At 42.2% G+C, this 977,454-nt stretch overlaps 47 protein-coding genes, 2 long non-coding RNA genes and 1 other non-coding gene across 104 annotated transcripts; 18 read left to right on the top strand and 32 right to left on the bottom strand.

Annotated features, from left to right (window-relative positions):
* Positions 1–14,350: 14,350 nt before the first annotated feature.
* LOC117600475 (uncharacterized) lies at positions 14,351–273,705 on the top strand. Of its 6 annotated transcripts, none has more exons than XM_034315968.2 (19): positions 14,351–18,076; positions 18,149–18,317; positions 159,071–159,161; positions 211,034–211,080; positions 237,202–237,299; positions 249,268–251,315; positions 257,742–257,814; positions 258,197–258,237; positions 259,742–259,900; positions 260,440–261,495; positions 261,574–261,692; positions 261,769–261,929; positions 262,150–262,421; positions 263,733–263,973; positions 267,927–268,121; positions 268,885–268,947; positions 269,362–269,603; positions 271,652–271,869; positions 272,277–273,705. In XM_034315968.2, the coding sequence occupies exons 1-19, from the start codon at positions 18,018–18,020 to the stop codon at positions 272,550–272,552; spliced, it is 5,628 nt and encodes a 1,875-aa protein (XP_034171859.2). In that variant the 5' UTR covers positions 14,351–18,017; the 3' UTR covers positions 272,553–273,705. The 6 variants fall into 6 exon arrangements, with proteins under 6 accessions (XP_034171859.2, XP_034171858.2, XP_034171863.2 ...); XM_034315967.2 differs by having other exon boundaries at positions 269,335–269,603; XM_034315972.2 differs by lacking the exon at positions 272,277–273,705 and adding an exon at positions 270,605–270,650 and having other exon boundaries at positions 269,335–269,603; positions 271,652–271,789.
* A 1,433-nt stretch (positions 273,706–275,138) lies between these two features.
* Positions 275,139–296,730, bottom strand: LOC117600477 (uncharacterized). 5 transcript variants are annotated; one of them, XM_034315973.2, is made up of 4 exons: positions 281,261–281,412; positions 280,825–281,075; positions 276,743–276,993; positions 275,139–276,245 (listed from the first exon to the last, which is right to left on the bottom strand). In XM_034315973.2, the coding sequence occupies exons 1-4, from the start codon at positions 281,292–281,294 to the stop codon at positions 276,242–276,244; spliced, it is 540 nt and encodes a 179-aa protein (XP_034171864.1). In that variant the 5' UTR covers positions 281,295–281,412; the 3' UTR covers positions 275,139–276,241. The 5 variants fall into 5 exon arrangements, with proteins under 5 accessions (XP_034171864.1, XP_034171865.1, XP_034171868.1 ...); XM_034315974.2 differs by lacking the exon at positions 281,261–281,412 and adding an exon at positions 284,304–284,619 and having other exon boundaries at positions 275,143–276,245; XM_034315977.2 differs by lacking the exon at positions 281,261–281,412 and adding an exon at positions 287,799–287,903 and having other exon boundaries at positions 275,199–276,245.
* A 9,729-nt stretch (positions 296,731–306,459) lies between these two features.
* Vps20 (vacuolar protein sorting 20) lies at positions 306,460–308,033 on the bottom strand. Its single transcript, XM_034315313.2, has 4 exons — positions 307,835–308,033; positions 307,642–307,751; positions 306,971–307,377; positions 306,460–306,906 (listed from the first exon to the last, which is right to left on the bottom strand). Exons 1-4 carry the CDS (start codon positions 307,898–307,900, stop codon positions 306,860–306,862), a joined length of 630 nt encoding a protein of 209 aa, XP_034171204.2. The 5' UTR covers positions 307,901–308,033; the 3' UTR covers positions 306,460–306,859.
* A 982-nt stretch (positions 308,034–309,015) lies between these two features.
* LOC117600217 (RIB43A-like with coiled-coils protein 2) lies at positions 309,016–313,814 on the bottom strand. 2 transcript variants are annotated; one of them, XM_034315309.2, is made up of 8 exons: positions 311,650–313,814; positions 311,431–311,571; positions 311,092–311,240; positions 310,779–311,016; positions 309,839–310,066; positions 309,566–309,672; positions 309,330–309,491; positions 309,016–309,145 (listed from the first exon to the last, which is right to left on the bottom strand). In XM_034315309.2, the coding sequence occupies exons 1-7, from the start codon at positions 311,770–311,772 to the stop codon at positions 309,350–309,352; spliced, it is 1,128 nt and encodes a 375-aa protein (XP_034171200.2). In that variant the 5' UTR covers positions 311,773–313,814; the 3' UTR covers positions 309,016–309,145; positions 309,330–309,349. The 2 variants fall into 2 exon arrangements, with proteins under 2 accessions (XP_034171200.2, XP_034171201.2); XM_034315310.2 differs by lacking the exon at positions 309,016–309,145 and having other exon boundaries at positions 309,289–309,491.
* A 230-nt stretch (positions 313,815–314,044) lies between these two features.
* LOC117600215 (uncharacterized) lies at positions 314,045–363,541 on the top strand. Of its 3 annotated transcripts, XM_034315305.2 has the most exons (8): positions 314,045–315,133; positions 354,133–354,268; positions 355,707–355,902; positions 356,958–357,168; positions 357,440–357,764; positions 358,087–358,353; positions 358,481–361,424; positions 361,574–363,541. In XM_034315305.2, the coding sequence occupies exons 1-8, from the start codon at positions 314,764–314,766 to the stop codon at positions 361,889–361,891; spliced, it is 4,767 nt and encodes a 1,588-aa protein (XP_034171196.1). In that variant the 5' UTR covers positions 314,045–314,763; the 3' UTR covers positions 361,892–363,541. The 3 variants fall into 3 exon arrangements, with proteins under 3 accessions (XP_034171196.1, XP_034171198.1, XP_034171197.1); XM_034315307.2 differs by lacking the exons at positions 314,045–315,133; positions 354,133–354,268; positions 355,707–355,902; positions 356,958–357,168 and adding an exon at positions 357,231–357,314; XM_034315306.2 differs by lacking the exons at positions 314,045–315,133; positions 354,133–354,268; positions 355,707–355,902; positions 356,958–357,168 and adding an exon at positions 357,231–357,314 and having other exon boundaries at positions 357,422–357,764.
* Positions 363,542–363,954: 413 nt separating this feature from the next.
* LOC117600219 (uncharacterized) lies at positions 363,955–424,694 on the bottom strand. Its single transcript, XM_034315311.2, has 9 exons — positions 424,424–424,694; positions 408,196–408,270; positions 406,996–408,120; positions 392,166–392,586; positions 389,058–389,201; positions 381,424–381,539; positions 370,099–370,189; positions 367,245–367,301; positions 363,955–366,518 (listed from the first exon to the last, which is right to left on the bottom strand). Exons 3-9 carry the CDS (start codon positions 406,996–406,998, stop codon positions 366,436–366,438), a joined length of 915 nt encoding a protein of 304 aa, XP_034171202.1. The 5' UTR covers positions 406,999–408,120; positions 408,196–408,270; positions 424,424–424,694; the 3' UTR covers positions 363,955–366,435.
* On the bottom strand, positions 408,192–414,053 carry LOC117600220 (Dorsal interacting protein 3). Its single transcript, XM_076692535.1, has 4 exons — positions 411,738–414,053; positions 411,221–411,380; positions 409,771–411,006; positions 408,192–409,576 (listed from the first exon to the last, which is right to left on the bottom strand). The coding sequence occupies exons 1-3, from the start codon at positions 411,907–411,909 to the stop codon at positions 410,604–410,606; spliced, it is 735 nt and encodes a 244-aa protein (XP_076548650.1). The 5' UTR covers positions 411,910–414,053; the 3' UTR covers positions 408,192–409,576; positions 409,771–410,603.
* fabp (fatty acid binding protein) lies at positions 414,212–417,426 on the top strand. 2 transcript variants are annotated; one of them, XM_034315315.2, is made up of 3 exons: positions 414,212–414,432; positions 416,151–416,422; positions 416,927–417,426. In XM_034315315.2, exons 1-3 carry the CDS (start codon positions 414,354–414,356, stop codon positions 416,978–416,980), a joined length of 405 nt encoding a protein of 134 aa, XP_034171206.1. In that variant the 5' UTR covers positions 414,212–414,353; the 3' UTR covers positions 416,981–417,426. The 2 variants fall into 2 exon arrangements, with proteins under 2 accessions (XP_034171206.1, XP_034171207.1); XM_034315316.2 differs by lacking the exon at positions 414,212–414,432 and adding an exon at positions 415,820–415,979.
* Positions 416,328–418,684, bottom strand: LOC143306105 (cell cycle checkpoint protein RAD1). Of its 2 annotated transcripts, XM_076692534.1 has the most exons (5): positions 418,552–418,684; positions 418,249–418,473; positions 417,981–418,175; positions 417,640–417,915; positions 416,328–417,553 (listed from the first exon to the last, which is right to left on the bottom strand). In XM_076692534.1, the coding sequence occupies exons 1-5, from the start codon at positions 418,642–418,644 to the stop codon at positions 417,524–417,526; spliced, it is 819 nt and encodes a 272-aa protein (XP_076548649.1). In that variant the 5' UTR covers positions 418,645–418,684; the 3' UTR covers positions 416,328–417,523. The 2 variants fall into 2 exon arrangements, with proteins under 2 accessions (XP_076548649.1, XP_076548648.1); XM_076692533.1 differs by having other exon boundaries at positions 416,328–417,915.
* LOC117600223 (zinc finger SWIM domain-containing protein 7-like) lies at positions 418,634–419,411 on the bottom strand. The gene is made up of 3 exons (XM_034315317.2): positions 419,161–419,411; positions 418,864–419,095; positions 418,634–418,796 (listed from the first exon to the last, which is right to left on the bottom strand). Exons 1-3 carry the CDS (start codon positions 419,282–419,284, stop codon positions 418,634–418,636), a joined length of 519 nt encoding a protein of 172 aa, XP_034171208.2. The 5' UTR covers positions 419,285–419,411.
* Positions 419,447–422,755, top strand: LOC117600216 (uncharacterized). Its single transcript, XM_034315308.2, has 5 exons — positions 419,447–419,640; positions 419,706–422,089; positions 422,178–422,273; positions 422,342–422,432; positions 422,509–422,755. Exons 1-5 carry the CDS (start codon positions 419,586–419,588, stop codon positions 422,649–422,651), a joined length of 2,769 nt encoding a protein of 922 aa, XP_034171199.2. The 5' UTR covers positions 419,447–419,585; the 3' UTR covers positions 422,652–422,755.
* On the top strand, positions 423,114–424,218 carry LOC143306106 (uncharacterized). Its single transcript, XR_013063521.1, has 3 exons — positions 423,114–423,273; positions 423,550–423,597; positions 423,963–424,218. It is a non-coding gene; the product is annotated as an uncharacterized LOC143306106 (long non-coding RNA).
* A 10,115-nt stretch (positions 424,695–434,809) lies between the features above and the next one.
* Positions 434,810–514,987, bottom strand: LOC117600079 (LIM domain only protein 3). Of its 2 annotated transcripts, XM_034315064.2 has the most exons (7): positions 513,084–514,987; positions 493,243–494,099; positions 460,495–460,618; positions 460,282–460,419; positions 459,212–459,337; positions 443,446–443,602; positions 434,811–437,239 (listed from the first exon to the last, which is right to left on the bottom strand). In XM_034315064.2, exons 3-7 carry the CDS (start codon positions 460,581–460,583, stop codon positions 437,081–437,083), a joined length of 669 nt encoding a protein of 222 aa, XP_034170955.1. In that variant the 5' UTR covers positions 460,584–460,618; positions 493,243–494,099; positions 513,084–514,987; the 3' UTR covers positions 434,811–437,080. The 2 variants fall into 2 exon arrangements, with proteins under 2 accessions (XP_034170957.1, XP_034170955.1); XM_034315066.2 differs by lacking the exons at positions 493,243–494,099; positions 513,084–514,987 and adding an exon at positions 462,332–462,812 and having other exon boundaries at positions 434,810–437,239.
* A 7,261-nt stretch (positions 514,988–522,248) lies between these two features.
* On the bottom strand, positions 522,249–594,606 carry LOC117600078 (LIM domain only protein 3). Of its 6 annotated transcripts, none has more exons than XM_034315060.2 (7): positions 578,880–579,565; positions 573,219–573,878; positions 542,441–542,532; positions 530,392–530,503; positions 529,936–530,250; positions 525,163–525,403; positions 522,253–524,889 (listed from the first exon to the last, which is right to left on the bottom strand). In XM_034315060.2, the coding sequence occupies exons 4-7, from the start codon at positions 530,478–530,480 to the stop codon at positions 524,734–524,736; spliced, it is 801 nt and encodes a 266-aa protein (XP_034170951.1). In that variant the 5' UTR covers positions 530,481–530,503; positions 542,441–542,532; positions 573,219–573,878; positions 578,880–579,565; the 3' UTR covers positions 522,253–524,733. The 6 variants fall into 6 exon arrangements, with proteins under 6 accessions (XP_076548618.1, XP_034170951.1, XP_034170950.1 ...); XM_034315059.2 differs by lacking the exon at positions 578,880–579,565 and adding an exon at positions 576,436–578,807; XM_034315063.2 differs by having other exon boundaries at positions 522,261–524,889; positions 529,936–530,199; positions 578,880–579,473.
* A 145-nt stretch (positions 594,607–594,751) lies between these two features.
* On the bottom strand, positions 594,752–608,073 carry LOC117600068 (uncharacterized). 4 transcript variants are annotated; one of them, XM_034315040.2, is made up of 10 exons: positions 607,937–608,073; positions 606,976–606,994; positions 605,966–606,892; positions 603,615–603,647; positions 602,884–602,949; positions 600,404–600,648; positions 600,059–600,323; positions 599,583–599,979; positions 599,290–599,475; positions 594,752–597,830 (listed from the first exon to the last, which is right to left on the bottom strand). In XM_034315040.2, the coding sequence occupies exons 3-10, from the start codon at positions 606,041–606,043 to the stop codon at positions 595,936–595,938; spliced, it is 3,165 nt and encodes a 1,054-aa protein (XP_034170931.2). In that variant the 5' UTR covers positions 606,044–606,892; positions 606,976–606,994; positions 607,937–608,073; the 3' UTR covers positions 594,752–595,935. The 4 variants fall into 4 exon arrangements, with proteins under 4 accessions (XP_034170931.2, XP_034170930.2, XP_034170929.2 ...); XM_034315039.2 differs by having other exon boundaries at positions 606,976–606,997; positions 607,937–608,071; XM_034315038.2 differs by having other exon boundaries at positions 605,966–606,994.
* A 5-nt stretch (positions 608,074–608,078) lies between these two features.
* Nup50 (nuclear pore complex protein Nup50) lies at positions 608,079–610,485 on the top strand. The gene is made up of 5 exons (XM_034315053.2): positions 608,079–608,221; positions 608,632–608,817; positions 608,890–609,851; positions 609,927–610,067; positions 610,172–610,485. The coding sequence occupies exons 2-5, from the start codon at positions 608,650–608,652 to the stop codon at positions 610,476–610,478; spliced, it is 1,578 nt and encodes a 525-aa protein (XP_034170944.2). The 5' UTR covers positions 608,079–608,221; positions 608,632–608,649; the 3' UTR covers positions 610,479–610,485.
* A 711-nt stretch (positions 610,486–611,196) lies between these two features.
* Positions 611,197–616,052, bottom strand: LOC117600069 (protein lin-9 homolog). Of its 6 annotated transcripts, none has more exons than XM_034315044.2 (8): positions 615,909–616,052; positions 615,612–615,755; positions 614,458–614,797; positions 614,092–614,394; positions 613,598–614,015; positions 613,085–613,434; positions 612,762–613,008; positions 611,197–612,689 (listed from the first exon to the last, which is right to left on the bottom strand). In XM_034315044.2, the coding sequence occupies exons 2-8, from the start codon at positions 615,628–615,630 to the stop codon at positions 612,498–612,500; spliced, it is 1,869 nt and encodes a 622-aa protein (XP_034170935.1). In that variant the 5' UTR covers positions 615,631–615,755; positions 615,909–616,052; the 3' UTR covers positions 611,197–612,497. The 6 variants fall into 6 exon arrangements, with proteins under 6 accessions (XP_034170935.1, XP_034170932.1, XP_034170936.1 ...); XM_034315041.2 differs by lacking the exon at positions 615,909–616,052 and adding an exon at positions 615,330–615,474 and having other exon boundaries at positions 615,612–615,666; XM_034315045.2 differs by lacking the exons at positions 615,612–615,755; positions 615,909–616,052 and adding an exon at positions 615,501–615,519.
* On the top strand, positions 615,963–618,221 carry LOC117600074 (uncharacterized). Its single transcript, XM_034315054.2, has 10 exons — positions 615,963–616,179; positions 616,244–616,479; positions 616,574–616,677; positions 616,765–616,923; positions 616,986–617,053; positions 617,117–617,299; positions 617,372–617,505; positions 617,582–617,686; positions 617,763–617,966; positions 618,106–618,221. The coding sequence occupies exons 1-9, from the start codon at positions 615,983–615,985 to the stop codon at positions 617,933–617,935; spliced, it is 1,359 nt and encodes a 452-aa protein (XP_034170945.1). The 5' UTR covers positions 615,963–615,982; the 3' UTR covers positions 617,936–617,966; positions 618,106–618,221.
* rtv (QVR superfamily protein rtv) lies at positions 618,162–619,628 on the top strand. The gene is made up of 3 exons (XM_034315070.2): positions 618,162–618,377; positions 618,632–618,799; positions 618,884–619,628. The coding sequence occupies exons 1-3, from the start codon at positions 618,308–618,310 to the stop codon at positions 619,084–619,086; spliced, it is 441 nt and encodes a 146-aa protein (XP_034170961.1). The 5' UTR covers positions 618,162–618,307; the 3' UTR covers positions 619,087–619,628.
* Positions 619,629–619,717: 89 nt separating this feature from the next.
* LOC117600080 (uncharacterized) lies at positions 619,718–622,965 on the bottom strand. Of its 3 annotated transcripts, XM_034315069.2 has the most exons (6): positions 622,653–622,965; positions 621,619–621,757; positions 620,449–620,566; positions 620,295–620,369; positions 620,058–620,222; positions 619,718–619,970 (listed from the first exon to the last, which is right to left on the bottom strand). In XM_034315069.2, the coding sequence occupies exons 2-6, from the start codon at positions 621,637–621,639 to the stop codon at positions 619,768–619,770; spliced, it is 582 nt and encodes a 193-aa protein (XP_034170960.1). In that variant the 5' UTR covers positions 621,640–621,757; positions 622,653–622,965; the 3' UTR covers positions 619,718–619,767. The 3 variants fall into 3 exon arrangements, with proteins under 3 accessions (XP_034170960.1, XP_034170958.1, XP_034170959.1); XM_034315067.2 differs by having other exon boundaries at positions 620,058–620,369; XM_034315068.2 differs by lacking the exon at positions 621,619–621,757 and having other exon boundaries at positions 620,058–620,369.
* Positions 622,966–623,143: 178 nt separating this feature from the next.
* On the top strand, positions 623,144–773,800 carry LOC117600066 (cell adhesion molecule Dscam1). Of its 11 annotated transcripts, none has more exons than XM_034315023.2 (26): positions 623,144–623,282; positions 684,278–684,370; positions 719,851–720,171; positions 721,765–721,926; positions 729,832–729,981; positions 740,560–740,885; positions 746,175–746,424; positions 751,777–751,921; positions 752,801–753,063; positions 754,398–754,559; positions 759,407–759,730; positions 762,306–762,611; positions 762,678–762,977; positions 763,957–764,088; positions 764,854–764,993; positions 765,269–765,432; positions 765,749–765,963; positions 766,747–767,340; positions 767,594–767,863; positions 767,937–768,391; positions 768,548–768,821; positions 768,915–769,073; positions 769,421–769,575; positions 771,146–771,365; positions 771,796–771,886; positions 771,960–773,800. In XM_034315023.2, exons 2-26 carry the CDS (start codon positions 684,313–684,315, stop codon positions 772,222–772,224), a joined length of 5,901 nt encoding a protein of 1,966 aa, XP_034170914.1. In that variant the 5' UTR covers positions 623,144–623,282; positions 684,278–684,312; the 3' UTR covers positions 772,225–773,800. The 11 variants fall into 11 exon arrangements, with proteins under 11 accessions (XP_034170914.1, XP_034170915.1, XP_034170913.1 ...); XM_034315024.2 differs by lacking the exon at positions 623,144–623,282 and adding an exon at positions 665,184–665,476 and having other exon boundaries at positions 768,927–769,073; XM_034315022.2 differs by lacking the exon at positions 623,144–623,282 and adding an exon at positions 665,184–665,476.
* LOC117600072 (solute carrier family 41 member 3) lies at positions 623,635–630,490 on the bottom strand. 2 transcript variants are annotated; one of them, XM_034315051.2, is made up of 9 exons: positions 630,078–630,490; positions 628,901–629,011; positions 628,489–628,764; positions 627,405–627,559; positions 626,614–626,947; positions 626,057–626,351; positions 625,757–625,962; positions 625,506–625,654; positions 623,635–625,431 (listed from the first exon to the last, which is right to left on the bottom strand). In XM_034315051.2, exons 3-9 carry the CDS (start codon positions 628,760–628,762, stop codon positions 625,255–625,257), a joined length of 1,590 nt encoding a protein of 529 aa, XP_034170942.2. In that variant the 5' UTR covers positions 628,763–628,764; positions 628,901–629,011; positions 630,078–630,490; the 3' UTR covers positions 623,635–625,254. The 2 variants fall into 2 exon arrangements, with proteins under 2 accessions (XP_034170942.2, XP_034170941.2); XM_034315050.2 differs by having other exon boundaries at positions 623,636–625,431; positions 627,405–627,679; positions 630,078–630,488.
* LOC117600067 (uncharacterized) lies at positions 635,080–651,911 on the bottom strand. Its single transcript, XM_034315035.2, has 2 exons — positions 651,721–651,911; positions 635,080–647,914 (listed from the first exon to the last, which is right to left on the bottom strand). Exon 2 carries the CDS (start codon positions 647,842–647,844, stop codon positions 644,446–644,448), a length of 3,399 nt encoding a protein of 1,132 aa, XP_034170926.1. The 5' UTR covers positions 647,845–647,914; positions 651,721–651,911; the 3' UTR covers positions 635,080–644,445.
* Positions 763,084–763,934, top strand: LOC117600083 (uncharacterized). The gene is made up of 4 exons (XR_013063513.1): positions 763,084–763,164; positions 763,269–763,428; positions 763,516–763,709; positions 763,783–763,934. It is a non-coding gene; the product is annotated as an uncharacterized LOC117600083 (long non-coding RNA).
* A 466-nt stretch (positions 773,801–774,266) lies between the features above and the next one.
* LOC117600076 (actin-like protein 6B) lies at positions 774,267–778,386 on the top strand. Of its 2 annotated transcripts, none has more exons than XM_034315057.2 (6): positions 774,267–774,349; positions 774,445–774,639; positions 775,227–775,664; positions 776,210–776,550; positions 776,629–776,724; positions 776,837–778,386. In XM_034315057.2, the coding sequence occupies exons 1-6, from the start codon at positions 774,325–774,327 to the stop codon at positions 776,999–777,001; spliced, it is 1,260 nt and encodes a 419-aa protein (XP_034170948.1). In that variant the 5' UTR covers positions 774,267–774,324; the 3' UTR covers positions 777,002–778,386. The 2 variants fall into 2 exon arrangements, with proteins under 2 accessions (XP_034170948.1, XP_034170947.1); XM_034315056.2 differs by having other exon boundaries at positions 775,224–775,664.
* Cln3 (CLN3 lysosomal/endosomal transmembrane protein, battenin) lies at positions 778,343–789,338 on the bottom strand. The gene is made up of 9 exons (XM_034315055.2): positions 789,136–789,338; positions 788,709–789,055; positions 785,078–786,728; positions 782,322–782,482; positions 781,381–781,539; positions 779,951–780,287; positions 779,630–779,779; positions 779,366–779,506; positions 778,343–779,264 (listed from the first exon to the last, which is right to left on the bottom strand). Exons 3-9 carry the CDS (start codon positions 785,261–785,263, stop codon positions 779,124–779,126), a joined length of 1,275 nt encoding a protein of 424 aa, XP_034170946.1. The 5' UTR covers positions 785,264–786,728; positions 788,709–789,055; positions 789,136–789,338; the 3' UTR covers positions 778,343–779,123.
* Positions 789,339–794,179: 4,841 nt separating this feature from the next.
* Positions 794,180–795,859, top strand: Trm7-32 (tRNA methyltransferase 7-32). The gene is made up of 5 exons (XM_034315058.2): positions 794,180–794,553; positions 794,624–794,693; positions 794,780–794,979; positions 795,052–795,446; positions 795,509–795,859. The coding sequence occupies exons 1-5, from the start codon at positions 794,433–794,435 to the stop codon at positions 795,830–795,832; spliced, it is 1,110 nt and encodes a 369-aa protein (XP_034170949.2). The 5' UTR covers positions 794,180–794,432; the 3' UTR covers positions 795,833–795,859.
* Positions 795,860–796,031: 172 nt separating this feature from the next.
* LOC117600070 (uncharacterized) lies at positions 796,032–798,889 on the top strand. Of its 2 annotated transcripts, none has more exons than XM_034315049.2 (4): positions 796,032–796,269; positions 796,364–796,604; positions 796,715–797,875; positions 797,951–798,889. In XM_034315049.2, exons 1-4 carry the CDS (start codon positions 796,255–796,257, stop codon positions 798,331–798,333), a joined length of 1,800 nt encoding a protein of 599 aa, XP_034170940.2. In that variant the 5' UTR covers positions 796,032–796,254; the 3' UTR covers positions 798,334–798,889. The 2 variants fall into 2 exon arrangements, with proteins under 2 accessions (XP_034170940.2, XP_034170939.2); XM_034315048.2 differs by having other exon boundaries at positions 796,032–796,313; positions 796,390–796,604.
* Positions 798,890–799,005: 116 nt separating this feature from the next.
* LOC117600464 (putative U3 small nucleolar RNA-associated protein 11) lies at positions 799,006–800,032 on the top strand. The gene is made up of 2 exons (XM_034315935.2): positions 799,006–799,125; positions 799,190–800,032. The coding sequence occupies exon 2, from the start codon at positions 799,202–799,204 to the stop codon at positions 799,961–799,963; it is 762 nt and encodes a 253-aa protein (XP_034171826.1). The 5' UTR covers positions 799,006–799,125; positions 799,190–799,201; the 3' UTR covers positions 799,964–800,032.
* A 5-nt stretch (positions 800,033–800,037) lies between these two features.
* On the bottom strand, positions 800,038–801,153 carry LOC117600466 (uncharacterized). The gene is made up of 5 exons (XM_034315938.2): positions 801,025–801,153; positions 800,827–800,961; positions 800,669–800,755; positions 800,512–800,602; positions 800,038–800,427 (listed from the first exon to the last, which is right to left on the bottom strand). Exons 1-5 carry the CDS (start codon positions 801,104–801,106, stop codon positions 800,121–800,123), a joined length of 702 nt encoding a protein of 233 aa, XP_034171829.1. The 5' UTR covers positions 801,107–801,153; the 3' UTR covers positions 800,038–800,120.
* A 129-nt stretch (positions 801,154–801,282) lies between these two features.
* On the bottom strand, positions 801,283–816,290 carry LOC117600460 (uncharacterized). Its single transcript, XM_076692767.1, has 10 exons — positions 813,808–816,290; positions 812,885–812,973; positions 812,385–812,573; positions 812,214–812,303; positions 811,825–811,993; positions 810,638–811,723; positions 810,100–810,104; positions 802,011–802,514; positions 801,777–801,925; positions 801,283–801,687 (listed from the first exon to the last, which is right to left on the bottom strand). The coding sequence occupies exons 1-10, from the start codon at positions 813,822–813,824 to the stop codon at positions 801,514–801,516; spliced, it is 2,472 nt and encodes an 823-aa protein (XP_076548882.1). The 5' UTR covers positions 813,825–816,290; the 3' UTR covers positions 801,283–801,513.
* LOC117600468 (uncharacterized) lies at positions 802,462–803,855 on the bottom strand. Its single transcript, XM_034315940.2, has 3 exons — positions 803,744–803,855; positions 803,064–803,345; positions 802,462–802,979 (listed from the first exon to the last, which is right to left on the bottom strand). The coding sequence occupies exons 1-3, from the start codon at positions 803,811–803,813 to the stop codon at positions 802,804–802,806; spliced, it is 528 nt and encodes a 175-aa protein (XP_034171831.2). The 5' UTR covers positions 803,814–803,855; the 3' UTR covers positions 802,462–802,803.
* On the bottom strand, positions 805,297–806,653 carry LOC117600467 (uncharacterized). Its single transcript, XM_034315939.2, has 3 exons — positions 806,495–806,653; positions 805,884–806,162; positions 805,297–805,817 (listed from the first exon to the last, which is right to left on the bottom strand). Exons 1-3 carry the CDS (start codon positions 806,565–806,567, stop codon positions 805,642–805,644), a joined length of 528 nt encoding a protein of 175 aa, XP_034171830.2. The 5' UTR covers positions 806,568–806,653; the 3' UTR covers positions 805,297–805,641.
* Positions 807,199–808,051, bottom strand: LOC117600465 (uncharacterized). Its single transcript, XM_034315936.2, has 3 exons — positions 807,661–808,051; positions 807,457–807,605; positions 807,199–807,363 (listed from the first exon to the last, which is right to left on the bottom strand). Exons 1-3 carry the CDS (start codon positions 808,049–808,051, stop codon positions 807,199–807,201), a joined length of 705 nt encoding a protein of 234 aa, XP_034171827.2.
* LOC117600463 (uncharacterized) lies at positions 808,328–809,539 on the bottom strand. The gene is made up of 3 exons (XM_034315934.2): positions 809,370–809,539; positions 808,960–809,241; positions 808,328–808,847 (listed from the first exon to the last, which is right to left on the bottom strand). The coding sequence occupies exons 1-3, from the start codon at positions 809,452–809,454 to the stop codon at positions 808,480–808,482; spliced, it is 735 nt and encodes a 244-aa protein (XP_034171825.2). The 5' UTR covers positions 809,455–809,539; the 3' UTR covers positions 808,328–808,479.
* A 57-nt stretch (positions 816,291–816,347) lies between the features above and the next one.
* Positions 816,348–819,627, top strand: LOC117600461 (uncharacterized). 2 transcript variants are annotated; one of them, XM_034315932.2, is made up of 4 exons: positions 816,348–816,730; positions 817,389–817,616; positions 817,689–817,893; positions 818,227–819,627. In XM_034315932.2, exons 1-4 carry the CDS (start codon positions 816,664–816,666, stop codon positions 818,729–818,731), a joined length of 1,005 nt encoding a protein of 334 aa, XP_034171823.1. In that variant the 5' UTR covers positions 816,348–816,663; the 3' UTR covers positions 818,732–819,627. The 2 variants fall into 2 exon arrangements, with proteins under 2 accessions (XP_034171823.1, XP_034171824.1); XM_034315933.2 differs by lacking the exon at positions 816,348–816,730 and adding an exon at positions 816,930–817,165.
* On the bottom strand, positions 819,384–841,315 carry LOC117600459 (uncharacterized). Of its 2 annotated transcripts, none has more exons than XM_034315927.2 (7): positions 840,907–841,315; positions 840,044–840,245; positions 837,091–838,480; positions 822,933–823,169; positions 821,962–822,860; positions 821,602–821,902; positions 819,384–821,511 (listed from the first exon to the last, which is right to left on the bottom strand). In XM_034315927.2, the coding sequence occupies exons 3-7, from the start codon at positions 838,388–838,390 to the stop codon at positions 821,324–821,326; spliced, it is 2,925 nt and encodes a 974-aa protein (XP_034171818.1). In that variant the 5' UTR covers positions 838,391–838,480; positions 840,044–840,245; positions 840,907–841,315; the 3' UTR covers positions 819,384–821,323. The 2 variants fall into 2 exon arrangements, with proteins under 2 accessions (XP_034171818.1, XP_034171820.1); XM_034315929.2 differs by having other exon boundaries at positions 821,602–821,884.
* A 4,143-nt stretch (positions 841,316–845,458) lies between these two features.
* Positions 845,459–848,871, bottom strand: LOC117612077 (glutamate receptor ionotropic, delta-1). The gene is made up of 8 exons (XM_034340785.2): positions 848,113–848,871; positions 847,285–847,781; positions 846,900–847,226; positions 846,548–846,704; positions 846,274–846,482; positions 846,125–846,214; positions 845,897–846,054; positions 845,459–845,828 (listed from the first exon to the last, which is right to left on the bottom strand). The coding sequence occupies exons 1-8, from the start codon at positions 848,270–848,272 to the stop codon at positions 845,474–845,476; spliced, it is 1,953 nt and encodes a 650-aa protein (XP_034196676.2). The 5' UTR covers positions 848,273–848,871; the 3' UTR covers positions 845,459–845,473.
* Positions 848,872–848,890: 19 nt separating this feature from the next.
* Positions 848,891–851,795, bottom strand: LOC143306089 (glutamate receptor ionotropic, kainate 2). The gene is made up of 7 exons (XM_076692399.1): positions 851,150–851,795; positions 850,741–851,070; positions 850,495–850,660; positions 849,961–850,169; positions 849,672–849,761; positions 849,426–849,598; positions 848,891–849,346 (listed from the first exon to the last, which is right to left on the bottom strand). Exons 1-7 carry the CDS (start codon positions 851,654–851,656, stop codon positions 849,142–849,144), a joined length of 1,680 nt encoding a protein of 559 aa, XP_076548514.1. The 5' UTR covers positions 851,657–851,795; the 3' UTR covers positions 848,891–849,141.
* A 1,318-nt stretch (positions 851,796–853,113) lies between these two features.
* Positions 853,114–854,976, top strand: ref(2)P (refractory to sigma P). The gene is made up of 3 exons (XM_034340787.2): positions 853,114–853,558; positions 853,652–854,583; positions 854,655–854,976. The coding sequence occupies exons 1-3, from the start codon at positions 853,390–853,392 to the stop codon at positions 854,886–854,888; spliced, it is 1,335 nt and encodes a 444-aa protein (XP_034196678.1). The 5' UTR covers positions 853,114–853,389; the 3' UTR covers positions 854,889–854,976.
* Positions 854,933–856,890, bottom strand: mRpS29 (mitochondrial ribosomal protein S29). 2 transcript variants are annotated; one of them, XM_034340788.2, is made up of 6 exons: positions 856,771–856,890; positions 856,259–856,582; positions 856,084–856,176; positions 855,859–855,995; positions 855,452–855,799; positions 854,933–855,382 (listed from the first exon to the last, which is right to left on the bottom strand). In XM_034340788.2, the coding sequence occupies exons 1-6, from the start codon at positions 856,832–856,834 to the stop codon at positions 855,146–855,148; spliced, it is 1,203 nt and encodes a 400-aa protein (XP_034196679.1). In that variant the 5' UTR covers positions 856,835–856,890; the 3' UTR covers positions 854,933–855,145. The 2 variants fall into 2 exon arrangements, with proteins under 2 accessions (XP_034196679.1, XP_034196680.1); XM_034340789.2 differs by having other exon boundaries at positions 856,701–856,855.
* A 593-nt stretch (positions 856,891–857,483) lies between these two features.
* Positions 857,484–859,485, top strand: Ada (adenosine deaminase-like protein). Its single transcript, XM_034340783.2, has 7 exons — positions 857,484–857,970; positions 858,091–858,221; positions 858,309–858,500; positions 858,585–858,822; positions 858,899–859,034; positions 859,108–859,208; positions 859,285–859,485. Exons 1-7 carry the CDS (start codon positions 857,932–857,934, stop codon positions 859,483–859,485), a joined length of 1,038 nt encoding a protein of 345 aa, XP_034196674.1. The 5' UTR covers positions 857,484–857,931.
* A 360-nt stretch (positions 859,486–859,845) lies between these two features.
* retn (retained) lies at positions 859,846–932,309 on the bottom strand. Of its 3 annotated transcripts, none has more exons than XM_034340780.2 (9): positions 930,993–932,309; positions 905,121–905,324; positions 904,182–904,550; positions 879,622–879,694; positions 865,678–865,861; positions 862,823–863,181; positions 861,725–862,094; positions 861,448–861,644; positions 859,846–861,353 (listed from the first exon to the last, which is right to left on the bottom strand). In XM_034340780.2, the coding sequence occupies exons 1-9, from the start codon at positions 931,095–931,097 to the stop codon at positions 861,178–861,180; spliced, it is 2,037 nt and encodes a 678-aa protein (XP_034196671.2). In that variant the 5' UTR covers positions 931,098–932,309; the 3' UTR covers positions 859,846–861,177. The 3 variants fall into 3 exon arrangements, with proteins under 3 accessions (XP_034196671.2, XP_034196673.2, XP_034196672.2); XM_034340782.2 differs by having other exon boundaries at positions 861,758–862,094; XM_034340781.2 differs by having other exon boundaries at positions 904,191–904,550.
* A 13,069-nt stretch (positions 932,310–945,378) lies between these two features.
* On the bottom strand, positions 945,379–946,760 carry Alg-2 (Apoptosis-linked gene-2). Of its 2 annotated transcripts, none has more exons than XM_034316081.2 (4): positions 946,499–946,760; positions 946,114–946,220; positions 945,572–945,879; positions 945,379–945,485 (listed from the first exon to the last, which is right to left on the bottom strand). In XM_034316081.2, exons 1-4 carry the CDS (start codon positions 946,552–946,554, stop codon positions 945,384–945,386), a joined length of 573 nt encoding a protein of 190 aa, XP_034171972.1. In that variant the 5' UTR covers positions 946,555–946,760; the 3' UTR covers positions 945,379–945,383. The 2 variants fall into 2 exon arrangements, with proteins under 2 accessions (XP_034171972.1, XP_034171973.1); XM_034316082.2 differs by having other exon boundaries at positions 945,572–945,840; positions 946,499–946,757.
* A 127-nt stretch (positions 946,761–946,887) lies between these two features.
* Positions 946,888–949,040, bottom strand: wol (Dolichyl-phosphate beta-glucosyltransferase wollknaeuel). Its single transcript, XM_034316077.2, has 5 exons — positions 948,796–949,040; positions 948,469–948,643; positions 948,211–948,407; positions 948,014–948,122; positions 946,888–947,938 (listed from the first exon to the last, which is right to left on the bottom strand). The coding sequence occupies exons 1-5, from the start codon at positions 948,856–948,858 to the stop codon at positions 947,496–947,498; spliced, it is 987 nt and encodes a 328-aa protein (XP_034171968.1). The 5' UTR covers positions 948,859–949,040; the 3' UTR covers positions 946,888–947,495.
* Positions 949,041–949,191: 151 nt separating this feature from the next.
* LOC117600524 (uncharacterized) lies at positions 949,192–949,912 on the top strand. The gene is made up of 2 exons (XM_034316085.2): positions 949,192–949,574; positions 949,678–949,912. The coding sequence occupies exons 1-2, from the start codon at positions 949,363–949,365 to the stop codon at positions 949,910–949,912; spliced, it is 447 nt and encodes a 148-aa protein (XP_034171976.2). The 5' UTR covers positions 949,192–949,362.
* Positions 949,913–949,965: 53 nt separating this feature from the next.
* Positions 949,966–957,656, bottom strand: LOC117600519 (uncharacterized). Of its 5 annotated transcripts, XM_034316073.2 has the most exons (7): positions 957,059–957,656; positions 953,012–956,757; positions 951,865–952,943; positions 951,523–951,801; positions 950,825–951,442; positions 950,562–950,699; positions 949,966–950,414 (listed from the first exon to the last, which is right to left on the bottom strand). In XM_034316073.2, exons 1-6 carry the CDS (start codon positions 957,288–957,290, stop codon positions 950,597–950,599), a joined length of 6,057 nt encoding a protein of 2,018 aa, XP_034171964.2. In that variant the 5' UTR covers positions 957,291–957,656; the 3' UTR covers positions 949,966–950,414; positions 950,562–950,596. The 5 variants fall into 5 exon arrangements, with proteins under 5 accessions (XP_034171964.2, XP_034171963.2, XP_034171967.2 ...); XM_034316072.2 differs by having other exon boundaries at positions 949,966–950,699; XM_034316076.2 differs by lacking the exon at positions 950,562–950,699.
* Positions 957,657–957,799: 143 nt separating this feature from the next.
* On the bottom strand, positions 957,800–959,452 carry LOC117600521 (ferritin, heavy subunit-like). 2 transcript variants are annotated; one of them, XM_034316079.2, is made up of 4 exons: positions 959,295–959,452; positions 958,990–959,215; positions 958,732–958,923; positions 957,800–958,381 (listed from the first exon to the last, which is right to left on the bottom strand). In XM_034316079.2, exons 1-4 carry the CDS (start codon positions 959,369–959,371, stop codon positions 958,082–958,084), a joined length of 795 nt encoding a protein of 264 aa, XP_034171970.2. In that variant the 5' UTR covers positions 959,372–959,452; the 3' UTR covers positions 957,800–958,081. The 2 variants fall into 2 exon arrangements, with proteins under 2 accessions (XP_034171970.2, XP_034171971.1); XM_034316080.2 differs by having other exon boundaries at positions 958,990–959,199.
* A 145-nt stretch (positions 959,453–959,597) lies between these two features.
* LOC117600523 (soma ferritin-like) lies at positions 959,598–961,164 on the bottom strand. Its single transcript, XM_034316084.2, has 3 exons — positions 960,914–961,164; positions 960,508–960,732; positions 959,598–960,087 (listed from the first exon to the last, which is right to left on the bottom strand). Exons 1-3 carry the CDS (start codon positions 961,010–961,012, stop codon positions 959,902–959,904), a joined length of 510 nt encoding a protein of 169 aa, XP_034171975.2. The 5' UTR covers positions 961,013–961,164; the 3' UTR covers positions 959,598–959,901.
* Positions 960,205–960,276, bottom strand: TRNAA-CGC (transfer RNA alanine (anticodon CGC)). The gene has a single exon. It is a non-coding gene; the product is annotated as a tRNA-Ala (tRNA).
* Positions 961,165–977,454: the final 16,290 nt, after the last annotated feature.

The raw sequence follows: 977,454 nt of genomic DNA, 5'->3' as shown, positions 1-977,454 counted from the left end.
AAAATTTGCATAAATGGAGGGTGGATGGGATGAGGTAGGGCGGGTCTCCACCCGCAGCAACCTCCCCGTGGTGAGACCTGGGCAATCGTTATTATTTGATGACTAATTAATAACTGTATCATTATTTCTATGGTATATTTATTAATTATGCAGCAAATAATACGAGCGAATTGGCTGCGAAAATGCTTTTTTTCTATTTAATCGCTGTTATATTTTTTTCAGGAACTATGTCTTTAAGATTCTGAAGTGTAGGTACCACATTGCAAATATAATTTTACGGAAAGAAAATTAATAATAATGAATGCGAGGTGAGTTTTGTTTAATTATGTAAGTACTTATACATATAGCATACATGTGTCATTTAGGTATTTGCGAAAGGTAACGTAGTATAGCATGCCGTTAGTTGGATGCAATAATTCAGGTGGTGCTTAAATCAGTTTCTGTTCAGCTTAATTTTCGATCAAACATGGCCTGTTTTACCGATGCGGAATTCGGAGTTCAGCCTCGACGCTTGCATCACCTTAATACTGTTATTTACAGATGGTTATTCGAGTAGATGACTCTAATACCGGCGGGTTACGGTTTATCTTATGAACTTTTCAAGAAGACGAGTAGTACTACACTTCCTTTCAATCCTGTTGCTCGTTCCCTTCGACCATAGAACGAGTTTGAAAGCACAATTGAGTCAGTTACTTTGTTTGCAAATAGCAATGGAGGACTGATAATTTATTAGTGAAGCAATTAAACTAATTACTAGCAATTCAAGATTTTTTTAAAATCATTTTAGAAACTTGTCCATATACCTAACGTTTATTATTATTATTACTTATATAAATGATGTAATATTGTACAGGATTACAGGATTTAGTGATACTTCATAATTTATTTATTTTAAGTTTGGTCTAATTTGACCAAATGACGAAGCTTCTAAAGTTCAATACCAGAATAATTGGTAATTTATAACGAAAGTATAATTGTATATCTTGACAAAAACATGTTAACAATTTTTGTACTTTAAAATAAGAAATCTAAGGCCAGTCATTTTAACAAATTTAGTTATTCCAGTGCTAAAGTTAGCAGTTTTTAATTAAGAAGTTATACAATACAAAAGGTAGTTAGAAAATTCAGAAGAACTGAATCTTAATACCATTTTATTGTAAAACTCGACACAATTGAATTGATTTAAAACTGAATGGAGTTACATTAAACTTTTTCGTTCGCGTTCAATTAAGAAAGATATTCCAGAAGTTTTGTTTAATAAGCAGAGATAAGTTCAGTCTATTAATCCAAGCAAGCAGGTGGAACGTATAAGAGGAAGTCGTATTACTATCCGGCAAGTTTAGATGCCCAAGTAATTGCAGGTGAAAACTTGAGCGGGCGTACAAAAGTTTTCTCGGTAAACCGAAAGAGGCACAAAGTCTCTCGAGCCGGAAATGAATAGGCAGTTTCCATGAATTTAGTCCGAGAAAATTATACCCACTTTCTTTACGAGCTATACATCCCTTTGCATTTTATTACCGCGCGGCACCGTTTAAAACGTAAGCACGAAACTCAAACGATCCTTTGGATATAATTCCGATTAAATCAAAGGTGAGAAATCCTTAGATGTGCCGGTGCTTTCGATTCTTCTTTAATAGGTGTCGATCAAAGGTGTGAACCAGTAGAGCCCGCGATGGAAGCCCATCGACGCTGTTTTTATTAACAAAAGTTATTCAAATCCTTCTTGCGAACACTCGTCGCGTTTATATTTCTCTGAATAATGTACCTCGGACTGCATCGATTAATTTTCTCAGGCATTCAAATCGTTGATCCTCGATACTCCGACAAACAACTCTTAACGCTGCTAACCCCTCCTACATCCGCGCCCATTCACGAATCTTAACAATCCGATCCCTCGCATCGGGGCAAAGGTAAAGTCAATTAAGCCGATGCAAACCGTGACGAGGGGTAACAATGGACGGAGAAGTAAAGAAACGAGCCAGACGGGAAGATGAAAACGTAACTAACAGGGGCGCAGAAGTAAGAACGAGGAACGGTAACCGTCGACTGTTCGATGTAGCAACGGGGTTAGGAAGAGACCGATAAAAGCGATGCCTTTTCGAGCAAAGATTTTTGAAAGCGGAACGAAACGTTTGTTACGAGACTCGCTGAAATGGGCACACGTAACTAGCATCGTATGCTTTTGGAAGCTGGTAGCTAGGTATCGAAATTCTTCTATGTTCGATGGCGATAGGGCGAAAAGTGGGGAAAGGGGATGGTAGGAAAGAGAAAGAAATAGATTTTGCAAGGATGGTGGAAAGGAGAGAGGATAAGGTCGCGAAACACACAATGGAGAATGCGTATAGTAGGATTGGAGGTCCGTTTTTCCGTCGGAGGAGAACATTGAACGAGGCAAGTTTTCTTTAGACAGAACGGGACAGTCGCATCGATCGAATTCCTCGGTGTGCGAGTGCAATGAAAAGCATCTTTAAGAGTGGTATAGCGACGGTCTCGAAGCTGGTTTGAGGTTGGTTCGGGGTAAAAGGTGGGTTGTTGGAAACGCACGAACCGCGCGGTGAGATTCCGCGAGACTATTTATATAGCTCGCCATCCGGAAAGTTTGCAAGAACAATTTATTACGGATATACGTACCATTTAGAGACGCCAAAGTTATTATGACGGAGAACTTTATCTACGATAAAGGGAAACTGAGGGGGGGAAGATTCGTTATTCAATCGATGGAAGTGGGAAAGTGGTGGATATAATAGGGGAGCGACTTTCTGGAAAGATTTTCTTCTTCAACGAAACGACGATCGTTCTTTCGATTATACATTTAGGAAACTCCATTAACTATCTAATTAACTATTTTCTATTTTTAGAAAATGATAATAATATGAAATACAAAGTTAAATTGAAATTCAGGCTCTCTCCATAGTCCACCGTAAGAGGATTAGAATAGTGATTGATAGAATCTATTTATTCGCATCGATCGCTCTTTACATTTCTACTTTGCATGTTTCTATACGTTTTATTGGATAGAAAATCTTGATACACTGTAGATGCGTTTAGAAATGTTTGAGAAGTTTCTTCGGCTACGAGAATAAAGCCCTTCAGCGTACTCCAAAGTGGAAGTTATGTTTTTTGCGAGGTAGAACCGTCTCTTCATCGATAAAAAGGTAACATGGTTCTCGGGTCGACAGACTTGGGAAAGTCCTCTTTTTCTTTTGGTCACGCATCGCTTGCCGAGCAGTGCAAGGGTGCACCATGAAATATACACGGTTTCTTTGTAAGTCGTAGTTTAGCGGGTTTTATTCGCGTCGTTTAATATCGAAAAGATTTTCGTTTTATCCTCATTCGAACACAGGAAATTTCAGGGGACAACGTAGCTAATTCGATTTAATCGGCTTGGTGATATATACACCTTAGCAAGTTTTATCGCGTAAAGCAGGGGGATATCGAGTTCGTACGTTCCACGACAACCGCGGACTTATCAAACGAAGGAAGTATGTGTTTTCCGTTGGAAGAGTGAAAAATGACAACGCTTATATTCTTTTCGTGTAACAAAGAAAAGAGAAATAACTTCTTATTTCGCATTTCTTAAATGTAAAGCCTCTTGACTGCTCGAGAATTAATTACCGCCGACGTGCCTGGAATGCACCGAGCATCGTCGAAATAATTTTTCAAAATACAATTTCATAAATAAAAACGTTCACGCTTATTCGAAGATCATTGGAAACGTTATCGCGAGGCGATAGATCGATCAACGCGTCGAATAAAATTCGTGAAAACGAAACGGAAGGCGCAAAGACAACGAAAGATGTACAGCAACGGGATATAATCGTACAGGAAATGACGATATCCACTTGTTACTTCGTTGAAACCTCAATGGTTTGTTCCTGCAATGTGAGAGGGTAAAGGGAACTTAACGTCGGTAGAAAGGAGAGAAGAGGGATGGAAAAGAAAGAGAAATCACGAGGAGAGGAAAATGGGAATATCCGTATGTCGAAAGAGATAAGTGAAACGACGTTTGAGCTTAAGCGGAAAAGAGAAAAATACGGTAGGTACGGTGAGCGTCGCCGTTGCCAGGGCAATGAATCGCAGATTGACGCAGGCGTCACGACGTCCGACCACGCGCACACCCTGTTTTCTATTCCCTTCCAACCCCCCGTTCGAAGCGTGCCGCTGCTTAAGGCATGCACCACAATAGACGTTTTCTCGTCCGACGCAGTTCGTTGGGCTTACGAGATTTGCCGCATTATGATTCGCACGTAAAACTTTTCCGATTCGTTGGCTATCCTTGGACAACATTCTCTTATTAATTCGAGGCAATCTCGTTCTATTCTCGTGTAATTCGAATATCAAAAAAACGGCAGTGTAATTACTTTCCGAAAGTCTGTATTGACCTAGCGATATTAACGACAGCAGCGGAGGGTTGTTTTTTAATTTCACGCAAGGGAAGTTTCCTTGCTACGAACTTCTCGAATATCAGAGAAACTTCTTCGCAAAGATTCAAAGAGATTCTGAAAAGCGATAAATTTAATTAAAATCGATTACACGCTGGTGCCAAGTTTTAATAGTTCGCGAAGTAAGATTTGCATATCTTCTGTTCGCTTTCATCCAATTACATTTTCTCGGTAATTCAATGCGGTAATATCCTTACGTTCGCTCTGTTATATTAAGGTTACTACGTATTAAAGTCAATAATGCGGGAACTAATCTGTGTCAAAATTTACGTTCATCCCCTGCGCTATAGCGCTGAGGGTCGGTGTCTGATAAATTACTATCGCGGTTATACTACTGCCTGACCGAACGGGTCTCGTACTACTTGCCGGGAAAGCAAAGTTGCTATTTCTCGCTTTAGCGAACGATCCGAGCGCCGGGAATGTAGTTTATCGACATACCTCGCAGGTTACAATCGGAACAAAATTGCAAAACAATTCTGCAACGTTCGCGCGAAAAGTAGAGGCAGGAATTAGAAACTAGTTCATCCACGAGTTGCTGAAGCGGTGCTTAAAACGATCGTTCCACCACCGCTTCTCCAAACTTCAGCCCATTTGTGCACGGCCGGAGAGGTGTTGCAGCGTTAGTGAATATTCGCGAGAGCACGCTTCAGACTGTAAACGCGTACTCGGCTGTACAAGAAGCGAGCGGGCGAATCGTCAAGTTAGCAAACGAAAGGGAATAAAAAGGAGTAAAAGAGCGGCGCGCGCGGTATATAGCGTATATCGTCGCGGCAGCGTCGACATTGTCCGTGTCTCTGGCGTAGGGGTGGGAGGGAAAAGTTGGACGAAACTTGAAGGAGAATCGGGAAAGGAAGTGAAGGATACACGGAGGAAAGAGAGGCACCGATGGGAAAACGGGGAGAATCGAAACGAGAGGGAGGGATGGATTCGGGGGGGTTGGAGGCGCGTTTATGGATGTGTGTAGGGAATCTGGTTGTCAGTGTTGGTAAACGTAGAAAAGAAGAAGGTAACGGTGCGATGAGTGACGGTGGTGGTGGAGTAGCAATGGTGTTGGTCCCGTTTGGCGGCGGTGGTGGCGTCGGTGGTGGTGGTGGTGGTGGTGGTAGCGTGTCCCGACGCCGGGAAAGTTTTGCTGAGAAGCGTGCGGAGTGTGAGAACGCGGCGCAACCGAGAGGGGGGCGAACGGAGAAAGAAGAGAAGAGGAGCGCGAATGGTTTTGGATGAGAGAGTAAAGGGGAGAGAGAAGGAGAGTGAGTTTGGAGCGAGTGCGGAGGACGGTAACGCGGTGCGGGCAAGGTTTTCGTCTCCAGTTCCCGCTAAGCGGCCGACAGGATTGGAACGAGCTGGCTGCGTATGGTTGCACACGCGGGGTAACGTGTTTGTCCAGGTAGCGTGCGCGGTGTGACGGTGGTTGTTGGGGCGCGAAAGAGAACACACACGCGGCACGCGCTACCGACAGCAACGACCGGCCCGTGCTGCCGTGTGTGACCGACTGTGCGCGGCCGGCAATAACGAGCGTAATACTACTGGTTGTGAGGAATTATGGCAGGAGTTAGTACGCGTGCTACTACGGTACTCGAGTTCACGCGTGGCACGAGACGGCCGCGGAAGAGCACGAGCGAGCGAGGACTGCGTCCTTCCTATTCCGTACCTCTTCTCACCCCCTTCTGCCCTCCTACTCCTCCTACTACTCCACCTCCACCTTCTCTCCTCCTACATCTTCTCTGCCTCCTCTTTCTCCTGCTTTTCCTTCGCTGACTCCTACTCTTGCTAGTTCATCTCTCTCTTTCTCGTATTCTCTACCCCTAGTGAGATATTGATTTCCCTTAGCTGACTCCCACGAGGGCAGGCGGCAGGCAACCAGGTACGGCTACCTCCGCAAATAGACAGCCTCCGACGATGAGAAGGAAATCATCGCATGTATCGAGTATGCACTTTCCAAGTTTCAGCGCTCCACGATCCCGAGTCCTGAAAACGATCGGCTTTGATGCCACCTCGCGTCGATCAGTTATCGCGCACTCTGCCAAACTTGAACCATGCCGCGCTCTTCTCTACCTTCACCACGTGTAAGCCGCGTTCGCGTCGCATCCACCGCGGACACGGAAAGTTCGAGGAAACTTGTGTATTCGAATCTTAGGAAAAAGCGAATACAGCTGTAATCTGATGACGAAGTTGCCTCTTCATTTACATAGGTTTCTCGACGCCGCATTGTTTCGGAACTAAATGTAACGTCTTATAACACTCCAGAAGATAGTAGAAGATTGTACGGTACCTTGAACAATCGAAGTGTGCCAATTGGAATTCTAAAGAATTTATGCGTTTCTTACGAATACTGCATTACTTTCATCATCGCCGTTTTAGCATTTACCCGAGCGAACTTAATATCCCAACAACGAAGAGTTATCTTTTTCTTTCCTCGACTTTCAACTAATCGCATCTCGCACGATAATTTTGTCAAGTGGTAAGCGAAGGTTCGAGCCGGCCAAGGAACGCATATTAATCTTCCTCGTTCCGCGGCAAACTTCTTCCCGAGTAAATACTTTTCTTTCGTCGGTGGTTGCCGTTCGGGAATTCGTAGGTGTTCCGAGAAACTTTTGCGAAGTAATCCGCCATCTTGGTTCATGCGCGATGCTGGCCGCCGGATTTGCAAGTGACTTGAAACTTTTTTATTTACCGCGTTCATGCTTACACACAGAAACAAAGAGGGTTTGGAGAGGGGAAAATCTGTTTCCCCTGCTGAAACTCTGGATGGGGTGTACGGTATCTGTCAACCCTACCACCCCACCCCTCGTGCCGCCTGCCGCTTTCCAGCAAAGTTTTCCCGAGATCCTGGAAACTACGAGCGATGTATAGGGAGAAAGAGAGAACGAGAGAGAGAAACAGGGGTTGATAGGAGAGGGTATACGAACGAGGGAGGGGAGATGCGAGACCGCTTTCTGGTAGCGTGCGCTCACGGGGATCCCTTTTCAGCGAATTCTAACCTAGTAACGAGTTTGCTCTGTCGGTAACGCCGGACGCGTGCCAGCGATAAACGTGTCGCGTGTTACGGGGTGACAGTGGGATGAGTCAAGTGGTATAGGATACGGGACGCGATGCCCAGGATAACACGCTTAATCGCGGCGGAAATTTTTTTTTCTCTTTTCAAGTTCTACCAGCAGTGTAACATAAAGGAACGCGCCGATGCCGTATAAAGGAAGATTGTGACACGGGGATGTTCACGTTTTTCCTACGATGTATCCTGATGCAACAACATTCAATAACATTGTGAATAAATTGTTCACCTTGGTGCTCGTGATTTCTTTTTACAAACAAAAGTGGACACGTTGATGCACGATGTTCGAAAAGTGTTTCGAATCGGACAGGAGTACTGGATAATCGTGACGATCAGTTTTCAATTAATAACACGTCTACTTACATCCTATTGTCACGTGAGTATAACGAAATAGAAACGATTAACGAAATAATAATGGTGAAACGTTTGAATTAGCTCGATGAACGTGTTCGTTCATTTTAAGACCGTGAAAGGGTTGCTGAAACTTTTGCGCGGTAACTCGAAATTCAGGATCCGGTGTCGTTAGTTAAACGATTTTACGATTGTTCATCAATCCGTCAGCGATCTATAACCGGTGATTGGATTCCAAGCGACGGATCGGGGGGGATAGTAAAATCGTTCCTTGTTCTGCGTTATTCGTCGCAAGTGTCCTGACGGTGCTCCTCTTCGAGGACGGAATAGGTCAGCTGATCATTTACTAGACACTATATAACGCTGCTTGTTGCGAGAGTATCAACGCTTTTGATTATCGGGATTCCGAGCGCGCAGACTCAATGTGAGATTAATCCTCTGTGAGCTGACCCCTTCCCGCTATGAACTTACCAATACACGCCGGTCGCAGGTTCGAAAGTTTCATGAGCGTCGAAAAGTTTTGCGCTCGTGTAGTTGCGCGGATTTGATCGAGAACCGAGAACTTTGTGCCGGCACACGAAGCAATTGTTTCTTGCGCGTTATCGTATGTAAATGTAAAGGGTGTAAATTGTACTTGGGAAGTTGACTTTCCAATTTTCTCCCTCGAAGTGGCTTTCCAATGGTAAAAGTAACGAGATACGATTACAACATTCCCGTCATTATAATTCTTCCGTGACGTTTGCGACTTGAAGTTTTTAATTCGAGTCGCGTCAATCTTTTGATACTACTGACGACAGAGAAATTTGATACCTCCTTTCAGTCGTCGTTTTGTTTCAATTCGCAAATTTTCAAACTTTCATTCGCTGTACCTGCGTTCGAAAGCCTTGCCAAGAGTAGATTGTCATTTCGAACTAAAAGATTTCGAAGAAAATAAGCCGAAGCACGAATTTTCGAGCGTTAACTCTCGCGTTGTATACATGAAATATTGAACCCGCCAGGCGATTGTTAAAAATCTATGTCGTACCGGGGGAAAAAAAACACAAAGCGCTCTTTTCGGAAAAAAAGGGCGCGAATTACGCTCAGTAATTTCTCTGAAAAAGAATTCGCATATTCCTGCGGGCACAGATCGTTGTGTTTTCAATTTAACAAAATTGGAGGAGCATTGTTCTATTATACACGTACATAAAGCACTGATTATTCGTTATGAAATGTCTCCTCTAATAGATAGATAAGGCGGATCTTAAACCTTGCCGTTAATTGATTTATTTGAACAATCTGACAAACAAAAATAATGGTATAACAATTTACCAACTTCAATAGTTGAAATACAATCCCAGTCAAATACTCTGTTTAGCAGTAGCTTAAAAATTTCTTGCATTTATTTCCTTGTTTCGTTCGTGCGATATCAAAGCTTGTATTTTCAAAGAAGAAAAAATATGAAATTTTCCTTAGAAAAATTCGAAAATTTCTGTGGTGCCCCCTCCTTTTCTTAACGCTCTAAGCAACTGATTATTTTGCTTGTTAGTTAATCCAGCAACGGTGCCCGAATATTTTCGTTACTCCTTGTAAATTGCGAATAGAATGAAGGGGAGACAATTGCCTGACAATGTTCCCTATCTTTAACACGTTATACGATATCTTGTCCCCGTTTAGTAGCACCTGGGATGCAGTCCGATGCATGAAAAAGTAGAGAGGCACTAATTAAGCCGCTATCATTACGGTTCCGCGGTGTAATTCCGCGTTGTTGGCATTGTGCTTCGAATTCCGCCAAGTGGCTGTTGGCCGGGGGCTTTTGGAATCCTCCGGAGCGTGGACCAAGGCCTTTCAACTCCAATTCCACGCGCGTGCGTCTCATCGTCGAGGTTTACGTCGTCGTCAACGACGTCGTCGCGGTCCTGGGATGTTCTCTGTTGTTTCCTCGCTGCGCCTCACAAGAACGCGGCCAAAGGTTAATCCGGTGTTTCGTGGTCGTTACTTCTTTCTCCATACGCGCGAATATTGCTCAGCAGAGTCAACCCCATTGCTTTGTATCTTTTCTCGCGGTGCGTCCTTTCTCCGATTTTTTAAAGGGTAAATGTGCCGTACGACCAGACCTAACAATAGCACGATGCCGTATGTGAAGGAACTCATTAAGTGTACCAAAATTTTTCTAGCTTGCGTCTATTACCACGTTTTGAGAAAATGGTTAAAATGGCACTTTCTATGGCCGTATGATATCTGTACATACGACTTTGTTTTTTCTTTCATGTATGTTTTCTTTGCGTTTGAAATACAATTTAATATAATTTAATTTACGTTTCATTTTCTTGGTAGATTTTGTTTTTTTTCCCTGCTAAGTTTACTTTCTGTTGATACGACGAAATATGTTGTTATGGCATCATTTATGTTTGATGTTTGGTTTCTTTTTATACCTTCTGACGAATAAATTATGACATGCAATTTGCGGGGTTATAATTTTTTTCTGTTTACACTGTTTTATTTGACGGTATGTAAGTGAAACGCGCCGTGAATTTCAATGCTTTCACATATTTTTATAACAAACACTCCAAAAACCGTGGCTCGTAATATTTACAATGCGATGCATCTATTATGTTTAACTCTTGAACATCGGAGTCTGGGTCAATCGAGACCCGAACTTACAAAACATATACCTAATTTTGGAATGAAAAATTGCGATGTATCGAAAGAATAATATTCAAAGGAACAGTGTAAAATTTAAAAAATGAAAACAATATGAAATTAAATTAAAATTGGGGCGCTCTTCATGGTCCGCTGTCAGAGAGGTAATAAATTACATATGACACAAAATTGTGCCACGAATAAATAAAACTGAAATGCTTTATAATTAATTATACAGTATTTTTTTATATTATCATACCGTTAATAGTTATGTACATTCGTATAAATATTTCTTGAATAGTTATATAGATATAAATCTATTTTAGAGGGGAGAGTAGAAGTTTCTCAAACATAATCTTCTGTTATTTGCAACTTTGTGGCGAATAGCTTTTCCCCAACTTCGATACTAAATAAAAATTGGATAAGAAATTGCTGACCTGTGTCAAAGTTCGTATACAGAGCTTATTTGATGCTTCCAGTTCTTCCAAACTCTTATATATCGGGGACGCGTTTACCAAAGACTCGACGAATGAATAATAGTGACAAAACTTTAACTCCCATTATTCATTTCACATGTTTTCTCGAAAAATTTACTGTTTCTTTCAACTTGTTTCAATAATTCCCTTCTGTATATTAAATTGTTACAAAATGTAAAATTGGTACATATTATGTTACTACAAGAAGAGATCTGATTTAGAAATAATTTATCTGCTGGATTCGTGAAATAGAATAATTTGACTTTTGACACGATTTTGCCTAGAGTGCATTTAATTATTAACAGATTTGTTTACCAGAAGAACAGACGTTTGAAACAGACGCAATGGATACGATATTTCCGTTCGATGCTTTTCCTGCTGACTCCTAACGAAAAGCCTCGAAACCGTTGAAAAGGGACAGATGAATGGGAAGTAATGGATAACCAATCGTGCGAGCATAATAGTCACGCAAAACTGAGCAAAATCGTTGCCTTTACACCAACCAATTTCTCGTGCGAAGGAAAGTAAAAATCGATAATTTCCTTATCGAATAGCTTCACAGATACTTTACGTTATATTTTCAGTACTGCATTTCCGAATTTATATTTCTGTTTGTAATAAAGAGGAGATTATTAACAGATTGTTAACACTATCTGAATTGATTTCATAATATATTAGTATCGAAAGATATGATGCATTATGTACGCGCCGCGCCATTGATTGATACTTTCTACTTACGCGAGAAGACGCGCCTGATAACAGTGTCTAATACTACTTGACAGAGTCCGGCCTCGCGGAACATCCAATGTCGCAAGGCTCCGTATGGAAAGGGTTACAATTTTAATTTATTAATTAAACGCTCTAGATTACAATTTTAACAATGGTTACAATTTTATTTTGTTAATTAAACAAATTTCTAAATGAAAGTTTTCTGAAGAAACATTTACATACAAATGATGGGGCTGTCGTCTTAACGATATTTACCGTACTTGGTACTCTACACCACGAATTACATACTGCGTACATAAACGATGACTTGATGGATAATATTTTTATAAGGCACGATATTTCTCTAGAGTTACATTGTCGCAGAGTTTTCGCGGAAATGGTTTATAGATTGCTTTTCGAAGGAATTTCTGAGATACGCTTCGGTCTGCTTGGCAAACGCGACACACTTATTGCCTTCGACCGCGGTGTTATCCGAAAAAGCGTGGAACCGGTAACATCACTTTTAGATACGCGTTTCGGTAGTTACTGGTAACTGCTGTGCTTCCGAGAATTTCCCTTGCGGGTCGATCCAATTGTTTTCGCGCACAAATCTCCGATATCATCTCCAGTCCACCCTCTCGGTTTCCCTCTCACTCTCTTTCTTTCTCTCTTTCTCTCATCTCTCTGCTATCTTTGTTTTTCTCATTCTCGGAATCGAAGTATCGGTATCAGCGGGTTCCGACACCGTCAGCGAGAAGGAAGTTTACGTCGTAAACTTCGGGTCTTAAGGGTGGAATTATAGTTGGGCAGAGCTTGCGCTAAGCCACGCAGTTGTTACCACGGTGAACGCTTTAAAAGTTGCTCTTGGCTGTTCGTGTTCGTGAGGTGGAGTGGGCCGAAGGAGAAGCCAGAAGGAGAGAGAAGAAGCGATACGCTAGGGAGGGACGTAGAAACGTGGTTAAGTTGCCAGGAAACTTTGGTAAAACTGAAAAGTTAATTTCGTCATGTTAAATTACTCGAGCGCTCGGGCATTAAACTTGCAAAAGTTGGCCGGATGACTGAAATACGTACCTTCCGCCACCTCTTCTTCTTCTTCTTCTTCTTCTTCTTCTTCTTCTTCTTCTTCTTCTTCCTCTTCATCTTCCACCTCTTCTTCTATTCTTTTTCGAACTTTCTTTCTCTTACTTTTATTGTACTGTCATCTAACGAACGATTTAATGGCAATGACCTTATTACTACACTGGCGTATACCAACTAGATGAGTAAGGAATCTGTAAGTTTCTTCGAGTTAGGATATACTGCAGTTGAAAGTAACAATTTATACTTTGAACGACTTTGGATAATATTTTAGTTTTGCAATGAACTAAATTGAAACGAATGAAAAATAAAAACGAAAGGAAATGGTATAATTGACCCTTATCCTCGGTTCGTTGTAACACCGTTGTGCTGGGGATTGTAACACTGTATAGATTCGATCGCAATACAATTTTAATTTAAAAACTCAAAAATAAATAGGTCGAATTATTTAGAAATAAAATGAGTTATTCATCTTCACCGATAAAATGTTTAAAATTGCTAATTAATTTAAAGAGACTAAGTCAAAAATTGAAGGAAAGAAAAAACACAAAGGAAACATTTATTCTACAATTTAAATTATCAAGATTTGTTCACTGCACATGTCTACTACAGATTAATAGCATGTCTACTGTAGATGTCTGGACTTCTACAGCATTGATTCATGTTTTTTTCATTGTTATTTTTCATCCTATAACCATCACTTGTGTGTCTGTGATGTTTTAAAATGTTTCACTTGTTATTATTGACCGAGCCTATTCTATAATTCAAGTCTTTTAATTGTTATACAATAATATAACAAATCTTGTAATTTTCTATCAGACTCGAATAATTATTAGATCATAGATGTTAATTTTATTTTAGTTATTATACATATACGTTTTTAATTAAGCAACACTAGATGCATCATTTTTATTAAATGTTCGAAATGTCAATCATGAAATATACAGATTAATAGTATTGTAACGATTGTATACAATCGCTTATCTGTTATTGCGATTTCGAAGAATGAACATGGAAAACACACACATATTACCGCGGCAGGAGAAACAAGTCATTCGAATTGAATCGCTAACGTTTTAGCCAATATTGCGAAATACTTCGCTTTCATGTAATTTCCAAGCAATTGCAGAGCTTTTCAGCTAGTAGCTGCAGCATCATTAATTTCGTACGACCCAAATTTTTTTATCGATTCACAGAAAAGTTACCAAAACATCTGACATTAGTTGCACGATAAAAGTATCAGCAGAGTGTTATCATATTGTTATAATCATGAATTTGTATAAATTACTGCAATTAATAACATACGCTCGTCAGGGGAGAACGTAATCAAAGTTAATATTAATTTTCATGAAACACGTGATGTAGCTTTTAACGTTCACGGTTAATGAAACAATGTGCTACAGGAAAATGAAATAAAAAAACGATCTTGCAAGGATAAAGTTAAACGGAGAGGTAGATTGTATCAGGGGTTTGCAAAAGTTACCGGCCAGGTATATACAGCTATACCAGTAATTTAATATAAAATTTATAAACTGTTTCATTTTGTTGTTTTTATTTTAGTCTGTTGACATAACTATCAAATATTTTTAATTTATGTATAATAATAATAACCCCCTCTGGGCTCGGGGGTATAAGAATAGGCCCAGGGTAAATCCTGCCCGTCGTAAAAGGCGACCAATAGGATAACCGTTTAGGGGGGGAACTTCCCTTAAAAGTGATCGTTGCAGTAATTCTTCATTTAATTTCAGTATTCCAAGTTGAATAAAATTAAAAGAAAACTCATAAAAACATATTCTTTAAATTTGCTATAAATTGTTTGAAGAAAGTTAGGAAAAAACAGCAAGGGGGTAGGTAGGGGCACTGCATTTATAGTTAGAAACAGTAAATATCTAAAATTTTGGAATAATACCTTTGAACACATGAAATTTTAAGTTCTATTGTCACGTCGGTTCGATTAAAATTAAAATGTTTCTACCATATTATATTACTGCTTCTGGTGAACGGTATAAAAATTATTTTCGCGAAAGAAATATCATTTAAAGTAAAATATTTTACAATATTAAAAGGTTTTAATGATTTGATTTCCGTGTTCATTTATCGTACATTCAACAATGAAGAGCACTTCATTGAAATGTCTACAAAAATATAAAATTTTTTCGTTTCATTAAATCTGTGTAAGAGAAAATTTACAGTACAACTTGATAAAGTGTTTAATAGAATTAAGTTAAGGTGAAACGTTGGTTCAGTAAAATTGGTTAACAGATAAAACTGCTCTCAGTATCAAATGTAACTAAATTTCATATGTACAAATCTAATCAAAATCTAACCCAAATCTAACTTGGATTAATTTATAGGTTGTTGCAGCCTTTTTATATAGGGGCTGATTCATTCTATGATTGGGGCTAGATTAGTAATAGATTTGGGTTAGGTTTTTAATTAAAATAAATATGTGGTACATTAATACTTTGTCTAAAGCACTAACATTTAAAAGAAAAGAAAATTTTAATAGTAAGTGATGGAGAATTTTTCTAGGAAAAAATGGTGGAGTATAGTTTGTTCTCATACATTAGCACTGAAATAACTAAAATCAATATTCATTCCATCAGTATTCTATACGAAATGTATAAATTTATATTTAATTGCATATACTTCCTTAGGTAATTGCATTAGTTTTAAAGGTATTGATTGAAATAGATTTGTAGAATGTTATACGATATCGAAGGTGTTATAACATAGCAGCAACAATTTGTATTTTTTTTTACATGGAACAACATATTTTCAAAAATATAAATTAAGTACTTGAAATATTTTGTGTCAAAAAATATCAAGGTACAGTGTCAAATATCAAACGCTTAATACTATTGATATTATAATTAATTATTTTTGATTATCAATCTTCTAAAAAAAAATAATAATAATGTAGTTCCATTAAAAAAGGGAGTTGCCCTTGAAATCTCCGAAGATCCTACACCTATAAACAAAATTTTTATTGCTGTGTTATGGCCCCTTCGATACCGTGAAACTTTTCTGAATAAACTTTTTTATATCTCTACAAATAACGGAGATAATTAAGGTAATAACGTTAGGAGGTTTACCCTGCATAGAGATTAAAGAAACTTTTTATTCAAGATTTTTATCGTTGCATAAATATTTTCAGTACATGATATCAAATAAATTTATTATCTTTTTAGCATAGTTAGTCAGCGACAGATATTTTCCTGACATAAAATGAAGGAAATTAACATTTTGAAACTTACTTTTTAATTCGATATTGCATTATTTCATTATCTGCTATATCATACTGAACGCACATTTTTTCACTTTAGTTGATTGCAATGAGTTGCACAGACAGCTTTCGTAACGAGTTGCATGTTACTTATCACCCAGTGTTGCTCGAATGTCTCTTTTTCAGATTTTCAGATTTAGAACATTTGTGGAATTAATTCATGATGGAAAGTATACAATTCAGAATTAAATGCAGTCGTTTGTTAAGTATTATACATTCTTTTTGTTCTTCCAAGCACTAGTACTTTCATACATTACCTCGTGTATATAAAAATTAATTGAAAAAATATCAGAAATTATTTTTTAATACATATTTTATAATACTTTTCTGTAAATTATATTTGAAAAATGGAGGGAAAGAAGGTGCATTCTTTCTTTAAAAAATTGTATAGAAATTAGATTTTTCTTTTATAAAAATCATAAGATCACAAAAATTGATTTTAGATCATTTTTCCACGATGCTCGCATACAATGTCTGATACAGTTCTGAGCGTGCACATTAAACAATTGCGAGTACATACATTGAAATTAGCTATTTTCACACTTCCGCGAGTTTTTCCAATTCGACTGGTAAGGTCACGGTCGTAATGTTCACCGGCAACGTGCGCTTTTATAAGTGCACTTGGTCGGGCATGTGTGCACGATCGGGCGCGTGCGTAAACACACATGAGAAGAAACTTTTGTGGCGACCACAGGGGTGAGCTACCCTACCGTGCGATTCTCTACTAGCACGTGCAGTCAAGTTTAAACGTACGTACACATTCCTACCACGATGTCCATGGTTAAAGCTACTGAAAAGCAATACTTTTTCTTCTGTTCTTCGTCGAGAAAATTGTACAATCCTTCCTTGTTTTCCAACTAAAAAATAGCTAACGATAACGACAAAAGTAAGTTATTTTCTTACGCGAGACTCGAACGTTCTTTTTAATTAATATTACAAAAATTACAATTTTCATTTTGATTTAACAATCACCAAAATTTTGTTAAAAAGATAAAATGGAAATTATACTTTATTCCTTTCCTTGTTTCAGGCATTATTTTACAGATGGCACCTTCAATGCTGCTTATTTAAATAATCTATTCGATAGGAAATTCAATATTAATTTCATTCAATTACAGTAGCATAATATGTGATCAATAATGAATAATCGAGTTCCCAAATAACATTGGTCATTTGGGCAACCTATGTCATTTTTAAATCATTTTTATTCAAAATATAAAATACTTTATTCTTTTGCTTAAATTTTTTACAGATGTGTTTTTACTAACATATTTATTGTTATTTATCACTGACTTCTCAGGGAACAAACATCCGTAACAATTTGTTTTGTTTTTATGCCTCTGTAAATATATGAAATAACAATCCAAATTCGAGGAAAACAGTAGGGTTAATTTATCGAATAAACTGAAATACCATAGATATTCTGACGCAAACACTGTAAGCGTGATTGTGATGTAAACGTGATACAGAGATAGCTGTGTAGAATAGGTTTATATCGTGGTCAGCGTCGCGGCGCGCGTCGCCTTCTATCTCTGTCGCCGGCTCGTCTCTCTTTGTCTCGGAAAAGTTTCCGATGATGAGCTTTGTTGGCTGTTTCCCCTGCAGGACGGAAAAGTTAAATGCGAAAGTTTTATCCGATATCTAGTTTCATGATGCTGCTGGAAAAAGGGACCTACGCACAGCCGTTATACGGAAATTTGGATACCCTTCATAATTATAATATTCATAATTTACTCGTACCCCCTTTGGCTCGTTGTAGAAGCGTGACAACTTTTCATACAAAGGAGTTCATAAATATTATTTTTAATCTGATTCGAAGTTAATTTATTCAATTATCTAAACCGCTATGTCGATAGATTTCTGATTATAAACAACGAACGAGAATTTATAATTATTAAATTTTGCAGACTATGATTGTTATCAGGGGCTTATTTTATTATTAACTGTTGAGGTGTACTGTAAATTTTGTTACACAATTAATGCGATAAATAATTAATACAGTAATTATGCTATTAGATATTGATATGCAGTTTACTAATGCAGCGACCGAGTATCAATTGTGGCGGTAATTAATATTTAATATCGATATTCGTGATAATATAATAGTTTGTTTATGATTTTTTCTTTTCTTTCGTAGAATGGCGTCAAAGAAGAGACAAAATCATTCCATACAACATTTACTGGAGTTGCCCAGCAACAGAGAAACAAAATTACCGCTGTATGCCACAAAGGACTCAACTCAAAGGTCACTTGTTCCAACCCCTCGACAGGTCCCAGTAACGGTGTTGCATCCGTCACCGAAAAAGGTAAGTGAAGCATGTTATCAAAAATCTATTGTTGTTATTCAGTTTCCAGAAACACAACTGTTTGATATTTTTCTTCCTGTTTTTACTACGCGTTAACGCTCCTTCAAGCCACGAAGGAATTAAACAGGCATTTAATTGTTTATTTAGAAAAATTTACAACAGCTAACGCTCTAAAATTTAGTAATTGCAATACAAGTTCTTTTCATTTTTAAAGCATTTAAAACGAAAGTATTAATTTAAAAAATTTTTTTAATTAGAATTAAACTTAAATTCACTAACAATATGAAATTTTTATTTTGAGTTTACATATTACATTCGTGATGCAACTTTATTTTTAAATTGCTGTTTATTATAGTACTAAAATACTTGCTATATAAATGTTTGGTAAACATTTGCATTTAATGTAATTAATAATACGTTTATGAAACGATAATACGGTTTGAATATGCTTTTATTTATAATCTGTAACAACCGTAACAGCATTGTGTTGCATAAAAGCAATTAAACGGACAGGCAAACAGACGCGAGCCGTCGATGTTGTGAGATAATACTTTTCCTGTAACTGTTCTTGGTTTACCTGTTAAAATCTTTTTTCGTTTTGTTACCATCGAGATTGTTGAGTTTTAATTACTTGCAACATTAAATTCGCGCTGAAACTGTATGGAGTGGTAGTAGCTATACGTTTCGAACGTAAAAAAAATGGGATTGACGAGGAACGTTAAATGGAACCATTGTAAGCGCATAAATTGCTGACGTTTTACTTTAACGTGGTGGTTTTTTTATCGATTTATTCGACACGTGGGAGTGTGTTATTACTCTTACAAACGTCAACGTAAGCTAAAATTCGAGTGTAACCACCAAGTAAATATAATAGTTAGTAAATTTCATTTTTGTTGCGACTTTTCGAATAGTTGCCTTTTTATCTTTCTACAGAGCCCAAGAAATAACATTTCAAAACAGATTTTTTCATTTTCACGTGAAACTTGTGAATACTTTTTACAGTTTATTTCAATTTCTATTGAAATTAGACGGATGATTAGAAGATGAATAGTGTTCATCATGAGAGCTTTGCTCTACGTGTAAGAAAGAGTCCTAGATAAAGAAATGTGCTCTATTTTACATAAATCTAAACACGTACCAGAACATCTATTTTGGCTGATCGAAAAACTTTTCCTCGCTACTGTATGTCGATGCTTTTGTTTCCTTTTTTTCTCGTTCCATTTTATCAGGAAGGGAGTCATGAAAGAGGGATTCACGTAACTCGGTAGGGGGAAGCTTTGGCTTCCCTGTAAAATAACGATTTTTAAAGTTTCTCGAGGAGTTTCAAACCTTTTCCCACTGAGATTCGTCGACGAAGTTTGCGCAAGTTTCAGCCGCGTAATTGGAGAGTTTAATGCTTAAATTTGACGACCTCGTAGACTATTCTGTTGAGAATTGCTTGTAATATGCAGTAACATTTCCGGTTAATTATCCCATAATTTCTGTTATATAAAAGTCACCACTCAACAACGAAATGTTCGTATTGAAACTCTTTCTGTTCTAATTTCATTTATATAATTCTATTAATTCATCAATCAAATAATTTGTTAAAAATTCTAACTCTATTAATTATTTAAATATATATATATATATATATATATGGGATGAAAACAAAATCAAGGGTGTTCACCTTATCAAGGGTGGACATTTGACTTATCAATGAATAGTACATGCTGTGACTGTTCATGATTGCCAGTCGATAATGAAATAGTATACGAAAAAAGGAATGATACGGGTGTTTGAACCATCTTAATTTTGAAACATTGTGATAGTAATAATTAGAAACATAACTTTTTGTATAATATTGTAATTTTTTATATTAACTGTTACCGACAGTATGAATCACTGTACCTTTATCTACAGTGGTTCAGATAGAATGTCTTTTCTACTGGGTACCGACGAAAGTTATCAGGGAGTTTATCGATAAGGTAGATTGCTGGCAAGTGTAGGAATCTTCTATTGTCGACAAATTGCAAGTCGGTCACAGAACTTCCCAAAATGCAGAGGGTAAATATTTGAAAACGTCGATTATCTAAATCTCTAGTGAACGAGGCATACTAAATATTTCTCACACTATTCAATTATTTAAATAAATATCTATGAGGTATTTTTATATAGCAATAGTATTTATTATAAATTTGTTTTATTCTATAACAATGTTTTTTTCTAATTATTGCTGTGCTCTATTTGGAATTGCATAATGATAATATCAATTCAATTAAAATGAATATAATTTAAAATAGTCAATTTTCAACAGATAAAAAGATTAATTTATAGGCAGTACATTTATTTAAATTTCTGTAAAGATCTCTTTCATTCAGACTATTGTACGTGTTCTATGGGAAAATAATTTGCTATTGAAATCCTATGAATAGAAGCACGGTCACAGCGTCTTGAGCATACGTAAAGCGGTAGGCGGAACTGGATTTATGATAATTGCATAAATCAGAGCTTTCCTCCACAATCATCATAATCTATTGGGATAGTTGTCCGAAGTTAGTTATTTAGCCACCGATGCGCATAACAGAAGAAGGCCAAGAGGTTTCATAAGACCGTGAATAAGATGAAATCGAATTTGTTGTAAGGTTGAAGTTAAAAGAGAGAATTCTACATTTTTGTAAGAATTCTACTTTTAATGAATGAAACAATGTTCTTCGATGAAATTGTAAATAGAGTAATAGTATGATCCTTGTGTTCTAAACGTATAATTGGTATCTAAAAAATGAAGATTTAATGACACAATTTTTTAACTAAGATCAGTAATTTTTTTTATAATTTAAAAAATGAAATTTAGAACATTTTTATTGCAAGCTTTAATCATCCCTAAAATGATAATATAAAAGTACTTTTTATTTAGCAGTAAAGGTACTTTTATTTAGGCATTCAATTATTATTGAGGTAACAAATTTATTGTTACTTTGAATTAATGGAAAAAGTATGGATTTAAAATTTGAAAAATCAGTACGTAGAGCGTCCAGCTACGAATTTAAGGGAAGAGACTAGAGAGGGTGCCACTGATACAGTTGTTGCCCGCGATTTATTTCTTTTAAGTTTTTAGTCAAAATTCATAAAATAAATCACAATGTTATTAAATACAATTTGAAAGCTTGACTATTTTAATTTAGCTGATTTGTAGATGAGTTTTATTAAAATATCAGATGAATTCTTTTATTAGATTAGATGTTGGGAATGAAACCAGTCTTTAGTAAATGATGAGCAATTTATATATTTATTAGAAAAATTATAGAAAATTGAACGATATCATTCATCAAAATTAATTTTGAAATATAGGAAATATTACAATCGGTATTCAAATATAATTTTCTCTCCCTGTGAGAAAGCAAGGGTTGATTGTCATTTCGAAATCACTGTTGATTTCTTTATTAATGTTTCGAGATGCGAACCTTCGAGTAATTCATCGTACGCCGCTAGAATATTAATGACAAAATCTCCTCCAACTGAACCGTGGGGATCGTTACAGTTATGATTACGATTATGAGCAGTCATTCTTCTTAAAGGAGAACCATTATACTGAGGGATAATATTCTTTCATTTTGAGATTTCTTGAAATCCTCTGCCTTTGGTGCATAATGTATTAAAACAATTTAATTCTATTTCCTGATAAATAATTTTCGGTGTTTATTTTGTTACCGTTTATAACCATTTTAATATTGAAAGTGTGTTGATAGAAAATTAACTTCATATAGTTTTTTATCACTTTATTTTACAATTCATTTTCATTAATTGCTTAACATCACACCAGTTTAAGGGAGATAGGGTTTGAAATAAAATAAAATAAAGTTATGGAACCCCTTTATTTGTATTGAAAATTCATGTTAAAATTTTACACACACGGAAAGCTTTTTATCCCCTCAAGATGGCATTAGCAAGGAGAGCTCCTGTGGAGGAGAGCTGAAAAGACGAGAAGCAGTACCCTTTAACTTTGTCGAGCTGTCATAGTGATCGGGGTTGAAACGAACCCTCCAATTCTCTCTCGGTGGGAGTAGCCACGCGGTTGAGTGAATTTTTATGAATGAATGCGCGAGGATACCTAGATCCAAGGCTTTGGAATGCGCACCCTGTTTTCACCCTTGTACCTATATTTACGTCAGTGACTCTCAATTTGAAGTTCTCGTAACCCATAAAACCGGTAGGGAACGGCGTTATCGTTAAAACGCAACCCCTTTGGGGTAAATAGGCTTAAAATAAATCGAATCGCCTTTTGATCATTCCTTTCGTTCCTGGTTATTTACATTTTTCCCTCTTCCTTTGTGAACGTTGGTTGTTAATTTTTTTTGTATTGGTTTCAAAAATATGCATTTTTATTTGCAAAACAAAATTTGTTGTAAACAAATTTGGTACTAGATTATTAAATAGGTTTCCATTTGTAAGTATGCTTCTTTTTACCATGGAAGTTAAGATCTGTAACATTTTCCAGGGATTTCAATGCTTCCTCTTCGCAATAATTCAAAATAATGTCATAGGTCCTAGAGGTATCGTCTTTGCGTGAGCTTCTTTGCCGGGGTTCGAATATTTTTGCACAGGATGGAAATCATAATTGTGCACCAACATCGTCGCACTCTTTAGCTACAAAGGGACTTTTTCACAGAAGGGTCTGAGGTTGAAAGTGTTAGCGGCAGTACAAAAGAAGGTTTAACCCTCCGTAACCGGAGGGGAGTTTATAAAAATCGTGTCAATTAGGCCTCGAGAAAGAAAGGCAGGTCGGGTAAGGTGTTCTGTGGATGAGGGCTGCAAAAGCTCGTATTATAAAGAGATCGTTGACAAGCAATTTACCTTTTGAGCGGCTCTTAATAAAATTCTACACCTCCTAGCTGCTTCAAGGAGATACTTGAAGTGTTGGGTTTAGAAATAAACAGCCCCATGTCCATTAAAACGACTTTCTTTCGAAGCTTGTTAGTTTTATTAAATCTCGAGCTTTGAATTTAATAATACGAATGGTTTTTATTAAATTTATTTATTATTCTAGATTTTATCTGAATTAAGTAAGGAAGAAATAAAGAAATTGAATTTTCATGAAATATCCAATGTTCCTCAACTGAGACTGTGATGTTTAAAGCAAGGAGAAGGGTCGATCGGACCTAGGTATAGCTCCAGGCGAGGATTAGCCCATGGGGTATTGTAACCTCGTAAATACATTCCCTTTTTACCCTTCGAGCTTAAAGTCACGCTGTTTCCCTTGGTACTCTCGTCTGTCGGTAACTCTACCGACCATTGTCAGCGACTTTGACTCGAGAAAGTAAAGTAATTAACATTTCCTTGTTTAACTTTGCTCAAAAATTCTATGCTCATCAGTTACTTTAATTATCAAAAATAATTTTACCAATCTCATTAACCCTAGACTCTAGGTTCTAGAGAATTGGAACCATGTAGCAACCATTTATTTCTAATACTTTCTTTTTCAACATTTTTTAACTAATTCAAGAAGTTACCACCCTTAATTTTGCAAGAGTTAGTTTCTTCGTGAAGTCTGTGTATTTTTAAATGATCGATCGTTATATCGATCCCCAGTTTGCTGATTTAGCAGCCATCTTTATTATGAAACGCGATCACGGGTTATAATTCGGAGGGGGTCGCTTTGGGGATCGGTGTAGTTTTTCGACAGAATGGGGAAAAGATTAGGGAAAGCATTCCGGGCAAGGCACTTTAGCCAATGTCGTCGTTTCGATACTTACGCCCCCTGCCAATTTCGCCCCCCCTGCTCCTATTCGAAACGGTAGCACCCTCTCCGGCTTTCTATCTCTGCTTCACGAAAGGCCCCTTTTCCGCGGAGCGATATCTCGAAGCGAAATCCCGGTCGGTCTCGCGCTTATGGTAGTCGAAATGGAAAGGGTTGCACACGAAGGGCTCCGGAAGGACTGCGGGGTTATAATGAAATATAGGCTCGTTCCGCTTCGTATAAGACTGCATTAAGATTATACGTTGGCTGGTGTGCTCCTTGGCGACCGAAGAAGGTCGAAATAAACGGGGCCGGTGTAGGGCCGTGCTGGTGGCTACGAGCTAAAGGGGTAAGGGATTTCTACTACGGTGTTTTAATCAAGCCGGATTTGCTGCGGCAAGCCGTGGTTCCAACTTTCATTTTAGCCAACTCCCCGTCCTGACAAGCCGTGCACGAACGTTTTCCTCCGCTTCTCTTTCTACTCTCTTCACTTTTCACTCTTGCTCTTTTAGTCTTACCAGAATGTTCCTCTTCTGTCTGTCTCCCGTTCTTGGCCGCGCGTTCGTTAGACATCTATACAACCTTGTTTGCCCTGCATTAAAACGCTATCTCCGTTTCGCGACGATGCGTGATCCCGCGGATGTTGCCCTTCTTAGGAAATTCGGGGAATAACCGACTTCGTTGCGTCGCGATTAAGTTACTAATCAAGTGTCAGGGTTAATGTAGACATGTATTTTTTAGAAAATATTGTTTCTTCAAAAGAAGAGATGGTTACAAACAAACAATGTTTTTATAAAACAGATTATTATTATGAAAAATATGATACATTATATATACTATAAACAAACGTATATCTATTTGGATTTTATAATTAGACCAGACGGTTATAGTTTTAGTATTCCTCGAACCTTCGCTGGATCTTCCATGGTACATTAAGAAATCACAGTCACGTAGTTTTAAGGGATAAGTTGGAGAGATACAGATCATCCAGCTTGATCAGACGGATCAAACTTTCCAGCGAAGATCAAAACTCTCTTTTCCTCTTCGTTATTGTCAAACATCCCCCTTTTGCCTGGAAGCCGAAGTATCTAATACTTTAGTTAGCACTTCCAATATAGATTACAAGACAACCCCATCTCCCTTATTCGTGGTAGAGGATTCAAGCATGGTGCTTTCTTTACTCTCCGTTACAGACAAGCTGTTAAGCCTTAAGGCTTTATATTTCTGTGCACACTTTCGCTTCTCGTTCTCGTACTTGTCCACTTTTAATCCAAGAAACACCCACTGCTTATTAATACAAAATGAATAAATGGATATTTGAAATTCATAGTTTAAAGATTTTCATAATTCAAGGTGGGGCTTACGGTGGATCAAATTATAAAAAAAATCATAGTGAAAGGGTTAAACAGCACTAAGTACTTGATATTTTCAATGAAGTTAGGAGACTTGACCTACTCCAGATCAAAATTTTCACTCGACTAAAATAAAATTCACGAGATCTTATTCTTCCTCTAATAATTGATTCAAAATTGATTAATTCTCCCATTTTTCAAAGACTGTTTCTCAAATCAGATCCAAAGGACTAACCTTCCCGATCACAATGCTCGCGTCCACAAGGATATTCGTAGGTGGAATTCGTTTCATCTTGGCTGGAGCTTAAGCAGTGCATGTAGTAGGGAGGGTAGGAAGGTAGGAAGGAATGAACATAGAGCAAACAATATGGCGTCAGCCACGAGAAACCCAAACCGTTGCGGACCGGTCAGTATGCAATATGCTAAGGTTCTGCTTTTCCCTCTCCCTTCTTCCTCCCTGTCTACTAGCAACCGAAATTCTGTGCCCGTCTCTCTTTCTCCACCCTTTCTCTATTCCTCCTTCTGGTCCTCTATAACCACCGAATCCTTGGGTTTGGGAATTTAATTACAGTATAGTGCCTACATTGTAGCCCCAGCCGGCCCGGAAATAAACTCCCCATTGTCGCGGCACAAAGCTTCTATTTGTCACGAGACCTGGGCGTTCGACACCCTTGCGACGCAAACCACCCCCGCGCGCCACCTGCCCGCCGTGCCTTTCGATATCGACTTTTCCGACAGCGCCACGACTTATATCGCTCCACGCGACAGAACACGACTTTAGTTAATAAGCAGAACAATGAAAACGGTCCACGGTTCTCTTCTCCATGGAGTATGATGGATTGAATGAGCATTCTCGGTGAAAAAATCCTAGAACGTCTTATTTCGTTTCGATGACTTTTCAGTAGCATGTTTTGATTTTGCGAAGTGTTCTTTAGAAACTCCAGTAATATGGGATTTTTATTTAGGATTTTTATAGGCAAAGTTTCTTAGTTTCTAACTAAGCTTGTTACATGGCTACAAATTCTGAGAGTAATACTTTTAAAAAAAGGTTCCTTTTCAAAATTTTTTAACAAATATTTTTTTTCTTACTTGAAAGATATATTTTCGTTAGAAAAGGATGGTCCGGATATCTGGTTTGGTACAACTTCATTCACCGCTATACATTATGGAGAAGATTATCCGAGTAACCACAGCCTAACAATCTCCCTATTCCGCTTCTTCGCAAACTTCGATGTAATAAGTAACAACGCCATTTAATTATAAATGCTCGCACACGAGGAACGAACTTATCTAGCTCGCATTTTCCATTTAATCCTAACCGCGGGACGGGGTATACAAAATCGTACGTTAGAATTTAAACTGTTCCCGTACTGAAATGGTGGCTGTCTTCAGGAAAATTATTATATCATTGAAATAATTAGGCGATCAATTAGCACACGGGATATTTTAAAACAATTGTATTTTTATCGAATCAATTTTCTATTCATATTTTTCACAAAATTTATTCTTGAAGTATATAAGTATTATAGATACAGCATTAGAAAATGGTTCCTCAATGGTTACTTTTTCCATCGTAAGAGATAAACGATGGGACGAGTAGCGATAAAATCGTCAGAAGCAAGAGTCCTGCAGAATGACCCATCCCCTACGAGTGGCGCGTTGAATCGAGGGTCGAGGGGGTGTTTCATCGAACATTAACGATCGCAACGTTCTTCAGCGGGTGTTATTGCCCGATGGCACGCGTCTTCTCTCGCAGTGCCATCAAACGATCGCTTCGTTCCATGGCCATGAAAAATAGTTCTGTCTCTTTCGTGGCGATAAACTGATATATGCATTTGCGGGGTAACTGTACTCCAGGGACAAAGTTCTTTCGTTTTACGATAGAAGAGAATTGTGAGGACGGTTCGCTTAAGATTTTTATAGGGCGTTAAGGTGTCCGTTTGTTGGGTCGAAGACGTGCCAATGAGAATCATGAGACAGCGACTCGATTAGCAACAGTTTCATCGTCAGTTCGAGCGCCGAAATTGCCGTCATCGTCGGCTCATAAATATAACTACGAGTATAGTAGTGCTCCTCCATTCGCCAAACCTCTTCCGCATCGGACCGTAAAGCCCCATAATTATTCACTCGTCGTTAAATCGGCCGCCTACGCGGCAGTTACGGCTTCCCATCGACTAAGTGTACCGTGTATACTGACTACGTGTTACTGGGGTGCTTGCATATGTGATGGCGGATTAGTGTTTGTCGGCGAACGGTTTTCGATTTCTGTTTCGCTGTTCATGCAATAGTCTTGTCTGTATATCTGTTACCGGCAATGTACGAAAAGCAGGCATTGTATAGAATGCCTGGCGTTTTTGGACAAAGTATAAAATACCCGAATTATTTTAATATTAGACCAATTTTTCCTAGGCATTGGTAGGATTCTGTAAAATAATTATTATAAAAATTAGTAAAATAAGAAGAAATTCTTAAAGGTCTTTAATTTAAAATTTTAATTTAGGGGAAAATTAATATTGTTTATCATCTGGATTAAGATCGATATTGCCTAGCCATACAATGCTGGTAACATCTATTCTTACTATTCTTCATTATGCTTTCTTTTCAATTAGATATTTAATGATTATGATCTCGTTATGAGCATTACTGCAGGTAGTTATATTTTGAAAAGAAATATTAAATCAGTAAATCAATTTTAATTGACGAACAAGATGAATTTCTCAATTACCTGCGTGCATGTACACGCGTTTGAACGAGGAAAGTGATGACGAGAGGGAACGAAAGCGAGTCTGAGAGATGCAGATAAGGGGGTGAGGAAGGGTGAGCGAGGAATAGTAAAAAAGAAACGATTGAAGCATGCAAAAGTTTCCGATGAAATCGCGAGTACCCTCGAAACTTGCAGCTTGAAACGGTCGGGTTCGCGGATGCACGAGATTCGATGGCGAGCGGAAACCGTTTCATTTTGGGCGGATGGGCGACGCTGCCTGCCCTGTTACGGGGGGTTGCAACGGGGTGGGGTCTTAATTGCCCGCGAGTTAATTAAACTGTAATTCAATCGCGCGAATTCGCCGATGTTTTATCGTGGCGCGACGTGCCGTTAAGTTTGTACTTTGCGATGCGCTCGTTACAGAAAGTATACCGGATAGACGTGTTTTGCGTGTACGTGCAAGAATTATGGGGATTTACCCTTGCCGGAATCGAATAAACGTTTCACAGAATAACAGGTAAAGGAGGGTTCAATCTGAGATCTGTGTAAGATATGTAGTAATGAATTATGTTTTAGATAATTCGTGGTGTTTACTGTTCATGATGTTGCACATTTTTTATTTTTTTTTAAATTTGTAATAATTGATTCAATTTTCTGTGGGATTACTATCCAACGGGTTAAAGTATTTTTCATAATTTGTAGAAAGATTACCGATACAAGTTGAACAAAAACAGACACAGCGTTTTATCGCGTCACCATTTCATTCGAGCTGAAATTTATGGTAAATTACGCTAGTGGATTTCTTAGATCAATGATGAGGTAAGGCCAGCGAGGGTTGCTTATTGTAATTATCCCTTGGTTGTACGTACTGCCTACCCTTGGCCAACCTTCCATCGCACACGCTCCCGGGCTCGATTGTTCTTGCTTGCATGGCCCCATGCGCCACGTCTATGAAATTAAGCGTACCACCCTTCTTGCCGAAATACGGCTGTTCTGTCAAGACCTCGTCTCTGCCCCTTCCCCCTTTTCTTCCTTCCTTCCCGTATCTTCCGTTCGCCCTTAATTTCTCCAGGATAATTGCCACTTCGTCTTCGCGAGTTCGTGTCGCTTACGATCGCGATTGATGATGATTTTTGGTGCGAGAGGTATGCAAAAGAAAATTACATTCTTTCGAAAGTCCTGCGTCATCCTCGACGGAGTTTCCTTCAATGTGTTTCGATCACTGGAAAGATTCTTCAAGTTCATGGTAGGCTATTATTGTTTTAGTAGATAATGAATTGTAATTAATAATTCTGTACTTTAAAGGGAAAAGAGAGCATTAGGTCTACTGGAAAGTTCTGTCCGATAATGTCATCTCAAGTTTCATGAAATAGAATCCATAAATTACCATTACGCTGGGAAAAGGTCATTAGTAACGATCAAAATTATATTCTTCAGTAAATATTAATAAATGTATTGAAGATTTATTTAACATTTGATCTTTCTGACTAATATGTATGTGTTTAAGGCAATTTAGATAATTGCCACCTCATCGTCGCGAATAATCGAAATTTATAGACGATTAATGATTTCTCCTTCACTGGGGATGTAAAACAAAATTGCATTCCTTCGAAAGTCCTGTATCATCCTTATAAATTACAGTCTTAGTAGACGTAAGAATCTTCGTTACGGTGTTGCCAATAAATTTTCTATTGTTCCCACAATGAAACTGATTTTGACGACCAATCTCGATGGTTGACATTTTTTTTTCTCGGGGGTAAATCACGTGTCGGATTCGGGCCACGTAGCGGGTCATGCACTTGGTCGGAATGTTTGACTTCACGGCGGATACATATTTCAATCGTCGTAACCGAAGAAGCAAGCGGCGAGAGGGGTGGTTGTTTGCCGGTGACCAGAATTTAATATTCACCCAATCAGGGGGTAAACGTACCGTGCCCGAGGGTGTCGCTTCAACCTCCATCCCCTCTGACCTCCATACTCCCACTGCATATTTGTTCCTCTGTAGGAATAAAAAAAAATAAAATAAAAATGATGATCGTGTTAAAGAATCGCATCGATGTTCACGTTGAAACGTAACGTATTTTTAAAAAAATTTTTAATTTTCTAATTACCTATTCGTATATCTTTCATTCATTTGAGAGAAACTTGCAAACGGTGGTTGTCGTGTTGAAATGGTAAAAAGAAACTATGCCGAGTTCACGTCGATAGAATTCGAGGCTGGCCAGCATAGAGGGTAATTTAATTTGCATTATGCTCGCAGCGGGGTGTACCCTTGTTTCGTAAGCATTGCGGGGCAAACTCGGTAACAAACCCGCGGATTCGTTCGATCAAACTTAATTAGCGCCGAATTCCAGACATAATTAAATTCGACCGCCGTGCAATTTCGCGGAGGTAGGCAGCCCGTTAGACGGCAGCCAAGGGAAAGGGATGTAAAAAGCAAAGGAGAGAGGAAGAGGACGGTAGAAGATGAAAGGAAGGGAAAAATTCGGCTTCCCGAAACAAAACACAGCCCCTTACCGTCGAATATTGTTCGGATTGGATTATTTCTATTGCCTCGTAAATCCTTCGCCTTCCGATACCATAAATCTCCGTTCACGTCATATTATTACAGCGTTTAGTTGATTTATCTTAAAATCTTTCTTCCTTCTGTATACACTAACGTTCAAAAGTATTTATCCGTCTTTAGACGCGTTAGTATTTTATAAAAATGAAAAGATGATAAAAATCATTCGTTTATTATATTAATTTAAAATTCGAAAACTTTGGTGTTCAATTGTACTTTTGAACGATGGTGTATCGCTAATCGTGTTGGTAAATTTTCGATATCCTTGATCCTGTGTTCCATCCGAGATTGCGACGTTTTTCCTGGACGAGCAGATTGAATTAGCAGAGACTGGTAAACGTTTCTCTGTGCAAGCTTGCCAGCCGCTTTATTTAGGGGAGTTTGAATCTAATAGAAAGCAGTTACCGCGTAAAGATTTCATGCGTGTCCTGCGAAGAGGATGATAAACGTGGCCAATAATGCCACAACATTCCATCTGAGAGGCGGAAGAGGGACGGCAGAACAGATAGACCGAGAAAGGGAATTTCTGGAATGCTTTCGGAGTTTAGAAGGTAGCCCCTCACGTTCTTAGCTTTACCCTTTCTCTCCTCGAGGCGGTACATCGGTCCATTCAGAATATCCAACTCATTAATTATAAGAAAACATTATCCTGCGGCCATTCGAGGAGCATGCTGCTCCTTTACTGCAGACCATTTGATCTGTCGTTGTCAAAGATTTCTCTATTAAATGTCGTTTCATTTTTCAATTTAAACTTTCAACTTTGTACTTTACGAAATTAATATAATAATAATACTAATTTTAATTTTTAACGTGTTAATTACAGCAGATAAATGTTGCAACAGAATAGAATGGAAATTATTTCTATTTTGGCAAGTAATATCTTGAAATGTTAGAATATTATCCTAGTAAACAAGCAATATCAATCATCAACACGCTAGATTCTAATTATCATGGTGATTTAACTTAGAATATCCTTGAAGTCAGAGCAAAGGATTTCTTAGGTGGTGCATTCTTCTTTTCTGATCTTTTGAATCCGTTCTTGTTTATTTCAACGCTTTGTGTATTGTCGAAGGACATGTAAATTCATCCTCCCAGATTACATCATCAAATATAGTTTAGAACACGTATGCAAGCAAGGTAAATCTAGATCTTGGTTCAGTTAGCCCGAAGTCAAACAAGTAGCAAATAGTCAATCCTAGAGAATACGTGTATTAAATGGATTAATTTGACGAGCGAATAGCTTCTGACAGTGATTGTTTGCAAGATCAGGGGAAAAATCAACTAAAAGTCAAACAACGAAAGTGGTGGACGAGGAAAAAAGTTGAAGAAAGAGAGTCTGGATCGTATGTAGAGAACAGGAAGTTTGGAATTGAGGAGGACGTAACGTCTGCGCCCCTTGACCAGTAGAATCAAACATGGCCACGTCAAAATCTCCTCCTCTTTCTCTAAATTTCTCCGCGTTCCTCCTTCCGTGGACTTTCTAGTGTCGCTCTCGAGCGTGATCAATGAACGGCGCAGATGCTGTTTCGGACTGTTGCCGAGTATTGTGCACCTAATCGCCCAGCCTGTCACTTTGACCACATCCCGGGGACTAGTACGGGTATCCCTCGAGACGACGGTCCATAAATCGAAAGTTCGAGGCTTCCCTGAAGGGTACCTTGTACCCCCATCCCCCGTTATCGACGTATTCCTGCGTTAACATAAGATCGAGCAGCGATTCGCCTCCGGCTACTCTTTGTCAGTTGCGGGATTACCACCTGGATCGCTTGGATACCGGCTTTCTAAGATACATTATGGTCTAGATTTATATTCCTATCAGTTGCAACAGGAATTGTCGTTGTCGATAAATTTTTTCAATTTTCTTGATAATTTGATCATCAATATTGTAAATTGTATATTCGTTTATGATGCTCTATTTTGGTAAAGCAAATAGGAAAAACGTTGCTCGGTCTTTTTATTATATTAGTTTTCAAATTTTGTAAATGTTTAAATATTAAAAAAAGATTTTTTAGTTTGATGCTTAACAAGATATTTGAGTAAGGGTTAAATAATTAATTATTTATTTATCTACATTGCTCTTAAAATCTAGTGACTGTTTCATCCCTTAAAATACGAAAGCGAGTGGAACGAAAGAATCTGAAAAACTAGAACAGCTCCAGTGAAAAGAAAATCCTGATAAAAGAAAAACATCTTGCTAGATAGTCGCGAAGTTTGTGGTTGTGGCACAGATTGCGGCTGGAAATTAGGGTGATTACCAGCTTTTCCTCTTGGTACCTATTGAAGCTGCGAAAGGGGCCAGGTGACGGGGTGCTAGCAGCAAAGGGGCGGCGTGCGCTTGCCGTCGTACGATCCACCTCTTGTCAAGTTTAAACCCGCTACGTGACTAAGTTGCAAGCGGCCTGCTAAGATGTCCTGCTAATTTATATGTTCGCGTTAACTTGCGTTCACCCGTCTCCCTCGCCCCTCGGCGCTTCCACCTGCATCCCACGTCTCTTACATCCCGGCTAGAGGAAGGGGTTCACGGAGGAAGCTTCTGGGCGAGAGAGGGCACGGGTCGCATAAGTAATCGCCGCTATCGTGCTCGACAGATGCGTTAAAGATCCCTTGTTCCTTCCTGCAAAGCAGCGATCTCTCCAACAAGATGATTTAAACTTAGCGGCATAATTTTAAATAGCGTTGAAACGTTAATTCTTTTCCAGTACTTTCCAAATCTTTTCTCAAACGATCGCGTTAATTGGTAATTTGGGTAATTACGGTATCAAAGGAAGGGTTGTCTCAAGGAAGCAATCGAATCGCTGACATCTTCGTGTAGATCTTCACCTTTGCCGAGTTCCTATCGAACTAAGGCGGTATCCTTTTCTTTACCGACAACGTTGAGATATCGTCAAAGGAATCACGCTTACTTACTTACCTGAGGAGGTCAGGTTTAAGGAGCCGGATACTGGTCCTAAGGGTGAACTTTCTGGTCGAACCTCAAGGAGGCCGAACCGCAAAAGCCTCGAGGTTTGAGCCCTATGTATCCTGATGAATCGTTTGGTGTCTGGCTCCTCTTTGAAGCGTTCACTAGGCGACCATCGTTCATTAGACTTAATCGGACAGTTCCTTCATCCCATTTTCTTCTGGTTTCCCCTTCTTTAACCAGAACTTCTAAAACCAACGTTTCATTGACTTTAGACGCCTTCTGTCGTTCTTCCAATAACTTTGCCTCGTTCCTAGGCCTAGATTAGACGCATTCTCACCTTTTCTAAGGATTTGAAATGCTATCAATAAGTAATAGCAGAAGAACATCAAATTTTACTGAAATGTATCCAAGCCAGGTACCAACATACCTAAACTAGATAATTTCAATCGTAGATATTCAAATTTCCTAGTTTCCGTCATGCTGCTTCGGTCTGTTGTATAAATTTCTCCGTTCCGCCCCGTTCAAAGCGGCCAAAATATTCCGAGGCATTCATCAAAGCGATAGATACGCGTAGTACAATAAGCACAAACAACGCGAGGCTACAAAGGAATATACGGTATCGATCTAGGTGAGGGTGCGCGGCAACGGTACCCCAATTAGGACCCCTATGACCCACACGTCCTCCGTGGTCCAATGTGGTGGAAACCCACATGCTGATGTAGGTGTATTTGCGCGTGAATATTTGCCTAAGTGATTGCTCGCCTTGAGACGACAACCGTTCGATTCGTCCACGAAACTGCCCGCTCCTTTTCCTCATCCCCTAAGATCCTCCCTGTCCCGGCAAGCGTACCAGCAACTTTGTACTCGAACTTCTCGCGAATGTTGGACGCCTTCGGGAAACTTAAAACAGTCTTCCCTGGAAGAGAGAGAGAGAGTGTGTGTATATGTAGAAAAGAAGCATTCCTCTTCTTGTATCCGCTGCTTCGTCTCGTTCGTTCTTCCACGGTCAACGGTCGACATTTCTATCCGTTCCCGGGGGGTCTTTCGGCTTTTTGCTTTTGCCTCTGCACCTACGTGGAACGGGAATTACGGTGGAATTCATGCAGATCCGAAGTTGTCGGCGTTGAGAGATCTTCCCATGGGGCCTGACACCCTGCTGCTGCTTCTTGATTGACGCGTCAATAGGTGGGAAATATTTGTACGTTTAACATTTGATAGATATTCTTGGTTCTTTGAGGTTTTATTTGAAAAATGTGAATAATGGTAGAATTAATTTCTAGCGAAGTTAGAAACAGTATATTCACTCGGGGATGATTTAATTTAGAAATTTGTAGACATTCTTAACTTCAATCCTGAAGTCATCAACTCTGGGCATTCTTCTATTATACTAATGTTCATTCACGTTCCTTCATATTTGTAATATTATGTTCTAAGTATTATTACGTTTTATTAAGTTATGTTCCACTGATCGTTCTCCATATTGATCATTCCGGAGCGATTGTTTCGCCGAAGAACGTAAGTTTGTAGATCCAGCTGTTGGGCCACTGGCTCCGACAGGATTTCGCGATTCTTAGACCCTTATCAAAACGTGGTCCAAGCTTGGCTAGGTCGTGAAGGTTACCGTTGATTTCCCTTCTCCTACGTCCCATATCTCTCTGTTGGTTCGATTCCGTCTTTCTCGTCGATATAAATCATGAGAGCCGGCTTACCCTTACGTATCAAAGGGGGAAGAGGCATGGGTGGATCCGGTATCCAGATCGTCGGGCCGCACGGTCCAGGCACGGTCCAAGGAAGTGGCAACCAAGGGGCGCGTTTCTCCTCGACGAAGGCGAGATCAGTACATTACAGATAAAGCGAACGACTCGCCCGTCCGGGAGTTTTTTAAGCCATAAATTTCATGGCTAAGAGGGAGCAAGTTGAGAAAGAAAGGAGAGGGATACAGGAGTGTTTGCCGAACTGGTTCCTTCCTTCCTAACTCAATTGCCGCGACACGGTGATCTATGGTGGTTGGGGAACGACAAAATCACGGACCCGCGTCCCCGTGCCCCGGATTTCTAACAATCGAAAAGAGCCTTCCACCTTGCCCTGTGTTTCCATAGATTCAGCATATTTCGCACGTGGCATCCTAGGCCTGAAATTATTTCGTGATTTTGCTCAGGTATCAAGCTCTTCTGAATTAGCTTTCTGTCTTCAGGATATTGTAAGTTTTATTACTGAGAACTTTAGGTAATTTTCATCCTCGAAAAATTAGGACATTAACAAAATATGTAAATTTAACTATACCAGAAAAAGATTATGATTCTTCTGTTATGATTTTTATAAAAGAAAGAATTACAAGAAGGAAGAGGCTCAAAATCTTTTAACGAAACGCTCTAATGACTATGAATCCTCTTTATGGTTTACAAGAAGTTTGACCCTTCAGGAGCTTAAAAAAGAAGAAGAAAGAGCCACCGTCTAGTTCGACACCGGTGTCCTTGTTCTCTCCGCTTCAGAGGGTGGCTCCCTTTCTTTTTTAAGCCATAAATTGTTCACGGCGGAACCTCCACGCTAAGGTGCTTCGAGACAAAAGAAAAACCTCCTCGGGACAGCGTAATGTATTTAACTGAAGTACCTCGCGCAGATTACGACAGGAAATATTGTCCTGGACGGGGGCAGGTATTCTTTGATAATACCGTTTGCGTCGCCTTTCTAAAATCCCGTTCAAACAACGTCATTCCCAAAGGTCGGAAACAAATCACGAGCCCTTCTGTCTTGTATAAGGGTAACGGCGGGGAAAAGATACAGTCTTTTTTAATAATAATTCTTACAAATCGAAGCGCTATTATAATTCCAAACTTCTATTTTTAATTTCTGATAGAATCCTCGATCGTAAAACTTAACTCTGCGGTTCGATTTTACAAGAGACAAAATCCAATGTGGAACATGGTGTTTCGAGAATTCTTCGGAATTTCGTATCCGTCCCGAAGGAATTCGCGAGGTCAGAATCCCGGGAACGCTGGGAAGGAACTTTCTTTTTTTCCATGGATCACCGCGACACAGTACCTTCGTTTTAGTGCTTTATCACAGCCCGGCCGATATTCCAGCGATGGAATCCAGCTAGCCGTGGGGGCGTGAAAAGTTAAAATCGCATCAGAGGGCCATTATTGTATCGTCGGTGTCGCCTGTCGCCCCACGAAAGTTAAACAATTTCTCCGGCCTTACGCGAACGATATCGTGCCCTCTCTTTCCTCTTTTCTTTACGCTCCATCTCGCTGTCCTTTGTTCCCTCTGTTATGCTCGATATCGCAGGCACACGTGTCGCTCAAGCTGCAAACTTTTGCCGATTTGTCGTCGTCCAGAACGTCTACGTCTAGGAAAATTAAGGCGATGCTATGGCGTATGTTTAAAACAGTGTTCAGGTTTCCCAAGTATTTCAAAAAAATTCAAATTAATAAACTTATGAAGTGACCAATTTCTTATAAATCTAAAGTTATTAATTAATATCTGATATATATTTTATTTTTATTTTTATTTTATTACACGGGTAAAGAAATATTATACACCTGGGTATACATAAGTAATTAACGGTTCAAGACATTAGTAACAGATTTTCTAAAATTATACAACCTGTTGCCAAAATAGTCGACAGCTTGACAGAAAGAGTTGCCAGTAGTACAACAGCGATTAATACAATTAAATTTACCGTACAGAGTGCGGTAAGTATCGACTGAAAAAAAGGATGCGATGTCTGAGACTTTTGGAAGGCACATGAAGATTAATTAGAGAAACTAATTCGCAGCAATTAATAATATGATTGAGAATTTTGTACACATGTATGGCATAAAACATCACCCGCCTTTTATCTGATGTCATTATATTCAGTTTCGCAGATATTGATTGGTAATTATGACACATTATAGACATGGGGCAGCTCATATACGATAGACTGCATAACGCAGGAACTTGTGTTGTACACTTTCTAATGTCTATATCCATAGACATTAAACTTTCGGACTTGGTAGACCATCTATTTACTTCAGATGCACTTTGCTCGAAAGTTGCAATGCAACTCGTTCTACATCCATGATATTTGAATTTATCATTTTGCTTGAGCAAGGGAACTTCATCTTTGCTTATTTTTTAAATTTAAATCAACATTCCAGTAACGTATAAAAATTCACAACGCGACTAGTATGCCGAAGTCGAAGATGAATCAACGCGGACAGATTTTGGGACATAGGCTACACGGAGAAAGCTTCTCTCTATCGGGAATTACTTAAACCGGCTTTACGACTAGCGGAAACTACCGCGCCTGTTGAGGGGATTCCGATGCATTACCGTATTAGTCGCCGCGCTTAGAAAGGGTTCGTGGAAATGCAAAGTAGATTATACACACGGCCCATTTTAATCCTTCCCTCCCTTTTCGTACACCTTCCTGCACCCTCGATCGTTCCTAGTTCAACTTCCACTAAAATTTCTGCTCATAAAGTTGCGTCCGGTTCTCCAAACTGTTAATCTTGACCTGTTCACCCGCAACTTTCAATGAAATTCATTAGTACAGTAGGAAAAATGATTTTATAAAATTTTGAAAAATGTTATGTTTTGCAAGGGAACAAAATAAACTATGAAAATTTGTATAAATAAAGTGGTCCATAGTATTTCCATAAACCATTGTGTGTGGTAGGAATTTGCAAACATTTCGCTCTTTCACATTCAACGAATATTGCAGCCAAACGGTGTCTGTCAAGCGCGAAACTACGGCTCGCGAACCGTGGAAACGCAGAGTTCTATTATGAATATTCCAGCGTAAGGAATTTAGATTTATATTCGCGACGGTGTTGAAAAACACCGAGGAAGAATAACCGGGCTACCGGTCCGTGTATCCATTTTAAATGTAAAACATCAACGGGTGCCGGTATCGCGGCAAACTTTCCCGAATGCCAGCATCTGCTCGTTTTTTGCCCGTTACAATATGCATACTGCACCGGAACACGTATAATCGCACGTGCTACATTCTCACATTAAAAAACTTCGAGCGGCTCTCGTCGCGTTCGTTATGTTTGCCGGCGGGTCCGCTTCGATTCAACGAATTCTCGTTCCACCCTTCGCGTTGCGTATCGCCGCCTGTTTATTCGTGTTATTAACACGCGTCGCGTTACGAAATTTAACTCGCGTTTTATTCTTTATCCTGTTCAGGGCATCCTCGATACCTCCAGATTTCGATTGGACTCGTTGCACGTCGTTCGTGGAAATCGTAAAAGTTTCACGGGACACGATGAATTATTCCTGTCGAGGAGACGCAAAATTGCGGGAAACTTTCCTTGCGACGACGTGAGCCGGCTAGCTGTGTGCGCTTCGTACAGGCAGCGCGTGTGTGTAGGTGTTTGATCGAGGTACACGCGTATGTCGAGAGGCCGTCGGGCTCGTCAAAGACGAAGGGGTACGAAGGGCCAGATCGCGGAATGAATGCGGGAAAGCATAGGATCATCGAAGGGAGAGGGGTTGAACTTTGCAAAGACGAGTGGTAGGGTTGAGGAAAAGGGAGGATTTTAGAAGATGAATAAAATGTAACAGCGGTGGTCGATCAGGAAAATGCAACAATTTTTCATATTCATTTATTAATATTGTTCATTAAAAGCTCATTCAGAGAGGACATTTTGAAACACTACCCCTAGAGGGATGAAAAGAGGTAAAATGTTTTTGATAGAAAATTTTGATTATTAGAGGGAGATTCAGAAATTCTAATAAAAATTCATTCTTCTTTCAATTGTATTTATTAATATACAGTCCTGATACACTGGAACTGGTTTAGGGTTAATATCAATCTAAATCATTTCTGATCTATACCAAATTCAGACGATAAATCGAACGTCAAAATTAAAGAAAGTTCTTTTCAATGATTATTTTACTGCAAGATCGTTGTACATACAAGTGGCAAACGCAGTCGTATATCCAGAAGGAAGCCACCTGCCCCGTTTTCGGCACATAACGCTTCGGTTCCGCTTGGTTCGACCGTTCGGCGTCGACATCAAGTTCAATATCACTTAGCTTTACTGCGGCAATTATCATTTTACGATCGGCTCTGTATTCTTAGGGTTTTATTACCGAGCCTTGCTGCTCGCCGCGAGGCGTTAACAACCCTAAGAGCTATAATAACGACCGAAAGAAATACCCCTTTCCCCCGCGAGACGTGGAACGATAAATGCAGTTTTGCACTTTGCCCAGACCCCACCACCCTCCCGGTCTTTCTTCACTGATGCAGCTTTATGCTTCTTGAATTTACGTATTTCCTAGAGAAATTAATGTCTGCTACTTGATCGGTTTAATAGCATCCCAATTGAGAATTATTCTGAAACAACTTTGAATTACATCGAACACCTTACCTATGGATTTGGAAAATTAATTAGCAACTGTGACACTTCTGTGAATTATTCAAAATAATTTTGTAAGGGTTTTTCGTTCGCGATCTTGTTAAGCTTTGCTTTGAAAATCTTAGTTTACACTGGTAACATAGTCTATCCCGTAGTTCTGTAGTTCTTTATGAAAAAAAAATAATATTGAGTCTGGTGCTTCAGTTAGGTATAGACATTGCTCTCACTCGTTTATGGAGACTGTTATTTTTCAAACATTTGACGTAATAAAAGTTCAGCAGGATATACCATGAACAGAAATGTGAGCTCAGAAAATTAATAAATCAGAACTATTTACTTTAAATTGTTAAACGAATTATTTATGGCATAAAAATGTATTATATGTATAAAGATGAAGATGAATATTTGTGACAAGATAGAAGGGATGAATTCGAAGCACATTCTTTTTCGACATATTCGGGATTCGACGCGTAATGGAAAATTTGGGGATACCGTGAACGATAAATTTGCGGCTGTCCACTCGAATATTTTCCGTGTTTTAGGTGGCCGGGGAATCGGGGACTATCTTGACCGTCGAGTTCCCGAAGGAGGCGTCCCATTGCCCTTGCATATTCACAAATCATTCGCAGATAGGGCAGAATCCCTTTTCCCCGTGGGATAACATCTCCCTTGTCCCTTTTCCCTATTCTTTTCGATCTTATTCAAAACGCCCCTAAGGCTGTTCGATTTTCCAATGCTTATTCTAAATCTACCTATCATCTTATTCCAAACAAATTTTTTGATTTTGGTCTCTAAATTCATCCCAGGAAACCATCTATCTAAAGAATGTCTAAATACAATTCAAAAATCGTTTCATTTTCCATCGAAGTGGACTAGCCAACAAAGGTCGATACGTTTGATCAGATATTTCGCCGGACCGTGTTCTAAAGGACCCGTTAACGGTGTCCAATTGTCGACGGAATCTTCGATGGTCGGTGTCTGAACTTCGATTGTGCGAACTGTCGTCGGGTGTCGTACAAACTGCAACTAACAGTTAGTATGTACGCACGTCAGGAACAGTCGATACGTTACATCGCGTGACACCATGTGGATGGCACAATGTGAAGTATGAACCCACCAGAAACGACGCTCTGTTCCCATGTGGCAGGTCAGTAATAGCAGTTGGTGAACGCTGTCAAAGTTTCCAAAGAGATACCGGTCAAATTTCTCCGGGCAAATGCGACAAGCGTGGAATAAATTAAGCGAACGATCCTTAACGACGCGGGGGCTCGTAATGAACAATTATACCATTAATTTCGCGATCGACGGAACTTTGGTATATTTCATCGTGGTTGGGAGTTGGGGGATGAAAAAGCGGTTTCCTTTGAAAGAAATCGCGAGCCACGGTTATTTTCTACTGGTCGCTCGCGTCTCGAAGTTCGTCTTTGACGAATCGACGTCGACGAAAGGACAAAAAGGACAGGACAACTTGCCACTTAAAACGTTTGCAAAGCCATAGACAGAGAGGAGCCTCGTCGATGCCGGCCCCCTCGCGTTTATTCGTTGTGGAAAAGTCGACGAGCATTCCCGTCGTCTCTGCCTTTGTTTCGGCATTTCTTAATGCACCGCAGGCCGCAGGATGAGTCAAAGGATAGCAAAGGAGCTGTTTCCCCTCCCCCTCTGTTCTCTCTTCTCGGAGACGCAGAAAAACCGATGCTCCGGGAGGCTGGGGGATTACGTTCGTTCCATTATTTCTCGCGTAATGCAATATCGGGATAATCGAGTTCCCTGGTTCGCAGGTGAATTATCCGTCGGAGGACCGTTACCAAATTGGCCCTTCGTTAAGGACACTTTGGTATTGCAGAAGGCTGTATTATACGCGACGGCAATTAGGCTGGCCAATGGATAAAAAGCGTCGATTAGTAGCACGAATCCTGTTATTTAGGAAACTTTACCAGTAGATGCTTCTACTTCTTCTAACTCGATCAATCGAAATAAAGAAGAAAAATATAAAAGTTATGGAAAGGGAATATCGAATCGAAAGTTTCGAAAAGTAATTTGGTTTCTTAATAATGTTTCCATGAAAATACGTCGAATTAGGGGATGAATAGGACTTCTAAAGATTATTAATTATTAAAATTTTCGAAAACCCTTCAGACCCTCCCTCGATATCATATGGAAAATTTTAATAAATAAAATTTTTTCACATTTCTAAAAATAACCGGGTTAATTAAGAAGACCAAAGTTATTGTCCAAGTCTATAAAAATTAATTTTTCTATTTAAACGAGGAAAGGAAGGCAATACGAACGATTCCGTTTAACTTGTTAATTTTCAAGTAATCCAGAAAAGGTTTCAGTTATTCAGTTGGAAACGCAGACAAAATTAACGACGAGTGGATATCAAACGTCCCCGAAGTTTTCATTTCGTTCGATGATTCTGCTTTGCTCGGGTAATTTTGTCTTCCCTTTGCCACCTTCGTTCTCGCACATCTTGTCACGACACGTAATTAAAATTGCAGATCCGAGTTAACTAGTATACCCGGTCGTCTCGTTCCACTCAAAGGAACTCTCGCAGACCGAGCATTTGCGACACAAACAAATTTGTTTATTTTTATTTGGCTTTCACAACCCCCTCGACGAAAGAAGGTTGCTGGCCAGCAACGACGTCGCGACGAGAGGGAAAAGACAAGTTTCGACGGTTGTTAGAGGAACGGAGATAGAACAAAGAAAGAAGAAAGTAGAAGGAGGACAAAGAGAAAGCTCGGAAAAAGTTGCTTTCGCCCGCTACGAGCCGGTTCATTAGCTATTGTAATCCGCGTTGGTCCCGCTGCTAATGAAGATAATGGCATTAAAGTATTTGGCAGCTACCAAACGTAGTGCACAAAGCCGATTGTTAATTCGATCAGACCAATATCGGTAGAGAGGAAAAAAGGTTCGATGGGAACAGAATTTATCGAAAATAACAAATTTACCATTCAAAGAGGAAAAAGGCATACTTTTAGATGAGATGATTTTTTATCATTCAGAATTTAAAATTAACAATTTTTATGATTTTATTGTGGATCAAAGATTGTAACTTTATTGTGTTCTCCCTTAGGTGGAGGATACGTGATTTAAAATGAGTACTGTGTTGAAAAATTTGTTGATGAAGTTCTTCCAAATGCAAAAGTTATGTATGTCCAGTAACTGCATATACTTTATTTAATTTTTTGATTCTGTTTCATTTTTCTCTAACAAACTTCAGGTGTGACTTTGTTTTTCATCTTCTTTCAATGACCATCCCAAGAATACAAAAGTAGAACAGTTGCAAGTTTCTTTCCGTCTTATTTTATCCGCCAGAAAAAGTAATTGAAGAACGTGTTAATTAAACAGAGTCTGTATTTAACATTTATTACCGAAGGATATTGAAAAATTTGAGTTGTTAAAATTCTGTGATATATTGAGATTGAATATGTCCTGCGGCAGCATTCCCAGGTGTAGCATCATATTTAACTAAAAACGAAGAACTTTAAGCAAAGAAACTATAGCGATTGTTAATAGAACTTAGCCCGCCAGTGCTCCGCTATGTAAACGTAATCCTCCATGGACAGTGGAAGGCGTTCCGGAGGTAGTCCAGTTAAACGACAATGCATTAATGGAAACCTCTATATTACTAGGGTAGTTTCCCTAGGCAACAGATGGAGGCAGTACTGTGTGTCTTAGAAAGTAAACAAGTTACTGGTCGACCAGTAAATATAACATCAATAAAATATACACGTTTGGTTACTGCTATTACTATTTCTTCATCTACACTTACTTCGTGCATTAGCTTTTTTATTATCTAATACATATCAACATTTTTTCCTCTGTTTTCTTAAAGCTGAACATTTCAAATCACTGTAATAAAAGCAGGGTGAAAAATGAGGAAACTTACTTCCTATTATAATGCATTTATTAGAAATATATTAGAAATTATAAGCTTCTAAGATAAAATTTCAAAAATTATGCATGAACGTAGCACTACGTAAACCAGTATGTTAACAACACATTATCTAATATCCTGATACATTTAATTATTATTCAGTCGCGAAATTACCATTGTTAAATCCTGAAACGCAAATGTATAAGAATAATTAATTACATTCAGTTTGTTTCCCATCGTCTCGCTCTGGATTCGTTCTATCAGAGATGTGGTTTCGTCTAATAATCCGCTAATAATAATAATTTCAAACAATTTACAATAAAAATTTCAATTATAAATCCATTATATTCAATAAGATCATTGAATTTCTAAAAGTTCTCCAGTGTTCCAATAAATATCACAGTGATAGCGATTATACCTCAAAAATGTTCTAAAGTACCAAAAGCTCTGGATTTCCGGTATCTGAAGCGAGTAGCAAGAAAAAGGATAGCCCTCGGCAGGTTTTAACGTTTCTGATGCGGTCGAAGGGTAACGTGACGCGGAATGGAAAGGATGGACTGGTGGCCGAAGGGTGGAGTGTAACGGAGAGTGGCCAAGAGGAGGCCAAGGTGGTTTCCCGTAGGTGGTGTAGCCCGAGGGTCGTCGAAAGGGGCCGGTGGGGGAGGGTGAGGGCGAAATGAAGCATTCCTTTACGAGGGCTCTTACTGCTCGTAAAGTCGACTTTATGATGATAATTACAGGAGAGCGTAGTAAATCTGGTTGGCCGAGGGCCTTTCACGCTGGTTGAAGGCTGCTTGCTTGTACTTTGCTCACTGCGTCCTTCCTGAACACGCACGGCCGTGTGCGAGTTCAGGAACGTAAACCCGCGTTCCTCAACTCCCGTTACGCTCGTTTCTAACGTAAGCAGCGTACGCTACGCGGAAATAAAGCTTCCAGGCTAACCAGAACCGCTTCAGGCTGACCGGTCAACCTTGATACCGTGCAACTGACTCGATGCTGCGATCAGTAAGATGTTTCATTGAAATTGCATTCTTGAATGACTTTATAGCTATTAATTTCAAAATTAAATGCATTCAAAACTTTGAAGCTTTCAATATTAGCCAAACTAATATAGCAGTCTTCAATTTTATTGCAGTCAATTTTTAATTTATTAATTTCTAAGTTTGAAGCTTCCAGTGTTAGCTAAAGTGATATGGTAGCTATCGATTTTTAATTGATTGTCAGTAAAAATTATTATTATTCGTAGAATTTTTTAAATAATATTCTAAAGGAAAAAGTATGAAAGTGGTGGGTAGCTAGATTTTGATAGATTTCTTGCATGTATCCAAGAAGCAGTTATCGGTGGGTGCAATCAAGCAAATCATGAAGTTATTTGGAGAATCCAGTTGTGAGGGGGGGCGACAGGGTCGCGCGAGGACGCCCTTAAGTGCCCTAAGGAGACTCCTTTTCGTTCCAACCCTACTGATCTAACGCCCTTACGTTCACGAGCTGGTGTACGAGCAGCGAACGAGGGTCACTCGTCGTGGGTAAAGTCGTTCGGACATAAGTATCGGCATTCCTGAAGCTGTACTTAGCTTTTCTATACGATGTATCTGATCGGATCTGGACAGCTACGATTTATGTCTCGCCCATTTTGTTGCTTGTCTCGAGGCAGAATTTATTGCCTCGCCTTTGCTGTTCTACTTGATTTATGTATCAATCTGTACAATTTTCTTCCGACAGATTACATAAATTCTATAATCACTAAAGTTTCTCCAACGAAATAGTGATATTCCTCGAATGCACTTATCAAGGCGATTGATTCGAAACGGTGAACTAAAAAGGGCGATCGGGGATGCAACGGGGAAGTGGAGCTCGACAAGACGTAAACTTATTTAGGGGGTAGTAAATAGTGTTTACTCGACATTTAATGCGTCCACGACTTCGTAGTCGCCTTAACGATCCCCATGACCGGCCCCAAATTACGCGACGTTACATCGAATGCCATCGTGTGGGACATTAAAGTGCCACGCGTGTTCCTCTCTGCACTTGTTATGTCCTGAACAATTTTATGCAATCCTATGAATCACGCCCGCCGGATTTACATTACAACGGAGGTAGTGAAATTATTAGTTTTCGTACTAGAATGTTCCAAAATTATTACTGTACCCTACTGCAATTAAAAAAATTAATTATCATTAAAATTTTCAACATTTTATTCCAGTATTATCTTTGATAAAGAAATTTCTGACGAATAAAAATAATAATTAAAAGTGTGATCAAATAATTTAACACAAATAATTAAATTTTGTCAGGGAATATCATAACAGATACCTACGTCACTTTATTCTTTTCATAAAAGAATATCCATTCGTCACGTTGATAAAGAATGATAAATTGCGTTAATAAATTTTGTCAGGGCTCGCGCGAATCGAAGGATTTCGCTGACCTGAAAAATATTCGTTTGCGAACAGACAAGGGATTTTTGAATCGGAGCACGGGTTATGCATCAGTATGGATCAGTATGGTTTCCAGCTACCTCCCTTTCCCACTTCGTTTCCATATCGAATTACATACGAGGAAAAGTTTCGGGTCTGGCTTCGAGGGGATGAGGTACAAGTTTGATGTGGATATGGATATGGAGTCGAATATCCCCGCCTATCTCGTTTCCTCGTCTTCTACGCGTCGCTCGTCTTCTTCGCCGAACGTTCTTCCGACTTTCTCAATGCTCTTTTAGATGACAGAGACGTCTCTGATTTGTCCATGGCTTTAATCTCAAGATTGTCGTCCGACGTTCAAAGCAATATGCTAAAAAGCTTGCTCACATGCTTCGGAATACCAGTTATACCCTTTATATCCGAATTTTATTTTTTACTATTCTGAATATCAAAGTTAATTTTACGGATCTGCTTAATAATTATGTTGTCAATATTTGTTTTCTCTTCTTTTCTTTTTTAAATTCAAGGTCTCATAGAAATAAGTAATTGCTTTCTCAGTGGTTTAATACACGATGATTAATGTTCTCTCCATTGGAAAATGGAAACAACAGATTATTCATAAACCGTCGGAGTTATAGCAAAGTCCGGCTGTTGAGGAAAATCAGCCTGCGAAACAAGGGGGGATAACTTCAGCAGAAGTAAACAGTATGCGTGCCGAGTGTCCGAGCAACTGGCCGGAAGTTAATTTGTCAGTATTGCTAATCATGCGCGCTATAATCAAATAAATCGACTAAGTTCTCTAACGGTCCGTGCAAAATCAATTTACCTTCTGTTGGCCTTCTGGTCGCGTGAATTTACGTAAGGAGTTGACCACCTTGAATTCATTACTTAATGGTACCATTCATTCGTAGAAATTGTATAAACTATGCAGCTGTTCTGACCCGTGAACGCATAATCGATTCGTTAGGAACTTAATGAATTAACCTGATGGATCAATTAGCGAAACCGTATCTTATACATTATACAAAATGTGCGTATATTTCTATAATTAATTATAATTTTTATATTAATAGTGAGATATTAAGCTGAAAAATATTGAAATCATAAATATTTTTAATTTTATTGTGAAAATTACGATTACTATTGCAAGAGTACAGGATAGATAATAGGAAAGGTTCGTTTTGTCGTTTGTTCCGCGATAGCGTGTATTCATTGATCGCCGTGACGACTGTTTACTGGATTTTCTGCGACTTCTTGTCCCCCGTCTCTCCTGCGCATCGACGAGCGTCCGGGTGGATAGAAACCACCGAGGACCACGGAAGTTTTAATCGAATTTATCGCAATGCTATTCATGAGGGAGAGAGAAGGAGAGATAGGGTGGTAGAGGAAGAAGGAGATAGGCGAATAGGAAACAGACAGAGTCGTACATCTCGACGTCACGTATAGAGAAGCGAACAGCAGTAGCAGCACCAGCGTCGAATGTACTCGTCTCGCGAGCGCAACGACGCTGGCCATCCCCTGTCCCTCACCCTCTCGAGATTCTCGAGAACGTGCAAGCCAAAAGTGCCAGCACACTGCGCGCAAGTTTCCCAGAAGCAAGTTTCCACTCTTCTCTTTCGCGAGCACTCCGAGTGCCGACTAATCGGAATTACAAATACTCCGCTGGTAACCTTTTTCAGCCCTTTTTACTATTCCCTTACAATTCCCTCGTATGGGCATAATTTCAATCTCAAGTTGCTATTATACCATAGAGCCATTTTAATAGAGAAGTTGTAGAAAAGAGTATTGTTAGAAAAAGTTATACGATCTTTATTACACTCTTATTTTAATTTTAGATTTGACAATATAAAAAATCGATTTAATAATTTAAAAGGATCACACAAATTTTTCTTTAATTTTTTTTATACACCATACTAGTCTGTTCGTTTCCTTAAAACGAGAATCCACTAACAAGGATGACCGTTAAAACGCGAAACATGCTAAATGAATACATTTTCAAGGGAGTAATTTTTCTTCCCTGTAACAAGACTAACAACACGCCCTCTCAAGATCCACCTCGCTTAATTGTACGTCGCGCAGGGCACGGTGTTTTTTGGTGGCCGTTCTTAATTACTAGCGGTTCCTCGTTCGGTGCGAGCCCGATGAGGAAGCATGTTCGAGCGAGCTGTCGGTTCATAACTCATCTTCAGAGGCGATGGAAAAAAAAAGCCTGAGCTTTCGCGGTCTAAGCGAGCGACGAAGAAGGGAGGGAAGAAGAAGAGAGGTGCCGTCAGAAGAGAGGCACGCCGTTCGCTCCTATGGCACATACTTGAGAAAGTTTCGGCGGACCAAGCAGGGAGCGCGAAACAGTTTGAAGTGCTTGCTAAATGTTGCGGAAAATAATGACTGATGGTCGTTCCACCCCCCACGCACCACGATCTTCCCTCTAACTACCGCCATCGCGAGCCATCGTTACCAAGGCCATCGACACCTACTTTTTCCATTCTTGAATGCTACATGATTATCTTTCTTTAAGAAATTCAAGGTTTTCTTTTTAATGTCAAGTGAGGGCATAATACAATGTGAAATAACTAGTAACAAAATAGTGAAAGAAATTGTGTTAGAAGTGTTTATAGTGAATTTTTACATATGAGAAGTTTGTAAGTAGAACGAGTGCGTATATGGTCAGTCACACGGCCAGGCGTCAGCAAGTGGAAGTAGTACAAGTCAATAATCAGTCAGACGCAGACAAAGATTTCCAAGCAAAAGCGTTAAAAACGAATTTTTAGCATTTAAATAACAATAAGGAATGTATTTTATATTAGATAAAGATGATATTATATTATTTTATAGAAATTTGAGTAACTATATTGAATTTTGTATATTATGAAAAGTAATGTTACGAATGATTGCACAGTTATTAGTTTTCACTTAGCTAATGTGTTACTTCCAATTGCTTAACTTTTTTTTTCGTCTTATTAATATTATAAAATGCAAATCAACTCAATTATTAACTTTATGATATTTCTATCAATATGATAATCTTTTTCAGACTTTAGGGTCTGGGTCACGATTGATCCGGCCTGGGGTTAAGTAGTTAAAATCTTGAAAAATAGTCAAATAGGTTGTCTATTAAATATTCGAAGAAATCGATCGGATTTTTCTCACACACCTCGAGTTATAGAGTTTCGGCAAAAGTAGCTATGGTTTACGAGTTCCAGTTTTCGCGGACAACCTCCACGGGTTCACGGTTTCTGTGTACGTATACGACACGCGCACAAACGAAAGTAGTCCGCCAGAACGGTTCACGAGTAGGTAACTACTTGTTGTTTACGAGAAAGTAACTTTCCTGCGAACGAATCGGCTCGACCGAGAACTTTCCAGAATGTATGCTCTTGGAAGTTAATGCCCTGGTAACGGAGCTGCCTTGAGGATCGTTCTCCTTCTTCTTCCGCGATATTTGGGTCTTTTGTTCAAGAATTCTTTCACTGAAACTCTAGTAAAAACACATTATAATAGAATCAATTTACACATATGAGTATATTATACTCCAATATTGAACATGTTCAGTTACCATCAAAACTTTTGAATAATTTCCTTTAATTTTACAAAGAATATACAACAATGTTTTCTCGCATAATCTCCTGCAATGTGTGTACAATTTCCATCCGCTTACACGTGTTTACGTATATCCTTTACTCGGCAGGGTATAGGAAACGCCGGAGTGGCGGCTTAGCATTTAATGAGCAGGATTTTCGTAAATTTATAAACTCCAATTGAAAATTACCGACTTTCGATCTCCTTCACCGCGTACTTACTATATTAAAAACCACTTCAGACTTTTCCAGGGAATTGAACGAAATTCCCGATCCACGTAGAAACCTCTCCATCGACAATTAGATCCTTCGATCATGGGTCTGGACGTACGGTATTGGATTTAGCACCTTGCTAACTAAAGTTGGTCGGATCAAAGGCATAGTTCCGTAGCAGAAATCCTGGCGAAAGGCAGACGTGTGTACCGTCGAAGGAATATAAAAAGCCCTGGCTCTTGTTGTCCTTATTTATGAAGCCGGTAAGCGTAGAGGTAGGCCGGCGTCGGAATTAAAAGTAGAAATTCAATATCGTAGTCAGACTGGCTCGGATCCGTCTTCGATATTCCGGGCAAAGTGAAAGCGGTAATGTATTCGGAACGGGGTCGTGTCATCGAGAAAAGTCACCTGGAACGAGATTTCATGTGAGCCCTATCAGGCGGCTACGTCCACGTCGAGGCTGGCGAAGTGGATAGGATAGGACGACGACGACGACGACGAGGAGTAGCAGCAGCTGGGGCAGCTTCTGAAATCGTTCTACGTACGTGTGTACATATGTAGGTGGCGAGAATTAGACCGACAGGAGGCAACGGGGCGATAGAAGGTAGGGTAGCTGGTAGGTGGTAGATGGTGAGAGTAAGTAGAGAAGGTGGGATGGTCACGGAGGGGGGTAGGGGTAGGCGATGGTATCGAGGTCAGCGCGTTTTTCGCCTGCGCGACGCTGTGCGCGCTACGGCCCTGCACAAGGTGGGTCGAGAGGACGGTGGGCGTCGGCGTCCTCAGTGCGCCGGCCGGGTTTCGAACCTCGTACCCACGATTGGGCTTCCAGTCTGGTACCAGGAACGCCCAGGATCCGTTAAAACCCACGGGATGGTATGTACGTGGGCGGCAGATACGCCTCTCCGCGCCTCTTCTGCCTCTTCTTCCGTTTACTCTTTTCTTCTGCTTCATTTTTCCTCCCCCTCGCGTTGCTAAGGCATCGTCGTGTACTCGTTTCGTCGCCTACGTACGTGTACCGTTCGTACTTTTTCTCTTCGGGTGCACACGGACACGTACACACGGCTGCATCGAATTTCCAGCCAGCGTGACGAGGGCACGTGTTTCGATATTTTATGGAACGAGCCGTTCTCTTCTATTTTATCACGACGAACGTCTTCGTTGAAAGACTCGTAGGACGTTAAAGCTGGATTTTTAATTGCCACGACTTTTTGAACTTGCTCTCGTTTCGTAGATAAGATTTTATTCGTTAAGGGCGGTAATCGATGTTCGAGGTTTACGAGCTTTCCTAGGTTTATGTAGCTTCGAGCTGATCAACAACCAGCACGGCGAACAAAACCGCGGTGTTACGGGCAAAAATGTTGAGGGCAGCCTCGTAAAAACCGGTCGGTCTATTTGCCAATCACTTACGACATCTCGTGCACGCTGATCCATCCAACTCCGATCGCTCTTATATCACCGACTGGGGTGTAACGGTAGACTTAGTCTTTACGTGTATTTAGCTCGGCGCCCATAAAATCGAATGGTTCAAACTTTGTCCGATAAAAGGAGTATTTCGCTAGTCGTACGGTGTGCTGAAATATCGGAGATTCTATGCGTTCCTCAACCTTTAGTTTCGTGAATCTTCCTAACGAGCAGGTTTGACCACCTGAGTAGCTATTCCCTCAGACAATTAAATCTTAATCATGATTTCCAGCACTCTTTCTTAATATTACAATTATTTATCACAAAATCTCGTCAGTTCCCTTCTTTCAATTCCCGTTGTTTTCCGGTTGCCCCATCGAGCAAAGTTAAATTTAAACCCATCGTCGACCCGCGCCTCGTACTGTGGCGGCGTTCACGATGGCCGGCGATTGTTCTTAAAACGAGCGAGCGGGATCGTCGAGCAGGTGGTGGTGACACAGTCAGGGAACGCCGCGTGTCGATATTAATCGACGATATTTCTAGCTAACGGGTAAACGGGCGAGCGCGGGTCAGGTCGAAGAAGACGAGGGGTTACGGGAGGAATGAGTAAGGGAGGGGGCGGTAAAAGGTCGTCTCTCGACGGACGCAAAAGCCGTTAATGCCGAGAGAGCGGAGGTAGGTTCTCCCTTCGGTAAACCGAGTTACGCGACTCGGGGAACCCTTTGCTTCTTTCCGGATCTAATTAGGAGCCCTTTGGAGCGGTGTAATGCGCCTTTAATCCAGTCGAGGCATCGCCCATAGGCCCCCCACCGCCCACCGCCTACCAGCCTTTGCTTCCTTCGCTCGGCAGTCACCTTCGTCGTGGCATCGACCACCGATACTGCTTGGTCCTACTGACGATCCTTAGGGCGGAACCGGCAACGACTAATGATTCCCAACGGTGCGCGATATACTGGATTAATCGTCGTCAGTCTTGATAGTTTAGATGGCCTGATCACCAGGGCGGAAACAGTTGCGTACCTAAATGCCCGGGACAAATTATTCGGCCGGAGGGAAACGAACTTATCGAATCGGATGAATGTGCCGGATGATGCGTGTCTCATCCTTGATGACGCATATCATCCTTGATGTTCTTTATTTATAAATATCTGATAGGACAGTAAGGATATACATGGTTTGTAAAATTTATGGAATTTTCAATGGGAAACATTTATTCTTAATTGACTGACAAGATTTAGTCATAGATATATTGAAAATTTAAGGTTCTTGGCAATTTAAAATAGGGGTGAAATGATTCTTCTTATTCTGCTTTGATTTGAAGGACTTTTAATCAATTTTTAATTAATCAATTTTAGCTTTAAATCGCATCGTAAGATGTGCAATTTTATTTACTTTTAGTCTAATGCATTTTCTACTTTTTCCTTGACACGATTTGAAATGCATCAGAAGCGAAGAAAGTCGCAAACTGTATTCCGTATAGATAACTTCCCCTCAATTTGACACTGCCTTGCCAATTTTAATGGCTCCTCTGAATCGTTTTATTGACTTATTTGTTTGCGCGATCTCGAAACGGCTTGTTTTCGCCGGACATAGAGCATCCACTAGTCATACGCGTGGAAACGCTACATCACTTACTAGTTCTGGAAAAGAGATTCTTATGATCTCAACATCCCTACGATCATTCATAGTCCAATGCAATAAGAGAAATCGATTGCTCTAGAAAGTTGGGATGACTTTCAATTCAGTGAGAAATACCATGTTTCATTTGACCACAAGACAAATTTATAAATCTCTCCAAAATACAATTATCTTGTTCATTTGATATATTTATTATCAAAGGGTGAAATTAAAAATTCCAATTTATCCTTATGAGTGTTATCAACACATTTTTTACGTATACCAATTTTTATGAAAATTATTTGTTTTTACGTTATATCATTCTAAACGGTGTTTATCACGTTAGATAACATTCCTCGCAGGTACCAGTTACAATTACATAATTGTTTCCCTCGATTATTCTAAAATCTGTCGTGTCGCGTGTGCAAGATGCGAAGGTCGTTTGGTTCCTGCAGCCAGGCAGGAAATAGGAAAGAGGTCCGTACTACCCCCTCGAGACGTATAACAGGCTTAAAGGGGGAGTAACTCCGCATTTAACCCTCTCGTACGGTGAAGGAATGCGCGCTACACGAGTTAAAAGACGACCGAGCTTGAGTGCCTTACCGTGTTGATGCCGTGGGGGATGCGGTCACCCTCTCGGACCTTTCGTTCGACGACAATTAGCCCTCTACCGTGGCAATACCATCCTGTGTCTCGAAAAACACCTCCGGTAATAATCGACGTTTCGATTGCAACTAAAATTCCGTGAAATTACTCAAAAAATATTTAACCTATCGTAAAATGAAGAAATACAACTGTCATCCATAATTGGATTTATAGGTATCAAAAGTGTGACACGATTCATTTAAGAATTATTCATTTTTATAAACGGCAATTTTCCCTCATTGATTTATCCACGTTCAGAAAAAAAAAATACGCGGCCAGTCTTTTACCTCATTTCTAAAACACGGGCTGCCCGTACGGGGAGTAAAAAAAGATACGTGAAACCAGGGGGAAGAACGCAATGGTCACCGTGGTGTGCGTAAATCATAACACGTAAAATATTTATAGCACAGCAGGGGTTGGTACAATGGATCAAGTACAGCCGTACGAAACACACGGTGCTTCGCTATTTTATTTATCTTGACATTTTCGAAAATCCTGTTTTATGGACGGTCTTATTGAAAAGTGACCCGAGGCTGAATTCTGACGGATCACGTTTCCTATGATCCTGGTGTTACAGTGACATCTGTCATAGATAAAATTTCTATAAAAGGGGTGAATCCAAACGTTACCGTTGTTACCGAACGAAGGTTTAAAATAAAGCCGAAGGAAGAGCTTCGTTACACTTAGGATAAGAATCTAACGAAGCAGCTAACACAGCTAAAAAGTTCGTCGAACAATCCAAACAAGGGTAACTTTATCCGGAACTAACATCTTCCACTTAATACTCTCGATTCAAAGATCGTTTACGTTCCCCAAAGTAAATTAACGACTACATAAATTCATTGCCGGCGAGTTAGTATTCGAATCGCGAGAAAGTTGGAGGGGGGACGGAGAAAAGTGGAGAGACGGGGAAGCGAATGGGGTGTAAGGTGGGCCCGTGGGGTTGGGACTGGCGTACGAAGGCTGAGGAAAGGCGAGGCGAAGAAAATATTCAGAATTTACCACGCTTATTTCACGGTCGCGGACGGCGGACGCGGACGAAAGTGTTTCGAACAAAGTTTTAACCGTGTCTAATGGCGAAACTTGGCAAACTCGGCTGGAGTTCGACTGTCAGTAACCTCGCCCAGCCTGACTGGCCTCTCTCGCGGGGGAAAGTGTCGTAAAAAATATTTTAACCGAGCTAAGCTTGGAAAAGTTCTCCATCCGGCTGACCGACTATCCGTCTTTTGTATTTATTTGCCGCCATCCTTTCTCCTTCGCCAGTCGCACCTTTTCGACTTGCCAGCCTTGACCTATCCGCCTGTCGTGCCTGACCTTGCCACCACTCGACCTTGAATATTGTCCGGCGAACACCGTGTGCCCCGGTTCGATACTAAAGTTTCGAGACTTTCGTGGCGCAGAAATGAAGAGTCTCGTTGTAACCCTCCGAAGACTTGCCGAAGTTTGCATACTTTGCTGAATAGCAGGTGTGATCAGGTCGTTGTTCTGCAAGTTCGGTCATTGGGAATTATGAGGTATTCATGGGGATTTGAAATGTTTAAAATTTTCCAATTTAAAAATATTTTCTGTTCTATGTAGTTACTGAATCAGTTGATCAATTGTCACTTTTGTTGGTAGGTCTTTTAGAAAAACGTATAAATTGTCAGAATTAGTTTTAGATTCATTTCTGGGTTCTTAGTTTTTAAAATAAATTAAAATATATTTGCATAATATATACATTTGTTTATCACTTCAATTTTTATAGTGAAACACTATATTTAAAAATTAATTAGTTCACTATAGGTGCCTAAATCAATTAGACCAATCTTGATTGCATAATTTTAATTTTTGCTTCATTTAAAACAAATTCAATATTTGTTACACTTTATCAGTTTTCATGCACATGAAAAATCATTTCTCAAATCGCCTTCAACAATCAGTGTTCCAAATCAGAAAATCAGAAACTCTGTTGCGAAATATCAGCTGCTTGTGTAGCGCGGTACTTCAGGGTAGAAAGAGAGCGAAGCAGAATTCCGTCGACAACAGGATCGTGGAAAGGGTTGCATGCACCTTCGGTGGTTCCTCGCAGGGATACGGTCAGGCGTATCCCCGGGAGGTGGAGGTACAACGGTACCGTTGAACTTGTTGTTTAGCCTGGTTCCGCGTCGTTGGTGTAGAGAGGAGGAAGAAAGAGGGAGACGGTGGGCATGTAACCGAGAAGTAGAGAAAGAGGAAGGGCAATGGTAGCGGTGGCAGCACGGTTAGTGCCCGGCCAAGTAAGTTTCGCGTTATAGTCAATGGAATAAAATGGTTCTGTCGGGCGGTGGGAGCCAAGTTGTGCTCATGGTCGCTGGGACCACCGTTGCCCCGGGCGTTTCGAGCCAGTCTGCTGAGCTCCTACGGAACAACGGGTATATGAAGAGAAGAGGCGAGAGGGTGGACCGCGTCCTAGAAATACAAGCGGCACCAGGAGAACCGACATCCCAAGGCCTTGCTTCCCGCTACGAATGAGTTGGCAATTAACTCGCTTTCTGTTTGCATCGTACCTCTCTTTCTGCTTTTCACCTTCTCTGCTTCCTAGAATTTTCTCAAACGAAGCATGTTCTCAGATTTTTGTTCTTCGACCCAGCTGGTGTTTCCACCAAAAATGAGTAATTACCTAGACTAGTTAGAAACATTATTGTCAGTTAGTTCTGCATAAAATAAACATGGAATATAATAAGAGAAGTCTGAATGAATCAAAGGTGCATCATGCCTTTCTTTTCACCTTCCCTGCTCTTTCGAATTTTCTCAGATTTTTGTTCTTCGACCCAATTGGTCACTGGTATCCATAAAAAATGAGTAATTATCTAGACTAGTTAGAAACATTATTGCCAGTTAGTTCTGCATAAAATCAATATAGAATATAATAATAAGAGAAGTCTGAATGAGACAATGGATACCCAGGTGTTTCCTCATCCGTGTGCTCACAATCGCAAACTCATTGTAATACTAATGTCAATATTAAACTAGCGACGGAATCAAAAACTGTCCTCCAACTGCCATTCGAAAATACATCCCCCGTCCATGGTGCGAGTACTTCCATACCCGTCACACGGACCCTACCATATTACACTTCCATACATAGGTCTCGCATCGAAGCGTATACAGAATGAACGATATCCTTAGACCTAGGTATCTCGCGCGTATCGGTCACGTACGTGTTGTATCTGAGGCAGGGTGCAAGGTCCCCGTGCCGACCATATATCAGTGACGAGCGGACAGGATACTGTTCGCTCTCTCCGCGCGCTTCCTCTTACCCCATCGGTCGTCTTCCTTTTACTCTGGAGGCGCCGGTCAGCCTGTCCGTGGCATCGCTGCCTGTCCGTAGGTAGTGCCGTCGCCTGGACGAGAGGGAGAACCAGCGGGTAGCTGGAAGTGTCGCTAACTATTTTACGTAACTTCGCCGACAGTTTGGCCCGTGTTGACCACGTACGTCCGGCTCTACGATCCCACGGGAGAGGCTAGGAGGGGTGAAAGGGGACGAACGAGGAGGGTGTGGGGAGAGAAGAGGTGGAGACGCGGTCACCGATGGTCCACACAAGGGTAGTTCGTACCACGGTGTCCCAACATATGCATACGTGACGGACACGGGGACCGGAAACGTGACCGAGCCACGGCTCTTTCGAGTACCCTCTTCTTCTTACATCGAGGATATTTTCCTCCCAACGAATTCCCTCGCGATGCTGCTGAAGGGTAAGAAATGCCTCGATTTAAATTGTAAAATTTATTGGCCACGCTTGCGGGGAAGCCGACCTCCACGGTGGATTGATATTTGGTAGATAGGATGGAATTACGGAAGTCCGCGAACAACTTAGTACTCCATTGTCCGTGACCGACGGAGATTTACGGTATAATAATATCGTTAAATATTTTAGAGAGGAGAAAGGAAATATTGCTTGTTCGATGTTCCTTATTCGAGAAGTTCTATGTAGCTAGAAGGGAATTAACGTTTCACTGTGTAGTGTTATTCTTGGATATTGTTTCTGTTTGATGGTAGTCGAAGTGAACTGGGTTAGGAAATTCGGCTCAAGTATCTCGTTATTCTTTGCCTGTATTAGGATAAAAGGGTTTTTCCATGGGTAGATCGAAGCGACGGCGGTGGGTCGGAAGTGCGACGACCGTTTGATAACCCGCAGGACTTCCGGTACTCGAAGAGATACGAGACTCATCCTAATTACCGCTCGTCCTTCAGAGAAATCGCAAGGAAAGTTTTGAAGTAGCGACGAAAGGACGTTAAAAAGTGATACCGGGGAAACGAGGAATGATAGTAGATTCGTTCATGCAAATTAATGTAATAGAATACGAGCGTATTAATTTAAGAATATTTTTCAGATACTTGAAACGTTTATAACAAAATAAGGGTTGAAGGAAGCAAATTTGAGTATACATCTAAACATTTTAATCTAAATTACACTTTATTCAATTTTTTATTTACAGAATATATAAAATCAAAGTGCATGGTATTTCAGTATAATTCATAATTTTGCACAAAATTTCTGTACGTTCTTGATTAAATACTAAATCAATTTAAGTATCGACGGACAATACAAATGAATTATAGACGATTCTTGTTGGAGAACAACCGATTGTCGTGAGAAGCTACGATTCTCGTAAAAAGTAACCGAAGTAATTCGACGCTAATAAAAATCGTCGTGCGGACGTATGGAAGCCATAACGAAACGTTAATGACCATCGATTACATCCTTGTAATTACTGCGATAAATCGCGAATCCCGCCGGTACAATGCATCCCTCTCGACGTAGTTACGATTTTCCTATCATCCCCTTCGTTTCCCATGGGGTGAACAAGTCGTATCTAAGAAATCGAATCTTCACAATTTATCTAAAATTTAGTTGCATGTTTCTTTCTTAATCAAAGTACAATGTTATCAGATAAATAATTTAATTCTAATTTCACTTAAACTAATTCTACATTATTTTATTTGAAAATAGAGAGATACGGTTTATTTTATTCAAAACTTTTCACAATGTTAAGTGTAGCAGTCTAGAATTTCCTACTATTTTTCGGTTCATTTTGTACAACTGATTCGAGCAGAGTACTTAAAGGCATTCGAAGATTAACGTGCCATTTCGTTCGGATTTCTGGTTAATAGAAATCTCTCTGTTGTTCGTCGAGTTCGAGATGGAACGATCGAGAGAAAAGAAGAACGTTAAAACGTTCGTTTTCAACGAAGACAAAGGTGTCACTTCTTTGTAGAGTATCTCGGAAGCTGAAGCGTCAATCCTTTCGATCGGATAGTCGAAGAGCGGAGAGAGGACGCCTTTGTTTTTATCTCTGCTCCTTCATTCTGTCCTCTTACATCCCTGTTTTCATCCCATCGGCTCGTGCCTGACCCCCTCCTTTCTCCTCGTCTCCGCTGTCCATGCTCGTTTTCGTTTCATCGAAAGGGAGCGATAAGGACAGAGAGAGCGGCAGCGAGGAATCAATTATGAAACTTTTCAAATTTGTCAGTAATATTGAGATTTCTTTTATGCCCGGGAAGCTCATAATTGAAGTCTATCGGGGAACGAGAGGCGAACTGGTCCGGTTCAAGAGGGATGATCTTTTTGTTTTTCGCTCGACCATTGTTTCCTATTGCCAGACCCATCAGAATTTCTCGTTCTCTCATCTGCTTTCCGTTCACCTTTCTCTTTCGTTGTTTTCTAACGACTCTATCAACGGATGATCCTCTCGTGACTCGTAAACAGGTTCCGTTCAATTTTGCCCACTTACTGCCCGCTGGATGTGAGCCGTGAATTGGAAAAGGAGAACCGTCACCTTAAAAGTCGTTTCGTAATGTCTTATCGCATTGCCGCCGCGCTGCTCGCGTGTCGAAGGCAAATAAAATCGTCGAAGGGTAGTTTTACGGACTCTGATTTCGTGAATGGCCGGTGAATGCGTGACACGAGTTAGTTAGTTCGCGATATTGCACTCTGTCCAATTTTTTCACAGTTCAAACTGCTTTTATGGGCCAGTTGGTTATACCTTTCTAATGATTTATTTAGAAATTGATATTTTTAGTGCTCGTTTAGCCGATCGTTAAATTATATTTTTTACTTTCTGCTTGCTTGTAAAACGTCACGGTAATGCAAGCAAGTTCTTATAATCGAATTTCTTTTTATCGAGTATTCTGGCTTTTTAAAATTTTATATAAATTTAGAATAAAGTTTAAAATTTTGATTATTGCAGTGTCACTCAAACGTCAGTCTTATCGCAATACAAAGTAGATTTAACCCTCGAATGGCAGACCATGGAAAGAGTCACAATTTCAATTTGTATACGGTTTTTTAAGTTTGAGTCACGATTGACCCAGCATTGACCGTGGAAGGGTTGATCTATGCACGTTATTTCAATCAGAGTTGATGAAGGTATTTAAGAAAAATTTCCCAAGCATGGGTGAGAGCGTCGTTCGTCGCTTGAATGGATCTTTAAGCTGTCAAGTAGCTCTGGCTGGAAAGTTTCGCGCTTGCAATTCACGGCAACCAAGTGTAGAACGATTGTCGTGGAATACGAAATTAGTTAACTCAAACATTTGAATTTCAATCAACTTATATATATTTCCCTCTCGCCATTTTGCTGAGAAATACCACAGTTTTGAGCGATCGTTTGCGCTTCAACAAGTTCAATTTCAGAGAGATATTCGCGGCGATTAATTAAGCGATAATTATCGATTATTCGTTTACATACCGGAACACCGGGGACACGGAACTTTGATAAATGTTTCTCTTGTAATATTATGAACCCCGATGAATTTCAGTCCTTCAGAACGTCTAATCGTTAACTACGAATCCATGTTCGAGGACCTTTTCAAAATCAACTTGTTCAACGGTTACAAGTTTTAATTAATTAAAAAAATTGACAGTCTCTCTAGCGTATCAAATTGTTTATTTTTAATAAACTGTACGAAACGTTTTTCAGAACCTGAAAAAAATCATGTGTTCTACAAAACTGTGGTACCTGGATGGTAGAATTAATTAGAGAGAAAAAAGGCTATAAAAAATGAAAATTGAAGCAACACCGTTGTAACTTATGATTGGTCACATAAGAGGAATTTGATTTTTTGTTAAATATTCGTAATTTTAATCAAAAACAGTTATTTAAGCTTGTAATTAAAATAATATCTTTATTCAAGCATAGTTTGATTTGTAGTAGATTAAATATTTTAAGAAGTTTCATTTTTTATTAAAATGTTTGGCAAGAAATTTTGTATCAAACGTTACGTTTTCGATGATTGATTGCGAGGTTACGTTTCACGTTCAAAGTGCCGACACTTTTGACGACTAATTCAACCATAATTATCGATTATTCAGTTTCACGTTGGAACATAGTAAACGTCGAACTTTCATAAATGTTTCTCTTGAGAAGTTTCGAGAGAAGTTATGAAACTTAATTTGTTCGAATCTTCAGGATCGGCAAGTGGTTAGACGTGTAACCCATTCGGCGCCTCTTCAAAGTCAACTTGTTTGGTACGGTCGAGTATCATTTAATTTAAATTATGACACTTGTCCATCAGACTCGTAATACGTCTCATTATTTATTTCTAGCACTCTCCAGTCAGGTTTTAAATGAGCCAAAAAGATAAAAAGAAAAACACATGTTAACATTTAACTCGTATAGTCAAGCCGCATAAAAAGTTCAAGTATGATTAATTAGCGATAAAAAATTCGTAATAAAAAATTAAAAAGGTGATCCTCATACAACAATAAGCTAAGGTTTTGTTTCATTTCTAACTTCTACTTTCTTTCAATTTCTTCTTCAAAATTGATTCTCTTGTCTCGAGTGTCTACGTAGTTTCGATTCGATCGATGGACGATTATTTGACTTACGATATTTGCACTCGAAGGGACGAAACTTCAGTTTCTTCCTTTGCGAGGAGACACGCTTAATTGCCCGGTTGTTCGCCTCGCTGCCTCGTTGCTATTATACTATATTACGAGTGAAATTGATAGCTCGCCGTGGCGCGGTAATTTTCATTAAAATAAAATTAAAATAGAATTTCTATTGGCTCGTGATGGCAGATAATTTTGTCGACGCGCGCCGGAGAGAAAGAGAAGTTTAACACCGTGCAATCGAGGGAAATTAATGTTTCGTTGAGAGATGAATATCTGCCTCGATGAAACGTTTCGTTCGCTTTAAAACTGTTCCTTTTTTTTTCTAAACGAGAGAAGCAATAAATCTTCCGTTGTTTAAAACTAATATCACTTAACAATTCGTTATACTCGTTTCTTTAAATCCTTCAGAATTACCTCGCAAAGAAACGGATATTTTGCTTACTTATTGTTAACGAATTTCATTAACAAGAATGACCGAGACTCCTTCCTTTTGCACAAAGTTATTCTTAGTTAATATGATGAAAGTTCAAAGTTGAAAAGATGAACGTGGAAAGTTCAAACGATCAAATAGATTTGTGATTTTAAAATTAGTCGTAATTAATTGAAAGAATAATTTTTAAAGAAACAGTGTAAAATTTAAAATTAAATTAAAATTGTGGCTCTCTCCTTGGTCCGCCATCCGAGTGTAATATTGTAAAATAATTTTTTACTATTCTATTGGTTTCCTTATTTCTATTTTTAAATTTACCATAGAAATTTATTGTTTCCTTAAAATTATACAATTACAATGAGCAACTCATCCGAATAGACGGAAATAAGGAATGAAAAAGGACGGAAATGAGCGCGATCGTTGAGAAACGGTATCGGTAACTCGGTTTCCGCGGTTGAATCGAAAACTTCAGTTGTTCATTTTAGCCGGTTCAACGAGCCTCCGACTTTGCAAACAGCCGATAGAAAAATAGCGAATCGACGCGTGGCAAGGATCCAGTGAACTGGCAAGTTCCTGTCTAACGAGCAATTCTCCCGTTACGCGACTACCCTCTTAATTAATGCAACTTTTATTATTGTTTCCTTGAATAATCCAGCAGCGCGGGCTGCCCTCCTGCTCGTAGCATCCCGAAAAGGCTCCCTTGAAATATTCCATCGCCTCGACACGCTGAACGCTTGTGAAGCGAGGAGTATCATTCAAACAACTTTCGAAACGAACAGGTAGAAAACGGTGGAGGACACGTCTATCGGAGCGTGAAGCGTCCGCCCGCGTACGGCAAACAAAAGTTTCGAGAACATAAAAGCGATCCAACGAGCTCGCGCACGTGCTCGAAAAACCCTTTCTTTTTGTCGTTTTGCACGCTACGCTAATGATATTTTTCATACGACGTGATTATCTACCCGCAGTCACGGTTATAATTGAAATGTCGCGACGAAGATTGTGCCCGGTATAACGAAGCGCGTGGAAAATGTTTCCGTGTTAATTCCCTAAGGTACCAAATGAGAACTTTAAATTAGAAAAATGAAACTTTAACATTTTTTTGCCTTAACGTAATATCAATATTAAATAAAATTTTCTTTAATTTCTCTTCTTACCAGAAATACTTTTATTGGATACAACTTCTATTATACATTCTATTTAATTTGTTGTTAGAAAACATGTCTGAGGAGTATACATATACTGTCGGGTTTTGTCTTTATTGCATCAGGTTCCGGTGGAAAATTCGATAGAAACAGCCCCCGACGTAACGATCCTTTACCCTAACCAAAGTCACTTTGGAGAATCGAGGCCGCCTTTATATTTCAGGCCCTCCTAGGTAGCTCGTTGTCATTATACCTTCGAAACAATATTATCCTATTCCTCAGCCCCTTCGCGTATACCCGTCACGGGCCGGCTCGATTATCTCATCAATTTTCATTACGCATCATGCGCATCGTGCCGCATCCAGCCTGATTAAGCTTCTGTTGCGTTTACATGTTTTCTTGCCGACGCTCGCTCAGCCGTGATTACGTCTGGTAATTAAGAACCATCGCTGAAAGGCCTCTGGTATATTATTCGTATTCGTTCGAGTAATTGATCGATTGGTTCTCGAAGTTCCGACGGACGTATTCGACGATGACCGAACGACGACGTTTGATGGCGGTTTTACAGGACGTTTGAAAAAAAAATTAATGGAAGAGAGCGGTGTCGATCGTAGCCAGGCTTTTAGAGTTGCTTTAGATGTTTTATGATATCCGGTTGAATGATCGGAGGCGGTGAAGTTAGATAACAGTGATTCTATTGTACACCCTGTAATAGGGTGTCCCGAATTTTTATTTTACAGAATTTGCATCTTTCATTAATTCATCTGTAGATTCTCTAAAAAATTATTTGAAAAATAGGTGAAATTATTTTTGAAGATGGAAATGAAATGCAGAGACGAACCAACTGCTAGAGCTAAATAATTCACTGTCAATCTTTCCACCCTTTTCTCTGTAGACTGCAAAGCGATGGAAACAGTCGCGCAGGGCGTCATGCCGTCTTTTAATTATTCTACCCCGAACGGCAAATAATATAATTCATTTCAGTGTTTAGACCGTCATCGAAGGGCGCTGGATTAAGAATTTTCTTCACCCTTATTTCTCAACGTGAATTTATCCACGAAATTATCCAGTAAATTCAAAGAAAATGTTAGATCTAATTTTTGCTCGCAAAAGTGTTAGAAACTTTCTAGACGATCTGAGGCTCGAAATAAAAGTGAATCCGGTGGTCTGATACAGCAGTAACGTTTAGGAAAGTTCGTAACAAAAGCGTATCCGACAGTGGTAACCACAACCGCGACACCATAGCAGGGACTTAGCCGAAGACCATCGCTAGTTCATTCTGCGGGCTGGCGAGGAGAAATCGAGAAGCGAGTAACGGGGAACGTTGGAAGCGAAAGGAAAGAGGATGATACCTGGGATCGTACCCTTCGCGGGCTAACCCATAGAAATTCGTACCGCAATTACGTGCTGTGGTCGCGTTCGCGCGGATCCTGGCTAATCCTGTGAATGCGACAACCGAACCGTGACAGGACGTCTCCGGCTCGTTCAGCCGGTACGACAATGGACGAATCGCGCTCCGGGACAAAGATCTCAGCCGCCAATTAATGTCCAACAACGATTGTGTCCTTTCGATCATTCTGCTCGTGATTAAGTGTAAACGTAATTCGGTAAAACATGTTCACGTACGCTGCTAATTAAAAAAGGAAGGTAATTTTCGCGGAGATGAATGATTATGTGGTGACTAAGTAGAGGGTATTGTAGAAGTTACATTGTCATTTATTTATTTTATATAGCATCATGAATTTTTATTGAGGATTTAGTTGCTAAAGGTAGGATAAATTTTAACATTGAGAAAAATAGAGATTAAAATTGGGGAGGATTGTTATAGTAGGAATCATTTTTTATTAAGAAATTTGAAGAATTTCAAGTTTAACCGTTTTTATTTTTATATCAAAATTTTTATAAAGAAATATATCATTAAAAAAGAAGTCAATATATGTAAATAGGTGTCAAAAAATAGTTATTCATATTCTGAGCAAGTCACTCGACACGATTTACCGTAAAACTTGAAAGCCGTCTTTCTTGAAGGGGGATAGGAAGGAACAAGGTGAGAAGAGGGCCTCTCGCGCGGCTTTCTCACGGATTTACATCACGTTCTGCTGTTGTAATATTACGGCCATTCATGGCACTCAGGCGAGGTATAGTGGCTGTCGACCGGTGTAGGAGCAGCGCGAGTAGCTGCGACAATGGGCTGGTTGGTTCAGCGCGTAAGGTGAATTTGAGCGGTGGGACTAGACATCTAATTAACAGCCGACCGACAATGGAAGAACCATTCGTCGTGTTGGCTGAATCGTATCTACAGTTGATGCTCGTGTGCGTCTAACTTCCGTACGTGTAAACGGATTGCGTCTACGACGTTAAGAAGCATGAATGTTCAGAGAAGACTGTTCAGTTAGGGACTGGGAAATGGGTGAATGGAAACACTTTTACGAAAAGGTTTTAATACCGATTAGAATGGCACTTCTTTTACTTCTGAAATTGTTGAATAATGAGTCTAGTTAGCAGATAGTAATTAATAATAAATGATTTTCACCAGGTGGATAATTCATAGCCCAAGTTATCATTTATCAATATTAGAATGGAGAAGTTGAAAAGCAATATTTATCTGCTTTTACATATTATTCATTTAATATTTTAGTATTATTACTATAAATGTAGTATTATTAATTTAATATTTTGTGTGTTGTAGTATTTTCTTTCATACGATGCTTAATTAATTTCATAATTATGAGAGTCTAGAAAATGTCTTCAATCTTTTCTAAATAATTAATCTAATTAACATATTTCTTTTAATAACCAGTTTATAATTTCATACGAATTCAACATACTATACCTGCTTGAAAATCAGCCAAACGTTAACGCGGCCATTTCGATATATGTAGTTTTGAAACTTTAATGGATTTTCACAACGGTTTGACGGTGACACCTGACCGAAACAAATTCCCTAATTGACCATTACGCTGTACGACAACTAATTTCCAACTAATTCAACTAGTCTAAATATTTTGCCATTTATAGTCCATTATATAACCCATTACAAAAATTCGAGGGACAAATTGAAAGGATGTTACAATAATTATTAATCAAGAAATATTCTCATTCAAAAATGTCATTACGACAAATTTTATTACATTTAACGTGAATATTTTCATCACTGGTCGAGTATTTTTCACGAAATCCATGGGAAGTTGTATTATCACACGTCGATGCTTTTGGCAGAGTCGTTCACCGTCTAATCGTCTGCACGCTCTATTACATATCCAAAGTTGTAACTAGTTTGTCGTCTGTATACAACCATAGAGTATTACACGCGAGCCGTGTGCGTATGCGTACACGCGTGAGTGTGAGAGAGGAAAGACCAGGAACAATCCCTGTCGACGACGTGCCAGATGGTAAACAGCTAAACAGCCACAACGAGCTTTGTGTAGACGTCTGCGAAAGGTATTAAAAGTTCTCCCGGAAAATGGTGATGTTGAATGATAAGTAAAAATCAGCGACCCTTTGTTTTGCCCTTCGTTACAATAATTCTTTTGACTTTTCTTTTGTAACATGATTCCTTGTACCGTACTTATAGTTATTTCAATTTCTCATTCTTTTGTAATAGCCTTTGGATTTGTTTGACCCTTATATCTTTTAACTTTTCTCGTATAGATAAGTTCCCATTGTACCTTTCATTCTGACCCTCCGTAGATTCTTTGTGCAGCGTCACAAAAATTTCTCTGAAAAATCCCACGAACGCGTAAAAACTTGAAGCTTGTAAAATGCTCAAGCTCGCAATCTTTTACATTGTAAAATATCAGTGAAATCTCGGCGGTATCTCGTAAATGTAGCTGAAAGTTAGTGCTCAACAGGGCGTATTGCAGCGAGTCAGAGCGAAGCTTCCAATTTACGCTTGAATTGTTGCCGAATGTCTACTGGACGTTGCTGGAAACCACCGCGCGAAAATGGCAGCATTTCGCAAATTGCTTGCGACAGAATTCTCCGTTCCCCAATTTTCTCCATTCGAAAAACGTTTCAAAGTTCAAACTTTGCATTCCGGACGCGGCGACTCACCAGGATCGTTTCAGTCGCCGTTAAAAATCGTTCGACGCAATTTAAACGTGTCGATCGTCTAATCTCGTCGTAAAAAGGATTGCCAGGAAACAGTTCGCCGACAATTAGAATCACTAAGCAGAGTCGTGACGAGAACAGACAGCCAGAAGCTCGGAGTGGAATAGGAGGCGAAAGGAAAAAAAAGTTTAATTGTAAACAGCGAGGCAGAACGAGGAGGCCGGTGCTCAGGAAAAAGACGAGGACGATGACGACGACGACGACGACGACGACGACGACGACGACGACGACGACGACGACGACGACAACGTCGGCCAAATTGTCACGGCTTAACGCCGGGGAAAACTCTTTCAGCCAAACGAAGGGAATCCGTCCAGAGATTATCCCTTGGCTTCAAAAAGTTGTTAATTACTTGGATTTTCTCGTCCGTTCTCCTGCGTTAACTCCCTTTTCCGTCGTGCGTTCTTGTAGGCGAAGCTACTATTGCTGCTTTTATATCGGGACATTTTTTAATCTCTTCGTCTTTGCCGCGCTCAGCCGGCTCGGCACAATTGTAATTAGCCATGGATCGTTAATCGGTTGTTAGTCCGGTGATTTTCCTTGTAATTCGCTGATCGGTCGCCCTTTCTTTTTGTGGAGGATTAAACCGTAGATCGTTCAGTTTGGCGATCTTCATTTTGTCCGAACAATAGTCGTGGTTGAGGTAGTAATCGTTTTAAGATAAATTTGCTTTAAGTTTTGATAGGAGGAAGAGCGAACAAAATAAGAACCATTTAAAAGTTTGACATCAAACTGATAAGAAATCCTCGTCGTTAGACAAAATCGGTTTCACTAAAATCAGTTCTTTTAGATAAATAGATACTGATGGAATTACAGATTGATTGTTATTAAAAATAAGATTAAGAAAGTTAGTTTATTGGTACAGAAATTGTGTGAGTCTGAGTGATTTGAAAATAATTTCATAGCAGTTTTTTAAAAGAAAAACAATAATTCAAAATTGAAAATTTAAATATTTTCATGAACTTCTGAATTTTAGGAAATATATATTTCATGTTTGAACGAGCTGAGATACTTAGTTCCATTAAAATTGCCATGATCATTTAATGTGAATTCGGTGTGCTTGGAAGTGCACTGAACTTTGAAAATAGTATTTCGTTGTAATCGCTGTTCCGTCCATTTTGTGCACCACCAATAAGGTAGGAACACTTTAGGTAAAGTCAGGAAGCGGAGAAGGCGATCACTTTGTGGTCATTCGGGTCGCAGAGACTTGACCATTAGCTGTCGTGAGTCCTTTGCCATCGTAGATGGTGGCGAGAGGGAAGGACCTAGGAAGTTCAAGTCCGGTCTAGCTACAAATATCGTTAACGGTGACCACGCTAGCTAGTAATTTTCCAACAGTTTGTCCAGTAACAACAACAACAACAACAACAACAACAACAATAAGAACAAACCGCGTCAAGGCGGCCTTGATGTTCGCTCAAGTGTAGCTAATATTGCAGCTGAACACAAATCAAAGAAATAATGTTTCTTCGAATGAAATGAATATTTCCTTTTGATGATTTATCATTATACCACAATTTATCGTTATATTCGAAAAGGCTGACCTAAAATAGAAAAATGTGTATTATTTTCATTCGGAAGCTTACGGACGTTCAGGAGTGGTAACGCAAAGAAAATGTTTATAAGTCTGTCAAGCATTAATACAGATAAATGCGCGAATTATGTGTGTAAATACGCGGACAAGTCAGAAAGAAAATAATGTACGAGAATCTTATGGTGATCCCGGCACACTCGGAGTTGTTACAAGGGCGAAAGACACCCCCGTAAAGGAAATATGAAATTCGTTAGAGGGCGAGGGTCTGACAGTTCTGGTCAATATTATCCGCAAATATGACTACGAGCCTCTCTTTTGCGGTCGTCCCGTCATGTGTCACGTGACACTTTTACCCTCTGTCAGCTTGTCATATCCTGTAGAAGATTGCAAGAAAGCGAGATAGCGAAACGATTAACGCGAACACCGTTAGAATGTTAATCTGACACAGTGTGGCGATATAAGAAAATACATTACTAGGAGAAAAAGTGTGACCGATCGTTTATCTATTACAGAAAAGATTACTACGTTTGGAGTAGGAAAACTGGCGCATTTTTCACCCTATGCATCGAGCGAACCAAAACGCGTGTCGTTCGAGGGAAAAATGTATTTACTGCTGACTTGTCTCGCGGGCACGTTGGGTCTAAAGTCACATGTAAAATCGGTGCCACGATATTTTTCCGCCGTGAATCTCACGAGCAAGGTTCGTTCATAAATTTTCGAGGGACCAGTGGTATACGCGCACTCGGAAAAATGAAATGGAATCTTCAAAGAAGGATGATAGGTGAAGATATTCCTGTCTTTTCAATAATCTTCTTAACAAAACACCAATTCCAAACGATTTGCAATTTATATTTAATTATCATATACAGCTATCATGGCTGAAACTATTTAAAACTATCAGGAACTTGTCAAAGTTTACCCTATTTCAAAATACTCCCCAGCTAAAGTGATGGTGGTATCGTTCAACCGGTCTGTTTCTCGATCGTTCACGAGGGTGCCAATATGGCCAGCAGCCACGTATTGAAATTCTCTTCGAGGCCCGTGTCGTTTCACCTGCAAGGTGTGGCGAGCGAGCCGAAAGCGAGGCAAACTTTTGCGCCTGATCCGCGGTCAGGCTCAGGGGTGGCTGGGTTGCGGGTGGCAGATCTACAAGCCGGAATGGGATCTGTCCGCTCCAGACGTAACTACCCCGCCTATTCTATCCGAAAGCAAGTCGCCTCTACGTACCACCCACGACGAGGAAATGGAACGTTGAGAAACCTTCTCGTGGCCGGTTGAATCCGGAGCCTACTTCTGCATTATGCACCCGGTTCTACAAAATTCTTTGTCGGTCTATGTTCATAGTTGGATTTATTTATTTCATAGTAATTATGGAATTTATGGAACATAGGTATTAGTAAAAAAGATTGTAGGTGATATAGGTGACACAGTGTCCTCTAAGGGTGGTAATATGTGACCAAAATGTCATTATGTGATATGTAATATGTGATAAAAATAAATTTAATAAGCTATCTGCTTAATCAATATTTAATTAAATAAATAAAATCAGTTTAAACGTGAAATTTTGAGGTGAACATAAAAATCTCTGCGAGTATGCAGATTTTTGTCAGCTAAAACTTTCTGCAGAATTTTAATTGTGAAATACTATTCCATTTCTGTTATCTTTGTTAAATCGTTCATCCATAAACGAGCACCAGCTCTTCTTTCATTCTCTTTTTCTTTTTCATCGTCAAATATTCGTACAGCGGTGTGGGTTTCTATAATAATCAGCGCCGCTCTTGATAAGAAGTAGCAGCTCGAGGCGGAAGCGCTGTTTAAAATTTCAAATAATTATTCGAAGAAAGATCTTCTCCTTTTTGCCGTAAACCGAAGTTCGAACACTTCCATAGCTCTTCTCGTGCAACTTCTTCCATTAGCTTCTTCGAGTTTCTTCAACCAAAAAGAAAACTAAGAAAAAAAAGATCGTGGTAGCAATGATTGGATAAAAACGACGATCATGCGAAATTCGAAGCGATTTTTAATATATAACCCTTTCGCTACGGTGGCTTTCATATTAAATATATGAACTGAAATAGAAAATAAATTAAATAAAATTATTTGCTGCTGGTGGTACTTATTGTCAGTGTCCATATCATAACTATAGTTATCCATAGTAGCCTAAGGGTTGAAAAAAGCCAGACCACATTCAATATCATACATCGTAAAAATCCCTTAGTGGAACTTTGAACTTGAACAGTAACGACGTTTATTATCAACGTTTCTGCCGTGTCGCTGTAAAACGTGGTCGGTTCGTCGAACGCACATGGAAGTCGTTTCAATGCAGTCGTCCTCCTATGATCCGTAAAGCAATGGTTTTATAGCCTGAATTCGTTCCCCTTTTTTCGTCTCTCCGCGTGCTAGCCCCGCAATTTCTCGCGCTGTCTTTTCTTCGGCTTCGCCTTCGAAGCGTTATGCACGCGGAACACGTAACGGCGCGATATTAGCCTTTCATACGGTGGAGACCCCCACGCTCGATCTACATATCGGTTCTTTGTGTAAAAAGGACCGGCAAACAGGATTTAAGGTTATTTCGCAAGAATAAAAATGCACGGACGCGAGACGCGGAAACCGCACTTCGAGTTGCCTGAAATTTCGAACAATTCCTCGGCTGCTTCTGACATTCTTCAATTTTTTAGAAAGTGGAATTTTGCGAATATTTAGAATATTCCTGAATATTTGAAAAAAAAAAGTTTATTTATTTTAATATCTGAAGAAAGTAAATTGAAAATAGAAAAATTCTCAAGACCTACTTTTAATGGTTGTATGTGTCAAAGAATCGAAGCTTTTATAAATATAAATCATAAAATATTATTGCTATAGCAAAAGAATAAAAGATTGAAATATTGATCATAAAAAGAAAAATAAAACAATGTGAACGCAATAAAAGTTCTGATAAATTGCCTCTAATTGGTTAACCGATGCAGGTATTTGAGCAAATGAAACGCTCTTCATTTTTTCAATTACCTCCATCGCTACAATTTCATGGAAAGCGATATTCAATTTACTTCCATCAACGGATCCGGATGTACACGGTATTCTGAGCAATCCATTCATTCCATTAGTCGATAGATACGGTCAATCAAAGGGTCGTCACAGTTTGAAAACGGTTTTCGCAGGTGAAACACGAGCGAATAAAAATCATCAATTCACCCGGTGGCAAATTAGAGTTAGCAATGCGTTCATAGGCGTTGAAAAAGCCACTCGTTCACGGACTTTTCCTGGCTGGAGTGTCAACCGTTCTATAATGTTATTAATTAAAAAGTTCCGGACAGATAAATGGGATGCACGAGAGACAATCGTATCACAAGCTCTCTTCTCGTACCACCATTATTTTTTTTCTTTTTGTTTTCCTCCCTTTTCCTGGCACGCAGTTAGGTAATTGATACGGGTTAACCAGACCCCTCGTTCTCAACTATTTTCCACACTAGCGAGATCCGAAATCACGAATGTACATTAAATATCCGAGTAATTCGTTATGCTTCAAAACTTCTGCCCGTTTCTACGCTCGCCTCTTTCTCTTTCTCGCTTTCACCCGATCCTTTCCTGCAGGCAGCTGGAATTTATCCTAACAAATGTATCCACACCGTTTATCCCCACCGTACGATAATATACGATAAACATTTCTCTGCCGGTTCCGAGGGAGATGAGGTACGGGATGAAAAATATTTATGCGAATCGCTGAATCGGTCCTCCCTGCTAAACGCGCGACCTACCCCTCGTTCCTTTACCTTCTTTGACGTTGATTCGAGAGTAAAGAGGGTCACCACCCTTGAAATATTTCCCGGAATTACCATCCGTTTAGTTTGAAACATACAGGTAATATTGGATAATTAAGACTTAAATTAATTACAATTTCTGATATAAGTATTTTTCATAATTTTTGTATTTCGTTTTGGAAGAATCCAGGAGGAACCTACTATAGACCCTCGTGTTCTAGTATTTAAGGAATAATAATGGATGATAGTAATTAGGTCTCTTTTCACACTTTTCCTTAATGGAGGGAAACCTACAGTTTTTCATTGAAATTTCACCAGCTACTATTCGTCGATTCAAAGATAGTACTTTGGTTGGTGAACCGTATTCACAGTAGATGCGTGTTGTGGCGTGTGAGACGCACACGGATCATACGCGTCGGCGATTTTAGTGCGTTATAAATTGGCGTGTCGGCCGTCTTGGCGCCTCTCTCTTCGTCGACGATGACGATGTCTACGTAGACGTCGTTGTCGGGTTCGATCGATGAGGATTTCATGGTGCTTAGTCGATGTTTAGACCCGCATCCCGAGGCCCCCATACATAAAGCGCGATTTTCGTACATTTGCTTAATAACGTAAACACCTGCTTCCCATCAGCAATGCTATGTTTCATTTTTATGGTTTCAGTTTGGAAAAGAAGCCTTGTTGTTAATTTATATATCAGGGGTTATTTTTTATTGAATCGAAAATTTATTTAGTGAAAAGCTTTTAATTTTCAAAAATGAAATGAAAATACAGGAGATTTTTCAAATAATCCTTTCACGATTCATAGCAACGAAGAGGAAAAATATCCCCCTTCGAATAATGATACGGTTCGGTTGGAACTTGATTTAAAAAGTTCATCGACACGATCTAGATTCATCTAAAAACAGAATATCCTTGCGATCATCATTGATTATTACTGTCGCGTCCGCGTCAATTCTCATTCCTCGCAGAACGGATCGTCTCGTTGCGTCGAACTCGCGAGATGTCACATATCCGGAATACCAAATCGATCCCCGAATAGCCAGCCGAGTTCTGGCCGGGTAGTTTAAGTCAAAGTTTTAATCACTATCGACTTCGGGACATCTCACATCCCGCGGGACTTACGAACCTGCCGGAATGGGATCGAGCAAATGGACTGCTACTAAAGCCGGGAGTATCAGTTGAATGGCTAACCAGTCGTATGTGTTTATTATTAATCTGAAATCGAGCTGAAATATTTCGTCCCATTCTCTATGATTTTTTCATATTTATTTTTAAATATTTCCTCCCAAATTTTCAGACTTTATTTTTCAATAATTTAAACTTTCCACTTGTTACCTTCATCAAATTAATACAATATTAATACTGCTTAGAATTTTTGTTAATTTTCTACTTTTAATCATTCGATTACATTAAATAGTAGGTACAGATACTTTATGATTTCTGTCATATTTTTATCTGTTCAAAAATAAGACCATTTATTTCACATGAAAAAGCCTAAAGACCTGAAGAAATAGACGCTCGTATTTTCTCACTTGTGCAAATTAAACAATCTACAGCATTTAAATGCAACCGGGTGCAGGGTGCTCGGCACACGTCGAAGCCGATCCTTGCCGACGTTCCGCGAAATGAAAACGTAGAACGAGGGTGAGTACCACGGCCCCATAGACTGCGAAACGAAGTTTCGGCCGGAAATACCGTCGCGAGCGGGGTGAACGTACCCCGTGAAGAGGGTCAGAGAGGGCAGATTAATTGATACCGCCGCGGAGAGACTGAGATGCCTTTCGACGAACATTGCCACGAGAAAAGGAGACGATGAACATGTAGAAGGGTGAAAGAGGCAGGGAGAAAGAGGAACGGCGTGGAGGCAGTAGAAAGTAGAAGTACAGGAGGTGGAGGCGAAGTTGTCGGGCTGTTGCAAGAGAAATGCAGTTGCTCTGCTTGGCCACCGGCCACTCCTGATCTCGACTAGCAATTAAACATTCGGCTAATGTGCTTTTCCATTCAGAAAATTGGATATTTCAGCCACTTGGCTAGTATTTATATCCATCCACCTTACATTCAATAAACCAAATTAATTGAATTTACTTCTAGTTTTGTCCTAGAAATCTTCTCTTTCGATCATGGAGATTGGAGCTCTCTCAATGGTCCGTCGTCCGAGAGTTAATACACATCTCCACATTATCACTATCACGTAATTACCTAAATCCTCCACTACTTCTAAACATCATCAATCAATTTCTCTTTATAAATTCGCTGAAACTTCATTGATTATTTCACTTAAACTTTCAAACCATCCTCCTAATCGTTTCACGATGGAATTCTGAAATCCAACCGAAATCTGTCCCACGATGGAATACATCCGAGCACGCGTCGAATCATCGTCCACCCTTCCAGTCTATCTCCTCGCCGTACTTTGGCCGCGTTCCATCGTTTCCGGCTGGAAACCGGACGTCTTTCCGACGGTCATCCCTTTCGCCGCGACTCAGGAGGTTGGTTACCACCGTTGACCCGTGGAACGAGTTTAATTCGACCGCCCTAAGAAACTGGCTGCGGTTGCATTCCTCAGCCAAGTTCCTGATTGTGTGTCCGGCTAGGTTGGCGGAGTTGCCGCGTTCGTGCCACTGGATGCTGGCCATTCCTACGACCACCTGACCACCACTATTTATGTCCAGGACACAGCCGGGCTATCCAGAGTGTTCCGGGTAGTTTCTCGGAGCTGCGTCCCGCTGGCCCGCTAATGGTTATGGTAATTACCGGCCCTAATTGCGAGCAATGGAATTACGAAATATCAAAGTTCACCGCGGACGTTGCTCGCGTCCACTCCGGACCCGTTCCTTCCGTGTTGCTAAACCAACCTCCACTTCCGTTCTACGATCGGGGAACGATAGCTTTTAATTTCGAACGGAAGCTTTGATGAGAATCGGCAACTGGCTGCCACGCGTTCTCGATGAACGTCGATTACTATGTAATAATTCGATGCATTACGGAATTAGTAGGTGGAACAAGGGAAGAGTAATTGTCGAGAATTCCAGGTTAATGTCGTGGAAACGGGAGATTTTAATTTCCACGAGAGCTTTTAATGTTTGCCGAGCTGCAGCTTATCGCGTGTTTTCGTTGCAACTGCTTTAGCGATGGTCACTTTGCTGCGTTTGAGTGCCGTGAAATTAGTAAATGGAAAGAATATAGTTAATAGGATTTTTATATTCATTTTGGAGGGTGTTATTAAGAGAAGATTCAATTACATAGGAAATTTCAATTATAAAATGAGATGTATTTCAAACAATTATTATTTTTGAAGCAAAAAAATAAATTCAAAATAAAACTACTAACCGATGAAACGTTTACGAGCTTCAGCGTGGCAGCCAACAGGTAAACGTTGCTTTCAAATAAAGAATAAATTACGTAATTTCCAAGCAGAGATCAGAGGAATAGTTGTTAAAAACACTGGTTGCGAGTCTTCGCGTTTAATTCGACGTGAAAGGCGAACGTTTCCCATCGGCGGTCGGCTTCCTTTTATTATTTCCCCGCGCAAGCGGTTGATTCCGAGCTCGGTTATATCGTGGGAGTTCGTTTCCGTTCTTTCTTCGGTCGGCGTGTAAACTGACCGATGCAAAGGCAAAAGTTGAACCGACGGAGGTGCCTTGATGTGGTTATCGCGCGGAGGGTTGCTCGGCTCTTTACCTTCTGGACGCCGGCTAAATTGGCAAATATTAAAATTCTTTCGATGCGGAAGGAACGTGTACAATGGTTCGTAAAATGTAGGAACTCTCGACGTGCTCTCACCCCATCGAGTCGAGTGGTTGCCCACATTTTAAACCTTCGTGGAGTTTTTCGCGAACGCTGCCCCCCTCTCTCTCTCTTCATGCTCGATTTGAAAAGCTTCTCTGATTACTTTATTGTTCTCCATGCCTGCTTGCCCTCATTCGTACCGTTGGATCGCTTTCAGGCTATTTCAATCGACCAAATCGACGTTAATCAGAATTATTTCATGCACCATCGTTACGATGAAGATTGTAAAACAAAAAGTGCAATACTCGAAAGTTTTCGTGTAATTTATGCCTCTTGTTTCTTGATATCGCAATTGGGAACGGTTCGAAATTTTATTATGAAATTTATATACGAAAGAAGTTTGGTAGATTAATAATTCTAGGGTAGTAATTCAAACAGAATAAAATAGTAGATTGAGTTACAATAGTTTCATTTCATTTTGCAATTAATTTTAAATTTTGGTTCATACAATGCTTTGATTCATCATCAAGAAAAATATTCAAATTAATAAAAACTACACGGATAGCAAATAAGCGACGATATTATAAAAGTTACCTGGGGAAGATTAACCAGCGAATCATTGTACAAAATTCTTTCATATTTCCCGTTAAAAACTTTATCATTCACCCTTTCATATTCGTCGAAATGAAGAACAGTGGTGGTTGCGGCAATATATTTCTACGTAATGTTTAGCTCTGCTTTCAATACGTACAGGGATGTTTTCATAAGTAGATTAATTCCTGTGAATTTTTTAAAGCGACTTTCTCTCGGTGAAAATGAAAAAAGTTTGCTCGTCGGCCGGTGTAATTAAAACGCCTTATACGAGGCAAGGAGACCTTACAGACAGCTTTGTTAATCGAGCTGGAGGTGCTCCCGCGTCATTCGCTCGCCTAATAAAAATTAACGGCGAGCAGGTGCAGGGCCGTACGAGGGGTGAGCTTCGTCTCGCTTCAAGCCGGCCAAAGGGTTGCTCCCACGACGAGAGGGCGGGCGCCAAGAAAAATTATAAAAATAATCTGGCCGAGGAGGGGGCAGTCAATTGGGGTGGAAAACTTGCGTAACAAGCGGTACCGAGGAAATTGCGGGAAAAACCGTTTGCCACGAACGGATGAAAGTGGCGGAGGGCCGGCTAGTAGAGAGACGCTAACGGAACCCCTTCTCGTCGTTCACGTTGCGAAAGCAAAAGAAAAATAAACGAGTCCGCTGCTCGGGCCGAGCTCAATCGTTCAAATAATAATATTAATGTTACTGATGAAACTGGTCAGGCAAACCGAGAAGTTGTTCAACGTTTCAAGATTGTATTCCCGTTGTACTCTGGAAAAGATTGCTGCCTTTATCGAGGCTGATTCGCATACTTCGTTTTTACAATAGTTTTATGCTTGTATAATTTCTCTTTACACTGAATGATTCCCATAGAAGAGAAAATTTTCTCCTTCATTTAAACTGTTTTTTTAATGTAATAAAGTGAGTCATATTGGGTCTATCAGAAAGTTCTGTTTGAGCTGTTTTTACTATTGTATTGATAATTAGTAACGATGGAAATTATATTGAGTAAACATTAATAAATGTATTGAAAATGTATTATTTTCTTTTTAATTTAAAAACAGACAGAATTCTCCGGTAGTCCAAAGTATATTTTCTTTTACAATATATATTTTAATTCATTCTAGATGAATTGGAAATTGTAATACAACCGGAAATGAGAGTATTCTATGTAAAGAAAAAAAGAATCTCCACTTCTCAATTCCTTTGAGACAATTTACACCAGGCTTGTCGTTTTCATCTGCAATTTTTCGCTATCGGGTTACTTCACGATAGACTTAATTTTAGGCACGCTGCATGCAGGTTTTCAAAATGATCCGACAAGTAGCTATTTACGTGCGGGATCGCGCTTCTCGAGGGGGTGTCGTAAGGAAGTGGCTGGAACTGGAGTCTTGGGGCAAGCCTCCCCAATCCGTACAAGCGAGCTTAAACGGTCCTTGCTTAATACGACACAGGAGGATAATCTTAAAAAATCCTGAGCAAGATAAGCCGTTCCGGGGGCAAGCTTTTCCTGCCACCCCTGATCTTAGAGGCAGTTACGAGCCACTGTGAACAGGGCAGATTGAGCAGCCGCTCTTCTTTTCATTAGCTGATAACTGGATTCCGGGATATGCTTGGCCTACGAACGGCAGGTTAACCTTCCTTGTAAGTACCGTAGCTAGTATCACCGAAGGACCTGGTTATATATACTGTCACGAATTAACATATCTTAATAAAGTAGCAGGAACGTAGATATACATTTTTTTACTTGAACTCTGCTGGGGTGGCAAGTGGTACGATGGAACGTTTGGGTAATCTAAAGATAATATACAGTTTTATGATATGAGTTTATGTTATATTATGGTCTCAAAAATAATTTTATATGGGAGGGTAAAAATTGTAGCGTGCACAGAAGCAAAGTAATTTTAATTAAATCCAGAATCAAAATTATTTTCTTGATCTTCAATTAATTAGCAACATACTGCACAGTTTCACGCGCGATTTCACCCTAACGAGGTCACAACCTACCATCGTAGAAGGCAAACTCTCGGCAGGTTTCATTTACAGCGTCCAGCTAGCACCGATTTTTCTCTTTGACTCTTATTTTCTTTTTCTCACGAACGTTGTGGTATAACGTTCTCTCAGTCGAACGAGGTGTCGTTGGTTGACTGTCGCAATATCGGCCGTTGACTCCCGTCATCTGCGAGAAGTACTCAAGGAGATATCCGCGAAACAAGTTTTCCCGCAATTTTCCTTCCTATTCCTTCGGGAAGGCTCGAATAGGATCTCTTCTTCTCCCGTTACCTCCACCGTCTCGCCATTATCCTTTCTCTGTCCGATGCTCGCTGATGATCGAGCACAAACGATAGAACGCGAGCGTGAAATGAAAGCCTGAACGAGAGAGGGCGATAGAGTTTGGTAGAAAGAAGACAGTCCGAAGAGATGACCGTGCCAGGCCGGTGGCTATAATTTCATTAGCCGCTACGAGACAAATGAGCGAGCATTGCGAGACGCGCCGGTTGGTCGGGAGATTTGCTCCCGCTTCTGCCTTCACGTTTTGGAAATAACATAACGCAGGGATCGGGATAATAACGCTCGCCAACTAGGGACAACACGTTCGTTGAAAATTAATTTTCACGCCGGAAGAATTGCGTTGACGCGCCTCAAGATTGCTGTCCATTCGGTGGCTTTAATGAAAATTTCGTGTTACGATTATGTTTCACCATTTTTAAAATCATACAGGATGATTGATTCAAAGTATAATTGGGAAGTTAGATAGGATGAAATGAAATCTTTTGTGTACTTGAAAAAATGGTTGATGGAATGATTTGATTTAGGAAAGTCGAAATTGGAGTGTTAGCTGTCTAATTACTAATTATTGCAAGTTTTAGGGAGCCATTTTAATGTTCCATGAACATCAATTGCAATTAATTTTACATTTTTCATAATTAATTCTAATTTTCAATAACTAACAAAATAATAGATTACATTCATTTTTTATGCTTATTATATGACATAATTATTCATCCCATTCTCAGTTGCACAGACTATATATTTGTCTTAATTAACGTGAATTCCATTCTGATACGTTGAAATGGTTCTTGAGTTACATCGAACGAGATGATTTACTTATGCAACTTTCAACTTCAGTTATCATTCTCCTCAATTAATTCACTGTAGAGAGAACGTTGATTCTTCGTCGTGTTACGTTTCTTTATTGCTTTCTATCTCTCTTCCGCGTCAGCTATTTGCTCTGGTAATTACTGGCACACGGAACACATCGCAAGAAAAACATTAATATCAAACGACGTGGCTGCCGACAGTGCAAATAGAGTGTCTTAATGGCGCGCCAACTTTCGAGCGGACTTGAAGATGTGGAAGAAGGAAAATGAGGAAATATAGATACATCTGCCAACTTCTCGCCCTCGCTGTTTGCATTTTCCTTGGTCTTATTTAGCCTTTCGTTAATCGTTAACGTTTTGTACCTATCTCTAGTCGGCTCTTTTACTTGGTATCTATTGAAATAGAATTTTACCTTCACCTGTCTCTGAATTGATCTTTGTTTCATAAATTAGCTTAGATTCAATTTCTATTTTACTAATTACATTATAACAACTTTTTGTATATAACATATAGGATATTCTAACTCTAAAAGGTAAAAGATCCATTGAATTCTAGATATTTTAAAATGCCTTAAAAAATAAAGAATAGTGGGTAGGAGATTTTAATTAAAAGGTGCAGTACCACCCTTGATAGTTGACCAATTTTTGATCCAAAGTCATGAACAAATAGCAAAGCAATACAAAATTTCATTTTTGTTACAAAATTACTTATTTATTGTCTAGCTCGAAAATTAGTTGATTTTTTAATTGCACTTTCCTTCGTTTGGTCCTTAGTCTCGGTCCAAGGGAAAGTCAGGGTGAAGCCAGCAGACGTCCTCGAACTAAGCTCCTACCCTCATCTAGAAATTCGCTCTTTGACCGTGCTGTTAATTCTTTTTCCACCCCCCGGCGGTCGTTGCTCGCGTACTGTCATCCACTCGTACGCACCCCGAGCTCCTGCGAGGAGTGATTCATATTTTTTTTTTTTTTTTTTCTCTTTTTGGCATATTGCGACCGAGGCTGAGTGCCCGGCCCTCACCAAGTAAGGTTGGGGCTTTGTCCAATTAAGCGTCCGAGCTTTTCGACCGTCGGCGGGCACGGCTTCGCATATTTCTGTCTGGAGAGGCGGACAAGCGGGAGAGAGGCTCGCCACGTCGCGGAAAAGAGGAAAAACTCTCCTTCTGGGTGATTGTTGCGGCGTACGTCCCCTCCTTTTGTCTTTACTCCAACCAACTGACTGACTGGCTGGCGCCATCACCTTCGATTCGAGTGTTTCGTTGCCAACTTATCAGCAATTAGCTCAATAATTTCTTTTCCAGCGTCGTTTGACAGACCGGCATCTCGACGGCCCTTTCGACGCTCCGGTCCTTAAAAATTTTACTCCCCCTGTCGTTTACCTCTTCGCGATTAAGCTATGAGTTTGCCCCCCCCGATGAAAACGTTCAACGCATTGGAGGGTGCGTTTAAATACGTTTTATCGTTACGTACACACACTTGCTGCATGTAACATCGAATGAAAAACGCTTGAAGTTTGTTTAGGAGCACGGATCGTTTATTACGTTGCACTTAACGCGAAACTTTGCTGAGAAATCTGTCAGGGTAACGTCTTGAAAGCGGAGATGCATCTTTAAATTTTTATGGGATCGAAGTGTACGTAAGGTTCGAGGTAAAATGAAAGATTGCATTTATTTTTGGTTATTACGTTTTATTATTTAATCAGAAAAATATTGCATTCTAGAATATTGTATTCCAGATTACCTCCTACATTCAGACTACTTGTCTGATCACTTACTCTTCATATACTACTTGTCTGATTATCTAATACCCTTATTCTAATTATCTAATTTCTAACCATTCTCTACATACTGTTTATCTGGCCACATTTCAATTTCATATCATCTCCAATATCTCTTTCGGTCAATTGATCGATGCGTCTCAAATCTGAATATCCTTTTGACGATCGAAATTTAATCCTCTCCCTCACGAATGCAGACGTAGAGGACAAAGGAGTCGGTCTTTATTTCATCGAATCGACCATCTCTGATGCTTCCGTCGGTGGTGTATTAAAACTCTTGAAAAGTTTTGCGACGCAAACCAGATGGCGTCATTATCAGCTTCGTTCTCCCTTCATCCCTTCATCCCTCGTTCCACGCTAGTCATCCTCTCGTTTCGTTATCCGGACTTCGCTCGCAGAAGTCTGTAGTCTTAGCGTTTGGATAGGTAATGTGACACGTGTCTTGCTGGAACTCGAACTAGACTCACCTCCAGTCGAGCAGTGAACTTGGCTTGAGTGCCAAGTTGCCTTGGGTATTAAGCGTATTAGGTACAAGTGGTTTCTGACTGGAGAGGGCATCGGTCATTAACATGGATAGATTCGGAGGTTATTAGCTATTACTACCATTAGGCGGCCTTCGTCTTCCTGGAAGTCCTTCTCATTACCTGGTCCCATGTATTTACTGCCATTGTCATATTCTATTGGAGCGGACCAACAAAACATTCCTATGTTATTTTCTAAATTATTAGAGAATTACGTAAATGATTTCATATGCTGATATTAAGGGTAGCTTTTATCTGGGGACTGACAAAAAATGTTAGAAAGGGTTACAAAGGGTTGAGGAAGAAATAATTGAAATGGCAAAGAACTTTCTCCTTTCCAAATTCCATGTCTCGTTCTATCAATCTATCTCATCATGAAAAACTACCCCTTCCGACGTGACGTACTCGCCATTTCCTTTTTCCTCGATTAAACTCAACTTCCTGGCCTGTTTGGTTTTCGCCGCGCGACAAGCACGATCCATTTCCGCGGACTGATGTTTGCCGGATGGAAAACTTTGCCATCAAAGACCGTGCCACCGACGTCTCCGTTCGACGTTAGTGTGAGCGTCTGCGGATGTCTCCTATATGAGCGTATCCTGACGATCTTCGGTATAAGAGACGAGGAAGATGAGGACCGACGGATGTTTGATACGTTGCGGTGTTGCTTCATATTGAATTCTCTACTCCTCTCTGTCTCTCAGTCTCCCTTGTTTCTCCCTCGCTCTGACACTTCTTGTCTGTCGTCTCTCTTTATCTAGAGCGGTCGGGAACACGGGAACGTGAGGTATCGGCATTCGTACTAGCAAACCCTGAATCAACCGCAAGAGAGATATTCCTCTGGGACTAATCACGCGCAAGTTCTCCCTTGTCATCCGGTGAAATTGATTTGGGTACTTTAAACCGCCGCAGAGAGTTGTATCGACTCGGATGTCACCGTTTCTTTCGTCGCTTTTAAGTCAGAATTAGTTAAATTCGTGCAAAAGAAAGTTATCTTAGGATTATGGAAAATTAATTAAAAAAAAATTTTAAAAAGAAGACATCGTTGTTGAACAATGAGGTAAATAATAAAGACATCATTCTTAAAACGAAGTCAAACAATTCTTGAACTTTCGAATAACTTTTCCCAATTCGTTCACGAACTTCGAGGCAACTTTAATCTCGAGGCCATCCGACTTTTTCAACGTACCTTTGCGATCCTGGCGAAGAAAACAGGCTTTTCCCGGTGAAATACCGAGACGCCAGGGAAGGTTGCCGGAGGATCCCATAGGAATTCGTCATCCTTCGTAGAGTTTGTCCAGCGAACGGCGAGCGTAGCTACATTTCCGCCAAATGCTCGGTTATTTGTGTGACAAACGAGAGATGTCAGGGTTACGCCACCCCCGTCAAAACGTCCTCCACTCTTCGCTGCCCCGTCGTTCTATCCCTCTCCACGTGTTCCACGTAGTTCGTGTTTAATCCATTGATTAATTCACTTCGTTCCCGCGTCCTTTATGATTAGTCGGCCCTTTACTGCCACTTTCTCTCCTGTACGTATGAGCCGGAACTAATGCGGTCAGTCTCTCCCGCCCTCGTCTTAATACGCTCCTGCTGGCAAGCAATTTTTCTGATGCTCGACCAAGGACCAGCATGAACGGAGAACGAGCCTGTTAGACGGATCGACGATTACCAATGTACGAGATGTAAAGAGATTGGTATTTATGCGAACGATATGTCGTTGGTCACAGAAATCGTGTAGTAGAATTAATTAAAATGTTTTAAGAATAGCGATAAGTGGATACAGTTTAATTAACAAAAACGTTGTAGTCAGAGTTTGGATATATGGTAATATAATTAGAAATTCAATTTGCTAAAACGATATATTTATTTCATAATTGTGTTAACTCAATTAATATACAAAGTCCAAAGTGTAGAGGGTATTGTATAATATTTTTCAGTAATATATTACATTTTATAACATTTAATAATTAAAAGTTATATTAGTTTAATATTAATATCTTCAGATATATGTTCATACAGAAGTTATATAAGCCTTAAAATTTGTAACAGCTTAAGAAAAAATTGAAGTACGTTTGGGAATGATTGAATTTAATATTAAAATTAACTGCGCTCTTCAACAGCGTTACAGGTAAAATTACAATTATAGAGGATAGAGATTTTCGAGAGCGTAGCAAAGTTTCAACGAGGAATTAAGCATCTACGATCTGTAACTTGATTGCCTTTCATCCACGACCCTATCCGAAGTCGGTAGCACTAATTTAAAGCCGGCAAACATGGTAATACGACGAGCCACGTTCGGAAAAGTGGCTATAAATGTCGTTACCTTCTCGTCCACGCGAAATGTTCCGACTTTCCCACATCGTCGACTCTGTCCACGCATTTATGGGGAATAAATGTTTTATTCCGATGTTTTAGAGTCTATGAATTAGCTCTTCTCTGACTGTGCGATGAAATTATTTGAATAGCATAAAATTGGAAGGATAATAAACCGGTATTTAGATAGAATTCAATGTTCGGTAAGGGAAGGGAGAAATAGAGGATCAGAAAAGTGGAATTGATAGACCTTAAATCCATAGTTTGTTATACTCAAACGGCTCGTAAAATTCTCGCAAACAGTTTCCCCAAATTCGGCAGCAATTTTCCTAACAGAGCCATTACAAACGCATCTTCGTCCCTGTTTATGAGCATTTTATCTATTACTTTGTGAGAATACTCAATTTATTATCATTGAGATTAGGCGTTTCTTGAACTCTTGTAGAATGCACTTTTCAACCCTCTCGCTGCGGGAGAATTCAATGCAAGACCTGCGTTGCAGGCGACATATATGCAGCAATGACATACTTTTATAATTCAACTTTTGTCTGACACAATTTTTATGAAATTCCTAAAAAGTTTTGAAATTTCGTGTTTAAACTCCGTATTCATAAATTCCATCTACATGCAGTCCTGCATAAAATAATATTTGGAATAAAAAATAAAAATGATTCAAGAATTTATTTATTGCACTATGGTAAATTTTTAATACTATATTTACTTGCATTTCCCAATTTTAATTAAAAGTAATTTTCAAATGCCATCATTTTGTGATATAGCCATTTTAACAGTTATTTCCAATAATCCCAAATTTTCTTCGAATCAATGAATTTAAATTGTTGATAAGCACAATTTCTTTGTAAATATCATACGAGTACACATTGTTGTGCACTTTAAGTTATGAGATTTAAGTTACGAATTCTATTCCACTGACATTGAATCTGCGCTGTAGTTTGGAGACTTACCGGTGACCCGGTAATAGTTTACTTTGACTACACTCGGCAGAACACTGAACTATAAGTTTGAATGCAAGTTCGCGGGAACAGAAGTTTCGAAGGCACGTTTTCCCCTAACTCGAATATTTTGCGTATACAAGCTTACGCGGGGGCGTCGGATCGCGATTAAACGCTTCTCCGCGTGACCTTAGGCGAAACTTTCCCTTTACTTTTTTTCTGTTTTTCTCCGATTGTTGGGAACCGCGACGTCCCTTCTTAGGAACAAGTAGGTTTTGACCGCGTCGTCGTGAACTTGTTTAACGGGGCCAAAGAAACTGGCTGTGAACTTTTGCAGTTTTTACGGTAGCAGGTTGAAATCGACTTATCGGACAGGTAGGAATAAAGTTCAAAGCCACGGTACCCTGGAAACTTTCATTTTGAACTTGTTTCTGCTGTTCTTGAGCGCTGCTCAACGTTCGAAATTCTTATGTATCGTTTCGGAAACTCGTAGCTGGGTAATTGTCATTTGCTGATGTTTTATTCAGATATCAGATTATTTTATGAATATTTTCACGATTTTGAAGACAATTTGTTTTCTTTCGGAGTAATTTGAGGGGAATTTTGAAAGGAAGTTGACCCTTAAATTTTTAAACGAAACATTCTCCTACACTAGAAATATAATATTTAGAAAATGAGAATGTAAACTAAATTTATTCTTTAAATCATAGATTAGGTGAGTAAAGATTCTTCTCCTTCATCCAAGGGTAAAATTCCGCAAAACAATTAAGGGATCACCTCTACGAACTCGAAAAATATGGCGAGATGTCTTACTTTTTAGCACTTCGAAAGTGCTACTTATATCACTACAACTTTTCTAAAAAGTAACATAGCTAAAATCTTAAAAGGGTATCTGAAAATAGAGATTTTACAGCTTTAAATGATCTTTCCGCGATATCGATTCGACCATTTTTCTCGAAGTTATAACCATCTGAATCTCGCCCTATTTTTCGGGTTCGTAGAGGTGATCCCTTAATTGTTTTCCGAAGTGTATATTGAAGTATACCATAATCCTTAAAAGGGTTAAAAACGAATGTACCATGGAGGATTAATATCAGCATCAAAATAGTAAAATAAAATAAAGAAAAGAAGTACTAAATATTGTAATTTAATGGATATAATCATGCACCTAATCTAATCACAAAAGAATATTACTTCTCCCATGGCACACATTCTTCCACAAGCATCACTGAACATTTCCATTAAACCGCCAATCGATCAATTTAGAGGTTCAGCTCTGGAGAATAAAGATTTGACATAGGAAACTTCCGTTGGACGTTGAAAACAGTAACAGACCCCATCGAGCTGCACTCGGTAAGGTTTGTCCATCTCGGCCCCCGTGTCTTGTCTGTTTTCGTAGCCGTCGCGTTCGGAACACGCGGTTGCATTCGAAAGGCGGACGTCCCTGGGGATGTTTCGTGTGATGCGAATACGTATCGGTTGTTTACTTGCCTAGCTATTTTCGAGGCGATACGTCAATCCGATATTCGGGAAAGTTTTGCAGCCACGTCGCAAGAAAAGGCGGTTTCTGTTCTGTTCCAGCGCGGTTCTCCTTTCGCTGAATCGATCTTGATGCGAGGCGAACGAGAATCGAGTCGGTACATAAATTCTCCGCTGCTCTGGCAAACATTCGTTTCCTTTTTATTTTTCGAAGCCATCGAATGTAGCTTCCTTTGAAATGCTGGAAATTTCGGGTGACACGATAATCGATGGTTCTTGCAATTTTACATTTTTATTCAGGGGATTATTTTCGGGAATTCTTGCATCCGTAGCAGTCAAAGGGTTAAACAGTTCATATTATAGTATACATTGTATTCGCCATTAAAGTTCTTAAAAGGAACAAATTATATTGAAATTGATTTCCAACCTACATTGAATTTGCAAGAAGGAATCAATAACAGTCTAGCACGATAATCAATTCAGTTAGCTGTTGAATCGTAAGCAACAAGTTCCCGGACCCTTGTCAAATCTTTTGTAAAAAAGGGACGACCAGCGGACGACGAAGCTGGCATTAACGTGGCTTTTAACGAATCCCGAGAAATCCTGCGTCGGACCGCAGGGAGTCAGGTCGTTAAAGCGTCGTCCACGTACGTAATTTCTGGAGCTTGCAACCTCGTCGTACGAGAAGCCCGCGGGTGATCTCCGCGCATGAATAAGCCGTTACGCCGTCGCATTTCGCTCTCTTGATAAATGGTCCTTCACATGGAAACTCCAAGACGAATAGAAATAGAGGAGGGAAGGAAAAATTCAAGAAAGGAAAGAATTAAATTACATTAGACAGCTAGAAAAGAAATGAAATCGAAGGATTTTGCAATACTTTTATTTGTCGTAAAATTATGTCTTCTATGCTTTAAAATCAAAATTCCGTTACTAAAATTAGTGTATTTTATAAAATAAGAGACAAACAAGGATTTCTATAGCGATAGAGGTGAGAAACGTGCGTCGCACAGCTATCGTTGGCTTAGCTATAATGTAAACCACGTGCACACACTCACAAATATTCTTCCATCTTTCTCTTCTCCATTCTCTTGTTCTTATGGTGGTCCATATGATAACGCCGTGAGTTGGCTTTAATCCTTCCTCGTAAATGCCTGACGAGTTTATAATTTCGAAGTTCCACTCGCACGACGCTTTGAATATTCCGCGGAAATTTCGTCGCTCGGTTCCTCTATCGCGAACGACGATCCAGGGATAGACGCTTAGAAAACCTTGATCAGGGATTAAACTGAAAGGAGAAAATTGATGGAACGTTTCTACTTCAAAATGCTTTAAATTGAAATATTTTCTAACCGAGAAAAAAAAAATACTACAAAATTGTAGAAACATAAATGCTTTGTGTTTGTTTTGAGAAATGTTTTCCGACCATTGGTAAAAATCAATTTATGATGAATCGTTTCACATCTTTCCTGTGGACTTTTCATCCACTTAGACTTCTTGTCAACGCGTCCGTTATCGTCCAGTGCTTCTGACTGAAACTTTTTGAAGTAATGCTGTCAGGTCGTGCTTTTTCTTCAGGGTTCCTTTGACGTCCGACACGAACGTTCCATATCCGGTTTAAGTTCAATGCTAGACGTACGATTCTTCGTTTTCCTGTCCACTTTTTTCAGTTGGTCGTTTAACAAAATCAATGTTCGATTCTCATAAAAATGAAAATTATTTTCTTAGTAGATTCTGATCATTATTATCAATTTATAAATTTTATACAAACGTGATTCTTGCAAAATACATGTAATGTATAACGAAACATATTTTATGTTTGTACTTTTATATTAAAGTACCAGTCACGAATTATCAGGAACGATGCCGGTTTCTCCTGCTTTTCTCGGACCCTTACAAATTGCTTAACCAATAAATTGTGTATAAAACAAGCAGGCAGCTCGCTACGCGCGATAACGCCGTATCTTTGCGGTTCTTATCGACGGCGATCAGTCGATTTATTATTACGTGAGAGCGGTTTCGTGGTGATATGGCCAAAAAGCTTGATCGTGCCGTACGCTTGTTCATTCTTCCCGTTCTAAATAACTGTGTCACTTATCGCATTGCTAATTTGCACGATTATGTATTTTAACTAATCCCAGGAGAAATTTGGATCATTTGAAAAATTATTATCCTTGGAAATCATATGCACCTTCCATTTCAAAATTATAAATCCAATTAATAATTGTATCTCAAATAGAATAGATACAATTAATAAAAATAAAAATTACCTTTTTAAAAAAAAATTCTTGAATATTATTACATTTTTTTTTTCTGCGACTCGTTGAACAGTTTCTCCAATAACTATGGACCAACTCTTCGGTAACAACGATTTTCGAAATCCTCGAGTTAACAGCGGACAAAAATAAGCACGGGAAGATTCCGCTCGTGTTCGTGGACGATTTATTTCCACGGCTGGATGATGCATTGCGTCGCTTTATCGCTGTTCGGAGAATTTTTCGCGATGGGGATGAGCGCGTACAGTAATACGGCTAGTCGCGATCGTGAAGCCGAATGGGTTGAAACGGGGATGCGAGGAAAAGATACCACAGGGACGACAAAGGTCCGCTAATACTTCGATACGTATGTTCTTCGTGTTCTTCCTTTCGTGGCTGGTATGCAGCACGGCAACTCGAGAGAAGGTGGGTCGTCTCGAGCACTAGAATGGAAGAGGTTGATGGTAGTTGGGGGTTGGCTCTGATTTACTGAAGCAATCGCTCTTTATTTCTCTCCAGGCGGCCCTCCCGTCCACCCCACTTCGATAGATATCGCCTTGTAATAGCCTTCCGTTACCTGAATATATCCGTTCGGCAAAATTTATTAGACGAACTCGCTGGCTGTCTTTTGCGAGCCGTTGTATCGTTGACGTGATTGTACGTTCAATTATCTCGTTAGATTCGTGTCTTGAAAGATTGACAAAAATAAATAATATAATTATATAGAAAAGATTGTGTATTTAATGAATGAACAAGTTATTGATAAGAGGCAATTAATACTGGGACATAAACGATTTCAATTTGTAATTATCAAGAGTAATTCATCGAACAAGAACCATAGCAGATATAATCGAGATGCATTCAATGTTACGTGTTTAATTGCACGCAATACCAATGCATATCGAGCTGGCAAGCTGTAAGCTCTGCCACCTTCACCACCCCCTAGCTTTTAAGGGTGCTCGCGTACCGAGCACGCAACAATTAGCTCTTATCGATCGATTAATCGTCCGTGGAAAATCGGCTCCGATGGAATTTCCAATTAAAATCCGCTTGAAATAATGCTGAGCTTTGATTACGCGTAATTAACATTCAAATATTGCTGTAAATGATCTGTTAGAATTACATAATCTGATAAGTTTAAAGAAATATAATATATTCTTCTAGATATCTGTTTTAAGATATATTGAAACTCTAATTCCTAAGAATAGGAATAATTTATTTTCAAGTTTCAAATTTTGGGCTTCATATTTGCTATCTTGTATTATTAGCACAATAGTGATGCTTCTTAAAATAATGTTTTTCTATTAATTAGTCTGCTTTTAATTATTCTAGTGTATCTAATTTAACCCTCCACAATCTTCAACGTGAACGTTTAATAGAAAAGTTATCAATGAAGAATTGGTGGTCTTTGATCCATATCGATGAATTCATTTTTAATTTCACAATTTTCTAGTGATTTATAGAGTGTTTCTCTATTCTCATATAATTAATTAATTATGGCTGGCTTTCTTATTTAAAATTTTAAAGGAAAGGAGTGTCTAGCTTCTCTTCGTCGTCGTCCGAGGGCAGCACGCTGTTCGGATTCTGAGATGCTCCATTAAAAACACCCCTGTTTAGAGCCGGGTTTACTACCCTCCGTGGGTTTAATTCTCGTCCCCTTTTTTGCAAAGCTGGAATTAGATGACACACATGAATGCATGGTCTATTGGTGTCAATGCAAATATTCTGTTCTCCACGCTTGGTTCTTCTTAATTTCACCCTTATTTAACTCTTTATTTAGGATTCTAATTCTGTGTTCAATTGGGTCAATTAAAATCCATGCAATTACATTCCCTATTTACAAATTCATTTGGTGAAATAAACATTTTATAGGAAGCTGTATAGCATAAATAAAACTTAATTTTACTAAAGCACCCCCGCTTTCAAATTTCATCCCCTATGTCAGTTTCTCTTTCACGGAGCTATACAAACGAATAACGGTGAACAGTCTTGTATTACACTTGCATCAGGCATTTTCGAAAGGACCCTCGAACGAAAGGCCGCAAATTCCATCGAGCAAACAATAGACCATCGATGGTTCAAACCAGAAAGCTTCTAACAGCTTGAACACAGTTGCCATTCTCTGAATGGAGCTAATAACTGAATAACCGAAAAAAGTCGCTGCCGGCCATACGGATTCATTTCGACGCGCGTTTTCGACTGCACAATGACGGCCACCCGTTTCCCCGAACCGCTTACTCAATTTCTATCCTGTTGCTTTTCCGTTCTTCCACTGACGATGAATTCGATATATTGCGTTCGTTAGCTCTCCTGTTCGCGAAATTCGTCGATGTTGAGCTGGTCAAGACTGCTTGTTCACCTTTTCAAAGCATAATGGCAGAAAATAGTGAATTTTCAACTTTGCTACCAATGTAAAATTGTTATAGAATATACACCACAAGGAGGTGAGAATAAATAATTATTTATTCCTTAAAATCGTAAAATGCAATTATGACTACGTTGAAGTTCAATAATTCCTCGTTATTTAGGAAAATTTAATTTTAGAGCCTCAAAAACACAGTATTATCGAGTGTCAGTTTGCAGCTTTCATAAAAAAAAAATTCCAATTAAGATTCGAAAAATATCCAAGCACCTCACTGTCTCGGCACCCTTTTTAATCCCTGGACGAACCCCGATAGGAATCAGGGGCGACGAGAATCGAGGCGCACACGTGCCCCAGCCGAAACAGCGTTCGCTGTGGTCGAGTACACGAGATTGAAGCGAAACCCTATCTTGCATACGCTCGTCTATGTGTGAGACGAGGAAACTTCAGCCGGGAAACTTGTCGGGAACCTTGGGAACTTCGATCCACAGGGGTAGCCGTAATTAAGACGTCTCGAAGAAAATCTCGTGAACTTTGATTCACGGTGATCGTGCGTTTGGCGGGTGTGTGTTTTACGTACGGTTTCCGGTTTGTTCGTCGATCAACACCGCCGTGGTGGATGGGGTTGCGAGAAGGTGGCTGACTATAAATTTCAACCGGCCGGTCAACTTTCCTCGCAGCTGACCAAAAAGTCGTATACGTGTGCTCGCATAGACGCGCACAATTCGTTTGCCGATCGATCGGTAACGACGAGAGAGCGTTAATCTTCGGTCAAGAGCGAGGCAAACACACACGACCGGGATAATGGGAGATGGCAGATCGGCGTGCCTGCCCGTCCACGTTCTAACGTATTGCCGACCTTTCGCGGAAATTTATATTCTCTCTGGCAGATAAGGCACACTTGCTATCTGGCCCGTGGCGTCGACGCCGCGGCTAAACTGGACGAGGGTGGAACGTCAAATTCTCCCCCTTTCAACCTCCCCCCCCCCTTCACGAAATGTTTGCTCTACGGTATCGCAGATTCTGCTGAGTCTCCAGAAAGGGAAATGATTTTCTACTAATCTGTTCCTGGTTCCCTTGCCTTTCTCCCTGCGAGTCGATTGCCATGATCATTCGCTTAAGACCAGATAAAATTTATGGTATTTTTGTGCTCCAAGAAGGTTTATTAGATTTTCAGAAGACTTTGTTGAGATGCGATGCTGTTTTGAGGCTGGGAATTATTTTAAAATTCATTTTTATTCTTGAGGCTGACTAATCGTTGATTTATACTACTGATTTTTGTATTCCTGTTCTTGTAGAATTTGGTCTAAGCTTCTGAATTGTATTTTTATATTTATTAATGTTATTCGAACACTTGTAAAATATTTATAAGCAGAACTATTATGTTATACAATTTCGTTAATGTATAGTTTCGAGTCTCTCTTCTCGGTTTCATCATCAGCACATAACAGGAGTTTTAATGAGCACAGCACGCACCGATTCACTTGGAACGACCACAGAGGATTTCGCGGGTTCGTTTCAGGGTTTATCAATATCGTGAGGGGTTAATTGATCAAGTCCCTTTCGTCGGGGCCGTATCTCTGACGAAGGGCTGACGTCACCTAGTCCATGTTACATCCCTGGCGATCCTGATTAGCATTAATGATTCATAGACCCAGGACTAACTAGGGTCGTGCTACGACCTCTCGCCATCTTCGCCGTTTCCTTCTCCTAGATGTCTACCTACCGCAAGTTATCAACGCCTCTCGACGAGGAGGTTATCTTTCGCGTTCGACGATCGACGAATTTACATAATGTTTGTCGAACGTGAAACTTTCGTGATGCCCGAGCAATGGAGACGGCGACATTTTGTAACTCGATGGAATCGCTTTGTGTTTCTGTCAGGTGGTCAAATATCATTAATTTCTTCAGTGATATAAAGATCATCGATGAACCATCTTTTATATTCCAAATCAAACTATGAGGCTAAGAAAAAGGAAGGAAAAATTTTAAATACCATAACTATTAAACACTGAAGGCTTAGTTTGAAGATAAAAATTATTATAATGTAGGTACCCTTGATAATCAAGGGTACCTTTCATTTCTACAAAAGTGAGCAATTTTCAAGTCTTCGCAAGAAAGCCTTGGAAAATCGCTACAATGACGTTGAATTTCACGAAACGAACGTGTGGTACTGGTCAACAGCGAGGCTGACCACCTTTCAACGAGGCGTCCACCGCGGTTATTACGAAAGGGCAGAACTCGGGGTCTTTCGATGTCCTGCAATGGTCGTCCCGATCTCCAGGGAGGTCCTTCGAATTTTCCAGTGGACGAAGGGAAGGTTGTCGGCCAAGTTGCATATTACCATTTCTCGATTCGACGTGCGAGGAGCAGCATCGATGCGTAGGCACACGCGCACACACACACGGGTTATCCTTCGACTGTACACCGGCGTTAGTCCCTCTGGCATTAGACAAGGGTATCGGGGATGCTCGGGGGTGCTGCTCGTTGTGATTGGTGTGGGTCCGACTGACCATTTGAATACACGGCACTGTAATCACGACTCCGCCACCTCTCTCTCCCTTTCTCGCGCTTACCTACCGCCTGTGACACCCTCTTTGCCTATCGCACAGTCATCGCGCTTTCTCACCCCCGCGTCACGCGTCTCGCTGTCCGGGGAATACCTTCAGATTGCTACCGCCGTCCGACATCCTCTCTATTCGTTTCCATCCTCGACTCGTCGCGTCGGTCCTTCGCGACGATATCGCGAGGATATTCAGCATCGTGGCTTGCGGTTCGTGTCGTTCATGATGACCGACAATTTTCAGATTCATCTTCAGATGATCACTGTTGGCCGTTTTGTTAGAGCCAATCCATGGACCACCTGTTCCTTATGATTGTATGGGACGGGGAGTGAAACTTTAGTGCATTTGTGATGTCTATGCTGTAGCTTTGAAATTCGTTGCTTGTTATTCATCTTCCCATTTATTCTTTAACTAATGCGTACGCTTCAATACTCTTGGAAAACTTTTGTATTCTCAGGAAATTTTCAATACTTCTCAGTTCAGTTGGTAATTGAATTAAATACCAAGCTCGAAGTCGTGTAGCTTACTATGTAATTCATCCCTATCTCAACTTGGCTTTGGATCATTAAGTTGCATTAGAGATAGTATAGTCGCCGAACCGAACTATACTATGAAGAGCTCAACAGCAAGGTCTATGAACGGATGAAATTTTCAGGGAATAATCGTGTTAAGGGGATAAGATGGCGAACGGATAACACGTTAACTACTAAGGTGAAAATGGACATGTGCAGTAACTGTAATGCAATTTGTAATTGTAATTCGTTCATCTTTTTGTAATTAATCCATTATATTATATGATACGAAGGTTTTCAATAGCATCTTCCTCAGGTTTTTCTATATAAATATTATTCCACATAAATTTTTCAAGCCCATGTATTCATTGTCCAAAAATTGGCACATGACTATAAATCCTTTTTCTTTTCTTTGTTGTCTCCATCATTTTTTTAATTTTTTGCCACTTACATCGTTTTTCATTTTAATTCTTCAATAATTCTATCCAAATAATACAATGTTATTCAACGACCTAGTTAACTATCTTCTCCTCTAAACATGTTTAAATACACCTAATTGTATTCTAAATAAAGGTGTCACGAAATTACAAGTTCGAAGTCATAAAATCCATCGCAAAGAACGTTTTCCCTCCTGAACAATGGTGCATGCGCGAGAGTTTAGACTACTCTCATCCTTCCCAGAAAGGAAATTATCCAGGAGACGTCTCGTTGGATTTCTCTCGTTACCGCGTCATTCCGGATGTGAAAATGTTCGCGTAACCGGTTCCGAATTTGCATGTTCGTCGCTCGGAGGCAGTGGGTTAGGTTGCGAGGCGAGGATGCTGCGAGCCAGCAGCATAGCCATTCGCCAAAAAGCATCTCGCATCCATTTTAATGGATTCGTTGGTGGGACGGAGCGAGAGGGTGTCCAAAGAGAGGCAAGACATCTTTGCATGGACCGTTACCCGAAAACGAACGAAGATAGAACATTCCCCGCGTCACACGTGCGAGTAGATGAAACAGAGAGAGAGAGTCGGAGAGACAGGTAGTTGGGAGGCAAAGTCGAGCACAGTGATGCGTTGGGACGTGGTTGGTCGTGTAAACGTTGCACTTCCACATTCGCCGACACGTCATGTAGCCTGGCTACTTTGCCTAAACATTTGCTCGGTGCTTCACCTGGTAGCAGCCTAACCCTTCGCTATTTCATTAAATTAGAAGGAGGCTGGTTGGTCGGTTCACTGGCTGGCAGGCTGGCTCAGACCGAAGAGAGCCTTCCTACCTCGACCAACTCTCTTTCTCGCTCCGGTATTCGCTAAACCGCTGGAAACTTTCGCTTTTACCGTCATTTTATAATTCATGGCGTCGTCCTGTCGCTCGAATGTAACGCGGGTCGCCTTTCGTAACGTCGCCGTTGAGTAAAGAGGGTCGCGATCTCTCTCTATCCCGTGTTCCCGTTGCTATCGATGCGCTTTCGCGCGCGCTGCGCTCGCCTCGCAAGCCGCTCGGGCAAACGAAGAGGTAAATCATGCATTTTATTATCGGCCAAGAGGGAACTGACGCTCGTTAGAGAACCTAAACCGTCCAGCTGTACGTGGGGAATGAATAGATGCTGCCGGGGAGAAGTGTTACGTCGGCTTGACACATATTTGTCTCGGTACCGTTCAAACCTACGCCGTGTATTTTTATCCGCTTCCTGTATTGTCGATAAGGCTACCTGCTACACTTCGAGTGGCGAGATCGGACCACCAAGGGAGTCGTTAGTTCGCTTCAAACTGGGTGAGTTAGACTTCTGAATGTTTTGCTTGATTCGGGGCGAGAAACGAGGGTAACTTACTGTCACTCATCCAATTTTCCTTGGCATTTCTTTTTATTAGAGTTAAATTTTTCATTAAGAACATGATAGCTATAAGACCTTTAAGACATTTTGTTGTAAGTTATGATTTTTCATTTTGAAGTACTTGGTTAAAAAGTTCTGTTTTACAAAAAGTATGCAAATTTAAATATAATTCAATTTTTTAATAAAATTTATAGAAATTCGTGAAATTTCGTTGGAGCACTTTGTAAAGGATTTGAATTTAAAAAATTGATATCTGTTGTTTCCTTATGCTTATTGATATTCAGCTATGGTAATTAGTTATTTTCTACTGCTATAAATAGAATTTCGTGCATAGGTCATTAAGTTGAACATCCCCTAAGCTAAATTCGATCTATGATGGATGCTTCAACAGATTTCAACGTAACATTAGTAAGGGCATATATCGCGGAACGCTTAATATCTTAACCGGAATAAGTCCAAAGTTCTGCCCCATTACGTCTAAGTATGCTGTCCCTACCACGTCTTTGCATCACTATAATACTGTACCGAGCTGCCTGCCCCATGTACCTTCGTCTTCTCTCTTCTCTACCATAAAACGTCCCTTGGCCTTCCCCCTTGATTATTTTCCATAGGCGTAGAGCCTAATTAAAATGCCCTTTTCGTCCTAGATCGATCATGAGTCCAATGTTCTACTCACCCTCCCATCTATAATTTATAGATTCGTTATTTATTGATTGAAATTTGAAGAATTGTAATAAAACCTCTTTTAATTTAGTAGCTTTCTATTTCTATAGGAATATTTATAAAATGTGAGTAAAATAAAAATAGTTTTACAACTGTTAGAAAATTAGGATTGAAAGGTATTCAAGGAATATAATTGGAAATATATAATAGGATATTTAACAGATTTTATAATTTCATCGTAATTCTAAGGTGTCGTATATTCGAAGATTTCGCACCCTTCCCTTACCGTTAGTCTTCATTGTCTCAGCGCGAAGCGTTACGCCAATGCCGAAGGGTTGAGATCGACCGTTGGTGGGTGTCTCCTCTCTTTATCTCCTTGCACAGATTTTAATATAAATTATAATCTAATGTCGTTTCTTAATACCTTTCCATCCCCCGTCCGATGTCGTTCTTGCTACCCCAAAACGGCAGGGTCATTATTAGGGATTTCTCATTACGCGATCAATCATTCTCAGGGATCGCGAACCTAATTTCTTGCGTCAATTAATATCGCGATGGTGAGCATCGACAGAAGACCGTCGACGGTGTTCCTTTCTTACCCTTCGATCTCGTCATCCGTTATCCCTTTAATATTCGAGTCTCGTCTTAACGTTATACGACAATTATTCTCCTCAACTTTTGCATCGTTGCCTCGAAATCGACATTCTTTCAAGACGTTCATTCAAAAACGTCTTTGAGTCTTTTTTGTTTAAGAGCCTAATGGTTCAGAATAATTTTGTACTATAAAATCATCGTTGCCTAGACTTAATAAGAGAAGAAAACTGGAAGAAATCCGGGGGGGTTGATCTCGCGTGGGTTTGTACGACGCCTCGAGCTAAAACGCAGGAGCGAAGATAGAAAACAAACCGATGGATTTATGTCTCTCCGAACAGGAGGCATCATTGTCCCCCTGCCCCCTTTCGATAGATATATAGGGGACAGATATATGCCCCCATGGCTTCTATCCCACTTTACTTCTTCCCTCCTCGGTGTTTGCTCTGGTACACAACGGCCCCAGTTCCCGTATTTACGTACAAATACGCGTGTACGGATATATACACGTGTCTTCGGTGTTTGCCTTCTTATATCTGGCCATATCTCATCTTGTCTGCTGGCTAGTCTCGAGAGCTCATCCCGAAACGCTTCCTGAAACCGTATTGGATCCCTTGGAGAATTTCGAGTTCTGTCTCTTTGCTTCTGTGGTTACTCGTAGCTGTTTGATATCGCTGCACTCGCGGCGATCTTGGCTCGTTCAAACTGCAAGACTGTCTTCGTGTTCGTAATTCTGCGAGAAAGAGTGAAACGCGCTTGTAACTCGAAGGAATTGAACTTGAAATGTTAATTGTGATTTCTATGATTTCATGAAACTTTGAATGTTGGATTATTGAAAAAATGACGTGTGGAGGTTTCGCAAAGTTACCAATGGAATATATGTACATGTTTGAGATTGGATCTTGAATGATAGAGAAATTCTGATTTCACTTGATTTCTCTTGATTTTCACTGTTTACGGATCCCTGGAATTTCGAAAAGTTTGGAGAAGTACCTAACCCAGATCGTTAAATACGACGGTGAACAGCACTCATTTTTTTCACTTCTCAAACTACGCCAATATTCAAGGAAACCGAACATTTCATCTTTCGCGGGGCTAATTACTGCCAGCTTTCATTGCTTGTCAAAGGATATAAACTGATTTCAAAATCATGATTGCATAATTTTAATTTCTATAATTTTCTAACGTAAATATTTCATACAATAAATCTTATTAAACACATTTATGGATTTTTTCTCCTTTGCTGTAAAATGTTCATATTTTAAAACAAACCAAAGGTTTTGTTTCAATTTTACATACATTTCCTAAAATTTAATTCCAGTCTCAAAAAATTGAAATATATAATGTTTCTTACAGTTTACAAATTGTGTAATGAAAGGACCTTCAAAAGCAGACAATTGTCTTTCTTTAGATTTCAAAATTCATAGGCGTTCCGCTATTTTGCTCGCTCAAAGTCGGCTCATTGAACTCTGGCGAAGTTATTCTTCAAACACAATGAGCAACTTAGTGACCTAAGTGATCTCGGAAGTTTGCAACTCGAGCCGCAGTAAATATCCCGAAAGTTAAATTCTTAACTTCGATGGCTGAGTCGAGGGCTATCCGCGATACACTTTGCTGTTTGCGAGTTTTGCAGATTTTTTTTCTCTTACACCACTTGCTGGCGATAATTTTTAATCTACAACCTGCTAGTCGCGCGAAAATGTGTTCCAACTATCAACCGTGTTAAAGTAGGGTAATATATTATCTTGTAACGAAAGTATCGTCCTGCTCCTTAAACTATTCTTGACAAGTAGATCTTTTAAAGTGGTACTATGAGAGAGCTATATTTCAAACTATCTTCAATATTAATCCAATTTAATAAATTTTCAATTATTAATTACAAAATAATCGCTTTAATGATTGAAATTTTATTTTATTTGAAAAATTTGTAAACCTACATCTGGAAGGATGTTCAATGAATAAAATATCTACCGCTTTTAATAAGAAACTAATTTAATGTGAAATACTGAATTAGAGGTATAACAATTTGCTGAATCAAATGGTACGTAAGCAAATTTGTTAGAAGGAAATTTCTCGTGGTTCTACGTGTCGTAGCCGATTCAGGAAGTCGACGGGATGTCTCGTAAGAGGGAAGAGATGGCTTGGTCAGGGGAGAGAAGGGTGACCAAACTTTGGACTTTGAACTTTGCCGCTCGAGTGACCCGGTGGTCGTTTTATTTCACTCTCGGCCATTAACATACTTCTCCCCTGCATTTTTCCCACTTTTGGCCAGTATTTGCATAATTGTACGTCCACTACCGGTGCTTTCCTGCGTTTTTCCACGGAAAAAACCGACGCATATTAGTCAACTCATGGAATAAATCTAAATCACTAGGGGATGATAATTTCTTACACATAAATTACCTTATTGATAGAAGGATTGCATTATATTAATAAAGAATCCATATTTACGTAATTTGAAAACTAATGGTTTAATACTTAAAATAAAAAGGACTTTAATTTAAAAGGTATTAATAATATTTTTTTATTTTACAATGTAAAGTAATATTAAATATCATGTTCCTGTCATTTTGTTAATGTAAAAACTGCATAAAAAACAAGCTAACACGGACGTATCTCACTATCCGTCGAGAATCTAATCGACCAGCAGGAATTCTCGTTTCCATCGTCAGGTCGGTGCTACTTTCTGTGAAATCTTTTCCCGGTGGCATCGTCCAACGAGTAATTTCGCGAGCGGGGACGTTTATTGCTCGCGATAGCCGAGGACGCGGCGACAATAAGAAGGGAGAAAAAAAAATTCCAACAGAGAGAACAAGGGAAGAGACTCATCATGCTGAAAAACAGAGAGACGAAACAGGTTGTACCAGGAGAAAGGAGGAAAAAAAGAGTGGTAAGGAAAGCTCTTCCTCCGAGAGCTGGCTGGCTCGGAGATAGAAGAGTATTTTCCTCAGGGCGCGCGCACGTATGACCACGACCACCTACGACGACGACCACGTCGACGAGGACGACGACAACGGCAAAAAGTTACAGGAAAGTAAGCCTACCGTGGGAGGCGTGGATCGCGGAGCTTTTCCCCGTGCTACCCCCTGGAAAGTTGCCTCGCAGAGCTTTCCAGAGTGGGGAACAGGAAGCGCGCTTGCGCGAACCAGACGACGACAGAGAGAAGGATATCCTGAAGGATGGAAAGGAGAGGGATGAAGAAGCTTGTGAATTCGGTGGCTGGGATGGACGCGCGGGGAGGAAGCTCGGGAATCGCCGGGGCAGGACTCCAGCACTCCTCCTCGAGGATCGAGGAAGCGAGCACGTTGATTCTGCGCTCGCTCCTTTTCACAGAAAGTTAAAAATTTTTCTTCGAATAATTACGAATGATTCTTTTTGGTTTATAGGCGCGATACTATTTTGATAGTCGTAATTTTCATTTTCTATACAATGGGAAAAATTATTAATTGATCCGTAGTAGAATGCGAAAGCTGATCAATGCTGTCGATCGTTCAACTACGGTTGAGAGAAACTTCGTCAAGAGTAGTTGATGCAAAATGTTCGCGATTATGCATGGGACAGCAGCTGCAGCAGCCACTTCTTCGAGTCATTAGCGTTTCACGCGGAAGGGACTTGACTTTGAAAGTTGCTCCACCGTGTTTTTCTTTCTTCTTCTTGGTAATTGGCGAGGATCTTCCGTTGAAAAGCATCGGTATAGGTGGTGGACGAAGCTGGACCAGCTGTGTCTGAATTTTTGATCGTCTAGGATGTTGAATGAAAGTAGATCCTTTCGTGACTTTAGTTCAAAATATACTTGTATAACTATTTAGATTATGTTCATAACAATAATTTAAAATATTGGTAGATTTTAAATATTTTATTGTTTCATCTGAGGCAAACTGGGAATCTGTTAATAACCTTTTCGATGCCTGTAATTATCGGGCGAAAATCAATTAATAAACCATTATTCGATAGCGATTCATTCGTTAGTTATTGGAAATATTAAATTTTAAGTACTTTGAAATAAATTGAATTAAAATACGGTTTTAATTATTTTCCAATTTCTTTATAAGAATACTCACGTAATTATTTTATTTAATTGACAAATATTTCACTAAAATGATAGAAATTAAAGGCTAGCACATTATTGAATTCAGAATTCCATATTTACTCTAAGCTCGGTCTCCCTTTCAAGAAACTTTTCACTAGCATTTTCAGCGTCTATTATATGCATACTAATTAACAGAAATATAAGGAACGCATTTGCTGATGGTGTGTAAATACTAATTGTGTCCCTTAATGATCAACCGGTGCGAGGGAGGAATGTAAATGTCCGTGATGTTCAGTCTTCCATGCGTTGAATGCAGAAGATTCTTAAACACTTGCATTGAAACCATGCCGACACGTGTTTAGAATACTGGGAAACATGAACACGCTTTTAACTAGAGTTTTCTGTACAATTGTGAACAAGGATTTTAGTAATTTCTCATTAGCAACTCGTTCGAAATTTGTTTAAGAAGAACTGCAACCGCTGAAAACTGCATTGGCGTTTTGAAACATTGTTTTCGCGAGGAATGCGACAGTTATTGATTTAAAACTTGAAACTATTTTATCATAAGTCCTCTAAAAGTTTTGGAGTCACATTTGTCTACTTAATTCCTAGTTGATTCTATTGTACACATTGTTGGTCTGAATTTATTTGTTTTATTATAAAATATAAGGACTTAATGATTTTATGAAATTCATTTACACGTGGGTGCTGTAAGATGTAATTAATGATTTTAGGGTTTGAATATTGAATTCTCTAATTTGTACACCGGAGAGTGTCAACATTTTATTCCACGGTATATTTACATATAATTCTTACAAAATCATCACAAAAAATTTTGATTAGATATGAATTAAAAATTGTTGCTGTAGTTGTATCTTTTTCTAAATACTTTCAACAGCTTGTTAGCACATTTTTCAATGTCAGTTCATTCTTTTATCTCACATTATTTTCCGTTCGTTTATTCGCTGGTAATAGACCTCCGGGTTTCGTCTTCTTCGTGGTTTTACGTTTCCTTACGTAAATTTTCACGTGGATTTTCAATTCTACCCTCCCCCGTGCCCTCTCCGTGCCGACAGCAGTTCCTCGAACTTTCGGAGGACGCTGAAAGGAGCAGAAGTTGCCAACGGTTGGCGAAAAGAAGGATGGAAAGAGAGACGAAGCTGGAACGAGTACTTCATCGGTGGAACTTAATCCACTTAATAGATTCTGAATGGAGTAACTCTGATCTGGCGGGACATCATCGTTACTTAAGCGTCGAAATAAAAACTTCTTGTCCTGCTGAAGGGGAAATAACCAATTGCTACGGTACTCCTCGGTAAACACTGATAAATCAATCAACATATTTAAAAAAATAATTACACACAACTATACTAAATTCCCAAAAGTTCTAAACATCTAATTAATCAAGCACTGATTTGATCTTCTATAATTTTAATTTCAATCAAGGATCAACTGAGCGCACATGAATCAAACGAGACCATACGAGCCTAATGAATGGCCCGCTAGAAAATCGAAGTACACGGAGATAATAATTCGTGAGTTCCGCCCCCAAAGCGGCGGGTGTCGTGTAAAATATGAAATTCTAAACGGTTCGACATCGGCGGCCGGCTGCAACACGTTGCATCGTCCGAAATAGCCGATACAATTCGCGAACGGGGTAACGGCGCATGCAAACTACACCGAACTACCGAAATCCGTCGTTCATCGTCGCCGATAAATATTCAGTCGCGTAGCGGGGAGGTGGAGAGGAAGGAAGGAAGGAAGGAAGGAAGGAAGGAAGGAACGCGTTTCGCAGATCCGTTGAAAAATGAGTTTATCCTGGATCGGGGTAGGTCCGTGGAGCTGTCTGCTCGGACAATTTCGAGGGAGCCGTCGGAGATACGTGCTGGTTGCTTGCTTTTGACGGTCTCTCGAAGCAACGGCAGCCCGGTGTATTGGTGCAGCTTCAAGGGTGGCGGCCAAAGGGAGAGACGCATCGGTCTCCGTAGCTAATTTATGACTTCGGAGGTGAATTTTGTGCAGGAAACACATCAAAGTTCAGTAACGGTCAATGCAACCCGTGCACACACGTACACGTACACGTAAAGAGAGAGAGAGAGATGGTGGTTTAAAAGGAAAAGGGAGGAGAGAGGCAAGGAGCACGATGGAGAAAGAGAGAGAAGCTTCACGGACGGTAAAGCAACCACGGGCCGCGCTCTAACTACGTTAAAAGTTTTAATATTAGTTTAGTCGACGGCCACGGTAGATTGAGACGTAATTCCAGGTAATACCACGGTTCTACGAGCTACTTCCAGCTAATACCGAACGAAACGCGTTCTACAAAGGACCCTCCAGCCCCCGCGCTCCTTAATCTGCATTAAACTCGACGTTCGGTAGCCCGCCTACCGTCGACGAACGAGCTGCTGTCCGCGATCATAAGGCATCTTTGGTTTTCACCTACGATTCTCCTGGCTTTTCCTCTCTTCCCTCTTTCATAAGCGATGGAAGAATCCACAGCACCAGGGGTAGCTCCCTGCGCTCGGTGGAGGCTGGAACTGTGATCATAGCTTTACCTAGTTATTCGATCGTTATGATATTCAAAAATTATTTGGCTATCAAGGACTTCCTTCTCTTTTCTGAAATTTTGAAATATAAGGTAGTCATTGTTTAGGATTGGTAAGATTCAATTCACAAAGTATCACTAAGGAATTTCTGGATTGATGTATAAGTCGGTGACATTTTGTTAATTCGCATTATTTAAGAAAATTTCTTGATTTTGTTGTGAAGAATTCAGGGAACAAAATTTGGGGTTTGATGTCGTCGTTGAATGAAGTTCCTTGAAAGCTGTTAGCTGTGATGTAGATGTATAAGAATTTCCCAATTGAGTTCTTCAATAACTACTTCCACCAAATTTGCAGGGTGTAATCAAATACCATTTCTCAGTTTTGTTTTACAATACATATCTGTAAAAGGGTATCGTCTCTTGTGCACCCTATTTATACTTTCATTGAAGTCTCACAATTCCATCTGTTCAAGTAGTAACTAGATATTATTAAAGAGTAGATAATAAGAGTCTAAGCAGTAAGTTTGAAAGAAAAAGTATTCGTTATGAGAAAAATTCAGCTCGATAATCGGTAGAAGGCACAGTTAACCCCGGTTCTTATTTGCCTGGAATCGGATGAAGGAGAAGGCTGGCGGTTCCCGCGACTTTCCGTCAGTCAGCCGATATTCTTCGGCAAAAGGAAAGGAAAGTAAAGGAAAGGTGGCGGTAGGAACGAGATGGTTGAACAGAAAAAATGCACCTGCGACGGGTAATAATTTGCGCCGTCCAGGCGGCTCAAGAGAAGAAGGGGGCGGGTTAAGAGAAGCATAGGGTGGGGGGTGGCTTGAAAAGGAAATAACTTGGAGGTGGACCACGCGTTTTGCTCGGAAGCTCGTCTCCGTTCCAGCAAAATCGTACTACGCCCTATCTTTCTCCTCCTCTTTCTGCTCCTCCACCTTCATCCGCCTCTCTATCCCTCGCCTCTTCTTCTCGTCTCTCCCTCTCTCCTCTCTCTTTCTGCCCGGCACCCATCCTCCCTTCCTCGGAGGCGAGTCGATGCGTGCGTACGAACACAAGGGAGAAAAGTTTTACTCTCACCACCACTGACTCGCGATAGCCTCATGTACACAGCCTCCTCTCGTCTGTGCTTCCTCTCTCTCTCTTTCTCTTTGCTCTCTCCTCTCCTCTCCTCTAATCTAACTCCTCACGAACCACACACACACACACACACACACACAGCCGCGCATCTCCCGACGATGTTGCAACGCGACGGTCCTCTCTCCTCACCAATACCAGCTGGAAATCCTCCTCTGGCTCCTTCCACTTCCACCTCCGTCTCCTCGTTCTCCACCTCCGATCTCCTCCTACCGACGCTCTCTCTACGACCTCTCGGGTTTGCTCGTGGAAAATCGGCGCTCCTCGTCGGCGTCGCGGCGCGGACGGTTTGGACGGATTTCGCAGGGTTGGTTAACGTCGATCACCGCTCCACGGGCTCCTCTTTTGGCGATCGTAGCCACGCGTTCTATCATCTGACCGAAAATCTTGACAGTGATCGTGTATAGAAAAGGTGATCGAACCCGACGACACTGCCAGGCATCATCATAGTGACGTGCGCCTCTGTGTTCTCAATTTAATCGCAAAAGTAAGTAACAATCATCGTAACGAAGTTTTTTTTTATTTTTGATGCAGTTACATTCTGTAGGATTTCTATTAGTTTGAATTTAGAAATCGTGTCTTAGTTTTTTATATGATTATATAGACTGATGTCAGAATGGGGTGAACGTAATTTTGCTCAGTCACAGTCGTACGTAATAACGTTATAATTTTCATATTAAAATAATCGAATCACCATAGAAGGTACACCAGTATCACGCTTAATGCAAACTTCAAATGATAAGCTTCGAGATTGAAATAAAAGTGTCCACCATTTGTTCGCCGTAACGTAAAATCTCAAAAATGAATCACGAGAACACTTGTAACAAAGTCACTGCCGAAATTCACCCCAGGATCCACTCGTAGACTCTTCATGAACGGTCTCGAAACTCGACGGAACGCATTCGTCGAAAAATCAGCCATCACCTGACACGAAATATCGTGAAGGACCACTTCTCACCGGGGGTCGAACAGGTTCTCGCGTTGGTTGCGCGTCGCGGCGCGGGAACGTCGCGAGGATAGGCCTCGACGGGGGTAACGCGTGCACTTGGAATTTGATTTTCGTCAAAGTTTCCAAGGTGAAGCCGGTCTCACCGACAAGTGCGCGCATCTGCAAGTGTATACATGTACGTTAGCTGGGGCACGAGGGACAGGGAAGGGTGAGGATTCCGAAGGGGGGCGAGCGAGGGGTGCTCCGGCCTGGGAACTTTGTTCTTGTTCTTGCGAAGAACTTTGGCTCACCTTCCCCGCCGTGGCTCGTGCCATTGAACAAACTAGTCCGCTCCAACGATAGTTACTTCTTTCTTGTTATGCGGCTACCAAGTTTCGCACCAACGCTCAGGAAGGTTGCGGTGAACTTGGTAGAAAGCCCGTTTCCTTCCTTCACTCTCTCCCTTTCTCTCTCCTCTCTCCTACCGCGTGCTCCATTTTCGGCCAGGAAGGATCACCGGGATTTGGGGTTAACGACAGCTGGCGCGTTTCGTCCCGCTTTCCAAAGACACAGCCGATCAAGGCCAAGGTACCAGAGGACTTCTTTGATACCGTTTACAGTTTCTTGCCCCTCTTAAGTTGATGCTACTCGAACTTAGACTGCAGTTGCACGGATACGGTATTTCCTTGGGTGAATCGCTTGGGTGCGATCACTGAGACGATGCATGCAGCTCGTGAATGCTGTACTGCAGTTGTTGGTTAGAATATTTTATCTGTCATCTTTTCATTTTGCCAGATATTTGAGATAATTTAAGCAAAATTGGAATGATCTAGTGCTTTGTAGGGACTTCTCGGATCTTTTGATATGATAGTTAAGGTACTGAAGATAAAAAGGATATACATTGGCCATTTTATTATTTTCAAATGTGCAATTTTTACACCTGTCAAATGATTCTATTTCGTTTTTTTTTAAGTGTTATTACAACTGGAGATTGTACTCATTACTGTACTCATTACTTAAAGCTATGAGTACCACTTTTTCATGAAAAACTGTTACAGTTAATTTGAGTCTTGTACAATTTATAGATGTGTTTCATTAGTAAGCTTGCTCTACCTTTCACTTTACTATCACTATCACTATCACTATCACTATTAATTACAACATACGAGCCCAAACTATCTGTCCCACCCTCTTCAATTATACTCTACGTCCGACGAACAATTCGCAACAAATTCTCGAAGAGCAACTCTCCGAAGAACGCGACCCGAGTCTCTGATTGCGAACCAGCGGCAGAGTTACACGGTCCCCCGGTTCGATCGGATGATTAATTACGGCAGCTTCTTAAGAATTCTTCTATCAGTTCCCGCGACGAATGGGAAAGACAAAAGGGTGAGCCGTCGGTGGTTGCGGGGGAAGAGGGGGGAGGGGGAGAGCACGCGAGAAGTGAAACGGAGAGAGAAGGAGAGAATGAGAGAGCAAGTTGGAAGGGGAATTGTTACCCGAAGTTTAAACTTGGTTGTCGACTGCCGTTAACAAGGTTTGCCATGGGGCTGGTTCAGTAGTGTCTAGGTCTCGGGGTGTGCCACATCTCGCGCCCATGTTCATCCCGGCGTCTTGACTTTGTCATCGAACGCGTTGATTCCGTGCGTCTTACTTTTTCGCTCGCTGTTTGTCCGCGAAACCGCTTCGACGTTCGCCGACGGTACCTGCTTCTTCGTGTACCTCGAGTTTAAAGCTGCAACGTCGTTTATTGCTATCGGTATTGTGTTGGTGTCGCGTGTGGAGGAATTGATTCAATGGAGTAGTACTTTGAGTAGTTTGTAGTTGGGCATCTGTGGCCAGATGGTTTTGAGATGTACGTATCCACTGCAGCTCTAATACGAGGATTATTATTTTGATGGAATTTTATTTAATTTAAAATTCTTTTTTCTAATCATTTGGATCTAATGCGATTAACTTATACAGAAGTTCACATTGCTTTTTATTTTCTTAAATATTCTTCACGAACTGATGAGAATGATTTACGATTTCGAAAAAGTAGATTCTTTCAAAATTCAATCCCCGAAGCTTCTCTAGGATATCAGTCAAAGCCGTCGGATAGGTTTTGTCGGGTGGCGCTCCCTTCTCAGGAACAAGGGTGATCCTGTGGCACGTCCGAAGATTACAAAGCGCGAGGGGGTTGAATTTAAGAGGAAGAATCGTAGTGAAGCAACCACCGGGGATGAAAACTCACCCACTTCGCCTTCGTTGATTATATCGATTCGAGGCCTACCTAACGGAATTACGTTGAGAGTGGCCCTAACCTCGGACAACCTTAAAGGTACAGGCTAAGGGTGGTCGCGTGAGATTTTCTGTGACTGTAAACCTAAAACCGAAGTTTTCATAACGTATGTATTTTTTTCTGATATTCATAATCTTTCCAATTAGGTTGAATTTGTTGGAAGAAAATTGTTCAGGATTTTTCAGTGTGATTCTTTGTGATATAATCATTCAATGGTGCTTTAATGATAATTACGCTGTCAATTGTTTCTAAACAACATCATTAGATTCATTATATGACCGAAACAAGCTAGCTCGAATCTGCCGTCTTCAAAATTAGTAATTTTCGATTCGTCGATTCTTTGCTCGCGTAATCGGTTATTTCGTCGAACGTTCGCCACCAGAAGCGTCGGGCACGATAGCGTGATCCAATTTGGCGAAGAATGCGCTATCGCGGGCAACTGCGAGACGGCGCGGCGTAAGAAGAGAAGGTAAAGCGGGTGGATGGGTGCCCGAGGACGCGAGCTGGGCGAACGGGGGGGGCAGAGAAATAGGCGGAGGTAGGAAAGGAGGGTTCGCTAGTAGGGGGATGGCAAGGGACGAGAAGTCGAGGGGGCAGGCAATTAATACGACGCGAAGGCATGCACGTCGGCTGGCAACGGTGAAGGTTCGCTTCATTAGGGCCCGAAGGTAGGGCGGAAGGGTTGATTTTTACCCCGAAAGCCCTCCCACTGTCGGCTCATTGGTTTCCAATTATCGAAATGCCGTCGCCTTAAGGCATCCTCGCCATGCTCCCTGTCCGTCTCCTGTCCCGGATGCCTTTCGCTCGAACGTTCGTCGTAAATGCGGCGTAATTTATAGTCGAAACGTGCGAATCGTTTCTTCCTCTCGATAACTACCCCTCGCTAAGGGGGATGTCCAGTCGAAAGGTACTGCGAGCAAGCGACGAGCCGCAAGGTACGCGAGAACTGCTCATCGTTACTTATCGAATCAGAAACGAAATGAATGTAATTTCATTCTGTCTGCATTGGATTGTGGTGATTGCAAGGGATAATTGAATTACGAAAGTCAAATATGTAGAAATACGTTCAACGGTTTATCAATGACTACCCCCAGGATGAGGTCTTTCACTTTCAAGATTTTTAAAATTAAGCAGAATACTAATTTTACTGCGAAGTCATCGTTTTTATTGTAAATACTTCGAATTGATCAACTTCAAAGTTTTCAACATTTCTCCACCCCCATTGGTCCCTCGCTGTATCCGCATTTCATTCAAGAACTCGAGTAACCGCCTTCTATTGATCCCGATAGAAAAATACACAATCGCAAATAGTAAAACCGAGACAGATAGGAAAAAATATCGTAAAATGTATGAGGAGAATTGGTGTGGCAGTTTATCGAAGGGTTGCAATAGAGATTCGAAAGCGGCTAAATGCCTATCGGGCGTGTACCAGTATCAGTTGGCGAGGCTCTTTCAGAATTTTCAAAATGCAACGGGCAGAAGGGTGTTTCGCGACACCGGAGATGCTGGGAATAAAGACTGGTGGATCCGTGCCGACGATGGAGTTCGCCGTAGCCAGTAGAAATCCTGGAATCCCCACGACCGGCTTCCGCACCTGTTTTCCGGTGCATCGAAAAAGAGGCGGGCGTTCTTACGTGTGCCGACGGACAGGGCGAGGTGGCGCGAACCAGAAGAAGAAGAAGAGAACCGGCTAAAAGGTGGCTGCGAAAGAGTAGGAGGATTGGAGCTGACGGTTGCAGAGGAGGTGGATGAGGTGGATGACGAGGAGAGCAGCGGCAGCAGCGTGAGAAGGAGGAGGAGGAGGGGGAGGGGGGAGGATGAGGTGAAGGAGGAAAGAGGTGCAAGAGGAGGACGACGAGGACGAAGAGGAGCAATAGAAGGAGGTGGGTGTGTGGGGGTGGGAGAGGGATGGCCGGGGTAACCAAGCGGGGGTGGTCCAATCAGAGGCGAGTACGGGTGGGGCAGAACACCCTCCGCCCTCTCCCTCGCGTTACCTCCTGCGACTCTCCTCATCCCTCTTTCTCCACGAGGTTGGAATCACCGCCACCTTCAGCCAACACCACCACTATCCACCTTCTTCCTCCTCCTACGTAAGCCTGGCCCTCTCCTCCTCTCTGAAGCCCCCGCGGCTCCTGGCGGCTACCCAAGACAAGTGCCCGCGAGAGATTCTCACGGCATGAGCGGGGATCGTTACGTACGACCGACGGTGAGGATATCCACGCTCGAGGATTTCCACAACGATTTCCACCACGATTTCCACCACGATTTCCGCGCGAGTACACGTCCCAAGGCATTCTGAACGGCACGCACGCACCACGAAATGCTGCACGCCGCGGACACGAACGATATCGCTCGGCTGGATGCGAGCAACCGACCGGTGTGATCGAACAAAGACTGGCCGTCGCGACGCACACCGAAGGAGAGGCAGAGCGACTCGACGCTTTGGCAGATTACGCGATTTACAGTAAGTAGGCGTAATTCAATCTATCGGTCTCGAACAAAGTTTCGAACCGTTGTGTTTACGAGTGATAAGTGATCAGAGTAAATGGTATCCGAAACGCGACTAACTTTAATCGCGAATGATTCAACCATCCTCGCGGAGGGTCTTGTTAGCCGTGTGCCACGTTGAAAGGAAACAGAATATTTTCCTCTCGATGAGAAATAAATCCGTGGGACGATCATACGAGGAATCGAGGGAAACGGGAGAATAGTGTCGGGTGTACGGTCGGATAAACACCTGTGCGTGGGATAGAAACGGAGCAATCGAGGAGGGAACGAGGATGGAAAAAGATAAAGTCGACGGCAGTGGGGTGTGCTCGGATTGCTCGACCAAAACGCGGATGATTCGATACTTTCTGAACCATTTCACCCGATTTGCCTTGGTGAAATATCGCCGGCCGCCTCGCGGCGAACTGCCGCCATACGTGCACGCGTGTGCCTCGAATCTTCGTTCCTCGAATTGTGCTGTTTGCCTGAACACGCTCGGACACTTCTACTGCTTCTGCTTCGCTGTACCGATTAAATCCTGCATCGTACTGCGTCAATGGAGCATTTCGTTTTCATTCGACTTGTCTTCTTCTTCTTCGTAACCCAAACATCATCTAAGATCATCTAAGAATCTAGCACTATTCCAAGGTGCAATTGATACGAAGAGTCCTTGTATATTTTTCTAACATGAAAATGTGGTATTGTTTTGAGAAATTTTTTTTTCATTCCATCTTTTTCTCTATTGATTCAAAGTTTTCTTGGGAAAGTTAGTCGAACATCACGTAGTTGGATAAAATGGGTAGGACGTGAAAGTAGGGCGATGAGATTATCTCGACCAATAAAGCGAATGGTTCGGAATGACTGCAATTATTTCGTGGCGCGTGTTATCGGTGCCGATTGGACGAAACTGTTTCGTGATGAAGGGGGCTAAAGACTTGGAGAATACGTACTGTACTGGCGTAAACGAGATAATGTTCGGTCGCTTAGGAACTCGTTCGAAAAGCACAAACTACGTATGTAAATTAGGAACAGTTTGGATAGAATAAGGGAAGTTCGGAAACAGATTTTGAATTTGAAATTTGAAAGGTATAAATAATTTATTTTCTGGTGAAAATTTTAAAATATAAAACCGTCGTTAGCCTGTTGCAATTTTCTTTTCCTATCTCTCGTATTTTTCAACAATGATTCAGGAAGTTGCAACGAACACCTTTGCATGCAGATCCCCGTGAAATAACGTGAATTCATGGGAGGAGACATTTTATCGCGTCGAGTGGCGCGTACACATTTATATTTAAGAGGGAGGACGAAACTTTGCTGACAACATGGCCGACACGTCGCTGAGCTTTTCTACTCGCCACTCGGTGCTTTCATCGTCTGGCAAGGACGACCTTTATTCTATTCTCGGCGATTCCATGCCACCGAGATACGCCCACTTTCAACCTATCCTGTGAAGCAATTTTCGAGGAAAAAAGAACCGAGTTTACCCATTTCGGCCATTATGAGAATGCTCGCGGATTCGCGTCGATGAAAAAGAGATAGACGTTGCTTTGAGAAAAGTTTATTGGCTGCGTTTTTTTCCATTCAGAGGAGGAACACGTAATAGTATTTCGTGAGGTTCCATCAATTGCTGAGAGAAACTTCAAACTTCAGAAAGCTCCCTTCGCAACTGTGATTCGAATATTATATTCTCTGTTTTATGAAGAATTTACAAGCTTTCGAACGTTTGTTGCAGTCGTACAGAAAGTTTTCATAAAGTGAAGATTTTAAATACTTCATTATTTCTTGAAGTTACAAAGAAGTTTATTTCATTCTTCTGGGAAATACGTATATTTTTGGGAAGGCATCGATGGCAACTTTTAAGTCTTTGAGACTGAATCAATATTTTAAAAGTAGAAATAAATAATTTTTTAAGTTGATGAGTTCGATGAGCCCTAGTTTCTCCCCCCAAAACTAGGGTGTTATAGTCGTTCAATTGAAACTCTTTACATCTTAATATCTCCATGCTAAAAAATCTCTAATTACAAATCAAATTTTATTCGATTTATCCATTCACCATCGCGAAAGGGTTAACACAGCTCTTGTGCTACACTTATGATAAACGAAAATATTTCAATAGAAAGAAGAGGTAAAGCACCGTACGCATCGATAGTGGGAACCGTGAGGTAAAGGCGAGTTAACAAGTCGATCGACATGGTCGTGTCAAGCACGTCAAGCCATTTAAGCACGCAGTCACGCGAAAGCACGAGCACGAAACACGCGAGCCGCGATGCGACGTCGAGAGATTTCTACGCGTTCGTCGAACGGAGGATCGTGTGTACGGTTAATCGGCGAACGCGTAGCGGAGAGATTGTTCGGTTTCAGAAAAGCGGAAACAGCCTGTCAAAAGCGATAAACGAAACGAGAAATACGCGAAGTCCGCGCTCGAATGACGAATGGTAACGGTGATACACAGAACGAGCGGGAATCGAATCAATGAATCGAAGGAGAAAGTGATACCGTGTCGTGGCTCGTGAATGAGAGAATACCGTTCCAACGTGTACAAGCCATGCGTTGATACTCTTTGTCACTCATTGATCGTCTCGCGTATTGTTTCTATTGTCGCGTGTTCGCGTCGTCGCAATTAATATGACTCTATTATCCGCGAGCTGTACTGCGAACGCGAGCAAACGTTTAACACGTTGATTGCTGCAGTGAAAATGACCGTGTGTAGGCAGACGCGTTATAATAATAATTGTTACAATACGATCATTTGATGTATCAATTTTAGTTTTTAATTTGCTGTCTTGTAGAGTAGAGTAACGGTACTGCAGATTTTCTTTTACCTTGATCTCTTCATGGTCCGCCACTTGGGGGGTTGAAATATTCTAACACATTAATTTGTATTTTTCAAGACTTTTTGAAATATTGACTGACAAATTGACATTTTGTCGTTAAATACCAACGTTACTATAAATTTTTGATTTCTCAACTCTCTGCTTTATTCCAAAAACAAGTTGCAACAAAGAATAGTTATCATCGTTCTCTATAACCACAATATCATCACGTTTCTACCCTCCACGTTCTCTTCTGCATCATTGTCGCGATGCATCCAGGTTGTTTTCGATTCCATTCCCTCCCTGTGGACGAGGAAACGCCACGGGGTTGAAAAACCGAGAACGAAGCGACGGGGAAAGAGCGTCCACGAGAACCGAGGCAACGGAAACTTTTCCCGTGCAAAGTACCACGCGGACTGGCTGGAGGTTATGAAATTCTGATGGCTCATAAAATGTAAGAAAATTTACAGACTTCGCCCCTTTCGCTCTCTTCTTTCTCCCGGTCTTCAGCCTTCTCGCCTTGTGCTTCCTTTCTCCTTCGTTTCGAACGGAAGAACGGCTGGAGGGCGAAATAGGGGACGTTGGCATAAAGTTTAAAACTCGTGGCAATCGATTAGGAAGCTTGGAAAAGAAGACCAACCTCCTATACTATATACCGTTGTTTCTATCCGATTCGAATCCCTTTCAACCCCTTTTGCGCTCATTTTCCGACGATTAAATGCGACTTTGTCCCGAATAACGTTGTCATCTGATGCTATTGATGCATCGATGGGTGGATTTTAACTATCCGCACGAGTGAAGAGTGCCAAACGAGCGTCTCGTTACGGGTAATGAATTTTTATACCTAAAAGAAGGTATTAGTTACGACGTGTCTCCCGAGTGGTTATTCTTTTCGGACGAGACGGTTCCCGTGCCAAGATTCCTTTATTATCGGTCAAATTGTAGCCGTTTGATGGGAATCGATGGACACCGGTTTCAGAAGGTTATTTAGTTGCCAGACATTGGCAAGCATTCAGTGAAGTGTCTCTAAATCGGTGTATAATGTGTTCAAAGTTTCCACGGATTCGGTGTGATTTAAACGGTTATTTCGTGTCCTCGATGTCGCATTGTAATTGAAATACAGATTTATTGAAAATTCATTTCTATTTGAAATTTAAAAGCTGATCCTTGGTTGAAAAATGATAAATGTTTTTGCGAGCAAAGATTGTGATATCAGAACATTTCTGATTGCTTCGAGCGTTCACCTTCATCCCTTGATCAGGATTCTCTCGCGATGTTAGAAAGGATTAATTAACACCAACCAACTGAATAGGACGTGATCACTGGAAATTACACGAGGATCCGGTTGAAAGACGATGGTCGAACTATTTTCCTCTACAACTAGAACTTCTCGAATTACTGATTCTACCCTTGTAGTTAAGAAGAAATAAAGGCGTTTGGTATTGAAGGAAAGCGAACTAATGAAATAATCAATTTTGTCAATTTTACAACATTTATTAGGAATTTACAAAATTGTTAAATATACAACAAATGTTAGGCACGATAGTGCAACTACTTGGAACAATTTTCTTTCTTAAACTCTGACAAGATTTCTCGTTGTCGCAACTGAGTTATTCTCGTCTGAAATCCATTCGTCATATTCGACGTGAGAAGGTAACAGAGTCTCGTAGTGAATTGTCGTCGAGGAAAATTTCCTGGCTGGATGTAGCGAAGGATCTTTAGGCGGTGATGCTCGCCCGACACTCGCCAATCTCGCGCGTATAATTATGTATAAAGGCGACGACGACGATGGGGCCGGAGTTAGCGTGGCTGATGGCGGTGATGGTGGTGGCTCGCCGCTCAAAATACGTCTAAATATTAATGAGCTGTCCCTGCCTACGGCGCATCACCTTCGTTTGGGCATTCACGCTTTCCTCAGACGGTGGCTGCGTGTGAGTACGACGAAACTATGTGTTGGTGTAAAATTAATGCGACCGAGAAACGGCTCGTTGTGGCGTGTGTTACGGGGAGGCAGTGAAAATACCTGCGAACCAGGTTTTCACCAGCATCGAGTGCCAATAATTAAGGAAAAAATTGAACTTTTCTTTTAGGTGAAGTAGTTAATTAGAAAATATTGAATATTAAAGAATGTGTAATTTGGTTACTATTTTGAGACTAACATTTTAAACATAAATAGTGTGTTTAAAGCTTTTTTAATATTAACTGTATACGGTTGATAGCAAGTAGTATAACTCAATGATTGATCAGACTTCTTACACGATTACACAGATTTTTATTATCTTAATAGAATAACTATTACACCTCTAAGCATTTCACTTTTCCATTTTAGTCTCCATAGTACGAGTATTGAATACCTCTGATCGCAAGTAGTATAACCCAATAATTTATCAGACACTGGCATATAATTAGCTTTAATGTTACATATTCTTTACTTCTCATCAATTTATCTTGGAAAACAATTACACAAATGGCTGTTATCTTAACAGAATAACTATTATTCTTCCAACTATTTCATCCTTTCCATTTTATGTGACTTCGTTGGATTAGTACTTGCCTAATTCGTTTTCACCTTTCTCCCACTTTCCTGCGACTGTATTTACCGTTGAATGGCTGACTTAAAGAGACTTTCCTTTCGTAGCCGGGAAAGGGAGAAAATAAAAGGGGTCGACAGGAAGGAGTTACCTGATAGTTAGTACAAAGACTGTCATGTAAGATGCGCCGTCAAGTACCAGTCACTTCGTCCTCGTACCCCTATCTTATTCCTCCCGCTCTTCATTTTGTTCTCCTCTATTTTCCCGGTACTCCTGTTCCGTTCTTCCTGGCTGGCAGATCCTTCGGGACGGCTAATTGTGAGCGACAGTCGCAACGAGTAACGGGAGAGGGATCAACGTCGTTTTCGGGAACTTCTCAAAAGCCCTGTCGACAGTGCGTGAATTATCAAAGAATTTGTCGATAGGGCTGTTGCCAAACATGTCAAATAACTTCTATCCTCTAATTATATTATTTATTTTTCAGTAATACAAATTTCACTAATACAATAGTAATATTAATATTAATTCTTCTTATTTCATTCGCTCGCGTTACAAGCTTAAATTTAAAAATTAATTGCTGGCAAAACACTCAATATGCTTACTCTAATACAAGTAGGTATCATAAAATAATTGAACACGATAAATATATCAATTTTATATGTAGCACTCCCTTGAGAATCTGAACAGGAAACTTTCGTCGTGTATCTGGAAACCATTTGCAATACTCTTGTTAGTTTTAATTAGACAAAAAGTCGCAATTATAATGGACCATACATTCAGTTCGGTGACTATAGAAGGAAAGTACATTAAACCAGTCAGAGAAACATTCGCGAGTGTATCGGTGGCAGGTGTTACACTCTTTACACGCTCGTACAAAGAAATCTATTCGCTTCAAGGGATATCCCGAGGAACAATGTTTCCAGAGTAGAATCGTATTTTCGATGGAGATTCCTAAAGGTAGCTGCTTCGAAAATCGTGCATCTGCTCTCCATCCGTTGAAGTAGGGCGCGACCAACCTACAGTTTAACTTCCGTCTCCATCTAGAGAACCTTCGGCGACTGTATTTACCATCTCTCGTAGGTACTTAATTTTACTTTCGGAATTAATTCCGGCGCGGAGGAGCCGCTGGCAGGGAGAACGACGTAGGTGTTGGCTGAAGGTAAGAGTTGCCGCGTCGCTAGCAAGGACGATGGTGTTGGTGGCACATTGAAATACCGGCGATATGCCGGCGAAGCGGAGCTCGAGGAAACTTCCGTCGAGTATTTTCCCGGGACTGTCTTTCACAATTAGAATACTCCAGAGAGAGAGAAAGAGGCCTCGCAGTTGTAGACGCGAAGTAACGTGTAGATAGGTGGCTATTAGAGGGGTAGAAAGAGAGAAGTCGTCGATTTTCTGAAAATAGAGAAGGAAATGAGGAGAAAGGGACGAAACGATGATTTATCGTGCTCGGGGAATGCGCTTATCTCAAATTCTGAATTTACCTAATGCTGTTTAATGTGTTAGTATTAAAGAAATGCATTTTGAAAAAATTGGAATATTTTAATTAATTTGAAGTATTCTTAATACCAGAACTACCAAACCAGTCGAAATGACTGATTTCTAGTTTCTTATCTTGATTAATAAATTTTATCGAGGTATGTTTGTTAAAACGTATGTTGGCTATTATTAAATTACGTTTCATCCTTTATGTATTTACTTTTCTATATTATTTTCAACTGAAAGATAAGTGTGCATTAAACGTCGGTTCTAGTGTTAAAATATTGATGGACCCGTATCCTTGATACGCCGCTGAAAAAAGAATTGCCCAATTTGTATTCGATCGGATTCCTCTGTCAGCATAGCAGCCGTCGAGAGTGAAAATGCAGCTCGGTTGCGATGAAATCGCGTGACGTGCAATTCGATGGTTCGTCTGGATGGACGGGTCTAGGAATAGTTGGTTATCGGCCGAGTGGTAAGCCTGGTTGGGTGTGTGTCTTTAGAAAAGCATTAGTGTCCGGAATTAATTGATCGCGGAAGGGAAGTGGATATCTACGCGAGCTTACATGTTCCTCTTTGCCTCGTTCACTCTCCACCTTTCTTTCTCTATATCTGCTCTTCTCCTTTGCTCTCTCCCTTTGGCTGGCTCGTTCTGGGGGTGCAGGGTAATATCGGTACTGGCCTGTACCAGCCGACGAGCCACTTGCCACCCACCCCCCTCCTCTTCATGGCTCTTCTTGCATCGTTTCCTACACACGACTCTGCTCGGGGCAACGATATAATCCACCGCCTCATTTCTCCTGACTTTTGCCCGCGTTTTTAATACCGGAGCACCTCTCGACACATATCAACCTCGTTTTTCAGATACCGTTGCCGTTTACGACCGCGTACCATTTCATTCGTTCGAGGAGTGTGCTTTTTATTTCCGAACGATGCGTTTCCTCGTGATTGTAAACGCATTTCGTAACTGCCATGAAATTTGACCGTTGTGCTTGTCAACTTGATTAACGTCCTTCCTTTTGCACCCTTTGGTTGCATCCAATTTTTGCCTTTGACATTTAAGAGCGTTCAAGATATATGTCAAAGGGTTGGTGGTAAATGTAAAGCATATTTTTTTTTTGAAATCAATAAAAATTGGGGTATGCCATTTTTTAATCAAAGATGTGAAAAAGGACCTCGAAATAATTTTGAAACATAGTAAATTCTTGTCCATTCCAATTTGCTTCCCGATACAGGAAGGAACGCTCGATCTTTGACTCCAATCTCCTCAGAAAAGTTTCTCCGCATTATCTTTTTCATCGTGGCTGGTGTCGTTGTTGAGGATTCTTGGCGCCAGGGGCAAAGAGGCGTTCAACGGTTAGAAACGTTTGTTTGAGAAGGCCGAGGGCCAACGGTTATTAAGCTCAGGCCACAGACCACATCAGAGCCAAGTAGAAAGGCCCCTCGGCGTATTCGTCTAACCTGTAACCCTTCCACCGCCTGCGGCCCGAGTCCACCTATCTATCATAATTTACGATGCTTCGCGAACCTTCTCCTCTCTGACGATCAATCCTTCACGGTTTTCATTCAGCCGTCTATCAGACGCACAAAGTTTTAATACGAAATGCATATTTTATTGTCCACTTTTCTTCTCTTGATGCACTATCCAGCGATACAAGCTGTTAGTAACTTCTGCATCGTTCCCGACGATCATTATACGAGCAGTAGAGATTTCTAAGAATTTAGTTAGCTATATAATTTTTCATTTTATCACAACGTTCGAGGGTATTTTATTTGTCATGCTGTTAATTTATGTTTTTCTATCTCTTCAACATATTTGCTTTATAATTATTGTGCATCACTTAATTCTGTTCTTTGTTATGGTTCATAAGTTTCCAATGGTGTTCATATCAGAGCTATTAACTGATCAGGGTAAAGTTTGCACATGCTGAATAGCCAGAAACTTGATGACACCCTCGGTCTTATTACAGGGTGCTCCGTCATCCATGAAGATGCAATCTCTATTCGAGGACAGTCATTCGCAATCATTATATCATGGAATATAAAAAGAAAAAAATATTTTTTAATATCGCTAATGATGTACCTACATTTAGAGTAATTGCAAGTATAAACAAAAAATTATAGAATTTTATGATCAGAAATGAAACTTTGTTCTAGTGAATTTAATTTTAATTCATTGAATGATGGAGGAATAAGAGGTCACTTTAGAACGTATGGACAGTGTAAGGGTATAGAATCGTGCGTCATTATGAATTACCAAGCGCCAAGTCTACGTGTTCTTCATTGTACCTTACATTAGTACATACAAATAGGAGATGCAAATTGTTCCCACAGTAATTTAGCTATTAGCTGAAAGAAATACTTATGTAGAACGTACGTTCATTTGTAGAGCATTCTGTTTATTATAGTAAATGATTTTTCATTAACGATTTATCTATGAAGATATGTAAATGAGCATTCAATCCTCATACGATTTTCAAATTAATATCAGGCACTCTAATTATTTTCTTCAATATTTAATAATAGCTCATTGTTGCAGTCATTGAACAAAATATAGCATCAAACACTTTTACAATAAAATAAAGTCCCTTCTTAACTATCATTTGCAAATGATTAATTAAGAATCATGCTTCAATTTACGCAGCCTAATATACAAATCAAGGGGTTAATTAAATGCATAAATGAACCTCCATTAACGATGATACAAATGATCTGAAATGAATGAAAATAAATTTATTTCTTCATGAAATTTCGCCTGAATTTTCCGGCTGGATCAACGTGCACCAGGTAGATATACCGGTTACCGCGTGTCTGCCAAAACACACGTCTATCCAGCTACTTAGACGCAATCACGAAAGCAATTGGAATCGGTAAATATCTGATTCGACTGGCGCAAAGGGAAGCTCTCCATGGGAGGGCCTGAGCGTATAGAAGCGGGCGTAAGCGGTTAGCTAGATCGAGTAGTCGACTTGATATCCGACAGATATGTCCTCGGAACATGCGAGCCGTGTAACACGCGCTTTCTGAATAAAGGACGCCGATACTCGCACGCTTCTGCATTAAACGCTTCCACGCGTTTCGCGTAATGTCCCTCTGTCCTACCTTTGCCCTCTTCACCCTCTCAGCTGATCCCTGTTGCACTGGCGCCATCGCGCAACCCGCTCGATTTCGCTTAACAGTCTCTATATTCATGGAAATCTGCCTTTAGGCATATTGCCGAAGCGTCGAGATCTAACGTGATAAGTGGTTAAACGGCAGTAAGTAAATGTAACGCAGCCCGCTTCAAACAGCCCAACAGCGAGATGATAATACGTATCGCGGTTACGTGGCTGCCGCTGACGATGAAACATTGTGAGATTAGGATTAATCCATTTGGTACGAACGATTTACTGTAGCTTGCATCGATATAAAGTATATTAATATAAAGTTATTGTTTGCAACAGTTTTCGCTTTTTTATTGTTTCGTATTTATTTGCAAATAATTTTCAATTTATAAAATGCAAAAAGTCACTGGGAAACGTAATAAATTCTTCGTAATTAATTTCCACATGTAACGTAAATTTTGAGGTAGACTTTTTGGAATTTATTTTGCTGTTATTCTGGTAAAGCAGCAGCCTTGTAAACACGGGATAGGTCTTGCGATTTGTAGAAATATGTAAACACCACAAGGGGCCCCGAGGCCTCGAGGCAGACCGAAACATTCTTCGACTCACTCAGTTGACTCGTGAACGTCGTGCTCTACTGATCGATTAATGTCGCGATCTCGTGCGTTGTGCCATTTGTATAGTAAATTTCACTGCTTTAGATTTACTGTTTTTTCATTGTGTTTTTGTGAATACATCTCGTTCATATATTTTAACACGTTGACTATTAGAGACCGGTGCTTTAACTGTTACGTAATCGAATAACTTATAAAAGCAAACGAGGAAACAAAGTTTCAAACATCATTATATTATATTATATTATGCTAATTATCATACAGTAAGAAATTTATTAAATTTAACGATTAACTATCCATATCTTCAGTGCTTAGAATTTTAATGTCTTATCAAATGCGTGTTAAATTTCGCGAGTTAAATTTCGAATCCAAAAATGTTGATAAAATTTAGGGGTCGCTTACATTTTTTCTGACAACCTACCCTAACCTATGTAGGTTAGTGACGCGCTTTAAAAGTATTGTCTACCCCACAAAATCATTAACTTTTGAAAATAATGATTTTATGTTAATATTTACCACAATATCTTAGTAAATACAAGCGATCCCCAAATTTTATCAACAGTTTTGGATTTGGCGGGCAAAAATACATAGAATTTACCTCTTTTCAGTTGATTTCTCATTGGGGCCCTAATTGTAGACATTTACCTTATTTTCAAGTAATTTTTATTCCAATATTAGTTCCTCTTATTTATTTTATTAAAACAAGTGAATAAGTTTAAGAATCATATACGTCTTCAGACAGCTTTCTTGTGGCGCACACGAAATTTCCAGAGTAGAACGACATTGTTAACAAGTCTCTTCCCTTTAAATTATGCCCGCCGGCTAATAACAGGGAGACACATGACATTCGTGCATGGCAATAATTAATTTTCGCAATTATGCCCGTCCTCGTTTCCTCTTACCTCGCATCATCTCGCTAGGTGCACCGTTTTACCACCATGTACCATCTACACCAACCGACACCTTTTCTCACTCTTGATAAACTTCGATTTTTAACACCGGTCATTAATTTGATCATTTCTTTTAACACGTTATTTGCTCCATCATCGGTGACCCACATTGCGAATTTAATTCGGTCAAATAATTAAAATCGAAAACAGTAGGACAATTTTAAATATCACTAAAGTCACATTACTAATTTAAGTATTTTTTTTTTATTTCAGGTAAATACCACAACGTTTCAATACAGCCACATTCGAATTACTTCTAGCTGTCTACTGTTTTCCTTGCTGTTTGGTAAGTCAATAATTTCAGTTCAAGTCTTGTTTAGAAGAAAGGAGAAAAAGGGGAGCCTATCACTCGCTATAGTACTCAAAAGTTACCACATATTAGAAATAAATTTCCCTACATATAAAAATATTAAATAATGCATGGATAATTAGATAAAACAATGGTAATTCCCAACATGCTACTTTTGAAGATAACAATATAATTTTTAATTATTAACACTAGAACTACCAAATCAGCCGAAACAAGTGGCTTCAAGTTTCTCATTTTAATTTATAAATTTATATTTAATTTTCTACATTACTTCCAATTGAAAAATAAATGTACACGAAACGTCTGTAGTTCTAGTGTTAAATATAAAATATCAAGCGATGGGACCTCCTTCTCCTACAGTGCGATTTCCCTCTGGAAGGTCTACTTTGCTAAGACTGTACATTCTTCTTTACTCACGACAATCGTGTTTCGAACAATTCATACCCCGAGCCACGACGAAGTATCAGGAGGTCGACGAAATTAATAAATTCCATTCGAAATACGAAGTTTCGAGCCACGAATCGGTTTAGCGTCGTCGTGGCGAAGGTTTCGAAAGGCCGTGGGGGTCTGAGGGGGCCGGTGGCCGGAGTAAATTAGTAATTAGAAATCTGATACCGGTAAGGCAACTCGGTGTTGTTTCGGCATTGCGTGGCTGTGCGCGTCGCGTGGACTTCTGCGACAGGCACGGCCTCGCGTGACCCGACGCCCCCGTTGGGGTGGCCCAGGGGTAGCCCTGAGCAAGGAGCAACCAGCTGCGGGGGGTTGAGCGGAAGGGAGACGGGCAAACCGTCCTGGGAAAACGTAAGGGATGACAATTATGCCCTACAGGTAATTGCCAGGTTGCAGCTAAACGGAGCAGGCGGCCTGGTCTGCCTTTCCACATGTATATGAGCTACCATACCCAAGCTTTCACCAGAAAATCATGCCTTTTAAAAAGCGTCACGCTCCCCGTGGCCTTTTAATTTATCGCGGTTTTTTGTTCGCCACACTTGGCATACCGTAAAGTAGATCAAGACGAGAATCTTGAATCTTTTTTTTCTCAAGTTTTCAGCAGTTCCTTTTAAAGTTTTTCTTATTTTATTTTATTTCTCCTTTCTTTCTAATCATATCTTATCTAGAACCTCAGATTGAAATACAATGAATTGTGTAGTGTAATTATGCTTTAACTAAATTCATTATAGGAATGGTAATTAATTTAAATGAATTCCTTAAGTTTTGTAGTTATTCTAGATTTCTTTAAAGTTACACAAAACAGAGTCTTCTATAATACTTCATCGTAAGGAAAGAAGTAAAAGTTACAAACAGTATACCCGATTCAAAATTACTCTACTTTTGTTTTCTATTTTATTAAAACTCGAAATAACCTGTGGTTGCGTAGTTTATATATGGACTGCGGTGTATAACTTCTCAAATGAACACCGGTATTGAGCGTGTTACCTCATTTAAGAGCAAGAATATTCCGTCTTTTCCACCGAATGAAAACTGGATCTACTTTCAACCTTCTCAGAAATATCGAACGGCATATAGGCCGTAGCGTTTACGTTCATGAATAAAAAAGAAAAACTGCAGAACAGGGCTTTGGAAGTGTAGAATTCGGGACATGGGTACGGTGAAGGAATAAGGGTAGTCGGTTCGCCCCTTCGGCGACAATCGTCCACGAAATTAACCGCAAATGTGTGTTATTTTCGCCGGCAGGCCGACGCTCTGTGACGTGTATGGTCGGCATCTATTATGAACGCAGTCCTGTAAAGACTGCCGCTGTCTGACGCTCGTTTCGCACGCGCCTTTTCCCACGTGTTCGTAAGCCACGTACTCATCTAGCCTGGTCGCGATCGTGCCGCTTAGAACGCTTAGGAAAAGTGGAATCCGAAGGGAGGAGGAAGTCGCTATACCGTCACTGTTATCATGTTATTGGCGTGCAACCGGTGCATCACGTGAAGCCACGTGGCCCGTGGCGAACGCGGACATAAGTCAGCGTCGGCGTCCGCGTCCGCTTGTCAATCCGACGCCTTTTGGATCAGTGTGTTTCGAGCCTTGGCACGCTTTATTTATTTTGACGTCCTTACGTGTCAGTTATTCCGTTCGTTGACTCGCGAAAACGGGGATAGCGAGCTCAGTTGTTGTGCCTCAGTCTTTGTTGAACTGTCGTGGATTTCGATAAGGAAATTTTCAATTCTCCGAGATTTTTTTGCAAGACTTTGAAACTTGAAAACTGGTGACAGTGATTTCGTGCGATTGTAGTTTGTACGGAATAAGGATAAAAATGTGAGTAGAGACATTTATTTTCTTATTTTTAATTAACGATAATGTAATTGGAGATTGCTATTATTTCACTAATTAATGAAAAATATTTCATATGAAAATTGTTTGATTTAATAAAAAATACTTAGTGAAATATTTTTAGTTTGTTCTGTTGTTAATTACAGTATATTTTGATCCTTCCTTTCAAATAGGGTTTGGCAAAAAAGAATAGCCTCTATGAAAGGTATAAGATAGAATTTATCCTCTTTTATCATAATATTATGATTCTTCTATAATAGACGTAGTATAGGATACTGTAGTATTCTCTTTCGCCACGGTATTATGATTCATCAAACGAGCTATAAGAGTATTTTATCCGCTAAATAATTAGTCGAAATTTTATTGTCTTATTGTAATTACTAGTGAGAGAATCTGAAAAAATCACGATTGTATCTTCAGGAAAATTTTAAAAAGAAACATGATTATTCGTACCTTTGTGCGCTTCGAAATGTTTCTCGTTCACAGCCTCGTTTCGTGCACGCGCTACTCGAAGTCGCACGAGAGTAGAGCTGAAAAGTGAAACAGAAGGAAGAAAAAAAAAAGAATCGAACAGTTAGTGTGATGTCGTGTCGTTCGAGTGGCAGTCGCATGCCAGTCAGAGAATTACCGTCGAGTGGCTAGAGTTTCCACTAGGAGAACACGTATAGAGGCTGACGTTCGCATGACGAATGTCGATTCAATAGCTCGATTTCACCAGACTCGCAGTTTCGATGCCCCTACGGTATCAGGGCGAAATTTTACACCGATCGATCTCGATTAACCCTATCCCAAGAATTTAGCTTCATAACCGTTAGCCCTGTCTGCAAGACACCGCAGTCCTTAATATATCTTTGCTGTGTCTACCGTTATTTCGTTTCAGCCTACTGAACGTTATTGCAATATTACGTCGACAACGTGTGTTTAAAATCATCTTTAAAGAACGCGAACTCTATAATATCAAAGGGTTACAATGTAGTACTGCGTGTAGAAACGCAAGCTTGCTGGGCCATTATAAACTCATTAATCATATAAATAGGACGAAGAAGGAGGAGTTACATGGTCGTACATGCAGATCGTGCTAGTAGAATCGGGTGAATTATCGATAAGACTGACCACTGGCTCATCCCTTTTGTGTTTCCTTCGGCTCAGACGTTGATGTACCTCGTACCTATCAATTATTCCATCCCCATTATGGATATCGTCGCTTTAAAACTTTCCTTGTGATTACTTTGCCGGTGTTTATGTATGTTCAAAAAGGAAATTGAAAGTAGTATTTATCGTGAAATGAAAGACTTGCCTCATCAAGTTTGCATGTTTAAAGAAATATTTGACATTTGAACATTTCATTTGTTGTGGAAAACATGTCATTCGTTTGGACCTTCTTATTTTCGAAAAATAGTATTTACAAAAGTACTTAAAAATTTATAATAAAAAATCATATTTCTGAATTGAAAATCAATTGATATATAAAGATCGTATTTAAATGATTCATCGAGAGTCGTTCGAATCGCGATCGTCGCAATAATTTATCGCGAGCGTGTTCAAAGTTAGGCAGCAATATTACCGGATAAAATAAGCCATTAAGTCGGCGACGTAGTCGCGGAGTCTCTCTTTCTCGACGTTATACGAAGACGTTCATGAAGACGCTTTCCTCCGCGACCGATCGTGGAAGACGTAGGGCTGGCAGGGGTGGAATCGAGGGTCGAAGCCAGGATTACCCATCCGACCGAAAGGAGATTCCACTAAGCTTTCAGATTTTACCCTCTTAGCCGACCAAGGATTATAAAACGCAAATACGTCCCTTGATTAGTGAGGATAAAGTAAACATCGGCTTGCCGTCGCGGTTGTTGCTCGCCCGAAATACGTTGTCGTTCGTGAGAATGCTTCCATTCTCTCAGTGAGAATCTTCGCGTGTTAGGAACCAATAAAAAAGTGGTTCAATTTGTTTTCGATGCATCCGTCAGCTTGAATCTGAAACTTGAGACGATTAATCGATCTATTTTAAAATTGCTCCACTAACATTTATTTATTGAACGATCGTGAACTATAATCATCTTATAGTTCGTATGGATATAGTAAATGTAGAATGGGAAGGATTTTTAAAAATTAACCCTGTTGTTCCTTGATGACAGAAAAATATATTATTTAAAGCAAATTTCTAAGAACATTACAGTAGAAATATATAATTTGTATGATTTACATAACATGGATTATGAAAAATTAAATTAAAATTGAGTTCTTTCCATGGCTCTCTCCATGGTCCGCCGTCCGACGTGTCAGGAAATACGTCGTTAAGCTTTCAAACAATAATCGTTTTGCATTACCCAGTTATCTGAGATATTATAGCATTATCTAAGATTAATAATTCGATGTTGGTAGTAAAAGATCTGTCGCGAGTTTTTCGCGATCCACGAAACAAAATAGGAGAGTGCATGGCGCGCGGACTTGGTCCGAAATTCGATATAATTTCGAGGGTAATTTCGAGATAGCCACTTTACGGGGATAAACTGTGGGAAGATAGAAGTTTAGAGCGTAGGGAAGCCTCAAGCATCCTACGGAAGTCTGGCTCTAATTAAGCGCCTCCTACCCCTGTCGCGGTTCCTTCACTCATCATCTTTCATCTCGCTCCAGCCTCCCTCTTCGTCAACCTTGCCTTCGCTCCTGAGAATCCTTACGGAGGTCTGAGGCGAAGGTAAGCATCCATCCTGCGTGTTATCATATTCCTGATTGTTATGTCTTCGCTGACGATACCCCGTCGCTTCGTCACGTTCTTCTCTCTCTCTCTCTCTTGAATCACGTGCTTCGATAAATCTCATCGTCTCTCTTTCCACCATCGTCGCTCTGTTTTTCTCTGATTCGACCGTCTCATTTCAACGTTCCGTCTCGGAGCCACCTACTTCTCGTGTACAATTCTGTCTTGTTTCTTCATGGCTGCCTGGAAATACGAGAGAGCACGAGTTCCTAATTAAATTCCACTCTTTCCTAGCGTGCCCCCCTTTTTTTTTGTAGGTTTCCTCAACCGCACCTTAATTGCGCTGGAATCGAGATGCCTGCTGCCCTTGCCAGCCACTCGCTACCGATTCCTCCCGGCTCTTCTTCCTCCTTACGCCTCCTTCAGCTTGCCCTCTTAATTGGCGCATAATTATGTAAACAATTCCAACGTCGTTGCCTTTCTCCACCCACCGACTTCGCTTTAACCGCGACTCTATACTTAGCGGTGTCATCAACCGTGACAAATCGTGAAACTATTCTCAACGAGGGACACGTGAAGTCGAGAAGAAATTACCGGGGGAAGTAATTAGCGTGTATCTGTGTAACTGTCTGGATTCGACTCTTGGTTGCTATAATTATCAACGAGGATTTTTAAAAAATTTAGTACAAGTGATTCATTTATTTAGAGTAGAGATACCGGGTGGTTTTGAGAATAGATAGTTTAGGAAAAATTGTTCTGATTTTTTTTATTTTATTAAAAAACTTGTCAATTAACAAAGAACCACAGTAACGACTTATTTACGTCGGATCGAGACAAAATGGGGCCTGGTGGAATGAAAAGTGTAGGGCGTTCGGTGAGCAGGGGTAGGGGATTCGAGGTGAGCCGTGCTTGCGGCAACATTATCTAAAATTCAAGCTGTAATTACTTTGCTGGGCGGCGCTCCGCTTGATTTATAGTCATCGCGCGATGCAGCTGCGTGGGTGTAAGTAATTAAAAATGTACCATCGCGTGGTATGGTAGCCCCCGCACGGGCTTCTTCTCAGGGAAAGAACGGGGCTTTGGTAGTGTGAGAAACAGGGGTTGCTTCTTTACTCAACCCCCCGGTAGCATTCTGTGTTTCGGCGAAAACGATTGTTAAATAGAAATTGTTCTTCAAATTTCGTAATCATTAAAAATTGCTGTGTTATCTTTCAAGTGGTACTAACAAATAGGGCTAAGCATTGAAAAACGATAATATCAAAATACTCATGAAGGGAATAGGAGGATTTGTGTTTGGGGGGGGGGGCGCTTTTCAAAGCATTCGTTACTCATTCGACACCGATTAACTGTCCAACCAGCAGAATGGCGATCAATTTGGTGCACGAGTTCGTCGGCCATGGCGGTTAGTTGGCACAGTCTCCAGGTTAATTGGCCATTCATGGTTAATTTGGTCTGGCGCGAACCCGTAAGGCGATGGAAACGACCCTTCGACCCTCGGGAAACCGACTCGTCGATTTCGTATTCGTCTGGTGACAGAGGGGTCGAGGTCTCCGCCGATAGCGTTTCCTTGGACATGATTCACGAATAATCTCTCGAAAGAAGGCTCGATGTTCGTCTCGTTTCTTCTTCGTGGACAACATCTGACGCGGCGTTTTTTTGTTTTTTTTTTTTTCTTTTTTTCGTGGAAACGTTTGCTCGATACTCGCAGCGCGTATTAATTAACTCGCCGCTAACGAGTGCGCGGGTAAATGGTTCGTGACCGTGGAACGGCGGACCTGCGAATTGTAACAGTTGTTGCGGCGATAGTGGCTGCAAACGAGGCGAGGGGGTGGCACGTAGATTGGAGAAAAACGTTCGCGATTCAACGGGTAAACGAGGGTGGAAAAGAGTTTCGGCCTCGAAAGTTTGCTCGCACCCCCCGCCGTGGAATTTATTCTCGTAATAACGATAATCTTGCCGGTTTTAATTAATGATCGTGGCTTTCGTCATTATGCCGAGAATTTTGGAATTACGAAGACAAATTCAAAAGCGAAATAAAATTTGTAGCGACGGGTGGAGGTATTTAAGTAACTTTTAAGAATATCTAATTGAAGTATTATGAAAAAGTATCCTGTATCAATAAATCAGTGTTATTCTTCCACTTTATAATCAATCAATCTTCTAAAAATATTTTTATTTAAATTAATTTTGTTTGTTAGAAGTGGTTTATTTCTAAGTACACCAATTTTGTATTAAAATTCGATCAAATTAAAATTTCTATTTAATAACGTCAAACATTCTGTTTGAACTGATATAATTCATAGGGTCGTGAAGCGCAAGCCCGCTCGTCTCGTTGATATCATTATCCAGACTCAATAATCGTCCAAGTCCCTTTTCAATAATGATCCGCCCTATAGCAGGCGACCCCTCGAAACCTCGGACTTGAATTCGTAATAATCCTCGATGACTGGCCGTACACGCGGAGGACATAGAATTCAAGAACACCTAGGGGAGATTACTAATGTGGTCTAACTACGGGCACAGGGTCGACGTTAAGGCGTCGTCGCCGGCTTGATGCCGAGGAGATGCAGCAATTCCTAGTCGCTATCGCGCGTTGCTGGTAAGCAAGAGGAACGCTAAACAGGCAGGAGAGGAGAAGAGTTGTCAGAGGGTGGAACAGCACGCGGTGTGTTCGTCTAGAGTCACCTATAACCTATTCCGGACGCGTCAGTCCGCGAATAAAGTTCGCCCGCCGCTCCGGTTGCTTGCTTATCCACTTTCGTACGTGTTCCCTAAATGCGATACCGCGACAGACCCGTGGCGTCTTCGAAGTTATTACTTGGTCGACAAATCCGCGATTCCGTGGACGCCACGTTTCGCCTGTTCCGCCTACGCTCATCTCCTTCGGATCTTAGCAGGAGCCGGTCTTGCCGGAGCTGCAGAAACTTCGTTACTTTGCATAGTAAACGCCTTCGCAAATCCACTGTATCGACGACGTCTACGTGACCCTGGATAGATTCTGAACTTTTCGGGAACTGGGCGAACCAGACACGGACTCTGCTCGCGGTTTTCCGATTCGATTAGCGAAATCGTCCGGGGTGATGTGATACTGGGAATGGATAATGAGACTGATCGTATAAGAACTTGAATAAAAAAGAATCACTGAGGAAATTTCGTGTTTAAAGGAATTAGAATAAATATTCTTTTGGGTAGTCGAGAACTTCGATGTGATTTGTACGATTATAAACATTGATTAGCACAGTGAAAAATCAAATCAAAATTGGGACTCTCTCCATGGTCCGCCGTCCGATGGTCAATAGCACGCGTTAATGCATTGATTGTCAAGCCACTCATACGCGAGTGCAGCTTAAATTTTCATAGGAATCTATATTATAACAAACTTGTTCGTTTACTTAGTTGAAATTAGTCGTGTTAGGTACGTGAAATTATAGATTGTAGAAAAGATCAATAAAAACTTTGGTACGTATTCTATCGACGATCGAAGAGATCGCTTTTATAGCATAATGCAAGGTCTTGCATGCGCCTACAAGGGTCGACTCGATGAGGAAGGAGAGACCCTAGACGCCGCAATTCACACATTCAATGCCTTCGAAGGCTCCTCCATCCGCTTGTAGACCCTCGACCATGGTTTCCAGGACGGTCGCGTTATCTAGTATCAAAAGAGGAGGAGGGCGAAAGACAGAAATAGGCGTTGCCAGTGAACAAGAAAGAGAGACGTCGAGCACTTGGGTAATCTTCAAGTTTACAAGACGCAAACAGCTTAGGTGGTAACGTACCGATAAGATCTGAGCCGCTCCTTTCCCGATATGCCGCTGATAGCCGTCGTTAGGCCGTGGTTAGGACTCGGTCGAACCTCTACAGACGTGTTTCTCTGCCCTACTCTTCGTGTCCTTTTCTTATCTAAGATCTCGTGTACCTTGCTTGGCGATAAGGATTTCCTGCGTTCAATACCACTTGCACGATAGATCATATTCCTCCGGCTGGTGAAGTTGAACGGGGCTTCAGAGCAGCGACTTAATAGCGAAAGGTGTGTAACGTATAGCTCCCGGTGGCCGCGGAAGAGGTTTCAATTCCGGGCCTAGCATCCCTTATCCATACTAGCCACAACCGGCTAGAAGCGTAATCTAAATTAATGTTCGCCTATCCCTCGTATAAACCTGCGAATTAAAGCACGGCCGACTTAACGTCGTGCCTCCTGCTGATCGAATTTGCGATCTCAAAGGTGCTGCTCGAAATGCGTCGTTTTTTAAAGTAAGGGTTGAATTTGAGGGTAAGATTTATGATACTTATGACTGGTGTTAATTTTTTATTTTTGAACGATGATAACCATAAAACAGGCTTGGGTGTTAACAAATAGTTTGTCATTTAACTAATGATGAAAATAATTTTAAATGATTGTTTATTTATCGCTGATAATTCGAATTTTATATTATTCGTTTCGCGTCCTGTATGAAAGGGTAGTTCCATCGTTGCGCGTGAACATTACGTCGCGCGTGGTTAATTATTTTGGGAAGCGATCGATTCCCGATATTTATTTTTAAGTATACTAGGGAAACAGGAAGAGGAAGGGACAAGGAAGAGATGCGTTAGGGTTGTTAGACAATTTTTTTTTTTTTTTTTGAAGGGGGTCGATAGGAAGGGTGGTAGGCTCGTTTTCCTGTGGCATACGGTGAAGGGCTGCATTCAGCTGCGGGTCACTCGGGGAAAAGAGGCCATTTCACAGGTCTTTGCGTCTCGATTTACCTTCGCTGGCTCGTTTAAACATGAAATAACTCGTGTTGCTTTACGATATCTTGAAGATAAACCCTCGAAATCTGATCTTTCATTTTATTCATTTATTTCTGTGGGAAATCCGACAATCAATTAAATGAAGAAAAATTTTTAATGAAATTATCAATAACTGGAAACTTATAGAATTATAAAATTAGAAAATGTTTCTGAAGACAAATACGATAAATTTGAAGAAGAGTCACTGACTACGTTGTCAAACTTATACAAAACATATCGTACACGCGATACCCTTCGTTCCCCCCGAGTTGAAGGATGTAGGGCATCTCTCGAGTACAAACGCCCCGAGGCTAACGTTCTCCTCGACTTTCCCGCAGGAGAATTCACGGCGGGCCGTTCCGTTCTTTTTCCCATTACCAGATGCAAATAGAAGAGCTAATTTTAATTTTGCGCGTATTAAAATCCGGCATTCCTCGCCGGGTTGTTGCTCAGCTGACAGGCAGAAGGAGGCTGCCTTCGGGATAAGAAAGGTGGATCGTTTGGCGAAGTATGGGCGGTGGTGGGAGGGTTGGAACGCTCCGTTGGGATTAGTCGGAAAGCGATTTCATCCTCGTGGGTGGATGCAGCGAGGAGAAGGTACCCCCTGCCTCCTCCTCCTGCCGCGTTACCGCAGCTTGCCTCGCGAGAGGAAAGCCGGGCGAAAACCAAAGCCTGAAATTAGAATACAAACCCATCAGTGGCGGCGTTCGTGGTCTTAGGACCCCATGTGCTCGCGAAACGAGAAGCCGACAGAAGTTGAAACGAGACGGAGAGATTCTGAAGGAAGCTCTGCTTTCGAACAGAGAGTCTAATTTACATACGCTCCATAAGAGAGACACACCATAGAGGGGGCGGGGGCCAAGGGGTAGCACCATCGTGTACGAGACGCAGCGTCGTTCTCCTGGAAAATACTGTAATTGGTTGCGTTGCTAGAGACGAGAGATGAATTCTGAGGTATGCGACGGATTTTACTGAGATCCCGGTCTAGAAGGAATAACCTATGGAAAATTCACGCCTTATGGTTGAATTCCATCCAGGTGTTTTTAAATCTAAACTCGAGATTTCTCTTAAGAAAATTTCACCGTTATCTTTTAATATTTTCTATAGCTTTTTTAATAGAAATTACTATTTTTATCGGGAAAATAATTGCGATTGATTCTTTTTCAATCTTCAACCCCCGTGATTCGATAAAAAGAAGTTGAAGAGACTTCTTCCTCGTTGATTCTGTTTTACTTCTGTGGTCGCGTTACAAATTCATGGTTCATTGTCGGCATTGTAACGATTCCGAAGCACGCTCTTGCAGGAACTGCTTCTCGCCAAGGGAAGGAGAATCGATTTTCTTCCGCATCGCCGGGGCTCTCGGTGGACGAACAAATTCGTCGCCGACGAATAGACGTTTATTGCAATTACTGCAGCAGCCGTGTTTGCAGCCGGTGGTCAGATCCTGCCAGGTGGCAGGACAAAGACGCCCAATCCTCGGCGACTGTCCGCCAGGGGGTTGGGCCGAAAGTTTCCAGAAGCCTGGAAGCCCCGGCGACCAGCGGAAACTTTGTCCAGCACTCTGGATGGTTGCTTGGTTGGCTAGAAACTCGGTGAAGCCCAGTCAGCTTCCCTACCGGCCATCGTCGGCAACCTCGTCGTCGTTCTAGACCTCGTTGACGAACCGCCTCGTTCACGTGGACGCGCCTTGTCCTTGTCCTCGCCTTTCGCCCTTGTAGACGATAATTACCACAGCGACCGCTTTTGTCCGGCTACGCGCTACGCCATGGTTTCCTCGTGTACCCTTTGTCAGACTCTAAACGGACCTTCTGGAACGTTACCTCGTACCTATTACGGCCACCGCGAGGCGAACTTCTAAGGAAGGCATGTAGGTGGTGATCATTTAGACAAGAACATTCTGTTTCATCGTTTTGGCGAACGGAATGATTCTTTCTTTTGATAGTAGTTTAACTATTTCGGGATTTTTAATTGGAGGTTTAATTTTTGGAAAATTATTCCAAAGTATAGATATACTTGTATTTCTTAATACTAGAAATACCAAACCAGTGAAAATTCTCATTTTAATTTATAAATTTTGTCGAGTTATTTTTGTTGAAGTGTATGTTGGCTATTGTCCAGATAAAGAATGGATGTATACATTGAAGTATGTTTCATCGTTTATCTATTTAATTTTCTACATTATTTACAACCTAAAAATAAGTATGCATCAGTTGTAGTGTTAACAATTATCACCTCAATACTTTCATTATTTTATTCATACACGTGTATGAAAATTGTATATACTTCATCTGCAATTGCATGCGAGTTTCATCCATTCGCATTTGTGCATATTTCAAGCGTTAATCCAACCGGAGAGTTTCGCGTTAATCACGCGGTGTACTTTTGCCTAGCGGACGTGGGCATTGAATTTTTATCGTGGTAGCATCTTTCTCGGAAATGGATTCTCTCCCCTGGTGAACGGAACACGGTAGGGTGTGAGATAATAGTCGTTTGTCTGGTAAATATTGCTCTACGCGTACGGGACTGTGTCTTATAAATAAAATAGCGACTCTTAAAAAATAGGGGAGTATTATTAACTCGCATTAGAGCGTGGTTCCTCACCGACATCCACTTCTCTCTTCTCTTTTTCTCTTTCTTTGTACTTTCCCAGCGAGAGTTGGGGTCGTGGCGAAGGCGCAGCTGATGCCACGGCACCGCAGGCTCGTAAAATAATCTTCCGCGCGGTGAAACGGATTAAGAAAGTGGAGAGGCTCACCGAAAAAGGTACTTGCATCGAGAGAGAAGAGGTTACCATCGCGAAGTGTCTTTCTCCATAAGCTGAGACATAACCATACGCTGCAGAAGTTCCGACGCGACGCGTAAGTTGGTCGATTTAGCGATCGTGAGCAGGCAACATGCTTGAAATCATTCATAAAAGAACAGAGAAAAATGTGGTAGAAATTTTTGACGTTGACTTTGAGGAAAAACAACCCTCGGTATGGTTAAAAGTGCCTCGAGCTATGGAATGTTTAGAACTTTGCGTGAACAAGTTTGGAGGTGTAAATTATAATTTTCAAATTTAAGTTTTGAGTTTAATACCATACATTTTCTCTTTTTTTATTAATAATTGCATTATAAAAATTTGAAACACTGTTCACTGGTAATCCCACCGGTAGCCAATACATTAACATCATAAATGCCATCTAATCAAAAGTTTAAATTGAAAAATGAATACTAGTATTCTGAATAATTAGAATTATAGTACAATGTGTTAATTGAAAAACACTCGTTAGTCCCTGGGTAATCAAGGGACGCATTCAACGATCCCGCTCTCTTTCGTAACCTCAAAAGAGACCGTCACGTCATACGAAAAGGATAACAATAACTTCTTTAATCAGGAATAAGTAGGCGAACAGCCCTTTCGGTGTCCACCGAAATATCTCGAGGAAGGATTTCAAAAGCCGTAACGCCGGATGATATGATCTTTTAATGGCCGCTTTGTGGCTGGATCCATTGCCGAGATCTAAGAAGACTTTGCCGGTTGGTTGGTCCTGTCTCCTCGTCGTCTTTCTCGTGTAAGCAGCCAGCAACGCGATTCCTTTCCCTTCTTCGCGATATCCTTGTCCTTTCCTTTGGCCTGTGTTCCAATGCTTGTCTCGCTTTCTCGTTAACCGAGCGAAAGGACCGACAGGTCGACCAACCGGCGGCTGTGTCGGTGCTTAATTTTCCCCTCGTAATTACGCGGGCAGAGCGCGCAAGACGAAGACCAAGTATTGTACCAAGGAGGGTGTGGACCTCTGGGAATAGCTCGTATATCCGTTGCTAGCTACCCGCCCAGCCAATGTATAGAACTCCTGTCGAAGCTTTTCGCTGTCTTGGAATAAGATGCAAGAAAGTTTGCCGATAATTGAGCGTCGCAGCGCTTTCTATCGACGAGCCGTTCGAATCTGGTCAAGTCAGAAATTCGATAGGAATTCTAGGTAGCTGTTCGATCTTCAATCGTTTCGAATTCGACATCTCCACACAGTGGTAAACAGAATTATAATTGATACTATTTTTAGATAGAAAATTTTAGGAACGAGTATAGTTGTTCCTTGCGAAACGATCAGAGTTACCCAATTCAAACAGCATCGAACCATATATTTCAGTTAGTTAGGCGTTAGATAGCACGTAAATCGGCGGGATTGAAAGACGAAGGGTGTTCCGAATAGCCGCGCGTCTATTTATGTGGGGCGACGATCTTGGTCGCGGTAGCTACAAGGGAAACTGTCGGACCCGGGGCCGACTGGGCGGTCGCATGAATTGGCTATTAGTAGTTCGAAACAGTATGCTCTAATGGCGACCTGTTGGCCTTTGCTCGCCTCGTTGTACCAACCCAGCCGCTCTCTTGCTCGTCCTTCATTAGCGCGAGTCCTTGCGTTTCAACCATTCCCTACCATCAGCAACCAGGCCCGGTGTACGTCGGTGAATGGCGCGACGGCTAAAAGCTGTCTTTACGCTGACGAAATGGACGAAGCGTTGTTACCAGTACGATGTTCCGAGCCACGGAAAATGACTTCCTTCTGATAACCTTGATGGACCATTGTCCTAATAATCGCGCCCGCCAGTTCTACGAGTCGAGACATTGTCAAAGTTTTCGGATCGAAAGAGCACTCTTACGGCCGAAAACTTTGGAAATTTACGGAAACGTTTAACTGCGCGCTGTTTTAGTTTTGGATAAAATAATGGTCAAAGGTTCGTTCAATTTTGATCATTTCTTTTTCTGTTAGGTTTTTATTTTTATTATAATTCTTGTAGTAGCTTCTCTTGCAACGTGCCCAAGAAATATTTCTTGAATTGTTGCCGCTGTTCTTCTGCCACCGAATAATCGTTAACCAAAGCGGAAGATTCCTTTGAAAAGAATGCAGGCAACTTTTTGACGCAACGGGAAATCGAGCAAGAACGTGAAGGATTTCTTCAAAGGGTTCTTCCCAGTCTCGAGATCTTTGTCCGTATCCTCGCTCCTTCTGGAGCTACTATCGATTGTTTTAGCCGATGCTCTCTTTTTTCTTTGACTTCTTTCTTGAAACAAGCAGTTGAAAAGGGAGACAGGAATGTTTCTCAGAGAGCCATTCGCATTAAATTGAAATAAATTTATTCATTTCTTCAAAGAATTTTTTTTTCACTCAAAACTAAATTACCGAGATTTTTGTGGTTTACGTAATCATATTAATTTTTAGAAACATTCATATGTTAATAAGACTTTATTCTTCATCTCACGACGTTTTCTTGAATCTCTGCTTACTTCTATCTAATCAAAACGAAAGGGTTTCATTGTTCTCGCTCTTCTCTCTTGTTACCCCGATAGAATCCAAAATCGTAGAACATTTTTTCCTTAGATTTGCCACTCCTTAAATCGAAACGGTGTCTAGGAGGTCTCGGTAGCGCCACCCTATACCAGCCATCTCGGTCGTCCGGACGGAGCCTTTACAATACGTCCTGAACAGCCAGAGCTACCCTTTCTCTTAACGTCCAAAGTTTTCAAAGTACGACGTTCAATGGGGGCCGTCGTATATATGGCTAGCACACCCCGTGTCTCCACTACCCGACCCTGTCCTACGTTCGTGCTCCTTTTTCTTCGTGCCTGCGTTCTCCGACCTCGTCCTCCTGAGGCTGACGCGCTTTGTGAAAGGCAGAGAGATAGCGCCGGCTAGTGGTCTCTGAACCGACTCAGAAAACAGACCAAAACAACTTTATTGGACCGTTACAGGCTAGTAGGAGATTATTTAATCCGATCGTGACACGAAAGTTGCTATTTTGTGAGTTGATCGAAAAGGGATTCTTGGGGTAATCGTTAGAAAAGGATTTTTATTATTAAAGAACTGCCTGTGTGTGTTTTTTTAAGTCTGAGAATTATGAAGAATTTAATTAGATGTTTGTGAAATGATTTTTATAATGTGATGATTGGTAAATAAGGGGCAGGATGAGATCTCCTGCATATTTCAGATCAGAACAGTTTATACTAGTCTCCAATTTCTTCTGAAACTAGTTGCAAAGATTCACCTATTTACCACGATAAACTCATCTAGCACAGTGGCGTTTCAATCTCCATTCAGAAACGGGTAACAGAGAGCAGAGACCAGTGGTCGAGGAGCACCCAGGATGCGATACGGTTGCAGAGAGATACTGCGAAAAGGGTCTTCCCTTCCTCGTTGGGTGGTTGGCCGTCCTTTGTTGACGGTCTCCGCTGTTCCACGGAAACAGTCGCCAGGAAGCGAGCTAGCGCAACGACGAGGACGCCCACCACCGTGACGTCATACACCACTGACTTCATCTCGTTATGTTACGTTTCTCGACGAGACGTCGGATGCAGGAAGCCTACCGTTTCTCTCTCGAGCCCTCTCTACCGCGCCATAGTCATTTCCATCCCCCTCTTTCGCGTGTCTTTGTCACCCTTAGCCTCTGACCCTGTTCGTCGTAGGCTGTTCTCCAGTCGTTCAACCCGTTAGCTCTTAGGTAGCCCGTATAGACTGCTCGCAAAGCCAAAAGCATTTCTGGAAGACAGACACTGGCGATCGATACTGCTTAAAAGCAAATGGAAAAGTTGATGTGTTGTGATGGTTGCTGGTAGACAGATTAGATTCTTCAAGTTAACGGATAGGATTGAGGGTAAAATAAATTTACAATTCAGGTGGATTGATTCAGATTTATTTGTCTTGGTCTTGAGATAGTTACATATAGAAAAATAAAAAGACCCATGCCAATTAAGAACATATTCTAATAAAAATCACCCTGGGCTGTGGTGTAAGATTTTCTTCTCAGATCCTGGTAACGAACGGGTTAATTTTGAAGTAATCTTATTATCATACTGGTATGTTATTAACATATTAACAAATATCTTCTTATTTGTTTTCTAAGCAATTTTCCTCGCTCAAATAAATAAATAGCGCATATTTGTCTCCTCCGAGATCACCTGAATATTCTTTCCTTCCACATTGGTGTATACATTTATGTTCCAACATCTACTCCTGTTTTTCCCTCGTATTTCGAGAGTTACCAAATCCCGTTAGGACACGACAATAGAATAGTGTAACGAGCGGAAACGTTGATTTCGATTAGGGTGCTGGTGGCGGTGAATCCAGGCGTGGGGTAAACGTAAGTAAGCAGGCATCCAAACACACGTCTAAGGGACTCTCTGAGTACCAGTCTGAGAGCGCTTCTTCGTTGTGTCGGCGGCGCGGTGAATTTATGGGGCCGTAACAGCGACAAGTGGTTCACAAGTCGCCGGTGGCATCACCGTTTGGCGCCCACCCCGAAAAGGGCTTTCTCGTTTCGCTCTCACCTCCCTTGCCCGGAACGAAATAAATTGGGTTTACCGTGGAAGAGGCGTCGCTGCTTCTCTTGGTGCTCCAACGAGCCTCTACCATTGCCGGTGTACGGATTTACCGGTAACGGCACTGATTTTACACCCCCTCTACGTTATCGTGTCACTGAGAGGATAATTATGCTGCCTCTTCAAGCTACTTGCTTGAATTTTACTCCTGAACGCGTATCTTCTTCTTCTATACTGGACTCTGAAGAATCTCTAGCATTTTTGTCATTTATATTATGCGGGTATAGCAGGAAATACCAAATTTTCCATGGTTTTAAAATTATGATAAGAATGTGTCCTGATTCTTCTATCAAATATATTAAGGATACTGTTATTAATCTTTTTGGGTGGATTAAATTATTTTTTGTACTCAGGATGCTGAGCTGAAAAAATATATTTCAAATCAATTTTAAAATACATAGTTCTTCTATTTTGATTATTTCGTTCAAGAATAAAATTTCATTACTCAATTCAAAGAAAAATAATGTTCAGTAGTTGTATCGAGGAACGCACCTTCCTGCGGTGGTTTCACCGAAACCAAGCACGGGGTATTTGTTAGTATTTTCAGAATGAAGTGTCAGAAAAGGGGGATTCACGCAATAACACCCAGTGATTCGATTCGAAAGCGTGTGGTGTGAAAGCGACAGCCAACGCTTCTCTTTCTCCTCTGCTCGCTCTCCCTCTCCCTCTGATCCTCTCGAGCACTTTGTAGGTCGTGCCTCCACCCCGGGCACCCCTTTCGAGAGCGACGGTTTAAAGCGTATTAATTAACCCTTTATTAGACCCGAGTGAAAACCACCGCTTTCGCGCTGGCGCGAGATGAGCCCGATTCAACGCCGCGCCAGGTTTCGCCCTGGGTATCGTTCAGTATTTATGAAAAGCTTCCAGGATATTTTCGGCTCGCTTGTCCCTTCTCTTTTCCTTGGATACCTCGTTCACGGTAAACTCCAAGTCAGCATATTTTTCTCGATCAAATTTTGTAAACGTATTCCAGACGGTTGGGGATATTCAATAAACTTGACTTTAAGGATATAAGTTTAGCAAAATATTTAGTCAGGTATCAGGCGTATATTTCTTAAACAAATTATTATTATTTTGTACTAAAAGAATATTACAAATTAAAAATATCATTTGGGTAACATTACTTCTGAGAAAAATAGATCAGGTAAAACTATACAGATGATGTTTGACTTATTACTGAGAATATCACTTAATTTCACACTACGTTCCATTTGTCTGACTTATTACTGAGAATATCACTTAACTTCACACAACGTTCCATTCGTTTGACTTATTACTGAGAATATCACTTAATTTCACACTACGTTCCATTTGTCTGACTTATTACTGAGAATATCACTTAACTTCACACTACGTTCCATTGAAATCTTTCAAAAATGAATTTTCAGTATTGCAAATTAGCAGAAAAATTTATTAAATAATTAATAAATCATAAACCGTATCTCCACGTTGATTCCTAATCTCTTTATCAGAGACCTATATCTTCCTATTCGAACGGTTTTTAAGTCGTAATTCAATCGAAACAGCGTCGACTTACGATCGCGCCTCAATCCAAGAGGAACAGGGGTCCGCGAAGAAGGAGAAAAGACGTACAATACGGGAGGATCCAAGAGGGAAAGAGAGCCGTTTGTCTGTCGAATGGTCCACATATATCGCTCGTAACGCTGCTCGGTCTTTCGCAAGGGGCGAGTGTGCTCAATTTGCCACGTCGAGGGTCGCAGGACCCGGTGTACCTACCAGAACGTAAAGGAAGGGGATGGGGGAGAGAAGACTCCTGAAGGGTGTACGGGTCCCTCAGAGGGACGCAGGACGAACTAGGAGATGTAGGGCCTCGGGTGGCACGATGTACGATAGGATCGAGATGAGATTGTCCCGCTACAACCTTTCTTTCTCCCTTGCTCCAACTCTCTCCCTTTCGTTCCTGCAAAACTACCCTTTACCCTTAACAGTCCTTCTTCTTCGATAAACTCTTTACAGGTTACGGAATTTCGATGCCTTGCTGTTCTCCTTTATATGGCCCCATTGGCTGTCTCAGAGGGGGTATTTGAATACAACATAAAAGCTACTCAATAAGTTGTAACATTATTATTATTGCGACATTGTTTCTGTTAGGAATATTAGAATATTCTGTCTGACTTATTCTGTGATCATACTACTTAATCTCATAGAGTGTTCTATTGAAACCTAACAAACTTGAGATATTTTCAATTTTGCTGTCAAAGAAACAAGTTTTTTAATGCTTGAAAAATCTTTCATTTATTTTATTGTAGTAATAATATTTAGTGTAGTTCAAAAGAAGAATATTACAAGTTATACAGGGTGTTAAAAAGATTTCCTGAAGACCTCTACACCGCTGTATGTATAGAACCAATAGTTAGCTTACTCAGAGTATTCCAATATTTCCAAATACTTTACTTGCTCCCTTAGAAAACTCGGTGCATCTTTTAGTTTTCGAATGAAATTAAAGTCTAAATATTCGAAAACTTCGCAAGATATTAATTTCAAGAATCCAAGGTACAAGAATCGAATTCTTGCATAAAATTTCAAATATCCTTATTGTGGTTAAAGAAAAGAAAAAGGTGGTGCAATAATGAAACGCATCAAGTATTATGCTGTTCAGTGGATCTAGCCATTTCTATCTTAGTTGGAAGACACAACGTGTATTTGATAGCCTTATTCTATGGCGAAGATATGGAAAGGGTAGAGGATGATTTTTGAACGTAAACTCGAATAACACAGTGGAAAGAGTGGAGAGAGAGGGGGAAAGAGACGGTGTTGAATACCCAAGGGTTGGTTCGGGCATACGTGAAGACATAGAGAAGACAAGACGAGACAATGCGGATATTGGAGGAGGGAAATATCGAGTCAAAGAGTAACTGACGATACTCTGACGAGTAGACGGCAAAGATGATGAGAGGTAACACGAGTAAAGGAACTTTTAGCTGAGACAAAATACTTGTTGGTTATCAGAAGCTGTTGCAACGATAGATACAAGACTTCTAGTTGGATACTTGTTCGTTACAAAGGCGGGTTAAGTGGCGAACAATATGATATCAATTTATGTTTGAAACTAATAAATTGGTGATTGAAAGATTGTTAATAAAATTTTATTATATTATTTTCACTATATTTCGGTATTTCTATTATTCATATTTTAAAATACTTAATACGAGTTTTTTTAATTAGGTAATTACAAGAATTTTTTAATGAATTCTTATAAGAGTTCAAGTATCACCAATTCAATACCAGATCAACCAGAATTTTATTATCAGTTTCAATTCAAATTTAATCAGTTACGAATCCATGATTTCGTTTGTTTTCGAGTAGATCCTCAAATTTATATAAGTTTGTAAGTTTATTGAATTCATGTAGAATTCGAAGTTACTTCAAAATCCCGAGTTGCTTTAATAATTTTACTGTTGTTATATTTTAAACAGTTCTGATGGGTTGAAATTTAGACGATTTCACGAAACACTCTTTACTAATAAAAATTGACAACATTGGCAATATACAATATTTCTTTTGTAAAAATTGTAGCAAATTTGAATGAAATTATTATTTGTTTGAAAAGAAATATTCACAAGCAATAGCAAACAGTTCGATGACGCGTAATCCGTGGACTTCTCGTTCGTGAAGTCAGTGTCATCGAAGCGGACGGGTAATAACAGACGCAGGATCGAGCTCAATCGTGTGAGACCCGAGGGATTGTTGGGATCGTGAATCGACTTTCTGCCGGGGTGGCAGGGGAAAAACGAAGGGGAAACTATCTTCCTGCAACCGATCGAGGTATTCGTTGAACGTTTTGCGACGGGTTAGCCGTGCTCTTTGGCTGCAGGAGCAAAAGTAGGACCTGTTTAATGGAGCTCGAGCCATTCTGGAAATTTGATCGGCGAGAACAGCCAACCAGCCAGCCAGCCGTTTCACCATTTCTCTCTCCACCCTCTCTACAATCTTTTCTCGTTCTTATTCCTTCCCTTTTCCCCTGTACCCCCATGTCGCCTCTGTCTCTTCCGTCTCGCGTTCCTTCTAGGATTCCGGTTGCAAGCCCAACTTTGATTTGATTCCGTTCGCTGTCGTTCTTTTTCCGCGTTCCCGTCGCGGACGCAACAAATCTGTAGTGAACGGAGGCATTCGACGAACGTCTCCGGTCGTACGGTTTCAGAACTTGATACCGCTTTCACGATTCAGTCTAATTGAAACGTTATTCGGATAGATTGAGAATTCTTAGCGATGTGTGTTTGAAGTCCGATCGAAGTATACTTCAAAATTTTTTAGTAAATTTTAGAATCGGGGCTCTCTCCGTGGTCCGTTGTCCGAGGTTTGGGCATTGCAATTTTTAAATTCTAAGATCTTCAAACGAATTCCAAAGGTTCTTTGATCCCACCGCGTTATATAAATCTTTGAATTTCACTTGCGAAATGTCTCTCAGCGTGAGAAGGCGAAGAGAAAACAACGTTGACCGTAAAGAATGCGAAAAAGCGCCAGATCAGCGATAAGTGGTGGTCCCTACGTAGTTCTCGAAATTTACTGTCCCCTTGACCGTTCATCGGGGAGATGTAACGTTTTCTGTTTGCATGCAAAGCACCGCCAGTCGACTGACCATGGACGTTGTCGTCTGCCATTGTGAAAACGTACGAACGCATACACGTACGATCGCGCGACGTTCCCGCGTGGTCCTTTTTGCCTCGCAGAGCGATACGAACTTAGGCAGGAAGTGACATGCTTGCGAAATGGGGTGAAAATTCTGTAGCCGGGAAAAAGGTAGGAGGAACGCGTTTTATATGTATATATAGTATGTATATAGCGGGCATACGGGACAAAACGAACGTCATTGTCACGTGGACGCGTACAGAAATATCGCTAGACGGTTGATGTACTCTGGTTATGAAACATTTGCTTTAATTCTGACGATTTGAATAAATTATTAAGTATTTTTAAATAATTGAAGATAGATCATAAATTTAACAAAATTAATATAATTTATATAATACAGAAATTGAAAGAGCAAGAAGTATTTCTTTTTTATTTATTAAGCTAGTTTTATCATTTTCGAACATACGTAGTTTCAACGACACGTGGCATATGCCAAGTTATCTCGAAACAATGAAATGAAAGTAAAAAAAGGCGTACATATATACATATATAGGAAGAGGTAGTCTTCAGACATGGGGTCACGGGTGGCTTGTTTGCACGCCCATTCTCTGCATGCCCATCCTTGACCAAGGCTGTCCAGGGTAGGCCGGTTAGAGGAGAGGACCCTTCGTGGCCATTACTTGGATGGCAAACACACTTGGACCGTTGGTTTGTCCTTCCATCCTGGCCGCATATAACGGCCCGACCCCTGTGTATCGGCATGAGATTTCTATTTAAATGAGAATCCATTAGAATCTCAAGGCGGACTGGTACAACGGTGCTTCGAAAACTTTCCTCCTACCGGATACTAATCAGCGTTTCCTGTGGCTGCATCATGGCTACCCTACCCAACTTCTTAAAAGCTACAGATTTTTGCTTGCGCGAGTATCAATGATCACTGGAAATCAATTATTTTATTATAAATATTGAATATTTTTATGTGGTTCATTTTTGGAGAACAGTCTTCGAAAAGTAATTGAAACAGATTACTTTATTTTGTCCTTTGTCTTAGTGAGGTATAGTACCAACGATAAGGGTTTGTCATTTCTTCGAATTTTCTCTTTTGAAAATTATTTTCAATTTTCTATTTTATTCACCAAATTCAGGATAGATGCGACAAATAATAAAATTACAATTTTTCTATTATTCCAGTCATTCGTTTGCTATTTCTCGGTTTAACGTATTCAAAATCGTACACACTCGAGGTCCCGATTACCATCGAAATCTCCGTGCGTGGCGCGCACCTTAATCGTCGTTAACGATAACACAAGAGTTCCGGTGCCCCATAGAATCACCGGTAACGCGCATTCAAAGCGTTCCCCGTTTTGGATAAACCAACATGCGTGAATGGGAGCGTAGTCTTGAGTGGCTAACGGTAGAAGACGAGCGTGTAGCAGTGTTCATCGTGCATGCCGACGTCGCGAAGGGCTTGGACCTGTTTACGTATACCAGGGACCATCATTAAGAGGGCGCGACGAAGACGAGCGCGTGCACAGAAAGGAGAAGGAAGATGCAGAAATGACAAAGCCGCTCGTTAGGCCCTCCGAGGGTCCTCACAAGCAGCACCAAGGGTGAGAACGTGCTTAGTCCTCGATCCGTCCCTTCGACCTCTGCTTTCCTCCATCTACCCCTTGTCTCGTTCTCTGACCTCTTCTCCATTGCGTGCTCTCGAACACCCTTTTCGCGATGGTCACTTGCTGGTCTCGAGGAACGCAGTCCACCAGGACTTGAACCGTTGACGAACGACCTGATTCGTTGCGAACTTTGATAACAGGTTCCTCGATGATAAAGGCTTCTTTTTGTCAGATTTCTATATCTCAGCATTGAGATCTTAAGTGTGTAGATGGGAACTAGGGATAGAAAAAATTCGGGGGTTAGCTGGCTTTAATTAGTACAGTGGAAGCTCCATGACTGACCAATTACTTATTTTTCTACTTATATTTTTTGAAATAAAATCAACTTGTATTCGTACCCTCGTTTTATTCTGAAAGTGTGTAGATGAGAACTGGAGGTAGGAATAATTTGGGGGTGAATTGGATTTAATTAATACAGTGGAAGTATCCATGTCTGACCAATTACTTATTTTTCTACTTAGAATTTTTTGAAATAAGATCAAATTGTATTTATACACTCGTTTTACCCTTAATTAAATTGGATAAATTTTAAACTAAAAACTATATTTAGATGGTGTATTTAGCGCGAAGCAATCGCAGTAAAATGGCCAAGAAATATCAGAACACTAATTGTAAGAGGATTCGTTGCACGTATTCGATTGATGATTTCCAGCGGAGATTTCATCGCGTTCTCTAATTCATAATGCAGCGTGAAACGGGAAGGTGGGCGTTGATATCACCGGGGTGTTATTTGTTATTGTTCGCGTTGGATGCATCGTTAGAGCTGAAAGCCGCGAAGTCGTAGGAAGTGAGTTACTGCACCATTGGTAATTACGCGTTGACAACATCCGTCTAATGGTGCTTCGCTCGTAAACGCTCGTTCGTCTTGCTTGCGTCTCCTCTTTCGTACCGGCTTTCACGTCTTCGCTCGTAAGAGCGTCACATTCGTTGGTAACACGAGTTGTGTCTCTTCGCAAGGCGACATAGCGTTTTACAAATTGTCGCATGTTCAAGCGTCACGTAGCCAGAAATAAAACGAGTCAGACGTACCTCTAAATAATCTTCAAAATTTCAAATTTTGAGAGAGAAAAATTTATCAACATTGCAAGCATTAAAAAATTCAACAAAAATCTGAAATATTAAGTTCTCTATCAATATTTATGTACGCTTTACAATTTTGAAATCAACCAAACAAGTTCTACCAAATTTCCACCATAAATTCCCGTACGTCTCGTCAACCAAATAGCGTTCAATTTCGCAAAACCCGTCCCCAATTTCCTCGGTTATTAATCTCGGTATTCAAGGGTGATTTCACCACCTGCCGGGCACCTTGGTCGTTTCTGAAACCGCCGTGAAGGGAAGGGGGGTTAGATGGTTTCGAGACGTCGCGATGATGGTGGTCGGTGCACGTCGTGGGAGTTGGCAATCAGTCAGGGTGACAGTTTTGGCCGCGTAGGTGAATCGGGTGCCGGGGGTGCGTTCCATCACTTTCTGTCCGTGATGTATGCATGAGGTCGCGACCGGTAGCAATCGCGGTACACACGTCCCCGAAGTAGCCAACTCCGTCGGCTCTCGCCTTGCCATTTCCCTATGAATATATGAATCGAACCGACGCGACGGAGTTATACGGACGGGGTGGGTACTCGTGGCTCATACGTTAGTGTCGCGAGATGCTCGTGTCCTGGTTTCATCCCTTGGCGCTAATATTACCGCGAATGTATCATGGCGTTGCTTCACCGGCACGCCATACTTTGTCTCACGATGGAACAAATAATTCAACGCTTCTTGCTTCCACTAAATTACTTCATTTCTTCTAGCTCGAGAAACATGAAAATATGTAAATTTCTTAAACACTTCCTTAGCTTAGTTATTAGAATTCTTTGATAATCCTCTAGACTTTGATCATTTAAAAATTTTTAAACCGGTAACTATTAACAAGAGTTTAGCACAGTGTTCCTTGTACACGGGTAGGATTAAAGACGGTGGGCTACGACTTTGGATGGTACGAGGAAGACCACACTGGATCACGTTGTAACGTAAGAACCAAGCAATTTGTTGGTATCAGGTGCGCGGGGTATCTGAAGTTGTAAGCCCCCGGTTTCGCCCGCTGCCGGCAATTAACTCCATTACCACCCTGTAACGCCGTGAGCTGACTTGCTTTCCTCCAAGTACGCGCAACTCGTTAAGCCTTTGGGTTTTCGGCTTGGGCCCTCCGTTGAGTCCAAAGGGACACTAGCTAGTATCGAGCTCTAACAGCGAATGTAAGTGCGTCGATTTAGGAGAATTGGAAATATGAGAACCATTGGGTCGAGATTGTGGATCGTGTAACAATGTTGTTTATAAAATTATCGATAAAAGATTAATGAAATGCCAGGCAACATCGGACTGTCCGAATGTCCATCAGTTTTGTCGCGTCACCGGCAAAGTTGCAGTGTGTTTTGGTCGCGTAACTCGTCGTTGAGGAGATGAACGGCTCGCGAAATAGGATAACACCTCAACAGGACCGTCTAGTCCCGTTGTCGAGGGACGACGACTAGCACAACACAGAAAAGACATTAGCCAGCGTCGTGAAAGGCGTCCGTGAGGGGCCAACGGGGTTGTTGCAGGCTTTAGGGATGATGGCGGAACCGCTAGGTTTGCGGAGTTGGCTTCAGCTAAGTAAAATTACGGCTGCATTACGCAGATATATTTGCCTGCGATTTCGTGTGATACTTTGTGCAGCAACTATGAATGAGGGTAGATGTGTCACAAGTAACACTGATGGTGTGGAATATATGAAATAGAATAAAGCAAGCTGTGTATAGTTTGTCAGGAAAGTTTGCAAATTAGTATTTTTTTTTCTTAAATACTTGCAGTAATTACTTTGACATTTTTGCTCAGTTACCTGCAATTAGAAACAAAGTAACGCATCGTTTAATACAACTTTATTAACAGAAAATATTTATCAAACAACAAATTGATGATTCGGCGTTATTAAATTGCCAAGCATTGCATGGTATCGAACGATGCTCAGCCGCGACAGAAATATTATATTACGTTAATTACATCGGCCAGGTAGCCAACGGGTCTGATAATTAATGCCGTATCGGCTGGTGTCGTTCAATTAAAAACCAATTTTGTAGGGTCCACTTAATTGGCCGGTTTCCATCGCGCCGTTAGATATTGCTTTGCCGTCTATACGCCCTTTTGTCTGGTCGCATCGTCTTATCGAGAACGCCTACAATTAATCGTGTATCAGGTTCAAGCCTCACGTACGAGCTCCGCTTTAATCGAAGGGAGAAGATTAATTAAATTATATGCTGCTCCTGAAGTTAATTCCTTCCTTTAAATTACTAATTTCCTTGCCAGAGATTAATTAATTGTTCGTCGCGTAAAGTTAATAGTTTGATGAATTTCTTGTAAGGACAAATTCATACAACATATTTGATTTTTAATAACTATCAATTAATGGGTGCATATATATAATATGAAAATTTTATTATGACATTACTAAACAAATTTATTTGAACCTAGAATAATTAAAGAAATTTTATTTTATATTAAAAATGAAACCTTAAAAGTTCCAAATATTTCCAAATTAAAATGTTTGACATAGACGTAATCATATAACTGATTGTAGCAGAATTTAACTAACAATGAATTAAAAGGATCTGCCGGTTCCGGTAATGTCGAATAAACCCAAGCTTTTCGAATCAAGGGCTTTCAACGTTGGAAACGAAATAATAGTTGAGATCGGATCTTAACGAAAGGAGGAGAGCTTTGCGTAGCGTGGTCGAATCTGTTGGAAATCGTAATCGGTACGAGTGGTGGTCTCTGACCGACGGAAAATCCAGCCGCTCTCATTAGCATTTAATGCCTGCGAAACTTTCGTCTATAATGGCTCGTGTGTGTGTGGCCTGACGAATGTTCGAATTAGAGGCGAGAGGGCTGGTAAGAGTTGGCGGTAAGAGCGGACCATTCGAGAAGGTGGATCGTAGGCGAAGCCAAAAAGAGACCTGCTGCGAAGGACGTGTTCCCGCTTGAAAATACTCCACGGCCCTCAAGCTGATTAAATTCTTCCGACCGTGATTACCGAACCTCCCATTACGAATGCGTGAATTGCTTTGTGAAGTTATTAAATCGCTCCGCGCCATGTTTAATAAGTCTCGTGTACTCAAGCTGCTTGCTCGAACGTTTACGGAAAGTTCGAATCACAATTGATTTTGTTATATTTTATCAAAATGAAAGGGAAATATGAAAGTGTCTTAAAAGCTTTACGACTTATGCTTTCACGTATGTGATTTTCTAAAAAAAATTAACGAAAGCCTCTTAAAATAGGGATTGTAAGTTTCAACGTTCAAATATTTTATTATTATTCAGAAAAATTAATATTATATGCGCGTATGTGAAAACTGGTATCGGGAAGTTAGTGCACTTTTAATTTTTATTTTCTCTCGAGTGTGTTACGAATGATGGCTGGCCTGGCGGGGTCGTCAGCGGCCTCCGCGGCGAAGAACTTTAAATTCTCATGCCGCCTCGCTTAATCCGCGGCTTAAAGAGCTTAACCCCACGAATATCTCGTCAGAGCCTCCCCCGACGTCGCTGGCTGGTGCCAGAGAGCAGGTTTATTAGCGCGGGGATTTCGGAATTCTTTTCATCCCCGGCTGGGACACGAAGCCTCCTACGCCGTTTACATAAGCGAGTTCTCCGGATTGCCTTTTTGATATGTAGATAAGGGGTGGTGCCGCTTTTACGCCGCTTACGCCCCCGTCGCGGACTCGAACGAACACGGTGCCATGTTGGCTGCTGTTGATGTCCCGCGATGCTCGACCTTGCTGTCATGCTTTTTTGTTTTTTAAACGAGACCCTTGTTTGCGAGTAGTATCGATGTTTTAGAAAGTTTGTTACGACCAGACCGTGGATGTTTATGCGTTTATTTCACGTGGAAATGGGAAAAATACAAGGTTTGATATTTAATTCTGGTAATTTAATAAAAAGATATTTCGAGCGAAAACTCATCGGAGTATTAGATAAAGAAATATTTGAAAATATCTTTTTTTCATAAAAAATGATAGTTAGCTTGTGTTTCTTAATTTGGTTTAGTATACATTGTTTCAAAGAATAACTCTTTTGAAGTATAATTATTTAGGTTTTATTTCTTCAGTTATTTGCCACTCGCGCAATATTCTTGGCATGTTCTAAATCATGCAATCAATGTGAAAGTACTTATTAAACGTGTTCTTGGCTTGAGTCAGACGTGATAATCGACGTGGTTCTGGCGCCGCACGTGAACGCTACCAAAACGGACGGCTAAACAAGGCCGAGTAATTATGAACAACTAGCATGATCCGGATAAACAAATTACACGCAAACGGTTTCTCGCTAGTGATTATGGGTAAATCTTGTTAAGGAAGTTTCGGTCAAGTTTCGTCTTGTAAAGGAAAATTGAACAGAATCTTACAAAATTTCAACTATTATATGTGAAATTTGAAACTTTATTATCAATTCGCAATGTGATACAGATTTATTATAAAATTGCAAGATTCTCTATAATTTATAGACTGTTTGAAAAGGGTTGCAAAGAAAAAGAAGGTTTCAGAATTGCAACAGCATGCCATTTTGTCGAAGTAGGGGAGCCGATAAAAGGATAAATGATCGGTTCACCCACGGTTCAGGTTTCTCTTGGTGTTACGTTCTCATGGGACCCGAGAACGAAATCAGCTACTATATAGGAAAGAAAGAAACGTACAAATCGAACAGAGGCCAATCTCTTCCCTTCGTCTTCAACGTTTTATCATTATTGGTTCGCCTCGTTGTGCACGCTACCGTTCATTTACTTCTATTATTCGACGTAAACAGATTTAGTTCGTATTTAGCTTCTCTTCAGACGATAACAACGTACGCATTTCTCGGACTTGTATCCCAAAGTTTCATTAGAATCTCCCTTTGCCTCGATTTCAATCTTTCATTCTATCATTTTATATATCGTGCTCCACAAATTCTATTTCTATCGTATATTTAGATTAAAATTTGGTTGTGAAAAACATGGCTTTGCAGATAAACTACCCCTAAGAATTCTCTAATTTTTCTTCCGAGTTGACTATCCTTAAAAATCTGTAAATTTTTGAAGATTCTTCAAATTATCAAATTTTTATATCGCGTGGTAGCTTTGCTATAAACCGTATATATGAAAAGATATATTTAATCACATTCGCTGAAAAGAAGGAATATTACAAAACCAGCAGGATGGATCCAAACTACGTTCATCCGTGTCTTGAAATCATAGTAAAGCTGAAATCCCAGAGCCAGTAGTATTCTCGCCTGGTCTTGTTCACTTGGTGCCAGGAACGAGGGCAGGGATAGTTTTTGCGGACAAATGGAAGCCGATTTCTGCGCGTTTCTGCAATTAGAACGGCGGTAAGCATCAAAAGCGACCCGCGATGGAAGACGCGAAATTTCATCGGAAGCCATGCGACGACCAGCAGAGAAATACACGACAGAGAGAAAGAGAGAGAGATGGAAAAGGGAGAAACAGAGAGAGGGAGAAAAGGCAGCAATGAGAGAGCTAGTCGGTCCGAGTTTGCGAGTTCCCAGCCAAGGGGATTGCCGTATATTAAAGTACGTTTCGACTCCCCCTTTCCTTTCTACGGCAATCCGTAGCTCTGGACCACCCTCCACCCTTCAAACCTGCTTCTACTTCGCTTTTCTCTACGTTCTTCCTCTCTCGTCAGTCTCATTGCCATTCGAATCGCGAGTAATCGTAAGCCTCGACTAAGCCTCTTGCGTATTTTGCACGTGATATTCCAGCCCGTTCGTTCGCCTTCTCCTCGATAAGCTTCATCCGTTCACTACGCGCTCACGATGACCAGGTTACCAACGTTAATCACACTTTTCTTATATCATTTTCATTAACTCTCATCTATCTTCGTTTTTCTCGTAGAAATCTTTCATTGTTTGAATACAAAGATGTTGGTGGGATTTGGAGATTAGTTTCTTAATTTTTTGATTGGTAAAAATCACCCTTTGAAGCAGTAAAGATAAGTGTTTCGAATAATACTCTAACTAGAAGTAGTTCTTTTTTTTTGTTTAATCAGAAATTGAGGGAAATCAAGCTTTGAGAATTTTAAAATTAATGTGGCGTAGTTGAAGTTGCTGAACGAAATTCATTGAAGAAGGTTGAAATTTTGGAAAATCCGCAAACACACGGATCGCTGATTTTCGAAGGCAACATCCATCGACGGAGGGGTTCCTTTTGGTGCCATTAGTCATTAGCGATTCTAAAAGCACCCAGGGTAGAATATTACAGCAGTAGCCGCGGCAGCTTTTACCATACTTTAGCTTTATACGAGGCTCATTCATCAAAACCCAGCAAGCCCAATGGCTCCATGGGTAGCTGGGTTGGCAATGGGTCGTACGTTGCAACGGGCTATTTATGATTTGTGATCCAACGGCATTAGACGTTTTCAAAACCGTCGACAATCTTCTTTATGGCATTTACTTTTAAACTCTGTGCTGTAACGTTCTTTCAGAATTCCGAAAATCCATGGTCCGTGGCTTTACGGTTCATATGATAAATATTTCAGAATAATAAAACATGCATATTAGATTGTCATATGTATATGAAACGATTCGAGCATTTATAATTTTTATGATTTGGCTGAATAATATTGTTGTGAAATATTTTCAGAAATTGTTAATAATTTAAATATTTATCTATATTAACCCGTTGTCTATCGTAGAGACCATTTGTTATCATTTCTCTTACCCTCCCTGTTCTAAGTTTCTGTAACTTCGTCTCCTTTCTCGATGTCAAGTTTCATTTGAAGGAAACAGCCCTTTAAGCATTGATCTAGCCGGGCAAGTTTCTAGCACGCGACCAAGAGACGAAGAAAAGGTGAGAAGCTGTCAGGGCTGTCACGCATCCAATGGACCATACAGTCGGCCCATTATCGGCGAGGGTCTCCGTAGAGAAATAATAAAAATGCCATTAGTGTCTCGACGTCCCACGGCGCTCGAACGATGTGAACGTTCACCCCAGATTTCGGGCGATATATCTCATCCCCTTCGACCACTTTAACGTCTTTGTCACGGACTCTCCCACTTGACGAGGTTAATCCTTCTTTCTGGCCTTCAGCCTTCCCCCGTCTCCGCCGGTTTTTCCTTCTCGGTCCAGCGGCTGCCATTGGATCGCCTTAAAATCCGTTCACGAGCTGGAACGAAAATAATTGCATCGTGATTCTTCCGTTTTTTCCTTCAACTCTTCCCTGGTTGCTGTCTGCCACCCTTCTTCCGTCTTTCTTCCACCAGCCACGACCGAAAGGGCATAAATCCTTCGGGATCGTCGCCGAAAATAAGATAAAATCTCGCCGCGGCTTGGAAGAGGAAGAGGAAGGAAGAAAAAAGGCAAATTCCCGAATAAACACATCCGCGCCTCTTTATGGTGCCGCTTTGCGGATCCATCCCCTCGACTCGGTGGCCTGTGTACCGTGCGCATTATTAAGTCAACCACCGGAAAATGTCAACGCGGCCCAGCTTCTTATCTCTCCTTGCTTTTCTTTATTTTACTACCCACCCCGCTTCCCGCCTCTATCGCTGGCTTCTTCCTTCCCTCGGGCACCGGGCACGCGACTTTATCTGCGACACCCTCAAAGCGTCGCGATATTTGTCGTTGGATTACTTCGCTTTCTTTTTAAACTAAAATTGCTCTATTTAGATTTCCAGATTTTAAGTATTTATCGTCTCTTTTGATTGATAGAAATTTTAGTAAAGGGGTTTGTAGTTTTATTGAAAATCCTTATTCTCTAGTAATTCTCTGTTACTTACATTAGCAAATTTTTAAATTTTGCAAAGTAAATTCGTTTGCACTTAACAAAACGATACCAAAAGGTACTAAACAGCTTTTAGAATGGAATGAATACCTTATTTTAAAATAATCACAAACTTCAATTGCTGTACATGGTTTCTCAAATGAAGTTTCCAGTTTGTTATTTTATCCTTGTCGTTCTATCAAAGGCCATCGAACGCTTCCGATTGCTTCTAAGAACGTCTTCTGTTTCTCCAAAGGTGTAGAATTGAAAGAACCTTGCCCGATCGGATTTTCAAACGTTTTAATCGCCATTTTTCTTTTCTCTGGCCGGCCCGATTTCTCGATCCTCTTCTCCCACTTTCGAAGAGAGTCTCCTTTTCCAGGAAGGAGTTATCGCCGAAGGAAGCTACAGGCACATCGTGCTTCTGAAAAGGGGCTGGAGACGGCCGCCGGGGTTAAAACGACCCCCGGCAGTCGAGGCTGAAGTCTGAAAGATAAGGTGGCCCTCTTCTCTCTCTCGGCCTCCTAGATTATGGAATGGCACTTTAATTACACTAATGGGAGAACCAAATGTTAATTACAATTCGAAGTCTAAAAGAGAGACGATCCGCGGCGGCGAAAGACAGAGAAAGATGGATGAAACGGGGCAGGAAGAAGAGATAGGAGAGGGGAAGGGACGAGATGAGATTTGCCTGCGTAAGAGGGTTCCCTGTGATTAGTATTATTTAATTAAAAATGCCCAGTCTCATTATGGTCACCTCTCATAAAGATCGACCTTAGCTGCGTGGAAAGCTGCTTATAAATTGGATTATTGCAAAGTGTTAAAGACAGTAAAAGAGAAAAAGTGTTATTTTGAATTGGTCTTGGCTTATGTACGATACTTTGTACTTGAATCAGAAAATATGGTAAAGAAGCAAGCTTCAGAATATGCAAATTGAACTTTTTATTTAATGAAATATTTAAAACAAAACTTTGAAATAGTAAATTCAGGCATTAGATAGAAAAATTAATTTTGAATAATTCATATTATTATATGCAGTTCTAAGTATCATTATTTCTGCTATAATATTAGAAATCTTTATTCTTCAGTCAGTTATAATAATTACAAAAATGATAAAATCTTGTGTTTTCACTAAGATACATCATGTACCTCACTAAGATCCTACAATCATATTAGAATCGCTATTGCAACAAGAAACGAATTTACAAAAGTTTCAAATAATACAAAAATTGTTGATTCTACCGTGATCGCTGCATGCAGTAGGAAATGGAGATCAGTAGTTTTCGAAATCTCGTTTCCTCCACGTCGGTCTAGGCAACACCATCCTAAACGTGACGACGAAGAGTACGCGAACGGCTACGACGACGGGCTATCGACGGCAGGGCGGAGACGAGCGGCAGAGCCGGGTTTCAATTTAAAGTTGGACGAGCGTGTCGGGATTTCAATGTACAAAATGCGTATGCTAAACTTTTCGCACCCCTCGTAGCCACACCGCCTCGCCCACCCTCTGGTTCGTCTTCGCCGTCCGAGTTCCGACACCCGGGGGCCCTCGACGGGAACCGACGTTGGACAACGTCCGTCCCGACGCGATGTTTCGCCCGTCGAAAAATCAGCAAGTCTGATGCATCGTCAAGTAGAAAGGGGTGCGCAAGTCGAACGTTGCTGGACGAACGTTAAGCCGGCTCGCGGGCACGAATGTCCTCTGAACACTTTGAAGTCGCTACCCCCAAAGGACAAATTACCTTTTTGAAGCAAGCGGCACACGGCCTTAGCACCCTCACGGTTTACCCTGAGAGACACCCTAATGATTGCAGCTGCGATCGAAGGTGATGCATATCAATGGGTAGGCTTCGAATGAACAACCGCCTGTGAAGAAACTTTCTAATGGCCTCTGCCCGATGGCAGGCAACTTTTCTCACCTTTTCGTTCACGCACCGATCTACGCTCGAATTTGCATCTCGTCTGGCCACAGCTTTGCCTCGTCTCGAGATTGCGCTTTCGTCTCGTTAATGAGATATAGTCAAGCAACGATACGACATGTTTGTTAGAAGTTTTGAGAGACAGGATAGAGGATGATCGTTTGGGAATTAAAATATGGTCTTTTGATGTTATTTTTGCAAGGTTCAAGGAGAATAATTACACTTCAATCTTTTATAAATCAAGAAAATATTTTTATTCAGAATTTCCAATTTCACAATTTATGCTTACAAGCTGAAGTATTTTCTTCAAAGGTCAATATTTCCTTAGAATCTCCTTCGTTTTCTCAAATTCTGTTCTAATCAAACACGATCGAAATAGAGAGCAAGCATTCGACGGATGCCGATATCTCGTTTCGATTCGATTGGGAAGTTGACTTGGACGCGAATCTAACTTCGACAATGCATCGAACGAGCACGTCACAGCGTGTAAGATTGCCGAATAGAGGAACGGAGAAGTGGTAAAGGGAAAAAGGTGGAACGAAGATGCTCCGGTAGCCAGGGTATCGCGGATGGGTGAGAAGTTTCGCCCCAGGAGTTGGATTACCGGCGTGGCTTCGGTTGGATTTGAAAATCGTGGGGTCCTCGCCGGCAGCGTGATTGATTTTGCATACGACACGGATTGGACAGGTTTGAGAAATTGGACTGGCTTTCTGGCTGGTTTGGCCTCTCTGCCCTCCTTCGCTGTCTTCCCTTCGGCCTTTCCATCCCCCCCTTTTCTCTTCCTTCTTTCTATATCGCGAGTGCTATATGCCTGGACGTTATATCGACGAGTGTGCGCGTGCATATACACGCCGCTATAAAGTATATACTTACGGTATCGAAGTCGGTGTCTAGCTGAGAGACGAAGAAGTCTTCCCTCTCGTATCTCTCGCAGGGAATGTCGAAGGGGATTGGCCTCGAACGAGCGATTTGTGCGATCTTCGAGGACGTATTTATGAGCGTTCCAGGCCCGCTTCTTTCACTTTCATATTGAGCTCACCATTTTGGATAGAGAGCTCGTACATAAGTGATGGCATGCGAAATAGAACAGCGTCGACTTGACGCGTGGTAATCGTTTTTCATAAATGTTGCTCGTAGAATTGTTTTATTTTAATTGAAAGGATAATCAGAAGAAGTCGTAGAGGGTAGCGTTTGGGAATTAAAAGTACACGACGCGTAGGTAGATTTTGAAGAATGATTAAAGGAAATTGAACAAATTGATACTTTATAATATTTTTATTAAGTTATAATATCACAATTTCTTAAAATTGAGGAGGGATAATAGGTACTTTAAATTGTTGTAGTTTTAAACAATTTATAATGCTCAAAAATATATTTCGTTACTTAATTTTCTTTGTAAATGAAAATTATCTACGCAACCACGAATGTCTGCAGCTCATGACGCGATGCAACCACGAAGAATGGCGTAAGAAGAAACTGTTGAGCCATTCAGGGTAGATCGGTCGGCGTTATCTGCCGACGTCGGAGTGGATAACAGGCCGAACGATTTATTCTAAACCTTTATCCAGCGGCCCCTCGAAATTTATGAAAGAAGACGCCCGTTTAACCGACTCGCTCAGTCATCCCTCACGACGGTGGTGAAGCCACCCTTCCCTTGGCTGTCTTTCTTGCGCTTTCTGTCTCGGTTCTTCTTAACCTCGCGTCTACCTCCTCGTCGCTCTTTCCCTTGTTCGATCCTCTACCCTGTGCTCGCATGTCAGCCCTTTATTTTATACCAAGCCGAGTCGGTCCGAGTTGGTCCTAATATTAAAGGGGATGGTTCACCCTTAGCGCGTGATCGGGATACCGAAACTCGCCAATCGGACGAAAAAGCTCAAGGCTTTTTTTATTGAAAGACGAAAGTCGAGTGGCAAGCTTACAAAAGGGAATAGTTACTAAAATGACTGTAAAGCATTTTTTGTATCTTTGTAAATACCAGAAGAATAAAAAATGATATACTTAGGTAAAGATATTAAGTGTAATTGTACAAAATTTTACAGGATATTTTCAAAGATATAAATTTCTGAATTGCAACAAAATTTTATTTCAATATGAACATAACAGATTGTTAGAAATAACGTTTGTTTCTTTTTCTGTTTTCAGCTGTATCTGAGCAAAACACGGCAAAGTGGCTTGTCAGACGATTTTCACCAGGGTCTCGCACGAGCAGTCAGTCCAACTGCGCGCCAGCAAGGTAAGTCTTTGCTCGTTGATTTTTCCGTCGCTTCCGGAGCGACGCGTTTCCCTCTTGAATTTCTTCGGCATCGTCGACCGCGAACCGCATCTGAATTTCTGGCCGCGCTTGAAAGGATCCGTCCCCTACCGTGGGCTCGTTTCCTTGCTGTTTTCTCGTTTCTCTCGATTCGCTGGAAACTTTCGGCACGCATACACGAAACGGCGTCGTTTAGTATCCTAACTGTGAGATACTCGTCTAAACTGTGCGTCGAAGTCCTGCTAAAACATAAGTGACATTTTGAAACTCGAAGTAATTTAATCCCTGTTAGAATAAATATTCGATTTAAGCTTCGTTCATCAAGAATATTTTAAATATAATTTCATGGCGATATTGGACAATGCTTAACTGTCATGATTAATATTAGAACAATCAAATTCATCAAATTAATGAATTTCAAACGTTTAATTTTTAATATATAGTCAAGCAAATCTTGGATCATTTTCTTTTAAAAAGTAGTAAACTCTATCTAAGTGTATTCTCAATTCCCATGGAATGTGAGGCCAGGATTTTCCTGGACTGAACGGTGGTCTCGACAATTCATGGGGACGAGAAAGGAGAGGAGGAGGCGGCCAGCATCATGCATAACCCCGCGCCAACCTCGCATAAATATTCTAATAACTTCGGAAACTAATATGATTGCATCCAGCAGGAATAATATCCTTGCTCGAAGTGGGCATCGCGGTTATATGCGTGGAATACGAAATATGCGAGACGTTCATACAAGCTACGATACTTCTACTCGTGTAACCGTAGATCGCCCCCATGACGAAAACTATCCCCCCCTGATTACAGTGGTTACTTTAATCGAGGCTTCCCTTACCTTGTCGTCCAGGTTGCTCTCTGGAAAATACTTGTAAACTAGTAGGTTAGTAATGAGTATATTCAATACTCCCTTGCAAATTTTCGTGCGATTCAATCAATGCAAAAAATCATAAATCGAAGTAAAATACTGTGGAAACACTTGGAAATTTAAATGACAAATTGACGTACCGTAAATACTATTTTCAAACGTTTCTGTGTGAAAAATCACGTCAGATTTCCGAAGTTTCAAATTCCCATTCGTTAAAAGTAATATCGACAAACAAAACAAATTGAAACTACAAGAGCTCGTTGCAACTCGCGGAATATCGACGTATCTCGGAGACTCGAGACCTTCGAGGAAAATTCATCCAGCTGATTCGAGTTCGAAAATTAATTTCAATCCGTACTTGAGCCCGGAGCTCAAGCTTCTCTCGCCCCCTTCCGATCTCCCTGGGCTGGTCAAACAGCGGCATGTACAGCACGGTCGGAAAATCGAGCAGCGAGCTCGAGTGGTGGAAACAAAAGGCCGACGTTTCAATTAGGTCCCTTATTAGTTAGCGATAATAGGACCAGCGGCGGTCGTACGGTAAGGCCAGGGCTTTCCAGTGCTTAACCGTTCGCCGCGTTAGGTCCGCTGGCTTGTTTGCGTGGATCCAGCTCTTACGACAAGGGCTGACTAGGCATTCACCGTCGAACCTTCCCCCGTCTCCTTTCGATGTTTAGAACCACCCTCTAACCTTCTGGCTCGATTCGAGCCGCCGTATTCGGCCAGGATCGAAGGAACAGCGAGGGTTTCCTTGCACCTCTTGACCGGACCTCTCCTTTAGGTCTTAGGGTCGATTAATTTTCTCGCGTTGCAACGTCGCGTCGCGGTGGATACCGGCCGCCTTGATAACGTAGGAAAACGATGAAGAGGGTTTAGCAGAACGAATCGTTCTCGAAGTAGAAGGAATTTGTCGCGAGGAACCGTTCGCAGCAGTCGCCTGCGGCTCGCCGCAACGATCTTCCGTCGTTCTAGCCGTTCTACGGCACCGCACGGTAACAGAGGACCCGTTGCCACCGCTGCTATCGTCGCGACCCTTCGAAACCGACGAAACTGCACCCCCCCGTTATCCTCGCCGCGAAACGGTCGACGCGGTTAACAAGCAGGCACGCGATGTGCATCTGTTATCGATTCGAAAGTGAAAATACCCGGTCGGATTTCGTGTCGGGGGAGACGGTGTATCCGGTTCATCGCCGCTGAATTAACCGTGCGACCAAGGCATTCTTGATCGACAATAATCACTTTGTTACGAAGCCACGTCGTAAAGTTTTGACAGCTGTTTACTGTGCACTGTCTTCCGGTTGACGATTGAAGTGTTTAACGTTCTGGTTATTGCACTTTGTAGTTGAGGAAATTGAGACTATTTCTATCATTAATCTTGCAGTTGAGGGGGTAAGTTTCGCTAGTTTCAATATTTAATTTCTGTACATTTCTGGATAGCATCTCTAATTATTTCTTATAGATACAAGGAAAAACTGCATTTCTAATTCATCTTGCAGTTGAGGGGGTAAGTTTCGCTAGTTTCAATATTTAATTTCTGTAGATTTCTAAATAGCGTCACTTATCATTCTTATAGATACAAGGGAAAAGTACATTTCTAATTTATGTTCCATTAATTTATATCTACTGAGAGTAAGATCTTCGGTCCATCTTCATATTTCTTTCCACTAATCCATTGATCACGAACAGCTGCTTACTTTTATTTAGCTTTTACCTATCGTTTAATACGCGCGGGATAGAAACCGTCAAGATTTCCACTATTATTCAAGCTCTGTCGAGCGAGGGACACAAAGTTATCGCGCGACCGCCGGTTCTTTCCACCCGCAGAAACCGGAATTGGTTTTAGTGTAAGTGTGGAGATCCGGGCTCGGTGTGCCGTAGGACGAGAGTACGGTTAAGGGTTGAGGGGCAGGGTAGTGGTAGCGACATCTTGTATTGTCAGATCCCAACGCGACAAATTCATAATTGCGTTAATGCGGGTACGGCGAGGGTTCTTGCCGCAACCACCGCAAGGCGCGCTATGGCGTCTTGCGGCTGTAAGAGAGATAGGGAGCGGACCTAACCGAACGGCAGAGGAAGAAAATGGACGAAGGAAGGGAGAGGGAGAGATGGAAAGAGAAGTCCCTGCTGGCACGGGCTCGTTAATCTTCCAAGGATTACGCCAGGAGGAAGTATCGCCATTGTGCAAGGTGCTCGTCTTCCAGCCGATAATTATTAATTAAACTGGCCTAACGGGCCACTTCGCGATTTATCGATTTATCGACGGCTCCCCGAACCGTGTCGACGTTCGGATGGACGTTCCACGAAGAATTGCTTCGGCTTCTTTTAGAGTCGGACACGAGGGGGGCGGAGGGATTCGAAGTTGCTGAATTTTAATTAGTTGTTTTCCGCAGATGTTTGAAAGTTCGGCTTGAATTATTTTAGAAGAGATTCGAACCTTTCGCGGTGCGAGCATGAAGCTGTACATACTACAGTTTCAGATTGTTTCGAGTTTCTTTTCGAAGCGTACCGATGCTTCGTAGCTTCGTTGGAAATTGTGGCGAAAGATGCGGTTTAAATTAGTTTTATAACTGAATTCTTCTTATAAATTGTACACGTTGTTTATATTTCTAATTTCATCCACGATTCTTTGAGGAATCAGAAATCTTTTAACGTACATATAAAAGAATTAATTCGCCAAATGCGAAGCAATGTGTACTTTCGGACAATTGCTAGGAGCGAAATATCTCATTTCCATGAAACGCGCGATCCAAACGAAGCAGCGAGCCGTGCGATCGCCTGGGTTTTAATTAATCGTGGACGATTAAACGATCATCAAATCGAACAGGAAGGGTCATCAAATCCGCACGAACGAGCACATGAACGAAAAGAGAGGAAGGGTTGCGCGTGCGACCAGCTCGCAAACGGGCCGAAGGGTAAAAAGGATAGAATTGCAAAAGCGAGAGAGCGGCGAGGAACGAACGAGCCGAAATAAAACAGTGATATCGAGGCATTTCACGCACGAGCGAGAACGTTTAGCAGATTCAATGTGCGTGCCGGCACTCGGCTGCCACGGTGAAACGATTCTATCCTTCTCTCTCCTTCATCGGTTTCCTCTTTTACCCTGCCCTCTCTCTTTCTCTCTTCCTCTATCACCTACACCCTCGCCCAGAGCCCACTGAAAAATACTGCTCTCGCTGACACCTGTAGCTTCGACGTTCTACATATGTGCGTACGTACGCTCGAGCCTGCCCATTGAGGAAACGAGGGGCAGAAAAAAAAATTATCGCCCAAGAAAATTTCCATAAGACGAGCAGAAACGACCCCTCTGACGATCCGACAATTTCGTTACTACTGCTGGAATTTTGTTCCAGATTCGGGATACATAATCACTTCCTGTTCCATATGGAATGAATCAAGCATTAGAGGGTCTAATGGTTAAGAAAGTGTTGTATTAGAATATTTTAAAAATATTTTTTATGACAATTAGAAATTCGTTAAAAAATTTCTCATGGCAAATAAAATTAATATTAAGTTCTACGAGTATAGAAGGGTTAATTAACGCAGCTTTTCGTGAAGTGTATCAGGACCACTCTAAATCGGTATATTAAAATCATAATAAAATCCGTGAAAATTGCGTATCATCGAGAGAGATTTTTCATCGTTCTCATGAAGGAAGGAAAGGGCTGAGGGCCGAATTGCCACGGTGAAAGGGGAACAGATTCCACAAGTGGTGGACTTTACGGGACTTAAGATTAATCCTCATAATTACCCGATTCCGTTCTTCTCAACGGGGCCCCTACTGTTGTATTTCGTTTTTATACAGCAGCTTGCACCTCGTGCCCTTCTGCGGTATACCTTCTCTGGTAGGGCAGGATGAATGGCGAGCTTGAGAACGCTCGGTTGCTCGGCCATAAAGATATTTATCAGGTGACAACCTTGGTCATCCTTTACGATCCTTCCCTCCTTGAGGTTTTCCACGGAGATCTGAGAACGGATCCACCCTTCGGACAGTCGCGTGCCACGTTCTCGACGATACCACCCTTACGCATTCTTTTCTCTTCGCCGAGATTCCTTGTACCTCTCCCTCAAAGGAGAGCAGTACGAAGGAAATCGAGGAATGTTGAGTCGTCTTCAGATTCGATTTTGTAATTTCTGTTTATCGATTCAAATTTATAATTCTTGATATCCTCAAATTATGAGACACGTTGAGTACACAATAGAAAAGGTCATGTGTAATCAGACACATTATAATTGCAATTATTCAACATTTAACTTTCATCAAAAATATGAATTAATTCACATCGAGCAGTCGTCGTTTTAAGACAAATTTCATTGTATTACGTGAACTTCGTTCTGTCGATAAAAGAACAAAATTCAACCACACAACTTTCACCAGAAACAAAAAGAAAGTCCTAGTCAGATAGTGGGAAGGAAAAGACTTATGTTAGTACGGTGCGTCGACGCGTCGAAATATAGGGGTTGGTTCTCGTGGATGACCGACAACGCGCAGCATGGGCGTGAAATCGGACGCCGACCAGGACGTCCGCTCGACTCGGCAGCCGGCGGACAATAAGAATCGATATCTTAATTAACGAACGCTCGTGGGTCCGATGTGCAAGCGAACTCCTGGCCGTGCAGGACGATGGGGAAAGAGTGGCGCGAGAAGGAGGAGTGCGGGGAAGCGAGGAGCACAGGAAAATCCGGAGACTGGGTGTATTCGATGGGGTAGGAACGCGGACGCCTGACCGGAAGCGAGAGTCTGCGAAGCCCTACGGACCTCGGCTCGTCGTCCCACCGGAAGCGCCATTCACGCGGCCCTCTCGCTTTCGTCCGCCTTCCCGTCGTTGCTTTCCCGTCCTCCTGCTCGCCAATGCTGATACGTTCCTGAATAAACAATACTCCCCCGTAAAAAAAAAAGAGTTCGGCCACGGCCGGTGTTTTTGAAAAAATCATCGCACCAGCAGATCAGGAACGCCTGATTCGATTCGTTCTCAAACACAATGGATGGGGCTTTTACTTGGTCGTTGATTTTAGACAGAGCCATAACGTGGCTATTTTTGAGGAAAACTGAAATTCGTGTTTTAATATTTATAAAGATATTGAGAGAATTTAACCCCTTTTTCTGTAATAATGAAAGGATGTCAGACAAATTGAGAAGATACACCTTTAGTTTATAATGCACGACGTCTGCGATATTCCGGAAGATACACTCTCGCGAACGTTCGGTCCAATTAATATCAGCACGAAAGAAAGGACTAAGACCTGGCAAATTAACGAATTGGAGGGTACATTTTCCGGGACGCTTTTACCGCGACTGACTAATCCGATAAAGTGGCAGGCTCGCACGAATCTCTTTCTTCACGCTGACATTCCGTTTGATGGGATATGACACTAAGCATTCTATATTGACTAATAAACTTCGCTCCCCGGTTACTGTGCTAACGAAGATCCGCTTCTTACATAGATGCCCGTCATTTGTACTTTTCTCGAGACTTGTTAGCTATTTTCGTAATTTCCTTTCTGGATCTTCCAGTGTGGTATTCAATGAATACGAATATTCTTGTTTAATTGAAAGTAATGAAAATTCAAGAAAATTATTCCCATGGAATATAACATTAAATAATAATAAGTTTTGTGCTCCTTGGTTGCAAATTAAAATTATTCCACAAAACTATTTTATATACGTTATCTTTAGTGATTTTAATGCCATTACCACGAAAAACCAAAGTTTCTTAATTTTCTTTTATCTTGGTCGATAAAGGATTATTATTCTTGAATGCGTTTATCGAATACGTTTTCGGAATCAAAATATTAAATATTCAAACTTCTCGAATCGATCTGACTTTAAAATCAACATCAAAATAATCAACCTCTGTGTACATTGTACACTCTGCTCGAACGCGTTTCTCACGTTCGTTGGTAGATAGTCTAGCCTCGGATGAAGTAGTCAGACTCGTGAAGGCCGCAATGGTGGACACCTCAATCAGGACTCGCTTTGGAACCCAATTTCACGGGAGAGAGAGAGTATTTGCTCGTATTTCGGGTAGCGGTAGGTTTGACCTCTCGTTAATCACCAAAGGACCCGAAGCACGAAGGCGAGTCAGACAAGCTGTGTAGTTGACCGCAACGACTGACCGTTGCCCTATGGACAGGCCCTTAAGGGTACCAACTTACGAAATACCAGTACCAGATGGTCTCGAAATTTGAAGTGTGTCTTATAATCGGAAATCTCAGAATGTTCATCTTGTTTGCAATTACGACGAAGATTATGGAATTTTAATCAAATTGTATGTAACATATTTGGTGCAAAGGATTTATATAAAGGGTTTCAAGCTTTGAATAATTAATTCATGACTTTAGTTACAAATCAGTCTATTGATTGACACTTTATTTAATTTTTATTCAAATAATTTTCCAAATTTTATTACATTCTGCAAGATATTGTGATATTAACATTCATCCAAAATCTTCGTAATAATTTTCAATATCCCAAGAGATATTCCGAAATATTCTCGTCTTTGTTTTGATGAATCTTCGAATTTTTAGAGATTTCTTGAACGAATGGAAATCTGTAGCTATCGAATTCGATAGTGTAAGCAATACGTGCATCGATTTCACGCGAGTCGAAACATCGCCCCGAGCAAACGTCGCTGGCTTGTACACGGCATCTAATCGCTGTATTAGCTAGCTCTGTGGTTAAGCTATGCTATTGCTGAATTAGGGGCAATTTGCTTCGAAACACACCCCTTCTATGTTTGTGTTCCCTATACGAATTCGCTGGTATACGTATTGGTGTACAGTGATCAGTGGAGTAATAAGCGTAAGACACCCTTAAATGCTTATTTGGATCCACGACATTCCAGTTACCATTACGTCCGAACTTTTCTTTCCCGAATATTTTACAATTTATCATAAAAATGAAAATCACAAAAGCGTCCGTGTAAATCCACGTTTCTGTCTACGTACATGTAAGAATGCTTGGCATAGGTGAACCCACAGTCTCTTGGCGCATATCGTTTGTTGGTTTTGCGGTCTACCATAACGCTGCCTTCCCCGTAACCTCTTCTCTTCCCTCGGGAAAACGCGGTTCCGACAACATCGCTTGGCAAAGCTCTGCTCCTTGTGCTCCTTTCCGCATCCAACGCGAACGAAATCTAATCACGTTTCCCAGTCATTGATAAACTGTTCAAGCTAACTTGCAAACGATGTGAAATATTCCTGACATCAGGATCTTGGACTGTTCAATCATAGATCGTCACTAAATTAATTCAATTCGAACCACTGAGCTTAAGTCAAATCTACTTCAAGTAATTTTCTGGAACGAGTAGAATTGGTTTGTCAATTCAAATCTAATTTCAAAGATAATTTCAAATCTAATATAATTATAGAACTATAATGTTCGAAGTTTCTAATAATAGAAAAAATTAAATTAAGTATTTTTACATTTTGATGCTATGAATGAAATTTTCAAAGTATGCCCTACTATATAAGGTCGTTGTCCCAGTGAACGTGTTAAACAACTTTCATGGATGTTAACCCGTCGCAGGTGAAGCAGCTTCATGCTGTACGCTCGAGCAAATAAGAGTCAGTATTTCTTTCTTTCAAGTCGTTCACTGACTCGTTCATAATAATGCCTCCCTCTAATTACTCCCTCAAATCCTTTCCACGTTCACACCTCTTTCCTCCCTTCACTCTTTTTCCACCCTTCAACGACTCCTTTCACTCTTCAAACAACCAAGTACTTCCTCATTCTTCACATAACACTCGATTTGTATAACAATCTGTATCAAATAATCCTCGAATTGATTACCAATTGAATTTCCATTGAAATCCAAGAAATTTGTGAGAAATTCATCTTTCACTCATCGTTCGATCCCCATTGACGCGATTGCTCGCCGCTACAATGTCTAATTGCCTTTTTCGCGAACGCCTCTTAATTACTTCTCGACTACATTAAAGACAGATGAAAAATGTCACCTCTCCGTCATCCCTTTAGCGGCGTTTTCGAGCTCGTTCGAGGGTGTTCTCGGAAGTGATTCGACCGCAGGATCCAACGCCCGCAGCAGGAGGGTACGAGACAAAGAAAAAGGCTGAGAATGGGTGGGTGTGGGAAAGAGAAACAAGCACATTGCGAGGGTGGGGGGGATAAACAGAGGTGACGTAATTACCGAGATTAATGCGGCCTTGAGCTTTCGGTGGCAACCGAAGCTCCCTGGCTGCTTGCTTTTATCTCGTGAACCATCATCCGGTCTCGCTTCTCCGTCCGCCTTTTCTACTCTTTCCACCTTCCGGAAAGTAATTTGAAGACGAGAGGGAACGGTTTTAAATTTTACTTATCCGTGGGAGTTGGATTTACTCGCGGCGTTCTCGCGCCCCGGGCGACTAACCCCCTTTTAACCGAGCAATCTCGGCGAACGCTCGATCGTCGGGCACATCGATGCTCCAACTTCTCTTTTCGAGCTTGCTACAACGCTGTCTTCGTGGGAATCGGGGATGGTTAATAAGTGCTCGACCTAAGGGTGCGAGATGAAAACTCGATCGCTCGAGGTACAACCAGCTCTTTCCTTTCCTTGGAAACTTTCTAATTCGAGTGATTGTTTACATGGATAGCATTAGATGAAAATAGATAAATTATTAGGAATAAAATGGTGGCATTGATTTATTAAGTGTAGCCCTCAGATGGTGAATTGCTAAAGTAGAGGCAATTTAAATTTAATTTTATTAAGTTGTTGTGGGAAGCCAATCAGCGAAAATCATTTCTATAAATTATGCAAAAATTGTAAAGATTTCCGTATCTTCTTCCTCCTACCTGAAAAACAAGTTCAAAAAATTAAGATATAATAAAACAATGTCATTATTATTCAGTATTATGAAAGAAGAAAATATGAATGCACAATCGACGAGAAATTTCAAGTTGAAAGTACGAGACTCGGGAGTCTCTGATAATTCCCGCGGAAACTATTGCGAGAAATCTTTCTAGCGAGTACTCAAAGGGATGCCAGGGTACTTGGTTGGAATTTTCTTCTCGGCTCGTCGCGAGATTTCTCGCAGACGACACCCGTACCTCTGACACCGGCACCCTCTTCTTCTCGCCGGCCTCTCTGAAACAATCCGACGAGGAGAGAGAAGTCGCTGAGAAGTTCCTCTTTTCACGAGAACACCAACGGCGCGAGTCCTTCCTCCGACGCTTTTGCTCGGCTGCAGAAGAGGGCCACTATTCACGCTGTTTCTGGAACCCCTTTCTTTCCCTTCCCTTTACTTCATCCGTACAGTATGCCGTTCCCTTCTCGAGACAATGATATCGCGGCAAGAGAGAGAACCGTCTCGACCCGCTTTACAACTCCCGTCGGGGCTGCCTTTACCGGGGCAAAATTAATATCATAAATAATATCGTGAAAAAAAAAGGTACAGCCCGCCAGCGTCACGGGCGACGTTACCGCAAAACGTTTCTCTCGCGACTTGATAAAGAAAGGGAAAGAGAATGGGAGGATGGAGAATGGAGAAAGATACTCCAAGGACCACCCTTCAAGGTAGCTGGTCTAGTATAAGATGTTGGATTAAAGAAAACGAGTTACCGCAGGCTATCTGCGAGTGCATTCCATTTGTCTGATTTTATCAAGTTGCTTGGTTAGTCTCTGTAAACAGATGACATCGGGGATATTTAAATAAAAGAAATTTATAGAATAATGGGTAGGGTGAGCTTGAGCGACCACGAAGAGAATCACAATTTGAATTTAATTTTCTATTTCATATTATTTTTATTTAAAAAATTTTAAATTGTTCCTTTTTCTACTAATCAGACGCTTCATAATTTGTTAGAAAAACCTTGTTGTACCATTCTTATTATCAAAGAAAACAGAGAACCCGCTTCGTTAAGTATTACTTTGCCCGTTTCACATAATAATCTCGTCACTTTGGAACGCATCGCACGCGAGGCGTATCGCGTTCTTCGCCGCCTAATTTCGTGCCTTCGGCTCGTTATTGAGCATTGTCTGGAGCGTAGCTCACTAGAGAAGCGAAGAAGGACGATATCTCCGGAATGGTATCCGCATTCAGCCTTCGACCGACAAAAGACGCGTCCCTGTGTTCCAACAGGATTCGAAACAACGGCTCTTTGAATACATCGCCGGCTGCGATGTTCATTGCTTCTCCCCTCGGTTGCTCATGTGACTCCGATGTTTCTCACCGAGCAGCAATATAATCACCCTGATGGTACAAAGCGGCTACCCGTTTCCCTTAGGCGACGCCAGCCGCGTCGCGCTTTCCGCGCCATCAAATGCTGATGATACAGACGATATATGACGTATGTGTGCGGCGACAACGGTAATTCGCGGCATTGTCGTTCGGTTTCGGTGAAACTAGGCGAAGCTACAGGTAGCTGAAATTCGCTGTTGCGCACGACCGAGACACGCGTATCGCGGGACCAAGTTGAAAATGGAGGGAAACGAGAACACGGTGACGAGGCACATTACCTTGATTGGTTGACATGCGGTGAAACTGGTGTTCGGTAGCTTGATTCGTTCGAGCGTGAAACGTGGAACGCGAATGTTGCCGAATTTACGGTGAGTAGGGTTAAAGAAAGGGAACAAAAGTTCCATCCCCTTATAGTTCACCCCAGTAATCAAAATTCAAAAAAAAGGATTCCAGATATTCTATTTTTAACGACAATATTAAATTGGAAACAAAGTAAATGCATATCCTTCTGGAGAAGAAATACCAACGCTTTTTCCCCTTAATAAACCATAACTTCGTTCGCCATGAAAACGAAAGTCACGTTAAAATCTCGCCCACGGAAGGCTGCCCGTTCCTCGCTTATTGACTGACTTCGTTTATGTACTCTCGGTTTACGAGGCCACTAAAGTCACAGGAAAGCATTCCGAATCGGACTGTTAAAAATAAAGCGGTCGTGTCCCGCCAGACATCTTCTTGCCTTATTTCGTTTAACCTCTTAATATCCCTTAGAAGATAAATTACATTTACTACAGACACATTTGACACGTTGACTGATGTAAAAATCGTTTAGAAATATAAATTAGCCCAATTGTACAGGATTTATTTCTGGACGTTAACAATTTCGTGTCTCGAAGGGTTAACACTCGATTAGAATTCAGCCTCGGTTCTGACCTCGGTACAATCGATGTCCCGATAATTGTTTCAATTCGCAATTCCAGTCGAACGGATCGACGTGACGGAACTGGCGCTAGTGAGAAGGCACGTAGTTCTCGATAGGTCGGTAGGTTGGACGGTACATCCGGTTCGGATAGCGAGAGATAACTGGGCCGGTACCAGAACAGGATGAATAATGAAGTGAGCCGCGCGTTGGCCGGAAGGCGAAATTCACCGAGGCCTGGCCAGAGACCGAGATTAGCTTGAGTTATGGCGTTAAGATCACATCTAATTGTATCAGTTTCGTCCACCCAAAGCAGCCTCTATCTACCTATCCATCTGTAGGAGCTAGCTCCGTTATAACCTGCCTAAACTCGGCCCTCCTTCCGCGTCTCTTCCGCGCCATTGACCAGGACCTTAAACGCCGACCGACCGTCGATTTGCTTAATCTTGCGCTTTGCCAGGACTTTCCAGACCCACCCAGTCCGCGTAGTTACGACTCCACTTAGCACTGGTTACAACTATTCGTGGTTACGCTTGGTTACCTATCGGGATGCCACCCTTTCCAGTTTCTCTTGAATCGTTGGGCTTTATTTCAGAACCGATAAAGAATTATGGTATGCTTGGCACGGGGGTATCTTGTTTAGTGACCCAACACGTTTTTGGAATTATTTTTCTTTGAGGTGTTTCAAAAGTATAGTAGAGACCTGATTTGAAAGAAATTTTTAAAATTTGAAAAATATAAATATAAATTTTCCCATTCTGATGAATTAATGTTTTTAAAAAATACTGAAAGTAGGATTGCTGAAAGACTAAAAGCACTTTAGACATTCCTTTCTTTCGGTTAAATATACATCATCGCCTTGGGTTATCTTCCGTAGTAAAGAGGAAGCGATTGTAAGTAAAACGAGAGACAGATAGAAGGATCGAGCGAGAACATGAGTCCTATAATGGTTTCCTCCAGGCTCATCTTCCTTCTAGGACGTCGTTACATACACTTGTCTGTCTTGTATGCACACATATACCTTGCGCGGCAAACGCTATCGGCATCATGTATCGGGTGTGCTAATTATTACTTTTCAATCAAGAAACTCACGAAACCAGTTTCTCATTAATTACAGAAATACAATAAAGCTTCGCTTATTTCTGTCGGTCGAAATTCTAAAATTGTGAAATAATTCCTTAAACTTTGCCAAGTTGATTAATTAATTAATTCAGTAGTGTAAACTTAAAATTAACGGAGCCATCAAGCTTATACAAAAAATATTAATAAAAGTAAGGAAGCGAGTTTAACGAATTGTGAATTGAAATTTTTATTTTGACAAAATTCATTAGGTACTAATCAAAGATAGAAATGATTAATTATTATCGGATACTGGTATCGAGAATCATAAGTCTTTCGTTCCACCTAGTAGCCTCGGTAAGGAATATTACTAAGTTTCGGTTAGGAAGGAGCGGCGAGGACTAGAGAGGACTAGAACGTACGGGAGAGAAGCATTAGAGACCCGGGATGATCACTGAGCGCTCGGCACTAATCAAGACGCATGATTATAGGCCCCAAAGCGCCCCCGAGCACCAGCCACCGTTCTATCCGAGGAGAAGCCGCCAATACGACCTCCTAGTCCGTTCATTGTCGTTCTCTCGTGTTCAGATTACAAGGTCTCGCTTTTTCGCCTGTACCCTTCTTCCTATCGCATTCAAGTCTCCGCATTTCAGCGTCAATACGGTTTAAATATCTTACGATTTGAGCTGCGATTTAACTGTGATGCGATTAGTATCAAAAAATATTAATTACCTTTCGCAAGTAATTTTCTTGATGATCATTCGTGCAAAATTATCTCTATTTGAAAACTTAGCCGTCGAATCAATTATGCGAAAGCTGAGCGTACACAGAAGGTCTATGGCTATCGATTACGACATGACATAAACACGGACGATATATCACAAACGGCGAGATAGTTATCAGACAGACAGTAGGTACATTAAGCAGCGTGTAATTCCGTAAACTGGCTGTTATATCAGCATTCGATCATTAAATAGTGCCGGTATAATTATACGCGTCGTTGTCGAGTCGGTGATGCCTGATTCGTGATGATCACGGCATCGAATGATTGCTGTTCATCCCTTAATTGCGGTGCCTTTAAGCGGAAACTTTCTGCTCGTAAATTAGTTCCATGATTGATTAGGTGATTCAAGTACTTGGGCATAAATTATGCCTAATATATCCAAAATCATTGTTATTCGAGATCATTTCTTCGATTTGAAATAAAATAAAGATTTTTATAAAAATTAGAATGTAATTACGCGCAGCAATTTAATAGCAAGTTTCTTCGTCCTAATTATCGTTACCCTTTAACCTGAACACATAGCAACACCTTTTGAGTCGCTCAGTTTTTCAGCACGCAAGTGCGATTGATCGGCTCAATTTCACGACAATACAATCAGTTTCTATCCGAGGTGGATCGTTAAGGAGTAGCTTACCGACGAGGCCGTTTCGTGTCGCGACAACTGAGGAAAATGGAGACGGATGATTTCCTTTTTCTTACAGCTGTAATGGGTCGCGTGAGATCGGTGCAAGCTTCCGGAAAAGGTTTCCCCGATGAACGCGGTGAGCCTACCGTGATTACGGTGCTTAAGGGCCGCTCACACGTGTCGCGTGTATGCGTAACATACATACGTATCCGCGACAGCCGCGTTGCTTCTGAGCATAATTTAACGCGATACGTTGGGGTTGTGCTAACTTGCTTAGCGCAACCTCAAATAGAACCGTAGGTCGGGAAATTTGCTTCGTGCGGTGGGCGTGTGCGAGAGAGAGAGATAGAGTACATGCGTCAGAGAGAATCGTGAGAATCCTAATTGCCGGAACGATCATTCCGAGGGAAATGACATACATAATTAACGAAAGCGACTTGATTTATTAAATCATACTGCGTGCGCTTCTGTCGTGCATCGATTTAACTGAGGCTCCCTGGGTAAACGTATCGGTTTGAGGAGGAATTGAGTCGTTTTGGGATTTAGGAAAGGGTATAGCAGGATGAGATGATCAGAAGTGCCCTTGAGCCGATTTTAGTCGGCAATTCATCAAGTAATTAGCTTATCGAGAAAACCCGTTTTGCACCAAGTTTCAACCATGTATCTCAATCGAAAAGGTAGTTACGGGGTAAAATAGAAAAAGCGGGATTTGTCATATTTTCCCTACTTAATGGTATTTAAACAATCTGAAAAAATTCTAGAATATTCTGGACATGTTAGCTTATGATTGTGGATCTTTTTAGATTTTTTGAATACTATTAAGTAGGGAAAATATAAGCAGGGTTGAAATTTAATGTACAAAGGTTTTTCTTTGTAAGTTATCGAATGGTGCATTGCCGAGTAAAATCGACTCAATCGGCACTTTTAATCGTTTTATCTTGTTATATCCTTTTGTCTAAATATTAAATAATAATGGCAAATTAAAAGGTATCAATTAACTAGAGGTGTTAGTTAGCAAGATTGAAATGCATTGCGCAAGAGCAATTGTTACAGCACTACTTTCAATTCCGCGATAGAAAATGAACGCTATACATCTTTGCTAGCAACGCAGACAATGAATTTCACGGCACGTGCCGGTTGTATCTAGCGTTTATACTCGGGCCTCCTGATTGCTTCGCACAAAGAAGTTGGTGAATAGTTCTCGAAGCACTGTAGGCAGCGTACAAAGGAGGAATTCGATCTTTGGCGAGGAGAGAAGAAACAAGGGACAACGAAGAGGGAGGGACGAAGAGAAGCAACAAGGTTCGTTAATTTTACGAGCGTCGAATTCGCAATCCGACCGATCGGATCATCCTTGCCCATATACAGGGCTGGGAGGCCAAATAGCCTGGGTCAATTTGATAGAGCACGGATAGAACTATCCTACATGTAGATCTGAAACTCTATAGATAGGTAATGTTCTGGCAAAACGGATATATGTTCCTTGCTACCATTTCTGAATGTACAAAATAGTCTATTAAGGAGTTTCCCTAGTGCGTCGGTTCAAAAAATTGAATTTTTTTTATTTTCTTCAAGCTTAACTTCTTAGAAATAGTACTCTGAAGTATTGTAGCTGGTTTCTAAGTACTTGGAAAGATATAGGGCCCTATAGATACGTCTTAAACGCATTTATTTTTATAATAACATTTCTAAAACTGGTAACCCGGGAATGAGCAGCTGCATCCATTTGAAATTTTGGGGATACGTTTAGTATATGTATAGTTTTCGGTGCGTTATAGTTTCGTAAAACATTTTTGGTGCGTTTGAAATTAAAAATTTGAAACTCTAAAGTCTACGCAATTTTATCTTCAAAATGAAAACAGAAAAATAAAAACGCTATAATTTTTCAAATTTTCAATATATTTTATCAAAAAATTTTGATGTGTTCCTTAAATGTAGTATGATATATACGAAAAGTTTAACATAAATCGGTTGCGTCGTTTTCATTTTAAAAATTCTCAAAGATTAGCCTACTTTTAGCACTGTCACGCTAGGAAAACTTTTTAAAATAAAAAATCGTTCTTTAACTGTGTTTTTTGTAAATTGAAAATTGATTTCATTTATTTTAAAAATTTTTTGGTATTCGATAAAAAGTAATCGACTAACTGTAGGGGTTGAATTCTCCGACGTTCAACAGGAACGGGTATTCGATTGATCTTTAGAGCAAGGGAAGACTAAAAAGCCGCGAAGTTAAAGAACATTCATCACACCCTCCGGAATCTGTCGGGGACGTCTTCTATCTCGGAGCCTATTGAAAGTTCTCTCGCATCGGAATAGGTATCTAAAGAGTATACGAAGTAACGTCATACGACGGCCATGCCGAGGGTGACGGCCGTACGTGTGTTTGCTTTTATTTAAATTGTAAGTTAGATGCCATCGAGGACAAGACCGTGCCCGCGGTGGCTTTTAGCGAATGGAACGAAATGTTTGAACTAAATGGTTCGAACCTATATGGAAATGAGGACTTTGGCTGGCAAACGGTCGTGTGACTGATCTGAAGGAGACTTTCTTCCTTTTCCCTGAACTTTCTCTACAAGATGAAAGTAGAGTTCCTAAGTATTCAAGATGAAAGTACATTTTAGCCCTTCTGATTCGTTGAGACACAAGAAAATCAATCATTAATTTACATCAGTTATTTTTCTATTATTTATATTCTATTATTTAAAATGTATATTTTAGACTTTCAAAAATTTTATTCTATATTTTCGTGTTATTTCTCTTCACTCTGTATACTTTTCTAAATATACTTAAATGTTTCATATTCTATCTCAAACTTCTCCTTTTCGTTCACACGTCTTCGTTAACGTGGCACGGCATCAAAGGGGGCCAGACAACGCGATGGTAGGAGAACAAACGAATTCATCCGTGAGAAAACCTTGGAGCGTACAGGCTTCATTTCAAATTCAATTTGATTAATCGGCAGACGCTTGCCGCGATTCATTCCGGGCTGCATTTAAGCGCGCCGTTCAAATCAGCCGGCAACATCAATGGCTCTGCGCTCCCGTCGACTTTCCCTCGTTCACTGCCCCGCAACTCCGTCGGAGCTACGTTCCACGGAAAGTTGCTCGCTAATGCGAATCCGCACATAGGGATTGCACTGTTTCGTCGGCGTCTGGGAGGACCCGTGTGATGAGGGTCGCAGAGGTGCACGGGGTGGCGGGGTCGCGGGCTCGCATTTGCATACTCGTCAGCTGTGCTTCCTTCAACTTTTCCTGCGACACACCCTCCTCGTGGAACTCTGCGGGAACTCGCTGCTGCGGGTATGCACTCTCGCGTAGGGGTTGGAGGGGTAAATGCCGAGGGCAGCAGCCGTGTATTTCTAGTCTTGATTCATAATTGCAAATTTCCTTCGGCTTATTTATGCAGCTTTCGTACCGTGTTCCCTGCAGTTCACCTTATCGCTGCTCAAATTTCCGAGGTGAGCGTCGATGAACGTAACTTTCCATTCGTTCAGTATCTTCGTTATGGATTCGAGGTGGATGTTGAAGAAAAGGGATGCAAATTATTATATTTCGATTTTAATTGCTCTTTTCGAGCATGCTGAAGGGTAGAAAGTCTGGGCCCACTTTAAGGTACCTGACCGTATAGGGGTGGGCCGAATTTGTTCTGTGATCCTGCGATGGTCTGGACTATCTTTAAGATTCCAAAGAGGCTAATTAGGGTGTCGTAAATTAACAGTCCACAGGCATTTTTGATCTTCTATCTTCTCTTATGAATTACTGTTAGATCAATCAATTATTATTGTCACCAACATCCGAGGAAGTTATAATTCGATATCAGAAGTGTCGCAAAGTGTTATCGAGAATAGATTAGTGGCCCTTTGTTTCTCGTCACCTCGTCGAGTCAAGTTATGAGAATCTCTTTTAGCAATGTTACACGCTTCGAGTTCGCTCACGTGTTCGCGGGGCCATACGTTTTCACTTTGGCACACGTGTCGTCACCTTCGTCGCCTGGTAGCAGCCGTCACCGATGTCGATGAGGGGGACAGCGTCGAAAAAGGACAGCCTCTCGCGTATTTTCTCGATACACAACGCTGGCCCCTTTCTCGCCTGTAGAAAGATGATATGGAGATACGATGATGCGCTCGGTTATACATTATGTATGTGACAGAGCCACGGGGAAAAGAGTGGCGCTAACTGAAAACCGATTTCCAGCCTCATGAACTCGCTGCAACTATCGTTTCCTTACGGTGTTCTTCGTGGAAACACGCCTTAAATCGTTCAATTTGTTTCCAAATGGCTGAATAGTGGATCGGATGTAAATGGTGGGTTATAAGGCTGATGCGTTTTAGAATATAATGAGAATCATTTCGCGGTACTAATTAATTTTAAATGAGATCCAGTTTCGTTGTTATTAATCAACAGTTCTACCAATTCGCGCAAAGTCTATTTACACGACACGTAGAATGATGCCGATCGAGGGAGGTTTGCGGTGTTCGCGAGCTTCCTGTGAAGTGGAAATGCGATCTGCGGGCCATGCATAATACAGGAGAATCGTAGGGTGGCTGGAAAGAGCACACGCTTGAAGAATGTTAAAATTCTTCGGGCACCGCGTCAACCTACCTCGCTCAAATATCACTTTGCCTTTCACGTTGACGTCCAGGGATTTGCACGAGCCGGGTGTTTATGTTTTCTTGAAATATTTATCGAACCTCTTTATGACCCTCGCAAAAATACCATCGATTTCACGTGAATCACGAGGGAACGAGTGAAGGGCTCATAAAAAACTGGAGCACAATAGTTATTGAATTATAAATTTCAGTGATTATTAGCGTTCTAAAATATCAATTCACAAAGGCAATAAAAAACTATTTCTTCAAAAGCATAAAATTTCAAACACCGCAATAAAAGGCATGAAATGGCTAGAATATTTTCGACAATTATTGAATAACGGCGGTAACGAAGGATTTTTTTTTTCGAGGTGCCAATAAAATCATCAAGCCGTTATTACCTCATCAGTAGCACTTAGAACGAGACCCTTGCCTCTGTAACTCTCTTGGCTCGCAGCAATTAGCAGCCGCAATCATGTTTGTTTTATGGGCCGTTACACGGCCAGATACTTTAACTAATTGTATAATTGCTTTCGAGGCAGCCAACGGGCGTCGACGTAGTCGCGTCGCCGTCGTGACGCCTCGCGTCCTCCACTTTTCGCTCCCTTTTTTCCCCTCGAAAGCAAGGGTAGTGTCCTCTGCCGATGAAGCTCGACTTTCGTCGTGGAAAGGAACGCGAGCGTAAACAGGAAGGCAAGATTTAACCCCGTCCTTCCTGACCGCTTAATTGCACGAATTTTAATTCGTGAAAGACCGTTCCTCCGATTCCTGTCTTCCTTCTGGCCTTTCATTAAGCTTATACTGTATCTCTCCCCGTTCAAACGACGGCGATAAGCGTTAGGATAAATTTAAGTAAATTTTCTTGGCTCAAAATTCTATGGCTCGAATTTTTCGTTTTCATTCGTAAAAATCGAGGGATTTTTATCACGTTGTGTTATATAAATTATTGTAACGTCATTAAGAACCAAAATAATTTGAAAATCACTGTTGGAATGAATGTAAGACGACGAATGTTGCGAAAGTATCTTTGTTTAGGTAGATGTGGTAGCAGAGTAATGAATTGCTTTAAATCAATCTCAGCATGGCGTCGAATTTCGTTCTCCGGTGAATATCGTTTATGCCTATCGATTCCTCCATTCTTCTCTATCGCAAGGGAGGATTGTGCGTCCGCACGTTTCATCCCCGGAGGCAGTAGGAGCAGGGCTCGCTAGCTTCATCAAATATTTGCTCAATCACCGCAAAGACATTTCACTAACTTGACGACCATGGATCGACCTCTTCCGTCGCCTCATCCTCATTTACCACCGTCTTCTCAGGCTGTGGATCTTCCGTCTTTCGGGTAGCTCCGAGCCGAGATTGTTGAAAGTTGGCGACAAGCAATACGAAGCTCGCGCGTTCAGTTTGTACTACGTCTTAGTTTCTTCTTTCCACCCACTTAATGAAATTAACCGTGATTTATCTTATCGAACGTCTATACACTTCCGTTTGATCGTAAAACACTGCTGCATTTAATTTATAATTGTTACATTTGTTAGATAATTTTCTTCAGCGATGAAAAGTTTGTTGATTAGAAATATTTTATGGGAAAGTATTCGAATTTTTAATTTTTAATACGATTAGATTGAAACGCACCTAATTCGTTACTTCTGATTTTAACATTCAAAAACAGAATCCATTGATTCAAAAACTTACCCAACAGTGTTTATAAATCTTCAGCAGCCGGTTCGAGGCTGTTTTTCACCTGGGTCGTTAGGTTCATTCATTGAAATTTCGTTGGGAACGTAATGGACTTTCGCCGATCGCGGTCGCCAGGGTGATTTCACGAAGTCCGTAAGTCGGGACGCGCAAAAAGAAGGGCGAAGTACCCTGAAAAGGGCAAGCGACGTTCTGGCAGAGCCGTTCGCTTAATCAGAGGAAGGTTTTTAGAGCCCCTTAAATCACGTAACGCGAGACGTCACAGAGCAGAGGGAGGCCGAAGGTCGTCGTGGTGGTCGCGGCGGGTGGAAATTAGCTTGGCTGAATTGATCAAAGCTGTTTAAACGCGGCCTCTTATTAAAAAAATCCATAATCGCTTTGGTGTCTGAAAAGCGGCACCCCAACAGCGACTGAGAAAAACCTGGATTTCCTCTTTCGACGACAAAGTCGAATCGTTAGTTTCTACGTTTCTTGTTCATTCGCTTTTTGCCAAGAGGGCGCAAAATTGCAGAAAATTTTCTACTGCTATAGATTGGTTACGTTCGTTTTTCCATTAAATTTTCCATTAAACTTTTTCCATTAAATGTCAATGAGAGAAGAATAGAAAGAGAAATTTGTAATAGTGAACAATTACAGATACCTTGCTAAATTCTGACAACGATTTTTAATTCCAGCATTTATCCAATTGCAATGGAAATTTACACAGCCCTTTTCAATCTGCTGAGGTACGCATTATCCAGCATCAAGCAGCGTTTATTGTATTCGCGCGATACAGCGGTAGCGATAGCAGGAATTCAATATGACGATCTATTCATCTCTTTTCCTCGACATAATTTTATTTCCCGCAATCGTTGAAATTCCATTGCATCACCTTTTGATTCGTTTTTATCGATTCCACATACGTTCGTTCGCTGCGCCATTCAATTACATTCCAATTAACAATTACACGGTTTATTCTGCGGATTTATAATTGAAAAATAAAATATCATGTACGCGATTAAACAATTTATTTAAACATTGTTATAATATTTGTATGAAAGAAGTTTGAAATTTTTACATAATTTTCTTAAATTTTTTAATTATTCGATCGTATTATTCTAATGAACCTCATAATAATCGACCTATTAATTTTTCTCATCGACCATCGACGAAGCTGAGATATGTATGTCTAAAAACAAATTCCATATAGAAAGTCCCTTCGCGAAAAATTATTCCAAATAACTTTGCGGCAGTTCATTTAGCGCAGGAAAATTGTGCGAGGCCAGAACTCATCGAGCGCAATCACCTTCAGTCCTTCATCTTAAGATTATTGCCGGTCGAAACGACCACAGGGACTCGGCCTATTTTCAACGGTTTCATTAACAAGAGATACAAAAAATGCGTGGCCGTCTTTGTGAAATTGCCTTTCCTCAAAGAGGCACGAGAGATGGAGAGAATCGTCCCCGTTTCCTCGCGACGGCACACGGGGGTTACGTTCAGTCGCGTGAGATTAGCAATTCATAGCTGGCACGGTTGTTACTGTCGCGATGCTGGCGAGGGCTGGCTACATTTAGCGTGGTGGCAACACAATGGCAATAATAATAATTAAGAAACATCGTAACGGCAGCATATTCGGTGAGTATCGCGCCCCGTGGTCCTCGGGTTTACGCCCTGTGTTTCACGCAGCACCCACCGTTCTGTCTTCGCCTCTCTCACCCTCCTATTTCTCAGAGTGCTCACTTTTTCGCCTCTCACCTAATCTCGAGCCGACGCTTGTTAAAAACGCCCGTGAATATAAAGAGTTGCATTATTAAAGAAGTTCGCGCGACTATAACAAAAAGTTTCAGCCAGCGTCGGGGGAGGAAAAAGCAACAAGCTCGGCCGAGCTATACTCCGGCAGGAGGGTGAGAAAAGGAGGTGGAGGTGTGACAAAAAAGCAACCGTGAGAATACAGGGGACGGAACAATTTGATTTCTCGGGGAGGAAGAGGATTTTATTCGTGTAGGTCTAGTTTTTTGTTTATCGTAGTTTGTTGGAAAATTGCACTTTGTCTACAATTAATATTTGTTGGATGAGATTATTATCCTTGGAACTGATCTTTTAGTTTTCGTAAATATTATCTGTTATCTTTACAATATTTTATTGTTTCTATTTTTTATCATTTCAAGCATCTTGTATGAGTACTTTTATAATAATTGGATAAGCGAAGGAATTTTTACCCACTGCAGCAAAATTCTAATATTTTTATCAAAATTTATTTGACAATTTTTAACCAATTAATATCGTATTTCAAACGTTTCCTGGATTTCTGAAATTGCGTGCAGAAGTTAATTTGGTGGTCTGTTGTTAGCTACCGAAGATATTTTTCAGCAAATCTCGTCAGAAGGCGGTAGAAAACAAAAACGTCGCGGGACAAGAAGCAATGGCGCGTAATTAGCATAACGACACTAATTAAAATACAAATGAAGAGTCTTAAGGCGCTCCGCGCCGGGTGAATCATTATCACCGAGCTGTCGGCTTTCTTGGTCCCACGAGAACGTCTCTCTTCCCTGTCTCTCTTCTCCACATTTTACTGACACTCGCAAACGTAATTATATTTAATCGCAGTCCCGTATCGTTCGTGGGTAGGTGAAACGTCGTCTGCTAAAGCTTTCCTACATTTTCTTTCAGCTCGAAGAGGGCTATTGATGTTCTTGCTGCCGTGACTCTTAAATGATGCAGTTCTATAATTATTGCTCGTTATCCCAATAACTAAATCCTATCTTAAATTTCCTCACTTTATAAATAATTCTCAAAGTAACAAAAAATAAAATTTTGCAACACTCCTATAGCACAAAGTTCCGATAGTTGTATAAATAAAAAAGAAATCACAGTTGTAAGAAAAAAAGACTGCTGACAGTAAAATCCTCAACTTAACTTAGACCCGCGAGAAGAACGTAAGAGGAAGGGTTAACCGTGGATTCGATTGAATCGAATAAGATCGTCGTAAAGGGAAGAGAAGACGGTAAGAGACAACGCGGAGTAATGCTACGGTGAATAGCCATAGGGGTTAGATTCCATGGGGCGATACCAACGGAGCCAACCGATGCTCCAATCATATTTATGGGTTCGGTGGCTCGTCGCTGTGGATTCCCCGTGCCTGGATTACGTGGCCAAATAGGATGCCTTACGGTATCCGGCTTGCATCCCTGCTCGCTCTTTTTCTTAGCTTGTCGTAAAGACAGACTAGCTGGTCAACCATGCGTAGATCGTGACTCAGCTTGATTCGTTGAAAAGACCAATCTTAAAATACATGAACGATGAAGAAACAATACCAAAAGGATTTCTGGTTTTATTAAATTGGAACTTACATATGTGGCAATATAAAGAGAGTTTATTATATTGGGAGAGATAATTTCTTATAATCATTGTAACATGCTTTATTAATCAGATAATTATAATCCTAATTATACAAATTTTTATTTGATGTAAACAGCTGTTTCAAACGACGAAATACTTGTTCGCCATGCAACATTGACAAGATAACGATAGGAGGATAGGGTTTCGTCGTTGACCCAGCATGTAACGTCTGGTGTTGTTAAAATCCCATAAACGGTTCTCGGAAACGACTGGTGGGCGTCTGAAGGGAAGGATAGGGCCCGGTGGTTTTAGGCTTGCCACGCACGTACCGTTAATCCTGGCCCGGTGCTTATGTATCGTATTTCGTCTTTCTCACCCCCAAAACGTCGGGCGCTCTTGAAAAGGAGAACGAGACGCTGGCAGGGTGACGATAGGGGGAGATTCTCACTCGACTCCACTCGACTCGGCTCTCTCCTCTCTTTCGGTTGACACTTAATTTCCGTTATTCGTACGCAATCCTCAGTACACACCCGGCTTTATGTCACCTACCCACCCACCCCACGGCACGGCTGTTCACTCCTTCCATTGCTCTTCTTCCATGCAACCCCTCGGCACTGTCTCATTCATTCTCTTAGTTAACCAGCCGATCCCCCAATGCACGAATCATCCTGTTACTCGTTCTTAGCTCAATTTTTGTCACCGTAAAATCCTCGTTTTGGAGCTGAAATCGGTTGCATAGTTTTAGAATCTAGATTATAATCGTTCAGATAGGATAAAACTACCAAATATCATCCCCTATTTATATTTAACCCCATTGAGGACCAAAATATAATTATTTTCATCAGTACGAGATAATAAACAAGTCTTGTAAAAATTCTGCATACAAAATTGAATTCCTCAGCCTCTGACAACGTATGTAAAAAACAATTGATACGTTGTAAAAAGTGGATGCAAAGAACATGGAAACATGTAGGAAATTTAGAGTTACGAGCAGTCGACAGCGAGCGACAGCATTCAGAATGACGGAGGAGCTGGCGAAGATAAAAATCACCCTTCGTCGTGGACCATCGCGAACGATCCATAGGGTCTCGACTCCGAAGGCGTCGTCGCGATCGCTGCGGTTGTGAGGATTACATTGTCATAAAGTCTCGGGGAATTTACATGAGGTATGCCCGCAATAAAACATTGATGCGGTGGATTTGAATGCGTCGATGTAAAAGAAGGAACCGAATCTTGCTCTTTTTCTCTCATTTGTCCATCGACCACGTTCTGTTGCAAACTGTGTTTATTAATATCCATGTAATTTATATACGTACGACGATTAATTGCATTCCAAAGAATTTTCAAAGACAATTATAAATAAAAAAATTGCTGGCCTTCGACGGTTCTTTTACAAGTTACACCATCTAAAATGTCGGTAGTTTTGCCAGCTGGCAGATTGCCGCGCCGCGTTACAACTGCTGGCAGCGTGTTGCCCGGTATCGGCTCCTCGCGAACCGCCAAACCTCTCGCGAAATATTAATTAACGTTATTAACGCCCCACCTTTCGAACCGTAGGGGAGGTAGAAGCTCTCTTCTGGCCTCTAAAGTCCCCATCCTCTGCTTCACTTTGCCGTCCCGCTCTCTCATCCAGCCGGCTGGAGGGAAAAAGCCCCATTATCGTAAATCATCGTTTTCCAATAACGCTACCGAGGCTCTTCACCGTATATACCTCTTTCCTCTGCTTTCGTCCCGTGCGTTCTACCCGCCAACTTCTTCGTCTTTCGCAAAATATAGATCTTCCATCGATTTCGTCACGCTCCGAACGATGACGATATTAAATATAATAGAAAAAGTTTGACTAGCTGCGCCTTTTAATTAACTCTAACTGATCGAATTTATTCAATATTCTTAATGATTTCTCGAAGAACGTGGTTGTCGAAATAGCTTTGCTAGTTATCAATTCCATGTTCTGACGAAAAGATTAACCTTTGTCGTATGGGAACAAAAAACGAGATAGATATTAAGTAACTCTAATAGTTAATGAGTATTTTATTCTGAAATGTGGTTATTGCTTTTAGATTTTTAGATACAAAACTTTGTTAATAGTTTTAATTTTAGTTTTAATTTTAACTAAAGGTTCCTTTGTGTGATGAAAATGTAGCTATTACAGTTTTTGATTAGTTTTTTTTATAAAATGCAAAAATTTTTATTCATATTCTTTTATTCGTAGCAATAATTAATATTTGACATTTTTTTCAAATTTGTTTCAAAGTGATCATTATTCAAGTAGTAGTCAAAAGTCACAAGAAGTAGTATAAGTCAATGGTCGGACGTACTCATCTTGCTCAATAATTAATTTCATGATCATTTAATGAATTACTGAATATCTAACACGTTGAAACATTAAATTAATGAACGTATTTCTAATTTCCTCGATAATCTATAATATATTATAAATATTAATGCATAACCAGCTAACCGAGTTTATTCAATATTCACGCTAACGTGCTATTTATCGATTGATCAAATATTATGGTTTTTCAATGTATTGAAAATACTGCGGTTTCCTTAAACGTCAGATAAAATCGACAAGTGATGGATCGCAGTTCGCGGTTTCACCAATCTCGAAACTTTTATATTAGTTCGCTTGTGGTTTCGTTTTAGCCGATCTGGTAATCTCATTAGTGCGGTTAATCGAAATCTGATCGAACTGCCGATATTCATTTTATATAATTTATGTAAAGGCACTGTCGTCCATTCAAATTAAACTACATAATCTATTTTTCCATTATGGATTAAATCTGATTCCCAATAAATTTATTTGCTCTCCAAAAATAGCAAATAATCAAGAAGAATATCATTATTTTTGAATTCTGATTTTTAAAAAATAGATCTTTGTTGTACTAAAGGTAGAACCATTCGATCTCTGATCACCACGTCTCATCCGCTTTCATAATACAATATTAATCGACGAAATTCTCTCCAAGGATCACGTAACAACCGTTTCTTCATTCCCATCGCTTTTCTTCGAATCCCAAGTAACTCGATCGAGCAAAACCTTTGATATACAACGAACGCGTCACTTCTGTCCAGTTCTGGTTAGTTAGCCCGCAGCTACTTAGCAGCTACCTACCTACTTTATACTTTGTTTGCTTCTGATGGCATTAACCCCCGGGGGTGATTGTGAAGCTGGGCTTCTGGCCTGATACCTCCACCCTAGGCGCTCCGTTGTCTGTCTGGCCTTGGTTATCTATCCTCGAAGGTAGGATAGCTTTCGCTAACGGCTACGATGCTGTTAGCATTGGACCACGTGCTTGGAAATCCTGATCGACACCTTCGCCACGTAGCCGGTATCTGATCTACGAGACCTGACCGCTCGCTCTTCGACCCCTGACCCTTCGCTCGGCGAATTCAATTCACCGCCAGTCTGTTCAGTCGTCGAACGAACCTCGAGTAGGGTTTACTTGAAACGCGTCGAATAATTAAACTGCATTTATTAGGGTAGATCAAACAAACACCGGTAATCGCTTAGTTGCGGACAAAGATTTCATTTAGATTTTACTCCTTCGCTCAGAAAGGCTAAAAATATGAAGTTTATTAATTTCTACTAATTTCTCTTCCATAATTTTGATCAGATGTCTCCATATTCGTGGCACGTCTTTGAAGAATTACTATCGTAACGTTTCAATGAAAATGGAGCATCAGATAGAACCGAGCGGTTGCAACGAGCATGCAAACAGAGACAACAGGAGAAACTTGAACGGTAGCAAGAAACTTCACTGATGCTCGCCAACTATTATATATTTACCGAACTAATTGAAGATGTAACGGAGAAAGTTTATAAAGTGCAATTTCGGTAGCGGGATGAAATGCAAGACACGCACCGATATGATTTTAAAATTGAGATGTAACTCTGATATCTCGTGCGGTATTGGATTGTTTCACTTTGTTTTGGTGAACTTACTTTCACTGGCGCTCATTTTTCCCCGGGTCAAAACTTTCAAATGCGAACTTGAACTTTCGCCGAAACTTCCTCGCGGTATAATGACGAACTGAACTCTCAAAAAGTTACGCAGTAACAAGAACTTCTTCAACAGGCTTTCTGTGATACAGTTTAACGAACGATTTCTCAGACATTTCTGCTAAATATAGGTAGCATAATACAATAGTATTGCAACATCTTGTTGATCTTCATGAACGTAGTCCAATTTTTTAATATTGTAAATAATGGTATAGGGTATTTTACGCAAATTTTTAATTTGTTTTTTTTTTTAATATTAATTATTGCCATTATTATAATCATGAAAGCAGCATAAGCGATTTCCTTATCATAATGATAATTATTAATTTATTTTAATCAAATTTATTTTCTCCTCTAATATAGAATTATTACAAAGCAATGCAAATTATTTTGTCACAATCTTAGAAACTGATCCCAAAAGTTCAGTTAACAATTGGAGCTTCCAAATTAAATATTCTTGATGGTTATATGAAAAATAGAATTTCCGAAACGTCTTGGTTACGTGATCAGCGAATAAGAACGTAACTAAGAAGCTTAACGCAGTGAAATGCGGTTAAGACGTCCGAAGGTAAGAAAGACAAAGAGGAGTGGACAACAATAAAGGAAAAAGTGAAGAAACGAGGCGAAGCCGAGTGAAAATAAACGAAAGAGAAGAAAATCTTATCCGGGCTTCCAGTCTCGTGGGCTTGTCCCGTCCCTTTTCCTCTTTTCTCTCCTTTCTTCTCCTCGATCTCTCCAGCTCAACCGTCGTCTCCTTCCATAATTTGATTGTTTTAATTAAATTTCGTCGGAGAATCACTTTACGCTGGGCACGCTGGCCTGGCGGGCACAATGCAAACTGTGACGTGTACGGAATGAATCGGGAATGGAACAGCAAATGGGACGATTGAGAGGGTAAAAAGGTGGCCACGAGTCCGACTTGAAATCTTGCGAAAATTTCGTCTAACAAAGAAAATGTATTGTTTTCCTTCACCCATAGTGTTCATATTAAAATAAAGTCAAATTTTCTGGGATTTAAATGAGTATATTGAAGGGGTAAGTTTGAAACTTGTCACGTCAGAAATTTCAAATTTCTCCAAATTTTAAATGATAGGAATCACAAATTTTAATTGAATCAAAATAATAAGTTAATTTAATTAAAATTGGTTATAACAAAGAGGGAATAAATTGGACATTGCTTCGTACAGTTTGTGGATCGTAATTTTCAACGACGGCCAGATTCGAGTAACCCAAAATATTTTCAGCCCTCCTGAATGGGAACAATCCCGCCGCGTCTATCAAAAACATGCAACTTTCAGAATGAAAAAGGGAAATCGGCTCTCGTCTCGTGCTTCTGCCGTAATAAGATGAAGGTTAGACATGACCGCGAGGAACGCCACGGCGGCTGGTAACGACGCGCCACCCCGCATATTTCTCCAGATATTGGAATTTGTCGCGGTTACTTCGAATTATCTTCCACCCTAGCTATTCGGGCGCGGTCTACCCCTTCTGCTATATGGTCTTTAGTCGATAATCGGCAAGGTCGTAAGCATTAGCATCCGATCTGAAAAGGACATTCGGCACGATTGGAATTCTTTAACTATCGCGTTGCAAAACGACCTTAATTTTCAATTATTTCTATGAAAACAGCTTACGATCTTTCCATGAATAAATATTAGATTCAATTGAATTCCGTGAAACCGTTTTTTAAGATTCTCTTCGCTAATAAAAGGGAATCGATAATGAGCCCGGTTAAACGTTGTTGACATCGAAAACATTGAATCGATTCGTAGATTTAATATACCCAATTACACGGACGTTCTCGGTTTTTACATTGTGATTTCAAACAAAAGCGACGGAATCAGGAGAAGGTTGTCTTTGCTTGGGTGGCCAGCGACGGGACAGGGGTTGGGATCACTTCTTCCGCTTGGATTGTCATTGAGGGGGCGAAAAATTCAGCAAGGGAAGATTTCATGGCCCTCGTAAGGATAATTTTCATTTCCAAGTTAATCCACTACTGCGCCACGTATTTATATATTAATTGTAGCACTCTGGGAACGACTATGATAAGTGCAATTTATGTTTGAAATTGGGTGCTCATCTTTTTAAATAATGTAAAGCGTATATTTTACGTTTCTATAAAACTTTTTTAATTTTTAAAGAATTTCAATCCTGTGACAGGAATTTTGTGTTAATTACAATGTGCTATTAATTCTTGAGTAATTACAATTTATTAATTAGCGTTGCACCATCAATTGTTTTACAATTTCATCGTTTATACTCGAACAATTGTAATTTATTTTTATTTTGATATATTAGCTGTGAAATAGGGAATCATTTAACGATCTCTTCCCTTCTGGGTGATTCGGTAGAAAATTTATATCTTTTACTGAAAATAAAGAAGCACTTCTTTCTTCCAGTACACTAATCTCTAATTCTGAAAGAATACCGAGGCAACACCAAGAGGAGCACCCCTGAAAAGAGTTCATGAATAGGGAATACGATAAATCTGTGTCATCCACACCTGATCAGAGTTCGTCCAGTTAGATTCGAACATTTCTCTCTTCTGTTCCGTTTCAGAATAAGTTCATTGAAGTTGATCCATAGGAGCTCTCGAAGACTTGCCCGGCAGCTTTTCAGCCTCCCTTTCAGCGACTCGAAGCCACTTGACGGGTTGAATGCGCATTTTTAGTAAATTAAAAAGTATCGTGTGACTGCGCCAGAACGTAGGCTTCCCTCTAAAGCGTTCTTAACCCTAGCCGAAGCCCTTAACCCTCTCGCTCTTGCCTCGTTCGGTTTTCTCGGTCTCGCTTCACTCTGGTTTATCCTCCCTCGGTGACTACTCCCCTCTCTAGCACGCTTTTACCGTGTACGAAACCCCCGTCTTCCTGTTCCACTCGCTCGCGACCTCTCGACTCCTCGAGTCCCCTCCGAAATTGCTACCCTTGTTTGCGTTTAATGCTCCGCTATTTTTTCCTGCTTCCTCGCCGCTCTGTAAAAAGGACGGCTCTGTGTGCGTTACTGTGTTGCTCATTTTCGAGGCTACTCTGCGAGAAAAGTTAACGAATTTACCCGCTGCGAGATTGTCTTTGTCGCTGTTGAATAACGAGCTGGAAATCGAGCTGTACAGACGATTAGGGTGGAAGCAGGGAAAATTGACTCGTTTCTAGGAACTTTATTTCTCTAGTGAATACAATACAAGGCAGCGTTATAACAGGAAAGATTGACAGGTTTCATATTAATACCTACAGGGGTGATTTGCTTTAACCCTTTCACATAGAAGTCATAGTTAATTAATTATATGTAGGTACAATGGTAATTTATTTGAATATATGAAAAAGGACAAAGTAGCCGTCTTTAAAAAATTGCCGGAACCGAGACGACGATCCAAAAGGGCTTTACACCCCTCGTTGCGAATACTTTGTCGAGCTACTGCGGTCCGATGGAAGCCACTGCGAGCAAACCTTCCCCCGTATGCCTACGCGTATTTAATTTGTAAAAGTATTTCGTAATTCGCGTGGCTAAAGCTTAGCCCGCTACTTTCGACGCAGCCCTCGCGGAGCTTTCTGAACGAAAGTCTGTGAAAGTCAAAATCACCTGTACAACGGGTGTCCTGGAAGAAATAATCTCTTCTAACAAAACAATCATTTGCTCTTAATCACTGTTAATTCTTTCAATAAAAAGTCAGAAGATATCTTAATTAACCCTTGAACAGCGGAGCCAGGGTCAATTGTGCCCCGAATTTACAGAACATATACAAGAATATTAATCTAAAGTTAAATCTATAATTTTTAAATCAAAGAGTTTCATATATTGGCAGAATAAGTTTTAATGGAACGGTGTAAAATTTAGGAAATGAAAATAAAATTAAATTAAAATTGGGGCTCTCTCCATGGTCCGCCGTCCGAAGGTTAACCAAATTATTTGCTGATAAACTCATGAATACAAAACTCAAATGATGAGAAAGACAAGAGAACGATTAATAAGGAAATCATTTATTCTTCAAAAATTCTATAAGAAAAGGCAATAGGTATTTTGTGGCCGGAGTTCCGGAAGATCGCTTCGTACCGCGAAGGCAGGTTAACTCCTTCCTACGGCAACCTTTGCCACGCTTAATGCCGAACAATGCGCGGTCGGGGTTAAGCGCGTGCTTTGTCGTAATAAAAAAATATCGGACTGTGTGTTGCACGGTAAAAACCAATAAAGGTTGGCAGGCATGCCTGCTCGTGCAGCCGGCGGTTGCGGTGAAGGTTTTCCCCTCCGACCTCTTCTTCGTACGCGTACGTGGCTGTGTGCGAGTTCGGGCTGTATACGCGTATCCGAAAACTCGGCAGCGAGTTCTTGATAAAACAAACCCCCCGAGAGAGAAAGAGTGGTCGGGCCCTGGGGCGGTGGGCTACAGAGAAGTGGTAAAGAGAGAATTTGCAAGGGAAAGCCCCGGCATCCTGTCTCGGTGTCAGAGGGTCGCCGGTCCGTCAGCTTTCCGTCGGCCCAGAAACGGACCAAACCACGGATCAACGAGCTTGACATTTTAATACGACGCGAAAAACGTTCGCGCGTGCGGCAAATGTTTTTATTAGGGTGGTTATGTAGGTTTCTGTTTAGAGTTTGCAACGGTGGTCAGTATAAAAACTTTTGAGACCTTGAGATGATTTCGTTTTTGTTTGCGTAAGTTTTTGAAACTTTTAGAATTATTTGAGTTTGTCAAATTTTTTATTTCGAACGACTTTTTTTTTTTAATATTAGATTCTTGATAGAAGGATCAGGTTCGAGAAGTTCTTGAAGATAGTATATTATCTTATTTCTGGCTGTGAAAAATTGCTAAAAATGAAATTGATCAGTTCTAATTAACTTCTAATTAGTTCAATATGTATCTTTAAATGGTATTCATCGGCACGCTTAAGGCCACGTAACCGAATCAGTTTTTGCTATCGAAAGCGAGCTGGGGTTGAAATTATCGATGGAATTTCCTCGGTCAAGAGTCGATAACGGCCATAAAATATTTAGGGAAACATGCACCGCCGCCGTGCTCCATCCTCCAGGATGCTGTTCGTTATTTCTCCACCTCCGGTCTCGCCTGTTGGTCCCCTTTGCTTGCGCCAGGATAACGAGCGCGAGAAAGAGAGAGAGAAAGAGAGGTGGAAAAAAAGCTAAGGGAGATCGGCTGCTTTGCGATACGCGTCTGCCGCGAATCCCCGAGCGCAGATTAAGTCCGCTTCCCTTAAATATTCATCCCCTTGGAAAACCTGATAAAAATAAGGAAAAGGCACGCTCGACTATTCCATCTCGTCCCTCTTTGCCTTCGAAACGTTCCTTGGAGGCTTGCCTTGTGCTCATGCTTGCCCCGCAACACGTGGCTCCCTTTTTATCCTCGAATTTATCCTTTATTAGCGGTTCGTCGAGCTACCAGCTTTGTTTCTCGTTCGTTCGCCATTATTGTCATTTATACAACCGGACCACTGTATTTGAATCAGGAAAAAATTCCCGAGTTCTTTGGAGAAAGAGGAAGCAGAATGTTGGCAGTGTTTAACGTCAGACCTTAACCGATCCTAAGCCTCTTAAGTGTCTCTGAGATTCTTAAGCCGGACAAAGAGACGGTTTTTTTTTTCCTCTCTTGGAACCACTCGTCGTCGGAGGTCCTCGAGGGAGATGCCCCTGATAATTGAATCAAACGATTTATTCTCCCGATTAAAAATGATAGAGAGCCTAAGGAGGTTCTCGGTTACAAAGCTGCTTTCCTCCCTAGCTTTGGCTCGCGCTCTTCTACTCCTCTTCGTTCAATGGCGGGAGAAAAAAGCGCGAACAAGAGGCGCAGATTCTCACCAGGGGTGATTGCGAGGGCGGTAAACGGTGTAACGCGATCTTTCAGGGAACGATGCCGAAACCACTTCTTCCTGGAGGTTCCAGAGCAAAGGGGTGATACGTTTGGAATTGCACTAGAGGGTATCTTATTATTTTACGTCTTTCTATACGTACATAGAATTCTATAAAATTAAGGGATATTATTTAGGGATTTTGAAAATTTCTGCAAAAATGTTATATGATATTCTTGGGGAATATTTGATGAGAAAAATATTAGAATATAATTCCCCTAGAATTATTTTCAAAAGTTAATAATACGGATTCAAAATAAGAAATATTGGCTCTTAATGAGGGTTAAAAAATTAGATCTATATTTCAACAAAATGCACTTGTAGAATTTATTTTGTTTAATTAATAAAATCGAACATGATTCGTGTATGCTGTCAAATTCGTGGACCAGAAACGAAGGACAGAAAGCGTGCATTCGATAAATGGAATTGAAAAAAGGGCATCCAGATCGACGAGCGAATGGCAGATTGATTTCGTTCGACTCCTCCCATTTTCCACCCCTTCAATACGACGAAGAGGGATGCGTTCGATCTCATCTCGGGTTATTAATAATATCTAGAGGTTAGTATTTCCGAGCAGAGTGGCGAGGAGAAAGCAGGTGGAGGGAAAAGGAAGGGGGTTCGGTAAAGGGAAATGGGAGATCTCTTCATTTCTGTATCACGCGAACGAACGAACCAACCGGCGTTGCAGGGCTAGGGCCACAGATGGAAATACCCGATTTATATGCAAATTCCATATTTGTCGCAGCCAGGAGACTTCGTCCCGTTCGTCCTTCGACGAAAGAACTCGCGATTCCGAGGCCCTGAAAGGGCTTCGGTTTTCCTTCCTTAGGACAGGTAGCTTCGGGCAAGTACGTACGATTTAATTGAACATTTTCATGTGTCATTTCATGAGAGGTTCATAGCTAAAATTATCATTCATGAATTATATGAAATATGACATGAAATGTTCATAGCTAATCTTTTTTAATTTGTGCAATATCAGTAAACTTGGTTGGCTGGCAACAGCGAACGCAGCTCTATAAAATCTCGTTAACGTCAGAATATGGATTTTCTTTCAAGGGTGCATGAGCCAGCAAATTATCGAGAGTCCTTTCTTCCACCCTCGTTGCTCCGTGATATCGTTAATAAACTCAACGTCCCGGACCTTCCCCCATCTAATCACCACGTGTTTCTCCTTCAGCTATCCCCCTTCTTATTTTCTTCTCTCCTTGAGACACCTGCATATTTGATGCGCCGATGTAAACGGCCAACCTTCGCCGAATAAATGTGCAAACTTCATGTATTATTAATAGAGACTGGCGAGATTAAAATTCGACGGCCTCTGTCGATGATTTCGCTAAAAATCTCTGTAGCATCACCAGAAAATATCAGTTTAAAAAAAGTTAAAAATTATTGCAATAATTACGGCAACGGATTTAAAAATCCCCGTGCTGTTTTAATCAACAAAACACAGAGAAACGAACCGTATTTTCTTTACCAAAGGAGAGCCTTTGATGCAGGGGTGGCCGTAAAAATCCGTGGGAAAGAAAATCATCCGAGACTTTTTGGCGAGAGGGCGGAGGAAGAATTAAAATTCTTCTACGCCAACGAATCTGCAAGTGGAAAGGGCAGCAACGGTTGTATTCTCTGGAAGAAACCGCGAAAAGAATTTCTCTGAGATAAGCGGTCGTAGGGGAGGATCGCCGAGGAAGCGATGGCTTACGCAGGGTGTGGATGGTCGGGACAGGGGATGGGTACCAGCGGGACATTCCAGGAAAAATGATTATACGAAGTTGGAAAAACTTTTGGCACGAAAGAGAGAAAAGGTGGCGAGCAGAAGGAACGCTTTCCACCGGTATGGGATCATTTATCGCTAGATTTGAACCGAAGGACCGATTTCTGTGATTCGAAATTACCGATCCAAGTTTTCTAGTTGAAATCATGGAGGCAATAGCTTTTTTTCGTTGCTATTACATTTATTGATTATAAATGCTAAGATGTTGCCCATTTTATCCATCACCCATTGTCTATACTTTTCACAATTGAGAAATTTTTTCTAATTCTTAATTCAATTACCAAAATTAATTAAGATTAATTTAATAGATATTCAGAGAAGCTGTTTGAAAAAAAGAAAAATTGAAAAATTTTATAGTATTTCTATTATTGAATATATTTACCCTCTGTGGGTTCTGTTTTTTATCGAAAGAATTTTCAATTTTCAATTTTCCATGCGATAATGCACACGTATGAAGGTTTAAATTGAAGAATTTAATTCCTGTTCGCAGAAAAGAGGAAAGACTAACTGCGGAGTATTTTTCACGCGAAACGATCGCGATAACTCGACTTTTCCAACAGCAAGTCGTCGCACATTCGTTTCTATTCCCGCGGGATTACCAAGATCCGTTAAGCCGCGTTTACATCTCTTCCTCCCGAGACGAATGCAAAAGAAGACGAAGAAGACTTTCGCGGAGGGTTCTCCGATTGGCTTATTTATATTTGTCCCAATCACCGTCGCCAGATTTCAGCCTTCCTCTTCGTTCTGTTTTTCTTTCGCTTTCTCTTAACCATGGAAGAAGAAGGCAAGGAAGGGTGCGACAGGATTACATGATAAATTACCGCTTGTCAAAGCCTCGCCGTGCATTCATTTGTACGGCGTTAGCACTGTCATTGGCACCATTGCTCATTTTCCTTGGGAACAAGCGATACCCCTTCTGCAAACGTCGTTAAATCATGAGGCTACTTTGATTCAGGCTAGTAATATTAAATTTCTCATTCTTCATAAAATGGAGATATAATTGATTCTATTTAGAGTGCGAAACTTGTATCAATTTAAAACAGGTGATCATTTTTTATGTCGGCAAAGGTTTAAAAATTCAAATTTATTTTTCAATCCTTCTCGTTTTCCTTTTTTAATTTTGCAGGTACGGTTAGGTTATTTAAAAAACAATTTCAAATGTAAATTAATTTATTGCAATTTCACTTTAACTTTTCAAAATACAAGTCACTGCTGCCTATTTCTTTGAAACATACAGGTATCCTCATCGCGCGTCTGTTTCCTCTTTTCCCCTATTTTTTTCCTGTTTCTCCGAAATAACTCCCACAGCAGACGAACGGGTCGGGGAAGGGCGGAGTATTTAGAGATCGAGGTATACCGGACAACCCCCTTGGTGCCGGACGGTGGTCTCGTCGGAGATAATAGGGCCTCGGAAAGTTTTCGAGTTTGCAACTTTCTCCGCCGTTCCGTGCAATCTCCCCGGTTTTTCCTCTCGCCCGTCTCCCCGTCGAACAGAGAGAAATCCTGGCGGACTCGGTTCCCTCCTTTTTTTTTCCCCCCTAACTCCCTCTTTCTCCGTCGCTCCCGCGGGTCAGCCTCTTTTACATCCGCGCTGCAAGAGGTGCCAGTAAGTATAAGATATACGATCGGAGATATCGTGAGATTTGTGGTTCGCCAGGGTGTAGCTTGGTGTACAGGCCGTTTTCAGGTAGAGATTGCGTTTTGACGTCTGATAGATTCATGGTTATTGGAATCAGAGTGGTACTATTACGGGAAACCGAAGCGACGCTTGCCCCGAGCGTGTACACGTAAATCAAGCCCTCGCCTCGAACAACACTCTGCTTAGAAAGACACGGAATACATTTGATCTGTGTGTTTCTTTCGCATAACTTTCCAACTTTTGGGAAATAATTTATCGAGTGTCTGAATATACTGCTCTTTCTATCAGCAGAATAACACGTTTCTTATAATAAAACAGTTTTTATTTAAAATAATTCCTTACTATTTAATTGTGTTCCTATAATGAAAATGAAGGGAAATGGAAAATTTGTTGGCAAATGCTGTAGTTTAATGGCGACGAACATATTGCTGCAATCATGTTGGTTATTGATTGTCTTCCTCCTAAGAAAGTCAGAAACGAGCGTAGACGAAGTAGAACTCCTTAGAAATCCTTGAATTCCTCTATGCAGGGTAGAGAGAATGGAATACACGAGAGGGATTTAATTTGTCGTGTCGAAAGGCCCGGTTGATGCGAACCCTCTGATCTCTCGGATCAATCTCCACTGATCTTCGTTTCGACCCCTTGAATAGCAAACGTCTGATCAGAGATATGCCAACAGTCAACATTATAGAATACTTATAGAATTTTAAATAAATTATTTAATTACCAGTTTGAGGAATTGAATTGTTACAAGACAATAATTATTGATATCGCAGCTATTTCATTCTTTTCTACTTTTATTATATTATTAGTATGAAACACGTAACTTTGGAATGTTCCTCCGCTATCGCCAGCATTATTCTCTGTTGAAAATCTTGAAGAAGTACAAACGGCCGGACGTTTTCCAATCTCCCTGGTTTATTTCTCGGAAAGTTCTTTCACGTGGGTGGCGGCGAGCCGGTTGACATTGACGAAGTAGAGCCATAGACAGTGTGGGAAACGTCGCTAATGTCGTAACCGAGTGTCATCGTGCACCCTCACGGAGCATCGGAACTCGACGAAGAAGGCGATGTCGGGTTGTCGAGAGAGGGGGTGGCGGGGGGCCGACAAACGACGAAAGGGGACAGCAGGGAGATATATCGTCGGCTAGGACAAGGAAAGTGGAACGGGGGAGCTTGATGCCTCGAAGACGGGGCTGGTTATCTTTCGCCTGTAGGTGCAACGAGCTGCCTTCGTCCTAGAGAAAAGACGAGCTCGCGTTCTACAAGAATGACAAGTTCCTATCCTTAACGACCGTGCCTCGTACAAGTATCTTCCGTCTCGCCTCGTCTTTTCGCGCGTCACGTGAGATAAACAGTCTGCTTTTGTGATTCATCATCAGCCGAAGAAACGTAATTGTTTCGGACGTTTCTTTGTCGCCTGCGTCGTTTATCTTGCATTACTTGCTCTACGTTTATATTACATGGTCATCCTTTCTTGAAGATCGTTTCAAAAGTTTTGCATTCAACGTGGCAGCCGGTGCAGCAAGAAACTTTAACAAACATCCATGAAATTCGCTGCTATTTTAAAATTAAAATCACTTCGCTGTAGTATAAACGAACGACAGATATGCGTTAAGGTTATCCACTCTTTGATCATCGAATCAATCAACTTCTACGAAGCTCCGCTTATAATATCCTTTTCATACAGTCAATACCCCCGGACCAACGATTCCTCCAGTAAGAAAACAAAGAACGTATCCCTTGTAGCGTAAATGTTGACCAAAGAAGCCCCAAGTAATATTTGTACAAGCTAAGAAGGTGTCAGAGGAGGCAGAGACAGGCGTCGTTTGCTGCGGAACCTCCCAAAGGGTAAGCACACGGTTAACTGGCCCGGGGAGTCCCCGAACTATATTCCCTCGAAATACGAAACCAATCGCAACACCTCCGATGGTCGAACGAACGACCGAACGGCAATAACGACGGTGGTCAGTCGGGTCAAAGGAGAGGAGGGGGGCACGGTGAGTAGATGATGGTTTCGGGATAGAATGGTCCCGAGGATCGAGGGGTCGATCGTTGCAGAGGACGAGGACGGCGCGCTGGTCTCACCGAAGCGGCTTTCCTTTTATTGGCCATAAAAGCAATAATGCGATGCCATACGATACGCGTGCCGACACTGAAGTACGACAAAACGATACAAATGCTTGGAATCCGGCTCCCTTCCTTTCCTTTCCTTCCTTCCGGTACTCAACCCCGATAGGCCCTTCCTCTCCACGGCTCGATTCTTTTACTGGAAACTTGGGACGAGTTATCTTTGATTTCGAGAAAATTGAGGAAAATTGAGTCGATCGGGAAATGGTGGATTTATTTTTGAACTTTGCTAATGTACTCGATCTCTAATAATTAATTTAAAAGTTATAGTGCAAGTGTTATGGAATTAATATAACATTTATGATAGTATAGAGGTTATTTGTTTAGAAATCGAGAAGAGAGAACGAGCTTGTCCAATACCTCGTTTCTTTAATTTTCTGTCGTTCAATGGGAGGGAATGAAGAAATTAAGGCAGACGGTTCAAGCGATAATCGTTCGTTCTCGTCGACGAGCTGCGAAGCTCATTTCGCGCTGCTTAAAAATCTCATGAAGACGAAACAAAGGATGAGGCTAGAACGCGTTTCTGAGAGGGCAAACGCAAGTCGCTTTGGCGTTAAACGGCTCTCGAAGGAGGCAAAAATGCCGGGGGAAGAGAATGAAAGGAAACGAGCTAGAGCGTCGTGATGACGTCTCAATTCCCTGGGAGTGAGCTTTTAAAAAAGCCGAGGGAGAGACTGTTATCGAAACCTTTCGTCTCGTCCGGTCTAATTTACTTATACCTCTCCCCTCTAGGGCCCTATTTACAAGTGTAAAATTGTCTGCAACCCCTAAGCTCTCGAGCATCTTCTTTACGTACTTAAGTCTTCTGTATTTGTTTTTATAGTAGACGTTAAAGATTCATTATATTTCTATTACAAGTTACAGTATAATTTACAACCGTGGTTATTTTCTTATAATTGAATATAATAATTAGTTTCAATTAATCGATGACCAATCAATATAAAATGAATGAAATTGGCATTATTATACTTGGAGAACAGGAATAGTAAATTATGCAAAAATTGTCTCAAGATATTGTATCGCTTCAAAAGAAAATTCCCCTTTAGCAACTTTTTCCTTGACTCCGGCTCTTAACCCGGAGTCGAAGGGAACACGGCTTAATCTTCTCCGGAGTCGACTTCTTCTCCGTGTCCGGCAGGATATCGAGGCGACGAACGACACCCTGAGCCGAGATTACACACCGTCCGAATCCTCTTTTCTTGCCCTTGGGCGAAACCTCCGACAGCCTACCTTAACCTCGTCGTTCGCCTCCCCTTACATGTGTTTCCGCACGGGGCCAGGCATCCTTTACGAAACCTGTTACCTCCTTATACCATTTTCTCCCTTCTGCTTTCCGTTCCCGTGTACGCATCAGCTACCGACACACGTGTACCGCTCGACTGTCGACTGAATACATTTAAAACGGGAATACGATTACTCGTTTTTTCGAGGGAGAGATTTTTCTTGGCCCGCTGGATTTATCGGCGGAAATTTGTGCCGTTACGGAGGAATCTTAGGAGACTGAAAGAAACGGAAACGCGACGACGAAGACGATCCCAGGAAGAAGTCGCGTTTCCCGGTGTGTGTATGTAAAAATGGCAATTAATATTGGAGAACTTTGGAGACATCGAGATGGAAATTTTTTGGTACGAATAAAAATTTATATTGCTCGGTTCGATGATCTTGGTGTTACGATATCGAAGATGCAGCAAAAATATTTATTTATCTTTAAAGTTACACAAGCTATACATTGTGTTTTTTTCATTTTTAATCCATTTTTTCGTTCATCACTCGTCTGATATTTTAAAATGGCAAAATATCAAGTTCTTGGTAACATCTTGCTAGTAACACATTTGCGACAAATCGTCAGAGAAGAAACAATAAAAATTCCAACCTTTTGGAGCGTATGTCTTACTGTTTCTCCAAGCGGACAATAAAATCAAGGAACGGTTATCAGAATTCAATGGCGGTCGTAGGATATGCATCGACGCGAAAAATTGCACGATTTCGCGCGTTACGACTGACACAGTGTACAAGCTCGAACGATAATGATATTCAGCGACGTGGTCGCTTTTACGAGCGATTATCGCCCTGGTATTCTTCCTCGACGGAACTCTCGAGCGGATATCGCCAAAGAAGCTAAGATTTGGCGCCGGACCCGCGGCGAGCATAAAGGGAATCGCGCTATCATCGTAAACCGACTAACTCCCTCTCTCTCTTTCTCTCTAAATTCTTCGGAGAAAAAAGGAAAAACTGCAGAGAGAAGAGAGATAGATGTAAACTATCCAGCAAAGTCTGATCGCACCCACTTCTCCATCATCCTCTCATCTTCGCTAACGCTGGAGTGCCGTTATAGCTGAGAATCTGTAGAACGGTGGTGCACTCAATGCACCCTCTGCCCTATCCTTTCCTCGGGATCACGTTCTACGAATTCTTCCTTGAACTCTTTTACGTCCCGCTTTGCTTTCCCCCGAGTCTTCTTCGATGGTAGATTCAAGTGGGAGTGGATGGCGTTTGAAAGTAGGAGGTAGGAATTGTTTTATAATTATCACTTTAATTCCTTAATTTTTTAATTTTTGATCAAATTTATTAGATAGCACATACCATTCTATTACAAATATTAAGGTTTTAAAATATTCAAATTTCAGTCATTCAATGTTTAAGGGATGATAGTAGGAAGGGAATGTGTATCTATGTCTTATATCTAATCAGTATAATGTATAGAATAATATGCATAGAAATTATGCTGTCTGCGTATTGCAAAGAAACTGCTCAATCGTAAATTTTACATTGAAAATATTTCATCCGATGTATCAATACCCCTTTCGAGGCTCCCCTTCGCAAAGGATCGCTACTTTCCACCTCTTGTTCGAGAACCCCAGCACCTTTGCTCCTTCGAATTTTTCACACGCTCTTCTCTCTCTTTTTCTCCGCCCCTTCGTTTCTCGTCCCATCGTCTAACCCTCCTGGTGGTAGTTCCTCAACAGGGGGTGGAGCGGGGCTAAGACTTTTCTTCAGTTTCCACACATGTTCCACGGGTATCAGCGGTCCCGGTGGAAGGATTTGCAAGTTAAATGGCATAAACGAACACTCAAAGAAGAGTATTCTTTGTCTTACGTTCTTTATCTCGAAACTTCCAAATCTTCCAAGGGTAGGAGGGGGGTGTGAAGGATTTATCAGCATTTTTTCGTTCCTCAAGTTTTATCTCAAAGGGCGCCGCGTTGAGATAGAAAAAGAGAATATTAGAAGGACAAAAGTGGTTTAATTCTCGAGACACTATTACATAGTGCAAAAGTTTCGCGGCCCTTACGCGAAACGAAGACGCAACGAGACACCGGTAATGGCTCCTTCGCGACGCGTGTGCCTACTAATTTATTTCCCTATGAATATCCGAAAAGGCACCCTTTCCTTCCCGCGAAAACCAAGGCTGTTGTCTTCCAGCGCCAGTGGGCGTCGTATGACCGGGACATTAAGACATTGTTCTTGTGATTTACGGGCTGATTTGCATTCACGTGCCAACCGTATATCAAGCATACACTGCGAACTAAGCATTCTACCGGTTGCGTTACCCTTCGTTGGAATCTACTTTTGCTCGCCCGCAAAGACATCTACAAAGGTGTCGGTGTTTTACTGCAACCGGTGAACTAAAAGTATTCAACGTTATAGCCTTATCTTAACCCTTTCTTACAGTCTGTCAGAAACTATGTTCACAAGTTTTTAAATTAAACTATCTAATGGAATATCCGAATGCAGATGAAATAATTTTGTTCATAAAATTGAATCGAAAATTATTTAATCGAAATCTCCGGCTCTCTATAAAACGCAATTAACCCTGGCTGTGGCATCAGTATTTCTTCGAATATTGATCGTCAGAATCGTCGAAACGAGAGGGAAAAGCCGTAGTCGCGGCGGGTTACTGTTTCAGCCGAAACTGCACGCGTTGAAAAGGGTTGATTAGGGATTCGGCGTGTTGGGGTCGAACACGTCGGCTATGTTAGAAGGATGCTGGACCGTGCTTGTAGGCATCCGCCGGTTCGAGGGCTCCTGGTAGGTTCGGGGCAAATGGCAGCGGGATGATTGATCGCTCGGCTAATTGGATGATCGATGACTCAAGTTCATCAGTGGCTGTTCAGCTCCTGGCAAAGGATGCCTCGTTCGCACGTGAGCTACCCCCTCGCCACCGTGTGTGTATGTATGCCCGCGCAAACTTGCCACATAGCGAAACACACGAGGAGAACAGGTTGGGCTTAATATTTAAATAGCAAATATGAAATGAAAATTTTCAGATTGCCAATTGAAATATTAATAATATTATTTTATTTACGTTTTAATTAAGTTAATTAAATTGGACAATTTAACGTACAAGGGGTTGAAATTACAAAGAGCTTAAGAAGCAAAAATTAATTTGAAAATAATAATTTCTCAAAACTTTCCGAAGAAGCAGTGTACCGATCGCGTGCATAAAGCTCGAGGAGGGTTAAACGCGTCGAAATACTTGGATCGCAGTCGTTGAAGAAGAAATGTCAGAATCGTATATTAACAACTGGCGACACGCGAGACTGAGCACGTGGAAACGGTGTCTCGTCTGGAAGTGATAGTCCTCCTTCCTCGGCGACGAGCTTTCGTCGAGCACGATGTCGACGGGTTTTCCGCGTAAACGCCGAGCGTAAATCGCGCTCGTTCGTTCGTTACTCTCGGCTGAGGTAACCGAGGGCGAAGGTGTTTGATATATACCTCGATGTATCGGATAATAATGCGCGATATGACGCGTGAGTTGTTAATTCGCGCGTCGCGTCTGCTGCACGTGACGCGAGCTTATGGACTCGCTCAGTTTCGACCCCATCCTGGCCCACGTATTCTTCGCTTTCTGATCCTTCCGCGTGAATTCCTGCCAATGGGGAGACCAGCATGGATCTCGTCGGCAGGAACAGAAAAATCACCAAGGAATCGACCCAACCGAGCAGCACTTAACCTCGAGGATATTGCTCTCGTGTAGGACGATTAAATTCGGGATCTACTTTGTTACGGAGATGGGGAAATGATTTTTTAATGGGGCCCTTTGAGCGGTCTCGTTCGTCCGGGACATTGGCGACAGGTTGCTTCTCGATTGATAAGGAAAGATAATTTGAAAGTAATTTAGATATATTATTTCTTTGTAAATTTTGAGGATGTTATTTTGCTTTACGTTTAACCCTTGCATGCATTGATGATATTGAGCTGAACCGCCATATTTAATTTATGTTGATGGATCTTTACATTTCAAATTGACTGCTTAGGCTCCATTATTTTAAAGACGGGCAAGCCTCGACGGTGCAGCGACTAGCGTTGCCCTTCAGGAATTGGCTGCTTCATCTAACGCTGTCTGGCCTCTTCTTCTCGATTTATATCTATTTCCATAATTTCCTCTTAGCTGATAATTCGCAACCGCGAGCGCCACCCTTGCTCTTAAGGTACTGTCAGCTTCGAAATGCTAGAACGAACAACGAAGTGAAACATAATTCTTTTTTAATTTTAGTGAACATAGGAACATTGAATTTTTATTAATAATACGTGCAACTTAGTGTTTATTAAGGTGCAGAAAATTTTGGTGAACAAAGTAGTCTAATTTATATTAAAAATAAATTAATTGTAAAATTCACTTCAGGTATAAATTGAAAGACTTCAAAAATTAGTTTCTTGAAATTATAAGATACAAAGTTCAATACATTTTATTTCCTACAATTCTCATTTCCACTTTCTTATCGCTATTTCAATAGTACATTCAATTGCGTGTACATTCACGAAACCGCTTGCTCACCTATCCCTTCCCCGCAAACGCTATCTTGTCTGCGAAAATATTCAAATGAATTTCTAATCTGCCGGAATTCGCTTCCTCCACTGGCAAGTGGTATAAGATAATAAAGGGGAACGAATAGGGTTGGAAATGCGCTGGGAAAAATTCCTCTAAACGAATGTGCCCTCATTCTGAACCATAGAATCTTTAAAAATAAAGATTTCCTAGATTTATATTAAAATAGAATAAAAATTCAGAACTCTCGTATACTCCGCGCCCCAAATATGGCACTTAGGCGTTAGAAGGATGAAGATACTTTCGCTCTGATCCTCTGTTTTCACGCTATTTCCCGCAAAGATGTTCTAACGAGTGGTAGCTCGGCTACTTAAGTTCTTACGCTTAGGAAAATATTTCCTAGAGAGAAACAGTAATGGTAACAGCGGCAACAAACCGTCGTTCTCGCGGAAGCTGCTGGAAGTGAACGCGGAACGAAGGCCGGGGTAGCTGCGGACCACCCGCCAAGCGCTAAGCCGATAGGCCGGGAATCTATGGAGTGGGCTCGGCTACGAAAACCTAAGTGTCGGGCGGAAAACGTCTCTTTAATGCTCTTAACGTCGTCACGCTACTTCTCTACTCCTCCCTTCTACCTTCGCTCGACCGCCTACGTAGCGTCGCTTCCTGCCGCGCAGGATAAATACCTGTCAACGTTCAAATTACGTTCCTGCACCATGCTTCCTTGCCTCGTTGCCTCCTCGCTGTTTCTAACGCGACTGAACGATGATCGAAGGGGTCGGAGGGGATGGAAGACGGGCTAAATTTTGGCGACTTTGTAGGTGATTTCCTCGAGCGTCTTGTATTATTCATTATGCGAGGAAAATATCTCGAATGCATAGAAAATGCATAGAAAATGCATCAAAACTGCATAGCTTGTGAAAACATCTTAAAAATGATGCATCAGAAATTTGTGCTTTGTAGAAAGATAATCTAAACATAAGAAAGGATATGAAATTTAAAAAAAAAGGATACTAGAGTAGATGACAGGTCTCTTATGAAAGTGGGAACTCGTTTGACGAATGAAATATTTGGACAGCTTTCCTCTAGACGAGAGCATACGGACAGATTAGATAGTGAAGAGAAGAATCGAAGTCCGGCACAGGTCTCCTCCCCAGGAAAAGAGGGTTTGGCAAGTTCGTGCAAGGCTTCGACGAGGCAATCCCTCGGTCCGTGTCACTGCGTGGCCCTGACAGGCAGCAATTAACAGCCGCGGACTCTCGCCTCTCGTCGTCGACGCAACGTTAGCGTCGCTAGAACGTCGTACTAGACGCCCTGGTAAATAATTGTCCCCTCCGTCGGACGGTTAAGCCACCGATTTGCCCCGCGCTCTTGTTTTCTACCTTTCTGCTCTAACACTCCCGCCTTCCTTCCTCTTTTTCCGCCCCCGCTGCTTCCTGCACGCCAGTCAATAACAGACCTCGATTTCGACGACCCGTTTCCCGATTATTCCAGATTCATTCCTGGCCCTGTGCCTCGACAGTCTATTCTGACTTCATTATTCCCTGCAGATGGAGGAACCCAACGATCGCTCGTTTTAAATGCCAGCTCGCTTCGGCTGGGTACCAGGAATTGGTCCTGGAAAAGAATTTTCTTTTTTTTGTGGATTGACCGAGGTAGGATATCTATTAACCCTTTATGGACTTATATAAATTTGAAAGCGATATATCAAATTTTTGTTAACCATTCAATTATTTTCTTAATTGTCATTTACTTTTGAGAAATCAATTCCATGATTTCTTAAAATTCTAAGATGATATTACTTTTCTAATAAATACCTGTTCGATATGTTTTATAATCATAAAGTTGTAATATGCAAAAGAAAATATCGATTTCAAGATTGAACGTTTAGAGGGGAAAGAAGCGACACCCCGGGGACGCCATTAATGTAACTGTCGGTACATTAGCTCATCGAATTAAAAAAGCAGCGCCCTCGACTCTGCTCGTTTTCCTTTTTCTTTTTTTACACGGGGGGTTGTCCTTATCGATCCATCTCAATTACGGAAGAATCAGGTGGCGTGGCACCGAGTGGCAGCCAGCCTGTACGAGGTGTCTGTGACAATGGTGTTTAAGATGATTACCACCCCGATTCACCCCCATCCTCCGGTTCGCGCGAAGAGAAAATACAGCGTGCCTCGGAGCGGCGAGAAAAATCGTCGTTAGACAAATGGGATGTTTTATCTGGCATTACGGCTTTTTATTTGAGCGCCGATTACAGCCGTGGGAGGTCTCGTTCCACTTTTGAAGGGTAAACCGACACCGTTACCCTCCGCTGTCGCGAGATTGAGGTGAAACGATTTGTATACTTGCGTAGAAGCGAAGTCATCGGGGATTTCTGTCCCGTAAGCTCGGTAGTTTGATCAAAGAAGATAAAATTGATACGAAACATTGATTCACATTGCATCTCGTTGCGATTTCGAAATACAGGTATTTAAAATATTTTTAAAAAAATACAGTTTAATGCACGAATCATCGACAGTGCTTCGCCGACACGACTGGTAGCAAAAATCCATTACCCTTCTAACGATACATTCACCATGCGGAAGTTTTACACCTATAAGTTATGTAACTACACACGGAGCTGGGGTTAGGTGATGACGAGGTGAAAAACGAATAAACGAACGAGCGTGGCTCCCCAGTTCTCGCTCGCCCGGTCATCCTAACCTCGTTAACCACCGGTACACCGTTTGCACGGTAATCGTACGCAAAGGGTGTGAGATGAGGTAAAAGGGACGGGAGAGAAAGAAAGGGAACTGGATGGACAGCGGAGAAGGAGAGAGTGAGAGAGGAGGAAAAAGGGGAAAGGTATACTCGTCGTTCTCCTCGTACAGACCTCTTATGCGCTATTTAACTTATCCATTTAAAACTCAAACATGCGAAACAATTAATTAGTAATTAACGCTAGCCAGTCGTGGATGAAAGAGTAACGGAGAAGAAGAGTGGAAGGACGATAGGGTGTTCGCCTCTGGGGTGTCTGCCACCCCCAGAGGAGGGTACTCGCTGGCAGTGTACGAGGCTTCTGCAGAGGCAAGAAACTTTAAACTTCCCAACTTTAGTTCTGCTGTTAGCTTCTAATTAGTGGACAAACAGTTAACCTCCAGATACAGCCATACCGCTTGCCCCCACCTCGAGGAAGGATATTCCTTCGTACCCCCCGCCACTTGTACGCGTGAATTCGTTCGCGATCATTATCGTACTTTCATCTTACGGGGTGGAAATAATCGTCACAAGTATTAGATTAAAAATTCAAAATTTTATTTATCAAAACTTTTCGATAAAGTTTAATTAGACTGTGAACGCATACACGTAATCCGACATCCGAGACAATTCACTTAATTTTCCTCTGATTAAGATGCAACCTGTCGTATTTCAATTTGTCAGAACGTAATCCGAAGCTACGACTTCGAGCAGCGAGGTTTTCTCCGACAATTATGAGGAGAAATTTTAATTTCAAATTCTTCGCTCGTTTCCACGGGGATAAATCGGTGGTCATTACGCGTGGTCCCTTTCCCTCGTGTTTCCCTTCGCGTCGCCCGCTCTGTCCTTAACTTGTGCAGCTTCCAGATTGCCTGTCACTCCGCTTTCAAATTGTTCAGACACGGACCGTATTACAAGGAGAGCGAGTTCCTCCCGCGGTCGATCGACCACGCTGCATGCGGGCAGCCTTTACCGGCGAAACGACAAACGCACTCGCGGCGAAGGTTTTGCACGAAGGGCACCGGTGGTGTTCTGCGGCTCTCACGAGCACACGGGCCGAGGGGAGAGCCAGGTCATCGAGGGTTTCAATATGCTTCGACAGTAGTTACGATACCAAGCCCTGTACTCGCCGTCGATCGGACGAGGTGGATGCAAAAGCAGATGGGGGGGGGGCGGCGAAGAAGGCAAGACGTGGCGGTGGGTGAGGTGAGACGAGAGGAGGACTATCGTGCTGCGGTATCGGTCGCCTTGGTTATTTAGGAAACCATATCAAAGTTTGAGTTGGCTGGTTGCCGGCGGTGCGCAACCCTCCTATCGTGGCCTCCGCTTCTGGACAATGAGATCTCTTCCGGCCTCGTCGAGGTCGCCCTTGACGTTCGTTACCGGACCGAATAACGGCACCTACAGCCATGAAAATGGCGGACCATTGAATCCTTGAAGAGGTCGACCAAGAAAAGACGTTATCCGTGATAGATCAATCGTCCATTATACGCAGGAAATCTGTTCTTGCTAACTTTCGATGCGCAATCGACCTCATCTGCCATCATTTTCTACGCGCTGCATATTATTCGGTATAATGATGCAAGCGACGGAGATATTTAATCAAATTAAGAAATAGTGATTTGTTCCTATGGAAAAGTAAGGAAAAATCCTTCGATGTTGATATGTCGCAACAAGCAAAGGGAAGGAAGGTTATTCTACTTCTAGTTCTCAGCTAGAGCGACTTGCCTGGGAAGGGTCGAGAGATTTAATTAAGGCAGAACGACGGGCAGAAAGACGAGTCGCTACGTCGTGTAAACTCGAGCTCGTCCGTCGGTTCTGATGCTGCTGTCGTAGCCTCGGGAACGAGCCAAGTCCTTCCTCTTCCTTGCCATTCTAGAAGATCGCTCGAAAACTCGTGAGAACGCTACACACGTCTGCGACGTATATTCGGTTCGGTCGAGCGTGTGCGTCAAACTTCCTCAGACCTTCCTGATTTCAAAAAGCAGAAGTTTCGTCCCATCAGTTTTGTATTTCCTGCTAAAAATACAGCTGGGGATCTCTGTGCCGTTTATGTTAATATTTTAGAAAAAATTTAGATCCCTTGGTATAGCAGGCAAAGAATAAGAATCTTCTATGTTATTATTTTAAATTTTCATTTGTGGCAAGACCTCAATCGTGTCACCCTATTCCAACTTCTCATTCGTTATACTTGTGTCGCCGAATCGCACGTCCGTTGTTCTCGAACGCTCTACTCGGAACAGTTCGCAGCATCATCTGCTCGGCGGTCGCGGTTTCAGCGTCAATAATTCGCAAAGGCTGCGGGGCAGCCTCTAACCGACTGATTTCACGCATCTGGCGTTTGGTGGTTTAGTCTGACCCGGTCCGTGCCGTTTGCACGCCAAGAGCAACGGCAAAAGACGGCAACGCTTACATGAGAGAGCGTGGTTATATACACGCTTACGAAGAGCAAGACGGTAGACGATAAAGAGAGAGAGGGAGGCTAGCTAAGCGAAACAGAGACAGAGAGAGAGAGAGAGAGAGAGAGAGAGAGAGAGAAAGGGCGAGTACGGACAGTCTCTGCCTCGCCACCGTGGTGGTCCCGTGATCAATATTCCTTACCCCCTTTGCCTTGGCTCACCCCTCCGGCGCGGTACGGGTACCCCTTACCTCGTGAAAACCCTCCTTCTACTCACACCCACATCCTCCCACCTCCCTTCGGGGAGAAACCGGGAGAAACCCCTGAAACCCCTCTTGCACCCTCGTCTTAATTAGGAGTCTGAATCTGCGGCGGACACGCGTATAAGGGTAGGCTGGTGGAGATTCGGAGGGTGGTGGGGCGGGTGCAGAAGAGGTCGGGCAAAGCCAGACGAACGTCGTGTCCGAAACATTATTCCCAACTTCGGTACGATCGCCGCAACGTCACCGCCCGCTGGACGACCCTTTTTATTATTCTCCGAAAATAAACACATTTGCGCTTCCTTGCTCCGTCGCGAGGCGGGTTACCGTTCGCCTCGAGCCTGCCTTGTCCGTCCCTCGTTCTGGCCGAAAGAACTTCGCCTTGCTTGCCGAGTAATTAGCTGTTATTCCGGTACACCGAGCCTCAAGTTAAATATTACGATACATGTACACTGTTAAGCGTACTAGGGCTTTCCTTGGGAGAAAAACCGATATAGGGGAAGTTTCATATTTCCACCAATCGTTTTCATATTTGCGGGTTGTAATTTACACGAAAGTTCTAATTTAGTATTCGTTTCAAAGGAAGTTGATTCAATTAGAGTAATAATTTATAAAATAGACGATAGATTCGATTCGACATTTGTTTGCAATTTGACAATCAAAGAAAATTACCAGCCATCAAATTCTATCGTCTTGAGTAAAACGAAACGGGAACGAGGAGGGTTACAATCGCGATAATGTCAAAATAATTAATTATCGCCGCAGGGTGGATTTAGTTTTAAAGAAATTCGTTCTACGCGTATGTACGTTCCAATATCGGTGGAGCCTCTCGTCCATGAGCATATTTACATGCATGGTACATACAGCTCGAGTATATAGAGGGTAGGTGGCTGAACCGAGAGGATATTGGGGTTAGGCCATTCATTAGATTACGGGAATTCGGTGGTGCCCGTTCAGGGGTGGAAGAGAAGAGAAGATTGGGGGTGAAGATGGAGGAGTGGATGCACGGTCGAGCACTAACCTGCGTGCACTAGCTGCCGTCATGAGGCACAGAAATGAGGGAAAGGGTTGAAAAGACGAGCTTGTAGAAAGCAAGAAAATTACCCCTTTTTGCAGATGAACGACAGTTAGCTTGCGTGTCGTACACGATGGAATTCTCTTTGACATATTTATGCGAAGGCAGTGAGATTCAATAAAGAAATTACTATGAATAATTTTAGTCTCGTTTAATAATTATTATTAAACTAACATCTATTCTCTTTTGTTTCAGAGTCGGCTTTCGTAAGGCGGGACTATCCCCGCCAAATCATGAACAAGGTAAAGTTCCAGAATTTTATATTATAATTTAAAAATTGTGGTCTTTCTCGATTACGTGTGTCTTCAATACGAAGGGAATAATGTGTACTTAGCAACCCCTTCAACGATTTACACCTTCCGTCAACGAGTCAGTTACCAGGGATAATCGATCCAACATATTTAATCGCTTTTCATGTATTATACTATGCCAACAATTCCCCCGCAAGTGCAAATCTATTGATTTAGCTGTACTAATACTCGGCAAATCTTTATTTTTAAAATATCATCTAAAAATCAATTTTTAAAATCTCACCCCTTCGACCAAGCGTATGAAGCAAACACTGCATAAACGGCAGATTAACAGAGAATTTTACGAGTCCATCGTTTCTGAAGTGTCGGAGGATAACTAAAACCGTAGAGAAAAGTTTTTAACTTGGTCGTGCGTTTAGAAGTCACGGTGTAATCGAGGGAGGGGGGTTTGGTTACACGAAGTTGTTCGCGCCTTCGTGTACGTGTATATATTTGTATCCGTGCTAGAATGTATATGTATAACCTGAGCCTCATTTGTAGGCCCTTTATGCGCCGTCTGCCTTTCCTCATTATGCATTGCACATGAGAAAACTTGCTTGGAATCTCTTTCCATCTCGTTCCCTCCTACGGTGTCTACCTCTCTTCTGCAGCTCCCATTCGACGAGGTGGGGTGTTGATCCCTTCACCCCCCCCCCCCCCCCCGCCCCCCCCCCCGCGCTTCTGTTCGCGTCTGTGTACTTCGGTAGCTCTGCTTCTTTATAAACTTTTAATGACGGCAAAGCCTAATCGACAGAACGAGCGAGCGAGCGAGCATACCTAGCTTTGCCCGGTCGCGAAAGCTATCCAAGAGAATCAACGTTGAATCTCGATTTTCGATACTCAATGGCGGCCAATAGGTGCTCGCAGAATTCGACATAATGGCTCTAGCGTTCGTTGATTATCATGAATTATTTTTGTTCCTCTAAAAAATTTTCGACTTGTCTGCCTTAATTTGAGAAAAGGTACACGGTTGTAATAATACAATTTCTTGAAGAGTTTCTAAGTAATCAAAATTATTTCTAAAGTCAGCTTTTATAATTATAGGAGTGAAACATCTTAACACTTGACATTTGTTTGTCTAATTTCTGTTTATATCATTTCTCTTGCAATTTGATCTAAAACACGTCGGTACAGTTCGACGCATCGATTCTAGCTTGACAAGACAGTTAAGATAGCGTTTCCCGATTCGTGTGCAAAAGTGCGCTGAAGCGCTTTCGATTTGCAACAAATCATTCAGCGTTTACGCCCGGCTAGCCGCCCAGTTGAATTAAACTTCCACCGGAAACTTCGTTCTCCGCCCGTTGCTCCGACGGCATGCGTATTTGCAATATATAGCGAACAGTTTATACCTGCGAGAACTGCTTTCCAAACTTTGCTACACAAACCTTAGCGAGTAGGCGGTTAGTTGTTTGCTATACTGCAATAGCCGCTCGTTAAGAGCTGACGAAAATTAACATGTCTTCAAACAGGAATGGCTTAAGGTATACTGATGGACAGTATTTTTCTAACGATTTAACTTTGATATTTATAAAAAATTTTGCAACTTTATTTATAGAAAAGTTCTTGACCTTTTAATAGTTTATTCCAAGTAAACATCAGGTATTATAAATTTAAACTACAATGAATATTTTTTATGCTTTTTATTGTAATTAGTTACATCGTTAGAGTTTTATAAATTAATTGCATTTTAGTTTTTACCTTACACCAGAAAATTGAGTCAGATATTATACGACTGACAGTAGTCTTTTCTTACCCCCGGTGAATGGGGGACACCAGAGAGGTTAAAACGACTCCTAAAGCACGATTAAACTAACCCTTAGTTATTTCTTCCGTGTACGCTACTGGGTACATTCTGCTTCGCTTTTATATATCCACTTCCTGATCGTTACTTACGATTTCCTTGGGATCGTCGAAGAAAAGCTCAGCACTTTCTCGAAGCTATTAACATTCCTTATGAGAAAAAAAGAGATTAAAATTCTGACATGAATTTTATAGAGATTAAAAAGCTTCAGAATATCCGATACAATAATAATTAAGAGAAATTAAAATTCTTCCACGAATTTGATAGAGGGAAAAAGCTGAGGTATCCAAGCTGCTGTCGTTCCCTATTCAAGCAGCGTTTAAAAGAACGCGGTGGGTTTAAAGTGTTCGGGGCGCCATTTAGTGGCGGCACTCTTTCATAAAGGACCTTAATAAAAATCCCAATCTAAACAAGCTTAATTTACGTCCGCCACATAATTACCTACCCCCGAGGCGACCGCCCCAGACTTCTCTTTCGCTCTTTCTCGGCCGTGCCACTTCTGTTGCACCGCGAGAGGAAAAGAGTCCTCGGGGCCGGGACGGTGGATGAAGAAGGTGGCGTGGAGGGCTCTCTGAAAAATCTAAGAGGCTTAAAGCATTAAAAGGGTTATATAACATTCATTAGCAACGGGTCAGCCTTTGTGAAATTTCCCTTGGAAGCGGCTGCAATGGCTGGACACCGCCTTCTCGTCTGGAATTTCACTCCGTAGTGCTGGTCCCTCCTCTTTCTCTTGTTCCCGAGCGTTCCGACCCTGCGTCTCTTGGGGGTGTAGGATAGTCACGCGAGCAGAGAGTATCTTGCAGCTGGAAAGGGGCGGCAGGATAGAAAGGAGGGGAGGGTCCGTCTCTGATGAAGATGTCGCACACGCCGGGGACCCTGGCGAGATTACTCGGGTTAGAACCCGTGGACCCTGGTCAAGGCACATGCTAATTGCTTTATTTGACATCAAGAAATAATGTACCGCTGTTCTACGGCACGGCTGCGGCCATCGTAGAGGAACCCCGCGAGGAAAGCAGATACCCATCGCGCCCTCTTTCACTCTGTCGCGCTTGTCCCTTCGTATAAATCTCCGAGACCGACCACCTTGGCTAGTACACTCGTTAAATCTCCTTACGTTCCGAATGGAACGTATCATTGAGCTGTTATACGAAGAAGTAACTCATGATTTTTATTCTCCTTTTTATGGTATCTTGGTTCGAGAAATTATTAGACTGGTGGATCTCAGTTGGAGATTTAAGAAATTGATAGAAATTCAAATGTGTGTCCAAATGTAATTGTCACAGTAATTTATAATTCCATACATACATAGTGCACTATATTCTTGATACAAAACACAATTATAAGTGTAGACAGAAAAATAGATGCTTTGAAGGATTATTATTGAAATTATTATTTCTTTTACTTTGAATTAATTACACTCTGTGCAAGCTAAGAGTGCTTCGTCCCCAAAGGGTTAATATTCAATAAATTTCATTAAAAAAATGTAATCGCTCCCTTACACTATTGGTCCCTTCAGTCATATTGAAGCATCATGCTTCTTCTAATATTCAACATAAATAAACCGAAGGCCATTTGCATTGGAAATGATTCAGTGCGTGAAATTCATGGGCATACGTGAGGTGGCTGGTCACCAAGGCAAAGGGTCCGCTCACCTACCGGACCTAATAACCCTTAGTTGAACCAATAACCGTTTCTCGAAGTTACATATGGAGGAATTTGTATTCGAAATCGAACGTATCCAAGGGATGATCGTAGCTTCGGAAGCGGGGCACGCGTACTTCTCGTAAATATGCTTGTTCAGTCGAGTGGCGTTGCCTTGCAAAACGATAGGGGGGCATGGAGGAGGTATACAGAGCGTTAGGGTCCCTTTCGAGGTCGCCAAGGGTGCATTTCATCTTCGAGAGCGTCAGCCCGGAGACCGATCGGCCGTACGCTCGATGTCGGATCATCCATCTTTTATCGAATCGTAGCTGATGGTCAGGTCGATGCTTTTCTTCGCTATTTTTTCTTCATAGGACTCTTGTTACCGCTATTTGTTTATCTAATGACCGCAGCTACTAATCCTTTTTTATTGATACGCAACATAAATATCCAATAAAAGTGTGACGAAAAGTTGATAAAATATTGATCGAGGAGGCGAAATTCTTAGGACGAAATCGAGATTGTTTCGAAACTTTTTCGCTAGTGAATATTTTAGGCCGCGAAAATATAACGAGATAAGAGTGATATATCTTTCATCGTGGCTAGTGGTCACCTGTCCGTTTTCACGTTCAATTTTTATGATTAAACTTTCCTTTCGATCGTGTGCGTGTATACGTGTGTATTGCTTTCGAATTGATCAATATTAATCCAACGTTGTCAGCATGACACATGAAATCACTTATGGGCAACCTGAAGTTCAATAGAGATCGATATTTCTTCGTAGTGTACGTTGGTATTCTTCGGGGTAAATAAGAAATAATTTCGCATACGTCACTGCCGCGATAAATTATGAAGAGATATCTGTTGTTTAGAGCGGATAAGTATATAGGGAATTGGATGATCCATCTTTTGTCGAACAGCGGTCCAACATTGGACGTCAGAGGCTTACTTCTATCCGAACTTCTGCTTTCGAAAGCGTCCATCATGCTTGGACAGAACACGTTCCCCTAGGCAAACATTCGTTAACATTCACCTGTGTCGCGTGATACCATTGGAGAAAGTTCAAAACACCGACGGATGTGCAGTGAATTTCGTTAACGATTATTGATGCAACTTTGATGCGTCTGTAATTCCAGTCTAACGTCGCAGTAATGTGTCATTATTCTAGGTTGATCTATTGTTTTCTATAACATTGAGAAATATTAAATTTATGTTCTATTTTCCTTTTAATTAACGAAATCGATTTTAGAAATTAGATTAAATTTTTTAGTCCGAAAAATGTTTAATTTAATAATAAAATTTTAATTTGTCTAAAATTAATTCTAAGCCACAGAAAATACAGAATATTTCAAAGAGTAATTTCAGGAACGAATGTTTCTACATTAGCAAAAGTTAAACATATAAATTTTCGAAAGAAAAATCACCAGCCGGAAACCGCGTAAAATATACTGTCGATGCGGTTCGGACGATGACCGTGGCCGGTGACACCGGTTCGGAGGCGAGAGAAAACCAGGAAACCATGGGAAGAGAAATAGGGGTGACAAGGGGCTATTTTTGTGGTTAGCAGGGAATAATTTAGGGGTGGATAATACGTGGAGCTCGTGTAATTATTTAGCCGCGATACTGACGCCGCCCGAGGTGGAGTGCGTGCTGGTTTTCATACACTCTCGAACGATCTGAGAGGCACGAGCGACGTGAAACCGGCAACCTGAGGGCTCAGGTGTTCCGTCGGATAATAGGCGACATCATCCCTACGTCCGATCTCCTCTCCTCTCCTCTCCACCTTCTGTATCATCGTCAAACCCTGATCGATGTAATATTCACGCTCGATACGCGTCCCAGCTTCTGTAACTTGCGACGCTTGATGCCTTGTACACTTTCCCTTCGAATCTCATCAGCGTCCCTTTCACGTGTTCTTAAGCAACGTGTACTTCATTCGTTAGAAGACAAGGGTAGAGGTATGCCTTTATTTCCCACTGTTAGTCCACGATCACCTTGATGGAAAATTTAAGTACGGGGATGAAGTAATTTAGGAGAATTTATATTTTCTTCCACTAATAATTTTTTTTCTATGAATAATTGGCAGATATTTTTATGTTTGAGGTTTTTAATGAAATTATAATTGGTTCCTTTTATTGAAATTATTTTAAAAATATGACAGTGAATAAAACTTAAGTAGTTGAACACCATATTTTGTCAGACATTCAGTATAATTGTAACAATCACAAAGATCAGTTTTTAATACAAAAGCAAATTATATTAAAATGATCGTACATTCTTTTTTTCTGTCATATCACACGAAAGAAAGAAATTTTCCAACAGAATCAATTCCTCTTGCACGGGACACATCATCAAAAGTCACTTCAGTAGATCGAGTTTACCAAATAACAAAGGCCGCTAGAACGGTATCGTTTTAAAACACGGTTAACCCGGGTGTCGTACACCAGTGGATTTGTGTATTCGTCGGTCGCGGTAAACACTCTCTTTTGTTGGTCGCCAGGAGTTAAGCCGAGCTCTCCCATTAGCACCGCTCAGAATTACAAAAATAACACTTGTCCCTGGAACGGAGCCCCACGGGTAGCCCGGTGTAGTTAAGTAAAATTAAGCTAAAATTTCCGTCGAGCCGCGATGTATATTCAACCCCTTTTTCCGTTGCTCACGGCTGCCGGTGGCCAGCCATACAACCCCTGTCTCCTCGGTTTTCCACCTCTTTCCATATCCCGGACACTTGCTCGTCTCACTTTCCGCGTATACGTTACACTTCACGCTGCCCCTTTTCAGCCGCCTCGGTATTAAATATTTACCTTTCAATGAATATGCAAATATAATTATTTACGCGCAATTTAGACGTTTTTACGCGGACTCGCACGTCCTCCACCGTCGACAATTTTCCCTGACCCGTGGACGATTTTCAGGTAGACGAAACGACGGTAAAGGTCGTCCAAAACTTGCAAATTTTTCTCTTCTCGTGATTGCGCTTTCATTAAATGTACTGTTACTAAAGTGCATCATTAATCGTGTTATTGGTATTTTGATCAGGTATCGGCATCGATATTGTTTGTTTTAAACACACGGTTTATGTCGTTCGGGGTGAACTGATGATGCGTAAAAAATATTTTTTTCTATTTTCTGTCAAAGTATCCTTAATTAAGGATCCATAAATATCTTAAACGTTACATGATTGTAAGAAAATTTTCTACCCATAAATTACAGCTTCCATCTGTTATAGAATCCACCTGCAATGTAAATTAAAGATAAGACGATTTTTGAAAATTAGAAATCAAAATATTTTTAGCAAAACGCATTAACCTCGTGTTACGCCTGACGTACCATGCTATACGAACGCTTCAGCAAAATCCTCGCGCAAAGCCAACCTGTTATTAAACCTCTCTCTTATGGATCCCACGGTCTTTATCTGGCCATCGTTCTTCGCGGGATTAACCTTTAACGTTAATTATCTAGCGGGGTTCAGAGGGACGGGAGCGAGGTTTGAGGCGGCATCAAAGAACCGAGTGTTTAGCTGCAATATCTTTCCAGCGGGCTGCACATCGGTGACCAGAAAAGGGGGCCCAGGGATCTAAAAGAGGGTGAATGGAAGGGGTCGAGGTGGTGATTCGTGGTTGGCGAAGAAACCGGAGAAGCCACCTTTGGCCCCTCTTTAAGAACCATCCACCATCTTTCTCTTTCCCTTCCTCTTTCCTCCTTCCGTTGGCTGATTCAAAGTTACTTCGTATGATCTGCTAGACGAAATTAAGCGAGTATGAATAGATCAATGAATAATCTATCTTAGTAAACTCGTCTTTCAGATTTTCTAATACTTTGATTAAAAATGTTTTAACTTTTTAATTACGAAACGTTATGATAGCAACAAATTTCTGACGCCTTTTTCTCATTTTAAATATCAAATTAAAACACACATTTCAATTCTTTTTAAGACTTCTAAAGTTTCCATTCAGCTCCAAACAGAATCATTTTCATATTTCCGCGGAATAATCCCGACTCAAAGCTTTCTGAGTGCCAATAAGCTCTCAACGCAAAATATTCCAGCGCCTTAATGGAGCAGCAGTAAGAAAGTGGAAGAAAAATGTCTTCATTGAAAGAAATCACCAACGAAACTATCAGGAAGATATTGCACGGGCCGCGTGGTCGCGGGGTTGCTCGAGACGAAACGAGTGGAGGAGGGAACCATAAGCAGCCATCTTCGGAGCCGTGTCGTGCTTCAGCCCGATGTCGTAGCCAATATCGCGAGGAAAGGATACAAACGACTCGAAATAGACCTTGAAAATAGATTCGAGAGCGATCGCGCAGCCAGGGAGAATAAGCCATCGATATAAATTGCTCCATCCACCGACGCCGTCGTCGTCGTTGCGTCATCGTCCTCCTCGTCCTCTTCGACGCTATATCGTCAGCCTGAAAAAAAGGAATGCCACTCGCAAAAAGTTTCTTCCCGAATAACGTATGCATCGCGAACCCCCGGGATTCTGAGACACGATGGTGCCCTAAAGGATGCGGCTGGCTGCTTCACGAATTTTCACCACTTGCCGCTTTAGCCTGGGAAATTCTCTGCAGAAATGAAATTTTTAAAAAATTACTTCTCCATTCCGATGGTTTGTTCACGTTTTTACTAAGTTTAGATAAAAGCCTATAGGTCGAAAGGGAGGGGTTAATCCTTCAATTCCGATGATACCCGTTAACATTATTCCCGGCCGGGCGAGCAACATTCTACGGGCAAACAATTTCGATGGCGAAGAACGAACGCGCAACGAAGGGAAAATGTATTCGTGAGTTTCCAATTTGCGGTTGCGGCTGTTAGAACGGGGCGTAGATGGCGAGGTGGTCGGTCGGCGCGGCGACGGGGTGGCCGAGGTGGAGCAGGAGGTGGCGACGGGTGGTTCGAGGCTCTATTATGGTAATTATATGATAAATACAACAAGGCCTTAGGCGGTGTCTCCTCTCTCTTGAAACCTCGTTCCACCCTCTCGTCGACGGGGTTCTCTTTGCAGCCGCGAACCGGAATCCTCTTCTTCCATCGGTGGTAGGAATCTCACTCACCTCACGGTTCCATCTCGTTCCTCCTCTTTAGAGCTTGTCGCTTCACTCTTCTCCTTCTATTCTTCTATCCCTATCCTTTACTTCCTTTCACCCGCCTCGACGTCTCTGCGCGAGCACCGGCGGTTTCGTTTAAAATACGCCTCCTCTCTTGACGGAATGCAATTAATCTTACTCCCTCTCGATCTCGCTTTCTCATAGAGACCATCCCTGAAAGGGATGAGTAACGCGGCTGGAAGAAGTGTTACCGACTTAATGAAGTACGACTTCTGATGCGTGCTGCTGGTGTATACCGTACGCGGGAGGAAGAGAGACGAGGTTAGGGAGGAGGATGCGAAATATAGGAAGGCGAAAAGAGAAAGGTGCAAAGAGAACGACTCGGCCGGAAATCCTGACTAAACACCCGCTTTCATTATCACGCTACGTTTACCCGGGACGTCTTTATGGCTAAAGAGGGAGCGAATTAGATAAGTAGGTTACACCGTTTGCTCGGATTCTTTTGACATTTTGTGTTTTTCCTGCTGCTGTTTCATTGAACGGACGTAGAATGTTTCATATTTTCATTAGATATTAATTTATTGTTGTCTAAAATTGCTGAAATAATTTTGGAAACTATTTTAGTAAAATAAATAGAGGAATAACTTTTAGGTTTTATTTTCTTAATTAAGGTATTACTATTTACAAGTTTAGATAACTTTGAATAAAATTAGGGATCACTTGGGCCAACCCCGAAAAAATTATTGTTACATCAATACCAATCGTCAAGAACCCTCTTTCAGACGAAGACGCGTCCTTAAAACGCTCGGAAGGAAGCGAGGCGGCGTTAAATGCGATCCGTGTACACGCGCGTGTAAACTAATATTCACCGGTGGTGGCGGTCGCTGGCGGGAGACGAATCGTAGGGCAGATACGCTTGGGCCGGAATGGAATCATTATAAATAGTCATAATTACAACAGTCGCGCGTGCTTAATTCAATTAGGCTGATTAACGTTGTACGTTGCAACTTCTCCCTGCTTTCGCCCTTCTGCCGTTGAGGCAAAGCTTCAACCAGCCGGCTACGAGTGGAGTTCGAGTTCTGGCTGGTCCTGGGGGGGTGTGCGCGCGGCCGGGCAGAGCGCGTAAAATATACCCCGTATCCTGGCCAGGATCCCAGGACCACGCCGCCACGGTATTATGCTTATGCATAGACAAGTTATAGCCCGGTTAATATGATTATCTCTTCGACGAGAGACGAAGAGACGCGGAGAGAGAGAGAGAGAGAGAATGAACGAACGAGCTGCAGAACACGATACGATGCCTGGGATACGGTTCACCGCGTCGAACGATCGAGTTAGCATTGTATGTATATATTATGCATCGAGAGATATAAAATTCACATTTTCTCTTTGTGTCACCTTTGCCAGATGTGCACCTTGGATAATTTTTCTTAAGCTGTTTTTGATGGCGTTTGATTAAAATTAAAAGACACAGTTTCTACAAACAGTACTACGTTTTGCATTTTACGTATGTTGATTAAATGCATTTTATAAAATGATATTTACGACTTTGTAGAAATTTCTACAAAGACAAAATCGTACTTTTCAATATTTAACCCTTTCGCTACTAAAGACGAGAACTATCTCACCATAGAGTGATATTTCTCTAATTAAATTATTTATATGAAAATTTAATATTCTATTTTTATTGAACCACTCTGTATAATAATTGCAAGGTTCATTAAATCGATGTACAAAAGAAAATCCTCCGCACAGGGACACGTCAGCTGGCATCGATTCCATCGGTCGTAAAGATTGATTTGCAAGTCAGAACGGGATGAGCAATAAAAAAAAGAAGACATTATTAATAGTGGTAAGATCGAAGGCGAAATAGAAACGAAGAAGAGGGTGAGAGGGGGAAGAGCAGAGTCGTTGGATTTGTCGCGGCACGGATCGAATCCGAATAAATTAGCCCCGCTGTGGAAACGCGGGCGAGATATAAAATTTTGAATATGAATGGACGGTTTTGCATCCGTAATGAGCTACTTATTCTGGAAACAAAGCGCAGCTGACGAGAACATATGTAGATGAAGGCTGGTGCTAGGAACAAGACGTCTGTAATACGACGTAACGTTCCAGGAGTCTTTTAAAGATATTTTCTTTCATTTTCTATTTCTTATAGCATCTAAAATAAATTACTAAAAAGTAAAATGATTCCCTTGTATCGTCGATCCAAGGCCAGGAGTGAAAATCAAAAAATTTCACCCTACATCAGTGTATATAAATTTACAAAATAGAGCAGGAATAATTTAGAATGATAGAATTTACGAGGGTTCTCGTTAACTCCTTTCGTTTCTGACGGTTCATGCAATTTTTGATAAAACGTTACGTACGACGATTGCGTGGCACTCTTTCATTCCTTTTTACGTTCCTCGATTTCCAGATAACGAGCACGGAATTGAACACATTGTGACTGTGAAAAATACTATCATTTGATCGTTAGTTTTATGTTGCTTAAACAGCGTGAGACACGGTTACATCGAGGATATCGCGATAATATTAACGACAAGGTGAACATCGGTTCGTTCTTAACTACGAAGCGAAACACGATTTCGCTAGATGATAGAAGAGGGTGAGAATCAGGCTGAGGAAGAAGGAAAAGTGAGGGTGAAGACGGAGAACAGATCTCTCATCTCGTCTATCCCTTCCGTTAAACTCATCACTCACCGGTAATTCCATCGATGTTTGAAGCATCGAGCTGATGTCTATGCGATGTATCCCAGTCTCGTAATCAAACAAAGTGATGTTTACTGAAAACGTAATTTCATGCGATTAATGTAAGCGTTTGAGAGCGGTAACACACAGAGGGCACTGAAAATTAATATATTCTATAATTAAATTCCTTGGTCCAAGAAATTATATTAATATAACAGAGTTTGATTTTTCATGGTGTCTACTTAAGTATAAATCTAAATAGAAAAATGAATAATGTAAAATGCATAGAATAATATTTAAAAATTTTGAAATGATCTATAAAAAGGAATCAGATGTAGGAGGATGAAAATATTTCAAACATTTCACGTATCACAATTCATTACTGCCATCGATTTTCACTCGTCGGCACGATTACTTAGCAATTCTAACTAAAACAATCAACGTAAAGAGGGACGGAATCAGCACGGATACGAATCGATTAAAGAAGGAAGTGGATATCACCGGCGGTATTCAAATCGATTACACGACGTCCAATGTAAAAATTATGCAAATGTCGTTTACAAGTGAATGGGACCCTCGCGAGGAGCGCGGCTACAATTAAGCAGGAGCCAATTCAATATCGAGGTCCATTCGGTGGAATATTCAACGTTTATGGTATTAAATGTCGGCTGGCACGTTTATACAAAGACGAATCGGTGTTATCGTACATCTTACCAACCTATTGTTGCACGCAAACCAACACGTACCTAGGATTTCAATGTTCTGTTACCATTTTCGTTGGCATTACTGACCTGATTTACATGTACAGTAGCGAGCAAAGTTGACATTCCGAAGGAAAATGACGATATAGGAATAGAAAGAATTCTCAAAATCCTAATTTTGACGATTTAGAAACAAAGTAATATAATTTTTAATCATTAAATTTTATAAAATTTAATTTAGTAGCAGTAAACTCAGCAAAAGAGTTAATGAAATATTCTAACGAATGACTGCGGAAGCACAGACATGATAAAGAGGCCACAAGTAGCATTTCGTACCTCCACAAATGTTATTTGAAATCATTTCAGTAACGGTCTGTCGCAAACGGACATCATACAATCTTCAATTTCCCAATTTTCCACCCTGTCTACTGTGAAATGTTTTTCTCACATACGTTCGGCCTTTGACGTGTAGCTGATTACCGCAGTTCCCACAGACATTCAAATTTATCAGAACGTCTGTTAATTTCTGTAAAATATACCCGTCGGGCAGTTCCTTCTTTTTTAAGAGAGCCCGTAAATTATCTACTTTCTCTTGAACGTTTCGCGCTCAAAGAGCGAGGTTCAAGCGGCGTGTCGCAACGTTCCGTTTGCCGTTCGAGCTGACCAGCGAGCGAAACGGCCGGAGAAGGCTTAAAAAATTACTCGCCGTGGCGATTAAACGAGTTTTCGAAGTTCTTTCAAGCACGAATGTCGAGAACGAGAGAGGGCGAATGGGATAAAGTGGGCGGTGGTTGTAGCGGACGGGAGAGGGTGAAAAATATAGAGGGTTAAAGAGATTGCCGCAGAGCAGAGGGATATTTTTTCTGTGAAACCGCCAAGCGACGTCGCCTGTCGTCGGCTAATTTAATAAAATTTTTCCTTCCTCTTGTGTCAAAAGAGCGAAAGAACACCCACCTGGGATAGGTGGGAGCGACAGAGAGGGGACGGCCGGTTATGGAGCGAGAGTAAGCGGAAGAGAAGAAGCATGGTAAAAAAGTTGTACACCAATTAACGGATTGAAGTTACCATCAGATGCAGGCTGACTTCGAGAGGCCGGCCAGTCGAGTCCTTGAAGGGTTGGACTATCATTAGCGAGCCGCCTCTTAAACGGCGATCTCTTCCAGCGTTAGAAGGATGAAGTTGAAAAAGCACGGCCGGTCGACCGGTGGTCCACTCGTGCCACTTCCTTCGTCGATTGCCTTTCGATGCAGCCGACCGTTTCCGTCAATGACAGCCAACCCTCCGATCCCAATTTATGCCGCTTTGACCACTTTGACGAATTCAAGCGACCTCGAGTGCGCCTCGACCGAATCGCAATTAGACGTTGATCGATTGTTTAAAGAGATTGATCGACGGAGAAATTGCTAGCTGGTTTGTTCTGCTCAGAGGATACGCTGAATATCGGATTCACGAAAGGGTTGACGGCCAGAGGTGAATGAAATTGTATCAATATTTTTCTAAATTGACCTTTTTCAAACTATCTTCGTGGATGATCTTTGAATTCCATTAAAATTTATAATTAGGAAATTTTTTATAATGAAAATAAAAAAATATGAGGAAGTGATACCGTTTAAACGGTGTTGGATATAAAATGGTTGAATGACTAACAAGTATGAATTTACGAGGAATTTACCCAGGTCTTGTGAGGGATGATAAAGTCAGGGACAGATTTGAACAGGTGACACGAGCCAATGCAATTTGAGGACGTGCCTACATCTTCGACGAACGTAATGTTCAATCTTACGCGACGACAAGACGTTTGAGACTGATGACGAAGGATTGTCAAGGAGAAGGTGAAACGTGAATAGAGGGTTGGAAATGGCATCTCGGGGGTTATCTCGGAATCCTAATGCGTAATGGTTGAAACGATCTTGGATTACTAATAAGCATCGATCTCGACGTCGGTATTACCAACTTTCCTCCTTTTAACCTATTCATCGACGTTATCTTATCTTTATTATACATCAAACTTCAGAAACGTGAAATTGAAAGATCTTTACGTTACAAATATTTCAGTGAACTTTCTATAATGGTTTCTACAATGCTTTTACTAAAAGTAATAAAAATCTAAAGATCTGTAATTTTCCAAATATTCGAGCCGATTTTGCCGAAAGCTAATCCTGAAACGCTGAAAGCGTTCAAACGCGTCATTCATCAAAATGAAAGTGCGCAACGGAGAATAAATACGTCGCCGGATCGTATTAAACGTACCTGCGGATATATCGAGATAACGATGGGTCGATTCGTCTAACGGTCGAACCTGCCATGGGGTGTTCAATGTCAACCATTGAAAGGGGTGCGGTGGAGGGAAGGTAAATAGAGAAGGTAAGAGAGGAAGCTCGTCGCCGCGAGCCATGCAATGCTGCGAAACAAATGGAATGATCTGCGACGGGGGTGAAAATAAAGCGTTCCCGTCGTCCTCTGTGGTTCGGCCACGAGACCAACGAAGGGACGGGAAAGAGTACAAGGAATAAAAATAAAAACGCTACCCTCTATCTGTGGATTGACGAGCGCTCGACCAGTAAAAACCACTGAGCACTTTTCCACCCGCGTTCACTGACCGTTTTCAGCTGCACTCTTGCCAAATGCACTTCTATCGTTTCGTCAAACTGATATTTTGGTTGCGTGCTTTTGAAATTTGTGAAAAGAGGAAAGAGGAAGGGAATTCATTGACAGACTGTCGATCATTGTTTGGTCAATCGCGTCGATATTATGGTAATTTTCAAGTATAAATTAAATTAATCGTAATTTTTATAAGCATTACATCCCTTAAACTTCACCTAATGTAAGGTAATTTATTTATTCTCCAAACGATTTGAAATTATTAATACTCTGTCAGAAGAGAGAAAACTTATCAAAATTTATTGAAAAATTATAAAAAATTGCAAAAACAGAACTGTAGGTAAACATTATAAAATTCCACCGTATTATTCGACTGGTAATTAAAAAGAATGTTTACATTATCTAATGAACAAACAGCCTACAACCACCCAATTTCACTTCTTGTATATATTATATATACCCTGAAATTATCCCCGTAATTTAGTTAATTAGCCAACCAATTATCATAGTCGTTTTCGCACTTGTCGCGTCGGTTTGATCGCCCGTCTTCCAAGCGACTTCACGGATCGTGGACACAACGCGTGGGCACTCGTTATTCCGGGCCGTTTCTTCGGTCATCACGGATGGAAATATCATCCAGACAGAGGAGACGGGTGGGGAAACGAGCTGGATGGGCCATGTGTGCGTAGACAGGTGCGTGCAGGACCCTCAACAGGTGGTCACTCGTAACCGGTGAGGGTTGCGGCGGAGTCTGGTGGCTGGCCATCCGTCAAGAGCTTTGTGTGCCCTTGCACGAACCACCGTCGGTGGTCGGTGTGCCCATCGTCCTTGAAAAAAACCGGCCCTTTTTTCCTTTTCACCCTAGCCACCGATGAAACGAGCCCCATCCACCGCTGTCCGCCGGTAAGCCACGCTCGAACCTCGTCGCTGTCGCCTCTCGTCGAGTTTCCACGGTTGAAACAATGGCTTCATTAATTAAGATTTCTTTCTGCGAGCAACAGCCGTCCCCTTCGTCTTTCTTCAATTTTCACCATGCGAATTTTCATTGAAAAGATTCAATTTTTAGCGGGCCACTTAACGAAGCCGAGATTTTGACTCGTACAGAATTAGTCAATTTTATCTCCAAGGACTTTTACTATATTACCATTTTTCGTAAAATGTTTAATCCTATAAGAATCCATAAGAAACCCTGAAATATTTGGCTGCCCTGTCGACCGTGCTTTATCAGCCACCACCGCAGAGGCAGTAGATTTTGAAAACCTGCTTCCTGGGCGTTCCAGCGAAGAAAATCGTGGCACCAACGGCGCCAGATTCAGAAGCTGGCTGAATAAGAACCGGCAAGAGGGAGAGGGGAACAGGGCAAAGATCCGGATTTAAGGCGTCGTCCGTGAAAGCCCTCTGGAGGCGGCGGAGACTTGGTCGGGGGGTAGTTTAAGAGAAAGAGAAAATGGCTTGGGATGGAAAAGCAGGCGGTAGAACGACGACGACGAGTACAGGCGTGTCAGAGTGTAAGTGCTAAGATCTTGGAGTGCATTAACATGCCCCGGAGGCAGACTGAGTACAACCCTTCTTACATCCAGATCTCGAAGCGAGACCACCGAGGCTCGGGGTGACGCTAGGGTACCGGAATGGCTGTTTGCGGCAGAGACGGGTATGGGTATAGAAAGAAGAACGGATACCATGAAGAATCTCGCTTAATTGTATTAAAAATGCTTTATCTTCGTTGAAACTTGCCCCACGGAATTCAGCTTTCCGAGATTTTTCCCGTTGACGAAGGCTGATTTAACGCCGCCAGACATTCGCGAAGTTCGCCCGAGTTTCCGGTTTCTATTGTGCCGTGAGACCGGCGTAAAGTATCGCTAGAGAACTTGCAGAAACGTAGTTTGCCGTTAACGTTAGAACAAATTAACTCGAGGAATTTGATCGTCATTTCCTTTTGTGCTTCTTATATTTTGTATATTTTAATTTTTCGATAAATCTTGAAAATTATGAAGGTAATTGTAATGATACGTAGTTAGAAATATTTCCAGTTTAAAAATTTGATATTAATTTTTATGTCGCGAAATTTTTGCATTACACCCACCGCAAGAACAGCGTGCATAATTATTTAAATTGCGTGCTTGAGACTGCGCAAAATTGTCAGAAGGGAGGCAGGGATTCTTCGCGACAATGCCTGTACCAGCACGTTCTTGCGGTGGTATACGCCTTACATTATTTAGAAGGAGCCAAGGAGGAGGATGCCAGGTACCGGCGCATGCTAATCACTCGACCCAGATTGAATAATGAATTAGTATTCTTTTCCTTCTTCCTTGCCACCCTCCAGATTCAGTCGGTGGTCCTCAACGGAGCCGCCGCTACGTGACAGGTTTTTTATTATCTGCCAGAAAGAGTCTTTCTTCTTGGTCCGTAGAGGCTGCCGAAGCTCGTTAGCCGGGTATACACGCGACATACCTAATTTCCTATTAGCGCGCTGATATTCAAATTGGAAACAGCTTAAGAATCGGGAAATCTTTTTCGAATTAAAGGTCTTTGAACTCGACGATTAATTGGCCCCGTCTTTGATGGATATCTCTTCTTCGCGATAGAATTATTAGAATTTATTTTATTTAGAATACAATTTTAGAGTGATATTTCCTACTCGTTGTTTCTTTCGTGTAACTATTATCATTTTAAGAGATGTAAAAATTTAATTTGCTTTTTTAAACAAAACTATTTGACTTTTGATTTTCGAAAATTGTTCGTTCAACATGATAAATCTGATAAATTAATCTAAAAATGTATCATTCACGGACACGCGATAACTATTAAAATGAGTACATCGGATGGAAGAGAAGAACGTTAGCATAATATCTTTGAATACGCACCGTGTGCACGCCTGTGTCTACGTGTACACAAACGTACACCTCCTCGGTACTTTGTGTGCAAATTACCCCCAAGATGAGGACGAAGAAGAGAGCCTCGGTTCGGGCTTCAAGAATGAAACAAGCCCCTGACGTAACCTCCTTGTACGAGAGTCGAATGAAAATTTAAAGCGAAAGAGTTCTCGTCGCAACCATACCTCACCGCCAGCAGAAAGCCTGATTAAGACCTTTTTCGATGTTAATATTGATAACAAGTTCATAAAACCCGGTGAAGATTGTTAAGGACACGGAGAATAAGGAATACCAAATGAACCGTCTTTGAATGGGTTAGTAATAAGTTAGTAATACTTTTTTATTAAAATAATGAATAAAAATGAAGTACAAGTATTATATAAAAAAACAAATTTCAAGAAAATGTTAATTATTTATGAACTTTCAGACTTATGGTGATGGCGTATTTTAGTAATTGTGAATTTTATATTATTTTCATTTTTATCTACGCCCTTCCACTTAACATTCTCATCCAACATCACTTTTATAGCGACAACACAATTTGCCTCTTGTTTACCAGGGCAATCGTCTAAAGCAGGCTAATCCCTGGCGACGCTTGAAATATGAAAACCGTTGTAGAGTAAAACGTAAGAAGGGTTAAAAGAAAGTGCGAACGAAGGTTTAGCGGGGATGGTCTTGAAGGATCTCTAGGGGAGTCAGATAGGAGATTATGGCGCAACCTTCCAGGAGGCCTTGAATTAAGTTGACGCTGGCTGTCTTCCTCTTTGTCCTTCCACGGTCTACGGCAATTTTAACACCGATTCCAGCGAGTTACAGAGAAAGGATTCTTATTATTGTTCTTAAGGGATTAGGGCCTCTAGTTTTGCGGCAAACTCTACTCTCCGTCCTATAATAACAGACACCCACCCTTGCTAGGGATGCCAGGCTTGTGTTCACCGCCTCCTCTCGTCGCGTTTATCTGTATTCGTTGGTGTACGCGATCTCAAATACTCCGAGTATGCTCACGATCAGAATTTAACCGAATTCCACGACGGGCTGCCGATCATCGTTCAGACAGTGACATAGGTGCTGCGGTAATTCTTATCAGGTAGGAGTAGGAGGTTAATAGAAATTTTGTAGTTTTGAAGGTTTGGGTTATTGCTGCTTTAAAATTTACAATTCACAATGAATTTATCTCTCTTTTTCTTTCTTTAATAAAATAGACACTTGCTAGACTAGCAGATTAATTGTTTTAGACTTTTAGCAGACTCCTTGTAACTTGCAAATTTGTATTTATATCTTTGCCATTTTGTAACATTTTTTACTTGATAAAATTTTGAATATCTTCTTTAAAATAATTAAGAAATATTTTTCATTCTTTAAGGTATTATTACAATACACCTTTATCTTGAATCATCTTCAAGAAACACGACACGTTCACGAATGTGTGCTTCATTTCTCGCCAGCAAGTCTCCCTAATGAGGGTGCAGGGCTGAAACGCGGTTAGAAACGTTCTGTCCCTATTTCTCTAGACTCGCGTTGCCGTTTCCTTGGAAAACAAGACATTTATAAACACCAACCGCGAGATTAGATTTGTTAAGATAATGGGCTGCCCGGTTTAGCGGCGCGGCTTTACTACCTTCACGATTATCAGCCTGAAGAGGCTGCAACCACCGTCTCCTTAATCCTAAATATGACCTTGGTAGGCAGTTAGGCTGTTCGTGTATCCTTATGCGAGGACTACGCATCCTCGAGATCCTTCTTTATGAATTCGTTGGGGTAACGTGGCTCGTTATCGTTACTGCTCCTTTCGAATCTCGTAAATCTTCATCTCGTAGGTTCATGAAAAATCTGCAGAAATCTGCCACTCAGTGGCTACAATTATGTCACTCAATTTCAAAAATATGTGTGATAAAAAAATTAAGAAAGCGTTCTGTAGATAAAATATACAAATTTTGTTTTTGATAATTTCTAAACTTTCTGAGGACTTCTTTATAATTAAAAGTTAATTAATTATTAAGTTAGGTAAAAAGTAATTCATTTTTTTATTTTGGGTTGCACATTTATTGCAGTTTATACATTTAACACTGAACCCATTTAAAGGCTACAGTCTAAGGATTTGATAATGGATAGAAACATTATGTCTTTCGAACGAGGAAACAACAATCCACGAACGATCAGGATTTATCTTTACGAGGACGTTGCCAGCCATATTCAGTGACGCGTTATTTCGGCATCGGTGAAAAAAACATAATAAAATTTAACGGTCCGTCAGACAGTGGCATCTCCCGTCCCTGGAAGGCCAATAAATATCGGGAACAGAGCGGCTACAAATCTCAAGATAAACACGAGCTCGTATTTTTCTACACCCCTTGGCTTTCTCGTTCTCGCTCTTCTTCGCCGCGATGGCAGCAGGAAAAAGGGCTTGCCCTTTTTACATTCCTCGTATGAATTATTAGGTGGCCGGACCTAAGGGGTGGACACCGCGGTATTTAATTTTCACTCCCCATTAAAACAGCGAGAATTTTTCCCTAATCGTATCCCTGACGATGAAAGTGCGGTTTGCAGTTTGTCACTGACCCTTCGTTTTGTTGTCGATATATTACTCGAGCCGCATTACCCGCTTCTTTAGTTTCGATTCGAAAATCACTTCCATTCATGATTAGATAATTTACTATGATTTAGCTTCAGTTATTTTCTGCCTGTCTGTAATCCATCCAACGAGACGAGTCAAGATATGTTTACAAATTCACGCGCTCAACGCACGACCGAAGCTCAGTCAGTTCTTTCCAGTTCTTCAAACGTTTCGGTCGAGGTTTGTGTACTATGAGCCGAGCCTGCTTTGAGCACGTGAATTTGTACGCATTTACTGTCTCGTCTCGTAACAATTAAGGGCACAGACTCCTTGTGCCATGACCTGTATGCGTGCACTCACACAATCAACGGAAAGCATGCACGTATACGCCATGCGCGAGAGAGACATTCAATTTCGTAGAATCGATTTTTCGTCTTGATAATTGCATAAATAAAATTTTCGCGAGTACAGCACACACAGGTAGACTTCGGCACAGGTCGGTCTGGTCCGCTTGAACGCTAATAAACACCATTCGTTGAGAAAAACCGTATTTTCGAAATTGTAAGATTGAGACAGACGCTGTTGTAAGCAAACAACATGGCTGCCGAATGCTGCGTTCGGCTGCATTTTAGCAAATATTGGACGATTTAATGGTTTTTTCACCGACAGCACACCAGACCGACTTTCCTTAAACTAGCACAATATCACTGAAATTCGATTTTTCACAACTTATCACTTCTGGAAGACGTAAAATCGATTCTACGATTTGCACGCATCAGACGTAAAATAGACATAAGAATAGTTCAATGATTTTCCGTCAGAGGCATTGATGGTATATTTGACCACGTTATCATCAGGGTCGATAAAAACACAAATCAGTCGATAAATGTAAATTCTAATTTGACACCACAAATAGCTACGCGAATATAGTCAAAAGTATGGCATAGTTGCCGTATCGTATTAAGACTTCTGTCACGCTGTTGCCACATCTGTTACAATTGCAACAGGCTCGAGCCGATTTTGATTCCTGCCAGACATAGAAAAGAATAGGGCGCTCGAGAGAGAAAGAGGTTCGAGAATGAAACAATACATGTACTAATGTGTGCATCCATCAAACTTTTTTATTCATATTTATAATCATGTTTTTTTCATCAATTAAATTACAGATAGAATACTTGAAATGGTATGCCAGAAAAATGAATTATAAAACTTGCACCATATACAGTGAAAACTCGATAAATGTACATAATTATTGCCGGTCCACTCCGCAACTGTTATGGAATAGGAGAATCATTTTTCAAATTTGATTGCCTAGTCAGTAAACACTGATTAGAAAGAGTCAGTAGCTAAAGACGAAAGAGGGACTAAAACCGGGATTTATTGCCTTCATCTAAATGCCTCGTGTCAATGTGACCATACTAATGCACAGAATAAAGTTTTTTATTTTAATAAAAATTTCACTATCATGTGGAGAAGATTTTTCTGATTAAAATGAAGCTAAACACAATATAAATTGGTCAACATTTAATACCATAATATTGGGTTAAATGTTGTGCTTGTGAGTCTTTCTCTCTTTGTTTATCCTTCTTGCGCTATCCTTTTCTATGTTCGGAAACATCAAAGAACGGCGGATTCGTGGTGCTGGTAGGGGTAGAATGAATGAAATAATACACATAACGTAAGTACGCGGCCATAAGACTTATAGGAATGAAAACTACCTGACATAATAATTTCAAGAAGGGAATAAGAAATAAAGAAATTAATAATGAATTTTAATATAATTCTGTCACACTTAGACTGGGACACTCTGTATATGCAGGTACAATTATATTAAAATTCATTATTATATTTCAAATGAAAAAGATTTCAATAACACGTGGCTGGAGTGGCTGTCATGGGAATCGACGATATAGACGGCGCGGAGAAAGAAGAGGCATTTTTTATATTTATTAATTATATTTCAATCGATAAATATTGTATATTATAGATCAATTTACATGTCTTTATTTTTCATTCCTTTCCTGAAATTATTAATGCCATATAGTTTTTATTCCTATAAGTCTTATAGTCGCGTACGTTATGTGTATTACAGAGTCTCATCGAATCTGTCGTAGCGTGTGACTATATTTACGCCGATCGGCCCTACGTTGTTTCATTCATGATATTCCTTCTCTCTCTCTCGCGCTGTCCTTTTCTATGTCCGCCAGGAATCAAAATCTCGCTCGGCTCGAGCAAATTCATTTTGCTAGATGGTCACAGATGCGGCAACACCGCGATAGAACTCTCAAATGATGTGATTTGGCAACTATGCCACCTCACTTTCGTTTCTTATTCTGCATAATGACGTTAGATGTCACACCGTCAAATGTCGAATTTCTCAATTATGTGTTTTCACGATTGCCCGATTCTTTCCAATGGCGCTTACATCGATTCGGAGGAGGCCTCGAAGGAGTCTGTGCCCTTAAAGTGTCAATGAATTTCTTCTAAAGCAAGTATATTATTTTTCTTTCTAAGTAATTAAGATTATACTTAACAATTATTTTATCATCTCAAATATTTTATTTCGTCTCAGAAGAACAAGTTACATAGAATTTTTACAAGCCCACCTAAGTAAAAGTATATGATATATCATTTTTCGTCGATCATTTAGTAAGAACGTTTCTCCAGATATAATTTATCGTAATTAACTGTGGTAGGGAATTTTCTGTACGACAGCGCAGGTAGATTGGTGTAGGTGATGCCAATTAAGGGAGACGACGGCGGTGAGCATTGAACTAGAACTAAGGGCTGGCGGATGCCGATGATGTATGTGGTGGAAAATACTGGAGGCAATCTGTCACGCCATCGACGTCTCGTAGGCGCCATCTCTTCTCTTTCCTCTTGCTTCCTTTCCTCTACTTTCCCACACGAAAGGAAAACTCGTCGAATCTATTACAAACGTGGTACGACAAGAAATCGTTCTTTTATTAAGATGTATTATAACAATAATCTGTAAAATTCTAAGTCCATTTCGCCGTTGAGACGCCTACCTTTTCGCTCCTTTAATCACTAATCTTATAAGATGAAAAATTTATTGTTAATATAATATAGAACGCTATTACATCATTCGTTCCTTAATGAAATTTATTAGAATGTTACTTAAGAATTCTTATTTTCAAGTATTGAATTTGAGAAAATGAATAATAAGAAAGCTGAGTTTATTAGAATTTATTTTACAAAATTCACGTTAGTTCCTCTTATAAATCATTAGAAGTATAAAAATACCAAGAAACCATTATGAAAATGAAGAAAATATTTCTTTAAACGAAACATCAAAGGAGCGAGCAACGAGAATAAAAACAGAGTGAAAAGCGTACGACAAGCTGCCCCATAAAAATCGTACGATGCAAAGGACAGTCCGGTAGTAAACAGAATCTGCTCTCTTTACCCTCACAAAAGGTAGAAACGCTGTTTAGTCCTGTCCTTCTTTGGTATCCGGAAGTCGAGGCGGGTTCCTTTTGCTCCCGTTTCTCTTTCACTTCTTCCCTCTCACACGCGCCCTTTCCGGGTATACGGCTGATTAAACGCGCAACTACGTAACGTAACGCAAATATACTGGCTGCCAGCCACCCCCTACCACCCCCGTGTTTCCATCGTTCTCGTCGACCATCCCTTGAACCGTCGCTGAAGAGAGGATGGACTCGTTTCGCTCTCGATTCCACCTTTCGGCTCTCTTTGAATTCCAACCCCGGTCACTTGACGGAAATATTTATCGAGGGTCTTTGCTGGGGCCATCCCCCTTCGTTGCCCTACTCCTTCGGGCTAGACAGCACGACGACAGGGAGAAGCAGCCGCTCGTAGTTTCGTCCTGTTACCTTTCAACGACGCGCCTCTATCGGTACATGTCCCTCCATTTCCCACCCCTCTACCCCCTTCTCTCCCTGTCGAGTTCTTTGATCCATTTCACGGAGTTTGTTCGGCTCGGATTATTTGCTCTCTTAATTACATTTCGATCCTATCTGGACCTCTTTCTCCCTCCCCATTCGGCGAGGCTTGTTGCTGGAAATTTCAACGGCTGAATGGATGATCGACAGTCCTGACCGACTGGTACGTACCGGGAGAGCACCTGCGACGTGTCGTTTTATGACGAGGGATTACGTGGAATTGAGATTATAATGTAGGCGTGGAACTTTTGATTGAGAATATTCTTGGGGGTTAAGTGTGTAGAGAATTGAAAGTTCTCATCAGCAGAATAATGTTTCCTAGAATAAAACAATCTTTGTTAAGTTTACTGTGAATGCCAGCCATCTTATGCATTTTAAAATTAAAAAAAGAATATGGCCACTATAGTGTTATTTATTAACCAATAAAATAATCAAATTTTGCATATTTTATTCTCAAAGGTAGATGACATTTTCGGACAAACTTGAATCTGTATGGCCTTTAATTAAAGGGGAAAAAAAATGCAATGTAAACCGAAAACTAGTTGGAGTTATGGGGACTCCCTGTGGCTGGAAAGCCGCAGGGGTTGCTCGCCCCCGCGGCCATAGAGGGTGGAACAAAGGAAGTTATCGTCGCGGAATTTTTATAGCGAGGAGAGAAAGAAATGTAAATCAGGTTTTCGTTCGTCTTTGCGTTAAGATGAAGAGAACTCGAGGGAAGGAACTCGAGACTGTCGCCGGCTTACCGCGGATCGGAAGTGTTGTCGTATAAAACTGAATTAACTGTGCTTCTGCTTCTCTCACACGCATACCTCTGTCTTATTTATTATAAACATAATCCCGACATTTTCATCCCTCCGGTTCCTCTGTGCGCTGTATTTTAATTTATTTATTTCTACGTATTAAGTTGAAAATATACTCTCATGTCTTTTGGTAACATGTTAGAAGGGTGTAGTGGGGTTTTTCAAAATAATTTGAATTAATCATTATTATTTTTTGATAGTACAAATTGTAATTATTATAAGATCCTCTATTTTACCTTACGTTCGATCACCATCAACATTGAGCGTTTTTATAACGATTTTCGCAAGCACCCCTGAAAGCATCGCGAAAGACAGAGTCGAGCCTGTTATAATCCATCAGAATCCGCAACTTTATACGCTGCTGATAATCGCTTGGAAAGGCTGGAACGGTTACTCGCGGTAGTCGTCGGGATTTATGAAATGGCAATAAAATTTATATGACTCGGTGGCTCGTTAGGGGTGCGGCTCGCTCGTTCAGATTGATGTCGGTGCGAGTCTGGTCCACTTGCCCGGGGCTGCGTTTGTTTCTCTCTACGATTGTCGTAGAACGGTCTGCCGTCATTATTAATCCCTTGGAAATCGCGGGAGAGCTTCAGTCATCGTTCACCGAAGAAAAATATGGCTGTAATATTTCTTTGAACTGCCAGGAAGGGCGGTGAGGGGTTGGTAGCTCAATTTCGACTGAATTTGTCAACTAACACTGATACCATTATATTAGGTGTACGAATGAATAATTTACTGATTTTTAACCCTTGCAATATTGACAGATAATAATAGCATTTTGACGTAACAAACTTTGCAGAATGATAGAACACCCCAAACATAATAATTTTGCAAAATTATAGAGTATTATTTTCTAAGAAAAGAAAGAATTTGGGGTCCTAAGTATTCTTGATATTTAGTTAATTATTTGAATTATATTAAATGCGAAACCACCCCTTAAACATCTTAATAATAAAATATACTAGTGTTGTATACGTACCCCTGAGATAATAATGTGATAAAATTTCTATTGCATTTCAATTGATAATTTATCGTGATGAGAACTCTACCCTTGGATATAAATTCCGGGATTCTGTTCCCCGAAACGGGGTCTAAGTAGAAGAATTATTTCCTTCGCGTTTCGTTTCGAGTAGTGGGGCAAAAGATAAAAGAAAAAGGGGTGGTTTCGATGAGTCACTTATACAGTAAATCACGCGTATGCTCTGTCGAGCATGATGCCTCGAGGACATATCTACTCTACCTGTTGCTCAATTCCCCATCGACGACAGCAAGGATCGTGCAAAGAATTTAAAAGGTGCACGGAGAAACGTTTCCTCTCTATTTTTTCAATTTCACTGTATGCGAAACCCGTTAAAGTGGATGGCGTTGAGGCTCGTTGTCAGTGGTGAAAATGAAATAAATCTGTCCTTACTAACTTAGCATTTCTACTGTTGCAGGTGGACGATCGTGTGAGATCACCAGGAACATCACGATGTCTAACCACCACCATGTCGCTTTCCATTTCACCTTCGAGCCCTGAGGAACCTGTCACGCTGTAAGTGCATCCCTATTTAAACTTTATTTATACAAATATAGTTTTATGCAAATTTTGAATGCATTTGAATTCTCGGCAATTAAATTATAGAAAACTGTAATTAAACAAGGTTAAAATAGAAGCAACTTTTCTTACTTAAGTGCTTCATAAGATATCAATATACTGGGCTCATCGGTTTAAAAAATAATGAAAAGATATTATTTCTAATTCAATAAATAGTTTTCTTTCGTTATTCTTCTACAATAGTATTACTAACAAGTCTATCATTAACTTTAAAAAAAGAAAGAAGCGTTAGAAAGGAATAAGTACTATAAAGCATCGTTTTCCTAAGGTTAACCCTTTCGCTATTAAGGGCTGTTATAGTCATCCGTTTATATTTTAAAATAGCAAGCAAGAAAATTATATTTAAAATAAAATAAAATATTACAATTAGTTTATCTAATTTAATAAAGAAGGGTGCAGAAATATACATCCACAGCGAAAGGGTTAAAGAATCATCTTCACGCACCATCATTCTCAAAACGCAACGCATGAAAATTCACACGATACAAGAGGATTATTCTACGGCTGGTAGATCTCAGTTCCCTTTCTATAACCGCCGAAAAAGCCACTCAGACAAATTAGTCCTCGCCGTTTTAGGCGTACGAAAAAACGATTCTACGTAGTTGTAGACCGCCGGTATCCGGGTCCTGTACGTTCTTACTTGTAACCAATGTCGCGGGCCACCGCTCGGTGTGGTATCGGTGTCGCGGGACGCCAAGGGGGTGATATTTATGCCAGTTTTTTATTGCGCTTTAGCCGGAGAGCAGAATGGAAACAATATGTCACCGGTGGTAAGGGGGTGAAACGGGTGCACGAAGTTCTTGTAGGTGGCCCGGTCTGCTGGCACCTAACGTTAATACTAACGCCTCCGCCGTGACTGCGCCCTACGCTCGACGTCATGATTTTAAATGAACAACCCCTGTCTCACCCTCTCGTGCGCCACGAGGGAACGGGGGGAACCATCGTGCTCTGAGAGTTACTTCGAATGTGACTCGCGATTCTAATTCATTTTCGAACAGTCAATGATGAGTTGAAGAATTTAGTTTCAATTTAGTCTTTGAAAAAGAACGTAGAACATTGATTGATCGAATTTGCTAAATCAATGCCATTTGTAATTTTCATTTATTTTTAGGGAGTCGATGGTAAATTATGAATTTAGTATTTTTAGAATACTATTTTAAATTTAGAATATTTTTAGAATATATATTTAGAATTATGGATTTTAATATTAATGAATCAATATCAATTTCCTTTGGTTTTGAAATTTTAATTTGATAGAAATATGATTTCAAGTGGTTTGAAATAATTTCATACACCATTGGTACACAAAATTCGAATCCCCAAAGGCGAACGATTTCTGGCTGTTATGCCTACGAAAGTTATCTAAAAAAAGAAAGAAAGAAAGAGGGGTCTCAAGAGTCATCGGATAAGTGCATATCGATTCCTCCCGATTGGCGAGGGTTGGACGGTGGTAAGATCGAGGCGAATGGGAAAAAAGAAGGCGGTAAAAAGAGCAAAGGCTATAAGTAACGGACCGTCTGGTGGAAAGCGCTCGAGGGCGAACAGTGATTTAGAGAAATTAAAACTTTAATTCATGTTCGAGTTCGCGGGGGGTATGTCCTCCCTCTCGCTTTCACCCTCTGCCACCACTTCAGTCTGTGGCGTTCTCCCTGTTGATCGAGCAGAATTCCACGCATAAATTGCCGCGTGCTACGATCACGTTGCTGTTCATTTCAATCTGATTAGTGTTTCCCTTTTTTTTCAATAATCTATAATTTCCAAAAAGCGTATTTTAATTTTACAAAAGTTATCCTGAATTAATTTCGAAATTTATCTTTTATCATTTCGACTTGTAATAAGTTTTTGTATTCAGAAGTTTTCTCGTTTTTTTACTCCAAAAAGTGAACAATTCTTTCTGTTAACCGAATTTTTATTCTGCTTAAAATCAGACAGTCAGCAGATTCAATAAATAGGAGTAGGGTAGTGGCAGAGGGTAAGAAGGCAACAAATATTCCAGATCCGATCAACCGTGCCCACATAGTGGACACAATTATTGTTCTCCTGATTTAAGAGCGGCATGCATTTTAAAGAACGACCATGCCGGATGGCTTTACATGGCCACTATTTGCGCTGGGGATGAATAAAAATTCAGTACCTTCCAATAAAATAGCGCTCTATCCATTCAAAGCACCAACGTGCTGCTGGACAGACGTTCTTGCTCATAAAGACCCCTTCGAACGACAAAATCCTTTTTTATTCTGAAATTTGTATGAATGATTTGGAGTGGTAACATGCAATCAATAACAACACAAAGTTATATGCCTTTTTGTTACAATATTTATAAGGATAAAAAATGATATGAACAATTTTGTATTAATAATTTTACCAATTGTCAAATACCAATAATTGAAAAAAATTACAAGAAAATTCTAAGTACTATTAATATTATATTATATGAATTCCAGTGCCAAAGGTAATTAAAACCATCATAATTTGAAAATAATTACAATTACAAAATTTTCAATTTGATGAGTTTATAAGTGTTCATTGCACATTTTTCAAAATTTTGTAAATAAAAAAAGCAATGAAACGTGGTGTAGAAATAAGGAAACAAATACGAATAGATGCTGTAAATCTGAATTTCGTAAGGATGCCCTCGGAACTTTTACGATCCACCATATGGGATACGGAATATGAGAAAAGGACTCGCCCTTTATTTTCCTCCCTTCTTTCGTTGCCCGTTGCCCTTTCTATTGCACTCTCTTCTTTCATCTCCGCTCTCTGTCCATGCTTTCCTTCCCGTATTCGGGAGGACCTTCGTCTCCAATAAATTCCCATCACCGTGCTCAGGTACGCCTTCGCCGAGTAAATCATACCATAAGTGAAACCGAATTGAATTCAATGAGTAAATATGGCGGTCGAATAATGAATAAGGAAACCCAGGAACATTCTCCTGAAAAGAGATTCATATTTTATTGAAATTCAATTAATACGCTTACGTTAATTAATTGTTCGTGTTATGGAATAACTGAGGTCAGAATTAATTACGAACTTGTAATTGTAAATATTATTGATGATTTAATTCTTCGATATAACGCAAATCGAGTATCACAGGCGCATCACTATTAAATTCAAATGTATACCGTTATTCATATAATCCATTTTATTATTCATAATGGGTTAAAAAACCAATTCCCGTGCCAAGGCATGTCGGATCAAGAGGACCGGAACTTCGTGTCGCTAATTCAAAAGCAATTCTCCGTCTTGGCTACCCTCATCCCTCTCTGGGCCATCTTTTACGGCACATCATCGAGCAGCAATACATGTAAATCGTCTAGCGTACAATACCCAATTCACATTTCTCTATGTGTATGTGTGTGTATAGTCAAGAAGCGGCGGCTGTTGGCTGGAAATGCATAAATACATGAACCACGGCGAAACTACGAGCGAAAGAGGGACGGGGACAAGCTTGGCCCGCATATGCCTCGAGCGGCTTGTACCTCCTAGAGGCGTAATAACGCGTGGATAGCGATTCTCTTTTCGCGAAAATGCGACCTTTTGGAATGTCGTGGTTTCCTCCCCGCGAAAAAATACTACGATTTCTGGGCTGAGCTTTAAGAGAATCCGCGGATGAGAAATGATAAGAAATTATATTCATTTTGGATTTGAAAGAAATTCATGGCACGCTGAGAAAAAAAATAAGCAGCAAAAGGGAATAATATCTAGTCAAGAATAAATGCTTCCATAGACCGGTATCTTTGAGGAAGAAAATAATTGAGGGGAAGGAGTATTTCGGCCCGGTCATAGACGGCACTTTGGCCGCAACAATTTTCATCGGGACATAATTAACCTTACAAGTATGCGAAGCATCTCAAGAAACACGCTGACCACATTAATCTTGTCGGTCAGTGCATACTTTAGCCAACATCGATGGCCACGTCTCACTATCACACGTAAACAATCCAAAACTAATAGCAACCCAATGGTGTTTAAGAAATCTTTCATTGCAGAGAAATAATAAAATAACGATATTGAACTTACAATTTTGAATGATGTAAAATTTTACGCGACGGACATTAATGATCGCTGTAATTACTATGGCGTTGATTATCAACGTGTTAACTGTAAGCCGGTTGGCGATGATTCGCGTGCATTTAAGGGACGAGATTCGCATTCCAACATTACTGTCACGCGAGTAATTACACGATGGTGGGAAAGGAGGGACGAAGAGACGGGGAACAGACGGTAACACGCGGAGAAGAGGAAAATAGAGGACGAGAAGGGTTGCTGTTACCGAGTTGGTGCTATGTATTGCTGGCTAAGCGTCTCCGAGTCGGCGTTGCGCGATTTGCAGCCAACAGGAGAAACCAGAGCTAATAAAAGCCCACAATTACCTCCGGTTCGAGCCATTTGTCTTGACGGGCGTCTCATGCCCGATATAATTCACCCTGGCAACAACACATTGTTGCCTAATGAGGTGTAAAACATTCCGAGATATCTGGCCTGTCTGACTGCGGCCCGATCCCTGTTTCCGGGAGGTTGATCCACGATACGATCACCGTTTCTCCATCCATAATATTCTTATATTAGCCGGGCTAGCTTTCACCCTTAGAATTGGATGAACCTTTGGACATCCTCTTTTCGTTATTTTCGTTTCACTGACTCGATTGGGATGATTTTGCTTAGGAAGAAATAGGATTTCATTAGAACCGTTCCTCTTGGAACGATGATTTTGGGCAATTGGATGGAACATTGAATGATGTCCTACAAAATATGATGATTAATTTTGAGATATATGTTACACGTACTACTAGTTACGAGTTCATAATGTATGTGGTAGGAATGGGTTTGTTTTTAGTTGTATTAGAGGCGTGTAAAAGTTTTAATTTTCTTTGAAATTTTTATTTCAATCCATATCATGTATAAATTGCAATTTAACGATCAAAGTATTTGCTTCATAAAGTCTGACATAAAAGTACTTTAAATTAACACCTACTCTATATCAAATTTCAAAAGATTATGTTACTGTTCTAAAGTTATTAGTTTCGAAGTTAATTATTTGTAATTAATTAACTTGTAATGAACTTGTATCTATTAAAGTATCTATTTCTTAAAAATCTCTGAAAATTCAGGAAAATTTTTTAAAATCTTCAATATCACGTTCAGAATTTTTAAAAGGCCGATTTCGGATAGAATCAAATCGATGGCGATGCGGGTAACGTTTGTTGCTCCACATGAACGATGCCCTTTTTTTCTCTGTACACATAGTACGTGCTTCGTCGATTCGATTTAGCCGAGGGATGTGCTACGTGCCCTTTTCACTCACTCTCGAATGCCCCCACGCGTCCCTTTTGTCTTTATTTCTTCTACGTAGCAGTGATTTGCTGCGATAAAGCCGCATCGACAGGCGACGCACGTGTATCGCGTGTCGAAGGACATGCTCGGGGCCCTTACGGGAACGTTGCAGAAGAAAGGGCGAAGAAGAAGGTTATGATATATTTGTAATCATGTTACCCGATACGTGCCCTTCCGTTACAACTGCTCCCTGTAACAAACTGCCGTGGACCTTTTTTCACTTTATGGCCGTGTGCACGCACGTATAACACTTCGCGGCACGGAATGAGAGAGTTGGAGAGTTGCGAATGTGTCCTGTGTATTTATGGGTGGAAAAGAGAGCCGTCGTAAATGAGATTTGTTAGAAGAAACTCTGGTACCACTTGTATCGTTTGCGTCGCATTTAATTTTTCAAGTTAAATATAATAATTTCAATCTCGTAATCGTTTATTGAAAATTTTCAAAATTAAGCGAAAAGGTGAGAGAAAAAGAATTTTAGTTACAGAATTTTTCGAAATGACTGATTCATTTATTCATGAGCTATTCGGTAGCTGGGAAAACTTTTGTGACATCGGAAACAGTGGCGAGGCGTCGTTCAAATTCATCGACACACACGGCTACACATAATTCCGTCAGAGGAAACTCGACAGAAGGGGCTTTCGAGTTTTAAGGGCCGTCATCAGTGCAAGCCCATGAGGCTCGAGAAATTGCATCGTAATCCAAGAACACCGCGAAGCGGACTGGATTTCGGAGAGGCAATTCCAGCTACCCGTAACAATCTGGCGGAGGCATATTATTATGGCCGTACCTCGGACAGTTTATTCCAGGTTCGTTTCAGGATTTACTGCGCTTCACGTTGCACTGGAAGAATTCTTGGCTGCCGTTAGTTTTCACCCTATTTTCCACGCAGGTGTTGCTTATTTCATTTTTGGTAGCACAATAGAATTGTCAATCATTAGTTATTACGTATCTTCGTGAAACACATTCTGCAACATACCTACCCTTGTTTGAAAAATTGAATAGTGAAATTATTTGGGGGTAGTTTTTTGAAAATTTGATGATGTCGATCGGAAGAAGGAGTGGAATTTTATACATTTTTCAGGCTGGAATAGAATATATATGATATTGCTATGAACATAAGAAGGATACACGTGCTGGTACTTGTCACTATGACATTATCGATCCAATGGGTCGGTCCGTCGTCGGTTGGTCCGAGTACAGTCCCTTCTTACTACCCCCTTTCCCTCTTTTCCCCTCCCTGTACAAAACCGACTTTGTAACCCCCTCCGCACAACCCTTTAGGGTCGCTTTCCTCACAGATATCAGTATGAAACTTTCAGAAATGTCCTCTCTGATTTCCGTTCCCTGCAATTGTGGAAATAGTGGAATACCCGAGAATCGTGTTTCTACGAAATTTGACCTGTTTTTCCAGTTATCTATAAATTATTCTCTAGTAGTATTCAATTACCTAAGTGCTTGTTCATTTGAAACAATAATCGAACGCGTCGACTTCTACAATGAAAATAATCATATCTATCATAGAACATTTCAGTCTGAATTATTATTAATAATTACTTTTCAACTTTATCTTATTTTATCAAAATTAAATTTATAGCATTGATCATAGGTGATCTCGGTGAGAATTGAAAAATATTCAAATTTGTACCCCTGAACTTGATAATAATTCATGATCCTATAGTAAAGCAATAAAGAAATTGGAATGAATTGACGAAAGAAAGTAGCTACTGGTCCGAGTTGCTGAGGACGGCGTCGGCGTCGGCGTCGGATTCGGTGTCGACGTAACTGCGAAAATTTGCGCTCGCCTACCCCAGCCTTACTATAAATCAGTTGAAATTTGTTATGCGCGGCACGCAGATGGTTTTGTTATATGAAAATATGTGCCGCGTAGGGATGGTATAAGTATCCCTCGGTAAAACACATCCCTTATACCCCACACCAGCGTCCAACTCGTCTCGCCCCGCTCCTTACCCCAGACAGGCCCGAGGCGTCATGCTGTTCTGCGCTCTCTTTAATTACGCCCCGAAACCGGGACGCGTGACGTATTGCCGTATGCTGAAAGGGACAAAAAAGGCAACCTCTACCTTGAACCGGCCGCGTTGAACCGTGCTGGAAACGTTAATCGAAGCAGAAATCACGGCTGCACCTTGCGATAGAAGAAAATGACGTTTGAAGGGGTTGCGTGGAGGATAAGTTTTTTGGAGCTAGTTATGAGTTTGCGTTTCATAGAAAAAGGGTATTCGCTTTGAAACTAGCTAAAAACAAAGTTCTTCAGGTTCTAATTCTTTGACCCAGAATTTAGATTCTTCAAAATATTCTAGGTATCATTTTCATGTCACTAGAAATTAAAAAGTTGACCAGTAAATCTGAAATTTTAATAATATAAAACTAAAATCCTTAAATACAGGAACACTTTTCCCCAACAATCTCATAAATCTTGATCAACGACTAACATCCTCTTCTGTATCAAAGAGGCTTCAGGGCACAATCCCGATTGCTCCGTTCCTTTCTCAAATTACCCTCGCTACGGAAGAGTTGAACAGGAGCTACGGGGGTCAGTTTACAAGGGGTAACGTCGAGACCGTTGTATCCGGTGTTACGAACACTTAAAACTTGAAAAATAAGAAAGTATATTTCTCACTTAGAGCCAACTGGAAACTCGATGGAACGGTAGGACGATGTAAAGCGCTTCTTGCACACGAGAAACAGGGTCCGGCAACGATGGAGGAGCCACTTAAAGCGTTGGCCCTGGCAGCGTTAAATATTTGATCAGAATTCGATTGCTTTAAGACGTCAGACTACGGGCGAGGGTGCGGCCGGTGAGCGAGCCATAGTAAAAGAAAGGGAAGAAGAGCGAAACGGTTGACGTAAGGGAGGATACTTAGCAAAGGGACGAGGTTATTCCCCGGAGCCGAACGTTCGAACGATGTCCAACCGGCCAGCTGTCCAAGTCACAGCGTTCTTTCTCTGCTTTGTACTAATGCCAGGACACGAGTACGCTTTAAAATCCACCCCTCGCCCCTTGCCAAGGAACCGGTGGACAGAAAACAACTATAGCATCGCTGGATCCCTTTGTTAATATAGCCAATTCGTTAGGTTTCTCGAACAGGAATCATCTTGAGGAGAATACCATCGTCGATGGTCGGACAATGGTGCACTGGTCCTGCTTTATTGAAGAAGGGTTTTCGACGTTCTTCGCGTGCCTTAGAGTCTCTGAATTCGTAATTAATATTTTAGAATCTACCGAAGAATCGATGGGTAATTTAATTAATAAATCAACATAGGGTGCAATTATGAAAAATTAAAAATTACACTAATGTATCGATGTACGATGTACAACCTTAATTTTGCAACGGAAGATTTATAAATGAAGGTGTTTCTATTATTCGGCGTGTTTTCATTGAACGTTTAAGAATGCCAGGGGTAAATGGAAGAGTCTGAGTCGCAAAACTCACGCGAATCCACGTGGTGCCAAGTGGGGTGCATTAGCCAAGTTCCCCATTATCCACGCGTGAGAGACCCCTAAATTATCCGGCATTCGCCTAGCGCCGACCTCTTCCACCCTTGAACGTCGGCGAGAAAAAGATGTACGAGTTCCTTACGCGAGAACACCCTCGGCGGCTGCTCGGAGGTGCGACCAAAATAATTCTGATTCTTTAGTGCCGCCTGGTATTTTATCCCAAATGTAAAAATTATTGCTTTTAATGTCAATATCGGTCCAGTGCGATCGTTTTGTCAGAAATCTGAAGACAGACTTAACCTCCGATAGGGCCGCTAAGAGTACCGTGATCCGACGGTGGTTTATCTAATTGGAATTGTCGAGGGCTCGAAGAAGGACCAAGAACAACCGGAATCAACGAGGAAAGATGATAACAAAGAGAGAGAGAGAGAGAGAGAGAGAAGGTGGAAAGAGAAAGTGTATATGAACGATAGAGAGAGATAGTACCTAAAGAAGCATCGGTAAGACGGGGGTGTGTAAGTTTGGGCTATCTCTGAGAGCACAGTTCCAAGAAGGCTCCTTTAGACTCTAGTGACGTGATGTCGCCTAATCCCTTCAATGGAGGCACCATCGTCCGCTCTACAGCTTCGTGTTTCTGGGTAACCACTGCCTTCGCTACGAACGGTACTTGCTAATTAATTGACGAATACAGATTTTGAGGTGTCGAGAATCTTTATGTCTATGGTTAGAAAAGGAACTATTATCTTTCGGTACAGGATGAATATAGTCTTTAATACAAATTAATAGATAGGAGATTCATTTTTAATTTGAAAGGTACTCTGCAACGGTACAGAAATATTTCTCTCAAGTATAATGGTAACACTGAGACAATGGGTACAAATGTTTAAATCTTATAAAAGCATATTGCTGTTCGTCAGAGTGAAGTCACTTTTTTCTTTTAATTAGAATTGTTTCTGAAAAATGGAACTAGTTGTCTGCGAGTAGCGCAGAGACTTTAACAGCGGACGTGACATTTTCCTTGGACACGAAAACGAAACCAATCTTTACGCGAAACGCAGGGATGTAGGTACTCGTCCAGGAGAAGGGCTGCTTTCTAATTATTCCCCACAGGCCATAAGGGATGACACGTAATTGGAGGGTGGACGAGGAAGCATTGATCCCTAACTGGAAGGGATTCAGTCTCTTCCTTGCTCCGCATCGGGCAGCTTTCTCTCTTTCTCTCATCCGTTAGCCGGAGAACTCTCGAGTACCGAGTACTGGACCAGTGAGCATGGTCCGGCAAAGAAAAGTGATAATGTCTTAAGCCGTCGGTACGATTTAACTTCCGATTTCAGTCGAAGAGGGCACATTCTCTTCCAGCTATCCCTTTCTAAGGGTTCGTTGCTCTAAACTCTGAACTGCCGTGGTCTGAGGAGGGGTTTAGGATTTAAGGAAAGCCCTCTCACTCCCGAGATCCTTGGAAGCTCTGCTAAGCGCTGACGCTGATCCTGCTCTTCTTCTTCTTCCTATACCACCTCTTGGAACCTGGGTTTATCTAATTCGACTTGTAGCTTCCTGCTATCGCTGTAAACCGTACGAGCAGACCAAGGAACGGCTGTCTGCCGATTGAAAATACGTTTTAGCGCGATCGTTTACAATAAAGGATATTTATCTAGCTAAATCCGGCAAAGAACGTACGTTCTACCTTTTGTTAGAACAAAAATATTATGTTCCAAGCAAATTAACATGTGAAACACTGATTATCTCAATCATTCTCGCGTAAGCACTAATAACGATATATTCTTATCAGTCCAGGAATTTAAAAGTAACTTTGTTCAATAATCAGCGAGAATTTAGACAACAATCAGCGAGAGATCAGCCTAGGTACATGCGAAACTCGTTCAGTTCGATGTAATCACCAGGCCGACGGAAATGTAACGCGTTACAGCCCAGGAATGAATATAAAGAGAGGACGATCGCGAAGCGTCAGCGCGTTTTCTCGTGTTGGTCCTAATTGAATTTGACGATGCTCGTTACGCGAGTCACTTCTGGAGGCAGAATGCAAAAAGAAAAAAGAAAGGAGGAAAAAGTCGGAGGTCTCTGGCCGGGGACCAGGGTAGCCGGGACTCTTAAGGCAGCAAAGAGAAGCAGGTAACAGAGAGGTACACGTAGGTAGAGGATGGAAAGGGGGTAGTGGAAGTTAAGATGTGGGTGAATGTAAGGGATGGTGCACGTAGCCCAACACACTGAACCAACTTGGTGTGCATCCAGGGGCCGAGTCCCCCCCCCCCCCTTCTTTCCGTTATCGCAGGGGGTGGTGAGGTGAGTAAGGGGATGTGCTGAGAGGCCGGGAATCGCGTTCCAGCTAAGCTGAAAGGGGTGGACAGTGCGCAGAACCCGCCCCCACTTTTCGCGGCGAAGCAGAAGCTGCCGGTTGCTCGCGCAAGCTTTCATCCCCTCCCGTGTATTCTGGAAGATCGCCACCCCCGAACGAGCTTAAACATATCACAGTAGCTCGCGAGCACCCTGCGTGGAAGGGCTATCCGCGCCACTTTGTGCCACGCAAAGGTACCTCTATACACGTATCGCAGACTCGGCTCGAGCACGCGTGACTGGTGCGTGAACACGCGCGCGCGCGCGTGCGTGTCGCATCGAGTGCATGCACAATCGTGTAGAGACAATAGTACCGTGCCGGCGATACTGAGAATCTAGGATAAAAATTACCTACGACGCAGTGTGTTCGATCGAAGGAAACGATCGGCTAGCATTTGTTCATCTGGAGAACGGAGAAGTCCCGTGTGGATGGAACGGGTCACAGGATTCGGGGCGATGCCCTCGACAGGCCTGCACCGGTTTCAGGTGAAATTTCTTGACAGACGAGAATTTCTGTAGGCTTTGAATCGAACGGTTCACGAGAAAACGAACGATAGATCTCGTCGAGAGGATGAGACGTGCGGTCTGAATAGTTTGGAACTGACAGAGCTTCTGATCCCCAGCTTCTCGGAGTATTGGTTCGGTTAGATTCTGAGTGGCCTCGAGCTAAAAAGCTTGCACTCATTGATCAAACTCCACCGTGCATCCATGCATCCGACGAGAGAGCAGATTTCCTGATCCTCTGGAATTTTTGTGTTCCAGGGTGGAACTGACCAGCGTGCCAGGTGGCCAGAATGCGATGGCTCATCTCAAAAAACGGAAGCTGGAAGCAGAATCTGTCAGCCCAAATCCTAAGCAACTGCAGCAACTGCAACAACAACAACAACAGCAGCAGCAGCAGCAGCAGCAGCAGCACTATCAACAACAGCAACCGTTGATCAACAAGAAGGCTGCACAAACGAGCATTCCTCAAGAAATGGAGACAGCTGATGCTGCTGCTAAGCGAAGGAGGAAAAGCGTACGCGACGATGAGACAAGAAAATCACTCGATGCCAATGACACTAGCAAAACTATACCGTTGCCACAAAAGAAACGAGCATTCGCTGCTGGGAACTCTGGTAGCCCGGCGAGAAAATCCAGCAAGCATTCCGAGGAACCCGAAGACGACGAGACTCTCATTAGAGAAACGGAGGCTGCTTTGAAAAGTTTATCCGGAAGCTGGCCTGGGCCTAGGGGCTGTTTGTATCAACGAGGAAACTCGGACGAAGATAAGTACGAATCGAATTTCGAGAATCTATTCGAAGAGAAAAAAGACAATCCAAAACTGTCACCTTCCTCTGTGTCAACATCTTCAACTACCAGTAACGAGACGGGTTATTCTCTAAAAGACGTGATAACATTCCGTGGACAGCAAGACCGTAGCGGCAAGTCTCAGCAACAATTAAAGCAACACGATGCGATTAAGCAATTACAGCATCAAAGCAAAGTGAAAAAGGATCTGGATACCGTGTTGAGAACAGAAAACGAGTGCGGCAACATTCAAAGCCAAGTGAACAATGTGAACCCAAATGAACCAGGAAAAATTAGACCGGTGTCTGTGAGATCCCTGTCGAGCAAGGAGCGAAACGACAGAAGCATGGTCGGTACTCACGTGGATCCCCAGGGACGACAAACAGATAAATATTCCAGATACGATCCGCCAGACTTCAATGAACTGGTAGACGATTCGTCGAACGAACTCGAGATCGACATGTCTGATCCAACCGCGGAGAAGGACGACGCTGACAGAGATAAGATGAACGACAGAGATCGTGATCGAACGTGCAGGAACGGACAATCGCCTCAGAATTCAGCGAGGCAGCAACACCATCAGCATCAACAAATGTATTCGAACTATCATAGACAGTACAATGAGAACGGTATGAAGATATCGCCGAACGCGACGACCAGCTCCTCTTCTTCGCCGCCGTCGAATTCTCCGTTCTCGGCCACGTCGGCATTCAGGCCACCTAACACGGACCACGCGAAAGCTACTGGCCGCGGTACACCGTCAGTGGCGGTGGCTTCCACAGCGATTCCACCTATCGGACCGTACCCTGCCTCGGCCACGTTTGTTGGCTACCCCACCGCTGGTCCTGGGCCAACGATGCCGACCCCGCAACCTGTTACGGGCATATCGACCAGCACCGAGGACAAGCATTCGTCGACGGTTTCGCTGTTGCAGTTGAAATCGTCGAAAGAGGACGCCCATCACGTGGCCAGACACGAGGTGACACCCAACACTGTGACAAGCAGCAAAAGTCCCAGCGGTGGCCTTCCCGCCGTCACTAGCCCCGACTCCTCGAAACAATATACGATCCTTCAGCCAGCAGGTGTTGGCTCCAGAGCTGCCAGTGCCCTTCAGGACATAGCCAGGGACGGAGTGGTCAGTGTAACTGCTGTCAGCAGTTGTAGCACGAGTAGCTCGACGAATGGGAACAACAACGGTAGCGGTAGCGGTAGCAACAACGGTGCTGCTGCTAATTGCAGCAACAACGTGTCCAGTAATAAAAATAGCAACACCAGCAATAGTGGTAACGGTAGCGGTAACAGCAATAATGCTGCCAATGGAAACGGTACCAATGTGACCAGCATCGCTATCACGGCTGTCTCGACCAGCACGACAACGTCCAGCCCCACGACTGGCGGAGACGTGTCATCTGGAACTGGAACGGCTCAGCAAGAGAATGTGATGAAAATACCGGAAAGGCCTGGCACCTTTGATGGGAGCAGGCCAGGAATGTCCATGTCTCCGTCCAGTCTAAGCAGAGGTGAGAATTTCGATGTCTAGTAGCACGACTACTCTGAATACTTTGGGATTGGGAATTTATGATATTTTATTTATACTGATTTCTTGGCTATATATCTTTGCCGTTTCACGCCGAGATTTCAACGACAGCAAATACGAGTCGTTCGTGTTGCTTTCGCACTTTCTTCAGCGTTTCATCGGATGCTAATGCATTCTAGCGCTCGAGAAACTCAGGGAATCATTGATAAGACTAATGCTCGCAACGGTAGGGTTACTTTTCGTACGTTATCCGGTTGTAAAAGGGGGACAAAAGGCATTTTCGACTCTCCCGCGTGCTTTACTCTTCTCCTGCTCCATCTGTATCTCTCTCTCTCTCTCTCTCTCGCTCTCTCCTACTTTCTCTATGAAGTTAGGGGAGTTAGGGTAGCACGGAAAATCAATAATTACGAAGCGAGGGGCGATGACTCAAATGGTGAAATCAAGGTCTCTCAAAGTAAAGTTATTCTCCGTATTCTACGCTACAGCCACTTTGTCTTCGTCCTCGGCGCAGCTTCGAAACTATTCGCTTGATCATGGGAACCTCGCGATAATCGTAAAGACACGCGGGTAAACTTGCATCTATCAGACGTGTTCGAGCACAATGTCCTTTCGATGTATGTTGTTCGAGTCATCGGACACCTGTTTTGCAACCCTTTTATCAATGCTTCTTTTTTAACTTGTCATAATTATTAATAATTAAAATATGGTGAAATTAACTATCGAACAACGAATGACAGGTCAATTTGGACTTAGGATAACAAAATGTAAATAAGAATGCTTCGATTAGAATTAGGCAATTAAATTTTTATTAATAATAGAAATTGAAGACAGATAAGACATAAATATCTGAATAGATTTGCTTGATTGAATGAGAATGTAACAGAGATCAATCAACGGTAGCGATCGGTATTGGCAAAAGAATGAAAGAAAATTCCCCGTGTGACGGCGGGTTGGTATTTCATGGTGTGACAGGTGGGAGTTCGAGTGCATTCCAGGGTCTCAGGGCAGCGATGACACGATGTGCCTAGGCGGGGAAATTTGAGGTTGATACCACGTCATACGTATAAGCCGCAGCTGTCAGCAGCTAGAAACGTGACTAGCATCCCAGCCAAACCACGCTACCTTATTACCACCATGCGGCTCTGCTGCCTGTTCTCATTATCCCCTTAGCGTTTTCTCCGCTTCAAGCTGCGGGGACGAACAGCTTCAAAAATTCAATCTTCCTCGTTTCGTGTTCTGTGCTAAATCGATAAAGATAGGTTGATGAGATAGCTGTTTGATCGTTGTTTGGTAACATTTAATGATAAACGAATTTAAAATCTTCAACATTTCAACCTGCTTTGGAAGATCTTTATAAATTGTTCCATAATAGAATTTTGTTAAATTATTCAAACATTTAAATAATTAACTAAGAATATACTTATAAAATAAAAATAAACCAATCGACGGAAAATCATTTGACGGAAAAGTTCGTGCAAACAAAAGCTTCCGCGTCGTGTTCGCGTCCAAGAAGTTTCACCGCCGCCTGTCAATCTCGTACGGTCGATTATTAAAAGATCTCAGAGTCGAGATAGTCGGCACAGTCCACCTCCATGGAAATCTTGGCGAATAAACGCGGTGCCGTGATAAGTGGGCACGATTAATCGCATACTTACAAGCGTGACGGTGGCAAAGGCGTGCCGGTCTCGGGTCGCGCTATACTTTTTAATCGCGGGCTCATTCGGCCGCGCTATTCGCGCCGCTTGTTCCTGATCCTTTCGATTTAGAGAGAGGTTCGCGTGCTCCTCGTTCCTTCCTTCCTTCTTCAATCCTTTTTTATTCAACGCAGCGTCAACGTAGCGGCCGTCGGGTAAGAGCGTGTTGACACGCCATAAAACCGCTATCGGGAAATCCGTCGGCCGCAAAAACCACCCTTTCCGCGTTGAAACCGCGCGCGGTAGGCAAGCAGGGTTTGCCTGGCTAATAAAAAAATAAACTGCCCTGTAACTCAATTTTACGCTGCCTTTGCGACCGCACGCATAAAAAGGACCTTTGCTCGCGCGCTGGGGCTTCTACCCTCGCGTTAATGGCGCACGCCGCCGTGTGTAAATACCTGCCTTGCGATTGTACCCCCGGCTCTCTTCTCTTTTTTTAGAATCCTACGTCTTCTGTTCTGCGCTCTACGCACGGCCAAGTCGACGAAGAAATCGCGATCGTCTTGAGTAATTACTTTATTCGCGCCTCTTTAAAGATCCTTTTGATGAGCAACGTTGTTTTAGGTTTTCTTGTCTACAGGTGCATTTTATATAGGCACATTTGAACATAGAAAAGTGTGTTAACATGTTGACACCTACTGTGAAAATAATTTAGCATAATATATGCACAACATTATGAATTATTAAAAATTTATTTCAAATTGTTAATATTTTTCTAAAACTACATATTTCATATCGTTATCTCCTATGATAGTTCATGTGTTAAAGATTAATAGGCTCAAAGATATTTTCCTTACACCGACACTTTTCCCCAACGGGAAAAGAGATTATATCGAAGGACGCAGATATCGGGTGATTAAAATAGGTCCACGTCTATTTATTTGCTTCATCCGTACGTGGATATTTAAATTTGTCCATCGATTGATTACCAAGATAATAGCTCGATAATAGGATTTTCGATTTCATCGCGTGTACATGATCGCAAAAGAAGGGAGACAGGGCGATCAAAAAAAAAAAAAAAAGAAAGAAAATGAGAAGAAGAAAGGAATATGTGGTGCGCGGGCCGAATGAATAAAACAATCCTGGTGTTTATGTACACCTCTGGCCTTCCCGTGGTGACCCTCACGTGAAATGGCAACAAAATAACACAATTACACACTCGGCCACGGCCTCACCCTCGCTGCCCGCTACTCATCCTCGTTCTCACCCCTTGGATCCGCTCTTTCCTCTTTTCCCTCTGACCCTCCGGCAGGGGATCCCGTAGGAAAAAAGACGGGGATAGAACGGGTGGCAAGGAAAAGGGAAAAGGGAGAAGAAAGGTCTGACCGACTCGTTACAAGTCTATTCAGAGATCCGGAAAGAACAGCGCGTGCCGGTATTCATTTTGTTGACCGGAACCATTATCTGCCCCTTCGTTCCTATCTTTCCTCTCTCTCGCGCTCTCGTCATCTTTCTTTTTCTCTCTTTCCCGTCGCGCTTAGGCATCGGCCAGCCGTTTTAAAACCTTACGGCTAATTTATTAATCCTGCCGGCGGCCAACCGCTCACCCTCACTTAGCCGGCTCACCGTTTTTTTTTACCTTGCCGCTAATTAAAAAACACGGAATCCCGGCCTGGTTCCTATACCGACCTCGGCAACTGTTCATTATCTCTTTCTTCATTAGCTGAATGTGCTATCGGTACGTTATCGATACACTGACCGCCTTTAAAATCGAATGAACATGGGGATTGCTGGAATGAAATTATTTTAATTACGAATAACCTTCCCGTTCACGATTCGGAAATCAGATTTGCACGTTTTTCATTCTATTAATAGCCGGTTGGCACGGATTCCCGCGATATCAGCTCGGTGTTTCGCGAATAAAGTATGCCACTAATCACGTCACGTATCGTAATCCAATTTACCAGGAAGCTAGACCAGACGAGACTAGAGGAGAAGGCGAGCATCTAAACGGGGATCGACTCGGTCCCCTTCTTACTCTTTCTTGCCGGAACGCGAAATGACGGGCTGATGAAGTTTCTCGGCATCGTGGCGGCCATTTCGAGGGGGGTCGGGCGTAGTTGGATAGAGGGATCAGGACCAACGAAGGATTAGTACACGACAAAGTTTATAAAAGTGCGCTCACTCCAAGGGAAAAGGCCGCAACTAACCCAAAGCCTGCCTCCCCTCAAGCTTCCTTCGGAATCCCTTTCCGAACCCCTCCAACACACGTGACGAACGTACCTATGGTCCATCAGAACGAAGCTTTTCGCGTTAAGAAACGTCGAATTGACCACCCCCTGAGCTCGAGGGACGAAATGAGTTAATACGTAAGATAGAGGTCGTGATCCCGCTAAACTCGTCTGGAACGGATTACCCCTGCGAATCTTGGAGGCTGACTAAACGGGTTCGACGAAGTGTTGACCGAATGAATTTCATTTCAAGTTATCTCCAAAGATTAGAAGGAAATTTAATTAATTCCCATGAGTAAAAAGTTGTTCGAATCTTCACCGGCGCTGGGAACAAAGGATCCGTATAGATGGTCCTTATCCTAAGCTATTGGTACTTCTGGAGTGTATAGAGCGTATACTGGAAACCTGTAATTGTCTGGTCACGCGAGGTCACCCTGAGAACACGAACACGAGCGCGATTATACGTGACGTACACCATACCAGCCATTAAGTTACAGCCAGTACACGACAGATGGTACAGGTTGCTCGAGCATGCCCCGATGCAATTTCGTGACAGCCCTAAGAAAAGCGAGAATTAAGGGGAAAAAATTGCAGAAAAGAGTGTAGAGAAAGTTTATGGACGTGAGTTTTATCGTTGGCACGTTGCTCCTAGATACTAAGGGTCATTTAATGTTCAATTAAATATGTGCCGTCTTTTATGTACAGTTGTCTGTCAACTCTCGAACAGACTATTAAACAGCACATCGAGTATCTAATAGAGGGTCAATTTTGAATTACGATGAAATTTCATTCGATTAATTTAATTATAAATTTAAGATCAATGGTGGTTTTTGTAATATCATAAATGTTTTTACTATGCATAATTGTCATTTAAGAGATTGACACCCTCGTTCTTTGATAAAACGGTAATGAAGCAGCCGTGCTCGTTTCACGAACAACCAGGTTTCAGGTTGAATGTATACACAGTGTTAATCCCCAGGGCTTAGGTATGGGACAGAGAAATCCCAGTGGTTACTCGCAAATGCGTAACTTGCGCGACAAGATCCACACTAGGCCACATTAGGCCACAGCTTGTCCGTTTTCATTTAGAGCTTCTAATTAACGCTTTAAAATGTTATACCGTCTCGTACTACTTAAAGAGCAAACGAGTTGAAGAAACACTTTATCTCGTTATACTATATGCTTATTCAGTGATTTCTCTGACAAGAGTTCGGCATTTTACAAAATTTTATTATTCCAAAAATTGTTTTCCAAAAATTTTGAAAAGGAACCCATTTAGAAATAGAAATGTCACGAGTTAGAGGGGTAATTCCTTTTCTTTTTTCATGAATTTCTTAGAATCCTTTTCTTTTTTCTGTTTATTCTTAGAATAATAATCGGATATACACTGAAATTATATCAGTATCAAGCAATAAACTGTCAGTTTATTTGCCAGTAGGTTCAACGATCAGAGCAAGGAACATATAAAATGTACATGAATATTGGCAAACTGGAAATACATTGCATTCTGTGTTGCGTATTGAAAGTATACCACGTTGTCGGACGTACATAGCACTTGTCATCCATTCGATAGTTAATTTTCATTCAATTCCATGCATCGTCGCTGCTACTCTGAAAGAATCTCGGCCGTCGGGCTTTTTACTATTCTCTATATTTTTCTGTTCCCAGATTCTCGTCCCACTCGTTATGAATATCATTTTTATCAATCTGATTTCATTTTAGAAATTATCCAGGGATTTGTAATTTATGTAAATTAATTGCATGTGAAATATTATTATAGGATTAATAAATACGTAATAATTTTTGTAATAACTGTAACAGAAGTAAACTGATATTATTTGACTGTATTTAGCTTAAAATATTTTTACTAATAGAGAAATTATCAGGGCACAAATGTTGAGAGGAAATTCCATTTTTCATGTACACGAATACTGTGCACTGTCACCATTCTGTCTCTACATAAAATATTGATTCCATGGATTCGTTCGACAGCCAATATCAGAATGCAAATCCACTGTCTCCGCATTACAAAACGCAAGCAGAGGAACAATATTTTCCATCTACCGCAACATTGTCACGCTTTGGTTCCAGTTTCAGCCAATATTCCGACCGTGTGAACGCACAATTTATCCACAATCAAACGTGCTTGTTGCGATCATGAAATTCAACAGGGTTGGTCCATACGAAGAACGAGTAACATTTTCCTGTTATATCATAATTACGCGATTGTAATAGGCGGCATTAATTAATGAGCACAGTTCAATTGATTTGGTGTCAATTGATTTCTAATGAAATTATTAAAATTTTCTATCGTACTAACGATAGAAAATAAAAGTACGCTTCGGTTGATGTATAGCAAAGTATACAATTCCAAAAAGATTGTTTAGAATGGAATAAACTTTAACCCATTTATTATTATAAAAAATTTATTTTGATTAATCTTTATAAAATATTGCGTTTATGATATCTCTATGAGGTATAATATTGCTAATGATGACGAATTGTACAAAAGCTGACCGTTTGCCACGGTTTAATTTGTTACAGAGGGCAACAAGTGCCCGACCCCAGGGTGTACGGGGCAGGGTCACGTGACCGGACTCTACTCTCACCACCGCAGGTAAGCAATTATCGGTAATTAACCTGTGCTCTGCACTTTGCCATGGTCAATTAGACGGCTAGTTGGTACGACAGCTTGATGGAGAACAGTGCCACTGACACTAGAACGAGGGCAAATCTCATCATTTTTACTTCCATGATTTAATTTTATTGATTTACTAATTCTTATATATATATATATTTTTTTTAAGAACAATCAAAATGCTTTCCAATTTTGAACTAAGAATTTTTGAAATATTGTTCAATTTATTAAAACTTTTAAACAGAATCTTATAGTAAAATATTAATTTCTCGATTAAATAAATTTATTTCTCGAATATTATATATATTTCCATAATTTGTTAGAAGTAATTTTTATCAATACTTCAATACTGTGATTTCAGCTTATCCGGTTGTCCAAGGAAAGATAAACTAACGCCAGAGAGTAAGTACTCACCAATACCATTCTCACTTCTTATCGTAGTTAAATAGATGCATCTTCTTTTTGCGAAATTGCCTTTTTCACGCGACGGGGCAAGGGAGTGACGAGTGTGAACGAGCGAATGTACTTATTTTCCACGTTAGCACGTTTCCTATAATCAGCCACGATCTTTGATTATTGAAACACTAAGAACTTTCAATTGAAATCAATCTCTGCTTGCATTTGCGAAAACTTCAGTTGCACAAATGAGATCTACACAATAAAATTCTTTCGCGATAGGATAAAATTAATGAAAAGAAAAAAAAAAAGACAACGTAACTTAAGCTTTGAATATTTAATATTTGACTAAAGTGTGGGCTCGTTGAACCGCGCCCGTCTATGTGTGTCTATGTGTCTGTCTGTTTTTATATTCTTTGTGCTTTTCGTTTGCGGGGTAGAGAGCTTTATTTATTGCGTTCACTTACGTTTTGAATTTACCGTTCTGTTCTGTAGTTCATTATAAGTAGAAAATAAATCACCACACTTGAACTTGGTTACGTTGGCCCTGCCTACGAACATCTGGAGAACTCGAGACACGGGCGGTTGCGACCCACCCGAACTATGCGTATGCGCACACACCAGAATCGAACGGAGGATTTTGTGCGATTGAGTATAATTAAACGGCGATCACACGCTCCTGTGACACGGTTTCCCTAACAAACCACGCTCGTCGCGCGTCGACGAACCTTCCAAAGCCGCGTTTAGATCAAACGAACATACACCAAAAGCGGGAGCATTCAGTCATGGTTGTTTCGTACGTACAGCAAGAATGTTTGATTTTTGTCGGAATAACATTCGCTTGGTCTAAACGCGGCTCAAGACAGGCAAGCTCCTTCTAACACGATCCAAATAGAGAAAGGTATACTGTTTAGAAATTTTTAATTCAGTAAAGATAAAAATTATAGCTTCGAAAGTCATCAATTTTCCCTTTGAAGAATAATTAATTTTGAAAAGTCATAGTTAGAATAGTGTACAGTGTCTGATAAAGAAGCAATCATCTATCCAGCACACACAACACACGACACACGAATCGCAAGTTGTTGTCTTATAATTTTTCACTGGATTAATTATGTCTTTACTTGAGTTTCTCTCTACCCGCTCGGTATACTTGATTGTACTATTACACATTTATTTTGTATATTTCATCCCGTGACGTTGTGTACCCCATTTTTCTTTCTCTCTATTCCTTTATTTTCTCTTTCGTTTTCTCCTCTCTCTCTCTCTCTCTCTCTCTCTGTTTCTCTGTATATATACTACTATACACGACACCTTTCTTTCGGTGTTAATCGTCGACGCGAGCAACGACGATAATTATACTCAACGCATAAGAAGGAGGCCGTAATTAATATCTGAATCCTGCCGTCCCTCTGGTGTGCGTGTATGTGTGGACTGACGATTGTGCAGATTTTTGAGCAATTCGAACGACTAGCGTTCTGTAACCACGCCACGTGTCTCTGGGTTCTCACAGTTCTGGCGATGCATGAGACTATTTTGAAATGCCCGACGCCTGGTTGCAACGGCCGTGGCCATGTCAGCTCGAATCGGAGCACGCACAGGAGCCTGTCCGGATGTCCCATTGCCGCGGCCAATAAGCAGGCCGCACGCGAGGCACGACACAAGGCTCAAGGTAAGGCGGCATAGCAGCCCTTCCCAACGTGCCTGGAATTCGTCCTACGTGAAAATCCACGCGCCTAACTAGCCCGTGAAATCAGAACGGGGCTTAAGCTTTTTCCAACGACGCGAAAGTAATCCTCTTGCGTGTTCACGCGAGATCGATCGCCTTGCTTTTATTGCTTTCGCGCTGGGGGGTACTCGCAGTCGATACCGATAACTATTCGAATTATTGTAAACGTGTCAATTGTGGTTACACAATATGATTACAGAATTCATTACTTGCGAGCACCTCCGACTGTGCTCTGCATGCCTGAACTGTACTGAAATACCAATTTGTAAATTTAACAAAATGCAATTGAACATGGGAACGGTTATTCCTACAATTATCATATTTCAAAAGCAATCTACGTTTTCATCCTTCAAGCATGTTAACTGTATCAAATTTTAATAGCCCTGTTAATTGTTTTTGTAATAATGTGAAGGTATTAATTTAAAGTCATCCATAGTACTTGAAGATTAAAATATACGATAAATCTTGTACTTTCGCGACAGTGTCCGGAATACCTCCAGAGTATATCAGCACGAACCTGTTGCCGCCTTCGATGGACAGCAAAAGCTACTCTCAGTATGGCACCTCGACGCAGGACACGAAACCAGTACTAAGCAGTCTCACATACGACTACTATTCGACAACTAAGGGTACAGGGATCAACGTGAAACCTCCGAAAACTCCGGAGGAGAGCCCTTCGTCCCGCACGAGCAAAGTGGTCCCTAAAACGGAGAATATGGCGACAAGCGGTAGTTGCTGCAGCAGTTTACCGAGCAGGGGTCAAAACACGTCGGATCTGTTGGTACCGAAGACGGAAGAAACGGCTTCTTGTAGGGTGAACTCGCCCCCTCCGCCACCTCCACCCAATGTACGACCGACATACGACTCGTATATGAATCAAGACTCGAATTCGTCGTCGATGTCCTCGATGGACGCCATGGGGTCCAGAGGGTCCATCGGCGCGACGATACATCATCCAAGTCAGCACCCAACGCACCACGTGCTGCCAATGCAACCCACGGTCGCTTATCCGATGCCAATGGTCGAGGACACTAGGATGAGTCACCAAATGTCGCAGAGGTCTCCTTACGAACCCTCGGCGATGATGGCCGCTGCGGCGGCTGCAGCTGCGGCAGCCACTTCCAGCGAGGAGCTTTATCACCACAGATCCGCGGAGCACGCGAGGGCCTACATGCACCCTGGCGCTAGTAATATCGCGCGACCTGTCGTCACCTATTCCAACGAGATCGCGAACGCGAGGGGATACGAAAACGCGGTGGCCAGTGCCGCCAATCATCGACCGTACGATCCGGGTACCACGTCAGCCTACGAGAGATACGACACACAAGGTTGCGCGCCCATTCAGTCGCAGCAACAACAGCAGCAGCAGCAACAACAGCAACTCCATTCGAGGACGAACATGTATTACCTGGGACAAACTGGAATGACACCGGAGGAACAGGAACGGGTGTACCATCAGGAGGCTGCGGTCGCGGCTCAGCAGCACCAAATGGCGATGGCCGCTGCCACGGCTGCGGGAATGATGAAGAGCGAAGATGGTAAGATTTTTCATGATAATTAAAAATTACGTTGAAATGTAAAATTAATCAAATGTAAAATATATTTTATGATTGCAGTGAAATGCGTCACAGTGGCGCAGGTGCAGCAGATGCAGAAACCTGGAGGTCCTCCAACCTCTCCTGGAGGGTCGGTGATGGACCTGTCCACTTCCAGTGTCACATCAACGAGCCCTCAGGTATTCTACTTTCTTATGTTCTTATACGATGAACCAAGAACAAGTAGTTTTTTAAAAACAATGATAATTGTTACAGGCGCCCCCATACGGCTCTAACAGTCTCAGCCCTCAATACGGCGGTGGTCAAACTGTAGGAGGGAGTCCTCAGGCAGCAGCAAGTCCCCACCTGACGGCAAGTCCTCAGGTTCCCAGTCCACAGGGACAGACCCTCGATCTCAGTGTAAACAGGCTTCACAGGTAATTAACGACTAATTTGTATCCTGCTAATTCGGAACGTTATTAACCATTTCTCGCAATCAACAGAACGTAGAAGTTCGAAATCTAATTTGATCCCTTGATTGAAATACGCGGAACAAGATTATAAACATTTTAATCCGTGAATATTTTCTCGCCAACGCAAGAAGGGTGAAACGAAGGGAGGGATATTAAACCGTACATCATGTTCATCTGATTACAGTGGCGCACCGAGTCCCCAGTATCCAACCGGCCACGGAGAAGCTGTAGCGGTTCCCGTTGGACCAGGCTTCCCAGCGCCCAGACCAATCGAGGAGCAGACCGAGCCGGTCGACTTCTCCACGGCGAACGAGCCGGTCAATTTCAGCGGGGGTCCTGGAATCAGGCCTGTACCAGGGTTCCCACCACCCGGTGTGCACGTCGCGGCGTACAGCCGAGAAAGCACCCCCGACAGCGGGGGTTCCCACTACATGGACGCCTACCGTGATCCCACTGGTGAGCTATCACTGTTTATCGCTCAACTTGGCAGATAATTCGTCATCCATCTCATAAATGCGCTTTATGACCCGCGACTATTATCTTCTCAGCTTCCTATCCTTTTCTAGTACTCAACTTAATCATTTCTTAATCATGAAAATTATTTGAATTTACTTTTCCTGATCGAGCGTTCAATTCAACTAACGACCCTGCAAACCTGTACCAAGTATTCTTGTTCCCAAATTTCATCGAATATCGTATATTTGGAATATAGAGAAAGCGCGAGCGTGTCGCTACATCGGCAGCGTGTAACAGAGGGGCGATAGGGGGTTACAACGAGGAGGTTCATGAACGAGGAATACGGAAAAGAACAAAAAGCTCGACACCCTCGGGGTTAGGTCGATCGAGAGAGAGAGAGAGAGAGAGAGAGAACGATACGCGGTTACGTCGAATAAAAATTCGCCAGAACAGTACATGACTGCCATAATAGGTACCTATGGCCCGGCTCTTTTTTTCCTCGGTCTCTCTGTACTTTGCCATTCCAAACCTGTAGTCCATTCTTTTCCTCCCTGTCGGCACCTCTGCCTCGCCCCAGCTCGTCTCCGTCCCCTCTTCTCATCCTCTTTCGCAGCCTGGATATGCAACGACACCCTTCCTAACGGACCACCACCCTGTGGCGGTACACGACCATTGTTAATTATCAATATTTCGCGTACACGTAGCCGGCAAAAGTCCGGTGCGGCCAATATTGTGCAGACTCGCTGGGGAGTAGTTATTGAAATTGAAACATTCGAGCACACAGCCACCGTGTGTTCGTTCGTTCACTCGACGTCGTCGTGTTCGCGCGACGTCGCACAGGCCCTTCTAGTCCGTTGGCTATTTGCACGGCCAGACAAAATGAATTCTTGCTGGTAAATAAATGCGTAGGTTTTACAACGGTTAATCAAGCGACGCGACGGTTTGGATGCTCTGCGCCGAACCTTTGTCCAGCTTTTAGTTCGGTTCTTCTTTTTTCTTTTTTTTTTTTTTTCTAAAACGACAGGGACGTTTCTTTATTTACTTGGTTATCGTGTACAGATGGGAGGAGATCACAGGGAATTTATGAATAGGTTCTTCACAAAGGGGTGCATTGTCATGCGTGTCCTCTACTTCAGTTGTTCACAGTGCTCTAGTTTTTGCGCTATTGAAACATTTCTCTTTCGTGCATTTCATTCGGGATATTTGTTCCGGATGAAATGTAGGTTTTGAAATCAACTTTATTGCTTTTTGTTCTTAGTACAATTTTCGTTTCATTTGATACTATAACGATAGAATGTGTTTTGTTTCCAGGTTATGGACCAATGAGCCCCCATCCGGGATACGGGATGACAGGTGTTCAGCCTGAATATCCAGCGAACACTTACACCCCTTACCCCACTGCGGGATACAACTGCGGTGGAACTTATCCAGGTGGCCCTGTGACTTCCGGGTACCAAATCCCAGCAGGTTACACGCCGACACCCTGTTACAGTATGCCACCCCCACAGCACACGGTTGGACCTCTCGATAAACCCACGGGTAAAGACGATAGGTAAGGGATTCGACAAATTCTTATTTTCTATAATAATATTAATTTCGCGATCGTCGAGAAAGGTATGACGTTTCTGGTTCATTGGAAATTTATCGTTTCGTTTATTATAAAAGTAAAATAAAAAATTCCAAGTTATCTAAATATTTAATATTATCTGAGAATTTACGTATATCAAATTGAAAAATTCAATTTGAAAAAAGGGATATCAAATATTTTTCCGAGTTTCGAAAATTGAAGCAAGTATTACTGAGAATTTCTAAAATTATCGCTTAATAAATTATGAAAATAGACTTAGGAAATGGATACAGTTTATACAAATCCCTATTTAAAATGAAGTAGTATAAGAAAGTTTTTAATCAGACGACAGTGAATCGTAAGAAATCTAATGAATCCACGGTATCCAATGAGCCGGACAAACGTCGACGTGCAATTATCGTGGATGCGAGCATCGCAGATTTGGTACTTGCCTTGCGGAAAGGGTCGCGCGAATCTCTCTCGCGATATATGTATGTATTCGCGGCCGAAAAGGCACGGAGGCAACAGCGCAGCGACGGCGACTAAAGTTGGCGTGGAGGGAGGCGGAGATCGCGCATACCTACCTCCATTTTGTTAATTAAAGTAATTACTCTTCGTACCGAAAGTGCCAACCTTATTCTAATTGACGTAAAGCTCGGCGGTATGGTGGAGAAGGCGCGGTTCGGAAGGCGCATAAGGAGAGGAGGTGAAACGAGGGTGTGGGTGGCGGTGAGCTGCCAAGGGTGGATAAGGTCGAGGGAGAAGGTGGAGTATAATCAGTTGCCACCGCACTGGATTATGGGGCGAGATCCGCGTCGTCCCATCGAGGTTAGACCCTTGAAATGCACCTCGGATACTTCAGGCAAAACTGGTCCCTTCTCTTTTCTAATCTCCGTCTATCCTGAAATTTCATACGCTCGTTCGGGCGTGTTGCCGAGATTCTTCTACCAAGTACTTTCATTTTCTTTTACATTCCAAAAAATAATAATTCTATGCTTTAAAACTAAGCTGATAACAACGATTTGATAATCCAAAAGCGAAACAATAGAAAATCTTTAAAATCCGCAGAAATAATTAATCATTAATCGTTAATAGGATGAATACCAGGATATTAAATTTACTTCACTTCGACTTAGAAAAGCAATAAAAAAAGCGCCTAACCATTCGATACCCATTCTCAAGATCAATCAACCGACCCTTACTCACTAAATCTCCATTTAACGATGAACGAATGATTGGATCCGATAAAGAACGGGTGAGGGACAACGCGATAGCGTGACTTATCATCTGTCCATAAGGTAGAGGAAAGTGGTTAGACGGTGGTTGGTAAAATACGGAAGGTAGAGCATTCGGGGGCGTAGCGTTGAATTGCACTCAAGTCTGGATCCGTCGGCTCGGTTGCCGGCAATATCGTGGCTACTCAAGGGTCATCGAGGTTTTCGAGGCTTCTCATAGCCCACGGTAGTTGGTTCATCTACGAGACTACCAGGAGACGAGAGAAAAAACCCGAAGCAAACTGCTCTCGTGCTCTGATCCGCGTATATTCCTTCGGCCTCTTCCTCATCCTGCTGCCGTTGCCTGCTGCGCCTCTTCCTGTTCTTTCTCCACCAGTCGGCCGAACTTTCGCGATTTTTTTTTTCGCTCTCATATGTCGCTAACACGCCCACCATCGTACACGCCCGCAATCCTCCCTCTCGTCGCGAGAAGGAAAAGTTACGAAGCGCAATAAAACTTTTCGTTGCTATCCAGCTTTGTTACGTTTGCATCGCGGTTACATTCGTACCTTGGATGTCCATTAAATCGGCGCTTTCTCGTTATTAGAAAATCGTATACGAAAGAAAAGTACACGGCTAAGAGGTACGGCTTGATCGTCGTTGAATCATTCGTCATCGGTCATCCACTGTACGACGTCGCCGGGCAAACGGATAGTTAGCCGGTGTATTGATTAGGTGAAGGCATACGAGAGACGAGCAATCGCGTTGAGATTGTCTTATTGTTGATGTTGTTCGGTGCAGTATGAATATGAGACGGCACTCGTTGAATTTCGTGCCTCGGCCCGCCCCTCGTGGTCGCGATGGCAAGGAGCTGATACAGTGCCCCACGTCGTCCTGTGATGGCATGGGTCATGTCTCGGGAAACTACGCTACCCACAGAAGGCAAGGCTACATTGACAATTGACACTGACATTTAACATTTGCCGACTACATCCGATTGTGTATATTTATTGATATATTGGTATAGCGATGCAGCACGCACGCACGCACGCTGAATACATCATACACAGACACACGTACCACATAAATACACTTACATAAGGAAACATACACGCGGTACAAGATGTTCCCCTGGATATCCTGTTTACGTCGGTCCAAAAGCAGATTCCTCGAGTAGTTTGATCCCAGTTTGGAAACTCGGTCCTACGGAACAACACACGTCGAGTCGTACACGATGACATCTCGGTACATTCGGAACGATGTCACGATATTCTGAGAAAACATAGATGGATCCATGGCGTAGTGGCTTCTTAAGTGTTTTGTGACACTGATCGTTTATATAGAATAACCTCCTCCTCCTCCTCCTCCTCCTCCTCCTTCGTTTTCCTGGCTGAACCAGTCTTGTACCTATCTCGATATTGTTGTATATCTATATTATTATAATATTACGTGTGACTATCCGTTGGTATAACTAGTTATTTGCGTATTGAGCGTAACGTTTTTTAGTTCTATTATTTTATCACACGGTCTGTTCTATCATTTATTCCACCTTTCTCTTTGTGTACCTTTATCTATATACACCCAATCCCACTTCTTGTTGCGCTATCCTACGATATATTATTATCAAAGTGTGTAGATGAGTTTCGTGTTGAATGAAGTACCACTTGATCCTTATTTTCGACCCGACCCCTACGAAAAGGGATGACAAAATCATAGCGACGAATCGTGATGATAGACGAATACTCGCGGGTCTACGTGTGCTTCCACCAATTCTCGGATGTTAATGATATTCATTTTCGTACGCATTACGAAATATGTATACGTTCACCGAAACCCGCCCGTTTAAGAAACGCTTCGCCAGCCTCGTGTGGGCAGCTTCGTAGCGAACTGTTGCCAATGAACCATGTCAGAGCAGAATCGTATTTAAGAGAGTTCGTGAATGACGGGAAGAGGACCGTTCGATCGTTTAAATACCAGAACGGAGACAATGACAAATTGGCAATTGACGAGTTTCACTGGGGTCAGGTATGAGTGTGCTCCCTGCTCTCCCTTTCAGTGTTCCTAGGCTAAGGCTAACCTTGTATTTACACGAACCTGAAACGCGATCGATCGTACGAGCGACACCTCATGAGTGATCCAACTGGAACACGGCGTTGCCATTTGCATGCTACCACATTGTATTATATTATACATCGTTGATTGCCCGTTTCAACTGTGCGTCTACCATTCACCTGCTTAGAAAACGATATGTCCGTAAATCATCCTCGAGAGAGAAAAAGCATCCCTGTCGAATGTCTTCGTTCGAACCGGACGCAAGGCAAGTCGTCCAACAATAAATTTGTTGCAGTTAGGTTGATTTTTGTAAAAATAGTTTTTTAACCCTGTGTTAGCAATCTGTGAAGATGATCTCGACGAGGTGGACAAAATTGAAATTTATATATAAAATACACTTTCGGTCTCGTCAAGATCATCGGTACCCGATTTCGAACGTAAGTACTCGAGACTTCTTGGCAACGTCGCGTAAATTGCATGCGATGTGTTGCTGAAGCCATCGTTGGATGTTCCTGAGGTGTGCGTTCGTGATCCTGACCATGAGGATTGATGCGCTACTTCTTCAATCGACGAATGATTCAATTTATCAACTTAATTTGTAAAGCAGCGCTGAATCGTCATGGTATATTTCGGAACGGATTTAAACATCAGAAACGTTTCTCTCCTTTGCAGTCTGTCCGGTTGTCCGCGAGCCGATCGCTCCCAGATTCAGGCGCATTCGCAAGAACTGAAGTGCCCTACGCCTGGGTGCGATGGATCGGGTCATGTGACCGGAAACTACTCGTCTCACAGAAGTTTATCTGGCTGTCCACGGGCTAATAAACCGAAGAGCAAGCCACGAGATGGACAGGACTCTGAACCATTGAGGTTTGTCATTATTCATATTATCCTTTTCTGAAGGTACGTATTCATTAGAGGAACAAAGAGTAAAAATTCATTACAAATGTAAAATTACTGGAAGTAATTCAATAATGGGCGACATTCTGTTTCGTAATTAAAATGTTCGAAATGAATGTTTTTAGTGAAGACTTGGTTACTTGTTTCTGGCAGCTTTTAGTAATAAAGGGTTCCTCAATGTTCCTTTGATGGATATATACTTTTATAAAGGAAAATCATGCTTTTTTATCTCTATCGCTTCAGGCTTCAACAAAAGCTTCTAATTTTATTAACCTTGAAAAAAAAAGAAACGAATTATTCAGAATTTATTAAATATTAACGTAAACTAATTTGCATAAAGATCCACAGTCTAGATATCAGCATGATAAACTCCTTTAAATCTTATCTTGGGTAGAGAGGATTAATCTAGAGAATCTCCGGTCTCTTGCAAGCTCTGCAACTTGTTGTGCTTCTCGTAATCGCGATCTCGATTTGCGTTTTCACCGCGTTCGCACGTTGCACGCAACTACGTGGATATCTTCCTGACCGCATTGCACGTACCAAGATCTTGCGGTATACTGAAAAGGGTAAACCCATCCCTTTCTCAGCCGTATCCCTTAAACTCCGTCCGCTTGGTAAATGCAAAGGCGAAGACGCTGACTAATAACCGGCGGTTTCCGCTCGTTTCATGCTCACTCTGTGTGGATGGATTGTATGGTGATGGTAATGGTGGTGTTGGCATTTCGGGCTGCAGATGTCCAATCCCCGGTTGCGACGGGTCTGGTCATGCTACCGGCAAATTCTTGTCGCATCGCAGGTAAGACTTTCTGACAGTTTATCGTGGAAAATTTCATTTTATTTAACCCCGTTATCCTGAGATGAAAAATTTTAAATTTGGTAGAATCATAATTTAAAATAGCAGTAAAATAAATTGTAACAGTAAATTTCAATTTATAATTACTACATAGCAGATAAAATAAAAAATAAAAATTTATGTGTCTCTGACTGTTAAAGTGTTAATAAAACTAATTAAGGTATTCATAAAATATTTAATCAATTTCAGAATACATTTTTAATTAAAATTTTTGGATATTACAAGCTGCAAATATAAGAGAATCATTTATTTATTTGTGTCAGTGATTCGCTACAGTGCGATAGAAAAAGCTGACGAGAGTCTAATTGCAATCACAACGACCTGTTGCAGCGCTTCCGGCTGCCCCATCGCCAACAGGAACAAGACGCGAGTGCTAGAGTCCGGTGGCACGATCGAGCAGCACAAAGCAGCGGTTGCTGCGGCGACGGCAATGAAATTCGAAGGTGTCAACTGTCCCACGCCTGGCTGTGACGGGATCGGCCACATAAACGGTTCATTCTCCACTCACAGATCTCTGTCCGGTTGTCCGATAGCCGGACACGCGGTGAAGAAGCCCAAGTTCGAGGATATGTCGAGCATGTACAGCAAAGGAATCACCGGTGAGGATCAAGCTGCCTCTGGTGTCATTGACGTCTTCGATTATCGATGCGCACCATTCCTAATCGAGGAATAAAAGAAAAAAAAAAAAGAAAGAAAGAAACCGCGGTTTGCTCTTCGTGAAACGAGTCGAAATCTTACGAGTTCGAAGTCCAAGCAAATTCGTGACTCCATTCACGCTGAGTTAAGGACCTGATTGTGCGACATGTGATTGCCTACGTGAAACGAGATGAAAAGAAAAAAATTCGTAGAGTAGGCATGATCATTCGAAATTACCTTTTATTCTTTTCTGTGCTTCCATGTCGTACTCGTCCAAGTGCAATTTTATTCGATTCAAATTGATTGATAGTGGACGTAACATAAGGGTGCATTATTGCAACATGGACGAGTCGATGGCAAAATACCGTGACAAAATTATGAATCCTGATTTGTAAACTTGTACATATAATGATCCTGTGCTATGCCATACTCTACTCTTCACGCAATGATGTGCTGTCATACCAACAAGGGTAACCTTGTCCTTCCTACATCCTTTCTTCTGTCTTACCCGTAAATTCAGTTGTTTCTTTGGTCGTTTCTACTTAAATGTTACGTTACGTTACGTTCTCGCTCTCCCTTTCTTCTCTAAATACATTGGTATCCAGGTGTTTTCGAATTTGTCACACCACGGTGATTCGATGATACGAAACGTTCGTTGACCAGCACTGAAACAAAAAAAAAAACAGCTAAGAATAAGAAAGAAAAAAAAAACACGAAGGAAAATCACCTGAACCGGACACCTCGACTTCCATTGTGTCACTTTGCTTCTTCCAATAACGAATCTGGCCCCCGCGGAATCCTATTCCCACATGATTATGTGCAAGAACAAAGAACGAAAGAAAATAACAGAAAGCAAAAGAAATGTATGCAAAAGAAAAAAAAAATTACCCAAGATACAAAAAACAACCGTATGTCATAATAATGAAAAATAATATATTCTGATTTATTCTGGGATCACGATCAGCTCCTTTCCTGTCATTGAGCTTTGAGGAGAACATTTACTTTTGAAGGTAAGGGACTGACGTACTCGCCATTTGTTTTCTATGTGTTTTCGGTGTTACATACAAAATCCACACACCAGTAATTTTACTTTTACGAGATGATGCCCGAGTGTTGGCAGCACCGGTGAGACAGCTGTGGCCACAGCTCTAATTGAAATTTTCAATGTATATTTTCTAACGAATTTTCACGAATTACGATGATACGGTACACGCGAAGGCCAACACTCGGCGTCTCCCATTTTTTTCTTCTATCTGGTATGATGGCACCTCACGCTACCCCAGTCACCCTCTAACATCGTCCCAGATCATTTTTTCTATTCCTGCGGCACTCCTGTCTGGTTCGTGCGGTATATCAATGAGCTATGTCGTCTTGATATCAAAGTTTTTCAATCGTATCTACGAGATGATTTTCCATCACTTGAGCACGAACCGTTCGCAGGCGGAACCGTACCGATCCCACATTTCAGACAAATCCTAATGCAGCGACTTGGGATACATTGATAATTGCCAATCGAGCGTTAAAATAACGCGATAGACTAGACAAAACAGTGACGATGCACTTGTTCTCTGACACGTTTCCCCCAACGGGCCAACCCAAATCGCTGTCCGAAGCTTTCCTCTTTTGGCGCTACTTACATGCTCGCCACATTTTTCACATTTTTATTCTATATGAATCCCGCACACCTCTGTCAAAAATACGTGCTAGTACATTTTTATCTTTGTAACATCGAGTCGCTTAAGTACGATAGAGAGACAGAGCTCTTAACGAGCTTCGGTCAATGATTGGGTTGAAGGACCTTGGCTTCTGACGGTTTCCCTGAAAATCAGTCGTGTTCTCGAGATGTTTCGAAATTTCAATTTATATGATACCTCTGCTGAACGAAGCAGCAGGGCTAATTATGTCTCGAGAGCTGGCTATTAAATGAGGAAGCTGTTAGAAATCGGGAAACAATAAGCCCAAAGTGACAGAGACAGCCTGTTAAAGTGGACCGTCTATGTCGTATCTTCAGGGGTGGACACCAGTGGTCCGGCTCACGGGGGTGCGGTGGGTACGGGTCAGGGTAACACGAGTGGTAGCGGTACCGCCACTGGCCAGAGCGAGGATCTCTACACACTGGAGGCTGAGATAACGGAACTCCAGAGAGAGAACGCTCGGGTCGAATCGCAGGTGCTGCGCTTGCGCTCCGATATCACCGCCATGGAAAACCAGCTGAAGCAAGGAGAAAAGGTCAGTCAGTACCCCTCTACTCAGTCGGTAATCGATTATTACCGTATGCTGATAGAACAGGCCGTGAAATTTTCCAACACTAACTACGTAGAATGCTGCTGAATTTGGGCTAAAACGGATGGAAACAACCATTTTTTCAAATTCTCCTTTAAATGCACATGTAATTCAAATTGGACGTTTAAGCATAACCCTAGAACAGGTAAAGTTTTAGCTCAGATTAATGCAAAAATAGATTTTTGTCTCTAATAATCATCCCTACCTGTTGTTGCTAACGTAGACCAGTGCCACCCCATTTGAATCCCATCTATTTTCACCCCTTTTTCTTTTTCATTGTATCATCCTTACGAAATGCATGCTTTTCAATGTAACTCGATGTTTATAATAATAGGTTCGCTTTTTTGTTGCAGGAAACAACATCAATTGCTCAGCGCAACAACAACCTGACCGAGTACTATCAGTCGCTGCGCGATAACATGATAACGCTGTTGGAGCACGTGCGAATACCGAACGCCCCAGGCGGACCACAGGAGAAGATGGGCCACGAGAATTTCGACAGTTACCTGACGAAGTTACAAACCCTCTGCACCGCGGATGGTTATTGCGCGGACGAAGGGAACAGGCCGATTTACGAGACGGTGAAGACCGCGCTACAGGACTTCACCGTCCTACCGACACCCATCTGAGACCATCCCTAAAGCTCGACGATCGGATATGACGTAACTTGGTCGCGTTTCACCCAGTGACTTATCGTTTTGACGAAATAATGAAAGCATGATAAGACACCGGAAGTTCGCGTGGTTACTCATTGAAAAGACACTGTGCGACGAACATTGAACGCGACTCGTGTGTCGTTAAACGATACCGGAAAAAAAAAAGAAATGAAACAAAGACGTTCCCCGTCGATGAACATTCCATTCTACCTCTCCTGGGTAGATGAATCAATAGACGTTGCTCTTTAACGAATATCATCGGGTGATCTGCTCGTGTACCAAACGAGAATGGTGCTTTTTACCAGCGTTGGTGGGGTTGGACACGTTGGACGGTTGTATAGACTGTTAGTAAATGTTACAACGGTATCTAAGGTATCCTCTGACGATCCATTCAGTGTGATCTCGCGGATCCGTGCGGACTGATGTTGCTCATAGCGATTTTGTACATACGGAACCTATACTACGTAAGTATTATAAAAAAGGATCGGTCTGCGTGAATCGCGTGCCGATCTATCATCGTGAATTGTAAATAAAACATGAGAGAAAGCATTTATATATATATACATATATATATAAATATTATTCGACGAAAGCGTTAATGTGGTTATCACTTATAATTAAGGCATGTAAAGAAAGGGATAAAGAGTAAATGACAAGAACGTCAAAGGGAAAATGAATGAGATTAGCTTACAATAGATGTATCGCTCTTACAAGTGCATAACTGTTACTAACCCGTTAAGCCATTAAACGTTAACACTACGATGATGTGAGAAGAAAAAACCGCTAAACGCTGCTTCAGCTGAAACCGACGGCTACTTAATTATAAATTACTATTGCGTACTTATTACAGCTAGATACTATTATTACTACTATCGTCACTGTTACAACCACCGAGATCGTTTCTAGAAACTAATCCAAATCGTCATTATTATTATTATGATTACGGTTATTATTGATTATTATTATTGCTACCACACTACTCTTACTACTGGACACATAGGATATTAGCGACGAGTATACCGACGCATTTATAATTATCAACGAGTCTACGAACGGTGCAACACGTTGTCCATAATGTGTAAATAGTCAGAGAGAAAATACGAATATTAATAACGAATGTGAGAGATCGAGGAAAGGAAAGTGAAATCCTTCGAATTGAAAAGGGGTGCACTTGAGATCGCTCGCGTCATTTTGTCCCATGAAAGAAACAAAGATGTCAATCGTAAACACGGTGTATTTATCGAATTTTTAGGCGTAAAGTACGTGCGGCAGGATCGACGAGTTTTATATTTAAACAGGAGAAACAATGGTTCTCGGTGTCGTCGCGAATCGTCGATCAGTCTGAACGAAGGGTACTCGTTCGTTTGTGCAATAGCTTCGAAGGAACTCGTTTATTTTGTTGAATTAATTTATTAAGGTGATGATACGCAAATTGTTACGGTTCTGTTATCGCATTTACGTATTTATTGTACATGTTTTTATTGAATGTAAATATCGATATCGTTGAGAAACGAAGAGATATCTTCTGCCTCTTTGACGGTTCACCGTTGCTGGCTCGACGAAGGAGATAAATTTGACAATACGCGTCGTTCGAATCGGCAAATCAAACGCTTTTGATCCATTCCAGTGGCATCGATAAGTATACGACGTGTAGCAATTTCTCGCGACGAATAATCATTTGCCGTTGTCGGCTAACAAATTTTCAAGTGGAATGCTAGTCGAATAAAATGTAGAAAGTCCATGAGACGACGGTAAGAGGCAAAGATATTGGCATCGCAGTGCTTATTATTTTGCAGACTGAACTCATTTCGTCGCAATAGGAACAATGTACATAAGAGAGGGAGATTAAACACGGAAGACGAATGGTAATAGAGAGAAATCAATTATTTCGTCTGTTCGATAAAAGATGCGACGATAGATGAAGAGAAAGAAGGGCTATACCTTTAACCAAAAAAAAAAAAAAACCACCGTGTAGTGAGAGTAATAATAAATTAAAGTATAGCGATAGTCGGCCGACGATTAACGATTAATCTCGACGTTATCATTATTCTTGTCATTGTCATTATCATTACGATTATGGTTACCATCATCGTCACTGTGATTAGATCTATTTTTTTGCTCAACACGAATACTTGGCGGCGAGAAAACCGGGTAAAGAGGGTAATCGACGATTAACATGCGCCCGTTTTTCTTCAACGTTACCATGATATTTTATTGCTATTATTGCCATTATTACCACTATCGTCGTTACGTTCTCGTCATTATTACAATTATTATTGTTGCCGTTGATAAAGTTGTACGAATATATAAGTTCAATGACATGCTTTAAGTAAGTATAAATGTTACTCCGATTGAATAAAGGGTATTTATCGATGAATCATGATTTTCTCCCTTTTAGGACAAAAATGAGGATTCTGATGATTATCTTTTGAATTGAATTTAATTAACAATCTTGGCTTGCTTTCGTTCCTCTGGAATTAATTTTCAAAGAATAATTTATTTTCGAGCCATTTTCGTGACATTACAATTTCTTTGCAATTTTAATGCCTGTAGGGTAATTTTTATACGGAAACCATCCTTCACTAATATTTCAAGATAACTCTTATAAAATCATTATGTTGATGAAAAAGGTAGGGTAAAAGGATCTAGACAAATTTAAAAGATGCCTATTATTTTATTTGCATTTTCATTATAAAAAAAGTCTTATTTCAGAAAGCGACGTCGTACTCGACGGTGACGTATCAATATAATACCTGCATCATCGTATATATCACAATAAAATGGACGTGCGAATAAGTTTCGCATGCGGTATGTACACGTGTAAAATGATAATCATTGAAATCATATGGCAAACAAAGGTATCTCTTCTAATAAGCTGCACGATTGTTTAAGCGATGACACTCGGAAGGTATTCAATTCTGATTCTTAGGAATCTTATATATCTTCTTCCGCTTATTTCCCTCCATTCAAGATCTTCTTAAATTCGTAAGGAATCCGCTTAGAACGCATACAAACACAGAAATTATTTTGCACTGTCAAAGGCAAAATAATATACATCATGTGCCCGTTTATCGATGATCCGTGTTTGCTATTTTAGACTCGCTCTAAATTAGCCAGACGAAATCGATAATCGTGTACCATACGGATTTATCGATAAGCTTCGTTTCAATTGTCGACAGTTCTGGAACTCCTTATCGTGAGTATTTCGATGTTAGGCTCGTGGCTTGAAGCTCTATATAGAAGGCACCATGTTCATCTTGTTCCCTTTCATCTTCTTCCATCTTCGATTTCTTATCAAATTCGTTATCTACCTCTTAAGCTTATCACCTATCAACATACTGACTTTTAACGCTGCATACTCTTCGTTTCGATCGTGCGATTGGATATGTATATTCGGTGACTAAAATGTCCTTCTCGGATCAGTTCGATTCTTTGAACACAAATGATTTTTAGTCTATTTAGACGAGAAAATTCTTGTCCTGCTCTTTCTGCTCAATTCCGTCGTTGGCCATCTCATGGCAACCGAAAGAAATGACGAAGTCGTTTCACCCACATCATGGTTTTTGTACTTGCTTGGTTTTTACTTATGTTGCAATACGCTGAAACATCAGCATGCCGCAAACTTCTTTGTTGCGATCATGATTGCCAATACCGAGGATCTCTCACCTGGAATAAAATAGAAAATTATATTAGCAAACGGCACTTTGGAGATTACAGGCGATTAGAAAAGATAGAAAAGAAAATTAAATAGCATTATTGAGAGCCTTTTGAAAATTAATAAATGGCACCCTTCATAATCAAAATTTCCAACATGTCTTCCTACACATATACACTACTCTAGCCAATGCATTGAATTCAAGCTATCATCTTATCTATCGCATCACCTGACGTCATAGAGGTCTATAAACCAATCCATGACGTGATACTCGATAGAATGAAAGACTTCAGAATTTCTCCTACGTATAGGGTGTTGCGTGTTTCCTTAACGCCTCCATCATGATCTGGCGAATCGCGACCAGATCCGACGTTTCTCACGAACGATACAAAACCCTAAAGTCGACCATTATTCTTTTTATACTTCTACCAAGAACTAACCTACGTCACAGTGACGATCAAGATTTCATTCATCGCGAAAGAAAATAGCAAACGAATGAAAATGTTACCTCGCATACGGTGGCGGCGGTGACGGTGTCGGCTCCCTAGAAACAATTTCCACGGTTCTAGGAACCATGTTGTGCACAGTTGGCAGCGATAACGTAGATAACGTGTTAAGCCTAAGTAGGTGACTAGGATTTAACTTGATAGCGTCATCGTAGCTGGGTGGCGCATCCGTGACCGCTTCGTAGTCTGGCGGTTTCTGTCTGGATCCACTAGATGGTTCCTCGATGGAAATTACATGAATCGGACGTTCGATCTGTAACAAAAAGAATTATTGTCTGAATTATCGGACACGAAGGTAGAAGATAACAGTGAAACTTAATGCTACATCCTCACTGAAGGAACAACAGGAAATCGATTTTTGTCTGATTTTTAAAGCGACCACTTACGTGCCCACTTTTATCGTACTATTTCACCGTCGCATTACAATCAACCATAAGGATATTAACCCCGAAATGGTTAATCTTCTATATATATCGTGGGTCGTCTATAGATATCTATCTACGTGTTCGCCTCCTACTCTTTAGTAACGTTGTAGCTGGTGATATCTAAGTCACGAAAGGGTGCGTTTGCCAGGGGGTTACTCACGAGAAATACAAATACTGAAAATAGCTCGTTCGAGGCTACAAAGAAAGTTTCGCAGAAAATTGCATAATAGTTTCGACCGATTGATTCGCAAGGTGAATGACTGAGAGTCAACGCTCGTTCTTTTGACCAAATTTGTCATTACTTTTTGCGGCATTACTGTGCAGATTATGAAATCGGAAGCTTTCCATCAGACTTAGACTCTTTCAATCAAAAAACCTTTTTTTGGAATTTCATACTTCCCTTGATGTTATTCACTGGATATTTTTATTCTGTGCACAAAATGATTAAGGTACTTGGATCGAAAATTGACTAATTCAAAAGATATTTTAGGGAGAGACAAAAGCTCCATCAAATTGAAAAAGTTTTTTTTGAAAATTTTGAACTTTGCTTGACGTTAAATCCTGCGTCTTGTTATTCTTTACAAAAGAGTATTAAAGCACTTGGGTCGAAAATTCATTAGTTCAGAAGATATCTTAGGGAGAGACAGGAAGGGACTAGCGGTCTCTCCCTAAGATATTTTTTTAGCCATTTATTTTTCGACCCAAGGACCTTGATATTTGTTTAAAGTGAATAAAAATACGCTTCGATTGATGTATAGCACGATACACAATTCCACTTGGACTATTTTAGAGGTGTAACTTGACCCAGTAACACGGGACACCCTGTGTATGTACCATATGGTTAATTTCTTTTTACATACTCTAATATGCTATAAATGCATAAGAGTCCGCAGGCAAGTATCTAATTACAAAGCTATAATACCCTTGGTATTCCATAACATCACAATGTATACCCTATTCTTTTTTATCCTACCGATTTCTACGCGACTTAAAAACTAAAATTAGCATGCTATATCCTGCCCTTGCATACGTGTCAATTGCGACTCTGGTACGTAAAGATGTAGCAGAGGATGGTTACCGATAAATATAGATACGTACTTCCGGGTGAATATCCTTTCGCGAATAGATAAGTGCATTGTAACTACCAGCGACCTGCTTTATGCACCGAGCCGCAGACGGACCTTTGTATTTCTATTATTTCCATGCACGCTACGAAAGGAGGAACGTTTGCTATTCTAAGTCGCGTCTCTACACTACTCCTACATACAATTTTAGAGCAAAAAAGAAAAATAACAGGGTGACAGCTTTCGTTTGTCTAGGCATGATGCAAGCATACGTACATGTAATGAAGAAAGAACAAAGGTGTACTTTGCGAATCGGAATGCGATAGAATCGCAGGAAGATGAGAGAAAACGTGCCATAATGCTCGTAGATAATCAGGAGCTTGATCTACCAGGCCCAGGATATCCGCGAAAAAACCACGACATGATGCAACATGTCTGGTGCCACTGGAACGATGAATCATGAGATTCGATGATTTCATTGATCAAACGTTTTTGTGTTAATCCTTTGATGTCATTGATACATTGAGTACCACGTGAACTTTAAGTTTCAAAAGAAAATCGAAAAAAAAGTGAATTCCAATGCTTAATTACACAAAATTACCATTTTTCTATATTCCTTATTCTAATACCTCTTTTTCTTTTAATTACAGGATGCGCTTTTGCTGGAAATCTTTATACGGCAACGAAGATCGACCAGAAACTGATACTGATCGAGGTATATTATTTTCATCTGACAGCATGTTTACAAATGCCGGTAATTGCGGCCGTGTAGTATACGTATGTAACAGTACACTGTAGGGTTTGCGGTCTATAAAAGGGGGTTGACCTGGATCGATCTAAAAATGCTACAATTCTCGAGGCTTCAATCAAGAAGAACGTTTGGAAACCCTTAAACCGAGGCGAATGTTTGCTGCATTTTATCGGGAAGGTAAATGCATTAACAGGTAGAATGAAGTCACTTACTTTAATTAGTTTTAGTAGTTGGTATAGGTTGTTCTGAGAGAAGCGGTTATACGAGCTTCTAATTATAGAACAGCATTAATGAAAATTTTTACTTCAAAGTTTCTTGTAGTTGTATTAAAAATTAATATGTTAACTGAGATGGATGTCATCGACAAATGGTATCATAAATTACATTGATAATATAGATTGAAAACTTTAATTAAAACACGAAATAATTATACCTTCAGTAATGATATACATACATATTAGGGTGCTACGTTAATGAAGATAAAAATGATTTGCCTCATTATCTTGTACAATTCCAAATTGAGTTATAATGCTGCTTAAGATATTTATAAAATAAACGAATTGATTGCAAAATATTATTCCAGTCATTTTTAATTTAAAAATGAATTAAATGTAACACGAAATACAGGTATCATTATTTATTTGTGTCACTATATCATTATGAACGCCGCAAGATACTATCAAAAAATAAATACCCGCATGACAAACGAAAAATTTAACTGTTTTTATATCAGACTGAGAAATGATTGTTTTGAGATTACAAACATTTCAATACGAAATTTTATGACATCTATCTTATTTGCTGAACTTATTATTTCCTGATTATCAATTTTGCAAACAGATTATTTTTTTAGCAAAGAAATTTCAACTGGAAACTTATTTTTCAAAAGTCATAGTAACTCCGATTATTATTGAAACAATCGTTATCGTCAATGGTATTCGCGCAGCGTTTATCAGCACTATATTGTATTTATACATAGAATGGAAAAATATTCAAATTGAAGTAGCAATTAGGAAGGAGTAATTTTAAAGGAATCCAATTAATTTGTACACTTAATATTTTTCCGTGACGCGAGTAAACAATAAGGAAGTAATTTTAGAAAACATTTATTTACTCATTCGTTTTAAATTCCCTACATAACTAAGCGACGGATAATCCCAATAACTCCCTCTAATTTTATTCTTCATATGAAACACGGATTAATTGCATCTTCCGCGAAAACATCTAGCCAAGCCTGTATGCTATTATCTATGTTTCTCGTATCATCTTCCTCTTTGACGACATACTCTTCAGTTTAACTTTCCTCTCCGATATTAAAGATTGAATTTCAGAAAATTTTCGCGCATCACCTGGTATCTAACGATTAACTTCTATATCGCAAATATATCATTATATAATCTCTCTTAAAAGTCTGTTTTGTATAGAAAACAGATTAATCTCTCACTCTTATATGAGTGACACGAAGATAACAACCCTTAACTTTAAAATGTTTTTTCTCGATAACTATTTAAAACATTTGAATGAGTCAAAAAGCAAATAGTAATGTTATTGATATTAGAAAAAAAGTAATTTAATTTTGGGGGTGATTTGTGCAAACAACCCTTAAGTGACAGCCACGAAAAATATTTAGAATAACACCTCGCTACGTAAATATTATTTGTAAAAATTTCAGGAAGATCAAATTGGTGGAACATAGTTAAAAAATAATATCTTTTTGCAGGGTGCAGAACGCGTATTGATGCCATTGGACGATGTACCTGTCTTATCGGTCTGCGACACCATCAGCGAACTATTTACCGTTGCCAGAGCTTAGAAAAAAAAAAAAAAATTAAACGAAGACTTACCTCTGCTGTGATCGGATGGTTCGTGTGTTGTGTATGCATGGTTGCCCCACTTGGTGGTGCATGCAGCCAACAACACATTGCAGCACATATTAGAAGAGCTCCAGCGATTATGCAAGCAACACCGACATATCGTACCGGTTCAACGTAATTCTCCGCCAGGCCCAACCAGTTTATCAGCGCCCCGACGCAAAGGAGAACCATCCCGTACCTGTACGGTCGTTGTGAACGCCTCGATTCTTCCAAAGACATTGCTGAAATCATAAATGAAGAACAATGTTGCAACTTTATTTCATCGAACTTTCATTGTTACTGTTAGTTTTGAAGAAGTTCCATTGAATGCCACACGAGTCACGTTAATATAATTAAATAATTAATAGAATTGATTCAGCAATTATGGCTGAATATGGAAACGGAACGGCAAAGAATTAAAACTTACAGGTTAGTGGGCAAATTGTTGCAAAATATTCCATTCTGACTTAATGATTCAAGAATTTAATTAAAAATCAAATAATCGTATTCTTAGTTATTCCTATTACAACACTTGCAGTACGACGATCAAGGAATTAATGAGACGTCTGGTGCATGCGAGCTATTAAATACATACAGGTAAGAGTGGTGGAAAAATTTCATGGAAAATCGGGACTTTCCTGGCATTGACGCGATACCAGCTGAATAATATCTTAATAATATAATTGTCATAACATATACCAGAAGTATCATCTAAGAAAAATGATTGCTTCTCAATTTTCAATAATATCTCTTCTGATAGTATACACCTGTAGGTACAATCAAGGCCTATTTTTAGACAATTTGCGGCTTCCGCGTGATGATTAAATTGACGTACGCGTAGGAAACGGCTATTCATGGCATTGGCTAGTTTTAGAAAATGCAACTATATATAACCGCGGTAAGGATATTGCCACGTATTTTATTCCAAACTGCACGGTATCGATTCGCGCGATGTACGATGACACGCGAGGAGAACTCTGAACTTGCGTTATATCTGCTTCGAGCGTTTGCAGAATTTCCTAGCAGAACGCGATTACGTGCTCTTTTTTTAGAAACAGAAAAAATTGCAGTGAATCGTAATGAACATTTTAGGTGCTGCAGTGAAAATTATTAAAATTACACGTGATATAGTACGCTATCGTTAAAGGCCTCTTTTTCTATAAAATAATATAACTGAAAATCATGCTTGTTATCTTTCTTAGATTATACCATATTTAAGTGGCAATGATATAGGGAAAGAAATTTTTTTATAAAGGCATTAAAATTTTTTTCACGATATATAACACAGACTGATACGTGGATGTTTAAAAGCATTAAGTTTCACTCAGAAGTGGAATGGTACTTGATGAATATTAACGACGTTAGGTCATTAATGTGCCCATATCTTTGATAATAAAAAGGAGAAAATCCATTTGCAAAAGTGGGTTAGTCGAACAAAGCAATTTACCATTGGGTGGTATTAGATGTGACACAGAATGAAATCGAGAATAACGCACGAATAATAAATAATAGTTTCCAAGGGAAAGATATCTGGTAGAACATGTGTTTATTTTAGCTACGTGGACATTTATCTACTGTTTGATCAAAATATCGAAGATATTATTTATAGCCCAACCAGTTTTCTTCAATTTTAATAACCTTTCAGTGTCTGGAAACAATTTTAGCCAACTTTAGCCATCTTAAATTATTCAAATATCTCTGATTAAAAATAAAACGCCTATTATAATTTCATAGAGATAGGCAAAAGATAATTAGTATCGTTAAAATATTTAAAATAAAGCAGTTTGGTTTCATAATATACGAAATTAGCTATGTGTGATAATAAATATGTGCTATAATTTATTCTAAACCTTATCAAAATCAATAATAACAATTATTTGATTTGATAAATAAGTAGCTCGATATAATCATTTCGAGACGAAGCCTCTGGCCAGTCTCTTCCAAGTAGATCGAGCGATGTGGTCGTCTTCTCGCATCAAGTGTAAGCTAGCAATCAATGGCGCTATCTTTCATGGCGTTATTTCATTATAATTTTCATTTCATGCGAATGTTTTATACTCGTGTAATGGGAAATTCATAGTATACGACAGCGGTTTCATGATGTTCTAAGTAAAAGATTCGAGGGTTAATTACAGACGATTTACAAACAAACTTCGACGTTCAGCGGCGACGAGCACAATCAACGAGGGGAACGTAAAATACACAGATATATAAATCGATCGACAACGTTTGTTTTCAATTCGAAAGAAATATTATGCTCCCACCGAGTAAAAGTCTATAAATATTCGTTCGGCAATAAGAAAAGTAGGCTACGCGAGAATGAGTATACCGCAAAGGTAGACCATCCTGACATCGGTAATCGCGCGATCGACCGATGTCGGTCCTATCTGTCTCCCATCGCATGCTATTTTAAAAGTAAGAAACGATGAAATATTAATACGTCGGTTTGCAAAAGAGGACAGCGTCCTGTGATAGGTACCAGTCACTGTTTGTTCACGAGAAACTTGAGATTTGCACGTGCAATTGCGGATAAGTGGCGTATAAAAATATCTTGGACAACATAAATACGCCGTGTGCTGTAAAAATACGAGTGTCGAAGATTAAAATATCACGCAACGCTATTTTTAATACCATATACACGAAATCAATGAAACCAATTAGAAATATCATTTGCAATTTCTTCAACTGTGTAAATATGGAGAATCGAAGAATCACATGTGTGTAAAATTAATCCTTGCTTGAGCAACATTATATTCTATGCGATTTTATGAGAATCGATACATACATGACATATTTTTGTACGAAATTAAAAATGAAGAATAATTGAAAACCGTGAAAGTTCAGTTTTTAATGTTAACACATATGACCTCGTAAGAATGTGTTTGCATGAAGAAATTTACATGTGAAAATTACATTCGATTTGAAAGAAACAGACTTTGCCCGAGGCATTATAGCTGCCCGTGTTAACCAGTCCATGGTCATAGAGTATTAAATATCGCTTTAAAAAAAATAAAACATCCTGTGTTATCAAAGAATGAAAAACAGTGGAATATAACTTCCTATAACGTTATTCTATGATTCTAAGATCCTAAGTTTAAAATCTTTAAACTCCAAAAATTTGGGTTTTAAAAATTTTTTAATTCTAGAATTCCAAAATTTCCAAATTCTAATATTTTACACTGTCGATAAAGCTAAGGGACCTAGCCCACCCTAGAGAAACATCTTTATTAACGTTAATTTCCATGAATTTAGAATCTATATTTTATGAAACGAATTGATTCAATATAATTATGACAAAGTATATGGCGAAATCAAGACCTCGATCAACGATAAAGATAGCACTCGTCAACTTCAATCACCTCCTACGGTTTTTATTATACAGTTTTACAGTAATTGCGATACATCACGATTAACAGTGTTTGATCGCATGTTAGCCACGATCTTAATGAAAGATTTAACCGAGAAATTACCATTGATCTCGTCCATATCCTAATGACACTTGTACACTCGATAGTTCGTACTTTGAATATGTGTCACGTTTCCCGGACGACTAAAATACAGACGTATCTATCCGCGGTACACAGAGTTACATCTTTATACTCTGGATTACATCTGATAACGGGACAAGAATCATAAAGATAACGGGTGGTATTTCTGAAACTCATCGTTCCCCCGTCACAAATATGTTTACTTAAACACACGCGCGATGCACGTAAAACCGACTTGTTTGGACGTGTGCTGAATGCAATTGGCCGTCTATCTCGTGCAATTTTTTCACGTTTGCACGTGCTGAAGCTTAGACAGCGGCGTGCACGAACGAAATTAATTCTGATTTACACGAGTGACACGAGAAATGGACGCGGAATGGAAGCGGAGATATCAGACGCTCTGTGATTCGCACAGAATCGTGATAAGGAAATTGGAAAGGGAAGATGTTAGAGAAAGAGTGAAATAAAATTGAAATGTATGGAAAATTCTATTTTGACGAGGAAAATCTAAATGCGGAATGACACTTGAAGGCTGTTTAATTAAAGCGCTAGTTTATGAATAAATGTTATTGCTATTCTATAGTACACTGAAGTCATAGTGATAGTAAGTGCCGAGAGATATGAAAATATTTCAATAATTTCATTCAGAAAATTAATCATCACGAACAGAAGGAAATATTGTTGGGCATTTCACTGATACTTCCATCTCGCTTTTATTTCTTTGGTAAAGGATAACCACTAACCGATAATGCGAATCTGCTATATTATTGATATATAAATGCTATAACTAAAGACATTCTCGATTCTAGAATCAATTACATACATTCATTCTAGTATACCTCACTGTATAATATACCTGCTTTAAACTATTTGCAACGGACTTGTAATTACAGCTCTTCTTTAGAAAAAATTGCAGCTAAAGATTGCAATTAACTCATGACAGAAATAAGAACAAACGTAACAGTTAAATACATATACCATCCGTATATAGATTCATTGTAAAATATGCAACTTCATTGCTTTTTTTCTTACGTAATTATGAAAATTCAACGTATTGATACTTGAATAGCGAAGGTTAAGGTAAACATCTATTCAAGGAAACAATTATATCTACTCTTCTTAATAACCGTTAACGTTTACTTCCTGATACATATCAATATTGAACATTGATAGGTTGTTATCCATTTCAAAATGCAAAACCTACCGTGATCAGCATGCAATCTATTGCTTATACTTGCAAAACACTGTCAGAACATCGCCGAGCCGATGTTAATTATAATCTTCAGTCTTTTTCGATTAACATTTCATGAAACTGCGCTTGACAAGTGCCGTTTCTTTCATTGCTAAAAGAATACTCACGATAGAGGAATAACCATTCGGTTTTTTTTTTTTTTAATTGCACGTATGTAATACTCGTTACGGTTGCATTCGAACAATGAGAAAAATACTGTACGTGTGAATATTCCCAAGAGTAGAATCGCGTGCGAGGTAATCAGACAACTTTTCTGTCGCGCTTTATCTTTCCTGCCGAACCGTTATTTTCGTGCCAACGTAAGCCTGGCGGCGATTTTTTAGCAACCGAAAAAAATATTTAATTAATCTTTGCTATGTTTTCGGAGGTTTCAGGAAATATTTTCAGTGGGTTTAAACTTAGAAAAATATACAAGATTCCTTCCCGATTTGTTGTCTTTCAAATTACAACGTTTTTTCCGGTGAATACGTAAAGGTTAATCGAAAGAAGTGCATGATTCATCGGAAACATATTTCGATATTGGTAGGTTTGTTTTTTGAAAACAATTCGCTGATTCAGAAATTGACAACCATGTCGGTAGCCTTCAAATTGTTCAAATTGCAAGATATCTTTGAAATGACATATGAAAAATACGTAAAGTATTCAATTATTGCAAGGAATAGAGATAACGAGCAGGGGGTGACTCTCAGATTGTATATAAATTGCAAGATAAAATTATATATTTTCCTTAAATATGTTTCCTTAAATAACTTATCAAAATTTACATAAACTGGTTATCAGTTTAATAAAACAGGCTGGAAATAAAATCGAAAGCAAATATTGTATGACTGAACCGGTCGAAGATAACGAGAGAAGGGTGCGCCTCAGATTTAACAAGTACTCCAGTCGATATTACTCGCAGAAAAATTCGAGATAGAAATATTGAGACGTCACAAAGAAAGCGGGAAAAACAGTTTAAAGCCAATATAACAATTCTAAAAGATTACGTGCAAATATATGCTTATCATGATAGATCTATTATGCGCAGTTCCGAAATTACTCTTTGAAACGTTTTTGACATTTTATCTCGCGCATCTAAAAACGGATGCATATCATTCAAAATTAATCCTGGTGATACGCATCGAATTCACGGAAATTGCGATATCACCTCTTGATAAATTTGTTTTATGGGTTACTTTTATTGTCGTTTATTCGAAAATTCTGTGATAAAATATAATACAAGTGCTTTTAGGACGAACATTAGACTTTTCGTGATTAAATGGAAAGGTAGGAAAAAAAGATTCCCATCATTAGCTTTCGATCTTGGAAAAATTTAAAGAGAGACTGAGAAGAGCCTAGGGAGACTCACTTATATGTTATGTTCCTCATTGCGTTTTCTCATTTTTTACCGCAAAATAACACACATCTACGTTATTCATAAACGTAGCAATAATATTTATACCACTTAAAAGAACTTGGAATTATCATAGGAACGATACAAGGCGTCAATTGATAACGCGTGAACGCGATTTGATATAAAAATTCCTTATTTTTATTGGTCGTTTGGTTGATGGCAAAACAATGGCACGTTTCCAGCCGCGGTGGAAGATAAAACCTCGAGTAATCATTCCATGCATAAGCAGTCATGATAGATTGAAATTAATGAAGTGCAATTATAATAACCATGACAAAATACAGAGTGGCAGCGTTACATTGCTACTTCTTAACTTCGTGTGTGTACGTTCAAGTTTTCTTGAATTCAATTTCATGGATTTCAAATTTGAGGCATCCACAATTTGAAGCTTCAGTAGCTATTATATACCATAATTAAAATAGATAAACATTCATAAAATTAGATAGAGCTAGTTAGAGTTTTAAATTGCTTTCAAAAAAATAAAAAGATAAGATGAGATAAGATTGAATTATGTAAGCTATTATTCTAAAAAATGACATTAAATAATCCTTAGGATTTTATGATAAATATCGTAAGATATGAACCAATACACAATTAATCTTTGTGATTAGCAGAAATGTGGAAAAAGTTTATTCACAAAAGAGCCATAATATTTTTTTAAAAGAATCAATAATTTTATATTATTCTGGGAGATAAGGAAATCAGCTCTGTCTTTTGAAATGGAATAATATTATTAAAACTGAAATTAGAGCTTATAATATGCGCAAAACTTTCCCCATTTTTGATAACCGGTTTTTTATTCAGTGTATCAACGGAAAAATTTAGAATTTACCTGCTTCGTTAATAACGGTGCCTCACCATCAGACAGCCACTGAGTCTGAGCTTAACGGTATACATATACTCTGGATCAAACTAACCGGTGACACGAAGGCTCTCCCTAATATACGGTGTTTGTTAATTTTGATCGGTTAATAGTTAGTTGTCGTTTTTGATATACCAGAGACAAGCATCTTAAAGCAAAACTGTGTAATCTTCTCAGTGCACTATGAATTAAGGTCTATTTATACCTAACGTCAAGTGAACATAAGGTAAACGTAATTACCCCCACCATGTATCTATTTTTCATATTTGTACATATTTATATATGTGATCTGCATTTTTTTCGGATACGATAAGGGTAGGAGTAAAGCCATATTAAACAGTAATAACATCAATTACACTAATTCGATTAATCATTAATAGTGAAATAGAAAAATAGATACTATAATCCCCTCGATGAAATGGGGTAAGCATTTATATAAACTTCTTTTATTGTTCTTCTGTATGCGTCTGCAAAGTGAATCCTAATTGTTATGAAACACCCTCTGCATAATCTTATTTTGCTTTTAACCAATTTAATTTCATAGTATTTCTTTTTCAACGGAAAGACACTTTGCATAGTCTTTCCTCCTCGCATGTTTTTCTTTCACGTCTACTTTACACGAGTCCATAATAAAATGCAAATCTAATAAAAAGAAGAGACTGAAAATATAGTACAGAGGAGGATATATGTAACGAGTTCTAATTATAGCAGTCGCGTTGCCTTTCCGTCGGTCTGGTTTTCTCAAATATTTTTTAAATATAAGTGCGACGGATAAACTAGACTTATTTATGATCGACGATGACCATCAATTGTGAAGACTTCAAACGCGCAACGGATCAAAGAATTCACAGTGTTCGTTATTCAAGTAGCGAAGCTGTACGCAATAACACACGTGTCACTAGGGAAACGTGATTCCCGACGTGAGAAACGTGAGCAAAATGCAACGATCTGCAGATCGAATTAGTGTCCTCCTCCAAGAGTTTTTCTTTGTTATAAGAAGTTTTCCTTTACAACATTGCGAAATGCCATCAAATAGTATCCCGTTTCTTTCCTCTTGAAACTCTGATACAGTCATTTTTGAAAATCTTCGTACATTCTACCAAAGATCCATTTATATAATTGATTATTTATTTTAATTAAAATGACCTTTTAATAATATGGACGCAGACTTTCGTGACGGACTGTACGTCGTGCAATTCATATTTCTTTTTAATTTCTCATGAAAGGAAATATTGCATATTAATCACCTGATACAACAGTAACATGAAATAAAGCAGCAATTAAATTCACGACAATTCCAGTTTCCAAATAATTCATGCGAATATATCAGATGCATACACATACGTAATAGCGCGATCGAAGCCGTACTTTATTATTACATATTATCCAGTACGTGGAATTATTACGAGGGTAAATATTTTTCTTTCGGTATAAATCCACTTCATAAACATACATTATGAATTACTGTGACTGTATCACTTGAGCGTGGACATTCTAGATTTTTTGCGAAGAAAATTATAGTAATATAAACCCCTATAATCGTTAACTACATAGGTGCTGTAATGACAGCTATGAAAACGCTTGTGAAACATTTGTAACATTTATAAAATTTCAAATCAACTTCTGGCAATTTTTATTAGAGTTGCGCTTCGTAATCAACTCAGTAATTAAAAAAGCATTACAGCTACAAAAGATGCAGCAAAATATTATGAATATACAACGTTGGGTAAATGCATTATAATACCGTGGGAAATACCGGAAGAAAATTATAAATAGCACTAACGCTGTATTAATTACGCAAGTGGAAGTTTAAAATTGAAAAATGAAACGATTGTACTCTGAGTAATTGTAATTATACCTTGTCGTACTACACACGTTCGTTTCTACTTGTGGCATTCACGTGTTAATGTATGCAATTAGTGCTACAATGAAAAGTTGCATACCTACCTAAACTTCAGTCCAGTAATGATTTATTTTTTGATTAAAAAAAAAATGATCTAAATTCTCCTCTATCAACTCCTATAATATTCCATAAAAATCCGTCGTACCCTGAATCACGACCAGTATAAGCAAATCAATATTCTCGAGGGAGGTAGAAACACAGTTACTCGCAAAAACAAAGTACGGTCATTCTTTCATCCCAAACGATCTCCTGATGCTAGAAACGAGTATTCGCATTCGCGACGAAACACTTACTATTATTTCAAAAGAACGTGCAGGAATGTCAGGGAACGAGCCTACCTCACTTGCGCCATTCTTAAAAAAGAAAAATTATTTTCTTTCCTTGCACGACTTGCGGTCTAGGAAACACGAGCTTTGCCAACGGGAAATCGATTCGCGTGCTCTGTCGCGTGTGTCGCGAACACGTTACCGTGCGGGGTGTGCGTGTCGTTTGGCACTTTTCTTCTATTTAATACGCACCTTCCCACCGCCATACATTATACATAAGCTGTCGGGTTCCCTCCAATTTTCAAGCGGCGATACTGACTGTCGTTGCGTCAATCCGGCTGTGCAACTGTTACATGGTTACAGTGGCCGGTTACATGGCTTAACCTTAACCCAATTTCGCACCTTGCGCCGCTAAACGCCGCTGAATAGCAGATAAGTAAACGATCAACTTTACTCGCGAAACGGTTGAAAGCTAATGGTCCATTAAATGCGAAGTAGTTCATGCTCTTTACCGATTTCAATGCTCTCGTTGATGGCAGAATTTTCTCGCAATGAACAGTCCTGATCGTATCTGTAATTATTTGGACGATCTATCGCCATTTGGGCAACGTTTTTCAGAATTGCAATGAGTTTTTTGAATTTCGATTTGAATTATTTATTAATGGTTAATGTATCGTTAGAACGCGACGTTTTTAAAAATTATTCAAACGAGCCTGTCCTTGACGAAACGAAGTTTCAAACTATACACACTCGTATTTCAAGTTTTGCTAGCTGAAGTACTCAATGATAAATTTATAATTTAAAGTGATGTTAAAAGCTTTTGTCGTTAATAACTTTATCAGGACGTTTGTATGTACAACAATGAAGTAACTTTTTTCACGTTTTCCAAGATAAGTACAGTTAGTATTCTTTCATTTAATCGAATAAACCTGTAAGACTACCAAAAGTAGACCACCTTGAAAGAATATTACATTTCATCAACGTTGTATGTTGAGGATTACGACAAAATTTGCTGACATTAATGTGTTGGTTACGACTGTTATTTTATTATAAAATAGCTCGCAAGGTATATCATTATTGGTACCATAAACGAAGCTAAATTTAATGCTGACGATAATTTCGAAGAATTTTTAATCTTCTTTGAAGTATTATGAAATATAATTTTACAGCCGTCGAAATTACTTCTAAACTGGTTGAAATTCTATAAATAAGAGATTAAAGTAAGTCACGATTTCTTTCCGAATACTGTGCGTTAATAAGAATGCCGTTGCTGAATCATCAGTTTAACTCAATCCTGATACTTCAAGAACACCGAGATTTACGTGTTTTATCGCTTCGAGATGCACATAGTTTATTATTTCATGCACAATGTGATGTAATAATATACACATTCACAGTAATATTAATATTGTTCAGAACTTTCCTTTCTTTTCATTTCCTTTTTGTTATCAGCAACCACTAATCAGATCATTAGAGAACAAAATCAAAAAAAGTTCTGAAAACCATTAATAGGGGAAAGTTTTCAAATTTGCATGATATGAATGTTGCTTAATTTACATAATTTTGCATAATTCTAAAAATTTTAAATATTAAAAATTGCTGTAATAGTTGAGTAAAATTTTTTTTTATAGCAAAAATTGGAAATAGAAATTTGATGCTGACATTATCACTTTCTCTATGCTATAATAAATGAAACACATTAACTCCCAGGAAAATAACCAGAATGAAAGATACTAGTAATGATCATTTACAGAAGATGAGCAATGATTCTCCATTGATCAGCCATCGACATCGACCTACGTGCTTCAAAGCCAAGTAATAATCCATCACGCCACCCTTTTCTACGAAGCAACTGGCATAACATTAGATTATCGTCTCGTTACTCATATACTCACTGAGGTCATAGATACTAAGCCGTACGTGCTTCTTACAATCGTCGAAGCATCTTAGAAACTCGAGGAAGGAATGCGCAGAAAAAAAACAGTTAATGTTCGATAAAATTAAAGAAAAATGCAACAAACACGGTTGAATCACGATATCATATGACACGATGCCTTTGCAGAATGAATCTTGATGATTCGTATATTAATCACGAATCATCAATAAATGATTTATAGTTTCATGCGAGTGATATTACGCCAATGAACGAAAAGAAGAGATGAAAAATGACGCCTATTCGTGTATATGCTGGTGGTGGCGAGGAATGAGTTTGCGTCACTGATATCTCTGTATTATCATTAACTTCATAGACTCAACATAAGCAGTGAAGGCAACGAGAGCGGTGTAGAGTTTATGCCAATCAACGTTTTCGAGTGATCCAGAAGTGATCTTGAATCATGGTGATGACCGTGACAGAACAATTTCGATTTAAACTAGTAGAAATTCTTTTTACAGAAAATTTTTAGAAAGATCTTCATTTTCAATAAATTGGATTTTCTATGCTTACGAAAACAAGTGATAAAGTGTCTTTAGGGTAGGGAGTTGAAAATATTTAAGATATTGAATCTATCAGAGTAAAATTAACTATTCTTATCGTTAGTATGACACACGATAATAAAAATAATTAAACATTAGCAAAATTTTAATAGTATTCAAACATTTGTTTCATCTTTCAATTTTTAATCAACATTACCAACTTAATTTGGTTAAATACTAGAGTAATTTTAGACATCGTTAAAATTATGCTAATTATGTAAAAGTGTAGATTGTAGAATTGTAAAACACAATTTATATTTAATATCTATAATAATCCATTTTATCGTGTATTTTACTAGATATGACTATCTATACTATGTAAGTCAACGTGTTATTGTTTGATCAAATTGAAATTATAATCTTGATCATCAACAATTTCCATGGCGATTGAAGCTTCATCACAGATACGTTTCCTCGTTTCCAATAAAATCTCATCGCTTTTCTCGTTTCGAAAACTCGAAACGAAGACATTGTTCATTGAATGCACAATGCGTCAGAAACGATGCGTCTCATCTCTGTCCTGCACAGCATTGAAAAACAAAACGCGTTATCTCGAAACGGAAAATTTTGCGGACGTAGACTGAAGAAACGCTTCGACATCCTATAAAAATACTGTACTTCCCGTAACGTATTCAAATGAATTACCTTTGTTTAAATTTCAGCAAATATTTCAAATCTGAGGCAATAATTCTGCTAGTGCTTGATGAAGATAAGAACAGGTAATAACAATTGAAATGTACGAGTGATAAGACTGGCTCAATCGTTTCTTTTTCTGAATATTGCAATACGCATATACTTCTTAATTGCTGTTTACGAACGACATTAGTATACTTGAAGAGTTCGGACAATTTTGCTGACGCCACCTGTGGCGAGACAATCCGTGCGTTTTCACAACCTTCATTCTTTATACATGAAATTTGAATATAGAACCATACTAAACGAAGATTGTTTACTCAGAAAGTATGTATTAGGTATCGAGTAAACGTTCCTCGTCAATACGCTGAATTCCTATAAAATTTTAACGTCTATTTGTCATCCTTCAGCTACCTACTCCAAATATTAAAATGGCAAAGCAAATAATCAGGTGCGATTTGGAATTACCTGAGATTAAAACGCTGGTATCATAAACACACTCCGTTATGAAATTGCTTTGAAATTTATCTAGATGTAAATGTTATCATGATGTTTAAACTCTAATGAAATTTCCAAAAGACTAACCATACTGACATGATGATAATTGAATTTATAAACAAAAGAAAGATATAATACAATAAGTAAATAAGATTGAGATATTTCAACCATAAATATATTAATTTCCTGCGGTACAAAATGGAAAAATTGCAATTGTAAATTTATATTATTATTATTTTATTCACGTTTGAACAGCGTGTTAGATAATTCAATATAAAATCCTACAAGTGCAGTTTCCCGCAAAGGTAACTAGAGCGAAAGGGTTAAACAAAACATTAGAAAGCTGTTCGGTCGCATTAAAACAGTGCGAACAATTGCTTAAAGACTCGAGGCATCAGGTTTCAACTCGGAATAGCGTAAAGGGTCTACGCCCGAATAAATTTTATCGTAGTTCAACGAAACTGGAACAAGATTAGGGAAAGGAGAAAGGTTTCGAAACGAAAGTCCGCGATGAACACGGTTCGAGATGAACATGTTTATCAACTTACATACGTGAATCGTTTTTTTGAATCATTCAAACGGGGTTAAGTAAAAGGTTGATACGGAATATGAATCGTTGTATGTACAAGGCGGTCTTGTATTACGGAGTAGAAATTGTGAAATAGTGAATGGCCTTTCGCGATTCTGCGAGTAGTTCTCGCGTTCTGCACAAAACTTTTCGTTCCAATTGCCTAGATTTTCGAATTTCATTATAGAAACGGGCAATGCATTTTATTTCTATGCATATCGTTCTGCTATAAAAATATCTGTAAGAAAGCAATGGCATCATCGTAAACGTAAAATGCTATTATTAAAGACGTCGTGCGTTCTAATGAACCGTAAAAAACAATGACGTTGGTTGTCAGCTTAATTAAATTATCGTACCGGGTCTAACTTCATTTTGAAATTTCTTGCTTCGAAGCGGACGCGATTTGCTGATAATAACAAGATCAAATTTACCTTACTTATCACGCGGTCAGCGATTTGTTCACAATAATGCGCAACATGGTTATTAAACGGAGATTAAAATAACACAACGTTAATACCTTAATTAATTATTATTTTCCGTGAAGATAATAACCAATTATTATTATTAAAAGTCAATAATGGGAAAAGATCTTATATGCATTGGTAATTAAAAATTTTTTTTCTTTTGAAGAAATAATTATTGCTGATGCGAGATATTGTTTTAAAAAATTTCAAATATCTCATAGATATATTTCCATCGATGTGAAGAGACAAACACGTGGTGTGACTTTCGTGCTCGAATTCGTAAACAGAAAGTAACATTGACTATATTATTACGGATTCAAATCTAACGACACTTGGAAAGGTAATTAACATTTTAATAGTCGCATATTTCATAGAATCTATGACAATTGTAATTTTTATATTTCTTTTCCTATTTATAATAAAATATGACTATTGATGAATTTAGATTTCTTAATTTCTATTCTGTATGCTACAAAATTACCATTTTTCAAAATATAATTCGTATATTGTACAGTAGAGAATCTACGTATCTAAGTCACGAGTACGTGATACGGTTGTCACAGTATTAACAACAATTTTTTCAACGATAAATCAATATTCTCTTATTATGGACTAACGATACGTTTCAATGTATCGTTTGTAAACAGAGGTTTATCCTTGATATTACTTTCAAACCTCAACTGTAGAATAAAAATACTGTACAGACCAATTAACATTATGTCGTGATTATTACAAAGGAAGAAATTTATAATTTACTAAGTAATTAACAATTTGGCGCACGTAATGTAGACCACTGATTATAAGAAAAGAAGTAGAGAATTTACTGTTGTTAATTAAAAGAATATTTGAAGAGACGTCAAAGTGACAAACACGTGATTGAGAGGCTTGGCGATAATTCTCGAATGGATTCGCAATTACGTTTGCTAATTTTTTATTTACGCGCGAAACGAGAAAAAAGCGATCCTGTGACGCGAGATTTACGAGAACATATGATTAGCGGTTCATAATTAGAATACAGCCGCGACTGCGTCCAATCATATTCATTTATTCTATTTGCATTGGTCCACACCCTCGGACATTAGAATATCCTCTACCTTTTACGGTACAACGTTGCTTAATTGTTACACGAATGATCGGTTGATTAATAATGGACGAGCCTCCGATGACTCGCAGAAAATCAAAATGCAAAACAGGGAGTGTCATTTTAGCAGTAATCGAAAAATCATTTGACATCTTTACACTTAATTTATTCAAATGATGTCCTTAATCTTTGAAATCCAAAATCCGGTATTCAAATGAGTGAAATGACAGTTAATGATATCCTATTCCAATTTGCTTACTCCAAGAACCTATCCTATCTAGGAAGCAATTATTAGAGCATATAAATGCCATTACCACTTTAGAAAGTATTTACAACCCAGATTGGTAAAGTATTTTAAACAGTGCTCTCTATCGTGTCATCCTCTTTGAAAATTCTATTCACTAAATGAATGAATAATTAACGAAATGATTTTAATAAACAAATGACAGAAGCAACTACTAAACAATTGAAGCCAAACAATTTTAACAAACTACATAATATTCTTGACAGAATCTTTCACTAAAAAAAAAATTTTTCTTTACATTCCTTCATAACAAAATTTAATAATCCTTGTACTAATATTCAAATCAACATTTTTCTGTTGCAGGAAACATTTTGCTTGCTCCGTACAAACGAGTAGATAAGTTATAATCTGCCCGATGCCGGAAACTCTCCAACTGTCATTCATAAAAGAAAACATGAGGAAAAATAAGATTCAACTTTGAGTGAATCAAGTTGAGTTTTTCGTCAGCGTTCGAAGGACCTACCTGAACCTAATCTGCCAACCGAATCTCTCTGCGTTCAACGATCTTCGCCTGTCTCTGGTAAAACTGAATTCACTGAATGTCGAATATTTAATTGACAAGCTCTCGCTTCTCTTCTGTGCATCTGGAGATTGATTCGTTAAAGGACAATCGTACGTACAACCCCCGCGTAAGAACACCAAGAGAGCGCAGCTCCCGCACGGAGTACTCGCCGTGGACTGACGTGGTTCCCGCTTCTGCACACTGTCTAACCCACGCTACCAGTTTTACCGCTCGAGTGGAGTACGGGTATAGCGCGTGTCATTGATGTCAGCGCAGACGTACCTTTTCATCACGAACCTGCTGCGATACGCTAGGAGTGTACGTGCGTGTAATAATACATATTTACTGAATTAAAATTTAATATTTTTTAATTTTTTAAATATTTATTTTATTTAAAATTCTTGTACGTCGGGGACCAGCATGGAGGTAATATCTTGGAACATTATAATATATTATAGCAGAAGCAAACTGTAACAGCATGTCACTTAACACTTTAAATGTCGTGCATTTAATGCAAATTTGCATTTCCACAAAATGCATATTTTGTATAATTGAATTATTAGAAAAACAGACGTGAAATTGAAATCCACTTAAAATTAAAATATTTTATTAGAATTTTAAACTTTGCTATACATTTACTCTACAAAAAAGTATCAGGCTCATGGGTGAAAAATTCATTAATTCAAAAGACATCTTAGGAAGAGACGGGGAGAGATAAATGCTCTCTCAATTTTCCACCTAAGTAATGTAACACTTTTTTGTAGAAAATTAAAATACGCTTCAATTGATGTATAGTAAGGTACAAAATTCCACTTTGAAAAATTTTAATAATCGAATAGTGTCACTGCATTGCGTTACTTATTTAAAGTATCAGTCGCAGCTCTGATTTGTTTGAATGAGAATGTGTCATTTCAAAAGATTGCACTGCAGCCTGTATTTCAGCTATTTAGTTAAATTGTCTGACGTAAGTCGACCAGACGCCACTGTTGATAATTATGCAACTATGCTGTTACGGTAATAGCAAAAAGAAAACGAATTAATTTGTAGAGGATTGAGTAAAACGATAGGTTGCATATCGTGCAAACCCCGAAGCTTCTATTTTGAATTTTCTAATTTATTAGAAAAACAGGATAAACTTGACTGCCATAAACAATGACCGACGCTTCAAATCTTTTATACTCCAATAATTAGTAAATGTGCGAAAGCGTTAGTATTACAATAATGAATTCAGTTCATAAATTAATATACACAAAATTCACTAGATGTGCTTTGTCATTTGGCACATCGCTAGTGATTTTGCTATAGTTGCGCAATAGTTATGTGAACAATTTGCTTTCATTGCTGCTCGATTCGAAACAGATTAAATGATATCACACTTGCGATTTAGACTTAAAGTAGTTTCGGTATGCGTCTGACAGCAACCGTCCGGAACTACTTATTTCCTGATTCTTCCAGTATCTTCAAAGGACACTTTACGAACAGCTGTTAGTGTCAAATATGACTTTCGTATATATAACTTTCGTGTTTCAAGAACAAAACATTTCACCTTCGTCAAAAAATTCGTATTTTTGTAAATAGAGAGAACGATGAAAAACAATCGTGACAAAACACATCCATCCGTAATTTATAATAAGGATTTTTTCATCACACAAAACTGGATATGACAATTCCCCGTTCCCCTCCACGATCATGTGTCCCGTCTCAATTTTTTGCAAAATCGTATTACAGGGAGTCTCACAAAATGTAATACAAAATTACGTGCAACCCTGATGTTCTTGTATTTTCTTCAGCTTATACGCATTGGTATGATTCATCGTTGTTTTATATGGGATAACCGTAACCCGTTTATTATCTGGTTGCTCGAGAACACTATCTACGGGACAGTTTTAAACAGCCAGAGATAATGTTAGAAACGTAACAACTTTGCGGTTCCACGCTAATCCAACGCGTGGTTATGTGTTCGAGGCACATTCGTGCGTCCACAGAACAGAGACATTAATTTCAATTTATCGTCTATTACCGCTTCTCAGTTGACCCTGGTCAGCTTTTGATTGAAACAGGAGATGCTCGTTTCTTGTGCAACAGTGTTAAGATAAAAAAAAGTGACAATAACGTCTCTAAACGTACGATTCGCTAAAAGATCAAGAGATTTTTCCAATGGAACGAAGTCGCGCTTCGTTCTAAGCAACGGACAATTAACGTTCTCGAAGCGAGAAGAGCGTTTCTTATGTCGATCATCAGCACTGATAGATTTGCTATGCTCCAAATTAATTTTAGTATACTACTAAATTCTCTCTATATTTTTTCGAATCCTTCCTTTTTATTTCTTTATGTGCAATGTGCATGTTCGATGCAGTTGACGTCAGGACTTTGCAGAAGTGTTATCAAGAGTTAAACATAAAGAGTTACATAATAACCACTGTTTTACAACATGAAATTTATGTTAAGAATCGTTGTCCTAATGGAAATGATAATGCAATTCAGCGGCATTGGATTGCACAAGATGTTCGAGTGTTTTGGTCATAATATCGTTTAGAAAAGATAATTCTTCAATGCTTTGTGCATTCAGTGTCGTACATATCAGTTTTAATAAATTAAAAAAAAAAGTTAATATTACTTGTGTAAATTATCAAATGAAAAATTCAAATTAAAAACTGAAACTATTATATTATAGTGTGTCTGATTACACAAACCCTTTCCCCGGCAGTATTCAACCTGTTAATTGAAGGAGTACGAACACTTTTGCAACTCGGTATACATTAAAAATTTCAACAATTATTATAAACGAGGTGACAATAAATTATAACATTGATAATATACTTCGACGCAGTATAATGTTTGCTTGCAAATTGAAAATACGATAACTGTACGTAAACTTTTGAATCATATATTGTGATGAGAAATTTCAAGGTGTATTTGCCCTCGGCATTTTATAAATCATCAATGTTGCAGAAGATTGCTCGATATTGCGGTGAACACGTAACGAGACATCGTTCAAGATCACAATTCTTTCAAGGTCTCCGTTGCCTTTTTTTATCCCACGAACTAACGACCATGGAGTTTGTTGAAATTTGACCGTCTAGAAGGTTAAACGCACTAAATTGCGAGCCTGTTGCCGGTTTCTTACGGAATCATAATTTAAATGGAGGCTCGTGGGCCAATTGTTGAGGGCGATACGCATCGATTTGTACCGGGAACTTGTGCAAATATTGCTTCCGGTATTTTAAGCAACGTTCTTGAAGAATTCCAACTCGGAAATACATTGAGAAAGATTTATTACTAACTGTAATTATTTTACTTTAAACTTAAATATACATAATTACAAATTGAATGATTTGCAACAATATAAAGGTAGCTCTAATTCTTACATGTTTTTTTAAATATATTTATCGTTCTGGTTAATCTAAATGCCATTAATACAATTCTACGGACTACATCCTTGAATGAAGTTGAAAAAATACACGATATGACCTCTTTAACGCGAAACTTTAATCGTAAGTTCCTTTCTATAGCACCCACGATCTATAAAGTGTCTTAGTTTCAAGCATTGAATGTCTCACCTTGTACATGGGCATGACTCATTTTGAGTCGTACGCAACGCCTTGCTCCATTGTTCCTTCGTCCAATTAAAGCGTTCTCCCCTCAGCTAAAATCTCTTTTCCTTTTTATTTTCAAAATTTAATGACGGTTTCCTTTAACGATTACACCTCCGTACGATGTTACAAAACGACGCTTTCTCTTTACCTCGTTATCAATAAAATTGATGCTCAGGATATGTTAATTGCCTCTACTATGTTTCCTGTATTCATAAACTAATTTTATTTATAGTATCATAAAGTAATGTTGACTTTTAGATGAAGAGAGGTGGAATTCAAATGAACATCCGAGTTCTCTTCTTTATTTTATTTTATTTTTTTAACTTTTCTACCTTTTTTGAATTTGGAAAGAATATTCTAAAAGGATCTTTCAGACATTCAAGGACGAGAATGGGTATTCACACTTTCACGACCGGTGTCACATGATGCCTTATGTATTCTAGGTTTAAAAATTAAAGAGAGTTGCAAAAGTTCAAATAATGATGATAAACATCGAATTACTTAATTCTATCAATAGAAAATTTATTTATTAAAAATTAACTGGACAATCACTGAATATACGGACAGAAATTTTCATATTGTTGATATCTAATGTTTCTATCCCCTGTACATTTCCTCCTGATAACTTCAGGTAGATAAAACTATGAAATATTGCGGGATCGTAATGTTATAAAAGTTAGATCATATCATGTTCAAATAATGCAACATTTTTATTTTTCTCACGGCGCTTCCGCAATCCTCGAAAAACCAGGAACGTTGTAGAGTACTGTTACACATTGTGCGATATCTTGCGCGTGAAATCACGAGAATGAATTTAGAAGTAATTCAATGTAAATCCAGCGAAGAAACAACGACGAAGGTGCATCAATGTATGCAAATCGATGCATCGAGCAATTGTGTTGATTAGCGCATCGTTACTCTTATTTGCCAGACGAATAGTGGTTTCCATTTCAAGTAAAAACGAGAAGAAGACAGAGACACATGGAGTGTAGCAAAACAGGGGGCTGTATTTCATAGAATAGTGACAGGTTTATTTATAAAAATAACATACTGTGGCGGCTGGCGAATCCATGATGAAAGTTTTACACATGGTTCGAAATATACGGATGAGACTCGATTTCAATGCATCGTTATATCACGTGAAATTTAATCTAATCTTTAGATCTAAATGATTAATGACTTTATGATTACCCTACCATGCAATAATTTTGAGAGAAAAATAAAACAACTTGAAAATTATAAAGTGAATAATAAGTCAGTATTGTAATTATTATAGAAGGTAGCAAATTGGAAGTTTAAATTTAAAAATTAAGTAAATAATCACTATTTTTTTAAATAAGATTAATTAATTAATTTTAAACGAAAATTGATAGTATCAATAAGCCTATTAATAGATTTCTGATAAGTAAAGGACCAATAAATCTATTTTCACATTTTACCTGCCTTGGAAATAATTATGATTTTTGCATCATCAAGCACTGTCATCTACAGTAATATTCTAGAAACTCGACAGCTGATAACGAGACGTACAATTTGTCCGATAAAGGGAATTAAAGGAGGTCAGACCTCCTATAAAATACAATAAGTTCAAAATTCGTAGAACAACATGTAAGACGTCTCGTAACGTGATAACGTCCTAATGTTTAATCAGTGATGTTGCTAATGCGATAAGAGTATATTCCTTTCCGTCTCCAGAGAATATTCTACGCAATTGTTTTCGTACAAAAACATTGTTAACAGGGAGTCATTCAATAATAAAATCTGTATGATTGTTAGACGGAATTATTACCGTGGTAGGTGTTTAACGAACCGACAAACATTGATATCAAAAGCAATGACTTTAATTCTATTAAACGTTTCTACTCGAAACGAAGAAGGATCGTTGTTTGTCGCTCGGCAAACTAAACAACAGTCAACGCTATATTTAAACTCGTAAATCATTTGAAAAGACTTCGCGTTATCTAAACGAAATTTCCAACGAAATTGCGTCTGAATTGTTTCGCGCAAAACTTGCGGCACGTTCGACGCGGTAACGCCATCGTTAACAGAAAAGGAATTAGTGCTAAACGGTAGGATTGACACTTCTACGTATTCTCGACTCGTTTCTGAGTATTGAAGAAAAACCGTCAACGTCATTTCAGACTGATAAAGTCGTTCTAAAGTATTCTAAAAATGACGGCACGAAAATATAGACGTTGCTACAAAATCCCAAATACGGAAGTCATCCGAAGCAGGAGAGCCGAACGAGTCACTTGTTACTTTGATAGTAAAATCAGCAATTATCGTCCACATCTAACGATTTTTTTAACCAGCATTAGAACAGGTTTTGAGATATTAAATCATTCATCTTTAACATTGTTTTTTATTATTACACAACATGTAAGTAACTGACGTAACTTTTGATTAATTATGGAATCGCTATACTTTCTGAAATTAGCGATCAAACAATTCATCCATTTCAGATAAGGATCATCAGGAAACGAATTTTTTATTTTAATAATTACAAGATGTAGATTATTTGTGTTTCTTCGACACGTAAAACGTCACAGTGAAACCAAAATGGTTCATTTCTTACATTACCTTTTATTCAATGTCCATATTAAATATTACGTACTTTTTTCTGTCGTTTCGTATGATCTTATATTTCTGATAAGAAAAATGTTATCCATTTTTCACTTAAATTTCGAAGCAAGATTTCTTTTAATTCTTTTTTAATTCTTAGCTGCTTATCTCTAGGTTGTTTTTTAGAGGATCCGATTATTTCAATTTTTACACAAGACGCATATGGTGCGTCATCTGTTGTATCATTAGGCTATGGTATTTTGAATTTGTATTAAAATTCTGATTTTTATCAAACTTTAAGCTTCAAACTCGCATGATATAAGAACCATTTAACAGCAATTTTATGCTACAAAATGGTGCCCGAGTTTGGACGTTTCAGAATCTGATATTTAATATACGATAAGCTAATAGATGGATAGCGTAGGACGCACACGGTGTGTCGTTCATCCGAACCGTGTTCAGAGGATATAAAGTGGGCGATACATTGGCTCGAGAAGAAAAGGAAAAGAAGCGAAGGCTTCGTGATGGAGGTTAGTCAACGGATCCCGTTCCTCGGCCGTTCTTCCTTTCTCTTCGTCTCTCTCGTTCACGAAGGTCGTCCGGTTTTAAATACGGAATCGCCGATCCGTACAGGCGTCATTTTAAATATCAGGAGGCTGCGATACTTCCTGTAATTTACAGGCAGGATCGCATACCCGTGTGTACGTGGAAATCATTGCCAGCGCATCTGGCATCCGTGAATTTCCCCGGTGTTTCCTAGACTTCGAACAACGCCGTTCGTTTTCTCAAGAAATTTCGTTGTTCACGTAAATTTCACTGTTTCTTACGTAACAAATTCTTCTAGAATTAAACGCCTTATAATATATCTAATCTACGATTTACACATTGATCAAATATAACTATGAAGACAAAAAGTACAAAAGCTGTAGTTTCAGCGTTGAATTATTATCTTATTGATAAAAATGAACACGTTGCTATTGTTTGCTGGATTTTCAATTTATTAACTGTTTTCGTATCGACAAGTAAAGAAAATACACGTTAAAATTTTATTTTTGTTACCACCTTACAGTGTACTAAATTTAACTGCTATTCACTTGTACAGCAGCTGTGTGTAATCAATACAAAACCAAACAACTCGTTTTATATTTAATAGTAAAAGAATTGAATCTTGGAAATTATTTTACTTTCTTTTATAAGAATTCTGTATATAATCAAAAAGGTGGGTTTGTTGAATACCGCGAACCATTGATGACCCACACGTTATGTATCGTGTTAAATAAACTTAGAATGTCTTCTGATGAAATTACACAGATAAATAGAATTGTAATGGATCATTATGTCAATGACTCGTGCAGATATCTTCATTTGCACAAAATCCAACTATCCCGAAGGATTTATTGCCAATAATTGATTACAGTTGATCATTATTCGATCAAGATGATTGTCAGATTGATCGTCCCTGACCATTGAAATCGTGTTAATCGCTAGAGCCTCTGCAACGATTACACCAGGCGCCATGTGATTTGTTAAAACAGTTTGAACGTTGTTCTTGGCGCTGTAAGCTGGTCTTATCTAGATTCGAGAGACGATGTTAAATACTACATCGAACATCGCCTATTCAGGCAACATTCTCCTTTGTACAAACAAGATTCACAGTTTCTAACACAGCTGTGGTACGTTAACGTAGCTCGGCGAACAAGGCACGGGATGCAACTATTGTTGTGCACAAAGGAGGTCGCTGAAACGCGAAAAGATCTGTAGTCTGCGAAGGTGATTTCGTTGCGATCACGTTCGGAAAGAATTTCATTGAATGCGAAAAAAGGTGAAGAATTATTCGGTTGAGAATAGTCTGGTATCTCGACGCTCATGATACTTCAGCCAAAGTATGCTGAATAACTTTGTATGCAGTTGTATGCAACTAAAAGAAAAAGAAATTAAATTAACATGAATTTAATGTTTATTTTAATTACTGTAACGGGTTCAAAAATATAATAAAGCAAAAGAAATGTTAAAGCATACTCAAAATCGTGGTATCTCATATTATCCTACTTACTACCATCTACTATGTTATGTTCTTGACCTCAAAACAAGAGATACTAATGAGATACGAAATTTTTATATTAACCAGACACACACGACACTTAATACCTACTGTTACGAAGTTTGTCTAATTATGTAGATTAAGCACAATTGCTCGAGTTGTCACACGATGTTCTTTCTAACAATAAGATGTGAAGTAAGCATTTACGGTTTATTTGATCAAATTTTCTTTCAATGTCTATAGAACATTGTCACTGTCAGTAATTATAAATTGGCTAATTATGAATTGCTGTATTTTATTTGTAATAGACAAAAGATGCATAGAATAAGGTCGGAATAAACACTACGTCTTAAAGGAGTGTTTATCTTATCTAGTTCCGAATAATTTACGCTGACTTGTTAATTGCAACCTCTTGTTCATGTATACTAGCGGAACGCCTCGTGCTATGCACGAGGAATTAATGAGTTAAAACATGACTTATGGGCCTCGGTTCAACCTTTTATCACTACATCCCTTACATGTCTGCATCCTTAACATCCCTGTATACCTTATATCACTACATTCCCTAGCATCCTTAACATCCCGGTATCCCTTATATCACTACAGTCCCTATATTCCTGCATCTCGTATATGCCGGCATTCCTTATATCTCGGCATCCCTTACATCTTTGTACTCTTTATATTTCTGTATCCCTTACACTCCTGAATTCTCCCTCCATCTCTTGTATCCTTTCAACCCTTATAATAAATATATTATAAATATAATAGTATATTATAAATAAAATACTTATGGCCACTGGTTCGGGTAAAATAAGTAAAGGTAAGTACAGGTAAGTAAAGGTAAGTAAAGGTAAGTAAAGTCTCGTGAAAAATAATTTAAAATTTAAATTTCGGCAAGCTTTAGTTCCTTTTTCTGCCCCCAGATGGCGCTGATTCGACGTCGAAATTTTAGTTCAAATTTTTCCCGCTAGAGGGCCACAATTTCGGCAAGCTTTAGTTCCTTTTTCTGTCTCCAGATGGCGCTGATTCGACGTCGAAATTTTAGTTCAAATTTTTCCCGCTAGAGGGCCACAATTTCGGCAAGCTTTAGTTCCTTTTTTTACCGCCAGGAGGCGCTATAATGGAATGCTTACAAAAGAGATGCAAGGATGTAAGGGATGCAGGGATGTAAGGTATGCAGGGATGTAAGGATTGCAGAGATATAAGAGATGCAGGAATGTAAGAAAAGCAGAGATGTAAAGGAATTTTTTTTTTTGACGTGGGGAAATTTTGCATAAGACCTCCCACCGTTCTTGGGCAGGGCGACGAGGGAGTGTCAGATTCCTATTGACTAAAACCCTACGACGACCGACACTGGCGCTAATGAAGTGGCCATCATTCAACGAACGACTTAAAGTTAACGCAAATAATCTTTACTTTGAATTTTTAACAAAAATTTGATGCTCGATCGATACTGTGGTACTATCATGTAAGAATACACATATAACATTTTACTGCCTTGTTTTCGAGCATGCGTACAACGTCTTAGCGTCACTCATAGACATGTTTCCGCATGGATGTTTTATCATTCAATGGAGGTGGAAAGGAAAAAATGCTATGCAAATTTGTAATATTCGCAAGATTCAAATGTTTTGGGTTTAATAATACGAAAAACAGTGAGTTAATTAGTATCTAAATTTCAAATGATTTATGGAAGAATTAGGAATAAATGATGCAAGCAACACGTTGTAAATAAACCATATTTATTAAAACATTTCGATCTTTAGGATTTTTTACATAACTATATGTAAGAGGCCAATAATAAAATAAAAAGGTATTTGTACATAGAAGGCATGACACGTGTAATATACGAAAAAGCAATGTACAACTAGCTAAATTGCACAATCATCGGTTCAAAACATATACTCGCAATACTAAAATCATGTACATACACACATTTTATAATGGAAAACAGTCTTTAGTGTCCAAACACTCCATTAACAAAAGTACATAATTTTTATTCTTTCGATTATATCCTATTCATCTCAATGTAAGAATTAATCACACTGAGCCTTACATACAATATACTGTACATATGTACACAGATTCCTGTGTAAAGTGTAGATAAAGTAAAAATTTTACTAATGATACTTATCACTTTATGCTTCTAGAGCAACAGCTTCTTGTGTCTTCTCTTTTGTACGTTCTGTAAATAGAAATAAATGATCAATTAAAATATCCTTACCTTCTTGACCTCTCTAATAAAATACCTTTCTTCTTTTCTGGTACTCCTTCTGGTACTTCTGGTAAGATTACATCATCTGGTACTTCTGGTGCCTTTTCTTTAACTTCTGCTGCTAGAAGAGCATCCAGCTCTGCTTCAACTTCTCCTTCATCTTCTTCTGTAAGTTCTCCAGATAACACATCATTGATTTCTTTCTGTTTTTCAATGCCTTCTCTAGTCTCATCCATGACTTTCTCAATTTCATCAATGGATAGCAAGTCATGAAGCTTCTTTAATGCAGCATTGCCCACTTTTAGGCCATCAATAACCTTCACTTCTACTTGTGCAAATTCTATATCGTGTACCATGCGTTCCAAATTCTCCAATTGTCCATCAGTCTTTGATAACACTTGCTCTTGAAACTTCTTTTTCCGCAAAAGAAGCAAAGCTCGACTAAACAAAAATTTATAATAATTATTTAATACATCGCAAACATTTATACCGCAGTTCACCAGAGTCCATAACTACGAAAAGACCAGTTTTCGTTCTTTCGTGCGCATCTTCGCCCTGATTGGCGATACTCCCAAACGAAGTAGAAAGCGATTAGCGGAGAGCTCGCTGCGTTCCCCCACCACCTTCCAACCTGCGCGTCGCAGTTATGGACTCTGGTGAACTGCGGTATAGACGAAAATTCAAGTACAAAAACTGCATACTCACTCTTTTTGCCCATTTTGTACAAGTTTCTTTGCAAGTAAACGTTCTTTCTCAAGGCTTTGTTCGATTCTGCGTTGATATTGTTTGATCTTATCTCTAGTTTGTTTCAATTGCTATAAAAAAAAAAATAAATAATACTTTGATTGAAGGTTATAACGAGAACGATTGAGGTTAGGAAATTCGCGCAATAACGTACCAGGATAGCCTTATCATGCTCTGTAACACGACTTGGCGGTTTTTTCTTTGCAAAGAAAATACCCATCTCGTTTTAAATAATAATGAAGATTATTAACTAAAGTGTCACGCAACGTGTAAATAAAAATTCATATCACTTTTGACAGATCCACTTGGACTTACGATAACCAAATGCATGCCGGGCAGCGCCATGTCTGTTAAGGTGATGCGAGCGGCGAAAACTTTACCAACAGTCAATGATAAGTAATAAAAATGATAATTCCAAGAAGGATTTTTGGCGACTCGAGAAACAATTTTTTATCATTTGGGTGTCCTTCTCTACTTTACCGATACAATTATAACGGCAGGAATACTTGAGGCAGATTTGAAAGCGGTTCAGATGCTGTGAAATCTGCTATTTTCGCCAAAATCCTTCTCGCAATTATCATTTTTATCAAAAAAGGAATTTATTTCCAAAATTTGAGCAAACTCGGAGCATAGAGGTTTTTGGAAGTTTAGCCCGGAGCTAAAATGTGCGACCCATAGGCTGTCTATACGCTATTACATCGGTTGCGGGGTGAACCGCTGTATAATATAGGTAAGTTTCACCCATTAAATTAATGTTCTTTATATATTAATTAATGAACGTGTGGCTATTGCGGAAAAATTGCGCGGATAGCATCAGCAATTGTTGATGCCTATAAAGTACGCGACAATTATACTGACGGTAGGTAATACCGACAAGTGATATATACGAACGAATAGCAAAATATAAAACCTAGATAAATAAACAAATCGCGAAATGGTAATTGCAAGATTAATGGATATGACCTATAATAGTGAAAGATTAGACCTAGAAAGAGTATAAAACATTGAAAGAAGGAAGTATAATAATATACCTAAACTCATTTCTACTTACCTGTGACCTGGGTATACAGGGTCATCCTCTCGCTAGGGGACACAAAGGAACTCTGGCGACAATGGACTCCTTGACCACACCATAAAGAGGTCCGTATTGGGGACCTACCCGGGCCGAGACGACTCTGTGTGTCTTCATGGTGTGGTCAAGGGATTCATTGTCGCCAGATCCTTTGTGTCCTCTAGCGAGAGGATAACCCTCTACTTGAAGACCTAGAAGAAAATATCGTAGGATACTTACCTGAATTTGTATATCGACATAATGGCATCCGGGGTGTCAGGGACCCCCGATGCATCGGTGGCGCTCTCTGCATACAAACCTGATATCATCTTGGGGAGTCAGAGACCCCATAAAACATGACCCCCCGACAACAAAGGCATGTTCAGTCTTTCGCATCTGTAGTCATTGCGCGCACTAATCAAGCATATAAAAATAACGTTTACATAATATTTGCGGCTTATTAAATTGATTACTTCATGATAACAACAGCAAGATTATTCTTGAGCAAAATATAAAATAACAAATGATTTAATACTTGCCGGGAATGATTTATAATTGAAAATGTTTATTAAAAATGCCTTCTTATTGGAATAATTACATTTATAATAGCTGTTTCTCTTAACGAGCGTCTTTGTTAAATTGTTCAAAAAATTCTGCCGTGGGTTTGTTCTTGTATAGCTCTCGATTGAGGTACTCCTGATGCGACTTGTGCTGTTTCGCAAGCTTCAGATTCTCTTCGGCAATCCTTTTGTTAATCTCTCTGAAACCGAATAATGTGGACATACAATTTTGGCACGGTAAATCAAATTCTTGGCATAAAAACGAAATTCTTACGTCCTCTTCTGATCCATCTCGCGTTGATACGCGTTCGCTATCTCCGCGTGAGAATTCATCAGCTGGTCCCATTCTTCGTTCATTCGCTTCTCCTCTAATTTCATTTTCTAAACGAAAAAACAAAAAATAAAATAAGATAGAAGACTTCCTTGAGCGAGCCAAATTTTTTGTTTCTTAGGTCAAGCCCATTCCAGCTCGTACCCACGACGACGATTGGCATCGTTTCAAGCTTCGTTAAAAAGCGGCGCAAAACAACGCTCCTGTTCCTTTTACCTCGATGTCTTTCATTTGCCGAACTTGTTCCTGTCTGAAAAGCCTAAGCTGGTCGGCGGTCATGCCCTTGTACCGCGATGCCAACGGTTTGTGCGGTCCACGAGTGCTCTCCGCTTGCTCTTTGGCTTCCGTCAGGAAGTCCCCGGTCACGTGATTGTAGATTTCCGCCTTCTTGTCCTCTTCGTCTCGAAGGGCTTCGCAATGGCGGCGGTACTCTTGCTCCTCCGCCTAGAAAAAGACGGAGCCGGTCATTCGGACAAGACGCGCGTTCAACGAAGCGCGACGATTCGAAGGTGGAGGGAAAGAAAAATGGAGTTAAGGACGAGAACGTGTTGGAAATAGTCGAGGAAGCGACAGGATGAGCGTTCGACGTGTTATTACCGAGACTCGTGCCCGGTGATGTCACCGAGTTTGCTCATCGACAATAGTAACCTCGTGATCGCTGTAAACGGTGCTCACCTTCGAGGAAGGTTTATGTTCAACACGGTCCACGCTCGCCTCGAATACGAGGAGCATTTTATGCTTCGAGCAACGACGATACGACGCCAGAATTGATCCTCGAGCAGAGAGAAAGAGACGAGATCTCGGGCGATGCTGAACTCTGACATTTCACGGTTCGTCGTTGATCGTCCGCGAGAGCAAGCAACAAAAGGAGGGGGAGAACTTTAAATGAATTAATGCGATGAAGTAGCATCGAGCATTAATTATATCCGAGTTCTCACTTTCTCGTCGTCCACGAGCAGCAACTAGCACGCGAGTATCCACGGTTAACTAGAACAAATGAGATCGAGCGGTTCTCCAACCAAGCGCGAAGCAGATTGAATCTACCCCGGAGGGAAATAGAATCGTCAGATAATAAGATCCTTATCGTTTTCTTGCAGTTTCTGTCGCTTTGTTCCCTTGCTGTTTGCTCGAAGGACTAAATAGGAGAAAGCCTTACCATGGCTCGATTAAATCGTGCGGTGGCTTCGTTCAACCTTCGACGGCATTCTTCTTCCATCTGATCTAAGGCCACGGCACGCTTGTCCCTGGAGATGACGGCTTCCTGGTACGCTTTCTCAGCTTCCTGCCGTTCTCTATCCAACTGCACACGTTCATCCTTTTGCTTCTCGATCCACCACCTCATCTGCTCTTTCTGCGCCTTCACGCGTTCTTTTGGTACCGCCTCACCCTCGAATCTGAATAGTTCAGCATGATCAAATATTTAATGTCGCTTGTTCTCTAGAAATGAAGTTGACAATGATAATATTTACTTCTGCAATCCGAAGCCAACCTCGTCATCTTTTATTAGAGACGCCTTTTTTAACGCGTTCGGATCGTACAGCTCGTAATCTCGACGATTCTCGGCACGCTGGTATTGTTGCCGAAATTGTTCGATTTCTTTATGTATGTTTCTCCTCTCCTGAAAGATTAACACAACAAGGGGATACGTGTAGCGTGCCAGTTTCACCGAGGGATATCGTAAAGCAAAAAGCTTTCGAAGATCTAACAACGATAACGCGAACGAACGCTGGTATCTTTAACGACGACACTGCAGAAGACAATTAATCATCGAACCGCTTGTTTTTTCCCCATCGTAATTGACAATTTACCTCTTCTTGTTGCTTCTCCAACAACAAGGCAAGTTTACTGCTACGAATCAAACTCTCGTCGAGCTCGGATTCTTTGGCGTGTTCCAACTCTTGAAGCTGCTTCTTCTCCGCGACCTGTTTGTCCAAGAATTCTTTGTCTATCTGTAACAATTAAGATATAACATTGGTAATAGGTTAACATACATATTTGTTCGTCGTAAACGCTCGGTCAGAACTTACTCCGATTTTCCTGAATCGAGGATTAAATATTCGTTGTTTTCGTTCTTGATCTGTCTGCCGCCGGCGCTCTCTGGCCGCGGCGAGTTTCAAGTCCTCCTTGGTCACGGTTTGAAACTTCAACATCGTGCCAGATTCGATCCGTCCGAAGACGAAGGTAACCAGAGCTCGAATGAGCTTAGCCACGAAAGCCGCAAGAATCGCGTGGAATTCGTTACCATGGAGCGTTTGGACGATAAACACGGGGAGGAATCGTGAAATTCGAATTAATGCTTTCTCGTTGTAACACGAGCAATCTCGTATTTCTATTCGTCCAATTGCAAAGGACAAAAGTTTACCAATTTATTGGTGTTTATAAAAGTCGTTCAACGACCGTTTACAATGTTGTCGTCGTTTTATGGAAATTAGCCCGTTTCCAGTTTCAACGATGACAACATCATTTTTGACACACGTATTATTCGGCTCGTTAATTATTCAGCTGCCGAAGACATTTGCACGAAACGGTCACGTGAAGAGTAGCTATTGAACGGGTAAACATATGTATGTTGCATTATCTGTTGATTCGGCAAAAGTCATTACCGATGACTCGTGACTTCGCCTTGTTTTATTATCGCGACCCGTGGACGCGTGTATTGATCCTGTGTAGTGGTAAAGGGAACGTGATTGTCGGCCAAACGATGAGAATAAAGTGAATTTAATTCTCTTTCTCAAGACTTCTTTGTACCGAGCTGTTCGCGTGTCATGAGTCAGACCTTACGCTCTGGCTCTTAGTTTTTCTAACAATGAGAACACGGTAATGAGAGCACAGTTCTGTAACTGTTTGAGACACATGTTATGTATACGCATATACACACACGATGGAAGCCTCGAAACGTGACGGTTTATTAAATATTCTAAGATTAAGACGTTTACGCAAATGACAAGGGGCTCGAATAAATCGTTGTGAAAGGCAAAGCCTCTTTACTCACGGCTTTCAGGCTGGACGCGATGAAAAGAATATTGCACGCTGCTCGTGTGCACCGGATAGATTTCAAGGAAGTAATCCCCTTGCTTCCTCATTTATTGATCTAACCGGAGTAATTTATGTCGTTTAGTTTCTTCGAATATCTTGAGCTAACACTCCGAGAAAGTAGAAAAAGAAACGTGAAGTTATGCGAGAGATTTCAGTGATCTCTAATTACAGCGATGACGTTATTAGAAAAAGTGGATCGTTTATTACCCTCGGATAGATTTGTTTTCTGTTAATTGCTTTAAGATTATTAGCAGCTTACAGTGTTACGCAAAAACGCTTCGATGATTAACTCTTGATCTTTCGACTCTTCGCGATTACTTTTTCTTCGGTGCGTCATCGTGTGACACGATGCACGCGACAGATCCAGAACAATGCATAGCCACTTCTTGATGTTTAATTTTTCAGTAGGTCGTTTTGACGTACAGTATTCACGGTTAACGATCGTAATCGTTTTTCACCTAACGAGGGAACACACGTGTCGTGGTGTAACCTATATTCCTCGTGTCTGACCATATGGTGGACGACTGCGAGTGCAGATTACAGAAAAGAATCTTTGACGATAAAAACGAGCCACAAAATCTATCTCCAGTATGTACGAAACGAAAAGAGAACGTACGATTAAATTGTCGCATTTCCGTCGATCAGACTTTCCCATTTATTTAGGTTTTCCTTACGTGTAAAGGGGTTAATGATGCGTCTACACGCTGTTCAGGCAATTATTTAGAATTTGAGAAAAGATTGATTTACTTTTCCGTTTTCAGCGCATGAAACTTGGAATGTAAATTGACATATAACATTTACATGTTCCGAGTAAATGCGGTGGTATGGCAAGGTCCGAGGCGGCTTCTTTCCATAAATAAGTTTCTTTTCTAAAGTAGATCTCTTTTTGTATTTATGTGGCTTATATAAAACTCAGCAGATGTACGGTTTAACAGGTGAGTGTAAAGAAAGATTCGTTCCTGGAAAGGCACGCGTTAAATACGCTAAATTGGATAAATTGTTAATAAAAACACTGCTGGAAATAATACTCTTTAGAAAACCTGAAATGTAAATTTTCTGCCGTTAATCGGTTTCATTGAATATTGAAATAAATGAAAAGACGAAAGCATACACCCGAAAAGAAGCAATCGCAGCTCTTAAAAAAAATCGTAGAAACAGTTCGCTTCATTTGCGACGGGATGTTTCATTACTCGTCGGTAGAAAATGAAATGCAAAGTTTTGTAGTGATTCAAAAGGAAGTGGTGCGAGGATTCGCGGAAAAACAAGGTGCAGGTTTTCGCGGTAGCCCGCACGCTCGACCCAGAGAGAAGATGCCCCGAAGCGTAGCGAGACTCGACGGCGCCTGCGTGGCCATGTGACGTCATTGGCGAACCGGGCAGCTCGTCCGCTAGACATTCAGTCTCGCCTCAGCATCGAACGAGGTTGTACGTATTTACGGTGCGCACGTAACCCGTCTGAATATTACGGAAGTAAAGTACCAGTAATACCCGACAGTCGTCGCGCTTAACGTTACATAAACGCGTACAACGGAAACCAGATTGCGTGACTTTGAGATCCAACAGGCATCATCCCAGGTATAGCGCACGACACTTATTCGCTGATTATCGTGAGAGAAAATCATCGAAATCGATAAAAACTCGTCTACGAAGTGCATATACACCAACAATAACAATAACAATAACAAAAAAACGAAAGAGATCTTGTTAGCTCATTCTCTATATTCCCTCCGCGTTATCATTCGAACGGACGATTAGCACGCGATACGCGCGCCTTCTTTTTTTCTCTCCGTGCGTTCGCGAAATCGTTACTCGACCACGATAACCCTTGCGTCTTTCATACCGTTCCAATTAACGTTTCAGTGATAAACACGTGTCGAGTAGTGTACGAAAGGAGGAAAACCGAAAGGGGATAAGTATCTCTCGTGGTCGTTCCAGACGATGCTGCAATATCGTTCGATAAACGAAGAATTTTGATCAGAGCGAACATCCTCGCGTAAATTTCGTATTCGCGGAGGGTACATGCAAGGTAGGAGTGCGTTACCGCGAACGTCGCATCGTCGTTTCCCCTACTATGCACACTGAGAGGTACCCGACTACTATGAGAGAATGAGCTGCTCGGTGAAGATCTCGTGTGGCAAGAGTTGGAGCGGATCGCAGCGAAGGATCAACTCACTGGCGGAGGAAACAAGCTGCCCTACGGCTGCAAGTGCGAGTTGTGCCGGGCTAGCGGCCCAATCGGCTGCCGTAGCGTCGACGTCCGCGTCGACCACGTCCACCACGACTACACCGACAACAACCACCACCAACACCGTCACCAGCACGGTGACCAGCGGTAGCCAGAGGATCGGACAGTTGCGTCCTGTCAAGTCGATCACCGCTAAAAAAGGGGAGGATATCACGAAACTGCTCAAGTACATCGACGATAACGTCATCGGCAAGAACGGCACGTTCTTCGGACCATTTGGCCGCAGGAAAGGTCAGTGATCAATATAGTCTTTACCCCCTAGCTGCCCCTCTACCCCACCTCCCCCATCGACCCGCCCCTCCAGCACCGCCGCTTGCCCTGCTCGCTCGTTTCTCCGCTTTGCTCTTCTCGTCCACGGCCAACGGCACGCATCGTTCGCGAAACAAAGAGACCCGTGCACCGTCTAGCTCGGTTCACCAGTCCTCCTTCAAGTCTTAAGGATCGTTCGATTAACGCGATGTACATCGAACCGTGTCCTATCAATAAAATCGAAGTTTCTCGCAGCTTCGCTGGATGACTGCTTTCAAGGGAGTAGTCACTCGAATTGGAACGCTCCCTTAGCACAGCCCTGCGATGTTCCACTTATACCTACGCACAGGTATAGAAGAACTCGTTCTTCTACGATCTGTCATCGAAGCGTTGCGGTTTCTTCGGCTGCTTTTGCTCAGTCTTTCGCTATGCACCGGACAGCCCAGGGGATGCCTTACAAGTGCACTTGGCATATACCTTTCATAACACGATACTTTGGAGCAGCGCGGGGAAACCTCTCGCGTGTGCTCAAAGTATCTTCAATTAAGAGCATACAAGATTCGCCTGTGCTCACGCTAATTCGATCGATATCGCGAAATGAATCGATGCTTATTGTTGAATATCGTCGCGTGCGGTTGTTATCCTGTTTGGGAGAAGGACAGCGTTCGATCTCTCCTCGTTGTCGTATAAGCAAACGAACCCGCTAGATCAGCGAACGACGCTTGCATAATTAATTCACTACTGGGGGATCGAGAGAGGCGGATAATATAAGCGTACGCGCTCGTCAACGTAAACATCGCTACGAGAACTCGCACGGTGTCGGTTATTAAATATTCAGAGGCGCGAACAAATGTTTGCCAGTAGTATTATTTAAGTGTCGTTGGCCTACGGTCATCCCGAAGGCCACCCATTTTTCTTTCGCCCCGCCGAAATCTCGATCGCTCTCGTTCTCTCTATCTTTGTCCGAGTCTCGAATGGCGCCAACTTCTGCCGGAAGTTTGGCCTGCTCATCGGAGCCTCTTTCTTCCGGGCGACTTTGCGAGCACACCGCGCGACATCGTGCGTCGTTTGAACGAGTTAGACGCGCAGTGTCCCGAAGGCTGTGTTCGTTCTCGTTGGAGCAGAGATCGAGTTCGAGAGACGAGGGAACACATCGATGCTAGTGCACTCCGGGATCTCGTGCCACGGAACTTCCTGATCGCTGCATACGGCGGGCCACGTGCGATGCAAATAAATTGCCAACGCCGTCCATTTAAACTCTTCCATTACCGAGTGCTCTCGGTTCGATTACACGATCCCCTTCTCGATTTAATTCCTTTCGAAGAACGTCTTTCTCGCGAATCTTCTCTAACTAGTGGGTTTTTCAGGTGATAGACGATACACGATGATTATGAAATGTTTGAGTAAATAATAGATAAAGGACGGTTTCGCAATTTCTCAGGAAATTGTTTAGCTTGTTCTAGATTATTTTCTCCGTATTGAGATTCAAACACAGCGCTCTGTATTCTTTTCTCGCCTTTGTATACCGTGTATAAGTTTCTGAAACCCTTGTTATCCTTACAATTTAATTATTATCTTTGTTATGGTATAGAACAATGTTTTCGAACCTTTTTGAGTTAGCAACACATTTTAGAAACAGTTAAATTTCCATCACAATATTCCTATTTTAAATAGGAACTTGAATGTTGCAAGTGTTTACGACACGTAATTCTAAAATCAGGATATGATACAATAGTCACAAGGTACTTAGAGCGGGCATTCTAAAAAAATGAAAAACCTTCAAATTGGCATTCTTGTTTGAGTCATTTCATGGTCGAATTAAGGATCGACATCTCCCGCTTCCTGTGAATCGAATACTATTTGCGTCCGTGTACGAAAATATCGATGCCGCTAATAGAACGCGTAATTTGGCAAACAATTATCGTCATCGTGGATGGACGTCAGCGTGCCTCATGGTTGGTCTCGCTCGCTCGTCCGGTCGATCCCGTTTCTTCTCGACCAACTACCATTATGTATTAACGCTAAAGTCCACAAGCGAGAACGAGACGCGTGATTCATTGAGCGACAGAAAAAAGAGCCGGTGAACAAGCAAACAGAGGAGCAAGCTGTCGAAAAACAAGTTTTTCGTCCACGAGTCGACGAACATGGGCCAGATGTGTCAGCTGCCCAATTTGCTGATGCACCCGTCGATTCGTTCCGAGAACGGAGCAAGTCCGTGTGCAAGGTCGGCCATCACCAGCGCTCGCTGCAACGTCAAAACGAAAGAAAGTTCCATGAAAAGAATTGAATGACGCGAAGGATAGCGAATTATTCGGTGACTCACCTACCGGACATCAGCAAGGAAGGATAGTTACGAATGCACGGACCTGATAACGCGGGGCGGGTTTACTACGCGATTACCGCGGTTTATCTTGGAATGGACGCAGTCAAGGACTCGAGGCGACGAACACCTCTCGAAAGAAAACGAAAACGAAAGTCTATCGCTCGTGGACGAGCCGTCAACATCATCGATGTCGTCATCGCTCGGTTACAGCCACGTGGATGGATAGTTTCGTCAAGTGCAAGGTTAACAGCTGAAGCTCTTTTCAAACTCCGTTTGACCCGCACGTTGCTATTGTGAACATTCCTCGGCATGTTGAAAGTCGTGGGGGCTATCGATATAATCGATATCGCGAATAATTAAGAAACAAAAAATAGTCAACGTTACATTACATTAATATTTATATTACTTAAACAAGATATCAAGAAGAAAGCTTAAATCGAATAATTGCAATTATAGCGTGTCTGATTACACCACTGTTTCCACTGCGCGGTATCCAACGTATCATATTCGATTGCTGTTCAACGTTATCAGTGAATAACAAAATTTGAACAAGTAAGAAAGGAATTCAAAGAACGTCGCGAATAAATTCGTACAGCGATTCGCGATCGGCGTTTGTTTTTGCGCACGAAAAGCAAGTTTCTGTTTATGTTCTCGCGGTGCGCGACAGCGTATCACGAGGCAACGTTCCGATAAGATAATCCGCGGAGCAAATTCCGACGCTGTGGCCGTTTCGCGTCGACGCCTAAATTCACTTTCTCCAGCCGCGCAGTATTTTCGAATCGACCTGAGCCCTGCTCGATATCGTTCACCGTGCAACAGCATTTCGCGAATGCATACACGACCTAGTTTGCTTCGGGTACCGACACCTCGTCGACCCAATTCCTAAGCCCGTCCGACATACATAATAGCGGAGCAACGCCCATCAGCGTCCCGCGTCGGGCGTAGGTCGTTGACGACAAGCGAGATAAAATAAAACAAGAGTCGTCCTCAACAATTTCGCTCGGTCGAATTTGCGAGCTCGCAGCGTTTCTCTGCAGACAACAGATGTTTGAAATTCTAGATAGATCGTCGATAGAGGCTCGCAACGAATGGCAATTCCATCCAGTAATTACGTGACGATGACACGAGTGATTTGTGAATGGAAAGGTTTGCATGCTTTTGTTGCATTGTTCTTTTTTCTCTTTGTAAACAACATTTATCTCTTTGATTTTGATAAGTTAGTTCTGCAATATATTCGAGTATTCGAATTTTGCAAAGATATAAGAGGTGTATCGTTCGAATTTTCGTAATAGCTTCGCGTTAAATTGGTACCGTCAAAATCTCCGTCGGTCTGAGTCGTGCGCGCACCGGCTTATACTACTGCGGCCGAGCGAGCGTTTTCGTGTTTACACACCGATGACTCCCGCTCCAATAACCACCAACTTAATCGCGCAAAGCTGAAAGTCCAACGCGTTACTGTGGTTCAAAAAAAAAAAAAAATCACTCTCTCGTCTGTGTTTGTATCTCGTTCACGTGTCGGTACGATGCTTCCGCCGTACGTGTGCTGTTCGTACATTTTGGAAACAAGAAATCGCACGATTTCAGATATCAATGTTGTCGCATCTTTTTTATTCTGAAATCGCGTATCTTTATCCCCCTCTTTCTTCGCTGTTTTTTAATGCTTCGCTCCTTTATTGCCCGTTTCTTTCTCCCGTTACGGAACGTTCGAAAGTCAGACTCGGCTCGACCTCGATCCACGAATTCGGATTTCGGATAACGCGCTAGAATAGCGGCGTAGAATTTTAAGGAGGCGTTGGATTTCGCCGAGGCGCGTTCCGCGGCTCGTCTTAACTGCGTTTCGCTCGCGGACATCGGGCCGAAGAGATTCGCGTTACATCACACGATCTCACGAAAGCGTCTCCTCTGGCGAGCAACTCGAGCCATCGTTCGCTATCGTTCTTCACACATTCTACGCACGTTGTGTTCTCACGGTCTTCAGAGGCAGCTCGGTACCTTGACGGATGTCGTATCTTCGAGTCGACTATGGTTACGATCATCCTAGTCGAGGTCGTTACAAAATCCTCGTTCGCTTGCATCCTCCATCTCGAATGGTTTGATGCGTATAAATTAAACGTCTACGGCATAAACTCGCAGTTATCGGGAGCTGCCTTGATAATTCAAGTATCATTTATTTCCTTCGTAACGTAGTTGAATAAGATACGCTAGATAACAATTATGTTTGTTTATACCGAGTGCCAACAATACGATCTCAGATTCCGTTACAACGGATGTCTGATATTAAATATCTGCTGTCACTGAAAATAGGATATGATGTCATTCGTTTCCAAAGGATACGAAGTTAAGCAGCGTACGGTTTAAAGCGATTCTTTCAGGAACCCTCGTGAACAGGTAGATCCGTCGGTCCTTCTCAGAAATGACCTAAAGAGATTCTGAGACGAAGGGAGAATCGATGAAAGGGTATCGTAAAAGGTGTGCGTGTATTCAATCCTCGATACGTGTTCTCGATCTTTCTAAAAAGAACGCAGGCGAAATCGCTTTACCACACCCATTTACCATAGCGCTGCAATAATTTCTCGCGACGGGAAAGTACGTAACTCGTAGCGAGCATACATAGCGGCTGCGGCAGTACATTGTCACCCGTCATTTATGCATAATGTCCTTTCGCGGCTGGAAAGAATGCGCAACCATCGGTCGCCGCGCGTAATCTCTCGGAATTACGCTCGGTGACCCGTCGAGAAAGAGAGATCTACTTTCACAAAAAGGTAAACCGCGAGATCACGGTTGCTTGAATTTACGCGTTTCGACGTGTCTTCGAGTTTCACCGCTTTTCGCCGTGGTCGACGTGCACGGGACGATATATGTACCGTACATACATATCTAGTCTGGCGCTAGCCGGAGCTGACTGGTCGATCGAGCGTGTCAGCACTGCTTCCTCGAGGGGTTGGGACGGCACCGATAGTCACGGTCCGTGGCGTGGACGCGATAGCCGCGATTTTTTGGCGACCACGTTAATCGCGCAACACGAGCAAAAGATGCTGAACGAGAGATGTATGCAGGTCAGTGTGCGAGACGTTTACGAACGATTCGCGCTAAAACAGTTCACCGAGCACGAAGATGGGAAACGGGAACGGGAAACGATCGCAATCTATACGCGTATGTAGGTGATGGATGCAGCGTGTCGCGGTTACCTCGAGTTCGCTAACGGGATAACGTCAAGTCCGCCAGACCAGCCTCGTCCTCGACGTCCTGATTTCTTCATAAGGACGCCATTCCGACGACCAGTACTCGAATATCAGAATTTCCAATCCTCATTCTATTGCTATTTGAATATTCCAATTTTTATTGCAGTCCTAGTAGGAAACTTAAACAAGGGTCCTTGTTACATCAACGGTCTCGCGATCAAAGCGTTGCGTTCCTTACGACTAGTTTATTCGTGGCCGTGACTCAGAATCGATCTCGCAAATCACCGAGTGACGAAGACAAAACGGTGGCCTCTGGATAAGTCCTGATGACGTGATACTTGCATTCGAATAGTACCCTCATTGAAACGGTCGTTCATGGAATCGTCTAATTGCTGCGAAAATTTACAAACATGTTTGTAAATAACGCGACTATCGTCGAGGTTTATCAGAGGGTGCACATCATTTCGCTCGTATGTTTGCTTGTCTGACAGCTCAATTATCTCGAGAAAGCATTCTACTAGCGAGTGATCGTGGAAGGACTGGATGTTTCCAGATAATGTGGGATGTTAATGAGTTGCGAATGCAATTATCCGTGTTGATGGAATGTATGGAAAGGAAACTATAAAATTTCTATGAACGGATTATTTCGTTTGGGATCAGTTAGAAAATTCTTCAGGAGGATTATTTAGAGTAGTTAGTGGAGGACACGTAAATATATAAGTTAAAATCGCATCCAGAATATTTTTAATCAATTTACGCTTTTTTACTTTTAAAAATTATCTTTTATTTAACATTGTTAATTTAATTTGAAATAATCACGAGGAACGTGCAAACACTGACTTTTTCAGTACCATTGCCACATAGTATAGACATAGTGTTGCGGATGTTCCTTTGATGGTGCGTACAGATACTATCTCCGCACCTGCTCGAAACACTTCTGTTTTAGAGATGCTTGGTGTTTGCAAAAGCACGTAACCGTTTATTATTCCTAACGCGATCCTTTAGACATTTGTCTTTGACGTCATCTCAGAAATATTACTGAGACGATGCTGTATCGACAGTGTTAATCTTGTAAACAGCGAGATTCAACGTGTTTAATAATAGGAGGAGAAAAAATTATGACTCGTTACAAATGATTATGACTGTGTGCCTGAGAGAACGACTGGTTTCTGCGTGGAGATATCCTGAAACATTTTTGTTTCTATCAATAGATAGTACAGTTAGTGATTTGTTAATATATTATACAGCAGATTGGTGCAAAGCGGAATAGTGGTTATCGAAACGTCATATGTTTTATACGGACGTTGATCCTTTTGACCCATGATTATTCAGACACGTAATCAGACATTTTTGTATTCGCATTGCGAAAACAATTTTGATCGTATGATCGAGCAAACTCAGCCGTGTTTAAATCGCATATGGGAATCGTATTTCGGATACGATTTCTTCAGCGCAGTCAGCTGATTTTTGATAATGCAACAAATCCATAGTACCCGGCTAAGTTTAGAATACAAACTCGACGGTGTACAGCTAAAAAAGTCGGCAGTGATCTAGATCTTACCAAGATGGATCGGCTGATACGTCAGGCGTTTATAAAAGATGTGTTCACAGTTAAGCGTAGCCGTGCACGTATGTTACTTCTTGTATGTCGAGGACGCTCGTTTCGGTGCAATAAAGTGCACGCGTGCTGAGAATCCGCGCAAATCGAACAGGCACGTTTTCAATGACCGTCATTCGCGTGACTCTATCCGACTGGCCAATTATAATAACTTTACGCCGGCGAACGGTAGCCGGCTCGTTAAATAATTCCATCATCGAGAAGATTTGAAATATTTGACCTTTGCCACTCGTCCGTTCGTACCGCAGCTTATCGAGCGAGCACCGAGCGTACAGATCGAGAAAGACGAAAAAGAAAAAAATCAGCATTACGGAACAATCGTAAGAAACGGAGCTCGCGTGAAATGCGGTTTTCTTAAAGGCCGCGCGAAAGAATCAACGGAACGCGAGCTGCATTCGCGGAAAGGGGACGATGAAAATGCATAAGACGGTTTGGCGTGTGTGCATTGCACCGCGGCTGAATACGTAACGCGATTTTGTCACGCGCCAAGTAAAATTCCATCGAGAACTCGTGCATTTCCGATCGTTTGTTTTCGCTACCATCGCTGTTAGCTGAAGCGTTGTTTGAAACGTGCCTCTTCCTACGTTCGCCAACGTCCTTGCACGAGTATAGGTCGAAGAAATGGCGAATTTAATACTTTGGCTATCGCGAAGGTCACCGATGATTGACTCATCAAATTTTCTATAATCGACAAAAGAAAATTGATATCGAACGGAATAAATAACATTTTTTTTATTTTTTTATTGGACCCACCCGCACACACGATAAATCGGTCTAGTTACAATGGCGGGAGAAGCGAGTTTGCACGAACATTGCCGAACGTTCACCCGTGCAGCGGGCGTGCGTACATCCGATAGATTGTTACGCTCTGTTCGGCTCGCTTCTCGTGCGTTACGCAACGCCTGTACGCACTACGTCAACGTTGCAACCGGAAGAGACGCGTTGTTATCTAAATTCCGCGTTCGCCAAAGAGGAAGCGGCTGGTATCACGATGCGACATCCGATGCCTATCTGTTCGCGGTGGTTCGCGAGCCCGCTCCAGAAAAGAAAGTTCTGCCCGTTGTTTTCTCTTCGTTTTGTTGCCTTTCGGCTCGAAACCATTGCCAGATCTCGCGGAAACGTGGTGGGAGCGATCATTCGTTGCCAACTATATCGGTGATTCATTCCGTTTCATTTATACAAACTCCTTTCTGCCGGGTAATTGGTTTGGCAGTTGATCCTCTTTCAGTCGTATTTTGGGACAAGCTTTCACTATTTGATTCAGAATTTCTTATACTTGCAAAATCTTTTGAATAATTGTATTAACGCCAATATTATTCACTTTGTTTCTATTCGTTCTATCTTATAATACTTATCGTTTGCAAATTGAAAATTGAAAATTGAAAATTGAATAGAGGTGTTAAGGTATTACTATTGATCAGACGTGAAACGCGCATTACACGCGTAGAGTAAATCGATAATTGACAGAAGATGGAAACTGATTGGATTTGTTATGGAGTATTCTCCTATAATGTGATTATCTTCCACGTGTAGTGGTGCGAGTCATCGTTAGTAAGGCCGTTGCTTGTGACTGGTACTATATCGTAGGAAAATAATCCTCGTTAAACCATTCAGCTTTTCCCGCTTACCAATTTCCCGTTTCTCCGCTTGTAAATGTATTACGGCCAATCTTAACTCTTTCAATCAACCATCATATCGTTGGCAGTAATTACAGTTTATTTCAATGAAAGATCATCGTCGTCTACCCTTACAGGGTGAATCCACTATAAGAGTGGCCGTAGGAAATAATCAATAAATGTTGTTCCAAGCGCGTGACTCCGGTTCTCCTGGTTTAAAAATCATTCAGATTTTATCGCAGGAAGGTTAACGTTAACGTTATGAAAGAACAGAGCTTCGAACCGTGAACGTGCAAACGGTCGCGAGTGCTGCACAATGGCACGCACCGGATGTACGTCGGAGAGTTTCCCCGTTTCGATGGGAAATGGGAAGTTACGTCGGCCGATGAATGCTCGTTCGTGCGTTTTCTCTCGTAATTAAAAGAAAAACTCGTCCGATCGGGACTGCAAATTGGGCACGCTATGGTTCGTCATTGTCTTTCCTCTGCAAGAAAACAAACAAAGAAAAATAGGAAAAAAGGGCAAAGCTGGGACACCGGCGTCGCCAATTTTCTCTACGCGGATATAAAAATACAACCCTACCGAGGGTGAAGCGGACGATTTAACTCTCGGATGAATAGTCGCTGATCGATGCGCTCGGCGAGATTGAAAATTGCAGGGTCGGAGCATAGCGCGACGGATGACACGCCTTTCTCTGTGCTCGTTTCCCGGATTCTGTCGCTGACGTCACTGTATCCAAAATGGCCGAACTTGAGCGATGCCAACGATCGGTGGAAACGTGCATTATCGCGGGCGTGCTACGTAAATAGGCGGTGTGCCGGCTGAGAAAAATATATTTGTGAAAGTACCTCTCGAAATAAAACGTATGTATATCCACGACACACCGTCTTCACGATCATTTGTTTGCTTCTTGTTCTCTCTTTCTCTTCTCTTCTCGTGCACCCTATGCCGCGATGATAGTCTCTCCCTTTTCGACACGGTCCTTCTCCTCTTTCTCCTCCTTTCTTCTCCCTCCTCTCAGTTGCTGTCGACCCAGAGAACTTGCGCGTTTGTGTATGTCCACGCGTTGTCCTCTCTTCCCAACGGTAATTCTCTTTTATGAGAACCGGAGGTTCCTCGGCCGTGCCGAGGCGACGACGTGTCTCAAGGTCGTGTTATCGATCCGCCATCCCTCGCGGCTCCCTCATCACTCCCTGTCCGATTTATTTTGCTCCCGTTGGATCTCTCCAACCCGCGTCCATGGCTTCTTTCTTTTTTCTGCTTCTCCTCTGTGCGGAGTGGCGCAGCCCTCTTGTCGTTCCAAGTGACGTCACTTCTCGTATATCGATGGCTTCGAACGCTCGCGTCGCCTCGCGTCGAACGGGACGAAACTGGTTCCGTTGTAGGCGACATTTACGGGTTAAGATCCGTTCGTTGACTTGGCGACGCCCGGGAACAGGTAACAGGCCGGTTTGATGTATAGTTCTCGTAGAGGACCGTGCGACGTAATCAGATCGGATTGTCTCGCGTTACGCCCTCGATAAAGAGCGAACCCCCTTTTAGCGGCGCACGCGCACCTCCCTACAGCATCCACAATTTCGTCCCGTCTGCTCTCTCGATCGAACCCGGTAGTCGTTCGAAAATTTTGGCGAGAACAAAAAAACGATGGCTGTATAAATACGATCGTGTCTATGGTATCGCTTAATTAACAACATAGGTGGTAATAATCTGCAGAAAAAAAAATATAATAGTGATTGCGAGAGGTTAACGTTGCGTAGAAAATCGTCACACGATAGCCTGTAATTAACGTAAGTTATTGCTGGTACTAATTGAATGGATGATTGAACAAAAGTAATCGGCATGGATAGGATTATTACAGGTTTCTTTGTGTATCGGTAGTCGCAGGTTGCCGGCTCAACCAGTGATCGAAGCGTTCACCGCAAGCGATCGCCGCAAAAAACATTCCTCCGCATGGCGAGCGTACAGTTATCTGTGTCAATTACATCTTTCGATTCGCGGCGACCGGTGTCGGTATTATCGCGGTTTCTCGGAAAACTCGCAAGTTTGGCCGTGTGCTCGATCTCGCCTACAAGAACTGGCAGCTTCCCTGGATCCGCGAGCCCGACATCGTTCCACGAAACGCTTCGGGTTAATCGGGGACGCTCGCTCGTGAATTGTGTTTTATTCGAGCAAGGTAACCGTGCACGCTGGCCATGTTTTGCGAGCGGATAAAAAGGGAACGGAGAGTTAGCTACGTTCCAGCTAACCGCCGCGCCGGTTTCTAAATTATTACGTTACACGCGAGATCCAGAAGAGTTCTGGATCTACATCGGTCCAGGTGAAAGTGTTCGTATCGGTGTGCCGCATGAGCAACCATAGGCCCTCGCCTATTCGCAATACCGATCGATCGATTTCCCTAATTCTACTATTCCAGAATAGTTCTATAGATCGAACACATTGTATTCGAGATGTTACGGTGTACCTGAATTTCTCGAGAAAAATTCTCGCCGACGACGGGTTTGGTGATTTCATCTGCCGCTCATTTCTTTCAGTCACTTTCCCTTCTCTATACAAATATGTATTACGAAACATGAGAGTACGGGTAATTGTACGCTCGTGTGTATTCGCAAATCGTGGCTGCAATTTCGCACAATCCAGCGAAAAGAAAGAGAGAAAAGAGCGAGAGAGTTTCTTTGGAAATATGTGCAAACGATCTGTCGACAGGGTGGCGGATGCTCGAGAGTCTCTCGACTTTCGATAGCCAGTTAATTATACTTCTTAAATTGCCACCGACTCTCTCGACTATCCTTCAGGGATTCGTTTTATATTTAACGAGGATGGATGAAATTGGAATGGAAGTGGATAGCGAAAATACACCAGGAAACGGTGTAATTCGTCACGGGCGACAGCGAAATGTCGAGAGATTAGGATCCGACGTAATCTGCGTTAATTCTGCGCCAGTTTCCGCGTTGAAACATGTTGGCGAAAACAAATGATAGATAATATTGTAGAATGTAGGCGATTTATCTTGGAAAATGTTTTTCCTGTTTAATTCCGTAGACAGTCGTAATAACAAGACCGATAATAATGTCTTCGCTGTAAGTATATACCGTGTATCCAAGTACGAACGTAACAAAACAAAGTTAACGATGCAGCGAGTACCATGTATTAGCATATTTCCAAGTATAACTCGAATCGATTGTCTTTGCTCACTTTTAAGGTGAACTTCCTCGGATGCATAAGTAAAGAACAATCGACCTACGGTTCTTGCGTTAGAAAAGCATCATCTTGACAGACTTGATAGTTCCAGTGCTAAAGTAACACTCACGGTTTTTATGGATAACTTGGATTGGTTTGCGCGTACAAGATGCAACACCGAGTGATCGTCCTAATGAACCTATAGGAGCAGTGTCCTACTTTTGGACCGAGCTCGTGGGAGCGCATAAATAGAGGAGTCGGTGTATAACTCAAGGTCTGTCTATCGCGTACACCAGCTCTAGGAAAGCATTTTTCTTATAACCATTGATTTCAATCATCCACTCAACATAATCTGTTGGCATGTCGCGAAAACTAAAAGACTAGGCGATGACTCGTCGAATGGCGTCAACTTTTTACTCTCTACTCCAGTGTGGGCAACTTGTGACGTCGGCGGACGTCAGAGAGGAAAAGGAGAGCGTCCAGCGAGAAGCATCTTTTTAACGAGTTTCAATTGAAAGGAAATGGAAGTAATGAAAAGCGTGGATGTTAGTACTTCGTGAAAGGGCGACAAACACGATCGCACCGTTAACTAACGACCGCTTCTTTGTAATTCTAATCGACGTTTCCGCTCCCGCGGCTGACCCCGTTCCGGCTGCAACGTTGAATTGCAGATTCGTCGTGGAAACAAAGTTATGAATACTCGTGTCTACGACTGCGAGCTCGAAACAACGAGCCGATATTTGCAAGAAGCGTAGAGAAGTTGATTTTTCGTCGAGAGGAAATCGAGACCGCGATAGGAACAACGATACCCGGGAAAGGACACGTGCGGGTACGATGCAATTAGCTCGCGCTTCTCGAGAAGCTTAAGTGGCAGCGGATTCTAATTGGCTTCTCGTCTAATTTAATCGACACGCCGCGCCGTGGTCGTCGAGCTCGCGTCACCGGGCTACGAACGGCTCGTTAGCTCCGATCCCCAGGATCACCAGTGACGGACAGTTTTGGGTCACGGACGCGCGTAACACGCGAATATTTTCGGTACGTTTACCGAACCGGTCGCGAGTGTGCGTTACCGTTAGCCACAACCACGGCCAATCGGTCGCCGTTCTCCACTCGACTATCTGAAAACAAACCACCGCGCCGCCGCGTCGCGCCGTACCAGGACGAACGAGCACGCGTCCTCGCGCGATCGCCCGTTCGCCCGCGTCACAGAACGCTCTCACGTCCCGGAATATTTGCAAAGTGACGTGCGGCCAATGCGACAGCTAACAACGCGAATCACCCGATGAAAATAGAAAGCATAATCGGGGCATGGCGCGGAAAACTGCTGCCTCCTCGTGCTTTTTATTATTTTTTTTTTTTTTGCTTCCATCCTCATCGATCGTAGCTTCGTTGAAAATTACGCGCGAGTAAATGAAATTTCGTTAATTAAATCTAAAAGCAGTTTGCCCACTGTTTCAAATATCCTCCCCGCTGACGGGCGTGATAAAAGTAGGTATGCATTCAACGCTGCTGGTTCTGGTATTAAACAGAGCATTCATGATTGGACAAGGACAATTTTAATTTCCGTTCTAATGGCCCACTTCCCCGCATTTCGCTTTCAACATTTTTTTTCAATATCACAGAAACGAGCAACGGAGAGGAGCTCTTTTGTTCGAGCTCGATAATTAGAGACGGCGAAGGTGAATGATTTTCAATGAAACGATCGATCAATCGATTTCTCCTCTGTTATTTGATTTCGTTGCTTCTAATCTATCGTACGCTCCGCGCATTCCAACGTTCCACGAAGAAATTGCAAACGCTGTGCAATTTCATAGTCGCCCGAGGCGATAGTCGTACGAGTAACATAATCCGCGAGAACCGATTCTGCAACCGGGAACGAAAGTACGCGAGCGACGGTAATCGGTTAGTTATCAGGATATAATGGTAAAATTAATTGGACCGCGTCAAGCGCTATACCGTGTCCGTGGAGACCAATAAAATACGCCAATATTCATAAAACGCACTTTTGCCCGTGTCTAATTGTGCCAAGCAAGTCGCTCGTGCGATATTGGCTCGCCTAGTGTATATGGAACTTTCCTCGAGTACCTGTTCTGTTTTTATTGCTTGAATATTATCGAATATTGAAAATTATCGTTTCTATTGGTATTTAATTATGAAGTCATTCCATAAATAATTTCTTCACATATAAACATGTTGTTCACTATTTGTTTACAACTTTATATCACCTACTTCCTTAAACAAGATATTGATTGTAATTCTGAGATCCTAACGTTACGTTAATCATTAAAAGAGTTATATCGAACGAATGGAACGGATATGCTCGAATTCGTTTGCTCGAATATCAATATCCACCGTGAAAAGAAGAAATAATTGGTAGGATGAGAGGGGCAATGAACCTTTTATTATCTGCCAGCAAGTCTCTTGTCCCCTAAACGTTGAGATAAGCGAAGTAGTAGTACCGCATGCGCAAGACGCGCAGTGGAATAAGCCAGGCATTGGCATTACGCGCAGACAACACGCGGTTGTACACTTTCACGATCGGTGCCGTCTACTACGTAGCGTCGCGCTGGCGGCCGGATATTTCAGCCAGCGAAGCGAATTCCTGGCGAGGTGCCTGTCTGCCGAGAGGTGCAAATTCCATGTCCATGGTGGTCACGTTGAAGAATCGAACGTTTCTCCGTCGCTTGTTCGGTCGTCGATCGCAATTTCGCTTCCGCTCTGCCAATCCGAACGGGGGGCGCGAGGGGGTTCAATCAATCGCGGAAGATTTTCGCGTTGCCAACGAAACTTTTCCACTAACCGCTTGTTGTTGTTTTCTCTGTTCGTGACTAACTGAGCGGTACCCGATGCCACACACGTGACAGGCTACGCAGATATTAAAAGCACAGTTTTGTATTACAATCGCTAACGAACGGAATAGATAAGATTTCGCAACGTTCGCGAATCACTCTACGGCGGAGCAGTTTCACTCGGAGATCGACGACAGTCTATGATCCGCGGGTTGACCGAGGTCGCGTGTGCAACGATAATACGCAATCGACAGGCATTTCACGGCGCGTTGAAACACGACGATCGTTGGCTGTTGCATAACACCATCCATCGTTGTGTTGAAAAATCCCAGTTAGATCGGATGACGACGACGACGACGACGACGACGACGACGAGCTTGTGTCGCGTGGTCGTTGCATCGGTGAACGCGCATCTATCGTGTCCGTCGTTATTTCCTTTGAGTCAGAGTCCGGCAGGGCAGCAGCCGTGCACCGATTCCGTTTATATTTATACCACGATCTAAAAGCGACCGAGAAAAAAAAAAAGAAACTATCTCCCTCTCGTCCGAACGTTGACCCATGGCTCCCGGTGATACGTTCCAGGTCGGCACATTACACAGTAGACGAGCTGTTTTCCTTTCTTGCTTGGTAGCGAGCCTCTTTTCCCCGGAGGCGAGCTCTTCCTCTGCTGTCGCGTCAGCCCTCGGGGCTACTTGTCATCGTAAAAAGACAATGCCCTGGAGATGAGCCAACACCTACCTATACGCTGCACTCTCGTTCGAGCAAATCTATCTGTCCTCCGCTCACCTTCGGTTATTCGCCGCGGTCAATTCCTTCTTCGATACACGCGTGTTCATGCCTCTTCTTTTCCTCTCTTTCCCTTCCTTTCTCGCCGTTCGAGCGTCTCGAAGTCGAGTAGCAGCGATTCTATCGAGCCTCTCCTGACGGTCGTCGATCCGCTCCGTACAATAGCGACCATCTGCTGGCAGACACACGTGTGCCAAGTCGAGCGTATCACGGTAAAACTGTTGTTGGTTCGCTGCTTTCTATCGACGCGACGACGTGCCAGTCGATGTCGTTTGTCAGGCATCCTTGTTTCCTCTCGATTCGCGCTCTCCCTTCTTGGCTCGCGTCTTCCCTTTCGTTATCGTCCGTCTACCGAGGGACTCGAGCGAGAGCCGGAAACGCCCCATCACTTTCTATGCCCGATCCGTCTCCCACGTAGCCTCGTGGTCACCGATTCTGACGGCTAGAAACTGGGTTGCGTGAACGACGATCGCTCGAAATCGTTGATTCGCTTGCGGGGAAAGTGTATCGAGCTTCGGACGGAAAAGGAGGGGCTCGAACGTGTAAAAATAGGAGAGAAAATGTAAAATACATGATTTACGAACGGTATAGTTTATTTTAGCAGTAACGTAGCGGTCTGGCTTTTCCTTAAAAAGGTCTTATGCCACGTGTCTTGATCCTGATTTATGCGCATCCGATTTCGAACTCTCTTACGGTTACGATCTCTCGGATCGTCCTGATAAAATCGATCACGAAGCTTTTTCTACCGGTCTAACAATTCTTCTTGCGCTTTCAAAGTACTCGCGATTGACCGTGAACATGGGCAGCAACTCGCTTTCATTGATTTTATCCGTGGCCTGGGGATAGTGACTTTCTATCGTCGATAATGGTCGCGTTATTTTCACCGCTTCCTTTCGATCGATCGACAGCCCGGGCTGTCCTGGAAACGGAGAAGTTGCTTTTATCTGCGAAACAGTCGTTGCATCGAGCTTTTGTTTACCGCGTCGTTTATCAAAAGGCAACACGATCGGGTTAATGTCATCCGAACCCAGTGAACCAGGTCAAGGATGTTTGTTGTTATTCGATTTCGTTGGATATCGTGGAAAGGAATTTTCCCGGAAGTTCTTACCCCATCGCGATGGATGCGCCATTTCGCTCCGGGCAGCTGGGAGCGCTAACTCGGTTATCTTCTCGACGAGGTCGTTCGAGATGATAAAATTTCGCGACGAGCTACCGTCGTAACATTTAATCCATAGTATTTAATAATCGAGGCTGCGAGTCAAGGATAATATTCCAGTAAATGTACTACGATTCGTTCGACCGATACTAGCAACGTGTAACGTGAAAGGAAGTGAGAGGCTGAAATTCCGCAGTAGTATTATCCAATTTCGCTGACTATTGTCAGCCCCATGGTTTTAAATGGCCACGTTTCTAATAGCGCTATCGCTGATTTCCTGCTGCGAGCGTAACAATACTTGCTCCCCTTCGTCCGTCACGTATAATTTTTGAACACGGAAGCTGGTACTCGTGTTTCTTTCGGGACAAATTGCGCATTGTCCAACAGACTTACGTGCTTCCAGCTCTTCAAACCGCTTCGCCTTTCTGCCTGCCACTCCACCTTTGATCAACTTCAGAAGCGGTCTCGCGAGTGGCAAGCAATCCGCACGCTCATTGTTTTCGTTCGCATGAATTCTAATCGTATGGAAAAAAAGAGGCATTAAAACGCGGTCGCGATACTGTGTGCAAATAACGATTCTCCTTGGGTTAAATGTCGTCCTTTAAATTGCCGTTTTATTGCTACCTCGTCGATGTTAGTAGCTTCATCGATTTCACGATTAACTTTCCTTAAGCATCGATTCGGAAATAAATTCTTTGCATCGGGCTGCATCGCACGTACACAGAGAATATCCTGAAACGACGCTTTCCTATCTACGTTGCCTTGAACGAGGCAACGGGCACGGTATATCGCATCTCAGCGACAAGATTTCGTTTATAGTGCCAAGAATGCAATAAAGTTGATAGCAGATATATCGAACATTCGAAAATATTTACGTGACCCGCTTCTTGAACGGTGTCAAGACTCGGTCGGTCTATGTATTTTCTAATGCCATCAGAAATTGTATCAAGTACGAAGTGCAACTATGAAAATATCCAGTGAAATGATTTCATCTCGAATTAAATATTTCCATTCGTCGCTATACAAGGCTATCGGTGCGAGCGACAGTAGTATAGACCGTGCGTCGCCGACGTTTCAGACATCTAGTAGTACGTACCAACAGGGTCCATATGGGAGCACGATGCGATAAGCTAGTACTCTAGTTCGCGATTCAAACTTTCCTAGTCCCAGTCACGTCTGTTTGTTGCCAAAACAGTTTGCCAGCGGCTTACGATCTTTCTTTATCGTGAATTCTCAAAGCAATCTCTTCTTAATCCATAAGGGACGCGTTCTAAAGCCTACTGGTCCCGTGTGAGCCTCGTCTTACGAACTGTAAAAGACGTTCGTACGGGCGATCACGAAATCTGGCTCTCTTTCGAAAGATTGAACGGTAAAAATCATAGGATAGTCGGTCGAAAGTCGAGGCTTGCCAAACGAATTCTCATTGCGGTATCCTTGATCCTGGCGCGGGCATGGAACGCGATCAAAAGGCTTGCTCGCGGAACGAGGCCAGAGCGAAAGGATTATACACGGGCCGAAGAACGAACTCGCTACGTTTTCCCATTGGTTGCTGGCCATCGGCCGACTCTGGTAGACCCGGCGTCGCCCGCGGTTTACGTTACCGATTACATCACCAGTGTTCTGTTCTCTGTGATAAGTCTGTCTGTGTGTGCACGGAACTGTTGGTGCTTACATGTACACGCTATTCGATTCGCACGAGCTCGCTACGGGTCTGCACACACAATGGTGTATCTGTTCGTCCGCGTATTGCACGCTCTAGGGAAATATGTTTCCTCGAGTGGCAGACCTTGAGCGGTGACTGGCTTTATCGCACGGATCGCAGTTGCATTATTATTCCCTGTACACCTTTCATGGTGGAGTACACCGCCAATTTCTTTCACCTTTGTAAAAAAAAAAAAACGATAGTACCAGGAATTTTTGCTTGAAATTTATACGCTAAATTGTTTCAAGAACGAAGAAATAGGCATCGGTTGATCGAATATAGTTTATCCAACGAGTGACAAGTTTTCTTAAGCCGTTTATTTAGGCAATCTATTCTTGATTCGTGACTGCTTGCTTCATTTCGTAATTGGTGGCGAAATGAGTCCACTCCTTCGCGATACCGATTCAACAGCTGTTCGCAATATTCGCTTCTTCTTTTTCTTCTTAGAATTTTCTTTTAATCATTAGATCGCGTTAATTTTTATTCAGAAGATGAGTTAAAGAAGCGACCTTGATCAATGGTACCAGTAGTCTCTAAGTAGATTTAGCTGCGACGTAGCTGGTAGCAGAGAACACAAGGCACTCTTTGTTGAGCCTACATAAAGTCGGTCTCCGCGTTTACTCGTGTTCTTGTCTCATTGACCACTTATAGTCGTTGACTGTTTAAAAGCAGAAATGAGACTCGATTGTTCCGAATCTCGTATTCAAAGGTGATAATATGGTGTTTCAATGACACGACCAGTGATGCGTTATTCGGACGTTCCTGTGGCTAGTTTCGTCGGTCTATAGATCTTATCTCGCGGCTGCGTAAAAATGTCATGCGACCAACGTATGCATTATTTATACACACGCATACAAATCAGCCGATTTCCCTTAAAATTGATGGAGACGTTCGACTGTCAACTATCCTCCGTCCAACGTTTTTTTATTGAATCGAATTCCCGTGAATCGTCAAAATCGCTCGTTTCGATTCGCACGTGCATCCACTTTTTTAATAGGCGACATTTTTTTCAAAGGAATATTCCAAGACGAGCAATATGGTTGTTCTAGAGATTCGAAATCACCATTCGAAGTCTGAAGGTCGACTTTCGGAATTCACCGTTTCGATTGATGAATCGTGTTACTCGATCAAGACCTATTGTCGCGTTCGCATCCTGTCGCTGCGAATACATATTCAAGAAAAATTCCTGTTTAATGGTTTGCCAAAATTGGTGAACCTTAACCACAGAAAGACGTAACCTCGAACCGTTATGTTAAAGACTCTTAAGAAACACGCCAAGACCTTTGAAACGACCTGCTACTTATCAATACCGAAAGTATATTTTTGGAAATTTACAAATGGGTCCTTTTCACTGACTTTTTTTCTTTACTGTTAAACCAGCTGACGTCTAGGTAGCTCGAAAAGTGCGTGTCTTTATACCAGCTAATGTATTCCGTAGCTCGTTCGTTCGGCATCCATTTGCTGTTTACCTCGCAATGTGCTATTTGTGTCCACGTGACACAATATAGACGAGGTAAAAGCGGAACATCGGTTTTTACACCTCTAGAGGGGCGTGTTCGGTCTTTTTGCTCCCGGTGTCGTGTCGCGTCGCGTCTTGCTTCAGCGAGTAGATCGTAACCAGGGTGTGAAAGCAAAAGCACCGCGACGCCATAAAACACCGTAAACCGGTGCTCCTTTTCCCTTGACAAAGAATGAGGACGTTCGAAGTAAAAGTTTCCCGATTTTATCGCTTCTCCATTTTTAATCTCGCGAACGATTTTCCAACGTCGGCACACGGATGCTCGCGATTCACGACCGTTTTCACGGCACATTTCGACGGGTGGAAAGCGCGAAGTCGGTGTCGTGGGGCGATTTATGGGTCGGCCTTGCGCCAAGTGGACCGAGATATCGACGCCCGTCGAAATCGCGTCCCGACGCTACCGGTACTGGTACGTTTCCATGGATCGCGTGCGAAATAGCATTTTAGCGACGCTCGTTACCGCGAGGACAAGCAATCTCAGCGTCGGTTCTTATTCGATGTTCGAAATTGAGAGAGCAAAGTTTCTCGAGTATCGACGTGCAATTTTGGCACGGAATTTAAAGACGCATCTCGCGTCAGGTGTTACAGATTCGCATGATTTCATTGCAAATTATTTATACGTATTTATTTAGATTCTTTGTTTACTCGTTGCCCTTTTATGGTCTACTTAAATTTTTTAAAGAAACGAATAGAATGTTTGCACACCCCTAATAGTGTACTGAAAGTTTCATTTTCGAAAGTTCGTAGTTTGAAATTGTCGTGTACGAGCTTCGAGATATCGTAATCAAATTTTTCAAACCGAACCACGTTATCGTGGCATGCCGATAAGACGAGCGAACGATACGCGACACAGGCACACCTTTGTGACGTTTAACGCGCGTGTCGCCAAGTGAACTGTTCCTCGGCTTGCCGTTTCAAATTGAAACAAACGTCCGGTTGAAGAAAAAATTATTTCCAACGAAATCATAAATTGATTGTCATAATGAACGTTAATAACATCCGGCACCTCGGTCGCTCGTTTTATAATAGTTGCGAATTGCGTCATCGATAGCTAGCGACAACGACATTTCGCGTCGCACGTTTTTCTCGGGCTTGTCTAGAAAATGGCCTCGGAAATGATGCGACCAGTCATGCACAGGAGTTTCCACGTATCCGCGGGACCGTATTGTTAAGCGCTCGCAGAGATGTTCTTTACATAACAGCTTCGGTATTCTAAGAAGCTGAGAGGCAATTCGCTAGTTGATCGCAAGAAAATTCCAAGCGAATTTCAGCGTTAACTCTTCAACTGCCACGAATTTCAGCTTCTTATTAATAAAACATTCGTGGTATTTAGAATCCTCTTTCATCTTCCCTCTTATGAATATATTAATGAAATTAAATTCGTGGCGCCAGGTATGATGATTATCTCTCAAAATTAGGATACTTCGCACAACGTTTTCAATTCTTCATATCGTCAACGAAAAGTAAGAAATTGTTCACTTTTAATTTTTAATGATGTAACATCAAACAACATTTATAAACATGATAATAAACTGACGATGTAATTGCGGTGTTTACTCGAAGTCATTTGAAAATTAATGAGAAAAAAGGACTCGTATTGCAGATTCGCACGAGTGTGTGTCTTATCTGACCTTGTTTGCCAGCGATTCAGAGCCGTTTGATAGTATTCGCTTTGGAATGCTATTAGAAATCCTCTATACCGTTATCAGAAGAGCTCGGTGAAATGATACGTAGAATGTTGGCGACAGTGTTTACAAATAGTCAGCGCGATCTCGCGCGAGATACGACGAAGCGTTGATCGCGAATGTTTGCGCGAATTCGGTTACGTTAAATTTGAAGTGCTAAAAACAGAAGCGAGGTCGTACAAAGACACGATCGCTTATACGAATTCCGCCTGTATCTCTTTTTCTCGATTTTTATCGCTTCACCGTAGATATTAAACTTTCGTTCTTGAATCATTCGGGAAAACATTGGTTACGCGAACTTATTGCTTCTGCTGCATAATGCTTGCGGTAACGTCTCGTCGTTAATGCTGCCAGCGTAAACAATTCCGTATGCACAGAATGAAAAGAAGAAAAAAAAAAAGGAAATAAATGATAAACTTGAAAAACAGCTGTTAGAGCACGTGATGTTCGAAATAATCATGATTGTTTACTCGGATGATCCATCTGCTCGCATGATAGGGGTAACGACTTCCTGTGCAACAGAATATGCTACGTAAAATACAATTCATATTCAAACCGAGAGCAATTCTCGCTAATGGCAGTGCAATTCCGATGAAACGTACATTGAACGACAACACTGTCGTTCTGTTACACAGAATACTATTCGTCCTCGAACAATCAACTCGTTGGAGCGATGGCTAAAAATACATATTTCATGGTACATTGACCGGCAAAAATAGCAGCTTGTCACCAAGGACGACTAATCGATGATTTATCGTAGTTTTAATCAGTCAGTATTAAGTGTACCCGGTACAGGAACGTGTCAGACGGTTTCAAATATTCCATAGATCGCAACACGCTTCGCATTCGCTCGTTACGAGAGGATTTACTTTACGTAACCGCGAGCATGCAGCGAGCTGCAACTGAGTGCATGCATTCGCGTCCGTTGGTAATTCGAGAACGCGACGCTTATCGCTTTATTAGCTGTTCTTTATTGCACGGACGACCCCGTTGACAGTACTGAGGCAGTGACAATCGTTTGAAATTAACCGATTCGCGATGCCTACTACTAACGTCCCGAGGAAAGCTCGTGAATATCATAGCAGCCAACTAATCGATATGTTCCTAAAGTAACACTTGCAACATTTCAATATTACGACACATAGTCAGGGTGATAATTTATTTTTAGACGGGTATAGTTCGGTACACTTGTGTCGTTCGCAATAGAGCACGTAAGAGAGCAAGTGTTATATCCCTCTCTGACCAAAGAGCAAAGCTTCTTTATCTTATACGCTTTGATCGACACTTTGTTTCATCGCTGTGCTCGAACACGTGGCTTAAAAAGCGCGATAAGGCTACAAATAGATCATTTTGACAGCGAGCGATCTTGTTCTAATTTCGGTTCATCGTTTTGATCGATCAACCCTCTCCTCGCTAGTCTGCGACTCGAAAACATCGATTAGTTGAAAATATCGGAGAGATCCGTTCCGAATTCCGAATTTCTACTATTTCTTCCTCCACAACCGAATAGATACAGCGGTGAAATAAAAGATTCAACAGAAACTAGGGAAAACTTCAAAATAGCGTGTTTTCCTCCATTGGCGAAGTTCCCGATGAATAAGTCTTATCTAAATAGATCTTGAAAAGTCGAAAGAATCGATCGGACAAGAGCTCGCGAACGTACATGTTGATGGAAGGGCTTACAGCACGTAGCCGAGGTAGCGTTTCTAGATAAATAGGTCGTGCGTCTACATGCATTCTTTTATTGTCTTTAAGTGGTGAATCCATTCGTAATGTAGGTTTCCTCGATGCTGAAGCACTATAGTAGGCCATGCCGATTTCAAATGCTGTGCAAATTTATACAGAACGATTGTAAAACAGTAGAGCAAACCTTCTGTTTCGACGTAGACAGAGATAACCATACGTCCAATTTGGTAATTAACACGTTGACAGCCTTGACAATCACCAATGATCGATGCCTCGAATGTAATTGAATAATTAATTAACACTGACGGGCGGTGTCGCGCATTCGTGACTCTTTTATCTCATGATCCTTTAGTCCATTTTTATGTAACACTTATCAATCGCAATTTGGAAATTACTAATTTTATGAAGTATGTTAATGGAAGCTCTTGAAACGAGGTACTTGATATTACAAGGATCGTCGATTAACAAGTCAACCGTCGCAGTGAAAACAGATATATTTAGTCAGACATGTTGAAACTGTAGTTATTAATACGAATGATTAATTTTCAAATGCAAGATAACAATTTGAAAGTTTCAAGGTGAAAATTAACCGTCCATATCCATAATAATTAAAATGTTAATACGTGTTGCTATACATGTCTACTTTCACTGCAGCAGTCAACGCGTTACCGTACTGATTGGCACAGTAGAAATAGCCATGTCTGCTACGCCAGACAGAGTTATTGATTATATCAAGGCTATTAAACATTAATTTCTCAACGTAGTACTACAGTATGCTATTTTGATATATCGTTTCAATTTCAGTGGTATTCGAAATTCCTTTTTCTTTCTTTAACTAAATTAAATTCTTAGCATCGTACTATACTGAGATCTTTTCACCATGATAGTGAACGTATTAAAGGAGAACGTGCACGGAAGTTAGTATTCTAACGACGGGTGCTAGAAGCACCACTACTCGTATTCTTTTTAAATCCCGCGGAATCGAGCGTAGGAACAGCATTTAAGGATGATTCTCGTGCATCAACACTGTCATTCGTGACTACCGTGACCATTTGCCGACACGCGATCGTAATCGAGAGACACACCGATCACCGAATTCAATTGGTTGCAGGTAAATTCTTTAACTGGTCGAGAACACGGCACGTGTCACGGTGAAAATAAAAATGCCCGGCACGAGCGTTTCCGAAACGCTGATCTCAGCGTGGAACAAACACGAGCGCGAACGTGTCCGAGTTATCATCTGGTTGGATCGTTACACCCTGTTTCAGGCGGAGATAAATTGCCGATCGAAAAGACGGCGCGTGCCGTTCGAAATAGTTTTCAGTCAAATCTCTGCTGGCCGACATGAAAATATCCGTCGCGAAAATAGATATTGTCGAAATTGGCCGCGTGTTATTTATACGATTAGCAAATCTCGGCTCGTGTCCGATATCCTAGAGGAAATCTACCGAAACGCATCGTAAACACCCTCTATAGTTAATCGAACGATCGGTAACATTTGCCACATCTTCATCCTGATTAGCTCGGGTCAGGATATACAGAGGCGTGTTAGAAACGTCATGCGATTTGAAGAGCTACTTAACAAGTTTTAGCTTACGTAAATTCTTTCGTTCTGCTTGGAGCGACAAAGAGCAGGGTCAGTGTCAATTACGGCACGCAAGAAATAATTAATCATATTTAATTCTTAATAGATTCTTTTTCCTTTGCAACGTGAATAATATTTTCATTCTCGACTTAATCATTAAATAGACTTTGTAATGAAATCCTCGTATCGGAAAAGAAAAACTGTGAGATTAAGCATGACAGTGGCACACTTTGGATTCAATTCCCTGAGCTCTAGACTTTTAACTTTTTTTCAGATTCTCCCTTCTTCTCGACATTGGAATCGGAATTTCCCTTGAAGATTCGGAAACGCGACAGTCTTAATACTCGTCTTCACCGAGTTTTCGAGTGCCACGAAATGGAAATATTCATTGATAACAGTCATTCTAAATACGAAGATGGGTCTAACAAGGAGAACTATCCAAGTGTTATACTCACAATCAGTTATTAATGAAACTTTGCTGGCTTGTAGAGCTCGTCGAGCTGAACACGCCTATACCCCCTTTTGGGGGCAGACGGCTAATTGTTTAAAAGATATTAACAATTACAGTTAGTTATTCCTTACATTCCGAAATATGACAAACTTACACATACAATTCGCGATCTAGAGATCCACGGTTCAAATCCTTGGTTCCCAACATTTTTTTTTTTTTTAATAATTTGTCTCTTTTTGAATAACTATTACATGAAAATTATAAAACAAAAAAGGAAAAAAAAACGGGAACCCAGGATTTGAACCGAGGACCTTTAGATTACAAGTCACGTCTTCAACCACGAAGCAGATTCGTAACTTGCAAGTTGAAAGTCCTCGGTTCAAATCCTTGGTTCCCAAAAAAATTTTTTTTTTTTAATGATAATTTTTATGTAATAGTTATTCAAAAAGAGACAAATTATCATTAAGAAAAAAAAAATTATTGGGAATCAAGGTAATGAACCGTGGATCTCTAGATTGCGAGTTGTATGTGTGAGTCTGTCATACTTCTCAATGTAAGTAGTAACTAACTTTAATTATTAATATCTTTTAAACAATTAGTCGTCTGCCCACAAAACGGGGTATAGGCGTGTTCAGCTTGACGAGCTCTACAAGCTGGCAAAGTTTCATTAATAAGTGAGTGTAACACTTGGGTAGTTCCCCTTGTAAGTGCATCGTTAAAATCGTGAGCTCGAGTATTAATGAAATTCTTGGTCGTTGCCACGTTTGCGCGTTCCATTTTATTCAGAATCGAACGGTAACAGCGACTCGGCTGTATCACGATAGATAATTGACGTGGTAATTGCTTGCGCAACGGAGAGTGATGGCAGAACAGACGAGCAGATTTTTGCCAAGCAGCTCGTTAATTATTAGATAACAACGGCACGAGCAGACGCGACGGCACCGAGGTTAAAAAACAAAATTCTTATCGACGCGAGCGAACGCTTGTTGCGTTTCGGGGCTGGCTAATCGAGGACAATCATACGACTGGTTATCGAAAGGAATGTCAATTATCTGCGCGTGTACCAAGTGGAAAAAAGTTTGGCTGTTTGATGCAAACGCTTTTTCAGCGGTTTCAGCGTCGATAACGCGCCCTAGTTAATCTCACATTCGCCTCGCTAGCCAGTCCGCCTCCTTTGCCTTACGTAATTGCTCGCGTTTCCTCCGTTTTCTCTCGCAATTGTTAACAGAGGCAATACGTAAACAGGATTATACGATGATGACGATAACCGACCGGCTTTACCGATCACGATTATCATCAAATCATGAATGCACGAGTTAGAAAACAGGAGATAGGCCCCAAGATAGGTGTCTTAACATACCGTAAAAAATTATCAATGGATTAATTCATCGCTCTTATCGCTAATCAATTCCACTTCTCCATCTGTGCAAGAAAATAAGATATAAAATGGTAAAATTTATTTTACAAAATATTGACTTAAAAATTTAAGCCTATTTCAAGTATAGCGTTCTATAAAATCGGCCAATCCGGTATATCTAAGCGAATAATTGAATAAACAAGAGTTGAGGCAATCGAGAAATCGCACGTTCGATTAGGTGGGAAAGAAACGATGCTTGTTCACGTCAGCTCGATTGAAAAGAAGCACGTTGGTACGCAATAGAAGAAGCCAGGCCACGATTACTTCACGTGAGACAGCTGTAAACCGACTGATATTACATCAACGTGTAGATACAATACTGCACCTCTCTATGTACAATGTACAAGTATCGACGTCTCGATTGAGCATCGCTTATCGGCAAACACACTTAAATGGCGAAGTTTGTCTGTCAAACAGGAAGTCGTGTCCGGTTGAAACTAGAGACACACAAAGTCGTTTAAATTGCCACGACAAAGCGACGCCTCGACGGGAAGATTAAATATAAATCGAGCGATCGTGTTAAATCGAAGAGAGACTCTCGAGAAATCGTCTAGAATTTATCTTGAAATATTTTTTCAAGGTATTTCAGATGTTTATATACTTTTTTATTTATCACTTTGCTACCTGTAGTAGTAGAGGACGATATTTCCGTCGGCTTTTAACTTTTCATCAAGCTCTTGCTGATCTTTCTATTATAAGTAGAATGAGGAACGTGGAGGGTTATCTGGTCAGCCAGATTGCAATATTTAACTCTGAAAGCATAAATCTAGTAAACTTTGGAGCTTAATATATTTCTTCCATTCTATTTCCGTTACTAAAGCAGAGAAACGTTAATTAATGATCATGTTACTCGGGGCAAGTATGCATTAGTAACGTTAATTGTTTTCTGTATTCAGTTTTGGTTAAAACCACTGCCAGAATAAAGGTCAAAAGGATGAATCTGCCATTCAAGGGAAATAGATACATTTTCCAGAGCATGCTAGAATCTCTGACAGGAATCTCTGTGTAACAAACAGATTCCAGACGGTAGCCAAGCTCCTCCATTCATACAGTCTCATGGACCCGCCCTCGAACCGAGGCGGAGCTCTTTAAAGTTCGTGCTGTCATCAGGGTAACGAATTGATCCATCACGGTTGCATTCAGCATAAGCCATCAAAAGCATCTCAGACGAGCGAAGCCAAACAAGAAGCATCACTCGAACTACCTACGCGATCTAGAAGAGTCTCCCAGTGTGTGTAACCTTCGACGAACTCGATATCGCTAAATCTCTGCCAAATCTTTGCGCAACATCGTCCATCAGTTCACGCTTCTTTCGAAAATCGACGGAGCGTGAAAGTGCGTCATCGCGATCTTACGGAGTGAAGAATAGCACGATGAATATTTTCGAGCAGAGTCAGTTCAGTTTACTGGTTTATATAGGAATCCCTGCGTTGGCAGGCGACTATTTTCACTCTTACTACTATTACTATTTTGGAGTATCGAACGTTAGATTTTATCAAAATTTTCCAAATAACATTAGTGTTTTTTTTAAATTTTTTAATTACCTAAGACTATGACTTCGCGGCTCGAACAGAATTACTCCACATCAGCCCAGCCTCCAGCCTTGACATTGCCCCCGGTTACCTCGTGCTTACGTAATCCTCAGCCAACGGACCAACCACGTGCTAATGCAGCACACGCCTAATGCGGTTTACTCGCGTGGTCGCTAGCTCGGTACGTGTCCCGTCTGGTGTGCCTACATACACGTGTGTCTACATACGTGCTCGTGTTACCGCAGCCGGCATTGTAAACGTAGCGTGAATCACGAACGCGTCCACCAGGTTTCGATTAATGGGGAAGACGCGTTTAATTAGAGTGGGTCGCGCGTCGTCCGGAGGACGAGACAGTCTCTCCGCCAGGAAGAGGCTGCTGGATGGCTCGATCGATCCAGACGAAAGGCTCGTCCGACGAAAGGTTTCTTCGCGATATGTCGATCCTGCTGACCGATAGTCCTTCGACGCGTTCGAACGGCAGGTTGAAAATCGTCGAGATATCTCGGTGCTTGCAAAGTATACTTTTGAGGCTCATCGTGCCCACGGTGCGAGCTTGTTAATAACTTTGCTGAACTCGATGCTCGATTATCGCGGCCGGGTATGATGGCGGCACACGGAAATTATCGGCGTGGATATCAGCCGGGGGCGGAGTGGCGCTCGATCGCTTCCGTTCGCTCCGGGATTACAGAGCCGGCCCGTGCATAAAATAAACCGCGCGCGGGCCGGCCAAGCTGGAAGTTTAATCGAGTTTACCATGGTAATTACGGCCGGGCAACTTGCCACTCGCATCGAACGTCGATCGACCGTTCACGCGGATACGTTACGAGCATCCTGTCGTATTTTTCACGGCGTTCAATCGTTACGATTTTATAATCACGAGAGAAAGCGGCGCTGATCTCGTGCAGGCACGAGTTCGATCGGTTACGATCGTTTCGCAATGTTTCTCGTATCGCACTTTTGGCCGACATATGGCGAACCGAAATTGGGCTGCGGAGGATGTTGTGGGTGGCTGAAGACTCTTGGACGAATAACAACAATAGCAGAATTGATTCATGCATAAAACATGATACGCCGACCACTCTTGTGACACTTCTCGTTTGAGCATATGTGTGCAATGTAATCGATGCGGTGCCCACTCCTTTTGCATTTCTTGCGATCAACGTTTCTCGAGGCGGTATTTCGCATATGCATACTTATTATGTAATCGACGTACTGCAAGCTGCACAATTGAGCGTTGATTCATTTAAACGGATCACCTTTCCCAGGCTAATCGCGAGCGTTCGGCACGCTAGTAGCCAAGAAAATGTTACATCGAGGTGTTAGATGTTGAATTTTTCAGGGGTTCGTTAATAACGACGTCGCTTCCAAAGAAAACAGTTCACAGCATACTTGTACAATCGATCGAGGAGAAACAATAACGAAAGAGGGAAACGATCGATTAACTCTAAGAGCAATTCATCTTCTAAGAGATTGGAAACGACGGAGTCGAGGAACGGCGGTCCCGATTTTCTTGTTTCCTCGCGTCAGCTCTGATAATTGGTCTATTATCGTGACTTCGATCGGCGGATGAACCGAGATAAAAGTAAAGAGAGGAGGAACAGTCAGGTAACTCTAAAAGCAATGTCTCATGTTTACCCTTTCTCTTGTAATCCGAGAGATCGGAAACGGTGGAGGACGACTGTTGCCGATCGTGACTGGATCTAACTACCGTGGAACAACGGCCAAGGTGGCCGAGGGGAGTGGTAAAAACCGAAAGTGATTAAATCATCGCAACACTTCTTTGGACCGTTTAACCCTTGGAGCAATGACGCATGAATGGAAGCGACCCAGTCCGCGTTTGAACTTGGAACGCGGATTATGATTTACGCACGACCGCGAAACCGGTTAAGTGCGCTGATCACTGGAACGATTCATTTGATATGACCACGCTCGTTGTTTCCGTTGATTAAGTCGATTTCACGATCGAGGTACCATAGTTAACCTTTATCTGTCGTTCCCATGTTTCTTCGGGCATGCAAGATTCGACGGGAGCGCATTAGAGACAGTTACCAGTTGCTTTTCCGCTTTGTTTCTTCAACAATCTCTCAAGTTGGAGAGGATCGAGTAGCAAAACACGGAAAGCATCTCTGGAGGAAGCGTCAGCTGGTCGGTTTCCTTCACGATCTTCCTTCCTCGTGGATCGATCGATCGCAGAAGCATCCATCGATGACCCATTGTTCGCGGTGGGAGGGCCGGCTAGCGGACCGGATGTAAAAGAACTCGCGAGTGCTCGACGCCGCGTGCACGCTCGAACGAACAAAGGAGAACTATTTTCGTCCGGCGCGGCGGTTTCATGGAAGTGACCCCGCAGAAACGCTGTTCTCTCTCTTTCTCCTCTCGTCCCTTCGTATTTAGGTCGCAAGCCAGGCTCTCTCATCGCCCTGTGCCGAACCGCGCGACGTTGGATATGAGCCTTGTTCCAAATTTAGTGCCGGACTCGGTCTCGAAAGGCTTCTTCCACCCTCTGCTCTTCCCCTCGCACACTTCGAACCATCGCGATGCTTTACCGGTCTGCTCCTCCTCGCAAACGACTCGAAGGTCTTTCGCGCTCGTAAAAGATTCCCAGAACGATTTGTCGCTTTGCGCCCGTTATCTCACGTTTATTACATGCTCCGCCATTTAACGTCGATTCACCGGAAACGATTCTACACTACCGTCTGAAAAGAATTCGGATACTTACAAACTCCAGTTTCATCAGGGTCGTCGTACTAATTTTAGTTCCACCTTGTATCGGAATTGTGATTCGCTGGATGCAATCTCCATCGCGATATCATCGTCTATTTATAATTGTTAATTGTTACGGGATAAAGATGTTCTTGGCCTGTTCCAAGGCCATCGTTGGCAGAACGGTGCAACTTTGTTCGAGTCACCTGCTCGTTTCTCTGCGCTCTAGAACGATGGATTTATAACGTTTTTGAATTTATCGCCTGCTATTGCAGAATTGATGAGCAATCTAATCTGCTACCTGATCTATTATTATTCGATGAAACTTTCATGTGATATTAAAAATGATAAAAACTAATCAACACGATTAGATATTTAATTGATGATTCATTTCTATTGTTATTATAAGGTAATTAAGGATCGATGTTTTTTATCGTGCAACGATTTAGACGTCCAACGAAAATTCGATAAAATCAATTTTCTTCTCGACACCTGTTACGATAACCGTAAGAGGAAGAATAGCTGATTCTTTTATAATCTTCGACTATCTGGTCGAACAAGGTTAGTTTTATCGAGTGGATTACTGGTGAAAATCAGCAAGAGAACGTCGCACGATACGCAGGTAGTCGTGTAATATGAAATTTATTGTTCGAAGCGAAGGTCAGGTGCGCGAATGAAAGCGGCCACGTCGGAGCGAGCTCGTACGCCCACGGATCGGCCTACACTCTCTCTGGATCCGTGCTATTCGAATGGCGCCGAAGGACATCGGTCCTCCAGCGTTCCGCTCCGAATTACCTGCGATCGTTAACTCGGAAATTGAACGGTACTCGTATCGAAACCGTCTGCTACTTATCGAAAGCATGGATCTAGGATGGAATGAAAGATAGCGCTTCTCTCCTTATCGTTACAGAAGGGCGGCAATTCTAGAACGGGAACAGGAACTGTTTCTAGAAACGAACGAACGCTGGTAACTCGAGCGTATCGATCGAAATAGGTGCGAATAATATTCAGTCCGTAGAGTGGAAAAAACTTGCCGATCGAGTCGATCCAAGAAATCCGATGGACACGGATAGACTAGATACCAGTGACGATTCACGGGTGCTAAGGTAGGGGTAATCGAACTTGAAACTAGGTCGCGTCCGACTGGATCGGTAGACGAGGTAGTCTCTCGAATCGTGCTCAAAGTTTTACAGTTCTTATGTCTTTTTCGTGTTGACCCGTCGTACGAACAAGGAGCGGCCTTCTTATCTGAAGCTTCGCGCGATTAAAATGGATAAGATGGAGATAATCGCTCGATCAGCCAGCTATCGGGCAAGCTGCGGCCTATCTTCGATTAGAAAATGAAGTATTACGGAATGTTATTAGGAGTAGGGAAAAAATAGCTCGATTTAATTGTCTTACAATATCTTGCGAAGATAAAGAAACTCGATAGGAAAGTGCAGTCTACTTGAAATAAATCTAGACATTATTATTTTTAATCCGTAGCGTAATTCTGCCTGAATCACTTGCTCCTTTGTTTGAAGAAAGCGTGTTTTCTAGATCCACGTGCTTCGTGGCTACAACGAAGCGTTGAAAATAGCCAACGCGTTCTCGGTTATGTAGCCAGCCGTGAAAACAAACGAAGAAACGAGCGGAAAGGTTTGAACGAATCGGCACGCAACAGGCGTCTGCGATTCGTTCCACGGCTAAGTTTTTGCGTGGTCGCGTTAACGGCCGCGCGATTAAGCGGAGCGACGCTTTTAATTACACGCTTGTTCGTCTGACCTCGAGGACAATTTCCCGGATTGTCGTGTAACCAGAGGGATAAAGCGAACGTCGCGGCGGTCGGAGCGATTCGCGAAACACCGATGGTACGAGCGCGTTCGCGCTTAATCCAGTTAGCGAATCGAGCTCTCCCGACCGGAGACGCTGGCTGTGTTAATTACCAACGTTAATTTTCATTCATTTTCCGACCAAAGAGCGTCAAACCGTGTCAATCGAGTCGGTCGATCGGCCGTTTTCTCGCGCAATATTCTCACGTAATCATCGTGAATTTCTCTGTCGATTCAATATTTATTCGCCCATTTCGGTTACACGAACTTAGCGGAATTTAAGAAAGTAGTATAGGTTTAACTTTCCATGAACACCTCGACAACATACATCATTTGCTTTTTGCAAAATAAACATACGGGCTCCGGAGTGAAAGAACCTTCTTCGTCTTCTTCTTCCCCGACCAGTATACTGGAAGGCACCGAGGAATTTGATATCCGTTGGTTGGTGTAGTTGCGTGCGGAGGTCTGAGACGATGAAATAAGAAAAAATACGAAGGACAGAAAACACGTTTCATCCTAGGGCCTACCTGTGAATTCATCAGCAAGCCTACCCATCAAACGCCATGCTTTGATCACGAGAAGAATTAAAATCACCGTATGAATGGTCGGTTAATTAATAATTCTAAGGAAACAGAAAATTCATGCTTTAATATCGACGAAAATACTACTGTATTTAACGTTAAATTTCTTTTAAACTTTGAAAATTCAAGTTTGTTGTCTACGACGGAGATGAACTTTGGAACGAGAGAAAATGGCGTGACGGAAATCGCTCGAATTGTGCCAAGTGCAATAACAATATTACATTTTCTCTGACAGTTTGTTGTCTGAAACAAGGAGGTAGGGGTTTCGAAGCGAGGAAAGACAGCCTGATGGAAGGTATTCAAATTCAGCCGAGTCATCGGTGTATCATTTGGTCAGCAAAAAACCAGTCGGTCAGTAGGAGCTTTGAATGACGTTGTAGGAACTAAAATTCAGATTGTCACGACGAGTACCAGGAATAAGACCGCATCTCTGTCGCGTTATCGTAAACGCTAGGCAGAAAGATACGTCGAGTCTTAAAATAGTTCTTGGAGATTACGTTCAATTAAGCGGGTACGCACTGTGACACAAAATGGCGGTAAGAGTTGGCGCGTTTATTTGCAAATCATCTTCGATCTGTAAGCTCGAATCCAATCAATTATGCGCGCTTTCTCTTGAAACGCGCCTCAATCATTTCCTTCGACTTATCGCGAGATAAGATATACGAAAATAATATTTTTATTATGTTTTTCTTGTATCGATACTTCCCGCGAATTCGTCGTGTACGCTTTTTATTCTCGATCAAAGTCTCACCAAATTGAAACTGAACGTTTTTTTGTTTTTTATCGCAAGCCATGATATAACAACGAACAAAGTTAATATTTAAAGAGATAATAGAGATCACCTAACGTTCGGTGCATTCGAGTCGCGCAAATAACATCGAATAAACTGTGCGAACGAACGAAAGGTGGTAAAACTAAAACCTATGGTATTTAAACAAATCGTTACCGTTTCGAGCAGACGGTTTCGTAAATATTTAATTGTGCGAAGATAGAATGGCTCGCAAGATAAACAGCCGAATGTGTCTCGAATGGTAACTGACTAGGTCCTAGCCACACGTGTTGTAAGTCATAACGTTATCTGCTATTTTCACTTGAATTCCAGCAACTTTATACATTTCCTCAAGATATCCTGTTAAATTGTTAGCAGTCTTTTTATCAATCGAATACCTCGTACATGTTGGCAGTTAAATTCCGTTTATCTACCTCTTTCGTTCGTCAAATACAGGATCCAGGTTTTTTTTTCTTTTCAAGCCACGAGATTAATTAATTCGCGAGCAAACTTTTCTCCGAATTAATTGCGACCAGTCGAACAGAGAGGAACTCGGTAGTCGTTTAGCGGTTAAACGACGCCGGACGTTAAAACGTGCCGTCGTCGGTCGGGTTTATACGTATAATTGAAGGCTAATTGGAAAGCGGAGTGCTGTTAATTTACCGTTTAATCGCGACGAACGATGCGTCGGCATTTATCTAACGCGCACCTAGTCTGTTCATTTTCTCTATTGTACTTTTCCTTGTTCGTTCCTTTTATTTGAATTCCCGCAGAAAACAGCCGTTCGTGCGCTCCAGTTACAGAGGGAACTCGGCGCGAATAGTTGTTCGTTCGGGGTCAAACGGTCGTTCGGGCAATCGTCGTTGCCTTCGAGATTTGGGTCAAACTACGCCCAGAAGCGAATCCCCTGCAGTTCCTGGTACCTTGAACCAGCTTGGCTAGGTCATACCTCGACGAATCGCGAGAGATTCATCGACACGATCCTGCGGATTGCTTATGATCTACAGGATGTTTCATTTAACGGTGGCTCGAACGTATACAAATAACAAATCTGATGATGATTTTATGTGGCACGAATGGGTCATTTGTCTTTATAAGAATTGTTTGAATCCGTCGTATTTACCTACGGTTATCTTGTTATTCATTTTGTGACCTATTCAAAGTTGCCATTCAGGTATTGCCATTTGTGCAATCTGTTATTATCAATTCAAATGAAAACTATCACATAAGTATTTTAAACACCACCTACGTACACTGCTGTTATTAAACGGACGTACCGAACTGATTCAAAAACACAGGACGGTGCTTACATAATAATCAGTAAGGTCGTATACGAGATATCACGCGTTGCTTACAAACACCTGAATGAAGAGCTTAGTTTGTCAGAAGATTCGAGCAATTAAAACGATGAATTTTTTTACCGTAAGATTTTCCGAAGAACGCTTTTGGAAAGAATAAAATTTTGAAGCTTTGAAGTAGCTTAGAAGTAGTTTTATGTCAGACTCGCGTGACTTGCCATGATTTGCGGTTATACAGTTGCTTTAAACCAGCGAGATTTATCGATGTGCATAGTTGAGAAATTTCATTTGCGCTATTATATGATTGTGACGGCAAATCATACGCGAGTCGACGCGGAATGGCTGGCTAACGATTCACATGGACCGCGTTCGTCGCTCACCTTTCGTGACGCAATTAAACGACACCTTGTCCTCTCTCTTTTTCATCGCTGCTCTTTTTATGTAATTCTTTTCAACGAACGCACGAAGACACACGGGTATCGTGGCTGCAAGCTGGAGAAAGCGATCGTATGCAAACTTCTAATCGTTTGCAACGAGGTTACGTGGTTGCGTTTCGATTCAGCGGAAAATCAATTATTAGAAACTTCATTCGGCCTGAGATCGATAGTTCAAGTGGATCCACTGCAATTTTACGTTCGTGTTCGCTATTCTCCTCGATGAATCGCGAACGATTCGAGTTCGAAGGGGAATACCTGTTCGTATGCAGGGACACGGCTGACATTAAAGCTGTCCGGTGTAGCGCATTCGAATGATGTATTTCCAAGGAGCAGGCTCGTTGATAAAGACCGCGATTTTATCGAGTAACGAGATTTTCACGTCAGTCGAATGCTTCTATTCCATTTGCGAGAAGCGGTTCGAAGCGGTGAAATGAAACGCCCGCTGTTCGACGGAGTCGCGTTTGATCGAAGAGCTAATTAACATTTTTAGATAATGAGAACTGTAATTTCCAGCTACGCGTTTCGAACGTATTACGCAGTTCAATTTGAGCGACGTTGATGATTTAATTTAGCGGAATATAAGCGGAAAACGAGCTTTTAATGTTTCGGAAATGGTAGTAACAATTAGAAATAATAGACTTTCAGGGATTTGATTTACACTGACTGCTGGTGTCGCGTATTCATGAGTTTGATAGATAGATTCAAATTATTCTAATTATATTTACTGTATCACGATGAATTGTGCTTTGAGAAGTGACAATTTCGCGGTGCATCGTTCTGTTGAATCCAAGACCCCTGAACTTGTTTGTTAGCGATTAAATAATGCAATTATGTAAAACGTGTTTTGTTTCGGAAGAGAAATACGAGCAACACGTGACAGTCTCTTACAGAAGCTTACGCAGTATGTTATTGTTAAGAAATTCCGCTTGTTTTATTCGCTGAAGCTCCGCTTATCTCGGCAGAGCCTATTGCCGTGTCAGAAGCGGGATAAAATCTGTTATGTAAGGAAGCAAGAGGTTGCAAGAGAAGCTGGAACGCATCGAAAATAAGCTCGTTGCAAAAACGGACGTATTTGAAATTTTATCTGATCCTTTCCGCTTCTTTGCGACGAATTTTAAATAACCTTATTTACATAACCAGATAATAAATTCTGTCGTACACGGTATTGACAAAAAGTCATTGCTCATGATTTTCTCGAGTGGTAAAGGTAAAGAATATCGGTGTCCGTATTTTCCACAATTTAATCGATTGGCACAAGAAAATATCTCCAGGCTGTTATACGCACACCATTTCTCTCGTCTCTTTACGTAACAATTACGAAACTGTTATTAAATTTCGCTGGTTTGCTTCCCGTCCTGTTTTTTTCGTCTCTAAACAAATCAATAAGATTTTATTCCCTTTGTGTCTAAACGATCGGAAGCCACTAGCAATGTAATTTCGTCCGTAGCAGGGACCGGTTGGCGTCGATCAGTCCGCGTTTCGTAAGACACACCTGCGAGTCATTATCTCTCGCCTACCTTGCCTTTCCCCGCCAATAAAGCGATTCGATTTGCCCTCGCGAATCGGTCAAACCTTCTCCTCCTCTTAGATCGACGGAGGAAAGAATAATCGTGCGTTTCTACACGCTAGCCGAAATATTTCGCAATCGCTCGACGAAGGCCTGCCGTACGAGTTTCTTGTTGGAACAGGTGCGCGAGAGGAAGTTCTGCAGTTGTTACATCTCGTTTATTTATTTATTGTCACAAACAGGATGGTCGGGAGTGAAATAATAGCCCCCGACCGGGACAAGGACCTACACGATCCCTCGGGAAACACATTTACACATGTCCAACACCGCGCTGTTACTTTTTTTCTATTGTGCAAACTTTTTTCAAACCTTTTCACGTTTCCTCGAGTCTGCTGCGCGATGAATGCAAGCTTGTATGGCCCTTTGTTCGCGGCCAGAACAGAAACGAATCTGGGAGAAACCGGCTGCCGGTTCCACCGAATAAACATTTTCCATTTTCTGGTCAACTCCGTCTGGGCGGGACTGAAAATAGCAGCGGAAGCAACGGCCGCTGTTTCGACGTCTCGGCACCATCTACAGGGTGTAACACGCGTTTAATTCGTCGAGAATAAATTAAACGCGAAAATCGTCATCGGAAAAATGATTTGCTGGCATTCGACCTTGCCGAGACGCAGCCATTTTTGTGCTCCAATAATTCGTCGGTTAAATCGAGCGGATATTAAAAAAGGAAGGGACAAAGATCGGATGCGCGACCTTAACGAAGATGACGTTTCCTTCTGAGCCATTTCCCATGGTTGCTGTGATTCTTTCGCTCGATGCTATGCAAACGTTTCACGATAGCTATTTGAATAGGTCGATACGTTCGTACGAGCCATTTCTGTCCGACTTGTAAGCAGATACATGTCGGAAGGTCGATTATCGAGGTCAAACAGGACCTGGAAATGTGTAGGCGGTGGCGCGAGGACGTTTCAAGGTTATCCAGAACTTTTCTAATGGGATTTCTGTGTACTTTCGTGTGACTAAAAATCAGTCGCCATTTTAGCGAGGAACTCGGGAAATTTATTATTATTTCGAAGTTCAGTCAAAGGATACCTTCTCTTGGTTAATTAAAGATCTACCTTTCATAAACGCCGTGGATCGTCAGTGATCCTTGTAGTTCGCATCAAACAACACACCTTATGTATCCTCGAACGATGAAGCCGTTGATTTTCGCTGGATCACGCATTGCAAATAATAAAGCGCAGTTTCAACGCTCGAATCGAGATATTTCGGTATTGGCGAGAAACACATCCGTTTGGAACGAGGAAAACAGAGACCTTGTGAATACCGTTAAATCATTGACTCGATCGCTCGAGACCCCTGTAATGTTGCTGGCTGATGCATTATCAAAGTTACACAGATAAATCGGGTTCGAATAGAACACAAGGGGATACATTATCACGGGGAACGATCGATTTTTCATTCAAGCGAGCAAAGTTGTTTAACCTTGGAACGGTCGATTACCGAATAGTGTCAAAGATGGCCGGATACAGCGTCAATTTTAATCCAGATAAAAAATTCCATTATTTAAACATTAAAATCAAGTTCTGAAGTATGCTATCAAAGTGATCTTATATATCCCTGAATAATTTTTCGTTTTATTCGTTTTCAGTGGTCTACTGCGATTATACTGCGTCCGGAAGGTCGCTGCAGTTCCTCGAGGAGTACATCGCTAAAGAAGTGCTGCCATATTTGGGCGACACCCGAGCGTCTACGTCCATCTGCAGCCTCCAGTCTTCTCTGTTCAGGTGAGTCGATCGAAAGACCTCTTTAGTAACATCTCTCTCGCTCTCTCTCGTATCACGAGGTTGGACCATCTTTCGCACGAGTACGATAACGATCGAGGTCGCAGATACACGCACACGCATTTATGCGCGATTCGACGAGCATCGGAGCGCGACACATCCGCGTCCAACAGCTGCTTCCCAGAACCAATTCCAGTTACTGGTGTCGATTTATTAATCGAGAAATTGAAGCAATTCGCGACAACGGTCCTTCGTTGTGCTAGTTGTTCTTCGCGACCGTGGATCAAGCTTCGTCAATGAACGTCGATATTTTTGGATGCTTTCAAATTTCAATAATAGATTTATTATAATTATCATCGACCGTAATAGATAGTTGTTGCGATTCCGTATCATCGCGTGATAGTCGCGTGATTTGGCAAATAACGCGTGAGCATTGAGGTGTCGCGCGCTCGTTTTCATTGCATAATTAAAAATATAAAGCTGCCAAATTCATAACGTCATCGGTACGAAATCGTCGATGTCTTGGCTATTGGACTTGGAATTTTCGATGACGAGCAGAGTCATGACACTTTGTATCGTGACGGTAAAAGTGGCGATTTACTGTCACGTGAAAACGTACCTTAAAGGATCGTTAGAAAGCAGCACGAAGCGTGCGCCGTGAATTCCTAATCGTCGATTTCCTATGCCAGCACGAGATTAGCATACCGCGATGCCTGCGTGCAGCCACGATTCCGGCTGACGTGCAGTTTCCGCGGTAAACGAGTCTCGTTTTCTGCGCCACTCGACCGTACAACTCGCGCCTTTCTATTTCGCTTGCCGACCAAGGAATTTCGCCTCGATACCACGCGTACCACCTACCTTTCCGTCTGTCCGTGTTCCTAGGACACACGACTGATTGGCACGGTTTACGATCGAGCCACGACCGGCCTCGTTATCCCGAAATCTTATGCGTTCGAGCGTTGGGGTGGTTCCGCTCGGCCTCCTCTTCCCTGGCGCTGATGTCCCAGATCAATATATTCACCGACTCGAGCCCCAACCGCTTGCCGACCAGCCGACCGAACAAGACACCAAACACGCGACCAACGTTTTCCCTTTTCAATTTAGATAAATAAATCTCTTGATTTATGAATAAATAATTTCCTTCCGTTTTTCGAATCTGTATAAATAAAAGAACAGAAAGAAATATTTTTTCTCAGCATCGACTACGAATCCTACGAAACGCGAAAACGCGAAAGAATTATCCGCGAACGTAGACACAAATGCTCAATGCCATGCTCGTGTTTCGATCGCGCAAAAATGGCCGATGCGTGTAGCCGAACGACCTCAGGAGCGACAAAGAAACGCGAAAGAATCCAATCTGCCCTCGTTAGCCGCGATTTTATGCTCGTTAATGTCCGCGGAAGGACGAATCGATATATCCTGACGAGAAGGAACATTGCAGACACGAAGCCAGAGACATCGTGAGACACGCAGTGGGAGCCGGTGAGCAGGATGCGGTGTTATTCACGGGTCAAGGCACGGCTGCTGCCCTTCGCACACTTCTGCGACACCTGGATCTCTCGAAATCCACCGTGGTCTTCGTGGGCCCGTTCGAGCATCACGCGAATCTCCGACCTTGGCGGGAGTATGGTGTCAGGGTAAGAATTATACAGGCGCGAACACGCCGTTGACAATTATACCCGGGGAAATTTTGACCGGTGAATCAAAAGCTCGTTCTCGTTGATGGAAATACAGTTGGAAACCTCGGTCGAATGTTCTGGCATTGAGAGTTTCATTGAACGTATTTTTGATTCACCGTTGCATATGTTAATATTAAGCGTGGGGAGGTTAACGCACCAGACCTTCCTGAGATAAGCGAAAATATGTATAGAGATTTTCCTTGAGAGTTTGAAAACAAGTTGTAAACTATTACTCAAGATTTGAGAAAAGTTCACAAGATACGTCGCAGTGAAAGGGTTAAAGGCATCGTGAATTCTGGCATGTTCTTTTAACCGGTTGGAAAAATTCTTTAGATCCGTTCCTTGTCCGGAAATTCTTTAGAAAGTTTCTATCGTGGAACGCGAGTATTGGACACTTCTCAATTGCGAATGGAAATTGTTTTTAATTATTTCTTTCGAAGAACCTCGATTTGATTAAGTATGCTTAGAAAACTCGTTAGTATGAACGATCGGCAAACGGATTTCTAGCTTTCATCGTGGAATTCTATCATTGATCGAATTCTTCGAGGAAACATTGTTAGCATTTAGCAAACTACTGAAGAATGTGGAGAAGCCGGTCAATGGTACGGTTCAAGGCAAGATCCTCGGGTCGTACCAGAATAAAATTTATAACATCGAGTCCTCTCTGTTCCACGTATAGCTGGAGAGTCACAACGATCTTTTCTTAAGAAATCAGCAAATCGAAATAGAATTTCTGATCGTACGAGATAAAAGCTACTTTAACCTTTGAACACCACTATTATCGATGTAGCGACAATTTAAATTTAATTTCAGATTGTTTTTCATCGTCATATTCTAAACTTTATCTATTTTTAGACGGCCGAGGGTAGTAAACACCTTCGGTAATCACATTAAAGGAAATTATCCCATTATAGAAAATACAAATTGACTTTGCAACTTAGTAGCTTATCGAGGGATTAACGCTTTGAAATGGAAGAGATAAAATTTATTAATTTCGAAATCGTCATTAACAGATAGTGCGTGTGTCTGAAACTCGAGAGGGTTTCTTGGACCTGAACGATCTCGAACGTAAGCTGATCAAAGTGCGAGCCGAGGGTGTTACGCAAATGATTGGATGCTTCAGCGCTGCCAGTTGCATAACCGGGGTTTTGGCAGATGACGTCGCCACGACCCTTATACTGCATCAGTATGGGGCACTTAGCGTTTGGGATTACACCACTGCAGGTAACGATCGTAAAACAATGAAGCTATCAGCGTGACGTAATTAATGTCTCTCTTATTGTTAGCGATATAATTACACATCCATATAGTGCGACACCGGACATATGTATTAACTGTTTTAACCCACAAAAATCAAGACAGGAAAGAAAGTAATAAAAGCAACAAAATATATAATATCCAGTAGTGATTAATTGAGCTACATTGTCGTAGAAAATATGTATTATCATCGTTTGGGCATGCCTTCTTTTATCTCAAGAACGTGCCCACTTTTCAGCTCCGTACGTGCAAATCGACATGAACCCTCATCTACCCGGTGTCGGAGAAACGGCCGTTCTCAAAGACGCCGTCATTTTCGCCGGGCACAAATTCATCGGAGGTGTTCAATCACCCGGTGTACTAGTGACTAAACGGTCCCTGTTGAAAGAAAAAATCGGTACAGAAGACATGAGGGACTCTCATCATTATCATAGAGATCCTGAACTTCGAGAGGAAAGCGGTACCGCTGGTATCGTCGAAAGCATCAGATGCGGGCTCGCGATGCAATTAAAGGAAAACGTCACACCGCGGGCTATCGTCGCTCGTCAAGATAAGATTTCCAGGTAATTGTTATTTTATTGAGTGACTAAAAATATAGCCATATTCAATTCTGCATTTTTATCTTCCACTCGTGAAACGTGAGCCCAATAATATCGATAACGTGGAAATTAATCGTAATCGTATAAATACATTTGCATTGCAAAGCTATTACTAATCACGATTAGTACGTTGCGCCTGTGACCTTGCTCATAATCGAACAGATGGCCTCGTCGAGCGATCGATTTTGGGCACGAAGCAGTCACGTATCATCATTGACTAAAATTGTCAGAAGATCGATTCGATTGTACAACTGAATATCGTGCTGGTTGTTTCCTGTTCTTCTAGGCAAGTGCTGGCTCACGTACGAACGATTCCGGAACTGATTCTGCTCGGCAGCGGCTCGCAGAATGTTAAAAGGTTGCCGATCTTTTCGTTCATGGTGCGTCATCCGCGAGGCACGTTTCTTCACCACAACTTCGTGTGCGCTGTGTTGAACGACGTCTTTGGTATACAAGCACGAGGTGGGTGCGCGTGCGCGGGTCGTTACGCTCATGACCTGATGGGAATCGACCAGGAACTCGCCAAGGAATACCAGAAAGCTCTCATAGAAGGGTACGAAATTCGAAACTGACTATGTACTTTGTTAGCGATCGATTTCGCGCGAATGTTCTAAGCGGAATCTCACCATCCTCGTTGATGCATGTTCATTTTTTGACAGACTCATTTTGGTTCTTTACAGCGAGAGAAACAACGAAAACGAGGTGACGAATGCGGAAGGTTTAAGGCCAGGATTCGCGAAACTTTCGTTTCCGTATTTCATGACGGAGGCTGAAGTAGCCTTCGTATTGGAGGCGTTGAAAATGGTCGCCACCGAGGGTTGGAAGCTGTTGCCGCAGTACGTGCTGAATCCGGACACCGGTGAATGGAGGCATCACACGAACAGCGTGTTCAAAGAACGAAAATGGCTAAGCTCGATCAGATACACCGACGGAAAGATGAACGCTTCCGAGAGGAGGGTGTCCGGCTCGGGTGTTCTTCCGCAGAACTACGCCGATTGTTTGCAAACAGCGAGGAACATCTTCAACCGTGCGAGGAAAATGGCTCAGAGGTATCCTCTGCAGATAGATCGCGGCTACAGCTACGTGCCCGAACGATTGGAGTTTCTGCGATGGTTCATGTTGCCTAGCGAGGCGCAGGACCTTCTGCTGGGCAACTCGCAGAACGTGAAGCAAGACGTGCCTTTCAATCCGATGCTATCGTGGAACAAGCACGGCTACCACACGCCGACCAGCACGCACGACAGCCTAGTGAACTCGTTGGCTCTTGCAAATAGCATTCGTCGACTGAACAGCGACATTCCGCGGACGGGAAACGCGCCGATCTCGTCCAACTCGCCCAGGCACCGTAGTCTTCCCGTGTTGAGCAACGTCAGAAGAACGTTGTTGAACGCGGCCGAGTTCCAATCTTCATCGTCGAGTCCTGGCAGCGGTACCGAGGAGGAACAACCGAGCAGCGTCGATAGGAACAACGACTCGACCGGCCAAAGATCACCAGCCACTTGTCCGAGTTCCCCAATGCCGGTCAGATTCGCCGTTGGCGAGGCGGTCACACCTTCGGTGCTTGGCGCGATATCTCACCCAGGCAACAGGCCAATTAAAGAGCAAAGAGATCTCATAGATGCTGCCAATTCTGGCCGTGCCAGGTGCAACTCCCTCGGGAGTACCGGTGGCGGTGGTAATGGTTCGGGAAATCGAACCGTGGCATCCTCTTCGTCCTCGCCCATACCTCCGCTCTCATTGAGTCCTCAAACCTTAACCAGCTTAGGATTGAGCGGAAACAACGGAAACTCTTCGAAACAGAGACGACACCATTGCAGTTGCAGCAGCCAGACGGAGTTGAATTCTCTGGAGCTGGATAATGGTAGCCTCAACGGTCACACCGCAGCCTCGCCCCCATCTTCGTTCTCCTCGGTTAGCGACTATACGGAGAAGTTCGTAGGTGGGGGTAGATCGTCACCCATCTCCGGGAACGGTGGGCCCACATCGGAGGACAATGTGAGCGCTTACGTGAAGGAGGTGACGAAGGAATTGGCGACGGAGATCAAGTCTGAGATCCGCGAGGTGATCTCGAAGGTGGACGACGTGTTGTCGGAGTCGAACACGTCCGAGAACACGCCGCAACATCACTCGCGCAATCATAGCTCCATTATTCAGTTGCCAGTGGAGGACAAGCAGCTTAGACACGACTCGTTCACCGCCAGCGACATCGCTGAGTACTTGATGGAATTTTCTAAGGAAATGGCCAGCGAAGTCAAGTCTGAGATTAGGTGTATGGTGAATTCCTTTGACGGACTGCACAGACAGTCTCCGGATGCTTCGGCTTCTGACGTGTCTTCAAATGGCTGTGGCTCTCCGGACAGAGGGAGGATCCTTCCGTCTTTGACGTCGCCTAGAATGTCAAGTGCCAGACGAAGCGGACCGATCGAGATCTCCGGGAAGGTCGGCGAGCTGACGCAGCAGGAGAGCAAGATGTCCAGCGAGTGTTCTTCCGACGAAACGGTGATCTACGTAATGAAACCGCCGGAGAACGAGCAGATGGTTCGCAACCAATCGAAAACCGACGACGAAGAGGTGGTGCCCGACCTGGACGACGACCTGAACGACGACGATACTCACGAACGCGGGGGTTTGGAGATCGGCGATGCGCAAAAGGTTCTTCCTAAGATCTATTCCGCGGTAAACTCGGTCAGTTCTCAAGACAGCGGGATTAATCTATCCTTCCACGAAAGCGACAAGTCCTTGGACTCGGTGGACTTGAAGCGAAGCAGCAGCGCCGAGTCCAATTCCACCAACAGCTACGGTCGCAAGCCGAGAGCAGCTTCGATGACCTCTCTGTCCAACAAATCGGGCTGCAAGCAACAGGTTCGACAGAACGACGACTTCTCAGAGGACGAGGAGTGCACTGGCGATCTGAAGGAAGAGGAAGATGGCGAGCAAGCGGCCGCGTTCGAATCTAAAGACGGGAAACCGGAAGGGATCCGACCTCAGTGGCACTGTCCGCCCAAGAGCATTTGGAAACCGGCTGTGGAGGCTATGCAGGAGTTCGAGATGATTCGAGACAACGACAGAGTGTTGGTTTGTCTGTCGCCTAAAGGCAAAGGTTCCTTGTCCTTGTTGCACACTCTGCATCAGTACAGATTTTACGTCAGATCGAAGGGTATAGACTTTGAGATCGGAGCTGCTACCGTCGACACGAACAGATTCGATCCGCTGAAGCTGATGAGCTACCTGAAGGCTCTGGACGTACCTTACTTCTACGAGGAACAAAGCGTCGAAGAAAAGTGCAACAACGGGGATAATCAACCGGAAGAAGCGTTGGACGCGAACGGAGCGTGCAGCTTCTGCGATCGTACCACCAGGGCGCAATTGTACTCGATCGCCAAGCGACACAATTACAACGTACTGGCTCTGGGCCAGCATTTAGACGACCTCACCGAGGGTTTCCTCGTCTCGGTGTTCCACGGTGGCAAGCTGAAAACCATGAAGGCTCACTACTACATACGCCGACAAGATCTCAGGGTCATCCGACCGCTCGTATACGTTAGGGAAAAAGCATTGAGGCAATTTACCGAGACCAAGAAGCTGTTGGCTGCGCGGGAAACCGGGTCAAGTGACCTTCCCGAGGTAAGCATCGTTATTTATATCTTTAATTGTTACCCATAGCCTAGTTACGCGCGTTTAATTAGTTCCGATCAATAATTCTCACGCGTTTCTCTCAAAGGCATCGCTCTTGACCCGGCCCAATTAAACCTTCTACCTCGATTCCGTTACAGAAGCAACGACAAAGCAAGGATTTGATTCTTCAACAAGAACGCACGTATCCGCGATTCTACTCGTCCCTGAGAACAGCCCTGCGACCTTTGATCGACGCTTACGGACCACACGATTTGGACGTCACTTCCAGCGGTGGAAACGATTCGAGCGGATCCAGCGGATCCAGCGGATGCAGCGTGAACATCGGCGGAAATAGTGCGACCGCGTCGAGTAATCATCAGAAAAGACAACGAAGAGTGAAGACGAATTCGACGGTTCAAAGCAAGCCGCAAGAACACGAGGACAACGAAGAAACCGACGAAGAGCCTGTCCTTTGAGGGAGAACCGTCGCGAGATGGGATTCCAAACGTGCTTCGATCTCATCCTCGCATCGCCGTCGAAAATTACCATTGTCCGCGTTCTCTGGAGTTAGAAGAAGGCGTCTCCGATTCGCCAGTGCCGTCACCAACGCGAACGTTCAGGATCCAGACGGGGATTGCTAGAAGATCGATGCTCCGCCATCGATCCCGAGGCTACAGGATTGCGATCAACGAGATCGACCAGTTCGAGGAAACGAACGTGCACGCGTCTGGATGACTTTCAACCGATCGGATCGCAAGTGATATCGCGATGCGATTCCTTTGTCGGAACTACTCTTCTGCCAGTAGCGTATTTTTGACCGTCCTACGCGGTCTACGTGCTTCATGTACAGAGGATGTTCACGGAACTCGTCGCGTCCGTCGAGGCTCTCTTTCATGGATTTTTTCAGATCTAGCGAGGCTTCTTCGCGAATGGTTTGCGATTCTTCGCTAGGAACGTTTTGGTGTCGATTAGAAAAACGGGTTCGTAACAGATACGAACGGATGACGAGTACCTCGACGTACGATTGTCCTCGTATCTCAACGATATAATGCTTCACGAGCTAATTAAAAAAAAAAAAAAAAAAACGTTTATGTGCGGTTTAAATGTTACTTACCTAAGGACACTTAGCGTTAAATGACACGATGACACTTCGGTTGTACTTTTCCGAGTTCAAGAGCGTCCAATAGCGAAGGAACGTTCGAAAATTAACGATCATGAAGCAGCTGGCTCGGAAGACGCGTTTGTTGGTGTACATCGATCGGTGAACGGGTTAAAACGTGGAGAAAAGTGAACGCACGATTCGATAACCGAATTGGACTCTGAAACAAGTGGAACGATTTGTACGAGTGATCGATTGGGCAATGGAAAGATCGAGGAGAGTGAATGGAGAAGCGCCAAAAAAAGACCTCGTCCGGTCAACGAACCGCAATGCGGTTACGCGCACGAGGGACACCTAATTTTTTATATAATTGCGATTTGATAAATTTCGTGATCGCGTCTCGCCCCGTTGACGATCAGGGTTAGTCGTTTAAGATACCAAATTTTTGTAAATCGTACCCGCTAGATTTCATCTGCGGTTCGGACAGATCTCTTTTTTCGAGCATTCTTTGACGATCGAACGTGCGATTTCGACGTCTTTCAACGGAGGTAAAGAGTTTCGTTCTCGTTCCGAGTCTATAGGACGTTCATTTTTTTTTGCGGTCAAGAAAAAATGTCGCCCTTGACGATTCGCGGACGCGTCTTAATAAAAAATAAAATGAAAAAGGCGCTTCGAGGAGAGTGATAGCGCAGGAGACCAATCGACGATGCCATCATCCATCGATTCGATTCGTACCTTTTCCGCGAGCGTTCCATTTGCACGAATTCTATAAACTGATACATGATCGAGATTTCAATGATCTCGACATATTCTCAGCTGCATGTATGTACTTCGATAGCACGCACAGAAAAAAAAAAAAAAAACTAATGTGACCAGATGGTCATCGTCTTAATCGTAAATACGTGTACATAAAGTAATTGCTTCTCCGACGAGTTAACCGAAGGAACACGGTGTGTATCGTTAAACGAAAGCTTTCTCCTCTTAACTGGTAATAATACAACGCATCTTATACATATATATATATATATCATTGTGTGTCGTCTTGCTCGAGATCATTGGCGGATCATATTTTTCGACTATTGTATAGCCTCTTTCTCGTCGATGAACGTCGAGCGAGCGAGCGAGCGGATTTCACGCGACATTTCTTTCGACGATTCTGCACTTTTCTGTCCGACGATGAGGAAACACGCGTCCGCTCCTCGTCGAACTGCGAACGGACTGGGATTACGCGCGCGATTTCATATTCCAGGTAACGAGATTTTGAAAAACCAGTTAATGGTCAAAGCTGGATGGCGTAGAAAAACTTAATAAAGAAAAACGAACATTGTAAGACAACCCCGGTCGTTCGCGATCGAACGTTCGCGTCCGTGTGACAGTCGATAGATACTTCGGCTCGATACTTAAATGTCTTACGTTTTCAATTTGTTGTTTCTTTTCGGATTTTTCTTCTTTTTTTTTTTATGTTGGACAAGTTGTACGCTGGCTATCATTAGAATTATAAACAGAAGGACGCTAAAGCGGTATTTACGTTAGACAGTTTTTGATCAGTTGACTAAAGTCTGAATTTATTCTATTAGGGGTAAGATTCATGCTACGTCTTCGTTGTTTGATATTTTTATTGTTTAAGATTGTTAATGTGCTGTGTTAAGAGATTTTTATATATAATTGCAATGAATTTGTTAAGAGAGACGGTAAAAATAATTTTTTGAAGAGAGTGGATGTTGACGTAGAGATATGTAAAAATACTTTTTACACGAGTGATTTTTGTTGACTGACCAAACGTTTCATTAATGTAAACGCCGCTTTAGGTTCTGTACGTAGGCCGCATGTAAAACACACACACACAGACAGACAGACACAGACACAGAGACACATTCGCAGCGTAGATCATTCTGTACGCGTTTCTCGTGTTGTACTGAATTTTTCTAAAACATCCGTTCGTCGCCGTCTATGCGGACGAAAGTTTTAGCAACAATAACATCATTAAGAAGAATATCAGGATACATCGCGCGAAACAGTGAATGGAAGTCTTAATCTGTACGGATTTTCGCGGATAGATATTACCATATTTTCCGAGAGTTACGAGAGGACATTGTTACTGTAAAGATATGTAAGTTTATTTATCGCTAATAAAACTGAACGTTTAAGAAAATTGCAGGGTTTCTACGGTGATCCGGTACCATCGACCGAATTATTCGGCCTCCTTTCATTTCGTGTTTATTTTTTTTTTTTTTGCAGCAGATTGAACCAATGGAGATGGGATGAAATTGGATTTTGTAAACAAATTTAAAATTAAATTGAAACTTTAAATCATGCGAAGACCCAAGGGTTAAACGAAACGCTACGTGAATTAGATTAGAGTCCCTGGAGTCGATTAGAAGGAAGAAGCTAATCATTCGTTCCTCTTTTTGTGATCTTTCTTTTTTTTTTTCCTTTTCAGTAAAATAACATCGAACGCCAGTGTATAGAGAGGGAAGCAGCAAAAACATTTACATACCACCAATGGAACCTTTTTCGTTTATTAGATTTATTAGACCCTTTAAAATATTTGAAACAGCGTGCGGCTCTTGTTATTTACGGCGTAACAGTGAAATATCGTTTACAAGGTACACAGTACGAAGCTCAAGGAGAGCGAAGCGATCAAGATCGATTTTTAAAATAGTCGTTCAACCTTCCTCACGTTCTTTATGCCCCGTCTTTTAATCGAATCTCGACGAAATATCTCGAGGAAGACTTGGGGGTACGTTCGAAAGATTTCAATAGTGCCAAGCGCGTGTAAGAATCGCGCCAACGCTTATTTTTTGTTGTCTTCTTTCTCCAAATGGTGGAGAATCTGCTGGTAGTGTTCGACCGATCAATCGTCGTTCGATCGAACGTCGTACGCAGTGCAATCGATCGAGTTTGCTGCGGTGCTGATTGTTTCTTAAGTTACAGTGATTTTTAGGTGTGGAATACAACGTGACTTAGAGTAGATTTTGAGAAAGAGGAGTAAAATCGATAAAATCCATATATCTTAAAAGGAGAAACTGATTACGATCCGGTCGCGTTTAGAAAATCGGCAAGCGAATACTAGAAGCACCTGTATAAATAAATACCGTCCTTTCGTATCATTCGACATCGATGTTTTATATAATTTCTTTTCAATTTCGTCGAAGAAAATGAAAATCGTAGATGACCTTTGTATCGCTTACCGATATCTCGCTTTCTGGATCGCGTAATCCATCGAACATGTAGATACTCTTCAGCACAGTTAAAGAAGGAAGTTTAAAGGGCGCACAGCTTGTTGGGATTTTATGTTACACGAGAAACATCTCGTTTCCTTTTCGCTCACGTTACACGCGAATATAGAGTGCAATGATTACTACGACAGACGAAGAATATCTTTTACGTTCAATTTCGATTCGATTACGTTCAAAGTCGGCCAGGAAACGTATACAGCTCGAAGGTAATCTTAAAATGTAACAGGAATCGATCGAAGTAACATAAAATCGCGTCAAGCATAGTATCTGAGGATCTTAGACGGTAGGTGCGATTAGGACTTGTCGAAACGGTCCTCTGACATTGACCAAAATTAAGGAGCGTCACGGGGCCGAGATAACCTCGTTGTCGGAGCTGAGGGTGGCATACCCTCTTGGCACGAAGCGTAACCATCTTGCGCGTCGGCGCCAATTTCGAAATCTTCTCTGCTCAATTGTTTTTCCGTTACGCTTGCGTTATTTTTCTTCTTTCTACGATATTACCCGACAAACGATAAATGGACAGACCCGGATACTGTTTTGCTGAACGTCAACTCGTATTTCGAATCGCGACGCGCAACAAAGTGAATGTCAGAGGGTAAAAGATGAACTTTGCGATTCGCATGGTTTTTTGACTCGTCGTTAATTCGTTCTATCTAACACAGACACGAGAATAGGTAAAACCCTAGTAGCCCGGGGACAGTATTTCTTCTTCGTCGTCCTCCTCGTCGTCGTCGATCCCTGGCTCCCCGAGCGCGTGAACGAATTCTGCAACAATAAATATTTCTTCGTTTGATGAAGGAGTAGGTACATTTCTGTCCATAACACGACGTATAAAAATATTAGAAAATTTAATATTTATATTTTTACCCTTTGGATTGAACTGAAGTTAAGTGAAATGATGGAGTCGTTATTTGACATCTGTCATGTATGGTAGGCTTTCAGTGGGATTAAATTTTGTTGAGTGTATTCTCACGAAAATTCATCAAGATGCAACAATATTATAATTATCGTAAAATATGTTCTCTTTTATTTCATTTACGTATTTTTCAATTGCGAAAAGAGCATGATGGAAAAAATAGGTGGACGCTTTTGCGTAAAGCCATCCCCATAGAACCATGGTGATACTGCACACCTCCCGTCGGTACAGCATGGAATTTAAGCGAGAAAGCGGCGAAGAAAAATCGAAAGAACCTTTTTGTCTTCATTCTCGCCTTTTACGGTTACGGTTTCATTCCCGACGAGTTCTTTCGCGTCCGTGAAAAGTCACCCTTGTCCCTTCCTTCGAAATACATTCGTATTCTCACCCCAACATGTTTTTTTTTCCTTCTTCGTCCCTGAGACTTCGATCAATCGTAAGCTCGAAACATACGGAAAGGCACGCTGGCCGAGTATCAGGTACGAAGGAGTTTCTTTATCGGTTCCGTAATCGTATTTTTTCGTGGATTATTAGAAAGAAGTCTGGCAGCTGTGTAGAAAACGTTGAAAGCTTACCGTAGAAATCGATTCGGCCGTCCCCGTCCACGTCCACTTCCTTGATCATATCCTCGACTGAAACACACGGTAAAATCGGCTTACATCTCGTATTTTATCGAGTTTAAAAGGTATCCTTGATAAATCCTCTAACAAACAACGCAGAAAATGATTGCTTTCTATATTTTTACGTTACACTCGCGACTCCAGCTTTGCCCGACGAGTTACAAAGCCGCGGGACAGACCGATGGAAAGTCGAAATTAATATCCCGGCTATTAACGTGCCACTCTACCCGGGGCCACTCATTGATATGGCAAATATTGCATTTGGTCGGATTAAAATCACCTACGAACGATCGTATGCTAATCGACGGGACGGGCACGCGGCAATTTAATTTTTCGTTCAGCTGCTGGTACCAATGTCGGTCTCGCGTTTCCGTGAAATCTACCGTGAAACGGTCTCGCGCGATTAATATTCCGCGTCGAGCTGAAAAACACGCTGATAATTGGCCGCGTTATCATTGACACTTGTCACGTGAAAAACTGACAAACGATCGCTCTCCATTTAGAAGGAACGATTCGGTTTCGTCCTGGTTTTTTGGGGAGCATCAGGATCCATAAATAACGAGAATCTGGTAGGATTTATTGATCTTTTACCGAGAAGATAAAAAATTCTAAGCGAAGAAGATCAAAGAGACATCCTAATATTAACAGAAGAGTTCAAATAAATTTTGGCCCAGGAACTGGTTATTTCCGCTCAAGTTAATTTAGTATTAATTCGAATCACGATTGCTAGAACTTCAAGAAAACGCTGCAGTATTTCTTAGTCGGAATCGTTTAATATATAATAACCAGGTAATTGAATTCGAGAAACTTTTTATAATCTCCACCAGCTATTTACGATGCTCTCTAAATTACACAATCGTCCGTTTTCGCGAAGAGCATTATTAACCATTACTGTAATCGGTTTCGTACCCTCGCGGCAATTATTAATACGTACACAGAAATACGTGTGCAGCACAAATTGATTCCGGTCAATTAGTAAGCTCATCCCATGACCTGACGGATTATTACGTAGCTCACTATAGATCCTGTTCTAGGTTCAATAGAGAGAACCCCTACAACACACCCCCTCGATCCCTCTTATAGGGATATCTCACGACCTATTAACGATAGCCTGGACGAATTTCCCCTAGATGCTTCCCCGTGGTTCGCGATGAAACTTTCATAGGGTAGACGGCGAGGTTTTTGTTATCGTTTTCGCCAGATTTCGTTACGGTACCGGTTCGTTTCATCGGCTTGACTTCGTTACCACGTTCATCCGGCTCGTATAATCGCAACGTGAGAGGAAAAGCAGCCGCTTCCAGTTGAAAGGATATTTCAAAAAAATTTTTCAAATTGTCCAACCTGGTAAGCTCGATGACTATCTTTCTTCCTTATTTTGCGCTCGAAATTTTACTTTCAAGAAACTAATTGTATATCTCAGCTAAATGTATACATAGTGCTATCAGAAATGTTTCATAACTTATCTGCTTCTTTTAACGAAGGTTTGCACTTTTAACGAAGTGCAAATATAAAAAAAATGTAAAAATATCCACGTGTATCTTTGCTCAAGTCCACTCAGCTAACGTGAGGCTTATCTCATTAAGTAATGCCACGCCTTTCGCTCGTTTTTCGTATTTAAAGAATTCTCAACTGTTACAACAAGTTTATCGCGCATTTTCGAAACGCGATGTTAGTTTTAAATTGCAAAGAAGCAGGCAGGATTATCGCCGTGACACGTGACAGTTTCGTAGGGTAATGAGAGGTTCAAATAGACTCCAGCTACTGTTTATTCTGTGAGAATTGGGTTCTCTACGAGTCTTGGTAGAGTTCAGGAATCTTTTGGCACGAGAACCGGCGGCGAAATCAGTAACGGCGTGTCAAATAAAATTAGAGAGAACGCGTTAGTTAATCCCGTGGGATAACAATGGTTAGAAGAGAGAGGAATCTTATTCCGCTTGGATTAAATAACATTCGCCGTCTTTGCGTTTTCCTAGACGCTGTAATCTCCGGAACAATATTGTGAAATCTACTGGGTCAATTTCCGAAAACGACATATATACGTTCCACAATGTTTATATTCTTCTTTCGATAACCTTTTCCCAAGGGGAAATCTTCTACCAGATTCCCGAACGGAACACTGCAAGTTATGAAAATCTGCGGCATAAAAATAACTCGAGGGATTGCGATCTCGCGAAGCTTGCAACAATTTCATGAAAGTTCTCGCTGGAATTCGAACTGCCGCGCCGCGCCGTTCGATTCTCGTTCTCGGACCTTAACAAACGCGTCGAACGAGTAAAGCTGGGATCGATTTGTCTGATAGACAGGCATGGAATCACTGTCGAGAACAAACTATCTAAGAGTTTCCTGTCTTGTTTCTCTTTCGCAAAGTGTTAGATTCTTGGATCGGTTTATTTCGCGAATTTGGTCCAAATTAAGATTAATTATCAGCAATTGAAGCTTTCAATAGTTTCTGAAAATTATGACAGTTAAATGATTCTTGGATCGTTCCTTATAAATTTATACAAGTTTTAAGACATTATAAGCCTCAGAAACTCGAATGCAACTATAAATTCTTGCAATTCTACAATGATTCATAATTCATAAGAGATCTCTCTTATCTATTTCTACGAATGCATACTCTGTGCTACTCGTTCAAAAGTTGCTTTTCGTTACAGGAGAGATCTGAAATGATGAAATTTATCTCTCACGAATTCGATATCCTGGGTAACGAGTTTTGTGCCAGGAATTCGTGAGACAACAAATCTCTCCCCTTAAACGAGCCAAGCAAACGATCACTCGTTAAGGATCCTTTATTACGATTGATACGTACTCTCTTCCTCGGACAGGTCCTCCCCGAGGCACTGCAGCACAGCTCGAAGATCGGACGCGGTGATGTAACCTCGATTATGTTTATCGAACACCTGCGAACAAAGACGAGCAACAAGAATTGAGGATCCTTTTTTCTTAGAGTAGAAAAAACCGAAAGAGGGTCACGGGGGCACAAATCACCGTTCGAGATAGATTCCTTTATTTCGGAGTAAATGGAATATCCGGCCGAGAGAATAGCCATCGATGCTTTTATTTTTTTTTTCCTTTCTTCTCTTCTTCGCCGAGGAGAAGCTTCTAGGCGTTGATAATCGCGACGATGCGATGTGCGAAAAGGGTTCGCGAGAAAATGCTGCCGCGGGAATAATAACGACTCGCTCTCACGTCTATTATTTATCAGTTCGCGGACGCGGCGAGAAACGACTGGACCTTCCTGAAAATAGAATAGGGATTGATACTGCTCCAGGGAACGGTCTTGAAGGTTTTCCAATCATTCGACCTATCACTGTTTCTTCTTTTTCGATATTCGATGTTAACATTTTCACCCTCGATCATAAACCCTTTAATTATAAAAATATAATTCGTCCTGCGCAGAAAATTCAACTTGTATCGCAATATGTATACGCGCTGCTGGTAAAATTAATTTTGATATATTATTTAAAAGCACTTGTTCGATTCAGAAGAATCATAGTTACCAAAATCCATGCTTTGTAAACTTCACGAACCAGAAAAAATAACGATGCCCCATTCGAAACACGTGTTTATTCTCATGGATTTTAACGAATTTTTACTGTTCAATATGGAAAAGGCATGGAGGGAAGGAGGATTAGTTGAGGGATTTCGTCGGTGCGAAGGATAATTTAATTATCGGAAAGTAACTCACGCCCCGCGTTACAAATTGCACATATTGTTTTACCGCTGTTGCGCCCAGATATCGTTCGGAATTTATTAAATTCGTTCCTCGTAACTCGGTACCGTTCGTTGTTTGATGCGCTTCGTCGTTCGACTCTTTTTTTTCCCCTCTAACGATCGATGAAATTCTACACTTTTACTCGTTACTCGGATATTTTCGCCACTTTCTGTGTTGTTATACCGTCATTTTACACTCGCGCGTATATCGCTTTTAATTAATTTATCAAGGTGTTGAAGAAATGCCAGGATCAGAAAATTTTTAAATCAGAAATTTTTAAGCAGTCTCACGCCATCGATAAATATTTCTATCACACGATCGATTTTCCGATAATGGCAAATCGATCAAAAGGACCTCTTATTTATCCTTTTCAACCTACTCTATTTCGAAATCAAAGGAGCGACATTGTAGGTCACTGGCTGCGAATCGATTAGTCTTTCATTGCAGCTTAACGGTTGCACGCTTTTTTGTTTCTCCATCGAGTAAGAATCGTTGATCCATTTCCATTTCCGGGGACCAGAGACCCGTTGTCCCGTGGAAGGAAATGGGAAGAGGGAGAAAAGTCACTCGCTAAAGATTCTATTTACCGTGTAAACGATGTCAACGTACCGAAGGATTAATACAGCATTGTCGTTCGAGTGTAGGAAATCGCAATCAGCTAACTATTAACGCAATTACTAAATCATTTGGTTCCCTAACTGTCCCATTGTTTGATCAAGCGAGCGTCGACATTTGACAGCCGTTGATAATTAGCACCATTCTCGTTAGCATCATTGAAATTATATTTTGCTATTGTTCCATTATGGTATAAATTATTTCTCATGAGATAAGTGAACGATGATCAAAGTTCACTGATTTAGAAATATTATGTCAGGTTTTTTCCCAAGAGAACGATTCAAGTGTGGTAAAAAGTAGATAAAAAAGTTAATTTTTCCCTGCACGAGAGATATACTGTCGTTTTTCAGGTGACCGACGTGAAACGATGCAATTAAAAAACAAAAAAGTTTTCATTAGCTTCGACATGTCTTTCACTCGAGCAGCGAGTTAACTCGTTTAAAAGGATTAAATTGTTCAGGGGTGACGTGCAACTAAAATTCAAGAGGAAAATATTAACTTTGTTTCGTTTGTAACACGTTCAGCGAACAATCATCGTTTAAACATCGCGTGACTGAAAAATTGTCAATTAAGCGTATATTGCAAAGGTTAAGGACGATTAATTGCGTACACTGTACACGCTCTAGTGTGCTTATTAGACGTCGCTTTTCCAGGGCCAGGGAAACGAGATTAATGGAGAAAAATTTGACATCCTGTCGTATGGAGTTATTTTTTCACTTGCACCTGTTGTGCATCGAAAGTATACAAATAAATTATAATAAGAAGAAAGAAAAATCCTTTAGTCCATTTCCTCTCACGCTCCATCTTTTTACATACGTTAAACATTTATTAAAACGTAGAAATGAATATCGCAGATATTCGCAAAAAGCGAAAGGGGAACCGCGGCTGGAATACCGAAGAAAATAGTTTCATGATTCGGAATGAAATAAACTGCAAGCTGGAAGGAAAAATAGTGAACTCGAGCAAAGTAGAGATTCAAAAATTCAGTCCGCATTCCTGAAGTATCGGAAAGCAAACCAGCCGGGATGCTGCGCGTTCCTTCTATCCCATGAAAGAGGAGAGTAGAATAAATTCTGCTAGCAGGGAGGAAGGTGAAAATACCGTAGTGCAAACATAAATTGCCGATTAGGCTTTCACGGATAACGGAGAGGTTGGTTCACGAGTAAAAAAAAAATGCATCGTCGCACGAGGTCACCAATTACCTCTTAATCGACGGAAGTGGCTTTTCAACGAGTTCGCGCGAAAAACAAGAGGCGCAAGTTTTTAAGCGCGCCGTTTTTAATATCGCTAAGTGTATTGCTTGAAAGTCAAGCAGAATAACGGGCTAATTGGTTACCGCGATAAACCATAGACGAAGAATTAGAACGGATCTTAATATTTCGGTTGCCGCCGCGAGGAGGAAAACGCGCCGCGGGAACTCTTAGTCGTATTCTTACGTCGTCCGCCCTCGATTACTTTCGTCACGTCTCGACGCGTTGCTGATGCTCGCGATTATCGTCTTATCGTTCTCGCGGACGTTATCTCCTCGGCTGTAATCCTTTTCTTTCCGGCTCTTTCAGCTCGCGTTCCGTAAGCGATTGGCCGCGCGAGATTTCGACGATTTGTCCCGGATCCTCGTAGACGGCCGCGATAAAACAGCTGCAAACTTTTCATTGGTTCGCGACGTGCTATCTGACTCGACTCGACGGGGTTGAAAACTCCCACGGGATAAACGACATGATTTATTTCGCGAAATCGCGCGGCTGTTTGCGAGAAGGGGGTGAACATCGGTATCGGAGAAGGAACACGCAGCTGGGATAGCTCATGGTTGGAAAAGATGGTTGAGATTGCAGACGATGTAATATCGCGAAGTGCTACAACAATTTTTAATTTTCCAAGCAACCGGTACTTATTTAATCTTTATTAGAATAGATGGGTTTTCTGGCTGCAGAACATGCAAATTTGCTTTGCAACGTTTAGAAGCTTGATAAGATAATAGAAGATTACTTTTAAACAACCCTTCGAAACATTTACCTACAGATTAAAAAAATACGAGTAACTCTTCGGATAGCCAGATTTTTTCGAAAAAAAAAAAAAAATCCTCTTGGTTTTCTCTCTCTCTTTCGAGCGTAATAAATCTTACTAGTCATCCCCTATATCCTCCGTTGCTTTGTCTTGCTCGCGCCTCTCCGCTTACGTTTTTCCCTCCTCTTTTTTTTCCACCACGTTTCCGCTTTTTTTCACCGAGGCTCGACTACAATCCGGCAGCCAGGCCGCGGAGATTAAAATATCGACTGAGAACAGCGCGATACGTCGCGTCTGACCCCAATGCCCGCCTGCTAAACTCTTTAAGCGCTCGTTAGACGATTTAAAGGGATCGAGGCGAAGCGAACAAACGAGCGATGCTTCTCGCGGCGAGAATCGCACGTTACCCTCGAATCGGGACCAGCATCCTCCGGTGATTGCATTTTTGACAATTCATTTCCAGCTGGATGACGGTGGCAGTAAAAGGATATTGGGTACGATTCGAGCTCGAGAAAAGACAGGTGGAATGTTGGAACGTTGAAAACGAATACTCTCTGACGATTGCACATTCGCTAGATTCAGTTTTGCTTCGGCAAAAGAATGGTGACGCTGATACTGTAGTTTATATTCATGGAAGAAGGAGAACTTCCACATCTTCGCTGAAAAATGCATCTATAATTCGGTTTTGATGCAGAACGTTGGAAATGATACATTCTCGATGCCCTTTGTCGCAAGAATATCGTAGCTTCGTTCATTTGTAAAGGAACAATCGGTTCGTTGCGATCAATTTTTCAGTTCGATGGTAATTTCTCGCGATTTAACGAAGTTTCAGATTTAATTCGCAAATCAGATTGTCGCGTTAACGATGTAACTTCCAGCGAACCGATAAAATTAAGAAAAGGAAGAGCGGGAAAGCAGTCTCGACTTTAAATTAAACACACACTATATTGACGTTCCGATAAACATTTTTATCAGAAGCTGCTTCGAACTTTGTTTAAAAATCCTGCGAGCTACCGACGGATTTTCTATAGAGTTTCCGACGAAAAAAGTAGTTTTCTTCAGCAAATTGATTAAGCGAGGGAGAAAGTAATAGTTTGTAGACGACAGGTCTTCAGAATATTGGAGAATGTAACGAAATTTTAGAAATTGTTTGATTTTTCGTTGACTTCTCCACTGCCGCAGTAGAAATATCGACGTATGGTCAGACGTAGGATAATTCAGATTACCAAAGCTTTAATTTTCTTGTCTCTAAAATTAATTTATTCAAAAATTTGCTGAATTATTTACTTGTAGAATATCGATGCGTCCTATTTACACGGTTGACAAATTGATTCGGAGATCAGGATGGTAATACGAGCCTCGTTAACAAACGAGGAGGACGAATACTCCCGGTGAACGTGGTCGAATTAACAATGCAACAATTCCTTGGATGAACGAAATACGACAGGTAAATTGATATCTTTTTTATCATTTCCTCTGCCGTGAATATATGCATGAAGTATCATAAGGAGCACGACGAAGATTTCCTCGATAATCGTGATACCTTCGAGGAAATAGTATAAACGCGAGGGACGAGGATGAAAAAAGAGGAATAGTGAGGGGGCGGGCAGAGTTTGTTGGTAAAAGAAAAGAAAGACGAGCCAACAAAGGGTGCAGAATGGCTGGAAAAGTGTAGGGAGAGAGTAGATAGAAGAATGGAGCGCAAAAACGGCGGGAGGGTGAAAGTCCTTGTGGCAGGGCTGCGAAGCTACAGTCATTAGAATGTATTGTGGCGCAATGGTTTGACACGCTTCCTTTGCGGCACCCTTTTCTTCGCGTTCCGCGCCGAGCTCCCTTCCGCGTTCGTCCGAAATTCGTTTCCGCTCGCGACCGCTTCTTTCACTTCCTCTTCCACGCACCCGCGGATGCACGGACGCTCGCACTATGCATATAAAGCGGCTGCCACTTTAATATACAAGATAATAGGTACAGGGTGCTTCCTTTTTTTCAAGGGAACACCCTTTTGTGAACCAGCAACGGGTTCTTCAATGGCGTTAACAGGAACCTGCACAGAGGATGCTTGGAATAATGAAGTTTGAAACACCGGGGACAAACGTCCAATTAATTTTTTGATTATTACGTTGCCTGGAAAAAGGAAAATATAAAGTGTATTATTAAAACGAAGGGACGGTCAGCTTTGACGCACTATTTCATTACTGTCTTGCATTCTATTAATTAACCTTCTTCCAATAAGATGCAAAAGATTTGCCTTCATCTTCGTTAGTCGAACGTTTAAGAGGAAACGTTTCTGTACGGCAGAACGGCTAAATCGTAAGACTGTCGTTCATGCTTTAAAATAATAAACGAGCTACCTCTCAGGTGTGGCAATCAGCGGAGCGATTAACCGCACAGGTGTGTTAAATTCGCTTAGCAGATTTAACGAGGACCGAAAAGGGAGTTTGTCATCTGATGCGTGATAATCTTTCATCTCCGTACCATATTCAATATTTGCAGTGTAAGAATTAATTCCAGGACTAGTAACGCTACGAAATCTTGCTTGAAATTGCGAGGGTCTGCTGGTTTTGGTTAAAAATCGAGAAAATCACGTTTCGCTCATTTTTCCAACGAGCACGAAACACTCGTCTGGCTACGTAAATATTTCCAACGCGTGTAATCGCGTTTCAGTTTACCGACTACGTGTCGCGGGAAACACGTTTGTAAGTTACGCTCGGCGTGATCTTAATAGGAAGCGTAGATTGTACGCTTTTGTTTTAAATAATTACGCTGTTTGAAACGGGAATAAATTTTTTGCAATATTTTCTCTGGACACGTAAAATGATTAAAAGGAAATGTAGAAATACGTAGGAAGGTGCCCAATTGCCCACACACAAGGGTCATATAAACCTCTGAACAGTAAATAATCGAAACATGTAATTAACTGTTTGCCAATTCGCACCTATTGAGAATAGTCTAACAAACGCAAAGGGAGCACTAAGGCGAAGTTAGTTGGGCCAGTGACTAAGCTCGTTCGACTAACTAATATGTACGATAACTACACGTGGGTGGTACATTATCGTTGCGGTGGAAATGAGGACGAATAGGTACGATCGCGTGTCGAAAGCGCATTATCGACTTCTGGAAGTCGAGCACACACGAGTGAACCTATCCCGTATGTGCATACATATAGAAAAGTGGTGCTGGATGAGAAAAAGTCGATCGACTTCTCGTCGCGAAAATTTTTGCTCTAACGAGTAATACCGATGTTTTAGTAAGTTAAAGTTTAGCGCGAAGACGATGCAAATTACTACATCCAAGGAAATGTCGAAAGTAATTGTAAAGGACCGATTCTGAATTCTTTTTATCAAAAAGTTCTGTAAAATTCAGGTCAACTCGTTGTCGAATCGGACCCGTTAAAATTCGACGCTGGTCATCAAGAATTTACAGCAAACTGATTTACGTGAATTCCTCGTTGAATACGCGATAGGTTCAAATGGTCCTAGAGAATCTCACGGATAAAAGAAGAATTGAATCGTGTTACGATTCCGCGAATTTACGGGTCTCGAGGGGACTAATGGACGTGCGCTTTTATACGAAACCAGTAGCCTCGTTGGCTGTTACGTTCTTGCACGCTGTCAGCTTAAAAGGTACCTTTTAGCCGGAAGAGGAACCGAAAGATTCGCGCGGTAACCAGAGTAGTTCTGCCATTTGTACGAAGCTCGGATTAGGTTGCTTCTATAGTGAGAGTAATGTGTTTAATTACGAGCACAATATTCTGGATGTTCGTCACCTCTCTCTTTAATTATTTACCAACGTCACCTCTGACCATCGTTCATTAAGTATTTTAAAAATCCCACTTCACTGTAACAAACTATGGTGTCATCCTTATCAGTGTCTTTCTTGAAACCTGATGAATCGTCACATGGATCAGCAGAAAAACTTTCCTCCTTTAAGAATCGTTTATAAAAGAGTGTCTCTGTTTTAAACGACTTTTAATTACTCCAGAATTCCAGCAGTGACCGGTCGCACTTTTGAGCAGCAGCATTCTACGCGAATTTCATATGCATACGTAATGGTAGCGGGCCATTATATTACACAGAGTCCCAGCTCATTGTCACTCAAGATAAGAGCGGACCAGCTCCGAGCGTGAACATTTTAAACACGGCAAGTGGAAAACTCGTGAAACCTCTGCAACGCCAGAGCACGGATAACCTTTCAGGCGGAGTATCGTGCAAAAACGACGATCGAAGGAGAAAATTCATACGAGTTGATAAGTAAAAAGGCACAGTACAGGTAGATGCGATCTTGGAAGGTTTAACGCTGGATGCAGCTTTAAATCTGCACTTATCAGACCGGCGCACGTGGCCAGTCTTTAATTAACAGGACAAAATGCTTGTTGGATAACGGTTAGCTATAACGAAGTTTCGTGAACCATAAAATTGCTGTATCGAACTAAAATACTGTACATAAACATTGAACATAGTGCATCCACGAAAACAAATACACACATATTCGGCTGAGACGAACGAATCAGTTCTTTATGGAGGGAAACGCGTGTAAATATCACCCCGAGTAACATCGTGCATACTGATAAGAAGTTTCGATAAATTGACGCACGACGAATTTGATGCAGCTTTAGTATGGTATGGTATTTGACAAAATTTGACTGATATTTTTTGAATCATTTTCCTTTTGAGATACGAGCAAAATCTAAAGAACCAGAAGCAAAAGGAAGAAACGCGGGAAGAGATAAGAAGACAATTTCCTGGTACCGATAAGACTCATCGACGTATTTTTGACGGGGCTGAAAATTCCATCGGGGGACATCTAGGGTTGGATCACGGTTTTTTTATCTAAAAACGACGACAGGCGAAAGGTGTACCGGCAGACAACGTTAAAGGGGGATTTGCAAGAACCGACGTAATCCTGCCTGTTCGATCCGTCTTTGATTACGTCACGTGTTCAAGAAGTTTCCTCGTGTTTCACGTCGTCACCTTCTTATTTCCGGAACAAACATGTTCCCGTGGAAAACGGAGGAGTATCGACATCCAAAAAGACTCAAACTCGATCGTACGACGTAGTCTGTTTCGGGACCAAGAAGTTTCCACCTCGTTGCAGGTATTTCCTCTTTGATCCTGACCGCGTTTCAGCTTCGAAAGCTCGCTAAGTATTCCTATTGCCCCGGGATAATATTATAAAGGGTAAAAAGATAGAAGAAAAGGACGGAACTTGAGAGAAAGTTCTCTTGTTCCTGGTTCTCTCTAGAATCTCCGCTCTAAATGCTTCTATTACGAGAATCAACGAGAATTTATCGAACGAACGGCTACGATTTGACCCGGACCTGGTAGAAACGAGAAAACTTAGATCCGGGCTGAATTTTAAATTACTCCAAGCTTTGGGACGAACCTGCATCGTTTTATACAATGAGGCTGAGAAGCACCGTCCCGCGAAACTCGTTTGGACTTCAATTTATCAATTAGAACTTTGAAGCGGACGTTAATGGTGTCTTCTGTCTTCATGAATGAGAAAGGACGATTCAGGGACTCCAACTTATGCACTCGTTGCGTAAGGATTCCTTTGATGGATACCAAGAAGACTGAGAAATATGCATTTCACCCAGCGGCTTAAACTTTGCAAGTTCTTCTAACCCTGAATCTTTTTTTCCGTCGTTCAACTCGTTTCGTTTTCGCGCCGGAAGTTGGATGCTCACTTAGCTCGTTCATTATCGACGATAACGGATAAGCTGAAAGAAACTTATCGGAGAGCGTTGGCCGATTTTTAATCGTTTGTCCGCGAACTGTAACCAACATTCTGTTGCATATCAAATAACAGAATTGTTTATGCTTTCTGTAATGGATATGGACGAGCTAAATTTTTTACTTTTCGTTATATTTTCGAGCGACAAATAGTTCGCATTCGTTCACAGCGACTTGGATAAATTTTTTCACTACGAGAATGAAGCAGCGAGACAAGACGGATTTAAAGAAGACGCTGCATCCATTGAGATACTTTTCCCTGAGGAAAAAGGACGAGTCCCTGAAGGTAATATAAGATGTCTCACTGTCGACGACTTCGTTGGACCTAGTTTCTCTGGCCGAATGAAAAGGCATCCACTTAACGCGCTTCGCTGCATAGCAGCTTAAAATCGGCGACACGTCGCGACGCTTTTCAAAGGACGTAAGGCGTAAAGGCAAGTATCACGCTTAGGAGACAGCCGATACGATGTTCACTTTTCTGCTTTTCCAGAAAGATAAGATCCTTTCAAATAGATCTCATAGGATTCGAACATGCTCTTACGTTTATACGATCAATCAATCAGCCGTTTACACGGTCAACAAGCTTAACACTTGAGAAGAGGAAATTAATGTAACTATCTTTAACCAAAATCTTCCAATGCTTGCAAATTGGATAAGTATTCAAATTATCTCGCAAAATCGATTCAAGTTTAACATGTAAAAAGTTCGAACTAGAGAACTAAGCTATCCTAAAGGAAAGTTTTCTGGTTTTGAATATTTTAACGAACTTAGCTATCCGAATTGTTAATCTCTCATTTTACAAAATTTTCTTGCTAATCAACCCTTCTCCCAAAATCGGTATCAAAACTTATACGCTGATAAATGTAACTAATCTAGATGAAAGTTTGCCAACTTAAAAAAATGAAGAGCCCTTATTATTTTAAGAATCATCATCAATAGGACAAATTCGTGCGCATGCGAGAATTAATTGGAATCGTTGAGAAAACATCGGAACAACGTGGACGCGTCGCCTTTGTAAGAGCTTGACGAGCTGCGAACGTTGGATGCAAAGCTTTGTATGCCTCCGAACGAAATCTGTCGTTCGTTACTCGTTATCTGACAATTATTATTAACGTTTGTATTGAAACCACGGGTCCGATACGGCTGGACGGGCCGCGAGACGAAACAAAGAGGCGTCCTCGATGACGCGATCGACTTAATCATTCCAACGACTGCGCTTCTTACGTTCCTTTTCAACGTTTCAGGATTCGGTTGAACTTACAGGAAACGCTCGCGAAATAAGGCTTTCTATGAATGGAAAATTGTACGCTTCGTGGCGTTCGTTTATGAGAAGTCGTTTAACGCTGCAGAACAGGAACTTCTATGAATGGTAAATTCTACGTTGCATCGTGTTCGTTTATGAGAACTCGTTGCAAAACGGTTGGACGTTTGAGATGTTGATTGCCATGCTGAAAATAACGGTCTAATATAGCCCACTATAGTATAGATTGTTATTGCGTTGACTGCAGTTGGAATTACTACTATGTCGCGCTAGATATTGAGATTTCTACTGTGAAATCAACGCGTCAAAGATAGAAAGGAAAATCATACAAAAATCGTTCGTGTTGACGTCATCTTTTAAAAGAACGACGGTGATAACCAAAAATTTGGAGAAATCCGAATATACAACCTACGACGTTGCGAATTTAAAGCTCTCCTCGTCTACCACGAGGTTCTTGCAAAGATTTGTTTTCCTTAACGGATCGCTGCTTCTCACGTAGAGGCAGTAAGTTATATTGTATGCGCATAAGAATGCAAGCTGTCGTCATCGGAGCTTTATATTTCGCCAGGGCGAACGTGTCCCGAAAATTTCAACGCGCGAAAACAAGAACTCGACTGGCCATGAATTCTCTTCGTCGCGAAGTGCATAGAAAATGTCTGGCATCGGTGATAATCGATTCTGTTGTCGTTGAACATGAATTTCATTTTTATTTGCAATTACGCCGTTCTTTCTCTTGCTAGCAATTTTGTTGAAATAGGACCGAATCAAACTTTCAAGGAATAAAAGGGAAGATAAAAACACACGTACCCGAAATGCATCTCTCAGCTCTTGCTCTTCCTGATCCTGGTCTGTGTGGGCGGTTTCACTCGCGCCGATGTTGCTCACAATTTCCACAAATTCTTCAAAGCTGACGTTTCCATCTCCTGCAAAAAATGAACAAAATACTTCAAATGAACAAAGACAAAAATCCATTTTGCCGAAATTCTTTTTCACCTTTAAACGCAGTTAACTTTCACATTTCTGTTTTAGACTTGAATTCGTTCCAATATTAACGATTGCAAGTGTTATATAAATTTTTAACAGAGGTATATGTCTAACTGTAAGAATGAGTATACAGAAAGCAGAACATGGAAGGATTAACGAAGTTTGAGACGGTGCCATAAGCTCGACATTCTCGAACGGAATCTACTTTCTCGCTTCTTTGCGCTTTCCTCGTGAAAATCCTGTTTCCCCTTATTTGATATTCCCCTCTCGGCCTTGTGCAACGCCGAGGAGACAAAATATGAAGTCAAAGAAGGATTCAGTGGCTAAGGAACTCGCCGCTAATTCCCGTGGGAATCGGAATCGAAGATCTCTCTTAAAATTCACGAGAATTTCTTGCCGACTTCCACCAGAGTAGCTACAATTTTCCGTAGTAAAGAACCATCGAGAGCCATCGGTTTTCTTCCGGTAATTCGATAAGAATTTTCCTTTAAATAAATACCAGCTCGTTTCAACAGGAAAATCCTTTCTGAGAAAGTATAACATACATCGAGTGTATAATGGCTGTTTTGATTTGGAGACATCGAAGAAAATTCTGGAACGCGAAGAGAAGAACTTGAACTTTTACAGAAAATGCCAGAAAAATAGGTGGGCAAACTTTGATAAGAGATCGTACAAACATAGATTTGGAAGTGAACTCTTTCTGGTTTATTACTTTTTCGAGGATAAAACGAAATTATTCTCGTTGAATCATGGACGTGCTCTTCAACGAACGTGTATTTTTCAAATTAAAATGAATAGTCGCTCGAGATTTTTCAACCGTCTCGGTAACTTAAACGGATTTTATCTCGCACGAATGTCGGACTTAGACGCGATTATTCTCACATCAGCCAGGATTTCCTTCATGCCTGTACATAAAGCGTGTGTAATCGCGTGTCTAGCATTCCACGTCGTCCATGTATCCGGCTAAACTGATGCATGCGAAGCTATCGGTTTCGCGTACAGTGATAAGCAATGTACGTTTGTTCCTCGAGCGATTAATCGTCGCCACGTGAAGAATTGTACAAACTAACGTATCGTTCGTTTCTTGCCAACAAATTGGTTTAGCGGAACGAGATTAGAGCATGAATCCTTTTTTCCTGCCGGAACGAATTATTGTAATTGCCTGCTAAATTGACGAACGAAAACATGTATACGTAAGGTAGAAATTTTTTATGTAGTTCCTTATAGCGGAAGTCGCAAACCCATAAATAGATATATCATTTCGACGTAGTTTTTCATGCCATTTACGAATATCATGATCATTTTGCCGGTTTTTGCGATTTCCACTAAAAGGAACTGGATTCGAAATTTTCAACCAACTTTTCATCGACGAACACAAAGGATGTTTCTCATTAAAATTTAAACTTTGAACTTTAGTAGGCACTAATAGATCCTTAACTTATCATAATTATTAATAGATGTATCCAACTTATAATGGGTTTAATGTTACAACGACTTGATACCCTCGTAATTAGGAACACGAGTAAAACATTGAAAAGGCCGCGATAGGGGCTGTCTGGATGCTGTAATAGTCGGTTTCACCGGCAGTCGAGAAGGCTTGCTTACTTTTGCATCCGTGTAAACTATGTCACACTTGGCCGCTCGCTTTGGTGCTCCGTTTATTCACGCACACACGTACACACGTATATACGTGGCTCGAGAGGGCTCTTGCTCCAGGTATCCGGATTTCGGCTGGTGGATTCCGAGAGGCTGGGTTAGAGTAACCAGAGCAACCGCGCCACTTTGGAATCTCTCGACGGATCTTGAAGAGGTGGCCTGCATAACTTGCCAACTTCATCGACAAAGAGCGTACCCGGAACGGTCCCGACGCTAAACAGGCCCGTCTACGTGGAAATTACCTAGGGTACCTGTATAAATTTTATTCTACCTACGATAAATCTCGCGTAACTAGAAAATGGACCGTAGTTGGAATCCTTGGAAATAAATCTAGTCTAATTCGAACATTTTGTTTATTTGTTTGAAAGTCGCGAATCGAACGTGTTACGAGCGTATCGTCGCCAGATTTATTTTAATTCGTAAACTGTGCCCGATCGAAGGTATCGTGAAATAAAAAAAGGAGGAATAAAATGAACGATCTAGCGGAATGTTTTATCGAGCGTAACACCGAGGGATTACCTCGTCACAGATGCAGAAACGATGAATTCAGATCCGAGCGTTCTCATCTGCGGGTAAACATGCGGGAGGTTAAATAAATTGATCGTTGTTAAATAAACCTCGATTCGTCGAACGACATCGCGAGTGTCGTAAGAAAAACGGAGGAAAAAGTGTGGGGATGGCAACAAGGGAATTGGCGAACAAACAGAATCCACTGTATACCCTTCAATCTTCTTCAATTCGTTTTAAAACTTTGATTGTGGAGCTTTACAACTGTATTATAGAACCATGAAATCGCGTTCAGACCTACGCCTACGTTTTTTGTAACAACGTTTTACGCAACGTTTACTTCTGAAATTAGTTTTATTTTCAATTTCGGAAATTCAAAGAGCGATTCCTACGATTGTTACTTTGTTTGACTAATCCAATACGATTTTATATGCAACAAAAATTTTTTTTATAACCCCAAATGGTTCTTCCAATTTACCCAGGTGGACGTTTAGCAGGTTGTTATATTATTATGTACGGATAGCGTATGGGTGCTGTTCCCATTGGAGCAGCATCTTTATTTATATTCATTTTTAATGAACTCTTGCGGATGTTTCCTGTTTAATCTTCTAGAGTACACATTGCTGTAAAGAGTTGTTGCCAGTAGTTTTGTTTTTATATCGCTCAGATAATCTGAATATTTCTTCCTGTACACTTTTCAAGTCCTTACGTATTTCCTCATTTCTAACATACCACGGTGCAACAGAAATAGCACGTCATTAGTGAATGGTTCAACTGCATAATTTCATTTTGCGTTTACGAAACCTCTTACGAATGACAATCACGGTATCGATACTGCGAACACAGCAGTTTCGGATTCCCCGGAAGTGGCATTAGGCCAGACAAAGAGAGAGAGAAGTCACAGAACCTAATACGTCTCGCGCGGAATGCACCCCTTTGAAATATGTGTACCGTGCGAGCTTTGAAGCGGAAAGCTTGCACACGAAATTGCGAAGGAGAAGCTCATCGTTTATCCGATCACCGTGTTTTCAATCGTCATTTGGACTATCAACGGTTCTCGCTAATTCGTTCGTTTTACAAACAGAAATCTACGTTGGTAGGTTCCTTTTGAAACGCGAGTCTTTGTTCCCCGAGATCGAACGAAAACTCCTACTACGAACCCACTCGTCTTTCCATTTCTTTTGCCATCATTTTCTTTTCCGTTCTTCCGTCTCTTTGACCCTGCGTAATCGTGTGTTCGCGTCATCGGCCAATTTCTCGCGATACCTTCCGATAAAGCGTCGCTTTCACCCCTTTGACTCGCGAGCGATATTAAATTTCAACCGCGAAAATAACGGAAAATCGTGAACGAGTGCCACCGATAATAATTCACGGATCAAAGGAGCGTCAAACGAGCTGTTTTTCATGGCGATGCGTTTCCTGGCAGCTACAAATCCGAACGAGAAACAACAACACCAAAGAGGTTGTTTAAATACGTGGCGAGGAAGATACGATGGAATTGAAACAGGAAACTGGAACGTATTTCCGATTGTTTGTGTTTATTTCATACCTGCCCTTTTTTTCTATCTATTTACAGGAGTGATTTTTTTGCTAAACAAAAATTCAGAAATTTTTTTTGGTATATGAACAGCCGCTATGTTTTCATCCTTAATTCTCGCTTTTAATTCATACAGAAAACATTCGGTATTGTTGGAGCTCCTGCTTTCAAATTTTCGAAACTGTTTCGCGAGAGTGAAACATCGTGGAACAACTGAGAAGCTCCGAGTTATCTTGAGCTGGGCGTGTAACACGAATTTCAGTTTCCAACGTCAGGATTTTATTTAAACGAATCAGACGTCCCCTGGAGGCTCTTCAAACTAACTTTTGACGTATCACTTACCACCTGCTTCCTTCTAGAATGAAATCCAGCAAACTTGCAATTACCCGACTGCAGGGTGTATCATTTTATGAGGAGAGATTCTTCCTGAACGCGCACCAACTTCCGCTCGAACTGTTCATTCATCGGCAACTTTCGATTCTAGGGCGATAATACGATAAACATCGCGTGAGGAAGTAGAAACAGCGTCAAAGTTCGTTGTGAATGCAATCAACGTAACACGATTCAAAATGGAAAGTCAAGTAACGAAGGAATAAGAGAAATCGACCAATTGAACCGAAAATGGAATTTGAAACAAGCCCCCTGTTATAATGAACCAATCTCTTGTAAATCTGTCTATTCCAAACGATTACCCTCTATACAATTGATATAACATGAAACAAATCGTGTACGAAATAATAGCATGGCAGAAAATTTGTCCTCAATCTTTTGAATGCTATCGTATATCGGAAAAATGTAGAAGTACATATCTCTTTTCTCAGATATTGCTTTCATATTTAGAATATCAAAAAAAATGTTAGAACAGACATTTTCAGCAAATCTTAAGCTTTAAATTGATATATCATGATACTTTTCTGTAATAAAATAAGTAAATATTAATCAACACGTCTCCAAGTGAATGTCACCCAATTCGTAACGATCACTTAGCTATTTATCCAAGAAATCAGAAACAAAGAGAGCAGTGTATCAAATGGCTCTACCGGGTCTTGAAAATCAATTCACGCCTCATTTCTCCGACTAGCTCGTTTCTGAACAACTCTATCGTTGAATAACGATCCGGGTCAGGCGTACTTGGGTCGCAAGTTATCAGAGTCAACTCGTTCGGTCGGCCGTTAACGATCGACCGGTCGGAAGTTCCGTCGCCGTTGCTAAATACCACAACGTAACTCCGTTCGATTGAAATCCAACATAGGGAAGTCGGCGACCTATACTTAGTACACGCGTGTTACATGCCACCGTACGAATGAACTGGTTCGGTTTGTTGGCTCGATCAAGTCACGGCAATTCCCTATCGCAAGAGAGCGTATTCAAATGACGATGTCGGTGGCTGTCGTATCGGAACTTTTCTATGAATGCCACCTGCCATCAGTGTACCGCAATACGTTTCTTTTTTCTTCTTTAACCATCCCTTTTTGTTCTTGCCACGTTGTGTGTACGCGAACACGGTTCTTTTTATTTGATACACACGCAGACAGCCTCGGATAGACGGACGTGGTATTCATCGAGGTGCATCCACATCGAAACGAGTCCCGATTACGTAGGCATACGTCGCTCTCGTTCCTCGTGGCTGTTTCTAATTACTCGTCCAGCCGATACCAGTTTTAGTATCGAAAACCGAAACCGTCCCACACCCAGGTGAACGAGTCTGCTTCGATTGATCAACACACTTTTCAACAGTGCACCTTTCGTCGACACAGTTTCAATGACATTAACCTTCATCGATATCATCTATTCGACAGCACCCTTTTCATTCATTCCTTTTCGTTACGTATAGGTATTTTTAATGAGGAACGATATCGTATTATCATCGGCAACAATGATTGTCAAATGAAATATCGAGGCAACGAAATTACAAGATCATTTCGCGATTAATTAAATGTCGAAATTAGTCGTTACACGAATTCTTCGATCGTTTCGCGGCTAATTAAATAACGAACTTATCCGTGGACGCGGAAACGCGGTAGTTCACAATGCATCCCCCGCGATCCGCTGTATCGTGGAATTAATAAAAATCCTGTCGTCGCGATGAAACCTTTCACGAGCAACCAGTTCGCCGATATATACCAGCCACGTATCCTGGGGAGAGACGTTCGATGCACATAGAGAGGAAAAATTTTACGCGCGGTAAACACGAGTTGCAATTGACGACGACAGCCTGCGAATTCCTTTCTCCGAACGGTCTAACGTGAGTTGGGTTATTCAGATTTTCCATCCTGACAAATGGCTTAACGCTCGAGGAATTAGCAACAGGTCGTAATAGTTATACGCGGCATCTCCTGTATCTTTGCAAGGAGATACACCATATTCGCAGGGTATTTTATTGTCTGCTGTGAAATTCGTACCTCTTCTTGATCCCTCTCTGCTTTCACTTAACGGGTCAATTGAAACTAATGATAGAGGTTTAATTTTCAGCGAAAACTCGTGTTTTATCCTTTCAAGGCATCTCTGAACTTCTCCCAACGGTTAGGGTAAAAAGGTTAAGAAGATTTCGGTCACGATACCGTTGGATTGGTGGTCGTTAACAATGGAAATTTTCGTCTGGCTGGTTGCGGTCGGCCAAGATTTCTCCGGCAATTTTCTCATGCCTGACAAAACACGAACGAACGAACGAACGAACGAACGAACGAAGGAATGAACGAACGAAGAAGTCTGGTCTCGCGAGGATACAGTCGAACGAAAAAGGGGAGATGTTGCGATCGAACGAGGGGAAAGGGTTCGTAAAGGGAGGCGAAGAGAGTGGTTCTGGCTTAATAAAGAGTCTCCGCTCACGAACGTCCTTCCCATTGTCAGGCGGCAGAACACTTCGCGAAAATTACCCGCAATTAAGCCGATGCCGTCGGGCAGAAAGGTTGTAAGTGGGCCAACCTGGTTACACGGACCAATGGTAAACTTCTAGGGATCCTTTCGCTAACAACAATCCCCCCCGGTTGCCACCTTGTTTCGTCGGTCCACCTCACCTCTCAAGGAGTCAGCTCGTAAATTTGACGAACGAAACAATTTACGTTCTGAAACATTCCGCACTTTATTCGAACGCGCTAATGAATTTAGCCAAGCGCGGTCGAAACGCTGTTACGAATTTTAACAAGCCGTCCGTGGCCGATCGCCTCGTTCGCTACGTTTTAATGGCACCGTTGAATATTAATGGAAAATTTTCGATTGACGCCACGGTGATTTTCGCGGAATTTTCACAGCGTTCCGTGCGCGAGGCGATTTGTTTTCACCTGCGTTATGCGTTTTCTGTTAGCACAATGCAAACGCAGAAATAGTCTCGCTTTGTGTGTATAATGGTTATTTTAAAATGAAGATAAACTTGCTCGTAATGAAGCTTTCTTTTGAAGTATTCTACGATACGTACAATCTTTTTCCTTTGAACGCAATGTAACGATACACATTTAATGTAAGAGCAAATACTTGAGGGTATGTGCATTTCGAGTGAACGTGTTCTCTGCATTGCTCGGTTGGGGCAATGATAATAGGATTTCACAAAGATTGCAAGTATTACGCGGTACAATACTCGTATAAACGTTGTTGGCTAAGCGTAATTGAGAAGGTAAAACTGCTGTAGGTTATCTAATCTTCATTTTGAAAAGCGGAAGATTGAAAATTTTACTCGCATTGCCATGATTCCCTCTCGTCCACACTTAATTATAGTTAATTAAAAGCAGTTAGTTAGCGAACTTGTCTTTAACAAACTCACCGTCGATGTCGATCTCCTGCAGCATTGTGCGTAACTCTTCGGCTCTGGCGAACTGTCCAAGTGAACGCATCACTCTGCCAAGTTCCTCTTTAGTGATACTTCCGTCTCCGTCCTTGTCGAACAGCCTGAAAGCTTCTCTGAACTCTGTAACAACGAGAATCAACGAATTTTCTATTATCATCATTATCAATAACTGTGTCAAAGTGAAAAGGTTCAGAACCAGCAGAACATTGGCAAAGCTTCCTCCTACTCTTAATGCGTTCGACAGTTAATTACGAGCAATGAAATCAGAGTTTCCGAAAGCGACGGTGAATGCCGTTTTCACCTGAACCCTGCTGGAAAGAATCGTAAAAGCACCATCTACTACCTTCTTCGTAGGAGAGGATCGTTGGAGCTGATTAAACGTGCAGGTCGATAACATTCCGTGATGTTTGATGCCCGTAGCGATGAGAAGAGACAAGCACGGTCGGACTTGGATCGTCGGTGCTTGACTCGACCGTTTAATAGCCTCGTTTCACGTCCCATTGATTTTCTACGTACCGGCGGCTATGCTTTTCCTATAAGCACATTCTGCACCACGGCGTATCCGCGAGCTATTGTGCTCGGCCAGCATCGAAGACTGTGAGAAATATGGAAGGAAGGAGAGCCACGATTTCGCGCTAATGGGTAACGACGTAGAAAAAAGATCGCAGGAAGAAGAGTCGACAAATAGATTCTGCTTAACCCGGTTACGGATTTGCAGTTTCGGAATTTTCTTTTTTCTTTTACCCTCCTCTGTTTTTTTCCTTCGATTTTTCCTCCAGCGAGCGCAAAAAGACGTTAGATGAAGGTGGTTCCCTGAATTAGAATACAAGTTATACGATCGTTTTTACGGGATTGTGTTTCAAAAGCCATTCGAGGGGAGGTTAAATAAAGGATTAAACTATCAGCTAATAGTGTTAACGGGAATATTCGCGTTTCTGTACGAGATTGTAAGTTGCATGGTTCCCGACATCGCTCCTGTGTCGAGAAAAGTTATCGAAGCGATTTTTTCAGCTGAAAGTTTTCTCGGCTAGTTTTCACGGAAACGACATTAATCAACGATACTCCGTGGAAATTAACCCCAATCTCGTATCGAGCTGAATTCGGAATATTTCGAACACGAAAATTCCGAGTGGGACGAAGTTTTTTTAACGAACGGAACTTAAGTCGCACACGGGTATATTCCTTTGCAGGAAAAGCCATCGTATTCCAACGTTTCGCGTTTCCAACGTACTAGATCAGATTTTACTTTGATTCGAATTCCGTTTGCGACATACCGTTTTTTGCTATTAACGCCGGCGATTCGACCCAGCTCCATGAGAGAACGTTTTTACAGTTGTAAAAGCAAGTATGTACCTCGAAGGACTGATCGCTTCACTTTTTTCTTTATTTTTCCCTTTATTATTTTTCCTTTACACGGACTAAAGCGATTCAGTTGAAACATCAACGATCTGCTGTCAAAAACAAACGACGTGGAAACATGACGGTAGTTTGATTTAGAAAAAAAGCGACACGAGAAATTGTACTTTCGTTTAAATCTGACGCTTGTGTCAAAAAAACGAAACGTGAATTCTCGCGTTAATTAGAACTTAAACTTGTTGAACGGTTTTCCAGTTAACGCACGTTGCCGATGATAATCATTTCTATTATTTTTACCTCTTAACACGTTCACTAACACGGTACAGATAATCATATTTAGTACGGCACACGATGATATGGATCATTAACACTTCGATTGGCACAGTGAATATGGCCGTGGGTGGCAAGACACGCTATAATTGCAATTATTCAAAATATGATCGTTTCATTCTTCAATTTAACGTAATTTAATATAATATAGTATTAGTATGATATTAATTACACAAGGTAACAAGTGTAGAGATTAAATTGAAATATGAAACGAACGTATTCCGAATAATTATTGCAATTATAACGTGGCCGACTACACACGGCCGTATTCATTGTGCCAAATAACATGTTAATACGCTGTCGGCACCAGTAGAAATATCGATATACAGTGCGACGCATTGTACTATGCATTAATAAACTTTCTTTGAATTTTTTCTTAATTAAATTTGTGATGCATTATAATTACTTGACTAAACATCGGGGATCCTCGTCGTGGCCCACGTATTAACATTATAAAGGGTATTGAAACAAATACAGTAACCCACGGTCTCTTGATTAAATTCTATTGATTTAACCGCTAACAATAACCGATAGTAATAATGATATATTGTACCTATTGCATAGGAAATAACAACAGGCTGACCATGAATCATAAACAATAATTTAATCTCCGATATTAAATTCCCCCTCTCGACATTTCATAATACGTATGATGTTATTGTAACTTGCAGAAAAATAGAATGTTTGATCTATCGAAATTTCGATTTCACACTTTGACGGTCACACTTTATGGAATTTGTTGAATTCCATTTAAATCAATAAGTTGTCAAAAGATTAATGCAGCATTAAATTATTAAACAAACACGAACCTTCGATGCGATTAATTGAAACAATATATTGATTTACGTCTGAATGATTTGTCCGTATTTGTTTCGCGCTCGCGTAAACGCTTTGAAAAGCAATTTTACGAAGAATGTCCGATACATTCGTGCGACTGTCAGTGTCGCTCGAAACCAAGCTGGAAAACAAACTTGCGAACGAACGTTGTTAAGCTACGTCACGTTAAATACGAACGGAAACTTTGGCCGGTAATGTCGTGCTTTTGCACTTGGGACACGGACAGGGAAGAGATTCTTCGTTCGCTTGTAACCATTCATTCGGGCGAGAAGTTACTTTGAAATAATTCATGGGATACCGGTACGAGACACGGTTACTTTTACCGATGCTTGCAAAGTATCGCGAGCCACTTTCTACTTCTCGCTTTAAATCAATTTTCTTTTAGCTTCGGTACACCTTGCTCCAAAAGTATTTTTTCTTTGTTAAGAGCATTGTATTCTGAGAAAACTAGGATTTTTTTAAATAATATAATATTCTATAGTATTGTATCCTGAGAAAACTTGGATTTTTAAAAATAATATAGTCTTAAAATAATAATAGAATTTTATAAAATCGACTCACCTTTCATTTGTGATTTGGATATGGTAGGCGCCTTGGTGGACGAAACAGGGGTTGATCTCTTCGGGGTTGCAGGCAGAGAAAAGAGTACGTTCGTCGACAATCTGTTGGTTTCCGTGGACGACGAAGCCGGGAAGAACTTGGAGCACGTGGCAGCGATCGCAGAAGTGGCCGCTTCGGCCCGATCCCGTTGGAACGCCCAACGGTAATGTGGTTGCTGCTCCATCGTGGACGATACCGATGCTTCTGACTCTACGGGCACGAATGGCAGCGCCATTGACGTTGCTGTCATGGCGGATGTCGTCGTTGTCGGCGTCCCCGTCATCGTCATCGTTATCGTCGTGGCCGTCGACGTCCTCGGAGAACAGCTACTCGTCCCTTCTTGCTCCTCGCTGTTCCCAACCGTCCCGCTGCTCTGTCTCGTCTGCGGACAATTTCAAAATCCTAATTTCTAAACGAAAGAAAAACGCGCCGAATCGCGAGAATAAAGGAAGGAAACACGATGATTCCATATAGGCCGTGCTAAAACGCCCCGTTCTAAGGGTAGCCACAGGTGGTACGATGCTCTTAACGATGCACCGCGGTGCAAAAACAACAATGAAGGGATAGAGAAGCCCGGAATTATGTTTTCTCGTAAACAAAAATTGTATTACTATCGCATCCTTCCTATAAAACGTGATTTTGTTAACCAGTTTGCTAGTTTGCTAACGCGGTAATTTTGCTCTTCCCTCGTGGCGCATCACCGAGTTGAGACAATAAAAACTCAACATGGGCGAACTTTTAGCGGAGAAAAAATGGATAAAGTTGGTGCAACAGGGATGAGAAAAATATCCACTGACTCGGTAATGATCATGAAGTAGTTTAGCGGCTGTAAACTTTGAAACACGTCCCGCATGAGCGAACGAAGTTTATCGGTCACACGATTCGGAAGCCAACCGCGAACGTGTCTTCCCGCTGTTCACGGTAATCGTGTCGATGAATCGATCGCACATCTTGACTTGACACTCAAGTTCCTCTACTTGGGATACGTTGCTGACGATATTACATCGAATAACTGAAGATACTGCAAAATCTAATGGGACATCAATGGATTTCGTATTTGGTTGTCTCGTAAATAATGCGAGTATAGCAAAAAAGATGTTATTAGAAGATTAGTGATAAATTATTGTTTAAACGAATATTAATAAAAATCCTGTTCGATTGTATTCTCGATTCGATTCGATTCGACTTAAAAGAGTGCACAGGAGGATACGGTTAATTTTGTTCAGACACTAACGCAGTTTCACACTGGTTCGAGGGACAAGAGTAGTCGATTCAACGTCACGTACACGTGACGATGATAAACCTCAGAACAGACAACTCGCCAAATTGCAGCATTTTTACAAGGGGAGCGAATGGATCTCACAGGAGCGTCGTATCAGCTTTAATCTTACGGCGAGATCGAGCTCACGTATCGCGAGGACTATAAATTTCGTGTTCTTCGCTCGAAAAGAAACGGCCCCCTCTCGTATTATCGTAATTTTCGCCTGCAAATATTTTCTTCGGCAGCGTACAAATTCGATTCCTGGCCAGAGGGGAATTAGGTAAAGAAAGAATAAAAATCAAAATGATTCGAGGGAATAAGAGGAAAGATGGGGTCGATTTATCGAATTCCACCGACGCTACTGACATCGATAGCTGACCCAGAACGAGGAACTATGTGACCAACCCCTGCCGGCACGACTTTCTAGTTTAAAGGAGATCGAGAGAGAAAGTTACGTGAATTTAATAATAAAAGGAACACGAGTTTCCTCGATAAAGCTTCTTTCTACTTTTTTTTCTCTGCCCCCCATTTATCCCCCCCCCCCCCTCTAAGAGCACGGTGGCAAAATCGAATTCTCGTTAACTCGTCACGCGCTGCCCAATCGGACTTGACACTTTTGTCCTCGACGACGACGAATCGTCGAATCGTTCGCCATTTAAATTACATTTCATCGCTGCCACCGGTTGAACAAAGCGACCATAACCAATTTCGGCGAGCTTGATCCGAGATTCCATTCAGAATTGTCGAACCAAAGAGCTCCCGTGGTTTTTACCCCTTTTCAACGAACCGCACAAAAAAAGGTATCTTCGATGTCTACTTATAAAAGAAGCCCGGTTACCTCTGCGATCACCCTTTTTTGTAAATGAACTGCTTCGTTTGCCTTTTTACTGTTTATCCTACCTTTGTTTTTCATTAATGGGCGGGGTAAGAGAATCTGATTAACGAATGTAAGGTGAACTCTGCTTATTTCGTTTAATTATTAATAATTAATAAAAAATTTATGAAACTATCAAAAATTTACCGAGGTTTAAATTCTAACTCGAGCCCAAATATGTTTGAACAGAATACGTCTGTTTCGAGACCACGAAAAGACACATTGACCATTCTACTAAATTACGATTCTTCCTCGAGACGAATCTATTTATATGGGAACTGCAACTGGGAAGAAGGAAATCGTGAACTAAGATAAGTGGACGCTAGAAAAGAACAGGGCGTTAGATTCAGCAATCTACCGTGCAGATAATTCAATTACGGCTGCCTCGAACTATCCACTTTCCACCCGGTTAACGAAATAAAACGGGACGAGGAGACACGCGTAATCGTTCGTCCGGTGGATCTCCAGATTCGCCGGAAATTGCATTGCTACCGACCTTCCGAAACATTGTTTCCCCCTTTCTTAACCGTTATCGATATTTTCCGTATTGATATCGGTCCAATCCTCGTTTTTACCAGGCAAAATTCGATCGGGACCATTCTCTCAGGCACTTAGTCAGATCGCCAGGTAAATTGGCGCACACTGCATCGTTGAAAGTCTTCTCAGCCCATGGCACGCCGTTAATTCCTTTCCAAATACTTCGCCGCTGAAGGGAAACTTCATTAGCGGCGACGACGACATTAATTACTCCGCTTGATACTCGTCAACGAGGTAGAACAGTGGCGAAGTGCTGGTGATCGTGGCTTCGATCGTCGCCACGGCTGTTATCATCGGCGAATAGGTAAAAAGACTCGAGAAATTCGCTAAAAAATTGACCCGGTTACCGGCGTGTACTGCACTCGAACCGTTCTAACTTGATCGAGTCTCGTAATGAACGCGCTGCTTAATTAACTAGTCTTGAAATCGACCAGCCACCTGGTCCAGCAATTCTGGTTAAGGCAGCGGATAGTTAACAGTTCGATAGACGATTAGTGGGACGGTAAGGAGGTTAGCGCAACGAGCCGCCACTCGACGCACAAATTTTTCCAGGAATGCTGCGGATGATTAAAAGAAGGCTTTCTTTGAATACCAATGAAGTGGGCGTCGCGCGAAATGGAATGTCTGATGACACCGACCACCGCTTCATTTTCTGGGTTAAGACGTTTTAATTAAAACGATCGGAAACGAGCACGGGACGCTGGCAAATTTCGTTCAATCTTGGTTAACGGTGATTACTCGAATCAAAAGAGCGTTCGCGGAACGCCGCTTTAATACGGTGATTAATCTGTGCGCTTAATTAGCCGCTTTGATCGATTAACAGGAAAGTGGCATCGACAATGCACCAAACACGGCTCGAACGAGCCCACCCTCTTGTATGATGTTAGCAATGAAGCGAAGTGTTTGGTAAATCAGCGATGTAAGTGCCAAAGACACGCCCGCATTCCAGTGCAGCTTTCACACGGTGAAAATTATAGGAACCACTCTAAAACGCGAGGAGAAACGAACAATAAAGAAGTGGAAAAGCAAGGGAAAAAGGTATTCAGCGAAGAAAAGAACTTTGAAAACATGTTTGTGAGAAGAAATAATAAATACGTCGACAAAGAAATATTTCGTGGCAGTTTACAGTTCCAGGTTACTGAATTGCAATGTAATTTCAATGTTTCCAAGACAAACTGAGTAGCCGTTTTCGAGTAAATGCTTCGAATCCACGTGGATTCGCCTGCGACACAGCAAATTTCACCTATTCCATTCAGGATTAGCGCAATTTGTAGACGACATGCAACCGTAGCTGCACGTTGATTCGATTTACATCGGACAAACAACCGTGACAAGGATTGTGTCTTGTAAGCAGATAAGGAACTATCTGATAGAAGCTATTCAATCTCTGTGAAGAGAACGTTTTCCTAAGAATTGCGCCAGCTCGTCGTTCTAATATTCAAGAGCGTTTTTCGAGATAACCAGATAAGACACAGCCCACTATATCAGCGGAAAAAACGTCTGGTTAAAACGTGTAATAGCTTTCCTTGAAACTTCCTCTTTACGACATTTTCTTACGTTCATCCCTTATCCAAAACGATTCGAGTTGTTTTTCTGATTGCTCAGACACAAGTTGAAATGTAAGATGCTACCCATGTAATTTAACGAGAAGATTAATTAGGATATAAATCTGGCGTACGTTCAGGCGTGAATTTGAGGGGATTCGAATAGAGAAATTTAATACGGCACTGTTTGGTCGCGAATCCAGTAGCATATTCGCTAATTAGGAATGAACGAAATTACCAAGAATTAACCGATTAATCGGCTTGCTGGAAAGGGAGAGAAACGCGTCGGGGGCGAATTCGTTAGCGCTGCGGCTGACCGCCCGTTCACGACCGATTTCACGCGGTGCTTCGCTCACACCAATAATTCAGCTTATGGGAAAGGAAATGATCGCGCGAGAGGAAAAACTATCCCAGTGCGTTCACATGTTGCGCTCCATTTTCACTTTCGATTTGTTAGCTAGCTGAAAACAACAAACTGCAATTGCGTGCGAACACTCTGATACAACTTTTATTTATTATCTTGCCGCTAACAGAAGCGTTAGAAAATATAAGGTACTTTTTTAAAAATAAAAGTTTGTCTTTTCGAAGGCATGATATTCGAGAACGAGGAATAAAGGAAACGAGGTCGATCGAAAGAAAACACACGGCCTATTCTCCGTCACGTAATACCCTTCTCCCAGTTTCTATTATTATTTTTTAATAAGCAACCACAGCGTTCTGTAAATTTCTTTTGGAATTTCGAAAATACAATAGTTAATCAAATATGCCATTTGAATTTTTTGAATCATGACCCAAACAAAGATAGCAGCTTACGTGTCAAATGTGATAACACAGTCGAAGGAACTTAACATTTTTCTTCATTTCTTTTCATGGAAGTTTCATCTCGTGTTCTTTGCACCAGTACATTTTCTCTGGGGAGCTTTCACCCGGTGAAAAGTACGTGTTTCCGGCTACGACGTGCTTGCACGTTTTTTAAAGGCCTTCTAATGCGCCGCTACATTTTACCGGAAACTCCTTCCCTATCTTGATCATCGTGCTACGTGCGCGTGTAGATGTGTGCAAAAACGAGATGGTTAAACGAAGATTCTCAAAGATGGATCGTTTCTTTGTACCCGGCCAAAAGTAGGTAAGGGACAATGAATTTTCTGTGTCAATTGCTTTCTTGACGAAAATAGTTAGTAGGATATTGTATACCTCCTTAAAATTTATCTCTAATTTCACGGAAAACACTGGAGTTTCCTCGTTTAATCGTTCCTACGATATTCCATTCGTTTTGAAAATGTCGTATCTCGAGTTTCAAATTAGTTGGAATTAATGAAAACGACGAAGGCAGAAACATTACGTGTCTGTCAGAAAGACAGAATCATCTGTAACGTTCAGGCGCATCGTAAATCGTATGTTTCTCCATGAAATATAAAGCGCAGTGAATTTTTAAATTTCAACTCATGAAACATTGCTCAAGAATGAATTCTGAAACGTGGGTGTGCGTGTTACACGATATCGCGTGATAAAGATGAACCTTGACCATGTAGATCCGAAGAAATAGGAACTCGAGTACTTACCGTCGAGAAAGGCTGAGAAGCTCTATAATGTTTAAATTATGATTATAGTCTCTCGCGTTCAGGAGAAAAGCTTGCAAAAGTGGAGGACAATGCGATTAATTACGAAACTGCAAAGAAACGGGCGGGCTGCTTATCAGTTAATTACAGCAGACGTAATTTGCTCGCTCATTAACTGTTTAAGAATGGCACGATTATGACGGAGGCTTTTAACTGCGAGCGAAGGAAAAATTCGCAGTTAAAAAGGAAGAATATGTTTCCAGACGTGGAAATTTTAGCTACGAATTGTCCTCTTGTCGTTGGACAAAAGATTCTTCAAGGATTACTAGTTTGACAGAAAGCTTGCATATAAATGAGATATATTGTAAGACATTATCGATATTTTAAATATTATGTTATAAAATAAGTATTATTCGTAATTCACGTCACTTCTCAGTTCGCACCAAATTAAAGCCACGTGTATTGAATATTTTTTTACCAGAGAACGGTGCGAAAAATTTTTCCCTTCGTTTGATTGCAATCGCGTGCAACGTTTCATCTGCATATCCATCGATTGAATATGCAAAGGTTTCGTGTGTCATGGAGCGCCACTTACCACACGTGTGTCCCTTTTTCTGTTTTGGAACCGAGTGTTTTGCGAAAAACACGCCACTTCCATTGTGAAATGTTAATGAAGCTTTATTTCAAATTGCACCGAGGGAATAACCGTGCTACGAAGACGAATAGGTTGACTATTATTCTCGTAAAATTTTTGCTCGTAACGGAGACAAATTTCGAGAAATAGACATGATAATCGGCCTCGGATCGAGAAACTTCAATCATCCCGGTGTCTTAATTTGATACGCCACGATCTGTCGCCTTATCACGATGCCCTCTCGGTTAATTGCCTCCGATCCATTTCACTCTTGTTCGTTGATTCGCGAACAAAGGTTGACGTGTACGAATGAACCGTACGGATCATTTGCACGGTAACGAGTTCTCGTAACTCTCGGCGTTTGCCCGCGACTAGAGTCGAAAATTTCATGGCGAACAATCGTCGTGTAATTCCGTGAAACGCGTCGCCTGCAGGTACACCGCGAGTGTTTACTCCTTCCGAACCAATACGGTTTTGATAAAGTGGACGGTTTATCGAAAAAGTTCGGTTTTTTGCTCGATAATAAAACGACATTGGTTACTTTTTACCTGGACAATACTGGCACGAAGGTAATAACGAAATCGCTGTCAGGTACGATTATACACGCGAGCCGACATTGACACAGGGTTATGCATTGTAAAGATAACGCAAATTTTTTACGTGTTTCCGGGAGTTTTATTGCTTGGAAGGTGGATGGTGATTCGATTCACGGGATCCACGTCATTTTTTCAAAAGTTTCGGCGATAAGCGCGTAAAATATTGACGATCAACACTCGTATATTCCGCTAATACGAGCGACGCATAAATTGGGTAACGCTATGACGAACGATCAATTTTACGATTCTATCGACGTTTATCTTTACCGGTGCAATTTCCGCAGTCTGGCCTGCGTGAACAAGCCATAAGTTATTTACCGCGAAACATTCGTAAATGGCTCGTAAAGTGTCTCGAATCTATCGTGATAAGTTCCAACTGGTAGCCCGTAAAACGCGTATAAAGGCAACACTCGTAAAGTGAAACAATATCGTGTCTTAATCTCATATCTTTACATCCTGTCGCCGCGTCTTCGATCAACTTCGTATCGCCCGTGAGTTTTCAAACTTCTTCAGACTTCCAACGAGATTACCCATGTGAAGTTTTACTCGGAGTTATAACTTCGTAAATTGGGCTATTGCGGTAGAAGTCGTTCGTGTAACCAGAAGACACTGGAGGAGACGATTTTCCTTCGAGACACATGTTTCTATTAGGTGTTTAAGTGGAAATATTGTTTTTTAATCCTTCGGCGACGGGAACACGTTTCGCTACTTTCTTCACGAGAATGGCAGTTAATGTATTAATTTCTTCTTTCTCCACTTGATATAACATGTTACTTTTGTTTGATTGTTAATGAATGCATTATGCAATTTAAACTAAAATCTTGATAAATTATGGGTGTATTTTACGTACAAATTTCCATCTTATCAGAAACTTTCGAACTAAATCAAGCATCCACATTATACACGGCTATAAATCATACAACTTTACATAGACTCAATGCATAATTTAAAGTTACCTAAAGACATCTTCATAATTGTTTAAATAAAATTATCTCCAGAGAAGCGAAAACATTTTTGACCTATTGTAACTTTTGTTTCACGTGAAAAAGTTCATTGTTCTCCCGTAAACCCTCCATTATTCGAGCCGTCAAATTTTAACCCTTCAATTTTTCATACAGTACTTTTTATATTTCTCGTTGATCCTTTGAATCCGTCTTGCGACACAATTCTCCTTCTGTCGCGGATTTTTCAGACATTTTTCACGCCTACGTAGCACATCGGAAGCAAGAAAAGGTAACACATGCAAGATTCTTAGGAGTTAGCGAAGAAAGTTCTGATAATGAATAGAGTTAGCTCAGAAAGTTATCGCGAAACGTCTTTTCAACGGTCGAGCAGCGATACTGTGGGTGGTGAAGTTGAGTTAAATACGAACTCCTCTGCTTAATGTATTCAGGCAGAAGAAGAGACGCATTATGCGGTCCGTAAACTTATAAAAATATCCCAACTTTGTCAGGATCGACTTTAATTCCCTGGGAATGCTACGTTCCCTTTGTGATATATTAACTGTCAATTAATGGCTATCTTCATCAACACGCAAATAGCAAATTACTAAAAATAAAAAATTTTTATTAATATTCTAATGGCTGGTGCTATAGAAGGTGTTGCACAAAGCCGTCCAAAACGTAGGGGTTATCTTTACTGGGCGGCGATATTAATGATACCGCGCAAACTAATTACCTGCACAAATGCTACAGTACAACGTGGTCAATTAGAATCCAAGGTGGCAGAATAGAACGGTTAAAGTCACGGTTAATGGGTCGTTGCATAGAACGTGCAGAGCCATGAAATAATTTATAGAGCAATGTGCTCCGCTGCAGATATTGGTGTTTGACCAATAAGTCGAAACATCTGTCTTGTTCGCTTGAAATTCACTCTAATTTCGAACTGATACCCACGTTTTTCCTATAAACTGAATTTTAAAGCTCGTGTGTTTTGTCGACTGTCAAACAGAATTCATTAAAACGAAGGTAATTAGGAATTTACGTTAACACGTTGACTGCTAGGAGGATCACTCGATCAAATATTCTACTCCATTGTTTGATACGAGAACTGTCATAAAATAGCACTTATCACGCATCAATTTAAAGCTTTAAGTTCGATGAAAATAACTACAAAAACGTTTCATTAATTTTTCTCAATATAAAATGGTCGATTGCCTATTATAATAAATTATGATTAATTGATTCAATGACGTATAAGTATTATAAAATAGCGCCTATGGCATATCAATTTGAAGCTTAAAACTTAAGGAAAACAGCTACATAAATATTCATATAGTTATTTTCATCATCATCTCTGTGTCCAATTGTTTCAATTTCATGGGCAACAATCTTATTAAATTCCTATCACCGAGAAACAGTGAAATGAAAGATTGTTTGCATCCCAGCGTAACAAGAGCAGGAAAGAATCCCTGTTTCATGAAAAAGGATACGGAAAAGGATCCACCCGCCGGTACGGAAGGATTCAATTTCAGAGATAGAGCGCGCGTGAAACGCAGAGCCGCGATTCGAAACGCGTGGCCAAGAAGTTGCATTGTGCGCGCGAACAATCGGAACACTTGGAAGAAAGCACGCTCCGTTGGAGCTGGAATATGATAGGGATCGACGAATAGCGTTGCTCGAATTCGAAGTATCCGGCAATCATCCACTCCGAGGATTTTCGTCGAGCTTGGCCAGGTATTCCCGGCTAAATCCTATCTGTTCGCGAGTGATCGCTGGTGGATTGAACGAAATCTAAATCCGCGAAACAACCAAAGTAAAAGTAATGAAACCCAGGGAGGAAAAAAAAGAAATAAATTCTGCGATACACGAACGTTGTAAATATTCTGCATGGTTTGTGATAGAAAAACCTATCAAATTTATGACCCGATATTAATTAAACGTTCCTCGTTCATTTTACAACCGCTACTATAAAAAGAAAAATTAATATGTCGTAGATCATTTCACTTTTTCGACATGTTTCTCATCGAAGCGAAACATTTACGAGAACGCCTATTAAACACGTACCTATCAATCGAAACACCTACCTGTCGAACGTCACATCGGCCCATAACAAACGTAACAAAAATATATTTCACGTTCGTCGAAGTAATCGCGACACACGTACCTTTTACGAGTAAAATTCACGATGGAAATATATTCCAGATGATATTGGCTATTCCCCGCTTTTGTTACGCATTCCGCTGCGATCATTTTACCTCGCCTTTGAGTGCCTCGTTACAGTAGGTGGCATAGCAAATGAAGGAAAGAACGTGCCACCTGGAAAGATCGTAGCGTGCGTTCATTCTTTATGTAAGATGAAAATGGAGAGGTCAGCATGGCGGTAAATTCTGCAGAAAAAGCACGATTGCGAGCACAATACTCTCGGGATATTTGCCTTTCGATATTTCCTCCCCAAAGTGTTCCGCTTCTTCTGGGATATGAGTGGTAGCACGTGAAAGTCGAGCAAGGTCTTCGCCGAAACGTTTGCCACATTTTTTAATCGAAATCGAACGTTACGTGGAGGGTCACGAATTAAATAGAACCAAGTGGTGGCCTGCAACGAAACGCAAAAAATTTCTTCTTTCGTTCTGGAAATGAACCTAGAAGAAGGTCCGAACGAATTAAAATAGCGAAACGTTAGCCTATCTCTTACAAATTACCGCGGAAAATGGGATAGCTTAATTAGATTCCACCTTGTACGCTTCGTTTCTCCTTCTTTCGTCGAGAAACCACGATCCTTCCTCTTTTCGCGTATAAAAAGAACCCGTTAAAGGGTTATAAAGCGCGCCGCAAATGAATGAAAGAACGTTCGAATATCCTAACGAACGAAAGAATGTGAACCGCGTTTCACGAGTTACGATGTTGCAGCAAGAAGATGAGGATATAAGACGCATATTTTCTTTGATGCGGATCGCTTTTTGAACGATTGCCATAAAAAAAGAAATTCCTCGACATTGTGAAAAATCGACTGGAAAGAAGGATGCTTGAGATAGGTCGTTTTTGGTATTGAACTGGACGGAAAGAATGGTACAATCAGGCAGAAGGGTGATTCACAAATAATATTATACTTATATTATTTCTGTAAATTAAAATTGTAAAAACTGTTCCTGTATTTCTAAGCTATTAATTTAAAATTCGGTAACGTTAATAGGTCTTTTAACTTCGAGAACAGAGGGTAGATAATTGTACCAGCCGTTTTGGGTGGTGCCTATCTCATTAACATTTTCAAAATGACCCAGTGTGCTTTGCGGACAGCTATAAAATAACATCGTAGCCGAAAATTCGACCAGAAAGACGGTTTTTATCACGATTTCGGGCCAGAATTGCAACTGTCAACATGCTCCTTAATTACACCTGCATATGACGCGCAGCTTTCCAACGAGAACGTTTTAAAGCGCAGTCCTGCTGGTTTCGTCAATTTATAAATGAAAACCAAATCAAATCGCGTACCGTAGCTACTGGAATTTGTTCTAAACATTTACTCTTCCCGATGACGTTACCACCGCTTAATTATTTTACCGCAATGAATAAACTTTCAAGCCGACGAAAAAAACGCATACCAGCGGAATCACGGTAAATCTGTTTAAAAAGTAACTCCGCTGACCCGAATTAATCTTTCTGCGAATAGCAGTATGTTTGGATACCCATTCCTATATCTCGTTGATTAATTTTTATAAAAATTGCTCGGAATCTCTCTTCTTGAAATACTTCCCCATCGATTTACATTTTCAAAATAAACATTTGAAATATCAAAGCTTTAATGGATAAGTGATTGTTCGTACAATCAAGTTGCTGATTCAACAGCGAGGATCAGTACGGTACAGCAGGACTTCCAGGGATTTCAACGCGCGGGAAAATCCTGCTGTGATTTTCGATCATTTAGGCAGAGGCTGAACACGAATTCGATTCGATTCCTTTCGAATGCAATTCGCTTCAACGTGGCTGTGATTGGATGGTCGTTAGTTGAAGAAAAACGAGATAGGTTTCGGAAGATGCAACCTCCAAAATGCAATTTCCTGGAATTAGACCGAACGTTTCGTCTCGAGTATTGAGTCTTAATACGACAATATATTTCGACTGATATTGTATACTTTTGTTGAAATAGCATAAAATATAAAAAATAACACAATGTTAAGGAGTATAAGATACTTGTACATCTTTTTTGCTAATCACGATGATAATTCCGATTCAAAATTTGATAAACGTCTAGCATGTGTTCGCGTCGCCTTCTTCGTTAATAAGAAGCTTTCCCGAGGGGAAATTGTTAGGCATCTGAATAGATAGCGATCCGTGAGAGACAGATCAGGTGAGCAAGACTGATGAAGATAAACTTCGTAACTCAGCTGTTATAGCTTTCAAAGACGAACGTTGTCAGATGAGGTTTCACGAAACAATAGTAATTTGCTTCGAGCGTTTAAGACAAATACTTCCAGCTCTGAATAATCAAATTGCAATCTATCATTATTGTAAAGTTAAAAATTTAAATTACCTTTTCATTCGACAGCTTTTTGCAGTGAAATCTTTCACCCGATAAAGTACCACATTATAAACAAACGACTAAAACACAATGGGCTGTCCGTATTTCTGACAAACGATTGGTACGCCATTCAGAAAGTCCATTCGTAATCGAGTTCAGGCCAGAAGTTGGCGTTCGATGGTGCATTCTTTTAGCGATGTCTCGTATCTGCCTGCGATCTGACCATTTGTCTCCGTACATGACAGAATAACGCACGCCGGGAATTTCGAGTTCTCCTACGCGTCCACGATAAAGGCATGTCCAGAATGACGGGGTATTCCTACAGGAATCGTACTATTTCGACAAAGGATGGTTTTCAGATGTTTCATACTGTAGGTCAAGATTGCTATCTTTCATGGGACCGATTCGTACACCGGTAATATTTTAAATAATTGCGATAATCCAAGAGAAATCTATGCATACAGATGTATTTTTTATTGGGAAACCACGTGCCGGGAATGCATGATCGCTGTAAGGCACAAGGGCGAATCCGAAATATGAAATCCTAATTCGTTCGAGGAGACGAACATTACGAGGAACTCCTTCAAGTTTCCCGTTTGCCTGTTTGTAATACTGTGCAATTGGAATCTATTTAATCCTCGAATACATCTGATTAGAAATCAGTATAGATTACACACCGAACTTGCTACGCTTCATTCGCGATGCAGTCTATGGGTTCTTGCATTGTAGACACCGATGCGAAACTGTATCAACCGTCCCTTTGATCATTCCAATCATAGACACGGTTACATACCAACGATAAATTCCGTGAAATTTACTCGCGGTATGATTGGGAATTAATTCGTATTAATAATAAATGCACAGGATTACTGTATCAGAATCAGACGGCGAGCAACAAGTTAGAGAACAAAGGAAATTAAGTGGCATTTCGAGCAAGAATTTGAACGAAAATAACGATACGTGGAGCATCGATCTGCATATGTATATTGTCTGAACCCAATGATTTCGCCATGTTCCAGAACACGTATCTGGAAATATATATTTTCTGGCAGAATACCAAATTCTCCGTTCCTAAATTACTATTCTACCTACGCTTTTTCAGCGGGCCAACCCACGTTGGATTATCGTTTCCACTGGTCGATTTTTTGCGAGATAAAACATACCTGCACGAGAGGCTTAATGAACCACTTGCAAAGCTCGGACACTATCTTTCTCTAGTGCGCTACTTTTTACAATGAACAGAACATTGTATAATATAGAGGGTCTACATGTAAAAATAATTGAAAAAAAAAATATGAGGAAAAACCTAGCATATTTTGCAGAAGAAAAACTTTAGGAGAGATGACATTGAGAGTGGGGGAGGAAAATGTAATGGAATGTAAGCAAAGATAGAGTTAGATATTAATGAGTAATTAAAGATGCTATGGTGGCTGTGTTCACACAAGATGTGGAAAGGACTCTAGAGGCCATTTCGTTTGCATAAAATCGCCGTTTCATTGTTGCGGCAAACCGAAAATTTCATCCTCGAAAAGAACTCAACTGTAGAGGTTCTCTTTGATGACAACAAAAGCCACCTAATGAAAATCGTATGTTCCATTGCTCTCATTTATAACCTACCCATTTATTGTTCTAACTCTGTTCGAGATATCTTTATACGCCAAATCGTTTCTACGAATTTTCTTTTCCTAATGCACCTCCGCAGAATGCAATGAAATCTCACAATACCGAGGAATTTCACGGAATTCCATTTTGAATGAAAAAATTTCTATGTAAGTGGATTATTACTTGATACATTAAACTATGAACCCGTTTTGTTTGCAAATTATTTCATAAAAAAGTAATGGATGTTCGAAAGTACATTAGAGCGTGCATAAAATATGTAAACTACACACTACGTAAAAAAGAACAAAATAAAGTGCTCAGAGCACGTATAATAGGCAAAATATTCGAATTATGATAATACTTCAATTCGCTTCGAGGGAGAAAATATTTTGTGTAAACATGTTTGCACAACTCATTACGCGTAGAGTAATTGTAATTCAGATTTGAAATTTGCATACTGTTGCATGTTTAATTTTATTTTCAAAAATAACTAATGTTTCAATAGTTTGCCGACCATGAAAAAGCATTTCACAGCTCGCCACTGATAATAACACATATAGCGATCTGCCAAATAATTTTCTATAACTAATCGAAGACACAAGGAAATCGGAGACAGTTCACCAACAACTTTTCCCGATAGAGTCAGCGAAGGAAGTGTGTCAATAGAGAATAAGGCCAAAGACGGAGAGAAAGTGAAAAGGTAAAGCGAAGAAAAACGAGCACTCACCATTAGTAACTTGACTTTGTTAACCAAAGGGGATGTCGTAAGGAACTTGTTGACGGCCGTCAATATTTTCCCTTCCAACGTGGCAGCGTTTCCGGCGTCTCGTCCTTGCGAACATCCGGGCCCGATGTCCGCTTCTCCGGGGCTGGGCAACAACCCCCGGCAGTCTCGCGGGAAATCGCTCTTCTTCAGTCTCCTCGCGGGCCCTCGTGGCTCTTCCTCCCTTTCTGATGTCGTTCCCTCAACGAACACGCTACGCGTCTTCTCCTTCTATCCGCATCAAATGCGATTACCTAATTTTATTCCAGTGATCCCTTAGGGCATCCGTTATCATGGGACAACCGATTGTTTATCCTTCGGCCCGCGGACACGGCCGGAATAACAAATGAATTTCTCTGATCTAAGAATCCCGTTTTATCAACGCTGCGAATGCTTCTCTGCGTTTAGAAATTAATCTATGGATTAATCGTCGAATTTACTTTGTCCGTTGGTGTAACATAGACAAAATGAAAAATCCAGGAAACGAGACTCGAGAATGCAGATACTGGTTCAATGGTACAGGATGATCTTGTCTTTTGTTTTTTTTTTTAATTAAAAATAAATCGTTGGAATCGAGAATGCCTGTTACTCGATTTTTCGTCGAACAAGCTTTGTCTCGATACCGTCAGTTTACAAGTTAAAAGGTGTAAGGATTCGTTAGTGTCGAAGGGTCCTCAGGGTCCCGGCGGTGCCGCGATCTCGACATGGACTGAAGTCCGGAGCGGGCCGATGGATGCTGCGAGTTGCTCCACAGGCAGAAGAACGCGCGCGCGAGAGAAAGCCGCGCGTGCCGTCGAGGGAAAGAGACAGAACAGGAGAAGAGGGGAACCTGGTGAACGAGCGAGGGTAAGAGAAACGGCTAAGAGAGAGGGATTGACACGTAGAGATCGAGAGAGAGAGGGGGATGAGGTGGATGGTGTCTATTGAGGGTGGGAGTGAATTGGAGGGAAAAGAGGGTTCACCGAGGGTAGAGTTTCAACAAACGCCACTAGTTGCTGGTAACCCTTGTATGTTTACGCGCCTGATGTTCCAGACCGGTTGCCGATTATCCTTACCAATGGGGGTTGATACTTCTTTCTTTCTTTTTACCTGAATCAAAAATCATTGAATTAGTTTTGATACTTTCAGGAGAGTCAAAGATATTTTTATTAACACGTTGATTACTATGTTATTCATGTAGAGATTCTTGTATTTCCATAGGGATCCCTCAGCCACGTCATGAACAATTCTTCCACATACCTAATTAAAAACTTGAATTAAGTACTTGAATCGTATTCTGAATAATTACAATCATAACGTATCTTGCTGATCACATCCATTTGCAATTTATCAGTAAAAGTACAAGTGAATCGAAATTAAAATAATTTATTTTCGTGTTATTATACGAATATACTGAGATATTCTTTGTTACCAACAGCACAGATATCTGCTGTTTGCTCGTCTCTTTTCTATGTCATTCACTTTGAGAATCAAAAATTGTACAAAAAAAAAACGAGACAATGGTGTGCAAAAACGATGCATCTCTATTGTTTCGACGTTCGGTCGTAAATGCTCGATAACAAAGGAAACGTTGACGGGTGACGAGATTTCTTGCGGGTTCGTTGTGTTTCACCATAAAATGAAATCGTCCGAATATTTTGGGTCGAAGGTGTCCGTGATGTTTTTGCGATTTACATATATGGAAAATCAATGGTAATTTGTATTTAAATGCGTGGAAAATGGATCAGGGGCAGTAACTAATTGGCATGCGCATCGGTTAATAATGCACACTTCAAAAATAGAAATTCAATTTACTCGGTACATTCGGGTGAAAATTTCATTCGAAGTTGGTTTACAACAATAGTTGTGGTGAACCATAGTCTTTTACATTTCCGAATTTCTAAACCGATATTTACCATTGTGCAATCATTGCAACAACGACGCGAATGCTTCGTATTTGGTGCTATGAATCTCTCTCCATCATCTTTGTTCATTTTACTAAAACTACAACATCGTGAATTTGGATTCTGGGTAAAACTCATTATCTGTTATAATTAGATGTCTCGCGTGAATACTGTTTTATGCCGTGCTACAACGAAACGTCACGTACGAGAGGATACGAGAAAAGATAATTAAATCCAGTTTGCGTTACGGTAAAAATAAAGTGACAAACGAGATAGCATCCGGGGAAGCACATGCTTCGTTCTGATTCCATGGTACAGCGTTACTTCCTGTACGCTTTCGAGATTAGGAACAAGTGTTTTAATAAAAAACAAAAATAGAATAACGATTTAAGCTAAACACGACTTGTGTTGACTATATTTAAACGTTTAACTCGTTCTTGCATAGAAAAACATGTACCCGCTTGAAAATGAAGATTATGAACATTCGACGGCGTCGACTACTACAGTAGAAATAGCCATGCGTAGTCGGACACGCTATAATTGTTCTTATTCAGAATGAGATTGTTTCAATTGTTAATTAATGTTTTCCCTTTTTTACCTCGGGGAATTATTAATGTTACTTACAATTTTCTTTCGTTTCTTTTTCCTCTATTTATACTGAACTGAAATTTTATAATACAAACGATTATCGTATCATGATGTTTGTTAATAATTTTATTTCAAACAATCCATGAATACAAAACGAGTAAATAATCAGAAATACTAGTGTAAGTAGAATAATAATTAAGTATGAAATTAAGTAGACATGTTACATCTTAAGTTTCTAAATTAAGTACTTACATACATTCTTAATTACCTTGTATCATACAGAAAGCGGAAACTTCAAAAGTAAGGTACCGGTGCTGCCACCTGCCTACACATCCCTAAACGCGAACGAATCTTGTATCGACTAAAAGTAACATTACTGATAATATAATTTTTATATAATTATTCACAGCAATTTCACGCTTGCTTCTGTTGGACACGTATCAATAAAATATTACCATTTATATTCCAAGTTATGAAAATACATATGCACGTAAAACACGACTATATCACGCTTCCTATTAACACAGTAACATCAACTTGTTAAAAATCCTATTTCTGTTTCTGCATTCATTGAAAGTAGTATCCTCGCTCAATATCACAGGTATAGGTACTCAAAGTTGCAATTCTTGAACACGTTGATTGCCATAGTAGAAGCAGCCATGCTGGGTACGACATACCATCGTAAGAAATGCTAAGGATATTAATCCTCGAATGGCGGAGCAGGACACAATAATGCCTCGATTAAAACGCATAAATTTTCCAATCACTATTGCAATTTTGCATCATGATTTCTTGGTTCATAGTTTTAATGACTACCGTGGCCATCAACCTGTCAAGTCGTTAAATTACCGTGGAAGGTTACCTCTGAAAAGTTCTGAAACATTATCGCGTTTACGACGTAAACAAATCCGCAGTCCACGGTATTATTAGCAATCCTGAAGATTAACTCGGCCGAAGTGCGGTTGACTTCTGCACACCAAAGAGAAAACAAAAATATGTGAAACACGGCTCATTTCGCCACACGTCGTATCTTTTTTTCGTGATAACGTCTTTCGTTTACGAATTAACGCTTAAACTCGAGTCCAGAGAAGTATAAAATGATCATTGCTTGTTGTCCGGTGGACGAAGCGCCAGAGCCAGGACTTGTTGCATCTGTATCCTGACGTCCAATTTCTTCTCTTCCGGTACTTGCCGAATGATCGGCAGCAAGGAGAGCAGAAACATTTTGTCGTAGTCGTCCTCGTCGTACGTAACTCGTTGGCTGCTATGCGACGACAAGATATCGTGAATTTCATTATCGAACGACGTGAACGACGTCTCGCAAAGCTGCTTTGGATAACGGGGATACATTTTATAGGAAGCACCCGGTTGAAGGTACTCCCTGCCCGTCGTTATGGAGGGAGCGGCGTGTGCCAATGGTACGTCGTATTCTTCGATCACAGGATTGTCAACTTCACCCTCGCTTTCTTCGGATTTGCAATTATTTAACGTTGCTCCTACGTTTCTGTAATGTATAGTAATAACAAACATAGGGGTGGGTCTGGGTGGATGAGTAATCTTCCTTAGATAATAAACCCTTTCATTATTATGGGCAACCACAGTCGTCCAACGTAAAACGTTTACATTTCAAAATAGGAAACATTCCAATGTCAATTAATACAATAAACAATTAATATTATCAATGGCCATGCTCATAGAATACTGGATTTTGTACCAACCGTTTATTCTCCACAGTGGGCATTAGAAACAACAGCTGATCGAAATACATGTATTTCTTTCGTTTTCGACCAGCTGGTCCTAATTTCTGCGACTTCTGAAGTTTCAGCTCTTTCATGAAATAATCTCGAATATTTCTCCATTTACCCCGTAAATTTTTCTCTGAAAATTATGGGGACAGATGAACGATCGATAAATAACTACGTTTTTGATTAGAATAGAAGCTCGAATGCGTTGATGCAGAAGGGTGGTTCTATCTATGGATCTTGAGGAAGAATTAACTCCGGATGCAAAGGGGTTTTAGAACGGTGATATTTTAGTCTCATTTTCCGTTCGAGGATTATATAAGCGAACAATCGATCATATTTCATTTTCATAATCGTTCGAAGGAAGGAAAGAGAAAAAATATTGAACTAATTTGAAACGACCGCAGGTACGGTCGCGGCTGGTTGTACCAGGGTCGAACAAGTGCGAGTGCAGGAATCCGGATCGATCGATCGCAAGAGGCTGTGTGTATACCTTCTACGTTTCTCTCCTCGTCCGTCAAGCGCGCCCAATTCGGTACCATCACCTGGCAGACCTCGTCCCACGCGGTCATCTTGGCGTTACGGTCGTTGTACTCGCTACGATTCACATCGTAAATCGCCGGTCGTTTCTCGATTTCTTCGATAAACTTTTCCGTATCGAACATATTGCACCGTTCGAAAATTAAAACAACCCTCAATACCCTTTTACCCCTTTTAATTCTTCTTCTTCAGTCTTTCAACAAATACGATGTACGCGTGACGAAGAAGAGACAATCGGAGTGATTTAAATCCGAATAGCTAGGGGATGATGGTGGCTCGGTCAAAGAGTCCGATTGTTTTCCAACTGTCGACCAAGATAGGCGGGTATCGATTCAGATTAATCCGAGCGTGCAGAGAAACGCAAGGAGAGCGAACCAATGTTCCCGGTGAACGAATAACGAAATCCGTGAAACGCAAAAACATCGATCGAGATATAACGTTGAAAATACGGAGGACGGTGAAAGAAGAATTAGAAAAATGATCGTGGACGGAACGTTTTGCTCGCAAGCGATTCGATCGTACTTGCTACGCCGTCCCCGGCGGCTTGCGCGTCACTGCGGAGAAACCGTTGTACGGCCAGCTTGGTTTGGCATCATGGCGGTAGGCTGGCGTGCGGTTGCGGTTGCGGAGCGGAATCTATGCCGCTGCTATGCCGCAGTGTTGCCAAATCTACAACGGCAAGAGAGCTGAAAGACGACGAAACCGGCGCGCGGGTACGCGGCGGATCGCCTCCTTTTCCTCTTCGCCTATGTATGTGTGGCGCGACACGTCCTTGTTGGACGGCAGGTCGTCGCCGCATTTTCAATGCGGTGATACAGGCGCGCGTCGACCGCGCCGGATTTATAATAACGTCGCCGAGAAACCGGTGATCGGTTGAAACCGGTTGTAGGAGGTATTCCGATAACCGCGCGCGAACAAACGCGTGGCTCGATTTCGCTATAAATAGAACGATCGGTGAAATAATGCAAATTAAACTTTGAAATTGTGCACTTTCCCTCTGTATGTACAGGTGGTTCTAAAAATCTTTAATTTAATCGTGATTCGAAATCACGAGCGCATCGTACTCTGTAGACTCAAGGAACAACAAGAGACCGCGTTGCGTTGTCCCGTGATCGGTGCGCGGAATTCGCAACAGTTTTAACGTTGCCAGACGCAGGAGGTTCGCAAATACGTCGATCGCAGCGCGTTGCTACGTGATCGTAGACACCGTGTTCAGCGGGAATGAACGCGGACACACCGCGACCACGTCGCGTTTCCAACCGTGCCGTTATCGACCATGCCAGCCTGTTTGGCAAACGCAGCGTAATCGACGCCGGCTCGATGTAACGTTATACTGCATGATCTACAGATACTCGCCTGGCGATTTGAATAAACAAAACAAAGAGATTGATCGTAATTGTTTCGTAATGCACCGAGAGTCGTGTACGTTGCGTTCCTATGCAACAGTAAAGGTAAACTTTACTCGGTCACGATTCTTCGTGATTCACCTCTTAGCTTCGATCGAGTTTATTCAAATTGTATCATGAACAATTGTATTCGCAGTTGAATCGTAAAATATGGCGACTAGAAGCACCGTGCGCAGCCTGACACACTGCTGCTCCAATAAAGGCGCATATCGGCATGATCAGGTGAATACTTGCGCATAACCGACCCGCCGCGTCATATCGTTTGTCTATAAAATAATTGACAGCGATTACCGGCACGAGTAATTCTGTCCAACAATTATATGATCGCCTGTCGATACTACGTTCGCGAACCAAGAAAAATACGTTACAAAACGCTGGACATAGAAAGCGGAAAAAGATATCCTCTCCGGTTAAAAATAAAAGATACGAGTTCAATAAGTATCATAACAAGCATATCGGTGCACACAACAACCGGTAAGTTATTCGATACATCCATGATGCTCCAAAATGAAGAGGGCGAACTTCGCTAATTCTTCTGTCATGCCACCCACGTTCAGTGGCGGTGCATCATATACGTATAAAAAGGCGAACGAAAAAATTATCCCAACGGAAGCAGGAAACAGAAGAAAGGGAAAACAGTTTAGCAACTAGGTGTAATATGAAGAAAAAAGAAAAAAGAAAAAATTGAAGGCACACGCACGGTGAAAGAACGACACCGACTCTGCGTAGCAGCTGCAAATATGCCGGGTGGGAGATCACCCAAACGTCCAAGCAAAACGAGCGGGGAGAGACGGTGGTTTTCAAATAGAAGATGAAAAAGAACGAGAGAAAAGCGAAACGAGAAAGAGAGGTCGATAGAGGGAAAGGCGAAAAGAGGGTGAACGAAAAAGAGCGAGATGAAATAACAGGGACAAATGAAGGTGGGAGGGAGAGAGAGTGAGAGAGAAAGAACTGTAGGAGAGAGGTGTGTACTCAGTTGAGAACGTACAGCCAGTATACCTTTAACACTGTTCATCCTCCCGGATCCTAGTCAGTCTAGACCCGGCGACAATACAGTGAACATCGGTCCATTGCTCCAATTTCTCCGTTAGACATCGAGGGACGTCTTTCCGAAATATATTCTCAGTCACGTGCTCCAATTCAAGGAATTTCGATCGATCGTCATGCCGGCCGAACAGTACCTTGGAAAACGGTACAAGCTGTTCAGCAGCGAGAATTTCGACGAATTCATGAAGGCACTCGGTACGTATGATTTAATAGTATACGTTCTTTGCAGCGTGTTCCGATGAGAGCACATCCGTCGCGTTCTAACGAGCATTCTTCGTATAATGCCGAATTAATCTCACGCGACGATGGGTAACATAAGAGAAATTACTGCAACGAGAGTTATCGCCAACGCCCGGCAAATTCACCGCAGCCAAACTGATACGAAGATCATCGAGCGATAACATATCCTTCTTAGATACAGAAGATATATTCATGTAAATTGGTTATTAAACAGTGATTGATCCTGGAGATGATGAATAAAACACGAAATTTTAATTAGTAATGTAACAGTTACTGAAATAATCGATAGACATATTTTGCAATCTCTAATAAGTCGAACGTTAAATTTATCTGCTATGGAAATAGTACGTGTTGACTATGAGATTAGGGGAAGATAAGAGATGATACAAATATTTTGATTCAACGAAGCGAATCTGGGGGACATGGAGCGCGTTTAACGATTACAATTTCACCGTTACTGGGAAATTAAATCGAAACCACGGTCGAACGGTCTCGTTTCTGATATTAGGGGTTGGAAATCTATTGTAATGATAAATAAGATAATCAATTTTAATATGTTGAACTGTGGCCCCGGTGGTCGTGCAACGACCTGACCTCACGCTTAATTCCCGCCATGTGCTACAGACAGAGTACGATTGTACTCCAATTTAGCACTTGAATTAATTTACCGGCAAGATTAATAAATCGCAATTGTCAGTCGAATCGTACTAATGTATGGTACTTATAGAGTTGACTTAATAAAAATACATTGACCGGTTTGCCTAATAAAACCGCGGTACAGTCTTGAACAGAAAGAGGTGTACGAGTTGTTTTTCATCGGCGTTCATTATCACACTGTAACATGTTATTTTCGATTCTTAACCCGAAAATGAATAAAAATGCTAATTTATTGTAATCAAAGTTTCAACGCGAGATACGTTATTCATTAGTGCGAAAACAACATTAATTACGTTTCTCTTCAATCAAGATAGATTACACTGTGCACCGATGCTCAGAAATACGCGTGTCGCGAAGTTGCGATGATATTTCATATCTTACACTTACAATAACTTCTGAGAAGAAAACCTGAGGATACATGGTAATTCTGACGTAATTTACATACATAATGGTGAGAAAAAAAATGTAAACGGGAACAAAAACAGCAAAAAATGTACATCTTAACTAACGCGTAATGATCATTTTTACTTAAATAGGCTGTAAATAAAAATATTAGCAAAAAATCGAGAATAGCACTGTAACAGATCAAAGTTCAAAGTTTTCATTTCTTTTTGTATTATAATTAACGGAAACTCGAGTTTTTGTATAATTGATAAGCAGCTCACGGTAATGTCACTATTCGCAATATAAGATGCGATAACAAACGCATCGCTGTTCAGTCCTTGTTTTACTTCCATCGGTTAAGCGTGACGCTCGAATCATTTCAAACATGTTGTCGAATCTATTGGGAAAACGTTATAAACTTCAATCCAGTGAGAATTTCGACGAATACATGAAAAGTTTGGGTAAAAAAAATAATTATTCATTGTTTAACGACAAATACGAAATGGATATTTAAATGTTTCGAGTCGAGTCGAATTTGTGGTTTTCGTTCGAAGAAACTATTCAACGTGGAACAAATTTAATCTATTCTGTTAATTCTATAGATTTCTAAACGGCGCTTCCTTCACTTTCAGGCGTAGGCTTAATGACGCGTAAAATGGGCAGCAGCGTAAGTCCTGTGGTTGAATTGACGGAGAACAATGGACTTTACACGTTAAAAACGACCAGTCCATTCAAGAACTCCGAAATAAAATTCAAGCTGGGCGAAGAATTCGACGAAGAAACGCCGGACGGCAGGAAGGTGAAGAGCGTCTGTACTCTGGATGGAAATAAACTCATTCAAATACAAAAAGGGGACAAACAAACCACGATCGAAAGAGAATTCACACCGGCTGAAATGAAAGCGGTATGTATGATCTTGAAATAAAAAAGCAAAGCAGAAAAGTAAAGAAAAAAAAATGAAAAGAAGATATAGTCGCTGAATTTAGCTGTACGAAGTTTATCATCAATCTTTGTACCTTGGTACAAGCATAATAATGGCTTGCAAAATAATTTTGTTCATTAAAGAATTAGAAGTTTAGCAGTTCAATTGAATTACGTTCCAAGTAATGAAACTTCTGTAGGGTTGAACGACACAACGAAAGATAACGGGGCAAATGTCTAATGATAATAACAATGACTTTGTCATTGGTCAAAAGGTCCGCCAATTACTGCATGCTACCCGTATTCGTGACTTGAACAATTTAATAAGAAGTTCAATAATGGAATTAGTGATAATCATTTCAAAACCTTGAATGGAGATTGAAATAAAAAAAGACATGGCGCGTATATAAGACATGGCCCCTCCTACGATAGAATTATAAGCTACTGTATATAAATAACTAACTGAAGTAGCTTTCTTGTGTTGCAGATCATGAAAGTTGACGATATTGTATGCACGAGAGTATACAAAGTTCAGGAATAAAAGTATCATCTGAAGAAACACTGTTCTTCAGCGTCAACGAATTACAAATTGGCTGAAGTGCTGAAAAAATGTTCTGAAGAATCGAAACGCGATACATTTGATAAATGTAAAGAAAAAATGAAAAGATGTAAACACACAATGATACGCACAATCGTGTAAACGTTACTAATATTATTTTCAAGAGAAAACATGTGCACGCAATACTTGAAAACACGTATCGTCGTGTATTCGTACGTCAAGAATTATTATATAATGTTTCCGGAAATTTATATATTTTTTACGCATCGTTAGATATAGTTTATATATTTGCTTTCATTAATATTATATCCACGATTGGATATGTTGAACGCGTTCATAAGAGATACGAATAATTTGGAATGGCAAAGAGTTTGTATGAAAGTATTTTTCTTATATAAACGCAATAAAAGTTACAAAAATGAATACAACGAATTGGAATCATTACTTACAACAGAAAAAAATAGTATTGTAAAAAATTGTGTTGTTACTTATAATCCTATCAATATTCCATTATTTACTATGAAATTATTCATTTTCATCTATCACCGGTGAAATCTGAAAAGATATTTTTATATTTTTATGTATTATCTTCATGCATACCTAGTTATTTATATTAAACATAAACATAAATGGTTTCTTACATAGTACTCTATGTAACAAGTATGCCCCTCATCAGTTTTTACCATGTACTGAAAACATAGTAGTCCACATGTATCTGTTCTCAAAGAAACTTTATTAGCGTATTGTAGTGCCTTCATAGCTGGCTTAATATGCGACAGTCTGTAACTTGACATAGCTGTTGAAGTACATTGAAAGTTATCTATTAACTCTCCATCATGTGGTAATTCAATATGACAAATTCCAGCTATACCAGCTGTACTAATACGAAAAAAAGGTGGAGATGGTGACAGAAATAACTGTAATATTACAGAAATGTAGAAATATAAAATTTCGAAAATGTATATGCAAAATTATGTTCTACCTCCATCAAGTCACTAGTTGGATCAAGTTCAGATAATATATCTTTTAATAATTCAGTTTGTAGAACTACTTTATTTAGAACATTTTCTGGTTCAAGATGAAAATCTAACAGCTCATCTGGATCTTGAGTTTTTAAAGAACAATCTGTTATAACACCATTTTCTTCTATAAGTATACTCACTGGATGTCCAATACCCTATCATTAAATATTCTTATTGTTACTAATTCTGTTTGTATGATCCATGCAGTGTAATCTACTTTATATATACTTTATAAAAAAGCTGTAAGGCCACAGAACTTCCGTGAATATTTATGTTGCTCCAAAACATGCAAAGGCACTCTACCAATACATTTAAATTTATTCTAAAAATTATATCTTCCTTTAAGTTAAATACTTCAAATGCATTGACTGGAATATAAGCACTAGCTTGCATACATTTTGCATCTTCTACTGTTAATTTTAAACCATTTTCAGTTCCAAAACATGTAGCACTCTGAACAGAATGGAACATTTATACGTCAATTAGTTTTCAATCTTATATAAAGTAGAATAAAAATTTTTATTATTATACCTCCTTAAAATTAATTGCCTTTAGCAATTGAACTACAGTTCTAAGGTTTCCTAGTTTTGCTACTAAACTATAATTTTCTAGATCAGGGTACATATTGCTTGTATGAAACCTGATATAGCAACAAACTCTGAAATTGTTTCTCTGTTATATATTGATAAGATAATTTCTCTTTTGTAATTGCTGCTAACCAAGCTGCTAAAACATGTTTACAAGTAAACAAAGACCTATCATTTAACACTTGACATCTGTAAGATTAATGTTTAATAATAACTTGATTATAATAATCCCTAAAAGGAATTTGAACCCTTATACCTAAATGAAGCACAAGTACAGTAATTTATATCAGGAAAAAAAATATATGGTACTCCTGATAATCCTTTAACTTGTACTAAATATCTAGCATTATTTCTGCTACTATGTGGTGCTACTCCAGCTGTTTCAGATGGGAAAATATGAGTTACACGTTCTTGTTCATACAAATCTAATGCTCTTTCAAGTATATCACCAAAAATATTATATAGATTTAATAGTACACTGTCTAGAACTAAAATGATCAATTGTTACATACACAATTGTCATTAGTAATTGCAAAATATTCCAAATACATACATTTCCCTTCTTTCTCATAACTTTCAGATGTTTCTTTCAATACATTATTTACAAATTCTATATACTTTTCATCATATATATTAGGTGCTGAAGTATTTGTTTCTGTCTGCTGATTCAAATTCATAAAAGCTATTTTAAATATCACTTCACGTTATACTTGAAGTATAAAAACAACACAGTATCAAATTTAGGTTACAAGCATTTGAATTTCTTCTCGTACCAATATAACGAATAAATTAGTTACTATTACTTACTATATAAAATATTGTTTGGTATATTGGTTCCACTGAAAATTCAAAATGGATTGAGAATAGTGAATTCAACGTATCCAACGGACGCTACAGAAGTTTATATGCAATTTTGAAAACATTCAACGAATGATTAAGTATCGTTAAGCATAAATAAGATTTAAATACGCTATTAAAATGAACCAACGTCGAAGACGCGCTGAGAATTTTACAGATTCATTAAATAGTTTCCGTAAGTATATCGTAGTTTATGCAAGTATTAGTATATTAAGTTTGACTATTTTCCATTTTTCATAGAAAACATAACTGAATCAGAGAGCACTTCCAATACACTTTACTCAATATCTCAGGATAGTTTGGATGAACTTAAAAGTGTAAGTAACCATACATCCAATGATGCTATCCGTAGTGCTAAACATTCCATTATCTTATCTGGTAATTCTGCAAAGGATTTTTATCAGCAAGACTCGTCTATTTCATCTACAATATTATATCGATCAACTCAATCTGAGCCAGATTTAAATAAACGTATTAATTCATCTGAAACTAAACAATTATGCAACAAAGTGGATGATTATAAAGAGAATAATAATCCTCAGTATGCATTAAAAGACAAAAAATTAAAAAATGATGTCATGTCTAAACAGTTAACTAATACACCAATATCACATGATAGAACTGAAACTAATATAATGAATGAAAATTCAAAAAGAGATACTAATCATAATATTCATAATAAGTCTGAAATTACAACTATAGAGCACAATGTACTTAAATCATTATTAGATTCACAACTCAGTTTAAATTGTACAAATGAAAACACACTGATTTGTGACAAAAATTTGGAATGTGAACTTGAAAATGATGAAGTAAAGAAATTTGAAACTATACTCTGTTCCTTAGATAATCAACTCAATCAAATGAAAGAAACATCAAAAACACAGGTTTTAAAACGTTTGTCCAACAAGTTCATGAATTCACCACAAAATTTTACTGAAAAATTATTGACTATTATTGAAGAATCTATTATCAATAATGATAATGATAAATGTGATACATCTGCATTAAATTTAAGTAGATTAACAATGGAATTTAGAAAGATGTGCAAATTTCTTGAAGATGAATCTGCCCCTGAATGGGTTCCATCTCCACCTCCCCTATCCATATACTTAAAAGAGGCTCTGAAAAGCCCTTCAAATAATAAATCCGATCATATCAAAACTTCTAAAATGGAAACAACATTAAGTTCACCTTTAACTGTGTCTACACCTATTACACCTATATCTGGTATAGATATAATGAGAAAACGATTTTTCAATAAAATATCAAAAAATAATTTTAATGGAAGTGCTGACAGTGTAGTTAATATATCAGACAATGAATCTAGTACATCTTTTGAACGTTTGGAGGCTCAATGTGGAAGATTGTATCCAGAAGAAGTAGAATGTTCCAAACCTTTACATAGAAGTTTATCAGTACCTTCTCTATTAAATATGAATAAAATTAAACAAATATGTGAAAAGCAAATGGCTTCACTAAATGTTTCTGATTCTATTGATCAACATCACAAAGAAAATATAATTTTTAGTTCCCCCAATTTACTTGATAGATGTCAAAGTTCGCTTAAAAAACGAGAATTTTATTGCCCTGATTTACAACAAGAAATATACAATAGATTAAAAAGTTTTCAGCATGATAAGTTATCATACTCTAAAAAAAAATCTAAAAAAATTAGTGAGAAATCTGATATCAGTGAAGTGCAAGTTGATAAAACTACAAGTGGTTACGTAATAGTTGATCCAGATGAATTAGAAAAAACACTACTACAAGATATTGCAGAAAAAAGAAAAAGATGTCTTGATACAGCAAGGCTTATTACAGAAATTAATGCAGATCCTGAAGTAATAGAAGCACAAAAATCATTACGTATGTCTCCTATGTTTGTTGATGATAATGAATCGCATTCACTGATTAATGATGAAGCTAAATTTCTCAAAACTTTAATGTCTTGTAAAGACTATCAAACATATCTGGAAAAACAAAAACCTCTTTTTAAGTTGTTCCAAAATTCAAACCCTTGTACTCCTGATAGTACCCTAAAAGATAATAAAAGCCCTGATTTAAAATACAAAACTCCAGATTCAAGGGAGAATTTTAATACAAAGAAATCAAGTACAAAAGGATTTACTTTAAGTACAAATCTGAAATCTTATAGCCCATATAAGTCACCATTATCAAAGCAAAAGGGTGAAGAAAAGGAGGAAAAAAAGGAGAATATAAAACCAAGACTGTTTGTTACACCAGGGAATACCCCTCCAAGCACAAATTGTAAAAGAAAGAAAACATATTTCCCCTCAATGGCTAGCTCTCAAAGAAATACAACAAGGAACCATATCTTGAAGAGTCCTCATGCAGAAGGATTGTATAGATTGAATTATAACACTATAATTTCACCAGTGGGTATGTATATCAGAGGTACAGATATGCAGCTTATAAAAAATGTAAGAGCTAAAACGGATGATTTATTGCTTACACCTTTAAAAAAAAATGTCAAAACAACTTCAAACAAAAATGTAAAGCAAAGTACTCCCTTAAAAGACAGAAATGAAATATGTGACAAACCAACACTCAAAATTAATGTATCTCCGAAATTAGGAACGAACTATGTATACAAACCAGAGGTAAATGTAAATATTTATTTAATTTAAGCAATATTTCATCAAATTAATTAAACCTTTAATATTACAATTTTATTTACAACCTTTTAAGGCAATTGGAACAAGTGCACCAGAAAATGATAGTACTCCCAAAAATCATTTTGTACTCCCTAAGGTTTCATACAAACTTCCTTTGCAAGTTAAAACAGTAAGTGTTCTTACATACATATTTTCCTGATTTTAGAAGAAATTATTCATTTTCACATTCTTTTTTAGATAAAAGAAAACAAAAAATCTCCTAAAGCAGGCACTCGGGTCAAAAAATTGCTGGAATCTGCACAAAGCAAAGTTGTGATCCGTCACAAAGGTATTCAATTAATTATATAAATATCTAAGCACATCCATTGTTACAATATAAATATACAAACAGAAAATATTTTCAGCACGGGTTAATTCAGTTCAAAAACAACAAACTACTACACAGGATGGAGTATATGAAATCCATTATGAACCAGAGGATGAATCTGTACACATTGAACAGGCAGCTAATAAAACAAATTTCATTCGCAGACGAAAAAATGTTTAATTGATATTTAAGTATTTGCAATAAGTTAAATGTTTTATATTTTTATTAAAAGTAATGAGGATTGTTTACTAAAAGAGCAATATTGATAAATAAAACTTTTATGATTTTGGTTACTTTTGTGTTCAGAGAAAAACTCATAACAAAATCTACATCTTTTACTTCCCCTTACATACATCGTACATAAACAAAAATACTTTATTAACCGTACTTTCTAATAAACTCCAAAAAAAGTTTGTAAAAAAATGTAGTTATTCAATCAGTCATAACATGAATCACCGGGCCATTTGTTTGCCGTAAACTTCTAGAATCGGCTGGACGCTATTGTGTTGGAATATCTACATTCTACATTCTTATCTCTCACTGTTGTGTAACGTGCAACCATTGGATACGTGCTGCTTTTCTTGCTTTGCGCATGGCACGTAGAATAAACGTTGCACACGCCGTTTAGTGGCTTGTGCATAACTGGTACTGGTGGTAGGGGATAATCAATAAATTCGAAGGAGCGCAACAGAGCTAAGTAATCATCGAGCTTTCGCTGTACTGAGAAGTCTACCTACGAAGTTCAATCAACTACTAACGAAAATGCCGGGACCAAAGTGTGGTAGTGATAAATGCTGCGGTGGTAAGAATTAACACTGATTCTTAGAAAATTGCATGACTGTGAGGAATATGAATTTCCAACTGAATTATTCTTATAATTTATTAATAAGAAATTCCTAACTGGCAGAGAAATTTTCTTGAAATTCCTATGTTATGCGGTCGTCGTTATTAATCTATGCAGGACTTAATGAAATAATTTAGTCACTAAGAAGAGATCCGTTTACCTATATTTACCATTAAATAATAAAAATTTTGAGTTTTATCTAATCAGACGTTTTTAAATATTTTGTTATTTCAGACAAATGCCAAGACTGCAAGTGTGGAGACAAGTGCAAGTGTAGCGAAGGTAACAATTTTTTAATGAAAATTAATTATGAAAATATTGTTTTTCTTGTACGGGTCAAGATTAATTTTATATTTTAATCCGACAATACCGACAATACGTTCAAAGAACGTAGCCATACTGCTTTACTCTAACTGTATTTGGCTTTTTTTTTTGAAACTGGAGCAATGACCGTTCAGCTATGGCCGTCAGTGATAAGTTTATTGTATAATTTTCTAAAAAAATGAAAGTGAAGATGATTTCTATCGTTTTATAGATCGCTAATGTTCTTATAAGTATAAATAACCTCTATTTTATAACGAATATAATGTTTGTTGTATATGATATAAAAATTATTGAATATTAATTGATTCAATTTCCTTTTACAGACAAATGTTGCTGCAAATCTGGCGGACAATGCTCTTGCAAATCCTGTAGCTGCTAAACTCGACTCAGGCTACCAATAAAATGATGAGCATTGCTAAAAACGGATATTGCAACGAACATTAGCCGCCATTATCCACTTAGGCGCCCTTTACTATCATTATTAAACCATGGCGAACTATATTCAAGCATTTTAAACTATTACAAGTTATAGTATTATATGAAGAGTATTTAATAAAGATGATAGAATTCTAACGAAAATCATGCGTAAAAGTTTTTACGACCATGTATGATTTTTTATAACTAAAGTGTTCGTTCATTATATTACCTTCCTTCTAAAAGTTTACGTTTTTAATTAGGAAGCTACTTAATCTCTATAGCAAAGAAGTGATTATTATATTGCTATGAAATAATTGAATTTGAAAATAATTATAGATGTTATAATTTTAAATTGATATGTACTCACTTTGAAAATAATACCGCCAACACCATTTTGTAACGAACAACACAACTAACGGAAGAGGAATAGGATTGGTGCTATTAGTACCGGAAGTCCACCGCTAGATGGTTAAGCATTTCTTGACCTGTCGAATTCAACTTTTTATAATGGATGTTATTATTCAAGTAGCACTATGATCATGAAACACTCTACTTGCATTAATAAAACATTAAAGTCGCTTATTTTTTAAATAAACATAATTTTTTATTTCATTAACGTCGATATGCGCCACGGGATGGCGCAAGCGATACCATTTTCAAAGCGCACGTTTGTAGAAAATTAAAGAAATAAAAAACGATGCTTATACAGTATTCCCAATTACTTAAATTACCTTTTTTATAGCAGCATAGTGTTCTCTCTTAGACTAACGTTCTGTTCACTTTAAACTGATGAATAATTGTTGTTTTAACCGTTGATTTTATCACCTACGTTCAGACCACTATGACTTACCGTATTACACTGACGATGAGTTCGTTAGTTTTGACGATGGTTCACAGAGGGAGCCAAAGCGTTAGCTGTTCAGTTTCAACCGTGTATTTAAAGATCGCGCGTCACGTTAATAATTACGGCTGTGAAATTGAATTAATCACGTAATTTAGTTCGATTTTTCATTATATATTTCATTTTGTGATTCTGTAGTGCTAGTATATTCTAGTTTCTGAAGAGTATTTAAAGTGGCTGTTATTTATTTCAATCTACTCATCGCATTTTTACACAAGAAGGTTCGTTTACCAAAATGGCTACAACAAGTGAGTTTAAATGCTTTTAAATTAAATTGCTCATAGTACCATGTCACATACAACGTCAATCATTCTCTTTCATACGTTTCATCGAAATATCGCGTCTTCTTCGAGCACTAAGTTAATTATTCAGTATTTGAAAATACATCGCGAAAGAACTGCGTAGTCCAGTAACCTTCAAGTTAATCGAAAATTCATCAGAAGGATTTGTCATTCGCATTAAATATCGAGCAAAGTGCATTTGGTTCCCTGTGTTTACACAGACAATGTTGGTACTTGCCGTTTCGTAGAACAGAGAGAATGATTGAGTTCGTTGGTTACAAACAGAGTTTACATGCCTCTGTGCTGTTCCACCAATGAGAATTCAACTGATCGATCTCTTGCCAATCCTCGGAAGTACGTTTATCCAGAATGCTATTCGATTCAAAGATGTTCAATTACGCGAGTCATTTACTGGTTTAAGGAATCAAATTATCTTTCGCGTTAAAACATCGTAATACTTAATCTCAATATTTAACGCCCATTTGGATCTTCAAATTTAGATGTTTTCTCGAATGATTCATATCTCTTGTTCGGTTGCGGTTGATTCTAAACTCGAATGATCATTATCTGGTCGATAATGATTTTCGATGCCAGGATCGAGGTGAAACAACGATGCTGCCGTACGAGGCGGTCACGAATCAACGGCGTTCCTTTAATTGATAACCCGATTAATTATGCATTCGGACTTTGAGCGCAACACCAGTTCGCCAGTTCAAACAAGGGTGGCAAGTCGTTCGGAATGCGGCATGCAAAGTGCCGGCATTGCGTGTAGGATGGCTGTGAGCTAACGCTTTTGTTAAAAGCGCTTAAATTTATAATGACCAGCATTATCAAACGTCGCGATCAAAAAGTATCAGGGCCAAATTTAAGGATACGCGGAGTGTAATGCTCGATTGTAAGTTGGTTCGTTGAAAACAAATGAAACAAATTATTAATCTGGTCTATCGTTCAAACAGTTAATTGAATTACAAAAGAAATTTTTTTTATCAGTAACTTTGACGTGCATTCTTAATAAAGTCGTATAACTTACTAGGAAGTAGAGGAACAGGAACACGCTTTCTTTCTCTCGTTTCAAGCGTTATACGAAAGAAAAAAAGGAATTATAGCTCACGAAGGCCTATAAACGCGAGGCGTAAGAAAAGCGACGAGCAACGAGGGGCTAGCAACTTTCAGCTCGTGAACGGGAAAGGTTCAGACCGTTAACGACACCCTGCGCGGCTTTAAAAACTAATATTTCCATCATTGTTAGTTTTTACGACGTGGCGAGTAACGTAGTCTCTTGTCGTTCGTTTAAACGAAGAATTACGCTGCACCGTTGAACTCGTTCGTACTTATTAATTCACAATTAAAGAAAAATAAAAGGATATAAAACCTTAGTTTCAGTTTTATAGGTCTTGCAGTCATTTACAAGTTAGATGAAGGTATAGTTTTCTGTATACAGCGATCTTACATAGAATGTCTAACATTTTCTTATACTTACTTATTTTGATGCGTTTAAATATTTGTCAGTGTTCGCTGCTCTTTCGTGTTTCTTGTAACCTAAGCTCGAAGCAGTCCTCGGGAGAGACGGTGGTGTAAGACTTGAAGCTTGAAGGTGAGATCGTTAGCGCGAGGAGTGTGACTTGGCATTGTGTCTTGGAGTACGTCTTAAGTGTTAGTTTATTGTTACCCGCTAGCCGGTGGGCAGGTTGCTCTTTCATATTTAAGTTGGTCCATTAGTCCTCACTCGCGTTTATGTTTCGGAATGCTGTGAAACCTTCTGTCGAGTCGCCTGAAAATTCGCCAACTACTGTACACCCGATAGACTTAATATTTTTAGTAAAATTAGAGAACGCGATGAAATTTATCCTGACTATTATTCGATCCAGGAAAGGTTGTTTTCTTCCAAATCAAGGTCCTTAACAGAAGGAAAAGGTAATTTTACCGACCGAGGACACGCGGTAGGCGGGCTCATTAAACTTTTCGCCGTTTCATCCTTCGAAGGAATCGTGTCGAGAGCAACGGCTCCCGCGGGAACACCGGTGTGGCTCGATTATACCGACCGCCAAGAGGGAATCTAGAGGGAAGGATTATACGGTAGAGTAGAAGAAGGGTTAAAATAGTCCTCTTCCCGTCGCGGTACGAGAATTGGAATGCTTTCGAAAGGGGTCTCGTGACGAGTTCAAGAAAGAAGAGAAACTCTTTTGTCCTCTTCGAGATGCCTTCTTTCTTTCAGTGTTTTCGCGTTCGTCATGGAAGTCCAGCGGGTCTAATCGGACGAAATTAATGTCTCGATGTTGTTGGCAGAAGTTAGCCGAGAAACTCGTGACGCGGCTGGTATACTGTTACGGGAAAGAGGAAAAATAGCAAACTATCAGGGTGTAGAGTTATAAGTTTCCATCTTAGTATAGCTTTTCTTGCTCGCTTGTCGCCCCGTGTTTCTTCGTTAATGTAATTGACCGGCGGTGAAAGCGTCGATCTGGCAAGTAGTAGATGATACATGAGACCCAGCATGCTCGGTTTCCCCTGGCCGATGTCGCGTCCAAGTTACTCGTCCGATTTATCGAATCGACGGTAAGGTGATACGATAGACGTATCGAATTATACACGAACAGAACGGCGAGGATGCATTGAATTCCAACCGCAGTCTTGAATCGCTTATTCTCTGATTACTCGTCCCTCGCTGCGGTAGATCGTGCTTCGTCGCGTATGAAAAATTATTTTTGTCGACACTGTGTCGTTTTTGTAAATTTAACTGTTGAGATAAATATCGAAAGTGTATCGTTGCCGTGATTAAAGTGTCTGTCGCGAACGTTTTCTCGTGTTCTTCCATTGGCGGAGAATAAACCGAAGAGTCGCGGTCGTTACCATAAATTCTTAATCCGAATCGGCGGTAAAACTGAAAGTTAACTAAGTTCGGTAACATTAGCCGTAACAATGCTCGCCAGTAAGTTCTTACGGTAACGATGCTGTAACGACGGTTTCCGGACCGTGGCAATTTCTCGCGATAAAGTCACCGATGGGACCCACAAGAATTAAACTTGCTCAAGGGCTGCTGGGTTTGCCGATGCTGCAACCATCCTGGGCATTGGGATTAAAATTTTACGGTTATCGTTCTCTACGTCGGGTTATCGTATCTACAAAAATCTAGTAGAAAATTTATTTATCTAGCGTTGATTTCTTCTTTGAAATTTTGTACGTTGTACGGGTTATCGATGAAAACGATAAAAAATGATTATCGGTCGTAGTCGATCGTAAAGTAATCAGGATCCGATGATTGCATAGACGATTTTCCCGAATTCCTGTGTAACGCGCTATTACGCTCGGGGAAATTCGAATTGAAGCAGATTACCTGGCGGAAATTAGTCAAAACTAACAAAAGCCTCGCCGACCCCGTGGCATTCAGCGGTCGCAATCGCGGCTGGATCGCGATCCGCAATTCCGCAAATGGGGCGGTTCGAGCCTTCGAACAAAAGATGTAATAATTCTGCCCCTGTTTTCCAGCACACCCCCTTTTCACTTTCCCTCCCATCCTCTTTCTTTCGTCCCTTCTCTCCGTCGCGCTTCACTTTCTCCCTCCTTTTCCCTCACTCGACCCGAAGTCTCTCCAACCCTTGCGAGAAACCCTTTGTTTGCAAAACAAACAAGAATCGTTTGCTCACAAGAGTCAGGGACCGTGGTAGCGGAGGCACGAGCTTCGGGGCGAAGCTTGTAGGGCGCGGAATTTTAATTACACGAATATTATCGAAATGCGTCATAATTGCGTTATTGGATTTGGAAATTGCCGATCAAACGATCGCGTGATTCGTTAATACCAATTTGTTAATAACTTTATACGCGTGGATTGAACATTTTCTAGGTTTTGCAGCGATAAATGCCAGCCAGTTAATTCAAAGTGAAAATATTTAATTAATCGCTTGAAATATTGATCGGAACCTTTGAGAATTTATTAAACAAGTACTACTGTCTCTTCGATAGATTCTGTCGTTTCGTTTTAATTTGTTTTCGTATTTCATCCTAGTCACTCTCCATGGATTCATTTGATATAATCGAGGGTGTAGTTCCGTCAAAAGGCTATCCGATAAAACGCCGAACCGGTTGTGATGAATGAATCCGCACCTTTTTAATATATCGGCGTCATAAAATGTCGCACCGGTAATCTGGAAGGGTAGGGAGGACCGTGCATTGTAAACATTTTAATTAAAACCTGCGAAGGATATTTAATTTCAAATAATTAATGGTCGCTCGTCGAAAATTCATGCATCCCGAACAAAAGCCATCGCCCTCTAGATTACTCTTGATTTCATTACACGAATCAACAATCGCGTCTCTGACGGCTATTAAAGCACCCCTCTTTTTTTTTTTTTTATCACTCACCCATCCACTGTCTTTCGTTGTTTGCCAGCAACAATTTTATTTGTCGAGACCTCTCGATGTACGGCCACTCGAAACTTGTTGGAAAAATATTTATACATATTTTTTGTATTATTTAAATAACTGATTCATATTAAACGTACAGCCGGAAACGATGGTAGAATAAACAAGAACGATCCGTCTTTGCATGTTGACACTTCGTCCCGGGATTTCCGTTCGATTCTTGATATGTAAACGCTATTCGCATCCCCTTGGAACGTTCCCATAGATGCTACCCTCGCGGCACAGATTTCTTTTCCGGCGAATATTTCTTTCTCCAACCCCATAACACAGTCCGGTCACGAATTCCACTATCTTACATATTTATGCAGCCAAGAAAATGAGACAATACCGTGAAACATCGTAGAACGTAACTGACGTTCACAAAGATCATTCGATACTAAAAGAAACGATCTCTTTCATATTTACGTACAATCGAGCGTGTTTCCAGTCGCTCTCGTCCAGTGTTATTATCAAATTCGTTTAAGCTTCTGAGGCACGCATACCTCTCTGTTCTTTCGTAAACCATTTTCCCCTGGATAACGATTTTATGGTTTGCCAACTGTAGAAAAATACACACACAGAGAGAGAGAGGCGTACCGTGAAGCACAATAACGATGTAGCTGCGTATTGTATACCTTTTGACCGTACTTACGCAGCCGTGAAACTCGATTTCATCGGGCCGGTCGGAAGGGAAAGCCCGTTGAAAGACGAATATATTCGAGTATTTCGAACTGCGCGCCAATTTTCTTTGAACAACGGCCGCGTCTCGCTCGCGCGCAGACAATGCAAAACCGGATTCAATAAAACCGCAACAATAAGGGTGAAAACGGCGGCGCGGATCCGGCTGGCAGGGACGTGGCGAGGTATAGGGGGTAGGAGAGGATGGTGGTTATAGCGGCGCGAGAATGGGAAAGCGGAGGGTAATTTGAATGAAGAGACAAGAGACAATGCGTGGGCGAAGCCCAGAACAGAGGAGAGGAGGCGGCGAAGGTGGGTGAAAACAACCGCGGAATCAAATTAGAGGCGATGGGATGGGCCAGGTGGGGAACTACCCGGAGAGGAAGGGGCGCTGGCTACGACTCGAGAGAAGCTTCGGGTAATTATATTTACAAGTGGCAGAATCTCGAAAACAAAGGAGCTCAAGATTGCTCGATTCATTCGACAACTCCCCAAAGGAAGTTCTCCTTTTTTTCTTTTTCTATTGCCTTTTCGGGAAAGATCATTGCCGATTAGTGGCTGTAATGGTCCCGTGTTTTAAATATTGTCGAGATATTCTACAACTCTGTTTAGGATCGAGACGAATCGAGAACTTGAGTTTAATATATAAAGTTGTGTAACACGACTGAAAAAAGTCTTTCCAATGGAGGAGGTAACGAGTTCTTTTGCGGTGTGATTTTTCAAAGGTTTCTGCTGTCGTATAGCGAAACCTTTCAATTCCCTCGCTCAAAGTTTATCGACGTGCTTTAATTTTTCCTTTGCAATCGTAAGTACCGTACAAGAGTACTTTAAATTTATTTATCAATCATTTTTCTAAAAGATATAATGTTTAATAGATATGTACAGTTCTATTTTGAACAATCAAATGTGTATCGTTCACTTTCAGTCGATCTTTCATCCCCTATCGGCTTTACGTTTCGTTTTCAAGGATCGTTTTCCTCTTTTCATCCCCTTCCACTGCTCGAGGGTCCATCCTTTTCTGATGGAGAGAAATTGAAATATTTCAAATATCACTAGGAGAAAAGTATTCGTAAAAGAGAAACGAACGAAAACCTACGAATCTCTTCGAACATTAACTTTTCATCGCGCTCTGCAACTAAATGAAAAATTCACCTTTTTTTGTCACTTGATTTCACCCTTGATAACATCGACCCTTCCAGTATACTTTCATATATTCTCTTTTACTGGACAAAGTATTATGAGAACATAGTTCACATATTTTCACCTGACCCATACAGGTGTACCGTCGTTTGATTTTTCGTACAGTGTCGTATTCTTCTTTCGTTTACATTCGTTTAAAAATACTGCAAATATTTATAAAGCAAACGTTTATATAAAAATTGAATATTATAAAATTCCACAATGGTGGTCGTTATTATGTGCAGGGACATTTGGCGCAGCCCTACACCCCTTGCTTTATAGAATTTTTGCGTGAAATGGCCTTTTTTTTTTAATTGATGTAATTCAGACCGGCCAGCTGCGCAGGGCTGCGATGCTCGTAAAACTTTTCGTCGCCTTTCGCGCCGCTTGAATTCAAAGTTTTCAAAGTTTCCTTCCGCCTCTTCATTTTTCCTTTTTTATTTTCATCGTAAACGATGCCTTTGGGAAAGGTACCGTACTCGAAGTTTGAAGGAAAATAAAAATAAAAACTTGCCTTCTGTAAACGATGTTAAACTGAAAGATTCCGATACGGCGAAGTCTGGAAAGAATTCAACGAGGATAATCCGTGCAACGAAAAGCAAAGATTAAACATTATCTTCCGATATCGGGTGAGAGGAGGAAAAAAGCAGCCTTCTCGACACGAACAGGAGATCTTCTTCGCGTGCTCATTTCGGCATAATGAAAAGCTTAGCAGTTGGTTTAACTTGGCCAAGGATTAAGTTTACCTCGTTTCAAGGGTGCCAGAGCAGCCGTGGAATTTCTACCTCTTATTTTTCCGCCTCCTCGCCCCTGTGCTGGTAAAGAGCGCTTGCTAGGTATTTCTTAATTAGCGGCAAGTATCTCGCTTCACAGAAGTTGCTATATTAATTAATATTGCTACAAAAGAGCGTCCGGCTGTCGCGATGGATAAGACGAATTTCTCTCAACGATCTAACATTTAATTCCTTCAATTTTCAATTCTGATTTTCTCCAACACTTCTCAGCTTTATTTTGAATTATCGCAACTATTGTGTTCGTACCATTCGTCGTTCTTCAAAATACATCATTCGGAAATGTTGAAAGATGTATTTTGAAGAACGACGAAGCTCGAGAAGAAAGTTTTTCGAGGCGTAGTAAAACGACGCCGGAAGGCGGCGGGCAGGAGGTAAAAGAAAAGGAACTGAGAACGAGAAAATGGTTATTTGAGCAGCTAGCGTTATACTTCGACAAAGAGTCGGAAAGAATGGGCAACGGGTGTAAGAAAGGGAGAACAGTAGCATTGAAGTGGTCGGTTTCAAGCGGGAAGAAAAATATGTAATATCGCTCGGAGCGTTTTAATAAACCGAGTTGGCCAATCAAAGCGGGAGTTAAGGAGGCTTTCTTGCCTTTTTAACGGCCACTTTTACGCGCGTTTAAATCACACTTCGCGCCACTCCTAGTCGTCCGGAATAATGGGAGCGAAAACTGTGCAAGCTATGATGGCAACGGAAGGAGAGGAAGGAAAAGATGGAAGAGAGAAAAAAATATTCAGGAAAGCGTAGAAATATTTTTATGACTGAACAACTGCGAGATTGAATGAAACCGAGAACGAGGGAAACGTGGTGAACAAAAAAAGAAAAGAAAAAAAAAGAAGGGAAAAAGAGAGACACAGGGTTGCGACAACGGGATTCAGAGAGGGGTGAGAAGTTTGCAGAAGGGACAGAGAAAAGAAGGAAAAGACAGAAAAGATTGGTTGCTTCGTAACCGGTGTATGCACGATACGCTTACGATGCCGGGTCAAGAGAATAAACGCACCCCCACAAATACTCTCGCGCACACTGTCGCAGCGATAACGTATACACGGTCCGTTGGACGGACGTAAAAAAATGCGAAAACTTTCGCATTTCGTCCAGCCTCCATTTTTATTCGCGTCGCTTTTTTCACCGGAGGATCGTCGCGTCCGCGTCCGCGTCCCCGTGAACGCTGCGCCGCGCCGGCGAGCAGGGACACGCGGGCTCATCGGCCGGATATTATTTCAGTCGGCGCATATTTCCGCAAATGAATTTTATGAAAACAGTTTTTGCTCTTTTAATTAATCGCTCTTCCGTCGCCGGACCACCCCCATCAACCCTCCGCCCTCCACAAGCTTTTGGCCTTTCTCTCCGTTGGCCCGGCCGGCGCGGCGCCCGCGTGTCCACTCTTTCCGTCATTCCGTCGACTCACGTGGATCACCGGGCCGCACATACAGCTTTTAATAATAATATTGTTTCAAGGATCACGAGAAGCGCGATGCGCTCGTTCTTCCCTTTTAATCACGTTCAACGGATGGAATACGATTTCGACCGGTCATCCCTGCCGGTTACGTTCTCGTGTTTTGCTCCACTATATCGTATCCGTGGAAAAATAGAACGAGTATGGTGAACGTTTATTGTTGTCGCAAGAAAAATATCTTTCATATTTGCAAAACATCTCGAACATTATTAATTGTAATACGTATTATCTTTGCATCGTGCTAAAATATCGTTCTCCTCGTCGAGTTAGAACGCAATCGGCGTTTCAAAACGAGCAAGGTGATGAAATTCAGTCCGGTTAAGTTGTTCGCGGGTTGTCCGTGACCCGAGCGCATTAAATCGGTCTGCGCGATCTGGCAGAAAGTTTCCGCCAGTATTTGCAGCGAGGTAAAGTGGCGCTTGTACCGACATTTTGTACAAACAGGAATAATCGCGGACCAATTAGACGGTCGACGGCAGGGGGTGTTTCATAGTTAGGCGAACGTTCAAGCAGCTAGGTGCGCCACGGATAATCACGGTCATAAATAACATTTATCGGAGGCCCGTGGTCTAATTGCCGATGATTACCGTGGGCCGCACGAGAAAAATTGCCAATTTACATCGAATGCTCGCTCGAATGCTTTCCACCTACCCTTAGTTTACTTACCCCCAGACGTTCGATCGTAGATAAGCGGTTCCTTTTACAAAATCGGACCATGCTTTATTACCGCAACCGTTCTTTTGTCGTTGGAATTCCGTTGCACGCGGTTACTTGGGAAATTACATTCACGGTGACTCGTTAGATACAGAGGTTGATTTTTTAATTAGCGGTTGATAATTTTAGAGAAAGAAATATCACATTTTTAAGAAGGGATATTAACCGATTTATATACGAAAAGGAAAAAGTGTTTATCTATTTTACTATAGCACCAACAAATTTTCAAGTGGATCCTTAGAACTTACCTCCCAGTTTCGATCGGCCATCCTAGACCCTGCTTCTTTTCCGTTTCCGCTTTTTGTTCACTCGGCGAATATACACAGCGAGGGTTCGCGTTCACACCCGAATAGAGTTGGATCTCGTTCTCCTGAATACGCAATGCGATTTATACGAAACGTGGCGTATAAAACACAAAGGACCGCGTATGATTGGTAAATTATTGAGGCATACCGGATTTGTCGGCCAATCACGTAGCTGTCTTAAATAATTCAGAGGAAGCGCGAAGGATGCGAGAAACGTAGGGTAAATCTCGAGAACAGCACGGGGATGCGAAGATATTACGAAGCGTCGACTTTAAAGTCATACAGATATGTTTTGAAATCAATAAGACAACGTCATTGGAGTCTTTCCGTCGCTTCCCCGTTCCTACAAAAAAAGAAATCAAACAGTCGAGTAACATCGAAACAGTAATTTTATTGTAATTGATGTCCCTATGATAGAACTATCATGCAAAACGTGTCTATGCTAGCGAACGTACACGCTTCCTTACGTATTCCTCGATCGAAACTTTTTCTTTACATGCATCGTGCATACATTTGCGTTCGAGACGAGACAGACGCGATTGTAACCTCAATACATAAGCAGCTTGCATACAATTCTGATGATTCGTTCGTCGATGTTAGTTATTAGATCGTTCCATAAATAATTTATGGATTATTTCGAATTACGTAAAGGAAAAGTGGTTGGTATTCGACGGATAAAAATAAAAATAACTCGTTGATTGATTGAGAAACGACATTATTTATGGAACGACTGAATATAGATTATATTACCGATGACGTATGATATCCGTATGAGGTTGACTCTACTAATCGTAATCTATACGAATTATTTGATTAGACAATCGGTTAGTAGTCGTACGACACTATACAATTTTTCTTCTCTTTAACCATTACAATTTTTATCTCAGAGACGCTTAGCGTTAGGAACTACGCGTGGTTGTCAAGTATTTATTATACCTAATACAACATTGCCCTTACGAATGAAAGAAAGAATGGAATTTCGACCTAGTAATCGATCTATTAACGCGAAAGAATCCCAGATATTCAGTTCTACCGAAAATTATCGTGTCTGACAATGACATAAGCCTATTACCGTTCGAGAGATTGCGAAACTCTTTCTGTAGCCGTGTCGCCGACAAATCTCTCGTAGTGTATGGCATGGAAAAGGGAATAAAACATTTTCTCCGGTCGCTGCTCGTCTCTGATAGCGCCCGGCCAAGCCGAGAGAAAGAGAGAACTTTCGGCATAACTCAGCCTCGTTATCTGACTCGCAAATAAGGCAACGGAAAAGTTCGTGACATCAATCTGGCCCTCTAGCGAGAGATTCGAAGTTGAAACAATGCTTAAGTCACCCCTTAACGTATGAGCCCCAAGGGGTGGCGAGGCCCTGTTTCGATGCCGAAGACCAGCTACCGATTCGATCTGCCAAGCTCGACCTCGCTCACCAATTTCACCCCGTGGCCATTCCTCGAGTTCTACCTCCGGTAGTCCGTTGGTCCGGTAGTCCGGTAAAGCTAGATTTACCGGCGTTGCCCGCAACGGACAGCAAAGTCGACTACAAGAACGGCCAAACTTTGATCACCCCTGAGCATTCGGTTTACCCGCATTGTTTCCCCGTGTGCTCTAACCTGTTCCCTCTCTCTCCCTCTTTCTCTTCCATCGCCTCTCCTTTCCGTTCTTCAACGTCCGTACATTGATTTTTTACGTTCTAATTTAGCCTGCGAGATTCGAACAATTAAATTTCGTCTAAAACAGCACCAATAGCCCTCGCGCGCTTCGCTCGTACAGCCTTAGGGTGTCGCCTAATGCGACAGAATATGGTTACTTGTCGATACACCTTATCATAAATATGTATTTGGACGCATATCGTATTCACGATAAAGTCGCGCGAGTAAATTGTTCAGTACAGTCTGAGTGAATGCGAGTCGACGATTCACCGACGTTCGTTAAAAATCGTCACGCGATAGGTATCGCCTTAAATGTCTATGATTCCGAAGAAATAGAATCCTTGATAATAATTGTTAACGTGCATCTACGCGTGATTCGATCGTCTTTTTTTTTTTAACGCGTTGACTGCAGTGAAGATTGCAGAATTAAATAAACTAAGAAAATTTGATGTAGGTAATATTATTATTAATAATTTTCATCGTGGCAGTCAACGTGTTAAACTTATTTTTTAACGAACCTCGAGACGCGAAAGCAGATCTTTTTTAAGATTCTCAAGTAACGACTCCGAGAACTGGCTACTAGGATAATGATGATAGAAGACGTCCGTGTTCGTTAAAGAAATTTGGCAACGCGATTCGCGATTCGATCGATACAGTAGGCGTTTACTTCGTTTGTCATTTAGTATCGTAAGGTGTTTGTGCATTGATACCATTTAAATTATTCATGGGGTTCAGGATGTTATGGTTGCTCAAGCTCGGCAGCGCGGGATACCCATTGTGGTTATGGGTTGTCTCTCCGTTCGCTTGTCTCTGCGGGCCTCCCGGTGATATTGTCTGAAAGACAGAAGGATCACCAAATTATCATTTGTTCACAAATTAAAACGCTTCACGTGCAGTATAAAGTTCTCTCATATTAAATGGCCTAACCGGGGAACAGAGAAATTTGCTTCCAAATATTTCCTGCAATTAAGTCGGCACGATGATTCGTTTAAATCGTCGATAAAATGAAAACTCCGTAAAGATAGAAAGGAAATCACAGTGTCCATAATTACATTTGCAATCAATCGGCCGAGCAGCGCTTTAATCTGATTCGACCAATTATTCAGGACAGAGACTTAAAGCTCGGGAAAAGGGTAGGCGTTCTTGCAAGCGAAAAGGGGTTGGATGCCACTAACGAATTCGTTTTAGATGCGATATCCTTGTTCTCGTTCCGCCCGGTTCTGCTCCAAAAACAAAAGGCCAGAAGAACCGAACTTGGATCTCAACTCAGCCCAACCGACTCAACTTGGGGCGTTTCCTCTCGATATCCTACCTCTTTCCTTCCCTTTCTTTCGTTTTCTCTTCACCACTTGCCTCAGTCACTTCTATCTGCAAGCCATATTCGCGGGGGAGAAAGAGAGAAAGCGTTCCATGGGAATGGTAAAAGATAGTACGGGGAGCACGAGATGCTGCTAGGATAGGTAAGTGCCGTTGAAAACTTCAAACTTCGTATCTCTAGCTACGTTGTGTTCCCTTCACCATCAGTTTCTCTTAGTTTTGCCGGCAAAAGGTGTTAAATTATACAGGCTTAAAATTCGGCAGACCGTGCGGCTGACGGCACAGTCTGACGGGATCCTCCCTTGCCATGATTTTACCCGGTAACTTGATCATGGCCAACTTTCTCGCGATCAACGAACCTTCTATTTTCATGATTTTCTTGATGGAACTTTCGCATCTACAAAAGTGGTCGAACTAGTTGTAGAATATAGAGCGAATCTCTATTAATAATTCTTCTAAAGGTGACATCTCGAAGAGTCTCTGTTCAAGATAGAGACCAAGGGAAGCGAAAAAAGAGATTCACAGGTTGGCGGGGTTAGTAATTAACTCGTAAATAATTACGATAAAAATGACAAAGCGTCGGGAAAGAAATGCTTTATAACCAGGGTAAGGAAGACTTTCCTCTCCGGTAAGGATTTCTAAATCTTCGTTGCCGCAACGAGAACCCTTTTTAACCTTCGCGTACCAACACCGTCCTCTTCTTTCTCTCCTCGATACAACGCCCTTCCGTTTTTATCTCTTTCCTTCTTGCTCCTCCGTTTCCGTCCGCCTCCCTTCAGCCAAGAGGCCGCACGTAATTAAGAAATCTGCGTGGATGGCTGCGGACCGTTGCTGCTACTGGTAGCACCGGTTAAATTAAGTCTATGACTTATTCAAGTTTTATCTACAATTGCCAGAGAAGGAATTACTGTTCCGTGGATTTACTGCCTTCTTTTGTAATCAAATGAGACGGGTCGAGATTTTCTAGAATAAAATTAAAATGTTATCGATAGGATTTTATTGTAGGTGTATATTTTGGTGAAAATTCAAGCGTGATAGACAGACGCGTATCTCTACGGGGCTCGTCCAGGAATAAGACATTAATCGCGTCTCGACGAGAAGGCGAAGGCAGTTTGTAACTGACGGTAAACGGGGAGGTTCGAGGGGGGGTTGTCGGGGATTGTCGGTGGTTGCCGGGAGCTACGAGAATCGCGTGTCATTTGTCCGTTGATCTCCCGTGGCTGGGAACCAGCCAGGTGCAAGCTACTTCCTCCACACTGGCCGCTTTTCTTAAGCGCAAAAATTAGCGCACCCTCTACACACCATTCAACCACACCTCGATTCTCGCCGAGGCACGAGATGAGAATTAGGCGCCTCGTTTATCGTAGTAGGATCATTTAGAACAGAATGACCGTGAACCTCGCTATTTTACCAGGGATTATTATATCGCCAAGGATTCTGCTAATGTGCTTCATCATTTGGGATCTCCCAACAATGTCGACGGTATTTGTGGGATAGACTCTCGTGTTTAACGATCGTTAATTAACGGAAATTAGTTCGTGAAATGTATCAATAAAATTTGAGTTAATCTTTTCGCGATGAATTCAGCTGGTATTCTATTAAATTCGATCGCTGATTACTTTCTTGTCGAGGACAAAGCGTGGCTGCAAGAGTGGTTCCACTTGCAACGAGTAATAATCGTTATAAAAGAGAGTCGAGACCACGTACCGTTCCGTTGTTTCGGAACTAAACTCATAATCTCATATAAGCTCGCAAGCTGAGCCTTCCCATGCGAGCTTTCTCCCTGTGTAGCGTAAAACGGACTAGACGGAAGGTTTGCGTGAAATTCAACCAAATACGGTGCATCTAATAATACCTTAATTAATAAAAACGGCACACGCGTACCGATGCTCGTAACGGGCAAGAATTTCTATTTGTTATCATTCACGAGCGCGACATGCTTCGGTACAGCTGTGTTTGATAAGAATGACGTATATTCGGAAGTTTAATTTAATTCAAATCGTCCGCGCAGATTTCGCGGAACTTTCGAGGGTCTAATCGTCTGGAAGAAGTGTAGAAGACGTTGTAATACCTTATTCCCCGTACGAATCTCGTACTGCACATTGATCCTCTTAAATTCCCATGTAGTCTCCGTCTTGGCATTAGCATATTATCTTCCGCAACCTCCTTCCTTTCTCCTTGTTCCCACCCCTCTCCTTCAACCCTCTGATTCGCGGAGGACTTTGCAGACACTTGAGAGTTTGTTTTAAAACTCAGATAATCGTTTCAAACTCCCTCCCTTTAGTTCTCTCTCCCTTTCACTCTTTCTCACCCTCGCTTCGAGCTTCGTCTATTTCTCTCTTTCTCTCTCTTGCCCAGTGTTCCGTTCTCTCCCATGGGTCTCAAGGGGAAAATTAGATCAAAATAAGACCTCTCGCCAATTTTTAAACGCGTTACAGTTGTCTCCAAGGAAGGAGAGATTACGCAGTTGAAACGAAGTTTACCGCGATAAAGAAACATTCCAACGATCCGGGAATCGATTAGAAGTTCCGTCAGTCGACAGACGTCTTTCTAAATGCTTCTAAAGACCAGGGTGACAAGTTTGATAGATGGAACGAAGGATCTCTTTTCAAAAGAGACGCGTATTTTTCTTCTTTTATCTAGCGGCGAGAGTCATAGAAACATGGGACACGAGGGTGGTAATTGAATTTATCGAGGGTGATGACCGTCCTCTTTTTTTTTATTCAATTCTTTTCCCTTTTTCACCCCCATCACCGGTTTACCTGAGATCGCTCGGCACGCTCGAGTTATTCGTAAACGGTCCACGGTCGAGCATTATTTACAAGTGCCGACGAGATCCGCCCAAGTTTGGGTAGCACGGCTGAGAAAGATTGGGACAGCTGTCTGTTCTCAGGCAATCAGAAAAACTACCACCTTCTCCTGCTGCTCGGGGCAACTTCGCCATTCCCATAGCCACGGCTTAAGGAGAACGCAAGGGTGGCAGCTGCCACGGACCAGGACGAGCACCCTCTTCGCGGTTTTTAAGAATCTTAACGCCTGCTTCTTTCCCCTTCTGTTCGCTCTTGATTTTCTCAACCCGAGATAGCACGGCCACTTTGCATTTCGTTGCTACGTCTAATTCCCGACGGTGAGCCTGCCATTCCAGGGGTCGAATATCATTTTCTTCCTAATTCCTGTTCATCGTCGTTCTCGTCTAATCCATTCCCACGATCTCCACTGAGTCGAGTGTTCTTTGGAAAATAAAAATAATTTAACAGTATCGTGACGGTATCATTTTGAGCAAAAGTATCAAAGTGGCAGCGATTTAAAGCGTCACACCGCATCATTTCCCTGATTTATTCAGATTACAACGTGTCACGTTACAATCCCGATATCCGTTGCTGACGTATCACGTTACACCGAAAGACTGTCCTGATTCGAAATCTCTAGAATAGAGACACGTAGAGAAGCAGGGTAACGCGGCTCCGCGTTCATTTACGACAATTAACAGGCGAGCATAGATGATGGAACGATTCGCGATCTGACATTATCTGTCGCGTCAAGCTTGCACCGGAGACTAGCTGTCCCGACGATCGTCTTTTCCATTCAGGTGGTAAATGTCAGAGCGACATTCAACGAGGAAATAACACAGGTCCGTGGATTGTCAGGGTCGTCAGACACCTTTGAGCGTTCTCCGCGATCGAAGGTATTCACGCTCCAGGAACGACATGTCAAGAGGGATCCATCAGGCTTAACGTAATAGATGCGCAAACGACATTAGCATGCCACGCCGATTATTGGCATTAGTCTGGCATCCCGTTATTTCGCGCGCACCGGTCATTTATAACCCTCAGCCGTAAACCCTGCGGCGAAATCGATACCACCTGAACGCCTCCGGATCCTCTGAATAACAAAGAACGAACCACCGAGAATGGGAGAAATTACGGGACGAACATACAACCTTTTTTTTCCTTTCATTTTTTATTTTTTATTTTTTTATCAGCTGCTCTTAATGGTTCCGTGGCGTTCGTTTTCCTTCCTCCGTGTACTCCCACCTCGTTGGAATTGTTCTAAACGTCCATTGCGTGTTTAGGAAGGAAAAATCGTCGTACGATCGCCACACTTGCGCCTTACAAACGTGCCACGCGTAATACTTCTTTCGATTCCGTTTCAACGCCGTTATTTCTCGCCTGTCGAGGCGTCGCGTCGCGCTGTTTCCTTTCGAGGGTGTTTTTTTTTTTTCCGCCTCTACGTGGATTCCGCCAGGTCACATTCGTCACGTTTCCAGTACGCGCGAACTGATATTAATTGAACTAAACACTCACGCAGGTTGGAGAACGTGCGGAAGCGGGGCCGCACGCAGTAGGCTGCCGCGCAAGAACATGAACACTTACGTGGCGTAGAAATAGAGTCGCAAGGGTTAGCAACCCCTGAATTACACGCAGCTAGCTGGCAGGACGGTTAAGGGGAGGAAATTTGCATATTATAAGTAGTACACGGTGCCGGGGCTGATATCATCAGACCGGGGACCTCGTTATTCTGTGCATGCGTACAATTCGAGCGTGTGCCCCGGCAATCTAGGCTCTTCGATCGGTCTTAAAAGTTTGTCTTGAAACTTCTTTAACGACAGTTTTCAGCAATTACACGAATCGTTCGACCAATAGACAGGCATTAAAACAAGTTGCAATTCTTTTATCGTTCAATCTGCATCATTGAATTCTGTTTCTAAACATTGTACTTACGAAAGGGTGTTCTTACAATTTAATTCCTTACCATTTTATAAAGTTGAACGATCAATATAACGCGAGGTACTAAGGTGGGAACAGCAGACGGTAGTTGATCGGTAAATATTGCACTTGGTAAATGATGGTACGTGACGTAAGCATGCAAGAGGACGTAAACATCCTTGCAAGACGGAGGTCGGATTAAGTAGATCGGATCGTCGTTGGGTCAGACAGGGACCAGGTCCTCCGTACAGCACAAGGGCTTAAGATATTGTTCCGAAGCACGGCTGTTGCCTTAAGATAATCAAGAAACTCAAACGGCTTAACGCGACGAGTTCATAATTCCGGCTTGTAAAGAGCTGTCTCCTGTCGTTATCGTGAAACCCTTCGAATACTGTAGACTTTCGTATAACGTGGATTGTTTGTGCAAATACAGCGAACGATCGTCATCGTAATGTTTAAAATTACATGCTAACGATTGAATTTTCAAGCGTTAATTAACGAACAACGTGCTTGAAATACTTGCTCGTCTTTCAGTCGCGATTTGAAAATGCTTCCAGTGACGAGGAGAACGGTGTCCCTTCGTCGCGTAATTCCACTTAAGACGCTGGCAAATCCTTACGTTCAAAGAGTACATTCTTTCGCACGTTCCATCCACGCTGAAGAGGACGGATCGTTACGGTATGCGATGAGGCTTGCTTAACGGGCGAGCTTAATTAATAAGGACACGCGATATCCTAACTCGTAAGACGATGGCGGGCTGGTAAAGCATAGTTGAAGCCTCGAGGGAGTCCTTTGTTGTCGAGAGGGTCAGGACGAGCGACCTGCCACTTTAACCCACCTTAAGGGGTTACGTCTTGAGGAGTTTTCGACCTTCCTGAACATCCGATCGTCGTAATCTTCGGTAGATTCAAAGCGACCTGGTCAATGTTAGGCGATACGCTTGCATGGCCAGCAGAGTGATTTTTGAACAAACAGGGATATCAATTTTTGTATAAAAAAAATAGAAAATCGGTTTACCTGTGGCTGAAGATGGGTCACTTGTCTCTTGATATGCGCCAACGTAGCGGTCGGTGGCGGATGTAGTGCCATGTTTGCGAAAACTAGTCTCTCCTCGTAGTCGTATTCGCACAGGATTTTGTTCTCGCACAGATAAAATTTATCGCCTATGCAGAATCTGTAAACAAAGCAAAGAGAGAATGAATTTTATTAAGCATCGTAGTAATCGGTATGTCTGGCAGTTGAAAAGTGGCTAAAGATTTGAAGAAAGCTGGGCTAAGGGTTGCCGGAGATAGGCGGAGTAGTAAAGCGTGCTAATTCCTTTTAAGACCGTTTTCCGTTCCGTTCCGCCGAGGAAATTGCGAGAAAATAAAAACAAGCAGCGAAACGTTACCGGTCCCGCACCTTGCCGGAGTGTCTTCGAGCTCCTTTAAATGTAAATTTCCACTCGATTCGCAGACGCTACATCGTACCTGGATTACCACCGACTCCTTTTCTGCTCGAACCATCTTTCCCATCTCCTGACTACCAGAATCGAATCTTTAACCACTCGCGAAACGACCTACGAGTAAAATTCTAACGTTTTATTTTTTTAAATCCTACGAAGGCTATAATAATTCGGAATTTTGCGGGGAGGCGCAGAGATAATGCAGTTTAAAATTCAACGTATGAAATCAGCAGGATTTTCCAACGATCCGATGCGGTACAAGCGGCAATATACGCACACACACACACGTACGCGTAGATTTCGAAATGGTGGCAAAGTACGAACGTGCTTGGTTTGCGATATAAGAGAAATAAGGTTGCCGCGAGGGTTATACGCATCGGCCAACTGTCGCCAGTTTGAGGGGCGGCTGTAAAAATCAAAGATTTCGCATTTTTCGTTTTTTATTGCCGGCTTAAAAGTCAATTTTTTCCTTGGAACTGGGAGAGAGAACCCGGGAGGTTCACTCTGCTTGTCCGCATAAAGGACGATACGCCGGAAATGCTAAAGAGCCTTGGAAACGAGGATCATAAGGGTGGCTGGCTTCCAACGAGGACAATAGATCCGAGCGAGATCCACGAGGGACTCGAAAATCGTTTTGTCAGGACACGCGACGACTTGAAATTCTTGTCAGGTGCCTTGAATATCGCTCTCCGAGTGTTATACATACTTCGTATCGAGCGCGATATGACGAGCTCGTTCCCACGATTTCTTCTTGAAATCATAAAAGGGGTGGTATTTGTCCATCTCTGTAATTTAGGAAGTATTTATAACGCAAGGTACAGTTTATGAATAAAATTTGATGTTGTTATTTAAGAAATATATTGTTTGACGATGGACTGTCTGAGGGTATCGCATCGGGACTAAGGAGCAACGTCTTGACTCTATTAACTTCACACTTAGCAGCACCTTAGAAACCCCCGGTGCCGTCGTAAGATCTGATTAGGGGTTCGAGTCTCTGCTAAACGCGTTAGTCTCGACTGTAGAACGTTGAAGGGGGTTGGGTGTACAGCTCCATCAGGTGCTAGAAGGGTGGGACGTCGAAGGCACAGGGGGTGGTGGTGGCGGTTGTCTCTCCATAGTTTGATGCAAATTGAGTAGGAGCAGCAGCAACTACCAAGAATATAGACGCTTTCTGTAGCTCTTCTCTCGCGGTAGGGACTCGGTAGCGATCAAGTACAAAATTTATTCCCTACAGCCTCCTTCGTTGCACCACCTTCCCATCTTCTGGTCTTGACTAACGGCAAAGTGTTGCCGTTTGGGGTTTCCCACCCTCCGGCCTCGACAACTTGCTCTGTTTGCCGACGAATCTCGCAGGCTTCCTCTCGACTTAGCAACGCTCAAAGTCGTGGCGCCTGGAACGGTTAACGGTTTACGAAACAACCCTTTCGCCATTGTCGTTTCCTGATTTTCCTGCGCGTTAATAGCTACCGCCGAAACATCAACCTCTCCCATGCGGCACGATTCTTTCGCGAGCATCACACGAAACGACATCGCCGCCAACGTTTAGGCTGCCATTTAACGTCGCTAATGCCCGAAGCGTTTAACGCTGCACCGACGTAATCTGTATCGCGTATCTAGCCGACAAAATCACAACACCGTTATGCTATGATCTCGCTTTCGTCTCTTTCTCTGTCGCGTTCCTCTTTCCCGCTCTAACGTTCCCTTTTTATGGCTTACGATTCGAGGCTGCCCCCGGGATCGATTTTACTTCGCGCCATGCCACTTATCGTACCCCGTTACGGTGGAGCATTGCTTTTTATGGCGGTCCATGCTAGATGTTCCGATCGCTCCTCCAGTTCTCTCGCTGTTTTCTTTCCCTTCCATCCTCACCCTTTTATACTGTCTGTTTCCCCGTCTTCTTTCCTTCCGTCGTTCCGGAATCGCGGAATTAAAGGAATGGAAAATCGAACGGTGATCACGGCCTCCGCGACGTCAGTTACGAGCCTGAACAGATGCTATCTCAATTCATTTTTGATGACGCTAAATCATCCCTCCTCGGATCGATCCAGTCTTTCCTTTAATAACGCGTTGGGTATTGGAAAGCGTTCTACCTTTGTTCGGTGAACGCGAAGCTTTTACAGCATTGTCTTGTAAATATACTTCTTTTTTTATTATTTTCTAACGGTATTTAAAAAACGACACGCGTACTTTACGACGATTGGTGTTGCTCGTTTCGAATGCTACAAATGCTTTTGCATATTCGTGCAAGTGGCTGAGGAGGTGGTGAAAAAAATCACGTCTACATTTACATAAGCGCCGGTATAAACCACTCGACTGAAATCCCGACATAAAACTCAAACAGGATCCCAACACGGGACAGCGCATCCGTTGAATACAAAATGTCCGTATGTACTCGATGTACTGTCCCTTCGCGAAAAAAAAAAAAAGAAAAGAAATGTTTTTATTATTCACCGGCGAGTGACGATGCTAAGATACACCCTCAACGTTTACACCTAAACAAAGTACGCCTCGTGTAGATTGTATAAATTCTGCAAGAAGAAAAAGGAGTTTGTCCTCTTCTGTGACACCGTGTCATATCTGGCCGCTTTATTTCGATAATGGCTGCTTACCTAGCACGTTCTCCTGTTAATTAATTCAGACTGCCAGGGTATCAGGGAACTGTGACGCGCTAATTCGATCAGAAGTGAATTCGCTCGCTTCGGTAGCGAGGGCTCGTCGCCGTCGGTTGGAAAGGGGAACTGCGCTTTGCCTTTGCTTCCAAGACAGATTTACCCCGGTAGACAGTTGACGTCGCTATCTAAATGTCGGTGCAGAGAAGCGTCGGAATGCCACTCGATAATACACAACTCGACGTCTCGAACCACCGCTCATTGTCCGACCCGTACGTATACGTACGGTGACACGGAAATGTTCACGGGCTCTACGTCATGTCACGTGTCCCATCGATGTCGAACCGAGGGCTCAGTTTAGGCTCAAGAATCTGAATAGTGGACCTTTCTCTAATTACATCGACGAGAACAGGAATTTTTTCAAATTAAAAACATCAACGTTCGGTTCGTTTGCTATGCTACTCGGGTGTTCAACTGTAAAGTGCTCGAAGGAAGCATTCGTCTTTCTATTAATTTCTATGCGGCGTGAAATTACGCGCCAGCGACCCCAAAGCTATATTAATAACCCAGATTAGGAAGGAAATTAAGACAGCGATGGGTCGTTGATACCTTTAGGAAGGTGGCTTTGTTGGTTCGCCAAGCGAAGGGGTTGAAGCCGGCCTGGATGAAACTCCGATATTTCTACGCGACACGCTTCGCCTTTCCTTCTTCCTCTTATAATACCGTGTCTTATCGAACAATCGCGACGCATCATTCTTCGTTCCTTCGTAGAAAATTATCTTTATTCTTTCTCTTATATTTTATATACCCTCGAAACGGTTCACCGCTTTATTTATATACCGTTCTTTTTTCGCCCGATATTGTTCGGTGTTATGCTAATGCGAGCTCGCATTAATATGTAACGAGCTACGGCGAAGTAAGAAAAAAAAAAAAAAAAAAATACAGCGAACACGTTATCGTAAATATGCGAGCGCAGAGTGGTTGGTGATGTTGGAGTTCAATTGGTTGTTCGTATCGCGAATCGATCGACTGCTCGCCCTCGTGGCTGGAGAAAAAGTTCCAAGGCAAAGCGCAATCACATCAAAGATTATTTCCGCCAATAAAACGGAAGTCGAGTTTTGGTCGAGTAGAAGGGGGTTGTACGAATCGTTCTCGGTCGCGGAACAAGACGAGGGCAAGAACCATACTAAGAAAACGAGAGAGGGTGAGCCGAGTAGCAGGGCGAGGGGTAGAGCGAAGCAAAAGATAGAACGGGGGAAGGAACGATGGTAGCGAGAGGTTAACCGACAAGCACGGTAATAAATCTACCGTTTGCCTGGAGCAGGTACTTATCAGTTCTCCAGAATCAGCCGCGACATCGGTGACTGCGAGAAAAGCCTGGCGGGCTCTCATCTCTCGAAATTGACGCTCGACTACCAAGCAAACTCGTCAATCTCCAACTATGAGCCTCGATTTTAGTGTCTCTTTCATTCGGCTGTATTCTAACCGAAGTGCGAATTCCTGCGGGAAGAAACAAATGCGACTTCGAATCGAGGGAAATCGAAGGTTTCTTTTGAAATCTCAGAAATCAAAGGACACGCTTCGACATTTTCAAACAGTTTGCGCGCGATAAACGTTCCGAATGGTGGAGGATCCGCGGCCACGATTCGACGCGGTGCGATTATCTCTCAGTTTCACGGAAGCGTATTGGTTGGATACGCCGGGAATAACCGTATGGATGGTCGTCACGATCGATGCCCATTTCGAAAGGCTAAGCTCCCACTCTGCATAATTGCCAGTTAACGGCAACGAACTATAATACGTTCGCATGAACGCACACACAAGCACCGGATGTACGCTGGCTATCTGGACACTGGCCGGGTTGGGATCGATCGATCTTTTTCTCTTTTACCTCCCTTTTTTGTTCTTTTTTTTGGTTTCACGCGCGGTGACCGAGCAAAACGCGGTGCGGTCCTCGAACCGGTTGAAAATTAACAAAACAGTTTTTCACCCAGGCCAGGCGAGAACTTAACCGATGAATATATCGGGGAGATTCTGCCAGTTATGGCAAGGATAATCGATCGATCCGTTCGTGAGCACGCACTCGTGTTCATCGATGAGCATCGTCGAGAAGTACTCCATAATTCGGGATAAACTCCGGCTAATTTGAATGGGCCGATGTGGAGCGAGCGTATTCGAGTATCTGCACCGGAAGTGGAGGACCGTGGCTAAGTCGCTTTGGTCTACGAGCTGTCCAGTCACGAACGGGGAACATGGTTAAACATGAATTACGTCGGTACTTAAGTTCTCATCGTTAAGTAGCTTCTGGATACCTCTGTTTCCGGTTCAAGATCGAACCTCTAACATCGAGATCTTCGACGAACAGCTATCGAATATCGAAGTTATTGGACAGATTATAGCCGGCAGGCAATGCCAAAGTTTTGACAGTGTATCGGTGGAATATCGAAGAATATTCGGAAGCAGAACCAATCCATTTTCGCTTTGTCTCGAAGGGTGTATATGAGATAAAGAGCGTAAATGGGAACTGATCGACGGTGAATTCTGATTGGAAACGTTGCGTGGGAGCAAGCGATGCGCGAACCGGTCGCGTTTTCATATCAAATTCTGCGAAACACACGGACAAAATGGGCGGAAGTAAGTGTGCGGGATGTTTAAAAAGCGCTGATTCAATTTTACGCTCGAAAGAGAACGCGCCGCTGCCCTCGATGCATCGGCGAACCGCTGTGGATGACAGGGATACCAGCAATGGTGTTGACGTTCCTGTAATTCGGCCTGGAAAATATCCAAATCGTCCGCGTAATTCTACCGGAAACTGCAGATTGTTTCGATGTTAATTCTGTCGTTAAAATCAATTTCAAAGCAGTGCCCGCGCGAGTCATTTACCCGAAGCAGTCCCCGTTGTAACGACGGAAACGATATTGGAAATCAAACGTAACGTCAAACAGCGTTCGGATGATCTCTGTTTTTCTTTGTTTCTTTTATTTATTATCATCTATTTTTCTTTGTCAGGCACACAAGCATGGAATCTCCGGCGTATTATACGAATTGAGCGTATTCCGGAACGAATTTAATAAATTGCACCCCACGGCAGAATAATACGACCCCTCTTCATGGAAGGGTTATGAATGTAAACCCTGAAATTAAGCTCACAATTAAAGAGATCCAGGAGACGATTTAAACGGGTAAAACTCATCGGGACGACTTTACTCGCGACGTTTATTCTCGTAAGCTTGATCGATTCTCATGAAACCGCATCGTCGACGAAAAGGATTAAATTCACCCAATATAAAAACATCTATGGTTAAAAATATTGCGTTGCAAATCAAATGTTCCCATCGAAGTTATTATATATATTTTTGATAATTTAATTTACAAACGTACAGAAGCGTTTCTCGACAGAGATGACCGTAACGAAAGGGTTGAAGAACCATGAAATAAGAAATTTTCGAACGCTCCTCTCCGTTGAGACTCCTCGGAATTAGAAGACAAGATACTTCGAAAGCTTAATCAACAAATTGCTCCCTGAAGAGTTCTCCGGCGCAGGACCGTGAACACGCATAATTCAAAGTTGCACGGGCCACAGTTTAATTACCAAATCTTGTTCGAAGTTGGCTTGCAGGATCCTGCTGCAAACTTCTTGGCCCTGGTTATAATGTGTGCGAAACTACCCTTTATTATCATAGCGCGAAACGTTACGGCCAATCGCGCGTATCTAAATTCGAGTTAACAAGGAAACCTGCCGCTAGTTCGGCAAGCTTAGTTGCTTACTTTTGGAAAAAAAAAATTTTCATCGTGTCCCTTGATCCGGTAACTTAGCAAACTCCACTGACAACCTTATCTCGCTTAGGGCAGCTTGTTTGACTTCTAACGGTACCTCCTTCTGACCGGTAACACTTGATAACTGAATATCCTGAATATCCTAGAGGGGAGAAATAGACGCAGCAAGCATGAGAGAGCGAGAGAGTTCTGGTAGCGAGCTTAGCTAACCTAATCCTTTCTGTGGGTTGGCTTTGCATTAAGCAAAGTCCATCAACTTGGCGTAAAGCTGCAGGAGTTTCGAAGACTGTCTACGATGCTCGAGTATTAATACAGTATCATCCAATAATTGGTGAAAATTTAATCCCGATTTTAACTTGCTAAACGAACACCCTTCGATAGATCCATTCGTTGAATTATCAAAGTTAAAAAGCTTATCAGACTCTTTGATTTTCTAATATTTTTCTATTTCTTTTTTGTTCGTCTTTATTTTACGAAGGTTCGAAATGAAAGAATTGAAGGGGGTTAATTCTTAGGATCGAAGCAACGGCCATATTTCTCAATAAACAATAAATCAGCTAGGACGCCGAGTAAGGTATAACACCCTCTCTTATAGATCACCTTTCTTCTTTCCTCCTTTTCGTGACACATGTCTTTTACTCGATTTTGCCCTTTGGTCTTTCATTCCATTCTGTCTTCCTTCTTCGGCAAACTCTGCGGCTCTCTTTCCGTCGCCTTTCGAGTCTCTGAGCCCCATTAATCTATGGTTATCTACGGCGCGCGCCGGATAAGTGCGTCGGAATGAGCCATTTCACCCTTGGGAGTTCGAATCCATCCTGTACCCTCGAAGAGAAGCCCATCCACCGACTGGCCCTTGGGCATCCTCTTTTACCCTCGTGATGAGCTGTGCGAAACTTTCTCTTTAACGAGATCGTAATGACAATAGCCACCGTGAGAAACGAAAACGTTTCACCTATACATGATTCTCTAAATATTGTTATTGCTTCTTGATTGTCTTCCCAGCATCTCCTTGCCTCTCAAAATGAAGAGTTTTGCTTAAAGTTAGAAGAAGAAGTTTATTCGTAAAAATTTGGAAAAAAGATAGCATTTCTTCTTGTTATTATTTAATTTTGTTTGACATAAACTTGTGGCTATTTATAGCCGTATAGACGAAAAGGAGCCACAGGGATTGATCGAAACCTCGTAACATCAGCAGGTTACTATCGACCAATTCTTCAAGTTCAACGCAACCGCATCAGCAACTTTCTAGCCGTGAATAATGCTGGAAGGTTATCTTTTCACCTTCGAGTCTCATAAGTAAAGGAGCCTTCCCTCGACCTAACGAACTAAAGAACAACTTTACTTTGCACGCGTTTGGCCAACCCCTGTTCCCGTTTCATCGTCGACGACGTCGGGTTTGCCCTTATCGCCGGGAAAGTTAAGTGGAAGAAAATGCGTCTTCTAAAAAGAAAAAAAAAAAACAGGGAGACGGTGAGTAAAGTTGAAATTGATGCACTGTACGGGACCCTGAACCTCGTGGGTTTACGTGTTGCGATCCGGAAAAGTTTTCACGAATTTTCAGGTTGCGTTTCAAGTATGCTCGTTTTTATGTAATAACGTTTAATTACATAAACGCGAGAGGAAACGATACTGACGCGACAGGAATATCGTTTCCTTTGTGAGCGTCGCAAACAAGCCGAACGGACGAGCTGTCTAGAACGGTAACATTACTGAAACCGTATAGCAACCGAATAGTCTAGGTTTCCGAACTGACGTTGGACGTGACAAGTGATATTATACCGAGTCGTCTAACTCCGGTGCAGCCCACTAGATACGGGGTGTCTGCCACAGATGCTATGTAACTCAGAAACCAATGTGTCACGCAGGAATGAGGTTCGGATTGCGCCTTAGTTTCATTGTTACCTGCCCGAGACAGCCGCGTTGCTTTGTCGTGCAGGCTTACCTTCAACGTTCCATCGATTCGCGAATTCTTCGAAACCGTACGAAACGCGATTTTCCATTCGTCCGTATCGATATCGGCGCATTGTTTCATCGCAACGATGCACTGATCGTGACGAGGCATCGAGAGCGTAGATTATAAATCGCGCGGGTCGAAGCGCGAGGGCATCGTTCGATAAATTGGCATTTTATTATCGCTAATAACCATCCGAAATTATTGTCTAGCGAATATTTACGCGGGGGCTAACCTCCACCACCACGCGTTTAACCGCGTTATGCAGAGAAACGTGTACACACAGGCGCACAGGTGAACGGTAAAACGGTGTCCGCGTGGAGGAACACCGCGCTTTTCCGCGATCGTATTTTCCCCATTATTTACGCGTCGCGTGCATACGGTTCTCGCTTCTACGCTCGGGCTTACGAATGTTTATCGGCAAAAATTAACGGGCAATTTGTACCGGGCGCATTGTCGCCGGTAATTATTATTTTATCGACGGTCACGCGCGAGCTCTGCCGATTCTCTCGCATTCTCATTATTTATTAGCCTCTCGTATCCGATTCAGCCACGGTTCCGCCGTTCTTCTCGTTGCTTTTTCCATGAATTCGCTTAGCAGACAAACGTAAATTCGCGAACCGGCTATTAAACCCATCGTCGTATACTTTCACGAATTAATTGCAATTATACCCTCCTTCTTGACTATCAAGTAACTTCTCGCAAACTGCGTTTATTCAAATCACGTTGCATATTTTGTACAATTATTTCCTCGATAAAACTCCCCCCTCCGATTCGATTGTGTACATAAAATCGTTTTAAAAACGTAACGCTATTTTGTCGTTCAGACACGCGTTCGCGGCACGGTCGTTTACACATAGCTAAACGTCGGTGTTTTTCATAATTGGCTCGCCTGATGCCAAGTCATGCACGACGAAAAAATTACATTTCGCGGCATGCAGCTTGTTGTTTATAGGTATGTATACGCATGCCACGGCATGAAAACAAATGATGTTTGTAAAAGCCGGCGGGTCCGATGTGGACGTCCAGCTACCAGCTAGTCGAACAATTTACAAGGTGGCACGGCGCGGCGTGTCGAAAGAAATGTCGCGACTGTAGACGGCAAACAACGCGGAAGAGGTCGCGTTTCGCGTGTCACGCATCCAGGATACACTCGATTATATTTCGATTATGGTTATAGTAAATCTAAACGGGACGGGGCTGGGGTTGGGTTGGGGGTGGTAGGTAAATAGCCCGAGGGAAATCGCATTAATTTCTATAACGACATTCGCCGCGGTGCGGCAATTTCGGTATCGTTTTATCGGCAGCCACGTAACGCAAATATGCGTGTCTGTGCGATCAGCGCGCTTGTATACGTGTATAACGCGTGGAACGTGTGCGGCCATACACTCGCGTATCTGCCGTCCGCTTCAGCTAATTTCGTGTTTGCTCGATTAATTTCCCGCGTTTAACGGAATTTGATGTTTCGTTAATTATTCTGTCGTGCGCGCTTCATACCGCACGCACGCTCGGCCACGCATACAACACACGCTCGTTCGCTACTTTTGCTCGCGGTCATATCCGCCGCGAGAACATTGCAACCGGTTAATATCGACGCTTCGATTGACGCGAACGTAATTTATACCTATTGTTACCCGCAAAAGTATCCTTTCTACCGCATCAATTTCACGAATTCTTTTTCATTATCGAGTTGAACGGTACAGCACGATGTCGCTTTATGATAGGCGTTCTCGATTTTCAACTTGTCCCAAGCTGTTGTTGATTTAAACCAGCAGTTAGAATTTTGTTAGTTGAAAGCCTTTTCGGATCGAAATCGTGGAAGAATCGGTCACGCGATCAAATATTAAAATAGGCAGAAAACGCGAGGCGTCGTTAAAGGCGGTAAGCTGACATTAGCCGGGGAGAACTAATCGCAACTTGTCAGAGTGATATAGACCATGTGTACGCCTTATACGAGACGAGTTTAATGCCCCGTTTAAGCCACGCGGAGCTTAGCTACGTCCATTTTCTAACAAGGCCCCTTAAACCGGAGATTAAGCCATCACTTTGCATGAGAGCGCTTCAAAAATCCCGAGGCTTAGGTCTAGACACCGGTACCGCCGGTAACTCCGAATTAATTATGACGTTATAAGAGCCATCTCGCTCTTTCTGATAAGCGTAATCACTTTTTGTTCTACTTTTTATCTTCCTCTCTTTGTCCACCTGTCTCAACTGATTGAATCTAAAATTGAAATTTCAATTTTCTTTTCAGTATTTTTATCGAAGAATCACATTTAAATTACTGGGTCAAAAGAAAAAGAAAAAAAAAATCAGAAACTAACTTCGGGAAAACAAAATGATAGATTCAACGTGGTGCAAGCTTGTAACGTTGCGTATCCAGTGTGTTGTAGGTACGCATTGGCTGTCTCGTTTGCTCGACCATCGACGCCGAAGGGTGCGAGGGTTTTGTAAATGGGCGCGAGTACATGTTACCCTCTCTGTATGTATGCATTTACGTGCTACGTTGCCAATGATTTATGTATACCGCTAATTACCAGCATGCACTGCACTGTTTTATCCGGCGATCATAGTTTTATTAGGCCAACCTGTGCATTGCGGTATTGTTAGCGCCAAAAGCACCGTCGGGCGAACAATCCGTGCCGGCTGCGTGAAATGTGCCACGTTTCACGAGCCGGACGATCGATTAACGTTTCGTGCAAACAGTTTCTTGATTATCAGAAATTCTGTATGCTAATTAATTCGATGATCAGACAGATTTTTCACAGGTCAAATTGATATTCGTTTTTCCTTAGAGTTCGAAGTTTGTATTTTACAGCAAACGGGGTTTGTTTTCCTTCGGTCTAATAAATGAAATGAACATTTCTACATATGTAGAATCGAACGTCTGTTTTTTTTTTCTTTCAGCTGGTTCGATGAAAAAATTGATCTCTCGGTTTAATATTCTACGGTTCGAATCGCGGATTTTGTTTGTTCCTTCGTTTGACCGGATCATCCTAACCTTTTATTTGGTATCTTCGGGTTCGGCTATGCTGCTACCGAACCTGTTGCCATTTGACCGCACTGTTCAATTTGTATCGGTTATCGCGTTCAATTAAACTCACGAGAGTTTTTAGCTCGGATTACCGTGTGTGTAGTCTGCGTGTTTGTGCGCTACCGGTACAACATAGAAGGGTACATGTGTAATCGTAAAAAGCACGCTCGATGCACTATCATAGTCTTAGCTATCAAATATCGTGTATTTCATCTACGACTGAAAAACGTTTAACCTTTTCAATAGAATCGTTTTATGTATTAACTTTGAGAATCACATATTTCATAGAATTTACAGATTTTCCAATGTTACATAGCAGCGTCAAAACGAACGCGAGCTCGTTACGATGAAATCGTGCAGCTCTCGATTTTCCGCGGACCGAGGATCGTTTCATCGTCGAATCCGTCGATCGTTCAAGTAATTCGATCCCACGTGTCACGCGTTTCATTTATAATCGCGCCGGAACGTCTATTACCAGGGAGTTTGTGTATCGCGTTGAATCGGAGAGGAGTTTGTGCGCGAGCGTGGTGCCGCTATCGAAGGCAGTTTCAACGAAGGGGATGAAACGGGCTGGCAAAAGGGGGTGGAACGGGAGGAGGAATAGGAGCAGCGATCGCGGGAAAGGGGTGCGGGTGGGTGGGTGTCTATCGTTGTCGCTACCGGAGCCGGCAATGCGAGTCTAGGTTATCCGGTGACAAAGCTGGTTCGGTTCGTGCAACGAGGCCCTCGGTACGTCGGATTATCACCATTGAAAATGGTGCAACTGAAACCCCACTGTTCGGATGCAGCGGCGCTTGAACGCGATACGCGGGCAAGCTTTGCATCGAAAACCGGAAGCGAATTCCTTGTCTGTCGCGCGTTTATTGACGATCACAAAAGTCCGACCGGTGTTGTTTTTCGTCCGTTATCGAAATTTCCTTCTCTGATCGATGCCTTTGGTGTACGATTACCGATGTCCGGTACCAAACTATCAGATTTTACGGTGTCGTTATCACGATGAACGGGCGAGGGTCGAAATCGGTTCGGTTATCAGACGATAGCTTATAGTCCGACTCGCAAAAGCGCATTCGTGATGTTCGACGAAACCCGTTTGCTAGGACGAAGATACCTTCGATTCGTATAATGGTAAGGAGTTTAACGTTAGAACAGATAGCAGCGACGATTCGCGGGATTCTTCGAGGGCATTAAAGTCGGATGGTTAGCGAACGAGGTAAGGCGAACCACCCTCCGGGGGGTTGTAGCTAAATTGGCGGCAGTATATTACCGGTCAGACTCCCGCATTTAATTTGAATATAATCGTGGAAGGAGATCTCAGGAGCTCGAGGGCACTTGGCGACGCAGAACTGCGTGACGGTGACCGGAAGTGGTCCCGGGACACCGGAAACAAAATGGCCGCTCCCTTCTACGCGAATCTCGCCTCTTTCCACTCTGCACGACCTTCCTATACCCACCTAACAGCCAACCTACCTACCTACCTACCCACTCTTTCCTATCGCCCTCCTTCAAGAGCGTGAATTCGTAACGCGAGAGTTAAGTTTGCATTGTGCAGATTTGCCGACGTCTCGCTTGGAAACATCGAAACGCACGCACGAGACGAGGGGTGCCTCGTTTGTCCGCAGATATAGTCATAACATCGCGGATATCGTTGAGAGATCGTTCATTTCTCTCTTCCGTTTCGCAAGCCTTGAAAGATTATCCGGAAACGTTTCTATTAATGATGTATGACGTTGCTTGCTCCCAGCACGAAGTATACGGCCGTGAAAGTTTAATGATTTTCGAGTAATTACCAGGCTTCGCGATGACTCGCGTGGGAATGCAACAGAGCAGCGTGTTCGATAAGCGGTACGAGGAACAATAACAATTAAACTGGGCAAACTCGTAATACCTAAGTACAATATAAGCACGAACAATGGGCTATACAGCCGTTCGACAATGACTTCTCTGATTCCATAGACAAAAGACGAGTTTAACATTTCGACAGTTGGGTGGGTGGTTGAAAAAGCTTAGACGTCTTCTGTTCGAGATCTTCCAACAATCTTAAGTGCCACTCATCCACCTATCATGGGATGTCTTGCGAGGGAATGTTCAATTCATAATATGCTATAAATACATAAACATCCACAGTCTATTCATCACTGCATCAATGACAAATCATTGAACAAGAAAATTGCCTTAATTAATGGTTAATTAATCGGCAGGGATGCCTTTGATGGAACATACCTGTTAATTGATAAACACAGCAAATGGAAGAGAGCGATCGAAAATTGGAAGAAAAAGAGAGCAGAATAGAAGGAAAGCCACCCTTACGATTTTACGATGTACGACTCGGCTTAGGAGCGTATGATTAAACAACTCAGGTGTTTTATGCTCGACTCGTGGAGATCGCGTGACCCAACGGCCACATCCGTTTCCGCTTTACCTACGGTCAACCGCTTCGACCCCTAACCAATGGTTCGCCTTAAGGGTTGCACGTTACCTTCGACCACGAAAGAAAGTATACTTTCGACGTATCTTTAAGCAGTAATCGGCTTCGCTCGATAGTCACGTGCTTGTTGAGATCATGCCTGGTTAGTTGCTAACCTTTGCTCCATGCCCACCTTTCTTTTCCTCTTTTATTCTTATTCACCGGGCCGCTCGTGATACGAGTCGCTTACACGGTAAAAAATGCTATTTTTAATAGCGGATTATACTTTAAATTCAGCAAAGAACACGGCCAACCCGATTAATCCTGATGACAATCGCACAGAAAGGAACTTTCTGTTCCTTGTGTAGCTCAATGTATCCATACGATGCACGACACTCTGATATCGGTCAAACGTAGCCCTGTTAATCCCAAACGGAAGCAGACGAAATAAGAAAAGGTCAGAGAAATGCCATGACCTGACATTAGATACGCGAAATACCGTGTCAGTCCCTCTAAAATTCGACCTACGTTGTTAGAAAAGCAACCCTCCCTTTTACTTTCGAACCTTTCAAAACGATCGATGCACTCTCGTTAATTTAGCCATAACGCTCGGGGATCGAATATCGCTGAAATGATAATTCCAGCAGAGGAATTAATTAATTTGCTAATTTCGGATTATCGATAGCCGGCTACGTGAGAACGTTCCGCGAACAACGAATATTTGGCCTGAGCCCGGCAGCGATTCGTTAGTTTTCCAGGAAATTAGTCAGCATGATTTGCATCTGACGTACACCTCGAGGCACCTACACGTCGCTCGCATAGTTCGCAACTCTGACTTTCCGCTCGGATCTCCTCTCTTCCTAGATGTCTCAACGGCCCTCCACACTTCTCTCGCGTCAGTTAATGCCCGTCAGGGAAATTTCAACGACCAGTCTCTTCGTTATAGTTATAATTAATCCATTTTTCATGGATTTCAATTTCTATCAAGCGTACCCTCGCAGTCTGCTACCTTCGATCTTTTCCAATTGACCAGACAGCCCTATCCGTTAAAACGTTTTTGCTTAATTATAAACGACGTACCGCGTTATATAATGGAAAATACGATGAAAAGCTCGGTGTAATTAATTCAGTGTTATTAGCCGGTCCGGCGAGAAAACGCGACGTTAACTCGCGGCTTCTCGATTCTTGCGCCGATTATCTCCATCCGCCGGATTCACCGAGGTGTTTCGACTTAAACGCAGACTCGAACGAGCTTCGAGCTTAACTCGGTTGTTGTGAATAAGTAAGCGAAGTGTTGCGAAGTGCTGCAGAAGTTTCGTCGAGACCCCCCCTAGGCACACGGCCGGGTTGGCTCGAATTAAATTGTTATACGGATGAGCTGCCACGACGAATACTTCGCAGAAACCAGCGACTTTCTTGCCACCCTCGGGTGTGAATGTTTAATCACCGCCTCTCGTTATATCTAATAAAATAATACCCCAGCCGCGACTGAAACTTGCACTGCTACTCCGATTATACGAACAGGCAAATAAATTATTATTGGAATAAATATTTTCACGTCTCTTACCTGTGATTGCACTGTTGACAAGCGAAACATTCCAGGTGATACACGTTGGTCCTTGCCCTCATCACCATCTCGAAAGCCGGTATGATTTTATTGCACACAGCACAGTGTCCGCTGCTTCCGAACAGTCTGCGCAATCGAGAAAGAAAAATAAAAAGATTACTAATTCTATCTGGAAGAGAAATTCGCTGAGTCTATAATAATGTTTTCGAAACGATATTGCTTTTCTTTTCCCTCCCGGCACTTGCTGAGAATCACATGATTGGCGAGAGCCGTATCCCTGCTGTCGATGACATTAAGCTCGGAGAAGAGACTTTTAGTTCGCTTACGATGGCAAGCAATAAGCTTACGACCACCACGAATATGCCATCTTCAAATATTGGGCCATTAATAAAGGCCACGTAGCTACGATAGCGAGCGCTCTTTGCAGACGCGCCACCTGCGCGTGTTCCCTCGGGGACTTTGTAATCTCAACACGGTTTATTTGCCCTCTCCTGTTTATATGGGACGTCGGTGTATTCAATAAGGGAAACTCATCTGTAAAATTCGATTTGTTGCTTCCGTTCGCCGTGGCGAGGTCTGCCCTGCTCTCCTCTATTCGTACGTGCGCTCGACTTCCCCTTTTCCTCTTTACCCTCTATTGACGTCCCGCCACGAGTGCATAATAATAAAGATACCGAACGTCGAGACACTTGTACGACAATTAAATTAGAAGTATACTGGATTTCCTATTCTTCAACGGATACATGTGTTTGTAACCGTACATATTCCTTTCGGTTGCATAACAAGGAATCCTGATAGTGTGGGTATAGAATAGGCCAAGGAGTGGCGTTCCACGGGCGGCCTCCTTAGGCGCATACGTGACGTACCCATCAGTACGCTAATAATTTGCGAGTCGATAGATCAACGATTACTCTGATCTCTACGGTCGACTAGGCGACACGTGTTTCGGAGAACGTAATTCGAGTTAGCGAAACACGGGACACAATTCGAGTCAAACTGTAGCTTCTGATTTGATTACAATTAGCGGACGTGTTAATTTTTATGGAACCAGGAATCATCCAAATTTTTACCTTAGATAATCCTTCTTGCACAGTATGAGATTGGACTTTGTGTAGAGGGTCGAGCCAACTTCCACGAGTTTGCAGTCACAGCAGCTGCATTTTAAGCAATCCTCGTGCCAGAACATGTCCAATGTCTTCAGAAGGTACCTTTAATTTAAAGGTCAACAAATTTCTGTTATATAAGATACTTATCTTCTAACAAAATGTATTAATGAAATTTACCTCTCCGTAATTACTTTTCCACAACCAGCGCATTCCTGTTGAACAGTCCCGTTCTTGCTCGGCTCGCTTTTACTCACATCCATCGTCATTTTTTATCACCCTTTGGATGTCGCCTTTGTATTTCCTGAAAGCCAACAAAAACCATGCAATTTTAATCGAACGCAAGCATAATGGAGCAACGATGTTACGAATTGTTATTAACGACTATTATTATTGCGTTATATTATAACGGCCAATTAATTTTGCCACGTTGTCGATTAATCAACGCGGTAAATCATTGGAGGAACGCGGTGTACAGAATCGAATGAGTAATCGCGTTTGCGTGCTTTTAACAAGTTTCAACGGCATCTGGCACTAGAACGTCCGCTTGTCTATGAGCAATTAGAGCTACAGGTTCAGAATTTAACGGCGCGGTTAGTGCCATCTGTGTCCATCCTCTGCGGGGGTGGATTTTCTCCACCCCCGTCCCAGAAACTGCTCGTCTCTTTCTCGCGATGCGGTCAGAGTTTAGAATCGAATTAGTTTGACCCTCTCCTCGCTTATTGCGCGTGTTTAAGCGCCAACGGTTCTGAAACAACCGCCGGCTTGTCCAGGGTAACGGCTGTGCGAGCTTCCCGATAAACATTAATTGTTTTCGCCCGAAGACGTATGTAGAATCCACCCCTGCGAGCCGTTTAAACGAAATTTCAGGGATTAACGTTCATTTAATCGACGCCGTTTAACTTCTACCGTTCTCTTTTATTTTAAGTCTTGTTTACCGGTAATGGAACATGTGTAACGAGTCTTTTTGCTGGATGAGTCATGGAATGGAATTTTTATTCAATTCTTAATATATGGATTACTACAATGAAAGAATCTTTTTATAATGCTTTCGAATAAGTCCTCTGTGACGCGTTCGATTTTAGCCACCCGGTATATTTACGAGTAACCGTGGATGCTATGAGCAAAGTTTATGCGGTTTCAATATGTCCTCTCCCCTTAGCCTGGACACAATATCACGGGGACGTTAATATCTTCTATGCGGTTCAGACTTCGAAGCAAATATTAATACCGTGCCTTTGATACGCTAATTATTAAAGACTAGAATATTAAAAACTCATGCGTTTCTTCGAACGATATCGTTCTCTGATTTCCTATGAGATTAAGGACTATTTTTGAACACTAGAAACACTCGGTAAAATAGTTACCTCTATAATCATTGTAAAATAATCATTGCCTCTTACTGAATACAACGGATTCGATTTGTTCGTATTACCTCGAGGCGAGTTAATTAATTGTGTTGAATGCATTATGTATCCGTATACCCAACCGTCGAATATGATATAAATAACGATACAATTATTATGCGTAAGCTTATATTCGTACAAATGCAGTGATTAATGGAATAACTAACTGGCCAGGTAAATTATGCGAACTATTAAATTCGAATGCGCGCAAAGTTTCCCACATAATAATTGCCCAACGATCGAACGTCTCCCCCTCGATAAATTTGTGCCGGACGTTAATATATTTTATTGTTATTATGGGTTGATTAAAGTCATCGTTAATATGCCGTTGTTGAAGGGTATTACCATTAATAATACATGTTTCCTAGCGTGTACAAAATTCTGTATCCCATGGATTTGAAAAGTAACAATGATTCCATTTGATTCGCGTTCGGGTAAATTAGCTTCTTGAATGGATAAGAATACAACGCGTAGCATTTCAACGTTCCTAAAGCAATAGGAATCGTGTTCTTTGAGACACGAACAGAGATCGTGTATTCTATATAATAACAAAAGTATTTTCGAGTTAGGCATAGCGGAATCCGACCGCAGAAATTCCTGCGGAAACCAACCTGAATACCACCGACGATCCTGAAAACCTTCGCTCACCCTATGCGGTCGGTCAATCTCCACTTTGTTCCGTAAATTTTCGCGGACGTGCAGCCTTTAAAATCGTTCGTCAACGAACTATAGAAACCAGTCCGCTGATCATCGCGATTAATTGAATGACGAGACGACGTGTTTCCGCGATTGTATAACGATGCAACGTGTTTATGCCGTTTAGTCACCACTGTGCATCACCATTTTTGCTACCTTTTCGTGCTTCGCGTGGCTTTAATTACTCGGTAGAAGTAACTATCGTCGAAAAGCCAACGGAGCACAGAGGAAACGGTTCGTTGGAACGTAACGTTGAAGGGTCCATAACGAGAGGTTTCCCTTCGAAAGCGGCTCGCATCGCTGGCGATCTGTTCATCAGGTACGTGATCAGATCATCCACGGACGCTGCTCCTCAAAGCGACGATAATTCGATTATCTCGTACATGTTCGACGACCGCCAACATGTCCTCCAATCGGTGGATCTTCTTGGTTAACCATTTTCCTAACTGTAATTTGATTGTTCCCATGCAATCTATCCCTGTTCGTTTTAATTTTTCGTTTTTCTGTTTGTCCAGTGGTTATCGTGGTATCCTTTCACTCTTCATACTCAATTACTGTTTATTAACTTAGCGGTTAAAACTCTCGGACGGTGTTTTTGCCTTTGCAATATTTTTCTCTTACTGGCACACACTCGAGGGAAAGGAAACTTGCGTTTCCTCTAAGAGAAAACCGACGAAAGGAGGTCTTTCTATTTATCGACGTAACTGGGCAGTCTCGATGCAGTTCTCAAGGCTCCGCCCTCGTAGCATCCGCGACACTCCCAGAGCCACCACCCCTGGAATCTGTTCCGCGGAAAAACGAAATATTTCCCACCCCCCTCGTACTCTTCTCCTGCGATGCTGCAGACGTCGCGACGCGTCGAAGAGCACAGGACACTTCCGTCCGCCCCCTTTTTTTCGATGTTCCGTTTGCGTCTAGAGAAGGTAACCGTTACAAAAATTCCTCCAACTTCTACCTTTTAACGGCAGGGTGCTTTTGTCTTTAATAATACCGGCGCGGAAGCGTTATCTTTTACTTTTAGGACGAGAGAGAGTGTACGGGCATCCGGTGAGTCGGTCCATTAATTAGGCGGGCCACATTAAGCCGAGCATTAATATACTCCGCTGGCTGTTTTGTTTTATCCCGCAGGAAGGACGTAACCTCCCTTGGAGGCCGAAGGGGGTGGCCAAGCGAAGGCAAGAGGGGGAATTATTTCGACGGCGGCAGCCTGCTAATCCGACCTGCCATGCTACCTACCACCTTATCCCCGGAGACTGTTTAAATTCTGTAAATCGTTCTCAGTACTTCTCCCCTGTTCAACGGGTACCTCGTACTCGAGCTCGTTTCCGGGAAATTATACAAGTCGCGTTGACAAACAGGCGTCTACGGGTCACTTTGTATTTTTGTCCGTTTGCACCCAACCGTGAATTCTACTAATCAGATTTCTGACTTTTACGAACGTCTGTCGTAATACGAAAATTTTGATCGGACCGCTCGACGTTATCCGTGGCTGATCTAGTTTCGTTTTTAACGTGACGCGTTGGTGAAATCGGCTTACACGCGTGTTTAGGTCAGCCTCCGGTCACGGAAGGGGTGGTTCGTAACGATGTAATTTAACGGGCGAAAGGAATACTTCCTACGGAATAAATCTCGCGTAACAGCGCCACTGAAATCCTCGTTTACCCAGCATTCAGCCCTTGCTAATGGGGGTAATTTAAGGGATGTTTTAAGCGGACCGCCGGCACACGTGAGTCGCACAAAAAGTTCACGTATTACGACCACGGTCGCGCCGTAATCACGCATTAGCATTCCGAACGGTCGGTGTCGACCGAAAACACGCCCGCCGAGAGAACGACGCTTAAACTTTTGCGCTTCGTCCAACGACCGACGGGAAAGCGGAGAGTCACGCGAAACGATCCAAGCCGTACAAGGATTTAATAAAACGAAATAAAGATTCGATCTTCTTTGATGCGACCTCTTGCGTGCGAAATTTTTGGGATATTTTGGGATATTGTGTTTTTTTTTTCAACTGGTCGGAGTGGTTTAACGAATGAAATTGATACATCCAAGAACTCGGTGAAAAATGACTGGTCGGTCGTAGGAGCAGTCATCCTTCCGGATAATTTTCGTCGAAAAACCTTTTAAGAACGACGGAAACGACGTAACGGACAAACGGTCTGTTTAACAAGTTCTTTCGCGCCGATAAACGCGCCCACAGTGTCTCCACTCTTTTTCTCTTCATATTTGCCGTCCCCTTCTGGCCAGACCGGGGTTAATGAAATTCTAGTCAGGTCGTGGAATTCTTTCGTCAGGTGGTGGTGCCACCTAACTCCTCTCCCCTTCACCTGCCTTCCGTTGTCGACTCCTATGTTTCTTTATTCTTTTTCCCCTCCCCTTCTTCGTTCTTTTTTTTTTTCATTCAACTGTCTCTGCTTCTCGCTATCTCTCCATCTCACCATGGTGGCACCGCTGTACGCCAACGCCACGAGAGGGTGGCCACAGTCTTCTGGAGTACAGGGGTAAACGGAGGTTTGCGTACGTCGCGGGGGTGAGGAGGGTCGGTGGTTGAAATGGGGTGGTGTGCAGTCAGATTACGCTAAGCTATGCCCGTACGTGCTCGCATGGAAGTTCCACCCCTCACCGAGTTTGCCACCCCGCCTGGGAAAATGTATTTATTGTTGTTTGTCCAGCGTTCTGTATATGGCCACTGGCGGAGAGAACGCGAAAGCCAGTGAGCAGGGGTGGGTGAAGGGAGGCAGAGAATCGCTCGAGGTTGAAGTTGAAAAAAAAAATTACCCTGGGACCACAGCTAGAATGCCGAGTATAAATTTAAGCGACGCTCGCACCTCCCCGTCCACCCTCCTGGATATCCCTCGGATTCGTTCTTCCTTTTTTTTGGATTTCAATCCCATCGCCCGCTTAAATACATCGGGATTATGCCGCGGAGACGCGTATTACGATCCTACGGAGAAGTTGCTCGTCATTCGGGTTGATTCCTCAGTGAATTTTTTCTGATTTCCTTTTCTAATTGCCGAGGAATAATTTCTTTCCTTCGTAGGTCATTTTATAAAAAGTTTATAGAGAATACGACCTTCAGATTCTACTTTTAGGATAATCGGGACGAGGTATTTAAGATAATCGAAGTGCAAAATAGCCAGGGAAACCGAATTCGTCGATAAGGTCATCTTCGAGAATAGCAAGAGCAAAATCTCGTTCCACTTGCGTCAATGTCTCGAGCGAGAACTGCTGAGCACGTATGTGGAAGGAGGACACCGATCGATCGTTAAGTTCGTGCCCGGCTGCCGGGGACACTTACAAATTAGCCAATCAAGTTCTAATCCCACCACGATTTACCCCAATCAGCCCGCATCCCGTCGCAAATACTTTAATCCGTCCATTAATCCTGCAAGATAAAAGTTTCCGAAGTAGTTACAGCCCCTTTGTCGTCGACATTGCCAATGTATCGGATCGCGACCGATTGCCAAACGATAAGCACCGTATCCAATCTTCCTGTCTGTCCAATTAGCGTTCATCGAACGCTCGTCAATTCGTTGCTCTACCTAAACTCTTCTTCTCTTTGTAACTGATACGACTCGAATACTCGATCAACCTGAGCAATTAACTATGTTCTGGTCAGTGGTAGGAAAGGACCCCTGTACTGTAGGAGCGTGAGATTAGCTTGCTTCCATCTCGAGTGGTCAAGGCTACTTAATGTGCGGTCGGTAGATGCGGCTAGGCGTTAGACTGATTTACATCGTATCCCTTTACCGAAATCGAGTGCGAGCCAGGGAACTGTGGTCAGCCGAGAAATGTAGCCGAGCGATCGAGAGGCAAGGCATCGATTCGGATTGCGTGACGAGCGTGCAAGGATACCTATATTTTACCTGTTAACCAAACCAGTGACAAACGATACGAGTAACAACCGATACGACGCGACGAGAAGAAGACAGATCGGTGGTGTTCTTTTCCGTGGAAGGGAAAGCATCGTGGTATCGTTAAAAGTCGACGGGGTAAAACGCAGTGCGTCGCGTTACGTTCGAACGAAAAAGGTGGAGAGATGGCGGGATACTTTACGCGGACCAGAGAGCCCCATCGCATAACTCACGACCCTTGTTTCGCGGCTGATCGACGTTTCGAAATATTTCCCAACTGGTTGTCCAGACGTTCCTCGCTCTGTTCAGCTTCCTGTCTCCTTACAATTCGCAGACAGTCCTACGCCAGGACAAAACCGGTCTCCGGTGATGGACTCGCGAAAGATAAGGGAACATTCATGACAAAGACAAAACGGGCTAGCCAGTTGTGTATACAGGAGTCTCATGCTGCACTGTCGCTGCTCCTCTCTTTCCTCTTTCCCTACCACCTCTTTCGACCATCGTTCGTTTGCCGTTTAGCGCGACGTTGCGAGACAATAAGCGAAAACTTTTATTATTAATGTTTCGCGGCAAGATAACGCCAGCCCAGGTTGAAACGACTCCTCTCCCTCTCTCTATCTTTGCTCGCGATTCGTCTCGACTCTGTTCGAATCTTCTCCTTGTTTTTCTCTTCGATCCCTTGTCTCTTTTGGGATATTTTTCACGATCAAAGTCGAAGACGAACATCTTCCACCTTCTACCTTTATACCCGTCCAAGGTTCATTCTCCATTCGCTTGGAAATTAGCATTTTGACAGTTTCGTTCTAGTTGGACCGCCGGGAAATTCGCTGAAACTTTCCAGAGAAATTTTAGCAACGATTTAATTAGCATTCCTACGAGTCCGCGTAAATCAAACGCACGGTATGCAGAGGGAAAGCAACTCCGGGGGTATCTTTCTGAAGAATGTTTATTAATTATTTTCCTTCACTTGGCGATGTTTTGTTACATTACCAAACGCGATACGATTACGTTATCGTAGATTACAAACGGAGGAAGAAAATTATTCATTTCGTGGCGTACGCTAAATGAAGCACTCAAACGTAAGTGAAAATCTAAAGTGTTTGTTTGGAACTCGATCTCACTGCCATGAATATTCGTTAAATCTGGTTGAACTCGAAACGGAGGGGTATGATTAACACCAGCCACGCTTGGACCAGGCCGGATAACTCATTCAAGACGGTCTGGCCGCAATAAGACGAAGGTCCGGACACTCGGGACATATTCTCGGTCGTTGCGCCTGAGTTAGGACTGTTTCAGGAACGGTTAGCCGTTAGCAGTTAGTCGGTAAATAACCTAGACACCCTCCTCGACTACCCTTCCGCCGTTGGATGGATGCGATATCTTCAACCTTAGACCTTTGTCCAACTTTAGATCGGTTTTCGACTCGAGGCTTCACGGAACAGTGACCAAGAAACTTCGATGTTGGTAAATCGTCGTCGAACGATCGATTCTTTGTACCTTCGCGTCTGTACGTCGGTTTTTTTTTTTTCGATGGAAAATCCATCGTCGAGTGAAATATTAAACGGTGAAGTTCGGTTGAAAGGCAAGGGGGAATCGACGTTTTGACGTTTCGATGGTCTCGAAGGAAGGACGTTGAAGACAAAGCGATCGTCCGAAGGCGAGGGGACGGATTGGTTGTGAAGTAGTTTCGTTATTGACCGGTCGAAGAGTACAACTCGTTCACGGATCCGGGAACACTTAATCCAAGTGGTGCTCCGTTAAAGCGATGACAGGAAACGTCAGGCCACCACCGCGCCTAGTGATATATCGATATTCGCGGCAAGTGTCGGTGCTAGTGGGGGTGGAACCGAGTGAAACACAGGCGGTGATGTTAGCGATTCGGTCACGAAGAAACACTGGCCTCGTGTGCAAACGATACTTGTTGATTCTTCGATGAAACGATCGGAATTCGCTGAAGAATTACTTGGCGCAACAAATAATTAATCCGTAAATATTAAACAATGATAATATTTATGCTAGCTCGTGTATAATTTAATTGATATTCTTCTAAAGTTATTTCCCCCGTGCGGTCGCTACCGTTAATTAACTCTGAAATCGCTAATTTACCGCTGATAATGTACGCGCGGCTCTCTAACAGGCTTTATGGAGTAGAATGGGTACGGAGAATAATCAGACAGGACAGAGCAGTTAGGATAGCCTGTGAACCAGCCGATAGCGGCAAATGACCATTGCTGACACCAACATCGTCTCGGTGTACGCTTCGATAATTATATACGCGTCTACACAAGCTAGCAGTAGTGCTATGTCAGCCTTTACTTAGGACTCTAATGACTACCGTTCGTCGGTTGTCGGCCAGATAACGTAATTACATCAACAAAAATATTTCGTCGACGATTAACCGAGTATTCAACGTGGAAGTTTATAGCCCTGTTACACCTCGATGTTTGTTCAGCTTTAATACAATGTGTACGCGCGGTTTATTTCTGAAACTATACAATTTGAGGGTGTGGACGTGAGTGTGGTGAATAAGATAAACTATTACTTGCGACACAGGACAATTTTATTTAAAATTGTAGTCGTCTTTCGAACCGACTTGCACGGACGATCGTTGAAGACATAATGTGCTTTACTCTTCTAATTTTGTCCTCGTTGAAGAGTCCTTAAAACTAAAAAGTTCCCTTTGGGTTTTTCCATTACGTTTTTCCATTCTAAACAATTACACCCTAACCTTCTAAGTTTAGGGGCTCGCCGTCTATGTATCCCAAAACATTAACCTTGTCTCGGCAAAAGAGACTCGCTCGACCTGACCGATGTACACTAAAAATTCATTAGTTTATACTAGAAACCTAAAACTTTTTGCAATAGAACAGCAGTGGCTGGTTTTTGCAAGAGGGTTTTCGGAAAGGTGTCGATGCCAAAGGACCTCCGGTTATGAATCGAACGCGATTCAAATGGAAAAAGAAAGGTCAACCGAGTTATTGTTTTCGTGATGAATGCACATAAAATAATGAAACCTCGAAAGTACACCGGTCTGGAAGAGAAAAAAAAATATATCGCGAGTAATACGAGCGACAGCGCCATAGGGGTTCCACACGCTTCACGTATGGCGAACGGGGAATTTATTGTCCATGGTCAACGAAGAAGACGATCCAGTTGTCCTGGCACGTCACGGACAAGAGATTCGCTCCTGCCGGGTACTTCGGATTTATCGCAAGTTTAACATTACACAGAAGTTGGAAACGGTGCGAGGGATTCTGCCGGATATTTATACGGTTTGAATGCACGTACGAGGATCATTCTAATGGTTTTATTATACTGATACCCACGGGATTTCTTGGTGGACGCATTCGCACCCCGATCTTCCACGATCCCGCGGTTTCCACGATTCACCCTGTTCACGATCCTGGATTTTTCCCCGCGAGATACTTTTTTCGTCTTTTGACGTTGAATTCTTTAAACGATACGACCAGCTTAATCCTTTAACCGCTAATTTCGGAATCGGAAGAGAGAGAGCAGACAGTGGCACGGACCGCAAAGTGATCTGTGAGAGTTTGGATCGACGAAGGTCCTGGAACGTGGTTTCGACGCATCTTTCCTATCGAGAAGGACGATTTATCATCCCGAACGTTCCATAGGAATATTGAATACGACAAGATAATCTCTCGACACCCTTCTTCACCCTCACCTCCTCCACCACCCCCTCCCCGCCGTTCTGCCACCATGACCGACAGCATCCCCGTTTTGCGGTAGCGCCAGTAAACGGTTGTGCTTAATGTACCGCACGACCCGATAAGCCGTTATACCGTCGTGACGTAGCCTCCAGTTTTTGCCTTGCAAAACGCAAACGTGCACCCTTTCTTCGTTGACGATACTCGTGACAGCGGCACCAGTCACTGACAGAACTCGTTATCGGTAGCCACGCGTACTCTCGTGTTCATAGTAAAAGTTATATACGTGAAAAGGGTCCGTACACCCCCTCGTGCTCTCCCTCTCTCTCTGTTCTCGACTCTTCAAATATTTCTGCGTGATATCATCGCTGTTATTATCGCAACCCCCAATTATACCGCGAACCAAGTAGAACGTGGTGGTGTATTAATTGAAAATTTTGTCGTTCGACCCATTACCATGGGGATCCAAAGCAATTTATCGATATTTTCACAAATGAAACATAGAAAGTTTCCCTTTTTTCTTTTTACAAACGATATTCACCGTGACCATTCAAGACGTATTTCACGATCCGCTGTTAGAGACCTATCGGCGACTTATCTCTAGCTCAGAAATTCCAGCAGCTAAGATAGCAATCGGCGCGGCTTAATTATGCGGAGTTCGGTCGACGGAACCGAGCAGTTATGCTAATCCGACTTTATTAATAAGGACTCGAGCCAAAGTGGAGATCGCTGTTGGAAATGGTAGCCTTAACCCTTCGCCTAGGGTCCTCGATCCACACCCCCTCCTCGAGTCACTTCGCAGTTACCAGGGAACGTTCTTTGCCGTTCCGCTGCGTTCGAACCGGCAAGATTTCTCGTATAATCGTTTTATCCTTCGTTTGCTTTCCGAGACGTTCTGGGAAAATCAGCACAGCCACGCGGAACGCTTCGTTTTCCCGAAATTACCGGCAGAATGCTCGCTATTTAATTAAGACTGACAGCTTTCCGCCTCCGTACGTACCGATACGCGAGTCTTTTCCAGACGTCCGCCGACGGTGAGCTTGTTTTCGAAACAATTTCGGGTGAAACGCATTCGCGTCACAAACAGCTGCCTACGTTCTCGTTTTTCTTTCGACGTTATTTTGAAAAACGGAGAAAAATAAGTATCAGTTGAAAAATCGCGAACCAATGATGCACGCGTTATGTTCGAAGGAAAGAAGATCGATGACAGATATCGCTTGAAAGCATTGATCAGGCGATCGGAACGATAATAATAAACGATTGAACGCGACGGACAAAGGTGCTGTCACCGTTTTGGACGACACGCCGGCGGCTTTGAATAACCGGAAGTGACACTGCTGTCAGAACGAGTGGATTGTTCTGACAGCCAGTTATCGGTTATCGGCAATTTTCAAATTTATCGGTTCTCCACAAGACGAGGCAATCGGTTCTACCATTAACACGTTCACTGCCGTCGGCTGATCGGTGATAGACGCTTCAAACTTAATATGTATAATCGAGTAGCTGAAGAAAGAATATATAATAGTTAATTTTTCCTCGATGAAAATGAGTTCGGAAAAATCGTATATCAAAACAATCGATTAGTACGACGGTTAATCGAAGAGCAGAGGCATAAGATGGCATCGAAGCAAACACCAACAGAATACAAATCTCGTTCCATAGTGGCTTGGCTGATGTGGCAAAGGGGATGAGGGTGGAAGCGAAGGGAACGGTGTTAGTTTCCGTGGCATTGACGTTCCACAATACAGCCCTGATGCCGTTGACACCCCCATTTGCAACCCCTGGCCGGGCGCAATCTCTGCCGTCGCGGAACCGCGTCCCGAAAGTGCGCCGCGGCGAATCTTATTCATCCCCTTCCGTACTTCTCGCGATATTTCCGGTCGACCTCGAATAGCTAAGCAAAATTTCGGGAAACCGCCTCGAGGCTGACTAGCATCTTTCAACAACGTGCTATTTTTCGTCGATCGCATATCCAAAGATAAATTCATACTCTGCGAATCTTTCTCTTTACCTGCATTCCCACTTACCAGCCGAAACGTTTATTCTAATTCATTTATCGATGTGTACAAGCGATATTCGATTCAACGTCGAACGAGAACGATCCGCTTTGACTTTTGCCACGGGTGAATACCGTTGTTCGACCATTATTCGCGTATTGTTCGTGTTTCACGTGTACCGGCGATCGCGTTCCTTTGTCGATGAGATTTTAACGCGAACACGAGCCGGCACGGCGTTAATTCGATACTTAAAATTCTAGTCCCGTAATCCGTTTTAATTGCGCGATAACAGTGGTCGCGACGCGTTAACGAACGAAACGCGATGCGACGCAGCCGTGTTGGACGCGAGAGGAGGGGATGAAAGGGTATTCGTTTGAATTTAAATTATAGCAATCATATTTCTTGCGACTGTCGACGTCACGCTTCCGCTATCTCCTGATTCCCCTCGATTTTTGCATCGGCATTCGATCCTCCGTGCATATGCGTCCACGGAAAAACCAGCTTGCTTCGTCGACCAACTGCGCTCGCCATCTTGCCGAACCATCGTCCCGAAGTGTTTGGTGAGCCGGAAACAGCTGATAACGGTGTCAGTGATCGTTGCTCGCGGTCGTTCGAGGACGGTTAACGCCGATATTATCCATTGTCCTGCGAGCATGGCCGATAAGCGAGACCGATAATAGATTTTACGGGACGAGTTCGTGCTTCGTTTCCCTCGATCGTCGTTGCAACTTCTTCAAGAATACATCGTGTCGGCCCCACGAATGGAAACCTTTCTTGATAAAATAAAAATATAGAAAATCCCGTATCACGGTGGTTGATTTTTCCTAGTAGATAATTACGGTCGCGTTAAAAGCTCGTGACAGGAATCAAAGGCGCGTTCCCGCTCAATGATTTTGTTTATAATAAATCGGATCCGGCGAGAACCACGGGGAATATTTTTCCGTGGCCTAGGGGGTATTATCGTTCGCGCCGCGCCATGCCGATAATGGCGGCAGTCAGTGGCGTATGATGCGGGCGTAGATAGCCGAGAGGCCGATAGCCGAGAACGGAAAATGCGGCCGGCGACCGAAATCCGGCTAATGGTTTCACTGAATCAAACCAGCGCCGCCGTTTAACGGAGCAAACAGACAGAAAATGGAGCGCAACCGCATATAAAGAGTCGATGATAACGAAATGATATATGACTCGACGCGAATAACAGAGGAGAGAACCGAAACCGACGGCTTTTCCCTGCATCTGCCCTTCCTCACTCTTCTATTCTCTTCTCCTCCGATCTGCTCGCCTCTTCTCTTCCAATACTTCACTCTGATCTCTCCTTTACTCTCCTATCTGTTCTCTGCTCTCGCCTCTGGCTAGGGGTTATACGGCTCTCCCTTCTGTGATTGATCGGCTCCCAGATATATACCACAGGGATATTCACTACGGGATTAAGTGAATGCGCGAACACTTAATAATCCCTATAGTTATATTCCTTTTTGTCTTGCTCGTTGCCTTCGACCCGTGACCGTTTGTTCTATCGCCGTCTACGCACGCGTTCGATAGATTTCTATCTTGAACGTTAATGCGCTGAATGATGTAAGGGCTGCCGATGGTCAGTATCGAACCTAATCACATCCCTGTGCATTGATTTTCCATCGACACATTATCGGCGATGAAATATAGGAATCCTTTATGTGCTCTAGATAATCTAAGAAAGTGGTGCGTTATGATATACCTTGATTCGGGTAAAACTCCAGTTATTCGTAAATAAAAGTGTCAGATTCTTCATCATCCAGCCCATTCGTTCTGCACTTTGTTCTCATAAAGGATCATTGAAACGGATGTGTTTCACGCACAACGCGGTTCATGGCGTTTTGAATCGAGAGACGAGCACGGACAAGAAACTAAAGTACATTAAACGGTTTAAGTCACGGTTTAGAGTAAAATTACCTGCGTGTAACGACCCGATAAATCTTCTCAATAATACACGGAGATAGCTTTCTCGACCGACGAACAGAAGCCCGAGAGAAATATGCGTTTCCGGTGACGAGCGGTTTACCGAACCGTCGCGTAATCGTCCCTCCGCGTAATGGCGGAATAATTCGATAACAGCTTCGGATAGTTATCGATTCAATTAGCTAAAAGTGCCATAAAAGTCAGGCCGTGCCTGCTTTCCTTTCGAACGATTAATGTTTCTAAAACCCCTTCTGTCTTCGACGAAATCGTTAACTTCCGATTAAGGGATAAAAGTGTCGTTTAAAAATAAATTTTCATAAATACGATATCATTTTAATAGACCAAGGTAATCGTTAGATTATCTTTAAGGCATTTTCTTCGAGCAGACACATTTACTCGTTGCTTTATTGCAATTTACTAACACGAAATTGGATCGTAGCGAGTGTACACGGTCGTGAAACGTTCGAAACATCAAATACGACGTTACTGTCAAGTCTCGCGGCTCGCGTCGTAAGCAAACAAGTCAAAGGGTCCTTGCGTAGTCACGGTTGTTCGGCTATAAAGCATCCCTCGCGAAGGTACGGGTGCTAAGTTAATTTCCCGACATTACGCGAGCTGAGTGGGCCGTTAACAGTAAATAATACTGCAACTATTACCACCAAACGGTGCTCTCAGCCAAGAAATATGGCGCTCGTACAAATCGTGCTTAAGAATTCTAGGCCGAGGTGTGCCCCAAGAAGAATGAAGCTGCCGCGCGACCATCCGTTTCCGTTTCCTCCGCAACTGACTTCCCTTGGACGATTTCAGTCTAATATTACTTCACATCTGGAGATTAGACTTTCGAATGTATTTCAGGTACGAAAGGCAATGTTTACTCGCATCCTTTCATCGAGACGATGATCGTACGATACGGTCGACTTAATTACCTAGCCTGGATCGTGTAACTAACGCGCAGCAACGATTGCTTTAATATTCAACGTTGGTAATAGCCGGACACGAGGTTTCGGATTCGTTCAATTATTCAATCTCCGCCAGCCAGTTAGGTCGGTCTAAATCGAGATCTAGGCTATGTCCGGAATTTCCCGGGGAGGAAATCTAAATTTGCCCGACGTTGCTTTGAATTTTGCAACGAACACTCTGCGCGAATCGCACCGTTGCACCATTGTTCGCTTCTTCGATTACGGCCAGACGATATAAAGTGATTTCGAAGAGGATACGATTGATCAAAAATTTCACTCGATCCCCTCGGCATCCTGTCGCTCTATCTTTAACGCATCGACTAGCAGGGTAGTGTAGCCGTTGAAAATGATCGATTTTGTGGAAGCCCGACAGCAACGACGACAAGATTCTCCTCAGAGACTTTAACGCTCGTTTCCAAGGTCCGAGTCTTAAATAATGCATGAACAGACTTGAGCCGAAAAAATGAGTGGCGGATAGAGCCGGAAGGGAGTCGAAGTCCCTTATTTTCTTTCTTTCCTCTTTCTCATCCGTCCTGTCGGAAATGAGAGCGTAGACGGACAAGCAACAAGCACTCATCACCGATTCAGAACGGACGTCCGCCGGGAGAGACGTTACTCGGATGTTCGTCTAATTGAATCGTAAGACTTGTAACTGTCCGTTCGGGGACCGTTTCGAAGCGAGTTCGCGCTGCTAAACGATCCGACGTACTCTCGTTGCCCTCGCAAACGTCGACGGAATTTAACGTGGGCGTGTAAACTTGCGGCCGAGTCAGTGCACACGGCCGGTGTCTGCAACTCGTCGATTAGCAACGAAACGAATACCCGCTTAACTCGAGTTTTACCGCTTCTTCGCTCGTCTGCGCTTCACCAGCGTAAACGCTTCAGCAGCTCGCTAATCATTCGCAAACGAACTTCTTATTTGTTGGACGAGTTAATGAGATGGAATAAACGTTTCAATAGGCGTCGAAAGGAAAAAAGAAAAACGTCGAGTTAATCGAAGCGAGAGCAGACTAACGAGCAGATGATAATCGGGAGGAGGAAAATGGACATTTTGACCCGGGGACACGCGTGACTCTCGCCTAGAATTGCCTATTAGACGTTAATCGATCGGGGATTAAAAAAACACGGGTTAAAGACGCCTCGGGGAACTTTCAAGTGCGGCTGACCAAGCTGTAAGTGAGTTTCGAGCCGACCCTTGGGCCACGTTGACCAAATTTCTCCGGTAGATAATTACGAGGGTCGGATGGTAGGTTGGGTCTTTCGAGGAAGGGTTTCGCGAGGAGATAATGTACTTCTGGTTAGACGATCGAGCCAGCGTTGCTTCTCGTCTTATTAATATCCGGCGATCGTCTCGTTTCGCGAACGTTCAACCATCTCGCGGCCCGGTCAAACTTGCTTGTTTGTTCTTTGTAAAACGATAACATGCTTGCCAACAGCAGCCGCGGTATAATGAATCGTTTGCCGAGAGATATAGACAACGTTCCTCGCTCGGCGCTTATTTAGCATAAAATGTAAAGTAACCCGTGGCCATGGGAATAAATTGTATTCCCATTAGGAGCGCCAGGATGAGCGAGTCTGGCCGCATTTGAATACGCTCGGATTAAAAATTAAATATTACCACGGGCAAGAGGCGGCGATTAGAGCTCGTGGCGCGAACCGAAAAAAAAAGCGCGACTAAAAAGGAAGTCCTGGTTACATGATACGAAACGGACACAGCCCTTGTGGAAATATTAAATGCTCGTTAATAATTCGCGATAGGAATGAGATTCGTAAAATTTCTGTTCGTTTCTTGCAGGAACTTTGAAAAAGGGATCGCTCGATTGGTTTTTATAACAGACACGGGATATTAGAATAGCGATTATTAATTAATAAACGATCAGTTAGATAGGAGGAGAGAAAAAGTTTTTGTAATATTCCTCGATTCGAGCGGGAAGGCGAGGGAAATGCGAGCGGTAGGTTTTGATTTGTAGCCGGTCGCGGGATCGTATCGCTCGTGCACGCTGCACCATAACCATCTCTCACAATTTCGACGGCGAAGGTGGAAGCGCGGCTGACACAAGTGGTCGCGTATCTCGCGAAGCCTGCTTTCCTCTTTTTTTTTTTCTTCTTCCTCGAGGCATTAAAGCGTCGAGCGCCACACCGAGACGGTTAACTAAGACATCAGTCATAATACGAGAGACAAGCGGACGCGAAGGCACAGGCATAAAGGGCCCTCGTAACTCCTCGTTTACCCAGCTTTTGTTTCTAATGCCCTACAGTCGCGCGGTTCTTCCCTCGAAACTGCTTTGCGCGTCTGCACGAGAACTCGCGCGTCTAACTTTATGCCAGAGAAACGAGGATCTCGGGATTCTACCGAGCCGGGGAATCGCGTTATCGAGCTCGACGACGTCGAGTGTTCCTCCCTTCGAAACTTTCCTACTCCACGTTTCGCCGCGTTGAATAAGTTCGTTTCGAAAGTTACTCTCGCGATTCGACGTATCTACTGTGACCGATTTTCCTACGGCGCCGTTTACCATGCTCGTAAGACAGACAAATGCGTTCTGGTCAGCTGGGACAGGTCCAACCCCCCGCCGCCGACCAGGGAGATTTACAAGTTTAGTTAGCAACGATCACACCCACGGGATTCGAACCAATGGGACGCTCCGTTCGCTGATTTTCGAAGCTTTCGATGCTTTTCGCGTCGCGTTTCAACGTTTATTCTCTTTTACAATAATCTTGATTTACTTAAAAATTTGAGTATCTAATCTAGGTAACTTGGTAAAAGATATTTGATACATCTGTTACACATCATTCGATATCGACGTAACGACAACCTCGAGAAAATCTTTCCTTTTCCCTTTTCTCGATGACGTCAACAAATCTCGTCTACTTCCTAACCGTTACAGATAGCTAGCCATTAGAGCGTCACTTTTTTCCCACGTATATGAATGACCGGACGCGGATAAGCCCCGCAGAATATATCGTCGCAGGACCGTTCTCCGTGCTAACGCATTTGTTTGAATTATTTTATATCCGACGATTTTTTATTATCAGTATCTCGCGTGACCAAACGGCGGGGCTACGTGTACCGAAAATCGGATCGTTCCGATTACCAGCCTCTCCCTCCCTCTCTTTCGTTGCTGATAAACTCGCAGCTTCCGGGATTACTTTCAGCTAAATTATAAAATTATTGCAACGCGCTCGATTATTAACCGTTTCAGCATCGGAAATCACTGTACTAATGGGGACGCGTTACAGTAATCCAATAATTCGATGGAGATCGCAAGTGAAAGATAAAGGATGCGAGAAATTCGACGAGATAGCAGCGTCGAAAGTGGTGTTCGCGGTTTCGAAAGGCTTCAAACTCACCCCCGATAGTGGCTGGAGAAAATGACGCTCGTTCCGACGGTTGCCCGGATCGTCCCGTTTGCCGGGCCAAAACCGCGTCGCATAATGGGAAAATTTGCGTAAACGGCGGGGTCATTAAGCACCCCTCTTACGCGCGAATGTGCGTGGTGGTCGCCGATGTGGAGACGGGGCTATAACTTGCGGTAATACCAACCTAACCGTGTACCCATGATTATAACGCTACCAATTAGTCAAGCCGGCTTAGGATGGCAGCCCTGCCTGCCCCGGGACAAGGGACCTCCTATACACCTCTACCTACACTCGCCTTCGACCACGTTGCCTCGGCTTCTGTTGAGCCATCGACTTTAACGCCTGAATACGGCCCGCAGAGCAGCCCGCTAAAATCTCTTTTGGAGATAGAGAAAAGAGATTTTAGTCGCACATTTCGGCAAAAGATAATCATTTAATTCTAATTTCCATATAATTTACGAATCATAAAGTTCGAATTAAAGGGTGAAGGGTATTAGTGCTAAGGGTAGAACTAGTAATTGCTGAAAGTTTTCAAAAATTTTCTGCAATAAATTCTTATTGCTATTACATTCAAAAGTAACAGATGAAGGATCATAACGGCTGACCAATTTTCGGTTGTTCCACTGATTTGCGCGCGACAGAAGGTTCAAACAGAGCGGCATGGCAGTGCGACTCCGTTACCAATGAAGTTTCAGTCGGCACTGGCAATGCGTCGTCGTCCGCGGAGGAGGGGGCAAGTTTGGTAATTATTTAGCTAAATTGCGAGACAGTTGGCAGAGCACGGTAACATGTGTTCGCAACCGGCGAAAAATCTCTGAATTAATGCTCCACCATTAATTATGTTTATGAGGCTAAATTGTCTCGGGGAGGCGCGGATGTATGCAAATGTAATTTGCGAATTTGGCGTGTAGGTAAAACAGACGCTATTAGGAACGATGCTTTTGCTCTTCTCTTGCTACAATATCGATGTCATCTTTGAACCGAAAAATCCTACGATTCGATTACCTCGTTCGTTTGATCGAATCATTTTTTACTTTGTTGTCATTGATGCTTATCAATTTTTGACAGGTTTGAACTTTGACATATTTGAAGCAGAATGCATCAGAGATCAACATTCTACATCCCCTTAAAACGAAACAAATTGAAAATCTCCTTGGGTCGATTTTCAAGAGGGGATGTGTTTGTTTTGCCCGGTCCCCGTTGCCCCTCTTCCGATAGAACCTACACGGGGTGGTTCACTGCCGTTGGCGTACTCTACGTATCAGCTGTTTAATTAATTTTATGTCTCGCACAAATGAAACGGAGAAATATAATACACGTGATCCAGTGCGCCGATTTAAATGGCATCTACAATCCCTTCGAGCGTATGCTGCTTACCAGCATCTCTCTCTGACCTTTTTCTTTCTCCTCTCGTAATCGAGGCTCCTTTAACCGACGTACATATATTTCCTTTGAAATATTAATTTCTGATTATGAAATTTTATGGTTTTTTAATTAAGTTTATCAGCGAGCTTTATTAATCCCCAGTGAAATACTCTTTTGCGACTTTTAATACAAAAGCGTGACCATTGAAATATAATTCGTAGTTGCTCAGATGAAATAAATTTGCTTAAAAAAGTATGAAGAGTATGAATACAGAGAAAAATTCGAGCGGGTGTTTCTATACACAGGGTCCTGAGCGTGTAACAACCTCTTCAACGGTAGACTTTGATCCTTTATTACATTTTTACAAGCGATTACATTGGCCAGCCGCTGGCGATCCTTCGAGGCGACCTTATTTTCTTCTCCTTGCGACTAGACCTGCCTCCATCCTCCCTCAACCCTCCGTAACGAAGTTGCTCGACTGACGAAGGAAGATATTGTTCTTGTTTGTAGCGAAGTTAACTCGAGTTCCGACTCGGCCGTGGCTCACTCACCCCTAATTAGGTTTAAGGGATTATAGAATTGCCTGGCAAAGTCGATTACGAGATTGGGACGACCGAGAGAGGGGAACGAGGCGAAGAAGTAGCCAGAGTTTTCAAGACGCGAAGCCTCTGCGAGGAATTTATCGGATTTCGCGAAACGCGCGGAAAAGCTGGCTCTTTCCGGGACCGTGTAAAATATAATCAAAGGCTTGAACAACTTTCATCTTGATTTCACCCGGCCAGAGAAAGGAACCGTTTAATTTCTAATTGTGTTTCTGATACAAGGCACAATTATTTGATGTTTTCTGACTTTATACAGTGTATCGTACGTTTATCTTATTTTATAAGAAAAAGAACCTGCTCCAATTTTCTTTCTATCTTTCAATTCGTCACCAGTATAGTCGGTAAATTGGAGGAAAGCACAGGTGTCCTCGATTCGCAGGATTTCCTCGGCGTTCAGTAACCCGTTCACTTATCGAGCACGAGATCGCCGGATCGAAGCAACACGGCCTCCAAGATCCATCAATCGGGCCGCAATCGAAGTCCCTTACCCCTTGTTCCGAACGTTTAATAACCCCCAGCTGGCCGATCAGGGCAACGCGCGCGGTTGCTTGGATATGCTTGGGGAAAGGTTTGAACGCGCGGACGGAGAAGAATGTATACGTGTGGATGTAGAGGGAAGAGAGAAAGAGAAATTGCGGGGGTGAAACTGGGGGATGAGTTCGAAGGTAGAGAGAGAGAGAGAGAGAGAAGGATGGGGGTAGGGGCCAGTTGCATATGAGCGATTGCCACACACGGCGTGTAACGCCGGCCGTGGCGGCGGCATTTACGTTAATTAAATTTCCCCAGGCCGTAGGACCGATCCTCCTCACTTTCACCCCTCCATACCGACCGCCCTGGCATCAATCATTGCACGCTCAGCCTCACTAGCTGGACTCCGCTATGCCGGAGGATCGAGTCGCCGGAGACTGTTTAAAATTGCTAACCCCATCCCTTTCTCTCTCACGCACACACCGATTTGCCCCCTTTTCACGTGTTCCCAACCCTTTACTTCCAGCACCGAAGCACCGGCTGATTCGCCAACGGCGACTTCCGCAACCTTCTGCTACGCTCCCTTCGAAACCTATGATTTCCCGTTAACTACTTCGACGGCTATCAATTAGGGGTCACGCGGCCAGTTTCCCGGTCACGTACTCTTAAATACACACCGACCGGTTCTGATTTCGATGAAAGAGAGGGTCGAAAAAGTCGATTGCCTCTCCGAATAGAGAACAACTCTTGATCTCATCTCTCGTTTTTCTCATCGAATCATCGAATTTTTCACCTTTGATAATTAGAACTTTTTAAGATTACTCTTATATTATGTATTTCTCATTTCGTTCCAAGAGTTTAAAAAAAAATTCTTAACGAGATCTCGAAAGAATTGAAAGATTAAAAAGAAAAAAAGTCAATTCCTCGTGATAATGGGATCGTTTTTGCGAAGGTCTGTACACATAAGTACCGCGAGGTAACGGCTGCTGCGGTATGGGTACGTGTGGCATGGGCGGCGAGGGTGAAACAGGGTGGCCTCGCTGGAGCTCGTGATCGGCAGTGGCAGTGAAAGCGGGTGGCGGAGGGCGAGGTACATAATGGCCGCGGCACGTGGTGCGTGCCCCCATTAAACCGATCGCACCCTGGATTGATTTTCAGCCTTTCGGCATTTGATGCGAACAAACTTCGTTGTCGGTATAATTGAATCGCCGCGAGTGTCCGCCTGACTCGAACGCAAATTGACCGAAACGCGATGCCCGTTGTAGCGTCGTTGAGTCGACGGAAAGGGAACAGAAATGGAAACGGAAACGAGGCCAGGGGAGAAAGAATCGATCACCGACGTGCATTCGTTCGAGTTCCAAGTGAACTCGATCATCTGATTAATCTCGCCGATTGAATTATCAACCTTACCCGGGGTTTCTTTAACGATTATTGACTCTTTGTCTTTTAATTTCATTTCACTCTACAGATTATAACTAGATTTGAGTTGTTATGTATTATTGGAAAAAAGTATTTGTACGGAAATAATACGGACTTACGCATCAACCTGATAGAACCCTTTGGAAAGGAAATCCTTTAATTTCGTTCTTTTTGTTTAAATAAAAATAAAAGTACGCTGAGGGTTCTTTTTCTCTTTTTTTTTTTCTTTTCAATAGAAATCGATGCAAACCGCTTTGATTCGAGTGATCTTTCCCTGTTTTTTAATTCGCCGTGAATCCTTTACGACGGAGGGGGCCGCAGCAACAGGGGAGCAAGCACGAATAGAAGTATCGCGCTTGGTCGTTGTCGAGCCGAGGGGGTAGCGAATGCAATTATAATTTTAATTTCGATGGTATTTAATAAAGGGGCGCATTGCACAGCCTGCACCGGTGGTCTTCCAACCCTCGAGCCTACCATACAGACCTGTATGCGCTAATTAGCAGTTACGGCCCGCAGACCGCACGAACGCATTCTGCTGCTTGCTCGCGCGCTGCCACGTTGCACTTTCGTCCCGAACTCGTTCGCCCCGTTGAATCGTCAAGTCCGTCAGATCGAGGCTAATCAAACAGGAACGAACGGTAACTCGCTCAGAAAACGATTACGTTAAGTGGTCAAAATTGAACTTGTTCCCTATCATCACCTCCGTCTTAAATGAATTCCTTTCAAATTTTGAAGGAGGAATTCTTTTGCCAAGAAAAAGAAAAAATGGAAAAATATTTCATAGGTGCACGATTCGATACATCGACGAAATTATCTTGTTTGTTAGAAATCCAAAAGCACGTATCAGCGTAGCTGGCTGCATTAGCAGCGAACGTATTGAAACTCTGTTCGAAACGTCGATAGCAACGATCATAGTACTACCGACTGTTCGATATTCTAATTAGGGGTAACACGATACTTCGGTAGCAGAATAAGGCAAACGATCGTAGGTGAAAACGATGCTGAATCCAGAGACGGCGGTGCAGAGGCTAGGTTCTGTAGCCTCCTGTCAGCCACTATGCCACTGACGGGTCGCTAATTGCTCGACCAGCCTCCAATCCTCCGAGCCGCCCCTGGTCCGGCCGCCGCGCCGCGTCGCGCCACCCTTCAAATCCAAATCCAAATTCATCCCTTCGTAACGCTGGATACTCGTCCTTTCAGAATTGCGAGCATGCATTCGAGCATCGCGTGTACGACGTCGAAATTTCTCTGCAAACGAGCGAAATAACTCTCGCCCTATTGCGATCTAGATTTCTAATCGATCCAACGGTCCCTCCTATTAAGCGGCGGGTTCACTAGAATTCGGAATTACCTCGTCTATCCATCGTTCGCCGACTGTATCGATGGGATACCGATAAAAGGCAGAAGATTCCATCTAGGATCGTTCGAATTGTTTTGTCGGCCGTAGTAATTTTCCGTCCATCAATTTGATTCGATGAAGCGTCTTTCTGGTCCGCGCCATGAATTACAACGAAATAGAGGAGCTGGTTCATTTTAAGTCACCTAGGGGAGATGAAACGAAAAAAAATTGCAAATTGCCTGGGCGCAACACGCTCCATGCGAAATCGATCGCGAGATTCGTGGTCGCGCGAACAAACGGGCGAGTAAGCGAACGAGCGTATCAAGGGTCGGCACGGTCGCGAATTAATCGAGCATATAATCGATGTGCGCCTGTCGATATATATATATATATATGTGTGTGTGTATGTATATGGGAGCCATCCGCCTGGTCACCCTCGTGAACTCCGGGACCCTCTATCGTTAGTCAACGGTGCACGCGGTAACGCTAATTTCTCAACCGGACGTGACGTACTGTTTTGCGTCAGAAAAACTAATTTAACGCCTTACACTACCTGCGCAACTAACTGTCAGGAAAATAGTTATAAAGGTTGCTTTCTTTCACCACTAATAATAAGATATGGATAATTATCGTTAAAAAAGGAGCATGCGTATCCTTAAATTGAATGAACGAGAAACGTTTGGCAATCGGCCGATTTCGATAACGAGGAGAAATCGGTCGCGATTCGGTATCGATCGACGGAACGATGGAAAGCGGAATAAAGCGGGCAGGGATGAAATTAAGAGCATCGAATGACATCGTCGCAATATCTGCCGCATCTCCGCGACCGCGGAACAACGTGCTGCCGGACGGCTGAATGTCGCGGTGCCACGATCGTAGTCGGAAATTTATATCTGATTTTCCAGCGGAACGGAAATCAGGGAACGGCGCAAAATTGATCTGCCTTTTGATTTATTACCGCGAACTAATAAAGCCCCCGTGGTATCGAGCTTTGCCCGCGGCGTTCTACGAAACGACCGATAGGTAGCCGTATCGCATGTTGCGCGTTCTACCTGACTAGTTCAAATCCATACTTTACAAAGGCCAATTCGTGATTTCGACGTTTCGATTCGACTGTGACGATCAACTTCGATTCGAAGTCGATAAACACGGACATATACGTGACGGGAAACGAACCAATGGAGCAGAAATTCAAAAAGATTTCATGCTTGCACGAGTTTCAATATCGTCGCGGATAGGAATATCTTTGAATCGGATCATTTTTATAAATACTGTTCTAATCTTTTCAATTGAAATTTGGATTTTGAAAATGGCTCAGGTTCGGTAATAACGAACGACGCGTCGTTCGCTTGAACGTTTCGTTCAACAACGATATTTCATCCGGACGTTTCGTCCACGGGATCGAATATCAATAACTTTTCAGCTCGAACGTTGTCCAAAGCCGTACGGCGGCGTAATTTCATTGCGTCGGTGAAAATAGTTTCGTTATCGCGAGCATACAATTGGCGTATCTTCGACAATGGCCGGGTCGCGTGTTTGCGCGCGGGAAAATTTATATTTTTGACGCGGCTGGATTCGTAACGGGAAACGTTCGAATGGTCGTGCCGGAATAATGCACGCCGTCGTTCTGACAAACGAAATTAAATGACGCTGAATTGTTTCACTCCATTCGCGCTCTAATAAAAAGCAGCCATCCTGTTAATTCTCGCTTATGAAATTTCGTTGGCGCACGCTCGATGATTGAACGCGTTCCCATGGATTTTCCGCGCTTCGATCGCCCGTTACTATTTCGTACAAACATCAACGAACCAATGGAAACGCGATACGCGTAATTGGATTTGTCGAGGGGTATTCGCGATTCCTAAGGGCTGGTCGAACAAAGTTCCTCGCGTCGATTCATCCGTCTATCTCTCCGAACGATTTCAATCTTTCACGACGACCGCACCGACCGCGATCTTCACCACCGAATCTAAGCTCAGCAACGGAGGCTGTGATTAAAAATCCCATCGGTAACGAGTTCGTTCGACTGAACGAAGATAAAGAAAATTAGTGGGCGACGCGAACGCGATTGAATACGATTGAATACGAAGCTTCGGAACGTTTGTCAGTTTCCCCGAAGATAAATGGGCCAGTCGTAAGTTTAACCATAATACCATTCTAAATTTCTATTTTCCTCAAAACAGCACGAATTCCTTTCCTTTGTACATTACAAACACTATTAGATATTGTTCAATTCACAATTTCAACTCTGAGCTTGTACGGTGATAAGATGTTCACCTCCGGAAGGAATTCAGACACGTGACGTTCGTCCATGCAAAAGGTCCGTATATTCCAGGGACATTCGTAGCCCTCAAAGACCAGTACACCGGTAGCCCCTTTGCTACGGAATACTCGTGTGTCGACCTCGAGACAGACAAAGGGGTAGGGAAAATATCACCGCTTGATGCAGTCCGACGAGACGCTCGAACGCACCCTCCAGCGGAGGGAGGCTGTCTTCGAAGGGGGCACTCCTCGGACAAGAGTATTTCATATCTGACTATCAAAGGTGGAACTTTGTGCAGTTTATATTAAATCACGGCACGGTTACGTGATGTCAATAGACGTGCCTTCCTTCTTTGCCTCGCTTTTCATACTCTTTCTTGGAAAAATTCTATTAAATCGTTCTTTCGGGTAGAAAGCGATCCGAAAGAGTTGCTTAAACTATCAAATAATTCATTCTCGTTAAATTGTATTGCCTGAAATACCGTGGCAGCTATTAAAATGATACCAGTCTCGTTCGAACGTGGGGGAAAAAGAAACTTAAGAGCAGCCGATGCGAACGAAATCACTTGGAACTGATGAATGAAATCAAATCAGTCCCGTTTGTTGATTCGCTATCGGTCGACGGAGGTAGATCGAGTGCACGGAAGAGTAGGTTGGAAACAAGAGGGGTCCGTTGCAGATTCCAATCGATATGATGCACACACCCCGATACCGACAGCGTTATTACGTCGAGTGCTATTAAGACTTCCAATTAGTTCGATGTACCAATACGCGGCTGTGCAGGTTTCATTCAGGAAAATCAGCGGAAAATCGGCCAGTTGTTTGTAATGTTCCCGGGGACACGAGGGGTGAGCCTCGGCGCGGTGAAACAACGCGTTTGTATTTTTCATGAATTTACCCTCGGGTGTTTTCCAATTTTCTCTATGCCAGAAAACACACACGGAGGCATACGTAATCGGATAAACAAAAAAAAAAAACATCTGTTCGTTGAAATATTTGTTTTCTAACACGACAATTGGGCTACTTATCAGTAACCAACTAGGTATTCAAAGTTTTATCGATAGATGACTCAGTATCGATGATATTAGGTAGATCAATTGAAAGGGAAGAAAGAATGCGATGATACCTTTCGCTCCCGCGAGAAATCTATACGAAGCTTATCTCATTTATTACCCACCCTGTTTTGCTCTCGTTCGAAGGTTATTTTACAACCCTAGATAGGGACGAGTAACGTCTTTGTTTTCACCACAACATCCTCCGGCCAGCGACCCCATAGTCGCACGGTAACCGTCCTTCCAACAGCAACGAAACTTAAGGGAAGTTGCGAGATAAGGAAGCATCGTGCTTTCCGATTTTCCGTATCGCCACCTTCCTCTTTGCTCTATAGATTCGCACCAGCCAAATTGCGCTATTACTTCCTAAACGATTCCTCTTTTATTGTTCCATGCGCGGATATTCTTTTTGATTTGAAACTAAAGAAACCTTTCAGAAAAAAAGATTAATTTTTCTTTTTTCATTAATTCGTGGATTTGTTTCACGGATCAAAGGAATTTATTTTTGCTTTCAATTTCACGGCCAACCTGGCCTGTCGTTTTTAAATGGAATTTAGATTCCGGAACAACGTACATACACTTGAAATAAAAAAAAAAAGAGACAGGGAAAAACAAAACAAGGACATTGTAATCGCGTATGCGAGTGGTTGAAAGCACGCGTTGATTTTTCATTTCGAAAATATGGTCGAGTACACAGCAACCACGTCAACCGATGTCCTGGAGGTAAAACGTGAAAGGAATATCGATATTGAACTATTCAACCGAATAAAACACATATCGGCGTTTTTGACAGAAAGTCAGACAAGATTCTATCTTCATGATGGAACAACGACACGATTGAACGTTTAGTTCTTTAAACGTGGAATTATCGAAATCCTCGAATCCCGAATACCTGGATGAATTCCGCGAAATATATACTGTCAGTCAAAGATAATGGACCACTTATCGATAATAAAATATCGTCTCTTTCGAGTCGCCAGGAGAAATCGTATAATCTAATTTTAAATAAAATACTGTCGCACTTTTAACCGACAGTATATTTTATTCGAGAGTTTAAAAACCATGCTAGGGAGGAAATTGAAATAAACCCGGTGCGAAGTGGAGCAGAGAAAGCTAGAAACAAATGACAAAGCAAAAGTAGTCAGTTAGAGCGACAGAGAGAGGGAAGGGGGGTGGGGGACTTAAGGTCGTTTTGTTCGAGGAAGGAGATTGGCTTGGAAGAGAGAATACCTAGTTGTTAGCAAGCACGAAGCAGTCCGGGGTAGCTAGATAAGGCGTGGGCATAAACGTCCGCAGATAAGGGTAGTTTGCACCCCCGTTGTGGACAGTTAGCCTTAAATGAGGCTGGGGGGGGGTAGGAGACGTGTTAAGGCTTTTGTTGCGTGGCTCCCATCTTCCCGCTTTTGAAATCAGTTTCGTTGATGTCACTTCCCCGCGATAGGAGATCGAATATTCTCATCCGACATAAGGAGAGATAATTCGTCTTACAAAAATCGCGTTCAACACGAATTTCCAATTCGAAAGCGCACCGTGACTGGCCCGATAACGAATGTTAAGGGACGGACAGGTGAATCGAGAAGCAGGAAAGGGAGAATAATTAAAAGAGAATTTTCGTTTCGCGTCGCGTTCAAAAAAGAGGAAACGAGGAAAAGAAAAAGGTTGCGGTGGGTCGGTGATTTTTCACGAATGTCGTCCGTACAAAAATCCTGTCTCGCCGTTCTAAATTCCGCTTATCTAATGGGGTTTCGACAGTAATGTGCCGGCGTATTATGTAGAACCATCCTGCCAGGGCCATCCCTTTTACGTGGAAGACCACGAGCAACGGTGCCGTTTAGCGTCAGATAGCGGAAACGTATGAGGGACGGGGTGAAACCACCCCTTATCTTAAGGGTAGCTACTCAATAGCTAGTCGCACCGAAATTTCTCCCGATTTCTCTGTCGTTCTTTCTCTCCTTTCTATCGTTTTCATTTCTTTTTCCTTTTTTTATTTCTCTGTAAGCACATAACTCTTGGTTCCTTTCAGGTACGTCTAACGGAACGTTTACGAAACCTATACGTTATTCTTCATTGAAAATCGTTCGATCGAAAGACCGCTTCTCATTCGTACCTGCGAGGCACACGCGCATAATTTAATGTACAAGACACTGGAGGCACTGCAGCCTTGGTTCGAGCCACGGCGTTTAGGGTTACTTATACTTTGGAACGGCAATGTGTGCAATGTACAAGAGCGCCTCGGGGGTAGGTGCTTGCGGTAAATCTAATAACGTTGTAATGCTGTTACCCCCTCAAAGTTGGCCCGTAAGTTTCTACGGAGGCCTGTTGGCTCCGACCACCGTGCTGAGAATTCCTAACGCGCGCGTTGTTCTGGCTGCATACGCCACGTATACGAATACTTCCTTGAAAGAAATTTGTTTCCAACAAAAGAATCGTTTTCGAAAAAGAAAGCTTGAAGGTACGAATACAATGTCTCGTTTAATTCTCTGAAAATAGGAAAATTGTCACGCGACTCGTCGATTGACGTTCCACGAAGATGGGCAACAGGTAGCTGATAGCAATTTACCGACTTTTCCGGCTAGACGTGGTTGAAATCGAAAGAGAGAGCCGCTCGACGCGTTCTTCCGCAAATTTCTCGCAAATCACCCCTCGGTTGCTTCTCCCTTCAACGACGGTTTGTTGGAGCTCGCGTAGATATATGTCACGAGCCAAGGTAAGCCTCGTAGTCACCCGAGGGTGTTCCGCAAACTATGCTCGCGAAAAGTTCAACACAACTTCATAACATCGGAGCTTCGTGGGAGAATTAGAGGGGGTGAGAAGGGACTCGAAGTGGATGGTCGGAGAAGTGCGGCCCGTCGGGGTCGGGGGGTAAATTTGTTCTAGCGTGAGCTTACATGGGTTACGTTAAGTACATAGGTGTTTGGGGGTAGTTAACTGTATTCGTCAGACCAGAATACGTGCGTTGTGTGCAACTTGGAACGTCCTGTAGCGTGAACAGCAATTCTCCTGTGAATTCGCTAAGTTTCTATTTGGTATTTACAAAATTGTATTTGTGAATTAAAATTAATAACCTTAAATTATTCGTAAACTGTTCGTCGATAAATCTCAGCTGCTCAGTACCGGAATATCGTTCAGGTTACATTGTAAGGGTAGAAGGAGAAAAATCGCCATGGTAACCGTAAAAATTCTGGCAACGATTGCGGTACGATGAATTCCCAGTTAAAGCCCGGTTATAACAGGGCTGTGCGGTTTATCGCGAAAAATTCTTCGGTCGCTTAAAATCGCAATACAAAACGACCGTTGACCCGAATCCTATTCTTCTTCCGTATTTTTCTCTCTCGCTCGGTGTTCCTCTCTTCGATTGTCCCCGTCCTCTCCCGTGTAATCCTCCGAACCACTCTTTCTCGCAGTACCGGAGATAAAAATCAGTAATTAGCCAGGACCATTATGGCGGCCGTTTGAAAAATTAGCGGGTCGTGGGGGTAACCGCCCCTCTGGGCATAATCCTGCATCGGTAACGGCGCATACCAACGTGCATCCAACCTGTCTCTGATTTATACGGGTTTGCTATTAATTACACCCACCCCACTGGCTCGTTTTCCACCGCCAACCCTTCTCTAAACGATTATTCACGAGCCTCTGATTTTCTTGCGCTGTAACGCTGTGATTCTTCTTGTTCGTTTCTCAATTCTACTTTTTATATAGAAATTCTTCTCTTTGTTCTGCAACGTTTTGACAGCGATCGAACACTATTCTTAAGAGATGGTATTCTGAAAAGTTAACCGTTATCGAAAAATAAACGGTATATATTCGACGCGTGTAAAATTGTTGAAAAAACCACTATAGTTTTGCTATTTGCGATTTTTTGTACGGCCACGCTACCGTTCATTCGGTATTTGTTTCCATCTTTCGGTGTCCACCGGCCGCATTTTGATTTTGTGCGTGCTCGCACGTTTGTGCGGGTGGTGTGCTTTTTTTTTTGTTTGTGTACGAAAGAATTCGAGTCCAGTGCGCCGAGCCGAAAATTCCATCCGGGTCTCGCATCGGTTGTTGTTTCAACTGACGCTGGCCAGTCTCGACGGGCTGCGGTGCAATTAAATTAAATGCTTCGGATTAATTGTTCGAAAGCAGTTAAATTAGTTGCATTTGTTTTGCCCGATTTTTGCGCAATCTCGGCGCGGAATGCGCGACGCTGTACGCACACATCGCGTGTCCTCGAATCACGCTCGGCTCTGCTATCGCGGATACAGGCTCGAAATACTGGCGTGCTTTCGTGAAAGAGACACTTAAAAAATTCATTTAACTCGTGCGCGTTTGTATGTTAAATGGATACGTTTTTCGTTTTTCCATTTCACCGAACATAGAACCCGTGATCTCGCTATACTCCACCCCTCTCGAAAGGATCACGCGTTTTAAGGGTAAAAGAAACTGGAGAACGCGATTTTCATTTAATTCTCGCGACAGCAAAGCAGAAAACAAGAGGCGCAACGACGAAAACATTTGTAATACAAATGTGAATGGCGATAAGTTTTGAAACACATTTAACACTTTAAATGCCATTGGGTGATTATGGAAAATAATATTGTTATTGTACAAATAATGTAAAATAGAAAATTTTAAAGAAAGCTTGAAATTTGAAAGCTTCATATAACTATCCCTATTCTTATTAATTAGAACTTCAAAACGTCTCATTTTTACCATGGCAGTCAATGTATTAAAGATTCAAGTTGAATTTATCAAACATACAGTAATTAAGTTTGCTTTGAAGACTGGAAATTAACGCGTCGGGAAAGAAAAATGAAAAGAAATTTTTGTAAATGTCGAAGAAGCTAATCCTTTGAGAGAAACCGGCATATAGAAGAGGGTGCATGGTCAGCGGGGACGCGGACTCTCGAGTCACATTGCTCGGATGCTGACGATACGTGGAGGACGCGTACGAGCGTCTGGCAAGCTTGCAAGTAAACGTACGGTAGACATGGTTAGACTGGTATCCGGCCGCAAACTCTCAACCTCATTGCAACCATCCACCACCCCGATTCCAGCTAGCTTTCGTGCTTCTCCCGTCGTTGAACCCCCCTCTGACACCCTGTGCACTCGCCTCGTTGACCGATGCCTGTTCACCAGATATCGCATCGTCGAGACATTCAAGACATAACGGACCGAGGAGAGATATGCATCATTAGGATTGCCGGACAGCCGACACACGCGGCCACTCGACGCGGCGTTCCTGTATCCTTCGATTCTCGATCGGTCGAGATTGTTGGAATGCTGAGGGGTGCTTTCCACCTCCTCCTCCTCCTCCTCCTAAGATGGTCCGCATATCCATGCCCCCCACGCGTGCCTACCTGCGTGTCTGAGTACCCAGCCGCGTTCGAGATTTCATCGAGCTAATTTGCACTTATTAATAAATTTTCGAATTTTGTTAAATTTCCCTCGGTTAAGGATAATTCTAGGGGGTAAAACTATCCTCCCTTTAATCTTGAGAAAACTCAGATTACATATTTTCTGTGTGCTCGTTTAGTCATTCCCACTACTGAAATTGCACGTCTCAGTTTATGTGCATAGATGGCGGAAACAAACGAATAGTGTTGTTGAGACACCATAGAGGGTCCACTGAAACGGGACAGTTGCGGTGAGGGGGAAGATGGAACTGTGTAAGCGAAGCAGAGAAGTGATAGAGGGACAGTGCGAGATATGAGAGAGAGAGAAAGAAGGAGTGAAAGATAGATGGTGATAGGGGTGGGTTGAGGTGAAAGGGGTAGATAGGAGGGATGGTGTGGTGCCAGTGGCGGTGCCACTGACTCGCTCAAACAACGAGGGGTTTGGAAAGCGTAATCGTTCTAGCCCCGCACCTCGACCAACTACCCCTACGCTTCGTACCTATCCTCTCGCACCCCCGTGGTCCTGTACCCGCTCGTGCTTGCTATTTATTGCCCGCACTCGGCCGGTTCACAACATAAATATGTTACACCTATGGCCACACCTATTGCCCACGGCGCGCGAATTCCTCCGCGAGCATCCGACCGATCCGCGAAAAGAATTACGCGGATAAGCGGATAAACGTTGTTTCTCTCTGGTCATTTGTTTTTTTCTCTGGTTTCGGTGGTTTTTCTTCTTTTTTATTTATGCCTTTCTATGATCTTTGGATTTGTTGATGATTTCATTTCAGTTCCATGTTAAATTACATAAAATTAGGAACACATAGGTTAATGTCTATTGAAACAATTTCTCCATGTATGAAGTGTCAGAAGTTAGGTCAACACCACCGTTCCACCCTTGTCTGTTTTTAAAACGGAAACTGTCAACGATCTCTTACCGAGGAGACACAGTTACTGCCACAGGGATCGAGGGTAACGTAAGAGCGAATCTGTTAAGGGCTCGAAGCTAGGGTGGCACGGAGGGTCGAGTTTTGGAAGATAAAAGAAGGACCAACTTGTTGAATATCGACCAAGCTTGCAATCTACCATTCTTACATTCTTGACAACGAACTTTCGAATTTGATTCCGTATGATTGTTTCAACCTGCTACTCTATCGCAAACAATAAAATTGTTACTTACGTTTTCTTGTGATTCTGTCAAAGTCTCTACACTTTCTTCCTCCAGCTACGTTCACCGCTCGATTTGTCAATGTTCCAAGTATCACAGAGCACTAGTAGTGTCTCCTTCTGGTTCGCCAGTACGTTTTCGGTGTACGGAACCAGGTAGCAGAGTAACAGTCGATCGAAATGATATTCAACGATCAAAGTGGATGATTAAGGATTGAAAGAATTTGGAAAGTAACGAAAGGTCTGCGTAGACTCTTTCCTCGAAGACGAAAGCTTCGATTGGTGAGCGCGACGCGCAAAAGCTCGACAGCTCCGCGGACGCACGTGCAACTCGGCCGCGTGGCACGTGGTGTTTGTCGGAGTGGTTCGGCTCGAAAGCCGCTCGGCAGAGCTTGCAAGCTCTCGAGCTTTCATTGGACGATGGGTGGAAACTGCGCATGATTGCGGGTGTGGCCAGAGCTTAAGGGGCGGAATAAGCACGGGGTGACGATAGGGCATCGCGAAAAGGGGCACGTCTTCGTGGGTGTCCACGTTCCTACGCTATCCCACCCCTAACGTGCTTTTTCCTTAAGCTTCTAACGAGCCTGAGAAACTGGTCTCTCTCCCGGACCAAAGCTTCGAGAACTTGCGAACTGGCTTCCACGATCCGCACCGACACGAAGAACGGGTCACACGGGCTAATTAAGGGGCAAACTAATGACGTCGAGAACTCGCGAGGACACGCTCTTCCAGTTAACGTGCTCCATGCTGATGTTATTCATCGAACTTTTTGCCGGGATACTCTTCGGTGAACTTTTGTCCTCTTTGAAACTTGCACAAGCTCCGAGCACTCTTAGATATTGATGATCGGTAATCTTATGATGCACCTATCTGAAAATACAGTAAAAATAAACGCATGTAGTATAGTCCCTTTAATTGTAATCACCGATCACTACCGCAGTAATTAACTTGTTATAGAACAATATCGTTTCACACTTTGCGTCACTCGTAGAAAAAAAGAAATCTTTTGATAGTTGAAAATTCGTCAGACGACATCGATCGACAAAGCGTATTTTTCTTTAGTAGCAACAGGTGGGGGTATATTTGGCATTATCGAGAAAAGAAGCGAAACAGAGGCGTACACGAGCGGGCCGCAAAAGTTGTTTTTCGGAATCGGGACATCGTTAACAAATCAATCGAGTACCGATCAATGTTTGGCGCGGTCGTGTGTCCGCGGTAAAGTGAAAGTCTAATCACGGCCGACCGATAAATAAATCGGTTTAGCTAAACATCGAATCAGTTAGGAGGATGGTGTGATTTCCAACCAAAGAGCACGCGGTCCGTCGTTCCACGAGGATGGGGAATTTCCATCGCGTATTTACATGGTATGCCTGCTGATTGGCTTGCACGGTTAGCATCGTTTTAATGATTTACCCTTGGAGAATCGCATTAGCCCTAGAAGAGCGTAACGTCATTTATTATTGATTTCTCGTTTACGTAATTCCTTTATGAACGACTGTGATTTGCCAAAATTTTCTGACGTTTCTCCCAAGAAATCCGAAATAACGAGTTTACGTCAATTTTCGAAGATGTCGCGTAACATAGCTAAATTATTCCGACAAATAAGTCATTGTGAACGATCTGAAACTGACATAATTTGTATAATTGCGAAGTCACGTTAGATCGAAGATGTGTCTAGACAGCATCTACTCGTTGCAGTGAAAATCAGACTGTGACACGTAAATACGTAATGGTCCGTCGTCTCGGCAGCCAATTATATATAACGCCAATCATTGATTACAATTATGACACGAACGGTGCAAGACTCGATACGGATATAGCTCGCGATTGCTATTTCATAAATTCACAATGACGCACGGCCCGGCCGTGAGTGACGCGTCATATATCGCGGTATAACGCGGCGAACATTTATGTGCACTCGCCGGCACATAATTGCAATTAGAGCGGAATTCATTTACATCGGTCGACGTTCGATTTGTTCAGGTAGAAAGCACGGATTTGCACGGGACCTGGTGTTGTGCACGCGTTCCTCCCGTCTCGATTTATTTCCGTGCTTGTCAATCCTACCATCGTGCTGCGATGTAAACGGGATTAGATTAGCCGGTGGCGCGCGATACGCGACCGTTCGTCACTTCTCAACAGAAGATAAAATTGAACGATTCACGGCCTCTTCGAGAATAACCCACGTTCCGTTCGCAATCGATACCGGATTTCCTAAAAAATACCGTGGAAACGTTTCGTTTGATATTTAAATATTTACACTGTTTCGTTATTTTTCCACTCTGTTTCGATATTTTCCTTCCCTTTATCCCTCTAACACTCCCCTCACCCGTCTCCTTAAAATCAACCATCCATCCCATTGACCAGAATTTATCGTCGGAATATCGTTTTACGAAAATTACCGTTGTTTCCGTTGGCCGGTGTGAACAAATAAATCAATTTCGCTTTTATTATTTTAGAAGAGCCCTCCGGCTCCGATATTCGTTAAACGATAATACAACACGGTAATAACAGGGGGAAAACGGCGTAACTGTTAACCGAATAGAAGATCGGGAAGGGTGGTAGGAGCGGTGGAAAACAAAATACAGTGAGAGAAAAGGTAACAGAGGTTCGTTCTAAAAATTTCATTTCGATTTTTTTAAATACCGCGCACTCTACCTCCGCGTTCGGGATTAAAAGCTAATTCGAACGATCCGGTTTAATTGAGCGATTAACGGCTAAATAAAGCCCGTTCCTATCTCGCTCTCTTTTGTCCTTCTCTTTTCCCTTCTACCTCTCTCTGTCCGGCCCAGCCCCCACCAGCTTTTAGAACAAATCGTTCGTGATGGTGTCCAGCCCGGTGGAAAATATAATTCAAAGATATTTATGGCTGGATTACCGCTGGAATTGGGTATCTAATATACATGACCGGTTCCACGAGCCGACCGGACTTTAACTGTCCAACAGAGGGTTGAGTTTCGAGCTTTTTTCAGCGATACGAATCGCGTTTGCGCGCCAACGATCCTCGATTACGCGACGATACGATCGGCACCGCGACGCGTCAAGAATGGCCTGTCGTGCGACTCGTTTTGTACACGAACTAATTCTCCAGCCAGCTAGGCTCGCCGGATGGAAAAGGGACAAGAGTTTCCCGGCGATCCTGGAAAAGGATTAGCCGCAATTGATAGCCACGAGCATGGAGGAACGTGCTTGAACCTGGCGTTACGCACCAGAGCACCGACCATCCAACTATCTGTGTTCTGGTCGTTTCAAAAGTTTGTGTGTCGGCCCGTTTAGACTTTAACACGCGTGTATGCGATGTAAACAGGATGAAAAAACACGATAAAAAAGTCAAGCGAATAATTCGATGAAAACTCTATCGCTAAATCCATTTATATCGAGTGATTTTTATGAGAAAAATTCTAGATGATTTTAGCTCTTCACGGTTCTATTATTAGCTGGTTATCGTTTAAAAATTCAATGTGAATAATAAAAGTTTATCTGAGATGACCTAATTTAAAAAAAGAACCTTATCGTTCGTTAGAAGGCGATCGTTTCGAGGTCCTTCCTCCGAAGAACGGTCGTAGACTATGCCGAACGCGGAATTAATTAGAAGCAGCTGCCGGTGCAGAGGCTAAACGCGATCGCAAGGGTAATTTTGATCCTGATCCAGAGTTAGGGCCAAACTAGTGTCCACTGTCCGATGTTCTGCAGTGTCCGGTGGTTAGTGCTGGACCAGATGTCGCCACGGGCGTGACGTCACTGGTTAACTACCCTTTCGCAACCAACACCACCACCACCAACCCCGCTACCTTCACCGCACCCGACGGACACGATATACGGGGATGATTCTGATTAATTACCGATAGTTACACAAGCTGACGCCACGCCGTTGACAACCCTCGTCAACAGCGTGGACCTTTCCACCCTGGTGGACATCGAAAATCGCATAACCAATGAACTTTCTTCGATCGAAAAATTCGTTTTCGCGTAAAAATTTCGATGAAAAGAATCGTGTATAAAAACGATGAGAAAGAATTGAACGAATTACAAGATCATCGTATTGTAATTAATAATTTGGTAATTACGGGGAGATTTTCGTTAAGACGAAACCTATCAAGGAACAAAATTGGTGTGGCAAATCCATTTATCGATTGGCCGAGGTTTAATTCATTCGGAGGACCGCTGGGAAGGATTGTTATGCGAGAAGGGATGAAAACGTGCGAGCGCTAGCATCCCCTCGCGAGATGCATCGGGCCACGACCGACCGATCGGATCGCCAATATTTGGCAATTACGAAATATGAGTTTACATTTAATAATTGCGGTAAACACCGGCGGACGCGGCGAGTGGCCACAGGGGGTGGGCCCGACGAGATATGGTCGCACGTTCGTTTGCTCGCTCGCTCGCGTTTCGGGTAAATTCCGATTTACCCTCTGTGATAGGCATTATTCGACGCAGCCCGCGACTACGTTTTATTCGCTCCAACACGCCGCGAACCTCTGTTTCCCTTTATCATCGTCCGCCGAGATAAATGCCCGCCGCACCCCCACAACTTTTTGTTCACCCTCCCCCTCTGTGTACCCTCTCGAACACACGTGTGCCGCGATCCTACCCACGCATCAACTTTTCACGCTCGCGCCTGCCTTCGACGTGTGCATATTTGCTTTTTCTCTTGTCTCTCTTTTCTCATTCTCGACGTGTTAGTACGAACCATCACGCTTCTAATGGAAGAGTTTTCCAAATCATAGCAAATAACGCGTTGTTTAAGAGATGCAAATCGGAATTTAGTCAGTCCCTGGAGCGCTTCTTATTAACGCCTTCGAATCCTCCCAACTTTTATATCACCCTTGGTTATATTATTAATGCGAATATGATCGATATTAGGAAACATTTCCCGTGGGATATTTTCCAGAACAGGTAGATCGTTACGGTATTCGCGATCTGTCGCGGTTATCGACGAAGACTTTTATTCAAATGTAATATCTCGTTCGTCGACGAAGATTACCTGCTTGGGAAATGTGTCCCACAGGTACGCATCGATTTTCCTTTAGCCGGCAACCGCTTGTTTCGTCCTCTATTTTTTCCTCAGTATTACCATTTACCAAACGAGCGTTAATAAAAAGTTTCATCGATGAATTCGCATGGATGATTTCAGATTCGATCTAATAAGATCTTATCCAACGTATTACGACACAACTATGAACGGTTCTCTTTAGCTGGCCGTCTTGTGCCGTTCGTTTGTCAAGAACAGGTAACTTAAGTTTCTCGGTGGTATTCAAATTGTTCCGGGTTACGTAACAGTTTAAATGAGTGTAAAATGCGAGCGAAGGTACGAAAAGGTGCTCGTCGATCCTCGAAGGTTACTGACACATTTACGCTGTTACGTAAATCCACGGGAGAACCTTTCATTGAAAGCCACCTTTTCCCTCTTTTCTGTCTCATAGACGTTCCTCTGAAGGGTTCGAGCCCGCGCCGCGTATCTATACGCACAAACACACAAACAAGACCTCCTGTATTCGCAGTGCCTCACTGTATCCCCGGTTTCTTTCCCCTTCTGTACGGTGTCCTACAACAGTTCAAAAACTTCTCTCGAGCCACTCTCGACGGCAAGCTGTTCCCACCAAGGATCTCGCGCCTTTTTCCAATTTCTTAAAGAGCCGCGACAATTTATGTGAAGCGTGTTCATAAAGTACTGCGAGCAAACCCCCTCTGCTACACCCCGCAATGTGTCCCGTGTTTCAAGACCGAAGGAAACCTGAAGGAAATCGACCCCTTCGCGATTCTCTCGCAGCCAGACTTCTTAAAACTTCGCTTCTCGTCTTTCTCGATACTTATTAGCTCTCCCTAGCCGATCGGTTTCTCACGTACTCGCGTTCGCACGTTCGCTAGAAACTTTCGTAATATAGGGAACGTGTGCACGCGTCCATTTTCAGCCGTTCACGAGCGTGACTCCTTTGTTTCCCTAAGGATTCAACGAAGGGACGAGCGCGAAGGACGAACGAGGGTGGAAATTCGCGAGAATCGAAAATGATTGTCCCGAAGATCGATGAAGGTTACTGGGAATTGAATTTAAACACCGTTTGTTAATAAGAAAAAGGATCTTTCTAGAGATTTTTAATCATTCTTGAAAGAAATAGAAATTTTTCTAGGTTGATCTTAAACGATTAGTCTTAATGAGGATAACGGAAGAACGTTTGTACAGTTTCCTGGAGTCGAGCGGCTAAGAAACCGAGCTGAATTTCCGAAGGAGGATCGTGATCGTGTGTGGATACTTTAGGAAATTGATTGCGGGGGTGGTAAGGGGGTGGCTAGATGGTTTATTGTTCCTCCGCGACGTGGCAGCACCCGTGCCTTGCTACGACGGAATCCATTTTAAAACGCTCCTTGAGCTCGACAAATGTTTCGCTTTCAATTTACAAAGTCTGAAATCCACTAATACCACTTTCTATTTCGCGTCTAACAAACTCAGTCTCGATTCTTTTGCTTTCATGTAACTATAACCACAAAGACAATCACCCGAGTTTCGTGTTTATAAAAATACTTTTTAAAAATCATAAGATCCTGACAATAACGAAGGGGTTGTAAAATAGTCATTGTTTATCCTGATCGAATCGTTCGAAGGAAGTGGTAAGATAGGGAGAAAAATGACAGAGAAAGTGAAACGGTAACAATTCTGAATAGCTAACACGGTGATTTGCTTAAGCGATTCAGCAGGTCGCGATTAATCGCCAGACTTAATGGCCGTCCTCCTGGCCGCGGGGCTAACCCCGTGAAATCCTCTCATTTGGAATTCCTCGGAAAAGCCGGCAGAGGACCTGCCACGAACACCGGACTCGTGGAAGCTGCTGATCCGCGAGTTCCAGCCGAGTTCTAGCCAAGCCACGTTGAACCCCCCGTCAAGAACAAAACCGGACCGAACGCGGAGGCGGTCGCACGTACAGTTGGAAAGCGCGGCGATAGAGCCGGCAAGGAGGGTTTCTGCTCGCTTCTTTTCCAATTAAAATTCAACGGCCGTCGGACAGGCCGCGTAATTGGCCGAGATCTCTTTAAGCGGGAAAATTACCCAGAAGGGCTTGTCGAGCCTCGAAGGTTTAACAGTCGGCTCGGCGATGGGGTATCGAGAGGGGCGAGGAGGGCAAGTTCCACCTTCCTCCCACCGCGCGACACCCTCGTCGAAGCGAAAATCCTGCCAATAAATAAATTTAAATACATGAATATCTAACCCCATCTGACTCGTCGTGGTCTGATCGCGGCTTTACAGATTCATCCGGAGGATACCGATAGATCGGATACGAGGTCGGATCGGGAACGATGACTTCTACGCGAGTTGCGTCTTTACGATACAATTATTATCTTCAAGGCTAAACGATGTATAATGTATTCAGCTAATTACCGAAACGTAGGTACGTCTGGTGTCGCGTAGCGTCGCGATCTGAAAAGAAATCGAAGATAAAAAATTCCGTGACAACCCTTTTCCCTATTCGATTCTCCCTGCCGAAAGCTCGGTCTCCGTTACTCGCCACTGACGTCACGAGCGTCTCTGAGTGTTCCTGTGCCGTCTCTCCCTCTCCTTCTGTTCCAACCCCCGCCTGACTACCCGGACACCGCCATAAAATCATGTAATTAGCTATATACCTCTTGTCCGTATTGCTCTGTCAGTGGTGCGGTGCGGTGCACTTTAGCGGTACGAGAAGGGGTGCAGAGCAAGAGGGTGGGTCGACGTACAGGAGTGCTTGGTGGCTCGGGGGCAGGGGTTGGTCCGGGAAAGGGGCACGGGGGTGGGTTAGGTCGGGCGAGGAGGCGAGGGGGACATGAAGTACCCGCTAATTAATACCCTTAATTGCACCGACCCCAGCCTACAGCCGCTGCCAGGGCTGTACGTAGCTAGAATGCTCCACGGTGAACTCGTTTCAGCCGATCGTCGCTTCGCTTGTCGTCTTCGATGGACTTTGTCAGTGTGGATGCGCTCCACTCGAGGCCGGTCGAATTCTATGCCTCCAGCTTCGATCCGCTTGCACCGACAGGCTGGTTAGAGAAAACTCGACTCGCTAATAAGCCGGTAAACGATATTCTTGCCTGAAGGAACGCGTCGCAACGCGTCGATTTGCTTTTTAAATCGTTGCGTATTTTTCGACGATTCATCGAAACGTATTTAAATTGTATGGATGTTTGATCAGTTCGTTATTGAGTTTCTCAGGAAGGTTGCACGAAACGGTGATCGATGACATTGTGCTTTGCATTGTCTACTTCTGAATGGAACTAACGCGCTCGGGTCTTGATATGGGTAAGTACATACTACTCAGAAATGCTTTCACGCTATTAAAGGCATGAAGACATCGATGAAATTAATAGGGGCATCGAAGCGAAGAAATCGTATAGGAAGAAATACACTTTTTCATTACTTTCTGGATTCGAGAAAGTACACAGCTTCGTTCGTTTCGTAGAACGTTGCATCAGTGTTTAACAATACTTCAAAAACTTCATCGAGAGCGAGGAAAAATTTATGAAACGTCCCGTAACTAGGACCATATAACGCCATACGATTTTTATCGTTTTCTCTACACCCAATATCTGCCACGGTGAAAGTTCTCCGTTACGTTTGTCCTCTCACGTGCTAGCCCGCGAGCGTAAATCGCTTCGACATATTTCTATCGTTTCGTCGAGCGCGAAAATAGCGTGCCGGTCCACCCTTAAGTTCACACTGTCGTAGGTTCGCACCTTATGAAGGGACGAGGCTAAAATGTCGACGAAATCGGGTGAACGAGTGTAAAAAAGGGACGGAGAAAGTGAGTGAGAGAGGAAGGGTGGTAGGTCCTCTCCCATATCGACGACAGCGTTAAGTTATGACGCTATCCTGGCAACATGTCGCCGGTCTTGTTCGACAAACTTTTCAATGTCGATATATATTTTCCGCGGCCACCCTTTTATGAGCTGTTCAGCTAGTCTTTCCAGCCGTTCAGCCACCAGTGAACCGATTTAACGTGTGTTCTTCTCATTTCTTCTTTGTCTTATTAAATATCGATCGTGTCTTGTATTTTTCAAAAAGGATGATTCAATTACTTTTCGACGGTTAAATGATCCCGTCGTACAGTTATATCGTAAAGAACGTATCGGCTTAAAAATCGATTTTATTTCAGCTCGTAAAATAAATGAAAGAACGCGCGGATTGAAACGGTATTTCGCTGAAAAAGCAATGAATGAGAGAAAAAACGGATAGGAACGCGCATAGGTTGCAATTCGACAAATAGAACGAGGCGATGTTATGGTGGGAACGCGTTATGGGGTGTTTAACGAGTGCGGTTAACCAACCCGCCGGAAAACACCGATGTCGTCGTCTAATATATACGGGTCGCGTTCGTGGCAAGCCTGTCTGAGCATATGTTGCCAGCTTCCACTGGTCTTGGCATCGTTCTTGCGTGCCACCAACACCCTGCATCGTATTTCTCAAAGAAGTTCCTAATAATCTCCGTTTTGTTTGTCAGCAGGATAAATAGTGTCTCGTAATTGCGCGCTAATTAAACGAGAATCCAGTTTTTTTTTTTACAATTTCCATGGAAACATCGCGGGATAAAGAGAACTCGAAGCGACGCTAAACAAGATTCCAACCTCTTTGTTTTATAAAAATAAATTACACTTTGTACTCGTTGAAACTTTCTGTCGCATTGTTAACTTTTTAACAGTTTCTGATTAACGCTAATTCGCGAGACAGTTAATGATGCAACGGGGTAGAATTTGTTTCCAAGTGGATAAAAGGTTTGAACGCGTACCTTTTCGCGATGAAAAAGTCAATGGAAACATCAAACGAATCCGAAAGATTTCGTATCGGTATAAAGCCGAATAGGTGCGAGGGCCGATCGTTAGCGGATCCCTTTATTGCATGTGAATGTTCACCGACATTTTGATAAATTTGCACGCGCACACGCGTGCACCGCGCACTTCCAACAGACGCAATCAAATAGACACGATTAACGACGCGATCGTTAATTATCGTTCGGTAAATAACGAGAGAGCGATCGCATTGGCAAATTGTTCGAGGCGCTTCGATTGAACGCGAATTCATTTTCAAGTGGTTCGTTGGTCCGATTTTATCCTTTCGCCGGCGAACGTTTCCCTGGTAATTGAATATTTTCCCAAAGAACGATCGGCGAAATCGAATCCTGACACGTTTACCAGCTGTTTCTTGATCGTCGTCTTGTATTCTCCAAAGACGACCGAATTCTAGTAGTTCTGAAATTTGTCACAGTATTTTAACGTGTCTTTATGAAAGTACCAAAGTGTCTGATATTCGATCTGTTCGTCCTACTGCCGCCTATTGTCTAAGAAGAAAGATTCGCTAGAACGAGCAATTACGATCGATGCTTCAAGCGTTGATTCGGTTTCGAGGCTCTAGGTCGCGTCGAGATTAGCCTGAAGCTCGATTTTACGTGGAAGTGGATTCGATTCGCTGAGTTTCCGGCGTGAAAGCGAGCCACTGTAACTCCGCTCCGTGTACATTATTAACATGTAATTGAATGGCGTAAGCTTGCACCCGCTATATATATATATGTGTATATATATATCCCATTGTGCGAAGTCGCGTGAGCACCGCAAGTTAATTAAGAGTCTCTAATGAACCAGCCGCACCGCAAACGACGGCAGCCCGACGCTGGCGTCTCGATCGATTAATTAAAAATCTTGCACAGCATCGTCGGCAGGCGACGCCGCAGACGCGCTAGCCTCGAAAACTTGGCCGCGTCGCGCATGTACACCCTCGTCGGTACGATAATAAGGATGGTCATTAATCCTGTCGGTCTGTCGTCTGCGACCGTGTTTCTGCTCGCCACGAATCCGCGAAAAACCGCTTCGCTTCCGCTTCCTACTCCTTCTCGTGCTACCGCTTCGTTCCCCATCGTCTTTCTTATTCTCCTTACGCCTGCTAATTATCTGCCCCGTGTTTGTTCACTCCAGACGTAATTAATAATTGTGCTCCATATTGAGCTATTGCGTTCACGGTAAACGTTTACAATTAATTATAATAATATTGCAAATGGATATTAATTATGTACCTATATCAAATAGCAACGGATTTATTTGATAAGCTTCGTTGCAAATATAATTAGAATTATGATACCGTGTATTATTTCACTCTCACGTTTTGTACTATTTCGTTATTATAATAGTAAATATATTTTAGGGAGGAAATGAATTTATGAGCTTCTCGCTTTTTTAAACGGAATCGCACATTATTTGAATTGAAAGCCATCGGACGCCTTTTAAACAATATCCGCGAAGCATCCACCAACCGCAGCCTGTTACGTGTAATTCTGGTAGCGGTTGCGCGGAATCTCGGGAGGGAAATGTCGATCGTTTAAACGGGACGTATTTACGAGGAGAAAAGTGGCAGCAAAGTAGTATCGATCCGGATAATCCTATATAATTGGAACGATAGAATCTGTCGAGTTAAAGGGGACTAATCGCGATTGTCACGCGCGACCGGACGCCGGCGAATCGATGCTCGGCCACGTCACGCGCCACGTCACAAAGCGAAACGTCTCGCAAGACGACGAGGACGCGACAACGATTCTGGAATTTTATTGGCCCGCGATAGCTGTTCGACTCCATAAACTATTACGCTTTTACGCATTCCTTTATCGCCGCAATTCCGAGCTTACTGCCCGAAGAAACGAAGACGAGACGAGTTTCTTCGGATCGAATCGTTGAGACAACTTTTCGCTGGATTGCGTTAACAAATGTTGAATTACGAGACCATTCGGCCTCGATAATGGTTGTTCTATTCGAAACGGACGTCGCTTGGAATCGTAGACGATATTTTTGCAAGCTTCCTCAGTTATGACCAACTTCGGGAATCGTTTCTTTTCATATTTTATACCGACCGTCTGTGCTTTTCTATTTTCAATGCACATCCGTTCCCCACTTTTTACTACATCATTTAATATACACTGAGAAACAATGAATCATAAACGAGCCTCTAAAAAGTTATCTTTTAATTACAATTCAAACGATGAATATTCTAAAATTCAGTAGACACGTACACATTGAATAGAGTAGGAAATAACCGAAAATATTTGAGCAAACGAAGATCGCTATTTGAAGTTGTTTCGGCCCGGTTGCAGTCGATTAGCAGAGAAACGTCTCGACAAAGCTAGGGAGAACTCGTTCGGCTGATTTCGCGAACAAAACGCTAGACAATGCGTTTGTATGCGACGTCGTCTAACGGGGATCAAAGTGCTGTCGCGAATAACGGAGCGTGGCAACGGTTCAACAAAAAGTAAGAATAGCGATAACTATGTAGCACGAGGCGGGAGGGTGTGAGTCACGAAGGGGTTGGCGGAGAGAGAGAGGAGGAAATAAAAGCGGGATGTAGCAGTGCCTAAGCCGAGCCAAATGAAGTAAATAGTCTGAATACCAGCGGTACTAATTAGTTATATAAAGGGCTCCTTACGGGTCCGTGGCTTGGGAAGCTTATACCGTTAATTAACATACCGAGCAAGGGTGCCAGCCGTAGCACCGCAGCCGGAGCCTCCTGTAAAGCAATCGCCTGAAACTGAAGAAACATTATTGAAGCAACTTTGTTATCGCTTTTCGTTGAAACGAGACCGAACCAGCATCGCACCCTCGTCCAACCGGAATATTTCAAGCGAATTATCGCGTAAACTATAGTCTAATCTTTTTTGTCCTTCCTTTTATCGAATGTTTTTTACCCATTCATGGTGCTCTCAAACCCTTCGAAAACGAACGGCCGACGAAGCGAATGAGACGTGTACATTTCAGGTTGGACGACTTTACGGGTTTCTACGTTGTAATTTTACTAGGAATTTCGTTGTTACGTCGAAATAAAACGACAGAGGCAAGAGGGATATTCCATGAATATTCCATGACACCATAAAGGAAACGTTTGTTGCGCAGCGAAGGACGAAAATCGAAACACGACCAGGCTGAGACATTAGCAGGCCAAAAGACGACGTTGGTACAACGAAAGGGAGTTTATGAGTCGTCAAACTAGATTCACCCAGACGGTGCATCTTCTCGGACGATCTTATCGAATCGTGAATCGAATGACCTTTTTGCTAGAATCCTCTCGCTTGACTCTTTGTCATTCGAACTGCGATATACTTCATAAAGGAGCCTCTTTCGAGGCTCGTTGAAATATTTTATTTAACGAAACACCCTTGCCTCTACGCGAGTGAATTTATCATTTTCCTCGAGACGAAAAATACATAACAAATGTCCAAAGAACATAATTGGATAAATCGACATAAATTTCACAGGCCAGGGTGCCATAGCCGCTCGACAAACAAAAGTATTTCAGAATTTGTTAATTCCATGCTGTTCTGTTGTACCAACACAGTTGGAAACCACGAACAAGCTTCGTCTATCGCGAGCACAAATCTGCAGAAAGCCGCTTCGCCTTCATCCGCCACGTAAGGCTGTAAATTTCGATATTTCGCCTGTTTGAGAAACGGATTTTTTCTGCTCCTGCTTTATGCTTCGCGCCACTGCAAACGAGCGATATTTATGACCTGACTTAAGCGTCTCTGCCGTCTATCCGTGAGATTCTGTGTCGCTTCTTTTGTAAAATGTGAAAAATTATTAAAATCCAGTTACTAGTTCGTGATTACAATTAATTAGAAGTCGCCTGGATCGTCGATTGTCTGACAGTTCGAGGGAGGACTCCTCGAGAAAGTAACAACCACCAGAGTAGAAACTCTTTTTATCTACCGAGGCTCGTATCGTGGTCCGATTCGCCGGAAGTTGCGGCTCGCGAAACTAACGAGCCCTTAACTCACGCCAGTGCCATAAACGTTCCCCGCAGAAAGTCCGTACCAATCCCTTCTCTCTTCTTCCTTCTGGTGCACCCTCTCGGGGATCGTTGGATAACAGTGAGAGAAACCAATTGCCCGACGAGGGTTGCGTCGTCAACCCGTACACCATGCTTGTTCTTCCGTGGCCTTGTGCACGAGCTTCTTCGGTTTTTGCGATACCTCGAAGCAGAGGCTGGTGGTCGTCGAGAACGTCGGGCGGCAAGAGGCGAACGTCGACTTTGGGCTGCGAGTTGGCGTGGATTCAGCCCCTCTTTCGTGCCATTTACTATACCTAAGAGGCTCGCAGGGGTGCAATGATCCTCCGCGAGATAGCGACGTACAATCGTTGAGGCATGAGACGGTCGTCGGGGTCGCTGGGGAGAATCAAAAAGCCTGTTGGACACGATGCCTCGCGGAGGACACCGGTTCCCTCCGTTACATTCCCTTCAAGCGAACAATGCCACCGGCAGGAATGTGGTCTACGGAACATCCGGCGGGACTAACTTTATAAATCGACAATGGGAAATTCGGCTGCGAACGACTTCGCGCCGCGATTCAACGCTGCTAGTTTCGTGATTTCAGATTCGCGACGAATTCGTGGAGAATAGTACGGCAGGGAGACGGATTCTATCTGCCCGTACGTTCTATGCTGAAATTTTTAACATTTCACTTGTATACAAGGCTCCTTCGAGTTCTATATTGTTCGCTATGGGAACGTGGACGAGAATTGTTTAACGAAACAAACAACGAGACAAATTGTACTATGAAACAAGGAAAGAACGCGAGGGATTACACATCGTAGAGACCGGTTGCAAAATGCTCGATATTCGCGGTACAAGTCGAAGGGCCGTGCTGTTTCTCCGCGTGTGCCGTTCCTACACTCCAGCCTCCTCGGTAATCCTGAGTTATGGCGGATTATATCATCAATTTAGCGGACCAGGATCAGGTGCAGCGACTAGCATCGGTAGCCAGGATATATCCGCGTGCCTATATGGAACGGTGTTCCCTTCGCTGTTCTTGCAGCCCGGTGATCCTCTATCGCGAGTATCCAATGTCCTCGTAACACAACCATAACGCGAAACAACTTAACGCGTTGCCAATCCGACAATTCCCCCCACCTCAATCTCGCACACATCACAAAATATCTTCCAATTCTTTGACACGCGAAATCCCTGCCACGAATTGGAAAAATATCTGCTTCTAGTGATTATCCGTATCACGGTATAATGGAACGTGGCTCGATAATGGAGCTGACCATTGCGACATACGTATAGCTAGACGAATTATAATTTGACGCGTTTTTGTTTGGACAACGCGATCCACGAGACGTTCACCAGTTTACGGCTACCTGAGGCTGGTGATTTATTCTTTTTTGTTCAAGTATCGATAAGCGCCGCGAAAAGAAGGCTGTTAAGAGAGGAATATAGCGTCTGTGGAGTTCGAAGGAGAAATGATATGCCTGTCGTACGTTTCCCCTGTAGATATCTCGGGGGATCGAGCGGCGGCAGTGCAACCGGTGAAAATATAAATCCGCTAAAATATCGAGAGATTAGCGTTCGGACACGTCGGCCGATAACCGAGCCTCGGCTCGGGCCCAAAGCCAACCCTCTTCCTCTTCCTTCTCTCTTCCTCTCACCGTTCAATCTGACCCTCTTTCTCTATGCCCACCGTGCACGTTAGCTGTCGCAGAGGTGGGATATGCACGTACACACAGGCTGGCGCCATTTTTTCTCGTAACAATAATTTGTCGTTATCAAATAACGCGAACGTAGAGAAAGAGAGGTGGGCCAGGTCGAACGGCTTTGCGAATACGCCAATAAATGCTGGCGAAATAAAATTTTACTGCCGAATAATATCCGCGCGGGTGTTTGTTGCTATTGAATTCCGCGGCTGTTCCGTAACGATCCCGAGTAAACTACGGCCATCGAGGCTCGACGTCGTTCCACGGGATTTGCTACGGCCACCGCGAACACCCTCGTCGATGCCTCCCGGAGGAATTTTTTACTTTGAATTCTCTGACCGTGGACGGATATCATTTTCTCATCTGTTTCCCTTTTGCACAAATCCTCGTTCAGAAAAGTACAGTTATCAATCTCCTCGTCTACAATTAACAGATTTAAACTGTACGTCATTTAAATTTCGACTCGGAAATTGTCGAGTTGTCTCACGTTTCGTAATCTGCCCTTTTAATATAAAGGATCCTGGGAAGGGGGGAACGTGGAGGTTTCCGCGGTGGAAGCAGAAATTTAAATGAGACTCCTCGCGCAATCAGTTTCTAATTACGAGACTATAGCCACAGCGAGGTCTCGTGGGGAGAGTAAGTTCCGCGGAAGATCGCGACGAGCAACCACACACAGCGAGCTGGAAGAAGGGTTTCGAACGCACAATCGAGCCCCTTTTCGAGAAACCGTTTACCTTGTTGGGGTCTCGCCGTGCACACGTAACACAGAGACGGGCCGAGTCTACCGCAGAGAATAATGTTAATGAAATACAGATATTATCTCTATACAGGGGTCCCAGGCGCCCGCTGTTCAAGTATTGTCCGTTTCGCTGCTCCTTCCACTCACCCTTCGAAACGTTTTCCAGCCTCGACGCGCTTTTATCGCGAGACGCGTTTCGCGAGACGCCTTCTTTTCCATCCGGTAATTCGATGCAACGTTTTCAAGATTGAAGCGTACGCGAGACAGAGACGTTTATTTCGGGCACGCCGTTGGACAAGAGTTTTACCAGGGACGCCTTAGGTCGGAGAGCTAGCTAAATAACGTGTAAACCACACCACGCTCGATACGAGAAGGTTATGAACCTACTCGTTTCGATGATAAGGAGAGAGCGCGGCGTTCGCGAATTTCGACGATCGCACCGTGAGCATTTAATGGCGCGTAAGCGTTCGAGAGCGGAAGATTCGTTCCCCATGATGTTCGACGCGGTGGTACGATTTCAAGAAAACGATCACTGTTACGTAAAGCGTGAAAACGTTACCCGGAAACGTGGCTTTTCGACGAGGATCTATCTCGAATACCTTCGAGCGAAGAAACTTCCTCGAAATGAAAATAATTTATTCTTGTAATCATCCTCGTCGTCGCGTTGCATAGACAATTTTCCATTGACAATTTCTATCGAAATAACTGTGTATATATAACATGTCCATATAGTGCAAACAATAATTCAGCATTGCGAAACGGTTAACAGAACAACGATTGATCGAAGAACAGCGCAAACGTTCGTTCGAAACAGTAGATCGAGCCGGTAGTGAGCCAGGAGGTGCGCCGCCGGCGTGCCTTTCGCTGACTGATATTTTCAAAAGCGGCCTAATTAAAGAACGCCTGACAAAACGTTAATTAAAGCACTCGAAAAAGCGAGTGTCATTAAAGGAAGAGGGAAAGCGAAAGACTGGGAAGAGAGAAATTACAATCGCGACTGGCGCGCGGTGCCCATAAAGGAGGACACGGACAAGGTGAGACAGAGAGAGGTGACAGCAGAGGCGAACCAGTGAAGGAAAGAACAAAAGGAGGAACGAAAAAGAAGGAGGCGAAAAACAGACTGAGAAGAATGGCGAGCGCGAGGAAGAGGTAGAGAAGGGCTTAAAAGTTGCAGTACGTCCGTGCTAGTAGGTATAGCCTGGTTAGGGCGGACGAAAGCAGCCAGCAGGCAATTCCTAACGGTTGGAAAGATATGCAAATGCGCGAAAGGGAGACCACCGGGTAATGCCTAGCTACCTTGGCCGAGCTGGGACGCAATAATCATTAAAAACTAAAACGCGTACCCCTCTCGCTGCTGTCGCCTGCTCGCGGCTACCATCCCCGTATAGTTAGAAACGGAGAGAGAACGAATGGGTCGGCGACGGAAGGACCGAAGTTGGCTCGCAAGCTTAGGAAGTTGGAAGCTTCGCGGGGAGAACGACTTCGAACGGAGGGGCTTCGCGCTAATTTCGCAGTCGGGAGCCCCCACACCCGATGCCGCGCCAGGGCCCCGTTTTTGGTGGCGAAACCGTCATCGTTCAACGTGCACGCGTGTTCGATAACACCGGGATCGATGACGGAGAACCGCGACGATGTCTCGCGTTATATCGTTACACGCGTCTAACATTTTATTATGAGTTTTGGATACTCCGTTAGTTCGTAATTTTGTATATCGTGTTAAATAAATTTAACCTTTCAATCCGTGTCTTGAACCCCTTAAAAGCCAACTACTCACTGCTGTAATGTTGAGGCGAATCAAGGAAATTGAAGTATTATGCATCTATCGCATTTACAGATTCCCGGCTATGCAAATTCTAATTGAAATTATACTTCAAATTCAATTATAATAAGGTACAGTTCAGTTTTGTCATATTAGAACTGTAAGGTGCGCCACGAGTTTGACTCGTCATTATACGCCGAGGGATTAACTCGTCAGGAATTGTCGTTTAATTAGTTGTGAATGTTGTTCTCATTAACGCATAACGGGTCGAGCCTTTTCAAACAATTAAATCGGCGCGCGAGAAAAGGCACGCAAGACGGTTCAAGAATCAGCATAATTCAAACGGCGTTTATCGTAGGTAACTTCATCCGGAGATGCGGACCGAGTTACTGTAATTCGACGTCGGAAAATGGCACGGTCGACGGCGCGCTTGTAGTTGTACGCGTAACAAACTCTATTGTAACGCTAATTTATGAATATTAACTCAACGAGCGAGCGGAATTATTAACGGTCCAGGGGTCCAATTATCCGGCGTCGGCCCCAATCGATACCGCCGGCGAAATAATAATTAATAACAGAAAGTTAATACGGCACGCCTTTGGAAATCCGTTGGGCGTCCCTTTTAATCGCGTCGCGTCGCGTCGCGTCGCGCGTTCACACCGATCGCTTCTCCGCGTGATTTCGAAATTTAACGATCGAAACAGAGAACTCGATTCTCTGAACCGGTTCGTTTACTGCGATTTAATGGCAAGTCGTGGCTCTGCTTTTTTAGTCGATAAAGAGCGACAAAAAGCAACGTTTGGAAATCGGTGAAAAAAAAGGGAAAGAAAAGAGAGAGAAGGACGTGGCGCATCGTCGAATTTCGTGCGGGCCAAAACGCGACGCGAGAGAGGAAATGAAAGAGAGAAGGAGAGAAAAGAGGGACGAGGATCGGGAAACACGTGAACGCGCTCTGCGTTCGAGCATTAAAGCGTCCTGCCTCTTCCAGGGGAACTTCATTTAAGAGTCCTTGTTTATAAACTGAAACAGGACGCGGCGGAATATAATTCCGCTTCTAATTACTCTGAGTGCTTTGCTTCTTTCGTGGAAAGCGAGCCGTCCCATGGCAGGCCGCGGCGAAAGTTTCGTCCGCCGGTGAAAACGCCCGAATCCAATCGACCGACCGTCGGAACGGGACGATTGTTGTACGGTCACCGCCATAAGTAAAAACTTAATAAATAGCCGGAAGAAAGACCGAGACAGGAAGTGTGAGCGCGAACGAGGAACGACGAGATGTAGCTGGAGGAAGAAAAAGACCGATGAATAGAGAGTAAGAGGAAGAAAAAGAAGGGATGAAGAGGAGGAGGAGGAAAAAAAGAGGAAAGCAAGGAGAAAAGCTGCGGTGGGAGAGGTAGAGGGACGTCGAATCAGTGGGAAGGGGAAATTCCCTGATAATTAAGACCGTTTTAAAGAAAAAGAAGCCAGTTCTGTCTCGCTTCGTTCCACTGTTCCGTTGCCAGTCTCAGTCGGTCGGTATCCTTGCATCCTCGAGAAGGCTAATTAATTTAATTACCGCCTTCGCCAGATTTACCCTCTCGCCATCCTCTTCCTCCACGGAATGCCCGATTCCCGGAATGGCTCTGTTTGTCGATTTTACCGGAGAGTACAATGATTTCACTAGTCTCGCCGGGAGAAAGAGAGAAAGAAATATAGAAGGTCGTAAGGAGGTGGAGGAGGATTCGATCGACTCCCCTTTATCCGCTCGATTTCTTCGTGCTCGAGACTCATGAATGACGAAAGCGACGAGAAAAAGGTTAACTATCGAACGCATATTTATGAGAGGCCGCGTCGCGGGCCAAAGAGAAACGGGCCGAACTCTTCGAGGCATTCAAATTAACGGCAGGCCACTTACCATTCTTAATTGAACCGATATTCTTGTAGACGTTCGATCCAATCGACGCGATTGTTCCGTCGTGTATTACTCCTCTCCTTTCTCGTCCAGTTCGATCGAAATTGATGTCGCGCGAGCAGAATCTTCGTACGATATGTAAAAGAGGTGAGTGGAAAAAAAAAAGATGCAAAGCAAGTAACATTTTGTATTTAGAGAGGTTACGATGGCAGTGTCTCGCTTATAGACCGTAACCGGTAGTAACGGCGTGGCAGGAGCGACCCGTTAAATTTAATGTTTATCGACGACAGAGGGCGTAAAATTTAATTAATCGAAAAGTGATTATGAGCAAAAGCACGGAGCCAGAACGCTGATTCTATCGGTCGCGATCAGCCCATAAGCCCACGGATGGCTGGCCATAACCCTTCAAGTCCATTTTACTTCACTCCGTGGACCTGACATAGCAGCCGGACGCTGTTACGCGACGCGTTCCGATCGCTTCACTGCCACCCAGAGGCCTATACGGACCTAATCGACCCGTTCCCTCCATTTCCCTTCCATCCCTACGACTTATCGTTGCTTATTTGAAAATAGAAATCCTGTTACGTTCGATTCATTAAAACGAACGAATATCATACACTTCGAATCGCTCTCGCTACTCGCAAAAGTATCCGTTAAATTGTTTACGTAACTCAATCGAACGTGTAAAGCATTCTCGTTTACTTTTTTTCCTATCAAGTTTCGATTCAGTTTTTAATTATTCAAACTCGATATCGGCGCTTCGAAAATTCCACGGGAATTTCGTTGAAAAATATAATTTTCTTGCTTGCCCGACTCGAGCCGGTGTTTTTCACGAAAATTTTCGTTATTGGCCATCGGATCGATCGACCGCTCGAAAATTTGCCCCGTCAATCTGGCCGGCAAATATTGCGATTCATTTCATCGGAGTGCTCGAAACGGATATTGCCGGCGCGCGGAAGCCGATAAAAATTATAACGCGGACCGTGAAGGATCGAAGTAAATAAAAAGCAACGGAAGAAAAAAGGACAATGCTTGATACGCGTTCACCGACCGCCGTATCCTACCATCCGTACGTTCGTTAAGGATGAACGATTCTCTATCGTACACGCGGACTCGAACCCGTTCGAGTCCGTCCTCGCGAAACCTGAGCGGAACACGCAAATTGGAACAAATTGATTTTCCCCGGCGACATCTATTAAAGTGACGGAAGTGAGTCGCGGTATTAACGAGCGTCGCAATATCGAAACGCGTCTCTCGTATCGTCGAGGTTTTCGGGGCAAATTGCATTTTCGTGAGAAACGTTATGACACTGCTCGTAATTGCTGGCTTCAACGAAACGCGCATATTTCCTCTGCACGCCTAATGATCTTCTATTCGTTAATCTCGATAAAAACATTCTTCCTCCCTATTCTTATCTCGACAAGCTTCGATTACTTTTTGCCTATTTAAAGCTGGAAAGTTTCGATGTATCGTGAACGAAGATGGAGTCTACGGGCTCATATTAATTCCGTAGGCCTACCCGGTGATAATGTCTCCGGCAGGCTGCTCCCCAGGGTGGCGTGAAAGCATTCCCTTTAACGACACCGAATCATCGAGCCGCGAGATAGGCGATCGTCTTGCCGATTACGTTAAGGAGAACGGGTAATTACATTTCCAACCGCTATGATTTTCATCCATCAAAGTATCCGTTCAATGAGAGATCATCGTCACTCATCGATTTACCTAAATGCTATCTTGCGATACTTTTTTAACTGACTTCGAAAAAGGGGGAGTAATTTTTTTTTTATGTATGTTCGCCGATTACTCCGAGACGGATGGACCAATCGAAACGAAACCTTTTGCATCTTGTAGAGTATGTCTCCCGATTGGTCCCGTTAAAAAAACATTTTGCATTTTTTCATTGCTAATGACTTTTATTGCAACAAACGTAATGTTTCATTTATATTTTTCACCGATTACTCCAAGACGGATGGACCAATCGGAACGAAACCTTTTGCATCTTGTAGAGTATGTCTCCCGATTGATCCCGTAAAAAAAAAGCATTCTGCATTTTTTCATTGCTAACGACTTTTAGTGCAAACAACTACGTGACAATTATTAATAAAACCTCTAGAATCTACGTAAATGAAAGAAAAAAAAAGAACTGAACATCGAGAAAGATAGAGGGTTATATACGATCGGATATTTGAAAGCGAGCAGGGAACAAGCTCGGTAAAATCGGTGGCACGTACGAGACGTTAAAATTAACGGCGCAGTAACAAAGTATCGTAAGTCTGTCGAGCTGGGGCCTGGAATCGCGTGCAGAGTTGGTGTTCCAGCTACTAACGAACAGTAACGGTGGCTCGTTGAACGCGAACGCGTTACGGCTCGGCAGGGTGGTAATCAAATACTTAAAACTTGACGCGATCAAGGGAAAGCGGAAGGAAAGTTGGGCCGGATGAAGAGAAGCTGGATGGTAAATCCCGATCCTTCGAGGCTGACAGGCTCGTAAACCGATTCGTCTTCCCGTCCCCTGTTTCTACGTTCACAATCAACGAGACATAGCGTCTGATTCTTTTACCATCGGACATAGAAGTTTTATTCGAGAAGGATCATTAATGAGTAGAAGCAAAGGAAAGTGTAGTAAAAAATACGTTGAAAGTTTCTTCGTTCAACTTTAACCGCTTAATTAGAAAAGATTCTATGAACTTTTCGTTATGAAATTTGAAAAAGCAACTACAATACAAAGTAGCATAGAAAATAATCAGCTGGTCTGTGGCAATTATCTAAACGAACAGCGATCGCTAATTCGCGAAAGAAAGATCGGACGGATCGAGGCGGGCGCGAAAAAGTTTCGCAAGGATCGTAATACGCCGGTAATGCTGGTGCTTAGCGGCGTATAAATAAGCATTAAATCCGTGCTTAGGATACCTTAATCTGTATTTTTCCCGGTACGCCGGCCGGAATATATTATCACCCCGGGGGATTTTATCGCGGCGGCGATAATGCCGTTAACGCGCGAATATACTCGAAAGAACTTTTTTAAAGGAGCCCGCTGCTAGTCGACCGCGGTATTTCTTCCGCTCCAGGACCACTCTTTCTTCGCTCGCGTTCTCTTATCGATGAGAACGAGCTACTCCGACCAGATACCCTCAAGATTCTCTCCGATCTTTTCGATATACACAGGCTGTCCCCTGCTATTGGGCCAGGTTATAGTTCGAGAACGATGGAACATAGATAAAAATGTCGTTAGGGAAAATCACCGACTATTAAAGAATACGAGACAAGAGCGAAGAAACAGGGAGACGTTTAACTTTCGCCAGAAGGGTGTACAGTGTACGGCTATTAACGGGTCGTTTCCGTGATGCGTGGACGTTTCCCACACGCTCGTCAGCTTCCAGGCGAACGGTGTAACGGAGCACGGATTTGAATTAGGAGACGATGCAGCACGGAGCGAGAAACTCGGTGGTTGGTGGAGGCGGTAGGAGAAAGGACACGAGGGTGGTTGCTAACGACCGTCGCCAGACCAGGGTTGTTAACTGCTGGCGGGTTCGGTTGTCCCGCTGGATGTGCTGGTTCCTCCATGTGGCAAGAGGTTCCGCTGGAGTGGGTGTGAGGGTGGAAAAGGGCCGATTCGGGGAGGGAGAATGGCTAAGCTATTCGGAACAATGTCTTGTTAGGCGGTTTGCTTTGAGGTAATCGCTGGGAAGACCCCGACAGTCGTTAGACTTTCCCTCGCGGACCTGTTTGTTTCGCGGATAATTGCCCACCGATACTCGACTCTAGTACCTCGTAAAATCGTGAACCATCCCCGTCGGGCTTACGGCCACCGGAGCAGCTGAGAAAGAAGAATTAGAAGAAGGAAGAGCAAGATGGAAACGTTCAAGTAGAAATTACTTCGCAACGCTGTACTTGTTGATGACAGTATTAGATGTAGCAGTGCAAAATGTGACGATCCAAACTGATATTTGTCTATCAAAGCAAAATTCAACTAACGAAACGTAAAGAAGAAGAAGATCATTTGAATGGCATTTTTTTTATAAGAGTGTTTTCGACAGTGATCGCCTTATTAACCGCGACGATCGACTCGTTTTACGCACGAGAAACGAACATTTATTGCGTCATTCGATTAGCCAACGTCCCAATTAAAGGAGCGCGCGAGTTGCCGCAAAAAGGAGAGCCTTGGCAAAAACATGATCCGAGTCAGAGCGAAGCGGGGCCGAGTCGAGTCGAGTCGAGTCGCGAAACAGTGAGAGGCGGCTTACACAGGCGAGAGGAAAAAATGCTTCCAAGTTAATTAGCGCAAATTACATCTGCACGAGGACGCGGTAATTACAGATTTTCTATTCCCGACAGCTCGTTTCAGCATCAGAGCCCGTTAAATACGCGTTCGCTTAAACGAGACGCATTAACGTGTCCTCTTTGCACAAGGGAGACGATAAGGGTACGGTTCGAAGCTCAGAACTTTCTGCTTTTCACTCGCGATGGTTGACACGCGCGAATTGTTGCCTGTACATTGACTTTACTCGAAGAACGACAACATTGCTGTAACGATGAACGGTTGCGTCAACTCGAAAGGAGCTAATAAAAAAAAAAAGTACAAACAGCTAATTTCTGTCAGCTTTTAATGCCGGCTTGCGTCGTACAGGCTCGTTTAGGTAAACGCTTTTCAATGCTTTCTATAAAATAATAATGCCGATATTTCGGAGCAAACGAGATTGAAAAAATACCGTCCAGCACTTTTCCAGCTCGGTTATTTGCATCGTTCGTTAGCACGCTCTTCAATCGAGATGAACGTTTTGCACCGTCCTATTGATTGCGCAAACGAAACTCCTGTCCCCTAAATTTCGAATATCGAGGTAGTTAGCATCGAGCGCGGCTCTCGGTACGGTATTGTCGGCTAATTAGCATGCACCACTTTTCCCGGGGAACATACTTGAACCCGTGTGTACATTCCACGCTGCCCCATTACTTGCGTAAACGCAATCGGTGTTAGAATTAAAATATCCAAGCGTTGCCTGTCGACTGTGATCTTAACACACGTGGCGGAGCAAAGTTGGATTAAATCTTCTACTAGTTTGTTACTTTTGAAATACATGGCCCGTCAGGGTCAACCGTGCACAATTAGCGCGTACTCCCAATGGTAATATTCTTAGTTTGTTCTACGAGTCGTTCACGAGCCTCTGTGCTCGCATCGTAGTGGTTAAGGACCTGCGGAAAATCGCCCTCCAACCGAAACTCCTCCGCCGATAGTGCTTGCCAGACACTAATTCGTACTTTGGGGGCTTACGGCCAACTAACTTACCCCTAATGCTCTGCTTACGCGCGATTATTGTCTTCGCCGAATCCCTCGATCGCTCGTCTCGAAGTCGCCTTTACGCTCGATAAGTACCGTCCGGTGTCTTCCGACTCAAATTTATGGCTTCGACAAAGATTTTCACGATTTAATTATCCTAGCTGTGTTTTATTAAGACCTCCGGTCACCGTAAGCGATACATTCAACCATTCACAGTTACAAAAGGCCAATGATACCCTCGTAGCCGGACTTAAAGCGTCGTTAGGATCCCCCATTTTTACCCTTGTTTCTTGCCACAGAAAAAGTGTCGGATCTCTATAATTCCTGGCAGAACGGACACCGGTTGGCCGGCGCCAGCGGTACAGATTACGAGCATCCATCCGTAACACGGAGGAAGATAGTTCATTGTAACGTATCGCTGGATAACATCGACTCCACCAGTCATCGTTATTTATGTAATACGATTTATCGATCTTACCGACCGAATTATTTGCTCCTGTCTGTACCATCGCTAATAATGCATACAGTGTATATTTAGTAAAGCAAAAACCGACGGGAAACCGTCATCGAGGGATTAATATGCAAAAGAGATTTTAAGACCGATTTATCCATTGTAAATCGATTGCTCTTAAATTGGAGATCGATCGAACACTGGGAATAGGAAACAAGGCGATAAGCGTCGTGAAATTTGCTAAATAATTCGCGCGCAGGTGTTCGCGAGAGAGGGCTGAACGAGGTCGTGGAAGATAGGGCAGAAGGAGAAGGGAACGGAAGTGACGCGAGAGAGGGAGAGAGAAGGAATGCCATTAATAGAGCTTGAAATCAGACGGTCATGTGCCAATCTAACGACAGTCGGGTGAGAGTGGCGGGGAAACAAGTATTTCCCATCAGCGAGTGCCGCAGAACCGAGAGAACCGAGAGAACCGATCTATCCATCCTGGCCCGGCTCGCGAAACCAGCTCCTGTTTCCCTTCATTATTCCGACACGTGTGTTTCCTCCTCTTTCTTGCCCGCTTACCGACCCTGTACACTCCCGATAACGGGTATCGATGCACCCGAACAATCCCACCTATCTCCGGCAAGTGTGTTTTTATTTTCTGTTAATTGATTTTTACACTCCGATACACCCTGACGAGGTTACTCCTTTTATGACGCGACGCGTTCCGTCGCGTATCCATGGAAATGGTCCGCGAGCGGAGCAACGATATTAACGCGATGCACGAAGGAGGGAGAGAAAGGTGGTACGGTGGCGGGACTAATTGAAATCGAGATGTTCGCGCGTTTTCATCGTGGCACACGATTTTTCCTTTGCTGGGCCAGCCAGCGTACCGGTAGAAATTGCTTCTGAGAAGAGGCGGCTAAAAGTTCAGTGACTTCTTTTGTGACGGTGGCAACTGTATCGCGGCTAGAGTCCACTCTCGTACACGAGAACATATAGAATCCCTTTTCACGAAACACCCCCCATAAACTTTCTTTCCTACGTTTGCTATCTTCGTATCGCCATTCAGTTTCCCCAGCCTCGGAGCCGCGTGTACGTGACGCCACCACGACACGCTCGAAACGTCGGCGAAGTAGATTTTTCCGCACCTCGATATGATTAATACTCTGGGGTGGAGATAGAAGGGTGCGGGAGGGGGTGGCGGGCCAGAGAACGAAAGCAGAGCTGGGGGTACGGGGTCGGTAGCAGAACGAGGAAAGAGAGATCAACGCGACGAAGGAAAGAAAAGAACGAAAGAAAGGAAGAAAGTACGAACGAGAAAGGGTAGATGAGAAAGGGAGAGGGACGAAACGAGGTGGTTGCGGGAAAAAAGGAGAAGGATGACTGAGGGTGAAGGCAGCCGAGGTAAAAGGGAACGGTTATGGGCCTGGTGGTCGCTTGCCGTACAGCAAATCCCCGTCAACCGCATTCAATTACGATGTTATCGCGAATACAGATGACGGTTATTTCCTTCGGTACACCCTATACGTAACGTTCGCGATGCGGCGTGGCGCGGAGCGGAGCGGCGCGACGCAGGGCGACGCCGACGTCGCTTCTCCGTCCAAAGTTAAGGCAGTATATCGTGTAATGGTGGGTTGGCCGGCCGCCCGTGTGATTGCTTTAGGATGCGCGCCGACAATACACCGGGATAAAGCGACTCCGATTTCGACCAGCCACAGTTACGGCCACCAGTCCTCCTTTTCCCCTTCGCCGACAGATATTGCCATGATATTCCTTCGCGGTCATCATTCCAATCGGTTCTTTCTTTATACGCTTCTTCTAGCTAAATTGTTAAACTGTTAACGTCGTTCATTAATCGAGAGTGGATTGCTAATAATATCATCGGTACTATCTATCTATCAAACATAAACTAAATCTCCAGAAAAAAAAAATAAGTTGCAATGCATCGATAGAATATGCACCCAGTCCAGTTGCTACTTCAAACTACTCAAAGAAATAAGTTGCTTCGTTCTTCATGCTACAAGCACTTCCTTCTCGGATCTATCATCCAAACTACGGTAAGAAGTAAATCCAGCTCGCGATTCGGACCGTTTCTTTTCGTGATCTATTTTTCAAATATCCCACGATCGGTACGGTCGATACTCTGATACTCTATCGATATCCCAGCTTATCTTACCAGGCCGCGACTGTTCGTTCTTCTCGGAGGTTTGCTCGCCAAGCAGCCGCTTTTTGGTACACGGTTTGTCGAGCACGACGACCAGCCCACCCTCCACGTTTTCGAGCGATAAAACCTGAAATACGAGCGCGCACGCTGCTCCAACTTCTATTCGTCTCGACCGAAAAGGATGTCCGGATCATAACGCGGCCGCTCCCGTGCACCCCGTTGCTTCCGTGAGTTACTCTACACACGATCGTTTGAAAAGGAACCCCTTACCAGCTCCCGTTTCTGAGCCCCCTTTCTCCCGCTCTGCGTGATACTTTAATCGCCGTACAGGACGATGCATCCTTCGTGCAACTGCGCTTTTCGACCCGTGTTTACGAGGTCATTTTCCAGAGGAAAGTAAGGAGAAAAACTTACCGATATTCTTGTCGAAGCTGGTTTCATCGAACGTCGAATGTGTCGGAATAAAACGACTTCGGGTTCTTCCACACACCCCTGTTCGATGCGTATCGAGATGGCGATACATTTGGAGGTGGTTAACGCTGGAGTATCCTTCATAGAGGGTAAGGTAGCAGGAAGATTAATTGGAAGCTTCTTCGAGAGCAACAGAAACAGTGATGAAGGATAGATAGAAGGGGAAATTGAGAAGAGACAGTGTTGGCTATGGAAAAGAGTAAGAGGGGAGGTGGAAACGAGACAGAGAGACCGTGAGGATAGCCCGGGGGGCGAGCTTTTTGCCGAACACATAATGCATAGCGAAGGATGACACCCTTATCTCGGGATCTTTAATTCCGTGAGCCGCCGCGAGGGGGGTGCCGCGTCGTCATTTGTCGGTTGCAACCGCGGCTCTCTGGAATCAGGGACAGCATCCCAGAGTGGATGGATAAAACCGGCAGCGCTGTTAACATCGCCGTTGGATACAGGGGCTGGAAATTGCCTTGGCTGATTTCATTTCGGTCCAGATTATTTTAAGGGGTTCTGCTTTTCTTTCCCCTACTCTCTTTCCAGTTCCCGCCCCGCTCTTCTTATCCTCTTACGACTTCGACGTGATTAATGCGACTCGGGACTGGTTGAGAGGGGGTCGCTCTAAACGCGATCGTCACTGATCGAGACTCGCTAACAGATTAATTTATACGCGTGTAGGGTGAAAAGGGGGTGAACGCTGGGTTCAAGCGATTTCCATCGAACCGAAAGGAAAATCCGTGACGGAAAATTATTTTCTGCTAGTTTAAATAAATTTCAACGTTTCATTTCAACTTCTAATAATCAAGAAATGAAGATTTTAAAAAAGAATATTAAGATACGAATTTACGCCCGACGTAATGTTCTAATACGTTCAATTTCTGAGTGTATCGAGAAAAATCATTCGAGTGTCCCAAAGTGACGAGCCTTTTCGAGGCCAACAGCTTGAGAGGGTGGAGGATCCGCAAGTTTTAAAGAGTTTCAACGTCCTATTATAAAGTCTTCACCGTGCATAATAACATTCAACTCCGTGGGCTGGAAGACATTAGGGAAATCGCGTTGCCTCCCCCTCGCTGTATCACCCTCACCCCTTTCTCGCTTTCCCTCTCGCAATCCTGAAGCTGTCCCGGCTCCGTTCGAACCGTTTTCTTGTACCAAGCGGACGATACGGCCTCCACAAATCAACGGATCTCGCTACAGCCACGATTTTACTTCTCTCGTCGATTCTCGTACAACTTCGAGACGCGGATCAACCGGATAATGCGAAGAGGGTTAACAAACGTTATTGGGGATGAAATAGGAGGGAAGAAACGTTACGGGGAGATTCATAAATAAGAGGATAAAAGAAAAACATGGTATACCGTCGTGTATGATGCTGATGCTGCGATTAACACCTCTGACGCTAAATGTCCAATCACGCGATATCGCGGGCAGGATGGTGAATGCTTTGATAAGGATACGTCGGGTAACCGTGCACTCTATTTCATAGACGCTCGGACCTGGAAATGAAATGAAGACACTGTTGAAACTCATTGTGTTGTTGTATTTATAAGAATGTTATATTTTCTCGGTAGTAATGGGGGCCCCTATAGAGGCGGTTCGTAAATATATTAATAGTGCGCTAATAAATGATATTTATATACAGATGGATAAAAAAAAGAGGAAAGAGTATTCGCGTCTCTCGCGCTCGGAGCGTGGATCGCTCGTTACAACACTATCTGTCTCTCTCTCTCTCTATCTTTCTCTTTCGCGCACACGACCGCTATACATCGGCTATCCTGCTCCCAAGCGCATCCTCTCTTCGTGTAATATCTTTTGTACTTAATCGATTCGGTGGTTTCGGTTTCGGTTTCGGTTTCGGGCCGCGTTATTAATTCGCAACACGCGGGTAAATTTCTTGATCGAAATAAAAGGAGGAAAGATCGTCGTTAACGATCAGAGAAATTTGCGAAAATCTTTGTCGCGATTACGCGCTGCCCGTGGCGGTTTTGCGACACGCTTCGTCGGTGATTCAGAACGGATCGTTTATCAGCGCACGCGTTTTATCGGTTATCGAATATTCAGCCGTCTTTTGGTATCCACGTCACCGTTTATCGTTTCTTTTTTTCTCGATCTTCTTCGTCTTCTTCTTGCTTCTTCTTCTTCTTCTTCACCCGCCTGTTCCGATGCATCTTTTGGCGTTAAAGCGTAAAGCCGCGGACTAAGCCCCTCGTTTCGCAAGCTCGCGATCGCGGAGACGCGTGCGAACGAAGCGGAACGCTTCGCAAAAAGGTACAAGGAGTTCGAGAAAACTGCAAAACGATTATATTATATTATATCACTGAGCAACGAATTTCGAAATCCGTGGAACGCTGGCTTGCTCTTGAGGGGCATCGAAACTTACATCGTTAATCTTTGGTATCAGCCATCGGGTACACCTTTACTCGGCTATTTCGCCTCGTATACCGAGATTTTCCAAAACGTCTCGGGATTCGTCGCATTCGAGATTTGAACAAATGAAACTTACAGATTCTCCTCTTCGGCAGCTTCTCTCTCTCTCTTCGTCTTCTCGATCAGCTGCTAACGTCGAATAGGGACGAATCACGAGTAGCATAGAAATCATCGATTGGTCTGCGTATACTGATAGTCTTTCGGTGCTGCAGAGTCGACGATACAACAGCTATTTACAAGAAAACTCTGCCCCATTCACTCGTTCACTTCTTCACGCACACTCTTCAAACTCGTTCATCCTTCCTCCCGCCAGAAATATATCTTACATAAATCGCCTAGTTTATCGTTACATGTTGTACCGTATATTACAAGACGTATGTTACGTGTCCGTCTATCCCGTGTGTGGCACGCGTGCGTCTGCACGCGTGTACGATATATCACGTTCCTATCGTCAACATGTCATCCATAAATTTATTCATATATATTTCGCGATCACAGTGATTAATCCCCGAACCTCTCGACAAAGTCCCGGAAAACGTTCGATCGCCCGGAAGCGTCCTCGAGATTCTTCACGGAGGTCGGTCCGTATCTCTTCTACCTCTTGTCGTCCGTTCTGAACGATTCTTTACCACCCCCCGTACATATATGTTTTATGTTTCTGTGTACGTGGCTGTGTGTTTGTATATATATATATATATATATATGTATGTCTGTCTGTCTGTCCGTCAATCACTGTCGTCCTGCACGCGGTTTTCTTCGTGTTCACTTGGTCACGACGTCGCGTTCTCAGCCTCTCGTCCCTTCGTTCTCGTTCTCCTTCGTTTCGTCATCAGCCTCAATAGCCGCTGAGACATCTGAGCTTCTTCAAGGGGGGTGACACCTCGTTTCAGCTGGTCGGAGCCTGCATAGACATCGGCGGTGGCTTCACAGGACCAAGTGCCGGACCCGACAGACCATTGTTGTTCATGTCTCCGGGAGCTCTCGGACCACCGACACCTATTGTCGTCCCGTTCACCGTTGGCGTACCCCCCGACATTTGACCCTGCAGTCATAAGATCATCGCTCTCAGTAAAAAGAATCGACAAATTGAACGTTACCAGTAATTGCGAATATATCACGAGTGACGTGGTTAAATCATCTTCCAACAAACGCAAAGCGTTTTTTTCTCACTGAACTTGTGGTAATTAACTTGGAGGCAAAGGTCGATGACGCGAGTAAAGCTTTCTATCGCGCGACGTTTTCGATTAAAACGCGACTCTCTTCCAGTCGGACGCACGCGTGAAACGTTTCAAACGTTACCAATCTCTTAACTTACGTTCGACACGTGATTATGTTGACCCACCGACTGGCCAAGTCCCTGATGAGGTTGCAACGGATTGTGACCCGGATGCATGTTCTGTCCAGGCGGTGTCGGTGTTGGGGGCAGTTGCCTTTTGATGTACGCCAGCGAGGCGGGTGTTTGCAGTGACATATTGGCGAATGCCAGCCTCTCCTCGTAGTCGTACTCGCACAGGATTTTGTTCTCGCACAGATAGAACCGATCACCCACGCAAAACCTGCAATCAAAACCGGAGGCATTGCGTCGTGATTGAACGCTACCAAAATCTTACAGAGACGCTGCGTTAGATATGGCACCTTCTACTGTGTCGGGCACGCTCTAGCGGAAGTAGAACAAGACAAACTGATCAGACCATTAAGCAGAGAATCTCCTATCTGCATCACGCAATTCCAAAATTTAAAAGCTCGATATCTCAAAATAGGAATTGACCATTATCAATTGATCATAATAGACTCCTCAGCCTAAAAAATTCACCCTGTGTCATCAAATCCGATGCGTTCAAAAAACAGAGTAAAGAGGAAAAATGCAGTTCTCGAACCGAGCATCATTTTAAACGCGTGCCAAAATTATAAAAAAAAAGGTGAATCTAACCGGAGTCTTTTCAGTGGAGCTATCCCGCGGGATAGTCACCCCCGGCGATGAGGCACGTCGATAATCGGTTGATCGTCGCGACAGAAAAAAAAAAAAAATAGGAAGGAAAAAGAAAAACAATGGTAAAAGGGTTGATGGTAGGAGCGGTGGATAACGAGCGTATCGCAACGTGTCGGACAAATAATTATTATCGGGCTTCTGTCCGCGAGCGGTCTCACATCCGCTTTGATCCCGGTAGGAAATACGAGAGCGAAATACGAGAGCGGTAGAGTCTGGTTCGAGGTAGATACTCTCATAATCGTACGGCAAATAGAATTATCGCGTTGCGAGCGGCCGTTGCCGGCTAGCATAGCTTATACCGGGTTTCGCTCGTTTCCCCCATTATACGCGTCGTCTGCTAAATGACGCTGTACTCCGATCCTCGTCCCTCCTCTCGCTTCCACCCTTCCTTCCGCCACTTCCAGCCCTCTATCTTCTCTCTCCTGTTATTCAGCTGACCGTCACCCGCTGCTTTTTGGCCTCTGTTCGTTTTCAACGCGGCAAACGATCGCGTCACCACCGGTCTCTTTGCTCTCAAGGTGTCCTCTTCTCTGCTAATTTGCTTATCGGCTAAATCGCGCAAGATTAGACACTTTGTGCGAGAAATCTATACCTTCGGAGACTGTGCTTCTAAACATTCGAAGGGCGAGGATCAACGACCTACTCGTGGGACAAAATAAAGCGGTGCGAATCGTTCGATTGTCCTGATTTCATTCGAAAGCATTCGATTTCATTATTTTGATAAAGCAACAAACGATAGAGAGCACGTTTTCGCAACCTGTTCGTTTTCGCGGATCGTTTGAATCGAAGCAGAAACTCGCGCAACAACGAACCGGCAGAATTATCACGTTGCACGAGTGCACTCGTTCCAGGAACTCTATTATGATCGCGGGAATAATGCCGGGCTGATCCGGTCCTCTAATTCTCGCAACCGGTGCAGCTGTCTGTCCTGACACGATACCAGCTCGCGATACACGCAGATTTTCCACTTTTATCTAGCATTTTCGAGCTGTACGTTCCAGGATACAATTGAATCCTCTCCATTAGGTTTTCGCTCTATTCTCGTTGAAACAACGAAATAAATTTAATATTTTTATCCGACGATTAAATACGCACGTTCGACGAAACATTTTCTAGCAACAACCGTTCGATCGTGGAGTTGGAGCCATCGCGGTGGCCCGCTACGATACATCGACTGAAATATTAACCGACCGCGACCACAGGACCGAGAGGAGAGGGACAAAAAATCACCAAGAGAGATGTAGTTCGCATAGAAAATTTCAATCTAGCGAGAAGAGAGGGCCAGTCTCTCAGATAACTCGGTTGAATGTTTAACGAGGGTCAGCCGGCTTTGCGAAACCCAGAAGGACCGAATTGGAGAAAAATCGGATACCAGGTCCCGTGGAAACGTACGACCGAGCGAAGAGAGGAGAGAAAGAACGGACGGGAAGCGAGGTCGACATGAAATAAATAAATAAAATAACCGGTGCCAATGCGTGACCCCGTTAAGAGTCATTTTACGGGACGTGTTCGGTACCGGCGCAGTTGGAACGTTCTTTCAGAGCAATGTCGGCCCTGCTCACCGGCTCCTTCGAAATAAAACATTCACCGCCGCTCTCCTCTGTGAATCCGTTCTTTGAAGGGACACAGGTTTCTTGAATAAAATTTGCATACGCTGCAGCCTACGCTGCCGCGATCGCGTCGCGTCGGGAGGAAGAGGGTCCCCGTGACCCGTGCATCGTTACCGGTTTAATTTACTCCGCGAGTCTGATGAGACGCGTTTCCTCGATGCTGAGTGAACAGAGAAATATATATAACGCGAACAACGTTTTAATTTAAGCCGACGATTCGATATGAACGCGCGAGTATAAGGAATTAGGGAAGATCGAATTAGCGACGCGATGGCGGGAAAATGTAATTTGTAGTCGGTGAGGGCATTAACTGGGCGGTCGTTAAATTTGACCGGACGTCTTCTGGAGAGGATCGAAGAAAGGACGAGGGGACGCGTATTCCGGTGGCGAGTGTGGGTGCTCGTTGCTAGTGTACCAGAGAAGGATAGAACGAGAGAGAGAGATATCTAATTGGATCGGTAAATCATCCTCTAACCAGGAGGGTGGTAGGCTAGGCACCGCCACTGGCAACCCTTTATTCTGTGTTATTACAGTCTAAAGTTACCCCGTGTAATTGTTGCTGTTTAATTGCAAACTCTAAGTCGTCGCGTTACACGTCGCGGCGCGGCGCCCCGCGTATAATTGCCCTCCTCCAGTTCAGCCGCTCGTTTTTTACCGGCGAAATAATTGGAAGCGATCCCCTGGCCAACGGTAATATCTAAATCCGTCGGATCGACGGGCAAGTTGAATCGTTTCCATCGTTCTTTGGAAAGTTTCGTTTTAACCCGTTACCCTACTACGATATAATAATAATAAAAAATTGATATACACTATTCAAAGTATTATTCATGAAACGATCGAAACTGTCGTGAAAGATAATAGAAATTAGGTCGGTAACGAGGCAATATGAAAAGCGAGTTAAATGAGTAGGTTTAGGAATCGATTGTCTAAAAGGGCAATCGTCTGGGCTATCGGGCCAGCTTTCATCGTAAAAGCTTTCATCGAACCGTAAGAATGTGGCGCGCGTGTACAGAGTGGGGTGGAGAAGGTGAATTACGAGACAAAAGCAGGTTTTCGTTGATTCCGTTGAAGTCGGTTGCGCCAGGCTGAACGCGACGATGCCTTGGGCATACCGGCGCGGCGCGACGCGGTTTCGACGCTGCCCGTTCGCCGACCCATTGTCGAAGATAGACAATGCCACGCGATAAAAACGTAAAATTGATGCTCTTTTGTTCGCATTGTTTGAGAAGCTGTACAACGTTTGTCGCACGCCTGGACGAGCCACTGTTATTGGCTCCAAACTACATTCTACTCTTCCGTTTCTCTCCCCTCCGCGTTGGCCGACCTCGTCCGCCACTTTGCTTTATCTCTTTCGCACCCCTTATACCAAGACAGTTGCCAACTCGCTTCTGCTCGCCGACTACCCGAAAACCTTTCTCGTTTCGTCAATAAGCCGGCATTGTACCTCGCCACAGTTCCATAGTTTCGGCGTTTTACATTGACCGCTTTCAAACGCGGCTCGTTCTCCACGATTTTCAATCCCCGGCAACCCCGACTCGCCACCCACTCACCTTCCGTCGCGTCTTTTTTCAGTTTCTTGCCAGTTCGCCATTCCTATACATCCCATTCTCCACTTCTTTTCTTTCCTCCATTCCGTGCACCATTGTCCCGCACATCTACCAGCCGGAGATCGCAACGCGCGAGACGATATCGGTCCGAGTCGCGAGACTGCTCGAGAGCCTCGTTATCGGTAGCAATAAAATTTCGCATCCCAGCAATTACTCGAAGGTGTATGTTGTAATTTATGCGTCAGATGGTAGACGCTCCTCGACCAAATTACGGAACTTTAATAAAACATGAATGCGCGACCGAGGGTAGAGCGAAGGGATGGTGGCGTTTCAGGAAGAATCAGACGATTTGGAAGATTATTACGAAAGGAACGAAAGCTGTTCATCGTCAAGATGGAAAGTCGCGCAATCCAGCTAGCTATTCGGCATTTAGGGAGCGTCTCGGTCGCCTGCGAGCAGCAATATGATACAAAAATGTCAGCAGTATCCAGATAATTACATAACTGGTCTCAGGGGTCGGGGACACGGGGATAGGAGGAAGGATGGGACACGGCAACGGGAATAACGGGACGAGAAGTTGGCCTGTTCCTGTGTAGAATGCTGGCGCAAGCGGAGGAAGAGAGGTCGCGACGGATAGAGCACAGGGTGATTTCCCAGCTGACCTGTAAAGCAACTCCCGAGTGGACTGTGTCTCGCAAACCAGTACTCGCTTCTTTTCCTTTCGTCCCCTGTATTTCTCTGCATCCACCCCCTGCTCTTCGCCTACCTCAAACCCCCTTCGTCATTGTTACTTTTGCATGCGCTCCATCCCCTTTTCCTTCCTTTCCATTGCTTTCCATTGCTTTCCATCGCGATACGGGAAACGACGAACAAGGGGGCATCGTAAAAAGGAAACTAACCAAAAGCAATTCTTTCGCGTATCAAGTGTAATAAAAACTTACCGATGAGTGCACTGCTGACAGGCGAAACAGTCCAGGTGATAGACATTCGTCCTGGCCTTCATGACCATCTCAAACGCCGGTATCTGCTTGTTGCAAGCCGCGCAGTTTCCCGTGTTCCCGAACAGCCTGAGGTAGTCCCTCTTGCAGAGGATAAGGTTCGCCTTGGTGAACAGAGTAGAACCGACCTCTCCTAACCTACAGTCGCAACACCCGCACTTCAGACAATCCTCGTGCCAGTACAGGTCCAAGGCCTTGAGGAGATACCTGAAGAACCGACCATAGTTTTCCTTCTTACCGACCAGCCTGGCTATCATCCTTTAAATTATTCCAACGCGATTTTCTATACATTCATTGTACTTTTCGTTCATTATACGCGAATCTTGCACGAAGAAATTCAGTGTATATCGTGGCGGAAGTGGTAAATGAGAAAGAAATTGGACACAGTCCGTGACTCACCTTTCCGTGATCGTTTTTCCACAGCCAGCACATTCCTGTTGCGTGGTGCCATTTTTACTCGGCTCCGACTTGCTCACGTCCATCGTCATCGTGATTTCGGCTAGAATGCCGTCTGCAACACGTAAAAGAAACAGGGCCACGTTAAATCTGTCACGGCGTATTAAATCGTGTCTCCATACCATTGAGCGTTCGCGGACAACGAGTAATAATGATCCGCGTTAATTGGACCAGTTGTTCGTCGAGACCTGCCAAAATCTCCCGCGACGAATCAAAGTTAAATACGGAGGCTTGCGTAGAATTTTAGTTAACAGAGCGTCATTCAAAGTTGGCACGAGCAAGCGTTACCTTTCTTTTAATTTTAGAAGTGGAATCACAAAACTTTCAAACAATTCGACTTTTTTTTTTAACTTCGGTGAACGGTTTCAACCGACCAACGTCCACCCTTAATCCCGACACTCGGAAACGTAGTTAGGCTGGTAGGATCCGGTGGGCAAGTTTGAAAGATCGACGCGAAATAAAGGGGGGCGTGAGCATCGATCGCGGGAACCGTTCGAACCGAGAACGCGGCTCGGCGCGCAGTGAAAAGCGGCAAAGTACGAGAGAGTAAGAGAGGGAGGAGCGCATTCGCAGGAACGAACGCGTTCTAAAGGCGATTCGAGGGAAGGAGGAGGAGGAGGAGGTGGAGGAGGGTGGCCGGCTAAAATGGTGAGTGGGTGCTCGGCGAGGCGCGGGGGCTTAATTAATTAGCCGGATACTTTGAGTAACAATCCATTATTACATACAAACATCCTCGGCCCCGGGGCCGAGCTGTAGCTTTATGCTGCTAATTGGCCTTCTCAAAGCTTGGAGACCCGGGCACGAGTTATAAACGCCACTCCTCTAACTCGCCACCACCCCCGTCACTCCATCCCTCCCTACTATTCCTCCAACCTTCTCCTCCCTCTTTCTCTGTTTCTCCCTCTTCCAACCGTTTGTCTCTCCTCTCGCCCTCTCGGTGCTGTGCACAGGCCCGTCCTGTGTCCTCCTCCCCTACCTCTCGGCTTCACCAGCACTCGCACACTTTGCGATGCACATAAAACCCATACAAGCTTGAGAGCGGATACGGATATGCGAACGCGGCCACACGCACGTAAAAAGCGAGGGTGACGGAATGTGGGTGGGTGGGTGGTTGGACAGGGACGGATGGTGGGAACGAAGAGGAACACGACCCGACGTGAAAAAAAAAGGGGAGAGGAAGGTGTGGGTAGGCGGTGGTTGGGGGTAAAAGGAGGGTAGGAACACAGGGGTTGAGGAGGAGCAAGAGGAACGACGGATAGCGCTAATAACGCGCTCGTGGCGCAAAAAAAAAGGAAGGAGTATAATTGCCAGCCCTCGTGGCAGGTATTTTTCAAATAGGACCCCGTCCGTTAATTGGAGGGCAAATTAAAGAGGCGCCGCGGAGGAAAAAAACATCATCCCTCTACCTCGTATCCCCTTGGCCCCCCTCTTAGCGTGCCCCACCTACATCGCTATCCAAGAGACGCCTCGTGATTCGTCAAACGATCTGTGCGCTCCATTTTTTCTCTGGATTTATTTTTTTTTTTTGTTCCTGCCCTTCCTCCCGTCCCTCTCTAACGATTCTAACTACCTTCCTCCATCTCGTCTGTTCTCTATTAGTCCGATTGATACGATCGTCGAGAGATCGGATCACGAAACGCGAGATACCTAATCGCGAGCGGAGATAACGTTTCGACGAAGTAACAGAATTTCGCGCGGAAAAAAAAGGAATTTTTTCTTTCCAGCACTGTTGATCGCGCATTGCGTGTTACGCGCGCGAAAATCGATCGCGAAACATCAAACTTTTCACGAGCGTACAGTTATTTGTCGGCCGCACGCAATATCCAATTCCATCCGGCGCTCTGTTATCGGAAGCGATGAAACGTTAGATAAAATTAAATTAATCCCGTCGATTTACCGTCCCATTATTTCGCGACAATGCGCAACGGTAGGATATCGGTGGCCGAGCAACGAATACTAGCCGATTCCGATTTACTCGAGCCCCTCTCATTCGACGAGGGAACAAAAATTCCAAGGGTGACCGCGTAAAATCGTTCTCGCGCAAGAAACGACTTAGCAAACGGGGGTGGACCGTGTCTCGAACGTAACGCAATCGTAAATTGAAAAGTTGATTTATGGCGGGACCGAGTACAGCGGTTTCGAGCGCGATACAGAGAGGGTGTTCCATCGTTTTCCCCGCCGCGCCAACTGTCTTTCGGTTGAAGGAACCGAGATCGAATCGGTTGCACGGCTGAAACGAGAGGATATCCGATCGACGAATCGACGACGGACACGACTTTTTATTTGGTCAATATAAGAGGCACCCTTGCGAGATTACGAAACTGCCCTAACAGCAATATGGGATAACCTGGCCAGTCCCGTGTCTCGGATCGCCGCGTCGGTTCTCCTTGTCCTGGGATACGCTGTCGCTTACGACAGGGCTGGCTGCCGGCTGGTTTAATAAAAATGTCAAATATAAAGTAGCCAGCGGGGACGGACGTTTAGGAAATAAATAAATGTAAAAGAACCGAGAAAGAGAGAGAGAGAGAGAGAGAAGGGTGGTAAGGAGGGTCGTTGGCTTAGGAGGAATGGAGTATGTGGAGGTGGAAGTATTATTCGAAAGGACGAGACGAATTTGTCCGTACATAAGAGAATGGCCTCTGCATAATATTACGGGGCTTGGAAAGGACGACGAGATTCAATCCACCGATCCGAACTGTATATGAACGTGGACCGCACTTTGGACTTTTATGGAACCGTTTTATACGCTCCTGGACTCGCGCAGAAATGCTAGATTGATTTATATAAGGTGTCGTGGAACTGAGAAAATAAATGTTAAAATGTTGTGAAAAGTAAATGTTATCTTTCATGTTTTAAACTACCTTTTCAAATAGAATCACCACCTTCTCCTTGTACCGCTGGTTACACGACACGCTATATTTAACCGCGCAAAGAAACGTTCGAGTTTACAGGTTGATGTTCGTTTATCTCGACGCTGTAATTTTCATCCTTGTTAACCGTCACGCCAAAAATAAACTTCGAATATTCTCACCTAAACCGCGTTTCCCTTGTTCCGGGTTATATGTAGCTGCACGCGCTGAAACATGGACACGCAATTAAGAATCGGCCGGTACTTGTCCGGATTCCCGCGCGCCGAGGGAGCCCGTTTAATTGCGTCCAGCGTCGAAGCAATTAAGCAAGTAATTTCACACGTATCCCTTATCCGTTGAAACTCAATATTTCGTAGCTGTTCGCGAACAGAGCCGTTCCGATACGATACGATACGATACGTATATACAGGTAGCGCGGAATTCGAACCAACCTCGAACGAAAGGGGTGCACCAAGAAGGAGGAACAAGTTGAAGAAGAGGCGAAGGAGAAAGAGTATAAAAAAAAAAAAAAAAAAAAAAAACGAGGGAAAAAGTTGCGTACAAAGTAGGAAAGTAAAGGGGGTAGAAAGAGGGACTCGAACGAGAACAGGAAGATCGGAAGGCACCCTCGTCCTCGTCGAGTCACGTTCCGCATCTTGCCGCGTGTCCTTCGAGCGGATGGATCGAGCCTCGTAGCGAAACGAAGAGGCAAGGGTGGATACGCGACGAGTTAAGGGGGTTGGGAATAGCGCAGGATAGAGGAAAGTATAGAGGGGCAGGGTGCGGTGCGGCGCATAACACGGGACGGCAGGCACGACTGCAATTTCGGGGCTTAATAATGATCCCAGCCGACGGCTCAAGGCTGTATCCCGTGTCATTATACTGTGAAGTGGAGAGGCTGCTAATTAGTCATTAGCGTAGGAAAAAGACACCTTCAACGGGCTCGGTAGCTGGCAGGACGGGCGGCAACCCCATCCGACGACGGACGGTGGTGCACAGGTACGGCGAACTTGAGCAAACAGGGTGTAGTTTCTAGCCTACGTCTAATTGGACCCTAGCGACGTAAGTTCTACTAATTGAGACCAGGCCTGTAACTATCAGCCGCGCGACAAGGGCCTTCGTAAATTCGCCGAGATCGACATCGTTCGTGTACACTGTACAAGTGTGCATCAACACAAAGCTACCGGTTCGCCGTCATTATGACACGCACACGCGTCTCTCCTTTCCTCTCACGGAACGTTGAACTTTGACGCGGCGAAAAAAAAAATCGGTATCGCGCTCCCCGCTACTTCCTGTCATTTACGTCGCTTCCTTCGAAGAAAAAAGAAACAGCAGCGGTAGCAGTCCCGGTAGAAGGTGAGAAACGCGTTTAATTGAAAGACTTATTTCGTTCGAGCTTCGTGTTACCCCGATGACGAGGGCCGAAATTTTTCTTAACCCAAGTATTTCATAAACGTTCACCAGCCGTGCACCACTAATTTGCATCGTATCTGTGCGTGTATTTCATAGTCTAGAAGTTATTAGTTTTGCTCCAGTAAACGCGCGATACAGTTTGCAACCTATGACTAATTGGAAGTCGGTAACGTAGTTGCAAGTTTCGCTAATTGAGACGACCAGTTTAGTAACTACTAGAGAGCGCACCGAAGGGCGTTCCTCGGGAAAGGAAATTTCTCAAGGAGAATTCGAATCAACCGGCGAGCCTTAATTTCGCCCCTGCTAATACCTGTGCCCCCACCTGCCTCGCTGCCTCGCATACACCCGTTCGCCGCTCGTTCACCAAATTAACGTTTAATTAAGCATCGACGTTCAACTACGGCCTCGTCGCCGTTGATTCCTCCGCTCATAGTTACCGAAGATATAAAACGATATCCGCGTTTGATACGCCACTTTTGAATCAACCCGTCCAATTAGACGGCGCTAAGAAGACGCTTTTAATCGCTCCAATTACAGCGAGCTCGTGGAATTTTCGCTCGCCAGATAGGTTCGCGCGAGGACAAATCGAGGTTTCGTCGATTATCAAGAATCTATTCTTCGTCTGTTAACGACGTTTCTCGTCGAGACTAACAAACGCAATCGCGCGGCACTCGAGGAGCACCTTTCGTTCCGAGAAAGGTTCTCGAAATCCGAACAACGCATCCTGGAGTCGCGTAGCTCGCGGACGGATCTCCGGACTACGAGAAGACGTATAAATTTCCCAGCGACCGCGTAACGAAGCCACCAGGGGCAAGAAGAGTCGGCTCGAAGAGAGAAAGAGGCGAACAGAGGACGAAAGTGCAAGAGGTGAATAGAGTGGATAAGAAAGAAGAAGGTAGCGCAAGAGTGGTAAAGAAAGGGATAGTCGATCGAGAGGAAGGGGAAGGCTGAAGGTAGGTAGAGCCAAATTTTAATTTCACCCCTAACAAGGGAAGGTACGGAGTAGGGTGCTCCTCGGCCCCTTCAGGACCATGGTATTCCATCCTTCAGAATCATTATATCGCCAATTAGAAGATAGCGGAGCTCGCCGACGCCTAACAAGCTTCCTGGGGAGACAGATCTCTTCTCGATCCTGCCGTTATGTGCGCAGGCAACCGTGGCGACGGTGCTGTCTTCGTACCGAGCTCGTTATAAAATATCCTTATCGGTACTCTCTCTCTCTCTCTACGGTACGCGTGCCAACGCTGTCGTATCCGCGAACGTCCAGATATTTTCCAAGTTTCGCGATAATTAGCCGGTTAACTACGCGAACAATTATTGCCGCGAATATAACGCGAAATTTTCCGGCAGCAAGCGTGTCCGTCTGTTTATTCAGTTTTTATCGAATTAAAGGAACGAGAACTGCGAACGAGCAGAACAGAGAAAAGGAGAGAAAAATCGTATTAAAAGACGATAAGGCGGAGATAATAGTTTCGCGTTCAATTTTCAATTCTTCTCGTTGCACCCCCCAACCACCGTTTTATTTTCCACTTTCCTAGCTCGCAACTAACATCGATACCAAGTGATTTCTTGTTTGATGCGGCTTCTACGAGACTCGAGCAACGACTACGATATATCGAGGGGCTGCCGGTGGTGGGAAAGCAAAATAGAATTGTTCGATGGTATAAAGAACACGGGGATAGATGGTAAGCGGATGCGCGTGGATGTCGTCGCGGATAGGGGAGTACAGAATTCAATTTAAACTTATTTTTGTTCCAACGATATCTGGAACGACCAAGGAGGATGTTAAAAAGTGGCTATTTTGGAAAGCCCGCGTGGAAACGAAAAATTCATGCAGGATATTAAATTGCATTCATATTTCAAATGCGACTGGTTAGAAATTTAAAAGGCGAGCGATTAATGAAGAAACCAGATCACGTTAAATTATTCGATGATAACGATAGCAAAGAAAAACGAAAAAATTCTAAAATATCTCCCGTGTAAATGGAACGTATCGTGTGAAGGGTGGATTCCGAGACGAGTCGAAGTTTACTAGCGAGCAGCGTGGGATTTGTTGAACGCGATCGCCCTTCGGATCGCCAGCGAGCGTGATGTTTACCATTCGAAGTCAAGCAAAATATTTGCACTATAAAACAGCCGCTGAATATTCCGTTCACGCGGGAAAGCGGTCGACCCGATGACACAGAGACACGTGTTTCGAATTTCGCGATCGTCACTAGCGCGCCGCGTGAGGAAGGTACGCACCGGTCATATTTATTAATAAGCTGTCTCTATTGTCGACCGAAGGACCATTCATTTCGTCGCGCACCCAGTTTATAATTAATAGCCGCTGCAACGCGATAAAACGGCAAATTAATTACGTCCCGTTGCCAGGAAGAATAGTTACTCTGCACCGATCGCGTCTGCGTAATCTCCGCGATCGAAATTCAGCCGCAACGAGCAATGATTTTTCATTTTTCCACCGGCGAATCGATGATTCGCTGAGATAAACAGGAATGCTCGATAGAATCGAGAGAAAGTCAACGGACCGGTAAAGACGGGATTGATTCCGATCGTTTCCGACCCGCGTATCTTTTCTATTTCGTCGATCTCCGCTAATCGGAAGGACAAGAATGTTATGGAGAAAAGTTCGCGTACGGGGCCGCTTCAAAGTCGTTCGCCGAGGTAAAATCGACGCGGCATGGCAGCGCGATACACTTTTCTCGGTAGGCAATATTCATAAATCACCCTTCAGCTCACCCCGGCCATTCTCCTGCCCCCTCTTATATATACGCTTAGAATAAGCACCCCTTTTCCTGATAGAGGGATGCAGCGTCGGGGTCAACTCCCTTCCCCTTCCATCTTTCTTCGAGCAGAGAAAGGCCAGGCAACGAAGGAACCGTGCTAGCTTGGAAAGAAAGCGCGACAGAGAAAAAAGGTTGAGAAAACGAAAACGAAGGCTGTTACTCGCTCCTTGCTACGGGACTCGGCCGAGAGGGGAAGCTGGTCTCAGATTCTATTAAGATCTCAGTAAGTCTTGTTACACGGAGAGGCCACGCCGCAAATCTCGCAATAAAACAGCCACCGGTATAACACCGATTCAAGGCGACCGTCTACCGACTGTGGCCGGATCGTCGTGACGCTGCGCTAGCGGCGACGTCGGCCACCGTCTGCGGCGTCGCCGCCTACTCGTACGTTGCCAAACATCCCTCCGCAGGAGGTCCGTTCGCCCGCGTGGATTCGGCACGTACACGGGCATCGGAAACGGAAGTCTCGGTTAATCCGAGGAGAAAGCTGCGGCTATCGGTTATCCGAACGTTGTCTCTCGAACCGCTTTAAATCGCTCGCCCTTTGATTTAATAGAACGCCACGGAGTAACGATACGCGGCTAATTTTTTATTTTTAACTTTCGTATGTAACATAAAGTCGGATACACATTCCTTCTGCAAGCTAACTTTTCATCTCTGCATACAGTGCGCGGAATAGAACCAAAGATGGATCGAGCAAGTAGAACGAGGTCGTAGGTGGTCAGACAAGTGGAACGACGTAGTCGTTGATCAAGAAAGTAATATACACTGCTGTTCAAAGGTTGAAAGCACTTTTGCTTTTTAAACAAAATAAGCTTTCTCGTACATACGCTACAGTCTTATTAAAAATATTAAAATAAAACTAAGAAACTTCTAAAAATTTAACTTAAGAAATACGCGACTTATTTTCAAATTATAACGTGTTCGAAGCTTTTGGAAGACACTGTAGGTGCAGATACTGGTTGAACAGGTACGATAGTGACTATTAGCAATCAAAGAAATAAAATATAATATAAACTGCCGTCGATTAAGTAAAATAAAAGTGGTGGACATGTAGTTGGTACAATCTCACGAGCGAAATATGGTAATTCTTTCGGTAACAAGTAATCGAAATGCCGGAGTGGTTGATTGAATCCGGTTTAGATAAATCGCCGGAGCGGAATGGTGCAATGGGAATATCAATACTAACGGCGTTATAGCGAGTTAGATGTAGTTAGGTCTATCACGAACAAGTTAAATACAGTTAGCGTTGGATTGTAACTTTGGGTTAGGTCATAACATGAACTGAATAAAGTTTTTTCCTTCTACGCGGACGAGCTACCCCACATCTGCGTCAATTTGTTTCAGTAACTACTCCGTGACTTATGTCAAATGTTACCGAAACGTACCTATCGACCGTAAAGAGTTAAGAAAGTAGCGTGTAACTTCTATTTTTACTCGCCCAAGTGTTACGAAAACATTTTCAGACTAAGATATCTTACGAGTGACCTTGTTTCCTCGACGAGACACACGATACCGCGAGATGTAAGTATAATCCTCGGCAAATAACGCGGAACCATATAAACGAGACAATGGAAGCTTAAAAGGTAAATATGAAGATCGATGGGGGGAGCGTGGTAAGAAGCAGGAAAGCAAGGATCTCTCGTACGGCCGTTCGAGGAGATCGAAGGAGAAGGAGCCGGAAGAGGGCGGCTCGGCCTGCGGGCAGGGGTCCGAAATCAATCAAAACATTAATTGAAAGAGCCGAGAAGACAACGGCGCCCGTTCGGCTAAGGCGGTAGCTACGGAAGGTCTTGATAATCGAAAGATATCCTTGGCCAATAGCTGGCACGGCGGAGCAACGAGCAAGAGTGAAAGAGAGAGAATGAAGTTTCTTGGCCGTTCGTTTGTTCGGGACGTCCGGAAGCGGAGGAGAAAATTCGTAGCACGAAGAGAGCGGGAGTCGCGCGACGCCGATAGCGAGGCCGTGTCGGGAGATGGGAGAAACGTTTAACAAAGGGAACAAAGTCTTTTTAGACCGGTGACACGAAACGGCCCGTTATTGTTCGCGGTTTAGGGCACGGAAGTTCGTGCTATCCCGCGAATCAGCGCGTCGATACACCCTGACCATCGAGCCGATGACCATACGAGTCAACGACCAGCGGAGCGGTCAAAATAAAACGAGGAAAAAAAAAAAGAAATTGTTTATCGGCCTGCGAACTCGATCATTCGGCTCGGTTGATTCGATTCGATGGTAATGTACCGCAACCGCTGCTAATAGTACACGGGACAGTTAATGAACGCGATCTCTATTCAATTGTGGACCGGTGTTATTAGTAGAAGCGAACGTAGCCGCTTTATTAATTAATGAATCGATTTTAGTCGGTGGCCGGTTAATTATTCAACGTCGGTCGGCATCGGTGCAACTGCAAATGGTTCTTTAATGATCAGAGAGGGGACAACGATATTGCGAGTCGCGACCGCGGTTCGATTAAGCGCGCGCTCAAACCGTGCGGAAACTACCCTCTCGCGAGCCGATCTTCTAGGGGCGAATCGACCCCCGAAAATTCGCATTACCCCCGATTGCCTTATCGAGTCGCAACCGCTACGGCGAACTACGGCCAACGAAACGAATTAAAGTTCGGGGTTAATTATATTCCCGTTCGCGTGCGCTCACAGACCGCCCACTTCAGCCCTGCCGAGTAGATGAGGGTGGCGCGTTAAAAATTAGACCAACCAGACCTCCTTCCACCCTCCGCGTGTATCGTACCGAAGAAAATTCCCTTCGAAATGCGGCAAAAAAAAAAAGAAACGCACACCACACCAACCACCGATGGTAGGAGGGGGGGGGGGGATATAATCAGAGATGTCTGAAAAATCTTGTAAATGGAATATTGGGGGCCGACGCCCAGAAGGACGCGGCACTGCCACCTGGCGGAATGCCCAAGGACCCATGGGAAGCTTCAATCGCCGTAAAAGCAACGCCTCTGGATAGGAAAGGGGAGCGAGCAAGGAAACGGGCGAAGGGGATAGAAGTTAACTTAGAAGCTCGCGCGGCTGGATTCGTGAGTGCGCGGGACGAGGAGGAAAAAGGTACCATTCGCTACGAGTGGAAGAAAGAGATAAAAGAAAGGGAGCAACAGAGGGAGAGAAAGAAGGGAAGAAAAGGATAGGTTACGATGGTCAGTCCCGGAGATACACGTTCGACCGGTGCACCCAACTTAAGAGGATTACATTTGATATTTCGATCGGGCAAAGTGGCTTTTTATTGGACATTCGCCTTGGAATTATCGCTGACGCGTGTCGAAAGACATTACGTGTGGCCGGCATTATTAAATTATATCGCCATACCGTGGTCCCTTATAATTTTCTTCGGCGTCATCGTCGACAGATACCTACGTGAAACGTATCATCCCATTTACGAAACGAACAGCACGACAGAATTAAAGATCAGGGAGGGAGAGAGAGAGAGAGAGAGAGAGAGAGAGAAATAATGAAATAAGACGTAAAAAAGTAAATATTAATTATGCCATTAACGCGATTCGGTGGATGAGCGCGAAATCGCGCGAACACGAGGCGCTGTCCTGAATTCAATTTGCGCGGCGCGCGTGAAAGAAGAAGCACAGGGTGAAAGAGACAATTGCCGTGAATCGTGCGTCTCTGACGTTGCAACGACGAACGCTGCAACAAGCACGTTGCGACGACAGTAACAGCAACATTCGTGCGACGAGACACGAGGTGCAGCGTCACGGTCATACTTCTGCTTTTAGCCGTAGCTAATTAGCCGCACCAATTTGTCGGTGTAAAATAAACGTTTGCCTCGCACGACCGTCTCCCTCGCTCCAGTTTTCTCAATTTATTTGTGCGCTCACGGAGAGCATACCTCTACACAGGCGATCGTTCGTCTCTGCCCCGTCCACAAGCCTCCTCCTCTCTCTCCACCCCTCCCCACCCCCTCTTTCTCTCTCTCTCTCCCTTTCCCCGTGGACTTCAAACGAAATAATTAAGTCACTCCGTTCGGGAGGACGACTAACGAGACCGCCGTCGCTACTAAAACTGGCACCAATTATTGAAATTCAAACGACCGAATATCTCTCTCGCGTCTGTGACTAACCGGGACGGTCAATGGACGCACCCCCTTTCAAGTAAAAAAAAAAACGGATACGCTAATTCTAAATAAATAGCCGATCAATTATTTTCAATCTGGCATTCGAAAACACGCGAAAAGGGTACACCGTTAACTTTTTACCGGATAATTCATGGCTCTGTATGGGCGACAGAAATGGTGAATGAAATTTTTTTGTTCGCGAGTTTACGTTGGGGCGATAAGCATCGGTTGGCACCGTTTCAGTGTCATTAAAGTGAATGACCGGTATTCTATTCGTAATAACAGTGGCATTATACCCTTTATAAAACGCGATCGACCCGGTGAAATGTCAGGTTTCACACGGTTATACTGATGGTTGATTGAAAAATTCCCGCTACCGCGAAACTCGCTAATCGAGCGCCACCTCACGCGGCCGAAGCTAGCGGAATAATGTGCTAGCATTTTACGGGATGCAGATTAAGTACGCTTCTAAGGAATCGGTATCATTAACGGCAACCATACGATCTCGTCGTCTTAGGCGAGGATGTGTTTAGCAGGGTCGATGTTAACGATTAATTATTATAGCAAAACACGCGAATCAAAGTAGAAGAAATGAAAATAATAGGTCGTCGTTCGTTTGTCTCTCCCGCAATTTTTTGTCTGTCAACTTTGGCGCGCAAATCGGATTCCACGAAATTTCATTATTTTTACAGAACACAAATCAGGTGCGTGGAAAATGAAATTGAAATCGTGAAATTTAGATTACACGTTCTATTACGAGTTCCTGTTGCGTTGCTCGTCGTTCATTTCTGACGAAACGTGCCATACAACCGAGTTGTTTAAATCGCAAAGAATTGATAAAAATCATTGAAACTTACCTGACAATCCACAAAATTCGAGCCAGCTTCTCCGGACACCTTGTACCCTGCACGATTCTCCGGGTCTCCTCCGTCACGTGACACTACACCAGCTGCACAGAACAACGTTCACTGTTTGACATTCGTGTTAGCCTCTCCATCAAAGCAGAACATTCGTCGCGCGAATTAAATCTCAACCAGATGTATCGATCGTCGAAGATCCCGTTCGATTCTAATCGCGATATCTGTGTTTACTCCGCAACGAAACGAAACATGCCGCGTCTCTGAAACACCGTGAACGAGCCACCGAATAGCAAACAACGGAGCTCACGAAACCGCCTAATCGGCGGTCGGTTGTAAACTGCCGAGTACCGCGTGCGACCGCGGCACGCCACCGAAAGTGATAAATCCCCACTCCTACGAACGCTCGTTCCCCCACTTTCGCTCCCAACTCCCCACTATCGCAAGCAACACCACCCCTCAGCCGGTGTTTCAGTGTTCCCCACCCTTGGCTGTTATCCCCACTCCTAATCGCACTCGTATTCGAACCCGAGGAACTCGTGCGAGCCGAAACCCGTATTTGCACCCACCATCGAACCCGCACTCGTTGCCCCACTCCGAAACGGCCTATCATCGAACCATTCACGCTGCCGCACAGTTTAACTGCTACTCGAGCGGAATTCTCCGCGAAGCCGACGCGACGCGACGTGGAGCGGGGCTCGGCGTTCCGTAGCGGATTAAGACCTCGTGCGATTAAAACTCTGGTCCCATCGGTTCCAGAACATGTTCCCACGATTCGAGTGCGGCTTCGATTGCAAAAGAGAGGAAAAAAAAAAGAAGGAAACGGAGGGCTGCGACGTTGAGTTGATTTTTTAAGAGGTAGTCCTCCTGATGGTCGGACATTTGACTTGTATATTCGATACGAGTTAATTAAAGGCGGGAATAACGAAGTCGAGGAGAAGATGGCTCGTTGGAATAGCAAAGAACCGATACGAATGAAAACGTTTCCTCGATAGGGGATTTAATAAGCACACGGGCATTGGTCGTACAAACTAGAAGTGTCTCTAATTAGCTTCCTTTCGAGGATAAACCAACGGCGAAATCGCTTTATACCGGGGGGAAAGTGTGCGCCTATGTGTGTACAGTACGTTCGAGCGTGGAAGATGAAGGGAAAGAGAAAGCATTGCAAGAGACAGCGTAACAAGAGGGTGAAAGAACGAGGGAGAAAAAGAGAGAGAAACGTGGTGGATCGTAACCCGAGTCGAGACATAGCGACGGAGGATTAACCACCGGAGCAGCGTGCTCGCATCGTAGAATTCCACCCCTTGAAATCGCCCCTACGAACCCTACCATTGCACGACGCGAAGCGAACGCAGGGATGGCATCCCTACTATATGTCCGGTTCTGCCGCTGGGAGAAGCGTCTACCACCCCTACGAGGCCACACCTCCCATTACAAAAATTACACTGGTCGCTGATTTAGTGTTCTGCGCCGGTTCTTGGGGGGTGGCCGCGGGGCAAAGAAGGCACACAGGCACACGGGCTGCCTGGTAGCGCGCGCGAGGGTGCCTCGTTGGTTAGGGTGGGGACGTAAGTAATGAAAGGGTTGCCGCCGGCTTCGAGAATCACGGAATCATTCGCCAGATTAAATTAGAAAGGCTATGACCTTTTTTCCACTCCCATACTATCCACACCTATGGAGCTACCCAAGCGAAATGGATTAGGCCATGTTTACTACCGCCACATCGACGATGGTCTCTTTTAATTACTGCCTGATTTATGACCGACCACTGATTAAATCAGGAAAAAGAGTGGATTACACCCGCAAAATGACATTCCCGTGAACTTATTCGATTCGCAGTTATACTTTTCCCGTTCGTCCTCGACTCACCCTCTCTATATTCATTCTATCCTTCCACCCTTTCTGCCGCGCACACCCCCGAAACATCCCGATCGCAGCGCGGTTAAATTTAACGTCCGCCAAGTTTCCGGTTCGCGGGAAACGCCGTCGCTCTATTTTTCGGATCGGGATTTCGACGCGTCGGTTTACAGTTCGGGTTTACCCTTTTCACCCCTGCTGCCCCTAACGTCATACACAGCTCTCCTTCCCTATATTTTTTCGCGAGCGAAATGAAATTGGGGCGATTGCCAGGTTTCATCTGCAATCAGGAACGAAACCATCTATGTTGAATTTAATTTCATAGAATGTCACAAAAGGTCTATCGAGGTTTTTAGTTGCCGCGCGCGTATACCAAAAAGCATGGTAACGGAAGCGAAATTTAAAGGACTAGCAAAATATCAGGGGGAATTCGTGATCGTTTCCGAGCGATCGGAATTCGTTTTCTCCCGCCTATTGCGGATACGTTTCGACGGAATCGTGGCTGGGAAACGGGCAAACGGGTAAACGATCGAATGATCAAGTAGAAAAGGTTAGTAGAAAGGGATGCAAAGAGTGGAGAGATAGCAAAGTGGAAAAAGGAGAGAAAGGATACGGCAGGGATAGAGAAAACAGCGAGGGTGGAGAAGATGGGGAGGGTACTAATCACTTCTAGGGACTTTAATGGAGGTTTTCTGTACGCCGTCTACTTTGTCCACGACTTATACTACTTCGAACCGGTTGGAAGTAGAGTATTTGGGAGAAAAAGCAGCCGGAGAGTAGCGTTACGTGTATTAAACTAAACGGCACTCGGCTGGCTAGGTAGCTCGCTCGCTCGCGCTCTTGTCTGCCGAAGAAACGTTCCGTGTCGATGCCGAAATAAATTCTACGGCTGCCACCCGCACCCCCGTCCACCGGCTATTCCAGTTCCGCCCGGCTACGGATTTATTTAGCGTTCGTTAATTAAGAGAGCTCGCACGGTTTCAACTTCTAAATTCGATCGAGCTTTTCTTCGATAAAACCTAAATTTCCCGCAGTCACGCGATATACCCTTCGTTACCCGTAATTGCCTGGGATGGTAGGCCGAAACAGGAAGCACAATTCAATGTCCGTTTCCGTTAACGAAACTGTAACGATAATTACGTGTCCGCGCAAGGGAGCGTCGAAACTCTCGATGGTAATCGAACAGTAAAAAATTGAAAAAAAGGAACTATCCAACACAGACGCCAAATTTCAAATCGTCGTTTAAGTTTTTAGCGGACACAGGAAGAGTGGCGGGAAAAATTTGATGACCAAGTTTCCCGTAATACATGCGTCTATCTCCCTTTCGATATTGATATCCGAAGGAGGCTCTTTCGACGTGCAAACGGACAAAACGCACATCGAGAAACGTCCCGAGTACTGTTTTCAAAATTCCTATTCGACCAAGCGTATCCTCGCTGTAACATCCGTTCAACCAATACGGCTAAAGGTAGCGCGTGTCCACGCTCGTCTCGCTGCTTCGTGGATTTATTATGCATGGACTTGATGTATCGGACATCGGACGAACAGGTACGTGTGGATCCTGCTGGCTCGTATGTGTATGTGGGTTAGTGCCGCTCAAGTGGCACTGCCCATCAAGGGAGGTAGACGTTACTCTCAAGAGTGGACCGGGAAAGGACGACTGCGAAGGATAAGAAGAAAGATGGTGAGACTTGGTGGGAGTAGATGAGAGTGGCTCGACTACCTCTGGCTAACGCTCCTTCTCGTACCGGACTTGCTTTTTCTCCGAGATATTCTCTCTTTCGCTCGTTTCCAGGCAACTTCTATTCGTCTACCTCAACGATCCTATCCTGTAGGACATGCGAACGGTCTCGCGCGGGTATACCGATCGAAAAATATATTTTTTTCAGCGTGTCGTTGCTTTCAATTATTCCTTGATTACACTCGAAAGCGTTTTTTACGAACCGTGTCTAGCGAAAGAAATACGTTTAGTTGCGTTCGCCTGTAAACACGCGCGCCCTCTTAAATATGCCAAACTGTTTTGCATCTCCGCGGAAAAATATTTGTGCACCGGAAAAATATTTCCGGCACCGAGCGTGACCGTCCAAACACGGTTGTTCCCTACACGCATCCGCTTGTTGCCCGTTATCCAAACACGTAGGTATCCCCGATGCCTTTCTACTCCGTGAAACTTGAAATATTTTTTCGAGCGTAAACTTGGAAAACAAGCCGAGTACCGGTTTTCGTCTATTAGGCGATCAGGGCTGTTGCACGGTCAGAGGAACAATAGATCGATAGATCGTCGATGGTGTATCTCGTGTAGTGTCGTAGAAACGGAAAAAGGCTGGATGCCGATACGCGTTGCGGATTTTGGAAGGACGCAGCCCGATGGCATCGATGCTCTCGTGTGGCACAGATACTGAGAGCTTTTCTGGAAGAGCAGGGGTCCATTAGCCGACTCGCCTGTCTTCTGAGTCCATTACAAGATGAGCCGCCATCCCCCCGAGCCTCCTACCCTCCGTTTCCAACTTACTCAACGATACGGTACGCGATCTATACCTACCGTATAGATACGTTTCTCCCTCTCCTGTTTTCTCCTCTCTTTCTCGCTTTTCCATCCACCCCCTCCTCCCCTTCCTACCCTTCCAACCTTCTCCTCCATCCCTCTCTGTTTCCCTCACCCCTTCGCCGTCCCTGCCGCCTACTCAACTTCTCAATCCTTCTTGTCCGGCCTCTTAATCCTTTTTCTCGCAAATAGATAGCAATGTAAAAGGTATCGAGCATTACTTCATAGCGTCCCGTAATTACCGACCCTTTTTCCATCGCATACCTATCCCGAACAAACGAAACCGAATCCAACCGACGACGTGTCCCTTAACACGATGACGAAAGTGGACGACGTTTCGAGTTTCGATACGCAAATACCACCGCATTTGATCTCCTTATTGTACAAGTCCTTTCAACGCCGCATCGTACGAAGGGCAGGATGAAAAACGACAAAACTTGCTCGAACGAGGAACGACAAGGTGCGCAACACACCTCGAACGACGGTGCACGACAATGCGTCAAGTTCTGCAACGTGTAGTATGCCAACCGCGGTTAATCTTATTTTGTAATGGAAGACAAGAACGATTCGAGCAAGGGGTGCCTTTAAATCATTCTGCACACCTCTAAGGACGGATCAGAGGATTAAGCCAGGGACATACGTGGGAATGTCCAGGGTGAAACGAGACGCGTTAAGGCGGCCAGCAGCTCGTCCCGTGTCCCTTTTCACGCATTATTCGTCATAAAGTATGTACAAAAGAAGAGGATCGCCGCGCCGGCCGAACGGATCGTGGCACATCGGGTCGGTACTTATAGCGAGAGCACTCGCGCACGCCGCTGCTGCGACGTTTCTTGATTTATTCACCCTCTGAATTTTTTATCGCGCCAACCTTTACGGGGGCCTCTACGGACTTTGCTGCCCCAAACGAACTCGTACATCCTTCCAGTCGCTTCGGACGCGATGTATTACCGGTGTTGCTTCTGCTCCTGCTCCTGCTATGTCTCTTTTGAGGCCGTCTTTCCGCTCTCGTGAGTTCTCCTCGGACACGATCAGCCTGCAGCTAGCTACGGATAATCGAGTCCGAGCGCGTACGACTCGTAAAAAATTGACGATCTCGACCGACATGGTAAAACACAGGTCTGTGTTTAACGAGGAAACGAAGCGAGCTTGAACACGCGACTCGCTATTCGCGTAATTATCGATCCCGTACGATTACAACGTCGTTTCGTAGCGCCTTTGGTCTATCGATACAAGAGTAGTCTTCTTCTCTTCGTACGAGTATTCTCGTCGAGAATACGACGTTGAGGGTACGTATAGCATTTTACGGCCTCGTGTACGCGCGATAAAGGCACAGTCCTGTCTGTCAATCAAGATGGTAGCGTAACGTCGATGCCGGCGAGCAATAATTTGAAAAAATGCAATAATAGTGCGCGCGACTGGGACCGTAATGGATAAATTGCTGAGAGCCCGTCTGTACACACCGATAATACGAGCAGGCAGACAGGCAGGCAGGCAGGCAGGCAGGCAGGCAGGCAGGCATGTGGGGTGGATGGATATTGCTTAGCGGAGACTGGAGAAACCCCTCTTTCCTATATTATTCTCCTCATCCCCTCTATATTTCGTTCAGCGAGTGCGCCGAGTAACGCGCAAACGTTCAAGGAACCGTTGATGGAAAAGGAATCGGTTTTAAAGCGTTCTCTTCACGGGGATCATTTTCAATAAACCCTTGTGGAACTTTCGACGCGTACTTTCAGTGACTCGATTTATGGGACACGAGGTTGAATTGATAAAATATTACTTTTCATTCCACAGGACGGTGAGAAAAGTTGCGATCAAATTTTAACAGCATACGGTACTCGTTGACAAAGCTAAAAAATAAGTAAAGAAATCATCGGAATAACTCCGTTGCAACTCTAATCATTTTCAGTCTTTGAAATCAAATGTCGTTCTTTCATTTTTATTTATTATAAAACAAGTTTTATCAACGTTCGAATCAATTGCACTTAACAGGCGGCTACAAATGGATGAAATCAAGCATCGAAATTAGAGAAAGCATAGAGCCACTTGTTCCATCCGGTCGCATTAAAAACACGTTCGTAGCCATCGATACCGGAGGCAGGTAACTCAACACGACAGCGGTATGAGCGAGATACCCACCCACGCCATTCATCGACAATAATTGCCTTATTGACATTAATAAAACGAGCCAGATACCGACGGGTACGTCATCGGGGTCTATGCACGGGCACACGCGTGCTCCCGAGTGCGTAGGCACTCGAGTCACGAATGGTTGGGGGGGAAGGAGGACGCGCAGCTGGGACGCAAGGTGATTAGCAGAGACTCGGTCGCGTTCGTCGGCAATGTCTCTCGATAAGATAAAGTGTGTTCCATGCTCGTTTTGAGCCCGATCAACGTACTGCCTCAATTTTCCCTTCGTAACCGCTCCCTTTACCTTGGAAATTGAATCAATCGTGTTACCCGCCCCGTTCCACCGACCGATCTTGATTGTCTGCGGATTATACAGGCATCCCCCGTGAGCAGGAAAATTTAGCCATCCGAAGAAAAGAGTGAAACGAGCAAAACAGTCGATAAGACGTTTGCTACGATAAATCGATTGCTACGTTACCTATAGTCTATCGATCATCGAAATCACGCAAGTATCGTAGCATTTCGTTCTATTAGCCGAGGATGGAGGTGTCGCGTGTACACAATAACCGAGCAACTTTGTCGCGATTAACACGCGAAAAAATTACCCTCGTTTCTACGGTGAATCGACGACGAATCGTTTCCTTAAAACACGCCACGATACCGTTTCCGGTTACGTAGCAGAACGTCCCGCGACAAGGCACTACATCGGAACGTTCTAAACACATAAGCACGGTATCGCAGCCGTGCGACCACAGAGTCGGCGCGATGGACGAAGTAATACAGATAAAAGCATAGAATCATAAATAATCCATCGCGCAACGGAACGCGTTACTTTCGCGAGTGTATCGCGTTGGAAGGGAAAATTTGAAAAATCGAAACGTACCCGGCCGACTGACGGAAAACGAGAGAAGGACTCTAGAGTTTGGATGACGAGGACGGCGCGACTGCGAAACCCAGCGTATTTACATCACGGCTTACCCGTGATTATTTTTGCTTCGGAGAGTTCGCTACCGTCTCGAGTATAAGCTGGAGGCAGATAATAAAAGCCCGGTGGCAAGAGGCAGCGAGCCGAGAGTAGAGGAGGTGAAGGGTCTAAACGGCGTTGAAGAGAAGAGACGCGGAGTTGGTGGCAAAGGGGAAAAAGGTGAAGGGGAGCAGCGATATTTCACGGGTTTCGCGTGCGGGCGAACTTTAATAATATTCGTTCCATCAGGTATGGCCGGCCTCATATTAAGTCGGTCCGCGCGGTGGACGAGGCGCTGCAGGGGTGGCAGGATGTGACGAGAAGAGAGAGGAGAGGAAAGGAAAGGAAAGCAGTTTGGTGCGCGAAGGGGATGGAAAGAGGAAAGGAGAGGTTCGTATAGACGGTTTACCGGAGTGAGGGCAGAGACGACCGGGGAGCAGAGAATGAGACGTGTAATAAAGTGAGTTTTTAATTTCCACCGGTGCCGGTGGTTGGCCCCACGGGGTAGGGGTAGAAGGCACGGGTTTGCCCCCATGCCGGTGTGCCCCGGCCTCGTGGCCTGTCGGCTAGTATTACTAGATAAATCACCCAACAGGCAATAACCTCCCGCCTGCCCGCTCGTTCTTGCTTTCGAGCCACCTCTGCCGCCAACAGCACTGATACGCATTACACACCAAGCTACGAAACCTTGCGCCGCCCAACCTACCGATTTTCCACTCAAAATCTCTCCATTTTCCCATCGACGGAGATACCATTACCACTGGCTCGCTCGATTTATCTGTCATTTTTCGAACGAAACGATAGCAACGATCGATCGTTGCTTCAACACGTGGCGGGATCGAAAAATCAATATTTAACAACCGGCTCGAAGGAACACGCTGACAGATAAGACGGAGAGTCAAAACGATCCTTCCATTTCGGAAACACGAATATGGGCGACCGTAAAATTTGCCCAGCACGTCCCATCGCCGTTTCCCGGATTCTTCCCAGATAACCTGAGAAAATACAAGGAGTCCCTCGGGGAAACGGCCGGGTCAACACTCTTAAGTCCGTCCTGCCAACAAATTAATGTCCTCGGATTACAGAAACGGGCCGTTGGGAGAGATTTTCGTCTGGGGGCCGACGGATACGTTTTTAAAATTTACTTTAAACCTGGCCTCGGTCTCCGGCATGCGTCTAAAAATACACGACTTCGAGGAACGGTGTTGGAACACGCGGCACCTACGAAAATTCCCCGATAGATAAATCGTCTCTACGAATCCGTTCAATGATAACCAACGCGACGATAAACAAGCACCGATCGAAAGAGAATCGATGAACGGTGAGAGAGGACGAAACGTTGGAATAATTTCCTCGTGACGAGAACATTTTTCTTATCGCGTGACCGTCTAATAAGTCGTTGCGATCCTCACGCTGACATCGCGTATCGATCGTCCAAAGCCTGTTCGTTTCCTTAACTAACAGGTATAAACACACGTTTTACGAGCGTCGGTGGTAGGAAGCCGAGGAAAAGAGTAGGAAACGATGAAGAGCGAGGGAGAGGCATGAAAACAGGCAGATTAGCGGCTTTAATGCGGCACTTCCTGCCAGCGAGCCACGGTAGCAAGGGGATGAGCTCTGGCAACTTGACTCTGAACTTGTTCAGAAGCCGGGAACACATCTGGAACGTTTCTTCCATCGTCGTTCCTTCGTCGTCTACACCATATCGTTTCTCTCTTTCCTTCGTCTGTTCAGTAACGGCCCTTGTCTCTGTGCTCAGTCTCGCTTTTTTTTTCCATCCCTGCTCGACCCTTTCTCCATAATCGGTACATCGTGAACGCCGCCGAGTAATAGGCAAAAAGCCAGAAATTACGTGCTCCGTTCGCTCCGCGTCTACGATTCCGTTCTGTTTCTTCTTCGGAATCTCGATAACGAGAATCGAAGAATCATCGTACGATGAAATTCAATCTATCTCTGTCCGATTCGTTAAATTAACGAAAACGTGCATAGGATGATCACGTATCGGACGAGAAACGGAATATCGGAATAATGAACTTGTCCCTATCGAAGGTTACGTACGGGACTTACCGTGTCGACGAATAAACGAGCGATCTGCGAGGAAATTCAAGGGAAGAAGTCGGAGCGGGTCGAACGAACAGGGGTGAACGAAAGAAAGGAGGAAAGAAAGGCGTCCAATTTTCAGGATATTTTCATCCGAATCCCAGTAGCCGACAATCGTTCATTAACAGATTTTTTCTCGCGACACCAGGTTAAATTGCATAGACTCCGTGGGGCATTCAGCAGGGTGTCGGCTCGTCGAGGGGGCGCATTTAAATAAAAAGGTGACGGTGGCCCGAGCGGTGATATGTCTGTCGTTCTGCTAGTGTGCTGCCTATGTACCCGGGATACGATGGATACCTCGAAGCGTGGCAGGGTTTCAGGGGCGTCGAGGGGTGTCGAGGGGTCAAATGGCGGGCAGAATGCGCGGTGATTGCTGGAGGGCCGCATAATTGCACCCTTTGTGGTGCAATCAGCGGCGCAACTTGGCCGGCGCCTACGTCTATCGGCCCTCGCTATCTCCCTCTCTCTCTCTTTCTCTCCCTCTTCGTTGCTCTCTCATCTCTATCCATCTATCTATCTCTATCCCCGTCAACCCCGTTTTCGTTACTGTGTCTCGCTTACCCCTTGATTTCTTCCCCCTTCGTCGATGTCTCCTCGCCTTAACCACCGACGACGACGACGACGGCGACGCACCCCAAATCGTCCCTTAAATTCCTTTCGAGTTACTTATGTCGTTAAATGCGTCTATTTCCGAACGAAGATGGATTTTTCCTCGTCGTCGTCTTCGTCGTCTCCGTCTCCGTCTCGATGCTACCGGAATTCGACACGGACTCGATTAGGCTCGAGGAATACCGACGGAATATTAACGACGCGTTCGCGCTGCAAATTGACGGGTAACGAGGTAACGCGTTATTCTTCCGAGAGACGATGGAATGGAAAGAGAAGCGTGTATAACCGTTCCGCGAGGGATCGGGCTCGATTCACTGTGGCATGGCGATACGGGTCCGATGGAAGCAAGAAGGAAGATACGAAGGGGAGAGCGAACAATTAAGCAGAAACGACATCCGTGACGACGGGATCTCGTCGGTCAAAACATCTTGCCGGCGAAGCACATGGTGTGTGCCTATGGCTGGCCGCATGTGCATGTACAGCCGCGCGTATACCCCCGAGAGTATTCACGGGAATGTTTATCTTTTCTTCGAGGCTCTCGTATTAATTCGGTGGGGCCGAGCCTGTACAAAGATTAGAGGAAACCGCAGCTGGTCCCCTTCTGCGCCTCTTTTTTCCTCTTCTTCTTTCTCCTCCCTGTCTCTTCCCTTTTTTTCTATCCATGTCCACCAACTAGCCGCGAGCGACCACGTTTTATCCGACTCACCGGCGAATTGAAATTCGACGAGCGAGAAAAAAGGCGGGAACGGGCTCGAGTGGCGGGCTAGTTTATTTATTTTAACAGCAGTCCGGAGGAAACGACGGTATCGACGGGGCGGAAAGTATCTCAGCGCATTCTCGCATGTTGCATCCGCGAAGCGGACTCGGCGCCAACGCGATGGACACGGAGAATGGATTCGCGTGATTGAGAATCACTGGAGCTTTAAGCTGGCGACACGACGATGCCATTACCGCGTCGACCTTCCCGCCCCTCCGCTCCAACCCGCTCCGCCGTTTCACCTCTCGCCTGCCTCTTCCTCTTCCTCGTCCTCCGCTAACCGTCTATCTCTTTTCTACTCTTACCAGCTTGATACCATGGGGTCCTGCTCTGTTTCTCTCGCTCTCTGTCTGTGCACCCCGGTCTTGAATTATACAGACAGCGCCACTTAAAATAATACGCCCGGTATAAACTGTGCATCAACGCTAAAAGCTGTCATTTTCTGTAAGCCAGAATTATGGAGATTCCATGGCGCCGTTGCCGTGCCCCGTGCTCCCATATGTTCCCCGTCGCCACGCCGTGAAAAAGACGTCGAAGGGTAAGGTAAAGGGAGCCCCGCCGGAGAAAATAAATCTAGCCACCCCGCGACGCGCTGGAAAAGGAATCCATTAATTTTGCTTTAATCGAGCGATTATTCGACTCGGATAATTAAAAGAGATCTAAGCGAATAGGCTCGAGCAGGACGGAATAGCAACGTCAACGAAAGGCTGGGAAACGTGTTCTTCGAGAAAGGGGTGGACGTTGTTAAGATTTACTTACGTAAATAACCGGCTTCTTTTTGAGAAGGGGTTGAAACGCTCGAAATCTCGTTCCATTATCAAATTCATACAATTCCGAGTTTATCAAAAACGAATTCTAGCGAAATTAATTTTCGAATTTCTGGGAACTGGTATGGGTCCTCTGCTGGCCGTCGACCTTCATCGTTGACCATTGTCGGCCATCGTCGAATCGCGAAAAAGTAAGGAAACTCGCGAAACTATGCCGGAACTTTGTAGAATTCGAGCGACACTGGTGCGCGCTAGCGAGCTTCTTTAATCCCGGAATTTATTAATTACACGGTACACGCGGAGGACATTTATTACGTTGGATACAAACTTCAATTACGCTTGCCATATAAGAGGACGGAGCGGTTCTCCCGGGAGAAACGGGAGAGAGAGAAGTTCATAGACAGGCGCGGATGGAAATAAAGAAGGACGGCTCATTATCCGAGGCGGTCTCGTTACTTTTAAATAAACTGTTGCCCGCGGATAAAGAATAATCCATCGTGGTCCAGCTGTCAGAGACAGATTTTAAAAGTCGCGCCGTAATGGGGTCTCATTATAACCATTGCTCTTAACTACACCAACAGCTAGGCTACGCCACACGAGTAGCTAGACTCGGGAAGAGGAGGAAAAAGGAGCAGGTCGGAGAAGAGAGTTACGGGGACCAGGTAGAACAATAATAAAAAAAAAAAAAGAGAAAGAAAGAACGAAAGGAAAAAACGAAGGAACGAGGAAGAAAGAAAAAGGGGAGAAGGAGTAACGAAGAGAGAGATTAAATTGATTGCTCAACCTGTTTGCTCGTTATGCTCGTTATGCTCGCGACGTCGATGCGTAGACGCGCGCGAAAGAAGATTATAACGCAAACACCAGGATTTATCGAGACTCTATTTTGCCCGCTTGTGCACCGTCAACCTTCGTTAGAATGAGAATATCGACGTTTCGTATGGTTGTGTGGGTTCGTGTGGGTTCGTGGACGAGTTGCAGATGCAACCAGTCGCGTTTTATTCTTTCCGTGGCTCTTACTCGAACGCGACACTCGCGACGCGACGCGACGGGTTGAGTTAGGGACGCGATGTAGGAGGTTCGCTTAATTAGAATGTTCGTTAAGGGGTCGCGTAAGCCCCGTTGGGACTCTCGCTGGTAAAAACATAAGAACTATTTTCATTAAACTCGGCAGGCTCGCGGCTGAAAAGTATTTCGCTTTTGTAAGCGAACGCCGAGTGGACTACGCGTAAAGAGATTAAATTGGAGAACGCGGGAAACGCGACCGTAGAGATTCGTTTCATTACTAATTTATTTTTATTAATTTCAATCGGTAGACCCGAATGGTGAACGCACATTCTATGGAATCTACAGGATAGAATCGATCGACGTCTCTCCGTCGATTTTACCCGTGTACGTGCGATCAGCTACGTGTATACACGCGTCGTATCGAGATCGTATCGAAGACATTAATACCCGAGGATTTGCTCGCAACTGCTATAATTACCATCGTCTTCCCTTTAACGATACTGACACGAATCGAGAAAAATCCTGATACCCCTCCGGAACCGATCCAACCACTTTCGACCCTCGCGAAACGTTTCATCGTCCGTGCGTGTGCGCGGGTTTCATCCACGTGGTGCAAATTCGAGGGTTACGACATCCACTGTGCCCGTACAATGGCTCAAGGGTCTTGGAATTTTCGTTAATCAACGCGACTTGCACGCGTGCAACCCCTGTGACAACAGGGGTAGATGCTCCTCGCGCAAAGACCGGCTACGAAGACATACATGCATAGATAACCGTGCTGTTATAATCGCGAACACAGACTGCGAGCTGTACGACGCGACGGTAGGGAAGCTACGCACGTAGTGCAAACCGCGTTTCCGGAAGTGCAGTCACCACGAGTGACGGCGAAACGGGGGCCGGCGAGGATGGAAGGCATAAATGGCAGAGAATATAAAGGATGCAGCAATGCCATTAGCAAAATTACCGCTTATCGCGTTATCGGTATACTTGAGCAACGGAGCAAAGAGTATTTTGTAAGTGGCGTTCCGTTCGGCTCGATGGCGAAAATCGGAAAGCGCCGCGCGCAATCTTCCGCACCCTTCCGTTCGCCAATTCAGCGAGTAATGCTATTGCAAATGACATCGATCGGTCTAATACGTACCAAGAAATATTCTTGTAGCCGATGCAGGTTTAACATTTGTAAAGGATTTCATAGAAATTGTTATTCCCTTTTCATTGCAAGGCCAACGACACGGACGTTGAATGGTGAAGATTAAACGCGAATAGACGGACGATCCTTTCTTTTTTTAATTGAATGGATTGCCGTCGCGGAACCGTTCGCTGCCACGGTGGAAACAAAAGATTTATGCAAATAATCGGTGTTTTTCTATGCGCCGACGGAAGAATGCGTCGGCGGAAGCTCTTTTCAAGCTTCCGCGAATGTCGTGAAGGACTGGGCTTTCCGAGCGTGCTGTAGCCAAGCCGAGCCGTTTCAATGAGCTGTGTCGTAGGAGTAGCGGATGGATAGACGCAGAATGGAGAACTGGCAGGAGAGTGCAGTCACTGATTTAACGCGGGACAATTGAATCCAATTACAACCGCCGCAGCAGCCAGTGGATCTCAATCGTTCCATAACGCGGCTCGTTTCTTCCATTCGCCGATGCGCCTCGACACTCGTTGCATTATTTCAAACATTTCCACTTCTCTTCCTTTTTTTTTCTCTCTGCAATTGGCGACGCGTTGTTTCTTCACGCGCCACGAACGACGATGAACTGCTTTACTACAGTTTTTGCAAAGTTGAAATTTCGAATAAGTTTAGTGCAACGTTTCGCGTCGTAAACACAGCTAGATGCTTTGTCATATCCTTCTTTTTTAAGCGAACAGACTTTATTGCAATCTTCTAAGTTCAATTCGCGGATCATTTGACCCGATGCGAGATTGTTGCTCTCGCGCAATCTGCTCGTTTGATTGTATAAGAAAAACGAGGTTGTGACTCTTTCATTGTGTACGCGAGCATAACGCATTCTCATTAAGGAGGATTTATTACAATTGGAAGGTCTCGTCCAACCGATTGGTTATCTCGTCCCACTTTCGCGCGATTATCGAGGTTCTAGCGTGTATCGTGCACCTGGTATGACGTATCGAAAACGTTCGTCGCGCGTGCGACTCACCGAAACCGTTTTCACGCTGTAGATTGAACAGTGCAGAACGTTGAGCGGTACTTATAGGAACGTCGATACGGTTTACTCGAGTTGTAAACGGCGAAACGGTGGGTCGTAATCGAAATTGCCACGCAATGCGAACCTCGAATACAACAGCGAAGGGAGGATAACGCGGTATAACGCTACGCAACGTAATCTGTCTGTCTCAGACTAGATGGCGTGCTCCAGTGGCTGCTCTGCCGGCCGCCCCTGGCTGTTCATTAGGGGCCGCATTGTCCGCTAACTAAGTACAGTCACCCCCTTCCCTACAGCCCTCGAACCGACCTCTACCGATCCCCCAACCCCCTCGACTTCCACAAATCCCTCTTCCGCCCCTGCTCCACGAAATCGCCATAGCTCCCGTTCACGGACCTGCCACCCCCCTACCATCACCTTTTCTTCTTCTCTTTCTTCTTCTTCTTGTCCATCACTGTTTACCTATTCCCCTTTGTCTGCCGCTTCTTAACGCGAGCTACGACCACGTCCTGCGAACTGTGATGCACTCTGATCCCACCCTTTTTCACTACCCACCCTCTCGCGACGTGTTCACGTTGATTCCTCCTCTTCGTGCTCTATAGCCTCGACACCGATGCTTCGCCTTTGATTCCCGAGAGGACGAAACGAGAGCTCTCGCTGCAGTAGCGTATCGCTAAAAGGACAACGAATCTCCTACTCGAGCCGTGCTTTTTTTTAATCTGAACGCGGATTAATTGGAAACATTGGAGTCCGAGATCGTTGGATTAAACGATGCAATCGTTCCAGTGACTGCGATAACTCGACTGTTTCCATAATCGAAGAAAAGTTGTTGAATAGGAATTCGCTGTATCACCGAGTCTCCATAGGGGAAATAAGTCGAGAGATAAAAAATCTGTGAGTCACGGTAAGTTTCAGAAGGCATACGTCCAGACTGCATGCTCGTTCTATCGAGAATGCTTCTGCGCAGACGCGGTTGCCCGTTACCAATCGGATCTCTAATCCTTCCGCGCGCGAACAAGCGTCAATCAGTATCAAACTGCTATGTGCGAGCGCACCCTCGGTACGTGACCAATACATATATACGATCGTTCCTGCTACTTTCATTTTTCTCCCTTTTATACCCCCTTTATCGTCCTGCTTCGACACTTGACTAGAGTTATTTCTACCCTTTTTCCTTCTTTTTTTTTTTCCTTTCATATTGCGTTAACGTCTACCCTCCTATGTACACACATGTAACACCACTGAAAGATAAATATTGAAAATTGTTTGTATCGAGAGGAATAAAAACAAGCAAAATTGTTAACAAACATCCGGTTAAACAAACACGAAACTGCAATGCAAACGTTCCGACTTTTCACAGAGTTAATCGAAATATCCTTTGAATTGAGCAGGGAACGAATTCTTCGACAGTTTCGCACAATGCCTGGTAATATCTCGCCGCGCTCCTTTCTCGTACTCCTCTCCGGCTCCCTTGCCACCCCTGCTCGCTTGATCACGTTGGATCGTACGATGTACAGTTCATTGTGTCCAGGATAGAATCCAATCAAGGGGCTGGCGAGCCACTTTCGAGCGTCCACGTCACGGCCAATCAAACGTCGCTACTCGTGCATGTAAATACACGTTCGAATAGCCGCGTGAATTTATAGCCCCGGCAACTGGTTGTCTTGACCTCTCGACCTGGCGCTCGCGGTTCGATCTGGAAACGAACGACGAGAGAAGGAACAGACGGAACGGAACGGAACGGAAGTCGTGGCAACAGAATTAGAAAGTATAAAGCGTGAAAGACAGAAACGGTAGAGTCGGTGGCGAAGTTAAATCCGAACGATGGTCGCCGTGCGAGCGGAGCGACTAGATGTTCGTCACAATCGGCACGAGATATGGAAATTTAGTTATATGCCTACCCACCGTCCTGGAAACACCGTGGGTATTACCGTAATACCCTCCTCCGCCAGCCGCTTCCTGCCAAGCTATCCTTCTACCAGTGGACAGCTAGCCCCTCTCGGCCACCCTTCGACTTCCAGCGACACGAGCAACTCGACAGGGCCGTATTATCCAGGCCGTATACCTAACTATGTAAATAGAAGTCAGCGGAAATTGGTCTTTCCAGCTGGAACGTGACCTCGCGCCAACGTCGTCTTAACAGAAAAATCGTCGCGGTCGGCCGTCAATTTCCATCGACGTACGTACTAGAAACGCGTCCACCACGATCCAATTGCATTTAGATAGGCAATCTTGCCTTTGCTTATATACCGGGTACAGGTATAACAAAATGATCGAAAATGAAAATAATAAGATGAAACATTTTAACGAGAATCGCTTGTAATGAGGCAAATTTCGCATCGAGACTGATCGAAAATGGACATGTGTTATACGACGCGTCGATGCGAACCGTTACGCGCGAAAACACGTACGAGGACAGGATTTCAACGAACGGAAAATGCGTGCATTAGCCAGGCTTATCGTATCGAAACCGGTATGACTAGGTTGCAGCTTAATCGCTTATCGCGAGTCTGCATAAAACATGTTTCGCGTATGTACGCGACGCGACAGGATCCACTACTTAACGCACCCGCATACACGCGGGACATACTTTTTCCGCTCGAACCGTGCGACTACCCGCGGTTCGTTTCCTAATATATATATTCTACTATCGTGAGACAGTCTGATTTGCGGTCCCTTGGCTTGTAACTTGTAATCACCGGTGATTATTCTCGTTCGCGAAACGTCTTCCTCGTTCGAGGCGCATCCGTGTCTTAGAGAACGGTGGTGGAAACGCGAAACGCTTTAGGCGAACGGGTTCGTAGCGAACGAAATTGATCTGTCCGACCGCCGACGAACGACAGGACGTATTATCTCGTGATACGCGAGAATAATAGACGTATAACATGGAAGAACGAGGAGGAATCGTGCATGAAATACAGATACAGATTCGCGGGATATGATTGTTCGCGAGGAGATCGGGTACAAGACTACTATAGGAACGACGCTCGAGGATTTCAATCGACGCGTCAAAAATACCCGGCTGATTCGATTCGCTCGAGAGGCGAACGTAAATCGAAAAGTAGAAATTATCCACGAAACGATTGCTCGTTTTTGAACGACTTTCAACAGTGACCGATCGACGCGTACGCCTCCGTATGTACTGTATATAGGATAGAAACGCGCGCGGAGAAGAGCGACCTTCTCGCAATCTCCTCTCGATCCAATATCCGAGTTTTTTGACAGCAATTTCGGTCACGTCCGATAATATATCTGGATCATTAATATAAAGCTCGGACCACACACCGCGCGTCCCTCGCGGGGAAATTGCTTTTCAATCCCCTATACCGCCCTCCCTCTTCCCCACATGATAGGGCGCTCTCCTTGCCACCCCACCATCGCCGTCGCTACCATCCGTCTTTCGCTCTGCTTCGGTCCCTGCTTCGACTTCTCCGCTCCCCTTTCCACCCTCTCTACCATCTCCAGCTCCCACCTTTACTTTTCCCTATACCTCTGTCTCAATATCCAACTTCGTTCCGCCACCCTTCCACAGTTACCCCTCTTTCCATTTCCATCTCTATATTGCCCTTCTTTTATTTCGCGAATGAATCAGTTCTCCGTGAAACGAGCGCGTTTCTTCTTCAATCTCGATGTTGCTTTGTAAATTGGTGACAAAGTTTAATGCTCCAATCGCGGCGAAAGATCGCGATCTACGAGTCGTTTCCAAGTTCTTCTAACCATCTCTCGTACCGTGCAAACGTTCGCAGTTGTTCGATTCCGCGACCACCATGGTCGGTACACGTCCATTAGCACGCGACGAGAGCTAATGGAGAAAATGCGCGTACACGTCCAAACGTGTTTGTATCGTGTACAATGTAGAAGCAGAACTGGAAGCGCGAGTACACACGTGGAAAAACGTAGAAACACGAATAGAGTGTAGGAGAGAGGGTGGATACTCGCAGAGCAGAGGGTAAATGGTGGCGGTGGTGTACATACGCGCGACACAGAGAGCGTCGGAGAAGCGTGCACGGACAACCCTCCATAAAGAAGATCCCCTCGATCAGATAAAAAATGTATTATAGCCGCCATGATACAGGTCTCGATACTTCGACGAGACTTCCCCGGGAACGGACAGCGTATCCTCCCGCAGGATTCAACCCCTACCCTCCCCTTCATCCCTCCTCCTTTTCCCAGTTCCACGATCGCTGGCGCGTTTCTCTCTTTCTGCCGAACGCGACAGCTTCTCCACTCTGCCCCCCTTCACCTGGAAATTGCTATCGGGCGATTCAACCTCGAATGCAGATCGCTGCACTCTCTCGAGTCTCGAGGATGACATTCGACGAAATTAGATTCCGAGGAAAGGAAGAGGAAACACGCATGTAGCTGTCCTCCAACCCCGACGCTCCGCCGCCCGACCGCCAACCGCCCCTTATTTCTGCTTCGAATTCAACTCCTACTTCTCGTTCGGAATCCCTTCTTCCGGCCCGGCGAGACGAGGAAAAATCTACTATTTGCCGTTACTAGCCAATCTATCGAATGGGATGCTTCCGATCGAAACGAGGAAATCGCTCGAATCTCTAAACAGTCTTCCTCTCTACTGTGCACAGATGACGAGTTGCTTAACGAAATGCTTGTTCGCTTAGTCTGATTCCAATTTTCAGATTTTCGCACGATACGCGTTAATGTAAACGTAAACCGGAAACGGATCTCTGCGGTGGACTTCGCCAGAACGAAACAACGATGCTGTTACGAGGTAAAAACAATCCTCTCTACGCCACAACATCAATAACATTAGTCTAAGTAATGTAATTGGCCGGCTTCCCTGCACGATAGTGCTAGCCGTATCGTGCAAGCCGACGCTATATATTGCACCGCGGTCGTGCGCTCGTCCGGTGTCGTCAAATCCAATTTCACCCTATCGAGGTCAAAAAAGAGTAAAGGTAAAACAAAGGAAAATAAAATTGATACTTGAGGGCCGTAGATGGAACATGCTTGTAAAACTGGCCAGATTTATATGCGCATTGAAAAAAAAATGTGAAAAAATTACATTTAGGTCGTGTAGCAAACAAAGTGGGCAATGGGCTCTCAGGGAAATAACTACATTAAGTCGATTGGATCGAGTTTGCTTTTTTCGTTGATGCTTTCGAAGAGCCACGGCCAACAAATTCCTACCCCACTACTGTGTGAATCCTGACATCCTTGACGTTCCGCGAATACATTTTTAGATTGGATGGCAAGATGCACGTAGCAAAACAAACGAAACAACGAGAAGGTAAGAGGCAAAGCAGTATGGACAATCGGGGAATATTGAGATAAAAATAGAGGTCGAAGGTTGACGAGGGGGTGGAAGAACGTGGAAAAGGCAATATGCGAGACGGGGGTTGGTAATAATAGCTAGCTGGGCAAAGGAAACCTGCTAGGCTGGGGGGAGCGTTTAATTCATTACAGACATTAAAAAAGTAAATTGCCCCGTGTCTACGAAAAGAGGAGAAAAAATTTAAAAAAAAGAAGACGGGAAGATGATCAACGGACGAACGGACATTCGACCACGAAAATATTTAATTAAATTCACGACCGCAAGATACGCCTGTTTCGTTTGCGCTCGCTGAAGCGTACGCCCGAAAACCGAAAGTAATTATCTCGGCCTTTCCAAACGAGCGGCCACGTCTCTTTTTCGTGGAAAGAACGGGGATCGCCGCGTCGATGGATTGTTCCTCCGATATCGTAGGAAAGAAAAAAAGGAAAAAGAGAAAAGAGGCCGGAGGACGGATGAAAAGAAAGGGGTGCCAACAGTTTGGCCCGCCAAACTCTACGCTCGATCTTTGGTTAATACTTTTTCTGTCGCGTCCCAGGAGAGGCCGCAACGTTTCCAACGAATTAGGCGCATGACTTGCGACTTTCATCTTTCACCAGTGTCCAGTCCAGTGCAGCAGTTCACTTGACCAGACGGTCTTTAATCGGCACTGTGACACATTCCTCTACCGATCTGGCTCCGTGCCACTTCATCGATCGTTCGATCGATCGATCACGCTCGAAGAACCCTCGTGAACAACGATAACTGTTTACGAGTTTCCGAATTAATTATTGCGCACGGCAGATGATCGTCTATTTATGTTACATTATTTGCCACGTATGTATGCATGTACAACGAGACGCATCAAGCATACCCTCTGGCAAATATACGGCTGAGTGAACAATATGTTATTACGAACAAGCCTTGTAATCGACCCCTTATATCATCCCCCTCGCGCAACGCAATCTCATTACTGGAGATGCACTTTCTGTATTAATACCGTAAGGAATTAACTTTCAGAACGATATGGGATCGAAACGTCGCCGACAAGTTTGTGCCGAGTGTACGTGTGTACGTATACGTTGATTTTTAATAAAACGAACGATTCCATTATCGCTTGAAATTTAATTACACCAAAGACAATTTAATATTCAAGTATACTCCGTCTAAAGAGGAATATTAGCTATGTTGCATCGATGCCTATAAAGGAATAATTTATTTAAGGGAAGTTAGCTTTATTGGTACGAAGCGCTTTATGAGTAAATACAAAATCGATGATTTCTGAATTTTGGAAATTTATTGGTTAATCTTCGTTATCATAGAAATCGTTCATTGGCTATTGGTTACTTTATACCTTGTCGTTTATTATCGAGCCAGCATCGACGTATTAAATTGCACACACATTCATCCCCTACTTTCATCTACATTTTGATTTCCCTTTCGACAATTTCACGATGCGATTCGCCGTTCGACAACGAACCGGGCGGGCAATTGCATTCGTGCCGCGGGAGATCGTTTTAAGCGTTCCGCGACATAATCGCTAATTTTCCTTCGAGCGACGAATAATCTGACGGTCGGATTGCACGGCCGCGAATTTAATGGATTCCATCGATTTGTTAGCGGGCTAAACGCGTTCCAACAGCGAATAGATTCGACCGATCACTGCGTACCAGGATACACAGGAGGGGGTTAATACGTACACGGGCGTTGTAACGGATCGCAAAGAAACATTTGTCATCGAGTTTCACACGTTCGATACGAAAAATACGGCTACGACCAACTCGAAAGATCTCCTATCAAAATATATTTTTCCATAGAGCAATCCGAGCTGACACGAAGTAGGTAGAGGGAATGGGAAGAAAAACAACCGCCACGATCGTGCAATTTAGAGTAAACTTAATTGGGAAGCGTCGTTCAATTGGACAGGGAACGAATCAGACCGCTAATCGAATGCGATACAGCGGATATTAAGGATCCCAAACTCGAGCATCGACCTTACGGGGACGATTCCGTTGGATTCGTCGGAGTTGTTCCAAAGTTACGAATATTCGTTAATCGTTATGGTAAATGTTCTCATTACCGTCCAATTGTCTATTTCATTTCATTAAAAAGAATTTGAATATTTTTCCTCTATTAACTTGCTCCTCGCACTATGCTTCCCTATAAATGCCAAGAAAACTTAGCCTCTCAACTTCGAGGTACGCAAGACTTAATGTCACACCAGCAAAGCTAGTATAATTCCAAACTAAATTAAAATTTAACTCGACGCCATAAATCCGAGAGGTTAATACATCAAATTAATGCAACGGGATCATCGAAAAGAATGGGAAAAAAGGTATTCGCGTTCGATATAAAGCCGATAGCAAACGGATATTCGATCAGGACCACGTGTATCCGATAAGCCGAGGTCCCCAAAGGTGGCAAGGAATCTTGCAATCGGTGTATCGGTTACGGGCGTCGTATGGTGTTCCTTCGTGTGGTATGGGAATGCAACGCGGGATCACCGGCTGACAGCTTCCTAATGGAACCCATAAACAGCACGCGAAGCACGTTATGTTTTCCAAATGAAATCCCGAAAATTGGTTTTGAGAGTCGACGCTGGCGTACAACGTTCCCTCTCTTTCTAGCTCTCACCCCTGTGCTGGCAATCCGCACCCCCTGCTGCGGTCGGACCAGCAGCAGCAACGCGTGCAACGGTTCGGTGTATCGGTGACTGCGAGCGTAATAAATAGTTTATCGCGGATCGACAGCACCCGTTACTAATGTCTTTTATCAAACGACCGGTTCCATATTTCCGATTACCACGGCTACATTACTTCGTCCACGCGGAATCATTAAACCGTCGCTCTTTCGAAAAGCAGACGTGTTTAAATACAGGCCAAAGCTATTAATGACAATGAAAGCACGCTGATTTCGCGTAAGATTAATTAAACGTTCCGCGTATGTACACGTGCACCAGCCGCTAATAGTGCTCCCTTGATCGTTTCGCGTTCGTTTCGACCGTCGACCGCAGGCAACGCGAGCGAATACCGTCTCTTGCCGTTCTCGGTTATTCGTAGCGAAATTTCGGAAAAGGGTCGCCTCCTCGACTGGCTGCTGCGTAATTACTCGGTTTTCTTCTAATTAGCGAAGCGAATGCGCACCGCTTAGACAGAAACGCCTGATCGTTTGCGAAAACGGACGGACGGCGAGACGCTAATTCCAAGATAATTGGCCGCCGGTACCCGCGAAATTTATGACCGGCTAATTGGTAAAAACGGTGTTTTCCAGCGTCGCGTACACGTACGAGAGGAAAGGAGACGACCAAAGTCGAGAAAATTCTAGTCGAGCTCGGCCAATCAGTAAATGCGACTTAATATCATTGGAAATCGACTAGATCCGAGGGGACGTTGATTTATTGTCGCCTTTTGATTGCAAATGAATAATTATAACAACAAAAGGATGCATATAGAGGAAACATCGATTGACGTTCGATCGCGCCAACTGTGACAACAATTTCAGTTCATTGACAGAATCTGTAATCGAAACAGAGAATTGTTTCTTTATGAATATTTAAAAATAATATTCTGATTGAATATTCTTTAGGAATTGAAAACAATCTCGCAGGAAAATAGTGAAAAAATTGAAGTAGTGGTTTTTCAAACGATGAAATTTTCGCGAAATATTAACGAGAAGTACCATCGAACCATTGCGAAAGGAATCTCGCGCTTTGTTCGATGAAATGACATTGCGTAATTAGTCGGTTATCTCGCCGTTTAATTTAATTTTCCGTCCGATGACGCGTCTACTTTAATTACAAGCACCACTCGTACGTGCCCGATTAATATTCATCCTCCAATACTCTAATAACGTACTACTGTAATATCGTACCCGACGTAATGCCGTAAATGTAATAATAGCTCGATTATCGTCATTTACGCAGAAATAATTATTCCTCCCGTTGGAAGCGGCCGGTATTGTACAATAGCGAAAATGGCTATCGGCGCGATGAGGCGGAAACGCGAAAAAGGAGTTGGCGCCAGCCGAATCTGTGAATCGAATCGAATCGAATCGAATCAAATTGAATCGAATCGTAATGGAACAGGTGTACGAGTCAGGAATTAAAATCATGCGGTGTCTCGAAGAAAACACGCATCTTCGTGTTCTCTTAAAAACACTGTAAAATTTCTTCCATAAAAATATTCTCTATTACATTTTGTACGATTATCGTCATACGATAACAAGTTACGCGTAACAACCAATGTCAATTAAAATTCATTTTCTTCTCTTTGCTCAAACGTTACAGAGCACTGTAGAATATTAAAATCTGCCTAGAGCTTCCTTGTAAAAAAATGAGTAATTATGCATAATAAAGTACATCCATCTACCTTTCAGTATAGTTTGATGTAACATATGAATTGTAATTTCTGTATAACTTTTAATTGAGTCGACGTTGTATAAAAATTTAATTAATCATTCAATTATACGCGAGCGATAAGCAGAAACGTGGTTGCTATACCGTTGTCGGATGGCTTCCGTAAATTTCAATGTTTCGCTCAGATGCAAGAAGCAGTTGGAAAGCAAGGCAAGCAAAATGCATTAAAGAATCACGATCGAACGCGGTGAACTTCCTCGTCGAAGTCCGTAAGTAATGCGCCGGCGAAAGATTACTTTGGAGAAGAAGGTTGGCCGTATTTACGCGGCAAAATGGATACGAGGGGTCGGCTCGATCAAGATCCCATACCAGCCTCGCGAAATTATATTTGATTCTAATCTAACAAATGGGACGGGAATGCAATCTATTTATTTACACTTGGCTTCAACGAACCGCGGTGATAGTATTGTCGAGCAATCTTGCTACTCTAGCTGGACCCCCATCGATTTCACCCACTCACGTTTGCTTCGAAACTTTCGTTCTTGTGGCACGCGGTTACCAGGGCAAGTTATTGAACAAATTCAAGTAGAAGAAAAAACCTGGCTAAACCAACGGCATTTAATAACAATACGTTACGTAAATTTTATATCTACTTTAATTCAAACACTTACTTTTCTGAAGGAATTGAAAGACAACGAAAGAACGAAGGTTCGGATAGAATGGATGAAGAAAAGAGAGAAGAAGGAACGAGTGGCAGACAAAGCGGACGTTTTACGCAGACGCGAGAGGAAACGCGGTACAATTCGCTCGAATGTTTTCGAACATTGCCACTTCATTCTTCCTGTCTCTCCTCGTTCGATAAACGAACGAAAGGACAATTGTTTGGCGGCGTAAAAGACAGCTGGTCGAGCAGAGACGCGACGCGAGGCGACGCTCTGGGACGAAGTGGCTATTTTCCGCCGACTGCTCACCGATTAAAAATCGAATCCCCCGCCAAGGAACGGGAGAAGACCATTTGAATCTACGATCCGCCACGTTTGTAACGAACGTTTACACGTCTTTCGTTTGCTTCTCCGGCCCGTACAGGACCGCTATGAAAAGCGTTGTTGCACGAGCGCACAAAAGGTTTCAGCGAGTCTATAAAAGGCTACGTGCAACTACAACCCGTCGATATTTATCCGATGGTATATATTTTCTGCCGAACGGAAACTATCAAAGAGAGAATCGAATGGAATCGAATGGAATCGAATGGAATCAAACGCGCGCTCAAGGGGGCGAAGCAATGACGCGACGAGTCTGATTATTAATGGGCATCGAATAATGAGAATAATGGCCGGGACAAGCGTACGGGGCTCTCTCTTGTCAGCTAATCCAGCATGGTTGCTCACTGTCCGATCTATTATTGGAGATCGCGTTAATCTTGGTAATGCGATATTATTGCGGTCAACGCTCGTATCGTGACACCGGTATAATCGTCGAAGCCTCTCTATACGCTGGAGAATCCATACAGAAATCCGAGACATTGGCCGGTGCAGGAAACGAGAACATACTGGACATTAATTATCGGAAGATCGAGACGACGCGACGCGACGGGTTGCTTCTTGGAGAGGAGTTCATCAACCCCTTCGATTGTACGCTTTCGAAAAATCAGAGACAAACGAAAGAAATTCGGTCGACCGATGTCCTCCGGGCCAAACGATGCCCGGAAGAGCATTAATAACCTTGAAATCCATCGCGAGGCAGTCGGTACGTGTGCGAGATAATGGAGAACAGGCGTGCGCATTACGTTGCATAATTAATCGAGCAGCCGATATCCAATTGATAACTACGCCCAGTTCCTTTGTTTCGTTAGCGGAGGCGTCACTTCCAGGCAACCGATCCAATACTTTTATTGATAAATGAACCGCCGGCAGCGTGATTTCTGGAGGGATCGGTTACCAAGTCCAGCGTGCGAGAAAGAGAGAGAGAAAGAGAGAAAGGGGAACGTCAATAGAAGCTGGCCGATGGACGATAACCATTGTGGAAGTGGCTTTCGAAGCTCGAGAGGGATAGCCAGCAGGCTAGCAGAGAGATTAAGGGAACAAGAAGAAGGAAGGTTATAAACACGTATTACAAACTCATTAGTAGGTCCATTAGGAACGAGAGCTAAACACATCCACGTTGCGCCATTATCGCGACTCGAACTCTAATTAGACCGCTCATTATGTCGCGTTTAAATATTTCCTTACATCGATGCCTATTCCGTATCTCTCTGCTGTGTTAGCTCGCTCGTTACACTAGCGAGACACCGTTTGCTCGATGCAGCTTGTACGAACGAACCTCGCTGTGCAATTAATTCTACCAATTTACTCTAAAATTTATCGTTGCCGCGGGGAGGACGGGGGGACAAATCGTCTTGCTGATTCAAAATTAATTGCGAACCAGGCGACGCGAGGCGACGCGACGTCGACTCGATCAGCTTCATAATCCATACATTGCGCTCCATTCCAGGGTAATTCGAGATTGACAAATGTCACGGTGACTGTGACGGACAGATTCTAAATAATAGGAAATTAAAACCGGGAGAACGATATTCGATGATTTCATAAATGTCCGATCTCTAGTACGGATACACCTCGAATCGAACGAGCTATTTATTTGCGATTCGACCATACCAGAGATGTTTGATTAGCATATCGTATCATCGAAATCGAGCGAGCATCGCGATAGCGGCTCTCGGGGTTTTTTCTTTTTTCCTCGAACCTTCAATTTTCCAACTGTTAACCGGGCACGATTTGTTCAAAAGGATCTTGGCTCGTCGATCTCGTTCGACAGGATCGCGGGGCCGTGCTTTCCCCGAGAATTTAAGATAAAGAAAACGGCCCGCTCAAAGAAAGAAGGAGAAGAAGCAAGCGAGGGTGAGACGGTAAACGGTTATTGAGGGGGTGGGAAAGGACGGCCGTGAAGTAAATAGGAGTCCTGGCCGTTCTGCCGTAAAATTGTATGTGAAATTGTGCGATGTGTCTTGCGAATTGAATCGCCGGAAACGACATTGATTTTATTGCTTGTTTTCAGGGCTGTATACCTCGTTCCGTTCTCCTTCTTTTTACCTTCTATCTGAAAACCGTCCTCTCCTCTCTTTTCTTCTATCCTTGTATCTACTCTTATTTTTCATTCTTTAAATCAACCACCGTACACTGTCTATCTCGTTTGTTATGCATTATCGCGAATACGTTAGATACCTTAAAATCTTTCGGAGAAAAAATAATCGCAGGAGCCACGAACGAACGAGTGGGCTTCAATGAGGCGAATCATCAGGGAGGAAAAACTTTTTGATAACCGTATCAAGGGATTCGAGTTGGAAAATCGTAATGGAGCGGGATTAATTGGGCTCGTTAGCGCGATCAGAAGGATTGGTTGTATCGACGAATAAAATTGCAATATTTTTATAGATACACCGAGAAGATTATCCCGGGAAAAAGGCAATGGGGAAAAGAGAAGAGGGTTAACAACCGTCCGCGGGTTCCGCCCATAATTTGTTTTCAATGATTTACCACGGGCTAATTGCAGAATGCAGCGAGCGGTAATATCGCTTTGCAGCGTTACGTCCGGGAGCTAGCTATACTTTAGTTTGCAATTTAAACTTTACTTCCTCCGGAATTGATTAGCTTTTAGTAATTAAGCAAGCAACGCCTTGGACCTCCCCTACCCTCGACGATCCTCTCTCTCTGTTTCAACCCCAACCCCCGTTCGTTATATCCACCACCTTCTCCCTGCCTCTTCTCCTTCTTCGCCTGTTGGCCTCCTAGGTTTTCCCTCTTCTCTCCTTTCTACTCACCGTCGTCGTCGGACACACCACTTTGACTCGCGTTCGTTGCGCCTGCGTGAGAGCACGCGCGCGCCCGTTCGCTCCTACAATTGCATACACGCACCCATACAACCGCTTCACGCACCCACTTACGCGTACACGCGCGCCAGGCCACCCAAACTTCCTCTGCCTTCAACCCTCTAACCCCTCCTCCTATCTCTCTCTCTCTCACACCATCCCCCACTTTCCACATTGCGCGGGTGGGTTTTAATCAACGCTTTACGAGTGTGAGACAGAGGAAGTTAAGCCGAGGAGAAGCCAGAAGAGTGGTAGATGGGCGCGTATACACGTACAACAAACACAGCCGCGCCCCTGTGCGTGTGTGCTGGCCCAGTCTCGTATATATATTTTTTGACGCGCGAAAACGTAACCCCGAAGCTGGAAGCCTCGCGTGTGTTTTCCGTTGAATCGAGTGCGAAGCAATTTCGGCAAGGAATGCGTTTCCCTCGATACCTCGTATACAGGGTATAGCTTGCCCAGACGGGACAGGCTCAACCAATTTCAACTTCCATTATACACCCTTACCCGATTCCGTGGACGTATTTCCAAAGTATGCAAAGCGACTGATCTGGATTTCCATGGTAATCTCGACGGTTTACGCATCTCTATCCCCCTCATGGCCGCTTCTTTCGTCTTATCTTTTCTAACCTTTCATTTCTTTTACAACCAATAACTTCAACTTTATTTTTCCCAGTATACAATTTTTTTTCTTTTTTAAATAAATATACAATGATTATGCTGTTGCATGTTGAAATTGTTAAAAATGAATATACAAGAGTCAAAGGAAATGTTGATGGCCAAAGGTTTGCGTTTCCAAACTCTGCCTGCCTCGCCGCAGGATACGGAAGTTCGCGCGATCTCGCCACGTGCCACGACGCCCGACGAATTTAAAAACGCAATTTACGGACAATAGAATGGCGGTCGAAGTTCGGTAACCTTGTCTGTGCTGAGAATATAGGCAGCCTATGTAGAACAAGGACTACGGTAGGCCGCGATCTTATCGAAGGAAAACGATGGAGGAGAGAAATTTTCGCGGTGCCGCGAGCCGATTCCCATTCTTCGACAGTCTTGCTACCCCTCCTCCATCCCGACGTCGTAAAAATGTTGTTTTTTAATTTAGGGGACGCCGCGAGGTTAATATACGGCTTTAATTCCAGGATTTCATTTAGGGGTTGGTCGTCTCCGCGTTTCGAGGGTGAGATTCGCCGGAAATATCAGATATAGAAAAGGTGACGGAAGATAGAGAGAGAGAGAGAGAGGAAGAGAGAAGAATAAAGATACCTTTTAAAAACAAGAGCAAAAGCACGATTATTCCGCTGAATCAGCCTGGAAAAACAATTTACTAATTATTTCAAGCCACGTAAAATTTCGGTTAAATCGTTTAATCGGGTAATCGTAATGGTGGAAGAAATTGGTGCCGGTTTGGCAAATGTTGGAGCGACCTTACAGCACCGTTTCTCGCCCTAACTTCGGCGGTCGGTCGCGCTAAGGCAATTAAAGCTCCACCCAATTAATGCCTCGGCGAAATTGGCGGGGGTGGTGGTAGCGGACGTTGCGAGGGCCGCCAACGGCGCGGTTCTCCAGCAAACAACCGCCGCTTTCTTGCCTGCCAGACGCCGCGCCATACGGAAATTTCATTTGGCCCTTGAAACGAAAATGTACGCCCGCGTGGCTAGCATTTCATTCGGTCGTTGAATGCTATACGCGGATCGCCCGATAATCCTCGATTTATACAGTGGCCAGATTCTAAAGCACGATGCGTTTAATCGCGTAATACTCGTAACCGCGTCCACCCTGCTTCATTCCGCCGCGAATTACAGCGTGACCGTTTAAGATGAGAATCAAGAGGCGAGAAAGGCAAAAAGTTTTCCCGACATTCGCGCTGCGACTGATGGAAGCAGGCACGCGCGAAATGAAATCGGCCAGTCCTCGTGATGCGAGCTTATGCCCGACTCAAATCACTGAAACGATAAATCGGCGACGACCGATCATTCATGCAAAAACAAGATAAACGCGGACTCCTGCTGCGTTAACGTACCTGCGAGACGTAAACAACGCGTCGTCCGGCGAAATGACCCGGTTGGAATGCCCTTCGATTCCGAGTCGAGCAACGACGAGCGTCATTCGGTGACACAACGAAAGGCGCGTTGACGCGATGGAATAAAAAGATCGTTCGTTTTAACGTTAATTAAAATGTCCCGCATCGGAACCGGCAGATCGGTGACCACGCGAGCATCGCACAGGCAAAAACAGGATCAACACACCGGGATCCGCGTCGATTTCGTTTAATAAGATCTATCAATTGGTTCGTTTCGGTGCTTTGTAAACAGATCTCAATTGTTTATCAAAGAATCTCATTAATACCGTGTATACATCAAACGTAGATTCATTCATAAGATAATATTACTATGTACTCACTCAGGCAGCAGGAGCCGGAGATTCACCAGAAATCCTTAAACTTCTTTATAGGGTAGTAGTGTACGTACACCTAGTAGTCCGCTGGATCCTCAGGATAGATGGATGAATGTAGTTTTCAACGACACTCACGTAATCACACTCGATTCGTACGAAATAGAGGAAGAAAGGAGAAACGAAACATATCCAACACTCGGAGTCACTTGTCGCGCGATATCGATCGATCGAGCGTACACGCGTGCCGCGGAGTCACGCCGCGAGGACAGTGCCCGTTTGGTTGAGCGTGGAACGTAGACGGTGTGTTCGAAATGCACGCGGTTACGCGTCTGTGACAAGAAGGCGATGCGTTATTGCCGGTGCGCGCCGCTGCCAGGGGTTCAGCCAGCAGCGAGCAAGAGCAGCAGAGGCTGCCGGTTAGCTCGCAACGGCAGCTCACTTCGGAATGAAGAGGAAACGCGAGGGTACGCGAGGCGACGCGAAACCGCCAACCGCTCGGCGCACTCTCGGCTAGACTTTGCTTCGACACACTCGGCCGACTCGTCTCGTCGCGTCGCGTTGGTTCTCGTCCTTCGACGGCCACTCGTCGCTCCATACTGCGACGTCAGTTGGCACGTCACGCGTGGCTGTACGCAGGCGCGGTTGCCCGTACGGCGCGTGTCGCCTCTACATATACAGATACATACATACATTAGTCATCCTTATCAATTGGACTTTTCTTAGACTACTGGCTGTCTCACTACTGCTCGCTACCTACTACCTCTGACTACTGTCGCTAACCGGGTCTGACCAGTGTCACTAATTACTACTAGCTTTGACCTACTGTCAGTGACCGCTGTCCCTAACTACTGTCGTTGACACCTTGCCTTACAATCTCGTTGACAGTAATGGTTGCTGTTTAGTAGAGATCACCGAATATGAGAAAATATCTGAGATACCGTTGTTAAATTTTCCATTTGAAAAGGGGAGAGAAATTAACGGAACGCGTTTGAGCGATGACGAGCAATATTAGATGGAATAGCGATTACTCCGTTTCCGAGTGAAAATATCCCAATCGGCTGGTCGATACGCGGCGACTGCGATAATTACCGCTAATGTAAATGTTCGTTAATGGGCGTTATTAAATGCAACGCGGCAAAATAGTCACCGCCGTCACGGCGTACAAGCTGCACCCACGCCCACTAACCGGTCCAATTATATTAATTAAATGAACGTTATAATTAGCTAATTAAATCAAAAGCATTTCGTACGGCAGCGTGCACGTAGAGCCGTGCGCGTGCTCTCTCTCGCAGAACGCGATAAAGGTTTCACAATGACACTGGTAAGCGGTATTGTCCGGCTAGATTTTCCATGATTTTCCAGGCCAACCCATTTTGGCTCGGCTGAGATTACGCGATAATCAAATTCATTGGTGGCAAACAAAATGACAGAGTGCTTCATCGTATTGCCTATCATTGCGCATAGCATTAGAGGTGTTTAACAGCGTCAATGATCGAACAACGAACGCGATACATTCGCGTCGATCGAGATTTTCAGGTTTCGATCGGATGGCGTGACGCGGGACGATACAATCCGGATTATTCGACGGATTTTTTAATCGAATTCAGCTCGACAGGTATCGGCGTTTCCGAAAGAAAAACCGGGTCAATTAAAATTAATGGATGGCGTAATTAGGAAAGTCGTTACGGGAGCTTGCGCGAGATACGCTTCAATCCAATCAGAGAAACGAGTTCCTTTTCTCCTCTTTAAAAAACTATTAAAATCTCTGTTGACTGAACGAACGGCGTAAAAACAAACCCCCTGCCCCTTTCCCTGCACCCCGCCGCCTGTGCTACACACACGTACACGAGCGAGACGTTAACGCGTTTCTGTTCTGTCGAAGTTAACCGAACCCCATTAGCCGGCTGACGTGAAATCGAGAGAGTATTCAGGTTGTTCGTTATCGACGGGCCGAGACATCGAAACGACAGGGTGAAAGAGATTCAATTACTTTAACGAACGTCCTGCAAACGTCTCGATCGCGTGATCCCTAATCGCAAATAATTGTAAGCCGAACTTGCTGCGGCTCTTGATACTCGTGTACCCTCTACCCTTTCCGTCTGTCCGTCCGTCGGTCCGTATACACGCGTTCCACTGTGTACGTGCACAGGAAGCTCTGCAGGCCAGCCGGTTACAGTGACTCTCGAAAAGCACCTCGTGTCATTAGTATGTTAATTGGTAACGGTCTGCCTGCCTATCCGGCTGGCTGCCACATCGAGTTTCGTATACATATACCCTAACGTCGCTGGAGCCCGGCGTGTTTATACGTTAAGATGTTTAATCGCTTCTGTAATTATACTGTCCCTCAAAGGGTTAATTGTCCCATAAACCCATGAATACGTTAACGAGCTCGCCGTGCGGCTCGCGAACATCGCCAAAGAACAAGGAGGTACGAAGGTAACGAGGGAAAGGGTTCGAGTCAGCGAGGGATCGACGAGGCTCGAATACACGCATACACGTACGATCATGAGAGGGTAAAGGTAGGGAAAGAAGAGGGCAGATTCCGTGGCAATACAGATTCGCCGCTACGCTGACTTTGGTTTGCTTCGAAAGACCGCAGCGTGTCGGTTGCTTCTCAAAGATGATCGCGAGGGAAAACGCGAGGAGAAAAGAAACAAATAGCGAACACAAATCGATTCGATATTTTCCAAATAAATTTACTGGAGATACGAAGGTGAAGACGGGGTATTTCTTTTCTCGTTTAGCGCGGCTAACACGATGGCTCGCCCAGCGGATCCTTGGAAACTTCCAGAAAAACGGAGTAAGCGTTGAAAAAGGTAAGCGACAGTGGAGAGAGAGTGCATTGTCACTCCGTTATAATTAAGAAGATAGACTTTAAATCCAGAATGCAAAGCGTGGAGGAGAAGCGGGAGAAGCTGAGAGAAGAAAACCGAGTCTCGTTGCGGGCTAAACGAGTGGTAAAAGGCCGGTCTGCTAGATGTAGAAAGGGGGCACCGAAAGACGTGGAAGGGGGTTAGGGGACTCGGATGGAAATTAATTCATTACTCTAATGCGCTGAGCGAGAGAATGGGCCGGGAGTTGAAGCGTCGAGTGCCAAGTATTTCGCGAAAGATGGATGTCCCGTTTTCATTCCGAAAATTAACACTCTCCGTTACTTGCCAACCGCCCAACAATTTCTTTTCCCTACCATCGAGCTGACCCACCTTGCTTAAATTCCACTTACCTTCTGCCTCTGTCTGTCCCGCGTACTCGTCACGCGACCGATTCCACCCATCTTTATTTACCATTCAATCCGTCTTCTCCGTCCGTCGCACCCTTTCCAACCGAGACCAGCTCGCGATCGTCAATAGTCCATCACGAGCGGAACCTTGTCCAACGTTGACGAGCCTCGAATGTGACTAATTCCGTTCGCGAACGTCAGCCGAACTGACGTGTCGTTGGAATTCATGAATTTCTCCTGACCTTAATCGATCGAACGTCCAGCCGCGATAACGTACTTTCTAAATATGTATTTCTTCGATTTGGATATCAACCACGACCGGTAGATCCGTCTCGGGATAAACGTTATCGATAGAAGAGAAACGAGACGGTTAACGATAATAATTCCGTTCCGGCGTCGAACATGGAGCAATCTCCTTTTTCATTTAACATACGTCGCTAATAATATCCGACTGGTGGAATCGAACCACGCCTCGTACTCTCTCTTTTCAAGCTTGAGACGATAGCGACGAGCTGAACGATCGAATCTTGCAATCAGACTACCAAGCGGACAGAACGGACAGGTTGAACGTGGACGCGTCGCAAAGTCATCCTAAAGACCGCCATTGATACCAATTTAAAGGGAATATCGAGTCTCGTTCCACACTCGCGTACACTATTATCGACTGTAAATCGAAGAGATTCGGACGAGCTTTGGGCCGATCCACGGCCGTTCAAACAGCCGTCACGGACACGTGTAATTAAATTTAACGCGTTACCTCTGACCTACCCTCTGACCCACATATTCGTCATCCCATTTCCGTCCGTTTCTTTTCCGCTATTTCCGTTGCCGTTCCCCCCCGTCTCGACCCACTTTCGCATATAAAGTTCGCGGCCAGGTGGATGTAGATCGCGATATCGCGTCTAGCATCGACTCGGCGAAATTCGATTCGATAATCGAATCGAAAGCTGACGGCCGTGGGAACGGCATTAAAATCGACGATTGCGCTTCGCATACCGAAACGGATGTTAACATCGTTTAATCGTTCATTCGCAAATTGACACACGCGACGTGTGTAGGTACATGACGTTGCGAATAATGGGAGAAATTTCACGAAGAAAAAAGAAGAAAAGGTTTTTTGTGGTTGTCGAAATTTCAAGATAGCAGTTAACGGGAGTAGCCGGCGCATCGATTCGTATTTAGTTTCTTTAAATTCAGCGGACGGTCTGTCGGAAGGAAAGGGCACGCCGTGCCCTCGTCGCTCGTTGGTGATTGCGGATGCCTTCTTCACGGCCCCCGATGTAATTTTCTGAATGACTGCGTAATTAAAACTCTAATTTCCTGCGCTTAATTGACCGGAGTCTTGGTTCCCTCCTTGCTCCGTTTCGCTCGCTCCTTACCTCGGCCGACTACTCGCGCGCTGCTCTTTCCCTCCTCTCTTGTCGTCTCTTGCTCTCGATTAATGTAAAGCGAGCAACGAAAGAGCCAGCGTCCGCGCCTTTAACTCGGAAAACTTTTTAACGCGTTACATTTACGAAGTGACGGTTGTTAATCGAAAGAAATTTACCGGCTGATTTTCGGCCGCGAGCTCGACGAGATCTTGGAACGCGATAACATCTTTTTCGTCGCAATCAGAAAGATAATGGTCGTTGCAGACGGGGGACGCGCGTACGCGAACCTGCGGGTTACATCTCGTCGCGTACGCCCAATTTTCGCGGAACTCGCGCTGCCACGAGTGGTCGGATAATTACATCCGTTTCTGCTGGCCGGAGGCAATTATAATTGCCGACTCCTTTCGCAATTATAAGTTTCTGCGAGACTTGCCGTGGCGTGCCAACGCGGCAGCGTGTACTTACTCGCTGCAACGGTGAGAGCGACAAAGAGCAAGAGAGAAGAAGAAAGGCCGGCTGCTGAGAATACCGGTGGCGAGTTTCGAAGAGAAAGAGAGAGGACGAGCGAGGTGCACGTGAAAACGTTAATTGGGGTGACCTGCTCAGAAACTAGTTACGAAAGGACTGTACTGACATTCCATGTGCCCCCACGCGACATTGAATACATACAAACGCGGACGAGCTAGCTTGCATTTTATTCCGCCTGAGAATTCGTCCCACGAACAGGGGTATTCCCAAGGAAACCGTATCCGAACGTGCCACGCTGCGATATCCTTCCTTTTTCCATGGATTAATCTTTCAGTACGAGCCGACCTCGTTAAAGGTATCTTTCGATTGATCCAATCGAATCGGATACCCTTTCGAACGGAAAAGCTTCGCCTAGAATAAATGGTATCGCGGCAAGTAGACACGTAGCCCGGGCTAAGATGTTCCTGAGAACCACTGCCGGGAAGGTGGCGGTCGTGGAAGAAAGTGGAATTGCAAATAAAAAGTCGCAGAAGTAGCGCGTAAAGTATAAGGTAAACCAAAGTAAAAGGAGTGACTAGATGGTAGGGGATAGAAATGGATGTTACTTACTTAGACTTCGGAGTATTTCTATCCTTTCTATCCTTCCCGTTTCCTCTCCGTCTTCCGCAGGATAACGTTGCTTCGCTTCTGCGCTTTCTTCTCACCATCGCATCGTTCCTCTCCGTCTGCCTCTTCGTAGCCAGCTTTCTCGGAGCTTGGCGCGTGTCCCTCGCGTTGAAAGAGCTTTTCTTCTGGTTGCTGTCGCCTCTACTTTTACCTTGCCAGGCAAACCCACGCTATCCCATGTCCCGTAAAATCCTCCTCGAACCCTGACGCACGGCTTCCACAGTTCTTTCCAACTCGTTCAGCCACCCTAAAGGTGTTGGCGAGCTCATTTCAAAGGTGTTCGCCGAGAAACTTGCGGGACTACCAGATTTTCTCAAAGCTAATGATCTTCTTCGTTAGAGTAGCGATGCGCGTACAAAAGGCTCCAATTACGGCACCTAAGGAAAATTACGAAATAACGAGACCAACGTTCGACGCTCCCGGACACGCGGGATTTCGATCTTCCCCGTTAGACCACGGTACACGCCGGCAACTTAATATTACGAATAAGAAATAAAGAAGAGCCATCGGCATCCATCCCCTCCCTCCATCTCTATCGATGCTCAACGAATTCACCCAACCCCTTGCAAACGATTCCTTTCTTTTCTTTTTCTTTCCCTCCTTCTCGTCGCACGCTTGCTGCAAGCTTTTCGACTTTAGGCACGACCGAAACTTTCACCCACCCGCCCACGACCGCGTTTCAACCCTCCTTCACTCTCTCTCCTTTGTAACTACCTCTCTTTTTCGTGGACGCCGCGATGGAAACGGTGGCTTCGTGAAACGGAGAAGTTAATTATAAGCGATACCAATCTCTCGGGGTTGTTGGGCGGTTGGTAGAACTGGGAAGCCATGACAGCCAATTACCACCCCGTGCCGACCCTCGCGCACGAGCCACCGTTCTCTACCTTCCTCTCTCTCCCTCTCTCTATCTTCCATATACATACAAACACACACACACAGAGATACACATTCTTTCTCTGTTCTACCACCCTCCGAACGTTCCTCCTTTTCCTTTACTCGAAACTTTCTCTGCTATTCTCTCCTTCCCTATCTTTCCTACATCCGTTTCACACAGATACACACGCGCGCACACACGCGGCCGACCCACGAACGTGGCCGCGCGGGTACACGCTAACACGTACACTTACACGTGCTCTCTCCCGCCAGTATAGGAAATTAAAAGACTGGGCGATGATTGCGCGCGGCCCAGCCTGGCCTTTCCACCCCCTTGCCTACCTCCTTCAAACCCCCGGCTCTTTCGCAATCTACCGTGGCTCTCTGCCACAAGGCAAGAAAAGAGAGAAGACGTTCGTTCTGCTTAACGAAAACTACGGAATTGGCCGAGAAAAGTGATTGGGATTGGCCCTTTTACCGCGTTTGTCCGTGCCTCGTTTCGCCTCGTTAAACCGCCCGAAACGGACACCCTGTTTAGCCTTCCTCTTTAGCCGTCTGGCCACTCATCATTGAATGGGTTCCTCTTCCGCGTCTTCGACGTGGCCTTATAGCTGGAAACACACCTTTAGACCAATAGATCGGCGAGAAACTTTGAAATCTCTCTTTCAGGAATCTTTAGATACGATGATCGCGTTCACACTGACGTTTGAAAAATCAAAGGAAAAATGAATGTTTTACCCTTGTTTGTGTCTCGCTGCGTTTCGCTCAACAAACAGAGCGAATCGAATTCGTCGTGCGTTCGCGTTACGCGGCCCGCCCGTATCGTACGTCGCGCGCGCAGATCGGTTCCATCCATTAGAGGCTTATGTCAGCCGACAATAGGGATTAACCTTTAGGAGAACGCAACGAGAAAGCGGCAACGGCTGGCTGCCATGACAGCGATCGTACCGGGTGTCGTTTTTAAGCCGCTTCCCGGCGACGCGACGGCTTGTTTACACTTCCTGTGAGAAAACTCGAGTCTATACCGCTTTTGACCGAAGAAAATTCCATTAGGATAGTTTCAGAAATTTTCTACTATTTTGTCCGAAGAGGAAAGTAATTAAAATTATACCATGCAAATACGAGATCTTAACAGCTTCGATCCTCTTATAAAAAGGGTAGAAGTTTTTACGAGCGATTTGCATCGAACAGCCCTGTTTAACTCGTAATTATTGAACAACAAAACTGGTAGCCGTGCGAAGCATAAGATCTTATCTGAGATCTTGCTAGCTCTTGCTGGTTCTTGGTTGGAGGACTAACAAACCAACAACGCGAGGAATCTTGGAGCTAGCAGCGCTGCTCGATACCCATAAAGTGAAACGCACAGTTGCGGCTTGGCATAGTTAGCGGGGTCGGCTTGTTCACCGGTTAGGTTGAGTTAATTATAACCGATGGTTATCAACCGGTTAACTCCGACACGCCATTACCTCACTTTGCCTTGCATCGTCTACTCCCTTGTTGTATCGTCCAAGCCTCGTGTCTCTCGGTCGGTATCACTTTGACGCGTCTCGCATACCTACCACGATCGACTTGCTAATTTCTTTAAGTGTAACAATCGTAAGGCACAAACTTTCCTAATGAATCCTCGTCGCGAAACTTCCAACACCGAACTGTTTGTACGAAAACTTACGACCTCGTCGTGGGACATCAAAGCATTCGAAGATGCTGTTTGCGTACCAACACGGATACCTTCGATCGCTTCTTTTGTACAATGCTTTAAGAATAATATTTCACTGCAAATTGCATGATCCCCGAGTTTTATTTCGCGTGATGTTTGAGAATACCCCGCAAACGCGATTACGGGCGAGTCTTAAACGGAATTGACGAAACAGAAAATTAACGGGTGATCGTTTCGACGCGTTGGAAATTGCGTACACGCGCGTGCCACGACCTGGTATCCCGTTTAGATTGATCGCTTTGAAGGGATATTCCGTCATTAGTCAGGCAGCCAGGTCAAGATCAAAGCAAATGGAATTTCTTTACGGTGTCTGGACGCGACATCCATTCGCGGCTACGACAAAAGCAAATTACTTGGCGCAATCAAGCTTTCACGGCCACGTTTCGTAAATTATTTTGGCACGATTCATGGCTCACGGGAAACGAGTATCCGAACGTTAGATATATACAATTACATTAACACGCGTTCAGGTATTCTAGTCCTTAGATATCTAATCGACTCTCGTAGTTTCAATCGGATGATAGTTGGCTAATTACCCCGTTGAAAGCGGAACGAGCACCATTTACGAACTTACGCCAATTGATTCGAAGAATAGAGGGTAGGTATCGAAACATAAATGACGCTTCTCACGATCGTTTCCAAGCTGTTCTTCGCTTAGTCTCGAACATAGTAAGCTGAGGTGAATCGAAATGATAGGAAAAGTTGCTTCGCTATGGCGAAGCACGGTATCAAAGTTAACGGTCGAAACGTTTCTCGAGAAATCAATCGGAGAATGGCCTCGTTAATCTGGCGGGGTGGTTTCTGGATGCTCGGTTGCTCTTACATCACGTAATAGTATCGGGCCATCCCCCCCCCCCCCCCCGTTGGCCTTAACCCCCACATCCCTGCCGTCTCTTCGGTCCGAACTACCCCTCCTAACCTCTCTGCCGTTTTCCAGCTAAGTCTGCGAGTGACTGAGTGGTTATTTAGGTAAGAGCCAGTCTCTCCGCGCGGAAGCTGCTCCCCTCCCTTACCCCTCGTCCTGCTTAAGTAATGGTCCCACAACATATTGTGCAAAGAAAAACTCGCTGGCTTATTTGCACCAGTCTGCTGGAGGAAGCGAGAGAGACGAGAATTTCTCCCGCGATTCGTCTGCGACACGATCGTAAGAGACAAATCGTCGATCCGGGTGAATTTGATAACGAAGTTATCTATGGGATGACCTGTGATCAATAACCGAATCGAAACACCTGTTTGCGGTAGCCTCGAAAATTATTCACCTTCGTGTAACAGACTCGTTTCATCGTGACCTAACATTCTCACGGTGAAACACGAAGGATCCTCGGAATCGGTAAATCTCACCCTACCATGGGGTGTTATTTCGTAGAATAATCGAACTGTTACGCGAAAGATCGAGCATCAGTAAGAACGATTTGCATGGTAATACGCGTTCACCCTCGTTTGAATAGAGTTGATGCAAGAAAAATAGGAAGGCGAAATCGAGGCTAGGGTGGCACATACACGGCTCCTCCTACTAATGCCAGCCTATCCTTACAAATAGCTGTTTCTCGAGCGGTATAATTACGGATTAGATGAACGGAAGATAGCTCTTAAACTCTGGTCGGTGCGAAGGGTGGCCGTAGATCGCGGGATGACCGCCACCATCAGCCTGGATCAATCGACGTGCACGCGATTTTGCACGCACACGCGTGCCGGCAGCTCGCTCGGCCAACGATACCTTCTCGCTGCTCGTGCTTCCCTGTAGCAAAGCGGAGCCGGCACGTGTCGAACGCCGGGACACGTGCGATGCTCCGACCAAGATCGATATTCTTCCGTGCCAACTACAATACCGGCCACCTCGTATATTATTTTAACGCGCTTTAACCTCTCTCTCTCTCTCTCTCGGACCCGCGAACATTCAAACGCACAAATTTGTCTATCATCGAGCCAGCCAGGGTTCCCATGACGCGTAATCGCTTAATGATTTTTGCTACGCTCCACGTCTCATCCGCCAGGATGATTTCTACAGGGTGTCACGTGAAGAGTGATTCGATTGACAGTAGGGTGACTCTGCGTGCAGGATGAGAAATAAAATAGATTTGTACGAGAATTATTAGAAATCTTTCAAGTACTGTGCCTTTAATTTTATATGGAATAATTTTACTTTAGGTTATAATTTGATTTATTAAAAAAAGGGAGACAAACACCGTCACGGTTTAGTCGCAACCACAAAACCACGGTTTAATTAATTTTTCAATGAAAGCACGCACTCGCTATAGTCGCTTCGAACAATAGGACCACTTAAGCAATAAACAAAAATGGTACGCGGCCGTCGATGGAAGAGTCGATGGAACAGTCAATGGCGATAGGCAGGACGGTAGGGTAGGAGATGATCTGATTACGACCGCATCATGGGAAAGTCAACTCGCAAACCGAGGGTAGAAACTCGATTCATCCTATGGTATCCTATTGTGCGAATACTGTCACCGATGCGTATAATTCGAAGGGATCCACGCGCATCCACGCGCTTCGGCATTAATTTCCAGCACAAAAAGGTGCATAGCGACGCTACTCGATGCGTTCGTCTTTTCTCTTTTATTCGAGCTACAACGATCGAACCATTAACGTGCCGAAGTGAAATTCCGGACCGGTTCTCGGAAACGTGAAATCGATAAAGATCAAGGGACCACGATGATTCGTCAATCGTGGAAGTAAAAATTTTGGGAATCTTGGCTGATAGCCGGTTTGCCGGCCGAACGAAACGAGCAAACGGGAAACGGACGTTGCGACAGGAAGAAACCACAAAGAAAAGACGGCCCACAATGGGCTGTTTATCAAAAGTCGTGATACCAAGACGTGGTCGCGCCTTTCCACCCTCGCGGTCCATCAATAAAACCAAGTGATTTAGCGACTCCCTGGCGGTCGAACGGGAAAAGCAAGGTGGCGGAGCACGAATTTCCAAGATAAAGGGGTCAACAATGGACGGTAACCAATGGTTGGTATTCGGCCAGTGTCGAAACGCCGCCTTCCAATCACTCGCCGATAACAATGCCCTCAGTCTGGTTTATAAATCCGCGCATTGTTGCCAACTTAAAAGCTCTCGCGACAAGAGAGAAGGAGAAAGCGTGAGAGAAAGGGGAGAGCTACGAAAAAGGGAGACGAGGAACAAGCTAAGACGGGGGGAAAGGAGAGAATCTACTCAAGATCTCGGGCGTTGAAAGCACCGTCGGAAAGGTAGACAAAGAGAGAACGAGAGGAAGAGACGAATGATGGAAAAAGAGAAAGAGAGACGAAGGCGAGGGAAGGTGGATGTTTAAAGAGTGGGAGCGAGAAGATGGTGGCAAAGCTTGAGAGCCGTGTAAAAGCATTGAGAGCACTTTAATGAATACGATTAGGGGCGTTAACTGTGAAGGATTGCCAAGCCGAAGAAAGCGCCACGCCAGGGAAAGCTCTTTTCCGGCGCCTTCGACCCGAGCCCGAACCCGAACCGGCTCCTCGCCCTCCTCGAGGAAATTTTCGTTCGACTATGCGATTGCTTCTCTAGCTACCTCGATTCAATTCTGATACACCTTGCTCCCGTTACCTTGGATTAAATCTTATCCTCCTTTCCAGATAATTCTCCTCGTCGATTATGAGCTACGAGGAAATTCCAGCTCACGACTAGCCGCGAGTACCGTTCGACTCTCGTTATTTTCATCCAGCGAACAAGCTCCGATAGTTCCTGCAGATTTATCACATTTAACGACGCCTTTCTTTTTATCCTTTTACCATACAACTCTGACCGCTAATCGCAAAACGATCAACCGTGGACGTTATTTAAATTCAAACGACGAAATTTTCCTTCGACTCCGATGGCCGTCTTTCTTTCGTTGAAACGGTGCAAGCTGGAAAACGTTTACTCCGGGACCGCAATGTATCTCTGGCAGATGCACTTATCTTCTCGGGACTGAATACGATGCCGCGTTATCAGCCCTGCGAACGACAAACCCACTTCCTATGCACATTCTTGTTTCTTTCTTGTCAGTTCGGACGGCCGGGAATAATCTGGCTCATTAGCGAAACGATAGGAACCGGCTGCCTACGCGAAAACCGGCCACGTGTGCCTGGCTCGACGCGCGAATGCTTAGCCGTTATAATCGAAGCTTTTCACGGCTCCAATTAGAGAGGATATTCCGTCTCTACCGCGCTAATTCGATCTCTGCCTGTGTACGTTAGCGAGATTCGTTAAATTATCGCCGACGGCGATTAATCGACTGGCCTGTTTCCACGTAAATATTGCGTGCTATAATTAATGAAATATATTACCACAGCTGTATAAAAAGTCGCTTTAGATCTAACTGAAGTTAATGCTACTCCGCAAGATTCTTTCGAGTATCGATCAGAAAAAAAAGGAAAAACTTGAAATGATTTATTTTGTTGTTTGAAAAAACAAAAAAAGACCTAACGATTTCTGTCGAGTCAAAATTGCATTTTACCAGCGGGGTTGCATTTTGCATACGATTTCAAACGTCGCGGTGCTTTCAATCTCGAGGCAGATCACGGCAACAGGCCTTATTACTTGCGGCCACCGTGTCCAACTCCATTTCCGGTGGCAACCGATGCCCCTACGTCGAGAGTCAGAGCGGCAACACAGAAACGCGAGGAAACACGCACACAGCAGGATACACGATCTTGTTCGCGTCTGGTCTGGTCTGGTCTGGTCTGGTTTGGTCGGTACGCAAACGCGGGTACGTGTGAACGACGTGATACCGGGTGCCTGCCACTCGACTCAACCGCTCTAGCTGACTCCACGCAATTATAGATCCCTAATTACGAACCCGCATGCCCTGCTTGGCACATCTATTCCTCTCTCATTTCCACCCCTCTCGTTGAGCCACGCTTTCTGCAACCCTACTCTCCTCCTCCAGCTCCTCTTCGTGCTACTATTACCAACGGTGCCCGTATCTCAATCCCTAACACTCTGCTCCTCTATCCGCCACCTCCCTTCCACTCCCCTTCTTCTTCGTCTCCTCCTCGCGTCGATTCGTGTTTTTCTCATCCGTTCCACGGAGAAGAGAACCGGCCTCCTACCATCTCACTTCAGTTTGGTTAATTAACTCCCACCTCATTAACCGAGCAGCATTCTCTTCTGGAGTGCAAGCAATCCATCGTGCAGCACCCCTCGCCACGCCGCGTCTTCTCGTCCCTTGATGCCACGTGTTATTAATAATTGTTTTCGACCGACTCTCCTGCTTCGATGGCCAATCTTGCGTTCGGTATTATGCCCGTCCGCCTGTTTGCACAGCCTCTGTAAACGATCCACGCGTGTACGTGATCACACGTACGAGGACCGTGACGGGAGGGGAAACCGTGCGCCAATGTACCAACACTCTTACGAGGAATCTAATTAAAGTTTGATCTTATTACGTCGAAATATAATGATATCTGGTTTATAACGCGTTTAGTAATTTTATACGGGGAGAGAATACGCCGAGCTAATTAAGCGCGTACACTTAAACCGCATGCGCGTCAGCGGATTCGCATACACCGGTTCGTGGTCGTTTTTCCGTTCTCCTTTTACATTCTGCATGTGTTGCATATGTTTTTTTCTTCTCTCTGTTTCACAATGTTTGCGCGAGTTCGTGCGTCGAGGTTTCATCTCCTTTGCTGCTTTCTTTGCTGTACGCTGTGATCGTATATTATCGGTCGCGTTGTTCCAAACTCGTTTAGATATGCATTCTATTAATTAAAACCGCCTGGAAGGTACGTGACACATCGTAGAAACAACAAACGAAAGCCCTGTCAAACAATAACGAGCGACGAGTTTCGAATTGATTTCGAAAACGTGTCGAGTTTAACATTCTTCTCTGAAAAAAAAAAGAATTTTCTCCTTTTTCGGAAAAAAAAGAGGATACACTGGAAACGTTGGTTATCGCGATATCGATCGCTCGAACGTTCGTTTTCTGACACTCGATTATTCTGGAGACGGCAGCCGTTTTCAAATATTAAACTGGCAGAGTTGAAAAATCGGTCCATAACTCGGACAGCTTAATTGACGAATTCAACGTTCATAGTTTGATGGCTTAGCTTTTCAAGCATTTCAAGATTAAATCGCACTTTAACTCGATCGACCATTTACACGATTAATATATCGTGAAAATATCTATCCGCATTTCCATACGGGAGGATTATAAATTGACATGTACAGCTAATTATAAACTGTCATGAGAAACGTTGCGACATCACGGATCGTTTATGTTCGCTTATATTTCTGAATATTAACGAGCTCCGTATCGAGGCGGGATATCGATGGTTAAGAAAGAAAAAAAAAAGAGAAGAAAGTGCGAAGGAAGTAAGACGACGCGACGATGTGCTCGTCGCGTTATGGAAAATGAGCGGATTTAAATCGCGCCGATCCGAGCTAACAAGTGGCGAAGGTTCGCGTACCGGTTTAACGTGTTCCCGCGACATTTACAATCGCTTTAAATATTTATTTCGCGCCAACGCGACGATATATTTTTACGTCTCTTTGCGTCATTAACGAGGAATAACCTCGTTTGTGAAGGCAACCACCAGCTTGATAATATTTTGACGATATCGCGAACCTTCTGATCTCCTCCTTCCAACAGAAGGATATTACGTAAATATTCACGCTTTTTAAGATCCTTCAGCTATGGCGTGGTGAATGCCACGCGAAATAACCAGGATAGGAAATTACGATCGAAAATGGATGAAAAATTAAGCGAGCAGTTTTAGCGAAATTACTTAGACCCAATTAAGTCGAGTTTATCTTAGAGCTAGAGGTACGATTCGTAACTTCTACGTATCAAAGAAGAGGAGAATGGGCAGGAATGGGTTGAAGATGAAGTGAGCGAGAGGTAGCGAGGCAAAGATGAAGTAGAAGACGAAGAGGGAGGGATAGAGAAAGAGAAGGACGATGGGAGTTCAGTTTCTCCCTGCTAAGAGGGTTTGCTTGTATCCCTCGAGATGCGCATACGTCATCCGATTAAAATTAGTAATTAGCTAATTAACTTAAGCACGCAGCACTCCGGACTAAGTAAGTTGACCGCTTGATTATGATGCATCGCTTCAGAGTTCGAATCTACCCCCCCGTACACTCGGCCTCGCGAGAAAAAATAAAGGAAACGCGGGGAACGGAGATAAGAAAATGGGGAAAAAGTGTGTGTATATAGTGTTCCTATAGAAATCTCCAGGAATTGTTCTTGGCAATTTATTCCTGGTGGTTAGTTACGCTTATCGTGGCTACCTAGACGTCCACAACGGAGTTAACATTTTACTCTTATCGAACAAGCTTTATTTCTATGTAATTTCGTTTCACCGCAGGAAGCACACGGTGCGTTGTACGTCTTTCGCGAGTTTGACGCACAACTCTTTGAAACAATCCCACGCCGAATCAAGGTAGCGTATCCGATTCTAAGTTATTCCGGCCCACAAATTCCACTTTCGCCATACGTTCCAGAAGACCGGTGACGTGAGTGGAAAATTGATATATGCACGAAGGTGATATCTAGTGGAAAAGTGTACTGTATCGTGGTATCCGAAGTAGCGCGAGCAAAGGGACGCGCGTCGTCGAGAGTGATTCAGAAGTGCTTTCCCGTGTTCCTTAACTAACCGTTCGTCGGTCCTGTGGACGCGTCGCGTAGGATCGCGACAAGGACGGGGCTAAAGGTCCTTCCCATCCACCCTTCCTCCCCATCTCTATCCCTCTTTCAATCCCTTTTCGATACCGCCTCTCTCACCTTCTACCGTTCCAGCTTTTTCAAATTCTTCCTTTCTTTTCCTTTCGTTTTTGATACTGTTCGGTCTGTTTCACTTGGAACACAGAAAACGCGATTAAACTTTGACTATAAAACAACCACCTCTAACGCCGCTAATTTACTTCTCAGGATTTTCCAGAGAAACATAGAATCCTCAGAGACGAATTCGCGGTCCGGTCCCTTAAGTGACAGTAACGTGGTCAGGATAGCGACCATTGGGAAGCCTCAGAAGCAATGTATCATCGTTAAAGAACTGTAAAAGAGGCGTCCCTGTTTCTCCATTTACTCTTTACCTTTCTATCATCACCAGTCGGATAAACATTTATTCCTCGAAGTAGAATTCGAAGCAAGCAGATTCAATCTTAATAAGAATAAATTTTATCGAAACTTTACGCGAGATTTAACATTGGCACGCGTTAATGAGTATCTTCAATTAGCAACGAAAAATGATGAAAGTTAATTATCGTTTCTTCGCCAACAATGAAGCGATCATCTACTCAACCTATAATTAGCATAAGTGATGATTCTTTTATTCGAAAGAAATACAACCTCGAGTTCCACTTCAAACAAGTCTACGAAGGTAGACAAGATCTTGAAGAGAAGTTCCAATCGAAATCGTCGCTTTCATGTAATGGGACCCGTATGTGTAATTTGCCGCAGGACCGGTCTCGCGCCTGTATCTCGATTAGAATTTCTTTGAACCCTCATACACGGTCCATACGCGTCTCTGTGTCCGTCGCGCCTTTCAGCTCGGATACTCGTCAACCGATGCGGGCTCCTACGGGAGAACGAAGGCTTCGCTTCGTTTTAACAAACTATTAACATTAAATCTAGACTCGTCTCCATCGAACGAGCCCACATTTCGTGGCAATTGGAAAAATGTTCCCCGCCCGCCCCTCTGGCCCTGGTAACTCGCTTAACGAATCGAACGTTTCCCTTTACCCTGTGGCTCGTTAGTCCCGTAAAGTAAAACTGATCGAGCGAAAAATGAGCAACCAAGATAAATCAAAGAGTTCCCTTCGATCCACGAAACCGATGTCACCCAACGTTAATAGCGGGACACCCAACCAGACACCCAAGACCGCGACGTATCGCGGTTGTCCATTTTCTCGATCACGGTACAATTACGAACTTCAAACTCCGTTCGATTGGCTGGTCGGCATTATAGCTAACCGTAATTAGTGTACGAAACTGGAATAGGAGGGGAGAGAGGGGAGGCAGCATACGTGTAATGCTCACGTTAATTACCTGACATGTTTAGCATGCATTACATCCACGTATACGAGGCAGTAGCTTCGACCCATCCTGCCTGTCTACTTGCTCGCCTGTTACGCTCCACCTACGGGCCTACCCTGCGTTTGCACCGAGCCGCCCGCGTACGTCAGCTAACGAGCGAAACGAGGAAATTTTCCCTAACTTCCCAGGAATGGCTAGAAATTCGAAGGAACCCCCCGCGCCTACTCTTATTAACTAGACCCAGATACCGTTCGTTATTACTAAACAAGCCTTTGTCTCTTTGTCAATGTATCATAGTTAAGGAACAATTACAACATCACGATGTTCTTGGTAATTATTATTAGATCGATTCTAATAATTAGTCACGGGTGTGTGCGCAACGCGTCGAGTACAGAGACAATGAATATTTAAGGTGATCAAATTAGGTAGGACAGCCAGTGTATTCGATCAATATTACCTCGATCGAACCGCGGATGGTATCATAAAGATTTCACTAACTAAGATTCGTTGGAATGCGATGAACAACGAGAAAGAACGAGCGCATTCGTAACAGGAAAAACGATTAATGTCCCGCGAAAGGTAAATGGACGGTGAAGGGTAGCGGACACGGATGGTGGTAGTCCACGATCAGCTATCCGAAATAATGCATAGAGCGCGGAGTGCACGTAACGGAATAACAATTTCCTATTGCATTAATTAGAGGTCGACGAGGCGTGAAATCGAGGTTTACGAAGCGTCAACCAGTTTTACACATCGCGACCGAATAATAACGTCGCAACACGACTCGAATTCCGAATACATTACCTACGTCAGCGGGACACGATCTCTGGCTGGATCGTTGAAAACCAAGGGATCGAGACTGTAATGATTAACGACGAACGTTAATGCCTGAATTCAGCTCAACCCGCTCGCCAATTATTGTAACCAGCCACCGATACCGCGACACGTTGAACGCGTCCAGGATACGATATAGACAATTCGTAACAACGACATCCAATAAAATGTATTGACTCTAACACTGTGTACACGCCAAGCAAGTGAATAAAAATATATCATCATAAAAGTATAGATAGCGGTAAGTAAATTAACGATTTTTCAGCTCTACTATTTTTCTGTTAACCCTTTGACTGTTATGAACGGATATATGCGTCAGGTGAAAGCTGGCAGAAAGCTGCCGACTATGGCCGCAGATATGCGTGCGTTCTAATTATAATGAAATAAAAGTTATCAACGCATATTACTAATTACACACCATATGTTATCGGATTATAATGATGTAATAAAACATTGAAAAAGACAAAAATAAACTGAGAAATTAAATTAAATTTTAAAAAAGTGGTAAGTGTTATTGACTTGATTCTTATTTTGTACACACAGGATGTTCAAGCCTAGAGTACTCAGTCAAAGGGTTAACACGTTCTCCGCCATGTGCACCGTTTTCGATATGCTCTGAATTTTTTGTTCATGCCACGCTATATTTTTGCTATTAGAGAGTTCTAGTCGTTGACGTCGTCAAGTCATGTGGCAGGGAACGTGATTAACTAACGATTTTGTTCATATAATGCAAACAACATCATTTGCACTCAATTATCGAATCGAGGAAGGAGCATTGAATAATTTAGGAAACATTTCAACCGAATCCAACCATACGTTTATTCTTGATGGCTCGTTTGGTGTGCACTCGATCTAACGCGCACGCTCGAGGACTCAGCTTTGAAAAAGCGAACGATGCGCTCAACGGCTGCTGCAATTTTAATTCGGCATAAAGCCGAACGTACGTTTCTCGAAATTGCGGTGTTTAATTGCGATCAACCGTGTAATGACCGGCAGCGGTCAATTAACACTTCGGAAGGGGCGCGCGTGCGCGAAAACGCTCCGAACGAATCAGCGGGTTTACGTGTTGCTGTTGAACCGATGCGATGGTACGCGCGTGCACGCTACACGCGAAGTAGACGCCTGAAATTGGCGTTTTTGTTTTCCGATATCAATTTCGGAGCGACGACGAGGGGCTTTTAATTGGAAGCGGATATGCTTGGTCGGTGCAACGGTGGCGACGTCGCTGATGGCGATCGAATCGTTCGTCGACAGTAATGGAACGCGATAAATACAAGTAAATCTTGATGCACGAGATTCGTTAGCTTTTTTCCCGATCAGTATGGCCGATCCGAAAATTAACTCTCAAACGTGGACAGAGAATGATGGATCTCCCTCGTCTTCGAGACAAGTTCAATGACCCTCGCAACGGACGTTATTTGGAGACCCAAACGAGTAACAATAAATATGCCCACGAGTCATTATTGTTTCCCGCCATTTTCTTCGATGACTCTACGCAACGCTAAACTGCGCACTTAAAGTGATAATAATATGGAAACATCGTGTAATCTATTGTTAAATGATTTAAATGTTTCTCTTTGGAAGCTTTGATACCAATGTTTCGAAATAATCAATTATAATTAACTCATGAGTTAATTAACTTTCAAAATACGTACTCTAGCCACGATTCAATTATCGTCATACAAAAGCGAGAAAGCAATGTAAAAGCATGCAAAGAAAGGTGATTTAAAATACCTTTGTCGTTCTCATCGAAGGTTGTTGCTTCCCGCGGCAATACAACAGCTGCCCTCGATGGCTTCCTAATCGATGATTCTGGAAGTGGTTATATTTCACTGCACACATTCTATTACGATGTTTCAATTTGATTGATTGATCGTAAGAGAAACGAACACCGTTCGACCCACACGTGAAACAACTTCTATCCACCACGACTTTGAACTGTTCGCATAGAAAAATTATAAACACTGACGTCTGTCCCTCTGGCGCGAGAACACTGAACTAGAGGATCAACATTCGAACGGTAAACGTATCATAGAGATTGTGACCTTATCTTCTAATCCTTTATGTTTACTTCCTACCACTTGCTACCAGTTAAGTAAACTACCGTAAGTACTTGCAAAACATAAACAAAAAGAATTAATAGTAATTTTAATATTTCAATTTCGTATTAATAAGCTTCGACAATTTTATAAATTAATGTAGCGTAGCAAAAATTAATATGTCGGTACAGTACACCAATGTCAGGTCGAAAAAGTTAATAAAAATGATATGCAAGATTAAAAAACTACGGTTATAAAAGCGTTGAAGAAGAAAAGAAAAATGAAGCGGAAGGTAGTCTAGTTGAGCCGTGATTCGCGTTTTACGTGCAATTTCGATGATAAACGATCGAGCGTCCGAGATAAATTGGTTAAAATTAAACTCTGGCAGAAACTAACAAAGGAGAAGGGCGGGTAGAGAAAGGGTGACGAGAATGGTGGTAGGTATGGGGATGAAGAGTAGAATGGGGAATGGGCAAACAGAGCGCAATTAACGTGCGACCATTAAATATGTACGCGAGTTACTGCGCCACGATACGCGTGGGTGTGTATGTGTGTGTGAGGGCCAGCGCAAATGCATTGGCTATCGAACGCTCGCGCGCTACTACCGATCTCTTCTTGCTGCCTGTTAGCACAGCCGCTTGATTAGCTCCGCCATATTTACATATCATTAGCCGAGTGTTTGTCCGAGTCGGGAGCACCCCTCTTGCATCCCCGTTGTCCGTCAATATGCGAAATAAAAGTTATTACGTCGCTTAACCTTTGTGCAGGCACCTGGATACCCATCGAAGCTTTAATACTTAAAATTTTTATTCTGAAAACATAAATCGCCATAAATGTACCAAGAAATACCTAATGATATCAATGCCGATAGCCTGCACAAGGGTTGAAGTCCCGCGTCGACAAAAATGATGTATTAATTTATATCCTAGTATCAGGTAATTCCATAAGTAGTATCGTAATTATTTCTTGCATTTTACAACTTATTGTATATTTCAGTTTCACTTTATTCATAAAAATACGAATTTCGATCTTAATCTCGTTGCCTACATTGCATAACAATTTCTTTTTTTTCTTTCTTTTATTCGTTTTATGCGCTACTCAAATAGTATATTGGACAAGCTGGCGGTAATGACCGCGCAAGAAAAAACGAAAACGATAATAAATAGATTAACGACTCGCTTAATTAACGCGAAACGTTCGATCGAAGAAATTATCTTGACGGGACAACATCGTGATTAGTTGCTACTATTATAAATCTTAAACGTTCGGTACAATCTAATCGATGAAAGACATTCTGTCTAATGTAGCCGATGAAAGATTTCGTGAATACTGCTACATTAATTTTATCGAATGAAATGCTTACCAATTTAGTAAATAATATACGGCTAAAAATAATAACGTTTTTATTCTTCGAAACATTTACCTCGATGTAAAAAATGTTAAAACGAAAAAAAAAGAAGATTCTTTCGCACTTGATTCGTAAGAAACTCTATTCTGAATCGCAAAATTAAGATAAAGACGTTGCTTCGACAACGTATTATCTACTACATTAACGTACACGCAACCTTAACTTCTAAATTTTTTCGATTACGGTAACGCGTTTTGATTATCTTTTCCTCTTCCGCTTCTTCGTTCTCCTTAATTTCAATATGGCGACATCCGAATCAGTCTATTGAGTCGTACACGTTTCACGAAGCTTATCCATAGAAATTATTGTAAAAAGTACCGTTTTTAAATTACTATTAAGGCAGTATGGTAATATGACTCGACGCAGGCTTTCGACCGAAGCCTTTTTATACCTTGTCACAGATCGTCCAGTATCTGTCGGATATGTGCGTGTTTCCTACTCATCGGGATTACGAATATCAACGAAACACAACGTTTAAAGCTCATAAAACTCAGCGAAACAAAGACATAAATAATTCTATGCGCAATCGAAGTGGTATGAATTTAATCAGAGTTAACGCTGAAAATACGAAACTCTGTAACACTATACAAATGAAACGGTTCATTGGAAGAAATTCAAACTTGGTCCACGCGCCTCGCGAACTACCACGAATAGATCGAAGAACAGTTGAATGAACAACGATTAATAAATAAACGAACATACAACATAGTTAATAGAAATTGCGAAGCAACGATGCTTCTCATCCTTACAGTTTTGAAGCACAATGGTATTTGATTACCATCGTTATCGTAATTTTATAGTCGGTACAGCGATATACAAACGATTGCATTGCTTTCCAAGGCAGTAAAAAGAAAGTAGGAACTGCCCCGAGAGAGGTTCTGTAACGATTACGAGAATACCTAATATACCTTTTGTTCATTTCGATATCCTAAAGGTAAGTAACAAACTCAAATGCAGTATTGATCATGTACGAATACCTCTGAAAAGTAACTCTAGATCTAAAGAGTTTTCTCAAACACAATGCACTTCACACACATAACAAAAAATCTCAGCGTTTAAAAAATAATAATAAGTTTCCGTGTCAAAAAGAAGAGAAAGAAAGAAATTCTAGCAATGAGCATAATCAGCATATGTTGACACTGCGTTCTAACTAACTCTAGCAAGTGGCAGCATTGCTGCAACCAGTTTCCCGCATAGCCGATTCAAATTGTTCGAGCACCTGCATGCTCTCCGGAGATACAGCATTAATGCCCAAACGTTCCTTGTATGTGTTATCGGATAGTCGACGTCGAGAATACTTGAGAGAGTTGTCCATCGCTTGTTCCGGAGTATCGCTGTCACTTGTGCTGCTACTTCGGCTGCAACTGGTTGAACGTCTGCCACTGGATAAGTCTTGTCTCTCGGAATCAGCCTTATCATCAGGAACTGAGACCTCGTTACGAAGCTCCAAGAAATTGCTTTGTGCGTTACGCAGAGGCTCCGTATCATGCAGATCCCTCTGACTCTGCGATGCAATTTCTGTCAGAGACGCGATATGCGACGGAAACGGCGTACCAGTCACCGCGTTATCCTTCTCCTCAAAGTCTGATTCGCAATCCATTAAGAAATACTTGTTGTTGCTACGTTTACGTTTATACGTGATAACATCGTTCGATCTAGAGAAGTTCGAGACGGAATCAAAGCATTCTGTGCTCTTACCCGTGTTATCGTTCTTCTCACCCAGCTTCTCTATAACTGCTGCTGGCAGCCAATTATTTCGCTCGGCTTCTCGAAGAGCAAAATCATCCTCGAAAATACTGAGCGACGAGGATGTTTTGTTATCGTACTCGTGGCTGTTCGATTCTTCGTCCGCGATTTCAGTAACTTCAAGCTCGTTCCTTTCGGCAACGTTACTCCTTTTGTATACTAGCTTTGCTCTAGATGGCGCTGGTATATGCGCTTCTTCCAATTTCACGTGCTCGAAGAATTTTGTGAGGGCACCGCGCTGCAATTGGGCCGAGGATTCGTTTCGTTCGCCTGGTTCCAACTGGTAGTCCTGACGATGCAACTGCTGCCGATTGAGTGAGTTGGTATCTTTGTCACCTGGGCCAATGTCTCGTGGCTCTCGAGAATTATCGGTGACGATATAGGACTTGTTATGGCTTGTGAACAGTGAGTGGAGAAGACTACCGGCTCTTGGCCTGTACTTGGGACGACCACCGAAGAGGCTGGCTGCCTCCTCTGGTTCCGTTGATTTTGCGATTTGTAACTGTTTATCGGATTCTGTATTATCGTAGGAAGGCAGTAGGATTTCTGTGGCTTTGACTGATCGCAGCTGATTGACACCGAATTTGTTTCTTGGCTGTTTGGCTCGGGACTTTCTACCGTTGAACGTCGATCGCTCCAACTGATATTCGGCGGTGATGGAGAGATTCTCTGAATCGATGATTCGATTGAGTGCGGGTACTGCGCGACTTGTTTGCTTCTTGCGGTTACGACTGACGGGGTCGGACAACTGCTTACCAACGAGCAGTGAGGTGTGGGCGACAGAGATTTCCGTCTGAACGCGAGGCTTGTAGTTTGGTGCGATTGGCAGCTTATAGTTGAACATTGTTGCGTGACTTTGGTCTTCGATAGGCAGAATTGCCCTTCTTGCTGGTTCTGTGATTTTCTTGACGATAAGGTATGACTGATGCTTGTCGGATTGAGAACTGGTGAGTGGTGGTAGCGGATAGGCGTAGGACACTTGAGATTCTGTCCTGTCGATATAGGTGATGTTCGATCGAGGCAATTGATTGAGGACGATGGAGGAGTAGGGCACGCTGTTTTCTCGTTCGATGCTGATGGCTGAAGAAGGCCCGACATCCGGCTGGTTGATGGTTGTTGCGGAGACACTGTTCGAGGAGAGTGGGATGAGGAAGGTCGAGGCAGGAAGTTGACCGATCCCAATGGAGCTGGAGAATCCCCGCTTTTTCTGAGCTGCATCAGCTTTATGAAGTCCACAAGACGTTTTATAGATCTCTGCGTCTTCTCTTGTTTTCCTAATAATTCCTGGCGCGTGCGCTGTTGTAGCTGTTAAAAGAAAAATTAAACGGTTATTTACATATGCTGTTACCACTATGAAATGCAACATAATAATCAGCGTCGATTGTCTATTTGAAAATATCAGGACAAAGATGCACATGCTCTTAGTACACGTAAGTAATTTAACGAAGAAACTAATTTTGGACCATCTCCCACCAATTTCGTACACGAGCACACGCTAATTTCGATTTGAAATATTTCTCTTACACAGATATCTTCTTTAGTGTACGCTATTCGACAACGAACTAAGTGCGCTACACGAAATACATAAGCAGTACATAATTGAAATTGAAGAAATATAAACGAAATATTTAAAACACTGACATTTTAACTATACGTGAAGGAAGCATCGTGCATTCCGTATTTTCACGGATTAACGAACAAATAGTGCGTTCGTGATCCGCTTAAGAAACTAAATTTATATACGCATATAAGCTCTACAGTAATGATATTGATAGAAACTATATAAAATATCAAAGAAATCGATTTTTGTATCAAACAAAAGAAGACCAATAATAAGTTTCGTTATAAAAAAATCAACGTATTTCTGAAAAACAATATCCAAAATGAAAAATAAAAATGTAGAGATTTTGCAGGTTCTCACTGATGAAAAAACAAAAGATGTAAAATATTTACGAACAATTTCATCAACTGAACACAGCATTCCAAATGAAAAAAAAAAGATTTGTAAATTTCTTTCTACGCAGGCCACAGGACGAACCTGAAGGGACTGGCCGAGTAGTTGTGAGCGTTTTTCCAACTCGTAAACCTGCAATCTCAGATCCGAGTTTCGCTCGCGCAGCTCATATCTTTCTCTCTCTTTCTCCTCTGCAAGATATTTCGCGTTCAATACACGTTGCTTTTTTGAGCCCTATTACTGACGATCGACCAAAAAGTTCTTCTTAATTGCAAATTCTTCTGCTGTATTCGAGGAGCCGGTCTCACTCGCGACACTTCTTCCGGCAGGCTGCTCTCTCGTTTATTCTCTCTGTGTGCTTACGCTCAATAAAGTCTGCGGCAACGCTGCGATACCTCGTTGCACGTTAAATCTAGAAATTGTGGACCCATGTTACACAATTTCCTGCTTTTCTTTCAAACACAACTTGTCTGCATTATCTACAAGTACTTTTTTCCATCTTACTGCTCGCGCAAAAGAGTTTTTTTCTCTGCTGCGTAAATTAAAAAAGTAGGTGCACGTTAACTTTTGGTTATCGAATATAACCAAAAGAGAGTTACTATCATTTAATTATCATTAATATTTGGTATCTAATTAATGATAAATCGCAAATAAATCGAATAGTCCCGGACGGTGCCGTCGCGAAATGAGATAAGCGTGCCACGAACATTCATCAAAGCTAGTGTCTGCAGGAAACAAGAACTTTTTTGTCAATCACACGATCAACGTTACAACAGGAAGAAATCCTTTGAAAAACCAAGGACGATTTACCGAATTCTTCGTCCTTCTTAAACGACGAGCTTCGTCCGTCTTCCTCCTCGTCCGCCTCGTCGCCGTCTTCGATTTCTTCCTCGTCCAGTAAAGCGCATTTTGGGCATATTCTTTGCGGTGCCGGTGATATGGAGTGGCAAGACACGTGATAATTGGATGCGCAATTTTCACACACCGTGAGCGTACCTGTTACAACATACAATGCATCGTATGAGTATTTTGATTCTAACAAAATATCATCATGTCCGAACGCATTGAAATCTATGAGTCATACATATCGTACGATTATATACCTGGATTTCTACAACTTATACAGACTGCTGAATCACTACTAATCCTCTCGATAGTTAAGCTGGATGGCAAGCCAGGTATATGAACCGCTTTGTTGCCAATCGACTGAACAGACTTAACAGTGGGCACGGTAGGCAATTGAATCTGACCGGGACCATTTTCAACCTTGCTTTTGTTCGGGAAAACTTTACTTTCCGTTACACTTCGAAGAATATTCGGTCGGGTGGTAGACTTTTGAACTGGAATCAAAGATTTCAACACAGCTTTTGATGCTGGAGGTGAAGTTGATTTTGGTGGTGCAACTTTCACTGGAGGAGGCGACGGTCCGTTCAAACGTGCCGTTGTTTGTCGAGTTTGAGGAACATTTCCAGATTGCAGGTACGAGTGTCTTTTTCGTTTCTGAGATGAATAAAAATACAATAAACGCACATGATATATGAAACTATACAATATATGGAAATTTCGATAAAATATTTACCGTTGGCAGTTCTAAATTAGAATAGACAAAGTGCGGATTAGCCGTGCTACGACGTTTCCTTTCGGCCCTTTTGTTTTGCAATTCAGAACATGTCGCGGTAGTGATCAAACCGAGGGCATTTAAGAAATTAATTTTTTCCATTGATTCAGCTTTGCATTCCTTCTCTGATTCTTCTTTTTCAGATTTCTCGTTAGAGTTCTCGTCCATGGAGACCTCGATAACGTCATCCTCGCCGGAAATCGTTTCAACCGACCTGGACCGTTCCCTGTAATCAAGTATTCGTTATCATAAATTTTATAAAAAGAACTGGTATCGTTAACACGGATTGATACAACTATAACTTACTTCGGTGGTACGGTGTCCTGCGTGGGCGAAGGGACATCGCCGTTCCTAACGATCTCCTCGTAGTCCTCTTTCGAGCTCTTCGTGCTAAAATCATTGCTGACGGTCTTGCATTTCGTATCATTGTTGTTCGTAATATGATTATTGTTGTTCAAGCCGAGCAACGACGCGATGGAAACTTTCGCCCCGTTCGCGTTCTGCGCTTTGAATGTTTCGACCTCCTTGCGCAGCCGCTGGACAACTTGCTTCTGCGTATTCAGATTGAAAACTATGAGTCTGAGCTTCGGTCAATGACGATCGTAGAAAACTTTCTTGGCAGACTGTGCGCGTATGCGTGTTGCTGATCGTTTAATACGAATGCGTGTCATTAAGCGATGAGCAGAATGTATTCTTAGAGGATGCACTGTCCTATAAATCAAGTAAATATTTTCCCTCCGACAAAAGAGCAAATTATTATCGGTTCAGATTTATATTCTGCCAAGAAAATTTTCACAGTGTACGAATACGCTTTTCTCATTTACTCGTTGTCCTCAAAGATTGTTAGTAAATAACAGAAGAAAGAATAGGATTCCGAGAAACATTGGCCGACTTAACTCTAAGAAACCCTCGTGTTCAAGTTTACTTTAACTCTTGTATCTCATAAAAGTTTCGTTGCAAATCATCCCCGTCCAATTAACGTTGCGCAAGAACTAAAGAGGAACAAAGAATGTGTTCCTGTTACGTTCGCGAGCGCGAAAAATTCGCGTTATTTCGCGGTTGCTTCCTTAATAATCTCGTTCAAAGATATTCCGGACGACTCGTCCGCGAATATATAAAAGATCTCGGCGGCAGCGGCGGTGATAGTGGTGGTGTCGAGGAACTTGCGGAAGTTTTCGCAAGTAAACGTTTAACTCGATAATGCAATGAACAACGGTTAAAGGGAACGCGATCGGGTTGAAAGGAGCGCCGGAAAGGGATGAAAGGACAAAGAAGAAACAATGTATCAAGGTGGAGGAAGGATAAAGAGGAAAGGAAAAAGGGGAGGGAAAAAATGCGGAGATCTCGTAAAGAGCTGAAAACGTTTCTGCGGGACATTTTATTGATTGAGCCCCTCCGCCTCTGCCCCTACTCTGCTTCCTTTTCACCCAAGTTCCATTCGCTCTCTCTTTCTAACTCTTTCCCTCTCTCATTCTCTTCTTTTGCCACCCTTGCCACCCTTACCACCCACTCCCACTCGATATATCTCTGTATACACAGCTCTCTCTCTCTGTCTTTTTCCATTTCTATCCGTTTACGTATCTCCTTTGCTCCGGTGGCAATCTACCTGGATCGGTCGTTTATTGTCGACGGATGAAAAGAAACGAAGAAAAACAAGCAGGAGGGAAAGCGAAGTCACGGGGAAGAAGTTAGAAGAAAACACGACTGGAATAAAGAAGGAGAAGAGGGAGAAGAGGGATCGTCGTCGACGGGATTATCGCGAAAATGTTTAGAAGAGGATGCTGTGCGATAGCAAAGCGCATCCACCGGAACCTCTTCGGGGCAGAGTTCGCCCCGCTATCGATCCTTCGCGTCGATTCGCGAATCCGGAAAAGAAACGCGCTCTTATACATTTTATAATACGCAAAAGGAACGCGTACGGTTCGACGGAAAGCGTTTCTTGCACACTTGAAAATTTAATCGCCACGAAAGTTTCGGTTAATCACGCGCAACTACAAAAGCTGTTCGACCAACTTTCGTCACGCTGATAATGCTTCATGTATGTATGTATGTAGTCTAGTCGTTTCCGTTCTGAAGCGTGCATTAAAGGGTTTTTCTACGCTCGGCTTACGTCTTACATCTCTATTAGGAAAGACGATATTGTTAGTATATAATGGACGAGAGAGAAAGACGGGGTTATTATAATGTAACAGCTTCGATAATGCGAGGAGTAAACTTATGAAAGACGAGTAAGAAAGAGGATATTCGCGGATGATAACGTACAGGGTATCTATCTGCGTCTATCCACCACGCGATCGACAAAGTTTGGAAAGGTGGTCGATAAACTCGCTCAACGAGTTCGCTATTTAATTATAACTATGCGTTACTCGTTCCAGGGAACATCGCGCGTAGAAATGGCAAGTACGGAGGCAAGTTGTCGATACAGAATCTAACGAATCGATAACGTTTGGGAAATTTTCGGTGAACGCCGTTTCGAAAACTAACCGGTCACGTTATAGTTGTTCAATTTCCGAACTCGTACCCTAACTCCTTTAAAATATTCTTCTTACTCGCTGTGATTATCGATTAACCGATATTTTATTTGCTTCGAAACAAGGACCACCTTTGTTCTCGAAGAAATTGCTTCGATTTTAGATTACCCCCGATACGATTCGATATCGATGGGATAATTTCACGATAAAATCTTTTCGGTTCGTGTGGAGAGATAACAAGGGAACGTCCAAGAACAAACCTGCCCTGGATCATAACGAAAGAGTGGAGCTCGAGGAAATCAATTCTCAACTTACCTGGCATCTTCCCAACGACACGATGTGCAAGTGAATCTTTTGTATCTGACCAAGGATGTCCGTATTCTGCAAAGTAAGGGAAATAATTTGGCTTTAAACTAACGATTTCTTTTCTATTTATAGATCGCTGTCTATAGGTCTTCTTCATTTCAATGCGGAATAAAAACAGAGGACCCAAATCACCCAAAATGATCGCGTACGTTCTGTTTATCGGAGTTTCCAATTTTCAAAGTTTCACCGGTCTACATTTGCTTGGATAATCAGAATTCTAATGTTCGTCAAACTTTTCGCGTTATCTCAGCATCGCAAAGGATACATCTATCGCGTTTAATAGAATTATGACACAAGAACATGGGAAACGATCATTTACACGAGTCTGCAATCGACGCAATAATGACCACAGTCTAATGACAATTATATGGATGCAATGGATGATAATGAATTTCTAATCGAAGACTAAAAAAGAATCGGGAAACGAGAAAAACAAATTCGGCCTACAAAGTGTTAACAATTAACATTATTTTCGAAGAATATATCGATACATGAGACGCGGTAAAATGGCAAGACCAAAAATATAACTGATATCGAGACTGTTTTCCCTAGATGCTCGATACGAGAAACGCTGTTATTACGGTGTTACCCATCACGTCACGAGCTTTTACCCATCTACGCCTTCACGTGTTTACCAAATCCAAATCGATCCGTGAGATTAGCAAATGTAAACGACTTACGTTTGGGTCATCCTTCAGTTTGCCCACGCAGATCTGTAAAACGAGAAGAAAATTCAGAATTAATAACATTGTTGAGCCGTCTGAAACGTTTGCGTTAGAATATCGTAGAAGCTTTCGAAACGTAACCACTTTGTTCCGCGGCGCAATAATGCAATTATCCTAATACATTGTGCCTTGATCCGTTGTGTCGAACAAAATGAACCAACATCAAATATTTTACATCTAACGAATCTCTCCCCGGTCTCCGTATGTTTCTTAGATCTTAACGATAATTTAATCCTAGAAAAACTAAAGGAATGTAATTTTACTTTGTTTTTCATGATTGATCATGTATGTATGAATAGTAAACAAAAAAAAGCTTCGTATAGTCGTTCAATGAGAATCCCATTGACCGTGAAAATATAATCGTGTAAAAAATAAAATACAACGTGTATAGATTTATTTATATACCGATACATTATTAAAATAAACGTGTGTGAAATATATAATACACGTCATTTCTAGAGATTTTTCTCGTGTATGAAAACATGCTACAAGGAGGAAATGTTTGAAATTCGCGAGAAACAATATCGCCGCACACCTGTCGTTCGACAATCGACGTGTAATTCAAATGCCCATCGAGCGAAAACAGGTTTGTCCTATCCGGTTAACAAATAACGTTGCGCCGTGCATGAATATTGATTTATTTATCTAACTTGATAAATTCGCGATAAACTATTCGACGATTAACTCGAGCAATAACTGTAAAAATATTATATGAAAATAGAACAATTGAACGGTTATGAGAAATTAAATAAACGACAGATATCGAGTTGTATCGATCGATTGAAAATATTCGATTTCGATGAGAGTTGGATGGAACAAGGTCGGTAGAACAGGGCAGAGCGACGATTGCGCGCCGACAAACTTTCCCCCGGTACGTATCCCTCTAGCGTTCTTACTAGTTAATAAAAGTTCCTTTGAATATGGCCGAAACGGGTAGACGGTAGTATACGCGATTCTATAATATCGGTTTACACTTATATACCACGGAATACCTTGAACCTTTAGACATTTATAATGTAAAGATTTCTGACGATACCGAACGAACGCTAACAAAGGATTTCCAATAAGGGTCGTTGCTAGAACGTTCGACTTAACTTCATATATCTATTTGGAATTACCGTAATTTTGAAAGGTTTTTATTATAGGTACCTGATAATGAATACGGAAGAATAATAGAGAAACGTGGTTAGAAAATAAACAGGAAGAAATTTTAGAAAAATAATGAAACATGGCAAAAGACGATTAGTTTGTATATAAAAAAAAGTACACAGTATATGATATAATCAAATTGAAATTTATGCTTTGGAAGAAAGAAAGAATTAGATAAAGACAAAAGTAATCGGGGGAAAGAGAAAGAACGTAAGAAAGAGTGTAGAAGTATGTACAGAAGTTAGAGGTAGAAGAGGGAAAGAGAGGGAGATAAATCGAACAAGTGAGTAACTGAATGAACGAACGAGCGGGAGAGAGAGGGAAGGAGACAAAATGTTGGTTCTCAAAGTCATGCGACGCATCGGTCGAAGCACTCTACTAACAAAGGTTAAGGTCTGAACACTCGTTCACCTTCGAGTTTATATGATTCGTAAAAAAAATAGAAATGATTACTGTTCAATGTAAAAGCTCGTACCATGATTGAAAACGAACAAAAGTTCCTTTAGAATTTGTTACGCTTCTTTCACTATCGATAACATGTAACATTACTCTGATGGAGCCAAAGAAGAAATTACAAATGTCCAATACGAGTGAAAGGAAGGTTGAGACAGTTTTAAGAAATCGAAGGGACATGTATGCCACGCTAATAACTCAGTTTCGACTCGTATCATTAATCAAAATCATTATTTCACAGTATTTCCGAAAATTTACATCGAGTTAGAAGTTCCGTAAATATAGTATAGGAGGTGTGCATTTATGCACGCGCGCGCGTGATTGATGCGTACATGCGTTCATACACGCATTCTGCATGAAAATGCCAAAGAAACTGAATCACAAATAGCATTTATAGGAGAAAAAGCTTTATCATGCGTTTAGTTTTTGTTTACTTCGCGATACTTTCCCCGAAACAAAGTTACATCCGGAAGTTAAAACTTCTCGAAAAGTTTTCCACTTTACAAGTCGATTATCTATCGAACACGGTATCTCGATTTTTTAATCGATAGGCAACTGCGTGCTGAAGGAAATTAAAAAAAGAAGAGACATTTGTCGATGAAAGAATAATTCGTTAAATTGTTCGCTCGCTTGCTCGTTCATTCGGTTTCGTACTCTCAATCTTTAAATCGTTATCGACATACATGCACGGTTGCGAGACTCACCTGATGATCGCGTATAGCATTTTTCAGCTTATTTTGCACGCTGAGTATTTCTTCCTGCAAACTCTTCGATATCTCCATAGTTTTATATCGAGATTATTCGTTTTTCCTCCCTGTTCAAAAATCCGGCCGATTTTAGCGAGAGAAGAGGAGGACGGGAAACCCCTCCTCCCTCTCACTCTCACTCTCCCACTAAATTGTCGAGAGCAGCGGTATACGCTCTGATCAACCGCACGCACGGCGCGCACCAGCCACTAACTCTTCGAGCCACCGCAACGACACTTGACTGTTTTAACTTAGGAAAACCGGGCAGGTAAAAATGTTACAGACACATTTCGTCGCTTCGTTACGTGTGTACATATGCACACCCTTATTTCACGACACCAACCCGATGAAACAACGTCGTGAAACCGCGCACCAAAGTGAATTGTTCGCTCATCAACGAGCGTCTGTGCTGCCACCAGCACTGTTGCCTCCGTACACGGACGTGCCAAGTTGCTCGAGATCCCCCGACACCCCTGGCCCTTTCCCGCTATCCTTCTCTCTTTCTCCCTCTAACACCCTTTCTTCGTTCCTCCCGTAGCACTGTATGCCCAGGGATCCGACGCGCTCCTTGAAAGCAAGTTTTCGCGCCAAGCTATACAACCGGTATCTCTGCCACGCGGAACGACTCTTTAATTTCTGTTACAATTTTATAGTACGTATTGTTCATTTACGCCGAATCACCACTAGGAACTATGTTTACAAACTTCTGGAAGCACAATGAGCTCAAAGAAAACATTTCCTTGAAACAAATCTTTTACGATAGTGAACGTTGGTAATGACGACGATAGTGGCGCCACATATTTGCGATTACGAAACGAAACGCCGTTCACGATAGGAGAGTAGCGTGCTTGCTCCCTCGAAGCCCAAAGACGCGTTTCGGAATTTCTGCGCATTTGAAGACACGTCTTAATATGGCTGCACTTATTGGGCACATTATGTTAAATTAATATTTATATTCCGTTATTTACCTCCATTTCTTTTTACACCCTGCTGAAACAGAATTATTTCAATGAACACATTAAATTTTATACTGTGATTATTTTTTTTATTCTTGTATATTAACAAACAAAAATAAGTATGCATTTCATTAGAAATTAACGTATTGGAATGCTTATTTAAAGTTTAAAATTAATAGAATAAACGAATACTTAAGATTTATTTTATATTGTAAGTAGGGAAAAAGTATGCTATAAACAACGATACATGTGTAATTCTGATTTCTTTATAAACTGTTAATTGATATTATTTTTTTAATTATTTGCGCTTGTGATAATAAATAATTAACTGTGTAAACTGGCATTTGTATCTATAAAAGATATAAATACATACATAGAGAAATGCAATGTTTAAATCGATCATCTGCACGCGATAATACATCACGTGATCATTCATCATATTCCGACATTATAGGCTAGTTTAATAAATACAGAATGATATAACAAATTTCTTTTAATTCATGACATCGTATCTCGATCAGACAAAAATCCATCTTAACTTGCATATAAACAAGTTATTAACGTAATTAGTTTATCAATTTCTTTTACGTTCTGAACTTTTTCTCAGAGTTTTCTTTATAAGAACCTACCTAGAAGTCTAAAGTTTAAAAATATCGGACAATGTACTATACTAGCAATAGTTTCTATTGAATTTTAAAATATATTTCAACTTTAATTAATTGTTCTATTAATTAATAATCGGGCTTGCACGTGTTCGATAATTGCAAATTATAAAACTATGTAAATTTTTAATATTTTTACGTAATCTCTGTTATTTAAGTATAATTGCATATATATTGTGATGAGTGAAAATGAACAATTGATTTAAATTAATTGTTTACAGAAGACAATATTATGTCCAAACTAAACAAAGTTATCTGTACGTTTACAGTGATTGTTTGATTCGAACATATTTTAATATCAATTTTGTTACCTTATTGCTGCATGTGGAGTGAGAAATATGTCTACATCACATACACGTTGCATAAAATAGAACTAAAATTATTATAATTTTGTCGTTTAACCTTTTAAGATTTAGTTTGTTCGTTGGATATGTACATAATACAAGCATGGTTAAAACTGCGCGTGCGCAAACTTCGGAAAATTGTGTGCTAGTGTTCAACTTTATGCAAATTCTTATGTACTGTAATCGCATATATCGTTGTAAATGTGTCGAATTAATCTTACTTAACTTATATATGGTTTCAAACTCAATACGGTAAATATTATGGTTCCACTTCTTTTATGTTTGAATTGTAAAAGATTTCTATATCCTGTCTTCCAATTAGGTTAGCTATAAGGTTATATTGCAATTTTTTTCCTGTCTATCTAACGAATAAATTTCTATGTACTCCTTGCTGTATTAATTAATATTTAATCGTATATATTCATGTATATGTAATACACCTTAATTTAAATTTTTTTATATTTGGGGTAGTAATTTCGATTCTTATGTAATCAATTATTATTACATATTTACATATATAAAAGTTACTCGATCTTTTTATTACGTTATGAACTAAGTGACACTTGGATTTAAAATTTAAAAAATGTAACGGAATATTTTAAAACCAACAGAAACTGGTAATAGTTGATTTTCTTATCTTGTCTTTCATAAAAATGTTTAAGTGGCTGATTTAGAAAAGTATGTTTACAAAAATGTCTGGCAAGAGGTCTGCATCTACAGAATTAAATCATGATAATTGGGATAAAGGAGAATGTCCAGAAGAGGCAGGAACATTTAAAAAAGCAGCTGATGATGTTCTTGAAAAAAGAGTTGTAAAAAGAGCTAAACGCCGTTTGCAATCTGGAGAAGTAAATAATTTGTTATTTTTACAATTTTTATCTTAAGATAGGCATGTATTTTTTTTCCTACATATTTTTCAGGATGGTACCAGAAGTGCATTTGGTACATTTACAGGTTTTAAAACATCACCTACATCTAATGCTTCATTATTCACTTTCTTAGCTAGTAGTAATACTAATACTAATACTAATGATGCATCTTCAAAAACAAATACAAATATCAGTAAACCTTCTACAAATAATGAAGCTCCTAAAAGCAGTGAAAATGGAACAAATAAAAAGGAAAGCTCAGAAATACAAACATCCTCGAGCACATCTATAAGTAAAAAAAGTATTTCTGACCAAGAAGATCAAAATAAAGTTAAAAAGTCCTCTGAGTATTTTGCTAAGTTAAAGGGATTAAATGAAAGTGTGGCACAGTGGATTAAAACACATGTTGATGCAAATCCTTTTTGCATTTTAACACCTATTTTTAAGGATTATGAAAGATATCTTAAAGAAATTGAATCTAAACATGCAACTGAAGTGGAAAAAACATTCCATACATCAGAACAAGCACAGCCTGTCCATACTAATGATAGTAAGGATGCTGCAAATACTGAAAAGAAACTAGATAGTACCTCATTCAGTGGAGCAAATACAAAATCTCTTGTGAACACAACAGAATGGAAATCTGAAAAATCAATTTTTGGCAATATTAATACAGGTTCAAAGTCTATATTTGGTAAATCAGAACATATTATAGATAGCAATAAATCGATGTTTAGTAGTACAGACCAAATTTCAGATACACCTAAATCTGTATTTGGTAACATTGATCAGAAAGCTGCCACTAAAAGTATATTTGGAAATATGAATTATGAAAAGAATCCATTTTTGAGTAAATCCTCAACATTAGGAGATAATAAATCAGATGAACAAGAGTCAAAAACAGACGCAAAATCTACCACTACCAGCACATTTTCTACAACAAATACTAATACGTTTTGTTTTGGTCAAAGTTCCACTACCACCAATACATCAACTGGTTTCAGTTTTGGAAGGTAATTTATTTAAATTTGTTGACTGATTTACAGAATAAATAATTAAAAGTATTATAATAACGTTCTTATTTATAGCGCTAAGCCCTTTACATTTGGAGCTCAAGCTGTAAAGCCACAAGAATCTGAGGAAAATGAAGAAAAGGAGGATGAAGATGATGAACCACCAAAAGTAGATTTTAAACCAGTAACAGAAGAAGGTGCCATATATCAACAAAGGTATCACCTTATAGTTACAATATATTATAGTTACAACATAAATATACGTTAATTTAAAATTAATACATGTTTATGATAAAATTGATTTTTATATTGTATTACAGGTGTAAAGTTTTTGTTAAAAAAGATGGTAACTTTACTGAGAGAGGTATCGGTTGTTTGTTTTTAAAGCCGACACCAAATGATAAAACACAGCTATTAGTTCGCGCCGAAACTGCGTTGGGAAATTTATTGCTCAATACTTTATTAACCCAAAGTATTCCAACAAAACGTATGAGCAAAAATACAATAATGTTAGTTTGTTTACCATTACCAGAATCAACACCACCCCCCGTACCCGTCTTGTTAAGAGTAAAAACAAATGAAGACGCTGATGCATTATTCGAAGCACTTAATAAACATAAAAAATAAAGAAAAAGGTAAGAATGATAATTGATGAAATAACATAATGCGGAAAACAACGTAATGAAATCGAGTTGAACAGTGACTGACGATTTTTTTTAAATCACATAAGTTTGTTGTTACTCACATTGGTTACAATATTTTTATCCTGAATATTTAATATTAAAATAACATGTAAAATAGAGGTAAATTAAGTTGAATACTTTCTATTTTTCATTGCTTAAAGGGATGTTATGACATCATTACGATTAGTAATGTTAATATACGAATGTCTAATTAAAAAATAAACACGAATAAAATTTAGAATAATTCAAATACATTATTTGGAAAATCTATTGAAAGTACTTGAAAAATGACAAGTATATGTATAATCACTTAATTGTATATACTAGCTTGAACTTTTTTTGTTATTGCATCTGGCAAACATGAGTCATAACATCAAATTTAATTCTAAGAAATCACGTTATATTTAGAATTTATATTTTGTTTTTTGAAATTACATGGTTTTCTAGAAGCGTATTTTCGCTCAATAATCGTTTCGTTATCAAATGTTATTAGCATCCAAATTACGAAAATTAATTGGTGTAAACAGAATGTAAGGAAACATAATTATTGTAATTTACATTCCTGTAGTTTTAAAACACTCATATCCTAAATTTATATAAAATTTTGGCGATACAAAAAAAGCAAATTCTTTAACACAATTGTTACAAATGCTTGAAAGCCACTTCCAACAAACAATAAAAATTAAAAATCACTTTATTTTTGAATATGATACATATTTAAGTTCCTATATTTACAACTTACTAAATTAAACCAGAACTCACCTGCCCCTCCTTTATTAGTTAAAGTCCGCCTAATGTTGAAAATAATCTTTCTATTAATTCTACAAACGTAATATAAATTCATTATCATTATATATAATGTTCTTGTAAATATGTTTATAGCCACAAAGTTAATTTTGTATTTTGATTTCTATGAACAATTTCTTTCATCAAAAATATTGTAAATTGTACAACACATTCAAAGATCTCAAATCAAAATATTCGTGTTAGTCTGAAATTTTTGGTTAGAATAAATAAAGTAAATTTGAAACCATGTTTTGATCATTTAGTGTATTTACAATTTGTTATGCAATATTAAACGCATATATCTAATGTACAGAGTTACAGGAAAGTATTTTTAAAAATATTAATGTATCAATGATATATTACTTTTTGCAGCTACTTATAAGCAAAAGAATGTTAAACTATCTTTTATAAAATAAAATGCTTTATTTCTAGCGTGATAATTTAGTTTTAAATTGTTATATAAAGTTAATGAAAGCTGCCACTGCACAATGCACGTTTTATTTACAACAGCGATGCCAATTTAATTTCAATTTAATAATTAAATAGTTATCCAATTTTTGTTATATTTAAATCGTAAAATTGGTATGTAAATCTTTCAAACATGAACATTTTTAAATGTTTAATGCAATTAACAGCACAGCACATTATTCTAAAAATTATTTATAGAATATGACTTAAAAAAACAATTTTAGAAATATTGTATGTACAAAAGTAGTGTACTATATATTTGCATCTTAGCAATAAAAATCAGGCCTGGGCAATTCGTATTTTTCTGTCCACAGAGTTTTGGGTAACGTTCGTGAACGGTGACGTCAGAAACCATTAAATAGTGTAGGAAGATTACTCACCTTCGTTCCTACTTTCTTGGCGTTAGCGTTCTTTCTGACGCGTGACGTCTAATATTTGTTACATTTCGTCATCTTGCCTCAATATCTGACTGTTGCTCGTCGAGACGCGGTTTAACTGCATGTGACAAACGATCGTTCGTGGTGATTAAATAAATCTTCTAGAATTATCGAGTTGCCCAGACCTGATATATGTAGATACTCTTTACTAATGATATTCCCTATATAAAAAGATAATAAAATAAAGTTGAATTTTCTTACAAAATATTGTGGTATTATGTTTCAATAATGTACATATTTTAAAGGTATATTGACAATTATTTTCACTTTTGCTAAGCCCTTTGGGCCATAAATGGTGTTAAAGCACCTCTCTGTCCAAGACCTAATTGTATATGTTGCATGTGTATTTCGACACAATTTTGAAAAACTTGTTGATTCTGTGGACTTAATTTAGAACGTATCTGTTCCATAGTTCCTTGTAATACTTTCAATTCATATGCATTTCGGTCTGAATCTGACAAACTCTGAAACGCAAAGATATTCACATGAATAATGTCATCACGGGAAGCAATAGTTAAAGTATTAGTTCGTACTACCTTTACTTGCAACATAAGAGCTGTTAAATCCGTTACTAATTGAGTCATTTTTCCAGGTTCCTTATCGTTAATAACATTATTTCTATTAACCATATCGGCTGCTTCTTGCCTACATTTTTCACGAAGATGAGATGGTGCTAACATAGCTGCCACACTCGGTTCAGGGGCCATTTCTTGACATAATTCTTGTACATCATTTAGAAAATCTTGAAGAGCAGCATTCATTTTTTCTAGTTCAACCACAATTCTGAAATAGACATAATTGTTCATAAACCATGCATAAAGTTTAAGAACAGCATAAAAATAATGTAATAATTGCATACCCTGCGTATCTTCTTTCAAAATCTGGCGGAAGTGATTCTCCAAAAGATCGTCTTTTTTCCGCTTCACTATTCATTTCTCTTAATTTTTTAATTTTTATTTTTTTAATACTCAGTATTTTATTTACTTTAACCATAAATTCCAGTAATTTTAAAGGATAACCATTCATTGTTCCCCCAATATGAGACTTCTTTGGTAAAGATACGGAAGCATTAGATATTAAAGGATCGCTGTTTAAGCGCGGCGACATTAATTTCATAGCGTACGGCGGAGATGGTACATATTGTACATGTCTAGGTCTAAACTTTTGTGCAAATGAGGCAACGCTTATTGTTTCTGGTGGTTCATTTGACTGTAAATTATATGTAAATATAAATGATTATTTACCTTTCGACTTGGTTGACCTTCCATAATTACGAAACATGTATCGAGCAGAGTAGGCTTCCCCCAGGAAAATGGTTTACAGGGGAAGTCGAGAACCCGGGGAAGCCTATTATGCTCGGTATTATACATACCAATACTTCATAATCTGGAACACTGTGTGTCCCAAGTCCCGCACGTTCAAACGTTATCCTGTAAGTGTTATTACTAGTATCCACGGCATCAATACTTCCAGTAAATAATCCATCTTGTGGTTTTCTCAATCTTGCTGTAACTTTTGTACCGATTACTAATTGTAACGGTATTTCTGGTGGTAGATCTTTAAAACTGTTAATATCAGCTGCTTTTCTTTGTTGTAGCATTCGAATCTTTTGTCTTTTTCTTTCCAGTTCCCGTCTTTCTTCCTCAAAAAATGACTGAGAACATCTTCGTGGTTTACCCATCATTCTTCTTATCTTACACCATTCAACACGTGTTAATTTTCGAGTTTTTAATTGCGGAAACGATTCTTTTAAACATATCATAAAATCATTATCACCTTCGAAAAGGGTTCTATAATAAAAGATTTTAAGTTATATTATGCTAAACTGTACATATGTACATACAGATTTTCAATATTTATACATACTTATCAATATTACTGTAAAACCATTCATAACAAACCCATTTGTGTGCTTTTGGCAATTTCAATAAATTTCTTAGTCTCATGCCAATTTTTTGTCCAATTTTACGATCTGGAGACGATGGTTGCATTGGTTTATCTGGTTCTTTTTCTTGTTTAATAGTTGTCATTGTGGGTGTTAAGGATCGATTTAGTATATTATTCTTTTTTGGTTCATGAGTTAGTCTATTATGTCTTTTTGCTGGTGACGGTCTAGTCATTTTTTTAGGAGACTGCTTTGTATCTGGATGCGATGAATCCTTTTTGATTCTATAAAATACATGTAAATTAATATATACACGAAATTTATGTATTACAGCATGCCAAACTTACCTATGATGAGGATGATTAACTAATATATCATCATAAAATAATTTGTTCTTTTTTCTTATTCTTGCTGGCATTCCTCTTCGGTTCAAAACTTGTACTGGCTGTGTAGGAGGGTTTGGTTTTGGTGGAGGTTGAGTTCCAACTCTTTGAAGACCTAAAGCTGCAGGACCAAGTTCAGTTAATGCATCTGATTCTTCTGTGTCCATATGTGAATCCGTTGAATTATTTGAAATCTGTTGATCATCCATGTCCATCGTATCATCATCAATCAATTCAGTTTTAATTTCATCCACTGATGGATATCCATCAGCTTTCATGGATAATAATGTTTCAGCAGATTCACCTAAGTAAAAAGATTTTTCTTGTATTGAATAAAAATATATACTTATGTAACTATGTAACACCATATTTTTGTATCGCGCTCCTAATTTAAACAAACTTTAATACATTTTAGTAATTCATACTTAACAATTTCCAAAATGCATAGTATTTAATCAAATATCATTATAAAAACTATTTATTAATCAAGTTATATTTTTCCCGTTTTAACATTATTTAAAGTTCCTAGTTCACAATCTTACACACTGTAAGCTTTTGAAGAACCCATAATTTATAAGTGACATAAAATTATTGGTAATGATAGATATAATAATTTATTTATAGACATAATATTTATGTGTTTTCTTTTTTTCATAACCATCATATTAGAACGTTATTCAAATTGGAGGTGCAAAAGAAGCGAGGAAATCGTTCTGCTCCCAGTCGTCGACATAACCAAACTTTATACGTAGTTTCGTAAACAGTATGTGTATTTATCGCATTGGGATAAATGTTACAAAATCATTGACATTATGAAGTTTATAAAGTAAACTAACAAATATTCGTCTCTAAAGTGTCGTTTGATGAACGGAATCTTAAATGATAAAGGTCTTCGTTGTCCCGCTTGAATTGTGTATTGGTCATTTTTGAAATTTTAAACCAGACCTTTCTGAGCGCAATTAAAACATCAACAGCAAGTTCCTAAACATCGTTCGAAAAGATCTTACACATTGAAATAGTAGAGTTGAAAATGTTTCTTATTCTTATGCGGCTACTTTTTGTATTTAATTAATCCTTGTTACATTAATTTTATCAAGAATAAGTTAACTTTTACTTACTTTCAATCATGTCCGCCATGTTGCTATCAATGATGCATCATGGGTATGTTTCCGTCGAGTTCGCTCGCTTCGCGGTGAATTTCGTTAGTGGTTCTTTTCCGTCGTTCCAAACGCTATGATTGGTTGAAAACTACCTTTGAAATGCTAAAACAGACATTATGAAATTTTTAAATATATTAAAATCATTTAAGATATACCGTATTATAAAAAAACAAAAAAAAAGGGCAATACATTAAAAGATAATGATGTAAGAATCCAACAGAAAAAGAGCTTCACTGTCTATATATGTATACTTACTCCAGCGATGCCATTTACACCGCATTATGTATTCTATTACTAGATTAACTCGTATATATGTACTGCGACTAAACATGTTACAAACATGGTTTTTATGGTTATTAATGATTTCATCAGTTACAATGGACAATATTATTTCTATCGATACGTCCGTAGCACCCGTCAAGTACTGTAGAAATAAAGAGAGATTAATAACATCCGAAGAAAGCGATGAATATCTACTTATCAGTGCCGAACTCGACACGATCGTTGTGATGGAGTGTCGATTTTGGTATGAAGTAATATGTCATTGATCAAAGATTCAATATTATCGTTGTACTTATTTTATAAGATAGCAACGACAAAGAGGAGAGACAATCCAAAATTTGGTACTACCAAGATAGATATAGAAAAAACCCTGAGAAAGAAGTAGAATTAGGGATGGATAACAATTCGTCATACAACAGAGTTTATACGACTCTTGAGCTTTCTCTGGTAATAAAAAATTTGATGATCACAGATGCTGGTATTTATTTGTGTCACGGGGAAGAAGGACAGGAGGTTGAAAATAAATTCAACTACAGAATTGAACGTAATACTTTGAATAAACTTATATTTGAAGAACATATTTATCATTAATCTTGATGTAGACCGGTAATTAATTAAATGAATATGGTTTACGATAGCAATTTTTAAAGAGCATGGAGTGTCGTATACGGAACAAGGAAATATAACTGATTGGGAGAAATATCGTGAAATATATTTGGCATCCGTTACCACGCGACTTGCTGTAAGATTAATATTGTATTATATTTGCTTGCAATTTTATCAAATGTTATCTGTTCATTAATCATTTACCGGATGTACTTGCAATCAGGTTTCACAAATGTCTGAATTGGCTGAAATTCGAGAGTCCGGTGTAAAGCTGCAGGTATATTCTGAATGGGGACCATGGGGTCCGTGCGAACACTGCATACATAACCGTGGATATAAGACAAGTACTGGAACTTGTCGATTGAAACGAGATATAGATATGGTAAAAAAATAAATCAATTTTAAACCTAATTCGAGTCATTTTGAACATTTTTGTTATCACAGGCGATTGCTAACAGAAGTGATTCGTCGATAGTTAAATTTTTCCGAAAAACCCCTTCGTTACCTTGCAAGTAAGAAAATTTATTTTCCCTTATATGAAATTGTACCAGTTAATATAGCACAATTTATTCAAGATCAATTTTATTGGACGAAGAATTTCCTGGTATCAGCAGCGCGGTTCGCCATTTGCCAAACTTCATATTGAAGGAAACGTGCAAGAAATGTCCGCGCGAGAAGAAGAAAAAGGGTCGAAAGTTTAGATACTTTAAGCGATTTGTACTAGCTGAAGGAGCATATCTTACCGTCATTTGTCCAGAGTAGTTTCATTCGTGCCCTTTGATGAGATATTTTTCTTCTCTAACGTTATGTTTAATGCGTTAATGTTTCAGGTCGACCATCGATACGCAAGTATCGTGGAAAAAGGATTCGATTACATTGGAAAAAGGTGTACAGCGATCTTTTCGTAAATTAGATCCAGAGGCTCGCGTTATAGTGGACGCGTTTGGAACGCTTTATCTGATAGGTAGTAGGAGTAGATATATTACATACACCTCGTATTTCATAGCGTTTCACATTTTTCTGTATACACATCGTATCAGATGTTTCTACCCACGAAGAAGGGAACTACACGTGCTACGTCGATACCATTAACATGATGCAATTAAAAGTTATCGTTATTCCTAAAACTAGACTGTTAACCCGGGGTAAGGTTGTTATTAGGAATGAACTGATTCTATAATGTAACGAAGATTCTATGATGACATATTTTCAATCAAACAGAATTTCTGCGTCATTTGGGATATCTGGGATTTATATTCCTGCTTTGCACAATTTGCTATTGCAATGGCTTGATTTACACGTTTAGGCATAAAGAAAAATTTAAGGTAATAGACCCGGAAAATGTCACAACCAACCAGGAAGACGAAGCACCGTTGATTAGTCGAGTTTCATGACTCAAAAAGCGACTAACTCCATTGCTATGCGGTCAGTTTAATAAATATATGTAATATGTTAGAAATCATTTTTTTTTTCTCTTCATTATGTTATTACTACTTCATACTGTGCTCGTTTACCGACTGAGCCACTTTTCTTACAATTTCTTCGATACAATCTGTTCAAACAGGTGACGACCTTAAAAACATCCAGGTGAAAGGAGGCATTGGTAGGGACAACCGCATAGTGTAGATACGTGTCTGCTAGCATAGCCATAGTTAGTTTCAAAATGGCCGTGTTTGATCGTTCCAGTCTCTCTGTTGCATTACTGTCAATCTACAATTGAGAAGCAATTGAAAGCGGACCATAATAGTAGACAAACTATCGATAGAATGAGATTTAACACAGGTGTTATTGCGGTACTCGCAATTCTTTGCGTGGTTCTACCTCGTACAGCAATCGGTGAGTTTCATGCATGTATAGACTGTGTTCGTACATATGTGTATGTACGCATCATGAGCAATGTTATCACTTTCACTGCATACCGGATACGATAGAGCATCCTTTCCGTAAACTAGTGTTTTTATCTTTTTTTTTTTTAATTGAAACTCATTTACTATGCACAAGAACGAGTCAGACGAAACAAATATCATGTACTGGTGTTGGGAGCTACTTGTACGCCAGTCTTGGTGTAATTTATTGGTATTCCTTTTTAGGGCTACATCGGAGATGTGTGAATTGTAGATCAAGAGGAGAGTTAGGATCATGCAAGGATCCTTTCACTATGAACTCGACAGAGATCGAAAAGGAAAAAGGGGTCAATGCTGTGACCTGCGCGTCTGGTTGGTGTGGTAAAATACTCGAAACACAAGGTTTAAATAACGGTAAGAATGGGATAGACACATACATAATTATTTTTATAATCTACAAGTGGATTGCCGGCACTGAAACGATATCATTTCTCTTAGAATATGGCGAAGCCACGCAAAGACTTTGTTTTCAACGGGGACCCGACGACGGTGAGGAAAGATGCGCCTACACAATGTGGAATTATAAAAAGGTTTACATGTGCCTTTGTTTCGGAGACTTGTGCAATGGAACGACGAGATTAAACGTTACCTACGGGTTAATTGTTACAACGCTTGCTGTATTACTTCGACGGTTCGTTTGAGAATGCTAGAACTGAATTGAATGTACATTATTGTATAAATAGTTCCTTGTATTTTGTACGTGACATGATATGTTCTATCCGATACGTTGATAAGCTGAAACGAACGAGAAGCCTGTAAAAATTGTACGCTAATTTTATTTATATCTTATGTATGATAATCACATAAAATTGAGGTATACATATTTCACATAATAAAATCTGAGCGGAACGTTATACAGAATCAAGTACAATGTTTTAATTGTAATAATAACAGGGTGTACCGCAATTTGTGTAAATTACACTCGTGAAACTGTTAAACGCAGATCGTTTATGAGCAACAATGATACTTGTATACATTTCTGGTACATCTGTTTCGTGCGTGATTCGCTTCTAACACGTTTAACGAGCGCAGCATTAATTAAATCCGCAGCTGATGCGGACAAGAATTTGTTAAATGATACCATAATAAAACAATTCCAACTATTCCCGAGAAATGAACGAATTACAGCGGTAACATTAAATAGAACCGTATAATAAAAGGAGCATAATCTTAATTACACAAATATATAAAAGTTAATAAATGCATAAGAATAATGTAAATTTTTCGACAGAATCTGATTTTACCCTTTTCCTTGATCAAGATGCAACGTTCGATAGCGAGTTCGAAAATAAATAATATCATCGTTAATAAATTTCTCTAGATCATTCTTTCCTTGAAAATGGAGAGCTGGTTCTTAAACTTCTCAATATTAGATCGAACAAGCCGTTTCGTCTCCTTTCTTCTTGATTTCTTAACAGCGCTCTTTCATGTGGAATATCGTCATAAAACAATTCGCCTTGGCCATAAAGATACTTTACTGTCAACATTGCTTTTTTACCAGTTAACAGATAGGGATCGTGATATGCTGAAACATCATCAAATGGAAAACGAATAAATTTCTTTGAACGTTTTTCGGTATACCTTTTACTATCAAATAATGGTCATTTCTTACTAAGTCCGTTGGAGAAGTCAGGTGTCATATGCCTGGATTCACGTGAACTGTAACCAAGGTCGTTTATGTCTATCGGTGGAATGAAGACACCTATTGGCCATAGTGATTCAATATTTTCTCGTTTAATATCGACAGATGATATGCCTTTGTTGCCCACGCGTTGTCCTGTGTAAACATACAAAGTGAATAAAAAGAAAAGAAAATGAATAAAAAGAAGTGATAAATAACTAAATGTACCGAAATCTCTTGGGTTTCCTGACGCGCTTCTTCTCCCGATGGAAACGTAAGATCTCTGGTCGATCGTTCGATCCCCTGAGAGAGGAACGTTAATTATACTTAACGGTGTAAGAGTTTTAAATGACGAGCGATGTAATTACAATTGAGAACTAACCATCTGTCGTAATACCGTGCTCATAAATGTGCGGCGGAGAAATGAATTTCACGTGCACTTTCGAAAGGGGCAAAGCTCCAGTTGCAGCTATTGCAACTAAGAAGATCACCGTTTTCATCTGTAATTAAAATTCCCGAATATTTACTCGGGTTACGAAGCATCCTCTGTTATTTTCGAAATGAAATACAAGATGCAACATCATTTTTTAGCCAATTTACTTTTACCATAAAAAGTATTTTCGCTGTAACTATAACGCGAAATTGGGTCAAGGTAGATGACACTAATATTTCTACTCCAAACCGAGTCGAATGGTCGAACCGAACGTAAACGTTGCATTGTATTTACGAAATTATGACATCATAAGCATGGCCCTGCTGAGAGTGAAACGGAACCACAATCACGCAGATTCCTCAGAGTTTATCCGACAAAAATGAATTGCGCGCAACCATTTAGGTAATCTTCTGGTCATAAACGATAATCAGAAACCGTGGCTGACATGTTCGAACATATTTCACTGTAAATATGTGTAAGGTAAAGATGTAAGCATAATATCTGCTGTAGCGATTTGTTTGCAGTCCCGAGCCGTGTATCATCTTCATTGCAATATATATCATTGAGAAGTGTTAGGCAAACTGTTAGACACGTGAATCGGTTGTTGTCGAGGAGAGAACATCACGTGAAGCAATGTCCACTGAAATAAACAATTATCCTTCGACACGTACTTCATATATCAAAGTAGTTTAAAAGTAAAGCAGAAAGCGATCATGAAGGCAGCATCCTCGGACGCGTATCATAATATGTACTTGTGTATGTAGATGTGCGTATATGTGAGCTGATGTACGCAATAGATGACTGTGAATTGGTTCGCTCATATATGACTAGCAACGTCTTGCAAAGGATTACACAGATATCTATTCGCGATTTCGCCACTCTGTTGTACATTCGAACGCGAACGCTCATAGAAAGTAAACGTCCAAATGATGCTCATAATTTAGGTGAAAACGCCACTCTCCTTTTGCCTTTTGTACAACCGATATCTTTGAGCAATTTACCAAGCTACGTGGTCTCTTCTTTTGCAAACAAGCTAGCTATTCGATAAACGTTGGTAAACTTGTGTACTCTAATAGTAGATAGATCACTTTGTGTGTGCTCTATCACGTATGTACCTACCGATTGTTTTGATGAGTACATTGTTGAATGATATTTGTCGAAAACTATATGCGCTATTCAATATTATTTACTTCTGGTTAATGGAATGCAACCAGTTCACGCCTATTTGGTTCGTTAATGTTTCCCAGCCTATGTTGATCTAGAATGTAAAGATATCATGACTGAAACCGGATCGCACAGTTTCATAACCCTCACATAGAAAGAGTGCACTTGTGCTTGAAAACAGCGTTATTGTATCTAAAGCAAGCGGCTAGAGACATTTCTGTGTTCGACAGTGCGTGTCAAACCACCCTTTCGCCTTCCTTTCCGCTCACCTTCACTCGCGAGTAGAAATGGCTTCTATCAATTCTACCTCTACTGTGGAACAGCGAAACGAAATGCAATAGAAACGATGGAAAATTTTTTTTAGTTTCTCTTTCAAATTTAGAACGAATTAATTACTCGAATGCTATACTGGGACTGTTTTAAACACGTTCCTAAGACGAAGAGAAACGACGCAACCAGCAGGAAACCGTGAGAGAACAAGGACGAAAACGTGAAATTTGTATTGTAAGAATGGTTTATCCATAGAAGAGTAACTTTTAGAAAGTTCCTGTTGCATGTTAAACAGGCAAGCAGGGATCAAAGATGCAACGTGTTGCGTACCGAATAATTGCGATTACGTTAAGTCACGTGAGCGAAAGTGATTAACATTAATCGAGAAAATCTTAGTCGCGCATCCACGCGATGTCATCTATGGAAAAATTGTTGACGTTCAATTATATGAACAAGCAACGTCTTAGCAATTAACCCAATCAAGTGTCGTATCCAATTAAATGTAGAAGAGATGAGTGATACAAACGTATATGCAACCTCCGTTTTATCATACTTGAATTATATGTGTGTTTACATTGCACGTTTTCACTTATTATCTGCCGCAGCAATCAGGTTTTAGCACTTAAAAGTAATAACAAAATAATTTACCGTTCTATTTTACTGTATGCAAACTAGAAAATAATTTGCCAAACGTCGACAATAATTATCGCACCACTTACCGTTATCATTACGGACAATCAAAGGAAATAATAGTCACCACTAATTCTTTGTTTCGTTAAAATTTATACGCTTGTATAAACACTCGTTGGTTGTATGCTCGTACGAAATGAAAACACTGGCACTGGGTTCCCAAAACAAACCGTGTAGCGTCTTCTGGACACGACCAGGAACTGTTCTAGTTTAAATGTCTCGGGAGAATGTCGCGCGTGGGTTCCAGCATCCCCCTTCTTGTTATGTACCCCACCTGCAGAGTCCAAGTTGCGAAGGTTCGTAAGGACTCGCACGAAGATACGGTAGAACTTTCATTTCGGTGAACGCGGTATGTTTTACAGCAATTTAAAAATACCGCGTACGTGGATGACCAATAGCTGCGCTCCGGCGTATGCGCAATGGCGCATTGTTTCGGCGCGAGACGCACGGTCACCTCGTTGTTGCTACAACTCATCAAAAAGTAATAAAATTCTAGTTTATTGATATTAATACGTGATATTTTGTACTGTGATAAACGTTTTAGTACAAAGTGATGTGATTCTATAAGATACCATCGCGAATTTGTTCCTATCTACGTCTTTTGGGTCCACAAGGATGTCACCTTGGTGCTTCACGAGGTCTGCAATTCTGCCCAAAATGTAAGTAAGCTTCCAACACATATTTTAGACGTATTTGTAAGTGTATTTTACGATCATATGAAAATATTAGTTTATTAATAGTTGTGTGGTTTATGTAAATGCATGTGATAAATCATTATATCGGATGCGTCTGTACTATAATCAGAATTATACTCTGAAAAATGTTATGTATATATGAAGTGTTTATACTTTGAGGAGCTTAATATTCGTTGCTTCGTAACGTAAATAGCATAAAAGAACAAAAAAATTCATAAATTATGTGTCAATGCTGGTTTCGCGGGCTTTTTTACGTTTTGACGTAATGGCGGCATGTAAGACACGTAAGGTACACATACACTAGATATAGAACAACAGTTTCATTCTAGGAAAACCTTGTTTATTTACGTGTAGGAGTGTTATATAATAATTGGTATTCAATATTCTTACTTATTTATTATCTACTTTACATAACCGCATTGAAATGTAAGCATGAATGCCATAACCTGAAGTGTGGCATTGCTTGGTTTTACAAACAAAACTTTAATTTTCATGATAAGAGTGTTACGTCAATACATTGTTACATTAACGAATATATAATGTAACATGTAGTTGTGTATTTTGTTAGAACAGTGTATAATTAGTATTATATAATGATCAGTTCAGAAATATTTATAATTGGTTAACTTAGAATAGGTTATAATTTTGTTTTTGCATATACATTATATTGTTATTTGTAGATAAAGTTTTTTTATTTTTTTTTCTAATTCGATCAGAGTTCTATATAGTATAATGAAACGTGCTATAAATGGGACTATCGAATACTGATTATTTCAGTCTTGTTTAATATAATTGCAACTTTGGTGTTTGTTCTGAAGTAAGCACTAATATAAAGTTGCAAAGTTCTATTCAAGCAATGTAATCATTCACAAATTTCTATAGCACTACTTAAAGAATTAAAAACACTATGTATTTAATATCCTTTATTTTGTGAACAAGTAATTTGCTTAAATTGTTTTGTGTTACTTATGATAGTATACAGACCACGCATTAAAAAAGCAGTCATCGCATGTAATATACATCATTGTTGAAGCATGTAATGTACATAATTTTAATAATTTAAAATACTTCTATGATATCATTATGTTAGTTAACAGTTTAGAGAAAGAGAAGTACTCTTTCAATCTATGTAACACTAGTAACTCTATGCTGCTTTGTGGTTCTAGTGCCATAAAAAAATTCATCTAAATTTCTACCACCGATAAAAGTTTTTGAAATTAATTCTATTTACAACTATCAAATGTCGTCTATTTTATATCATAATTCAAACTTCATATTCGGCTCTCCTATCTTCATTTTATAACACAATTATTATTATTAATCAGCGTTAAAATACTGATTAGGTCTTCTGCTTGTACACGATAATACGATAAATTGTACACAATGCACGCGAACAGATTAAAATACTTTAGTAAGTTCTATTATTTCGTAAGCGGTGCACGGTACAATTGAAAATTAAGAAAACGGTTTAAAAGAAACTGTTACGTTTCATGACTAAAGAATCGTTAATCGATACGTTCATCGTTGACTTGTTCTTTCGTATAATTACTATTGCACGATCGTTAGAGGGTTATATCAGTGGATTACATCATAACGTGAGTCGTTTGCTCGAACTAATTAGTTACGTTAGAATCAGTGTCATTGTACTTCGTTCTTTCCATTAGAGTATCTTTCAAGAACAACGATATATTCTTTCAATCTATCATGTTCGATCCGCTTGACACAATTAATTAACGCGGTTAATATACCATTAAGATGTTGTCTTTAACGAAGTAAAAGAAATCCGTACTCTCCTCTATGATTATTTCTATAAAATACTCCGTTAATTAATCTTCCACCTTTTTTCGTCTCTTTCTTTTGTATTCGCTTTGTTTTTTACGAAAGTGACGCACGTAACATTCGACAGGCAACATTTATTTGCCAATCTAGCTGCCTTTTACTTGCCGTATTGTTGATGTATAGTTATTAGGAACCAGAATGCCAAGGCGAGGAACACCGTTCCCGACAAATCACCCAGAGCGGTCAGATACGGGATGGCCGAGTTGTCCGGGTCGATTTTGTATCGCCACATAGCGTGAATAATGATATGCGCTACGTAAAGCAGCACCATAACCTGAGAAATAAACATTAGCTTTTTTTATAACCATTCGAGCCTTTCACTTTTTCGATACGAGCTCTAATACAAACCTGGAGAACAGCAACAAATATGTAGGAGATCACGAAGTATACGTTTACCGTGGAGGTACCTTGCCTGAGATAATCAGCTACAAAGATGAAGATCGTTTCGCCGAAAATCGCCATGCAAATAAGTATTCTGGCCGTTTTCGCATACGGTGCTAGAGAAACGAAACCGGGATCGTTATTATGCAATCCGTTATGGTAAACGCGAAAAAAAATGCGTGGAACGATGGAACATTAGTTAGCCTTGCATCACTTACAGCCTTTAAACAGCGCCTTCCACGGGGCAATGAACATTTTCGAATGTGGCGGTAAAATTCCCATGATAGACGTCTGATGTAACGTGGTTGAGATTCGAGATGCTTGTACGGAAACTAAATTACCACCGATTCCGTTTATGATGGGTTGAAAGATCACGAATCCCTCGAACTCGTCGATCACTTGATCGAGCACCAAACCACCGAATCTGAGTCAGAGTAGAAACATTAATATACAGCCTATCAGTTTAATAGTCTACCGATTAGCGAGTTACTTAGTTAGATAATTATTTACGTACTAACCCACTGATACATAGGGCGGATAAAACTGGAACCCATCCAGAGGTTAAAACATTTCTGGTGTATTTGTTCTTGAGGACCACGTAGATCCAAAATGGTAAAATTAAAAGATAACAGCCGATTACAACGTATAAAAGCCAAGGTTGCATTGTCATTCTTTCGAAAAACGCTGAAGCGATCCTCGATAGGACAGTAATTGATACCACGTCTCCAAATGACGCTGCCAAGGGCGTAGCCAAATTGTCAGGGTTCATTTTACATCGATACGATATCATGATGACGGCGATCATTACGAAATCTGTTGAAAAGAATATTAATGAAGGTAACCACCAGCCATATAAGACACTATGATATTCATGTAAAACATGAGTGGAGATATAAAGTCGTAATAAATACCAAGTTGCTTCTTTTATCGCGTTTCTTCCTTGTGTAATTACATTTAATGATCAATTACCAATGTAAAGCAACATACGAATGATCGTTTAAACAAATTGATTCGATTCGATTGATCGTGTTTGCAAGTTCGAGGTAACTACTATAGTATAGTTATAAAGGAATACCTAAAATAAAACATGAACTGGTGGCGGTGCATACACTGGAGGCCATTAGCAATAGAGAATTGTTCCAATTGAAGATGTACTCTGAACCTTCCGTTATGGCGTTGACGACGATCGCGAAAATCGAGACCAAAATGGCCGCGACGATCGCTTGAATCTGTACCAATGCGATGTTACCGATAATCATTTTTACTATTTCCCGGAAACAGTGCATATTGCCGAGGTTTGCTTGGGTGGACAAACGAGATGCCAGACACATGTCGAGATTGCCCTTCAATCCTAACAGAGGTGGCACTAGAATGAACAATTGGGAAATGGCACGAAATACTGGCCAGTCCTAAAACATAGATAACATTCAATTAAAGAGGATCCTTCCTTGGGCTATTCTTACGAAAGCAACGTAACCAGGAATGCAAGTTATGATTCAAGAATTTCTACATCGCCGGAAACCGATAAAATCTATCCTCTTCAATGTTTGTAATTGAATAACGAAACCGGGTTTGGGAGGGTGTTTACGAGAGTATAACCGTGTTGTTTCTAGAGCATCGTATTTCATTTTTTGCGACAGATACACCGCACAATCGTAAATAAAAAATAAAAAGAGACGCTACCGTGGCGTTTTAACATTATCTTCAGACAATAAGAGTAAAGTGCGCGATCGATAAGAGACGGCGCACGGAAAAATACATGATTTACGATTGTTTTATGGAATTTTAATTCTAACGACCACCGATAACGAGTTTAAAAGGACGCGTGTTCGGGTGTCGGCTTTATGAAAAATTATTATAACGTACCTTGACTTCCGCTTGAACGAGGCCCGCTCCGATCGTACCTATCCCGGCGATGAAGAAAGGCACGGCGACTTGTAGAGTGGTCTGATACCATCTTTCGTTTCGGAACACGTTGTTGCCAAAGCCATCCGAGTTATTACGAAAGTCAGGATCAGGATCTGAATTTTCGACGGAAGAGATCGTCACTAGGGAACTTCCACTGGAAAGTGATCCACCACCGGGATTGGGCGGTGACATGTCCGTTTTGTTCTTTTGTCCGTTAGGGTTTTTCAGACCCGCTACCGAGAAACCAATACATCTCACATTCTACCGTACCACGCATCGACAGCATTTAATTAACATTTAACAGAACGTCGCCGCGAATCAACGAATAAACCATCCGGTTATTACATTAATCACCCTATCTGTCAGAACTTTAGCACTCTGTTATCAATTTTTCTTTATCTATTAATTTTTCTTCTTTTGCGCTTTTAATTCTCATAAATAACGCTCCGTGAGTGCGTTGAATCCCGATGAATTTCGACACGTATGTGTTTTCGGTACCGTCTAACGGAGCGGAACGCTTCTTTGCTCTGACGGATAGTTGGAAAATAATGAGCGAGGTTATCGCGTTAGAACGATTGTTATTATTTATACATTGTCTTGCAAATACGCAACGCGCGATATTTCCTTATTGTGGTCGGCCCGGTGAAACGATACCCGGTGAATAAACGCGTGGTCGCAATTAATTAGAGCTCGTTATTATTATCAATCAGTTGAAAACGCGCAACTCGGTGAAAGATTTCGTTTCAATTCTACAGCCGTTGCAGTGGTTTAATAAAATTGCGGAAGAAAAGAACTTGCGCGTTATCACCGGTCATGACAATAGAACGCGCGAATACACATATCCTACCCTGTTTCACATTGAATCCTGTCTGTGTATAACAGTTGTGTACGGTTCGTGATCTCGGAACACGTGGTATACGATCGAACTTGATTGTATCGATACGAAAAATTCGCGAACGAAACGATCGTCCGCGATTATTATATATGTCAAGGCCGTTAGTCTACTTTGTAGCCTACATTGTGTGTTAATTAACTTGCTCACCTGCCACTTTCTTTACGACATCTGGCTCTGCCTTAATCTCGACCGACGTGTTCAGCTTGTTGTCGATACCCTTCTCGGAACAATCGAAGTCCAACGCATAATTATCCTTCCCGTTCGACATGTTGTGCCGTTCTATAGTAAACGCGTGATCCTTAACGCCCCTGTCCTTCTCTTTGTTTGCTAAATGCTTATTCTGATCCACGCTGTCATTTAACTTTATATCAGTCACGTTCAATAGTGTTGGTTCAGTCGCCGAGTCCGGAAAAGCGACCATACCTGTAATTTTTTCCGATGATTCGATCAAATGTGGCGTGGGTTGTGTTGTTTAGGAAACCGTACGACATGATTTACGCGAAAAAGAAGAAACAGAGAGAGAGAGAGTATTTTTGAATTGTTGGAATCGATTACATACCGAGTTCGATGCTGACGCACGATGTTATAGTATCCCCTTCGAAATTGGCAAAGTCCGGGATCGACCTGTGATACTTTCACGTCGGACCTGCCTATTTCGGTCAGCCTTGATCTGGTAAAAGTTAAAAATTCAATGGAATAGATTATTTATTAGCGAAAGGCTCAATGTTAACAGTTGTTAACGAGTAAAAAAGAAACAAAGACAAATCTTCGAGCGCAGAGACGATCTTCGATTAAGTTTTCTTTTGTCACATTGTAAGATCAATTTATTGCTTCTTCAGAGCTTATCAGGTAATTGTAAATCTCATTATTGAGAAGACAAGTATTTGATAAATAGATATCAATCAGGGTTATTCATTAATCGATATTACGCGAGAGTTTTCACGAATTTTTTAATCTTTCGATGTCGTTGCTCTTGACTTTTTAGTGTCTAGACATTTTGATAGGACGTGAAATATTATATACGAGATCAGCACAGTATCGTTAACAACAGGAGGAACTTGGTTCTTGTATTACTACTAATCGGAGTCCACGTGTCGTTGGATTTATATTACGCGCGTGCAGAAAACTGAAAAACGGTTGTGTAGCATTTTTAAGAGTCCCCCTCGGCTAGCGTTTCCCCTTTTCCTACGTGATCGTTTGTTTAATTTCACAGCGATTCTTTTTAATCCGATTATCGGATGTTACTTTATATCCGATTTTACTTTACCCCGGATAACGAGGATAAATTAACGTTTTCTGTTAGCTTACAAAAATTAATTCATTGTCAATAATATCGATCTACGAACACTTAACACCCGAATCGCGATAACAGTATCGGTATCGTATTTTTCGAACGATAATCAATCTCGCAAACACGAACATCGTACCTTTTTCGATATTAGAAACGTAACTACAATTTACGAATCATTTCTTTTGCCGTTTCACGTGGTACTAAACGTTCCTTCCGGTTAGAATGCATAGCTCCGTGTTATCCGACTACTCGTGATCGCCTTGAAAGGCAAACGATATTCATAAACGCGAAATAAGTCAGACCGAGAAAGAAAAAGACGACTAGTGACAATAAGCGGCACTTACGATTAGTTGTCGTTTTTGTCGCATAGTAATGTTTCAAAAAGAAAAATAAAAAAAAAAGAGGAAGAAGAAAAAAACGAACGCTTATCGTGGTTAATACTTACGTGGTGACAATATATTGAAGAATTTGCGCCAGCGTGTCGACGTTTCCTAGTAAAATCTTTATTGTTGCTTGATGGTCGATTAACCCTGCCACTTCTGATTCGTGCCTCTTCGATCCTTTACTCAAAGTCGCACTAAATTTCGTGGACGGTGTTATCGGGAGCGTAAAACGAAAATGTTATCCCGGTGGCTCGTGAAAGAACACTGTGATCGAGGATCGACCCAGGGTTTGATAAAAATCGTGTACGGGGAAGAACGCACAGGTCGCGTAATGGAAGAAGAATCGTTTCACACGGTAAACCCACCACTGTCGCGCGTACTCAACTGTTTGCCTCACGCGGTCGTGGATGACTGATAAAAGAAGCCTCAGGTCGTTTGGCGGTACTTCAGTTGCTTCATGTACATTCAGATGCGACGTGTTGCTGTCCAGGCACACGCACGTGCGCTATCTCGTACGACGATGGTGGGAGTGATTATTGTAAATGGATCGTAGATCGTAGATCATTAATTGATTCGCGACGTCGCGTCGCTGTCGAGGAATTTCCACTTGAATCTTGCTGCCAACAGCTCACTGCCCCTGGCACCCTTCATGTATTAACATTGGATCAGAGGTGTAATCTCGAATTTAGCGAAAACATTTCGTAACGAGATACACAGGGTAGGGTATTATAAAATGTCATCAATCTATTTCAGTTCCAGACACATTTAGAGATAGGTATTTTAATCTATTTCGAGTGGCAATAGGGGATCATTTCTTGAAATATTTTAAGACACCTTTTTTGTCCCTGTCTCTGTTTAATTAAGTGCTGGGAACACACTTTATTTACCTCATCGTCTAAATTACCAATGAAAGTAATAATGTTTCAACTGTTTCCAATTTTGAAGCATCGATATATCATTGAGAATTTTAATCGTATGCGTACATCAATTAGTACAAATAATTTATCTGACTGAGTCATTGTGCTGCTGTTTGATTTATCGTGCAACATATCTTATTCTTCGGCTCGTTTTCTCCCATTAATGGCAAATTCTTTTTTTCAATTATTTCTTATTGAGAGAAGTGATTCAGCGTGTAAAAGGATCACGCAATACTAGGAAGTCTATTTTTTCCATAGATTGAAAAGAAGCATTATTATTTTATTGTTTAAACCTTTATGTAATTAATGATCGAGACGAATTTATTCCCATTCGAGGATACAACGAGCGTAAACGATGTTGCATAAACGTAAGTCTGACTAGAAGACGGTCGTTTTCGAAGGTATTCCTTAACAATTGGTATGCCGTGCGTGCAATTACGCCAATCGAATGGGATTTACCTTCCTTCTTTTCAATGACGTCACTCCGGACGATTTACGAACGGGGAAGAACAAGCACGTGATGCGCATGATAATGGATAATATCGATCAGTAATTCGATAGATCGTATGGTTGAATGGTCCTACGATCTGTTAATTGCAGCGCGACAGCTTATCGGCTCTTATTAAAAGCAATTACTTTAAGTTAATTGCAGAACAAAACGGATAACGTCATATAATGGAATTGCGATCGCAATTAGTGCAAACTTTAACCAGACATTGTGTCGTTTGAAAAATGAAAAAGAAAACAAACAAAAACAATACACGAAAGACTTGTACTACTATCAGGCTGGGAGATCGATGATCTGTCACCAACTGTGGTTTTAATCATAATTGTTCTTACGGGCGAGTGCGTTCGCGGAATTGTTGTTATCCGAGAACGCTGATTCCATCTGAATCAAGATCTATCTGACTATCACCGACTTTAGTCAGCTACTAGATAATATTCAGTTGAATCATAAATGATTTCCGTTGTAAGCAGACAGTGATTATTTTTTGAAAAAACCCGTGCATTTTAGATAATATTTTTTGTATTTCGATAGTATCTACTAAATTCAAAATTGTTCGTTTTTTTTTTACTGTCCTCCAGGCTTGAAACCTATTATACCTACATCAATTTCATGAATTGCAAGAAAAATATAATTAACGCGGCGACTAACGCGTTCGTAGTTTCCAGATGTGGCTGATAATCGAATAACTTTGCTGACGTTTCTTTGGAAGCTATTGTTAACACATGCACAAATGCATTTTATTGTCCAACGCGTAGAAACAGAATTTATAAGCGGGTATTCTTAGGTATAAAATAGATAAAAATATACATATACTGATCGAATTGAGTATCCGCCTCCTTTTCGAAGTCGGATAAAAAGAATGAATATTGCAATATTTAAGTCTCGCACACTTGGACTTCATCTGCAATAGGGTAGATTTAAATGTCATGATTGTCGATTCGATTGAAACAATCTTATCGATTGATAGAGTGAAAAGTGTTTTCCGACAAAATACGAGGGTGTATTCTAAGATAAGAAACCAATACTGAAACACGGTAAAATTCTTAGAAGCTTTGTTACTGTAATAAACTTCATAAATTCCGTATCAATATCAGGCTTGTATCCGCGAACAAGGTCGATATTTTGAAATAAAAAAAAAAGAAAAATGACAATACTAGGTAATAAATTTTAACGATATCACCTGTCAATGACACGGAATCATTACCAAATAATAAACAGCCTACAATTACATCGACAAAATAAACACAACCCCAATTTCACGCGAACGATATTTGCTTATTTTTATATTATTTGCTTTTTTCTGATTTTTATCCCTGCATATTGCCAGGAAGAGTCTGGAACGGTCAGTGTAATAACAACTAACTGAGCGATCGAGCATACCGATCGAACGTTGATAAATAGATAATCATTGAGAAGCGAAGCGAACGATAAAATCTTCCATGTCGCTGACATTCGACACATTTCGCTAATCTGAATACTACAATGTAAACAAGCATTTACAGCAAATTTATTGGCGGCTATAAAACGGACTGAATCTCTTCTGCGATTTCAGTGTGCTCTGATCAACATTATAAAACGTATTATGAGATATTTGACGAGCAGCGATTTTCCATCGGCTTATTGCATTCGTTCTTTCTTCTTCTTTTTTTTTTTTTTTTTTTTGTATTTTAAGAATACGTAAGTCAGTGACTTTTCTTGCGGTTATCTTGACACGATATCGCGATAAGTCTTTCGCGAAAGAAGGTTTTTAAACGTTCCGTTATATTAAACTTTTCTACCGTTCATTTGTAATATCTGTGACGTAAATGTTATTTTATATTTGCATTGCGTGTCAAGTGGCTGAAATGATTAACAGCGAGATAAAGGTTAGCACGGCCAAGAAATTCAATTTTCTAAATGTCAACGTTTTTAACAATTTTTTTTACACGCGAAATATAGTTGTGCCAATTTTCCATGCAAATGGCATCGCGTTATCACGTTGAATAATTACATCGAGTCGAGGAAAACCACGTCCCATTCTTTTGGTATTACGAAGTAACGAAGGTGTACGCGCGATTTACCTAGTTAGAATTCCAAAGAAATAATCCTGACATACTTGTTGCCTTATGTCCGTATTTTTCGCAGAAAAAACGAATCTTACGGATTAATTTTCCTGATGGGTTTTCCTCGCGGATGAACGCGGTTTCTTTTCTACTTGTCATTCTATTCGCGCATTTTCAATTCGACATTTCATTTGACAGGTGGATGTACGACAGCGATTGTATCAGAACTTAAAGTTTCCTTAAAGCCGGGTTTACACGCTCGCGCATTTGCACAAACAGATTTACACAAATAATATGAAATGATAACCCTGTTTACCAGTACAATTTGATTTGCCGAGTAATTTCGCCTGGGTGAACTGCAGAATTAACAGTATCTCCTTTATTGTTCTACGAGTCATTAAACTGGTTAAAATTGCATCGGCTCATTTATGTTGTTTGTGTAATTAAAAAAGAGCGGAAAAAAAATTGTGCAAAAGTTGATTATCAAAAGAATTATATACGTATAAGAGTCTTTACAGAGTTCGTTACATACATTATCAGTTTTCAAATTATAATTAGTATGTAGTAAGTGGATAAAAAAATGTTGGTGCAAAATGTTCCGCATCAAAGTCACGAATACACGATAAAATGTTAATAGAATTTTATAGCATTTATTGAAAATACTAATTTTCTTATTCTGTTAGTACCAAAATGTGGATGCGTTGAACTTGAATATCTCTTTACACGTTCGGTTATTTCAATTCAAAATTTTTGCATTGCGCGAATACCAAAATTTCTATTTACACATGACGATCTGTTTGTACTAATCATTTTGTGCGTACCGAATGGTCATGTAAACTCAGAATAAGATTTTATCTGACAAGCTATCGTCCTTTAAAATTCGACCTCGAGACGAATACTTACGACCGACATTGAATCTACTGTATATTGAATGTTCTGTTTTCTGCATATTAACATACACCGATAAAGGGTATTGCGTTACCGTGGAAAACGTTGTTCGTATGATTGGATAACTTTCGTCGATCATCGAATTCACGATCGAAATCGCGACACGCGTGACGCAAATGATCCTGATTCTTGATCTTTGATTCTCATTGGTGATCATCGTATTGGTCTTGTATGTGATACTTGTAATTTATCAGAAGCTTTATCGCGAACGTTCTTGATTGAAATTCCATTTCTTCGATAAGTACCGATAAAAATATTATCATGTGGGTTAAGTACTGTATCGTATTATAATAGTACGAATTATATAGCTTTGTGTCGAAATTGATCCCGTCAAATTTTCTGTTATTTATTTTCTTTTTTTAATCTACTGACAATCGTTTGATGTTCAATTTTCTGAACACTTTCTAAATTTACGATCTCAATCCTTAAAGTAACAAAACAGACAAGATTAAACACCTAATTGGAATTGGATTTTTCTTCGTGAGCTTATAATCGCTTAATGAAATGTACACGTACGCGTAACAAGTATCAATTTTAATTTCAAATAGGAAATTAATTGAAGGAAGAGGAATGAGAGGGATAAATGAAAGGACAAATCGTTAATGGTTATTAGACTATATTATTGGACGTATCCAACTCTATTCTCGACTAACAAATAATATTTATCGACGAACAACGAACTTCTATGAACTTACATTGTAATTTTGATTCTCGAATATTTTGATTCTCGCTCCTTCGATTTTTGTACCCTCGTTCGTGTTAGAACATCATCGCCAACAGACATGCCAAAAAATGGGATGTCGAACATAGTTACAATGAAACATTAATACATGAGATTGTGTCTACAAGACGCGTTTTTTTGATTTTCCGAACGTTTCAAAAGATATTCCTCCTGGTGCGATGAAAAAACATCACCAAATTATAATAGACATTGTACGTGTAGCTTGTATGAAAGAATTTCTTCCATCGTGGAAATTCTATATGTTAATTATGTTTGATTTAAAAAAATGTCTCTTAAGTTTAGAATTCTTTCGTACAAGCCAGATACATTGTAAATTGTGTTCTCGATCATTCGAATAAAATGCAGCAGCATTCAATTCGATTCGATCTCTCGCATATACGTATCATTCGCAATCATTAAATACCTCATAACGTTTAATCTCGATTAAAATGTTTTGAATTTCTTACGCGATACACAGCGTTTTCTCTGTCGTTTTCACGAAATGAAAAATCGAAATGAAAACGTTACACAAGGTTTTGATACATTATTAATTGAAGTGTTATATTTCTTCGATTGGTAATATATAAAAAGAGTGTTCAACACTTTTTTAGTTTCTTTTGATCATTAATCAAATAAAATTCATATCATGGAGAAAATATTTTGGATATTCGTTAGATATTGCATTCATTTTTAGAATAGAACATCCCAAATATTTCCCATGCGACGTCTATTTTGTTTAATTAATTATCGGAAAAAATGAAGAAAATACTAAACACTCTTGTTACACAGCAAGGTATAAATATTAGAATTTTTATCGCGTAAATACTTATGAGTATACATATATATGTATGTATTTTAGATGAAAGCATTACATTAGGAACATTCGGTTTTCTGTATACTAAACGTTAATTTACAGCTATGCTTAAAATTATGGATCTTTCTTCGTTTCGGTAATAAACGATCGATGCCACGTTGATCGACAAAACGATTCTATTGCATAGAAAAGCTACTGTTCTATCGTTTGAAAAAGTCTTTCAAAGATCCCGTCGTGTCGGTTCGACGAACTGTCGATCATTTGTACAAAATAATAAATCTTGTATTTCCAGCTTTCGCGAAAAATATGTATTTTGGTGCATTGTGTGCCATTTGTTCTTTGGTTGATACTAGCTCTTACGATTCGCGATCATATCGGACTACGGTAATTTTAGTCCATATTTAATGTTGTTCAAATGATTAGATAAAATCATCGACGATTATCCTGCGATGATCGCTCGTTATGTACACACACATATGTATAAACTTGCACACCTCTTGTAAATATAAGCATATACTTAATAATTCGTCATTGAAATAGTGTTTACTTGTACTTCCGGTTCACCATATGAATAGATACATTCATTTTAATTACACTATCTTCGTCATACGCTAAGAGAGAAGTAACTAGAGGACCCTGAATCGTGGTACTTAACCATCATACTCTTTCTTTCTTTTATCTTCTTTTTTTCTTTTAAATATCGCGGTTGGTTATAGCTTCTCGAATCGTAGTAAGTACATTATTGTAACAACTAATTTTGATTTTCTTTTTCACTTAAAGATCTTAACTTTCTACGCACGTTACGTATTACGATATCCTTACGGTTTAATCTCGCCGCTTAATAATATTGCTTAACATTCTATAGTGTACACATTTCGCACAATTCACACACGTACAATTATACATACTTGGTTAGAGACGTACAAACGGAGTTTCTAAGTGTTGTGTACATGTTAATCGAATGGGATATCGTTGGTCGAGTCCTGTTAACAGGGTCGTACCTCGACGGCGTGTATAACGTTCACGCGACTCGCGTATTCTCGATTACGGTAAAGCTTAAACTTAGAAACGTACGTTTATATTATACAATAAGTTTAATAGGAACTTAAGAAGTTTCTCGGTCTATCACGTTACCGTTATTATCATTTCCCGCGCGAATCGCTCATCAATGGTATTTACAAATTGCCTGCGAGAATTTTCCTTCGTTTTTCTGCGCAGGACTTCAGCTGGCGCTCCTTTCGATCGAAGTTTAGAAAAATACGAATAATTAGTCGTTACGTCGGTTAACTGGTCACATAATATCATGTGTTGTGCATAAATCTCTGTGCGTTTAGGATTTCTTTATCTTTCATGACGCTTGCGTAACGTTTTTCAACCAGAGGTATTATTGTCAGGCGGTTTACGTAAGAGAAAATAAAATTCACAAAATTCTCATATATGTATACATATATGTATGAAAAGTTATGAAACGTATAATTACTTCGAGGTCGTGTCTGGTTTGGAACGTAGCTGAGGTAGGAAGAAATTAAGAGGAACAAAACGCGTGTCGGTTTTAATTAGGTGTCACTCCATAGAGGGTCAAACATTCCGCTTAGTCCATATTATATAGAAACACGTGTTTTATAAACGGAACTTTTGGTGCGTTTCAATGTTTCCCGGACCAATGTTCGATTTAGACAGCTTTGAATCGAAACCGTATCGCTGTTTCCCGTTTATTAAAGAAAGGAGATAAAAAAGAAAGGCACGTGTCGCGCAAAAGGGGTGGAGGATAGATCCGTTCACCCTTCCGCTCGGTGGAGCCCATTCACAATGGCCATGTTAATTCTTGGCGTATTTTTTTGCCCGGATCGACCCTAATTTCCCGTTTTCGACGCGTTTTACAAACTTTTTTTTTTCTCTCCTTCGTACTTGTCCCTTTGGTCCCTCAGCGACACGGTGTTTCTCGACACACAGCGGCACGTTCCCATCTGTCGTCGTGGTCGTTCGTCGACAGGTCGTAGAAACGGAAGCAGGGGTGAGAGGTGGGTCGATTACAATAGAGAGTCTAGAAGCGCGTTCGTGCTAAGCCAAGGGAGGGGCGAAGGGAGGAAATCTTATAAAAGATTTCCAAAATATTGTGTAAATCTGGTGGGGTGCGCGCCAGCTGAAAATTTAGGGTGAAATTCGTCGAAACGGTAAGCGTGTGCCGTGGCTCGCGCACCCGGCGTGGCGTACGCTTCACGCGCCGACCGTGGCGTTAAACAAATAAAGGGTTGCGCCGATCCCTTTTTCGAAAATGCGGAAACCGAACGTCGAACAATGCCGATATTTTCACCCCGTTCGGTCAAAGTATTTCCCGAATCGCGGATTTCTCTATGTTCCCCTCTGGAAATCGTTGGACCAGAAATGAAAAAAGAACAAGAATATACGCGAACAGTGAAAGCAGCGTGTGTTTGTCGCGAGATGAAAAACGAGGGTGAATTCGATGAAAGGATTCCACGATTTCGAGCCTTTTTATTTCGCGCCCGTCGAATCCGAAAGTTTTATTCAATGTTGCGCGATTCTGCTAACGGAATTGTAAACCGCTCGCCACCAATATTTCACTACCTCCTGACACGTTTTTGAATGAGTTATAACCCTCTCAAAAAGTGGCTTTTAAAAGAAATTCTATTGTCGTACAAAATAAACATACAAGGACAATTCAAGAAGTTTGCGAAATATTTTTCTTTTAAAGAAACCTCGCGTGATATAATCGTATGAATTTTTCATGCCGAAACTTTATATTATATTCTATTATTGATAGCAAGTACAATGGTACCGCTTTCACGCGAATATATATTTTAGAATAGAATAAAACTTGTATTAATTTTATATATTCTTCGCGAAAGAAAAAATGGGAGAAGAAAGGATCGTAAGAATAGCAAGTCACCCCTGGCTCTCGTCGAAATTTGTATCTACTCGTCATCATTATGTTTGGTAGTGACGCGCTCATTTATTATAAGATCGAACAATAGCGCTTGACGAAATTCGCTACGTAGCAAAATATTTCGTCGACCCTCATCTCGCCACGTGGATTCTTTTGATCGTCGAAGACGTCGGTGGTCGGTTGTGGTGGCGAAATTATTACGGGGGGATGAAATTTCCAAGTTGCCGAACGATAGGGGGAAAGAAAGTGAACGCGAAGGCAAGGAAGAGGCGAAAGGGGCGAAAGTATCGTGAAGAGAAAGAGATGGGTTCAGGGTTGAAGAGGGGAGAGGCTTTGATAATTGCAATTCACTTCCTTGTCAGGATATAAGCAGCGCTGTGCTTGTGGTGGTTGATGAGTAGGAGAAAACAGGGTGGACCGGGAAAAAGAGAGAGGGGTGCGTGTGGTTCGATACCTTTCTTAAATTTACCACGAACTTCGAGACGCCGCCACCACCTTTGTAAATAAATGACGAACGGACAAACGCAACCTCTCGATTATTATTTTATCCTCTACAGAATGAAAGGAAATAAATTGACGAACGAGTTCTGTCGTTAACACTCGCCCCAACCTACCAGGGATCTTTTTAGATTCATCGTCAGAAATCAGTTTCTTTTGGTCATTCGTTTGATTATTTCAGTAACGAGAGTGTAAGCGGGATATGATAAAAAATACTTAGGTATTTCTTAATTACAAAATTTTTGTCGATTTCATTGGATCCCATTTTTCATGGAACTTTTCTTCGGTCAAGGCACGGGTCGAGGTAAAGCTTGATCGTCGAGAATTAATATCCGATGGCGAACGATAATGAAAAATTGGCGTTTCTTTTGTCTAGAGGAGAGAATTACGTTCCCCTCTCGTTCTATATAGTGTATATGTATATATATATATATATATATATTCCCTCGTTTTCGGAGCTCTTGGAAACCGCAAGATGTTATTGATTTTTATACATATCCCTGGTGGGTGTAGGTGGGTGGACGTCCAATTTTCGGTGTGTACGTGCGTGTGTATGTTTGCGTACGAGAGTAGGGGCTAGCTGTGTCATTTACTCATTGGTCGTTGATTCAAGAAAGACAGGGATAGTTGCCTTCCGCCTTCCCTTTTCAAACCGTCCACTCCGGCTATCAACCGAAAGGAAAACTCCGATATAGCGCAAGCGTTTCACGTCTTCGGATCGCGTTCTCCCTCTCGCTGAAAATTGACCAACCCGCTTTTCCTTTCGTTTGCCCATAAAATATTATCCCTGGCTACACACTCACGAAGATCGTTGAGAAAAAGAAACTCTCTCTCTCCTCTCTAGTCTCCCTTCGATCCCCACTCGTTCGCCCATCCCGGCCTCTATTCTCGCCCGATGAAAAAAGAAGAGAGAAGAAAAGAAGGAAATTCGTATTGGAAAGGAAACCGGATACGATTATGTTTGACTTATGCTTTTTTTCTTTCCTTTCGTTCGACAAAACGAGAAAAGTGTGAGACACGCGACCAATTTGTCACGTTTAATTCATTGAGCCACCCCTTTTCGTCGAGTTTTGAAAATGCCTACGAGTGACACCCTTTAAAACACGAAACAGCGAAACCGATCGATCTGACGGACAGACGTCGAGTAAATTGAATTATACAAGTTGATATCGTGCAACGTCGAACGATAAAAGTTTAATGGGAACGTAAAACCTGGCTGGCAGCGTAAAAGCATACGAAACGGAAGGAACTAAAATCACGTGAAATAAAAATCAAAAAGAATCAAAAAAGAAATTTTATTCGCAACACATTCTTTCAATTATACCTGTATATAAAATCGTTATAAATTAATGACAGATAAAAATAAAAAAATAAAAAAAATATACAAAATAATACAAAATAAGTAATAACAGAGAAAAATATTTCCTTTACTTCGCAGTTCTTATATAAAAATATACGATCGATCTTGTATCAATAAACCATTAAAGGTTACTTGTATTACAATTGTGTGTACATATGTATACACACATAATATATATATATATATGAATTTATTACTTCTCGACTATGTCATGTGACTAGATCAGCATTTGGAATTGTAAATCGTGTCGAAAATGACTAGATGAGCTAAAAATAATTTGTTCTCCCTAAACGCGCGGAACACTTTACAAGAAAACGGTACGTTTGTCAAACACGTACGCTCATATAATTTTTTCTTCATTTATGTATATACCAAACGCGCTTAATCTATATATATATACTTATATTATCAATAATAATAATATATATAATATATATATATATCAATGTTCAATATACTTTGTCTTTCTATGTTCTCTTGATTTAAAGGGGTAAAATTTGATTTTGCGCTCAATTACGTTAGTCAAGGCAATAACTAGTTTTGGGACGCACCAAACACTTCGTACATGATCCCCGAATAGTCAGGACCGTCATGATTTTCTTTTCTGCGTCAGCTGTAGAAATATCATTGAAAACGAGACGAAAGAAGGAAAGTGACACATGGATCGCGATTCGTAGAGAATCATTGGTACGTGGCAAAATAAATTGCAGGCAGCACGCGAAAAACCATGACGACCCCATAGCGTTGCCCGATTTATTATCGACCGCGAGAGTCGTTGCAATAATTAAAATCTACCCTCGTTGCCGCGCACGGTCCATTAAGTGCACAATACGCATAAGTTGCATGGGATGCAATTAAGAGGGTGCCGATTTACATGGACGCACGCGTTTTGCATGTCACCGCTCGCTCGTTCGTGGGGTGAGCAAAATGGGCAGAAGGGGAGAGGAAGGCCAGGATAGGTGGTCTCTACTCCCTGTCCACCCTCCCCTCTTCGTTCAGGTCGTTTCTCTTGGACTTTTTCCCGAAAAATCCCGGCCAAGGTCGCGACCTTTTCCTCTCTGACCTTCCCGCAAGGGGACCAGATGTGGGACCGTTTGTCTAGGCCCGGCCAGTTCGACAATGCCGCTAAAAATTCCATTTTCCCCAACCAAATTTCTCTTTCTCTTTTACTCTGACCGGCTCTTCTTCCTCATTTTTCGTAAACCTTCCTCCGCCACCGTCCCCCACCCCATATTTCTCTCTCTCTCTCTCTCTCTCTCTCTCTCTTTCTCTCTCTCAATGGATTCGTAATGGCCGATTCCTCTCGTCCCCTAAAAATATGTTAATGCACGCGTGCGCGCATACTAATTCAGACGAATTTTCGTCGGAAAAACCCGGACGTGCCCTGTTAAATGACGCGGTTCCCGAATTTCAGCTGTCCCGGGGAAATTTTTATGGCCGCTGAGACAAAGCTCGTCCCCCCACCGATTTTGCTTCCGATATATAAATGCGCATCATAAATCGTGATCGCGTCTCTGTTCGACGAACAATCGCGTTTATCGAAATTGCATCTAAGACCGATTTTTCGAAAATTTTGCAAAATTATGGAAACGTAACGTACGTACACGAGTATTATCCTTGATTGAACAAATAAGACGACGTTGCTGAAACGAGCCGTATTATTATTTCATAATCCAAGGTCAACATTGCGTGGGCGTGCGGAATCGAGGGCGGAAATGTAACGCGCATGTTTGTTCATCGAAGGGACGAAGACCCCACCAGTGCAAGGAACGCATTTTAGGAAGCGAGTTAAGTTTCGGACGGCTGCATGGCTATCGTCTGGTCGCACTGCCAAAACAGCTGCTTTTAGAATATTTCCATAGGCCGACCGTTAATCGAAAAGAAAAAAGAATTAGGAATTCGATTAAAATTGAAAAAGTTGTACGTCTTTGATCATTTTTTACATTTTTCTCTGTTTTTCTATTTGTTGTTTTAATTTAAAAGTTAAATTAATTGGTGGTTATGCTAGGTGCATGCAAAAATAATTGTGGCTTTGTTATTTTAAACTTTCTAACTCGTATAGGGATGAACTTTTGTTCAACTATGTTCATGTTTAAAAGCTCCGAACTTGTTCTATTAATTCATCGCGGTGGTACTGTTTTTCCTACTTATTCTTGTTTGTTTCACCCCGTAAAATTGGAAATGGAAAAAACAAATTCGAACGATTTTCAACTAGAAAAAACAATCATCACGGATAAGCGAGACACAATTCCTCGTACGTAAGGAAAGAGGAAACTGCCATTACGAAGTTGAGAGAGGATTATCGTCGTACGGACAACAGAAATCTATTCATTCCGTTAATGGCGATAAAGAAATTTTTGATTCTCGGTTTCTTCAGTTTCAAGGCACGAGGTTGAAACAGCATTCAGACAAAAAAAAAGAAAAAAAAAACAAAGAGGAATTCACCTTCCGCTATTTCATATAAACGACTAGACGATGTAAATCTTACTGTTAGATAGATGATCAGAGAGGCATTAGTTTAAATCGTAGATTAGAAGTCGGGCATCGTACAGTCGATTAATCGTATGGTCGTTCGATATCCTCCAAAAGCGGAAGAAATCGATGGCGTATCATTGATATCCGCGAAATACTATATCGATATATTTATTTTAAATTCTATGCGATGCGTTGGCTGTGTATACGATTGTACTTTTTGTTGCGGGTTATACTGTTTTTTTTTTTTTTTTTTTCACCCTGAGTTGATTGGCTTTTTCTGCTCGTTGATATCTAATGTAACCGTAGAATGAATCATGCTCGTCTATACGTGGCGACGATAATAATTTACACCTTTTTCTTGTTCATCATATAATTACATTTCTCGTTTCGCACTTTCCTTTTCCTTTCTTTTAAATCGTATCTTACGCGAATACTATAAATAGCTCTCTAAATCTTCTTTCCCATCTTTCAACTTTGCTTATACACACGTATAGGCATATATGTATTTATATATTTATATGTATATATAAAATATTGACTAGCACGATCGCGATAAATGAAAGTCTATCGTTACGGTTAGGTATCGACCACGTTTAAACATCGAGGCGGTGTCAAAATTATCTATCGTTTTTCTTCTTACGCTCGTAATTACTGGACTTGAGCAAAAAGCAAGAAACGGTATTACGAGAATGATGAAACAAAGAAAGTCGTGTGTCGTACGGAGGTCGGTCGCATTTAAAATAGGAACTTTTTTTTTGATCACCCGTTCGTGGTAGTTATACGATTAAACTATTTACAATAAAACGTTCACGAATCGGAACGTTATAACAACGTAATAGCTTGGAAACACGGGATCCTTTTTCTCTACGATCCTCTGCCACGTACGAGAGAGGAACATTTTTAACTCGGATCCACGGTACTCTATTGGCCTTCAATAAATACTATTCCTGGAATATGTATCGTCGTAAGAAAAATCACGAAACAATCAAGAGAGACGATGACACGAAAAACATGAAGTCTTTTCAAGAACTTACTTCTTGGTTCCTCGTTGATTACGTTTTACCGAAGAAGTACGTTAAATAATGAATGAATTAGTGGGGCTATCGACGAACCGCGTATATGAAAAATATAAACTTTCGCTAACTATTTTCTTACACATTACATAGGAACCAATAACACGTGCTCAAATCGCAGATGCAGAAACGAGTTGTAAGGGAGTATGTATGATGAAGGAAAAGGGATTCAAGCAGGACTGAGGGTGAACGATGCGGTAAGGGAGTTATTGATTCGCGATTTAACCGGCAAATAAACCAAAGCCGGTGCGAATCGTTTATCCGAGCCGGATTCCTCGCCGACTTGCATCGCGTCTTGTTCTTCGATCAGAAAAGGTTGCATGATCGTCTTGTCAGGATTCGAATTCATGTCCTGGGGCATCGCGTAGCAGGCCGGCACTTTGTGTTTGTTGGCAACGTCTTTCAAAGTTCTACCAAGCTCGGCGATCACGCTGTCGGTAGGATCTCCGATCGTCCTGTGATCCTTTCTAACGTGTTTCTTGATTCTGTTCAAATTGGTAGTGGCGTAACAACACTGCGCGCACTTGTACACACCCTGAGGAGTGACCTGAACCGTCGTGTCGTCCTGTCGTTGATTTCTCATCGGTTCAGGGACGTTTTTGTTGGCAGTAACTTGCGGACAATTCACGATAGGATCCTCCTTCGGTTCCAGTTCGATCCTCTCCTTAACCTCGTTCAACTTCTCCGCGTCTGGTGTTAAGTTGTTGATAATCGGTGGTTGAAAATGAGACAGTAACGTTGGGAACTGGTGCACCGCGAGTAGATGTTGATGTAACTGCTCCGGCTGATGAAAGGCTTGCGAGCAGATCGGACATTGAAGAGATTTCTCTCCCTCCACGTTCTCCCGGGAGTGTACGTGAGATCTCTCGTGAAGAAAGAGAAACGGTAACACGGTGGTCGTGAAGGAACAATAAGAGCAACGATAATTCTTCAACTGTTGATCCTCCGAAGAAGATCCTAGCAAATTGGACAATACTTGATTTCCCAGGCCAGAGTAATCGGTCGGTTTGAGTTGTTGCGAAATTTCGAATCCGTTCGGTATCTTCAAATTCGAGCTCTGCTGGGTGTTCTTCGGTGTGTTGGTTGTTCTACTCCCCGATCTGGAGGTGGTTTGATAATGTTGCTCCATGTCGCGCCATTTATCGATGCCTGCTTTCCCGTGATCGCCCATCAGGTGAGCCTTCAGCCACTTTATACTGCGGAACCTTCTGCTACAGATAGGACAAACCTCCGTGAAGTGGGTAAAGTACCTGTGACTCAGGTCGCCGAGTTGTTCCGGCTTCAAGGCGGTATCGTCAACGTTCGTCGCCTCGTGCGTTTCCTGTTTCACCGAGCTAGGCGCGTTCTCGTCGACGATTCCGTGGGTGTTGTGCTTGTGCACGCGCAGGAAGTACTTGCTGCACAATTCCTTGTTGCAGATGTTGCATATCACCCCACCGATCTGAGCTCCGTTCTCGATCTCGATACCGTGCATCCTCTGCATGTGCGTTTTCATGAAATACTTGTTGCACAGCTCCTTGTTGCATATTTCACAGTAGCTCGAGGTGGGCGTCATCGACGTCACTTTTCTCTCGGACGTGCTTTGATTCGTTGCGTTCGAATTGGTCGTTGTAGCGGCGGTGGTGGGTGTTTGAGGAAGGGTACTCGGGATCGGTGGTTGATGTTCCTCGGCGATGTGTCTTCTCAGAGCATCCTGACTCGCGTAATCTTTGCCGCACAGGGTGCAGAACATCGAGGTGACGGTTAAGGGTGATTTCTCTTGCGGCGAGGATGTCGAATCTTCGTGGATGGGGGCGTGTTCTGTTGTTATGTGAACATGTAAAGCCGCTCTGTTCTCGCATTCTTTTCCGCACACGTTGCACGATAAGCCTTGCTTGCTGGACTTCAATCCGTTCAACTGCAACAGCATGGTCTGTAATTTTTGAAGGTCCTCCGAGATCGAATCGTTTCGTTGATCGGTCGGCGTCTCCAGTTCGGCGCACTCTTGTTTAGGCGGCTGTTGTTCTTCGCTCTCGTGCATCTTCCGACAATGCGTCTGATAAATATCGATCGTCTGAAATCGTATCCCGCAGGGCTTGCATTCGTAATCGTCACCGGGTCGTTCGTTCGACTCTGTGCTGCTGGTGCTCTCGGTCACGATCAAATTTAACGGGCTGGTCTGCACTTGGTGCCAAGTGGGCGCTGATCCTGGATTACTCGGCGACCTCTCGTTATCTTGAACGATGATACCGTGCCTCTTCATTTTATGCGTTCGCAGGAAGTACTTGTTACAGTATTCTTTACAGCATATCTCGCAGAACGCGTCCGGATTTATAACCCCTAAACGACGAAGACGATCAGCGTTAAAACCGGAGTCTCGTGCCTGTTGAATCGATTGAGGAGATAGGTGTCTAGGTGCCGGCATAAACGATGTATCCTCTTGTTCCACCCCGTATTCTTGCCTAAAAAACGTCTCGATATTCGGAAAATTACTTCTCGACGCGTCCGTGTCCTCTTCGTTCTGCGACAGATTGATCTGCGGTTCCTGCGATTGGTCCAGCAACTCGGTGTGCATTTTTTGTTTGTGCTTGCGCATCGAATCCTCGTTTTTGAAGCGTTTCTGGCAAAGATCACAGGCGACGCTAGGCGTCGGCGGTGTCGCGGCTGGTTCTAGTTTAACTACGTTGCTAGAAAAATTGGCGGGATAAATCGGAGCCGGGACGTTATTGTCTACCGTGCTAGGTCCCGGCGAATCCACGTAGATCCCGTGCTTGTTCGCCTTGTGCGTCTTCAGGAAATACTTATTGCAGAACTCTTTGTTGCACAGATCGCAGTACGCATCCGGATTAAAGATTCTCATCGGCGTCGGTCCAATGGAGGATCTCGCGATCGGACTGGCGTCCGTTAAAGGGAACGCGGGCAAAGGTAGATACTGCGACAAGGAGCCAGGAAAACCGGAAGAAAGTACTTGCAGGTGATTAGGTAAGGAGGCGATTTGACTCGGGGTTGTGGGAGGCCAGGAATCCTCGGTCTGCGGCTGCATCTGCACGTGCGATTGCACGTGTGGTCCAGTAGCCAGCCAGTTTATCGCGAAGTTCTTCACGCTAAGCAGATTAACGGGGTTCTCGGATTGGTCCAGTTGCTGAGACGGTTCCTGTTTAATCGCGCTATTCAAATATCCACTTTGAGCCTGATGAGACGGCTGATTCGCGGAACCGTGCTCGTTATCGAGGTGAACGTTCAACGTTTCCTTGCTATCAAAAAACTGACCGCAGTACTGGCAACGGAATTCGTTATTCAGGTTCTCGTCCCTGATCGACGATTGACTCGGTATTGGTGACTGTGACGACAGCTTACCTTCGCTGTTCTCGTCCTCCTCCTCGTCCTCGTCCTCGTTCGATTCCTCGTGCACACCGCTCATCATCAGGGCGGACGAGAATCTAACAGGGGTCGTTTGTTTTCGTCTCTTCTTCGGTCCTGTCGAATCCACGTCAACGCGAACACGTTTCCGGGCATCGCGTTCCCCGCAACTCGATCCGTCGCTGTCCAATTCCGTCAGTTCCGATACGGTCGTCGTCTCGTGCGCCATTCTCCTCGTCGAAAACACGGTGGTTCGTGGGTGGCAGACCCGATCCCGTACCGTCTCACTTCGCCTCTCCCTGTGAAACAAAACATCATCCCCCGTTTTCTTATTGTTATCGTTATTTGCATTTGTATTGTTGCCCACGTTTTAGCCGAACGACGAGACAGGATATTTTTCTCTCTGCCATGTTGTAATACGAGTAATAGAACCGGGAGGCCAGGCGGCATTGTGCGTTTACTAATGAGAGGTTCGATCAATAGGTATTGAAATTTCATCCGTATTTCTAACTGTTTCTTACGGATTAATACACTCATTGTTTTTGTATAATATTATCGTGAGCAAAGCCGACGCGAGTAGAAATAGAATTGATCAAGTAGCTTCGAAGAAAGAATATACATATACGTACAGGTCTACGACAGTGGCTGGACGAGACCACCCTATACGCGAATGGACACTGATAGAAAAGGGAGACGTTTAGGGAACCAACTACACATATGACTCATGTGTACGCCCATACTTTAGGGCTGAATTTCGAGGATACTAGGAATATGCATTTCAGAAGCTCGGTAATTACTAATTGAAGTTGACGGACCCGTGCACCCTGTCACGAAATAAAAGCCGGGTCATTGAACTGTACCACTTTTCGTCGGTGGTAATACGCATCATCGCGGGAAACACCGGGACGAGAACGAACACGCTAGAATATCATGCAATGAAATATAGTTCGATAAAAAAAAATAGAATTTTTCAAAGTGTCATTCAACTTTTCTCACCAGCAATCAATTCGATCCCACCAGTCGAGTGTTGTTTTCGTTTAACAATCATCCATCCAGCATCTTTGTTTTAACACCGTCCAATAAACATCCGACAAAGTGTAAATAACGTGTCACCAAACGACGCAATTCCATCGAGCATCACGTGCAGTTTTATCGCGTATGTTTTTTATTTTATCCAAGAGATTGCAGGTAAACACCACTTTCTATTTTGAAACCACATTTACACGAGAACGAAAAGCTTTTTTTTTTCTTTCAAGACGTTAGCAACGCCGGTGAGGCGTCATTGGCACGTGGCGTTAAGAAGGGTAGGTGAACCGAGGGGTTACCTTCGAGATAGCGTTGGTCAAACGCACCCTCGAAAGAACCAGACGCTAGGTAGAAATTTTACGATTTCCATGGAACGTTTCGAAGGTCCAAAAGGACGGGAGGAGAGCATTTTTGCGAGTGGATATCGCGATCGATCTTGGAAAAGCTTGGAAAAGGGTGAAATCGAAGTAAGGTTGCAAGATGACAATGCAAAGGAAGAGGGGTTAGTTCTTGAAACGCAAAGGGACGAAAGGAACAGCTGTCTTCCTCTACGAGAAATTTAAGGATCTTGACAAGGTGTTAATCTATGATCCTGGCACGCTTACGCCTCTCTGGATTCTCCCAGGTTACTGTTAGGTGCAGGCACGGTGCCCTATGAAGGGCCTGTCACATCGTTTTCGTCCCTTCCACCTTCGAAGAGCCGCCACACAAATATCCCCTCCACGCAAACGAAACAACGTTCGCTACATTCCCCAAACAGATGATTTCTGAAATGATCCCCGATCGATTTTACCGCGACTCGTGGACCAGAAACGACTCGACTCTCTTTCAATCGCCACACTCCTAATTAATATAGCTAATGGCAATACGTATGGAAAGTCAATGTATTCTATACATTTTTTAAACTCTTTCGTTTTATTGACCAATTCAATCTAATATCAATCACTTTGTATATACCAAAGTTTAGGGGAAAATTTCAATGTAATCCTATGCTAATGATGCATTATTTAGATGTTTCCTGTACATCGAAGTTTTCAATGGAAAAGCAAGCAGGGTCATTACTCGAAATTGTGGACGGCTGACTGTCAGTCGAGGGAAATTGGATTACGCGAGGGTTGAAAAAGAGGAGGGGGTGCAAAACCCGCAGCATTTCTGCGCAACGTTTGACGGATTTTCCAAAAATACGCGTAAATACGCCCGTATGGTACCCTCCGTTGCCGATATGTGTATTGTGGAAAAGCCTATGCACCGTTTCTAGTTGAAATTGGATGAATGACGGTGAACGAACGGGAAGAGGGGGCATTTCGAGGGGAATTTCGTCGTTCTCGAAAGGGTGTCGAGAAAAACATGTTGTTAGAGGGTAGAAAGAGGGTAACCATCGAGTCTTGGTCGCAAAGGGATAGCCATAGAAAGAGGTATTATCGTGGATGCACGTATATTGCATATGCCTTTTCTCTCTTCCCTCGAATCGTTTCGCGGCAATCGTCCGCGTGGGCGTACACCGGTAAACAACGTTAACTTGAGAAAATAACGATGCTGCAACGGCATATGTTGCGTACGGGTCGCAGCTGGCCGTTTGTCCGGTCGTGAAACGATGTCTCGATAAATTATGCGTTTTCGGCGGGAATAGTATAGTAATTAATATTGAATGCATTCGATCGATACGATTCGTCGAAACGACCTTTAACGTTACGACATTCTCAGACAATGTCTGTTTCTCGGAAACGTGTAGTAATCGTGTAAAAAATAAAATGAGAGAACAATGACTGGGAAACGAGAAAGAGATAAGGTATATTAATTGTGTTTATTGAACTTAAGAACTAGCGGGAAAGCGGATAGAACCCGGAATTTCTGGAATCGATAAGAGAATGAGGGGGTAAATTATGGAAGTTGAGCGCGAGGTTCGTTCGATCATCTTGCTTTTCCAAGTCGAAAGGAAAGCTGGCAAACTTTTTTTGCGTTGGTTGCCACTCGCGTGCGTGTGTGAGGGCCGAGTGCGTTTATATGTGATTTCAGTAGAGGCCTATTGATCGAGCAGCGAACTTCACTGGTCCGCACACGCGCATAAGTCTGCCCGTAAACAAGACAAATATCATCGTGCTAGTACTGAAAATCTATCCACCCAACCACCCACTCCCTTATTCTCTTTAAACGTCTAACGCGATTTCTCTCGCGTCTTCGATCTTCTTCCTCCCGATGCAACTCGCCCAACCGACATCATTTTCTCCTATCCGTATTTTTCAATTCTTCAGAAAAACAAAAAAAGATGTATACTGTTATGAGTCGCGAATGAAAGCTGGTGAAATTCGTGATTTATTTCGTGGAAGGTTTAACAAATTGGGCTTACTTTTTTTTTTCGTTTTATTCGCGGCCTTTTCATTGAAAAGAATACGCGAATGAACTATGTTTTACGCGGAGAGTTTTGGTAATGTTTCGAAACATGTGTTGTACAATTAGAAGAAAGTTTCTTAGAGAACGGTGAAATGTGTTCACGTGGCCGAGGCACATTAACCGAGCTATGTTATATTCGAGTACCTGAAATCACTCTATGGTAAAAGGTGCGATTCACATAAAGGTGGGGATCGCGGAAAGTTGGATCTGCGCAATGCGTGTCGTCGGATGAACCACGTGGAGTATTCGCATGCAAAAGACGTCGGCGGATATCGGACGGCCTCTTAGTCTACCACGAATGGGCAACGGTGTAGCTTCGTTTTAGAAATTCCACGTTCGAACCGATTGTGTTTATTTTATTCTCGATTCAGTAATCGAACGCGTTATTGGAATTTGTAATTTCTTCAAGGAAATGTCGATAAAATAGTGAAGGTCGAGCAAGAGGACGTGCACGCGTAATCGCGTACACTGTTGCATGCATGCAATTCCACTTCTTTTTTTCCTTTTTCGTTCATTTACGTACACGAACGGAACGACTCCCACGCGTCATCGTTAACGATGTTTTAATAAAAGATAACCGATCGTACCTTCAATAATAATCATCGGGAAAAAATACAGCGAGAGTATGATTTGCATCGTTTAATTGACAAACATTCATGATTTATGATTATCTATTTTTAATACTTACCGTGATCATCAACAGTTTGGCCACTTGAAAAAATCCAAAATGTTCACGATTGGCTGGCTCCTTGTCATTATCCATTTGTTAACTATCGTGATACGATGATGAATCGTTTTTCATTGAATGAGGCACGAGCTCGCGACTGATAACGACGACGATAACGACGATAACATCACTTTATTCACTGCGCACTGAAACACGAGAAAAACAATGGGAAACGTGTAGAGCGTTGCCTTCGTGGTTTCCCATAGAAAAAAAAAAACCGAAACATAGAATTTACAAAAGTGGAGGGGGGTGGGAAAGGAAAATAAAAGTGACGATAGGATAAAATGGCAAGGAGCGAAGACTGCCTACGGGTCTCTCTACTTACTATTGTTTTGGCCATCGTGCCACGATGGCGGCCATACTTGATATGAGAAAGTATCCCCCACATTGTCCACGGCCATCTACTAATTCCCCCATACACCCCCGCGCTGATTCAAGCCCCCGAGCCCCTCTACCGCCATCATACCCTCGCTTCTAGTCCCCCAGCGAACTCACCCCTTACTCCCTGCCACCCTGTTTCAAAGTCAGGGCCGACGTCTTCCGAGGTTCCCTTGGCTCCTTCTGTCTTCCGTAATTTTCCATCTTTTCATTTACGACAAAAAATTACATTTTTTTTTTCAACTACAACAAACGATATTTCCTTTTCTTTTTGAATATTAGAGACAAGGTTCATATCAAATCCTTGATTTATCACTCGCGTTTTTTCACTCGGTGGTTGTAGAAAATAATTAAAGCTATTCGATTGTGCCGTTGAACTGAAAATTGAAAGTTGATCCAAGTGTAACAAGAAAATACAAAGTTATAGTTCTAACGCAAAAAGAAGGGTATCGAGAAGTAGTCAGTCGTCACTGAAAAAGTCTTTCTTCGTTAAGGCACTTCCTCCTCTCTCGTACTTACGCACCTGCACACACGTGCGTTAAAAAAGAAGCCCGCCCACACGCTCGCACACAACCACCCTCGTCTTCCTCGCGACTCAGCACGAGTAGTCTTTTACCCCAGTTCACAGTCCTTCCTATAGCCCTAGGTAGAGTTGGCGATGAAAGAAGGGTGGCGAGGAGGAGGGAAGAAAAGCGAAGCGGAAAGAGAAAGTGAAGGCAAGGGAGGGGGTGGCTGCGTGGGGTGGCATTTTTACTGGTCACTCGGAATTCGGTTCTCCCACCGCGTGGAATCAGATGACTCTCCCTTCATCCCTCGAACTTTCCATCTGCCTCGACCCTGTGTCACCCCACTTCAAGCTCTAACCCAGCTACTACCCTCGCGCAGCAAATTAGTTTAGCCTCACGGACAAGTCCGAACTGGTACGAGCCTCCTCTTACGAGTTTCCTTCCATTCCACGGGAAATGACGGCTAAAATCTCGCGAGATACACTCGCGCTTACACCGAGCAGATCCTTCTTTTTTTCTTCTTTTTTGAAAAGTACTCGAGGGAGTTCCTGCAATGACCAGATGCGAGGATTTCGCTCGTTCCCTCTTCACCATCGTCTTGATACTTTTACGACTCGATTTTCTAAACGAAAATAAAAACTACTAGCTATGTTACGTTTTCATTAACATTAGAATAACTAAAATACAAGTTGTTGTTATAAAATCGATCGAAGTACTTTCGTCGCAATGAAAGTTAGCTATTGTCGAGATGAAGAAGGATCATAACACGTGTTATCGGGTATCCTTTTTCTAAGTGAAACTACTAGCTAGCCGTTTAATTGCGCAGCCGGACCTAACCCATAACGCGTGACCCGCCGTGGCGCACCTGTCCCGTGAAATGCCTTCTTTCATAACCGATCAAAAATCGACAGGATAGCTGAGATCGTGCATAATTTAAAGGATAAATTAGAACGGCTGGCTAGTAGGAGCAAGCGTACGCTTGGGGTGTTCCGCTTTGCGGTCACCCGCTTGTCACGCGATTCAATGCGGTATTGATAATGATAATGTAGTTGGATCCGGGCCGCATCGGCTGTTGAAAATTAATGATATTACGCGAGGAACTCTGCGAGTCGTAGACCAATAATTTCGAGTCGCATGATGTATTTCAATTGGTGGTCCGCGACTGTTTCAGCCGGTGCACGCGTTCCCAGCCTGTCTTGTCTCGTTGTCCTGCTATTTACATACGCTTCTGTCGTGACATGTTATAACGTTGATCGTGACACGTTATCGCGTTCGTAAAAAAGAAAATAGGGAAGAAACCATCCCTTTGGAAAAATTCTCGTCCGTCGAACAACGAAACGGACCGTGTATCGCGGCGTCCAGATTTCGCGTTGAATCGCCTTTTGTTCGATGGAGTGGACAACAAAAGAGATCCTGTACAACTTCGTGCGGTGAAAATGAACAGGCGGATACGTTTCTCGAGCACGCGCCCGGTCGTCAGCCTTTTTTCTGTTCCTCCTTCGTGAATAATCGAATCACCGATGAAAAAAGGCGGGCAAAAAAAGTTGGACGAGTAGCCGTGTCGCAGGACCACGCGACACACATGGCTCTAACAATTCAATAGTGGTCACTTTTTGCTTAACGAACGTTCTGTGAAACGGCAATAAAAAAATTCAAAGTCAAATTTTAAGGAAATTTAATATATTTCAGTGTATTGTGTGCTTTTATTTATTATACACTATCTATTAAAAATAATATTTGATCTAAAACTTCTCGTTTCGACATTCGTCGTTTATTGATATATGTAAGTTATCTAGGGTGCAGTTTCTGAGCCATCCTACGCTGTCTCGTTTTTTTTTTTCTTTTTGTACGTCAATACGGTTTGATGTGCAGATGCCTTGAAAATTCGGAGCTATAAACAGCCGGACATGGAAAAAGTTGAATAAAAAATTTGCTCTTCTTAATACGCTTGTAATAAAAGGCAAACGTTCGGCATCGTGAAATATAATCACCAAAGCGTCCAGGATCAATTCGGCATTATTAGCCCGAGCCAAAAGAGGGTCATCCATTACTGGACAGCTGGACAATAGTAGCCCTATATTCGATTTTTTTGTTCTCTATCTCTGGACAAAGTACACAAACGTTATATAGCCAATTTTTATACGTACATTCCGAAATATTGATCTTTATCGGTTTTGAACAATTTAAAAAAAAATATTTCATTTAGTTGCTTTCGTTTCAATTTTTAAACGAAAATTTATTTAGAATCTTCATTTTGAAACTTTTGAATATTTTTTTTTTAATATTCAAATATTTGTTGGGGAAAGTTAGATGAAACATTAGCTGTGGTAACAGTTTTGCATTTTCTGTTAATTTTGCTAACAGGAAGCTTGGAAACTTTTTTGAATAACCATTTTACCCGAAAGCGTGGTGCGATGTTATCATAGTCATAATAATGCAAACTTTTTTCCACGGACTTTGATGATTTTAACAGTTGATGAAACATTAAACTCTCCTATACTAATAACTAACAAAACTAATAACTACTAGATTTTTGCAATACTTACAATTAGTAACAGAGTTATTTTATTCAATAAACCAAAATTCTGCGCGCTTTAACAACAATACTACTGGTACCATCTAACGGTAATCAAAGCAACTAACTAAATAGAAAATTGTGATTTAAAAAAAAGAGGAAAGGAGATTTTGTGGTATATTGAAAGGTATACAATCAGAGACGAGGTGTGAAATAGACTAATCATCTTATAGGAGCCCATATCTCATTATTATATTACAATAATCGTAGTTGGTATAGCAGGATGCGACAGGAATATGGTAAGGGATCTCTAAAGCAACCTGAGGCACACAAAAACATCGGACGATAGGACTATTCTATACCTCGTCTCTGGTTTCTTCTTTTATTGCTAGATGGTACTAGTGGTATATTTTCAAAGTGCGCACTAATTCAAAATGAAAAGAATATAAAAGCAGGAATTACACAATATATTCAATTTATTAAACTACTCATTCTGTTTGGATGCTATACAAATTACAGTTACAATGTAAATACTATATTACTTGTGTTAATTATACCACGATATTAAAACATTTCTTTCTCTAAACTCAAATTCTTGAATTCCTGAATTCAAAAAATTGCTATTTAACTGATCGGCATACTTGTATTCATAAAATACGATATTAAAGGAAAAGGAAGGCTAAAAATGTTAGCGCTATAGTAATATTTATATTTTTCCGAAACGCGATCCCTCATCTCCGACCACGGTGTTTGCAACACAAGCAATATTCACAGCAATCGTAAAGAAAAACCCTCGAGGGGTAAAGTAAGCGCAATCTCCGCGTTTGTTCTCGTCGTGGATAGAGCCATAAATCAGTCAAGATGCACGGTATCACGGATCTGTTGCGCAAAAAAAAGAAAGGGGTGGAAAACAATGAACCTTCGTAGGACAAGAGTAGCGTTACTTGATCCAGTTACTGGCGGTGTTTCTTGAATGATCAAGGGGTTAGGATCGTCACGTACACGGTGTGCATGCAATGATGCCTTTTGTGACGAGGACGGCAAGGACAAAAAAGAACGCTCGAGCGTGCTTTCATGGGCGCGCTAAAATATTCATTGTCTGAAAATGGGCGTTTGTTAGAGTGTGTATAGTCGCTCTGTGGCTGAAGTGGCGAGAGGTCTGAAATACAGCACGGCCGAGTAGGTGTGGAGGTGTTCTATTATATCTCAAGGCACGGATCCGCTCGAGACTAGGGTTCACAACCCCACAGAAATTCAATATCTTGTTACGCGGACGGGTAATGGGCGTTCTTTCGATCGGTCGATGATGCCCACGACGAGTTCGAAGTCGACAATGACGAGTCCCGCTCGTGGAAAACTACCTCTCGTTTCGGGATCTTTTTTTCGGATTCATTCTCATCCTTCCTACGACTCAAGCCTCGATGAGAAAAACTTTTTTAATGGTAATGTCGTTCAATGGCGGTGCCTACTAGCGCTTGTCTATTATTAGGGGGGAACATGATGAAATTGTTCGTTCGCGCGACGATAATTAGAATCGTCGTTGGAGAATTTCTTTTTCATTTTAATTGTGGCCTGATGAAAGGCAGACACTACGCGCAATCGAAATACCATAATATAGGTAGCGTTCGTTCGGTACGCCCACCTACCTATATGTATATCTATCAATGACGGTGCAATATAATCAGCGCGCTCGAATTAAGCTACTTTTCAATTAATTATTCGCCCGTCTATTAATCGATCTTCGTTCTACGCTTAAATGAAAATTTTCTTTTTTTGCCCCCATTGCCGAATTATCGTCGCATCGACGGATTCGCGATTTATATTCACGAGCAATCGTTCGAGCGTAGGGGGGGTCATTAACGAAACGGATCAATTACAGAGAATTAAAGCAGCACCTCGCCACTATTTCTCGCTTGATTCACAACCACGCCTTCCACCGAAACTTTTACAACTTTCGAAACAACCACGTCGCTCGTAAGCGGTAGAATACGTTGCATAAAGCAAACAAGTTCTCAGGCTTGGGTGCTTGGGAATTTGCAAACGGTCGAGCTAAAAATTTCACGTTTTCATAGAGGCTGAATATCTGGCGACACGACGCGCTCGAAAATAATCTCGGCTCTACCGTGAGAGGGAAAGAGAGAGAAAGAGCTGGGGCTTGCAAACGCCCGAGGGTGGTGCGAGGGTAAGGTTGACTAGGACCAAAAAAAAAAAAAGAAAAGGGTTGCTTCCTCCGATATGACGCGGTGAAGCGAGCTTCCCCGCGATGAAGCACGTTGTTTTCCTCCGAAGAATATGGATTTTATGCATGAATAAAAAGAGAGGGAAGGAGCCGATCCACCCTACGTCCCAAACAATTTCCCTTACCCGTCTTGTCTTCGGACGACTAATTCGGGTACATTGTGCTACTGTCACCAAGCATGACTACGTGGGCTACGATGACGGGGCGCACCTGCATCTGCAAATTTGCATGCGCAAGCACGACAATCCGCGTGTTTGCTCGTCTCGCATATTCGATGCGGAGACCGTGTCGTCGATGCTGCTATCGCAACATTTTTTATTCCGCGTCCGTGTATACGCCTTAAAAAAGGGGCTTTTTCAAAAATCCTGCTTGAACCTGCATAATTTCTCACTCTCCTCGACGAGAATTTTTCTTTTCCTTCGGGCACGTGCAACGTTTTCGGTTGCAACTATGAACTTTGTCTCTGTTTTCGTACATTTTTCAAGAACAATGCTATTGAAGATCAGTGTACTTACATTCATGTCAGCCGTGGAAGTAAATTGGGTTTCGCGTAAGTTCTCGACGATTCGATTGATTTCCGATTCAGACGAGACTTCTTTTCCATCGCAGATAGACTATGGATAGAATCAGGGAACGAGAGAAAAGCAACGGTTGCCACCAGATAGACACGAAGGCTAAGAGACTATCACGAAGAAAGAGAGAGAGGTATCGCGGGAGGGAGGGAGAGAAAGAGAGGAAAAGGGGTTCGCGGTGAATCTACCCGGCACCAGGGTGTACCTCTATTCAGAATCATGCGGCATGGCTCGTAAATGGAATAATCAGTGACACGAGGGAACATGGAATACGCTGTTGTCCCGGTTTTCCCTCTCCTCCTGCTTTACTCGTCGCTTCATCCTCTTTCCACCGATGCCGTTGTGTCCGCCATTGCCCCTCTATGGAAACCATCCCCCTCGGTAGTTGCGGTGATGAATAATCCTCAGATCCACGGCGAGACGGCAAGTTGCGAGGTTAACAAGTGAAAACGTCAACGAAGGATGCGACAAGAACGGGGACTCGAGAGACGCCACATCGTTTTCCTCCTTTTCCTTGTTTTCCTCGTTTTATTACGGCTCAACGGTGACGAAATTCAATTCCGTCACGGACCAACCTGGCCCGTCGTCGAGCATTCTTCGACCTAACCAAAGGTCCAACTGAATGAACCATTCCACCGAGACGCGTTTTAGCCACCAACTCTCTCGCTGAATTCCATTGTGATCCGCGGTTTCAGAACCCGATATTGTCTCACGTTGGATTGCTCTTCTTTCGCGTCGCGGTGAAACCGTCTGGAAAACTCGTTCCAAGGATTTTTCGCGGCTCGTTTATTTAGTGGGGACATTGTTACCACGATGAGCTACGATACGCGATAACAACCCCACGTAAGATGTTGGAAGAGAATGCCACTTTGCGATTTTTCGTTATTAATTTAAAATCACCCCTTAATCTTCCAATAATCGTCTACAACTGGGAATATTCTCGTGTGGTTATTTCGAAAGTCGATTTCGTGCTGATTCGCACGTCCAATTACACGCGCTATTAGTAACTTCCCAATATACGATTACACCCCATTGCTCGCGCGTACCTCGCCGAATCGATTTCGAGCGCGCTTTAAAAATGCTTCTTCCCCCTTAATCCATTCCCGACACGTATCAGGGTGGCGATGATCTTCGAAAGAGATCCCTATTAAGGATTCGAGATCTCATCGAAGCTGGTGGCAGCATTTCTTGGAAAATGGAAACGCGAAATTTCTCGCGACTTATCGACAGACGATATAGTTTGATTGGCGAACGAAACGGTGAAATATGAAAAGAAGAAGCCGAGGTTGGAAAAGGGGCGAAGATGACGGAACGGTAACGAAGGATGTAGGAGAAGGGACGACCCTGAAGGAGGGGTTGAACCGATGGTACTTCCAGACGTAAATTGCAAATGTTCCGGAGAATCGGATAATCGGATAATCAGCCAGACTGTTCTGTCTCCGTTTGCCGTTTCCAATATCTGTTATCCTCGAGACATCGACCTGTGGATCAACGACAAGTTATTGTCGGAATAAAAATATTCCCTGTGCTACGCATGCAATTTATAGCGTTTTATTGTCCCGACAGAAAGGGTTGCCTTTTTTTCGTCGTTCATTATTTTCCCTTCTTTTTCTGCTTTCTTTCAGCGGAGCATTGTGATTCTACGGCTAGACGAACGATAACTTTTCCCATCGATACTCGATACGATTATTTTAACCGACCACGAAACGAATCACCTTTTTTTTTTTTATCAATTTTTCGTCAGGAATTTCAAACGATCCGTTCATCGATCGGATCCAAAGCGTTCGGAAAATGTAAACCAATTACGTGAACTCGTATAGGATATATAATCAATCGTTCTTTCTTGATCCTGCCACGAACACAGTACCATCATCGAATGGATATGTCACCATAGTTCGACTCGTTCAATAACATAAGCCGCAAACCGCACGCCACAAACCGACTACTGCAAGTCTATATACTAACTGAGCTTACAGCAAGATGGCTGATTGGTTGCTTCTCTCTGTACTTAAATTCAATTTTCGTTTGTCTCGATCAAATCAGTGGCCCAGTACGTATCTTTGAAATAAGACTGCGGAATACAATGCGTTCATCCGTAAATAGGAAGTCGTTGTTCCAATATGTCGTCGAGGAGTCCTGGAAACATTCCGAAGGCTCTTCGAAGCGACAAATGAGCAGCATCGTCTTTTCTGTAAACTCCGTCATTTATTGTCCTCGTTAAAGTCCATTGAAACGGATGCCCGTGTAAATTACATACAGAGTCGAGGCGTTATGAGCGAACATGACGCGAGCCGACGTGGTGAAATCGAACGGCACTGATAACTGCTTGCTATTAGCGATAACAACTTCGTGCCGGACGAATCGTTTTGCATCGCGAAACTGTCCTTAACTGGCAACCGCACAGTTCTAGATAAACTTCTGTCCGTCAGTCTGTACTCAGCAAACTTCTCGTACAAGCAGTTTCTCGTACTATCGTGCTTGCGCTGCTTCTTTGTCTACTTTTCATCAAAATGTTGTAGTTTTTAGTTGAAACAAGAAAAAAGTTTATTCAAAGTATAACACTGTCAGAGTCGCTACAAAAGTAGCAATAGGAACGTTCGTTTCGAGGAATCAGACGTTATATCCTGGGTGTTATCGGTAACCCAGTTGAGACGTTTCCGTTGAAACATATAATATACTTTATTTGATAGGTAGTCGAGTTATTTTTGACAATGTACGCATTGCCGCATTCTATACTTTGGCTGTAACAGCGATACCGATACGTTCGAGGGTACCATCTGTAAAAGTTTCCGCTGAGAAAAATGCCATCGTCGCGCTTAACAGCTCTGCAAGTTTTCAGCTTTCTTTCTTAGAAACAGTCGATTCTTCTCGGAGAAATTTAAAACAATATTTCCACAGTCAACGGCGGAGGGAATGAAAAGAAGAACTCGACGCGAATTATTTTAATTTCACCGTGATACCTTTATGTAACTGCAACGAACAGAAAATGCCATTCACAGCTGGTAGAATTTTCGGCAGTTACAGCGACCCTGTACATTCTTCCCGCGTCACGGTATGCAAATAATTACGGCAGCTACATTTGTTACAGCCTGTCGTAAATTTAAGCGTAGAGTCGCTGTCTTTGGAATATGACAAGGGTTTGACTACGCGGGTCTCAAAGGACAGGCTGTAACCTCGTGCAGCCAGAAGTGCTCTTGAGACCGTGGTACAACTGGTAACTATGGCTATGCTAAGCGGCACGATGTTGCAGGAACAAACATAATCGATAATCGAAGCAGTCTTTTCGATCGAACCGACGTACGAAGTCCTGAAAATGTCTTTTCTCGTGGTTGCAGTAGCGAAAGACAGCAAAGGGTAGACGTTTTAGACAGCTTTGTGGATTCACGAGATCCTCTTCATTGTAACAAGTGTAACTCCTTTATAAATATTTAACCAGATATCTGCAGAGAGCAAGGAATAATCGGTTCGTTTGGTCGCATTATTATTCGCTTTTAATAAGCCGCATTTCACCACGGCTTTGACCGTTTAAATCAGAGTCGAGAGAGTAGCTAGTTCGCTTTCTTATATTCGTACGAAACTCGCTACCGAACTTCCCATCTGGCACGTAAGCTATCACGATCTCGAGTTTCTAATTACTGGATGCTGTTCCGGAGTACTACTCTAACTTGCGATTATACTAACGTAATAATCGTTTAAAAGCACTATACCGAGCGAATAAAGCTGTCCGCGTTAATGAACTCGCGCTAGAGTTGCGCTGATCCAGAGGCAAGGTAGTTTTATTTTTCTCCTTTACTAGTGGCCCTGGTGTAAATCTTTTGCTCGAGCGATTTCAAATTGGAAAGTTAATGTAACGTTGTCTTTTTACACGCGTCCCTTTCGTTTCATTTGAAAGATACTCGACAAACGAAGCTGTCAGTCTTCCGTTCGTTTCAGGGGGGCAACCTCGTAAGGGGAAGTCAGGGTAGTTGGAGTCTGATAATTAATTACCGTCCCAACGATCCCATTTACGTAGCTGCCTACCTGAAAGCGTCATTAGTGCTGCCAGCAGTCTGAGAATTCCTGTTTGTCAACCGGATGTCTCGATGCCACGTCGTGTAACGTTTCGTTATTATCGTGGAATATACAAGCTTGCGGCCTCGTCAATCGACGGAAAGGACGTTCTCGGTCGTTCGCGTTTTTACCTGTGTTCCATTCCTGTTTTTAATGCCTTTGTCTCCCCTGCCTGCACCCCCGCTTCTTCCGTCCTTCTTTGTCCCCACGGTTTTCCCTATCCACCGTTCACGGGCGACCAACGCTCACCACCCTTTTGCATTTCTTCCGTACGCTTTGCTGTCTCAACCGTGCGACTTCGCTTTTCTTCCTTCTCTCTTTCCTTCCATTTTTTCGCCTTTCATTCGGCCTTCTTCAGACAATGAAAAGCCCTCGCTCAGAGGTAAACGGGAAACGATAGGGAATTCCACGACGATAATTGTTGGAGATTTCGCTTTTATCGTGGTTAGAAGTAGATCTGGACGCGGTTGAATTTTAATCTCGAGCCTCTCTGCTAGACGCTTTTTTTCTTCTTTTTAGTTTTTTTTTTTTTTTTTTTTTTTAAAGAAAGATTTGCCCTCACGTTGTTATCTTTGTTTGCTTTTGATGATCGGTATAACGAACTTTGTTGTTTGCTCGATCGAGTTCTGCGTTCTTTCAAAGCCCGCAAAGCTTCGGAACGTTTTATGAAAAAATATTGAAATCAAATGGTAATCTATATTCGACGATGATTTTATACCTTTAGTCACGAATTGTGTACGCGATAGAGACATTTAGCTATCGAATATTGCGAATTTGTAATTGTAGCATCGGTAGGTCGTGCACGAACTGGTAGGCATAGCTTTCCTCTAATTATCATGAATTTCGGTTCTGTTCGCTGCTCAAAATTAATTTCCGCGCGAATTCATTCCAATTTTACGTTCTCCAATTAATATTCCACGGGATAATAAAACTCGACGGTGGGAAATACGTACGAAATGAACGCATTCCAGGCATTAACGTGAGCATTTATCACCTGATTTTCAACTTGTTACGATCGATCCGAATAATATGGAAACTATTCAACGATTTTTCTAGAGGGGATCTCTGTTTGTAATAGACGGTAAGAAGTAATCTCGAGTATATACGATTACAGTTTCGCACGTTTTCCCGACTCAAATTATTCGACGCGATATAGGGAGATGGTAAATGGAGGATCGTTGTAAACGTCTCATTCGGATTTGCGAGATTAATACAACAGCTCGTACGTGTATGCGTCGCGTACACGAACGTGATACGTGCAATGCTTTGTACACCACAAAGTATTAAAAGTTCCCTGTCTGCTTTGCATTCACGTACCTATGCTCTCTGCGTTAAGAACGCTTTTAATGTTTCGAGTTGTATTAATCGCGACCATTTCCCGTTTTCGTGCGACGCGTGCAAATGCGAGCGTTGAAATTTCCCGTCAACCATCCCCGCGTCGATATTTGATCACGATACATCGCGACTATCAAGCGTGTCGAAGGTTTTACAGAGCGTTTTATGGGCAGCATTCGAGGCGGATGTCTCTCGAGAATTTCAAGGATCATCGTGGACTGTTTACGCCTTCGATGATACCGAAATTCAAATCGAATCGCTTTATGTTTCTCTAAAAGCCATGCACCAAGTTCGGGATAATAAACTTGGGACAAAGAACATCGTTTATTGCGTCAACGTTACCCATTGATCGCGGGGTGGTTTCAAGAACAACAACAGCGATCCTCGTGTCGCCAAGTTTTGGCGGGCACACCTAAAACGCACTCGAAAACAAAACGGGTCGGATCATCGAGTTCGTACAATGTGACCTCTATTGGCCAGTAATTATTAAGAAAAGTTTCAGCCCTAGTTAGGTGCGAGGGTCGGCTGCACGAGATGCAGGGCCGTAAAGGGGTGACTGGTGTGTCTGGAGAGAATGCGCAAGGGTGAAATTTCGCGCGTGCCCGCTTTTATATAGCCTCGCGCTTGCCAGATGCCGAAGACAGAAATTAACTTTTGTTACGTGGCTGCACACATGAAATTTCCCATAACGCCACCAAGTAAAGCTTCTCCCTCGGGCAAACCTTCCGTTCCGTCCTTCTCGTCCAACGACCTACGATATTTCTCGACCAAACACAGCAAGGCGCAACAAACATCACGTTTTCGTTCTGCAACCCGACGAAACGATTTTACAGAAGAATACGACGTTATGGTATTGAAAATATTCCTGCTAGTTGGACACGGTACGTGGTTATGAGAGAGAAAGAGTATTTGAAACATTCTTCTTGAAAATAAGTTCAGAGGTCAGTTTGATTTACAAGAGACGTTCAGATTTTAATAAAACTTTTATTGTTTTTTTTTCTTATTGGCGATCATCAATATTCGGAGGGTAGAAACATTCCTTCACAGTTGGGGTTTTCAATCATATTCGAGAGAAATATTTTGGAAACCATTTATTACGGAGGAAAAATTTAAATCCCTTTTCACAAAAATTTATATTAAACCAGTACTAATAACACAGACATATTGGAATTCTTTATTCCACCTTTGTAACATATATTTGATCGTTTACGATAAAGTTGACCTAAATAATACATATTTTCGGAATGTATTCATTTTACTTTCATTCGATTGCTCCACTCGCAATTTTACCAAACAATCGATGTTGGACCGAAACAAAAGTACCTTACTTTTAAAGTACTTGAAATTGGAGTAGTCCCCAAATTCGAACCGTTTGTATTGTTAAAGTTCCTTCGTTCGATCGATTGTCGATGCGATTCATAGCGCGAAAGGATGTTATTGTTCAATGGAAAATAATCTTAGGGGTAGCATTTGACGGTAAAGATTCTTTCTTTTCGAAATGCACGCGAAGCCCGACTATCTGGCCGATAATTATCGGTCGGCTCGCCTTTCGTTTCACCCCTTGACATCCTTTTCTGGGGTGAAGCGATGGCGCGAGATTGGAGTCAGGACAAAACAGATCTGTACGTAGTCGTTGGAGGGACAGAGCTGGAAAGCGTTGGTAGTGGTTGAGGTGGAATAAGGGGTGGGAGCAGTGCAGAGGGGCGGAATTTCGCGCGTGCTCCGCTTCAACCCCCTCGATTGCCGCCACCGGTGGTGCTGCTGCTGGTGCTGCTGCTGCTGCTGCTGCTGCTGCTGGATGCTGAGGGTAGCTGGACCGCGCGCGTGAGGTGTCAGTTCTGCGCGCGACCTCTCCCCCGAACGTGTCAACCTACTCGCGACCTACTCCAAGGTGTTTGCCGAAGTCTCGTGCAACTGACGTGTCTCTCCTCTCGCGTTACTTTTTCTTATTCTCTCTCTCGCTATCTGTCTCCGTTTTCGCTTATTTTGTCTGTTGTTTCAAAGAGGAGCACCTAAGTGAAACGGTCGGTTTCTTTTCAAAAGGAAGAACCGGAAGTCCATCTGGCACGTGACACGCTTCAGCAGCATTATCATGTTCGTCGGGATGTCCAGAGGCAACAATGTACGTGAACACGTTTCTATTGCGACCACGCGAATTATTGCATTCTTCTATATGATTGTCTTGAAATTTTTCATACCTTTTTCATTTCTGTTCTTCGACCACGACGAAAGAGTGGATTCGGGGTTCGTTTTCCCTTTGCCGGATATCGGATCAATCCCTGTTGAACGAACGTTTTCCATAAAACGTAAACGTTTACTAATGACGCACGCAGACAACGAAGCACATTCGAGCCGGTTGGAATTTCGCTCGTTTATCTTGGTTCCAGCTCGTGGAGTTTCGCGAACGAAGCGCGCGTTATCAACGCCACGTAAACGGCCGTGATAACCGATTCGCGGTTCGTGTATACGAGTCACGGTTCACCTGCGTCCGACAATACGAAATCGTTGCATCGTGATCTCTTGACGAACAGCGGGCATCCTGCGTTTTTTTACAGAAGTTACCAGTTCGATCGTGATCGATCGGCCGGCTAGAGATCGTTTCAATTTACAATCCCTCTCGCTTCTTTCCAACGCGATCTAATATGTTCATTCTTTCCCTCCCGGTTAAGTTTGAACGTTGAAATATCACGGCTCGGTCGCGTTTGCCTGGCATCTCGTATCGGCGATGCATCATTGTCGCATTCCATCTATTTTCGTCGGAACGCTGAAATTCTTGTAAAGAATGGAGAATGTTCGTAGGCAGATGCGAAAGGTATATATCGTCGAAGCTAGTTCCTCAGGTGGCGATAATTCATCAGGGTCGAGTAACTTGGCGGCTCTCGGATAATTAATTAACGTCAGACTCAGTAGCCTCGGGCGTGAGAATCGTTTTTCTTTTCTCTAATAGTCAAAAATGCTTCTCTTGACGATTCTCATAGCATTATAAGACCGTTTTTCTTTCATCTTCCTGGAAATCCTGTCGTTTACCTAGTCGTTTCTCTTCCAAGCATTTTCATCGAAGAAAATTTCTGTCCGCCTCGCGTTTTTGTAATTTATTTCTTCGCTCGCGCAAAATGTGCTTTATTGTTTGCATAGTTGACTGATATCGTCGTTTATTTCAAGTTTTTTAATTCACTGAATAGTTTCACCGTGTACACCGGAGGAGAACGAGTGAAAACATAGTAGCACGTGATCCTCGGAAGGGAATCAATTTCCTTCGAGTTTCTGTGAATCGAATTTCCTCCGTATTTCGTTACACTCGTTTTAACCCCGCCAACTTCGAACCGATAAATCGTCACTCGGTGAAACGTTCTGTCGCAGAAGCATCGAGAAGTTGTAAAACACTTGGCGAATGATAATAGAAGTGACGTGTCGTAACGATACGCGATGATGATCGTTAATTTCGTCGCTCTTCACTCGACTCTGAACACGCTTTCCGATAACCAAACCGTTTCGATTGTTTGCTCGCGTTCTGCAAGCGTGCAATTATGTAAATGAAGGGTAAGAGCTACGCGGGTATTAATGACGTGAACGGTAGTATACTTACACGTGTAAAATTCACGATTAACCGGACTGATAAAGTTATCATTACCATCTCGAAGAAAATGTTGATCGATTTTCTTGCGAATTTCTTTCGCAAAAATTCAACAGTTTGCTTTAATACAACGTGCAACGAATTTACACTATATTCCGATATAGCAGTCTGAAGGGAGCTCTCAGGAAGGTTACTTAAATTAATTTTCTCGTCGAAAAGCGTTTCCCTCCGGAGATAATTCCACGTCACGTCCCACGAACAGTCGTCCAGCTAAGTGTCCTTAATTGAAAACGCGTAAATCCTGAAACGGGCGCGAACGACACCTAATCCTATTCCGGCTGATCCTCGTAGACAAGCGTGGGCAATTTTCTTTTAATCGAAACCCGTCCCAGTGGTATACCCATCGGTAGATGCATTTAAACGAAGAAAGCGAGAAATGAGCGAGACGAGTCGAACGAGAAAAGAATTTCACCCTTTTATTCGTCGACTTATAAGAAGCGACAGTCTTCTTTTCAGTGTTAAATCCTTACTCGACCCTCCTATTTATTTCCACTCAATTTCGTCGGGACCGTTCCGTTAGAATCTTAACTGGATGATTCGCGATTTTCATTACGTCAGCATCATTCGAGCGACTATCACCGATACCACGATATCCAAGGGAAGAAGGCGCAACGACTCTTTTGAGAAATTTTCCTTTTCAAAGGCTCGTCAAATCTAGGTATTCATTAAAAGGAACAATGCATTTTTCTCCCTCGGTCCTTCATTTTTTGTATCTTCATCTATAGAATAAACCCACGCACCCTATACAACCAGACCGATCTGTTCGATAGTCATTAATATTCTCATCGATCCTCCGTTGACCCATTATTCCTGCGACTCTTATCACCCAGTGGTCGCTCGAAAGTGTCTCGTCGTCATCAGACAATCGCGGCAACGTAATTACGAGGGGCCACGGGTTAATTAAACGTCTGATTGCGACGTCAAACAACGGGGCTCGAATTCGCGATGAATTCGGGCAACAGTTGCAAAACGAAAGAGATAAAAGGTAAAGAAAATAAAAAAAAGTGGGAAGTGCGAGCGGTAGTAGACGCGAATAAAAGCTTTCGATGGGGACGATCAATGTTACATTCGAGGGGCGAGACTCTCTTAAAACGTCGTGCGTCGAGTGAATCGCTAGTAAAATGTAGGTCGAGCGAAATTACATGTCACTTCTTATTACTCCCGTCGAACGAACCTCGGTGTACATGAAGCTTTATACATGCACGCTCAGTAACTAACTCGTCGAAGCGGCGCGGCGCGGCGAGGCAAAGATCGAAATAAATAGCCGTCGAGCGTAGCAGTTTCCGAAGCTCCATTTCAATCGCGAAATTGACGCGCAAATCACTTTTCGACGTTCGATACGCAAATTCGAATTATGAACGTTCCTCCGCTAGATCGCATCGTCGTACTTTTCACCTTCTTTCTCCTTTTTTCTCCCGCCGTTTTAACGCTGATACTGGAAACGATTCGCGATACGACAAGGCGTTCTACTATTTCACGCATCGATCCAACGATTTACCACGAACGATCCTATTCGCCGCAACGAATCGCGCAATGTTTGCACCGTTCCAGCACCGCAAATATTTCATACGGCCCAGTAGAATTATTGTTTACCGTCGATCAATATTTTCGCGTAACAGCTTAAACAGTTTCCGGGTTAATCATTATATTTGTACGCATTAACGCGATGAAACGTTAACGAGTTATTGGAACGTGCATTTGCGATGCATGTGCGATCACCCGGCTGTGATGAGTATTTTTTATCAAATAAATGATAGGGATTTATTTACTCTTTTATTTAGGAGTACATTTTCATAACTAAATTTCAACCAACACACGTTTCTTACCCTCAGACATTTGATCTTACCAATGCAATTCAAGACACTTCGTTTTCACCGAAAACTTCATTAACATTAATTAGATTATTCTTGAGAAACCCTCGCAGCCACAATTTCGAGTGCACTTTCACGCTCTGAAAATTCGTAACAGATTTGCTCTCTGTACGTCAGAGTAATTTAAGGACGAGTATTCAAAGTAGCTTTCCAAATGATGCGGACAGTGATTAAAGAGCTCCTTCGAATATCAGACGCAGATCATCTGTTTAATCTCGCTTGCAGTACGCTTAATCCTTCTATCTTCATCGTGAACTGTAATCTCGACGGTCAAGCGAGTGCAAGTTGCAGTAAACCGGGCGAAGTCGTAAAATAAACACGCGAAGGGAAAGAACGGACTTCTCCGGTGGTCGTAAATCGGTGCCAACTCGAAACTCCCGTCGTCGTTTTGTTAACTTTCGCCGAAACTATTTCTACCGACGCGGACAGACGCGACGCTTGAAAAGTGGCGAACCATCGTGCGATAGCTGGTGGTGGTGGTTCGAAGAGTTAAAGGACATTACATAGTACGCTCAACAAAAGTTTTCCGTGCGGTATGCAGAGTGGACACTGCTCAATTCCTGCTTGGTCCTTGAAATTTACATCCGTCTCGTAGGAATATATATACGTACACACCGCTATTTTCCGTTTTCCCCCCTTAACCTTTCCGTTTCCACCCGTTGCTCACGTATTTTCCTGCCTTGGAGAATAGCAGGTGAGTTTACTCGGACCAACTTACGCCATTTGCCATTGCTCTCTCTATCTCTCTCTCTTTCGGTATGTCCGTTTGGTCCCGAGTATAGTCGTTCTTTAGTCTGGAAAGTTGCTGGCCATCTCGAAAGTAAGCCTGCAAAACAACCGGCCCCTACCGAGTACACGTGCGTATAATCGACCTCTCCTCTTCAAGTCTGTTTTCCTTTTGCCAGGGAGGGGGGAAAAAAGTCGCTGAAACCTGCCGAAAAGTTGGAACGATCTTCGACGCGGATAGTAAACATCCACGTTGCTAGCTGTTCGTTCTTGTTTGCTCTGACGATAAGGTCGGAGCTCGTTATCGTCGCGTGTATTTAATTAAAAAGGAACCGTGTTTCGATTCAACTGTGACCGCAATTTCCATCGAAAGTAACGAAAAGAAACTTTTGGTTCATCGAGCTCTGGTACACGGCTAATTTGAATAGAGAATTTCATTTGAAAGATGGTTATCATAGAAATTGGTAGATACTTTTATTTCTGGTATCTGCAGCGTTCGCGTAAAGTGTTAGAGCGAGAAGAATTTTTCGGCTTTGGCATTGCACTCGAGCTTCGAGATGCTGACCGAACACGACGAACGATGTCTTCGAGGATCGAGCGGGAGACAGAAGGGTGGAGTGGCGACGGCAACGTCAGAAATACTTCTGAAAATCGCGATGAAATTTCGTTTTATCTGAGCAGCGGATAAGGGCGAAAAAGGGGGGGCAAGGGTAGCGGCTGCTGCTGAAGCGGGAGTTCGCATTCCTCGGTATGCCTGGCATAACCGTCTTCGTTCTACGCAAAATTAACGAAGTTATTCAAGGAGATAGGGTAAAAGTTTCGTAACGGTTCGCCACGGAGTTTTGTAATTTGCGTTATTGTCGAACACGCCCGAGAAGTCGAAAAACCGAGATAGAAGGGTGTACAGCTGTCGAGTCGGCGAGAGATTGGTCGAAACGAACCACTCTGTCCGTTTTTCTGTTACCGTGCATGCTCGCGATCGATTCGAAACGTCGATCGGTCGGAAATTCTTCGTACGAGCGGTTGCTCCGGGCGTTGCTTCGTCGAACACGTTCGTTTCGAACGACACCAATGTCTCAGCTACTTTGACACGCTCCTTGTCTGGAAATTCGTCCAAGTTTCCGAAGCGGGAATCTCTTTCCTTGACGTTTCATGCCTCTTTGCCGCATAATGGACCGCGTTCGTGGCACGTGTCCTCCTCCAAACCATACATAACGTTACCGTAACACGTTTGAAGGGGTTCGGCCACTTCAAACAGTACAATTAAGCACGAAAACTCGTTTACGGATTCTGCGAATCGCGAGCCAAAGTAGTCCCGAATTAATCTATTAAACAACGAAACATAGACGGCATTGGTTCGTTGACTGTCCGAGTCGAGCGAAGCTTTTCTAATTACACATTCAACATCGCGACAAGTCGCGTACAGCCAAGCTGTGTTTATTTAAGCTCCGTTTGTTGGAGTGAAAGTTTATCGGAAGCTCGGTTAACTGGATCCACTACCAGCAGCTTTGATTGTCATTATTATTTAGTACATAGTAATACGAAATAATTAAATTTCATGCTCGAATTGGAGCAAGAAATTACAGTAATTGAACGGATTATTACGATCCCTTTGAAATCCCCACGATCGATATTGTTTCGAATGAAACTAAAATCGTCCCATCCCTCTTGGTGTTCAAATAATTAGAGTTCCATGTGATTGTACGTCATAAATCGCATCGCAACGACACTGCACGGGACGTTAGGTTGCGTGGTAATCGATAAGCCGGGCAAACAATATCGGAAAGCTATGAGAACGTACGAAGTTTCCATCATCAGCTTGTACAACACGTGCACGATACGCTCGCAATTAAACTCGCTATAGAGTAAGATGACAGCCAGGGTTTAGCGTAACGTGGCACGGTCTCATAGTACCGGCTCGGCGTCCTTAGAGCGACATACCGCGTCGGTAATATAGCATAGCACCGTGGCATAATGCAATAATAATAAACTCGTATTAGACGTCGTTCTACGGTCTAGCTCTCTAGAGTATACGCATCCGCGATATAGCATTATCGGCTTTCTGGCCATAGGATCGCTATATCGTATTCTATCCGTTAAGCTGTACGCTTTCCTCGCGCGCAGGCCCTCATTATCTCAACACAATGAATGCTGCCGGCCGTCCGGTATTGGCATTTGCGGGAATTCCAATAGAATTTAATTGGAGAAGATTGAGCAGGTATAGGTGGTCGTGTGCATGCGTGTGAGCACGTACGAGCACACACCAATTATACCGTGCACGGTTCTCGAGTTAAAAACAACCGATTGCCTGGCTGTTTGCCGCGCTCATTGTCTATTCATCCCTCTCTATTTCTCTCGCATTTGCCGTCGTTAATAGGCAAGGTTATGGTCATTTCGCTGCGAGACCAGCAGTTTTAGCCGGACTCCGTGAACGAGCCACGTCAACACCCGGAGTTCCCGAATAGACACCGCTCGAAGCATTAGCCAGAGCAGTTTAACTTTGCTAATCGCGCCAGAACTGCTGCCTTCCGTGGGCCGTTGCTGGCATCGACTCTTCCCCGTTGTGTTTCCATTTGCAACTGGCTGCACAGGAAACCAGGTTACCCGAACTCTGCCAGCCAAATTGCTTCCCCCTCGTCTTCGTTACGAACCGTCAACGCGATTGTTTCTTCGACAAGAATTTATATCTGTGCCGAGCAGAATGATCTATTCCATTGGTATGAGTTCGATCGGCACCAGTTCGCGAAATTCATGGAGATGTTTCGTGGAGGGCGAAATACGGATCAAACCGTGTATGTACGCACATTGTCTTCCTTCCTTTCGCCACACCTCCGGGGGATACAACGTTTACGGGGACAATACTGATTTTCTCGCCGGAGGATGGCCATTGTTCCGCTGCTTGGTTTTCAATGGGTGAAAATTTCAGGGCGTTGGGGAACAAAACGATATAACTGGCTTCGAAATTGAGGATTGCTCCGAATCGTTCGGTTAAGACGACGTTTTCCAGCTGCTTTGTTCTCTAACGAAATTTCGATGTAATTGATGAAATTACAGAAGATCGTAATTTGGAACGGTTCTTGGTCCAATAAATGAAGAACGAGGACGAAACAACAAGCAGAATCGCATTCATAGAGAACGTTCCGTTGGTGTTTACATTCCTCGGAGCCGATTTATAGTCGGCGTTCGAAGTTCGGTGTTCGCAGAAACAAAAATGGCTTAATCCACGATGTACCGGTTCCGCGACGGGCCATTTGCAATTGAGATGGAAACGAACGAATCTGCAATTCCTCCGCCATATCCTTCCGACAAGGGAATAAAATAATGGAAACTGATCGGTCTGCCTTTGTCAGGTTCGGTTTTCGTTGGCGTTCGAACTTTTTCAAAGCAGTCAATTCTGTATTTACGTTGGTACGGATTTACAAGGCCCTTTTTACATTAATTGCATAGAGGCGGGACGCACAATCAGTTTCAGGAATTTAATTTGTTTTCAATTTGCCCGCCGGACGCGAGGCAAATAAAGGACTAGCCAGTGGAACGAGAACACATGCTCGTCTCCCCTTTAACTCGAGCAAAGTATAAACGTGTTCGCGTGTAATCGTTCGCATTGCATCGTACCGCCTCGACGGGTTAAAAGTGTTCCCTGGAAAATGTATCGGGCCACGGTTTTGGCCGGTGGCACCGATCGATATATCGGAATGGATATAACGCGGCCCATAATTCACTTCGGTTATAACGTAATCCTTTAATTCGCGCCAATATAAATTAGAATAAGCTTCGGCCTGTCCGACGGATATTCCGGCTCCACTGAAAATTTCCAACGAACCCCGTGCATCGTGCTCGAGTATTCTGTCACGGCTGCGAATTATGATTGGTTACTCTCCAGAGTGTACAGTGTGTAAAATGCATTGAACCCGAGCTAAGATAAACCGGTGAACGCTGACGCAGCTATGATATAAAGTTTAATAAATTCATCGTCGATCGTCAGGAGAACGAGGAAACGTTTTGCATTTTCTAGCGCGATAGATTAACATTCGAACAACTGAAGCTGAAAAAAAAAAAATGACGGATTCGAAATTGCTATGCATTTATTATCAGCTATCGTCACAAAAGATGATTACGAAGTTTAAAAAAAAAAAAAAAAAAAAAAAAAACGAGCGAGATGTTTCGCGCGCCAACATCAAGCTCGTAAATAACTTTTGAGCCTTTTAAGTGGATTTTCATTTCCCTCGTAGACCTTCGCGTCACTCGACAGTTATAACGGGTACGCGAGCGGAATGAGCTTGGTCCTTTTCGTAGTAGCACGGGTTCGAGGATCCTCCGTGCAGAGTGTTCCGATAATTGTAAATTACGAGACGGTCCAGTCGCTTAGAGCAGCGCGTCTTTTCGTTCTCCACGAACGTATAGGGAAATCGTTCAATACGCTCGATAATAAATTTCTCTGGACGTAAAATCCTGCAGTAGAAGGCATTTTTTTTTTCTCTTTTATTTTTTTCGAAATATGATCTATCACGTGCGTGAACTGGCGAACAAAAAGAGCAGTAAATAACTCATTTCGCTTTTGACGTTTCATTCTTTCGCGCAGGCACGTATCGACGCGGCCCGATCTTTCATGCAATATTCAAACACAGCGTCGAAACACGATTTATCTCGGCAAGGAACGACGGAAAATTATTTTTCCTGAATGCAAGGTCCTCCGCGTGAAACGACTCGGTTGGTTATCGATTTAAACGTTTTACTACCTTCATAATCCGTCGTGGTTTCAAAGAGAAACCGAAAGAATGGAGGAGAGCAAGAAAGAGAGAGAGTTGAAAGTGGATGATCCTCTTCGCGTGCATAAACCACCTTAATGCACCTACCACGCGAGTACATCATCATTCCCTGCAAATGACATGCCGTCCGTTCATTTTTCTTTTATCCACATTTTGTCCATTGTAACCGCGCAACAAAGGTGTAACGATTTAATAGAAAGGATCCTCGCATCTTCTTTCGGCCACAGCTTCTCCGCTCGTCACGAGTCAACTTTCACGCTCGATCCTGTCATTTGACGTGTTTCATCGTCGTTTATTGTTGCCGTAACGATGGCGCGGGTAACAAAGAAAAACGAGCATTTCGAGTGTCTCGAACACAGTTAATATTCGATTGATCATTTACGCGGTTGTCATTATTAATCCGCCTGTACGTCGATGTTACTTTGACACGAAATACCTTTGAAATCGAGCACCGAATTACTTTTTCGCATCTAACGTTTACCATGGGATTTCACGCGAATCGAAATAGCAGGAAATCTATAATCGATAAAATCGTCAGGTTGATTTTCAACAGTGTTTTAATGAACCATCCAAATTGATTATTGGACATAACGCTACACCGTGAATATACTACTACGGTTTCAATGAAAGCAGCATTTGAGTCGGGTTAAAAGACCTCATACCTCTTCGCGTACATAAACCGCCTTAATGCACCCTCGGTAGCAGGCCATTACACCACGTGCACCCCCTTCGCCTCTGCGCGCACCCTCTCTCGTCTTCTCGCTGACTTGCGCTACGCGTTCACACATTTATAGAGAGCGGCGAGCTCGCACACATTAGCCCGTCCATTGATACGGGCGAACGTACACGTGCGCGAACCATAGCATCACTCTACCACCATTCAACTTCTCCTTAACGCATATTTACGCTGTATCGACCGGCTAGTGGGCGAAATTTACGCTACCAGCAGCGATACATTATTTCCTCGAACATTAGCGTACTGACATTATTACGTTCTCCGGGGATCGAGCGCGACTTCCGCTTTAATGGATCGCCGTGTTTCCGTACGAAACAGAATGAAATAAAAAAAAAAAGTCTTTCAATCGGCGTCCAGCGTTGAAACTATTTTCACATTTCTGTCTCGGCTAAAGTTTGTGGATACTTTTCTCGTTCGTGCCGTGTAACAGTACGAGTTAAAAATTACTTTTCCATTTGAACACCCTACTTTCTTGTACTTTCTCTCTCCTGACCGACACTTTGAAAGCTCCGCCGGCATCGATAGTGACGGATAGTCTATAGAGGTCCTGTTCGTTCCTCGAACGGGTATACACGTCGATATATTTCATTCCTGACGGTGTATTTTTATCCATACCTTCGTCTGTAAATTTACCGCGAGATTGCGGCTCGGTTGTATGCTTTTCGGCTAGCAAGTGGCCTATTCTCGGCAACATATTCGACGGCATGTATATCCCACAATGCGACCACTTACAGCTATCGAATAAGCACGGTTGCATTGAAAAATTTTGTCATACACCTTGTACGAAGCTGGCGAAGATATTGCCCGTTCTTATTATTTCCTTGTCTAACGTTCCAAGCTGGCGTAGAAGAAATTTTCACCACCTGTATGATCAACATTTTCTTGTAACCTTTTTTCAACGATACAGAATTTCGTTTCCAGCTTCCGACCTATAAACGCCTCCGAAAGTTACCCTCGTTTTTACGAGTTTCCTTAACGCAGACAAGAAATTCCGCCACGTTCGCGCGTGATTCGCCTCGAAGAACGAAGCTAACGAGCTTACCTTCAGCTGATTGCCGTCGTTTCGAAAGCACCCTATTCGCGAGCTGCCAACGAGTAGCCGATTCGCTAAACTTCCTTAGATTCAAACGCGAAATTATTCGTGGAAACAGAGAATCTTCCGTTTGTATTGCTTATCTCGTCGCGAGATTGGTAAGTCGTTCGCTTCAGTCGCATGGCAATTGAATCTCTTGGCCGATTATATTCGCGCGCACGCAGCTCGCCAAGGGATTTGAACTTTTACTTGAAAACTTCCTCGCACCACCCCGCTGCGAATAAACGAGCAGCTCGCGATAAATATTTTCTCGCGACGGCGAGTCGGGACGGGTTAATATTCCTTCAGTTTTCCTTATTACGCCGGGGACATTGTTACTGCGATGCAGCTACTTCGGAAAGTTCAGCAATGAATTAACTGGATGGATACTTACTTTCCAGTTACGCTATCGTTCGCCGTGCGACTGTTTAAGAGAAATACTTTTCCGCTTTCTCCTGATCGAAATCCTCTCGAATTTCTCGATAAAACGTTTTCCAATAAAAATTTCCCAAGCCATTTTCATTTCCAAAATCAAATGGGCCGAATTCATATCCTCTTGAATCTCTGTCGGAACAATCTTCGTTTATACTACTTGGTTCTCTAATAATTTTTAGTTCTAAAGGTTCCATACCGCTCGGAAACTTTCTCTGCTCTAATTGCCCATTCTTAAATGGTCCGACCAATGGTAGTTGCTATAAGAATCACGTAAAGTGATGTTTCGAGGGTCCTCTAACGTAAAGTAAAGTTCCTCTAACGTTCGTTATACTAACGAAACCACACTGTTTACTCGGTCATCGTAATTAATAGTAAATAAATAATTACACGGGAAGAGACTTTGACCATTCTATACAATACTGTTTACTTCTGCTTATAAATTCTGTTGCTATATTTTCTATGGAGAAGAAATAGAAATAGAGCTTGAAGTTACATATAGATATCTACGCGTACAGATTTATTTTTATCTGAATTTCCTACTAGCCCGAAATTTAACGAGGATTTTACTTTATAAAAAGCGACAGGAACTCGATTCGTTAATGACGTTTATGGTATTACATTAATGTTCACTTTTTTGTCGTTTTCCTAGCGGATTTCATTATTAAAATGCAAAACAGTGGCTAGCAGAAGAGGGAAAAATCGTTCTCTCATAGAGGGTGAATGTTCAAACACTCTGTCGACATAGAGAAGGTTCGGTTTATTATTTGCACAGGTGGATTGATAAAAATCGCAGTGTCTTTGATATGGCGCTGACCGAGCAGAATTTTCATATTTTTCACAAAATTTCGTCTTGTGGTCCACCTCGCTGTATCGAGTTGAAGTTTACATTTTTGGTAACGTGTTTCGGGCCTGACCGTCGCGACGTCAAGAAATCCCCGAGGGTACAATGAGGGTTCCGTATTTTCAGGATAGCCTGGCAACGGGACGATAAAGTGAAACGGTGCGGATTCTTCGTGAATGGCCCAGGGTCGGTTACTGCCGCCGCCATTCGGTCGGTCATCTCGCTCGCTGTAAAAATATCTTTAACCAGCACCGTAAACCGGACATTTTTTATAACCATTAGGTATGTGCGTATCGTCGCTTAAATTTGAGACTCGAAGGACTTCTAAGTGTCCTATGATAATAAAATGAGATTTTCATCGTTTAATTGAATTGAATTGAAAAAAATAACAGTGCGTCTGCTTGGCCAGCTTAAATGTGAATTAAAGTTTCATAAAGTGTACCGAGGCTTCATAGAAACGTAGATTACAGGTAGTACAAAAGCCTGCATTGTGTAGGCGATGGCGCATGTTCCATGCGTAGAAGCATGCACGCCGGAGACTCGGCGAGTCGATTCACGTTCCGTAAACGAGCCATCACGCGCATTGCCGTCGCGTTCCAATACCTAAGTCATAATTTTAATGAAATTCCTGGCTGCATCGTAGTCTCCGAATTTCAATTCACTATAAATAACAGGTCACCCAGACGCCGTAGAAAATGCCTGGATCTCTGGTACACGGCAGCCCCGCAGCCGATATATTATTTTGCTCGGCCGGGGAAACGCGGTCAAACGCAGCGTGCACGACGGCGAAAGAACAGCGAAAAGAAAAAAAACTTAGTGAAAATGAGAATAACGCGAAAGTATTTCAGAGAATGAAAATTCCCTAGTAGATAATGGAAATTTTTCACGGTAAAGAATTCTTTCATGTCTTGGGCGCAGCTTGCGGTACACCTTGCGCGCGGTACCTTCGAATATGCATTCACAATTTTAATTAACCGATCGATCGCGTTCCCGATCATAATGAATAGAATTTTGTACGAGGCGTGTGTGTACATACGCATTGGGTAGGAATCAACATCTCGCACAAATAAACCGACACGGACGTGGCCGTTTTCCCATGGTGGGAGCATCGATGCGCGTGATTAGCAGGCAGGCGTAATTTATTTATTAATCGTACGAGCCCGCCTCGATCGAGTAACTCGGCTTGTTTTGCGATTAATTTCATGGAACTGATGCGAGCGTGTTCGCGTAATGTAATTACCAGCGTGTGTATTTGATACGCCAGTGCGAGAACATTTTCTCCGGCTGGCTTTCACGTTAATTAATACCGGTTCGTTCGCGGCAACGTTACAAGATTTATAGCGCACCGGAGCCGCAGAAATTTCCCTGACGCGGACGCGAAACGCCGCGCCTGGGTTCAAGGACCTTAATGCATCGGTAGCGACGCGTTATTCCGACGAATGCGCCCGCTGAAATGCGGTTCCACCAGCTGGTCGCCGAAAGTTTGTATTACCTTCGAAGCAACGTTCCGGGATTTTAACAGTCAAGAAGAACGCCCGGTAATTTCAAGGGCACTCAGCTCCAACTACGCGACCGCACTTTTCTCTGCCGTCCGGTAATTGAATATGCGATATTACATCTCCGCGTACACACCATCGGCGAATAATGCAATCACGTAGTTACTAACTCGCGTTACTCGACGACCTACCATTATCGCTATTTGGCGCCGTTCGAATCGGCTGTTCCGATTAATTGTTATTTATAGAACATTGGGCAAGGATATTCGGATCTAATTGGAATACGTGTTTGTTCGAATATGGAGTTGGATAACGGTATGTTGTACGAACCGAAACTCTAGATATTACCGAAAATAAGCATTGGCTTATAGTTAGAAACGCTACTCGCAATAATACCCTCTCAACCTCTCGACTTGTTACCTTCTCGATGGCGGTCGAAAAACTTTCCCTCTAGGGCCACCCTCACTCGCACACACCGCACCCCGCTTCGCCCCCCTCGACACCGTCTATCCACTCTTCGGCGCCGACATCTATATTTTAGCCTAAACACTCGTCATTCACACCATGAACTCGTCCCCCTTATGCGACCACCCAGTTCACGCACCTATACCCCAATATTACTATGGTTGATACATCACATTTTATTTCCCGGAAAATAGTAGTAAAATCTGTTTTTCGTTGATGAAAAAGTCTGTGTAAAGGAATTCCTTCATAAAGAAAAACATTGTTTCGCGAGTAGATAGTGACGATTAATTCAGCTAGAGGATGAAGTCGACGTAAAGTAGAAGCAAAGAAAGCCGAAGAACAGGATCCTTGCAAGTTTGCGGGGGCAAGAACACAGCTGGGAAGTATGGTTGGTCGGTTGTAGGCAAGAGCTAAGGTGATGGAATGGCTGGTAGAAGAAAGGTGTCGGGCATGAGAGCGAGACACGGATGAATGAACGTTATAGAGTGGTGGAGGAGTTGCGCAAATAAGGAGTATGGGGTAGCGAGTTGCGAAGCAGAAGAATGCTGTTGACGTTGACAACGATGGAATGAAAGTGTCGACGCGAAACACCATGGTCTCGGCACCTTTTCTGTCGTTACCCTCGTTGCGTTTGCTTCGTTTTTTCTTTTTTTTTTTTACCAAGCTAGCTGTATTAATTTCTTGCCTGAGGCAAACAGATGTACCCGTTGAAATTTTTCAAAACTTTTCTGAGATCGTCTCGACGCGCTATCATTTATGAACGTTTATAACGTTTCGCTGGAACATTTATAAGGTTCTTTTAGAGCAGGAAAGACAAACGGGCATACGTTTTAGAGGATACTCACTGTTAGTGCACCTGTGCCCCCTAAGTGGTGATAGATCTGGAAATAAAGTAAAAGATCTCTTGTATTGCCTTTAAACATATATCTAATTTTATTAAATCAGTAGAGTGGATTTACAATTGAGAATTGTGGGATATTTAACGCGATAGTGGACGTGTTAGAAAATTTAGATTCGCGTTAAAGAAGTGATATATAATATGTATTTACTCCAGCCAGGAGGTCCTTTTGTTCTCTCTGGTTATGAATTCTGTATAAACAGGGGTTACCTCGAGAGATATGTGCTTGTACCTGCACACTGTACTTGCGAGTGTACCTGCCTGCCCACTTGTGTGTCGCCGCTTGAACTTTGAATATAGCGCGAGTACATTAAATTATAGTTCTCGCTCGACGCGAACGCGGTTACATGCGTACGTTATTCGTTTCCAGCTTTTCTAATTACAGCAACCCTTCAGTGATACGTGTCGTATAGGAAACCGATCCTTTAAAAGCGTTTTATTTCACGAAATTGATGAGTGAAATTTAGAAAATTTAATTAATTTTAGTTACGTTCGGTGTTAAACCGGACGAATTAATCGATGGCCAGCGATTAGAGTATAGGCAGAGAGTGATAAAGTACCGGCTTGGAAATGATTTTATTTTAATAAAGACTCGCTAAATTGCAAAGCACTTTGCTAAAACGGTTACGCCCAAGGAAATTGCTTTTAGCGCCACAATTACGTTCGTACGCCCGCCTTGGCCATCGCGTCGAGAAGCAAGCGTGCAGCCGTTGCAAGATCCTGTACGGCTTCTTTTCACCTCCATCTTTTACGTCGATCACGTTTTACACGCCGCCACCTTTTACCCGTGGATTCTCGTATTCGCGAGTTCCACTGATTTCCCTATCCGGTATACGTGCTCTACATCCCAGAGAAACGATACCGAGTAACTTGACAAATGCCACTCGAGAATTGCATTACGAAACGGGTAGAGATCGTTTCGAAACCTTCCACAGTCGTTCAATATTTTATTTGCGGAACAATAGAGGTAATTAATTTCTCGAAGAAACGTTCGATCAACTATTTTCTTCAATTTTTTTTGAAAGTAGGGTCGAACAGTCGCCGTTTTCATGTTCCGTAATGGCCACTACGTTTCACGATCAGCAGTTTCTTCCTGACGGGAAAGTGGTGTGTCCATTCCCCTTCGTAAACTTAATTGTGAACGGTGGAACTGCTTCCTGGTTCCGTTTCATCGGCACTCGGATAAAGGCAATTTTGCCTTCCGCGAGAACAATGTTACGGTGGACCTTGATTCGACCCGACCGACGATATACTCTCCAGTCTGACCCAATCTTCGGACCGAGTCCGAGTCCTCTTCCATTTCCGCTCACCGCCAACCTTCTTTAATCTTTCGAACGTTTAAAGAACATCGTTTCACGCGATATTGATCAGCAAGATTCAGACGAATTGGCTGTGAAAATATCGCGACGAATGAATGGACCAGAGAGTGCTCTCCGGAAACGAAAAAGTTTGCGAGAAGAACTCGACTCTGTTGATCGTGCCAAAGCACGATAAAACGAACGAGAAAATTCGAATGTCCTAGTTTATTTTTTGGAGCAGACGCTTTTGTTTCCGTTGATCAAATTAGCACGTTTTTAATCGTGGAATCAGAGGGTTTCTTTCCCAGTCGTTTTTCCAGTGTGACTCGAAAGAGGAATACGGGATAAACGAGAGAGAAGATGGAAGAGTTCGTAGGAAATGGAAGGACAGGAGGTTGCATATGACATTTGAATGTGGACGAGACCGGGTGGTAGATGGTTGAAACGAAGGTTGGAGGGTGTAGGTCGTCTCTGTCGGCTTAGGACGAGCGAGTGTAAGACTAGAATGAGGGGCAGACGTGACGGCGGGACCGTGTAGCGAATCAAACGATTTTACGCTCCAAATTCCCGCTCTTTGAATCAGCCAGCGTGGAGATGCCTGTAAGAAATGGCAAAAAGGACCAGTTATTTCGTTTCCCGCTGAAGTGGTTGTATTCGTTCTCGTATCGTATCGAGTCACTTGTTCTCCCCGCGATCGAAGATTACGGGTCAACGAGATGGGAAGCGAGGACGCGTGGCATACGTCTCTTCTCGTGACTTTGAGCGAAGACTAATTTTATGTAGAAACTTCGCATCTTTCCCTGTATCACGAGGAAAGTTTCTTTCAAAAAGCTTTTTTTATGTTTGTCACGTTTGTATGTGAAACGCGCGCAGGGTGTTCAGAAAGCTTTCCCGAGTTGTGTTCCGTTTCGAAAGGTTTCGATAAAATTTTTGACACGGTTTAGAAATAATATTCTCCTTTTTTTTTAATTAATTAAGTAAAGGTGAAATTATTTTCCTTTGCTACTATGCATTTTCAACACAAACTTTAAAAATTTTTGCGATACGGATTCGAAATAATATTTTTTTCGGAAATTAATTAAATAAATGTAGAATTATTCTCTTTTGCTATTATGCATTTTCAACACGAGCTTTAAGAATTTTGTTAAACAGAATTGGAGTTTATCGTTCCCCCGGTCTGACGACGTTATTTCTGGTATATTCTATCACGGGGTTAGGTAGAGAGCGAGCAGCCGTTAATGTGCAAAATCGTATTTGCAATAGTAAAATACAGTTAAGCAAACACAGCTGTGCTGTGTTGCGTTCTCTCGGCGTAGTTTAATGATGCTGCAGGCAGCTTACTCTCGGTCTCTTTACACCTCACTAATTAGTAAATATGATGCGTATTTACAGCACACAACTTTATATAGTGCGGAATATTTGTATGGGTTCAGTGTTCGGGATAATTAGGCTGGTAAACGATCGCAATCTTGTTGCTTTCATCTTCCATGATCAGAGGAAATTTTAAATTTCGCGAATCGAATTTCAACCTTTAATTCAATAACAGTTTCTATTTCTTCGCTAACCACCATTCTGTGTGAAATAGAAATTCTTTGGAGAGTATAGAGAGGATCATTTCTAGAGATGAAAATCTATAAAACGCGGTTTCATGACGGCGAAGCGCGAGGTCGTTAACCGTATCGTTTTCTTCCGGCCGAGACGAGCCGAACGCTTTGCGAATCGTCACAGTTAGCGGCGCGTGTACGCGTCCATTCAGTTGACGAGTCCGTGGAAAATCGAGGCAAGAGGAAAAATAAAAGAAAAAAAATGTTCGATATTCCAACAGCGGCACAGAGAAGAGAAGCGTCGGGTGTGCGTCGAACGGCTAAACTCGTAAATAGAATAGAAGTTGCGAGAGCCGTATTTATATTCTCTTTGCGGGAACGTCGATTCCTTTGCTCGCGTTTCCCAACAAAATTTACCCCTGCCGACTTTGAAAGCCTGCACACGATCAAAGTATTCTCGATCGGAATATTCTACGGCATTGGGGGAAGGAAGAAGAAACACTCGCGTTCAAACGGGATCCATTTTCCTTTCGTCGATATGATATCGATACACTGGCCGTTTGAAGGGTTTCATCGGGAAACATTCTCGCGTGTTCGCGCAAGCAATCCTACAAAAGTCTGCCCATATAAGAGAAGCAAAACACGAAACGAAACAAAACAAAACAATACAAAAATGATAAAGAATAAAAGTATCGACGTCGTGTATAGAGAGAGAAAAAAAAAGAAGAAAAGTACCCGTTGGCAGGTGTACGCGTCGCGTGTTTTATGATTATGTACGTCGCGGTACGCGCACCGTCTGGGAGGACTTTCATTGAGCGGACAAACCCCTAGGCACGGATTCGAGAGAAAAAAAATTGTCGATACGGAGTTAGGGTTTGGGCAGGAAGCGAAAGGGTGAGCGTAGAACGGGCAGTCTGCCAGAAAGTACGGGGCGAAAGGTGGGATGAGGTGCCGATCATGGGCATGCAACGGAACAGACCGAAAGGAAAGGGGTGGATGAAACAGAGAGAGAGAGAATACAGGGTAGTTTAGAGTAGGGGTAGAAGAGAGAAAGACAGGCTGCAGAGTTGGCTGGGATACGTGGATAGCGGATTGGGATGGATGGGTTGATTGATTGGGCACGCTTGTATTGTTTCAGGAGAAAGCTGAATCGACGTAACGGTCTACGCCAGGATGGCCAGTTGGCCGCTCAGAATCGTACTCCTGTCCAGCGCCCTCATCCTTGTCCGTGGTAAGTAAGAACACAAATCTCTGGCTATGATAGTGGAGAATCGTTGGATCCGTTCATTTGGCCGTGTACGTCCGTCGGCCATTTCACCGAGCCAGCCAATACCGTCGGGACGCTTGTTTCGTGCTCGGAGGAAACGGAAGTGCGTTTAGCCGAGTAAATATTTGCGTGGCTGAACGCTGAGCGAGAAAATGAGAATCGTCACCGAGTTTCCAGGAGGGGAACAGAAAGTATTCGACCAATAAAGCGAGTTCCTCCTGGGATTATTTCTTTTGTCTTCTCTTTTCGCGGGACCAATCTGATTTCCGCCTTTGAAGTAGATTTTTTTCTTAAAAAAACACCGTCCATTTCTTTGAAAGCATATAAACAGTAAATTGTTAGATTTTTCAAAGAGGACTAGTTAGTTTTATACACTGCTACAAGGATCGTACGTTTATTTGCAGCAAAGATAAACGTGTAACTTTAAATATCGCGCAGGTAGTTTCCACTGGTGGAGTCCAAACATGTCGGTTCATAGTTTTAAAGCGTGCATTCGTTTTCGAACTCTCCTCTCAACGAGTGTACCCAGCTTCGAGTCTGTTCGCAACGGTCCAAGTGTCCATTGATTGATTTTCTGCCATTCCACGATCCGTTCGTCGTTGCTCACCACGTGACGAAAATACCACGGGTGTCCGTCTAAATTACGACCGCCAGTTTCATTTATTCCGGAATCCATTATCCTAGCTAAGTTCTCGTGGAATTTGTAAGCCAATCCGCGGGAAGAGAGTAAGTTCGAGCAAGAAAAGATCGGTTGACGGGCATTCCATCGAATTTGGATCATTAATAATTTCTTTCCTTCTTCGCCGGTCGATCGCTCGGAATCGAGTCGATTAATAATCCTTCAAAGAGCCAACGGAGTAAGCAATAATCGCGTTTAAACGATGTTCGATGCTCGTAAACAGCCCTCGGTGCGTAGCTCACTTTTTGCGTTATTTAAATGGCGTCGATTCAAGAGCCAAGAGCGTATTTCGTGCTCAAATTCTCCCGAGGTAATTTCGTTTCAGAACGATCCAGCCCATCGGTGATGTCTTTGCTATTCCCTGGAAGCGGTTCCCTTTTATTTATTATCTTCCTACAAACATCCCCGACGGTATTAAATTGTCCATAAATTTTCTGCGTTTCATTCGATGAAAATCGAAATTGCGCTTAAAAACCCAACGGACACTCGGTCGCGGAAGATACTTGTTGCCGTGTATTTTTCACTTTGAAATTTCCTTTTCGTCGTTGTTCTTATCTCATTTTTCTTGAACCATTACCAGCATGCTCCCTCAAGAAACATTAAAACAACGCCTCGGTCTTTTGCGTAATTAAATACCGGACTGTGCAAACTAGAACCGTATAAACTTTCGAGTCAAGTTTACGAGGGTTGCAAAAGTTACTGGATATTGAATATCATTGCGAACGCGACTCAACTTACCCTGGACGCTCGTAAAAACTTTTTAATCGACACCATTCGCAAATGCACCTTTACCGTATTTCTTTCTCTCCGTTCCCTGGAAAACACACGAGGTCCTGTCACGGGGTGTTTTATATTTAACATAAAGTATCGAACTTTGGGGAGGATCGATTACCCGTCGTTTCTTTCCATTTCTGTCCCTACTTTGCTACGAAGAAATCCAGCTCGAAAATCTTTCGAAAATCTGTCGAGGAACATTGAATTCGTGTTATCCGAACCGCGAAGTTCGTCTTCCAACGCGGCTGCCTTTGCTCAACTTTCCTGCCCACCCTCTTGCATGCACCCCGAAGAGAATCTAAGGTAAAGAGACACAAATACGCGCTCACAGGCTGGTAACGGTCGTTCAGAATGCAGAGTACGTGCGGGGTTCGCGGTTGCCAGTCGGTTTCCGGCTGTAAGCCATCGTGGAGAGGAAAATAGTGGAGAAAGAACGTGGAGTGATTTGAAGGGTAGTTGCGGGTAGTCGAGGAGAAAGAGAGAGAGAGAGCGCGAGGCGGGACAGAATGAAAAACGAAAAAGAAGAGAAAAAGGAGCGGAGGAGAAAGGGGTTGGGGTGTGACGGTGGTGTTAGCAGCGGCGATGGTGGCTTAAACGAGGAAGGAGGGGCGAGGAGCTTTCTTAAAGATGTGAGACGGGGAGCACTTGTTGCGCGGAAAAGGAGTACGGGTGATGCCAAGGAAGGAAGGAAGGAAGGAAGGAACAGGCGTGTGCAGGCTCAGGAACCGTGCAAAAGATCGGGGAGGGGGTGACGCGACGCCGAGTGTTTCAACCCTCGAATAGTCTACCGCTAAACTACGATTCAGGGTCAGTTTACACCTATATCAAAACTTTCGTTATATAAACATTAGAAAAATCTTTTCACTTTTCATTTTAAATATTTTGGAAAGGAAAATAATGTAACAAAGTCGTAATCTTTAATAATCTGATTTATTTTCATCGATCGATACACTTTTCAGTTGGAACATAGCGTTTCGGGGTCGGACGGATGTGTTCTAAAGCCCTCGTGAGATGCAGAGAAAGAAAAACGGCACCGAGGAGAGAAGGAGATTTGACGCGGGACGAGAGTTGCAGGAAGAAAGGCGAGGAAAGGATAGGGGTGCGAGGGTGGCGGCACACGGGTCGGGGAATCGAATTGATTCTCTTTTATGGGCTCGCGTTACTTTTCTTTACCGTCTTACCATCCTTGCCTCTTGACCAGACCCTTCTCTCTCTCTTTCTCTTTTTTTTCATCTCGTCTCGACCTCTCTCCTTCGAGTGTGTTATTTATTTATCAGCTCTCGCACGTAGCTATTCTCAATCTCGTGTAAAGGACCTCACGAGGCTGCTTCTCGACTAAACTCCCGTTCCCTTACTTTTTCACGCTATTTCCTTTTTCTCCTCTCCTCGATCTCTCGTAGTAGCTTCTCTATTTCTTTTTCCCCGACGCGACGTCTCGTGATGGCAGTCTTCTCGCATCGACGCGAGGAATCGGCACTCGCCAATTGCACCGGGACGACCGGAGATAAAACTTATTGAGATTCCTTGCGGACAACAATGTCGTGTAAGGCGTTCTCACTATCGATTTTCGAACGATCAATCGCGACGTTCCATTGGTTATGCTCGAGAATACAAAACTGCCCGGTTTGCGGATGGGAGCTTGGGATCTAGACGAAGTACCGTGCGTCGCCGACTTTCCGGAAGGGTCTTTGGTACATAGGTACATATAAGGAAGCATACTACGGGAAACGAACTGATGGAGGGAAAAATTTCCAAGTTCCTATTCATGAAATTGAATCCACCAATTTGTCTTTTTTCCTGCTGCACTTTTTCTTCTTCCTTCGCTACGTAATAACAGCGAACGAATAAAGAATCATGCAGAACACGGCTGCAACGCGATAATTTATTAATTTAAGATGGATTAGCCTCGGTTGGGAAAGTTGAAAGAGAAGAATGCTGCTCTTAAGTTTATTAGCCGCGATACGCGAGGATCTCCAGCTAGGTAGCAGTCCGTTGAACCCCTCCGACTCAAGAGAATTCACCACGTTACTTATTTATCAGCGTGTACGTACGGGGCAGAGGTAGTTCCGCGTAAAGGACCCGACGACTATCGCCACCCTCTGGGAAAAGGCCACTTTCCACGCGAGCAGATAGAATCAGCCAGCTCGGATTGGATTGGAGCCTCGAGGAAAAACTTATTGGGATTCCTTACGGTTATAAGAGGTTCCCTAGGCTGCTTTTACCTGGATGTTCAATGCGAATTGATCGATATCGCGGGGCGGCTGCGCCATATTAACCGGCCGAATCGAAATTACGCATATTACTTGGGTGGAACGTCGGCAAACTTATCTCTTTAATTTCGAAGATTAAACGCGAACAGGTAGGCGACTTTATTTATTCCAGTTTTTAGTAAACTGTACTTTCAAACACGTTGGTTCGCCCGACGTGAATAAGGAGCGTTAAGTAACAACGTAGACAGGAAGCAGGAAGTCTGAGGTACGTACTCGCTTTTTCTCCTCCTCCCCCTCCATTTCTATAAAGCTTGTTACGAGAAAAGCGTGAAGGTGAAATATTTCTCTGTCGTGGCCGTTGTATCTTGGCAGTGGGAATTCTTTTACGTGGCAAATATGCTTTACGACGCTCTCTTAAACTTTATCTCCGTATCCGATATCGATACTTTCCGAAGAAACACACGTTCCACTATCGGTCACAGAAACTTTTTCACCCTCGGATGCGCGCGCGAAATCTCCCATTCTTGCTCTAAAGTGTTTCCCGTTCTTTGTCCACGATTGCCGTTCGAATCGGATACGATTCATCGACGAGGAATATAAGCGTGCTGGCACGAAACGGTGACAGACGTTCATCGTAAATTGGAATAAAGCAGACTTGCGCAGAGTCTAGCTACGGAAATTTGCTGTGGTGACACCTTTATTGATTTCAAGATTATCACGGTGCTACTACCGCTGTAATACGTGACTTTGTCAGACGAACGGGTGGGTACGAATGATATTGTATCCGTAAGTTCGTAATTGGGACTCTGGCTATCTCTACCCTTCCTCGCGGCATCCGTCGATCCATCCAATCGAGCTACCCCGTGCTTGGAAACTCTCCAATATCATTTAGAATGTCTACATTCGCCGTCGAGTTCGATTGATTCGGGTTTTCCGGGAATTTAACCGACCGTATGATTTCGACAAGTTTTCCGGCCGTGTAGTTTTCGATGATCGTTTCGACACGGTCACCGGTAATCTTTATAACAGTTCCCTTCGATCATCCTGCAAATCGAACGCAGTTTTTCCTTCGTCCAGCCACGCCGTTCATCGAATTTTCACGCGGTCGAAAGGGTTCTGTTTCGCAGCCACTGCGATCCGAATTTATCGAACGGTTAATTGAAACGAATCGAGTAATCCGGTTCGCCAGACGATTTTTTTTGCGAAGCGATCGCAGAAGAATCCGTCTTTATCGGACGAGCGAACCTTCGAGCAGCAGGAAACTTTCATAAAAGAATTCAAATTAGTCGATCCTCGGAATTTAACTATCTCATTCGAGGTTCGCTGATGAAATTTTCGCCGGAGATGGAGAGTATTGAACTCGCGCCCCAGCTCTCTCTTACCTCCATGCCAGCCCCGACGTGTGCCTTATTTTTACACTATCGATTCCCTTCGCCTCTTTGACGTTGGATCTTGCATTATTCAACGATCCTTCGTTTCACGCTATTCCGACACTCTTCGTATACAGTACATTACCGATCCTCCATGCGTTAACCCTATATCTCTTCTCTTATTCGCCGTGCCAGAAACACAAGAAACACGCACGAGATTAATTATTTCATCGAGCCGCTGTTTACGATTATTTTCCAAGTAATCTGATTCCGCGAGGAAGGATTTCCTGGGGTGCCTCTTTTCAGAAACTAACCCAGGGATTAGCGGAGCTCATGAGCCGCGTACAATTCGTTCCGTTCTATATATACCTAGCTGTATTATATATCACTACCGCGATTGTTGCGTTTCAGCTGGTAAACCGAGACGATATTAATTAACCGAATCTAGGGGAGGTAAATGTTGTTCCAGGGAAGCAGAATTTCCAATTGATCAATGCTTGTAATTGGCTAAAGCTGAAATATTGTTCGATGATTTTATTTGGAATAAGGTTTCATACATGTGATATTTTCCCGAAATTCTACCCGTAGTGCAAAACAAATATGTTTTCCAGAGTTTACAATGTTACTGGACAATGAACAGAGATACATCGATGAGAGACAGCGTGAACGTTGCAGTGGATAGTATGTTATTGGTAACACGTTACTGTTGTTTGTCTCCTCGCAGTAGTGTAATCTAGTTTTGGTCAGACGGACAGCAACATGTCCACTACTGTCCTTAAGTATTTTGGACATCTTCGTAATATCTGAAAGGGCTTCGTAATATCGTATTTTAATCTAATAGATTAAAAAAGAAATGTCGAAAATTTGATGTTCCCTAAAGTAAAGTTTAACCTCTGAAAAGATACGAAATATATTTCAAACAAAACTTTTCTGTATAATACACAGGTTAAGAAGTATTTTAACGCAAACAAAGCAGGGAATTCAGTGAAATCGATCGACAAGAAAGTCGCGGCGTTTGGTAGCCAAGAAATTCATTAGTTCTGTGTAAAGTCTGAAGCGTTCGCAGGAAAGGAAACAAGGTTCGAAGAAATAGTCTTAAAGCTGGCGCTGAAAGAGCCTCGTAGATTCAAGCTTTTCGTGACAAGATACAATTTGCACCCAGAGTCTCGGATTCAACTGGCTTGTTCTCTTTTCGCGCAAAGCGTTGAATAAACAAATTTAAGCAGCTCGGTGTCGGACGAGCAACGATGTCGGGTCGAGAGTAGGGAAGAAGGAAAGAAACGAGAGGGCAGTATCAACAGAGGAAAAGCAGTTTCCGTCGTGACGGAGCGGAGTCGGCACAAATGGTCCCGACACGATCTTCGCGTTCAAGTGTCGCAGACATTTAACGAAAGGCGGCCGTGAAAGAGTGGGCGATAAACGGGCGTCGTTTTCATGCGACGCGAAACGACGTCGGCCGCGACTGCCTAACGAAAAGAGTGCGTGCAACTGTGCAGCCTCTATTGCACCGGTGCAGCCCTTTCTCCTACTCGTCGCTGCATTTCTTTCCCTCCACTTTCCGTCAATTGACAAAGCTCAGCCGGTTAAAAGGGATTCGTGATATTCTCATTTATTTTAATTTCACCGTAACGTTTAAAGGATTCCCCGTAGTTTCCACCCTCGTGCATCCCCACCCCTCCGTTAACTTTATCAAGGAATTTTGTCATTAATTTAGTCTCGTCAACGCGATCCATTCGCTCGTGCGACGTTGTTCAATGAATTCTCGATACGGGTCACGTACGAGGCGATTTAATTAAACGCTTTTTAATTAGCCGAGCGTACGCGATGACATTTTCGCTGTTCCAAATATACCCGGCTTGATACTTGACGGCTGTTTGACGGCACAGAAGCAAACACACTCCTGTCCCTGTCAGCGATTATATCGAAAACAATACATATTCATTCGAGAAACTCGCTGCTGGCTGATTGATGCACGGAGATAGACTCGGGGGAAAAAAAAGTCGAACGGAAACGCTTGCTTGACGCGGATGAAATATTCCAAATTACACACGATGAAGAGTTTAATATGCTTCCGCGAACATATAGCCCGCGGATCTTTCCCCATTACGATTTATCGAGACGAAATAAATTCGTGTAGGTACTGCGGCTAGCCGTAGGGTATCAAGGACGGAAAAATACTGCTCATCAGCATTGGCTCGATTAATCAAATTAAGCTTCGCTATCTTACTGGTTACGTTATCCATGCCGAATTAAGAATAATTATACGTTATCTGGAGTTATCTGGATGCACATTTTCTGCAAGAACGTTACCAAAATGAAATTCGCATCATGATTTTCTGATCGTAAAATTTTATTACTCTCTACGTTTCAGTTAAATATTTGGTCAATTCTAATTCCAAACCGAGCTACCGCGAAAAATGCGCCCTAATTTTCCGTTCTGCGTCGTCCTCGCAAGGCTATGAATATTTACCTGTTCTTGTGTGTGCCCTTAATTTTGACACACTGCTCTTGCGTTCTAATTCCGTCGCTCGTGTCGTTCATTTAAAAATATTCGTAATTTAAACGGAACAACAAATTGTCTCGAGAGCCACGATATAGAATACAGAGTGTCAATTAATTCTACTAATAACGCGAAAAAGAAATCGCGACACCGAAGCCACGATCCCTCAATTCTAGCAATTAAGCCGAATTTTTCATTTAACCGACACTTTGAACGCGAGAGTAACCGGTCGTGAAACGAGCGCGACGTTGTTGCGATTTTCATTTCAACCGGCGATCTTTCATCGTTCCCGTAATTTGCAACGTTAATGCGCGAGCAAATGCTGTGTAAACGGTACGCGAGCGACGCGATTTCACAGCTCGAAACGTTTTTCAAACGCCCTCGGCCCATTTAAGTCGGGAAAGCGAAAGGGTCCACCGGATTTCACACGGTCGTCGCGTTCGTTCGCGTTGTTTATAAATTTCTTTTCTGCCAGTCGTGTCGCGATCGTACGTTTTTCCGCTCGCACCCTTTGCCGCGGCTTTTTACAGGGGAACGCGTGTTTGAATTTACGCGAAAAGGGGGCGGAAACAAAACGGGGCTCGGTAAATCGGCGCGATCTTCGAACGTCGGCGACCTGACGAACTAAAAGCGTTCGTTCTGTTTCCTTGCAATTTGTTTGACAATTCTCGTACGTTTCTGCTGCTCGCTATTATTAAAGCAATTAAATTTAAACGGGTTGCAATTTTGAAAATTTTCCCGCGGTCGTGTATTGTTTGCGAAACGAAAGCAACGCGTATTTGCTAACATAACAAGTCTAACACAATTTTCAATATACCGCAAAACAGCGCACATTCTGTATCGATTCGAAGCTTATAATTTGAAGAAAATGATTGCACAAACGTTTCGTCGGTATTCTTGATACGAATAATAATTATCAGAAGAATCTGCTGAATTTTCATCGAGACACCATTCTCTGCAGCTCGTTAGTCTCACCTGTGTTCGAGAACCTCGCTACAAGGTTTAATCGATCGTCTTATCTCACGGAGCATCGTACTTTTTATCGCGTTATCACGACGCTGCGATACAGCAAACTAGATCGAGATTGACACGCGATTTCGATTGGAGCTCAAAGCCCCACCAAATATTGCAGTGATCGACAAGGTAAACGGGCGAAATAGGGGAAGGTAAATATTGGTTAAATAAAAACAGTGTATGCGGAGAGTAATTTAAATCAGGCAATTAAGGAAAACAAAATTGTTTCGTTGCTGGATAATGTAATTAAAATGAATTATCGAGAGGTGTTTTCAAAAAAAAGTTTTACCATAGACGGTGATTGTATTTTCCGAAATTGTGCACCTGTTTATTTACATTACCGAATTGGTTTCTGTCATTAGTGAAAGCTCATTGTTGTTGTTGTAACCTCATTGTTAATTGTAGCGACACGGATGACTGGTATCGAGCGAATACCAATTTCCGTTTCCTCTTTCCGTGGTTGCACGCGTGTGTCTTGTAATATCGAAGGTGGTGCATTCGCGGTACAATTTCTCCACATTCTCGACGGACGAGGAATTATTGGGAAGGCATTGAAGTATATTGGAGTACAAAGGCGATTAAACCGTGTGACACGGTTATGACGTGTGCCACAATAAGCGGAATATTGAATAGGCGGCGCGGGAAGCGCGCATTTGATAATGCTAATCACGTACGAACGTTCGAGCGGTGTTATTAATACATAGCCAGGACATTCTCAGCCATAGCTGTTCGATCGCAATTTATCGTATTGAGTTTGGTCGGTGTCGCGAGCTTTGAATAACAACGGGCCCGTTCTCGGCAACGAACCTATCGGCAGAAGCTGTACTTTTTTCGAACAATAATCGCAAAGCTTCGCGCTTTTCGACCCGATCGAAGAAATGAACGGCGTAACGATTGCGTTTTTAATGGACTAACGGAGGGTTGTAATTGAACACGTACGAAACGACTCTTTCACGTTTCGCTTTCTCGAGAGACATCGAAGGAGAGAAAGACGTTTACAAGTGGGAAGATTCACTGATAACGTTTAACGTCTAGCACGATACCTTTCAGTCCGAGTCGAGTGTTTTTCTCCGTCGAGCTTTTCAATTACCCCGCGGCGCGGCAACGAAGAAGTCACGGAAATATAGTTTAACGGATTTACGCCGGCTTTCTCGACGAACTTTCTTCGCCGCTTCGTGGCTCTCGCAGCGGACTCTGTTAATAACGCGCCACGAGCGGCCCACTCGACCGGTTTATTCACGCGTTTCACCAACTATTTCGTTTGCAAACTGTATACTTTGCCCACGGAAATCATAATGTCCGCGTTGAATTTGTATAGCAAATTGAGGAAACGAGCAATTACTCTGTCCTGTTAAATGGACATCTCTCGGAACACGCGTTAGTTTGCGTGAATTTCACGAACGCACGTACTAGCGTATTTGTTACCCTTTTCTGAGCTATTATATTGTAAACTGAAATTTGCCGATTACGAATGAATTTTTAAATCCTCTTTGGATTTCCACCTGTAGATAACACTGTGTGTAACATCGATGTCCCCAGTGTAGTCGACGTAGAAGTAGAAGAAAAGCGAATTACAGAGCAGTGGAACTTGGTCCCTTCAGAGACTTTCGTAGCTCGAGGTCTGCGACCTCTCGAGTTTCGACTTTTGACACGTTCTACATGTAACCGTTCGTGTAGCGACTTTGCATCTAACTGTGTTCGTCGGTTCGTGCTTGTTAACTAGTTAAAGCCATTGTGTTGGTACGACGGAGCGTATGGGCAGCGAGGCCTTGCCCTGGCTTGCCTGGCGGCGCCGCGCGGCGCCCAGAGACGTATCTGGAGATGTCTGGAGACTGGAGACGCGAACGACTTCGTCGAGCGACGTGGTGCAGGCACACAGGAAGCTTTGTAGATGAGATGAAACGCGTCGGAAACAAGGGGCTCCGTGGGTGGAAAAAGGAAAAGTGATTAGGTCGGGAACGTCAGCCTTCCCAACCCTTCCTCTACCTTCAACCTCTTCCTCTTCGCCATCGTTTCTGGCGCAGCCCCGACTCCCAGTCGATAATTAACAAGCCAGGCCAGTCGAGTCACTTAGGCGTACTGCGTCGTCGTCTTCCACCTCCTCCTCCATTCTCCTTCGCTTGGTCCTTGTTGTCGACTTCCTACCGCGTCCTTCTTGCACCCGTAATTTCCACCCTTACCGCGATCCTTTATTTTTTTTCCCCGCGATCCGGTTGTCTCCGTTTCGCTGCACGTCGAAGCCAACGCTGCGAACAGCGGGTTAATTGTTAACGAGAAAAGTTTGCATTTTCGAGTGCAAATCCCCGCCACTCCGACGCTCTTTACCCTCCTTCCAATCCACCCTATCCATTTCTCTCTCTCACCCTCTCTGTTCATGTATTCCGTTAACAAATTCCGTGAATCCGTGGATCGTTGTCGATCCTCCATCGTTTTCTCCAGCTACGTCTACCCTCTCTCTAGCCCGATGGACTCTACGGATCGACTTTCTCATTGTCCGCCGTGAATGCAGCTCGTTTTAACCTTTTGCCCGGTATACGATCTTTGTTGTTAGAATTGCCACCGATGGGCTAACGCGAGCGGAACTCGCGATCATCCAGCCTCTCGACTCTTCCCCCGTTTTCCTCCTCCCTTCTTTCTCCCTTACCTCGGGGGTAGCGTCGTTTTCCGACGTTGTTTCGAAATTGTTACTAATTGAAGCACCGTTTCAGCTTTCCACTCGTATCCGCTCGCTCTTCTGCTTCGGAATAACAACAATAAGTTTCGAACGCGAACTGTACACCGACGGCTGATGATTTTTAATGTTTTCAAACTTTTCGACTCGTAGCGGGGCAAACTCGCGCCCGGCTTCCCTTCGATTCGAAGCTCATCGTCGGATTGAAAATTCTCGGCTAGGAAACGGCGACGAAGCGAAAGGGTTGTAGGAGCGGCGGTTGAATTTATTGGTGTTGTTGCAAAGCGGCCTGCCGTTACTTGGGCGGAAAGGTGTCGCTTTTGATCCGGGGACACCGCCTCGTCTCTTTGCGCCTTTCTCTTTTCGGTGTAAAGCCCACGGGGCAAACGGATGTACAGCGGATTTTTCGTTTACACGCCTCGGGTATCTGTTGTGTGAACCGGGTGCAGCCTGTCGAGTTCTTTGAACCCGCGCGCCGACGATCCCTCATCGCAAACGCGCTCTGCTTCTCTTCTCTTTCCGTTTCGGGCTCGCACGCGAACCCCGTTTTGCTCTCACAGTCGTCGCTTCGACAGGAGCGCTCGAATTCATAGTAGAAGGACGTAAAATAAAACCGGAGCGAGAGAGCGGAACGTCCGATGGTATCCGGTAACGAGAGTATCGAGAAGGACGAACCAGCATCCGGAAGGACCAGCGAGCCCCGGAACGCGTACGAAGCTCGCCTCGACACTCGTTAACGAATACTCGATGAAACTCAGCTTGCGAACGCGCTATCGGCTCATGTTTTTCCTCCTCCGCTCTCTACCTTTCGCTTTCACGCCGCTTTAACGTCAGTTTTTCCAAGGGAAGAAGGAGAAAAATTAATTTACGCCGCGTGGCACCTACCGCGAGCAGCCGAACCCTATGAAAAGCTTTAGCCGAGGCTGTACCGGCAAGAGAAACGGGGGTAAACCGAGAGGGGTACAGGGAGACAGAGAGAGAAGGAAGAGAGCTAAGAGGAAGAGAGGGTAGCAGAAGCAAGGCAGAACCGTAGGGTGCGTCAAGAGTATAAGTGCACCAGAGGGGGTGACTGCTACCACCATCCCCGTTCTAGTACCTAGGGAGGGTTGAGTTTCCTATGGTTTAATTGGGCGCGAAATCATTTCCGATGCAATGCGCGCGGATGCAGCCGCGACGACGAGTAATCACCGTAAAAGCTCGACTTCTCTTTCCATCCTCTTGCTTCCTCCTATCTCTCACGCTCTTTTCTCTTCCTTTCGTTTACTTCGCTGCCCCCCCTCTCACGTTTTATTTTCTTTCTTTCTGTCTTTCACCCCTCGCTGTACGCACGCTCGTCTTATTTCACGCTCGTATCGTTTCTCGAGTCAAGACTTAAAAAAAAGCCACGATCGATATGCGTATTGTCACTGGTCTGCGGGTCCAATTTTCTTTTCAAATTTTCACTGTTACGCGTGGATACGAAATAGACCGTTTGCGACCAATCTTTGAAGGTCGGTACGTGCTCGGAAAAATAAAGTCTGTCCGGGATCATTAGGATACCTGAGAAACCGGCAGAGTTGAGACCGCGCTCGAGAATGGGATAATCCCCTTGGATAAACACGCGAATTATCGGTGAGTGGTGAGCAGCGGCACACGTGTCGAAGCGCGACTGTACATTCAGTCGTTCTTGAGCCGTCTCCGAGACAGTGTACGTTCGGTAAGCCGAATAAAAGGAATTTATTCTCAATCCGCGTGTGCATTTACGTGTTCACATCTCACCAATCCCTAGTGCGTCGCTACACTCATCATATAAATGTGGAAGGAGAATTATGTTCGTTTGATTGCAGTGTTTAATCGAAGGTAATGAATATAATTCAATACGATTTATTGTTTAAGAGTTGCTCGTTATCGTCTCGTTGCTGACCGCGAATTGTTCACCTGGATAATTGCCTCAGATAATTCTCGAATTCGTCGATTAAAAATAGCGCTATTTCAGAGTCATTATATCAACGCATCACTAACCTACATAGGTTGGGTTTGGTTATACCTCTTTTCAACTGATTTCTCGTTGGGGCCCTTATTGTAGACATTTACCTAACATTTTTTTTTTGGTTTGAATTTGCATTCCAAGTAGATATGACTTTTAGTGTGTTTATTCTGTTTTTAAATGATGCTTTTTTTCGAAATAAAGTACTGCGTGTAAAAACCGGTCTCTTTTAATTGCTCGCGTCGAATGAGGAAGATACTAAATCCAGTTTCAGAGGAGCACGTGTCACAAACATTTCCTTCGTTTTGAATATTCATCTGAAATTTACTTTTAAAGTAACGCATACATTCGACGCTGCAACCACTCTTGAAATGTAGGAAAATTCATTAAAAAACATGAGTTTAATAATTTCTGATCCAAAAGAAATAAATCATTGCGACATGTTAACCGAATCGAGCTCAACATTGGCTCGATCGCTGGATCACGAGCACTTCCGGTTGGAACGCGCGATACGGTGTCGCTCGATCTTCATTTAAAGCTTGTTTTTCAGCGAAATAACTCGAACGGGAACGAGGCGACACGCGCTTTTAAAAATTATTTAAATTCATCGAGCGGAAGCGTATCTCTCGCGATTCGGTGCAGTAATGGCATCGTGGATTTATGAATCGAAGCGCGGCGATATAATCGGTCACGGTGTATTAATATTATTGCAAGCATTTTATTCTGTCACATAAATAATAACGGGTGCTGGCGATATTAATTTTATCCCGTGTGTTCGATGACTGTGCACAGATTTCAGTAACATAGGCGCGGTACACGCCTCCGCAGCCACAGAACGGAAATGCGCAAATTGCACGCCATCATCGTCGCCATTGGATTTCCGATATTCGACAATTTCCGTGGAACGGTCACGCCAATGCAGACGCTATTAAAGTGGCGGCGCGCTTGTACTCGATTTAAAATTAATTACGCCAAATTTAAGAGTGGTCTTCATCGATTCTTTACAGCGGAAACGCGTTTCATCGCCGCGACTAATTACGCGGGACAAAGTGGTTGGGTTTTCATTTCTCCTTGCTTCCAACTCAATCGAGAACGTTCGAGTGTAGAAAGTTACATGTTTGAAATTAGCAATTTTCGCTACAGTGAAAATGGTCAGGTATAGTCATACATGTTGCTCGCAAGCAGAAATGTAACGACGCTATGAGAAAAAATTAATGAGAAATATGAAGTACAAGTTTTTTGAACGAGGATCCCTTTTTGAAAAATTCTCAAGTGACACGTTCACTTGATTACGGTTTTCCTTAATGATCATCGTTATAAAATATTCACTTCTTTACTTGCATTACTCACGTTCCGTAATCAGGAAGAAGGTTTTCTTTATAACAGTTTCATTTTATTAGTTTGAACATTATCGGGAATATTGCTCGTTTTGTGTACGATAAAAATATTCATGCGATTGTGAAGTAAAATATACGGAAAAGATACAAGTACAGTTATCAAGCTGATATTTTATTCAATCGGCCGTATTTTTGCCCGACAAGCAGTCGCTTCTGGTGAATCTATTATTTCGTTCGTTTCTTTACGATCTCTCCACACCTATCGCTATTCTTCCCGAGGAATTTAACAGTCTTCCGTGACACGATAATAGTCTCCGGAGTGCGATCCATTGATCGCAAGCCGGAGCGTATCATTCGTTCGCTCGTCCCGCGTGTTTCACGCTTAATTTTCGAACGGTCGAGAAGCTGCAAGGAAAAAAAGTTCGATCGCATAGAAGGTATCGCTTTTCCGAGTGAAAAGCGTGTACGCAGGTGGATGGATTACAACGTTGGCGAACGCGATTCACGGCGGATTCGCTCGTTGATTCTCGGCCGTGTTTGCGAGATGCTGGTAGTTGCATACGTATGTACCTACATAGAGAGATAGAGAGCTATCGCATATTATAACGCGGCGTCAACAGCTTTGTGTTCGGTCGGTGAAAAGCACGACCTGCTGGCCAACTATCACGTCCGATGGTTAAAGTATACCGTGTATAACGAGGATGCTTTGTAAGTCGCTTTTCCGTTCCTCATCCTGGGCTTGTCATATCGTTATCGCGAGAAAGTTAAATGGAGGAACGGAAGGTCGTTGACGCGGGAAATACAAAGGGCAGGAAATTGCAAAAATACTCGTAGGACTGGACCGCTTTATTTTAATAGCGATTCTCGGAAGACGCTCGTCGCCGCATCTCCAGTAAATTAAATTCGATCAATTAAATATATTGAATTGTCTCGAGTCTACTCCCGAAGGGAACCAGACACGATATTCGCGTAAATACGCGACTCTTCCGAACTGCAAATGCAATTCTTTTTTTCTACGATGACTCTGTTCCAGAGTATCCGACGAAACTAAATTATCACCTGTCGTAATTTAACCTAATGGGTTTATGCAATAATATAAAATTTGGAATGTTATATGGAAATCCATTAACGTATAACTCAATTAATTAAATTGAACGTAGTTGGCAGAAATTGAGAATTTACAGTAGAGCATTATTCAGGGATTGTAATTCTAACCCGTGGAAAATCAGCTTTCTGTACACGATAATTATACTCTTGCGAAATTTCCATGTATATTTAATCAAGAATCCTTTATCAAGCAGGAAAATAGACTACAATGTTTCGTTCCATGGTGGATACGAAAAAGTAGGTTAATCATACAAATTATTTCGCGTGAAACTTAATTACAACTCAGTTTATCATCATTAATCCTCTCCGAAGCTGATTAACCTACTCTTTGCAACTCTTCGAGAATATGGGTTACTGGTTACTATAGGTTCCGATATTGTAGCTCCAATTGTCTAATTAATTTTTTAAGTATGTTAGGAAGAGATTCGAAACTGATTCGATTCTAGTGCTTTTAATACACATCGCTAGATAATTCTATGCAATCAGAAGTCGACATACGTCCAATTAAGAATGTTTTCGATTAAATTATTGACGGATCTGATTAATCGCTGTATGGGAAATTTAATTGTTTGATACGATTTATTTCCTCAGTCGCGGCAAATGAACCGATAGTATTCATCGGTCGAAGGAAACGCGGTAGGATCGTACAACAGGGTTTTGCAAGGTTGTAGGAAACTTGGCGCAGCTGCTACCGTCGTCGCTCACCTTCTCGCCCGCAATTTATGCTAAGTGAATTAACATTGATCTGGCCGGGAAATATGGGTTCGTTCCGGCAGACAGAGGCGCGCACTTCGCGCTTCCATCCTTCCGCTCCTGGCATATTCGAATTTTACGCGCGCGCACACGTTCATACCAGCTTGCCATACGTCGTCCTCCGAGCGTTACGAAGCTTTCGTTCAGTCGGTTTAACGCGGACAGGAAGCAGCCCATGAAAGGGTAGCGAGTCTGCCGACATCGAGCGTACACAAAGTCACTGTATAAGAATCAATTAAATTCATTCGGATGTTCGTGGAACGCGATTGAAAAATGTCATGCGCTATTTTGTTGCGAAAGTTACTCTTAAATTACTTTTACTTCAAATAGATTATATTTTACTAAAATAGGACTATAATTAGATACTGTATAATAGGTGAACCTTTGTTTTGAAACGCATAGATACTACGATGTTAATGAAAATATCATGGGTAAATTCGTGATTAACATTGTCGAAACAAAATATTACGAGGCTCTTTCTATCTGATGAACTGAAAAGGCAGCATTACCAGTTCTTGTAACCGAGCAAAGCTATTACAATGCAACCGCATAATAAGTAAATAAACCGTTTGAAGATAGTTGTTGATAAAAAGGACGTTTAATAGCAAAGCACGTCATCCGGCTAGCTTACCGCATGACAATGCTCCGCTAGGGAAACAATAACAGAGCTTTGAATGAAATATTTCATCGCAGCTTACGTACTCTCCCAGTATTACTGTTTCACATTATCACTTATCTCAAACAATACAACACAATCTTCTTTGGAACATAATTTTGGAACGAAATTATTTTACATGAAATGTGAATAATTGTTCGAAACTGTAAATAAACGATTTCTCTTTTGGTTTTTGAAATTCTGTTATTGTTATCCGTTCGTGTTTAATTAAATATATTTTGCGGTGATTTTCTCTGGCGTAACAATACGGGGGGAAAAAATTGTATTGTGATTTCGATTACACGAGCAGTTTCAATGGGAAACGGCAGTGTAGTGATCGGTGAGTTAACGAGCTGCACGATAGAGAGATTCACAAAAATATTTTCATACGATACAGAAGCATGAGGCGCAAAATTATTACCATGATGCCACAATATCGCACGATAACCAATTAACCCGCACCGTTCGGTCAATCGATACGATGCATCGTTTCTAGCAATGATCAGCCCTGCACACGATATTTCGTCTCTGTATCAATTTGACAGTACAAATTAAGCCGACTGTGCGCTTCAAACTGATCGTTAAAAATTGTTGCTAAACATGGCCGGTCAGGCGCGACCAAAAGGTCACCGATGTTCCTCGATATAGTGTATATAGTAGCCCGGAAACCAATTAACCTACATTCGTCCCACGACTGCATTTCAGCCCGGTGATCCTCCTCCCCCCTAATTATACGCGTGCAGTTCGCTGCACGTTTTATATTTAATATTGGAGCAACCGAAGATTAACGTGTACAAATTTCCGGCGAACGGATCGAAATGACGAGGTATTAAAAATATCTTTCTCATTACAAAAAATATTTGGAAAGTAAAATTTGGAAAATGAGTATGCAAATGAATTCAATCAGAGTCAGTACGATAAACGAATTCATCGATTGCTTCGATGTTTCCCTCTTCGTATCGAGCCGGTTGTGGACGATTGCCTTTGTTCATCGTGTTCATTCACTGTTTCCCCGGCTCGATATTAATCTGCTTCGTGTCTGGTGCGCTCGGAGGACATTGCGAGAGAGAAAAATGAAAGAGTTTCGGGAATGTGACACGAGCCACTCCATTCGGAGGGTAATAAAAGCCGTGGTGTGATCGAGAAGTCGAATCGAAGGAACGCGGAGTGCGTTCTATTCGCTCGTAGACACGGAACAGTGTAATCTGGGGGAAACGTATAGCCTCGAACGAAGCTCGTTCAGCTTTTTTCCTTCGAATCGGTAACAGATTGCGGCGATTTCGAAAAAGAGGAAAGTCCAGACTGATATACGCGGGACCTGTTACCCTTTTTCCCTCTGCCCCGATACATTCCGCGCTCGGCTATCCTATCTGTACCGAAAATGGTATTTTAAATCGATTGATCGGTGACTATAAGTTTTACCAAGACCAGGCTATGCGAAAATAATTGCCAGATACGAGCTGTAAGCTACGGCCGCGTTTCCGTCTCCGTTCAAATCCTTTCGCTCGAAATTGTTACGAATTTCCACTACTTCAGCTCGTTGCCAGGCTGTGTGTCGTTGTTAAACAGTAGAATAGAGTCTAAATCAATCTACATTGCAGCTTCAAAGTGTCGAATCTGATTGGCTTTAACCTTGTCTATTTCGTTTTCGGTTCGAAGCGCATGGATATTGAATTGCTTGATTCAATAAAGCGTTCGCATCTTCTAAAACGGCAGTTTTGTGAATATATAAATGAACAACAAGGATTTCTACCTTGACATTTCTTTAAAATTAACCTTTGTTCAACTGATCTCCATAGAGCTAGAAAATTTGTAGGATAAATACCTTTTCTAGGCCACTTTAACTACGGCGGAAATATTTGAAGCGATAAAGTTGGGTAAAACATCCTGTACTATATGCAATTTAACAAGATAATAAAAAAGAAAAAAAAAATGTAACAAAAATGTTCTTCATCTAAAGTATTCGCGCCGTTTTATCCGTACAATATTCGTTTTATATGCTTTTTCTTAAATCGTACTTGCCGGCTAATTTGACGCGATATTTGATTCAGGAGTTATTTTTGCGGAAAATTTCTCTTGTTCACGGTTAATTCTCTTTCGTTCCCCTTTTTTTCTCGTTTTTCTTTTCTTTTTAATCAAACAGAGGGATGCGCATCTGATTTTATCAAGCGTGTTGTAACAAGTTTCATGAATTTTATTAGTCGACGTTGAAACGCAGCGCGCTGACACAGAGGGAAGTGTGTCAGATAGCAGCCGGTCGAGCCCACCTACCCCAATCGATATTCGCTAACATGGCACGCGAAATTCGCGCGATTTAAAATGCGCGCGTCGCGAACAGCCCCGAAATGAACGCGGCATTTCACGTCAAAAGTAACTCTCTTGTCGATATTATAGTCGACGCAGGCCGATTGTAATTTCGTGTTATCAACTCGTCGACTGTCGTGGAGGATCATCGTCCACGCCTCGATTAAACTAAATAATAAATAATTTTATTCGAAGCTTCGCGTGCGAAATTCGCAACGATTTGTCAGTCTTTAGTAGATAAAAGCTTCCAGAGGCCGGGGCGAAACGGTGCTTCTTTTTAAAGCCGAAACTGCTGCGAAATTACGGTAATTGCGAACGATCAGGGAGAGAGAGACGCTCGGTTTTAAAGCTGCTCCCTGCAACGCGATATGCAAACTCGAGCAAACAGCCGGCAAGATATTCCGCGAAAATTAAACGTTTCGTGATCGTGAAAAACTGGTCGGTTAAATTGTTTATCGGTCGTACTGCGTGCTCGATAAATGCGATCTTTAATTCCGTATATTTGCTCCTGTAATGGATATTCTCGTGAACTAATTTATATTTGTATTTCGTATACCAAATGGAACATTTCTGCGTGGTGTGTTTTCATCGCGCGATGGTGTATCGCGTCGATTACACGTATGCGCTCTAGCAAAGTGCGTAATCTCGATGAAAAATTAGAGTCAACATTTGCCGAACGAAATAGAGGCTGCATCGAATAAATCAGTAGGGATACGCTTTTTCAAAGCAGCCTCGCCAACCACCGAACGGATTAATTCCATCGGGTACATGTGATATTACCAGCGATTCGGCTATCAAATTGCACGGATAATCGTTGGGGTGTATAATATTACGAGTGCATCGAACAACCACGAATTCCAGAAAATTACGGAAAATTCCGTTGCAAAATTATAATCCCTCTATTGACGTAAAATACGTCGATGAAAGATTGATTGAAACTTGATTAATCCGAATAAGAAGAAAAACGGAAGGGAGCAGCTTTCGAAAAGTAATCTATGACGAACAAGGGATCGGAATACGCGTATCAGCTTCCACATCGATCGGGGAACTTTCGCAAAGGATAGTCCCTCTTCAATCCACGCGATATCGCTCTTTCGTTTGATCTTTTCAACGAGATTTCTATTCTCCTCCCGGCGAACTATAATATAGTGTCTTAAATCGGGACACGACTGGCCGAGAATTTAATTTTCCTTCGAGGAAATTGTAATAACGGGTGCTAACTTTCTCCTCGATAAAGGGGGATTATGTAGATACACAAAAACGACTGCGAACGAAGGAAGGTAACTAGGGTCGGGACGGGAAACGAAGGATAAAGGGAAAGAACAAAGCGTGCTCGAGCAAACGAAGAAACCCCCGTCGAACAGAACCAAACTTTACTCTCTGCACGCTCCATTTCCAAGCGATCAGGGTACTTAATTATCCGGCGAAAGGAAGAATATTAGCCGTGTTTACGCTGGACCGTACAAAAGTGGTTCACCTGTGCGCCAGGCCAGATTGCATTCTCATCACGTAATGGGGAGGCAACGTGACGTTGCATTTTCATGAAACGTGCGCCGCGTATTTTGGAGGGCGGGGTAACAACGCCAGGGTCGCGTTCGCTCAGTTTTTTCTCCCTTTCCCGATGCTTTTTCGTTACCGTTCTTTCTTTCCGCCCCGTGTCATTCTCTAAAATGAAAGAAGAATAAATTCTCGCGTTAACGCGCATTCGCGCCGGATAACGCACGCTGAAGAGAGGCAATCCGCTTGGAATATGGAACTGGTGAACCGGTAATGCGCGAGCTCGAACCCTGCCACGGTTTCTTCCGGGTTGTTTGAAAAATATCCCTCGATTAACAATCCGTGTATCGCCCAGACAATTTTTGCTCGTGGGTAACAGTCTCGCCCAGGGTGGAGTCCCTCCAATTAGGACTACCGCATGGAAAACGAGTCGTACGCGGGAGAGAAGGTTAATTAGAGAACAGAGTTCGATCGCGCGATCAACGACGCGATCGGTGGAGAATCGAGTCAAAGGCAACGTCCCAAAGGAAGCACCGGATAAAAACCGATCGCTTCTACCATCGGTCCACGACTCCGCGTACACTGGAAGGGAAGCACGAATAATAAAAAAAATCCCGGCCACGAGCATCATTCGTAGCATTTGAAAAAAGGAAAAAGAAGAAAAGAATGACTCGTACAGGGCAAAAATGCCTTTGGGAGAAGGTGCCCTTTGATAGGGAGCCGGGACGCGAGATCGCCGATACACGCGCCGATAAGTCGCCTTCCGGTGTCCCTCAGGCGTGTTCAACTTGGGATGCGTTTGAAAAAATCGAACGAAAGGACGACGAGGAGGAACAACCGCGACAAAATTGTTAGGAAGAGGAGGGAAAGACGAACAGAAGGGTTGGCGGGTAAGAGGGTAGCTTGAGGGAGCGCTACAAAGGGACGAGGGGATCGATGCCGATGATAGACAGAGATGGGATAAAAAGGGGAGAAAGAACCGATGGAACCAATGGACGGAACTGTGAAAAAGTGGAGACATGCAGATAAATGAAGAGGATAGGGGGACAAAGTAGCAGGAATCAAGCGAGCGAGGAAGGGTGAAATATAATTGATAGCGAGAGAACTACTGGGAAAAGTGTACACGTATGCAAATGAATGATGGATAGAAAGGGGAGAAGTTCGAATAGGATGATAGATACACTATCGTTTGTAAGTTAAATACATTTGGAGCGAACCGAATATCATTAAAATCACACTAATGATATAAAATAGCAAACTGAAGCGATATACACTTTACTCTATTTACAAATGTTTTCATTAGTATGAAAAACGTGTCAACGTTTGACCGAAGTTGTAGGAAATATCCAAATACTTATGGAGGGTAGTGTACAGCAAGATAGGTGGGGCAGGAGGGAGATAACTCTAGTTGAATGGAGAAAGACAGGAGAATAGGAGAGAGAGAGAGAGAGAGATAGGAATATGTAATGGGTATGCATACGTGTGAGTTGCGACGCAGTCCCCGGGGACTGCGTTAATTCCAGGGGACCTGATTAATCGGAAACAGGACTATCGTGCAAATAGGCGCGAGATAACCCCGTCGCCCACCGCGTCCACCTATCTGCGAGCATGTCCTCTCTGGCTCCATAATGCATCCTGATGGTGGCTTCGATCGACCCCATTCCTAGATTTAGAGTTAAGTCCATGGGGTATGGGAACAGCGCGTCGGATCGCATCGATTTAATTACGATCGATCTGTCAAGCCGATGACGTTACGCAACCAACACCCACACGATATAACGCGGTTTGCCCTAAATTTCGAAAATGTCCGCATCGTATCCTCGTCTCGATTCCGGATCGACGTCTTGGCACCGATACGTCAATGTTTCTAACCCGCTTTCACGAGGAAACATTCACGCCATCGTTGCCCCACGAAGGAAGAGTTTTTCATTCATTTCGCGAGCGTGGTTCAAAGTTTCTGCACGCACCCTCAGAACTTGTCGCTTTCGCAACGGTCGTGAAAACTCGTCCTACCAAGTGGAACTTCCTTCATTTTCCAGTTTTTCTTCTTTCTTCTTTTTTCTTTTTTCGAATCCTCTTAGAAAAAGTTCCGCGAGCTTCTAAATGAAATCCAGGAGGAAGCGGCATCGATCGTGTCGCGACTCATCCGTCAGAGTCAAGGCAAAACGATAGCGGTATCGTGTGTCCTTGGAAAATATCAGAGCCCCGTTTCGTTTCGTCTCACAAAGAGAGAAACGTAACCGGCTATTAAATTGTGAAATAACTTCTCGTAGTATGGGGATATTGAAAAACTCGTAGATAGAATGGACGGAGATTTAAAGACGACGGCACGATCCGAATAGAATGCGGTTTGTGAAAAGCGTATCTACGATATCTTGCTTTCTTCACATATTTTTGATCAAACAGACAGACAATAAAACACGTTCGTTAATAATCGGGAATCGTTTCGCGTTTACAGAAGAAAGAGACTTGTTCGCGTACGAATCTCGCAACAGGAGCAATTAAAAAGGCCAGTAATTAATGGTGGAAGGTCGCAACACGAATCATTTGTAGAAATAGGAACTATTAACGCGTAGAACTTTTTAAATGCCGAGAACTAAACGAACCGTAAGCGTCCCGCCAATGGAGTTTCGGATTAAATTGCCATAAATAAAACGGCATCGCTACGGTTGCGTTCCGCGTGTTGAATTAAATGACGCAATGCGAAAGAGAACGAGAGTGGGAAAGGAAAGAAGAGAAACGCGAGAAAAACGTGAACAAAAGAGTTGAACCTATACCCTGCGACCAGCAGCGCAACGTTTGTCCACCCCTGCAGTCGTTCCCTTTAATTATATTCGAAGCAATTAACGATGGATAGGGCATAATGAACAATATCTGCGGCCAGACTGTATTTACGGCCGCGGCGGTGTGACGGGTGCACTTTGTATGCGTGCCATATTTTATCCCACAATTGAAAATAATTTACGATTTACGTGGCGCTCGGTCGGCAGCTTGTAATTAGAATGCAAAATGAGGCGAAATACGTGGAAAACTGCCTAAAATGCAGGAAGCTCGCCAGCAACGTTCGCGGCTTGCCGTCGAAATTAGAATGACGCTTTCGAGTGTCGTACAAATTGCTGAATTCACTGGTTCCTGCGTACGCGTACATCAGCGTGTTTTATTAAACCGGCCACGAGAATTTCGCGTTTTAAAGGTGGGTTCAGTCGACGTCCGGAATTTTTCTTCCGCGATGGACGATGCTGACCGTGCCGGCCACCTCGTCGAATCGAGTTTCCTGCTCGTGTGTGCCGGTCTGCGCCCGTTTTAAAACGACGCCCGGATTAAAAACGTTCCGTGGAAATATTAACGCGTCCGTGAACGCGCATTTCATTCCCTGCCTCGCTGCATGATGCGTCGAGAAGAGAAATTAGTCCTGGTTTAACTCGTCCGGAGGTCTCTTATAGCATCCTCCCATATACGTACGTTTCTTCGTCGCTGTTCCAGGGATGGGTAGACAAAGTCCGTGACGAAGGAGAGACAATTACTTTCACGCGTTCTTCTCTGCGCTTTACTTTCTTCTCCAAGTTATTACCGTCGGAGACTTTCAGGTCTCCGGGTTTCAGGTGTAGTTTATAGCCACTCATGTTAGTTTGTTCGGCCCAAAATCAGAACCATTTACGCCGATGAAGAGTTAAGTGTTGGGTTTTTCGTACCAGATTCAACGATTGGCAAACCATGAAAAGGCAATTTATCCTTGCCCTGCGCCATTGGGGATGGTGGCGACTGGACAGTGGATTTATTTATTTTAATTAAGATGGGTCGGTATAAGCGGAAGCTTGGGAACGACAGAGCAGCTTCGAAATTAAACAATAATCTGTTCTAAAGGATGAATGTCGCGACGAATGTTTTGTAGATATACGCTAAATTAGACCCAAATTGTTTCCCTCTCGAGGTTATTGAGATTTCTATCCCTCTTTTCGTCATCTTCGTTGAAACGACGAGCATTCTTCTTCCCGCAAGATTTTCCGTCACGCGTGGCCCCGCAACCGTGATTTTATTTTTTCCCTTCACCGAGTATGGGATTGTTTGGGGATCGCCATAACCCTTGCCCATGGCTCTTTGTTTCGTCCCTTCTTCTTCGCATCCACCGAGATCCATCCCCCCCCCACCCTCTCATTCTCTACGTCTCTGTGTTTCACTCTGCACCCTTTAATACGTCAAGAGCCGCGCCGTTTCGCCGTCTGCACCTCTGGCGAGACTAGCTTCTCGTTCCGATCGATATTCCATTGTATCGGAGCATTGAAGTATCCTGAAGAGTTTCACTGCCTCGTAACGACACCGATGCTATTATGCTAATTCAGCGCGTTCCTGGAGTGCGGATGCTAGCGAGCGATAAGCTAGGAACACCTGGCTGGAGAAACAAGAGGATACGAGCCACCCTTATACACACGCGCCTTCTATACCCGGTACACCCTGTCTGCTCGTTTAACCTGGCAAAAAAGCGACATTCGTGATTAATTCCCGAGGAAAATAGGACGCGAAACGACTTCGATGCCGACGACGCAGGTGTCTGGTTAATTCTTTTGTCTCTAGCTAGACGATCGATTCATCTGATTCGTATATGCCGAACCGAGTCTATATATCGATTCGCAGCCTGATTTATCGCCGTATTTATTGACATCGCTCCGTCGACGCTGCCACCGGTACCAGAGCGAAATTATTGACTTCGATTGAAGAATTATTGTTATCCAATATCGCGTCTCTATTTTTCACGCCCCGTACCGTCTCTTTGTTTTCTTTTATCGAACGTAATCGGTAGAAGTGTGCGAGAAGTCGAGAATATCGAGTCTTAGGATTCCGGCTTCTCGTTTACTCTTAATTAATTAGCGACAAATTAGTCGGTGGGAAAGAATGTCGAATGACATTCGACAGCTGGAACAAAGAATCGTCGGCTAAGAAGCGGATTAAGAAAGTTAGTTTGACTGTGAGAAGGAATTCGGTAGCCACTATCCGCTGCTAAGCAGTTTACCGAGCAGCGAGCCGCGATGTCGTCAAACGCTATCTTCGTCGGCTCGCGAGCGAGATCTCCTTTTTGTTTCCTCTCAAGATGTTCTTTCCTTTGGTACCGTAGAATCGTAAGAAGGGCTCAACCGTATTACGTTTCCGCGAGGCCATTTCCCGTTCACTGTTTCAATTATCCAGTAGCTCGGCTAATTGCATTTTGCGCTTCATTTTCTGCCCGATAAGTTTGCCTCTTTTCTTCTCTCCTGCTCGTTCAATCTCCCCCCCGCTCTCTCTTTCTCTCTCTCGTCTATTCGTTTCAATGCTCGCTGAAGATACAACGTCGAGGAAAATTGTTTTCAGTTAAACAAAATCAGTGCTGAGTAGATCTGACGAAACGAACCTGCGATAGTTTCTCGCGAAGCACGCGTTGTCGGTCAGATTTTTCTAAACGATACACGTGCATCCTTTTCACGCCAGTAATTAACGAGTTAACAGGAGGCGTCGTGTTCGTTGCAAGTTGTTCAATAGTCGATTGCTTTATTCGATGAAGATGGACGAAAATTGGTTTGATTGGCAGTCCATGGAATCGTTCGTGTCGTTGATTGCGACGCTCGTTAAAACACAGTCTAGCCTTCCTCCGAGGGTGTTGAGAATTCAACAACTTTCGGTTCAACGTTCGTAGTCTGTTATTCCTTGTCTGTTATCGATCAAAATTTCAATTCGATCGGAAGATATAAACGATACGACGATAAGAAGGGAGAATTGATAAAAAAAAAAGGATACATTGCAACTCACCGAGACGAAAAGAACATAACGTAGATACCTGACGATCCGACAGACTTTCCGTAAGCAGCTTATGGCAACGATCGGGTCAGCGTAGCAGGCCGATCCTCGATCGTTGCCGGTTCAAGAGAGAAGCGTTAAGAAACAGGCGCAACCACGCGTAAGATTCCCTGCCGAGCTTCCCCTCCATATTACGATCCATTTACGTGGAGTTTCGCGATATTAGAAATCGACGAATCGATTTGAAACCGATAATACGAGGGAGCTCTCGGTGGTTAGTGGATAGGTATACTCGGTCGCAGAAACGTTCACGTACATATGAGAGAACGCACACGATCACGAAGAGCATGGCGGAAGGCAGAAGGCATGGATCCATGGAATTGTCAGCCATTCCAGGCTCCAGGGATTAACTCGCCCAGGAATGCATTCCCCCTTTCCCCTTCTCTTCTCTCTTCATCTTCCTCTGTCTCTCTTGATTCCCTTCTGTTCACCCAATCGTCCCTCTTCGTCTTTCCTTCCTACATTTCCTTTCCTTCTCCTTCTCATTCATTCGCCTTTCCCCCGATTTTCTCGCCTCGTCCCACTTCATGATAGGGTGAAGCACTCGCAGTCATTTTCTCCATTTTGCGATTCGATTTCCGCCGATATTGCTGCCGTCTCGCTAGATTCTTCCATTCGGTCGGATGAAGACGCTGCCGAGGGAAATATATTCATCCGCGTGGCTCTGCGCAGTGAGAGAGAGACGACGAAGCCGAAGAAGACGGAGAACGAATAGACCATAGAGTCGGAGAAAGATGAAGGGAAATCGAGCGGTTAGAGGTACAAGGTTTTTCGCGTGGCGACCAACTAATTTCATCGTCGATGCCGTCGATTTCCCTTCGTTCTTTCTTTCGTTTAACCCATTCCACGGGAACGTGCTTCATGGAGCGCGCATAATGTGTCTACCTACGGTACTCGAAGAACGGGTCAGACTATTCAAAGTGAGCTGGTAAGATGCCGACATGGTACATAGTGTCGAGGATCGTCGTAGATAAAAGAAAGAGATAATCGAAAGACCCGGAAGTCGTGTCGCTGCAAAGCCACCCCGCCGGATAACCGATTCCAGGGAAGCGTGCTGGAAATCTGAAGCACGATTGTCGCGTGTCAACATTTTCCGTCGATCATTCAGGATCTCGAAGGGGAATATTTTCGGTACCTGTTGCAGAAATCCGGCTACGAAGGAACGGAGTAAATCTATCTTCCTCGGAAGTGTGTAACTAACGGAAGAAAAATTGAAGTATCAGACGGTTGAGATAGAGCTTTCTAAATTGTTCGAAATCCAATTTTGGCGCTTCTTTCTAACGAGGCTTTAATGCCCTCGCTGTCGGCTGTTCCCAAAGGTCCGTGAATGTAGGTGCGAAGCAGAGAGGAGCCGATAAAGATTTGTGGCCGGTTTCCTAAATTTTGCAAACGCCCGCACAGGGAATCCTGATTTATGGCCGTTGCTGGTATATCATGCATGCCCGTTGCATGCCTTTCTAATTTCGCGAAAATCTCTCCGTTCTCGAGCAAAGAGTCGAAAGGGATCTCAATATGTTGCTCCGTTTAAATCATTCAACATTTTTATCCGGATCTTGTTTAGAGTTTGAAATTGCCATTTTAAAGGAGAGCTTCATACTTCCGTCTCGATATAACGTCGAGTAAAAAGGTACACGGGTCTCAATATTGCAGTAGTCGACAAAGGAAGCAGCTCAACAGCCGCGTCTGACTTATGCGCTACTCATTCTACTGATTCATCGTTGACTCGCTTTCATAGAGCCTTCTATCGTTCAATTCGCTTCGTATGAAAAGTAGGTAATGCTATATAATTGCAATTATTCAGAATACATTGTTCCATTTTTCAATTTAAGCTTCCTCCAGACACTTGCGTGTGGTATTAATATTAATGTGGCTGAAAATTTTATTGAAATTTTTCTCCTCTCGATTCGTAGTACCGATCACCGGCTGCCTACCCTCGTAATTTTTATCCGTATCAGATCTTTTCGCCGCATTGTTCTACCCCTTTCGCAAACTAACAACTTACCGTCGAGATTGAAACGAATTCTAGTGTTCGGAAGTCGATGGCTTCGTCACGGATCGATCCGTCTCACGGCTTTATCTGTTCAACGATTACGCTCGGCCGGTCGTTGTGCGCGTACGTTTCAACCATCGTGGAACCGCTGGATTTCTGCGTGTGTACGCGTATACACGTATAGGTAGTTCTATGGAGGGACCAATCGGACTGCGCATTGCAGCGAAGTCACGGCGTGATTGGTACGGTATTGTGCGCCATAACCAACGGTGAAATTAACCATGATCCAGATCAAACGATCGTAACGGTGTGAGCGTGCCGACAAAATCCAACGGAGGGGCTGGTATCGCTCCACTGCATTGCAGCTAACTTCGGGGGTCATACGCGTGTACGAGAAATATATATTCGTATTTATGTTGGCGCTTAAGTTGGATTAGCGGAACGGAACGCAAGGATAATCGCGATCCGCGACTATCGATCGGCCGGTTCCACTATGGCTCGTAGTGTCGTTGTTTAAACCAGTCGGAATTAACGGAAAGGAAGTTCGATGATCGTGGTAAAACCGATCGGCCAATCCGTATCATCGGCGTCAGGTTGCCGGCTAATTGAATGACACCCCTTCCTCGTCGTGTACACGAAACCGGATTCGAACGATAATTCGTTCAACGGAACCGTGGTTATTGTTAAAGCGTACGGAAATCGCGCTCGCAACCGCGTGCACATTTATCGTGGCAGAAAAATCGGTTACATCGAAACTCGATTAATAGAGATAATCATAATCGAACTATCGAACGTTTCAATGCAAACACGATCGATCTAATCTAGTTTCAAACTTCTCCTAAGCGTCATCGTGGTTCAAGTTCGAGTGGTTAGCCGCATGGTTCGCCGATTCTTCGTGAAAGTCGATCCAAGCTGTAATTCGAAGTCAGTGCCCGCGGTCGCCACGAGTCTCAGCTCGAGACGGTCTTAAATTACAGTCGACTCGGAACGCGAGCTTAATCTAATTAGAATGAAACCCCTTCAACGTTTCCAATTTGCGAGGATCGCAGAAGGGACCGATTCACCATCCGATCTATCCGACGATCCTCCCTGTTGGATATTCCAACTTCCGGCCGAACGAATCGCCAACGATTCGTCTTCCTCTCTTTCGATCCGCTTCGTTCCCTAGATAAGAAGCCACGTCAGTCGAGCGCCGGTTAATTCGTCAGTGACGCGCGAATTCCGTGCACCGGATGATAATACCAGGCTGCGATGCAACCGGCTTCCGGTGCAAGCGTGACGGTGCTCTGTAATTAATCAGCAGCGCGAGGCGCGACGCGCGACGCGAGAGTACAGGCCTCGGAGTAACGTTCGCTCTGCAACGTTTACACAGGCGGGCATACGTGAAGCTCACACGATGTGTGTGTGTCTGTGCGGATGGAAAAGAGAGAGGCAACAGCAGTGGCGAGTGTATAAATGCGACATAAATGGCGTTGGTGCATAATTGTGAACTGGCACAGGTGTATCGCGTCGGTACAATGGAGAAAGCAAGCAACACGGACCGTCACTCGGTCACATGTGCGTAATGGAACGCGTTAGAGGGTGAACAGAGCAGCTACTGCCTCGAAACCTTCCAGCTTCAAAGGATTTTTGTTCGCCGCTCTCGGATTATCGATGTTCCTCGCGTTTCGGTTGAATGCCACTAGTGACGAGACACCGAGACCGACAAACGTTCCCCTGTTACGTATTTATTTGAACGGAACGCGTTCCACGATGCATCGTTGACCTAAATACTGGGCGTCCACCGTCAATTTTTTTACTAAATTTCGTTACATTTAAATACTTTAGTCGTGATAATTTTATACTTTACAATACTTCAAATGTGAAACTTGCATTTCTAAAAAATAATTTTTATTAACACTAGAACTACTGACTTTCGATGCACACTAATTTTTAACCTGAAAATAATACAGACAATTAAATAAATACCGGATGAAATATAATTTAGTATATGTATCCATTCTTTATCTCGACAATAGCCAACATACATTCCAGTAAAAATAAAATTTTAATAAAATTTATAAATTAAAATAAGAATCTTGAAACCAGTCATTTTGATTGGTTTAGTAAGACTAGTGTTTATAATATTTAACGCAAGAACATTTTTAATAGACAAAACAGTGAATTACAGGGAGTACAGAGCGAAAGGCGAGCGTATCAAGTAGTATAAGCACGAAATGCGCCCGACAGCAGTCAGACACGTTCAAAGGCGGGACGCTCTAAGTAGAATAAGAAGGTAACAAATGCAACGCTACGGGACGCGAACGACGCCGATGTAGAAATGATACGGGGATACGGGAAGATCGTTAAAGTACCGAAAGCGACGAATTAACGGCATCGTGTTGCTTGTATAACGAAACAAAGGGCAGGCGCGAAGTCGTGGTAGAAGTTACACGAGACAAGATTGCACAGTGTTTGGAATTTTCCGAGACGTGTCGCGTCGTAATGCTGGGTAAATACACGTCGGTCGGTAAATAGTTGCGTCGCGTCTCGTAAAACGGAAGAGAAACGGCGAGCGTACAATTGTGGCGACGGTATTGTTGTCGTATAATTGTCTGGCAACGTAGTTATCCGACGATTACGCAACACCGGAAGCAACTCGTGCAAACGTATCGAACTTTCCCCCGTCGTTACGCAATTATTGGTCGATCCTGGGAAAAAAGCTAGCGGGCGTCGTTACGAAGTTACCTGCGGCAAATACAAGGCGAGAAAAAAAAAAATAGAAGGAAAAGAAAAGAGAAAATATCGCGGCGGTTCACGGTCGATTGGAAGCTCCCGTTAAATCTTGCTACACGCCATTGTTTCCTTACGCGAGCAAAATTAACCCGGCTGCCTGCGGCCAGGCAACCTGCAAACAAGCTTCAGCACCGAATTTCGCCGTGATTAATTAAGCCGCGTTCAATCGTGTTTCACAGGCAGCATATTATGCGAGCTCTTATATACACACGGCGGCGCCAGATGCGCGACGAGCAGCCAGGATGAATTTCATGCCGTCTCGACAATGCACCTTGCCGTCAGACTCGTACACCACTTTACCAATGCATGAGACCCTACTGTACTTTGCTTATAGAGCTATTTGTAGGATGACAATCGTTTACATTCGCATCTTGCACACGCGATTTCTTCACATCCCCAGGAATTTTTCAAATTCCTGCCTCGACTGTATCATTTTTTAAAGCAAACTTGAAGAGACGAAATCGGGTCAAACGCGTCGTTCGGTACATCAACACATTCGAAAATATATCTTCAGAACGTGTATAGTACGAGGACCACTCGGACGAAACGATTTGACGATACACCAAACGCGTACTAAACTAGATTTCAACATATTTATGGTGCATCTCTGTCGACACCCCGCGTGTAAAGGAAGGAAATGATGGTGAATATATTTTTCACGTGTCTCATTCAACAGTCTGCGCTTCAGCGATAGATTCGCTAGGTTTTTGTATTCACATACACAGCCTCGATGGTCGTTGCGATCGAATGAACAGTGTATTCTTCCTCATTGCGCGCCATCGTGCGATGTGCGCGCAAATACAGGCACGAAAAAAAAGAAGCGAAAGAGGGAAAAAAACGTGTGGTGTTTATAAGAGCGGAAATATGCTCGCCGTGTTCATCTATGTGAAAGTATAAAAGCGCGACGACGCGGAATAGTGTACGTTTGATTTGTTACCGTGTTGCCTTTTTTCCACTTTTTCGACGCAATCATCCTGGTAGCCAGCGAGTTAACGTTCGATATTCCTTTTTCACCAGCATGAACGACCATTAATGTAGGATTTAGTCGAATTTGGAAACGCATTTTTTTGCGGTCGCGTGCAACCACGCGTAACGCGTGTACGCGCGTACTCGAGGGTAGATCGCTCGTCACGCGATTGAACGCGCATCCCACTGAAACATGCACAGGAGGATTTCAAGTGACGGAAATAAAATATGGGTAAACTACCGTGACCGTGTCATGAAACGCGGATTCAAACACGGTACTTGGACTAAAAGCGGAAGAAGTAGCTGTTAACTTTAAAATTTTCCTGTTACCGAACCGCTTCCTGCTCCCTAGAAATACATGATTTTAATTAAATTGTAAGTTCAAATCAGCTCTGTTCGTTTCTCGTCGAACGTTTAAGAAACTCGAGTTAGATAGTCCCGAGGGTTACTCATTAAGAATACCTATATTGTTTTAACACACGAACGGAGAATTATTGGTTTCCAAGTATCAGTACTTACTACGTATAACCTGCATCATTAACGAAGAACAATCCTCCCGAACATTAGATTGAAACCAATAATATATTGACCTAAATAATTTAATCGACAAAACAGCCGTGTGGTGATTAAGAATATTCCCGTTCAATTCTTCGAACAATACCCAAACGAGCTATAAAACTTCAACGAAATACAACACGAGAGATTCCCGTTTTACATTAATTCGTAATCGTAAATCTAAACTAAAATTCGGGCAAAACAGCCAGTCACTGAGTTATACAGGATAGCTGAATCATCTGGGCGTTAACCATAATTATTAACAATATTTTTAATAGAAAAATGATAAATCATCATAATTTGTTTTGTATGTTTCGCATAACAATACCATTTTTTTATCGCAAAGCAAACTTTTGAATTTCCTTTAACGCATTCCGTTTAATAACCGTTTTACATCGAATCACGCACACAAATTGCATTGTACGCGTAACTAATTTAACCATATTTTCCATCGTTCCCGTCGTTGTTCGACGAACACAGAACGAACACAGAATGGGAAGAACGCCCGCGGGAGTAACAGATGCATCAATGCAAACGGTACGTGTGTGCGAGTGCACATGCATCGAATGCACACGAATGTGCGCATCCATGGGGTTGCAGAGGTTGGATGCGCGTATAAATGGAACGTAGATGGCGACGGTGCATAGCTGTAAACCGGTGGCGCAGCTGCACCGAAACTCGTAGAGCACAGGAAGCATCGGATATAAACGTCTTTCCGGTAGCATGGTACCGTGTAGCATGGCTCGAACTCGACGTACGGTTCACTTTTACCGATTCCTCCGGATTTCGCGTATCGGTATCCTTGCTTATCAAATCGCCCTTCATACATAATGCACTCGCCACCCCTGGTACTCGGTTCATTTCCCATGCGCATCGTCTATCCGCTCGACTGCTCCCCGATCGCCGAAAAACAAGCTGCCAGAATTCTAGGACAAAGCCTGTGCTGGCATCAGCTGCACTGAAGGTGCTCTATCAGATTTTCTCGTTCGAAAACGGCTGGATGGAGATGGGTAACGGTTGATAGAGGGACAAGGGTTGGGGAAGGGGAAAAGGAAATGATACGAGTGGAGAGAACGGTAAACGTTGCAATCGCGAGGAAAAGGCGACGATTCGCGCGTCATTGGGTGAACCTGGATACACGTACGTGATCGTTTTATATTCTCCCGGATAAGATACGATAGAAGCTGATAAACAAATTCTTAGCTTCCAACGTGGAGAGTTCGATTAAAAAGAGAATCGAAATGCTTTCAAATTTAGCAGCTCGTAAATCTTTTTCAGACGAGAAGAGCGTTTTTCCCGCGATAACGTGTCGGCGCGTGAGCGATGAACGCGTCTCTGTGGAAAATGCAAATGATTTCGCGCGGTACGTTATAAATGACAAGACGAAGATCGAATATGATCGATACCGGTGTTATTACCACGTCGTCAAAACGTAGCCGCTGTTTTAGGGCATTCCTAATAAAATAAAAGCTCGTCGTGTTCCCGGATACATGTACACAGAGACGCTCAGCGTCTCGTATATTTTGCCGCGTAAACTGCTTACCGCCGAGACGCCCGCATCGGGAGTATCGAGAAAGTAGCAAAGTAAACCCGTTGAACGTTGCCTTCGTGCGGGGGAATATTGAGAAAGCAATTGTTTCTCTCTTTGAACGGATATCTTTATTGATTCGATTCAACCTCGCATGAATTATTCGTTTAGGGAAGAGTAGCCACTTTCTACCCGGGATATTTTATCGAATTTTCATTTAGATGCATCGTCTGTTAGAGCAACCTCGAGCGTACGATTGATCATCATTCGTCTACTTCGTTTCCATCTTCTAGTCTGTTCCAATTTTCGGGGAATTTTTATAAAGGATGATATTCACTTACGTGGAAACTGCTAAAGGTCTTGAAATATTAGCGATTCTCTCAAATGAAGAACTCGCAACGGTATGCAAATTTTCAACCCGAATTATTCTACGCGTAATTAGCGATGGGTAAACTGCGAACGTTTATGCAAATATACGTATGTCTTTGTATAATATTTTTTCTCCTCAGAGGATTATCTTAATTTTCAAATTTTTAATATTTTACGTTTCTTTTTTATACGTACCTTATATTTGCATACTATTTCGCACTCTCAGAGCCTGTAAAACTTTCAAGACCTAAGGGTTCGTATAAAACCCGTATGTTTAAATTATTTCAAAGTTCGCGAGAAGAAGTTTCGAATATCCTTCACTATTAGGAGCCTCTGAAATCTTAGTCCCTCCCAGGACACATAAACTACCCCGGTGCTTATCTAACGATAAACACGACACCCTTTCTGCATACAATTGTGCGCATAAAACACGCCAACGTACAAAACGTCGTATTTTCAAAAGGAAATTTCTCTCTCTCTCTCGTGGTTAACGGCAGAAATCGGCTGGTCATCTTTCATCAATGTTCCTTGCAACCTGCTCGATCCGCCTTGTCTGTTCGATCCTTCTAAACGGAACACGGTGCGATTCATGTTACAGGACGAGGAGTGGTGCTGGATAGTCAGGGTCCAGTGTTGATCTCCGAGCCACGGTCGTCGGTTGAATTCTCGAACGAGACCGGAGCAATGATCCATTGTTCGGCCCAAGGTAGTCCCTTGCCGAGGATTGATTGGCTTATGGGAGACGGGTCACCTGTACCTTCTATATCGCACATACGTGAGATGCTGGTGAACGGTTCGATGTACTTCTTGCCGTTCGGAGCTGAGACCTACCGACACGACGTCCACTCGGCCGTTTACAGATGTCAAGCCTCGAACAGCGTCGGCAGGGTGTTGGGCCGTGAAATCACGGTAAAGGCCGGTGAGTACCTTTATTTCTCTTCTTCCGATCGATTGCCTTCCTCTTTCGTCTGGAAACTTGACTTTTTCCCTATTCGCACCGTTCCATCAAGCCCCCTCACGATTTCTGTATAACGCTCGAATGCTCGATCGTCCCTGGTTTCGGAGTTTTTCGGTAAAAAAAAATCTGCTATTCGAAAACGCACGAGTGCTTAGCGATAACGAGGGCCCCATTTTTCGTGGCGAGCGAAACTTAACCAGCCGTAGAAGGGGTACGAAATCGTTCGAGCAAAGCTTGTCTCTCGGTTTCTAGACCGCAACGCGGCTATAATCCGACGAAAAATTGCCGACGAACGTTTCCGGAGTATCGTGGCTCGCAATTACGGCCTCGAGTACAATGTAGCTGGAACCTCGTTCCCGAAGAGGGAATTTAGCGTCGCCACTTAGGGCGCGTCCCTTCCAGGATATTTAGGCGCTTCCGCGAGCGAAATTCGCAGTTTTCTCGTTACGTAAAAAGTGAACGCGACACGGAGAAAGCTTGCCGGGTGTTATCGGACAACGGGGTGCCTTCGACGCGGCCTGATATCTCGTCGCTCGTAAATGTAATCGGCCATTTCGCGAAATGATGTTCTAAACCACGGACTCCGGGGAAGTTGGAAGAATGATCGTGGCTCGAGAGAGCCGAGCCAACTACATTTATCGCCACCCTGCTAGTTCCTGCCTCCCTTCAGCCAGCTCGCAGACGTACAGCCTTAAACTCGCGCTCGCTTATGGCTAACAAGCGGCACTCGCTGCCAAGATCAAGATTCGCCGGCTGTTTGCTCGCTGCCAAGTGCTTGCTTCCACTCGCGTTTTCCACGTCGAACGATTTAAATACAGAGCCACGCTTGTACGCGTGTGCGGCTACGTAAATGCAACCCCTTCGCGAAAGAACAAACGAGTCCGCGAGATTCTTTCCGGCAAGCGGTAGGAACAATCGCGACATTCTGCCAAGAATCACTTATCGCATTTAGCAGCTCGTGAATCGAGCGAATTTCTGGCCCGACTACGTGAAAGAATCTCCTCTTTGGTTTTGGACGTAGAGGAGAGGAGGATTGTACGCAGGAGACGGGAACTCGGTCGTTGCAGGACTGAAAATGCGGGAGGGAGCCACTCTAATTACCGAAAGCACCGCTGCCAGACGCTTTTAAATGCGCCGTTGTTCGTCGTCGGAATAACGAGCGCATAATAGAAAATGCGTAATATATATATACACGTGGGTGTAGATATTATTATCGAAGTTAACGACGAGATTATTGTGACCAACAATTGTGCACCCAGAGAAATTGTCGGGCTTGTACGATTCTATTGATTTTCCCTAGATACCACCGCGACGAATATAGTAATTGTGAATAATAAAGTTTGAACTTTGGTTAAATCAATAAGAAGATCCTCGAGACGAGTTTCCTTCTCTGCTTTCACGTTCTTTGATCTCTCCCTGCGTACTTATATAACTTTCTCTCTCTACTATTCTTCCTGTATCAAATGCATTACCTTCTTTCGCGATAAAACGTAAGGAATGTTAACACCTACACGATTCTTTTCTCCACCAACGTGATGGTAACTTTCTTTCCAGTGGTGCGTCAAAAGTACGAGATCCAAGTGCGAGACGCTTACGTTCTGCCAGGAAATACCGGTGTGCTCAGGTGCGAAATACCGACGTTCGTTAAGGAATACGTGGCAGTCACGTCCTGGGTTCGAGATTCCGCCTACAACATCTTCCCTACGCCGAAGAGCGGTGAGTGAAATTGCAATAAACGGGGACGCGTTCGACTAGGGTGAACCGTCGAACGTGTCGAGCATCCTACCACCATCGATTCGCTCGATATGTTTTCAAACCGAACCTTGCGGGATGAAGTGTCGTACCACGAGGAAAATTCGATTCATTTTTCTCTTCACGTATTAACGTGTTTCCGCGAAGCAGAAATAATCTCCATTCTAAAGCGAGTCCGCTTTAACTCGTTAACGATTTTCGATGGGTTTGAGCAACCACCTACCAATTGGCGTCTGGTCGCAATTGTGAAAGCCAACAATTGCGACTTAACATTAACAAAAGATTCAGCTAGTTGTCGAATGAATAATACGTTCGAAGAGAACCCTTATCGAACCGACGCGACGCGACGTCGCGTTCCGATGAATGCGATCGCGTACTTTTTAACGTTTACAGTGGGCCACGAAGGGGTTGGTAGAAATGGCGCATCGATGGAAACGTAGGGTAGGACCAGATAAATTGCAGCTACTTTTTTGTCCGTTTTCCACCCTTGTTTGTGTACCACGACCGATGCGTGCGGAGCAAAAAAGCGCGTGTGCACACAGTCGCGTCGATACGCTGTTCTGGTCAATATCCGAGTTAATTAGAATCTGAGAGGGACGATTCGAGTGTCCGCGTATACACATTATCGTGGCTGGCCCCCCGTATACACTAAGCCCAACGTGAATTGTGATATTACAGGCGAAAAAAGGGTTTATGAAAGCAGCGGTGACTGTGCGAGACGAGGATTAAAATCGAGACGTGTGTGCTTTCGGACCATCATTTTTGTTTTCATGACTGCTCATCTTTTCGGAGCTAAACGGGAATTTTTTTTCTATCGTTTATCAGATAGATATTCTCTGTAAGCCGACTTTATCTACTTCCTCGAAGAAAGTTCAGCCGAACCAGCGAAGTTGCCAGCTTGGCCACAAACAAACGTTGATTGAATGCGATGCACATTAAATTTTACGACTTTTATCTTTCATACCTCTCGACACCTCTCCAGACGAGATTTCAAACTCGCCCACCGCCTCGTACCATCGAAACTTTCCTAACTTCTTACCATCCGTCGCCATAATGGTCGTGCTGTGCCATCCAGAGAACTTGCCAGTTTAGAGCTCCATCTTGGCCCGAAACTTTACGCATTGTTGAGCGTCGTGGCGCGATGTTTTGATCGCATCTAACATTCCACCCTCGAGAGACACGCGTGTAACATCGCGGACCACCAGCCGCACTTATCGTTTCAACGTACCTCTTTTCCTCCATTCTTTTTTTTTCTCTTTCTTTCCTTCTCCCCATCTCTACACTTTTCGCGTTTTCCTCGACTCGTTCGAAGGTCTCTTTTGAAAAAGACTCGATCGCAGTCGGTCGTCTCGAGGCGTCCTCTTCGTTTCCTCTCGAACGGATTATACCGAATAAACGGGAAGTTTTTCGCGTCGGCGGACTGATCTGCGCGCGACTAAAACTTTTCCGAGCGATTCGTTTTCCATTCAGGCTCGAGTTCCCCCGACGTCTCTCGACCCTTCCATTTCCTCTTCAATTGCAAGATTGGATTTTCCTCTGGGAACAGCCACCACTTCGCCTGTTGCCCTCGCCGCGCGGCCAGACTCCTTTGCCCGAGATATTTCATTTAATTCGAAGGTTTGTCGCCCGTTCGTCAAACGCCAGCAACGCTTATGAACTTTCAAGGTTTCTCAAGAGTGACCAGCTGAGAGTTACGTTTGCTTTTTTATTACCAGCGAAAACCGTGAGCAATATTAGGACTAAATAAATGTGAAGGTAAATAACGGATGGATACAAAAATTGAAAAAATGAGATAAAATTTTCTTTCGGTCTTTTTTACCAATGGTAATCTCTCTTTAAATTTTTCAAATTTAGTTCCATACATAGTTTCTCCTGAGAGAAATAAAGGATTGTAGGAATTTTCCAATAATTATATATCAACACGCATAAAGCTCGAATTTCTTTGGCCAATATCAGGTTCGTACAAAAGAAAGTATTTAATGAGAATCCAGCTACCTCTATCATAATGGAACAGTCTGACAAGATGGAAGATCCGAATCTCGGTTCAATATCAACGTAATCGATCCTTTTTTAATTCTTGCAAGTCCTTTCTCGTGATGTCACGATTCATCTAGTCCTCTGTAAAGCGTGGACAAGGTAATGTAGGCCAGATACGGTCAGCACTGGATACCAAATCGATTCTCCCACCCTGACTCCGTTACCATGGCATGGAAATTTCCGACTGATAAATCGTTACCTGTACGTTTGTGTTAAAAAGTGTTTGCCTAATCAAATTTGCATGATAGAAACTCATTCGCAACATTAATCCAAATAATTTAAATGCATAATCCGAATAATGTTCTCGTTAATTGAATCTACTAAATCATTAATGCTGGATTAATCCAATTTTGAATCCCATGCACTCTCCAATCGTTAGTTATATATATTACCGATTTATATCAGAAGAAAGAAAACATATTTCTTCGATCTTTTGATCGAACCTCTTCCTTTAAATAGCCGTTCAATCGAGTTCATCGTATTCGTGCAAAGACATCGAGGTGCAAGGAGAAGTTTTTTAATAATTCCTTTGCAATCTCGAGCACGAAGTCGTAATAAGACTTCGATAGACTTTGTAATAAAAGACACAAGTCGCTGGAAACCCTGTCACGGTTTCTATTTCCACAACCTCTTTGCGTTGCATCGAAGTGCATCGAAATGCATCGAGCGTCAAACATTCCTCGCGACGACTTTCAATCCAACGTTGCAACAGCATCGATTACGTTCAATTCGTTAATTTAACGAGTAAAAGCAACAATCGGTGCCGGTCGAATACTGGTTGGAGATCATCGATGGTTCTCGGATTAAAGTGCAGCGAGTAGATCCGGGCGGATGCAACGAGCTGCAGTGCAGCTCAAACACCGAGCGGCCGGCCACAATGCAAATTCGCCAGAGGGTAGATTGAGGGGGAGGGCGATGATCATTCCCACGTGTACAGGGAGTCTCGAACTATCTTCTGCTTCGTAGTACTCGCCCTTCCGTCTAACTATGCATTTCCAGCGTCGATTCGCTCGCTTCAGCTCGTTGCTCCGTTCTCGTTTCTCTTTTTCCCTTCCACTTTGGCCTATTTTTTCCCTCTTCTCTCCCGGGCATCCGTTTGACCCGTGCTCCACGGTCCGTGCATTCGACGAGTCCCTTAATTTAAAGCAGATTCGTTATATAAGTCGGTTACATTGATGCAATTACTGCGGCTGATCCGCGCAAGAGTTGACATCAGAGAGTTAGGAAAAATTAAATCGCCTCGGGTCGCGAGTTTGATCGTTAGTTAAACTTAACCAGCAGAAGAGATAGCAGGATTTTTGTGCTATATGTAGGTGGATAGAAACGAACTCGATCCAGATTTTGTAACGAGTGAATCGACGCGAAAACGGTTCGTGTTATCCGGTGTTTATACGTAAAACAACGCATTAACGATATCGCAGTGATAACAGACCCGGGGCTGTTTTCATTCATAACACTTCCGAGATTTCGCGGAGCTTGCCGGTTAGGCAAACCGAAAGTTACTCGTTTGTAGGCTTTTCCACCCTCTAACTCTGTTCGAGTAACGACAGACAAATCCAAACTCGATGTTTTACTTTCTCTAATACACGGCGATGAATTTTCGATTCCTTGGAAACGCTTAAAGTCAACTTTCAACTGTTGAAATTACTTTTCTCCATTTTCTTTGTTGTGCATTTTTCATTGCTATGCCCCCGGGGAGACGATAAATAAACGGCGACACCATGCTCGACCCGCGACCAGCTTAAAACCAAAGTTTTTCTACGTAACGGTGTTCCGAAAAACTTTTCTAAAATCGTCGAGAAATAACGCGACGGCACAAAGAGCAGCTAACGGATATCGATTTATCGCTCATACAAGAATGGCAAACTTTCCGAACAGTTCTCAACAACCTTGCTCGCCCTTCGGTGTACCAGCACGCTTTTCGCCCAGACGAATAAGAATATCCACGGCAATTTCGAAAATAAGGTGCACTCGATGTTCCCACGGAGAAACTTCAGGCAGGCTTTTAACAAACCGAAACAGTTTGAAGTTCATTCCAGTGAATAAAACGGGAAAGTTGAAAAGTACCTTTCTCGCTTATATATCCTTGACGCCTACCATTTGGCTAACTAAAATTCATTTTTATTAAAGTGTTTCGAGTCATATCTCTGTTTCCAACTATCGCAGTTGCTGTATCGAATATCAACTTGCTTCCCCCTTTCTTTCAAAAAGGTGCAAACAATCCAGCTGTTAATCAGTCCAAGATCCCGTTGAAAGGACGCGCTGAACGGAAGCTGTCGCGAGGCGAAAAAGATTTATACGGGGAAAGTTGGCGCGATTTAAAGCGTCCGTTCTATCGCGATCCCGTGCGAGATTCATAACCCCGATAAGCGAATGACAAGACTCGCGGGAGGGGTGAGCGTTTCGAAAATCCTGCGATGATTTATTACGTTATACTCTCTCTTTCTCCCTGGAGAATCGTTGCACCTGAGAACGGCGGGAAGTTTCCTTAAAACCGAGAATCTGGACGACACTCTGAGAATATCCACTCGGAGCCAGAATCAACGGAGCAAGAAATGCATTTCGATAAAAGCCAACAAACATTCTATTCTTAATTCGACGTACAAAAGAAAAACCTCTAATTCTTGAGCTTTTGTTTCATTTATTCAATTGGTTATCTCCGAAAAACCTCTGAATATGATGTTCGTCGAAATGAATATGAAAGGATTTACAATAGATTGACAATCTACTGTTCCTCAGCAGTATGTTAAAACGAATACCGCGTTGTTGGTCCTCTAATATCGAAACAATACGCGTTCACCTAGGAATCATCGCCAGAATTGAATGCTCGAGCGGCTGAAAGCACGCCGCACGTATTCGCTCGCGTGCCATTGTATTCTCGATTTCGCGTCGCAGGTGCGCCAGAGGAGAGGAAAAATTGCGTAGTCCCATACGATGATGGGAGATGAAGAGGAAAGGTTGGTGTTTCTCCCTTGAAACCGATGCTCTCAGAATTATTACACCGGCTAAATGGCATTTCAGCTCGTTAATGGGTATTAAAAAATGTTTCGTTTGACCCGGCCGGAAATCCGTTATGTCTATTCATGCGTACTCCTGTAGGGGCATAGTCACGAAGACTTGCAGCGAGATTGAATCCGCGAAATCGGTTTCCGTTTCTCCTTTCAAGCCCTTTTATTTTCTCTCTCGACGTCTATGGCGTCCCTTTTCGAACGAACAGCCGAGCCTGTTTCCACCGCGTCCGCCACGAGAATCATGGCGCAACGGGGTCCTATTCTGTATCGCGGCCCGGCTTATTCGAGCACATTATTCCGCGTGTACATGCAAAAATATTCGCGTGGCCGAACGTTGGTTAAACCCTGTGCCATCAGCCAAATAGACGTCTGTCATTTTCCCTCCCGCAGCCGTAGTGCACGCTGTTCGCGCTCAATGTTTTATACCGCGGACCCTCTGTCCTAGTCCATTACTCTTATTGGCGCGCGCGAAATTCCAGTCGCGCGGTTGAAACGAAGTTTTCCGGCTAGCCAGCGGGAAGAAATTTTCCCGGGAATAATCCAACCCATTGGTGATCCTCTACCTTTGTCGCCATTTTAACCAGCTACTGATAAAAAATTCATCGCAGACATTGATTTCCTTGTCGTACTCTATCGAATACTAATTACTCTTTAAAGATTTCCAATTGTGCAGCGTGTATCAAATAAAGCTCAAATATAATTCTACCAATAATCTGGTATTAAATAAAAAAATGAATTGCAAGAGTAATAAATTTCATGAAATCTGCAATCGCCATTGTGTTATAAATTTATAAATACTTAGTACCGATGATATTCTGCCGTTTGCGTCGATAAATTGTATCGGGTTCGTACGTTTTTAGAATTTTCAGTAGCAAAGCGACGCGATAAGTCAGCCGTTGGCTTTTGCGTCCTTGCGTTATCCCCGTTTCCTCGTCTCTCTCCTTCTTTTCCATAAAATAAAAGTTTTTTTTTATTCTCTTCGCACAAGTACGTTAATGATTTAAAGCGGAAGCGATTTCCCACCGCCGAGACTTTCAGCAGTTTTCGCGGCTAATTTGCGAAATAATAAAACTACCTCCGTTGGGTCTGCGAGCGACGTATGCAAATGCGAAACACGTCGAGTTCGCCGGTTATTCGGCTATTTTTATAGAACCTTGGCTTTTGCCTGTCTTTCAAGCACACGCCGCAGCTTTCTCGCTCGTAGGTGTGCATACACGTCGACCTTTAAGGCGGGCACCAGACTTACGGGCGTTTTCGCTAGCTCCATTTATAGCCGGTCGTGTAGCAGCGGTTAGAATGCAGAGCAATTTTACTCGAGAATAATGCAATACACGGTGGCGCGGGAGATGCGCGCAACGAACGTCGAAATATTGACACTGCCACGCGAGCCCGGCCAACGAGGGTGGCAGAGGGTGTTGGGACGAGGGACAACCAGCATGAATACTGTATCGGTGCAAATGCAGTCGTTTATATACGCGGAGGTGCGAACGCGGGCAAAAACATTTTCGCGCGATGCATTTTCTACCGCGTCACGCACGGTACACAGACCCACACCCACACATGGACGGCCTGGAAAATGCTGGCGGAAGAGGGGAATTTACGTAATATATTTCGTGTCAGCGGGAGAAAAAAGCAGGAAAAATAGTGGCTAAAGCGTCCCTTTGTCCCGGATGGCATCACTCGTGCAACGATTTCGCGTAATTTACATTAGAAGGCGCGGCCCGTAACTCGGCCTCTGGTTTCACGTCGTTTCATTTTACTCGTTGAATACCACCTCTGATGTTTCCTTTATACCCGACGCTTTGCAAACCAATTTGTATCGCGTCTATTGGTTCCTCGAATCGTTATGCGACAGTTCCATCGAATATAGACTACTATGATTAGATCGTGTGTACGGCTTCGAGCCGAGGTGTCGTTGGCCTCTGCACTGATACTTCCATTGAATATAATTGCCTCGAGAAATCAGAAGATCGAAGCTCTCGTTAGCTGAAACGTCGTGTTGAATTCCTGGAACGAAAGATTCTCTTCGAACATATTACATTTACTTGCAGAATTCAGTCATACCTTTTAAACGTTCCCAAGTAATAAATTGTTTGATAAATTCGTGCTATTTTCATTTTCCATGGAATTTAATTTATAACATTCGCTGTTGACTGTTTCTATATCCTTGACCTATATCACTTCAACAATTTTTCTACCTATCTTTATATTTCTGTCATCCTGATTCTGTTCGAAAAAGAAAAACAGATTATATCGCATGAAGGTAAAATGAGCTTTCGCAAGCTATATTTCCCCTCTCACGGGAGGTATGTAGCCGCGTCGAGGTCGGGTTACAGGATTGATGCACAGCTAACTCGCGAGATTTTTTTACGAGCATCGATCCGCGCGCGACTGTATGAAATTAACTGGTTGCAGCGCGCATTCTAGTTGCCCTCGGGCGCATCGGGTTCCGCTATTTCGGTGAAACGTAAGCGACGTGCCGGGGCACGATGCTGCACCGCTCGAATTTTCATTTTACACGGCCGTTTAATGGCGACGGTGGCCCCCATTAAAATCGTCGGGCCTAGTTTTCGAATCATTTTCCTCGCAGCTCATTTTCCTTTTATTGTTCCTCAATTTACGACACGTGCACCGTCGCGAGGAGAATTTTCCATTAAAGAAATTTGCATATTAATGGAAGCTCGACCGCCACGAGCAACGATTGGCTTGAAACTTTTATTGAAAAAAAAAAAAAGAAAAAGGAGATAAAGAGAAAAGGAGAGAAATTAAGTATTTGTATCGTTTTCATCGCGGATTTAATTATATCTGGATCTGCTTTCAGATGACAGACATCATATGCTACCCACTGGAGAGCTGCTGGTGTTTTCGGTCACTTCGTCCGATGCCCAGTCCAGTTATCGATGCCGGACCGTGCACCGTGTCACTGGTGACACCGTGGAAAGTTCGTCGTACGCCAGGCTGGTGGTCACCGGTAAGTTGCGAGCAATACCCACCTACGGACCGTTCGTTCGCGAACTGTCAAACTTTCCTTCGAGTGAATATTTAATGCCGGCAAATGCATGGAGAAATTTAGCGTTGCTCCAGGTAGCAAGGGAGAAAGTCGAGTTAGCTCGAAGCGAGCTGTGGGAAACGTGACGGATCGCATCTGACTCGGGGACGGTTTGAATGTTCCACCAAGATAAATGATAGTAATATGCGGGCTAATATTTTATTTTCCCCGACTATATTACCCTGCCATGTTATTGGAATTAATAGGTAAAATGCTCCATTTTCCTGTAGTTGATGTATAATGCCGAAGTTAAAGTATTTACATTTCTTCGAGTAAATCCGGATACCATGAGAGAACACTGAGATTTACCGGAAACGCATCAAATTCACATCAACAATGCCGGCTTCCGTTTCGCATAAACCAGCGAGTAGGACACGCTCGAGGAAACGCGTGTAACGTACATCGAGAGAATGCTCGTAATTAGGTTATATCCTATTTGCCGGCAGCAATGCGCGATGAACGCGTGTAAAAGCTGCCGACCATTCGAAATCAGCTCGTATTTTCAGCGCTGTCGGTATATTTTGTTTACGACTCGAAGCACTTCGACTAGCGCAGAAACACCGGTAGATTCGTGCACCGCGAACGTTTCGGCCATTAGCATTTCGGACGTTCATGATTTATTCATGAAGAAAGCAACGCGACCGGTCGAGCCCGGCGTGCGTGCGAGCAAGCTAGCTAGCGTCCTATTGGCTGCCACACGGGAAACGCGCAACAATGCATTATGATTTACTATGCAAAAGGTATGCGTGAGATCGTTATATAAACGCTCGTGTTTAAGTAGATGCGCGAAACGTTTTCTCGGTTATCCCCGAGAAATGCCCCGAACGAACGGCCGCTCACGTACGGCCCGCGACCGGCAGCTTTAATCGCCATTATGCTGGGGCAGCTTCTGTCACCGGAAGTCGAGCAAACTCGTTTTGTCCTTAGGGGTGCGTGAGGGAAAAGCCAACGGGGAGAAAGTTTCCTCCAAGAGGGGAAATGGGCTTTTCCTACGAAACTTTTGTTTCCTGCCTGGTACGCCGGTTCAAGGGCCATGTGGCCCAAAACGCTGGCCCAAGCCGCCTTTAACATTTTATAACGTACCAGCCGTGCACGCTAAATGGTTAATGCTCGTTGAAAACGTCATTATCAAAACGATCGTAAACAACCTCTGTTAACGATCCGACCGCGAACACGATAGTTCATCGACGTGCTTCAACCGGCGTTTGAGAGCTGCTGATTCATAAGACATAAAATGGGTCGAATGTGGATGAGCGGCTGGAACAATAGATGGCTAATGATCAAAGTGTAAGCCGAGATGCTGCACCGGTTGGAACTGAGAAGACACGGAATCGAATGCGAGATGAACATATTGTTCGTTAGTTGTGCACGGCGCCGTCTCAAACGGCGAAATCAGGAGTCGTTGTCGAGGAAAGTGCAGCCTAAGGAAGAATTTCGGACTGCTCGTTTCGAAGAAGCAGCAAAACGATAGAGAATTTCAAAATCGACACTAATATGAAGTTACTCCGATATTGTCGGACTGCGTCGTTTCCTTCGAGGAACGTTTAATCCTTTCGTTAAGGGAGACTTGGACAAGAACGCCCTAAAAAGAACGCTATACAGAAGAACGAACCTATTGTAGTCTCTTGCCCGTTATAATGATCCCCCGTAACGAAAGAGTTAAAATGATTGTTACTTCGTGCGGACGAGTATTCTTCAGAATTTCTGAAATAAAAGAATTCGAAGCGATCTTTCATTAAAAGAGTTGAAGTTTATTCGATAAGATTCTTGCAACCACTAGCACCGGATAGATGCAAGATTACGCAAACGTCTAGCTAAATTACACTTCGAATCCCAGCGAGCCTTAAGACGGCAGGGAATTAATCGATCTCGGCAAACAGGGTTGCAAAGAGGAAACGCAAGTTCCTGAACGCGTCCGTTCGCATCAGTGTCTCGTCCCCGCGGTAGCTGTCCGTCCCTCTTTTTATCATAGTCACCGCCATTACCCGTTCTAGCATTTTTCGCAACCTCTCACCCGTTACTTGCCCTCCTCGCCGCTGACACGAGGCGGCTACATCACTTCGCCATCGTACCATTTTAGGGAAGCACCGCCTTTTAAGCCGGCTGTCCATTAAACAGCGGAGCCGGATGAACCGCGAACCGTTTAAAAACTCGAATTCCTTAAGCCAGATACGCGGTCGCTCTACCATGCTCCTAATGGACCCACCCTCGCCTCGACGCGATGCGCTTCAATCGACTCCCGAAACGTTTCACCAGTTTCCCTTCTCGATGTCCACTCGAACGACGTCGAAATTCGAGAACGCCTTTCCTCTGGCAACTTTTTTCCACGGAAGTTTAATCTGTACATCGTTTCGAGTTACACCCGACTTTTAACGTTTAGCTTTGTTTCTGTCAACGGGGCAGTTGCCGAAGAAACTTCATTCGCTAAGAAACAATAAATTCTACTTGTTCCCTTTTCGACTCGAAGAAATATGATCAGATTTCTCCAAATATTGATACAGCTCAATATTTCCCTTCGTATAGATAATGGGAGAAATTTTCGTGTCAAGTTGGTCGAACGGTGAATCGACAGAATACTTAGCGTGAAAACAGAACGGAAATCGATGAGCATGGAAAAGCCAGCGAAACTTTTCCACCGTTCTGGCGCGGAACTTTTAATTATATTCGCAGCCACGAATCAGCGCCACTCAGTTCGAAAATGCAATCAACGGCGAATGTTGTCTCCGAGCAGCAAGTTGATTCTCGCCGCATCGTGAACTGGCGAATCTCGCAAGTTTTATCGGTACATCCGAGAGTTTCCTTCTGCATCGTTCACGATCAATTGATATCACGGCCGGAGCGATACGTTTCATTCGATTCCGCGGGAAGTTCGCGGTAGGAAAGAAAGTTTCAGTTCCGAGAGCCAACGAGGATGCTTCTTTCCGCGCCGACTCTCGATTCAATCGAGCGACCAGTCGGTATCGCGGTCGAACGGTTTCTTGGATAGTTGAACATCTCCTTTATTGGCCGGATCTCGTCGACGCCGTGGTTTTTGCACCAGCTAAGCTTCTGCATAGCTACTGGCCACCTCCGGCTGTTTCGCGACCGTTCTTTCGTGTCTCGGCCGAAATCCAAAGTCTAACTCACACCGTGGTTATCCGGCGTGCAAAGAACCACCCCGTCAAAAAGTTTCTCAACGTGTCGCTTTATTTACGATTTTCCAACGGCGATTGTTGCCGCGAAAGTCGTAAAAGCTGGCGACGAACTGCTTCGTCGCGGGAAATCATTCAGCGTGACTGGAGCGCTGACTCCACGAAACAAGGGGAGAGCAAACAGAAGGGGTGTGGAGAAAACGGAAGTGGAGCGTAAAGATTACCGTGATATATTAGTTAAACTTCCTCTTTTCAACGGTCAATCTTTAACCGATCTTCCTCGTAACGATTCGTGAACGGGAGTTCGCGTAAGATTTAGAATAGCAACCGACGAAGAATGAAATGTTTCAATTTAAACTTCTAATAAGTTCCTTAATGAATAAGTTGATCCGCAATCTGCTACGTTGCACAGTTTAATAGCATTCAGCCGCTGTTACATTTCAACCTAACCAAATGTTCAACTACTTACAAACCATATTGTGTATGCATAACTCATGAAATTAGATGCAAGAGAGTTTGAAAGCTTCCCTACGAAAACCTGTGCTCCGTGGTATCCGCGAAATTTCACGGCGCCGAGAGAGGTGGACCCAGGAAAACGAGGAGAGCACGGTGCTGTTATCGCGATGATAAACCCGCTGCTTGGAAATCGTAAATGCAGATTTATCGCGATTATTCGAGACGGTGTAAAGAAGCACGAAAAAAAAAAAGAAAAGAAAGAACAAGAGAAATGGTGGACGAGTTAGCTGTGCCGCACGTTCACGGTATTACTTCTAAGTACTTTAAAGACTCTCGCCTGGCAGCTCGAGAAAAATGTTGAACTTTCGGTAAATCCGTGGAATAAGGCGAGCGGCTGCTTCGCGGCACGCTTTTATGATACTCCGTTGGCTTTTTTGTCGGTCAATGACGAAGATGGTCGAGCGAAAGGGGCGGAAAGATAAAGAGGAATACTCTCAGCCGGGGTTGAAGAAGAAGAAGAAGAAGCGGACGGAGATGGAGGAGGGTAGATATCGTCCTATTGGAGAGTCGACGAAAACGCAAAGTACAATCCACGGAGCCAGGATGCAGCCAGTCTGCGGAGCAACGTCGGCAAGAAACAATGCAGCCATCACGGCTCCAATCCCTTCGCTCGCTACCCCGCAATCTTATCGAGCTCAACCTACTTGTATCTCTCTTTTCCATTCCCTATATACCTCTACCTACGTACTGCATCATCATTGCACGTATATACGTACGTACATCCATACAGTACCGTCTCGACGAGAACAAGGAACCAACGAATACGATGATTTGTAAGGAACTAGACAAGTAATAGCCCTCGGTGTTCTTCGAATTCCGCTCCTAAAGTCGAATTGCACGACCGAGATCCCCTTTTCGTGGTTTCTTCCGTTTCCTCCTTCGCTATCACCTCGAATTCGACCGATTGTTATGATAGTTGAATGGTTAGCTGGAAATGGTACTCCCTGGAACATCTGGCGGGTGGAAGTTGAAGAAGGATCACGCAACATTTACCAGATTCGAGAGAAGAAGGAAATAGGAATCTGCGAAACGTCAGCCTTTCGCTTAGGGGTTGGATAAGAAACGGAAAGGAGACGAAAGGGTGCGTACATTGACGAAGACGAACGACGTCGCGACCACTTATTTTTCTTGTTTCGCGTTAAAATATTTGCGCTAGAATGCATTATTCACCGTGGCTGTTATTTGTCTCGGCGAGTTTTGAATTTTACACCGGGTTACGGGTCGCGTATCAATCTTCTTGGGTTTCACGCTTCGACCAAACCCCCTTCGTCCCCGGAATATGACGCGTTAATCCTACAGCTGTAGAACGAAGCCGTTAATTTAACAACAGAACACCCCGTTGGTACGCGCTCTATTCCGTAGCCCACGCCCTGAATCCGCGCGCCGTCGTTTCAGCTGCTTTTTGCCACCGGTATGTTTATTCGCACGTGAGTTTTTGCCCCCCGAGCCGCGTTTATGTAACGAAAGATACGGATACGCGGTGTATAAAGAGGGTGGAAGGGTGCGGGTAAATACCCTGTGTCGCGGGGTAACAAACGCGCAAGCCACGCGGACGCATCACGCTCGTTCGCAGAAAAAGGGAAACTGCTCGCTGTGGAAACTCGAAGGAAGAAGAGGATATTTTTGTTCGTTGACGCTCCGCGTACACGTAACTGTTCGTTGGAAAGCTTTGAACGGAAGAAAATTTCGCGAGTGCAAATACAGAGAGAGAGAAACTACCTACGAGAGGATCAAAACGTTGTTGCGTCGTTCGTTGGAAATCGCGTGAAACTTTGAAAACAGAGCAGCTTAATCTGTGATTTTTTCGCGAGCAATAAATCGTGGATTAAATTTTAAGCAGCTTTCGTAGGAGTGTGGACACGTGTTTGACGAAAAAGCAAGATTCCCTCGGAATTGTTACTGGCCTACGTAAATGACCCTTTCTAGGATTACGCAGCAAAATGTGCGACGAAAGTGCAAGCTCGTTTCGGAAGCGAGCTGAATACGGGAAGAATTGAATAGGTTATTTCTCGAAAAGCGTAACGTTTGAAGTTATTACAATCAGGCAACTCTACAATTACATTTATTGGGGATTATATTACTTGAATATCAAATATTATTTTCTGAATGCGAGGCGACTGTGTGCACAGAGGAACGAGAGGGAAATGTATTCAAATGAACGGTTATCTGTGAAAGTTAAACGTATAGCGTTGAAATTTTAATATAATCGAGGTACGGTTTAGTTATATTTGTTGGGCATTGTATTACTTGAATATCAAATATTATTTGCGCAGTGGAAAAAGACTGAATAAATAAAAGTATTGTGAGAAGTGCATATTGAAATACATGGTTAGCAATGAAATTTAATTACGATATTATGAAAAACGTGTTTCGAGGATAAACGTATTTAGAACGATCTAACATTACTCCGAGTTAAGTATTATTTTCTAAATGCAAATGCAATTGAACAGGCAAAGGGGATACATTTAAATACATCATTATTCTTGAAAGCGGAAAACACTCTGAATGAACGAATTAATTAATCCCTGGCAGTAATGCATGAAAGCTAATGTGCAACAACGTTGAAGGTACAAACAAGTTTAAATATTTCTATAGAACGTTTCACAGGAACAGTTTAAATATCGCGTTTTAGTTTTACGCGAAGAAATCCCTTGGAATGCTTCACAGAGGATTAAAAGATTTGATCGCATACATCTCCCGTAACATAGCCGGGAAACATCATTTTCTATCCGGAACACGTTAGTTCCGACGTTGAGCTTGCAACGCTCCCAAAGGCGAGCTTTCGCCAGCGGTTTCCTTCGAGCATCCTCGCCACGATAAATCTTCATTTCCAACGGCAGCCTTCTAATCTAATATTCTCGTTGAGTTACAGCCTTGTTCGAGTGTTTCCCAGCGTATCCCGCCACCTTGCTCGATATCCGGTAATTCTGATCTTGATAAAATGAGCCAGATTTTCAGTATCATTGACGTAACTAGGTAACGGTGTTGACTTTCCGAAAATGAACACGTTTCACAGCTCTGTTTAAGCCAGAGGATCTGATCAAGCTGAAAGGAAAATCCTCGTTACGGCAGTGTTCGCTGGCCGACCGTCTATTCCTATAAATCAAGGAATTATAATTATCCAGAATTGCGGTTGGACGATACGCGTGGAAATACGTGTACGAACGTAGGTACGTTCTCTGCGCGCAAATTGCGCTCCGGTGTCGCGCGTTGTGACCTGAATTCTGAAGCGCAATCAACGGCTGGCATTAAATTACCTATGTGCTCCATCGGTTCGAGATGCTGCAGCTTCGATGACGTAATTAGTCAACGACGTGATACGGTTGCCGGTAATATAGCTACAATTAATGCAGAAGCTCGTCTTGCTAACTAATTAATAAAGCCTGAACGATCCACTAAATATCCTTGCATATCTCTCATTCTCCCTCTGTCTTAGTCGGGGAACAACTCGACGAATGCCCCCCTTTCGAGTCGAAATCACATTCGCAAGTTTCGAGACTCGATCGTGAGACGCGGTCGATTTCCATACGTGTCCACCCTTTTCCTTACTTTAACACTCGTTTCCGCGATAGTTAAGGAGGTACGTAAAATCCACTTCAACTTGAACCGTTCCCTCCCTTTTTTCTTCTTTTCTGCCCTTCACTTTCCTTTTCGACGGCCGCGCCGAGCCAGAAAGCCGTGTTACGAGCGTTTAAGGAACTATTAGGCGGGGGTGTGGAAAAGGGTGGTGGTAACACGGATGGTGGTAACGAGACTCGTGCAAGAATTCCAACGGCGGCAAAAGGCGAACGCGAAAAGCTCGGCTGGCAACGCTCGACAAGGGACACATTGTACGGGCTAATTAGTGGTAAGTTTATCAGGGTGAAGTTGCTTGTTCCAGGTAAATACATGAAAAAGACCGGGGCCATTTGAAATTCGCTTTAACCGGCGATACACGCGGACGGTGTATATTTAATAGAGTCTTAATTGGAGTCGACGGCTCGAAAGGTTTAATTGGACATCGTTCCACCGTGGTTTCCGCTCCCTTCAGTCCCGTACTTTTCCGCACCTCGTCCCACCGTCGCGTCGCCGCGCCGCGGCAAGCGTTTCACGTGGCCTGGCTCGAGGATCGCCGCAGCCTCCGGATTACCTAGTCAATGAACGATGCTTCAAAGGATATCAAGATGTTCGTTCGAGCACCACTGTCTGTTCGCTTTCTGTTCCGTTTAAATATCGTGCCCGCGCCTATCGGACGAGTGCCCTTCCTGCGTTGCTAGTCGTCGACTCTGTGTGCTTGGAAATCACTTGCCGCTGCGGCTATTAATTAAACTTCCCCCCTTGTTTAACTTTTTAACTACTGCGAACGATGCTCTCTCCTCTCGGTAAGAGCATTCCGCTTGGAAAGCATTTTTTTTCCAAATTTCAAATCGGTTCATTCTTCTGTGAAGTTACGCTTTGCTCGTGTCTAATACAGATCGCGGCAGTCCAGTCCAATTAGTACATTTGTAAGTTCGTTCACCTTCGGTGTAGACTTTATTTATGAATGCAAATCCGATCGGCCGAGTCAAAAATCTCTCCATCCGCGAATTACTCGTCGTTATAGCGATCGACGAACGAATCCCTTGTTTCTCTTGTTTTATTTTTCAATCGGAGCATCGATCGAGCTAACTTTTTTTTTTTTTTTATCAACGCCGGTCGACATCGACGGGAGCGACACTGACGTTGAGGCGTAAGTCGGATGTAAATGGCATAAAAAGTTTCGAGCTGTACATATGCAGGAGCCGGTGCAACGAGCGGCGGTATGAACAAGGGTGTGGTGGCGGGGCGTTGCTGGAATATGGCAACTGGAATTGCACACTAGCACGAGCGAGAGAAATAACGTGGTTGAGAGAGAAAGAGGGACAATTTGAGAGGTAGCTAGAGAAGCGGAGAGAGAGAGAGAGAGAGAGAGAGAAGAAGCGAGATAGAGGCGAGCAACGATCAATACGCCATCAGCTTAAATTACAATAATAACGCCGACCAGACAAAGCAAGCGCGCCATTATAAAGTAGTGCAGCCGTAAAAAAGCTCGGACGTGGAGGAGTCCGACCGTCCGGCAAACACCGTCCGTCTATTCGTTGTTTAATTCGGATCAGTTTTGACCTAAAATTATAGACTTCATAAAATTGTAATGACGAACTAAGAAATTCGTAATTATTAATAACTATAACGAATAGTAAAATTTTCGATGCAGATGAAAATTGACCAGTTCGATCGATGTTCAATTGTAACTAAAACACGAGTGCGGTGTCCATTATTTTTGGCCTCCATTAGCCGAGCAAGATTCTGGTAAATTGGATAGCTGGTTCTATCGAGCGCTGTTTGATCGAACGAAACATCGCGACACTCTCTTCTACGTGGAGTACATGCGAAGACAAATAGCCAACCACGTTGGTACGAGTATTTCGAGTTATTAAATGTATATACTCTGATCGATCGCAGACGATCAAGGGGAACGTTTACGGATCGCAGTTAACATTTATCGTCGAGTGAATTAACAATTACAGAGCAGCCGTGTCGATCGACGGGGAAAAAAGTCAATTGTTCCGCCACTTAAATTCCGACATTTAAATGCATTCGGATTCTATAGGACATTTATGAACGGGCGAAGTTATGAAAACATTTTGCGCGATGGTTTTACGTTCTACAAGATAAATACAGCCGTCGTCGCTTCGAATTAATCACGAGGATCGTAGGTAAGCCGCACGATTGTTCGTGACGTGTAATTAAAGCGCGAAAGTAATGTGGAAGTTATATACTAAATGAGAATGGAAAGAGAAGAAATGTAAATTTGCCCGACCGTACTAAACTCGGGTAATACGTAACAGGAACAAAAGGAGATTTTATGCGACCGTGAAAAATTGATAGCTTCTTCTTTGTCCCTTTCCTTCGCTAGTCCGTGGAGATTTTCATTCCCGGGGACGAATCAGAGATTCGAAACGTATTTCAACGGTATCTATGGGGCTGGTAGACTGGTTGGGAGAAAAATTGACGAAAGAAAGAATCCATTCCCTCGTGATCGTTTTTGTCGTTAAGATTCATTGGTAACACTTAAGCTGCTTCGAAACGTAACCAGAGAATTTCCCCTTTTACCTTCGACCTGACGAATTGGCGAAGAACGTGTAAAGATTGATCGTGCGAACATTGAAATAACATATCAATTTCCATGTTTCCACGGCAAGCTTTTTCCATTTTACCTGTTCATCGAGGAGAAACCAACCGTTCGACCGATTAACCGGCACAGAATGGATCCATCGAGTTTTCGGTCAGAGCTTTAAAACGAAACGTTTTGTTCGTTGACACGCTGAGCGCGTTTCGATTGTTCGCCTAATTTTTGCTGCATCGCTTGAATTCAACGCGGAAGTTTGACGAACGTTGCCGATTCCGTTCTTGATGGAACGGTCTCCAAACATTCGTAACGAAGATCCGCTTACGGGAATATCCGCTTGAAGGAATATGCTCCTTTCGTTTGCGAATGGTAATTCAATATTGCACGAAACTTGTACAGCAGAAATTTAACAGCAGCATGCTATTCGAAACGTTCGAACTATCCGAAAAATAATTATCCTGTTTCGCTGAATTACCGCTGTCGAAAAGTATCTCGAGAAGTCGTTAAATTATGTTATTACAAGATTTGAAAACAGGGTCACGTTTTCAGAGTTCTTAAGATCCATTGTAACTTGGTAGCATTCTTCAAAAATTCTTCAACCGAAAATGTCCAGCTATTCTCAATTTCTCGACTGAACTTTATTTGTACTTACTAATATACAATGGTGGTAGTTTTATAAAATGAACTATGGACGTAACTGTATATAAATTATTCCATTATTTCCAGATCCTCACAGCCAAGTTGCACCGAGGTTCAACGAAAGAGTGAGCCCAGCACCGATCCGCACCGGTGAGACGATCGTTCTGTCGTGCATTTCCCAGGGTATACCACCGCCGATGTATCTATGGTTTCGTGAGTCCGTGACCGGCACGACGATGATCTTCAATTCAGAAAGGATTTACGCGAGAGCTGGCGTGCTGGTGTTACAATCAGCCAGACCGGAGGACGCCGGACGATACGTCTGTCACGCGAACAATACCGCCGGTTCCGAGATGGTCGAATTGGAGGTCTCCATTATAAGCAGCCTCTCCATCCACCTAGTACCTCAACAGGTTAGTTTCCGGTAGTTTCGTTTCATCTTTACGCCCGCATCAAGCACCTTTCCCTCTTATGACACGATATTTCATTTTCTTTTTAAGAGGACGAATCTTATAAAGTTCTTTTTTAACCCTTTCTTCCATAATATTTTCGATAGTTGCATCAGTCGGTCTATATAATACCTAGGTATTACATATAATACCTAAGAAAATTTTATATAATATTAAAATAATACGGATATTTCATACTTTGCCCAGAAACGCCAGGCATTTTATATATATTACCTCGGCATTCTAAATTTGACTGGGTAACTTATAATTAGAATTAAACTTAAAAGTCAACCATACTGAAAGTACCAGCCAAATTTGACACGTTTCATTTGCGTCACAAGTGTGACTCGATATTATAGCGTAAAAGGTTAAGAAACAAATATCGAGGAATAGAACTTTCTGGTAGGCCAAACATCTTACATAGTTTACGCCAAAAGTACTATATCTGAACTTATAGCATATTTTAATAATGTATGAGAGTTAGAAAAACCATTGAAAGTCTTTCTCGACGCAGAGCTCGCGTAAAACTTGATCCCCAGTTGTATGTAGTTTCAACAGGTATCCGTTTCCTCTCGATTGGATAACGCCATCGAATCGATTCCTTTTTATCTTCTCAGGCGACAACTTTGATCCGTCTTTGCTGGAAGTTAAATCGTCGATACAGCGGGATGCGATCGCGAAAGATTCTTGGCTCTGGTCTCGCGTTAATCGATGCGCCAACTTTGTATCGCGTTGTTGGAACTCCTTGAAAAATTCTACGCGCTCGGCCGTTCCTCAACAGGTTAGCAAGTTGCTTCGGTTGAATTGAATTTCAACGACGCCGGGCTTCCTGTCTCGTTGCCGGTAATCTCAATCGTTCGAGAAATCTCGACGCCCCGTCTGCTTGCTCTCGATTACGTGGCTGATCGCGACGCGACACCTTTTTCTCGACCCACCTGCCGCAGACTTCGGTGCTTCGAGTTTCCGCAACCTCCAGGGACGAATCCATCGTCCGGAAATAAATTCTATAACGACGCGACCCGGTCTGAGACGTTCTGGAAAAAGGGCCGAGCTTCTCGATGATAAGTAGCTACTCTTTCTTCATCCGGCTGATACCTCAACAGGTTACCGTTCCTTTATTCTATTTTGTAAACAACTTGAGGGCTCCTCTCTCTTTCATGGTTATATTTTTTTTCCTTTTTTCTTCTCGCTGCTCCTTCACCCGTATCTGCTACCCTTCACAGAGAGGGAGGGAGAAAGAGGGAAAAGCTTCTGAAACTTCTCTCAATGAGCGTCGATTCTATTTCCGAGAGATCTGCAAACTGGCTGGGCTCAGCGTGTTCAGCGTTAACGGTTCGTTGCACGGTGACTTTGTTAAGTCGACGAGATATCCTCGTTTCCGTTCGGTGAACACCAGCTCCTCGAGAGTCGTGTCTACACAAGCGGCGAGCGTTTCGCGAATAAATTCGCGTCGCGACTTTGCGAGAGAATGAAACGACATCGTCGTTGTCGTCGACTGATTCTCGCCGATGCGGCTAATTGAGGATCGGGTTAGGGTAAACACGATAGAGCGAGGATAACGGCAGGCCAACTCGTGTTTCTGCAAGTCGCCGAATAAATCTTGAAAACGTCCCAACCAGAAGTCAGCTACCCTCGCGTAAATATCATGCCCGACGAGTAACAAGCACGCGTTTCTTGCCGCGAATGAGACGCTCCTATTAATTAGTATTAACTTCCGTTAATTAGTAGCCTGGCTGGTAGCTACGGCCTCGACGGGGCTGCGAGTTCTTCGTAACTTCTTTGATCTTTTAACAAGCTCCGTTAATTGTGTACGCGATGTTCCCTAGTACGACGAGCTGGTATTGTTGTCGAGAACGAGCTGGGACCGGAAGTATGATCGATCGACCCGTAACGATTCTTCTAGCGAACCTTCGAATAGATCGCTGAAATATGAATCTAGCAAAGGTCAATGCTATTTCAACCCGGTAAATCGCGTGTTTTGTCAAAACAACGAATCGAACGTGCGAGTTTGGCCCCTGGGGTCGTCGAAAGCGTATTAACAGGCGCGTCTATTGGCCGTGCAATACGGAATAATTAATAATGTTCGAAACGAAACGTCAGAGGAGCAGGAAACCGTATGTAATCCGATTTTCATGAAAATTTTCAAACTTGTCGCGTACTGCTTGACGCTCGATTACAGAGACGTGGCATTGTTTCAAACGTTCCATCATCATTACGTTGAAACAGCTAGATCTCGACCGAGAGCGGAAAATACAGGGTAAAACGTGACGGTTTGATGGGAAATGCGAGAAGGTAGTAGCAGCTATTCTATCTTACGGTGAGAATGGTGACTGAATATATAAAAGAAAAGACTTAAGCGTTGGAAAATGGTCTGGCGACGGAGAGAAGGGCACCAGAATGGAACCAATGAAATAGCATTCATTCACCGGAAGCTTTTCGCATAACTTTTGCAGTCATCAGCAAAGAAACGATTATTGCGGACGGATTCTATCTCATATATTGGCCGCCATTCTAACCCAGACCCTACCATTAACGCGTTCGACTTGGTCCAGGCTTTATTAAAAGCGTTCGTACTTTCTACCATTACGCACAACTGTTTAACTCGATCCTCTATCTAATAAATTGTTGAATCAGCAATTTTCGGGATAGCTTACGTATCTGGCCGAAATATGTGTTTGAGAATCGAATAATAATATTAACGGGTTAATAAAAAAATGTTCAAAAATCGCCATTCCAGAAGGCAATATTATACACGGAAGAATTTAAACGCTCATTGTTCGAACGTTGAAATTAATGTTCCGATCGATCTTCGTTCCAGTTTCCAAGGTTCATCCGGATATTAGCGCGGAGAAAGGTAGCCAATATTTTTCGAACACGGTAACAAATCATTGATAAAAGAATTTGCTTCATCGCGAATCAATAAGCTTATTGAAAGCATCGCAGAGGTACAAATGCTTTTAAAGGATAACGTCGAAGCTATAATATAATCACCGGTGACATCGTTATCCCATTAGAGACTCGTATAACTCCGTTTTCAAACAACCAGTATTGCTTCTAGCTGGTTCGAGCATCGAAAACGCGGCATATCGCTGGTGCAGCGAGACGCGCTGAATTTATGATTATTTATGCCTCATTTTTCTAGACATCCATGTCGTAATTCGCTTTATTCCTCCCGTGGATTCGTCTACGGCTCGTTTCGAGAGGAGGAAATACGCTCGGCATCTCGTATCGGTAACATAAATGCGTCGTCGGATGTCATAATAACGCTGGAGGATGACAGAAGAAGATGAAGACAAAAGAAGGGAAGAGGATCGCTTCGGTTCCTTTGGCTTATTCATTTTTTTTTTTTTTTTCACTAATTCGCGCGTCACCTCCTTGGATCGCACTTAAAGGCGTCATCCTTGCGCGTCTTATTTCCCATTCCTTCGTTTCTCTGGTTGAATATCGTATCAAAGGATATTTAAAACGGGCTACGGATTTGAAAGAAAGTTTCCTTTGGACGGTTGAACAAAAGCCGACGGGGTGAGAGCAACGTGGCAATCTTTCTTCATCCCCTTCTCGACAATATTTAATGGCTGAGAAGCCATTCGATTCAACACGCCATCCCTCGTCGACGAATTTTTCCGTCGGTCGAGTTCGCGCCTTGCAACGCGGTGAATCGTCTTCCCAGTCTGGAACTTGAATATAAATATCCTCGACCTCGTTTATTGCGCTCCTTCCAGCCGTGAAGCCCAGAAAAGAGAAGCGTGTCCTCCTTTTTTCCCCGATCACGACCGATATGCCCAGGGAATCTCTCCCGATCCTTTGACGCTCGGAACGCTTTCGAAATTCATGACCGGAGGGCTGATCGCGATACACGGGCCAAAGTGTACCCACCACCGTGTGTGTCCATACGTATCTATCGATGTATCGTCGGTAATCAGGACGCGGAATCGGCGTCGTCGTCGTCGCGGCCTCTTCAATAATACATAAGGCGGATTCCGGGAGAGATCAAAGGGCTGTTAGGTCGATCGGTTAAGCGGTTCAATATACATATGGAAATGCCAGTAGGTCAACTCTATTTACTGGCGTTCCTCTACTAACGTGTTCGCTTATGCGTCTGATGTGTCTGACCAACGCTAATTTCTTCTACTTGCTGCTCTCAGCGTCTACCGTGTCCTCGATTCATTTTTGATCAATTCGAGGATGTTCATTAGATTCATTTAATAATTTCTGTCGGACGTACGTTAAAGTATTAATATTGTAAATCAGCTTTATACGGGGAGTGGATCGAACGCAATATTTCGTATTTCGATGCAATTTATTACCGCTCTTCGCATTAGCTTCTGCAGTACGGTACGCCGTTAAACTGTTTGCCGCAACCCGTTTACCGAGAACGATTCTCGTTAATGATAAATCAGACGAGCCGGCGAACTGATCAAAGGGAGATGACCGCGCGACCCGGAAGCAATTAAGCTTTCCAGGTAGACGATGAAATAGCTAACGGGACGTTCGATTTACCGATATACCCGAGCTTGGACCCGTGCAATCCGTATCCTTGTTAAGCCTTTTCTACTTGCATTCCTCAATGAATAGTTATTATATCAATTAGCCACCCGAAAGCAAGGTTTTCTACCAAAAGCTCCTGTCCACGAGCTCAGAGTAATTTCTATCGATTCAAGTGCCCGTGGTCTTTCATAATTCCGCTAGAATATCCCGTGAAGATCAAAGGATACCTTACGTTATCGATGCTCCGCCAAAGTTTCCGAAACAAAGAGGGAATTTCGGATAATATTAGCTCGTCAATTTTTTATATCACACAACAAGAACAAAGCTCAATTTCATCGTTATCCGGCTTCATTTGCATACGAGCGTTAAGACGATGTAAACCACGTAACAGGATTCTTGTATTATATTGTTACGATACACGATTCGCTTGCATGCTGGTAGGAACATCGTGCAATCCTTTAAATAGATTCTCTCGCTATTCACCATCTCTGCCCGTGAAAGCTGTACTTGATAGTTCGTTAATGCTCTTCTTAGTTACCGTGGAAATTAGCTAGCAAGAGAAACAACAAGCTCTTGTCCTTTTTTAATCGTGTTCGAAAACTGCATGCAACATCTGTTGCAGGAAAATGAGATTCTCTCGGCGTCGTTCAGCCAACTTTTCTCTGAGAAACAATATTAAGATCCGCGGACAGTCGGAAGATTAAAAGCGACGTTTAGCGACGAACGTGCACCGGTTAAACCTGTACGAATCGATAACTGTTACAGGTCACCGTCGACTTGGGGAAGGACGCTGAATTTCAATGCTCCGTCACCGGCCAACCGGCACCGATGATCTCGTGGACCAAGGACGGACTTCCTGTGAGAGAAGGCACCTCCGGTCGAAGCAAGATCGCAGGAACCGACGGCTCGACGCTGCGAGTGGCCTCGGTCGCGAGGGACGACAAGGGGATGTATCAGTGTTTTGCGAAGAACGACTACGAGATGGTTCAAGCGACCGCCGAGTTACGTCTCGGGGGTGAGTGATTTTAATTCTTAAATTTTCATTCGCCTCTCCGACCGGCAATACGCGGTCGAGCTAAGAAAAACAACCCGAAAGTTGCTCGGTGCGAAATGAACTTTCGAATAATTAAAAATTTATGACCAATAAAAACATATCCCAAGCGCGACGCTTAATGGTACCTTGTTAACTTTCCGAGCGAGTAAGGCACGACACGAGAACGCGCTTAAAATGTAACTCGCGACTCGAGAAGATGGATTAGAGTGTCTAAGCGCTCGTAAACTCCGGTCGTACGAGTTTCTGGAAGTTTGATAAAAGTTACGTTGGAAAATAATAAGGTTGAAATTAAAGCTATTATCGGGCAGCTGTTAACCGAAGGGATACCCGGCCCCTGGCTCTCTATTGCGAAACTTTGAACGACCCGGCACACTTTTTATCGGTCGTTTGCCAAGTAAGTCCGTCAAGTGCGATAAAAATACATATTACAATCAAGTTTTATCCGACGGATGAGTTAAATATTTTTTAATTAACGAGTAGAAAAGCTGGACGATCGTCGCGAGGAGGTTCGTTAATTCAAGGTTCCTCCTCTCGCTGGAAGTTCCTCCTATCGAACGGGCAGGAACGTCGAACGATGCTCCAGCGATCGAAGATATCGGGTGAAATATAAAATCCTCGTCCCTTTAGTTTCGCCTGGAATTTCACCTGGAATTTATACCGAGTCTGGCAACACGATTCCACGCTTCGTCGCATCTGGCTGCACTCCTCCGACTTATCTCCTTCCCCTGTCTCCTGCCTTATCTTCTTCCATCCCCTGCAAATCTCTCGTTCAATACGTGGAACCGAATTCTTTCATTACTTCGTCGGTTCTCTCGATCCTCTCCGCGTCGCGTCTCGTCGCGGTCTAGCTCGCGTCGTCGTCTCGCGTGCAATACGAGCCACGGGATGACAAAAAAGTTCGACGAGTAGCAGAAGAGGATGTAGAACGAAGACGGAGAGGAGGATGACGAAGGAGCAAGGAACAAGGAGAAGAGTGACGAATGGAAAGAGAAAGAAAAAGCTGAGAAGTAGCGTGGAAATAGAAAAAGGGAAGAGGAGAGTGCTTAACGAGGGCGATGCATAATGGAGAAAGGAGAAATCCACTGGCTGCCGTGCCGTGAAATAAATACATACCATTTGTCTTAGTCAGAAGGGTGGAAAGCGGGGACGGAGGATGCGCTCGCCAAGTGAAAGAAACGCGTCGCTAGCTGCGCGATGAGAGAAGGCTAAAAGTGTTGCTGCAACTTGAAATTCCCGCGTAAAAACAAGCGAACGAAGAAGAAGTTGCCGGCCAGGACGAACGGCCAACTACTTCCTCTCGCGGAATATTTCCTCAACGTTGTTTAAAACCGTGGAACAGCGATGCTGCTTCCACATGACATAATCCATTACCTTAAACGAGCCTGTCAGTCGACCGTCTTAAGTGCACCTACATACTCCACGTCCGTTTTCATCTTAGTGTCACGTGTATACAGGCTGCTTCTTGAAAAGCATCGAACGACATTTCTCACCCGGCTGCGAATGTCCCAAACACTGACGTCTTCGTTTACTGTCCCCCTTCCACGAAACGTTATTTCACTGGTTGGCTCCCTTTTACGAACGTGAAAACAATTCTCGAAAGCATCTAGGAAAAAGGGAGAAAAAGAAGAGTGGATCACGATGTTAAGACGCAACTGAATATAATTCTTGAAGGTGTATTATACAGTACATGTTTCTGAATTTAACTGAACATTCAAGAATCATTTTTTTTCTTTTCAACGACAGAGACTCTTAAGAATTAATTGTACTTTATCTTGAATACGTACGTTGTATACAATTCTACCACAATTACAGCTGGAACACGTTCCAAAGCTGTAGTAATAAGAACGCGTTCAATCGTCAAGGATTCAATCGACTACCCTTAAGAACATCGTTAAATGTACTAACATATATTTAGTCCAATGTATTCTACTTGACCTGGCTCCATTAAAATTCTCGATGCTATTTGTGGCGGGTTAAACAGAAATAATATCGCGACAGACAGCGGTTGACTTGAATCGTTCTGAAAACGGACCAGACACATCCGATTCTACGCTTCGTCCGATAATTATTTGCAACGTTTGTAATGAAGACAAAAGGTTCCATTTTATTTGGCAGACGTCGATGCAGTGCACGAGAGTATTGACCGATGTGTCGTCGAACGAGGAAACGGGTGAAAAAAGGCAGACGTCCGTTTATCTTCCGGTTCGACTGTATTTCTCAGTCGGGGCGTTGTGCTGTGGAAATTTTTAAACGTCTAAAAAACTTGGAATTTCACACGGCTGGTGGTCGATGGTAATTGGGGAAAAAAACCATTTCTCCGTGATTAATAACTTTCACTTTCCAACCGTCGATAAGTCACGGGGAGGAGGCTCTTTGTCCTCTTTTGTTCGCGAAGACGTAGCCTCTTCTCGTTCGAACAATTGTTCTTTTAAATAATTCATGCGTTCGGCCGGACGAGTAGATTTGAAAAAGTCGAAATCTCTCGTTCGATGCTTGTCGCTTTGTGCAATTCGAAATAATTGGAAGCGGACTAATCCTCTCGCGCAACAAAGGGAAGGAATCAAAGCGGCGAACTTTTGTAACGATGGCGAGCCAACATTGAAAAGGGGGAAACAGATGTATGCTCGTAACGTAGAATGTTCTCATCCGCCGTGCTTTTTTCCCCGCTTTTTTTTTTCAATTTATTCGGTCGACGAAAGCAGAACGGTTTATGGAAACGCACATATGGCGGGGAAAAAGAATTAGAGTGGGAGAAGCTGTCGGTTTTGGGCTCGTGCCAAATGATTCCGTGGGATACTCGTGGAAATTGCGAAATATTTTGTCAAATGCATCGCGTTTATTTCACTTGCTCTTCTTTTTTTTTCATTCACGGTTTCGTGCGTGAAGTTAATATACCGGGGATTGGAGAGTCGATGACGATTCGTTTTCAAAAGAAACTGACCAGGAAGAAAAATCATGCCGAGATTTCACGCGACGTTATTGTATCGACATTCTCGTGAAACGAGAAATTTCCAGTCAGTTTCGCGATACTGGCAAACTTCCATTTTATTTATACCGCTTTAACGCGTTTACACGACCGGCAATCACGTCACGGTAAATAATGCCTTCCTGTCGAATTACCGGCTCGCAAATCGCGTCGCTTGCACTGCGCCTGATACGCTCTGTTTCGTATTAACGAGTACGCGGTGTTTGATCGTAACTAATTATTTGAAAATAAAAGAAGCGAAACGCTGTTAAAAGGTCCCTCTATTCAATTATTTGCTCGAAGTCTGCTTGAATATTTTTCGATTTCATGAGGCCAATGACCTCGGTTATAATGGTAACAATTTATACACCCGACAGTGAACAAATTCATTTTACGATCTCTGAATGAAGAACGATGATGGATATATGACTGACTTATACTACTGCAAATGTCTGTGCATTAAAGTATAAAACACCCTAAACTTGTTATTCTGGTTAAAATATCTAAAAATGTACTATCTTTTACTATGATCAATAAAAAAGGTATGGGTGTTTCGTGGTAGCGCATGGAAACGATTATATGGCTGACTCGTACTACTGAAAAGTCTGACCACTGCACTATAAACCGTTTCAAGCTCACTATCTTCATCAAGATCCTAATAACGTGAATTATAAATTCTAAAATTAACTATCTTTCACAATGATTAACTAGAAAAAATGAGTGTCTTATAATAACGTGCAGTGTCGACTATATGGTCGATCTGTACTACTGAAAATATCTATCTACTTTACTGTAAAGGGTATCGAACTCATTGTGCTGATCAAAATCCTAATGACGTGAGTTATAAATCCCAAAATTGACTATCTTTAACAATAATTAACCAAAAAGAATGAGTGTCTCATAATAGCACACGGTGTCGACTATATGATTGACCTATACTACTGAAAATATCTATCCACTGTACTGTAAAACATGTGAAGTTCACCGTTCTAATCAAGACACCTCCACATCTACATGATAAATCCTAATATTTATCATCTTTTACAATGATTTACAAGCAACAAATAATAAATCTAACACGTGTGGTGCATGATCGTCTTACAAATTGAACGTCAATGCTCGACTTGTGATTCTCAAGAAGATGTCAACGGACATTAGAAAGTTTTCGATAACTGACCCATAAAAAGGGGGTGTACTGGTAGCGTAAAATAATAGGAGATCGGCAAAACGGGGCGTGGCATCCGGCAATACGTGGCATCCTGATTTACGCCGTGAGCAAACAGCCGCGCAGCTCTGTGCCTCGGTTATTGTCGGCTCTATAATTTGGGGTTAATTCACTAGGCGGCACTCGAGTTCAGGCGTCAAACCGCAGATCGATAGTTCTGCCCGCGTACAGGCCTTGTCATGTAAATGTTGCGTGCATAATACCCCGCCTTGCGGCGAGCCAGGATCATTTCCACGGAACGTCCGGGCCGTTCCTTGTGTGCGTACCGCACACCCGACTGAAGCAGGTGTACCATTTCGAAATTCGCCCGCAAGCTAACTCGTCCAACGTTGCGAATTTACCTGCCATTGGTTACCTTCTCCCATTCAACCTTCCACCTATCCACAATTTTGATTAGACTTGCCCTTATCACCATGACGGCTTGCAAAATTCTCATCCATACCGACAGAAGAGAATTCAAAACCTGTTATTTGCATATAAAGAAATTTCATTTTAAACATATACAAGTTTATCCCGAATTCGTTTAGCTTCAAACGATACCGTGTATTGGACGAGAAAAAAGTATTCGATTGGTGAAAACAGAGAACACTATTCTCGAATGCAAATCCCTGCAAACGATCTGCATGCGTTTACCTGCTTATACTGCGTATCCACGCGCCATTGAATTATTTCGAAATCTCGATGGAGATTCTGACCGAATTCAAGCGAGATCGATTTTACCCGCTGCAATTGAAACACGCCGGTCCAGTGTAATGTTGCTAGAAACATCATTTAATCCCGAGACCAATACGATCGTGTTAGTTTCGCCGGAAGGGTCTGCTTCAAATTCGAACTGAAATTCCGTTCGATCGCAAAGTAGTGGGAAAAACGAAACACATAAAAATTTCTGATATCTAACGTTTCATTCTTTAACGATGCATACTTCTGAAACATTATAACTGCTCTGTCTTCAAGATCAATTGTCTGTAAAATAAAAGTGCCTAAAAAAAAAAATCCTTTCCTTTTCCCATCACCACTCTGGCCACCATTACCCCGCCACCATTTGCATAATTATAAAAACCGTTTCCGCCCACGGTTTTCACGATGATCGAGAAGTATTTAAGCTTAATGGTATGCTCTTCAGACGCGGCGCCGCAGCTTGTGTACAAATTCATCGAGCAGACCATCCAGCCTGGCCCTTCGGTGTCGTTGAAGTGCATAGCCACAGGAAATCCGACGCCTCACTTCTCCTGGACCTTGGACGGATTTCCTCTTCCGCAGAACGACAGGTACCGCGCACCCTTTTTCTTCCTTTATCTCTAAAAGTAAGGAAAATTCACTCTTCGAAGTGATAGCTTTAATCCGTTTCGTTTTCAAGGGGGTAAGTAACGCGTTCAGAATTCAAAGCTCATCGACAACGGGAAGGAGAAAGTTTTTACGGTCAAAAATCGATGGATAGTGTGTACACAATTATTTTCGGTTATTAAACCGCTGGTATTACGATCGACGGAAAATCAGACCGGCTAGCCCGTTATAACGCAGCCCCCGTGGGAACTGATACCTCCCTGCGGGCTTCGATTCTCTGAACCAATTGAGGGGAAAATTACCAATCAACCGAGCTCAGTCTAAACTTTTTAGAGTCGCTCGATTTAGAATGGTAGATTCGACGAGACTGTGTACACGCTATTAATAATTCATCCGTGTTTTATAACTTTTTTGTTATCACTCTTGATTGCTCTATTATATCATTCAACATAGAAGAAACTTGTTTTACACTTTTCCACAGGGATGTATCAAATCGTGGGTATTATTTGTATATTGTTCAATCAGAATATAGTGGTAACAGTAATTTCAATGTTCCCATGCTGTTGAAATATTTACACTGTAAGTTACAGAAACATTGCTGCATTCCATGCCGTAGATATTCCAACCTCTGCAAATTACTCGAGCAATTCCATTCGAAATTGTAAAGTCAGATACCTCTTAAATAATAACTTTATCGTTCGCGGTAAATTGGTTATAACTTTTCTCGAATCATCTCGGTTCAAGTAGTTTACAAATTGAACGACGATTTAATGAATAAAAAGTTTGTGATAACTATATTGATTTGTACGCGAAAAGTGAGAGGGGCGCAAAATTGCGTAACGGAAAATCTTTGTTGCTCGTAGGTTTATGATCGGCCAATATGTGACTGTACACGGTGACGTGATATCGCACGTGAACATAAGCGTGGTTCACGTGGAGGACGGCGGTGAGTATCGGTGCACGGCATCGAATCGAATGGCGAAGGTTCACCATTCGGCTCGTCTCAACATTTACGGTTTGCCCCATGTACGACCCATGGGCAACTACGCCGCGGTGGCCGGCGAAACCACCGTCATCAAATGTCCGGTCGCTGGTTTCCCGATCGCGAGCATCACGTGGGAGAAAGGTCAGTGACAGGGTCGTGTCCTGCTAAGATTTATAGCTGATACATTCGGGTTCAAGATCTATGAGACGATAGCCTTGACATTTCTTTTATTATTACTAGAATTTCAACAAAACTACCTCGATAAAATTTATAAATTAATATAAAATAGTTGAAACCAGATATTTAGACTAGTTTGGTAATTCTAGTGTTAATATGTCAAATACCAGTAATTGAAGGAAATTACACAAAATTCTGAGTATTATTAATATTATATTAATCCTAGTGCCAAATGGTAATTAAAACAATTATGATTTGAATAATTATAATTATAAAATTTTCAACTTGATGAGTTCATAAGTGGTTAGCGCACATTTTCCAAAATTTTGCAAACATAAATAATAAATTAAAATAAGAAACTTGAAATCAATCATTTTGACTGGTTTGGTAATTCTAGTATTATCACTTAATTATATACTGTAACGATAACAATGATAATCTATTTTACTTACGCAAACACCAGAAAAGAAATCGTAAAGGAGGAAGTTAAAGATTGAAATATTCAAAAGGCAGAAACGGCTTCGTAAATAAGTTGCCGTTCAGATTCGCTCGTAAATCTTACTGGCATGGAGACGAATGAAATTTCAGAGAAACTGAAAGTACCAGGTCGGTTTTTCGAGCGGTTTAAATGAACTTTTTCGTAGCGGAATCGCGAGCGGAGGGCGGTGGTAGATACGGAAGGAAGGAAGGAGGGTCGAGTCGGCTAGCTTTATTCGAGTCGAGCGAGAAACTCGACGGTTCCGAGCGTCGTCGAAACGGCGAAGTTCCACCGTTTCTTTTCCGGTAATGATGAACCGAACTCGTGGAAAAGTTTCAAACGGTGCCCCCTAACTTTCTCCCTTTTACGAGCGATGTAGCGTGACGTTGGACGCGCAATACCGAGCTGGTAACACTTTCAAAGTCGATCCGCGACTACGAAAGCGGATTGAAAGTTCGGCTACGCGCGACACCGTGACACTGTGCATTCCACGTGAAATAGCCAGAAGCCTGTGGATTCCCTTTTCGCCCAAAACTTGACGATTAATGGAGATATATTTTCGTTTTACCTAATGACCTAATTTTCAAATTCATATTTGACGATTTACACCCGCCATAATATTACATTGTTAAAAATGTCTTACAACATAAATAGTAGGGAATTTAATTTTCTACAAACTTCGTCGTGTTCAATCGCAAAATAATAGCCGGTGACATGAGAGTTTTTCCGTAAAATTGCCGATATTAGAAGCTTTCGAGTGCCAAATTTTGAAGCGACAAGCGATTGTCTAGAAAGCAAGAAACTGATTTCTGATTCGCAGATGGTAAAGTGCTGCCAACGAGTCGACGACAGGTAGTGTTCCCAAATGGAACACTGGTGCTGTATCACGTCGACAGGAGTACAGATCATGGCGCGTACACGTGTACGGCAAAGAACAAGCAAGGACGATCTGATTCACAAACGGTTCACATCGAAGTGAAAGGTATAGTTTTTCAATTCTTTTTTTCCCATCCTTCATTTGTCTCGCTGTTTTCTATCGAGATTCTACCTTTTTAAATTGAAATAACAACGTGTATTATCTCGTGAGCGAAGCTAATCCGCTCTGTCAGGATTTTTCATACTTTGTCTCCTTCACCGATCTTTGCTTAAAAAAACATGTTACGAAAAATATAAACACACGGTAGTTTGAGTTTTCGCATCGATCTGACAGTTTGAATAATATTTCTTTTTGCAGCTTTTCGTTGTGTACGGTTGAACTGTAAAGGTATCGTTATTTCCGCGCGAAATTGATATTTGCTAACTGAAATTGCTATTTATGGCGTAAAAAGAAATTCCAGTTGACTCATTTTCCAACATGCAGTTGATTTTCCACGAATCTTCGTGCTTTTCATTGGGGATTTAAATTCACTCACGACGATTTCCTCTACTTTGTTATTTCAAATGATTTCTTAATTGATTAATTATCCAATTATAGCATCGAATCGACAAGACTGTGAAACTTTTCTTGAATTAATGACAATTTTTACGCAGCAGTTGCACCAAGCCGTTCTCCCAGGTAGAGCGGATAAAAGCGTTGTACCGTGAACGTTTTTCGAAAAAAAAGAATAGAAAAAAAATGCACAAAGTGTATCCGGAAGACTACGAAACTAGCTGTACGCAAAACACATACGCGTTCATAACTAGCACACGATTCAACTCGAGAGTCGAGAGGATAACGTGACGCGGTAAAAAGAGTAATCGGTTTTAGGGGTCATAGGAGAGCATTGAAAACGTAATTCGCGTCGAATCGCTGGAATCGAGCTATCTCGCATCGCGAGAGTTCCGAAAAGCAGGGGAAAAAAAGTGAACGAGCAATGAAAAAGTTCGCGTCGAACGATATAACGATCGATGCGTGCGCCTTTTGTCCGTTTTCAATTGTCTCGCGATCATTTCCGAAGCGGGCATTATCGATCGGTCGAGCGGAAAGAGAAAAGTTTCTTTTGGTCTATCGAGCAAGCTCGAGACTGTCGGCGATGAAAAGCGACGGATAATAAAGAGCAGGTGGTTCGCGGGCCGTGTTCAAGTAAAATGTCTCGTGATTCCTGTAATTTTCAGTACCGCCTAAAATCGATCCGTTTAGCTTTCCTGCCAATATACAAGAAGGCGCTCGGATACATGTTGCCTGCGTGGTCAGCGAGGGCGATTCACCGTTGAAGATCACTTGGCTGAAGGATGGCAAGCAATTGAATTCCACGGAGACGACCACCCATCATTTCGGCGAATACGATCTCACGTTGATGATACAGAGCGCAACTACGGCCCATAACGGCAACTATACGTGCGTCGCGAGCAACGATGCCGCCAAAACGTCTCGCACGGCATCCTTATTGGTCCACGGTACGCAGGAACGGGCACGGTTTTCATCCCCCTTCCTCGGGAATTCAACGATGTTCCTATGATTTCTCTTTCCGTCTTTTTCCATTTTACCCGAAACGCGCGGATGTTGACGATCACGATGGCTCGGGCTTTTTCTTTTATCTCTATTCCGTCAAACGACTCATGGGAGAAATTTTCAAAAGGTACCATTTGCACCGTAGAAAATTCATCGGCTAATAAAAGGTGCAAGACGAGAGCACGACACCGTGATCGTCGAAACGGCATCGGGATCGACCAACCCTGAATAGAAAGTTCGCGCCCAACGTAGGCCAACGAACGCGGCCAAGCGTTTATCGTTTGTTCACCGACAGAGTCGGAACTTTTCGGCAACCACGGGAACCATTCACTATGCTCCACACCCTCGCCAACCCTACTGAATCTTTTTTCTATTCCAGCCTGTACCGGTTACCAATTTCAACCACCAACGTCTTTTATTTGTACCACCGTGGTCCGACTATTCGGTTAGGAAATTTTCATTCGATCCCCAGCTCGATCTATACGATTTCGCGCTCTATTTTGTTTCGTCTCTAACGTTGGGTAAAAATGTCTTAGCCCTTAAATATGACACCAATAACAATCAATAATAATAAAATGATTTTTGCCGAAATATACGTGGTATTTGATCCAATAATAATAATATATTGCGGCATTGGACTGTTAAGGGTTAGAATAAGAAGAGAACACTCGAAACGTAACTTTTGTTTAAATAGAAAATCTTCCGTAACTATGAAAATAACATAAATCTACTTGAATTCGTGCAACGCGGTTGACATTGTCGAAGGATGGCCGTGAAACTGAAAGAAGGAACGAAGGCTGAAGTGGTTGACATCGTCGATATTAATCGTCACTCGACAAGACCTCTCAACGGTTTGAAACTCTCCATGTAAAGCACGCAAGTTCAATCGTCGTACGCTGTTCATCCTCGGGCGAGAATTCTACCTAGCGGATCTCCCTTTTTTTTTTCCTCCTCGATGCTCTTTCCATGCTCGTTTGCATACGCACACGAGCGAGCGAGACGTTTCCCCGTTTGTCGCGCGACGGGGCAGCCGGCATTAAAAACCACCCCCTTGTTCTAGACGAACAAATCAGTGCAAGCGGAACGAACGAAACTCTAGCCCGACGTACGAAACGAACGGCCTAAGGGTGATTTTAACGTGTTGTTCTGGGACGAGCGGCGAGCCGAAACAGCATCCTCGGTTACACGCGTCGCGGAATGTCTACACGCTTCTACCGACTGTCACAGTAAATGATCGTCTGATTTTTCTTCCTGGTATATTAACGCATTGGTGACAGTGTGTAAGTACACCGTAGAACTACCGCCATAAAATATACACATATATTCTTGATAAAAAATCAAGGACTCGAATTGCAATAGCAATTTTTTTATATTTATTTGTAATTTTATTTGTGATTTCGAGCCAACAATTTACTCTCACTTGTCACCGATGCGTTAAGAATTGTGTCATCTGATCCTCCTGAAATCGTCTTCCACGTTTCTACTGGCATCTTTCGTTCAGAAACCTAACATAGCTTTTCCAAAAATCATGAAAGCTTTCAGGGTTTATTATCGTTTTCTTTTTGCGTCTGAAACGTGCCAGAGGTGCATAGCCACCCGTCTTTCGGTACAAACAACGTCAACCGTGTTTATCGTCAAACACGGTATGAATTCGTTTTTGTTTGTTCGTTTATCGAACTGTCTCGTTGCGCGTAACTCGGTTGATATTCGTGTACACCCTCATACACACAACACTCAACACACACACATGCGCGCACCTGTAACCTATAGGTCGGTGGCACTCTTTGGGCATTACTCATGTAACGCTACGCTATCTGCTACCCCCGGTACGGTTTCTCAATTATTCTCAAACAACCGTGGCGTTCTGTTCTAATACCTCGGGGGCAGTGAATATCCTGCCTCCGCGCGGCTATCTCTCTCACCAGGACCAACGAGCCGAGTTATTATTGTCGTTCCACGCCACTACCTCCGTGGTTCGGTTTTCATAAAACCAAGTGTGTCGGTTAAAGAGCCGTACGTATGAAAATATTGGCGAAAATCAATTTCAAAGACAGCGCGTTCTGTCTGATCGATCGGAGTCGTCAGGTGTCCAATATCTGAGGGACAGTTGCAGGATCATTTTGACGTACAAATAAAAGGGTGTGAAAATTGAATCGCGTAGAACGTTTCAAATATTATTTAATAAACGCAAATATACGCGTATACGTATTCAAACACAATTTTATTTGTTGTACGTGTAACGTAAACTTCATAAATAATTTGTTTGCATTTTCCGGTTTTTATTTACGAAGCACGATCAATATGATTCTGCATCCATCGTAGTAGAATTACGGGATATCGAATAAAAATTTGTGCTTGTATATGTAACGATTATGGCGAACTCGTTAAATCGTTCGATGAATCAGGCAATATCTACGAAATCGCCGATCGGCTTCAACGATCGATCTACCTTTTATTAACCTCAACTAACATAAATAGGTGCTTTATTTCATCAACGTATCGCCATTTATTCGCACGATAACCACGTCGAGGTACTCATGACTTCGTCAATATTAATACGATCCTATTCGTGTAATGGCGTACACGTAATGACGCGCACGGCAACAGAGTTGATAAGCACCGTCGATGTTATCGCATTACGTTAATCCCGATGTCCATTACGGACAGCGTAATGCGTGGGTTACGTCGGAACCGATACTTACGAACGACAGATTCGGCGAGCTTTAATAAAGTTAATGGACTTAGAAGGGTATAATCCTTCAAAGCACGACAGATCGTATCGAAACGAGAAGTCGCGTTAAACGCGCGAAATCCCTTCATCGATAAACGTTACAATTTTATTCCCGGCGAGATTTTGTTCGTTTCCATCGGGAAGCTCGCAAATTGTCGTTAAAAGCGTGGTTTAATCGTTATATTGTACCTTGAATTATCAACCACGATGGCTAAAGTTCGCTCAAGTGCAGATATTTCAGGCATATCCGTAAGATAATCTGAACTACCGTGGAACAACTAGTACGAGGAGGGAGATATTCGCAAGCAGAGAAGACTCGAGTGAAACCCTTATTTTAGCGATCGAAGCTCCTCGAATTTGATCCTAGTTACCTGTTACCTTAGCAAAAGATTAATTCTACAATATTGCTAAGAAGACAAGATTTTAATCTTCCATTATCACTCTTTTTCGTTATCATTGCTCAATGACAAATTCAACGAGTATATCCTTCTTGAAGGATCAAAATGCGATCACAATACATTAAAACGCGCATCGATCGTTCAGCAGGAATCAACGGCAGTAGCTCCTGGAAGAGGATCGCGGAGAAAAGAAGACACGCGTATACACGCACAGTGACACGTAGCTATCACACACGCTCATCGCTTGATCTTTTTTGTTTTTTGTGCAGTTCCACCTACGATAGCTCCCTTTAGCTTTAACAAGGATCTGTCGGAGGGCGTGCGTGCCCAAGTAACTTGCATGGTCGAGAAGGGCGATCCTCCGTTCACGATCGCCTGGTCCAAGGACGGCGAGCCGATCGCCGGGCCCAGTTCAGCCGGCTACGGGAACAGCCGGCTACAGACACCCGCCGGGCTACGCGTAACCAACATTGACGCCCATTCCAGTACGATAGTTATCGAACGCGTCAACGCCGCTCACACCGGCAACTATACTTGCCTGGCGCGCAATTCGGTGGCCGAGGTCCTCTGGACGGCCGAATTGATCGTTCGCGGTAAAGTAGACCATCAAAGACAGCCGAGCTTGAATGTTGACGAACGAAAGCTCGTCGACGGACTCGTTCATCGGCGTTATTCTTCTTCAATGCCGTTCACCATCACTCTTTCTTTATATTGCACCGCAGCGCACCTTTTATATGTCATACATCTGGCTCACGCTAAAAGTTCTGACAATCTTTATGCACAATGATCGTTTATTCATTAAAGCTTCGTTGAAATTCTCAGAACTTCCAGAGTGGCCATTTTATCTTATCGAAGTTTTACTATGCACGGAGTGGTTCGTTGGATACGCTTTCGATACCAAAACGATTCAATAATTGTCATTGAATAATGGAATGTATTTTTAAAGTGTTTCTAATTCCATACAAACGAGAAGAAGAATTCCACGCCGTTAACATCAAGGTGAACGATTATACGCTCGATTTCCAGCGAACCAGTCCGTGCAAATTTATATTCTCTATGGTTATTGTTATCATTGGTATTGTGTAATCACTTGTAAACGCAGCCGTGCAGCCGCCGCAGCAACCGCAGACATCGCAGTCGCGAATTATTCGAAGTAGCATGCGACGTATTGTCAGCTAGGGCTGCGGATTCTTTCGTTCGCGAGATATACATTTGTTCTCTCTGTTATTTGTTCTTATCTTACACAACAGAAATACGATCGATCGATCGTCATTGCGTAACAACGATCGACACGGTTACCGTTTTTTATCTTATTTTTCTTCTTTTTTTTTTTTTATCATTCCACGGCAACTTGTTACGTCAAGTAGTTCGCAAAGCGGTGATAGTAATAGGGGACAAAGCGACAATGGGAGAATCGAAACGATATTTCAATTTCACGATCGAAGGTTCGTTTCGCGTACGAACGAGTCGAAATCGAGCGAAAGACAAATCGAATGGAAAAACGCAGCTCTAGATTCGGTATCAGAAACGATCCGAATTATTATTAGCAGCAGCAGCCGCCCAGCCAGCAAAGCGACGCACCAACGCACTTGAGCACCGCACAATATGATAGCGTTATCACTATTATCACGGTTATACGTACTATGTCTAGTTGTGTATTTCACAGGCGCACTATCTATGAAATCGCACTTCTCCCTGTTTTCGAGCTCGACGATGTACCGCGATCCTAAACTCCACCCTGTCTTTCTAAATGAACGGGAATTTCGGTAAGTGGCACGGCATATGTGCGGGGGCGTATTGATGGTTCGACGAGGTGGAAACAACGATCCCGGTACTCGTCGAAGGAAAGGGATTCTGCATGAAAGGGCACCAGCCACTTTTGCGAAATTCGGCTTCGGCGTAGCACCACTACATCTTGAATTTAGCGCGAGTACCAGCAGCAGCCTCGAAGTTCAAACTTGAAGCACCGAGTCTCCGCTCGAATATTACTTAATCAGCACACGCATATATGCACACACACGTTCTGTTAATTTTATGTTCGTTACGTTCAGTCTTGCCCTTCGTTTTTCGTTCGATTATTTCGTTTATGGAACACTTGGCACACACCACCCTTATCGTCTCCCTGGAAATTATTCCGGTATCCAAGCGATCACTTAGCCGACGATTATGTATTGCACTTTATTCGATGTCGCGTGGCGAATAATTCAATGGATCGAATGATATACATTGATTTCCTTTCTGTCGATACATCATAGAGATACCCATAAATTATTTGCCACGTGTATTCATTCTAATAATTGATCGCAAATAATTGAGCAGCACAAATATTTGATTAAGACACAAAAGGCCTTCTCCACTGTTCTCACGTGTATGTACGCAAATGCACAATCACCGCATTGTTCTTGAGTCAAAATGTCCGCACAGCACTGATTTCTGCATTGTTCTAGTTCACTGTGATTGTCCACGATGTTCACAGTTATTTTAGACCACTTCTGTCACGGACCGCGAGGAAAATTCTCGAGTTTCGCACTGTTCGTTCTCTAACTTTCTCTCCTTCCCTTTTCTCTGAATTTCGAAGTCTCGTATACCTTTTCACGTCTCCTAATCTACTCCTATCTTGCCTTCCGCGCGATCGACGAGGGTAAAAAGAACAGAAGAATTCGGTACGATCGACGAACGTACCTTGGCGTAATTTTTTTCTCTCTCCACCTCGATTTTCCCTCGTCGATCGCTCGTGCACCCTTTAAATTACGTCTTTTGTTTCACTTTGCGCTGAAGTAGGAAGTTGCAGTAGGCCAATTCGAGAAGTTCGCTCTTGCCTCGGCGCAATAAGCTTACGACGCGAACTCGATGGCATTTGAGACGCTCCTCCTCCCCGTAAAAGTCATCCCTTCGGTTTTCGTTCGAGCTTTTACCTGGTCGTTTTTTTCATTTTTTCGATCGCGACGACTAGGCAGAAATTTTACAAACTAACAAGCTCGACCGCGATAATTGCTGGTAAAAGAGGGAAGAGAAGCTCGACTCGAGCGAGGATCCATTAAAAGTCGACGAGATTTGCAAGTGAAATGGGAGGAGGATGAGGAACAATGAAATTTCAAATGCCACCGTGCTCGTTGCGTTAAAGTCGCGAACTTCAGGCTGACTAACGACCGGTGTTGTACGAAATAGTGCCACCCCGTTGGGTGATGGAGCCCCAAGATGTCCGCGCTTCAGAAGGAATGTCACGACTGGTCCTTCACTGCCACGCGGACGGATTTCCGCCCCCGGCAGTCTCGTGGCGTCGTGCTAGCGGCAAGAAACCCGGTGATTATCGCGACATTGTCATACACGAACACACGCAGGACCTGAGGATACATTCGAACGGGTCACTGGTGTTCGGTAGAGTTCAAGAGGACCACGAAGGGTTTTATTTGTGCGAGGCGGTGAACGGAATCGGCGCTGGACTTAGCAAAGTTGTACATCTGACGGTGAACGGTAAGAGGTCTTTGATGACATATTCAAACGAATTCGTTAATCATACTCGATGATTATTCGACACAGTGCCAGCCCACTTCGTGGAGAAACATCGTAACCAAACAGCTAGACTCGGCTCGAGCGCGTCGCTGCGTTGCGAGGCGAAAGGCGATCATCCCTTAAAAATACTATGGAAAAAGGCGGGTTCGCACTTGGAACAGAAGCTGTCCGACTATCGGTACACGCTCAAGGAAGAAAACACCACCGACGGTAGCATCAGCACCCTTGAATTCATCAGCACCAGCCGAGAGGACAGCGGAAGATATTTTTGCATCGCCTCGAACGCTTACGGCCGCGATGAGATGACGATCCATTTGTACATACAAGGTAATGGGAAACGAATTTATCGTACAAGTTTCCGGTGAACCGTGCATATAAAACAATCGCAAGGATCTCACCTTGGCAACGAATTATTTACGACATCCTCGGTATCGGCGTAACGACTCGAATAAATCAGACTCGCGAGGAAAAATCGAGGAAAAATCGAGGAATTCCTGGGATTCTTGGAACACACGTAAATGGCGTTTAAAAAATAATTTGCAATTCACTGAAATTATTATTTGAGTATTATTATTACAACAGCAGAAAGATACAAACAGTTTAATTAATGCTTTGTAGAACTTCCGTAATTTCATACGTGCTGCAATTTTTCTAAGAATTCAATTAATTAAATTCAAAGTTATGCACGAACGAAGTTGAATTTGTGCAGCAAAATTAATAAACGTTAATTTTTCATTGTGCCAGATTTATTGGTGCACGAATACGATCTACATCTACAGTAGGTATTTTTTTAATTGGTCCTTTACTAAGAAAACTTTTGTTGCTTTTAATGGAATAGGTTATTCAGATCATTTGTTTTCGATAGAAATCAACACGTGATTCCACATTTCATCTATTGTTACCTAAAAATCGAAGATTCCGATTAAAATTTTTCATTTTGACGCCTCGTATAATTCCCGATAAGGACGTTATCGGCGTAATGCATCAACCACTTACGATGAAACAATTTCGATAATGTTTCCAAGAACACTCTTGGTATTTGCATATAACGTTGTCGCGGTACGCGTAATTATCGTAATGTGTACCGTCGCCTGGCGACTCGTCCATTTAATTTAATGCGTTTTCGCCCAAGTACCGAGTGTGTACCCACGACAGACGAGATAACCACACGGCGGCTTAGCCAGACCGCAAAATGAAATACGTTTCGGTCGAACGCTTCGTGTTGCGCAACGACACTGCGACAGACGTTTCATCGGGGATCATGATGCGGCTAACGAAAGCTATTTTGTTGCCGGAAACTGTACAGAACCGCCGGATTTCCCGCGAAATCTTCACGTGATCGAGAAGGGGAGCCGCTACATCAACATCAGCTGGACCACCAGCCAGGACGGGAATAGCCCGATAACGCAGTACATCATCGAATACAAAACTGATACTGGCAAGTATATCTAGATCGTCGGTTGATAATTTTTGAGAAAATTCAATTTACATGGGAGATTGACAATTGACGCTCCCCTCTTCTGGCAGGGGAGACAGGGATCGAAAGTAACAATTTGACTTCGGACTATAATTACGCAAAAATTATTACCTTTACAAGAAAAATGTTTATGCCAAAATATTTCATAATTATTTGACATTATTCAGTCACAGTAGTTTCATTTTTTAACAAATAACTAACAATAAGTAATTAATAAGGAACCGAGACCGGAGAAAGTACATATTACAGCCATCCTATACTACGGAGTATGAGGTCGATAGTAGCACAACCTTTTCTTTCTATATCAAAATATTTATTAACTAAATTGTAATAATAATAAAATAACTGTGTTCATATAAAAACTAAATATAAATGAAGTTTTTTAAAAAATTACAATAGTTTTACTCGATTACAGATTATTCAGTATTAAAATTATTACAAAATTATTATAAATCACGTCATTTATTGTGCACCCAAACCTCACATTCCATGTACTGCATGGAACTGCATGCACCCCGTATACCCTACTCTTATTTTTATCTATTCTACATATAAAATCTCTAAAATAAGTATAATTTTATAAATAATCCCCTGTATAAGAAGTATCAATTTAATTCTATACCACTGTGAGCGTAGCATCTTTTATTTGAAAGCACGCTGCTTCAGAGACTCAACAGGTACCTAGAGCCTATTTCTTCGCACTGATCCAGGCGATTTATGTTGCAGAAGTGTGGCACGATCATACGTTTCACACGGCAGTGCCGGGAACACAAGCACACGCGCACGTGAACGGTTTGCGTCCGGCGGTTTCTTATCAGTTCCGAATTTACGCGGAGAACGAACTGGGCCGAAGTCAGGCGAGCGACGTAAGTATCGCGGAAACTGGAGCAAATATTTTTCACACCGACAAACCGACGATTCGAAAGTCGTTTCATACTTGGAGGCTCCGTTTCAAAGCGTTCGAACGACCCCATGATGCGTCGGACCTCAATTTTCTTGCTCGTTGAATCGCTATAGCGATAAAAAATTATACGATATTTCATACAGTTCACGTTTCCCGAACCATAAAAGTAGGAAAAAATAAAGGATAGACGTAAAAATTTAATCTCACGTCGTATCTTGGGATCCGTCCCTTTTCCAGATTTTGGAAACGACGACAGAGGGAGAGAAACCGGGTGGACCGCCGAGAAATCTCAAGGTGGATCCTGTCAGCTCGACCGAGTTTAACGTCACCTGGGATCCACCTGATCATGATTTATGGAACGGAGAGATACTCGGCTATCACGTCGGCTACAAAGAACATCGGTAACGATCCAAGGGAACGGGCACGTTTTAACGACCTTCTATCGATACCTCACGAATACGTTTCCTATGCCACGATCGCATTCCAAATTGCAGCCGTGTGCGGCATTCTCGAATAACACGCTGATACTCTATACTTTTCTGAATCGTGATAAATAACAGGAATTCGCATTCGTTGGCGAAATAGTAACAGCAAAATATTTTTCAAAAAGCTAGTACACCGTAGAGAAATAACCTTTGCACTTTTGAACACGGCTTACGGTCCAGCATATACAAAATTCATTTTTAGATTCTTATAAAGATTTAATTAAATGTCTAGGTTGACAGCAGATCAGTACACGTATAGGACTGTCGAAAGGCGAATTTCGACGGCCAGTGTCGCGTTGGGTCTAGCCAGGACGTCGATGCCCGGTAGACAATATCAGTTGATGAACTTGAAGAAGTTTACAAGGTACAGCGTGGTGGTGCAAGCGTACAACGCTCTCGGTCAAGGTCCCATGACGCCGGAAGTGGTTGCGACCACCCTTGAGGATGGTAAGAAAAACATCAAGCTTGATTCTCTAAATAAAGATAACTCCTATGAATTTTGTATTCTCATGTAATATTCATGAAACACAAAAATTCTTAATATATTTGCTGAAAGACAAAAGTTGAAGATTTGTGGAATTGGTTGGAACGAATTGGACAAACACGTTTTAACGTCGTTTAAAAAATTCATAAAGAGAATAATACTCGAGGCTCGCAGGGCTATCATAAATTCCGCCATGAATACGAACCTCTGTATATCCGGTCGAGTCTCGAATAAATAATAAATTCAGGAGTCGGCGAACCGACAGGCTGGAACTGATCTGCTTGCAAATAAGTTCTTTAATCCTGGCATCGCGAATGCGGCCCGGTTAAACTCCGAAGTGCTCTCTGCGGCTGCAACTTCCACCAGCCAGCGGCCCGTTCCTTACGGACATCTCGTGGTTCTTAACACAAATAAACCGACTCACTGTTCAACCTGTTCGCAATTTGAATCTCTGGTTGGATTTTAAAACAGTCTCGAAATTTCAGTTAAAACACCTTTCACTGTTGGTTATCGTTCAATTAAAGTAAAGTTCAATTAAAACTTTCGTAAAATTGAAATCCTACAAAGAAAACCCAATTAATGTTCACTGCCGCGGGAAGGAATTATTTTCTGCAAGGTACTAAATCAACCATGGTGGTCTCGTACTTTTGTCCAGTAGCGTATACGCGTTCTAAGTCAATAGAGTACTAATTAAATCTGACATAGCTCGACATAATTGATTCCCGACACCGTTGAAACGTCCTCAGTGCCGAGCAGTCCGCCGCAGGATATACGGTGTACGGCGCTGTCCTCGCAATCACTGCAGATCTCCTGGGACTCGCCTCCCGAGTCCAGTCTAAACGGGATCCTAAAAGGCTACAAGGTCATATGGGAGAACGTGGACGCTCTGACCGAGTCCCCGAAGTCGGAAATGAAGATCACCAGTGCCTTGACCGTCGTGATTCACGGCCTCGAGAAGTACACGAATTATTCTGTCCAAGTGTTGGCGTCGACCAGGGCCGGTGACGGCATCGCCTCTTCGCCTTTGTACTGCGTCACCGAAGAAGATCTACCCGAGATGCCGGCCGGCGTGAAGGCGGTCGTCAGGTCCGCGACATCAATTATCGTCTCGTGGCAGCCACCGCTCAGAAGCAACGGCAACATCACCTCGTACAACGTTCATATCCGTTGGCTCGGCCCGGAGGGAAAATGGGACACTCGGCCACTTCCGCCTCATCAGACCAGCTATCTGGTGGAGAAATTGCACAAGAAGAATCAGTACGAGTTTAGCATCGCGGCGAAAACCTCGGTGGGCGAGGGTCCTCAGACTCAACCCATCACGATATCACCTTCCAGCGATGGTGAGGATTTGTTTCAAAAAGTTTCTGGGTTCAAGTTTATGGCTACCTTGATATCGTCTTCCTTGTCTCGCGTAAAACATGCTTTCGGTATTCCTTCGTTATGCTAACGAAGGTAAAGTTTAGAAAGGTTTCTATACTGCGAGATATAGCTTGATAGCGTTCATCCGTAGCTGTAAGGATAATCCAGATTCGAATGTAAGCTTTCCTCTGTTGCAAAGGCAACGATACTGATGATATAACGCAATCGTTACAGTTCGCGCAGCGATATATTCGTTCGGCACGGTGCTGGTTGTTCCATGGAAACAGAACGTGACATTACCGTGTCAAAGCGTTGGCAACCCAGAGCCGTCGGTGACATGGAAACAATGGAGTCAGATAGTGAAACCGTCGAGCAGGGTGTCCTTGTTACCAGAAGGCTCGCTGCAGATCATGGACCTCCATAGGGAGGACAGCGGAAATTACACTTGTTACGTAAAAAACCGTCATGGCTACGATCAGATCACGCATCGTTTAACCGTGCAAGGTACGACCGATAGAGAATTATATTTCCGAAGAGAAATTATAAAAATAATAACTTTGTTGTAATGATTTTGCAGTTCCTCCGGCAGCTCCCTTTCTTCACGCTACAAGCGCGACCAGTAATTCGATCAATGTCCAATGGAAGAACGGCGACGATGGTGGTGCTCCGATCAGGGGTTACATTCTTCATTACAAACGAGAATCTGGCGAATGGGAGGAGGTGAAAGTATCCCATAAGATCAACAGTTTCGTCCTGTCACGGTTATGGTGTGGCAACGATTACCAGATGTATCTGACGGCGTACAATCGTATCGGTATGGGTTCCCCTAGCGAGATCGTGAAGGCGACAACGAAAGGCTCGAAACCGGAAGACTCGCCGAGCAATGGCGATAAATTCGTGACGGTGAACGTTTCGTGGATCACCCTTCATCTGAGCACGTGGAACGATGGCGGATGTCCGATCACCTATTTCGAGTTGGAATACAGGAAGAATGGTGAAGACATTTGGACGTTGGTGTCGAATAACATCGAGGTACTTGAATTTAAAAGAAATTCGTTTCCTTATTTTTTCAAGTGAGAATGCCCCTTTAACCGGTCGATAACTACTCACGATGGGAATAGAGATCGACCTCGAGCAACGTCGATCCTCTCGTTTTTTACAGTAATAGCTCGAGCATTCGTTGTTCAGGTACAAAAGACATACACGCTCAGTGAGCTACAACCGGGAACGACCTACGACATCCGGATAAGGGCGCACAATAACGCGGGTTTCTCGGTCGCCGAATATAGAATAACGACCCTGCAGCCGCACACCAGCAGCACAGTGCCAGCCGTCGAGATCGATCACTACATTCCTCAGCACACATCCGTCTATTCGGATCTGAAGCTGATCATCCCGCTGATACTGAGCTCCTTGGCGTTCATTGCCGCAGCTGGTGCTGTGTTTTACTGTTTCCGGAAACGTTAGTAGTAGCCTCGCCGAGACATACATATTCAAATAGACCGAAACCTTCTCGTTTCGCGTTACCGGTAACGTTTGATGACGATGACCGTAGGTCCGTTTATAGGGGAAATGGCGAGTCTTCACGACGCCCAGACAGCAGCAGCGTTAGACAATAAGCAAAACATGGAGCAACGCGAGCAGTATTACGCGACTGTGCGCAAACCGCTTCGCTCGCCTATACACGAGATGGCTACCTTGGAAAAAATTCCAGGTAAACAGAGAAGCTTATTTAATTTCTTCATTTGCGTTATTCGGAAAATCAAAGAAATATTCGAGAAAAAATCGCTTCTTATTCCTCCTGTTAATTGACGCGGTATGAAACAACAATTTTTTGTTCACCGCGATTGAATAACTTTGACGTTTCGTTTCAATATTTATACGTTTATGCCGGAGGTTGAGGAAAAATCAAATATGCTTTTAACACCTCTGCTAGTGCAATGTAAACGATTGCACCTGGTATTGAAATTGTTACACGGTCAGCTTTTTTAGTTTTCTAAAGGGACAAAATGATCGAGCGTTGAAACGCAGGAAGGAAAACGTATTGGGAAATGGTTGCAGAATACTCGGAGGAGATCTATCCGTACGCGACGTTCCAGCTGGAGGAAAGTGTCCCACCAGGAGGTGATAGCCGATGTAATTCCGCGGCGCCTCTTCAGACGTTCGTCTATCACGATCCTCGTTTGTCCACCGCCGACACTCTTCAATTACGAGAGGTATCGTCTGCCGTTCAGTTTGCTTTTGTCATTTCACCATCGCTTTCCACCGTTCGCCTTTCGTGTCTGTTCACCGAGCATCGAGCCAATGGGAAAACACACTTGCGCACACAGCATGCATCTTCCTTCGACCTCGTATTCACTAAGTGGAATTATTTCAGATAAAAGTTCGTACGTTTCCAGCGCGACGTATTTTGATTAGGCTAAAAATAAAAATTCTCGATTACATAACGATCGTATGATCATAAAACATTACAAGACTGACAATCAGAAGAGAATTTCAAAATTTTCAAGAATATATACGAACTCTTATCTCTTTTCCAAAAAAATCATCACAAACCTCGAAAAGCTTTGCTTACTTCCCGCCATCGTCACTGTACATTTCCATCACGCTGAAAATAGATAATCATCGATAATAAGGAAAGATATGTGTAACAAACGATCGAAGGAAAAACGTAAAAATTCCGCTTCAGCATGTCGCATCAGTTTCTGCTCCAATCGCGTTAAGCACAATCCTAATCGCAGTGTATCGCGCGTGCACATCCGCCTGCACATCGGGGCTGTTTACAAATTGTCTGGCACGAGAATTGTTTGTACATAAATGAATTTTTTTTCCGCGAAACAACCGGGAAAGAAGACGCCGGAACGTCGACTACGAGTGCCGTCGCAGGTGGCGACGAAAGTTTCGCGATGAATTGAGTAGAAACGCGCGAAACGAGTAGAACAGATGTGCATCATTATAGAGAATCGATCATTGTGACTGCTGGTCCCACCTTGCTTCGTTTCGCATCTGTCCTGATCAAGTCCATCGAGGAACCGCAACACCGATGCAAACGATACTTCTTTACATTGTATTATATATATATATATATTCGCCATTCTACACATCTCTCGCCAAACTCTCTTGTCATAGCTCGACTAGCTGTAGAATAAGAAGCGTACTGTTACATCGAATCGATTTATAGAGAAGAAACAATAGTGTGGACCGTGATTTTGTAGATCACTGCCATTCGATATCTAATATTTAACGAAATTTTCTAAGAGGTGATTCGAAGAAAATATTATAAAAGCACGATTTGGAAGATTACTAATCTCCGCTCTGGTTAGGATTTATACGAGGGTTGATCAAATATACATCCTACACATTATGGGACTTGCCTTTAGACATGTCAAGATCAAGTCTCAGATGAGACGGTAGTTTTCGATCAGCAGCCGATTTACATTGCGACGTGCCTCCAGGCGAGTCTATACACGATAAGATTTAGTCTCTGAGAGGTATATTCTGAAACGTCTCCAGGTAAATTTCACGTCTCAGAGCAATCGTTATAGTTAAGAGAAGAAGTCTCGTTCAAGTTTGATCAATCCTCGTCGGCATCACGAAACGTGAGGATCGATGTCTCTGATCTAAAGTCTCTAGTCTAGCCGCTACTGCTACACGCCATTAATAGGAACTGTTATAGTTGATGAGTGATCGTTGAACGTTGAGAAATGAAATATGATCGGTGTAGCGCGTCTCCTCGTTTCCTCGTGCGATGTGCCAATTCATCGAACCAATTCCGTCTGATTGCAGTCGGATTGCAACCGGTACACTAAGGTGCGCGGAGGCCGTTCGTCCTCTGCGCCGTTGCACAAAACGCACAAGGTCAGTCAGGGCAAGTCCGAGTCGGAGGAATACGACACCCTGGGCTCGGATAGCGACACGGAAGTCGGGACCAGCAGCCGAACCGAGTCTTCCAATCACCTCGTCGATTCGCACCACTCGGTGTCTGCGGCCGACTCGCGTGTCCACAGTATGCAATCTTTTCATCCTTCTCTATTCGCATTTCAACGCCATCTTCTCGTCCTCTATCTTATCTGTACGATGATTCGTTTGATCCCTGTCTATCGCCGCGCTCCTCGATCCTACTCGACGACCTCCCTTTGATGTCTTGTCGCACAAAGGGACGGTGCGAGCGAAGGAAAGAAAGAGAAGGAGGAGGAGGAGGAGGAGCGTCGCGAGACGTTTCCACGCACCGCAATATGTACCACCGGACATCCGTTTCCCCCGTTGCCTGTCTACGTTCGTTAGAGTGCACCGAACATGTGATCGAGTATTTCACGCTTGTTTGTTGCCGTCGCGAGACTTTGGAACGGAATCGGCAGAGGCTTACAGAGAAGCTTCGCGACTAGCTCGCTTCGTTGTTTCGAAGCAAATCGACCCCTCTGTATTTCTGTTTGCAGACTTCCTGTACCATGGACCAGAATCTAGCACGTCTACAGAACCCTCACCGATTTTTGAGAGAAAATCGTTTCCTGGAAGGGGAAGACCCAAGTAAGTAATTCTTCGTTTCCGAATGATTTTCATACGATAGAAGAACTATATAATTCGAGGGATGTTTGATCAGGATGTTACAGCTGGCGCGTCATACCAGCGAGGAGACCCGTTCCAACTTCGGCCCAATCTCCGGGTTTAGCAATTCCAAGCACCAGTCGAGCACTTCCTGTTCCAATCGGGACCAGGAGCGTGACGGATCAGGGAACTTGTTCATCCCCAAGCTGGACCCACCCACGGGCTTCTCCGACGCGTTTGAGCTAAGCGAGGCGGAATGCGACCTCGATCGCGGCCACAGCAGCCAACGAAACGTCCGTGACTTCGTAATCGCGGTGTAAATAATTGAATTATGTAGAATCTACGATGGAATCTCCACGATCCTGCGAAACAAACGAAACCCCAATTTAATTGTCTCGATGTAAAAACGAAAACTGAAAAAAAAAAGAAAAAAAAAATAAGAACCGTGGTCCGTCTTTCGTTAATTACAATGGCCACTGAGAATGTGCTCGTCAGAGGCCACTGAGTATCTGTTCCCTGCTCGTGTTCCTGGCCTACGTCGATGGGAAAACATGAATCGTATCCTATTAGAAGAAATGTATTGAACTCGACCATGTGTTCTTCAAACTGCCATTTCGTTCGAGCCTACGACCACGATACTCCAAACGCGACGAGGATTTGATCGATATCCTCGATACGCAATCGGAGAACGTTATCGATCGAATTAATCGACTGCCATTTTCGTTTGAATGAAAATGATCCTAACAGAAATAGAGACTTCATTCGTCCTACTTTTCGAATCGGGTCATTTCTCGCGGTTGTATGTCGGACAACGTTTCTACACGATTAAGACGTCCGTTCGAGATTAACGTAAAGACTGCGACAAGAAAAATACACAATCGACTGTAAGTGTAACAGGGTTGGACTTAGCCTCCCTAAAGAAACGCTCCTGTTATATCTCTGTTCGTAACGAAACTTTCGATCGTGATAAGTCGATGAACGTCCTATCGTTAATACTACGTTTGCAGATCAAGATGACGGTAAACGATTTCATTGTGTATCGAGTGCATATCCCAAGCGAGCAATACGCGATTTGTTACGAGTTTACTTGGTCTTCCAATTTAGTAGATCGTTTTTTATCTACTCTTATCATTTTCACCGTCGTCCTTCATCGCTAGCCTGTACGCGGTTGTTTTCATGTTTTAACACGAACAAATCTGTTGTATATGTATAAATAACAAGGGGAAAGAAGTAACGTTAGGCCGAGAAGAAACATGATGTTCGTCGTTGTCCATCGGTGTCGTTTCAATTAACGCGAGACTGAAACGTTTAGTAGACACGTGTAGCGTAAAAACTTGACGTTGAAAAGAAGATAAAAAGAAAAAATATAATAAAATAAATAAAAGTAAACTATTGTCTGTAAGATGTCTGTACTTTACCATGCTGCTAATTGTACTTATTGTACCTAATTAAAACGCGAATTACGAAATCGTTCGAGCGACACTCTTATCGCGTCGATTAACGATCGACGGACCGTGTGATATCCCCTGCGAAAGAATAAAGAAACAGGTGGCAACAGGAAAAATATATGAAAAAAAAAAGAAAGAACAAAAGCAGAGTACTAAGGAATTTATTCGATTGTCGTTAAGGAAAAATAAAAAACGCACCCACCGAGTCTATACGCATGTGTTGTCATCGAATCAGTTTCACTGTACAACCATAATCGATCGTTCACTCGGCAACGTGACGATGATTTTTGAGTCTGAGTGCTCTCTCGTTATTGTCGGAACCGCCGGGGGATCAACGGGCGCGAGCTAACCCCGGTGGCTACGAATGAAGAGATATCGATCTGTTGACAAATCGTATACTTTATAATATATGAGAATGATTTACCACGAAATTCGTACTATTGTGTTTTAGACGACTTTAGATTGTTTATATTCTATTTACTTTGTAAAATATACAACACTAATTCCATAACGGGACCGCTTGTTTCACGATTACTCGTCCTCTTCCCGATAACTCACCCCTCGATAATTGACAGAAGAAAGCTACACCTTTCGGAAATTAGAATATCATTTTCAAAATTATGCGTTGGTAAATTCTTTTCTCTGATCTTTTAATTCTATCTTCAAGCGTACGTGTCCTTTAATCATTTTTAATTGCAACCTCCCTGTCGCGTCTGACGAAATAAATCGTCGCAGACGAAGCTTCCGCTTGAATCGGTGAAGAGTATCCCGCGGACGTGACGATCGATCGCGTTTCGTCCTCGTCTGCCGATCGTCGATTGGAGTATGCAAAAAGGAGCAATGCAGGAGCAAGGGTGGCTCGCAGAATCCTCGATATACGAGTGCGGGGGTGGGAACGGGGTATGGACCCCTTTGGTGAGGTCGAACCAGGGTTGCTGAGCATGCGCCGACGTTCCGTTCCTCTCAGATACTATGAGCGGTGGTGTCTACGGCGGAGGTATGTGATACGCGGTCCACCATTTATCGCGAAATAGAGGGAAAAAAAACTTGGACGAGCGGAGAATTTCATCAAACGTTTGCTTTTACCCGCAGACGAGGTTGGTGCTATAATTTTCGACGTTGGACACCAGAGCCTACGCGTTGGTTATGGCGGTGAGGACACGCCGAAGGCTGAAATACCGACCAACCTTGGAGTATGGGAGGACACCATTGAAACGCCGGACGGCAATCAGACCGTCAAGAAGCACTACAACATCGATGTCACGGCCATTCAAGTACGAAAGAAGGGTACGATGATTTTCAAGCATAATCCTATCAGTAGAAATGCGATTATCTTTTCTTCTTTCCACCTCTTTTCCCCTGGAGCTATGATTTAATTAAAAATGTGTAACGTTCTGTAGCAGGTGTCATGGTATATATATTTCTATATTTTGAAAGTGTACAAATACAAAACAGCAACTATAAACAAAAGTACAATTTATAAAAGTAATATTAAGAAGAAATATTTTCCGTGCGAAAATGTGCTAAAACGCGTGGCAAATTGAACGAGAGGAATTTCTTTTCTTCGTTGTTTCCTCTGTATCTCCAATAAATAGAAATTAGAATGTTACTAATTTGATAAATAAACCTGTTCGGTTGCCTTTTGAGTCTCGCCACGTGTTTGCGATTTCCATCTAACAGAAAAAACAAACGAAATTCCTTCAAGAATCGACAAGTTGAGTGTTTGAGTCAGCATCGCTTAACTTTGATTTCTCCACAATGCCGAGATTGAATTCCTCGTTCGTGATTGCTCTAACACTTTGCTGGTATATTCGCCCGAGGCTGATATTTCAACCAGAAAAATACACTATTTTTTCAATTATTATTTCTAGCAGATATGGAGATAGTTAGCTTGATGAAAGACGGCATGATCGACGACTGGGACATGTTCGAGCGTCTAACCGAGTATACCTACAAGCAACGTCTTCACGCTCTTCCGGAACACCACCCGATCCTGATGACCGAATGTCCATGGAACACCAGGTTGAAACGGGAGAAGCTGTTGGAACTGATGTTCGAGAAATTCAGCGTTCCGGCCATGTACATCTGCAAGAACGCTGTTTTAGCCGCGTACGCGAACGGCAGATCGACGGCTATGGTTGTCGACAGCGGTGCAACTCACACGAGCGCAGTTCCGGTGCACGACGGTTATGTGATCACTCAAGGAATCGTGAAAAGTCCTTTGGGCGGTGACTTCATCACGATGCAATGCAGGCAATTCTTCGAGGAGAAGGAAATCGAACTATCGCCCGCCTGTTTGGTCGCCAGCAAAGGCAAATCAGCTCTGTTCTTCATAAACGATAAACGATGCTCGCTCGTTCGGCAAACAAAGGATAGAAAATTGCAACTCGAATGACAGTTACCCAGTATTGATGCAAATATTGACTTCAATTGACGCGAACCGTGTATTGTCGCGCTCTAAAAAGGGAATGTTTAGAGCGTCAGAGAACGCGATGGCTATTAAGACACAAAAGGGAGCAGTTAATCCTTTCAGCGTACATTTTGACCCGATGAACACGCGCTGTGTGCAGAGCACTTGAGTCTTAATACGTTGATTGCATGCATTCAACGCGCGCAACGTGCGCCTTTGCCACACGCGCTCCACCGATGCACTTACGAAGGCCTTGAATTTCCTTCAAAGAGCGTTTAAATTATGATTTAGATTTAGATTTTAGTCGTCAAGTCTTTATGCGAAACTTGCTATTAATAGCTTCATTTTTGTCGGTCATAACATCCTTCATTTGTATTTCGAACGAGTGAATCTTTCGAACGAACAATCAAAGCCCATCATTTTTCTAACGTAACAAACATTTTTCAGATGTGGTTCGTGAGAGAGACCCCCCACGATGGACGAGAAGACCAGGTCCTCAGCCAACGTCCTCCTGGTTAAGCTACATGGTTCGCGAGCTCTTGCAAGACTTTCAAATGAACTGTCTCCAAGTATCCGATAGCCCGTACGACGAAGACGTTGCCAATACCTTGCCAATGAAACACTACGAGTTTCCGACCGGATACAACGACGATTTCGGTTCGGTGAGACTGATGATTCCCGAAGCCCTGTTCGACCCAAGCAACGTGAAGGGTGTAGGCGCCAGCATCCTCGGCGTTGGCCCACTGGTCACGACCAGCGTCGGCATGTGCGACATAGATATCAGACCCGTAAGAGTCTTTCTATTTCTGTCGACCACGCAACGAATTCGACAAAAGGCTGACCGAATGAAATCTCTGTTAATTTAGAGCCTGTACGGGAGCGTGGTTGTCACCGGTGGCAATTCTTGTCTGCAGGGCTTCAGTGAAAGACTGAATCGAGATTTAGCGAGCAAAACACCTCCGGTGAGTGTTTTCATTGCGATTGGTTAATTTCGAATTCTCAAGGAGGAAGAGTCAATGATATTTCGTTTAACAGCTCGAATTCTAGGGTTATCAGTTTGATATTGTTTCGCAGAGTATGAGACTGAAAATAATCAGCGCGAACAGTCCGAGCGAGCGTCGTTACGGCGCCTGGATCGGTGGATCGATCCTCAGCTCCCTTGGATCCTTCCAACAAATGTGGTTGTCCCGACAGGAGTACGAGGAATCGGGCAAACTGATCCTAGAACGATGCGCGTGATCGCGTGCAAACCAACAATCAAAAGTTATTCTTTCTAATTGTTTTTTACAGAACGTCCAACGTGTGTATGTGCCATTTATAGGATGATAGGGGACGTTGATTTTTAACGTTAGGGCTTAGAACGATATTTAACCCTTCTTCGGATTATGGATAAAATTATTTTGAAATGTATGGAGCCTTTGGAATATTGTAAAACAAATTAACAAATTACTTGAACTGAATAAAGGCCTAAACAGTCTATGAAATTGAACTTGAAAATCCAAAGAAGGGTTACAATCGTACGATAGCTAGTACGAGACAATACGAGCGACTGATATCAAAGGATCTTGTGGTACGTTTAGGTTTAGACGGAATTGATTCGATCAATTCAATTACCTAGTATTATTCTGAAAGTATACTCGTGGAAGATGCTTGTGTCGGCACGAAGTGATAATTAAAAACGTTTGAATGCGAAACGAAGAATCGATGAGGTGCACTTTTGAAAAGAGAAACACAGTTCCTAGCTACTCGAATTACGCTTCCACTTGTAATTTGCCGACCTTCATTCGAGTATCAGGTAAAAGAATGCAAGAGAACAGCAAGAAATTTGAAAAAGTATTTTGCGTTTATTTCTAACGTAGTCACAACAAATGTTACAATTTATCCAAACAATGAATCGATCCTGCTTGTGTTTCACGCTTACTTTACATTCGTTGCGTTTGAAAAGATAAAGAAAGAACAAAGAGGAAACTAAAATACAATAGAACATAATTGAGAAAAACGGCGAATCGCAACTATACAATTCGTTTCTTGAACGCGTCACGAGCAGTTACAATTCCACAACGACAAATATATATTATGGCTTAACAAACAATATTTATATATATATAATAATATTACAATCAATGTAGGAAACAGTATTATCGATATATCACATATACAATATGTATTTAGGAAAAGTCGAATTATTTTGTTAGAAAAAAGAAAAAGAAAGTGAAAGAAAGAAAGATTGGACCTTTACTTAGAATGTGTCGGACCGTTCGAATAACGCACGATCGTCAAAATTCTTGATCCTACATTTTCAGCGATTTGATTACTTGCAATTAATACTTTTTTGCGTGTTCGAACAATTTTCTGGCGAGGAATGTTTGACATTTCGCTTGCTGAGTTATTCGTCTTCTGTCCTTTCTTCGTACAAAGGAACTGTACTCGAAGAAAAAAGAAAATAACTCGATGAAAATCATTGGCACGAGTTGCTTATCGGTGCATTTATACGAAATCTTGTGACCGGCTAAGAATGCGTGTGTGTAAATCTGAGTCGCGTGTGGGCAAACGTGTGTCGTAAATCGAACTTGTTCGTCGAATACACCTAAAATGCTAACTAAAAAAAAAAAAAGAGAGAGAAATACTGGTGTCGTTCTTATCATCGAACGAACGACGTTAACACGACGTTAAACCTAACAGCTAAAAATACGTATAAAACCCATGTACATACATACACGTGTAGCCATAGCCAGAGACTCGCGGTCGCGTTTACGAGTGCATCATTCAGCTGAAATTTGATCAGCAAACGCGAAATCGAAGATCGAGACGTCTTTATTCCGCGATCGATGATCATCGATCATGATCGTTGCTCTGTCGCGAATTTCGAGCTCGTTTTGAAACGCACAGCGAAACGAACGTGATCTATACGCAACCGGTTGTTAAGATAATCCTGTTCCTAGTCTTTTAAATATTTGTACCAAATAAATCTTAAAACGATCAAAACTTATATCCTAGACAATTGAATTTACGTTCAGGAACATCGTTGTTCGATGCGCCTCTTCTACGTTTCCCTCTTCGACCGAATCCGTTCGTGATTCAAGTTCAAGAGACTCTAACGTATCTTTTTTATTTCTTCCTTTCTCTAACGATGACCGATTATCGGCGTCGATGTAGTCCCGAACGGAGGTATTAAATTTATTGTCACACGCTAAAAATGGACGAAGTTAACGTGTACACTACGTTAATAACGTTGTCGTTGCCGTGAGCACGTATCGATGAAGGTTCGGTAAATAAATAATAACTCTTTGTGTTTCACGGCGTGGTTCATGATCATGCTTATCCACATGATCATCGTTAAATACTATACGTTAGATCTCTCCTAGCTACCCAATCGGGTCGGTTGTGGCAGCCTACAAATGGAATTGTGAACGGGCATGGACAACCATCCGGCCAGTGCGATTCCAATCGAGTCGGCCATCGTGGCGATTCCTAAAGAGATTTTTCGGTCGGCTCTTGGAATCTGTGAAAAAGAAGAAAAAAATAAAAATATCAGTGTCAATAATTCATCTTCTGCTAGTGAAAAGTATTGATGATAAATTTATGAAAATACGAATACGTTACCTCGGTGGACATTCGATAGAACGTGTTTACGTATGCTCCACCACCGAGAAGGCCTTCCCATAAAACGAACGCAAACACAATCCACACGCTTGGGATGTAATAATACAAAGTCTCGAACAACAGAATTATAACGTTGATAAACTAAAACAAACAAGATACATCGTATTTACATGATATGTACACACTGACATGGAAATCGAGGATTTTGTACGTTTCCATTCGATGGTACGCAGCATGAGTAAACATCTTTAATCGGACATATACCTGTAAGACAGCCATGATCCAGATTTTGTTAATCGTAACGAGATTGACGGACGATCTTGAAATAAATACACCGATCTGATAATCCACTTGAAGCCAACGATACTGTGCCGCGTGAGTTAACCAGATTCCATCGAATTCGATGAGTTCGTACTGAAAAATTAATATTACACACGATTGATGAGTACTGCTAAATCATATTCATACTCTATAATTTCGTAATGCAAGAGGCAAGTTAAAGAAAGTAAAGAAATTTAAAAAAAAAAAGGAATCAAAGAAGCAGAGAAATATTTTACGTAAACGCGTGAAACAAAAAGGCATTACCAATCCTTGGTTAATGAAATATTCGAAGAAGTACACGAGCCCGAGAGGAATCATGTATTTCAGCAGTCCAGGTACCAAATTGATCTTTTCTTTAAAGCTCTTCCTAGGAACCTCAATGATGTGTTCTTGACTGTCGATACCGTTCTTAGTGATCGGTATACTGGACTGCGGCGGATGAACCAGAACCAACCAGAACGTGAATCCTTGTATGATCGGTATGATTAACATAAGTAACAATGTATCTTCGTTGCTTAACCACGTGGTGAGGGCGGCATACGATAGCGCGCCAATTATTCCGGCGCCTCCAGTACCGGAAGACCATGTCGCTATTACTTGTCTGCGAAACAATGAATCGCTCTCAATTAATGACAATGACGGCCAATAACAATGATTAACAGCGGATATTCGGCGTTCAGCTGTCAGTGTAATTGTCTGACTAGGTCAACCATCTACCGTGCAAACATGACAAGTCGGCTAAAGGAAGGAATACAGGTTCGTCAAGGTGTGCCATTTTGAAAGCATCAAATGTATCTCATCTCGTTAACCAACTTTTCACTTCCACAGGGTATAAAAAAAAAAAAGAAAAAGAAAAATATAAAATAAGGAACGAGATCTCTTCTAGTCTTATATATTCTTCAGAAACACGTGTTATTATTTAATTCGCGCAAGCTACTTTCGGTGAACTCTTTACAACGACAGTTATTGTTAATAATTAGTAGAGAAAGAATGACGGAGAAATAGAAAACAAAAAGGTGGAAGGAACGAATTGTGATTAACAGTTATTACACATAAGTACAGACGTACCTCGTGCTCGCGAGTTTTTCAGTAATCCCGTATTGTACCTTTTTTTTTTTATACTTTATCTTATTTTTGTACCAGTTCTATTACAGTTTATTATGTTTTTCTACTTTGAAAGATGGAAGGCCAATCTGCCGTCTGCATTATCTTATCGCTACTTTTTCTGGAACAACTGTCTAAATGTCAATATTGCGGTCTTAGTGCGCGGCTGCCTCTATAATACCTGCATCAATAGACTTTACATCGTATCTGTTTAATCCTTGAATTTTTCTGTTCTACTTTCTTCAATTTACCTGCTCTCTCTCTCTCTCTCATTTTTTCTACATTCTCTCATTTATATTTTGCTCTCTCGCGCGCACGCCATGATCCCGGAGCATCGGTAAGATCAAAGAGGCACACAGGTGATCAATTATTATCGTGTTCGCTAGATGAAACAGAAAGTATGAACGAAACATACGGTGTGTTCACCACGTGCATCATCGGAGCATGAAATTACAAAATAAAGAAAAAGATCATGCCTAAAATTCGTGCGTACCCGATGGACGTTAAGAAAAAAGACAGAAAGAGATCAATGAAACGATTCACGAGAAATTAAGTTTTTTCTATAGAATTGAATGAATAATGATACTTACTTAGGGTACTGGTGGCTGTAACTCAGCAGAGTAACTTCTCCCAAACCGGAAGAGATTGACGTTACAACGACGCCCATAATGGCGAGCCATTCAGTAGTGCTCAACGACACCATGAGGAATCCTGCAGCGGAAAATAACACACAGGTAGCCAGTCGAGCACTGTAATTAACGATTCGATTAATCGATTAGCGTTTTCATTCATGGGAAATAGCGGCGTGCCCGCGGAGGGACACGACTCCGGAGATGATCCATTTCCCCCGTGCGTAATGGCGGTTATCATCGCCCACAGAAAGCAAGGTATTGAAGGAAAATGTATGCGACGAGAAGCATATATGATGTTAATTTTCTTCTAAATTCGTCTATGGGGAAAAATAGATGCTTCTAGTTTGCGTTTCTAACGATGGGATATGAAAATCCTTCGAATCCCTTCGAATTTTATTACGATTCGAATAAAATTCAAAATGATTCGAAGCTGAAATATGCTTGAATTTCTTGAGAATTTCTGGGATCAGCTTTCTGTGATTTATTTTTTAGGAATCGATCGTTCAATCACTCTCGCTAATTTAATCGTTACTTCTCGAACAATCTATGTAAACTGTTCGGAGATACCGTCGATAAGATATAGCGACGTTCGATGTTTGAATATCTGGTCGACGTGAAATTCATTGGAAAACAATAAGGAATCCTATCGTGTCTACCAGTGACTAATTGTCACCGTTCGTTATCCGAACGGTGCCGCTTATCTGGTTCGAACTCAACAATATTCTCGACCTTTCATCGATCACATTGTTGTTTTTCAGTGCTCGTATACTGGCTTTCAATTCCAGACAAATATCTCGGCTGATTATGCAAACGTTACACTGCGATGAATGAAGTACGAAAATAGCAACGAAAATGTAATTGAACAGCAAAGGAAAAAGGAAGAAATAAATGATACTCACTGTACGTAAAACGGCAGGAACGGTGTGACCATTTTCACCGCCAACGAGGGCAATATGTCCGCCAATAATATAGCACCAGTGGACAGAGTGTTGCAAGATCTCATCCCTGTGGTGTTCAACGGCTCGACAGTAGTATTACTCATAAATTCCATGACAGGTTCCTTAATCAACAACGGAAACGAAGACGAAGGGGAAAAAAAAGAAAATGATCGATTAATGCACCATTTCCATACTGAACAGCAGAAATATACTGTATTACGTAAAACCGGAAAATCAGCCTCGCCTGTTATTCGTCTACGATAATTCATCCATAATTCGGTTCGCAAGGCGGAAATGATTGAACGCTGGTATCCATTTTCACGGACATTACCACCTTGAACGAGCGGAATATTAATTTCCGTGGCTGTTCGCGACTTACGCAATCGATTCGTATCGCGGTTGAAAGACTCGCAAGCGAGATGGGATCATTGGCGTAACTAGCTAGGAATCAGGATGGGCCTAGCACCCTAAAACTCAAATTGGTCCCCATGGAATTATTGGAATAAGCGATAGAAAATTCGTCAAATCGTAAACTGTTATTTAAATAGAAATAAATATTGAAAATTAAGGAAGCTAATGCACCCTAGACAAAAGTCTTAGGTACGCCAATGAACGTGAGTGGGAGAAGGCAGTCCATTACACGATTGCGAATAGAGTATGCATAGATTTGTCGATGACATAACGAGAATTCCTCTCGCACACGAGAATCTGTTCCGACTGGAAGACGTAATTCAAGTTAATTGTTCGTTGCTTTAACAATTTTCTTCCCCCTTTAACCCTCACCTCTACTGGTCGCAGCTTCGCTACTTCGTCTACTGCACAACAATGCTACTGTCTTCGTTCTGTTTGCATCACGATCGCGGATGATCACGAGAAACGTCGTTAAACGACGCCGTTAATTGAGCGGAACACCATCAAACGAGATGCGGAATAATTAAACTGTAACGTATTACTACTGTACAGTTTTCCAATCGAATGACGATTTTCTCTTATTGATTAGATCGATTGTAGTGCTCTTAATCAGATGTTACGTCGAACTAAATTCGAATTATTTTCTCCTAGGAAATCTACTCGCGCTTTAGTTCCGTTTGAGTAAATATTGAATCATCAAACAGCTTATCTCGAATTTTAGGTTCAAAATTTACCAAAGATCTCGAAGACGAGACGGTAACGGCGAAATACCCGTGAACTTGACGCTTCGTTTCCAGTCGCTCGTAATCATCGCTCATTATAACGGAGCTCTAGTTAATTCGCACGATAACGCGGCGACACAAAGAATGACACGCTAGAGACAATAAAATGATTATTCCGGATACGGACAAAGAAGAAAGGACAGTTGTTGTATCGCTGTGACACTTTGACGAGTGTAGGTACATTTCGTGGAATCTACGACAGTTGCAATTTTACCTTCCTTTTCATACGTAACAAAAGATGATTAACGGTATTGTATTGCAAATCGGCAATAAGGCGTTGCAAAATATTGAGTTTACTAATAATGACGCGGGAAGTTATTTATTAACGTGATAAATGCCACGACGCCCATCAAGATTGTTGTTCAATTGGTAGGCGCTTACGAAAAGACGCTTCCTTATTTGGCTGACCCGAATCGAGTCAGCGAATAAAACGAAACGCGTGTCCGTTCCACGTCGCAAATCGTTTGCTCGAATACATTTAAAACAGTGTGCGCTAACGTGGGCGTGAATCGGCCAATAATGTGCCGCAACATTTGTAAAGACTGATTCAGCTGATCACGAGTTGGAAAAAGAAGGAGCTACGAGTGTTATTCGACCAATAACCATAACGTTCTAAATTGTTTCGTATCCAGTAAGTTCGATCGGATCGTTTGTGCAAATTTTTCCATCGCTCAACCGGTGTTCCATGGCAATTGGAGCATAATCGTATGACAATCAGGAATTCGATCGATACGAGGACCTAATCACGGTTTTATAATAGAGTCGGATGATTCAGCGAACTGGTTTATTTGTTCCATAGAAACACACCATTATCTCGTCTCTTTTGTGGTTTATCGTGGCGGGCAAACATAAAAATCTCGGAAAACTTTCGACGATTGCGGGTAGATTTCGCAATCTTTCGACTATCGCCGATCGGCGAAGAAACGAACCGATCTGCAACGAAACGAAACAGTCGAAATCGATAAGAATATTTATAACCGACAAGAAAATCAACGAAGCGAAACAACGGTGCAGACAATGAAAAATTATCTCGTGCAGAATCAGGATCAAAGTAGCGTTTTCCTCGTCACGCTGAGTATCGTTACCGGAAACGAGGCAGCACGCGGCCGATCGGATTAACTCGTCCGACATTCTACGAATATGGCATTACGGTACCGTTAATTATAATCGTGCGATTCTAGTCCGTGCTCTATGCGGCTCTAAAGTTGCATCCACATATACAGGGTGATGTAGATAAAAATGACTATGAATTTTTTAAACATTTTTTAAACATTTTTTAAACATTGCACGCGTATTCAGTTTCATCGGTATGTACTTCTTGCTTACGAGTATTACCTGCGCGATCTACGTACACGAGCAGCTATCGTTTTTATCGTTCGATTCAGGTAAAAAGGAGATCATGAACAATGATCGCGTGTAAAACGAGCATAAAACCGTTCCCTTTTGCCTGCGAACCTTTTATCACGAAACGACTAACAGCGAAGCTGATTCGCCAGCCGGTATAATACACCTCATTCTACTTACCGTGGTGCCGAATTTACTTTCAAGAATGTCGTGAGCTGCGCTAAGCATCACTACGTATCCGTAATTGTTGCAAAGTCCTAGAACCCAGAAGGCGGCTAAATTTCGCCATCGCGATCTAACAGCCACCGATTCTTCGTCGAACACATCGTTCGACCGTCGTTCTTGTATCGATTTGCCTTTTGCCATCTTGACAACCAGCGGTATCGCTTCGCGTATCCTTTTCCTCTCTATTTTTCTTTTTTCACCTTTATTCAAATCCCTTTCTCTTCTGACTCGCACCAATGTCTATCGTCGTTTCACTCCTTCGTCCTTTCTCCACACGAGTTTTCAGAGACTGATTCAACGTTATTGCTTTCCCGCTTTCTTTCCCAGGCCCTTTTCCTCGGTTTCCCCCTCGCTTTTCCCTTCTCTTCGTCGACTCTTGTTCCTTTTGAACCGGGCCAAAATGGAGCACGCGAGTCTCCTAAATCTGTTCCAGATTACAGGGTTCCCGCTATTTCTATCTCTTTTCCTCTTTCCCTCAGCGATGTCTCCTTCTATCTTGTATAGCTCCTCTGTTCCTTCTCCCTGTCTGCTTGTGTTCCTTCTTTTCTAGCGGGTCTAGAGCAGAGACAGCGGTAAAGCAAGCTTCGAGAAACTTCTCTCTGTTCCTCTGCTTGCCGCGTTTTCTTTTCCAACACGATTCGCTTACGAAAATCTTTTTCCTTTATCGTCGTTCGTATAAAATTATACTAATCAACGATTCTCTAATCGAAAGAGAGCCGTTTAGAAATTTATATCTACTTGTACTATGTCAGAGGGAAGAAATTTGAAAAGCGCGCCGGTAGGAACTTTCTTGACCAATTTGAAAATCAAGGTCCCTCTATAGAGATCGACGGATCAAGGTTTATCAAAGGAGAATGGAAAATCCTTCGCTGGTGGCTCGATGAAACGCGTGAAGGGAATGCCCGAGAATATCGGCAAGCTATTTATGGTCCCAGCTATTTCGATCTCGTTCACGGTAGTTCGGACGAGTAAACGTTTCGAAGAATCTCCTGGTCACTGCTGAATCGACTGTGATTTATGCAGAAGAAAGAAAAAGAAAAACCAATTACGTCACAAGAACCGCGACCTACGCGAACACAGACAGATATCCTCGGTTCAGGACGATGTTACAGGCTGATCGGGCTCCCTTTTTACCGTGAATCTCTCCCTCCACGAGACGACGAGTGTCAGCACCGAGCGGGCAACACCGACAGTAGTAGCCGAACAGGTAACCAACCTTCGAGAAACTTCTTTCTCGCTTTCTTCTCCTTCGGCTGCGCGCGCTCCGAAGCCACGAATTCTTGCTTTCACGTGCGAATTCCTCCTCCCGATGATCAGGTACAATTGAACGAGTTTGATCTTCTTCCTCTTGCTTTTTACACCTTCTTCCCCCTTCTACAGCCTTATCGAGATCGATTGCGCGTTATCGCTACCGTTCATCGATTTAGGTTCATAGAACACGATAGACGATATCTTGGAACGATAGATCGTCCGAGGTGTTTCCCCTTTCTGGCGGTCGATCGAGCAGATTTTTAATTCATTCACGTGGGCCACTGAGTTTCGTCGCGTGGGCTGATAATCGTTATTTTCTCAAGGAAATCGATCGGTGGCTGACTCCAACGGAGAACTGTTAAAATAGGAAAGTCAACACGTGACGGTATCGATTAAAACTGCAGATTCGCCGGCAGCCTACATCGCGCGAATTTATATATAATCTGTTCCAAAATTAACGAAACCCGTGATGCTCTACAATTTTCTCCATACTGGACACATTCGTTGATAGCGTATCTCTTACTACCAATTACATGATATACGCGTTCGTGATAATGTTCTTTATCGGACATTTATCCTTACGTTACTTATCAACTAAACGCATCGATAAGAAGATGTAGAAACTACAATAACTCCTATATTTTCGTCAAGATTGCCAATTTAAGTTAAATGCTTCTTAAATGCTAAGTGAAATCATGTTTCATTACTTTTGGAACAGACCCCGTGGCGTACTAATCGAAAAAGATAAATGAACCGTGTTATTTCGATAAATAGAATCGCACAGATAGCAATTGCAGCTGCTATCAAGAACTGAAATCGTCCACGTGTCCAACGCTTCAACGTCGATCCTCGCATAATAAATCTCGCGAGTTTTAAACGATCCGCTTCCGTTCGTGTTTTTTACACAATAAATCAATTTGATCGATAAGAAGAAGGAAAAAAAGAATTACGTTGGTTGATTTTCATAAAGCGGAAATAAAAAGGAGACGGGGAGGCACTCGTGGGTGATTCCGACGTAAACACGTCGTTAGTAAAGTGTGTTTTAATTATAATTAAATCGGTGTCCTTGTTAATGTTTTTCGTTCCAGGGAGAGGCGCGCATCGAAGGATTATTTCGATCGAAGCATCGACCTCGAGATGTGCGGCTCATCTTTACTCGCGATTGAAACATCGCGTGCACTGCATTTTTCCGACAAAAAATTTAAAAAGAATTGTCAGGGTGCAATAATGTGTTTTCCACACGAGCATCGTGCATCAACACACAGGCTATTACAATTGCTTTATCGTTCGACATTGAAAACGCTCAGCTCATAAACTGTACAATATATAACGCGCGTCCAGCACTATTAATCGTTAACTTCTTTTGAAGCTATCCGATAACATATTACTGGTGATCGAGACCGGTCGTTATCGCAGTCGTAGCGCGAGATTAACGTACATTCGTTCGCGAGCGATCATTTATCGCGACCCGTTGGAAACAGCTTCCGGTAAGAGGTCCGTTTTCCACCACGGCGTTTCTAGGCTCGAGTGTGTGCTCGTCGTAAACGGCTATTGTTGGAAAGTTGGCCGGGAACGCGATCCGTTTCCACGATAACCGAGTTCGAGATTGTTTCGCGGTCGTACCACTTTTTCGTCTAGGACCTCTGTCTGCTCTAACGAACGAGTATCGCGAAAAAGAAGCGCCAAGAATTTGGCCAGTTCGTCGCCACTCATTCACCGATCGTTTCGCGAAAGCGAATTTTCGGAGCGGAATCTAATTCACGATTTTTCTCGGAGACAAAACGTAACCGGTTAGGAAGATCCATCAATCGTTTCACGGATGCAAATTTTCGGAGCGATGTTTAAGTCACGATTTTCCTCGGAGACAAAACGTAATCGGTTAGGAAGTTAAAAGCAGAGGAATGATCGGTTGCAGTTATTTTCGTAGCTCGAGGCGTAATCGAGAGTCAACGGAGTCGAGTGCAGTTGCACTCTTTGGACCGTACGCGCATACCTCAAATTTTGAACGAACGAGTTCCGTGAACTTCCCAGTGAGTCACTTGGTGCTCGTATGAATTTTTTTTGCAACGTCCGCGAACAGTCATTCGAATTTAGGGCCCGACTCGTGGGCGCCGTTTTAGGCGCCGTCGACTGGTGTAAACATTGAAAGTTTGCATTTGATTGCATTCGGAACAAGAGCCGATGCGAACCGTGGTCAGATTACGACTTCTCGGCAAACAGATAACATTCGACGCGCATAAACGTCGTGCATGGAATACAAGCGTGGGACGAACGAAAACAGCTGCCAATGCTAAAGGTGCGCTGCTTTTTTCTTTTCTTTTCAGATTCTACTCACCTATGGATGCGATGCTCCTCTATAATCGATGCGAACGTGAAAGGTGATCGTAGCGGGAAAAGATCGATAGTGGAATAAATCTAACGGTCTTCGTATAAGAATAAATATCGTTATCACAATCACAGATCACAGCAGAAATACGATACTGACGAACTGTATCACAGGAATTGATAGAAGAGTGATTTCTTCTTCGGTACCGAACCGATTGTCGCACTCTCAACACTGAAACAGACTCCCCTTAAATTCTGCTAACGAAGGAAAAATTGATAAGTTCGGGTCGTGAGTGTACGCGGTATCGTGGTAGATTCTAGAAGTAAGTTCAATGCACCGATGACGTACTCGTAGCTCTGTAAAGAAACAATTTCAAAAGCTCTTTGAACGTTTCCTCGATTTATTTTTACGAATTCTATTTTCTCTTATTAATTACTATTTATCGCCGCGTTCTCTTTTTTCCTTTCCCTTTATCCTGTTTCTGTTTGAAATGAACGGTGGCCGCGTTGGGTCACGCAACACGATCGATGATATCGCAGAGGGAAAAAGACAGTCTGTCGGGTTCTCGCAACTGCGATCGTGGAGCACGTGGTTGACGCGGCGAGTTTCAGGTTCGAAATAAATAAGCTCCAGACGAAATCAGCGAGTTATAGTGCGGCGGCGCAGGCGCAAGCGGCACGCTCCAGTCGGTTCGGCTCGGCCGATCGGCAAATAAGCATTCCGTACGCGCACTATACCCCCGAACCGTTCCGCCAGGCCAGACCGGACCCGTGCAGTCGGGTCACGACCGTCGAGCCGACCGATTCCTCTCCTATACACTTTTCCTGTCTCCCTACTCGACCCTTTCTCCTCCCTATACTTTCCGGAGTCTCCCTTTGCTACTTTGCCAGCAGTTCTCCGTTTGCGAACGGTCTTTCCTATGCGTTGACCGATACTGGAGATTTTCAATCAAATTCTATCGATCGTCGAACCGTTCCGATTCACTGGGCACATTGAAATAGACGGGCCGCACCCATGCTGGCACCCTAAACGTGTTTAACTTTTGTCCGAAGTGACTCATGCACCTCCTATTTCGTTGCATTAACTTTCCATTAATCTCTAATGATCGCGATAACGAACGCTAACGATCGTTCGATTTCCTGCCTCCCATGTTGCAAGTTCGCTTCAGGGATGTTGCGAAACGTTGTTAACTGGGTAGCTTTTTAGAGCGGTGATCGATAGAAGGACGAAAACGAATTTAGATAACGGGGAAGTGAAACAAGGTTCGATTACGAGACTAGTTCACGGTTATTCGGGAGAAATCCTACGTTAAATTGATCGCGACAGCCTTGAGCTGAAACTCTAGGGTGGATTTCGTGTGTCTCCGTATCTTTGCTGGAACGGCGTTTGAAGAGGCGCAGGAAACGCGAGACGAGACGACACCGGTAATCTTTCTTAATTCCGTTCCGCGGAGCTTAATTAGCGTGTCGCTTTCGTGACGGGCACGTGCAATTTAAGTATTTTCCTCGGTACGCTTTCCGCGATGATGGAAGGTCGAGCAGCGGGCACAATGGACAATTGTATCGTATGTCCTTTCTTGGAGGACCGTTTACGCCATTGACAGCTTTATCTGTCATAGTCCACAGACCTAGACGAATCGCTCCAAGTTTTCCTCTTTTCCGTATCGTCGCTTCGTTTCAACCTTTTTCGAACAGGTTCATTAGGAATGCTTTGACGTTGAATTCGATATTGGACGACGTAATTCATGCGCGACGACAGAAGACGATTCATGCTGCCGACTTGACAAATGACATTGTCGATCAACCAGTCATTCATCTTGAACCGACCAACGAATGGAATGATCGACCATCGAGGTTCCTCGGTCGGGAATCACGGAAGGTCGACGTAATTACGTTTCCTACAGTTCGACTTTACAGGCGAAGCAATGTCAGGCGATATTAATTCAAAGCGGTGTACTTCCTAGAGAAAACAGTGTCAGGGTTGGCCGCAGACCTTCTCTGCACTCTGCATAACAATATTTCGTACATTTGACAGCGTGCTTTCGATGCTCGCACGTCCGTCTCATTGAAATCTTATTCTTTCCTCGTTTCTCCGCGGAATGACGAACGACCACCGACGCTGACTCTTCGACGTCCACTCGGAAGCTCGACGATGAAGATCGATAGACTACTAGTCGTTCGTTTAGCGTCAGAATAAAGCGCATTTTCTGAAGCGCCATTATATTTTCAAATCAGGAGCTAGACTATTATGCATACGCGATGTTACATCGCGGAATGAATTCTTTCAGGCGTTCGTTGCCGCCCCGCAAAAGTGACCCAGCGTACGAGAAGGCGGTCGTCGCAGAATCGCTCGATTAAGGTCACTGTTGATGAAATGTATTAAGCCAATATCTTTTGAAGAAACCAACGACGCTGGCGAGAAGATAGAGGAGCTTATCAGAGGATAGAGGAGCTGCAAGCAATAGCAGAATCTCGCGGGCCAAAAATAACAACTGGGTCATTTTAGAATTTCAATTGACGAGCGTAACCTGGCGAGCGGGGTCGCGCACGTTGTTCCGACCAGTTCGACATTGCCATCACGGCGACCCTTAATGCATTTACAACCTCGCGACAACGCCGCGATTATTCAGTGCATCGCATAGGTATGTATACAATATTCGCTACGAGCATTATGTAATTCCTGCGAACGACAAACTCGACGAGGCGAGAAACGAGCACACGAATATACCTCGCTAGAGAGACAACTATTGTTAACGCGGCAGTAAAAGAGAGGCGACTATTTTTGGCATAGGGTCGCGATAACCCCTTGGACATTATCTAAGCGAGCGTTTTCTGTACGCTTCGAATAATTGCTGTGAAATTAATTGATTCGATCGACGTTTAATTAACTCATTACGCAAAAGGGCTATGTATAATCGAACTTTTTACAATTCTAACCATTTCTCGATCGAAACCTTCTATTCGATACCTTACAAAATTAGTATTTTCTTGAATTACTTTATTAAATTTGCGACGCCAGATTAGCGGTAGCTTCCACCGGTTAATCGATCGCCACTTTTCTTCGCTGTCTTTCGTGCTCTAAACGAATGAACGTTATTAAGCTTCCAATTAAGATTTTGTTACGATTAAAACGATTCCCGGACGGGATCAATAATTACAGTGAAGATGATTAACAAGATAATGGGAAACAGATAAAGAACACAGTCTTTTCTATCGTAGTTATTTACGTTCCTGTCGCCGTACTTGTCAAGTTATCGCGTGCGCTAAATACCAAAGGTCTTCGTAAGTCGATAATAAAGAAGCTCGTTAGAAAATACGCATTGCTGGAAGTTTTGTTATTAAATATGTATATAGATATATAACGATGTTGCATCACGATTGCATCGACGGCAACCAGATCGTTGGCTGAAAGAAACGGCGCGGCGCGGCTAGTTTGAAATTCATGGACCGTAGGTTCATTAGAAACCTGGTTTCCTCTGTCGCAAGGATGCTCGTGCATTATGCAAAGAGCACAGGCTGTGCAGCCTTATCCCAATGCATATCTGCATCTTAACGGGCTAAAGAACACGTTTCGACAGGCGTATGGGAGTACGTTCGTCTACTGTTTGTCTCTCCGTGTTTGCATACGTTTCCTTTATCGGACGACATTTTTTCTCGCTTACGCTGACGCTGAAATCAAACAGGCAGACCGAAAAACAAGCGGCGCTATTTGACGCGAGCTATCTAGGAAAATTGCTGCATCAGGCGGCGATGAAAGTTCGGAAAGGCCATACCGGCAGAAAATAGATTTTGCAACACAAATCTGCGAACGTGAGCCTTCTGGATTCGAATTACGCACACACCGGCTCGTTTCTTCGATTAAAGTTACAATCTACAAATAGAATATTCCGTGAAGTCGATATTTGTCCGGAAATTGATTGAAATAAATGGAGCTACTTTTAGATATTCAGGAAATCGAAAGGTAGAAAGAAGTAAAATTAGATAAATATATTCCGGCACGGAAGTGTTATAAAAGCTTTATAAATAGTTAGAGATCTTAAAATAAGAGGAGTGATAGTTGAACGGAGAAGAACATTCGATTCGAAGGGAATCGAAGCGGAACCAACGATGCTCCGTGGGAACGTGCAAATATGCGATTACGTAAAACGATTCTAGTCGGCTCGCGTTTCAGGCTAACGTAAAATCCGTTTCACAAATGATGGAATAAACGTCATTAGTCATTTGTCGTAATCGGGATCTGTCATCTAACGCAGAGTAGAGAACGAACCGCAGAATGAAACATTGTTCGCCTGTTTCTCCTGTCGACGGGAAGAAGATTTACAACGTTTATGTAGAACATTAGAAACGTGCAATTTTCGAATATTTCTCGCCATACATCATCGCTCCATCTGGAATTATGATTGTTCCTCTTACCGCGGCAATTTTTACCGATTATTCGAAAAAGACTCTCACAATTGACCTCAGTCGAAGGTTGCACGAAATTTATATTTGAAAGAAGAAGCTTCTAATGCGCAACATTCTATTCCAATCATGTTACGTTATGCTTGACTGAAAACCGATAATGTTCGTAAAAATGTTTTGCTTAGGAGAGACGCGTGACCAAGCAAAAATTAAAACGCTTGAACAACGAAAACAAAATAAACGTAATTTTGTATTTCGCAAGATTTATTTTGTTTCAAGGGTCGATTGGTAAAAACTGTTTTTCAATCTATAAATTACAAAATATGTTATTCATATTTATAACGATAGAGGTTGAATAATCATTGTATTTGGCGGTGCTACCAGGAGTACCAATAGACTGAAATCGTAATCTCCGCGTAGTTTCCATAAGAATTGTCAGGTTTGGCCATCTGTTGCCTGCCAGATTCCGACGTTTGTTCGAATTAAACTATATGAAAAATAATCAAATCTTATACAGATATATAAAGCGCAAAGACGTCCGTCCGTGTCACTTTTCAACTTGAGAACTACTAGAGTTAGAGATACGCTTTATACGTCGTTGGTAAAGTCTCGCTGAGACCAGCTCAAAACCGTTGCGTTTGTGCGGCTAAGTGGTCGGAGTCAAAAATTACAGAGGTTTCAATTTTTCTACAGAAAGTCTATGAGTCGTACATACATTTTAGCTACGGGGTCTCTGATACCCCGATGCCATAATGTCGGTATGTATACCGCAATTCACCAGAGTCCATAACTGCGACGCGTGGGTTGGAAGATGGTGGGGGAACGCAACGAGCTCTCTGCTAATCGCTTTTCACTTCGTTTGAGAGTATCGCCAATCAGGGCAAAGATGCGCACTGGAGATGCGCGAAGAACGAAAACTGGTCTTTTCGCAGTTATGGACTCTGGTGAACTGCGGTATAGAGTATCAATCCTGATTCGGAGTCCCTAACACTCCAAGATGATTTTAGGTCGGTGCGCAGAGAGAGTCGCCGGGTCCCTGGCACCCCAAGATGATTTTAGGTCGGTGCATAGAGAACATCGGGGTCCCTGACTCCCCAAGATATGCAGAGAGCGCCACCGATGCATCGGGGTCCCTTACAACCCGGATGCCATAATGTCGATGTGCAGGGTATCACCGGTGCTTCAGGGTCCCTAACACCCCAAGCTATACACGCACATATAGAGCAATGAACACATAGCGCAATTTAAAATGCGTTGTATCTCTATCTTTGAAAGTTGCTTACATGTAACGCAATTCTAGTATAAATACAAATTGCACATTCTTTAGTTTATCATGGGAAAAACATCAAAGGACAAACGGGATATATATTATCGTCGAGCGAAAGAAGAGGGATGGAGAGCAAGAAGTGCCTTTAAGTTGCTCCAAATAGATAACGAATGTCACATTTTAAATGGTGCGTGTATAAATATGATTGTATTATTTATATATGTAAAATACAATACTTTGTTTATGCTTTGAAACAGGAGTGAATAAAGCCGTGGATCTGTGTGCAGCGCCTGGCAGTTGGAGTCAGGTTTTATCACGACGATTAAAGTATGGATTAAGATTATTCAGATAATTTGTTTAAAAAATCATGTGTTGCAAGATATATAGATCTTCCTTTATTTTCTTCTGTCTAGTGAGAATTACAAAATTGCTTTGGAGAAAGGTAACGCAACAGCTCCAAAGATAGTCGCAGTTGATCTGCAAGCTATGGCACCGTTGGAAGGTGTTATACAAATTCAGGGAGATATTACCAACACTAAAACAGCTGAAGAAATAATTGCTCACTTTAATAACGAGCAGGCTGATTTAGTAGTCTGTGATGGAGCACCTGATGGTAAAAATTAATTAATAAACGTATTATTTCAAGTGATGAATATCAATAATACTAACTACCATTGATTTACAGTTACAGGTCTGCACGATATGGATATTTATATCCAATCACAATTATTGTTAGCTGCTTTAAACATTACTACACATATACTTAGGAAAGGAGGTACATTTGTAGCAAAAATATTTAGAGCCAGGGATGTATCCCTGTTATATTCTCAGTTAAAAATATTTTTCCCCTATGTTTATTGCACAAAACCATGTAGCTCGCGCAATTCGAGTATAGAGGCATTTGTAGTCTGTAAAGATTATTCACCTCCAGAGGGATATAAACCTCACATGCTGAATCCGCTTTTAACTCATAAGCCATTCAATTTTGATGAGCTTACAGGCATTAATAGGGTTATTGTACCATTCGTTGTTTGCGGTGATCTGAGACAGCCTGATTCCGATACCTGTTACGGACTGAATGTAAGTTATTTACATCTACGGTTTCTATATAAGATTAACATTATCATCTGTATTTTTTCTAGTATGAGGGTAAGAAGTACAAGTATCACGAACCGGTACAGACACCAATTTCTCCACCATACGAAGAAGCGTTGTCCTTGATGGGGAATAGAGATACCGATATCAGAAAGCTCGATGTTAGTGTAGTAATAGATAATCTAAATTCAATGACCATTTCAGAATTTAAAAAGCAAGCAAGGCAAAAGCGTAAAGAAGCAAATGAAAGTGGGGCAACACAGGTAGACAGTAAAGAAGATGATAATAGTCAGGACGTGTTAGGAATTAACGAATTAATGTCTGCCGCATTACTTGATGAATCTAATGATAAAGATAACGATAACGTATAAAAATTTTCGTATCACTTTGTATTATACAATTTGTACGTTAAAAGTGATTATTATATTATACTATTTTGTAAATATAACTCTGATTTCAGAAGAATTATTGTTATTCTATAGCCTTATTCAATCATAGCTGACTAATTATACCTAATCAAAGTTTAATTTAAATGTTCATAATTAATTCATTCTAACGCACATTTTATTCTTTTAATTCACATATTTAATTTTTTCTAACATATTTCATTATTCGCCGGTTGACATATTAAGTTATGTAAATTACATGATTTTAAACGGTGTCAAATGCCGGAAATCATTTTTTCATTATTACCAACACATACTCACTGTATACTTTATGTACTTCGTACCGTGTTGTCTACAATGAAATAATAAACACCGAATTGTTCCAGTTGCGACGACCTTGTTCAGACATGACGCCAGCCAAGGTATTTATCCAAAATTTCTGCACAAGTTTCTCCATTTATTTCAAGTAAGAATCGTACGATCAAATTTTGTTTGAAACAATTTTTCATTGAACAGCCGAGTCGAATTTGTTGCGTCTGCAGGAAACTCTTCTGTTGCGCGGATTGCCGTGAGCGACACGAAAAAAATAAACACGCGAACCGGCAAATGAACTGTCCACTCTGCATGTCTCAGAAACTTCCGTTAAAACCAATCGAAGATACGAAGTTATTTTGTCACATAGTGATCACCCATCTGCCTCTTCACTGTTCTTTGTGCGGTGAAATTTTCAAACAGAGCAAGGACTTAGAATCATTTGGTAAATATCTATAATATTTATAGTATTCCTGTAGAATGATGGCATCATTTGTCTGTTATTTTTCCTTCTGAAAATCCTATATTATTGTGTGGCACATTTGTTTAATAAAGGAACTTGCAAGTGGTGGAAGGCTCGGCAGCGTCATTCACTGGTCACCCAACAAAAATCCGAACTGAAAACACCACCACTGCTATCAGAAGGAAAAGAATCATCCACATACAATGGAAACTCGTGTTCATTGACATCTCCTCCAGAACTCTACAGAAACACCAGCACGCCCATGGGTGTGTGCCAGAAGACGAGCTTTGACTTCATAACGCCGAACGTACCGAATTTCTCGCTGCAAACACCGCAGACCGACTCTGCGTCTTTGAACACAGATCCGCCTAGCAGCGATTACCAAAGTTGCACTTCGAAAGTTGAAAATTCTGGTAGCAACTATATGAGCTTTCCTTCGACGACCAACCACGAGGAAACTCCGTTTCGTTCCGTCCCTTCTACTCGCAGCAATAAGGACGAACTACCGCGAAGCAACTCGAGAAATCTAAATATCATGAACGAGCGGAGTAACGTTAATTCTAATGAACGTTCTAATGATAATCATTGCGTCGAAGACATGGAGTTAACCGGAGTCGAAAGTAAAATACTGCCAGACTCACAAGGGTTGGAAAATCCAAAGTCGAGACGCTCTGATTCCTTGAAGAGGGTGAGGTTTTCGGATGAGTACCAGAATCATCCAGCATCCAACACGATAAATACACCGAATATGACGACAAACGAAGAGTACTACGAAGCGTGTGACACGTTGTCCGACATTAAGGAGTCTCTGGAGAATTCTCAGATGGATATGTACGCGGAGAACATCAAGAATGCTGAGAAAGAAAATCGTAGCCCGGACAAAGCGAACGCGAACGCGAATTCAAACGGTGAAGCAGTATCTGGTTCCTCCCGAGTGGTGATGATGGTGGTTATGGAGAACAATTCCACCCTCTCCACTTCAGATGTAATAGAAACTAGTCTGAAGAAATTAGGACGTATCGCTTCCAGTGTGAAACTTTCAAGCAGTGATCACAGCTCTCCCGCTTCCATAACGTCTGTAGACAGCTATTACAGCGTGACGAGTCATAATTATCGATCATCGCCAACTGAATCAAACAGTTCCGTCAGTAGAGACTCGAACTCTTCAACAGTCAGCAACGACAGCATCAGCTCTGGTGGAATTTTATCCGTATTCGCCAATGCAGTGAGAAACGTCATGAAAAATTTTCCTGGTACATTAAATATTTATAGGAATACCAAAAACTGCACCCGAAAGGTCTGGTTTAATTGCATTCTTTTCTGTACAGGGGTAGGAACCTCCAGAACTTTGGAAGGGCAGCAATCTTCTCAGGACACCTTACCAAGACTGTCTTCCTCAGAATCGCTCAGTTCTGAGTTGAATTTACCGCCTTCTCTTTTGCAGAGAGCAGGGAAACGTCCAAGAGATACCATCGAAAGCTCGCCCTCATCACCTAGACAACTCGAGTTCAGTAGTCCCCTTCCAAAACGACCCCGCGGATGGTACAGAATTAAAGGACGAGAACCGATCGCGAGGATGCGAAATAATCGGATCACTTCTCCTAGAGGAATATCTTCGGAGACTCAAGTTTTCCATCAAGGATCATTGTCCGTCGGTGATACGGTTCTTCCCCTTCCTTCCAGAGCACACCAGTCCACGCAAACTGACTGATAATTAGTTTTATTCGGATTTTGACAATTGATATTAGATTATTTTTATTGCATATGGCATTATTGAACTTTTATAACTGTACATAAACTCGTTGAAACGATATGATTTACGTGTTGGTTGAAACGATTTTAATACTTTATTTTTATTAATTGTTTAAATGTTATTGGGCATTGTTTTTCTAGTACAAAGAATTATTACAAAGATTGCAACGTCTTTTTTATTGTTAATTAAAGAGCAATATTTAACATCGAATGCTTTTAAATTTCTTCTTTCTCTACCGCCCTTCTTAAGATCAGTGACTACAGATAGTAGAAAACTGGACATGCCTTTGTTCTCAAAGGGTCGTGAATTTGTTCCTTCTGCCTTATCAAGTAAAAGCCGGCACAGGGTGCGTGGGTGCGACCCCCGGTGTCAGCCACATGCTCGGCGGTCCCTAGGTATAGTGAAAGAGGGACTACTAAAACAGGTCGGGATTATTATCCCAGCTGTGCTCTCTGCGTGCAGATTTACTTTACTTTACTGATTTCCCGACTATGGGCTTTTCAAGCCCTCGGATGGCTTACTTTAGGAGCTTACAGTCAACGAACACTATCAGCCGCGACGTACAGATTTATCTCATCTGGGGGTGCCTGGGACCCCAGAATCATGACCCCTCGAGAACAAACGCATGTACATTTCTTGTAGCTGTGGTCACTGACGTAGCCTAACCTTATACTTGTAATTAAGGTTATGTTATTTAGTATTTATGATAGGTTAATATTCTGTTTTTGTGAAGGAAAACTTGACATATAAGTATGTTATCCTGTTACTAAAAACTGTATCTCATGTACTAACAAATTAAAGCATATTTTTCTAGATTTAAATAACAATGTCGTCCTGGAAGAAAGCAGCGAAATCAACACAGAAAACTCATCGTGAAAGGCATCAACCAGAATCTCGAAAACATTTGGGTCTTTTAGAAAAGAAAAAAGATTATATCGCCAGAGCCAGAGATTATCAACGTAAAGAACAGACGTTGAAACTTCTTCATAAACGTGCACTTAATAAGAACCCAGATGAATTTTATTTTCACATGGTCAATTCCAAGCTTGAAGGTGGAATACATAGGGAAAAACGTAAAAACGATGATAATACACCAGAGCAAATACAGTTGATGGCAACTCAGGACATTAAATATGTTGCACACAAGAGAAACATCGAAGCAAAGAAAATAGATAAACTTCAGAGTCAATTACACATGATAGATGTAGCAAATAAAACTCAGAACAAACACATTTTTTTCCTTGATGATTCTGAAGAAATGAAAAACTTTGATCTCTCCAAAAGGCTAGATACTCATCCAGCATTGTTATCTAGGCGTACAAATAGGCCAAAGTTGAGTAGATTAAAGGATATGAAGCTACCAGATATAGATGAATCTACATTAAAGAAGATTGAACAGAAGAAGCATATGTCCTACAAAGAATTGCAGAAGAGGATTGAAAGAGAGCGCGAATTAACTATTGTACAACAGAAATTAGAAATGCAGAAAGCACTGAAAGATAGAAAAGTTACTAAACCAAAATTAGTACGTAAAGGTACAAAGGATGCTCCTCCTGTTTACAAGTGGAAATATGAAAGGAAACGATAATATTGTATTTTATTTATATTTAGAACGTTCATTTTAATAAATGATATTTTTAAAACAATAAAATTTCTTCCCAATCAAGTTGTATTTTGTAAGAGATACCTTTCTATTTAATGTGCATTATTATTTAATCTACCAACTACTACATCATTTTAATTATCTAATCGATGTCCATAATTTCTGTAGTCGGTATCACTTCTACATCTCCTGGTACAGTAGTTTCCTCAGTTTCTGCTACAGTCTTCATGGACATCATTGTCGTAGTCATCGTCATTTGAATGCTAGACATTGTAGTTGTCATTCCAACGGTAGTTGTTGTAGGCATTGCAGTAGTTGCATTGGTCATTGATATTGTTGAATTACTCGGCATCATTGGTAACTCCGTTGATATGCTAATGCAATCGTAATTCAATTGCCACAGTCGTTTCTTGGAGGAGATATCCAATCGAAGGCAAGCTGTGATCGACCTTCGTGATATTCAAAAAAATTATGTAATTAAAAGGTGTTCATTTAGAAATTTTTATTCCAAATTGTCCCAAAGCGTTTCATACCTGGGAAATTTATTCAGTTCCAAAATATTCACGCAAGCAGACGAGAAGTAACATCCTGGTATATTGGTGCAAAACTTTAATGGTTTATAATCTGAAATAAAGAAGTAAAAATTCCAAAGCAACAATTTGATAACTGTTAAAACCAGGATAATCTTACTTGTAACTGTTCTGGCCTTTATAGTATCGGAGTTTAATGTCACGTCGATGTTTAAGCCGTTTCTCTGATAGGTAAAATTAACGCAAACTGTGCAAAACGAATAGTATAATTGAAGCAATAACTTAAAAAATGAAAATGAAGATATAAAGGTAACATACGATTCTTCTGAGATTGGGTGTATAAAATAAATACACTTTGGCAACAGGAACACGAATAAGACGTTGGACAGGTGCAATATTTCTGAAACGTCGAAACGGTTCTATATGCCAGGAACCCTTTTGCTACAGGAAACCCTAACACACAATTTTAAATCGTATAAATACGGTTGGATACGGCAAATAAAGATAGACACTAACTTTCTTCCGTGGCACCATCAGATCGTTGGAAGACCAAGTGCAAGCAAAACGAAATCAGGACACTGCACACTCTAGATTTCATACTTAGAATTTTTCAATATACTTTTTCGCTGTGGTACATTCACAATTCTACTACAGCTAAACTTTCCATCTCCCGTGATTCTACTGACCAACATCGACCATTAATGTTCCACTAAACAACGCTGATTCGAGTCGATGGTTGCTTCACAGGACGTAATTATTGAGGTATAATAAAAAACTAGCTACTGATTGCATCTATTTATTCGTTTTCCTTCCTCTGGCACACATATTATGCCCTTTAGCTATGTACATTCGTCTCTAAATGAAATTATCGTATAAAAACTAGTATCCATAAAAACTTTACAAGAATTTCTTCAGTAGAAAATAAATAACATTGGCTATCACTAAATTGTAGCACGTTCTTGTTAAGTATTTTCGCGCTTGTTACAAATAGAATCTTAGGTTTTCTCAGAAATCAAGCAAATCGTCGTCATCGTCATCGTCGTCGTCGTAATCATAATCGTCCTCATCCTCATCATCGTCGTCACCTGGCAAAAATTCTATTTGACCTAGTCCACCTCCATCCTCTGGCTTGACCAGAGCCAATCCGTTAGCGCCGAATCTGATGCAATCCAAACCAACCTGGAAATATATGAACATATGTATTATTCATAAAACGTGTCAAAGATGGCCGGTCCCTTTTTCTGGGTCACTGGATTTACACGGATTACCTTGAATATAGTGGTGTCTTGGAACTTCCCCTCCATGTTCAGGCACATGTGAATGTTTCTGCCTTGGAAGTATATGTCATAAAAGCGAGCACAAGCTTTGATAATTGGAAGTCGTGGCACTGGCACGCACACTGGTCTGGGATTCTTTCCTAAAATGTGGATCGTTTATAAAATTCGAGAAGAATAACATAATGAATTTTATTATCTTAAATGGCTCGATATCGATAAACCTACCAGACACTGTTCTCGTATACAAAACTCTATCATTCATCAAGATTTTCGCTGTGAAGCTAAATTCGTCGGGATCGTACGTCACGTTCACGCATGCCTTCTGTTTCCAGGTGTCGAATAAAATTCTAGAACAGCAACCGCAAAGACCTCCTCCGCATTGACAGGGACCTTGTCTGGTGACGGTCACCTGGCTGGTCGCGTTCGTGCTAGAATTCGTCGCTTGTTTCAGTAACTGCTGCAATTTCTTCAAGCTCAACTCTCTGTTCTTCGCTTGGGACAACGCATCCTTGCTCACAGAAATGTCTGACTGTTCTTCCGAATCGATGGCTCGCTCGTCGACCCACTGCATGGAACTTTGAACGCCGAGAATCGCGAAGACGAGCCACCAGAAAAATCTCATGATCACCGGTTCAGTTGCAACGAGAAGACATCTTCTTAGGATGCTCTTTGGCGAACGAACGAAACACAACTGGTCAGTTAACGGATATCTCGGTGTGACCTCGTTTTCTGGAGAAATTTAGCTTTGGCTACTCACCCGCATTTGATTTTCTATTGAATCCTCTACCGGTAATTCGGTTTAGGAGAAGAAACGACAACCGGACTGGCGATGAGCCGCGGGAGATTGAAAGTACAGGTAGGAAACATCGTTTACCTTGCTAATATATTTTTATTTGAAATACTAAGAGCCAATGAGACAATAACTAATAGATATAAATTTTGGTGCTACTAATGATAAAATTAATCGTGCAGTCCAGGTATTCGAGTTTCCGAAGTATCACCGTAAGAATCCATTCCTTTATAGTTGCGCGCAAGCGAAGTGTAGTTTTAGTACCGGAAGTGCTTTCACGTGGGTCTCCAAGTCGACGCAAGCGTGCAGACCATTTCCAGTGGTGTAGAGATCATGGAAACGAAGGCAGAGTTTCACAGCGGGGAAGTCAGGAATTGGTACGCACACAGCGGGTGGATTTCGCACTGTAATAATTGTAAAACAACTCTTGAAATGCAATTCTAATGTGCTAAAAGTGTAACGAGATAGAAATAAGATGAACAACATACCTGAAACGGAAGTTGCCCAGATCTGTTTTTGGTCTACTTTCAGTGAGGATCCAACACCAATGTCTTGTTTCAGATAGTTAATCGTGGCACAGATTTCCTTATCAAACTTAAGCTTCTTTACTCTGACACCTGTGCAGCAGGAACAAGCAAGGTTTGCACATTGACAGTTAGCCCCTTGAAACGAAATTAGTTTGGATATGCCTACATCGTTAGGTTTTGTAACCTGGGTCGATACAACATGGGTTTTCCGGTTATAGTAAGTGTCGGCATATTCCGATGAATCTGTACATATGATACAAGTAGATTAGAACTTCAAAAGTAGCTATAACAATTGACTCTTTTAATATAAAATTAAAAAAAATAGATCAAAATTTATTCAAATATCGCGATAATTTATTTCGTAACCGTTAGAAAAATTGTTGGCTGATAGAACTTCCCTCAATGACCAATAAATTTAATAACAAATATGAAAATTCACGTTAACTAAAATTTATCAAACCAACAACTTTTATAACGATTATGAAATAAATTATTGCAATATTTGAATAGAAATTTCTTGCAGGCATTATTGCGATATGTACATGACTTCTTACCTTTTTAAGTATAGATATTAACTTGTAACACTTATCAAGAAGTCGAAATGTATTAACAGTTTTTATTAGTTATCTGATGTTACTTACCCGCTGCATCGCAGATGGCCTGTATTGCAAGAAGCACCAGGAAAATACTGAGAACTTTGCTCGCTATCATTTTGCAACTCGAAGATGAAGCTGGAGATCTTACAGTGATCGATCGATCTATCAGAAGACTGAAATTTAGATTTCACCGGCTCGTTATATTTGCAGACTTCATTAATTATGCATCAGAATACAATAGACAGCAAGATTGGTGGGGTCAACTAAGCGCTCCCTAACAATGTAACTTGTAACATTGTTCTGCACTTGTTCCACGTAAATTACCAGGAATTGTTATCAAAATTGTTAATAATTGACATCAATGGCATAGAGAACAGAAACCTATAGATAATGTGCATTAAACAATACATTCAATTGACTAATTATATAAGTGTAGGTAATATAATTATAACTAATTACATAAAATGTTTGTTACCTTGTTCAAGCAATTTAGTGTCTCTAATGTCGCAGACTACTCTTAACTATTCGTCTAACTAATTTCGATCTAGGCATTTTGAACGTTGTTTTTATAATTGTGGATATTTAAATGATAAAATAAAGTAAAAAGTTGAGGATAGAATAAAGGAAAAGGATAAACTGTGATAATCATCTTGATATAAATCGTGATAATTACTCGTGTGTGAGCGCTTTTTATTTAGAAGTACTTATATTATTTTTAAAGTGGCTACAAGTTTTGATAATTACTATTTATGGCACAGCCATCCAGACTGGTCTGAGAATATTTCCTAAAACGCGGAAGACTCATTTTATGATATGAAACGAGCAATCTAATGAATCCGTTTTATTTAAAAAAGTAGTTATTCCAGGAAATTCTTAATTTTTTGGAAACTCTGGGCTTGTCTGTTTACTCATATATGATTTTCTAGCGAATTTTCTACTGATAATAATTTAATTAAAGGCAGTTGGCATTCTTTGGGGTCGAAAAATCGAAATTTTCTTTTATATTTTTATTTGATAATAGACAATATTTGGAATCAGAATCTATAATTAATACAATTTTACGAATACTATAAATAGGCGAAAAATGTTCACAAAGTTGGGTCCAACGTATGGATTAATACAGGTAAGATTTTAGGAAAATTCGTTCCCTGTAAAATCCCCTTGTTTTTTCTCAGTAACCATTCGACCGATCAAGTTGAAATTTTGTGTGCTTTTGCTACTAAAGGTAATACGTATTTTACCCAAAGACTTTTTTGAAATTCGGCCTACAGCCATTTTAGCAGCATTTTCTAGAGTGAAGGTAAGAGTACAAAAAAGTTCATACATTGATAGGCTTGTATAATTCTTTTCTATCCGGTATTTCAACATTTCATTTGACTAAAGTACACATCTAGTATGATATTAGATGCTTTAAAAATTTGAAGTTGATAACTGCAGTAGATTATGAGAAAAAGAAATATGAACATGGCAGAAAATGTCCACATTCCTTAAGGGGGTCGTATAAGGTAAATGGTAAATGGAGAAGAAATGACGTCTGAGGGGACAATGAATTACAGAATATTACGCATCTTCACTATAAAAATACAAAAAACATCGTATACTTGCTGAGGTACCTTTATTTTAACATCCCGCAATATAACAATGATATCATTAAAAACATAATACAATTAAATAAACGAATACCAACAAATTAATGCAATTAACTCTGGCACGACGGCAGTTTCTTTATACTTATCATAATCGTATCACTGAATTACAATTAAATGCTGAAGTGTACAGCTGAAATAATCAGAAATTTTGCTTCTTCCTCAGGTGTCAGCGAAGAAATATTTGTATTACCCTCATTTTTCATTTTTTCAATACCATTCCAGCTGCTACCTTTGCACGATACTTGTTCGATCTTCAAGTTCTCAGTCAGTGTAAAATGATAAAATTTCGTTCGCTTATATTTTCAGGCAATTGAAGTGCAATGCCAGGGTCGGTATTTTGGGTATTTTGGTTTCCACGTCGACGCAGACATTTAATTTGTTTGCAACAACGGCGAGGTCGCGGAAACGAACGCACAATTTCACAGAGGGTAAGTGAGGAATTGATACGCACAATGGAGGTGGAGTTTTCACTGAAAAAAATATTGAAACACCATTTGAAATATCATAATAATGTGAATGTAAAATGAATAACTCACCTGGGAAGGAAGTTGACAAGAGCTGTTTCTGGTTTAAGGACACTGCCGCTGTAATAGCATTAGTTTGTTGTACATAGTTGAACGAGGCACAGGCTTCCTCGTCGAAGTGGAACTTCTTTATCCTGATTCCTGTGCAGCAACTGCAACCTAGGTTCTGGCAACGACATGAGATACCTTTGAAGTTAATCTTATTCACATTTCCACCGTTGATTTCAGCAATCCCCTGCGATGGTTTGCTTGTCTTCTTGTCGTAGTAAGTATTGTAGTAGTCGGACAGATCTGTTACATAAAACAAATGGATTAATTATGACTCCAGTGCCTTAATAGGCAAAATTCGCTATTGGAATTTCTAATCCACATCGAACGCGCTGATAATTCCAAAAGTATTCAATAATTTAAACGAAGGGTTTATTATGCATACAGTAGTGTTTAAGTAGTACAGTAGAACCTCGATTATCCGAACTAATTCTGTTTAGAATGTTCGGATAATTGAACGTTCGGATAATCAAAGTTCTACTATAATAATTTGCATAGATCAATTAGTGAAATTCCAGCAAGCATCAAATTATTTATTCACAAGAAATATTCATCATCTATTTGATTTTACTTACTATCTGCAGAGGCGCAGATGTTCTGCACTGCGAGAAGCAGCAGGATTATGTTGACGGCTTTGGTCGACATCATTCTGAGACAGTAAAGAGGTAGCTGAAGATCCGTCCGTAACTGACCGATTTTCCCTGATAACTGAAATTGCGCTGCGATCGGCTATTATATTTCCACGCTAATTATGCATAAGTTATCAATTGAAAGTAGGATTGGTGGGATCAATGGAGCCCTACGTAATGACACTTGTAATGCTGCTGCGCAATTGTGCCACTTGGAGTACATACTGTTTTCAACATCGCTGGCAATTAGTTCGATCAGTAACAAGGTCATAGAAAATTGAAATCGATAGATATTGTGAAAAAAAATATATTTATCTAACATGTTTGATTATAGATTGACGTACACGACAGCCACTTGTGTCTGAACACATTATTTGCCGCTCACAAATTAAGCGGATAAGCGTTATCACTTTTTAACTTAATAGCAATTAAAAGATTAAAAGAGAAGTATCTCTTACTTGATACCACCACGTTAAGTGGTTTAAATCCATCTTTTTATTTATTTTTCTTGCCTACAAATAGATACATATTATATACATTCATCTGTAAACACAATTATTACAGAAAAACTTGAAATCATCAAAATTCTATCATAATTATGCTCTTATTAAGTACATTCACGCTGGCCAGGAAAAGAATCTGAAATATCCTCAGATATCAAGAAAGTCCTCCTCATCGTCGTCGTAATTATAGTCGTCCTCATCCTGGTCATCGTTACCACCTGACAAAAATTGTATTTGACCCAGTCCACCTCCATCTTCCGGTTTGATCATAGCCAGTCCGTCAGCACCGAATCTGATACAGTCCAAACCAACCTAGAGATAAATGTGTGTACGCATGCATTATTCATAAAACATGTTAAAGATGGTCGGTTCGTTCTTCTGGATCAATGGATTTACGTGGCTTACTTTAAACACGGTGATATCTTGAAATTTCCCTTCCATGTTTAAACACATGTGAATGTTCCTACCAAGAAAGTAGATGTTGTAAAAGCGAGCACAGGCTTTGACAATCGGAAGTCGTGGCACCGACACGCACACTGGCTTGGGATTTTTTCCTAAAATGTAGAACGCGTTAAGATATACCAAACAGTTTCACATAGATAAACTTACCAGACACCGTTCTGGTGAACAATACCCTATCGTTCATCATGATTTTCGCGGTGAAGCTGAACTCGTCGGGATCGTACGTCACATCCACGCAAGCCTTTTGCTTCCAGGTTTCGAATAAAATTCTGGAACAGCAATTGCAAACACCTCCTGCGCATTCACAAGGACCTTGTCTGGTGACTGTCACCTGTCTGGTCGCGTTCGAGCTAGAATTCGACGCTTTCTTCAACAACTCCTGCAACTTCTTCATGCTCGAGTCTCTGTTCTTCGCTCGGGACAGCGGATCCTTGCTCGCGGAAATCCGAGACTGTTCTTTCGAAACAATGCCTCTCTTGGCCCACGTGGAGGGTTGAATACAAAGAATCGTGAAAACAAGTAACCACAGGATCCTCATTTTTCGTGGTTGGTCACGGGTTCAGTTACGACGAGAGGACATCTTCGTAGGATGCTCCTTGGTGAACGATCGAAACTCGACTGGTCAGTTAGCGGATATCTCGGTGTGACCTCGTTTTCCGGAGAAATTTTGCTTTGGCTGCTCACCCGCTTCTGATTTTCTACTGAATCCTTTACCAGCGATTCGATTAAGGGTTCAGATACATATAAAGAGCCGAAATACCAAACGATAAACAGGGAACAAGTTGTGGAAGATACAAATACAAATAAAGGGTATCGTTCAAGAAATAGTTTTTATTTTAAGTATATTATTAACTATACATTAGTTTACATTTAAGTAGTTCAACATCCTCTAACATGTTACTAATAATTTAACTAGCTACATGAAACAATTGCATATTTCAATAATTGCATATTCAGCTACAGTGATCATAATTTTAACTGCCCAATTTGGTCTTCTTCCTCAGACGACTGTGTGGAGGAACTGCTCTCGTGCGACTCCTGATCTTCCGGTTCGAAGTTCACGTCGTCGTACACTTCCGTTTGGTTATTTAAAAACTGATTTTGCACGATGTTCACGTTGTTTGTGCTACCAGGATATCCCCACGAGAGTCCATCCAATCCTACTTGCACGCAATTGAAGTGCAATACAAGGACAGGTGCATTGGCGATTCGAGTCTCCACGTCGACGCAAGCGTGAAGATTCTTTCTAACGGTGTAGATATCGAAGACACGAACGCAGATGGTCACAAATGGTAATTTAGGGAGCGAGACGCACAAAGGTGGTGGATTTTTACCTATAAAAATTTAGAACTCTCGTTAAAATACAATTCAACTCCTCGAGTCGGTAATTATGCATCGGAAAAATTTCTGACACAGACTTATATATGGCAGATAAGATTAACTTACCTGAAATGGTGCTTGAAACGAGTTCTCTCTGGTTTAAGCTCAACGATGTCTTAATAGCAAAATCTTCCGGTATGTAGGTAAGCGTTGTGCATGATTGTTGATCGATCTTGAATAACGTTTCATTTAAACCTGTACAACAGCGACAGACCAGTTTTTTACACTCACAGGAGATACCTTGGAACGTAATCTGTCCCAGTGGATTTTTGACGTTGGTTTCTATCGCTCCTTTTAGTGCGAGGCCGGTTTTTGGATCGTAGTACACCGAATTTAGTAAACCTATATCTGTGTGCGTGAAGCAAGATTTTATTATCTTAAATATCAGGGTAATTATCGATTTACAATTTATACTATAAATTAAAACATAGAAATATTCAATTTTATTAAAAAAATTGATGAAATACGTTTATTACCTATTTGTTTTTTAAGAGGAATTATAGCATCGCCGATGTGCGCCACGAAGAGCAGCACGAAGAGTCCGAAAATTTTGGCTGACATGATTGTGCGACACCGAAGAGGCAGAGGAAAGTTGATCCGTCGTCGATCGGTTCTGCCCGAAGACTGAATTGGGTTGCGATCGCACCGTACTATTTCATTTCCGCGTTTCATTAATTATGCATACACCTTCAATAGAAAGCAAATTTTGTGGGATCAATAGGGCCCTGTGTAATGACACTTGCAGCGCTGTTTGTACACTTGTGCTATTTGGAGTACAAACAAAACTGTTTTCAAGATCGTCAACAATTATGGTAATTCGATTGATGAGAATGTCACAAAAAGTCGAAATTACTCGAATTATGAATTCCATTCCGGAACTTCCGTCATAAATCGAGTTTCACACATAATGCGTTCTTATATCTTTTGTGTTTTAATTTAATGAATTGCGAATGGTTTAATATTTGTACAGTTTCAGATAAACTCAATGACAGAAAGGTATACACTGGGATAATAACTTCCAAAAAATTATGGGCAGTATTATTTATGAATAATTTTGTAAAATTGCATAGCCTTCCTTGGTCATGTCAACAGCAATTGACCACTTCAAAATATTGCATCCGATTGCATTTCTCGATTGTTGCCTCGCGTATGACGTAAAAAATGCATCGCATTACGAGATTGCAATAAAACTCGAGGAATACATACTTGTACTGATGAGAGAACACGTTTATTTGATATGTTAATTACAGGTTCAATAAATTAATTAAATAAGTACACATAAATAAATAGATGCCTGCCTTAAATAACATTAAACTATTCGAGCAATTTGATATGGCTAAGGTCGTGGATAACCCCTGGTTATTCGTCCTATCATTTTCGACCCTCGTTCCAGCATTTCGAATGATATTTAACACACGTTTACTTTTTCAGTAGAAAAGGCTATGAATAGTCAGACAGATTATAATTGCAATCACTCAAGATACAATTATTCTATTCCCTAAATTTAACTTTCCACTTGCTAATGTAATTTTAACGCCGTGCAAAAATTTCTTTTAATTATTCAAAAACAACGAACGTGTTAAATAACAAAAGAAAAGAAAAGTTATCAGTCTCCATGATGCGTAGTTTGGTCATTGTTGGTTTAACCAAGTCGTTCGATAACATTAAGAGAATATTTTGAATAATTCAAAAAAATCTCGTTTCGCAGGATCCAATTGCTGACACGGGGGACTTTCACGAAATTCAAAGCCTCATCACTTTGCTTTGACGACTGCTCTTCGAGTGCCTACTTCTGGCAAGCAGTCCAGAAAGGCCCATTTCGTAATCCAAATCGTCGTCTTCCGTTTCCGATGACTGAGTATGCTTCTTAACTTTGCCTTTCTTTTTACCATCCTCCTTCTCGTCGTACACGAGCGCGCTAATCACAGCATCCTCCTCATCGTCATCGTCGTCCAATTCTTCGACTTCAGTCTTCTCATCTTCGTCCTCGTTACTCTCGTGTTCAGTCTCTTCGACTTTCTCGTCGTCATCTTCTTCGCTATATTTCTCGTCCTCGTCATCGTCATCCAGAAGCTCTTCTTCTTCGTCGTCGTCATCGTCCAGATCGTCTCCTAAAATATCATCGTCATCATCGTCGTCGTCTCCCTTCACAGGTTTCTTCTTCAGAGGCTTCTTCTTCTCGTTCGTCCCGCTTTGGATCGCGTTTATGCTGCTGCTAGTTACGGTGGGTTTCTTCTTGTTCGCCGCCGGTGCCGTGAACTTCTTCGTCGGTAGTTTGTCCGGTTTTGCATAGGAAGCAATCTTGTTCGAGGATTCTGTGACAATTTCATCGCTGCCCGTCGTATCAACGGATGCTGATTCGTAGTCTTCCTCACCGCTTCCTTCTTCAGCAGACAATTCTTGATTATATTCGTTCTGTTCTTCGGAATTGCTGACACCAGTCTCGTTACTTTCTTCCGTGGAGGCATCGTAAGATTCTATGAAAGGCGCAGTCGTCGGTTTCGTTAGAAGAGGAATTGTGAACTGGAGGAGAGGCGGGGCAGTGGTCACTTTAGGTTTCTTCGTCGTGCTTTCATCCTCGCCAGTTATTATATCGAGGAGGGCTCCAAAGCCGAGGATATCCTCGTCCTCCTCTTCGTCTTCCTCTTCTTCAGGCGAAGAATTCGGTACGGAGTTGGCTAACGGTGAGATTCCCTCGTTATCCTCCTCGTCGTCGTCGTCGTCCGAACCTAGACCGAAGAAGTCGTCGTCGTCCTCTTCCTCCGGTACTTCGGCTTCGACGACCGGAAGAGGTTCCGCTGGACGCAACTTCAGACCATCGGGACCAAATCTGAAAGAGTTACGATGAAGAAACAATTTCTTTCCGTTGAAAACGTTTCCACGAAACGTTTCGTTTCGTTGAAATAAGTTTTTTAAGGCAACAATTGTTACCTGAAGCAGCTAACTCGTAAGCTAGCTTCAAGCTCCGTCGCTGATTGTAATTCCAACCCAAGACAGGCCTTGAAGTGATTGTCAACATCTCGTTTAATAGAATAGATTCTACCACAGAATTTCGTAAAGCCTCCTGGTAACGGGACGCATACGGGCTTTGGATTCTTTCCTGAAAGGAATCGAGTTTGTTATTAATCAGCCGCGTAAGTCAGACGCTGAAGAAGGTGTTACTCTGTTGAATCGTATAATGTATGCGGGACTTTCACTCGTAAATCGACCTAGCGACAGTTATGAATGTTTTAACCCTGATCTGGCACCCGATTTTCAATGGACTCGTTCTCGCAGAGAAATTTTCAAACGGTATAGTTGACGTTTTTATTGATAATTACCATTTACAATGGTGCTGGTCAAAATGTTGTCACCAAAGCTAAGCTGAACCGCCAAATTATCTTCTTGCAAGTATTGCAAGGATGCGCATCCTGAAACGAGTAACATAATTGTTCATTTCTCTGACGTGTCTTTTTTAATGGTTGCGTTTAATTAGGTTACACAATGCTTACCTGGTCCCTGTAATTGCACCAACGGTATATGAAAGTCTCTGCAGCAGTTGCATATGTTCTCGTTACAGGTGCAATATCTATTGACATCGTCCGTTGCCTGTTTCAATGACAATGTCGATATTCCAAGGTGACTTTGCTTCGATCCATTGACTTCTTTGATCGCTCGCCCTTTCACATGTTCGTCTCGTTCTACGAAACAATTTTCTCTCTATTAGAAACTTCCTCCTTCGCGAAGGATAAATCATCGAAGCTCGTCGTTTGAAAACTCTGTTATTATTTCGTAAAGTAGGAAATTCGAAATAGCTGCGTTAGGAAAAAAAAAAAAAGATAGCGAATCGGCTCAATTTTTAAGTGTCGCCTTAGAAACCGTACCGCTCATCAACGTCAATCCTTCAATCAACGCTTCCTCGTCGCGAAGGAAACTGTCGTTCACGACCAGTTACCGGTCCATTACAAGAAATTTACGTTAAAAGCGTGATAAAAGTCGAAAAAATTCTTACCGATCACTCGGCCGTAAGCGGCGAACGCGACCAGAAGAAGAATCAGCAACAACTCGACCACCGTCGACAGCCGCATCCTCCTGTTCGTTCTGTAACGCAACGTTGAACCAACCGGTGAATCTTCAAGTACTAATATGTATATGTTCTCTGAACGTATGCAGGGACACGCGTGATTTCACGAACTGACGTTCATACGATCTTTCTTTGCCACTAGAATTCGGCGCCGCACAAAGAAGCAACGTTAAACGAGAGCGTATTGAAATTCAACGCATCGCGTCGTTATCGTTTATCTCGCGGATTTCGCGTGCTTTCAAACAGACGCGTACTCCACCGTTCGGCAAGATCAAGTTTAGCTTTGCTTACGAATATCCGTAAAGAAAAATCGAGTCTGGACGACAGGAAAACTAACGGAACGCGCGGTTGTCACGCAGCCAGAACCGGCGGATGTTGAACTCCGCGAACAATGAGTTGTTCACGCTCGTTAACGGCTCGCGAAAGGGTGAAACCCGGTTGATTTTCGAGCGAGCAATCGTTTCCAGTAGCGACCACGTGGGAGTAACGACTTTTTCTTCGCTTTCTACCGACAGACTCCGCGCCAGCTCTGGAATCTCTCGTCTGCGACTGGCTGACCTAAATCTCGGTCACGGTCAAAGACGTCTCTCCCGAGGAGTTCACCGTTCCTCGACCACGCGATTCAGGAAGCACACGCGCTTCCACGCTGATACGTGCCTCCATCCTGTGTTTATGCTCGCCATTATACCGACACGTCCCGAGGAACGGTGATCGGTACGCTCTGGTATGCTCGTTCGAATTGTTCTTCTAATCGAACTTATAGACGACGGTGTTACGAGGAAATAGCGTGGGTGTTTTTTTAAAATCAACCTCGAAGACTTTAGTACAGAGAGTAAAGGTAAATGAGCTACCTGCTTGAAAACTGCATCAATGTAGAAGCGTCAAAGAGAGCGACTGTGATCAACAAATCAGTTTGAACTGACCTGTGCGACGAAGAAGATAAAGTTTCTGGTAAAACGATTCAAGTTGATCCTCGATGATGGACGTTTTTCCTCGTCGCACCCTTCGGCTGTTTTTTCCGACTCTTCGTCTTACGGAGGCCAATGTCTAACTGAAGATGCCGCCCAACTCCCCCCAAGGTTTCTTTAAAAGTCGGTCAAGCCACCACCACCAACCTCTCGACCGACGGCTAAGATTATTAAGCATTCTAATACGCTCTAGGTAAATAAGACGAGCATTCTCCCACCACCCTTGATTTTGCTTAAACCTCGGGAGCAAGACTTCCTAGATGCTATTCCAGACGACGAAAGCTGTACGGAAGTGGATTTTCGTTTTTGCCTTGAACCGGTACTCAGGTTCAAGTACGTCCCGCTACCAGTTTCGATTCTCAATGGAACATTTACTCTCGAACTGTATCGCGATGATTCACTTGTCGCTAGAGTCACGAGGAATGCGAGATAAGAAAAGAGAAGATACTTTTACCTTTGCTACGCTCGAGACTTCTAGCCGTGATAAAAATGAAGGAAAATTCTGTCTTCCCACGATGTTCGAATAATTTGAATAATTGGAAAATGTAACAGGTTTCTGGATCATATCCACGACTCGGTTAATTACACACACTTCGATCGTAGCGTTCTAATAACCAGTCCCACTTCACAGCAATTTCTATCGCCATATAGCCCCATGGTCGCGAAGTGTCCACGATGCATCCGCAATGAGCCGTGCCGGAAATTCTTCATTCATCCAACGTGCAACTCGCTTTTACGTCCACGTTACAATTAACGCGGACTTTTCACCGACCTTCAAACTGGTCGTTGGTCCCGTATGCAACTATCGAACTAGGTCCGACCTTAACGCATTGAATGCCGCAGTGAAAACAACCGCGTGCATATAATTGTACGCTGTAATTGTAGTTATTCAGGGCAATTTTAAATTAGGCCAAGGTGTTCTAACTCGATCAAAAGAATAATGACTTCAAAAAAGGCTTTATGGGAAAAATTTTGGAAACCTGAAAAGGGATTAAATTTTTTTAATACTTTCTAAGGGTTAATATACAGTAGACTCCCGTATATGTATATTAAATATATAATGTCGATCATCGATTTGACCTCCACTTCCATTGTTTGCGAAATTTCCCCGAAACGAAGGCAAACAAACACGTTCGTCGGATGAGATCCTCAAAGTCTCCAGGCTGTCGCGTGTTTTGGTGGTTAAAGGGGGGCCTTTCTCCGGTTAGTGGGTCGAAGAAAGTAGTGGTCAGGAGTGGTTTACCTTGGTTAATACTTGCCTGACAGGATGAAGGTTCCACAATGGAATTCAGGCGTCCGAAGGGTCGTGGAAGGTTGGACAATTACCGTCGATGATGCACGGTGTATTTTAAGATAACGCGATACCCCGGCGATTCTAAATAATCTGACCAGATAAATGACGAAGAGGATGTGGGTCAGCAAGGGAAACGAGTTTTTACGTAACATCGCAGAATCGTTTGTTTGGGAGGTTCCGTTTCGGAGCTGTAATCCAAATTGAACGCGAAAGAAATCGAGGATCGATTCAGGGTCTTTAGTAAATCGTTCCTTTCAATCGTTGCACTCGTCGTACCGTGAAAATAACAATCTCCGAGTAAATTATATAACGTTTTCAGATCTTGTCGACAATAATTATTCTGAAACAGTATGTTTTGCCAAGTGTCCAAGCGTAACGATTCTCTGTTGCGGCCGTCCGACCAAGCGTACGTTTTTCCTTCCCTTTCAAGATTTTCATGCCGTGATTAGAAAGAAAAATGAAGGTATTTGATGTGTTCGATGAAAATATAATTGCCGGTTGAGGCTAACAGGAAACGAAGAAAAAAGTTTCGTGCCGAACACGCTCAGCTCTTGTATATATTACTGTCATTACGTCTTACGAGCATTACGCTTTTTTTCTTCTTTTTAACATTCGTTTCTTGTAGTCAGAAATTAGCTCAGAAATAAAATTTTTCAAAATGTAATATTACTGTTTCATTAACTTTTTCATTAAATGAACGAAGAATGTTAGCCGTTGATGCCTAGATAACAGAATAAACATCACGCTCTAGACCACGAGCTATTTAAAAAAAACCTCCACGTTCTCCTATTTTGTTAATCAAATACATCTACGTAATACCATCAGTAAATTTTCACTTTTACCAGAAACAAAATTACACCGATACGAAAGGAGGAAAAAAAGAAGGAAAAACCTTCTGGATCGTTGAAGCGATGAAAATAACGGTCGAAAAAGAAGAAAAAAGAAAGAAGAAGAAATTGCTTTTACTTGCGTGTTCGAAACGGTACAGTCGTCATCGAAAAAAAAAAAAAAAAAAGAAGATCAGCGCCTTTTTGTCGGATCCATGGGCAGAGCGGAGCATAGATAGGACGGTCGTGTAAGTCCTCTTGGTACCAGGTTGCCGAAGGAGGTCACCCGGTCACCCAGATGAGGTTCCTTGCCCGTTGTTACCTCCGCACCTCGGCCAATGGCGTGGCACCTCATCGTCGCCGTGGCCAATCCTGTCGCCAGTTTTCGTGCCGACCGCCAACCGATCGTCGATCCGAGACCCGCGGCCGGCTTTGTGGCCAGATTTAAGCTTCTTCCTTGCCGGTCAGGATCTCCAGCTTCTTCAACGTGCGTATATCCTTTTTGACAGTTTTCCAACCGGCAGTGTCTCGATCGACGCGTTCAGCCTAGCTCTGCTCAGCGAGGATTTTTCATTCGAAAGAAACGAAAAAAAGGAAAAGAAAGACGGGAACAACGCGATGAGGTGCACGATCCTGGTGTTGCTGACCACCGCCGTCGCCCTGGTGTCTTCCGCTGGATTGCTCGGTGAGCAGATCAGTTACGCTCCCGTTGGAAAACGTTTCTCAAGCTTTTTTCCAGCATCCCTCTGTCACGACACGCACAGCGTGTTTAACGAAACACGGATTCGAAGCTTTAACACTGGTCAGGATAGTTCTTGGTGCGTGGATAAACAAATGCGCATACTAACCGTGATCTCCCTTCTTCGAAGATGTCACGATTTTTGACAGGACTCCTCGTGGAAACCATGTTTGTGATCTTCATTATGATAGTTTACATTTCGTTGCTGTATTCGTTAGTGAATTCTTCGATCTTTAACGAGTAAGTCTGTTCATTTCTTTTTTTTTTTTTTTCCACCTTCGAACGACAAAGCTTCGAATCGTAACGCGTCCCAGTAACGACGAGAAAGTTGGTGGATGGACATCTTTCTGACTCATCGACGCGTGGCACACTTACCAAACGGTAACCGAGTTTTGTTTACCGTTCGATCACGGGGAACGTAGTTTTTCGGGGAACGAAACGGTGCCAGGTCCGTCGAGAGAAAACTCGAGAACCGATGGAAATCGGCGCGCCATATTTTTTCCTATTGACTTTCGTTCGACGACTTTCGTTTCGTTCCAATTTCTCTTCCTCGAGTTTCTCTCACGCGTATTTGGATTTTTTTTTTTTTTTTCATTGCCGACAGAGACCCTGCTCTCCTGGGAACTGCCGGATGCCGTGGGCAGATCGACCGCTCCTCAGTCGCAATGCTTGTGTCAAACCTCGAATTGTTTGTGCTGCGTCGATCTGAATCTGACGGCGACCATCGATCTCGGAGGTCCTGCTTGCATCAACGTCAAACAGAAGGAACAGAACGTCTCGTTGAACCTGAGCTACGGTGACAATCCAGTGCACAATGCCACCATCAGGATCGGTGAGCATCGAATTCTCCAAAAATAAACTGAAGGTGGTTATTGTAATTGAAAAATTGCGAACATTTTTACAGCTGACGCGGCGAACAGACCAACCTGCATGAATCTACTGTCGGATCTGGCGCAGATATGCGCGAAATTCACGTCGATGAAGCAGGCGGAGGCTGGATACGATGGTTGTCTGGTGATCGAGCCAGCTTTACTGGGAACACCCCAAGCCACCTATCCCATGGGATGCTTCAATTTCAACCAAGTGGTGCGCCAGGTTGAAGCTTCTGCGTGAGTACGATCCTGAAGTTTTGTATCACTTCATACTTATACTTCATTTTTGATTTTATCACTCTTCGATTTATCTCTATCGAACGATGCGTTATTTAGAATTTATCGATCAGTGATTTTGTAGCGTAAATAAAGGTCCTCGAGTATAATCCTATTATGTTTATGTTTTCAATCTACTTTGTTCACTATACAGTTCAATTTTCCTCCATTAACGCAATCTTCCTCTAAATCTAATAAGTGTCTCCATTATTTCTTGCAGATTAATAATCGAATTATTCTGACCGAGTTATCGTTTAAAACCGTTAATTCGTTTATGCTTCACTTTCCTCGCAGCATCATCGAGACGACAGAGGCGACGGACAGTTCCGAAGAGGAGGATGACTCTCTGAACACCGACGAGCTGATCGCGGCGGTGTCAGCCAGCGCGGAGCAGGGTATAGCTTTGTTTTCTCAATGGCTGGGTCTCAATTTGAATCCGAAACTAAATTTGACCAGCAAGAACAACAATCAAGAGACCAATCAACGAGCAATTCCGTCCACGACCTCCAGGTCCGCTCGAGCTCAATGGGATCAAGAAGAGAAGAACGACGAACGATTCAAACAGTTGCTCAGCGCACAGGATAATATCCTGAAGGGTTCGGCTATGATCGGCCAATCGAACGGTGCTGAAACCACGTTCGTTTATTCGAAACCCCCCGAGCTATTGTCTGAGAAAATCTCGGACGGGAGGAGGGTCGATGAAATGAAAATCGCCCCTCAACACCTGGCCGTGGTACCGAAAGAGTCTAGACGAGGCGGTAGAGCGTACAACATTCATCAACACGTAAATGAAATTTGAAAAGAATAATTTTTCATTCGACAAGACGAGGGTGAAAGTTATAATTTCGTAGAGTTTAGGATATCGCACGTAGACTGTACACGATCATTTAGGTCAAGAGCTATCGTTCTTTTTTCCCCAGTATTTTATCCTCCCTTGCAATTTTAAATCGTGCAAAAGAAGATTAAAAAATATATTTTTGTATATTTCGTTTTTCTAAGCAAGGTTTCTGGATCTGCTCCCATCTTCTTCATACTATTAATTCGATCAATAATCCTTCGAATTTCGACGAATGATTCTAAAATATCGTTCGTTCATTTCTAGTAGGCTGAATCGATCATTTCTCTGATCAGCCCTGTCAGAATGATCTCTCTCGTAATTGTGATCGTCTTTCTCTTCTTGTCTTCGCGAAGATTTGATTTTATTCGATGCATCATCAGCGGTTGTTCTACCTTTACGCGAACCAAGTGAACGTAGGATTATACATTGTAAAAGTAACATACAGTTTGAAAAGAAATGGTAAACTCGCGTCCATTATGCGAAATATTTATTTGTTTTTTTTCGACCCCGCATAGTAAATAGAAAATACAGCAACGTTTCTTCGAGTAGTTCGTATGCATGCGACAACATCGACGGTAAAACATGTATAAACGTTGTCGAGCGACAAAGATGGTTGTTGTTCTTTTTTTTTTTTGTTTAATAAAAAAATAATCGTACTACCTATTCGCGTGTACAGACACGTATATAATGTACGCACGTGTACGTAGATGATCGGACAGAATGAATTCAAGTGATCGATACCATTGTTCATCGATCGGGTAAATTGAAGAAAAATCAATCGCTGATAATTATCGTCAGGGTAAATTTTGTAATCGCATTTTTGTAACCGGGACCAATTTAATAAAACCAAAAAGAAACGTTCATCCTGTCCTTTTTCTCTTGTACACGTTAATTAATTCTAACTTAATCAACCCTTGTGTTAATAATCAAGTAGCTGTTTTCAGAATTCACGTTCCTCTTGCAATATTCCAAAATGCAATTTCATGTGTTGTGTTCATATTAAGTAGTACGTTTGGGGTATCTGAGTACCCCATATAAACATTTTTATTATTAACACATGGGTCAATGTCGTTTTGATCCCTGGAAGACGAAAAAAGTTTGCTGCCAACGTGTTCGTTCGCGATTTCTCGATGCTTTTAAATAAAAATCATTTTCTCCACTGTCGGGAAGCGTCGACACCTTAAGAATCTAATTAATCGTTTACACGTTGGCTTTGTTACGCCTTGAAAAAGACAATATAAGAAATATATGATCATATGTATATCACCGTATATATATATATATATATATTTTTCTTTTTCTCGTTTATCTTCCCGATATCAATAACTATAAAGGTGAAAATAAAAATAGAAAGAAATAATGGAAAAGAGTTTGTTATCGAATGAAAATATTACAGATGGACTAGATACTAATAACATTTCTCGCTTGAAAATAAACGCGTCTCGTTTGATCCGTCAAAATATATGTTCGTATATTTCTATATAAGTTCTATAGATATGCGTTTCACCGTTTACACGTCTCTCATTCTTGTCGATAGTAAAAAATATTTTTGGGCTTCATCTTTGGGCGATCATCGTTACTCTACGTGTATATAGTTAAAAAATAATACGATCCTCGTTCGCGATTATTGTTACAGCGCGTTCCCTCGTTTCAGGCCATTCGAATTGCAGCTTCGTTCGCATAAATAAATCGTCGTCAGGTAATTATTAAGTTAGAGGTGAATTAATCTTTGATTCTCCCTCTATTCGCGTTTAACATGACATTTTATAACATCGAGATCTTATCGGGGACAAAGTACCGATATCAATTTCGAAAAACAAAATACATTCTCTGTTTTTGAAAAGCGATACCAGAAAGAGTACGAAAGCTAGAGCCTTACAGACAGCTTTTTGATGCCAATAATAGTAGCGATTATTGAGAACGATTAAAAGTTATCGATAGATACAATTGGTACATCAATTATTAGGATACGAATATTATAATAGGAATATATGGCTACGTGTTATCCTTGCGATCGTTGAAATCAGCAAATAATGAAAATTTCCCTCGAATCAAAGCATTTTTGACAAGTGTAACTCCCGAAATAAGGGGCTTATTCAACGAATCTTGAAGCTGCTAAAACGCATAAACATAAATTCCCGTCGTATTAACCCATTTGCATCTGATCATCAAGATGAAAAATGATCCAGTAAAGGATCAAGCTGCGTGTACGAAATGATCTGTTGATCGATGTAAATGGATTAAAGAGCAGTCTATCTCTAAAACGCGCGTATACGATCACAAAACTGGAAGCATCGTGAGAAAACAACCAACAGTAGCTGATCCAGAGCTCGTTTTGCGGCACGAGTTCAACGCAGTCTCGCTCTTATTATTGCCAGCAATAATAAACGACATATTGCCTACAGGAACGGGAAGCATGTGCCACGCAGATGCTATTGTCCGTCTAAAAGTCGAGACTTCGGTGTTCGCGGTCGCGTTTCAAGCGGCTTTCTGCTGAACGGAAACGTAACGTGTTCGCGCGGAATGTAAAATAACCAAGAGATCATCGACGGTTCACTTGACTTGTTGACGAGTCGTCGGAACGACGGGCGGCAACGTCAATGAGTCCCTTTTCTTCTTGTTCACGCGACGTCCGACGTGCAGCACCACGTCACCAGCTTTCACGGACTTGAATTCAGCGATCGCCTCGGCGTGCGTCATACCGTGAAGAGGTTTCGAATTTATCGACAAAATTTCGTCCCCTATAAAAGTATTTTAGTTAAGTGACAAATTAATATTTTGGTTATTCATAACAGTACCTACGATCTTGAATTTTTATTAAAATAATGTACCTTCTTTGACAGTTCCAAGATCGGCAGCTTGGCCATTAGGGAAGACCGTCTTCACGTAGATCCCCATGTTCCCTCGCGGACTGTCTGTACCGCCAACGATACTGAAACCGAGCCCTTTGTGTCCAGGACCCTTGAGAAATCTGGCCGTCAGTATCGTGAATGACGCGCCACCCTTGCCTGGCCTCGGTAGGGTGCAGAATTTCGACTCTTCACCCTCGCCAGCCTCGTCGATGTCTTCGAGTTCGGAGTCGGTATTCAGGCCTTCGTCCGTGTCTTGTGTGCCCTGAAAAGCGGACGGAATCTTTTCAACCTTCTATAGAAACAGAACGTATTCACGTAACAATCTTCTGCGATACTCACTTGCCAGGTCTTCAAGCAAGAACCGGAGGAACTAGGAATATTGGCGACGCTTCTGCTGTTCAGTCTTCTCGTTGTCTTTTTACCGGGACTCTTCTCAGCGCCCAAACTGGACGGGCCGTCTTCCTTGTTCGCGCAGCACCCGTTCGAATAATTGTTCACTTGTCCGCCAACCTTAAAATCCGTCAGCCTCTTTCTAGGAGTCACTCTAGGTATGTGAATCTCCTCGAACGACGGCTCCGACTGGTTTCTACCCTTCGCGTTCTTCTGATAGTGAACATTTTCGTACGAATGGGGGTCCCTCGTCTCCGAATTGCTCCTCGCTAGATGCCTGTCCGGATTCGGAGTGACCGATGACGTCAGCTCCGACCTGTGACCCCTCTGGAAGCGCACATTTTCGTACGAGTGATCGTGGTGTCTACAGGTGTCACGGTTCTCGGAATTACTGCGTTGCAGTACGCCCCTGGACCTTGGACAACAACCTGGAGGCGAGCCAGTGAACAACACGTTCTCGTACGCGTCCTCTTGGCTTTGATTGTGACTCAACACCGGAGAATCGTAGGCGCTGCTACTCTGCGAATACGTGAATGTCTTGTTGCTGCTGGTCAACGGGCTACTGCAGTTCGGTGAATTGGGCACGCTACCCTCTGCGAGAGTTTCGAGGTTGTCGTGGAAAGGATAAGGTGGTAGGGATGCTGGTTCGCTGGAGTCGTAGCACTCGCCATTGAAATTCTGGCTGGTTGATGAAGTTAAGGGACTGGGTACGTAGAAGTTTGACGCGGTGTCCTTTTGCGAAAACACCTCCGTTACGCTAAGAGCCTTTCTCTTTCGAATACCAGCATTGATCTTGCTGAATTTGCTTCGTAGAACGTGTTGGATGTCGGCGATGCCCTTGGTGGTACCTAAAGAACAATTGTACGATTTTTATTTTGTCTTTGAAGAAATATTTTGGCTGATTAAAGGAGAATAATTACCTGGCAGTCTCAGAGAGCTAGTCTGCAATAACTTTTTTGGTGAATTGCCATCCTGAAGACTCTTGGCAGCTGGGGATGATTCTCTGCTAGCCGGACTGGACCGTACGGCTTGAATAACCCCCTGGGTCGTACCGCCTTGTATCAGTGCTTCCTGCGGCTCCGAGGTTTCCTGCACGGAACACCTTCTTCTTAGTTTCCTCCATCGTTGACTGATGCTCTTGTTCCATAGATTCAAGTCTGGAATACAGAGGAGCAAAAAATTCCGGATGACTACCAGTGACAGGATGTCCTATCTCGTGACACCTGGCTATTTCCAACCTCATCAAAGAAGCAACACGACCAGAGACATCCTACTCCGAAAAACAGCATGAAAAAAAAAAGAAACAGAAACCTTGCTTCCTAATCATCAGGCCTTAACGACAGGAAACACTTATCTATTCCCTGTCCGAGGTAAAACGATGTGTTGTTGTTTACCGAAGATAAAATCGGACCTCGAAGGAAGAAGAAAATACGTCGAAGGTTGTATTAATAATGATAAGTGATAAAATACGAGGAATCTTCTTATCAGAAACACGTTAAGAACAGAGAATTGGAATGAAATTTTGTATACGTCTAATTACAATTCAATATAGTCGACATGGTGTTGATCCTCGGAGATCCACGTGGCGACGATCGTATCCTGTTCCTTTCACCGATTCCTCGAAGGGTCCTGACCCTTCGACTTCCTCTTCCTTTTCCAGGGGTAACTTTAATGACCTTGAGCAAGGCACGCGCATAACCAACGACTCGATGTTTCTTTCAACGAAAGAGGAAAGTCAAAGTCATGAATTATTAATGGAGAGCGATGACGAGCGTGGTCGTGGGGTCACTGAGCTTACACGTAACGTTAATTCGATTAATCACGCTTGCAACTGCGCGTCGTTTTTTCGCTTCAGGACGAGACATCGTGGTGAGGGAAGAAGAACACAAGGTGTTACGAGGACAGCGACGAGGACGAAGAACGGAGAACGCCGTTGCCCTCGACGATGGCTGCCAACACACTGGGCCCTCGTTGGCGGCTGCACTCGCCATTATCCGCAGTTACAGTCATCTTGCAAAATGCACTTTCACTTCTCGACGTATCTGCGGATGCGCCCGGTTTCGCGAGCTCTTTTTTTTTTCGTTCCGCACCCGGCTACCGGACGTTGCGATCTTCGTTCTTACTTCTTCCTCAACTCGCGAATATCATTATACACTTTTCAATCCTTTATTATGGATTTTGTAAATCAAATTCGATTTAACCAGACCGAATCATCCGGCGGGAACAGATCGACGAAACAACTGGAAGAGATCCGTTGTTTAAATGACAACACTTCCTCGATTGATTCATGTTTCACAACTCACCCCGTTCGATTCGGTGAAGCAACGATACGCGTTATCGAAACTCAACTTTCCTGTACGTTTTTACCAGTATCCGGTAGCTCGTGTAACGGGAATCGTCGTTCATTATCGGTTTCATTGTTGCGATATAACAGCAGCGGAGGTGAGGTCGATACTTGGTCGCAGGAATGTTGGTTAATTAAAATTTCACCGGTATCGACGAGCTTTATGCAAATCAGTATCGATTTCAGCACCGGAAAACAGGGATTTTACCTTGGCCAGGTCGACCGAAAGTGCGTCAAGGACGCGTCGAATGCGTTTCGCGATCTACGATTCAATCGTTCGATCGATGAATCAGATTCGTTTCGCAGACCGTGCTCCGTCTTCCTGTTTGTGTCTTCGCTTTCACAGCATGAACTTTGAAAGTTTGAATTCTTCCGGATGCAGAAGCATTTGCAACTCTAATCGAAGTAGCGCGGCGTAGAAATAAAAGAATCCAACGATGTACGCGAGCATTATCGAGGGATAAGTAATTTGGTCGAGGCTGATCGACAGCGGCGGAGCGTAAAAAATGGTGAAAAAAAAAATTCGAGGATAAGGATGAAGAACTACACTCGAACGCAGGGATTTCGAAAAACCACGGTAGTCCACACTGTACGCGGTCTCGACATGAACTGAAAGACTGGAGGTTTACGGTTACTCGTGTGCGTAAGGCATTACGTGCGTGTGCGTAACAGACTGTACACACGTGTGCAGCACCGTACCTGTGCATACAGGGTGACGCGGAAGAAAAGCATCGAGCTTGTTTCCCCTGTCCCTAGGCTTTTCGTGATACGAATTCCTCGCATAACCCCGTAATGACACGCCAGGAATTCCTTTTCCTGCAACACCCTTTTAACCGTACCATTTACGACTATCCATCCGCATAGTTTTCGCAGGGATTTCAACTAGGAAATTGAAATATTTTGAAATCACATTTGTCCCTTTATAATACATTGGCCTTAAATAGTTCGTATTCTATGAACATAATTACTCTTCCCATGTGTATTTCAAAACGAAAGCGTTCTTACTTACATCGTAACTCTATTCGTAACAAGACTTCCATTCAACTCATTTCCTCCTATGAAAGCAACGCGAAACGTATAGAGCACAGGGTACACGCCTGACAACTTGTGGACAAACTCGTAGCACAACTACCAAAACCCAGCAATTATTTCATTTTATTTCATATTTCACGCATTCCGGTTTCACTTTAGCGTGAAACGCTCCTTTCTCACCATGAACCCATTTACTTTTTCGGAAATCAAAATAAATTTGAAATATCGAAAGTTCAATAGGTATCTGGGTACCCGGTTGCCCTCACCAGAGTTAAATCGAGCACCCACGGGAACACAGCGATACCAAAATTTTTTGTTCCTCTTTCACCGTGTATGTCACCCATTCGTAGTCCGATTGTGTACCGATTGTGGGAACCCTTCGTCGCGTGTTAGTGAACGGTCTCTCTGTTGCCCGCTCGCACACGCTCGCGTGTTTGTACACCGTTCACAAGGGTAACGCTCGTATGTGTGTGTGTGTGTGTGTGTGCAACTATTAATGTGCATCACGGCTGCGTGCACACCCTACTCGTGCAATTCTACTCGTGCGCCTCATGGTCAGGGCGGGACGCATTATTTTCTGCAATAATGCGAATGTGCGTTCTTTGTGCGGACTCTGCAGTGGAAGGTGGACACGCGCGTCCAGGGAGAGGCTGTCGTTGAATTTCGAGCCGTCTGTCTCTCAAACTGAACCGAGAGTTCAATAATCCGGCCTCTCGATCGTTCGCCAATTGTTTTCCTAACGGTACACGAACGATTTTCTGTAATTCGCGTGGGAAGCAACGACTTCAGAACTCTATTTTAATACGAAAACATGGAACGAGGAAACGGTGAACGTTCGAGTTTCAAGGTTTCCGGTGATTCGCGATGATAGGGAATCACGGCACCCATTCCTCCAGATTGACCTACATCCGAACGAGACCTTTTGACCTGCATTCCATATACGTCGAACACGATACCCTTTTCAATTGAACAGCGATATACCCGAGCTACGTGAACGATGATTAATTTCAAAGAGGTTGCATGTGTTCACCTTTCGAACGATTGAATTTTCTGCTTATTTCATCGAGAATATTCAATTTAAATGGTACACCCTCTATACACTACGATTGTAGGTGGACGAACTAAGTGATAGAAAGGATCAATTTCATAGCTCGCGGATATATAAGCATTACCTTACGTAGATTTAAGATTAGAACATGTTAGGCGTTTAACATGCACTGTTACTTATTCAGGGTGCTCATTGTAAGTGACACGCTGTGCGTGAGGTTAAAGCCGAGTGAATGTTTCTTGCATTGCTCATTGTGTCTCGAGTGCCTTGTGCGGTGGTTCGTTTAAGAATAGGTAGAAATCGAGGGGGGCTCGTTTAACCAAACCCGCTAATATCGCGAAACCTGGCCATGCTAATTTGTATTCAACGGCTGGCGCAACATCGTGTTACAAAAATTACATACCTACCGCTGGAAATGAATTGGCGAAAATGGAAATTGTTCATTAATGTTTCATGTCCCTCAGTTCGATTGTTCTAGAACATTTAAGGCGTTTAACGTGCTAATGCCACAGTATTAAAAACACTAATTATTATAACGTTATTAAATAGAACGATCGAAAGTAACCGGGAATCATTAACGTTTTATGTGCACGCAACCATGGATGATTGAAAATAATTACGGCTATTTTTCGAGAAAATTAACGTTTTTATTCTGCTTTTATCATGTTTTTTTTTTTAATTATTAACGCCTTGAATGCAATAGTGAAAATGGATATCTCTAATAAGACGCATTAAAACATTAATTATACCGAGAATGCGATAAGTTAATTTTAAAATTTAAACTTTCAATTTTCTTCTATTAAATATTTATGCACTTTATTATGCACTCGGCGGCTTCTCTGGCTATCAGTCAGGCCCAATTCTTAACCAGGAACGTAATCAAATGCTGTGCTTGTGCAAGTACCATATGCCCATATAATGAAATAATAATAATAATTTATATTTCAACTCTGTGGTTCGTCAAAGAATGCATGAATTTGACAAACGAGAATAGTTCAACAGAGCAGAACCGACATGCGATGATAGACCCACATTGATCCCGTGGATAGCATAAATCAAGCCCGCCCATAAACCCACTTAAACATTTTTCCGGGCTAGTATCGTCCGACAGCGATTAGATTCCGCGAGCCAGCCAGCGGAATGACCGTCGGGACCGCGAGCATTCTTCGCGTACACGTCAACGCCGAAGAAATTTATTCAAAGAGGTGGACGAACACTCGGAATTGAAAGAGAGGATAGAAGAAAATGCGATGAAATAAAGAGAGTGAGAAGCTGGCAAGAAAGAGAAAAAAAGCTAGCTCGTAGATATTCAGCGGCAGTTGGGAAGGTGTAGCCTAGTGGCTGCGAGGAATGCGTAAACGGTAGAACCGTTTTGTCCGCGAAGAAAGAGCAGGAGAACATGATTGGACACTGAATGCACTCGAGAGACGTCGATGACTAACATCGAGCGTTCCTCAACCGGTTAAATGATTTTGACAAAAACTGCGAATACCTCGTGCCACCTGTGCAATTTTCTCCTCTGACTTTTTACGAATTACTCCCTGCGTACGGTTGCTTCCCAGTTTCTTTCTCGTCAGATCGATCGTTTCGTAATTTGCGAGCTTCTTTCGCGTCCAAAGGGGCGTATCGAACGCTTCCGGATCACTGTGGCGCCTCCGGAACGCGACATTTCGTCTGATATTTTTATTACTCTCCGCAAGGACGATGACGCGTCGGAGCGTTGTCCGTCACTGATAAGAGATATCACGAGTCCGGTCGCTTCGCGACGACGCTTTGGCGAGCATCGAAGCCGAGGATGCAATATCGTTCGATTCTTTACATCCGAGCACGATGCGCATACGTTATCTTCGTTAATTCTGATTACTCGACCTGATTACTCGTCGCTCGAGCAAGCAGTTTTGTCGACGGTGTGAATAGTTCGGAACGTGTCCGCGGAATAATCGGCTAACTGTATGCAGACAATGGCTGAGGCCACTCGGTACGCATCGTTGACTTCAATTATGCAAGCAGTTCTCAACTTGGCGCCGCCAACACGATTACACGGCCACGTTTGTCCATTTATCGAGCCTGAGAACGCGAATACGCCCGTTCGCTTCGATACGCGTTAACGTTTCGCTCGTCTTCCTTCTCCCGACGAATTAATTCGTCTTTCGGACAGGATGAAGGATTTCTCCCGTTCGCAGGTAGTGTTTTCAACAGCTTCCCCCTTTCTTCCATGAAACTTGACGCAACGTCAAGCAAAGGTTTCCATTTCATTATCGTTGAACTGTTGCTCTTTCGTACGAGGAAGACACATCTTGAACTTTGTTCGTCGTTTTCTGCAACAGGGATATCGCTGGTAACCGGCGATCCAACGCTAATGAGAATATAACGATAGTCGTGAAGATTAAAAGAGGGATAATAAAATATCCATTATTCGTGGCTCGAGTCCGGCGTGTCGTAATGCACCGAAATGGCCGGCATCGGTTGAAGGACTTATATGGAAATTCGTGTAACGCCAATTTCTCCGTGAAACAGTTGTAACAACGAGGCGAAGGTTCTTTTACGTAGAAAGATTGTTTCAACGTTGAATATATTCGGAAATTTCCTATAGGTTTCGATGTTTCTATAGAACGTCACGTAGCTGTCGTTTGGCTAGGGTTCTAAAACCCACTGCATAGCTTTCTCACGAACTGCTCGACCAACATTTACCATACGAAAGAGGCTGTCTAATTCGAAAAGGGCCGTACACTGGAATAAGAAAAAATCGAAAGAAACTGATCGAACTTTGAACGACATGCATAATGTAGAAAGTTATAACAATGTTCTCGAATGCGAAATAATAGCGGAAGTGGTTTTAATCGAGCCAGGCGACGAATGATGCTGACGAAACGTAAATTGTTCATTATTCAGCGTTGACCTTTGTATTATAGTTTATAATTCTCGAACGGGAGTACGCGAGCGGGCGATCAACATACTCTCGTTTCAAAGGTCTTTGACCAAACGATCTTCGTTTACTTTTCTAATTATTATAACACACATGGTACTGTACGCTTATTTTTTTTCATCGAATAAACAGTATGACTCATCGGGCGCGTTGTCGATCATATTGAATAGAAAATGTAGGACTCGCGTGATGCATCATTCATCATATTGGATAGACAGTGTAGGACGGGCCATGTATGTCAGCAGTTACCTGAAATAAATAAAACGCGTGCCGTACGTCATTGATTACATCGAATGTAGGACTCGACATGTGTTTATATGTGATTATATTAGATAGACGATACAGAATGTACACGGTGCGTCTTTGGTCTGTATCTCGTTGAAGAATGCAGAAATTACGCGCGGGTGCACGATGCGTGACGCGAATGCCCGCGAATACCTTGTTCCCTGTTTCCGGACGAATTATCGCGGCCTTTGCAGCCGTGCTTTCTCGCGGCACCGTTACGATCGACGCGGTAAAATATCGTTTAAATATTTATGAGCCGCTCTCGTATCGAGAGTGTCGCGCGAAATGAAGGAAAAGAATGAGCGAGAGAAAGAGAGGCGGGTGAGGAAAAAGGAAAAGGAACAACTGCCGGAGGAGCGTGGCACGATGTACATGCACGAGCACAATGCTTTTTAAGTGGCCGGGTACAATCATCGGCAAGCATGCTCGCGCTGGTGTCAACGTACGCTAACCGAAGAACAGGATCATTCGACAGGAAGTACTATCTTTATACACCGAATTTCAATCAGTCGTAACTCGACCGTTCGCGGCTCGTATCCGGTCAACGATCGATCGGACCAGCGATTTCGATGGAAACGCGTCGATGTTTACTAAACGATCGAGTTCCAGGTAGAAAAATCGATAACGGTGGGATATTTTCCTGGGAATTAATTAATAATCGGTTGAAGTATCTTGAGAACGATGCAATTATTGATTTCGCAAGGACTATTACGTGGGAAATTATACAAATTTTCAACGTTAAAGTGGCAAAGTATAATCGAGATAATTTCCGGGATGCAGTTCCTTTTAGCGGAAGTCGCAAAACCGTAAATAGATATATCGTTTCGGCGTAGTTTTTCATACCATTTACGAATATCATAATCATTTTTGCCGGAAATGAACGGTTCACGAGAAATCGATCTTATTCGAAAAACTTTTACATTGAAGTCTATAGGAGACGACAACTTCAAATTTCTGCCTAAAGTTCATGGGCGCTTTTAATAGAATCGCCAAATGTGCTTCTAAAAATCTTATTTTATAATGTCTTACGCAAAATTATGTACTGACTAAAAAGGTATTAAGAAAATAAAAGTCGGTCGTGTCGTTTTCAAGTTACAGCTAAAAAGCCGCCAGTAAAATGTTGAGGGTTCGATTCCCGAAGGGGAACCATCATTAGGAGAAATTCGTTAAATTGAAAAAATAACCTAACCAACCAATATATGATATATCGATTTATGGTTTTGTTACTTCCGCTAAAAGGAACTGGATCCAATTTTCATTCAAGACCGTCGATGAAAACAGATTCAACTCCTTCGTTGACATCGAACAAAGGAAGCCCGATTCTTCGTTCGCGGTGCAGATTTTCGACCGAACGAAACACGGCGATTGTCCCTTTTCCTTTTTGCGCACTCGAAGTAGTATCATTATCCTTAGCGTGAGACTTGGAGGTATCCACGGTTTTGCAGTGAAATTGTTCAGTCCGTCGTCAATTTGAATCAGGCGAACTGTCACGCGAGACTCGTCGCGTCTGGTCGCGTCACTACCCCATAGAAATTTTATTGCCTTGCCTTCTCGGAATTTCGTCAATTACGCGCGCTCGCCACAGGAATACGTTATAAGTAATAATTTCGGGGCTGACGATCGCCGAGAATTGAATTACCCCATTACCATGGCAATTTGTTAGCCTATGGTGTAATTCGCCGTGTGACGTCACTGGAATTACACCCGTCCCATGCGGGACAGGGAATTCTTGATTCGAACAAAGAACTCGTTGTTGCTATATCAAACGTGGAAATCGATCGATGGAAACGCGTATACAATAACGATGAGGGCTCATGAGGGTAGAAATGTTAGATCGAGCTTTTTCGAATCGTTCGATGAAATTTTCAAGCTATCGTTAAGTTTTAAATATTTTTGTCATTCGTTGCTGAAATTTGAAACCTTATACAATTTTCAGTTGCATCACTTTCCCTTGGGTAGCGTATGTGTGTCACAAGTGATTCTCAAAGTTCAAATTAACCTCTCGTCACGCGCAGCTGGCCCCTTCGTCGTTCATCGCGTATGTATTTGCATTGAATAGTAAGGAGTATCTCAACCCCCTGCTAAATAAAACCAAAGAAATTACATAATTCATGAACGCCGTAGAGCAAAGATTCAAACACGACAGAAGCGCTGCGATGATTTTTCGCGCTGCGAAAGTATAACGCGATACGGTCGTCGCAGGATAATATGTCTGATAGTTTTGTTCTACGATAACGACGATTTCCTAACGGAATAGAAGGTGATAAGCAGGCGCCTGTTGGCGCACTGCGTCGACCAACGACATACCGCTTTCTGCTCCTTCGTCCGGTTTAATGTCCGCCGCCATATAGCGAGCAACGAGTATTTAATTACGCTACGAACAATAGCTACTTTTTTCTTGCTTTCCCTTGTCGACCCGTTTTCCTGCGAAGGACGCGAAGTCAAAGAATAACGAAGGACACGACTTTCCAAGGAGAAAAAAAGGATCTAATGGTACAAAAATGGTTCTCTTGTGAGAAACTTCTTCAAGGCGCGCCGTCTTGAGGAGATCGTGTGCAAAAGCGCGTATTCGATCGGTTAACTTGACATTATCGCGTGCAAGTATAAATAGCGAGAGTCGGGGGCTTATTATCTCGCGAACGACTGAACAAAAGTCAGCGAATTCTCTGAAACGGTATCTTCGACTCGAGATGCTAAGCGTCTGAGATGCGATGCTTGAATTCGAAACAGATTCCTCCGGCGGAAACCTAAATCCCCAGAAACACAGTGAAAGTTTCCTGGACGAAGCTAACCCAGACCAATTTCCCGTGTTTCCCTCCTGGCAATAAGTCAACCACCGAAACTCGAAGCTGGGCGTGAGAAAATTTTCCGAAATAATGGAGCACGGCTGGTCGAGTCAACTGCACACGAACGTGAATTTACGGGTGCACGTACGTACACTGGTACGGTTCGAGTGCTCGTAATTAAGTGCATAACGAGGCTTGTTTACACCGAGCCGAGTCCTCGTAATCTCCAGAGCCGCTTAGTCTGCCGTTTTAATCGGACTCTTCTCGGAACGGAATTTACGGCACGCCCATGGTGTACAATAGCTCGAACATGCATCTTCGAGCAGTCGATGAAATCTTTGCCGTTTAACCCTTTCGCTATTACGCACGATTATGGTCGTTCGCTGTGAATGATCACCGGGTGCTGCAATCGTCAAAGACGTTTCACGTATCAAAATAGCATACATGGAGATTTTCATATGAAACAAAAGCATCCAAATTAAACAATTTCTCCTTGCAAATAAAATTTTGGAAGCAATCATAGTGAACAAAAATTTCGGTCACTGTATTTCTTTTTCTTTTTTTTCATTTCAATTCACCGTGCAAAATTAAATTACTCCGCATCAAATAGACCTTTACTAAGTGGTTAATTTGCAGAGCACGCGGCGCGGCTTGTAAAGCGTTTGACATCATAACCGACGCTCTAATTCTTGCCAGCAATCCTTTACCGTTCGATCACGCGAACGAACGAAATTTGACAGAAGACCTTCTGCGAAACGAGTAAACGGTGTTCGATGTGCCAGGGTGAAAATGTCAGACATTTACCACGGATTTCTCTCACCTTTCCGATCAGGAGGCGCATGTCTTTCGCCGAACACCGATGCGCTGTAAATATACTCTCGTGACAGGACGATACGGGTAAAAAGCTTATCGATTAGTATCGATTGCTCGTTTCAACTTACGAACCGAGCAATGTACAACTAGAATTTCTCTTCGCTCTCTTAGATTTCAAACCCACATGAAATGATTATTCGACCCAAGATTATTAAATTTAATATCAACGTAATGTAAGACGATAAAAAATTCGCTGACTTAAAGATCGAAACTTCATAAGCGGTGCTCCGCTTGTAAGCTTACATAAACTCGTCAAATTTCACTTCTCAAGCGAAAGGTTAAGGAGATCGCGGGATGGAATTTTGATCGAAGAAGAGAATTTCTCTCACCTTTGTTGTCGCAGACGTCGCAGAGTACCATGTCCGTAGGTAAGGAGCTTGCGCGTGCATCCGTCCGCGTGATCGCGTCTGCACTGAACAACTGTTGGCACGCCCGGAGGACGCTGGCCGACAAGCGGGCACGTCGACGACGACGGCACGAAACGGAACGGGGACGAAGAGTAACGCCGCGTGAGTATCGACCAAGTTCGATAATGTGTAACCCGGCTGGTTAGAGGATAGCTCGCACGATATCCCTGAGGATGAAGTAGGAAAACGACAGAGAGAAGAAGAAAAAGAAATAGGTTCAGACTTGGATCGAACGATGGCCGCGAAACCGCAGAAGGAAGAGGATGGGGTGACAAAAGGGATGATAGAATAAAAGAGGGAGGATATTGATGGAGGAGCGTGATGATCGGCTGAATCGTGTTGAAAAGTGTTAGCGGTTTGACAGCTAGGTTCGCACTGGAGAGCAGCATCGGCCCATACGCTGGACTCCACGGGGGCAGGATGGGTCTGCGGGTTACTGGAGGGGCAAGGGGAAACGTGTGTTTCATTGTACGCACACCATGGGCCACCATGGAGGGGCAGGGAAGACAGCAGATCAATATTAGGGCGTAGACTCAAGGGCAAGGGCCGTCACCGTACTCTGACACGTGCGTTCGCCTCGTGCTCTTTGGAATCCTGGATATTTCCAGTGCATCGCCACGGTGCATCCTCGTTGCACACCCGATCGATCCTGGAATCCTTATCGAGCTCGCGTACGCCTATTGTGTCGCGAAGCTTACCCGCGCTCTTCCGCTCGACGATCATCGAACACAATTTATAAGTCTTTGCACGATCACCGGTGGTCACTGGGCAGGGTTTTTGCGTTCCATTTGTTTTGCGTGGCTATATGCTTGTCCGTTTTGAATTCCTTAACACTTTGATGATCGTGACGAATATCGAGGAATTTTTATAGCCGTTGCGATAAAAATGTTTCTCTTTATAATAAATAGAAAATTATTATCATTTTGACTACCACGGTCAAAATTAATTAATCTTATGCTTAGTAATTAACGTTTTATAGTGTTTGATTACGTGACAGTAGTCAAATATGAAAATGGTCAGAAGAAACAGGTAGATAAAACTCGGGGGTGGGAAAAATAAAAAAATTGCAACGATTACAAGAAAGGATCGATGAATGATTCATAAATATTTATCGTTTAAACCGTTCCTCGCGGTTCTGACGCAAGACGAAATGTACGCAAGACCCATTGAACGATTACCACTGCATTTTGCGCAATCATTTTTATGAATCCCCACGGTGTACAGCGATTAGCGCATGTAAAAGCTGCATCATCGGTGCGCAACAGATTTGCCACGTTAAAATTACTCGAAGTACTTAGTGATCGAACCGATCGAGCGTCATTGGACTTTTAATAAACTCGCTTGCTCGTTTTGATACGCATGCATACGCGTGTAATCATTGTTTATAAAAGTTTTCTCTCACGGGAATGCGTTCAAGAAAGTCTGTTACGATACAGCACATTTCAATACCGTTATTTCGTTGGAATATGAAAAAAATTCAATTGCATATGGTACGAAGCTTAATTATCAAGCACGATAAATGTCTATTTTGATGGTAATCGGTAAAATTACAGCTCGAAATTGTATTGTGAAAGTTACCGTAACGTCGAGTCAACCTATCATGGTACTGGAAATATTTTAATGTGTAGTTCAGAAAGTTCGTGCGAAATTTAATGATACCATCAAGGTAAATCTTTATATAATCAATTCAGTTCTATTTCAGAAATTTCTCTAGTTGTATAATCTTAGCATGTTTTTCACTATAAAATCAGATAATTCCTTCGACGTGTATCCTGAGAACAGTGGCCATATGCTTGAGACGTATGGTCTCGGTTTCTTTTTTTTTTCTTTTTAATTTTAAAAGGGATAACCCTTATCGTCTACGGGACTGCTTATGCTACATTTATAGACGCGACCAGTGTAGGGTTAATATCAACCGTTATCGCGAACAAGCCAATATAAAGCACTAAAGAGAACAGGAAAAAGTTATTTCTCCGTTTCCCTCTTAAAAGGCCAGTCTCACGTTCGATTTGTTCGAATTCCCATCGAGTTTTACGAGGGTTTCTGTAATTATAACGTGATAAAGCATTTTCGAGCCGGGATACCGGGTCGAGAGCAAACGTTTACGTACACCTATCGTACGTAGATAGGTCCACATGTACGTAGATAACTGGCAGATAAGAATTGCCGTGCATCGAAAGGAAAAAACGTGCTAGCTGTGCCCGTTCGGTTGCCGCCCAGCAAACTTTCATCACGGAATCAAGGTAAATGGTCTGCTTCGAAGTATGTTGCAGAGAAATTAGTTACATGGAGATTCATGGCGTGAGAATATCCAAAGAATCGCTACCGCGTTCGCGGCAGCGTTCCAGTAACGTTACAGATGTCTAATCAAAAGTAATCTGATTTCATTGATTCATAGAAAAAAGTGTATCAACAATTGCTTAACTGATAATGACGATCGATCATGAAATAGGTAAAGAATTTGACTCATCTAAATCATCTTCGACTATCCTCTACCAAATATTTCTTAAACATAAATGGCTGCCTACTCCACCAATTACCTACGTTAACTAAAGTATCGTGTGAAAAGCTCCAAACCGTTCTCGTTTATTCTCCGACCCAGCATGGTACAAAGTGAAGAGGCCAAATTGTCTGTTCCTCCTAGCTGAATCCATATGTTGGGACATATGTTAGGGACACACTACCCTGACCTGCACTAGCAAACGTGAAGGAGAAAGGGAGCCCCTGAATGTCTAAAAATAGGGGTGCCTCCGGCTAAGGGATTAATGGCCAGCGTCAGTTGTATAATTTTAAACACCCCGGCAAACGTTGCTAATCCAATCTGACCATTCGTGAAACACACCCTTTAGCGAAGGATCTGCGAACAGCAGGGGTCATCGAAATGGCTGGCAGAAATTTCAATAAATCACACTTATCGTTGATAACGGGTGAATTCACGCAAGGCTTTTATGGACAATGGTGAGGAACAATTGGAACTGATTGGCGAATGAATGTGACGCGAAAGATTCGGCAGAGGCACGATATTTCGTGATTAATTTTCGAATGACAGAACAACGTTTAACCCTCGAACGGCGGACCATGAAGAGAGCCGCAATTTTTGTTTAATTTTATATTTCATATTATTTGTATTTTCTAAATTTTTACTGTTCCTCTAAAAATTATTTTCCGAATATGAAGCTCTTTTGTTAAAAAATTATACATTTAATTTTAAATAACTATTCTTGTATTTGGGTTACAACTGACTCAGGCTCTACTGTTCAAGGGTTAAAGTTGGGCAAATGAAATTTAACCCTCGTGTAAGTAATTAGTTAACTGAATACCTATTACAGTTTTGATATTTACAATTTTTTATATTGAAAACCTAAAAGTTCACCCACCTTTCTTTTGATCCTCGCTATCCGAATGGAGCTCGACATCGTGCAGCCTCATCGATTGAACAAATCCTCTCCAATGGCTCCTGGATCTTCCTCTCTCGTTCAAATCAGACTTCAAATCCGCCAATTGTTGATCAGATTCTTTCAACAGTCCATCTAGAATATCTGGCCTGTCCAACTCTTTCGTTTTGATTTTAGAATCTTCCGTTTTACCGAGGGAATTCGAGCAATCAATCTGATCAGACAACGATTCGCTGCTCTTTTCTACATTTTCGACGATCCTCGATGTGTCTCTGATCTTATCGTCCTTTTCAGAGTCGCTGAGAATTCCGTTTGCGTCACTTTTACTTCTGTTCTTCGATTCCCTCCTCTTTCGTACAGGAGGCTGTGGGTGTGCTTCCTCCTGCACAGCCGGATTCTTTCCTTTCTCGGATTGCTTCGAGTCCACGCTGTTCTTTCGCGAGGATGCTTTACTGGACACCCTGCTGTTCGTGTCCTTGGTCGCTTGTTTGTTCGAAGGGATGTTCCTTGGGTTGTTGTAGCGATCCTTCAGCGACTCCCGGTCTCTTCGAGACGCCTCCAACAGCTTCTGAGCCAGTAATCTCGTTTTGTTCATTTCCGTTCCAGATTTCTTCTCGGGTTCGTTCCTCCTCTCCGGTTTCCTCTCGTTTGATCGTCTTACCATGGTTCTGGGCGAGCTATCAGGTGTTTGAAACATCTGTTGGATCTTCATGATGTCCGAGCGAATCTTCGCCGAGTTGGAGAACTCCGTCTTCTTGTTGGACGTCGAAGACCTGACCTCGAGCTTCGTCGCGGTCCTAGGACACCTCTGAGCCGGTGGAGTGTTCCTGAGTCTCTCCAGGTCCTTCAAATCGGCCAACATGGTACTCGGTGCTCTGGGCGGTCTACCGGAACTGTCCACGGCGATGGTTCGCGGTCGATCCCTCTCTCGACCGATCTTCTCCATTGGTATCAGAGCAGGATCGACGAACACGGTGTCTCGGATCTGGCTGATGTTCCGCAGCCTCGGTGCACCGACTTTCAGGCCGGTCGTTCTCATGATCACCTTCCCCATAGACTCGATGTCTCTCTCGCGTGCCAAGCGTCTTCCATCGATCACTTTAGCTCGATGAACGTCGATCGCTGGCACAAACGGACCGTGATACACGGGACCATTAATGGAGGAGGCTGCTCGAGACGTGGACACAGGATGGTTCGGTCTGCTGCTCCTCAGCGGAGATATCCTCACCAACTTGGGGGCATCCCTGGGATCGTCGGTCTGCAAACTGCCTCGGTACACCATCTTCACTTTGCGCTTCTAATTCGACCGTCAACTATGGCGTTCCACTTTTTATGATCGATGAGAAATCATCGTCGCGTACGTGTCTCCGTTCTGTAACACAAAGATTTCCCATAGGAATTAGTACATGATAAAAATAACGTATCCACAATAACTCATCCAGAAAATTACAACGAAGGAATTTTCTAAAACACTTTGAATACCGTCTTCCCGTTTCCCGTGACGAAAAGGGGGACCAAAGATCAGCCTATTCGAATTCGCTTCAGTTCCTTGGATTCGCGTGAACGATCGCAGTAAGAAGCGATGGTTGTTACTTTATCGTCGAGGAATTCTGCAATCTCCTCGAACACGGTAAGTCGCCATTAAATCGATCGACTAATTCAAATGGAAATCGATGGCCAGATATTATTCCTGTCGGCGTGGGACCCGTTCCACGAAGCGGCTTTCCTCTGCTCGGTTAGAAGCCCCCGGTAACTGTTAATCGACGTAAATTAGAATCGAGAGAGTAGTGGTTATTCGCGGCGAAGGCTGTGTCCCAGGAGTCGGTGGGTGTCACCATGTAGGCAGTGACCCGGCCATCTTGCGACACGTACAACATCCACATGTAGGTGTCACGCGCCAATACGACACTCTCGTCTTTCCAACTCGGTATCTAGCCGGTATATTTTAATCGCTCTTAACTCGTGCATTCTAATTACAACGAGATGGGATGTCGGGGGTGATAGTTGACGTTCCCTGCGCCCGTAAATGGACGCCGAGATCAATCATACGGAACGGTTCTTACAGTACGTTCGATTAGGATCGATCGAGTTCCTTTGTCCCCTCTATGTACAACGTACGTCGATCGACTCGCAATTGTTATGCTGCAAATATCTCCGTTCGCTCGCTCAACGATCCGTTATGTAACGCAACGAGTTATGCCTCGAAGAACCGCGCACCACCAATCATCCCGACGCGACAGTTGTTTCAAGTTTCGACGAGTCGATCGTCGTCGAACGAAATCAACGGCCACTGAAATTTTTCCCCGGATCTCGACGATGTATCTATCCTGCGGTCCTCGATGAAAAAGGAAGCTACCAAACTAGCCTCACGACTCGATTGCAAAAGATATCGCATCTTCGTGCGAGTGCATTCGAAATAACACGCGTTACCGCGCTCGGTTTTCTGCGGTTTCCTATCGAGCCGAGATGCTGCGAATAACTCGGGAGTTAAGTAACGAGCCGCGTACACGGCGTAACTCATCGATTCCTGCGGTTACCAGCAAAGAAATCGTCATTTCTCCCTTCTAACTCGTCGTTAGAACGCAAAGTTTCACGTCACGCAACAACAACGACCTCCTATTCCTTCGATTCCTGTTCGAATCGCGCCACTTGTTGAATCCGCAATTCCGTACACGCCACCTTGTTACGATCCTTTTTGCCCGGTTATTCATCAATTAGTCACGGCGACTGGCGTAAGCCTGAAAATCTCACACCGTCTATCGTTTACCATAAGAGATTTCCAACAACACTCCTGTCTCAGGAAATTGTTTATCGATAAGGAAACCGATCGACGGAACAAACTCCATCTCCGTTTCCGTTCCGCGCTATCCGGTAATCATATAGATTGGTCCGTTCGAGTAAAACACAGAAGAGAAAACTATTACGATTTACGTACCGTTTCCGGCGTGGACAACGTTGCACAATACGAAGATAGTCGACGATACTCGACGAATAACCACGTTGTTGTAACGAGCCTCTGACTCGGCTATCTTTGATATCTCGACCTGATCGCTACTTCGTCTTTTTCTCGTCCTTCTTGATCGTGGAACTTTAATAACGGAAACTGCTCTACGAGGGCAGCTAGTATCTCGTTAACTCTGAAACAAAAAAAAAACAGTTCATGCATTTTCCATTAAAAGAATGCCAGAACCGTACATTATTACTCGAGGGAACGCGCATCCGTTTCCCTTTCTCCTCGCGTTTTCCTTTGTCGTTAAGTTTTAACAGTTTTTCCGTAGAACTTCACGCTTTGCGTTTCACGCACCGTGCACGATATATTATTTACATCTCGTACGTTACCGTTCGCTCGGTTGCGCAACGTTCCCCTTCCCGATTTTCACCTTTTCCATTGTCAATTTCAGACTAATTGGCCGTGAATCGGCCAACATAAACACCGAGTGCCGAACGCGAAACGTAATTGCATGCGTGTCTTCAATAACCCTTCCGTGCTTTCCTTGCTTTATCGCGGAACGAAGATCTCGCTCGGTGTATACATATTTATGTTGAGAACTTAGCGGATCTGCTTCCTTCGACTAGTGACAGCCATCCTTTGTAAACTAGACCGATCCCATGGCAAGAGATGATGGGAACCGTCAAGCATGCCAGGAAATATTCTATTTTTACGCGGACACTGATCAACATCCAAGGCTCCCTGTACGGTATTAATATTGACCAACTCGTGGAATCGAACGGGGAGTATCTATAAGGTGAACCATGTAACCCTTTCTCCAAAGTATCGATCCATTAAATCGAACTCACCCAAATGCTTCCGATGACGGAACAGCTGCGCGCACCCTCTTCGAGCAGCCGAACTCCAGTTTCTGCACAGTCAAGATTCTTGTCAGGAATAATTTTCACTGACGAACCGTTCGGGTACCGGAAGTCCACGAATTCGGATTTTACATCGAAAACAAACTATTCGACACGCGCACGTGATCCTGTCGAAACTATAGGCTGTTACAGGGATCGATCGTGATTTCCTCTTCTCCGTTGATCTAATTTCGTTCCAGGATCACCGTCACCGTTAGAAGCCCGTTAACCGGCGTCGATGCAACAGCAACGACAGCAACCAAGTTCCTTCGTGCCGTAAGGAGCACTGAATGGGTTTGCCAGCGACCAAATGTATAATCGCGTTTACAGCACAGCTGTAGGTACACCACTCTTTTCCTTTCCATTCCATGCGAGCCAGTGGAGTACCGGAGGATCCCCACTACGTGCACGCGTCCAGCACGAGCGTACACCCACGCGACACCCGGTATACGTGGGCAGACACCGCACTGGCATTGAAAGAGAGAAAAGGAGAGACCGGATCCCCGCCAACTGTCAAATTTTCTGAAACTGTTGCTTCGCGTCACGTGAGATGTCGTTGTATTATGTTCAAACATATGAAATAATTGTTTATATTTATTTTGATCATTTCTGATGGGATATAGGGTCAGAAAACCAAACTCACTCTATTCCCTACTTACAAGGAGAACTACCCAAGTGTTACACTCACTTATTAATGAAACTTTGCCAGCTTGTAGAGCTCGTTGAGCTGAACACGCCTGTACCCTCTTTTGGGGGCAGACGGCTAATTGTTTAAAAGATATTAACAATTACAGTTAGTTACTACTTACATTGAGAAGTATGACAGACTCACACATACAACTCACAATCTAGAGACCCATGGTTCAAATCCTTGATTCCCAACATTTTTTTTTTCTAATGGTAATTCGTCTCTTTTTGAATAACTATTACCAAAAAATTATCATTATAAAAAAAAAAAAAAAAAAAAAACAGTAACCCGGGATTTGAACCAAGAACGTTTAGATTACGAGTCAGATATTTAACCACGGAGCAGATCCGTGACTTACAACTTGAAGGTCCTCGGTTCAAATCCTTGGTTCCCAAAAAAATTTTTTTTTCTTTATGATAATTTTTATGTAATAGTTATTCAAAAAGAGACAAATTATCATTAAAAAAAAAAAAAAAATGTTGGGAATCAAGGATTTGAACCGTGGATCTCTAGATTGCGAGTTGTATATGTGAATCTGTCATACTTCTCAATGTAAGTAATAACTAACTTTAATTATTAATATCTTATAAACAATTAGTCGTCTGCCCACAAAACGGAGTATAGGTGTGTTCAGCTCGACGAGCTCTACAAGCTGGCAAAGTTTCAATAATAAGTGAGTGCAACACTTGGGTAGTTTCCCTTGTTAGTTATATCAATCTGCATGCAAGACCAAGTCTTTCAGGTTATTTTAATTAAAAATATTACACCTTGGAGAATATGTATATCATTAAGGTTCTACTTTGTAAAACGACAGGTTTTAAAAAACCTGTACCATTTTCAGCAATAGTATTCCTATTCTGTATCTTTCCTTTCGACTTCGTTTCGAAGTCGCTCGACCTTGCAACAAGCTAACGATCGTAATCACCTGTGGTAATTACGCGTGTACTAATTGAATTAAACCTTCGAGCAACGCGCAGCGTATAAATAGGAGGAAAGGTCCTAAAAGTACGATGCTCCCGATTCGAAGGGAATCTCACGCGGTCGTCGATCCTCGCGAAGACCTTCGATTCACGATTTCCATCGGTTCGATCGTAACCGTGTCGACGTCTTCCGTCGAATAGAATCGTCGTTGGCGTGTTTCACAAGTGGCAAGCAAGTCGTTGCGAACGCTAATACCCACCCACGGTTTCGGAGACGGTAATGAGCCTGACCGGTAGTCGCTACGCTGGATTTACGAGACAAACGGATCAACGTAGCTACGTTTCCTTCGTCGTCATTCCTTTCCACGATAAAGTTGTTTCCCGCGAGAACGTGCCTGCCCGCTGATACATCGTCTCTGTTCCTACAACTTCTCTGAAAGAGCCGAAGATTTATACGCGCCCCGTGCAACCGTGTAATAACAGCTTCGAGAGAATGTCTGACTGTTAGAGCGTAGCACATCACAGCCTACAGATGTGTAAATCTTTAAATCTTTCCTTTCCTGCCGTAGACATTACGGTCTCGTTCTTGTTACAATGGGCCACGCCATCGGCATTGGCGTAACTAGGTAGGGGCCAGGGTTACCTTGGCCCCTCCACCTGAAATTATTGGAGTAAATAAAAAACATTTGTTAGGTCGTCGAGTCATTCAATATAAATAAATGTATCTAGACCAAAATGCACTTTGCAATGCAGCTAAATACGAAACATACAATAATCTTCTAATCGCGTGTAATTAGGCACTTGAACGTATAGATACATAGGTAGTTTGAATAATTTTAGGGAAACTGGCCCATCCAGACGATAACTTCAGTTACGCCAATGAACGTCGGCCAGTTACACAGCATCGTTTCTCCGTGGAAGTTTCTGCGAACCTGGCCCGTCACCGTGCATCATTGTTTGCTCTTTGACAATAGTCATTATCGGCGAGCATTATTGTTTCCTGGTTCGCAATAGTTGTTCGCTATCATTGTTAGCGGCGCGGCGCGGCGGCTGCGAGTCGGCGCACAGACATACTGCCGAACGATACGCGGCGCGATAATAATGGCATTCTGGACAAGCCCAGAGATGACACAACCTGCTAACAATGACTGCCACGTGCACCGCGGCTAAACGGCTAATAGATTCTTTCGAAAGGTAAGAGAGAGAAAAATAACGATCGCGATCGATCGATTCGCGGTGCGCATTCGAAACGTAGAATCCCCGAGGTCGTCCGGTATTGGAAGCGCAATCAGCTGGACAGGACGCGTAGCGGAGACTGCAAATCGGTGTCCAGTGTCTAAAATTCAGCTCGAGCCTTCTTGTCGCTTTCAATTAACGCGATCACGGCCAGTCTCGGTCGCATCGAAGGCGGTCGATTCCTGTCGAAGCTCATTTCGCGCGTCCATTCCAAGGTTATCCGGTTCTTTGCGCCGACGATGGGAAAAAAAAGATCAGCTCGTTCGAAGATGAGATCAGAGTAGATCGCTCGTGATTAACGTTTCGCGACTAATCGAACCTCCTCGCCGCGAAAAGGAACAAGAACGCGCGAGCACGTTCCATCTTGCACGTTGCGGTTTCCGTGATACAGAAACCGTCTTCACGTCGATACGTCGATCGAGAAACGCTAATGTTGATGCGAAGAAAAGGACTCACTCTGATTCTTACAGTACACGCACGACAAAGTTTGACGGTAGGGAACCGCGACGCGTGCGTGGAACTTTTTTCTAATGAGCCAAAGGTCACTTCCGCTCGTACGGAAAACGGATACGCAGCGCGTGCTCGTCTGTATCCGGCCACCGTGTCGGCAAGAGCTCTTCCCTCGCTCCAAGCTGTCGTTGCACCTTTGTTTACCCGTGAACTTGACTTCGGTTACCTTCAAATCTCATTGTCTTATAACAAATTTAACATACTTAATTATCAATTCTCTAAAACTTGACCTTAGTTTACTCGAGTTGCTACAGGATTTCTATTCTGTCTTCAGAGTGGATTTCAAATTACCCGGCTAGGATGAATTCACAGCGCGGGTCATCGATGACCTTCCGTGACCCGGTATGAAAAATTCAAAGAATGATTAAAATCTGAAACTATGTTTATACCAGTGCGTTCTCTCACGGATCGAATGGTATATAATTTTCACGTCTAAGCAGGGACGTCTGTGTTCGAGGATGCGGGAAAAGTAACGGGGGCCCGGTGTTTTTGCCAAGCAAGCAGATGCTGCTGCTGCGGCTTTGATTCACGTGGGAAGATAGTCGGATTGCTGATGTTCTCCAAAAGGTCGTAGGTCAAGCGTCTCGTACGAATCTATACGTCTTTCGTCGCGAACATGATCCTCCGATAATTAAAGGCATTATGCAACCCCCTACTACTCGTCTTTCGTAATATCTTTATTCAGAACCTTTCGACAATATTTAGATCGTACAAGCGAAATTATAGTTCCCGTTCTCGCGATTTCGTTGCAACTTTCCGCGACTCGTAGTCGCTGGTAATTTAACGGCATGGTAACAGATCGGTTTTAGCAGGATTTCAATATCCTTTATTGAACCGTACGAGCCGTGAATCGAATTATAAACGGTGACTAACGCAATAATCGTGACTGTAAGGTTCATTGAATCCTGGTTGAAATGCTCGCGAGAGAAACGATACGCGGAAATTTGCAACTAATTACCCGTCGATGTTACTGTGGCATGAAGTGAAAGCGATTTCACGCACTGAATAGAAGTACAGAACAAATTAACCAGGCTACCACCTCTTAACACTGGAACACAACCGGGGTTGAATGTTACCTACTTTTTTTGAAGAAAGGAATCAGAATAAATTAGCATATACAACTATCCTTTATAGGATTATCCTCGATAAGGATTCGGTTATTCTAGTATTCGTATTGTCCATAGTAACTACTGTAATCTGAAATGTTTGATCTTTTGTTCTTTACGAGGCTTCGAATTCCTCTCTGTTTCGCTTTCACCCGAAAATTTCGCTCAGAAAATGGACTACAAAAGATGAACTGACAAATTTCACCGACTTTACTGCCAGAGAGATTATAATATTTCTTCTCGAGCAACAGTATAGAACACGCCAAAAGTATTCCGCCAGTCAAGATAGCCAGAATTGGTGCGATGCTGTCCAAAGTGACCGTGTTATACCCATTATCATTGGATCTGCTTCTTCTCAGATATGTGTTTCCTAATCTATTCAATATACCGTTGTCTTTGAATTGCTGCAAACTAAAAATATTCGTTAGAATCTACAGTAACGTAGCCGAAGAAATATCGTTAATTACGAGGATATTTACTGATAATTTATTATGCCTGTGTAAGGGCTACCCTTATTCAACACCAGAGCCAAGCTGTCGAACCTGGATGCTTCTATGTCGACAACCTCACAGGGAATGGACCCCATGGCGTCTTTTAATACCTGGGTTACGTAAAAGCCCACTTTCTCGGTGCATACCTGCGGATTCGAAGATCAATCAAAAAGCGAATAAATGTAACTTACCGTTTCAAAAATCTGATCAACGCACCTGCAAGAAACCATCGTTCACCGTCACAGCTAAATCCTCCTTCTCCTTCAGTAGATTCTTTAATTTCGGCAGCACACCATGTTTGGCAGACTAAAATAACATTAGCTTTATTAGATACCTTTCTTATAATTACACTATTGCTATTTTACCATTATCGAGTCGTAGTCAGCGCTGTGTTTTAATGCGATCAGCTGATAAGAGCCATCAGCAGCGAATCCCTCCACCGTAGTAAAAGGCAAGTTAACAGTAGAGACTGTCAAATAGCTGATCAAGGAGGCTGAATAAGCCGCCACGGTAATTAACGCTGACACGAAGATGGATAGAAAAGCTAATCTCATCGAATTTTCGTTTGGAAATTCTGGAAACAGGGAATAAAAAAAGCGATAGTACATAATTTTCCGAAATTTTTAAAGGAACTCTCACCTGCCAAACCTTGCTGACAATAGATCCCCCAAACGTGTATGTAATTGTCAGCCAGAATCTTCATCTTTATTCGACCCTTTGTCTTCATGAGGGTCAGTAAAATCGGAGACGATACGATTATGCAGACGATAGCAGTCCAGATGCTTACATGGAAGGTCTGAAATGTGAAGCATCGTTCCGTTTTAAGAAAATGCTAACGAGCATCGATTTGCATGTTGCAAGCATCGGAACGATATCGATGGAATCGTGCAAAGAATCGTGTTTCCATCGCCCACAAGATGGCCCATTTACTATCTCGCGCTAATTATAAATCAAACGTAGGATGATCAAGTATTCTGTTTGGTATAGAAACCTTGAAGTAGGCGGACCACTGAACGGAAGAGACATCGGGTTTCTTAAAGTATATCCGATTCTGAGACAGAATCAAAGGCAACGTGAAGTCGACCACGACCATCCTCTGGTCGCTCATGCTGAACTCGGATACACCAAAATCGACCCTGTTCGAGGCCACTTCGCCTATCACGCCTGTCCATCGTTTTTCTTCCTTGCTCCAACCGCCGTACGTCGTCATTCTATCTGTCACCGCTATCGTGAAATTCATCGATTTGCTTAACTCTTGGACCAGACTACCGAAAAACAACGTAAGGACCCCGTTTTCAATTCTCACGAACGGAGACTTCTGAAAATCAAATGAACGTCCATTGTTCTCGTCGATTCGTGAAACGTCGTTCACCCACCTCGACCAGCGCGATACGCATAGTTTCCCCGAACATGTTGTTCCTTCTCTCGTACAAATCGAGTTTCGTGCTGAAATTCACCGGCTCGCTGGATTTCCAGGTGGCCAGGTTGAACATTCTGGTACGGTTATCGCGCAGCGCGTACCATTCTCTTAAAATCGGGAAATCGTAACAGAGTACCAGCATCTCGGTGTCGAACGACAGATCGAAGGGGTTGCCGTCGGGATTCTGGCAAACTCTGCGCAGAGGATTTTCACGGTACGGTTGGAATATCAGCAGCCAGACCGGAAAAGAGATATCGATCTGTCTGATGAGCATCGTAAACTCCTCCATGCTCTCTCTTGTGGACAGAAGGACAACGTAGAGTGGACGGGTGATGTAGCCTTGATATTTCTTAATCTGACGTGACAACTTGGCAAAGCTTGTCATCATGGTCAGAATACCCATGCGGGAGAAGGATCGAGACCATCCGTGCAACACTGTCGTCTCGTTCAAATCTGAAACGATGACTGCCTGAGTTTGATCGTTCGTCAAATAATAGAGGAGAGGATACGAATATGAGATATTCATTTCCATTTTATTTTTCGATATGGAGAGTCTCAGAATAATCATAAATAGAAAAATGAAACATAGAAATTTCGGGATTTTCATGCGCAATGTGCTATAGATTTCACAATACTTTTGTTCCATTCATTTTTTCTAATTTATGACAAATTCAGGCTAATAAAAATTCGGGTCGTAATATGAAATTATTAGCCAGAAACGGCTAATAAAGTGATTCTGAAATTCTCACACGTATGATTTCCGAAAAGAATATAAAAGACTTACCGGTGCAACGATCAGAATGCACGATAACGATACAGGTCGTCCTGTAATAGTTGTGAACATCCGTAACGAGGAGAACATAATCGTAAGCGTCTCTCACGTTCATCGAGTACGTTAAAACAGACAGTAGAGATAAGATCGTGTAGAAAATCATTCGTGTCATTTCGTGTCAGGAAGAAATATTTATTATTCCTCGAATTGTTACGATTTAGTACAGATCGGTTTCGTTCGCGTTACTCCTCAATTTCTCCTTAATTCATGGAAACGCGAACCAACATACCGTGGTTATTAAACAAGAATTTAACGGCGAATTTCTGAATTTCTCGAACGGCAAACGCGAAACGATACCGCTTTTCGCTTTCGCGATGAGCAACCGCTTCTAATGGTAACTAAACTAAGGTGCAGCGGAACCGTGACGCGGCTGTTAGGATTTATCGAATCTGCGAATCTAGGGACCTGGCTTGCGTCTCATTAGGAACATAATGTCCCGTGGTTATGCATCAGCATCGCGATCGTACGACTTGCGTACAAATTGTACGAAGATCGACGCCGATAACGATACACGTATGCACCCATTCTAAGCAGAAAACAAGCAGGTTGTGATTTACCGATCGCTATCGTTCGATAAATTTGCAACGTCAAACAATTCTTCAATATACTGTTAAAGGCGAACGTGAATAGAAAATGCAGTTACTATTTTAACACATTCAATCTTTACTGATAGATTATCAACGATATTAAGAATTAATTTTCTAATCTAACGTTTCGTTTTGTTGTTTCAAACTACTGTTGCTACTTTGATGCTATTGAAAATTTGTCTTTTCGCCTTCATTTTTAACACTAGAACCAATGACTTTTGATGCACACTGATTTTTATGTTGAAAATAATACAGAAAGTTAGATAAGGGCTATCTCGACGATAGCCAACATACATATCAGCAAAAATACCTCGTTAAAATTTATAAATTAAAGTAAGAAACTTGAAACCAGTCATTTTGACTAGTTTGATAGTTCTAGTGTTAATTACCTTACCTAATTAATCAACGAACGCTTCCTACACTTGCTGCAACAAATCTCTATACTTAATAATAGAAGCGACAATGCAACTCCGCAAATGAAGATCAACAATACAGATGCAACGCTGCTGAATCCAACCGGCTCAAAATTCTTTTCCTCTTCGTCAGTTTCATCGCGCATGAAACGATTCAACAAACCGCTGTTCAATAATTTCTTCAAGCTGCAACAGAGTGATAAATAAACTTTCTAATCAAACACCAATATCTTTATCTATTATAATTCGCATAACAGATACGAACTGGTAATTGAAAGCGTCAGTGTACTGACTACCCTTCGGAAGGACCAGGGTTAAGCTGGTTGTACGACCGGCATTGAGGCAAGCGACTTGACATGGAATATGAAATTCTACCGCTACTTTCTTCATGCGTTTACTAGAACTGCAGTAAAACGCCACGTTGCGACTATTGCAGAGCTATAAACGTACAGAACAACTCCTGCTGAAAATTCTTTTCGAAATGTTCGCTGGTTAAAGTGTAAAAACATACGCTTTGAAATGCACTTGTTATATCATACGGCTGAGCGTCTTTTGGTTTCAACATCGGTCGGATTTTCAGCGACCACGGATCCTTCGAGTTCTGAAAATGAAATTACAAATTAATACACAAACCAACTTATAAAAAAACAATTCTTTTTTCACCTGTTTCGATTCTTCGAGTTACTTATATATACTCACAACCGTACGTGCAACACTCCTGACGTAACACTTGAACGAGCGAGCAAGAGTGAAAGTATCTATATCGCGTGTCAGAATTTTTCGTTACCGAACAAACTTACGAAAAGCATGTCGAAATCCGCGGTACCTCTCAAAACGATCACTTTATATGTGCCATCCTCGAGGAACTCGTCGATCGTCCGAAACGGTATGTCGCGAACGTGAGCTGTTAAGAAGCCGATCAGGGATGCCGAATACGCAGTGGTTATCACGAAAGCAGTCAGAAGCAGGGTGCAATATGCGATTTTCAGCGTGGTATGTCGTGGAAATTCTGCAAAGAAACATTTATACACGAGTCAGATCGACGATGATGGTTTTCGAAAATGTAGAAAATGAAAAATGAAATTGTCGTTGTCTCAGCGGTTAGCCGTCCAAGGGTTAATAAATTATTCATTGATCCTAGCAAATGATGCGATAGCACTATCTATTTAATTTAACGCTTTCGCGACTGATATCGTGTATTCGTGACTACACAGTGACGGGAATACATTATTATTCTTTACTTTATCTAATATTTACCGAATGTGACGACGACTTTACTTTAGTGCTTTAAACACTGCTACTTTCGCGACGAAACTTAAAGCGTTTTAATTTACCTACAAGTCCCTGCTGACACATGATACCCAATATCCGAAAAATTTCTTCGTAAAATACACCACGCATCACATCAGAAGACTCGATACGAGATCTTAGAAAAGTCAGAGTACAAACAGAAACTAGACAGCAGGCAAATATAAACTTCCAAACGATGGTACTGAAAGCCTGGAAAACATAATTTTCAAGGATCATTAATGATTATGTATATCATTGCAATCATAGATATATGCACGTTTACGACATACTTTGAGGTAGGCGAACCATCTGACGGAAAATATATCCGGTTTCTTCAAGAAGAGACAGCTCTTGGTGGTTATTATAGGAGCCAGGTAATCGACGTAATCTAATCTAGTGTTGGTCATCGTAAAATCGGACACCCCGATGTCTACCATCTTCGATGCGATGAGACGTAGAGCTCCGGTCCAACGTTTCGTCGTCACATTGAAACTTCCGTATTCCCATTCTTTGGCTACGATGTCCAGAGTAAAATTCATAGCAATTTCGAGCTCCCTGATCGCGGCACTGAAATATCCTTCCAATTTGTTGTTTTTTTCATACGTGAGGAGAATCGACTGCTGCAAACAAAAGTGAATCGAACCGTTTATCCGATGATTATGCTTGGAGAACAGCATAGAGAAATCTGTGAAATCTTACCGTGACGGTAACACCTCGAAGAACCTTTCCTCTCAAATCGTTTCTTCTCTCGTACATGGCCAAGTTCGAGAGCAATTCAACAATAGGTTGCGACGATTCTTCCGTAGCATTCTGCCATTTGAACAAACTGTACATTTCCGTTGTTTCTCCGTCCAGTGAGTACCATTCGCGAAGAATATTATCAACGTTACTCATCACCAACATTTTCGTGTTGAAGGACAAATGAAAAGGGTTTCCTTGCGGTACTTTACATTCATCCATTGGTACGGAAGTGAGAGACACGCATACCACAAGCCATGCGAAATTTGACATTTTTATTGATTTTGTTTTAGATGAAAACTCGTGAAATGCCGTTGATCCAATTAACAAGTTAATGATCAACGGCCGAGAGACGTTCGTATAATATCTTGTCAGCATGTGCGTATCTTTGATTGAAAGGCTCATCGTGGTGATTTGTTCCTGTTCAAGTATATAGGACCATGTATGAATTGTGTACATTATCTTCATACCTGAACAACACGAAAAAAAAATGTCATGTATCGTTGATTTTCCGAATCTAATAATGATTATTTAAAAGGAAAAAGATTTACAAAAATCGTACTATCTAAATTTTTGTTGACTGGATACAAGAAGATGACGGAGGAAGCCGAGTAAAAGCTACGAATTGTTTTTACCAACGAGAGATAAATATTCGCGTAATCGGTTGCTTTTGTTAAATAAACGTAGAACAAGATGAAATTTAAATAAACGACGAGTCTCATTTTGGTTGTGTTCCGACTTCTAGAAAGTTGTAACGTGAAACGTCGTGAGAAAAACGCGAGCACAGGTAACGACTGTAATGACCGAATGAATTCCTGCAAATAAGGACGAACACTTTTATTACGGATAATTGTATACGTGCACGAACGAACGATAAATATCTAAACACGTTCAAGTAGAACTTTTTACGGGAAAAATGCAATTTCTTTAAAATATGAGTGGTACAGGTATGACGCTAACCCGGCATTAAAGAGAATCTAATGAACCGATATCAATTATCGAGACCTAGTGCAAATAAGAAATGTTATTAATTTTGTTATTGCGATCATTCGGTTAGATAATAATGATTCATCACATTATTATCATGATAGTAATTTCATTACAATATGAAATGCTAAAGAATTGCGAATAGAACCCTATTTCATTAAAGTTAAAAGTCACCAATCAATCAACCTTGCACGTACGTGTCTGAAATATTTATCGTACAGAAAATTAATTTCAAATTTGCAATGTAAACGATCGTATTGATACGTATTCCATTAGAAAATTACACTTTAATGATTGACCGGGGTTGTACTTTTATTCGTGAGCGATCATTCGTCACTGAAGAATATATAAATGTTCCATGTTATAATGATTATAGTATTTCATTTACATAATTATCGAATCTACGAAACAATAAAATGATTGAAATAATATACTTGCTTAAAAATGTAACAAAAATATTCCATTAAATTATATTCAGTTAATACGGTCGAGAATAAACTAAGTTACGCTTATGTGCGATGCGTTCTTTCTAGAAAGAAATACTCTAACGCTTATTTATCGTATTTGTAAAATCCTAATAAGAACAAAAAATTGATTTAGTCTTTAATCAGTGTAAACAATTGGTCCAAATATAATGAAGAATGTAAAAACAATATATATTAATATGATGCAACAATGTGCGAATGACGATTTGAATGTTTGTAATCGTGATATCGTGAATCATCGTTTCCATGTAGAAGTCACGTGATTAGCTGTCAAATTTTGCATCTCATTCAAAAATGGCGCCGCTCAAGTTTCTGCAAAACATTATGATTAAATCGCGTAGAAATACATTTTTAAGAATACGATTTACTTCGTCGTCTATTAAAACATGATAGACGATATAAAATACATCGTTTCTTAGGTACTTTATTAAAATATAATTGTACAAATTTAAAAAAATGTTCAATTGATATCAAGTCACCGGATACGCCATTTTGTTTCGCATTATGCTGAGTAGGTTTGATAGATGTGTGTATTGCTACCTATAAAAAGGACGCTGGAATCGGCTAGACATCCAGAAAACGAAATTTTGTGCAAAACCTTGTGAATTGTTGAGAATAATATTTTTAATAGATTTGTACGAACGTGGACAACTTGTGTAAAACACAGAAACATTTAAAGGTGCAACTGAGATATTTGTAATTGCGTAATTACTTATATTTTCGTTTGACATGTCAGTACTTGAGGATTATAAAATTTATCTACTTAATAATGATTCGGGTATCGAAGAAATTCGAAGATTCAGTACCCATGAGCATTATAATTTCGATTTATTTTGTGACAAAATAAAAAATCTTTTTCCCGACTTGTACGATGGAAATTTCCTCGTCTTATGGAAAGGTAATATTTTAAATGTAACACTCTTAAGTCATTCAATTTTATTTCCTGTTTTATATTGTATCATTAAACAATTAATATGTTGCAATTTTGCAGATGACGAAGGTGATGAGATTACTGTATCAAATGATGAAGAGTTAAAATCTGCTATTAGAAGCATGTTATCGGGAGTATATAAAATATATATAAAAAGAACTTCACAAAATAAGAAACAAGAAGCATCACCTCCTAAAAATGAAACAGTAATTCATCCGGGTATATGTTGTGACAATTGTAATGGTGATGTACTTGGATATAGATACAAATGTATCCAATGTGAAGATTATGATCTATGTGCACAGTGTGAAGCAAAAGGTTTACATCCACACCATTATATGATTCGTATGCCACAACCATTGCAATGGTATCACAGTCAAGGTTTAATTTATTGTTTGAGAAAATTCCTCAGAAAGAGTAATATACATTCAAATAAGAAACATGGCTCAAATGAACATTCAAGGAGAAAGAAAAAGTGTCATGAATTTGCACTTAATTATAATGTTTTGCCTTGGTTGGAAGCTTTTGTGCCCTATTTGAACAGTTTCATTGAAACACAGGATGAACCGTGTCCTTCTGATAGTGCAGGTCCTTCAAAAGAAACACCAAAACAGAAAGATGAACAGAATTCTAAAGCTTATGTTAGAGTTTATCAAACTGACAGTGATGATTTGGATGTTGTTATTGAAGTTGATTCTGATAAACCATTAGATTGTTCAGCTCACAACACTGAAAAAAGGCAAGAATTTAAAGAAGATGCGTCCATAAATAAAAATGATTCCAACAAATTTCCTGGTGAAGGAAGAAAATTGTTTGATGAGGCAAAAGATGACAAAGCATCTGTATCAGATACTACATCAATCATAAGTCAGGATTCTATTATAAAGACCACAGCAGCAGATGAATGGACAATTGTGGATAAACATGGAAGTTCTGAAATCAGCAGTGCATCCTCAGTTTTGTCTAATTTAAATGAAACTGTTGAAAATCAGGTAAGATATCGTAAAAAATATTTTAAACAGTATAAGAATTTTTATCAATATGGTTGTTCATTTTCAAAAAGGCTCCCTCTGCACCAACATCGCCGCCAGAGAGAAACTCCACCGACAAGAAAATTTACCCGCAACTACCAGAAGAAGCAAAAATATTTCATTCAAATCCAACAATTCAAACAGCTGTTGAGTCCATGATACAAATGGGTTTCTCCAATCAAGGCGGATTGTTGACTTACTTATTAGAAGCTGAAAACGGTAACATCAATAAAGTTTTAGATTTGCTTCAGTCTACAAACAAGTGAATATTAAAATTTAAATGTGATTACAACGTTTAGAGTAGTTTACACTTGATCGATTTTTTTTGGTTATATAAAAACAGTAGTAATGGTATCAAACATTCCGTAAACTAATGCAGCCTGATTTAACACCAAATAAATTTGTTGTATAATGGTTTAAAATATATGAACTATGTAGTTCAAAATAATGGCTAAATAAATGTAACAAATACAAAAAATAAATAAATTTCTTAGTAATAATGTTTATTTATAAACAATATGTCCTATAATGATTTACAACGATCCCAGACATCGAGTGGATTTTTGTTAGTTAATAATTCTATTTCTCTTTGTCCTTGAGGACTAAATTTTCTAATCCATTTTCGGTCTTCATAGTATTCTAAAATAGTTTTGAACTCATCTACAGTATAATTTTCAACATTCATAGGGAGAAAAGGATCTAAATGCTCAAATCCCTTTTTATCAAGTAAATATTTTGGATAAATAGATTCTGTTCTATCCTGTAAATGAAAATAATTATTAGATCTATTTTACATATAACTCATTATAATCATTGAATTATTATATACCCTAGTTGCTCTTATATCCACTGACAAAAGTACGGCACCATTACACCAATTATACTCTGCACTATTATAAAATGGTGCTGTTAATGATATCCTTTCAGGTGGTACATATTTACGTGTTTCATCACGTATTGATGTAGAATTAGAAATAAATGAATTAAAACCATCTATAACAACTAGTGTTCTACATTTTCCTGCTGTACTAGCTGCCTTAAGTTCATCTATTAATGCACTGACAACTCCACAAGCAAATTTAGTTCGCTGTATTCCAAATTCAATAAGACTAAGAAGTGATTCTCCAGCTTTTGTAGTTTCTCGTTGAGACCAGTTATAATCCTTAGAAACTTTCAACTATAAAACAATTATATTAGTTATATTTATAAAATAAATCATTTTTATATGTTACTTACATCAAATTTTGATAATGTTAATTGATTTAAAGTAGAAAAATATTTTAACCATATTGCTGCATTTTGAGGTAAATCTAATTGACCTGGTATCAGGGGAGATTCTGCAATATCCTTTGGGAACTTGTACCAATTGCAAACTAAACATAATACAAAATATGCCTAATACATACACAATCTGAATATATATATATATATATATATTACATTCAATAAAATTCAACTTACTCCATGGTAAATGAATAACAATAAACTGTCTTGCAAGACCGTAATGAACTAAATGCATCAATGTTGTTGATTTTCCTACCCCAGTTTTACCATCTAATAAATAGTGAAAGTATAGTTATATATAATTAAATTACAAATGTTATGTTAAGGATAATAAGCAAATTCAAAAGGATACATAAGACATATCTGTTTACAGGTTTTGTATAATCTGTTTGTTCCAGATATGATATTAATTCAATTGCAGGTTTTCTAACCAGAATGCCAAATTCTCTAAAAATGTCAATTCTCTTTACTGTTTCCTTTGGTAGTTCATTTTTTAATAATTTTGTAACATCTGACGGCACTGTGTAAATTCGACTTAAATGACGTGCATTATGGTTCGGGGGATATGATTCCAATACACGAAAAGGTGCGATATCTATATCTTGAACCTCTTTCACAGCAGCTGTTATTACTGTTCGTCGTCCTCTTATAATACGTAGTTTACTAAACACTGAACCTGATAAAATAAGAAAACAAATTTTGCAATCATAATGCAATGAAAATATACCTAACAATATACATTGATCAGATTTAATTCTTATATAAACTAAATTGAACTTTGAAAATAAACGTACTAGTATAGGATATCATATTAATCTATTTTTTTTAGAGTATATATTTATAACTTATTTCACATGAGGTTACCGCTGGTTACCGCTATTCCAAAACACAGCCAGCCATATTTATTACTGTGGAACTCGTTTACCATTTATACCGCAGTTCACCAGAGTCCATAACTGCGAAAAGACCCGTTTTCGTTCTTCACGCATCTCTAGTGCGCATCTTCGCCCTGATTGGCGATATTTCCAAACGAAGTGGAAAGCGATTAGCAGAGAGCTCGCTGCGTTCCCCCACCATCTTCCAACCTGCGCGTCACAGTTATGGACTTTGGTGAACTGCGGTATACTTCTATAAAATGTGAGAAATATCCCTATGCAAGCGTTGAAAATTTTACCGACAGTCCCTAAAAAAATCTCCAGAAACGAGTTCCCAAATTACATATACAGGGTGATCCTCTCGCTAGTAGACTCAAAGGAAATGCCGCCACACCGTTATGAATGGACTCAATCCCTTTTCTCGACAGGGGTGCATACTGTAGCTGTGTCCATGAAAAGGTATCGATGACAGAAAAAGGACTTGGGCCACTTCATGCTATTATGGCGGTACTTTCTTTGAGACCACTAGCGAGAGGATCACCCTGTAGCTAATGTAGTATATGTGTGTGATTTAGGTGGATGCGAAAAGTGACGTAGAATAGCATGCCGATAGTTGGATGCAATAACCGAGGTGGCGCTGAAATCAATTTCTGTTCGGTCTAAGTTTCGATGCAACGTTGACTGTTTTACCGATGCGGAATTCGAAGTTCGGCCTCGACGCTCTTTGCCGGTCGTCAATTCGATTCTATTTTCTGGGTATGGGTTCCATCATTAGCTGTATTTAAATTACTCATAAAATTGATATAGTAGAAGAAATAAGCAAATGCATGGGCTGTACCCTCTTTTTCTAAGATAAATGTAAACCTAACTAACTCAGATAGTATCAAATTTACGGTTTGACTAAACCCGCTAAAATGGTCGGCACCCACATGCGTCTGCCTGTAGCTAGCGACACCGTTCATTGGACATGAAGCCAATATGGCGTCACAGTAACGTAGCAAATGCACTAAAAGTGTCAATCTTTACACGCTCATAATTTTTTAACCACTGGATTTCTAAAATTAAGACTTACATTTTTGGATTCTACATATCAGAAAAAGGTCCAAAATTTTTGGTCCGTTAAAGTAAAGTTCAGCCTTTGTTTTTTACAATGAATTTGGAAGCTTTCTGTCAGTCCTTACCAAAATTGGTATGTATAATTTTCAAATTTTATCTATACAGAAGGTTAATATTTATGATCGCAAACTACTTTCTAAATTTGTTTATGCATGATTGAAGATAAATAAAACTTAATTTATGTATTTAACAGGAACTTCATGCTCATTTGAATGGATCACTAAGTACAAATACTTTAAAAAAGTTATATAAGATGCAGAATCCTAACTCAGAGGATTGTGAAAACATAGCTATGAATATTGATTGTTTTTCATCACTAGGCGAGTACGATAATTTATTTATAAGTTCTATTTTATTAGTTTTTATACTTTACATTATGTTTATTGTACTGAAAGTAATCATTTTTCATAGGTGTTTTAAAGTATTTGATATAGCACATTCGCTAACAGTAACACCAGATGCTGTTTTCCAGTCTACTTATGAAACAATTAAAGAATTCAAAGATGAAAATGTGATCTATCTAGAACTCAGAAGTACACCTCGTGCTGTTGATGGAAAAATGACAAAACAAGAATATGTAGAGTCTATTATAAGAGCATTTCAGTAATAACAATTTAATATTGATATCATTATTTTGAAAAATAAGATATTAGGTAAATTTGAAATTCAACTGTTTCATAATTTAAGGAGTTGCGAGGCAGATTTTCCAAGCATACTTGTGAAGTTACTGATATCTATTAATCGTAAACAAGGATATATAGCTGCAAAGGAAAATGTACAGTTGGCAATAGAATATTTCAAGAAATATTCCCACTACATTGTAGGACTTGATCTTAGTGGAGATCCAATGGCAGGTGAACCATTTTTAAAATTAATAGAAAAAGCTAAAATGGCTGGTCTAAAAATTTCAGCTCATTGTGCAGAGGTAAAATTTATTTTGTATATTTAAATTACATTTCGAATATTATTGAAGTAACGACCTTTCATTGCCGTGAGTATAGATTTCAAATGAAACAGAAGCAACGGATATTCTTGAATTTAAACCAAATAGATTAGGACATTGTACTTGTATTCATCCTAACTTGCAAGGATCAAATCGTTTATTTAACATGCTTCTTGCCTCGAAAATTCCTGTAGGTAAGAATGATGAAACTATGAAAGTTTACCAGTTAACTTACATAGATTCAATATTTGGTTTTCTTTTATTCAGAATTATGTCTAACATCGAATGTTAAATGTAAAACAGTACCATCTTATGCATCTCATCAGTTTAAATATTTGTATGAAGCTGAACATCCTATTTGCCTTGCTGTGAGTAATGTTTCCGATATTTATTTACATATTCATTCAATTCATCTTAAGTAAAATCTTTCGATCCTTTTTTCAGACCGACGACAAAGGTGTTTTCCATACATCTTTATCTCGAGAATATGAAATAGCCGCTTCAACATTTTCTCTATCGCGCAAAGATCTAGTGAATCTCTCTATGTCGTCCGTGCGGTACGCTTTCGCGACATCGGAGGAGAAAAACGTGCTGTCATCAAAAATTGAAACATTCAGTCGTGAAGTATGTGATACTATAAATTAAGGTTTAATTATTATGTATTTCAACAAATAAAAGAGCTGGTATTAATAAAATTGATCATTTATGTTTGTCGGGCATATCGGGGGTGTAGAAAATTATAAAATTTCAGTCAAACTGAACGATAACAATTACAAACGCGACGAGAAATCCTTAAATGAATTATTAAAAGTGTGGACCCTTAACGAGATAGCAGGACTATCGATATAAAAGTAATGCCGATTTTATTCGTTATGATATTCGTGGATTCGTTTACATGGATTTACAGATAACTAAATTGCTACTTATGGAGACTATAATAGTTACGTGTCTCAATGTTTTGTGTTTTTTTTCTTCAATAATATCATGTATTAATATATACAACATTTATAATAATTATTACAATATTATGCTTATAAGTGTGTGGTGCACCTTTGTTTCGGTATTGATCAAGAAAATTATTAATACCTACAATGGTAACGCTAACGCGTGATTCATTAAACATCATCGATTGTCTCATAAGCTATCAAAATCACAATTGAAAAATCTAACATTGCTTAGTGCTGTGAGTTTCCTTTCACACGTTACATTTTCGACAATAACATTGCGTATCTCTTTTCGTCAAACTTTTGTTCATTAAAATTTTCACGTTTCGTTATCGATCAAAAGTAAAAAACAAAAATGAACAAACTTAGCACCACTTGCAAAGAAAATGTCGAACAGCTGTCTGAAAAAAGCAAACTGCGTATAAACATCGTTAATTCCCAGAGATTTTTATGGAATTACTTTTATCCTTAAACGTCACGATTAAGAACGAACTACGAGCTTAGCTTAGCGAGAAAACGGGAGAGCAACAGGGAATCACTTTTCACGTGAATTTTTTATCTTTTTTTCATGTATTTTTCTGTTTTTTTTTTCTTCTTACCATTATTAGAACCGTTACTCGCTATATCTCGTCATAACAAGGTGATAATAGTAAATAGCTGCGATAATACTAATAGTAATGATAGGAATAGCGGTAATATAGTCATAATATAATTATATATTTTTATATATATATATATATTGACGATGACGTTAATATCGTTCTTTAATAACCAATAATAAGAAATTATTTCTACCATAATATATAATATTCGTCCTATGTAACAGTCTTTTTGGCTAACCTTCGAGCTATGAACAATAAAAACAGTTTCATCCCCTATCACGCGTATCCTCGCGGATCCTATAGATCATCAAAACTGCCACGTTTCATCCGTTTCCTGACAATCTATATTCTTAGAGATCAGCAAAAGGTCGCAAGTTTCTTCCCTATTTGCTATTCATACCATTTACTGTCGCGAGTACTATATATATATATATATATACTAATTATCTTATCTTTCGCTATTGTTTTGTATTCTAACAGCTATGACTAAGGGGATACTTTATTCTCGATCACTCTCAGCGTTATTCTTTTGATCTCCCGAACTTGGGACACACGTTTTTACCTCAGAATGATACGCGTGTTAGATACAACTTACTCTATCACGATAGAGAAAAAACCCCCGATGGTGATCATCGATCGAATTTAATTAGTCGTAGTAAAAAGAAATGTACACGTGCTGATTTAAAATGCTTTATATATAAAATGTCGGAAGGGAGGCCGATTTCGCTATGATGATTGATTATTATGTAATATGTCGTAGGAAGGAGGTGGTACGTTTTGTTATTTGTCATTCACGAGACCACGCTTCGCGACGCTTTACTGTGACTGTTACTGTTGCTGCTGTTATTTGTTGCTGCTGTACTGGCCGTGGTCCTGCTGTCGCTTTGGGCGAAAAGAACACCTTGGTACATCACACCGTTCAACTCCATACTGACTACTAGGGAATTATCACCGTTCCTTCCATCCCCTGTTATAAATAAAGAAAGAAATAAAACGTAATAATAAATTTCTATTACTTTCTACAACAAAAGAACGCAAACTTAAATCTTCTTCTCTATCACCTCGATTGGAGATCTTAATGTGCGTGCCTACGGAGGCAGTAGGGTGCTTCTCCATGGGGCTGTCGTCGTCTGCGAGCAACCGTTTCGCTGGCGGTGGTCCGGTAGTGCCAATCAGTTCCGGATCCCTTTTCACCTGTAAACTACCACCTGACGAGGGTGAGCTTTGTCTGGCAGGGGAGGAAGACACGGGCGACGACCTAAAACGCATACATTCAACGGTCGTACAAAGTGAAAACAGTGTTGTACTCTGTTGAAGATGAAATGATGAAAAACTTACGGATGCTTGTTGTTCTGGAATTGCAGTACGTACCTGAGTCCAAGATCGAGAGCTTCTCTCTGAGGTTCTGGACTGGAAGCTGGAGGTACTGGCGAGTGCGAGGCTTGAGGAGACAAGGGTGGCTGGTGACCAACACCTGGATACAAAGTGTTGTTGTTGTACATGTTCCATAAGGTGAGTCTAGACATTTCGAGGGCACTGAAACCCGCGTCTCTCGGTGGAGTGGAGGACGGTGGCGAGGCGCTTCCTTGTCGATGGATCATCGGCGGTGGTGTACCAGCCCCGGCGCTCCTTAGCTCCTTGTTCAGCAGCTTCACATATTCCACCATTCGTGCCTCAAACTCGGATGGTGCCATTCCGGGAATAGGTCCTGCAATCAGCAATGGATCACGTATCGGTATCGGTATCGTTATCGAAACACTCGAGGATGTTTCAGCCTTGAAAGAGGAAAGTTAAAAAAATTCCCTGTCGAACGAGAAAGGGGAGAACGATCGGGTATGTTGGACGCAAACGCAAATTCAGAGGGCGGCGCGAGGTAGGAAGGAGAAAGGGTGCTAGAACGTGGCAGGGAAATTGGTTAGAGGGTGGCAAAAGAGGACGAAAGGGGCGAAGCAATAGCGACGATGGTGGTGGGTAAGGGGCGAGAAGGAGGAAGAAAGGGATAGGGAAGTAGGAATGCTCGTTAGCGAGAGTCATCCGTTAACGCCTGTCTCCCGGAGGATCGTACAATCAATTACGCCTCCTTCGCTCTCGCATCATCATCTCCGGGGAGGCCTGGAACCCTAACTACCGATTTAAAATAAACTCCTGGCTCTTCCACTGCGTTTTCGAACCGTCTCTTTCCTTCTTTCGCATCTGTCTCCTAGCGTACCGCTAACTTTTCATTTCGACCCTTTCTCTGGCCTCCGCTTCGATTCTCCCGTTTCCGGTCTATTTCAATGTCTCTCCCTTGTTCAAATCCGCACATAAACGTTAAGCTTAATATGCAACAATCTAATAAAAGCCAAATCTCTCAGCGTGTTTACCAGGAAATGCAAGGTGAGAAGAGAGAGAGGGAGAGAAACAGAAAGGTATGAAAAGCAAGAGTTTTTGACTGACCGGCGTTTGGTGGCTGTCCAAGTGATCCCTGTGGGTGTTGCGGGTGGTGCGGATGGTGGGGCAACGGCGTGTGCGCGGCGCTTCCGTTCACCAGAGATTGCGGCCCGTGATGTTGACCGCCGGCTGCCACCGCCGTCACCAATGACAGCGGGGACATTTGGGCGTGCAACGCGAGCGAGTTTGGCGTGTGGGGATTCCTTTGCACCAGGCTCTCACCTGCCGCGCCGCCGCCGGCCGCGTATGCCCCGTAACTACTTCGACGTCCCTCCCGTCGATTTCCGTCGATCGCCGCCTGCAATTCCGCCGGTGTCGACAGCCGCTTCTTCTCGCACTCGTACGGATACAGGTATTTCATGTACCTGCAAAAAAAGAACACAAACAAACAAAACAATCAGAAGGTTAGAAATACGCAAAAAGCGAACAGTATATTGATCTCTTCGTTTGGAACCCGTTATCGGCTCGCTTCATCTGCACTTTCTAAGAAAATATGTACGGGCGAAAAAGATATCGTTTGTGTCTTAGAATAAAGCACGCGGTCTCTATAATTTACAACAACGCTCGTTAACGGTGAACAGTGAGCAGCACGGTCGGATAAAGCAACGAGACAAGAACGTATGCGAGCGGGTGCACGTTATTAATTTACATCGCGTCGGGATTGCAGCAGGCATTGTCCGTCGTACGGGCGGAAAACGTCGTCCCGGCTGGCCGAACTCGAAATTGGCAAACCAGAGACGACGTGCGATCCGTTGCTTAATTTAATCTTTGCAGAAAGTTTATATCCTGATCTCAATAGCGTCGATTGCGACGCACTTCGTCGAAACTCGATATTGAAACGAATAAAAAGAAGCGATATAACTATAAACATAAAATCTTCCGAAGAGAATAAAAGAAACAAACGTTCCATGAATACGTCTGCCTAAAACCGCAACGCGAAATCGATTTCTCGACAGAGGGTTGGAGCGAAGGAGGGTGAGAGACTGGTAATTTTTAAATATTGTTTATTTGGACTGTTGCTCTCACACACGTTCGTGAATAGACGTATCTTTGCAAGAGAACCGCATGGTCTATAATTCGCGCAGGGATCGTTCAGCTTTTACGATTGTCTGCCAGACCGCGGCCGAAACTAGCCTTGCGGCCCACTTTGTTCCCTCTCTTCGTTTCTCTTTTGTAAACCCAACTCTTCTTTATCGAACGAACCTGGAAGACAAGCACGGTTTCATCAAGTTCCACCGTGTACGCCCGATGAAACCTCTGTCCAGGTGTTCGTCCCGGGACCGGTGCATAAATCTCTCTTGCTGGGTGATAATCAAATTCGCACCTTTTCAAAGAATATGATAGCTGTAGCATAAAAAATAGTCACCGAGGATCTTCTGTCAAGGCGATAAAAGACCGTGAATTCCATTCGAATAAAACGTCGTCAAGATTTCGGAAGTTTAATCCTCGAAGATGGTTGCCCGATGGCGTACACGAAACTTCACGAAGACGAATGCGCCTGTCGTTGGTCATCCTGCTTGTTCAGTTTGAGATCGCAAAACGATCTGCTCCAAAGATCAGCGGGTTCGATAATAATAAAGATGGAATCTCTGCGAGTCTTTGCGAGCGAGCCAAGTTCCAAGCGGATAGTTAATACGAATTTGACGGCCGATTTATCCACGACTACGACTATTTTCGTCGACCAATTCGCTACGCGTCTGCCGGCTCGTGCTGGAGGTGGATGATATTAATTAAGACTCGCAGATTTGTCTCGACAAAGGAACCATTTTGCACCGAGCTTCCTGACGGATCCGAGAAGAGCAGGCGCGGGTGTAACAGCTGCTTCCTTTCGCGAACGCGTTTAATCGTCATCGCACGATGTTTCCAGCTTCGCGATCTCTAGTTTCGCGTTCGCATAAATTACCCGGCACCGTTTGCCGGGTAAACGAAGCTTTATTCGTCTCGAAACAGGAGAATCACGATGGTGGATAAAAACTTGGAAAGGAAATAATTTGATTGAAACAATAGCAAAGTGCTTTGGGCGCGAGGAAAGGCAGAGCTACTCTTGCTCTGGCAGGTGACGAATGGGGTTTAACCTGGCACGAGCCGTGCCGCTCTCCAGCCTTTCCACGGTTTTGAGTGTTCGCAGCACGGGTGAGGAACGTTAATATTGTCTGCTCCCCTAACCGAGCTTCTTTTGTGCCGGCCGCCGCTTCGTATATTTTTGTTTCGCGGAGAACATGCCGCTCGCTGATACAAGCCGCCATCTTAAGCACACAAACAGTCCTCCTTGCCGTTCGTGTTCACCATCGGTAATGATGATAGCGTTTTACAAACAACGGCTGTCCGGAAGGCGTCGAGTGTGCTTTGATGTCCCCACTCCCCCCGGGTTCTACTGTCTAACCTCCTGTCCCTTCGATTCTTTCGCTCTTGTATCAAGAGTTTTGGCCCGTTTCAAATTGCTCATAAACGTACAGGAAACGCGATACTAGTAGCGAAAGGATAAAGTGAAAATTTTCTGGCACCAGCTGTTGCGATACTCCAAAGGTTCGTTCACACTACAAGTACGCGTCATGGTTTTAATTTTACCCAGAGTTTCAGCGTAATGTGAATGAAACTTTTAGCTGAGAGTAATCAATGACGCGCCGAGTCCGACCGGAAGAGAAAGAAATGAATCGGAGGGAGTGGTGACTAGGAAGCAGCCCTAACTCCTTCGGGAGAAGAGGCACAAAAGGCCGGGTGTTCTTAGTCATCGGTGCAGATTTCATGCTCAGATGAGCTTTCGTCGAGCACGGGGACGGTGTTCATTGTATGCGAATTACCAGCCAACAGGCGCATTGCCGGAACTGGGTCCCGGATGAGAAACTTCACGATCTACTTACTGGGTGCGCAAAGTGAACGCGGCGGAAGTGATGCTCGATGGCAGGTGGAGGCCTTTGATGATTTCCTGCCATAGTTTCTTATTGATCACGTCGACTAGGCCGCCCCTAGCGATCACCAGGTTGTACAGTTCGTAAAGATCCAGTACCGACTTTGCCATTATTGGTAGTCTGTTGATCGGCGTCCCTGGAATCAAAGAAAATCTTATTAAAATAGGAAACCAGCCTATTTACGCGGCACTGTCAGCCCGTAAGGCTAGAAAATAAAATAGACTCTCGCGAGACTCTTCCCCTTATCCGTCACGTGATCGGTATTCGACGATGGTACATGCAGGGTGCACCGTTGGAACTTTACGAGGTTTGTCCAAGGCTTCCAGCGAGGGGCGTTAACAAGAACAATAACGAATTCGTAACGATCACGCGAGCTCCGCGGCTTTTACGATCTCCTTACATGTATCGTACGCTCGCGTATAACAAACAGAGCAACGAAAAAATAAAAAAGGACACCCACCGATGGAACAGAGGATGGGAAACGAATCGATGGAGCAGCTAATCTGGCAATTCTATCTCGATCAACAAACAAGCTTTTTTTACGAGCTTTCGAGGTAAGTTGAGATAACGTAGAGAAGAAAGAGAAAGGTCTTAATAAAAGGAAAATGAAATAAGGCAAGTTTCCATCCCCTTCGCGCACACTGAACCAGTCGTATGTCTCACAAGTCACGGTTATTTCTACTGCGCGAATCGACGCTCGGCCACAGGAAACAGATATTACACTAGAAATACTGTTTTTAAGACATACGTGAGCTAAACGTTCCAAGTAACGCAGCTGTGGTCATTATCAGCCCGTTCCAATAACTCGACGAGCTTTCATCAACGTATCCATCAGAATATAGCAACAGTGATCCGGTGTCGGAGGGTTACGAGGTTCGAGATCTATGTTAACGGGGTGTTAACAGGAATAGGAAGACGCGTTTGCGACTATCTCGTGGTTCGTCTAAGCGTATACACGTAAACGATTGCTTTACGAGCTTTCGTGGTGGCCGTAATCTGATCGTTGCTCTCGTAGACGTTCATGGACGAAAATAATAATTGAACGCGTCGTGATTCAACGATTAAAATTTAAATTAGATAATTTGAATATTAGGTGTAGAGAAAGGGTTAGTAGTTCAAGGTGCGACAATACTGGTTCGAAAAAAGAAATGAGTAGGAAAGAAAAATGGAAAGCGGAGATGAAGAAAGATGGTTGTACCATCGCGATGGCTGAGCCGACGTTTGCACTAAACACATAATTTCGAGCCGATTTAAAGTCACGCGAAAATTCACCGGCAGCAGCCGTGTACCGGCTCGAAGCCGGTAAATTTTACGAGTTTGTCCAGAGGTTCGAGTTAACGGGGCGTTAACAAGGGCAATACTCGTGACTATCGCGCGTGCGAGCCTCTCCTTTGCGGCTCTTTACGAGCTTGCCAACGATTCCTCGGCTACGAAACACCTTGCTGCACAACCAGCAACAACAAAAGCAACAACAGCAACAAGGACGAGGAGGATGCAACGGAGATGCAGCGGCAAAAGGAATAATAACGAGAGCAAGTAGTATCTGGAATAATAATAGCGACCGACTGATAACTAGACTCGGTATGCTCGAGGTGCAAAGAGGAGCGAGGCTGACTTTCAGCGATGGCTTCGACGCGTTACTGATCTTCCAATGATTTTTCGAAAATGATTTTTCGTCTTATAGTTTAACTCTTTAATATTTTTTGGGAAGACTAAACCATGTAGTCGGTTGTTTATCACAAAAGTTAATTCTAAACAATCCTGCGCGAGTAAAGAGAAATGAAAACCAGTCTTCGTTTTCAGGAATTCGTGATTCATAAAAATTTTCTGATGAATCTGCGAGCGAACCACGGGTCCCGAGTGGCCATCGCTAGAGCAACGTATCGCAGGATCGTTTATCCGCCATCGAGAAGGACGAAGGGTGCTGCCCGCCATTCTTGTCTGCTTCTTTCTCCCTTTCTCCCTTTCTGCAGAGTGTAGGCAATAAAACGTTGCAGGCCAGAGTAGGGGAACCAGCAATTTCGGGCTATCGAGCGTGCTCTCTCCGGCTTTATTATTGGCCCTGCAATTATTGTTGATATACGCGCAACCCAGCAACCCAGGGCATAATGTTCCTATATAGGGCGCGGCGATAAAAGTTGTGCTCGCAAAATGGCGGCAGATTCTTCTCGTCCCATCAACTCCATCGAGACTGCAAGCCTTCGAACCCCTTTCCGTTCAATTTCTTTTCTCGCGAATTTACTGGTAGTTATCTTTACCGTTGTCGAACTTGAAGATTTAATTTTTAAGTAAATTTCCTCTTTAGTAAAAATTCTATTCATATGTATTCCGGAGAGAAACAAATGAAGATGCCTCGCAACAGACAATTTGTATTATCTCAGTTTACAAGACAGAAGCAAGACGAGGCCAAGATCGATGTATCTAAGATAATACTAGCATGGAGAAGAAGAAGAAAAGAAAAGGAAGAAGGTACATTAGGTGAAGGGAAGCTCATTGTTCGGCAGCAAGCAGAAATCCGCGAGCAAAGAAGGTAGACAGAGAGAAAGATGCAAAGATAAGGAGAAAAGAAATGGCGAGGTAAGCGAAAGGAAGAGAGAAGAGGTATTTCAGGATGCGATTACGACTTTTCTTGGTAGGGCGTCCAATCAGCAGTTATTTTTATAATGGCCGCCGCCGCCGCCGCCGCCACCGCCACGGCGTATTCGAGCCGCAATGGTGGCCATTGCACGTTCGTTTCGAACGTTACCAGCCAAAGTAGCCATTCGACGGCCGTGCAGGCGTTATGTACTATCGTTGTACATAATTTCACGCGGTTAGTTTGAAAACCGAGGGGTGAACACGCCGCGATACACGAGCCGAGAGCCATCCGCTTCGCTCACCCTATTAACCTTTCTTGTCCATCAACTTCTGACGGATGTCGTTCGCTTAAAACAACCTTTGATTCCTATCAATTCTTCTATACTACCTAGAAATTACAATTTTCGGCTTGCAGAGGCATCGTATTAGTTTCTGGTAACCGGAAAGTTACTTAAGTACAGCCGTCCCGTGGACGCGGTCGGGAGAAAGGGTAACTGGTATACGAAACAAAATGTTGCATTTTATGGGTTATTGCGAAGCATATTGGGCGGGTAGGATCGACGGGCCGAGGGAGTGCCCGATCTAATAACGATCGACCATGTCGGAGGCCTTTATTAACCGACGCAGCAGAAACTGCGACCCACCATGGGCCGACTCTGAAAGCCTTTAGGACGCGCGCGAAACGACTTTTCCCGGAATCTCGCGTGACGGCCCTGGAATCTATTCAATAAGCCGTCAACGTAATATAACCCCTCTCAGCTATTCTGTACCCTCGCCCCATGATTCTCTTTAAAAAACGCGTGCAAAGTTCATTTCTTTTTTCCTAAGAAATTCAATTAAGTCAATAAATAATTTGGGACGGATTTATTTTTTTGATTAACCCGATAAACGTGATTCACGCCTATCTGTTCGTATACCTCGCGATAGCTCGAGCAAACCGACCGAGCAACTTTCCGGCTAAACTCGCTACGCTACTTTCAACGCTCGCATTTACGAGCTAATTTGCGGTCTTGCGGTTCGCGCTGCTGTTCGACGACAAAGTCAAATTGTTGTTCGTTCAAGGGTCTTTCGTACGCCATCGAAAACCGTGCTGATTTCTGACGGAAAATTTAGGGGTGCTGAGGGTAGACGAAGAACGTAGAGGTAGAAAAAAAGAAGCAGAAAAGATGAAAGCTGGTAGGTTAACTTTGTTAGCGGTCGGGTATTATCAGACGAACGAAAGAGACCAAGATTGGCATTGCGGGGAATAGCCAGGAGAGAGAGAGAGTAAGAGGGTGGAGTTTCATATGAAATACACGCGACATTTACTGCCTCCACCGGGCTCCGGGCCCCTGCAAAGATGCAAACGTATTATAAATAGATCTCTTTCTCTGTCCCTTCCCCTCGTCTGTGTACCATTCTTTGCAGCAAGTATTTTCTCTCCTTTTCCATGCCTCGTCGAGTTCTCCAGCCCTTCGGTGTCGACCTCTCGAGATCGAGAAGGGAACGTGTCAGCCGGGCTCCAACACTGCTACAATCTGCTTTATAATCTTGTTAGGATTTCGCGGAAATATTGGCGTAATTTACGATCCGTCTTAGCGAACGTTAACTGTCAAGGCAGTCGCGATGGAACGTCGAGGCCGTTCGAAGGGGTTGCACCGACTAACGAAACTCGTGAACGCTAACTTACGCCTTTTTACTCTTTATTTCATTCTCGGATTCGACAAAAGAAGCACAGCTTTTCTATTATTTCGTCGAAGAACTATAGCTCATTACGGGAGGATCTCGATATAACGCGAGTTTGAATAGGATTATCGACTTGTGGGGCGATCCTGTCTATCGAGGCATCGAAATCTCTTCGACTAGAATAGATCCCCCGCGAAACACCCCGTAGCCACTTGTTGCTCGACGATCAAATAATTGTATCTCGGTCGGTGGCAACCCCCTGGGACGACCCCCGGGACTGGCTTATAATTCGTGGGTGGCATCTCGACCTTCTTGTCTCCGTGTCCCCTTCATCTAATCCGGCAAAATAAAAAACAACCTTCTCTTTTGTCTCATCGAACTTCTGTTCGACTTGTTAACCGTGAAATATAAAAATTGACGGGTATTGTCGAAAGCTATGCACACACGTCGAACCGGTGCCAGAAGCTAATTATCTCGTGCTACACACTTCTATTTCTATCGTATAATTGGTAGGTATTATAATGTGTTCGACTCCACGTATCCGTTTCTACTGCGACAGTGAACTTGTTAAAAGATTACAAGTTACTTTAAAAGAAAATTAACCAAGTTTTTTCAGGAATAGAGAACACATCGTCAGACGATGGCAGTTACCACTCGCGTCTGATAGAATACGTACACTTTCTACTGAAATCTTTCGCACTCCAGCTACGCAACAAGATTCTCCTGACTTGAAACACTGTAACAGGATAATTAACGTATCCTCAAGATAGAAAGAGAAATTTTTCAAATTTCTAGCAAGATCGTTGATGGATTTGAGTCTGGGGAGCAACTGATGATAGTCGCCGTCTCGGATGGACATACCCTTATTCCGGTGTGATGTTTCCGGACGACGTGGATCAGAAACAGAAGATAGACAAAACACGATCTCAGGCAAGGGCGTGGCATGGAATAATTTCACCCAAGGCTCGTCCGTCTTCGTCTGCTGGTTTCTTTACTCGCTGTTGTCGTTCTCCGTCCGTTTGTTCTTTCTTTGTGGAGAACGACTTGGGTGGGCCATGGTCTATAACTTGTCATCCTCACCATTTCCATAGCATTCCATAAACCTGATAATATTTATTCTCATCATCATCCTCTAAGAATTGAAAGGTTGGGCGATTGGAAGACGGAGGATTTCCTCGAATCGACATGGCACAAACTATAAAATAGCGACACTTAGGAAGGCTGATGCTGGACGATATTCCGTCTCGGACGAATTCAGTTACGGCCTCCGTGTTTCTGCAACCGAGCAGAGGGAAAAGAAAAGGAGAAAGAAGAGAGCTCTCCGTGCTCGTCTGTTTGCCGAAAGACGACTGCTAGAGTGGTTCTTGCTCGAGACTGGGACAACTGCCAAACACTTGCCAACAATGTGGCGAAGCTTTTGATGTGACGTAAAATGGCACGTTAACCGGCCCTCGACGTGTGCGTGATCGGGGATGTATCCACGATTATAGTTCCGTTCAAAGTTTAAAATACGATTTCGATCGTTCTTTGATACCTTCGACAATGATAACACGCCGTAAATGTCAACAGGTAACCCGATATTGTTCTCCAGATAGAACCGAATAATCTGATTCTCAAAATATCATGTTTACAAATTGCCTAATTTGCATCGCAACGTCTATCGTGATATTTCTCTCGGGAAATTCGTAAATTTATTAATAAATTGAGCTCGTAGCGAAAGCAATATCGTTAAAAGCGGTCGTGGGTTATAAAATACGCGATAAAACGGCGGCTAGAGCATTATTGTCCGATGCCAGGCGTAAATCAACCCACATATCGGCCTCGCAGAAATAACTTTCGATTCGAGCTTGTCATTCTGCCAGAATATAAGGGTTTAAGTCCGTCGTAGCGAGAGCCACCGTCACGACCCAAATATCGCCGCGGGTTCCATGGCCGCGGCGCGGCACGAAGCTGCTCGGCGCAGCTCGCCGCGACGCGAATTCGTCAGGGATCGTAAACGCAACGACACGGCTGTGAGCTTTAACGACGTTAATCGCGGCGAGTCAGCTCGTCGCTTGGTAATTACCTCGCATAACCCGACCTCCGTGTGTCTCCGAAAGAAAACTCGTTAAACTCCACCCTGGTGTCGCGAGTGCTTTTCGCTATCCAACTTTCCGACACTGTTTTTCTTCCCACCGCTCCCGTGAGACGCGTATCCAAATTAAAACTGAAATATTACCCCGAAATGAAGGAAACCGTGATGAAAGTTAATATAAATCGACCGCGTCGTGAAAGAAACATCATTAAAAGTAATCAAAAAGACAAGAAGAGGATCAATGATTCGGCTGGTATAATTCCTCTGGGAGAAGAGGCGAAAGGTAAGAAACACCGATGATCCCCGTGTGTATAATAGCAGGCATGGTTTCGAGGTAGCGAAAGAGAGAGAAGGACGGAGCCACGAAGCGAGGGTGGGGTAGGCGATATATCAAGAACCCCCAGAGCGATCGGCGCTGTTGTGAAATATTAATAAGCAAATTAGTTCAGACTTAGTGGCCCGCCAATACTAAACCGGCAGGATGGAAATGGCCGTTGGCCGTCTACAACGCTCGTATTTCACTTCCCACGCCTGGACTGCGCCGAGGCCGCCAGAACGCGGAACCCGTTCTCCCATTTCTTCCACCTTCTACCCTTCCTCCTTCCACGCGTTTAACATGTTTCTTCCCCCGTCCGTCCGTCCGTCTTTAATTCGAATTAAACCGCTTTGAGACAAAAGTGCACCCACGCCAGGTCTAGGGGTGCAACTACCACCACTTTTTCTTTGGACTAGTGAATTTTTCTCCTGTTTCGAAAAATCGTAGGAAAATCCTCGAGCGTATTTTCGAAGCAATTTGATAAATTTCGAGGAGAAAAAGGGTTAATCAATCGTCGTGCAACAGAGGGTAATTCCTGTCGTAGTTTGTCGAAGGGCGTGTAGGAGGATGCGAGGGAGAGACTCGGTTCTGGTCGTCGCGGGAAAAGAGAAGATGGGAAGGGAGAGAGAGAGAAGGGAGAAACGGAGGCAGACTGTCGGTGCAAGAATTCGTCAATTACGTCACGGGAACGTAACGGATGATCGGCGAGAACGAGCGGCGTCGAGACGTCTAGAATGTGCGAACGTCATCCTGCTAAATGCTTTTCGCTCGGCACGGAGCTCGCTCGGCTCGCGTGCGCGAGCTATCTATAGCACTGGAACGTGCCAGAGAGTCGTGCTGCCTTTCTCTCTCTCTCTCTCTCTCTCTCTTTCTCCCTTTCCCTTTCTCCATCTCTCACTGTTGGATGCTGGAAGCTACCCGGTCACTTGTCCGCCGCTGGAAAATGTAGGTCGAATTCGAGCACGAGCGGAGAACTAATTGGACAGGTGTAACGCGACGTCGCCGCTCCTGCTTTGTTCCACGAAACTCATCCTTTTCATTTAGGTTGCGGTACGCATGAAATGTCAGATTCCTATCAGTGTGCAAAATTTGTTGAACGATACCTCAGGTGAGATAGCCAGGTACCATTCTCTCTATTTTTCAAATAGCGAGCACGAAAAGTTACGAAACTAGACCAATTTCGAGGCATTTGCGGTCGCTCGAGGAATTCCTTGGGTTAATCTTCCGCAAAATGACACGATTTACAAGGGTCCGTTTGCGTGGCACAGAGAGGATATTCGGGACTAGGGAATCGGCTACCGGGTCTCAGAATATCGGCGGCACGGTCAGATCTTCATCGTATTCGCATGTATAATAATTAATGTCGACGGAATTTCGTGTTCCTCTGCACGCGAAAACGCGAAATCGCCATCCCTCCAGGGCATCAATCATCACAGCGGGGGCCACGTCGTTATATTCTCGGATTCCGAATAATTGCTGATGATTGACCATCCCTCTTGTCCCTCGTAGCAAAACGAGAAGCCACGATTCGAGCGTGGAACCACTAATCAAATCTTATCACGAAACTTCTCGGAAACGCGAGCAGGACGATCGACGAGACGGGACGGGACGGGACGGCGCGACGCGGCGTAGCGTTTCTTCGATTTGCAAACGGCTAAAGAGTGTAGTGATCGATGTGGAAAACGGGTCGGCCGCGAGAAGCAATTAAACGAACGGAAGCAAAGTAGAAACGGTGAGGGGAAAGAAGGAGAGACTACCGGTTTTTCAATTTGCAAATTCTTCGCGAAACGATCCTGGCACCGACCGAGATGGCGGCGTGCCTTCCCGGCAACTCTGCTTCTCTCGTGACCAACCAGATAATCCAGAAAATGCACGACACTAGACGTGACTTGTACCATTCTCAATTCTTGAAACGCGCCACGTGGGTCATTGTTATAAAATATTTCATGTAACTCTAAATGTATGTCACCGATTGTTCGCACCTTTCATTATCAAACGCTGTTATTCCAAATTACCCGCCAATTAAAACAAGCCGCGATAAATGCACCCAGTATGGCGGAATGTTGATCGAACGAAAATCAAGGTAAAACGTTGGAAGGAAATGAAATTTTAGTACGCTACCCCGTAGAATGGCCATAAGATCGGTACCAATCCTTTAACCGCTACCAGAGTAAAGGACACACCGTACGCAGGATCCTGTAATCCGGACATAATCCCGATTTAAGACCCTCTAAAAACAGCGGGTGGCCTTTAAGCAGCCTGATCCGTGATCGAACAAGGCCGAAGGGTGGGTAGCCGGGCAAAAGGTGAAGGGAAAGGGAAGCTGAAAATTCGTATTTGCTTCTCTTTCTTTCTCACTCGTGGTCTGGCTGTTTCCGAGAAAACATTTAGACGAGCTTTACGAGCGATCCGTCAAAGAGGAAATCCATCACTCGCGGGAACAGGGAGAGTCCGCCCATCGACCGGGACTTGACGATGTGCTGCTGCGCTAGGACTTTATTTCGTTTTATGGAGGTAACCGTGGATGGGTGTTTATGGACAAGCTGAATTGACTTTGTCCGTCGTCGTCGAACGTCCACGAATGGCTCGTACATTTGCTCGACAAGGTCGTAAACGCGATAAAACGACAGCGGGACCGGGGCCAGCGGGGATACGAATGAAGGTAGACACCGGGCTGTTTCAAAACAAAACGGAACAAATTGGTAAACACGAAAGGAATTAGAGATTTTCTCCTTATCCTCATCGATTCGATGCTATACTCTAACTGAGCGGATGGAGCGGATGGAGTTATCCTGTTGGATGATGAAAAATTGACGAGCTGAAAGCTACCTAGGTTGCTTCGTATAGATTAATGCAGGTTATTCTGCACCTTTGCTGTTCGAAACCCTTCATCGTTCCTAACGCCGAGCGTGTCAACGCGTTATTAACCCTTTGACTGCAGTAGCTCCAACAAAAAGAAAGAAACAGTCTTCGAGTCTAACTGAGGGGAAGCAAATGAAATAAAGTATCAAAAGCGACGACTTTGAACAATTTTAAGGAAAGATGTTATTGCCAGGTGATTCCAAGGTGCAAGGAGTTAATTAATCCAGTGGATTACCAAGGGGTAGATACGGAGCAATCTACTTTCACGTATGACTGCTGTCTCACAAAGAAGCTCGGCAAGATGGTACTGTAGCGGATCGTAAACCGTCCCTGGAATGGATCTGCTCGAATAAAAGTAAAATAGCGTGGTGTACGAGAGAAACTGCCTTTCGGCACAGACCAGTATCTCTCTCTCCCTCGCTTCTCTCAAGACGTTTTATAGCCGTCCCTTTCGACCGTTCGAAGATCGATTCTCGGTAGAGGTGCAACCCGTATGAATTTTAATATTTATTACGTAATAAAGCCTCCGAGAGGGAGAAAGAAACCATTCCTCTGTTTCGTCGTTGCCTTTCGTTCCCGTTCGCTGGCGTTAACTTTTGAAAAACTTTCGTAGCTTTCGATCGAGCTACGTATATTTTTTCACGACAAGTTAATTCGCCTTTTTCTTATTGTTGTTGCTGGTAACGTGAAGTGAACATATTCGAACTAGTCGCAGTGTGCCGTGACGAGGCGCAGTTATCGAGCAACGCTGTTAAGTACGAACGTGCTCCCGGCACCAAATACCGAATAATAATAATAAAAAAAGAAGAAAACGAGCGGGTGTGAGGGGTGGAAGAGAAAAGAAATCGCAAACTGACAAATCACGTCGTCGACTCGTTCGCGTTGCAGAATGGAAATGCGAAAGGAGCCTTCCGAGTAGTTAAATGTGGACGCTGTCGCGAGTTCGTTCGATGGAAGAGGGACGAGTCTCTGAAAGCTAACGGTGGTGCATCACGATACCCTTAAAACCAATTTTCAATGGAAATCTGCTGCTACCTGGCACGATTGAACGCCTAATCAGAAGGGTACCTGTTATTAGGTAGCTCTAAAGGCAAATTCAAATTCATATTTAGAAACTAAAGAATGAAAAAATAGCAGGTATATAAATTTAAAACGAGGTCGCAAATTGGAAAAAGTGAACAAGGCTGAGGAAATAATCGTGAGGAGCACGCGTCGCGTAAAAGCTTAACACTTCGTGCTTTTCCTATTTCTCGAACGGCCACGTAAACTCCGTCGACCGTGATAGCTGGCGAACAGCTACAAAGTATAGAGTTTTATCGCGAAGAAAAGAGCAACGTGCGAGAAGAGCGGCAAAGAGGCGAGTAACCTATGTAATCCGTTGTGTACGCAGACGGCACGCACGACGTGCCTGTTCACAAGTGTGTAACGAAAAGTGTTCGTGCCGAACACGTGTTCTCACCGCTAATGCGTTACCCCCGTCCTGGGTAAAAAGGTATTTTTCTCGAAGAGCTCGTAACCAGACGCATGACCATACCCGGTTCAATGCACTTTTAGCCAGCCTATTAACCCTCTTACGCCAGAGACGGGGTAATCCCTCAAAGCGACACCTCGTAATTCGACGAGAATTAGGGTGATTACGCTTTAACACTTTTCGGTGTCGCAGTTGAAAGCTATGAAAAATCCTCCGTATTTCTCTTTTATATGCGAGAGGTGGAATAATTAACCGGAACGATGTTGAAAATAAAGAAGTTATAGGCTGGCAGGGTGAGATATTGTATCGCGAAAGCGTCTTATCGGTGTTCGATGAAATTGAACGGATATCATTAAGAAGGTAGAGGCTGGTGAGAGCGTAACCGGCCGCCCGTGAACATCCAGGGATGAAGGAGAAACGACGACGAAGACGAGAAGAAGAGGTGGAGCTTGAAGAGGAGTAAGATAATAACGTATTCGACAGAGAATGGCATTGCTCTGGCGAGCAGTTGTCCGCCGCAGTATGAATTACATCGGCGATTGAAACTCGTTCGCGATGAAAAAGAAAAAAAGAAAAAAAAGGCACACACCACCTTCAACCAAGGGGAGTCCTCGGGCTGTCGGAGGTGCAGGGATTTGCATATTAAATGGCTTGAGATTTATAACGCCCAGGTCGGAGTCGAAGAGGTGCTAGCAATACGCGCGATAAATAAAAGAACTGTTGCCTCCCTCTCGAATAGACACTGCGAGTGACTCCTCTTCGCGTCTACCTCTTATTTCCGACCAATGTTGGAAAACAATGTTCATGTTCTTTGACCGCTGTTTCGCTCCATCTTTATTGATAATAAATAATAAATAATCGTCCGAAATACGGATAACGTCGAAAGAAATAGAGGATAGAAATGAAAGTGGATCGTATTTCAAAAACGAAGCTCACAGGTGGTACGCGATTCGCAATTAGCGTCGATTGATCGTTCGATGATGCGCTCTTTACGATGTTCGATTAAAATAGTTGGTGGAAAAAGAAAGAAGCTTACGACGAACGTATCAGAGAATAAAGGAGCGTATCAGAGGGAAGAAGCTCGAAAGGAAAAAAGGCAGGGGAAGCAACCCCCCGCGGAGCTCGTTATTCTGTCGAGGCGAACAATGATTCGACGTTAACGCGATTCATAACACCTTGGCCACGTCCTAGGATGCGCAAGACCATTCATCACATCCGGCCACATTAGTCGAGACCATCGACGATAGGTGTTTGTTATCGAGGTTCCGTTTCAATGGTCATCTCGCGGCTCAAATTAACCCCGTCGAACATCGCTTCACTCCATTGACACACTAATTTCTTGATGCTTCATTAACTTTGTTTCGAAGCTCATCGTACCGAGCTCAAGCATCAACATCCCATATCGATCGTATCGGAATTAATATTAGAACGACTTAACCCGTCGTACAACGATTTTTTATTAGTAATTTCCATTGTTTCTATGTCCACGAAGCGTAGACTTTGAGATCTAATTTCGTCCCATTTAACGGGGGCAGATGCAACGTGTTATCGAATCTTTTAACCCACGTGGACGTTTACGAGGCGCTCGGACGGCGGGTATAGGCGCGAAACGTCCCGAGAATCCACGTGTGCAGGAAACGAGATGCGGGTCGCACGTGTGCGCCGCCTTTTAACCGCCGTCCTCGCGGACAGCGTGAATAATGCTTCGTAATTTTCGCAACGGCCAAACGAACCCTCCTCGAACGCGCGCGCTTTCCATCCGCGGACCTTCCTCGCGACCACGATTACCACTTGCAAGCGCGTCACGAATATAAATTATTCTCTTGATTTTTTATTGTGCATCATAATAATTAATAACATTACAATATGCATATTCATATTGATCGTAAAAACGTCTTTTCCTTTTTTTTTATCAAATAAAAGCTATACACTGTGTTACGTAAAGCACGAACAGTCGAAACCCCTTTGTAGAAGCGAAGATAGTAAGAAGAAAATCAATTGAATCAATTTGAGAGTTCGTTGCGCCTAAGAGATAGAAATCGCGATGGTGACACGACCATGAGTGTTCACCGAATTCTAAATACCTTGGCACAGTTTCCAAAGTTTGCTCGCGACCATGCAAATAATGTCGTCCGACAATGCAGCGGCTGTCGACAGGTGTGCGGCTAAATATAGACGACAGGTATTCGTTTCCACGCGAACGAAACGTCGAATGACTTTTTCATTCACAATCCACCTTCGATTCCGACGTTAACGAGCTTTCGCTTAGCTTTCGGTCATCCGTGGCCGATACAGTTTATCAGACGCACGACTCGAGCGAGACGCGAAAAGTACAATTTCGTATGGAAAGAAACGTAGGTGGTCCAGAGTTAAATTTGGCGATTCATTTTCAAGATACGCAGACAGTCTGGTGGACGGGCACGAATGATGAGAAAACCGTGGCTCTGCTTGGAACGTGACAACGTGCCAAGAAAGATCGCGATACGTCTTCGCCTCCTAGATGGAGACAAATCGGAAACTCGTTCTCTTCTATGAACAGAATTCCTGTCGGTGAATCCGGCCTTGGACATCGAACTGAACGATCAATATTTGCGGAATTAATTTCCTCCAATGATTCGTCGATCGGACGATAATAAATGACGAGTTGGATTATTCGATGAAAACGACGCGGTGTCATTCGTGCGTGTTTTTCTTCGAAGAACGATACACTTTTCTTGTTTATTCATGCAAATTTTATCTGCAGATTTTGCATTTCATTTTTTGATCAACGTCGTACGTGCCGTGCCATGTACGGCTGTTTCTACTGCGTCGATTGTCGCAGTAGAAAAGGACACGCGTGGTAAGACACATTTGGAACTCTTAATTGTTAAATTAATTAACGTGCCACGATTCCTTGACCGATTAGAAACATAAAAAGATGAAAAAACTCACCTCTTTTCTGCATGTAACTGAACAAATCATCGAGAAACTCTTTCCGCTTTGGGTCGTCGTTGATCTCGTACAGCTGAAAGGAGAACAAGAGAAAAAAGAAAAGGTGAGACATGTTTGTATAAGCAAACAAGTGTCGTGTTTCTAGGTAACTAAGTTTTACGATTGATCGAATGGTTGACTCGAAACTTGATTTGTCCCGCCTCTGTTCGTTCTGTTTTTCAGCGGTGCATCAGGAATAAAATGTTATTCAGAGTTGTTGGAGGGGTCTAATAAAAACAGGAGTGAAACAAGTGTGCTCATAGCGACAGGCAGATTAGTTAGCTCCGATTATTAATGATTCCGTTTAACCTGGCTCATAACCCGAAACCCCATTCCCCTACCAACCGTCCAAAGCCAAACTCCCTTCGGGCTAGCCGAGCGTATTATCATATTTGTTATGTACGATGTGCTATATCTAATTCGAGACCCTCTAATTGCTTTTATAATACCAGCCCCTTTCTTTTTTACCTCTACCTTTCACCGTCGCCCTTTTTGTCTCCGTTCACATTCTCTCGTCGAATTGAAGGATTCGGCTGGATCGAAAACGGAGATTTCTTGATAGAAAATATTCTAGTTTTGCAATAGTAAGCTTGGAATGCGCGCAATCGTTCACCAAAATGGCCGCTATCACAGCTCGCTTATTTGTTACGTTTTCATGGCAACGCCCTAGCTGGATCTCATCCACCCTTGCACGGTTCCCGAACCGAGTGGAACGAGCGACTGGACAAACGAACGCGAACGGATGAACGGCATTTCTCAAGGGTCATTTTGTACCACTTTCTCGTGTTTTTTCTTTGCCTATACGAGCGATGAGCTCGTTAGGGGCACGCCGGAGGGAGAGGACGTAGGTAAAAGGTCGGATAAAGAAAGAGTGCGCGAGTAGGACGACGGTGGAACGAAGATGAGAATAAAAGTCCGAGGGTTCAACCAGCGTATATTGATTGATCTACAGTTAAGCGGACTGACGGCAGCCACGTGAAGATCTGGTAAGAAAACGGGCTTCGGTCTTCTTCTCGTTTCCTCTCGTTCGTTTCTCTCGTTCCTTCCTCCTTTTCACTCGCGTATCTTTTTCCCCTATCCGTTGGTAAAATAAAGAGAGACGAACGGAATTTGCTCTGGATGATGCATGCTTCGCGGGCCCCGCCCTCTTCTTCTCGTCGACTGACGGGCCCCGGTGAATAATAATTCTTGATACGGCCGACGTTGATCGGGTTACTTTCGTCCCTGCGAGCAGAGGAGGGACGCGACGACCCGCGCCGGATGATCGATGTACGCGCGAGCCCTTCGCGTCCTCCACGATCTACTCTTCGCGACTTACACGCGATACGGTTGCAAGCTTTTATCGCTCCGACGATTAACCATCGTTAGTACACCATCGTCGCGTACTTCGTTGAAAAGCTGTTGCGATCGTCCGATCGATTTATCAGCCGCATCGATTCATCGATCGACGCGTCAGCGAGTTTCGACGCCTTCCGCGTTTAACGATCTTCGAAGAAACGGGCATTTATCGACTGCAGAAATTGAAGAATTTCACGAGAAGACTAATTAATTTACGTACACCCGCATACACCTATCTCCTGCGCCCACGCGGGCACAGAATCAACTTCCGGTCGTAAAGGCTTTTATAAGGGTGCGTCTCGAGTGGGAAACGGAAACGGGTGCAGCCTTAAATAATGCGTCGTGCCTTGTTGTCGAGGTCAAGACGATGCGGTTCCTCGAATGCTCTGTCCATGTTTCCGCGAACCACTTTGACTTGACCACTCAATGGAAGCAAGCGAAAGACGAGTTAGCTTCCGAAGCATAGAAGTGGGTACGCAGGTATCCGATTGTCCACAAAGAGGGAAGAAGAAAATCGACGAATCTAAGATCGATAAATAATAAGACAAAACGAAGGCAAACGTCTCTTCCGTTCGGCTGATTTATGAGTAACCAGCCTGCTCCACTTGGCACCCGTGAATTTTATGTCCGTGCCCTGCATCCAACACGGAAGCGACACGGTTTCCCTCTTGTACCGCTGGAAAAATAAATCCTTCGAGATCTGAAACGCCGTTAGGAATCTGTTTTTGTTGGTCGAACGCCTTGTTCCAATTCTTCTTTATAATGTTACGATTAACACCTTGATAGTCGATTGCAACGTAATCAAATGGTGCATTCACCAATTTATTTTGTGAATGAAAAATTACGTGCACAATCTGCCAATACCCATTATTCGGGTCTAAATCAATCGGCTTTATCCCAGTGATATCGGGTTCGAGGAAAAAGAAGAGGACTTCCCTTCCCTTGGTCAACCCCTAATCCGAATGAGCTTTTCCACGCGTCCATTCGGTGTCCTTTGAGCGAGCCAGAGGAATCGTTGACGTTTTTCAAGCGATTTCCCCTTCTCCTCCTGTCTGTTAACGAAAGAATCTTCTTCCAACGTCTTTCTCCATCCCCTTACGCGACGAAGCGTTCTCGTCACCTTCGGGGAACAGCTTCAGCTTCGTCTCTTTGTCCTCGAGGAAATCCATCAGGATAGTAAACGATTCGTTCGGGAGATGATTAAGCTTCGTAGCTATAATAGTTTCAGGGAATCATAAAGGCTCGTGTATTACGAAACTTTCGTGGAAACTTGGATCGATCGTGATCCATCTTAGCAATGTTTTATTATTCAGAGGAAACGTAGAGAAATTGCAATAATTATTTAATTACGATCATTCGTTGGTTCGAAGGGGGTTAAAAGGTGAGGCGATGGAGGTGGAGCCCACGCTCCACAGTCACGATGCACGAAAGCGGGTCAGTAGAAATAAAGAGGGTAAGGATCGGTCGAACGCTTTTCGACGAAGGAGGTCGAGAAAGCTTTTTTATGAGGCATGGCGTATAAAATATAAGGAACGAGAAGGAGGTTGACGTTCGATGACGCCAGATGTCGGCGTCACAAAGAGCGAACTTCGTCGTCCCTTAGCGTTCTTCAACGTCCTCTCTCTCTTCCGCTCTCTTGGTTCCATTCGAGGAGTTCCCGATACACTTGGATTTTATGCCCGTAGCTGGAAATATTAAATCGCACCTAAGCACGTTTTATGTCGGTCGCTTAATAATCTCCATGGACTGTTTTCTCCTTTTCTCCGCCGCGCCACGAGTCTTTTCGTCATTCCATCTCGCTTCAGACACTTTTTTCGAATGTCCAACGCGTCGCCCGTGCCCTTTCGACCTGGGAACGATCGTTGGTGGTCGTGTCCAGGTGTACGCGGCCAATTTATAAATACTTTGCTGAATTCCGAAGATACGCTTCGTCGCTGAGTTGAATATCGTAAAGGGGTAGGTATGCCCACTTAAGAGGACCAAAACAACCTGTGTCTTTAGGAATTTTTTCCACGAAAAGTGATTAATCTTTTTAAACAAATACTTCTTCATTTTAAAAGGTACACCTTTGGCAACTTCTAGCAATTTTTGCAAAATATTAGAAGTTTTCTTCGTCGATGAAAATGTTTAATGAAAATTCGAAGACACACGGATAAGATCATTGGTTCGTTCAATTTGCAGACGGTAGACAAAGTGCTGGTCAAACGGAGAGTTCAGAGACCCGGTGCAAATACGCGTTAACCAGCGCGTTAATCCTTTCGTCGTTGCAGCTCCTTTATCAACAGTGCCGGGTTAAGTCGGCGAATAACTTTGTCCATGGATTTTTATTTTTTTTTTCTTCTCTGTCGAGGCGAATCGAGCCGAGATAACGAGATGCCCACGCCCGAGATTTACGAGCGCGAAATTTAATTCGGTAGCTCGTCCAATTTGATCGCGATATCGCGATAAAGCCGTACGATGCTGTGGTCACATTCGTAGTGAAGCGAAGTATAAGAACACTGGAAATTAGCATAGCCTTTATTTGCCGATAATTACGATATTTTTTTATATCTCTGCGCCCAAATTCGCAGTTCTCAAAATGGGTTTCTTCACGGTAAAAATGTACAAAAGCGTGGCGGGAAGACGAGAGGTGAGAGAAAGAGAAAACGGGCCCACCTCGGTGTGGATCAAACGGAGCTGAGCTTCGATTATAATAAATCAAGACGTAAATAATTGAAGGAACGGATGGACCCGAAAGCGAGGAGGTGGATAAAGGAGGACGGAGAAAACATCGCTGCAATCGAATCCTCCTTGGCCCGCTCGCAGCAACGATCCTCTTCGTGGACGTGTGCAACGAACGCGAAGACCTTGCAACGGCGATTAATGTTTCATAACCCGAGGGAACGAGATCTCTCTCCGTCACCCGGTGGAACGAGTTTGATTTTATATCGTAATTTATTTCAATGGTCCGTGTAATGGGATTAATATCTACTACAAGGTGTTTAAACTTTACAACGATTTTTCTCGATAATTTGTACGGCGATCTGCAAGAATTTACGCGACTAGTCGTCTTGAAGGTAATTATCTTGTAATCACCTCGCATTTTCAGTCGAAACAAGTGTTCGATGAGTGAAAACGACGTCGTGATTTTCTGGATATAATATTACAGCTTGCCTTCCTCGCATTCTCAGTCTACGAGCAAGGAAGTGGTAGTCCCACGCAAGAAGACAGCAAAAGCATTGTCTACCGCGGCCGCAGAATTACCTGGACTCAGCCATGGGAAGATTATGCGTCTGTCTTGAATTACGTATCAGTAAGAGAAGATGAAAGAAAGAATGAAAAAGGGAGAGCAGAGCAGAAGAGAGATGGAGGACGAGGGATCTACAGTCCGGCAAGAAGAGAAACACGGAGGGGAGGCTCTCTTATTAACGAGGAAGCGAAACAACTCGCACCGCCATGCTAATCGAACGAATATACAGAACGCACGGTCGTTCCTGCCCGCGGTATCAACGGCCATCTTTGTTCCCCGTGCCTCCGCGATTCTTCACCGATGGGAATCTATCGAACCGTGAAAGGTTCCCTTCTACTTTGATGAAACATTCAAAAATCTCTCTTTCTCTTTCAGTTCGGTTATGGAGCATGCCTATCGGGATCTAACGAGGTTGCGTTTAACGATCTAATTAGTGATTTCCTTGCAGACGCGCGTGTAGCTTCGAACTTCTAACGATTCTCCAAACTAAAAGTTCTCTGGACGCCAGTAGCGAACATCGAGCGAGGTAGCAGCGAGAAAAGAACTCCAAGAGTATACCGGTTCGCGAACGGAGCCACCTGGCGGACAACGACGGAAGCTCGGTGACCTGACGGGAAAACAATGTCGAAATTCGAACGAATGAATGAAATTGGCGACCAAATGATCACGGTGAAGACAAGAGTAAGATATACGAATGATGATCGAGGTTTGTCGGAACGAGAGGGAGAGGAGGGTGGAGACGACGGCCGGCGTCGGCAAGAGGAGGCAGTTAGCGCGTGTTTACACGACAGCGCTATGTAGCCGGCGACCTCAGAGAACAGTCTCTCGAGCCGAGTGAAGTGAACGTTTCTATTTGTCCGAACAGCTCGTTCCGTCTCCTTCCATCCTCTATCAACCATCTCTTCTTCTTTGACCCTCTCTTTTCTCCAGCTTTCTATCTTCTTTTGAACCGTCTGGACCCCCCGACCCTTGAACGCGTATAATAACCCTCAGTCCAGTAGAGCGAGTTAACACCGTGGGGTCCACGAGACCGAAGAAGATTGATATTTAAATGCGACCAATTATCCAGGAGCTGTTCCCTCCGCTTGATATCTTGAAATTCTTGTTCGTTAACGAGCGAGGATAAGAAGGAACAGTTTCGAGCGGCGATAAGACCGTAAGATTTGATACTACTCAGGCGTAGCCATACAGCTCGCAGAGACATTATTGTCCCGCGAACGGTACCCCGAATCAACCTCGTAAACAGGCAAACTCGATTCGATCTGGTCGAACGCGGTAGACCCCATGAGGACATATTCAACCGGGCAGCCCTTTTACGATTCGGATACGACATCTAAAAAGCGATGTTTACAGGGTCGACAGGCCGATGAGAACGTTTTTATTAATGATTTTACTGCGTCCTCGCCGTTGGTTGCTCGTAAAAGCCACCGGTTTGCCACTTTTGTATGCTTCGGCCCGTGGTTCCTAGCCAAAACTTCACTCGCGGCCCGCCCCTCCCGAAAAAAGATACCCGTTCGACGTTCATCGACCATATCCATCGAAATTAGGAGGCCTACCGAGCGCGTTTATGGGATTTTAGACGAGTTTTACAAGCGAGAGGACCAGTTTTACCTCCGATACCGCGTATCGCGGTCGATGATTAAACGATTACCGTAACGAAGAACATTTCGTGGGTCGTTTGAACGTTTTATCGATGCCTCCGCTGCTGCCCCTCGAGCCCGACTCGTTTCCTATCTGCTCCTCGAGGGAGAGATGAAAATTAATAAGGCAAACTCGTGGAAGGTTTGCGGGCAACGCGTACAGATGGACGTATCGTGAAGAATTCAAGAGTTAAGTTATGCTTACTTCTAGATACCAAATGACCCGATAATAAGTCAACGAATATGTGTGACAAATTTCACGGTGCTCCTTTCACACCGTTCGAAAGAGCTTGCTCTTTCGAATCTTTCTTTCAAAGAATCTTAGCCGGTTGTGACAAAGAGCCGCGACCGAATTTATTATCGATAGCACGGATTCGTCGAGAATTCACAAGGAGCTGGTAGCTACTTAAAAAGCGACCGATTCACCGTAACCTTTTGATTTCAATACCGGGCCAACAAACCTCGCCCGTTTCCTTTCATCCGCGCGCCTCGACGCCTTCTCTTCTTCTCATTTATACATCCCGTACACCTATTAGTCTATATTTTTTATTTTTTTCAGGGATAAGTGGCCGCGTAATGTATTCCACCGCCTTCATTTGTCACGCGAGCTCGTCGAACCAGCCGGGACGACACTCGTTCTCGTACTGAAAAGGATTTCGAGACGATACATTGTCGAGCCGGTTGAAAAGAGCACGCGAGCAACACACGTGGAATATGTTCACGGCTGCGACTCGAAGCAGAAGAATAAGATTCAATGGCGAGAAGACGAGCGTGGAACGAAACGAGAACAAAATTCACGCTCGGATAGCGCGGCTTTTATCGAGGAAACTTGTTAAATTCTATCTGGATTAATACGTTCACCGGTGCACGGTAGAATGGACCGCGTGTATCGGCTGGCCTGTCGTATAGGTATTAATTATCAAAGATGGGAAAAGTTAATTTTTAAATTTCAACTTCCAAATTGCTACCTTCTATTATTAATACACGAATTTAATGAAGCTCAAATCGTAAATCAAAGAAGAAGTTGATAAATCAATGCTCGATGAATGGACCTTTCAAATTTTAATTTATTATCGGGTACATAATATCTGTGACCGGTAGATGTGTTAACCAGTAAATACAAAAAGAGACAACAACACCGTCAATTAATTCTACCGAAGTAATACGACAGCAGTTTTCGACATTGAACAAGAACAACGTGATCACCCGACTTGGCCGGTCAAAGGATTAAAAAAAAATCGGCTTCGAAGGTGAAACGAGATTCGTCGGGACAAAAAAATAAAGATGCTTGAATATTTCAATAACCGGAGAAGGGAGACCGACGACGCGAAGGAGGGATTCACCGAAAATCATATCTGTCAGCCAAAAGTTTTCTATGTATCCTTTCCCTGTGTCGTTACGCACGGTGATATTTTACCAGCCATAAAAAGACGATTAATCAGGTGTCGCTTCCTTCTCTCTCCTTCCATTCGAATCTTTTTATATTATATCGTCATACCTGCCGCTCATTTGTTAGAAAAATAAAAAAAAAAGAAAAGGAAGTCTCTCCCTACCTGCGATCCAGAAACGCACACCTGCACGAAGCAGACCCACACACGAGCTTAAAAAAAAAATGTTGTACACACAGCTTTTCTCTATCTCTCTTTCTCTTCTCACCCTGGATATTCCACCCCCTTTCGTCCCTCCGTTCGAGTTATGACGCGTTTAACATATAAATGAAAATCAGGCCTATAAAAGTTTAACGCCCGCGATTATCTGGCTGCTCGACTTCGCTCCCTTTCCACCCCTTGCCAGGACCCGGTCATTTACGGGCTGCTCCCCCGGACCGAGAATTCTATTTCGGCTTCTTTTCATGAGCGAGTTTGTGCGACGAAACGAGATCACGATGATCTTTGCTCCTTTTATGTGTCGTTCGAAAAATTCTTTTTTTCCCCTTTCATTTTCGACACTTTCATGATCGTAAATTTATAATTTTTTCAATTTTACGTCCATTCTTTTTTCTATATCCAACAGAACATTATACCGTAAAAACGCACCTTGTACAGCATGCCCGTGCAACTTTCTTTGTAATTCTTCATGGAGAAGTTAAACGTCAGACTTGCGTCCGGAATTTCCTCAAACAAGCCAGTTGGCCAGAAATCTTTCAATCCCATCGAAGAAAATGGTGTTTCAGTAAACGGAAACACGCGTCCGATTTGAATCACCGAAGACCAAATTCCGAAGTAAAAAATGAGAGTATTTCCCGAGAAAGGTTCACGTGTGATGGGAAAACGTGGCCTCGTTGCGAGGCCGCCCATTGAAAACTGGCATCCCTAAAATTTAGCTTCGACGCTTTTCATGCCCTACCTTCGCGCCTTTCTCTTTCTCTTCCTATTCTTTCTCGCTTCGCATGGGGCAGATCCTTCGAACCGCATCCCCACCAAGCCTGTACCACCCTCTGTTTTATCTTGACACGCCCGAAAATTCGTATGCGAACCTTTTCTCCCTTGGCCAACGTCGTTTCCGCCACCCTTAACTTCTCCTTCAAACTCATATTTTCGACACTTCCGCCTCGTAGTCGTTAAAAGTATTTCTTACTGAAATGTTACTACACAGTTTGCAAATTTTGTTTCTGTTCACCTTACAGAAATACAGTGCCGATGACTAAAGGGAAAAAAAGGTCGTGGAAAAGTAAAAGCGCATCTTCCTCTGTGTCTCCGTCTACCTGACGGATTTCCTAATCCCTGGTTAAGAGGCAATCTGGCCCCTTGCTACGGGAATTATCCTACCTGACCCATTGGGTGCCGTTTCCAACATAATTTATTGCTTCTGAATCTTAACATTGTTCTAAAATCGCCGATACCGGACGAGTAGTCCCAAGCATCGGGTAGAGGCCGGATTAACCAGCACCTTTGGGGCCAGTCTTCAAACGAAGGGACGACGGCCCTCGTCCAGAACGTAATTAATCAAGCTCAAATGCGGTCTAATGAGCTCGTACCGAATGGACGTTCTACGAATGGACGATCTAATAGCGCCACGTCGTCGACTGTTTGCTTCGGGAAAGACCATCAATCCGAGATCTTGCTCCTCTCCGAGACTCGATGAAATTTCCAATTTTTTATTTTCGACCCCTGGAATCGGTTCTGTATTGATTATCCTAAGCGTGTGATTTCACGTGATAGGACTTTGAAAATTTCAATAATAGGTACACGTTGCTCCAAAGTTGATTAAATTCCGAAACAGAGACAGAGGAGGAACGAAAGTGCATCGTGCATCGTATCTCTGTTCATCATTTTTCATCGTCGGATCGCATTAATTACCATTGCAAGATAGTTCGATCGCTTGGCCACGGTCATTAAAAGGATCGATTAAAAAAGAGGGGGGAGAGGAGGTCACACTCGAGGACCGTTAATAGCATACGGTGCGCGTACGTTTAGCGCGATCGATTAAAGATACCCTAATGATTCTCTCTCTGAACAGTACCATCTCATTTATCATTTTGCATTGCGAAATCCTCTCGAAAATTCGCGTACAACCGATTGATCGATCTCGAAGAATTTGCATCTGAATTGAACGTCGATCGACTCGTCAGCGTTCAACTCTGATCAGATTGCATTTTAGACATTGCAACAAATTTTCTTCATACCCTATCGCATTAAACTTAACTAATAACACCTGACCGTCTATTGACCCTTTTGATTGGCAACGGTTATTGATTGTGAAAGCAGTTAACCCTTTATGCACACACGAGCAGAAGAGAATCGAAATCGTTGGACGTTCCATAGGTCGTCGGTAATGGTGCGGAGAACAAATGGTCAGCATTTGTCAACGCGGAAGCAGAAGAATCGAAAAGTCGAGGGGCAGGTGAGGGCAAAAAGATTTCGTTCCACGTGTGTATGTGTGTGTGTGCGTATACGTAAGAGATTCATTGGACGTGTCACGTAGGAGTGACACATAGAAGTGAAGTGAAGAGAAGAGGGCTGGTTGAAAGCAACCACTCCGACAGTGGCATTCTTGTGGCCCCGATGACGAACGAACGGAACGAATTCATGCAGATGCGGAGTGCCGTTTGATTTTTCTCCGCCGGTTTACACCGAAGAAAAGAGGTGTCTTTCTTCGGCGTGGAACCGTATTACGGATTCACCGAACGATCTCGGACTTCGTTATCGGCTCCGCTAATCATATACGACGTTCAATCACAGTACAAAAGGCAACGGATAGGTAGCGCGGGAGCCGTTCAATGGCCAGCTGAAGATTTTCAATTTGTCTCGATCGTTGCGACGCGAATATTAATACTATACGACCAACTATTTAAGCATTGCACACCTATTTGGCTGGGAAACAGTTGGCAATCAAACAAAGTCTGTTTTTTTTTACAAACATTCTTGAAGATTTAGGTTTCTAATTATATAAGGAAAAGGAGTGGAAATACCCTCTTGATCCCTACAGCAATGGTGAACTAACCGTAACAAAGCTACAGTATTTTTTTCTGCCATGATAAAAGAGTAAACCGATCGGTCGCATGCCAGTCAAACGGTTAAAGACCGATTGTGTCCGATGGAACGGCTTTTAACCGTTGCAATTTTCTCCCGTTGCTTTTGTCGATACTTATCTTCTCATTCGAGACACACCTTTCCGATCTCGCGTGATCGTGTCACGATATATTGGCGAGTTTTGACAAAATTATCCCTCAAATCGAGCACAATTCAAGGATCGTTAAAGACGTGTGCCCATCAAGACGGGAACAGGGTGTCGTTCCCACGAGCTTGATTCACTGCCGATCGAACTCGTTGACCGATCGAGCTTCTAAGGGGCTTCGTTAGCCCTGAATTACCCGAACATTCGTCTCTCTTTCTTTGTAATTATCCAATTTGCCGACACAAGCATTCCTTTTATGTAGTTTGAATCTCCTTACGAAGGATATGTAAGAAAAAAATGTATCACCAGACCCTTTCGTCGCGATACAGTCCGTGTAGCGCTTCCCGCGAAAAAAGGAAGAAAGGAAGCGAGAACGGCACGCGAAATGCGTGGAAGTAGAAGAGAAAAGAAAGAAAAGGGTCGGCAGGAAATACCGCGGGAGGCGAAAGGGCACGGTTTAACGCGATATCGCGTTACACAGCGACACGAGTCACGAGGTTGGCGATCACTATGTTGCCCAAGCAAAAGGCTTACTCCGCTTCGCAACGCGTGCGTCGAACGCTCGCGTGAATTCGCCTCGGTCGCGTGCCACACCTGCGCTCGCTCGCCTGTTTTTCTCATTAATCGACGCCGCGGCTATTAGAAAATTCATTTCTCCGCTGAAGAACGTATCGTAATGAAAGAATTACGGGTTGCCGCTGTCCGAATGCCGCTATTAGAATTTCACCCCATTGAATATACGTTTATCGCGGTGCTATTTTCACCGCTGCAATTCACCGTAAATTGCAAGAATTCAATGTACAATTGGTCCGTTGATCGGCGCGTTTGTCGAGGGACTTTGTACAGACGGGAAACAGTGGGGGCGCGATAAATATCCGGACGAAGAAAACACATCGTGGTTCGTGAGCAACGGATCGTGCTCGGGACAAAACAACGAGCGCACTCGAGGTACTCGTTAACGTCACACGGTCAGCATTGTTTCCAGCACGAATCTTCGCGGCCCATTTCTCGCCTCTCTAAACACCGAGTCGCGAAAAATTCGCGTAACTTTGTTAGAAAGCCTTCTTAACCGGCGACCGAGTGTGACCATTCGCGACAACAGCTGCGGAAAGTCGATCGAGAATGTCCAACACCGGTACTCTTCAATAGAATATTATTTTACAAAGTATTAAAAGGGTTGAGGTTATCGCGAAACGAAAATGAGTCGTCGGTCGACGGCGGTAGGGGTGTATGGAAGCGGGTAACGCGTTAACATTGTTTGAAAGGCACGTCTTTGATCTGAGCCCGGTTGGCGTACATCAGTCAGGTTTTATGCCTACCAAGAATTCGCGGCCCCTCCATCGGTGTGTAAACATTCGGACTTTGGTACCATTCAACGATTTAGTAGGGTCCTCAAGCGGCTCGAAACCCTCGGCTAGTTAAATGGCTATTCGATACTTTCACTTGCGAATTTTCAAGCGATTCAATCGATGGGGAATTTTCAATTCGCTTTCATACCAATACAAAGTCAACGATTCTTGAAACTCTTCAATAGAGAAGAGTTCTTCTTAAGAAGCACACTTTTGAAAGCGTTAAACTTCAAATGTACGAGAATCAGTCGATAAACGTATGCAATTCAATCACGTCTCATATTTTTTAATGATCCGATGCTTATCAAAATATCTCGTGTCTTGCTGCAATTTCGCGAAAACGATCGTGCATGATATTCGCTTTAATGGCTTCCCTCAGGGTTGCGACTCGTCGCGACAACCCTCCTGTGTCAAACAGTGCCGAAACCTTCCTACTTCCGGCCGATACGTTGCCTTCTTGCATCGATACCCGAAACTTTTTGTTGCTTCTTGCGTGCCGAGGAAGATCGTATCGCGGTTAATAAGCGAGAGACAGTACACGATGTACGTTCACGAGTAAGGGGACACCGTGAATAGATAGGCATATCTGATTCGGCGGACTATAATACGAATTATCGCAGATATTGAAATTTAATATTATCATTGAAACTTCTATCACAACCGATCAGAAAGAAAAGAATTAAATTCATCCCTCTGTGAAAGCTACGAGACAATATTTTTATTTTTTACCAGCACGTCATACGTATAGGCAGGTGAGTGAGTGTAAGAGGCCCTTAATGAAGGGCTACGGTCGAGTATAATGCGCGGGGCGGACTTTGGCGCCTCCCTAATCAATTAATCAGCGAATCTCGCTTTTATCTGCGCCGTGTAACCACGTAATTTTCTCCTTCTCGGTTTATTAGGAGCCGATTAAGAGGGGTTCGGTTGCCCTCGAACAAGGGGGATTCCCATCCCTGCCCCACTCTGCGGAGAATAAACTCCGACGGGGGACTTAATTGCGGAGAATACAAAGTGTTCCCGGGACGGGAAGTGGCTTGTTCGTAGGACAAGCATGTCGCTTTATCGATCAAGCTTTTATATTATCCGTTTCGGGATCTGGTCAGGTTGGTAAGACGGGTCGGTCGATTATAAACGTAGTATTTGTCGTCGATTACGGATAATCTCCGTGCAAGGGTTTCAGGCGATACAGCAGGAAATAGCTGTCGCGAGATCTTAATCGTTACAAATATCAATTAGGATCAAAAGTCTAATCTTTCGGCTAGCGTTATCTGGACAGCTATCTTGCCGTGTAACGAGCACGCGTTCGTTATCGGTTGAATTAACGAGCTTTTTCACGCTGGACCTCGAGAAAAAGCACGGCCAAGAGTTGCTAGAGAAGAGGGAAAGAGAGAGAGAGTGAGGGAGGAAAGGTAGAGAAAGGGTGAACACGAAGAGAAGAACCGCAAAACAATAACTCGCCAAGTCGATCCGCAGAGAGATCGCTTACGCCTGGAAGAGAAACACGGGAGAGAAGTTGGAAAAGAGGGGAAGAGAGGAGAGAAAGAGAGAGAAAGAGAAAGATCATCCCCGTAGTCTGCTGCTCGTCCGTTAATGCGTTGCCACGAAGATCTATGGACTGCCCGTAGTTTATATGCTAATCCGTAAAGAGTGTTAAATACTCGATCATTTATCACGCCATCGCTTCTCCTCCTCTTTCTTCTCCTCTTTTACCTCCTCCTTCGGTTCCTCCTTCTTCCCTCTGGCCCGGTATTTGTCGGTCGACCATTCGAGTAGCATCGAACCCGTTGCTCGAACCTTCTTCTTCTTCTTCTTCTTCTTCTTCCTTTTCCTCTTCTTCTTCCTTTGCTACGTGTTCATTTGCTTTCTTCTTCTCTCGTTACTTTAGCGCCTTCGAGGTTGCGTCCTTTCACCCCCGCAACGAGTCGACCGACAACGAGTAATTATTATTGTTCAACCCCTTCGACGGACAGTCGGCCCTTTTTGTTGCGTCGATTCACTCGGACGAGCGGGTTCGTGGAGGAAAAACACACGAGGGTGAGGTTGACCACTCGGACGAAACGTTCTTTTTCTTCGTCTATCGATGCAACGATGCTCGTTGATAACGTTACGTTAGGAATTGGTGCGATAATAACGGTAATGGTTAAACGGGTTGAGGAATGCGTAAAACTTTTCGCACATCTAAAGAACGAGGGCGCAGCGCGGCGCGGCGTTTATACGGGCCAGGAATCGGCAAGTTAGCGAAAGATTTACGGTTCGTGTCGGATAATCCAATAAGCCGTGAACGATCGGACGTGGGCGGAAATGATGGAAGTGCGCCAACTGGTAACCGCGACCACCGCGTGTCTCGATTCGAGCGGAACGTGCGCTATCATCCGCGTTGTCTGCGCGCGCGATATAACGTCATTCGTCGAATTCGAGTCGGACGAATGATAAATCACGCGCGAGACCCGCGATCGTATCGGCCCGCTCGTGGAAACTTTGCTGGCCAATAAATCTTCGCCGCGCCAGATAAAAAAATCTTCGCTTCGCCGTTCACCGGGGCCGCGATTTGTCGACGAAATAGCATTCCGCGGTAGTCATTCGGTTAACGCCGTTTCTCTTTCCCGATTTCGTGGATTCGAACGAAAAATAATTTCGCGAATTATAAGGATAAACACGGACACCTGTGGACGCGCACGGAAAGAGGGTCACGCGTACACTCGTCTCCCAATGTTTCGTACTTATCTACTTCAACCGGCACCGTTTAACTTATGCACTCGACGAGTCCTCGAGATTCACTCGAGGAAACGAGAAAAGAAAGAATATTGTCAAAAGAGGGCGAGAAAGAGCGTGGCGCGTATTCTAAAATTAAGCACGAACGCGTCTGACACGCATCTACCAGGAATCACTTCGGTGTCTCCGGTAACCGGCTCCTCCCTTTATCACGAGAGAACCTCTTAACTGACTGGAAATGAAGATCGTTCGTTTTCTCATCGAGAAGAAAATTTGCACACGCAACGTGACGAGAGCAAACAAATTCATTTACTTCTTCTTCCTTTCTTTTTTTTTTTAACTCGAGCTCTTCCCTTTCATCGAACGCGGTGACTAGCAAAGAGGAACATCATAGAATCTATCACAGTCCAAAGCAAGGTACCGTGGCTACAAACAGTATAACGTAGCGTTCGCGAGCAAGTTACGGCCGCTACATCCGCTTCCGTCCCACGCTCCTATGTTCTCCTCTTTGGTCAGCATCGCTCTTACTCGCTGCTCGACACTTAACGCTTTACGACTCACGATCTTATCAACCCTAGGATGCTTTCTCCAAAGGGACTGGTCGGCCCTTCCCTCGATACTACCGTCTACTCTCCTTGTTCCAGAGAAATCCTTCAAACGTCGAAATCACTTCGGTAGGTTACCGATTATACGAACCACCGTGTTACCAGTGTACATTCTTGCGTTAGGGAGGCACTTAAAGAACTCCTTGTTCCTCGAGGGCAGATAAAAACCGCGTAAAAAGTAAACCGATCCCTGTTGATACTTCCACCGATAATTCTTTATCCTAGTGGGTCTACAAACTGTTCCGGGAGGGATACGATCCAACGCGTCGCTTTGAATCGTTTTCGGTGGCTAAATGGAATTTAGGGTGGTTGATAGAACTGGTGGTGCATTAGTTTATCAAAAAAGCAAGATCCCGTGAGAATTAAGGAAAGGGTGGTCCGAGCCGAAAGAAGACGTTCGAGAGGGATAAGAGATCGCTCATTGTCAGATGCAATGTGTCCGGTGCATCGATGCACGCGACGGTGCACGCAATTGCAAAGGCGGAAGCAACGGTAGCTGCGGCTCAGCTCTGAGCTCACCATCGCCGCGAGACGTTCTTATTACCGAAGCGGATCAACGACGAGCAGCAGGTGGAGACGCGATGGGGTGGCTGAAAAAAAAACAGGGAGGATGTCGCAGTCTAATAATTGCTTTCGCACTCGTGTACGCGTGTTCGACGAAATTGCTCAACTGGTGCAGCACAGTTCGACGCACTCGTCGCCGGCCCGTTTATCCGCAAACCGTGTACAAAAGCGTGGCACGTGCTACTCTCGAGGGATGCCGCGCACCCTTCGGGAAAACGCGTACGCTCGATTGAATTCGACCTCATCCACCCCCGTGAATACTCTCACCGCGGGACGTTTGAACGGAAATACATGAGAGCGTTCTCTACCAATGACAGAAGAATTCTTGATAACTCTCGAAGGAAAGCTGCATCGTAATTTTTGGTAAATGTCACCTCGTGTCGAATATCCCTGGAACACCCTTTTCTATAAATATATACTCAGATTCCAACTGGCCTGACTTCGACCGATATCGAAATACGAGTTTCCCTAAGTCCTTCCTTCTAAAATTATCCTAGCAACAATGCTGTAACGAGCTGCAACGATGCGTGCGGACAGCTCGACGGTTCCGGTTGTCCTAAAATTATCCCAGGATCCTCGTAAGACTTGGACGCATCCAGCAAGGGTCGCGTGCCATCATCGGGGATCTTTCTGATGGTCCCTCTATTTCCCTTCTTCGTCCCGTTCGAATAGAAGCACTCGCAGCTGCGTGAGGCTCGTAACTCTTCTACGCGAGAGGACGGTAATTTAAAACGTACTTTTACCCCCGGTACGAGCGTGGAAAACGAATGGCGACGACACGTTCGCGACCTAGACCGTAGCGAGACCACCATCTGCTTCGACGACGATACGTCGACTTTTAGCACTTTGTGAAACTAGCTAACGTTTGACAGAGATCTTTTCCTTACCGACTTGCGTGAAAAAGGTTAAATTTTTCATAGGAATCGAGGAGAGAGCGAAGGAAGAAGAAGTAGGAGGTGTTTTTGCGCTCGATGAGGCACACCCCTGGCGCGGCGGTTTCATTTAGAGTCTAGACGTGCCCGTGGCCGGGTTCCCGGTATCTCTGATATTTATAATCGCGAAACTCGCCTCGCATTAAAAGGCCCGATTCTCGGATTAGCGGAAGCCAGTCCAGTCTTAGATCTCGCTGCGAGAGACGACCGACACATGTCGTGTCAAAAGGCAGCACACCGTCCCTCCGCCGTTCCTTCTCACCCTCTCTGTTTCTCTTTCTTCTGGTCCTTCCATCCGCCGATGCTGTTGCTGCTCGACAACATCCCGTTTCTTGCGCCACTCGATCTCTGCTTCCCATTTTCCGTTCTCCGCTTTCAAACGTTCCGTAAATATCCCGAACGACATCGTTTTCCCCGTGCTAGAGGCATCTCCGATCGTTCCACTTCTTCGAGTTCGCGATGGATCGGTGACACGCGTACGTTATCGAGCTTCGATCTTTCAGCGACAGACGGACCCGACTCTTCCGTGATTGCAGGTGCCGTTAAGCATCGTCGTGTCTTCTTTGTCTTGGAAAAGCAAACGGAGGAAAGGTGTTTGCGACCCGGTAAACAGTGTCAGCCGGCGCGGCGCGAGCACGATTGTTTCTGGCGCAATTGCCTCTTTTTCCGCGTGGAATTTCGCAAAGCTGATCCCGAAAATTACACATAATGACCGTGAGCGTGGCCGTGAGCAGCTGTCGAAAAAATGACGGTTAAACAGTGTCGCCTTCCGTGTGTACGCGCGTTTGCCCTCGTTGCAATAATCGTCCGATGAATCGCGATGGGCAACGTTCTCGCCCGGAGGATCCTCTTTGTCGGGTCTTCTGTCCCGCGGAGGAAAGGTGGAAGACCGCAAACGAACCACGACTTAAACGTCGTCGGTGGCGTTTATTGAATTATACCGGCTTGTCTCCGCCACGAACTCGCGCCCGAACACGAGATTAATTTCGAAGAGACGAAGCGAGGATTCGCGCAAAAGGGAAAAGGGAGGAGAAAGGCGGAGAAGAGATAGAGGGACGCGTGGGACGGTTCATTTGCTTAATTGCGCTATTCGCGGGACGCTCGGTCGCATTATTCGACCACGCGTGCAGCCGCGACGACGCGCGTCGATTAAACAGAATTCGAGACGCGAACGAGTAAAACGAGAGAAAACTCACCGTCTGGGCGACAACTAACGATTTAAAGCAGAATTGTAACACGCTCTAAGGATATATCTATGTTTTCGGCTTATCGTTATCTTATCAGCTTACATAACACGCAGATATGATTCAGAAAAGTGACGAATGCTCCAGGAGGAATCAATGAAATTTCAAAACAATTCGCCAAAGCCCGATTCTAAGCTCGTTCGAAGACGAAGCGTGGATAATTAGCCGGTAGAGCGAGGTAATGAGCCGTGTCGAACGCGAGGGAGACCGTGGCGTTATAGAACCCATATAAATTACCAAGTCCGTGAACGACTGCATCTCTTGGAAATCTGTACGAACGTGTGTCCGCCATCGTCATTTGCATAAGTGACGCTTTGGCCGGGAAATAAAAAGGCTCCATTGTGCGATGCTGTCCCGCGACAGGGAATTAAAATGAACTGAAACACCTTCGGCTCTGAAAAATCTCAGCGAGACGAAGAATCGACGTGAACTCGACGGATTCACGGCTTTCTTTCGGTCGGCATTCCACGACGAGTGATTCGTCCACGTGACGAAAGTACGTAAAAGGCTCGCCACTAGTGTCTCTACCATAAGGGTTTCGTTTACCATTCATGGTTCGCGGCAAGAAAAATTACGGGGGTTTGATACGGCTACCATGGTGACCGGTAGAGGCAAAGTGGCGCATAAGAGATATGTAGCTATGTATGTACGGGGAAAATCGGTCGACAAAGAACGATCGGAGATAATCTCCTTTTGTCAGAAGCGGCTTGAATCGCGAGACACCTTTGTCACCAGTCTCGAACACGAGACCGTGAATGCGCCATGGAAATAATGAAAAAGAACCAAAAGGATTCCGTACATTTGTCTCCTCTTTCTACGCGGATGTAGCAAAGGCGACCGACGCGACGGGACGAATGGGGGTAGAATGAAGAGGATATTTTACATACATATGAACGTGTTCCCAGTCAAAAGTTGTCCTACAAATGAAATTCAACCAGAAATTAACCCTTTGCCATCGATAATTAACATATACCCCTAATGAGATTCGAGAAGATTTAATCAATTTTAATTGCATTTTGTTACCTTTATCTCTAATTATACAACTTCCTATCAATAAAAAAGCTACTAAACAAATTCACGCCTATCCATTAACAAATGTGACTCAATCTACATGGTCCATGTAAACAAAAAGAAATCAGAGGTTCAATTTAAATAATAAGAAATAATAAAAGACTTTTGAGCGTTAATGTACATCCATGGCGCACACGGATACGTATGTATGAACGAGGTATAAAACGTGAATGAATACGGGCGACACTTGCACCCACATGATTCATTGAAATTCAAATAATATCTCGGCAACGACGAGGACCATCCTGGACCCAGTCTGCATCCAACAGACACCGACGACCGTGTATCTGGTGTGCGTGTTGTCTGAGGCCTCGCTGACACCCCATGAAAACGCGCGTGCTTTACATATATGCTTATAGGCCAATGCAAAGATATTCATTATAATAGCGAGTCACACACCAGGGCTCGTGTAATATAATGCAGCTTTGGTATGCTAACCGGGGTCAAAATATAACACTCACGACGGCGTGGAGATTCGTGTCGGTCGTTTGTCGTTCCCTCGATGGAGACATCCCCGAATTCCAGCTCGTGCCCGCTTCCTACGCGGCAATCCCTTCGATCGACAATCACCCAGCTGCTACCAACCTCTATTTCAAGCTTGATTCACGCGTAAAAGCACTATACAAATTCTTTGATAATCATAAATCGTCGTATTCGGTACTCATCGGTTCGATTTGTCAAGTCAGTACGGTTTGTTCTTAGCAAAACGCTGATGGAACAAGATGGAAGAGGATGTTCGTGACGCGTGAGATAAAGCGGGGAAGAACTTTATTACCGCAGTTTCTTTTAGTGGCGTGCAGCAGGGAATTGGTATTCGATAAAAAGTAAATTTATTACCATTGTTATCATTAATCTTGAAAAAAAGACATTGCGCATTCCAAGGATATTTTTGATAATATGCAACAACCTAACACGAACTTTGTTCCGAACGGTTCCTTTTCGAAAGTATCAACTTATCGCATGCATCTTATCGGATCGAAGAAGGAAACAAGAAAATATGAAAATTGCACGGTTCTCAGGGCGAAGGGTAGCAGCTCGTCACATCCTGTGCCAGGGAAATCTTTGTTTTCGTGTGCCAGAGCCGCGGCGTAACGAACCAATTTGCCCGTCACCTAACCCGGAAATATCGCGAGCCTCCATCATCGCACGCCCTCTCCTACTCGATTGGTATCTCGACGAAATTGCAGCCAACTATGGGTAGCCATGGTCACGTGAGCAACAAAGTTAAACATCGTTTTGCACGAGGCGCACGCGATTCGACGCCGAGATAAAACACCGCGTTCTGACGTCTTGTTCGGAAGACACCTAAACGAGGAACCTTCACCTTCGATCCTGTCAGCCGTGTTCCTTCTTCAACATTACAATTGCACCACCGGTTACGAAGCGAACACGCTTCCGGAATACCGTCCGTTTTCCTTGTCGTCCAAAGAAAATAAGCTCGAGTTAAACCGTTCCCAGCCGACCGAGTCGAGTCGGGTCCTTCCAGGACGAACAAGAGAGGAAGACAGAGAACAACTCGCAATTGGTTGCTTCTAACGAGCGCGAATAGCGTAGGTAGCTTAATAGCCATATTTACAGCCTCATCCAATTATTGGGTAAACACGAAGAATCCACGGGTCAATATATCGTTTTTTTCCTTCTTATTTTCTTTTTTTAACGTAGAAAAAGCTAACCGTTTACGGGTAAGCGATGCAGGTGTTACGCACCGGAGTAAGTAGATTAGTTGGTTCGCTCCGCGGTTTCTCGAGCGCAACACTGTTGCTTGTAATTTTGCTATTTTTTTTTGTTTTGAGACTCGTATTTTGTATCCTGCGAGGTGGTTCTAGGCGGAGCCTTTGTATTCGAAGAGATTACATAGGCCAGGCTGAAAGTTTTGAAAATTTTCTAACAGAATGCCACGTTCGGAATGACCCACATAAAGGATTCCTTTCGAACCTTTGAAAAAATTAGTGGGAGGAATGAACAAACCATTGCACCGCAGCATCGCGAAGAACGAAGGGTGTTACAATGGAACAAAACGGTCGGACGATTCCCTATGTGCAACCACGGCTCCGTTCAATAATCATCCCGTTGCACCGTGCTGTAATTGCGCTTCTGCATGCATGGTCCTGCTAATTGATCGATAAGCGAGGATACCGAGATAATGACCAACGAGAATGCCGGCGACTGGAAGAGGAAGAAAAAAAAGGAAAATCGAGAATCCGTAAAAGGGGACATTAATTGACGAGCGGACGTTCGAACGACTAATGAATATATCGTGACTGGTTCTCGGCTCTTCATCCGAACAAAAGGGGCTGCATCCCTGCGTTGATGCAACTTGAAGAATTGCACTCAGTCGTGGAAGATTCATTTTTAGGATTAGTAGGATTATTCATTGAGCTTGACTACTTAATTTGAAAAGCTGGTCACCGGTGATCAACTAAAGTTGAATATTCATCGAATAATTAATAAGAAATTTGCATAATTTTAATAAGAGCGTTGGCTGAATTTATTCACCGATTTCAAGTCCAAGTACAGAGCAAGGTGCAGGTTGAACCACGAAGATGTTCGAAACGAAACGCGGTCGTACATCGTACACGTTGGATGCGCCCACTAAGACAGCCACGAAACGGTGTAAAGAACCGGTGTACACGCGTATATGGCAGCGAAATACCCGGCAATTTGCAGGTTTACGAGTTATTTCACAATGGCTGCAAAGTATAGTGGTACGGTATTATAGTGGTAGCGTACGGTCAGTGAACGATGGTTCGAGCAAGGATGCAGGAACGATGCAAGGATACGCGTAGGTGTATATAACAAAATGTGAACTTCTGTTCTTATTGAAACAAGAACCTTCTGACTACTATAAACAAACATTCCCTAGGGTATTTCTGAATATCACTTCGAAAAATCATAAATTACTGTATTTGTGTTACCTCGAATAGCGTCAGATTAAGACAACACATTAAGAAACTATTAATGTCAATGCAGAAACGAGTACAGGTTTTAATGTAAACGGGGGTTAATTGAAATAAGGACACCAGAAACTTTTCTATTGTAATTCTTACAAAGTACACGAGTAACGCGAAGCGAAACTTTGGAAAGTAATATGTTCTAACTGATCGATCGTTACGACTGTATTAACAAAGCTTTCCTCTATCGCAAAAAAAATACATCACTCAATACTGTAAATTTTTTATTGATCGCGCGATCATTAGATTGGCTTGTTTCGTAATGAAGTTATTATCAGGTGACACAAACAGCCTCGAATTTTTACAGCCACCTAACGATCGCGCTGTTCCGTTTTATTGGTTAAACAGTCGTTAGACGACTGGATTTGTGCAATCGTGACGGCGTGGCGTTACGAAAAAAGCAAAGAAAAACTGATGGATTATAAATTTGCCCGTAAATATTTAAATCGATACGCGATTATGTGACGAAATTGAAATAAAATATATTCTTTAGCAAACGGTAAAGCAAGTGTTTATCATCGTGAAACATAATTTGCATCGTTCCATATTCGAATATCGTTGACGATAAAACACGACCAATACGGCGTCGCAATAGCTAGTGTTAATCCTTTTGCAAATTTTCAAGCAATACAATTATCGGATAATTTCTAAGCGCTTAGATACGCGTTCGAAGTCAACAATTCTTCAGGCTATTGGAAATAATATTTTTCATAATAGAGGCCGTAGTATATTCTTTTTCTGTTTCACCCTTGATTTCGCTGAAAATCGTTAAAATTGACTGAAGGGAGAATTATTGAAAGCCGATCGAGAAACGGGGACGAGTTCGCGACGAGAGGTTAAATTTGGTACGCGAGAGATCGCGAGTTTAAGACAGCTCGTGAAAGGGGAGAGATTCTAGAGGGAAAAAGGGAAGGAACCACCGTCTCCGTTAAGAAGAAAGATTAAAGACCCTACAAGTACGCCCCCGCCGGAATGATGGATGCGATCCGTGAGACGCGGGCGCCGTTCTTCGAGTAGGTGGAGACTTCCATTTTCATTCCTACGCTTGCTCCATCGTCTCCCTCCTTGCAGTACGCTCGTGTTCGCGTTCTCTCGCGTCTCTACGCTTTAATCAACGATACGCCTCGCGCAAACTCCAACCGGAGTTCTCCCTCGAAACTGAACCAACCCCTACCACCGTCTTTGACTTCGGTTTCGAAACGCAGAAAATCTTTAAAGTCTCAAAATTTGGAAAAAAATATCCTGAAAGACTTGCCTAATGAACCATTGAATAATTCAAGAAAGATAGAAAATAATAAAAAATTAAGGATTCGTATGTTTTCGGTTGACGAAGAAGGTTTGTTGTGGGGCACGAAGGAAGAACGGCGGCTCGTGCGCCCGGACAACAATCTAAATGGTAATCCAACACCACACCCTCTTTGCAAAAACTGAAAAGCACGCGGGTTATAGGATCGAGCGGGCCTGGCTGGCCGACGCAACACGGACCAAGCAAAAATATCCCCAGAGAAGAAGAGACGAGACAAAAAGCGTTAACAAGGCTGCGATGCGCGTCCAACTAATTCTATAACTAACATCCATTCCAACCTTTCCTGCCTCTCTATTTCGTATTTTCGTGTCTTTCACCCTTTCCTGTAGCTCTCACCCCTCTCCTTCGCATCCCCTTGTTGCCTCGAAAGACCATGAAACAAGTCCATGCGCAAGGGGCGAACGGTCGGTGGGTAATTACCTCTCGGTCGTGTAAAAATAATAATTAGCTCCCATCGTTGCATTAATTAAAGCCCCCACTCGGTGAACGGTTTCCTTTCCACCTCTTTCTCCCACACGAACACTCTCGCCGCCCATAATTACACGTCCCTTATGCCACTAACCACTGTCCCACAAAGGGCGACCGCTTTTACACGCCCACGTCACTCGCGCGAGTACCTCTAGCTATACGATCCATCGCGAGAATCCTTTTCCAACTTGTTCAGCCTTCGATGCTTTCCTTCGTTCGCCATTTGTACGCTTATCGATCAGATTCCATCGATAAAGTGGACGACGTTAATTGGTTTCCACAGTTATAAATAAGAAAAGGTGGACGCGAGAATCGTTTTAATTAAAGGTGTCGCGATTGATTTCGTGAGCTTCGATGTAAATTATTGAAATTATCAAAAATAATTTCAAACACGAGAGTAGAGATGATCTTTGTGGATAGAATTAGTCAGGGTAAAAATTACGATTCTGAAGTAATAAAAACGGGGAATACTAAATAAAATATTTAGGTACTTGCCTGACGCACCTGTTTGAACTGCTCTTCGAAGCTCCAGCTGGTCTGTTGCTGATGATTCGTGCCCGTCGTGTTGTTCTGCGAAAGATTGCTACCCTCTCGAGGCTCGCCACCGTTCCTCGCGCTGCCTTGCGACGATTCGCTGGAATGCGAGCTAGCCGAGGACGTTATCTGGTTTCCTACCAAGCCACTTCCGATTCCGCTTGCCGATGCTGGCTGCGAGTGACTGCTTTGCGAGTGCTGCTGTTGTTGAGGCGTTAAAAAGGCCGCCGGTGGCGGAAACGTGAACGGTAAATTGAAACCACCGCCACCCATCGCTGCCTGAAGTGCTTCCAGGCCGCTTTTGTTGTTCAAAGCGTCTACCTCGGTTTGCTGTGGAAGAATTCGAACGAACGCTTTGTTTAACGAGACGACGCGTTACGATTAATGGAAAATGATTATCGAATATCGTATCGTGAATAGATGTTAATTTCAGCGTGAAATTTGTGTGAAAAGAATAGATGTGTTTAATAGTCCACGAGCGTTTACATTATTATTATTTTTTTTTTTTTCTCATCGCTGACATCAGTCGTTTCGCCTTTTCAGTAAATAATGAATAGGATGTTTTTAACAGAAACATATGTATTTTACTTATACGCGGTAAATGATTTTTAGCGCGAGCTACTGTATTCCGTCGGTTGAAAGTAAGGATGGATCGTAAAAAATGGTCCCGTTGTTAGCTCGCGCAATGAAACAAAAAGAAATACGCTTTGCCAAGCCGCCAAGTAGGCGCCGTGCTTACGACCGTTAATAGCTACGCGATTGTTGCAACAGTCTCGTACGATTTTCCGATTCTAGTGTCACTCCTATTTGCTTTTCTCTTACGTACATTCGCTTATTCAGATTGTCGATACGAGAAGAAGAATTGAACCTGAAAGCGTGCAAAACAGTCTTTTCACTGACCTCCATTTTCAGTTTAGCCAGAAAATGCGGATGGTGGGTGCTCATCAGACTGTTCAAGTGTGTTAATGGAGTAGGTGTACCAGTCGGCACCGATGCATTATCCGACGAGGAGTGCGTGTTACCCTGAAGTGGTTGCTGAGGTAACTCTTCCCCGCTCTCCTCGTCCTGCAGGTCTGGATCCGACAAATCCTCCTCCTGGTGCGACTGAAATCAAATTTACGATTCCCGATTAGATCGCTTTGCTAATAAATTAAAGGAACGTATTTTTAACAGGCGGGCAAATTTCAACGGGACTCCGTTTGAAAAAAAAAAAAAAAAAGAAGGAACTCCGGGTAGCGTCGATAGGCGATATCAAGTGAGCAGGTATAATCGTAAGTAAGGAGGGCAGATATCGAAGGCATTAAACATTAATTAGGAAAATGGCGAATATTGCACGGTTATATACGACGAGATAACGGCTATCGGTCAGACATTATTATGCTACGGGTGTCATAAGTGTTTTACGGCTGTGCCCGTTGCACCGGTGCCGAGATAAAACTGTACACAAAGTGACATTACAGCATGAACGGAAATGAACCATCGTAAAAACCGTGGAAAAAAACGAATGTTCCGTTGCCTTTGTCGCGAATCGGATTCTTTTACGTCGCGATCGTCTTACATTGTGGCTACTAAACGACCGCATGGATAATTTCTTCGAAGGAAAGATAATTCGTTTGTTTACCAGCGACGAACATGACTAATTTCAATTTTTCCAACTATATATTTAGTTTCTCCTTCGAATACTTTTGTAAGCTGCTACTTTCGTTTTACTATCGACGTTATCGGGCAACCGCTTTCTCACGATCGTATCGGGACGGGTTATTAGTTGCCGCCATTTTCTGCGGGTCAGACGAACACACTCCTGCTGAGATTACGTTACCAGACACGGTCACGACTCCAGAAACAATGTTTCTATAATATAGTCGGTTTATTTTCCTGTAACTACGAAATTTCTTAGAAATATGTATACGTACAGTCACCCTCTCGAAAATTTGTCCACCCCGTCGAAACGAAATTCGAGGGGCGTTTGGTTCACCAAAGGTGTGCCTCCCCTTTTATCTACGAGAGGAACATGCAAATAGATTCATCGAACGTTTCGAGTTTATTCAAATGTGCGCGGCGAGGGTCTACCTGAAAAGGGCGGACTTGGATAAATATTATACCTATCGAAGCGCAGGTGACGTGCAGGGTGTACCGACCAATGGTCCTGATCTAAAACGGAATTATGATCGAGGGAAAAGGAAGGAGCAGATACAACGACGGTCCCTCTGTCGGCGTTTTGAGCACGTGTGATAATATTGACCCTTCAAGGTGGTCAACCACCGACACACCGTCTTCAGCTTGATGGAATCCTAATCAAACACGGAACAAGTTCACCCTTTTGGAACTTCCAATCCGTCTAATGGAATAATTGTCGGGATTCTCTGGCTCTGTTGTTGACCGTTCCAGTGTCGCGCCGCTGATAATTGTTTATATAATTAAAAGGATCAAAATTTCTACAGTGCGATTCGTGGATACGCTTTTCGAGGAGAATGTACAGGGGTCCTTTTCAGACTGATTCGAACAACACCTACGTGCAAACAGTCGGTTCGTGTTAAAACAATAGCAGCCCAGAGACGCCTCTACCATGATTATCGTAATGACGGCCCAGTCCTCGAGAGAGCACCCTGGCACCTCTTCAATGATATGATTTGTAGCCGTTGCACGACGAGAATGCAGACGCGATGATCAACGTTAACCGGCGTCATTCATTTTCACGCTTGCCACCACCTTATCGACTTTCTACGAACGTACAGACTTCCAAGATACACGAACAACTTTCACGACCTTTTTATCAGGGAATTCGTTTAATTGTACCTTCTACAAAAGATATCGAAACGATACATAAGATTCGTCTAATCGTTCCTTTGAAAATTCAAAAGAAACAAGATAGTCTAAGCCTTTATCTCTGCTCTTGCCTACTCGCGACACTAGTTCGGGATGAACGGAATAAATCAATAAAGGATGAAGAAACTTAGGTGCCAGGCTAAGCTGCACCACCCAGAGCTTCAGGTAAAACTGTTACCCTGGCCAAACAAGTGGGCGCGGCCTCTGACTGAACAGAATCACTCCCACGTTTCTGTCACCGGGAAATACCTGAAGCGGGATGATTGTGTCCCCGCATAATTCGTAGGTTCGCCTACCGAAAACACGTTCGACCCAGTCACTGACTCGTGGGTAGTTAATCGAGTCACCGGAGAGACCCTACTCGTAACATCGCGACAGACTATTCAAGCTTGTCTCTCTGTATATCAAGAGCCAATAATTTCATTCTTTATTCGTTTAGAGCAATTCTTCGACAAGGTTATAAAAGGGAATTCATTTAGGTATAGAGAAACGGTGACGTCTGAATCATACGTAAGACTAATTTGACCCTGGGCAAAGGCCGGGTGTATCAGCTAATTTAGCTATAAAAGCGAATAATAACACCTGTACCGGATCGAACAGATATTCTCCTTTGTTCGAGCAAACGTTGCGAACCCGCGAATGACGTCGACGTTACCGAACGTTCAATTATCGTTCGGCTGTGACGGCTATTTTCGACGCGAGACCGATCAGGAAAAAAAAGAACTCGTAAATGAGATTTTCAAACTGTACGGAACCTGGTCACGGGTTTGGAGATTCAGTTAATCGATCAATTATTTGCAAACATTATCCAACTTTTGGACCGTTGCATCGATAAACTTATAAAATGAGATGGTTTCTTCGATGAACCGAAAGTCACGATAGCGCGACAATAATTAGAATATTTCCAGTCAACTCGGTTTGTGACAGCGCCTCGAGTAGTTTAGGTGATGATTTACTAGTCGCACGGTCGCACGTGTGGATCTTTGTTACCCAGGCCACGGGTACACCCGCGAAGCGTGCAAACTATAAGGTATAAACAACAAAACAATCGTACAGCGAAGACGACGCGGCGATAAATCAACCGACACTCAGGTTATCTGCCGTGGCTCATGAGGGATAACGCGTCGCGGATCATTCTCTGGTAAATTTAGCTATTGTGTCGTACCTAGAATATATTAAATCTTGTTAAAACGTCTTCATGAGGTCGAGAATACGAGTTGGTAGAATGTTTGTTAACTATGTTGCTCGAATCATCGATCACGACTGATTACTACTGCTCTTATTAACACACTATTGTCGCAATTCTTGCGCGTTTTCTTTTTACGCAGATTCTTTCATCTCCTTAATCAAATATTTTCCTGCGGTCGATATAATATTGCGTATCGGTTGTGCGTCGCATTTTATTCATTGCGAAATCAAAACTCGATATGCAGCAACGCGTTCGATATCTCTTGAAAATTAATTTATATTTTATATTCAGAGAAAAGATTTTGCTTTTTAAATAAAATTTCGGAATTAGAGTATAGGACCACCCCTTCTTAGTTATTTTAACGATACGCGGAAAGACGTGTACGATATTATTCAGTCTTTAGATAAAATGATGACTTCTGGTGGTTGTTTCGCGATAAAGTGGTAGAAACAAGCTCCTGCAGAGCGGAGGAGACGAAAAATGAGCAAAGACCGCAATTCCAGGCATATTACACGGGCGATTAATTTCGACCCACCTCGAGTACGAGGCGTTCGCGAGATATATCGCACGGCTTAAAACATCGCGTCGCGAGATTCGTCGATTATTCAAACGCCGCCGCCTCGATGATTTCGGTAACGCGTCCCTTCGCCTAACTTATCGCTCGTAAAACGGTCAAACGCGTTTCTCGTCTCGCCTCGTCTTGGAGTAAAATTTTGTTGCATCTTACATACTTCCCTTTTATTCATCCTCCACTCTCTTTATTTTCAATCACCTTTCGAAACACGCTATTCCCTCTTATATTATCATTCCATTTACTTTGGTACATAAATTCTAGAACGCAAAGCGTAGTTATCTAGACAATTTTCATTAAACCCAATCGCTGTGTGAAATAATAAAAGGAGGGTTTTATTGTCGCGTAACATGGAAAAAAAATGCGTATTCGTCGCGCGACTGGCAAATTGAAACGCGTAAAGGATGAGCAACGTGTTATCGGCAATGTTATCAAACCTCATTTCCTAAGTCGGTAACACGAGGAACGGGTTTTCAGTAATTGCTTCGCGTGTTATCGTACCGTACGTAACCGTCTCTCTTTTTCAACTCTTTTTCGAATAGAATTTCCATCGAACGATCGTCAATGTTATCTCGTATAAAATAGATGGACGTTACACGGCGCGGGCGATACCAGCGTGATAGCGCCAACGAGCGGAAATTAAGAACGACCGGACAAACTCGATGATTAATCGTTTGATGAGGAAAAAAAAAAATATGTAAATATTGTCCGGTATCGTGAAAGAAGACACGTTCGTGCGCGAATAAAACTTGACTCATCGCGACACCGTGCTTATTTCTGCGTTTACCTGGTGCTCGTTGCAAGGACACTCGCTCGTGAAAAACAGGAAACTCGCTATATGAATTTTAATTCACGAAATTGTTTCAAGACTTATGTAGCAGCTACGAAAATTCGAACAGGTTTTAGTTTCCAGTACGAATCACCGGCATCGCGGTCCTTTATACACGGCCCTGGCACGAAAATAAATCTTATGCGTACCGTGGGTCAGTCCCGTGGACAATTCCGCGCGAAATTAAGACGCGTTCCATTCGACGACCCTGATCGATCAATCTGCTTCTCTCGACACCTGCGCTGACAAGAAAGAAAAAGAAAAATAGAAGTCAGTTAGCTGGCTGAAATTAGACGCTCTTAGTGGAAGCTAGGTTCTGTACAGGAAGACAGAAATGTGGGTCAAGTTCGTGGATTACGCGTTAACAGGAGAAATTCAAATGGGGATGAAATTGAAAAAGTAATTGAAAAAAAAAAACACAATGAAACATCCCGTTAATCTTCTTGCGAGCTTCTATTTCAATTAATAATTGAGAAAGAAAAATAAAGCCAAGTATAACATCATCAATCAATCATGGCGTATCAGCTTCCGTTTCAAAGCCGAACGTCGGTGTTTCTTTCAATTTCACCGATCGTTTGACTATGTATCGAACGCGTTGATGAATTGTAAAGGGGAAGCAGGCTCGAATTTCGCAATTTGTCGTGCAGAGGGTTGGGGTGGGAGGTAGAGGAATTGGCCGTGTAATGAAACGGTTAAAGGGTCGAGAGATTCTGTGTGGCGCTTGAACAATAAAAGAGAGAACAAGCAGAGGCTGCCCTTTCACGCGTTTACTCGGTCCAAGACCGAAATAAACGTTGCCTTTGGCCCTCTTGCTTCTTTCGACAAGCTTTTGGTGGCGTTGCGTGGCTAGCCAGTAAGAGAGCAGAAGAGAAACACGAATAAGACGAAGAAGAAGAAGAAGAAGAAGAAGAAGAGAAAGAGAGAGATTCGTGGGTTGCGTTCGGTCTTTGTAGCGGCAGATCAAACTCGGCGGGTCATTAATTAAATCTGGCGGAGCCAGGCATCGTCCGTCCGTCTTTCCGCCGCGTCTCCGATTTACTTTACACGAAATACGCCACGGTTATAAATATGGCTCTCGCAATGGGGACCCTTTTCCCCGAACTTGATCTTGCGGACCGCCCTCGGAGCCAGGGGGACACGTATAAGCTCTCTCTTGTCGTGACGTGGCCGCCGATCGAGACAGCTTTTCTCGCGGCTCGCTAAGCTTTACGCTGACGACGCCTGTCTACGCTCGAAAACAATCGCGAGCGGACTCGTGTCCGCCTCGTTCCTCATCCGCCTTACATCTTACCCTCTTCCTCGATCGTGATGCTCCCTTAACCCGTTTGCCATCAGATCGTTGCAATGAAAAATATTTTTTAATTTCAACAAATTGATCTACGTTTCACCCCGTCAGTGTATGCGGTTGCATCTTACTCCTTCACTGATCAAAGCAATGTCGTAGGTTATCTTCGTGTCAGTTGTCTCAAAAGCTCCGTCATTTCTCCTCTCGACCTCGGTAGCTGACTTGAAACGAATTGCCTTGAAAGAGTACACTCGACTTTAAAGAAAAGAAAAAAGTCGCACGATGCTAAATCTGGTGAACAGGGCCAGAGTGTTTCGAATAACCGTCTTGTGTTCAATTTAAGTGGAAACTTGAAATCGAACTGACCATCGGAGGAAACGATGAAAAGACGCGTTTAACAGGTTCAATAGCGTGGATATCGAGTGTTGGTAGAAGAGAAAGATTAGCCTGTCTCCGACGCACACCCCCTGCCAAGGGCAACAGAGGTTGCATAAGAGGAGATCGATAAAAATAATTCGTGCTTGCGGCGAGAGGTTCGAGATCCGAAATCTGGCAAACACGTGGAAGCAAGCTTTGCACGCAGAAGGCGGATCGAAGCGTGTGCGAGGGGTTTTATGATTCGATCCTAGCTGAAGCCTTCTTGGAGATCGAGAGAATCGTATAAAATATTAGTTGAAGTAGTGTTTCAAAAATGGCCAGGTCCGATCGAATGACCCTCAAAAGGTACATAGTCGACGAGGAACGGACAAAGGTGTCCCGTAGGAAGTTTCACCTAAATAGACAAGTCTGATCGATGCGCCTTCCCGGCGATATTGATAAATAAAGGCGATTACTGCGATGACGATTCCGATGGTCAATGAATTTATATACCTGACAAAAGTTCGGGCCCGACAGATAAATCAGCCTCACCTCCCTCTACGGTTCACCGTCCACGTTTCCTCTTCATCCCCCCGACACGAAGATGACCGGCAGGGGTAATCTCTCAATCTAAATCGATCGATCTGCCAAAACGACTTCGATTCGGAGCTGTTTATCATCGGCCACTTATGAATTTATTTCACCAGCGTACGACCTACACACAGTCACACATCTCGCTGTACGTAAGAAGAGAGAAAAGATCCTGGTGATGAAGCCGTGATCTCTACGTGGGAGCACCGCGGGGGGTCTCTACGGAACTCGTGTAGATACTTAAACTTTCGTTTTTATTGCGTTCACTCGATGAACGAGCCTCTGGGATCATTCATTAAATCCTTGCACTTCGAACTCGTCCCCTGATCTTGTCGTACGATTTAACCCTTTCCGATCGGAATTCATTGATTCAACCCCTTAACCTATTTATGCCACTGACAATAATTAATTGATTAAAACTTCAAATCATACATCAAGGGGGATATTTTTTTTAAATTTCCTAAAATTTCATCGTAAATTCGAATTCGTCATTGTCACACGGTGGCCCGATGTTAAATATCCTTCAATCTGTCTCCGGTTTTTTTCGAAAAAAGCTTCGACTCGAATTGGACGCCTGGGGGAGAGAGAGAGAGAGGGAGAGAGACTGATCTCTCTGTTCTCGTAGTTTGTCCGCGCGAGAAAATCGGATCGAGAGATGGCGATACAGAAATACCGAATAGTTGTCTAAAAGTGTGTGACGGACGGACAGCTGGCCGTCATTAAAACCCCATTAGCGAGGAGCTCCCCTCTGGACCACGGTAACACAGCCCCCCCGAGTTCTAACAATATCTTCCACCGACGCTCCGCCACCACCCACGCTATTAATATTGCTCTATACCCTCCCCCTTGGCGGCCAACGCGGCACACACCCGCCCCCTTCGAAAACCTTACCTCTTACCCCCGTTGCTCCTTTTCTTATACCAACCAAGAATTCGCGTCTATCTCCTCGTCTCGCCGATTTAGATGACAATTATTGCACTAGCTCTTTGCAACGGCATCCTTTGTGCTCGTTCAGACGTCGTTACGTGTATTCGTCTTACGTCCAAAGAGACCTCTCTTCTCCTACGCGATTATTAATTTTGCAACTCTGTTTCAAATTGTACTGGGTCACTTGGAAAGTCGGGGTGTAGGAATTTTAATGACGAACCTGAGGAGACGGTCTACACTTTTCGTGACGACATAAGACCGCCTTCGTGTGACACTATACCGGTGATCGTCTTTTTGTTCGAACACCCTGTATATAACGGATAGGTACGAGAAATAATATACCATGCTAAATAAATACGTGAGTCACCGTATTTAGCTATTAGGTCGTAACTGTATTTCTAGAAATATAAATTCTAAATGAGAGAACGAGTCGAAATTATATAGAACAACGATTTCAAATGCTTTTCGAAATACCTGATTCCAGGCTAAGGGATCATTTCCTCCTCGCAACAACATTCCAAGATAAATCGATATTCACGAAATGTCTATAGATTTGTACGGTGTATAGACGGTTTTCCTGCCACCCTCGTAATCGGCAATTCGTGATATATACGCGAACACAAAGCTCGACGAGATAAGACAAAGCTCCGTGTTCTAATGGACATTCCGTGCATACTCTCCATCGGGAATCCTCTGACCCTTGTGTTTCCGGCCTTTCATCGCTAAAACAAACAACGTTTCTTCCAATCGCGCGATTTCTCGATAAACCGGGTTAGGTAGAGTACATCCTCGGGAAAAACATCGGCATTATAAGAAGGAAGAACTACTCCAGCACAGGGGCTGTGAGTCATCGTTTTCGGCATACTAGGAACCGTCAGACCCCACAGCGTAATTAGTCCTTCAGGTAGCCAAGGGTCTGTCGAAGATTCTTGAAAAGTCTCAAGGTCTACGCTTGGCGACGTGGCTACGGTACCGATCGATCGATCGATCGATCCGATCTTCAAATCAACAGTCGACTTGCACCCCATTGCAACTTCTATGAAAATATTCATATTCATTCACCATAAAGTACCATTTTGCGGTACTTTTATATCATCAAACGGCTACGCGTTGCAAGGGTTAAAAATGGACATAAAAGATTAAGAGATTAAGAGACAAGCGGGGATAGAGGATAATTAAGAAGAAATCTTAAACTCGTCGAAGCCGAACTTCTTGTAGAAACTATTCTCCGGTTCGAACAAACCGGGAAATCCCGAAAATCTATTGTCAACGAACCGGGAGGCCCACCATCTGTCGACCACATGATCGCTCCCAGTTTCTCCTTTTCTTTCCTTCTTTCTCTCTCTATCGTCTCCTTGCCACTCTTCTCTGTCCTAATCCCCGATTTTCCTTCCGCGAAAGCGTCACTGTCTTAGACCATAACCTAGAATAACCAAGATGCTTGTAGACTCCTTAGGCGGCACTCGTAAGAATAGAACGAATCGTTTGAAAACCGTTCGAGGAACCTTAACAAGCTTTACTCCTCCATCTCGAGCGTATCGGATTTTGCCTATTGTTTTCTAGCCTCCGCTGAAACTGTACCCCAAGCATACACGCAAACTTGTGCATTCATTTTCCTGGAAATCTTGTCGTTTCTCTAGTGGAAAAATAGTCGTAGACGTTGCTACTGCATAGGAAGAAAGTTGGAAGGTTGGAAAATGGATACTGATTAATTGCCAAAAAAAGTTATATTATTTTTGGCGTTCTAAATGCTGGGGATATATTTTAATCGAGAACATTGTGTAAATACACGTGTAACAACTGGTCCGGCAGCTAAAGAAAATAAAACAACGGGTCAGGAGAACTATTTAATAATGATACACCGTGACGGTCAGGCAGCGAACGCGTAATCCACGCATTTATCATCGGTACAAAAATAAAATAAAAAACGTTGTCGAGCAGAAAGTAAGATCGATTGCCATGTCGACCCCCGAGAAGACGAGCAGGACCACTCGCGTTCTGAAATAATGCCAACGACATCGGATATCGCAGGAATTTTTAACGAACACCCACGTGGTCTACGTCCAAAATGTTTTTCCCCTCGAATTGAACCCCGAAATCGCAATCTTTAGAACAGAAAAATTCTCTTTTACAATTTTTCTTTGTACGCATTAAAAATATGTTTTGAGCGAATAAGATTTCTTTAGAGATCGGAAATATGGAAATGTGTAAATCGAACCCATGCTATTGCTACCAGATAGAAACCGAAAGTTCACAGACAAGAAGGGAGGGAGAAAATACGTAAGACAGTCTGTCCAGTCTTAAGTGTTCCCGCTGTAATTTTTCCTACTTATCTGAGACACATTCTCAGATAAGAGAGGACATCGTCGACAAGCAACATTTTCCACTCGACTCACCGGAAAACATCTCGCCAGCAGCAGGCCAGATTACCACCCCTGTGTTCAACCACGTTTTCCCATTCTACCATTCTAAAATAACCCAAAGTCCAAAATCTATGTAATAAAACATTCATAAATTCTACGTCCAGATTTTTTGAATTGTTTCAATGACCATAAATTACCCCAAACAATTTGTTGATCTTCGACGATTCTCTCAAATGTACTCGACGAATTTTTTAAGAAGAATCAGAGCACGAGAGGACACCAGATGCTGGTGGAAGGAAATAGCCTTGACCTTGGAGCATAGTGGAGTTAGAAGAAGAAGCAGCGCGTGCCTACTCATCCGCTTATCTATGCCCGACCGTTCGAAATTCTCAACGACGATAATACGACAAAAGTGACAGTGAAACTCATAGTTTTGTCGTGAGAGGATCAAAGGTGGTCTCCTTTGCGATTGACTTTCAATACACTTCCGGAAGAGCGAGAGGTTTCCGCCTTTTCGATACGATACACAGGTGACCAAATTTCTTTCGATTTCTTAGCTTGTTCCAAAGAATGGAGGCCGATCACGGAAGTCGACAGGTTCAATAAGTTCGATACTTCCGTCGAATTTTATAATATTGGAAATTTGTAAAGCACAGAACGGATGGGATGAGACGGGACAAGTCGCGTTGAATGAAAAAAGAGCACAGGAAGAAAAGGTGCGAAGTGGTTGGCGTGATCCAAGGTCACCAAGAGGGAGAAAAACGAAAAAGGACGAAATGGAGGAGAAACGGAGAAACGACGCGACGATGACGATGGCTGATCGCGTGTCCGTTCTCGAGAAGAACGGGAGCCGACAGTGGCTCTTTTGGCTGCTTGAATGAATAATCGGTCGGTGGTTCGTGCACGGGATACACACGGAAATCCCATCCAGGGCCGAAATTACGCCTCCACCTAACCATTTATTTAAACGTTAATTTAATGATACACGAGAGCCTCAACAAAACGACCAATTCGCGCGAGCATCGGTTCACCCCTTGTTCGCGGAAGGATCACCTTGATACCGAAGAATTTGAGTTTAGAAAGAAAATATTCGTACCGTGTCGATTAACCTGTGAGATTCATCCCTCTCACTCTCGATCGTCCATTTTTTTCGCCACCCTCGGGAGAACGATCTCCTTCCAGCTTTCTTCTACGCGTGAACAGCGATTGTATTATCCCGGTAGTTAATGCTATTTCGTGAAGCGAGTTTGACGAGTTTACGACGCGATTCTACGAGGGTACAAAACGGACGTACAGGGCCCCGTCACCCTCTCGCCTCTCCCGCCATCCTTGATTTATGCCCGACGTTACCTTTGCCAACGGATTTACATCCCGATATTTATTATTCGCAATATTATCGCGCGCCTTTATTGCGTTAGTCGAAAAGCCTCGAACACCAGTTTCGCCGTCAAGCGTTGCGGGTCCCTCGTGTCCCTTTATTTCTTTTCCTTTCTCCCTTCTCCGATGTGATTTTTCGAAACTCTTTGCACCATACCCTTTATCAGTCCTTTAGAGAACGGAGACTTAATCGTCAGAAATCCACTTCCATGAGTATTCTTATTGGGTCTGCTAGTCCGGATCCCGCATAATTATCGTCGTTAATAGCGTAATTCGCTAATCTATATATTCTCTCACGGAATAAACGCAAGGCTAAAGATCGGCGTATCAAGTTATTCCACGAATTTGATCGGGACATTGCGTGACTACTAATATCCCTGAAACGTTTGCTATATAATAACCTACACAGGGGTATCATCCTTGATCTCGTGTTTAGGCTATAGCCTTCCCGATAATTGGATTAATTAGCGTTTTTTCCTCAGTCTGTGATACCTGTAATCTATTCGAGATTCCTCTAGCAAACTCGATCTCGACGCGGAACACTATTTCGAGACGGCCAAGTGCAGAAAACCGCAGAAGACCTTGCCCCGTTGAAAAGAAGTTTCTTCAAGATCGAACGAAACGGGACACCGGGAGGCATAAATCGCCGGGCAAAACGCGTTGAATCGGAGCTGCCGTTAGCACCGAGGTGGTCCTTCCAGTCCGCGAAGCTTAGTAGCGGCTTTCGAGAAGGCCGCGGCGCGTAAACGCGTGTTTATAATAAAGTGCGTGCCAGCGGAGCGCGGTCGCTATACGAGTCCGTAAACTGTGTGTTCATAAGATATGTGAGAAAGCGAGAGAGAGGTGACATATTGGCCTGTAAAAGCTGCCGGGTGTGTTGTTGACGTTGCCATGTCAAACACCGAGCTGCGTGGATGTATTTACGCGGATAGACGCGACCGCGACGCGATCAGCTGGCTCTTTCTACTTTTAACCGTGCCGTGATCGAATTGATTTTTCTATAATAATTTGTCTAGCCGATCTGCTATTTATCGAGTCTTCGGTAAATGCTAAATGTAGATCAACTTTTTGCGAGCTCAAAAAATCGTTTCAATTACTCGTTCGACTTTGAACTAACTTACCACATTTCAGTTGTAAATTCAAACTTGTACATATTTACATAATGGAGAATTTAAATAGCAACAGTTAGACTGCGGAAGTTTATGTAAATATATGTTTTTCTACAATACTTTCTGCACAAAATTGCTTATTTTATATTTTCAATGTTTCACACGTTTCGAAAAAAATTATTGAGTGGCAACCGAAAGCGCAAAGAAATTCCTTTCTAATTATTCTATATTTTCAATTTCTTTTCTCGAGACACCCTGTATACTTGTGCTTATGTACATGACAGCGGTTCTCTTTGAAAATTGGCCGGTCAATTTTCAGCGAGACAGATTCGTAGTTAAACAAACCCGTGTCTGATGCAAAGGGCCGCTCAGTTTCCACGCTCTTTTCGATTGTACGCTGTTGTGGCGTAAAATCAGTAGGTAGCGTAAAGGGAGCAATTAGCCATCGTTCGTAAACCGTTCTCTCGTGACGGATTCAATGCAATAAAACTTACCGCGTGAATATAAATCGTGATCGATAAACAAAGTGATATACAGAGTGTCTCGAAAATGTTGCCACTTTCAACTCGTGGGGTTGGTTAGTCTAGTGACGATACGGGCACCGGATAAATTCGCGTATAGGGTGCGAAGAAGAAAGTAAACGAGAAAGAAACGGGATACCGTAAACACAGGGCTTCTCGCCACAGACTTAAGGTCTGGGGAGGTTGTTGGTGGCAGCAGCCACGCGACCTCGCGTACATACACCTCAGGGTGTGTTCACAATAAAACACCCACAGGTTGTTCGTGTTCTGATTTCTCAGAGAAAATGCATCTCGTTGTATGCACCCAGAAATCGTCATCGTACTTTTGGAGCTCATCGATGACTCCACGAAGGTTCAAACTCGAGAAGAACCCGCAGGGAGGACGCGTCCCAGTCCCCACATCCGCCGGAAATAAACCATTTCGAAGCTGATCCTGTCTCCCTATGCACCCGCCGCACGTGGTGTTCCATCTTCTTCGATGATCTCGAGGAAAGATTCTATTTTTAAGAGGAGACATTCTCGATCCAACATTCGTTTGGGAAACACATTTTAACACACATTCGCGTAAAAATGATTTTTCACCTACGCAAACAAATTCTCAACCTTCAGTGATCGATTATAAACTCTCGCGCGAGGTACACATCCCCAGTGAAAGGGTTGAAAATTGTCAACTGGTAACATTTTCTGTCGACTGGAAGAGATAAAAATGAAAATGTCGAAGAAGTTGGAGACGCAGAAGACAGCAGCGAGAACAGTTCGCAAGAATGATATTTCCTGGAGACGTTGTCTCGACAGTGGCAATACGTTTCCCCAGACGTAATTTACCATCGATTTACGAGCTATATACACCGGTTCCTGTATATACGTGCAACATACGGAAAGACGGTCGTCTTGGGAGGCGGTCGATCGTGCGTGCCGCGTTTACTCGCAAGAGAAGTGAACAACAAGCAGCCAAGGCAGACGGTCTCGCTCGCGGTAAGGTAGGTAATATCAAACGAGCCAGCCTTGTACGGATTCTGTTACTAATATGCCCCGCCAACGTAGGAACCCCTGCGCTGCATATTATCCGATACCAATAATGCGACTAATCGAGTTACTCCTACCCCGTTAAGCTGATATGCAGCTTTATACACGAGCTCAGCTCGAGCTACGATTCCAACTACGATCTACGATTGTTCGTTCCCACCATCGAAAAGAAAGTCCATTTTATTTTTCCTACCTCTAGGCACGGATACTTTTTCGAACGGACCTCGTAATTTCCGCTGCAGGCCGAGTAGTATGGCGTCCTGTGTGCACGTGGAATTCGGCTATTAAGCCGAAACCCTGAACAGCCTATAAAATTCGTCTGGTCTCGCGTTGTCTGCGAGCCTGCATTAAAACGTTCACGGTTATAGTCTCGTGCGTGTATGTATATTCAGCACAGGTGTCCTGGGGTGCAGCATACCCAGCCTCTCGAGCGCGATGCTGTTGTTCGTTAGACGAGACAGGGGGAAAGAAGAAAGGTAGCATACTCGAAAGTCGAACTTTGAATTTACTTTTGCCAATCGAGCAAGCTGGATCGCGTTGAAATTATAGTTATCGAGGTTGTACAAAGTTTCGTTCTTGCGGCATCCTTCTTTCTTCCCTCGCCTTACTACTTTCTCATCGAAACGTTAGTCGGCCCTCTTCGACGCTTTACGACCTCTAATTATAACGATTACGCCGATCCTTTACGGACGCGGACTGTTTTGTTCCTGTCGGCTCGGGATGTCCTGAGCTTCTGAGAGAGACGCAAGGAAAAGGAAAGATGGACAAACGCGAAAGTCAGGGAGGAACGAGCATGGCGAATCGAGATTCTGCTAGTGGATATAGTCCCTCCAATCCCAGCTCGAATCCTGAATCCTTGCAGCCGAAAGAACACACGTTCGACCCGGTCTCAGGGCGGTGCGATTCGGCAGCCCCCGAGCGATATATATTCAAAACGATCCCTCCTTTTTCCCCACATTCTCTCCTTTCGTTCTAGTTCAACTCCGAGTTCCATCTTGGATGTATCTTCGATCAGTCTTCGACACGAACACTTTAAGCAGCTGATGCCATCCATAATATTGAAATGTAATTTTTATCATTTTTCATCGAACTATCGGTACGAAGAAACGGGCACATTTCGTTATCATTCAATAGTTTTGATATTTTTCTATGTCACGAGTCACGGAACTCCATACGTATGGAGATTGTAAATATTCAAGTATGTCGGAAGAGTATAATGCAAGGAGATTCTGTTGGATGAACTGTCTGTCCCCCAGGCTAAAATATGTTACGTGAGATTTCCAAGATTGCACTTCGCTTTCCGAGAAAGGGGCCAGTCACGAAGATTTATACTATTTACACCAGCATCGAATCTGGTTAAACGCGTTTCCTTTCGAACGCGTTCGTTTCCGTCGATTCCATGGAAATTCGTTTTATAATTCTGCACAGTCGGGCCACGATTTCTCACGGTTCCGAAAACAAAGCAAAACAGAAGGCAGACGAACAGAGAACAAAACGGAAGGAAGAACGAATTTCACTCGTACATAAAAGAGATCGTGAAATGTTTTTCATATAGACCAAATTAAATACGATTAGAAGTTTCAAAAATAATCTTCGCTCTTTTAATATCTAGCATTATCTCATCGCGATAATGAAATATAGCAACCTACACCGATCGGGTCGTGCGATCGTTCTCATGGAAAGAATCGCTTCTGGCGAGATAGATTAATCTGAAAATCATGAGTTTCCTTTGAAAAAAAAATCCCTCAGACGGTGGTGAACGCACGCGAGCAAAGTAATCTCCCGCGGCTGAAATCTATTGATCTTACTGCTTGTTCGTAAACGCGATCGTCAATAATTCTTTGCATTCGGGTATCTATCCCCAGTTATATTACCAATCGTTCGCCGTTACTAGTTACGAAAACTATTTTACATTAACTGTAGAAGAATGTAGAAATGAGTGGAACAAAGACATAAAGAACACACTCGTCGAAGCTGTAAAAACGAAAACGCGATCCATGATATCCTTCGGCCGATAATATTCGTAATTCAGTCGGTGCTAGGCTCGCGTGGTTATGAAGACATCCAATGGAACGTGTAACTCTCTCAACTAAATCCCTGCCAATTACACGGCACGCCATTACACCAAGCCTCGAGAATAGTTGCCATAGTAGCTGTAACGTTTTTCCAGTTACGGGTATGTACGTTACTGCTGCATTCCGTAACGCGACGCTCGAACGCGTAAGAAACTCGTAACGCGTCCATCAGGACTGCTATCCTGACTGATAACTAACCAAGACCAGCACGACTCTGATAACCTATTATTTTTTTAATTAATAAGAAACTATTGAAGCACGCTCTCTCAAATTTATCAAAATATCTAGATCAGGATTTGAAGAAATGCTTCGAACGAGAGAAACCTTCGAACGTCTCTGTGTTTTATAGAAAGGAGCATTTGCATTTTTTCTATTTTTTTCTTTTTTTTTCCGTAGTTGGAATGTACACTGGGCAATTCTTCAGAAGTTACAACGGCATGTACGAAGCAAGATGTGGTACATAAGGAACAGAGCAGCAGGGTGGAGAGAGGAGACGCCGATAAGTACATAGGACGAGACGTTTATATACCCCCGACGATGTCTATAACGCCTCGAGTTACGAGACGCCTTTACGAGCAAATGCAACTCGCGCCAGACGTCAAGAGGCGAACCCCCGGTTCCGAAGTTTGATGGCACGACACGGGCCCGAAGCGTAACCTCCAAAATATCCTCCCTCTCGTCTCGTTCCTTCTCGAACATCGATCACCCTCCCTTGACCCTCTCTTTCTTTTTTTTCCTCGTGCTAGCTAACCGAGTCTCCTCTTATCTAGGATCCTATTAACGACCTGATCTATGGTTCAAGGTTGTATGCAAAAAATAGTCAGTGTTTTAGGTGAACACAGATGCAGTTGGTTAGTTTGAAAGGAAGAAATAGAAAATTCCTTGTTACGTCAGGGAAAACAGAGAGTTTCTATGTTTGCAGTTGCCAACAACATTATCCGAACGGGACAACAGGTGTCCCTAACGAGAAACGTCGTTCCCTCTTCAACGACGATTGCAAATCTTCGATTTCAAGGAAAGAAGAAAGAAGAAACCGGTCGACAGCAATTGCAACGCGATTGTTACAAAGTCGTCGTGAATATAGCGGACAGTATGATTTTTTCCCTTCGACTCGAACGGCAATAGAACGCTCGCGAAGAATTTCCATCGGTCCTCGCCTCGTCGTCGTCGTCGACGTCTTCACCGCTCGTAATTCCCTCGCGCGTTCGAGTTCTCGGTCATTAAATTAATAATTTGTGGTCGACAACGGGCATTGTGAAGATCCGATGCAATCGTTATAATATGCAGGATTTTATTATCGCTCCCCGATGGCGTATGCTAATTTACTGCTAATTGTATTCCGCGGGCGACAATGATGCCTTTTAACGCACGCTCCGAGGAATTGCAATCGTTGCCGCGAAACGAACAAACGACGACACAACAACAACAACGAACTCTTCTAAACCGTACATAATACTTGTATGCACGGGGATTGTACCGTTGCCACGATTGTTCGAGCCGACCAAGCACGCGACGAACAGAAATTAAAGAAGAAAAAAAGAATGAAGAAGATATTGAGTGCCACGTATCCGCGTGATTTTCGCGACTGACGCGCGTGAAAAATTACCAAGTAAAATCCATTGCGTTGTTATCGTGTTGCGTTGTCGGGAACAGCTTTCAAGGATCTTCTATAAATACGGCAAGCGAATTTCGCGGAAATATATTGACGGCTATCTAGCTTTCTCGACTTTCTAAGCGATGTATTGTTACCTGTGGAACAACTTGAAGAGGGGAATGACAGAGGAACCGCGCCAATTGGGGTTGTCGTGCAGGAAAATTCGAATATTTGAATATTCAACGACAGGAGCCAATCGTGGGCCGAACTGGGTCCAGGCTACAGGATCTCATGAAACGGAAATTGAAAAGGTCCTGGCCCTAGAAGACGTTCGAGAAGGAACGCTTCGACAACATGCGGTCGGCACGTGCGGCTTACCCTCCAAATTCCCTTTCGAACTCCAGTGATTCTCATCTTTTCTTCGAATATCTTGCTCAAATATACAGAGAAAGTTTTCTAATCTATCTTGCACGTTTTTCGTATCTCTTGCGATTACGCGAGGTAGCGCGAAACGTTCTTCTACAAGGTATCTTCCTTCCTATCTTCAATATCATAACATCGTATCAAGATACCAAAGAAAGAAGAAGAAATTACAGAAGATTAATTTACTCGAGACGAACGAAATTTGGCGGAAAATGAAAATTTCGCTCATGACGGAGACAAGAGAAGAAGGAAGAGAAACGATTCTACCGAGAGGGAAATAACGGGGTTTCAGGACCGTCTTAAGACCCCCCACAGAGAGGGTCGCTCGATCGATAATCCCAAAGAGATACGAGGTCTCTCGATACACAATGACTATCGATATCGTGCTCGTCCATCTATAGCTCTGCGATCCTGTCCTGCCGCCCATCGAAGGAAACTAACTGGTCGTCCTGCTATGCTTCTTCCTTACCGAACAACCACTACCAAACTCTTCCTTTCCTCTTCAAATCCTACCCTCTAACGGAACGTCCCTTGACTTATAGTCGTTCGATGCTAATTCCCTCGACACTCTGATCTCTCGACCAAAGATTTTATTTCAAACGACATTTCCAACGGAAAGTGGACAGAAAACTGAAATCTGTGATTGCAACTACCTTTTCCTTATTAATAGCTAAATGATTAATTAGGAATATGTATAATAATATTATACATACGTATCCTCGTTGGCATTGGTCGACGACAAAGTAATCAAAGAGAAACGAGGATAATTAACACAACGAGAAGTAAGGTGTGAAATTAATGTCGCCGCGAAGGCGAAACGTCATGTCCTCGTTCGAACGGGAAGAACGCGAAAATACACTTGTACGTAATCCTCTAGGCGAGCCCAACTATCCCATTACAGAAGACATCAAAGCCAGCGAGCGATCGACGGATTTATTAAGACGAAAGTAGGGCGTGCGTAAAGTGCATAGTTTGAAAGCGCGGTAAAATCGTCCGGTCGATACGTACGTTCGCTCCAGGTTTTTCAGTGAAACACGATTATTATATCTCTGCTTGGTAAAATCAATTGAGGGTAATAAATGTCGATAATGATACGCTTTCGGTTACTCTACCGCAGCTGCACGCTGCGGGGATAATTATTGCAAAAGCTGCAACGCGGTTAAACGCCATAATGGATGCGCCACGATATACGGGGTGTCTTGCGCGTGACGGATAATGGTATTTTAATCTTCAACTGTTGAAATTTATTACATTAAAATTTATGTAATTTTCTCCGCCGTGACATCCAGGTTAAAAGTCGTTAGACGACGAAACACCTCGAAGCTCATAAACGATCCCAAAGTTTCCCAATTCTGACCGTCTTCAACGAGCATCCTTCGAGCGAGACAATGAGAACGAGGGAAAATAAAAATCCGAGTAAATTGGCAAGGACGAAAATTTGAGAAGAAAGCTTGGTATAGCCGCTATTTTGCCGGGGCTAGTCCTGAAGAAATGGCAAAACTTTATGGAGCTACCTGGTACACGGGATGGCTCGTTGAAATGAAAATGTTGTGACGTCAGAACGGGGGAAGGAAAAAAGGTAACGAACCCGAAGGGAGAACTTTTCTGTCCTTGCAAGAGTTATAAAGTCATCAGGCACCGACCTGACCCAGGCGACAGCCACTTTCTACGAAATTATTCCCATTGTTTGTACAGGAGAGAAGAAAAGGAAGCAAAGCTGGAATGAACGCGACTACTCGGCTCGTCGATGGCTTCGAGGAACGTCGATCGCTTAAGATAATGTTAAAAGGTCCTCTTCTTCGACCCTTAATCCTTCTACCCTCCAAGATTCCACGACTTTTCAAAACACCACTCTGTACGACGTTTAATGGAAGTGTTTTCGAGTTGAAAAATTGAAAGTTGCATCTTTTTTCTTCAATGGGTCAATTCTGTTGCATTTTAGCAGCTCCACAAGCGTCTGTGCGCGATGCAACGGCCAAGCTACCGTTAGTAAAATGATTCTACAGCCATGCTGTTTTTTCATCACCATTCACGAGAGATCGAGGGCCCGATCGAAACGGTACAGCCTTCGAGAAAAACAATCGTCTGGTAGAATCGGAGGAAGGGGTATTCCAGGTTGAAAAACCGTGGCGATTCTAGGTTGTAGAACGTTCAGATGGCCGTGTTCGGACGCATTAATAGTCAAGGAATAGAAGCCTTGGCTGGGATCGTAAAAATATAATTGCGACGATTGCAACAACGTTATCTGTGCACCAGTGCTGATATAATGATACGTGAATGGACGAATTACGGCATTCGGCGAGTTATACTTTTCTTTCCTATCCCACCGCGTGCCTGTGTAAATGCATTAAAGCACAAAGTGCATTCGGTTACGCAAACCACTGTTGCACTCGGTGCACCGAGTTGCATATCGTTCATCGATGCGATATACACCGATCAAAGGTTTTAACACTTTTCTTAAAAAAACATTTCTTCGTCGTTTCTCGAAAAGTTTCTCCAGATTTCTCGAGGCATGATTCACCTTGCATTCGAGCAGCGGACAAAATTCTGAAGCCTATACTCGGCCAACACGGAATCGTCCGTCAAACTGTACTTCATCAAACACGCACGAAAATTAAATGAAACGTCTCTGTCCGTTTCACGCGCGTTTGTTCCACGAAACGGCCAGGTAAGAAGAAGTCGACGACCCGACCGACCTGGAGGACTCGGTGTACGTGGAGCGCCATCGGAGAAAGAGAGAGCCAAAAGGCGCGGAGTAAAGTTGAAGAGTCAACAAGAGGGTTCGTGGTCGGTCGTGGCGCGTCTCTGGCTCTCGATGTTTGCACGAGTTCCACGGAGAAACCCGTTTCGCCTTTTTCATCCGCGCGTACCTTTCGTCCACGTCGAGCATGTCGGAGCATCCGCGAGAGGAGTCCATCTCGAGCCGTAGTTTACTTAGGACCGCGCGAGCGCGAGATACACGAGGTGGCTCAAATTACATATCCCAACGGAGGAGAGTGGAGGGCCATACCCAAAAATACGTGCACCAACGATTTCCCTTTTTTCCAACTTGCCAGCAATCGACGTCGAAGATGAATACCCCCGAATCAAAGTAAATTCGATTGGCATCAATTCAAAATTGGTGTGTTTTTCCACTAGTTTCTGTCTCGGGTTAGCGATATACAGAGAGAGGAAGCAAAAAGAGAGACGCGTCGTTGCGAGAAACGGCAGTTTTGCGAAAACTCGTCACGCGTGAAATCGGCTTAACCGTAGATGCGGCGCGTTTACGGCCAGTATAGACCGGCGTGGCGTCTCGACAGAAGGGAAGAATATCGGTAGGCTCGTGCCAGGGCCCATTACCTGCATGGGGTCTTTTCCAGCTAAGAGGAGCCCACGACCACCTTGGTGGCAGTAGCCACCTTATAAGTCTTTGCCTAATGGTCTCGCTCGTACCTTTTTCCCTTCCAGCTTCGAATGGGGTGTGATAGCCAATTGGGTGCTAACCTTAGAAAGTCCCACTTGACTCATCCAGGACAACAAACAAACCAAACCAAGCAGCGACACGGTAGCCGTTCCTTTCCAAAATCTGATCCGACATCTTTTACACGCTGTTCTCCCTCAGCTCCCGCTACAGCAGGTGCACCTTGCGCCAACGAAAAAACAAGCTGGCGTATTTGTCGAGAAAATTAATCATTCAACTATCGATGAATTTTTCATCCACCACTCTCGTTACCGACTCCATTTCGTTGAAGCCAATTTCAAAGGATAATCGACGTCGTACGAGCGAGTGAGCAAGCGAGCAATGACCAAAAAGTTAATAGGAATATTCAGTGTCCGTAGGCGTTTTACTAGGATAATTTATGAAGCACACAGAGCCTCTTGTCAAGTTGGAACGAAAGCTAGGCTATCAGAAGTTTATTTCTTTTGTTCGCTCGTAATTCGACGGATAGGAAAATGCGAGGATGAAGCTGAAGCTTCGAAGGCGAGCGAAGTGAAGCTTCTACGGACGAGGTAGCTGGTTAAAGAACTCATCAAGACACCGTGTAATTGATAGTTGCATTCGTGGAACGCAAGATATCCGAGAGGATGCTGCTAACCAACCTGCTATCAAGAATATGCGGATGCAACTATTCCATCGGTCGAGCATGACGTTCGGTTAGAATTTTCATTTCGATAAATTGCACACTTTACCCTCTGTAAGGTTCCTGATAACAATTTGCTTTCACGGTCAATGTTAAGTAATTATCGAACGTTAGGCGCTATCGTTGTTACCGTGCATACCTATTTATTTCGTATGCTAATAAAAAATATGTCTTTTTTGTCGATATCACCACGAGTAACAAATAATTACGCACGTCCTAGGATAATCGCTTAATGAACGTGATTAAAAAGATCATATATATATATATACACTAAACACGTCAACATAAAACAGAAGTGACCGATAATTATTAACTATTAAATGAGGACACATGTCAAATATCGTTACTGCGCTCAATTGTAACCTCTAATTTAAAAAATAAGTAATTTCAACACCAAGTGACGAGTAGAAGTTGTAACTGTCATTGGATTTTCCACGGGAAAGCAAGAAAATCGAAATGAGAATTTAAATGAAAATCGAAGTAACCGGGACGGAGGCGAGGATAGCCGAGCGAGTCCGAGCGGCGCATAAATAAAAAGGCAGGCGTGACCGCGACACGAGCGTGGACCAATCGCGAATCAGCTTGGTCCTGGCGCATTCTTATTTTTTTTTTCTTCTTTATTTCATTCACTCTTTCTCCCACCTTCCGGCTACAGTGACCACGGTGATTCCCCACCATCGAGATCCTTGAATGCTCGAGGCTCGTTGCGTTGGATCGCGATCACGCGCATTGAAGCTGCAACGAGGAATGCATGCGCGTTCCCGCGGATCGCCTCCCTGACGACGCGTTTCGACGCCATCGCGTCCACTCCTCTAACCCCTTTCGTTGCGTATACATTAAAAAAAAACAGAAATGGATATCCCTGGAAAGATTAAACGGTCCTCCACACTATTATTACCTTATCGTAATGAGCATTGGAATATCTTTTCAATTCGTGCATTGCAAAGTGCGCCCGTTAAATTGTTTTTTTAATTTCCGTGCGATCGTGAATACAAACATTAAACGATAAGAATATCGACGAATAACGGAGTCTTGGAATCGTTTGTCCTTCACTCGAGTCTGCTTTACAAGATAAAAAAAAAAGAATAAAGGGAGAGATTAGTGTTTGCAATTTTAACCTGACCCTTCCTACGGGCCAGGCGTCTGAGTGCCGACCTCCGCCAGGATATTACCTTCAAAATCTAATTATGAGATTTTTATAGGGCTATCGTAAAACGGCCGAATAATAGTTGGCAACTCTTCGAGAGACGGATAGGAATCGTGGCCCGGAAAGATAATAGGGATAGCGCAGACCGCCTCTTCTAAAAAGGAACACTGACAAGAACGTTCACCAGCTAACTCCGGTTCCTAATCAAACCCTCTATTCAATATAATTAGACGGACATGTTAAACTCCGGTGCCTTATGATTTTCCGATTATTCTGTTGCAATGTTGAAACAAACAAAGAAAATTGTCTCTTACGAGTCTCCGCTACGCAAATTATAATGAAATCTAATTAGAGTGTGATTCAAGTCTACTGCACTTGAATCGTGAGCTTGTTTAAAGGTTTCCTAGCTTACAATTAGTTTCGAAATTGAATAAACACCTTTGTTCGAATAAACAAGGAGAAATCTTGAAATACCCTTGTAGAAGGGTAGCAGTGACAGGAGTATCACGACATTGGTATGATCGCACATGGTTTACCTGGTTCCGTGGTAACGAGAGAGAGACATGACGTCACGACATGGCGTCTGCAGGTGAAACAGCGAGGTTCGCCGCACTCGCAACTCGATCCGATTGGCCGAAAGGTGAATCCCCGCCCTTCCGCCTCGCTCTTCTGCACACCGTTTGCCCGATCTACCACTCTGTTAACCCCCCTCTCTATCCTACCTTAACCCTCTCTCTTTCTCTCATTTCCAGTATCACTCTATCTTTGCTCGTTCATCGAGCTCCCTTTCTTTCACCGTTTTCGTACATACACACCTTTCTCTCGTCTGGCTCGCTTTTATCCGCTCACACGCACACGTGTCACTGCCTTTCATTTCGCGACAGTGCAACCCTCACGCGTGCAAATACTTGAATGCATTAGAGAGTGGCGATTCACACGGCTCCGGAGCCGTGTTTACACCTCTCTCGCGGCACAACGACACAACCGGTAACGCGTTGCATCCCTGTCTACCGTCGTTTCATACATAAAGACCTTCTATGAACGAAACGCTCGTTAACGCGTTGATTGGCACTATTACAATACCAATCGTTAACCGTTTCGTTATGGAAAAGGGTTTGCGAATTTGCACCGCACAACCCTTTATCCTTGGACGGAGGAATAGTTTATTTTTGAAAGGAACACGTACGGAAAGGCGTTTTTCCTGGATCTCCTACCGAACGATTCCTATCGCGATGTCATCGAGGTCGCGAGGAAGACGTGAGTCAATGAAAATTTCAAAGCGTGCACGAGGCTGCCTCATCGCGAAAAATAAACGACACAATTGCGATTCGCCCATTATTCGAACGATAGGGATCAAAGTTTATAAAACTAGGGAAATTTAGTCTTACAATAGCCAGTGTAAATAGTTGGATATTCCACAGGTTCTGAAGATGACACGTCACTGGTCGACCGGAAAATCGAAGTTGACTAGGGTACCAGAACGTTTTCTGTTTATTACTATTGTATTAGTCACGATGTAACTTAGGAATTTAAATGACGTCACGAGATAATATTAATTATGCGAAGTTCGAAAGCGTCAGTTGAATTTCGACGGTAATACGGTTCGTCTTTACGTAAAACTTTCAAACCTTGAACTTAACAATAAAGTTATGTTCTCGTAATTATTTCCGCTTGTCAGTGGTTGTTATAGGTAATTACACTAAAGAAATGCGATTGCAAATGGCCTATGTTCACGTGTCAATTTGCACAATTTCTGCATTATAGATCATCGAGAAATTATTTCGGCCGACCCACTGTTCGCCTGCTCTATTTTTATAGTTTCTCTCGGGAACATGTTCGAACGATTAGACGAACTATTTACGAACCGTTAAATTCATCGACGTTTCTAGGACGATCGCGGTTATAAACAAGCCAAGAACGTGACTTTTATATCAAGAACGCTAGGCACGTGCATCAAACTTATGGCTCAGATATTTATGTAAAAAAGGAGAGAAAAAATGTAACCATCTAGACTGGAATTGTTTGTAAACTACGTTTGTCCTTCTGCCAGGCTATAATATTATTTTGTATTTTATATTTTCAATTACAAACATGCTAATTATTATTTTCTCTACACGTATTTATAGTTTTAAAATAATATCATTACGTTTTTCAAGTGTCAAATATTTGTCGTCTAAAGGTCTTATTAAAAAATCTCATATTATTAGATCGACGGTTATTGATCGATAAAATCAGCCAACGATAAAAAAAAGCACGTGTCTAGTAATATTTCACCAGGTTAACCACACGCGATATTGTGCTCTATTCGAATTAACGACCAAAGTTTACAGATTAAAAAAAGCCTTCATTTTGTGTACATTTGTGTTAGCACGAAAACATGTTTTGAAAAATACAAATACGAAGCGAATTACGCAGGTATCATCGAATAAAAGAACACTCACCAATGGGCTGTCAGGTGTGTGCTGATGATGAGCCATGGGTATGTTGGCCACCGTGACCCCTCCTCCAGGATTTCCCATATCTTGGTACTCGTCGCTCATCTCCATCGCGTAGGATGGTAACGGTTCTCTGTTCTTCACCCGAATTTTGGCTGTTTTACCGCAGTGCGGTCGCCCACAACACGAGAGACACCCCCGCAGCTAAACACGCTGCCAAAATACGAGCGCGACGCGAAGAGAGCGGGACGCACGGCTCTCGGCGTTTACCACAGTACCACGTCGTTTCGCGTCACGACGACGGCTTCTCGCCAATCTCACGTTGACAATTGAAAAAACGTAACTTGAGTAGCAAATTGCCGCGTGCGCGACACGTTACACGTTTCTCTCGACGCGGCAGCGTCGATGTCGGAGCGGCGTGAATTGCACGTGACGTATTAAAATCAACTCCGTCGGTCGTGCCGCACGATTACCGGTCAATAGGGATCTGAATCGGGATGGGGATCATCGACACCGTGTAGAATCACTGTTACCTCGGCCACGCGAATACGTGTCCATGTCTTTGGTTTAAATCCTTTGTCCACCGAAACATAAACAGTAACCAGTTTGCAGCAGCAACCAGTGACACACAGACAGCACCTCAGTTTAAATTATCACCGTCGTCGTTGTCGGCGTCGTGCTGTCACCAAGGTACAAGGAGCACACGCGGATCCTCGATGATTGACATGGACGCGTGTTTTTTTTATCACCAACGTGTCTCGGTAGGTGGTGGTCGCGGTAGACTGGCACTCAACAGCACAGAGGAGAAAAAACGCGGAAAGTTTACGAGCGGACGACGCGGCGCACGCGTACGCGTATACGTGGCTAGCCAGTGTCGTGCACGGTACGATGGTAATGCGCGCACACCGCGACACGAAAAGGGACTGACACTTCAGGACGGAAGGAAGGAAGGAAGGAAGGAAGGAAGGAAGGACGGGTAGGAAAAAGGAAGAGGGGTCGATGAAGGCTCGCTGTTGGTATTTGTAAGGGCGAGGGAGGGGGAACGGGAGCAGGATACCAGGTTAGATCGGCTGTGTTTTCGAGGATGCACGAGCGTGACGAAGGCGTAGCGGCTACCGATTACACGCGCGACCTCGTGCAACCGATTCGGTTCGGCATCGTCGCTCGAGGATCGTCTACCCCCGATTGGACGGACCGAAACGGAACGGAGCCGAATGAAACCGAACGAAAACGGATCGGCGATAATGGAAAGAAACTTCGAAAGAAGCAAAGACACACGGAGCTGACGCGCGCACACTCGCGTCCGCTTGCGATCTGACGCTTTGGATGTTCGGTTGCATTCGCGATCCCCTCTACTCTTCCACGCCTCGGTACCAGGCCGGCGACGTTCGCTGGTGGACAGGACGAACAGGCAGGCGAAATAGTATCCAGTGGGCGGAGGCCTAGCACGCCAACGCCGTCGCGGTGCTGCGCATAGAGGGCTGCGGTAGGCGGTAGACCTACGGTCACGCCCGGTATCGACACCTCCCTCTTCTGCCGTTGCTCTTCTTCCCTCTCTTCGTTACAAAACCTCTTTCCTTCTTTCTTCATCTTACTTCTACCTCTCTGCTCCTTTCTTCTTCTCCTTCTGCCTAGCTTCTCTTTCGCGCACCCTATCGGATAACGACCTCCGCGTTACGAACCTGAGCGCGGACACGGTGCAGATTTTCGATGCGGTCGCGCGGAATTTCCCTTTTATCCTATCGTACAGTCAAGCGAAATTGTAAGAAAAAAGAAAAAAAAAAATACAATTTAAAAGTTATGAAATTATATTTTTGTAAAATAGATACTAATATGAGCTATTAGCCCTGATGATGGGCAACCGGACACCTATTTTCCCTTCGCGATTTCATGCGCATCTTAATACTCGTATTATGAAGATACGGCGTAAGTTTGACGGTAATTGTCCATGATTGCAATCTCGAGCTCGTCATGACATCTTTTTTCACGAAGCGAGAGATCATTATTCATGATAAGAAACTCGTTTTTACAAAATAATCATAATTAAAATGACATAATGCATATCTTATCAGTTAGAGAAGCAATATCTGCGGTCAGCATCCACCCTCTTTCACTCGCTCCCCCTATATCCCAACTCTTTTCTTCATCGCTCGAGTTCTTGCAGCTCCTCTCGCAGTTTCGCGCGCATCTGCATGTGCTTCACCGAGTCTCACACACAACAACACACATAATACAGTAAAGATGGCGTATATGGTGGCCGTAGTACAAATTGCAGGTAATTGCAGCCCGGGGAGAGGGCTCTCCTCCTCTTCTTCCTCCTCTTCCTTCTTGTGCATCGATGGAGGACGCAAGGGGCAAACGAAAGAGAGGGGCTGGCCAAAGTAGAGAGCGTGTGAAACTGCGAATTTTATGATTTACAAACGCGATCCTTTATAAGGGTATATGGATCTACGCGAGACGAGCCGCAGTTAAGGTCCGCCCTGTGACCTCGCGAACCGACTGCGAGAGATAATTGCACGCCAGGAACCATGTACGATTTACTCTTGCGATTTACGATTTCGCTCCCTTTGGACGAGTACGCTATCGACCGGTCGAAGGAAACTTCATCGGTTGCATCGTTCTACCGACAGTAGATTCACTTGGAAACGTCGACAGGACTATACTGGGTCCTCTCTTGATTTGTTTCAAATCGAACGTCGTTGAAGTAGAGTTAGACAATTTTGATGTCTTCATTATAATTTTTAGTTTGTACTCTGTAGGACGTCGAGCGGAAATATTGCGAATGACGAAAGCGTCCAATAGACACGGGCTGGCGTTTACAGGGCAAAGTGGAAACCGATCGACCATCGAATTTCCGACTCGGTAGGTAGTCATTGTCCGTTACGGTGTTTCTCGGAAGGTCATCAGACCTGGCCGAAGGTCCTTCGTGGGTCTCGCTTATTCCAATTTAAACCGTTACGATTTCCAAAATTTTATAGGAGAGCCTCTCTTCAGATTCTCACAGAACCTACTCGAGCAATACTCGAGTTTTCTACTACTTCGAGCTTTCTTTCGCTATTTTATGAATTACAGCTAGGTATTAATTCTTGCCTCGCTCTGGTAGTTAAATTCAATCTAACCGAAGTTGCTAGATATTGTGTTTCCTTGATACTTCTTTCCTCTTTCTCGCTCTTCATGCCTTCGCTCAGCCTATTAGAAGCACTTAGTGATGGGTTAATAATTACTTCGAATCACTTCGAACGTGTATACACAACTAAAATTTCGATTCATTCCGAGCATTGTTCGAAATTAGAAATTTTTGAAAGCCTTCGGAGGTCTTGATCGTTCAGAAACGGAGTGTGTTGAAGTTAAAACGGTTATTACCTGGATGTTGTGTGTTATCAATGTCGTACAGTAGATATATAATTTATTCTAACAAACGAGCAACACGTGAAACCATGACACGGCACAACGCACACGTGTTTTCTGCGTGTCCGCCCGTATGCCCGAGCGTAATCGAAGAAATTGTGAAACAGGAAGAACCAGGGTTGTCGTGAGGGTAGCGACTTCCATCGCATTACGGAATCTTCGAAGTACATTAGCCGAAGGGACCCAGGGATTAACCCGACTGTCCGGAATTAAACCCTGACCAGGTTTCTTTCCGTTTGTCCTTCGATACGCTTGCAAATACCTTCCATTACCGACCGATTTCGCCTTATCTCGATTTCCAAATCTACGAAAAATTAATTGGTCCGTAAGTTACTGAGCGATAATCATCGAAACACTCCCTGTTTGGATAATTTATCTGGTCGTTAAATCATTGCTTTTGATGCATTGCGCAATCAATACAATACCAGTGATATTGAAGATTAATTAAAAGTTTTGTTATATTGAACTGGTGATATTGGCTAATGATGGTCCTACAATATTCCACTGTATAATGAGTCGGACATAAAAGTCTCTGTAAATTAATTCATGATATCTATTCTTGTCGAATTTCCTGTGAATTTCCTGAAACGCGACAGGTCGTAATTACACGAGGCCAAGGAACGTTCGCGGCCCCGTCCAAAGGAAGGATGTTTGAGGAGCCGCGCCTCGGGACGTTCTCTCGTTTCTTGGCACCTTCGATTGACAATTCTCAGGCCTGCGCCTAGCCCCACGTAATTCCAACTATTTGTTCTTCCTTTCTCCGTTCCACTCCATCGGAAATCTCTAGGAGGTCTCTGTTTCTTTCTTACGCGAGCCTCACTCGCTGCTCTTTCTTCGCTAGTGTCGAAGCGTTGTCGTCGAGACACGAATGCTCGCACACTCGCCACGCTAACATAAGGATATACCAAGAACGTTAAGTTAAAACTATTACGAGGCCTGCTCGCGCATTTATAGCCCATCTGAGTAGCGTGCATACCACCGCCATCTTGTTAGCCGCGATTAAATATTGATGCAAGAACGGATATCCAGGCTGGAAAGGTTTTCTGTTCGCGGAATTGGTTCGCCGGCGAATCTGGCACGGCTCTGATCAATTATGGAATATTTACTAGATTACTTTTTCGCTAAAGATAAAGTAGAAAGTAGATTGTTCAAAATTTCATTGCCGAACGAACGAAGAAGTTCGCGTCTCCGCGTAGCCAGCAAATGGTCGACGAGCTCAGACGCGAGCGATTCAAACCGCTTCTGTTCGCTAATTTGCTGTTCGTCGGTGCGTGTCCATTATTGTGCAAATCGACGAGCAGATTATGGCAAAAGGTTGACAATAGGGGGATCGTCGCGTAAAACGTTCCTGGTCCCTATGGGGTGTTGAACCACCCCATCGTTAGCGTGCCGAATCAACCGGAAATTCCAGCTTTCGTCGCTTCCGTATTCACTGGTCGCCAGAAGAGACGAAGCGTACAGGATAGATAAAGAGAAAAAAAACAGTGGAGAAAAGGTTTGTCGATGGATCGGGAAGCTGCACGAGCAACTTTGCGTCGAAGAAATTAGCCAAGGCGAGATAATGCCTGGCGAACGTCTCCTTTCGCCCGATTGTCATGAAAATATTGGTTTTATTATATGGGGGACCAAGAGAAGGGATACTGACTGTTCCCTGTTTCCAGGTAATTAGAGATCGACGGCTGCGGAGATAAACCCAAGACGACATGGCACCTGGACCGTCTATGCTAATTCTTACACGTTCCCTTTTCTGTATTTTTTTTTTAACTAAAGTTCTTCAGACAATAATCCTTCTGCGTTGAACAACTATCGAGACCTTCGAAAACGTTGAAAGACGTTCAAACCAGAGATACGAGAGTTAAATAAATTCTGATTGTTCTTTAGATCCATCGCTTTCTGCGAAGCTGTATCTATGGCGCTGTTTCAAGTACTTGCCGCTAGATGGACACTCGCGACAGGTTTCTCGCAAGTGCTCGCTCACCTATCCATCATTATGCACATTTTTTGAAATAACTGTCACTGTCTTGTATCTAATTGTAAGACTTAGTGTCATCAGGATATATTTAGTTTAAACCTTGAGACCTCAAGTGTTTAACATTCCACTTTGAACAGCAAACGCGTTAAAAAGGGATCGTTTTAATCCACGTGTAACAGAGTTCGCAATGAGCAGCAAGGTTGGTTCGAGGGCGGTGGCAAGCAAGACGGAGAAGGATTGCCCCGAAACGAGACAACCGTGAGTAGATCGCTTTTAGGATCATTAATTATCCTAGGAAAGTGCGAGAACGAGCAGGATACGCGAGTACGGGGGTACACAAGTGTACGTAAGAGAGAGGAGGGGGTTGGAGAGAAGGGAGAGACGAAAGAGATGGCAGGGTGTCGAGGGAGCGGAATGGAGAGCAAAGGAGACGGCGAATGTCGCCACTGCAAACCGAAATTACCGTCGAAGATTAATGATCCTGTGCTTTATTACAGGTATTTATAGCCGTGCTCTAAAATCCTCGCACTGTTAACCTTACGGTAATAGAAGCCGACGTGCCGACGTTGAACAATTTCCGAATATTTGGGAAATTCCAATTTCTCTGGATTTTATCCGTGATCCCTGTTCGAAGAATTATGTTTCGCAATGTAATGAAAGTTTGTTAAAAGTCGCTACGAGTCTGCTGTTAACGTTTGTGATAATTAACCGCAATTCATCGAACCATAATGCGATTCATCGCGAGCATTTATCAGCCGCGATTAATCGAAGCTTTCCAAAGTCACGAATCGCTCCAACGAGTAGTTTTGCATTGGCAAAGGCAATACGGAGTCATTAATAACCGATATACCGAGAGGTTCGTTCCTGTCCCGTGTTAATTCGACGTATCGAATCGAACGACACACGGTCGCTCGTTAATCTTCTTCCCCGATCCGTCACTCGAACCGATTTATTTAAGGAACGAATACACGCGTGTCTCTCTCTATATATATTTCTACACGTTTACACTTTTTTCTTTCGTTTTTTTAATCGAGCTTCTAAAGCAAACGCTCTGGTTAAACTTAATTAATCCCTTTGCTAGCCAGAAAACGTCGTACACGAGGATTTATCGTTATTTTCTTTCAAAGAAGGACGTCATTGAACTACGTCGAATTTTTTAGTATTCTATATCGACCCTATAGGTTGTCCAGTAATGGCAGACACTTTTGGAGACTCTATTGCAACATAATATTGTCACATCGTTAATCTTATGTCGAATACCTACGAGTACACTTGTAGACAAGCAAGTAGCAATACTACACCCCCATGAGTCGGTGGTTAACCCTTTTTTGCTACCAGTACTTATAGGGTTTTTAGGAGTTCAATTTCTATAGAAATAACACAGAACATCATGCCAATGTAAAATAGTTAATTTAATAAACTAAATATGCTATATAAACTTAATTTTCAATGTTTTTCAATCCTATGTTGGTCGCGATTTGAAAGGAGGGGGATCACTGGTGCCATCTAGCGGTGAACGGGCAAAATAACAAAACTGAAAATTAGCTTTTTTTTGAAAAATAAACAAATTTCAAACCACGCGAGAAATAGCACAATGTTCTACGGGTACAATATTACTTAAATAACGGCATCACTGGTCATTTGAAGCGTTAAACTCGATAATTGAAAAAAGGAGGTATCAACGGGGTATAAAATACTAGCGCCGCGTAGCTAATGGAACTAAGTTCAATTTACATTTCCGACAATATTTGAATATTTCTGCTTATTAGAATTAATTAAACGCTTTGTATTTTTAATGCATTTCAGACAATATTTTAGTGCCATTTCCTAACCTGGAAACATTGGGGTAATACTGATCTCTGTAAAAATGGTACCGTTGGCATTTTTTCCCTGCATGCCAGTAGATGGCACTACACGTCGAGGCCGAATTCCGAATTCCGCATCGGTAAAAAAGCCTACATTTAGCGAGCGTCGAAAACTTTACCGACAGTCCCTAGAGAAATCCCTAGACGCGAGTTTTCAAATTACGTCCTCATTTCTAAACAGAATGTAAAAAAATTTGAGAGACGTGTTCAGAAGGTTCTAAAGAATATTTGTCTGGTCCTTATATTATCCAAATCGTCAAAAACTTATAAAATATTGAAATTGCTGTCTGTCAACGGTCAAGAAAATGGCGGATCGGACTCACCTGCATTGATTTATTCGTAATATAAACATTTCTGTGAATCGTATGTCCAAATAGGGACCAGACTGATATTCTTTGGGTCGGATAGACTAAAACGAGCACCCAAGGGATGATGTACAAGTCTCTAGGTAGAAGTAATTTGAAAACTACGATTTCGTTGATTGTTCACTCGCGAAAGACGTCAACAACGTAAAACAGACCAGAAATTTAGTTTCTCGTTCATTCTGTAGGGCGCAGTTCGTTCGTTTGATTAATAAACAATTGTAAAATTAAAAATAATAATTAAATAATTTTTAATAGAATAATTAAACAAAATTTTGCAATATACCCACGCGGAAGTGTAAAGAAATAAACAATTTAAATAGATATAACAATAATTTGATTAATAAACAATTGTAAAATATAAAATAATAATTAAACAAATATTAACAAATATCAGATAGAAGTAGTTAAATGTAACCGGCCGCTGAACCGGTGAAGCGGAACGTCATGCTTGACTGGGCGCGTCGCGCGCCGGTACAACGGCGACCTGAAGGAAGGTCAGATCTAGTCACTTATCGCGACCGCCGAAGGATACGGATGGAGCTGCCAAACATATACCGGTACGGGTTGACACTATGGATATTCGTGCATGGATTTATCAGTGTGTTACCACAAGTGTTTCTATGTGTGCCTATGGTGTTTCCTATAGTGTTTCCCATGTGTTTTGGAATATTTATACGGATATATTAGTGCGTCTTATGGTGTGGTCACCCATGTGTTCTGACATTTTTATACAAGTGCATTAGTGTGCTGTGTGGTGTGGTACCCCATGTACTTGCATGTGCTTTATTGTGTTTTATGGTGTGGTTTCCTTTGTGCTTTGGCATATATTTATGGATTTATTAGTGGGTTTTATGAAGTGGTACCCTATGTGTTTTGGTATATTTATACGGATTTATTAGTAGGTTTTCTGGAGTGGTACCCTATGTGTTTTACTACAATTTTGCAAACATTTTATGGTGTTCTATGGTTTTGATCTTCATGTGTTTTGGGATGTATTTATTTGCATGCGTTTTACCGTATTTTATGATGTAGTTATTCCCATATGGTTTTGCATGCATATTTTTAAATTATAGTATGTATTAGCATATTAACTACAACAAATTGAGAGAAAACATATATCGTTCAAGAATCGTGATTTTTATGCTTCCAGATGAGTGCTTTGGCTAGTAGGGGTACCGTTTCTTTGACGAGCCAACAGTCGAGCTATGGATCAATCTAATTGTAAGATGCGTGGCGAGTGCAGTAGTGCAAGTCAACGATCGGTGAGTCGCATGCTTTAAAGTTCCTCCGGTTCCCATCATGTCGTAGGATGAGTGGTCCGTAGCGACACGGGAATTGGTTGTAATTTTTATTTTTTAAGCGAGCATAGTGACCCACGAATATCACTGTATCATTTTATACAATGATAATCGTGCAAATTACTTTTTTGTGTATTTTATACCTTAGCTCAGGATAGGGTTTTCTTGTACATATTTACATACATAGATTTCGAGTTTAAAAATGTAGAGAAGTCGGATGACCCTCCGACTTCACAATACACTTTCTTTTTTATATGTACAAGAATTTATTTCGCGACGAGCGGATTTCAATATCAAAGTAATAAGCATGAATACTATTAATTATTATAACTACTTACTTTGATAACGAAATCACTCTTGAAATTGAAACGTTTTTCCGATTTTACTCGTGAAATTGGCATCAGTTTAGTATATAGGCTGGCCCCCAGAGGGGTCGGTATTTGCTCTTCAAGCATTGTATAAAGTTCCACTTTCGTACTTGAAATTCATTCTGTCACGTTACCGGTTCTCGACCCTAAACACTCATCATTCGCACTTCAGCATCACGAACTCTATCATATAATCATTTATCCACCCGCATACCCTTGTGTAGTGAAATATTACCCCGTTAGGATTTTCAAGTTATAGTAGTGTTGCGAAAAATTTTCAACGCGAGAATAAATATTACCCCGTTAGGATTTTCATGTTTAAGTAGTGTTGCGAAAAATTTTAAACGAGAGAGTAAATATTACCCCGTTAGAATTTTTAAGTTTAAGTAGTGTTGCAAAAAATTTTCAACGCGAGGGTAAATATTACCCTGTTAGAATTTTCAAGTTTAAGTAGTGTTGCGAAAAATTTCCGGCGCGAGAGTAAATATGACTATACACTGACTAGTATTCGGTGGGAATCCTTTTGGTTTTTATTTGATAAAATTAGTTACAAGGATTCCGCGGCATAAGACCGTGAACACCACCTCATGGGAGATATAACCATGCATTACTAGGCCTTTGCAGGCACAGCCATAGAGTACGGAACATTTAAGTATGTTGCATCCCATACGCTAAGCTGTCTTAAAGTCCTTTTGCCTATACTATGGGCGTCCACCACTCGGACACGTTGGATGCAACGTGTTCGATGGGTGGGTAGCGCTCTTAGCGAAGGGGTGCACCCTGCCTGGACCTAGAGCCTTAAACAGGCGGGGTGGGTGGTATGTAGCGTCGGGCGCTAGTCCAGGGGGCCTAAGAACCTCCGTTGCCAGCTGATATTAGCAGTGGACGAATGTTGAGTCATATTTGCTCAATTTTCAGTATTTGCTCTTCAAGCATAATTTAAAGCTCCCTTAGCCATGTTGCTAGATCAGGATTTTCTATTTTAATTAGTGTTGCGAAAAATTTCCAGCGCGAGAGTAACTATGACGATGCACTTACTAGTATTCGGTGGGAATCCTTTTGGTTTTTAAACTCAATGTTTTATTTAATTAATCAAGTTAGTTACAAGGATTCCGCGGCATAAGACCGTGAACACCATCTCATGGGAGATAAAACCATGCATTACTAGGCCTTTCAAGGCGCAGTTTAGAATGTGGCGCACATCCATATGTTCCATTTAATAAACTGCAGTCCTTTTGCCTATACTATGGGCGTCCGTCAATCTGACACGTTGGATGCAACGTGTTGGACGGGCGGGTAGCGCTCTTAGCGAAGGGGTGCATCCTTTCCTAGGCGGGGTGGGTGGTATGTAGCGTCGGGCGTAAGTCCAGGGGGCCCGAAAACCTTCGTTGCCAGCCGATATTAAAAGTGCACCATGTTTTATGTCATAGTTGCTCAATTTTGCTTTCCTGTATTTGCTCTTCAAGCTTTATATTTGCAAAGTCGAGTCACTTTTATTAAAAATAAAACTCCCTTGGGGGGGGGGCCAGCCCATATACTAAATCGGAGCCGTGAAATTTCGCCGATATTCTTACTTTTAATAAAGTGAGAATATCATCTTTAGTTTTTGCTAATCATACGTTTTAGCTTAGGCATTTCAGCACACATGAAGAAAACTGGTAGGTGAAAATACCTTTGGCCTTGTTCATTTTTATGCCCAAAGCTCATTCGGGTACTTAGATGTACTCGCGTGGGTGGAGGGCGGTGGACAAGGTTTAGTTTTAAGTGTAATACATTTTGGCGACTGACAAAAGTAGTGAACCAATAGTGAACCACGATAGAAATTTCACATGTGTGTGTGTGGTTAGGATGTGGGATTTGTATCGTTTATTAACAATCTTAACTTACTATAATATTACAAAATACTTATCAAGAATAAATTGAAATATTTTTACATTAGATAATTCAATAGAATACGAAAATGAAATGTATTACTTTAGCATAATGTTCACTATTATCTGTCAGTCGATTTCAGCAAAAAGGTATGATTTTATTAGAGTGTGAAAGTTGAATTGAACTCGGGTGTCGGAGGCGTCCCGGGACGTTCTCTCTAGGCGTAGGCATTTTTGCACCCGGGTGGTTGTATGAGAACCGTGGAGTGAATTTTTGTGAGAATGATTTTTGCCCTTTTTTAAATATAGCGATAGGCAGGCAGGTAGTTTACTTCTGGTGTGATTGAGTTTAATTTATAAGTAGGCAGGGCCAGAGCAAGCTTTCATGTTTCTCTTCGTATTCTCTTCTAATACGTGAGAAGCTTGTATCTGGGGTTGGGAAACCAAAAATCAAGAGAAAAGATGAAAATGCAATTTAATTAATTTATCAATTAATTAATTTAGCATTCTCTCTTGATTTTTTCAAGGCCAAGCCTTATTAGTTTGTAAGTCGTAGTCGTGGTACTAGACCCGATTACAAAAATGAAGTATTACAGTGAAAGTGCAGTGAAGTGAAGTGAAGTGAAATTAAAAAGTGTTTTGTGCTTGGACATTTGCAAAAATTGTGCAGGTATGCGAGTAGCGATTCAAGGGATCGTTGCTCGTTTACGTGTTACGTTTTTACAAATGTCTGAGCAAACGTAAAATTTTCGCGAGTGATTTTTGTGAGGCTATTGCCGAAGAAAGAAGAGGCTATATGCTGAAGAGCCCCGGCAAAATTTGCCCAGAAGAGGGGAACTACTAATGGCTCTCCATCTTCGGATGGACAGTCATTCTGTCACTATGCTCGCTAATTTGTTTTTTTCATTTTTTGTGTTTTTTCTTGAACGGTATGAATAATACCGTCCAGGACGTATTGAACTCGAAATTTTACGAGTTCAATACCCAGTTCGTTGAATGGTCAAATCGCGATTTTATTTCCTCTATTTCTTTTTCGTTTATTGCTTTATTGAAATAAATTATTCTTTTCTTATTGATTTGCACATCAATTATATTTCATGTTCTTATTTTAATTATGTTCTATTTATTTAAAACATACTCTGAGATTGTAATGGTAATTATATTTTCTGTTGTCGGCATTTTTCATTTCAATTGTTATCGAAATTATGATGTTAATTATATTTTCTATTTCAGCATTTTATTGTTGAATTATCTTTTAATTGTTACTGAAATTATGATGTTAATTGTATTTTCTATTTCAGCATTTTATTGTTGAATTGTTATTTTCTCAATTGTTGCAGAAATTATGATGTTAATTATATTTTCTATTTCAGCATTTTATTGTTGAATTGTTATTTTCTCAATTGTTTCTGATATTAGGATGTTAATTCTATTTTCTATTTCAAGATTGTATTGTTTAAATTTTTATATTATGTTGTCTGTTTTGAATGGTTTCATGTTATTGTATATCTAATCCTAATAATTATGTTTTCCCTTACAGCATTTTATTGTTAAATTATTATTATTTTCTCAATTGTTTCTGATATTAGGATGTTAATTTTATTTTCTATTTCTAGATTGTGTTGTTTAAATTTTTATTTTATGTTGTCTGTTTTGAATGGTTTCACGTTCTTATGATTTTAGGGTGGGTCACTAACGTAGCCACCTCCATGTGGTGTGACCTGGTAATTGATATCGTTTTCTGAAGAGAACTTTTAGAAAGCGATATCAAGCTAAGAGCTACGATAAGAAGATTTATATATTTTTTAATTGGGACACAACAGTTTAAATTCAGAAAAGTATTTTCGGGATTGCAATATTACCATATAGAACGTATAACTATAGTAATTTTATAGTTCCTGCAAAAGGAACTTGTATGATTTTTGACTAATTACAAATGACTAATTACCTCCTTCTTTTCGAAGTCGGTTAAAAATAAAATAAAAAGAAAATCACAAAATATGGAATTTAGAAAGAACGAAGTTGTTTGATACGCAATGGTAGAAAGAAATCAACCCTGGCGAAGATATTTCAAGAAGAGACGTTGTACATTGGAAGGGCCATGACTTTATCCATGACTCTGGTCAGACGCCAGATCTCGCTCTTGTTCACAGAACACATAATTTCTGCTTTTCATTTGATAGAAATTCGCTACGTTGACTAACAAATATTTTTCTTATAACAATTTTCGAGAGGAATTCATTATTGAATGAAAGTAAAAATTTGCATAAATGCAAAACTTTATTTCGGTGCGGTTGACGCGTACACTCGTCGTGTAAAATAAAAAATATAATCCTTCCTCGTTTTACTCTTTTCGTAAAATTCATAATATGAGTATTTGTACTGCGTTCGACTTGTATACTCGTCATTGCTTGGTTTTAATTACGTATCCCGTGAGGGATTTCTAAAACTAAATTCCGCAGTTAACTGGTTAAAAGTACTCATGGTTAGGAAGGAGGGAAGTCTAAAGCCAGCCTGGTCTTTAAATTTCGTTTAAACAGTAATTCGTATAATACACACAAATACACGTATAAGTGTATTAATTCGTATAAGTATTTAATTAAAATACATATTGATTTATTAATAGAAAAATACAGAAGTATAGATCTCATAATTAAATGTAGCACTCATACTTTAACAAAGCACAGTCAAAATAATTTTGACTTTATAATAGTTTTATCAGACTTATAGATTATTTAATATTTTTCACAACAATATAAAGGGGTATAATTCATATATGTGCACTGGTATTAAAATAATATAAAATACTTCAAGGTAACATGATTAATATCAGTTTCATTTTCATACGTAATTGACACAGTTCTTTCTGTACAGTAAAACTAAAAACAATATAAAAAGTTATGTAGTATAGGAAACTTTATTTTTAAAAGTTGGTTATTTTCTATTGGAAATGTATTAAAATTTTCTAGAACATGTAATAATTGCTCAAATATTTTTTCATTTTTAACATTCTAATAAGTTATAAAGCAAAATATATATTACATTAACATTTTTGAAGAGATAGATGTATAAGCTAAATATTCATATTTGTTCCATTAGGAATGTTTCTGTATATATTTAACTAAATTTTTATAACTTCTAAACAGTAAATTTTTAATTTGGCATCAAACATTTGTATAATATGCATGTCTTAAATATTGAGGTGCCAATGTAGGCAAGAATAATTCCAATAAAATACAGATATATTATCTTATATTTTAAGATTGAATACCATGCCCAGGAACTGTTCATAGTGGATTGTAATAACACCATCTAAATCTGTGTCTAACTGTCTAAAGGCAGCAGTCAGAGTCTGAAAAGTAATAGAAGTACATATATTTTTAAACAATAAACTATAATTCTTAATTGATAATAAATTTTATAAAAATCTATACTTACATATAGAACTATACAACACTGAATAAAATCATCAAAATATATAGTTCCACGACCAGCTCTGTCATATTTACGTATAAGAGTATCAATAATTTGATCTGATAATCGATATCCAAAATTTATGAGAGCTGTTTTTAATTCATTTCTATCAATGTTTCCACTGTTATCCCGATCAAATGATCTGAAGCAATTTTGCCAATCTGTTACATATTTCCACAAAGCTCCAAATTCTTCAAAACTGACTGTTCCTTTTTGATTTTTATCAAACATACCTGAGGAATCAGCATCATTTTTGTCAATGTCAAACATACCTGCACCAATAAAATTGACTAAACATGTATTAAAGATAAAGGACCATGCAAATCTAGCTAGGAACTGTACCAGTGTATGTACATATCAATGAATGTAATTGTGCATCAATGAACATAGTGCTTTATAATCCAACTACATCATTCAACTTTTAACTTTCATCATTTAACATCATTCATCATTTAACTTTCTATTGATTTACATGATCATTTAAAGCATATAAACACCATAATTACCAATCATTAAACGAACAGTTTCTGGATTAAATGGTGTCCAAGTTCCATTTGAAAGAGCTTGCTGCAATTCTTCTGCAGTAATTGCACCAGATCTGTCTTTGTCGACTCTAAAACATATCATTTAAAAAATCTATACTTTCTTTACTTATTAGGAAAATTATGTACATTAACTTTAAATATAGAAATACACAGATATATAGGATTAAAACTTCAAAAAGTTCATTAGTAAGTAATTACATATATAGATGACATACTTAAAGATAACCATCACAGTAAAGTGTATGTAATATTTCTTTAGTTGAACATACTTGTGAGAAGATATTCACATAAAAATTTTCGTATATTAAATTAATTACTCAAACAAATAAGAAAAGTTTCAATTTACCTTTGAAATACGTCCCAGAGGAATTCTCGACTCGGCATAGGTGATACAAAAGACATTTTTGAAGTTAATTATCACAAGATATAAGTAATAAGTGTTTGTATCAGGTGTATTACTCAACAGTACTTTTTAACTGATTATGAGTATCCAAATATAATCCCGGAAAATGTTTGGCAAAAAATATCGTGAAAATGTAATCGACGTCACAATACGTCACGCTTTCAGAAATTCTGACGTCGTGTTACTAACGGCAGTGACTACAGATATATAGATATGTATACAGTTTATCTCCGCTACTTTCCGACAGGTAATGTTAGTGTTCCTGTCTTTCGGAAAACCAATCGGTAACTCGTTGAGCAGTTTGCGCCGTTTTTGCATAGATGAAGATGAGATCGAAATTAAAAAAATTTAATTTATGGAAATCCAAGTTTGTCAAACAGTTGTTTTAATAATTTTCCGATCTTGTGCTGATTTTGATCGATTTCTAAGAAATAGAATCAAAAACATGTCCAGTCATGTTGAATCTATAGTCATTGCTAACGGGCTAGTATGTATTTACCTATGTCATTGGCGAATTGCTTTTCACAATTGAAAAAAACTAAAGAACAGTTTTATATTTTGAAAGTCGTAATAAATCATGATAAATGCAAGGACTTATTTTTAATTATAAAATATTTATACATGGTGATTGTTACATATTACAGTACTTGTATAAAGAAAAGATTGAATGTAACAGAATAGGTAACATATCTGCAAAGCTTAGTCTAAAATAATAGGTTTAAAAGGTTGTATTGCATGTATAATAATTTATTATACTTTTATCGTGTAATCGTTGAATAAAATCGAATTTGTTACAACACTATAGATTCATAAACTTTCCTTACAAAGGAAAAGTATATCATGATTATCATATGAAATATGATAGATAATGTTTCTTTAATTTCCATAAATAGAATATTATTACTTTATAAGTTCATAGACACTTGTATGTGCATCTATGTTATGTTTTCTTGGATCTTTTTATTCTCCATGCACCAATTCTATACTTGCACCAAATAAAAAATAGATCTCTACCCATCTGTAACCAACTCCAGAATGGTACTATCTTAGATCCTTCTATTTCTGTCCAATGAACAGGAATTTCAGTAATAGGAATGTCTAGAACTCTTGCAATATATAATATTTCTACATCAAATGCCCATCTTTCAACATGCAGGGCTTGAAATATAGTTCTTGCAGATTCTCTTGTTATAAGCTTGAAACCACATTGTGTATCTCTGATACCTCTGACACCCCAAAACCATACTAAGAAATGAAATCCATGCATTAACAGCAATCGGAAAAAGGTTCTTTTGGCAGTTTCTTCTTTTTCCAAATGAGCTCTAGACCCGCATACAACTGCATGAGAAGAACTGACTTCATCTGGTTTATTCATATAATCAACTAAAAAGAAAATTTTCACTTTTCATATATCTTATGCTGTGCTTAATTCAAATAGCTATGTAGAAAATAACTTACATCCTAAAATGCTTCTCAAACTTTCATCTAACTTTTCCAAATCTTCAAACTTGGTAGCACCATCTGCATCTGCAAATAGTATTGCACTACCTCTTGCACTTAATATACCCTTAAATAAAAGTAATTGTGATAAAGAATTGTGATATAAGAAAATGCAAAATATGCTACAAACATTTGAAAAATTATTCATTACTAACTAGTCTTACTGCACCACCTTTTCCTCTATTTTTAACAAGTTCTAGTACTCTAATGTTTTCATGTTTTAATGCATATTTGTGTGCAATCTTTACAGTGTTATCTGTGCTTCCATCACTAACTATAATTATTTCATAAGTACATCCATTTTTCGATCGACGATTTAAATATTCCAAACATTCATCTAACATCAGAGGCACTGCAAAAAAAAAAAATATTTTTATATTATGTACCATTACTGTTAATGAATCAATATTTACATCTTGTTTCTTCATTGTATGCAGGTACTATAACACTTAAATGTACATTCCAATTATCATATAAAGAAGGAAAAGCTTCTGTTGTTCCCGTTTTTGGATTGAAAAAATATTTTTCTTTGTCATCTCGCCATATTTTCGGATATGGTTCTGTTATCACATACAGTACCATCACAAACTGAAAGTATATAACATTAATTTTATTATTACAATAAAAAATATTAATAAATATGTTTAACAAAATTTGTATTTTTAAAACATATTTATACAACTGCCACGTTTATACAACTTTAGAAGGCATATGAATTATAATATAACCTAAAAACATACCAAAATTACACATATTATTGCAAATACAATAGCATAAAGAAGTAGAAGACCCAGCGATATCATTTTAATTTTATGGCTCTTTTAAATATTGGCAAAACACACTTTATAAAAGACGTCAAGTGATACGTGTACTTTCATAGTTCCTTTCCTCGTACCGCCACTCATGCTTTAGGAATTGTAATTATAATTTGCATATATTTTACAGCCGGCTACGATAAATGCAAACGTTTGATCTATTGTTTTATTGGTAAAATTGAAAAATAATTGTGAAATAAAATTCTTATCAAGGTAGTATTAAAATGATCCTATATTTTTATTATTATTTCTAGTTCTCTGTTAGCTTTATTAAAAAAACAAAAAGTAATAAGCTACTGATAACAGTTTTGTGTATCGGTAAAAGAGTGCGCTGGATTTCCTATCTATATTTACCTAATTTCAAAAATTTGAATTATCGCAATACAATATAACCGTAGTATAAATGATTTCGTATTGTATTTGTTATTTGCAATTTTTTATAAGAAATAAATCAATCTTTTACACTTAAAAATAATACAAATTTGAAAGACGATGACTTCTAATAAAAATGATGAACTGGATGCGGATTATAGAAGAAATCCCATAAATCCGGTGCAAGTTACAGATGACTCAACAGATCAAACTAAAAGTCCAAAAAAAAAGATACTTATAGAGGTAGATGAAGATGATCCATGTTTGAAAAGAGAAGAAGTAGAAGAAAAACCAAAAGAGCCAGAATTTTTTTTTACTGGCGACGATCCAAGGTAGCTTCGTTTTAGTTCTACGTTAATTGAATATTTTAATATTTTCATTTCCATCCTGCATCTAAAATCAATAACATTTAAAATTATTTTAAATGTTCTTTAGATTTCAACAACAGAACCAAACGTTACGTTGTTATGTAATGTATACAGATTTCTATCGGTGTGAACATATTTTAGGGGCAGGATCAAATGCATGCAGTTGGTTTAAACAAGTTTTCACGACAATATGCCCAAACGAATGGATTCGTAGGATGGACGATCTTCGAGTTGCTAATAAATTACCTTGGCATGGATATAAAAAGCAAGGAAATTTTCCGGGTGATAAATATGGAGTTTAAACAAGATCGATACATTTCTAATGAATTTGCCATTGAAAATAAATAAACTCACAGTTAGAAAAAAATATCAATCTTTTATTATACAGGTACAAGATTTTTATGAGGTAACTTATATAGAAGTACGAAATGAATATTTGTTGCAATGCCCGACGTTGGCCTGTTGTACGGCTGTCTTCAACAATCGGTCAACAATCTCTTCTTTTACTCTTTTTATATTAACCACACTAATTACTTACAGTTTATATATGACACTTTATACATATGTAAAAAATAAACACTTGCGGAAATTCTTCTTTAAACTTTCGTTAGAATAAGCTTGAAATAGCACAGTATTAAAAATTTTGTTTTGTTTAAAATTTAAAATCCTTACATAATAAAATGGTTATTTTAATTTGTGCACAAACTCCTGCCATGATGAAGACAACTTACCACCTTCAGACGTTACTTCTGGTTAGCAGGATTCTTCCATCTATATAGGATATTGATTCATCAGAAACAGTACCTGTAATTATAAAAGTAGTAACATTTACTCATAACAAAAATGTGTTTTACAATTATTTCGAATCACAGAAACATCGCTTTCAATGAACATTATGATTCTTATTTCACTAAGTCCTTTGAATCTTATTAAAGATTAAAACCACCTTACATATAAATTAACAATGCCACTTTAGTAGCTAAATGCTACTTGGCTTGACTGTCTGTTTGATGAATAAATTGACAATCTCCATCACTGCAAGTCCCCATCAACTCGTATGGACAAAGGACGCCATTGGGATTCGTGTTCCTGGTGAAGAATGACAAAAAACACACAAAAAATGCTCAACATTTTTACAGATTTTAGACCAAAAAATTTGTTATTAGCAAATAAGCAAACCAAAGTTATTAATATATCTAGAAAGGAAAACCCACCTTGGCACTTTAAAGTGCATCAATATCGATTCATAAGGTAAAAGCGTCTTCTTCGTTTGAAGCTCTTGGTTGGATGTTTTAGAATTTATTTCTTTGTTGCTAACTTCCGGTGATCCAGGCTTGGCTGAGTTACTTTCTGGTGATTTTTTAGAACCCTGATCTTGAGCATCTTTCGAGTTAGAAGTACTAGGCGTAGCAACATTAGTATCACTTATTTTTGTTTGATCCGGTAGTGCTTTTTTTTCATTATTATTCTGTTCAGATGTATCTCTATTATCATTAGTTAGAGTTATGTTATTTAATTCCACGTTTTCTTGTTTACTTGATTCTTCATTTACGTTTACTGTAGTTACTTCTAATGATGTAGTATTTTCAACTTCGTTCGTTTCGTTTAAAATTGTTGCATCAACATTATTTACATTATACTCTTCTAATAATAAACTTTCACTTTGTGAAATTTCTGTGTACGCAGTAGATGCAGTTTCTTCTGCTGATTTTGACAAATCATATATTTCAGGAATGTCAATAGACGGTACTTTTTTCCGCGAAAGTTGCCGTGTATGATTAGCAACTTCTTTCAGTCTAGTATCTAAAAGTTGTGCTCCAGCTTCAGGTACCCTGAAAAATATCATTAATAAATTATGAAGAGTTACCCCATCAGTCTGTTTTACTATTAATAATAACTATTTATACTGTACTTGTATTCTTTTCCTATAATCCTACTTCCCAAAGTTGAACAAATTGTTACAAGTTTAAAGCACTCTTGTCGGCCAACGTTGATTTTTCCATGTGCTGCTACTACCTTTGGACCTATGTTATTAATACGATCACGTTGCAATTGTAATCTCTCTTCAGCAACTTTGAGTTGCTCTCGAAGTTTCTTTACTTCTGCAGCTAAATTTGCCTGTAGATCACGTTCCATGTCCCACTGACGAATCTTACTCGACATTTCCGCCAGATCATCCAAAATTGTATACCTATTAACATAGAAATAAGTTCCGACGCTCATGTATACCTAACACTATAATGTTTATCATTACCGTTTCATAACTAATTTTTGTTCGGTATCCATTAAATGTCGCTCTTGCTCCTCCCGTGAAAGATTAATAAGAGTACTCAACTCCGTTTTAACATCCCTTTTAATTGCTTCCCAATTTTCTTCTATGCTTATTTTGTCGTTTAATGGTTCAGTTTTGGGCGACAAACATTGACTGTCATTTTTATTTTCCGTACTTGTCGATGTACGGCTATTATTTTGATAGTCTGAAAGTCGAACTGTAGATTCGGATGTATCAATACTTTCTCTTCTTTCTATACACCGATTTCCTCTTGGTAAAATAACAGTTGATGCATCCGAATCCACATCATTATTACTGGATGGAGTATCATCAGGAGTAAGTTCCTTTCCAACAGACTGGACAACTTGATCCGTATCATTTTTCCTATTACTATCGTTATTTTCAGCAATATTTTCATTTCGATTAATTACTGCTTTATTATTTAAGGTCACTTTATCATTTATTGTTACTACTCGTTCGTTTGTATCATTTTTCACTTGTACTTGTACGTATTTTCGATTTACTTCATCTGAAGACAGAATTTTTAAACCGGGTGAAATTTTTGTTTTTATTTGAGCTTTGTTGGGAGGTATTTCGATAACTTTGCGTGATGTGTATTCAAATGTAGAATTACCAGTTGTTTTATTCAGATTATTTTCAGTGGACACGCGTATATTAAGATTTGCCATTGTTTTTGTTAGTTTTGGACTGATATTTTCTTGTCCCCCCATGCTGCTTGCTCTATCAATACCTAACTGAATATTATTTGTACTTATAGATGTATCTTTTATCGAATCTAAATTTTTAGAACAATTTTCCTTATTTAATTGTTGTGCATTTATATTCTGACTTTTTACAAACGTTGTCTGATTCACTTTTGTATACAATTTCTTATTTGGACTGTTGGACAGTACAGACTTTGAAGATACTTCCATATTTGTATTTTTTACTAAAGTATTATTTTCTATGGTTTTATGTAACTTCAATTTCTCGCGTTCTAGAATTTGTTGTTTTAATCGACGATATTCTTCTTGCTGGGGTGCCGGCAAATGACGTACAGCCTGTAAAAATATTAAATAATTTGAAATATTTTATTAGTTAAAAATAAATTTTCTTGTAGGATTCTTACCAGTGGTGTATGAAGATTGGATGAATTTGATTGTTCTGATTTAGTATTTAATACTGTATCTTTTTTGGGGGTTTGTGATATTGAAGTTGGTCTTGCAGCTGCCATAGATTCTTGCTTTTTTCGTACATCTCGTAAAAATTGTTCTAAATTTTTCTCAAATTCTGCTGTAGAATTTGTTACAGATTGTGATTTGTCTACTGTGGGTGAATTGGTTGTTGAAGTAGATTTGTTCTTTTGTCGTTCAGATTCGGAATCACTTTCGGAGTCGGATCCCAAATTTATAACAATTCTTTGCGTTTCAGATAACGCCTTTGTACTGGTAGACCATTTGGTGTCATTAGATTGCACTTTAGACGTAATTTTATTTTCTGTTATTTTTTGTTTATTGTAAACTGCTTTTTGTAAATTTAATTTCTTCTGAAGCATTGTATTTTGATATTTCTTTGCATTATTTACAACTTTTGTACTTGCAGGAATTGCAATTCTTTTCATAAGTTTCTTTTGTGAGCCCTTAGTTATAGTAAGTGATCTCTTCCTCCCAGAAGTCACTGGTTGGCCTAAAGTTTTTACAAGTGCAGCAGATATACTTCCTTGTGGGATTGTGTTGTCTATTTTGTCCCTTGAATTTGATTGATTTTTATCATTTTCTGAACTATATGAATTTATCAAACATGTTGTACTATTTCTGATTATTGTACTAGATGTGTTAACCATAGGCAATGTAATTTTTGGTTCAGTTTGATTAGCAAGCGCTCGAGTTGATGTAACAGATACTACTGTAGTTGCAGCTGAATTTGGATCATTATTACTTGGTTTTGTTCGTTTTGGTAAAGAAGCTAACAGAGATGCTCTTAATGCTTCTTCATCTTCATCTAAACTTTCTCTTCTATTTTCTGCATTTTTAATTTCCTGTAATGCCTCATTAGATAAGATATCTCTAGTTGGTATTACTTCAGTTTTTTCTGGCGAAATTATACTCTTATGATTAGCAACATTTCCTGAAGCTTCTGAAATAGGTTCAATTGTAATATCTTTTGCACCTGGTTTTTCAACTTTTTCATTATTTTGTTTATTATCAGAATGAATAATATCAGATGTCTGACGTATCTTTTTATTTATATTTGTATTGTCATTATTTTTACATGGTGCAGTTTTCTTAGTGGCCAATGATATTGAACCAGCACTTTTTCGCTTTTGTCCCCTTCTTATATGCTTCTTTTTCTTCTGTGTTGAACTTTTAGTATCACAAGTATTATTTAAGTCTTCTGTATTTGTAGTGGTAGTATCATGTATTACATTCTGATTATCTTCTATTAAGGAGATATTTTTATCTGTTTCATCAATTGACTCATCAAGCAATGACTCATGAAATACAGTAGGTATTGCTAAAACAGAATGGGATTTTTGTGGGAAAGACATTAATTTCATTGGTTTAAAGGCGGTATTTGTCTTTGTAGTAGTTTCTTCATTAATAATGACTGGTTGCATTTCTGCACTTTTAAATGTAGGTTCCTGTTGTGTAATACTCTTTTTTACAGACAATGGTTGTTGCAACTGTTTATTAGTTTTTAAAATTGGTGCTGGAACAAGTGTTCTATTAATTAATGTTGGTATTTTATTTGCATCTTTGGTAATATCTGGTATTCCTTTCATATAAAGTGGCTCTGACATTGTTCCTTTGATATTGTTTAAATTATTTGGAATGTTCTCTGTAGTTTTACTTTTTGTAATTAAATCAGTCATTGGGCTTGCATCTGCATCAGTTTCAGGAAAATCATCAATTGTTACCATTGAACTACTGGGTGACACTGATTCCATAAGGGAAGTTGTAGCAGAGCCAACAATTGGTTCTATAGAAAGTGTTTCTGCCTTATTTAGTTGTTCATTTTCAGTTGAACTATTTGCTTCTTTTGAAGTTTGTGTTTGTTGTGTCGTTAATACATGACTACCTTGTTCACTATTTCCATGTATATTGGAATTATAAGATTCCAAACAAACTAAGGAAGAATCAGGACCAGGAGTTTGTGGAAGTGCATGTGATAGATCAGGATCATATACAGGAGTATCAGTTGGAGAGTAAGGCATTTCTTGACTTGAATTGATATCTGCAAATTCGGAAATATTACTTTTCAAAACATTACACGCATTTCCATAATGCTGCTCACTTAAATGAGAGGTATGTACTTTCATAAAATCTGATTTGGAGGTCTGTATCTGATCAGTTGTAGGATATTGTATATTCGCATTTGTTGTTGCACATATCGAATTTTGCAAAGGTGTATAATATACAACATTTGGTAAGTAACTTCGGTTTTCAATAATTTTTCCTTGGTAGGGTGTCTGACTATCATGACTAGGTACCATAGATACATTAAAACCTGGACTATTATTTACTGCATTGAGATTGATGAATGATACATCAGATGGCTGAATACCTAATAATTCTGTATCCATAGGTATATTGGCAGTAATTTTATCTGTTGGAGAATATGGCAATTTTTCCTTTTCTCTCTCAACATCTGTATCTAATTCCATGTCTTCAGTGTGATTATTTTCATTCATAGGAAGTGGTGTATGAGGTGGAGACGCAAAATTTGACAATTCCTCTCCAGGTATGGGAATACTATCCAAAAAACTTTGACTGAATGGACTCTCACTACGAGAAATCTTAGATTTCTTGTATGTTCCTGACTTCATACCCTTCTGAACCCTATTTTGATGTTTCTTTAGCACTGCAGAACGAAGTGCAATCATCCTCAATTCTAAATCCTCCTCATCTTGATCATCATTTATATTTGCATTTACTTTTTTTCCACTCTCAGTCTTTGGTTGATCATTAGGTTTACTTGATTTATTCTGTTTTGTCTCAAGTGCTTTTTGTCTTAGTAGTGCTAAATCCTCTTCATCATCTACATCATTAAGTTCATTCTTGTTTACATAATTAGTAAGTTTATCCTTTGTTACATCACTATTATTGTCAGGAACTCCTTTCAACATATTTGTTAATTTTTCCTTTAATGAAGATGCATGTTCCTTGTTTTTATTTAGTGTCTCTTCCAGAGAATGTGTTCCTATTGAATCTAGTTTTCTGACTTTTTTAAGGAGTTTATGTGTATCTACATAGTTATGAGATGAAGACACTGCCTCAGGATGTGATGTTTTTCTTGGTATTGTTTTCCCTGATGATCTGTATGGTGATCTTTTAGGAGATTTAAGTCTTCTTGGAGATCTCCTTAATGGTGATCTAGCACGAACAATTGGAGATTTCGATCTTCTGAATGGAGAACGTGCTCTTATAAGGGACCTATGCCTTCTGGGAGGTGATCTTGAAATCACTCTTGATCTACTAGTTTTATGAACAGGACTTATTTCTCTATGATGAGATCTTGAAGAATTATTTTTTGTTGCATCATGCTTTAATATACTGATATCTGCAGGCACAGTCACATCCACAGTAGATGCAGAAACTAAATCATCCACTGTCATTACAGGTGCATGATTTCTTTTCTTCTTTTTTTTCTTTTTTGCTCTACTTTTTGAGGAAGTATATATTACAATTTGCTTAGAATTATCTGCAAGACCAACAATTTCCATATCACTGTCGCTTGAAATAGGCACAAGATCATCATCATTTTTTTCTTGAAGAGTAGAAACTGGATGTTTTGTTCCAATGCATCCTGATTCTTTGATCTGATGACGGTTTTCTTTTCCCTGGACTGCATCTTGTAGAATAAGGTCAACTTCTACTTGGTTAGAACATGATATGTCGAAAATGATAATAAAGTGTGCATAAAAATTCAATACATGGTAAATAATATTTATACAATAAAATAAGATAAAATATTATAGGGGACATGGGAATAAAAGAAGATTTTTAATATAATAATTGGAATTCATTATTAAAAAAAAATTATGAAAAAAAACAAGTAATATAAAATCATATACAATAAGTTAAAAACTAAAGTATATTAAGTTCTTGATACTAATATATTGTTAATAACTGTAATATGTAAAAACAGTAAAAACGAATCTTAGTATTAAATTTACCTCTTCTATTTGAAGAGCCTTTGGAAGGATAAAATTTGGCAGAAGCAGTGCACCATGCTGCATTATGTTGTGTTGATAAACAGTTAGAACACTGAGAAACTCTAGCTCCATATCCATAATTTAAGTGTCCTTCCTCGGAAGAACTTACATCTTCCAAGGATATTTCACCTTCTTCTTTCTCATCTAGCACTCCAATTGTTTCAGTACACTCACTCGATAAATCGCTAGCCATTCTTAGACTTACCCTCAATACGATAATTAATCGCGTCCATTCGTAACAATTAAGACAGATATTTTTGCAATTTAAAAAATATGGTTACATGAAAATAGAGTTAATTACGCGCTAACAATAATTCTGATTCTTCACTAAACTAAACGTGACACACGCACATTCTTTTTAATGAATGAATTTACGTTAAAGATTTCTCTATTTTTCTGAATACAAAACGAATTAAGCTTTAATCAAGTATAAATATTGATTCCAATATAAAATACGAATAACTCATACGCCACGATGTCTTCTTTGAAGTAGTTCTATCTTCACGATCAAATGCATGCAACAACTCCGCCATGCTATGTCGTATTCAGTCGTATTCAACATATGACATGAGACGGCTGGTATTCACTAAAAGGGACGTGTTCTAAAATAAGACGATTACTTTCATATAATAGTAGGCGGTTGTTTTCTTAACACGTCTAAAATTTTAGTTGTATATTTAATATTTTAATAACATCTTTCATTAACTACAGTATCTATTAATAATCTTCCATTAATATATTCTTGCGCTAGGTTAACTTCAAATTTGAATCGCGCGCAAAGTCTTAAAAGAGCATTATGAAGTTTCCAACAAACATCATAGTATTATATTCTATTTTAAATATGTATCATGTATATAATTAAGAACCCTATTCGGTATAATTCATTATATATATAGTTTTATTTGTATTAAATCAAAGAGAAGATGGTAATTAACAAACGTTACAATATACGTCATTAAAACGATTACGCGTTCCCGCATAATTTTACATGGAAACGGAAGTGCTGCTTGTTTTGTTTGTATGAAATTTGGTGCGGATAACATTAAATTTCGGTACAACGTGACTGTCGAGTAAATCTTTATCAAACATAAAACGTGCCAACGCCTGATCACCAATTCCAGACAAGACAGCCACAAATCTTCCCATTTCATTCACGCTTTTCATTTGGTCTTCCATAAAACCGGTAACAATAAAATCACTTGCATTTAAATCGCCATGTTTCTCCGCCACAGTATTTACCGCTACCAGCTTTTCGGTTACTTCAATCTCTAATTCCAATGCTTTCTAAAGAAATTTTTGCATTGGTAATTAACTGTTTAATTATTATGTAGTAATCGTATAGTTGAATACGATTATACGTTTCTAATATATACGGTGAAAATTGATCTATGAATCATATATCGGGTGTTCATTAAAACATTGTATTAAGTGTTACAATATTTTATATGAAGATATTTCGATCACGATTCATAAATATTTATTTAACATAGAGTATGTATGTATGGCCCAAAACGAAAGAATAGGTCACTGCGTAATAATAAATTCATAATGCTGGTGATAAGTGAAACGATTTAAAACGTTTACTATCTTTGTTTGAGAAATCGTGTATTATTAGAGACATATGATATATTTACTTTAAACGCGTGCAGAGGACATTTCCAATCTTGGTCAGTGGGGGGCAGAACCGGACATAAATGTACACGTCCCCCGCGCATTTGAACATAATTTAGAAACCTGAGAGCATGCTCATGTTCTTCGTGATGCATTTGAATGAAAAATGATTCACAACCGGGTAACGCTACATCAGCGCGTCCGAAGTATGCAGCCTATGAAAAACAATTCGTTTTTATATCAAATATCGAACAAAGTACACTAAAGTATTTTAATCTTACCATAGACAGATAGTAATAAAAAGCTTTTAATTCAGAGTTTATTTGTTCGTTTAAAACATTCTCGGTATCCTCGTGAAATTTATAATTTGCTGGTTTTCCACTTGGCCATTTCATCGGTTTATCGATGCAAAATTGTTCGGACGTTTTGCCCGTACTCGATGACAAAAGTCGACATTTTTGTTTGTCAAATTTATGCCAATGGAGCGAATACTGTGATTTACATGTTCTCAAAAAATATTAGTCATTTTTGTCAAATCATTATGTCGTACCGATAAATTTGGTTCGCCGATTACGCAGTAACTTACTTTGTATTGTATAATTGCCGAAAACGTGGATGCGATATGTTGCCAAGAATTATTCTACAGTAGAATGACCTCAACATGTTTGCTTTTAGTTTACTTACAATTTATATACATGTTCTGTAAATAACACTGTTAATTACAAAACGATTTAGATGTCATGGGGTGTCGATTCGTAATTGTTTCTTTTCCTTTTCGATACGATATCGTGAATGCATGTGGTATCGAATGTTTTTAGTTTTAGTTGACGGTTTTAGCTTCAACATTTAATCAGCATTGTTGAATGGGCGTAAGTAAACACTACGCAAGCAGAATTATCAACCTTTATTACGAATGATGCGCAGTACATCGCAATATTCATTAAATCTAATAACGCGTTAAAAACTACTAATTTAATTTGGAATTAACAATCTGTAATGGTATTCTAGGAAGTATGCATTAGATTGACGGGAAAGTCCTTTCAAATGCAATTATGCAATGAATAGAAACAATCTAAATGCAATATTTTTCCCCTTATCTAAATTACCACATTGTTTTCTTGCTTTCGTTATTATGAATCTTATGAAAATTCATAATTATATTATAATTATGAAAATTATGAATAAAGAATATTTTATTCATTGAGTTCTCTGTCGAAAATGTATACTCCAAGTCCTTCACCAACTCGTTCCAAATTCGTAACATGATCGGCAATTTCCTTGATGGAGTCCACTTGTTCTTGTAAATATTCCGTTTCCAAGAAATCTAAGAAGTTCTGGTCATTGTGAGATGATGCAAGAGCATGTAACTCCAAGAGACTCTGAAACGAAATAAATTTATTAATAAAAACATTGTTTATTTAAAAATATTACACTGGCGATATAAGATGTATTAATTGTGAAGTGATAAAATAAGAAACATGAAAAAAAAGAGAGGTTGGAGGAGCTGGGATTTGAACCCAGGACTTTCCGCATGCGAAGCGGACACTCTACCACTGAGTTACACCCCCACTTGAAAGAAGAGTGTTTAAAACAGTACATTTCGAATACTGAAGTAAAACGTCATAAATGATTACTAAACCTATGTTAATTGAACTAACAAGTAGAACAAGGTTACAAATATGTACTGTAACATACAGAGGTAACTCATAAGAACATAATATATGCATTCCTTCTAAATGACTGCAGTGTTAAATTGAAAATTAATTGCTATTTTAATGACAGAAATTCTTATGACATACCTCGTTAACTTTCTTCTCCAGATCTAATGCTTCTGACATGGCATCTTTAGCTGAAAGCCAGTCATTCTTTGACGGACTTTCGATCTCTGTCAAAATAATGCAGCCACCTCTTTTGTTCTGATAATTCATAAATTTCATAGCGTGTTCTCTTTCGTCGTCTGATGATTTTTTAAAATATTTGTGAAGACCTGGCAGAGCGACATCGCTTCTGTCGAAATAATAAGCCTGAAATAAAGTAAGAACGATCAAGAAATTGAAGGATATTTTGAGGAAGTATGTGGAGGAGAGAGAAACGGGAATAAAATTGAATGTTCGTTGCTTTTTCTATTTTGTTTTTATTTGAATATCAACGCCGGAGAAAAGTGCAAACGTTAAAAATAGGTAGTCAATCGATACGTCGACTAACCATAGACAGGTAGACGTAACTTGCATACAGTTCCAAATTGATTTGCCTGTTGAGGGCAAGCTCGCAATCCTCGTGAAAATTTTGTCTGACCAAACTCATGATGTCCTGTGTCAAGATGTACTCTGATAAGATGAAACACAAAAATGCACCAAAGCAATAAGTGACACTAGTCTCGTGTTAATTTACAATGTACACGAGAGAACCATGAGTCCCTCTTGCTCTTTCAAAACATACTGCACCAAGTATAGATGGCTAATACGGAATAGCGCTTTACGCAAGCGCGGGAGCACAACTTTTATCAAAACCGTACGTTTGGAATTTATGACCTTGGGTATACATATGATTCACTGACAAACAGGAAAATGTAATTAATGTCATTTAATTTGGCTTGATAAAGTAAGTCTTCTGGATTTCCTATTAGAATCGATAGAATTTTATTTGCGTATAAGTTGTGATTGAATTTCACGAATCTTTTCGTTTCACTAACTTTGGATTCTTAAAACTTCTGAGTTTTGAATAATATACGATGTTTTTAAATTTATATTTTTCATTATAGATTTCAAATGCTTTCCTGTGTAAGTATCTTAATTTAAAAAACGCTGGTTGAATAATGTACGTTCTAAAACCCTTCTTATATGGTTACTCGTTTATTCCATTTTGATTGTTTTAAACCAATAGGAAAGCGCGGTTCAACGCAGTTTAGGTTTGGATATGTTTAGAAACGCGGGTAGAGTAACTCGAATGCATGACAGGTTCCGGATAAATTATAATAAAAATGTGGTTTGATAATTTTAATTAGTGTGTACGTAATTGTATGTTTAATTATAACTTTTTTTATTATAATCTTATTTACGTTTACATTTATATTTTGTTGAAGTATTGGTATCAGTGTCAATTTATTCATATTGAGGTTTTGTCAATGTTTATATAAAGTTGCTTGATACTGAAATTTTATCATGGAATTGTGTTCAGTTTTTCTGGTTTTAATGTTATTTGTCAAATGTATTAATGTAACTTATTGGTTCATTACAGAAAGTGGAAAGATTTAATCAGTAATGAGAGGTTATGGAGATACATACCCGTTTGTACGTGTTGTGTGTGTGTGCGCGTGTATGCGTGTTGCGCCATTTTGTATGAATCAGGAATATTAAATATTCTAATATTTTTAAGTCAAGAGAAGTCTCAACAAGATCCTAAATAACAAGAAGGTCATCAACAAGCGCAGTTACTATAATTAAAAGATCAGATTGGAAGAGCGAATGAATTGATGATGAATTAAAGAGTGGATGAATTGCTTCTCAACAAGTAAACTTTCATTTTTTATTAATCTGCATGCCATTCTGACAGAATACATGAAATATTCAGGGTAAAACAGTATATAGGAAACAAAACTGCATTTAAAATTCTATTTTCATGCTTAAGAAAATATCAGCATACATTATTGTTTATTACTACCATTTTTTATTCAAATGATGACACGCCAATTGTTTAACTAATGTTTTATATTTTAACAACTCTACATACTTACATATTTAGTATCAGAAATAGTTATTTCATTATAGTCAATTACTTCAGACTGTTACTGTACTACCAGGGGGTACCACTTTTTAAGTACAAAACATTACATTTTCGGTACGATTTTTTAACAAATAGGTGAATATCGATGATCCGAGGTGTCGCATTCGTTTCGAGGTTTCAGTTGTCACCTCGAAAGGATATAGGTTTCGTCGAAGCCTCGTGGAAGCCCCATCATAGCCGCTGTCACACGCACAAGAGTCTTATGTCTAATCTTGTGCAGTGGCCAGCAGCTGCACTGGGGTCCATTATCACTTTTCTCTTTACACTTATAATCTTCTCTCAAATAGTAGTTGTTTTTAAATTTTCATATTGCAAAAGACTGGTGAAAATAGTATCCATCAGAGGTAGCCTTGAAAAGTTTACTTACATTATGACGTTCACTTTAATAACATTAAGTTTGATCGCAGAAATATATTTTGTCAACGTAAAAAATGCTGGACGTTAGAAGTAGCGCTATCGCTTTTCTTACAGCTGTCCAACTTTACTAGTGAATATTAGTGAAATTAGAAGCAATAAAGTGCTTTTAATGTTAATTTCAATCGCGAAAATAATTCTTGCTTAACAAAATCTAGTCGATAGAGTTAGCGCTATCGCCTCTCTAGATCACTACTACTTAATTCCTCCTTTCTCGCAGCCATTAGCAGGTTTAAGAAAGTAGGATACCAAGTAGTAAAGTATGTATGAGCGTCGTTGAACGATTGAGTAAAGTCTCAACTTGGTCAGGCGGTGTCTTTTATCACGAAGTAGTCCATCTTCTTTTACATTCTCTATTAACCATGGTCTCTTTAAATCTTTCCAAAATATCACCTCCGTCCCTTCAGATGCAAGCTCTCTTTACTAGCTAGGTACTTGCCTTCCAAGAAATTCTTGATTGTCGTACCTGGCAGAGCTTTTCATAAGACAAGACAAAGTGTTTATCAAAATATCTAACGAAGATTGCGATCAGTTTCAAGAAGTAGTTCTTCTAAAAAATCAATCGTATCTACTGACATATTTTCCACAATAAAATCCGTGCAAACACACGGTAAGTATATCCGTTCTAAGATAACTCGTTGGGACCGGACATATGGCGGTTCTATAGAAAGGCTCAGTTCCCATACAAAATTCATCGCCTTCGATCTTCCTATCCGTGCATTTCTACGTTGAACTTACCACGGTTTCTACACATCGTAGTTATGTCCCCTTCCATTCGTTATCCTCGCCAATTTATCCGATCAAGTTCATTTTTCCCTACGATAGATCCTAAACGTTCGTTCTAGATCTTTTTTCCAACCAAGTGCTACAATCCTTAACGATGTTCCGTCGAAGATACACTGTCCCAGCAATTCTGACGTTACAGAAACTTTATCGTAGCTTTGGTATCTTAATTTACGTTAAATATCCTCTTCGAAGTTGTTCCAAGATCAAAGATATCTCCGGTATTTGCACAGTCCCGTCGGTTTACACGGTGCTCCAGCTGGTTCGGTGGTACCGCTCCACTCACTTTGTCGATTTGTTACATTTAATCCACGCAAAGTATGGAAATTCGAGTTCTCCAGGCTTGTGCTCTGTCTCACTGAGAGTGTTGTATGATTTGACGATGAATAAATTCGAGGTAGAATGTCCAGGTAAGGGCACTTGATCGACGATCCTCGTGGAATCGTTTCGTTATCACTACGCGATCGAAAGTGGACGAAAGTTAATGAAAAAATTGATCGCACTTTTCTCTCCATGTTCCGTGCACAACTGCCGATACCCTCTTGGTTCACCCTTGGTTATATACCAGGACACCACGTGGTTATCTAATCCATCGACCAATCAGGGGGTAGCTTTAGGTAACATCCACCAATGGACGGGGTGCTTTAAGGCCACAAGACACGTGTTTCTTGGGAAATAAGGGCACAGGTATTACGAACAAAATCGTATTTGTGGCGTCCAATTTGGACGATCGAATATCAAACGATTGTTCCTCTTTTTCTATGGAATAATCATGCGTTTCACGAGATATTCGATTATCCGATCGATTATTTTTTTGATGGAATGTCTGAAGCTCTTTTTTGTCCCATTTTGCCGTTTCGCTACTTTGTCATTGTGTACCGGTACATTTGATCGAGTGACATTAAGACATTTTATTAGAAATGTGTGAGGAAAGTTTTGGTCTTCATAAGGTCTGCTTTTTGTTGGTTACATAAACCTTTCTGTTTCGTTATGTAACTTCTGTTCACCCTGTGACCTGGCTATTGTCGTCTGTTGGCAGTGCGGCTGTTAGTAGTAGTGTTTAATGATATTGTGAAGAGGTGAATCCTTAAAATGTATCCCACATACATACCAAGGCGAAGCAGGCTGCCCGTTCGTTAAATAGTGGGATCCGCCATTAGGATGACCTAATTTTTATGCCTTGCTACGAACCATTCTTATCGTGCTAAATTCAGGATCTATGGTCGTTAGAATGCTACTTAATCTTACTACTATCACCATTTTTGTTCTATTTCTATGTAGATTTTGTCTGCTTTAATTCGGGTCCGTTTATCAGCCCCCCGGAAGGTTTTTGTTCCAGAAAGGTGGTAGTTCTACGATTAGAAAAATTAGTTGCTAAATTGTGTATTTTTGATAATGAGGATAACATGCGATTAGGAAAATTGTTTAAATTTCATTGCTGATGGATTCAAGCTGACGTAATCGCGGATATAAGGTACAATTAACGGGGATATTATCAGCACAGACCGTCGTCGACTTTTGTGGCTTCCCATGAAGGAGGTCAAATGATAAAGGACACGAGATACGGCGTTGCCGGATGAAGATCTACCTAAATTTGATCGAGAAGAATAATATGCCTCGAAGCTTGTCAAAAATTATACTTAGAGTATCATGGCAATCACCAGTGACCTAGTAATTAAAAAAGAAATATCACGTTAGTTAGAATTTGAAAACAGAGGAAAAGTGAAAAGCGATGGAGTTTTTTTTTTTCATGCGAAGTTGTTCGTCTCGTAATAAGGGTGGAATGCGAGAAGCGGATGAAGATGAGGAGCCATCTAGCCAACCTTTACACCCTTGGTGTGTACCCTCTGTTCGAGGAGACACTACGTAGAGGAGAAAGAAAAAGAGGACGGTGGAGGCGGGGAGGGTAACACTAGCCGAGTAAGCTCTGAACACTTTTCAGGATTCAGGGCTTAGCACCCCTGGATCCTCAGGCTTCATGTCTGCCTGGCCCAACCTGCGACTCCTCCACTGACTCTGCAGATATCCGCTGTCCCGTTTCTCTTTCACCCTTCTACCACCAATACCTTTCCTTTCTCGCGTTCTAATTATTAGCTGCGTGTAAAGTTTACAAGATGAAAAAAGTTTAAGATTGAAATTAACAATTCGCCATCCAAGCTTACATTAACTTCTGTTACCACTGGTTCTAGTGTTAATACTTAGCTATCAATTAGAAATTTTTAAGCAATTAGCAATCTAAAACATACATGCAGCAATGTGAGACTCACAGACTTCGGTGTTTGCACTTCTCTTCTCTTCTTTTCTCTTCTTTTCTGTTGTTGGTGTTCAGGGGAACATATGTCCTCCTCGCGACGATCAGTGCCAGTTCATCGATCATATAGGTACCCACCTTAAGTTTATGTCATATTTCATATCGAAATTCTACAATGAAATAAGACAGAAACATAAGACGGCTTTCCTATGTTAGGTCATATCCTCTTCGTCAGCAGTCATCAGCGTAGAAATTGAAAGACAGCTTCGCGACCATTCTTAACTTACAATACAATATTTTGTACATACAGAAATAATTAGCTGGCGCTATTGTACAGAGAACAAGAAATTTGTTATGCGATACAGTGCGTGGGTAACCAAGGGCCGCAGTGCAGTGTCAGATTGGTATTACGTGTCAGAAGGGTGGACATCAGTTTGGATTTCAGACTGAGCCACACTTTCTTCTTGTTGTTCCTTCTGGTTTTAACAATAATTATTTGCTTTCTATGTTAGATTTGACGTTATGTTTAATCTTGATTATAAAGTTATTAGGACAAGGTTTAAAAAGGGTGGTAACATAAATAATTCAATGTCTTCTTTCCTTTCAAATAAAACAAAGTGGATGTTAGCAAGGAAATAAGGAACGTTTCAATATTCTAATTATGAAAATCACGTTCTGACCGATAAGTTGGTTACGGTGATTAGTTTGATTAGATTGAGAGAAACATATTTTTGGAAGGAAAATACTGCACACGAGTAGGTGGACAGTTGCATACGAATATACCGACGTGAAGTTGCATAAGAAGCCTTAAATCTGCTTGAGGTAAACGGGATTAATCTCATCCACCCCACGCGAAGCCTTGCCAATCTCATTGGCGTAGAAAAATAGAGTTCTTCTGTGAATTGCAATTTTTTTTGACTCTAACGAGATTTCGTACTTCGATTTTTTACGACTTCCAGCTTTTCAAAATATCGGAACACTGTTCTACATAATGCAATGAGCGCGTGTCAGTAGTATAAGTCAATATATAGTCGGGCGCATAAAATTCATCGCTAAGATTTATTATTACATTAGATTAATGCCAAAGCTTTGTCGTACTTGTATAACATACGATTTAAAACAAGTTTATAAATCTAGAAATATGAAGTTCCTTCAATTTTAATTTACATCACAATTTTTGTGACAAACCTTTCGCATCAACTTAAATAATATATTATCAACTAATTGTAATTAACTGTAAAATTCTTATAACACAATTAGTGAGTTTTAAATAGGTTTAATGAATGCTATTCTTATTTGTTTATGCGGTTAAATAGAAGTTTTTAATCAAGAAGATATACATTTATCGCGATTATTTAATATTGTTTATACCGGTTGGATAGCCTCGATCTTTAGGGATGGCACTGGTCCGACGGCACTTGGCGTCGCGACGTCTCGGTTCACAGTACATCAGACAAATCTTGATCTACTTTCTTTCACTCATAGTGCCACTACTTTTTGGAAGCTTACTTTTTTCGTAATAATAAGGATACATTTGTGGAACACTGATGTTTCACTGGCTTCTCTGCCAAAATAGCTTGTCAGTTTCTCAAAGTTTAACCTGACATCTGGTATGCGCCAGAAACACTAATCGAATTGTTTGATTTTTCAAAATCTTGCTCGAAATTCACGCAAAATTATTGAAAACCAAACATGAGACTCGACTAGAGTTTTACAATCGTGCAACTTTACATCCTATTATTTTCTTCTACAAATTTGAACATTAAACAGAGCATTTTATTTAACGTACATCTCATTATAATTAACTTTGATTATTAATAAAATATTATTAATATGTTAATAAAATTAGTAATAATTTTGAAATACTTTTTAGAAGATTTATGAGCTTCTGAAATTAAGCAAACATGAAATTAGAATAAAGTGTATTAGTAAGAGCGATAATTTGCAGTAGAGGTGGTCCGTATATGGTCAGACAACCCGCAACCAGACAACACTTCGTTTGTCTAACAACTAGACTGTATATGTTTATGCAAATATACTTTGTTACAAAATATTTTCTCTCTCAGAAGTTTAATGAGTACATTTTACATATTTTATATAATTTGAACAGTTTATCTCTTTTATTTTGTACGAGCAATATGCTTCATATAATGTTTTATACTTGAAATGCATAAACATTCACAGTCTTCTAATAACTAAATACCTGCAATTTCTACAAAAAACTAGCCTGATATTTCTCACTCACCACCTTTACCAATAGTCACCAAACCACCTGTTCCCCTTATCAACCCTTGCACAAGGGTTACCGATATGCCATGTCTTTATCGACCTACCTTGGTATTGCAGTTTTTTATCTGCAGTTCCCTATCATTCTTCTATTTATCACACGTACTTATTGTTTAAAATAATTCTAATTTTTTTGATATTAATACATGTTAGCAAATTGAAAGTTTAAATGTGAAAATGAATCGATCGTATCCTTAATAACTGTCCCGTTCTAAAGAGAAACTGGGGCAAAAAAGACATAAGGGGGTGAAAACTGTAATTTTCGTATTGCAATCGTAAAAACTGGTGGTCACGTATCGTTGACCGGAATTGAATACCACGAAAACTAGGTAACGTTCGAGAGAAGTGCCCTTTCTATACAATCGAATCGTGAAATTTCTAACTTGTTATAAATAATTCGAGGTCTCTGGCGTATTTTAAAGGTCAACTAACACGGTGAGAATATATAGGTGAAGGCAAATTTCCACCCCTTTTGAAGACAAAGTAACACTTTTCTAATATTTAAATATTAATTTTATTGCTTCATCGACTTTTTAAATTCGTTAGCATTAGAATAAAATTATAGTTGATCGAAGGGTGTTTTACTTCTTATATTTCGCACACTTTGCATATTTTAAACGTCTCGTACTATTTTCTTACACGCATCATCGATTTACATATACTTTGCATAGTTCGGTACGTCATAAATGCATAAACATTCGTGTTCTAACGATAACAATAGAAGAAGCAATTATTTTCTTCTTCACATTTAGAGCAGAGCTTCTTCACGTCGCGCTCGTCGGGGTCGTTCATCGGGGGTGGTTCTATAAATAGCTTGCCACCTGGTATATAGGTATTCGGGTCAGCAGAAGGCAAGCCAAGGGCGGCTTGTTTAACATTTTTCAACGTGTACACAATTTTTCTACCCTTCTATTTCGTCCATCGATATTTATTAACGCGTTGATTACCGTGGCTAATCATCTTCTGATAATTCTTATTAGAATCTTTTTCAAAATAAAAATATTCAAAGCTCTATTCAAGGAAACACAAATGTGAAACTTCTTAGGACTTACCTCTGCGATTTGAAACGATCAAGGAAACATACGAATTTCGAAAGATTTCCATAGAGAATAGAGGAAATTTAACGGTGGTCAATTTCGGACGATAAAGCGAGAAAATCAAGAGCTTGCTGATCGAAGGAACGACGGAAGAGGTCGCGTGTCTCTCCACCGGAAGAACTCGAGGAGACACCTGGATCATCTCGCGGGTTGACCCAGTTTCTCCCATGAACGCGTATTCCATTGACCCAAGATGGTTGCCAGGCAACAGCACACCATAAGCCTCGGACATTTTGGCAGAAGTGCAACGGACTCTGATTCTTCGAATGATTCCTTTTTTCCCTGTTCAATATCACATCCCCTCAACAATGGACCCGTTATTTCAAAAGCTAGTTGTATCGAAAACTCGATGAAATGAAATGAAAAAACATAACACTGAAACACTATTTCCCATTAACAAACACCTTCACAGAATCGATCAATGAATTCGATATCCACGTTTTTCATCGTCGAATGCAACTGCACGTCCTTGAAAAGAAGACCGAAAGTGGTTACCGAAATCGGTGGCTGGCCAGCAAAGATATGCACTATCTGTTCGCAATCAGTCTGATCTCATCCCTTTTCACTCATTTTTTCTCTCTGAATTTTAGATGTGTGTCGTTGCCGTAGTACATGGTGGGGAGAGATTGTGAATGACGCAAGTCATGGAAAATCTAGGTCACCGGGTCATGCTACTCCATCCCCTGTGAGCTCCTCTTCAATGGGACTTTATTTATGAAACTCGATGTCGCACAATCGAAGATACACAGCTGCTTTAGCGAGACATCTTAATAAGTTCTTAGAAGATACTTTTCTTCATTGCCCCCACTCGCAATTTCAGCCTCTACTGCAAATAGTAGCCGACACCGTAGATCAGAAATCACAAAATAAAAATACTATATAGTTTAAGGACACATTTAAAATTATTTATATTTTCCATATTCGACAGACGTAATATTCATCTGTAGTCCAAAGGTGTTTCGTGGTCTTTGGACAGACTGTACATGGGCCATGTGAGGAATTGAATCAGAGGGGGTTAATACAATTTAAACAGTTAACTAAATGCTGACAAACTTTAGGCATGAATTACGCTCTCTTATAAATGTAATTGTAAATTATTAGAACGAATCAGTGTCCCTAAGATCGTATACTCTTCTTGTAAGATAGCCCGTTTTAACAGTGTAAAATAAGATTGTGAAATACGAAAGAGGAAGCTCTGTGAAGAGCAGAGGGTTGAAGAAAAAACAAGAAGATGAAGATGCGAGGAAAAGAGGCAAGAACGACAAGTTGGCGAAGAAGGTGAAACGTACGGCGACCTCTCGGTTCGCACAGCCTTGGAAAACTGGGGCTTTGAACTGTCATGCACCATTTCTCGATGCCTATTGCAGCCAGCATTGAGGAGAGTTAAGGGGGTAAGGGGTGAAAGCGCATGTATAAAGTCAGCCCGTATGACGTCAGTTCAGCTAGCAGCCAATCCAGGCTCCGCATTCTACTGACGTCACAACCTCCCCCTAAGTGACGTGCATTCCCAAGGAAAAGAGGGGAACTAGAAGGGGTCGTGGCACACAGGATTGTCGAGGGACAAAGGGGGTTTCTGGAAGGTGCAGGATGACGAAGATAAGTAGTGCACCATATTTTGATCCAATTAACAACGGGCTAAACGATCGTCATTGAACATTCCCCCTTCTTCTTTTTTCAACCCTTTAATCCAGGATTTTTTCAAATAATTGCAAAATAATTTTGAGCACCCCTACAATTACACTCGATATTTGAAATCAAATTAAAACATGCAATTAACAGGTTGGTTATCGCAGTGAAAATGGACATATAATAATTATTAAGGATACAAGCATCTAATTCTTCAATTTAACCCTTTAATATGCAAATTTATATTATCATTATTTTTCCTCTTTCTCTTTAATTATTTGATTTTAATTATTAAATTTGTAGCACCAGTGACACCCTGTAATAGTAAATGTATTAACACCTTTCTCTAACTTATGTTACAGTGTCCATGGCAGAGTTAGCTGTTTCTATGGTGGCAATCAATGGGTTAATGTTCAAATTTCGAGAAGTTTACGTTGCGCCGTGAAAACGGTGACCAGTTCGCTCAATCGAATGCACCGGCTGAAAACTAGGACAATGACGTTACCTGCTAGAGCTACGTCATGCTTGCAGGTCTGTTGAATTTTTTATGAATAAACTTTAAAATTTACTGGTTAATCGAGCATCGAAAAAAAAAGGGAGGAAAAAAGACAAACTGTTTTTTGATGTTGAACTTCTTGTTGAAAATGTTACGAAGGACGCGTTTGTTGATTAAAATGACCTTTACGTTCTCCACAAGAGAAAATGTTCAGAGGGACAAAGAAGACTGCTTAATTAACACATGTTTATTGACATTATTTTATCAGTTCTGAACTTTTGTTCGCTGCGTTAAAAAAGAGAGATTGTCATATCTTTTGTTTTCAAGTGAAAAGGAAAACTATGCTCGATTTTCTATCCACGGGTCTTGTTTGTCGAGAATTTTGCGTGGGTGTGTGTTTGGGTTTCGCTTGGCCCACGTGCTCCTTTACCAGGATACCTATGTATTCTCGTTGAAATAACTCTATTCAGTTTTCTGCTCACGAACAACTCACTGCACATATTGTTTTTCTTTTTTTTTTATATCTAAATCAACAAGTGTCTCAAAACGATTGATTAACTATCAAGACAGGGCAATCCTACGCAAAATGAAAGTTGAACCGATCTTGAAACAAGTACCATTTAAAATTTATTTACTTGTCTGAAACCCTTGGAGTGAAGACTCACTATTTATTACTTACTAAAATCTGCGTTAGTCGAAGCACCAACCACCACTTCCTGATATCCCGGATGACGTACACTTGAAACTTTTAAATCTCCTTTGCAATGATTCTTCAGGGGTTGTCGCGATTTTCTTAATACTTTGACAGTACAGTTTTTCACCCTTGCTAATGAGCTAATATTTCACCGTTGCTAATATTGCTAACAGAATTATATTCTGCGAATCACAATTTAAGTATATTGGAAAAATTTGATAAAGTAAGGAACTATGAAGTAACGAATACGTGACACTGTTCGTCAAAGTATTAAGAAAAATTTGCATTTTCCCCCGGGTGCTCTGTTCCCAACGACCGTCGGAGGTGTTCTAACGTTGATTTCCACGAATATTTGAACGAAACTAGAATCTTTTCTGTGATGAAATCTGAACGAGAGCGGAGAGTACGAGGGAGCGGGCGCAGCCTCGAATTCGCGCGTCTCAGTGATCGAGGCCGAACTGCAGTCGGGCTAAAGTCCGATGGAACTCGACGAGTTTCCACTGGGAGGCCGAGGCTGCCAGGTTTGAATGGAGCTATCCTGTGATTGGCCAGGAGGATAGTGACGTCACTGCATTGATTGTCCCGCGCACGTCGCACCACGTGGCCCATCGAACATACACTCCCGCTCAAAAGTCATCGGAACACTTGCTAAAATTTTATAAAAGCCTATAAAAGAAACAAATGAATGGAATGATTAAGTTATTTAACCCTCGTACGGTCATGGCCGTGTCAATCGCGATCTAGATCTCTGAAACTTGAACAATGGTGCTTCGACTAAAATTAGGCAATCAAATTTATAAACGAACGATTGTACGTGTGATAATAAATCTATGCAATTAATTTATTCAAAAGGACATTAAAATTTTTAGCCATAATCGATGATTACGAATGTGTCTTATGACTTTTGAGCGATAGTGTATTTCTCTTTCTCTTTTACTATCCATCTTCCTCTTTCTCTTTAGCCTCGTTCTTTTTTTTCATCTTTGGTTCGGTTAAAAACTGCTTAGATGAGGGTTGCTTTGCCAAGGGGGTAGACGAGATTCCAGCAAAAATCTACGTCTTGCGTCTGGCCTACAGCATCGACCACTTATGGTCTGCTTTAAGTCTTCCTATTTTCCTTAGGGTTACCCGTCTCCAGAGCACACGTCTATCTTTTGAGTATCCTCTCCAAGAGACGCGCCAAACTGTGGTTTACCTTCTTTCACTTTCCTTCTTGTTCTTTCCTCTTTTCTTCTTTAAGGAATTAATGGTACTTGGATGTTGTTGAAGGGATGATTGATCAAAATTTGCATAGTTTGAGAAGCAATTAAATTTAGATACGCTATAATTAAGTGAACTAGCTTCATCTATTTTCGTTAAAAAAAGGGGTTTCTTTAAAGGAAGGTCAGTGTCGCCGTGAATTTTTCTAAATAATATTCAATCGATAATCGGTTACCTTGTAGCCATCCTGGTCGCCAGATAAAGATTAAGGTCATATCGATCCGCATTGCGATTCGATCGAGGACAGTTTTCACGCGAACAGCATCCACGTACGAGAACCCTAGTACACCTAGTTGACGCTTGTCCTGAATGCCTAATTCGACGATTCCAAAAATATCTTCGTCGGGGATGTAGCCACGGTGGCGGCGGCGGTGGCGACAAAACCACCACCACTACCGTTGATGCTCTTCTCCAGGAACCTCATTCACCCACTTTTCTCCCTTGCTGCACTCTCTGCGCTGACCCTTCCTTCTAAGAGATTCTGTTCTCAGAGAGCTGTTTCTGTCTAACCTTCGTCATTTGTAATTTTAATAGTTATTACAAAGCTTTGTTCAATTTGGCATAGTTAATTATTCTACGGAAAGGGATGTTAAAAAATAAATTCTAACAGCGTTGAACAATTGATTTTCATATGACGCACGTTCACGTACGAAAGGAAGATGAAATACATGAAATTTTCGGTTATCCTGCGTTTCAGCAGGCACACGTATTCCTCCTCTCCCTCTCGCTAAACTGAGACGCTGGGATCCGTGCGCGATAGAAAAGGACGAACAAACACCCAGCCCGTAACTGCTGGGGGTTTCAGGTCGATGCACCCCTTCGCTCGCTTGCCAACGAGGGTTCGACGCCCTGCGTCGTCCCCTGACGTCATTCGAGCAGGCTGACCCCACACCCCTCGATCTTCTGCTTCGCCGGCACCGATGAGATGCCAAGAGCTCGGCCAGACCAAGTTTTCGTCCTTCGACAAACTGGATCCTTCAGCTTTTTCCTTTCGCTGCGTTCATTCGGGGTTGTTTTTTAGGTCAGATTTTTAGGTTCGCCGGATGATGTGATTTTTAATTGGCCTCCCTGTTTCGTCCTTCGTTTTCGTTATTAGGAAGATCCCATCTCATCTAACTCGATTTTCTTCCCTTATCACGGAAGCCATTTTTCTTTTCCATTTGTGATTTTTGTCTTTTTGTTTTCTTCGTCGATCTTACAGGTGTCGATGAAATTTGCATTTTTATGCTCCCTCTATTCTCTTGGTTTTTAAAAATTTTCTATCGATATGGATACGTGACTTATGAATATTTTAAGATCGTGTATTTTGTGTTGTTTGGTTGCAATTCGAACTCTACAAATTTTCGTTTCTCGAAGAAAATCTTGAATTCTGCCTATTTTTGAAAAATTGATAAATCATCGTTAATTCGAGAATTGTCGTTCGAATCATTTCAATCGATGTTGCGAATTAATATTCTCGGCGGTGCAGTCGATAACCTGTCCCTGACGTAACGCCTACGCGGGTACCATGGTGGTGGGAGTCGACGGGGTTGAAGCAGCAGGGGGTTGCAAGAGGGTGGGAGAGGCGGTCAACAAAACTGGGTCACTGGAGCTTCATTCACATTACGCGGCCATTCATGAGATTTGCCAACCGTTCGGCTTTCATGCTTTCGACGCGTTTCTTGTCTTTTTCCGAAAACCCTTCACCCTCGCCCTCCGTGCTTTTTCGATTTCGTTTATCAAACGACAGTTCAATTTGTCACGTCATTTGCTGGGGTACAAGCGCATACTGAGACGTAGCTTTTTGTGAAGTCTTTTGAGTATGATCTTTTTAATAGAAATACATATCGCAGATATAGAAACGAATAAAGAGTTACAGAAATTATAATCTGCCTATGCGAGAACAATGCTGTCTCGATCCTTCTTAGAATTTTATATTATTTTTCTTAGGAAAAATTTTCAAATTTCTTTAAAGAACTTTTCAATTATTTCAAAATTCCCTTAAGTTGCGTTAATAAAATAGAAATTCAGATTCGTCTCTGAAACGAGGGGCCCATAATTAAGTGTTAAAATAGAATATCGCCATCCTTGAGGTAGGTCAATGACGACCAGCTGATAATCTCTTCGTTTTTGAAGAAGACGATGTCGAAATCGAAGCTCGTTTCACCGGTAAGAAAGTTTGGGTCCTAAGGGAGACGCGAACAAGTCCCAGCTCGACCGGGGAAATTTCTCAATAAACTTTCGAAAGCGTCTTCAAGCGGTTCGGCTGGGTTCGCCCGACCTACTTTTGCCCGGGCAATGACGTTGAATATGACGTCACAGGAGCAGAAAGTGGGTCGCGAGGTCGTAGCACCTCGTCGCTTTTCCCGTGGACGCTTACCCCTGTGTTCGATGGCTCGATTCATTGAAAAAAACCGACTAGGATTTAATATTATCTTCATCGAGAAACAGCAATTGCTAGCCACTTTTATACCCCTATCGACAATACTTTCCTTTTGTTTCGTATTATTTTGAACAGTAGAAATAGCCGTTTCAAAAAATATTGTCTGAATGTGATAAGGAAAGGCCAGGCTAGAAACAGAAAAATAGTGTACTTAGCGTGGATCATGGGGAAGAAAAGAGATTTACCGTTTCGCAATATATATTTCGATGCATGTACGTAAGGATAAACTGTGACGAAGATATATGGTAAGAGAGATTTTCGTACGATAAGAAATTGATTCGAATAATGCGATTCGTTTTCCCTTAGCTATTCTTTTTTGCCCACAGTTAACACGTTCGTAGTGGAAACAGCAATGCATAAAACGACACGCGATAATATTAACGCCACACAAAATCATTCTTTCTTTCATTATACTTTAATTATTTGAGTATATTAAATTTGTAGTATTGGTCACTGGTGATCCCTATGGCAATCAACGTGTAAACGCATTTATAAAGAATTCTCAAATGTTTAGACATGACTTCGTTTAACCTGCAAAAACACGATAAAATCGTCACATTTGTATCGAGGTTTTTTCGTTAAAAATCGAATAACCGCATTGCGGTCGCTCAACATTTTTTTCTTATTCGTTCAATACACATTCAATCCCTATGGAAACATTGTTGTCAGAAAATTAACCAGGAAAGTAAACGCGAGATACTTTTTTCTAAATAAATATTAAGAATTGTTAACGTAATTTTAGTAGTATTCAGAATTTTCGAATTATTCAATCAAATTAATTTAACGTCGATCACTCTAATCGACGCGTTAGAAATAAAATGAATATTCGTCGAGATATGGAAGAAATTCAGTGTGTTAATCAAAGTGTTAATTTGGTAACAGCCTGTATAGTTTGCGATGTTGCGGCAAGTAGAAAAACAAGGAAGAAAACAGAATGTCAGGATATAGGCAGGAATAAGGGGATGGGAAAGGGTGAGTCGAAGCGGTTGCGACTGGACGGTGTCGGTGGTTCAGTAGGCGACAGTGTTTGGTGGTAGGAGGTGGAAAGAGTGAAGGAGGGGGTAGGTCGGCGATGGCTATTTTTGGAATGTGGGTCACCCATAAACCCCGGCTTGTCCCGTGACGTCACGGGATCGTCGTCGTGGTAACAGGGACGCCGGGTTAATCACCCTTGGCTCAGAACTATCTACCACCCTCTCGCACCTATTCCACCCTTTACAGATCCACTCCTCAACGAACATACCTGTACTTTTACGTCTGTATAGAATGGTATTCAAATTCGGTATACACAGATCTATAATTACATATTTCTAAAATTAAAAAAGTTGTGAGAAAAGAAAACATTTCAGGGGTTGCTAAAAATTCTACCAGCTTTATCGGTATCAGGGTTAATTGGAAATTTTCTGTGATTCTTTTTTAATAGGGGGTGTACTGAGCATTTATTAGGGTTGTACACACAAAGATAAATAATAATTTCTAAGACTTAAAATAGGAAAAGTAACTATACGAATGTGTTTAATTTCAAGAATTTTTGAATGATTACATATTTTATGAAGATTGATAATTTTGCATTGTATTATCACATTTGAATCAATTATTTTGATCAGGAAAACCTTCTGCCATCTTTCGTAGGT

This window comes from Osmia lignaria, chromosome 15 (assembly GCF_051020975.1).
Source record: "Osmia lignaria lignaria isolate PbOS001 chromosome 15, iyOsmLign1, whole genome shotgun sequence".
In the NCBI taxonomy this organism is placed as follows: Eukaryota; Metazoa; Arthropoda; class Insecta; order Hymenoptera; family Megachilidae; genus Osmia; species Osmia lignaria.
This window is presented reverse-complemented; position numbering and strand designations above follow the sequence as displayed.

Bases quoted from the DNA above. Each gene is read 5' to 3' on its own strand.
- LOC117600074 (XM_034315054.2), top strand. From the start codon at position 615,983: ATGTTACAAACATGGTTTTTATGGTTATTAATGATTTCATCAGTTACA. The intron at 616,180-616,243 runs GTATGAAGTAAT...TTTATAAGATAG, and splicing joins GTGATGGAGTGTCGATTTTG to CAACGACAAAGAGGAGAGAC. The intron at 617,054-617,116 runs GTAAGAAAATTT...AATTTATTCAAG, and splicing joins ACCCCTTCGTTACCTTGCAA to ATCAATTTTATTGGACGAAG.
- LOC117600069 (XM_034315041.2), bottom strand. From the start codon at position 615,417: ATGACCAATACACAATTCAAGCGGGACAACGAAGACCTTTATCATTTA. The intron at 614,798-615,329 runs GTTAGTTTACTT...CTTTTTACTTAG, and splicing joins CACTTTAGAGACGAATATTT to GTGAATCTGCTGAAACATTA. The intron at 612,690-612,761 runs GTAGTACGAACT...TTTGCGTTTCAG, and splicing joins CTCTTATGTTGCAAGTAAAG to AGTTTGTCAGATTCAGACCG.
- LOC117600217 (XM_034315309.2), bottom strand. From the start codon at position 311,772: ATGTTGAAGTTTCAAACCGTGACCAAGGAGGACTTGAAACTCGCCGCG. The intron at 311,572-311,649 runs GTAAGTTCTGAC...TAATTGTTACAG, and splicing joins CTCGATTCAGGAAAATCGGA to ATAGACAAAGAATTCTTGGA. The intron at 310,067-310,778 runs GTAAGGCTTTCT...GTCTTTTTCTAG, and splicing joins CACGATTTAATCGAGCCATG to GCGGAGGAGCAAGAGTACCG.
- LOC117600465 (XM_034315936.2), bottom strand. From the start codon at position 808,051: ATGAGGATCCTGTGGTTACTTGTTTTCACGATTCTTTGTATTCAACCC. The intron at 807,606-807,660 runs GTAAGTTTATCT...TCTACATTTTAG, and splicing joins GTTCACCAGAACGGTGTCTG to GAAAAAATCCCAAGCCAGTG. The intron at 807,364-807,456 runs GTAAGCCACGTA...ATTTATCTCTAG, and splicing joins AAGATATCACCGTGTTTAAA to GTTGGTTTGGACTGTATCAG.
- Trm7-32 (XM_034315058.2), top strand. From the start codon at position 794,433: ATGGGAAAAACATCAAAGGACAAACGGGATATATATTATCGTCGAGCG. The intron at 794,694-794,779 runs GTATGGATTAAG...TCTTCTGTCTAG, and splicing joins GTTTTATCACGACGATTAAA to TGAGAATTACAAAATTGCTT. The intron at 794,980-795,051 runs GTAAAAATTAAT...ATTGATTTACAG, and splicing joins CTGTGATGGAGCACCTGATG to TTACAGGTCTGCACGATATG.
- LOC117600475 (XM_034315967.2), top strand. From the start codon at position 18,018: ATGCTATTAGATATTGATATGCAGTTTACTAATGCAGCGACCGAGTAT. The intron at 257,815-258,196 runs GTAAGCAATTAT...CTGTGATTTCAG, and splicing joins CTCTACTCTCACCACCGCAG to CTTATCCGGTTGTCCAAGGA. The intron at 261,693-261,768 runs GTATTCTACTTT...TAATTGTTACAG, and splicing joins TCACATCAACGAGCCCTCAG to GCGCCCCCATACGGCTCTAA.
- LOC117600519 (XM_034316072.2), bottom strand. From the start codon at position 957,290: ATGGCTAGCGATTTATCGAGTGAGTGTACTGAAACAATTGGAGTGCTA. The intron at 956,758-957,058 runs GTAAATTTAATA...GTTCTAACCAAG, and splicing joins AGGCTCTTCAAATAGAAGAG to TAGAAGTTGACCTTATTCTA. The intron at 952,944-953,011 runs GTAAGAATCCTA...ATATTTTTACAG, and splicing joins CCAATCTTCATACACCACTG to GCTGTACGTCATTTGCCGGC.
- LOC117600461 (XM_034315932.2), top strand. From the start codon at position 816,664: ATGAGGTGCACGATCCTGGTGTTGCTGACCACCGCCGTCGCCCTGGTG. The intron at 816,731-817,388 runs GTGAGCAGATCA...CATTGCCGACAG, and splicing joins GTCTTCCGCTGGATTGCTCG to AGACCCTGCTCTCCTGGGAA. The intron at 817,894-818,226 runs GTGAGTACGATC...CTTTCCTCGCAG, and splicing joins CGCCAGGTTGAAGCTTCTGC to CATCATCGAGACGACAGAGG.
- rtv (XM_034315070.2), top strand. From the start codon at position 618,308: ATGAGATTTAACACAGGTGTTATTGCGGTACTCGCAATTCTTTGCGTG. The intron at 618,378-618,631 runs GTGAGTTTCATG...ATTCCTTTTTAG, and splicing joins TCTACCTCGTACAGCAATCG to GGCTACATCGGAGATGTGTG. The intron at 618,800-618,883 runs GTAAGAATGGGA...CATTTCTCTTAG, and splicing joins AACACAAGGTTTAAATAACG to AATATGGCGAAGCCACGCAA.
- Cln3 (XM_034315055.2), bottom strand. From the start codon at position 785,263: ATGGCAAAAGGCAAATCGATACAAGAACGACGGTCGAACGATGTGTTC. The intron at 781,540-782,321 runs GTGAGTATCATT...CGTTAATTACAG, and splicing joins TTCCTGCCGTTTTACGTACA to TGCTCGACTGGCTACCTGTG. The intron at 779,507-779,629 runs GTATATGTCCGA...TGTTTGTTTTAG, and splicing joins GGATCATGGCTGTCTTACAG to TTTATCAACGTTATAATTCT.
- Vps20 (XM_034315313.2), bottom strand. From the start codon at position 307,900: ATGGGTATTTTCTTTGCAAAGAAAAAACCGCCAAGTCGTGTTACAGAG. The intron at 307,378-307,641 runs GTGAGTATGCAG...ATTTTTGTTTAG, and splicing joins GTACAAAATGGGCAAAAAGA to TCGAGCTTTGCTTCTTTTGC. The intron at 306,907-306,970 runs GTATTTTATTAG...TTCTATTTACAG, and splicing joins AGTACCAGAAAAGAAGAAAG to AACGTACAAAAGAGAAGACA.
- LOC117600468 (XM_034315940.2), bottom strand. From the start codon at position 803,813: ATGATAGCGAGCAAAGTTCTCAGTATTTTCCTGGTGCTTCTTGCAATA. The intron at 803,346-803,743 runs GTAAGTAACATC...TCATATGTACAG, and splicing joins GGCCATCTGCGATGCAGCGG to ATTCATCGGAATATGCCGAC. The intron at 802,980-803,063 runs GTATGTTGTTCA...CAATTATTACAG, and splicing joins CTGGGCAACTTCCGTTTCAG to TGCGAAATCCACCCGCTGTG.
- LOC143306089 (XM_076692399.1), bottom strand. From the start codon at position 851,656: ATGAAGATAATGTACACAATTCATACATGGTCCTATATACTTGAACAG. The intron at 849,599-849,671 runs GTATGTTTTTAC...GTACGTTTATAG, and splicing joins TAACAAGTGCATTTCAAAGC to CTCTGCAATAGTCGCAACGT. The intron at 849,347-849,425 runs GTTCGTATCTGT...ACTCTGTTGCAG, and splicing joins ACTGACGCTTTCAATTACCA to CTTGAAGAAATTATTGAACA.
- LOC117600068 (XM_034315038.2), bottom strand. From the start codon at position 606,043: ATGGAGATATCGAAGAGTTTGCAGGAAGAAATACTCAGCGTGCAAAAT. The intron at 600,649-602,883 runs GTAAGTTGAGAA...CTGAATACGCAG, and splicing joins TGTCGTTGGGAAGATGCCAG to AAGCAAGTTGTCCAGCGGCT. The intron at 599,980-600,058 runs GTAAATATTTTA...TATTCATCTCAG, and splicing joins CTAATTTAGAACTGCCAACG to AAACGAAAAAGACACTCGTA.
- LOC117600072 (XM_034315050.2), bottom strand. From the start codon at position 628,762: ATGGTCGCTTTTCCGGACTCGGCGACTGAACCAACACTATTGAACGTG. The intron at 627,680-628,488 runs GTGAGCAAGTTA...GTTTCTCGGTAG, and splicing joins TGTCGTAAAGAAAGTGGCAG to CGGGTCTGAAAAACCCTAAC. The intron at 625,432-625,505 runs GTTTGTATTAGA...TTTATTTCTCAG, and splicing joins TATTTGTTGCTGTTCTCCAG to GTTATGGTGCTGCTTTACGT.
- LOC117600521 (XM_034316079.2), bottom strand. From the start codon at position 959,371: ATGTTGAGGTCATTCTACTGTAGAATAATTCTTGGCAACATATCGCAT. The intron at 959,216-959,294 runs GTAAGTTACTGC...ATATTTTTTGAG, and splicing joins CGGCAATTATACAATACAAA to AACATGTAAATCACAGTATT. The intron at 958,382-958,731 runs GTAAATATATCA...AAATTTCTTTAG, and splicing joins GTCCTCTGCACGCGTTTAAA to AAAGCATTGGAATTAGAGAT.
- Alg-2 (XM_034316081.2), bottom strand. From the start codon at position 946,554: ATGTCTTTTGTATCACCTATGCCGAGTCGAGAATTCCTCTGGGACGTA. The intron at 946,221-946,498 runs GTAAATTGAAAC...GATATGTTTTAG, and splicing joins CTCTGGGACGTATTTCAAAG to AGTCGACAAAGACAGATCTG. The intron at 945,486-945,571 runs GTAAGTATAGAT...ATTACTTTTCAG, and splicing joins AGTGTTGTATAGTTCTATAT to ACTCTGACTGCTGCCTTTAG.
- LOC117612077 (XM_034340785.2), bottom strand. From the start codon at position 848,272: ATGACACGAATGATTTTCTACACGATCTTATCTCTACTGTCTGTTTTA. The intron at 846,055-846,124 runs GTGCGTTGATCA...TCGAATCCGCAG, and splicing joins TGAACGATGGTTTCTTGCAG to GTATGCACCGAGAAAGTGGG. The intron at 845,829-845,896 runs GTAAATATCCTC...GAATATTTTTAG, and splicing joins ACAGGCATAATAAATTATCA to TTTGCAGCAATTCAAAGACA.
- LOC117600459 (XM_034315927.2), bottom strand. From the start codon at position 838,390: ATGGTGTACCGAGGCAGTTTGCAGACCGACGATCCCAGGGATGCCCCC. The intron at 823,170-837,090 runs GTGGGTGAACTT...TCTGTATTCCAG, and splicing joins TAGCGAGGATCAAAAGAAAG to ACTTGAATCTATGGAACAAG. The intron at 821,903-821,961 runs GTGAGTATCGCA...AAGGTTGAAAAG, and splicing joins CTTGCTTGAAGACCTGGCAA to ATTCCGTCCGCTTTTCAGGG.
- LOC117600463 (XM_034315934.2), bottom strand. From the start codon at position 809,454: ATGTCAGCCAAAATTTTCGGACTCTTCGTGCTGCTCTTCGTGGCGCAC. The intron at 809,242-809,369 runs GTAATAAACGTA...TCACGCACACAG, and splicing joins TCCTCTTAAAAAACAAATAG to ATATAGGTTTACTAAATTCG. The intron at 808,848-808,959 runs GTAAGTTAATCT...AAATTTTTATAG, and splicing joins CGTTTCAAGCACCATTTCAG to GTAAAAATCCACCACCTTTG.
- mRpS29 (XM_034340788.2), bottom strand. From the start codon at position 856,834: ATGGTAAACGAGTTCCACAGTAATAAATATGGCTGGCTGTGTTTTGGA. The intron at 856,583-856,770 runs GTAACCTCATGT...TTATTTTATCAG, and splicing joins TGGAATAGCGGTAACCAGCG to GTTCAGTGTTTAGTAAACTA. The intron at 855,800-855,858 runs GTAAGTAACATA...ATTGTTTTATAG, and splicing joins TAACATTATCAAAATTTGAT to TTGAAAGTTTCTAAGGATTA.
- LOC117600076 (XM_034315056.2), top strand. From the start codon at position 774,325: ATGAGCGGTGGTGTCTACGGCGGAG. The intron at 774,350-774,444 runs GTATGTGATACG...TTTTACCCGCAG, and splicing joins CGGTGGTGTCTACGGCGGAG to ACGAGGTTGGTGCTATAATT. The intron at 776,725-776,836 runs GTGAGTGTTTTC...ATTGTTTCGCAG, and splicing joins TAGCGAGCAAAACACCTCCG to AGTATGAGACTGAAAATAAT.
- LOC117600524 (XM_034316085.2), top strand. From the start codon at position 949,363: ATGACTTCTAATAAAAATGATGAACTGGATGCGGATTATAGAAGAAAT. The intron at 949,575-949,677 runs GTAGCTTCGTTT...AATGTTCTTTAG, and splicing joins TTTACTGGCGACGATCCAAG to ATTTCAACAACAGAACCAAA.
- LOC117600460 (XM_076692767.1), bottom strand. The intron at 812,574-812,884 runs GTAAGAATTTTT...ATTGTTTCGTAG, and splicing joins CGCTTACGGCCGAGTGATCG to AACGAGACGAACATGTGAAA. The intron at 801,688-801,776 runs GTAATCCGTGTA...ATATATTTCCAG, and splicing joins AAGACACCACTATATTCAAG to GTTGGTTTGGATTGCATCAG.
- LOC117600477 (XM_034315973.2), bottom strand. From the start codon at position 281,294: ATGGAATATTTTGCAACAATTTGCCCACTAACCT. The intron at 281,076-281,260 runs GTAAGTTTTAAT...TTATGATTTCAG, and splicing joins AACAATTTGCCCACTAACCT to CAATGTCTTTGGAAGAATCG. The intron at 276,994-280,824 runs GTAAGTCTTCGT...TTTTTGTTACAG, and splicing joins ACCATCCGATCACAGCAGAG to ATCGAACGTCCGATTCATGT.
- fabp (XM_034315315.2), top strand. From the start codon at position 414,354: ATGCCGGCCGAACAGTACCTTGGAAAACGGTACAAGCTGTTCAGCAGC. The intron at 414,433-416,150 runs GTACGTATGATT...CTTCACTTTCAG, and splicing joins CGAATTCATGAAGGCACTCG to GCGTAGGCTTAATGACGCGT. The intron at 416,423-416,926 runs GTATGTATGATC...CTTGTGTTGCAG, and splicing joins CACCGGCTGAAATGAAAGCG to ATCATGAAAGTTGACGATAT.
- LOC117600078 (XM_034315062.2), bottom strand. From the start codon at position 530,480: ATGACGATGGACGTGAGCAAGTCGGAGCCGAGTAAAAATGGCACCACG. The intron at 525,404-529,935 runs GTAAGTTTTTAT...TTTTGATTGCAG, and splicing joins TGTCAGCAGTGCACTCATCG to GTTTTGCGTGGGTGATCGGT. The intron at 524,890-525,162 runs GTAAGTTAAGAG...TTATGACTGCAG, and splicing joins AACATAATCACGTGTCGAAC to GGTCAAATGTCGGGGGGTAC.
- LOC117600464 (XM_034315935.2), top strand. From the start codon at position 799,202: ATGTCGTCCTGGAAGAAAGCAGCGAAATCAACACAGAAAACTCATCGT.
- Ada (XM_034340783.2), top strand. From the start codon at position 857,932: ATGAATTTGGAAGCTTTCTGTCAGTCCTTACCAAAATTG. The intron at 858,222-858,308 runs GTACGATAATTT...CATTTTTCATAG, and splicing joins TGTTTTTCATCACTAGGCGA to GTGTTTTAAAGTATTTGATA. The intron at 859,035-859,107 runs GTAAGAATGATG...TCTTTTATTCAG, and splicing joins TGCCTCGAAAATTCCTGTAG to AATTATGTCTAACATCGAAT.
- LOC117600220 (XM_076692535.1), bottom strand. From the start codon at position 411,909: ATGTTCGATACGGAAAAGTTTATCGAAGAAATCGAGAAACGACCGGCG. The intron at 411,381-411,737 runs GTATACACACAG...CATAATTTTCAG, and splicing joins CGAGGAGAGAAACGTAGAAG to AGAAAAATTTACGGGGTAAA. The intron at 411,007-411,220 runs GTTGGTACAAAA...TATACATTACAG, and splicing joins CCCACTGTGGAGAATAAACG to AAACGTAGGAGCAACGTTAA.
- LOC117600223 (XM_034315317.2), bottom strand. From the start codon at position 419,284: ATGAATTTGAATCAGCAGACAGAAACAAATACTTCAGCACCTAATATA. The intron at 419,096-419,160 runs GTATGTATTTGG...TGATCATTTTAG, and splicing joins TTATGAGAAAGAAGGGAAAT to TTCTAGACAGTGTACTATTA. The intron at 418,797-418,863 runs GTATAAGGGTTC...TTAATCTTACAG, and splicing joins TGTACTTGTGCTTCATTTAG to ATGTCAAGTGTTAAATGATA.
- LOC117600216 (XM_034315308.2), top strand. From the start codon at position 419,586: ATGAACCAACGTCGAAGACGCGCTGAGAATTTTACAGATTCATTAAAT. The intron at 419,641-419,705 runs GTAAGTATATCG...CATTTTTCATAG, and splicing joins AGATTCATTAAATAGTTTCC to AAAACATAACTGAATCAGAG. The intron at 422,274-422,341 runs GTAAGTGTTCTT...ATTCTTTTTTAG, and splicing joins TTCCTTTGCAAGTTAAAACA to ATAAAAGAAAACAAAAAATC.
- LOC117600066 (XM_034315023.2), top strand. From the start codon at position 684,313: ATGGCCAGTTGGCCGCTCAGAATCGTACTCCTGTCCAGCGCCCTCATC. The intron at 746,425-751,776 runs GTGAGTGATTTT...TATGCTCTTCAG, and splicing joins CGCCGAGTTACGTCTCGGGG to ACGCGGCGCCGCAGCTTGTG. The intron at 767,341-767,593 runs GTGAGGATTTGT...CAATCGTTACAG, and splicing joins GATATCACCTTCCAGCGATG to TTCGCGCAGCGATATATTCG.
- LOC143306105 (XM_076692533.1), bottom strand. From the start codon at position 418,644: ATGTACCCTGATCTAGAAAATTATAGTTTAGTAGCAAAACTAGGAAAC. The intron at 418,474-418,551 runs GTATAATAATAA...CATTCTGTTCAG, and splicing joins AGGCAATTAATTTTAAGGAG to AGTGCTACATGTTTTGGAAC. The intron at 417,916-417,980 runs GTAGAACATAAT...GTAATATTACAG, and splicing joins CAACTAGTGACTTGATGGAG to TTATTTCTGTCACCATCTCC.
- retn (XM_034340780.2), bottom strand. From the start codon at position 931,097: ATGGAGATGAGCGACGAGTACCAAGATATGGGAAATCCTGGAGGAGGG. The intron at 861,645-861,724 runs GTAAGTTTTTCA...TATGCGTTTTAG, and splicing joins TTCCAGAACAACAAGCATCC to GTCGTCGCCCGTGTCTTCCT. The intron at 861,354-861,447 runs GTGATAGAGAAG...TATTTATAACAG, and splicing joins CATTAAGATCTCCAATCGAG to GGGATGGAAGGAACGGTGAT.
- wol (XM_034316077.2), bottom strand. From the start codon at position 948,858: ATGATATCGCTGGGTCTTCTACTTCTTTATGCTATTGTATTTGCAATA. The intron at 948,123-948,210 runs GTTAGTAATGAA...CTTTTATTTAAG, and splicing joins AAGGTGGTGCAGTAAGACTA to GGTATATTAAGTGCAAGAGG. The intron at 947,939-948,013 runs GTAAGTTATTTT...TTTTCTTTTTAG, and splicing joins TTTGAGAAGCATTTTAGGAT to TTGATTATATGAATAAACCA.
- LOC117600079 (XM_034315064.2), bottom strand. From the start codon at position 460,583: ATGACGATGGATGTGAGTAAAAGCGAGCCGAGCAAGAACGGGACTGTT. The intron at 459,338-460,281 runs GTAAAAATTTGG...TCGATTGCGCAG, and splicing joins TGCAAGAAGGATTATCTAAG to ACTGTTCGGAAGCAGCGGAC. The intron at 437,240-443,445 runs GTAAACCGATTT...TCTGTCTTTCAG, and splicing joins TGACCCATCTTCAGCCACAG to ACAATATCACCGGGAGGCCC.
- LOC117600523 (XM_034316084.2), bottom strand. From the start codon at position 961,012: ATGAGTTTGGTCAGACAAAATTTTCACGAGGATTGCGAGCTTGCCCTC. The intron at 960,733-960,913 runs GTTAGTCGACGT...ACTTTATTTCAG, and splicing joins GTTACGTCTACCTGTCTATG to GCTTATTATTTCGACAGAAG. The intron at 960,088-960,507 runs GTATGTCATAAG...ATTTCGTTTCAG, and splicing joins TGGAGAAGAAAGTTAACGAG to AGTCTCTTGGAGTTACATGC.
- LOC117600219 (XM_034315311.2), bottom strand. The intron at 370,190-381,423 runs GTACGTGTGTTT...CTTTGTTCGCAG, and splicing joins AGCTGAGAGATGCATTTCGG to GTGTTCGATAAACATAATCG. The intron at 367,302-370,098 runs GTACGTATCAAT...CGTGTGTTTCAG, and splicing joins GGACCTGTCCGAGGAAGAGA to TCGAGGATATGATCAAGGAA.
- LOC117600067 (XM_034315035.2), bottom strand. From the start codon at position 647,844: ATGGCGCACGAGACGACGACCGTATCGGAACTGACGGAATTGGACAGC.
- LOC117600080 (XM_034315067.2), bottom strand. From the start codon at position 621,639: ATGTACTCATCAAAACAATCG. The intron at 620,567-621,618 runs GTAGGTACATAC...TTTTAATTACAG, and splicing joins TGTACTCATCAAAACAATCG to ATGAAAACGGTGATCTTCTT. The intron at 619,971-620,057 runs GTAAGAAATGAC...ATGATGTTTCAG, and splicing joins TGACTTCTCCAACGGACTTA to CATATCACGATCCCTATCTG.
- LOC117600215 (XM_034315305.2), top strand. From the start codon at position 314,764: ATGAGCTGCTCGGTGAAGATCTCGTGTGGCAAGAGTTGGAGCGGATCG. The intron at 357,169-357,439 runs GTAACGATCGTA...CCCACTTTTCAG, and splicing joins TTGGGATTACACCACTGCAG to CTCCGTACGTGCAAATCGAC. The intron at 357,765-358,086 runs GTAATTGTTATT...CTGTTCTTCTAG, and splicing joins CGTCAAGATAAGATTTCCAG to GCAAGTGCTGGCTCACGTAC.
- LOC117600070 (XM_034315048.2), top strand. From the start codon at position 796,255: ATGACGCCAGCCAAGGTATTTATCCAAAATTTCTGCACAAGTTTCTCC. The intron at 796,314-796,389 runs GTAAGAATCGTA...TTGCGTCTGCAG, and splicing joins AGTTTCTCCATTTATTTCAA to GAAACTCTTCTGTTGCGCGG. The intron at 796,605-796,714 runs GTAAATATCTAT...TGTTTAATAAAG, and splicing joins CAAGGACTTAGAATCATTTG to GAACTTGCAAGTGGTGGAAG.
- LOC117600467 (XM_034315939.2), bottom strand. From the start codon at position 806,567: ATGATGTCGACCAAAGCCGTCAACATAATCCTGCTGCTTCTCGCAGTG. The intron at 806,163-806,494 runs GTAAGTAAAATC...TTTATGTAACAG, and splicing joins CATCTGCGCCTCTGCAGATA to ATCTGTCCGACTACTACAAT. The intron at 805,818-805,883 runs GTGAGTTATTCA...TATTTTTTTCAG, and splicing joins CTTGTCAACTTCCTTCCCAG to TGAAAACTCCACCTCCATTG.
- LOC117600466 (XM_034315938.2), bottom strand. From the start codon at position 801,106: ATGAAATCTAGAGTGTGCAGTGTCCTGATTTCGTTTTGCTTGCACTTG. The intron at 800,962-801,024 runs GTTAGTGTCTAT...ATTGTGTGTTAG, and splicing joins TGATGGTGCCACGGAAGAAA to GGTTTCCTGTAGCAAAAGGG. The intron at 800,603-800,668 runs GTAAGATTATCC...TCTTTATTTCAG, and splicing joins AAAGGCCAGAACAGTTACAA to ATTATAAACCATTAAAGTTT.
- Nup50 (XM_034315053.2), top strand. From the start codon at position 608,650: ATGTTTACAAAAATGTCTGGCAAGAGGTCTGCATCTACAGAATTAAAT. The intron at 608,818-608,889 runs GTAAATAATTTG...CATATTTTTCAG, and splicing joins GCCGTTTGCAATCTGGAGAA to GATGGTACCAGAAGTGCATT. The intron at 609,852-609,926 runs GTAATTTATTTA...TCTTATTTATAG, and splicing joins ACTGGTTTCAGTTTTGGAAG to CGCTAAGCCCTTTACATTTG.